This window comes from Sorex araneus, chromosome 5 (genome assembly GCF_027595985.1).
Source record: "Sorex araneus isolate mSorAra2 chromosome 5, mSorAra2.pri, whole genome shotgun sequence".
Lineage (NCBI taxonomy): Eukaryota > Metazoa > Chordata > Mammalia > Eulipotyphla > Soricidae > Sorex > Sorex araneus.
The window spans coordinates 9785427-10910358 of NC_073306.1; the positions used below are offsets into that span (position 1 = coordinate 9785427).

The 1124932-nt window shown below is 41.3% G+C and overlaps 5 protein-coding genes, 2 non-coding genes and 1 pseudogene across 11 annotated transcripts; 2 read left to right on the forward strand and 6 right to left on the reverse strand.

Annotated features, from left to right (window-relative positions):
- Positions 1-85831: 85831 nt before the first annotated feature.
- On the reverse strand, positions 85832-85959 carry LOC129405351 (small nucleolar RNA SNORA70; annotated as a pseudogene).
- Positions 85960-175185: 89226 nt separating this feature from the next.
- PDE4B (phosphodiesterase 4B) lies at positions 175186-830303 on the reverse strand. Of its 5 annotated transcripts, none has more exons than XM_055138087.1 (17): positions 830164-830303; positions 706299-706411; positions 699496-699734; positions 318464-318658; positions 304331-304367; positions 304130-304200; positions 293353-293402; positions 221305-221417; positions 194320-194413; positions 188649-188827; positions 186655-186753; positions 186350-186514; positions 184273-184372; positions 182025-182179; positions 181804-181926; positions 180924-181106; positions 175186-177442 (listed from the first exon to the last, which is right to left on the reverse strand). In XM_055138087.1, exons 2-17 carry the CDS (start codon positions 706338-706340, stop codon positions 177077-177079), a joined length of 2211 nt encoding a protein of 736 aa, XP_054994062.1. In that variant the 5' UTR covers positions 706341-706411; positions 830164-830303; the 3' UTR covers positions 175186-177076. The 5 variants fall into 5 exon arrangements, with proteins under 5 accessions (XP_054994062.1, XP_054994063.1, XP_004607148.1 ...); XM_055138088.1 differs by lacking the exon at positions 830164-830303 and adding an exon at positions 829627-829644; XM_004607091.3 differs by lacking the exons at positions 699496-699734; positions 706299-706411; positions 830164-830303 and adding an exon at positions 596339-597057.
- Positions 657247-657758, reverse strand: LOC105942953 (60S ribosomal protein L23a-like). The gene has a single exon (XM_055138090.1). The coding sequence runs from the start codon at positions 657756-657758 to the stop codon at positions 657288-657290; it is 471 nt and encodes a 156-aa protein (XP_054994065.1). The 3' UTR covers positions 657247-657287.
- A 92636-nt stretch (positions 830304-922939) lies between the features above and the next one.
- LOC129405275 (U6 spliceosomal RNA) lies at positions 922940-923046 on the forward strand. Its single transcript, XR_008630456.1, has one exon. It is a non-coding gene; the product is annotated as a U6 spliceosomal RNA (small nuclear RNA).
- Positions 923047-945931: 22885 nt separating this feature from the next.
- On the reverse strand, positions 945932-1032540 carry LEPR (leptin receptor). Its single transcript, XM_055139764.1, has 20 exons — positions 1032473-1032540; positions 1032099-1032141; positions 1018311-1018385; positions 1014157-1014486; positions 1011720-1011843; positions 1001469-1001677; positions 998951-999096; positions 995982-996126; positions 990004-990294; positions 989725-989842; positions 986067-986266; positions 979117-979265; positions 977972-978131; positions 977758-977840; positions 973444-973660; positions 970444-970626; positions 968850-968945; positions 967251-967353; positions 965792-965867; positions 945932-950988 (listed from the first exon to the last, which is right to left on the reverse strand). Exons 3-20 carry the CDS (start codon positions 1018348-1018350, stop codon positions 950161-950163), a joined length of 3498 nt encoding a protein of 1165 aa, XP_054995739.1. The 5' UTR covers positions 1018351-1018385; positions 1032099-1032141; positions 1032473-1032540; the 3' UTR covers positions 945932-950160.
- LOC129404943 (60S ribosomal protein L7-like) lies at positions 961210-962091 on the forward strand. Its single transcript, XM_055139765.1, has one exon. The coding sequence runs from the start codon at positions 961238-961240 to the stop codon at positions 962027-962029; it is 792 nt and encodes a 263-aa protein (XP_054995740.1). The 5' UTR covers positions 961210-961237; the 3' UTR covers positions 962030-962091.
- Positions 969346-969452, reverse strand: LOC129405280 (U6 spliceosomal RNA). Its single transcript, XR_008630460.1, has one exon. It is a non-coding gene; the product is annotated as a U6 spliceosomal RNA (small nuclear RNA).
- A 72463-nt stretch (positions 1032541-1105003) lies between the features above and the next one.
- LEPROT (leptin receptor overlapping transcript) lies at positions 1105004-1120025 on the reverse strand. Its single transcript, XM_004607094.2, has 4 exons — positions 1119907-1120025; positions 1116756-1116831; positions 1112595-1112781; positions 1105004-1108373 (listed from the first exon to the last, which is right to left on the reverse strand). Exons 1-4 carry the CDS (start codon positions 1119920-1119922, stop codon positions 1108257-1108259), a joined length of 396 nt encoding a protein of 131 aa, XP_004607151.1. The 5' UTR covers positions 1119923-1120025; the 3' UTR covers positions 1105004-1108256.
- Positions 1120026-1124932: the final 4907 nt, after the last annotated feature.

Below are 1124932 nucleotides of genomic sequence, written 5' to 3' on the forward strand. Positions count from 1 at the left end.
TAGGCAGTGGAGCAACAGGATGAGAGGGAAAGCGTGTCTGTACAGAGGCATGAGCACCGAAGAACCCTCTGGAAGAAGATGCTTTGCACGGACCAAGTTTGAGCCCTCTGTCGCCGACGCTGTTGGAAACAGACCTTAGGACTTGGGATGTCCGCTCAGTACTGGAGATCAAGGGCCGCCGGTGCGGGCGGGGCTGGGGTGGTGGGTCCCGGCGCCCGGAGTCGGGATCTGTGTGCAGAGAGGCCAGCTAGCCACTCCTGCAACCAGCTCACGGTCCCTGGTTCATGCTGCCAGGGCAAACGTGAGTCCAGGGGCTGAGAACCTGCCTGAAGTAGCACATTAACCGTTAAGATCCCAGACCTCAGTTCCTTAGCAACTCAGACTGTTTTAATTCATCGGTTCTCCCTAGGGACACATATTTCCATGGCCTCTGCATTTCAAAATGTGTCTCTCCAGGGAGAAGCAAATACTTGCGCCTTTTCTCTTATCTTCAGGACAGCAGCTGAATTTTTAAGAGAGAGGAGCATTCCAAAGTGGTCTGTGTGTGTGTGTGTGTGCACACACACGCGCGCACGTGCACACATAATTTATTTTTGTAGTGGCTTAGCCTATGGATAAATAATGGTACCTAACAACTGGGATTAAGTTCTGTCTCTGCCAGGCAAATGTACTTGCCTGAGTGTACTTGCGAGTTATGCAGATGTCTGTGCCTCACAGATTCCTTATCTAAAATGGAGAGAGCTAGACATAGCAGTAATAACGGGATCTGAATAGTTTACCAAGGGCTTCCTACCAGCATTCTAAATACATTGTCTGCAAACTTAGCATTGTGTCAGGAGCATAATATTCCTCCCACATCAGCCTTTTAGTATTAGTATCACTGGCCCAAAGGGTTGCCAAAGGCATCAAAGCAGTTAGCAGCCAGCTGGAAGTTCTACCTCTGGCTTAGAGCAAGAGGGAACCCAGGGAATAAGGAGGTATATGGGTATGGAACAAAAGAAGTTGGCAGAGACAACTATGAGGAAAGAAGTCAAATCAATCTGAAGTTAGGAAGGTCCTTACAGAGATGGAAAGTTAGGGTTCTCCCAGTTCTTAAAAATGGATCGGATCAAAGGAGTTCTAATAGAAATTAAAGAGACACAGAGGAACCAGAAGGCTTGACTTATTCCCCCATGTAAGTTTCCGTATGTCTCAGCAAACCTTTCTACTGGGATCAGCGTGCAACCCCACCAAATCAGTCTTCTCATAGATATGCAGCCAGGCAATTCGCTGGAGACTGAAGAGTCAGTGATTCTTTTCATCACTGAATGCATAGGACAAGGACACTAGGGTTGCTAGAGACAGAATGTGACCTTAAAAGTAGTAACTTTATTTATTTATTTATTTGCTTTTTGGGTCACACCCAGCGATGCATAGGGGTTACTCCTGGCTCTGCACTCAGGGGTTACTCCTGGCGGTGCTCGGGGGACCATCTGGGATGCTGGGAATCGAACCTGGTTCAGCCGAGTGCAAGGCAAACACCCTACCCACTGTGCTATCGCTCCAGCCCCAAAGGGAGTAACTTTAACACTGTTGGTTTAAGTTAGTGTTAATTTATCAAGAAGATCTTATTGCCAATTGTCCACAAAAGTCTTCCTTCAAATAAAATGTATTGCTTTTGTATGTTATCAGAAAAATAATAGGCATCCCAATTTTTGGCTCTTCATCAGTTCTTTTGGGGATGGGAAGGCTTTTTTCAAGAATAGATGCACATTTGTACCTTATGGCCTAAATTTCATCACTTTATATTTTTGTTTACCAACAAATCACTGTATCACTGTCATCTCATTGCTCATTGATTTTCTCGAGTGGGCACCAGTAACGTCTCCATTGTGAGACTTGTTGTTACTGTTTCTGGCATATTGAATACACCATGGGTAGCTTGCCAGGCTCTGCTGTGTGGGCAAGATACTCTAGGTAGCTTCCTGGACTCTCCAAGAGGGGCGGAGGAATCGAACCTGGATCGGCCACATGCAAGGCAAATGCCCTACCTGCTGTGCTATCGCTCCAGCCTTTACCAATAAATACAAGGGAGAATTTTGAACTGCTGAAACAAGGAACATTTTTTTTTCAAGTTTTGAATGGAAGTCAAAAAAGCATGGGAGAGATTGAGTAAATCGTTGATTTGCATCAGGGTATAAGAATTTAGTTCAGGTGAATTTATGTCCAAATTACCAGGTTTTAGACAATGGATTGCTGAAATGACTAGACATTAATGGTTTGGTTTTGTTTTGGTTTTGAGATAGCATTTGCATGGTGGTCATGGCCAGTTAGATAAGAACTTTTCAATCAAGCTCCCGCCAAGATGTGATCCCAGGGGCCACACGTGTGTGCAGCCTCTCCGCAGCTGCACGAGCGTGACTCCAGATGCCAGCTAAATTTTTTTGGCATGGGAAGCTCCTCCCAGAATGTCTCCAGACTGAGAACTAAGCCGCGGCCCCATGCCCGCCCTGGAGGGGAAAGGTATTTCTCTCTCTCACCTCTTCCTTGCCGGGGGTGAAGGGTGTGGAGACCGCCATATTATGACGACCACAGATGAGAGTTACGAGCTTGCAATGATCCAATATCTGGAAGAAATCTGCCTGGACTTAGTTGCTAAAGTACAGAAATCCAAAACCGCGCGGCCGCTACTGCGGCCGTGGGACCTCATATCTCTTCACAACAGGTCTGACTAGTGGTCACTATTACTCCTAACAATAATAGTGAGGTTTGTGTTAAAATATTGAATGTAACCAAAGTAAATAGAAAGTAAAGTGAAATTTATCAGTTACGTGGAGGGGGTGTTTGGGGGGGCGGGATGGGAGGTGTGCTTTTTTTTTTGGTGATGGGATATGGGCACTGGTGAAGGGATGGTTGTTTTAGCATTGTATAACTGAGACTTAAGCCTGAAAGCATTGTAATTTTCCACATAGTGATTCAATAAAATAAAATTTTTTAAAAAAAAAGAAAAAAAGAACTTTTCAATCAAATATTATATATATATTTGATATGTATAATATTTTTAATCATTCACATGAAGAACTTCTTATGACCTCTCAATTTTAGAATTTAGGGGGAAATCTGTTCATATTCCAGAAAGTAAAAGAGAAGAAAGCGTTGAGTCACAAAGAAAATAAACAAAGTTTGGTTCAGATATATATTTATATATCTGAAAGAATGACAACCTACATTTGACTCTCCCTTTTGGTATTTCTACTGTGGCATTTCAACATTAATGAGAAGGAAAGAAATTATTTAGGTTCTAGAAATTAGTCATACACCCACTTGCAGAGTTAATTTTTATGGGAGAAAATAGGTGAAAGAACAAAATATGTATATGTGGTATGTGGCGGTGTGTGTGTCCCCTCATACTTAATGAGAGATTAGTTAAACTAAAGAACTCCAATTGGAATTGATGTGGACAAAGGGGATTCACTGGGTAATTCACAAAATTATATGAAGTTGGATATAGCTGTGGGACCCCTGATTCTCTAGGAAACGTAGCTGCCAGAAGCAAGTACTTAATATTCTCTCCCAGAATCATTTTTATTTTTTCTTACATATTTAATTATTGATTTATTGTGAATTTTCACATGATTCAGGGTTGAGTTTCAGGCATATAGTACTCCAACATTAAATCCTTCATCTCATCCTAGTTTTCCTTCTGGGGATTAGGAAGAAAACAATTACGTTTACCTCTTCACAGCTCCAGCATCAAGACCACTTAAAAAAAAAAACACCTAAGGAAGGGCTTTGATTGACCTGGTTTGGATCATTGCTCACCCTTGGGACCCATCATAGCAGTTAGACTGATGAAGTCCCAGATGAACTTAATTAAACCCAAATTGAGGAAACGGAGTGACACATCCACTACTGAGACAGAGCAAGAGGGCGAGAGATAAGCAAGTTTCCACGACAAACAGTTCTAAGACTATGATGCCCCTGACGGGGTGGGAAGGGTAGAAGAAAGGGTACTACTAGCAGTACGCAGGGTGAAACCATGACACCTGCAATGCGCAACACATTGGCACTATTTGAGTGCACCTAAGAGAAAACGCACAAAAGGGTTCATGATTGCAGAGATGCAGTATGCTACACTCGTACTATTCGACAGCCTTGAGAGAGTGTTTGTACCTGCTCACTACTTAGAGACTTACATCCTCCTTCTAACCTTTGGAACGTGAGTGGTTTGGGGTTTGTCCCTTATATTCTGCCCTCAAGAGAACTTGGGAACTTACCTCAGGCTCGAAGCACTGCTAAATCTAGGCCTACATGGGAAAGATGAGCAGTAGAGACTAAATACCTGAGGGCCAGAGTGATGATTCAATGGGTAGAGTCCTATTTGCCTTGCATGCGTTTGACCTGGTCTTGATCCCCAGCATCCCAGAGGGTCTCCCAAGTACTGCCAGGAGAAATTCCTGAGTGCAGAGCCAGGAATAGCACCTAAGTATTGCAGGGTATGACGGCCCCCCATTTTTTCCTCCCCCCCAAAAAAGACTGGATACCTGAGGCTTTTTTGAAAGCTCTTAGTGCTTTCAAAAGGAGAAGAAAGCAAATGTTTGAAGTGTAGTAAAAAAGCAGAGGAAATGGAGAAACTTGAGGAAAATTCAGGTTTAAAAAGATACACTTTTCACTTTGGATATAAGTTCAGTAGCAGTAAAAAGAATGGACTGCTATGAAAAAAGCTAGAAAGTGCATAGAAGAATCAAAATATTCTTTTTCTTTTTTTTTTCTTTTTGGGTCACAACTGGCGATGCACAGGAGACCCTATGGGATGCTGGGAATCGAACCTGGGTCGACTGCATGCAAGGCAAACGCCCTACCTGCTGTGCTATTGCTCCAGCCCCAAAATATTCTTAATAATACATTTTCCATGTGACAATTGTAACCACTGATGTACTGAATATCACCAAGAAAGCACTCGATCAGAACTGTGGGTTTGAAGCCTAGATCATCAGCTATATATGGCCCAAGTGCAGTAGAATTAACTTTTTTTGCATACAGTCAGATGCAGAATTAATGGTTTAAAAAAAAACCATAAACATAAGAAGTTCCAAAATGATATAAAGCCTGACGAAGGTTAGTTAACAAATGTTTAAGAAACTGTAGTTTAATCTCTCTGTGCTAGCACAGTGGGTAGGGTGTTCACCTTGCACACAGCTGACCCGGGTTCCATTCCTCCGCCCCTCTCCGAGAGCCCAGCAAGTTACCAAGAGTATCCCGCCTGCACAGCAGAGCCTGGCAAGCTACCCAAGGCATATTCAATATGCCAAAAACACTAACAACAAGTCTCACAATGGAGATGTTACTGTTGCCCGCTCAAGCAAATCGATGAGCAACGGGATGACAGTGATACAGTGATCCAATATAATCTCATTGAAGCATATTGCTATAAATTTTTATATGATAGCAACAAATAGAATTTATCTTTTCCGGGACACTATGTATCACAATAAATTTGATTTCAGTTGAGGAATAAAAATCGCTTAACATTGAAACACCTATAAGGGGCTGGGTAAGTTGGTCAGGTGGAAGAGCAAAGGCCCAGTGCGCACAGGCCCGGGGTTTGATTCCAACGCTTCATGGCCCTGCCATCCCTGAGCACTGTCAGATGCATTTTTTTTTTTTGGCGGGGGAAGTCACACCTGGCAATGCATAGGGGTTATTCCTGACTCTGCACTCAGGAATTACTCCTGGCGGTGCTCAGGGGATCATATGGGATGCTGGGAATTGAACCTGGGTCGGCCGAGTGCAAGGCAAACACCCTACCCGCTGTGCTATCGCTCCAGGCCCCATATGCGCAGCTTTTTTGATTGCTAAACACTGCTGGGTGTAGCCTGAAACTTTAACAAAGAAGAAAAGGGTGATGTTCTCAAAGAACTATAGAAATTTATACATGTCATTCATAATATTAAGCTACTCCAAAGAAAATTATCTAACTCCAGTTATTAAAAAGATAGGATAAATTCCTTTCTTATCAAATAAAAATTTTATTAACAAAGATTAAAAACTTCTTTAGGATTACAATAGACAATTCTCTTTCCTAAAACATATCATCTTATTAAATGGAGTTTCAATTTTTAAAAAATTTTTTGTCAAAGTCAGATATTATTTTGTCTGATTATGTGTTTGATTATAACATCAATATAATAAGCAAACTTATATCAATATTCACAGAGAGAGTATAGAGATTTGTCCTCATTGCTATTTATTATTCAATACTATCCTATGGACACTGGCCAAAAATGAGGAAGAAAAACATGAAATTCTGTCATAAGTTTTTATATGCATTTCTCACACCATTTTCCCTACCTCATTACTCAGGAATATTGAATTTGTTGGCCTGTCTTGCATCTGGAGAGTGTTAAATGGCTGGATTAAGCAGTGGAATTTTCTGTCTCTGGCCCTTACAAACATACTACACTTACTCCATAGATTCTTTCTTTTCCCTCAAAGCAGAAAACTACTTGATCTTCATTAAACGCAGAACATGTAAGCCATAAGCTTTCATTGTATTCATCTTTATACTCTCTCTGTAAATATTGACATGTGTTTGCATATTATATCGATGATACAATCAAACACATATAATTTTTCTTCATTTTTGGGTCACACCTAGCAGTGCTTAAGGCTTACTCCTGGCTTTGTGCTCAAAGGTTATTCCTGGTGATTCTCAAGAGGACCGTTTGTGCTACCAAAGATGGAAGGCAAATGTTATATATAACCCCTGTACAAGCTCGCCAGACACTCAACTATAATTTTTTATAGAATCTAGAGAAAGAACAATCTAAACAGAGGAACCATCAAGTGAGAAGCTATCAAAAGGAAAAGGAGGAGGTGTGTTCTAAAATCACTGGTAGTGACTACGGTTGGTAGTCACTAATGCTAATTGAGATGTAACATGTATAAATGCACACCAGATTTTGTTGGGTAGCACATTTCATACCCAGCAGTGCTCAGGGCTCATTCCTAGCTCTACATTTGAGGCTCACTCCTGACAGTTGCTCATAGCAGCATATGTGATGCTGGAGGCTGAACCCAGATCAGCCATGTGCAAGGCAAGCACCTCACTCACTGTACTCTCTGGCCTCTCAAAATTAATTAATAACATATACAGTTAGCGTTTGTGGGTCACATTATATTTCTATGGAACAGCAACATGCTAGGTACTGACAGAAAATTGACCTAACACACATTGTAGGCAAGGTAGATGGATTCAGAAGTTATTCATGGACTATTATCAATGCCATTACTCATGTCACTTATTTCTTTATTCATCCATCAAAAATATATGTTAAAAAATATCTATGTCCAGGCACTTACTTGTGTTGGGCTTTGGAGCACAAAGATTAAAAAAAATACTTTGAAGAAGTTCAGGGTAAGAAGGCAAGAGTTATAACACAATTTTTAAATGTTCAAAGCTAAGATAATACGACAGAAGAAAAATTATTGGGTAAAGGGGAGACAGAGATAGTTTCTGAGAAGAGATACTTTTGAGCTGCTCTTTCCAGGCAATATAAGATCCTTGTATGAACACATCCTTTTACAGCCCTAACACCATCTTCATCTCTTCCCAACTTCAATTTCCCCCTTTCAAGACCTTTGCATGTTCTGCCTGCATTTCCTGTTCAGTGGTGAACAAAAAATACCTATAGTCAAATTTAGCACGAACTTGCCTACAATCAGTTCTGCTTTTTCTTTCTTTTTATTTAATTTTTTATTTATTTGTTTTTTGGGTCACACCTGGCGATGCACAGGGGTTACTCCTGGATCATGTACTCAGGAATTACTCCTGGCAGTGCTCAGGGGACCATATGGAATGCTGGGAATTAAATCTGGGTTGGCAGAGTGCAAGGCAAATTCACTACCTGCTGTGCTATCTGTGCTATCACTCCAGCCCAGTTCTGCTTTTTCTTAAAAGGCATAGTTTCTTGTATTTCCACTCTCTTTATTTTGCTGGCTGCTATCTCCCTCTCCCATGTTCTACCCAACTCAGTGAATAGGAGGGATTGACATTTTCTTAATTCCTCACTTTAACTTCTGTGTCATTCCTTTGCTGCCATTGCCAAAGTTATATTTTATGCAGGCTGCATCTGGCTTGCTTTCCAGCTCATTAAAAAAAAATTAACCATACCCTGTGGTGCTCAAGGCCTTCTCCTGCTTAGTGCTCAGGAGTAACTTCCTGAGGAGTTGGAGGACGACATGGTGACCAGTGAAGCTTGAGCTCTGACCCTTTGAAATTTCTCTCTAGCCACCCCCGTTTTGATGGTTTCATTTTTACCAACCTTACCAACGTCAGGCTCAGCTTTCCTCTGTGATTTTAGCCACAATGTAAAAGCTCTCCTTATCTTATCATGTCCCCATTAATCATGACTTCAGCATCACCGCTATGATCTTACATAACTATGGTAGAGCTCCTTGATGTTCTCAACTCCTGTAAACTTACTTTTCATCATGTCTTCATCATTAAAATTATAGATCACATTTTTGGACACACTTTGCCTATCTTTAATATTTCACACTGCATATTTCACTATTTTTTGTTGTTGTTTGCTTTCTGGAGAGTGGGGAGAACACCCGGTGATTACTCCTGATTACTCAGGGGTTACTCTTAGCTCAGTACTTAGGAATTACCCCTGGCAGTGCTTAGAGAACCATATGGGATGCTGGAGATTGAACCCAGGTCAGCCGCATGCAAGGCAAGCATCTTACTGTACTATCACTCTGGTCCCCACTCTCTAACACCTCTGAACTTGCTTTAGCTGGATATACTGACTCCTGATTACAGTTGGGGGCTATGATATTTCCAAGTCACTTCTAATTATCCTGAGGTAATATCTGTGTATGTGAGTAGGAAGGCAAGAGGAAGGATTCTTGAGAACAATTCATCCCTCAAAAACTCAATAAACTTGCTCCATTTTACACTAGCCATTTCCTTGTGACACTCACATAACTTGCAATGCCTCCTTTTCTTGATAAAAGCCTTGAATATTATAAATGTCAACTTTTCTGTAAGGTAAAATTCAAATCTTCCCTAAGAAACAAAGCTTTTAGATTTTACTTTTCTTTTTTTTTTTATCCTTTAAATGCTTTTTTATTAAATTTTTTTTTAATTTATTTATTTTTAATTAGAGAATCACCGTGAGGGTACAGTTACAGATTTATACACTTTTGTGCTTATACTTCCCTCATACAAAGTTTGGGAACCCATCCCTTCACCAGTGCCCATTCTCCACCACCCGTAAACCCAGTGTCCCTCCCACCCTCCCCAATCCCATCTCCCCCCCACCCCACCCTGCCACTGTGGCAAGGCATTCCCTTGTGTTTTCTCTCTCTAATTAACTGTTGTGGTTTGCAATAAAGGTGTTGAGTGTACTTTTCTTAACACCCAATGTATGCACCAAATCAGCTTTGATCATAAAAACCTAAACCATCTTCTATTAAGTTTTCTATTAGTCATCATATTAATAGACATCTCTAAGGGACATACTTTATATCTCTTTAATATTTTTACAACAAATAAGACAATGTTGTTGCACAACAAGTATTTGATACATTGTTTTAATTGTATCATATAAATCATGTAGCAGAAATATTACTCTGCTTATTCTGATTAAGTGAAAAAACATGAGGAGACAAATATTTCTTGATCTCTCTAGTGTGGTCTGGTAGATCCTGTAGGAATGTAAACCCAGCAAATTACTTTTGAGTTTGGGTTCAGAATCCAGAAGTGTTTGGGTGGTGCTTTTATTAGAACAATAATAGAACATCAACTACAGAGCACCATGATAATAATCAGAATATATCACTGTCACTATCACTGTCATCCCATTGCTCATTGATTTGTTAGAGTGGGCACCAGTAATGTCTCTCATTGTGAGACTTATTGCTACTGTTTTTGGCATATCCAGTACTCCACGGGTAGTTTGCCAGGCTCTGCCATGCAGGCACGATACTCTTGGTAGCTTGCCGGGCTCTCCGAGAGGGGCAGAGGAATTGAACACAGGTCGGCCGCATGAAAGGTGAACACCCTACCGCTGTGCTATCACTCCAGCCCAGAATTTATCAATCATATACAAATATTCTGTACATTACTCAGCATCTATAGGCTGTTGGCTACATACTTTTTGACCATTATTTATATAAATTCCTTGACTTATGTGTTAGATGTTCTATGCCTATCTTACAGATAAGGGAAAAAAAGGGAGTACTTAAAGTTATTTGTGACCTGTCTAAGGAAGAATCAAGTATTAGAGTGGTGGTCTGAACACAGCCTCCCACCCTTTGGGAAGAAATTATCTTCACACTCTATTTCTTGGTAGAGGTGGAAGTCCCTACCTAATAGTTGCTGTCATCTCCTAGGATGACAATATATCCTTGCTTACAATGCTTGATCAAAGGAGGGAGATTTGGTTTAAGATGAACCATTAATAGCTTATTTTTTAGGTCATAAGCAAAATTAGACCAAATATAATTCATTTGGGGGGAGGGATGCTGGTGATACTCAAGGCTTACCCCTAACTCAGGGATCACTCCTGGCAGGACTCACGGACCATATTGGGTGCTGGGGATAAAACCCATGCAAAGCAAGTGCCCTACATCCTGTACAATTGCTCTGGCTTCCAGAACAAACTTCCTTCCTTCCTTCCTTCCTTCCTTCCTTCCTTCCTTCCTTCCTTCCTTCCTTCCTTCCTTCCTTCCTTCCTTCCTTCCTTCCTTCCTTCCTTCCTTCCTTCCTTCCTTCCTTCCCTCCCTCCCTCCCTCCCTCCTTCTTTCCTTCCTTCCTTCCTTCCTTCCTTCCTTCCTTCCTTCCTTCCTTCCTTCCTTCCTTCCTTCCTTCCTTCCTTCCTTCCTTCCTTCCTTCCTTCCTTCCTTTCTCCTCCTCCCTTCCTTTCTCCTCCTTCCTCCCTCCTTCCCTCCCTCCCTCCCTCCTTCCCTCCCTCTTTCTTTCTTTCTTTCTTTCTTTCTTTCTTTCTTTCTTTCTTTCTTTCTTTCTTTCTTTCTTTCTTTCTTTCTTTCTTTCTTTCTTTCTTTCTTTCTTTCTTTTTCTCCTTTTTTCATTCTCTCAATAAACTGAATATGCAAGTGACAAGCTTTTTCTTGAGAGATACTTAAACCCTAAGCATGTAAACCTTAAACTGTTAAACCTGAATATGTGTGGTAAGGTGGGAGGAGGAATCTGTATCCTTTTCTTCCTGTTAAAATATCTGTGTGCCGGAAAGAATGACAATGACCTGGAGAGAGGGGCAATAGGGTTGACTTGTAACACCAGTTATATCTCTTATTACTTCTGATCTTGAGATTAGAGGAGCCAGGAATTTTCCCTCTGTGCTCAGACAAACTCAGGTAGGTTTTTTTTTTTAACTTGTCAAGAGTCCTAAATGAGTCAGTCCACTATTCCAAATGCTAAAAGACTAAAATCAGGGACCTTTAGACCAGCCCCTCCCCCAATTAAAATACCAATCAATGGGGCTGGAGAGATAGCACAGCGGGTAGGGCGTTTGCCTTGCACGCGGCCGACCCAGGTTCAAATCCCAGCGTCCCGTATGGTCCCCTGAGCACGGCCAGGGGTAATTCCTGAGTACAGAGCCAGGAGTAACCCCTGTGCATCGCCAGGCGTGACCCAAAAAGCAAAAAAAATAAAAAATAAAAAATAAAATAAAATACCAATCAACATATTCAAGAAGCAAACAAAGTGGTTAGACCAGGACTAAGATCAAGAAGTTGCAAGTCAGAAAATACAAAATGCAGATTAGGAAGAGAGATGGTGAAGACAGGTACCTAAGACCATGTACTCTGCAAGAGACTCTGTAATCTCCAAAGGTATTTTCTTTTGAAAGGTCAATCGACAAAATAAGTCAGTAGGTTATTTTTGTTTAAAGACACATAAGAATAAGAGCAGTAACCAGGTATTTGTAAGATAAGATCATTCCTTTTAAGAATTTGTATGTATTGACCTATAAATTAAAATCAAAATTAGAAATCTAGAATTTATATTATCTGATAAACAAACAATAGAAGTTACCTGCTTAAGAAAAAATTCAAATAAAGCTTCATCCTAAAATAATAATATTTTGACTCCTATTACTTCCTTTTTTTAATGTTTGTTAATGCAAATTATGTTAGACCCAGGGAAGGAGACAAAAAGGAAATCAAGGGCATTTGAATATCACTGTCATCCTGTTGCTCATCGATTTGCTCAAGCAGACACCAGTAACATCTCCATTGTGATACTTGTTATAACTGTTTTTGGCCTATTGAATAGGCCACGGGTAGCTTGCCAGACTCTGCCAGCGGGCGAGATACTCTCGGTAACTTGCCGGGCTCTCTGACAGGGGCAGAGGAATCGAACCCCAGACGGCCGCGTGCAAGGTGAATGCCCTACCCACTTCACTATCACTCCAGCCCATTTGAATATACTATATTCTACATAAACCAAGGAACTCGAGTTATATTCACTCCAGTTCACTCCCAGAAGAAAATAGCCTTGGTTCTTGGTAGACTTAATTTCACCAGAATGATGTGTTAAGGTTTAGATTTGGAGATAATCAATCTTTGACAGTGTATAAGAGAGAGGTACACCCACCACTCATTACATGTCTATTTTAAAAAGAAGCTTGGTTACTCTGCATTTTCATGTTGAAAAGATCACTGCATGCGCCTAATTTCTAACTGGGTTTAACTGGGGATCAGTATCAAGCAGCCAGCTCTATGATGTAAATAATTCATTGCTTCACCATGTGATTTCCATAGCTACCAAGGACTTTAGTGCTCTGACCTCTGGGAGACAGGGCTGAAGGCTTGGGTTGGAGCTTTATTTAGCAAATCCTCCCCATTCAAAACCCATAAGCGCCTTGTCCCTGTCAGCAAGTGTCCAGAAGGTGCCTTGTCAACAGATCCCATTCAAGGAGAGTGCTGCCGGGAACGACAGGAGTGGGAGGGGCCATGGGAGCGCTCGCTACAATCAGGCCTGTCACATTAATTGAAGACTGCTCTGGTTTTTCAGCAGGAAGTAAATGACATTCATATGACTCATGTTTCATTTTGAGAGGCGGCTGAGATCTGCATGGCGGGTACATGTGCACACACACATGCTGGCCTGTCTATCTGTGCAGTCGAACTGTGTTTTCATACAGCGCATGGTCCAGCAATTGATGGACCTCCAAACGCTTCTTATAGATTTTATGATTATTGCCCAAGACAAGAATAATAGCTAGTCCATCTCATTGTAAAACCTACCACCAGTACAATTAAGGAGTCCACTAATATTCAGAGGGCTACTTATTTAAATAGATCGATGTGTGTCCAAGCTATGGTATTAATTATTCAGACATTTTGCTGAAGGCCTTTTTTTTTTTTTTGGATCACACCCCAGTGATGCTCAGGGGTTACTTCTGGCTCCGCACTCTGGAATCACGCCCACATGGGATACCAGATTGGTCATGTGCAAGGCAAATGCCCTCTCCACTGTACTATTGCTCCAGCCCAAGGCCTTATATTTTCAATGTGCCTCTTTATTTACACAGAAAATTAAAAAATCAGAGATTCTTATGCAGTTGCTTCCTTTCTCTTTAAGGAAATGATGGTGTCTCTATTTAGCAACTCCACTAGAAATAGGTCATGATGAAATGTTTCTCCCATAAAAAAAAAATAAAGACAAATTGCTAAGTTGCCTGTCTTGTCATTTTTACAGTTGACAATTAAGCCAAATTATTACACCCATAAAATGAACTAAGAGAAGGGTCTTTCCAAATAAATCACTTTAGTTCAGGGTTACTTGATAAATAGTAATAGGAATATAAATTCTATTAAGTGGGAGACGCGACATTCTGAAGTGGATACACATGGTGGTCTTGAGAAATGAATTGGAAAAGAGAAATAGATTCTCTTTGTGTCCCAATGTGATACAGTGGCTGCTAATTTTATCAAGGTAGCAGCTGATTATACTTCAATGCGTTAATTTGCTGTTATGGTTGATATGCTTTCCTGGAGTTCTGCTTCTGAACTAGAATAACCCTGTGTGTCTTTCTCTCTCCATATCCTGACCAGGCCTTTTTTAGTCGCTTTGAAGCAGCATCACTGATACCTTTCATCTGTAGCTTCAACCATGCTCCTTATGAACCTTCCCTGAAAAAAGCTGAACAGAATGTTAGCAGTGATTGCATTCACTCCTGCCAGCAGGTGACACCTAGAATTTCTTGTGCTGCAATTGCTTTATGCTTCCACTGTGCTGGGGGGCAGATTCTGATTGCTTGAACTCCCATCACCTTTTTATTTTCGTCCCTCGACTCGAGCTTCTCTTCATTTTTTTCCTTCTAACTCTTCCCAGGAGCTGTATTTTCTGCTTTTACCAAACAATTCCCTCAGTGTCCATTTTCCACCTGCAGTTTTGCATCACTGAATATGACTGCCACAGAGTCCATGGTTCCAGAGTACAAAAGAGCAAGAGAGGATCACTCACTGTAACCATCAGGTTTGTTACACAATAAAATAAAATAAAATAAAATAGAAGCCACAGAGTGAGTTCAGCAGGTAAGCCTTGGATGCGGCAAACATAGTTTTGTTTTGTTTTAAATTTTATTAAATCACCGTGAGAGGGGCCGGAGCGATAGCACAGCGGGTAGGGCGTTTGCCTTGCATGCGGCCGACCCGGGTTCGATCCCCGGCATCCCATATGGTCCCCCAAGCACTGCCAGGAGTAATTCCTGAGTGCAAAAGCCAGGAGTAACCCCTGAGCATCGCTGGGTGTGACCCAAAAAGCAAAAATAAATAAATAAATAAATCACCGTGAGATAGTTACAAACTTTCGCGTTTGGGTTACAATCACACAACGATCAAACACCCATCCCTCGACCAGTGCACATTCCTCACCACCAATATCCCCGGATACAACTCCCTTTCCCACCCTCCCCCCTGCCTCCATGGCAGACAATATTCCCCATACTCTCTCTCTACTTTTGGGCATTATGGCTTGCAACACAGGCACTGAGAGGCTAACATGTTTGGTCCATTATCTACTTTCGGCATGCATCTCCCATCCCAACTGATTCCTCCAGCCATCATTTTCTTAGTGATCCCTTCTCTATTCCATCTACCTTCTCCCCTCCGCTCATGAAACAGGCTTCCAGCTATGGGGCAATTCTCCTGGCCCTTGTATCTACTGTTCTTGGGTGTCAGCCTCATGTGATGTTATTCTACACTCCACAAATGAGTGCAGTGCTTCTTGGCAGACATAGGTTTGATCCCTGGGCCATATATGGTCCCTGGAGCCCAGCCAGGTGTGACCCCTGAGCACAGACTCAGGAGTAAATACTGAACAACATCGAATATGGCTTCAAACCAAGCAAACAAAAGAAAAATAGAGCTGGTGCAGATATGTAAGGGTGTCACTGATGTTTACTAGTGAAGATAAGGCACGGAAAAAGCTGGGAACCATTCTGGATAACAGAACATGGAGAAAAATCAGATATCAGACCTAAGCAAAGAAATGGTTCCTGCTTGTGGTAGGGTTTTGATCTCTGCCATTCAGGAAAGGAGAGCTCACTAAGAGGTCTGGAAACCTGCCGCCGGGATTACAAGAACTTTTTCCCCAAACTTGTCTTCCTAGCAAGTCGGTTCTAGAAAAACTCTAACCTGGAATCACATAGGAAAAAGGGTGTAGAGATCCCATTGCCAGGCTCAAAGAGGAATTGTCAGAATGCTACTGGGTTGACCACAATCTCACAGAGCCAAGCCCTTGGAAATTGGACATCTAGGCCTATGCTTTGAGCCATATTTAATTTCTAAATTAAAATGATAACTTCATGCTTCTAATGAGCACACAGTGCAAGCTTCCTTTAATGACCAAGGCCAGAAAATTATCTTCCCAGAGAGGCTATTCAAGTCTCATAAGACATTTTTACTATCTCTAAATGAGGCCCTTCTTTAGTTGGCTTAAGTACCCCATTTGGAATTTTTTGCTATAAATGCTGAAATTGCTAAATACATTTAAAGTGTCTACTACTAGATAATATTACCATGACAAGAGGGAAAATAACAGGTCCTCAATGTATATAAATATAAACCAAAATAATAAAAGTGAGCACATATTATTGCTGTTATTATTTTTACAAGTGAAAATTTTGCTATATTTGGTTTATATTTTACTTCATTGAACCCTCCTTAGATTCTTTGTCTTCAGTAAGTGACTCTGTTGACTCTGGTTCTTTGGGTAATGAGTTTGATACTCAAACTTTCTTGAAAGCTCTGTCATTAGTGGTCCAGTCTGTATTGGATGTTTTTCCATGGACTTTTGCCATAAAGTATTCTGTGGAGATTCCTCTGCAGGTCATAGTAAGAAGTATATTCTGGATTCTGGATTCTACCCCTTCGTTTTGTAATGGCCACACAATTTTCCCTTTATAATCCAACGAATGGTGCCAAGATTTATAATACCCTGCTTTGCTGTTGGCTGAGGGTCTTGTCATGCTCAGTGTAGCCTGCTGACAAGTGGTTATGTCGAGATCAGAATAACTATTGTGTCACTCCCTGGTTTTAGGAATTTAGATCTTGAAAGCAGCAAGCCCAAGTGGTATAATGGGAATTGGAAATTTTGCAGGTGGATTGTTCAAGTAATAATAAGAGGAATCAGCTTTATTTCTTTTTCTTTTTAAAAAGTTATTCATTTTTGTTACAACCCTGGACTGGGGCAATAGCACAGAGGGTAAGTCATTTGCCTTGCATGCGGCCGGCCCAGGTTCAATTCTTCCACCCTCTAGGAGAGCTCAGCAAGCTACCGAGAGTATCCCACCCCTGTACCACAGAGCCTGGCAAGCACCCTGTTGTGTATTTGATATGCCAAAAACAGTAACAACAAGTCTCACAATGGAGACATTTCTGGTGCCCGCTTGATTCATTTTTATTTTATTTTATTTTTGCTTTTTGGGTCATACCTGGTGATGCACAAGGGTTACTCCTGGCTCATGCACTCAGAATTACTCCTGATGGTGCTCAGGGGACCATATGGGATTCTGGGAATCGAACCCAGGTTGGCTGCGTGCAAGACAAATGCCTGACCCACTGTGCTATCACTCCAGCCCCTGAATCAGCTTTATTTCTACCCTGTCCTTCCTGAATCCATGCATGCTGGTTCGCTGTATACTGATTCAGACTGCATATCATATTCTGAGGACTTTCACGCTTTGCCTTTGTCATCAGCTAATCTTGACATCTTTAAAAGACTATGCCATTGTTGTAGCAGACCAGCTGACCCAGACCGCTGGGGGAAATGCTAAAACAAGTGAATTTAGAGGGCATGCACCTAAGGCCACTTTACATTCAATTATTTCCTTGTTTAGAAGCAATGCCTATGTGGAATAACCTGAAAATGAATCCTATAAATCCAGTGGAAGTGGTTTTAGCAATAATGTTGCAGGCAGGAAAGGCAAATCTTTATGCAGCACAAATGTTGGTTTCTACAAGAACAAATCATTGCCACCAGGCAGCTAGTTGGCTCTGCCAGAGAGCAATGCTATCTTAAGAAAATCAATATTGACCTTCACTTGGGGCAGGTCAGTCACTCAATAGAGGCTAGTACTAGTAGTTATGACGAGTGCACAGCCTTGATCCTGGCTGGGATGGACAGTTTGATCATTAGTGCGTTGGACAAGCAAAGGAGTGGCCAAAGATATCCACACAGAGGACTGCACTGGCCCTTTAAAGATGGAAAATTGCCCCTGCTACAGTTGCCAAATGGGTGGAAATTTGCGTGGAACATACATATCTTCCTATTCCACGCCAGTTGCAGAATGGTATCCCTCTTCTCTTCTCTAGACATCTTTTTCCAATACTCTGCCTTGACCAGCCAGCCATGCTGTTATCCACAGTCCACAAGATGGTGTAACTCCCTATCTCTGACCATATTTCCCTCTAACAGATACACTGCGTGCCTAAAGCGCTATTCCCTAGGAGGATTTTTATGCGTTGCCATTTGTTAGGTCACTCATGAATGGTGCTGTAGTGTTATTGCAGGCATCCACTTTCAATTGTTACCAAACCATAATGCAGATTTATCTGTACACAGCATTGTTTGTGTCAATGACTTGATCATAGGAAAATCACCATGATGCAACAGGTGCTGACTGAGAGAAATAAGTAGAATTAGAAGCCCAAGAGTCAGAGCAATCTACATGTGCAAAATGCGGTACCTTCAAGACCTGCCCATGTACAAGAGCCCACGCTTGTTTATGATGCTGTACTTGTGGTGAAGTACACAAGTTGTAAACAACCCAAAGGATAACTTGCTAAGACAGACAATGTCTTATGAAAATCTTAGGTCACATGGCAGTAGTGACCCAACATCAAACATTCAGTCTCTTCTAAGATCTTGGAGCAAGCCAAAAGTTGTTTCTCAAGTGGCAAAGAGTTATGTGCAGAAAACAGCATTATCTCCTCCCCCCACCCCACAATACACCAACCATTCCCAAAGGTCTGTCTTGTTATTTATCACTTGGGACCTCATGAAAACTCAAGCTGAAAACTCACACCTTTCAGTGTAGCAGACACTTCCCCCACCACCGGATATGTAGGATTATATCATAGATCCCTTGATCAACATGCAAGCTGTTGGTGAGCTTTCTCTTACTGTTCTTCATTCAAAACTAGTGGTCTTGAGGGATTATTGCTTAGTAGGTGAATCAAAACAGTAATCTTACTGAATTTTTTATTTTCTCCAGATTCAAAAAGATAATTTCTTAGTGTTTGGAATCACTTATTTCCTATGTAGAGAATATCTCAATATATCCTAGACTAAAGAATTTCATGAAATTTTCTTGCATCTTCCAAGTCTTAAATTTTGTGATCCTATTCCCTGTCATTCATGGACTTTGTGAGAATAAGCAATAATATTATCTACTTCCTTCTAGCTGGCTCTAAGCAACCTGATGCAATTAATGCAGTTTGTCAGAATAATGTCAGAATCAGTCATTAGGAGATCAAGGTGACAGAGGCCAGGATTATTTTAGAGGTCTTAAGTAAATTACATAGTAAAAGTGTATTTTTTATTTCCATAGAAAAGAAACTAATTTGATTATGCTTACTAGCGAGTGTAGAAAAAAAATTTTCTAGATTTTTAAATCTTCAGCTTTATATCAGCTTTATATCACAGCTTTATTTAGAGCTGTGATTACTTACTTCACTAAAAATAGTTATCTCTTTAGTAACTTCATCTGGAATTGCTGCCTGATGAAGTTTTTTATATAATCCACAGACATTTCCGAGACTTTTCTTTTCACTAGCCTCATAGGTAGGTTAAATGGATTAAGTGATTAGGACCAATACTCTCCCATATTTCAAGTCATTGATGCTATATGATTTGTTTACTATTTTAGAAGAAAGAGGACTTTCCCACGATAATAGCTGCCATTCCATAGATAATGGAACTAATAGGAGAAGTTGAGTATGTCTATTTGAACGAAACATTCAGAATTAGGAAAACAGCCAGAATCTTGGAGACATAATGGACTCAGGGATACAAGCAAGAGTCAGAAATTTTTAACCACCTGTTCTTCACACACCCACATTTTGGCTACTAGATCAGAGAGGCATTTGGGTCTCTGGGGAATAAGCATCAGTCCAGAATTCATTTCTATTAATCCCTGGAAAGTTTGGCTAGTTCTGTTTCCTCAGACACCCTGATAAATGGATACAAATTCGTTGGAGAAAGATTAGAAGAAAGACTTACATGACAGTTTTCACTAGCAGATTCTTTATTTGAAAGAGATCTATACTGTATTAGTTTTCTATGGTTGCCATAATAAATCGCCACAAATGTAGAGGCTTAATACTTAATACAATGCAGATGTCTCCATTTTCTGTTTTAGAAGTCAGGTGTCTGAAACGGTCTGAAATGGGCTTATCTGGCCTACATTATGGTCTCTGGAGGCAATGTTCCTTTAAGAGACTTTATTGTGCAATTTCCTTTCATGCCTTTCACAGCATCTAGAAGACGCTTGGGAAGGTCCATCACCCCTAGATCTTTAAATTTAAGTAATAGAATCTTTCTCACGATAACATCTCTTTGATTCTGATTTTTCTCTGCTCCTCTTCTGTCTTTTGAAAACCCTTGTTACATTTGGATCTACTTAGTTAACTCTGGTTGATATTTTCAAGGTTGGCTTCTTAAAAACCTTAATTTAATCTATAATCTAAATTTTCTTTTTTTGCTATTAGCATGGCACATTCATATTTTTTTTCTGGCTATGTATGAGGTTATATAGGGCGGGCGGAGGAGCATTATTTTTCCTACCATAACTCATCTCCCCCTTTTAAAAAGAGCCTGGGTTTATCATTTTATTTGAGTCTCAAGATTTGTTGAGCACACAAGACTATTTGTTCATTGTATTGATTTGTATTTGATCACTGTCACCAGATCAACTTTTGTTCTTCGTTTTGATTCCACAAATGAAGTGGGACTTCAGAAGGGACTTCATCATGGTTCTTGGGAGCCTGTGCCAAAACAGTTTCACCACAGATCTCTACAGACCAAAACATGCTGATTACTTTGTTGTTGTTTGGTGTGTGTGTGTGGGAGGTGCACATCTGGCAGTGCACAGGGCTTACTCCTGTCTCTTTTCTCGGGGCTCACTATGGTGATGCTCAGGGGACCTTATGGGGTGCTGGGGATCAAACCCAAGTTGGCTGTGTGCAACACAAGCACCCTACCCACTCTACTATTGCTCTGGCCCCTGAATGCTTCTTGGATCCTGTAACAACGATCTCATCACTCACTGAACTTAGTGAACCCAGTTCCCTACAGAGCCTTTCAAGGGTGCTGATACTTCCTTCACCAATTCATTTCTCTAAGTCTTAGTGAATGGTATATTATCATACCCTCTCTCAGGTGGATTCCCAGGCTGCTTCTAACACCTAGCATTCATATCTCCATCGACTTTGGTTAATTTCTTCTATATCATAATTTTCAGCTGAAGCTAACATGGCTCCCACAGGAGATATTTAACAATGTCTAGAGACAGTTTTGGTTGTCATACCTTGGGTGAGGTGTCACTATCTAGTTGTTAGTGCCTAGGGATACTGCAAAATAACCACTGCTTCCCCCAGCTCCAACAACAACAGAAACGATCTTATCCCAAATGTCAGTTGTACCAAAAATTGAAATTTTGCTCTAGGGTACACCAAGGCAGTTCTGGCAACTTAGTTTTATTGATTATACCACAGTTGGGGTCTGATTTGAGCCAACTAACCTAGAAAGAAAGTCATTTCCTGATACTTAAAGAAGTACATTGAATTAAGTCTCCAATTGATGTGTCCATGTTGATAAACTCAATGTGATCCAACATTATATTTTTTCTTTCCTGGTTTAACGCTATTTAAACATAATTCCCGGGGCTGGAGCAATAGCACAGCGGGTAGGGCGTTTGCCTTGCACGCGGCCGACCCGGGTTCGATTCCCAGAATCCCATATGGTCCCCTGAGCACCACCAGGAGTAATTCCTGAGTGCAGAGCCAGGAGTAACCCCTGTGCATTGCCAGGTGTGACCCAAAAAAGAAAAAAAAAACTATAATTCCTAAATTTCTCTGGTATAAAATTGGTAAAACCATCTACTTATGGCAATCCATTATACTGACAATTAAGTAAGTTATAGAATTAATAGAAATTGAGGAAGTTAGTCTTTTTTTTTTTTTTTTTTTTGCTGCGTGCAACGCAAACACCCTACCTGCTATGCTATCGCTCCAGCCCTGAGGAAGTTAGTCTTAATGATATGCATTCACCTACAAGAAAACAGTCTCTGGAGTTGTCATTATAGGTTCTAGAGAAAAGATGTATCAACTCTCTTGCATAGGGATGGAAAGGCTGCTTCTACTAATTAGGAATTCCAGGGGAATTCAGAGGTTCAGGTTCCCAGCCTAATTAAAATTTGACTAGATAACCTCGTGGTAACTTTCAGGGCCCTGCCCTTTTCCAACAAATGCCCTAAATTTAACATAAGAGAATAAAAATTTAAAGATGGTTGTCAGAAATTTTAACTCTGAGACTATAGGAGACAAGGTTTCTTTCTAGAAGGTTGTGAAAGATTCTTGTTGCGTTATCTAAACTTGAGCTGGAAAGTTAGAGCCATCTAAGTTTTCACTTCTTAACTTTTGCCTTCTCCTCTAATTTTCCATTACAATGAGAAGAAACCAATATATACACCCAGAGTATTTTAGCACATTATTTATATTATCATATTCTATTGAGCTGCTTAAGCCCTTGACTCCTATAGCAACTTGATTCTAGGTGATGACTATAATCCTTTATATAACTGCTCTGTCCTTGACTATAATAAACTACCAATGACTCATTGGCACAGAAAATAATGGTTATTCATACCTTGACATTTCATCTTGTCTGATAACCAATATAAGACCCAACTATCATTATCTGGCTCCTGAGACTAATTTTTAATATCAAAGATTATTTTAATTTAGGTTTGACCAGGGGAAACAGAGGTATTTTAAGTATGGTGAAATAATGTGCTTTAATATAGGAGTGAGAACTTACAAATTGGAGGCATCCTGGGTGTCTGGAACTTCTGACATGCTGAGGATGGGAGGTTGGAGAAAATTTCTCTATGACATCAACAAAGGCCCTGTAATAGAGAAGGAAAGTTATCCTTTGTGGAGGAGTCTGCAAACTCTTAAGTGGAAGAACTATTAGCAAAAGGAGAAAACTTGCCACAGATGACTGCCATAATATCTGCCATAATATCTGCCAATATATCTGCCAGGTATAACTGTCCCAGCTTCATTTCCTGTTTCCAAATCTCAGGAGAATTCCTTCCAATGAAAGGTGAATTGTAACCCAGAAACTGACCAAGAGAGAATTCCGGGCAATATAGTTCTCAACCTTAAAAGGAGCTGACAGGTAGTGATGGTGGTACTAATTTGGCAACCAACAAATGCACAACAGCACATTCGCTGATTTTACAATTACTCATAGGCCTCCATTGTCAAACGTTGTCATTTGTTGCAATCATGGTATTCCATCCTAGCTTATTTCATCTCTTCTAAAAGAGCTCAGTATTTGATTACAAAATGTGAAAATTCATCCCCCTGGCTAAAAACAAACCAAAAAAAAAAAAACCCCAAAAAGCAAACAAATTTCCAAAGATGGAATATACCCCTAGGTAAAATAATTTAGGTATTAGAATGCAAAGGGTTTGCAAAAATGCACCTAGGAAAGACTATAGCAGGAAAGAATAGAATATAGGTAACAAATCTTTGCTGAGCTACAAAAGAATGTGTCAAGCAAGCATAGAATATGACTGTTCAGGATCCTTTAGAGGTAGAGAGAGAGAGCATGGGGGAAAAAACACAATAGGAAGCTGTCAAGTCGTTATACTTTAAGGCTAACTTCTGATAGCTATGTAAAGTACCCCAGTCACTGATCTGTATGTACCTATTCAATGTGAAAGTCCTTAATGTCTTTGTCAAGGATGGTTCACCTGTTGGGAGCCCAGAAGAGTAAGTGGGGGGTGGGGGGGTGGAGGAATGATTTGGTATGAATAAATGGTTAGCTTGTGAGACCACTGATGGCTTCCCACAAGTGATCTAATGCTTGGACAATCCCTGTATGTTTGTCTATATCTTTATGTATTTCTCTGTCTCATTCTCTGCTCTGCATCCTTGCTGGACAGCGGGTGAAAGATGCCAGTCTGGTTGGTTTTAGATACAAGATCATGATTTAATTTTTTTCATAACATGCCACACTGTCTTGGGGAATCTCATGTTGGGATTGAACTGATGTCGGTGGGCCCCACGGGTGACTTACGTGAAGCGGGGAGGAGAAATACGGTCACTTTCTCCCCAGCCGCCTCTACCACCCAGGACCCAGGGTTACTGGGTTCTTGTCTCGCTTGCGGAAAAGAATTTTAGGAGTAGACAAGCAGTGAAGTAAATAGATTTTATTTAGAGGTTTCTGAGGGAAGGAGGAAGGGATAAGTGGAAAAGAAAAAACAGTAGGAGTAACGCGCTCAAGAGAGAACTTGGGCTTCTCCAAGGGTGGAGGAAGCTCTACACACATCCTAGCACTGGACACAAAAGCATGAAAGTACACATCTCAAGGGGGGAGATGCGGGCGACACATGTGCTCAGGCACCACATGTGCTCGGGCACCACATGTGCTCGGCCACGTGGGCACAAGCAGCACATGGGCTCAGGCAGCATATGCGCGCACTTCCTTTGTTCAAGGTGTCTTTTTTTTTTTCTTTTTTTGGGTCACACCCAGCAATGCTCAGGGGTTACTCCTGGCTCTGCACTCAGGAATTACTCCTGGCAGTGCTTGGGGGACCATATGGGATGCCGGGGATCGAACCCGGGCCGGCCGCGTGCAAGGCAAACGCCCTACCCGCTGTGCTATCGCTCTTCAACCTGCCCCCACGTGGGGTTTCTTTCCAGGTAAAAGTTCGTTGCTAAGGTGGTTACCAGGGAGGTTGGGAGTGGTGATGGCCTTCTTTGGGGAACCTCCTGGGGAGGTGTCCTTTATCCTCAGGGTCCACTGATGGTTTCCTCTGGGTCTTTTGTTTTCTTGAATCTGCAAGTCTTAAGAGTCTCCTTCCCAGAGACTCTGTTAAATCTCAATTTTCATTGCCAAGGGCCTTTCCCTATCTACCTGCCTACATCAGAACCAATTGGATTATGTGCTTGAACATGGTCCATCAAGTGCATCATTTGACTTTGGGGCAATTAAGTTCCCATATTGGCCAGAGTAAGTCACTCTGCTTTTCCTTGGCTCTGTGACACCACCATCATCCCAATTCAGATTTTAGTTCAATTTAGCCTGATCTCCCACACAGAACTACCCTGTCAGATCAATTGACTATACTCCCATAGCAGCAATTTTTACTCCTTTATAGTGGGAACTTATATTTGTGTGATTATATATCAACGGGACTCTAACTCTAGGTCCTACAAACTACAAGTCCCAGCAGGACAGAAACTAGAACTCTTTGGTTTACCATTACGTCATAGCCCCTGATACATTATAGGTGCTTGGTAAATATTTGATGAATCTATCATTTGATAGCGCCATCCATCCCTCACATGATATGAAGAAAGGAATGCTAACAGCCCATCCATAGAGCTCTGTTCAGTTCACCTCAGTTGCTGTCTGATTCGATAACCTTGGGGAGTGACTTAAACTTCGTAAGATTCAGTTTATTCATGCGAAAGCTGAAACAGTTGAACTAGGTAGGGGTCTGGGGGGAGGTTAGTTACAGTTCTGAGTCTAAAACTTCATTGTATGACTAAATCTCACACACAGAATTTTCTGAAAATGGAATGGATCAAAACATTCCTATACTGAATAGGGAAGGGAAGCATAGTGGGATGACCCTCCCAAAGTTTCAGCTTGAGTATTTGGTGTTTTTGTATAAACAATTGCAGTAAAAGTTTGTAGCATGAAACAGACATATTTTAGAAATTCAGAACCAGTGTCTTCCATAAACATATGCATATTTTACTGATTTTTGTTCAATTTAGCCAGTTTTGTCAGACTACATTTGCACTACTGTTCTACCCTTTTTTCCCAGAAACTTTCATATTTTAGTGATAACTCATGGGCTTGGGGATCATATAAAGCAAATCTCTAATTCTGACTTTTCTTTTCTTTTTTTTCTTTTTGGGTCACACCCAGCAATGCACAGGGGTCATTCCTGGCTCATGCACTCAGGAATTACCCCTGGCGGTGCTCAGGGACCATATGGGATGCTGGGATTCGAACCGGGGTTGGCCGCGTGCAAGGCAAATGCCCTACCTGCTGTGCTATCACTCCAGCCCCTAATTCTGACTTTTCATTGGCTATTGAAATGACCTTGAAATAATTTCTGTGAACTCATATTTTTCTTCTATATTTATCTTCTTTATATCTATGAGAGTAATTTACCCTACAGAATTCAGGTGAAGACAAAATGAGATAAAGTTTGTGAATAGTTAAGTTAGTCACAAAAATTAAAATGAATTGAGATAATCTTGTGTACATCTATTTGTTTGTGTCTATGAATCTGTGGGTTTTATAAATTCATCTAATTAATTCTCAGTTATGTTTGAATTTCAGGTTTGTCTTGCAATCCTGTGGGGGAAAAAAAAGAAAAATAACAAAATATAAAATTGGATATTTAGAAAAGAAAGCGTTTTTAAAATTTGTATTATTATTTATGAATCATCATGATAAAGCATTACAAAATTATTCAAGATTAGATTTAAGTCATGCAATGTTCCAACACCCACTCCTCCACCAGTGTTCATTTCCCAATACCAGTGTCCCCCGTTTCCCTTCCACCATCCTCCCATCTGACCACTGTCCCAGCCTGCCTCTATGGCAGGCACCTCTCCTTTTATTCTTCCTCTCTCTCTCTCTCTCTCTCTCTCTCTCTCTCTCTTTCAAAATAGCAGGCAGGGGATGGAGAGATAATACAGGGAGTAGGGCATTTGCCTTGCATGTGGCTGACCAGGGTTCAGTACTCAGCACTCCAAATAGTCCCCTGAGCACTGCCAGAAGAGATGCCAGAACACAGAGCCAGAAGTAATCCCTGAATACTGCTGGGGGCTGCCGGCCCAAGAGCGCACCGACTTCCCCCACGTTGGCGGTCGGGGTCCGGAGTCCCAGGCCCCCAGTCTGGCGCCTCACAGACTCCAGGTGGCAGCCCTGAACTCTCACTCCCCACCAGGTTGTTAGGGGCGTGTCCACTCGCCAGGGGGCGTGGCCTCAAAAGGGGCATGGCCTAAAAGGGGCGTGGCCTCCTTCTGGAGCTGTGGCCGCTCACGCGGCCCAAGATATTTTTCCCACTCAATGCATTGTGCATTGGCCATAATCGATTGAATCTATCCGTCTGAAGAATACCCTGGTCATCTTAGTCACTTTATGTTAATAGTCAACTGACCTAGCCTATCTTCATTTCTCAAAAACTGTCAATGAACTCATCAAGCTGCACATAAGGTCCTTTGTAAAAAGATCATAGCCCCACGTTTTCTCTTGAGACCCCTCTGGAGCTAAGGAGAGCACCTAATTATAAAACCCATAACAACATGAAGAAAGAGCGAAAATCCCCACCACCAGCAGAGATGGAAGGGAGAATCTCAGAAACCCCAACAATGACCTCCCAGAAATACAGTCTCCTCTCAGATAAAGAATTCAGAGAGGAAATCGTGAAGATGGTTGAAGAACTCAAAACAACTATGGAGCAAACATCCCGAATACTGCTGGGTGTGGCCCAAAAGACAAATAAACAAAAAATAGTAGACACATAAATGATAAAACAGTTCTTGGTATCTAAAAGGACATTGAGCATTTTGAGTTTCACTATTTATTTTTTTCCCCATTTTTATCTTGAAACAGCTATTTATACTATTAGAATTTTTAAAACTTGGTTCAAAATTTGAAACGATCCTCAATGATCCAAAATCCTCCAAGAAAGCCTGATTTGGGTTAACTGGAAAAAGACACTCCAATACATATAGTTTTCACCCTTATATTTGGAAACCTTTTTAACCCAGGATTACAGAATTGAAAATGCCAAATCTTCTTAAAAAAGATTTGAAACATTTCCAGCCATAGTTTTAAAAGTGTGTAAATTCTTTGGAATGTTTTATTATTTTGTCTGAGAATCTAATGGTAGCTGTATTTTATCATTGCTTATCAGTGACTAATTTAATGTGCATATATTTTCCGAGTATATATTTAAAAAAATTGCTTGATCACAGGAAGACAAAAACAAAAGGTGTAATTTCTTAGCAATCATTTGACCCAGAAATACAGAATTGAAAATGCCAAATATGGTGGGAAGAAGTAATTAAGGAAATTATGAGGTGGACTGAATGTACCATAAATATGTTGGTTGAGGATCTTGGATACATCAAAACCATGGACCCCCACAAAGGCTGGGGTCATTGGTACAGGAAAGTTCACACTGTTGATGGGTCTGGTGTTGGAACATTATCTTCCTGAAACTCTTATTTGCACCTTTGCAAATTACAGTATCTTTAACAAAAAAATAAAATACTAAAATGAAGTTTTAAAAAATTAATAAAAATTTAAAATATTTTAAAGCTAGTTTATCAAGGGCATGAGATAGGGGAGTGGGAGGTGACCTTGAGGCATTGTTGGAGAGACGGTGACACTGGTCGTGGGCATAGAACTTGAACATTGTCTGCCCAAAGTCTACTATTAACAGCATTGTAGATAGTGCCTACATTAAAATTGGAAGAAAATTCAATTCCTTTACTAAGATTCTCATATTCCACTGTTGTAGACAGTGTATTTGTAAGAAACAACTAAATATAGCTCAAAGATGATTTAGTCATCATTATTATTTAATTATGGAGGCTTTCCATTTAACAGTATGGAACAGGTTAGGTTCAAAGGTTATTGCTGAATCCGTTTGTTTATAGTTTGTAAAAAGTGTTGAAAGAAAGGGGTTTACAGATGTATTTCCTTAATGGAGTGTTAACAAAAGTGAAGTGTGCTTTAGCACTTCAGTTTTAAAGCCAAGCCCAAATGTTCCAGGTTCAAGTTGGTGGATGTTGTCTTAAGGACCTTTTGCCAAAACATAGCAGTTTCACTATAAAATCTGCAAAGGCTGTTGACCACCCCTTTCCCACTCCGTTTTTTCCTTCCTTTTCCTTCCTCCTCCCTTTCTCTCCTCCCCCTCCCTCTTCCTCTTCTCCTTCTATTTACCTTATCCTCTCCCTCTCCTAGGTTCTCTAGAAAGTCACAGAATTCCTTGTGACTTATATCATTCCTTTGATTTTTGAAAATTTCAATACTTTAAACTCTTGATAGTTCAAAGCTACATTAAAATTCCCACTAGTTGGGAATAGCAGTTGCTTCATAAACTTTGCGGCTCTTCATTCACTATATATATACATATATATATATGTATATATATATATATATATATATATGGCAGAGCCTAGCAAGCTGCCTGTGGCATATTTGATATGCCAAAAACAGTAACAACAAGTCTCACAATGGAGACATTACTGGTGCTCACTTGAGCAAATCAATGAACAACGGGATGACAGTGCTACTATATATATGTATATATATGTTCACTATATATTAACTATTACATATACATATATATTACATGTTGATGAGAGTTAAGTCTTCTTGGACTATTGAACTCTAAACTAGTGTGTAATATACATCAGCATCTTTTATTACTATCTCTAGCTTAAATGATATATGGTTTGAAACCAACGTGGCCATCCCTGCCTTTGTAGCTTGCCTTTAGCCTGTATGATTGCTTTCCAATCTTTCACTCTCAGCTGTGTCTGCCATGAGAGTTTAAGAGTTTATGTTATTTCCTGTAAGCAACAAAAGGTTGGATTCTGTTCCTTGATCCTTCTCATTACTTGTTCTTTCATTGGAGAGTTTAGTCCATTAAAATGTAAGAAAACTATTGATACAAATGGATTTATTGCCATAACTCTATGAGGAGGCTGGTGACTTGTGCTGTTAATCTTTTTTAAATTTAGCTTTTCAGCATCCTTACAAAAGCTGGATTCGATTTAAAGTATTCAATTCCTCAGCTGCTGCTTTTCTGAAAATGGTTTTTTATCACTCCTTCCACTTGGAGTGAAAACTTGCTGGGTAGAGGTTTTTCTTAATGTAAAACTTTCTTCTTCTCCTTCTCCTCCTTCTCCTTCTCCTTCTCCTTCTCCTTCTCCTTCTCCTTCTCCTTCTCCTTCTCCTCCTTCTCCTTCTCCTTCTCCTTCTCCTTCTCCTCCTCCTCCTCCTTCTCCTTCTCCTTCTCCTTCTCCTCCTCCTCCTCCTCCTCCTCCTCCTCCTCCTCCTCCTCCTCCTCCTCCTCCTCCTCCTCCTCCTCCTCTCCTCTTCCTCCACCAGCTCCTCCTCAACCTCCACCTCCACCTCCACCGCCTACTTCTCCCCTTTTTTGGGGGGCGGGACATACCCAGTGGTGCTCAAGTCTTACTCCTGGCTATGTGATAATACTCCTGGAGATGCTCAGAGGACCTTATGGGTTTCCAGGAACTAAACCCAGGTTTACCAGGTTCAAGCAAGCACCTTTCCCCTCTATATTATTGTTCTGGACCCTCTATTCTTTTCTTGCCTGTAGAGTTTCACTGAAGAAATTGTATACAGCCTAATGCTTTTTTTATCTTGTATTTGTGGTTTTGCTTTTATTTTGCAGCTATGTTTGCTTCTTGTTGTGTTGATTACAAAGTGTCTTTGTATTGTTTTGCTTAGTTTCTCTGGTGAACATTCTCTGGGCCTCTTGGATCAGTGTTTTCATCTCACCCTACAGGTTGGGGAAATTCTCACCATTCTTCAAATAGTATTTTCCCTTTTTCTTTCTTGTCTGGAATTCCTATAATTCTAGTGCTATTCCTCTTGATATTGTCAATAATCCACTTTAAATTCTTTTAATTTTTTTCTCATTCTCTTTTCTGTTTATTTTTCTTTCTTGCTGCATTGTAAGGATTCTTGTGCTTCTTTCTTTACTACATCCTTAAATGCACCGATTCACTTTCAGCTTCATCCATTCTATTTCCCAGGTCATATAACTGTATTCTTTAGTTTTGTCACATCTACTTGAACAATTTCTTACATTTTTTCCTCCATCGGATACTTTCAAGATTACGGATTCTCTGTTTAGATGCTATTTTCAGGTCACTATATATATCAATATTATAATTTTCCTGAAGAATTTTTTCAGGCAGATGACAGAGACCTATGTCGTTAGGGATCCTCCTGTCCTCTGGAGACACTTCTGAGTTCTTTAGTTTACTTCAGTGTCCCTAATGTTGCACTAACCAGTGACTGGTGCTGGGTTGGGCCAGGGTCTGTCTACTTCAAGACTGCACTTTCCGACTGATGTTGATACTGGGGTATAAACATACACGGTAACAAAATACCAAAGGCAATAGAACTGGAGATTTAGTTACAGAAATGAATCTGGTGTGTGTGTGTGTGTGTGTGTGTGTGTGTGTGTGTGTGTGAAGGGATGAGTAGGAAGGACCATTGGGACATTGATCGAGAGAAGGCACTCTGGTGGTGGGTATGGCATTGGATGATGTAAGTATAAAGCTATTTTAAACAGTATTGATAAGTTGAGTTTCCCTCCCCACCCCAAGCAGAGTCCTGCAGCCAAAGCCCTCTGGAACCCAGCCACAGCCATGCTCAAGGCCCCTCTCCACACATTTGGATGAGCTTCACTCATGAAGGAACTGGCAGAGGAACCCAAGTGTACGGGACCCAGGGCTGAGATCTCCAAGCCTGCTTGGATTGGGACTGGGCCTCCTCCACCCAGATCTCCCATTTTCCAGTAGCTTGGTAGCCACACCCACAAACTGGGCACGTCCCCCTCCCCCCCCCCCCCACCGGCATCCACTGTGTAATCCCATCAACTGGAAAGATCAAGAGATGATGAAACAAAGCTCCAGGAATTGACCTTTCAGAGCCTAGTTCTCCCTCAGTACCTAGGCAAGGTACTGAGAGTGTCCTGCCTGCACGGCAGAGCCTGGCAAGCTCTCCGTGGTGTATTCAATATGCCAAATACAGAAACAATGATGGATTCTCATTCCCCTCACTCTGAAAGAGCCTCCAATGTGGCACCGCTGGGAAGAACGAGTAAAGAGAGACTGCTAAAATCTCATGCCTAGGATGAATGGAGATGTTACTGGTGCTCACTCGAGCAAATCAATGATCAGTGGAATAACAGTGATACAATGATACAGTGATTGATAAGCTGTAGGATAACATTGGTTTGTCCTTTCTCCCTTGCCACAGGGAGCTTAGGTTTATTGTGTTACAGCCATCACAGTGCTCTCGAGTCACTCCGCATAGAGAATATGCTCTCTTCCCTTTTTTAATCAGCTTTCCCCCCTAATCAGATTGTTACTCAACTACAAATTGAAAGCATGGTCATGGACAAATGCTGTCATCATCCAAAAAGTAATGACAAGATTGGGACCCTCATAGGGTTAGGATAGACTAATCTGACCTGAACACTGTAGTCTGAGATTGAGATGGCCCCAGGAGAGCAATCATATAAGCTTAATGTGTCTCTTACTGTGTCCATATAAAATGATTAATATTATGAATGTTTGTATGTTTGTTGGACAAGGAGAGGAGAAATACACCCATGGGATTCCGCTCTTGGGTGGGTCATCCTGCTGAATGAGAATCTGTCCTAGAAAAAGCTTCCCCTGAAGGAAAGACTTTACCTCTGTTGATTGTATGACCACACCTATGTGTAAGCCCCAACCCCTCATGCTTTGGAGTTTATCTGGGCTGTCAGAGGGGGCTGGGGATCCAGATTGAGAAGGAGAATGAAGTGGGATTGAGAAGGAGAATGAAGTAGCATAGGGGAGGAAGAAGCAGGAGGAGAATCAGAGGAGAATGGAGAGGAGATTGGAATAAACTGCAACTGACACCGACCAGCCTGGCCCTTGTTCCTTCCTTCGCCTGCTCATTGCCATTGGCCTCCCTGGGGTGGGGAAAGCGAAGACCACCGAACACAGGCAGCCGAGGAGAGATAGAGCACCGTGGCCCTTAAGTAAATACACATCAAGTCACAGCAACTTGTTAAAAAATTTAAAAAAATTAAAATTCCACCAATTTCTGCTTTGCTGAGTCTTTAGTGATTTTTTTTTAGGGGAGGGGACTTTTTGGGTCACACCTGGCGATGCACAGAGGTTAGTTCTGGCTCATGCACTCAGGAATTACTCCTGTCGGTGCTCGGGGGACCATATGGGATGCTGGGAATCAAACCTGTGCAAGGCAAACAACCTACCCGTTGTACTATCACTTCAGTCTGTCTTTAGTGTTTTGACCCAACTTGTACCCTTATATTTAATGAGTGGTTTTCCAGCATGAAAACATGAGTGCCACCTTCAGAAACTTCCCTACTCACTCCTCTCTGATTTCATTTTATTTTAAAATTGATTTCCCTCCCTTTCCTTCGTTTTGCTTCTGTCATTGCTGTAGTGACTCAGACTCACATGGCTCACCCGGGTAAGATCTCCAACATCCCATATGATCCCACAAGCACCACTGAGGATAAATCTGAGTGAAAAGCCAGGAATAACCCCTGAGCATTTCCGGGTGTGGTCCTAAAACAAAAAAATTAGAGTACGGTGGTACTCTGGGGTAGGTAAATAATAGCTATGGTCTAAATGAAACACAAAGACTGATTTAAAAAGAAAATGGAACATAAAGACCAATGCTCACATTATCTTTGGTATTGCATTAGCCAGGAACATTCTCAAAAGGAGATACATTCTGAAAGTAAGAACTCTGTGGAAACAAGATATGTGAACCTACATAACTAAAAGAACATACATAGGACCTGTTCACAGATCCCAGTCATCCTCTGAAAAGGGAAATGGGGACCAAGTTGTCCCCAGTTGAACTCTCAGAAAAGTCCCAAATTGAAACAATGCTTTAATGACTCCATATTCTACTTGAAAGCGCCTGGGTTTCCTTAACAAGGATGAAATTACAGTTTCCCAAATTGGAGAGAGATGCTTCTAGAAAGAGCCGGCTTCTTACGCAGGCAAGCTGTGTGTTCAACATCACTCAACGGGTATTAGGCTTCTTTTCATTCTCCACCAGTACTCTCTTATAGTTCTGGATAAAATTTGCACATTTTAATTTTGCACAAAGTTATGCCAAGGATGTAGTTGGTTCTAGTCTTCGAGCAAGTGGTAGCTGAACTGAAACTTCCATCCCAGCTCTTTCTCCCTACTGTATGTAGGGATCCCTTAGATGAATACCTATCTTCTAGGTACACTGGCTGTCAAGTTCCCTTTGTCCTCAGGAGGGTGCTGTTCCACTGTAGTTGCAGACGTCCCTTCTCGTCCCAACTCACAGCTAAATAAAGAAGTGAATGTTTAAGTAGGATTGTAAATTAAATGTTGAATCATTTAAAAAAGGAATGGTCAAAGAAATGCAAATAAATATGAATTCTCGCCATTTTGGAGCTCTTACCTTGTGCCAGGTGCTATACTAAGTTCAATAAATGTCTTGTTTCTTTTATCTGTGTGGCCTGATGTTGTTTTGCCCATTAATAGCATGAGCCATTAGGGGCTGGGATTGTTCTTTGTGGAAGAACACTTGCCTTGCATGTGTAAGACCCTGGGTTTGACACCACCACCCCAATACCGCCAAAAAAAAAAACCCTTAAAAAAAATCCCCATCCCCACCTTAAAAAAAAATCATGAGGTATGATTTTTATTCTATAGGGAACAAAAGTAAGAGTTTATATGCAAGTAGATAAGAGGACAAATAGCTAAGAAGAGGAAGACTTAGGATTTGAGCACCGTTTTGCCTACATTTAGTGACCAGAGTAGGTAGGTACTTCTAAGCAGTGCTCAGTTGTGTGGGCATGAAATTCAGTGCTCAGGCCTGGTCATGCAATGTGGAATAGGCCCTCTGGTGCTACAGTCTGCTAGGGAAGTGTTTTCCATAGTACCACATGCACTTTCTGAGTATAATCACAGTCATTAGACATGAAATCTTGCATTATTGTCCAGTTCCAATAACCATGCATCTGAAAAAGTAGAGAATGCTATGGCCTGGATATTTGTACCCATGCCTCCATCCTAATTTTCTCTGTTAAAACCTAACTTGTCAGATAATGGTATTAAGAGGGGGACTTTTTGAGTCCCTCAGTTATAGAAGTTACAATGGAAAAGGGATTTATTTTTTTATTTTTTTTTGCTTTTTGGGTCACACCTGGCGATGCACAGGGGTTACTCCTGGCTCTGCACTCAGGAATCACCCCTGGCTGTGCTCAGGGGACCATATGGGATGCTGGGATTCGAACCCGGGTCGGCCGCGTGCAAGGCAAACGCCCTACCCGCTGTGCTATCGCTCCAGCCCCGGAAAAGGGATTTATATGCAGAGGGCAGGTAGGATGGATCTTGTATGTGTCAGCTTCCAGAGCCAGGAGAGGTTAATGGCTGTTGTTTCTAGTTACCCTGTTTAAGGTATTTCTGTTACAGCATCCTGAACAAAGAGAAGCCACAGCCCAGAGTTCTAATAGGCTGTTTGGTTCTTAGCAATGTGTTTTGGACTCAGGCTCAGAAAATATACGCCCTGAACCTGAGACATAGTTATAAATGAGAGTCTCTCAACTCAAGCCACTGCTCACTCTCTCACAGACAGAACTTCGGGGTTTCTGGGACCTTGTTTGCCTACCCAAAAATCTAACTGTGACATGGAACCATTAAGTATAGCAACTTAAGGTACACACACACACACACACACACACACACACACACACACACACACACTCTTCAAAGATCCATACAGGAGATCTGGAGGTGAACCCTCCACTTTTTGCAAATCCGTATTATGCCATTTCATTTTCACAAAAGACCCACATTAGTAGCTATGTTGGAAGAGGATTTTTTCATTCTCATGAGAAGATGGAATATAAAAAGGAAAGCACCGGGCAAGTTTCCAGAAGCTCTAAGTGAGGCAGCTCCTGGAGTAGGGACGTGAACACCAATCTCCTTTTGGGAATCCTTTTTTTTTGCATGTAGATAGAATATTCCTGTTTTTGCCTTACAGTAGGATTCCCTAGAGGTTTTGAATGTCACTTGGAATAAATAGGTTGGTAAGTTATTTCCAGGCTCTGGGAGTGTTTTCATGTAAATTAATGACAACTACTTGACACCATTGAGCATATGCAAGGTTTTTTTTTTCAACAACCTATTTTTGCATAGTGAGGGAGACCTGTACCTATTTCTTAGCAGGGATTCACATCAATACTGTACAGGATGGTCCTTACCATAAAACAAAGCAATTATAGATGCCACGTTCAATCATTTTTATCATAGATTCATTGAGATTATGTGTATCTAAGAAAGCACTTTTCCTTTGTTTTTTAGAATACAAACAATTACAATGATGAATAGGTGTTGAATTTTTATGGATGTGCTTCCTACTGAGATTTTTATCCTTTTATAAAGAACATAATGTGTCTAATTATATGAATTGGTTTTCTAACATTTCAAACTCTCCATAGCTGGTATCAATTCACCATTTAATACACATTTATTTTGTTAGTCATTACTGGATTCTGTTTGTCTAATCTTGCTATTGTGTTTGGTGGTTTAATCAGTTTTCATTCTTATTTTTATAATCTTCCACTTTCCTGGGGTTCGTTCATTTGTTTTTATACTAACTTCTTAAATTTCTGTATTTTAAGTCTTTTTTTTTATTTGATTGTTCAGTATGACCACTTAGAGTATTCTTTTAAAGAATACGAATAATTTCTCTTATAGAAATTCTTTTAAAGACTATGTCAACTGAATTTCACAGGTTAGTCTTTATTTTTAACATGGTCTGTAAATATTTTCTCCTTTCCATGATGACTTTTCTCTGACCGGCAGTTATCTGACTTCATGGTTATCTCACTTGCTTGTCTTTTATGACCTTCACTTTTTAGGGTCTTATTTAGCTCCAACTCAATTTTGTCTTTAAAAAAACCATTATCAAGTACCTTTTTACTGTAACCTACTGAGATTTTTTCCCCTAAACTTCCCAATGTTAGGGCGCGGATCGAGATCTCCCTTACCGACAAAGAGACTCCAGAGACTGCAAACAGCAAGCAGGGTTTATTGTAAGACTGGCTAGCCAGGGTCCAGCCGCCTACACGGACACGAAGGTCCAGCAGGTTGGGCCAAAGACCCCGAGCTTCTCCAAAGGAGATCTTATATAGGCCTTCCCCGGCCGTTACAGCAGAGCCCACGCATTTCATAGTCAATTAGATTTGTAATATTACAAACTTTCCTAACCAATCCATTTAAAAGGACATCACTCCTTAGCCTATGGTTTTAGAGATCAGTATTCGCGCCAATATTCAGGAATGTCCCGGTTCTGGGGGCAGTCCTGGGTCTTGTGATATGGGTCGTGTGATATGGGTCTGGTTATCTAGTTTGACCATCACCCTTCTTCCGACCCAGGGTGCCTGTATCCAAATTCCTTGCTCCAGGACAGATAGACAAGTTACTCTAGAATGCAGGCTCCTGTAAAAAGAGTCTTAAGAAAGCTAAATAGATTCCTGTGGTCTGTCCTGGGCCAGATCCTCACACCCAACAATTTGTCAGGAAAAAAAATCTAGGAGTCAGAGTTAATAAGAGTAAATTATGACATGTATATATGACGTTTTATTTAGTTATTATTGTGTGCTAAGTAAGAAGAAGTATTAGTTTAATAATTGGGGAAAAACAAATCACACTGGCCAGTGAAATGAACAATTAAAGATAGGTTGATCCGGGAGAGTCTCCATCATTGGGCTTCATGTCTCAGATTTATTATTTTCCTACTAATTTCATTTCATTTTCAAAGGATTTTCATTTGGGTGATGAATTATGATCATTGTGAAATAATAAGAATTAAATATAATGGTCTCTGCTTCAAGTTCCCCAAACAGAACTCTAAAAGCGCTTTTACATTTCTTTTTTTTTTTTTTTTGAGCCACACCTGAAGATGCTCAGGGTTTACTTCTGACTGTGCACTCAGGAATTACCCCTGGTGGTGCTTGGGGGACCCTATGGGATGCTGGGAACCAAACCCAGTTTGCCATGTGCAAGGGAAATGCCCTACCCGCTGTATTATTGCTCCAGCCCCAAAACGCTTATAAATTTCTAAGTGTTAAGAAAATATGGAACACCTTTTGTCCTGATATATGTCTTTGCCCCCTGTTTGATGCCGTACCCTTATACACCCTTGCTAATTCCTAAGAGATAAGAGCTCTAGGAGCATCTTGGTTCTGATGAGATGACTCTGGGGGGGCTCTTGGATGGAGACTGAATGGGGAGAATTCTGAGGAAAGAGCAAGGCAGGATCAGAAGCTTGGAACTTTCTGCCCTACTCCCACTCTGCCCCTCCCCCGCCTCCCGCCGCAGACTCTTTCAAAGCAAGGAAAGGGACTGGGAAACTTGCAGTAGTAGGGAGTTTAAGGTTTCCCTTCTAGGGATCCCCCACACATGTCCTCTGCCATCTCTTCATTTGGATCCTTTGGTGGGGGGTTGTTTTTGTTTTGGGGGCCACACCTGACGGAACTCTGGACTTACTCCCAGCTCTGTGCCTAGGGATCACTCCTGGTGGGTTCGGGGAACCATGTGTTTCAGGGATTGAAATGAGTTTGTCATGCAAGGCAAACTTCCTTCCCGTTGTACTATCGCTCTAGCCCCTATTGTTGGCCACATTGTTATGACTGTTACACTTCTGAGAAATTACCAGAGTAATGACGGATATGATAAACTGTAGCTTAGGAAGGAGATTTCTAGTATTTCTTATATTTGCTAATATGGATATAATAGAACTTAGAAGAGATGAATGTTTTCTCAGATTTTGAAGTATTTAAATGTATAGAAAATCTAAATAAGCTTAAGAAATCATTGCTAAGTACAGTGGTACTCTTGGTGTTCTTGAAAACTACCCTACTTGCCATATCACCACCCACTAAGAAATAATGTTGCAAATTTGGTCTTGATAATTCTGATCACATTTAAAAATATTTTTTAATGTTTATGTATAGTCCCATGAACATGGGTTTTCCACTTTAATTTTATACCAGTGGCCTCTCGTATATTATTTGCTAACTTAAAATATGTAATTTGTGAGGTTGTGTGATGCATCCATGCTCATTTGGGAGGCAGGAGCTTTATTCATCTTCACTGAGAGGCAGTGATCAAATTAAGTTGCCATTTTCCTGTAGACGGATGTTTAGACATTCTTCAGTTATTTGCTATTACAAAAAGTGATGTTATGAATATCATTTTGCATGGTTCTATGCTTCCATTAATATGCATGCAAGGTATTTTTATCTGGGAGTGGATTTCTAGGTTGTAAGTCATATTTATTTTCATTTGTTACCCTAATCACTTTATTTTAACTTAATTATCTCTTCAGAAGTCCCATTTCAAAACAGCCATATTTAGAGGTACTTAATACTAGGTCTTTAATACATAAATTTGGGGAAGATACAATTTAGCTACTGACATCAAATTATGTAGAGAATGCTGCTAAGATTTTATATTTCATGCCCTTAAATTTACCAAATAATTTGCAGAGAGAATTAATCTAAGTCTTCAAATTCTGGATATTTATTTTGGTATTTCATAAGCCTTTATGAATTTTTCTATAATATTCAGTCATATTTGTTAGATAGATTTTTAGGATCCCTGTTTGAGTAGGTATTAAGCATAACTTTTAAAATATTTTCCTGTTTCCAAGAATTTTTGTGCTTGTGATTTGAAATTTTTTTCTCCATTATATCTTATCTCTACATTCTTAGAAACTGTAAAAATCTTATAGAAATTTCTGTTATTTGGGGTAGAAGCTCCGCTGGCTGTCTCACCTTTGTTGTGACTCAAATTCAAAGCGCTGTGTCTACACCGAAAGTGTAAATTCATTGACTAAATGTGCCAGACAAACTTTGCAACTCTCAAATAATAAAGTTGCTCATCTTGCAAATCAATTATTTCCTCTTTGTGCTTCAAAGATCCCTCTCGTTAAAGGTAACACCAGAACCAGAGGCATAAATGGAGTGTCCCCTAGCCTCGGTCCATCCAGGGGTTTCTAGCCTGGGTAAGTCATTTCTCCAGCTCTTCATTCGAAAAACGAACTTCCTTTTTCGTTGGAAGAGGCCTTTGAATCTAATCACAAATGATCCAAGACATGAATAATCAGTATGTGCTCAAGTATGATTTTGATGGTAAATGTGGATATTTAACTAGTGGTTGATAAGTTCTAAACTTGGCGGTGGGGTGCAGGGGTGGGGGATGTTTCCCCTTCTTTGCTTGAGGACCATGAGATATTTGACCTGGAAGTGTTAGTATGACGGTGATAATATCAAAGTTTGGTGCTTCATTCTAGACTGTTCACCTCAGCATCTCACCTAAGCAAGCATCTACCACTCATACTAGACAGTTGGCCTCTACCAGACACCCCACATTTTATCTCTCTTTATAAAATTTGTTTTTTTGGGCCACACCAGCATTACTTTTGGATTCATGCTCAGGACTCCTGCTGGAGCTCTGCCATTGAAGCAGTCAGCCACATATAAGTTTTAGCTGCTGTACTATCTCTCTTCAAAGTTTTAATTACTATTATACACATTTTACAGATGAAGAGACTTAAAAGAAAGGGATGTCTTCCAAGTTATCAATATTCATATCTATATCTCAAATCACTGTATCACTGTTACTGTCATCCCGTTGTTCATCGATTTGCCAGAGCGGGCACCAGTAGCGTCTCCATTGTGAGACTTATTGCTGTTTTTGGCATATTGAATATGCCACGAGGAGCTTGCGAGACTCTGCCATGTGGGTGGGATACTCTCAGTAGCTTGCCGGGCTCTTCAGGAGGGGAGGAGGAATCAAACTCGGGCTGGCACTGTGCAAGGCAAACCCCCTACCCACTGTGCTGTCGCTCCAGCCCCTGTGCTATTAGAAAAAAGAGTGAAATTTTCATTAGTAATTTGTTCCCTGGTGATTTATAATACATCCTCGACTCTCTTTAACCTCTTATAAAATGAGTTTATGTTGCGAGGTTTGGTATAGTTTATGTTGGGAGGAACTGACATTTGGAGTTGACTTTTCTGGACTGTAATTCGGGTGTTTCAATTAAAATAACATTCTTCCAAGGCAGCTAGGGCTGGCTTCGTTGTTTCTTGGGTGGTTAGCTTTGATTATTTTACTTGACTCTAGAGTCTGAAATTCTAGAGTCCTGACCAATGGGGTGACTGCCCCATTGCCAAGGACGATCCTCACCTAAAAACAGGCTCTTCCCATAGGGAAATAGAGGGTGCAGGCTAAATCCAGAGCTCCCCGAGCCAAGTCGGGTATGCTTCCTCGGTTTAAATTTCACCTCTGGATGGAGGGGGGAAGGCTGGGACTCAGAGGTAGAGCGCTCACCTTGTACATGTGTGACCTAGGTTCTATCTCCAGCATCAGAAAAAAAAGAAGTCCTCCAAATTGTGTGGGTCTGAAGAGACAGCGGAAGGTCTGATCCTCAGCACCGCAGGGTCCTGAGCTCTGATAGAAGTAGCTCTTGAGCCCTGTAGGGCTGGGTGTGTGCCCTCCCCAAGAAAACCCAACCCAACAAACGCCCGAACATCCATGCTTTCCACTGTTCAATGTATCACTTCTCTGTCCCTCAGTCTTCTTCTGAAAGCTGGGCTGGGTAATCTAAAAGGCAACATGGGATTTATAGGCTGTGCACAATATAATGAATAGACAGTTGAATGAATTATGGACACACATTAAATCGAACTAGGAATGTTAAGATACTATGGAACCACTGAATTTTAACCTTGAACTTTTGCCTACTGGTGTACCTGGCTCTGAGCTGAATGAGAAGTCGTCTTCTAAAAGAGGAGGGAGCGAGGGAGAGGGAGAGGGAAAGGAAGAGAAGCAGAGGGAGAGAGGGAGAGGGAGAAGGAGAGGGATAGAGAGAGAAAGAGAGAGAGGGCAGCCTATTAATGATGATAACCCCACACAGAGTGCAGTGTTTCTACTAAAAGCTGTTACTCATTCAGTCCATAAGCAAAGACCCCAACTGAAGTTTTTTCAGCCTGCATCCTTACTCAGCACCAGTTCTGTGGGTAGAGTCACAGGGGTTATTCTCGAAAGATGACTTTGCTGAGGTGGAGAGAGAAGCAGGAAGGTCTCATCGTGGATCAAGTTGAGTAAAGCTGAAACCTCTGCACAGCAGGACCCAGAAGGAAATTGGAGTAAGTAGAAGTTATTCTAAAGTTTTGCTATGGGTGGCTTACAAATATGAACTGACACCATTCCACATTGGTGTTTTATATTCACCCAGGCCCCAGTGGATGATATATATTTGAGATATTTAAAATCACCTGAGAGCTTAGATTTTTAAAGTAACACTTTGAATAATCTCAATTCAAAAAGAAAATACCAAGGGATGATGAATCATTTCCTGGAATTGTGTATGTATCCATTTACTAGTAGAAGCTAGTGAAATAAACTAACTCATGCTCCCATAAACAAATTCTCTGATTTGGGTTAACTCCCCTGAGCAATGTGCAGTGATATCACTCTACCTACGTATTGTGTGTGCCTTAAAGTTTATTTTATATCTCATCTGATTTCTGACATCATCTCAAATTGACCCAGTGCAGTCATTTCTACTTTGTACTAATTTATTTTCAATTAAGTCCTGCTACCTTGTATTTGTTTATTGCGTACTATTTTGAGACTTCCCTTTGGGTGTCGTAATAGATTCTTATTAATTATGTAGACAATTTATTTAGTTGTGTTAATATTTGTACAACCCATGAGATATTTTTTGCAGGGGCGCGGCGGGGCACATCCAGCGAGCGATGCTCAAGAGTTACTCCTGGCTCTGCACACAGGAATTACTCCTGGTGGTGTCCAGGGAACCATATGGAATGTGGCGGATAGAACTCAGGTCGGCTGTGTGCAAGGCAAACGCCCTCCCCACTAAATTATCACTCTAGCACTATCCACCTCCATGCCATGTCTGTTGGTTTCTTGGGATCCAGATGAGGGTGGAGTAGATCAAGAACTATGGTTGTAGAGAGGACATGGAAGAGAATAAATATTTTCATAAAGATGTGTCTAATCTTGATTCTGTGACAATGATTTTGAGTTAGACAACTTCAGTTTGACTTAGACAGTAACTTAAGTGGCCTGGGCTTCAGTACCCTTCTTTGAAAACAAGGGAGCAAATCATATTGATTCTACCTATTCTGTAGAACCATCAAGCTTATTCCATTCGTTCTTTAGCTAGTATTTGCCACTTACTTTCTATGAATTGGGTACTCTGTTGCTTGCTGGGGTGCTTCGGTGAGCGAAGATGTTAGTTCTTGGTTTTGTAAAGTTTTCGTCTTCCTCAAGTTTTCTCAGTCTGCACTTCTGATATTTTGTATTGGTTGATGTTTCAATACAAAATTGAAGGAGGCATACCCTGAAGCAGAACCCTGGACCCACAGATGCTGGAAATTCTTCTACTCCTGGTTGTGGCAACCAAAAATTGTCCTTAGGCATTGTAAAAATTCTCTTGGGAGGCATGATAATCCTCCGCTATGAAATACTGAGTAAATAGGAGGTTCTGATAATGGAAATGTTTTTTTTTTTCTTCCTCTTACTGGGTCTTAATTGGAAAGTATCTGCTGGTGGTAGCCAACTTATAGTCAAAAGGGAATTGACTGATGGTGAAGGTAGCAAAATGAACAGAGAGAAATCACTTGGGGTCCTGGAAAGAGATCGAAGATTTCATTCCCTAGAATGTGTATACTATTCCAGAGACTCTCAATTTGCTGCTAAGAGAGACGTTCATTTCTATATCCTTTAAACTGAAATTGCTTATAAGTAAAAGAATCCTCACACATGGTAGGCTGCCACCATTTCTTCTCTCTTCATCTGAAAAATGGGACTAATAATACATTTTTTGTTTTATAGTTAGGTTAAAACTCCCTTGCCCTTTGTTGGACATATTGAAAATAAGGCAAATAAGCATTATAATAATAAAATAATAAAATAAATAAAATAACAAAAAATAATAATAAAAGAAATTCATTAAGAGTAGTAATGAGAACTCTTCCAAGTTTCTCAGTATCATTTCCATAGGTCAATTCTTCACTTGTGCTTCAATATTACACAAAGATTCCCTAGGAACTTTATTTTGCAACTTGCCAATCACTATTATTTAACCCAGTCATGATATGCTCATATTATTTAAAAATTCACAGTAGCTTGTTTTTACTTTTCAGTATGTTTATACTTCCAGCAATATAGCTCCACTATAGCCAAAAGATATGTTGCATTTCTGTCCTTTTGGTGCAAAGAGTCACTTCCTAAGAGCGATGTGAGATAAATATCTCCAGTTAGAAGGTCAATATGTGATGTCCTTAGTCAGTGATGCAACTTTGTCCTTCCACCCCATGAGATAGAAGCCTGCTGGTGGGCTGGTAGTACTGAGTACTGAGTACTCATGCTCACTGCATCCAGCTTTCTTTCACTTCCTCACCACAAAGGACCTCATCCCAGGACCTTATCAGCAGCTGAAGCCATGAGATTTATTCTAGACAGTATCTTTGAGCCAAAGTGGTCTGGGGTACTTTTGTACAGCTGCATTTGACAGTGAGTGGGAACTCAGAAAACTGTTTTCTTTTCTGTAACTCTGGAAGCATGCCCCCCAACCCCAGAAAGTATAGCCACAAAATGGAGTCTTAATCTCTACTTTAAAAGGATTTGACCTCCAGAAGACTTTGTGAGTGAGAAATAAACTTTTATGCTTAAGACCACTAAAGTTCCTGAGGTTATTTAGCAAAATTTAATCAATCCCATTCTAATACAGGAGTGTTCCTAATTGTCTATTTCATGCCACATATCCTGTGGCGACACAAAATGACTTCCTTTGGAATCATCTGGGACAAGGAATTCCACATTTGTTAATTTTCCAATACACAAATGGAACCAATAGATTGAACAAGAGCTGTTTTTAATCTTTCTCCTCTGCCCAAATGAAAATTGGGCAAGTCCAGTGAAGTTTCTGTTTGATCTTAGAAAATCTAGTCTTGCATTAATTTGCAAGGCCAGTCTTCATTCAGCATTTAGATGGCCTGGTATAAGGTGAGTATTTTTTGTTTGCTTGTTTGTATGTTTGGTGGTGGGGTGGAGTTGGGACACATCTGGCAATATTCAGAGTTTACTCCTAATCAAAACTCCAAACACATACTCTGTGTCCTCTTAGCTGGGTCTGCTCTAGCCTGGAGGTTGCAGAAAAAAAGGGACAGTTGATTTCTCTGTCTCCTGTCCTTGCTCAGGTAGTCCCGCAAATTACCCGTGGAGGGGAGATAAGAAAAGAGGTGGGACTGTTTTTATTTGGCTGTGTAGTTTTATGGCCTTGGTTCCAGGAGCTTGTAAAATGTCATTTCTGGATGACTGGAGAGTTCATTGAGGTTGACTTTCTCTTGGGCTGCTTTTGTGGGCTTTAGAAAGTGTTATTTAGACTCTACTGCGCTATTTTTTCTTTTGATTTAGGCAGATGCATCTCTATTCTTAATGGCAAAACTTGAGATTAAGTTTTCAGCTGCTTGGAATCTTCATACTTGTCCAAATCAATTTTACTGGCTGGTATCCAAGAAGAATCCACAGAAACACATCCTTTGTGACTGCCCACAATCCATAGGAAACATCCCCTCTACAGGTTGCCCTGACTGCTGTGGGATAGGTTGAATCCATATTATAGTGCTCTCATTCATTTATTAATCTCTCTCTCACCTTCAGATTAGCACTTAGCTCCTGGTCTTCTGCTTGGTAACTTCCAACTGCAGAAAACACCTGAAATCTCTTCTGCTGACTGTCTTGCAGGTCACTTCTCTAGGACTGAGGCAAAAACAATGTAAGTCTTCTGCTCGGAAGGCCCAAGAGGTAGGGCAGGGCAGGTAGAAGCAGAACAAGGAAAATGGACTCTGTCTAGCCCATCTTTGTCTTGGATCTGGATGAAGAGGTTGGAGAGAGCTGAGCTAGTTTTCAGAATTATTTTGTTTTAAGGGAGCAATTGGAGGCAGCAGGGGTATTCTATCTTTGCTCATTTTGCTTTCTTATCACTGTATCACTGTCATCCTGTTGTTCATTGATTTACTAGAGCAGGTACCAGTAACGTCTCTATTACACTCAGCCCTGAGATTTTAGCAGCCTCTCCTTACTCATCTTTCCCAATGATTGGAGGCTCTTTCAGGGTCAGGATCATGCCTTCTGATATATAGAGCATAAGTGTCTTAGTGAACATAGTGCAACAGAATCCATTGTAATTTCTTGTTACATGAAGCTTACCTTTTGGCGGGGGTGGGGAGCAGGGGTGTTAGGGATTCCTAATCAGTGCTCAGGGGTGTGAATGCCCCATCTATGATTCTTGACCAACCAGAGAGGCAGTTTGACCAACCATCCAAGGGCCCAAGGATGTGGTTCTGTTCAGGCCCTGTGGTTCTAGGGATTACCCAGGCCACCCTGACAGTGCTTTGGGGTCTTCAAGGCTGCATCCTGTGATGCTCAGGGGACCACATGGTGCCAGGACTGGGGATTGGATTGGGTCAGATATATGCAAGGCGTGTACCCTAATCACCATACCATCTTCTGGTTCTGGAGCATACCTCTTATAAAATTTATTTTGTAATGGGGTAACATTGGTTTACAAAAATGTAAGTGTCTGTACACTTTAGCGGTTCAATGTTATCAGAGCACACCCACCACCAAAATACCAATTTCTTATTATTATAGACACTTGGACTCATAGAATCATCTTCTACCTTGGATGTCTCAATTCTAGGGTCCAAGTTTAAGGGTTTGTTTTCCCTGGACATTGCCTCTTCCCTTGCTTTGTTACTTCATATGCTACATATCAGTGAGATCATCTAGTATAACTCCTCCTTCTGAGTTCTTTGTTTAGCATAACCCCCTCCAGTTGGAGCAAGTCTTCATCTTCTCTGGTGACTGATTGTATTGCATTCTGTCCTGGCACTGCATCTTCTTACCCTCATCTGTTGAGGAATACTTGGATTGTTTCTAGGTCTTGGTTATTGTAAGTAGTGCTACAATGAACACAGTTGTGCGTATGTCTTTTAAATTAATGTTTCTGTGTCCTTTCAATAGACACCTGGGACTGGCGTTGCTGAATCATATGGTAGCGCTATTTTTAATTTTTTGTTTTCTGTGGGGGCTGAGCTTGTGCACACTCTCACCCAGTGACTGAGAATTCTTTTTTCTCCACATTCCCTCTAGAACTTGCTGTTTCTGGGATTTTTGGTGAAGACCATTCACAGTGGCATGAGGTGATATCTCATAATCATTCTGATTTGCACTTTCCTATTAATCAGTTGCAATGAACTTTTTTTTCATGAGCCTGTTGACCATCTGTATGCCTTCTTTGGAGAAGTGTCTGTTCAGTTATTTTAATGGGGTTGTCTGGTGTTGAATTTTCTGAGTTCTTTATTTATGTTTATTTATCTTGAGTTCATTATTCTTCTAGGATATTAGACCTTTATCAGATGTATGGTATGCAAATTTTCTCACATTCAGTAGCTTGTCCTTTTATTGTAGCAATAGTTTCACAGGACAGAATGAAACTTGACATTTAAAAACAGTGGTATATTCTTCAAAGAAATGGATCAAGCAATCCTAAAATTCATATGGAATAACAAACGTCCAAGGATAGCTAAAACAATTCTTGGGAAAAAGATGATGGGAGGCATCACCCTCCCCAACCTCAAACTTTACTACAAAGCAGTAACAATTAAAACAGCATGGTACTGGAACAAAGGCAGAGCCGTAGACCAATGGAACAGGGTGGAATATCCCTACACACAACCCCAAATGTATGATCATCTAATCTTTGATAAGGGAGCAAGAGATGTGAAGTGGAGCAAGGAAAGCCTCTTTAACAAATGGTGCTGGCACAACTGGACAACCACATGCAAAAAATGGGTTTAGACCTTGACCTGACACCATGCACAAAAGTCAGATCAAAATGGATTAAAGACCTCAACATTAGACCACAAACCATAAGGTACATTGAAGACAAGGTCGGCAAAACCCTCCACGATATTGAAGATAAAGGTATCTTCAAAGGTGACACGGAACTAAGCAATCTAGTAAAAACAGAGATCAACAAATGGGACTACATTAAACTAAAAAGCTTCTGCACCGCAAAAGATACAGTGACCAGAATACAAAGACTATCCACAGAATGGGAAAGGATATTTACACAATACCCATCAGATAAGGGGTTGATATCAATGGTATATAAAGCACTGGTTGAACTCTACAAGAAGAAAACATCCAACCCCATCAAAAAATGGGGCGAAGAAATGAACAGAAACTTTACCAAGGAAGAAATACGAATGGCCAAAAGGCACATGAAAAAGTGCTCTGCATCACTAATCATCAGAGAGATGCAGATCAAAACAACCATGAGATACCACCTCACACCACAGAGACTAGTACACATCCAAAAGAACAAAAGCAACCGCTGTTGGAGAGGATGTGGGGAGAAAGGGACCCTTCTTCACTGCTGGTGGGAATGCCGACTGGTTCAGCCCTTCTGGAAAACAATTTGGACGATTCTCAAAAAATTAGATATTGAATTCCCATTTGACCCAGCAATACCACTGCTGGGAATATATCCCAGAGAGGCAAAAAAGTACAATCGAAACAACATCTGCACATGTATGTTCATCGCAGCACTGTTTACAATAGCCAGAATCTGGAAAAAACCCGAATGCCCCAGAACGGATGACTGGTTGAGGAAACTTTGGTACATCTATACAATGGAATACTATGCAGCTGTTAGAAAAAAGGAGGTCAAGAATTTTGTAGTTAAGTGGATGGGCATGAAAAGTTTCATGCTGAGTGAAATGAGTCAGAAAGAGAGAGACAGACATAGAAAGATTGCACTCATCTATGGTATATAGAATAACAGAGAGGGAGACTTAACACCCAAGAACTGTAGAAATAAGTACCAGGAGGTTGACCCCATGGCTTCGAGGCTGGCCTCACGTTCCGGGGAAAGGGCAACTCAGAGAAGGGATCACCAACTACATTGTAGTCGAAGGCCATGTGGGGGAAGGGAGTTGCGGGCTGAATGAGGGCTAGAGACTGAGCACAGCGGCCACTCAACACCTTTATCGCAAACCACAACAGCTAATTAGAGAGAGAGAACAGAAGGGAATGCCTTGCCACAGTGGCAGGGTGGGGTGGGGGGAGATGGGATTGGGGAGGATGGGAGGGAGGCTGGGTTTACTGGTGGTGGAGAATGGGCACTGGTGAAGGCATGGGTTCCCGAACTTTGTATGAGGGAAGTATAAGCACAAAAGTGTATAAATCTGTAACTGTACCCTCACGGTGATTCTCTAATTAAATATAAATAAATTAAAAAAAATTTTATTAGAGAATCACTGTGATGTATAATTACGAACCTATGAACTTTTGTGTTTGCATTTCACCCATACAGTGATCATTTACCCATCCCTCCACCCGTGCCACACCTAAGAGTAGTAGAGATAAGGACCAGGAGGTCTGCCCTACAGCTTGGAAACTGGCCTCACATGCTGGGATAAAATGCAGCTGAGATAGAGAAGGGAACACCAAGTAGAGGACGTTGGTAGGACCCATTCGGGTTGGAAGATGCGAGCTGAAAGTAGACTATAGACCAAGCATGGTGGCCACTCAATACCTCTATTGCAAACTACAACACCCAAAAGGAGAGAGAAGAAAAGGGAATGCCCTGCTGCAGAGGTGGGGTGGTGGGGGATGGGGTGGGGTGGTGAGAGGGATACGGGGATCTTTTTTCTTTTTTTAAGAAGTTTTATTGGATCACCATGAGATACAGTTACAAACTTGCACGATTACGTTTCAGTCACACAGTGCTCAAGCACCCATCCCTCTACCAGTGCACATTTCCCACCACCTCTGTTCCCAGTGTCCCACCCGCCACCCCCACCCCACCCCACTGCCTGCCTCTGTGGCAGGTACCATCCTTCTAACTCTCTCTCTAATTTGGGACATTATGGTTTGCAATACAGATACTCAGAGGCAAAAAAAATAAAAATAAAAAAATAAAAATAAAAACAGTGGTATCTTCCAAATTTTTATAATTTTTGAGAAACAAAATTTTTAGTTTCATAGTTTTGCAGTAGTAATGTTTTTCTGATAACTTGGGCAGAATACAATCTTATCTGAAGAAGGAGGAGGAGGAGGAGGGCAGGAGGAGGAGAAGGAGGGGTGGGGGAGGAGGAGAAGAAGGAGAAAGAGGAGAAGAAGAAGAAGAAGAAGAAGAAGAAGAAGAAGAAGAAGAAGAAGAAGAAGAAGAAGAAGAAGAAGAAGAAGAAGAAGAAGGAGGAGGAGGAGGAGGAGGAGGAGGAGGAGGAGGAGGAGGAGGAGAAGAAGAAGAAGAAGAAGAAGAAGAAGAAGAAGAAGAAGAAGAAGAAGAAGAAGAAGAAGAAGGAGGAGGAGGAGGAGGAGGAGGAGGAGGAGGAGGAGGAGGAGGAGGAGGAGGAGAAGAAGAAGAAGAAGAAGAAGAAGAAGAAGAAGAAGAAGAAGAAGAAGAAGAAGAAGAAGAAGAAGAAGAAGAAGAAGAAGAAGAAGAAGAAGAAAAGAGAAGAGTAGGAGGAGGAGGAGAAAGAGGAGGAGGAAGAGGAGGAGAACTAGTCGGTTGTCAGTTTGGTTCATTTTGCCATTGACGAGGTAAGAAATCAACACTTTGCAACAGATGTGCTCATTTTCTAGTACAGTAGTATATCATCTGGCTTTATGCTCTGGGTTTGTGCTTCCAGTATGTCTGATTGCCAAAACCACAAAAGCCTATATAATGATATGAACAAACTGGAGATTTGGAAGATGAATGACTGTTTAGGTACAATCCACAAAAGAATATCAATTATTTGCAGAATTGCCATGAACTGTGCACAGTTGTCAATGTATTTGAGTATTTTCTGCTTTGAATCTTGTTATCAGATTTTCATGTTTTATGATAAATTTTTAAGTGCTCCTCTTTTAGGTTTGTTCTTTTCACTTTTAGGAAATAATTGCCATATGGGCGATTTGTTATGCAGGGAAAAGATTATGATAAAACTACTTAGGACTGCATATTCTTTTAATTTTTAATTTTTTTATAGAATCACTGTGAGATACAAAGATTTCTTGTTTGAGTTTCAGTCATACAATGATTGAACACCCATCCCTCCACCAGTGCACATTTTCCGCACCAATATTCCCAGTATCTCCCCACAACGCACCCCTCCTCCTGCTTCTGTGGCAGATAATTTCCCTCTTACTCTCTTTATTTTTGGGCATTATGATCTAAGACCATATTTTAATGTGTCACATACTTTTCCTGTAAGCTAAAATACTTATAAATATCTAGAATTTTATTGTTTATTAGCATATTATGCCTAAAAACGTTATGCCTTGGGGGAGCATTGCATATGTATGTAAATTTGTTTATGTCTCTTTCAAATAGGCCCAAATGATTATGTTTCCAAAGCGAAGTCACATAAAAAAAAACTTGGAAAAGCCTGGGGTATATTGAACAAAGGACGTAATACATCTGAGATATCTGAAATTATTTTTTAAATATTTGAAGGATTCTCTTGTGGAAGAGGGATTAGAACATTTTATGTCATCTTGGAGGCAGAATCAGAATCAACTCAGTGGAGGAATTTTGGCTCAGAGGATAAACATCTGATGAATAAAACGAAGGCAGCAACTGGCTAATCATTCCCTTGGCCCGAGAGCACAGACATACTCCAGACTCCTTTGCAGTGAGGCGTGTACACGTGATTGAGTTCTGATTAAGTGAATTTGGTTAAAAGCATTTCTGCTTTCAGTCCCGGTCACTCAATCCTCTATCATTTTTCTCCTTCCACTGACTTCAATGATTCTGGAAGTCTTAGAAGCTACAAGACAAATACAGACAAAGCTGTGCCTTATGTCACTCAAGGCAGGGAGCCTATAGCCCATCCGAAAACCCAGATCTTACTTGACTAGTTTTAATTGACTACATTTTCTGTTTCAGACACTTATACTTCTCTAAATAGTATAAGTCCTTTCTGGAAATGGAAACGGGTCCATTGAGGAGAAAGTGCTATATTCTTTACTAATGTAGTAATAAATACTAATGTATTCCCTCATCAAAAATGTCTTAGGGGGAATCAAACTTTGACCAAGAAATGAACTACAAGCTACCTTTAATCATAATATTTTATTTCATTCAATTCAAGATTTTCCTACTTGCTGAACTTTGAGGCATTTGTTTTAGAAATAACAGCACATTTTTAAAAATTATTTTTTTCCTTTATTTATTTTTAATTAGTGAATCACCGTGAGGGTACAGTTACAGATTTACTCATCTTTGTGCTCTTGTTTCCCTCATACAAAGTTCGAGAACCCATCCCTTCACCAGTGCCCATTCTCCACCACCAGTAAACCCAGCATCCCTCCTACCCTCCCCAATCCCATCTCCCTACACCCGGCCCTGCCGCTGTGGCAGGGTATTCCCTTTTGTTCTCTCTCTCTAATTAGGTGTTGTGGTTCCCAATAAAGGTGTTGAGTGGCCACTGTGCTCAGTCTCTAGCCCACATTCAGCCCACATCACCCTTCCCCCGCATGGCCTCGGACCGCATTATACTTGATGATCCCTTCTCTGAGTTGCCCTCTCCCCAGAATGTGAGGCCAGCCTCCAAGTCATGGAGTCAGCCTCCTGGTACTTGAAATAACAGCACATTTTTCTCCTACATTTCTCAGACCTCTTTTCTAATGTTCTGCTTCTAAAATGCTATGGCTATTTTAGACAAGCAAATTTGTTAGTTCTGAGATTAAATAGCAGTCGGCATGAAAAAGAAAGGGTATAAAACATACATAGAGAATGAGTTTAATTTGTTAACATAGTTATATGCAAACGATATGAAGAGAAAAGCAAAAATGAAAATCCAAAACTTGCAAAAATGGCTGTTCTTTACCTGTGTTGGGGTTGCTATTTAATATTTGTCCTTTAAATTTTTCTGCACTCTATTTTATTTAAACCAAAAATGTTAAAGATATTTTGCTCACATTCTAAGAAAGATTTTTAAAGTATTAAAGTTTTTGATGAAATTTAAAATAAAGACACTTTATTCTAAGGCCCATGAGAGTCCGGTATCAAAAGACTATGATTTGGATTTTGCTAAGCCTCCTGTTTCCAGAGACTCAGGCTCAATCTTCACAGTACAGGTAACTGGCCACATGGCTAAGGAGGGACCAGGCGGCTTCACCCTACGTGCATTCCATTATATTTACGCTTATCACCAGGCCTCCATTTTTCCTGGCTCCATAAAAGGGAAAAATCCGGAGAAGCTGTAGTTATCTGTGACGGTAGAACTGTTCCTCTCTCATCCTTCACGGCTCATTTCATGAGCTGATTGTTTCCAGACCACCTGGTGTGACCTCATGTAAATCTGATTGAAGCAATTCTTCACAATTGCGATGCCTTTTCTCATGGAGAACGTGATGGGGGTGCTATCTTGTATTCCCCACTGGATGAAAACTGGATAACTCTCATTCTAGCTCTCCTTTGCTGGATAACTCCCTGCGTCCCAATTTACCTTTCAATTATTTTTCAATTGTTTCTCCCTAAAATCTACAACTATCATTTTACATAGTTATAAGTGTGTCTCTCCGAGCTAGTTTATTTCTCTGATTTTAAGAAAGGATTCCTAAAACTAGCCATAGAGGAGATAAATCTATTTCCCCACCAGAGCGCTGAAAATCTGAACGGCGATTTTAAAGCACAGGAGAGTGGCATGTGGCTGCAGAGAAACATTTTTTCTGTCTCCTTCTCGAGTCTCCAGATAGAATTGACAGAGACTGGGGGAAAAATGCAATTTCATGGTCGTGGAGGCTAAGGAATATGAGGCCTGTGAACTCAAGTATGTGGTTTATAGACTGTTTAAACAAAGAGGCAATAAATTTGTGAGGAATTCACTGGACAAAGGAATTTTTGCTAGGGATACTAATTTAGTGAGGAACTAGCCAGAGATTATGTACATGGGTAAATAAGCTCTGTTTTTCTGGCCTCTGGTGATAAGGATGCCTTTCCACCTCCTGGCACAGGGAAAGTAGCTTTTGCATGAGATTTATTTCCTGCTTTCAGGGTAGTAGGGAGGAGCCAAGTGTCCTGGCTTTGCAGTGGCCATTTCTCAAGTTACTTGAATTAAAAATACTTGACATGTCACTTTGGCACATCTTGGAGCACATTACCCTGAGTCCCAACAATATCGACACATCTAGTCTGGAGATGATAAATTGATCACCAGGAGAGGCAGCCTGGATGCACCTGTATAATATTTCTGTCACAGTTTTTAGCAATGAAATGGTTCAAGCCATTTGCAGAGATGCTGAACAGAGAAGAGAAATGGTGCGAGAAACTTGGTCCCTAAATGCCTGGGCTTTACCCCACAAATAGGTGACCATAGATGAAGACAGACCAAAGCGGCTCGCTGGAGTAGAAGTAGGACTCAGCAACTAACTTCTGACCACACTTAATAAAAATAATTTTCAAGCCAAAGCCCAGCTAATAGGTCTGATAGAAATAGGAAGTGAAATGTGCCATAAATGATGGTGATGATGAGAGTTAAGACTTCAGGGGCACTGTTCATAGATACTAATTTAACTTCACGGTAATTCTGAGTGGTGAATATGTGAACAATGAAATGAGTCATGAAAAGATGCTAAATAATTTTTTGTTTTATTATAATTATAGCTTCTCATTTACATTTCCTTTTTTTAATAGAGCACTAAGAATTGGAGGTAAGTGAGTAATGCAATTATTTTTATAATTCAAAGGAGAAAACATATGCACAAAGATACGGAGGCATTCTTCCAAAGTCATGATGGACATTTACTCTTTGGGTCTTAATTTGGAGATATATTTGGCACTTCCAGCCTATGTTATCCCTTGAACATGTATCTTGCTTGCTTATTTCTACATCTTTGCTTGTTTTTCTCTCATGCTGCTAAAGGCCCTGTTCCCTCTTGAACATGTATTTATTCTCTTTGTCTCTTCTTACATCTTTCTAAGCAAGTTTTGTTCAATATAAACTATCATGATGCACACACACGCAAATTAGGAGACATATCTGACATTGGAGACCAAAGCAGTAAATAAAATGAACAGTTAATATTTACACACATTACCTCTAAACCTAGTAAGAAAAGGAGCCGGAGTGATAGCACAGCGGGTAGGGCATTTGCCTTGCACACAGCCGACCCCGATTCGATCCCCGGCATCCCATATGTTCCCCCAAGCACCGCCAGGAATAATTCCTGAGTGCAAAGCCAGGAGTAACCCCTGAGCATCGCTGGCTGTGACCCAAAAAGCGAAAAAAAAAAAAACCTAGTAAGAAAAATGTACAAGTAGACATATTACCCTTTATACTACCAGACAACTGGTCACCCCAATTTTTTTTCCCCAAAATTAGCAAACCTGAGGGGTGTTCAAGTTTTATTGATGCAAAAGCCAGAACTGATTCACTACACTGACATGCTACGACCTGCCTAGAACTGGTCCAGGGCTTTTTTCCTGTTTTACTTCCTCCCTCCTTTTTATAATTAGCCCAAATATCAGTTAGGGATATAAGTCAAGAAATTAAGAATGAAATGAGAAAACTAGGATTTGAAGTATGCTAGAGAAAACAGGAAAATTGGCCTTGATTTTTTCTTCTCTTAATTTAATTATAGGTTAGAGGGGAATCTTAGCTGTTCAAAGGTAAATAAATTGTAATAATAATTCTAAGTTCATTGGCATCACAAGCAAGTGACAGGGACAGGAAAAAATGAATAGAATGGGTGAAATGAAATGATATAAAAGATGATAGACATGCACAGTGAAGAATTAAGATACTGAAAAAATGGAAGTCTGGGAAGACTTTAATAAACATTTAAAATTAGACTAAAAGCTTTGTTTATTACACATATATACTCAATTAAGTAAAATATATTTTACTCCAAGGAGTAGGATGATTTCTTTATAGGCACATAAAATATGCACATACCTTTATATAATAAATTAGATTGCTCAAAACAACGAGCCTTTTCTTAAATAAATATTTATTGAGCTAACATTAGCTTGTAGTATTATGTCTGTAATGAATATGTTTGCAAGTGTGCAGTCTTTTTAGGAGAGGAATAAATGGTAGCAAGTGTTAATTCAAAAGTCTATCCATCATGCTTATTTCAAATTCCTAATCTTTCAGATTCAGGTCCAGACTCATTTGAAAGTCCATTATACTCAGTAATGAGCCATCTTTTGTACTAAAGGCTGTTATAAAGATTGGGCAGACCGGTCTCCATAATTTCCTTCTATATTATAAGACTTTGCAATAAAAACTGATTTTCCCCTACCGATAATCTCCATGACTACATGATTTGATGTTTGATCCAAATGCACTAAAGATTTAGTTTCATCTATGATTCAGTACTAGAAATTCAAGGTAGCATATTAGCATGGCTTACAAGCATTTCCAATAAAAAGGATTGAAAAACATCGTAAAAATTCCTTTTAGTATGTCTTCTGTTTGTACCTTTCTCACAGAACTTCGCAAATAAAAAATAATGTACTTTTCAGAAATATTGATAAATATGTGACATAAATATGAACAATTTATTTATTTAGCAGGTAGAAAAATGCTATGAAAAGTAAAATGCTGACATTTAGGAAAGAACACTATGTAGAAAGCTTATTTCATGCAATAGTAAGACTTCTCTGTTAGATTTCTATTCAAATACCTAACATACGGATTATAGTTAGAGGAAGAAAATGTGGATATAACAAATTTCTTATGATCTCGGGCTCTTCTATTCTATAGAAAAACCTACAAGAAAGGTTATATTTACTGTAAATTTAAAATGAATTAAGCAATGACTGTGGGTTTTCTGTCTTCTAGATTAATGGCACAATTCATACCACTGGTAGATTATTCTCCTGGTTTCAGGGATGGAAAGAAAAACAAATTAAGAACTTTTGGTTTAGCTTTCTGGTTTTGGACTATACCTTTAACAGAGATCAGAGCCTAGTCCTGGCAGCGCTCAGGGAATGTGTGGTCCAGGGGTTGAAACCCAGTCTCCCGCATGCAAAGTAGAAGATCTAACCCATTAACCTATAACTTTAGCCCCGGGTGGGCCTCTTTGGTGGTAATAATGTAAGACCGTTATTGCATATCACCAGTACACTTACCCAGAGTGAAGTTTGGCAGAACAAGTGTAGGACAAAGAATAAACCGTATTTCCTTGCAAACGAGGTAATAGGAAAATCAGTTTAAGATTTCAGGGAGTGTTTGATCATTGTGTGATTGTAACCCAAAAATTATGATTGTAAACCAAACATAATTTTAATTTAATAAAATTAAAAAAAAAGATTTCAAGGAGGCTATGCAATATGGCGTGAAGCTGAGGGACCCGCAGAGTGTCGCAGTCAACGGGAGACTGAAGAGAAACGCAATCCTGATGACTGCTGGATTGCTAGGCTTTGAATAGTCTGCCTTGCAACTGCGAATTATTTTCTGATCCATATTCTATGTAAATTTAAGTTAAATTCAGATATAACCAAAAGCTTTGGGTCTATGATACTTTGAATGAAATGTATGTGTAATGAATTTAAGATTTAAAATTGTGTTGGGGTTGGGGAGATAGTACAGTGGGTAGGGGGCTTGCCCTCCATGTAACTTATGTTCAATCCCCAGACTCCACCAGGAGTTATTCCTGAGAGCATAACCAGGAGTAACCCGTGAGCACTCCCAGGTATGGCCCCCAAATAAAAAATAAATAAATTAAATAAATAAATAAATACATTTGAAATTGTGGCTGGGAGATACCTGAAATGTGAGGAAAGTTTGCCTTGTATCTGTGAAGTTCTAGGTTCAATCTTCAACACTATGTAACCCCCTTCTAGCACTGGTGGGTGTGTAGCCTTGGTGGCCCATCTGGGAATGATCCCTCACCAAAAAAGTTTAAGTCATTTAAATTTTAATTAAATAAGTGAATTAATTTTAATATTAACTAAATAAAATTTTAAATTTAAAAATATTTTAATAATTAAAGTCACGGAATTGTAGTTAAAGGTTAAAATTACATTTATTTAAAACCTATTTTGACACGAGAATGAATAGCATTATGTGTATCAATCTGCATATAATTCTTACTTCTTCAATGACAGAATAAGTACACCGAATAGCATCAACATTTTAAAAACTTTGATAGTGACTGTGAAATTTTGACCCAAAAGATACAACAATGGTTCTGGCATTGTTTATAAGGAACTCTTTTTATTATTTCTTTATAGACATTAAAGATCTTGATAAGTTGATGTCTAAAGGAAGTTTAAAATAACATCTTTTTTTTCTTTTTTGGGTCACACCCAGCAATGCACAGCGGTTACTCCTGGCTCATGCACTCAGGAATTCCTCCTGGCAGTGCTCAGGGGACCATATGGGATGCTGGGAATTGAATCCAGGTCGGCCGTGTGCAAGGCAAACACCCTTTCACTGTACTATTGCTCCAGCCCTAAAATAACATCTTGTACTGACATGTAAGATATTTTACTGTATAAAGGACATTAATTTTTTTTACTATTTATCTTGCCCATGTTTTTTCAATGTGCTGTTGAATTTTAATTACTTATATCTTTATCAAAGTTTATATCAAAACTTAAGTTTTGATATAAAAACCTTCTGTTTGGTGTTACCTAAATTTTCTTCTAGGCTCTACATATAATCTTTTGCTTTAAAGTTGCATTTGTATTCTAGATTTCAAATTTAGGGAATTTGATGCTTTCTTATATTATTAAAAGTTCATGCTTTTTATAATTCTGTAAAATTTCAAAGTGGGTTCACATTATTACACTTACTCAACATGACTTAGAAGGACTTTTTGAGTGGGTATGTGAATGTACAATGAATGCTGTTTATTATGTCTTTTTAAGAAATGTCTATAATTATATAAAATTCTGTATATTTTATATACAGATATAATATAATTCCAATGCCATGCCTATCGTCAGTGCTCATCATCCTCCACCAAGGACCCTAATGCTCTAGCTGCCCCCACAAACTCAATTGTGAAAATCAGTTCTCGCTTTGTGAGGCCTTTTGTTGCTGCCTGCTGTGTTCCACTACGTCCCAAATATGAGAGATCATTCTGCATCTATCCCTTTCCTCCTGACTGACTTCACTTAACATATTATCCTCTAGTTCCATGTCCTAGTAAATCTAATGATTCAGTTCTTTTTAAGGGCTGCATAGTATTCCATTGTAGGTTGGAAGAAATTTTGAAAAATTCTTGGTTAGTCAAGTAAGTGTTTTCCCCAAGCATTTCTACATGCTGTCATAAGATTTCAGCTGTAGAGTCGAAAGAAAATAAAACTTGAAAGTTGCTTGTACAATCACGTGTTGGTCGTTTTACATAATAAGACAGGACATTTAGTAAGTTTGTTAATCCAGCCTTTGATTCTTTTTCAAAGGATCCTGATACCCTTTCCACTGAGACAATGTCCATCCTTCCAACAGAAGAGGCTTCAGGTGCTCAGACAATTGGAGAAGCAGAGAAGAGCTGTCCTTTAGTACCTACTCTTTTGATCTGAGTGAAGGACCTTTCCCCCCCGGGGTTCTGAGCTTTCAATGCTTGCTTTCTGCTTTGATTGGCGAGGGTTGCTGAGTACGTGCATGTTTAGACCAATCACATAGACATTTACCCCCTGAAACTAGGGAGAAGTCTTTATCATTAGCACTTTGGCAGGTGGAGGTGGGGACGGATGAGGGTGGGAGGAGGTGACACAGCGTGCTTACGACTTTCTTATGGCTCTACATTTAAGAAGTGGGGCTTAGGGACCAAATGAGGAGCAGGGATAGAATTAGAATTTGCTGCAATCGAGGTCAGAGTCATACCTGCTAACCACCTCTCCAGCACCCCGTGAGCACTTTTGAGCAAGAACAAAGAGGTGGCAAAATGTCATGATATAATCAAGCACAACTGTCATTGTTTATTGTAATGTAAACTTGGAATTCTTTTTTATGACTAACTCTGTTTTCTCCCGATTAGAACTGAGCTCAAAGTAGAGAGAATAAGTCACTTGTATGACTCAGTTCTTCTGAGTATTTTTGAGAAATCAATTAGAATGAAGTTTCTTTTGAAAGAGAAGGGGCAGATATTAAAGTCAGAATTGGGAGGTGGAAGTAAAATACAGGAATAAGACAAGAGTTTTGAAGCACTCATAGAACAATAAATGGATAAACAAAGAGCAGGAGGAAAAGAGATGGATATTTTACAGTCTGTTCTTCAAATATCACTGTCACTGTCACTGTCATCCTGTTTCTCATCAATTTGCTTGAGCAGACACCAGTAACATCTCCATTTTGACACTTGTTGTTACTGTTTCTGGCATATCAAATACGCCACGGGGAGCTTTCCAGGCTCTGCCGTGCACGCGAGATATTCTCAGTAGCTTTCTGGGCTCTCTGAGAGGGGCAGAGGAATTGAACCCAGGTCAGCAGCGTGCAAGGCAAATGCCCTACCACTGTGCTATCGCTCCAGCCCCGTTCTTCAAATATAAATTTATATTTGATTGATTTCTAATAGAATTTATATTGGTAGCACTCTGGCTTTAAACTCAATATTAAAACAGTAGGGTCAATTTTCCATTCTGGCAAAGGAAACTGCTAATTAACCTCTGGAAAGATCTTCACAGTTTTATTTTATACATTATTATTAGCCACTTTTATTTTCCATTTACTGGCTGTCACTGATGAAATGTCTTTGTTGCCTTCATTTTTATTGTTTTCTTTTTGATTGAGTTTCAGATCCTGTTCCATGTGTCTTTCCCAGCCTCTTAAAGAATTTCCTCATTAACTTATTGATTTACAATATTGTGCAATTTTATTTTAAGGGATGTAGCTTCATATATGTATAGTGATGCCAATATGTTTATGTATACATATACATATATGATGCTTCATATATGTATAGTGATGCTAAAGCTGTGCTATCTCACCCCTCCCACTCCCCAAAAAAGACTTCTCTGCTCATTTCTGCTAAGCCCTCCCTTTTCCTTTGGGAATCAGCATAATTTTCACTCAGTCTGGAGTTTTGTTGTTTCTTGCCAGTTTGTTTGCTTTAGTAATTCATATAACCACACATAAGCAAAACCGTCTAGCAATTGTCTTTTACATCTTTACTTATTTAATTTAACATAATCATTTCAAGTTTTACTCATTTGTCCCAAAGGCACAATTTCATCTTTCTTTTTTTTAAAGTCGGAGTAATATTACACTAAGATAGACACCACAGCTTCCTTATTCAGTCTTCTGTGGATGGGCATTTCCGTTGAGCTCATGCTTTTGTTCTTGTTAATAATGCCATTGTGAGTATAGGGATGTAAATCGTTTAGAATTTGTAGTTTCTTTGGATAAATGCCTAAAAGTGTCAAATGACTCATACGAATTTCCACTTTTTAAAAGAAATCACACCATTTTCCATAGGAGGTATGCCAATTTACATGCCCACCAACTTTTTACTAGAGTAACTTTTTCTTCATCCTTTTGCCAACACTTGTTTCTAGTCTCTTTTTATATGCCAGTCTCACAAATGTGGGTGACATCCAAATTTGACTTTGATATTTCCCTATTAAAAACATTTTTCATGTGTATGTGGGCCATGTGTGTTTCAAAAATATCAACTTATGCCTTTTAGTCATACTTTTATTGGACTCCTTGATTTTTGTTATCATAGAGTTTTGTGAGTTCTCTATAATTTTCAATATTAGTTAGATATATAATATACAAGTATCTTTCCCTATTTTTGTTTTCACTGTAATTTATTATTATTGTTATTATTATTTTTATTGAATCACCATGAAATACACAGTTACGAAGCTGTTCATGGGTGTGTTTCAGTCATGCAATGTTCCGACATCCATCCCTCCACCAGTGCACATTTTCCACCACCAATATCCCCAGTTTCCCTCCTGCCATGCCCTCCCCAATCCATCACCCCCACCAATCCTGCCTCTATGGTGGGAAATTTTCTTCTTTTACTCTCTTTCCCATAGGGGATTATGGTTTGCAATACAGGCACTGAGTGGTTATGATGTCTGATCCACGGTTGAAAGCCTGCCTCAGTTGCTGGGGGAGAAGGCAGTTGGGATAGAGAAAGGGACAACTATTACAATAATAATTGCAAATGATCACTCTGGATAAGAACTGTGTGCTGAAAATAGGTATAGGAACAAATATGGTAATTAATTTTGTTGTGTAAGAGAATTCTCCCTATTTCAAAGTTTTATAAGTTTATAATCTAAGGTGAAAAGCAATCTAGTTTTATAAGTTGGGTCCAGGGGATGATTTACATGTGTCATGATCTGAGTTCAAACTCTCACACCACATGATTCCCCAAATATCAATGGGGATAGGAGGGATGACCCTGGTATTCCCTAGCACAGCCGTACCTAAGCATCACTATATCCTTGGACTCTAGCACTGAATCACCTGGTCTTGTTGACAGAGTGTTGCTGGGAGTGGGCCTGGCCTCCTATGCACTGCTTGGGAGTGCCTCCAAGGTTTTTAATTTAATGTAGTCCCATGTGCTTATTCTGTATTTTATTTCCCTCTTCTTTGGAGTTGAGTCTTCAATCATTGATTGAAGAGCATATCACCCCTGTTTTCTTTGGTCTTATATCTGTCTTCAGTTAATTTTTAGCTAACCATTTTGTGTAAGGTGCTAAACACTTAATCTTTATAATAGCATTTCTCAGGTATTGGTTTCTTTTTTTTTAAATTTTTATTGAATCACCATGTGGAAAGTTACAAAGTTCTCAGGTTTATGTCTCAGTTATACAATATTCAAACACCCATCCCTTCACCAGTGCCCATATTCCACCACCAAAAACCCCAGTATACCCCCGCCCCCGCCTCCCCGCCCCCAACTGTATAACTGATGAATTTCACTTCATTTTCTCTTTACCTTGATTATGTTCCATATTTCAACACAAAACTCACTATTGTTGTTGGAGTTTTCCCCCAAGAAAGACAGCCCTACTACCAAGGAAGCATTTGATAATTAGTTTTCCATTGCTGAGAATGAAGAGATATGTAGCCCCACTGCTCCAAGTACATAACTTTTTTTTTCCCTTTTTCCTTTTCCTTTTATTTTTTTCCCCTCATCCCCCTTCCTGCGCCTCATAGTATGGTGGACGCCACGCCACGTTTCTCCCTGAAAATGGGAAACAACCAGGAAAGAGGGATATTTCCTTTTCTCGGCCAGCATGGGGCTGTTGCTTAGTTCACAGTCCAGAGAAATGGCTGCTACTTTAATAACCTTCAATATTTCAACAAAAACTCACTGCTATTATTTGGATTCCCCCCCCAAGTCAGACCTGTTAAAAAGGAACCGTTTCACATTGCTGACAATTATAGATGTTAAGTCTATAATTGTTAAGGTTTTGGATTTCTGTATAAAGTCCAGGGAAAATTCTGCCAGAAATTGCATAGCCCAGCTCACAGTCCCAGTGCATTGCTGTAAGAAGTCTCTGGAATCAAAGTCTTTAGGCGCAGAGGGTCTGCTTCACTCTCAGCAGCTCCGAATTTATCTGGGCTGAGGGCGTGCCAGTTACACCCACTTCCCATGAGTCCCTAGGAGTCCTAAGTGTAAAAATCATATACCTCTGGGTTAGGAGTCTTAGAAGATGGCTCCTGCCATGTGGATGTTCTGCCACCGCCATTTTCCGTGCAGGAAGACAGGGTGGGGAGGAAAGATCCACCCCCGGGCAGCACGGAATTGTAGCCCAGTTCACAGTCCCAGTGCATTGCTATAAGAAGCTGTGCTGGATGCTCGAATGTGTTAGGTCTCTGGAATCAAAGTCTTTAGGCACAGAGGGTCCAGTTATTGGTTTCTTATTCAGTTCTTCTGTCACTGCCATCCCGCTGCTCATTGATTTGCTCGAGCGGGCACCAGTAATGTCTTTATTGTGAGACTCGTTACTGTTTTGGCATATTGAAAACTCCATGGGTAGCTTGCCAGGCTCTGTCGTGCGGGTGGGATACTCTCGGTAGCTTGCTGGGCTCTCCAAGAGGGATGGAAGAATCAAACCCGGATCGATCGCGTGCAAGGCAAATGCCCTACGAGCTGTGCTATCGCTTCAGTTCTTCTATGTTCTGTGAAATGTTGTTCCTGTGATAATTCTCATCATAAAAATGCAAGAATTGGCACATGTGCTGCTCAAGTGTATGTATTGGTGCATGTGCTCCTCAAGGGCATGTATGAGTGCCTAGCACATGTGTTTCCCATGCGCGTGTCATCCATATCTCCCCTCTTGAGAGGTGTACTTTTGTACTTCAAGGTTGGGATATGTACCATGGCTCTCTCTCACCACTCTGAAGAATACTGTGTTTTTTGGGGGGCTTGTTACTCCTCTCTTTATCTTTCTCTCTCTCCTTTTCCTCATAATTTATAGATAAGATAGTTTTTACTTCACAAAGTGTAAGAACTAGGTCTCAGAAAAGTAAACTGACTTGATCATATAATTAATAAGTGATAGAAATGGCTTGAACCACGTCTACGCAACCTTAGAACCTCTTTCCAACATACAATGCAGCAATCATTGAAAGAGGAATAAAGAGCAAGTTTCTGGGATCAAGAGTATGTTTTCTTCTGAAGGACATTTCTTCCACAAGAAATTAAGGAGAATTCTTCCTAATTCTTAAAGTTTCATAAATGCAGGACTTGGAAAGGAAAGAGACAGAGACACAACTATGACTCAGCCCTAACTTCTGCTTTTGTGGGACTACCTTTTAGCATAGTGAAAAGGCAAGCTTATTAGTTATTTTTTGTCATACTTGGCAATGCTCAGGGATTACTCCTGGCTCTGTGCTGAGGACTGGTGGTGCTTGGGGACCAAACCCATGTCAGCCTTCTGCAAATTAAGCGCCCAGCCCACCGTACTCTCTTTCCAACCCAGAACACTATTTAAACAGTTATGTATTGGGCTGGGTTTGTTGTGAGGAAGGGGCAACTCTGAAACTCCCATGTCAAGATCATAATCTTATCAAATGCGTTAGAATGTCCATTGTAAAAGCAAAAGAACTTATTGATGCACTGTGATTTACAAAGTGATTTGTAGTTGAGTTTCAGGCATACAATTTCCCAATGCAAGTCCCATCACCAGAGTCAACTTCCCTCCACCACTGTCTCCAGTTTCCCTCCTACTTGCAGTCCTGCCTCCTTGACAGGCACATTTATGTTTGGCTTTTGTAGTTTGGATCTCACACTTTCAGTGTTGTTTGTTCTGTGGCTCAGATATATAAATATGCCACACCTCTGTACTGCCAACGTGCTCCCGTCCCTTATCCTTTTACCTCCCATCCGCCTCCTCTTACTTCTATGGCTCAGTTTCACTCCTTGCCCACCCTTCCCAGTTTTATAATCTAGGGTGAAAAGCAATCTAGGTATCACTCCTTTGATGCCTTTCCTTTCCTTGTCCTGTTATTCTATATACCACAGATAAGAGAACATTTGGTATTTGTCTTTCTTATCCTGACTTACTTTTAAAGCATGATATACTCCAGTTCCATTCGAGTTGCAGTGAATTGAATGATTCTATTTTCCTTTGTCTCTGCGTAGTATTCAATTGTGTATACATAACAAACTTTCATTATCCACTCATGTATCCTTGAACACCTTGTTCAATTCCCTGTCCTAGATATTGTGTGAAGTGCTGCAATGAATAATGACTGGTATATGTCCTTCTGGGTGAATGTTTCTGTATCCTGGGGTTAGATATTAAGAAATGGAATTTCTGGGTCATATGGCAACTCTATTCTTACTTTTCTGAGACATTTCTATATTGTTCTCTATGAAGTTGTACCAGACAACATTACCTCTAACAGAGGAGGAGAATGTCTTTGTTTCATCATATCTCTGCCTACACAGATTGTTCACAGATTGATTTTTATTCTTTTAATATGAGCCATTCAGTAGTGTATGATGAAATCCATTTTTCATCTTGATTTGGATTCCCCTGATAGTAAATGATGCTGAGCCCTTTTACACGTGCCTATTGGCCATTAGTCTTTTTAGATAAGTATCTGTTCATTTCCTTTTCCCACTTTTTATAGGATTTTTTGTTGTTGTTGATCTCTGATAATTTTGAATATATATCTTGGATATTAAACCTTTCTCTGATGTATTGAGTGCGAACATTTTCTCCCATTCAGTTGGGTGTCTTCCAGTTTAGCCTGTATTTCCTTTGTCATGCAGAAACTCTCTAATTTGATATAGTCCTATTTGTCAAACATTTTATTTAGAACTAGGAAGTAGCCAGAATGGGAGAATGACTACAGAACAGGCTAGTGATAGAATTATCCATGGAACACTAGGCTAGTCTGCCTTGGTTTCCTGATTTCAGTAATAGATCCCATCCTCGCTAGATTGTTTCCTAACTATTGAATCCAATGCAGGTTTATTCCAGAGGACTGTGGTATCCTCATAGTGTTTATACCTAATTGTCCAGCAAACACCAATCATTAGAGGTTAAGATATCAAATCATCTATCCTTATTTCACATCTGAGGAAATGAAGGCATCATAAGCTAAATAACTTAGTTCACAATGCACAGCTATGAAACTGCATGCCCAAATGGACTTTGCAGCAATTATTTCTTACTGACTTCCTTCCTTCTGCATTTTGGAAAAAGTTTTGGAACAGCTTCCTGCCATGTTTTATTTTTTTCTTTGTTAATTTAACTTTATTAATTAAAAAGGACATTTACTATCAGAATTAAGTTGAGACTATGCCTCCATGTTTACGAGTAATGTGAATTTAGAAAGCCTTAGTAATTATGAAGCTAATAAGAATTGCATTTGTACATTTCTTAAGAACCAGCTTGACATTTTCAGATGTAGATGTCTTATTTATTTTGTACTCATCAAATTGGAACTGTAGAGGCAGAAATTAAAAGAAAAATTTCCTCTATTATTTAAAGGATGTTTTTATAGTGCCAATTTATAGTCTGGACAAGATTTCTGGGATTTATAGTCTAGACAAGATTTATAGTCTGACAAGATTTTTGTAAGACTACTTACAAAATTAATTCTTTAAAAATTTTTTAAGCTTTGGGCCACACCCATAAGTGTTCAGGACTTACTCTTGACGCTGCTCTGAAACCACTCCTGGTGGTGCTTGAGGCATCATATGGGAGACTGGGGATCAAATCTGTGTCAGGAATGTGCAAGCCAGCACCCTTACTACTGTACTATCTATCAGTTTGGCCCACAAAATTGAATTCTAATCCAATTTACTTCATAGCATTCAGCAATACTGATGTACCCATGTTCTAGTGGTCAAATGGCTCATATCTATGAAATAAAGAAGGTCCAACAGAACCTTGAATTGAAATGCTAAGTTGAATTTGAATCATCAAACAATAAAATTTTGCATAGGTTAGACATAGAACATCCATACCAAATTTTTGTAAACTAGTTTTAAGAAGAAACTAACAAAAATAATGCTTTCAAAGAAGGTCCTTTTGATGGTGCAGAGGGTTTTAGCTATAAATACTTCAATACCACTGATTTTCTCAATCAAAATTTATGCCACCATTGTTGGACAAACTCATCTAATTCTTAAGCCAGATAATCTTATTTTTATTTATTTATTTATTTATTTTGGGGGGTCACACCCGGCGATGCACAGGGGTTACTCCTGGCTCTTCACTCAGGAATTACCCCTGGCGGTGCTCAGAGGACCATATGGGATGCTGGGATTAGAACCCGGGTCGGCTGCATGCAAGGCAAACACCCTACCCGCTGTGCTATCGCTCCAGCTCCAAGCCAGATAATCTTGACTAGAGCTAGAGACATCCTATTACCTTAGCTCCCATCAATAAAAAGCAATTAAAATATTAACAAAGGCCATTTCTGAATATTTGCTATATGCCATACACTGAAGAGTAAACAAAAATAATATAATTTTTATTTTGGGGGGTAAATCCCATGACATAAGCATTGATCTACTTTTTTTTTAAATGTGGAAACTAAGGCTTAAAGAGATTAAATAGTTTATATTCTAAAGCTGATAACTGTAGGACTTAGAACCAACGCTTAAGAACTCTCTGCATCCCCCCTCCCCAGCCCCCACCATGGCGTATCACTCCTTTTACCCAGTGGACCAAAGTTGGATGGTTTTTGGTGCCATAAATTAAGTCTTAGTACACCAAATCAATCCTGTGTGCACCGGTGTCCTCCAAGTATTGCCCCACCAATAATCTTGTTATTATTCCAATCCATACACAGCACTGGAACTCTGCCTTAATTTCTCAGCCTAACCCTCTAATTATTTCCAGTTCCAGCCTACAGACTAAGTCTAATATAAAACTCAGCTTTGGCTTGTTCCCCATTTTCTTGGCAACTCCCAGGGATATACTCCACCCCACCGGTGAGAACTCGTTGAATCTCATACCTGTAGGAATCACAGCTTAGCTTGCTCAGTCGTTCATATTGCACATCATAGCCTGCTCCAGGCTCTCTAGACAATTTTGTTTTCCTTAGTCCCATTATGTCTGCCAAGTTTTCTGTCAAGGTGCTAGCTTGGTTTGTGGTTTTAATCTGCTTGAGAAATTAAGGTTCCATAGTTTAACGTCAAGACTAGTTTAGCAGACGGCTATAGCAGAGGTTTTCTGATTACTATAATTATTTTCATTGTTCTGTTCCGGCACTAGGCTTGATTTGCTCATTAATCATTTTTTATCCAAGAACTAAGCAAAATGACATTTGTTGATTGTGATACAACTGTAGGTGGTGTGATATCCGAATTCTGGGTGGACAAAGTAATGGAGGACATTTGGTTACCTGAAAAAGTTTAAAAAAACAACCAGGCAGACATCCCAGGTAAACAAATGACTCACTTTCCTTATCACTGGATTTTTTGCTATTATATTAACTTCTCCCAGACAAATTTGCTCAACATTCCCTTTATGTCATCATCCTAATCCTGCCTTAAAGAACTTCCATTAAACCCTTGGCTCAGAACAACAGTTCCTCCATTTATTATGAAACCATCTTCTGAGTGTCTGATTAACCACAAAGATCCATATGGTAAATTGGAAGAGGAGTGACATTCATTTTCCAGCTCTCTTCTTCAAACATTCTTGTCTCTTTTTATCTTTCTTGTGTATCAGTTAATAGCAACTATTAATAATGCTACAAAAATTAAAATAAAAACCAAAGTTCTATAATAAATAATTTAAAGACAGTAATCATAAGTTCTTTACATAAGCAAAAAATTTTTAAGCAGATATGAAAAATTAAAATTGTAAGCTATATTTTAATGAATAAAACACAAGTTGCATTAAATTGATCTACGATCTGTTTTAAACTTCAAAGTAGATCTTTGTACTTTGTAGTCTGTAATAAACATTAAGTTGGGTGACCAGAGAACTCATCATTATTAAAAAGATGCTATTTCAATTCTATTCTTCTGTTGAATATCAATGTCTTCTATGATATTGAACATTTCTTTTCACAACTTTAAATTCCTGGAAACCTCCCCCCTACCAAGGGTCACAAGATGTTCTTGGTTTTAGAACTGTCCATGGTAGTGGTGTTGCTGGTGGGCAAAGGATTAGGATTCCCCAGGTGACTTATATGAAGTGGGGAGGAGAGAGATAGCAGCCTTGAGAAAAGGCTCTACCACATCCCTCTGTACACACCCTGGTCACCCCAGGAAATCTTGAACTGCAGAGAGTGTTTCAGGCAGCATGTGCTGCCTGCACGCATGATGCTCTCACCTCCCCTCTTGAAATGCACTTTCATACTCTCATGCTATCATATTTTAACATTGGAATGTAGACTGGATTCTCTTTGCTCTAAAGAGGCCTGTGTTCTCTATTGAGCACATATCTTAACCTACCTCTCTCCTTACCTCTCTTTATTTCCCCCAATAATTTTCACTATTTGCATCCTTCTGAAATTCTTTTCTTATCTTTTTTTTGGTGGGGTAAAGGCAATGAACCCAAAAGGTGGAGTAAAATTAGGAGTGACTTTCCTTTCCAGTGAAGAACAATCCCTCACTCCAGCCCGACTCTATAGCTCTTCAAAAAATCTTGTGTCAGGGTAATCCATACCGTGCAGAAAGTGAACTTTTGGCATAGCTTGATGGCAGCCTGATGGCTGCTCCATGGGGTTGGTGGGACGTGAGCATTCGTGCTGTGCAGGGGCTCATGGCGACTTTCATGAGTTCAAAATCTTCTAGGTGATTCCTTGGTGACAGAGATGGGTAGAACAAAGCAGTAGATTTCTTTCTCAAGGTTTCCACCCCTCTCCGCCCCACTTCACATAAGTCTTCACTGCCAACCTTCACTGCCAACAAGAGTCTGCTCTGAGCACCTGCTTGGTACAAATCTTATGCCTCACCATCCACACAAGGTGGTTTTCAAGCCACACACGAATTCCTTTTGTTCTTCCTGTCACCTGATTTCTTGGGAACCCATGGAACTTAGTCTGCAGCAAAAAATTGCTCTTTGCATACAGGGAACGTCAGTCCTTAATCTTACCTAGGTTTTCCAGGTCTGTTTTCTTCCCTCATAGAAAATAACTTCAGGAGGGGACAAATAGTGACATAAAGCAAGTTGATTGGGGAAATAAAAGGAAGGAGGGGGACAGGTAGATTTAGGCATTTGCTCAAAGGCCAGAGTGATAGTACAGCATGTGAGTATAAAGGTGTTTCCCTTGCATGTGGTCGACCCGAGTTCAATCCTTGGCATCCCATATGGCCCGGAAGCACTGCCAGGAAAAATTCTTGAGTGCAGAGCCAGGAGTAACCCCTGAGCATCACTGGGTATGACCCAAAAAGTAAAAAAAATACAAAACAAAACAAAACACAATTATTTTTTTAAATAATTTATTTATTTTTAATTAGAGAATCACCGTGAGGGTACAGTTACAGATTTACACACTTTTGTGCTTATACTTCCCTCATACAAAGTTCGGGAACCCATTCCTTCACCAGTGCCCATTCTCCACCACCCGTAAACCCAGCATCCCTCCCACCCTCCCCAATCCCATCTCCCCCCCAACCCACCCTGCCACTGTGGCAGGGCATTCCCTTCTGTTCTCTCTCTCTAATTAGCTGTTGTGGTTTGCGATAAAGGTGTTGAGTGGCCGCTGTGCTCAGTCTCTAGCCCTCATTCAGCCCGCAACTCCCTTCCCCAACATGGCCTTCGACTACAATGTAGTTGGTGATCGCTTCTCTGAGTTGCCCTTTCCCCGGAACGTGAGGCCAGCCTCGAAGCCATGGGGTCAACCTCCTGGTACTTATTTCTACAGTTCTTGGGTATTAGTCTCCCACTCTGATATTCTATATGCCATAGATGAGTGCAGTCTTTCTATGTCTGTCTCTCTCTTTCTGACTCATTTCACTCAGCATGAAACTTTTCATGCCCATCCACTTAACTACAAAATTCTTGACTTCCTTTTTTCTAACAGCTGCATAGTATTCCATTGTATAGATGTACCAAAGTTTCCTCAACCAGTCATCCGTTTTGGGGCATTCGGGTTTTTTCCAGATTCTGGCTATTGTAAACAGTGCTGCGATGAAAATACATGTGCAGATGTTGTTTCGATTGTACTTTTTTGCCTCTCTGGGATATATTCCCAGCAGTGGTATTGCTGGGTCAAATGGGAATTCAATATCTAATTTTTTGAGAATCGTCCAAATTGTTTTCCAGAAGGGCTGAACCAGTCGGCATTCCCACCAGCAGTGAAGAAGGGTCCCTTTCTCCCCACATCCTCTCCAACAGCGGTTGCTTTTGTTCTTTTGGATGTGTGCTAATCTCTGTGGTGTGAGGTGGTATCTCATGGTTGTTTTGATCTGCATCTCTCTGATGATTAGTGATGCAGAGCACTTTTTCATGTGCCTTTTGGCCATTCGTATTTCTTCCTTGGTAAAGTTTCTGTTCATTTCTTCGCCCCATTTTTTGATGGGGTTGGATGTTTTCTTCTTGTAGAGTTCAACCAGTGCTTTATATACCATTGATATCAACCCCTTATCTGATGGGTATTGTGTAAATATCCTTTCCCATTCTGTGGATAGTCTTTGTATTCTGGTCACTGTATCTCTTGCGGAAAACACAATTATTTTAAAAAAATGTGCTCAATAGAACTTCTCCAACATGGAAAGAGCCCAAAGCAGCTTTTTGGGGAAGATTATGCATGGATATTTCCCATATCTGCTTTTGTCCCAAATTCTTTACACAGAAAGGAATTTCTGGTGGTCCTTTCTCGAGTTTCTTTTGCAACTTTTGTTCCTGCATTCCTAGGGCCTCTCCTCATAGGTATTCATTAGTGCTTGGGCCTGAAATTCAGCATCTCAGTGGTTGGCCTGGCTCACAAGATTGGTCTATTGTCTCAAAAAATCCCCATGATTTTGGAGTGATTTAGGCTTCAGACACCTTTTTATCAACATACATTACTAGCCTTCCGCCCCGTATTTTCTTGCCTTCAACAATAAGAAATATTAAGAGAGGCCTCAGTTTCTCCATTTGAGAATAAGTATAAGGGGATGTGTGGATCATCTTGGAAGCATATAACAAAGAACACTCAATGACAGATGCCAAAGGGTACGATATATACCCTCTGAGTTGTTGCATTCTGGGCCAGACCTGGACTGACTCAACAGTCACTCTTCACCACTGAAAGTCTTCTGATTCCAACCAAGAAAAAAGAGCTTTCTTTTATTTGCAAAGAAAACTTTTTATTTATGCATTTAATTTTCTTCAACTCAAGTTGGGGCAATTTTTACATGCTGGGAATCTGTCAAAGAAGTAGGGATGTAGAGGATCAAAAACAGAGGCATTTGGTATGTACATACTAGATTAGTGAAATAACTCATCAATTAATTACCAATTATGCAATGGGTAGACCTATTGTGGAAATTGAGTTCCCATTTGACCCAGCAATATCACTTCTGGTAATATACACGGGGACCCAAAAACACACAGCAAAAACATCATCTGTACTTCTATGTTCATTCACTATTCACAATAGCCAGAATATGAAAATAACCTGAGAACAGATGACTGGTTAAAGAAACTATGATACGTCTAAACAATGGAATACTACATAGCCACCAGAAAAAATGAAGTTGTTATCTTATTATTTTGGTATAAGTTACTTACTATACTTCTGGTCTAACTTCTTAAAAATAATGATTGAGGGGCTGGAGCAATAGCACAGTGGGCAGGGTGTTTGCCTTGCATGTGGCCAACCCAGGTTTGATTCACAGTATCCCATATGATCCCCTAAGCACCGCCAGGAGTTATTCCTGAATGCATGAGCCAGAGCAACCCCTGTGCATCATCGAGTGTGACCTAAAAAGAAAAAAATATCAGAAAGAAAAAAAAATGATCCAGGATATATAAGAAATATATCCTATACATACTTATATTATAAGACTTTCTATTTGCTCTGAAAATCTGTCTAGATTTTAGGGGTCTAATCTAAAGTCATCTGTCCCAAGATAAAAGAATAAAACTATATGTGAGAAAACTAGTTCAGTTCACCCAATTCATCCAGCTGTATTATGGAGAAGCTTAAACTCCAAGAATTTGAATTTGTTGAGATGAATTGATTATGGATATTAATAATAAGTAATGGGAAAGACAATATAAAGACCATCTCGTTGAAAGAGAATCTAAAATTCCTGTAAGGAAACAGCCAGGTTTCATAATTCAAGTCAATGGTAATGATTTACAGATTTGATTCTATTTGTTCTTTTAGTTATTTCTACAAAACAGCATTATTGAGGAACCTGAGTGATAGTACAGCAGGTAAGTCACTCGCCTTGCACATGGCCAATCCAGGTTTGATCCTAGGCATCCGCCAGAGTGCCCCAAGCACTGCCAGGAGTAATTTCTTCCTCCCAAGCCAGGATTAAACTCTGAATGTTGCTGGGTGTGACCCCCAAGCAAACAAACAAACAAAAACAATCCAGCATTATCTGGTGGGTATTCCATGTGATAATAAGAACAGAAATGTTTTTAGAAGTCCCTTTAATCTTTCAAAAACATAACAATAGTTTTTGTTAGCAATGGCATCTAGAAGACTTATTTTCTGACAACACATTGCTTCTACGCTAACAATGTGTGTAAACTATTAGTCTGGGTTGAAAATATCCTCACGACCATAAGTTTATCCTTCAGGATTACTAAAGACAAAGGGATATTTGTCTTTAGGTTGTTTCTGACTCTTTTCTTGTGTGAGAGAGAAGGACCCAACTGGTGTCTTGGGGACTCATTAAAATAAAAGTAAACTGTTGAAAAGTGTAGCCAGTGTAACTAAATTTCTGAATGTGTGACCCAGTCTTAAATGAATGGTTCTGCTACTCTTGTGACCTGCTTTCAGTAATTGGATGTTCATAGAAAACAGAGAAAAGCCAACGCATATCTCAGCACAGACACTGGCAAAAGTCCCACCAAACATGATTCAGCACCACAGCGAACTCAACAAATGTAACATCGGGCTTAACAGCTTGCAGTTTCCTGCCACAGTTTTTAACGTTGAAGCCTGAGATCCAGTTCAGCTGCCCGTGACTGCATATCTCTAGCATTACCTTTTTTTTTTTTTTAGGTATATCAGTACATTATATTTGTATTTAATGTACAATGGGATCACAGTGATACAGTGAATGTATTTAATATATTTAATCAATACATCAAAATTATTAATTAAAAAACAGCTATTTTTTAGTAGAAAGCATTTAAGGAACTTGTCTCTACTTTTTTTTTTTAAATGGAACACCAAGAACTTTATTTTGTATCTATGATATACTTCCATACACCCACCAAAAAGAGCCCTATCAGAATCACTATAGATTGCTCTGGTCTCTAGTCAGCAGATTAGGAAGTGGAACTCTTATTGTTAACAATCTAATAGAGCACTCAAAAGCCATTACAGTGGAGAGTTGAAATAGCATCCATATAATTCAGGAAAAACATACGTTGGCCTAAAATACTCAGTGGGGAATTTCCCTTTAAGACTTGATTCTAGCATTACCTTTTAAACGGTTGGGTCCTAAGTGTTTTTGGTTTAGTTTTTGAGAGTTTCCTGAATGTTCTCAAGCCTTCTGGAACGGTACTCAGGAAACAAGTCTTCAGTGTGATGGGGTCCTGATGGAAAAACCAAGAAACTTAGCGCGCATTCATGGAAATGCAATATCAAGCTGAAAACAGACCAACAGACCAGAAACGGTCCTACTTAGCCTCTGCTGTACTTCATTAGTGACAATGTCAATGATCAGATGTGAAAGGAACAGTGTAAGAAATACCATCCAGGAGGGAGCCTGGGAGAACAGCTTTAGAAATCATGGTTGAGAGAACAGTGATTACTGTCCCCAAAGAAATAAAGACTCTGGAAAGGGGAAAAGAGCAGGAGCTGTCAGGAGTTGGAGAACAATTGCCTTTCAGAGAATTAGTTTGGCCTTAGGTCTGCTCCAAAAGCCTGCATAAAGGCTCAGGATTATATCTCACAGGCAAATTTGAAGGACTAAAATTGGGAAGATAACACAAAGTACTCAGGTATACGAAGAGCTCTTTCTGGAACCAACCCCTGCCTAGACTGTGATATTCTACATGAAGCTGGGGAAATTTAGAGAAGAACACCCTGGGATGGAGGGAATCAAATGTGATTTAGTCCAAAGAGCTAACTAAGGTCTTGGAGATAGGCACGTCTGAATTGGAGACCAACTCCACAATTTCCTGGCTGTAATCTTGAGTAAGGTATTTATCTAGTCTCAACCCAAATTCTGAAGTTTCTGATTGTAAAACAGAGATGGCAATTCTCTTCAACAGGTTTGTTTTTAAAGATCAAGATTTGAATGCCAGTGATGTATGAGATATTTGATACCCGGAAGTCACGTTTGAGTAAGGAGCAGAGCTATATGTGCTTCCCAAGAGCCACCAGGAGTGATCCCTGAGCAGAGTCAGAAGTAGCCCTTAAGAACTGCTGGGTCCATTCTCTGCCCCCAAATAAATATCAAGCTCTGAGATTGGGGCAGGGAATATTAAATAAGTTTGCTAAGATTCTTGTTCCAAGCCCATTTTTTTAAAAAAATTACTATTATTTTGGACGGGAGCGATAGTATAGCAGATAGGGCATTTGCCTTGCATGCAGCTGACCTGGGTTCAATTCTTCCGTTCCTCTTGGAGAGCCTGGCAAGCTACTGAGAGTATCGCGCCTGCACAGCAGAGCTGGCAAGCTACCCATGGCATATTCGATATGCCAGAAACAGTAACAACGAGTCTCACAATGGAGACGTTACTGGTGCCTGCTCGAGCAAATCAATGAACAATGGGAAGACAGTGCGACAGTGCTACAACTATTATTATTTTAAGACATGTTACAGTCATGCTTAGAGATGGAATTTATTGGTTTGGAGTATCCGGCCTTTAAAGCTGTCATTAGGGTCTGTGAAAAGTTGGGGGTAAGTTTAGCATTTTAGTATTTTCTTGCTGGGTTAGGGGGATATAAAGCAACCAATCACATAAGCTATCCAGGAAGAAATAGCAGCTCTGTGAATTTTGCACTTTCCAAAAGGTTCCTACCTATTCCACATGATTCTTCTCTAACAACTGCAAATTGAGCAGATTTAAAGCTTTCTGGGCCCTTCAGGTAAATTTCTGGAGGCCAATTGTTTGTATGTAGCATGTAATCAGGCCTTAACTACCACCATTGACTTATTTATACTGTTTTTAAAACTTTGTGGTGGGATTGAAGAGATAGTCCAGTGGGTAAGTACTTGTCTTGCATGCACCTGACCCCAATTCAGTCTTTGGTGATTCCCCAACCTCTATTAGGAATGATTCCTAAGTGCGAGCCAGGCATAATGCCTGAGCACTAGGTATGACCCCAAAGCTGAAAATAACAAACACAACCCCCCAAAAAACTAAAATCACAACTTCATGGTGCTTAAAACAATACTTTCCTTTTCAACAAGTAAGTTGGCAAGAATCTGAACAATTTATTTTAAATTTGTTTGCATGGGGGCCACACATGGTGGTGCTCAGACTTACTTCCTGGCTCTGCACTCAAGCAAGGATCGCTCCTGACAGGGATTGACTTGAATAACCATATGTAATGCCTGGGATTGAACCCAGGTTGGCCCTATGCACGGTAAGTGCCCTACCCACTGTACTATCCCTCCAACCCCGGAAGATGAATGGATTAGAGGCTTCTGGTCCGTAATAGTTCCTTGGGAAAGCTAAAGTCCAAAACAGAGAAGTTTCTGTCCAAGGTCGTATTTTTATTATTGGAGTCCAGGACTGTATCAGTTAAGATGAGTTTAGTTCCAAGACTCCCTAAATTGTTTTAAGCAGTAACAGAACACATTCTCTTTAACAAGAAGTTCAGGGGTAGGGGTGTGGCTAAGGGGCATGAAGAGTACACACAAGGCGAAGGGAAACGTCCTGCCCTGTTGCTCTGTTCTTCCCTTGCTCAGCCCTTCCACCTTCCACCGCATGTCAGCTTTGGTCTCAGGCTTGCGCTCTGAAACTCACAGCATGCCTTGCTCACTTCTGTTATATTTTCTTCTGGTTCTGGGACCACACCTGGCAATGTGTTGGGCTTCCAGTTCAGTACTTAGGGTCACTTCTGGTAGTGCTCAGGGGACCATCTGGTGTTGAGAATTGACCCCAGGCCTCTTGTTCAAAGGATGGATATGAGCCCTTTAAGCCATCTTCCAGCCCCTGCTCAGTGTTACTGTGACAAAAGTAAGACTTTGTTCCCGCTGACTTGGTAAAGAGTATTTCCTCCACCCAAAGAATAAATGTATATGTAAATTCAGTTTTGTATATGTATTCAGTTTTGAATATGTAAATTCAGTTTTGAACCAATGCAATGAGAGGAAATTGTGCATATTAGGGACTGAGTTCCTAAACAAATTGCTTTCTAAAGGATTATCACAATTGTTTACAACTGGCTTAATTATTGGACTCCTTCTTGGAGGTTTAGTAGGTTCAGTTATTCCTGAGCTACAAATATAACTGGTCCTGAGTGGGAAGAGCGTGCTTATTTGAACGAAATTGGGAAGGAGAAAGAAGGCAGCTTGTAAGTTAGCAAATCGGTATCAATTACAGAAACCCAGAGATACTCCATTTTCTTTGGGACTGGTGCTAAGATAGTTAAAACAGAAAATAGCTTACGAAAAAGAAATTTTTTTTTTGTACAGCCAAAGAAAAATGCCGTTAGCTATGATATCACAGGTGGCTACAACAGCACGTTCTCTCTTGTGAAGTTGCCAAGGCAACCATCTGAGGGGGATTGTAGGGTAAGGGGGAGCATACCGACATTAAAAAAAAATTCTTTGTACTGTGAAGAATGTACTTTGTACACTCAAGTACATAATACTATTGGAGAAATTTTAGATTCTCACAAATGCAGTAGCCAGTGGAAATAAAATTACTGTACATGAATATACAGTGGACAATATGTGTTCAAACAGTCCATGAATCCTTATGAGTTGGAGCCTTCTTTGCTGAGTCTCTAATAACTTTGTCTAATTATTTTATAATTTCTTGTCAACAAGACACAAGTCTCTGTAGATCTGAATTTTTCCCTCTTGATTTTTTTCTCTAGCAAATGCTACTTAACTCTCTTTCAGCTCTTTGAAGTGATTCATTTCAATATTTTTTGTACCCGCACTCTGTGACTATTACAGAACTGGACAAATATATATCATTTCATCGTACTTGTTGTTGATCTTTTCTCAAGCTTTCTCATTTATTTTGAATTCCATGACTCATTTTCTATATTAACTTATTTTATTTGTTGGGTTGAAAGTGCAGTTTATGGGACGAGAGTGATAGTACAGCAGGTAAGGTACTTGCTTTACACACGTTGACCTGGATTGGTCCCCAAACCCCATATGGACCCTGAACCCACCAGGAGCTAGCCCTGAGCACAAAGTCAGGAGTTCATCCTAAGTACCACTAGGAGTGGAAAAAAAGAGAAAATTCAGACTACAAAATAGCATAAATTTAATTAAAGAAGTATAACTACACTACTTGTTTTTCTGCTTGAGACATAATTTGGTATATATATTTTTTGTCTTTTCATCGGCAGTCTCCTGCCACTGTGTCTGGCTGTCTTCACCGGGGCCCATCGAGGGGGGCGGGTTGTTTCCCTCCCCTGAGCCGGAGACCTCCAGAACCCAGCCACAGCCATGCTTAAGGCCATTCTTCGCACACTCAGAGGAGCCTCACACATGAAAAAACTGGCAGAGGAACCCAGGTGTGCGGGACCCGGGGCTGAGATCTCCAGGCCTGCTTGGATCGGGACTGGGCCTACACCACCTAGATCCCCCATTTTCCAGCAGATAGGCAATCACATCCAGCTGGTGCCATGTAATCCCATCAATGGCCAAGATCCAGAAACTATAAAACAAAGCTCCCAGAAGCACAAGACCTCTTATAGTCTGTTTCTCCCTCCTGGAGAGCCTAGCAAATTACCGAGAGTATCCTGCCCACACAGCAGAGCCTGGCAAACTCCCTATGGCATATTCTATATGCCAAATACAGTAACAATAATGGGTCTCATTTTCCTGACCCTAAAAAAGCCTCCAATGCGGCACCATTGGGAAGGATGAGTAAAGAAAGGCTGCTAAAATCTCAGGGCTAGGACAAATGGAGACATTACTGGTGCCCGCTCCAGCAAATCAGTGAACAAAGGGAAGACAGTGATACAGTGATACAATGATCTTTTCCGTTAAGAACCGAAACTCCTATATACCCTTATCAGGAACACAAAGCTGTTTCCTTGAACTCCTTGAAGTTTTCACATTAATTTGCTAAAAGTTTGTTATGCAGTGACCATGATGTGCAAGAACCAATCCCAGGAGCTACAGATTCAACAGTAGAAGAGATCTACTATCATGCAGGCTGAGAGAAGGTGGAGGGAAGCTACACCCCTGTAAGTGACAAGCACTGACACTGATTACTTCTCTGTACTATCACAGTTTACGATCATTCCACACCATAGGATTAAAATCTGTCCAACATGGAGTGAGCTTTTCTTTAAAAAATAGTTCATTTAGTTATTTATTTTGGGTTATAATACTATAAATAATTTTTTCTTTTTTCTTTTTTTATTTTTAATATTTCTTTCTTTATATAAGAAATATTTTATTGAATCACCATGAAAAAAATTACAAAGCTTTCAGGTTTAAGTCACAGTCAAATACTGATTAAACCCCCATCCCTTCACCAGTGCACATGTTCCACCACCAAGAACCCCAATACACCCCCCTCCCACCTCACCCCCCACCTAAGTAGCTAATGATATTCCCTTTATTCTCTATATACTTTGAGTACCTTCCATATTTCCATACAGAACTCACTATTATTGTTTGGAAATTTTCCCCAACAATCAGGCCTGCTGAATAGGCATCATCTAATAATTTCTCTTCATTGCTGAGAGTGAAGACTCTGAGTTTTGGGTTCTAATATTTTAGCTCAGTTCACAGTCAAAATGCATGGCTGCAAGAAGCCGCTTTGGTGCCAAAATGGGTTAGGAGACCTCAGGATCACAGTCTTTAGGCGTGGAGGGTCTGCTTCTCGTACCGCGGCTCCAGATCATCTATAAATAATTTTTTCTAATGGACATTATCTTAGCACTGAATAGTATTCCACTGTGTATAGATACAAAAACTTCTTGATCCATACAAGTCGGGTATTTGGGTTGTTTCCACAACTTGGCTATTGTACTAAGTGCAGCGATGAACATAAGTGTATGTATATACCCTTTGAATTAATGGTTTTTTTGTGTGTGTTTCGGGGATAGATGCCAAAAAGTGGTATTGCTGGAGAAGTGACACTTTCTTACATCATATCCCTACCCATTAAACCTTGAAATGCGATTAAGTCATAAACTGAAAGTATAGATAAGATTGAAAGTGAGATTATAACCAATTCATCCAAAATAATAAAAAAATAAAATAGAAAAGGTATAAAATAACCAAAAAATAATGAATTTTAATAAAAATATATAATTTGTTACATAAAATGAAAGTTGGATGAGCTACCAACTGAAAGATTATTAGTTTGGATAAATAAGCAACTCAACTGGATGCTGTCTACAAGAAATTATTTTAGTTTTCACTTTCTTACTTCATTTCCTTCCTTACTTAGCACCGTCACCTCAAGTTCTAGCTATTTTCTCTTAATTTTGTATAAAAAACTTACTATATATAAAAGTGATTAATTAAGTTATTTAATAGATGTGGCCGAACTGGGTTCAATTCCTCCACCCCTCTCGGACAGCCTGGCAAGCTACCGAGAGTATCCTGCCTGCACATCAGAGCCTGGCAAGCTCCCCGTGGCGTATTCGATATGCCAAAAATAGTAACATCAAGTCTCACAATGGAGACATTACTGGTGTCCGCTCAAGCAAATCGATGAGCAATGGGATTACAGTGGCAATGGCAGTATTTAATAGATACTATACAGGTATGATAACTATATAAACAAATATTTTGAATTGGATTATAAACTAGAAAAGGCAATTCTTGAAATAACTGGTGAAGAATATACATGGAAAAAACAGTACGATATTATTTTTAATTTTAATAAAATTATTTATTTTTAATACAAATTTTAAATTTTTATTAAAACCTTAATAAAAATTTATTTAGTAATAAAATGTTACTAAAATTAACACAAGTATGAAATGTAAATGAGAATAAATTAGCAATATTAAACAATTTCTTTGTGAAGGGAAGTTGGAGGAAAGACTGAACCATATCTATCACTGACTATCTCTCAAGTTGGCTTATTTACTTTTAAACAATAATGAATATTAATAAACACAAGACATAAGGCAGGAAAAAAATGTTCTGCTCATGAATGTTTGCAACTGATGTTCCAGGGTATGTGACACCCACTATTTAACAAGAGGGAAAGCTCAGAACTTCTCCAGGTAAGAATCGCTGGGAGGCTAAGACTCAGCTAATCTTGCCACCAATATCTTAACCAAAGCCTGGTGTGAACTAAAGTCAAAGAACTCACAAAGAAGGAACCCACAACTGATAACATTGCCCTTTGAAGTTTTAAATATTACTGAATACTGTTACCAAACACATATTACTCTTTATTACTGAATAAAACATTTTCTTGTTGATTTAACCTCACCATCATTTCCTGGGCAGGCCCAGAGTTGCTCATGATATTCAGGGATTAACTCCCACACTTCTTTCGAAATCCTCATGTGTGCACCCTGCATGAGGTGGAGTGAATTTGGCAGTCATCTCTTCCTTCCCTTGAAGAATTTGAACCTTTTCTTATTGGAAATTTCTCATATCTGTTTTTCTATCAATCATCCATCTTATTTATATCAAATGACTCTCATCTTCTCATGAAGTTTCTATATGGTTGAGGTGCTCATACAATTTTTAAAAATAAACACTTGCCCGAGGATTTTTTTAAGTGAACCAGTCATTTATTTATTTGCTTGTTAAGAAGCAGGATTTATTGTGATGAGTGAGATGGGGTGGTTGAATGCCAGGGTAGGGAGCAGGGACCGGAGGGGCAGGTCCAAGACTCTCTGGAGTGTAGTACCCATCATTTGTCCAGAGGCCCATGGTTTGGGATGTGGGATGCCCACAGTCATCTGGTATAAGCTGCGTCTCAGCCGCCATGTCTTAAAACTCATGTGAACACCAAACTGGGCTACAACTCGGTGCTGCTGGGGGTGGATTTTTTTTTCCTCCCCACCCTGTCTTCCTGCATGGAAAGCGGCGGGCTGGCGGCACCATGTGGCAGGCGCCATTTTCTGATTCCAGACCCACAGGTATTCGGATTTTACTTTGGGGGCTCCCAGGAACTCATGGGAAGGGGGCGTAACCAGCACGCCCTCGGCCCGGCCCAGATAAACCCGGAGCGATGAGCGCGAATCGGACCCTCTGCGGCGCCTAAAGACTTTGACTCCAAAGATGTAACACATTCGGGCATCCAGCGCAGCACCCGAGAGCAATGCATTGGGACACCAAACTGGGCTACAACTCGGTGCTGCTGGGGGTGGATTTTTTTTTCCTCCCCACCCTGTCTTCCTGCATGGAAAGCGGCGGGCTGGCGGCACCATGTGGCAGGCGCCATCTTCTGATTCCAGACCCACAGGTATTCGGATTTTACTTTGGGGGCTCCCAGGAACTCATGGGAAGGGGGCGTAACCGGCACGCCCTCGGCCCAGATAAACCCGGAGCCGATGAGCGTGAATCGGACCCTCTGCGCCTAAAGACTTTGAATTCAGAGACTTCTTACAGCAATGCACTGGGACTGTGAGCTGGGCTATGTAATTTCTGGCAGAATTCTCCCTGGACTTTATACAGAAATCCAAAACCGCGCGGACGCGGCACGCGACTTAACATTTATAATTGTTCAGCAATGTGAATCGTTTCCATTTGAACAGGTCTGACTTGGGGGGGAAACTCCAAATAATAACAGTAAGTTTTTGTTGAAAATATTGAAGGTTTTTAATGTAGCAGCCACCTCTGGACTGTGAACTAAGCAAAAGCCCCACGCTGGCCGACGTGGCGTGGCGTACACCATACTATGAGGCGCAGGAAGGGGGATGAGGGGGAAAAAGAAAAAAAAAAAAGGGAAAAGGAAAAAGAGAAAAAAAAAAGAGAGAGAGAGAGTTATGTCAACTATAGTGAGTTTTGTGTTGAATTATGGAATGTAATCAAGGTAAAGAAAAAATGAAGTGAAATTCATTAGTTAAACAGTAGGGGGTAGGGGGTGGGGGCGGGGGGTACACTGGGGTTTCTGGTGGTGGAATATGGGCACTGGTGAAGGGATGGGTGTTTGAATATTGTATAACTGACATATAAACCTGAGAACTTTGTAACTTTCCACATGGTGATTTAATAAAAATTAAAAAAAAATAAAAAAATAAAAAAAAATAAAAATAAAAATAAAAAAAAAAACTCATGTGAATTAAACTTGGTAAAGCTCCACTCCCTGGAGATGTGGATCTTCTGGCAACCAGGAAACTTGAACTTGGCAAAGCCCAGAGCCTCTATCACACATTCTTTGTTCTGTACTTTGGTGAAAATGGACATGATAACTTGGCCAACGTGGACCCTTGCAACCATGCTCTGGGGCTTTTCAAAGGCCCCTCACATACCTGTTTGGAGCCTGAGATTGTGGTCAGCATGAGAGCAGCTAGGAACATCCATGGCTATTGGATAACATTGGATTGTCTTTGCTGCTCCCACAGGGAGTTTAAGATTTACTGAGCCACTCCCACAACAGTGAAATTGAGGCACATCTAATTCCATCAAGCACTAATAATCCTATGTTGTTTTTTTCTTTTATGTCATTTGCCTGGTTTATTCAGCAAAGTCCTTTTTGTATAGACACAGGAAGACAGTTGATGCTATGCTATGTCACATGGGCGTTAATTGACTCCAAAATGATATTTGCTCCTGGGCATCCATATTTTCTTGACTTAAGCCTCAGTTGTCCTAAATTCCTAGCAGTCTAAGAGCAGGGTCCTGACAAGGGACTTGATGGACCCAGGGCAAGCTGTGAGCTACCCTGGCATCAAAATGGGCCAGGCCAAGCACCATAATACTTAAAAATAAGTTAAAAGCAGGGTCACAGACAAAATTCTGTCATGACCCAAACAGTAGTAACTGAATAAGGACCTTGCTGGGTTTAGGAAAGACTAACCCGACCTGAGGACTATGGTCTGGAATATATAGCAAGATGTCCCCAGGAAGAGCCAACCTTAAGCTTAATATATCTCTTACTGTGTCCATACAAAATGACATTGCTAGAAATATCATCATCATCATCATCATCATCCTGTTGATCATCAATTTTCTTGAGCGGGCACCAGTAATGTCTCCATTCGTCCTAGCCCTGAGATTTTAGAAGCCTCTCTTTACTTGTCCTTTCCAATGGTGCTGCATTGGAGGCTCTTTCAGGGTCAAGGGAATGAGACCTATCATTGTTACTGGTTTTGGCATATGAATATGCCACGGGGAGCTTGCCAGGCTCTCCTATGTGGGCAGGAAACTCTCGGTAGCTTGTCAGTTCTCCGAGAGGGAGAACTAGGCTATAAGATGTCACTTCTAGGAGCGTGGTTTTATAGTCTCTTGATGTTGGCCATTGATGGGATTACACAGTGCCCACTGAGGGCAGTTTCTGGGTGTGACCACCTAGCTACTGGAAAATCTGGAATCTGGGCAGAAGAGGCCCAGTTCCAATACAAACAGGCTTGGAGATCTCAGAAATATCATAAGAAGTAAATTTACTATAAATGAATTACTAGCTGAGGAAAAGAGAAAGCAATGTACCTTAGATGGAACCCTGCCCTTGAGCAGATCTTCTAGTAATCTGGAGTGCTAAATCTTTGGACAAGATATTTGTCCTTTCCTGAAGGATTGGTTTTACCTGGTTTTTGTTATGATAATGTTCAACCCCACCTTTGTATTCCCACCCTTCGGGATCTCTATATAACTATGTTGTAAGGAGTAAGAAAGGACAGGACTAGACCACTAGATGTTGGGAGGAGATGAAGGCAAGACTCTGGAACTAGACTCTGGGAAGGAGATGCTGAGAAGGAGAAAGTGAAGACTAGACTCTGGAAAGGAGATGTTGAAGATGTTGAAAACTAGATGCTGAGAACTAGACTCTGAGGATGAGATATTGAAGATGCTGGGACTAGATGTGAAAGACAAGAAAGTCGGGATGAGATGTTGGGAACTAAATGCTGAAGACTAGACACTAAAGACTAGACGTTGGGGATGAGAAAGTCGACGATGCTAAGACATTGGAGACGAGGTAAAGAACTGAGACTTTGGGGAGTTTGGGACTAGAAGGAGCACCAGATGATGACGATGACTGGAAGTAGAGGACTATGGAACTACGAAGAGGAAGAGGATATAATGAAGCAGAGGGCTTTGAGGTCTACTAAGAGACTAGGATGATAGAATTCTGATGACTGAAATTATGGCCAAAAGGACGACTATGACTGCGCCAAAAGGGAAAGATCGGACATCGCTGGGGAGGAGAGAGAAATAAACCAACCAGCCTGGGGCTCTATCCTCTTTCTCCCTTCCCTGGTCCTTCTCCCCTTGTCCAGCCTGGGGAGGTGGCTCTCAGCCACCGAACACTTGAGATTTGCGTGTCCTGAGAGCAGGCCCATTGCGCACTGTCTTTTTCTTTATTTGGATACTTGCACGTGGCAAAGACTGTCTCCAAGGTCCCTAATTACAGCCCATACCAGTCACAGACTGTGTACACCACCAAGGGAGCTGCTACTGTCTGCAGCCATTGCACACCAGGCCCCATGGGGAAGAAAGTATCATCAGCTGCCTTTTTTATTTGTCTGGGAGCATCATGTCAGCATTGCTCAGGGGTGACTCCTGGCTTTGCACTTGGGAGTTACTTCCGGTGGTCCTTTGGAGACCACATGGGATGCCAAGGATTGAACCTGGCCACGTGCTCTACAAATACCCTCCCTGTTGTACTCCGTGTAAAAAATTACAAAGGCAGCGTGGGAGGGGGAGATGCAATGATGTGTGTGTTGTTCTGTTGTCCAAGGGCACTCGAGGCAGTTCTCTCTCGCATGTGCCACTCGGGTTGGTGCTCTTGAGCCACTGTGTATGGACCGGATCGGGACGGCTTCTCCTTGTGCTCTGCTTCTGTGTGTACTGCTGTGCTCTCTTCTTTCTGTCTCTCTGTCTCTGTCTCTGTCATCTCTCCTCTGGTCTCTTCTGACCTCTCTCTGTCTCTGCTTCTTTGTCTTCTCTCTTGCTTCTGTGTCTTTTCTCTCTCCTGCTGACTCTGTCTGTGTCCTGTTGCCCCTTCTTCTGTCTCTGCTGTCTCCTTGGCTTCCGTGTCTTCCCGTGTATCCTCACCTGTGTCTTCTGTCTCTTCTCTGTCTCCTGCCCTGCTTCTGTGTCTTCTCTGTTCTTCTCCCATGTCCTCTAGTGTGTCTTCTCCTCTGTCTCTTCTGTCTTCTTCTTCTGTCTCCTTCTAGTCTTCCCCACAGTCTTACTTTATATAGCAAATTACATAGGGTGGTGACACAAAGGTGGGTTGAACATTAACAAATCAACAAAGAAGGGTAAGATCATTTCTTGAGGAGATTAACAAAATCTCATCTAAGGAGATCACTAGGAGATCCATTCAAGGATGGGGTCCAAACAAGGGTGTGTCAAGGTGTGTCCCTTTCTTCCTTCCTCAGCTAGTAATCGGCTTAAATAGTTAAAGCAAATTTACTTCTAATATTTCTACCAATGTCATTCTGTATGAGCACAGTAAGAGATATATCAGACTTAAAGTTTGGTTCTTCCTGAGGACACTCACTACATATTCCAGACCACAGTCCTCAGGCCAGGTTAGTCTTCCTAACCCCAGCAGGGTCCTAGTCTCATTGTTACTTTTTCATCATGACAGCATTTGTCTATGACCATGCTCTCAACTTATAGTTGAGTATTGTTGGCTCTTTGGCCTGGTGTATTTTGATGCCAGGGTAGCTCACAACTTGCCCTGGATCCATTCCATCCCTCACAGGGACCCTGCTTTTGGGGTGCTAGGAACTAAGGCAACTGAGTGGAGAAAGCAGATGCCTGGGAGTAAATATTATTGGAGTCAATCAGCTCCCAAGTCACAAAGCATATTATTAACTGTCTTCCTGTGTCCATACAGAAAGGACATTGCTTTAAGGTAAACTAAGTTCCCTGTGGCAAGACTAAAAGGACAAACCCCATGTTATTCTACAACTCCAGCCCCTGAGTTTGTTTGTTTAACCTCTCAGCCGTCTGAAACTTTCATTTGTTTGTTATTTTGGGTCATACCTGCAATGCTCAGGACTTGTTCCTCTTTCTGTGCACAGGAATGACTCCTGGTGGTGCTTGCGGAGCCACATGGGATGCCAGGAATCAAACCTGGGTCCACCACATATCAGACAAGTGCCCTATCGCTATACTATCTCTCCAGCCCCAGTGAACTTTAAAAACTTATTTTTTTTAAATTTTGGGCCACATGTGGTGGTATTCAGAGCTTACTCCTGCCTGTCCCTGCACACAGAAATCACTCCTCATAGGGCTTGGGGACCATATGGGGTGCAAGGGATAGAACTTGGGTCTGTTGTATGCAAGGCAAGTGCCCTATCTACCGTACTATCATTCCAGTCACTTCCTGAGGATTCTCCTAAGGGGCTGGAGGGATAGTACAGTGGCTACTGTACAGATAGTACAGATAGTACAGTGTTTGTTTGGTTTTCCCATGGTCAACGATGATCCCTGGCATCCCCTATGATCCCCAAACACCATCAGGAGTAATTCCTGAGTGCAGATCCAGGAATAATCCCTGAGAATTGCTAGGTGTGACCCCAAAAGCCAAAAATCACAAAAGAAAAGAGGAAGAGACAGAGAGAGAGTGAGAGAGAGAGAGAGAGAGGGAAAATGGTTGCAAAATGGCTTCCTGTTGGTTGAAGAAATCTTTTCATTTATTTCAAACTACAGTTCCTCTTCCACAATTCTTTCAAAGTAACAACTTTTCTCAGGATACACACAGATTTCAGGTGGAAATGTTCAAGTTACTGATGTAGAGAAGTGCAAGAAGTCCAAAATCTGACCAGTATGGTTTCTTCTGAACTCCATACTGCATCCATGATAGACACAATGTTGCTAATTTAATGCGAACTGCATCGTGGTAGATGTAGAAAGATGATTTGAGGAAAATACTGTCATCTTACATTTTTTCCCCCTCTGATATGGCATCTCAGTTTGCAGGGCTACCCAGAGCCTCCTAAAATAGCACGGGGAAATTGTTTGTAGATGTCTCACTCCTGTATCTTTCAGTATCTTATCTGTAGTCTTCTTGGCTACATCAAAATACACTTGTAACTCTCAGTGCTACGTGTGTATTAAGGAGCTCGAGGTCCACCCCTGGCCCAATGCTTGAAGAACCTCACTTGGCATCTCCATTCCTTTGCCAAATGCTGATGATCTGGACAGTCCGCAGCTGTGTCTTGCTTCGAGGGTGGATCGGAAGCAGAGCACAGGCTTCCTCCACTTGAAATGCCCAGATTTCCTGTATTATTATCTCCTCTACACCCACCACTCTGGAATTGAAGGGAGGGCAGAGATCAGATTCACTTTTCCAAATTGTTTCATCAGTTTTCCTTTAATTACTGTCATTCCGTTGCTCATCAATTTGCTCGAGCGGGCACCAGTAATGTCTCCAAGTGAGACTTGTTCTTACTGTTTTTGGCATATCCAATACGCCACAAGTAGCTTGCCAGGCTCTGCTGTGCGGGCAAGATACTCTTGGTAGCTTGCTGGTCTCTCTAAGAGGGATGGAGGAATGGAACCCTGGTCGGCCAAGTGCAAGGCAAACGCCCTACCTGCTGTGCTATTGCTCCAGCCTAAGGAATATTAAAGGAAATTTTAAAAAACTGAGATTTCATTTAATATTCCTTAGAATACTCTTAACTCAGAGATATTTCAGTATTTTAATCTTTTCATGCCATATTATATCACCTGAGGGGTATGTGTGTCTATGTCTGTGTGTGTTTGTGTGTGTCTATGAGAGGAGAGAGAGAAAAAGAGGGAGAGAGGGGGGGAGAGTGAAGAAAATAACTAGAAAATATTTTTTAAAAGCCATATTTTATATTAGAACCTCATTTACTGTCTCCAATGTTTTGTCTCTTCTAAAATATTCTAGTAATTTGATTCAAACCATACACTAAGATTTTGTTTTGTTTTGTTTGGGGGCCACTCCCTGTGGTGCTCAGGATTTACTCCTGGCTCAACACTCAGGGGTCACTCCTGGCGGAGTTTGAGGGACCCTAGGGGGTGTTGGGCATCAAACCCAAGTCAGCTGTGTGCAAGGCAATTGCTCTACTACCCAAAATGGATTCTTTTACTTAGTAGTAGGCAGCATTATAAAAGATATACCTATATTTCATTGATGCTAAACTCATCCTTTATAGAATACAATGTCGTGTTATGAGCCACTAAGAAAAATGTTCTTAGTTTATACAGTGTTTTATGATCTTTTAAATTTTGTACTTATCAAAGATGTGACTTGGTGTATTTCAGTTTTCAAGAAATAAGTCGCTTTGACTCATAAAGAAAAAGAAAAGAAGTGAGGCAAATTATTTTATCTGTTCCTAGTACTCATAGATTTGGAAGTCGACTTTCAATCAGCTGGGAGAAGACATTCACTTCTGGGTTATGGTCTAGTTACTAAGACCTAGTCTCCTGTTTTGATACCAAAACTCTCTGGATCTCACTACAGAACACTTTTGACAATCATATTCATGGTTCTTAAGAGGCCATGGCCTGATCGGCAGAATTATCTTTGTGTACTTTCCCACCACCTGGAGAACCCACTGTCACTGTCACTGTCATTCCATTGTTCATTGATTTGCTCGAGTGGGCACCAGTAATGTGTCCATTGTGAGACTTGTTACTGTTTTTGGCATATCGAATACACCCCGGGTAGCTTGCCAGGCTCTGCCATGCAGGCAAGATACTCTCGGTAGCTTGCTGGGCTCTCTGAGAGGGGCAGAGAAATTGAACCCAGGTCGGCTGTGTGCAAGGCAAATGCCTTACCCGCTGTGCTATCACTCCAGCCCAGGCGAAACCAGAGTCCTGGTATATTAAAAAATCAGTGTAACTCTGGGGTGTTGCTTTCATGTAGCAGAAAGCATATGCCACATCCATGGAATAACAGCTTGATTCAAGGTATTGAAAACATTTTTGTCAATGTTTTTTTTTAATGAAAAATGTACAGAGAAACCACTTCATCTTTATACCATTGAAGACAGTAACTTATAATCTCCATTTCCAGAGAAGGTACCACAGTCACTCAAGGTACCACAGCTCTGAACAAGAAGATAAACTGAACCTATGTTGAAACACTATCTGCCTGAAACCCTTCATGAATAACTTTATGATTTCATGGTGATGAAGTAAAATATTTTTTAAACAAGAAAATCCAAGGTACAGAAAGTTCCAGATGTTTTTGCAAAGTTAAATATGACAAGGACATCTGACAAGGACTCAAGACTCTGAGGGGCTGGGGCAATAGCACAGCAATAAGCACAGCAATAGTACAGCTTGCCTTGTACGTGGCTGACCTGGGTTTGATTCCCAGCATCCCATATTGTCCCCCGAGCATGGCCAGGAGTAATTCCTGAGTGCATGAGCCAGGAGTAACCCCTGTGCCATGCCAGGTGTGACCCAAAAAAGAAAAACAAAATATTGTTTGAAATCTTCATAGACTGGATAGTTTTTAAACAGAATGAATGAATTTTCTTGTGATGATTTACTACAATAAAGCCAATCAAATTAGTGCCTTTGATCTCCTTCCAGTGGAGACAATTGCAAATAATGAGAAAGACAGATGCTGTGATTTGTCCAGATTGCAAGCAAACCTTAACAGCTCTGAACAAGAAGATAAACTGAACATGAAATTTATGAAAATTTCTGCACCCCCCCCTGGGTTCCTGGTTCCATTCATGTTAGCCATTGTTTATGTTAACAGGTACATTAAGGACACTTAGCAGGTACATTAAGAGCAAAGGTCATATAGCTGTGGCTGCAGGATAATAAATAATCAGTGCTTGCTGATTATTAATGCATAGTATAGAAGTCAGAGTAATATCCTATTCTAGAAAGATGTTTCCTGCCTGAGCACACATTTGCAGCTCATTGTTTAATCTAAGCTAACCTTGTTTTACCCAGGAAACTATCTAACCTTAGGGTTTTTATTAAGGGAATGATTTTCCACATTTCCTACAGTTCTGCAGGCTGGAATTCTGGGAGTCTTTTACAGAGGCAGAGGTTTCATTCACAAAGGCTCTTCCCTCATGACCTAACCACCTCCCCTCATCCCTTCCTCTGTATCATCACATTGGGACGTCAGGATTTCAACATATAAATCTTGGAGGGACAGAGACTTTCAATCCATAAGAAGGAACCTGTGTTGAAACACTATCTGCCTGAAACCCTTCATGAATAACTTTGTGATTTCATGGTGATGAAGTAAACTATTTTTTTAAACAAGAAAATCCAAGGTACAGAAAGTTCCAGATGTCTTTGCAAAGTTACATATGTCAAGGACATCTGACAAGGACTCGAACCCAAAGAGTCTGACTCGGGAAGATCTCACCTAGTTTCCTCCCTCACCTCTTCCTGTCTGTACTCCAGGGTCACTCAGGAAAGGCTTTACCACCCACCTAACTAGGAAGGGTTGCCTTGACCGATGCTTTCTTTTCACTCTACCCTCTCCAGAGCACACCCACATCAACATGGTCGCAGTGAGTCGTTAAGTTCCCTTACTGCCTGTCAGCCTTCCTCTCCGAAATATAAATGCCACGGGGACAGGAAATCTCCCTGTTTTACCCCAAGTGCCTACAACAGAGCCTGGCACATGTTAGACGTTTCACGCTTATTTGCTGAACAAGTTAAAGAGGTAAACTCAGATGTCCATCCCACATATTTCTTTTGCACAAGGTAAGCGGGTGGTTTTTCAGTGTTGTATTATATTTCAGGGTAAGTGGGAATATGTGTAGGGGTGTCTCCTCTGTCCCTCCCTGCAGGTGATGTTGTATTGGGTGTATCAACCTAGGTTTTGAAAACAACCTTCCCAGGACATGTATCCGGGCTCTTTGACTTACCTGATCATCAGAAAGTGACCCAATGACTCAGGACTCAACTCCATCACCTTCATATTGTTGATGATAAGGCTATGTACCACTTGGAGTTGCATTAGAACTAAGTGACCAACACTCTGAAAATGCATATAATCATTCCTAACACATTTTAAATGTGATGGAAATGTTACCTATTTTTGGTCACCACTTCCCTAGCCATTGTGCTCTTAAAATAGTGAAGTGAACTAAACAAGGTCTTCAAAGTTCTTTTAGAATATGTCAATGTTGGATGGGGCACTTGCCTTGCATATAGCTGACCCAGGTTTGATCCCCATAGAGTATCCCGAGCTCCACCAAAAGTTATCTTTGAGTACAGAGCCAGGAAAAAGCCCTGATATTCATTGAGTGTGCTCCCAAACTATACTTATATAGTATGTGTGTGTTCCAGAATTTAAATAACACAAGTTATTTATTAACACATGTGCTTTTAAAGTACCTATCCCCTAAAACCCAGAAGTAATCCAGTATGCATTTCTTCAAAGCCTGGAGGAGGATCAGGGTGAGAGTTATGCCCTTGCTCTCTGTGTGTGTATGTCTGTGTTTACTCAATTAAAATAACACAGAGATTTGCCATTGTTTGTGATGATTGTGATGAATATTATGGGAACAGTTGATTGTGAAAAGCAAAATCCTTCTATGGAATCAGGCCATCTAAAATATACTGACTCATGACATTGGATTTAGGTTTAGGTAGACTTGTCTAAGTATGACACCAAAACAACAGGCAAGAACAGAAAACACAAAAAAGTTGTTCTTCAGTTGTTCTTCATCAAAATAAGACTGTGCAGCAAAGGATGTGATCAACATATTTAGTCAAAGGACAATTCATAGGATGACAGTCAGTATTTTAAATGATTACTTAATAAGGGGTTAATGCCTCTACAATATTTTTAACACCTCTATGATACAACAGTAGCAACAAAATAATCAATCTAACTTTAAAAAGGAAATAGACATTGCTACAAAGAATATTTACAAATGGCAATAAACACATAAAAAGATACTCAGCATCTCTTATCATTATACATAAATGCAAATCAAAACTAAAATGAGATAACCATTGGGATGGCTGGTACAAAAGAAAAAAAAACAAAAATTGATAATTACGTTTGGAAAAGGTGTAGAGGACCTGAATTAAAACCCTCATAGATTGCTGGTGGGAATACACAATGGTGCAGAAGCTACAGAGGCAGTATGATGGCTCAGCAAAAAATTAAGCACAGAATGATGATATGGTCTTCAAGTCCACTTCTGATTACATCCCCCAACGAAGTCGAAGCAAGGACTTGAGCAAGTGTTGGGCTCCAATATTCCCAGCAGCTTTATTCATCAAAATAACTCACACTTCTGACACCATGGATCCACCGAGTAATTCTCCAGTTCTCAGAAAAAACTGGGTGTCCAATAGATTTAAGCAAATTTAAAACATTCTCTGGAGATAGCAATAAGTCTCACAGGTTAAGGCCTCAATTATACAAGTTCATTCCTATTTTAGGTACCAATTGAAATTCAGATTGCTGTCAGCAAATCTGAGCATTTGGTTTTACATTAAGGCTCTCATAAACTCCTTTGTAGAATGACTTACAAAACTTTGGGGAGAATATTTACTTCCATTTTTACTTCCATTTTGGGATATATATTCCTAGGACAGAAAAAAATTCATTCAAAACAACATATGCACACCATTATTCATTGCAGCACTCAGTACAATAGTTAAGATTTGAAGTCAACCTAGACGTCCAACAACAGATAAGTGGATCAAGAAGATGTGGTGTATATACACAATGAAATATTACACAACTGTAAGGAATGATGGAATTATGCAATTTGTGGCAACATGGATATAAATGAAAGACATCTTGTTAGATGAAGTAAACTAAAAGAAGGATAAACACAAAATGATATTACTTATATTTGTATTTAGAACAACTAGATGAGGGAACGCAACCCTTTAAAGGCGAGATGCCCAGATTAATCTTGGCCCCAGTGTACAGGGAGAAGAAGGAAAGAAAGAGTGGAAGGAAGGCAGAGAAAAGACAGACAAGAAATGGGGCCAGGTTAGGGGATTCAGCGACAAAGGTGTTGTTAAGGAATGATAGAGCCAAATATCTACACCACAGAGCCACCAACACTGGAATCAAGAGATCCAAACTTTAACAACTGAACTTGGAAAGGTGCCTGTCAAGAGGGTGTCAAGAGGGAAAGTTGGATGGGTTGGGGATATGGGAGGGAACCTGGGAACATTGGTGGAGAGGAGTTGACCCTGGTGGTGGGGATCAGAGCTGAAATATTGTCTGTCTAAACTCAACTATGAATAACTACATAAAATATGGTGCTTTAATAAAATTACAAAAATTTAAAGTGAAAACAAAAACCAGGCAGGAACGACATAGGGGAAAGTCATGGAGAGGGGAACTGGCGTGTCCCCTCTGAGTATGATACTGTTTTGTCTTCACAGTCCCGCCACAAACCCTGTAGCTTATCACAGCTCCTTACTCAAGAGTGGAAACAGGGGCTGGAGAGATAGCACAGCGGGTAGGGCATTTGCCTTGCACGCGGCCGACCCGGGTTCAAATCCCAGCATCCCATATGGTCCCCTGAGCACGGCCAGGGGTAATTCCTGAGTGCAGAGCCAGGAGTAACCCCTGTGCATCGCCAGGTGTGACGCAAAAAAAAAAAAAAAAAGAGTGGAAACAAAACTTTAATCTCCACCTCTTCTCTCTCTCCCACCCTCCTGTCTCCCCTTCCTGTGGTGAGAAAGGGACACAAATTCCAGGCACTAATCACTTGGCCTTTGTGGTGTCACCTGAGTCACTGGAGGGCCCTACCCTCCACATCCCATTGGAACAAATCTGGGAGTGCGCTGAAGAGGCTCCTAATGAAAAACAAAAGACACGCCTTACCTTCAGGAAATATCACAGACTTTGATTGCTTGGTGCCAGAAAGTGGAGGCAAAGACCAAATGTATTTCCTATTAAGCCATGAATTCCAATATCCATCGACAGATAGTTAACGAAATGTGGCATATACATAACATGAATAATTATTCAACCTTATAAAGGAATGACATTCTCATAATGCTACAACAGGGATGTAGCACTGTAGCCCTGTCATCCTGATGTTCATCGATTTGTTCAAGGGGGTCCCAGTAACGTCTCCATTGTGAGACTTATTGTTACTGTTTTTGGCATATCGAATACACCACAGACAATAAGGATGGGCCTTGAAGATTGTTACTTTCCATGAAATGTGACTGGCGTGAATGATTTTACTTACAAGAGGAAACTTGGAAGAATCCAGTTCATAGAAAAAGAAGCGGTGGTGATGGTGGGGCAGAGGGGTGGGCAGGAGTAGGTGGACATGAAGAATTGTTTCAGATGCAAGTGACGAAAAATGTCTGGAGATGGATGTACAGAAATGCAAATTACTTAACGTTGCTAGATTGTCTCCTTACTTAAAGTCATTATAGTAGTAGATTTTCTATTGTATATACTGTACCTCATTGCATAAAGAGAACACACACACACACACTCACGTGGCATGGCCTCTTATCTATTTCTCCCTAGAAAGGTTAATTTCCCTCAATATGCGAACCTGCCATCCTTTTGGGAGAGCCCTTCATGTCCAGTTTTCTGCTGAGAGCAACATGACTAGTTTCAGATTAGAGGGTCAGGCCAGACCCAGCCCGTCCCGTCCAGGCAAATTATTCCTTTTTGACTACCTAGCGCCTATGGAGTTGGTGGCGGCACAGGTGGCGGTGAGGAGAGAGATGACTCAGCACAGGCCAGAGCGCCACTCACCCCACGAGGTGGCCATCCAGACACACCTGATGTTCTCATGGGAGCTGATTCCCTCCACCCGATTTCTTGGGGAGACACAAACTCAGGTTGAGACGAGGAATTGCTCTTTGCAGGAAAGGAAAGTCAGTCCTAGACCTTACCCAGGGTTACCGGGTTCTTGTCTTGCCTCGCAGAAAAAGAATTTCAGGAATAGACAAGCAGTTAAGTAAAACAGGTTTTACTGGAGATTTTTGGAAGGGGAGGAAGTAGAGAAAGTGTGTGTGTGCGTGTGCATGTGTGTGTGTGTTTGAGAGAGAGAGAAAAAAAGAGAGAGAGAGAGACAGACAGACAGACAGACTGACTGACAGAAAGTAATGAACTCAAGAAATTGCAGGCTTCTCCAAGGGCGGGCATGTGCGCGCACGCACGCACGCACACACACACACACACACCAGCATTAGATATGGAAGCATGAAAGTACGCAAGAGGGGAGATTCGGGCGCCACATGTGCTCTGGCTTTACATGTACACAGCCAGGGTACAAGTAGCACATGGGTTAGGGAGCACATGCAAGCCCTTCCTTTGTTCAACGTGGCTTTTACAGGGTTTTCCCGAGCTGCCTCATGTGGGGCTTACTGACTAGTAAGTCAGTTCGTTGCTAGGGCTGTTGCTAAGTGGGTCGAGTTGGGAGTGATCTTCTTTGGAACTCCTTTTCTTGACCTTTGTCCTGATGATCTTCCGTGGATGGGTCCAGCCTTCTCTGGTCTGGGCTAACTGAGGGTTAGTCAGATTGAAGGAAGAAATTGAAGTTTCTCCAGTAATTACCTTCAGGCCCTTTCTGTAGAGCGGGTCCAATCTCCTTCAGGGTTAGATCAAGGTGATATAGGCAGATAGATTAGAGAAATTTGATTGCCATGATGTGGAGGGGCCCTTCTCTAATCTATCTGCCTCCTTGATCTTGGATTTTTAGTCTTCAGAACTGTGAACAAAATTAATGTCTGTTATTTAAACCTGTGACATATGCACAAGTCTGTGGCGTATGCGACAGAATCCCTGCAGATGGACTACATGATCTTTGAGGGTAGCCTGCATTTGCTATGGTCGAAGAACAAAAGCTTGCACATAAGCTGTGGTGTTTGACTAAGCTTTTCTCTCTCCAAAGATTAAGTTTATTCCTTCTTATCTAATTTACCTTCTAGATAAAAACATCCTGAATGCGTGAGACAGTTTTTCCCTTTTTACTTTGATACTAGGAAACGTGAGTGAATCACTTGGGAGATACACTTTGTTCTCTGGGCTCTTTTGCCCACCTTTACAGTAGGTATTTGCAAATTCTTTCGGTGAGGATGTACTGCCAAATTGCAACTAAACCAGTTCGCTCTTTAAAAAATTTTAAAGGACTTTTATTGATTCGGTAGGAAAAGAGTTAGCTTGATCCTGCATCTATTCGAAAGGGAGCCCTCAAGTGGTTATAACCAACTATTTCAGAGCAAATCCAAGGAGATTCTGGAGTCATAACATCTCCAAGTCTTTAAAACTTCAACACTTAACATTGTGCAGCACAATTTTTAGGGTTTATTTTTTTTTTGGAGGGGAGGGGGTGTTGAACCCACACCTGGTGATGCTCAGGGGTTATTCCTGGCTCTGCACTCAGGGATCACTTTAGGCAGTGCTTAGGAAACCATCTGAGGTACCAGCTGTATGAAAGGCAAACACCTTACATCCTGTACTATTACTCTGATTCTTACGGCAGATTTCTAGAAGCAAATAAATTTTATTTAAAGGCGAGAGAAAAAGGTAAGACAGACTTCTCTAGTGGGAGAGTGCTCCATTAAGTCAAAGAAATATGCTCCACAAATTGGGATGTGGGCGATTCCAAATGTTTTGTTTATTTTTAAATTTTGCTCACTGCATCCTATTGGAGTAGAGGAATGTGCTAGTATTTTCTGTGTAATATCTCATTTAATGGTTACTACTCTACAGTGGGTCTTTTTAATTTTACTAAAAAGATTACCATGAGCATATATATTTGTCCCAAATCACAAAGCTAAGAAAGGGAGACCTACCCGTTTGTGTATTGTCTTTAAGACTAAAGATACACAAGGAACTTCCACTTTGTACCAGTTTTTTTTTTCTTCCCTGTCTCCAGTTAGCTAGGCTAGAAATTGCTATCTGGAGAAAAAAAATAAAAAGAATTTGCTCTCTGAGCTCTATCTCTTTTGGCATTTTTTTGCATACATGCCATTTATTTATCTCTCTGAGCTTCAATAGGAAATGTCTCTGAATTATATTTTCCTACTCATTGTCTCTTTAGCTCTGTTGAACTATCTACTTCAGTCATGGAGTTGACTGTATTTAAAACCTATACATTTTATTCAGTGTGTCCTAAAATCTGCCTTTTTATACTCTGTTTTTTTCCTTTCCTTTTATTCCTTCTCATCTTTTATTCATGGTCTTTTCATATTTTGATGAGATAATTTCCATATTACCTAAGTGTTTGAGGATCTTAGTCTTTCATTTACTAGTCTACGTTTATCCATTATTCCCTGCATGTTACTTTCTAAAAATTGTGAACATTAAAATATGAGGTAATCCAAAAGCCTATGTTGAGCAAGTTGACTGTGAGAATGTTAAATTTTACTTCTAGGTGATCCTGCCTTAGAACTTCCTCCTCTATTTCCAGCTTTTTTTTCTCAGGTTTTGTTTGATGTTATTATTTAATCTAGACCCTTGGGCTCCTGAGTGCAACTTGCCACACAATTAGTTATTGCATTTGTACACTTTGTCATCTCACTTAATATTGTCCAGGTGGCTTTTTGGAGTAACCAGTTGACCATATTGCTGGAAAGAAATCAAAATCTTTCTCGAGAAACTAAAATTCTCAATCATGTTAACAGCATAGGCTGTGAGAAACTCTAAGGCATTTTCATGCATTCTGCAGGGTTAGCTTTCTTTCTTAGTATCCTTGTTCAGTCCAGACTCTACTTTTCCAAGGAGAGACCTGAAGCCCAGGCAGATAAAATGACTTACCCAAGTTACTACCACAGCTGGAAAATAGACGAGAGGTTTAGAGCTTCTCATGATCAGCTGCACCAAGAAACTTCTCAAGTTTGTATAGTGATATGTAAATCTGGCTAAGAAAAAGAAATCCAAAGAGAATGGGAAGAGATGGGAAGTGGACTAGAAGTGGATGACATGGCCTTTACATAGCAAGCCTCTCCAGCAGAAAAGTTTTCTTGACCATTTTTAGGACATTCTCCCCATCTTGAACTTAGCACAAGGTAAGAGTCACAATAAACTGGAAAGAAGGAAATTTTACCAATTGGTCAGATTTTTCCCCCCTAATTTGGACATGACCTCTTCTCAAGATTCCATGAAGATCACTTAAATCCCAATGTTGGACTCTCCAAAACTCAAAAATTGTGTAATTTGAGTATTCAAAACTGATGACAATTGAGGGGTAATACTCCAAAGGGAGATTTTTGTGTAATCCCTCCCCCATCCACCCCACCGCACCAATTTTCAAAAACATCCACATCTGAGCCTGGAGATGGAAGGCGTCACTATTGTCTGGATTCTGTGTCATCTGGCTACTTTTTGTGGCGTGAAGATGGCAGAGTAGAACTGACTGTAAGTGTGATGCGGAGAGAGATTCCCCTGAAATCAGTGTGAGTCCTCACTGATGTTGTTAATAAGGGCTTGGAAATTGCAACGTGCAACAACATGGCTTGGAATGGAACTGATTTTTACCGTGGGCTGTTCTTTTTCTTTTTGTTCTGCTTTTAAAATATTAAGTTCCTGGAGCTGGAGCAATAGCACAGCGGGTAGGGTGTTTGCCTTGCATGCGGCTGACCCGGGTTCGATTCCCAGCATTTCATATGGCCCCCTGAGCACTGCCAGTAGTTCCTGAGTGCATGAGCCAAGAGTAACCCCTGTGCATAGCCGGGTGTGACCCAAAAAGAAAAAAAAATTAAGTTCCTATGTTCTCTCTCTGATCCAAAGTTCTAAACAAAGACCCCATAACGATAATTTGCTTTTCCTGGTGCCTCCACTTTCCAGCCTTATTCCAGTCCAGAGTTGTAGATGACTGGAACCTGGTAATTTCTGGTAGGTTGTTCAAGTCCACCCTGAACAGGAAGACTTCTTACTGGGCAGGAGCACCCCTCCTTCCCTACCTCCAGACCACCACACACACACTCACTCCCTTTGGGACCATTGGTGCCCGTTGAACCTACTGTGCTTATCTCTGGAGTGTTGGGAGGGAATCAGGGCTCCAACAGGAAGTCCACACAGAAGGGGAGAAAGTTAAACACTGGACACAACTGGGCATCCTTTAAAAATCACTGTCATCTCGTTGCTCATCGATTTGCTCGAGCAGGCACCAGTAATGTCTCCATTGTGAGACTTGTTGTTACTGTTTTGGGCACATTGAATACGCTACTGGTAGCTTGCCAGGCTCTACTGTGCGGGCAGGATACTCTTGGTAGCTTGCTGGGCTCTTAGCAAATCATTGATAACAAACAGTATTATACAAATTATTAAGTGCCAGCCATGGGGGCAGGCTTAAGGAGTGGTTGGGAAAATTGGAGAAAATGGAGACAACGGTGGAAGAAAAGTGGAAGGAAGGTGTCATGGTGTGGGACTGGTGCTGGGAGATAGACAAGTAAAGCCAGCCTGCCATGCCGGAGAAACGTGCTGACCCAGTCTGGCCTCGCCTCATGCTGGGATGCTGTCCTTGAGGGCTGTGTCCGCATCTGTCAAGAGGTGAGGACTCAGCTGTGAAGCCTCAGCCACCAGGGATGAGCTCCATAAAAATGTAGAAACTGTATATATACATATATGTGCATATATGTGTATATATATAAATATATAGAAAATGTAGATTGTTTTAAAAAATAATTATAACAAAACAGCATTGAATGAAAGAGTGTTATTTGAAGATATGATGTATAGGATTTTGTACATAATACATGTTACAAATGCCTTGCGTCTGATTGATTGTGGTTTCACTTTTTCCTAAGAATGAACCCTATTTTTTAAGCTTCAGCGCCAATCTTGATTTAGTCCACTGGGTGGCGGAATAAAACCACTAATTCACTTGCATGTTGTGACTTTTGTTGCTTTTCCGTCTTCCAAGAGCTATCACTCCTCTTCTGTCTCAGGTAGCCTTTTTTTCCTGAGACAGCCTGGAATTGTGTATGATTCATTCTTTCAGCTTTAAATACTTTTTTTTTTCTAGAATAGTTTGTTTCAAAACAGAGCTTTTCTACATATCGCACTCTTGACAAATATCTTACACACACACACACACACACACACACACATACACACACACACACACCCCTTTCAACAGTCACTCACCAGAGTAGTATTACAATTGATAAACCTTATTGATATATTATCACCTGAAATCCATTGTTCACATCAGGATCCACTCAGTGTTGTATGTTTAATGGGTTTGAACAAGTGTCCTGTCCCCATTGCTAGCAGATGGAACAGGACACTTTCCTAGCCCTGAAGATCTTATTCTTCCCTCTCCTGGATTCTTCATTCCAAGCATTGATTATTCCAGCAATACTTTTACTAAAATTGAATCCACGCCGAGAAGTCTGTAGCTTGACACCCAGAAGACAGACACATCTGTGGAGTGTGTTGTAGGCAGAGGTAGAGTAGACTTATAGAAACCAGAAAATCTAAGACTGGAGTACCTGACCTTATGCCAAATATTACTTTCCCCAAAGTGAAAGTTTGGTATTTCTAGATTTCTACTTGCTGCTGCCAAGGAGAGAGAGAGAGAGAGAGAGACAGACAGACAGACAGACAGACAGACAGACAGACAGACACAGACAGACAGACACAGACAGAGACGGAGACTTAGACAGAGAGACAGAGAGAGACAGAGAGACAAAGAGACAGAAAGAGACAGAGACAGAGAAACAGACAGAAACAGAGACAGAGACACACAGAGACAGACAGAAAGACAGGGATAGAGAGCCAGACAGAGAGAGAGAGACAGAAACAGAGACAGAGAGAGACGGAGACAGAGACAAAGACAGAGAAAGAGACAGAGAGATAGAGAGAGAAACAAGAGCAGAAGCTGCTAGGTCGCTGGGTCCCATGGCCTCAGTTCCACTGCAGACTGTGCCTTCCATTCTCTCCGTTTTGTTCCAGGCTGAGCTTTGCCTGGGGCTGACTCTGAGGGTGCAGGGCTCCGGGAGGGATTGGAGGCAACCCCGTGCAGGTTGGTGCTCACCCCTGGCATCTTCCGAATCAACGTGGGCTCTCCCTGCTGACACCCTACCCTCGGGCTGCCCCACCCATATATGCCACCAACGGGGCGTGGGCTCTCGAGGACAGAAGAGACACCGAGCTTTCATGCCAGTAATTGATGTGAAAGACGCCACTATTTTGACTTCAAATGTTTGATGAGGGTTTGGTTTGTTTGCATTTATCTTGGGGGCACACCCAGCTGTGTTGAGGGTTTACTCCTGGCTCTGCATTCAGGGATCCCTCCTGCAGGCTCGGGGGACCCTATGGGATGCTGGGATCAATTCTGGATTGGCCACATTCAAGGCAACCCTACCCACTGTACTAGCTCTATGGCCCCACTGAACGTTTTGTTTTAATTTTTACCTTTAACCCCCACTTCACCCACCTCTTCTCTTCACTGTGGCTGTTAGGCTGTTGTGATAGAAACAGTAAGGATCAGGCATTTGTGATGTCACCAGGATAGTAGCTCGTCCGGGTGCTCAGTGCACTCAGCTACAGTGCTCACGTAGGGCCTGTTCTTTTTGGTGTAGTGATTGCATAAGTGCCCACCAAGATTCGCACTCCTTAGTTGTGGTACTCAGGCACATGCTGGTTGTGGTGCTCAGCGGTGGGGCCAGGGGTTGCTGTGGTGCTCACACATGTGCTGGCCATAACGCAAAAGCAACTTTAAAAAACCTTTTTTTTATTTTATTGAATCACTGTGAGATAGATCCTTACAAAGCTGTTCATGATTGGGTTTCAGTCATACAATGTTTCAACACCCATCCCTCCACCAGTGTAATTTCCCAGCACCAGTGTCCCCAGTTTCCCTCCCAACCCCCCAAACCACCCCCACCTACTTCTGCCTCCATGGCAGGCACCGCTTTCCTCCCTCCCTCCCTTTCTCTCTCTCTCTCTCTCTCTCTCTCTCTCTATATATATATATATATATATATATATATATGTATATATATATATATATATCTGTCTGTCTGTCTGTCTCTCATTTTAGGCTTTATGGTTTGCAATACAGATGCTGAAAGGTTATCATATATATCCCTTTACCTACTTTTAACACTCAGTTCTTGTCCGGAAGTGATCATTTTCATCTAATGTTATCATAATGGAACCTCCTCTATCTTAACTACCCTCCACCCCCCACAGCCTTGTGGTAATTTCCATTGACCAGTCCTCCTGGCCTGTTTTCCCTGGGCAGGCAACTTTTTAAAAAGCAAGTGGTGCTCTCAGTGGAGGAGAGGAGACAACATTTTCTTCTAGGACTCACAATGCAACTGGTTGTGGGGTGACTAGAAAGAGCTGGAGGTACCAAGACCACAAAGACCTGAACCAGAAGGATCCATGCATGTGGAAGTATTGGGGATGGGACTTGTGACTTTAGTCTTGAAGGGCAGATGTTTGAGGTCCTGAGATCTCTCTTCACCTCCCCGCCCCCCCCCCCCCCACACACACAGAGTGACTGAGAAAGCACCAGGGCAGAAACAGAAGTGCACAGTTCCTCGTGCAGGGCAGCCAGTTCCCAGGGCTGACTATGCACTGAGTCGAGAATGACGTCTGTCCAAAGGAAAAGGGGGCAGGGATGGGCAGGGGAGAAGGTAAAACCCAGCCCCACAGCCATGATTGAGCACCAACTGTGCGCTTGGTTCTGAAGACACAATTTGATGTAAAGACACATCAGGAAGCAGCCATGTCAATGGAGCACTTCCAGGCCTTATCAAAGTGCTTTGGAAGTAATGTTGGGGGTTAGGGTAAAGGGGACAGGGGACACTTTCTGGTGAAACTGATGCTCAAACTGAATTGCAATTTGCTACCAGCTTCCTTCACTCTTGGCTACAAGATTTTTGTCCCTGTTTAATGGACTTTTAAAAAAAATCAGATGCTCTCATTTGTAGAATATAAAATAACATAATTTGAAACTAACACCCAAGGACAGTAGAGACAAGGGCCAGGAAGATTGCTCCATGGTTGAAAGCCTGCCTCATGAGCTGGGGGAGAAGGCGGCTGGGATAGAGAAGGGATCACTAAATCGATGATGGTTGGAGGGATTGTTTGGGATGGGAGGTGTGTGCTGGAAGTACATAAAGGACCAAGCATGATGGACTCTCAGTGTCTGTATTGCAAACCATAATGCCCAAAGGTAGAGAGAGAGTAAGAAGGAAGTTGTCTGCCATAGAGGCAGGGGGCAGGGAAGGGTGGGGGTGGCAGGAGGGATACTGGGGAGATTGGTAGTGGGAAATGTACACTGGTGGAGAGATGGGTGTTCTATCATTATATGGCTGAAACTCAATCACAAAAGCTTTGTAACTGTATCCGATGGTGATTCAATTATAAATAATAATAATAACAATAATAATAATAGTAATCAGATGCCTTTGGTAACTGCTTCTGTACAATGATGAAGTATAAATAGCTACTCTTCATTAAGTTGGAAGCACAATGCCAACACTTTACTTACAAATCCACTTTTAATCCACAAAGCAATCCTATGGAACAGGAGAATAGAAACACATTTATATTAAAAATGTATTAACTGGACATTTCAAGCCCACACGGGTGTTTTCAATGTACAGTTACAGAATACAATTAGCACCATCGTACACTTTATCCAGATGAACAGTCAGCTATTAGGCCATGGTGCTACATTGTTCCACACGTTTTCTCACAGCAGCACCACGATGACGTGAAATTCGGGACTTATCTCTGCACACAGCTCTGAATTTGAATTTAAGTGATAAGGATGCTTCAGACCTGGAACCACAAGCCTGCTTCCAGCTAAGAAGGAGTAGCAGGGATTTATCCCCCTGCCTGAAACAACCAAAATAGAAGACACAAAATAGATGAAACCATGTCTCTACAGGAAAATATTTTCTCATAGTTTGTGAGTGTCTTTATATTTTGGTCAATGTTTCCTCTAAGGTGCTGAAGCTTCTAAATTTACTGCAGTCCTGTTTGTTTATCTTTGCTTCTGTTTGCTTGGCCAATAGCTTTAACTACTCAAAGATGCCTCTAGCTTCAATATCATGGGGAGATCTGCTTATGTTTTCTCCCATGTAAATTGTGAATTCAGGTTTCATCTCAAGATCTTTTATCTATTTTGATATGACTTTTGTGCATGGTGTAGAAAGGGGTTCTTTTTTTTTTTTTTTTTTGCATGTGGTCAACCAGTTTTCCCACCACCACTTATGGAAGAGGCTTTCTTTTTTTTTTTTTTTAAAGAAATATTTTATTGAACCACCGTGAAAACAAAAAAAATACAAAGCTTTCAGGTTTAAGTCACAGTCAAATACTGATTAAACCACCATCCCTTCACCAGTGCACCCGTTCCACCACCAAGAACCCCAATACACCCCCCTCCCACCGGAAGAGGCTTTCTTTACTCCACTTTATGCTTTTTGCTCCTTCATTGAAAATTAGCTCTCCACGTACTTGCGGATCTGTCTCTGGATTTTCAATTCTATTCCACTGATCTGAGAGTCCTTATTTCAGTACAATGCTATTTCAATTACTATGGCTTTATAGTACAGCTTTAAGTTGAGGAGAGTGATGACACCCATCTTTCCCCCCTAGACTTGCTTTGGCTATTTGCCAGGGGGTTGTTATTCCATATGAATTTCAGGACAGTTTGATCATCTCTTTGAAAAATGCCATGGTATTTTTTACAGAGACTGCATTGAATCTGTATAACGCTTTGGGGAGTGTTGCTGTTTTGACAATGGCAATTCACCCAATCCACGAACAGGAATCTATTTCTAATTTTCTTGTGTCCTTCTTTAGTAGGATTCTGTAGTTTTCTTTGTATAGGTCTTTCACCTCGTTTGTTAAAGTGATTCCTACAAGCTTGATTTTCAAACCCCGGACAGTGGAAATTAGTGATATCCAGAATCTGAGGTGGCCCAGAGCTGAGCGCTCTGTGTGCCCAGGACATTGACTGCATAGGTGAGGCCTGGCCCTGGGAGGGCCCAGAGCAGCCAGGTTTCTGTAGCTGAGGTTGTGAGATTGCAACATTTAAAGAGAAATTCCAATAATTTGGATTCTCCAAAGAAAACCCAACACAGGCTAAATTGGAGAAGTCATACCATTTGATTTCCAAACTCATTCTAAACTTATACTCAAGGAGACAAAATAGTATTGTCATCAAGATAGGCAAATGGATGAATGAATCAGATTAGACGTATATATGCCTATATACAGTTATACATACACTGTCACTGTCATGCCGTTGTTCGTCGATTTACTTGATTGGGCACCAGTAATGTCTCTATTACACTCAGCCCCGAGATTTTAGCAGCCTCTCTTTACTCATCTCTCCCAACAATTGGAGGCTTTTACAGGGTCAGGTGAATGGGATCTATTGCTACTGTTTTTGGCATATCAAATACGCCACAGGTAGCTTGCCAGGCTCTGCTGTGCGGGCGGGATGCTCTGGGTAGCTTGCTGGGCTCTTCGAGAGGTATGTATATATCTTTTACTGTATTTGGGATATAAATACACCATGGGGAGCTTGCCAGGCTCTCCCAAGTGGGCAATAGACTCTTAGTAGCTTGTCAGGTTCTCTAAGAGGGAGAACTAGGTTATTAGATGTCGTGCAGCCACATTCCGGAAGCTTGGTTTTATAGTCTCTGGATGTTGCCTGTTGATGGGATTACACAGCACCAGGGCAGTCTCTGGGTGTGACTGCCTGGAAAATGGAGGATCTGGGCAGAAGAGTCTCAGTCCCGATCCTAGCAGGCTTGGAGACCTCAGCCCCAGGTCCCACACACCTGGGTTCCTCTACCAGCTCCTCCATGCGTGAGGTTCGTCTGAATGTGTGGAGAGTGGCCTGAGCATGGCCGTGGCTGGGTTTCAGAGGTCCTCAACTGTTGAGGTTCTGCTGGGGGGGTGGAGAGAGAAATGCAACCCATCCCTTCCGAGGGGCTGAGGTGAAGAGAGCCAGATGTAGGGGCAAGAGACTGCATCGCTCTCTTCTGGGAGCTTGGTTTTATAGTCTCTGGATGTTGGCCATTGGTGGGATTACATGGTGCTGGGGACAGTCTCTGGGAGTGACTGCCTAGTTATTGGAAAATGGGGGGTCTGGATGGAAGAGGCCCAGTCTCAATCCGAGCAGCCTTGGAGATCTTGGCCCCGGGTCCCACACACCTGGGTTCCTCTGCCAGCTCCTCCATGTATGAGGCTCGTCCACACATGTAGCAAATAATTTTTGATGGAGACAAAGAAATAGTATAATATTTTCAACAAACAGTATTGAAACAATTAAAGATTTCTATGCAAGAACAGCAAGTTTCCTTTATACCTCCCATAATACATAAAAGTGAATTTAAAATCAATCCTGACCCTAACTATAAGCCCTACAACTACAAAATCTCTAAAGCCCTAGAACATAAGAAACATCTACAAAAATTTAAAAAAAAATTGGTATGTTTGTTTTTTGGCCACACCAGACAGTGCTCAGGGCTTACTGTGCCTAGCGATTATTCCTTATGGGTTTGGGGAACCAGATGGGGTGCTGGGGATTGAACATGGGTTAAATTCATTATAAATCCCTACGTGCTCTACTATCACTCTGAACCCAACATCTATAAATTCTGTCAGGTAAAGCCTCTTTACATATGATATCAAATGCATAATCTACGTGATAAAAGTTGATCATTTGTATTTCATCAAAAGTCATAAAAGTGCTCTTTAGGTAAATGTAAAAAAAGTTATAGCCTAGCAAAAGATTCCTGCAAATCAACAACTCATGCATATATACACAACAAAAGAATTATAAAATCAAGACGTTTCACCACTGCTCATCAGTGTATGAAAACCAAGTATTTGAAATGATACATACCATTACTCATTAGGGAAATAAAAATTAAAGCCTTAGTACAAACCTATTAAAGATATATAGTATAATGGGTAAGGCAAAAAACAGAGAAATCCAAGGACATGGATCTTTAAGAAATATTGAACCTATTGGAAGTTTTTCACATTTCCAATTGTCTTGCTTTGCAAACACTACCAAACTATTTTTCTAAGTTCTCACATAATTAATTAGGGAACCCCAGTTTTGAGGTAAACAATGCAACTAGACTGGAGAATATGATCTTTTACTTTACAGATTGGCAACAATGAGCAAATTGGAGCCGGGGATATTTGAGAGTTTTCAGAATCTTTTGTGCACATTGAGTGTGCGGCAAATACAGATGAGAAATTATGGGGTACCTAATGTATTTTCCTCAGGAAAATAGAAACAAGAGACTTCTATACTTGGCATATACCAGTAATTCACATTGTGTTTGCTAGACTGTGAGTCTCACAATTTAAATATCACGAATTGAAGTTTTGGGGATTTTTTTTTCTTTTTAGGTCACATCTGGAATTGCTCAGGGGTTACATTTGGCTGTGCACTCAGGAATTACTCCTGGCAGCGGTTGGGGGACCACACAGAATGCCTGGGATCAAACCTGGGGTTAGTCGCATGCAAGGCAAATGCCCTACCCACTATAATATCGCTTCAGCCCCATGAATTGAAGTTTTATATTCCAAATCTACAGAATTCTGCTAAGACTAGGAGAGAAACCAAAGGGTGGGAGTGGATGTAGCGCTATAAAGCAAAAACAGAAACAAAGACACGGGATGTCGTGCTCCTGGTGAAGATGACTTAGAAGTGCAAGGGAAAGTTCAAGTAAGGTTTTTAAACAAGAACAATAAGTCAAGTATCACAGAGAACATTCTGCTCTTGTTTCTGATGTAGCACTTAACACCCCATATTAACGAGGCAGTCAGCCATGCGTCTGGGCGTGCAGTTGCATTTTTAGCTGGAGAAGCTCTCATTCAGGGTTCAACTCAGGAAAGTATGAGCTGGGAATGGCCAGTTGAACTGGGTGAAGCTCTGGTGCCCTCCTGTCTTGCCCCTTCCACCTGGACCCAAACCATTGTTGTCTCAGTTTGATGACTCAATTTTCTCATCTCCAAAATAGAAATAAACATTCCTCTCTTCACATAACATCATCTACGTCATGGGGGCCTAATACAGATTCCTTAAATGAATGAATATATTAGTTTTTGCTACAATTAAGTGCTGCACAGGCCACATGATGACCATGATCTTACAGGGACACTAAAACCTACAGAGGATGCAAACAATTTCCTGATTCTAACTGTAAAAACCAACTTCCTCTTTTCAGTAGAAATGACCCATTAGTGATGAGTCAACGCACGGAGAGCATGCATTTTTCTAATGCCGATATATTTTACTAAAAATTTCTCAATAGTGCTTTTACTTAAAAAGACTCTCAACTCTTTTGTAGTTATTCATCTTTTTCATATCAGCAAAGTCAAGCCCCAGTGAGAGAATGATGATTTGCTTATACTATATAGCACAGACCCTAGATTCATTGACCTTTCTTCTATCAAGAAGCAAGCATTAATAGGCTTCCCTATCCTCAGTTAAAGTTCAGAATAAATAAAAAAGTAGTGAATACTCCATTAAATTGCTCTCGGTATCAGAGTGCAGAAAAGAATCTGTTGTAAAAATGGACTAAAAGTGTGATAAAAACCATATTGAACAAGGAGTATGGCTTCGCAGACTAGTTTAATTTCTTATCACTTGAATTATCCCCTAAGAAGAAAGAATGCGAAAGGTTTGGTCTTAGACTAACGGCATTAATAAAACTGAGAACAGCATGACTTAATCTTGTACAAAATTTGTAGGTGGGAGCAATAGGGATGGGGGTGAGGGAATGAGCTGAAGACCCATTGAGTGCAACCCTCTTCATTTTGGGAGATCTATTTAGACAAATTTGTCACAGGGGGACTCAGAATGGGAAAGGAAATGGTTAAAAAATAAATGAATTATGACATGATGAACCAAAATGTTATTTCCAAAATATGGACCTGTCACATGTAAAGGGAAAGAGAGGAAGATGACTATTGGGTACCAAGATTGAATCCAGAGAAGATCTGTTACTTTGAAATATAGAATATCTCATGTAAACATCCTCAGCTGGATTTCCAACTTTTGCTCCATGGGATCTGCTGATATAAGTGCAATTAGAGGATTAAAGCTGAACATTCTGAAGCACAGTCATCATTAGTGATCACACTCTTCTCTTAATGACAAAAAAGTGACGGTAATTTAGAATCAAGGCCTCTAGTATACAGGGACCTCAGAACAGGGGTTCTATCATTGACATTATTGACATTTGGGTCTGAGAATTCTTCCTGGATTGGAGTGGCGGTCATCCTGTGCATGGCAGTGCGGTTAGCAGCATCCCTGGCAGGTATTCACTAGATGCCAGTCGAAGGTTCCCCAGTGCTGATGACCAAAAAATGTCTCCAGATATTGTCAAATGTTCCTAAGGGGAAAAGTTGCCTTCAGCTGGAAACTACTGTCTTAGAACATAGCAAAAATCATTCTCATATCTCCCACAAATGGAAAAGGCAAATACTTGCTTAGACAAGAAGGAAAGTGGAGGAGATCTGGAATAGCAATAGATAGCTCAGTGTAAGAGTATATTCCAGTTTATATGGAGGAACTCAGAGGAAATAACAAAATTCAAATCACTTAACATATATATATATATATTTATATTATTTATATATATATATTTTTTTGCTTTTTGGGTCACACCCAGCGATGCTCAGCGGTTACTCCTGGCTTTGCACTCAGGAGTTACTCCTGGCGGTGCTTGGGGGACCATATGGGATGCCGGGGATCGAACCCGGGTCGGCCGCGTGCAAGGCAAACGCCCTACCCGCTGTGCTATCGCTCCGGCCCCCAATTATTTATATATATTTTCTATCCAGTCTGGATTCAACAGGATGTCAAAAGATCATGTGGCCGCCCACCTACGAGATGGTCAGACTTCTTCGTCAAAACCCTGAATGAATGGTTTGAGGCTCTTCGTCTTCCTGGAGTGAACAGATACCATTGGGCTACACTAGCACGCAACAGGGATGAATGGAGACATTACTGGCGCCCGCTCAAGCAAATCGAAGATCACTGGGATGACAAGTGACAAGTGATATTTTCTATACAAATTCTAAACACACCAATTTAAATGTTTCAAATGAGAAGTTTGAACTTACTTCTATTGACCGAGACTCTTAAATGATGATTCGCTTTAAGTTCATAGTGGGCTCTAACAACCAAGAAGTTTTGTTTGTACAAGTAGACAAGAAAATATTTTAAAGCACTGAATAAAATCATTCAAAAAAAGTATGACCTTTGAAGTAAAAGAACGTAATAGTTTGTTTATCTTTTCCAAATACTGACACAACAGTGTTGAAATTTCTTAGGAGAAATCAAAATTATTTCAGAGTGCAACATGGACAAGTCTTGTGTTTCAAAATAATAAGGAAGGCCCATTTTCTACATTGTGTTTGCACAGAAGGCAGTTTTTCAACAACTAGAACATATCCATTTAGTAGATGTTTGTTACCTATCAATTGTTGATATCTACAAAGACAGATTCTGAATTACCACGTGTTGTTGGGAAGGCTGGGAATCCTTGTTCTCTTTCTGCATCTGTCCATCCCTGGTGGCATAATCTTGGACTGAACACCAAGCACAGGACATGGCACATCCATCTCCTTCTGAGCCCACAGACTTTAGGATGAGTACTGTTGTGAACCGAATCTGGCCATGAAGGGGCCTCAGCAACAGATCTCCGGGGCATCCTAGCACCCAGGTAAATGGGATCCTTCCTGCCTTTTTTTTTCTTCTCTGGGGACTCTATGAGTGGCCCCTGGACTCCAGTCTTGCTCACAACGCTCCCCCAGGGAACTTGTAGGGAAATTAATCTAGGTTCCAGACAATTGGCCCTAGGGCCTTAGCTACTCTGAATCCCACAGGGCATGCAAGGGATCCAGAGTTGATACCCCCACAAACCACATGCGACTCACTGCTATGAATCAGTTCATGGGTAGGTGAGTTTTGCCTTGGAGAATGATACCCAGCCTGAATGAAGTACCCGGTGGCCCATAGAGGCATGTGAACCCTGTCCCTTCCCAGGTCACACACCAAGGTAACGACAGAGCTGGCACTAGAGCCTAATGCTTCACACCTCTGGCGCCACCACAAGACTTACCGAGCATCCACAATGGGCAGGGCCCATGCCTTTAGTGCACAGGACATAAAGCTTCGGAACTCACTTGATTCTGCACTGCAAAATTGAAAGCAAGAGGCAATATGTCTACAACAGTGCTGCCAATATCTTTGATTCTCCTCCTGAACACTAGATCTGACCTGGAAGGAGACAGAGTGACCCAAAGGCTACAAATATGTAGGAGTTACAAAATAACAGATGACTTGATCTGATGGAAAATGGAAGTACCCTCAGATGCTTGCGACGGTATGCAGTAATTTCCAAACACACCAGCGTGCTTGAGAATCTCACCAGGACCTCATTCAACTTATCTGTGCGTGTCATTCTCCATGAACTGGCTCGGCGGAAAGCCAGAGGCTGCATTTTCAGAAGCCCAGTGGGATAAACTGCTTGAGAAATGTTGAAATCAGAGAAAGAAAAAGACCTTACAGCTTGATTAAATGGTATCCTTGGGATGTTGCAAAAGGCTGAGAGTATTTTTTGTTCAGTTTTTCAGAATGTCAAGTTTCTACAGGGTAATTCCTATTTTGAATATTCATGGTGAGCATTATTTCCTGAAGAAATAAAACATCCTTTTCCTTCCCTCTCTGCCTTCCTCTTCTGCTTTCATCTTGGGCCTCCTGTGTATTTAGTAATACTCAGTGTTTCCAGTAATACTCAGCCAGCCCGGCTGGTTCAATGCAAAGGCCTGAGGATACAGTGATCACCCCGCAAGGGGCTGGGACCCGCTGCACCTGCTGATGGTCACGGGCTTCTTTCATGTGTTTTGAAGATGTAAGAAGGAATGTTTGGAGTTTTTCCTAAAAAAATACAAGTTACTTTTAACTTTAAAAAATGAAAGATTTTCTGAGTCCTTTGCTCCACACTTCAGATCCAAGTACCCCCAAGTTTCTCATGCTTTTGAGTAAGCTGATTAGACACACTTATGCTCTGACCCCCATCCCCCACTATCTGCTCCACAGAGAAGGTGAGCAGAGAGTGAAAGAACTGGAGAGAGAGAGAGAGAGAGAGAAAGAGAGAGAGAGAGAGAAAGAGAGAGAGAGAGAGAGAGAGAGAGAGAGAGGCAGCCTTTCTGAAAGTGGGGTGTGGCTTGGTCTGGGTCTTCTCTCCCCATGTGTGGCAAAGGCAAGTAGGGAAAGTAGAACCCACAATGTGGACCCAGAAACAGGCTTACTGTATCACTGTCATCCCGTTGTTCATTGATTTACTTGAGCGGGCACCAGTAACGCCCAGCCCTGAGATTTTAGCAGCCTCTCCTTACTCGTCTTTCCCAATGATTGGAGGCTCTTTCAGGTCAGGGGAATGAGACCTATCGTTACTGTTTTTGGCATGTGGAATATGCCATGGGTAGCTTGCCAGGCTCTGCCCATGCGGGCGGGATACTCTCCATAGCTTGCTGGGATCTCCAAGAGGTATATATATACCACTCAGAGGTGGGCAAGGTGCAACTTTCTTCTTTCTTCGGGCTTACTATACACTTTAAAAAATTAGGTATCTTTATTGACAATACTGTCAATAATAATTTTTCAGACATACCTTATTTCAATGCCACCACCAGTGTCCATCCATATTCATCCGCCACTGCTTTTAGGTTCCCGTTCCTTCTCCCTCATCTCCCACCTTGGCAAACTCAGTTCTCTAGGCAGATTCGCAGGATCTGCTATCATTGGCCACTGTCATTTTGGGCTTTTTTTTGTTTTGAGGCTGCACCTGGACATCTCCTCGGGGTTTACTATGGCTCTGTGCTTAGGAATCACTCCTGGAGGTACTCGTGGTACTATACGTGGCACTGAGACTTGAGCCAGGGTTGGGCCCCCTCTCAAGGCAAGCCCCTTACTCTCCGCTCAGGCCAACATTTATCCCCTATGTGTTTCTTCATAGAAGAGAAATGCTTTGGTATTTGCCCTTCTTCTTTTGGCTTGTTTTGTTCAGTGTGATGCTCGTCAGCAACATCCAAGTTGCAAGAAACTGCACGATTTTGTCTTTCCTGATAGCCAGATAATATTCCATTGCACACACATATTTTAAACATTAAATTCATTAAATATCTACTGGATTTATCCATTAAACAGTTAATCTATTTTGTTTCAAAGTCTTTTAAAATACTGTGTATCCTATGGTTTTGTTGTGCATGTATGTATATGTATATGTCAGTAATTATTTCCTTAGAACAAATATAAAAGCAAAGGGTTAGGGGCCCTTGACATCCACATCAAACACTAGAATGTATTTTCAGGCATACTTTTTCACTTAGGCCTCACTTTCTGTCTTCTTTTGGAGAAATAGGAACTTAGAGGTTTAATATCTTGTGTAACTTTGAACAAGCTATTACACTCTTCTGAGTTTGTGTCATTACATGCAACTGACCATACAGGGTGCTAAGCACCATCATGGTTCTCATCTATGTAAATGGACTCAACTCACCCGCTGGAAAATGGCTTTAGCCCAGTTAGTCTTTTCCACACGCTTCAAACTGTGCTGTAAATAACATGAACGAACCAAGAAGTGGTCACTCAGGGCAGGGGCTTGGAGTCAAACAGAACTTGCTATATCCAGAGGAGTGAACTGAAGCAACACTCCTCACACTAATGTCCATCTGAGAGCCGATAACCTGTAAGGGTCAGCTCCTCCATGTGGTCACATCTCAGGGCCATGGAGGAAGTCTACTGGCTCAAAGTAGTTTCAGGAGCTCATGTGCTTAGATTCAGCTGCACTTTCAAGGCAAATGTGTGTGTATCCACTAGACCGTAGTTCTGGTCTTTTTGCCTCACCAGTTTGAAGGTGAGAAAAAAAAGTCCATCCTTGCAACACTCAGCTCTCACAGGAAGCTCTTACTTGCCGTGGCAGAACAAGTTGAGCCCGAGAGTTCTACATCTCAATCAGAGCCAGCTAGCTGTGCCACCTTGGGAAAGTCACTTGACCTCTGTGAACCGCAGTTTCCACATCTTTTGAACAAAGACATTTGATGAAATCATCTCTGGGAAATGTGTGCTCAACCTTTACCAGGCATTGGGGATTATCAAGGAAGGGCGAGTGCTTCAAGGGTGATGAGCCTCGGGATTTAGATTCAGCAGGTTGCATTCGGGAATGGGCACCCTGAGTGAGTCTACTAGAGGTAGTGTGAAAAGATTCCAAAGCTGTGTAGGGCTGGGCGTCCCTCCAGCTGCTTCTAATCAAGCTGTTTGGATGCAAGCTGCTTGATTGTTTGAATCTACCTCCCTCTGGATTCAAACAATCACTACGTATTGGTGGTTATTCTGGCAAAGTTTCTTCTTCCTTTATCCCTTCCTTCCCCCATGCAGTGGACCCAACTTGATTTCGGGATGAGAGCAAAGGCTGCAGATATGGGTGCCACTACCCTTTACTCTGCCCTTCACGTTCTCCTCTTACAATCTACTTAGACTCACCCAAATCTCATCAAAACCAGGCACTGATGGACTTATCTATAGGAAAAAATCGAAACTCCTCAATTGACCAACTGTCACCCAACCCTTGTCTTCTAGTCGCCCACTATTAGAACTTTCTACACAAAGAGTATTGGGTATGTGGAATGTCATAGGGAGGCACGGTGGATGCCTCACTACTCTATCTGGTCTGCTTCCTGGTTCTCCCCTTACCCCTTCTTTCCTCACTGTTGATTTATTTTTAAAGCCTGACTTTAAAGTTCACCCTCTTTCTCTGTCTTATCTTTCCACCCCTTTTGTCGGCCATACCTTCTTTGTTCCTGTAACTCGAGTTCAGCACCATAAAACTCTTGCTCTACCTTTTCTGCCTGTATCTTTTGCTGACCTCGTATCCTCACTCGCTCTCACAGGCGGTGTCTCTTGAAAGTTTTGCATTTCTTCACCTTCCGGAGACCAATACACTGAGTATATTCAGAGCAGATTTTCTGCCCAGTCTTTGCTCACCGAAGGTCATTACTGGTTAAACAACAAACCAGTGTGTACTTGAATGAGCTAATTAATTTCTGGCATTTTTCTCTGTTTGCAAAACAGAAGAGCCAAAACAGGATACTTCTCATCCCCAGATGTGACAAGAAACAAGTTTTTTAAAAACGAATAATTGTTATTATTCAAACAAAATTCACAGGTGCATCAGAACGCCTGGGCTAAGAATGCTTTCCTTTAGTAATAAAGTGGTTTTTTTTTTTCCTTTCTCTGTGAAGGATTTCCTGGCATCCTCAGACCTACATATTGTTGTTAATAGAAATAACATTTCTTGAATGTTGCAAAGAATCACTTAATCTTCAGGACTTCCTGTGCATTCTTTTATTTAATGTTCACAACCACCCATGGAGTTGTCATTTTTTTACTTTATTTTATAGATGAGGAAATTGAGACTGCAAGAGATTATATAATTTTGCAGACATCACCAGCTAGTGTCAGAGCCAGCTTTTGCACCGAAGTCAGCCAGATCCCCAGGCTCAGGTGTTAAATCATTGCCCTTTTGGGGAACCCAACAGTCTATTGACCTAACATCCCTGCACCTTTCAGTTGTTGCTTGTAGGCCAGTTCTTGGGGGAAGACTATAAATTCTTTGGTTATGAGTTGAGTTTCAATGTCTAGCATGTAATAGGAGCTTGATGAAAGATGGGTGAATGCAGACAGGAAGGGAAGATAAGCAGGAGTCATCAACTGCAGCCTGGCAAGATCAGGTGATCAGGACAAAAGAGGCAGGGGAGGAAGTGGACCCCTCCAGCTCCCACTGAGAAAAATTGCTTGTACATGTAGCCCTCAAATAATAATCCTCTCATACTCTGGGACCCTTTCCTCAATATATTTGATTTATCCAAGGCCTGACCAGTCATCAACACCATATGGCCAATTCTGGGGCCTAAGCCCCATAATAATTCAGGTGCTCTGTAGGTCACTTGGTCACTCCTGGGCTGGAGGTAATCCTAGCATGTGCTAAACTAGGTTTGATTTCTGACTCCACATGGTCCCCAAACATCACTGGGTGCATCCTCAGAGGATCCTCAGCACCACCAGGATGGTTCAGGTAACACCCAACACCACAGGGCCTGAGCAGCATTGAAATTTGAGCCCTTGCTTTGAATCACCAGTTTAGTTGGCCAAGAATCACTGGTGGGGCTCCCAAACCTTCTGAACACTGTGGGAATCTACCCCTTCTCCACACAAAAAACATAGGAAATCTCTCTTTTCACAACTAGGTTAAGCAAAAAAAAGAATTTACCAAGACTGAAAAGATACAGAATCTGCAGGAGGGCTAGAGAAGCAGAGTTAGTTCATCTACAATCAGCCCTCACATTCCTTATAAGTAAGGTGCCCATATCATTGCCACTCGGAGAAATATTTTGGCTCAGGGATGATGCTAGAAGGAGACTGAGAGTGGAAAGAAGAGAGCAGAATCCCAAAATTAAACTTCAGCCACCCTTTATTGGGTTAATGGGATTTGGATCACATCAAGCCTTGCTCAAGGCTTGATGTGTCCCAGCTCTGTACAAGAAGTTTGCTCCAGGGAATGTTCCAGGAACCATGAGATCCTAGGGATTAAACCAGAGTCAGCATCATGTAAGGCAAGCATCTTAAGTACTGTACTATCTCTTGGGTACAGTTTTTATAAAATGAATACAGGCCCCAGAGTGCCTTTTCTTCACTGTGCTGTCTTCCTAATAGAAGAGTATGAGGCTGATTGGTGAAGCACTTTTTATACCGACACCCATGCTTTAAGAAAGACTGAGAAAATGACTAGAGAGACAGCTCAAAAGGGTAGTGTGGATGCCTTGCATGCTCTAGACCTTAAGTTTCATTCCTAGCACTCTGGTGGCTGCCAGCAGCACTACATGATGCAATCTTAGTACCACTCAGTCCTTGCATCTCAGGACCTGGAGGCAGCAGATCATCCCCTCCAAGTCACTGAAACCCCTATGAAAAACTGGGAAAGGCCCTATGAAAAACTACAATGAAATGAAAATCAAAAATAGAGAGGCTGGGAAAGAGACTTCTGCCTTCTACATTGGTAGTTGGTAGAGCAAATTTGAACATATAAACTGCTCTCTGAAATGTAGGCAGGTCATTGAAAAGATGCTGAAGGGTCCATGAAATATCATCATCATCATCATCATCATCATCATCATCATCATCATCATCATCATCCCATTGATCAAGAAGTCTCAGTAATGTCTCCATTCGTCCTAGCCTTGAGATTTTAGAAGCCTCTCTTTACTCGTCCTTCACAATGATGCCACATTGGAGGCTCTTTCAGGGTCAGGGGAATGAGACCCAGCATTGTTACTGATTTTGTCATGTGAATACACCATGGGGAGTTTGCAAGGCTCTAGCATGTGGGCAGGAAACCCTCGGTAGCTTGCCAGGTTCTCCCAGAAGGGAGAAGTAGGCTATAAAATATCGCACTGCCGCAAAGTGGCTGCACACTTCCAGGAGCTTGATTTTAAGTCTCTGGATGTTGGCCATTGGTGGGATTACACGGTGCCGGGGGCAATGGGTGTGACCTGGGTGTGACCGCGTAGCTACTGTAAAATGGGAAATCTGGGTGGGAGACACCCAATCCCAATTTGAACAGGCTTGGAGGTCTCAGCCCCGGGTCCCACACATCTGGCTTCCTCTGCCAGTACCTTCATGCGTGAGGCTCATCTGAACGTGTGGAGAGGGACCTTGAGCATGGCTGTGGCTAGGCTCTGGAGGTCTTCGGCCGCAGGAGCTCTGCTTGGGCTGGGGAGGGAAGCTGGAGCCCACTCCCTCCAAGGAGCCCCAGGGAAGACAGCCAGGCGCATGGGCAGGAGACTCTGCATGAAATATAACAGAGGCAGTGGACTGTCATAGCAGCAGCAGGAAGTTGCTGAACATATACTGTGTACTAAGCATTTTGTAGATGTTCTCAGTCCGAGCATTACTAGGGTGAAGGTTTTCGAGGGGCTTCCGGGCAATACCTGGTGGTACTGGGGAAGTTCATGTCGAAGTAGGGATCAAACCCAGGCTGGGCATGTGCTGGAAATGCAATCTGCCTCTAATCCAAATCACAGTTTTGCAAGGAGAGTGTGAGAGGCCTTCCAAACAGTGCCTAGTTCTACTTCTAGCTGTACAAGCCGTAAGATATTTAGACCTGACAGTTCAGTGTTTTTGCTCAACCATGCAGTGCTATAGTTGAAGGTACCACAGCTGTGCTGGGAAGTGACAATGTAGTGCTGGAACTCAGGGCCTCGTACATGCCAGGCACAAGTGCCATTTCTTTGAGCTGTCTCCCAGTCCAAGCTTGTAAGGCTACACAGTAAACTGCTAAATTCTATTCCAAATTGGATTAGAGGTCTCTGCTACGTCCCCAAAACTTCCCCCAGCATGACATCCCGTATTTCATATTTATCATGGAGATGGCTATCTTTTCTGCTAAGCTACAAGAGCATACAGGAAATCTGTCTTGTGCGCTGAGAATTTCCAGCATCTGTTTCATTTATTCATTCAGTTAACAGTCAACTGCCACCTTGCGTCTGGCACATACAAGTGTTTACTCAAGAACAATGCACTGAGATCATCTAACTTGTCACTTGGTGCTGAGGGTACAAAGAGAACAAGACAACCAAGGCCCCTGACTCCTGAGATTTACATAAAGCCTAAGGGAGACAATCAGCAAAGAAACAAAATATGAACTAACTCAAAGTAGTACATGCTCTGATGAAAAATACAGTCCATGCAGGGATAGAGACTAATAGGGTGAGTAGGAAGGAAATTTTGATGGCATCAATACACATCAATACACTTAAACCTTCTTAAAGAAAAGGGAAAATGATCTCTATGAATAGGGTAGGAGATCATGTTCTAAGTGATAGAACTAGATTGTGCAAGAACTCCCCAGTAGGAATGGATGTGACCTGTTCTTGGACCATGAAGCCCAGTACAGCTAGAACAAGATGTTAATATTGAAGTTGTATCCAGAGAGACGATAGGCCAGGTTGTATAAGCCTAAAAGTTACTCCTTGATAGGAAATTTAGGTTTTAGCCAATACAAGGGCAGCATAGGATGATTTTGATCTAGGGAGTTCTGTAGTTCGATCGAATAGTAACTAGGGGATGATGGAAGTAGTGGGGTGAGATTTCTGTTGGGCAGGAAGCTCTTTTGGTAGAATAATAGGAAAGAAAGAAGTTGGATTGAAGACTAGGATGGCGACATCAATAAGTATCTAGATCTGGAATCTCTGTTGGAGAAAGAACAGATTTGCTTTCCAGTCTATTAAACAGGGACATGAAAAGAAAAAAGATGAGTTATTGGGTAAACAGAGGAGATACAAGTTTTTCAAGATACAAACATCTTAGTAAAAGTCTTAGAAAAGCTTAAGAAGATAAACCTGGACTCCATGGAATTTGGAGTATGGACATTCTGAAAACTGTCCAAGATGCTCTTCAGAGGTACTGTCTATACAAGTTGTAATTTTAGGACAGAAGTCCAGACCCGATGTACAAACTCAGAAGACATGGCCATGCAGATGATGTTCCAAGACCTGAGAGTGAATTGCCTTTGTTAGAATCAGTAACATGCCAAATAATTAATGATACGTAAGGATAGAGACTGACACCAAATGTAGGTCTGAATCAAGCCATTAAGACATAAAACTTGTACCACTCAGGCTTATGACCGCAGGCTATGTCTTTTCTGATCTTTGAGATAAGGAGAGCATTCAGAAAGAGAGAGGTAAAGGGAGGGAAAAGAGGGAAAGAGGGAGAGGAGAGAGAGAAAGAGAAAGAGAGAGAGTCAAAATAGAAGTGCTAGATGAAGCTAAAATCATAAAAGGAAGAGTTCAGTGGGGGAGATGAGTGGGGGGTGGGGAAGAAGAGGCCAAGTCCCAGTTCCTGCCTGGGACTTCTGTTCTCCTGCACCATGGTTTGTGAATCACCCTGACTCTCAAAGACTTTCACTGGTTTTTTTTTTTGGTTGTTTTTTTTTACTGAACTTTCTATAATTACTTATGAAGCTAAATTTACAAGTCTTCTCAGGAATAACTACACGATCTTAGGAATAGTAATCTTTTCTTGAGAAATTAAAACGAATCCTGACAGCGTTAGGGATCCCAGTATAAACTGGACTTCCTCCTTTGTGATGCAGGGACACCACACACCCTCTACGTGATATTTTGGCATGAGTCTCCTTCCAGCTCCATGTTATGCGATAATCACATTTGTTGTTTTTTATTTATATGTGTTTAAGTACTGTCACTTTCTTCAAATATCCTCCAGAGCTACATTAACTGATAAATGGAACAGAGCAGGGGAGCATGAACAACTACAGATCTCAAAGAGGCTTTGTTACAGTCCCATTGTCATTATAGACTTGCTAGTGGGAAGTGAGTCTCCATTTCGGTTGAGACTTCTGTCCCTAGAGTCTTCAAGAAAATGTGCCTCAACATTCTTCTTCTGTCTTTGGTTTCCCAGAGGAGAAAATAAATGAACTCAGAATTTTTTTCCTCTGTTTCCTCTGAGGTTGAGAAATAGGCTGAGCTTAACTACTACTATTAGAATTAAAATGTTACCTAAACACCATCACTACATTTATCATCACCTCTTGGGTCAAATCTGGACTAGTTGAAATCCATCTGGAAAAAAATTTCCCATAAAGCTCCTTTCTTGCTTTGGTTTTTAGTGGTTTCTAGCTCAACTATTCTAGGGTACAGTTCCAAATACATATGGAAGACAGATGATTTGGGTCTCCAAGGATGTGTCCTTATGAAGGAAATCCGCCTGAGTCAATGCCAGCTCACATCTGGAATGAAGGGGTTACCACCCTTGAGATGTGAGGCATATTGGGAGGCTATGGCATTAATCACAACAAAAGGCATTTCACTGCAAGCATGAGTGGAAATAAGAAGAAAATGATAACCAAGATTGACACAAGGTGAACCACCTCCTGGGTACTGCCACAATGACCAAAGGAGTTATTTGGGAAGCTTTGAGTTACTATAATATCAGGTGGAGAAAAGCCAGAGAAACATAACTTTGGAAATAAATTACTAAGACCTGAGCTGGTTTGACCTAGCAACATTTTACTTGAGATTATTTTTAGAATGGGTTGAACTATTAACAGCATAGAGAATGTTTACTTAAATCTACTTCTGCTCTCTTCCACGAATAGTGAACAAATTTCCCTGATGTGCAAAAGAAACTTTAATAAACTCATCTACTTTTGGGAATGAGTAAGTTGCCTCATGGAGAAAGGAGATCTACTTCCGGTCACTGATCAGTCATTTGTGAACGTTTGTTAAGAACTGATTAACAGTTTCCACTGACTGTGTTTGGAGGACAGTTCTACTTATAGCAAAAGATGGTTTCCATGGAAACTGCAGATAGCTGCAATCCCCTTTGGACCCAAACAAGAAGTTTTAAAACCATCTGACCAAATTAGCCTCTCTAGCTCAAAGCCTAAGAGCTTCCAGTAGTTCTCACATGAGACTCCTGCACATGACTCTGATTCCAGTTATGAAATGCACTGTGAACTCAGGGCATTTCCAATAAAGAGGAAGATAATGACCAAGCATAAGATACATCTCCAAGTTTATGCTGTTTCTTTGGACACGCAAATCTACCCTTGACTTTATATCTATCTTAGTCTAGTTTACAAGTCAGCGAGAACAAGAGGGTTCAACAGGGGGTATCTGCTACAAGGGGTGGACCTTGGTGACTGGATCTGTAATACTTCTATATCTGTTTTATACTGATGTTTCATGTAGCCTAGGCTTCCCAACAGCTAGTCCAGACTAAGGCAACTAACTGACTAGCTTTCCACTTTCGCTACTTGTCTCCCAAAGTCTAGATCTTCTCAGTGACTCTTGGGTATTGGGTATATTCCCCAGATCCCCAAGTGTCAAATGACTCTTATGCTAAATGAGGACATCAGCTATTAAATCACAGAATCATTTGAAAAACAAATGAGAAACCACATGTGAAAAGCCTCTTTTTGGTTTTCAAATATTAAGAATTAATGGGACTTTTATTTAGTTTCATGGAAATAGATTTGTACCCAGTTCAGGGCTATGTTGTGTTTATTCAGCTTTGTGTGTCCTGATTCTGGCAAAGTGTGTGGTTTACTGTAGGAGTTTGGTAAATGTTTGTAGTTGAAGAAATGAGAAAGGGTTGTGATCACTTTGGCCGGAACCACTTTGATACTTGATTCCCAGAATTGGCAGTAGTTTCTTGGTTCTCGGGGACAAGCCTCTACCTCTGGCCACCCAGGAGAGGCAGTTTGTTGTAGAATGAAGACTTTGCTAAGAACATAAGTGTTTGGGCTAATAGATAATCTACAGGACTTGGCAACAAAGCTCTACTAGGACATATAACAGAATAGACCTGTTTTGGGTTAACCCTGTTTTCTGCACAGACATCATAAGATCCAGCTTCTCTAAAATATCTCTATCTTATCTTCCTGTTGGATAATTGGATAATGTGTCTAAGAGATTCATTGAAACTACAACTATGTTCTCAAGAAAATAGAGCTAGTCAAGTCATCAGTAAGTTCTTGGTCCAGCAGAGAGCAAAGGCTGACTAGAAAACTTTTGTTTAGGGGTGAGGGACGGTTTCAGGATAGGGTAGAGTGAGGTTTACTTGGCCAAGAGTTGAATAACTGCTGTGCTAAAGCTTCTGGGGCACACGGAAGTCCTTTGGGGGAGAAGAGAGCTCAGAAAATGTGGAATGGGACTTTTAGGCAGATATGGCCTATTCATCATTATGACCAACTTCTTTGTTTTTTTTTTTTTTTTTTTTTTTGCTTTTTGGTCACACCCAGCAATGCTCAGGGGTTACTCCTGGCTTTGCACTCAGGAATTACTCCTGGCGGTGCTCAGGGGACCATATGGGATGCCGGGGATCGAACCCGGGTCGGCCGTGTGCAAGGCAAACGCCCTACCAGCTGTGCTATCACTCCGGCCCCTATGACCAACTTCTTAAGGCAATTAAATATTTCAAAACACAATTACTTTCATTTTCTCATTTAATAATCATTAAATTAAAGAAAGATGAGTGATTCTGTCCATGAAGATATTGATTCTCATCCTCCAGTTTCAAGTGAGGAATCAGCCCCCCCCCCCCCGCGTCCCGTGCCCGCCCGCGGCAGCGGGACAGCTCGGAGCACCCCAGCCCCGCCGGGCAGGTCCCAGTCATTCGCCCACCGCGCCTGAGCCCGCCCTCCCATGTCCGAACAGGTTAGGGGCGTGTCCTCTCGTTTGGGGGCGTGGCCTCAAAAGTGGGCGTGGCCTCTTTCCAGAGCACAGGCCGCTAACGAGGCCGCAGATATTTTTCTTACCATTCCATGCATTGTCCTTTGGCCACAATTGATTGAACCCATTCCTCCGAAGAACTCCCTGATCATCTTAGTTACTATATGTTACTACTCAACTAACCTAGCCTATCCTAACTTCACAAAAACTGTCAATGGACACATCAACTTGCACAGAAAAGTCCTTTGGCAAAAGAGCATAGCCCAAAATCTTCAGTCAAGGTTCCTCCCAAGCTAACGAGAGCTCCAGATAGTAAAGCCCATAACAACATGAAGAAACTGAGAAAATCCCCACTACTAGGAGAAAGCCAAGAAAATATCTCACTAACCTCAGCAGCGACCTCCCAGAAATACACCCTCCTCTCAGATAAAGAATTCAGAGAGGAAATTGTGAGGATGGTTCACGAACTCAAAGAAACTATGGAACGAACATCCAATAAATTAAGGGAGGATATGGATGCAGCGTTGGAACGCTCAAGTGAGGAATCAGTCAAGGAATTCTCTTTAATGTTAGTCAGATATTATATTATGTTATATTATATTATATAACAAGAAGGTATTGGGGTTTCTGTCTTTTTACTTCTCACCAAGTCCGCTGTATGGAATCCCACTGCCTGTCTGACTCAGGCAATCTACCAATAAAACAATGACAAGGAAATTAAGATAATAATAATAACTCTATAAAGATAATACTAACACTAGGAAAGCCTAGTTCCATTACAAAGTAGAGGACATTATGCTAAGTAATTGAGAAACATTTTTTGCCTGTATTAGTTATCACCTGTATTGTTCAGTTGTAGTAAATGATAACGAAGAGGAGAAATAGTTTGCCCACACTCTTGTAACTGGTGAGAGGGGCAGCATGGACCCAGAACTACATCTGTTTGCAAAGGTCTGGGAGTGCTCGGACTCTTGTACCAAAGACTCCTGGGCTTGGGAGAAGAATATTAAAGGCACTACGGCATGATCATGTATCCAAATCCTTCTCAAGGTTTTATACCCAAAGATTTATATTCTCCAGGCAGAAGACGAACGTTTTTATTTTGAACACTGTGACAACCTCACTCTAGACCAGGTGAAGCCTCTCAAGGATGCTGCAGGAGAGAGAGGATGTGCTGGTACCCTTGGAGGCCATACACAATCAAGGGGAAAGGAGGTTCAGGCTTTCCCTGCCATGGAAGGGGGAGATTTGGTCCCATTGTCTAGGGAGTCCTCACCGAGGGGTTCTTGGGATACAGTTGGATTTTCTACACTTTATTGCTCAGTTTTACACTCTTGTCTGTATTTTTTTATTTTTATTTTTATTTATTTATTTTTTTTTGCTTTTTGGGTCACACCCGGCGATGCACAGGGGTTACTCCTGGCTCTGCACTCAGGAATCACCCCTGGCGATGCTCAGGGAACCATATGGGATGCTGGGAATCGAACCCAGGTCGGCCGCGTGCAAGGCAAACGCCCTACCCTCTGTGCTATCACTCCAGCCCCTCTGTATTTTTTTAAACTAAACCAGAAATAATTATCCACTGGACTCAATGTGCAAAATGAAATGCCAGTTGAAACATCCTAAAATCTTCAAGAATCTTATTGAATGCAATTCTTATACATTAATCTGCTACATGAGGGTAACCTTCCTTCACAAACAGGCCCCTTTGCAAGGTTTCAATAAAGTCATATTAAGTCTTATATATAAAGTCTTTATATAGAGAGCCTTATATCTTATCTATTAATTATATATTAAAATTCTATAGAAAGTCTGGTGCCAGGTTCTCAGCTGACCTTACTCATCTGCCAAATGACTTGCTTTTCATAATGTGCACCAAATTGTTGCCTTGACAAAACGCAGAAAATGGCAATCTAATGTGGCTATTGGGGAGGCAGCACGCAAGCTAACATAGTCCCCAGTATAAAATTTTCATATTCACCTTTGTAAAGAAATGTAATAAAGTATCTTTTGTGTTCCAAACAACTAATTATAAAGGATTTGTGCACACCTATCTTCATCACTGCACTTAGTATAATAGCCAAGATATGAAAGCAACCCAAATGCACACCTTGGTAGATATCAAGAAGTTGTGGTATATGTATACAATGGAATACTATGCAGCTGTAAGAAAGCAAAGTCATGCAATTTGCAGCAACATAAATAGAACTAGAGGATATCATGTTGAGTGAAGTGGTCAGAATGAAAGGGGATAGGTACAGAATAGTATCTCACATATGAGGGACTGAGGGACTTCAAGATACACAGTGAGGCAGTAACAAAGATCCAAAGGCAACATAATGGGGGAACTGACACACAATTGATTTGGGAGGTTGGTGAGAGGGAAGGTAGGTGAGAGGGAGGGGAGGAAAAGAGGCAAATTAATAATGGGTGTGAGGCTGGAGCAATAGCACAGTGGGTAGGGCATTTGCCTTGCACTCAGCCGACCCAGGTTCAATTCCCAGCATCCCATATTGTCCCCTGAGTATCGCCAGGGGTAATTCCTGAGTGCAGAGCCAGGAGTGACCCCTGTGCATTGCCAGGTGTGACCCAAAAAGCAAAATAATGATAATAATAATAATGAGTGTGGTGTTGGAATTATGTCCATGAGAAACCATTGATTAATAATAGTATTGTAAGCCAATACATAAATAAGTAAATTTTAAGAATTAAAAATATCTTTTTGTGTTCTCTGCGTTTGAAGCCCTCAGATATTTCACCTGTTAGTCCTCAGTGTCATACTTCAAAAGAGGAATGATTCAGAAAAATAGTGCCATCTTTTTATGTCATTTTTTTCCCTTCCAGCTAATCATTTTATCTGAGGTCTGAGTCTTCCTCCTACTAATTAATCTTCTGGAGCAGGTGGTAACTATTGATTAGCTCCCCACCCCTTACCTCTTAGGTCATCTGCAGAGCTCAGGAGAGATGTTATCTAGCTGTGGTTGGAATCATGTGGAGGACCCAGGGAGGGGCTGGAATCAGAGATGAAAGCTTGGCTAGATGCCAGGTTTGTGGGCTAAGATCATCTTGATGTTGTCTCCAGGGGGGTTTGTGAGTGGCCAGAACTCCCCTTGTTTGATTAGAGAGCACGAATCTTAATGGTAGAGAGAATAAATGAGATCGGTATCGCAAATAAGTTTGAGAACAGTAGGGTGGTCCCAAGCCTATTGTAAGCATCCACGGGCGAGCCGGAACTGAGTCTGCACGTATGTGCCAACTACGTGAGCCCCTGGGCTCCCAGCATAGGAAGACAGAATCTCCTTGGAAAGTGACCAGCTCAGGTCCCCTTAGCCTTCTGGAGATAAGACAGGGGAAGTGATGACAAGGGGAGAGAGGCTGAGAAATTGCATTCCCAGGATGATCAGAGGGGACTGGCAGAACAACTCGGGAATGTTGTTCCTTGCAGGAAAGACATGGCATTATCTCAGGACCATCTGGTGGCTGCGGGAACGAGGCTCTGAGCGGTGGTCACGTAGCCTTGTCTTGCTTTCTGCAGACGCCCACGGTCGAGCTATTTCCTGACAGAAGTGGGTCAACTGAAAGCCCAAGTTCAGGAAAAAAAATGGAGCTATAAGGGAAAAGAAGAAATTCTAGGAAGGCTGCTGATTCTGCTAGCAAGAAAATGTAGAGCACTACTAGGAACTTTGGGGAGTACTGAAGGCACCCCAGATCTTTTTCATGTCATTGGTGTGGGACTGGCAGTTCAGCAATTGAGGGACCTTGATGTAACATGTCATTGAAGGTTCCCCAGGGCTCAATCAGTCCTACATATGCTTTTGTTCATCAATGATTCCAGAAAAATTAGATGAGTTATTCACTTTAAAATATCAAGGTGGTGTCACACAAAATGCAGATTCCCGTTGAAGAATGGAAAATCAGGCAACACTGGGTCCATGTTTTCACATAGCAACATCAGGCTGATCTTGAGTAATCACTGAACCCACAATTCAGGGTGTAACTCTCCACTCCCTGCCATTCTCCATCATCCACGTCGCTGAAAGTCCCCTTCAGCCTTTGTATTTGTGACTCCTGTTCTAGGAGGCAGAGGAAATAAAGGCTGCAATGAGAACACAGGTCCTGAATGGAGCTTTATCCAAGCACACGTCTGCACCGTGCCGGGCGGCACATAGGCATTCAATAAATATTTATTTGATAACTGACAGTGAATGAATACGGCTTTATCAAAGCAAAGCAGACCTACATTTAAACCCACATTGTGCAATCTGGGGTGAACGGGTGAACTTTTGAAGTCTCTCTGTTTTCCTTGTTTATAAGTTAGGGATAAATAGACCCACTTTGTAGAGCAGTCTGAGCGCATGAATGCCGCATACCCTGATGTGGTAAGCACGCAAAATATTTGCTGGACAGCTGAAACCCAGGTTGAGTCACAGGGTGGTGATCCTGGACCTCCTTTATTGGCTAAAGTAAAAATTTATTTCACTAAGCCTGCATGGGAATGGCTTTGGGGTAGAGAACAGTGGGAAAGGAAGACCCAGCTATTAGTTCTCATGGGAGGTGAGGTCATGCTAGAGTCAAAGGTCTTAGCAACTTCACTCCTCTCTCCCAACTCCCTAAAACTGTAGGACTCTGGAGTTATTAAAAAAAGTAAAACAGACCATCTGAGGCTGTGATCTGCTCTTCATGGAGAAGCTGCCCTGTTGAATTCTGTTGCAGAGAAAGAAAGAATTGTTTTCCATAGACACAGAATGGAGGGTGGGGGTGGGGAGGAAACTGGGGACATTGATGGTGGGAAAGGTACACTGGTGACTAGATGGATATTCAAACACTGTATGACTGAAACCCAATAATGAACAATTTTGTAATTGTGTATCTCACAGTGATTCAATAAAAGGAAATAATGTTTTTTGAAAGCATGCATGTCTCCAATGATGTTTCTCTGCCATTTTCTATAGGTGCAATCTATGTTCTTTGCATGCACCTCCACTGTACATGCTTGCAACTCTTCCTCATGAAGGGTTCCCCAGCATCTATGGGTGGCCATCCTTCTCAAACGGTTTCACTGGCAACTTGTTCCTCACTTTTGCCATGGATAATGAGGGCAACAGCAAGATTAGCAGCACCAAGGAGGAGACAGTTGGGTGAATTATAGAAACGGAAGAGGGGGTGGTGGGTATGAGCTTAGAATATAGTCAGACTCCTGTTAAACAAGTAAGATATACTTGAGAGATCATCTTCATTCACTGTAGAAGAAAGGTATTAATACCCACCTGATGGGTTTGATCAGATTACTTAGAATTAATCCATAGAGGAGATACTCAGCAAATGAGTTATTTCTTAGTCTAAGAGGGAAGACCTTTGAATTTCTTTCACATTGACTTTATTCCACCTGCCCTCTGAACCTTTCATTGCTGTAGTGATTATTGGGATGCCCGTGGGTTGCTCCCTGGGGGTTGGCATGCTGAGGTTTGGTGGCATTAACTAAACTTTTAACCTCCTGCATGCAAGGCAGGAGCTTGACCCCTGAGCCATGTTCCCCAGGCCTGCCCTGGTGTGCCACTTAATTTTCTCCAGCACCTTCCTTGAGGACCCTGGACCCTTCCCTAAGATTCCATTTCCTACTGTGTCAGCTTTTGTTTAGATGTGGTGAGGGGCCACCTAGCACCCCCTCTTTAGAACAAAGTGCCCTCAAGGGGATAGTGGTGGAGGCAGATGGTGTCCCTGGCTGAGTTTCTCTTGGGCAATTGCCCTCCACCCAAGGAAACCGCCTTAGTCAAAGTTCCTCATGTCCCCTTCCCAGGGGTTGATCTAAACAGAGGTGCAAAGTGCAGAGAGGCTCATTGAGGACACCCAGAAGCGCTTTCCAGCACAGTCCTTCCCTCCCCTGGCATCTGCCCAAGCCTCTGCTTCATTATTCAACATCTCCCTCTGCCCTGTGCTAAGTCCCTCACTCCCTGGCCAATCCCTCCAGACACTTGTTCTAGAGACATCTCTGTTTATGAGCCTCTTTCTAAATATGTTTCCAGGGAGTCTCCATCAGTGGTAGTTTGTATGATTGAAAACAGCCTCTGGGAGTTCAAAAATATTTTTCTTGCTCCATTTTGGTCCACTTAGAAGAAGTTAGTATAGATGAGCGAGGAAGATTGAACATACTTTCCAATGAAGTTCCTAACAGTGAATGCGAAGAACCCTTTAGTGGGGACTTTTACTGTCACACAGGACAGAGGCAAGGAGGATTTGGGTCACTGGCTGATCATTGCAGCTGGTGCTGGATTTTGGAGCAGGGAGCAACTGCAGTGAGCTCCATCAGACATACCCCTCCAAGGTCTTCCCCGGAAACCAGAAGTCAAGTCCTGTCCCTGCCTACAGACGGGCTTGGAAACACGGTTTCTTCCTCAAAAGGCTGCCAGAGCCATTCTGTCTTGTGGCCCACGGGAGGGAGAGACCTGAGGGAGGTTGGCTCCGTTTCAGAAGGAGGGGGATTGCAAAACCCACTGGGATGCAGAGAACCAGCAAGGTCCCGAAGCACCCCTGCCTGCGGGCACCCCCATCCTTCACCCCAGGCCTTTCTGTGCCAGGAGTGAGGAGGGGAGCAGCCTGTTCCCACAGAGGAGAGAGGCCTCTACTTCTGCAGGCCTTGTGGGGGTGATTCCCAGATGGCTCTGGGACGAAGGTTGCCTCCTCCCTCCCATACCCCAAAGCACCACTGCAGTTGGCATTTTCACCCAAAGTTCCCTGGGACCCCAGGCTCAGGGTGACACAAGTGTTCGGGATCAGAAACAGAGGTGCGGAGCCTGGGAACTAACTCTCCCTGCCCCTTATGAAAGAGTCTCATAGAAGGTCATTGAAGTCCAAGGGCTGTGAATGGTGTTAGGGAATGAAGAGGAGAGGAAAGAAGGTTCTCCCTACAGGTCTAGGTACACACGTCCCCAAGAGATTCCCAGGCAGCCAAAAAGCATCAGGCATCAAGACATTCCTTACACAGGTTTTCTAATATCTTGGGGCACACATTTCCCTCCATCCTACAGGATGACTGTGAAGCCAGAGAGGCTGCATGTCTAAGGCCGGAAATGCTGGTCCTGCTCTCAGCATGCACAGGCTGGGTGCCTGCAATCTTTCTCTTCCTTATCCAACAAAGCTGGTTGAGAAAGGCAGGCTGGGCAGGTCTGGGCTCTGGGTGCTCATAGATCAGGTGTCCACCACTGGGTGACCCTGGACCACTGAGAAACCAATTCCTGCAGCAGTTATTGCATCCTGGTGGGATCTTGCCCTGCTCTGGGAGTCAGAATCCCCATAATCCAATCTGTAGAAAACAATTGTCTTTGCTTTGAATATTCCCATTGAAATTCCATGGATCCTTCCCGGCCCCTGTGGGTACCTCACATAAGCCAGCAGAAGGAACTGGCAGAGATTTTCCCCAAGTTTTTCAGAGCTGTAATTGTTGATGTTACTTTGACCATACCCTTTGAGTTACTGGCTGCCTACTACATACTCTCTCATCAAATCCTCCAGCTCATTAGTGAGGAAACGCCATTTTAGAAAATGGAAGTCTCATGGGTGAGGGCTGCTGGAAGAGAAGGAAAATTGGATCACAACCACAACCTCCCCTCAGTCACCACGGGGAGCAAATGAAGCTTGTTCATGTGCAAGCAGAACTCCTGTGGAGGACCTTTCTCACTGGCTCACTCTGCCTGCGACTTGAAGACTCTCCAACAGTGAGTAGAGGCAAGATCTCTCCGCAGTCTACGTCAAGGTCCTTTTGAGCGATCTCCTTGACAAAGGGTTTGTGTTTTGCTGTGAAACACCTTTAATATCCTTCTTCACTTCTCTGAGCCAAGAGTTGCCTAAGCCTATTAAAACAAACTTCAACTCTCCCCCTTCCTATTCCACTGGGCCTGGGAACTCTTTAATTAAAACTTGCAGCCCAGGTATGGGGCTGCGAGGGGTAGGATCTTTTCCCCATAGGGTGTTCTCTAAGTGACTGGGGAAAGGCATGATTGTTTTGTCAGAAGCATGTTTGTGTGCATATTTCTCAGAAGCTTCCTTGGGAATGTCCTTACTCAGAACTTCCTACTGACACATTCCATTTCTAGGAGAAAGCAGAAATCTTTCTGTTTCTCCTGATCTGGGGAGCATCCTAAAACTTGGGATGCTACCTACCTTGCTACCTACCTCTGTCCCTCTCTTCCCTCCTTTCCTCCTCCCCTCCTTCCCTCATCCCCTCCTCACTCCCTCCTTCTCTTCCTTCTCCTTTCTTCCCTAACATTCTTTCTCCTTTCTTCCTTCTCTCACTCCCATCCCCCCTCCATCTTCTTTCCTTTCCTTCCTCTCTCCTACTCTCCTATTTCTTCATTCTTCTCTTCTATTCCTTCCAGTCTCTTTCTTTTTTTTTTTGCTTTTTGGGTCACACCCAGCGATGCTCAGGGGTTACTCCTGGCTTTGCACTCAGGAATTGCTCCTGGCAGTGCTTGGGGGACCATATGGGATGCCGGGGATCGAACCCAGGTGGGCCGTGTGCAAGGCAAACGCCCTACCCGCTGTGCTATTGCTCCGGCCCTCCAGTCTCTTTCTTTATCTTCCCCCCTCCACCCCATTCTGTTATTGTTATAAACAATCTTAGTTCCAAGACTTGGCATGATTGCTCTCTTACCATGTTCCCTTGAGCAACTGACTTAACCTCTCTGGGTCTGTTTTTCTTTCTAAAGTATGTGAAGTGATTTTTATACTTTAAAAAATGTATTGGTAGAATTTTTTTAGTCTTGAAATAAACTTTAACACTAACATCCAGTATCTGAAAGCTTGGGTTGGCTTCTCTGCCTTGGCCTGGGAAACGAGCTTGATCATATTGAGCTCATCTGGCAAGGTCGTTGGTGTAATCACTCTCCTGAGCTCATTTATTCTGTGCCTTAAACTCTAGGGATGAATGTGCTCATTTAATTCCTATAACATCTCTGAAACAAGACATTTTTCTTTTCTTCGTTTCTCTGTTTATTTTTCTGGTTTGTCAAGAGATTTTGTTTTCTTAATGTAATGTAAAATTACATTAAGGATAAGCTGAGTCTTCATCTGTCTAAAATCAGACTGAAGGTAGTCTCTTGTCTTCATGCAATAACTTCATTAAAAGTATATTATAAAAACTTTGATTAAGAAGAGAGAAGTAAGAAGATGGGGATAAATCTCTGTACATTTGAAGAGCATTTTAGAAATACATAAGTTCCTACTGTCCACAAAAGACAAAAAGTGGAATCTCTGAAGTTGGGTGAAATATTGATGCATCTTTAAAGCCTCCAAAAATTGGGCCAACCCTGAGGAGCACATCCGTGTCTCATGAGTATAGGGAATCCTCATTTGGACATATATACCATGAATGGGTTAGACTAAGGTAGCTGTCAACTACACACCCATCTTTCTTCAACAAACTAAGCTGTCAATTTGCCTTCAAATCAGAATGCACTCCTTTATCAGTTTCATGGTAAGGCTACTCTAGTAACTCTCCCAAACAAATGTAACTTCCTAGTGTTGGCAATTTTCCTACTTTGATGTGTAGGAATATACTCTCAAGTTTTGCCCAAGTGAATAGTATAGTAGATTCATCATTTCTGAAATCCAAACAGCTATCTGAGAATTAGAGACTTTATCTATCTCCAGTCTTCTGAACACTTTCTCTAAACTAGCCCAACATTATTAAAAGAAAAGATATACATCTTCCTCAATCTGCTAGTGATTTCACTAACCTGTGGATACGTGTTTATTTGTATTGGAAATCTCCTGCTTGATTCATATTGATTATCAGTTCTGGGTCCTACAACATGTTAAATAAATTATACCATGCACTAAAATACAGGAATTTGGCATTGATAGATAAATCTCTGAAGAAATCTTCTACATCTTCGGCATCCCAAGCCTCTTCCTCTTTCGACCACCCTAAGTCATCCAGGGAGATCCTAGCTACCATTTCGCAGCTTTCCTGGAAGTCAGCCTTCTGGTGTTGCTTCAAGGTTTATAACTCTCTCTGTGTCTCTGTGTAACATTTATAGCATTTGTATGACTGGACTGATAGCTTATTCATGAGACCTTATAAAAGAACGCAGGACTAACCCTACCCACATGACAGCTTCCAGGAAGGTCCACAGCACCACATTTCAACCCAAAGCCAACTTGTAGCCTTCTCATTCTGGAAGTCTGATTCACCATCGCCTGCTTATTAGCTGTTGGTGAGTTTTCACAGTACACAGAATACAGGTCAAAAGCCTATAGTGAAAGGTGGAGCTGATTGGCCTTTCTATTTTTTCCTTCCAGCTCATTCTGAGGTAATTCCACTTTCTCTTGAATTCTGTACTAACTGAAGACATGGATTTTAAAGGAGTCCTTAATATGTTGGATTGTTTAGCATTTTAATTCTTATAATCTCCTACACGCCTATTGATGAGAGATTGTGCTAGTAAATCAGGATTCTAGATTTTTAAGTAATCTGCCCAAACCCTGGGTTACTGTGATACCCCATGCCCTTTACAGCTGCATCTGGAGCACTCGACCGCAGGCCACCACAGTCCAATATGATGCTGGATGACAACATTGTTTTTCACTGCTCCAGATTCAGGTGCTGAGTTTGCCACACTCTGTCCATACGGCCAACAATTACCTTTCCTAATTGGCCAGCAACTTGAAGAAGCTCTGCCATTCCATCACAAGCCTGTAAGCACAGTACTGTTAGCCAGATCCCAGAGAGACTCCTTACATTTATACATTTGTATGGCCCCTGTAACGAATTCTTTTCTCCAAATCCCCTTCCATCCACTCAGAGCAAAGACTATGTCTATGTCAGTATCATGCTCTGCATACCCCATTTCCTTCCTATTTTTTGTCCTTAACCTGAGCCTCTTTTTATCTTTTCATATATATGAACATTGTTACTATTTCTCTGACCCTGAAAGAGCCTCCAACCATTGAGAAAGACGAGTAAGGAGAGCCCTGAAAGAGTCTCCAATCGTTGAGAAACACGAGTAAGAAGAGGCTGCTAAAATATCAGGGCTGGGAAAATAGAGACGTTACTGGTGCCTGCTCGAGTAAATCGACAAACAACGGGATGACAGTGATACGGTTGTATATGAATAAATGAAAAGCTTCAGTAGGAAGCTTTCTGGTCCTTAATATTACAATCTGTCCCAGGGCCTTTGCACATGCTTCTCTTGCTCTCTGTAACATTAATCTTTTTTAACTTTTAGGTTTCTTTTCCCCCTTGACCTCTGTTTTGATGTTGGAGACTAACTGGAGATATTACTCTCAAGTCCCAGCTAGAATAAATCTTGCCCTTCTGAAGTTGTTCTCAGACTGGTTATGCAAAGCAATCAACATCATGCAGTACTAGGAGAAGAAAAAGAACAAAAGAACAAATGTCATGGCTGTGTATGAATTTTACAGCCAATAGAGCCTACTTGGAGATTTCTATTTCCAAATAGTGCTCAGGTGGGTCATGAGTCACTCTTTATGATTCTCAACCAACCTCACTGATGATTCAATTCAAGAGTCCAAGGATGTGTTTCTCAGGCTCTCAGAGACTGGGGTTTACCTGGGTTACCCTGGTAGTGCTCAGAGGCCTCAAGGTTTATGCCCACCAGTGCTCAGTGAATCCTGTGATGCAGGGGATGGAACTGGGTCAGCCATATGCAAGCTGAGTCCTCCTACTTTCTGTACTATCTCTCTGCTCTCAGGACTTTTATTCTTGAGCTAAGGACGAGGATAGGAGAGAGAATGGGGGTCTCACTTAAAGGACAGAGTAACTCCTGTGACAAAACAAAGCCTCATGTCCTGGAAATTTGCCCTTCCCTAAACTAGGTTTTTCTAATAGAGTGGTTGACCTGCAACCCAGGTTATTGTTTAAGGCAACGCGAAACATTCTCTTTACCTACAGGGTCTCTGCTGACCTTAGTTCCTTAAGCCTAAGGAATATGTGTGTGTGTGTGTGTGTGTGTATACATATATATATGTGACTGAAGCAATAGCACAGCTGGTAGGGCGTTTGCCTTGCATGTGACCGACCTGGGTTCAATTCCTCTATCCCTATTGAAGAGCCTGGCAAGCTACTGAGAGTATCCTGCCCTCACGGTAGAGCCTGGTAAGCTACCCATGGTGTATTTGATATGCCAAGAAAACAGTAAAAAGTCTCACAATGGAGATGTTACTGGTGGCTGCTCAAGCAAATCGACAAACAACAGGACAACAGTGCTACATAGGCGGTAGGACAACTGCCTACCTGTTCCCTTAGGGATGAGGGATTGCTCTATTGTTCACCCCACTGATTCCTTTTTTAACACCCTAGACCTTTCTCTCCTGATTATTATTAAAGTTTGTGAATATATGTTCCTTGTGTCATTGTTTAATCTATTATATTATCCCCCTGATATTTTCCTCACCTCAATGTCTAGTAATGAGACAACACAGGAACACAGAATTAGAAGCCCCTACCTTCCCACTGCGAATCATCACTAAGTCTTCAAAATAGCCAGCTTCCTCTGGGCTCAGATCTTTTAAGGTAAGAACCGTCCAATAGCATTTCATCAGCTGTTTGGGGGGCCCTCCCAGTAAAGAATTGAATCTGTAGGGGCTGAAGCGATAGCACAGAGGGTAGTGCATTTGCTTTGCACACGGCCGAACTGGGTTCGATTCCCAGCATCCCATAGGATTCCCAGAGCACCACCAGGAGTAATTCCTGAGTGCAGAGCTGGGAGTAACCCCTGTGCTTCGCCGAGTGTGATCCAAAAAGCAAAATAAATAAATAAAAGAATGCATCTGTGAAAGGAGGTGACCCCAGTCCATTTCCCCTTTCCCCCTAGGCCCCGGCCACAAGACACACATGCATGCCTACACACCCACTTCCTGCAGGATGGTCTGCAGGGAAAAAGAAAGTGGAAGTGCACGGGTCAGTCTGCCTGTCAGCCCCAGCTCTCCTCTTCTAGCTTTGCAACATTTGTCATGGGCTGTAAATTCTCTCTTCCTCTTTATCTCCATCGGTAAAATGTCTCAGTCACAGAACTTCTGAGGACCTAGAAGGAGATTATCAATCTGAAACACACACCCACCCCCTGCCCAACGCACAAATAATATAAATAATATTCTTATTCCTTCCCTAGGGTCTCCTGATAAAAAATAGCTGATAATATAGCTGTTCATTTCATAATTACAATAATCACGCTGTAGCACCCGTTGTCCATCGATTTGCTCAAGCGGGCACCAGTAACGTCTCCCTTGTGAAACTTGTTACTGTTTTTGGCATATCGAATACGCCTTGGGTAACTTGCCAGGTTCTGCCATGCGGGCGGGATACTCTCGGTAGCTTGCTGGATACAGGATTGAAACAGAATGTCCCGGTACATGGTTTTAAATCTGTCCCCCATACTAGCCCATTTTAAATTCACACAGGTGTATAAAACAAGTAGCAGTTTTATCAGCCACACTTGAACCAGAAGGAAAGGGAGGTTCAGAGAGATGAAGTAGCTTGCCTGATGTCACATAGCTAATCATCCTCAGCCCGAGAGTGAAACCCAAACAGTGGATTTAGGCTCTTAAGCTTCTACTTAATACTGTGTCTTGACTAGAGAATTTGAGGAGTCCTAGTCGTGGAGAAAACACTGGTATTGCACAGCAAATCCTCAGTCCTTTGCCAAATGACCGTGGCGAACTCTGATCTTCCTTCTCAGAAATAGAGAGGAGACCCCAGCTTCCGGGTTGAGAGTTGAGGGAGGGCACAAATGTGGAATCCCAGAGCACACTGGGCATGAGGAAAATGGAGGCTCTTCTGCTTCATGACGCTCCAGCGGGCGATTCCTTGTGCATGCATGGAAGTGTTCTCACCCGTCCTTCAGACTGTGGAAACAGCACTTTGGCCCTCGACCAGCTCTTGAGCTTCTCAGAACAAGAATTGTTGACGTACAGCCCACATGGCTGGAAACTCCCAGAAGGAAAACTGTACAGGCTGGGCCCTAGCACAGATTTCCCCCAAATTTTACAGAGTTTCCACACAGTGGGAGGCTGTGAGGGGGCAAAGGCCACACTTCTGAAGAGGCAAGGTCCACTAGGTCGAGAAGCGTTGCTCCGGGGAGTGGAGGGTGTCCCCCTTGCAGGTTCACCAACATAAGCACCTGCCCTTCAGACCGCCCCGACTGTCTCTCCAGGACCTGCACCCCTCAGCTTAGTGGTGGGTTTGTGGCTTTGATTGTCCTAGCCCCTTTGTTCTCTGAAGGAGAGAGTGTGGCTGGGGTGTTCTCGCAGAGGCTGACTGAAGTGTGTTGTAGAGAAGCCGTGTCCACACTGGCATCTAGACACTCATGGCAAAAAAGGGTCAATCCTGACTCCTCTCTCCCCACCCTTTCTGACAGGGCTCGTCATAGGAAGACCCACAGACATGCGCGTTGTTATGTTGCTACATCACTAGGCCCTGACCCAAACCCCTCAGCTAAGTAAAGACACTAGAGCTGGAACCAAGAGCTCAGAGAATCATCAATCCAGGGCTCCGCACAGGAAGTGTCTCTCTGTGGCCTGTCTGAGCCTCAGTTTCTTGCTCTGTATAGGGAAAAGGCCTTGAAGGGACCAGAAGCTGAACCTTGCTGAGTCCCTGCGGAGAGCTGGCAAGAGAATTTACCCTGACAGCACGATGGTTAAATGAGAGCAAAATTAATTCATTCAAGAACAAGTGTACTGAAGCTGTTTGCAATAGAATTGTTTCAGGCATGCAATGTTGCAACACACCCATCCCACCACCAGTGTCCCCAGGGCCCCTGCCATCCTCCAGACTGACCCCCCTGGCAGGTATATAACAAATTTGTTTCATATTGCTCTCCACCAAAATTTTTTTTTTTTTTGGTTTTTGGGTCACACCCGGCGATGCACAGGGGTTACTCCTGGCTCTGCACTCAGGAGTCACCCCTGGTGGTGCTCAGGGGACCATATGGGATGCTGGGAATTGAACCTGGGTCGGCCGCATGCAAGGCAAACGCCCTACCCTGCTGTGCTATTGCTCCAACCCCTCTCCACCAAAACTTAAACAAGTGGCAAATGGAATTATCAGAAGATAAATAAAGAAAAGTCAATCTGTAGTGACTAATTGCGATATGATTTTAACCTATGTAAATAAGGAAATTCAAATCATTTTATCGAGGAGACTGCCTGTCTCATTACTTAACTAAATTTTCTTTTCTTTTTCTTTTTTTTTTTTTTGCTTTTTGGGTCACACCCGGCGATGCACAGAGATCACTCCTGGCTCTGCACTCAGGAATTATCCCTGGCAGTGCTCAGGGGACCATATGGGATGCTGGGAATCGAACCCGGGTTGGCCAGGTGCAAGGCAAACGCCCTACCTGCTGTGCTATCACTCCAGCCCCATTAACTAAATTTTCAATGTTCCCATCCAAAACGTTTTGAGTTAAGAATAAAAAAAAAAAAAAAGAAAGAGTGTACTGCTCAGAACAACAAAGCCAGGAAAGATGACCCCAAGACTGTGAACTTGTATGTCTTGGGACCACTTAGAAGTTTCTGCTTTTAGAGATGAGCCAAGTCTGGGAGCTGGGTGAACGGGGACATACACAGTCTGTTTCAGGAAGGGGGTAAGCTGTGCTTCAGGTGCTCTGGGCCAGTCCTGAGAAGGGGATGAGGTGTATGTCCGGTGGTTTAAGCTGATCCCTGGAAGAGAGTGGCCCGGCCAGTTCAGGGAACTGAGCGGCAGAACTCAGTGACAAAGGGGTCTACAGAGAATTCTGGGCACAGCTGATGCGTCAGCAGTGGCTGGCTGTCTCCCTGGCATTTTCAATACTGGGATTGAGCCAGGTCCCTTCTCCTCCAAAGCGTGCCCAGCTTCTCATTTCTCTGGGGGGCTTTGTACCCTGAAAGGCTTCCCCCAGCCCCAGAAACTCCCAAGGGAGAAGAAACAAGTCCAAATTTTTTGTTGTTGTTTTGTTTTGTTTTTTGGGTCACACCCAGAGAGGCACAGGGATTACTCCTGGCCCTGCACTCAGGAATCACCCCTGGCGCTGCTCAGGGGACCATATGGGATGCTGGGAATCAAACCTGGGTTGGCTGTGTGCAAGGCAAATGCCCTACCCGCTGTGCTATTGCTCCAGCCCCGAAACAAGTCCAAATTATCCTTAGAATTGTTTTTCTCTACCTTCCCACCTTAAGCTGACCAGTGGACAATGGGGGTGGCATTTCTCTGCCATGGGGGTGTCTGTATCTCGCAGATGTCCTGTGCCATCTCGGACCAGCCCCAGCAAGGCCCTGAGCCGGGTGTGCATGGCTGAGCTTGGAGCCCCATTTCCATGGTGGCCCTGGAGGATGGGTGGACAGTGCTGGTAGTGGATCAGCAGCAAAGACAGCCCAGCAAGAGGGCAGGGGGCAGCCCAGGCTGGTAAAACTGGCAGCAGTTTAGCCAGGAAACAGAATTTAAATTCTGTTTCCGACTGACCGAGGAGCTCGTGACCCCAGGGGCTCAACTTCCCTGCCAGGCGAGGCTCTGGTCGCCCTCCTCAAGGGGCCCTGGGAAGTCAGGGGCTCACGGTGGCCCCTGCGCATCAGGCAGAGACTCAATCACCGGCTGTCCACTGGCGCTTTTCCTCTTCTTTGCTGTGATGGTAAACAGCGGCTCAGGGGCCCTGGAAGATGAGAAAGCGAGAAGGGAAACCCCTCCAGCTGGGTGTAACGTATCACCGGGTCCCAACGCTGGTCCTGGCAGGGAAGGGCAGTGGTTTCTGTCCCCTTGGATGAATGGAAACCAGAGACTGAGGAGCTTCAGGAAAGTGGAGGCCAGTGAGCATCTCCCGTGTGTCACCCCACCCTGGGGCTTGTTAGTCTTCCCTGAGCTGGGCGGACTGCTCCAGGACCGTTGTCCTTTCGACATGTCTGTGAGGTTTTTCTCACAGCTGAAAACTCTTCTCGGCAAGCCTGCCACTTCCTCTCTGGTTTAGCCTCCACGTCACTCGGTGCTTTTGAAACCAAGTGCGCTCCTGTAGTTGGTCCCCACCCCGAGCCACAGGAGGGGGAAATGGACGGCAGGGGCAGGAAGGTATGGCCCTCAGTAATCCAGAAGCTTCTACAGAAGACCTCCAGGTTGATGCTGGGCCTGGGGAAGGGAGGGGGTGGGCAATTCTGACTGTGGAGACATCTTCTCAGGGAGGGCTCGGGGACCTCTCAACCCCTCCCTGGCTCACCCCGTGGCCATCCTCGTCAGAGACGGTGGGGCTTTCTACAGTGCAGTCTCCCAGCCTGTCACTCGCACTCACCCAGCTTTGTCACCGCCCAACTTCTCCTCAGGGTTCATCACAGCTCTGGGCCTTCTGGCACTCTGGTCTCGGCGTGTCCATTTCTGTCCTTGATAAATGAGACCATCCTACACATCCTCCTAGGTCAGGGCCACCAGAAGGGACAACTCCAACGTCAACCGGGAGTCTAGAAAAGCCACCACCGTCACATGCTTCTGGATAAAAGAGACAGACCTCGGAATTAGAGTGGGGTCGGTGAACCAGCTTTGTTTGGATGTGACGTGACTGACGCTTCCTGCTTCTCTCAGCCTTAATTCTGTTCCCTTCTACATACTAGGTCAACGAACTGAGAATAATCCATTCCAGAAGCTGGACCAGTGCTCATTTTAGGAAGCAAAACTGACCCTGGCTTCTAAGGATGACGTCTCTGCTCTTTAAAAATATCCAGAAGGAGTTGAGATAAAGTCAGATCAGGTCTTGGTCACCTTGGTGTCCAAGGAGTGACATCACCGGGGGCTTCTCCCTTTGGGGGATGGTAAAGGAATCCTCTGGAATCGTAGTGGGCTGGGAAAGACGCGTGGCTTATGCTTGCTACTGACACTCATCCCTCTAGATTTCTGGGTCGATGGTTTGTTTCTTTAGAAATGAGGGAATCAGGTCAGGTTCTGGCTAGGTCTCTTCTGCGTGCTGACATATTTTGAGCTGGTGCTGACATATTTTGAGCTGGTGCTGAAGGTATTTAAACATGCATTGAGTCTCTTTTCTCATATTGTAAAATAATACATTTCTATAATGGAAATTCTGAATCACATGGGAAGTATAAAACAAAAGCTAATCAGGAGGTTATTCCTCAGAAAAGCCTAATATCAACGGATTGGTGTTACTTTCTTCTGCATTGTGCACTTATGCATTTATAAGCTTGCATATACTTATTGATGGGTTTTATTTTATTCTTACTTATATCTATTTTTGTCACCACGTGGAGTGTAGACTGCTGGGCAAACATGAAAGTATTACCTTCTACTTTTCTCCCTGCTTGAATTCCAAAGGACTATTTGTGACTTTTTTTTGTTTTTAAAAAAAATTTTAATTGAGACAACAGATCACACAGTATTAATATTTTGCTGTACAAAGTTACTGCAGCTCCACCGTGCTCCTAAATTTAAAAAATGCCAGAGACTCTTCATTACAGTACTTATGTCATTTCTAGTACTCTTTTCCCCACCCCAAACCCTCTTCCCCCACCACCTGGGAAACTTAGTTTTACTGCCAGAGATCAAGGGTTTCTTATCATGGGATATTTTCTATTCTCCAGTTTTGTTTCTATACACACTTCATTTGAATGAGATCATTCAGTGTTTGTCCTTTTCCCTCCGACTTACTTTACTTAACATGACCCCTCTAGCTCCATCCACATTGTAGCAATAGTCAAGAGTCTTATCTTTCCTTATGAGTGCATAGTATTCCATCTTGCATCTATACAAAAATTCTTCATTCACCTGTCATTGGACATTCGGGTTGTTCCATATTCTGGCTATTACACTTAGTGCTACATAGTGAACATAGATGTACATTATCATTTTGAATTGATGACTTTTGCATTCTTGGGGTGCATGTCAAGGAATGGAATTTCTGGGTCATTTAGGAATTCTATTTTTAATATTTTGAGGGGCTGGAGCGGTAGAACAGCAGATAGGGTGTTTGCCTTTCACTCGTCCGACCCAGGTTCGATTCCTCTGCCCCTCCCAGAGAGCCTGGCAAGCTACCGAGAGTATCTAGCCCGCACGGCAGAGGCTGGCAAGCTACCCGTGGCGTATTGGATATGCCAAAAACAGTAACAACAAGTCTCACATGGAGATGCTACTGGTATCTGCTCAAGCAAATCAATGAGCAACGGGATAACAGTGGCTGTAATATTTTGCAACATCTCTATACTGTTTTCCACAAGAGACTGAAGAAAATGATATTTCCACCCACAGTAAATGAAGGGTCATTTTTACTGCATCTCCACTAATACTGGTTGTTTCTGGTCTTTTAAGATATGTCTTTAAAAATATAAGCCTGATCATATGATTAAACATTATGCAAAATTTTGTTTTAGGGGCTAAAGTGACAGTACATCAGATAACGTGCCTGCCTGGCACAGGACCAACTTGGGTTTCATTCCCAGTACTCTATATGGTCCTCGGAGCATTACCAGGAGTAATTCCTGAGTGTGGAGCAAGAGTAAGCCCTGAGCATCACAGGATGTGACCCAAAACACAAAACAAAACAAAACTTATTTTAATGGCATCATTTAATTGCTTCATGTTTTTTTTTATATTGAAACTGTTTTAGACAGCTTAACATAACATCTTCTATGTTAAGTAATGTTGTAGTAAAACTACTATCTATCAACATATCTGGATAGTTAAATCCTATTTTTAATTGCGCTTTCAAAAATGGAAAACCTGAACTCAAATATTAGAATTATTTTTAGGTTTTTGAGATATAGTACTCAAGTTTTTTTGTGAAGAATTGAATTGATCTGGCATTTCTGGCAAAGTTGAGTATGCAGAACTCTGAGTAACTTTATTGGAATCTCAGTATTGAAGTTGATCTTTTTAAAGAATTCTGTCAATTTGATAATGATAATGAGGATAAGGGTATATTATTTCATTATTCTCATTTGATTTCTTTTGTACATTATAAAATTAATACTTTTACATAATAGTTGGACATTTTGTTATCTTTTAATATGATTTCTCTCCATGAACTTCGTCCATCTCCTGAGTATTTATCTTTTCTTTTAATTATTTACTTTTGAGAACCCTGTATTGATTTTGAAGTTTACAACAAGCCTTTATTGATCTTTGGGAAGACTTTGATTTATGGGGCAAATATTTGTTATGTTCATTATTTCCTTTACTTTTTGTAAAAAAAAAAGTAGTCAAACTTTTATAAGTACCTGTTTTATGCTTAGAAAAATCTATCTCCATCTGAGACAGGCTAGTTTTCTATAATTTCTTTCTTTTTGTTTGTTTGTTGTTTTTGTTTGACCCCAGAGGCGCTCAGGACTTACTCCTGGCTCTGTACTCGGGGATTACTCCTGGGAGGGCTCAGGAGACCATATGGGAGGCTAGAAATAGAATCTAGGTTGCTGTGTGCAAGACAAGATCCCAAGCCTGTACTAACACTCCAACCCAGTCTTCTATATTTTCTTATCATTCGGTTCTTTAACTATAGCCTTTAGCCTATTACTAATTCATGTCTTATATGAAATGGAAATCTATTTTTCTAATAATAAATAGCTCCAATAACAACTGAGTCTGCTTTTAGAAAATGATTTTATATAAAGAGAGTTTTGTTTCTAGACAGTTTTATTGCATATTTTTATTTTCTCTCTTTTTTTTTGATCTTTGGGTCACACCCAGCAAAAAACAGGGGTCACTCCTGGCTCATGCACTCAGGAATCACCCCTGGCGGTGCTCAGGGGACCATATGGGATGCTGGGATTTGAACCCGGATCAGCCTCGTGCAAGGCAAACGCCCTACCCGCTGTGCTATTACTGTAGCCCCTTATTTTATCATCTTAAAGCACCATTTCATTTTTTCACTATTAGAGTAAGGGGTTTTGTGGGGTTTTTTTTCTTTTCTTTTTTTTTTTTTGGTGAGGGGACACTGTGTCTCCCAAGCAACGTTTAGCAGGCCCTGGAAGATCTTCTGGCAGTCCTTCACCAACCATTGCACTGTGATTCAATGCAATGGCCAGAGGATACAGCAATACTAGGCCCTCCAGTACTGAAGATCACTCAGGCAAACCTGGAGATACTCCAAGGGCTTCCTGTGATACTTGTGGGTCAGGGGTAGGGGCGTTGGGAAGGGACTATGTGGTGCAAAAGATGAAACTATACAAGGCTAGTGCCTTAACCACTACCCCAAATTTTTAATTTTATCATTTTACTTATCCAAAAGTTCATATTTTCTATAAATTTTTCTTTTCCAAAGAGTCCCTCTTATCTCTGTTTTGATCTTCAGCTAAATTAAAAAATCAGTTTTTGGAGATTTGGATAGTACAGTGGGCAGGGTGCTTTCCTTAAATGTGGCTAACCTGGGTTGGATTTCCAGCACCCCACAGGGCCCCCTGAGCCATGCAAGCAGCGACCTCTGAGAAATGAGCCAGTCGTAAGCCATAAGCAGAGCTGGGTGTTCCCCCAAAGCCAAAATAAAACAAAAATAAGTTAAAATCAATTTGTTAAAGCACACCTGCCATAAAAAGTTATCACCATAATAATTGGTAGTTCTTTTTGGCAATTGCACTACATTTTTATGAGAGTTTGTACAATTCTGAGACTGAGTCGTTCCTACCTGGAATAAACTGTGTAAAAGTCTTGTAGAACTTGAAGAAATAGTACTGTGGATGGGGAGCTCCGTCATGCCCTTTATTAAGGATTCCAATTTTTCTTTTTCACCCCGCGATGCTCAGGGGTTAAGTCCTGGCTTTGCACTCAGGAATTACTCCTGGCGGTGCGCGGGGGACCATATGGGATGCTGGGAATCGACCTGGTCAGCCGTGTGCAAGGCAAACGCCCTACCCACTGTACTATCACTCCAGCCCCAAGGATTTCAATTTTTCAACTTATATATTTCTTTCTTATTTCCTCTAAAACTTAACCCGAGGTATTTCAAAGTACTTTTTATACTATTGCAAATGCAATCCTTTAAAAGGAATTTTCAACTACAATTCCTCAGTTGTTACTGTTCCCTAGAGATTATATAATACAAACATTGCCTTATGAAAAACACTGCTGATTCAATCAATAAAATCACTCCAGGATTAGAGGAGAGCACACAAGAATGTGTCGGTAGCATTTCTTTTTCTCTCTGCTGCCGGGAAGCTCGGGGTTGGGTGTTTATTCCTGCTCTTGAGCATCCGGTGCATCATGCATCAGGCGTTCCCTTTTTTCACAGGTGGGCGCCTCCGTGATCCTGCTGGACGAGACAGCGGAGCTGCAACTTTGCCTGGAGACCGACGCTTTTGGGAGCTTGTCCTTCCGAACCCTCTGCCTCTCCAGCCGCCGTGAGAGACTGGCTGGGGTATTAATAACTCTTTCTGGCAGCCTTGTGTTGCTTTTCTGGAGGCTTCCCGCATTTGGCGGTGTAGGCTTCCATTTTAATTAGCTTTTCAGGAGGTGTTTGCACAATTCATAAGACAAATAAGCCTGATTTGGAAGCAAGCAACGCAGCACACAGTGGTCTGGTCTCCTGAGTTAAGTTCCCTGGGGCAACGTTTCCGGGAAGGTTGTTTCCACCGTGACTGGGACAGAGAGTGGGAACTGGCCCAGCTCATTCCCATCTTGGAGCAGAGGTTTGGGCTGTTGCCGGGAATGAGCGTCATGCCATGCTAAGCCAAGAGACCCCGAAAGAAAACCACTCTGAAATACTGATCCTTCCTTTATTTTAAATCTTAGTATTTCTTTGTGTGGGGGAGGGTCATGGGTTGAGGCTGGGGAGGCTGCCACCACGCCTGGCAGTGCTCAGGGATTACTCCTGGCTTTGTGCTTAACTGTAGCTCTATATTGAGCTGGTGTTTAACCTAGGGTTGGTGGAACATAAGGGAAGAACCTTAACTGTCCTCTTCCTCTGGTCTAAATTTGAATATTTCTTAAGCATTAACTTTTACCCATTGACTTTTATTCATTAGCTTCGACTTTGATACATGTTATAATTGACATTTCTGTCAAGGGTACAGACATCAGGTAGAGTGCTTGCCTTGCACGTGGCCAATCTGGGCTCCAAGTACCACCAGGAGTAACTCCTGGGCAGAGTCAGGAGTAAGCCCAGAGCACCATGGGGTGTGACCCAAAAAACACAACCCCCGGAAAAAAAACTCCCCTAACTTTATTATTTCTTGTGTGTGTGTGATTTTTTACACATTTTATTTTCATAAAGTAGTTCACAATAGTTCATTACACATAATATTCAAACACCCACCCACCCAGCAAGCATCTTCCCACCAGGATAACAGGGAAGTGTGTAAAAGTTGTTGATTTCATTTTGGGACACTTTAAGCCCATATATAAGAGAATAAAAGCAAGTATGTTAAAACCAAACATATGTGTGCTGCTTTAGGCACATCAGTGGGCTAGAGTGTAAGAGGTCGCATGGCCACAAATGCAGCCCTGGGCTCCAGGAAAAATTGTGTAGCTCTCTTCCAGGAGCTTTGTTTATAGTCTCTGGATCTTGGCTGTTGATGAGATTACATATCACAGGGGGCAGTTTGTGGGTGTGACTGCCAAGCTATTGGAAAACTGGGGATCTGGGTGGAGGAGGCCCAGTCTCAATCCGAACAGGCTTGGAGGTCTCAGCCACAGGTCCCACATACCTGGCTTCCTCTGCCAGTTCCTTCATGGGTGAGGCTCGGTAGAGTGTGTAGAGAGTGGTCTTGAGCATAGTGGTGGCTGGGTTCTGGAGTTTTTTAGCTGCCAGGGCTCTGCTTGGGGGCAGGGAGGGAAACTCAACCCTCCCCCCTCTGAGGAGGCCCCAGTGAAGACAGTCTGGCTCGGGGGCAGGAGATTCTGCCTAACTTTATTATTTCTACAATTGAGGTAGTATTTGGGACAACCTGTAAAATTTTGACTGATTCACATGCCTCATTCTCCTTGTTCAAGTTCTGACTTTGTTGGAAATGTCACTATAGTGGTCTTGAATTGTGAAGCGCCCCCCCCCCCAAAAAAAAAAGAACATTACAATTGGAAGGAAATGTTTACCTTCTAGTGTCACACACTGTGGATGCAACTTTATTTGGAGGGAAGGGTCTTTGCAGCTCTAGTTAGTGATCTTGAGATGACATTACCCTGGGTAAATCCTATGACAGGTGTCCTTGGCCGAGATAGAAGAAACATCCACACAGAGACACTCAGAGGTTTGTTTCCACCAGCCAGCAGATATCACAAGTAACCAAGAGACAGGTGGATTTTACCCAGGAACCCAACCCTGACAAGTACTTGAATTAAGAATTTGGCATCTTCACTGTAAATGAGTCAATGTCTGTGACTGTAAGCCACTGACCTTGTGGTCATTTGTTTCGTAGTTGGTGGAAATGATACAACCCCAAAGCAGGTGTGTTCGTAAGAAGTCTGTAATCCAGATTGGGGTGAAACCTCAACCCTCAGGTCCGAGCCAAGACAGCTGCAGGTGTCCCTTAATGTATCTAAAACTATGACATAAGACATTAGAGACAGTTTCTTATGGGTTGAATGTGTATGGGATTATGTGTGCAAATTATTTCTGGTGTATCAAGTATAAACTGAGTTTTTGCCATAGCCAACCCCCGGTGCTAAGCAGTGCATGTTTGCCGAGTTAGACCTGAGGATTTGATTTTTTAAAAATTTATTGTTTTTGCTTGAATTTAGTGTCTTTCATTTTTTCTGTGAGTTTTAAGTTTTCTGGAATAGAGTAACATGACACTCTAATCTTATGTTTCAGATTAGGAGTCACTGTCTGTATATAGTACATTAGCTTCACCACGTAAAAGAACAAGCTTGTGAGGCAACTGTGGCCTTCTCGTCAGATTTTTCCCAGAATGTTTGTCATGTGTCTTCCAGCTCCTTTAGGAGACTGAACAAAGCGACTCTTTGATTTCCTAATCCCATCTGTCCGGCTGGAGTGGTGCTTTCCCCACCATGTGGAATGAAAGGGCTTCTTATCTGCCGCTCCTGTTCCTGTTGGCTCAGGGAAAAGATCATCTTTTGAAATCTTCATTTCCCTGGATCACAGGAAATATATTTGTTATATAGTTATATATATATGTATAACTACATAGTATACAGTTATATCAAAATGTATCATTTTAGATGCAATTGTGGAGTTCTGTATAAATTATGTACATTATGTATAAATGTGTGTGTTTTTAAAGAGAAAGGATGTTTTTTTCTTTATATTTGATTTTGGGGGGCCGGAACCAGTGGTGTTCAGGACTTTGTCCTGGTTCTGAGCTCAGGGTCTGGAGGGCATCAAGGGACCATTTCTAGTGCTGGGGATTTGAAAGGTTTTATAGTTTTCACCAAATTTTGTGATTAGCCAGCACTTATTTTTTATTTATTTGTTTATTTATTTAATTAATTGATTAATTAATTAATTTAATTTGTTTGCTTTTTGGGTCACACCTGGCAGTGCAGAGGGGTTACTCCTGGCTCTGCACTCAGGAATTACCCCTGGCAGTGCTCAGGGGATAATATGGGAAGCTGGGAATTGAACCCGGGTCGGCCACATGCAAGGCAAACGCCCTACCCGCTGTGCTATCTCTCCAGCCCCAGCACTTATTTTTTTAAAAAAAGTCCTCGCCTGGAACTCCAACTCCAAGTATTAAAGTGGTCCCAAAGCACAACAATGAGGGTTTCATCACCTCCCTTTTAACTTTTGATCTTGATTTTATTTTTTTTGCACCATTGTAATGCCTACTAGACATTTTGAAAACATGGACTACAACACTGTCATATTTTCCACTCTTCTAACATTTATTTATTTATTTAACTTTTTAGTTATTGGGCCACACTCAGGATGCTCCAGATTGACTCCTGCTTTGTGTTCAGGGATCACTCCTGATAGGACTCAGAAGAGGACACGCGGGGCAGGGATGTCGAGCCCAGGTCAGCCACTTGCACGGCGAGCATCTTCCACTCTGTTCTCTTTCTCTGGTCTACCTGTTCTAACATTTCTATCAACTCGAGTCTGTTATGTTTGGCTAGTTTTTCTCATTATATGTTGTGTTCTATTTCCATGCCTAGTCATTTTTCACTAGGTGCCGTACATTGTGAAGTCTAATTTACTTGGAACTCGATATACTACAGGGCGTTCTCGAACTTGATGCTATGAAATAGTTGAGTTCCTGAGAAACAGTTTGGTCCTTTAGGTCTTCCTTTTAAGATTTATTAGACGAGACTCTAGCAGTTCTGGGTGAAAGGGCTAATTATTCTTTCCCTGCGGCAGTCCTTCTTCAGTGTTCTAACGAACGTCTCATGAATCATGAGCTTTTCCAGTTTGGCTGGTAGGAACAGACATTATTTCCAGCCTGTAGCCATTCCAGTAACTCTTACCAGTGCCTTGGATCGTTGACTGATGCCTATGTGCTGATCAGCACCTACTGGATTCGCTGCAGACCCTAGGAGCTCTCTCTGGACAGTCCCGTCCTGCTTCATACCCCGACCCTGGAAACTCAGCCACCTTGTTCCCCCCTGACTCACAGTCAGCCAATGTCTGGAATCCGCTGGACTCCACTTAAGCTCCATCTGTCTATGCCGTGACTTGAGACAGTGGGCCTTGCCTCACTGTCTTCCCCCCGTTTGCAGAGATCACTGTCCTTTGTTGACTCATAGCGAGCATCTTGAAAGTCATTATATCATTTTCTATTTTTGTTAACGCTATTCGGGTATCCCAAAGAGGAATCGAAAGCTATACTTGGAGTATCACGTGTCACTCAAGTGAGAGAAGGAATCCAGAGTTCCGACCTCCGTCAATGGTCTCGTTTGCCAAGGTGTCGAAAATCAGATGAACTGGACACATAATGCGACTCAGAGACGACCGCTGGACTAGAGTTGTTACAGACTGGATTCCATGGGATGTCAAATGACCACATGGCCGCCCACCAATGAGATGGTCAGATTTTTTCCGTCAAAACCCTGAATGAATGGTTTGAGGCTCTTCCTGTTCCTGGAACGAGGAGATATCATTGGGATACACTAGCATGCGACAGGGACAAATGGAGACATTACTGGCACCCGCTCAAGCAAATTGAAGATCAGTGGGATAACAAGTGATACAAGTGATTTTTGTTTTTGTTTTGGTGGCCACACTTCGTGGTGTTCAGGTATACTCCTGCTTGGTGCACAGGAGAACATGTGTTATTAGGAATCAAACCCAGGGACTCACATAGGCCAGGCAAGTGCATATCCCAGGCCTACGAATCAAAAAATTTTAATGCTTTATTCTTTATGTCTGTGGCGGGATGATATATAAAGTCTTTATGATTTCATGTCAACTAGAAGCAAATCTCTGAAATTGCCTTTTGAAATTTCTATGTTTCAGTTCTTGCTTGAATTTGATTCAGAATCATTTTATAAAATCAAGATAGTCTAAGTAACACTTCTAGATATAAATGAGAGCTAGAGTTTTGTTTGTTCCACATACCAGCAACATCAAAAGTGTCACCTGGACAGTTACAAAGCTGTTCATTGTTGGGTTTCAGTCATACAATATTTCAATACCCTTCCTTCCACCAGTGTATATGTCTCACCACCAATGTCCCTAGTATCTGTCCTGCCACCCCTGACCCCCTCAGCCTGCTTCTATGGCAGGCACTCATCTTCTTTCTCTTTTTCTCTCCTTTTGTGCATTATGGTTTGCAATATTGATACTGAGAGGTTTTCATGTTTGTTATTTATTTACTTTCAGCATGCAGCTCTTTTCCAGACTGATTGTTTCCAACTGTCATTGTCATAGTGGTCCCTTTTCTATTGCAACTGCCTTCTTCTCTAGCACTTAGGGCAGGCTTAAAAGCACAGACCAATTCTCATAGCCCTTGTTTCTTAGGACTTCTGACTCAGAAGCTGCTTTTCAAGGAGTTTCTCTATTCATTTGTAGGCGCATTTGAACTTGAAAAGTGCCAGGCTGGCTAATTTCACAGTTTCATACTAATTATAAAGTTCTATGTTTTTGTGAAATGGGCAAGGTAGTTTTCTAAGAGATAAAACTACATTGTGAACAAGTTAAACTCAGTCAAAGGTATCTCTTTGGTAGGTTTTCAGATGATAAAAGACTTAGCAGAAGGAATAATGAATGAACTACCAAACAAATACCCACCTGACGTGTACTTGCATTATTTGATGGATGTCTCTCTATGTAGCTGTCTTTAGTTCCCACTATTCTAAGAGCCTAAACAGTACCCCTGTCAGGTTCTCCATAAATGGTCTTTGATTGACTGACCAATTAGGAAAGGTGAATGCTTATATTCCTCTGCAGGGGACAATTTAAACATAGAAAATTTAGAAGGCAAGGCAATTTATGTCTTAGAGGAGTTGGACTAGAGCACTTAAAAAACAGGAGTATTTGAGAGAATGTAGTACAGGAGGGTCTCCATTCACTCAGTAATTCAACAAACAGTCATTAGAACTGATTCAGTAACTAAGGGAACTATAGTTTCACATACCTATAGAAAAAAAAAGGCTTTTTAAAAGGAAGTATGGGAAAATTTTCAAAAAAGTAATCTGCCAAACCAAACTTATAAGAATAGATAAAACAGGGAAATGAACATGGGCTGCAGCTTTATATATGGGAAAGGCCTACATTTGGGGGTCATGCAGAGCTTATTCTGCATCTTTGTTTTTCAAAAGTCAATGTAATGACTCCAGGAACTTCCTTCATTGTTTCCAGATGTTCTGAATCTTTAACACAGAGGTAGTGGGAGTGATGATAATAGTGATGATGGCTACAGTGATGCTACTGGAAGTGGTACCATATTTTTGCATTCTGAGTCTTCGTGATTATCACCAGCAGTAATATTTATGAACTGATACTGAAGGAGCTATAAAGTTCTCTCACATGGCTTTTATTCCTTGATTTTACAAAGACAACATCCGTGTGACTATGGAAGGATGCTCTCTGAAGAATTTGAATGGTAAAATTATGGATTTACAGCAATACTACTCCTGGGAATATATCCCGGAGAGGCAAAAAGGTATAGTAGAGATGACATCTGCATTTCCATGTTCACTGCCGCTCTGTTTACAATAGCCACAATATGGAAAAAACCAGAGTGCCCGAAAACAGATGATTGGCTAAAGAAACTCTGGTATATTTACACAATGGAATACTACGTACCTGTCAGAAAACATGAAGTCATGAAATTTGCATATAAGTGGATCAACATGGAAAGTATCATGCTGAGTGAAATGAGTCAGAAAGAAAGAGACAGACATAGAAAGATCGCACTCATATGTGGAATATAAAGTAGCTGAGAGGTACAAGCTTACAATGTTTCGATTCCTGGCAGACATTTCTCTGGACATAGTTACTAAAATACTAAAACACAGAAATCCCAAACTATGCTGCTGCTAGTGTGGCCTCCTGACCTCATATCTCTTCATTCTCAGCAATGGAAAACAAATTACCAAATGCTTTCTTTTCAGCAGATCGACTTTAGGGGGGAGAAACTCCAAATCAATAATAGTGAATTTTTTTTTGTTTAAATATTGAATGTAATCAAAGTAAAGTGAAAGTAAAGTGAAATTTACCAGTTACACATGCGGGGTGGGGAGCTGGGGAGGTGGGGGGAAGGGGGGAGGTATATCGTGATTCTTGGTGGTGGAATATGTGCACTGGTGAAGGGATGGGTGTTTGAGCATTGTATAACTGAGACTTTAACCTGAACGCTTTGCAACTTTCCACATGGTGAATTAATAAAAGAATTAAAAAAAAATAAAATAAAATTTTGGGTTTAAAATTGATAGATGTTGGGGCTGGAGCAATAGCACAGCAGGTAGGGTGTTTCCCTTGCATGCAGCCAACCCAGGTTCAATTCCCAGCATCCCATATGATCCCCTGAGCACCGCCAGGGGTAATTCCTGAGTGCAGAGCCAGGAGTAACCCCTGTGTATTGCCAGATGTGACCCAAAAAGCAAAAATAACTAAATAGATTTTTTAAAAATGATAGATATCAATGAGTGCTAGATCTAAATATATAAACCACAGAGTCAACATCCCGGAAAACAAGAGATCCAAATTGCAAACCCCAAACTTAAAAACGTGCCTTTCCTGGTGGCAGGGGACAGGAGCAGAGCAGGTGGGATGGAACCAGGTGGAAGGAAGGAGACACCGGGGGTGGGCCTGGGGCTGGGACACAGTATTGTCTAAAACCAAACTACAAATAACTTTGTAAATCATGGTGCTTTTGTAAAATTTAAAAAAAAAATAGGAAAAGAAACACAGTTTCCAGAATAAAAAGAAGAGTTGGGGACCTTTAGAGTAGAGTCAAAAGGGCATTTGACAAACATGAGTATGCACTGAGTAAGCAAAATTAAATAAGTGGACTTAAAGGTTGCTAGGGATGATTAGGGAGTCTTCAAAGCTCGGAAGAAAATCAGAGAAAGAAAGGGGAGGGGCAAACAAAGTCACAGGCATTGAATCTGAACCAGCAGTATACAAGAAATCAGTAGTGTGGAAGTACCATTATTTATAGGAAAACTGTTACTTGATAATCCTTGCTTCCTATATTCTTTGTTTCCATGAAAAATAAAATTCATGCTGAAGAAGAGAGAGCAAATGCTTTTCACACTAAAAGGAGTGAGAAACAACAAGAGAAACTCCCATGCCACATTTGGATTTTCCCATTTAAATTTTAAATTTTTTCACATTATTTACAAAGTTGTTTTTAACAGTTATTTCAGACGTTCAATGTTCCAACACCAATCCCACCACCAATGTAATCGACCTTCTACCAATGTTCCTAGTTTTTTACCCACACCCCAAGCCTGATCCTGCAGCATGAGCAAATTTACTTCATATTACTTGTTATAACAAAATAGCAAAGGTTATTACAAAGAAACAATCACTGTCACTGTCATCCTCTTACTCATCGATTTGCTCGAGCAGGCACCAGTAACGTGTCCATTGTGAAACTTGTTGTTACTGTTTTTGGCATATTGAATACACCACGGGTACCTTGCCAGGCTCTGCTGTGCAGGCGGGATACTCTCGGTAGCTTGCAGGGCTCTCCGAGAGGGACAGAGGAATCGAACCTGGATCAGCCTCGTGCAAGGCAAATGCCCTACCTGCTGTGCTATCAAAAAAATGGATTAATAAAAGTCAATTTGTGACCATTGTTATATTTCACAAGTGTGTTGCTAAAGCCATTGTCTGAGGATTTACTAAACTGGTTGGTGCTAGTAAAGCCTTTTGTGTTATCCTTATCCTCGTTGAGCTTGGTGATCTTCTCGGCAACTTTCCCATCAAACCTGTTGTGCTCCTACTAGGCTGTCAGTACTATGAAATTTGAAAGTGTCAGTGATGGCTCCGTGCCACAAGAGCTACGGAGCTGGGGTGATTTGGAAGCTTAGCGACTCAGGTTCTGTTGTGGAACTCAGTCATTATTATGATGGAAGATGTTGGCTTGGTGGAGGCGTCTGGGACTTGAGGTGGGGTTTAGGGTTAGGTGGGGGAAATCTGCCTGCCCCCATTCTGAGAAGGCCCCTGGGTTCTCAGTCCGGAGACCATTCCATCTGGGACTATTCAGCCTGGATTTTCCCTTCTGAGGAGCTCCAGTAAGTAAACGTTCTTGAATAAACACTTCTAGTATCTGAGGAGGCACCACATCTTCAATCTTGTTATTCCGTCTTTGGGCAACAAGAGAAGCCAATTCAAAGAAATCAAGTTGAATTTAATACTAGAAACCAGAAAAGCTGTCTGATAAGGATAGTTGTAGTGTCAGAAATGGCCACCTTATCTTTTCCTGAAAGATAAGAGGACAGAAACTCTCATCAGATATTCTTATTTACAGTTACATAGGAAGTGAGCTTCAGGGGATCAGCCCCCGAATGATCTGACTGATTCCCCTGGCGCCCACAAGCTGTGACCACCCTTCGTAAAAATGTGCTTCCCTGTTCTCTGAAACTGCTTCTTGTGACCTTGCAGAGAAGACAACGGTTGCTTTGAGGGTGTGAGTCTGCTATCTTCCAACCTGCTAGCTGGTTGCCAATAAAGTTTTTTTTTTTTTGCTTTTTTTTTTGGGGTCACATCCAGCGATGCTCAGGGGTTACTCCTGGCTTTGCACTCAGGAATTACTCCTGGCAGTGCTTGGGGGACCATATGGGATGCCGGGGATCGAACCCGAGTCGGTCGTGTGCAAGGCAAACGCCCTACTTGCTGTGCTATCGCTCTGGCCCCTGCCGATAAAGTTTTTTTGACCTATCTCTGTAGCTCTTGTTTGATTGCTCCATAAGTGGTGGAGGAACTTAAGGATTCTGTACCATGCTCCCTTTTCTGATACGTGGGAACATTCTTCTAATATTGGTTGTTCCACCAGGGTTTTGCAGCATACAGGCAAAAATTATCATGGTTCCTTCTTGCTTTCCTCTCTTAGTCTCAATTTTTTGTTTCACACATTTTTTTTTTTTTGTTAGTAACTTAAGGGGCCTGCAAGATAGCTCTGGAGCTAAGGCACTTGACATCCATTGGCCAACCCTGCTTCCTCCCTGGTGTTGTATAAGGTCTCCTGAGTGCCACATTGGGTCACTCACTCCTGAGCACAGAGCCAGGAGGAGCCCCTGAGCAGGCTTATTAGGTTTGGCTCAACCCCTTACCTTAAAATTTGGGTTGGGCAGGCAGATAGGGTGATCAGAAGCACACTGCTCTGTGTGTTGGAGAATCTTGTTTGATCTCTGACACTGCATGGCCCTTGAACACCTCTAGAAGTGACCTTTGAGTGTCAAGCCAGGAGTAGGTCCACTGAGCACCACTGAGTGTGGCTCAAATTTCTCCCCCCTCCATTAAAAAAATCCACCTGCCTCCCAATTGCAACTTTATTTAGTGAGAGTGGATTTTTCTCTGTCTGTGAATCTCAGTGCTTTGTGGATTGCCTGGTCCATAGGATCCAGCATACACTCAATGAATATTTGTGCAATGAATGAAACATGGGTGGCCTCTACAATATTCTTTTGCATGTTCCTCCTTCTTCCAAGAGTAGAACTCTTTCTGCCCTTCTTCCCCTGACTCTTCCCTTCTGTTGAAGGCTTCTCACTCATCCTTCAGTACGTACCTAGCTCTTCTTGGCAAACTATTTCCCGCTTGTTTCTGCCAAAAAAGGTTATGAGCTCCTGTGTTTGCATCCTCTCTGCATCTTTCCACCTGAGCATTTCTCCTCATGTCACGGATATTGTTTTATGTGCACATTAGTTTTATTTTTTTAATTTCTTTTTAAATTGAGACACGATGAGTTACAAAGAAGCCCATAATTGTGTTTCAAGCAATCAGTGTTCCAACACCAATTCTACCACCAGAGTTAACTTCACCTCCACCAATCTTACTGGCATTTTCTCCCACCCCCAGCCTGCCTCCTTAAAAGGCACATTTTTCAGTTTATTATAGTTTGGGGCTGATGCTTGCAGTATTGTTGGCGGTGTGGATTAGTTACATACATATAACCTGCTCTTCCACACCACCCCGCATGTTCAAGGCCTCTGCTACTTCCTCAATGCCTCTTCTCATTCTCTCTCCCTTTGTTTCTTTCCTCCCATGCTTCCCTGATCTTTCCATATTAAGTCTCCAAGGGACTTGATACCTGTTTACTGAATCCATCAATGGTAGACATTGAAAAAATCACATTTGAATATTTAGCTCATTGCCCCTGAATTCCATTCCTCCATTGCCATCCTTTCTGGAATTTTCTGTAGTGGAAGAGGACAGTTTTTCCTGGGTAGAAGGAGATAGGGCCTTAACTGAGAGTCTGCAGTACTGTGTCCTTCTGTTAGATTTATTTATTTGTTAAATAAAGAGGGGCCTGGTGGATTAACTCATACTTTCCCTGTTACCCTGCCTCTAGGAACATTTTCTCTGTGAATATTAGTGGTTGCTGATGTGTTTTTGACTCATACTTGATTGCAGAATCAGAGAGCGCATCAACTAGTTAAGAAATCTGATGGTAGTAGACAAATTTTGTTCCAATAGATAATGCTGGACTCTTTAGAAAAAAAGAACCCAGCAGAACAGTTTGTCCAATATGACATTCATTTTATGGCAAAGTCAGAGCAGATTATTTTCATCTCGTTGGTGAGTCATTTTAAATCAAGTAACTAATGCGCTTCTTTTTTCTGAGCAAGTCACACTATTGTCCCTCTTCTTCTTGCCTTCCTGTACCGAGGAGACCTATACGTTACACAGATGCTTGTATATCAGAAAGACCTCTTAGCACACATTTTTCTGATAGGTTTATACCTGGGTGATTTATAGTTGAATAGCCAAAATGAACTTATAATTGTGCCCTCACTGACTTACAAGTTGATCTGGAAGATTGCTGGATTGTTCAGCATACCTCTATTTCTTGTCTTGTCCTGGCTAACATTTTCACTAGCACTATAGCACTGTAGCACTGTCATCCCATTGTTTATCAATTTGTTCAAGCGGGCACCAGTAACGTCTCCATTGTGAGACTTGTTGTTACTGTTTTTGGCATATGGAATACGCCACGGGTAGCTTGCCAGGCTCTGCCGTGTGGGCGGGATACTCTCAGTAGCTTACTGGGCTCTCTGAGAGGGACGGAGGAATTGAACCAGGGTCAGCCATGTGCAAGGCAAACGCCCTACCCACTGTGCTATCGTTCTAGTCTACTAGCAAGGTAAATTAAAGAATATATTATGGTCAAAGTATGGATATATTACAAATGCTGGAGGGAAGATTGGCTAATGGATGATCAAAATCAAACATTTTTTAAGGATTAAAACAAAAAAATATAAAACTACTTCTCCCCAAGCCCCTCACCCCAGTCTGTACTATCTCACTTAATTATCACGGCAGGATATTAAAATTGCGAAGACTTCTCACCACAAGCCTGAATGTGCCAGACACTTTGCATGAGTTACATCACTTCATCTTTCTAAATCACTCTGATATAAACGTCATTCATCTGTTTCACAGCAAAGGAATCTCAAGATCAAATAAGTATCCACTCTAAAGTCTCAAAGGTAGGGCTGGAACTGAGTTTGGGGTCAGCTTGACATCTACCCTGAACACCTTCCCTTTCATTTCTCTTCATCTTTCAGATGAAGTCTGTCAGTTAAACATACATTCTGTTCTGAGTTGCAGCAACTCAATTCTACAAGCACAGAAGAGAGAAGACATGGTTTCTCATAGGTTTTGTGTGCAAAAGTGTGAAGGGTTTGTTGGCTTATAAGTACTTTATGAATCATCAGGGTGAGTCACTGGCTTCTTCCCAAATAAATACAGTCTTGAGCTATGGAGCAGTACCTGGGACTAAGAAGGGCAAGTGTCACACTGTACTTACCATGCCTGAAACAGAGTGCTTGCTTCTGGGCACCTATCCTAAGAAAATACTGGCATTGTGGGCAAGTTTGAGATAATTTCATCAGAATGATATATTTTGTCAGGTGAACAATGGCTGAGACCACAATGATATATAGAGCATCCCAGCTGTAGGAATCTGTATAAAATTAGCATTCATTATTACCCTATGCTATCAGAGAGATACTAGTCTAAGTAATCTTTTTTACTTCAATTAACTGAATTTTAGCAACTGTCTTTGTTTTTTGGCTCACATTCCATGGTGCTCAGAGTTTACTCCTGCCTCTGGGCTCAGCAATCACTTCTGGAAGGGGTTGGGGACCATAGCCATATGGGGGGAATAGAACCTGTGTTGGCCATTTGCAAAGCAAACACCCGGCTTACTGCACTATCATTCAGTCTCTCTGCAATAATATCTAATACAGAGAGTGTTTTTTTTATTACTTTTACTTTATCAATAAGGAAACTGAGGCACAGAAACTGTATCATCTTTCCTAGGCTACCCAGTCACAAACTCTCAAAGTTTGGCTTCTATTGTCTATGTAAACAAGACAGCATTAAGAGGAATCATTTCTTGTTTGGCCACAGAAAGTAAACATATAAAACAAAGAGAAGTTTCCCTAGAAAAATTCTGTTGAATTTCATCAAAAATATATCCTAAAATTTCGATCTTAAAAAATATTTATTCTTAAAAATTTTTGCTGAGATTTCCCTCATAAGAAACTTTCAAAGAGGAATATTTTTGAGGGAGTTTGCTTGAAAGATGGTGGGCTGATATGATTTACATGTTTCTTTCCATTTCAATGGAGGGTGAAGAAAGGGGACTAGAAAGAGGATTAGAAAAGTTAAATAAAAATTATTGAAGTCCATTAGTAAATAACTTCATGTGGATTCCAACTGTATCGCATTATGATTAGATATTTGTATGCTCTAGCTTATGATCCCCACCAAAAGTTGTTTCCATCCCCCCCAAGTAACATTGGTGTATAACAATATATAGTCTGCATTAGAAATTAATATTTGTGGGGCTGGAGTGATAGCACAGCGGGTAGGACGTTTGCCTTGCACGCGGCCGACCCGGGTTCGATTCCCAGCATCCCATATGGTCTCCTGAGCACCGCCAAGGGTGATTCCTGAGTGTAAAGCCAGGAGTAACCCCTGTGCGTCGCCCGGTGTGACCCAAAAAGCAAAAAAAAAAAAAAGAAATTAATATTTGTTTGTGGTGCATAATAATTCCTAGCAAGATTCTGGTTTCTTTTCTTCCACCATACAAATGATCATTTTACCAGATCCGCCCAACCTCATTCTGGTGTTCACTATTTTATTCTCATGATCCATAAATTTCTTTAGATTTTTTTAAAATGAAAGAATATTGGCTTGCGATAGAGGAAATATTAATGTTTTAATGGCACATGGTTACTGCATTACCCTCACTACCAAAGTGTCATATCACACCAAATCACAGTGTGTTGCATCTTTTCCACCCTCTTACCTTGGTAATCAAAGTTCTATCATCAACTGAGTGTATTTTCATCAGACATTGTCTGTTACCTTTCTTTGTTTCTTTATATGCTACAAATGAGTGAGATTTACATAGGAATAGTGACAGGGGTCTTTGTCCATCCAAAATTCACAGGTTCTTTAATATTGAGTGTATTTAAAAACAAAAATATTGAACAATCAAGATGCTAGAGCTGTTGAAAAGACAGGAAAGTTTATTGAAAAGCAAAAGAGGAAGAAAATACCCAGCCAGGGAGGAACTTAGTATTGGATTAGTTAAGTATAGCTCATTTGGTGTTTGATTTTTGTTTTTAATAGGAAAATCTTGTCTTTGTGTTCAAGTAATAAGAATGTTATAGGGAATGTGAGAATTTTTTAGAGGAGCATGGTTAGTTTAAAAAAATAGCCTCTATACAATGGAATACTATGCAGCTGTTAGAAAAAAGGAAGTCAAGAATTTTGTAGTTAAGTGGATGGGCATGAAAAGTTTCATGCTGAGTGAAATGAGTCAGAAAGAGAGAGACAGACATAGAAAGACTGCACTCATCTATGGTATATAGAATATCAGAGTGGGAGACTAATACCCAAGAACCGTAGAAATAAGTACCAGGAGGTTGACCCCATGGCTTCGCGGCTGGCCTCACGTTCCGGGGAAAGGGCAACTCAGAGAAGCGATCACCAACTACATTGTAGTTGAAGGCCATGTGGGGGAAAGGAGTTGCGGGCTGAATGAGGGCTAGAGACTGAACACAGCGGCCACTCAACACATTTATTGCAAACCACAACAGCTAATTAGAGAGAGAGAACAGAAGGGAATGCCCTGCCACAGTGGCAGAGTGGGGTGGGGGGGAGATGGGAGTGGGGAGGGTGGGAGGGACGCCGGGTTTACGGGTGGTGGAGAATGGGCACTGGTGAAGGGATGGGTTCCCGAACTTTGTATGAGGGAAGTATAAACACAAAAGTGTATAAATCTGTAACTGTACCCTCACGGTGATTCTCTAATTAAAAATAAATAAATTATAAAAAAAAATAAATATAAATCCAAAAAAAAAAAATAGCCTCTAAGGTTTTCTATCTGACCATTTGCCTAGATATCACCCGTTATCTCTTAAGTTTTCTGTCAGCCTAAGATGTGGTGAAGAATCTTTATTATTGGAAAATTGTTAACTTTTTATTTAACAAAAACCAAGAATTTTTCATGAATAATCAAAATGTAGGATGGTAAGCTGATAAGAAGAAACTAAGAGTTTCTCTTTCAAGACTGTTCATTATTTGCTTTTATTCTTCTGATTTATTTCACTTAGCATGTCCCCCTTCAATCCTGTTATTTTGAGAAGATGAGATTTCACCATTTGTCTCTGTTTTTTAAAAAAATAATTTAGGACCCTCTGCACCTAAAGACTTTGATTCCAGAGACCTAACACATTCGGGCATCCAGCGCAGCTTCTAATAGCAATGCACTGGGACTGCGAACTGGGCTGCAACTCTGTGCTGCCCGGGGATGGATTTTTCCTCCCCACCCTGTTTTCCTGCATGGAAAATAATGGCGGCGGCGGCACCCACATGGCAGGTGCCATCTTCTAAGAGTCCTAACCCAGAGGTATTTGATTTTTACACTTGGGGCTCCTAGGGACTCATGGGAAGGGGGTGTAACCAGCACGCCCTCGGCCCAGTTAAATTCGGGGCTGCTGAGAGTGAAGCGGACCCTCTGCGCCTAAAGACTTTGATTCCAGAGACTTCTTACAGCAATGCACTGGGACTGTGAGCTGGGCTATGCAATTTCTGGCAGAATTTTCCCTGGACTTTATACAGAAATCCAAAACCACGCAGACGCGGCAGCATCCGAGCGACTTAACATCTATAATTGTCAGCAATGTGAAACGGTTCTTTTGAACAGGTCTGACTTGGTGGGGGGGAAACTCCAATAATAACAGTAAGTTTTTGTTGAAATATTGAAGGTTATTAATGTAGCAGCCACCTCTCTGGACTGTGAAAAGCCCCACGCCGGCTGAGAAGAGGAAATATCCCTCTTTCCAGGTTGTTTCCCATTTTCAGGGAGAAACGCAGCGTGGCTTTCACCATACTATGAGGCGCGGGAAGGGGGGTGAGGGGCAAAAAAAAAGGAAAAGGAAAAAGAAAAAAAAGAGTTATGTACTTGGAGCAGTGGGACTACATATCTCTTCATTCCCAGCAATGGAAAACTAATTATCAAATGCTTCCTTGGTAGTAGGGCTGTCTTTCTTGGGTGGAAACTCCAACAACAATAGTGAGTTTTGTGTTGAAATATGGAATGTAATCAAGGTAAAGAGAAAATGAAGTGAAATTCATTAGTTATACAGTAGGGGGTGGGGCGTGGGGCGGGGGGTATACTGGGGTTTTTGGTGGTGGAATATGGGCACTGGTGAAGGGATGGGTGTTTGAATTATTGTATAACTGAGACATAAACCTGAGAACTTTGTAACTTTCCACATGGTGACTTAATAAAATGTTTTAAAAAAACAACAACAAAAAGAAAAAAACAATAATTTAAAAATTAATTTTACTGTACACAAAAGCCACAACTGTTTATGCAATTCTAGAATTTAAATTGATTAGATAACAAATAGTAAAATTTGTTCTCTTATTTATCAATGGTAAACTCAATAAGTAAAAATCAATCTTATGTGAAAATTGTTATATCTCATTATAGGGTTGTAAAGTCCTTGTCTAAAAATTTACTAAGCTGTTTGTTGTTAGTTGAGCCTTCTGTGTAATTTCTTGTTTGTTGAATTTAGTTGCCTTCTATGTTATTTTCCCATTGAATGTGGTGTGCTCCTACTGGAATTTCACTATTGAGGAATTAAGAGGTGTCAAGCAGCCATGTATGGAACAGCAGGGAACAGACTTCAAGGTCTGGGCCAGTGACTTGACATAGGGAAGGATAGAGGAGGTAGGCGTGGCTTCTGGGGCTTCTGGAAGTATAAGGGTGGGATGAGGGAACCACTGTCCACCTCAATTCTGAGTTGGGCCTGAGGGCACCTGACATTCACAGCTTGGCAACTCTACAGAAATAATCATGGAGTGGTGGAGTTGAGCCCTTGGCATGGCTGCAGAAGTGAGGTATGAGTGTGGTTTCTGGGGCTTGGGTAGTGTTGGTTCTCAGCCCACCTGATCCCAAGGGGAGCCCCGAGTTTTCAGCCCCAGGCACCAGTATTTCAGCCTTGAGTTTTCAGCCCCAAGGACCAGTATTTCCAATCATTTTAGCTGCTTAGCTTGCATGTCCTTGGAGATTTAGTCATGAATCACTTTTGTGTGGGTTTTCATTTTCCCTTTTTAATTGAATCCCCATGGGACGTTGTTCATGATTGGGTTTCAGTTATATAGTGTTCCAACACCCACCAGTGTACATTGCCCACCACCAATGTCCCCAGTTATGTTCTCCTGCTCCAATTCGCCTGCTTCTATGACATATACCTCTCTCTCTCTTTTCTCTATCTCTCTTTTATCTTACATTTTTTTCTTTTAGGAACTTGATTTCACCTTTTCTTATAGCCAATAATATCCCTGTGTTTATAAGCCACATCTTATCTTTCTATTCTTTCATCTGTCATTGGGCATTTGGGTGGTTTACAGATATTGACTATTTTCAATAGTATTGCAGGAGATATTGGTGTCCCTATATCTTTTCAAAATCAGATGTGTATTTTCTTTGATAGATACATAGCTGCTGGATTATTTAATTTTGTGAGAGACATCGCACTCTTTCATAGAGGCTTAACTGATTTATACTCCTAACAACAGGATATAAGGGTTTCTATTTCTCCATCAGCATTTGTTGTTTCTGGCCTTTTTTTAAAAATATAGGTCATTCTCACCAGTGTGATGTGATCTTTGTTTTTATGATTTGCATTTCTCTGATCGTTAATGATGATGAATTTTTTATATGCCTGTTCACCATCTGTGTAACTTCTTTGGAGAAGTATCTCTTTGATTCTCTCCCCATATTTTTATGTTCTTGTTAATTTTATTTTGGTTAAATTTTGTAAATTCTTTTTATGTTGTGGATATAGATATGTCAGTTATTATGTCAGGTGTGTAGTATATGTCTGCATGTATAACTTCCCCTATTCACAGTTTTTGTTTCAGTGATAGTTTTTTATATATACAAAATCATTTTAGTTTGATGTAATCTTAATTGTTTATTTTTACTATGGCACTCCTAGCCAATGGAGTCAAATCACTAAACAAAGTGCTTCAGTGAATATCATGGATTATTTTGCCTATGTTTTCTTTGATGTATGCTATAGATTGGGGTCTAACATCTAGCCATATTGGTCATTTTATTTATTTGTTTGTTTGTTTGTTTATTTATCTATCTATCTACCTATTTATTTATTTATTTGCCTTGCATGCGGCCGACCCGGGTTCGATTCCTCCATCCCTTTCAGAGAGCCCAGCAAGCTACTAAGAGTATCCCACCCGCACAGCAGAGCCTGGCAAGCTACCCATGGTGTATTCAATATGCCAAAAACAGTAACAAGTCTCACAATGGAGATGTTACTGGTACCCGCTCGAGCAAATCGATGAGCAATGGGATGACAGTGACAGTGACATTTATTTATTTATTATTTATTATTGAATCACTGTGAGATAGTTACAAGCTTTCATGTTTGGCTTACAATCACACAATGATCAAGCACCCATCCCCCCACCAATATCCCTTGTATACCCCCCTTTTCCGGCCCTCCCCCTGCCTCCATGGCAGACAATATTCCCCATATTATACTCTCTCTACATTTGGGCATTATGGTTTGCAATACAGATGCTGAGAGGTTATAGAAACTTTGGTACGTCTACACAATGAAATACTATGCAGCTGTTAGGAGAAATGAAGTCATGAAATTTGCTTATAAATGGATAGACATGGAGAGTATCATGCTAAGTGAAATGAGTCAGAAAGAGAGGGACAGACATAGATGGACTGCACTCATTTGTGGAGTATAAAATAACATAACATGTGGCTGACACACCAGGACAGTAGATACAAGGGTCAGAAAGACTGCTCCATACCTGGAAATCTGCCTCAAGAATGGAGGAGTAAAGGCAGCTGGAATAGAGAAGGGATCACTAAGAAAATGATGGCTGGAGAAATCGGTCGGGATGGGAGATATGTGCTGAAAGTAGATAATGAACCAAATATTGGCCATTTTAAACTAATTCACTTTTGTGCATGTTATGTGATTTCATTCTTTTGTATGTGCTGTTTTGTTTTCTCAACACCATTCATTGAGGAGATTTTTCTTTCTCCATTTTATGCTCGGATCCTTCATCAGAAATAAACTGTTAATAACTTGAGGGTTTATTTCTGAGCTCTCAATTTTATTCCATCGGTTGAGTGTCTTTTATTCCAACCAACTGCTCTCTTGTGACTTGACTACAGTTTGTAGTAGAGTCTAAAGTTGGGGAATGTGGTGCATTTAATTTTTTTTTTCTCTTATTGCTTTGCAAATACAAATTTTTTAGTTCCATATAAATTTTAGTATGTTTGTTCTATTTCTTTGCTAAATGCCATTAAGCGTTTTAAAAAAATCAAATAACAGTTTTAATATTGGCCTTGGAGATAGGCAGAATATGAAGGAAAGTTATTATTATTAAAGAAAGACATACATCAATTCCTTAATAGTCTACAAGTATTCCAGAACTGAAATCTTAACTGTTGGCCTCACAAACACTTCAGAGAAGCCTAACAGTGAGTCACTGGAATTTTGTTTTTGTTTTTTTGCTTTTTAGGTCACACCTGGTGATGCACAGGGGTCACTCCTGGCTCATGCACTCAGGAATCACCCCTGGTGGTGCTCAGGGGACCATATGGGATGCTGGGATTCGAACCTGGTTCGGCCGCGTGCAAGGCAAACGCCCTACCCACTATGCTATCACTCCAGCCCCTTTTTTTTTTTGAGTCACTGGAATTTTGATGAAGATTTGTTTTCATATTTATCTAAGCACAAGAATCAGAATTGGCTTGCTTCTGTTTCAGGAATAAAGATAGGGGAACCTGGTAATTTGGGGGGGAGGGGAAACTGTGTCTGAAGCCTGAATCAGTATGAAGGCATGGAAGCCTTTGACACACAAGAGAAGTCTCAGGAGCCCAGAAAGCTATTGCAATGCAGAATTCTAGGCCAAAGCACTGATGGATCCCAGAAAGCAACTAGACAACTAGAGCCTCTGGAAGGAAAGTCTCCACCACTGGAGCAAAGGATATCAAAGAAATCTTTCTATGCTCCAAACTCCCCCTGGAAACTACCTTAGCAATAGACTTGAACTTGACAGTTATAAACAGGAAAAACTGTTTATAAACTAACTCAGATCAAGACATGGGCATGCTGATCCATGTCCTCTCTTGAGCACGTCTCACTCTCCTTACCTCACTTTATTAACAATAAACTTGTTATACTTCACTATTGGTCCCCTGGAATTTTCTGTAAGGGAAAGGCAACAACCCCCAGACCCATGGGCAATATTAGTAACTTAGGCAGATATATCAGAATGGATCCCCATGACAATGGAATTCCTTGGGAAGTAATAAAACCAATAGCTCCAATGCTGAAAAACTCCCTTGCAGACAGACCCAGAGAAGGTTGATTTCCAAGAAAAAAGAATTTCAAAGAAGACCATCAACCACTCCCAACTCGATCCCCTTGGAAATCACCCTAGCAACTGACTCTTACTTAAGTAGAAAACTCCATATTGGTTAGCATGAAGAAACCATACAAAAGTCAACTTGAACAAAGGAAGTGTTCCAATATGCTGCCAGAGCTGGGGGCCATGTGCTGTTTGTATACACATGGCCAAACACATGTGGTGCCTGAGCACATGTGTCATCCACATCTCCCCTCTTGAGATGTGTACTGGGCTGTCTCTGCCTTTGGACAAGTCCATGGTCTATCTTGAATGTGTTACTTTCTATCTTTCTCTCCCTTCTTTCCTTTCCTCAAAAAGTCTCCAAATAAAATGTTTTCATGTCACTGCTCATATACTCCTGAAATTTTTTTCTGTGTAAAAGACAAAGACCCAGAGGCGTGGGTCAGGACCTAGGACTGGGTACTTTATCGGTCCTAGACTTTGCAGCTGGTCCCAGGGTGGCAGAGGTGGATCTGGAGAAAGTGACCTTTTGTCTCCTTTTCTCCTCACATATAAATCATCCATGGGGACCCCCGGCTTCATTAGGACCAACTTTCCTTATCTGAAAAGATCTAGTCATCACCCCAACCTGAATCCAAGGCTCTTTGAGAAATCTGGTGGTACGAGTCATCTTCAACACTGGGCACAACAGGTGGAATTCAGGTACAGCTTGCAGTTGCCACAAGAGGCTAGCAGGACACGAGCATCATGCCGTACAGGAGCTCATAGCAGACATTCATCAGTCATTAATCTCCCGGGCACTTCCTTGGGTAACAGAGGTGTGAGATTTCCTTTTCAAGGCTGCCCCTCATTACTCCCTACTTCATATAAGCCACTTGGGTGACCTTTTGAGAACTCATGCTTTGTCTCTCTATCTCTGAATTTCAAAAGCTCCCCTCAACCAACATAAGTTGAGACAGGCAGAGGAAAGAAGGCTAACACTTTGTTGTTCCTCCACTCAAAAGCTTATTTCCAGAGCCCTGAATGTCAGGGCTTACACTCAGGAAGTTATGTTGGAGAATCCTGTAAATTCCTTGAACTAAAGTAAGAGATACAAAGAATATTATTAAGCAACAAAAATGCCTGTTAAAATTCCGCTATCAAAGACAGGTAGAAGAACATGTGCCATTATAGATGGGCAAAATCTGAGAGAACTATAAAGAAAAGATAGGATCTAGTAAGATGACTATCTAAGACTTCAAGTCCCAAGCACTGGGCAGAGTCAGAAGTTAGTACTCAAATATTAGTACAAAGCTGGCAAAGGAAGTTGATAGAGACAGATATCAGAGGTGACAGAGGTGGGTGATGGGAGGTATCTTAGGTTCCCTAGTCAAGCACTAAACTTTTGCCTTACTTCACTCACCATTTACAAATTCTGCATGTGAAAATTTCTGAAAATTCACTGGGGGGCGGTGGGGGGAAGGGGAGAGGGATTAGAACATAACAATATAGAACAAATTTCCTTGATCTGAATTTCTCATTTCTTTTTGGGAAAGCAATGTATATATTTTCACAAAATACTCATTTGAGCTTTTTTTTTTATTTTTTGGGTCACACCCGGTGATGCTCAGGGGTTAACAACCTTGGCTCTGCAATCAGGAAATACTCCTGGCTGTGCTTGGGAGATCATATAGGATGCTGGGGATCAAACCTGGATAGACAACAAACAAATTTGAAAATTTGTTTGATCTGGAAGGCAAAATTCCAGCTATGGGTCACCAACAGAAGATGTGCCAGTTAGCTTTGGTGCAAAAGCAAGAAAAAAACAACTGGTTTTGGTCTGGACAGAAAGTTTCAATGAATTGGAAGATAGAATGAAAGGAGAAAGGAATAAGGCACCTCAGTGGAGGGAGAAAGAAATGTATTATAACATTCCAAGATGTCCCATAGTTTTTAGAAAACTGTCTCACAAAACTCTTGATGTGGGAAGATTTCTTGAGAACTCTATCGAAGGGACCACATTAAGGACCAAAAATGATCTAGGTGTTTAACAGAGTTAGCCTGCATGGACTCAGGGATCAAGTAGAGATAAGCCAGCTCCTGGTTGGCTTAAGGTGCTCAAAAAGGCTGCTCTAAACTTCAGACTTACACATCTAACTGTCTTTAGGCACTGTCATCACTGACCAAACTCACTGTCCGTATCATACCACTTAATAGTGAAGTATTCACCTTTTTTTTTTCTTTTTGGGTCACACCTGGCTATGCACAGGGGTTACTCTTGGCTCTACACTCAGGAATTACTCCTGGCGGTGCTCGGGGGACCATATGGGATGCTGGGAATCGAACCCGGGTCGGCCACGTGCAAGGCAAACGCCCTACCTGCTGTGCTATTGCTCCAGCCCCTCACCTTTTTCTTGCTGTGGTTTTTATTCCTCCCCTCTAAATGATGAACTTGATAAGGAGAGAGTCTTAAGTTTGTTCATCACAAAGTGCCTGTCACATAATCAGAACTCTGGAAAGACTTTTAGAAGGAAGTAAACCTTAGTTAACATCTGTGAAGTGATGACTGGCGCTTATGCTCTTAAGGTATTTTATTGACTAGCCAGTGAAAAATCTTGTACAATAGTCACTATTGTCACACTGTCAGATTCCTGCTTTTTCCCCTCCCTGGTCCCACTATGTGGCACATAACAATATGAATAAAACAGTTAATATATTTGAAGAACCACCTTCAAGAAAATAAAATACCTTGGTAGAAAGCATTGCACATTTTTCCAGCTGGGTTGTCTTTATTCTAAGAGTGTGTTCATCTGAGTTTTTTCAAGAAGAGTTTGAGGTGCAGAGGTTGACCAAATATCTAAGACTTTGGACTCCATGATGCAGTAGGAGGAATACTGGATGAGTAACTAGGGCTTTTTTGTGGTGAGTCCTTGAGTCTGAGGGTTGACATGGGCCCACTCAGATTTCTATGTTGAAATTCTGACCAAATTTCAAAATGAAGTCATTCTAGAGGAGGGAGCTCAATATGACTGGTGTCTGAGAAAAGGGGGAATTTTGGACACAGGCACGAGCACAAAAACATAAAAGGCAGAGACCACCGTGTTATATCTATTGGCCCAACTTGCCAGAGAGGCCCAGAACATGCCTCTGTGCAAGAGGAGAGGCCTGAGATAGAAGCTCCGCCCTACCCCTGGGCAGGAACAGTCTGATGCCATCCTGGGTGTAGACTTCATACTTCCGGAACAAGGGACAAATAGATCTCAGTAGTTTAAGGCAGGCTGTCTATGTTACTCAATCATATCATCCCAAGATGTGAAACTATATTATGACTCTAGACATGGTCATCTTTGAGACCCACTTTCTTTATAAAAGGAAAGGGATGGGAGAGAGAGATCATCTCCGTGGAAATTTAGTTCTAGAATTAATGGCTTTTAAATGTAGAGATTAACATTTTTTTCTTCTTTCCTCCTTTCTTTCCTCCCTTCTTTCCTCCTCCCTTTCCTTCCTTCCTTCCTCCCTCCCTTCCTTCCTCCCTTCCTTCCTCCATCCCTTTCCTTCCTTCCTTCCTCCCTCCCTCCCTTCCTTCCCTCCCTCCCTCCCTCCCTCCCTCCCTCCCTCCCTCCTTCCTTCCTTCCTTCCTTCCTTCCTTCCTTCCTTCCTTCCTTCCTTCCTTCCTTCCTTCCTTCCTTCCTTCCTCCCTCCCTCTCTTCTTCCCTCCCTCCCTCTCTCCCTCCCTCCCTCCCTCCTTCCTTCCTTCCTTCCTTCCTTCCTTCCTTCCTTCCTTCCTTCCTTCCTTCCTTCCTTCCTTCCTTCCTCCCTCCCTCTCTTCTTCCCTCCCTCCCTCTCTCCCTCCCTCCCTCCCTCCCTCCCTCCCTCCTTCTTTCCTTCCTTCCTTCTTTCCTTCCTTCATTCTTTCCTCCCTCCCTCTCTTCTTCCCTCCCTCCCTCTCTCCCTCCCTCCCTCCCTCCCTCCCTCCCTCCCTCCCTCCCTCCCTCCCTCCCTCCTTCTTTCCTTCCTTCCTTCTTTCCTTGCTCCCTCCCTCCCTCTTTCCTTCCTTCCTTCCTTCCTTCCTTCCTTCCTTCCTTCCTTCCTTCCTTCCTTCCTTCCTTCCTTCCTTCCTTCCTTCCTTCCTTCCTTCCTTCCTTTTCTTTTTTTGGTGGAGAGCTGAGGGTCACACCTGCTGATACTCAGAGTTTATTCCTGTCTCTGAACTCAGGGATCACTCCTGGCAGCCTTTGGGGGGATCATATGAGGTGCCAGGGTTGAATCCAGGTCAGCTTCACACAGAGACGTGCCCTACCAGCTGTGTATTGCTCCAGCCTCCATCACTGCCCTTGGTTTGGAGCACATTGGGTTGCATTTTGTCCCTTCATGGAATCAGTTAGTCTAGGTCTGTTGGAAGATCTACTTTGCTGCAGATTAAGGGTGAAGCTGACAAATTTCAAGGGGAATTATACTCTATAAACCCAAGTGACAGAGTGAATGAGTGGAGAAAGCAGCGGGTGTTCGGCAAGTTCAGAGAAGAATCCACATTGCAAAGTTGGGGATCAGGAAAGTTACCTGTAAGGGCACCTGACCTGAGTCTGAACATGACCATGTGGGTGCCTTAATCTGGACTTCTCCGTCGCCTTGGCAGTGAGAAATCCATTTCTCATGGGCCTCCTAGGCTGGGAGTGCACAGGGATTCTGGGGAGCCATTCCCCGTGATTCTCAACGCTGTCGGGCCTGTTGATTCAACCAGTGCTTAGCCTGATGCAATGGTCCTTGGACCCAGAGGTGAAGGTGGCCCCTGGGGCAACCTGGTGGTGTCTGAGGGACCATGAGAGCTGCCCCTGGCAATGGCATGGCTATGCAGAGCTGCACATTGACCTCCAGCCCCTGTCCGTGCCAGGCATATGCGCTAGCCCTTTGAGTTCCTTCCCTGGCTCCCATTTCTATTATCTTCAAGCTCCCCAGATTGAGGTCATTTGTTGAATTCGCCACAGGAAATAAGCAAGGGAGCCTTAGTTACAGGCATAGTTCTCGCTTAAGGAGCAGCCTTTCCCCCTTGCTCCTTCCTCTTCCCCAAGATTGCAAAGCAGAACTACCTGTGGAGAATTCTAGATCGTGGATGCCCAAGGCTCTAGCCTGGCCAATTAAAAAAAAAAAATCCGGGGGCCTGAACTAATAGCTCAAGGGCTTAGGGGACTGCCTTGCAGCATAAAGTTGTGACTTCAGTCCCCAGTGTCCTCCAGGTGCTGAGCATGATTTCTGGTGTCACGAGCTCTGCACTGAAGCCAGGCATGTGCAAGCACTGCCACAAAAAGGGAGGGGGGGGAGAGTGAGTGCCAGAACTGAAAGACGTGTCAACACCAGAGCTTTCAGGCGTATCCCCCAGAGGTGACACATTGTCAGTGTGTAGCATATGTGCAACTTCTGGTCATTGCAACAACAGCCAAGGAAAAATTGGGGATCTGAGAGTGAGAATGGGGTGCAAGTATCAATAGTCTTTTCTTTCACTTTTGGGCCACACCCAGTGATGTTTGCTTGAGACTAGTCATAGCTTAGAGGTCACTCCTAGCAGTGCTTCGAGGACCAGGTAGTGCCAGAGATCAAAACACAATCACTCATTTCGGGGCTGGAGCAATAACACAGTGGGTAGGGCGTTTGCCTTGCACGTGGCCAACCCGGGTTCGAATCCCAGCATCCCATATGGTTCCCTGAGCACCGCCAAGGGTAATTCCTGAGCGTAGAGCCAGGAGTAACCCCTGTGCATCGCCGGGTGTGACCCAAAAAGCAAAACAAACAAAAAAACAAAACAAAAAAACCCCCACATAATCACTCATTTGAAAGACAAGTACTTTAACACATAATCTCTCAAGCCCTTAAATATCTTTTCAGGATTTTCAGGAGTGGCCTCAGGCACCTTCTGGTGAGATATCCCCTCGTCCACAAGAGAAATGAAAAATATTTCCTAGGTGCTTTTCATTTTGCAGCCAGGGTCAAGAACCACTTCTCTGTAAAACACAGACCTGCATGTATTTATAATTGTCTCCAGCCAGTCCCAAAGTGACACCCTGACCATTCTAACCAGCTCACTTTAAAGGCATCCCCACTTGCACTGCAGCTGCACTGTTGGCTCGTCTGCTACTGTCCTCGTAAAGAAACAGAGCAACTGGAGTGGTGTTCTCACAGGTCAGTTCCTGTGGTTAAAAGTTCATGGGCCACCTCTGATTCTTATCTGTGACCAAAACACCCTCATCGTACACAATACTCGGAGTGGGGGAAGAGACACCGAATAATGTTCAAGGTTTGCTCCTGGCTCTATGCCCAGGGATCACTTCTGGTGGGCTTAGGGGACCCTAGGGGTGGGGGTGCTGGGGATAGAACCCGTGTTGACCACATGCGAGCTAAGTGCCCTGCCTGCTGCACTATTGTTGCTCTGACCCCACACACGTTTTTTTTTAAGAAGACTCTCTAGAAACTTGTGTTTGCTTGTTTGCTTTATGGGCCAAACCAAGAAGTCTCAGAGATTACTCCTGGCTCTGTGCTCCAGGATCAGTCCTGGCAGTGCTCAGGGGATCCTATGGAACGTCAGAGATGGAACCTGGGTCTGCCCCACGCAGGGCAAGCATCCTACCTGCTGTGCTATCTCTCCAGCCCTGATTTTTAAGATTTCTACCAAGCATTTAAATCATTTGCTTGTGCTATTTTAGAGTAGTTTCTGGCAAGAAAACTAACATCTGTCTGAGCAACAGGAGATCCCATGGAAGATGGAGACTCAGGCAGGACGTCATAGTTTCACTGTGACCTCAGATTGCTCATGTGTCCAGTGAATTGATGGGATCATCTGATTACACGGTTACTGTCAGAGTCAACGATTCACTTTCCTAGGGCACCCAAGTCATGCTGGAGATGCCCAATCCCTAGCAACTGGATTAAACTCTTCAGATGCCTAAGGGGCTTTGTTGCCCATCACCACCTCTTTTCCCACACCGTTGAGCTAGGAAAACAGTTGCTCAGGAGAAGAGACATGTTTCAAGCAAGTGAACTCTTCGGGCACTTTGAAACTTGCACTACGCTGGTGGCCAAGTGGTTGCTTTCCATTGTGGGTTGTGATGAGAAACAAGAGGGGGTCGAATTCTGCTTCGCACACATCAGAACCAATTGGGAAATAATTGGGCTTACAAGTCTAATCTAACCATGCTTTTGTTTATTCACCTCATATAAAAGTTTCTTAAGAATGCATTTGAGCACAATATAATAGTCATACTATAACATATCTTATGATAAACTTTTGAAAACAATAGAATTTCCACCTGAAATAATGCAGTGTTCATAGACAGACAACCCATTGGTCATGCACGTAGGTGCCATTTCTTTAACGACTGAGTCACAATGCAGAACTGAAAGCATGAAACAATATTTTACAAACTGAGCCTGGAGTCAGTAAGAGGCCTAAGAAGTGTTATCAGAAGCTTCACATTTGCATGATTTACGACATCCATTCACATTGTATTATAAAATTCACATTGCTTTATTGTTTTCTTTCATAATTAATTGGAACATGGCAGTCCTGCTGGAGGCCAGGCAGGAGGCTTTGCTCTTCAAAGTCAGTAGTCTGGGAACACTCAGGAAAAGCTGGCTGTGAGCAAATGTAGTGTTGCTTTTGAAACCCCAAATAGGAAGAACCCAGTTAGAACCCAACTTACGTGTACACAGATTTGGATAGAACAAGGGTAAAAACCCCAGCCCGGTGCCCCCTCACCCTATCAAACTCTACAAAAGTAAAAGCTCAGTATAAACCACTTAGTATCTAATATGAGAATCCTGTTTCCAAAACCAGTTCGCAAAGATTCATAAAGGGAGCAGTATTAGTGACTCAGGTTGGGGAAAAGGGGAGAGGGAAGAAAAGACCCCCAATAGCCACACAGGTGGGCTAGCCTCATGTCTTTCTTAAGTAACTTTCAGGTTATAGACCACACAATACAAAAAAAAAAAAAAAGAACAAAATATTACAAGAGAAGTCGCAACTCTTAGGCAGAGTTTCCTACACAAATGTAACACCACCATTGGCAGGCAATGTTAGATATATAAATTAATAACTTACAAAACATTACATTATATACACTGGGTAATAAATACATGGTTATAAACAGAAACTGAGGTGTTAGCGTGGAAGGCAGTGCAAGAGGAAAACGGCAGCATTAAGTTGAAAATAGCATGATCGAGCATGAAAAGAGTTCAGGTTCCGGTACAGGGGACCTACGACACCCCATTACTGAAGGGGTTTAGGACAATGTCTCCTAAAGCAGGATTTTACACATTAGTACTTGAACATGACTCTCCCTGCTAAAGTTCACTTTGAATTCTGTTTATAGCCAGAAAGTGAATGTCTAAGGGAGAAATCTGTCTACAGCAGGCAAACAGTTCACGCTGGACGTGGATGGGACAACAGACAAAGGACCTTATGGTTACAACGATCTCCTTCCTGCCTGCAAATGGAACCATAGCAACGTGGACGATATTGCCCGATAAAGAACAAAGACCACTTTCTTTCTATTTTTTTTCCCCCCAGAAAGAGTCAAAAAAGTTTTGTCAATGCTGAACGCTACATAGAAGTGGATACTAAACTCTAGGCATTCAACAGGCATCTTAAAGACGTGAAAATGTTTTACAAAAAAGGCACACAGGTTGGCAGACAAAGGGACAAGGTGAGCAGATTTATAAATGAAGTTATTAGTCAGTTCAGTCACTAGCGGAGACTTTAGTGCCAAAAAAAATCTCTCAGTGTCCTGTCTTCTTTTTTTCTTTTAAATCATTGAGTCGCGTTCCGTCGCTGGCTTCTAGTACCAAAGGAAGCCTCAGCTCGCCACTGAAGTGACCAGCGGGCCATTCAACAGTGGAACTTCCCGAGCTGCTCTTTGCTTCCGGTCTTGCATTCTGGCTCCAAACTCAAGTCACTGGAAAGGCCACTGGGCCCTTGTCCCGTGCAGGCCTGAGCCCCCTGGGCAGCTGGCCCACCCATTCAGCTGGCATGCTTATCAAGGCTGGAATGTTCATCTCCACTCAGAGAAGGGGATTAGGTGTCAGTCGGGGTCTTGTCCTCCGTTGTGCCATCTCCATCCGTCTCTCCCAGTGAATCCTGGTGTTCCGGCTCGATCACACACAGCGTCTTTGTGTTGCTGAAATAGCTGTGGCCCTCACCCTCTTTTTCCGGTCCTTCGGAATCCTCTTCTTCGAGCGTCAGTTCAAATTGGAACTTCTCCATCAGACCCTGGCAGTCTCTGTTCTGCTCGTCCAGTGGTGGGGAGGGGCTCTGGGGTATCATGCTCTGATACCAGTTCCTGTTATCTTCTAATGTGTCCAAAATGTCCTGGGCATCGGGCTGGACCAGATCTGCCCAGGTCTCCCACAGTGGATGGACAATGTAGTCAATGAAACCAACCTGGAAAGAAACAAGATAATACTTCTGTGAAGACGCTTGGAAACACAACATACAATCCCAGTTTCCATAAAAGAAAGACCAACAACCTGAGAGATCAATAATAATAACAACAATAATGGATTCTACTCTCTGAACACCTATATGCTCTGATTGCAAACTACACATTACTTTTCCTTCCTTCCTTCCTTCCTTCCTTCCTTCCTTCCTTCCTTCCTTCCTTCCTTCCTTCCTTCCTTCCTTCCTTCCTCCCTCCCTCCCTTCCTTTCTTTCTTTCTTTCTTTCTTTCTTTCTTTCTTTCTTTCTTTCTTTCTTTCTTTCTTTCTTTCTTTCTTTCTTTCTTTCTTTCTTTCTTTCTCTTTCTGCTTTTTGGGTCACACCCAGTGATGCTCAGGGGTTATTCCTGGCTCTGCACTCAGGAATTACTCCTGGCAGCGCTCGGGAACCATATGGGATGCTGGGAACCAAACCTGGGTCAGCCACATGCAAGGCAAACGCCCTACCCGCTGTGCTATTGCTCCAGTCCCTACACGTTACTTTTCTTAATCACACAAAGTAAGTCTTGGGAGCTGCCATTTTTAAAGGAGGAAACAAAGATTTGGTGAGATGAAAGTCAGAAAGACAGTTAAATGGGGAACCAGGGCTCAGAGCCAGATCATTCCAAAGCCTGCCTTCGTCTTGCAACAACTGACAACTTTTCCTTTCATGTGTGCCAGTTAGAAGTCTGGATGGAACCATGGCTGGCTGGGAATGGCTCCATCACTCCTAGGATTCTGTGAGTCACTCTTCTGAAGAAGGAAACCCCAGATCTAACGATCTGACTCAACATTCTTTCCCTGATAACTTGAGACGATGCCACTGTTCCAAAATGAAGAGCAGTTGGCCCCCGAATCCTCTGAAACTTCCCAAGTTCTGTGGGATGCTTTTGATTTATAGAAGAGAGTTCGTGGTCAAACACTTGAACATATATCACGTCCCTAAACCAACAAAGAACCCCTCTGCGGACACGTCTACAATTGTTTTAGATCCACAGGGCACACAGTCATTTCCATCAGGAGAAAGAAGGGAAAATAAAAACAATTAAGCAGTTCCTTTACTAGTGTTCCTGTGAAAAAAATACGAGGCTCATGGCTCTGTTATGGTTTACACAGTGGCTAAGCATCCTGCGTGAGCTGGTTCAATGGCCTCACACTGACCTCTCCATTGTCTGACAAACAGGAAACAGTGGGGGTGGGGGCAGGTTGAGACAAAGAATAGGCACTGGTTGAATGAGAAAATGGAATTCCCCTGTCCTGGTCCGGGGGGCTGAAGAGGTTCTGAGTTTAGAGTCTGGGGGAGATGAAGAAGGGTAACTTCTGTGCACCCACAGGCCCTTCGAGAGTTACCTTTCCACAATACTGAAACCTTATTAACATTTTGGTTTGGAGCCAGCCATTTAATATCAAGGTTATACCACACCCCAAAACCTTAGCCATATGTGACTACCTATCAGTCAAATCTATATCACCTATCCATCCGCTGGTATCTATTAACCATCATCTCTCATTGTCTATCAATCCATTTATCTATCTACCTATCTTTTTTCTCTGTGGTGTTTCCCTACCGTTAACAAACAGAATTCACACCAAGTCAAGGTCTCCCTGATCTGCATAAGAACTTGATTGTAGATGATTCAGATACTTTTTCTTTCTTCCACCCACTCCTTTGCACTTTGCACCCCCCCTTTTACTTCTACATGTGTGTTTAATAGACAATAGGGAGTATTTTCAAGGTGTTTTCCAGGGACCTGAAGGAATGAGCTCAAGGCAATGGAGAAATTGAATAAGCTAAGAAGAGTGCAGTAGTTTCCTTTCTTAGAGCGCTTTGCTTTTGTTGAATGCCCAGAATCCTTTTTCATTTGTATTTTTTCATTAAGCAGCCTCTAGCTGCTTCCTTGCTGAGCCCCGGGGTGAGAAATATCTTCAAATTTTAATATCACCTACTCAGGGGCTTTCTAAGCAGACTTCTCAGATGATGGCCATCCAAGCCCATCTGCAGGAAACCACAAAGAGAGTTTCTTGACGAAGGCAGAGAGGGGTGTGAAGAGCTTTAGAAGCAGGTTTCAGAAAGCCTGTGAACTGGGCCAATAGGAGAGCTTCTTCCCCTGACACCTGGGGGAAATCCTGCTGTCTATCTCGGAAAAACTGCTCAGAGGTTCAAATAGGATGTTGGATGAGACATGTGTGGAAAAAACACACAGAACGCCATATACTTATAAAACACCATCTTTGCTTATCAAAGGACCTTGTTCCTAAGCATGCACATCTGTATGTATGAATGTATGGATGTATTATTTTAATTGCCCTGGCCCTGACTAGCTAATGTTAACATGCACTTATTGTTTTTGTATGGGGCTCAGGGCTAACTCCTGGCTATGTGCTCAAGGGTCACTTCTGGCGATGCTCAGGAGATTTTATGTTGTACTAGGGATCAAATCTGGGCTCTGGTGTGTGAAAGGTAAATGCCTTACCCACTTTCTCCGGCCCCTAATATACATTTTTATAACTCACTAGATTTTTAGAGCACATCCAGAGATTTGAAACTTGTTTAATCTGATATTTTAATAAGCAACCAAAGAGGGCCGGAGAGATAGTACAGGAGGCGAGGTACTTGCCTTGCACACAGCCCGCCCCCGATTCAACCCCTGACACCCCATATGTTCCCCTAATTCCTAGCAGAAGTGATCTTGAGTAAGCAATGGGTACAACCAGGTTGACCCATATTCACCCTTTCCCCAAATGAAGAAATGAAAGAGTACTTGCATGGATATGAAACATTTCTATAAATTCGAGGACACTGGGTAGGGGAAAAGATGATTGACGCAAGCAAACACTGCTCAGTTCTTTTGTGAGAAGGATCTGACAGACCCACTCTCAGTCATGACCCCCTGGCTTAGACCTTTTGTTTTCTTGAAACAAATACATCTCAACAGACCCTGGAAATTTTCACAACATTCTCAAAGGTGTAGACATGACCTTGGAAGAGGAGAGAGGGTCGCGCTTTGTCTTCTGGGTTGAAGCAGTGTGCAAGAATGAGATTGGTGGCTATCTACTGAATTATGAAGAGGGTGCGGTGTCCACAAGACAATGTGAGCATCTGGATAAAGTTAGAGCAAAGAGAAACCAGAATGGATGCAGGGGAAGAGAGATACCAGCCGCTGGTTTAATCAGCTGGATGTGCTCAGGTTATGACTGCCATCTAAAATGTTTGAACATACATAGTCCAAACTTTGATGGGTTTCCGATGTCTGTTTTATCTCCACCCTGTGAAATTGAGTGTATTGGAGAAGGCAAATGAGTCATGAGTATAATGGATCTAAATGGGTAGTTGCTTCCGTATTATTTTATACTCTGTACTTTCACAAAAAAAAAAAAAAGAAGAAAAAAAAAGAACTAGATGGAATCTTTTAGGTCTACAGAAACTTTGAGAATCTTCTATTAGATACCTGGGATTTTTCCACAGAAGCTGTGTGCTTATCACACATCGGGCTGATCTCCATTCCTCTCTCCCTCTCTTTATCACCCTGCTGGAAAAATTCCTCCATGATGCGATCTGTCCATTGTCGGTATAATTCCAAGGACTTGGTGGGGTTGCTCAGGTCTGCACAGTGTACCATGTTGCGAAGAACCTGAAATCATCAAAGTTTTGGAAATCCCATAAAATTAGGTATAAATACCACCAGAAGAACATCTCAGCCCTCTTGTACTAGTACACTTGGTACCAAACCTAAAAACATTTTAGTTGCATTATAATTATGGGTACACCAATAAAGCAGTGTGACAACGGGGCTGGACTGAGTTGGTTATTTACCATTAAAAAGTCCCAAGAGGGAAAATTTGTGTCTTCTTAGATTGACAGGCATTGAACTTAAAAACTGGAAAGGACATTAGAAGTCAGATGTTACCGTGATTTCCTTTCCTTATTTGGAACAAATGCAAAAAATTACTCAAACTAAATGTCTTCATAGTTTCCACTTGTGGAAACAGGAGAGCAGCTGATGGCAATTTGCATAACCCAAACAGACCTAACAAACTTCAAGTCAATGGGATTCATATCCAAACATGAGCTTGGGGACCCGCCGTCACGTATGTCTTGTTACAAAGAGATTTTGCCACTTATTTTTAGAACTCAGCTATTCAAAATAACGTTGTGTTTTGCTTCATAAATCAGAGCACACATTTAAATGTCCCATTTTCTTTAACTTGTTCTCAAAATAAGCCCCAAACTGTAGCAGGATCCTGGGGTATATTCAGCTACCTTGATTTCAGCTTATTTTCTCTTTGCAATTGCTGTTTGATTTGGCTTTGCATGAAGTCAACAAGTACCTGTATGCGGTCAGTATAGTTGTCCAGGAGAAGAACACCTGAACTTGTAACTTTTTTGGTTTCTACCATGGTCTTCAAGTCCGCCAGCAGGCTCATGTGTTTGGACATATCAGTTGCCAACACCTTGGGTAAAAAGAAAATGAGAATGTCACGGAACTCTGTTTGTCAGACAGATTGGAATTTCTAACTGAGCTAGGAAGGCAGAGAAGCAAAAATCTTACCATGTCAATCACCATTTTCCTGAGTGTCTGACGTTGTTTCTTGGTGAGATTCTGAAAGATGTCACAGTGTTCTTCTTGGAGCAATTTGAAACCCACGGCAAGATGATGATTTTCCAACACAGATTCATCATTGTACATCAGTGCGAGTTCAGAGTCTAACAAAGCAGAAAGAAAGAATAACTTAATCAAAGGGACATAGTCTCAACGTTGGCACTTTGTCAAGATGAAATCAGATCTAGTGCTCTCCAGATCATTTCAAGATCCAAGACTCACACGCCTCTTCCCTCTAGAGAAACAGTCTCTCACTCCAAAGGATGGAGTCAGTTTCTAGGCACAAACATGCTTCTAGAATATGATAGTGCATAAGCACTCTCTTCGATGAAAATGCAGGGTACTATAAAATTCATTTTCTCTTCTTCGCTTCATAGTGAGACACTGACACTAAGGCAGCTACTTGCTCCTTAGGTCTCGCTTTGTTAATTTCCTTCATGTCATCACACATTTTGGAAAAAGAACAAACCAAGAAAGCCACTACACTTTATCAGTAATGCTTTGATTTTTTTTTCAATCTCTAGATTTCTTTTTGTGCTCTCCAACTCTGAAAATCGTGATGTAAGGTTTGGATTTTTAAAGAAGATAATAGTGGGCTATCTTTATGTTCTCTAAAGAAGTTAGCTTGGGGGGAGCTTTTCATAAATACTGCAAGAAAAAAATAATTTTAAAGAAGAATCTTGATGTCAAGTTTTCTACCATTTGTTCCTAGACACAAGAATTGAAGAAGTTAGATCGGATATTACAGCTTCCAGTCTGCTGTGCACACGGAAGAATCACAGACATCTTAAATGAGACAGGACCAGGGTCTGCCACTAAGTGTATGGTCATTGAATTGTGACACCGTATTTTCTCTCAATCAAGAAAACAGTCATAGGATCACAGCATGCTACTAATTATAGGTGTTGTCAGTCTCATGCTGTTGCTTTAACCGAGTGTTTTGCCGTAGGTTCTCAGGGGAAGGTGGTGGGATTTCTGAAGTCATTTCAGGACTCACGCTCTGTTCATCTTGTGATCACAGGCACAGACCTGCAACTGGCTTTATATGTTGTAGGGATATGGGTGGATGGGGCAGAAAGACCATTACCTGGCCTATATCTGGACTGACTCGTGACATCATATTATGTCAACTGATGATGCCAGCAGGCAAGTCATAGCCTAAATTTTATATTCTTTCAGTAGAACGAGACAAAAAACAATGTACACCACATCAAGATCCATCTACTCTTTTTTTTTTTTTTGTTTCTGCTTTTTTGAGTCACACCTGGTGATGCACAGGGGATACTCCTGGCTCGTGCACTCAGGAATTACTCCTGGTGGTGCTCAGGGGACCATATGGGATGCTGGGAATCGAACCCGGGTCGGCAGTGTGGAAGGCAAATGCCCTGCCTACTGCACTATTGCTCCAGCCCCTCATCAGCTCTTTTACTGACAAAAAGCAGCAAGGACTCCTTCACTGCAAGGAGTGAAAACATTTCTGTACTTGCTTTTAATCCTCACTGCAAGGGGATCACCAACATTCTCAGAAGAAATACATTTAATCAACGACTACATGGATTATCGTAAATGTGGATACCAAACATTCTGAGCATGACAATAGCAGTGAGCACAGCTTGGGCTCTTGAAGCTTCCTGAGGTCCAGTGACAGACAAATTCATCAACAAATATATGTAATGGATGAGAGTGTGTGGAACTTTCAATGACCCTTCCCTCCCTGAATTGTAGAAACATTTCAGAGCTGCTTTTTTTTTTATTTGGACTCTTATTTCTGTTTGGATGTTCTCATGTCACATCCATCATCTGAACCTCTTCCTCAGTAGAGAGGAATGCTAGTAGGTCACTGGTTCTGTGGGAGACTGCTGCACGATGCAGAAACCCTTGATTGCATTGTCTCCGTGCCTTTCCTTGCCCTTACTGGATGATTCCACACTGGTTCCTCTTGCCTCACATATCCTGTTTTCCAAATGCCCCACATGGTTTTTTATGGCTCCTTTCTGACCCTTTCCAAGTTCTCCATGCAGCTTGGAAAGTTGGTTGCTACAATGGACAGAGTGTCCAGGAAAGATCTGACCAGTTCGAGAGGAACAGAAGAATGACTTCATTCTTACCCTTTTATTATCTATCATGAAAACATTAGGGGGAAAAAGTGAAGCACGAGTCATACAATTATCTTGCATTTTTCAAGTGGCGGACTCACTTGTGTTGATGAGAAACTGATTAGAGACTCCGGGATGATCAACGTCATGGATAGCAGCTGCAAAAATGGCGGCCAGGATTTCCAAATCTGTGAAGACAGCCTGCGGAGCAAAATAAGGGTTTTAACTCCATTTGCCTTGAACTTCATGTGCGTCCTACTAGTATATTCAAGTACCCCATTTCACTCTTTGTTGGGAGAAGGACTGTGAGTTGATTCTGCATAAAGTCTCAAAATATGAGTTTAGCTAAGTGTGGGTTCTGTCCATCATCCGAGGGTCTCAGGTGAAGGGAATGATGGTCGGGACTCTGGCCCACGCCCACTCTGCAGGCTCAGGAGGATGGTCACATAATGCTGATGGTGAGTGATCAGAAGGTGCCTGGTGTCTGTTTCTTGGCTAAGTGGTGTAGCCGGATGGTGCTTATATAACACAAGCACATACAAGTCACGGAAGCAAGTCCAACTGGCTTTGCCCTGAGATATAACAACCTTCCTGTGTTTCCAGGCTGAGTAACTTAGAGAACAAAAGAACCAATTCCAGACTCAGAAGATGGATGGTAATTTTTTTCCCCCTAAAGCTAAATGTGTGGTCAGAAGCCCTCATCCATCCATTCATTCATTCATCCATTGACTTAATACCCATCCACTCAGTATTGACCTGTGGCTAAGACTTACAAACATTTCTCCATGAGACTCAGCTCCTTCTTGCTGTGTAAAGGCCTCCTCTGCCCCCACTGTACACACTGATTTCAATCTACTATTGATTTAGGTGTGTACTGTTTTCTGGCTGACATGCTTTTCTCTGCTTGCAACGTCTTTCCTCATCCTTGGTGATTACTTAAATCTTCTGGGCCTCAAATGCCAGCTCAGTTTCCACCTCTCCAAAGAAGGCCAATATGGCTACTCAGGAGCATATTCACCTTCTTCCCTTCTCTAAAGATCTGTTGCACTTGTGGACAATTTCTGGTCCCACCATAGAGATCCTGAGGACCTCAGAGGTTGGCTACTCAACAGTGCCGGCCCACCCCAGTGATGCTACTGTGTGGAACATTATAATTTTTCTCTGCGGGTGTTAAATAGTCTTAAATCCATTTCACTTTTTCAAGTCTTTTTGAATTTCTTTAGTTTTGGGAGGAGAGGGAGGGGTTGGGCAACACCCAGCAGTGTTTTGGTGACTACCTCCCACCCCACCCCACCACACCATCCCCATCAGCTCTGTGTGCAAGGACTTGCTCTTGGAGGTGACTAGGATAATATATGGTATTGGAGATCGAACTAGGATTCTTTTGGGGATCAAAGCAACAGAGTTCGGGTCAGTTTCATCTTTTTTTCACCTCCCAAACTACGATGGTGAGGTGGAGAGAGCTTGTTCAATTCTTCCCTGGGGAGAGCCTACACCGTTTCCAAGTGCTCAGCCCCCACTATCACCTCTCAAGGAAGAGCATGGCCCCCTGGAGACTCTGTGTCTTCTATTGGTCTCTACACAGAGGTTCCTCTGGGAACAAAGGAGCACAGTTCTTTGTGCAGTGAGATGTCTAGAATGATAGAACTCTGTCCTTATGTCTTTAATACTGTTTATTCCTGACTCCTAGATTGTGCAGTTCCCTTTTCTTCACTTCTTAGAATGAGTCTGATGAATTCGTAGAAGATTAAGCCTGAAGATGCCCTTTTCTTTACAGGCACTATTTAGAGCACTGACTATTATCCATTTTGGCTATTTCTCACAATGCAGTGGATGGTATGGGCAATGTGGCTTGTACACCCCAAGTGAGGCTATATAATATACCATATGCCATAATAGACACTTATTGGGTTCTAGAACTATGATATAAGATGGTAGTTATTTTGTTAATTGCTTGATAGACATATTTTAATTGTATGAGCTAAAAAGGCAAGGCTACTCATAATTGATATTCTAACGCAAAGTAGAAATGACTCACTTTTACTAATCACTCGGTTAATAGAATTAGTTCAAGTAATGCAAATCATCCAATGGCATTATTTCTATATAGCTATCAAACGTTGAATGTCACTCTTTCAAGGGGATGGGCAGGTGTGCACACGGATCAGAACTACTCACATCTAATGCTGGCGTAGAAAGAAGAACATGGGTAGACTGGGCTACATCAGCAGCGTGCAGGCTGTTATGATATGCCACATCAGAATGGTAATGATCTTCCAAAGTCATCATGTAGGTTACAAATGTGTCAGATGAGATTTTGAATGTCTTTAGGAGATCTCTTTCCTATTCAGTAAAATGGATTAGAAAACAAATAAGCAGATGTCCCCAAATGAATAAAAACCAAATTAAAAAAGTAAACTAGAATGAAAAAGTAAACCATTGGCATCCAGTTGGATAACCAACGCTCTCTCCTATGAACTCACCTGGAATATGGCATACATGATGCAGGTTAGGGGCCTGTTGTGAGAGTATCCTGCCACATTGAAGATGTTCAGGCCCCATTTATTCAGGTCTTCCAGCTCCTGTAAGCAAAATGAGAGACATTGAGAATACGAACAGACTTTTCATCCCACCTCATTATTTTTTTATTATATATATATATATATATATTTTTTTTTTTTTTCTTTTTTGGGTTACACCCGGCGATGCACAGGGATTATTTCTGGCTCTGCACTCAGGAATCACCCCTCAGGAATCACCCCTGGCGGTGCTCAGGGGACCATATGGGATGCTGGGAATTGAACCCGGGTCAGGCGCATGCAAGGCAAACACCCTACCCACTGTGCTATTGCTCCAGCCCTATTTTATATTATATTTTTTATAATAGCAGGTTAAGTCAAGCATCCCTTTTAACAGAGGTCTAATAACACGAGGACCTACAAAGGTTGGCTGAGGAGGTGGAATGCCATTCTCATGCAAGTTACAAGTTCTAGATGTTTTCTAAAAAGGGAGAGTGCGTGTCTAAAAATGGAGTCCCTGACCTATATTTACTATTCCTCATCCTAAACCCAAGTTGCGTTCAGAGATAGATGCAAATGATTAGCAATCACGCCGCCCCATTTCCTTGTCTCTCCCTCTTGTTGCTCCCTGACTCATTAGTAACAATCTGAAAAACAATCTCAGAAAAACTCCTCTGCCTCTTGGTTAGTATCAGTCAGACCCAGGTCCAGGAGACTCTGCCAGGACAATGTGCTGCATAACTCAACTCTAACTAATTTGGTTTGTTTGTTTTGGGTCTGGGGATATAAGGAAGTTCTCAGGAGCTACTCTCTGCCTGTGGCTTGGGAGTTGCTCCCTGTGGTGTTCTGGGAACCACGTGGTGCTAGATTTGAATTGAGTCTCATGCCTTTGCAAAGAGATTACAAAGCAAGTAAGCTCTCAGCCCTAAACTCAGGCTAAATGTAAAACATCCTAAGGAATGTCAGTCACATATTCTACACTGAAGCTTCTGGTTCACAGATAGGCTTGGAATAGAACATCATTTAGGGGCTGGAGTGATAGCACAGCGGGTAGGGCGTTTGCCTTGCACACGGCCAACCCAGGTTTGATTCCCAGCATCCCACATGGTCCCCCAAGCACCGCCAGGAGTAATGCCTGAGCACAGAGCCAGGAGTAACCCCTGAGTATTGCTGGGTGTGACCCAAAAAGCAAAAAAAAAAAAAATCATTTAGTTTCATGTTATGGGATTATTCTAAAATGATCTGATTAAAGCTACAATTTATTTTTCATTATTTCCCAAATGAAGGATAAACATTCTCCCCCTGAGGGCTGGCCCAAATTGGAATTACTTTTATGCTAAAGATGGCTTTCGAAAATCTCACTGAATGAACATTCCTCCATAAGGGCAGGTCACCTTCTGCGAAGGCCTTCCTTCACTACTTGGGTTGGAGGTCAAGTCAGTGCTGCCAATTTCTCCTTCTCCAGCTCTGCCAATTATGGAAGGTTCCCCATCATTCCTCGGCATAGAGCCCTCTAAGATAATTCAGCTCTGTATCCTCCCTTGCCCTGGCTTCTCCCATGCGAATGAACCCCAAACTAAGATTATCTGTGATATAAGGCAAAGGTCTTTCAACTGTTGCCTATTCATAGACAAAGAGGCTATACCAGCCTTACCAGAAAAGTTAAGAAGAAATTAGCAGCAGTTGCTACTCTACTCTAGTAAGTATCACTATATCACTGTAACACTGTCATCCTGTTGCTCATTGATTTGATCAGCGGGCACCAGTAACGTCTCCATGGTGAGACTTGTTGTTACTGTTTTGGGCATATCGAATATGCCACGGGGAGCTGTCGTGGGAGCGAGATACTCTCGGTAGCTTGCTGGGCTCTCCGTGAGGGGTAGTTTGGACCATTCTCCTGCTATGAAGAGATGTGCTACAAGCACATTCCCTGCTTTTTACCCCCAACTCATACACACCTTGGCCAAATGATCTTCATTTTCTGTGTTGACTCCAAAGCGTGAGATGCTCGTATTGTTTAAGCTTGAGCTATGCATCAGTTTTTTCACTCCACTTATTTGTGTCATAAGTTGTTGCTTTTTCTTTTTCTCCCGGTCTTTCTGGGTGGGAGATGGGATCTCTACATCATTCTGCTTGTCTGTAACAGAGGGAGACATTTTTCAGTTCGTAGGTGCAGGAACCAAAACACCATGCCTTATCTCCTTAACACCCCTCTGGGGTGTTCCTGGAAGGTAGATGGGGGTGGGAGCTTATGTCATCTTTTGCGATCCATCTTATTGCTCAGCAAACTGAGGGCTTGAGGAGATGGGAAACTTGTCTAAGAAGTGGCAGAGTCCAAGAACAAATCCTAGATTGTGTGTTTGCAGAATAATTTAAAAGACTCACACTCACAAAATCCCAAGGATGGGCATCACTACTTATATGTAGATTTTTTCCTCTTAAACCGAGTAACTTTTCTGTCTGTAGATAATGATTTATGCAGCAAAGTCCAGATTAACAAAAAAACAGATTTATGTTTTAATCATTTTAATTTGGATTTACTTTTAACTTCAAAATGCATATATAGCCTCAGCTGGGAGTGAGCTTAGATGAGAAGTGTGTATATTCGAGAAATAATGGTTTATAATCTTCAAATAATTGCTTTCAAGCCTTGGCTTATAAATGTTTAAGGCTTAGAGGAAGGCTAAATTTCACTTTTACCTCATACCTTATTCTATTAATTTCACTAACGAATAACAAAGATAATTATTCTCATTTTAACAGGCATTGTGTTAAAATATTTGTGCTTATTTAATATTAAGAAGCATCTTATTTAATCTCTTAAAAAAACTCTGCTAAAACAAGTATTAGCCGATCTAGGAGAAGTGAGAAAAATGTATAAACCTGTTTGCAGAAGCCCTTTCTTTTAGCTGATGCTATGAGAGCTACCAGCACTCAAATAGCCAATCTCACTTCTCAGGAGGATGTCTCCTGAATACCTCAGAAACATGCATTAACTCTTTCAGGCAATAGACATGCCTGTGATAGTTTTTATTAAATGGCTCCACTGAGCTAAATGGCGCTCTGTGGGCTGAAGAGTTAATGCAGCTTTCAGAAATTCCTCCATTTATCTCTGCTAATTCCAGTGAGAATCAATGGCGAGGCGGCTTCTCCCTTTGACAATGTCAGGTTTCCGCATTTCACAGCATGACATCTCAGCATCATCCTGGCGACTTGCCTTCCACTTGAGCAGATAAGAAGAGTCACATGTTCTCCCCAGAGCCCTCTGCCTGCTTCCCAGGGTCTGTGGCCAACTCAGGAGCAAAGGCAGCACAGGGGGCCAGAAGCAGCTCCCTGCCCCACCCCCCACCCGGGTCCCCTGCACACTTGGCTGTTAGGCGAGAGTCCGGGCTCTTCATTCCAAGGGTCCTAGTCTCATGTTGAGTGCCCACAAGTCCCTTAAACCCAGAAGGGATTGAAGGGTTTCCAGTCTGAATTTACAGCACAAATACCCAGGAAACTTTTGAAAAATACGTATTTATGAGCCCCACCCAGGCCTTTTAAAAAACACTTCTCAAGCGACTGAGCATCAGAGCCAGAGAAGGGAACCAAAAACCATCCCACACTCTCACTTTCCAAATGAAGTCAGCAACTTGCCCAAGCTCAAAGGGCAATTTATTCAACAGATATTTATTTTGCAATAACTTTGCTCCAGATAGGGTGATTTCATAGCATGAAAGCCAGGCTTTAAGGTTTTTGTTAAAAAAAAAAATCTGCTTCCTGTCTCACTCACTATGCTTGATGGACAAGCTAAGAATGATATTATTATTTTTTTAATTTTTGCAATCACTTTTCTCCTCATCACTTTACTTCTTAAAACGACTGCTTTGTGCTGGAAGAAAAGACCACGATACTCTTTGGCTTTCCCAAGAGCCATTCTTCATGTCTGGTTAAAGATTCTCCTTCCACTGCAGATATAAAACCTCCAGTGGGACGAGCAATGCTTTTTCTTTGTTTAATTAAAGATTCCCTGTAAAGGCGTGTAATTGAGCCGAACCACTATAGGGTCTGGAACATTACAATAAAGAAGAAAGCCATTATTCACTGAAAGCCAATTTGGCATTAATGGGTGTCTCCCTCTGCAGGCATCAGAACAGCCCACTAGGTTTCCCTATTCTGAATTTCCTCTCTTAAGTGCTTAGCCTGCGCAATGCAGAAATAACTGGAAACTCAAAGAATCACACAATAAACCCTGGGCAAATTTTCATCTACCCTCTCACTGAAATTACTATCTACAAAATGGCCCCAAATGCAGAGGAAAAACAGAAAACCAGCAATAAAAAAAAAGAGACAAAGAAACAGAAACATCTTTTCAATGTGCAAAAAAATAAATTCCAAAGTTCTCTTCCTTGGGTCTGGAGGCACGTATTGTATTCTCTACCTTAGGTGATAGTAATGGGTCTGAAAGGGATGTTTTTGGCTAAAAAAAATCATACCTATTTATCTTTTTATCTTGATATCTCTTATGATATCAAGAGAAAAATACAAAATGATACAAGATAATAATAAGCTTCTGGATGACCCAAACACTGTCTTGCTTTAGCTGTGCTAAGTCAGTCTCCTTGTAAGTCAGGCATGCCTAAAGCCCATTACTATAAACCCATCCAGTAATGCCTGTACTGATGTAAAGAGATCTTTCTCTCTCTCACTGGTCCATCTGGGCACCATCCCATGTGAGAGAAACCACACAGTTTCACAGATCACTGGAGTTAGGGACTCCCTCTTGCCTAGATGTTGCATTTTCATATCCAGTGACTCTTTCTGAGCTATTGCTCTTTAGGCGGAACTTAATCATAATGTTTCTCTCGTTTTTGCTAAGATGATAGCTGTCCTCTACAAGAGTCTTTTATTTGGCATTGCTAAGAAACATTTTCTTTTTAGGTTCAACAAATCTGATTCCTAAAAAAATTTTTAAAGGCCATTTCTACCAAATAAAATACCTATTCCTAAAGTGCCATTCAATGTGATTTTTCTTTTCTATGTTCTGAGTTCCTCACAGCCATCTTTCCTAGTTTATAGAGCATGGGGGAGAAGAGGGCTCAGATCCAGCCCATAGCATCCTCCTGGCTCTGGAACTAAGTGTGACCTTGGTTAAGTTACTCCCCTGTTCTGGGCCACCATTTTCTTTCCTGTGAAATGAAGGGATTGATCTGAGGCCTTGAAGGTCCTTGGCAGGTCTCCAAAGTGTGAAAATAAAAACACACAACTTCAGTGAACTCCAGGAACACTCCGAAGCCTCCAAGACAGGATTTAGAATTCCGTGTCTTGAGGATGCAGTTTAGAAATAAGCTCTGTTTGTTTGTTCCCTTGTTTTTGAAGATTGTTAAAACACAAGCTTGGGGGGAATTCTGGAGCACCCAGGTTGGTCTCAGCCTAACCATGAAACCCTGTTCATTAGCTGTGTGTGAGAACTGGGAGGGATAGCCTGCCTCTATTTCATTCTACAGATGAGGCAATTGATGCACTTTTTGTTTCTATGATGGCTTTTTTCTACTCTTATATTTTTCTAAGAATACTGCAAATGTTACATTGGTCTCTAAATTAGGTGTATTTCTTATAAACACATGCACACCCTCACCTTTTCAAATGCACAGTGGTAAGAATGAAATTCTCACAACCTTGACCAACAACACGTTCCTGATCGTGACAATTTGGGAAATGAGGAGAAGCCAGATGATTGGTTTTCCTTAAGAGATGAGTTTAAATAGCAAAGGGGATATGCAAGACGTTGCTAACATTTGCTTGCGCTTGTCATCTTGTGTTGAGTGTGAGAGCTTGTCTTTATGATCTTATCAGCTCTCCAGCTTGATAGTTTTGATGATTAAAAAAAAAGTAACTAGTACTATAAACTTTTCTTGTCCTTGGCAAGCAAGACTGAGAGATGACAAAGAAAAAGACAGCTTATAGCTACAGCCTGGGATGTGATGGGTCTGGACTTCTTACAGTTTTACCCTAGAAGTTAAAATTTCTCTTACGATAACAGATACATAGTGGCATTTTAAAATGCAATGCTGATGAAAATTAAAATGAGTTTTCACCTTTGTTAGTTATCTTTTCCTCTGAGGCCATTGTTAACTCCTAACAAGCCGTCACCTGTCCCCAGACTAGGAGGACATCGCATGGACCGGGGACTATTTGACGCAGACAGATACTCATCTTTGAAGGAGTAAAGAGAGAATAGCGGAGAAGAAAAGGACCTGCATTTGTTAATTTTTGTTTGTTGCAGGGGGCAGGGGGCCAGGGGGGTTGCACACCTATCTTTAATGTTCTTGGTTGAGTTCGAGTCTAGCTGCCACTTGGAACCAGTTTGTATGAAGAAAAAAAAAATCTCTTTGTTCTCCGACAAAGGTTGTCACCCTAGCTGTTGGAGAAAGTCAGGTGCTGCAGACACCCATAGGATGCAAACAGCAAAGCACTTGTTAAATGTGCTTTTGCCTATTGGATGTGAGAAAACCCTGATCTTTGTTTGCAGTAGGTGAAATCAGGATCGATCTGATCCTATGAGGGACTGCTTTGATAACAGAGAAATAAGATTGATCTTTTCCCATAAAGCCAGAAGAGCTATTTGTGCTTCCGTGGGGTATCCAATGCTCATTGATTTAATGATATGTAGCTCAGCCAAAAAAGAAGGGAGGTGTAAGGTGCTGCTGTAAGAACAGGTCATTTTTCCCTGGAAAGTGGAGTTCCCTAAACAAGCATAATTCAGCTGGCATTGAACGGCAGCCAAATCACAATCTAAATGCTGCCTATTTACTTTGAAGTACAGATCTGTAGACTCTGCAGACTTTATTAAAGAAAGATATAGTCCAAATGGGTTCATTATGTAACAGAATGGCTTTCCACTGGAGACAGGAAGCCCGAGGAATCAAACAGGATGCATGGCAAGAGTTGAGAAGCAGGAGGCAAACCTCTTTAGTCACCGTATCCTGTGCCAAAGATTAGCAATGGTGACCACGGTGACCACGGAGCATATCAAAGGGCACTAGATTGGTAAGATAACGATGATGCTTGTGGAAGGCCAAATCCATTCGAGAATATGATATTTTCCACCCCACCTCCCCATTTATCTTTTCTAAATAATTTAGCAAATCAATTTTCAAATTATTTTCCAAACTTATTCATATGGTTCAAATGACCCTACAATTCTTCTCAAACCATATTACTCACAGACCACCTAAGAAAGAATCTTTGGCTCAAGCCCCAGTTATTAGAAGCATTTAAAGAGGACCAGGTGAGAGGGTCCGATGTTATTAAATTTAGGCTTGGGTAACTGAAATTCCAATATCTACCCTTCCAGAGGTCTTGATAAAGATGGGAGCAGGTAAGTAGCTAAGGAATATTTCAAGTCCTTAGAAATAAAATTAGCCCACAGTAAACTCTTGGAGAATGAGTACTGTCATCACCACCCTCTCTTTTTTTCTGTTCCAACATCTGGCTTATTTTTCCTTTCATGGCTGACTTTAGTCTTGATTAATTTCTTTTTTTATGTGACTTAACACCATTCCCAGCCCACATAGGGTCTTCCTGCTAGAAAAATTAATCCTTCAAAAAAATTCAGTTATGGAGCAGATTCCCCATTTAATCTCTTACCTAAGAAAGTGTTGGATATAAATTCAGACACTTGGTTGCCTGATCGGCTCATTTCTGAGAGGTGGGTCAGCTCCCGATTCAGCATTCTTTTAAACTGTTTGAAAAGAACAAAAAATTCATTAGCCACCGAAAGGAACGGCAAATGATCACTTTAGATGCTTCCCACTTTACTAAGAACCAAGAGACTGCATAAGCACTTCACTCAATAACGATATATTTTTCTACAGAATACAATTCCCCTTCATGTGAAATTATTTGAATATCACCTAGGAGGTAGAGGAGGGTTCTGAAGATTTCTCAGAATTAACCCCCTGATTTCTTTAGAAAATGCCAACAGAGAGACAGGAATTTGAATGGTGGTCAAGGTAACTTTACTTGAAAATGTAACTCAGTTCTAACATACATTCACTGGAAATTAAAATATAATTTGCACGGAAAACTTGTAGGTGAAAGGAGATGATGAAAGTTTAAGGGAAAATGAAGGAGGGAGAAAAAGAAGATTCTTTGACACACACATAGGGAAGAAAAAAACAGAATTGTTTGACATTAAAAGAGTCAGATTAAAGACCCAGCCCTGATGGTTAAAGAAAAATGCCATTCCAATCAGCCCCTCTTTCACAATAAGCAGCTTCAGTGGGCTCAGATGACAAACGCCATCACGACAGTTCATGAGAAGCACACAGGACTCCAGAATGCACATTCTATCACACACATCACAGACTCAAAACGGACCCACCTTGATGTAACCCCAAGACACAGAGAGCAAATAGTTTGCCTCGGGCATTTTGGAATGGTCTCCTTTGCCACTGTCCACAAAATCCTTTGGCAAAACGCACAGTCTTCCAGGAGCGACCCCTCAAAGACCAGAAAGGCTTGGAGATGAAAAGCGTCCAAACTTATCAAAGAAACTTAGGGCACTGCCTCATCCACACAAAGCCCATTTCCGCACTCCATGCCTGGAAGAAGCCTGTCTCCCCACTTCCTCGCTGCCAGAGGGAGCCACCGAAGGGGGGGAACTGCGTGGAGCCACTAGATCCCGTCCAAATGGATGCAGCTGGCCGGCTCTGCAGCGCTTATGAATTATGAATTGTCCTGGTGGCCGAAGGGGTTTCCACTCTAGCTTAGTTCTGCACAGCTGAACTCTGCAAGGAAAGAGCAATTCTTCTCTCTTGAGGGGATGCCAGACTGGGAAACACAGCCATCTTTTTAAAAGGAGGAGATTAAAATGGAGGAAGCCCCATGAATATTTAAGTAAATCCGAAGGCAGTACCCTCCCCCATTTGCACGAGGTGTGCCTTAACCCTCTCTCCACTGTAGAGCCTGGTGCCGGCAGAGGCAGCCTCACACTGAGCTGCAGAGGGCTGGGCTGTTGGCTTCACGTACTTTCTGTATGTGACACAATCTGTAAGAGCTGTGGTTGTGTTCACACGGGGCTTTCTGTAGTTTTTTTTTTTTTAAGTAGCTTTTCAGGAGGAATTTTTTTTTTCCCTTTGCACACCAGCAGCAAGAAAAATAAGCCAGCCTTCTTCCACAGAGATGAGGAGAATGAGAAGACCATGCTTTGGGGAAAGTAGTCCATTTGCAGAATGCAATGTTATGCACTGTTCACTTATTAACATGCATATTTGATTGTGTTTGACAAAGGGATGAAACCCATCTAGCCTTTTGCTCAGGATCTAGAGCGTGCTAGGAAATACAAGCCATTCGTTTGCTGCAGGAATGGTCAATGATTGAGGAATACGAATGACTGTGCTGGTTTTTTTTTTTTTTTGGTATTGTTAATCTGCTCACTCAGGTTAGAAACAGTTGGGACTTGAAATGCATTTTCATTTCATCTTAGCAGTCTAGAGTGTTGAAAAAGCCATTTCTTTCCTGTGGGCTAGCTGTCAGCTTAGATACAAGCAAGGGGGAAATCTGTGTGTGTGTGTGTGTGTGTGTGTGAGAGAGAGAGAGAGAGAGAGAGAGAGAGAGAGAGAGCGCTTAGAAGCTTAGAGTCCGTTCTACGGCTGTGGGATTCCCTACCCAGGCCCATCCCACTCCCCTCTTTCATGCTTTTCTCAGTCTCCCCACCACTGGGCTCCGAGGAGTTCAAGTACCGCAGTTAGAGGAATAGCAAAGCACCATGGCAACAGCCCCTCTTCCCTGCCCCCCCTCACAAGCCATTGGCTCTCTTTCCTGCATGGCATTCCCCTTTCAAATGAGCATCCTGCGGGACAATAACTCCCCCTCAAGCATCATCCCAGCTCCTGTTTTGCCACTGCGGGTGCCCAGGAAATCCAACCTTTTAAGGTGAAGTCAGACTCCTGCCTGCTGGTTCTCTGCACTCTGCATTGTCCTCAGAGAGGCTCAGCCACCCCCCCCCCCCTCTTTCAGAGCAGCCCTGCTGGCATTAAGTGTGTGTTTCCCCATGATACAATACATCTCAGCAACCAGGAATCCCTGAGTCTCTCTTCTAGTGGGCTTTACATATTGAATCTCTAAGCAATTCTGAATGCCTGGTAATGTGCCTAAATGGTTTACTTTTTTTTTTTTTTGAAAGACATAACCCCACAGCCCTGCTAGCTTCCTCATCTCAGTTCTCAAAGGACTTAGGAGTTAGAAAAGCCTGGTTTTTCTATCAGCTGATCTCTCTCTCAGCTGAATTTTGACAAAGAAGCCAAGGACTCTGCTTCATTTGACAAAGAAACCCGCCCTTGTAAAAATGATTATGAAAACGAGAGCAATGTGATTCCTTTCCACCTAGAATGAACCAAATGGAATAGGCAAACAAGCATCCTCCTATGGGTGCCTTTGGGTGGCTTTGCAATGTTTAAGAATTTTGTGGACTCTGGTTTGTACCAGCTCATGATATCATTTTATCATGTGTTATAGAAATACAGATTGAACACATAACAGTGTGCCAGAGAAAGCATTAAGAACACAAAAATGAGGGAAGAAACCCTATCATTAGACTAGTAGCCACTGTTTTAGACTCGACTTTTGCCCCAGTAGAAGTAGTCAGAAATTAAGGGACACTGGTGAGCCACCACGGTTTAACAGAGGTCTCTGACCCAGATTGGTGCCTCGACTCAGAGCAATGGGGCAGGGAGAAACTCAAACATCCAATATGGTTAGGAGCCTCATTGTCCCTACTTTCTAGTCACCTCTCCCATTGACACAGGATCTAGCTGGGACACACTGCCAGTCCCAAGAGAGGGGGCAAGGTGGCAGCTCTCAGACACAGGACTGAAGACCAGCTAATCTTCCTGCTCCCTGAGCCTGCCTGATAGTCAAGGTCTTTATGCTGGTAGAAGTAGCTCCAGATGAATCCCACCTCCCTCCCCATTCGTGCCTAATTTTGTTTTCTTAGGAGACTTCAGCGAAACGCTTGGCAATGACACCGAAAAACAAAGTCATCCTTAGGTCGCCATCAAACACACAACATGATGAAGTACGCAAATGGAGGTCACTTGGTGTCAGAAACAGACCCAATCCTTCCCAGGTTGCCTAGCAACCCCCCGTTGGTTTTCCTCCTCCGTGAGGGAGGGCCCGACCACACTGACGGAGGCAATCATCGCGCTCATCAAAAGGCATTTATGAAGGACCCACTTCTGTGGGGCTCTGAACAAACTCAGAAGGGCAGACATGGTGTTTGGGGAGCAGCTGGGGAACTTTTACATTCTTGTAACACAGCGGAGTCCCAATTAGTAGGATTAGTGCTGGCCTTTGTGAGGAGAAGCAGAACACATGGGATCCCTGTGAACTGTGTCTGAGGGGAAGGCTGAGGAGATAATTGGAGGGCTCAGCTGTCCTGAGGTGTCAGGATCTCTGAGAGGACAGCCAGAGGTAAAATCATCCTGTCGCAAGAGAATCTCGGCTTTCTCTCCCAGCTCTCCCTGACGGTCTGGTGAATTCCCTGTCTCCTCTCTATTCAAAAGAAGAGTTTTTTAGGCTCCGTTTTGGGGTGCTTTTCAGTTTCTCTGACGGAACCTTCCATAATTCCATGAAATGCTTGGTGACCGCCTCCTACGTTCTGAAAACATGATTTGCCAGCCCCAAATATTTACCAGGAAAAAAAAAAAACAACCTTTCAACCTGACTAAGGAAAAAATAGTCCCTATTGGAAATGTTTGGGTACTAACACAGAAAGAGACACCTTTACCATCTTCCTAGAATCGTATGTTTTAAAACACCCTCAGTCTCTCTGTTGACTTTTCGAGCTTGCTCTTGAGTTTAGAGAGGAAAGCGAAGCAACTCCTGACTGAAATTGTGTCCCAAGTCACTGTTGAATTGGAAGGAAATAGACGTGATTTTCTTTATCAAATGCGGCGGAGAAATCCACCAACAGGAGCACACCGTTTCAAAGAGGAAGGCGTCATCTCCTCTACACAGATCCTATTTTTTTCATTAAGAATCTGCTTTCACAAGAAAACCCTGTTAGAGCCAACCTAGAAGTAACGTCCCCCAAGGCAAGGGCCAAAGCTCCTTGCAATAGAGACAAGTCAAGTCTGTGAATGAACCCTTAGTAAACACTCTCTAAACAGTATATGTATGTCCCTCAACAAGATTTGTGAATACAGTAGAAACTGCAGTTTGTTTTTTTGAAAGCGGAGAATGATACCATTCTCTGTAGAAGAGGTTTAATTATAAGTAGTTTGTCAAGAATAGGAAGCTGGAGCAATAGCACAGTGGGTAGGGCATTTGCCTTGCACGCGGCCAACCCAGGTTCGATTCCCAGCATCCCATAAGGTCCCCTGAGCACCGCCAGGGGTGATTCCTGAGTGCAGAGCCAGGAGTGACCCCTGTGTATCACTGGGTGTGACCCAAAAAGAAAAAAATATATATACATATATATTTATCCTACATATATATTCTCTTGTCAAAAGGCATTTATGTAGTCTTTTGATGAGAGAATATATATACATATATTTTATCACATATATACTATATAAATATGTGATATGTATCACATATATAATATAAAACATATACATATATAGTCACATATATATATACACATATAAAATCATTTGTTATTTGGGGGAATAGGCTAAATTGCAAAAGCTGATCTTTAGCTGCCCTTGATGTGAACATTTTATATCATGACCTTATGTCTTTTCCTCTAAGTTCCCAAAGTATACAGAGTGACTCTCTTTGAGTCAGTTTCTTCCACCTCACTGAACACTTCTCCCCAGGTTTCACCAGGGGACAGGTTTGGGCTATGTTCCAAGATCCACAGGCTTACTAGGACCTGTCCTGGAAATGAGTTTTTAGTGAAATACATTATACTAAGGAGATGGACCAGAATAATCGCAGAGATTCAGTTTAGTCTTAGAATTTGCTGATTTTATGCTTTGACGAATAAAGCCATTCTTAGCCAGAGAGATCGCACTATGAGTTGAGTGTGTGCTCTGAAAGGGAGAAGCCTGGATGTGATCCCGGGTACCACATAGCTCCAGCCAGGTGTGATCTCCAAGCACTGAGCTGGGAGTAACCCCCAAACACCGTGGGGTATAAGCAAAAAACAAACGAACGAAAATCTAGAGAGTCATTAAACCAGGAATGAATATCAAAGGAAAGAGCCTGTTTAAAGTGCAATCTGGGTTTCTTAGGGCGTAAGCTGGAAGTCTCTTAGGAATCACTGGTTATCAAAAACATCCTTTAGGCCCTGGACAGCCAGATACATCAGCCACTTTTCTCCCAGGGATATCCTCCTGATGAAGTCAGGAGGTGAGAACAGGCTGCAAGTGAAGAAAAAAATGGTGCCAACAGGAGGAAGACAGCCTGGGACTTACCCTCGTGGGTGGCCGTCTGCCTGCGCAGAAGCCCATCTGGGAGACGGGCGCCCTTATTGTGTGGGATCTTCCTGTTTTTGCCGCATGAAACAACTGCCCAAGTCATTAAAGTCACAATGACTTTCTGGGGGACTCGATTTTGACTCATATCTTGCACTTTGTTAGTCACAACTGAAAAAGAATTCCCGGGCATCAGGAAAGTGAAGGGGTTGGAAATTTCTTCCTGAAATCACAGGAGGTGAACAGCAGCAGAAGGAAGGGGAAACTCACGGAGCAGTGAGAAGTGGGGGGTTCGGTTCTACAAACTTGGCTCTGTCTGACATCTGGCACTAACCAGAGCCAGGGATTGGAGGGCGGGGGGTGGGGGGGTTGCTTTCTCTGTACCGAGGTGTCTGGAGAAGTTTCTTTGACTGTAAAGTAGTTCATTTCTTTCTTTCTTTTTTTTTTTTGGCTTTTTGGGTCACACTCAGCAATGCGTAGGGGTTACTCCTGGCTTTTGTACTCAGGAATCACTCCTGGCAGTGCTCAGGGGACCATATGGGATGCCGGGGATCGAATCCGGGTCAGCCGCATGCAAGGCAAATGCCCTACTCGCTGTGCTATCGCCCCAGCCCCTAAAGTAGCTCTTTTTTTTTTTCTTTTTGGGTCACACCCAGCGATGCTCAGGGGTTACGCCTGGCTTTGCACTCAGGAATTACTCCTGGCGGTGCTTGGGGGACCATATGGGATGCCGGGGATCGAACCCGGGTCGGCCGCGTGCGAGGCAAATGCCCTCCCCGCTGTGCTATCGGAGTAGCTCACTTTTAATGTTAGTTCAGATTGCAAAGGAATTGCTTCTTTCACATCCCTAACTTTTACATGTAAGAAAGACTCAAAGAAAGGAAGTACTCAAAATTCCTAAGCACCTTTCATATTCCTTTGTAGAAAATCTGATTTATAATAGAAGCAAGCTAACAAACAAACAAAAATCCCATACAGGGGGCCTGAGCAATAGTACAGTGGGCATGGTGTATGCTTTGCATGTGGTCAAGCAGGTTTGATCCCCGCATCCCATATGGTTCCCCAAGCACTGCCAGGAATAATTTCTGAGTGCAGAGTCAAGAGTAACCTCTGAGTATTGCTGTGTATGAACAAAAGCAGCACTGTAGTACTAGTGCTACTGTTCCGTTGCTCATCAATTTGCTCGAGCGGGCACCAGTAACGTCTCCATTGTGAGACTTGTTATTTTTGGCATATCGAATATGCCACGGGGAGTTTGCCAGGCTCTGCTGTGAGGGCGGGATACTCTCGGTAGCTTGCCAGGCTCTCCAAGAGGGATGGAGGAATTGAACCTGGGTCAGCCGCGTGCAAGGCAAACGCCCTACCACTGTGCTATCGCTCCAGTTCACCAAAAACAGCACCCTCCAAAAAATACCCACACAAGAATATCTCTCTTTGAACCCTTGACCAACTTTTAAATTCTCATATATTTTTCCCCCTGATAACTCATCATTTTTCACTTACATCATTTTTCACTTTCTTCTTTTCTTTGGTATCTTAGCTAGCAAAATTCTCTCTGACACTGAAGTTCCCACAGTTCTTAAGATTTCAGATAATCTGATAACGCGTACCTTATCTCTTGTGTCCTTGCTGTATTTCTTGATAAGTTCTAGCATCTCTTTGACACCGGATGTCTAATGTGTTTAATGGCATTTGTCTTAGAAGGGGAAAGGACATTGAGTGGACTGAGTTGGCAATGCAGCTAGGGAAAGAACAATGAGCCACTAACAATCTCGCAACTTGAGACAAGTTCTATGATGGGTCATTCCAATAGATACGTTTTGCTGTCAAGTTCCTGGTGCATAGAGAATGCAGCCAGGCCTTTCTAACTGCGTTTTCTTCTCAGTCGGAAGGAATGTACCTGAGCACATCAAAACTGAAGGATTCCCTTCCTTGGGTTGCAGTTGGGGTGACTGGAGTCACACTCCTGGCCTCAGAGCTCATATGTTTCATTGAGATGCACATAGCTGGTGGCTCTGGAGACCACAATGTTCTCTGTTGTAGTTCCCTGGGGCCCCAAACAGAACTGTTGGGACCATTCTCAGAGCATGTAGGGATGCTGGGGATCAATCCTGTGGTCTCAGGTTGGTTGAAAGTCATGTACTTTGCCACTGAGCCATGGTAAGTGTTCTGAGTGATTCTCATCTCAAATGGCAAATTAGGAAGAATGTACTTAAGACAATACATATGTAGTGAAAAACAAGCAGGAATATACCTACCATCATTCGGAAATAAAACATGGCATTTAAGAGGAAACTAAAATAAAATCAATTCCAATTACTGGTGAGAACATATGTATTTGCTCAAGTGGCATTCTAAAACTCAGCGGCACCATTAGCACTATTATATAGAGAGTTGCAAAGAAATAAATTCAAATGCATTCAAGAATTTAAGACTAGGTCCTAAAAGCTTCTCAAAATTGCCGGGTATTTCTTCCTTGTGATCTATCTTCCTATTCTATCCATTTTTCTAAGAATTTCTGAAAACTTCTCATGAGGAGAAATGACACACACTTGAGGGACAATAAAAATCTGACCTTTCCTAGTCACAAAATAATTCCCATCAGAATATTTAGAGAACTTTCTCATGAGTAACATCCCGCCAATTCCAAAAAAAAATTACTGCAATGGACACAATTAGATAGGCGAGTGGTTCTGTAACTATTAATAACCAATATGATCCCTTAACTAAATATACACATATACTATTGTATAGGCTATATAGTTATGTAAAATGTATTTCTACACATTTCCAGGCTTAGTAAATTAAATTGCAGCACATGCAGTTAAAATAAAAATTCTGGGGGCTGGAGAGATAGCACAGCGGGTAGGGCGTTTGCCTTGCACTCGGCCGACCCGGGTTCAAATCCCAGCATCTCATATGGTCCCCTGAGCCCAGCCAGGGGTAATTCCTGAGTGCAAAGCCAGGAGTAACCCCTGTGCATCGCCAGGTGTGACCCTAAAAGCAAAAAAAAATAATAAAATAAAATAAAATAAATTCTGGATCACAACAAATGTGTGTATTTTTTTTTCTTTAGTGTATGTATGCCTTAGATACTAAGTACGCTTCCCAAATATCTTTTCAGAGAGTAAATTTCAAAAGCATCTGCTCAGAATGGATCAAGTTGGAAGGACTGTGTATGTTTTGGTAATTTAAAAGGCTTCCACTTGTTCTTTTTTACTGAGGTCTGTTCTGCTGAGAGATGCAGGAAGACCAGTAACTATTGCACAAATGGCACTCTTTCATTTTAATGATTTACTCCCTTTCTTTAATGAGGCTTTCCATAGACATAGGACCCTGCATTTAAGATATTATGCTAAATACTATATTTGGGTTGGACTGGAGTTATAGCACAGCGGTAGGGTGTTTGCCTTGCACACGGCCGACCCGGGTTCGATTCCTTCACCCCTCTTGGAGAGCCCAGCTAGCTACCAAGAGTATCCCACCTGCACAGCAGAGCCTGGCAAGCTACCCGTGGCATATTCGATATGCCAAAAACAGTGACAACAAGTATCACAATGGAGACGTTACTGGTGCCTGCTCGAGAAAATTGATGAGCAATGGGATGACAATGACAGTGACAGTGACAGGGCCCAAACTAAGAAGATTAAGTAGCTTTGGAATACAGGCCTGATAGATACAATACAGGACTTTACCCAACAGAGGTCAACATCATGCAGTGACTGAGAAAAATCCAGGAGTTGAGGCACATTATTAAGCTACTCATTTGGTTTTGCACTTAAACCTTCTACAACCTTTTTGGGGGGTGCATAATGGCAAATTTTTAGCCTCAAGCTTCTAAAGTCAGTTCTGAAGCCATGGCAGTTGAATGCCACCCCAAAGCACATGACCAAGAGTTCTGCACTTTTTCAAAATCAGAAGTTCTACAACTTGCTACAAATTTTAAAATTTAAAAATCTTACCAGGGCCAGTCACATGGACCATTCAATCTGTCTAACGCATAGAGTCTAGGGTTTGAGAAACTTCAATTCAGTTTTGAGAAACATGGGCAGAGAATAGAGATTCATTCTCCCAAACATTCTACTTTCCTTTGGCAAACCCTCTAAATCTTGGTCAAACTCTTCTTGAAGACAGGATTTCCAAATATAATTTAGATAACATGGCTATAATCGTGTTAATGTGTATACGTCCCACGGACAAAGTTACTGTATCCGATCACCACCAAAGTGCCCATGACCCTCACCAGTGTCCCTATGACATCTCCAGGTCACAAATTTGTTTCCCCCTATATCTTTCCCCATGCCATCAGTAATCTGAGTTTTGTAATTCAAGGCTAAGGGTTTATCATTGTCCAGTACTGTCTATTTCCTTGTTTTGTCTCACAGGTGAATATTTGTCCTTTTCCCTCTGACCTATTTTACCTAACATGCTACCCTCTAATCCCATCACCTTCGAGCAAACTGATTACATCTTTCCTTACAGCTGCATACTATTCCATTGTGTATACAGATCACAAGGCCTTTATCCATTCATCTGCTGTTGGCCATTTGGATTGTTTTCCATATCCTGGCCATTGTACTAAGTGTTGCAGTGAACACAAATGTACATATATATTTTTTTCTAATTAATATTTTTCCTGTGATTTGAGAAGTGTAAGAAGTAGAATCATTGAATTATATGGGAGTTCTTTTGAGAAATTTTTGAGAGATCTTTATTCTACTTTCCACAGGGACTGAATCAGATGACATTTCCGGCATTAACAAATGAGGGTTCCTTTTTCATCACAGCTCTGCTAATACTGGCTGTTTCCAGATTCTTTGATATATCCCATCCTCATGGGTGTGGTGTGATATCTTGTTGTGGTTTTGATTTGCAGTTCCCTGACTGTAGTCATTGCAAATGCTTTTATATTCATGCTAGCCATCCAGTTTAGGGGAAGTGTCTGGTCATCTCTTTCTGCAAATTTTTTTGGATTTGTTGGGTTTTGTTTGTGGTGAGCTTCACGAGTCCTTTGTATATCTAAATATTAACTATTATCTATCAGTAGAGTGTCCTTATCTTACTTAAGTCTAGGTTTCTTTAGCTATGCGAGCCCTTTTAAACTCGAAGTAGTCCTATTTGTTTACTTTTGTTTTTATTATTTAGTCACTAGGCTGATCATTTAATACACCTCTGAGGTTATTGCATTTATTTACTTAGTAGTTTCTTTTTTTGCTTTTTGGGTCACACCCGGCAATGCACAGGGGTTACTCCTGGCTCATGCACTCAGGAATCACTCCTGGCGATGCTCAGAGGACCATATGGGATGCTGGGGATCGAACCCGGGTCGGCCGCGTGCAAGGCAAACACCCTACCCGCTTGTGCTATTGCTCCAGCCCCAGTTTCTAGTAATTCCGAAGCCATACAAATCTACCATAACTTCTTTGAAATTTTACTTCTACTCTTCAAAACACACATTATAGTATTTATTGTATTTTCTGAGTTACATTAATTTCAGCTAACAACTTTCATATACAACCCAAGATGTGATATTAGTGTACCATCTCTCAAGTATGGATAAGTCCCAGACAGGATTGCTCTGAGATATGATAAGGCAATGTTATAAAATCCTTTCTTTTTGCCCCATTGCCTAGAATATTTAGTGGTCAATAGAGTGTTGTTTTAAAAATAAAACACACACACAAATATATACTACTCCTGTTGGAATTACTGTTTCTGGATTAACAGTGTCCCAGAGTTAGGACAGCCCCTCCCTTGTTTGAAAATTTCCAGGATCATTCTAACACTCATCAAATAAGAGAAAATCCTATAGTTTCTATCCTTTCTTCCCCGAAAATATACGTGTTATCCGTCCTGGTGCTTTGGTTCTATCCTGAGGTACTTTTCCTATCCTAAAATATATATTTCAAGTGTAGATGAATCTGGTTAGACATTTAAACATATCTTTAATTCATAAAGGATGATAAGAGTAGTACTAAGTAATTTACCTCATAAAATATAGTTATACCTGTTTTGCATTTTGCTTTTCCTGTTATTAGCTACTATAATTTAGAAGAGATGGATGCTTTGCAACTTATTGTAACAATGTACCCAAGCTAGATAGCTTTGTAGGGTTCCTGGAGGCTTATAAAAAAGTAATTTCAGAGTAGGATGCATAGGTCAGACAGCAAGAAGACAACACCTAGTTATGGGTTCACTTTACTATGAGAGTTGACATCACAAAGAAGATTCAGACAGCCAACCCAACGTCCTAATAGTGTGATTTAGAGTCAGCTAAATCTTCAACTAAAACTAGAAAAAAAATCCTATCCTGTGATGTGATCTCAGAAACTCAATAAGTCAGTGAATCTCTTGGAGACTGAGTTTCTATGTTTGAAATTGAAAATAATCTATGCAAAGTGACTGACAAAGTATCTGAGACCTTTGTAGGACTCAGATTTTTCCACAGGATTTTTCACAAAATGTAGCTGGATTGTATCACTGAATTTTAAAATAATCTGACCTTGTCGTACCTTTCTTCATTTGGATTTGCTTGGGAGTGGTTTCAGGTGGTTCTCTGGCACCTCACTGCTTTTCTTCTCGTTATTGACAGCAGCATGTATAATTAAGCACAGAATTCCCACAATTTGCCACTGTAGGTGTGATGCAGTACTATGTCAGATGAATTACATGACACAAGAGTTACTCACAGAAGTTCTGGCTTACGAGTTGACATTTAGATTAATCAGCAGTCAGAGGAGTTGTAAACCAGAATTGCCAGAAAGATAGACAAAGTTCGTCAAATGAAACCATAACCCGAGAGGAACTTTCGTCAAAACACACCCTAAAGGAATCGACCGGAGAGGCCTAACTGTGGCCTCTCTCTTTCACGACAGAGCCCATTTCCTAAAACCAAGAGACTTTGAAACTCTTCCTGCATTAGCTAAAAGCCACGAGTGGCCACAATTGGCCTGGCATCAGGATAACTGTACCCAGCAGACATTTGGCTTAGATCTCCCGAGCTGAGGTCAATCCAGTAACACATCTGAATGAAATAAGTAAGAGGCTTGAGTAGAGATGACAGAGGTATCACTAACATGTCTGGAATGAAAAAAAAATAAACAAACAATAGCAGAATGACTAAACTGTTGTGTTCCAGACACAACAGACATGAAGAGGGGCTGAGTTTTAGGTCCAACATGTGTTCATAAATAGGCCCCCAGTTTAAGGGCATAGATTCTTATCCCAAGACGTGGACTTTTCCAGAGAAAGGTAAGCTAAATACTCCAGATCCAAAGCAAACCACAACAAAAACGTAACTCTACTTCTGCTCATGAGGAAAAAAAGCATGTGAACTACAATGCATTGGTCCCCTGTTAGTTTCTTCTAAATGTGGAAGAAAGCTTCAGAGTAAGCTTTCACTGCTTCTGAAGATACTTCAAAGAGTCAGAGAGCCAGTGGCTGCTTCTCAACCAACCTAACAATTAGAAACACTGGAGTCAGGCATGCGAATACCTAAGTGTGGCAAAGTGCAGTGGAACTAGAAAGAGAATCTCTGGATTCTAAGGGATTTATCACTAAGAAGATAGTTGGTCTTGGAAAAATGAGATTAAATTCTGAGCCTCATCTAATCGATCAATAGGTATTTATCTGAATGCGTACCATATGTGTGTCTAGAATAAATGTTGGAACTACAAGAGTAAAACAGGTAAATATAGGTCCTTGACAACTTGATAAAATAATGGAGAAGATAATCTAAGTTCTACTATAAAAAAAATCCCAAAGTCTTATATTGTAATATAAAATTGCAAACCAAGTAAGCCATTGGGTTAGAATAATAATTAGAGATGATCTCTCCCAAGAGATAACATCAAACTCAAGTCTGAAAAATAAGAAGTCTTGGCTGGCCTCTGGTTTTAAAGTTCTGTGATTATACTAATTTTGCTAGCATACAATATAAGAGTATAATACAAGTATAACAAACTAGCCTGTGTGTTTCTTATTAATTTTTAATTTTTTTAACCATTTGGCCATGGAACAAAGAGATTGAAATTTCATAAGCATCATCATTTAGTAGCAAAAGGGCTTTGGAGTTGTCTCTCTTGCATCTTGCTTTTGTACTGAAAATAAAAATATGCTTTTCTCACGATGCATACCATAGACTGAGATAACATGGAAAAGAATTATGTATTAGGTAGAAAGGGCTCTTCGTTACCAAGCTGCCATGGATCCGGCAACATAAAAATCATAAACAGCTAAAAACGTAAAAGAGGCCCTTTTAAAATGCCTCTCATATACTGTAGGAAATCTTGAGAGCAAATTAACGTCAGGTGAAGAAACGGACGTTTGCATCCCTAGATTGCTCCACAAATTTGTTTTCTTAGGCAACACCAGAGTTCTAAGAAATAGAGTCTTAAGATGATGTGGCAAAACTTGAAAAGCAGCAAACCAAAAAAAAAAAATAAAGAAAGAAATAAGTCAAACTCTCAAAGTCTTTCTAGTGCCTCCTTTTCATTTATTATTTTATTTTATGAGCATCTCATATTTTTCTCATTTTAACCCTACATGTTTATTTTACTTAAAAGAAACTTACTCCAGTTACCCTCCCACACACACATACACACATGCACACACAAACACACACACAAAGAATATCCATTTTTGCCAGGGATTCAGGTCTTTGCTTATTTTGGCAAGGTTCTCATATTTTAACATTTATTAAGGGCCCTGAAAGGTCTCCTGTGAAAAGAAATTTATGAGTTCTCTCCATCTCAAGATATTCCTCTGCCAGACATAATATTAGATAGTGACACTTCGAACAAAGAAACATCAGAGTTTTTAACTACTGCAATCAAAATTGAAATTCTCTGAATTCATGTGACACTGATTTTTAAATGTCTTCAAAGATAATGCTGGTAAATCTCGATGAGATCCTATCAGGCAAGTTCTCCTGTAATGTTTAAGGCAGATGCAAATCAACTGTGTGCAACTCAATCCAGAGTGTGCTAAAATTCAGCAGGGAAAATTCAGTGGAGACTCATCCTGTCAAGAACACAAATTATGTGCTGGAACTAGCCAAGAGAAACATATGCATTGTATGAATAAATGCAGATGTTTATAAACCATTCTGACTCCATTCCAGGATGGAGTCAGCAGTCACACAGCCATCACAATGGACAGGGACTGGGTCAGAGAAGTCATTTTGCCCATCAACCTATACATGGGTAGCATCTGGCTGGGGAAATGGAAACTTCTAGGCTATGTGTGGGATAGGAAGAGCAAGAAGAATTGATTTCACTCTTCTCCCCCTGACCCCCTTACTTGACTCTTTAGTCTAGGCATGCTGTGAGAGTTAAAGTTTTTGGAAACTGCTCACATAATATTTCTCTTTTAACATTATATTGTGCACATTGATAAAATCTTATCCAAACACTGACCGATCCAAGCATTGGCCAAAAGCAGAATAATATATCAAAAGTTCCCATGTCAATGCATTTCTTACATGACCAAATCAAGGAGAATAGTAAAGAGCTTTTTAAAAAATAAAATACCCCCCAACTGAACTACTGCCAACAGACAAAATGTTCATTTGCTCTCCACTTCTCTCCTTAATATTTTGAACTTGACTTGCCCAGTTGGTATTTTGAACCCTACTGGATCAGTCAATGTGAAGTATCAGAAATTTAAAAGAGAATTTGAGTGCCCAAGAGTTTGTAGTATGAAGGAAGTATAAATAAAAGCATAAATAATGAAAATGTTGGCTGTGACATAAATTAATGTATGCGGATGGGCTGTGAAAATCTTATCAAAGATAATGTAGCTAAGACAGGTTTTGAAAAACAGAAAGCAACAAGTACAAGATAGTAGAAATAGGTTCATTAAAGATTATGTGATGATGTTTGAGCCAAGGAGAAGTTTTCTAGGCATATAGGCTTCATTCCCAAGTTATAATAGATTTCTTATATTGGATATAAAATTAATATATTTTGATATTTATAAAATATTTTTTCATTTATAGTTTCTTATATAAACTTTTATACTCTAAAGCCACAGTTTCTATAAATCAAATATCAAGGGTTGAAAATTTGGAAGACTGATGTTTTAACCAGCAAGACCTACTAAAACTGCCATCCACTATTTTCAACTATTTTATCTATTCTCAATGAGTAACCTAGCTATTAAATGAGTTTCTCCTCTGGTGGAATCTCCTTTTCATATTTCAGCTCTTTTGTTTTTGTTTTGGGGACATTTCCAGGGCAGTACTCAGGTTTTAATCCTGGTTCTTCCCTCAGGGATCACTCCTAGTGGGGCCATCGTCAGTGCCAGAGATGTCTTGTGTCTTGTGCAAGGCAACTGCCTTCCCTGCTGTATCATCTCTTTGGTCCCCCATTTTTTAAAAATTTTTTAATTGTGGTTTCTTATTCCTTTTTTTTTTTTTTGGCTTTTGGGTCAAACCCAGCAATGCACAAGAGTTACTCCTGGCTCTGCACTCAGGAATTACTCCTGGCAGTGCTCAGGGGACCAAATGGGATGTTGGGAATCGAACCCAGGTCGGCCACATGCAAGGCAAATGCCCTACCCGCTGTGCTATTGCACCAGTCCCTAGTCCTTATTTTAATAGCTGAGCTTCCTCCCTTCATTTTAATTGTGTCATTACCTACATTGCTTGACTAAGAAATTTTCTCTTATTTTGTCCACTTAAAAATATAAGAAATGTTTAGAAATGGGTTTACTAAAAAAGCTAAAATTTAGAGAGCATTTTTTTTTACCAAAAGAGCTGAAATTAAGAGAGTACTTAAGGCATAGAATAATTTTTCTTAAACACTGTAGCCAAAATGGTCAAATTTCCCTGAATAATTTCCCCTTTATTTCTTCCTGCATATCTTCATGTTGAGTAATATTAATAGTCAACAATTCATCAATATTTTAGGACAAAGTATTTTTAATATCTACTTAACTACATTTACAAGTACCCAAATTCATCTTTAAGCTACCCAAACAATAAAGAGTATAAATGCTATACACATAGTTTATTTAATTTAAAGTGTCTAAAGGATCTTAATTGCATTGATTTCTAAATTTGTTTCTAAATCTTGGGCTGCCACAAATGTGGAACTGAATAGCGTTAAAATGTCAATGATATATAACCAAGAATTCAGAAATCCTATTTGATTTTTGAGCTTTGCATAATCTGGGTCACTGAGCAGAAACACTCTTGGGAATAGGGAGAGGGTCCAACCAGCCATCACTCTTTGCAATTCAACTTCCCAGGCTAATAGCTGAGAAGTTGCAGGGAGAATGTAAGCGTTGACTGGTTTTAGTTTTTTTATTTTTACAAACTAGTAAAGCTCTCCAATTTATCATCATGTTAAGAGACTGCAAAGGAAGAATAGCGAGAAATTGGGGGAGTCCTATGAATCATAGGACTTTTACTAAAAGTTTCTCATTGGATTTAGTGGGAAAGCTAGCAAGTATCAAGAGTCCTAAAAAAGTTCATGTTCTTTAATCCATTAATCCATTTAACCTACTTAAAACATGAATCAGAGATAGGACAAAGTTATAATGATGAGAAACTTAAACACATGAATTACAGATTGGGTAAGTTTCTCATTGCATATTTTCTCAACAGTATCTCATGCCGCCATTAATACATATAATAGGAATCAATCAAATAAGCAGCATATCTTGTTGAATGGAAAAGCTGGAAATAAATTATCTATGGAGTATTATTTGATTTGTGTAAGGAATGAAACTGATAATCCTAGCTGCTTGTGTAACATGAGATTATATATATCTATATGCATATACATTTGAAAATTAAAATTAAAAAACTAAAGGAAAGAAAAAATGCCAAGAAGATTTATAGTAGCTTACTTAATTTTCTGCCTGACTTTGAACACAAAATCTTCAGAAATGCTAAGTAAGTTTTCTTACTTAACATGATGAACACAAGAAAACTTCAAGAAAAATAATGAGGACAATGAGGTTAAAAATTAACACAACTGGGCCCGGAGCACAGCAGGTAGGGCGTTTGCCTTGCACGCGGCCGACCTGGGTTCGATTCCCGGCATCCCATATGGTCCCCCAAGCACTGCCAGGAGTGGTTCCTGAGTGCAAAGCCAGGAGTAACCCCTGAGCCTCTCTGGGTGTGACCCAAAAAAGCAAAAAAAAAAAAAAATTAACAGAACTAAAAGGGAATATTCCTTATCTTCCACTAGCTCCATGTTTTTGCTCAAGATGATCAGCAAATTAGATTTATCATCAGATCTATACTTTAGTTCTATACTTTTCCATCATTTAACTTTATGACTTTGAGAACGTCATTCTATCATAAAATTAATTTTCATTGAGAATCATTATGTAACTAAAAGATCTGTAGAATATGTTGGCTATTTAATCTTCTAATATTCTAATCCTAGTCTATTAAAGGAAGTCTTTAAATAGGCCATAGTTAAGACTACCTTTGGGGCCTGGGACGCAATAAAGGAGGCTATATAGGATGCAATGTGCTCGCCTTGCAAGAAGTCAGTAGGGTTCAGATCCCAGGAATAACCACTGAATACAAAGATCAGGAATAACCCCTGAGTTGTCCCCTGAGGGCCTCATAATATGGCCCAACACCACTTTTACCCTTCAAAAACCCACAAAATTAAAAATCAAAACCTTCTATCGTTGGGGCTTAAAAACCCTAGGATTGGGGCTGGAGTGATAGTACAGTGGGTAGCATGTTTGCCTTGCACGTGTTTGAGCCAGGTTCAATCCCCAGCATCGCATATGGTCCCCTGAACACCACCAAGAGTAATTTCTGATTGCAGAACCAGAAGTAAGCCCTGAGCATTGCCTGGTGTGACCCCAAAAGCCGAAAAGTCAAATAAAACAAAATCAAATCAATTAAACCCACCAAAATACTTAAAAAAAAAAAACCAAAAACCCTAGGATTTTGTTTAATTCAACTAAACAAGCATGCAACTAGAAAAAAAATGCTTTGTTCTTCGAGGGTTTGATCAACTTAATTTCTTCCACACTGACCAAAGATACAACAGAGGTGCCAAATGAACGCTCTCCCTTGCTTTGTGTGATCAACTTCAGCACAGAGACTGCATGGATGCCTTGGAAAGGTATTCTATCAATAACATCTCTTCTTCCTGTGTTTTTTCTTAAAAGTTACTTAAAATTGATATTTTCAGATGTCCTAAAATCAAATTTTAAAAATTAGTTTAATTTTGCTCTCCTCTCCCTGGACCTATAACTCAACATTACCTGATTTCTGATTAGGCTGTTATCTAGGAGTAAAGGAAACTTGGCCACTAAAGTTTTTGTTTTTGTTTTATTGGGTTTTTTTTTTTTTTTTGAGGGGGAGGTCACACCTGGCGACACACAGGGGTTACTCCTGGCTCTCCACTCAGGAATTACTCCTGGTAGTGCTCCAGGAATTACTCCTGGCGGTGCTCAGGGGACCATATGGGATGCTGGGAATCGAACCCAGGTCTGCCGCAGGCCTGCAAGGCAAACAAGTTTTGTGATGCTAATTTTAAGGTGACTATCTCTTGATTAGCTAACAATGTAAATAAAAGCGATAAATTAAACTATGACAATGCATTTTATTTTCAATCAATTTGCTCAACTTCAATCTCTAAAGATTTTTTCTTTCGAAAGAGATATACCTAAAGGGGGCCAGAGTGATACTACAGTGGGTAAGGCATTTCCCGTGCACTTGGCAAACCCAGGTTCGATTCCTGGCATCCCATATGCTCCCTGAGCATGGTAAGGAGTGATTCCTGAATCTGAGCTAGGAGTAACCCAGGAGTAACCCCTGAACATTACTGGGTGCGGCCCCAAAACAAACAACAAAAAAATGTGATATGCTTCAAACTTGCAAGAAGGAAATACATTGTGACTGATGAGTAAAGCTGCATGATTTATAGCTTTCAAACTCCCCTCCATAAAGAGCACAGGATGATCAGTCACTTTTTCAGGAGAAAAAGAGGATTCAGGCACTTCCCCAAACAGAAACAAAAGAGACAGGAGTTTTACTGTCCTTCTCATTTCTAAATAACTTAACAGTCCTTTCTTTGTGGAAACACTTGGCTACTTTAAAGTAAATCAAACAAAGGAAATTACAGTAAAAGATCCATGAGACTAAACAGTTTGGCACCAGTTGAGGGAAACATCACGTACGAGTGGGCAAGGCAAGAGAGGGGCTGGCAGGCTGAAAAATGTTCAAGGGGAGGGATGTGCAGGGATGCACCTCTGCAGCGGGCACTGTGCCTTTAAGAAAGGGAGAGGTCTAGACTGATGGTGGCACTAGGGTGCCCTGGCAGTGCTGGGCTTGCTCAGTCTGGGCTGCAAGAGAGTCGAGCTCTCTCTCCTCTTGCTGGGCACACTTTCATGGAAAAGCAAACTGTTTTGGAAGACTGGCACAAGAGTAAGCTCCACCCTTGGCTTTTCTTGCATAGAAAACAATGGCACCGATTTGGGGAGCCTTAGAGGCTGAGGTGTATTCTAAAGAGGAAAACAAAAAGACAAGAAAGAAAGAAGTATGAAAACTATAAGCCAAATGCATGTTCTATGATGATATTATAATTTTAAAGAATATTCTGGATACAGTGTACACTGTAAGTGTACATCTTAAGTGTACAATGAACACTTTATTTATTCTTATTATTGTTTATTATTTTTGTTTGTTTGTTTGGGGGCCACACCTGGCAATGCTCAGGGGTTATTTCTGGCTTTGCACACAGGCATGACTCCTGGCAGTGCTAGGAGACCATATGGGAAACGGAGATCGAACCTAGGTTGGCCACGTGTAAGGCAAACACCCTACTTGTTTCAGCCCTCTTGTTTACTTTTAAGGCTGAGTGGGAGGGAAATTTGGGCATAGGTTAAAGTCCCTTTAATACCTGTCAACTTTTATCTTAGGTCATTTTTGGAAATTCTGAGAAACAAGTAGATCTTGAAATACGCAGACTTGCCATAGACAGTGGATTTGGTTCATATTGTTATTTACATCTTTATAAGTGTTTTCTAACTATGCTTATTATTTCCCATCTTCTGTATGAGTGGACACTGTTTTCCAGATGGGATGATGGATTTAAGGGTTTTGAAAGTCCAGGACATGGTAATTGCAGATTAGCCCTAATCAATGATGACTCGGGTTAGAATAAGACCTCCCAGAAACCACCATACCAATTCCATTATAAGATTTTAAATATATTTAAAGCATTTCTATTATTATCTGCCCCAGTGAGGTTATTGGTGAGTCAGATGGCCCTGGACATAAATCCTGGCTCTCTTCTTAACTTTTAGGCAACTTATTTCAACTCTCCAAGTCCCACTTTACACATGTGTAATACAGAAATAATGATAGTATGGATAAATGACCATGTAGGTAAGAAGCTTAGTAGAAACTATAATCCTAGGAAACACCTGTAGTCTGTTGGTAATTTTGTTTCATCAACAAACACAAGAAGTGATGATCATGCCAGTGTTTCACAACTATTTTGTTATGCAGACACAAAACAAAGACTCAAAAGGCTCTAATTTAATGCACCTGAATAGAGCAATAACAAGAACTTAAACTTACAGCCAACTATTCCTCAGCTCTTTGCACTTTGCTGCCTCTGTCCAGTTCTTTATATTTTGGAGCACCATCGAGAGAAAAGTTGGATCAAAAAATACGTGAGCCCTTTCCTCATCTGACAGTCAGAACAAATTTCCATTCTATTCTGCCCTAATTGCGTATCACTTCTAAGTGTGTAGGGCAAAATGTCCTAAGTCAAAATATATAAAGATATAGTTTGCACCCTTCAATACTACCGTACCAGACACTTCTTTTTAGTTGAGCTCCTGGAATTTGGCCATGCAGGGGACATCTGGATGCTGGACAGTGCTTTGCCCAACTTTTCCTAGCATTCCAGGGATGTCACTTGTGGGTGCCACTCTCCAAGCCCAAACTCTTGCCACAGCAAGAGATCTGGTGTGTGCACTCCTGCAGCACATCCAGAGCAAAGCTATCTCCACGCCCGGAAGTGGGGTTCAAAGCTCCACATGGAATGTGAGGATGCGGTGGAAGCAGTGTGGTTTGGATGAGGTGGTTCAGTTGCCTTGTAGGCGCGTTGTCTTCTGAGCAGAGGGGAAGACTAGACTAGGCTTCTCTCCAAACATCGGGGCCGAGTAAAGGATCCTTTTGACCCAGAGGGTGAAACTACTTCAAGCCTACTGAATCATTTGGGGCAAAATTTCCTTTCCTGGTCATCTGCTTATCTTCTTCCTAACAGAGCAGAGAGATGAATCCGTTGACAGTAAGATCTATTTCCATCTAGTGTGGCTGAGTCAACAATTCCCAGGCTTACTGATTATTCACTCAGAAAACAAGACATCACCCAACGTGAGGGTAACCTGCTTCTCATGAAGCCCCAGTAACCACAGTGCTGGGGTCCTGGGGGCTTGGTAGAAGTGGATGAATCTGCGCCCTCCCACCTAGGAGCGCCGACTTCTCTGTGCATGCACCAGCAGGGTGCACCTGGAGGACCAGAAATATCAACTCGCACAGCGGGAGGCATTTCACTTCCCCAAGTATGGTCCCTTGCGCTGCCTACAGGGAACCTGCACCGTCAAACTCTCACTCCCGTCTCAGTGATTTCTTCCACACTGGCCTTTAGGGTAGGTTCCGATGCTTCACTGGAGAGAAAAGAAAAATTGCATGCAGGCTCTCTCTAAGCCAGGCTATGTCCACTTTTCCCTGTAGGGTCCAGAGCAGCATATGACACAGAGGAGACCCCTGTGTTAGGCTCAAAGCTAGCCGAGTAGGGAAAGGGGAGTGGAAGGTGTTAGTGAAATCAGGACAGTGGCCACAGGACTTGAACATGCCCCTTTGTCATTTTCTCATTAGCCAGAGGCTCTATTTCTCAGTGAAACCTCTCTTCTTCTCTTCAGCCCTAAGAGTCACCTCCCCATGATTTTCTATGTGGTCCCCCACCTTTTTTTTTTTTTTTTCAGAAGCTGTTGTTGCTGTTGTTGCAACGCTCTGCTTTTCTGACTGTCTGTCAGGAAGGAGACAGGAAATTCTAGTCACCCTCTCTGCAGCTGCGCCGGTCCTCCTATCCTCCTGCAATGACGTAGGTGGGCTTTGGTGACAGGAGGTCAGGAACTGAGCCACAGGGAAGGTCAGGAAGATAGGTCAGTGTTTATGCCCGGGTTGGGCTGGGGATCCTGCTGAGGCCGTTTGCTTTCTTCCTTTCTAGACTGTTTCTCTTTCCGTTCCTCTTTTTTATAATGCAGAGCCAAAGCATCCTGTTTTCAAAACATCTGACTGTTTTTGCCGCTGGGGCAACTCCTGCTCTGAGGCCTGTCGCTGAAGTGCAAGACGAGAGTCTTCTAATTCAGGAGGTGGTAAAAGCTGAAACCCAAGGAGGAAGGAAGGCATCTCCGGAGGGGGTCTGTCCTTAAAGCAAACCCTGACAATAGACCCACAGGGGTCGCCTAAGAGTTTTTCAAGTTTATCTGTACCAAAACCCTGGCCTCTGGGCACTCCCTGTCAGCATATTCTGCCTGGTGGTAATTCATGGTGGAAAAGAATGTATAATGCTAACCCACCTGCTGAGCATCTTTTTCCATAATTCTGGATTTCCATTTGGCCTGTGGCCAGCCTAAAGGGATCAGGGAAATTTGGGCCCAGAAGAAGACAGTGTTTAAATAATCAAGCAAGAATGTCTTGCTCTATCTCTCCAGACTCTAAAAGCACAGCTGGGAAAGCCGGTGAACAAGTGTGGAGTCACTCAGTTCTCTTCAAAATATTAAAGGGTTCAAGTAAAAACAAATAATAGCAAATGTCCCAGCAGATATAAATATGAAAAGAGGCTTGTTTTTTTCCCCTTCACTAAATACAGTTCTCTCCCATTCAGTTGTAGAGTAGTAGAGTAGAACAGTCACCACCACTGCCACTTCCCTGGTCCCCCCCCAAACACCCCCCACCCAAACACTGTTTCTCATCACTGCTTAAGTTTAGAAGCCGAACATTGAAAATAAAACTTATCAGTCACTTAACTAATTAGCTCTGGGAATACATGATTTTTTTTGCTAAGAGCATGGATGGTATTTCTGGTTCTTGATTGTTGGTTTATTGAGTTTTTACTACACCTTAGGGGTCCTGCTTGAATGGCTTACATGCCTGATATTATTTCACCTTCATAGCAACACTTATTTATTTATTTATTTATTTGCTTTTTGGGTCACACCCGGCAATGCAAGGGGGTTACTCTTGGCTCAGCACTCAGGTATTACTCCTGGTGGTGCTCAGGGGACCATATGGGATGCTAGGAATCGAACCCGGGTCGGCCACGTGTAAGGCAAACACCCTACCCGCTGTGCTATCCCTCCAGTCCCCCCTACCCCCCCCACAACACTTTTTATCCCTCTTTTAAAAATGACAATGTTGAGTCTCAGAGTTGGCAGGTAAGTTGGCCAAAATCAAGAGAAGAATAAAAGGATGAAACAGGATTTGAACCGCCATCTTTTATCTCCAAACTCACACTTTTCGCCCACTCCTGTAGGGAACATCCATGCTCACTCCTAAACCGAGTGGGTGTTGTCACAGTTTCTTTGTTCAGGGAGGAAAAGCTAGAAACGAATAGGACTCCATCGTAAACCCTGACCGCGGTGACGGTGATCTTATTTTTAAACAGTTGGATGGAATATTCCAATAATTTCAACAACATTGACAATAGAGTGTAGTAAGAGCCCAGCTCTGGCAAACTCACTAATAACACCCAGATCCTTTTTTCTTCTTTGATTTTTTGGGGATTAGGGTAAGGGTTCGGGGAGGTTGGTCACAAGAACATTCTCAGTACATCATCTGCGTCAGGATTTAAGTTTTAGCTGAGGTAACAACTAACAGAAGAACCAAGACTGGGGGCAAGAGTGATTAGAGCAAAGTAGCTAGAGGGCCACGTAATGGTACCACAGGTAGGGTGCTTGTATTGCACACGGCTGAGCCAGATTTGATCCCTGGCACTGCATCTGGTCCCTGAGCTACTCACGATCCCTGATCACAGAGGCAGGCGTAAGCCCTCAGCACAAACGGGTGTGACCTTCCCAAACCAAACCATACCATACTATACCATACCAAACCAAACCCTAAACACAAAGTAGCTAAGCAGGAAAAAAAAGAGTTTAACAAAGGGCCAGTGAGTGCTTACACTCTCACTCACAGAATAAATAAAATCATCTCCTTCCTGATCGATCTAGAAAAGCATTGACTGTCTTTCCCTGGACTTAAGTAACTGGCCTCAGCCCTCTAGTGTAGCCCTTTCTTCAAGGTTAGCCCATTCAACTTTCATTGCTTCCTGCACACAGCACCGTAAAGTAAAACGGAAGCCCCAAGTGGTTAGAATTCTCACCAGGACTTCCACATTCCCTCATCTCTGAGCCTGATTCATGACTCCAAGGACCAGGGCATCATTTGTTAAAACAACTGCAAGACGGACATCTCATTTCGGCACTCCTGAGACCAGCCTGGGGAACGTGCATACTCAAAATGAAAATTACGCACACCCAGCAAGTTAGCAACACTCAGAAGGAAAATGAATGGCTCTTAGTTTCTCAATGAATCTTCTCTCTCTCACCCTGGAGTTAACGGCCTACGTTTAGGTTACGGACTCCAAGAGAAAGTCTAGCTGGGGCTCTCCAGGGACGAGCCTCCTCCTTCACGCTTACCTACACATTGCTGGTGAGCTCTTCATACCCCCAAAGGAGGGGAAGCGTATGTGAAAATGCTCCTATCGGAGTCCGGTGTGGTTTAGAGAAGTGACGCAAAGTCCGTCTCCTTGGGGAAGCAGTTGGTTGAGATTTACAACAGTCTGGAAAAACCCTGAATTTGGTCTTTAACAGCAAACTTCAGAGAAAAAGCCAGCATAGACTCAAAAAAATTGACTTTTCTTGTCATTTCCAACTTGGGTCTGACCGGACATCCTAGAAAAGGATGAATTTATGTCCTTTTATTCATAAATAAGCAAAAAGTAAGAGTACTCTGTTCCCTTCCTCTAGGATCTCCTTAGGAACCATCGCTTCCTTTGCTCAGATCCTTGGAGCTGGAGCCAGCAGACCTTCAGAGGAAATGGATATGCTGGGCCCCAGGAATGAGGGAAGAGGAACATATTCTCCAGTGAACCCCAAAACTGGAAAGGGTAGGTGTGGAGCTAAAATTTCTTCCCAGCTCAGCTCCATGGCGGTAAGACAATACCCGCAAGTGAAATGATAGGGAGTTCTGAAAATGTTTACTTATGCGACTTCAGAGTTCACACACACACACACACACACACACACACACAGATTTATGGATATGGGGTAAAATTGGGTATGTGAGTAAAAAAAAAATCCATCTTTCTCTATATGAGCATTCTCAAAAGAAAAAGGAAAAAGACACAAACAAAAGGCAACAACTCTCCCTACATAAATTAGCACTCTAAATCCAGGTGTTAATTAAACAAATTGATATAATGATAGATAATTAAAGCTCTTCAACCCTAAGTTTTGTCTGCGGATGTAAATAAAACCATTTTTTTTTTTACAATATGGGTAGAACTTAGTTTCAAATGATCCTTCTTGGAAAACCAGCAAACTTCCACAAAAACTTTTATCTTTTTGGAAGGCAAAGCACATGTCATTTTAATCACACAGACTACCACAAAGGAATGTCCTCAAATTCATGATGTCCTTCCAAGAAGAATTTAGAATTGGTAGAACTTAAGAGCCAACCCTTCACTCCATTGAGGCATAGAGTTTATATCGTCGCCCAATTAAGCAGAGCCATCCACCGAATCCAGCTAACATCGCCCCCCTAAGTCATCAGCCTTATACGTTTCACCAAAGGGATTCACTCAAATTTCACATTTACCACCATCGATTTCGAAAGGTGTTTTCATCTCTCTCGTGAGTTTCTACTTCATGGGTTATCTCTCCCTCATAAACGCTATTCCAGAGGACTTGAGTAAGGAAGAAGTCGGGGAGCAGGGGGTGAAGGCAAGAGCGGAGCTGAGACTTGACACTTGGGACGCAGCATCCAGACCCAAGTCAAGTGTGGCACTTGCCACCAGCCTCTCCGAGCAAGCGGATCAACAAGCTTCTTATTCTCCAGGTCCGGCTTCCCCCCCCCAGCCTGGGCTGGTTGGTGGTGGTCCTGGAGCAACCTCCAGGGGGACCAAAAAAAAAAACCAGAAAAAGTCGTTTTTCTTACCTTGTTCGAAGCCATCTCGCTGACGGAGCGGTAGGTCTGAATGGTCTCCAGCTGGTCCAAGCACCAGTCCAGCTCCTCCAGCGTCTCCATGGCTAACTTTTGGTAGGACTCTTCTGCAAACAAGCGCACAGACATGTAGTTAGGCTGCAGCGGCGGTGGCAAGCTGTCCATAGCCGGGTCCCCGCTGCCGCCGCTGCCGCCGCCGAGGGTGATCGCGGCGCTACTGAAGGTGGCCCCGAGCTCCTTCATTATTTGCGCGCCGGCTCCTTCCTTCCAAGTGGTCTCGGCGGGACAGCAAATCACCGCGGTGCTCGGCCTGCGGCGGCTCGTGCCAACTTTTCACCCCTCCCGCCGGGATGAGGTGTCTGCGATCTACCAAGAAACTTCCTCGGAGGAAGGAGGCGGGCGGGCGGGGGAAGCGGGCGCTTTGCAGCTCATCTGCATACGTGGGTCCCCAAAACCCAGGGCAAGAAGGCAGGCGCTTTCTCAAGGCTCACCCCACCGCCTTAGTCATCCCGGGGGCTCTTTGGGGTGCGTGATGTCATTTCTGAGTGTTTGCCGGCTCGAGGAGAAATGAAGCAAGCCTTTTCTTGGGTTTGTGTTTCTCCTAAATGGAACACAGTCGAGAATTTTGGGGTGTGTGTGTGTGTGTGTGTATGTGTGTGTTGGGAGATTGTGAGTGTGTGTGTGTGTGTGTGTGATAGGGGACAGTGTGTGTGCTGGGGGACAGTGTATGTGATGAGGAACAGTGTGTGTGTGTATGTGTGTGTGTGTGTGTGTGTGTGTGTGTGTGTGTGTGTGTTGGTGGGAAAACAGTTCCTTGGAAGGCTTGGTCATTCCCGGGAAAGGTTGGAAATGTTGGAGTCACTTTGCATTCAGCCAGCACTGACCCGAACAGAGGTGAAAGGCAGCCCTCTCTGGCCCTCGCCTCGCTCCTTGAGGGTTTCGGGATAAGACTTCAGCCTAAGAGAAACTGTCTAAGAGTTTTTACGCGCACACGTTTATTGGCTTGGTTGTCAGCCGCTCTTGTTCTACTAAACAAAGCTAAAACTTCGCTCCTGCAGCTGCCAGGATCACAGGGAAATTCTGAACCGGACTTTCAGGTGGAGCCAGATGCGAAGGCTGCGGATTTGCACGGGAATTGAAAGCTGGGTCTGGAGGAAGCTCAACTTCCTGCAAAGATTTCTCAGGGGTCCATATCACCAACCTCGTTTGCAGAATTACTTTTTTTTTTTTTTTGCTGTGGTTGTTGTTGCCTGAGAATAAAACTCTGCTATAGGTTTGCAGCATCATTCTCTACTGAAAAGTCGGTCTAAATAATCACTTGAGGTCACCGACCTCAGAGCCCTGCGTTCATGGAATGAATGCTAGGTGAATTAATGATGTCATTTCAGACCTCAGGCAAGTGCCTTCTTGACTGAGTTTGAAGGGCTCATGGTCCCTCAACTCAACCAAGCTTTCTGGCCTGCAGGCAAACCATAGGTGCTAAGAAAATGAAAACTCTTGGAGTATTATTTTAGAAAGAAAAGACGGTTGCCACCAGATTTTGAATACAACTCTTCATACCTGCCTAAGACACAATGGGGAAGCCCTAGTTGTTGTTATTACACAAACAACACCATGTTTGGGGCACTCCTGCTTAAGATCAGTAATCAAGTGATCAGGGAATGCACCCAAGAGAGATCTCAAGTGACTAGAACCCTTTGGTCACAGATGCACATTTCAAAGAACAGGCATTTGTTTTCCTCCCACCCCAATAAGCCGGTTAAAATTCAATATCCTGTATGTCATACTTGAAAAGCCACAAAAACCACTGGAGGTGAATGACAATCTCCTTTTTTTTTTTCACCCTCATCAGAAATTTGCAGACAAGAACAGAGGGCTGATTAGCAAAACTCCCTCCAAGCCAGACTTGCCCTTCCCTTCTCTCTCTTCTTCTTCTTTTTTTTTTTTTTTTGTTTTTCTTTTTGGGTCACACCCGGCAATGCTCAGGGATTACTCCTGGTTCTGCACTTGTGAATTACTCCTGGCGGTGCTCAGGAGACCCTTTGGGACGCTGGGAATCGATTTCAGGTCCGCTGCGTGCAAGGCAAACATCCCCACTCGCTGTGTTATGGCTCCAGGACCCCTCTTCTCCCTTCTTCCTCCAGTTTGCAACATCCATTTCAATAGGAAACTCTCACTCACCAGTCTATCTGCAAAATCCAATCTCACTCACTAGTCTAACTCCCTTCGTTTTCTCTTAGGAGAGTCTTCTTCCAAGGAGGCTGTCCTTGAAGTCACAAAACCTTCCTTTCCTCATTCCCAGCATATAATCGTAATAATAACGATAATGATAAGGTTAAAAACAATAACAATAATAATTATAATAAAGGTCCAACTGCATCCAAGCTGCCTGGGCTTTACCATCATGGCATCTCCTACGTAACCATGTGTGTTCATAGGAAGCAAGCTGATATTCCCCAAGATGGCGGGGAACTGGCTCAAAGCCTTCGGAATAGGCAGATTCTGCACAGCGCCTGTAGGAGGCGCTATCACATTTCTCCTCCCAGGAGGAAAAGGGATCCCGTTTTCACTCAGACTTGGCAAAAGGAAAACAGTCATTGATGGAGCAGCAGGAACATGGAAAAGGAGGAGGACTTGTCAGAGCTCCACCAACTATTACCGTGACATTCACCCGGGATCATCACCCAGAACAAGTGCACAAGTGCTCCTGGAGTTGCCACAGGAGAGAGATACCAACGGATGTCAGAATCTTGCTCCGCTACCTGCTCTTTTTCTGGTTAGTCACAAATTAATTTTCTTTTGCTGGAGAGAGGGAGGGGGAGGGGTGTTTCTGGAGCCATACCCAGTGGTGCTTAGGGGGCAACTCTTGGCTCTGTGCTAGGAGTTGGTGGTGCTGGTGGATTGTATGTGGCACAAAGATTGAACCAGGATTGGCCATGTGCAAGGCAGGTACCGCCGTAACCCCTGTACTATCTCTTTAGTGTTTGTTCGTTTGGTTGGTTTTTGTTTTCTTCTGGAGGTTGGGCCATACCCAGCAGTGCTCAGGAGCCATTCCTGGCTCTATGCTCAGGAGTTATACCTAATGGTGCTTAGAAGACATACTGGACATTTATACCAACATCACAGCCACCACAGCCACATGCAAGGCAAGAGCGTTACCTCCAAGAGTGTCCCTTTGGCCTCCCTTTAAAAGTTTTTATTGATCTAAGGGAGAGGTTTGGCCACATCTGGTGATGCTTGAGACACCGTAAGTGGTGTGAGAGATTCCATCTGAACCTGGATAAGTAGGATGCAAGGTAAAATCTTACCTCCTGTACTATCTTTCCTCCCTTTTTAAAGAAAAAATTATAATGGCTTGAAATCAATGAAGAGCTGGGACATTTCAGATTCTTAATCCACAGTCAAGACTTCCTTGTTCCTGTTTTATTTTATTTTATTTTTGCTTTCACTGGGGGACACACCCAGCAATGCTCAGGGGTTGTTTCTGTCTCAGCATTCAAGAATCACTCCTGGAAGTGCTCAGGGGACAATATGGGATGCCAGGGATCAAACCTGGATCAGCTGCACGCAAAGCAAGCACCTTATCCACTGTACTATCACTCCAGCAACTTCTTTGTGTCCATTTTAGAGCCCTCCTGCAACCTTTAGGCAAGAGACATGGATATGAGTATGCTCTAAGACGGAAATGAACCTCCTGTCCCTTACTGGTGAGTCAGAGGAAAGGAGCGACGCTGTGCAGGTCTGGCCCGCACACTGCAGAGCTTTGTAGCACCAGTGGCAGAGCCAGTGCAGATACTGGGTAAATACTCAGACGAATGGAAAGCAAAGTTCCTGCCAAGCAGCCAGCAGATCCTTGCGCACCTCCAGACTGAATGTTCCATCTGTGGCATCCCAGAACGAGCAGCCCACATCAGAGGGAAATTCAGGTATTCTGACTCCTCGACCACTGATTGTGTGATCCTCAATAGCCTGGACCTTAGAGTAAGAATGAGAATGCTCATCGCAGAATATTACAAACGGATGAGGAGAAGTCAAATGTTCGCTCTGGCTAGTATGGTAGTTAGTTCTTAGGAGGTGAATGGCTGACACATAGGAGACTGACGAAGGATGGCAGTCAAAGAAAGCCGTTGTCTCACATTTGGGGGTATGGAGGAATAGGAAGGGAAACCAGAGACACAGGCTATTTGATTAGGGAATTTTCCTTGCAGGATCTACCAACAGTTTGCAGAGGGCAGAGCAAAATGAAAGTGTGGGTCCCTGTTCAAAAGGCCGGGACAAGTGCTTGGGAGGTAGTTAAGAGTTCAGGCTTCAAGTGCAAGATCCTGGGTTTGAGCCCCAGCATCACTGGGAATGTCCCTCTGACCCTTAGACTCTAGAACATGTTGGGGTTGGGGATACAGCCCAAAGGTGCATCTTCATTGCTTGCAGGAGCCCTGAGTTTAATCCCTGGCACCGTGTGCATCCTCCCACCCCCAGCCTCCTACTAATCAAACAACTTTTTTACTTTGAAAGCCCATTATACGGGGAATGAGAAAACGAATCTGAATGGTTAACTTCATAGGCAGATAGACAATTATAATCAAGCATGCGCTAAACTTTCCCCTTATAAACTGAAGTTACTTCCACCAAACCTCCTCTAGAGAAAAGCAAGAAGAGTTCTAGAGGTGCAGAAAAGTTGCCGAGATAACATAGAGAGTTCCCACAGTGCCGGCAGCCAGCTTTCCCTATCACTAACATCTTAGTTTTGATGACACATCTCCCAAGTAATGAACAGCTGGGTGTGCTGTATTTCCTCTTTCCTAGCGTGCTCCCCCAGGCACGGGCATACCAGGAGGACAATGCAGACCCTCATGGGACCCCAGTGACCCATGCATTCCCTTGTAGCTCACCAGCTACAGGGGTGCTCCTGTCAGACTGCTGTGCTAGGCCCTTGCTCAGGTTTGAGTACAGGGCAAGCTGAACAGTGCCTGTCCCCAGTCAATGCTCAGGCCCAGAGCACTCAGGAGTGCCAAGAGGGGCACCCTTCTGCATGGGAATGAGGTGGACCCGTAACTCAAGGTGGACAAGAGGCTCACCCTCACATCTGCTGACAGATGAAGCCATGCCAGCCCCAAGGTGGGTGGATGGGAGGCTGCTTCCAGTTCCCTCTTGAGACTATGCGAGGGACACACGTCCAACCAGACCCTTGCTTCTCCTGCACTGAGGATCCATGGGAAGGAATAGATGGCAGCAATGGGCCTGGGGAACAGAGAAAGGAGGCTGCCTGGGCTCTGGATGGACAAGGCTCAGAAAGAAGGGCAGTTGAAAACACATCCGGGGCAGATAGGCAGGTGACAGGAAAAGGGCGGTGCATACGTCATTCCCATTCTCTCTGTAGAGTATCTTCCATCCTCCCATCAGACCTCATTTACAAAATACAAGATCAGAGAACATCTTTGAGGCTCTTGTGAGTGTGGAGAATCTGCTCACCGAGATAGTGCTGTTTCCTGTTTTACAAAAAAAAAAAAAAAGACCACTTTGCACCGCAGAAGCAAGAAGTTAGGCTCAAGAGCAGATAAGGGTGCATGGATGGTGGTCACGGGCCAACTGTACTTGTCAAAAGTTTCCAGAAGGAGCAGAGAGACCCAACCTCCATTTTGCCATTCCCTCTTTCATGCCAACATGAGTGGCAAAGGAATCTACATTTCCTTCTGCAGATCTGGCAGGTATCATGTTTGAGCCTGAGAAACAGGAAGGGAGAATGGATGAATAGTTATAATTAATATTAATCTGGTAATAATATGTGGTATTCACGGGGCTCTTTTCTCAAAGGAGCTCCATGCACCGCTCATTAATCCTGGCAACATCTCAGTGTGATAGGCATTCAAGAGGCATGATTCCCTCTAATTTACCTTCACGCACATGCCCAGAAATCAGAGGTGCAATTATTAGAGCGAAGAGTCCCCCTCCAGATTCCAGGCAAGATCAGATCTAATTCTCTGAAATCAGGGATTCAGCTCTGTGTTGCAAACGCATTCCTGAAAATGCTCATGTCAAGCTGCGTCTGACATTTGTCGCTTCTCTATTTAAACTTGGGTAATTGCTTTCCTAAATGTTGTCACTTCTCAAGTCCCCTCTTCCCTTTTCTCTTCCCTTTTCAGAGCCATTAGCACAGAGACTGCGCAATGTTTACATTACCGAAGATCTGCCTTGCTTGTCTCCATCTTGCCTCAGCAAGTGACCTCAGGCAAATTTCTTTATCTGTAAAATGAAGTGTGGAATGCTTACTCTATTCTCATAGGAAAGGGGAGCTCCAAGAATACAGAAGACCAGAGTGTGCATTCTGTGGAGTGATGCAGATTTTATTTAATTTTAATTTTACTTAATTAATTTATTTTTTTCCTTTTTGGGTCACACCCGGCAATCCACAAGGGTCACTCCTGGCTCATGAACTCTGGAATTACTCCTGGTGGTGCTCAAGGGACCATATCGGATGCTGGGAATCGAACCTGGGGCGGCCGTGTGCAAGGCAAACGCCCTCCCCACTGTGCTATCATCGCTCCAGCCCCTGATGCAGATTTTAGAACCACCTCGCTAGTTATTACAGATGGGATAAGAGGTGCCTCGCAGAAAATCTTTAAAAATTGACGGAGAAGTCAAAATAAAGCAGTGATTTAAAAAATGCCCCATTTTGACCCAACACATCAATGACCGTATACATTCATACATTCCTTTACGAGATCATGTGCCCAATCTGCTGAGTGACATGCAGATTTCTGTCTTAAGATCTTCCTTGTTGGACTTACAGATCCTAAGTTAAAAATGTCTCCGGTTGTTTGTTTCTCCTGCATATCCATTAGAAGTGTGTATGTGTGTGTGTGTGTGTGTGTGTGTGTGTGTGTGTGTGTGTGTGTAAGGAGCACTCCAGGGACAGGTAATTAGAAACCTGGGCTGGCCACAAATAGCTCGCTGCTCCAGGTTGGAAAACACGCGAACAGAGTCAAGCACTTATGAAGTCGGTGGCCCAGATGGTAACAGTCCTCAGGCGCCCTAAAAATTAGTCCCACCCTGGGCAGGGACGTGTGATCTTATCACGCTACAGGTCTCTGGGAAACATGGGGACCTGGGCCTCTAACACACTTAAGTCATTTAACTGTGAAACATAAGCTTCACAGATGAAAACCAAGGCTCAGAGAGTTAAGTACCCCCACCCCCAACCACACAGTCAGCAAGTAAGTGTGCCATCTATCCCCAAAGGTAGATGTTCTCTCCAAATACGGTTTTTCACTGGAGTATGATGGACACAGGAAAACAAAATGGTGCATATTGAATGCACACAGCAGGATGGGTCTGAAGGGAAGCAGGAGCCTGTGAAACTGGCACCCAAAACAGTGCCATAAACTTAACTAGCACCTCCCAGTCCCCGTCCTCTGTCCCTGTGTGTGCGTGTGTGATTAGAAGAACACTTAGCAGAAGAAGACCTACTCTCTTAAAATGTTAAGTATATGATACGGTATTGTTAATAATAATTAACAATGCTACCCTCTAGGTAGGTGTCTAGGACTTATTCATAGGAAATTATGTCTCTCTCTGCCTGATAGTTCTCCAACTTCTTCTCCCAGTTCCAGGTAATCAGTCTCCTCCTCTCAGTTCCAGTGAAATGGACAGTTGTATTTTAGTTTACGTATTTCTTTTAGGACCAACCCTGCCCAGTGGTGCTCAGGGCTTACTCTTGGTTCTGTGCTCAAGAATCACTCCTGGCAGTGATCAGGGGACCATTTGGGGTGCTGGGGATCCAATTTGGGTAGGCTGTATGGAAAGCAATTACCCTACCCACCCTGCTTTTGCTCTGGTGCCTGAAATAGACTGTTTTAGGTAGATCTCTAAACTAAGGAACCACCTACATGCTTTTTGTGTGTGTGTTGGGGGGGAAGGGCACACTGTTTCCTGGGACCCAATCTAGTTCTGGTGTCTGCAAAGCAGTGCCTTATCCACTCTACTATCTCTTCAACCCCCATCTACATGCTTTTAAGATCTTTCTGGAAAGAGATATGGCTCTTAAGCCCTCCCCACTTTTTACCCAAGGGCAATGCACAGAAAAGAAACATAAACAACCTTTGCTTATCTGCCTCCATCATCACTCTCCCCAGCTCTCCCCAGAAGAGGTAGCTGCTATTTGCAAGGGTTGTGATGGTTAAATCTATCCTAACCACCAGCCAGTACAGCAGGATGGCTCTCCTATACAAACATCAACCAAAGCAAAAAAAAAAAAAAAAAAAAAAACAACCCACACATTTAAAAAGACATAAAAAAACTATTATTCAATTTATATAAAGTTCAAAGAGGAATCACTGAACTAGTTAAGGTTGTTGTCTTGCAGGTGGCTGATGCTGGTTTGATTGCCAGTAATGCAAATGGTACCCTGAGCCCTGCAGCAAGCAACCCTCTGGACGCAGAGCCCGGAGCAGCCCCCAGTCACTGCCAGGTATGACTCCAGACAAACAAACAAATCAGTCAAGTCCAAAAGAAGCAAAATAAATGTATATTAGAACTCAAGGCAGTAGTTCCCTCCGTTGGGGAGGGGGTTACAGTGACCGGTCGTGACTTTGAGGGGACCGTCATTAGGATTAGCAGTGATCCTATATCTTGGTCCTATTTCCACGGATTTGTTCATTCTATGAAAATTTACCATCTTCTACCCTTGGGATATGTACACTTTTCTGTCTTTCAAATTTTGTGTGTCAGTTTTCAACAACCAGTCCCATCTTGGGAATGGCCAGTTAGAAAAATCAAGAGCAGAATTTCTATAGACAGGGTTCTTTTATTTTTGCTAAGTTCCAGTAAAGAGTATCAAGAGCTCAAGTACATCTCACACAGCTGGAAAACAACCCAACAAAGCCAAAGGTTTGATTTTGATGTATTGGTCAGAGCTGAGTCAGGCAGAATTTAGTGAGACACAGAAATTGGACAGCCACTTATTGATTAGCCCTGTGACCTTAGAGAAGGGGAGTAGCTTGATAGCACTCCTAATTCTTTAGTTGTTAAGACAGCTGTTAAACTAGCTGTGAGAATCTAGAGCACCAATAGACCAAAGGTTTGGTATCACCCCTCAGACACTCTCTTTCTGAGCCCTGCAACCTTAACCTTGTCCCTCATTCTGGCTAGTCTTCTGGGCTAAGTTGTCCATATTTGATAAGTGAGTCAGGTGGAGCTTTGCTCTGGTCCCAGGCTGAGAGCACGCACAAGGTGAGTGTGTAACCTCTCACTGCATGGCCTTGGGCTGGCAGGGTGCCGCTTCCGGTTAGATGGAAAAGCCCTTTCCCAGTCTCCAAAACCATCCATGGATGAAGAGGTTGGTTTATTGGCTTCCTCTCCCTCACCTCATGCTACTCCACCACACTTACACAGTGACTTTGTGAAAATGAGAAAAATGTGTCCCTCTGGGAAGACAGAGCCTCTGGGCACAAAGCTTGATAAGTGACGCATAAACTGCACACAGTTCCCCTCATCACCCCACTGAGTACCTTTGATCAGGACCCAAACTACACAATGACTTTATGCAACGGGCAGGTGGCAGCTCACGGCTCACAGAGGTAGGGAGAAGCAGCCGTGATTGCCAGTGCTCCAACACAGAATGGGGAGTCACAGCCAAACGCTGGGAAAAAAATCAGTTTCCAAAGAAAATAGGACTGGACATGGAAAAGAAGACTCTTAATTTTCAAAAGCTATCCAACAACCAAAGTTTCACATACTAGGCTCCCATACAATAATCAAGTATTTTAATTTGGAAGACTAATCATGGTCTTTAAGCATGAGTCTTGTTTTTGTGAACAAAATCTCCCAAAGCTTTTGTAGGGGAAAAAGAAAATTCAAGGCAGTCTAACAAAACAAAGCAAGCCATCCCTCTGATCCTGGGAAGCATGTGCCTGGGTCCACTGCATTCTGTTCACTCAGCAAGGACTCAGGCTTGACTCCAAGCTGCTGGCCCAGGAGGTGACCTCAGTTTGCCCCATTGGACTCTACCCACCTTGAAGTTACAGGTGGCTTTTTTTTTTTTTTTTTTTGCTTTGTTGGGTCACACCCAGCAATGCACAGAGGTTACTCCTGGCTCATGCACTCAAGAATTACTTCTAGCAGTGCTCAAGGGACCATATGGGATGCTGGGAATCGAACCAGATTGGTCTCATGAAAAGCAAACGCCCTACTCACTGTGCTATTGCTCCAGCCCCTACAGGTGGGTTTAATGCTTCTTTTCTTCCATCTCATGATACAGTAAGTCTCTCCTCACAGGTAAAATTGTTCCTTGAAAAGAGAAATCTGTTTCTCTTTCTATGTGTTATGTTGGGATTCCTAGTCAATTCATTTGGTGGAAATAGGTTTTGATTTCCCCCCCTAATAGTTAGCAATCATTTCCTTCAATCCTAAGTTATGAGGTCCACTGGTTTCTATGTTTGGGGATGCATAGATGGGAAATGAAATGCATTTGCACTCAAGTGTAACATTCCAGGCAGGCATAGTTTAACTTTGATTGAGGACAGATGACAGAGCTGGAGAATACTCACTCACCTAGCATCAGAGCACTCTCAAAGGTAGTTTGCAAGTGCCATGTGGCTCTCTGGAGGCAGGAGTTTGCTAACATGTCCTTTTAAATATGGAACTAGGCAGTTGCACAGTTGCATGTGACAGAAATTTTACTGTCAATAGATTCACAGAAGAAGAGGTTCACAGCCCTCAAGGGAAATAACAGTGGAAAGTAGGTCATGTTGATGCCAATCTCTTTTAGCAAACTCCCCTAAGAGGGCAAGTTTTTTTTTAAAAAAAAAAAACTCTAATCACAACTCACAACTTGACAGCTCACCAAGCACCATTCCTTGCAAACCTCCCCTTTCCCTTGAAAAAGAAATCCCAGAAGAGAACAATTATTATTATTATTATGAAATGCATTTTCAATGCAGGGGAGAAAATGAAGACTTGGAAATATTTGATCATTTGCTCATTGCTATCCCAGGAGAAAGTGGAGGAGGAAGGGATGGATAATGGAGACTCTTGAGGAGAAGGGAATGAGTAGGAGGAAAGAGAGGGAAGAGAAGAAAGAAAGGGTTTAGAGGAGGGAAGAAGGGAGAGAAGAGGAACAAGGGGAGAAAGACAACCTATATTTTCTGACTCTAATTTCCAGGATCTTTGGGGCAGAGCCATTCTAGACAAAAGAGCCTATTCTAGACAAAAGGTCCATATTCCTCCTTCTTTTACCCAGATAAGCTTAGATAAGGCAAAGCTCTGTGATGTGACAGTCTCATATTCCTATCCTTTTCCTGTTCTTTCCAATGTTCATGCCCAGCTCAGAACCTGCCCTCCAGAAAGATCTGGACTCTCCAAAGCATTGCCTGGCCAATAAGCACCTGTGCATGAGCCTCCAGTGGGAAATGAGTCTCAAGAAATCTGAGTAGTCATCTGTATGTTGACATGAAATTGCAATGGCACCAGAGAGGGATCAGAGATGGAGTCACCTGCAGCCCAGTGATCCTTCTAATAAGTTAAATATCTATAGGAAACATGTGTCGAGTATAGAATAGATTTTCTGTACTGGTCTCTGGAATAGAGAGCCTGGGTTCTAGTCCATGACCATCACTGGCTGTTACTTAACGTTGAAGGAGAGATATAACCTCCCTATGTCTCGATTTCTTCCCCCAGGTAATGGGAATAACAGCTATTTTCATATTACGGGATACATTTACTTAAGTACTAAATTAATGTAAAATGCTTAGCACATGCTGTAGTATGTGTGCAGTAAATAGTTCTATTTAAGAAATATCAGAGGGATGGACCCTCTGCTCCTAAAGACTTTGATTGAGAGGTCTTCTAACCCATTTTGGCACCCAGAGTGTCTTCTTGCAGCTATGCATCTAGACTGAACTGAGCTAAAATATCAGAAACCCAAAACAGTGCAGCCCCAACAGTGGCCACGCGAATTCAGAGTCTTCATTCTCAGCAATGAAAAGAAATTATTAAATGATGCCTTTTCAGCAGGCCTGATTGTTGGGGGAAAATTCCAAACAATAATAGTGAGTTCTCAATTGAAATATTGAATGTATTCAAAGTATAGAGAGAATAAAGGGGAGATCACTAGCTACATAGGTGGGGGGTGGGTGGGAGGTGGGTATATTGGGGTTCTTGGTGGTGGAACATGTGCACTGGTGAAGGGGTGGGGGTTTAATCAGCATATGACTGAGACTTAAACCTGAAAGCTCTGTAATTTTTTTCACGGTGATTCAATAAAATAGAAACTTAAAAAAAAAAAATCTTGAAAAAAATTTTTTAAAAAATCAGAGGGAAGGGCTGGAGCAATAGCACAGCGGGTAGGGCATTTGCCTTGCATGCGGCCGACCCGGGTTCGATTCCCAGCATCCCAAATGGTCCCCCAAGCACCGCCAGGAGTAATTCCTGAGTGAAGAGCCAGGAGTAACCCCTGTGCATTGCCAGGTGTGACCCAAAAAGCAAAAAAAAAAAGAAATATCAGAGGGACAGGTGGGGAAGAAACAAAGAAACAGCAAGAGAGAGACAGAGAGAGAGAGAGAGAGAGAGAGAGAGAGAGAGAGGTGTACAGCTTCACATTCCAGCCACTGTTGTTCTCTTTGCTCCTCATTTCCATCTGCCTTCCCCAACTTTGTTCACCTGACTCTGTTCCATCTTTTAGTACTCAGCCTAAACCACCCCTATGCAAATCTTTCTAATGAGTTTGTGGTTTGATTAAGTCCCCACCACATCCTAGGGAGGCCTGTATTACCAACTGACCAGATTTCACTGAAATGATTGGCCTCATTTTATCTCATCCATTCAATGATGACCTTCTTCAAAACAGGAAATCTATCTTTCTGACTGATCTTTGATGCAACATCATATTGATTACCTAGCAGAACTTCAGAAGCAATTGTCTGAACACCTGACTTGCCAACCTATCAATATATAAGATAAGTACACCCCAAAGAAAGGGCCCTTTGTTACTGAACAGTACTGGGAAAAACAATATTAGTCATTATTATTCTTGGCTTTTTCTTTCACCTGTCTCTGAAAATATGACCACATTTTTGCTGACTTATTCGATGCAGTGACCATCAATGAATTTTAAATTTCTTTTGCATTCATATCTTGATTAGATTTCCAAGATGGTTAGTTGTAATATGGTTGTGTGTGGGGGGGGTGTACGTCTGTCTCTTAGGGGGAATTCTACAGTATCTCATGCAAACTTTATTTAACTCTAGATGATGTTAGGCACTGCATTAAGGGCTCTGTCTGCTAGATCCCAAATAGATTTTGACAGCTGTCATATTAAAGATGCAAATTAAGTTCAGAGGAAGTAGAGACAGATCTTAGAGACATTGGGAAAAGGTATATCATGAAAGATGTGGAGGCTGGAATTTTGAGAGATGAAAAAAATACAAGGTGAGTCAAGGGAGAGCATGAAGAGAAGCATGAGAGCAGACCCATTAGTCAGTCCTATTGGGTCACTACGGTTTGGGGACACTGTCATACTGGATACTGGATTTCAGTAAAGGGAATGAGGAGAATCAATTTGTAAAGGTAGGGTGATCGACCATATCTTGGAAAGGTGGTTTTTGTTGTTGTATTTCAGGAGTTGACCACACCCAGCTGTCTGAGCTTACTCTTGGCTTTGCATTCAGGGACCATTCCTGGAGGACTCGGGAGACCACGTGGGGTTCCAGTCATCTAACCCCAGTCTGCTGCATGCAAGGCAAGTGCCCTATCTCTTGTACAACTGTGCCCCAGCAATGACTTGGAGAGTTTTTAATGTGTGATTAAGGAATCTGACCATTTAGCAGGCAATGTGAAGCATTGAAAACTGTTTACTGGCAGAATAGCCAAAACAAAGTGGTTTATAGATACCTTAATACCATTTTATAATTTTAGAAGATTTGCAGTTATAGATATACTCTATATGTGTAATCTTCCTTCTTCTGGATAGAGGCTAATCCACTGGTGCTGAGCATGATGCCTAAGGCTACTCCCAGCAATACCTTTTCTGGTGGTGACAGCCTGAAGGTCACACGCTCTCACCCACCAACACAGTGCTGCTCAGTCCCAGCAGTTGTGCTAGGAGCAACCAGGGCTATCCCGGGCAATGCTGAGGGTAGGAGAGAGGGTACCATTTAGTGCTTGAGATCAAACTCAAAGATCTACACATACTAGACATGTGCTCGACTATCTCACTTATCCCATAGTCCCATATATAATCCCCTAAATCTTCATTTTTGTAAGAGATGGATTCTTGTCTCTACTAGAGAAAGAAACTGAAGTCAGGGCACTGTGAGTGCTTCATTCAAATGCCATAATGAATTCATGCAGAGCTAAAGACTTAAGCCTAGGCTGTCTGAATCCTAGTTCAGGGCTTTGTTAGCATCATGTTGCCTAGGAGAGGTATAGTCTGAAAACAGAGAGCACAAACTTGTCTGAATAAGATGAAGTCAATACGTGCCCTTGGTAAATTATGAGTGTAAGGAATCATTATTTGCGGGAAAAGTTAGGAGTGAAGAATGAACACTGCCAAAGAAACACCAGCAATCAGTGAAGAGTAGATGATAAGGCATTTGCCACTGAAGGTAGCAAGTGGAGAGAAGAGGGTTAGAAAATTTTCCTAAAACATTATCTGCGAAAAATATCAACTAAGTAAAGTTGCTTTCCCTTGACAATGAGAAGTATATCCAACTGGAGTATGGGTGTTGGATACTCAGAGAGCACTCTGGACACTTTCCACTTGAGACAGCATCACACTGGACATTTAAGTGTTGTACAGAGCCATACACATTCTACGTACAGTCTTTTCCAGTTGACAAAACCACTTTTAGTTTTCTTATTTTTTTAAAAGACAAATTATGAAAATTAGCTCTGTTTTTACAAAGGACATCGTTGAGTTTCATCCAAGTGAGGGGTCTTACTTAAAGTCTGTGATTTTAGGTCAGTGGAAGAGAGTCAAATATACTGACATGGCCCTCATATGTATGATCATCTAATCTTTGATAAAGTGATGTGGAGCAAGAAAAGCCTCTTCAAGTGGTACAAGTAAACAGCAGTTACATACAAAAAAAAAAAAAACACCTCACATCTCTATCTAATGCCAGGCACAAAAGTCAGATCAAAATGAATTAAAGACCTCAATATCAGATCTGAATCCATAAAGCACAATGAGGAAAATATGGGCAAAACCCTCCATGAAATTGAAGCTAAAGTCATCTTCAAAGATGAAACACCACTGGCCAAGCAAGTGGAAGCTAAGACAAACAAATGGAACTACATTAAACTAAGAAGTGTGTGCACCACAAAGGAAACACTGACCAAGATACAAAGACAGTCCACAGATTGGGAAAAACTATTTACATAATACCTACCTGATAAGTGGTTAATGTCCAAGATGCATAAGGCCCGGGTAGAACTTTACAAGGAAAAACCACCCAATCCTATCAAAAGATGGGTAGAAGAAAAGAACAGAAACTTCCTCGAAGAAGAAATACAAATGGCTAAAAGACACATGAAAAAATGCTCTATATCGCTAATCATCAGGGAGATGCAAATCAAAACAACAATGAGATATAATCTCACACCACAGAGACTGCTGCACATCAAAAAGAACAAGAGTAACCAGTGCTGGCAGGGAGAAAGGGACACTCCCTCATTGCTGATGGGAATGCCGACTGGGCCAGCTTTTTTGGAAAACAATATGAGCATTCCTCAAAAAGCTATAAATTGGGCTTCCATACAACCCAGAAATACCACTGCTGAGAATGTACCCGAGGGGTCCAAGAACACACAGCAGAATGAGATCTGCATTTATATGTTTATTCACATATTCACAATAGCCAGAATCTGGAAACAACCCGAGTGCCCGAGAACAGATGACTGGTTAAAGAAACTATGGTACATCTACATAATGGAATACCATGCAGCTGTTAGGAAAAATGAATCATGAAATCTGCTTATAAATGGACATGGAGAGTATCATGCTGAGTGAAGTGAGTCAGAAGTAGAGGGACAGAGATTGAATGATTCCACTTATTTGTGGGATGTAAAAAAAAAAAAGAATTCATAGTATGAGACTAATATCCAAGGATAATAGAAACAAGGGCCAGGAGAATTGGATCACCATTAGAAATCTGCTTCAAATGCTTGGAAAAAAGCAATTGGGATAGAGAAGGGACCACTATGACAAAGATAGTTGGAAATTATTATTCTGGGTAAGAATTGCATGCTGAAAAGAGGTTAAAGGAACAAACATGAAAACTCAGTATTTGTATTGCAAATCATAAAGCCCAAAAGTAGAAACAGAGAAAAAGGAAAGTGCCTGCCATAGAGATAGAGGCTAGGTGGTGGTTTTGGGGGGGAGGGGGTAGCAGGAGGGAAGAGGGACATTGGTGGTGAGAAATAAATATACACTGGTGGAGGGATGGGTGTTGGAACATTGTATGACCGAAACTCAATCATGAGCAGTCTGGTAACTGTGTATCTCATGGTGATTCAATGAAAAAATAGATAAAATAATAAAGTCTGAAACATTTTGCATTATTCAGTATAGTGGTTAATTAATACTGTGTGTGCTTAGTGAGCACCTGAAATGTGAATGGTCTCAGGGATGGAGCAATAGCATAGCAGGTAGGGCATTTGTCTTGCATGTGGCCAACCTGGGTCTGATCCCCAGTATCCCATAGGGTCCCCTGAGCACTGCCAGGAGTAATTCCTGAATGCAAAGCCAGGGGTAACCCCTGTGCATCGCTGGGTGTGACCCAAGAAAGCGAAAGAAAGAAAAGAAAGAAAGAAAGAAAGAAAGAAAGAAAGAAAGAAAGAAAGAAAGAAAGAAAGAAAGAAAGAAAGAAAGAAAGAAAGAAAGAAAGAAAGAAAGAAAGAAAGAAAGAAAGAAAGAAAGAAAGAAAGAAAGAAAGAAATCTGAACGGTCTGAGGTAAGGTGTACTCTGGGTACACAAAGACTTTGTATGGGAAAAGAAAATCTTGAAAAATGCCTTCACAAAGTTTTGACCTTGGTTTCATGCCAAAACAGCAATCATTTGGATATACTGAATTAAGTAAAATACAAAATTCAAGTGAATTGATTCTGTTTATTTTTATGTGTTTATTAGACTATTGAAAATTTCCTACAGGACATGCATTCTATTTCGAGTGATCAGCTATGGCCGGAGCCAGGATGTCAATGCTCCAAGACCAACATTCATTCCCCCCACAAATGCGTCTTAAAAGAGGTGGTAACGGCAATCATAATTATAGTTCCTATTTATTGAGTACCAGTCAGATATTGAGCACTTTCCACGCCTGAACTCATATAACCCTCATCCGCATTTCAAGATCTGGTTATTATCTGACGAACCAGAAGACATTGTCGGTGGACAGAGGAGAAACAAATTCAGAAGCTTTTCCTGAATCAGAAACGGAATTCTGAAGCCAGAATGTTGACGTAGTGGGCAGCGTGCCTGCAGTGCGCTGGGAATGCCTCACAGGCGGCCTTTGTTGGGGAAATCCCCAGGAGACACAAGACCCACTTTTCTCTCTCAGACCTACAGACTTCATTTAATGTCTCATGGCAACCCGGGTGGACACAGTAGCAAATCAGAATCTGTGTGAGAATCAGAGAAAGACAGGACGCGGTGTCTGCCATCAATTGCTGAGCTTCCTGGGGCTGATTTCTCCTGAGTGAGTAGTACTTCCTTTCCTGTCCAAACTTCCCCTGGTCTGTAATCTACGTCACTGAACTGAATGCGGCTCCAGACTTTAGGCAAACAAAACGTCGGCATTCGCCCATGCTTCTCTTGGCATGCTGGTGTCTGAGGAATTTCACTTCCTTCTTCTGATTTTTCACTTTGGCCCTGGAAAGATGGGAGCTCTCAGCCGCGTTTCCTCTCTCCCCCTTTCTCTGTGCAGGGAACACAGCAGAAAGCAGTGTCTGTTCCACCGCGATTCAAGATCTCAGTGTTTGGATTAAACCAATATTTACCAGTGAAATCCCGCCAACGTAAATGTGCAGACGAGGTAGAAAATATTGGCTTAAATCAATCTCCCTCAGAGCACACATACAGACAAGGACCGTAAATGTTTTGGGTATCACTTGTGATGTGCTGGCCTTTTTTTTTTTTTTTTGCCAGCCTCACACATGCGACAGTTGCACAGATTCAGAACAATCTTCAGACGAGGATAAACTCCATCATTCATTCCTAGACTCATTCTTTTTTTTTTTTTTTTTTTGCTTTTTGGGTCATACCTGGCGATGCACAGGGGTTACTCCTGGTTCTGCACTCAGGAATTACTCCTGGCGGTGCTCAGGGGGACCATATGGGATGCTGGGAATCGAACCTGGGTTGACCGCGTGCAAGTCAAATGCCCTACCTGCTGTGCTATTGCTCCAGCCCCTCATAGATTCATTCTTGAAAGTTGCTTTCTTAGGAGTCTAGGTGTTCGAGTGCCGCCTGAGTTAGGTTAGGCTTTTGTTTGGATTTTTCCTCCTCCGCCATTTATCACACCGTATCCGTAATCCAATGCAAAAGATGACCTCGGATTCTGAGAATTCTCATTATCCCACATGGTGGGAAACACGGGAATACTGATCTTTTAATAAAGTGATGGTGCGCTGCGGCTTATTGAAGAGCCGTGGCATCTTGAAAGAAATCTGTCTAGTTGAGGGATGGCTTTAATTTCGCAAATGTTTACTGAATTGCATGTATTCACTGATTGAATTTATTGAATGAATGAATTACTGCTGCACCTTGAATGAATTTCAAGTAGTTGTAGTTTGGATTAGAAATTATTTTTCTGAAACGAAAGAGCGCAGGCAGCCAGCCAGCCTCAGGCCCCTGCTGGAGCTGGCAGCCCCAGCCTCAGAGGAACTGGAGAGGGTGGAGAGGGAGTCTGAGTGGCCAAGGCTCCAGACCAAGCCCTGGGTGAACACTGTGAATTGCAGTTCCCATACTGCACTTCCTCTTAGGTAGGGAGGGCTGGGTCTGGATGAGGAAGACGGCATGACTCATCTGTTTAAGAAGGCCACTGAAATTGCCAGTGGCAAGTCCTGAATAGGTAAACAGCAGGCACTTAATAGACGCTTGCCTTCTACACAGGTAAAACAAGGCGTATTAACCTACTGTAATTTCTGGGTCTCAGCATGGAATTTTCCAATCGTGATTCGCGGGGCCAGACGTTTTCTCTCAATGGCTGTGATCAGGTCCTTCTGGTCATGTTTTCCTAACTCCAAAGCTCAAGAACCCCGTCCCCCCCAACTCTGGAAGACTGATAAGAAAGATCCTGTGATTCAGAGTCCTTATCCTTATAGAGATTTCCTGAACAGCGTGTCTCTGCTTGTCCAAACTACCCTGCAAGGCACATTATTGCTATGAATGTATGGGGGGCGGGGAGAACAGGTGGGGCAGGAAATGATGCCCTGGGCTGGAGAGAGAACCTGGGCTTAGTGGTCAGCTCCAGTGGGAGCCACAAGAAGCCTAGGACAGGACTGCTGTCCTTAGGAACTGTCGGGTATACAGATGAAGGGAAGGGGCCCAAGCACAGGAACACAGAATAGACCTGCAGGACACAGGGTGTGTGTGTGGGTTCTGGCTGGATCATCAGAGGAGGGCTTGGCACAGCAAGGCCTGCGTTTGGGCTCTGAACAGGTACTGAACAGCGGTGTGGAAATGCAGTGAAGGGAGCTGGATGTAAAAAAATAAAAAAAGGACAAGTGAAGCTAATGAGGAGGAACGGCTGGGGACCAGGAAAGAAACACAAAGCAGCAGGGAGTCTAGTCTTCCTGGTGTGGAAGGAACTCAGGCTGTGTGAGTGTGAAGGGCCGGAAGGCGGGCAGAGGCACAGGTGTTCAAGCTCCATGTAAGAGCACTGAGGGGGGAGTGGAGGCTTTAGGAGAGAGAGACACTTGTGGAAAGAGGGGCTCTAGGACCGGGAGGCAGGCAGGCTCTCAGGAGAAGGAGTTAAAGTGATGGACCAACGGAAGACCACATGGTAGGGATCCAAGTTGAAAACAGTGTGAGAAGAAAGGAGATGGGTTATGAATTCCTTACAAGGAGGAGATGAAAGGCAGCCTGTGCTTTTTCAGCCCCAGGAATGAGGAATAAGGGTAGGGATGCTGACAGGTACAAGAAGCTGGGGGAAAGGGTGGAGGGGAAGGAGAGGAGGGGAGGGGAGGAGAGAAACATGGCAAATATATTGAGTTTCTCATAATGCTATTATGGTCACATGGATTTAGGAAGTGTTTCCAGCCAGTGGACTGAACTCCAGCCATGGATGTCTCTGAGGGATGACGGACGGCATGCTGAGGGCACAGGCTCTCTGGGTGAGACTCTTTTATTTTTGCTTTTTTGGGTCACACCTGGCGATGCACAGGGGTTGATCCTGGCTCATGCACTCAGGAATTACTCCTGGTGGTGCTCGGGGTACCATACAGGATGTTGGGATTCGAACCCGTATCGGCCGCGTGCAAGGCAAATGCCCTACCTGCTGTACTATCGCTCCAGCCCTCTGGATGAGACTCTTGAGACTCTAACTGATTCCTGGAAGAAGGCAAGACACAAATACCTGCAAGACTTCTCCAGGTTGTCTCACCTCCTCCTTGCTCAGCTATCCTCTCTCTCCCCTTCCATCAATTTTTCAGCCCTCAGTTGGCCCACAGTTACAGCTAAGCAACGAGTGATATATGCTCTGGGTGATTTCCAGTTCTCTGGGGCATAAGCCCAATGCAGAAGAGTTCTCTCTCCTCAGCCATCCTGCAAGGCATCCGGCCAAATCCTCCATCTGGAAAAGAGTGTTGATGCTGGAAAGGACTTTTGAGACTGACTGTATTTAATCCAACTTCTGGGTTTCTAGGTGAAAAAGGCCCAGACCAGGAGAAGGGAGTGGACGCCACCAACACGTGGCTGCATTTCAGACAGGTGGCTCACCTGTGGTTTGTATTTGCTATTCCTTGCTCCAGAGACAGCCCAAGAGCCTAATGTCACTCGCAGTAACTGTGCTGGGCAGGATGGTGGCCTCGGGAGCGTGTCTGGACCCTAATCTGCAGCCTGGGAACATGGCCAAGGAGAAGTACAAGAGCAGATAAAAATAAGAGTGCAAATGAGCTAACCTTCAAGTAAGAGCTGCCCCTGGATTATCTGTGCATCCTCATGGTCTTTCAGTATGGAAGAGGGAGTCAGCTGAGTGTGGATTAGAGTGACAGCAGGTGAGAAACTGCACGTCCATACCTGCTGGCTTGAGTAAGGCCAGGAGCCAAGGAACCCGAGTTATCACTGGATGCTGCCGGAAAGGACAAGAAATTGGATTTTCCCCTTGTGCCTCCAGTAAGGAACACGGCTGGCTGGAATGTTGACTTGTGTTGTTTTAAGTCATCAAGTTTGTTTTGTTAGTGACAGCAGGGAAACGAATCCGATAGTCGGAGTGAAGTCTCTAGCTTCCAGACTAAAGCAGGCTCCTTGAATAGGCATCTCAACACTTCCTCTGGGTGAAGGGAGGAGGTTGAAGAAACCTGAGTGTGGATGTAAGGAGACGAGGAAACACTTCCCTGTCTCTCCTCAGGAACCGTGTTCCCACTGAGAAGGCATTATGGCCCTTCATAGACCTATCCCTCCATTGCTCATCGATTTGTTCAAGCGGGCACCAGTAACGTCTCTCATTGTGGGACTTATTGTTACTGTTTTTTGGCATATCCAATACGCCACGGGTAGCTTGCCAGGCTCTGCCGTGTGGGCGCGATACTCTTGGTAGCTTGCCGGGCTGTCCGAGAGGGGCAGAGGAATCGAACACGGGTCGGCCGCGTGAAAGGTGAACACCCTACCGCTGTGCTATGGCTCCAGCTCTGTAGACCTATAAGAGAGTGAAACCAGATTTCCCTTTCTGTGTGTTTCTTCAGGGGCCCCCAGACCATCATACGTGTGGTTTTAGACTTAAGAAAGGGCCCCTCCCGTGTGTGAGGCTGAGGATGAAAGTCCCGGACGGGATTTCTGTGTGAGGAACTGGCTCCCAGAAATCAGTGCTCACTTTCTGTTCCTCTGGCCACCAGGCCACCGCCGTCCCTGGGCCCTGCCACTGCCCTGGGGAGGATGGCACAAGGGTGAGGAAATTAAGGAGGAAATGAAGAGGCAGCCTCCATGATAGATTTGAGTAGTCCTGGCTTATGTTGCTGAGGTGGGTGCTGGGGGTGTTAACCATGCCGGGACTTCTCTGAAGGAGGCCAGTGGAAGTCAGCTTTCCTTGCCCAGAGTTCGCTCCAATTCTCTTCTGCCTTGACACTACATTGAGCGCCGAGAGGCCACAGCAACTAACCTCTGTTCTTGCTCCTCCACCAACAGGCGCCGCTGCCCCGTGGTACAGAATGAGGCTGCATCAACATCCCCAACTGTGCCTTGACCACGACTGCGAAGATGGTGCAGGCAGAGTTGTCCTACCGGGGATGATTCACGTGGCACCGCTGGAAGGCCTGATTTTCACTGATCCTCAGACACAGGGTCTCAAACGCTCCTCTGAAAGCGGTTGTGAGGTCTGGGCAGGCACGTCTCTTCTGCTGGTCCCGAGAATGAATTCAGGGCGTTAGGCACACTTGGCCCCTCCAGAACTGGGAGCTGGAACTGCTGGGACTAAGCCCAGATCTGCCCTGAACTTCAGCAGCATCTGTATCTGCTTCGTGCCTCTCCCTCGTTTCCTTCTTTTTCTTCCTCCCCTCTGCAAACATGCAGCATGTACTATAGACAAGGCAACACTACCCAAGATCCCACACATGCAAACTTATCTGGAATGGATGAAGGTCACACTTCAGCTGTGTGCGAACTGGGATCTGACCTAATCCCAGGACACTGACTGAGCATTCTTGGTGCCAGACGCTGTACTTCCTAAAGACTTTACACATTATTAATGCGTTCCCATCTTGGGTGGTAGGTCTTATCTCCCCCATTTTATTGCTAAGCTTTAGTGTCTCTAAATATCTCGTAAAAGGCAGCCAGAACTCTGGTTGTCTCCATTCCAGTTACACATCTTTAGCTCTTCTTCTGCATTCTCTTCCCCTAAGCACTACTCCAGCACTATGCACAACGGCAGGGAAAGAAGTGGGAAGACACAGAAGCACAGCTCATGCCAGTGAGAGAAGGAGGCTTTCTTAGGAAGAGGAACGCCTACACAGACACATACAGAGAAATGAGCTAATCATTAAAAGGTGAGTTTCCATCCACCATCTTTCATGGTTGGTGAGAATGTTTTATGCCTCACTGTTAAGAATGGATGTTGAGACTCTAAGCATGGAAATTTCTCAAAAAAAAATAAGAGTGGAGCTCTAAAATAGAGCCAGTGGTTCTGCCTCATGGTCTCTAACTTCCCCACCAAAAAAACCATTAATTTTAGAAGATATGTGCGATTCATATAGTGTATAACATCCAGGATATGGAAACAATCCAAATAGCCAATGACAGATGGTTTGATAAAGAAGTTTTATATATATATGTGTGTATGTGTATATGTACATGTATATATATATATAATGGAATGCTATGCAGCCATAAAGAAAGATAAAGTTTCGTAGTCCCTATAACTTGGATAGAACTGGAAAGTACCATGTTAAGAAAAATAAATCAAAATGAGAGGGATAAATCATCTCATGTATGCTATACAGGGAGAAGAAACAAGGGAATAGACAGTAGTGAATGATGGCAAACCCTTGGCCTTGGGTTACAAAACTCAGATTACCGGAGCTGGAGCGATAGCACAGCGGGGAGAGCGTTTGCCTTGCACGGGGCTGACCCGGGTTCGAATCCCAGCATCCCATATGATCCCCTGAGCACTGTCAGGAGTAATTCCTGAGTGAAGATCCAGGAGTAACGCCTGTGCATCACCGTGTGTGACCCAAAAAGCAAAAACAAAAAAGCCAAACAAACAAAAAAAAACCAAAAAACAAAACAAAACTCAGATTACCAGCCAGTGAGGGAGTTAAAGGCAAGGGGAGAGAGAGAAGAAGAGATAACTTAAGTAAGAGTGGTGTTCGATCTTGGGCACTTTGGTGGTAGTTAAGTGCAGAAACTGTACATCAAAAACATAAACATTAACACTATCGTAACCTTGTTGCCTACACTACAATAATGAAACAATGACTATGGGAAGAGGATACCCCAGAACTTTGATTCTTACCCTATGAATACTCCTAAATACTTTTAGGAGTAAGTATTAGATGCAAGGCCATGTCTAGAACCTCTAGAACCTAGCTTCTAAAACTGGGTTGCAATCCCATGTGGGGTCATGTGACCTTGAAAAAGTTTGCATGTCTCAGAATAAATTCCTTTATGACTTCTTATCAGTAAATGTTTCATTTGTGTGCTTATTTCATAAACATTATAGATAGAGGATTCCTGGAAATGTTCTTGGAAGAAAAGTGATCGGGAGTGGAAAAGTTTAAGAAGGTATGGCCTAAGGGATCCCAGGAGGAATTGGATCTAGCCTATGTCTCCTTTTCAAGTTTCATATTGAATTAAAAAAAAAATCAGTCGAGGTTACACGGTTACAATAGGGCTCACATTTACGGTTTGGGTGCACAAAGTGATTGATTGCACTTCCTTCCCCTCCCCGCAAAATGATCAAGATCCTCCATCACTGTTCTATGTCTCTTCTAGTTAGCCTTGTCCACCCCCCACCACAGTCCTCTTTCCCCCTCCCCCATGGCATCCCTCAGGAGATGGCAATCGTATCTTTGCCTGAGAGATGGAAATAGAAGCTGCCTCCTCAGGGCCACGCAAGGTAAAAGAAGAGTGTGAAACCAGGTGCACGTAATAGGTTTCTGTCATCAGTTCACTCTGGGTAAAGTCTGTGCATCTCCAAACTCTGTCTTTGGCTAATATGTGGGTGTTGGAATAGATGATATTTGTTTGTTTTTAATTGTTTTTCTGCTCTGATGTTCTATTATTCCAAGACTCAAGGAAGTCCCAGGAAAAGGCTTACCTGATAATGTGGGGTGGGAGGGGAGAGAGAAGTCCAGCTCCTTGGAAATCCTTGCAGAAGCCTTTGGCCCCAGAATCCTGTAGGTTTCCAATGGTCACTTGGCCTGAGTGGCCAGGGTCCTGGATCTGGACCTGGTCTCTACTATCAGTCTGGGGAGAGTTTCTCTAAAACAATGGAAGCATCAAACAGAACCCCCTCCCCCACTCCAAGAGATCAAACTGTGCCATCAACAACACTGACTGCTGAAAGCTCATCTACTGGAATGGTTGCTAGAGAATGGGGGTAACTGACTCTACTTGCCAGGAATATTCTAGGCACTCGCTGTCAGGAGGGTTATCTCACTTACAATAAGCAGCGCCTCTTGGAAAATGTAAATGTGCTACTATCTCCAGTCCAGAGACGAGTCTTACTTCCTGGAGAAGCTGAAATACCTTGCCCCCAGTTCTGCTACTAGTGACAGAGCTACACACTCTCAAGGGTCTGACTCCAGAGGCCAGTTCCCCCTCCTCCTCCTGCTATGCTTTGCTACAGAAATGTGAATTTCCAACCTGCATATTCCTGTTTCACTCTGCTCTGCTATAAGCAAGGACACCCCTCTGTAAAGGACATACCCTTTACACTTACCTACCCATCTGCAAAGTGCTTCCTCATCTATCATACCATTCGATTCTCCCTGCAACCAGAGAACTAAATGGAACTTTTGCTTTATTTTATAGACAAGGAAACTGAGTTTCCAGGGAAATTCAGTCACTTGGAGATTTCATAAACCCACTTAACATACTAATTACCTTTCTAACCACTGGAGCCACTCAAGGACATCATTTTTCAGAACATTATGTCATATGTCTTACAGTGTGCTACTTATTTATATTTGTGTTGCAGAATAGTTAATAGAGGACTTTCCCGGAGAGATATTACCAAATGGCAGCTGCTGTTTCCTTAAATCTTCTTCCAGGATTACATGAATATTATTTCTGAACATCTAAGAATAGTTCTATCAATGCTAAACTTCCAAACTCTCACAGTGATACTATCTCTACATTCAAAAGATGTCAATTCATTTGTTGAATCCCATCTGCTGAACCGACGGTACATTTACCATTTACAATACATGTAAGTAGTAAAGAGAATTTTGAACTTTTCTGAATATAAAGGTGTATGTTGTGCTATAGAATAGAGCATGAAGAATTTTTTTAATAAATTCTCTGCAAGTGATAGCTAGCTTCTATAACTCTGTAGATCTAGAAACCCTTCTGTCAAATTTCTCCCTTTGCTACCCAAATACAGCACACAGAACAGAAATGTAAATTTGCTTATCTGCTGCAATCACCAGGCTGCAGGGGGATGGCTGCTATTTGTAGGGGTTGTGATGGTTAAATCAATCTGAGCCACGACTGTGTACAACAGCACAGATATCCTCATCAACAAATGTCAGGCAGAAGAAGCAAGATGTTTAAATGCACATAAAATATGATTCTGTTTATGTAAGGTTCAAAAGAGACAAAAATGAATCTATGATATTAGAAATCAAGACGGTGGTGACCTTCCAGAGGAGTTGCTAATGACTGGGAGGTGACTGGAGGAAACCATCTATTCAATTAGCAATGACTCCCATGGCCTTGGTCTTGAGATTGGTTACATAATTTTGCTCACTTTATGAAAATTCCCTGACATCTACACTTGGGATATGTGCACTTTTCTTTCTTCCTATTATACGTCAATAAAGTTTCTGGAAGCAGGTCAATGAACTCTCTTGGGTCTCATCATCTACAACTTAAGTCTCTGGCTAGATTTCCAGTGAGAATGCTATTGCTAAACCTAAATATTATTCATTTAACTTCAATCTTCTTAGCCTGGCTTTGCATTTCCTTCATGGAGCAACAGCCATTCTAGAGAAGAAAGAGTTCTTCCATTTGAAATTGTTTGTCTGGACAAGTTGCTTACTTAATGCGACTTTGAGAATCATCACTTGTAAATATGAGGGGATTAATGGTTACTTCATTAGGTTATGGTAATAGGCCACGCAGATGCAAGCAAATACAAGCAGAAAACCTACATCAAATTGCTCTTAAAAATCGGACTTTTGCCCTTAACTCCTCCACACTGCAAAATCAACTTCCCTTGCCCCTCCCCCCATACACCCACCCTTAACGTGAATCCAAACAATGTGATAATTTAACCGCCATCACTAACAATATTTACCACTACCTGGGATTCCTGGGAACACCCCTCATCTACCTTTTTTGCCTCCATTATTGAAAAGCTTGGACTCTAGGTTAACTCCAGCTACTACAAATACACCCCAGAATCCTCAGCAGGACCTTAAGGACAGGTGATCACCTGCCACAGATTCCCAAAGCTAGACCCCAAAGTACCCACTGCTTGCAATCCCTTATTCCCATTTCCATCCTCTCACTTTTACTCAGACTCAGCTTCCAGTCTCCCTGATAAGATAAAGGTTAATCTGAATTCATCAACATCCAGCACTTCATGCTTCAGGGGACTCAGTTTATCTCCTGTTTGCCCACGCTGCAATTTTCTGCTCCTGCAGCTCCAAGCATTTTGTTTCTCATTTCAGTTCTGCTTTCCCGCCTTTACACTGTTATTTCCTTGCTCTGTGTCCACTGCTCTGTCTCCACACACATCTGCTTCTCCTATACGATAACAACCTTAGCTCCTGCTTCAACAACATCCTCTCTTTCTCCTTTCACTGTTTCGATTTCTTCCTCAGTCCCTCACTCCTTCAATGACTAAAATCTGGTTCTTGCTTTGCTACTTCCATTCAGTTCTTTCTTTCTTCCTTCCTTCCTTCCTTCCTTCCTTCCTTCCTTCCTTCCTTCCTTCCTTCCTTCCTTCCTTCCTTCCTTCCTTCCTTCCTTCCTTCCTTCCTTCCTTCCTCTCTCTCTCTCTCTCTCTCTCCCTCCCTCCCTCCCTCCCTCCCTCCCTCCCTCCCTCCCTCCCTCCCTCCCTCTCTCTCTCTCTCTCTCTCTCTCTTTCTTTCTTTCTTTCTTTCTTTCTTTCTTTCTTTCTTTCTTTCTTTCTTTCTTTCTTTCTTTCTTTCTTTCTTTCTTTCTTTCTTTCTTTTTCTTTCTTTCTTTCTTTTTTCTCTCTCATTTAGGCCTAGCTCTGCTCAGGGATTATTCCTGGTTCTGTTTTCAGGGATCACTTCTGTTATGCTCAGGGGACCACATGCAGTGGTGGGGGTAGAACCCTGGTCAGCTGCATATGAGGCAAGAATTTTACCTAATGTACTCTCTCTCTGGCCTTTAATTGCTCTCTCTCTCTCTCTCTCTCTTTATCTCTCTGTGAATCAGTATGTGTGTGTGTATTTCCCTCTCTCTCTCTCATTCTTGTACTAGTGGCCTACTAAAGATGAAATTTAGTGGACACTTTTAGTATCGACTGTCACCTGTCACATTTGACTTAGCAACTCTAATCTCTTCTTTGACAGTCACATTTGCTTCCCATCTTTAAATGCTATTTTCATTTTGATGACTCTCAAATCACTGGCCCTGATCCGTTACTACAAAGCCCACACATTTTCTACTGACCACTGTATCTTAGCACATGATTATTTCATTTGTATCATCTTATCATAAGTTAGATCATTTTACAGTAGAAACATTTTTCTGGGAAAATAAGATATCTGATTTCTAAAACTGGCTATTCTATTATTTTTCTGGATGAGCACAGGAAACTCATTGATTCACACTCTTTTAATTTACATGACTAAAGATATTGCACTTCATCATACTGATTTTTATAACTTTGGGAATCTATAATATTATATGGAAAACAATAAACCCATCACTTCCTTTCTAAAATCTACTTTCCCAACTGGTATTTTTTTAATACCAGTTAGTCTTTTTTTAATTTAAGCTAATGGCACTACTATTATCCTACTCACCTCATCTTAAAAATCTCAGATTTATATTCCATGCCTCCAGTTTCTAATTTCTATAGCATAACAGTTGGCAGATGCAGTGGGCCCACCTCAAGCATAAGATGGTATCCCATCCCAATTTTCCCTTTATTTCAGTAAAAACAATAGTCAAGCTCTCATTTAACTCACCAGCACTTCTGCAGTCTTTCTTGCTGTTCTCCACGTTTAATATCGTTCCAAGGTGGGTGCTCTTCCTTCCTATATGGTTCTTAGTGCATCAAGAACTAGCTCAGCAATATCTCATAATGCCCATGACTTATCAAATTTTTCTAGATACCTTCATCTGTTCAGGGCTCTTTATAGCCCAGGTCAAACATCTTATACTCTCCTCCTTGACTTAGTTCTCTGCTGTAGCCACAGATGGATGTATTCCCAAAAACAAGTCCTGTTATTTTTACCACCCTCTCCTGGTTTGTGCTGTTTTCTCTGCCTGGATGATGTTCCTGCTAATCCTTTATGGAGATCTGTGCCATCAATCAAGCCCCAAGTTAGATGGAACATCTACTTGAGGGCTTCTTTCTTGATTCCCACAGTTGGAAGCCTTCTCTCCCTTCTAAGAATGCCAGTGTCATCCTCTTTATCTACAACCACCCATTGTCAGGTTCAAAACTGATTTAGAATGACTTCAATATATTCATTCCTTATGATTATCTTGAGGGCAGAGGCTCTCTCCCTTGACTACCCAGAACAGAACTTTCATTACAGATTTGCAATAGAAAATGGATAAAAGAACAAGTTAAGAATGTGATACTGTACCTAGTGTATGACCAGACAGGAAAAAGAACAAGAGACAGTCACAGGGAAATACCCTTAAGGAGTTGTCAGGGAGATAAATTACTCCTCAAAAAGACAATTAGAAACCTATATACAATTTTCTGAAATATCAGCACCAAATTGAATTACTTGTGCTTTGGATTCAGATTTTTGTTCTAGCACAGACCCAAGTAGCTAGAGGAGATGAGACACAAATCACACTGATCACACTCTGCTCCTTCTGTCACTGACTGCAATAGACAATTCTCGGGTTCAGCGGAACATAAGTAACTAAGAAATCAACAACCTAAAAACAGGACAGTTTGCTACACTTAAACTTCAGATTAATCTATTTTAGTTCTATGCCACTTAGTATAACCAGTCCTTATACTAAGAGACATGACTTGTTATTTATCAAAGATTCAAAATTAACTAAACATCCTGTGTGTTGTGTGACAACCCTAAATGATGAAACTTTGTAATCATCCTTGTTTCTGCTCCAACACTGGTTTCAATAGCCTGAGAGGAAGGAGAGATAACTTGGTGCTCCTGCCTTTGTTCATCCTGCTTGTCCTCCAGATTGTTGCACTCAGATTTAGATCACTTAAAAGTCTCTTTAGCTCTCCAAACTCTCCTATCTGAAGCAGAACCTTGTTATTCTTCCAAATCCCTTCCCCAAGGACTTATTATCTCATCAGCTTGTTTTCTTTTCATTATTTGGAATGATCTCCTCTACTCTTTAGGATAGATAATTATTGTCTATCTCTGTCACTAGAATGCAATCTACAGAGCTACTTGGCTGTCCCACTCACTGCTGCCTCTCTAGCCTCTAGGACAAGGCCACACGTGCAATACTGCAGGCACCAAAAATGGACATTATGTCCAATGATGACCGAGGTGGATAAAAGAAAGAAATACAGAGTATGGGTTAATGCGGTCAAGGAAAGCTTTTTGGAGGAAGGAGATTTTAGTTATGCCATAAAACCATGTTTTGGAGAGGGCACAAACTGCCCAAGTGAACAGATACATTTTCTTTTGGGATACTGGAGGATTCTCCAAAGTGATACTCAGGGGGTCAGAGATCCTACAAGGATTTTCCAGCCAGGCGAGCCAGAGATTGGAAGCACCACCAAATGCTATGATGCTTGGACTCCGGGGTGCTGGGGTTACCCAAGCCATCCTGGGGATTCAGGGAACCTCCTGAACTGCTTACAGCAATGTCTGGAATCAAATCTGTTCTCAAACCCACTTAACTATCTCCTGGCCCCAGCATTTTATTTTATTTTTATTTTTTAAAATTTTTTGCTTTTATTTTGGGTCACACCCCGCCATGCACAGGGATTATTCCTGGCTCTGCACTCAGGAATTACCCCTGGCGATGCTCAGGGGACCATATGGGATGCTGGGAATCGAACCCAGGTCAGCCACGTGCAAGGCAAATGCCCTACCCGCTGTGCTATCACTCCAGCTCCCTGGCCCCAGCATTTGAAAGCTATTCATTTTCCAGCCCCCACTTTCTTCTTTGTATGGTTAATCAGAATTTTGGGAAGAAAATAATAATTCTATTGAAATTCAAATTGCTTCTTAAATAATTCTGATATGACCCCCCTACACCCACAACTGAGAACACCTAGTATGAGTTAAGACGAAAGCATAAAGAATGTCATCCGTGCAGATTAATACACACTGAGTGAGCACAAAGAGAAGAAAAGGAACATTATGTATCTCAATACTTAATGAAAGTACTGCTTGTGCACGAGCTTAGTAGGCAACGGAGAACAAAGTAAGAGTTTCCAGAGAGAAATAGAATCATTAAAATGGGAATTGGGAGTTATACTTTATACCAAGGTCAGGAAACCATGATTACTAAATCACAGTCCACTGCCCATTTTTTGTAAATAAAGTTTTATTGGAACCCAGCCATGTCTATTTGTTTGTGCAAGCACCTATGATTGCTTTTGCTGAAAGTTCACCAAGTCTGTGATATTTGTTTCTTGTTAAACTTGGTGTGTCCTCTGTGATTCTGCTTACAAAAATGGCCTCACTGCCAAGACTTGCCTAATTCATTTTACAGGGCAGCATTCATACTTTAATTGATTCCTAAAAGCTTGAAAGGATTCTGTATACACGGATACTAGGTTAAGCACTGAGTACTATATTTCCATGACTTATGAATCCTAAGTATTCATCATCTACCTATTATATTCCATTTAATAGGTGATTTGATAACACATATTGGGGGTGGATTAGGTCTTCTAACTCAAGTCAAAATAGAAAGGTGCAGTTATAAATAAGCACACAGCAAGTTCAAGTCTCTTCCGAGAAACTGATCTCTGACAGAGGTTTGGCATGAATCTTGGTTCCCAGCAATAGCACCAAACACATGAGCAGGCTGGGTGTCACGGCTAAGTTTTCCAGTAACTACAAATATATTTGCTCCTACCTTTTTCCCCATGGAGCTACAAACACTAACCTTTATCTCTGTCACACTTCTAATCTCCCCACTCTAAGTCTGACTTCTGGGAATGATCTGACATGTGAGGCCAATGGTTTGATTTTAGAGCTCTTCAAGTCTCCTTCTGGTAACAGAAGTGTCCTAGGCGACTTTTTAAAGAATTGTTGGAGATGAAGATATAGTCCAGGGCAAGATATTTTTCATACAGGCAACCAATCACAGGTCAATCTCCAGCATGACATATGGTCCCCCGAGCACAGTCAGGAGTGATCCCTGAGCATAGAATGAGGAATAAGTCTTGAGCATTGCTGGGTATGGTCCAATTCCTCCACCCAAATTAAAGAGCTTACAACCTACTTCTAGCCCTGAGGGTAATATAAAAGAAAACTTCTCTTATGGTTCCTGTAGATCATTAAGCATTTACTTAAGATATATTTATCCAGAGTCTGTTGTTCTAAATGTTGGGTTTACAATGGTGAAAAAAGACCACTAGTGATTAACTTGTGAATAGGCTGAGTGCCTTGTATGTTTTGGTGGCTTCATGGAAGAAGTGATCCATGCGACAAATGGAAATGGTTACATAATTAAAATAATTAAAGAACAGAGAGGAAAAATGAAAATTCTGAAGGCCCCAGGGAGTACAGCATCAAGAGTAAGTTAGGAGAAAGTTACACAAGGCAAGAAAAGATATAAAGAAATCCAAAGCAAAAACCCTTGGATTCAGCCTACAGCACCGGATTGCATAGGGGGAGGTGTTGTGAGCACAAAGTGTGTCTGTATATGTGTGTGTGTCTGTGTGTGTCTGTGTGTGTATGGTGTGTCCAATGTATTGGAAAGATATTGAAGTTCTGGTGGTGGGCATGGTGTATCAACTAACTTTTGAAGAGGCGTATTAAAATATCCCTGAAACACAAACAATGATGCAAACCAATGTTATCTCAATTAAAAAAAAAAGAATAAGATGCTTCAACAAGTTGGTGATGATCTGAGTATAGCTGGAAAGCTTCATGATAGATTCTAATCACCCTCTGGAGTGTTGCATAAGGAAGTAAGGGCTTTGGTGTATCTCCCTTTATTTTTTTTTTAAATATGTGAACTCTGAACATCATTTCCATCATTTCATCTTTTCAGACATCTTTTTCTCATTTGTCGAACGTGGGGCTAAGAATCTCTGTCCTCATGAGACTTTAGAAGGATCCAATGACACTAAGTGTGGGAAAGTGCTTTGTGCCATCTCTTAAACACAAGGGATTATTATTCTAATGCCTGCCACCACCCAGGCCACTCCCTGTTTCCACCCTCCATTGCCCATCCAGATCGGTGCAGCAAATGGAGGCTAATTTTAATGTCATCTGCTGACAAGAAATCAAAACGGTGATCAAGAGCCTAAAGACCCGCTTTCCAATTCTCTCCAGCTGCTCAGATTCAGGCCTGGTAATAGATAACAATGAGCTGACCATTAGGGAACACTTACCAAACCGGGCTGACAATAATTTGCTTATTTATTTATTTTTTGGTCTTGGCTTCTTTGATCATTGTGAAACCCAGTGCAAATAATGAAGATAGCAGTGTCACTCCATGACTAAGAGAGGCTGGTGTGTGGCTGAACTCTACATTTCCATTGTGTCCTGCAGCCAAAGTCCGTGGGCTCCTACCTGCATCAGACCCTTCTCAAGTCCTTCCCAGACAAGAACAAGGACACCTAGCTGCAAGCTCTTGGCTACTTCCCTTCCTGGTGCTATGTCCTCATCCTGCTCTGTTTCTAGGCTTAAAGGAATTGAAGAGTCCAAACTATTGGATTTGTGAGGCTAATGGCCACCTTTCAGACAAAGTTAATCAGCGGTATGAGCAGTGAGCCAGCTTTAGAAGGAGTTTTATCTAGAGTTCTAGAAGTCCAGTGAAGATGCTATTTGTATTTCTCACACCACAATCATTATTTCCAAAAAAATTCAGCAGCAATTCCTGCAAGAAAATAAAGTCCCTGTAACTCATAGGGGTATAAAACTCCAAACCTATTATTGGGGAAAGCAACTTATGTACGCTCACAGCGAGAGAAGACAATGGGATAGATTTGTGACCTACCTTTTGGGAAATGTTTTAAATAAATGTTATTATTTTTCAAGTGACAGCACACTTCTATATTTGCACAGTATCCTATCTCTAATCTCTCTATACAGACAGGTAATCAGGTGTCATTAGAAAAAGAGAGCACCAGTCTTGGAGCAAGACCATCAGAGATAGAATCCCAGCTTTGACACCACTAAGTGAGAGTGCTAGCACATCACTGGGTTTCTCTGAGCCTCACATTTCTTTTTTTGCGATAAGGACACAATGTTGTATAGGTCCCTGTCACCTTAACTGAATTTCTCAAAACAATGAGAGTCACGAAAAGAACACAAATGTGGCCATGGGAGCATAATTGTTGACTCTGTCTCCCAATGTCAGAACTCAAGGGCCATGTAGCAGGCCCTCAGTACACACATGCCATTCAAACACCAACAAAAGCTCAAGTTCATGTTGGATTCATAAACAAATGGGAAAAGCATGTCATAACATTACTAAACATGCCATTGATAAAAATATTTGTCCAGTCATGGTAGTCTGACCATTGTTTTTGCCACGGGAACCCTTGAATCTATCTATATCTGACACTCAATTCTATTCCTGAGCAAACACCTTTCTTCTGAGCATTTCATGAACATTTCAGGGTGCTATAATAGCCTTCGCACACATACTCACGAGTGTCCATTCTGATACTCATTTTGCTTCCTCCAGGAAAAAAAAAAACCACCCCATTTTGTAGTGTTAGTAACTGGAGCTTCAGAGTTTTCCCTTTTATTGGTAATGTTGTGTTTGGAGGAGGAACACATGTAAGAAAATCAGAGGACTCGAGAATAAGCATTTAAGAAAAGTACATTTGGATATGAGAAATGGGCCCATAAGTGACTGATTATGATTGCCCAATTCATGCAGAGTAGGAAAACTGTGCTGGCACACGATCACCTTACTAATGGAACTAAGATTTTCTGTAAATGAAAAACATGAGGCAGGAGAAAGACCTGGTCTTCAGGGTCTGTGTCTAATTCATCTCTGCTCTCACAGCTACTCACGCACTGTAGGCATTCAAGAAACATTTGATCACTGTGTTAGTATGTCAACTCTGAGAATGAAGTAGGATCCTTGAAGAGTCACGTTGATGAAGACAAAAGAGCAGAACACTAAAGAGAAGACATTTCCTTCGGATGAATTATGCAGTAAAGCAAATACCACCAATGTGCACTGACTTGGATGTTAACATTCCTGCCTTTGGCGGTTCATGTTATAGCATGTTATTTTTCCTTGTGATATTTCATTCTGCTATCAAATTAATGATTTTGTTAAAAAAAAAAGTGTCGTGGGAATGGTCACTAGGAAGAGTATGCTTTCCACGTCTCTAAATACTTTCAGATCCATGGGAAAGATGTTTCAGACTACAGTAATGTCCCAGAGGAGCTACAGAGCATAGAAGGCTAAGAAGATGACCTCAAGCTGTATTGTGTGCACTTTTCAACTTATTCAAAAATCTAAAAGATGTCAAGGAAACAGTCATCTGCCAGAGCACCGACAGGTTTAACTGGAGTGTTCTGAGATTCTGTGGTTTAATGTAAAGAGCATGGATTTTTCATATCTGGGTTGGAATTGAATGCTATTCCTTAAGAGTTGCATGCCTTTGGATACCTTGAACAGGTGATTCAATTTTTTTCTTTCTTTTTATTTTTTTTGGGGGGGGCACACCCAGTGGTGCTCAGGGCTTACTCCTGGCTCTGCACTCAGGGATTACTCTCGGCAGGGCTCAGAGGACAGTGTAAGGTGCCGGGGATAAACCCTCGTTTGGCTGCATGCAAGGCAAGCACCCCACCTATTGTACCATCACTCTGCCCTCATTTTTTAAAAATTTAATTTATTTTTAAAAAATTTTATTGAATCACCATGAGATACAGTTACAAACTTTCATGTTTGAGTTTCAGCCATACAATGCTCAAACACCCATCCCTCCACCAGCGCACATTCCCCACCACCAATCTCCCCAGTAACCGCCCCCCCCCACTTTCTCATTCTCCCCCTGCCTTCATGGAAGACAATTTCCCCATACTCTCTCTCTCTCCTTTTGTTGCCCTCAATTTTCAATAGACAGATGATTCCTCGTCTTTAAAAAGAATGTGATAATCTTCTTATGTTTTCAGCATGGGCATATAACATCCCTGTGAAGCACCAAGCATAAAGGCTTTTCAAAAATGTCAACCCACTTCTCTTCTCCAGAATGTTCTGCCCACTTGTGGTCTACTCTGTTCCCCATCACTGAACCAACTATGTAAGTCTTATTGTCAGACAAGCTTCCCCTTTCCCAATTCCTCCTAATAAAATGCATTCCCCCAAGACACTCTGCTTCCTACTTTCAAAATCTTAACAAAGACCCTTTCCCAGCTAATTTAAATGTAGGAGCAATCCTATATTTGAGAACACAAGTCAGTGTGAAAATAAAAGCATAGTAGTATGTTGTTCTGCTGACAAATTGAGTAATATATTAAATTAATAAAGTATCATAGGATTTGAGTCTCCTGCCCATGCCAGGCTGTCTTCACCAGGGCCCCTCGAAGGGGGGCAGGTTGAGTTTCTTTCCCTGCCCTGAGCAGAGCCCCGGCAGCTGAAGACCTCCGGAACCCAGCCACAGCCATGCTCAAGGCCACGCTCCACATGCTTGGAGGAGCCTCACACATGAAGGAACCAGCAGAGGAACCCAGGTGTGTGGGTCTGGGGGCTGAGATCTCCATGCCTGCTTGGATCAAGACTGGGGCTCCTCCACGCAGATCTCCCATTTTCCAGTATTTTGGCAGTCACACCCACGAACTGTCCCTGGCACCATGTAATCCCATCAATGGCCAAGATCCAAAGGCTATAAACAAAGTTCCTGGAAACGGCTGCATTCGTGACCACGAGACCTCTTACAGTCTAGTTCTCCTTCTCGAAGAACCCAGCAAGCTACCGAGAGTATCCTGCCTGCATGACAGAGCCTGGCAAGCTCCCGGTGGCGTATTTGATATGCCAAAAACAGTAACAATGATGGGTCTCATTCCTCTGACCCTGAAAGAGCCACCAATGCAGTACTGTTGAGAAGGACGAGTAAGGAGAGGCTGCTAAAATCTCAGGGCTAGGACAAATGGAGACGTTACTGGCACCCGCTCGAGCAAATCGATGAACAATGGAATGACAGTGATACAGTGACCATAGGATTTGCAAATCTCTTTAATATGTGTTTGCTTCATATAGATTTGAGGAATTTCTGATAAAGAATGAGCTTAGAAATACTACCTGGATTGGGGTTGGAGTGATAGTACAGTGAGTAGGGCATTTGCCTTGCACCAGCGACACCAGGTTTGATCCCTAGCACCCTAAAAGATCCCCTGAGCCCACCAGGATTTTTCAAAAGGAGCAATCCCTGAATGTAGAGCCAGAAAATGTAGAACCTATGTGTAGAGCCAGAAGTCAGTCTTGAGCACTATAGGATGTAACCCAGAAATCTTTTTTTTTTAATTTTTTATTGAGTAACCATGTGGAAAGTTACAAAGTTTTCAGGTTTAAGTCTCAGTACACAATGCTCGAACACCCATCCCTTCACCAGTGCACATATTCCACCACCAAGAATCACAGTATTGCTCCACCCCATCCCCCCACACCCCTAGACCCCCCCATCACCCCTAGCCCCCACCACCACCCCTAGCCCCCCCCTTGCCTGTGTAACTGGTAAATTTCACTTTACTTTCACTTTGATTGCATTCAATATTTCAACAAAACTCACTATTATAGTTTGGAGAGTCTCCCCCCTAAAGTCAGACCTGCTGAAAAGGAAGCATTTGACAATTTGTTTTCCATTGCTGAGAATGAAGAGGTATGAGGTCGAGTGACTGCACCTAGTGGCCTCAGGTTTTGGGTTTCTGTATTTTAGTATTTTAGTAACTAAGTCCAGAGAAATATCTGCCAGAAATTGCATCACTGCAAACTTGCACTTATCAATTATATTATATTCCACATATGAGTGCAATCTTTCTATGTCTGTCTCTTTCTTTCTGACTCATTTCACTCAACATGATACTTTCCATGTTGATCCATTTATATGCAAATTTCATGACTTCGTGTTTTCTGACAGCTACATAGTATTCCATTGTGTAGATGTACCAGAGTTTCTTTAACCAGTCATCTGTTTTGGGGCACTCTGGTTTTTTCCAGATTCTGGCTATTGTAAACAATGCTGCAATGAACATAGAAATGCAGATGCCATCTCTACTATACCTTTTTGCATCTCCGGGATATATTCCCAAGAGTGGTATTGCTGGGATCCAGAAATCTAAAACCTAAACAACCCCCCCCCCCATTGATTATATATGAGTACAAAACAGCCTGGTTTGTTTTGTTTTGCTTTGTTTAATGGTTTTCCTCCGAGGTCCTGGAGCCCTCAAAGCTAGATCTAGAAGTGCTAGGGATGCCTTGTTGTGCCGGTGAGAGAACTGGGATCCTGTGCATGCATGCTGCGCTCATACCCTCTGAATGATCTCCATGGTTCCATCTTTAGGCAGACTTGTAGAACAAAGAAAGGGCAACAATATTACAACACTATTTTACCACGTAAAACACAAAGTGAACAGCCAAAATGAGCTGGTAATCTATATTATTATTGTTTTTAATTTATATCATTTAACCTACTACTTAGAAATCCTGCAAGAACTATTCCAATGAAAGAGCTTTGAATAAATGCCTGTGCAAGCAAAGTGGGAACATTGTGATGAGGGCTCTCTTCAGGCTCACGATTCAGATAAATTATAAAAAGGAAGCAATGCCAGTGTTTTATTTGTCCTGGTTGCAGAACAGTTTGAGAATTGCTTTTTAAAATTGGTTTCCTTGCTTTGCTTTTCTGGTAGAAATGCAGTATTGAGAGCTGTCTGCAAGCTGATGAAATTGGAAAAAGGCTAAAACAATCCCTTCATTATGTGGCATGACAAGTTACTTTGAAAAGTACTGAAAATGGGAAAGGCCCAAAAGGAAACCTGGGAATACAAACATCTATTCATGAAATGGGAAACAGTAAAGGACATTAGGTAATAATGGATTTTCCATCCCTCTGAACTTACACAAGATCTTTGTAGAGAAAGGGAGAGAACTGACTCTAGGAGGGCCGAGAAATACATTTCCCCAAGACCCAACATCAGAGTGTGTGCTGATCTAATATGCAGCAAATGGTGATATGATTGATGCTAGGGTCTCCAAGTGTTGCCTTCCTGGTAGGAGATTAACTTCTGATTAAAGAAATTATTAAGAGAAGCACACACACGGCAAAGAATCCATGCAAAAAAATTCACATGAGTCATAGCAGCTATGGCTTGTTGAGTACCTATTATGAGCAAAATATTCACCGATACAACAATTTCACTGTCACTGTCACTGTCATCCCATTGCTCATCAATTTGCTTGAGCAGGCACCAGTAATGTCTCCATTGTGAGAGTTGTTGTTACTGTTTTTAGCATATCGAATACGCCACGGGTAGCTTGCCAGGCTCTGCCATGCCGGCAGTATACTCTTGGTAGCTTGCTGGGTTCTCCTAGAGGGGCGGAGGAATTGAACCCGGGTCGACTGCATGCAAGGCAAACACCCTACCTTCTGGGCTATCACTCCAGCCCAACAATTTAATATATCAATCATTCTCGCAAGTTTATGAAAACTGAAGAAGATGGCAAAAGTCCTGTCTTCATGGAGTTACAATTCAACCTTTACCTTCCACATAGTCCTAACAATTGTCAGAGCTATGTTCGCATCATGCAGACAAAGCAACAGAACTTTTAGAGTTACTAAAATATTGAGTAACTTGCCCAAGGCCATAGAGCTAATGGCTGGTGAGCCAGGATTCAAAACCAGTTCTGTGCCACTACAAGGCCTGAGATTTTACCACTTTACTACCCTGTCTCCTAAAAGCATGAGGAAAAGTAATTCTCAAGAGTATCCACATATTTACTATTGATCATTCTTCATAAAAATATACCTATATATTCTTAATTTTGGCAAACAGATTTCTACTTAGCATAGAGGCAGTTGCCCAGCATCAAATGCCTGCAAAAGGCAAACTCTCACTCACACAAGATTTATGAATCAGGTATGTGTCAAGCATTACATTGGTTCCAGGGGATATAAAATAAGATATAGCTTTTGCTTTCAAGGAGTCTACTGGGAAAGAAAAATAGATAGAAGGATCATCACAATAGCCTGATGAGACTGAGGTAAGGGTTTAGCCTGCACCAGTGAGTGCAGGTCAACAGAGTGTGAAGGGAAAGGAGAAAGGGCAGGTAGAATGAGAAATTCTTGGTGCAATGCATAGAAAAAGAGAGTTTGAACATGTGTGGAGTGTGGGGAGGCTGAAAAAAAGCATGATGAAAAACTGAAGAGGGAAGACAGAAAGAGAGAGATAGAATCATAGAGCCATACATGGTTGGGGGAGGGGTACAAGACAAGACAGAAAGTGGAAACTCACTTAGAATTCAAAAGTGAATTAGGACACCCTGTGTAGTAAAGCATTTTTCATAATACAAGTGTCTTTCCATGTATGTGCATGTAGGAAATGGGTCTTGATATAAACTGTATGTTTCACTATAAGTCATAACCAGAAAGAAACATTCAAAAACCACTAATCTGCCTGTACCTTTTAAGAGGCCTTTGAACCTATTCAGTGGAGCTCCCCAGAGGACCAACTATCTCTCTAGTTTAGCTAGGGGACAAAGAGAGGTCAGTTGGAACAATCTAGGCCCAGTTTTTTTTTTTTTTAACATTTTCCATACTCCAAGTCCATGATCCAATTCTAAACCTCAAGTGACTATGCGGATAAATTCTAATGACCAGAGCTATTTCTGAAAAGCAATTAATATTTCCCTTTAGAAAAAAGTGAGGGAAAAATACTTACACAAAATGAAGTTTCCAATGACTTGGAGCAAGTTTGGGGACAGTAAAATGTTCTCTGACCCGGCTCTGTTTTCCACCAAATGACTCACCCAGGTACAGAGCCAATGCTAGTGACTCAGGAAACACACCCTATGGCGTATCTTTGCCTTTTTTTCCTTCACACAAGGATTTTCCCTAAAGTTTCTTGTTGGATTTTATTCCTGACTTTCTTTTCTAGTTCATCCAGTTTCTTGCCAGTCTCTGCTTTTTTGTTTCCTTTGCAATGTTTAACCTTGTTCTTTTCTTTTTTTCTTTTTTGCCTGATCACTGTGAACTAATAAAAAGTTAATGGACAAAGAATATACAAGAGAAATATTGGCTTAAAACAGAAAGAATGTAAGATGTCATTGTTTCTTTTAAATTTATTACCCCTTTGTAAAGAGTCAAAGTGAAAGCTAGCAGTAGTTAATAAATACCTCCTAGCTAAATTATCTGGCTAATTTATGTTATTAAGATAGTGGAGATTGATTTTAAAATGTTAACATTTACTTTGGGCTCAAATTAATTCGTTTTATTGGCTGATTTCAGAAGAATTCATCCAAAAAATGTGTTTTGTGGGTCAGTGCACACGTCTGTCTAGGCATCAGCAATCAGAATTCCTTGTTTGGAATGAGTGATGGTCTTTCAAGCCCTTGTGATTTATCTGTCTCTAAACATACATCTTTCTTCCTTGACCTGTAAAGATGCCAGTTCTATTGGGAGGAACTTTTGTAGGCTCATAGACCTTTTGAACTTGAAAATAATTTTAATGGATGTCAGGGTTCAGAATTTCTCAGTAAGTTTTATGTTGAGAAAACAAAAATATTACTGATTTGACCTTTAGGGAGATTCAAATTTGACCCTTGTTTGGGACTCATGCTTTTATCAATCTCTCTTGGTGAAGAAGAGATGGTCACATTTTACTTTTTATAGACTCTGATGATGGTTTGCTTTTTTCCCCCTTTTTAAATAAAGAAAGCAATGTCAGATATGCTTTATTATACTATGTATAGAATTACTGATGTAGCCTAATTCTCCATTCAACAGCCAAGAGACCTAAACCCAGAAATGACAATGTGTTTTGCTCCAGGTCTGAGCCTCGGCAAAGATCTGTGCAAAATACATAGCAGATATCCAGTCAATAGCCAACTCAATTACCTTTAAAATAGCTGCACAGGAAGGGAAAGAACAAAAAAGAATGAAAAGACAAGAAACAACTCATGACCTATAGTCCCATGATTAACAATTGCCCCGTAGGATGATTTTCCAGGGGACTTGAAAATTTGCCCTGAATTTCTGTCACATTTCAATCGTTTCACCAAGACCCCCACAGAAAATAGCTACTCACAGGAGGGACACTTGTCTCAGAGAAGGTAGTGTGACAACAAAGCTGCTTTGTTTCCTGGGCCAGCTCTTCCTCCTCCTCCCACCCACCCCTAACCTCAAGGACCTTAAGAAAAAGGTTATTTTGTAAAGTTCTGGTGTGTACATGAATAAATGTGAATCATGCTATGTCACCACGGAGCACTCAGCCAAATGGCGTGGACTAGATGACCATGACAAACTTAACCAGGCTATTCTGGCTGGGCTGGGTTGCCAGGTCACTGGTGTGCTCTGGGAGAGTCTATTTCTCATGTCCCAACAGGGCAATCTGGCCCACTAAAAGCAGCTATAGCTGCAGCCTTTTGAAAAACGGCTGTGATTCATTCAGATTTACTTAGAAAGGACAGAGGACAGAAATATATATTTCTTTTTATAACGTGTAGAAGTTGAGTTGACGGAGTTTCAGGCATAATGATGACCTCTCAAAAGATAGAAGGAGGAGGACGAGGAGGAGGAGGAGGAGGAGGAGGAGGAGGAGGAGGAGGAGGAGGAGGAGGAGGAGGCGGCCGAGCTGTTGGCCTACATAGTAATCTGTATACTTAACAAGGAAAGAAGAGTGTGCTTTACGGGGACCAGGTCTTTGCATCATGTCTGTTCACTGATTATAGTGATCAAAATTATGGAATACTTATGTTCAGCTTTCTAGCTCCTTTATTCCACCTAATAACCATGGCTGCCGTTTAATGAGCATTTATTGCCTGGTGAACACGTAGTTGGTGCTTTATGTGCATTGTTCCCATTCTCCCCATCACCCGGCAGTGTCAGCATCATCAATTTCATCTTTTAGACTGGAAAGTAATAAAGACCTGATTTGTAACCATGATCCTGTGTCTCCAGGTAACATGCTGACCTTCCAAGACTCTAGTGTTGCTGCAAGTTCTCCTTTAACCTTTCTGTACTTATGCCTCCTTGAGCTAGTACTGAACTTCTCTCCATCTCCTTATCTTTATCTTAAACACAAAATTCATAATAGCAGCCGCCTAAGAATTTCTTGGATGTGAAATATGCCCACAAAGCACTTACTTGGCACAGAGTAATGCCTGACACGTTGCTGGCTTATACCACTATAGCAGTGACGGTTTATTATTAATGTATCTGCAAATCATCTGGACAGTGAATATGCCCAGAGTTTCCTATTGACCCTAGTTATCTGACAATAAGCTGTAAAGGTCAAATCTCAATTTATAATTAGATGATGGGGAAAGATCAAGTCACCGCAGAGGTCACTTTATGCTGTGACACATATGTTGAACATATTTAAATTAGGGGAAATTGTCTTAACATTGGTGATGAGGCTTGCAACTGTAAACTATAGTTTATAAACTATAAACTATAAACTCTACAACAGGCTGGTTGTTCTCATAAGAGAAAAATATGAATGAAACCCATAACCTCTATCATTACCACCCTGTAACTTAGTCCTCATTTTGAGACCATGGGTAACATTACTAACATAACTAAAAACAAGTTTTATGTGATTTCTGTGTAAAATTAACAGTTGGGGGTCAACGGGAACTTATCTTGCACACGGCTGACTCAGATTTGATTCCCACATTGCATATGGTCCTCTGGGTACTTCCAGGAATGACTCCTGTATATCAAACCAGGAGTAAGCCCTGAACACTTCTGATTGCCCCTCCCTCCCTCTCCCCGCCCCCACCCCAACCCCAGCCATGACAAAAGCCAATATTGCCCTCTGCTGTGCCCCCCAACCCCAGCCCTGACAGAAACCAATATTAAAGCATTTTACATGCAACAACAGTGTTGTGGACAATACTTGACCTGGCAAAAATTATCACTGACTGACCTTGTAAAGAGCTGGGATTGGAGCTAGAGAGATGGTATAGCAGATGAGGAATTTTCCTTGAACACAGACAATCGAAGTTTGATTCCTGGCACCACATATGGTCCTCTGAGCACCACCAGGTGTGATCTTGAGCACAGAGGCAGGAGTAACCCATGAGCATCAAAATATATGTACGGCCTTCTGAAAAAAAGAGCTGGGATTCTTTAGATAAACTTCCTGGACTCAATTCTTGTTTTTTTTTTTATTATTATCTGCCAAATCTTAGAAAGGTTATTTAGTCCCATTGAAGCTCAGTTTTCTTATTTGTAACACAGACATTTTAAGGTGACTGATGACTGTGTTGTTTTAAAGATTGAAGGAGATATTACATACGAAAAGATTAGCCAAGAACCTAATACAGGTTAATAATAAACAACATGCCTGTGTATATAACATGTTAAGCTAATAATATTACATGTTTGGTAAATGTTAGCTCTTGCTACTGTAAATCTAAGATTTTCTGGGTCAAGTAAAAATTCTGTTTCCATTCCCTATTCCTGCAGCAATGGGGGAAGATCTAGTGTTTCTTTTTCGGGTTGAGGAGGTGGCCTTATCACTGATGAAAACCTGGAAAGTATGAGGGAATACAGGGGAGGGCGTCCAGCTGGGTCCCCTTCTAGGTATAAGGCTCAAACTCAGTGAGTTTCCACCGTCTGCTATACTTGTTCATTCTGTAGATTCTTTCCTCAAGCCTTTGAGCTGGGACGAGTGCAGGGGAGTGTGGGTAATTACATGGCCCTTTGTGGCCAAGTCTCCAAAGCTGCTTCATGGAAGATTATTAAGGACTAGGATCCTAGTAGAGAATGCTTAGTGTTACTCTGGGCTTTAGATATTTACCCCTATTTCCAACTTATGCATCTGTGAAATCCAACATAAATAAATTTAGGCCACTGAGTTTGATTGCTGAAAGTTGTAGAAGAACCATTTGGATTTTGTATTAGAATCACTTTTCATTCATGACTTCAAATTGTAATACTTCCTGGAAGGCCCACAGAGTATTTACTTGTTGTGACATGATGTTCTTCTGCTTCCTCTCTTTTAAAATGGCCCATCTGTTTCTCCTCCATCATTTAAACCATTAGAGGAGAAAGAACTTACTCCGTTTTGATTGACTGTACAAACCTATCTACTAAAATGGTTTTGAGGGTTAAATAAGTTAATAAAGTGACTTAGATTACTCAAGCCAAAGTAAGCACTCAATCAACATCTCCTATGAAGATGACTGCCATTACCTCAGCCTAAACCTCTTCCTCCTTTCTTCCCATTTTCACCTGATGAGGGTCTCTAGTCCTGCTAAAGTCTAATCCCTCAACCTGCTTCCTGGATCCTCTCTCCCTTTATCTCTTCTACAATGGTTCTTTTGATTATTTCCTCCTCCTTTTTGGTTAGTAATCTCTCCTTCTTCCTGATTTTCTCCCCAGAAATGGAGAAGTCTACTTCATACTTCATACTTCACAATCCTCCAGTACTCACTCATTATGACTCTGACTTCTCGCTTGTAAATAACATATATCTGGTCTTAGCAAGACCATCAATAATTTCATAATGCCAAAGCCAGCGATCACTTTCCTACCCTCAACTTACTGCAACAAGCTGCTGGCTAAGATCTCACAATGCTCTCTCTCCTCAACCAGGCTCTAGAACACCCCACTCTCCAATTCTCCCCTCTTACAGACCCTGGTCCCCATTCTTTCCGATTCTCCTCTGCTCACTATTTTAATATTGCTGTTTTTACCCGTAGGGTGCCACACTTTTATACTTTAAACTTTCACTCATGCACCTCGACATTCTATGATTTGTATGCTGAAAACTCCAAAATTAGAGCCCAGACTCATCTTTCTCAGGCTTAGATGCATCACAACACTCTAAATGATCAACTAAATCAAACTCTTGGGTTCCTTCCCTCACCTCATTCCTCTTCTAATCTTATCCATCTTAATGCCACCAACTTCCCTGCAGTGGCTTAACCCAGAAGCCTGGATTTCATTCTTGACTTTTTTCTTTTTCCTAAGATTGTTATCTTTACAGCCCCCCTCACTAAATAAATTGGTTGTAAATATTCCATTTACATCTGGCTTCTTTGTCCACTCTCTTCATCCTTGCCTCTCCATCATCCTGGATGCTTCTCAAACCACCGATAATAAATATAGCCTCTCATCCAGACAGCTGTTTTGTAAGATACCCTTTTGCTTATTTATTTATTTGGGGGGCCATACCCCACTGTGCTCAGGGTGTACTCCTCGATCATCTTGGATGGCTGCATGCAAGGCCAGTGCCCTGCCCACTGTACTATCATTCCAGCCCCTCCAGATAGCTTTGACATTCCTTTCACTTCCTTTTCTTTTCAATCCAATTTATTTGCCATATTGAAGTCCCAGTAAACTTTTGACAGTTATGTCACATATTCGTTCCCTTCCATTTAAAATCTTTCTTGGCGACTAATTAATTCACTTTAATATATCCTAACTCCTTACAAGATTTGACCCTCCTTGTCTCTCCCACTTTGCCCCAGGAACAACATGCTCTTCTTTAGCGAATAGACCCAAGACCTTTAAACAGCCTGGAATAGTCCACCTTCTCCTTCTTAGTTTTCTGGTTTTAATTGGGATCTCCCCTCCTTGGAAAGACATTTTCTCATTTTTCCATCTAATTGAGAATTTTCCACTCTCTTTTTTCCTCCCCCATCTCATTATTTTCAATCTCTGGGTGCTCTTTCTATTTTCAATGGATTTACCAAATTTATTCATTGTTTTGCTTAGAGTTTTTTTTTAATCTCTCTCTCTCTTATTTGAACATATATGAGATTCATTTGCATTACCTAACCAAGTGCCTCAGTAGAATTTTCTTAATATTTGCTCGATAAATGAAGACATACACAAACTGCCATCAGAGTGTTAATCTGCACAATCCAACCACAGCACTGAAATAGAGCTTTGGCCAAGCTCACTTAAAAACTGGACTGTGACAAATTATTCTCCCAGAAGGTGGTGCCAAGTTTAGTGGGTGATGGAGTATCTCGTGTATGTGCCAGAATATCCGCCCTTCAGATTTATGCAGATTATATGGCTCCTCTGTGAATGCCTTATTCCTGCCTATTTCATTCCCAACCAAGACTAAAATTTTATTTCTTGTTTTCAGTGTAAACTCTCCTGATATTTTGATTCTTCTGATCGTCATAAGTCCTCATGGTCCCAGAAAATCTGCAGCATTCACCTATATTTTTAACATGATAATTTCCAATTTACAACAGAGTTATGTTCCCTTTTTATGCATTCATTATGAGCCAGGCAGTGGCTTAGAAAATGGGGATTGGTTAAAGGTAAAGTTCCTTTAATTTTTATTTTTGCACTAGGCTATGCTAAACATTCTGTAACAGTACCACTTGTTGATTTCCACTGAAAACAATTTTTCTTTTTATATTCAATTAAAAAATATCAGTATGATATCTTCTGTGTAGCATACCATACTCTAAGGAACTGTAGCACTTTTTTTTCATTTTATCCTAATAATAATCCTAGTATTTGATAGTTTGGAAAACAGGAGCAAAGGCAAGTTACTAGCTTGAAACCACAGAGATAATAAATCACCGACCAGAATTTGAGCCAGGCAACAAGGTTTCAGACGCTCCATTCTCAACCACTGTTCTAGAGTCAGAGGTTAACATGGAGGCTTGGATTGCACAACTAATTTGATGTATTCAGCCTTCAGCAGTTACTAAATGTTCACTATAAATCAGGTTCTGTGCCAGGTTCTGGGATACACATACTTAAACAGATTTGTCCTCAAGGACATATGTTCTTGTTATCATATGGTCTAGATCTTACAAATGTCCAGATTCAACATCGTCCTCCCTAAGGAACTTCCCTGTGCCACTGACAATCACACTTTCCAAAACAAGGAGTTCTGATTTCTTGATCACATAAGAGTCGTGTTTATGTTGCCCAAACAGGGAGACTGGATTCTCTCTCTCTCTCTCTCTCTCTCTCTCTCTCTCTCTCTCTCTCTCTCTTTCTCAGTGATGAAATGGAAAACACAGGGGATGTGATTCTTGGAATGGATGAAAAAACAACCCAAATGTATACCAAGCAAACATCACTATGTGTCATGCTGTTTCACTGACTTGGGCGGAATGAATGCTTCCCCATGTGACCAGTATACCTGGCTTACAAAGAATCCATAATAGAAAGTCAGTTAGAAAAACCCCAGGACGTCACCCCATGCAGTCTTGCCAAGACTGTGGACTCCATTTCTATGAGTTTTAATAGCATTTTAAAATAAAAGGTAGGGTGTTAGATACCATCTCTCACCTGGGAGTGAGAATAGTCATGCACAAGGAGATCCATGATGGGAAAATAGAAACAAAAGCATAGAACAAGCTTCAACTTCTCAAAGCTTCAACCCATGAAACTGTCAACTTAAAACTTCAACTTGATAAACTGCCTTCGTTGGATGTACCGGGAAGAAAAGTGATTAGGAGCCTTCAATGAACAGAAGCATGTGGCATCTCCTCTGGAGACTTGAGGGTGAAGGGGAAAAAAAAATCTACATTTATTTATTTTAGCACTTATTTGTTTAACCTTCTGGCTGGGTTGGGTTGTTGGACTTGGTTTTACATCCTGAATTACAAAATTTATGATGGGAACATGTGTCAGCTGTTTGCCGAAGGAGAGACGATGTCTGTTCTTTGTCTTCTCTCTCAAAAGAGCCAAAAGTCCTACATGTTTGTTTAGAGAAGCTAAAATATGTGCAGGGCAAGAGATACTCCATGTGGAACTTCCGTTTTGATATCTTCTGCTCTTTCCTTTTGATGGTGCTCTGGACAGACTCCTGGTACCACCTGCCTGGACCACCAAAGGCACTTTCACAGTATCCACCCAAACACATTCAGTCTATCTAGTTAACAACTATTAAAATGCAAAATTAGCTCAGATGCTGAGAACTGACTGCATTCCAGCTCTGTGTATAGGGTGATCAAACCTGTATCCCATACTTAACAAATTCTCACAATCGTTTTGTGTTGTGAAAGGAAAGGGGTACAGTATGGACACAGGATCTGGCAGGAAGTGTTTTGAATCCTAGTTCCACTAGTCTTCATTTTTCCAACTATACTGAGATATAATTGATGTTAACATTGTGTACATTTAAGGTGTACAATGTGATGACTTCATATTGTGAAATGATTATCACAATAAGGTAAGCTAACATTAGCTATTATTCATTCCATGAAATGTCTTGTTTTGTTTTGTGTGCACCACACCTGGAGGTGCTGGGGGCCGTTGTGGGTTTTGTGCTTGGGGGCAGCTCCCAGTGGTGCTTGGGGGACTATTACATGCATAGTATCAGGGATGGGGAGATAGTAAAGGGGGTCAGGCTCTTGCCTTGCATGTGGCTGACCCAGTCAGTCTCCGGCACTTCATAAGGTTCCCTAGTCCTGCCAGGAGATGCCTCTGGGTGTCTCCTCCCAAAAAACATGTCTGGAATCAAACCCAGGGCTTTCTGTCAAAGCATGTTCTCTAGCCCTTAAGCCATCTCCCTGGCTCTCCATGACCTTTTTTTTTCTTTTTGGATCACACCCAGCCATGCACAGGGGTGACTCCTGGCTCTGCATTCATGAATTACTCCTGGCAGTGCTCAGGGGACCATATGGGATGCTGGGAATGGAACCCGGATCGGTCGCGTGCAAGGCCAACACCCTACCCACTGTGCTATAGCTCCAGCCCCTCTCCATTACCTTTTAATAATGACTTGGGAAAAGTCAATATACTCATCTGCAAAGGTAAGAAGAATACCTGCTTTGAGTTGATTTTGCTTGTCAATAATGTTATCAAGCCTTATTTTGTCTAACACTTTACCTTCTTTTTAAGTGTGTGATTCAATGATTTTTTGATAAGTTGCTTAAAGGCCACCTAAATAATAATTGTTGTCACTCCAATACAATCCCAAACCACTTTTTCTTTTTGCTTTTTGGCCACAGTTGGAGGTGTTCAGGGCTTACTCCTGGTTCTGTGCTCAGGGATCAGTCCAGGGAGGTTAGAGGTAGTGCTGAGATTTATAGCAGGGTCAGGCACATGCCAGGCAAGCTTCTTAACCCCTTTACTATCTCTTCACCCTCCTGAAATATACCTTTACAGTTAATCCCTGGAATCCCCCTCTCCACTTTTTGCCTTGATGTCTGCCTTTTCTGGACATTTTATATAAATAAAGTACAATTTATGGTACAATGTAGTACATGGAAACTCATGTCTGTTCTTTTACTGAGCATGATATTTTTGGGGTCCACTCATGTCCTATATAGCACATGTCCTCATTTTACTCTTTGTATCACCGAATAATATATTTTCATATGATTAGAAAGAACTTACAGGGCTGGAGTGATAACATAGCGGGTAGGACATTTGCCTTGCAAGCAATCAACCCGGGTTCGATTCCCAGCATCCCATATGGTCCCCTGAGCACCGCCAGGAGTAATTCCTGAGTGCAAAGCCAGGAGTAACCCCTGAGCGTTGCCGGTTGTGACCCAAAAAAGCAAAAAAAAAAAAAAAGAACTTACAACTGGACTTGTAGGCCATATGGTGAATTTTGTATTTAACTTTTTAAGAACTCACAAGATTATTTTAATGAATAAACATTGCCTTGAAATGGTTAAGCTCAATACTTACTAGGGAATAATGACAAATAAAAATTGTGGAGGTGGTAGCTGTTAATTATTTTTTTTAATTTTTAAGGAAGTTTCATCTTGTTCACTGTGGAGATGAGAAGGTAAAAGCTTAGAGAGGATTAACAACATGCTCAGCTCACAGACTATCAGCGGATAAACTGGAATTCTCTCCCCTGTTTTCTGACTCCAAACCAAAGGATTATCAACATGCTCAAGATCTCACAGCTATCGTGGATGAACTGGAATTTCTCTCTCCTGTTTTTTTTTTTTTTTACTCTGAACATGGCACTGTCTCTTGTCACCGTAGTCAATCTTCCATTAAACACCCCAAAGAGCACATCTCTGACAATGCACTTCCTTATTGAACAAGTATATTTGTTTTCTTGCTGGCCCTAACATAAAATCTCTACCCCTGAGCTAGGGTACAAATACCTGTTATTTTACCCCGCCCATCTTCTCTGCCTATTTTGTCACCTGATAATCCCCATCACTCCCATTATCCCCATTAACCACACACACACACACACACACACACACACACACACACACACGCAAGCACACAAGCACATACACTTGTGTCTTCACTAATCTTTCAAGATGCACTTAGTTCCAACAACTCAGCCAAAGCTCTCCAAGTCACTCTCTACTGATGTTCGCATACAATCTGATTTCTTGAATAATATATTTTTCTTTGTGACCCATCATTTAAGGAAAAATGTTACCCATTCTTCAAGGAAGAACTCAAATCCTCCTTGTTTTACTTTTCTCATGCTCATGACCCTTGTAAAAAATTAATATGCATTTTCTTAATATACTTAGTTATAGTAAGTGTAGTAGATACCCTATGGGTGTGCTGATGTGAAATGAAAAGATTTAAAAAAAACCCATAATACAAAAAAAAAAAACCATAATACCTCAGTTATATAACAAATGACTCAGAGATGGGAAGTACTATTTTTTTAATTCAATGAAAAAACACTCTTTTATAAAACTCCTAGTTCTAACACAAGTACTGAGTGTTATTTGTACCTGGGTTAAAATCCAGCTCCTAGCCGTCATCTTTTTCTGGGTGTCCAGCAGAATACAAGTTTTAGGCAAATTCTTAACATGCTCTATTATTATTTATGTTTGTCTGCTCCACATGATAGCTGTGAATTTTTGCAGAGAAGAAACAGTGTCTTATTTATTCCTGTAGCAACATCTCTCCCAGCACAATGCCTGATTCATGGATGGTGAATACTCACTCGGTGTTTCCAGAGTGAATGAATCAATGAATGGACTAAGGAGTTAAGGAGATGAGTTAAGGAGATATGAAAGAATCAAAAGAAGACAGTGATCTGACCCTGAGGATCTAAAAGAGGATTCTCCTTTAAGAAAGACTTATTTTCCCACTGACTTACTGATAATCCCTCGTCCCTCAAATGACTTAACTGGTTTAATCAGTAAGTATGTGTACAGTATGTTTTCCTCCAAGTTCCTTTCAAAACAAGGGTCATCACCACCAGTAACAAAGAGGAAAGGTAAAAAGAAAAATAGGGCTTGATGACGACTCCTAAATAGGTATACTGTTGCTACCCAGGATGCAGCAGGAGGATTTGCACAGATGCAAGTAAATACTTGTTGAGACGCTGGCTCCAACCAATGCCAAATAAGTGCCAAAGAGCAAGGCCAAATTGTCACCATTTAAGACACTTAGAAGAAAGGGTCTAACATGCATGCCATCCTACCAATAACACAAATACACATCTAGTCATTAGCTATATATCAATAGTGTCCAGGGATGACACTATTTTTAGGATTGTATGTAAAATAGCCCATTCAGTTCTCATGGCATCTCCAAGGGGAAGGTAGGAAAGATGAAGAAAATGAGTATGAAGAAGCTGAGGTCAGGAAAAGGTTCTTGAAGTAATTGGGCCTGTGAAATGGTAGTTAGGGGTGAGGTGGGAAGTTGCTGGAGAGATAATACAGAGCGAAGGGTGCTTGCTTGCCTTGCATAAGGTTGACCCAGATTCAATCCCTGGCGCCCCATGTGGTCTCCTGAGCTCACCAGGGGTAATTCCTGAGAGTAGACCTGAGAGTAAGCCCAGAACACTGCTGGGTGTGGTCCCAAAACAAAACAAAATAAAAATAGTAGCAAGTGGGATGTAAAACCAGGTAGTCTGGCTATGGAATCTCCCTATGGAAGTGCTCTTAAAGTTAGGTGAGGGATAGTGTCTCATTCACTTTTCATTTCCTCCGGACTCACGAACACATGATACTCATTTGCTAATGACGTGTCTCAAGTACAAGACTGACAGGGACTAGGAAAATAACAGAGATACTGTGTGAGGCAATAACAATCAGGTCTTATTGTAGGGCAGCGGGGAGAGGCTGGAAACAGGCTTTGGAGTCAGATCCATAAGACCAGGGTTTGAACTCCCAAAGTCAACACTGGCTCAGGGATTATTTCATCCCTGACAAGACATACTTCACCCCATCCCCCTCTCCCCTCAGGCCCCCTACTCGACCATTTCTAGACCAGGAGCCATCTGGGACATTTGATGGTTCTGTCAGATCGGATTCGAGACTCCTAAGCTCAAAATCAGATGAAATTCAGGTGATAACATCTAAGGGTCAAAGACTTGCCTCAGGTCACACACCTGGATGACACTAGTTCTAAACTGTAGTTTCCTGGGTTCCAGCCCAGTGCTCTTTCGCTTAAGTCACAGAGTTTCATTTGAGACGCAGAAGCTAAACAAAACACCACAAGAAGCAAATTATTCAAAGCGGGACTTTCCAGCGCCAGCCCAGAATTGGACAGCTGCCTTCTTGTGTTCGGGGAGGAACGCCCCAGTTTCACTATAGATCTGAAATGAGACTCTGCTCTGATGTCAGATGCTGGGGATGGCTTTCACGCAGTGAAGAAGGCTCTGGAGAGCCACTTCCTACAGCTCTGCTCTGTCTGAACAACGCTCCATGCCTATTGGCCGTGCCAGGATAACCTTTTCCATAGCCCCCAAATCTCTCAGAGACGGGAGTTTATTCTGGGAAGAGAGGGAACCCCATATTTGCTCCCCAGTTGCCCAGAAGAGAAACTAGGGCACATTCATTCTCTCAGGGTCCACTGGTTCACAAATCTAGTTTTTTGGTTTCGTTTTTCTTATGGGCCACACTAGCTGGTACTCAGGACTTGCTCCGGGCTCCGTGCTCAGGAATGACTCCTGGCAATGCTTGGGGCAATGATCTGGGGTTCTGGGGATTGAACTTGGGTCCTCTGTGTGCCAGGCATGAGCTCTACCCGCTGTAACTATCTCTCTGGCTCTGGTTGGCAAATCTAGAGGAAGAGACAGATCAAATGTAGCGAGGAAGAGGAGGGAGCTAATCCGAGAAAAGTGGAAGCGACCGCAGCTGCTGGCAACACGGATCCCAAGGTGCGTGTGCCTTTAAGACAGGTACCTGTGTGGGCATCACCTGCAGCACCCAGACTTCAGCTTGGGGCTCGAGTGCCAAGAAGCTGGCTTCGCAGCCAAGCAAGGCAGGTCCCAACAAGGCAGCCCTGTTCCCCTCCGAGCTTCATCTGACTGGTTGCCCTCACTGAGCCATGATTTTGTTGGTTTCAAGACAGAGAGTAATTGACTTCCGAAGGGGTTAAGTGAGGATGAAAAGCGATCTCGCGTCCAGAGAGCCTAAAAGCCCGTCTGGAGCGTAGTGAGGGTTGCATCGGCTGTGAACGCTTCTCCATCACGCCTTAGGGCTGACTCAAATGTTTGGTGGAGAGTTCCCCCAAACAAAAGAATCCCTCTGGGGGCATCGCGGAGATGAAACAGACATCCCAAACCACTGCTGTGCCCTGTGTTCTCAGAAGGTTGTCCCTGAGGCCCCCCCTTCTCTGCACGAGAGACTCCCACGTCAAGCTTCCCACATCTGTCTAGACAAGTGCTGTTCCAGTGCCCCCACTGGGAAACCCATCGCGTTTTCTGCCAAATCTCTAATGGGTTCCAGGGCTCCCTGAGGAAACGCTCTTCTCTAAATTCCGCCCACAGAAACCTGCCTTCGCTGTCCGCCCCAGCATCACAGGATGGGGAACGGTTTCCAGCACCGTTCCCTGCTAAAGGCTGGGCTGAATCCCCTCCACAGACACTCGGGAGCAGGTAAGGCAACCCCACTGCCAAAGCGGGAATCAGAGAAAAGCAAGGAGTTCTCCCATGGAAATAGCAAAAGGGAATTTTTCTGCTCCTAGAGGGAAACAAAGGCAAGATGTGAGAGAAGGGAAGAGTGCTACCAAGTCCTTTCCATTCACAGTGGACAGTGCATCCTTCTTAGCAATTGGCTGAAAGCAATTTTTAAAATTTTTAAAAAAATTTTTTAATGAATCACCTTGAGATACAGTTATAGATTTACAAACTTGCGTGATCACATTTTAGTCATAGAATGATCCAGGACCCATCCCTCCACCAGTGCCTACTGTCCACTACCAATGTTCCCAGTATCCCTCCCACCCCATCCCTGCCAACACCCCACCCTCGCCTTGGTAGCAGGCACATTCCAGTTTACTCTCACTCTCCTTTTGGGAGGTTCAATTCCTCCGTCCCTCTCGGAGAGCCCAGCAAGCTACTGAGAGTAGCCCGCCTGCACAGCAGAGCCTGGTAAGCTACCCGTGGCATATTCGATATGCCAAAAGCAGTTTCAAATCTCATAACGGAGATGTCACTGGTGCCTGCTTGAGCAAATCGATGAACGACGGGATGACAGTGCTACAGTGCTCCTTTGAGTGCTATGTTTTGCAATACAGGTAGTAAGTGGCCATTATATTTGGTCTGTAGTCTACTTTCAGCACGCATCTCCCATCATGAGCGAGCCCTCCAAGCATAATTTACTTAGTGGTCCCTTCTCTATCCCAGTTTCCTTTTCTCCCAGCAACTGAGGCCGGTTTCCATGCCATGGAGCGTTCCTCCTAGCCCTTATCTCTACTATCCATGGGTGATAGTCTCCCATTCTGTTACTTTATATTCCACAAATGAGTGCAGTCTTTCTATGTGTGTCCCTCTGCTGAGAGCAAGTCCTCATCAAATGGTGAACCAAGGTGAGGAGGGTTTGTACTCATGAAGGCAGCCTCTGGGTTGCATGCCCATTGCATGTTATCACTGTTACTGGTTTTGGCATATAAATACACCATAGGGAGTTTGTGAGGCTCTCCCATGTGGGCAGGAAACTCTCAGTAGTTTGCCAGGTTCTTCCAGAGGGAGAAGTAAGCTATAAGATGTCTGCTTGCTTCCGGGAGCTTGGTTTTAAGTCTCTGGATGTTGGCCTTTGGTGGGATTACACAGCGCAGGGGGCAGTCCCTGGGTGTAATGGCCTAGCTACTGGAAAATGGGAAATCTGGGCGGAAGAGGCCCAGTCCCATCTGAGCAGGCTTGGAGGTCTCAGCCCTGGGTCCCACACACCTGGGTTCCTCTGCTGGTACCTTCATGTGTGAGGCTCGTCCAAATGTGTGGAGAGGGGCCTTGAGCATGGCTGTGGCTGGGCTCTGGAGGTCTTCGGCTAAGTGTCAGTTAGTATGAAGCAAATGACAGATTGTTATATTCCTAGATCTTATGATTTTTATTTACAGGAGTATTGACATAATTCTAGTATGATGTCAAGGCTCGACTTTTTTTGTCGGGGGCAAGTGTTGGGGAGATTGTTGCTTTGGCCCCTATGATGATGAGTTTCATGTGTTAACTATGTGAGACTATCATGCCCAGCTATTGAATCATCATTGAAGGAATTCTGTATACACAGTTGAATAAATAAGACTGCCTTATAGTTGGTAAGCCTTATCCAACCACTGGTAAGCCTCAACCAACCAGCTGAAGGTCATACGTACTGAAACTGAGGTTTTCCAGACAAGAACAGAATCTGCCTCAAGACTATAGCATTTGCTCCTGCCTTTTCAGGCTGCTCAAGACTGAACTCAAGTTTTCCAGTCCCCTATGCCTATGTGAACCAAATTCTTAAAATAAATTATATGCATTTATAAATATTTTAATTATACAAATACCACACATATATGTGCATATACACATTCTCTCATCGATTCTGAAGAATGATGACTGATGGGGTTCTTATCTATATTTAATTGCATCTTCATCATCTTTGTTTCCCAGGTGGTATAAGCGTTCAACATGAAGCTCTGGGCCTTATATACACAGGAACTCCTCTCCCTGGCTCAGCAAGAGAGTGGAATCAGATAGTTTGGTTTAAGTAGAATCCTGAACAAATGCATAAGTGAGGTAGGAAGCAGTTGGGCCTAGGGTAGAAGCACTTTGATGCGACGAAGAAGCCACCCCAGGCCTCCCGAATCCAATCCAAGATAGATGGAGAGAGTGGACAGTATAATGGGCGAGGAACACTGCAGGGGTCTCCTGGTGGGGAGATGAGATTAAGAGGACTCTAGCTGGGTGATTTTTTAAAAATTTAGTACATGATACTACAAAGTTATTCATGACTGATATCAGATATGTAATGCTTCAACACCCATCCCTTTAGCAGTGTTCACTTCCCTCTACCAATTCTATCACCCTTTGCTTCTTACCCACAACTGCCTACAGGAGGGACTTTTTTTGAAAATAAGCTTCTGCACTGTGGTTCACAGCACGGTTACTGATAGGGTTTCATACTTCACACTTGACCACCTTTCAGCACCACCTCCTCCTTCCAGTTAAATTCTTCCCTCCATCATAGTCATTGCCCCCTCCTTGTTCTAACTCTCAGACATAGCACCTACCTCCCTGCACAAGTTAGTTAGGTGAGTAATTTAGAAGCATGAGGGCCAGAGAGGGAAGGGAAATCTCGAAAGATCTAGAAATAATCTGTGTGTGTCTGGAGAGAGAGAGACAGAGAGACAGAGACAGAGAGGCAGAGACAGAGACAGAGAGAGATTGAGAGAGACAGAGATTGAGAGACAGAGAGAGAGTTTGAGAGAGATAGAGAGAAAGAGAAGTTCAATATGATGAAAGGAGAAGTGAAAATGGGTCAAATGTGGACAGAGGTCCATTGTGCTGATGAAAAAGCCTAGGAAGAAATTTCTTCCCCCCTGGGATGAGACAAACATACCGGCGAGCATTTAGGCCGAGGATTCACACTCTATTCTGGCAGGTGCTCTGCAGGGAGAGGGCAAGAGTGGGTACCAGGAATGTCTGCACCTCAGCCATGCAAACCCAGGAGAAACCTCTGCCTGGGTTCGGGTACTAACTGGAAGGTGAGCTCTGTGTTCACAAATGAGTTATCTGCCGGCCTGAGGCCCAGGTACAGTCAGAGATGAGAAGGAAGCCGCAGTAATTGGTTGTTGGTAGTGTGACCAGCCAAGAACAGAGGTGGAGGCTGGCCTTTGGGAGGGGGCCTCCCAGAGGCTAAGGGTAGGAAAGAGCTTTCATCAGCCCCAGGTTCTTTTTGTGAAGATGAAAAGCCATGGAGATCACAGCAATTCTGAAATCAGATTCTGTCCCTGGGACATTGCTGCGTAAGTTCCCCAAAGCGAAACAATTAGGCAGTAACTAAGAAGATGGGGCTCTTCTCTGTCTGCATCAGCACAGACTCCTCCTTACCAGAACTACTTTCCATGATCACATGATCACACCAGAGCAACCCCCCACCTCTCTCTCTCTTTCTCTGCAATTCACCGCACCATCTCCTCTTTCTCTCTTTCTTTTCTCTCTCTCTCTGCAATTCACTGCACCATCTCCTCTTTCTCTCTTTCTCTCTCTCTCTCTCTCTCTCTCTCTCTCCAATTCACTGCACCATCTCCTTTTCATTGTTCTTTTGCAATCAAAAATGTTTTGAGCACTGAGCAGGCTAAGAGTATAAGCAATCAAGAAAATAGGCATCTACAAGAAGAAAGATACTAACATTGATTTTATGCTGTGTTCCAGCCTTTGTTCTGAACATTGCAGAGTCACTCATTTTATTCTCCTAATAATTCCAAGTAAGAGATTCTCCTAGATTTTACAGAGGAGGAAAACAAGGGCCAGAGATGTTGGATTACTTGTCGGCAATCATACAGAAGGAAAGGAGCAGAACTAGAAAGTAGGTGACCTGGCTGCAGAGACTTCTTCCCTTTTTCTTCATTTGCAGCAGCACTGGGGGCATGAGGGCAGGATGTCCCCTGTGGATCAAACCCAGGTCTGACACATACTATGTGTGTGATCTACCACTTGAGCTCTCTCCTTGCCCCCTGCACCCTGTGACACTTCCTAACCTTGGAGGAGAATGGGCCAATGGAAGGGCAGGGCTGAGAATCATGAAGAAAAAAATACACAGGTGGATCACTCAGTATGGGGGGGTGAGTAACCCAGACTGGAAGTACCAGAGGAAATCTGAATTTGAAATTCAAACTTTGGTTTTGTTTGTCCTGTCTTTCTGTTTGCTTGTTTTTCTGTTTGTTTGTGTTAGTTTTAGGTACACAATCTGTGATGCTCAGGATTCACTCCTTGCTCTCTGCTAAGGAATCACTTCTGGCTTTGGTGTCAGAGATTAAACTGGGGTCAGCTGTTGGGTTGTTTTTTAGCACATGGCTGATCATAGCTCTATCCCTTCCACGTCGCCTGGTCCCCTGGGCTTGCCAGCAGTGATTCCCTATGCACAGAGCCAGGAGTAAGCCCTGAGCACAGCCATTTTTTTTGAGGGTCCCCTCCTCAAAAGAATTCCCCCATAACACAAACCAAAGCAAATAGGGGTCAGCCATATACAAAGCTAGAAACTTACCCTTGTACTACTTTTCTGGACCCTAAAATTCTAATTTGAACCTTATGAAATCTTGCTAAAGTCCTTGAAAGATTTCTCACTGGACTTAGAATAAAATCTACATCTTCTACCCTGGCCAACAGATGCTGGGCTCGGCTGGGCTATTTCCCCACCCTCCCAATCCCCACGCCTCGCCTTGCCCCTTGGCCCTCCGTGGCCCCCATCCTGTGAGCAATTCTATTTTAGGCTGAACCATCTTTCAGATGTTAATAACCATCTCTGCACACCCAGCTCCTACGTCTAGGTCTCAAGTTCCAGGCCCTTTAAAAAGACAGTCCCCTAATCGGCATGCATTCCAACGATTACTAAAGATAGCAAGGGAATCAATATGAAATAATACTGCTGGTAGGCAGTGTTCCGAGCTCTTTATACACGGCAACTCATCTCAAGAGTGTGACGATCCCCGTGATGCAGATGAGTCTGAGTCTCACTTTCGCAGGTGAAAAGGAGCAGCCATCGTGCACACTCTCTGCTGGATGACAAGGATCAAATGTGTCATCCTGGATTTACTCATTTGCTACTTCCTGACCTGTACACTCTGTAGAGTCTGAATGCTCTCTCTTCATTCCCAGTGTACCCCAGTGTCTCACACAGACACTAGTTGGGGAACACACTGGGTGTCTAATACATGCTCGTTACTGGATAAATGAATAATGGTTGCGTGAGACCCAGGTCTCTTAGACATCACACATGTTCTCCCTAGTCCCAATCAGATGGAAAGTCATCCAAAGGAAGTCAAGGGAGCTCCTGATTAATCATGAGGGCAGTAAATACTTCAGTACTTTACTTGCTTTCCTCCTGGGACATTCCCAGCATCTCCCTTTATTTAGACCCCGTGAGGTTTACCAGACAGCCCCGTCCCTGTGAGAGGAAGGCACATGAGTTTTCAGGAAACAGAGATCCAGGTTTCATTCTGATGGTGTCAGCTACCCTGGGGTTCCCCCCAGCCTCTGGACCAAAACATTGGTCCAACAGTTGAGTGGGGAGAAGTTGCCGAGGGCAGGTATGTGAAGGGCGTCCTGCAGGCCAGCACGAGCCCATCGGAACTGTCCTGGCCCCTTCCCTGGCTCAGGCAGAGGCGGGTGGGGACTGGGAGATGATCTGGTTGGGTTGACTTGACCAGCAGCACTAGGCAGACTCACTCTAAGAACTGTGGAGCCCACAGGGCAGCTCTGGGAAGGGGGCCAGGGCCGCCAGCAGAATGGAACCTGGCTGCCTGCGTGGACCCTGCTGAGAAGACAGTGGGGCGGGGGGGGGGGGCCCGGGAGCAAAATCTTGTGGGGTCACTTGCAATAGAGGAAGAAAGCGATCCAGTGAGCTCCGTTGCTGTTTCTCTATTTCAAGGGGACAGTCCCGGCTTTGTTTCTCTTCTTGCTGCTCAGAGACCGTTTCCGGAATCGCTCTGGGGCTTCCGAGAACTGCTCTGGAGGCTAATCCATGAGGCTCAGGCCAGGGGCTGGTCAGGAGAAGCGGTAGTGAGGGCCCTGCCCCCAGGACCAGGAGGGAGGAAGGGGAACTCCGGGGTCCTCTTCCTTCCTGCCCTGTCTCCTACATCCACTCATTCTTCTCCGGGCACCCTGCCGGCTGGCCACCCACCCCCTCCCCGCACCAAATAGGAGCCAAGAAGGTGGTTGGTGGGGGTGGAGGGAGAAGGGTGCCCACCCTTCCTAGCAGTTAATAAGAAAGGGCAGGAAAATCTATCCAGAATGTTCGAGCAGATCCCCACGCTATACTCAGCCACCAGATCTCCTCTCTCCTTCCCTCCCTTCCCCTTCCCTGTCCTGCCCTCCCTACCCCTCTTCTCCTCACCTCTGTCTCTCCTCTCCTACCCTATCCTCCTACCCTACTATTCTACCCTACCCTACTCCCCTCCCCTCCCCTTCCATCCCTTTCTCTCCTCTCTTCTCCCCCTCACCTCTCCTCACCTCTGTCTTTCCTCTCCTCGCCTCTCCTCTTGCCCTACCCTCATGCCCTACCTTACTCTCCTCCCCTCTCCTTCCCTCCCATCCTCTCTGCACTAGCTTTTGCTGCTCCAGGGACCAGCCCGGGTGCGGGCCCTGCCAAAGCCTGGACCTCGTGTTCAAACACAGCTGCAGTGAGCTGTGTGCTGGCTTTTTTCTAGCTCATAAAGTGAAGTGGTCTGTGGCTCACGCAAAAGAAACTTTGCAGTGAACTGAGACTCGGTGGCTCAGAGTTCTCACTGCTCTTTCTTGATGCTCTGCTTGAAGCACAAGAGCCACGTTGACAGAGAATCCGCTGCCTTCTCCCTCCCGTAGCTCCGAAACAGACCCCTGTAGCTCGGAAAGAATCCACTTGCGCTCTAAATCAATTTCCAGACAATTCGTATGGTTTCAGAGGCAAGAATCTTGAATTTCTTAGAGAATCCCTTCGGAAATATATATTGGGGAGGGGAAGTCAAGCAGAACCTTTTTGTTTTTGATATTCTTTATTTTATTTTTTTGCTTTTTGGGTCACACCTGGAGATGCACAAGGGTTACTCCTGGCTCTGCACTCAGGAATTATCCCTGGCGGTACTCAGGGGACCATATGGAATGCTGGGAATCGAACCCGGATCAGCTGCGTGCAAGGCAAACGCCCTACTTGCTGTGCTATTGCTCCAGCCCCAAGCAGAACCTTTTTGATCTCAATAAGGTTTTCTTTTCTTCTTATTGGGGGCCCCCAAGGGGATCCCAGGGGGCCCGGGGCCCCTCCAGGTGACTCTCAGCCATGTGCCAGTGGTTCAGTGCGAGAGCCCTAGAAAGTGGCGCTGCTTAGACCCCACAGTGCTGCGTGGTTCTTGCAGTTACCAGGGCTCACCCCTCCCCCCACGCCCAGGACCATATGATGCAAGGGGTCAAACCAAGATCAGCCACACATCTCTTTGGCCCTCAGTGAAGTGCTCCAATTTGGCTCCCTACAGATGCCATGGGCCTGGGCTGTCAGCTGCTGTATGCGGAGTCACGGGTACACAATGACCATCCCAACTACCATGATCAAAACACTGACGCATCCTAAGTCCCAGGAGCCAATGTAAGGGCTTAACGTCTATTGACTCACCTGCCCCTTGCAGTTGCCAGGCGAAGCTGGTGCAATTTCCACCCTAATTTTGGAGATGTGACCCTTAGAACCTGGTGAGGTCAAGGGATTTGTCTCAAGGTCCCCAGACAGTAGAGCTGGGATTTGAAAGAGGCAGCCTGACTCCCGCCGCTCCTCGGTGTCACTGGCATTCGATCCCTGGCATTCCTCAGAGCCCATCAGGTGTGATTCCTGAGTGTAGAACCCTAAGCAGCGCTGGGTGTGGCCCCGAAACAAGACCAAACCAAAGGATGGAGTGTCAGAAGGAAGAGAGATGAAGGTGAAGGCTGCACAGGCCAGGAACATTAGCTGAAGAAGTGTGACGGAGGGGGTGCAGGTTGGCCAGAAGGGGCTCCCAAAGGGGGCAGATATGTGTGGCCTTGATCTCACACACGGAGGAAAGGCATGGGGCGTGCAAAGGGCTGGCAACCTATGGGCTACGTTGGCCATCTCTGACAAAGCGATGCTAAGAAAGCTCCCCCTTCAAGACGGCTTCCTGGGGAGCCTGGGGAGGCGGCGGGTGCAGCCAGGTGGGAGGCGAATCTGACCAGCCAGGTAAACGGGACTTCTGTCCTCGAGCCCCGGCCTGCGGGTAATGTTATGAAATAGGTTGAAACACTCACTATTTGGGTGAGAAAACCGAGTCTCAGATTTGCTGGCATAGTCGATTCCGCACAGGTTTCTGAGAGTAAGAATATCTCTTAAGCCAAGCCCGGACACAGCCAGGTAGAAACCTCAGAAAGAATTTGGAACTTTCACCTCTGTGTCCTTCCTCATTCCATAAACATGTATGGGGCACCGGCTTGTTCATCCCATAAACATTTGTTGACCCATGTGGAAAAACAGCACAGCAGGGAAGCACATGCCTTGCCTATGTGTGACCCAAGTTTGATCCCAGGCACTTTCTATGGTCCCCCAAGCTCATCAGGAGTGCTCCCTGAGTGTGGAGTCAGCGAGTGAGCAGGCAATCTGAGCACTGCTGGGAACGGCCCCCCTACCGCCTTCCCGCCCTCCAAAGAAAGCAAGAGAAGATTAATCCTTGAACTAAAGGGATGAAAATGAATGCAGCGTCCTTCGATAGGTACAGTCGGTAGATGCGGAAATAACAAGATAGAACGGAAATAGGTAAAGAACTAGGGACTTACTCCTGAAAGGAGAGTATTTTCTTCGCCTGAATGCCAGACTCTAAGAATTAGTGAGTTCAGAAACTTGTGTACAAGAACCGTGTAAGGAAATCAATAATTTTTTTTTTCCTGGGGTGAGGAAACAGCCCAGGCTGAGAGAATAGAACATACCGAGGCAGGAAGGCCAAGCAAGGCAGGGACATTTGAGGAACTTTAGTTTCAGTGCTTCTCAGCGACCAGCTGTTCATGTACAGGGACTTGGGGGAGAGGACAAAAAAAGGAGCAAAATTTGGAACGCCTTTGCACAGCTGCTAAGAAACGGGGATCTTGAAGGCAAAAGATAGCCAGCTCAGAAAATTGCACAACCGTCACTGGGCTTTAGATGAGTTCTAGTACTGATGTGGGCAGAGAGCGAGAAAGAAAATGAAATAGGAGAGTTATGGTCCTGACTTGGTACTGGCGGGGAAACCTGGATATAAGTGAGAAGGGGTGGGGGAGTAAAGGCGAGGGAAAGACTTAAGAACGGGGTGTCAGGGGCTGGAGCAATAGCACAGCGGGTAGGGCGTTTGCCTTGCACACGGCTGACCCCAGGTTCCATTCCCAGCATCCCATAAGGTCCCCTGAGCACCGCCAGGGGTAATTCCTGAGTGCAGAGCCAGGAGTAACCCCTGTGCATCACTGGGTGTGACCCAAAAAGCAAAAAATAAAATAAAATTAAAAAAGAATGGGGTGTCATGGGCCAGAGCCATAGGATAGCAGGTAGGGCATTTGCCTTGTACTGGGCCCACCCGGGTTCGATCCCTGGCATTCCTCAGAGCCCACCGGGTGTGATTCCTGAGTGCAGAACCCTAAGCACCGCTGGGTGTGGCCCCGAAACCAAACCAAACCAAGCCAAAGAGTGGAGTGTCAGAGAGAAGAGAGATGAAGGTGGAGGAGCACAGGCCAGGAACATCAGCTGAAGAAGTGTGGCGGAGGGGCTGCAGGTGGGCCAGAGGGGACTCCCAAAGCAGGGAGAGACGCGTGGCCTTGATCTCACACACGGAGGAAGGGCATGGGGTGTGCAAAGGGCTGGCAACCTACGGGCTACGTTGGCCGTCTCTGACAAAGGGATGCTAAGAACGCTCCCCCTTTAAGACGGCTTCCTTGGGGAGCCTGGGGAGGCAGCGGGTGCAGCCAGGTGGGAAGTGAGTCTGGCCAGCCAGGTAGACAGAGCTGTCAGGAATGCCCAGGAGGAGACAGATGTGTCCTGAAGGGCTCTCGGCCACGCCTGCTCACAGCAAGACCGGGCTCGAGGCAGCCGGCAGCTGGGGTTGAGGAGGACACAGCCTGGAGGGCAGGGCCCTGTAGAGGGAGCTTTGCAGAAGAACTGCTGGGACGCTGGCCCCAGCCTCCTCCTCCTCCTCCTCCCCCTCCTCCCCCTCCTCCTCCCCCTCCTCCCCCTCCTCCTTCTCCTCCTCCCCCTCCTCCTTCTCCTCAACACCCTCCTCCTCCTGGGCTGCGGTGGCCTGCAGGCCACATAAAGGTCGATTCATAGCAGAAGAGGTGCAGCTACCAGACACACACGCACAGACGTGGCTAAAAACACAGTGTGTGTGTGTGTGTGTGTGTGTGTGTGTGTGTGTGTGTGTGTGTGTGTGTGCGAGTGTGTGTACGTGTAGGACACGGTTTATGCAGGGAACGGACAGCCATACAACACATGGCTATTCTGCTAGACAATAGGGATTGGCCCAAAGTTTGCTGCCAAAGAAGCAGGCGGCTGGGCGAGGGAGAGCCCGAGGTGAGAGCCCTTTGGAAAGTGGGGTGCCTCCCTTCAGGATCTCAATTACAGGAGATGCTTTTTGCTCACAAAAAACGTGGAGGCAACACAATGTCTGGGCGAGGGGGGTCTGGAGCCCGCTGCCACCACAAAGAAAGAAAGGCCGGAACTCAGAGGCAAAAGAAAGAAAGAAACTGCTTGGAGACAGGTCAGCTACAGGATAAACTTTTTCCTTTCTCGGGCTTACGGCTGGAGGAGAACCTGATGGTTGTCTTTGTTAAAAAAAAGTGTCTGTATCTAGGTCCCTGGCAGTGATTTGCCTCTGGGAGGGCCAGCAATCTATTTAATGACTCCATTGACGTCAATAGCATAACTGAAATACTTACTAACATGCAGGAGTCCAACTTGCAGGGGGGGGTGAGGGTGGCTGGTGTTTCGCGGCAGCTCCAAAACGCGAAGTGGAGCCTGTGCGGATTGAACTCAGCTGGTTAGGCCCTTGAGTGTGGGGCAGGAGCTCCGTTTCTGAAGAAACACTCACGGGACAGCTAGAAATGCAGGTCGATGTGGTGAAAGAGCCATTCTCGAGCAAGGCTCTCTTGGGAGCACTGTGTTTTCAAGGTGGAGGCTATTTTTCTATTCATATTTGAGTTGGCTTATCGATATTTTCACAAATACCTACACTCGATCCTGCATCTATGCAATGCTTGCAGACCAATGCAAATCACTTTTTGTGGATGTTCTGACGCAAATTTTTACTAGAAGTTCTTTTCCACAAAAGGAATTCTTACAAAATCCCATTATTCTCAGAATTACTGTTTTTCTCTCCTTTTCTTTTTTCCCCCCTAGGACTTAAGTCTGTAGTCTGCTTAAACACTCAAAGTAATTACGACAATTATCCCACGAGTTCAGACCACATAATATTCAGAGCACTGAAGAAAGAATAATCTAATATTTCTAGTCCTTTCCTCTTTTTTAAAAAAATTTTTTTCTTCCTTTTTTTCTTCTTTTTTTTCCCCCTGGTAATTCCCTCCCCTCCTCATGCCCACAGCCTTCTGTAACAAGATTGATTTTACTCGTATTTGTTCATACGTGTTGTAATCCGGCCTGCCTGTTCTTGCTTAATGTAGAAACCCAAGCAAATGTTCTGCTCCAATCCGGCTTCATTCCCAGTTTTCTGACGGAGATGGACTTCCAGGCTAACACGGGTGCTCTGAGTCTCCTCCCGCCAGGCACCCATAAGCTCTACTCCCAGTTCCAGAAGCATCCAAGCACAGTGGTACTCAATACTGGGGCCTGCACTGATTTCTGAGCTCCTTCGAACCCAAGATAACTGGCCAAGACCCTCTCTACTTCCTGAACAGCCCCTGTGCTATGTCTAGGAGACTCATCTGATCAAGGGTACTCTAAGAGGAAAGCAAGCTGAGAAAGAGATTTCTTTTTTTTTTTTTTTTTTTTTGCTTTTTGGGTCACACCCGGCGGTGCACAGGGGTTACTCCTGGCTCTGCACTCAGGAATTACCCCTGGCGGTGCTCAGGGGACCATATGGGGTGCTGGGAATCGAACCCGGGTCGGCCGCATGCAAGGCAAATGCCCTCCCCGCTGTGCTATTGCTCCAGCCCCGAGAAAGAGATTTCTTAAGAGAAAGTCTTTTTCTGTTCTATCAACCAATGGAGAGTTTCTCCCCAGAGGGGCCTGCAAAGAGAGAGGAAGAAATGGATTCCCGTGAGGACTGAGAAACAGTCTGTCTCATACTAAGATGAACAAATGAACTCTAGGAAGCCTTGTTTATTTTATTTGTCCAATTTCTCCATCCACACCCTTTTCTTGAAAGGTATCAAATGAGTTAGCACTGAAGACCACCATAACCATGTCTGTGGTCACACAGTTGGGGGGACTTCGGGTCTTCGGACATCTTTATGTGCCCTCAAGGCAATTCTCTGGTCATGTTTGTGGCATTGTCTGCTGTCATTTCTGATGACCCAAGACGCTGGGTCATTGGGCCGTCATATCGGAGAAGCTCCTGCTTGACATGCTCAGTGGTAAATTTTAGAAGAGGAAAATAAGTATAGACTATCCCACCTTACCCATCAATTCAGGGGCTAGAAAATGGCACATAAGTATGATAAACCAAGCCCTATCTATAAGAATTAGAGTCATGAAAAGGAATGTTTCTCTATTTGCTTTGTAAGGACAAGGATCCTTTGAAAAGGCAGTAAGCACTTGATAATATATCTTTTGAGAAAATTCTCACTTAAAAACCACAAGTACAATCACCATAGAAATTCATGCAAAGGCAGGAGAGAGGAGAGGGTGGGGAAAAGTAGAATATTATTTCATATATATCCATATGCATGCACTCATACACACATTAACACACTCACACATACACAGGTACACACACCCATATTCATACACCCACACTCAGGCATGCACACACTCATGTACTGACACATATCTATTTTCCTCAATGATTTGAATTTTTGTTGTTGTTGAAAAAGTTTTGAGGCCTGAAATCCTGTGAACACTTCAACTTTCCATTTTCTAGCGTCCCCTGAATGTGCCGAGATGACAGAACCCAAGTTCCTATCTTGTTGAGGAATGTTCTATTTTTTCCCCTTTCTCTTCCAAGAATTGTGCCTCTGATCAGGAAGGCGTGGAATGTAGGCTTGTGAAAGGCAAGATGTGATTGACACTGAGTGCCTCATGCCTCATGCACCCTCTATGGCATTAGCATTTCCACCGACTGGAGAGGGCTCTGTTTATGGCTCATGAATATGGCAGTCCTCGGGGTCCATACTGCCACCTTCCCTAGATTCTCAGTTTTCTATTCGTTTTGTTTTTTGCTTTATTTTTTTTTGGGGGGGTCAAACCTGGAAATGCACAGGGGTTACTCCTGGCTCATGCACTCAGGAATAACTCCTGGCGGTGCTCAGGGGACCATATGGGATGCTGGGAATCAAACCCGGGTCAGCTATGTGCAAGGCAAACGCCTTACCCACTGTGCTATTGCTCCAGCCCCAGTTTTCTATTCTTTTACTCAGGTTTTCCTGCTTAAAATGCAAAAACTTCCATGACCCTGATCTATAAGAGCAGTTATTGAGTCTGTTCAAATGTCTATTCTCTCTTTTTGATTTTTGAGTCATACCTGGTTGTGCTCAGAGCTTACTCCTGGCTCTGTGCTTCAAGAAATATATGTGTGTATCTATATTTATATTTATATATATAGTCAGTGACTGAACCTGGTGTCATCTACATGCAAGACAAGTGCCTTGTCCACTGCACAATTTCTCTTTAAATTTTTAGCACAAGAACTGATTTTTGGGAGAAGGGGGCATTGGGTCACACTTGGCAAGCTCAAGGCTTAGTCTTGGTTCTGTGCTCAGGAATCACTCCTGGGGGTGCTTGGGGATTGAAATGCGGTGCCAGAGATCCAACCAGGGTCAGCTGTATACAAGGCAAGTGCCTTAACTCCTACATCACTCTCTGGCCCTCAAACTGATCTTTTAACAGTAAAAACACACAACTACATATTGTTTTTAATCACCACAGAGATGAAACTGACTCATGATTAAAATTAAATGGAGGAGTATTTTCAAATGAGAAAGCTCCTCAAATTTATGTAGTTCTCCCAATTTATTCTCTACTGTCTTCCTACTATGTGAAAATAGTAGCTATATTAAAGCATTTAGATGATAAAGCAATTGATAAGATATAGTCCCTAACTTCAAAGGAGCTCCAATGGGGGCAGAGAGAAAGCAAGAATTACAATAGCACTGTAGTACTGTCATCCTGTTATTCATCGATTTGCTCGAGTGGGCACCAGTAACGTCTCATTGTGAGACTTATTACTGTTTTTGGCATATTGAATATGCCATGGGTAGCTTGCCAGGCTCTGCTGTGCAGGCAGGATATTCTCGGTAGCTTGCTGGGCTCTCCAAGAGGGACAGAGGAATAGAACCCCAGTTGGCTGTGTGCAAGGCAAATTACCTACCCACTGTGCTATCAGCTTTAAAGAAAGAAAGAAAAAGAAAAGGAACAATCACACTGATCAATCAATCAATCAATCAATAAATATAGGGTGAAATAAAAATTTCTGAGAAGGAAAATTTGTGTGGTGGAAAGAGTAATCTTGCTTACACAGTAAAATAGTACTGTTAAGAGTTTTGCTTGAGTCCCCCATAAATGGTTCAGTTACTGTTCAATTTGCAATAGCAAAATACCAATTTAACTGGAGATTCTGACAATTAGCTCTCAAAATAAACTGCACTTTTCAAAAGCCTCTTAAAAAATGTTCACCTTTCTCTTTCTCTCAAATGTGCTTCTTTGCAAGACTAATCACTTCAGTCCGTGAAGTTTTCCTAACCAGATTGTCACCTTATATGTTAAAATGATCTGGGTTTCTTCTATCTTTTATGTGTCCATTGAAATACACGACTTCCACTTTAGTGCTAATAAATAAAAACTTGATCTCATTATCATGAAATGCACCATCCTTTATAGCAGGACTCCGGCTTTCAGATCTGTTTGCTCTGAGCTACTTATTTTTCATTCCCCTTTAAAGTTTCTATTTAAACACACCTCTTTGTCATATGCTGATAAATATTAAAATAACAGGAAAAATCTGCCTGACTTATTTAAGCTGATAATAAGAACAAAACACAGGATGCGTCCTCCTTCCTTTTCTGACTGTGGTTAAGTGTTAAGATTTTGAAACCTATAATTATGTAATAATTGGTATCGTTACATTTTCTTCCCATTGAAAAGCCAAAATTTTTGCAGTTTGCCACAAAGACAGACAAAAACAAATTGCCTAAGTGGTATTGTCATTTTCTTTGCTCCATTGTTTTAAAAGAATTCAGCAAAAGAACTTTGAGTTGCCAAGCTGTAGTGAACTATGCCAATAGCTACAAAAATTATCTTTCCAAGAGCATCTTTGACTAATGAGCTGATTTATAGAACCATAAGTATCACATATGCTCTCAATGTTTGTTGGTATTTGTTGCAAGATAAGAAAAACATACTTTAAATATGCAAATCCGAGTCCAAAACATCACAGTGAATTTGGCTGGCAGAAGTGTGAGCAATGGGATTTCACTGGTGGGCCAATATGATGAAATGACATTTCAAAACCACCTCCTTTGATTTCCAAGTATGTAACATCAGTTATACGTTAAAACACTCTATTATGTTTCTTTTTATAAAACTTCTGAAGAAAATAGCCCATCAGTACACCAGGTTTTTTGAAGTCTTTGGAGAAAGGACTATTTTTTCCTCTCTGTTTCCTATCCTGGAGCTCCCGAGACAAACTCACCTTTGCTTAATATCTTCCTTTCACTTTTCTTCTTGTTATCAATCTTTTCCTCATATAAATATTGTTAAAAGCAGGTGCCATAAATACTTCAGAAACCATGAAACCAATGGAACCTGATGCCTTTGTTCCTTTCTTTTAGAAGTCGGATTTGGGTATTATTTCTGTTCTTACTGCATGCAGGCCACAAGAGCACACCACCTCCAAGGAGGATGATGGGAAGTTAAAAAGCAAGGGACCAGCCTTGCTCCAAACAGACACATGACATGGAGCAACCACAGGGCCAGGAGAGCTCAGGAGGCGTTCACCTTGTTCTTCATGGTGGCTTAATATTAAGGTCAAGAAGAGTTTAGCTGGTTGGTTCAACACATTTCCATGGTAGTTGGGACACTGTGGCCCTTCCACCTGCACCTTTCAACTCAATGTGAAAAGTGAAGGTTAAGTACAGAAAGAGGAGAGAGGTTAGTTCTTTTTTTTAAAAACAAAACAAAACAAAACAAAACAAAACAAAACAAAAAACCACCTTTGTGAAACAAAGCTGGATGACCTCCAAGAGAAATGACTTGTGACCTGGAAAAAGTCTTGGGTTTCACACCTGGCAAGGATGTAGAGTCAAGTGGGAGCTCTAGTTGACACTAAGAGGAAAACCACTAGCATCCCCAAAGGGGCCCTTAGGTCAAGGTGAAGGGAACTGGGGGCCTTTGAGGTTAGCACGCCTGGAGTTCACCGGGGCCAGCAAGCCGTGGTCAAGTTGTGCTCTCAACACAGCTCTGCCTACTGCAACTCTTCTGAGAAGCGTTTTTACCACATAACTGTCATGGGCATGAGAGACATGCACTTCATAGAAGTTTCATTTGGTTTTCCTTAAAACGAAGCAAAGCTCCCGGGTGCCTTTGAAAAAAGCCACCCAAGAGGTACACTTCTGAAGTTCACATGTTGTCCATTAAGACGATTGTTCTTTAGAGGTTTCTGAAGAAGAGACACGTGTCTGACTGAGACAAGAGACCTCTTGACAAGGCTTACCTTGTGGGTTGACTCTGGAGACGGGAGGCTGACTAGTGGCAGGGGATCTCCTGTGGAGACAAGAAGAGAAAGCCTGAGACTCTGCGTGGATGTTCCCCCTCCCCCAATCACCACCACAATGTGGAGGCATTTTTCTGGGTCCTAATCACCTCACCAGTGATGTAATGTTTAACTCTGAAAGGTGGGCCTCCGGAACAAGGGGAGATGATGACCATTCTCTCACGTCCAGATGGCCTGAAATTCCCCTCATGCAGCCTACTAAATGTGGAGATGTGTAGGGGGAAAAAAACCTCTTATTCCGGCTCTTGAGGCAGCCTCCTCGGTCTTAGGTTTCCACATTCCAGGAGGTCCGCAGGAAAGGATGCACTGGCTCAAGGATGACGCCAAATATCAGCCTGGACACCAAGTATGGCTTGCTCAACTTGTGAAAGGTTCTTTTCCCAGAGGAACCGAGCATGAATCGACATCAGAGCAAGACTGCGGATGCCAAGAGTTAAACGAAACAAGCAAATCCATGCTCCATAGATGCAGAGGCATCTGGCCTTCCTCCCTTTTCTTTCTTCTTCCACCGATGGCCTCCCCCCCGCCACCCCACTCATTCATTTAGTCATCCTGGGGTGGGATTGAGGTTTTTGCATTTCTATCTAGTGTCAGGTGATGATGTGATTGTGGGAACCCCATTTTCAGAACCACTGCCCCACTACTCATGAACTAGAACAACAGGAAGTGAGCAATGAGCAAGAGAGTGAGAGAGTGAGACTCTAGATTCTGAAATATGGGCAAGGATCTGACTTGCTTGGGGAGCTGCTAAAAGCACGATTCCTTCTAGGGAGGCTATTTCGGTATATATGAAACTAGGCCCAGGAATTAGAATTTTCAATAGCAGTCTGAATTCTGATGTACAGGCTGATTTGGGAAGAAAGTCAAAATAGAATGGATGGGGGCTGGAGTGATAGCACAGTGAGTAGGGCATTTGCCTTGCATGCAGCTAAGCCAGGTTTGATTCCCAGGATCCCATATGGTCCCCTGAGCACCGCAAGTGGTGGTTCTTGAGTGCAGAGCCAGGAGAGACCCCTGTGCACCTTTTGGTGTGACCCAAAAAGCAAAAAAAAAAAAAAAAAAGAATGGATGGAGCAAGAGCTGCCAAAAAGTTATGAAGGAAGGATTCTGGTTGGACACTAATGACAATTAAGTTATTTTTTCTAGTTTTTTCAGTGCGCAAATCTGCTTAAGAGCTTGATCCTTTAAGGACCATTTAACTTCAAGGAAATGCTGTTTTACAGCTACAGGCACTAACGGTCAGCTCTCCCACTCGCTTACTAGCAAGATAATTCTAGCAAAGGTGAGCTAACACTCAGGTGCACAACATTTTCATGTGTCACAAGGAAGGGAAATGGGTGACTGTTTTTCTCTGGGCACCATGCAAGTGGCTTTCCTGGGGACTGTTAGGCTCTCATCTTAAAGGTGAGCAAACTGACACTCAGAGAAGCGCAGAGACGTGCTGAATCTTAAACATGGTTTGTACTAGTCCTGGTCAGGATTCAAAGCTAGGTCTCTGAATCCAAATTGCATACTCATCGCATGATTGTCAGGAAGATGAAGAGACTGGATTATAAGCTCCTTAGCCTGGAATTCAAAGTTCTCTGTTCTGTGGCCTCAGCCTACTTTGTCCAGCTTCGCCCTAAGTCAGAATTGCTTGCAGCCTGCTGGTGTACCTCAAAGCACTTTCTAACTCTTCACCCTCATCATATCTATTCTTTCCTTTAGCAGCCTTTTAAAACTGCAATTCAAATGGGCACGGACTAAATCTAAATGATGTTGGATGCAGAAGTCCGTAGCTCACATGTAGAATTTAGATGAGGGGGAAAAACTCGTTCACTACTAGGTCCCTGGAAACCAGGATGTTCTTTCAAATGCCAAACACTCACTAAAGACCTCACGAATGGAAATATGGATGAACGGAGACCTGAAGGAGGGAAAGAACAAACTCAGACATTGTCCGGACTAGAATGATCACTTGCTTCTTCTTGAGCTTGTGTGCTCCCTTTACCAACACCTCCTAAATTACTCATTTGAGAAGAAAGCACTCCCTAAACGTCTCAATGATCAATCACCTATCTTTTTGGGATACTGTGATTTATAAAAAGTCTATATTTGGTCTTTGCCACAGTCCTAACTCAGAGATCCCAAAACTTTTAAAGTATTCTAAGTATATTGGGAGGGATAAAGGTGTCTTTAATTATATTACCCCATTGACTTTTGGAAAGCTCTTAGTAGGCAAAGAATGGTGGCTGGTTATTGGGGAAAACCAACCATGAATTGAGAGGATTGGAACTTTAGGCAATTCTCTGTCTCAACACTTTTGGGAATCTAATCCCCACTGGTCAGTGCTTTAATACTTGCTTTAAACCTCCATTAAATACCCAACAAAGCTGAATTCCATGAACTTCTAGAGTGCTGAATTCAAGGTCATTCTTTGAAGCATGGCACCTCTTCTCAGCCACCTGACCCTATACCTCTAATCCATTTGGCAGGTGTTTCTGACCTAGACAGTTTTGTACTAAGCCAATAATCTAGCGTGTGAAATCTTTTTCTGATTTCTGTGGGCCTCTCTAGTAAATTAATTGAAGCTTAATTAATTAATTAATTAATAAGAGGGGATCGATTGAACTTGCTGATCTAGAGTAAGTCTCCCAAAAGCCCAAGTGACAGCCTGAACTTGTTATTGAACTGTGAGGCAGTGGTGGTGGTAGAGCAGCCCTGCAGGGTTAGCCCTGAACCTGGGAGATCTGACTCTGTCTCCAGGTAGAGTTGGAATTGAATTGAATTGTGGGACACCTCGCTGGTGTCACGAACAATTGCCTACATGTGTGGGGAAAAGAGTCTATCCATCAGAAATGATGTAGGAATTCAACCTTCAGAGGCAAAATTCTTTTTTTCCCAGAGGATGTCATCTGCTTTGCTGCTTTCTGTGTGCCTTTTAGGTTAGTTCTTCTGGTTACAAGCCCAATGTGATAGCACAGCGGTTGGGCGTTCACCTTTCACCCGTGTTCGATTCTTCTGCCACTCTCGGAGAGCCCGGCAAGCTACCAAGAGTATGGAGCCCACAGGGCAGAGCCTGGCAAGCTACCCGTGCATATTGGATATGCCAAAAACAGCAACAATACGTCTCTCAATGAGAGATGTTACTGGTGCTCACCCGAACAAATTGATGAGCAACAGGATGACAGTGACAAGCCCAATGGGCACAACGGGTGGCAGAATCCAGGACCTGGATTCTCATCTCCTCCCCAGGATACAACAACTGTCCTTTGGACTAACAGGAATGGTAAATACTGGTAAACCATTGATTGCATGTGAAATGGGTCTGAGGAGTCCAATTGCCACCTAAGTATATCATTAGGTTTCCATTTCTTCTCTGATCTTAAGCCCCCATGTTACTTTCCTATCCTCAGTATGGCTTGTGATCATGTTTCTGGATACGTGCTTCTATTTCATTCAGCCATCTCTCCTCTGAAGGGAGAACACTCTTCCAAAGGTTCTGTAGCTTTCCTCAGGCATCTTCTCCTGCACGGAGCTTCCCTCTGGGTTGGAGATGCTTAGTAATTCCTGTGTCTGCCTCAGCCTGGGGCTATTCATACTCTATGGAATTTCAATTCTGCTTGTCTCCTCAAGTTGTCTGTGAGAAATTTAAGTAAATAGAAAAATATCCTTCTCTATCTCTTTTGAAAATTTGGTTTTGAGGTCACACCCAGCTCTGCTTAGGGGGCTAATTTTGTTGGTCATCTTCAGTGCTGCAAGGGAGGACTATGCAGAGAGGGGTGGGGGTGCTATGGTCTGAACCCCAGGCTCTTGTATGCATGAAACGTGCTGCAAAGCATGTGCTTCAGTCCTTTGAGCTATTGTTCAGGTCCCTGAATCTATATCTTATTGTAATGTTAGAATAGGTGAAATATTTGCTATGAATGGGCACTCAATGTGCATTCTCTGGATGAATGATATATGCTTTCAGCTAACATATTTCATTTCACTATTGATTTCCGACATTATAGAACTTTCTAGACTGCATTTCCATGCCTCTACATGTGTATGAGGCTCATGATACCCACCATCATGATTCTAGTGCCGACCCTATGATCAGTTTGGCCTCCTCTTACTTCCCCCACTTTCCTTCACAAATAATATATTTTAGAGACAATTTTGGAAAGGCTAGAGAATTCCTGGCCCAGATCTAGGAATGATCCTTAAGTACCAACAGAAGTGGCCCCCACACGAAGGCAAACTGCCCCCCACTCCCAATTTTCTCATACATGTCTCCCTGAGTTGCAGAGGCTTTTAAAGTACAAGAAAGAACTCATAGCTTAGGAGACTATCAGTGGTGGAAGTTTCTACTTTCTCAACAATATGACAATTGGCATGCAATTCTTCCAATAACTTTTTAAAAACAGCCCTATCTGTATAACTTCCTTAGATTTTTGAGTCTCAGAAGATCATTTAAAAAGTATATCTTTTCTCTAGAGCTGTTAATTCTGAAAATTTACATGTGTACATGAGCTTTGGAAAGGCAGGGACCACCTTTGTTTGAATTGTCACTTAATCTCTAGACCAGGCCTGAAAAGTTTCTCTCTCTCTTCATCCTTCTCCTCCCACCCCATATATATATATATATATACATATATATATACATATATATATGTATATATACATACACACATATGTGTGTATATACATATATACATATGTATACATCTCTGTCTGTCTGTCCCTGTATCTCTCTGTCTCTGTCTCTCTGTCTCTGTCTTTGTCTCTCTCTCTGTGCGTGTGTGTGTGTGTAATGAATGAACAAAGGACTGAATAATTTCCAGGAACTGCGTTATTGCTTACAAAGCATGAGGGTGCCAGATAGAAAACGGATGCATTCCAGAAAAAAATATGGCATCTGTTGCTCATTTTCTAACAATTCTCTCTATGAGTGACATGTTCTGGATGCTGAAGATGGTGATAAGAATCCTGAAGATTTTATGGCTGCCACCGTTCATACTTTGCAGCACGTGGAGAGAGAACTGGTCTCTGAACAAGACCAGGATCCTAATCCTGACTCGGGCAGTTTCCGAAAGCACAGCCCGGCAATTCACCCAACCTCCCTGTATTCTCATTCACTTGGAGAGAGCTGGCAGAAATGAACATTTTCCAGGGATTTACTAGGTGCCAGGTCCTGTGTGAGGGGTTTTGGATATATTTCCTGATGGACTTTGAGGCAGTTTGCTGAGGTTTTTTTTTCTAGCTCTAAATACAGATTTTATGATTCCCAGCTCATTCAAATCCTACGTCAAAATACGCAAAAAGGCAAAAGATGCTTCAGGTATGTATACGCTGGAAAAATTAAGTGACTATTCTTTCTACTAGATGACACACAGGCTGACTAAATCATTCTTGGAAGAAGGTTAATGCAGACGGGGCACATGATTTCCTGAGAGACACCGGAGATCTTTGTGATGTGAGACCCAGTTGAATAGGGTTGAGGAGGGCAAGGAAAGCACCTCAACAGGAACTTGGAGATGGTTATTCTTTCGTGAGGGGTTAAAGTTTTCGCAGACAATGGCCTGCTTTTATGCAACACAAAGAGTCAAATATAAAGGAAATCTTGACGTAGGAGAAGTATAATTCTATGGGGAGGTTCTTTTTCATAGTGTAACACCCACTATCCTGAAATTCCATGAAAACCACTCCAAAGACAAAACGAATGCTGAAATGTCATATTTAAGGCAGGGACTGGTGCCTGAGCACCCAGCTCAAACAGTCTGGGAAGCAGCTTGCAGTTCCATGGGCTCTAGTTTCAGTTATGAATCTAAGGAAATCCATAGGGTTCCCAGGATAGCCCAGGTTAGAGGGCTAGCCTTGCAAGCATTAGGCAGAGAGTTCTATCCCAGAAGCACTGCACAAGCTGATTACGGCCCTGGCAGCACTGCTCTTTGGGATCCCCTCTATTACAATAAAAGCGAATGTCTTAGAGGGACTGCACTCATTTGTGGAGTATAAAATAACATCACATGAGGCTGACACCCAAGGACAGTAGATACAAGGGCCAGGGGGATTTCCCCATAGCTGGAAGACTGCTTCATGAGCAGAGGGGAGAAAGCAGATGTAATAGAGAAGGGATCATTAAGAAAATGATGGCTGGAGGAACTAGTTGGGATGGGAGATGCATGCCGAAAGTAGATAATGGACCAAACATGATGAGCTCTCAGTGTCTGTGTTGCAAGCCATAATGCCCCAAAGTAGAGAGAGTATGGAAAATATTGTCTGCCACAGAGGCAGGGGGAGGGTGGGAAAAGGGGGGTATACCCGGATATTGGTGGTGGGGAATGTGCACTGGTGGAGGGATGGGTGTTTGATCATTATGAGATTGTAACCCAAACATGAAAGCTGGTCACTATCTCACGGTGATTCAATAAAATTAAAAATTTTTTTTAAAAAAGTGAATGTCTGCCAAACATCACAGCTAAGGTGTGTGAGCACTGCAACAAAGTGTCTGTGACTCTCATTCATTGCAACAATGAGTGACTACAGCAATGAAGTAAAGGGAAGAGAAACATAAATATATGGAAGAACATGCTCTTTCCATAGTGGATTCACTTCTGGCAGATACTGCTTTTGGTTGTTATTACGTCTTTGGTGGTATGACTATGTCACAACAGAAGGGAAGGTATAAAATTGACCTTTCAGTTTCTCATCTACCCCAGCGCCAGCTCAGGTGATAGCCCGTAATTCATTCCTCAGCACAGACTAGCGTAGGACAGCATGAAGACGTGTCCTCTCTTGAATGTGTGCTGGTTTGTGTGTTTTGAAGAAGCACTTGACATCCACAGGAACGTCAACACTGAGCAAATACAGCCATAGGTTTGAGAAAGATCATTAGTAAGCAAATGTCTTATTTATTCTTAGTAAGCAAATGCTAGACATTTATTCTTCTTTTTTATTTTTGAAAGTATGGTACATAAGTAGCCATGACTTGAATGGAGGGCCCTCAGCCAGAGTGTGAGAATAGGCTCTGAATATTCTCTGTATATGGCCACTGGAGTCTAAGGATGCTCTACTCCTCAAGGTTTATGTAACTCAAGTCCTTCCTGGCTATGGAAAGCCCAGATTCTAGAAACTGGTGGTTGATTAACCAGCAGGATTAGGCTGGATGCCCCATGCACTACTTACTAAGTGAGAAAGAACCTCTAAGGTAGTGCTAATAAATCAATAATTGAAATTTTCTCCCCCCACTCCCAACATTCTATTTCCCCTGGAGCCATGAAATGACATTGAACCCAGCTACCCAGGAGCAACCTTGAAATGTCTGTCTATTCTCCCCTTCCTTTGCAATTCCATCAATCACTTGGTTCAGAGACTGATTCCTCTAAGCTTAATTCCAGAGAACTCTCTGTTAGATCATGTCTCTAAATCTGCATTCTCTGGCCTTCACCTATTCCACATATTCTCCCCAAATCATATTTTGTCAAAGCTTTCAGATGTTTCTTCAAATAACCCAGATAAATTATCAGCAACAGTGAATGGTAGAGTCAAGATACGGGGTTTCTATAAGGACTCTGCTCTTCATCAGATGTAGTATTTCCTTGCAGAATTGTTTAATCTGCCCAAATCTGGCTTCCTGTATGTGGGGGTGGACAACTGTACTTACCATGGATATCATTTATAAGGATTTTAACTGAGACAATGGATGGGGAAATCCCAATGTGTAACACTATTTCTGGATGCAACAAAAGAAGTGCAACTTCCAATGATATAAAGTAACACTGTTTTGTGTGCCAGGTTTGTGCTGGATATCATCAAAAATGCTTAAATGATCTCTCACATAAGTCCTAATTTATATATGGGGAAAGCAAGATACACAAATGCTAGTTAATTCATCCACACGGTGGTATTGGGGAGGGTTATGAAGTCGAGGGGTATTTAATCAGGGAATTCCTGGGAGATGAAGATTTTTGAGGAAGAGGGACAGTAACTCCATCATCAGACTAGAGAATAGAACATGGGAGAACTAGATGACTGTTTAGAAGGTAATTCCATGTTCTTGGAGACATGGTTAGAGTGGTCACCACTGCGTATCTTACACTTCCTGTTGCAACATAACCCTGAAAGAAAGAGGTTAACCTGTTTTGGTCACTGGTATATCTCCAGTGCCTGGTCCAAAGTAATGAATTCTCAGTAACTACTTTTTGAATACATCGATATTCATATGAAAAAAACCCAGATGTTAAATAATCCATCAATGTGCATCAATGAATAGTGTTGAATAGATGTTGAGATCCATGGATGAACAGTATCATGTATGCATGTATCCATGTATGCATGATACTTGGGTAAATTGATTACAAAGGAATAAACAGGCAGGATTCCTATGAAAGAGGCTAGGTGAGTTCCCACCGTATGTACCAAATAGGAATCCAATCAACTGTCAACCAAACAAGAGTTGGATCAGGAAATGCCGTGGGTGCCAGACACCCACATTTAACCTTGCTCTTCAGGGGAAGTTTGGAACCACTGACCTGTCTCCAGTTGGTGAGGAACATGTCCAGACAGCCTGTGTGACTCTCGTGACAATGTGGAGAATGCTGCAGGGCAGGAGCTAGCAAAGATGGACAGATTTCTGGCGGGGGGGGGGGTACATGGAGTTCTTCCTGGGAACCTCACAAACGCCAAACAGTGAAAGGAAAAGTGAACTTTTGAAGCTGAATCTATGCTTCCAACTTTGTATGAAAGGAAATGGAATGGCTGCTGATGGGTGCGCATCTTCCTGACAATGGGTTCAGGTGTTCCTTTTCCAAGGTCTGTTACTTTGATATGTGGAACTGAGGAGACAATTCAGGGTTTCAGAAGAAACTGTTACCCTCACTGAAAGAATGCAGATTACCTAGAGTTAGGGACAACTCTGAAGCAACTTTTTTTTTTTTTAATCAGAGAAACCTATCTGAAGGCAGGGCTAACATCCAGAGGCAAAGTTTTGTCATATGAAGTCATGCCCTCCTCATCATGTGAGAACTCTTCCTTGCTCCCTGAGTGGCACATGAGGTCCCTTTGCACAGAATGACACCTTTGGGCCACGCACTTACTTTAGCCTTTATAGCCAGGTCAATTCCCTACACTTAGGTGACAATATTATTCAGTCTTCTCATATTAGTCAGTCTGATATTAATTAAAGAATTTGTATTGAATAACCATGATGATAAAATGTTGTTGATGATAATAAATTTTATCCAGCTTCAGAGGAACCCAAAGGAATGGACATGTTTTTCTGGACCTCGGCAATAAATACTGTCATAAAGACTGCATTTGAGGACACTCTTTAGTGAACGCTGACTGGAAAATTCAGATTTAGGATTGCACCCTGGTGTGTCTAGCATATAGGGTGGTTGTTAGCAAGTTCCTGGATTACTGAGGGCAGAGAGGGCGATTCCAGAGTCTCTGTAGTTTCTTCCAGTCCTTCCATTCCTGATTCTGATTCTGTGAACTTCTGAGCTCTGGGATGATCTTTTAAAAAGGCTGGAAGGGAACTTCATGGAGCTCAGGTAAGAGTCACAGAGTGAAATGACCTTTTCACTTTTGTTTGGGGGCCACACCCGACCGTGCTCAGGGCTTACTCCTGGCTCTGCACTCATGATCACTCCTGGCAAGGGACCATATGCAGAGCCTGTAGTGCCCTTCCCCTGTGCTCTTTCTCCAGTCTATGTGAAATGAGTTTGTTGCAAAAATACCATGTTTGGTGTATTTTACAGATAGGAAGATCAAAGCTCAGCAGTATTTATAGAAATGACCAAAAGTGGGGCTGGAGCGATAGCACAGCAGGTAGGGCGTTTGCCTTGCATGCGGTCAACATGGGTTCGATTCTCAGCATCCCATGTGGTCCCTCAAGCACCGCCAGGAGTAATTCCTGACTGCAGAGCCAGGAGTAAGCCCTGTGCATCGTTGGGTGTGACCCAAAAAGAAAAATAAAAGAGAGAAATGACCAAAGGTGAGCACTTAGTTGGGGGTGAGGAGATGATAATCCCACTCATAGACATTATTGCATGGGCTGGAGCAATAGCACAGTGGGTAGGGCATTTGCTTCCCATGAGGCTGACCCGGATTTGATTCCTCTGTCCCTCTTGGAGAGCCCAGCAAGCTACCGAGAGTATCTCACCCTCATGGCAAAGCCTGGCAAGCTCCCCGTGGCATATTCAATATGCCAAAAAACAGTAACAACAAGTCTCACAATGGAGATGTTACTGGTGCCACTCCAGCAAATCAATGAGCAATGGGATGACAGTGATACAGTGATACTTATAGCTTACTATAAAAGAGTTCTACTTGAACTGTGGGGCACCTTCAATCTTATGTCTGAACCTTGGAATTCCTTCATAAGCTTATTCAAAAAGAATTTTAATAGCATTTATGTTCACTACTGGATCTTCCAAAGCAGTAAACAAAGGAGTCAGTAACGGAAAGATCCTCACAGCTTTGATTCATTTGTCAACTTTCCCCTGTGTACTAAGAGTTAAGGGCAGAGATCTTAGTAAGATTCAGACTAATTTCTAACATCTGACCAGTTCTAAAATACTATGGTATGATGTTCTATTTTGATAGTCCCTCATGTATCCTAACTTAGTTTGGAAGGCAGATTTCCATGCAATTTAAAACTTTTTACTTTTATTTGTTATTGCATTATACTGCCATTGACTGTTCTGGCCTTTCGGGGAGGCATTTGATCACTCCACAGAAAGTCCAAGCTTACTTGTTGGATGTTCCCTGAAGGTTTGTCAGGAGAGTAAAGTTGTTTCTGACACTTCTCAAGCTGGCGAGGACCTGGAAGGAAAAAGGTTTCGAGTGATTAGGAACAAAAGGAGAGTAAGAGGCTTGCCAGAAGCCACACTCTGAAACACCATCCAGGGAGTATGCAGAGGTAGAGGGCCAGACACGCCACTGTGGTACATACCTGGGCAAATGGGGTGACGATCAAGTCATCGCCGTGTCTGGGGAAAAGAGAGGAGAGAAACATGTTTAAGTGCCTTTGATTCATAACTATCCACAGGGCAAGTTATCATATCAAACTCAATCGGTGTTAGCCACAATGAGGCATCATAAATCCCATCTTGGCAAAACTCAGGGCTGACCAAACCAGGACTGCTAATAAATGAGCATCTCAGGAACTTTGAAGACAAACGTTCATCCAGGGCTATGGATGCTGCTGCAAGAACGACAGGGTAGTGCTTTTCCATTGAAGGTGTAGTCCCAGGCACTTCAGAGTACAAATCCAATAACAAAAGCCCTCCAGTCCAGGCCCCTGGATTCCCAGTTTAAAGCACTTGCAAGGAAGCAATTCTCAGACCATCTTGCCATGAAGCTGAAGGTGGGGGGAGGGGCGTCCAATGATCTTGCTGCCATTCCAGAGAGGAGTTGGGCTGCCAGAGCCAGGAAACTGGAAGGCTGGGTGCACAGACACACAGAGCATCGGAAACATGGCACAACTGTCTGGAGAAAGGTTAACTTTGGATTTCCTGGCTTTTGTTGATTTGAACCACAGCCTTAATGCCATTTAAACACAGATTTTCGTCTGGGAATCCCATTACTTTTTGTTTTCAGTATAACTTTTTCCCCCTTAAAGTACCAAGGAAAAACTCTTCAAGGGAATGTACTGAGTGAGTCTACGAAGATGGTAGTGTTTGTGGCTCATCTGCTGCCCAAGAGAGAATTGAGATGCACCTAATCTTATGTAAATCTGACTGCAATCTAGGATTCATCAGATGCATTTTCAGAAATGTCCACCCTCCTCTCCCCTTTTCTCTGCCCTGTTTTGAGCCAGGCTCAAGCACACATGAAGCACAAGTGTCCCCAGAATCTTAGGAGACGCACAGGATGAAGCTGCAGATATCAGATCAACCTGTTAACCTCGGTGTGACTCAGAACTGTAGCCCAGGGATGTCTGGTCTCTTTTCTCACCTTGTGGACAGCCCATAACATGCCAGTGGAGCGCTAGGGGTACTACTCAGCCATGAGAGAGGGTGAAGGCATGCGCTTTGCTGATGCGCGGATGGATCTGGAGAACGACATGATGGGTAAACGGAGACACAGAATGCTCTCACTCATTTGTAGGATAGAAAGAAACATAGTGGGGGGGGGAATAACTAACACCCAAAGGCAATATAGAAGAAGAGCAGGAGAATTGGTGGTCCCTAATAGGAAGACTACCACTGAAGGGGGCGTGGCGGGGGTGAGTGGTGATTAGGTCAGGGAAGGGACCACCACGACAATGTCTGAGGGAAGTGGTAACTCTGGACTGCTGAATAGGAGGTAAAGTGACATGCATGATATCTCTCAGTACCAATATATGAACCACAGTGCCTGAAAGGAAAAAGGAGAAAGAAAAAGAAGCAGGCTGGGGTAGGGTGGGGTGGGGTGGGGTGGGGGTTGGAGCAGAAGGGAAGCTGGGGACGTTGGTGCAGGGAGTGAACACTGGTGACGGGATTGGGGTCAGGACATTGTTTGCCTGAAACTCAACCATGAATAACTTTGTAACTTTGTAATCCACCGGGATTCAATTAAAAAAAAAAAAAGCAAACATATGTCCTCACTGCTTAACTAGACGAGCAGCTGCTCCCTGGGCTCATCTGCACAGAAGCTGACCTGGCACCCAGAGCCGGAATGCAGTTGCCCACATGGGCATCTCCTCTAGTTCAGGCTCACGGGCGTTGGATCTGCCTTCGTTTTCAGTAACAAGTATCCCATTGGAGTGCATCTAGCAGACTTCCTGGGCTTTTCCTTGTCTGGTTAGGGATAAAGAGAGCATAGCTAAAAGTTGGTCTTTTGGGGGCGAGATGACATGTGTGTGACTCCGTGCTAACCAGATTTGAGGCAAATACTCTTGACATTCCCATTATAGATGGCTTCAAGGCTCTGAGCCAACAGACAGCTGCGTAACTAGCACACAACTCCCGAGCGGAAAAACTAGGACTATTTGATTCTCAAAATTTCTACACTTTGGGGGCGGTGGAGTGGGAGTTGGGGCCACACCCGATTATGCTCAGGGCTTACTCCTGGCTCCGTGCTAAGGGATCACTGCTGGTTCTGTGCTCAGGAATAAATAAGTCCTGTAGAATTTTTACTTTTAACCATTTGTTTCTTGTTTTTGGCTCCTGCCAACAAGAATTGCACTGTAGCACTGTTGTCCCGTTGTTCACTGATTTGCTTGAGCAGGCACCGGTAACGTCTCCGTTGTGAGACTTGTTACTGTTTTGGGCACATTGAATACACCACAGGTAGCTTGCCAGGCTCTGCTGTGCAGGCGGGATACTACTGCCGGGCTCTCTGAGAGGGATGGAAGAATCAAACCCGGCCGTGTGCAAGACAAATGCACTATCCACTGTGCTATTGCTCCAGTCCAAGTCTATATTGTGTGAAATGAGAAAATGTTCTTAAAACTATATGTATCTACATATACATTGACTGTGGAATGGTAGATACCAAGAATGGCTATGTGCAAAAAGGAGACTTGATAATCATAGATTAGAGAAAGCAGAGGGCTTGATGGAATGGAGGATGTTGAGATGAACTTTGAAGGCAGGCTTTCAAGGACATGGATGGTACTTGAGAGGACTGACAACAAAGGCAGTGAAATGGAAAGAATCGGACATGTCAGGGAGATGCCTGGTGGCTGTTTGGGATGGAGCCAAGTACATTAGCGGCTCATCTTTGTAGAAAATAAGATGAAAGGTACCTTTTACCCATAGGGTGGACACGATCAATGATGCTTAGGGATTTGCTGCTTCACACCATAGAGGAGAGGAGCTGGTGAACGTTTTCAGTGAGACAGGTAAACAATAAGATGCAAAATGACATACCACAGAGCCCATGGAAAGGACTGGGGAGAAATCAGAGCCCGGAAGAATAGTTAGGAAGATAACACCGTCATCCACGTGAGAGGAAATGGGGCAGCAGAGCAAGAAACAGGTAAAGACATTTGGAAGATGCCCTAGGTAGCATCCGAGAATCTGGAATTGCAATGGATAAGGGATCAGGAAGAGATTGCTCAGTTTCTCAAAATGGGTGTGTGGGAAAGCAGTGGAGGCAGGAGGAGAAAGCAGAAGGGGAGGAGACGTGGGGGAGTATTGTCACTTCCTAGCTTTGAATCCTAAGATACTCATGGATAAACCGAGCGGGCGGGCTGGGACGTGGGAATCAGAGTTAAGAGAGGGAGATGGCGAAAGCCACAGTGGGTGGCTTCCTGGGGAAGAGAGAAGCAAAGGAAGAGCATCAGGGGTCTTTGGAGCTAAGCCTGAAGGAGACAGAATAGAGTGAAGGGAAGAGAAGTTGGAGGAAACGCAGAAGGGTGGACTCCGTCAAGAGCCATCCTTCCCTCGGTATTTTCTGGAGAGGAACTTCAGAGGGGTGAAACATCTGGCTTTTTGTTCAGATTGCTGCTGTGAAGTTCACTTTGTTCCTAACACAACCAACGGGGTGACTTGGGGATAAGGGAGCAGGGCTAGAGTTAAGCAGGACTTTAGTGGTTCCTGGATGTCTGGAGTCTCAACACTGGGTGAAGGTCCAAATCTTAAAAGCAAATCCACCTATGTGGAAGCTAGAGCTGATGTGATTAAATGGGGAGTGACTCAAGGGAGATAAATAAACACGAATAGGGCCCCAGAGCAACATGAGTTTATCATTAGAAAATTAAGATTAGGAGAACAAAATATGCTGAGGCAAAATAGGAATGCTTGGATTTCATAAACGACTTTGTAATACTCTCTCTACATATATATTCAAAAAAATATGAATAAATGCAAAGACCCTCAGATCTGGCTACTTTAAGAGATCTGAGTTGAAAGAGCTAAAGCTTTTGGGTTAGATTCTGGAGAAAGAATCAGACAATTTATAGATAATATATGAGAAATAAAGCCAAGAAACAAAGCAAAACACAACACACCCTCTCTATTTGCGTTCGGCTGATTTACTTCTGGAAGCATTCAGAATTTAAAAAATTCTGGTTTGATATGTTGATAGTTAAGATTCAGATGGCTTGGAAATAATAAACCCCCTGATTGATTAATAAGCGGATCTGCTTCTTAATTTCCCAAACCACTGGCAAGAAAACAAGACCGGGTATTCAGAACCGTTTCAGGAGCAACACCTAGTGGTGTAAATGGTGCACTGCAATTTAGAGAAGAATTGAAGGTGCCTAATTCCAGTTGAGTTTGCTCAGAATATTGTGATGATTTTCAAAACTCTAGATTTTTGATTTAGGTGCTAATTTGCAAAGTTATCAACCAGAAGGCTTCAGGCATATAAAATTCTCACCTACAATCCCACCATCTTTACATCAATGACCTTATACTCCCTCCCAGCCCCAAACCTAACTCCTTGATAACACTGTAACACTGTAATACTGTCTTTCTATTGTTCATCGATTTGCTCAAGCGGGCACCAGTAACGTCTCCATTTCAAGACTTGTTGTTACTATTTTTGGCATATCGAATATGCCACGGGTAGCTTGCCAGGCTCTGCCGTGTGGGTGGGATACTCTCAGTAGCTTGCAGGCTCTCCGAGAGGGACGGAGGAATTGAACTCAGGTCAGCCTCATGCAAGGCAACGCCTTATCCGCTATGCTATCATTCCAGCCCAACTCCTTGATAAATTTTAAATTTTAATTACTGTGCTTTGGGACTGGAGTGATAGCACAGCAGGTAGGGCATTTGCCTTGACGCGGCTGACCGGGGTTCAATTCCTCCATCCCTCTCGGAGAGCCTGGCAAACTACTGAGAGTATCCTGCCTGCATGGCAGAGCCTGGCAAGCTCCCCATGGCATATTCCACATGCCAAAAACAGTAACAAGTCTCACAATTGAAACATTACTGGTGCCCGCTCAAGCAAATCGATGAATAACGGGACGACAGTGCTATAGTGCTACAGTGCTTTGGGTACTATGCTCTCAGTAGTGGGGTAAAGTAGTTTAGGTATGTACAGATGCCTACTTTTCCATCACAGATAAGCCCTAGACTCCAAACCTTACCTTATGCTATTTCCAGACCTCCTCTTCTTGCTTCCCTTCCATTTCACTCATTCCCTCACATTTTTGTTTCTGTGACCCAGAGTCAATGTTTTGTCCACCTTTGATACATTCCATTTCTTAGACATGTTCATCTTATATACTATGAGGAGTTGAGAACGTTCAGTATTGGACCTTGTTTTCTGACTTATTTTACTTAAAATGTTCCTGTTTTATCCAAATCACAGTGAATATCATGGTCTTATCAGTCCTTGTAGCTAAACTTTAGATTTTAATTATTTTAGCTTTGTCTGTTTCCTCTTGCTGCATAGAATCCTTCACTTTTCCTGTGATATTGATTTCATTTATTTTTTGGTCTACAATACTATTCGATATGCCAAAAACAGTAACAAGTCTCACAATGGAGACGTTACTGGTGCCTGCTCGAGCAAATCAATGAACAACGGGATGACAGTGCTACAGTGCCACAACAGTATTAATAATTTTTTTTGCGGACATAATTCCAACACCACAACCATCACTAGTGTACCCAACTCCCTCTCCCAAGAAACCCAGTCTCCCTCCCTCTCACCATCCCCAGGAAAATCGTGTGTGTCCATTTTCCCATTATGCTGCATTTGAATCTTTATTGTTACCTCGCCATGTCCCACATATGAGAGTTATCATCTTGTATCTACCCCTTTCATTAGAACTGACTTTACACAGCATAATATCCTCTAGTTTCATCCATTTTGCTGCAAATTGCATGATTTTGTTCTTTCTTAGAGCTGCATAGTATTTCAATGTTTATACCACAACATTTTAGTCTACTCATCTGTAGTTGGCCTTTTGTGTTGGTTCCAAATGTTGTTTCCATATTTTGGCTAATGTGCTAAGTGTAGCAATGAATAAAGGTCTGTGTATATTCTTTCAAATTAATGGTTTTGTATTTGGGGAATAGATACCAAGAAGTGACATCATTAGATTGTGCATGAGTTCTATTTCTTTTTTTTTTTATTTCCATATGGCCTTCTATAGAGGTTGAACCAGATGACATACCCAACAACAGCAGATGGGGGCTCTATCTTACCACAATCCCATGAACATTAATGACTTCCAAAAATTTTTTATGTGCCATTCTCACAGGCATAAGATGGCATCTCACTGTTTGACTGATATTTCCCTAATTATGAGTGACTATGAGCACCTTTTCATATGCCTGTTGGCCACCTGTGATAGTGATTTTAATTGACCTTATCCGGTGACAGATAGGATTTTGATTGAAAGCATAGATTCAGGAGTTGGGTGGTACTGCTGGCCTCTCACTTCTTTTTCTAGCACCGAGATAGATGTCAAAGAACCTTTCCTCGCTTCAGGTTCCTTGTGAAATTGTGTTATGAGATTTAGAGTATAAATACAACTCATAATAGCGAAAGCACTTCTGTCATGCAGTTCGTAGTAGCTATCACTATCACTACCACTCTCCTCCTCCTCATCTGTTTCTTCTTATGAAAGACTTGCATTCTAAATTGGTGAGAATTTCTATGGGAGAGCTTTGTTTGTTCCACAGCCATCAAGAAAACCCATTTTTATGTTTCACTTTACAATTTGAACAGCATTTTCATATATGCATACTATTTCATGTGATGGAAGAAGTTCTAGAACCCACGAAATGATGTAACACCTATTCTCTTAGTCAAATATGAAACGTTACTCTCCATTACCCTACAATCAACCACTAACCTCTGCTGGTCGTGACTTACAAATAGTTCTGAATGGCCCACTGGATTTGTTTTAATGTCAAATCCCCTTCTCTCTTACCTAGAATAGCCACACTGCCTCACATAAGGCTCTTGACCACTGCTTATGAGGCTTTTCCACCCTTCCAACCACTCTTCATACTGAATCAGTGTCCTTCAAGGACATTTGTCTGTCACTTACCACCTCCCTCACCCTGAGAGAGGGTTTGAATAGATCCCTCTGCCTCCCTGCAGACCAAGACCAACTCAACCAATGCCCTTGATGATGCAGTACTGCTAACTTTGATAAACCCATCTTCCCATGACCCACATTCTCTGCCTTAGCCACATTGAGCAATAGTTCTTCACACTCAATGCTCTTCTTCCCAGCTAACTTTTCCAGCTGAGTTGAGCAGTGAGCAATTTTCTCTGCCCGACTATGTCTCTCAAAGTTATGCCTTTGCAGCTCTGCCTTTGTCTGAAGGGATTACTACTGCTAACTAACTTCCTCATCTTTTAACTCCCTGGGAGTCACAGAAAGCATCTTACTTGATAACAGAGTGCCTAAAATTAAGTAAGCTTTTTGGTGAAAGAAAGAAAATCTGTGATCCTAGGTGGAGAGATGAATTAGAAAGTTATGACTTAGATAAAATAAGGAACACAAGTTGATGTTAATGGAAACATAGTGCTAATTGATAGGATTGCTTTTAGCCATTGGGCTATTTTTGCACTGGATTCCCACGTGGTTTAATCATCGAGGCTAGTGGTCTTTCACCTTCTTCATGCCTGTGAACCAGCACCACTACATGGAATAACTGGTGGCTGAAGATCACTAATCTAGATTCCATTGTTTTGAACCTGTAATGTTTTTTTTTCAATTTAGTAAACACTTCTGCTTTGATGTCCTCATCTTTTAACCAAGAGGGTGATAGCGCTGAGCACATCAGAATGATATGATTCACTGAGTGAATGAATTCACTGAGTAAAGTTCTTTAAATAGCACCCTGTACATAGGAAATGCTCAATAATAAACGCAACCTTTTTCTTTCCCCCACAGATTATTTTGGCTAGAAAAGAGCTCAGGGGCTGGAGCACAGTGGGTAGGGTGTTTGCCTTGCACATGGCCAACCCAGGTTCGACTCCCAGCATCCTATATGGTCCCCTGAGCACTGCCAGGAGTAATTCCTGAGTGCAGAGCCAGGAGTAACCCCTGTGCTATAACCCAAAAAGCAAAAAAAAAGAAAGAAAGAAAGAAAGAAAGAAAGAAAGAAAGAAAGAAAGAAAGAAAGAAAGAAAGAAAGAAAGAAAGAAAGAAAGAAAGAAAGAAAGAAAGAAGGGAAGAAAGAAAGAAGGGAAGAAAGAAAGAAAGAAAGAAAGAAAGAAAGAAAGAAAGAAAGAAAGAAAGAAAGAAAGAAAGAAAGAAAGAAAGAAAGAAAGAAAGAAAGAAAGAAAGAAAGAAAGAAAGAAAGAAAGAAAGAAAGAAAGAAAGAAAGAAAGAAAGAAAGAAAGAAAGAAAGAAAGAAAGAAAGAAAGAGAGAAAGAAAAAGCAGAAAAGAAAAAGAAAAGAGCTCAGCTCTTAGAGTCATGATACTGGTTGCTGTGGTGGCTATAATTCTAAATCAGGTCTTAAACACCATATGATGCTTATTTGTCCACCCATAAAAAGGTCTGACATTGAAGGGGGTGCTATTTATGCTTTACTCCTAGTTAAAAAGACTCATTTCTACTGACCGCTCTCTCTGGAGACCGACTTAGCCCTCATACAAATGCTGGTTGGAAAATGCTTGTCTGTCTAACGCTTTGGAAGCAGGACGGTCAAGTGAAGATAACCTGGACCTCTTGCCTTGTGGCTCTGAGAGCGAACGATCAGAATTGAATACTGCCGAGAATGGTTCCTACCACTGTCTTAGGCAACATAACTGGCTTCCCCAGTTTCCGGTACTTTCTGCTCCCATTGGGAAATGTGTGCCTGTATAAAGCCCTTACGTTCGAGATGACTCCAATCCAGCAACAGAACAGGAACTGACGGGGAATTGCCACATCTAGGAAAGAAACTGCAATTTCTTCTGGGACTCAGTGGGGATCTTTACTAGAAATCCACATCACTTATCTCTCTCTCTGGGTTCTGAAAGTGAAATCCACTTTAGCATTTTCTATTCCATTCATATATGCTATATTCTTCATGTGTTCTTTCTCACTCTCCTGGTCATTGCCACCTCTTATTCTTTTGCAGAGGAGAGATTTTTATTTTTATTTTTTAAATTTTATTTCTTTATTTGTTTCATTTTATTAGTGAATCACACACAAAGTTACAGACTTACAGGTTTTCATGTTTACGTTTCAGTCATACAATGATTGAGTTCCCATCCCTCCACCAGTGCCCATTTTCCACCACCAATGGTCCCAGCATCCCTCCCACCACCCCCACCCTGTCTCCTTCACCCCACCTTGCCTCTGTGGCAGGGCATTACCATTTGCTCGCTCTCTCTTTTTGGGTGTTGTGGTTTGCTACAGAGGTATTAAGTAGGCATCATGTTCGGTCTATAGTCTATTGTCAGCCCTTATCTCCCATCCCTAGTGGGCCCGCCTAGCACCCTTTGCTTGGTGATCTCTTCTCTATCAGAGCTGCTTCTTCACCTAGCATGTGAGGTCAGCTTCCAAGCTGTGGAGTACAGAGGAGAGATTTTTAAAGGGCTAGTATTGTGTGCTAGGACTTAACTGCAGAGAATTTCGAGAAAGATTTCTACCACTTCTATAAACCCATGTCTATTTTGTACCAGCCGGTGAACTCCAAAGCAGAGGCCATCCTGCAATTTAGACCTGAAGTTTTCTGTCTGTCATCCCCCTAGTTTTCCCAGGTTGTATAGGTAGAGGGCAGGATAGGCAATGAGAGACACAGAAGTATTGCTCGCAATTCATTTCCGTTCTTCCTTGAAGACTACTAATGGGCGAGAGAGCTCTGAGAGCATCATTTCCATCTTGCTAAAGATGCCCACGTGAAGCTGGATTTTCCCCAACATAGTCCTGATAAAATCAGTAACAGGAGAATCTGGAAATTAGCCAAGCTCTACTTCTTTTGTGTTGATAAATCTGAATCCCTAAACTGACAAATCTATGAAAGTTTGAACTGGGATGTGGAAATATTTTCAAAACAACATTTTGTGTAGTGTTCACTCATGCACAGATTTTGAAATGTCTTTTTGTAGATGTTGTTAGTAGGGTATTTTCTTAGGAAAAAAATGATATTATAAAAGTGTGCTCTTTGGCTTTTTTTCCCAGAAGGGAGCAACATGATGCCCACCATAGCCATGCCATCGGACTCCGTGCCAGGCTGTTTCACTCTGGGCGCCCCAAAGTGGGGCGAGTGAGAGTCCTCCCCACCCCAAGGGACCCAGCCCCGGCAGCCGAAAACCTTCAGAACTCAACTGCCATGTTCAAGGCTGCTGCCCGCATGCTCGGGCCGAACCTCATGTACAAGTGAGCGTAATCCCGAACTACATCATAAGACACTCCCTACCCATTCTCCATACGTACCACACCACATTCGATGGGATTCAAATAATAGGCAACAAATCATAGAGGGAAATATATATATATATATACACATATATATGCATATATATATGGCTTCAGATATATACAAAAGCTCACATTACTCAACCTTTAACAACATGTTAGTGATATTCTAAAGAATGTCTTAATGGTCCCTGCCAAAATAGAACAATCTTTACACTGTCTCATTTATGGATACTTTTTTGTAGCATTTTCAGTAGTTTTCCATAACAGATAATACAAAATATATAATTTCGGTTGTGCTTTGGGACAAAGATTGGGGCTTGGGATGGAAACATCCCAAATTTGGTGGTCGGAAGGTATAATGGTGGTGGGAATGGTGTTTGAAAATTAACTGTAATTAAATATTGTGAACCACCTTATAAAATAAAAAAAATTTAAAAAATTTAAAAATATATCTCTTTGTAAAAAAATGAATACAAATGAATAAAAATAAATAAGAGTGTGCTCTTATTGAGTTTTTCCACATGCAAAAGTACCTTTGTTGTAGGGAGATAATTTCCTGGCTTAGAGCACATGCTTTGCATGCAGGAGGCTCAGGGCTTGGTCCTGAACGTCACATGGTCCCCAGTAGCAACTGGCAAGCATGAAGTCAGGAGTAGCCTTCAAGCACCTCTATGACCCCCTGTCATCCCATTATTCATTGATTTGCTCAAGCGGGCACCAGTAACATCTCCATTGTGAGACTTGTTACTGTTTTTGGCATTTCAAATACACCACAGGTAGCTTGCCAGGATCTGCAGTAAGGGTGGGATGCTCTTGGCAGCTTGCCAGTCTCTCTGAGAGGGACGGAGGAATCCAACCTGGGTCGGCCGAGTGCAAGGCAAATGCCCTATCCACCGTGCTATCACTCCAGTCCCTATAATCCCAACATAAGAAAGAAAGAAAAAAGAAGGAAAGAAAGAAAGAAAGAAAGAAAGAAAGAAAGAAAGAAAGAAAGAAAGAAAGAAAGAGAGAGAGAGAGAAAAGAAAGAAAGAGAGAGAAAGAAAGAAATAGAGAAATAGAGAAAGAAAGAAAGAAAGAAAGAGAAAGAAAGAGAGAGAAAGAAAGAAAGAGAGAAAGAGAGAAAGAAAGAAGTTTAAAAGTTGATAATGATATTTAATGATACTCAATTATTTATATACACAATTTAATTGCCTAAATTTTGGGGGGAGGGTGAGCCATACCCACTGTGCTCAGGGCCTACTTTTGGCTCTGTGCTCAGGGATCACTCCTGGCAGAATTCAGAATTCAGAGGACTACATGTGGTGTTAGGGACTGAACCGGGGTTAGCCACTTGTAATGTAAGGATCCTTATATCATGCTGACTTCTACTTGGGCAAATTTAAGCTTGGAAGCATTATAAAATAGAGGGGAAACTTCATTGGTGGGTAAAATTAAAAAGAGGGCAAAGTAGTAGGACCTGGGAGCTGTGATACAGAATTTTTCCGCAAAAGATCTTTGTTTCACTAACTATAGACTAAGTTGGACTGTGATCTTTAGGGACTTTCCAAGTTCAATATTTCAATAACTATTTGAATCTAACTTAGGAATCACTACAGTTTAACTTGAAATTGGGGTGGAATCTTCTGGAAACCTTTCAATGACCTGGCAACTCTCCGTGCTATTGAGAGTTTGATGGACTGTGAATTTTCTCTTGCAGCCTGCTTTGACCTGTCACAAATTAGGTGCATGGAGTGGATTGCTGTAGCCCACCCTTGCTCTCCTCCCGAGGAAGCTTAGAAAAATGCAAGAAGAAAGAATTCCTCTCCTGTCTATCATCACCAAAGCATCTGAAATTCTGGTTCTGCATGGTCCATAGCAATACGATAATCTCTCTTTACCCTTAGGAGCTTCTCTCGACCCTGCATTCATTTGTTTTCTGTCTCATGGTTAAGAGTCTACTTCGCATTTTGATGAGTGGAGTGAAAAATGTTCAGGGGCCAGAGAGACAGTACAGGGGTTAAGGCAGTTGCTATTTTTTTTTTCTTTTTGGGTCACACTCGGCGATGCACAGGGGTCACTCCTGACTCTGCACTCAGGAATTACTCTTGGCAGTGCTCAGGGGACCATATGGGATGCTGGGAATTGAACCCGGGTCGGCCGCATGCAAGGCAAATACCCTACCCACTGTGCTATCGCTCCAGCCCCGACAGTTGCTTTTTGCATGCTTCCATCTCTGGTTTGACCCATGCCACTGCATATGGTCTCCTGACCACTATCAGGATTGAACAGTGAACACAGAGGACTAAGTCGTGAGCTCCTCTGGGTAGGCCCAGCTGTCAGCCCCTGCTCACACTCCAAAAGCTGAAAAAGTTCATGGGATAAAGTATGGCGTGCAGTCACGGGACAGGGACAGGTTTCTCATTCTTGAGTCTTCCCACTAAGATCAGAAAGGAAGGAACTTGATGATAGGTCATTTAAAGAGTCAAAGCAAGTCCATACTAAATGTACTTAGCCACATGGAAGCCAATGTCCATGACATGTTTGCTTCTGGTCTTAAGCAGAGATCCGTGTGTCCATCTTATTTTTATGATCTAACTGTCCCTACCCTGAAAGCATGCAACATTTCTGAGAATGAGGACCTGTTTTTAATTCATCTGTGATACACCATGTTTGGGTTTATCTCCTAAATCCAGGGTCACAGCAGGGCACAAGGATTGGCCAATGTTTGAGACATGAGTGTCCACGTAAATGGGGATCACCCAGACTGAAAGACAACTGAGGGCAAGATGCTGCCCTCCACATTAATAGGCAGACATGCCCCTGCAAACACTGCCTTGCTGGTAGCTTTAAGATGCTCTCTGCCTCTTTCACAGAAAGGTGACCCCCTTTTCACTGCCTTTCCAATAGCAGAAGGAAGACCAGTGGAATTTTCCAAGCTGGAGACCTTAGGCAGTAACTGCTATTTTTATAACATAGGTTTTTTAAAACACAATTGATTGTGTGCCCAGAAACATGTGACGGCATGAACTCCAGCATCCATTGTTATCTGGCTTCAGAAATGGAATATACAGGGCCAGAGCGATAGCACAGCGGGTAGGACATTTGTCTTGCATGTGGCTGACCCAGGTTCGATTCCCAGCATCCCATATGGTCCCTTGAGCACCGCCAGGAGTAATTCCTAAGTGCAGAGCCAGGAGGACCCCCTGTGCATCTCCAGGTGTGACCCAAAAAGAAAAAGAAATGGAATATACAAGCAACACAACCTAGTCATGATTCTTGAAATAAAAATCAGAGATTGATAATCATCGCAGTCAAACAGAAATATCAGCAGTGCTTACTAGGCGGTCAAGTGTGTTCAGTGGCACCCAGGAGCCCAACCACAAGTGTGCACTGTGTTCAGGTTCCAGAGAAGGGACACAGACTGGTGGCTGAAGTCAGCTCATTAAATGCCACCACACAAAGGACATCGAGCGAGGAGGCAAGTAACCAAACAACCACCAATTTGTCTTCTCCCCTGTTCTCTCACAGATACCACATACCAAACTGCAAAAAGGCAGCAGGTCCTTGGCAAAAAGTGTTAAGGTTCACACTCCATTAACGATGCAGCAGTTCAGGAAATGATGCCAGAAGAAGTGTTTTGTTTTGTTTTTCTTAACATGTCCTTAGCATATAAACTGGAGTGTGCCTGTGTTTTGGAGACTCCAGCCCAGGCAAGAGGTCCTTGCGGGGTGATGCATGACACCTGGACTCACAGTCATCCCCCCACCTTCCCGAGATTCAAAGAGGGGAGAGTTATTGCTGCGTGAATGATGAGGTGAGCATGAGACGCAATCGGATGGAGCTTGTACTTACTGCTCGCTTGGAAGGGAAGAGTTTCTCGACATCGCCTTGGGTGACAAGTCATAGTCGCTGTCTGACCGGTAGAGGAAGGACTCTCTGCGCTGGCTGTGGCCGGGGAAGGTGGCATGCAGCACCAGCCCCGAAGAGGAGCCGGCCTGGGCATCCAGAGGGCTTCGACCGGGGGACGGGCCATTTTCCACATCAAAGCTAGAAGACAAGACAGAAGACTGCTCAGCTGAGATGTGTAAGAAGAGGGGACATCCGGCACACTTTGGGACCCAGGCCTTTCTCAGAAAACCTTGTGCTTATAGAGCATTTCACTCTCCCAAGAGTCCTGTGCTGGAATTGTTTTAATAACCGTCTTCTATGAAGGAAAGGAACCCTGGAAGCTCACTCTGTCCCCCCTGAGTCTAATGTCAGCGTATGCGGGAGGCAGTCTGGGAACCCACGAGTCACCGGCCCTGGCCTTTCCGAGGGAGAAGCCACTTACTTGGACAAACTGAGAATAAAATCCAGCCACAAACTCGTGGGTGACAGCAGGCACCTCCAGACAGAGTACCTAGCACCCCTCGAGGTGTCAGACTCTGAGCTGTCACTTGAATGCGCCTTCTTGCTTAAAAAAAAAATTCTAACATAAATTAATATACCAGTCTCATTAACAATATCATATGCCTATTTCAGAAGGGGGTTGGGAACTAAGGCCTATGTCGTAAACAGCTACTGCAATGTAGCTGACTATAAAATTAACACAGAAATCTCATTTCTAAATCAAACAATGAATAGAAGAGAAATTAAAAAGCAACCTTATTCACAGTTGTGCCTCAAAACAAGCCAAATGAACTGGGAATCATTTTATTTTTTTATCTTATTTATTTATTTTTTAAATTTTTTTAAATTTAATTGAATCACCGTGAGATAGTTACAAGCTTTCATGTTTGGGTTACAATCTCACAATGATCAAACACCCATCCCTCCACCAGTGCACATTCCATACCACCAATATCCCGGGTATAGCCCCCCTTTCCCACCCTCCCCCTGCCTCCATGGCAGACAATATTCCCCATACTCTCTCTCTACTTTTAGGCATTATGGCTTGCAACACTGAGAGCTCATCATATTTGGTCCATTATCAACTTTCAGCATGCATCTCCCATCCCAACTGGTTTCTCCAGCCATCATTTTCTTAGTGATCCCCTCTCTATTCCATCTGCCTTCTCCCCTCTGCTCATGAAGCATTCTTCCAGCTATGGGGCAATCCCCCTGGCCCTTGTATCTACTGCCCTTGGGTGTCAGCCTCATTTGATGTTATTCTATACTCCACAAATGAGTGCAGTCCCTCTATGTCTGTCCCTCTCTTTATGACTCATTTTACTTAGCATGTTCCATGTCTATCCATTTACAAGCAAATTTCATTACTTCATCTCTCCTAACAGCTGCATAGTATTCCACTGTGCAGATGTACCAAAGTTTTTTTTTTGGGGGGGGGGGCGATGCACAGGGTTTATTCCTGGTTCATGCACTCAGGAATTAGTCCTGACAGTGCTCAGGGACCATATGGGATCCTGGGAATTGAACCCGGGTCGGCCACGTGCAAGGCAAACACCCTACCTGCTGTGCTATCTCTCCTGCCCCGTACCAAAGTTTCTTTAACCAGTCATCTGTTTTAGGGCACTCGGGTTGTTTCCATATTTTGGCTTTTGTGAACAGTGCTGCAATGAATATATAGGTTGATCATCGAATTTCTCGAGTGGTCTCACTAACATCTCCATTCGTCCAAGCCCTGAGATTTTAGAAGCCTCTCTCTACTCATCCTAACAATGATGCCATACTGGAGGCTCTTTCAGGGTCAGAGGAATGAAACCCAGCTTGTTACTGGTTTTGGCATATTAATACACCACGGGGACCTTGCCAGGCTCTCCCATGTGGGCAGGAAACTCCCAGTAGTTTGCCAGGTTGCTTTTTAAGTCTCTGGATGAATATATAGGTACAGATGTCATTTCTACTGTGCTTTTTTGCATCTTTGGATATATTAAACTGAGAATCATTTTAACAGAAGATATGAAAGACATATATATATATATATGTATATAAAATACGTCACTGTAGCACTGTAGCACTGTCAGACTGGAGCAATAGCACAGCAGGTATGATATTTGCCTTGCATGTGGCCAACCCAGGTTCGATTCCTCCGTCCCTCTTGGAGAGCCTGGCAAGCTACTGAGAGTATCCTGCCTGGGAAGCTCCCCACGGTGGCGTATTTGATATGCCAAAAACAGTAACAACAAGTCCCACAATAAATCACTACTAAAAGAACTAAGAGGCCAGAGCAATAGTATAGCAGGTAGGGAGTTTGTCTTGCATACTGCTGACCCAGGTTCAATCCCCAGCATTCCCTATTGTCCCCCAGTGATGCCAGTAGTGGTCTCTGAGCACAGAGCCAGGACTTAGCCCTGAGCACTGCTGGAGTGGCCCTAAAATTAAAAAAAAGAAATAAAAGAACACACAAGAACTAGAAATACCTCTATTCATGAATTGGAAATATTATTGAAATGACAATCTGACCCAGAGCATTATATTGATTCAATGAAGTTCATATAAAATACCCATGTCATATAAAAATACATAAACAAATGTTATTAAAATTTATATGGCACATCACCCTACCAAGTAGTCAAAAAAAAAACTTAGGAAAAAGAAGGTGGGAAGCATTCCATTCCCCAACTTTTAGTCTTACTATAAAGCCATAGTAACCAAAACTGTATGATGCTGGAATAAAGACAGATTCTCTATATCTCTGGTCTACAGTGGAAAAGAATTGAGAACACAAAGACAGATTCTCAGGTATATGGATATCTAAATTTCGACAAAGAAGCGAAGAGTATGAAGTAGAGCAAGGCAAGCTTCTTTTAGTAAACAAGTTGGAAAATAATCAATCATTTGTAAAAAAAAAAGTGAACTTAAGACTCCTATCACATAGTGCACAAAAGTTTATTCAAAATGATCTAAAGACCTTGATGACAGACTTTAACCCATAATTAATCCATAAATTATATTAAGGAAAACATAGGCATAGCCCTTCTTGCACTGAATTCAGAGGTATCTTTAATGCCATTGTCCAAGCAAATGGAAACAAAGATAAATGGAACTATATCAAACTACAAACTATAAATTGCCTGCTCTCCAAAAATAAAGAAAAAGATAAACAACAACAACAAAGAACTATGACCAGAATAAAATTACACCTTACACCCAACAAACCGGGAGAAAATATTTCCTCACCACTTACCTAACAAAAGGTTGATATCCAAGATATAATAGTTCTTATAAAACTTGAGAAGAAACAGACAATCAATCAAGCCATCTAAAAAGGGTTGGGGGGAGAAGAGATGAACAGAAACTTCCTCAAACATGCAGCATACATACAGATGGCCAAAAGGTATATTAAAAAATGCTCCTTTAAAAGAAAAAGTATTGGGCCACACCTGGCTGTGCTCAGGGCTTACTCCTGTTTCTGTGCCCAGGGATAGCTTCTGACTTACTATAACAAATGGCCAAATGCAGAGGAACTTGAGAACTGCTCTACAGAACCATGCCAGGGGTGTGTGTGTGTGTGTGTGTGTGTGTGTGTGTGTGTGTGTGTGTGTGTGTGTGTGTGTGTGTGTGTGTGTGTAAAAGTGGTGCAGGGGTTGGAGGAGCTCTCTGGTTGAGTTTGTGGTGTTGGAACATGTATGCAGAAAATCCTATTAACAGTATTGTAAATGATAGTGCCTAAAGTTAAAAAAAAAAAAAGAAAAGGAAAAAGAAAGGAAAATTAAAAAAAAAAAAACTAAGGCAGGAAGAAAGAACGAAAGCATTCCTGAAGATCAGCCTCAGAAACTTTTTTTTTTTTTTAGCAGCTCTCAAACTCCAGGTGTTTGGTAAGCAGCAAATGAGACTCTCTGGTCAACAGGACAAGGAAGAGCCACGCAAGTCTGTTCTGCATTGAGGCTTCCCAGGCCCAGTGGAGAGACATTTGCTGGGACGTTGCACGCTGTGGCCCCTCAGATCCCCTGGTCTCATTCTTATACCCATGGGCCAGCCTGTTGGCATGAAAGCTGGGCTTTAAGCAAATAGGTTGCAGCAAGTGAAATAGAATGAAAGGTTTTCTGCTTGAGTTCACTGAGTGCCATGCCTGTTGTTGAGTTAAATAAAGTGTTCCTGAGCACAGAAGGTCCCCAAGTGCCACCGAGATTCTGCAGGAACACTGTGTTCAGCTGCTGGCACTGAGCTCCGTGTAAGGACACTGACAGGGCATTCTGAGGTGGAGACGAGCTACTCAGTGCTTAGAGTGAGCCTGAGCTTTGCATTTATTTCTCTGCCCCCGTCCCTTTATTGTGGAGGGGTCACACTCAGTGTTGCTGAGGTCTTACTCCTGGCTCTGGGCTCAAGGACCACTCCTTGCAGGGCTGCGTTGGACAAGGGTCAGGTTGGGGGGGGGGGCGGAAACATATATGGTGCCTGCACTGAACCCAGACTGGCAGAGGGCAAGACAAAGGCCTTGGCCCCTGGGCTATGCCCTTTCGGTCGCCCGAACTTTGAAATTTCAAAAGCGTTAGAATCAGGACGGGAACGGTTAGCCCACAGCTGCTGCCCCGGGCCCTCCAGAATCTGCTAGACGCTGTGGTCTGCAGCAGCGAAAGGGGCTGGTGTCTGGAACAGCTGGGCCTGTGCTGCACTCCAATGGCCAGGGGCCATTTCTCTGGTCTGTGCTAAGCGGCCCCAGTCATTAAGTATCATGAATATCACTGCTGTGTGCATCCGGGCTGCCATCTCAGAAGAGGTGCCAAGTGGGTGTGTTCTCGAAACTCTCAGAACTCTTTCCATTGAGGGTTTCCACCAGGGCTCCCCCTTGCCCTCCTGGCTGCTAGGGAGGGCATCCCCAAGACACCCCCCCTCAGCGTGGGTGGCACAAAGCCGTTAGTCAGGATCCGGGGCCCTGGGGCCCTGGCAGGTGAGCAGGAAAGAGACGTAGCCACCCCCCCCACCCCCGCCCCGAAATCCCGACGCATATGCCAGGCTGCTTCTGCTTGGTTTTTCCTTCTGCTTCATGCTGCCTCCGGCCCCAGCAGAACTTGCTGGAATGTTGAAGCAGCCAGGGAAGAATTCTCTGTTGCAGAGAAGTGGTCTTCGGGAGACAAATGGCCTTTCATATCCCCCGGGGCATGGTTTCAAAGCAACCAACACAGATGGACGGCTTCGGAACAAACATGAATCACCAGCCAGACACCAGCCCAGTCACAGCAAAATTAGTGAGCAGACATCACAATCCGGCCCACAGCTCCGGGGTGGGAGGGGGGGGGTGTGGGCAAGGGGAGTCTGAGGACAGACTTCACAAGCAAACGGAATCAACCACGCCGACCTCAGTGGGATCAGGGAGATGCGGCATTGCCAGTATCAGAAACAGACACACACGTGGGACCCCCAGTTGCCTCTGCCTTAATCAGGGCACTCAACTCCCTGCGGCTCTCTTGACATGAACAAAAGTCATTAAAATATAACATGAGGGTGTTATGTAAGATGGACCGAAAAGGAAACAGCCCCTACCAGTATTAGTAGCATAGGTCTATTCTTTCGGAGTATATTTATATATATATGTATATATATATATATTTCTCTCTTGTAGGCTTAATTCTTGCTTTTGATATTTTTTAAGAGTATATATGTATATATATTTTCTCTTTTGTAGGCTTAATTCTTGCTTTTGATTTTTTTAACAAGTATTTTTCACATCTAGCACAATTTCCAGGATGATCATCATTGTCCATGGACTATTTCATGGTTCCTGCAGAAGCGTTTCCAATATTTTCTTAGGCATTTTTGGTATGATCAACCTTCATTGTATAATTAAAAATAACATAGCCATTGTTACCCGTGAGTCTCTAGCTCCGCGAGTATTTTGATAAGGTCATTTAGAAGGTTCTGGGAGATGAGGAGGAGGGCCAGTAGGAGTTTTCTGAATGCTTGACTAGGAGATCTCTCTCTGTGGGAGAGGATGGCCTATGCTCAGCTTATGGACTAAAACGATATTTGCAAGGAACATTTTTTCCCGGGGCTCACATACATTCTCTTTCTCAGTGTCTGTCTTCCTCCACACACCACAAGGCACAATAACGCTGCCCTCCTGTATAATTCAGCCTGCTCAACCCATCAGCTTGGATTAGGTCAGTTGCTAGTCTAAGACCTACTAATTTTTCACAACTTCCTGCTAACTTGTAGTCCTGGCCCCCTCAGCTGCTGCTGGCAACAGTGGTGACTAGGCAGGTAGTGTTAGAAGCAGAGCTGCCTGGAACCTGGAACTCAGAATGCTCACCACTACCTATGGTACACCTTTTTTTTTTTTTTTTTTTTTTAATCTCCTACTACCTTCTCCAGTGAGTTTGCTCTCCCACTTCACCTTAGAGACATGCTCACTCCTCTGTGAACCCCTGGGCACTTGACTGGCACCTCTCTACTTGGTTCCCCAATAGACCGTTATCTCATAGAGGAAGTGGATCAAATACTTGTCCTTTCTGGTGGCCCCAGGTATCTGGATCAGAGCCTCATAAATAGTTATTGGTTGGAGCCCTGCAATACTATTGGAATTGACTGTGAACTGTTTTTGTTGTTGTTGTTGTTTTAATTTTTCCTGATCCTTCCCTGCCTGTCTGCTCGCCCTTAGAATGATTCCTACAACATGAATTTCTGTTGTTTCCTTATATAAGCTCCTAATGCCCAGAGATATAGTTCGTGTGACAGAGCACATGCAAAGTATGTGAGAGGACCTGACTTCAGTCCCCAATACCCAGCAATTCCCCGGAATCCTTGGTATTCAGGAGGTCAATTCCATATGGCCCCATACAAGGCCTTGGACCCCCATGAACTGGTCCCTATTTAAAAATAATAAGCCTCTAGACCCTCCAGCGCCGCCACGCCGGTCCGCTCCCTCTTGCAGATTCTGTTTCCTGCTGTAGGGACATGGTCTGTGCTGGAATGCAGAACGCCAGAGGAGGCCTGCAGTGGGCACATCTGGTGCCTTGGTTAAGCTTCCTCCTCGACTGGCTTTCCAAACTCCTGTAAGGAGAAAGATGGGCAGGCCTGACCTGACCACCATTGTAATCAAGTGTCTTCCTAGACCAAAAAAATAATAATAATAAAATAAATAAATAAATAAATAAAATAAAATTAAAAAAATACTAAGCCTCTAGAGATAGGCATTTCTTTCATAAAGCTTAGGAAGCAATGTGCTACAAATTAAAACAAAAAAAAGTTATACACTGCTATGCTGATTCTGAACCAAATCAAACAGCATAGGGCCCAACCCCCCTGAAAGGGGCGGTTCCCTTCCACCGGATGTTTGTCAACTTCTCCGCGTTTTCTTTTCACCCCACCCCCGCACCCGGCATCACCCTCGGTGCTTCCCTGTCCCTGGAATCTGCAGGGAATCTGCCGGGGGCTGAGAGCTACCAGCAGATGGCAGACTTGAGCTGCTGCTCCCCCGTCCTCGGCCAGGACCAGGTGGGGCCGCCTGCCAGTCTCGCAAGGAGAAATAGGACTGAAGCCTTATTCATAAGCCCGGGAGGAGGGAAAGAAAAAAAAAATCAGGGATAAAGAACAAAACCACAGGTGTACACGAAACCTTTGATTAAACGAAGAGACGGTCTACCTCCAAGAATTCAAGCTAAGCCAGGTGGTTGCCGAATTGCCTGCGATTGTCCCCAGGGTGGTTGTTTTCTGATCCCCAATTAATCCCAATTACCGTGCACACCCCAATTTGGATAACAAAGAGCCAGGAAGCAACATCCCAGGGCGGATTTCATCTCGGAACCAGAGGACTCTTGTTGGCGTTTGGAACTCAGCGTTTCTCCGGCCAAGTCGCCTCGGGAGCCTCTGGAAAAGCTGATGTTCCACAAGATGTTTTGATCGCGAGGGCGCAGAGGGGTGCACCCGGGTGGGAGTGGAGGCTCTGAATGTTTGCTTTTGCCTTTTCTTCCTTAAAACTGCCCATGGATCAAAAGACGTCATGGACAAGTGTTTATGGGATACTGCTCTTGCAAAACAAGTTTTAAGAAAAGAAATTTTTCTTTTATTTTTATCTAGGCCTTTTGGATCACACTTGGGGGTTCTCAGGGGTTAATTCTGCCTCTCACTCAGAAATTACTCCTGGAGGTACTCAGGCAACCATATGGGATGCTGGGGATTGAGCCAGGGTTGGCCACGCCCCAGACAAATTCCCTACCCACTGAACGATCACTTAGGCCCCAATTAAAAAAAAAAAGTTACAAAAATACCCTGCTTATTGAAGAACTGGAGATATAGTAGAGCAGACAGTGTATTTGATTTGCCAACTTGGGTTAGATCCCTGGCATCACAAAGGGTCCTGCGAGCACCACCAGAAGTGATCTCTGAATGCAAAACCAGGAGTATTCCCTGAGTACTGTCAGGTATGACAAAAAAAAAAAAAATCCCAAACCCAAAACCTATACTGAGGGGCCTGGAGAGAGAAAGTACAGCAGGCAAGATGCTTGCCTTCCCTTTGACCAGCCCAGTTCAATCCCCAGTACCCTCCCCAAACCCTGCCCAGAGTGATCGCTGGGCAGAGAGAGGAGTTAGCCCTGAGCACTGCTGGGTGTGGCCCCCAAACCAGTCCCAACCCCCTCAAAAAACACAAAAGAAGAAGCTGATGAACACCTCCTGCAGACTGAAACTGCAGGGGTCTGCGAGGTGGGGGGCGTGGAGGGGTGTCTCCTCACCCCATTACCAAGAAAAGACAGCAAAGAGGTTCTGAAAGGTTAGAAGTGGAGATGCCGCCCTGTGCCCAGAGTCCCCACTTCCTTTTTTTTTTTTTATTCCTCTAGACTGTGACATCAGTTTTGCTTATTTTATTCCTGGGGCTTGGACGGGAGTCTCACCCCCAAAGGCTATGTTAATGAAAGCGAAGATCTCACAGTTTATACCTCACTTCTGAAAAAAAAAAAAAAGGAGGCGTTTCTATTTGGATCAAAACCTGTGGCAGGTGAAGACCTCAGGAGTTCCTAGGTGAACTCAATAGGTCCCTTTGTCCCCATACTTACCACACCCTCCCCGCAGCACCCCAGAATCTCCACCCCCAACATTTTGGCTTTGGAGAATTCTTGCATCTCAAAGAAGGTTGTGTCTGTGTCTAGAATGAGTGTATTAGAGTGGTGGTGCCACACGAGAACATTCTGTGCTTCTTTAAAATTCTATTGACAAGTATTCCCTTCTATGCATTCATAAATTACCGTCTTCAACGACTAAGCAAAATTTGATGTAAATGAATAATCACTTATTTATGTACTCATCTAGGTAGTCACTGCATCACCATGAGTTGTCACCTCATCAGTCGTTTCTGGGGTTGGGGAAGCGGCAGCTTTGGCCCACGGTATGGCATCCCACAACGGAAGGGACCTGCCTGAATCAATGGCTGCAGGTGGCAGCTGGTCCTAATTTCCAGTGAAGGACTTAACTGCATAATCCAGCCATCATGCTTTGGGCCCTTGCCCTAGCTGATGTCTGGGGGGGGGGGGGCTTCTCTGGACACAGCTGTAGCAAAACATCTCAAGACAGCCTGAAGATCCAGTTCCAATACTAATGGCTTTCCTCCCATCGGACAGGAAGAACTCTGATGATCATCTCGTCTGGACTCCAGAATCTTTTCCCCACTGCTATCCTTTCTTCACAGGGGCTTGGCAAATTATAAAGTTTGGGTCATAGTCCCAAACTACCTGATCCCAAGAAAGGCTTTAAAGAAGCTGTAGCATAGTAATGCTAGATAGAGAGTTCCGGAGAAATACGGGAAGTGAAATAGGGATTTCCTGCCCAACACCTTTAGTCTTTTCCCACTATGATGAACAAAGAAATGATAAGCAGAAGGTCTGGGAGTACCTTGAAGATGAGACATCTTGCAGAGATTTTGGAGAAGGGAGAAATGGCTTCTTATGGTCATTTCACTGTGGTTTTATATTGGTACTAATGTTGGATAACAGTGCTAAGTACTTTATTTTTTTTCTTTTTGGGTCACACCCGGCGGCGATGCACAGGGGTTACTCCTGGCTCTGCACTCAGGAATTACCCTTGGCAGTGCTCAGGGGACCATATGGGATGCTGGGAATTGAACCCGGGTCGGCCGCGTGCAAGGCAAACGCCCTACCCGCTGTGCTATTGCTCCAGCCCCAACAGTGCTAAGTACTTTAAAAATAACATTGGCTTATCCTTGTCTCCTCCCCCCTGCAGATACCTTAGGTTTATTGAGTTACTCCAAACACAGTGCTCCTGAGGCGCACACAATTCCACTAGGCACTCCCATTTTTCTGCGTTTATCTTTTACCTCTCCTTCATGCTCTTTCCCCTCTACCTGTTAATCACAAATATCCCCAAATAAGACCCTCTGACTTGTAAAGTCAAATCCTTCTGAGGGCTCTAGATTTTATATATGTAAGTAAAATATTACTTTTCTCTTTTCTTTATGTCCTTTGCATAGTTTATTTTAGAGCAATGTCCTTTTTGTACAGACACAGGAGGAGAGTTCATGCTATGCTTTTGTAACATGGGAGCTAACTGACTCCGAATAATATTTATTCCTGGCATCCTTCATATTTACTTGACTTACGCCTCAGTTGCCCTTAGTTCCTAACACCCCAAAAGGGGGCCCCCAGGATGAACTCAAGGTAAGATGAAAGCCTACCTGGCATCGAAAAGGACAGGCTAAGCACCATAAAAAAATACAATAAGTTAAGAACATGGTCATGGAACAAACTCTGTCGTGACACAAAAAGAAGTAACTGAATAAGGACTCTGCTGGGGTTAGAAAAGACTAACCTGGCCTGAGGGCTATAGTCTGGGTTATAAAGTGAGATGTCCCCAGGAAGAGCCACCGTATAAGCTTAATATATCTCTTACTGTGTTCATGGTGCAAAATGAATAGAAATATTATTAAGAAGTAAACTTCAGATGATTGTTTAAATGGATAGTGGCTCAGAGAAGGAGAAAGCAATATAGACTTAGATGAAAATTCTGCCCTTGGGCAGATCTCCTGGCAGGAATCTAGAGATTTTGTCTTTGAGTATCTCCTAGAAGAACTTCCCCTGAAGGAAAGACTTTATTTCTGTTCATTGTGTATGATAATATTCAACCATACCTATGTGCAATTGCTTCCTCCAATCCTTCTTGATTTCTCTGTAGCTGATGCTGTGAGACTTGAATAAATGGCCACTGATTACCAGCCAGTCTGGTGGCTCCCATTCCTTCATTTGTCCCTCAGGCCAGCCAGTGGGTGGTGATCAGCCCCGAACACACCAAGGGGACCCTCAGGTCACCGCGGACAGGCCAGTAACCACCCACCAGAAATAGCTACATTCTAATAATTCATTTCTGCAAAAAAAGTACTTTTTATGAACCCACTAAAGAAAAAGATTGAGAATACAGCAATGTACAAAACAGATGAGGTCTCTTTGTAAGGGTTGGGTACTGAATAAAATAAAACTGCTTCAGATACCATTAAATGTTACAATTAAGACATACCACCATGACAGAGAAAATTCCAAAGAAGATTGTCTCTGCCATGTCTGACCATCCATCTTTTTCAGATGGTGCCATTTGAGTTGAGATCTGGCAGAAGTAACGGCAGAGTTTGTCCTTGGATTTTTCCTGTTTTGACATTCCTTTCAACCACAGGATTGGGTGAAATAATATTTAGGTTTCAATGGGATGACATTTATTAAGCTAGTTAACCAAATTTTCTCATCTCTGTTCCTAGCTGACTGAGTTGGTCTGTTCTCTCATATGACTGATACTGTGCTTCTAAATATTATCTACTTATCTCGATAACTATCTATAATTTATTGATCATCCATTCATCTGAATTTACACAGAAGGTGTTTGTGTGATTGTGGGTACTCTATCTGCTTCCAAAGGGCTGTGTTCCTCAAAGATATATAACATTTTTTCTTATGTTTTACCTCATTACTAAGACTAGATGTATCACAAAAGAACTTACTAAATATTTGGTTATGAACGAAGATCAAATAAGTGACATTGACTAAAGAATAATAATTTTCTCTCTTCTTTGATATCCACTTAGACCACAAAATCTTCTCCAACAAGAAAAAAAATCTAGTGGCATAGGGAAACCAAGCTATATCCTTAGAAGATCACTAAAATATCACTTTATAAAGAACCAGAGGTTTGCTACTAAATGTCTCCTGCAGAAGGGCTGGGATGTGTTGCTTACTCCTGGCTATACGCTCAGGGATTGAACCCCCATATTGGCTGAATGCAAAGCCAGTACCCTATCCACTGACCTATCACTCCAGCCCACAAACCATACTTCTTTAAACAGCCATCTTCATCCCTTGATACTGATGGAGTTACAGATGAAAAGGCCATGTAAATTCCCCTGGTCACTGTCACTGTCACTGTCATCCCATTGCTCATTAATTTGTTTGAGCGGGCACCAGTAACATCTCCATTGTGAGACTTGTTGTTACTGTTTTTGGCATATCAAATACACCACGGGTAGCTTGCCAGGCTCTGCCATGTGGACGGGATACTCTTGGTAGCTTGCCGGGCTCTCTGAGAGGGACGGAGGAATCGAACCTAGGTCGGTAGAGGACTTAATTTTGTGAAGGACCTTATCACTTTTTTTTTAAAAGAAAATTGATTATTTGAAATTCTTTCATAGAATGTATTTCCTAACAAATGCGCAAACAAAAAGTATAATAGAAATACCTAATTTTTCAAATGAGATAAGGTGAAGGTAATGTTTTAAAAGCTTTCCTTCAAATACTGGCATAGTTTAAATTACTTAATTTTATATTGTATTAAAGGGTTTTATTTTCCTTATTTACAAAGGTTAAAATCATATAGCAATCACAAATTGTCTCTTATAATTTATTTTATGATCATTCTATTTGCCATTTGTTGAATCACCATGATATACACAGTTATAAAGTTGTTCATGATTGTTCAGTCATACAATGTCCCATCACCCGTTCCTTCACCAGTGTGTTTCCCACCACCAATATCCCCAGTTTCCCTCCTGTCTTCAGCTTATGTCAATGGCAGGCACTTTTCTTCTTTCTCTCTCTTGCTCTTTCTTTCTCTTTCCTTTTGGGCATTATAGTTTGCAATACAGGTACTGCAAGGTTATCATGTTTTTCCCTTTACCTACTTTCTGCACTCAGTTCTTGTTCAGAGTGGCATATTTTAATGTGGTCTTTTCTTATGTTCACAGGGTGTTGCTCCTATGTTGTATATATAGTTTACAAGTAAAACAGGACAGTTTTTATAGAGAAAAACAGTAAGCAAACAATACTACCTCATAATTATAAGAACTTGGAGATTTGGGATATTTGATTACAGTAAGTCTAGAAGCAGGGATTAGAGCACAGATTTTTACCTCCTGCCTCAAACTACACCCTCCCCCGTTCACTCTCCATTTGCCCAGAGAGTTCTGTACCTCCTCCATTGGAGTATTACAATGTTCTTTGTCTCAGAGTCTACCATCACTGTTTTGAGGCATTAAAATCTTGCCTGAGCTAGAATCAGCAACTCCTCCACGCCTTCTCCGTTTCTTCCGCTTTTCTTTCTACCTAACAGGAAAAGCAACCTCTTAAAGCAAAAACCAGACCATTCCAACGCACTTTGGATAAAATCCAAACTCTTTGCCAGGGAAAATGGCACGTCCCTGTGTAAGCTGGTCCGTGCCCCCTTCCAAGTTCATTTTACATTGCCTACTTTCTTCTGTTTAATATGGTTCAGTCTTGGGCCTTTCCTTTCTGTTTCCCAAACATGCCAGATCCTTTCCCACCTCAGTGATTCTGCACATGTGTGTTTTGTTCTCTGGTATATGTCTTTGGCTTCCAACAGTTCCTGGCTCGTAGGAAGCACTGAATAAATATTTGCTGAAGGGACGAATAAATTCTGGTCTTTGCTTCTTCTCTGAGTATGTCTCCTTTCTCATTCTTTAAACTTCAGATTCAGTCACCAACTAAAAACATTCCTTCTCCAAATCAGGATTTAAGACAGTGTCCTGTTGTCCATGAAATGTTGGGCTGTATTTGTATCCTTATTACTTCTTAAAAAAATTTTTTTGATGTCACACCTGGTGATGACCAGGGCCAATGCTCAGGGGTTACTCCTAGCTCTGCACTCAGGAATTACTCCCGGTGGTGCTCAGGGGACCTTATGGGATGCCAGGTATTGAACCCAGGTCCTTTGCAAGGCAAATGCCCTCCCCATTGTGCTATCATCCCGGCCCTTCTTTATTACTTCTTAGAAGGATCATCCTCTTTTGGGGCTGGAGCGATAGCACAGCAGTATCATGTTTGCCTTAATGCAGCCAACCCCGGTTCGATTCTTCTGCCCCTTTCGGAGAGCCCTGCAAGCTACCGAGAGTATCTTGCCTACACGGCAGAGCCTGGCAAGCTACCCATGGTATAATCGATATGCCAAAAACAGTAACAATAAGTCTCACAATAAGAGACGTTACTGGTGCCTGCTCGAGCAAATCGATGAGCAAGGGGATGACAGTGACAGTGACATCCTCTTTCTGTAAAACTCTAAGCTCCATGAGGGCTGGCTGCCATATTTGCATATGCATTACCAGTGCTGGCACATGCTGCCAGTTCTCACACATGATCTGTTCAATATATTAAAGACTCAATAAATGAGCATGTGCACGTGGTCAACCACGACAATCACCTTAATGATTCACAATAGATCCAATTTCTGGATTATTTTAATAAAAGAATTCTGTTTCTTCATTAAGATGTTTAGCTCACTTCCTGTGGAGGAAAGGTCCATTTTCAGGGACTTGTTTTGTTTGGCTGATTATTACTCTGGGTTCATTACACATCTCAGAAAGTGAGAATAGTTTTCTGGTCAAATTTCACCAGACATCAACTTCTTAGAAAGAGCTTTAGTAGCACTGAGGTTAGCATCTAGGAGGTATTACTAACCTAGGTTTTAGAAATTGCCATTGCTTAATATTTTAAGAAACTTATATAGGGGCTGGAGCGATAGCACAGCGGGTAGGGCATTTGCCTTGAACGTGGACAACCCGGGTTCGATTCCCAGCATCCCATATGGTCCCCTGAGCAACGTTAGGAGTAATTCCTGAGTGCAGAGCCAGGAGTAACCCCTGAACATTGCCGGGTATGACCCAAAAAGCAAAAAAAACCCAAATTTATATAGTCTTGACAATGGATAGAGCTTTATTATCTTTCACTGGTAGAATTGGGGTGATGGTGGATGGAAGGAGGGTGGGAAGTAGGCATTGTGTCTTCCATCAACTTAAATAATAATCATAAAATTGAAAATCATTGCCTCCACCTCCAATCTGCAGAACACTTAATAGTGTTTATGTTAGTTCACATCTGGCCTCCAAATGTTATCAGTCTTGAATCCCGCACCTGCAAACAGCCTGGTATTTGGGTTTTAAATATGTTCTTTTGAGAAGGAAGGAGGGGTAAGAGCCAAGGAGATGGAGAGGAAGGAGAGGTAGCCAGAAGATGTCAGAAGTGTTTCTTCCTGACGCAGGCTAACTTTTTATAACATTTAGAGAAGCAAAACATTTTTTCCCTCGCAGATTTCTGATCTTCCCAGTGATCCAGACCACATGTTAAGTGTCTGGTAAGTATTCAATCATTTCATTTCTATATTCTCTCTGTTCCTTAAAGTCAATGGATGTGAAAATGAAAGTTCAAGTGCTTCAATCACTTGCTGAGGACCACTCAGCTATTGAATCCTGGTTCGTGGGTTTAAACCTTGTTGGACTGAATCCATGAACAAATCCATCAATTCACACCAGCTGACTGCTTAGTCTTCTTGCCACAATCTCATGTCCAAGAGTTTTTAGTTGAAGCCAAGCCTTCTGTTCCCCATGTTCCTTCCTCCCCTCCTGCGCCACCCTGCAGCAGTGACCTATAAGTATTGCATCATTTTCTACTGTGCATATCACAAGAAAACTGTAAATATTTAAATCTAAAACAGACCAACCCACAAACACACAAAAAATTACATTCAAACCCATTTCATCCATCTGAAAGATGAAAAAATTCATCCCCAGGAGACTTGAAGAATGAGAAATACTAAAGGAAATCCTTTTAGGCAGAAGGAAAATGCAACCAGATAAAAATCTGTGTCTACACAAAGGAACAGCAAATTTTTACTTCATATGAATTTCTTTTTAACATAAAATTGATGAAAAGCAAATGGGGCAGCAATATATCATGAAGTATATAAAGCCTGTAGCAGTAACACATAAGACAGGAACCCCGAGAGGAAAGGAAGAGGAAACAGAATGATATTGTGGAAATTTTCTTATACTATCCATGAAGTGGTATAACTTTGCTTAAAAGTAGACTTTGAACAACTGCATATTTATGCCATAAACCTTAAATTAATTATTATAAAAAGGGAGAGCAATGCCAGAGGAAATAAAATCGAGTGTAAACAATGATCCCAAATGGAGCAGAAAAGGAGGAAAAATCATATTATGAACAGCATAAATGAAGAAAACAAATAACAATATGGTAGATTTAAGTACAACTATGTTAATGATATTTTACCCGTAGTTATCATTAAATATCTGACACCACAAATAAAAGGCCGACATTTCCAAGGTGGTTGAGAGCACAGTATGATTAAATGGTTGTCTGTCATGAGCCACTTCAAATAAAAAGGCAAACATAAGTTAAAAGGGAAAAACTTGAAAATATACACCACATATCATGATATGAATCCAAAGAAATATAGAGTAGTTATATTAATATAAGAAATATATTTCAAAGCAAAGAATATTACCAATGCATGTCTAACAATTTATGTACCTAATAATAAAATTTCAAAAGATGGGAAACAAAGCAATACAAAAGAGAAGCAGAAAATCCTACAATGGTAGCCTTCACCATTGCGAGCAAATAGAAACCCAATCCTAAAGGCCTAAACACTATCAATTTGACTTTAGTGCCATCTAACCGCAGCTGAACACACAACCTTTCAAGTGCGCATGGAACACTTACCAAAATAGATAACATTCTACGTCATAAAATGAGTCTCAACAAGTTTTTCTAAATCCAAGTCATACAAAGTATTCTCTCTGATGGAAGTGGAATTAAATGACAAATCAACAAGATAGCTGTCTGGTAAAGGTCCCAGGCTTTGAAACTAAGCACATTCTAAAAATATGCACGGGTCAAAGACAAAGTCAAAGAGAAATTCGAAAGTGTTTTGAAGTAAACGACAGTGAAAACATAACATATCAAAATCTGTGAGATAAAAGTAGGATGGTACTTATAGGGAACTCTGCAGCGTTTGATGCCTTTTGAATTATGAGTAAAGGAAATAACTGCCATTAATTGTTAAGGAAATTTTCAAAGATTTAGTCCTTAGAGTCAAGTAGTATACCGCCATTTCCTTAGCCAGTCATTTGTTCTTGGAGACTAGGGTTGTTACCAAATTTGGGCTATTATGAATACTGATGCAGTGAATATGAGTTGTCCTTGACCTCTCTTATGTGTGGCATATAAAGAAACACAGTAACAAGCTAACAATGGCCCAAGGCTTTACAGGAGTGCTTTTTAAAAACACTAATTTTCTTATGGAATTAAGTGAATCACAAAGTTACAAAGATATCTGTGATGGCGTCTCAGGCATACAATGCTGCAACACCAGTCCCTTCACCAGTGTTCACCACCCTTCACCAATGTCTCCAGTTTTCTTTTCATCCTCAGCCCGTGTCTGTGGCAGACACATTCCCCTCCGTGATTATTCTATCATTCCCTTCCCTATCTTATCCCCTCCTACAGGTCTGATTTGAACAAGGGCAGGTGGCAGGGGTACCTCATGGTATGAAACCTGGCATAATGATGGAGGAAGACAGACACTTTGATGAAGTATGTCATGTTGGTATGTTGTATATAAAAAAAAATTAAATCATTACTAGTATTAAAAATCACAGCGCCTCAAATAAAAACTATAAAAACCCAAAACTTACCCAAACACAAGAAGTGTCATGGGAACCTGAAATAAGTAGGAAGAAATAAGATTCAAAACAAATTTAAAAAGATGAAGAGAAAGAGAGTGATGTAGAGAAAGAAAGATGATAGAAATGAACCTCAGCAATCAGAGCAGGTCATCTGTGCCTTATATTATAAAGAATTATGAATACAATAAGGGACTACTATGCATAATATTACTGTAAAGCTACACTAATATCATAAAGACATTAAAGATATAAATAAGGGAATAGTCTATGTAGTTTCCTGATAATATATTCAACAATTTAGATGAGACAGTTCTTGAAAAACACAAACTATAAAAATTCACTCAAGAAGAAAGAAAGAACACTCGTGGGCCTATTTTTAGTACAGAAACTGCATTTTCTAATTAAAACCCATTCACGTAGGGCTAGAGAGAGCTCTGGAGTCATGGGTGCATGCTTTGTATGCGGAAGGTCCTCAGTTCACTCCCCGCTGCTGTATGAACCCCAGAGCACTGCTTGGAGTAGGCCCTGTGGGACTCCAGTTTTGCCTGACTGGAGCAGCACGGCAGAGGCCCAAATGATCTGTTTCAGTTGGCTGAGTGCTGCTAGGTGTAGCCCTTGGGGTCTCTGTGCACTGCTTTGGAACAAGAAGGAAAATGAAAGGAAGGAAGGGAGGGAGGGAGAGGGGAGGAAGGAAGGAAGGGAGGGAGGAAGGAAGGGAGGGAGGGAGAGGGGAGGAAGGAAGGAAGGGAGGGAGGAAGGAAGGGAGGGAGGGAGAGGGGAGGAAGGAAGGAAGGGAGGGAGGAAGGAAGGGAGGGAGGGAGAGGGGAGGAAGGAAGGAAGGGAGGGAGGAAGGAAGGGAGGGAGGAAGGGAGGGAGGAAGGAAGGAAGGAAGGAAGGAAGGAAGGAAGGAAGGAAGGAAGGAAGGAAGGAAGGAAGGAAGGAAGGAAAGAAGGAAGGAAGGAAGGAAGGAAGGAAGGAAGGAAGGAAGGAAGGAAGGAAGGAAGGAAGGAAGGAAGGAAGGAAGGAAGGAAGGAAGGAATTTTCATAAAGAGAATTTCCAACCCAGATGGCTTTCCTGATGAATTCTGCCAAATTTTTCAAGAAAAAAAATTAACTATGTACATTTTTCAGATAGAGGGACACCTTCTAATTCATTCTATAATAGCCACATTTCTCTAAGACCTAAAATCAAAGACAAACATGGAAAAGACACTGTAGATATTATCCTCCCTTAGATATCTGTAGCATTGTCATCCCATTGTTCATTGATTTGCTCCAGGGAGCACCAGTAATGTCTCCATTGTGAGACTTTTTACTGTTTTTGGCATATCAAATACACCACGGGTAGCTTGCCAGGCTCTGCCATGTGGGCAGGATACTCTTGGTAGCTTGCTGGGCTCTCCAAGAGGGACAGAGGAATCGAACCCGGGTGAGCCGCTTGCAAGGCAAACATCCTACCCGCTGTGCTTAAGGCAAATTAAATTCAATAAAAGATAGTGGGTGACATATTGTGATCAAGTGGCAGTTATACCTGAAAGATTGCTATAAGATTTTTAGATACCAATCAATGCAATTCACTATATTAAAGAAATGAAACAAATAATCTCAGTAAACCCTGAAAAATCATTTGACAAAATTCAAAATTCATTTCTGATAAAAACATCCAGAAAGCTAGAGATAAGAAGGGGAACTCCTCATCCTGATAAATGTCATCTGTTTTAAAAAGTGCACCTAATATCATACTAAACAAAGGAAAAGACTGAATTATTTGGCCCCCAAATTAGGGGGGGAGGCCCACATGTCTTTTCTCACCATGTCTATTCAATATCTACTGGGGGTTTTAATTAGTGCAATAAAGATAAAGATATCAAAATGTTGGCCTTGAAAAGAACAAAGAAATCTGTCTCCATTTAGATTACAGGGCTGTGTATGTGTAATATTCATTGTGGCTTTTTTTCTTTACTTAAGAGAAAGCTGGAAATAAACCAGATATAACAGGTTAAACATCATTAAACTATAATGTATCTTTTCAATGTATACAACCTACCAAACAATTTTCCTTGTTGTAATTGACTTGTCCAGGTGATCTAATTCTTTCTGCATCAGTCTCAGTCCTGTTTTGCTTTATGGTTTTTATCACGTATAAAGGACTAATGTGTTTAAGAAGATTATGACTAGAGGGAGAAAATGCTAAATAAATCAAGAGGTTCATGATCTAACTAGACAGAAAAAACTGGACACCCTCTAAGAGCAGTTTAAGGATAAAGGATTGAAGATGTGGTAAAACGCCAGGAGCTTCCCTGGCAAAGCACAGACTCTGCTTTCAATGTGTTCCAGACACTGTCTCCATTGCTTTCGTGAACCACTGTTCTCAGCTCTGGCGTTGACTTTATGTATAATGCATCCAATTTCCCCAAAATGACTTAGCATTGATTTTGCATCTGAAGAGTTTCAGAAACGTCACTCTTCCAAAAATAAATGGTATCATGATTCTATTAGGGTTCAAACCAAGTCTTCGGGCTTCACGGTTCTTTGCCATTATTTTTAGAAATTAAATCTTCCCGTTGAAACAAAATGCCTTCGAGCAGGTTACCTTTTGCCCTTCCTAAGTCTGGGCAGTTCACCCCTTTTCATTCCCTCCAAGCAAGGTGGGCCTGTCAGATGTAGGAGACGATCTCGCCATCACAGTCTCTAAAGCTACGAGAATGCTTTACCTCGTATTTGACCCTCCCATGGAGGCTGAAACCCTTTAAGTCATCATGATAGGCTTAAACTTTTCAGTTCAATTCTTTCCAAAGAGGGCTATTTTAAAGTGAAGTAGAAGAAGGAACAAGAATAGCTGATCTCACTTAATCTGTAGTAATATATAACCGGACATGGGAATGCAAGATACCAAAGAGGGATACCTAGACTACCCTTGACCCTAGATTACAGAAATGAGAAAGACAGGAAAGGAAAGAAATGGAGATGTAAAGAAATAATTGGATGGGTAGTCAGGGGGAGACTCAAGGGCCTTTGGCACATGTGTGGTGTAGAGGTCTGGTATATGTATACCTCTAAACCACATAGTCAATAATACCGTAAGCAGGAGACCCAAACAATAACACCTGAACTTACAAATGTGCCTCTTAAAGAGGCCAATTGTTTTTGGAAAACAGTATGGATATTCCTCAAAAACTAGAAATTGAGCTTCCGTATGATGCAACAATACCACTTTTGGGAATATAACCTAGGGGCCCAAAAACACATGGCAGAAAACTTGCCTGTTCTTCTATGTTCATTGCAGCACTATTCAGAATAGCCAGAACCTGGAAACAACCTGAGTGCCCAAGAACAGATGACTGGACAAAGAAACTGTGATACACTTTCACAATGGAATACTATGCAGCCACCAAAAAAAGTAATGAAACTTGCTTATAAATGGGTGGGCAAGGAGTCATTTCATGTTCACTGAAATGACTCAGAAGGAGAGGGACAGAAATAAAATGACTGCACTCATTTGTGGGAAATGAAAAAACACAGTATGCACTAATACTCAAGACAGTAGAAACAAGGGTCAGGAGGACTGGTCCATGGTTGGAAGCCTGCCACAGAGGATGGTGGTGGCGAGGGCAGTTAGGTTAAAATAGGGACCACTGCACTGCAGCACTATTGTCCCATTCATTGTTCATCGATTTGCTAGAGTGGGCACCAGTAACATCTCCATTGTGAGACTTCTTGTTACTGTTTTTGGCATATCAAATACACCACGGGGAACTTGCCAGGCTCTGTGGTGTGGGCAGGATACTCTCGGTAGCTGGCCAGGCTCTCCGAGAGGGACAGAGGAATCGAACCTGGGACAGCCACGTGCAAGGCAAACACCCTACCCACTGTGCTATCGCTCCATTTATATCCATAAAAGGATATAAATGATAGCTTTTCAGTACCTGTATTTCAAATCATAATGCCCAAGAGAGAGACAGAGACAGAGAGCAAAAGAGAGAAAGAGACAAAGAAAGAGAGAGAGAGAGAGACAGACAGACAGACAGAGAAAAAAGTGTCTTCAATGTGTGCCTGGGGCGGAGGTGGTGGGAGGAAAACAGAGAAAATAATGGCACACTGCTGAAGGGACAGTGTTGGTACCTTGTATGACTGAAACCCCATCTTAAACAACATGGTAACTGTGTATCTCATGGTGATTCAATTAAGAAAAAAAGAAGGGTGAAAAGGAGGTGGGGAGAGGCCAGCTGGTGGGTGGGAGGGGGTGGCTACTGGTGGTGGTAAAGATGACACTGGGGATGGAACTGGTGTTGGAACATTGAATACTTGAAACTTATGAATAACCTTCCAATTATGATGTCTTACACAAAATAATAAAAATGAAAGCAACACATGCAAAATATAAAAAAGGAGTTGTTGATAAAAATGATAAAATGAACAATGAAGTCCTTACTTTTCACTCAGTGTGAACTCATTTACTCTTCAGATATCAATTGCCACTTGTGACTCCTCATTCTGGAAAGGGCACAATTACTTTAAAAATTATCTCTCAATACCAGAAACCATTATTGTCCCTATATTTAAGAACTCGGGGAAATTCATTTCCAAACCTCCTTTTTATTCTCCTATATCCCTGTCCTCTGATGAATTCACTCACTGTATCACTGCCATCCCGTTGTCCATCGATTTACTCAAGTAGATGCCCGTAATGTCTCCATTCATTGCAGCCCTGAGGTTTTAGCAGCCTCTCCTTACTCATCTTTCCCAACGATTGGAGGCTCTTTTCAGGGTTAGGGGAATAAGACCTGTTATTGTTACTGTATTTGGCATATTGAATGTGCTACGGGTAGCTTGCCAGGCTCTTCCTTGTGGGCGAGATACTCTCGGAAGCTTGCAGGGTTCTCCGAGAGGCATATAAATAAATAAATATATATGTACTTATGTATGTATATGTTTCCCTTTATGATGATGTGTGATGTGTCCAGGAATACATCACATTCATATGTGAGGCTCAGCCCGAGCCTGTGGAAAGCAGCCTGGAGCGTGGCAGCAGTTGGGTAGTGGAGGTTGGCTGCTGAGGCTGGGTCCCTTGGGGTGGGGGGGCTCTCGCCCGTCCCCCTGTGGGGCACCCCTGGTGCGGAGTCTGGTGGCATGGTTATGGGGGCCTCATTTTATGCTCCCTTCTGGGAGAAGCAGCTGTGAGTTCTGGAGGGTGGCCGATGAGGAGATCTGATGAATTGGCTGGTGAGGTGGCTGATGAATTCACTCACAGTTAAAACAGTCTTTGGAAGGACTGCTTAGCTGGATAGAGACATCATCCTAAATATTTCTTCTCAGCTCTGTCAATAATTCCATTTCATTCTTAAAAATCTTTTCTTATCACATGGATTTCCTCTTTAATACTCAATGATCTTACCTTCCTGGCAAATTACCCAGTTGAACCAAAATATCAGTTTCAATAATCAAAAGGACAGAGGGCTCTTTATAGAGTGTTTCTGATTCATGGATTTGTGACTCATAGATGGATGTATCATGTTAAAAACTACCATAATAACATAGCATTACCTGGACAAATATAAACCACCTCCTGGATGAAGTCTTTCCAAGTTTCTTACATGTCTCTTCTCAGTTTTATAACTGAGTCATTTAACTTCAATATTATAAAAAATGTTGCTTTTTTATTCTATTCGGACGAGTGACTGTTTTACCCATGACAAGGGATGCTGTTATATTCATTCCATTTACCACGCAGATTTTACTATTTAGGAACTATTTTAACATATAATTGAGAAATACTTGAGGTTAATAATTATTTAATATAATCAGTAATAATACTTAGTTGGAAAATTAAGCTTGAGAATAGTTAATATTCAGTGATTATAGGTTGCAGGTCTTCTGAAGCATTAACTATAAATCTCATTACTATCTTGGCGAAAACATAGGAGAAAAGAATAATTCCTTTAGTAATCCCTGTACCATGGTTAACATGTCAATAGGTATTCAGGACAATTTTCAAACCTTTCAAAAGAAGCAGCACAAAATACAGCATAATTTAACTCCTCTGAGCCCAAAGCTCTAATTCATTATCATTACAGACATAAGAGAGGAGGAGAAGGAAGAGAAGAAGGTATGAAAGAGAAGAAACAGAATGAAAAGGAGAAGAAGAAAGTTCAAGCACAGATTTCCGATGTTCTGCGAAGTTTGCTCTATTCTGTTTCCTGTCATAACTCCCGGGTTGATGGCAGTACCTGACACCTAGAAGATCATCAACAAAGAGTTGTTCAAAGAACAAATTATTATCTTATATTTATTGGGTATAAGATAACAGGATGTCCTTCTTGGGAACTGGCAAAGTGTATATATGGTTGGCTTAAAGAAATTTTATTTTAATTTATTAATTTGTCTTTTTTTTTTTTGGCCTCCTAACAGCACCAACAAGGACCTGGAGCCAATTCTGCTGATACTTTGCCAACAGGAATAGGCCATTCACTGTTTGGGCCCAGTAATCCAGTGTTGCTCTCTCCTGGAAAAGTGGGGCCCTCCAGAGACACACTTGATGGTGTGGGGGTTAGGAATGCTGCGCCAGGAATAAAATGGGTCCCTGTACATGCAAGACACGCACTCATGACTCTGAGTTATCTTCCTGGCTATTTAGTTTTATGTTATTGGGATTTCTGTTTGCACAACTATATGTAATTTAAAGCTATCATCTCATGCGTCTTCAATGCCACCTACTTTGAGGCAGAGTGTAATAATAATAATAAGCATGTCACCAGCCACACCACCCTCCATCACAGTCTACTGGAACCCTGTCCCTTCCGACTCTTTTTTCTCTCTTTCTCTGGGAACCTCAGGTTTGTGATCTGAGTCCACTGGTTTGTCCATCAGGATGGGGAACAAAAGAAACGGAGGGGGTAGGGCCGGGTAAGAAGAGATGAACTGGAGAGAGAACAGGGGTCGGGGGCGGGGCACTGAGCACGGTGGTACAGAGTCAACACCATTCTTTCCTTCAGTTTGTCTAACCCTGCAATTGGATTCTCTATCCTGCATATGACTGAGATCTTTGGATATTTATCTTTTTCTTACTGGCTTATTTCACTTAGCATGAAATTTTTTTTACAACAGAATTATGTTTCATTGTGCATATATGGTACTTTTTTTTTTTAGCAAGGAGTGGGGAGAGTCACAACTGTGGTGCCCATATCTTACTCCTGGATCACTCTTGATGGGCTCAGGAAACCATATGAGATACTGGAGATTGAACCAAGACTGGCCATGTTCAAGGCAAAAGCCCTACCAGTGCCCTATTAGTGCTATTGCTCTAGCATCTGGTATTACATTTTCTTCATTGATGCATCTGTACTGTTGAGTATCTGTGTTTGTTTCTATATCTTGACTACTGTAAATAGTGCCACAGTGAATACATATGTGCATACGTCTTTTTGAAGTAGTGTTTTGGGTTTAGATAGATATCTAGGAATATATTTATGGGATCATATGGTAGACCTATTCTAATATTTGAAAAACTCTTCATACTTTCTTTTCACAGAGGTTGTGACAATTTGCCTTCCTAGTAACAGTGTTTAAACACATTGATAATGATGCATATCACAATTGATGTGCTTTAATTAACAAAAGTTACAGTACTGGTGAAACTGGAGCAATAGCACAGTGGGTAGAGCATTTGCCTTGCACGCAGCTGGTGCAAGACAAAGGTTCGATTCCTCCGTCCCTCTCAGAGAGCCTGGCAAGCTACTGAGAGTATCCTGCCTGCACAACAGAGCCTGGCAAGCTACCTGTGGCATACCCAATATGTCAAAAACAGTAATAACAAGTCTGACAATGGAGACGTTACCGGTGCCTGCTCGAGCAAATTGATGAACAATGGGATGGCAGTGCTCAGTGCTACAGTGCTACAGTACTGGTATGAGTATGTTAAGGGGTTCTATTTCTCCACACCCTGCCAATACTTTACATTTCTGTCCCCTTTGATACATAGCATTCTCATAGATATAAGGTAATTGTCATTTTGATTGACACTATTGTCATGTTGATTAATTTCATTTTGATTGATACAATTGATACTACTGACATTTTGATTAGTATTAACCTAATAATATGTGGTAATGAGCATTTTTCCCAGTGTCTATTTATTAGTCATCTGTACATCTTATTTGGTGATTCTGTTCTTCTCCCTAACCCCCATTTTTGGCGGGGGAGGAGGTATATATCTATGACTGAGTTTTAAGAGTTCCCCTATACATTCTGGATAATATCCCTCAGTCTTTGAAATACTTTATTGGTTAAATCAAAATATTTCTTAGAATTTATAATTCCAATACGGGGACACTGGTGGATGGAAGTTGACACTGGTGGCAGGATTGGTGTTGAAATATTATATGCCTAAAACTCAACTATCAACAACTTTGTAAGCCACATTTCTTTAATAAAAGAAGATAAAAAAGAAGTTATAATCCCTATACCCTACCACTTTATCCCAATCCACTTTCACTAATCCCATAAAATGAAAATGCAGAAACAGAATAACACTGAATTTCCCTATGCAAATGAGCAATTGCTTTCCCAAAAAGTATTTTGCCCTAGGTTTGTAGTGATTAATCCAAAAAGAAAATTGTTCCAATAGCTACTATTTCTTGAAAAAAAAAAAACAAGAACAACAACAACAAAGAAACAAGAGCCATAAAATTAGTGTGTTGCTTCCGCTTAGTGGAGAATTTATTGATTAGTAACTAGAAATACATGATGAAAACATTATTTTCAATGGAAAATAATGAATTGATGCCTTCCATTACCAGGAAAAGGAAATAAAACTGAAACTTGAAAAAAAAAACCCACTACGGATTTACATAAGCTAAATAGAGGGTGATTTTAAAGATGTTCCAGAACTATTTGATTTTTATCTTGATGATGATTAAGCTTTCAATATACCTTGAATTCTAGGCCCAACTATTCAGCTATAATTTTTAGAACCTATGTACCCATGTACAGATGAATGTTGATAGAGATTGTGTTTAAAAATCTTGCTTGAAGGCACAGTAGAAGAAATATTATGGTAGCTGGTGTGTATGCTCCGAAAAAGGAACAGATCTTCCCTTAATTCAGTTAGAATCTACCTGATGAGTATAAAGAAACACAATTTTTTCAGGGACTTTTCCTATAAATAAAAATGAAATGTTTCCAATAAAAATAAAATATTTATTGGAAAAATATTTTCACTCTCATTAAGAATGTAGTAGTTCTTCTTTACAAGAGAAAAACAACCAGCCCCATCAAGAAATCGGGGGAAGAAATGAACAGAAGCTTCCTCAAAGAAAAAATACAAATGGCCAAAAGATACTTGAAAAAATGCTCTACATCACCAACCATCAGGGAGATGCAAATCCAAACAACAATTAGATATCATCTCACACCACAGAACCTGGCACCACAGAAATTCGTGAGTGCTTGCGAGTGGAAGAAAATGAAGCTGAAGATGAAGGAGAAATGTGCACGTGCATAGTCATGGAGGAGGCAACACAGAATGGAGAACTGTGTCCAGAGGAGAGATCGCACTGTGTTCATGGATTACATCCAAGGAAGAGGCAAAGAGCCCTGCTATATTTTGTGAAAGATGAATACTTCCCTTGTGATTTCTTCTATTTTTTTTTCCAGGAAGAGTGGGGTCACGGAGCATGGTTTAGGAGATTTGCAGAGAAATGAACTAACTGGTTTAAACAATTGTTTTGGAGACTGAAGGGGTGGGGAAGAGTTAAATCTGTAGTAAAACTGCTGGGGGGAAAAAAACTGCTGGGGAATGCTGATGGCTCATCTGAGATTTGTGGTCATTAGTTTAGAATGAGCCCAAAGAGAAAATGCTTGAATTTTCTTTCCCAGCCTATTCAGCTTCTCTTGTGCTGATGCTGAACAAGTAAGGGGCTGGTTAAACCAATTATGAAATATTGCTATGATAATGGTGGGCAACTCAGAGCATGTATAAAGGAATAATCTGAACACTAAACTTTTGCATCTAAGGTGTAAGGAATTCTTATATTCTTACTCAAAGAAGGAATTAGGGCATATGTGCATGTGCATAGAATTGAGGGGATGTTAGGGGGTTGGGAGAATAAAATTAAAATGTTACTTGAACATAAGCCTGAGCAGTAGGGAATAGAGCGAGCTGGGATATTAGACCGTGAGGTAATCAGCATCAAGAATGTGAAGTTCCGTTATTGGAAACTAAAAGCTCTCGGAAAAGAATGGTTAAGATGGTGTCATTGAGAGGAAAACAGCAAAGAAAAACAGCAAAAGAACAAGTTATTATGAGGTCAGGGTATGTAAAGGATACTCTAATGAATTAAGTGATCATAAATGATGATACAATTCATAAGTGGAGAGAAAGAATGAATGACAGACTGCAGTACTATTCAGCAAATTAGGAGGAAATAACCCAACATTAGTGGCTTATTGCTCCGGAAGCTTCCATGAAGCTAGGCTTTTGAAACATAAAGGTAAGTATAATCAGCCCTTAAGCAACAATGAAAAGTAAGGATAACAGCTCTTCTACATGTAGGCTATTTAGGTCATAAAGCATAGAAGAATGAAAACAGGATAAAAAACATCGAGATATTGAGACAGGAACAATAGTGCAGCAGGAAGGGCACTTGCCTTACATGCAGCCAATCCTATTTCAATCCCCAGCACTCACTGACCATTGCCAGGAGTGATCCCTGAGTAAAAAGCCAGAAGTAAAGCCTGAGCACTACTGTGTCCTTACCATTATTCCCCCTCCCCCAAAAATAAATCAACAAAGACCTTGAGCTACAACCAGAAATAATAAAGTACACTGAGGAAAATACAGGTGAAATGCTCCAAGATTTGGACCTCAAAGGCATCTTCAATGATCTGATACCAAATGAGAAAGGCAACAAAATAAAAAACAGACAAGTGGGACTAAATAAAATATACTTTTTGCATGGCAAAAGAAACACAGGCTAAAACTAAAAGACAACTAACTGAATAGGAAAAAATGATTCACATTCAACACATCAGATAAAGGGTTGGTATCTAGGATATATAAAGTACTAACAAAAATCAATGACAAAAACAAAAACCCCAAAACTCTAAAAGATGGGGAGAGGAAATGAACAAACACTTCTCAGAAAAAGACAGGTAGGTGGAAAAATAGGCACATGATGCAATGCCAGCATTGCTTATCATTAGGAAAATTCATATCAAGATGACAATGAGGTATCATCTCATACCAGTGAGAATAGCACATATCAAAAACAGTAAGAACAATCTGTGTTGGCAGGGATGTGGTGAAAAAGGAACTCTCACACACTGCTGATAGGAATGTTGTCTGGTTTAATCCCTATGGAAAACAGAATGGAGACTTCTCAGTAAACTTAGAAGTCAGCTACCATATGACTTAGCAATCTACCACCAGGAGACTAAAAAACATTCATTCAGAAGGACATATACACACCATTATTCACTGTTGCACTTAGTACAGTAGCCAAGACATGGAACCAACCCAGATGCCCAATGGCAAGTGAATGGATTATGAAGATGTTGCATATATACACAATGGAATACTATGCAGCTGAAAGGAAAGATAAAAGCCTAAGTTTACTACATCCTGTTTAGAATGGGAAGATATCAATACAGAGTAAAGTAAGCTAGGAGAAAAAAAGGCAAACCAGATGATCTCACTGATCTATGGTATATAGGATAATTGAATGAGGAAATGTAATGTAGTCAAAGGGGATGCTTAGGGCACCCCTAATCTCAGAGTTTATGGAGGAGAAGGACAGAGAGGAAAGACATCAAGGGGAGACGGAAGAAGATAAGAAAGGGAAGTAATGGGGGGGGAGCAGGGGTTTGGGGTTTTGCTATACTGCGGGAGAGAGGTATAGCTATAGCCAAAGCATAGGCTCAACAACATTGAAACCATGAGGCCTAAACTGCACCCAGCAAACCCTGTAATGTGTCTGTCACTGTAGGTGGGGTTTGGGGTCAGGGGTGGGGTGAAGACATTGGTGGAGCAAAGTTGACACTGTTAGTGGGATAGCTGTTGAAATATTACATGCCTAAAACTCAACCATCAATAACTGCGTAGAACACAGTTCTTAACTAAATAAAGCAATTTCAAAAAAAAAAAAAAGGAATGAAAACAACTTGTCTCTTGAGAGCCCTTCAAGGACAATTCAGTGGCAAGGGAAAACCATATGTCAGTTTGAGTTAGGACAAGAAACAGTCAGAGAGGAGACAGAAAATAGGAAGTGGGCAGAGATCCCAGCCAGGAGCTCGAGCCGCAAGGGGGAAAGGTTAGTGGAGATGAGTTCCTCTCTGGAGAGTGTCTGACTTTTGGGTGCTGAACACCAGGGTGATTCGAGAACGGTAACTAAGAAATAGGAACGGATGAAAGAGGAGAGGGAAAGTAATCATGGGAAGGAAGGTCAGAGGGACAAAAGATGATAAGATTTGGAAACTCGATTTCTACTAGGATCTTATCTGTGAAAACACCATCAACTCAAGGGGAGATAGAAAGCAAAGAACTTAATCAGGTGATTTGCTCTTTAACAGGATTCTGTCACTGACTTGTAACTATGACATGAGATAATTTATGTAATAGGTTTAATCCTAACTTACCTAAGGTATAAAATCACATAGAATGCTGCGTACCTTAAAGTTGCTGAAAAAAAGTAGTGGATTTCACCTTTTTAAACTCATAAAAATGAAAGTACAATGCATTTATATTTTGGCTGTCAACTGTGGATCTCTCTGTTTGACAGTATCTCAATTTTCCCTCAAGGCATTTTGTCTTCCCTGTTAGAGTCAGCTGACATAATCAGTGATCAGAAATCCTGAACAACCCACACCACCAGCTTGCTTCTGATGTCCAGCAAGACTAAATCACCTTGGAAATGAAATCCAAGTCAGCAGGACAAAAAAGATTAAAATGGTGGCATTTCCTTTCCATTCTGATGGAGTGGTAATTTTTAGGGGGTACTTGTTGAAGGGTCCTTCTGGATGACACCACCGTCACCACCTATCAATGTAACCCAGTGGGGACTGGGTTACATTGATTGATGCCTATTTTCAGAGCTCGCTCTCTCAGTTTTCAATACTGGAAGAAACACCTGATATATGTAATTAAAAAAAAAACACCTCCTGCTTGTTCAAGTAGTTAGAGTCAACATCTGTCTTAAGAAACCCAAGAAACTGAGCGGATACATTAATATCTCTTGTATAAGCACTGTTACTCCTCCTATTGCTAGTAAAAGCAGTAAAAACAATAAATCTACTTACCACTTTAGACAGGCATAGCCATATCTTAATTGGGAAAATAAATGAAGATATCAACTTGTGTCATTCCCTGGAGCCCTGGCCACATTTTCAGCTGATTCTCCTTCAAGGGACTATCAATTCCAATCAATGTTTTTACCCATCCCAGGATGCTCTCAGCAACAATTTTAAGACACATTTCTAAAGCTTTAAATTTGCCAGATAAGTCTCAGCAAACCTACGTCGATGCCATTAAGAAATAGTAGCACAGGGAAAGGCAGTTTAAAGACGCTGAGCGGGGAGGGATAAATCACAGATAAAAAGATAAATTAGCAACCTGAAAGAGCAAAGTCTCAGGAAGGGAGCATCCATTCTAATTTATAATGCAAAGGCGCGGCTGTCATCCTTATTCGTAGTCTGCAAGCAGCATAGAAGATTTCTTTGCAATTTCAATAATCAGTTTTGATAACTAATATTCACATTAAAAGCCCCTCGACTTCATACTGCGTGGAGAGAATGCTAATGTGCCATGTTCCCAAATGTCTCCCACTTCGTCCTCTGGAACTTATAAAGAGGCAGTTTCCAAACTGTAAAAATGCTTTTTTAGCTCCCCTGTAAGGAAGGTAAGGCTAGAAGAGAAGTATCTGATCAAAGTATAAAATATTAATCTCAAACTGAAGTGTTTTGGTGTAGAAGGGGATCACAGAGTATTTTTTTTCTTTTTGGGTCACACCCTGCGACACACAGGGGCCACTCCTGGCTCTGCACTCAGAAATTACCCCTGGTTGGTGCTCAGGGGACCCTATGGGATGCTGGGAATTGAACCTGGGTTGGCCACATGCAAGGCAAACGCCCTACCCACTGTGCTATCGCTCCAGCCCCCAGAGAGTATTCTTAATAAGAGTTACTTCTCTTTTTTTCTATGACAGAGAAAACATCCAATCTTGGGAACCTCTTGGGTGTTCAGTCCCAGACCCCGTCTGGAGCTCTAGACATTACCTGCTCTCCCCACTTCCTCTATTTAACCTGTCCCATAACTAGTTGGCTTTTGCCATTCCTTGGGAATTTTCCCTCCCAAATCTGGTTTGAAGTAGGTAGCTTCCACAGGCCCCATTATGTGTCACCTTGGATGGTGAATAAAGGAAGCACAAAAATAATACAAGATAAAAATGATGAAGCATTGTACAAAGAATGTTTGAGAAATTGTACAAACTTTGTTGTCTTTAGTCTCTAACTCCTCTGTAGAATATGGCAACTGGAAGTCCCATCCAGTTCCTGCTCTGTGAAAAAAAGAAATAAATGCCTTTCCCTCCCAATCCTTGGTCTTGACCTTTATTCCCTTAAGGTCATTCAGAATTCTTCCTCTACCACTTCTTGTCAGTGTCTGATCTGAATGCAATCAGTTGTATTTGAATAACTTTATCTTCATATTGCAATATCACACAAAGCAACACCTCTGCAAATGTCACTGCCGGATCCTGAAATCATTAAAATGCCTTTCTGAATAAAAATATGAGGTGTACTATGAAGCCAGCCCAGAGACAAAGGAGAAACTCTGTGGAGCTCTCTGGGTTCCCATTTTACCCATGACTTGGTCTCTACCACCTGAGGCAAGACGAGAGAGCACACAGTGAAACCAACCAACACTTACGAAAACGCTCTTTGTCCATTTTATTTTTCTGGGTGGACCAAATTATGTATGTCCATTATCTGTCTCTGGGACTGGAGTGATAGCACAGTGGATAGGGCGTTTGTCTTGCATGTGGCTGACCCAGGTTTGATTCCTCCATCCCTCTCGAAGAGCCGGGCAAGCTACTGAGAGTATCCCGCCCACATGGCAGAGTCTGACAAGCTACCTGTGGTGTATTCGATATGCCAAAAACAGTAACAACATATCTCACAATGGAGATGTTACTGGTGCCCACATGAGAAAATCGATGAACAACAGGACAACACTGCTACAGTGCACTGCTCTCTGTGATAGCTTATGAATCAGTTTCAACCTCACTGAAACTTCAGGGCACCAATACTTAGTGATAGACTATTAGTGGCTGCCAATGGAGCTGTATGAGAAACATATCATCTAATGTCACCTCCATGTCATCAAATACATACCCACCTAGTAACTTCCAAAATTCCTGCCATCACACTGCTCTTGCCACCATATTTAAGGAAAATCAAATAAGAAGATTCTTTTAGTGATTTCTCTTTAATGATAGGCTGGATGATAAACAGACCATCCTAAAATGTTATATAATATATACCCACTAGTACCTTCCACAAACTCCTGCCATCACACTGACCTTCCCACCATAATCAAGGGAAACCACATTAGAAGAAGAATCTTCTAGTGATTTCTCTTTACTGAATTTATACTTGGGGCTATATGAATACAATCTCTACTGTAGTGGTAGAATCATATGAGAATGAAGTTCCTGCATAATAGTAGCATTTATTCATTAACCTACAAAGATAAGAATACTGTTGCTATCAGATACTGTTGGCAGAGATGATGTAATCAATAAATGCAACGAGAGCAAGATTTTGATATAGGGAAAACAAAACTGTACTCAACTATTACAAACGCTGTGAAACATTTTTCAGGGGATGTCTTGGAGTCACAGCTAACAGTCCTCAATGATTACTTCTGAATCTATGTTCAGGGAACAACCCCAGAGATTTTAGCAGGTCAGGTTGCAAGGAAGAACAGCGCTTCAACCTTGCTGAAGGGATCAACTGATTCCTCTGACTCAATGAAATGAATTATTAAAAGATGGCTACTATGACTCATTAATATAAAACCAATAAACTAAAATTAATTCTGCCAAATGCTTGGTCCTATGTTCAGTGTTAAGTGATAAAATGCATAGCTAATATCTCTGCTTATCGGAATATTAGAGCCTCTTGATATCAGACCAGAATCCATGAATTTTAATGATAAAAACATTGGTAGAACACTTGGTGACACTGAATCTGGAGACATCTTCAATGATTCATTGCTGTGTCCAAGTAAACAGAAGCAAAGATGAACAAATGGGACTATATAAAACTCAGAAGCTTCTGCCCTGCAAATGATGATCAGAATATAAAGACCCTCCACAGACTGAGAGTGAATATTTTTAAGCCCACCACTCAACTGACAAAGAGTTAATATCCAAGGCACTGGTAGAACTTTACAAGAAAAACAAAGTTCCTTCCAAAATTGGGGATACAATGAATAGAAATTTCATCAAATAAGAGATATAGATGGCTAAAGGGCAAATGAAAATAACATTAAGCATCGATCATTTTTAGGGAAATGCAAATCAAAACAACAATGAGATATAACTTCACACCAGTGAGACTGGCATACATCACAAAGATTAAAAACAATCAGTGTTGGTGGGAATGTGTGGAAAAATGAACTCCTATCCACTGATGGTGGAAATGCCAACAGGTCCAGCTTTTTTTGGAAAACAAGAGGGACCCTTAAAAAACTAGGAATTGATCTTCCAATGATCCAGAAATTTTACTTCTTGGCATTTACCCCAAGGACCCAAAAACTCTGTTCAGAAAGGACATTGCACTCTTATGATCATTGCAGCACTATTCACAATAATCCAAATCTGCAAACAATCCATATACCCAAGAAAAGACGACTGGATAATGAAACGGTGGTTCATACACTGAGTTATAAGAAAGGATGAAATCATGCAATTTTCAGCATCATGGATGGATCTGGAAAGTATCCATGCTGAGGGAAGTTAGTCAGAAGGCGAGGAACAGACACAGAATGATCTCCCTCATGTGTGGTATATAAAATAACAGTAGAGAAACAACAAATACTCAAAGGCAGCAGAAACTGAGAACTGGTGAGAGCATATCACTTGTAGGAAGGATGTTGGGGAGGGGATGTAGTAGAGTAGCTGACACAATATTGAAGGTTGTGGTGTTGGAGTATTTTTGCATGAAATCCTGCTAATATATAAAGTATAAATCACAGTGCCTAAGATAAAGTTTTAAATAATATTATAGTTTAGTGTATATATATATGAATATGTACTTTTAACTCTATATTTAAATAATTTTATATACTTATATATTTTGGCAAACGAGACAGCATCCCTGATTCTTGATCATCGACGGAGGTCAGAACACTCTCTCACTTGAGTGGATGTGATATTCCAAGCATAGCTCTTTAGGTTCCTCTTTGGGAGACCCAAATAGCGTTCTCGTCCTGTTTTCGTAGGGCCCAGGTCTCTGAGGCATATTTTAGTGCAAAAAGAATGGTGGAGTCAAAAAAATGTGCCCAGAGCCAGAGATCCTTTGTCCTCTTAACCACTTCTTTGATGTTCTTGAAGGCATTCCACTCTGCTCTCTTCCTCCTGCGCAGTTCTGGTGCCAAGTCATTCCTCATGTTGAGTTCTTGACCCAGGTACACATAGCTGCTGCATTCGGAGATGTTCGTTCCATTGAGAGCAAATGGAATGTCAGGGGCTAGTTTGTTTTTCATGAACGTTGTTTTGCTGAGATTCAGCTGCAGTTCGACCTTTCCACACTCATGGTGGAAGTCGGCCAGCATTTGTGCCACTTGGCTAATGTTTGGTGTTATTAGAACGATGTCATCAGTGAAGCAGAGGTGGTGTGGTTGCCAACCATCTATCTACACTCCCATTCCTTCCCATTCCAGTCATCATATGATGTTCTTGAGGGTGGTACTGAAGAGTTTCGGTGAAATGGTACCACCCTGCCGAACCCCTGTCTTTACGTCAATGATCACTTCCTTGTAAATTGAGAGATGACCGCTGGACTACAGCTATTACTGACTGGATTCCACGGGACATCAAAAGATCACGTGGTTGCCAGATGGTCAGATTTCTTCTTCAAAACCCTGAACAAATGGCTTGAGGCTCTTCGTATTCCTGAGTAAGCAGATACCATTGGGCTACACTAGCACGTGACAGGGACAAATGGACACATTACTGGTGCCCGCTTGAGCAAAGCAAAGATCAACGGAATAACAAGTGATACAAGTATTCACACACTGAAGCGATAGCACAGTGGGTAGGGTACATGCAGCTGACTGGGGTTCGATTCCTCTGTCCTTCTTGGAGAGCCTGGCAAGCTACTCTGCCCGCAAGGCAGAGCCTGGTAAGCTACCTGTGGCGTATTTGATACGCCCAAAACAGTAACAACAAGTCTCACAATGGAGATATTACTGGTGCCCGCTCAAGCAAATCGATGAATAATGGGATGACAGTGCTACAGTGCTACTTATATATTTTATATATTTATGTTATTCATAACATAAAGTTTAAATAGCTTCTCCAAGATCAGAGCAATTCCACCAAAGAAAGAGGTCCATAAGGGTCTTGGAGAGGTTAAAATTTGCTAGCCTAGAGGTGAAATGGCGAGGGATCACACTGCACAAGATAGATTATTTAAATGAGGAGCATACTTTTTGGCAAATAGAAAGAAAACCATTAGGGAGAAAAAGAACCAGCAGTAATCACTCAGCCAGAAGTGTGGCTAGTGAGTCATTTCCCTGCCTCCTCCCTTTACACTTTCCAGACGGTTGAGAAAGATATAGAGAGTGACTTTTGGGCCTATTCCAGAATGGAAGCTTGGACCACTCCCACCCCCACTCATGATGTCAGTAAGCTCCTGTCCTAACAACTCCATCCTTGGACTTTATGAGAATTCTTTTTCTCTCAATGAGTCTGTGATGCCAGCAAACTCGGGAGAATCTAGCTTCCTTCTTCTTGTCTTAATGTTTTAATATGGTACTGAGGAGCTACTGTTTTGGATGCCTATGGATTTTTTTGTGTGTGTGTGTTTCCCATGGAATGCAAACATCACTATCAATTTGCATGCAAGAGCCATATAGAGATATGAGATTGTTTATTATCAAGCCATAGCTGCTTCCTCCGTGTTCTCTCTGCCTTTAATTTATCCCTCATAAATCTAACAGATACAACATGGTCACATTAATCTCTTGGCTTTTAAGATTTTAATTTTAAATAAGTGGTTAAAATAATGCGTTTGAAATCATTAAACCAGTCTATTCTTCATTTCCCAAGAAAAGTGGAGACTTAGTTAATGGGTCTCGCTTGAGGTCATCCAAAGGGTATGGCAGAAACATATTCAATAACTTGATGCCTGCTCTCAAGTTAAACACTCTTTAGCAGACAGAGTTAGTACAGGGGTTAAGGCACTTGCCTTGCACACAACTGGCCAAGGTTTGATCCCAGGTGCCACATACACTTCTCCAAGCACCTATGGGGGTTATTGTCGAGCACAAAGCCATGGAAAGGCTCTAAGCACCTCCAGGTATATATCCATTTCCACCCCACACTGCCTCCAAAAGAATACATTCCATAGGAATATAAAGAATTAATGGATGGATGAGTGTAGGGAGAGAGGAATTTATAAATAAATGGATGTGTGAATGGATTATTATTGACTGTCACTGTCATCCTGTTGCTCATTGATTTGTTCGAGCGGCCACCAGTAACGTCTCTCATTGAGAGACTAATTGTTACTGTTTTTGGCATATCCAATACGCACGGGTAGCTTGCCAGGCTCTGCTGTGTGGGCTCCATACTCTCAGTAGCTTGCCGGGCTCTCCGAGAGGGGCGGAGGAATCGAACTCGGGTCGGCCTCGTGAAAGGCGAACGCCCAATCGCTGTGCTATTGCTCCAGCCCATTGTTGACTGAATGTATAAATATATCAATGTTAGGATCTTTTCACCAGGTTTTCTCCATGCAAGCAGAGAGTCTCTTGCCTGCATGCCTGGCTGTCTTCCCTGGGGCCCCTAGGAGGGGATGGGCTCCAGCTTCCCTTCCCCCCTGCCCCCAGCAGAGCTCCCTGCGGCCGAAGACCACTGGAACCTAGCCACAGCCATGCTCAAGGCCCCTCTCTACACGTTCGGACAAGCCTCATGCAGAAGGTACCGGCAGATAAACCCAAGTGTGTGTAATCCCATCAACAGCCAACATCCAGAGACCAAAAAGCAAGCTCCCAGAAGATATCTTATAACCTACTTCTCCCTCTGGGAGAAACTGGCAAGCTACTGAGAGTTTCCTGCCCACATGGCACAGCCTTGTAAGCTTCCCATGGTGTATTCATATGATGAAGCCAGTAACAGGCTGGGCCTCATTCCCCTGACCCTGAAAGAGCCTCCAATGCGGCAACCTTGGGAAGGCCGAGTGGAGAGAGGCTTCTAAAATCTCAGGGATAGGACAAATGGAGACATTACTGCGCCCGCTTGAGAAATCGACGATCAATGGGATTTCGTGATATGTGTGATTTGTGATTTCTCCATGATGAAGGGCACCACTGTTGCCCATGCTGAAGAATACCAATCATGCAAAGGAAGGAAATCGGGCAGGGTGGCAGAACTTGGGATGCAAATCTCAGTTTTTCCATTTACTTATTCATGAGAAATAGGGAAAGTTTCACCTCTCTCAGCTGTAGCTTTTTTTTTTTTTCATGGCACGATGGAATTAATAATAGATTCTCTCCTGGGTAGAGGACAGCATAAATGATACATTTATAGAAGATGCTCCCAGGTGCCATTTCATTACCAGAAAATTAGGAGATAATAAATAATATCTCTACATTGAATCCTAGGTCCTCAAAGAAAAAGAACCACTTTCATAAAATAGCACTTTAGCATGAAACATCAAACTAATACATTTAAGGAACCAAATCATATACATGTCCTAAACACCTGGGTTGATTTTTCTTCATTTTTCTCAACCCCTACCCATTCTTCATTCCTTGGTGTGATCTACAGGGTTGACATCTGATGCTTACTTGCAGTCAATTAATAGGAGACAAAAAAAAAGAAAAAAGAAAAAAGAAAGATAAAAGTGTTTTGTTTTTCTTTTTGCGTCACACCCGGCGATGTACAGGGGGTACTCCTGGCTCTGCACTCAGGAATTCCTCCTGGTGGTGCTTGGGGGACCATATGGGATGCTGGGGATTGAACCCAGGTGGGCCACATGCAAGGCAAATGCCTACCCACTATAGTATCACTCTGGCCCCAGAAAGATAGAAGTGTATTTCTTATTTTGCTTTCTCCTGTTTGGCACTAAGATTCAGGTGGGGGGAGGGGCTACAAAATTCCTACATTCACTGTTTCCTCCCCCTTCCCACTGTTGGAAGTGGGAGATACTTGGCCATCTCAGTTTCCGTTATGCGTTCCTGCCCTGATTAGAGTTTAGTAAACACAACTTCTTAAGATTCCACTCATCTCCTGGCTGGGTATCCCTTGTGTTCTCTGCTAAGACCAGGACTGCTACACGGTTGGAGTAAATGTTCAGTAAATAATTTTAGTAGCCTCATATGGCCCTCAAAAGTGAACGATGTTAAATGGATCCCATAGATTAACGTGGGCACCAGTGACACTCAGGGTCAGGGATCTAGATAGAGTTCCCTGAGAACATCCCAGACCACCGTGTTCTTCCTCTCGTACACAAGGATCTGCCCTAGGTTTCATGATGAAATAGTTAACCTGGAGCACATGAAACTGGTAGGCTGCTGTAAGGAGAAACTGACTTAAGTTGTTGAAGGCTTTATTCAATCTCAAAAGCAAGTGGATTTGTAGCTGAAGCTAGAGCAAGAGCCATGATTTGTCCTCAATTCATCTTTTGGTGCGTAAGTACAGAGGCTGAGCCTTGGAACATGCTGTCCAGACTCACAGTTAAATTCAGAAAGAACTGGGAAAATTAATGAGTGTGTTATCTCCAAAACTGACTTTTCCAAACAGCCTTGGGAATAGCCTCCCTTCCCTGTGGCTAGGCGGAGATATTTTAGTAATCCTTTTCCTTTTCTTCCCTTGCACACCCTGAGCCAAATAGCTGGGAAGTGAATATGTCAAGTTCTGTCCCTAACGATGTAGTTGACTACATTTTGAGACGTCATCTTGGATGCCAGAAGAAACGAACCGCCAAATTGCATTCTCTCAATAATTTAATAAGTGCTTGGTAAAAGTAACATATTGTATCTAAAGACCAATTTGTTAGATGTGCTGGAACTAAATTCATGCAAGTTAGGCAGAAAGTTCAGACATTTAATGGAATGTTCACTGTTGAATACTGTGGCAACAGTTTGTAACAGTAGTGTAACCAGCAAAATGTAAGCTCTGTTGGGGATAAACTAAGAAACCATTGATTTTCCTAATTACTTTATTCAAATACACTTTTTAAAAAAAAAATCCCCCTTTGCTGTAACACATAAAAAACACACTAAAAGGAACTCAGCATTTTGCAAGCAGTCGTAAGAGTATAATTCATGCCAGTGTAAAAGTCCAATATCACAAGAAATGTCATTATTTCTGCCCTGAATTCAGGTTACTGCTAGTGCTCTCACGTCCATCCTGGCATCTTCGAGCACCAGGATTGTACCCCACTGACCATGCTAGAACAACCCTGGTCTTCACTGACAAACTGTCTTCTGCAGGATTGCAAAGACTTGCTGGTACTAGCACAAACCCCAGCCTGTCACTGGGCATGGCCGGCAAACTCTCAGAGGTCTTTTGCCTGCATTGCTACACACTGTTCTGAGCCTTCCTCTCCTGGGCTCTGTCTACCTGTCAAAACACCCCATTATCTCTTAAACAGCTTCCCTCCCCTGCCACAGCAGGCTTCCACTTCCTGATGCTACAGTCTAGACTTTTTGTTTTCATCAGCAGCCACTGATACTCCTTTTTATTTATTAAAAAAAAATTTTTTTTTAAACCACTACCTCATGCTGAACCTTCTCTATCTAGTCCAGCAGCTTTCCCTATCTCTGCTTTTTACCTTCCCACTGGTCTTTCTTTTTTTTTTTTTGTTTTTGCTTTTTGGGTCACACCTGGCGATGCACGGGGGTTACTCCTGGCTCTGCACTCAGGAATTACCCCTGGCCATGCTCAGGGGACCATATGGGATGCTGGGATTTGAACCCGGGTCGGCCGAGTGCAAGGCAAACGCCCTACCCGCTGTGCTATCTCTCCAGCCCCCCCACTGGTCTTTCTATTTCAAGCCTATTTATGTTAGGGGGCTGGAACGATAGCACAGCGGTAGGGCATTTGCCTTGCACGCTGCCGACCCAGGTTCGACTCCTCTGCCTCTCCTCTCAGAGAGCCCGGCAAGCTACCGAGAGTATCTCGCCCGCATGGCAGAGCTTGGCAAGCTCCCCGTGGCAAAGCCAATATGCCAAAAACAGTAACAACAAATCTCACAATGGAGACATTACTGGTGCCCGTTCGAGAAAATCGATGAACAACAGGACAACAGTGCTATAGTGCAGAGCTCTCTGTGATACCTTATGAATCAGTTTAGACATCACTGAAACTTCAGAGCATCAATAATTAGTGATATTATTAGTGGCTGCCAATAGAGCTGTATGAGAAATAGGTCATGCTACATGTCATCTAATAATACTCACTAGTACCTTCCAAAATTCCTACCTAGAGCCCTAGAGCTTTTCTTTTCTTTCCTTTTTTCTTTTCTTTTTTAATGACTCACCGTGAGGCACAGTTACAGATATGCAAACTTTTGTGCTTACGTTTCAATCATATAATGTTCAAGTTCCCATCCCCCCACCAGTGCCCGTTCTCCACCACCAATGATCCCAGTATCCCTCCCACCATCCCCATCTGATCCCCCCACCCCACCCCGCCTCTGTGACAGGGCATTTCCTTTTGTAGAGCTTTTCTTTTTTGATAGAGGGACATACACATGTTTAACTAAAGGAGTTACCTCCTTGTCAAAAAAAAAAAAGAAGAAAGTAAAGAAAAGAAAATACTAGTTCTATGCCTCACATTCCTTTACCCCTGATCTATGTTATGGGGGATTATTTTTCAAATCAAAATACATGGTTCTCAATCAGTCTCTAACCAGGGCACAATTTAGCATTACGAATGATTGAATCACAATCTTCTTTATGTCCTACTGTTGGACATCCATCCGTGAAGATCAATCTTGGTCCCTCCCAAGCTACAATAGTATTTGCTTTGTCACTTCTCTGTCCATCCATCCGAGAAGATGGATTTTGGACTCTCCCAACTATAACAGTACTTGCTTTGTCACTTCTACCACAGTTAGCCTCAATAACTGTTGATTCCGCTCAGATAGCACAGCAGGTAGGGTGTTTGCCTTGCATGTGACTGACCCAGGTTCAATTCCTCCATCCCTCTCGGAGAGCCTGGCAAGCTCCCCATGGCATATTCGATATGCCAAAAATAGTAACAAGAAGAATCACAATGGATATGTTATTGGTATCACTCGAGCAAATCGATGAACAACAAGATGACAGTGACAGTGACAGTGATTATATAAAATTGTTGAAAACCAAAAATGTCACAGGGATGTAGCAAGGATCCAGGGAGTCAGAGCTCAGGATGCTAAGCACCAAAGAGTGTGTGTACTTGAATCTTCTTGGTATACTTAATAGGCATCTAAGCTCAATATTGAAAGAGGTATACTATTAATACTTTCTAGCTGGAAGGAAACACAAAAAGTATTTCTCTAGGGAAAAGCAAAAATTATTCAGAATAGATGAAAGCCAAATGTAATCCTGATCCTCTTTTGGAACACATTCATATTTGTTGGTCAAGTCTGCGAAGTACCATCTCATTTAGTTTCAATGAGCTTCCTATAAGTTCCTCAGAAATGAAGTTTCTTTGAGAGTTTAATTATGCCTAATGAGTGAATGTCCGTGAAACACAAGCTAATTAAATGATGTGGTCTCCAGGGATGAAATAAATGGACAAAGCCAATTAAGCATCCTTATGACTGAAGTGAAGGAAAAAAAAATACACATCCACAAAACAAGGCTTGATTGAAGCATCTCCAAGAAATATGGACAAAGCTAGTATGACTAATATTGACTTCAAGGTAATATATGCTAGATTATGACATTCCTTCTTGACTTGGTGAGTTGGAGTTTTGAGGATCATACAGGGCAAGAGAAGGCCTTTCAGCTTTGCTTTGCTATAGTACACACAACTGTGACCCTCGGTTCAGTTTGTGGAGTCTATTCAATCAGGCTGCTAGTATGAGTGCAGGCAAAATAGAAAGTGCCACAGGGACTATATTATGTTTCAGAACAGTATCAAGTTGGAGACTTTCAGGATTTGGATCAATTCAACAAATATTTTAGTAAAAGTCTACTATCTATCAGGAACTATTCCAGAAGCTTGAGATACTCTATTGAGTACAAAAGGAATGACATTAAGGTACTTATATTCTAGTGTGAGGAGAACCCAATGAGAAATAAATATAAATAAGTAAATTTTATAGTAACTTGGAAGATGACCTCTCAGTGTCTGTGTTGTAAGCCATGATGCCCAAAAGTAGAGAGAGAGTATGGGGAATATTGTCTGCCCTGGAGCCAGAGGGAGGGTGGGAAAGGGGAGGTATACTGGGGATATTGGTGTGAGGAATGTGCACTGGTGAAGGGATAGGGTTTGATCATTGTGTGATTGTAACCCAAACATGAAAGCTTGTAACTACCTCACAGTGATTCAATATAATTTAAAAATAATAATTAAAAAATAAATAAAAGAACACATGCATTTGGATCTGGGAACATAGGTTCTGTTCAGTTATTTTACTTGGGATCTTATTAATCTGCAATTGCTTTACTAGAAAAGACCCCCCTGAAGGGACAAAAATAAATTCTTATAGCGCCCCCTGACCCCCAAATAAAGGTAAATAAAGTGAATAAGGATTAGGAACCAAGGTGGAGAGTGCTTGACTTCCTTGAGAAGTAGGAAAGGGAGTAATTTTGGATACGGGGAAGTAGGGCTTTCTGATAGAAGAAACATCTAGAACAGACACATGTTGGAGGAACACCACAAAAAAACGTAGACACCAGAGAAGTAATGGGGAATTAGGTAAATAGGTGTTTAATTAGGTTAGGATAGAAAGAAGGTTCAGTGGTGGATCTGTGCAAAGCTTCAGGTTTAACCGTAAGCAAATTCTGTGAAATGAAAGGAGAGAAGTCACTGAGGGGTGACCCCAAAAGACAGCAGGGAAGAACGATTTTCCCAAATGTAGCTAAATTTCATGTTCTGCATCTTCTGAATTGTTTTCTTGATAAAAGAGACTAAAAGTAAAAAACCTCAATTTTTTTATAGACTTTGGGTGATGGGAGCAGAAGAACACATTAAGGGACCCAAGAAATTGTTTCTGATACCCTATTTCTGGGCTGGAGCGATAGCATAGCTGGTAGGGGGGTTGCCTCGTATGCAGCCGACCCAGGTTCAATTCCTCCATCCCTCTCGGCAAGAATGAGAGCCTGGCAAGCTACCCAGAGTGTCCTGCCCTCACGGCAGAGTGTGGCAAGCTACCCGTGGTGTATTCGATATGCCAAAAGCGGTAACAAGTCTCACAATGGAGATGTTACTGGTGCCCGCTGGAGCAAATTGATGAGCATTGGGATGACATTGACAGTGACAGTGACCGTATTTCCAGTGGCAGAAGACAAGAACAGTTCCAGTCAGTATTGTGTATTTAGAACCTCAATAATTAGATCCATTGCAAATCAAAGTTTGAATTTCCCCGCTAGGAGGGAAGGTGCAAGAATGAGAGATCTGTCAAATAACACTCTCTTACTCAGGGGATATTAGTAAGTTGTGATGAAATCTTCTAAGGATTTCTAATGTGATATCTTGTCTGTTGCCACATGCTAACAAGTTCTGAAAACCGGGACAAGTTCCATAGCTTTACATATGCCTGGGATGCAGTTTCTTTCTTTCTAAATCAGGCTCAAGTAGCCACTTTAAAAGGCTGCTGAGAGGATTAAAGGAGACAATGCATTAATAGCACTTAGTAGAGCTTTATTTTATTATTAATAAACCATTAACATTTTCTCCAACAGAGAGCATTATTATTTAATTGGCCTTAGACAGAAGACTGGCTAATTCTTCTGAGGCATGAAAGTAGAATTCTTGAGTGCAGATGCTAGGAGCTGGAGTCTGGAAGTACTTTCCGTATTGCTTTTATTTGTTCAGTGAATTAGAAACAGCACTAACTGATGGAAGTGGGAAATAGGACAGGAGGTGTGGAGGATTTCAGGAGAAATGGAGGTCAGGCATACGCATCTAAAACTCTAGGAGAGGACAGAGAGACAGCACAGTGGGGAAGGCCTTTGCCTTGCATTCAACCCACCTGGGTTCTATCCGTGAAACTCCACATGGCCCCCTCAAGCCCTGCCAGGAGTGATCCCTAAGAACAGAGCCAGAAGTAAGCTCTGAGCACAGCCAGCTGTGTCCCCCAAAACAAAACAAAATGATAATAATAATAATAATAATAAAAGACGCTTCTAGGAGAGTGAATGGGCCGCATAATTGCTGCAGGAAGTTATGCCTTTCCATGAGCGGCAACTTTCATCTGGCTAAGGGTCTGAGTCTGAGTAGAAACTGAATCCATAAGCCATGTAACATTATACTGATGCCACATGAAATAAAGGTGACCAGGTAACAACATTTGCACATCATCAAGGGAATTTAATTATTTTTGTCGTAAAAATCATATATGCCCTGCTCTGCCATGTATGCTGACATCAGGAGAAAGCACTTCCAGAAACATAATGTATCAGGAACTTCTACACCTCTGCAATGCCTACTCCACTTCCTCCTCCACTTGCCAACATGTTAATGGTCACGCTGGAAGTTTCTTGGGAGTAGTCTTTTAAAGCTAAGTGGGGTAATGAATAAATAACTAGGGTATTATGTGGAGGCACAGAAATGGACTGGAAGGATAGCAGGACTAGAAGGATAGCACAGAGGATAGGGCATTTGTCTTCGCAGCCAACCAGGGTTTGATTCCTCCATCCCTCTTGGAGAGCTCGGCAAGCTACCAAGAGTATCCCACCCACACAGCAGAGCCTGGCAAGCTACTCGTGGCATATTTGACATGCCAAAAACAGTAACAAGTCCTACAATGGAGATGTTACTGGTGCCCGCTTGAGCAAATCGATGAACAAGGGACGACAGTGCTGCAGTGTTACAGAAATGAAGAGTCTTGTGATAGTAGCATAAGATCAATCTCCTCAACAGATTGGTTTTGCAATATGATCTTGGTTGTGGCCCTGGAAGTTGATGAGATTTCTTGGCTTATATCTCTTGCAAAAATCTTTCTCTGTAGGTTCTTAATGAGTGCACAAACTACCTTCTATCCTTTCCATTAATTCATCTACCTTTTCTCCGCAGGAATCCAGGGTTGATTTCAGAATCTTAGTACTAAAAACCTTTACTTGCACACTCAGTGATGAGTAACACCCACATGGAAGTGAGCAGCATTGACTCTGGAAACAATATAATCGATGAGAAGGACGCATCACAATGCAAATGGGAGTTAATTTTATTGCATAACTAAATCATTGGGAGAAAAATGCCTGTTTTACCCAAGAGTTTTAGAAATTGGCTGGAGTCCATGTTATGTTCCATAAGACTGGGTTTGTATGAAGAATAATTTCATTATCATTCAAGTGAAGAATTCAATACATGTTTTGTAATAATGAGCCCATAAAACTAGGATGCAAATGTTTATAGCAGCTTGATTCATCATAGTCTATAACTAGAAATAATAATATATCCATTGCCAGGAAAAAAGGGTAAACAATCATGGTCTAACACAATAATGGAACAGAATACTATTTGGAAATAAAAATTGAATTACTGATATAGAGAGTCATACACATGAATATGACAACACATTATATCAAGTGTGAGAAAAAGATACAAAGAGTATGTACTTACAATTCCTCTCAGATTGTTCTAGAACTGGAAAAATTAAACTATTAATAGCTATCATATCAATAGTTGCATGAGACCAAGAACAGGAAGACAGCAGGAGGATGCAAAGCAATTTACTGGGTGATGTAAATGATATAAATGCGAGAAGAGTGGCAATTATAAAGTAAGACATCTTTTAAAGATCTCATCAAATGCATAACCCTTAAAGGTGTGTATTAATTTTATGTAAGTTGAGTCTTAACAAAGCTGATTAAAGTAATTGTATGCCAGCAGTATACATATGAATACTAAATCAAAGCTCTTACTCAACCCATAGGGCAGTCTGTTGTAGATTTTGGAATCAAATAGCTGAGATTAAATCAAAGATACTCCAATCAGTTAGTATTATTCCCATTTATTTAATACTGAGGTTGAAGGGGAAAACATGATCTAATAGACACACATGAAAAGTAAGGTATAAAAATCACAGCAGACAATTGAATTGGATTTATGGTGCTGGGACTAACACTACAGATGAGTTTACTTCTAATCAAGGTAGATATTAGTAGCATTTGACATTTCTGTGGGACAAAAACTTAGAATTAGACTAAATTACTGCTATTTTTAAGACAGACATGGAAAGGTCTTATGCTTAAAAGATGGTCTCCCAGGGAAGTAAGATTTCAAATTTTATATACCCCTTCGAGCACTTTACTCTGATAAAAGGGTCTTTCGCTATGGGGGGGTTCAATCATGCTCTCTGGAGTCAATACAATCCTGGCCTACCCATTGCATTGACTAGGCAGAACTTTGGGCATACATGTACCTTTCCCAAGTTCTGAGTTTTCATTTGTCAATATGAGTATATATACTACCTACCCCAAAGAGTTGGTGTGTGAATTTAATGAGACACACAGGCAAAGCATATAGCATATTGCTATTTTGTAATTACTAAATGAACATCTCTTCTGCATTTAATTGGCCTGTCCTCTATAATCTACTTGTTTGTGTTAAGTTTCCTTCAAGGAAGACATAGGATATAAATCCATTTTATAATATTGGGATGACTTTGGATGATCAAGGCAGAATATTTTAGGAAATTAATACCTTGATTGTATGGCTCTGGCTACAACATGAAGCTTGCTCTGTCAAAGTGTATTTTAGGACTATAGGGAAATGAAACTTCCAAAGAGTAAAATCATTTAAATTTTTGTCCAGAGAAATTTCTTGGCAGTTCACTTAGAAAACAACATTCCCACTGGAATCTCCAAGGAGATAATCACTTGTTCATAACCTTCATGGGCACCTCGACCCCTAGGTTTGGTAGACAGCAGATAAAATAGCTTGCTGGAAGACAGTGTCACCTAGGTGGATTTATTTGTGCATTCATTTAACTCTCTACCCCCTATCCTGGCAGCCAGTCCACACGCAACAGCTCTTAGTAGAGATGAGAAAGTGGGGGAGTAAATGCGCAGTAATAGTTTGTGTAAGAAAATTCGAGGATTTTTATTCTCTCAGAGAAAATTAGGAGGATGTTTAGTAATCATTTATGAGCAATGGCCAAAAGACAGGAAATAACAGAGACACACATAGAAAGCATGGAACATTAGCGACACAGGCTACTTTATTTATAGAGGAAGTAATTATAATTAGTGGAAAGAAAAACCATGTGATTGTGAAAATAAGAGGTTTCCCTTTGGATTTATTTAAAATTAGTCTAAATAATGGAGCCATGCAAAAAAGATAAAAAAGTCACATTTTAACACCTAGGAAGCCACACTATTAATTGGTAAAATCAAATATAAAGAGGATAAACAAGCTGGGATCAAACCTCACGGTTCTTTGTGCAATTCTGAGGATTTAATTTCAGGATACAAAAGTACTCAAAGAGTATTTTGTAATTACAAACCAATAAGAAAACCCATCCAGGAGGAATAATTATATAATTTCTGCATGGCTTCATTGTGCGGGACTGAGACAAGGGGAATAAATAGATTCCTCTATCATTATGACTGCTACAGGCAATGACTCACCATTACAACTGGGACCATATCCTAGAATAGTTTTTGTTCCCTTTGTGTATCATATAAGAAATTAAGCAGAATATATTTCCCAGCAACTCAAAAATATTTAGAAACCCAAAAACCTGATTCTGTTTTAGAGATTATTATCAGTAGCAAGATAAGCAATGAGTTTAAGCTGTTTCTTTGAAAGATAAGAAGTTTATTTTTTGAAAATATTCTCTACTTGCTTCAATCATTGGTCTTAATTGGTGGGGAATTAATTTTATACCAGTGACCCATGGTTTCATAAATATTTATGGTAGCAAAATGCCATCTGTGTAAATAATTAGGGTTTAGTTTCTAAATCCTTGAGACTAACATTATAAATCATATTAAGAAATACTTTAGTTGCTGGCTCTAATCCTACTGGTATATTTTAATTGATGAGTATTAAAACTTCCTTATCAAATGAAGACATTCAGAGAGACTAATATTTGAATACATGGCAAGAAAATCACATAAAAGCATGTAATTTTTTTTTAAAAAAACTGTTCTTTTTAAAAAATTATTTTCACTTATTGCAGTTTTTTTTTTTTTTTTTTTTTTGGTATTTAATTTATTTACTTGATGACTAAATATTACATGACTAAAATACGTAAAACCTATCAAATATATAATTATCTTAAATTTTGATCCCATAGTTGGGTTTTATGTATTTTATTTTTTTTTTCTTTTTTTTTTTTTTTTTAATTTATTTATTTTTAATTAGAGAATCACCGTGAGGGTACAGTTACAGATTTATATACTTTTGTGCTTATATTTCCCTCATACAAAGTTCGGGAACCCATCCCTTCACCAGTGCCCATTCTCCACCACCCGTAAACCCAGTGTCCCTCCCACCCTCCCCAATCCCATCTCCCCCCCACCCCACCCTGCCACTGTGGCAAGGCATTCCCTTCTGTTTTCTCTCTCTAATTAGCTGTTGTGGTTTGCAATAAAGGTGTTGAGTGGCTGCTGTGCTCAGTCTCTAGCCCTCATTCAGCCCGCAACTCTCTTCCCCCACATGGCCTTCGACTACAATGTAGTTGGTGATCGCTTCTCTGAGTTGACCTTTCCCCGGAACGTGAGGCCAGCCTCGAAGCCATGGAGTCAACCTCCTGGTACTTATTTCTACAGTTCTTGGGTGTTAGTCTCCCACTCTGTTATTCTATATACCATAGATGAGTGCAATCTTTCTATGTCTGTCTCTCTCTATCTGACTCATTTCACTCAGCATGAAACTTTTCATGCCCATCCACTTGACTACAAAATTCTTGACCTCCTTTTTTCTAACAGCTGCATAGTATTCCATTGTATAGATGTACCAAAGTTTCCTCAACCAGTCATCCGTTCTGGGGCATTCGGGTTTTTTCCAGATTCTGGCTATTGTAAACAGTGCTGCGATGAACATACATGTGCAGATGTTGTTTCGATTGTACTTTTTTGCCTCTCTGGGATATATTCCCAGCAGTGGTATTGCTGGGTCAAATGGGAATTCAATATCTAATTTTTTGAGAGTCGTCCAAATTGTTTTCCAGAAGGGCTGAACCAGTCGGCATTCCCACCAGCAGTGAAGAAGGGTCCCTTTCTCCCCACATCCTCTCCAACAGCGGTTGCTTTTGTTCTTTTGGATGTGTGCTAGTCTCTGTGGTGTGAGGTGGTATCTCAAAGTTGTTTTGATCTGCATCTCTCTGATGATTAGTGATGCAGAGCACTTTTTCATGTGCCTTTTGGCCATTCGTATTTCTTCCTTGGTAAAGTTTCTGTTCATTTCTTCGCCCCATTTTTTGATGGGGTTGGATGTTTTCTTCTTGTAGAGCTCAACCAGTGCTTTATATACCATTGATATCAACCCCTTATCTGATGGGTATTGTGTAAATATCCTTTCCCATTCTGTGGATAGTCTTTGTATTCTGGTCACTGTTTCTCTTGCGGTGCAGAAGCTTTTTAGTTTAATGTAGTCCCATTTGTTGATCTCTGTTTTTACTAGATTGCTTAGTTCCGTGTCACCTTTGAAGATACCTTTATCTTCAATATCGTGGAGGGTTTCGCCGACCTTGTCTTCAATGTACCTTATGGTTTGTGGTCTAATGTTGAGGTCTTTAATCCATTTTGATCTGACTTTTGTGCATGGTGTCAGGTCAAGGTCTAAACCCATTTTTTTGCATATGGTTGTCCAGTTGTGCCAGCACCATTTGTTAAAGAGGCTTTCCTTGCTCCACTTCACATCTCTTGCTCCCTTATCAAAGATTAGATGGTCATACATTTGGGGTTGTGTGTAGGGATATTCCACCCTGTTCCATTGGTCTACGGCTCTGCCTTTGTTCCAGTACCATGCTGTTTTAATTGTTACTGCTTTGTAGTAAAGTTTGAGGTTGGGGATGGTGATGCCTCCCATCATCTTTTTCCCAAGAATTGTTTTAGCTATCCTTGGACGTTTGTTATTCCATATGAATTTTAGGATTGCTTGATCCATTTCTTTGAAGAATGTCATGGGTATACTTATAGGGATCGCATTGAATCTGTATAATGCTTTAGGGAGTATTGCCATTTTGACAACATTGATTCTCCCTATCCATGAGCAGGGTATATGTTTCCATTTCCTCATGTCCTCTTTGATTTCATGGAGTAGAGTTATGTAGTTTTCTTTGTAAAGGTCTTTTACTTCCTTGGTTAAGCTGATTCCGAGGTACCTGATTTTCTGGGGCACGATTGTGAATGGGATTGCTTTTTTCATGTCCCTTTCCTCTGCCTCATTGTTTGTATATATGAAGGCCATGGAATTAAATGGTATTAATGGAATTAATGGTATTAATGGAATTAATGGTATTAAAATTTAATGGTATTAAAATTTACAGCCTCAATATGCAAAATTACTACACTCAACCACCGCCAAAGTGCCTATGACCCTCTATCATCATTCTTATTTCACCTACAGTCTGGTCTTTCCCTTACTTTCCCCACCACTATTTACTAGTTCCATACTCCAATGCCAAAGGTTTGTCATTGTTCAAAGTCCGTTGTTTTGTTTCTATATTTCACAGATGAGAGAGATCATCTTGGATTTGTTCTTGTCCCACTGACTTCTCTCACTTAACATGATACCCTCTAATTCCATCCACATTGTAGCAAATTGCATGATTTCATATTTTCTTACAACTGCATAGTATTCACACACACACACACACACACACACACATATGGAGCAATAGCACAGTGGGTGGGGCATTTGCCTTGCAGCAGCCAACCCAAATTCAATCCTCCATCCCTCTTGGAGAGCTGGGCAAGCTACCAAGAGTATCCCGCCCACAATGCAGAGTCTTGGCAAGCTACCTGTGTATATTCGATATGCTAAAAACAGTAACAAGTCTCACAATGGAGATGTTACTGGTGCCTGCTCATGCAAATCGATTAACAATGGGATGACAGTGCTACAGTGCTATACTTATATCTATATCTATATCAATATATGTATACATATATGTGTACAGATATGTATACATCTGATCTCAATTTGAGTAAGAAATTGTGGATTTTTTTGTGTGTGTGCGTGCAGTATGTTGTGTTTTGTAAAATCTGTTCTATTTGAGATTGGAAGGGAAAATGTCGGATTTCCTTTTAGTGTAATCTTTCATCAAAAATATGTACAGTCTTGGATGTTATATCCAAAGAAGATACATTAAAAATATTAAAGGATAGTAGGGTATTTAGCAATATAAACTACTTTAAGTAATGATGCGGTATATAATTTTGTTCGTGTTTATTCTTTCAACTTATGCTCAGTTTGACTGGACGATAGCACAGTGGGTAGGGCATTTTCCTTGCATGCGGCCAACCTGGGTTTGATTCCTCCACCCCTCTTGGACAGCCTGGCAAGCCACTGAGAGTATCTCTCCCACATGGCAGAGCCTGGCAAGCTACCCGTTTTTGCTGTTACAAAAACAGTAACAGCAAGTCCCACAATGGAGACATTACTGTTGCCCGCTCAAGCAAATTGATGAGCAACCGGATGACAGTGATACAGTGATACAGTTTGACTTATATGTCTTTAAGTTCTGCTAGTAATTCAAAGGCAAGTGGAACCAGGTCTTGAACAAGAGGACTTGATAGCCTGCTCATGATTACATGGGCTTCCTCTCTGCCTCATGAAGCCTTGAGGCATTGGCCACCTGTTTATGTTCTAGACACACCTGGATGACCGGAGTTAGATCTTAGCTCTGCTACATTCCTAGCTTATTTATAGACTAAGCAAGTTTCCTGTGAAGTGACTAAAGGTTATTAAAATCAGCAGTATGAAACTCATAATCTCACTAATTATGATCCTGCCCAAAGGAATTTTTAAAGCCAGAACTTTAAAACTTTATTTTTTAAAAAAAAGCTAGGTTTTTTTTAAAAATTGTATGATGCTAGGTATATCAGCCACAGTCACATCTTCTACCTTCTTCCTGCTCCCTTCATCATCCTTTTCGGGGTTAATAGAACATCTCTAGTTTTTGGTTAGTGGACCAGATGGAGCTGACATTCATGAGTCCCTAGAGGTTCTGTCTGTGCTCCGGGCTAAATAGTCTCCTGGTGCTGAGCATTCAGGGACCCAGAGTGAGATGCTCTTTGGGAGATCGTCTGAAGCTTCCTCATAATTGGATTTTCATTCCTGGAGGGTAACATAATGAGCTTCTCTGAAGGAAACTGGATCGGAAGAAGAAACAAAAGGAGGTTTTGGAGAGAAATTCCTCAGGCAGGAGTGTGCCTGGAGTACAGACCACAGTGGGGAACAGCAGATGTTCTAGAAAAAGTAGGAGCCCGAGCCTGACTCGGGCAGTGCAAACTCCAGCTACCACCCAACTCGTGTCCTAGGCAGATTAGAAGTCATGTTATAAATGTGACTTCACATTTCTCTTCCTCACCACCTTACGTTGCCCCTGCAGTCACTGTGTCTAGAAAGGCTGGCATAAAGGATACATGGCCGGAAGTAGTTGAGCAGAGTTCGTTTAATGGCACAAAGATGCCGGAGCATGGAATCAAGAGCGCAGGATTTGCAGTCTAGTTGTGTGACTCTTCTTTCTTTCCCCCTTGTGCTAAATAGAGCAAGTATTAATACCACCATGTTTCACAGCTGTTGCGATGATCAAGTGAAATAATATTTATGAAAGTATGTTGTAACCTGAAGCAAATGATAAATGGGTTCATAAATAGCTTCCCATTGTGAGTGTCAGATTATGTAAAGGTTCTAGCATTGATAGAGCACTTGGCTCGTGCTACATGTTGTGATAGCTACTTTCTCTTTGTTATGGGTAAAAATTTATTATGAGTGCTGCCAATGACAAGATATTAATAGGAAAACACACCATCAGAATTTTTATAATCATGATCTTTGTTAACATTAAAAATACATAATCGAAGGGAAACAACAGAAAAAAATACAGCAAAATGTCATCAATAATTATCTCTAGGTAGAGGAATTACAAGTTTTAAAGGAAGAGCTATTAAAATCTTTGCTGAGGAGGACTCCTATTTATTTATTTAGGAATTCTTCCCCACTCTGTTTCAGTTGGGAGCAATGGGGGACTGGACCAGAGATGGGTTACGGACCTAAGTTTGAACTGTAAGTCTTTCCAAAGAGTTTAGGTGTGGGATAAAGACGGAGTGTGTTATATAAACTTTCTGCATAGCTAAGCCATACATTCTAAAACCTGGGAGATTTATGGCCAAGGTTTTGTTCACATGGGCTGCAAGAGACTGGATATATAAAGTGTTAAGAACACAGCAGAAGAGCAGAGAGGAGCAGAGAGAGGCCATGGGAAGTCCTGATTGATCTTTGAAGCTTTCCTGTAAGTTTTTCTAAGATACCTCCTTAAATCTACAATTCCTGGGACTGAAGAAATAGTACAGAGGATAGGGCTTTGTATGCAACTGACCGGGGTTCAATTCCTGGCTCCCATATGGATCCCTGAGCATTGCCAGGAGTCATCCCCACATTCTGAGTCAGGGTATCACTTGTATCACTTGTAATCCTGTTGATCTTCGATTTGCTCAAGCGGGCGCCAGGGTAAACCCTGATAATTCCTCCCCCCCAAAAAAAAAACCCACAAAATATTTTTTTTAAAAAAAGAAAAAGCCTACAATGCTGTTTTCCTAGCTGGATTATGACTTCAGTAGTTAATGAACAATAGGGAATATTTTTTCTTTGTATTTTGTTAATATTTATAAATTTTCCATGGTGGGCACATACTAATATTATACCTGATAAAATGTTTATGACATAGCTACACATGCAATGTATAAATATACACTGTACGCTGTATATTCATACAAAGGTAGAATTCCAACATCAGCTCTTTTGCAAATCACTCTGAAGGGGGAGGGCTGGAGCAATAGCACAGCAGGTAAGGCGTTTGCCTTACATGAGGCTGACCCGGGTTTGATTCTTTCGTCCCTCTCGGAGAGCCTGGCAAGCTACCAAGAGTATCCCACCCACACAGCAGAGCCTGGCAAGCTACCTGATATGCCAAAAACAGTAACAACGTCTCACAATGGAAACGTTACTGGTGCCTGCTAGAGCAAATCGATGAACAATGGGAGGACAGTGCAGAAGGGGGAGTTTTCATATCAGATTTGATAATCACTTCTGCTCTCAGAACTCTCTGGAAAGGTAACTGGACTCCCTGCAGAATGTTAGCCACTTGGTTTGCTTGGAAGTCTCAAGAATCAAATCAACATTAGTACATTAATAGTGTATTAATGCAAAGCCATGGTCTATTCAATCTTCATGCACATTCTTCTTGCAACTGAGTGTTTTCTTGTTGCAGTTATGGACTTGGTCCAAAAAAGCTCTTTGCAAAAAATAAAAAATGTACTAAGAGCAGTATGATTTCCTTGGCCAGAATTCTGTATTCATCTTTAAGCACAAAAACGTGCCAGCTCAAAAAAACCTGTTCCTTCCTATTCCAGCAAATCAGCAGTAAATTTCGAACAGAATGATGCAGCATTAGAATCTTCTTCTGACTCCAATTCAAGGTAAGTGCATTCCAAATGTTTTCAGGATAAATTTAAGGTTGTTTGTAACACTCATTTTTTTTTATGCATTTCTTATTTGTCTTACTCTTAAGTTTTAAACAAATTGACTTTGATCTTAGAAGAGAAAAATAAATTTATAAGAAAATATGATCCCAAATTAGAATGGGGATTCTGAAGGAACCAATTCTCTTAGACTTTTATGTCCTCTCTCTGCAGCATACAAGAAAAGAACAAAGGTGATTTACATCATATGGTGTAATATCTGTCGAACGTTTCAACTCAGTTTTACATTCCTCAATATTTTACTAAAAGTTAAGCAAGAGAGCTGTGTAATGGCTAATGTTTCACTTCTTTTGACAGTAGGAGAAGCTGTTGCTAAACTATGCAATATCTATTAGTTGTTTTGATTTCTTGGTGAGTGAAAGAAGTTGATTTATTATCTATTATGACCACAACTATGGCTCTAGACCAAGTTTACAATTAAACACAGTTCCATTTATTTTCCTTTCTTTCTTTTTTTGGGTGAGGGGTGGGGCACACCTGGTGGTGCTCAGGGTTTAATCCTGACTCTGATCTCAGGATTCATTCCTGTATAGGCTCTGGTGACCATATGAGGTGCCAGGGATCAAACCTGGACCAGACACATGGCTAAGGCAAGCACCCTATCTGCTGTACTATCTCTCCATGCCCTCACGGTCCTTGTTTAAGTGATAAATAGATAAATCAGTAAAAGTAAAATATAAGTTTAGAAAATATATTTTCATACCAAATAAGAAGCTGTAATCTTGCACACAAGAGGGAGCATCACCAAAGTCTTTCCTCTTTCAACTGCACAAAAATGAAATTATTAAGCATGATATTCCTACTTGGTCAATTCAATAGGCCTTAAGGAAACACAGTGTGATTTCAGACTCTATCTTCAAAACCTGCTTTAGCAAAGTATATTCTTTTTGTTTCTGTTTTATTTTTCTCCCAAGCAGAACTCATAGGGTCCAAGAGCCGTCCCAGTACTTCCTGGCCAACTTGGCATTGGTTCAATGCCACAGGATGAATAGTTGCTCAGGCCCTGCGGTGCAGTGGCCCAGAGGCTACAGGACCACACCCGCAATGCTCAGGAGGTCATCTTGTACCAGGGACCCAACCTGGGTCAGGGGCATCAAGACATGGTCCTAACCACTGAACCATCTCCCTGATTATGTAAAATACATTGTTTGCATGATTTTTTAAAAAAATTCTCTTTTTTAAAGTGAAAGTAAAGTGAAATTTATCAGTTACACAGGTGGGGTGGGGGGCTGGGGAGGTGGGCGGGTGGGGGGAGGTATACTGTGATTCTTGGTGGTGGAATACGTGCACTGGTGAAGGGATGGGTATTCGAGCATTGTATAACTGAGACTTAAGCCTGAAAGCTTTGTAACTTTCCACATGGTGATTCAATAAAAGAATAAATTTAAAAAAAAAATTCTCTTTTTTTTTTCTTTCTTTTTGAGTCACACTCAGCGATGCTCAGGGATTACTCCTGGCTCTACACTCATGAATTACTCCTGGCGGTGCTTGGGGGACCGGGGATGCCAGGGATTGAACTCCAGTCAGCGTGTGCAAGGCAAATGCCCTACCTGCTGTACTATCACTCTGGCCTGCTTTTTTTCCCCCTCCCTATAGGTTTTTATACCTTTTGGCTATTTTCTTTAACTCGAATTCCTACTTAGAATGCTTGTTCTTTCTATGGTTCCATTTGGTGATTAACACCAATCAAGACAGCATGATCTTTACATAATAAATAAATGTGAGGGGCAAGTGCCTCCAGAATGTTCTTTTGCTCACACTGCAGCCATTGCTATTTCCTGCAGAGATACATAGGCCTCCGGTCACCTCATTCTGCAGAAATTCTCTACCACGGAAGCTTTGAGAGTTAAACAAAGGAAGCCTCAACCCCTCCTCCACAGGCAGCAGCTCTCTGGAAGGGTGACCGTGTCTGAATTTCAGCACTGTGGACCAAACAGCACAGGATGGCCTTGGCCATTGTCTCTTTTTAAAGATGAAGCAATTAAGTTTCAGAAGAGAAAGTGATTTGCCAAGATTGTCTAACTGGCAGCAGAGCAGGCGCCTAAACCTAGGCATCCCGATCCCTCATCTAGAGTATTCTCTGATGCTCCTTGGCCTTGGCAGTCTGTACTCCATTTTCACTTTTAAATATAACTATTTTTTCATTTTAATGGAATTTCTCAAAGGATCACATTCTTCGAAGTAATAGCTTTGTGTCACTATCAAGCGATCAATGTGCCTTGAAATTCAATAAAAGGTCTGATCCAAGAGTTTCGACTCCTTTTCTTTACAAGGGTGTTTTAAATCCATTGAACATGCAAGTTTAGTAAATCATATATAAAATTGTCAATTCTTACTAACAATGTAGGTAAAATCAGAGAACAGAGGCTGGAAGAGAACACAGAGCTGCTAAAAAAAATAGCTCCAGCAATCTGGAACTGCAACAGCACGTTACCCATTTCACAAGAAAGAAAACTGAGGCCTGAGCATCTAAGTGATTTCCTTCAGGTCCACTGGGATGGTTGAGCTCACTCAGCCTGAAGCACTCTGAAACCACTGTCCTGCTCTGAGTCAAATATTTATAAATCAAATACAAAGACAGAAGTGTCCTCTTCAGAAAGACCCAAATATTATTTACAAACACTCCTTTATATGTCACTGTCACTGTCATCCCATTGCTCATCGATTTGCTCGAGCGGGCACCAGTAATGTCTCCAGTGTGAGAATTCTTGTTACTGTTTTTAGCATGTCAAATATGCCATGGGTAGCTTGCCAGGCTTTGCCGTCCTTTATATGACCCAGACCTAAAAAGAATTTCCCTTTACTCCTAAGGGTCTTTTTGCAATAATCCCCATGGAAGAAGGTCATAGACTTAAAGGATTCTTTTTAGTCATGCTGTAAATAAATAAAGAGATGCCATTGAAACCTCTGGGTGCTTATGTCAGGGAAACCACAAATTTTCTTTCCCACTACGAGGTGTATGCAAGGTCGGGAGGAGTAAAAGAAAATATAAAATTTTCAGAGTAGTTCTGTACCCTGGGCTCCATGGTAAATTTTGATGGGCTCCGGGAGGTGAGATGCCCTTAGTTACCTTTGTGTTCATTTGCCATTCTCACATGGGTCAACAGAAGAGATTAAACTTCAAGTCCTAAGCTTTTGTCATTGACTGTTCATTTTAGGAACTGCATTTCTAGCCAACATTCTGCATGATAGGAGACAAATGAATATGAGACGTGTTCCTGGAAAGATAAGGACAGCTCAAAATCTGGTTTAAAAGTTTAAAAAATTTGCCATAAAAAAGGCTTTAAAATTTGCCAGTCATTATTCACAAATATAGGATTCAATAGCTGGCCAAATGTTTCCATATATTTAATTGTTTTTATTTCTCACAAGCGACCAATGGTAAAACTAAAACTTTCAATGAAAATGAATGTTTTAATTTTAACAATCTATGTCATGAATTGGGCTAGGCTCTGGAGACACAAGCATAAATAAGAAATGACCTTTATCCTCAAGGAATTCAAGATTTTTAGATTTTGTCTTATGTAATGTATCAGATAAGAAATCTTATAAATGAGGCCATACTTATCCAGTTAAATTCAGAACTGAAATATGGTTTGATTAAGGAAATTATTCTTGTTTTGCCATACCAAGTTTCTATTTAGCATAGGCATATAAATTTAGATGAAAGTGGTCATGATATTTTTCTAAACAATATTAGCAGTTTCTTAGTGTTTTATTTTTAGTTTTTGTAAATTTGAGATTCGGAAGGCAATGAGCACCTTTGCAATTTCTCTTGCTATTAACACAATGCTTCTTGTATTCTTATTATTGAAAGAAAATTTTTCACCACGCATTTGCTCAAATAGAAACAGAATCCAAGTGATCATATATATGTAAGATATTCACTTGGCTGGGGCTGGAGCGATAGCACAGCGGGTAAGACCTTGCAGGCAGCCAACCCGAGTTTGATTCCCAGCATCCCATATGGTCCCCTGAGCACCGCCAGGAGTAATTCCTGAGTGCAAAGCCAGGAGTAACCCCCTGTGATAGCCAGGTGTGACCCAAAAAGCAAAAAAAAAAAAAAAAGATATTCAGTTGGCACCTCATAGGACTTTATGGCTAATTTATCTATTATATACCATGTTGGGACTCATAGCTGAGAAGGTGAGGATGGGAAGAATTGATATGTGGAAAAGGAGTAATTAAAAGACTGGGGGAAAAAAAGAATGATGAAGAATGATTCAAAGAGTTTTGCTTTAGGAAAGGAGCTGAATAACCTGGTAATAACAAGCTTTGTGTACACGAGAAACTATTATGCCAGGTGTTTCATCTCTAAGGATGCAAGAAAATGAATTCAAACTATATCCCTAGGGATTTCGGCTAGTTATAGAAATGATTTCCTGACAGTTATTGTAATGAAGACACCAAAAGAAGTTGTAGATTATCACTTAAAAAAAAACAAAACAAAGATTTCTTATTCCCCTTTATATTTCAAATGTGACACGAGTAGGACTCAAAGCGGGCTAGGTGCTTTCTAAGGTTCTGAATACTATTAATACAATGACGTCTGACGTCATATATAAACATCTTCCTGTGGTTACGTTGGCTTGATGCTAAAGTTTGTAATATCTAAAGTTTCCCTCTGTCCAAAGCTCTCTATCAGCAGCCCATATATAACAATCAATTAATGGCTTTCCTCCAGAGTCTGATAGAACAAATTAAAAGGCACTTTGATCAATGTCTGTAAAGGTTAAAAGGTCAAATATAGGGCACTGTAAATATTTTAGGTATTGTTTTTCCACTTACACATTGAGTTTCATTTTAATCCCAGATCAGTAGGGTCTATTAAAAATCTCTGAGAGATGAACCGGGAGCCGCGCCACGAGAAGCAGAGCCTCCGCGCCTATTGACTGTGATCCTGAGGTCTCCTAACCCACTTTGGCACCAGAGCGGATGCTTGAGCCATGCATTTTGACTGTGAACTGAGCTACAACCTTGTGCAGCCCGGGGAGGGATTTTTTTCCCTCTCCACCCCATTTTTCTGAGCGAAAATGGCGGCAGCGGCAGCAGCCACGCGGTGAGAGCCACCCTCTAAGACCCCTCCACCAGGAGGTAGGACTTTCTTTAGTGACGTAGCCTGTAGGTGATCCTGGGAGGGGAGGTGTTCCCGGCGCGCCTTCCGCCCAGAGATGAACCGGGAGCCGCGGCACGAGAAGCAGAGCCTCCGCGCCTACTGACTGTGATCCTGAGTCTCCTAACCCATTTTGGCACCAGAGCGGATGCTTGCAGCCATCCATTTTGACTGTGAACTGAGCTAAAATATTAGAAACCCAAAACTATTGCGGCTATCGCGGCCGCGCGAACTTAAAGTCTTCACTTTAGCAATGAAGAGAAATTATTAGATGATGCCTATTCAGCAGGCCTGATTGTTGGGGAAAATTTCCAATAAATAATAGTGAGTTCTGTATGGAAATATGGAATGTTCTCAATATATATAGAGAATAATGGGAATATCATTAGCTACTTAGATGGGGGGTGGGATGGGAGGGGGGTGTATTGGGGTTCTTGGTGGTGGAACGGGTGCACTGGTGAAGGGATGGTGGTTTAATCAGTATTTGACTGTGACTTAAACCTGAAAGCTTTGTATTTTTTTTCTTGTTTTCACGGTGGTTCAATAAAATATTTCTTTAAAGAAAAAAAAATCTCTGAGATGGTCTATACTTCCCATAAGTACCCCCACAAATTTTCTTCCACCAAATTGATAATAACCTTCAGGGATGACAGAGAAGCAAGTTAAGAACGGATGAGAAACAGGAAGATATAAGAGCTGATGAATCCAGTTCATTGATGAGACAGCCAAGAAATGGGCTGAAGGACTTAAGGAACAATACAGCTTCAGTGAGTCTAGTCCATAAAGTGGCTATTAAAACTTCTGTCTCAGCTCCCTGTTTCACAAAACAAGAATCAGACAAAAGACGAAGTTTTAAAAGTTATGTCCTAAAATATACCCACATGCTAAATGACTAGACAAACAATTGAAATGGATTTCCTGTGGAAACATTTTATTATCTCTCCACACTGTAGCACTGTCTGTCTGTCTGTCATCCCGTAGTTCATCGATTTGCTGGAGTGGGCACCAGTAACATCTCCATTGTGAGACTTGTTGTTACTGTTTTTGGCATATCGAATACGCCAGGGGGAGCTTGCCAGGCGCTGACGTGCGGGCGAGATACTCTTGGTCACTTGCTGGGCTCTCCAAGAGGGATGGAGGAATCAAACCCAGGTCAGCCACGTGCAAGGCAAACACCCTACCCGCTGTGCTATCGCTCCCATCCTCTCTCTCCACACTATGCTTTTGAAATTAGGTATCTCCTTACCTGTGTTACATAGGCAACACCTGTGATTGTCAAACTACTACTATGTATCACTGTGCACAAATTAAAAAATGTGTTTTTTGTCTTTTTTTAAGGGCCACATCTGGTGGCACTCAGGGTTTAATTCTGTCTCTATGCTCAGGGGATCATATGGAAACCCAGGCATTGAACCCAGGTCAGCCACGTATAGCACCGCTTGGTGTGCTACCTCTTCAGTATCTAAAATTATTATTTTAATGGGTTTATTAAATGAGAACTTGTCAATTAAGAGTATGCTGTAGTTTCAGAAAATGGGATTATTAGCTCAGAATCTATGTGAACTCTGGACAAATTTTTAAATCATTTTTCCTTTTTCATTTTCAAAGTAGATATATATCTTTGCTAACTCAGATATTATAAGTTAAATGCTTTGCACACAGCTGGCTAATGGCAAAAGTTCAGAAGACTCTAAATATTGTTACTATTTTGCTCCTACCACCATTATTTCCTATGCTTCGACACTCAAAAGTCATTCTAAGAAATAACATAGTCTTTCTATAAGGCAGAAAAAATTAACATAATTCTTTGTAACTGAGATACAGTTGGGCTGGAGTGATAGCACAGCGGTTGGGCTTTCGCCTTTCACTCGGCCAACCCGTGTTCAATTCCTCCGCCCCTCTCGGAGAGCCCGGCAAGCTACCGAGAGTATGGAGCCCGCACAACAGAGCCTGGCAAGCTACCCGTGCATATTGGATATGCCAAAAACGGTAACAATAAGTCTCTCAATGAAAGACGTTACTGGTGCCCGCTCGAACAAATCGATGAGCAACGGGATGACAATGACAGAGATACAGTTACAAAGGTTTCCTGTTTGAGTTTCAGTCATACATGATCAAACACCCATCCCTCCACCAGTGCACATTTTCTACCACCAATGTACCCAGTACACCCCCACTTTCCAACCTTCCCCCTGCCTCCATGGCAATTTCCCCCATGCTCTCTTTCTACATTTGGACATCACGGTTTGCAATAGAGATACAGAAAGGTTATCACATTTGGTCCTTTATCTACTTTCAGCACACATCTCCCATCTCAAATGATCCCGCCAACCATTATTGTCTTGGTGATCCCTTCTCTATCCCAGCTGCCTTATCCCCCAGCTCATGAGACAGGCTTCCAACTATGGTGCAATATTCCTGGCCCTTGTGTCTACTGTCCTTGAGTGTCAAATTCACATTATGTTATTTTATATTCCACAAATGAGTGCAGTCCTTCTATGTCTGTTCGTCTCTTTCTGACTCATTTCACTTAGAATGATACTCTCCATGTCCGTCCATTTATAAGCAAATTTCATGACTTCATCTCTCCTAACAGCTACATAGTATTTCTAGGTACTATAGTTTCAAAATAAAATAATTCTTGGGAAATCAAAACTTCTATCCCCAAAGAAAAATTCCTCTTAGCTGACAATTTCTGCATTTCCTAAGGTCCTAATATGTGCCATAAGTTCTACTATGTATGGTAGAATAAAAAAATGAATGTATCTGTCATGTTCCTCAGAGGTTTCTTGTTTTGGAGTTAGAAAAAAAATCATATAACTACAACCAGGCAGAACAGAAAGTAGTTTAGCCACTCTACAGTGAAGACCAAGGGAATTAGTGAAGGGTGATGGGTGGAATTTGGAAACACTTGCCATGAAGTTCAGGAACTGCAGTTGTGCCTAATTTCAAGCAATATGATGGTGAGAAACACCATCACGAAAATCACTAACTTTTTTTAAAACTGAATTTTATAGGCAACAGAAGTCTCTGACCAAATCTGCCATTTATTTGTCTTTTCATTCAGTTGAGTAGAAAAGATTGCAAAGTAAAAAACATCTTCAATAAGAGAGAGGGGGAGGGAGAGACAGACAGACAGACAGAGACAGAGACAGAGACACAGAGAGAGAAAGCACAAACATTTCAGGCACCATGCCCAGAAATCACTTGCATAGGAAGTCTTTTACAATAAATCTGTAACTTATGTGAAGTTAAGGTCATTCTATTATCATTTATTTTCTTCTACCACAACCACACAGAGATAATTATCCGGGAAATGCTCTCTCTTCTCCACTTCAGCTTCCATGCAAATTCTCATTGCTGTAATTTGACCAAGAGCAGGCACCCCTACAGACGCCATGATCAATAGCCTCTGGACTTCTACGTCTGGAGATTTATGTAGTTCACATTTGCTTGGATGTGAAGGAAGATTCTTAAATTTTGCTAATTTTTAAATATACATGGTTAAAAAAGGAGAGTCTGATTCACAGAGCAGCATTATGAATAAGTTCTGAAACTTATAGTTATATATGGGGGAAAATCAAGCCACCCATACTCTATGTAATATCACTGATATAAATAAGCTCAGAGGATGATTAGAGAATTAAGCTTTTAAAGGAACAAGGTAATGTAGCTCACAAAAATGCATTCATTCCAGATTTTACTCCTGCTGGGTAGGGCATTGGCATCCCAAACACTAGATTTAGTTGCTATGCACACAATATATGCTATCAGTTTTTTTTTTATAACAGATACTCCACTAGAATCAAAGCAGAAATCACAGCAGCAACAACATAAACAAGATCGTATGATAAGGCCAAGTTTCAAGCAATATTCCTTCAAAATAACTTTTCTGAGGCTATTTGAAAACACTGAACAAATGAAAAGGTATTTTTGACTCCACTTGAAAATAATAAGAAAGATGAGGGAAATTACTTACCAACTAAAACACCTAGAAATACTCATAATTTATTTGAATAAAAAATACACTAAAACCATTCATCAAGAATAATGATAATATTTATGGAGTGCATGGTGCTTTACCAAGACTGCTTGCGTATCCCATGGCATTTGAGCCATATGGCATTCTTGTGAAGTGTGATTGTAGAAACTCCAAGAAGACTGCTATGTAGAGCATGTGCACTTTTAGCTAACAAGCTCTGGGAATGTTCTTTCTAGTAGAAAAAAATACCTTAACCAAACTCAGTAAAGACTCGTGTTCTCCTTGGAACCCCTGTTGCTAAGTGCCTACAGATCTAACTCATTATTTGCTGAATTTGCCCTCTTCTTTCTCTTTCCTCCTTAGAGAATGAAAATTCTATCAGACATGGAGTCTATCAACCGGAAAGAATCATTGACACATAGTAGATGCTCAATAAATACTTTTTAAGAAAAAGCAAATAAATTCATTTAACCTCACATTGTCACATGTCCTCGGAGCTCACCCTAGATGTCTACAGAGCTTTCTCATGGTCAGAGAGGGTCAGATGTTCTCAGCATGGCTGCTTGGCCGATTTTGCAAAAGCACAGATTTCATTGTTTGGCTCTCTAGCTTCACCCTTTAAATATATCATCATTACAAACTCCTCACTTTGGCATTCCAAACCTTATATCCCAAACCTTATCCATACCAATGGCTCTAGGCTGACTTTTACCAGTCCCAAGCCCAGTGTGTCAAAATAAGGCCCCTTGTGTGATTGCTGTGACCCCTTGGTCTGCCATGAATATGGGGCTCCAAGCAAACCTGCTGGTCCACAAATACCTCATTCAATATTTCAACCTATGGAAATAACACCAATCCTTAGCATTTATGTGAGCTGCTACTTCTTTTAGGAGGTGCTGACCAAATACCATCACTTAATTGTATTTTTCTCTGATTCTGCCTCATGAGTTAGCTGTGCACCGTATTCCACATAGTTAGAACTCCCTGAGACCATGACCGTATTTTACAGTACTGACCATAAAGCACCTCCCATACTTAGAAAGTGATCTACTATCTGAAATGATTCCAAAAGGCAGGCCACAGGACAGACACAGTCTAGCTCCTCAAAGGTAGAAGGAAGAATGCAGAGAATGGGTGGAGAATTGATTTAAGAAAAATCGCATTTGCATCTGACTTTTGCCTTTTCAAAATGAGTAGTTTGGCCTAGATTTTTATTTTGTGTTTTCACCTCATCTCAGCTCAGTGTCTTCATCTCTAAAATGAAGGAAAGAATAGTATTTACCTCTCAGAGTTCTCTGTCGAATTTTCATAGAAAACATGAACATACAAGGCTTAGCAAACCTCAAAGTGTTAGTAAGATTTATTGTTTTTGAGCTTGTCAAACAGATAAGAAAGAAAAGCTACTTGGTAAGTAATTTCCTGCCTTCCATGGTGAGGGAATGAGGAGGAAGAGGAGAAAGAAGAAGAAAAAGAAGAAAGGAGAAGGAAGAAGAGGGAAAAAGATGGAGGAGGAAGAAGAGGAGGAGGAGGAAGGGGAGGAGGAGGAAGATGATTTTGAAATGAAAAGAGACCCAATTCTCCAGCAGATGAAACATTATTATTGTGAATGCTGCACCAATCCACTGAATTCCCAGAGAACAGCACTGGGAAAAGATTTCCAATGGTAGATTATTTGGGTGGCTGGATCGATAGCACAGTGGTAGGGCGTTTGCCTTTCACGCGCCGACCCGTGTTCGATTCCTCCATCCCTCTCGGAGAGCCCTGCAAGCTACCGAGAGTATCCCGCCTGCACGGCAGAGCCTGGCAAGCTCCCCGTGGTGTATTCGATATGCCAAAAACAGTAACAATAAGTCTCACAATGAGAGACGTTACTGGTACCCACTCAAACAAATCGATAAGCAACGGGATGACAGTGACAGTGACAGATTATTTGGGGGTTAAAATTTATCATCCGTTGAGTGTATGAAGAGGACAAAAAAAGCTGTAGAAAAAAAATCTCAGATTGGCAAAGGTACAAGTTTCTTCTCTGTTTCCTCATCTGTGTTTGCTCTTTGCTAAATTCATTAATATATGTGAATATGTGTAACCCAAAGTGTCCATCATCTTCGCTAACTCTGGAATAATAGAAATGTCTGGGTCAGCCCTCCCTCCTCTTCTAACACAAAAAGGCCTTGTGGGGAAAAAAAAAAAAAGAAAAGAGGCACTAGCAGGTTTCAGGGCGGAGCAGGGCGTTGAGAGTTCAGTTCTCAGGAAAGCCGTTTCCCATGCCACTTTGTGCCCGAGATAGCCCCGCTCTGAGCGACAAGCTGGGGGTAGGTTATGATATCTGAGACCCCTGGACAATTGCGTCTCATTGTGATATAATCTGATTTCAGAAAGGCTTACGCAGTTCACATTCCTTGTCTGAGGCTTTCCCACATTGGCAGAGGACTGGTGACATTTTAAGAATTTTCTTTCAAGTGCAGGGAAGGAGAAAACATCTGCCTATTATCTGAGAAAAATAAAACAGCTACCTCTTTGGAGTGAGGGCTGGACTATGAATCAGTGTTTTTCTGTTTCTTCATTTCATTTATGTGCAGGTTTACTAGACACTCTGGACTGGTTTGAAACCTCCCAATGACGTCAATGGGGCAGAGAAATTGGAGCAGCAGAGACAGCTGCAATGCACCACATCTACTGAGGTTTTATTCTTTTCTCCCGGGGTGACATCTGAGACAGATATTATCAATCAAACCCTCCTGGCTCAGCACCAAATCAAAGGCACTTGATCATTCAGAGCCGTAAAAGCTGCAATTAGATGATCCGCTCTGCTTTTTCCCCAAGAATATCTTGTTCATGTCAATTAATAATGCAATTAAAACTAAATTAAACAGGAGACTGCTTACTAAAATATTTAATTTAAAGATGGCAGCTTTTTCCTGTAAGGTTTCAGTTATCAAATGATTAAGGTTCATTCTCTCTCTCTCTATTTTGATGTAAAAACTTTACAATTTAAATCTTTCCAATTTTAAAAGCATGAATAAAAGCTAAAATATAAGAAACATACATGAGGTATAATATATATGTACATATATATGTCTCAGAACTTTATTCGGGAAATAAACAATAACAACAAATCACCCCCTGAAAATTGACAAACAGGAAAGTAGTGATCAGTGAATTAACATTTCTTTTAAAAACATTCAAAATAAAACCAAGAAGAAGAAAGCAAATCCAACTGCTTTTTTTTGTTTGGTAGGCATAACATATTATTTACTGACTTCTCCAGTGTCTCTTCTTAGGAAGAATCTTACGTGCCTGAGTATATAATAATATATTGAAATTTGAAAAAATACTGCACTTATTGTAATTACAGAGTTTTTAAAGTAAAGGTCTCCTTTCTGTCTCTTTTCTTTTCCTTTTTTTTTAAAAGGAAATTTTAAACCACTAAGGATTCTCAAGGCCCCAATCATAACAAGATAACAAGTCTAATAAATGATCATTCTTAATATTACTTTATTTATTTAAAAGTTACCCAGGGGTTGGAGTGATAGCACAGCAGGTAGGGTATTTGTCTTGCATGAGGCTGACCCGGGTTCGATTCCCAGCATCCCATATGGTCCCCTGAGCACCACCAGGAGTAATTCCTGAGTGCAGAGCCAGGAATAACCCCTGTGCATTGCCAGGTGTGACGCAAAACAAAAAAATTTTAAAAATTAATAAATAAATAAAAGTTAGCCAGGAGTTAGGCACTCTAACCAGAGTGCAAAACATGGAACTTGTCTCTCCTTCTCTTGGGGATGTTTGTTGGCAAACAATGCTCGTAGTAAAATAAGTACAAAATAGCAGAGAGAGAAAACTGTTGAGCAAACACCAACAACACTCTCAAAATTGCCTATACCAAACTGGATAAGATTCAAAGCCACTTCCAGAAAGTCAAATGGGTCAAGAACAACAGAAATGTAGACAATCAATCCTCCAGCAAGTCTCTGGTGCATGAAACCTGTCAGCTCACCCCACGTTATAAAATCAGATAATATACATGATGTTTATTTACCTAAATAAAAGACTCAAAAAAAGAGCAAAGTCGATAACATAGGAGACTCACATTTTCAACAAGGAATTAAACAAAAAATAATAACATGGGTTCAGATGTTAGCACTAAAACTTTACGCTAGCTTCACAAACATCTTGCCAAACAAACATGGGTATCCAAGGAAAGTCTATTGAAATTGCTTCAATTTGGATTAAACCAGAAGACTTCTTTTTTTTCTCCTTTTCCTTTTATTTAGAAGCAAAATGGATAGTAAATTAAATCTAAAGTCACCATCCATACCACGTAGTATTAAAAGCCTGAGTTTCCTAACTGATCCAGTGCTAAAGTTTCTCCCACTGCTGGCTGCAGTATTCCTTTCTCTATTCCTTTACTATTCAGCATGATAGTAAAATAAGCACTGGAAGCAGATGGATGTGGGTTTGTATCCCAATTCCATCTTTTGGAAGAAACTTGTTCCTGAATGACTGAATCTGTAAAATGATAACAAAGTGACACATGAATAAACACCTTCTAGGCACTCTAAATGTGGCAGTTATTGTATGTGTATATACATTTAACTATGTTATTGTGTTTTAGTGTCAAGAACTTGTTAGACAATGAATGCACAAGGATACACACGTGTGCACAACCACACACACACACACACACACACACACACACACACACACACCACATAACCCCAAAGCAAACCATGATAGAAACTTTATCATCCAGATTTGATCAACAACATCAGTACCAAGAAAAGCAAATTTGGGGCCATTCCTTACCTATAAAAGCTGTTTTATTAGCCAGTGGTCTGCCAAGCCATGTCAGTCTGGTAAACAAGTGTGTATCTACCCTACTGTTTACATAGCCTGCAAGATTCTATCTTCACTTCCTTTTTTTGGAGTTGGTTTCCTCTCTGTCAGACCATAGATGACCTAGTTTCTAACACAAGCATCTCTTTCGTGATTACTCCAATACTCTCTGAAACCAGTTTCCTTTCAAATTCCAAGTCTGGCCATGCCACTCCCTACTTAAAAATCCTTCATAATTTCTCACAGCTTTTAGTAAAAAACTAGTCTTTGTATCTTAGTGTGTCTCAACAGAATTACATGATATGTGGCGTGCCTAACTTTCTGCCTTTTTCTTCCAGACGTGACCTTTAATATCCACTTTTATCATTCATTTTCCCCAAATTACCAAGCTGTTTCAGATCTTCACATTATTTTTTTTCTTCATTTATTCCCACTCAATTCCTATTAATTTATTCTTTAATTTTCACAGGCACTTACCAAATTGTAATGTATATTTTCACTCATGTCTATCTTCTCCCTCCTTGAATATGAGTTCCTAAAGAATAATGACTCTATGCTGTTCATTTCTGTATCCTAGAACAAGGCACAGAATGGCATGAAATTTTTCTTTTTGACAAAGCTAAATGAATCAATGAACAGTAGTATCTTTGATTTCAGTTGATCCACTGCCTTGTGGGAAATGAGACCCTATTAATTTCCATCCTGGACTTGTTTTGATTAAGGAAATAAGCACTGGATTCTAAAGCTATGGAAAAGGAAATTAGAATATCTACAATTAAGCTTAGAGGGACACCTTCTGCAGCATCCCAGCTCTTTGATGGAGAATATAGCCTAGTAAGTCAATCTCAAAACTGCAGTGGTACCAGAGGTGAGAGCCTAATTAGCCCGTGCAGGAAGCTAATTAACAATTTATTGACAACTATACTTGTCCAAGTGACCTGAATATCCTGGATCATTTATTCATTCATCCAGCAAATATTGGTTGACATTCAAATCATCCTACACCTTTCAAATTCAGTGGTGAACTTTTGTGGAACATCTACTCTGGTATATTCTTTCCTTCTGTGTGCAATGTGCAAGGAGTCCATGAAGGAAGGCCCTTTCTGTTAATGAGAAGATCTTGCTCTACATGCCCTGCAATTGGAGCTTCTGCTCCATGTAATTTTGTTTCTATCAGTTTCCTCTGCCCTTTTTTTGTGGTTTGTGCTCTGACCTATCCCATATGCTGACTATATGTCTTGCCAGATTGAGAAGAATCCTTGCTGTCTGAGCAAGCAAGGAACTTAGGTACTGTACTTTAACCATTCACACTATATAGTACTTTGATATTAACAAAGAAGTGGGCTGGCTTTCCTTGTAAGTTTGGCCAACACTCATGAATCAGTGACTGAATTAACCAAAATAGTGAAAAGTACAGGAGAATATTTTCTAACATATGATTGACATGCAAAGACTGTGTTAAGGGCACAAATGCCTTATTAGACAAATTTAATAACAAGACTGAGGGTAATTTTTTTTAATTATTCTTTTATTGAATCACCATGTGGAAAGTTACAAAGCTTTCAGATTTAAGTCTCAGTTATACAATGCTCAAACACCCATCCCTTCACCAGTGCACATATTCCACCACTGAGGGTCATTTCTAATTTATACCAGTCCTAACACACTATATTTCTTCTATAGTCCCTTCTCCACAGGAGAGGAGAGAGGAGAGGGGACTATAGAAGAAATCTGTGATGATGGACTGGAGCAATAGCACAGCAGGTAGGGCATTTGCCTTGCATGCAAGCTGACCCAGGTTTGATTCCTCTGTCCCTCTCGGAGAGCCCGGCAAGCTACCAAGAGTATCCCGCCCACACAGCAGAGCCTGGCAAGCTACCCGTGGTACATTCGATATGTCAAACACAGTAACAAGTCTCTCACAGTGGAGATGTTACTGGTGCCTGCTCGAGCAAATCCATGAACAATGGGACAACAGTGCTACAGTGCAGTCCCTTCTAATCTGAATGTCATTTAAAAAAGGTTTGCACTACTGCTGTTGACAAAAATAGAAATAGTTTAAGTCAAGAGCATTCACTACTTTGTTTGGGGGCCACACCAAGATGTGCTCAGAACTTATTTCTGCCTCTGTGCTTCAGGATCATTTCTGGTAGAGTTCGGGAAACATATGTAGTACTGGGAATCAAAATTGGGTTGGATGCATGCAAAGTGAAAACCCTACCCACTGTACTATCTCTCTGGTTCCCATGAGCATCCATTATTTTAAAGTAAACTAAGAAAAAAAGGACACAAATAATTTAAATGTTTTAGCTCAATCAGACTAAAAGATGTGAGGACTGTAATAATAAAAATCAATGCATTGTCAGTAGTAAATATCCTGGTCATGTAGTAGAAAGAGCAACAATTTTAGAATCAGATGGACCTGAGTCTATATTCATAATGTGCCCAATATTGGTTCTTTGAAAATGGGAAATTAATACCATCTAGTATTCAGTTTTTAATCTATAAGATAGAGGTTCTAGTACTAATGCAATGAATTACTAGAAAAAATAATTGAGACCATGCAAAGTGATGACATAGAGTGTATATTTAATGTTTTTAAAAATAGTTTAATATTTGGAGGGAGTAAAAGGAAACTGTTATATGATGATTTCAGAATAGTCATAACTTGAATCTTTCCAATAACAAAGAATAAGAGGTGCATATATAATCCCTTCTTTTTTACTGCCTTTTTGTTAAAATAAAAGGAATGATAGTATAGCAGGTAGGGCACTTTACTTGCAAGCAGTGGGCCCGTGTTCTATTTTTGACACTGAATATGGTCCCCTAATCTGCTCCAAGAGTTATCCCTGAGCACAGAGCCAGGAATAAGCCCTGAGCACCATGGGGTGTGGCCTCCAAACAAAACAAAAATGAACAGCAGGAACTGTAAAGTGTCTTAAATTATGAATTTCAATGTGAAGACTGGTCCTTTGTAATTTAAGCAAAGATTGTTGACTCTGTCTACAATTTTTGCATCTTCTCAGTAAAGATAAAGTCTGTGAAAGCCCATGTTGACTCTTCCAAAGCTTGGTTCAAAGAAAGCCACCATGGATTTCCACCCCTCAGAAAGGCCATGGGGATTCCTGTAGCTTACTTGGAAATCAATCTCAAAGGGCAACACTAAATGCCACTGCATGGCGATTCTTAAAGTACCACAGAGCCTGAACACTTATGATCTGGTTTCTGCACACTATGGGTGAGTCTAATCTTGACTCACTCTGTCCTGCAGCTTAAGACACTTCTCAGTGACAAAGAGTTCTCTGCAATTTTGCTGCTCTCAGAAAAAAAGGTTACGGTGTGATTCTTAGTTTTAAAATAAAATGTTTTCTTCTATCCAAGTATTTTCAAGGAGTAAGAGGATCAAGGAGTTAAGAGTACTGGAGCGGTAGCACAGCGGGTAGGGCAGGTAGGGCATTTGTCTTGCAAGCAGCAGACCCGGGTTCGATTCTTCCGTCCCTCTCAGAGAGCCCGGCAAGCTATCGAGAGTATCACGCCCACACGGCAGAGCCTGGCAAGCTACCCATGGCGTATTCGATATGCCAAAAACAGTAACAACAAGTCTCACAATGGAGACGTTACTGGAGCCCACTCCAACAAGTGCTGTAGAAGAGGATCAAAACCCAAGGTTTGTCCAGTGTCGTCTCTGCACCATCACTCAAACTGATTTAGTTACCCAATCTACCCAACTACCACACATGCTTTCTCTTTCTCTCTCTGTCTCTCTCTGTCTCTCTGTCTCTCTCTTTCTCCTTAAAAGTTATTTAATATGCACTCTGGACTATGCATGGAGAATACATCCATTATCTAATCGGACAATACTTTCTCTCTCACAGAACTTCTGTTCCAGTTTTGATGGGGGGAGTCGTGGGGGATGCAGTGGGAGGAGGGAGAACAAAAATAAGCAGCACGTATAAGTGATAGTGTGGATTTTGTCTTCTCAGCCAGGCTTGCACGGGCCTGTCTCCATCACTTGGCATTTGCTTTCCTGTCTAAATGCCTCCTTTGTTAGCCTGTTAGACCAATGTCAACTGGTCTACTCACTTCCACCAGCTCTCTCCCAGGTCTCCGGGAGCAAAGTAGATGGCTCTTCCATGGCATATTCGGATTGTATGTTTGTATCTCTCCCTCTGTGGTAGAAATTTGCAAAGGACTCATTCGTAGTAAACGTTGTTTCACCAGGCCCACTGAGTACAGATTAGCAAGCTCAACCAATATTCGTTAAATGATGAAGCTATATTCTGTCAGAAGAAAGGAAAGATGATTGGTGGGATTAAGTTAGGATATTTCCCTGTACCTTATCTGCACTGATAATTTGGGGTAACCTAAAATTTAAGGAAGATTGTGCTAGAAATAGAACTATTTCATGTCAAACACAAAATAGCATTATTTCACTCGAAGTTGATTCCACTGGCATGGTAATTGAAATAAGATAACTTTTAATTAGTTGACACAAATAGCCTGGATAGAAATACTAATTTCATGATTTGATTATCTTTACAAATGCTTAATTTTATCCATGCTGTAATCATTGGATAAATTGAATATAGTTAAGAGGTTTATTTTCCTCGACCTTCTAATTATCGCAAGAAAATTAAATTACTGTGTTCCTCTAAGAAGGAAGTCTTAGCCACTCACTACTATCCTGTGACTGGCACACAGAGCTGAAAGGCAGGGACATTCCAAGAGAGGAAGTCCCTACAGCGTGTGTGGGTGCCAGCACCCGCTGCAGTAGCAGAACTGTGCTTTTGTAGGTGGCCCTGGGAGAGGGTCTCCCTCGGATGAGCTGTCTGCTTCTCTTGGCAGTGATTTCTCATCGTGAAATTGTTCTGCAGTCTGCTTGGAGATCCTTTTCTTAGCTGATTCCAGGGTGCAATGAGAGGAAGCTGTATTTCTCACGGAGACAAAGGTCTCCGAAGTAAGCTGACATTCCTTCCTGCAATCAACTCTCGGGGTAATTTTAGGTCTTCTGTTGAACTGAGCTTACGCCATCTGCCTTTCACCAGTTTAGAATGCTAGGTTCCCTGTAAGCTCCGAGCACTGAAGAATGTGCTGTTTCTTGGGCTTTTCTCTCTTGGAAAAAAAAAAAATCAAAAGAACTTATGCCTATTTTCTTTTAAAGGCAATGATTTCATGGGAAAAGTTTTTTTTTTTTCTGCCTCTCCCCTCCACCCCCCTCACCCCCGACACTACCCAATTGGAAGCAAGTGCCTTCACGTTTCTTTTGCCACCTCCCTGCCACCCAGCGTCATGTTGAACGCAGCGAATCAGCAATGACTGAGCAATGGCTCTGACTTAGAAGCGGGAGCTTTGCTTGGGCAAGCTGTCTGCAGATCCTTTAAATAGAACAGGCCAGGAAGGAGTCATGCTATGCCTCAAATATTATATACAATTTCCTTCATTAAGGAAGGCTCGCAGGCATTCCACTCAGCTGCTCATAACCTCATCCTCCAAAGAAGGACAAGGTTCATAGCACCAAGCAAAACCAGGAGTACAGCTTTTCCATTCTCTGCTGTTTCTATTCCTGCCGCATAAATTATTTGTTGGTTTCAGTGAGTTTCTCTGTGGCCTGCATCTCTCTCTCTCTCTCTCTCTCATTTGGCTGTCAGTCCAGGAGGATGCATTTAAGTTTGGGTATCTATGTTTACTGGTTACTTATCTACATCATAAGGACCTGATCTCAGGCACATGTTTGTTTTTTGTGGTTTCGGGTTTTTGTTTTTTTTTTTTTTTCCCTGCTGCTGTCTTGGATCATTAAAGCAATTGGGTTTCTTTGCACTAAAGTACTAAGGTATCCACAACAGAACAACCTATAGGATTACAACCATATAGCTGTAAAGGTTGGATCTTAGTTTCAACTAACACCCTCTGTGGGGTATTTAGGAGGGAAATGTTATTAGATTCAATTGATTTTCTATTATTTCAAAGAATAAAAAAATGTATTGCCTATTTCCTAGAAATGTTCAAAAATCAATGATTTAGTTTTCTAGTATGATTTCCACGGTAGCCCGCATGGTGTGGTGGAGGTTAAGCTTTTTATTGCACCAAATAAACATATTATGTGTAGGAGTACTTTCTATTGGGTAGTACAAACATATATGCATGAGACAAATAAATTGGGGAGTAATTGTATTAGAAAAACAATTTTTCACTGCTACCAGATTTCCCCCAGGGTTCCATTAAAGTTCTGCTCCTATAGTGCATCTAAGTAATTGTTTATATATAATTAATTGATGTGGGTGTAATTGAAAATGTAGAACTTAATTTTATTTTCTCACCTGAATTCACTGGTAGCTGTAGTTCAACAGAAAAAAAATGTAGGAAAGTAAAGTGATTTTAAAATAATGAAAATCAAATATGATCAACTAAAAAGCAAAAGATAAATTTACAGTTAAGCTTAAGGTAGGAGTTACATAAAAGGAGCTTAATCAGAGCCAAGGCAATAGGACCGTGGATGGGGATTTTGCCTTGCATGCAGCTGACTCGGCTTGACCCCCAGCACCCCCTAGGGTCCCCTGAGCCCACAAGAAATGATCTCTGAGCACAGAGGCACGAGTAAGCCCTATGCATAGCTGGATGTGGCCTAAAAACCAACCAAGCAAATAAATAAAGAAAGGAAAAAGAAAGGAAAAGAAAAGAAAAAAGAAACAAGAGCTAAGTTTTTGATGAATTTGTTGATAAGGAAAGTTCAGGGCAGGTTTCCTAGCATTTAGATATTGAACCTTGAGGACATTTTACCACTTTTAATTCAGTAGTTATATTGATGTTCCATTTTGATCATTACAAATTGTCAGCTAAGGACTGATAATACCACTAGTTACCTCAAAGACTCTAAACACACATGGACTTCTGTCAGACTGTAGCAGCATTTATGTTTATAATCTGTGAGATCACCACCAAGCAAATAAACAACGCCCCCCCTAGACAGGGTATAACTCGACATATTCAGAGTCTCTGTATAGAAAACTCCATAGTTCATAGAAAACTCCCTGACATGGCTCTGCCCCTTTCCCACACTTTGGTTTGTATCTTTCCTTGCTTCAAAACTCTGAACAGTCAAGTGGGTTGTCAGGATAAAGTTGAAATTATTATGAGGGTTTTATATAACTCCGTCTGCATTTTCATCATTGTCTCAAGAAAGTACTTCCTTTCTTATGATGATGAGTAGCCATATCATTCCCCCCCTACAATAGCCCCCCCACCAAACACACACAATCCCTGCCCAAATGAATTACGTTAAACTGTATGATGCCTGGAAAGTCTTATTTTCCTGATTATTCATCTACTTACAGCCCACTTTAATATCAAAATTCAAGTATAAATGACCTCTTTTAAGCCCAATAAGTATATTCAGGCAACACATATATATATGTATATATATACATATATAGACTATTATTTTAGCTTAGATTATTGTTTTTACACATTGATTTAGAGTTGTTTGTGGGTTTTCTCTATCTGATCTCAAAAGTCTTCCCCAGTACCTAGTACACAGTAAGTATGCAATTAAGTATGTGCTGGAGAGATGAAGGAATCATATGTTTCTGTGATAGGTAGAATTTTTAAAAACTTGATTTGAACACCATAACAGTACTAGGAACATCTTCTAGATACCCAATGCTAACAAAATTAAAAATAATATGAAGTTGCTACAGCATTGAAATAAGAAGCAAATACCTGTTGCATTGATTTTACACTAAGTACTTTTAAATCTCGCTTAAATGCCACAAGTAAGCACATACCATATCTATATTATATTCTATGATTCATTCTTAAAATCAAAGGAATATGAGCATACCTTTAAATTTGGGTCCTGTTTGGTTGCTCCTGAATTCAGAAGTTCTGATAACTATTTGGGGGGGACATTAAAGACCACTTACTTTTCTAATAGTATTACTTCATTTATAAATCAGAAAGGTGTATAAATCAGATATACAGAAACTTGCCTGACATCATATAATTGGCAAATATCAAAGCTAGAATTTCCAACCATACTAATCTGGTTCTTGAGGAAGTATTTATCTCATTTAAATAGTATCAGATTGCTCCCAAACTGTCTTCTGAGGTCCATCGAGATATGAATAAGCATTTCATATCTCTTAAGTGACTTTTCCCCTTTAAAATACATCTTCTGTTTAGAAAATCCAAGCACTGTGGTTATATGCTATAGCTTTAAAAATAATTAATAAGCCTATTTGTCTAATCAAGTGTTTTCTAATTTTGGGAAACTGTCTCATATATAAAAATATATACATATACAATATGTATTTATCAACCTCCAAAGTTTATTCCTTAAAGTTTCTAACTGCCTTCAATTGAAGAAAATAAAAAGATTCTTTTGAGACCTACTTATTAAAAATTCTCTCAATTTCCATTTTTCGATGGAAAAAATAAAAATCCAAGTTCATTTCACATTCCCTCTATTTTCAATTGACCCTAGGAAAGAAATGTGTCCAGAAAAAATTGAGGGTTCATTTGTATAAGTGACTTATGCTCAAAATTAAGGGCAAGAGTATTTTGCTTTTCTAACTTATTCATTAATACTACCAAAGGTGTTTATTGAATGGTCTGAAGTTTGTGCTAGGCACTGTATAAATATATTATGCCAGTCATTATTTAAACCCTCTCACCCTTTGGCATTTGGAGCAACAGACAGTTAATTCCCAACCAAGAAGGTCCCCAGTTTAAATGTATGCTCATGTTCTTTCATTTTGATTTATGCACGTCTGGGACAATGAAATGGTACAAGGGTAAATCAGTTTAAAATCACACAGACAGCTGTCTGGTACCCATGGTCTCCCACCTACCCATCATTCCACATTCCTTCCTGTGCAACTTTAAAAGGCAGCCACTGTTCACAAACAATAGAAAGATTTTAAATGATGCAGAAATTTTACATCTCTATGTTACATCTCTTAAAGATAAGTTTTTAAAACGCTCATCAAGTATTCATTATCCAGATCCAAATAAATATTCGAGGGTATAAAATATGCAGACTTGGAAGTACCTTTCTAATTTGTAGTAACACCGCTCCTGACTCTATATTCCCTTTTTTGCAAGCGTCTAACGCAGAAGAGCTTTTTCAAAAACAGACTTATTTTTAAACTTCAAGTCAAGGGAATGACTCTCATTCACAAAATTTGTTCTGGTCTGAGAAAACAGGTCATTTATTCTTACAGAAAACCCTGGCTCAAATTCACTGACTCTTCCTATCATTACAGAAAAGATCATAGAAAGAAATGTTAGCATAGGAATGTATGCAAATTAATTTCCTCCCCTCCTCAACCTCACACAAAGCGTCACATTCTTCCCCCGAGACTTTTTTTTTTTTTGCTTAGTTTAAATTTCTTGTGATTTGGTGGTTTTCAATATGAAACCGAAACCCTGTCAGCTCTATTCCTGAGCTGTCAGCAAAAGGTCAGTCCCACACCTACCATATCCACGAATGTCGGCGGGGAGGAGGCAGCTCAGTAACATGTAACATCCTGACCAGCTGGAGCCGGGTCAGAATCTCAGCGTCAGGGATTCAGGTCCTGTCCATTCACTTCTCTGGCTTCTTGCGGCCACATGGTGCTGAGCTCTTTGTCCTTTTATTCTTCTTTGCGAGGGCCTGCCACTTCCCATTGCAGAGTGGCTATTTTCGATACGAATACAAATGACTTAGCAATCAACACGAAAGCATTCAACTGGAACCTCGTCAGTAGTTTCTTGGAGATATCAAATGAGAACATCGATTTGCAGTCAAATCCGAGTGAGAGCTTCCTATGGGGTAGGTAGCATTCCTTCCTATTTACCTCAGCAAGGGAAAGAATTTGTGTTTCCCAAAAATGGTTGGAGAAGGGGGACGCAAAAAAAAAAAAAAAAAGCTTCCCTTTAGACAGGATCCTCTGCTGTCTCTCTCATTTTGCACTTCTCTCCAGGTCTGGTGATATGTCCGCGTGTCTTTCAGGTTTTTCTTTGAACTGAAGTAGTGATCAGATGAATCCAATTCTACCTTCTGCCTCGAGTTTGGAGCGAGCGGACCTCCTGTCCAACTCGTTCTGTATTGCTTAGCCCATTCACTGCACGATGAAAGAACACCTAACACACGGGGTCAGATTTCCTGAATGACATATGCCAGACCACAACAAAGGAGAAAACCCTGGAGAGATTATAAATTCTTTTCATCACCGGAGATTACAGAGCAAACAAAATATCTATGTCACACAAAGAAATGACAGTGTGACAGGAATAACCCATTCAACTTTGGCCAGGTTCAATGTTAGAACTCCTTAGCTCGTGAAGGGTCCTGATGTGCATGTACATAAACTTCTACCTCTGGCCCTGGAAGTCTGGGCTTTTCAATCACTGAGGAAGTTCTCAGGGATTACTAGGAGAGTAACAAGTTCAAGGGTCCTCGGGTCCCTGAAGAACTGATTCTTCCCCAGTGACAAGCTATACTCCCCCCCCAAATATCCCAGGGGAGCTCTGAGTATCCTGGGTCTAAGTACAATTTAGTCATAGCTTTGGTTCACACTGGCAAGAACTGGTTTCAATCCAGTAAGACTTGTCACTTGGTAGAAGCCTTAGTTTCCTGTATCTTCTTTCTGGATCTTGATGCACCTACCTTTTATTGAATCTGTGCTCCTAGAAGGAATATCTGATTTCTCTCCCTCCCCCTCACCCCTCTACCCTCTGCCCTGCAACCAACCTCTTTGTGATGGGGCAGCAGTTCCCAAGCAATAGAGCTCTGAGGATCACTCTGGCACTGGCTGAGCAGCGCTGGGGTTTGAACTCAGCCTTATCCTTGCTGGCCAGGTGTTTTGAAGCCACTGAGCCATCTCATGGGCCCCACACTCGATTCTTTTCATCCAGATTTGCCTCCCCATATTCACATCCACAAACTTCCATCACATCTCAGAGAAACTGACCTTAGGACACTGCAGATCTATAAGATGGTGACTGCCGGTGTTTATAAACAACCACCCAAGTTTAGAGACAAGCACATCTTTGATTGGACTATTTCTTCTCGCCTCCCTACAGTTTAACTGAAAAAGTCTAAGCAATCAAGATAATTCGTTGTGTTGTTTTGGGTCACGCCCGCCATGTTGAGGGATTACTCCTGGCTCTGTGCTCAAGAATTACTCTGAGTGGGGCTCAAAGGACTATATAAGGGCTGCTGGGAATGGAACTCAGGTCAGTCACATGCAAGGCAAGGGCTTTACCCGCTGTACTCTCTCTCCAGCCCCAGCCAAGGTAATTTACTCACCTATTGAGATATTGAGATCACCTCATTTGTTGGTGGGATACCTTCCCACTGGACCCCTTTCACTCAAAGTAAGAACCAAAGCCGAAATCCTTACTGGGGCAGTATTTCTCACCAGGGGAGTATATGACCTTCCATGGGTCCCCAGGATATTCCAAAAGGCCATGGGTGAAAATTGTGTAAATGACAGGGGGTAGCTTAAGACCTGGCAAGCTAGGAGAGCCCGGCAAGCTACTGAGAATATCCTGCCCACACTGCAGAGCCTGGCAAGCTACCCGTGGTGTATTCGATATGCCAAAAACAGTAACAAGTCTCATAATGGAGACATTACTGGTGACCACTTGAGCAAACTGATGAACAACGGGATGACAGTGCTACAGTGCTACAGCTTAAGACCAGGGGGCTAACTGGTAGGATGGGGACCACAGGGAGGAAACAGAGAGGAAAAGGGACAATGGTCAGAGAAAACTCGTGAAACACTGGTCCAAGAGACTTAGATCTAAGCACTGGTTCCTGTTATTCCTAGAACAAGAGCATGGTCTTTGCTTCTAGAACATACCAATATGCTTCTACCTAGGAATTATTCAATGATCATTCTTGCTACTCAAACTGCACTTGCCCTATCAACTCCATGATTTACTCTCATACTTAACAACAACAACAAAAAAGTCATCCCTATGTCAGCATGCTATTTACTTTGCTTTCTTATTTTTGTTCACAGAACTGATCATCTTTCAACGTATATGATCATTTCTTATGTGGATCAACCTTGTCCTTATCCTCCAATTAAGCATAGTGGTTTCAAAAGAAACAAGACTTCTGTATTTTCCCCAAAGCTTCAGGGCTAGGGTCTATTTTAGTTATAGCATGAAGTGGGTGTGCATGAGTATTTACTAACATTTGATTGATCGATAAATAAAACAATAAGTGCCATTCCACAAACTAACAGCTAACTAAAAGGAAGACAGTGGGCCTAGTTTAAATTTAAAAAAATTATAATATATCAAAAATATAGATTGCTATATCTACATTTACATACAAAACATTAAATATAATTAAAAGTCAAATACTATTCAAATTAAATCAAATAATAATAGTTTAAATTGAAATAATTTTCATGAAAAGAATATTTTGGATTTGGGCAAAAGCTCAAGGTAAGTCACCTATAGAAAACGCTTTATTGTGGGACTGGAGCAATAACACAGCGGGTAGGGCATTTGCCTTGCATGCGGCCAACTCGGGTTTGATTCCCAGCATCCCATATGGTCCCCTGAGCACCTCCAGGGGTAATTCCTGAGTGCAGAGCCAGGAGTAAGCTCCGTGCATCGCTGGGTGTGACCCAAAAACCAAAATAAATAAATAAATAAAGCTTTATTGTTTTAAAGGAACTTTAGGCCAGTTCCTGCTTCCTTCCTATAGCCCCCTATTCTACTGCTTGGCCCCTGAGTCAGAGGCTGTGACCCCCGTTTATAAAGTTTCACCTGTGATGACCCACAGAATATCCTCATAACCTAGAGGATACCATATGGGTACCAGTTGAGAAACACTTTTAGGAAACAGTGAACAAAAAAATAGAGAACAAAAGTGCCCTGGTGGATGCAGTTCATTTAATCCAGTTAGGCAGCCTGATGCTTTTGAGAATGTTAATAAAGGGTTGTTTTAAGATTACAAAGAAAACATAAAATTAGCAACGGTTATCTGGGAAGACTTGATTCGGAAAATGTTAAAGCTGAAATGTGGTTCCCTCACCACCTGGAAAGCACTTTAACTCCTGGAAACCAAGAAAGTGGGTTCAATTCTAAACAATACTGGAAAGTCTCTCTTTCTTTCTTTCCTTCTTTCTTTCTTTCTTTCTTTCTTTCTTTCTTTCTTTCTTTCTTTCTTTCTTTCTTTCTTTCTTTCTTTCTTTCTTTCTTTCCTTCTTTCCTTCCTTCCTTCTTTCTTTCTTTCTTTCTTTCTTTCTTTCTTTCTTTCTTTCTTTCTTTCTGTCTGTCTTTCTTTCTTTCTTTCTTTCTTTCTGTCTTTATTTCTCTCTCTTCCTTCCTTCCTTCCTTCCTTCCTTCCTTCCTTCCTTCCTTCCTTCCTTCCTTCCTTCCTTCCTTCCTTCCTTCCTCCCTTCCCTTTCTTTCTTCCTTCCCTTCCTCCGTTCCTTCCTCCCTCCCTTCCTCCCTTCTTTCCTTCCTTCCTTCCTTCCTTCCTGCTTCCTTCCTTCCTTCCTTCCTTCCTTCCTTCCTTCCTTCCTTCCTTCCTTCCTTCCTTCCTTCCTTCCTTCCTCCCTTCCCTTTCTTTCTTCCTTCCCTTCCTCCCTTCCTCCCTCCTTTCCTCCCTCCCTTCCTCTCTTCCTTCCTTCCCTCCTTCCTTCCTTCCTTCCTTCCTTCCTTCCTTCCTTCCTTCCTTCCTTCCTTCCTTCCTTCCTTCCTTCCTTCCTTCCCTCCTTCCTTCCTTCCTTCCTTCCTTCCTTCCTTCCTTCCTTCCTTCCTTCCTTCCTTCCCTCCTTCCTTCCTTCCTTCCTTCCTTCCTTCCTTCCCTCCTTCCTTCCCTCCTTCCTTCCTTCCTTCCTTCCTTCCTTCCTTCCTTCCTTCCTTCCTTCCTTCCTTCCCTCCTTCCTTCCTTCCTATAACAGCTTTTTTGTGATGCAATTTTCATGGCATAAATTCAGTTCTATAGGGTTCAAAGGATTTTCGTTTACTCACAATTGTGCACTTACCACTACCTTTCAATTTTAGGATATTTTGATCATCCCTAGAAAACCTCCCATCCATTTTCTGGTTCTCTGGTCCTGGAAACCATGACTTGTCATTTCTATGGGTTGGCCTATTTTTACATTTCACATATAAAAAATATTCAAAATACCATATGATATGTGATTTTTTGTGCTTTGTTTCTCTTTAGGTTCTCCAAGCAGTGCTGGTGTGTGTGTGTGTGTGTGTGTGTGTGTGTGTGTGTGTGTGTTGGGGGCCACTCCCAATATTTCTTTGTCACCCAGGCTAGATGGGTGAGTGCTCTGGCCTGAGGCAGAAGTGCTGCACAGGCCCTGTGGCAATTGATTACTTGCCTGTTTTCATTTGCCATAGTTTCAGGGTTCATACAGTAGCATGAATCACTGGCTTGTTCCTATTGATTGGCTCTATTCTACTTTGTGGATATGTCCCAGTGTATCTAATTGATTGACTATTTCCATTTTCTCATTATTATGTAGAAATAATGCTGCCATATTCAAGTTTTTGAGTGAAAGTGTGCTTTCAGTTTTTCAGAATTATCATTAGGGTGAAATTTTCAGAATTTTGATTAGGAATGAAATTGCTTGGTAATACTGCAACTTGAGTTTTGAGGGGATGTCAAACTGTTTCTTAAGGGGCAGGGCCATTTTTTACCCTTTATTTTTCTCCAGGAGGACACACCCAGAAATTCTCAGGGTTGACTCTTGGTTTTACACTTCAGGGATCACTCCTGGCATATCTCAGGGGACCAAATGAGATACTGGGGATCAAACCCAGGGTACGCTGCATGCAAGTCAAACACCCACTTATGTACTAAGTGGCACTGGCCCCTATGACTGGACCATTTTGGATGACATTCAATGGATGAAGATTCTAATGTCGCAGCACAACCTCCATCATTTCTGCTGTATTTTATATCATAGTACCTTGGTGGTTGTGAAGTGGAATCTCAATATGTGTTTTGCTTTGCCTTCCCCTAATGACTAATGAAGTAAAACCTATTTCCATGTGGTTTTTAACCATTTATATATTTTATTTGGAAAAAGTCCCTCCACTCATTTTTACATTGGATTATTCACGTTTCTAGTGCTGGATTCTAACAGTTCTTTATATCCGATAAAGGGACCATCTTATTCTGGAAATGGCTCACTTACCAGATTGACAAATATTTCCCCATTTTATGGGTAACTTTTGCACCATTTTCAAATGGAGTCTATGAAGACACCAAAGTGTTTTTTCTTAATGAAGCCCAAAGATGCAGATAAGATGTAGTGACAGCAAGAGATTCAAATGTTAAAGACACTGAAGACTGAGAGACAGCTTTTTTCAAGACTGTCCCAGATTCAGGCCCTTAAGCAGTGTCAGTCTCACCTCCTACTCTGTGTGAGCCATTCCCTATGACAGATATTGTAGGTTTTATATTTTTTTCTTTTTGGGTCATAACCAGTGATACTCAGGGGTTATTCCTGGCTCTGCACTGAGGAATTACTCCTGGCAGTGCTTAGGGTACCATATGGGATGCTGGGGACCGAACCAGGGTTGGCTGTGTGCAAGGCAAACACCCTACCAACTGTACTATCACACTGGCCCCAGATATTATAGTTCTTCTCTTGAGTTAAACCTCTACTAGTTGTAGCAATTTCTCAGGCTAACAAGCACAAACTGTATATATGAAATAGATTCCTTGAGAATTTTATTTCCTGCAAAAAAGGCAATCTTTTGGATTTCTACCATAGCATGCCTTGCTGAGGGAGTGGATCCTGACTTCCGACTGTGACGACTGGGTACCATTAGGAAATAAATGGAAGAAAAATGATGGCAGAGACTTGCCTATTTTCAGACAAATACATCTCAAGACTCTTGCTTAAAGCTCATAAGAAAGAAAAGCAGCAGAATAAATGTTATCTGAGAGCACAAAGACACGTAGGCCATCCATCAATAGCTAACAGCATTAAAGACACCAAAACAACTACGCCAGAGCAGGCGATTTCATTTAGTAATAAGTCACGCACCAGTGCGGGCAAAGAGCTGGCCCAGGCAGGCACTAGGAGGTTGAAATATGATTGGCAGCTGGATAGTTCTTCATGTACTTAACTTGGGTGATAGTTCAGTTCATTCATTGTGTATTTCGTCATCTTAATAACGTTTTAAAATTTATTTCACTCAGGACCAATCTCATGAGCTAAAAAGTGACTTTAAAATATATGGTAGTGCCTTTATTATCTGTATTGCAAACCATAATGCCAAAAAGGAAAGAGAGAGAGAGGGAGAGAGAGCAAGTGAGCGAGTGAGTGAAGAGAGAGAGAGAGAGAGAAGAGAGAGGTGCCTGCCATAGTGGGATGGGATGGGGTAAGGGTGAGGTGATGGAGTGAAACTGGGAATGCTGGCAGTGGGAAAAGGACACTGGTGAAGAGACGGATGTTGGAATATAATGTCATTGGAATCCAATCATGAACAACTTTGTAAATGTGTACATCACTGTTATTGAATTAAAAAAATGAATTTAAAAATATTTTTAAATATACATGGCAATAGATGTGCCTCTTAACAAAATCTTATGTACTAAAGAAATTAAAGCATTTCTAGGCCATCTCCTATGTGACTTTTTTCATATAAAAACTAGAATCTATACCATGACTTTAATAAAAGCAGTATTAATCACGAACTGTGGTCATTGGTACTGATTGCTATTGTGACAACATTGAATCAAATAATAGTGATAATAATAGTATTAATAATGACCTTTACATAGTACTTGGGCATTTTCAAAATGCTTCCCCATATATTTATTTATTGCATTATTGTATTTGGACTGAAGCGACAACACAGCGGGTGGGGCATTTGCTTTGCACACAGCCGACACAGGTTCGATTCCTCCATTGCTCTCAGAGAGCCCGGCAAGCTACCGAGAGTGTCCCACCTGCACGGCAGAGCCTGGCAAGCTCCCCGTGGCATATTCAATATGCCAAAAGCAGTAGCAACAAGTCTCACAATGGAGATGTTACTGGTGCCTGCTTGAGCAAATCGATGAGCAAAAGGACGACAGTGCTACAGTGCTATTATTGTATTTATTTCTTATTATAATCTTCTTGAGAAAGTATCCTTATCTCCTTTTATAAGGAAACTAGGTCCAGATGGAATTTCAAGAAACCTGGATCAATTATGTTTGTGGTCATTCGTCCAAGTATTCCCTTTTATGCAATGCTATCTACCTTTCACAGTTTCATTTAAGTTGGTTTCCATAATTCTATTCTGTAAATAACTTCTGGGAGAACTTTAAATTGCCCAATCCTATTGAGAGAAGGAAGCAGTGAGGGAGCAGTGAAGTTTCTTAGCGTTTTAGACAGTGATTTTCTAGTAAGAATCATAGCTTATGAGATAATGTTTACCAATTAAGCTGCAGTTGAAAAACATTTTATAATGTTGATGGAACTGACAAATTGTGCTTTGTTTCATTACCCCGATGAGAAAACAAAAATGACAGAATAGTTCACATGCATTTGACTAGTTTACTTGATGTCAGATAAGGGGTTAAATGAGCACTTATCATCTCATGCTTATGACAAATCTACAAGGAAAAGCATTACTTACTCAATGTAGGTCATTTGAAATCAGAAACCAAGAGATACTCGGTAATCTATCTGTAGTACAGTGGGGCTGACCAACTTCAAGTCACATGGAATTATGTCTTCTGATTCTTAACTGATTAAAAACACAATCAATAATCTGTTGATATCTGGGTTGAGCTAAATTTCAATCCCACTGCTTAATAGTGATTTGTTCCTAGGTCATTTCCACTACCAGGCCTCAGTATCTTTCAATGAAACCATAGATGCTGTGATGATGAAAGACAAAAATGCAAAATATAAACTGCATAACTATAGAAGGAAGCAATCTGGTAGGTGACTTCAATAGCCAATTTGCATGAAAACACCGGGCAAACAATAAAATATTTTAATATGAATTAAAAATAATTGGAGCCTTTGTGGTAAAGACATTTTTAGAAGATGAATCAATTTCTCTTATTCAAAGAATTGAATGTTGGACCAGAAACACAGAGTAAGATTATCCTAATACTTTAGATCCGGGCAATTGTTAGAAGATTTCTACAGGAAACAATTTCCCAGCACCCAGTCTAGGAATACGTGCCAGTGAAAAGAAAAGCATGTGTGTGTGTGTGTGTGTGTGTGTGTGTGTGTGTGTGTGTGTGTGTGTGCATGTATTCCTGTTATTCTACAGGATGACTGGCGTTACTCAATTTTTTTAAAAGAAAGGTATTTTTCTATTAGAAATAATATGTTTTGTACGAATTGAGAGCATAGACAGAAACTTTCAGGGAGGGAAAATAAACCCTGCCTTTTCTTCACCCAGATGATTGACTATTTCTGAATATTTTGTATTTCTTTTCTAACTATGTATGTATGTCCCTCATCTGGAAATAATGGCATAATGTAGCTAGTCATCATAAAATTGATATAGGTACCTCCTCTTTGTGTCTCTTTGATTTCATATTTGAATAGATATTATTTTACATTATTTGGGGATTTGGGACCATATCTGGTGGCACTGAGGGGATTTCCCTGGCCCTGTTCTCAGGAGTGGCCCCTAATGCTATTCAGGGGACCACATACAGTGCCAGGACTGGAGCCAGATCAGCTGCATGTAAGGCAAGAACCTTATCTCCTCAAATAAATTTTAGAGGAACCCATCTATGTACTTCAGAGCCACTACGAATCAATTTAATTTTTGGAAATGTTCCAGGGGTGGGGGGAGGTGGGAAAGATCTCAGAGGTCATAGAGTACAACTCAGTCAAATGAAGGAACTTAGAAGAGACTTGTGTGAGATCCACTAGGATAGTTAGACCCTTTACCTAGAACTGCATTAGAAAGTTGTCTCCATTAACAATTAACAATAACACCCTAAGCAGACGGTGTTATATACTTAAATGACTTCTGACTGTAAAATCTCTAGCAGGGTGGCAAAGATGATACAATGCTATGGTAGACAGAGCAGGGACTATAGTTAGAAGATCACAGGCCTGAATTCAAATCTCCTTTAGTCACTAAAGAGGTGATATGTATTTAATTTCTCTACTTCTTGGTGTGGTATCTATAAATGGAGATAAAAGGTAGGCTCTGGCAATTTTTTAGAACCAGATATCCAATTAAAATGGACATAAGTAACATGGAGGAAAGCACAGACTCATACAAGGAAGCTATGGAAAAGACAGAGTTCCAACACGGCCAACTTCATAGGCGATTGAAAAGAACTGAAACACAGTACGCTGTTTCTGGTATCTTGCTGCTTCTTTATATGTCAGGTAAAGTCTTTCCGCCGAACTCTGCTAAGTGGAATGTATTACAGTCTCATTATTGGAGGGAAGAACATTTTCCCTACTTGTATTCACTATAAAAATGCCACATGGGAGGCTAATTGGCTTATCTTTGACCAATGACAACACTCTGGCCAGCAGGTGGGAAGCATACATACAAAGTCCCTGTGAAAATATAAGGTTGATGAGGAAGGAACATTTCTTAGAAGGAGGAGAAAGTTACTGCAGACAAACAAAATGATAAATGTCAACAACAAATGTCTACCTCAGGACTGAAAGGATTACACTAAGAATAACAGACTTAAAATGCTGGACACATGCTGAGAACTCAGTATGAGGTGGCTGACCTCTCCGACTATAAACCTTCTTGAATTTTAAGTGCCTCTCATACAAATCTAGGAAGAAAAGGATTCATGGGCCGTAAATACAATGTGTAAGTTTTTAATGGAATGTCTAAGTTTTAAAAGCAATTTCTAATGGGGCAGCTGCTGCCATGGTGACTCACCCAACCTTCTCTACCAATTCATCACTGAATCTCTGAAGAGCAGCTAAAATTGATGGAAACCCTGGTGCCTGGAGCTGAAAACGCTGGGGTGCCCTCAGGAGATGGTCAGGTTGAGTGCCCACCTGCCAAAGCCCTAGCAGTCACACCCACACCCCCCCCCCACTGCAGCCACAGTAAGAGCTTAACTCCACCACGTCACTAATATTCTCTGTAGAGACACCAACATGCAAATAATTTCAGGTACCTGGGTTCCCCAGCTAAGAACTCTGGTGTTGTCTTGGAGTTGGGTGTGCAGCCACCCCTCAATCCTCCCGTACTTCCAAAAGCTCTGGCAGCTGCACCCACCTCTCACAGTTGCTGCCATGTCTACTCATTGGCCCAGACCATAGATCCTGAAGTCTCTGGACTGTACCACAAGACACCTCATAATTCCTCAACAATGAAATTCCAGTAAGAGCACACCAAATTTGGTGGGAAAGTAATAGAAGCCAAGTAAAATTGATGAACAAAAACAATAACACAGAAGGTTCAGCCAGCAGTAAACTGCTTAGTAAATTCTTAGATAAGAACTTAACGATTCGATGATGGGACATAACAATTTTCACATAAAAATGATTTTTTTAATTACTTATTGATTTTGATGTTGGACTTTGTTATCTAATCAATTTCAACTCTAGAAATGTATCAACAGTTGTGGTTTTTGTCTATATTAAAATAATTTTTGAAAAATGTTTATAAAAGTAATTTCCAATGGGAAAAGAAGACATTGCCTATTACCCTCTTGTGCCAATGTGTCCTCAAGATGATACGTCTGTGGATTTATTGTCTATGACTTATCACATGAATATTGTCTGAAGTTATTTTAAATAATCTGTCTCCTGTTCTTTATTTATCATGCATTAAAAATTTTAAAGACCTACGGATTTTAAATTTAAAGATCTATGTTTCAGAGAGTGACACAGAATCTCCTGGCCCTGTGCCAGACAGTCTTCACTGGGGCCCCTCGGAGAGGGGCTGGTTGAGTCTCCCTACCAGCCTCAAGCAGAATCCCAGCAGCCAAAAACCTCCAGAACCCAACCACAGCCATGCTCAAGGCCACTCTCCACATGTTCGGACGAGCCTCACGCATGAAGGAACGGGCAGAGAAACCAGGGTTGTGGAACCCATGGCTGAGATCTCCAAGCCTGCTCAGATCGGGACTGGGCCTCCTCCACCCAGATCCCTAGTTTTCCAGTAGCTAGGCAGTCACACTCACAAATTGCCCTCTATGCCATGTAATCCCTTCAGTGACCAAGATCCAGAGACTATAAAGCAAAGCTCCCATAAGTGAGTAACACAGGTGTTGCCCAGAGATGCAGGCAGGTGCAGGACTGGACTCTTTGCATTGACTGTGTCAATCTAGCTAGTACTTTCTGTACGCGAGCAGCACATCCATGCACAAGGTGTGTGGCATATTTGTCAGCGTGCAGATTGTTACAACATGCCAGGTGACCAAAAGCTTGCATTTGGTAGACTGGAAGTACCTGTAAGGGTGATTAGAGGCCGCCCCAAAGGCCTCCGTCCCTCTCAGAGAGCCCGGCAAGCTACCAAGGGTATCCTGCCCACATGGCAGAGCCTGGTCAGCTACCCGTGGTATATTCAATATACCAAAAACAGTAACGATAATGCTCTTCATGTTCCTGGAGCGAGCAGACACCATTGGGCTACACCACTAGCATGCGACAGAGACAAATAGAGATGTAACTGGCGCCTGCTCGAGCAAATCAATGAGCAACAGGACGACAGGTGACAGGTGATGTTTTCAGTATAATTTCCCTCTGCTGCACTTGATATTATCTCTAAATCTACGGTGTGAAATGCCTCTACAACAACGGAATGGTGTAGATCTTTATATCATTATCTTAACTACATCAGAACCCAAAGAGCAGTTACTCAGTTGCTTGACAAGATCCATCTTCAATCATCTAGAATAATCTGAAGTCAAGATAATAAAGTTGTTTCCAATGAATATTTTGGTGATACCCACCAAAATAGCAAAGCATGATAACTTTTTACATGATTGTTGGATCATAGAAAGAACATTCAACTTCTAGTCAAAGATTTATATTTAAGTTTCATGCTCTCATTCAATAAATGTGTTGGACACTTACAATAATATGGAATTTTTAGCTTTTGTTTTCAAAAAAGCAACTATAAAGAGATTAACCAAATATATTGCTAGGTAAGTGAAGAGGAAAATTAAGTGGACGAAGGGGCAAAAAGGTATAGGATAATGGGAAAGCGGTAACTTTTGATTAAAATCAGAAGGCAATGAAGAACTGAATCATGAGAAAATATGATAGATTGCTTCCAGACAAGATCTGTAACTGCATATACCCTAACGTAGAAATACATCTGGAAAGGAAGGTAGGAGCTAGATTATGTAGAGAGATGGGAGCACTGTAGCACTGTAGCACCCTCATCCCATTGTTCATTGGTTTGCTCAAGAGGGCAACAGTAATGTCTCCATTGTGATACTTGTTGTTACTGTTTTGGGCATACCGAATACACCATGGGTAGTTTGCCAGGCTCTCCTGTCTGGATGGGATACCCTCGGTAGCTTGCCTGGCTCTCTGAGAGATGGGAGAGACTCTTACATTTTAACTAGAGTACTAAAAAAAATCTCAGTGATAGTTTTATATTTCAAAAACATCATAATGTTCTCAGTTAAGAATGATTTTTTTTTAAAAAGGAGAGAATAAAAGCAAAGTCCAGTTAAAAAAACTATCAGTTAAAAAAACTATCAGAAGTCTTGGCTGTTGATATTGAAGGTTGATGGAGGTTAAAAATTGCAATACTCAGATTTCCATATTTTTGGAATATAGACTCAGTGACTTACTGGTTGATGAAATGCTGAACCTGAGGAAAGAAAGACATCAAGTATGACTCAATCTTTAAGTTAGGGCAACTGGATGAATTTAGTCCTTAGAATGAGACCACTGACATCAGAGTAGGGATCCCCAGAGTTGTTTTAGGAATGTAAGCTTGAGTTGCCTAATTTGGAACTTCCGGTAAAGAGGTAGGTTACAAGGGAGACATACGGTTACAGATACTATTGAAAACGCAGTCGCCTGAGGTCAACTTGGGTGCCAGTATAGACAAAGACAAGATGAGAGACAAGAAGGGACCAGCGGGGGTGGGGGGGGTGGTTTAGAAGATGGAAAGAAGAAGCCAAGTGAACCGTTTCAAGAAGAGCATGGACACAAAATGTCTCCTCTGCTCCTAAAAGACTATGATCCCCGCAGCCTACTAACCAATTTTGGCACCAGCGGCTTCTTACAGAATGCATCTAGATTGTGAACTGAGCTACAACCCCATGCCGCCCCAGGAGGGGAAAGGCCTTTCTCTCTCCGCCTTTTCTTTCTGTGGGGGCAGCGGTGGCGGCACCCACGTGGTAACTGCCATCTTCTAGACACCACTACCCAGAAGTACGAGTTTGCAGTGACGTGGCATGAGGAGATCTCGGGATGGGGGGGGAGGGGTGTTACCGGCGCGCTCTCTGCCCAGATGAGATCCCGAGCGGCCACACATGAAATGGCTCTTCTGCTCCTAAAAGACTATGATCCCGGCGACCTACTAACCACTAAGTCTCGGTCTTTTCTTTCGGCGACTTCTGGCAGACATCTCTCTGGACTTAATTACTAACATATCAGAAATCCAAAGCCTCTGAAGGGCTCATATGTTCTTCATTCTCAGCCATGGAAAACAAATGATCAAATGATGCCTCTTCAGCAGGTTTGATTGTTGGGGGGAAATTCCAAATAACAATAGTGAGTTTTCTGTTGAAATGCTGAATGTATTCAAAGTATAGAGAGAGTAAAGTGAAGATCATCAGCCACGCAGGTGGGGGGGTGGGAGCGGGTATACTGGGGTTCTTGGTGGTGGAACATGGGCACTGGTGAAGGGATGGGGGTTTGATCATTGTATGACTGAGACTTAAACCTGAAAGCTTTGTAACTTTTTTCACGGTGATTCAATAAAAAAGAATAAAAATAAAAAGAAGAGCATGGATAAACAAATGGAGGTTTCCAAAGATCTCGGTGAAAGGACTTTAAATGGAATTGGGGGTTAAAAATCAGATTCAAACTGATTGAGGAAAGAATGCCAAATGAGAACATGGACAGCTGTTAGGTTTCGCCACAAAAGACACCCAGATTTGTTTCTGGGGAACATGAGTATACAAAGGAAATCTTAAAATGGAGATATTATAGTATGCTCTGCACCGAAGCTAATTTGCACAATGGATAGTGAGAAATTGACGTTAAAATAGGATAAAACACGTGTGTGTGCTTTGTAAGACAGAAAATACTATACAAATTTCAGGTTGATAATTTAATCTAAACGAATTTCATGATATAGGATTTCATAACCCACATTTCAAAAAAGTATGACATCCTATTCCTTTTATAAATATTTCTGACAACATCATAAACACTATCCTGACTACTTCTTGTTTGTCTTCTACTCACAAAAGTTGCTTTGTTAGTCACAATAATAGCTATTGAGTTTGAAAATGATGAAATTGTTCATGTACCAATGAAATCACCCTTTTATGTTCTTTTCACAGTCATTCTTGCAGATCTGAAGCCAGATACAAATACAAATGTCATTTATAAGTATACTCTAACAAGAACATATCAAATACTTCTTATGAAGAGGGCAATGACAGATTTTATGTGAGGCTAATATCATTTAGACATGAAATTATAAATTTTTCTTAAATATTTAAATTTAAATTTTTCTTAATTTAAATTTAAAATTTAGAAAATGTAAAACTTTAAAAATTTTTCTTTACTCCTATACTCACTACCATTCCATATTTTGCATTTTTACTAAATATGCCTTGTTAAAAGGGAGGATAATTAAATAGCATAATATATCTCATGACTGACACTGGCTTTGTACAAGAATAAAGTACAAGAAACTGAACAGAAGCAGAAAATAAATCTGGATAAGAAGGCAATAAGTATCTACATACTAATTTGGATGAGAAATGTCATTGATTTTGAGCAGAGAATATCACAGTGTTATTTGTGTTTTGGAAAGGTTAGTTTTTTGAAAGTGGATTAAAATAGGTTATAAGGAATTGGAAGCCTCATTTAGCCATTCATTCAATGTTTCAAATCTCTACAGAATAAATCTTTCCAGGCATTGTTCTAACTTTTCTGTAGTGATAACTATACTGACATATTATGATATTAGGATGATATCTATAGTCTAATATAAATATATTATAAGCAATATAATTGGTAATAACCGACAAACAGGTAACTATAATCCATGATCAACTCTTGGTCAAGCCAGAGAAAATGAATCAACCTGTAGCCTTCCTCCAAATTAATTTGAAAAATATATCTGTGGAAAAATTAAAATGAGTTGTATCAGAGGGAATATATCTCCAATCAGAGGGTATGTATTAGAGGGTAGCAGAGGGTATGTATCTGAAAAGTCATGAGGAAATGACCAGGATGGGTCATGTAAAATTGTGAAGGAACAGAAATTACAGATAATGAGACAAAAAATGAGACAAGAGATAAAATAAGTAGGGTAAGAAGAAAATAGAACTTAGCAGAAAGAGACATCATGAAGAGCTCACTCAGTGAACAAGAAAGAAACAGAGGGGCTGGAGAGATAACACAGTGGGTGGAGCACTTGCCTTGCATGTGGTTGACCTGAGTTCAATCTCCAATTTCTGATATGGTTCCCTGGACACTGTCAGGAGTAATTCCTGAGTTGTGAACCAGGAGTAACACCTGAGCATCACTGAGTGTGACCCAAAAACAAAGAAAAGGAAAGAAAAGAAAAGAAAAAAGAAGGAAAGACAGAAAGGAAGAAGAAAGAAAGCAAGAGAGAGAGAAAATGGAAATCTATGCACATCTTGTTTTCTAAGGCTAGTGAATCCATACCAGTAACAATGCTGGGTCTCATTCCCCTGACCCTGAAAGAACCTCCAGTGGTTCATCGTTGGGAAGGACGAGTAAAGAGAGGCTTCTAAAATCTCAGGGCTAGGACGAATGGAGATGTCACTGAGACTGCTCGAGAAAATTGATGATCAATGGGATGATGATGAGGAGGAGGATGAGGATGAGGATGATGATGATGATGATGATGATGATGATGATGATGATGAGTGAATCCATATACAATCCATATACAATTAGTACAATAGTTGAGAAAAGTCCTATAAGTCTGTATTCTTTTAAGCCACAGGGGATTTAGAGAAAACAGTCTATTGGCTGTCTTAACTAGTTTACTCTTTCAAATAAAAGTAATGGGAGTGGACAGGAAGGATGGAAATGAGAAGTGGTTTGTATACCAGGTTCATGCAGAAATAAAACTTGATTTGTAAGCATGTTTGCTTTTGCATTCAAAATATGTATAGTCACCTAGCTGACAGTGCTCAGATTTTATGTTGTATAATAAAAATTTAGAAACATTTAATCCACAAGGTATTTTATCCATATATAACACCATAAAGTAGTGTTATACTTTACAGTAAAACAAGTCTCCAAGTGGTTTTCCACAAAAGTGGTTTCCCTGATGGATTTTTAATCCATCATCTCCACCACCATTTCTTTTTTTTTTCCGAGTGCATAATTTCTCCCTTTACTTTATAATTACACTATTTTCTCTCACCTCTGGAGAGTTTGCATTCTTTTTTTTTCTTTTTAAAAAAATTTTATTAGTAAATCACTGTGGGGTACAGTTACAAACTTATGAACTTTCATGTTTGTATTTGGCTTACATCCCTCCACCAGTGCCCATTCACCACCAATTTTCCCAGTATCCCTCCCACCACCCCCACCCCAACCCCCACCAACCACCCTGCCTCTGTGGCAGGGCATTCTCTTTTGTTCTCTCTGCTGTTGGGTGCCCACCACTATTTCTTTTCATCAAACCTGACCCAAGTCCCATTGAGGGCTCATTTTGTCAAAGCACCACCAAGTCACCCCAAACATACTTGGAGAGCATCCTGCTATGAATTGGGTACTCTGCTAAGTCTTTGAGGTCATGGAGATAAAGCATGTTTCAGCCTAGGGAGGAACAGTGGCAAAAATAAACAGTAAACAACAGAGGATGAAAATGCAGGTTGTAATAGACAAGAGTGCCAGGAGACCAGAATAGAAAGTCCTTAACTGCTCTAGGTAGTGAGGATCTTCCAGTAGGATGATTAAGCTGTCTTGAAGATGGATGAGACTACATAGAGGTAAAGAAGGGAAGAAAGGGAATTAAAAAGAGGTACTAACACATGTACTTAGTCATTCCTCCCAGGTTCATCTGGAGATAGGATAATTATGAACCCAAATGAAACATTCACAATACAGCAACTCAGGTACTCTAATGGCATACAAACAACAGAGTAATTGTGTGACCAGTGTCTTTTATGTCCCTCAAATGACTTTTCTCTAAAGGTTTTATAATGACAGAGTTTTACAGCTCACCTAAGACCGGCTGTCTGCTCCAGCTAATGTCTATGTAGGTCTACCTCTTTTTATAGCATTCACTTTCTTTTGCTTCACTTATTATGCGTTTTCTACTGATTACAGATTCATGATAGTCCTAAAGCCAGAAATCTACCAGCATCCTTTTTTCCAAAGAACAATGACAGTTATCACTAAGCTTTTAGCAGTGAAGTATTTTAACATTAAGTTGGCCATATCTATTTTTGGGAATAATGCTATCATACACTGGATCCAGTGTAAACATAAATTTGATATTCACTAGGAAACCAAATACAGATGTATAAAAAGGAACTCACAATACCTGAGATATGTCAGTTGGTAGAAGGACACCCACCCTTTACTTACTTGAATTTCTTAGAGATTCTGAAGCCCTGAAACTTCTCCAGTAGATGTTCATATTCCTCAGCAACAGAACTGGCCACAATGCAGATGTGAGGATGAAAACTATACATATAAATGAAAACTATACCTATGAACTATACACCAATAAACTATAAAAAACAATAAAAATGATACAGCTGTGAGGAAGTTAGAATTTTGTAAAAGTACAAGGCAGGGGTTTCTTGAGTCCTTTGGGCCACAGGATTGGGTGGGCAGGGGTTGCAGGGTACGGATTGATGCCATGAACACATTGATATCAGAGAAAATCAGAACAAGGTGGCAGCTTTGCCAGGAAATCTGTGGGATTTCCAGAGATGGATACATGATAACCCAATATAACGTTAAGGGAAGCAAATAAAATCTGTGAAGAGTCTAAAGAAGTAAAAGAGGAAAAGGGAAGGATAGAGCAAGGATGGGGGAAGAGAAAAGAGAAAACAAGGGTGGAAAATGCACGATTCCTTCAGGGTATAATTAGCTGGTGTAGGTAAAGCTGAAAAAGGCATCAAGAGTTGAGAGGTGGTTCATATCTTTTCATTCTCAGCAATGGAAAACAAATTACCAAATGCTTTCTTTTCAGCAGATCGACTTTAGCGGAGGGAGAAACTCCAAATCAATAATAGTGAATTTTTTTGTTTAAATATTGAATGTAATCAAAGTAAAGTGAAAGTAAAGTGAAATTTACCAGTTACACATGCGGTGTGGGGGGCTGGGGAGGTGGGGGGAAGGGGGGAGGTATATCGTGATTCTTGGTGGTGGAATATGTGCACTGGTGAAGGGATGGGTGTTTGAGCATTGTATAACTGAGACTTTAACCTGAATGCTTTGTAACTTTCCACATGGTGAATTAATAAAAGAATTTATAAAAAAAAAGAGTTGAGAGGTGGAGAGAGAGAGAGAGGTAGACTCGTGTGACAATGATCCTATGATCAGGTATTCTATATCCCAAGCTTTCTTGGCTATAGGACTCAATTATTTAATCAAACAATAATCCATGCTGGCTTTGGAAAGATGTTCTGGGTATATGTGGGTAGCATCTACAATCAGTTGACTTCAAGTAAGATTACCCTTAATCATATGGATAGTGCCTCATTCAATCAGAAGAAGGTCTGAAGAGCAAAAGCATTTCTCAGAGAAGACAAATTCTGCCTCCAGACTACAGCACTAATACACACCTAAGTTTCCAGGCTGCTATTTCGGACTCAAGACTGCAACATCTACTCCCACCTGAATTTCTCTCCAGATTTGGGACCTGTTAGTCTCTGCATTGTGTGAGCCAATCCCTTCATATGAATCTCTTTATATCAGTATCTTCCTCTATGTGCATCTATATCTATATATCTTTATCCCTATCTTTATAGCTGTAGGTCCAAATGCAGATATGGATATGGATGTAGGTGATAGAGATAGAGCTATTAAAGATGCATATATAAATATGTATATATATAAGTAGATAGACATGGCTATAGAAATAGGTATACATAGTGCAGGTGTAGTGGTTGATGTAGATGTAGGTCTGGTGTGATCTATATAGATGTACATATCTATATATAGATGTCACAGATACAGATGTAGATGTAGCTGTTGATGTGGTGATGCACATAGATGTAGACACATAGATGAAGATGTAGATGTAGTTTTGTGTCACTGAGAGCCCTGAATGTCAAATGGCAAAGCGACCTTGCTTAGATGGAATTGACATGTTGGTGCATCACTGTAGTACATGCTGCCTCTCTGTCTACTCTGTCCAGAGGGAGATTAATAGCATAGAATGTGCTCTTGTCTTTGGGGATCCCACAGTAAGACTGCACTTCCCATATTACAAAACACTTAAGGAAACAGCACTGGGAATTGCTTCAGGATAACGAAAACAAAGCATGTCATTGAAAACCTTCTAAAATGGATTTTCCTTCCCTCAGTATCAAGCAGTTTTGTTATGATCACTAGACTCCCCAAACACAGCTCCATTACACCAAAAATCCTCAAGTGTAATTATGTTTTAAAACACAACAGAATTGTTTTCGTGTTTTGAAAAAGCGATGTCATCCAAATAGATTTTTATCATTTCCATTTTTTTACAGTTCCTTGGAGGCTTTTATGATGCCTTTTTTTTGAAGGGTTCAAAATGTGCTACTGACATTATAATATTAATTTGTCATTCAGTCGAGTTAACTTCAATAAGCATTTAAGAGTTGCAGCATCAAGGCTGTGGGAAGTAGAAACAGTACAATAACATCTCAGCTATCCAAAATGCTAGGGTAGATATTCTGGATCGCTAGCTTCTCTATTAATTCAAAAATAGTTATTGAGTGTCTACTATGTGACAAAGACTCTACTCGATTTGGGATAAAGATGACTCATATCATACTTATAGTTTAAAAGTACCATAGTATACTAAAGAAACGGACCAAAAGAAGTACCAGATTTGTTAGACTTTGTTCCCTCATACTTCGGAACATAAAAACTATTGCAAAGATGATATTTGATTCATATTCTTAAATAATGAGCAAGCCTTCTTTTCTTTTCTTTTCTCAGTTGCGCAAGAATGAGGCAGGGAAGGATCAGGGATAAATAAAGGCATAGTTCATTCCGGAGGATAGATTTCACCAAAAAAGAAAAAAGTCATGAGGAAGAGGTTTTACTTAAGAAAAATAGGATATAATGGTTAATGGAAATTGTGGCAGACTTAAGCTAGTGCCTGAAAAGCATCACTCTTATTATCCTTATTTTCTCAAGGAAGATGTGGAGGGTGGGATGGGGGGGGGGTGGACACGAGATAAATGAAGCTAGAGAGATTAAGCTTCTGTCACAACAACAAAAAGCCATGAATCAGGTCACTGTAGCACTGTCGTCCCATTGTTCATTGATTTGCTCAAGCGGGCACCAGTAACATCTCCATTGTGAGACTTGTTACTGTTTTTGCATATCTAATATGACACAGGTAGCTTGCCAGGCTCTGCCATGCGGGCGGGATACTCTTAGTAGCTTGCTGGGCTCTCTGAGAGGGCCGGAAGAATCAAAGTCAGATTGGAAGCGTGCAAGTAAAACGCCCTACCTACTGTGTAGGTCAGGTCAAAGAGACTAAAGTTTAATATGCAGATAGTGGGGAATTACTTCAGCTTTAACTAGGTGGCTTTTTAAAACCATTCTTGAAAACCCAGTCAAATTCTGTTACATATTATTGTTCTCCTTGCCTGGAAATCCCTATGCTTGTAACATCCAATTAAAAAGAAAGGTCTGGAACCAGATGGCTTTAGTGATAAATTTTACCCAACTTTTGAATAGTTACATAAATCTGTATTAAGCCTCTCCAAAAGATAGAAGAGAGACCATTTCCCAACTTGTTCTTTGAAACCAGCCCTAGCCTGATTTCAAAAAATTACGAAGACATCACAAGAAAAGAAAAAAAGGGCTGGAGTGGATACTTGTCTTATACGCAGCCAACCCAAGTTCGATTCCCATATGTCCCCTGACCACCACCAGGAGTAACTCCTGAGTGGAGAGCCAGAAGTAAACCCTGTGCATCGCTGGGTGTGACCCAAAAAGCAAAAAAAGAAAAAACAAAGATCAATATCTCTGTGGACCTAGTTGTAAAATTTAAAACAAAATATTAATAATCTAAAATTAGCACCATATTAAAACCAAGTGAAGATCTAAAACCAAGTGAAGTTGGACCCTGGAATCCAAGGTCAGTTTAATATTTAAAAATAAATATAAAATCTTAAAATGAAGTATAAAACAACATGATGATCTCAGTTGATCTCAGTAGAAACATAGAACAAATCCAGTACATTTTTGTGATTCTATCATTGTTACTATAGATAGAAAAATCTTAAGAAATCCACTAGAAAACTAATAGACCTAAGAAAAGAGTCCATCAAGATTGCAGGATGCAAGATCAATATACAAAAGACATTTGTATTTTTATATACCAGCAACAAATAATCTGAAAACACAATTATCAAGAAGATTTTATCTACAGTAGAATTAAATATAATAAGTATTATAAATACATTTTACCATGCTATTAAAATACATTTTACTATGCTCTCCAAATTTATAAATTCAATTTCTAACCCCAAAGCAATGGAATTAGTTGGTAAGTGGGCCTTCTGGTAGGTACTTAAATAATGAAGGAAGAGAAAGCTAGTGGAAACTCTTACTTTTGTGTGAATTTTTTGTTCTAATGATACATAATAGAAAGACATCCCGGAAGAAAAGCAAAAACAGATTTATTTTCAGTTCTATTGTTTTTCTGTGAGAGTTGTTAGGCTTGTGTTGGCATAACTCAAATAACTATAGCCTCCAATCATGAAGCAATACATTAGCAAGAACAGAAAGCTCCTACTACATCTGGCTTTCTCATTCTAGTTTCTCCTCCCAAGTGATTTAAAACATTTCCATGTGGAACTGCAGGAAGCAACACAAAAGAAATAAGTAAACATTGCCCCTGCCCTCAGCCCAGAAGCCCTCTCTAAGCACCATCTTGAATGTGCTCATTCTGTCCTACAGTCTGGCTGAATCCCAGCTGACACAAAACATTTATGAGATTTTTAAAATAAATTTTCTCCTAAGCCAGGCCTTTGAACCAGTAATGGCAATGTAATGTTGAAATTATCCAGTTATTGAGAGGAAAGTGTCTGTCAAGGTAGCTTGTGGAAATTAGCTGTGCCAAAACATTGCGCTGTTGAGGTGCTGGCTGGCATGAGTTCAAGATTCTTCTCCTTATTCTTTCAGGAGCTAACCATGTTGTCTTTGTGCAGGCTAACAGTCAACCTCGATTCTCTAAAAGTTCCTCTCAATTGATGTGGCTATAGAGATAGTATAAGAGTTAAGGTGCTTAACTTGAATGGGATAAGCAGAGAGTGCCCTGAAGCATTGCAGCTTTGGGTGCATGCATTGTGCCTCAATTCCTGTCCCCCGCAGATCAAGGATGAAAACCGGCTGCCCTGGGGTCTAGTTAGAATCGTGGCTCTGGGAAGGAGCCCTGACACAAGCCGAGTACCTGAATGGGATGAGCTAGAAATTGAGCTTCCATATGACCCTGCAATACCACTTCTGGGAATATATCCCAAGGATGCAAAAATGCACAGTAGAAGTGACATCTGTACCTATATGTTCATTACAGCACTGTTCAAAATAGCCAAAATCTGGAAACAACCCAAGTGCCCTAGAACAGATGACTGGTTAAAGAAACTTTGGTACATCTACACAATGGAATACTATGCAGCTTTTAGGAAAGAGGAAGTCATGAAATTTGCTTAAAAATGGATAGACATGGAGAGTATCATACTACGTGAAATGAGTCAGAAAGAGAGGGACAGACATAGAAGGACTGCACTCATTTGTGGAGTATAGAATAATATCACATGAGGCTGACACCCAAGGACAGTAGATACAAAGGCCAGGGGGATTGCCCCATAGCTGGAAGACTGCTTCATAAGTGGAGGGGAGAAGGCAGATAGAATAGAGAAAAAAGGATCACTAAGAAAATGATGGCTGGAGGAATCAGTCGGGATGGGAGATGTGTGCTGAAAGCAGACAATGGACCAAACATGATGACCTCTTAGTGTCTATTGCAAGCCATAATGCCCAAAAGTAGAGAGAGAGTATGGGAAATATTGTCTGCCATTGAGGCAGGGGGAGGGTAGTAAACAGGGGGCATACCGGGGATATTGGCAGTGGAGAATGTGCACTGGTAGAGGGATGGGTGTTTGATCATTGTGTGATTGTAATCCCAACATGAAAGCTTGTAACTATCTCACAGTGATTCAATAATTTTTTTTTTAAAAAAAGAGATGCTTGACTTGCACATGGCTAACTCTGTTGGATCCCTGGCACCATATTGGTACCCGAGCACCACCAGGAGTGATCCCTGAACACCATTGGGAGTAGCCACCAACAAACAAAATTGACAATTTGTTGGTCTATTATGAAGGCCAAATATGATCAATTCTAATTAATGTATTCATTAAAGGTCAACACTGGGTTATAATCATGAGTCAGGTAAAAGGTAAAGGTGGATTCTGGTTTGAGGAAGTTCATACTCTAATGTGAGAGCATTTTATAATGTATGTGTGTGAGTTGAATCAAAGCAAATATCATTATTTTTCCCTTCTACTTACATATTGGCTCACTTAGACTTCACAGTGCACCCTCCCCGCCCCCACTCTTTGGCTACTGGATGCTTCATTAATGTCACTACATACAGCCCTTGAGAGCATGACCTCACAAATCTAAGACAAGTGCATATGAGGGAGAAACATATAGCTCTAAAGCAAGAAGATGTCTTTTGTCCTCTGTGTTAACACATCCTTTGTGTTCACCACCTTTTTCAGCGTGCAATGGGTACAGGAAATTGAAGGGTTTCAAAAACGGTAATTTTTTCTGGAACATTCATATGCCTCTTCTGGTAAATAATTTAAATGTGATATGTAGCTTAGAATAGATACATGTTAAAAGGTAGGTGAAAGCTACATGAATTTTTAACGTGCACCCTTGAATTCCGAGGGAAACAAGGCTGAGCTGGAGTGCATGATACCAGGGTGAGCAGAGATTTACAGAACTATCGCTCAAAGTGGATTGCTCTTTGGCACCAAAGCCACCATTCCTGCAGAGTAGGACATGAATCTCTGGAGTTTGTGGGCTCCTGAATTTGTGTATCAGTGGTAAGTCTGTATAGTTGTTTATCCAGGGAAAAGTGGAAAACTAAATCCACAAAAAAATGTATTGCCTAAGTAAAGAGCTCCTACATCTTCAACAGGATGAGTGGCTTTGAAAGAATTCTCTTCTTAGACTGTGAATAAAAGATGTCCGGCAGCAGACATTTGTGAAGTTTCTTCTAGAAGTGTGGGTGGGATGCATGCTCTGTCAAATATTTATCTCTTTGTCTTGTAACAAAGCAAATTGTTGCAATCAAACAGCAGTCACCCAGTTTTCAGATCACACAAATGCAAACATCTTGATAGCAGGGATCATTATTCAACACCATCAGAGACCTGTTACTGTCACTCTGTGGAAATAATTAGGAGAAAAGCAATATTCTGTGTCTGACCAGAAAAGCACAACCCACTGTGGGGAGCAGAACAGCAATAAAACAGCTGGAGAGATACCTTTATTATTATTATTATTTTTTATCTCATGCCACATTTCTTAAGAGAGAAAGCAAAAATAAGCCATAAAAGCTTTTGTGGAAATCACTCATCATTATCTAAAGACAACAGATTGTTATTTAAATTAAAGATTTGAAAATGACTTCCAAAAAATCCCTGAGACATAAATAAATAAACTCAAATAAACTGCATGTTGCATGGATCCTATGAAGTGGAATGATGGGATGAGGTGTTCTTTTGCCCATCAAAGTCCCAAGTTCTGAGTTTTGTAGCCCAAGCTTACTAATACTAATAATCAATAATAGCATCTCAAGTTACAATGATACATCTGGGTCCTCATATCCTACTACTTCTAGTATGATGCCAAAATCAAGGGCAGGGTCAGGGACACAGCTTAAGTTGTAAGCACATGCCTAGTAAACATATGACTTGTGTAGTGAGGCTTTGAGTTTTGATTTCTGATACTGCTGGGCTTGACCCTGAAATTCCCATTGTACTCCCCAACTCTGAGAGATATGGTGCCAACTCCCCATAACCAACAGAAGAAACAAAAATCAAGGACAGAGAACTACTAGATGACAAGACCTTTGTTGCAACATGTTTATGAGCACTATTTGAGTTCTACCATCTCCAATGTTCTCTGATTCAGATACCCACAAAACTACTTGGATGATTCCCTAAGAATCAGCTACATACCTCCTAAAGCTCTCTGAGCACCTGATACGGAGCCAATGATCTCCCTTTAGTACGCACAGGCTCCCAGGAGTTCAGGGGCAAGCATTGAGTCATTCTATTTTATTTTCTTGTCACCTACCACAGTTTCTGGCATAGACTACATGATCTGTAAAGTTCAATGAATGTCTGGAAAGGAATGCATTGATGCTCAAGCTTATTTTATACATCTTGAGAAGACTGCAAAGAGAAAAGCAACTCTTGCAACACTGTGGTTGGATTCTTAATTGGTACAGACATTATAGAAAGCAGTATAGATTCCTTGAAAATTATTGAAAATAGGAAGTCCATACAATTTAGTTATTCCATATCTGAACTGTTAGAAAAATTGAAAAAACAATAATTTACATATATGCACTTCTATGTTTATTGCATGACCATTTACAAACTATCAACAGAAAACAACCTAAGTTCTCATCAACAGATGACTAGATAGGAAGAAGGGGTTATGTATATACTCAGTGGAATACAACTCAGCAGTAAGAAGATGAAATTGTGTCATTTGCAAGCAATACTAATAGATCTTGAAAGTCTGCTTAGTGAAATAAATCCTACAAAGATCAAAAATATGTTTCCACTCATATGTGGTACATAGAGGAGCTAAACAAGCAGACACTAAATAATACATTTTACAATAAGTAAGTTTACGATTAAATGCATAGATTACAAGATCAATTTATGAGTCCCAGAAGTGAAAGGGAAAGGGGGAAAGGGACAATCAGTTATAAAAAGGGTCAACTATATGGTAAAGGACAAAACTGTACTTTTAGTAGTTAACCTATGTAGTAGATAGACATGTTGATTTTATATGATGATCTCTGAAGCTTATGGACCGTTAGAAGACAATGTTACTTCAAATAATAATAACTTTTAAATGTTTCCTTTAAGGGCTAGCAGTCAACTTAGTTGATTGCTACTCATGTCATCAGGGCTTTGTTTGAATACTACACCAGCCCATACTACTACCTAAAGTTGCTTAGGTATGTATTGGAGGCTGGTCTTTGGAAAAGTGGAGATGGATGTGCAGGAAGTCCACCAAAGCAAAGTAGCCATCCATAACCGGCCCCATCAGGAATTGATTCTCAGAAATTGATATGCCTTCCTTGGTATTCTCTCTCCTGCCACTTAACTCATTTTCCTTCAGAAAGACACTTGTGAATTTCCTTAACACATCATCACTTAACACAAAGGCCCTGAGGCTTCTGCACCAGTAACATGTCAGTTACCAAATTACACTTCCACCAGTGAAGCTGTTGAGAGAATAATTTATTCTCTGTTAGAATTTCAGACTTTCAACAAACCACACTGTAACAAATTCAAGATGTTTATGACTCAGATTGCTGCCCTGGTTTTCACTGGTTCAGGTACAGCCTGAGGGGACTGCATCACACCTAGTAGGGGGCAATGAATATTTACTTCATAGGTGAATAATAGCTGGATGTCCTAAGAATGTACAAGTGTTTAACGGGGGTGGGGGGGCAGGGGGAAACAGTTAGGCCCCTTGACTAAATACTGATATGGGAAGATTGGGAAGGTTTAGATTCTCTACAATTTTCAGGTAGAATCATCCTTGCTTCTTTAGTCAACTATTCTGAATTTCTCCCACAAGACATATATACTAACCAGGATGAAGCATAGTATTGAGAGAACCCTGGCCAACAAATAAGATGCTTCTACCAGATGTCCAGGTAGTAGAAGTCCCATGCTACAGTAGCTGCTTAGTTAGTCCACCATGCTTAGTCCGTCCCCTCCCTCCTTACTGCAAAGCCTGCCTTTCTCATTATAAGATGCTATCTGTCTGCAAAGAATGGGTAAAATAAGGGTTTAGGGTAATATGTGGCACTATAGCACTGTTGTCCCATTGTTCATCGATTTGCTTGAGCAGGCACCATTAACGTCTCCATTGTGAGACTTGTTACTGTTTTTGACATAGCGAATACGCCATAGGTAGCTTGCCAGGCTCTGCCCTGTGGAGAGAACACTCTCAGTAGCTTGCTAGGCTCTCCAAGAGGGAAAGAGAAATGGAAACCCGGTCAGCCACGTGCAAGGCCAACGCCCTACCTGCTGTGCTATCGCTATCTGCTCTCCCTTTGAAACATCTGCCCCCTTTTAAAGAGACTCTCTTAGCAACTTGTGCTTATATCTCAATGGCTGGAACCAAATTACAAGGTATCTCTGGCTCTAGGGAATTCTGAGAAGTGATATTATGTGGGAACTTTGTCTCCCTAGTTAAATAATGGCCAGCTTCATGAGGAGAAAGGGGATATTGTTATAAGGGGACCCCAGCAGTATCTGCCAATGCACCTTCTTCCACACCATATCCCGAAGTACACGGGCCGTACAGGGAAGGGTCTTCTTACAACAATGCTCTTCTCTTCCTGTTAAACTCATTTGCCTGCCCCGTTCTCGAAGCTTTTTTCATTCTTAGACTGATACCCTGATTTCAGATCTAATGCCGAGCTTGACTGTTCCAATGATTGTCCCAATCGCCTCCCATCCCAACACCACCCCATCTGCTATTTCCTGAGATTCCACGTAATTGGTATCTACTCAGCAAAGCGTACCTCATCAATCAACACCTGACCCAAATCAATCAACATTCTAATGTACTAATTGCTATCCCCATCAGCAATGAATTGGTTCATCTCACTCATTAGAAGCAAATTCTTAAAGACAAAGATTATGTCTTATCTTTTATTGCAGTTCAATGTCTGGGGAGGGGGGCGGAGCAGATTCTTAATAAATGTCTTTGGTACTAGCATAATGTTCTTTTTGACTCTTCAAGTCTTGTCTATGAATCTCATTCCAATTCATTGGCTCTGGTATTGAGGATTACAGCCTTTCAAAAATGCTTGTTTTGACACATAGACAAAGTACAAATGTGAAGTAATGTGAGGTATGTGAACGGAATCATTTCTTTTGCTTAAGCTATTCTCCATCCTACTCACCTAGTCCTTCATGGTGGCAGAAGGGCGTTACTTAAAGATCTTTTCTGGTTCCCATGTGTGTATGAAATTTCCAACTCTTTTCAATGCTGAATGAATGCTATAACTCCCTGCATAATTGTGACCAGATATGGACTGAGGTCTGCAAGAGGGTGAGACATAAACATCACAACAGCAATAAATCTGAATATGACCCTGTTACTTCATCTGCAACACAGAGCTTTACCCAGAATGTGGTGGATATACCAGTCATTTGGTTCAATTTCCTGTTTTATCATTTTTCCACAAAAATAACACCCCAAACTGTCCACAATTGGTTTCCTCCCAACAGAAGAGTTACTTCTAAAGTAGGTGTTCTTGAAAATGAACCCTGTTGTATTTACTTTCTAATATTTCCTTTAAAAGAAAAAAAAACACCAACTGTCTGTATCTTGGCATATTGAAACAAATTTCAAGTTTCTCCTATGGTTTTCTTTATTAGAAAATATTTGTATAGTGGATTCTTGGCAGAGAACTGAATCCTTTCTAACTCTGGAGGGAGCCAAGTGAAGCAATGAGCAAACTGGCAGAAGGGGCTTTGACTCTTGGCACCACTGTTTACTTATGTCTTGGAGGTTACAGAGAGTTGTTTTCAGTCCTTTAGAGACAAGAACTTTCCAGTGTTTCTCAAGCTTTGTGAAACAAGTCCTCAGGGGACTACAGACTGTTTAGGACCTTGTAATAGATAGTAGTGGTCTCCACTTCCTGCTCCCAGGAATCTCTGAGCAGGGAAGAATCACCTAGAACAGAAGTTGTAACTCAGGATAAATCACAGAGGCATTCTGAGATAGCTACTTTCTTTTTCAATTTTTGAAAAGCTCACTCTCCTTTCCTTTGCATTCCATCTTCCCCTGAACTAGGGAATTCATCCAACCTGAAAAGATACCCAAAATATCAGAAACCTGAACAATCAAGTCACTTCTAAACACTTGCTCACTCAACAGTCATCTCCAGGAATCCTTGCTCAATTTTTTTTCTGCTTTTTAGGTCACATCCAGTGATGCTGATGAGTTACTCCTGGTCCTGTACTCAGGAATTACTCCTGGCTGTGCTTGGAGGACTATATGGGATGCCGAGGATTGAACCCAGGTTGGCCGCATGCAAGGCAAATGCCCTCCTCGCTGTACTATCACTCCAGCCCCAATTCTTTCTGTCCTAGTTTAGAAGAGTTTTGCCAAGGCTCCCTAAAGGCACTGTGAGTTGCTACTTCAGCATTTGCCAACAATATGCTGTTCTAATTCTCAACCAGAATTCTAAGGGCTCTTCAAGTCAAAGTCCTCTGTTTTAATAACATGGGTATTCTCAGTGTTCAGGTGACTAGAGGGAATCATCACTAGCCTACTAGATGCTCAATAAAAACAGCAAAGCACAGAAATGTAAGCTAATTTACACATAAACAGATACATATGTATGTACGCTTAGTACATCATGCATAGGTGCCCGTGTATTCAAGCGCAGAATCAGACTATCTTGGATGATCAAGCACTAGTGAAATTCTGTATCTGCCAAAGAACAGCATACGTGAAACCATTGTCTCCAGACAGAGACCTAAAACGCTAATATGATGTTTTTAAATATATCTCACAAGCTTCAAAACAGAGATCTAAAATGTAAGTGGGTTGCAAAACTAGGGAAACCAACTGCCACAAAGCTAATTTTTTGAGAAAGCAAAGTATATGTGAAATCATATTCTAAGTAGTAGAGGGAGAACAATCTGCAACCCGCCTACACCACCCAATGAGATAGATCCTTCATCTATAAGACTGAGTCGTAGCTGTAATAGACACACATATCACCGTTACACACTGCCATAAGTCAAATAATACCCCTTTCTTCTTAGATATATCCACAGCCCTGAAATTCATGAGAACTTTTAAGAGCGAGCTATTTTTATATGTGGGCAAAATAAACATAGGATTCCTATAAACAGTACCAAAACATGACTGATTTCTGTATTTTTGCATACAAACCAATGCCATTTTTACTGTTAACTTTTTTCGGTCGGGTACAAATTGAGACATTTAACACATTTTGCATTTTTTTTCTTACATGATTAAAGAATCTTCAGCACTTTTGACATTTAAATTATATTTTATGCTGCTTATGTAATGATGTGTCATTCTTTGCATTTAATTTGTAGTTGTAAGAGTTGCATGGAGTCCTTTGTTTCCTGGTTCTCTATTTTTAAATTGGAAAGGCTTGCTGACCTTTTCCCCATTCCTGGACCTCTCCTAAGTAACTTCATCTAATGACTGGCCTTTCTGGATTTGCAAGATTGAAATTGTCTAGAGGGTGAATGGCTGTTGGGGCAAACTGCCTGTTCATAAATGTTTCTCCAATACTTCACATGATTTTCATCCAGGTGAGGGCAGATTAAAATGAAACAGGGGCTGGAGAGATAGAACAGAGGGTAAGGCACTTGCCTTACCCCTGACTGACCTGGGTTTGATCCCCAGCATCCTATATGGTCACCTGAGAACTGCCAGAAGTGATTCCTGAGTGCAGAGTCAGGAGTAACCCCTGAGGATCACCAGGTGTGTGTCCCCCACCAAATTAAAAAAAAACAATAAAATGAGAATAGCCATCAAGAACAAAAGTAATACCTTACTTCAAGTCACTACCTCCCATCCTCTCCATATACTCATCTTTTACCTGTCTTTTTTTTTCTCTTCAAAGGCTACTTTATTTGTCTTGAGTCTGCTTCAACCTCTAGCATAGAATCTGATATTCAGTAATCAGATCACTACTGTGATCACTATTACAACAGCTACTGTTCATTGAATTCCTCATATAGGTCAAGAATTGTCCTATGTCAGGGTTGGAGAGATAGTACAGTGGGTAGCATGCTTGTCCTGCATGTAGGCGACCCAGATTTGATCCCATACAATCTCTCAAACACTGTCAGCAGTAACTCCTGCATGCAGAACCACCAGGAGTAAGCCCTGAGCTTTGCCAAGTTGGCCAAAACCAAAAAAGAAAGCAAAACAAAAATAAAATGTCCTATGCCTAGGATATATCCAATGGATGCTTGATGAAAATTTTGTTCACCCAATCAATCGACTTATTCTCTAGAGTTAGAGAGCAGATATCTGGTCTAGGCTTATATATACATATGATACTTCTAATTTTATTTATTTACTTTTAGAATTTTCCAAGAAGTGTTCAGGAACCGAGAGATGCTCAGGGTACTATGTCATGCCAGGTATTGAACTGGGGTTGGTTGCATGCAAGGATTGCATCTTAACCTTCGTACTATCTCTCTAGCCCATAGGTACATATATTCTTATCAAAGTATTTCAGTGACTCTATACAATGACTCATGCTTCTTGGAGTTAGCAGAAGGGTCTCCAAAGATGCCTACGATCTCAAACCACAGAATATCTTAGTATTAATGGGGTAAAAAATAGATATGATTGAGACTTGAAAACAGAATGATGGTTTTGGATGATCCTAATGGGGCCAGTCTAATGGCATCAATTCTTAAAAGCAGTGGATTTTTTTTAACTGGAAGCAGGAAAGCAGAATTAGGACAACTGGAGTATGAGAAGGCAGGGTCTTGAATGGGGTGTGGCTGGATTGCAACAAAGAAATCTGGGTGAACTTTAGGAGTTGAGAAGGCTTCAGGCTAGCTTTCCGCTAACCAAGCAACAACAAAGCTCCAAAGACCACATTCCACAGCCCCAGGAAATAACTGTGCCAAGGCTCTGTCAGAACCTGCAGGCAGTTTCCTCCCCAGATTCTCTAGAGATGAAGGCTGCCATGTTAACATGGTGATTCCAGCTTGCGGAATGCTAAGCCACAGAACCAGCTGAATTCTGCTATGTCTAAACTTCCAATTCATAGAATTTCAAAATAATAAGTAGATTTTATTCTATGCCTCTAATTTCTGATAACTGTCATGTCAGCAATAGGAAATTATAGAGGTTGTTTTCTCTATAATTTGGGGTTAGAGTTTTGAGTTTTAATGCAAACTGACCACCTCCCACCCCACATTTAATGTACAGATTCATTAAGAAGAAAGTCAGGGGGCTGGAGGTGATAGCCCAGCGCAGAGGTGGGGGTGTCTGCCTTGCATGTGGCCCCTCTGAGTTTCATCCCTGGCATCCCTTACTATCTCCTGAGCACTGCCAGGAGCAATTCCTGAGTGCAGAGCCAGGAGTAGCCCCTCAGCATTGCCGGGTGTGATGCAAAAAGAAGAGGAGGAGAAGAAGGAGGAGGAGGAGGAGGAGGAGGAGGAGGAGGAGGAGGAGGAGGAAGGAGGAAGAGGAGGAAGGAGGAGGAGGAGGAGGAGAAAGAAAGAGGAGGAGGAGGAGGAGGAGGAGGGAGGTCAGTAAAAGGAACCTTCTTAGAAGTAAAAGGGATGAAGATCTCCACCCACTGTTTGCATTTCCATGTTATAACCAATCACAATAGGTCAATAAGGTTTAAATTCTGGGTTTGTTGGTAGCACAGATTCTAAGGGGGAATTCTCTTGAGAAAACAGTTTGGCCTAATGATTTGTGTCTGAGTCTCAATGTTTCTGTCAACACACATAAATTCTATGCTCCTCTGTGCTGACTAGTTTGGCCCATTACATTAAAAATAAAACACTCCTTAAGCCCTGACTATGGTGTGCTGATACTGTTGATGAAACAAAAGTAAATAAGAGCTGTGATCTCTGACCCAAGAACCCTAACAAATCTAGTATGGAGTCTATCATGGGTAAATATTAAATAAATATTTGCACCCACGCAATCAAGTCCACACTGAGCTCTCTTTCCTTCGAACTCTAATAATCTGGACTGAATATTTTTGCAATTGTCCATGAACTGATTATTACTTACCAAGTAGTATCATACTGTTATTGACTTCATCATTTGTTAAAGTTAACTGGTTCTCCTTTTGCTTTCCTCAGAAAGCCCTGCAAAGAACACAAAACTGTGGACTGTAACAGACACTGGGGCAATACTAGCCTGGCTTTGCACTTAATATCTCTGTGACCCTGAATATCTTACTTAACCTCATTGGCCCTTGGTTTTCTTTTCTGTTACAGGGTTTTTACCCTGAGAGTGTTGTTGTGATGATTCTATATTCAGAATAGAAAATGTACTCATAATAGTCTGAAGCACATACTGTCTACTAGATAATTAGCTCAACATTTAATTTCCCTGCTAAGTACCTATCACAGGGACAAGATGATATGAGATGCTCAGTAAACATGAATACAATTTTCTATTAAGGAAGCCAAATATGACCAGAGAAATAGTGCAGTGAGTCGGGCATTTGTCTTGCACACACTCAACTCTGTTTTGATCACCAGGACTTTATATGGTTCCATAAGCCCTGCCAGGAGTGATCCCTGCATGCAGAGCCAGGAGTAAGCCCTAAGTATGGCTCCTCATCCCCAAAAGAAAGTAAAATGTGCCAAGAGACATATCAATTTAGAACTTTAAAATATTTTTAATTTGTATGCTATGCTATTTTATTTTTTGATGAACGGATCAAGTTGAAACAACAACAAAACATTTTTTGCAGTGCCAAGAGCCCCACCCCCTAGAGAATCTTGATGAAGTCCAGATTCTGTCATCAGCCACCTGGATGACCTCAGGAAAGTTGCTGAAGTTTCTGAATCACTGTTTCCACATCGCTATGTTAGGCATAATAGCACCCCTCTACTAAACTGAGTCTTTCTAATTTCTAAATGAGTGGATTTGAATAAGTGAGTCAGACCCTGATTCATCACATTCGGTAAGATAACTGTACTCCCTACTCAGTGAGAAAACTAAAGTCACTGAATGTGATTGCCTTCACCCTCCACACCATGAGCAGAAACATCCAAAGCATTTATCTCCCGGGTGAACATTTTCATTGGGAAGACGAGAGGCTGTCCTATAATTTCAACGATGACTTTTAATTAAATGATCCATACACTTCTAAAATAGGTTTTTTAATTGGGATTCATTCTATCTACATTTTGATCAAGGTCCCAAGAGAAAAGAGGTAAATAAGAGTTCAATCCCACAATAAAAAATAAGGGGCATCTGAGCAGAACAGAAAAGCAGGAAGTGGGAAGTCTATCTTCAGTTGTAGTTGGGCTGTGTTAGCACAAGAAGAACTGCAGATATGACGGAGGGATTACAGTGATTAGCCAGAGGAGTCACTCTGTCAATATGAAGGAAGTCGTATTCGGAAATGGATCAGTACAGATCCTTCATGCACTCAGGAGAAAAAATAACCGCAAATATCTGGATCAACCCAAATAAGCAAGTGTGATTCCAGATTATACAGGTAGCAGCTGAGAGAAAGAAAGAGAGAGATAGTCAAGATACTTAGTATACTTAGTTCATCTATTTTGTGCTCAAAGTGTGAGATGGCAAAAGTTGGAACTTAAAATGACAATTTGAAATTTCAAACTGCACAAATTCAGTTATTTTCATTACTTAAGTGAGACAATTTGTGACCAAAGCAGGTGACAGAGTGATAGTACAGAGCGTGGGGCACTTCCTTTGCACAAACCCAACCAGAATTTGATCTGCCTGCCAGATCTGTGAGTCCTAAGCTAGGAGTAAGCCCTAAGCACCACCATGCATGGCTCTAAACCAAAACCAACAACAACAAGTGATCCCACAAGTTCTAAACTTGCAATCTCTTTTGAGGTGGTATTTGCTAAGCGTAGCAAGTGCAGATGCTGCATCTTCAACCTTTCCACTTGCCACTAGTTTCCCCCAAGAATCTTTTGGGGAGGGGCTAGGGGGCTTTGAGCCACACCCAGCTACGTTTAAGGTTCACTCCTGGTTCTGCACTCAGGGACCACTCCTAGCAGTGTTCAACTCTATGTGGTGTTAGGGATCCAACCTGGGTCAGCTGTATGCAAGGCAAGTACCTTATCTGCTATACCATCTCTCTGTTCCTCCCCACAAAAAATTTTTATGTGACCTGCTATATAAGACAGGCATACAAGTCAAACATGAACTGATGAAAAATCATAAATGCATTTAAAAACACACTTTTGAAGCTATCATATCGAGTTACAAGGCCCCATATGAGATCACCACCCACGGTTTAAGATCTCAGAGTCTAGAATCCTCCTTGACTTTCATGCACACACGATCCTATAGTTCTATGTCATATGATTTCCTCTGATACCTGAAATTGCACATGTCCCAAACTAATCTCATACTAGCCTAAAATTGGTGTCTTTCTATGTCTATGTGTAAATCTTCTATGTCTTTTCTCATAGAAAAGAAGACGGTGTAAATCTTCTTTGATTTGCAGTTTTAAGCCAACATTCCCAATCGTCAAGTCAACCTTTAAACTTGCTCTATTCTCAATACTATTCAGAGTATTATATGCTAATTAGTGTCATTGCCGTTATTTCCCCGGAATACTAGATTAAATTTTCTTTCTGACTGTGGTCTTGCTATCTCAACTCTACTACCAAGGTAGTAATAGCTTCATTGGATTTATCTATTCAAAATAAAAATCTGATGGCATAATGACTTCTCAGCATCTACACAACCAAGTATGCTTCTTTTATGATAGTAATCTTGCCTTTAACTACTTTTTTTGAAAAATATGCATTAATAAATTTATTGATAAGTTTAGCAATAACTATTTTAAATCACCACTAAATACTCCCATATGAGTGAGGGAACAAATTGACCCATACTAAGTTTGATAAAATTAAGTTACAAATTATATTAGTTTCAGCAAAACTTTGGAATCAGGAAACCTTTTGTAATAATAATAGTCTTTAATATTCCTAGGTTTCCTTAGAAATGTTTATATGCATGTAAGCACAGCTATAATAATATGTAGCAGTTAACTACCTTTTCCTTTTTATTTCTAACTGCAAGTGGCTTCCAGTGATATGCTCCAGTCATAAAGGTATGTCTGTATTTCCTACTTTCAACATAAACCAATGGCTGGGTATTGACTGCCCTTATTATTTTTGACTATTCTCATATTGATACACTGGAATGTTCTTCACATTTCTCCCCCTCAAACCACCAAATACATATTATCCTCTAAGACTCAACTTAGATATTATCTCCTTCAGAAAGCAATCATGCTATCTTCAGCCTAGGAACATTTCATATGTGTGCTATGATGTTATATCTCTACAGAGATTTCCCTGCACTGTATATTTCTGTTTATCTTCTTCACTAGATAATAATATTATATTGCTGGAGATAAATGATTATATTGGATCTATTCAAAGAAAAGCTCCAAAGAAAACTGTTTGGCAAATGGCACTCACATAACCGACACTATGGAGAGAGAGAGACCGAGAGAGAGAGAGAGATAAAAGATAGACAGAGAGATAGAGAGAGAGGGGAAGGGAGGGAGGGAGAGAGGGAGAGAGAGGAAGAGAGAGATTGTGCAAAACTCAACATTTTACAAGGCCATATTTTATCTGAATATCAGAAAAAAAATCAAAAGCAGATGTTTTTAATTCTCCTTCATATTAGGAAAAGTGAGTCATAGAGAGGCTGGAGTGATAGCACAGTGGTAGGGCGTTTGTTTGCCTTGCACAAAGCCGACCCGGGTTCGATTCCTCCACACCTCTCAGAGAGCCCAGCAAGCGACCAAGAGTATCTCGCCCACACGGCAGAGCCTGGCAAGCTACCCATGGCATATTTGATATGCCAAAAAAAAATAATAAGTCTCACAATGGTGCCCGCTTGAGCAAATCGATGAGCAACCAGAGGACAGTGACAGTGACAGAGTCATAGAGAACATGAACAACCTGCTTATGACCACTAGAGAATTAAATATAGAGCAAGGGCTGTATCTCTAACTGCGCAGTCTGAATCTCACTGTGGGATGCTGAATCTAAATATAGGTGTAAATTAAGGCATGACTTATTAGAAATCATTAACATGAATCTCCTCTAGCTGTTATACTGCCCCCCCACAAAAGAGAAGAATCAAGTTTTAATTAAATGAAAAGAGGGTCCCAGAGTTGTTGGAATGAGGAGAGAGGAAGGGAGGGTCAAGGCATCTTTGAGAGCTCAGCTGTTTCATGTACCAGGTCTGTCCGCATGCATCCTGTTACTAACTAAGACGCTTTAAAAACTCTCACAGAATTGCATTGGCTTACTCAAACCAACTGCTGAGTGCCAACTTAGTTACTTTGCCTAAGACACGGTTGTTTCTCCAGCTGAATCAGAGTATGTTTTTTCGAGGAACTCAGCATGATTCTGGCAAGAAGATAACACTGTTCTTTTGGTTTCAGCAAATTCAGCTGGGTCTCTACCTTATCCTATTGAAGGTTTCCATTCTCCCCTAGCCTTAGAAATCTTTGGTTCCCGTTTCCTGTCTATGATATTTGTGACAGCAGCCTATACTTCTCTGTCCTTTCTTCTTAATCCCTAATTTCCCAACAAAAATATGAGGTCAGCAACTCTGAGCTCACTGACCCAAGGGAAGCCAGGGCGGAAAGCAGGAGATAATAGGTACTGAAAGAGATGACCCAACTCCAACTGCTAACTCTCTCCTCCACAACTCGATCCCCAGACCAATCTTGAGAGAGGATCTGGGTTCTGCTTCTCCAATAATATAATTAGTAAGGAGGCAAGATTCCTAGACAGGAGACTTTGGGGTGGGAGGAGGATTTAGAAAATGAGGTATAGAGGAAGTCTTGTTTTAAGGGTCCTAGACCTCAAGCAAAGTAATGAAGCAACAGAAACCGCTAGACCCTAAGATCTGAGGACAGTGAAACCAGGACTTTTCTCATGGATAGTCGCCCTTTAGACCTTTTGGCCGTAGTTGGCAGTAGATGATGGAGTTGTGATTCACCCTTGAGAGTGACAACTCTAAGATCTAAACTTAAGTTTCGTCCCTGATAACTAGAACAGGTGTTAGAGACCAAAATTAAGGTGTTTTAGGTAAGGGCAGTAGTATTCTATTTCCAAGTTTGTGAATGTTCATAAATTAACCAGAATAATACACCATGCAACTTCTAATATGCCAATATTATACAAAATATTTGACTGATAGGTCATAACTGTATGGTGTCTTTGTAGGTTGAACTGAGCCATACAAATTATGGAATTTGTATGGAATTTGTATGGAATTTGTGGAAAAAATTATAAATTAACCATCACTGTCACTGTCATCCTGTAGTTCATTGATTTGCTCGAGGGGCACCAGTAATGTCTCCATCCACGAGACTTGTTGTTACTGTTTTTGGCATATCGAATAATATGTATAAAATGCAACCTTTCTACTTCTCTACCAGAGCCCTTCTTGATTTACTTCTGCTCATCCCATGTTTTCCATATTCACCTTCAACAGAATCAGAGCAATACAACAGTGAAGGTTTCCTCATCTCCCCACTCCCCTAAGTGTGAATTCTAAGCTAGGAGCCCTAATTGCATCCAATCCTGAAACCAGCTGCCACCCCAGAGGAATGAATTTTCTAAGCTTAATATTTTCCATGAAAGGTCACTGCTGCCTCCGAGCTGTTTCTGAATCTCCTTAGTCCCGAAAGTCTGTTTAACAAGTTGGATGACCTTGGTGTACTCCCAGACCTTTTTTTTTTCCGGCACTCATTGCAAAGCAATTGCAGAAGTGAAGACGAGAAACATTAAATGCACAGGCACACATTTGCACAAATATACTCATGTCAGCCCAGGTTGCTCTGAGGGGGACACCTTAAGATCTGGAGAGATAAAATCTTCCTGAACGGTTGCATTTCATGATAATGATATAAAACAGAGCGAGAAAGAGGAGAGAAGCAAACATTCATCTCTCAGCTCTGACTTCTAACTCCCTTTGAGGCAAAAACCAATAAAATGTTCTTTTTTCCTTTTTTTCAGGGAGATTAGAGTTTATTTCTAGGCCTCTCTAGCCCCAGCAAAAAAGTAAGATTGAAGGAAAGCAAGTGTACTTGCATTGCTATAACTTCAGTTCTATATCCCACATTTATCTCCAACATGAAATAACGGAGCTCCTACTGGGACTGATGTATCATGTACTTACTTCATAGGTAGTAAGTTAGCATATAAGTTATGCTAACCTCCCCCACCACACACACACACACACACACACACACACACACACACACACACACACACACCCCTTGTGAATGAAGCCTAGTTACTTTCCCTCACAAAGAGGGAAACTGAGACTCTAAGAATAACTTTTACTTAGAAAGAGAGCTGGAATCTGAAGCACGATCTGGCTGGTCTCTGCAGGGCCCTTCACTGCTCCCCACTCCCTCCTCTTCTGTGCAAGACATTCGTGAATGCTTGAGTGGCTATTGAGTGTACTCACTGCCCCTCCAGTCATAACAATATTACACAAATACAAATCAGATCATGTCATTTCATTACCTGGACGAAGACATTCTCATCATACTAAGAATAAAATCCAAATTCTCCTCCCTGACAAACAAGGGACCAGGCCTTTGCCTACTTGAGAATCTTCCCTACACTCTCTTCTTCATTCTTCCCCATGGATCCTTTTCTCTTTTTTTCTTTTTGGGTCACACCTGGCATTGCACCGGGGTTACTCCTGGCTCGTGCACTCAGGAATGACTCCTGGCGGTGCTCAGGGGACAGTACAGGATGCTGGGAATCGGTCAGGTTGGCCGCTTGCAAGGCAAACGCCCTACCCGCTGTGCTATCGCTCCAGCCCCCCTTGCACCCCATTGACTTTTTAAAGATGTATGTTTGTCAAGAGATCCTGTTTGTCAAAATTCCTCTCATCCCAACGACTTTCTATTTGAAGTCAGCTCTAAGATTGTTTTTACTTTCTTGTTAGCTTCATCCAGGAGCGGGTGGTAAAGTGATGTGAGGTAAAGCATATCTCTCATTCATTGTTTAATCCCAATGTTTAGAACTGTGGTTGGTACACAGATGGTGCTCAATAAACACTTATTGACAATTATTAATGATTAGAAAAATTTGAGATCTTAAACAGTCCCCTTTTCACCTCTTGTTAATATATTTATGACATCCAGAATGTGCTGAAAAGGATTCTTGTTGACAGAAAATCTGATTATGTTATTTTTATAGGGAACATATAAATATTTTTAATATAAATGCTAATTTTTCCTATCCACAGCGATTCTATATCCAGATTCTGTTTTATGCACTACATGAAAATTTTTTTAAACACAATTTCCCCCTTATGTTGATCGTTCCTTATTTTGATTATTCTTTTTTATGAAAGTTATAAGGTTAAATAAATATGCTAAGTGGAATTGATTTATTAAAAAGGCCCCATTTGATTATTCTTTTTTTTGAAACTTATAAGGTTAAATAAGCCTCTGCAAAATGGAATTGATTTATTAACAAGGTCCCAGTAAAACAAATGGTATAAACACTATCAGTTGACAACATCCAGCCCCAGTTTCAACTGTTCACTTGCTCAACATCTCTTCCTGCTCATGGTGACATGTAAACATATCCACCCTGCTTGTAGGATGATCTCTGCACCACTATGTCTTTATTTGGTTTTCGGGCCACACCCAGCTGTGCTCTGGGCTTACTTCTGGCTCTGCATTCAGGGGTCATTCCTGGTGGTCTCAGGGAACCATGTAAGAGAGTTGGAGATGGAACCTGGGTTGGTACCTGCAAGACATATGCCCTCTCTGCTGTGCTATTGCTCCAGCCCCAAACCAGCTTTTAAACCAACTCTGGGAGGAGAAGAGCACCAGTCACTGATGAAGAAACCAAATCACCAGAGAAAAGCTTGAACTTCTTTTCAAATGACAGGGCTTTTACACCTCCCCCACCATCACCACTCGGAGAAAGCATTCTGACCCTACAACCTGTCCTAATATCAGATTTGTAAAAGAAATATCAAAAAAGCAGACATTAAGATTTGTGTGCAGGAAGTTTGTTGGTCACTGCTTTGGGAAAACATGAGACCTGTGGACAGAGGAGGAAAAGAGATGAAATTGCTGTCACGGGGTTCTCAGCCACACCTAGCTATGTCCTGGGAGTACCATGGAGGCTGGGGGGCTTTTGGTCATATCCCAGGTTGAAACCAGATTTTAAATCTTTACTATCAGTGACTGGGTTCAAGACTTCCTTCATTTTCCTTATTTGTTATTTCATAGCCCATGTAGGAAGAGTCAGGCTATTTATATGATTTTCAAATATTCTTAATAAGAAGCAGTCACTGCAACTTCAAATAAATACCGCCAAGAAGGGATTATTTTTCCAGCTTTGAGGGTGACAAATTTCATCCCTAGAACAGACTGTTTCCCCTCAAGGGAACATCCTGAATACTCTCTATTTAGATACCAATATAAATGCAACCTAATGGTCAGAGAAAAATCACATACTCCAGGAAATGGACATTTTACGACCCTCATAAGGTGATAACAGTGGCTCTATTGTTAACTTTTTGAAATCCAATCCATAAATGACCGCATGGATTCAGGATGATTTTCAAGGGAATAAAAATAAAATAAAGTGTTCCTCTGGAAAAAATCTCCAATGAGAGCTATCTTATGACACGAATCTCCCTGGAGACTGGTTATGGAATTTTCTTGCAGAAAACATTTTATGTGATGAAAACGGAGTGCATTTGTTTCCTTGGAAACAAACCCTTTCACCTTCATTGCACAGAATTTCAAGCGAAGAAAATTTAGTAATTAATCACAGAATCTACCTATTTTAAACTAGTAGCACTTTCAGATACTTGGTATTATTAGAAATAAAGTATAATCAAACCCACTTAGGCTAGCCGAGGTCAAACAAACCTTCACATGATTTATTAGTGTAGACATCTACCATTTGAAGTGCTGAAATAGTGCTATTTGCCAAAGAACACTTATACCTGAATAGCTCAGAAAATCTTCAATTAAAATTATAGGCTGGTTAAAATGATCTAAGTCCTATGGGATAAGCCAAAAATGGCATGAGGTGAACACTAAAAATATTGGTAAAAAGTTTTATAGTGAGGGTCAGAGTGATAGTACTACAGGCAGGGCACTTGACTTGCATGTGGCTGACCAGGTTCAATCACGAAGGATATGACTATATGATGCCCTGAGCACTGTTAGAAGTGATCCCTGAGTGCAGAGCTATGAGTAACCCCTGAACACTGCTGGGTATGGCCCCAAAACAAAAAAAAATGGGGGTCAACAATGATAGTATAGCAGGTAGGGCGTTAGCTTTGTACGTGGTCAACCTAGGTTCCATCCACATGATGAAAAAAAAAGTTTCATAATGAGAAAGCTAATATTCTGATTAGAGGCCTGTTTACTCAAGACAACGTGGGTGGGTAGTGTTTTCTATTGAGAAATAAAATTTATTTCTCTTGCTATCCCAAATTTGGGGTCCTACAGTGGCTAAGCTCATTTACATCCTGAAACGAATCTTCGTACAGCGAGAAGTCAAATACTTTATTTTGGCATCATATGCTATCCATAGTATAAAAAAATCAAAAACATAGGAGAATCAGAAAAGGTTAAAGCTAATTTTGATACCTCTCAGGTTCAAATCAATCACTATACCAAAAGTCATTTTAGCCTAATTTTGCATCTCTATATATACTCCATAATGAAATATTACAAGAATGCATCAATATTTTCCTATTTCAAAAAATTCTTTAATTTCTTTTTTTTTGCTTGTGAGTCACACCCAGTGATGCTCAGGGGTTATTCCTAGATCCATACTCAATAATTACTCCTGGTGGTGCTCAAGGGACCATATGGCATGCCAGGGATTGAACCCAGGTCATCCATGTGCAAGGTAAGCACCCTACCCACTGTACTATCGCTCCAGCCCTTAATTAATTTCTTTGATGAATTATTTGGGTGAACATTATTGCCTATCTCCTATCTTCTAAGTTCAAATCATTCAACGTGTCCTGATGTATAAGGAGAACAACATTACAATAGTTCTTAATTTAAAAATTAAACTTGTAGGGATATTGAAAAAAATATGTGGAGCGTTTGTAAGTACCCTTCACTTAGGCCCCCCATGGTAACATCTACATTAACCACAGTACAATGATGAAAACTTAGACATTAACATTGGAGCCTTTATTCATATTTCATCAGCTTTCCCACAAATACCCTTTATTCTGTTCCAAAATCCAGTTCAATATCTCATGTTATATTTAATTTTGTCTTTTTGTTTGTTGTAGGGGACACACCTGGTGGTACGTGGGAGCCACACCTGAGTCTGTACTCAGAGGTCACTCTTGAGTCTGTTCTTAAGTGCTATCTTGGCAGTAGTGAGGGGTCATATGAGGTGTTAGGGCCCTGGGATAATTTGAGGTGCCGGGGATTGAACCAAGATTGCAACAGCAGGCATTCGAGACAAGTGTCTTAACTTTTGTTAAGGTTGAGGCACTAAACTTTAAATTGTCTTCAAAAATTGCCAGCCCATGATGGTTCCTCCCTTTTACTTTCATGATGGCCTTAACACATATGAACAGAACTGGTCCATTTTTCAGAATGTCCCTTAGAAATAATACAGACTTTAGGTGCATACTATTAAGAGGTACATTATTTCAGTTCATCTTATTACCATTGATATTAAACTTGATCATTGATTACTAGACCAAAATTATTACTGCTGCTCTTGTAATGAAAAAATAACATGATGGGGGCCGGAGCGATGGCACAGCGGGTAGGGCGTTTGCCTTGCACACGGCCAACCCGGGTTCAATCCCTGGCATCCCATATGGTCCCCCAAGCACAACCAGGAGTAATTCCTGAGTGCAGAGCCAGGAGTAACCCCTGAGCATCACTGGGTGTGACCCAAAAAGAAAAAACAACAAACATGATGTAGGTACTTTGAGACCATTAAAATATGATGGTGTTTCTCAATCCCAGTAGTTTTAACATCCATTGGTGAATCTGTTCTTATTAAGGATTTTGTCTTCATCTTTAACAAATATATATGTATGTATATATATGCACATATATATATGTCCAAGTTGACAGGATTTTTTGTTGTTGTTTTTTCCTTTCTTTCCCTCATTTCTTCCTTCTATTATTGTCATTTCTAGCTAATTCTAACACCTCTCAGGTTCAAATATAGAGTACTCTTTGACTAAGTTTTGTGAGTTTTTAATTTAATTTTTTTGGTTAAAATAAATATTTATTTTACTGCTTTGATCTAGGTTTTCTGACTTACAAGTTTTTGAAAATCATAGGTAATATCTTCAACAGGAAGAGTGGGATAAAAAAATGTCACCATGGGCCTAGAGAGTTTTTTTTTAAAAAGGAGCTATTAAACTAATACTTTAAGGAAAAGTTCTGCCACTAAAAATTAATTTGTGTTTATTAGTAACAACAAATGCATTTCAGAAAACCAGTACATCTTAGTCATTCAATTATGTATCAAATGAGTTTCCCACATTTTGCAAGGTGAGGAATTGACTTTTTTCATCACCAAACACAAATATCTCTCTCAAAATACTTCTTTGACTTTTGCAGAGCAATTATTCTCTCCTTTTGCTTATCTGTTAGTGAATGCCTTTGACACTTTCTATATTTTTATGTTGCATTTCAGTTTGCAGGTCTTCTCCCTCTCCTTTTATCCTGAAACATCAAGTCCAAGCCCTTTAGATCTATTTTATTTATCCTAGGACATAAAGTCCCTTATTTGATTTATCCTTATTTCTCCATCACTTAATAACAAAGTGTTAATACTGAGGGGTGTTTATAATTTAGGTTGAGTAAATATTTTCCAGACCGTTGAGTGGGTAGATAGATGGGTGTGTAGATGCCTGGGAAAAATCATAGTAGGTACTTTCAAGGAGTTAAATTTAGCAAGGACTTTAATTACTCTAGCAAGATATGGAAGACTTTAGAGTCTATCTAAGCCACTAAAAATATATATTACATGGCCAAAGACATATCATTTTGCCTTTCTGTGGTTTGGTTTTCCAGTACATTAGCTGATTAGGGGCCAGAGAGATAGTACAGGGGGATAGGGCATTTGCTTTGCACATGGTTGACCCAAATTTGATCTCTGGCATCCCATATGATCATCTGAGCACTTCCAGGAGTGATTTCTAAGTGCAGAGCCAGGAGTAATCCCTGGGCATTTCCAAAAATAAACAAACAAATGAATGAATGAATAAATAAATAAAAATAAATTAACTGGTTACACCATTTCTAACACTGCTTTCAACGATAGCACATCTGCCATTCTAACATCTACTTTCTTATTGTGAAAAGAAGAGTACCACAGATTATTTTCAAGTGTTCAATTTAATAAAATTTATAAGCATGCACATATGTTCTTTCTAGCACCAGAACTTTTATATCTGATCTAAATTGCATCAGAGTAAAATTGGGTCCTTCTTCATTTTCCTGCCAATATGCTAGTTCTATAGAACTAACCAAAGAGAATGATGATCATTTTCTATTTCAAGGTATGGCCAAAGTAAACACATGTTTTTGTGTCATCTCAACTTCCCTGAGCTCCATTTATGTATTACGCTGGTCCTGCTTCACACACTGATACTTCTAAGCATATTTTTTCTAATAAGATGAACTTATAACATGAGCAATGAAATTATAAGCTTAAGATCATGACACAGAATTCTTTCAGTGTAAATAAAAATAGCACCTGGATTCTACTTGCCGTTTTATGTTTCAAAAGACTTTCATAGTCATCACCTAAATATTCCATCCCAATGTACATAGGAACACAACCAAAAGACAGATGGTCTGAACAAAACCCATGTATTGCTATACCAATACTGGAATAAGACAAACTGGTGATAAAGAATAATAGTTACTTAAGAATAAAATAAGAAAGCCTCAGACAGGGGAAGGAGTGTCTTGTGATTAAATGTATTATGACTTCTGGCTATTATGAAGACCATCGTGTTCTTGACCAAACGGTGCCATTTGGCACAAACTGGATTCATTTAATTGATGAGAAGATCATGAGAAAAAGCCAAAAAAGTCTGTGATTGTAATTTCATAGGACCAGCTTAAGAGAAACGGGTGATAATAAAGTCTCTGATAAAAGGAAAAGGAAGTTAAAAAGGCAGGACGGTCGAGAAAAAGAGACTTTTCACTCAGATCCCAACACCACTGGAAAAATCAAATTGAGAAAACCTGATTCCAGTGTCTGAAAATGCTGACCCAACATAAATGTCTTAGGAAACTAGGTACTCACATATACCACAGCACTGGAGAGGGATAATCTTCCAAATGGTGTCAAGAATGTTACATCTGTGCATTTCCTTGGCAAGTCTGTTAGGATCTCAGTTATCAAATGGGAAGTAGAACAGGCTTAAGGAGTGAGATTTTTCTCTTGTGAAAATCACTATCTGCACAAGACTTTATCAGAAATCTACCATATTACCAGTTTCAGGCAGAACATGTTTGCTAATGTGTAGAAAAAATGACCTTTTCAAATATCAAGGTATGCAAGGCTGGGTGTTTCCAGTAAAGGAGAAAGGAAAGGGAAATTAATAGATGGTTAAAACATACATCTCTTTAAAAAATCTCAAAAAAAAACATGTATCTCTAACCCTTTACATAGGGAACATTCCTTATAATAGACAAGTTTCTCTATCTTTGAAGAACAGAAGAGAGCATCTACATTACAAATTCTCTTAAAAGGGATATAATGATTCTATTAAACTCAGTGTCCAATAATTTATTGTATTCATTATAGAGCTTGTGGCTGTAGTCTTCACATTACTTCATAACAGTGTTTTAAGTAGCAAAATAATCTCTTAGGTATAAAGTTATATAAGAAACAGCATAATTTATATCTCCAATTTTTAAGGAAAGCTCATCTTGGATGTGGATTATAACTACAGCTAATAGCTAACATTTCATACTTAACATATACCAGGTACTGTTCTAAGAGCTTTGCATGTTCAAGTATAGAATACATTCAAGGTCCTATGAGGCAAATATTATTTTATCCCATTGTTCAGATGAGAAAACCAAAATTCTAAGAAGTCAGATAGCTATTTTAGCATTCTACAGGCAGTTGTGAGGAGAGCTAGAATAGTCCTGATGGCCCCAAAGGCATTGCCTTTGCTCTCTGTCTTCTCTTACAAGGGGAAGAATGTGGGAATTTTTATAACTGTAGTGTGGTAACACAGACTTGGAAGAAGTATGAAGCTGTTACCCGAAAACATACACAACCATGTAAACTATAATCTCAATCTTATTAAAAGTAGGAAAAGGGAAGTTCAGAGAGATAGTACAATGGTTATAGCCCTTACAAGTGGTCAACCTATGTTCAATATCCTGCAATACATATGGTCCCTGATCCCTGCTAGGAGCGATTCCTCAGCACAGACCAAAAAGTAAGTCCTGAGCACCATAGGGTGTGCCCCTCCACCAAAAAAACAGAAACAAAAAACTGGGAGTGAAAAAAGGAGAAGAAAGGCAGAGGTTGAGAGGAAGAGAGAAGAGAAATTGGGAAGAGAAAAGGAGAAGAAAAAAAGAATGCGAATGTGGTTCTAGAGAGGTAATACAGGAGTTAATGCACATGCCTTGCACATGACCAATCCTGGGACCCAATCTCTAACACCGCGTGGTTCTGCAGTCACCAGCTGGAGTTACCTCTGAGCACAGGACCAGACATGGCTCCCTACTATGAGAGGGTGTGGCCTCAAAACAAACAAAAAGAATGTGAAATGCTATAATTTTCTTCAACTTAACAAATTTCAAAATAACAAATGAGCTCAGGGACTGGAGCAATACTACAGGGGGTAGGGGTAGGGCATTTGCCTTGCATGCAACCAAACCAGCACCCATTTGGTCCCTGGAGCCCCTTCAAGACTGACCCCTGAGCACAGAGCCAGGAGTAAGCTCTGAGTAATGCCTCCAAACAAACAAAAAATTGAGGGGTTAGAGTAACAGTACAGCATATAAGCTGCTTGCCTTCCATGCAGCTGACCAGAATTCATTCTCAGGTATCCCATATGGCCCCCTGCACACCACTACAGGTTATTTCTCAGTACAGAGTCAGGAGTAAGCCCCGAGTACTGTCAGAGATGGACCCCAAAAGCAAAACAAACAAACAAATAAGTAAACAAAACAAACAACCAAAAGGAGCTATCTCAATGAACAGTTGGGAAATTTCTATAAAAGTGGAGAATGCGGACATGAGTGTCAGGGAGCTGAGGGGGTAAGAGGCGGTTGGGGTGATGGGTAGGAAGTAGTAGCAGAAACGAGAGAGCTCTCTGGCTTCCCCAGGACTGTCTACTAAGAATGCGGTGAGACCACTTTCCTGAAAACTGCTGCTCAAAGGGGAGTCAAAAAGGAAACAGAGGAAGTTTTCCCACACCCTGGTCCATGACAGATGCAAACATCATGACCACGTGCCATTAGAACAATGGGCTACAGCCCGATTGTCTGAGACTCAGTCTTGGCCCAAGAACAGAGACGGAGAGCTCCTTTGCAGTGCTGTGCTGCTAGGTCCTGAGCAGCACAGGACCTAAGCCGAACATTCATGTTAGGATTAGGAGGCCTACATGATCCTCTCTAGTTTAACCCCCCCCCCCCAGTTCCCTTAAATGGAACTCTTGGCTATTTCTCAAAGTTAACTCAAGACTGCCCACCACGTGCTCCAGTTTTGTCTTTGTGTTTAATGTTGTGTTTTTTTTTTTTTTTTTGCTTTTTGGGTCACACTTGGCAATGCACAGCTATTACCTCCTGGATTTGCACTCAGGAGTTACTCCTGGCAGTGCTCAGGGGACCATATGGGATGCTGGGAGTCGAACCCGGGTCGGCTGCGTGCAAGGTAAATGCCCTACCAAGGTAAATAGCTGTGCTATTGCTCCAGCCCCTGTGTTTAATGTTTGATCAAATCTACATTGTTCCAAGTCCCAGCTGAAATGCTATCCCTACCATCATGACTATAAAATGTCCCTGCTGGGCCCTGTCAGAGAATCCTTCTTCTTCTGAATTCTTGTCTTTGTCCGATATGTCTTCTGCTAAGGCAAAATCACTCTCTGGTATATCTCTGGAGACCATATGGCAACTAAAAGACTGAGTTGTACATAATAAATAAATCTTTGATTAATTCCTAAAATATTCCTAACACTGTTGGGCCATAAATGGGATTACGATACACAAGTGGATATATAATGAGCATTTCTACATTGTGGGATCATTATATGGGCTATAAAAATGGCCTCAACTAAATTTTAACCTCCCTTCCCACAATTAGTCGGGAACTAAACATTGCTTATAATGATTTGTACAAGACTCCAAACTCAAATGCCCACAGACTATGGATGGAGCATTCATAAGAAAAGGCAGAACTGGCTGTAGTTCAGGGATAATAGAAACAGAAGAAGATAATGACAGACACAAAGTAAAAACCCCACCAAATCGTGATTTCTCCTCCAACTCCCCCAATTTCAAATGTGTTGGAAATAGCTGCTCATGTGTGTGTGTGTGTGTGTGTGTGTGTGTGTGTGTGTGTGTGTGTGTGTGTGTGTGTAGCAACAGGGCTAGATCAGACTTTGATTTGGAATCTTGCAACTTATAGATCTCTGCAAATAAGCATTATGCTTGTTTTTGTAGACTTTATTTTAATAAAATATGATTTAGGTAAAGAAAAGCTATTTGCGTGCTGAACTCAGGCTCTAATTACTAACTTGGGACCTTAGACTACATTTCAGGCAGGTGTAATGGAATAACAGGGGTTCCTGGGGATCGATGGTGCTTCTATGAGGCACAGTGAGTTTCTTCTCTAAGTCTTCTATCATATTTGATAAAGGGGAGAAAGTCAATCTTCCCAGGAAGTTAGAGAAAAATGAAATGTTCCAAGCCATGGCAGCTGAGTGGTTTAAACATACTGTCTCATTGGTCTGGAAACTAGAAGCCTGGGGACGGGGTGCCTTCCCTCTGAAGACCACAGATGAATTTGTTCCCTCCTCTTTCCCAGGGTCTTGGGTGCTTGGGAGTTGCTAGGTGATGATGATGTGCTTATGCCGTCTTCATGTTGTCTTCTGTGTCTGTCTGAGATTCCAAATCTCTCCCTCTTATCAGGAATCATGTTGAATTAAGACACACCTAATGTGACCTCATCTCGACAGAATCATCTGTGAAATGATTCTACTAATTAACAAAAGACCTTATTTCCTCAATGAGGTGCATTTGTATTTGTAGGCACTGGGGGTTATGTCTTTATCATCTTTGTAGGACATGGCTGCACCCATAAAAGCAATATTTTCCACAAGGTTGTGCTTCTTAGAGTTCTATATTTCTTAGAAATCTCAGCAAAACTTTGTGCCAGAAAGAGAGAGCTGAGAATTGTGGCAGTCATATCAACGAAAGGACCGGTTCTGAAATACAGGACAGCTTCTCTACTCTGATTTTAAAAGAACAGCACAGATTGTATCATTTCTCTTGATCAGCAATTGTACTTCCTTCTCTGTGTAGACTGAGGACATACCCAGCTACCTGTGCTTTTCAGGTGTGTACACAACTCTTTTGTGTCTACTATTCAAGATAAATGGACTTAAAGGCTCAGATTCTACCTGATTCTACAAAACTAAATGTACTGACTATTTCACGACAACAATGAAAAACATGAATGAGCTTCACCCCAATACATACTACCAGTAGAAGGTCTTCTGAAAACTTCTGACTCTACTGCCCTGTTTCCTTCTTAAATGCCCTCAGAATTATCCAGCACCAAGAGGGCCATGGAGATGACATAGGTCTTCAGTGGGTCGAAATATCCTCAGCCTCTTTGAACATGAAAAATAGTGGTTTCAACTTCACTTCTTGCTAAACCAAGAAGTTGAAAACGGTTACACATAAAATTTGAAGAGACTGCATTAGTTTTCTCTGTGAGAATTCAGGAATATTTTACCCTTTAGGTCACATTTGAATTGACTCTGAAACATCAGTGAGAATCTACTAAGGAACAAAGAAGGAATAAGAATTTCATCCAAAGAGGCACATACAAAAGTAGAACAGAAAGAGAAAATGGGGGCATGTTAGAAACAACATGTTTCTGCCTGATTTCTCAACATGCTCTAAGACAATTTATCAATATAATAAATACAACAGCTCTTGGTCTCTGTTTTTGTTTTTTTTTTCTTGAAAGAAGCACTAACATACTGCCTGCATAGATCAATTTTCACATAGTATCCTCTTCTCAGCCATGAGGACATCTGAAGAAGAAAAATATCCTGCAGTTAAGGAAATACTAGATGATTGGATGAATCTCTTTCAGCTCTAATATTTTATAAGTCAGTAGGCTGAAAGGGTCCCGGAACTCAATTTATCAATGGGAAATTAGATTCTTGCAATGGAAGAAACTCTATGTTGGGTTCAAAGTAGAGTGTGGGAAGAAACAAATAATCCAGAAATATCCTTGGAATGTTTTTAAGTCTAAATCTCTGTGTGTTATCACCACCCCTCTTCTAACCTGTATACTTAAACTAATCTTTAAGAACAGTCTTATATCTACCAGTCTTAAGTATTACCTTGCCAGATTATTTTCATAATTACAGCCTGTGAAGATCGCCTGGATTCGGATGAAACTATTTTAAATCAGTATTCCAAAAGTGTTTATTCATAAAGCGCCAAGAAGAGGATCAGACAGAATTTTTCATTAATACTCAAGTGCCTGAGTTCATGAATGTCATTTAAGGAATGAAAAAAGTCTCTATCTTATCATCAATATTTTCACTTAGTTTCGCCATGGGTAGGAGCTTGTTCTCTAAAGACAAAGGGGTGGGGAGCAGCTACCCTAGCAGGAGAGCTCTATAATGTGCAGCTACTCATTTATACTGCAGCCCAGTTTCAACAATTGTTCTGAATTTTTCTTGCTCCACAGGGAGTCGTAGACACTCTTTTTGTGATATTTTTAAAACAAAAAAATGGAATTTTCAAATATCTCATAAGTACACAAGGTTGAAGAGAACGAGACACGAGTCAGTCCTTAGCACTTGGCAAAATCAAAGCTGGAGGAAGGAGGGGTAAGCAATGAGGCAGGGGAAGGGGAGATACAGGTTCTGACTCCTTAGAAGCTTATGCTGAAGAGCAGTTGAGGCTGGAAAACTGGAGGAGGGGTGGGCGGGGGGGTGGGGGGAAAGGTCAGAAACCTTTACACTGACCTCTAGCTGGTTATACTTTCACGCCAATCCTCAGGAAAGAAAAAAAGAAAAAGAAAAGAGTAGATCCTCAAAAGAATTACACTGACCTCTAGCTGGTTATACTTTCACACCAATCCTCAGGAAAGAAAAAAAGAAAAGGAAAAAGAAAAAGAAAAGACTAGATCCTCAAAAGAATGCGGCTAAATGTAGGGTAGAACTCCCAGGAAGGTGTATAGCACTGATTGTAGAGGGAGCCCAGTGTTAAGTACCAGTTCTTCAATGGTCCACCCACTCACCTACCCGATTATCCTAAAGCTGATCTATTCCTACATATGAGACCCCAAAGCAGTGTTCCTCTTCCCTCCCTCCCTCTCTTCCTCCCTCTCTCTCTTCCTCCCTCCCTCCCTCCCTCCCTCTCTTCCTTCCTTCCTTCCTTCCTTCCTTCCTTCCTTCCTTCCTTCCTTCCTTCCTTCCTTCCTTCCTTCCTTCCTTCCTTCCTCCCTCCCTCCCTCCCTCCCTCCCTCCCTCCCTCCCTCCCTCCCTCCCTCCCTCCCTCCCTCCCTCCCTCCCTTCCTTCCTTCCTTCCTTCCTTCCTTCCTTCCTTCCTTCCTTCCTTCCTTCCTTCCTTCCACCCTCTCTTCCTTCCTTTCTTCCTCCCTTCCTCCCGAGGGTTACTCCTGGCAGTACTTGGAGAACCACGCCATAGTAGGGCTTTTACATGTGAAGCCTGTGCTCCGGTTCTTTAAACTAGTCCCTGGTCCCCAGAGAGCTTTATTATTGACTCATTAAATATGAATGGATAAGATAGAGTCATCAGACCCTTGGAGCAAGTCTTATATAGAAGACAGATTCAGATAACAAACAGGAAATTTAGACAGTTTGACAGTTTTCAAAACTGGGTATGCCCATCCAAGTGAACATTAATTTTATATCTCCATAGAAAAGTAGTTGAGGAACTTTACCTCTTTTTACTGCTTTTTACTACTACTCTAGTGCTAGCTGGCTTTTTCCCTCCAAATTTCTCATCTCCTGTACTCCATAGGATACTCTTCACAAACTCTAGAATTATTGACTAATGTAAAGAAAGAAAATGGAATAGAAAAATAATGTTGTCACTATTAAAAATCTCTAAGATAGGATATTAAGTCTAAGGAAAGAAAGATGGTTAAGCATATGATTCAGGAAAATAGGAATAAAAGAAGGATATCTGCCAATTTAATTTACCATAGCCAGAGAATCATTTTTTAACAAGTAATAAATATACAATCTGCAGGATAACAAAATTTGGAAAACAAATATTTCATTAGTTTTAAAGACTGGGACATTTTATCAATACTTCCTACATTTTTAAATAAAATATCCTCACACTATTGATTTTTCTGTCCATATCCAAGGCTTTCAGGGAAATGATTTTATAAATGATCTGCCCAGCTAATTACAAGAGGAATCAGTTTTCAGATACTGGATGGATAGCCTTGTGAAGTCTCCTTGGTTCTAGCATTCTATATTCTCAAGCAACTTTATGCTTAGCATGTTTTCAATTTCTGAGACTTTGATGAACTCCTCTGCAAAATTAGAATTGAACATAGAGGTCCTCAAATCTGGATAATTCATAAAACAATTCCATTCAGTTTAGCTTTGCTGGGCAGTGAATTGGTCCTTGATGGTCAGAATCCTCTACATATACTCTGCTCTGAAGTGCCTCTAGTACATTTTCATTTTGTCTGAATGTGAGAATTATTTTGGAGAGCTACTAAAAATGCTAATATCTGGCTTCACGCTAGATATTCCAATTCCTTACGTCTGTTATGTGGCCTGGTCATTGATATGTATTAAATTCTTCTTATTTAAATCGAAACTAAGCAAGAGAAGAGAAGCATGGCTCAGAGGAAAATTGACTCCCCATAGAATCCTCAGAATAATTCACCTGATTATAGGTCAGAAGGTTGATCGGGGTGCTTTCTACTCAGGAAGGACCCTATAATTCATTTGGAATACCCAAATTACCTTACCAATGTTTATTATATTAATATTTGCCACATAACCAGACAATTTCAGTAGGGAGAATTATATAAAGATTGTTACTTAACAGGTAACAAAACTGTTGGATGCCTGGGACTTCTTAAAAATATTCTGGATTGCAATTTCTCTAACCTCACAAGACTTTGAAGTTGGTCAAAATTCAACAGATTAGGGCAGGGTAGAGAGAACACGGATTAAGGCCCTTGACTTGCATGAGGTCAGTCTGGTTTAATGCCCATCACCACATAATTTCTCTGAACACAACCAGGTGTTACTCCTTAGCACAACACCCAGAGTGAGCCCTGAACAATTTCAGGTATCATTCAAGACGTCCCTTCAGAAAAAAAAAAACTTAAAAATTTTAATTGAATAGTTTCTAGGGCACTTGTACTCAAGAAGAGACAAATATTAGGCACCGTCTCTGTTTCCAGGGAGTTTTCAATCAAAGTTTGTTTCAGGGAGTTTTTAATCCATCTCATCCTTCACTTGTACAATTTGCACATCAATTATTTTATTTTTATCAGACTAATAATAAAACTCAGAAGCAGGTATTAGTACTGTTTGCCTTTTCCTGGTTTTCTTTTTAATTTAAAAGGTCTATTATTCAATGCTTTATCTACTTTATGCTGGCTGTCCAACCTGAAAAAATGGAATCACTCTGAACCTCAGTTTCCTCAACAAAAAGAAAGGGTTCATGATAGTGGAAACACGTAATGTTCAAGACTCTTGCAAGCTCTACGTGAATTGTGCATAGTATGCTCTGAGCACAATGCCTAGCAGAAAGTAAGTGCTTGAAAACCGTTTACTATTTTGACACTTGAAACAATATTTTAAATGAATAATTTGTTATCTTTTCTTCCTGATATTATCATTGTTTAAAAAAATTAGAATTCTAAGAACTTGTCTAATCCAATGACAAGATGGCTGCTGATAGTGTATTCAGTGCATACAACTGTTTTTTTTAAAATAAAGAGTAAGAAATACCTAATAAAATAATTAGACTTGCTGTTCATCTGGTTACATGTATTTCTTAGACAGATATTCACTCCACATTTTATAGTAAGCTGTTTCATTTTCTGCATCCTGTTAGGTCTCTTCATTTCTTCTCTTAGAGCAGCTGTATCATTCAACGATTAGAATAATTCTACTACTGACTAGCACAGCAAATGTAAAACACATGTATGAAAATAACAGTTTCTTGTATTAGGAAATGATTACCACACAGAGTAGCGACAACAGTTTTGTACGCGCCTTGATAAAACCCACTTTTGTTTGATAAATCATTATTTATTTTCCAACTCTGAGAAATATTGTAAATTGATGTTTTCTCTCATAAAATGCTAAAGTAGAATTTTGATGGTAATTATAATTGCAAATAGATCACAAGCTTTGAAATACCAAATGTAAATAAAGCAGCTCAAAACATAGGACATCTGGAGCCATATAGCAATGCAACCCGAGTTTTTTTCTGCAGTGCTGAGTGTTCCAGTTGAGTAAACAGATTAACCTTTTTGCAAGCTATTATCGAAAGGGATTCAAATCCATGGGGAAAGTACCTTTCAGTACTCAAGAAGTCTAAATAGGAATTCCCACTTTGTCCCCAAAACTTGACAGGAGGGGAGAATAAAAAAGAAAGAAAGAAACCTATAATGTTAGCAGTTACCTCTTGAGAGTCTGCAATCTTTACTTTTGTATTGTCTTGTATTGTATTGTCTTGTATTGTATTGTATTGTATTGTATTGTATTGTATTGTATTGTATTGTATTGTATTGTATTGTATCACTGTGAGCTACACTTACAAAGCTTTCCGGTGGGGGTGGTAGGAGGGATACTTGGATCATTGGTGGTGGAGAATGGGCACTGGTGGAGGGATGGGTACTCCATCATTGTATGACTGAAATGCAAACAAAAGTTTGTAAAGTATGTAACCTCATGGTGATTCAGTAATTAAAACAAAAACAAACTTTCAGGTTTGAGTTTCAGTCATACAATGATCAAACACTCATTCCTCCACCAGTGTACATTTTCCACCACCAACATCCCCCAGTATCCCTACTTCCCACCCCTCCCCGCCCCTCCCCCTGCCTCTATGGCAGACAGTTTCCCTCTTAATCTACTTATGGGCGTTATGGTTTGTAATACAGATGAGAGGCCATTATATTTGGTCCTTTATCTATTTTCAGCACACAACTCTCATCCTGAGAGATCCCTCCAACCATCAGTGACTTGGTGATCCTTCTCTATCCCAGATTCCTTCTCCACCAGCTCATAAGGCAGGCTTCCAACCATGGAGCAATCTTTCTTGCCCTGTCTCTACTGTCCTTGGGTGTTGAGACTCTACAATCTTACTGCTCAGAGCAGCCTTTTATTTGGAAGTTGAAGACCCATTTGGAACTTCCACTTTGCTATCATTTATTTGCTGTATTATACTGGGAAAGTTGCCATGTTCCCAAGTCTATTACCTTCTTGGCAGAGTTAGAATATGTTAGGGATATTTTGGAATATCAGAATATAAATATCAATATGTTTATGTAAATGTATAGATAATTATAAATTTGTGTAATATATAAATATATAACAATTTATATAAATATATAAGTAAAAAAACAATGCAGAAAGGTAGTATGGGGATTTGTGTGTTCATGGGCATGTAAGGCTCCATAAACTGAAAAACATTTCCAGATGAGTTAATTCCAGAAACATAGGAAGAAGACACAGAAGAGTGTGGGAAGGGAAATTAACTCTACGTGGAAGAGAGGATGCACGTCAGAAGCTGTTGTTAATCCTCCTGGGTTTTTGTTTTTTTGGTTTTTTTTGTTTTTTTGCTTTTTGGGTCACGCCTAGCGATGCACAGGGGTTACTCCTGGCTCACTCAGGGATTACTTCCTGATGGTGCTCGGGGGACCATATGGGATGCTGGGAATCGAACCCAGATCGACCGTGTGCAAGGCAAATGCCCTACCCGCTGTGCTATGGCTCCAGCCCCTAATCCTCCTGTTAACCTAGCTTTGTTGCTGTTGTTTGGTTTTGCTTTTATTGAATCACTGTGAGATACACAGTTACAAAGTTGTTCATGATTCCTTTTCAGTTATACAATGTTTCAACACCCATCCACGCACCAGTGAACATTTCCCAGCACCAATGTCCCCAGTTTCCCACCAGCAGCCAGTGACCACCCCCCTAGTCAGCCTCCAGTGTAGGCACTTTTCTTCTTTCTCACTCTCTTTCTTTCCTTTTGGATATTATGGTTTGCAGTGCAGGCACTGAAAAGCTATCAAGCTTGTCCCTTTTCCTCTTTTCAGCACACTTAGTTCTTATCCAGAGTGATCATTCCCAACTATCATTGCCATAGTCATCCATTCTTGATCCTGGCTGCCCTCCCACCACCACCACCACTTCTGGCAGCTTACAACCGTGTACGACCAAGTACCTGCCAGCAACCTAGTCCTAATGCTTTCTTCATAGGTTTGACGAAGTCGGCATTAGCTCTACCTCTACTGGTCAGAGCAGCCAGCTCGGATTATTTAGCCTTGCTTATCCAGAGTCTCTTACATTCCCAACCAATTTTGACCAAGGTGAGCAGGTGAATAGTAGTTGTGCTTATCTGTGGAAGCAGTAGTAGTAACCTTTATTGTAGATGGAGTAGAAACATATAACATTTAAATTAAGTCTGGAATTTGTTTTATTTTTGTAGATGTTGTTTGGGGGTCACACCTGGCAGTGCTCCAGGCTTAGGACTAGCTCTGTGCTCAGGGATCATTCTTGTCAATGCCTGCGGGAACATATGTGATGCCAGGTATTGAATCCAGGTTGGCTGCAAGAAAGGCAAGTGACTTTAGCCCTGTGTTATTTCTCTGGTCCCTGAATGTAGTTTTAATTACTTCATATATAATCACTCATGTAGTTTCCCAATAAGTATATAACGTAAACCACATTTTTATCTCAAGGCTACAGAAAGCTTAAATGATATTTCCAGACTTACCCAGCTGGTTCTTATGGAAGCAGGAATGTTTTCTTATGAAAACATAGATAGTTTGACATTAGAATCTACCCATCAGCCTTTAACTATTACTACTTTTCTGTGTAACATCTACCATGTAATTAGCACTCACCATTTGCCAGGAAGTGTACTTTGTGTTTTGACATACTTTGACTTAGGGAATCATACTGGAGCTGATTTAGTGAAAATACCAATGGTGGAATCTGTTCACTTATTGTCCTCTTCCACTCCCATTAAGCATAAGTGCCTGCAGTCAGGTGTACACATTGGAATTCTGCCATTCGAGTCTAAACAGCCTATGACAGGGGCTGAAGCAATAGCATAGTGGGTAGGACGTTTGCCTTGCATGCGACCCACCCGGGTTTGATTCTCAGCATCCCATATGGTCCCCTGAGCACCACAAGGGGTAATTCCTGAGTGCAAAGCCAGGACTGACCCCTGTGCATTGCTAGGTGTGACCCAGAAAGCAAAAAAATAAAAATAAAAAGATAAACAGCCTATGACAGAAGCAGTAAGGGGCATCAAACATCCCCATTTATACTTTCCTACTTAGGAATGTGGCCGTATGCATGGGCTACGATGACCTCAAACTCTTATAGTGTCTGCTTTTTCTTGAATACCTAAGTTTATGTAATGATTTAAAAATTAGGATCCTTGGGGCTGGAGAGGTAGTTCAGTGAGTAGGCACTTATTTTGCATGTAGCTGACCTCCATCTGATTCCCGGCACACCACCTCCATATGACCCTCAAGGCACTGCCAAGAATGGCCTAAGCACTAAGCCAGAAGTAATCCTTGCCCCTCACCCCTGAATATGTATTCTTTTCACCAGCACTAATATGTATTTATGAGCACTTTCAACTCTGTTAGATCAGGTTTCTATGGTACTGGAACCAATAGTGCTGGAAATTTACTGTAAGGCTAATTTTTCCACTACAAAGTGTTGGAAGTGAATGACTAGTCTTCTGAAGCAAACAAATCAGAAATAAAATCTTGTATTTGAGCAATACACCAAAACTAATAGTCATCTGGGCATCATTTTTAAAAAGCGTTCTACAGATTAGATTCTGGTTATCCTAAAAATTATCTTTGGCAAAAATCCTACTAATAATTTCAACTATAGATTATTACTATGTTTTATAAGTAAATTATCTCACCACTATGTGACATATAGAAACAGTAAGATAAAAATAAATTTAAAGAATCTCCCAAGTCCTAATAATACATTTCTCACTTGTCCCCTCAATGATCAAGTAAAATAGTTGAAAGAAATAGTAAAATCACTTGGCTTGTACAGTCAATACTGATTTCATATCTCCATTTGTCATCAGTACTACAGTCTACTGGAAAGAAAAATGACTGGTCAAGAGTTTAATGGGGGGCTGGAGTGATAGTACAGCAGGTAGGGCACACAGCTGACCGGAGTTTGATTCCCAGCATCCTATATGGTCCCCCGAACAACACCAGGAGTAAGACCTTAGTGCAAAGCCAGGAGCAACCCCTATACATTGCTGGGTGTGACTCAAAAAGAAAAAAAAAGAGTTTAATGGGATGAAATCAATGGCATGCCATAATAATCATATAGAGCAGTGTTTCCCAAAGTGGATGATAGTGGCTCTCTGGGGCCCCTCGGATAATTCAGGTGGTGGTACTAACTTCAGGTACAATTTGTTCATTTAACAAAGGTCAGTTTCCAGGGGAGCAATGAAGGACTTTTTTTTTCTGTAAAGGGTTTGTTGGATTCCAAAATAAGTTTGGGGAACGTGGATATAGTCTTACTTATCTCTCCTATTTATCTATTTCTCTCTATTGCTTATGTAAAGCTAACAGTTTCACTTCTATCTAATCAATAATTTGATTTAAACTATGAAAATAACTGTTTGATTTAAATTCAGCTGAAAGTTAAACGATAAAAGTTAGTATCATTGGAAATGCTATCAAATCATTTTCCTGTTGAATTAATATAACTTTAAACCATACTATGTAAAATTCAAGTATTTCATATCCTATGTGCCATAAAAACTTATAAATGATATATCAACACCATCAACTCATTACTAAGAGACAATAAAAGCAATTTATTCAAAATCCAAATGACATGTCTGACCTATAGTTCCACCATAATAAATGTCACGATTTGTTGAGAATGTTGATACTGACATTTACCTCATAGCAATAAAACCTGAAAAAAAAAAAGCTTTTTTCTTGTCTTGGGTTGAAGCTTTCTGCCACTAAGATTGATTACATTCACCTGGTGACTTAGAACAATTTCGTATTCCACAGTATCCAATCTGTTGTCAGAAAGACTTGCTTTACCAATCCTCAAATTAAAGAAGAAAGAAAAAAGGTTTAAACTCATGAAAGCTCCTACGGGGAAAAACACTAGCAAATTATTTGGAACCCGTCCTGGAAATGAAAACATCTGCATGATAGTATGCCACCTCTGGGGGCAAGGATAAATTCACTGTCACTATCATCCTGTAGCTCATCGATTTGCTCCAGCAGGCACCCGTAACGTCTCCATTGTGACACTTGTTGTTACTGTGTTTGGCATATCGAATACACCACGGGTAGCTTGCTAGGCTCTGCCATGTGGGCAAGATACTCTCGGTAGCTTGCCAGGCTCTCGGAGAGAAGCACAGGAATCAAACCCGGGTTGGCTGCATGCAAGGCAAACGCCCTACCCGCTGGGCTATTGCTCCAGCCCAGCAAAGGGCAAGGATAAATAAGAGTCTTTTTCTTATCACATCGGACTTACCATGAAAAGTCTCATGGACAGGCAGGGATTTTTTCTTATTTTTACTCTTTTCCAAATGATCCAAAGAGCTGAAAACATTTTTTTAAGTACAAACGTGATTTTAGTCTTAGGTGTTTGTACATTATAAGGTCAAATAATTAGAAGAAAATAGATTGGTATTCACAACCTTAGTTCTTCATTGTGATTTTCTCATTTCACGTATTATGGAAAATAATTATTAATGGCTATTAATCTAATTTTATTTGTAGGTAGTGTGTTCATATAATTTTATACTTTCTCCTTGGGCTATGACTTCCTCTTTTCTGGAAAGTAATGAAGCAAATGCTTTAGTATAAACAGATTTTGTAATGAAAAGTGAATTTTACTCTGAGACCACATGTTTTGACAGATTGCACAGGGGAGAAATATCTATATAACTAATTTATCATGTTTAATGGCTATCAAACTCAGTATAATGAAATTCTATTATTTACTTATTTATGCATATTTATTGGCTAGTTTTTATGTGAGCTTACCATAGTGAAAAATAAATAGTACAGAATGAAAAAAAATGCTATATTCTTGATTAGAAAGGGTAAACTTCCTCCAGAACTTCAACTTGGAAACTCAATGACTATACTTCCCTGCTGTCAATCTGTATGGAGAATATAAACTTCACTGAAAGAACTCTAAAGGTCATTTCCCAATGGCTGACACGATGGTCATATTTCATTCAGAAGTTTAAGACAGAATAGGAATCAATAAGACCAGGAAATCAAAAAGCAGAAAAGACAAAATCTTTTTAAGCTCAAATTGTTTGAAGAAACATCCCACATCAGTCTTGTTTCAAGTCCTTGAGTTTCTACAAGGTACAGAGAAGAATGAAATAATGAGAAGAAATTTTGGTAAGAGAATTTCTCTTATTCTATCATTTTCAATAATATCAACTCATCTTATTTTATCCACCAAGAGCCATGTTGATTCTTAGCACCAGCTGCCACATTTTTAACAAAATCAACAATTTATAAATATGTTTACAATGTGCGCCTACAACTACACTAAAAATTCAGGGGAGGAAAAGTGATTTTACTCCATTGCTAAAAGCAATCTAATGAATTGGTCTTAGAAAATGCTATTCACACACACACACACACACACACACACACACACACAGTGTCTTTCTTTTATATAATTATGCCCTAAACAAAAAAGTACACCATGATTTATTCTTTGGCAATGTACCTAAAAGGAAATAAAAGGAAAATTCTACTACTGAAATAAAATTTAAGGCATGGTATTTACAGAATTTAGGGTTAAAATAAATATGTTAGTCATAGCAGAAGTGGTAGTCTGATTTTTAGTCGTGGATGCCATTAACTTCTCAACTTAGGAAAGTCAGTAAAAGAAGTGGTGCTCATCATTTTGTCTGTAACTTGAAGAAGTGAACCTAAATGATCTTGTAGATCCATTTCAGTTATGCTTTTTATTCTAATAATAAAAATTTTGCTAATTTTATTGAAATGTTAGGTAAATATCTAGTCAAATGAAATAAAGAAATATCCATTTTGCAGAAATTTTGTCAGGAGCACTCTCTAAGAACCTCAGAGATTTTCACATAATTTGAAGTGCATGATTAAAAAGTCTAATAGTAACCTTCTAAAATGTCAGACTCTTGGTACAACAATACAGCTCATCTCACCAGCTATATTCATAGCAAATGTTATGCCATTTTTCATGTGTGATGCTATAAGAACAATTTCTTTTTCTTAAGTCCTGGTTTTATAAAAATTATATTATTTTCAATCATTCAACATCATTATTCAATTTTTATTTACAATGTATAATGGAAGCTATGTTAAGTCTAGTTATTATTCATCAATAAATTCTTTATTCATTTATTCATCAATGAACATTTAGATTTTTCCCATATTGTATGCCTCATAAATGATGCTATAATGAACACAGTGCAAATAACTTTTTAAACTACCATTTTATTCTCTTTAAATAAATACCCAGGAGTGGAATTGTGGATATATATTGAAGTTTTATCTTTAACACTTTTTTAGGAACCACCAACCATTTTCTATATTGACACATTAGGTCATTTGGTAACTTTCATTAAATACTTAATTGGCATATATCACTGTATAAGCTTGAGATGTATAGTATATTTCAACCCATTTAGAAATTAAAGTTGATATTTGCCATTAAGATGTATAAGTTCTATATATGTTGAATATTAATTCCTTTATCAGACATGTCATTTGCAAAAATTTTAATTATTCAGTAGGAAGCCTCTTCATTTCATTCTTTTGTTGTGTAGAAGATTTTTAATTTGATACAGTTCTACTTGCTAATTTTTGCTTTTGCTGCACTTACACCTGGTCTAATAATAAAAATATATTTCCAAGATCAGTTTCAAGAATCTTATCACCTATGTCTTACTCCAAGTGCTTGATGGTTTTAGTTCTTTAATCTATTTTGAGTTAATGCTATGTGAATGGTAGAATAGTGGGCTAATTTTATTCCATCTAATGTGGCTCTCCAGTTTTCTGCATAGAATTTACTGAAGATAATGTTCTTGTATATTGCATATCCTTGGTTCATTTCCCACGATTGCCATATATGCATGGGTTTATTTCTGCATACTGTTCCATGATCTGTATGTCTATTTTTAGCCAATACTATATTGATTATCACAGCTTCATAATATAGTTTGAGATCAGGCTATATGGTTCTTCCGGCTTTGTTCTTTTCTCAATATTGAGTTGACTATTCAGTTTTTATGGCTCCATGTAAAGGTTTACTCTGTTTCTGTGAAAAAATACCTTTAGAATTTGATAGGTATTATACTTCATATGTAAAGTGCCCTGGATTATAGTAACTATTTCTAATTTACAGAATTTATCCTGCTTTCTCAGTTTACATTTTTATAACATTCAAACTAAGGAATACTTATATATTCTCCCTGAAAACATGTCTCAATTCTATATTCAAATTAGTTATATTCAATGTGATAGATTGTTATGAAAACAAGCACTGTAGCACTGTCATTCCATTGTTCATCGATTTGCCCAAACGGGCACCAGTACCATCTCCATTATGAAACTTGTGTTACTGTTTTTGGCATATCGGATACGTCATGGGTAGCTTGCCAGGCTCTGCCATGCGGTCGAGATACTCTCGGTAGCTTGCCTGGCTCTCCGAGAGGGACAGAGGAATCGAACCCAGGTCGGCTGCGTGCAAGGCAAACACCCTACCCGCTGTGCTATCACTCCAGTTTGTTATTAAAACAAACCAAAAATTATTATGCAAAACTGTGAGTCAATTTAAATTAACTTTAAAATCAAAGGATAAAAATCCAAAAGCTTAGGTTTCAGTTTAGCCACAGCTACGTGTTGAATATTAACCCTAAGTGTTTTAGGCTTCATCCCGTGAATTGCCCCTTTTCCTCCTCCCAGGGAAGCTTATCATGCTCTTGAGAAAGTTTTTCTTTAATCTTTCCTCCGTATTTTATCTCTCACTGTCTCAGCTCCCCAAGTCAGTCTTGATAATTTCATAAGCCAAAACTTCCTGGCAACTCTGGACTTGGTTTTTGCAGGGCTTTGTATTGGAAGTGCTGTGTGTATATTTGAACATTCTTTGCTATTTCCCTCTCCACTCCTTTCTTACCCCCTCCCCCAATAAATAAGCAGTATTAAAAGTAAAAAGAAGAGGTGGTGTCATTTTAGGGAAAATGGTCAATGTTAGACGTCTTTGATGAAGTAACATTTTTTTTTTACTAAATCATAATGATATACACATCTACAAGGGTTGTTCATGATCGAGTTTCAGTCATATAATGTTCCAACACCCATCCCTTCACCAGTGTTCATTTCCCACTACCAATGTCTCCAGTTTTCCACATACATCTCTTTAACTAATTTCACCTCTCAGTCCTTATCCAGATTGATCCAGAGGCCAGGAGGCCTGGTCAATGGGTGGAAACTCACCACAAGGAGCAAAGGGCAGTTAAAACAGAGAAGGGACCAGCATGATAATAATCAAAATGATCACTCTAGATAAAGTGACATTTAAACAAGAATTTGAAAAAGGAAATCATCTGACTGGGGTGTGTTGAAGGAAGAGCACCGTCCCAAATAGAGATGGCATTGTTCTGTTGAGGTTGATAAAGAAAAGCATCTTGAAGTGATTGTTTCACAGAGACAGAAGCCACATCCCTAAAACTATTTTCCAGAATCTACAATAGTAAGTGGCATGTTGGAGGTGATTCTCTGTGCTTGGAACTGAAATAAACTCACTAATAAGACCACTATTATTTGTCATTATTAAAGAAAGGAAGAAAGGGAAGAAAGGATGATTCCCTAGCTTTAGTCCCTCAGAAAGGACCTGCATTGTTTTTCAGGATTTACTGAATATCACTAAGTATTCAATATTTGAAAAAATAGGAAAAACATTTTTTTTAATTTAAAAAAAATTTTTAATTAGTGAATCACCGTGAGAGCACAGTTACAGATTTACACATTTTAGTACTTGTGTTTCCCTCATACAATGTTCGAGAACCCATCCCTCCACCAGTGCCCATTCTCCACCACCAATGAACCCAGTATCCCTCCCACCCCCAATCCCATCCCCCCCCCGGAAAAACAATTTTTAAAACTAGTATTATTATTTAAAAAATAAATTCAGGGGCCGGAGAGATAGCACAGCGGGTAGGGCGTTTGCCTTGCATGCGGCCGACCCGGGTTCAAATCCCAGCATCCCATATGGTCCCCTGAGAACGGCCAGGGGTAATTCCTGAGTGCAGAGCCAGGAGTAACCCCTGTGCATCGCCAGGTGTGACCCAAAAAGCAAAAATAAATAAATAAATAAATTCAGATACAATTCATATTGCTAATTTAAAAGACACTGGAAACAACAAAGTTGAATTGGATCAGAGCTACATAAAGTAAATTAAATGACATCTATTAACTGATTTCACCTCACTGGTCGAGGTTCTCACAAAACCAAGAAACAAAAGCTGTGAGAAATTGTTTTGTTGAGAACATTAGTTTTCAAACTTACCTGGTCTACCAACCCCTTTTCAGAAAAATTAAAAATTCTTATCACATCCCTGGAAATATACCTTCTTTAAATGAAAGACAAGAGAAAGTTCCCCTGATCTCCTGCACTATACCTGAGGCTACCTGCTGCCCCACAAACCCAGGGCAGCCGCGTGCAAGGCAAACGCCCTACCCACTGTACTATTGCTCCAGCCCCGACAGCTGACATATTGAACTGCTGATGGGAAGGAAGAAGTCAGAGGCATAAACACCAAGTGCAGGTTCTACAGATGATACATAGTTTCAAAGTTAGATTATCTAGACTTTTGTTTCTAGTCATGATGAAATAAAGAATTAACCCTCTCACTTTAAACAACTAGAAACCCTGACTAAATCTATGAAACAATGGCCGTAATTAGTCAGAAAAGGTCAAATGAATGGCGAAGTCAATGAATACCCCAGAGAGAGCATAAAGGTTGTTTCCAGGCTATAGTTCAGAGAAGAAAACCAAAGAGCCAACTCAACACTCTAAATTGAGCAGAAAGAGATTGTTGCTTAAGGAAGACAAGGGGTACTAGAAATGGGAAGATTATTAGAGACAAAAGAACTTTCCAGAGATGTAATCTAGACAGTTGTTAGGTTTGAGTAGGTATTGATATTCAATTGTGTGAGATGAAACTATTCTAGCCAAAGAAAAAATCCTCAGCCTGAACAGTTCTCAGAATTTATGCAAAAATAAACAGTTTGTGTTTTCACCAGCAAGCATCGCTTGGCTGGGTCAGAACAAGATCTATCACCATTTAAAACAATACAACAAAATCTGACAAAGTATGAAAACTGCAATAAGTGTAGCCTGCCAAAGAAAAGGTGAGAAAATAAGACCCAATAAGCAAAAAAAACCTGATCAATAAAAGATATCTAAGTATCCAGAAATATGACAGAGATAAAGATCTTTGCAGACAAAACTTTTTTTGGGGGAGGAGGTCACACCCAGCGGTGCTCAGGAGTCAGCCACGCTGTACACTCAGAAATTATTCCTGCTGGGGCTTGAGAGACCATATGGGATGCTGAAGATCAAACCGTGGGCCAGCAACATGCAAGGCAAGTGCCCTCCCTGCTGTATTATTTCTCTATCTGCCAGACAGGAATCTTTTTAATAGTGCTACTGTAAATAGGATCTAACTGTTCAAAATTATAGAGGAAAACCTGAATATAATGAAGAAAATATATAACAAAGAAACAACCTAAAATACAGAGACTTAAAGTTCTGTTATATGAAAACAAAACCACAATGCATTATATTGTGAACAGATTATCTACTGAAGCAAAATACATAAGGGAACTAAAAGCTATAAAGATAGAAACTTCTATATGTGTGCATATATATGAAAAAAAACCTTTATTCTTGCAATATAATTAGGAAACAACATAAAACGGTGAAACATTCAAGTGGCATAGGTCCCTAAACAAAAAATACTGAGTCAATAATAAGAATATAAAAAAAAAATTTTCAGGGGCCGGAGCGATAGCACAGCGGGTAGGGCGTTTGCCTTGCACGCGGCCGACCCAGGTTCGATCCCCGGCATCCCATATGGTCCCCCAAGCACCGCCAGGAGTAATTCCTGAGTGCAAAGCCAGGAGTAACCCCTGAGCATCGCTGGGTGTAACCCAAAAAGAAAAAAAAATTTCATATCATTAAACATCGAGAAACATAATTTAAAAGTGCGATTCGATGTCACAGACATAAAACTTCAAACTGATAATATGGAAAACCTGGAACTCTCATACACTGCTAGTGGGAATATAAAGCAACCTCAGCAGTTTCTCCTAAAGATGAATATATACTCGCCACACCATAAGGTAAAACCACCCTGACTTATTAACCCAATGAAACAAAAATTCATGTACCTATAAAGACTGGTATTCATAAAAAGCTTTTTTGATAATGGTTAAGAAAAGAAGTGGAAATAACCAAAAGTCGTCCATCAGCTGAGGAGTAGAGAAACAGGTCTGGGAACACTGGAATTCTTAACAGTAAAGGAGAAAATCACTGATTCATACAGCATGGAAGGATCCCAAAAGCATTATGTTAAATGAAATAAGCCAGATGCAAATGACTAAACACTGTATCGTTTCATTTACTTGATGTTCTGGAAAAGGCGAATTGTTGTGACAGAAAGAGCATCAGTGATTGCCAAGGGCTGAGGTAGGGGAAAGAGGCTGGCTGCAACAAAGGTAAGAGAGAAATTGTCAGAAGTAAATGCAATACTTTATGAAACTACTGTCGAAGAGAAAGATATTTCCAGCCATCTACATATAGAATTTAAATATTTTACTGGTTAAAAAAAATCCGTGAAAGAAAACAGGTAAGCATTCATTTTAATAATATATTTTATTTAATATGCACAAACTGAACTTTCAATATGCATAACCAACATAAGTTCAAAAGCTCAATTACTGGTAAGGAAAGGGTTAAAGGTTTAAAGTAAATAGGGTGAAAGGGGTCAACTCTAACTATGACAAAGATAGTTGGAAATGATCACTCTGGATAAGAACTACATGCTGGAAGTAGGTAAAGAGGCAAACGAGAGAACCTCTCGGTATCTGTACTGTGAACCACAATTCCCAAAAGGAGACAGGGAGAGGCAGAGGCAGAGGGGGAGAGAGAGAGAGAAGTTCCTACCATAGAGACAGGCTGGGGGGGTGGGGGTGGCAGGAGGGAACCTGGGGACATTGGTCGTAGAAAATGTACAATGGTAGAGGAATGAGTGTTGGAACATTGTATGATTGAAACTTGATCATGTAAAACTTTATAACTGTGTATATCACAGTGATTCAACTAAAGCAAATCTTTTTTAAAATAAAGAGGTCAACTTTATAGGAAAGAATGGAATTGGACTTTCGTGAGCCTAAAGAAGCGTGCACATTGGTTTCTAATGAGACACACGAGTATATAATATTATAATTCAATATTATCTCAGTGAAAGGATGGAAATTTTTATTGAGATAGCCACAGATTTTCACACTGCCTTTGAAATTCAGTGTGTATTTTGCACTTAAACCAAATATAATTAGGAGTAGTCACATTTCAAGTTACCAATAAGCATAAGCAGCTAAAACCTACCATTTTGCATATAGTAGCTCTATATCATGATTATGGTGGTGGTTATACAACTGTAAACTATTGTCAAAATTCACTGAATAGTACACTTAAATCCAGTACAGTTCATTGTCTGCAAAATATACCTCAGCGAAACTCATTTACAAATTATAGTAGTTGATCTGTGGGTTTTCTCACATAAAAGGCAGTGCTGAAGGATACAGAAGAAATATAAAAACAAGCAGGAAACAGATCCCTGGGTGAGAACTTTTTAAATCTAATTGGGAAAGTGATAGTAATACATATTGTCATATGCAGCTTTCCAATGTCCTAACATGAAGTTGTGGTTCAAACATAAAAAAACTTAATAAATTAGTTCTATGAAGTAATATATCATAGATAATGAACTGGAATAAGAAGAGCACTGTAGCACTTTCGTCCCATTGTTCACCAATTTGCTCGAGTGGGCACCAGTAACATCTCCATTGTGAGACTTGTTACTGTTTTTGGCATATTGAATTTGCCATGGGGAGCTTGCCAGACTCTGCAGTCCAGGTGGGATACTCTCGGTAGCTTGCCGGACTCTCCGAGAGGGATGGAGGGATCAAATCCAGGTTGGCCATGTGCAAGGCAAACACCCTACCCGCTGTGTTATTGCTCCAATCCATGGAATAAGGAGACATACATAAATAATAGGTCACTTTTCTAAGAACCTTGCTATACTAAGTCCTATATGTATTTCAATGTAGCAAATATAGTGATTAGGAAAACTGATTTGTATTCTGCCATTAGTGTGTGATATAATTTCTCTGCCGTAGTTGATTTCCTATACAACACCAACAACAATAATAATAATAATCACTGTCACTGTCATCCCATTGTTCATTGATTTGCTTGAGCAGGTATCAATAACATCTCCATTCGTCCCAGCCCTGAGATTTTAGCAGCCTCTCCTTACTCGTCCTTCCCAATGATTGGAGGCTCTTTCAGGGTCAAGGGAATGAGAACTGTTATTGTTACTGTATTTGGCATATCCAATATGCCAAGGGGACTTTGCCAGGCTCTCCCATTTGGGCAGGATACTCTTGGTAGCTTGCCAGGCTCTCTGAGAGGGGCAAAGAATGTATATCAGAGAATACATGCAAGTATGTTAAAACCAAACACATGTGTGCTGCTTTAGGCACATCAGTGAGCTAGACTATAAGAGATTCCGGGAGCTTTGTTTTATATAGTCGCTGGATCTTGGCCATTGATGGGATTACATGTCACCGAAGGGAATTTCTGGGTGTGACTGCCAAGCTACTGGAAAATGGGGGGTCTGGGTGGAGGAGGCCCAGTCCTGATCCGAGCAGGCTTGGAGCTCTCTGCCGCGGGTCCCGCATGCCTGGGTTCCTCTGCCTGGGTTCATTTGTGAGGCTCGTCCGAATGTATGGAGAGTGGCCTTGAGCATGGCTGTGGCTGGGTTCTGGAGATTTTCGGGTGCCAGGGCTCTGCTTGGGGTGGGGACGGAGACTCAACCCCAAGGAGATTCTGCATCGGTCTCTTCCAGAAAGTTCCTTTTGCCCTCAGATTATTTATCTTTGGGTCTTAAATAGGTATCAAACAATTCATGGAGTGGAGATTCATGGAGAGTTACCTTAGCTGAAAAGAAATCCCTTTTAATACATCTGTCCAAACAAACAAAGCCTGATTTATATTGACATGGTTTCAGCTGTAGGACTCATTAGGTCACTGAAGAAGATGAGAGATCTTTGAAAACCTCTTTCATTGCAAGAAACTTAAACTCAATTTATTAGGTTGAAAAACCATTTAAGGGGAAGTTTATATAAAATTTAAATATCTCCAACCTACATGTCACCTTCTGTCTCATGCCTTGATTCCTCCTAGAATCCCATTTGGCCCTGCCCCTGACTTGTACCTCCCTTCCCACTTCCTTTGGTTTTCATCAGATTCTGATGCCTCAAGAAGTCCTGCCATCACCTGCTTTTACTGCTCTTATCCTTTGCTGTTATGTCATTTCCTATGGCCAGACTTGTGTAATATATTTCACAGGATTATGTAGACATTTTTAGCACAGTGGGTAGGGCATTTGTCTTGCATGTGGCCGACCCAGGTTCAATTTCTCCGTCCCTCTCGGAGAGCCCGGCAAGCTATCGAGAGTATCTCGCCCATATGGCAGAGCCTGGCAAGCTACCTGTGGCGTATTTGATATGCCAGAAACAGTAACAACAAGTCTCACAATTGAGACATTTCTGGTGCTCGCTCAAGCAAATCGATGAGCAACGGGATGACAGTGATACAGTGATACAGTGTCAAGACTATTCATTGGCATTTTCACAGAATCTAGAACTACACCTGGCACAAGTTCAAATTTAAATGCAACGCATTAATTGAACAAATGAATCTTAGAGGTCCAAATGACCCCAAGGTACCCTTGGCTCTAAATCTTTGATTCCTCACTATGAGAGTCACGCACACAGAATGTCTTTGTCCCAGTACCCAACCAGGTATGATTCTAGATACATCAATTTAAAAACGTTTGCTAAAAATATACTGGTTACTAGATGGAAGAAGGGAACTGCAGTAGGAGAACCCCCTTCCCTATGGGACCCAGTGGAGTGTGGTGGGAATTTATGGGTGCTCTGGAAGTGGGTGTGGTGTGGTAATATGCACTGAAAGATGTGTGATCCTATAGTCTTAAACAAACAATGTTGTTGAAGCAATTCTTCTCAGTAAAAAAAAAAATTGAAATACTACTAAAGTTAAATTTAAGAATGTTCCAATAAAGTTGCTAAATAACTAACACAAATAAATAGCTATATCAAAAATAGTTTTGCTAGAGTGATAGCACAACTGAGTGCGTGGGTGAGCTGAGTACATGATTTGCAGACAACAGACCTGGGTTCTATGCCCAATACCATATGGTCCTCTGAGCATCTCCAGGAGTGACCTCAAGAACCAATCTGGGTTAGCATCACTGTGTGTGATGAGGGGCCAGAGTGACAGTAGGGTACTTGCCTAGCATGTGACCAACCTGGGTTTGATCCCCAGCACCACATATGGTTCCCTGAGCATGCCAGTAGTGATTCCAGAGTATAGAAGCAGGAGTAACCTTTGAGCGTGTCTGGGTGGGGTCCCAAAGTAACAACTAAAATAACGAAAAATGGTTAAAGAAGAATTTATTCAGATAAATTATTCACTGTTGCAGTGGTGATAGGAAGACTGGATAGCCACACCTCACTGTATCACTGTATCATTGTTATCCCGCTGACCATCGATTTTCTCAAGCGGGCACCAATAATGTCTCCATTCATCCTAGCCCTGAGAATTTAGCAGACTCTCTTTACTCATTCTTCCCAGCGGTGCCACATTGGAGGCTCTTTCAGGGTAAGGAGAATGAGACCCATCATTGTTACTGTATTTGGCATATCAAATATGTTACAGAGAGCTTGCCAGACTCTGCTGTGTGGTCAGGATGCTCTCGGTAGCTTGCCATGTTCTCCCAGAGAACTAGACTATAAGAGGTCGCGAGCCCGAGAATGTGGTTGCGCACTTCTGGGAGCATTGTTTTATAGTCTCTGGATCTTGGCTGTTGATGGGATTTCACAGCGCCTGGGTTATTTTGTGGGTGTGGATGCCAAGCTACTGGAAAGTGGGAGGTCTGGGTGAAGGAGGCCCAGTCCAGATCCAAGCAGGCTTGGAGATCTCAGCCCTGGGTCCCACACATCTGGGTTCCTCTGCCAGTTCCTTCATGGCTGAGGCTCGTCAGCCACACATAAAAAAATGAAATTAGAATCGTACCTCACACTCAGCACACACTTGGTCCCCTTCTTGCTGGTACTCTACCCCCACTGGACTCATCATTTTATATCTATTCATCTCTCAGCTTAAAAGTTACTTTCTCTGAGAAACTGTCCCTAAGTACACATACCCCAAATCAGAGTCGATTTTCTTATTGAACCTAACATATCACATAGATTGTCTTTACAATATTTTTCAAATTCACTGTCACTGTCGTCCCATTGTTCATCAATTTGCTCGAGCGGGCACTAGTAGCGTCTCCATTGTGAGATGTGTTACTGCTTTTGGCATATAGAATATGCCACGGGTAGCTTGTCAGGCTCTTCTGTGTGGGCAGGATACTTTCAGTAGCTTGCAAGACTCTCGGAGAGGGATGGAGGAATTGAACCCAGGTCGGCCATATGCAAGGCAAACACCCTACTTGCTGTGCTATGGCTCCAGTCCTTTGTTGAAATTCCATCTGGACCTAGTTTCCTTATAAAAGGAGATAAGGATACTTTCTCAAGAAGATTATAATAAGAAATAAATACAATAGCACTGTAGTACTGTTGTCCCGTTGTTCATCGATTTGCTCAAGCAGGCACCAGTAACATCTCCATTGTGAGACTTGTTGTTACTGCTTTTGGCATATTGAATATGCCACGGGGAGCTTGCCAGGCTCTGCCGTGCAGGCGGGATGCTCTCGGTAGCTTTCAAGACTCTCTGAGAGGGACAGAGGAATTGAATCTGGGTCAGCCACATGCAAGGCAAATGCTCTACCTGCTGTGCTATGGCTCCAGTCCTTTGATTTTGTTTATGCTAGCATTTAATTTTCAATTCCAAAGCATTGTTATTTTTAAAGCTCCTTAAGGCAGCTATGCTATTAAGATTTAGAAACCATTGTGTTCTGTGCACTTAGTCCACAGTCTGGGCTAAAATCAGAACACAGTAAATATTTGAGAGAATAAATGAATAGGAGGGAAAGAAATAAACTGACTTAAAATTTAAAATCCTTATGCACATAATTGTCTTTGTTTTCTTTTGTTTTCTGGGCTCTTTGGAGGGGCCTCCAAACAATACTGAGGTGGGGTGGTAGGACAGGGGTTCAGTGGGCCCTAGGTACTGAGTATTCATCATTGCTGCTTACATAGTGCTAGGGATCACCCAGATCCCCCTGGCAGAGTTTTAGAGTCTCTGGGGCCAACCCACTGATGCTCAGTGGCCCCCAAGGCAGCACCCAGGAATACACAAGAGTCAACATGGTACCATGATTCCCACCCAGCCCCTGTACAAAATTCCTTATATTTTTCTCCTCTCTAAGTCTTTGTGACTTTATCCCTGAGATTCCCACACAAAGAATTGATTTCCATTTAAAACACTAAAGGAGTTGCTGACCCTTGGCGACATACTGATTCAACCTTTCATGCTCATCACAAGCCACATCCTATGACAGGCATTGAGGACACACAGATGCATCATCTATGTGGCACCAAGTCTACTTCTAATTGTATAAGATTCTGTTTCCTTCTTCTATCGACATATTATGGATTTTAAATTTATCACCAGAAGATACAGCTCCCCTATACAATTCTTCTTTAGAAATTACTACAGAGGGAAGAAGCAATTATGGATATGGAAGTATTTAATGTTGGTTGGAACTAGGAAATGTGCTGCTCTGTATAAATGAAATTATTTATTGAATCACACCAGAGTCCCAACATAGCTATCCTAAATCGAAGACAAGAAAATTATCTTAGCAAAGCCAAGGCAGTGTTACTGGGCCTTTTCCTTGAACAAATACAATTTTGTTCTATCTTCATAAATGACCAGTGGTAATAACTTGAGTCTCAATTTCATCTGCTGGATAAGTCTCTGGATAATACTGAATCAGAACAAATGGGTCAAGTTGCTCTCTTTCAAAGAAAACAATGAAATCAAGTCTATGACAAAATCAGTGGGAAAAATATAAAATCTGACATCTGATTTTAGATTTCTCCCTACATTATCATTTATCAGAGTTATTAAAGCTCAGGGTAGAGAGTTCTTCTTATGAACAGAGACACTCAGCACACAGTAACCTGGATGCTTTGAAACCGCATTCTTCAGGAGGGTTCTCTTCTGTGCTTTTGAAGTTGCCCACAAGAGTTATGCCGTTGCTTATAACCAAGGAAACCACAGGCAACTTGGTTGCTAGGTAACCACTGAATTGTCTCCATGAAGATCACCACAGTGGGCTTGGCTTGAATAGAATGGATGCTAGGAAAATAAAATTATGAAGTTACAGTTACTTTTTTTTTAAACCTAGTATGCCGCTTTAATTACCAGCTAAATCTTTTCACCTCAAAGGAATCGTTTGTCATCATTGAATGGCCATCATGCAGGTGGAGCATAAGGGACAACATCATGATGCTATTTGGGGCAAAGGGGAAGGTGCACTGTGTCTGGGGGGGAGTCTGGGCTCCAGGGAATGCAGTCTTTCTTACCTTTCCCAATTAATATGGTCACATGGAGGGAGAGGGTGCAGTGACATTTGCTGTCAACTCAACCGAGGACAGATGTCAAAGGAAACCCACAGCAGAATCATTGCAGACCTATAGATTTCAACATTCCCTACTGTGTCTTATGTAGAGAAGAAAAAAAAATCTCTGTTCTTCCTGCCTAAAATAGGTAAATTTTGAAAAGATTTTGGTTTCATAATGTCAGTATACATAGGCAGAAGTACATATGAAGATGATTTTCTTTCCCTAAGGTTTTGATAAACGTGTCCATTTGTCCCTTAAAGTGAAGTCAGTTTGGGACGGTGTTGACAGAGAAATGAAGAAATGGCTGAACTTTGTCAGGTTTCTGACAATCTTACATAAGTTCCCTCCTATATTAGAAGAGGAAATCTAGAAGTATCTCATCGATCTTCCTACAATCCGACTGCCCTTCATGGCACATTGTTGACGCACTTGGAGATCGATCAAAACCTGTTTTAATTCTAAATATAACTCCAACCTGTACCATCTCCAGCTTGAGAGCCCAACCACACCGTCACAGGAAGTGGCATTTTTGTCTTCTCCATCACAAACCTAACCCTCAAGGCTTAGTACTCTCACTCTTTTCTTTGTTTGAACCATATTTACATATTATCTCTCTTCAGTTCTGTCACCTTTCCTTCCCAAGGCATTTTGCCCCAAAGTGCTCTGTTCACAATGCCCATTTTTGGTTTTCAAGATGAAGTCATGAGATGTAATTCCTGGCATCCATTCTTATTCCATTTCTCAAGAATCAACATTTTCTGACACATTTTCTGAAACAGAGAGAAAGCTTCCATAAATTGCATCCTATGGGCAACAATCCCAAGGGGCCCTTGGAGAGCTTTGCCTAAGGAAATAGATGCAATCAGGTAATCAGATCATGATGGGGGCCCGACAGAGTTTTGATATAAGGTTATTATACTGGAAGGAAAGAATAGAATTAAGGAACTACTTGTATACTTTCAGAGCAGTCACAACAAGAAGCTTGTCTGGGTGGGGTGGAGCCGAGCAAGTAGCAAATGATTACTTTGATAGTAGTAAGAAAAGAGCTTAAAAATACCCATAAGGCCTACATGATGATCTCAGATAAGCCTAAGCAAGCCAACTGGTTTAACAAAACCCCTTGATATGGAATCTTTCATTAAAAAAAAAACCTACATATTACAGAGGGTTTTTTTTAAGTAAAATAGTTTTATTTACGGACTATGAGGGCTGGAGTGATAGCACAGTGAGTGATAGCACACAGCTGACCCGGGTTCAATTCTTCTGTCCCTCTTAGAGAGTCCAGCAAGCTACCAAGAGTATCCTGCCCACATGACAGAGTCTGGCAAACTACCTGTGACATATTTTACATGCCAAAAACAATAACAAGATGTCTCCAATGGAGATGTTACTGGTGCTCGCTCAAGCAAATCAATGAGGAACGGAATGACAGTGATGACAGTGATACAGTGATAATACAGTGTCAGATGAAAAATGTGTGACCGTCTCCGTGACATTTAACACAGCTCTTTAACAAACGGGCTTATATTTTGTCAACTTATAACAAAAGTTACATGTTGACCTGGCCATTGATCCTCTATTTGGTGTAGCTTACTTCACTTTTGTGGTCACTACATGGATAAAGGCAGAGTCTCTTGCCCCTGTGCCTGACTGTCTTCACTTGGGCCTTTCGGAGGGGGGCGGGTTGAGTTTCCCTCCCTGCCCCAAGCAGAGCCCCAGAAGCCAAAGACTTCCAGAACCCAGCCAAATCCATGCTCAAGGTCCCTCTCCACACATTCTGACAATCCTTCACGCATGAAGGAACCAGCAGAGGAATCCAGGTGTGCAGGACCTGGGGCTGAGATCTCCAAGCCCAGATCAGGACTGGGTCTCCTCCACCCAGTTCACCCATTTTCCAGTAGTTTGGAAGCCACATCCACAAACTGCCCCCAGAGCCATGTAATCCCATCAATGGCCAAGATCCAGAGACTATAAAACAAAGCTCCTGGAAGCGACCTCTTATAGCTTAGTTCTCCCCCTCAGAAAACCTGGCAAGGTACCAAGAACATCCTGCCCACATGGCAGAGCCTGGAAAGCTCTCCATGTCATATTCAATATGCCAAATACAGTAACAATGATGGGTCTCATTCCACTTACCCTGAAAGAGCCTCCAATGAGCACTGCTGGGAAGAACGAGTAAAGAGAGGCTGCTAAAATCTCAGGGCTAGGACGAATGGAAATTTTACTGGTGCCCACTTGAGCAAATCAATGATCAATGGCAGTGATATAGTGATACATGGATAAAACATAAAGATGGAATGGTCAAAATTCCCGAGTGCAGCATAAAATGAAGAAGAATACAACCATAAGGAATTGCAAAGTCAATATGCTGAAAATGAGGAACTGCATATAAATATCATAAAGCCTACACTATTGGGAATGGTTACAATTTCCAAGGTATTTTGCTCACCTCATATCCTTCAGGTCTCTGAAAAATTCAATCCTCTGTATTCCAAAAGTGAAGAAATTGGTCCTCAGAGAAGTTTTGGGTCTTGCTTACACTGAGTTCTTTGGCAACTGAGCCAGGACATTTTATATTACGTTACTTGTTACTGGTAAGACTAACTAGTTTATGCTAGGAGATCGACAAGTGCAGGGGTTTAGTGCAGATAATTCATCTCAGTACCCAAGTGAGTCATATGGAGGACTTGGCTCATTGTACTCACACAGAGTGCTGGCTGGTGAGGGTTCTGCATTTGACTGAGCAGGGGCAGGAAAATGGAGTGTTGGCGCTCCCAACTCTCCCAACTTACTCTTTGGTAGGGAAGCAGAGAACTCAGAAGCAACAATACGGGACCCCAGGCCATTCACAGCAATACTTGTCCAACTAAGCCAGACAGTTCAACCCTAAGTCCAGCAAGGTGGTGCAGCCCAGATCTGCAGTAGTGGGGCCAAAGGATAACATCTTGCAGTTCTGGGAACTTCTTGAACTACACTCAGTGGTGCTCAGGCACAGGCTGCACCAGGGAGTAAATGTGCTTGGAGGATAAAGAATGTGCCCTACCCACTTGAGCTCTCTCAACATTCGCCTATCAATGGTGACAACTCTGACCCGATGGGGAAGGGGAGAGAATCCTGCTGTTCTAGGCGGAAGAGGAGAACTGGAGTGCAGTGGAAAACGTCCTGTGGTTCCACAGTCCAGGTTCTTTCGACTTTCCCTTGTTGGATAACTCATTAGGATGAGATTGACAAAAGACTGAAAAAACGGAAATTAAAAAGGAGAGCATCTATTACATCTAACAGCCGCAGAAATGCGCTGATACTTTTGACTTACTAGAATAGACTCTATATGAGCGTTGCTGCTAAAACTGTACCAATGCTTTTGTAGTCATCTTTGTGATGTAGGCAGGCCCTTAATATCCCAGACTTGCAATCTGTGCTTCTTATTGGAAACCTTTCTGAGCCCAGGCCACTTTAACTGAATTCTAGATAACACCACTTGGATATCCAAAGGTAATTTCCAAAACAGAACATTTAAACTCCTTGTCCTTAAAATAGAAATAAGAAGCCACTCTTCACCAGGTGTCCCCTCCAAATAGACACTATCCAAAGGCCCTGTTAGAAATGTCTGTTTCCAGGTTCCAAGTGTCCCCAACCCCTGGCTCTCCTACAAACAGCACCTCGCCAGGCTCCACATCCAGGATTCCAATCAAAGCCGTAGTTCCTCCCAAGCTGAGAAATATTGCCATAGCCTCTTAATTGATATCCCTTTCTCCTATAGTCTGACCTCCTCCAAATAATTTTCTGAGTCATCTTCAACTTCCCACTATTTTCTGAGTATATCAAATATTCTGCTCTTCCATGACATGAGCTCTCTCTCACTCTTTCCTCTCTCTCTCTCTCTCTCTCTCTCTCTCTCTCTCTCTCTCTCTCTCTCTCTCTCTCTCTCTCTCTCTCTCTCTCTGACCTGACCAGTTCCACTTTCCCTTTGTGATCTGGTGAATTTCCATTCATTATTTGCAAAGATGCTATTCAAACACCACTTTTTCTCAATTATGCATCTCTCCTCAAACCATTTTTATTATTTCCTTTATCACACTGTACTGGAATTATTTCTCTACAAGTCTATCTCCTCCGGTAGACTACATGCTGTGGTAGTTAATTGTCCTAGAACTTAACACAGGCCCTAAAGTTTTTGAGGCATTAGGATAGAGATGTGCTGGAGAAGGAAATGCAAATGGAATGGAACTAATGACAAAGTTTACAAAAAGAAACAAACACTGGGTTAAATTCTCCAAAAAATGTGTATAAGAGAAAATTTCACTGGCAAAATAAAAACAAAGAAACTAAGGCATTAAATATAATTTCTAATGGTATTGTTAAGTTAATATTATTGGCCTGATCATCAACTCCTAATGATTAATGACTTAAGAATATCAATTTGAGAGTGTGGGATATCTAAAAGGCAAAGACCCATTCAGATCATAGATCAGACAGAACTGGGAACGAGTCAGGAGAACTCCCAAAAGATCCTTTATCATTAAGTATCTACCATCCCCCCTCTGGAAACCTCAATGGAAAGCTAAGAGGCAGAATATTAATATCACACCTGACTGCATGCTCTCTGAAGGACTTTTTAGTATTTTATTTTTTTGTGTTCCTGGGTTATATCTGGGGGTACTCAGGGCTTACTCCTGGCTATGTGCTCAGGGATCACTCCTGATAGGGCTCAAGGACCATTCCTGATAGGGCTCAGGGGTGCCAAGGATCAAACCCAGGTTGGATAAACAAGCACCTGTTCTACAATTCTCTAACTCTCGTCTTGAAGGATATTTTTTTTAATTTTCACAAAGAAAAGTGTTTCCCTTGAGAGATATTCTTGCACTTATACTTTCTTTTTTTTTTTTTTTTTGCTTTTTTTTTTGGGTCACACCTGGCGATGCACAGGGGTTACTCCTGGCTCTGCACTCAGGAATTACCCCTGGCCGTGCTCAGGGGACCATATGGGATGCTGGGATTTGAACCCGGGTCGGCCGCGTGTAAGGCAAACGCCCTACCCGCTGTGCTATCTCTCCAGCCCCCTCTTGCACTTATACTTTCATATTACATAGGAAACCAAGCAATATACTTTTTCTTTTATTTTTTTGGGGGGTGGTCACACCCGGCGATGCACAGGGGTTACTCCTGGCTCTGCACTCAGGAATTACTCCTGGTGGTGGGGGGGGGGGGCATATGGGATGCTGGGAATAGAAACCAGGTCGGCCATGTACAAGGCAAACAGGCAAACACCCTACCCGCTGTGCTATCACTCCAGTCCCCCCACCCCAGGCAATATACTTTTAATACAACACTCCATTCATGTGAGAGATGTCTGTATTATTTTCCTGGTGACAATTCTGCTCCTTCCCCCTACGGTGAATGGAGAGTGAATCCCACTGAGCTGATAAAATATGCTCCATGAATCCTGAGAGTGAGAGTTGCTTTAGAGATAGGGAAGTATCAGTTTCCTATTGCAAATGCCCAGGTAGCATTTCATGACTACAGCTGCCTGAAGCTTCGACTCAGACCTTTTCCCCAATTTCTTTCTTTTTTTTCTATTTAAAATAAGTACAATAAACAAATAAAACAATAACACAAGCAGCAGTGTGGGCGAGCGCCTCATCACCCACAACTGCAGTGCAAACTTGCAGTCAAAACACCTATTTTTAAAGCAAACACAAACAAAAAAATCTGTCATGCTTCCCCATAACCTGTCAAGACCCAAGGAAATAAGCACGACATGTCCCAGTTTTTAACACTCATGCTGGTGAAATGTAGCCAGAATCCAAGAGAACATTCTGGAATCACATTGCTCAACTGTTTTGCTTTTGATGGCCACCTATTGTTCCATTTTTCTCATCTTCTGTCAACTTATTATTTCCATAGTCCCATAGAGAGCCACTCTACATTTTCCTTTTCCCAAAATAAAATTTTCAAACGCTCTTAGAGCTGCTTCATAAGAAGGTAAATGGTAGGACTCACTGGTAGCTCAGATCAAAACTTCTCTGCTCATTAAATTTATACCCTCTCCCATTATTAAGAGGAACTCTAAATTTCCCTGTCTGTACTTCTCCCATAAAAATCTTCTTTTAAATTCAAGGACTTGTTCTAAACTACTTCATCACTCTGTTTCATAAAAAATTTAACAGAACTGAATCCTCCAAGTCCCACTAAAATTACTCTGTGTCTAATGTCAGTAACAAGATCGACAAAGAACAATTACTTCTACCTGAAATCTGTAGGCTGAACCCCCTTGGATGCTAATCCAGGGGTTTTCAAATTTTAAGCAACATGACCAATACCTGGGATTTTGTTATACTCTGCTGACTGAGATTTCTGCCGCAGATACTGACTCGAAGGTCTTTCACAGATGTGTAGGGGGGACATATGAGTGATCAGGCAGAAGAATGTCCAGGAAAATCCCACACATGAGAACCACTAATGACTAGATGAAACAAAGCCTTCACACACATAGCCCCATCCTCACCAATTTTAACATTTGGAGTATCCAGAGAGCAAATCAGCTTCACCTCTATGTCCCTGAAACTGATCCCACACCCGTAAACATTCCTGTCCTAATTATGCATATGGCTAAGTATCAGTCATGCTTCCCTGATTGCTGTTCCTGTTTCCGGGAAAAACAAAAACCGTGCCTAGAATTTCAGCCCAATTATCTAAAGAATTGGCATTTCATCTAGTTCCTTCCAGGGAAACCCCATCCCCACAACCTCATCACAATTTCAGTAATAGTCTGAATTTCTGTCCAAACCCAGATAGCACTCCCCCACCCCTGTCCTGCAAACAGCAGAATGAAGAGACCATTACATTTAAAATAAAAGAAATTAAATGATAAAACAGACAAAATGTATCATAGCTTATCATATGGTTGAATACTACATCCTGAATTCTCTATTTGAGTCTTTTGACATCAAAATACTCTAGAAACTAGCACCTTCCTTGATTAGGTTAGACCCTCAGTCATTCTACTGGGTATGTATTTGAGGGGATCAAAATCGTAATCTGAGGAATTACTCTTATTCTATTTCACATTGTGGATATGACATCATTGGCTAGACTCGGGGTCATTATAAGAAAGTTCCTGTGAAACAATCAAAGCTACTGTAATAATGTTGGCAAGGATGACAATTCACTGCTTTTTTTTAAAAAAAAAAAAACCAATTTCCTCTTAATAAGAACTCTTGGGGGAAAATTCCTGTCTAGTCTGAATACCAAAAATAGATTTGCTGCTCATATGCAATTGACTTCTTCCTTATCTCATGGACACTGAAGTTTATGAGAGTGGTCTTCAGTTATTACCTTGGACGCCAGAAAGCAGAGCCTACCTCTAACATTATGCTCTATATTTTAAGTCATATTTCCCATAATACTGTTTCCATTTTTATTCTTTAATTTTTTTTATTCCACTGTCTCTTGTTAAATTTCTCATATATCTTATAGGCTGTCTTACTAATAAAGAAACTGAATTCAGATGGCCTTTGACTCCTTCCTGTCCTGTTCATCTGGACCCAAGATAACAAGGTAAGTCAGGGACCAAAGAAGACAAGTGCATTTCTACCTGACAGAAAACCTAGAAATAATCTGCAATATTATGAAGAACTACAGAATGCTAGCCTTTGAAGTACCTACAATAGGGATGGGAAAAGTAGATGAGCATACGCAGAACAGAACATAATATAAGGGGTAAGGCATGGTACGAGATAGTGCTGACAGCAGTATAGTAGTTCAGAGATGAAGGGAATCAATGAAAGGAAGAATTAGAAAGTTTTAGAGATTCCAAAAGCTACAGGACCTCAAGTAGTACTCAAGAGAACTGGAAATGGAGATCGTTTAATGTTTCAGCCTGATGAAATGAGAAGAGAGAAATTCTAGACCAAGTGAAATGTGGACTACGACATGTGCAGAGTAGCACAGAGCACGGTGTGCAGCTATGGAGTACAGGTGTATAGTGTATCAGGGAGTTCAGTGTGTCTCGAATAGCATGAAATATGGCATATGCAGTGTGCTAGGGAGTACAGAATGTAGTAGATGCACACTGAAAAGAACAAAAGAGCAGAGGTGAAAAAGACATGTGTTTGGATGTTGGTATTGCACACCAGCATCTGCAATTCCTAGTAAGTCTGGGATTTAGTGTCTTCATTCTGTCTCTCCTGGAAGCTGCTATATTCTAAGCAGTGGAAAAGGTGATTATAGAGAGTTGGAGAGAAATTGTGGGCAGTCCTGTAAGTGAACAGATTCCTTTAGACTTGTTAGGGGAGGAGCAAGTGAGCTATTTAAAGTTTCTAAAATGGCAGTGACACGATGAAAGCAGTGTTTAAAGAAGATTAATGTGGTCCTGAAGGAAGAGAAAGAAGAATAACATACAGGCATGGACACCAGTGAGAGGGCTCTTGTAACAGGCACAGTGTGACCAAGAACAATGTGACAGGGAATAGAGAACCACAGAGGGGAGATTTTTTAAATACTTAAAAGAAAATCTTTATTTCCTGAGGGAGGATTTGGGTGCTGACTAAACCAAACAGATGAAGAAGTCAAGGTCAAGTCTAATCATGGTAATTATCCTTCCAATTGTCTCTTATTGGTTTTTATGGATCACTGGATTCTGGACTCCATAAGGAAAAGTATCATGTTATTCATGATTGCCTGGCATAACATCTCAGGTATTGAAAATACTCAATACTTTTTAAGTGATTTTATTAGTGAATAGTGAATTAAATGGATTTGTTGCTTAAATGAATTAAGTGTGAATGACCATCACAAGTAATAATAATATTAAATAGTCATTAGAAAGTTTCTGTGAACATTCTAAAATCACTAAATCACTAAAATCACTAAACTCTACTACATGTAAGATTTTACATGAATTAGCTTATTCCAGTTCTAACAAAATATCTCTATAGAAGATATTCTTATTATCTCCATTTAAAACTGACGAAATAAGGTATAACAATTTAAATTTTTTTCAAAGTTACTTAACTCTAAGAATGATGCAGACAAGATCGATGTCTATAAAATGATGTAGAAAGAATTCAAAACTATGTGTTCTGAAACATGCTAAAGAGTAGTAAATGACCAAAAGCAATAGAACCAGAGAATTAGTTTATAAAACTAGCTTACCATTACCCCTTACTTAGGGAGGGGGCATAAGTTGAGGGGGAGGACACCCTGGTGAGGGTGTGGAACATTGCACTCATTAAAACCATTATTAATTTTATTGTAAGTGATGCTGCCAAAACTTAAAGATTTAAAGAAATTCACTAAACAAGAAGCAACTCATCTCTTCGATCAAACCAATATCTATAATCTTCCTTGAGACAGTGAGAATGGGTTTGGTAAAAGACAGTTGTGTCAATAGGAAAACAGAAATCATGCAAGTCATCCTTTATTTACTTTGCTTTTTATCAACATTTACTTTCATCATCATCATCATCATACCATTGATTGTCGAATTTCTCAAGCGATCTCAGTAATGTCTCCATTTGTCCTAGCCCTGAGATTTTAGAAGCCTCTCTTTACTCTTTCTTCCCAACGATGCCGCATTAAAGGCTCTTTCAGAGTCAGGGGAATGAGACCCATCATTGTTACTGGTTTTGGCATATGAATACACCATGGGGAGTTTGCCAGGCTCTCCCATGTGGGCAGGAAACTCTCGGTATCTGGCAGGTTCTCCCAGAGGGAGAACTAGGCTATAAGATGTCGTGCAGCCGCGAAGCGGCAAGTGCTCCCTGGAGCTTGGTTTTAAGTCTCTGGATGTTGGCCATTGGTGGGATTACACAGCGCTGGGGACAGTCCCTGGGTGTGATTGCCTATCTACTGGAAAGTGGGGAATCTGGGTGGAAGACGCCCAGTCCCGATCCAAGGAGGCTTGGAGGTCTCAGCCCTGGGTCCCTACATCTGGGTTCCTTCCTCTGCCAGTTCCTTCATGTGTGAGGCTTGTCTGAACATGTGGAGAGGGGCTTTGAGCATGGCTGTGGCTAGGCTCTGGAGGTCTTCAGCCAAGGGAGCTCTGCTCGGGGCAGGGAGGGAAACTAAAGCCCACCCCCTCCAAGGGGCCCTGGGGAAGACAGCCAGGTGCATGCAGGCAAGAGAATCTCTGTGTTGCTGTCTTCCAGGAGCTTGGTTTTAAGTCTCTGGATGTCGGCCATTGGTGGGATTACACATCAACAGGGGCAGTCCCTGGGTGTGACCACCTTGCTACTTTTCATTTACTTTTCATATGGGTTATATGCTGGGTCTCATTCCCCTGACCCTGAAAGAGCCTCCAATGTGGCATCGTTGGGAAGGACGAGTAATGAGAGGCTTCTAAAATCTCGGGGCTAGGACGAATGGAGATGTTACTGAGACCACTCGAGAAATTTAACGATCAACATGATGATGATGATGATGATGATGATGATGATGATGATGATGGGTTATATAGGGTGATTTTTCACTGTTTTATATGGATCTTTCATTGTGGATAAACAAGATGCCAGAAAGAAAGAAAAAAAAAAAGACTCCCTTTACTCAAAGATAGGAAGCCAGAGTAGCGATGAATAGATATGTCAGCTCAAATAGCCAAAAGACAATAGCAAAGCTGCACATGATTAGATCTGCAAGAAGTATGCATATTAATAACTGATTGGGATCAGGAGTGATCATATTCCTTGTTCCAGAGCTCTATGATTTATTATTCTTACTTCTTTCGGCATGTATGCTACTGGTGTTTAACATGTTTTGCACCTGCAGATCAGCTCTACTCCATGGACTAGTGGTTAAAAATCACTACATTATTCTGTTTCAGAAGTATTTCACAAAAAGAACCCTTTCTAGGCACTTTAGAATAGATGATTGTGAAGTGAGCACAAGTTACTTTAACAATAAAAATGGTGTTTTTGGAAATACAGTCTTTGACACACATACAGGTACGCATACACACGCATATGCACACACACACACACTCACCACATATACATGACTCATTTCACTCCCACATAGATTATTTTTATAGTAAAGAATTTCAATTGAAAAAGTTGAAGAAATAACTCAAGTGGGACGACAAATTCCTAGCATGTGCAAGGACCCAAGTCTGATACCCAGTACCACATGACCCCCTGAACACCACAGGGTACAGTCCTGGTGGCCTCCCCTGCCAGAGCATCACTGGCCCTAGTTATTCCATTGTTGACTCTTGGCTCACAGTACTGCTTTGTATGTTAACCATGCTTTTTTTTTCAATTGAATAAAGGAATAATCAACAACTATGCAAAAACTAGTTGAATAAAGTGTTTTAGGCATTTCTACTCCAGAGTAAGAGTCACCACAGAGGAGACATTGAGATGAATCCAAGCAATAAATATTTTCATCTTTAAACTGAGAAATTTGTCTACCTCATAAATAAAGACATTTTTATAATGTATCTAAAATGTGTATTATATTGTCTCCTCCCACCTTGAAGAGGATAGCAGGCTAAGTATCTTGTCTATCTTTAGATCACAGATAGTTACACCTCATTATCACATGTCGGGCTTTTAAAATACTAACTGCCTACTCCCTCACCACCTATGATTTACATCAGAATCTCTGAGCATTGGCTCAAGAACACAAGATTGAGGCTAAAGAAATAACTCAACAGTTGGTTCAGAGAGTATGCTTTGCCTGCAGGAGGCCTGGATTCAATTCCCTAGTACTACATGTTCTCTCAAATACCACTATGGGGGTGGGGGTACTATGCACACAGAACTGGAAGTCCCTGAGCATAACCCAATGTGCCTACCCCAAGCCCCCCGACAAACAAAAATCAGTTCCCTTTTTTAAAGTTGAAAATAATTATAAACCAGAACTGGAAATTATTACCTTAGAAGGTGACTCAGATTTTTTATGAATTATTTCTGCTGCCTATAGTTAGAGAAACTATAAATGGAGAATTGATGGGACACAGGCCTCATAATTTAGCTTGCCCCAATGTTTTATCTCTGACAGGGAAGAACTCTTAGTCCTGCCACTAGTGAACACTCATTCTGGGCCTGGAACCTTTCTCTAGATCAGAGATCTCCCCACATACTTCCTGGATTCTATTAAAAGGGGTGTTTGGGGATCTGTTCTGTTGTGATCGTTTGTGCATATGACCAATTAGCTACACAGAGCAAACTGGCAAACTAACACCATCAACTGCCAATAGAATATATCCAATTCTCTCTCACCATTTCTTCATCTGTTCTGATTGCTCAGGAATCAGCTTCTCATTTTGGTAGTATGCAAAAGCAGGGCACACACTACTTACAGAATCTGAACTAATCTAGAAATATGAAAGTCTGTTTCCAGGTAAAGCTGTTAACGATCATTGTTTTGTTTCAGGAACTGGGGCAAGTGCTTTTTTGTAACATAATCTTATTTAAGGCTCACGGAAACCTCAAGATTACGTATTTTGTTGGGGGTCCTGTTATGAAGACTGAGACCTTCCTAAATATTTCAAATGGAGAAAAATTATTTGCTATTCAGATAATAGAGGACTGAAGAGAAATGAGAATGCAAATGTAAACCAAGTGTTAGAAACTATAAGACATGACTGGAGTCCTCAAGCTGGAAGAAAAAGAGAGGATAGGGAGCAAACAAAACTAACACAGCTATTGAGGATAATCTGTCAAACTGTCAGAGACCAAAGGGTACAACTAGTACTAAGAATATCAAAGAAACTGAAGCCTGGACACTTCCTTGTTGTATGCGGCAGGAGAGATGACAACAGCACCTGTTAACCACTTAGGTAGTTCTACCCTCTTAACTCCTGCATTTTGACCTCCACTCGTAGTTTCCATTGACAGAATCTGATGGGAAGATCACAAATGAGTTTGAGAAATGTGGTCCATCTCTAGAAGTCCAGGATAGTGTTTAAAACTGAAGGATTTGGAAATTAGAAATTATAGATCAATAAACAACCCTGGTAAGTATGATCAATTTTTTTCCATTTTATAGAAGAATAAGAAAATATTACTAAGTAACATGCCCTACACTGCAATTATCAAGTGTCAGGAACAGGATTAATACTCAAAACAGTTACCGTATCTATACTGACCATCTCTAACTTCCATTTGGTCCATATTAAGATAATCATACCCCTTATGAGAATATACATCTACCATGTATTTGCACGTGCTAGACTGTCAATAGATCCTTTAAAAGGATTAGTTCATCTAAACCTTCACATGAATATTATAAGTGACATGATAATATCTTTGGTGGCAATGAAACATAATGATCAATATCATGGATCATGAATTGTGGACTTCCAAGTACCTAATTAAAATCTCATTGTTATTATTTATTAACCTAATTTACACTATTATTTCACCATTTTTTCAGTCCTCATATAAAATGGGTTCTTTCCTTTTTATTATTACAGTTTAGGTAAGATGTCTACAATTGTTTGAACATTTGTGGTTTTAATATACACATTTACTGCTTATCTGTATTATCAAAGTGCTTAAGACCTTGCATTTCTACAGTCATTACTAGTCTCTCTTCAATGCCTCCCTCCCCATTTTAATAATCTGAATTCTGTAATGCAGGGCCAAATGTTCATCATCATTCAGTTGTCCTCGCTCTTATTTCACTTAACATGATACCCTAAAGCTTCATCCAGATTGCAATGCATTGAAAGATGTCATCTTTTCTTGTAGTTGCATAGATTTTATTGTGTATTTATGTTGTGACTTCTATGTTCCTTCATTTATCATATTCTCCCTACCTTAATAATTGCTTACAGATAATAATGGCATACGTATATCTTTTCAAATCAATGCTTCTCTTTGCCATGAAGCAGGCTCACTGCATCACATGGAAGTTCTTTTGTCATTGTTTGAGATATCTCCATGATGTTTTACAAAGAGGTTGAGTCAGATGACACGCTTAACCAACAGTGAATAAGGGTTCTTTTTCAACACTATTTTTTTCAGTTTTGTTTTTTTTAGTATATGCTATTCTCACAGATCTGAGGATGTTTCTCATTTTTCAATTTAACTTTCTTTTCCCTGATAAGTGATGGTAAATACACATTTTTGAAACAGTTAGTTTTGTTATTGAGCTTTCTGACTAATGTATATATAAATTGGATATTGTTCTCTGCCCGATGAATTGTTTGCAAATATTTTCTTCCATTAAGTACGGTATATTTTATTTTAGTCTGTTTCTTTTGCCACGTAAAATTCTTACAGAAAGAATTAGTGAGACTTAACTATCCAAGCATATGTGATGCAGCCCTTAAGGTCTTTAATCAGATTGAGGATATTGATAATTAAAAAAGGAAAATAGTGAATGCAAATCAATCTCCATGTAAAGAAGAGTTAGGAGCTTTGCCTCTTAAGAACCAGCAACTGTTAAGAGGGGGGAAAAATACCAGATCAAAATGCAATTTGCTCACCTGTAGGGAAGATGAGGAAGAAAATTATCTAGGGCACTGAACATCAAGAAGCCAGGAAGACTGATTTCAGAAGGAAAAGAAAGACTGAAAATCAGCAGCAGGAGTGAATGGAAGATAGATCTTTTCTCACTAAATAGCTGCAGCATGCCAACACAGGGGAAATGGCCAGAGGAACTGCCCACCACTCTTAAAGCGACCACCCTGTAGTTGCATTAACATCTATTTTAACACCTGCAATCCCTACTGTAACAGTAGAGCAAACTCTCACAACTTGCAGTCATAGGTTTCCCACTCACGGGCCAAACTTCTAATTTTATTGTGAACTTAGGTTAATTCAGGAAAAAAGCACCCAACCACGAAGACTGTTTCTCATATTTTAATTATTATATTTTGCTGATTTTTTTTTCATTCTGTGGTGCCCAAGATGGAACACAGAGCTTACACATGTGAGGTACATATTCAGCAACTGGACAACATGCGCACTCTCAATAATAATACTTTAAATTTTATTCAAGCAAGGACTGGAGCGATAGCACAGCGGGTAGGGCATTTGCCTTGCACGCAGCCCAACCCGGGTTTGATTCCTCTGTCCCTCTCGGAGAGTGGGGCAAGCTACCGAGAGTATCTGGCTGCATGGCAGAGCATTGCAAGCTACCGGTGGCATATTTGATACGCCAAAAACAGTAACAACAAGTCTCACAATGGAGATGTTACTGGTGCCCACTTGAGCAAATTGATGAATAACGGACAACAGTGCTTTATTCAAGCAACTAAATATTTTCCTGCTCCCACATATTACAATATGCTCATAAATGGCTATGTCCTCACTTGTCAATAAAGAGTACTATATGACTTAATTGGTTGTTTTGTAAAGGAAATTATTTATGTTATGTGTCCATCTTACTCAGTTTTGAATAGTTTGCATTTCATGCATGCTTTACATATAGTTTCATGATGATATGGCAACAGGGTAAAGCTTCATGTGCAACACAACAATTTAGCACGATTTTCCTGTGTAAAATTGGAATAACATGCTCACTCAGGAAAGAAAAACAAAATGGCATAGGGACATAGAAATGACAGTCTAGTCAACAGTTTCTGTTACTCTTAGAGACATGACAATGAAACGAAATATTGAAGAGGTATTCTTCTTGCTGTCTTGGATTTCTTTTCTATAGCTGAAAGCCTAGAATCTTTTGGGCTGCATATTGTGTAAACATCTGGTGGAAAAATGGGTCTTTGTTGGAACAAAATTGCTCAAATTGGAACTGAGTAAGCTAAAAAAATCACTTAAATGACAAATATTAAAGTACTTTCTTTATATGTGCTACTCTATTTTTATTCTTACTTTTATTTATCTTTGGCATTTTGGGGGCCACACCCAGGGATGCTCAGGGTTTACTCCTGACTGATCAGGCATCAACCCTGGTAATGCTCAGGAGAGCAAACGTGGCGCCAGGGATCAAACCTGAGTCTGTCACGTGAAAATCCAGCACCCACCTGCTACACTATCTCTCTGGCCCTCTGCTTACTTTTATTATCTTAAGAAAAGTCTTCTACATTAGCAGTGAAAAGTCTACTTCACAATTTAATAAATTTTATTTTTAACAGTGGTCACACAAACATCATTTAAATTTTCTCATCTCAATTTTCCACATAAATCTTAATAAGATTCCATTGTATTACGCAAAATATTTTTCTTCTCAACATTTTACATCTTCAAATAATATTAAAGAGCCATTAACTCTCTCTTTAGCTTCTGCTCAGTCAAGCTGTGCATAATTAGTTCCTTTAATCTTTTCTCTAAATATCTCTCCATTCTCTTAATCAGTTTGTGAATTCTTTTATGTTCCCTTAATTTACTGGCATTTGCTGGCCTGCATTACTTTTGGGTTGTAGGTACACAATAAAAGTAATGGACAATACCACTCTATAAAATATGTATGGTGAATTTAGAGCACCAACAGTTTTCAAACATATATTTTACATATAACCTACATGCTATCAGTTATATAAAACAAAAAGAATGGAATTCTCAAGTTCCCTTAAGTCATCAGCAAAGGTACCTGTTCAACTATTACTCAATAAGCAAAAATTTTTATCCAAAAATGATTATATTTCCATTAGAAATACCTATCAACACCCAGAATCTACTGAGAAAAGTTTAAATGGGATTGAGAGAGACCAATGGGAGAGGAAGAAAACAGAGATAGAGAAAGACAAAACTCGGGCAATATAAATATTCAGAGCATACAGTTTTGTTTGTTCTCTTGCTTCTAGGCCACACCCAGCAGTGCTCAGGGTTTACTCTTGGCCCTGCACTCAGGAATCACTCCAGGTGGTGCTTGGGGGACCATATGGCTTAGCAGGAAATGAACCAGGTTGGTGCTATGCAAAATAAGCAACTACACCAAGAGCATACATTTTAAGTATAAATTTTATTTCAAGGAAATCAATATGCATCCTATGAGAAAAGTTTGTGATCAATGTGGTTGCAAAATTCATCACATGTTTTGATTGCTAGAGACATCCAGAATCACACACATCTAACTTGAATTCATCTGAGATTAAGCCCATGAAACACATGGTAGAAGCACTCAATTTTTCAAAACATGTATTGAGTGAATAAATGAATTGATGGGTGAGTTTTGAGATTGAGTCTCTTCCTTTATTTCACACTGCTCTCCTTCAAGTCATATGTGACCCACAGTTAAGGAGAATAGGAGTAGAACTGTGCCATAGCAGATGTTCACAGCAGATCTGCATGCTGTCAACCATCCCAGGTAGATCAATCACCTGGCTGACAATTCTCTGGCCTTTTCAGAATGGTAGTGGGAAGATTTCTGTCCCTTCAGGACAATTCCAGCAAGCCTCCGTGCTTGAACTTCATCAAATCGAGTTCAGATCCACAGTTCCTGAATCATGTGGCCACTTAGCTTCTTCTAATTTCACACCATTCACACAGAGTAAGAGCACAGAAAATTCAATGGGAAAGACACAGAGAAACCCACCAAGCTCAACGAGTGAAAACAAGAACACAGAAGGTTCAAGCTCAGTAAGTTCTAAGACAATGACTTTAGTGAATCCCATTGTGAATATGTTTAATGAGATCAAAGAAACAATAGCATAGGCAGTCAGCAACGCCAGCAGCACAAAAGAAAGAATGAATGCTGAAATGAGAAAACTACAAGCAAAAATGAAATTTATGCTAGGTGATATAAAAAATATATAGAACTCAGTAGAAGCTTTGAAAGGCAAATAAACAGCAGCTGAGCAAAGGATTAAGCAGCTCCAAGGTGAGATGGAAGAAAATGCTAGGAAAAAAAATCAGAAGATGGAAAATTGTCTGAAAAGAAATGAATAGCATACACATAGAGAACTACGGGTTTAGATCAGGATGAAAATATAAGAATCACTGAAATCCCTGAAGAACATGAAGGCAAATTTTATGAAGAAAAGATAATGAAAGAAATCATAAAGATGAACTTCCTAGACTTGAGGGTTACAGGCACTGAGATGCAAAAGCCTAGTTCTCCCTCTCAGAGAACCTGGCAAGCTACCGAGAGTTTCCTGCCCACATGGAAGAGCCTGGCAAACTCCCCATAGAGTATTCATATGCCAAAACCAGTAACAATGATGGGTCTCATTCCCCTGACCCTGAAAGAGCCTCTAATGCAGCACCGTTGGGAAGGACAAGTAAAGAGAAGCTTCTAAAATCTCAGGTCTAGGAAGAATGGAGACGTTACTGAGACCACTTGAGAAAATCAACAATCAGTGGGATGATGATGATGATGATGATGATGATGATGATTATAATGGTGATGATGATGAGATGCAAGAGGCCCAAAGGGTCCCAGCAAAATAGACTTAAAGGGTTTTACTAGGAAAACTCCAAGACATATTGTACTCAAAATGAACAATTTTAAAGATAGAGGCAGAATGTTGAAAGCAGCAAGATCGATAAAGCAATGTACATACTTAGAAAATTCCATAAGAGTCACAGCAGATCTGTCAAATGAAACTTGACAAGCAAGCAGGGAATGGAGTGATATAATGCAAAAAGTCAACAAAAAGTCACCAACAATACTCTATCCAACTAGAACATTATACATATTTGAAGGAAGGACACAAAATAACTAGAACATTATACATATTTGAAGGAAGGACACAAAACCGGGACAGGCAATGGTTTAAGAAATTTATAACCTTGAAAATGGTTTACAAGAAGAACTAAAGGAGCTTCTTTGAAGGACAAAAAACAAAAACAAAAACTTCTCAGCACATGGCACTGAGTATAGCCTCTCTCATGGTGCTAATGGCTGCTCTCTACTAGATTAAGGAAGTATATTTACTCCTAGATTACAAATGGATTTTATATATTTTCAATAATAAATTAAGATCTCATTTATATTGAATGTTCTATGTCTTATTAGTCTTTTCATATTCCCTTTCCTAGGATCAAACACTTTGTACTTTTATTGATCTATTCCTATTTTTCCCCTTTAATTTTTTTTAATTCTCTTCACTCTTACTGAATTTTATTATAGCTGTAGACTTTGCCATTTCATGTAAACCCTAAATATATATAAGCAAAGAATAAAAATAATAATTTTATTAATGACAGGGAAGATAGGATTGTTCCCATAATGAGATAAGACCCAAGTAAAAAGTAAAAGTTCATGCAATGTGTTTTAGATACTAAAATTAAAAACTTGTATATGTAAATGTATATTTACATACATTTATACAAGTCTCAAAATGGAGATGTTACTGGTGCCTGCTCGAGCAAATCAATGAGCATGGGATGACAGTGACAGTGACGATGATATGTAAATGAGAATAGGCATTATATTAAACTACCTTAAATTATTTTAATTTATTTACACAGGTTAAAATCATATAACAATCAATCATCACAAGCTGACTTTTATTGATTTATTTCCTAATAACTGCATTTGTAATTTATCTAGGATTTTTTGGAACAAGAACTATGAAATAAATGTTATGTGCCTGAAAGGGGGGAAGGTAGAGGAGCTGGGGGAGGGAAACTGGGGGATGTTGTTGGGGGGAAACTGACATTGATAATGGAATTGGTATGGGAGTACTGTAAGCCTGAAATAACCGTATTATGAAGAACTTTGTAAATGACAGTATCTTAATAAACATAAACTTAAAAAAAAGAACAATAGCATTCTTTGAACAAGTTAGAAGTTCATGTGCCCCTTTATGGAATTTCTTGCCATACTCTGTACTTTCCATATGAGATACTGTGCTAGACTTATGCAGAAAAAAAAGAACAAAGCTAAAATCTATGAGAATATTGAAAGTACAATTTTAATATAATGACAGGGAAAGTATCATAATAAGTATCATACTTTTATACAAAATAAATTTCCTGATAAACACCCATGAAGGTTAGAGAAAGTAGAGAGAACTGGTTTTTACTTAACGCTAGGGTGTAAGTAGAAACCTTATAGTTGAAGAGAAGGGACAGGGAGGGAATATTGTGGAAGATGGGCAATAAAGAAAGATGCTTTCAGTCTGGTAGGCATTAGTCTGTATCCCAAGTCTACAGTTTCCCGCACTTTAAACAACTTTTTCAATTCTTTACTATTCAATTAATTGCACTTTGGTAAAATGGGCATTATTATAATAGTTTTTTTATGTTGGATACTTTTTTTTTCTTCTTAGGTCACACCCAGCAATGCACAGGGGTTACTCCTGGCTCTGCACTCAGGAATTATCCCTGGCTGCTCAGGGGACCCTATGGGATGCTGGGAATCGAACCCGGGTCGGCAAACACCCTACCTGCTGTGCTAACGCTCCAGCCCCCATGTTGGATACTTTCATTCATCAAGCAAAATACAAATGTTTTACATAAATTAATTCATAAATTAATTCATTTAAAGACAAAATCCAGAAGCTAAATTTCATTTAGAGCAATAATTCTATAAAATTCTCACAACATGGGGCTGCAGTGATAGCACAGCAGGTAGAGCATTTGCCTTGCACGCGGCCAACCCAGGTTCAATTCCCAGCATCCCATAGGGTCCCCTGAGCACTACCAGGAGTAATTCCTGAGTGCATGAGCCAGGAGTAACCCCTATACATCACCAGGTGTGACCCAAAAAGCAAAAAAAAAAAAAATTCTCACAACAAATTCTCAGAAAAAGATTAGACATGACTGTCACTATATCATTATTACCATTTTGAAAATAATAAAAATGACATACATTTTTATGTTATCAGGAATGTTATTTGGCCATGATCATTTTTGTGTTATGAGGAATGTTATTTGGCCAAGTTCACACAAACTATAACTGACAAAGACAGAATTTAAATCAGACATTTCTAAATTAGTATTTCTAAAAGCCAAGAAACTAACTCCTTCATAATGTGGCACTTATTAAATAAATAAATAAATAGTAGTGGTAGCTTCCGGTCATTGTCCAAGTACATCAAAAGTCTTACATTTTAGTGGTTGATTTTGTAGGTGCAATTTATTTACTTAACTGAAATTTAGGAGAAATATATATTAAACATATATATGGAGAGAGAGAGAGATAGAGAAAGAGAGAGAGAGTGAAAGAGATGATGTACATACACACCCAATTTCAGTTAGGTGGGACTCAGTGCTGGGGTCTTAAATGTAAGTAAAGTTTGGTTCCCAATCACAACTTGTGAACAACATATAAAGTTACATTCAGAAATAAATAACTGAAGTGGTCTATGGAAATGATGGTTAAGGAAACTATACCAACCTCAATAATCTCTCACGAGAATTAAACTAAGTTGACATTTGTCAAATATTTTCACTAAAACCTTGAATACAATGCTTAGCATTAACATTATAATAGCAAGGCCTTTGCTACTACAGATTGTTCTTATGACGCTCTAAGTGGTGGTATACTCCTAAAGGAGAAGAACAAAAGTAGTAAGTTCTATGACTTTGAGACAAGTTCAACTCTCATTCTGGTCTGTGTGATTCACACAGTAACGTTTCTCAATGTGAGTGATTTACTAGCAGTTAAAAATCAGAAGTTCACATAAAAAATTCTCCATTTCCAGAGTCATGAAAAATCCAAAATCTCAAAGCACTTTTCTGCCTGACAAATGTTACCAAAAGTCAGGATTGTTTCACCTCAGAAGACTAGCCCGTACAGCCGTGTACAGGGTGGAAGCCAACTTAAAATCATCAAATAAAGTCCCAGTGATAAAAGTCCCAATTATACAACATGGCAATGATGTAGGTTTCTGACTGAAGACATGCAGAAGTGCCCTCTAGACATTAAGTTTTTCTTAAACTTTATTTGGAGGATTATTATTTTTGTCACTACTATGAATAGAATTCCATCAAATTTTTATGTAAAAGTAGATATTGCTGCATCTCTAAATTAGATTGAAAGGCAGGAGGGTGTCTAATGACTATGGCAGAAGGATATTGGATGTAAGGATATTCTTGTGATGGGAGTATACACTAACATATACCCTTCATACATATGAGCACTAAAAACAAACATACAAGCACAGTGTTGTTAAATCAAAATGGCTTCAATAAAAATTTATTTGACGAATATAAGAAACACAAGTCAAAGAAGAACTTTTAAAAATAGCAAATATCTAAATTTGGGGAAATAAAAACACAACTTTCTCTTATCTCAAACAATAGGCAAACCTAAAAATATAAAACCTGAACATCTTACTTAAAGCTAGTATTTCTCAATAAAATAAACAAATTCCTATATGGTTTAGCAAATCCATTCCAATGCACATACACTAAAAATTTAAAACCACTTAAATGAAAAAACTTAGTGCTCATAGCTAACTATTCACAATAACCAAAATAAAATGGAAACAATCCAAAAGTCCATTAGTTGAGTAGATAGATAGAATGATGGTATAGCCATACATTGGAATACTACCTACTTATAAAGTAAGTGAAGTGTGGAGACAATTATTTCACAGATATAAACCTTGAAAATCTTATGCAAAGTTAAAGAAGTTAGATATGAGTCCACATACAGACTGAATCCATTTTTATGATATAGTAGGAAAATAGAAAGCAGGTGAATAGTGAGAAATTAGGAGTAACTACTTTAATGGAAATAGGGTTTCCTTTTTGGGGTGATGGAAATGTTCTGATACAATGTAGTGCTGATATTTGCAAAACACTGTGAATGTAGCTAATGCCATTGAATCTTACATACTAATCTGGGGGGGGGATGTGCTAAATCGTAAATGCATTTTACCACAATTTAAACAAAGGCCTGATTCAGAAAGTGCAGGAGATTTTTTTTTCTCTTTTCTCAAAGTAGCTTTGTTCAGGAAATTTTTCTTTAAAAAAAAAAGTAGGGCTGAATTAGCAGGATAGAAACGAATATCCAATAATTAATTGAGCCAAGGAAAACATGACCTTATTCTGCCTCACAAAAGGCAGAGGTCTTTGAGAACCAACAGTATTACCTGACCAAGAAAACATTTGGATATGTGTGCTGCTATAAATGTACACACACATTCATTAAATCAAAGGTCTTGCAACCACACTTTGCTGAGAATACAACAATGAGCAGTGCCTAATCAGAAAAGCTCCCATAACCTTTTCTGACAAGAGGTGAGAATGAATAGACAGAGATGTTTTTTGAAAGACCATTTGCTATGCTTGCCTGCCAGCATTGGCCAGAGAGAACAGGCTCTCCACTCAGACTACCTCCCCATGCCACCCGAAAGCCATCTCTCTATCCAGGCAGTTTTGCTCTATGCAGAGCCAATTCTTTGTCATATTAAATAGTCCCATGCCTATTGACTTGGCTTCTAAGCTACGCTGTCCACACCTGTAAGCAATCTGCATACTCTCTGGGGGAGGGGGAAGTGTCCTTAGGGCTCAATGCTTTAAATGCAGTCCACAAGGGGGAATTCTGGAAACTACATTCCTATAATTAACATAGGTTTAGCTTAGAGAGAACCATGTTCTCTTATGGGGATTTGTTACTGACTAAAACTTGGAGATTACAGTCATTTTTTTCCCCCAAAATAAAAAAAAAAACAAGGGAAGGGACACAGTCTTATCTTTACATCCCAAAAAAGGTAAAGATGGGGGTGGAGGAAGGGAGGGAGGAAAATAGAAGAAGCTAGAAGGTAACATGAAGTGCTTATAAGTATCTGGCTCCAAAGATTCCTACTTTAAACAGTCATGCATGCCATCATAATACATTCAATGACCTATTGAGACTTTATTGTCTACGCAATATTCTAAAGTATTTTGCCAACTCTGCCTCAATTGAATTTCAAACAGAAGATCACGAAATAAGTTTGGATAAATGAAGTTACTGCACAATATGATGTAATTTTTGTGGAAGCCAAACCTGCTGCTTTGCAGGGCTTACTTGCTTTGAACTGGTGCTCAGAGATCATCCCTGGTGGGCTCAGGGGACCATATGGGGCACTGGGGATCAAACTCGGGTTGGACACATGCAAGGCAACTGCCATACCCATTCTACTATTTCCTATGCCCTGGTCTTACTCTTTCTTAACTACTAAGTTAAGGTATAAAGAATGGTGCATAGAAGTGCTAGAGATGATTTCTGTCTACTGGATATGTGGACTCTTCCTTTTACAATTGGTCTGCTGTACCTGACACGAGGTACAAGCAATCCCTGTGCCCAAGAGTCATAAGAGTTCACGAGAACTGTCACAGCACTGGATAGTAAGAAATATATTTTATAAGGAAATATTTACATTTTCTGGAAATAAAGCTAACCCATGTCAGAGAAGTGGAATGTTATGCATCTGAAAATTTAATTCTCCTTTATTTCCATCAATTCTCCTCTGATTCTACAAGGATATGTTAGCTATCTTCATTCTGTGCACTCATTTCTAGTACATTAGTTTATTTTCTTTGTCTTTCCTCTCTAACTTACAAAAGTTTGAGGGAAGGGATCATATATAATGTGTTTTGTTGTCTTTAGACTCTATCAAAGTCCATAGATGATAAACAGATAGATAGATAGATAGATAGATAGATAGATAGATAGATAGATAGATAGATAGATAGATAGATATGTAGCACTATTGTCCCATTGTTCATCAGTTTGCTCGAGCAGGCACCAGTAACGTCTCCATTGTGAGACTTGTTACTGTTTTTGGCATATTGAATATGCCATGTAGCTTGCCATGCTCTGTAGGTTGCCAGGCTCTCCAAGAGGGATGGAGGAATCAAACCGGGTTGGCCGCGTGCAAGGCAAACACCCTACTCGCTGTGCTATTGCTCCAGTCCATAGATAGATATAGCTATAGATATATAGATATATTCTACGTAGTTCAACAACTGAACTTTAGCCTCTTCATTTTATGCAGTTTCAGGACGAAGAATTCTTGTATGTTGGTCATTTGGACCCATTTGAAAAGCTGCATTATATAGGTGCCAGCATCCTAAAAAGACTTCACGTATAGTCTGTAAAAGTGAATGAAGGTCACTTAATAGCTGCTAGAGCTACCTAGCTGTTCTTTTATAGAGATGTTAAATCTACAAACTGAAATGAGTTGGATCATATTAGTGAAATATGAAATCTTGGGGAAACCATCAGAACATATCAATACAAGAAGGTGAAAATGTTAGTAGTGTGAAGAGATAAGAAAATTTCAGTAAAGCAATTATAGAAGCAGTCAAATCAGCCTTCTCCAGGGAAAGTGATTTGGATATATAGAATGTATCTTTTAGAGGGGGAAGGTTAATCCTGTTTAGACACACATTCACCACTTTCATACTTCATTGATTTCTCATTATTTCCTAAGCAGTCTCCATTGTATTCATCAGCCTCCAGAATTCTCATTAGAGGAGAAGAATCTTGTGAAGAATTTGTCCCAGAACTTCATTTACATAGTAAGTTGTCTATCTGTGTGCATTGAGCTGGGTGGTTTAAAGATGAGCTAGTAAAGATGAGGGTTATGGATAAAGAATACCCAAACCGAGTCCCGAAGATGTCCCAGTGCTGTGGAGTGGAGAGGACAGTTACCACAAAATATTGATTGATAAATTAAATAAGCAGCATGGCACATCCCATGCAGCCATTCTTGGTGAGGCCTCCAAAACAATAAGGACCAAAAAATAATTTTTAAAATTAAAAGAATTCTGAAATGCAAATTATGAAAACTCGTTCAGAGAAAAAATGAACCCATTTTCATTGTAGACTGATACATTAAATGATGTTTCCTTATTATTGACATTTTGTTCTGTTACTCACTACAAATTTAAAACAATAATTTATTGCTTCATACTCTAAGAAGGAGATTCAATGGAAAGATTCATGATCTTGAAACAATCGTTTTTGGGGACCTAAGCAATAGGAAAGTGGGTTCACTTGCCTTGCTTGCAGCTGACCTGGGTTTGATCCCCAGCATCCCACATGGTACCATGTACCATGTACCTGAGTACCACCAAGAGTGATTCCTGAGTGCAGACAGAGCAAAGAGTAACCCCTGCGCATTGCCAGGTGTGGCCTCAAAAAACAAATCTAAACAACAACAAAATCATTCTGTAGTTAATGCAGAAGACATGCATACTTTTAAGAAGTATCTTACAGTCCTTAAGCATAGTCTTACAGAACTTAACGTGAAAAATATTCCTAAATTCCTGCACATTATATATAAGACAAAATGTTCTTAAACAAATCTTAAAGGATAATAAAAATAAATTAGAAACCAACATGTAGTAATTTTAATCAGATATTTCTCTAAAAGAAAAATAGAAGGAATCACTTCAAGTGCTTTTCTCTGAATGTCCATGTTTCCATGGCAACTATCTTCCCTTTTCTGCTTCCTAATATCTTCATCAATCAATATTTTGTGGTAATTGTTTCCATGGAAATTTGAACTTGTCTCCTTTTTCCTAGACTAAATCACTACCTTCTCCAAAAGTGAACCAAAAATATATAAATTTGCAGGAAAGATGAATTTAGACTAGCCAAGTACCCCCAGGAAAATTATTTTTAAAAGCTTTATTGTCATTTTGTGTTCCTTTTCACCACCTCTCCTCGCCCCCGGCTTCCCACCCCATCTCCTTTTCCCTCATGCCATCCTCCTCTATCTGACACATTCTTTTTCTCTCCAGCTTGCAAATCTGTCTCTCCTAGCCTTTCCTCCATGAAGTTACAAACTATATATAGTAACAAGAACACTCAGATATTCCAATTAAAAATGCAATAAACATTTTCCTCATGAAAAATGAATAAAATAGTTGTGTCAACGCGTCTACTTTAAAACATTTATTGTGTCTATCCCTGTTTGGCCCTGGCCTGGAGCTGAGGATGTGGAAATAATAGGAAGAGTGGGTGGTCGCACTTGCCCCTGAGTCCATGGTCCTGTAGAATTGTATGCACATGGAACAACTACTTGCAGCACGCAATGAAACACTGCATTCTCTAGTCATGATTTCACAGTCCCTCTGGTTAGCATACAATAAAAATATATGGGCACACACACACACCTGCATGAACAAAACCAAACAGAGATCAGTAGGGGTGCATGAATAATTAAATAAAATAAATTTGATGTTTCATTTGGTTTTTGGGGGGCTACACCCAGTGGTGCTCAGGGCTTACTCCTGGTTCTGTACTCAGGATTATTCCTAGCAGGGCTCCCTGGGCTATCTGGGGTGAAAGGAATAAAATTTTGGTCAGCCAAATTCAAAGCAAGCACCTTACCTGCTTTACTACCTCTCCAGCCTCTGATATATTTTTTAAATAATGGTAACACTGTAGCACTGTCTTCCAGTTGCTCATCGATTTGCTTGAGCGGACACCAGTAACATCTCCATTGTGAGCCTTGTTGTTACTGTTTTTGGCATATTGAATACGCCACACGTATTCGAAGCTTACCAGGTACTGCCGTGTGGATGGGATATTCTCGGTGAAGACAGCCAGGCAAGGGGGCAAGAGACACTGCATCACAAGCTTCCTGGGTTGTCTTCACCAGGGCCCCTCGGAGAGGGTGGGTTGAGTTTCCCTCCCCGCCCCAAGCAGAGCCCCAGTAACTGAAGACCTCCAGAACCCAGCCACAGCCAAGCTCAAGGCCCCTCTCCACACGTTCAGACAAGCCTCACGCATGAAGGAAATGGCAGAGGAACCCAAGTGTGTGGAACCCGGGGCTGAGATCTCCAAGGCTGCTCGGATCAGGACTGGGCCTCTTCCACCCAGATCCCCCATTTTCTACTAGCTAGGCGATCACACCCAGAAACTGCCCCCAGCACTGTGTAATCCCATCAATGGCCAACATCTAGAGACTATAAAACCAAGAGGTTTTTTTGGTTTTTGTTTTTTAAATGTATTTCATTAAAGAACCATGGTTTACAAAGTTAATGATTGAGTTTTGGGAATATAATGCTTCAACACAAATAACATCACCAGTCTCAACTTCCCTCCACCAGTGTTACCGTGATCCCTCCCTCCACCCCACCTTTACCCATCACCAGCCACCTTGGCAGGCACATTTCAAAGTTTTGTGTTTATGGCTTAGATCTCATGCATTCGGTGTTGTTGAGTCTGTTTGGAAATACAGCTATATGATACTCCCATGTCACCAGAATAAATAAGGTCCTGACGTTTGTTCCCCCATTACTTCCTTTTGTCATATTCACTGTCATTCTTTTTATACTCTGGGATCAAGATCGATATAGGCATCCCTCCAGTACTACAATTCCTAGTTCAGTTATTCTATATAGTACAGGTAAGTGAGACTATCCTGTGTTTGTTCTCCTTCTGTCTTGCTTCACTCAGTATATCTTCCAATTTCAACCAGGTTGCAAGAAATTACATAATTTCATCATTGCTCACAGTTGCACAGTATTCCATTGTATGTATATGTGTATCACATCTTCATTATTCATTCATCTGTTTTTAGACACCTTGGTTCATTCAATATGTTATGTATTATACTAAGTGCTGCAATGAATAATGATGTGCAATTATTCAAAAGAACACATCACACAAATGATGTGTTCTTTTGAATAATGATATGCAATGTCCTTTTGAATAATGATATGTAATGTCATTTTGAATGAATTTTCTTTTTTGTCTTCGGGGTAGATGCCCAAAGGTATATAGGCTGGGTCAAACGGAACCTCAATTCTAAGTTTACAGTGTGAGAACTCTCCACACTGTTCTCCACAGGGGTTGAACCAGACAAGATTCCCACCAGCCGTGAATGGCAGTTCCTTTTTCATCACATTCCTGACAACACAAATTGCTGCCACTATTTTGATACTTGCCATTCTCACTGGTGTGAAATAACATCCCATTGTCATCTTGATTTGGATTTCCCTGATAATGAGTGATGCTGAGCATTTTTTCATGTGCCTACTGTCCATCCGTCTTTCTCTGATAAATGTCTGTTCATTTCTTTTCCCAAGTTTTTGATAGTTAAAAAAAATTATTATTGCTGATTGCTGTAAGTACTTAATACATCCTGGATAAAAGCCCTTTATCTGATATGTTGAATGTAACTATTTTTAGCTGTCTTTTAATTTTAGCTCATGTCTCATTTGCCATAAAGAAACTCCTTTTTGTTGTTTTTTTGTTTGCTTCTTTATGGATCACACTTGGTGATCTTCATGGCTTTCACCTGTCTCTGTGCTTAGTGACTAGTCTTGGCAGTGCTTGAGAGACCATATGGAATGCCAGGGATCAATCTGAGTCACTGCATGCAAAGAAGATACCTTATTTGCTATGTTATCTCTCCAACCCACCATGCAGAAATTCTTTAATTTGATGCAATATATATTTTTTATTTTCTTTTACTTTATTAGTGGTATCAGATCACTGAAGATGCCACTGAGGTCCGAATTTTGGAATTTTGTGCCTATATTTTCATCAATGTACTTTATAGTTTCTGGTTGGATCTCAAGGTCTTTGATTCACTTTGAATTAAATTTTGTGATACAGTTTTGATTTTTTTACACATGGTTATCTAGTTTTCCAAGCACCATTTGTTGAAGAGGCTATCTTTACTCCATTTCATGTTTTCAGTTCCTTTATTGATAGTTAACTGGGCATACATATAGAGTTTTGTGCTTTGGTATTCAATTCTGACCCATTGATCAGAGAGCCTATTTTTATTCCAGTACCATAAAGTTTTGACCACTATTGCTTTATAATACAGTTTAAATTAGGTAATAACATACTTTCCAAATTCTTATTTTTCCAGTATGGTTTTGACTATATGGGGTCTCTTCTAATTTCATAAGAACTTTATTACTGACTTTAGTAGGTTCTTAAAGTTTGTTGGCTAAATTCGAATAGGAACTGCATTTAATATACATAGTAGGGTAGTCATTTTGACAATATTTATTCTGCCTCATAAGCATGAAATATTTCTCCACTTTCTAAGCCCTCTATTTCTCCCTTAAATGATTTAAAGTTTTCATGGTATAGATTTACCACCTCTTTCATTAGACTGCTTCCTAGGTGCATGATGTTTTGGGGCACTATTTTAAATAGGATAGATTCTTTCATCTCTTTCCCACCTGATTCATTATTAGTGAAGAGGAATGCAACCTATTTTTGTGAGCTGAATTTATAGTCAGCCCACTTTTCTGTATTGAGTAATTCTTTCTAGAAGGCTTTTATGGAATCATTATGTATATTATTATGTCATCTGAAAACAGTAATAATTTCACTTCTTATTGTCCAGTTTGGATCCCATTAATATTTTTATTGCCTGATTGCTGTTGCTAGGACTTCCCATTCTATATTGAATAAAAATGGAGACAATGGACATCCTTGTCTTATACCTGATCTCAATAGAATACTTTCAGTTTTTTACCACTAAGAATAATATTGACTGTGAGCTTGTTACACACAGTGCTATCTTTAGGAAAGTTCCTTCCACCCCTATTTGGTTGAGCGTTTTTTTTTCAAGAATAAATGTTGGATATTATTAAAAGCTTTCTGTGCATCAATTGATATAACTATAATTTTTATCTTTTCATTTTGATATGACAAATTATGTTAATTGATTTGCATATGTTGAACCATCCTTGTGAACCTAGGATAAATTCACTTAATCATAGTATAATATTTTTTTGATGTACTGTTAGGTTCAGTTTGCTAAGATTTTGTTGAGGATTTTTGCATCAATATTCAAGAGGGAACTAGTCTGAAATTTTCTTTTCTAGAAGTTTGTCGATCTGCTTTGTGTATTAGAGCAATGCTAGCCTCGTTTAAATTGTTTGGAAGGATCCCCATTTCTCTAGTATTTTGAAAGAGTTTAAGGAATATCATCAGTAGATCTTCTCTGAAGATTTGCTAGAATTCACCAGTAAACCCATCTGGACCAGGACTTTTGGTCTTGAGAGTTTCATCATTACTGACTCAATTTTCTTGCTTGTGATTGGTCTGGTCAAGCTTTCTACTTCCTTTTCTTTCAGTTCTGGGCAATTACATGATTCTAAGAATCTGTCCATCTCTTCTAGGTTTTTCAGTATAACAGCACATAGTTGTTCATTGTAACCTCTCATAATATCTTGAATTTCTGAATGGTCTGTTGCTAATTCTCCTTTTTCTTCTATGATATGATTTATTTGGACATTTTCTTTTTCCTCATGAGTCTAACTAAAGGTTTGTCTAACTATTTATTATATCAAAGAAACAGCTTCTGATTTTGTTGATTCTTTGTATTGCTTTCTTGGCTCTATAGTGTTGATTCTTGCTCTATTTTACATTATTTCCTTCCTTTACTACTTTTTAGGCTATTTGCTGTTTCTTCTCTAGATTTTTGAGATGTGCACTTAGATTGTTGTCTTGAACTTTTCCTTCTTTCTTAATGTAGGCCTGCATTGCTATGAATTTTGACTTTAGAAAAGCTTTTGTTGTATACCATAGGTTATGATAATTTCTTCATTCTCATTTGTTTCAAGAAGTGTTACTATTTCTTCCTTGATTTCTTCTTTGATTCAATTGTTATTGGGCAGTAATTTGTTCATCTTCCAGGTAATGGACATTTTCTCCCTTTTTTTGTGATTGATTTCCACTTTCATGGCATTTTGGTCTGAGAGTACTACACATAATTTTTATATTTGTAAGTTTATGTATGCTTGAGTTATGCCTTAATAACTCAAGGCATAACTTATCCTGGTCAATATTCCATGTGCATTAGAAAAGAATGTGTGTTCATCTTTTGGGGGAGGAAGAGTCCTGTATATGTCCATTAATACTAGTTCTTTTAACTTCACATTTAGGGCTCTTGCATCTTTGCTGATACTTTCATTTGGTTGATCTAATCAGTAGTGAAGATAGAGTGTTGAAATCTCCCACTACTATTGTGTTTCCATAAATGTTTCTTTAGATTAGTGAACAAAAGCTTTGTGAAGTTTAAATACTTGTGGAAATATGCTGGGATGAATTCTGAACCTTCTGTTACCCACTAACCTGGTTGTTAGTGGGGCGAAAGGGAAAAGTTGCCACTTGGGTAAAAGCATGGCTACTGGGACTACTTATGGCAAATGGGGTGTGTCCAGGGGAGCAGTCTGAAGCAGGAGGATGAGGCTGATGGTGCTGGGGAGCCATTTGCAGCCTCCTGTCCCAGATGAGGCTGAGTGAGACTTCCAGGAGTTGGGATTTGGCTGCAGGTGGCAGCCACCCACGAGGTACTTGGTTAGCCAGAGGTGTTAAGTTCTCTTAAAACAATTTAAATATAGGCCATTAAATTCACTGTAAACTGTAGTATCAGTTCTAAATTCAGAAATGTCAAAGTAAACACCTTTGAAAGCAGAGGTTGAGTATCCTTTGTATGTAAAGAAGATGTTAAGTAATGACTTGAAAATACTATCAACTCTTTACAGGCTGTTTCCATAGTTCCGGCTATTGGTTAAATCTAACTGCTACTTCACAAATCTCCATAGAAGTCTCTTTCTAAATGCTTGTTCTGCAAAACGCTTGTTGACTCTTACCCTGTTTCCATGGGGATAAACTCACTAGTTTTAAACTGTCCCTCTCCCCGCCCATATGCTATTCATTGAGGGAGAGTTCTCTAAGGAATACTGTGCCCCTATTTTTAGTGGGAAAAGGGCAATTGTGATGTAGCACACTCAAGCACTGGCTTTTGCTTTATCTTATCTTATGTGGTATGCAGTATTAGAAATTTAAACATGTGTATAAATATTGTAAAACAAAGGTAAAACCTAAAATGCATCAAACACTATATGCTGAACAAAAGTAAAATTATATTGGCTTCCCCTCATATGTTCACAATAATCTTGTGAAGCCATAGCACAGCAGGTAGGGCATTTGCCTTGCATGCAGCCGACTGAGGTTCGATTCCTCCACCCTTCTCGGAGAGCCTCGCCGAGCTGCTGAGAGTATCTCGCCCACACGACAGAGCCTGGCAAGCTACCCGTGATGTATTTGATATGCCAAAAACAGTAACAACAAGTCTCACAATGGAGATGTTACTGGTGCCTGCTGGAGCAAATCAATGAATAAAGGGATGACAGTAACAGTGATACAGTGATCACTCAATATAAAGAAATTGAGAATATAAAAAAGTAGTACACCTAAAATTATATAGCTTATTAGGAGTCTAAGCAAATATTCATATGTAAACCTTTGGACCCCCAAATTCAACATTCCTAAATATTGCACTTTCTGTACTATGCCTTTCGAAGATTAGTGGTGGAAAGGGGGCAGGGGGTGGGGGTGGGGTAGAGGAAGCCAGTAAATAAGAGATATAAGGCATTGCAAACAGAAATGGACATGAAGTATTAATTAACCCTGTAGTCAGAAAGGAAAAGGGCATTTACATCATTATTATATTCTGCAGCTTTTAAAAAGCACATTTATCCACCTGGAACTTTGCAATTTTATTTACATTTTCTGAAAGTTGACACAGGGCATCTACATTAACATTTCAACAAAGCTGAGCCAAAGTTTCATAGTAAAATTCAAAGGCAAAATCAGTTTTGTTTGTTCAACAAAAATACTACCAATCATTTCTACTGCTGCTAGAAATTATTTCTCTCTGGACATGTAGGAACTTTGTATTAAAAAAAATAATAGCTATCCATAAGTCAACAAATCTTCAGAACAACTTTTTTCTTTCTTTTTCTTGTTTTGTTTTTTGTGTTTTGGGCCTCTCAGAGAGCCCAGCAAGCTACCGAGAGTATCCCGCCCACATGGCAGAGCCTGGCAAGCTCCCCGTGGCATATTCGATATGCCAAAAGTAGTAACAAGTCTCACAATGGAGAAGTTACTGGTGCCCACTTGAGCAAATCGATAAACAACGGGACGACAGTGACAGTGACAGTGTTTTGGGCCACACCCTGTGATGTTCAGGGCTTGTTACTTCTACCTCTATGCTCAGGATCACTCCTGGTGGGCTTGGAGAACCAGGCGGGGTACTGAGAATTGGACCTGGGTTGACTACATTGCGTGGTAAGCACCCTACCTGCTGTACTATTGCTCCACCTCCAACTTTTTCTTTTTATGTAATCAATGAGATTATATTTTTGAAAACATTAGATTAAAATAAAATTTAAAAAGAATAGTTTTTATGACAGGGCTGGAGAAATGATACAGGGGATAAGTCACCTGCCTTGCATGCAGCCAACTATGGATGAATCCCTAACACCAGATGTGGTCGACCATGCACCTCCAGGAATAATCACTGAACACCAAACCAGAAGTAAGCTTTGAGCATCACTGGGTATGCTCCCTCCAAATCAGTTTTATGCCAAAATAAATTTTAATTCAATGCTTTTAATACACCTTTCTAATTTCTATTATAACATCTACATAACTCCAAAATTTATTAATTAACCTTGTCATAGGAGAAGGTGACTTCTTACTAAGTACAGCACAGTTAGTTCAAGATATAAAAACACTCATCATGCAAATGGAAGATTAAATTATTTTTATGAATTGAATGAACAACTAAATGACCAATTAACTTACACATACTCTATTTTTATAAATACAGATTACTCATATGTTTTATTTCTTTCATACTGATTTTTGTTGCTAGAAAACAAAGGGACTCAAAAGCACACTGAATGAGCCATTTGAATGAACTGTTTCTAAAGTAAAAGTTATTAACATCTAAGTATTCACCTAAAAGTGACACGATGATCTTACATAAAGCTTTTAATAACTAAATGAAATACTAGTGTTGAGCTTAATACTCCTTAACTTCAATTATCCTTGACTTCAATTATCCTTAACTTCAATTATTCATCAATTACAAACCTAGTCAGCTCACAGCAGGAACATGTAATATTATTTACTTCACTGATCTGTCTCTTAAGAACTATATCAAGTAGATAAAATTCTGGGTCAGAAGTTTGGTCTACTTTGCTACTGACTACCCAAGTTGGAAGGAAAAGTTAGCACTTCTCTGATTTCCACTTCTGTAGATGTGAATATAGACCAAATCACTCTATGATCTATAAAAATGCCTTTAATTCTATGATTAAATTAAAGAAATATAATACTGAGACCAAGCCTTTGCTTTCAAAGCAATATACTTACTGAAAAAAAAGAAAAGTAGTATATAAAATGAGACCTAGAAGTGATAAAATGCTTATTTATTTTTTCACTTTATTTTGCTTTCTTTTGGTTATAAGTTAAGTCAATGTTTTGCATAGGGGCTTGACCATCCACCTAGGAGATGCTGGAATAGTCAGGGGGCAATAGGGCCTTGGGAACGAGTACAGTGGGTGCTTTCTGTTTGTTCACTTAAAGAAGATGAATTTTAAAAAAGATTTATCTCCAATGGGATACTAATTAATTATTTTTCTGAAAAGAGCATATTAGGACAAGTAGATTTGGGAACCTCTGAGCTCAATCATGTGCTATTTTCCATCACAAGTTTATCAAAATTGAAGAATACCTAACATATAAATTATTCTATAATTCAAAAATATTTCAATTTATATTTCCATGACTCTGAAGTCAAGGTATTACTTAAGAGTGATGACAATTAAAATTCAATGACATGTAATAATGGTCACTCAATAAATATTTTGTTTTATGAACAAATGAATAAATTAATAGAAGACTCATGTGAACTAAGAACAAGTTAATTTTAGTCTTTGCCTTCATTTTCTTTCTTTTTTGCTGTTTTGTTGTTGTTGTTGTTGTTGGTTTTTTTTCATTTTCTTTTAATGGTAGACAATATGAAAGATTTCTGTCATATCAAAAAATCACTGTCACTGTCACTGTCAGACCGTTACTCATCGAGTTGTTCAAGCTGGCACCAGTAACGTCTCTTATTGTGAGACTTATTGTTACTGTGTTTGGCATATCCAATACGCCACGGGTAGCTTGCCAGGCTCTGCTGTGCAAGTTCAATACTCTCGGTGGTTTGCAGGCTCTCTGAGAGGGGCAGAGGAATTGAACACAGGTCGGCCATGTGAAAGTCGAATGCCCTACTGCTGTGCTATCGCTCCAGCCCATATCAAAAAATAAATGTGTTATTTTTTAAATAGACCATTATGCAAGTTTTGATTTTTATGTATAAATTAAAATAATGAATGGAAAAGTTATATATGGAAATCTAAAATATTCTTAAACCAGTAATATTAAAATTTATTGGCAACGATACATTACTTAAGTCCCAAATTCATTTTGCATAGTTATAAATAAGCAAAACCAAAGCATTTCTGGGAAAAAAGTAAAAACCTTTCAGAAAAGCCTTTTTAAAAAAAATTATCCTCTAACTCCACTGTGACAAACAATAATAAAGTTCATTCTGGATTTTTTAATAATAGCCATTAATAATTAACAGTGGACACTCAAATGGAAGCATATGGTATAACATTCTAGTAATGATGAGAGATCAAGTTACAGAGTCTAAGAAATCAAAAAGACAAACTTCAATTATAGAGTTCCTTATAGGAAGTGTAAAGAAAAGTAAGCTTCAGGGTACAAGAAAACAATTGACCACAAAGACCACAATGGATGAGACCATTTCTGGAAAATGATCTAAGACTCCACTGGAATATGAAAGATGTAAATTCCAGTAGGAAACAGGAAACAAACGGGGCTGGAGTGATAGCACAGTGGGTAGGGCCTTTGTCTTGCACGCGGCCGACCGGGGTTCGATTCCCAGCATCCCATATGGTCCCCTGAGCACTGCCAGGAGTTAATTCCTGAGTGCATGAGCCAGGAGTAACCCCTGTGCATCGCCAGGTATGACCCCCCCCCAAAAAAAGACATAGGAAACAGGAAACAGAAGAGCCCAAATATGGACATTCCTTGTAGACACCCTCCCAGCCCCAGGCTGCTCTCTCTTCTCTTTAAGACCTTCAATTTTCATAGCTGGAGGATCCTTCTCTTGACTTCAGCTCATGACCCCATGAACTCTATAAAGTTCTTGCCCCTTCAGGCCTAGGCTTCCCTTCCCAGGCTTGTTGGTTTTTGGTGTCTCATCCACCTTGCTATAACCTTGACCTGAACCACCCATCCGCAAGCATTTCCTTCAATCCCTCATTAGAATCATTGGTTGAGAAGTCTACTTGTGTTGGGCTTATTTCCTTACTTCACAAATGCTAGAAGAAACAGGTGAAACCAAAATGTCAATACTTCGGAAAAATATAAAAATATAATTCTGTTCAATGATGCCTCTATTTTCCTGATAAGCCATTTTATTATTCTCAGGAGAAAGTCTCTGATTTAACTTTGGGGAGCTGAATGGTACCTGATGTTAATTCTGATCTTTCCTGAGCCCCATTTATAATGTTTATCATTGAGAGTGCCCAATAATTGGGAAGCACTTACTCATTCAGAAGCCTTAATGCAAACATCCTGCTTGCTCTTTGTGAATGACTCTCCAAGACCATGTCTATAAAACTGTCTGACTTGGACTTAGATAGTTCATTTATTTTAAGGCACTTTGATAGTTCATTTATTTTCAGGCACTCAGAAATGTTCTCCTTTGAAATAGAAGAAATGAACCTATCAAATGGAAACAAAAACCCTTGTGCTAAGTGCACTCTTTTTATTTGCTAAAATAATTGTTCTATTTGTGTTATAAGTCAATTGTGCTATGACTTGAAGGAAGACTAATTAAATCATTTCCGGAACAGTGTTTTCAGTTGGGACAACTCTACCTGATGGGTTCCTGAAAATGCAAGTAGAGAATTTTCCTGGTCGTGTCTCAGGAAAGGAGGCTGGAGCAGACGAGTAAAGACATAATAGATGATGCATGAGAGTTGCTCTATACATCACCAGACATGCTAATGAGCACAAGGATGAGCCTTGGCACTCCTCATTCTGGAGAACTCACTCAAATGGTTCAATGAGTCAGACTGCTCTTTTTTTTTCTCCGGACTCAAGGTTTTCCGAATCAGGAAAGCAATTTAAAATAGGAAGTAGCACAACAATCAGGTTCTCAAAAACTGCCCTGTGACAGCCACACAGGATCAGTCCTCTGGAACTCCCAGGCTTTGAAGACCAAGTAGAAGGTTGTCGGTCATGGTACCTCATGCGCAGAGTTTCAGAAAGAAACTAACAGCACCGTAACAATTAAAAAAAAAAAAATCAGATCTATTTTCACAATCATCAAAATGCCATCATTCACCACATTGCTAGAAATCAGCTGATCTGACCTGTTTCTGAGGGTTCTCTACCTTGGTTGATAACAGGAAGTAAGATGCCGTTGCTACCAGTACGATGCCATAAGTATTTATTCTATATCGAAGCAAAGTTGTTGTGATATTCTCTGTCTCCTTAGCATTTGCATGGTTGGAGGCAGAGCCCCCTGGCCCTGGTGCTTAACCTGTTGCAGCTTTTCTGTGAGACTCTGTCTTCTCATTTTTGTACACAGCCACTCCACTCCGGCACCTACTCGATGGTTGATGTAAAAAGACATTCCTTGAGAACCTAATCTGTGCCCCCCAACTGGTACCTGAAGATCCAGCAGTTGAAAGCCTGGGTCAAAAGCTCTCGTTGTAAGGAGTTTAGGTTGTTTGTTCTTTTGTGAAGAAAAGGAAATAAGTCATGGAACTGACAGCACATCAGACAGGAGACAGGGCTGAGTACACAGAAGACAGGATCAAACACTTCTCCGTAGACATCAAGGAAGTCTCAAGGAGCACAGAGCTGGAGGTGAAGCATGAAGTGTGAAGTGAGAGAAGGTCACCTCGGGCGAGCACAGCAGGGGCGACTTTGGAGGGAGGAAAGAAAGTAGGTTTGAAGGAGGAAAGAAAGTGGATTCAGGAAAGTAGCTATAAGAAAGATTTTCCTGTAGTTTCACGCCCCCTCCCTGACTTGATGGTAAAACTCATCTCCTCTGAAATGGCCGTGTTACTCCAGAGACAGGCAAGATGGCACGTTTGGGAAAGGCTGTCTCACTGTGTCTATCAAGAAGACCCACCTGGAGGGGCTGGAGCGATAGCACAGCGGGTAGGGTATTTGCCTTGCACGCGGCGGGCCCGGGTTCTATTCCCAGCATCCCATATGGCTCCCCGAGCACTGCCAGGAGTAATTCCTGAGTGCAGAGCCAGAAGTAACCCCTGTGCATCGCCGGGTGTGACCAAAAAAAAAAAGCAAAAAAAAAAAAAAAAAACACCTGGAGAGTTCCCAGAGAAATGAACGCGAACGCGGGCTTTGTTGTTACAATAGTCTCTCTTATTGTTGTTTATATGCAATTTAAAATTAATTTAATAAAACTTAGAAAATAGCCCTTGACTTTTAAAGCAAGTCTATAATGAATAATCAGAGTTCTGATTAAGAGGGCTCATGTGGAAAGGAATATAAGTCAGCTATAAAGCACTTGCTTTATTTCAAGTTTCAAGGTGATCTTAATAATATGCTTCCCACGTTTATGTATTCCTAAAGTCCTTAATTAGTAGGAGAAATAAGAGAGAACATAATAGGGGTGGATATAACTACTGGATTGAGACCTGCGCACCTAGTGCTATGTCACCCATCATATCGTCTGAGTGAAGAAGCTTCATACCATACTAGAGAGACAGTACAGTGGGTAAGGCGCTTGCCTTACAAATGGCTGATCTGGGCTCAACCCCCAGAACCATAGGTGGTCCCTCAAACCTAACTGCCAGGAGTGATTTTTGAGCTCAGAGCCAGGAGTAAGCCCTAAGCACCACGGGTAGGCCTCTCTTCCCCCAAAAAAAGGAAGAAAAAAAGAAAAGCCCAAGCTATCTATTTATCATTCTCTCCCTCCCTTAAAATTATAGATGACTGGGGCCGGAGTGATAGCACAGCGGGTAGGGCGTTTGCCTTGCACGCGGCCGACCAGGGTTCGATTCCCAGCATCCCATATGGTCCCCCAAGCACCGCCAAGAGTAATTCCTGAGTGCAAAGCCAGGAGTAACCCCTGAGCATCGCTGGGTGTGACCCAAAAAGCAAAAAGAAAAAAATTATAGATGACTTTTTTTATATCATCTAAGCATACCTTAGCAAGTCTACATTCTTTTTTTATTATTATTTTTTATTGAATCACCGTGAGATACAGTTACAAAGCTTTCATATCTGATCGAACATCCATCCCTCCACCAATGCAAATTTTCCGCCATGAATGTCCCCCGTATTCCCCCCCAATCCCACCCCTCCCCCGCCTCTGTGGCAGACAGTTTCCCCCATACTCTCTCTATTTGGGGGCATTATGGTTTGCAATACGGATACTGAGAATCTACATTCTTATATGTAACTCTCAGCACATGGAGTGAAATTGATTTCTTCTACTTGAGAAATTAGGAAAGAACAATACTATATACAAGGGACTTGGTCAGGGATGAACAAAATAAAGATTGTGTGTGTGAGGGGGCATCCCTGGATGTGTTCAGGTTTACTCCTGGCTCTGCATTCAGGGAACTCTATGTGGTGCCTGGGATGGAATCTAGGCTGGCCACAGCGAGGCAAGTGCCCGGCCTGCTGTATTATTGTTCCAGCCCCAAATACAGATGTTTAATGTATCATTAGAAGTACTAAATTTTCTAACTCAGAACGAGGGTCAGCTGACTTATTTTTTGAAAAATTGTCCCTATCAAGAAGCTTTTATTTACAGAAAATCAGTTGTTTGTGAAAGTTTTAGGTCATCTCCAATTTCAAGAGCTTTCACTCTTTGCTTAATTTCTTTCTGCTCATTTTCTATTTATCAAGGAAGCAGTGCCTCAGACTTCTTTGATTTGGGTCTCTCCTCATTTTACAGTTTCCATTAGAAATTAAATCTTCCATTAAAACTTCTTTTACTTGCTGTATAGATTCACACAGGTTTGAATTCTTATGTAATTTGTGCCTATAAATCCAGGACTATGGGGCTTTGTTTATCCTTATTATCATATCTCCAGTGAAAATGAACTGTTTGTCAGACAGAATGCTAAGGAAAATAGGTCATAGAGCTGAGTTTCCGTGAGGATACAGCTCACTGCAATGGGAGTTGATAAGAAGCTGGCAACAAAGAAAGATCACTCATGTGGAGATCCTGTCCGAGTGTGTACTCCGAGCATGTCAGAACACTAAAGACTTGTGCACACAGTTTGGCAAGGACACCAGGAGCGTAAAATGGGGGTGTTTGTGCAGACACTGCAGGCCATTGTCATTCAGCAGCATGCTTGTTATAGTGTTCTATCATGACAACTGTTTCGGTGCTTAACAGTAACCTTCAGTCTTAGGGTTCCTTCGAGTGTATTGTCCATACTTACAACTGTGGAGACTATGCTGTGAGCATGAAACCCACTTAAGAACTGTTCTCCTAAGCCCTGATGTCCCATTAAAAGAATGAGGAAGTGAGAGAAGACTTATGCCTCCCAGTTTTTGCTACACAATAGAATTAGTAGGGGGTCTGTCACAAAAATCAGAACCCAGTGTATGGAGGGCCCACTCGGGATAGGAGATGCATACCGAAAGTAGACTATAGACTGAATATGATGGCCATTCAATACTTGCATTGCAGACCACACACCCTAAAGGAGAGAGAGAGAGAGAGAGAGAGAGTAAAAAAGGGAGTGCACCTGCCACAGAGGCAGGGGGCGGGATAGAAGGAGGGAGGAATGGGAGGGATACTGGGAACATTGGTGGTGGAGGACGGGCACTGGTGGAGGGATGGGTACTCGACCATTGTATGACTGAAACATAAACAGGAAAGTTTGTAAGTCTGTAACTGTAATGGTGATTCATTAAAAATTTTTTTAAAATTCAAAAATAAATTGTGGACTCAAGAAATGTAAGCCCTGAGCACCGCAATTGTGGACTCAAAACCAAAGCAAACACTAAAATACCAAAACAATAAGAAACAGTTGTGATCTAATTTTATTCCAATTAGATAAAATGACTTTAGAATGACTTAAGAATGACTTTGCCCCCTCCAACCATATATATTTTTGAGTCCACAATTGCAGTGCTTGGGGCTTTCTCCTATATCACAAATGTTAGTATTCAGGAGACCATTGTCAGCCTTGTGCAAGGAAGGCAAACATGTTACCCATTGTACTATCTCTCCAGCCTCTAGATCTCAACTGTGATCTAAATTTTATTTCACTGTAGACTTGCTGTTTGATTACTCATTCAGATCTTGAAAGGACCTAAGAATTTATACAGTTTAATTTTTTTTATATTTTATTATTATACTGCATTATTAAATTTTGGGGCTGGAGCCATAGCACAGCAGGTAGGACATTTGCCTCCAAGCAGCCAACCCAGGTTCAATTCCTCTGTCCCTCTCGGAGAGTATCCCCCATCACAGCACAGCCTGGTATTTGATATGCCAAAAACAGTAACAACAAGTTTCACAATGGAGACGTTACTGGTGCCCGCTCAAGCAAATTGATGAGCAACGGGATGACAGTGAAAAAAATTAATTAATTTAAAAAAAACAAACCTAATGAGAACTACATTTAAAAAATCAGAACCCAGGGCCTATGTTAGCCCAATTAAAATATTCTTGAGGATGAGGGGGGCTGGAGCAATAGCATAGCGGGGAGGGCATTTGCCTTGCACATGGCCAATCCAGGCTCGATTCCCAGCATCCCACATGGTCCCCTGAGCACCGGCCAGGGGTAATTCCTGAGTGCAGAGCCAGGAGTAACCCCTGTGCATCGCCAGGTGTGACCCAAAAAGCAAAAAAAAGAAAAAGATTCTTGAGGATGGGGAATATAACTTGATCAGTTTTGTTCTTCTACTATCACAAAAGTATTAAACAAGGCTGAGAATCTCAGGTATGAGTGAACTCTGACATGGTCAATCCAACATATCTAATAAAGTAGCCACAAGACACTTCCCATCTTCATAGTTTCACAAGAATTTGGTTTCTCTCAAGCCCTCACAGGGCAAAACTATGATGGCACAAAATGAAAGATATCAACCACAAGGCAGATGTGTGCAAAGAAATGTAAAGAGGTGATGACTGATGGATGCCTTAATAGAATCCAAGTAGAGACTAGTTGTGCCAACAGAACCATTGTCAGCCAGGGAACTGGGAGGGATACAAAAACCTTTTTACCTGTTATTTCTCTTAAATGGGCTCTTATGTGAAATATGGAGACCCATACTAAAGAAATATCATTCAGTACGATGAAGGATTAAGCGAGGATATGCATTGTCATGCAAATAGCCACCAGCCTCAAATAGGTGCCTTTCATTCATGAATGCAATCCAGACACTGAACATGTTTCTTTTAGAAATCTGTTGACACAAGTCACTGCTCTTCATGGAATCTCATTTTGTCAGTAGCTTACTTAGTTTCTACCTAAGGTTGAAATCCCATTCTAGCATAGTTTATACCCTGTTGTATATTCTGTGTACTCTGGTTAAACATGTCTTCTTATGGATAAATTTAAACTTAAAGTGGCCCCATTTACACTATTTGTTAGGAAGCTCTTTGGTAAACCTATAAGAAAAATTTTTCCTCTGTAATATTATTCTTCTTCCTAAATGACCTGAAATTGCACAGAAGAAGCTTAAATTTTCCATACCACCTAAAGGTGTTTTAATTCTGAGAATAGCTATACAGACTCTCTGATTCATCTCCCTACTATGCTTTTAGCTTAGCTTTTTTCAATTCCCTATGAGTGTATGGAAGGAGCTCTGTTTTAATGTGAGTGTCACAGCAATCCCAATTTTCATGATGGACACCCAACAATGTACAGGTAGCACAGAAACTATCCTTGGAAAAGAAACCCAGTGCATCCCTCTGCTTTCTATGTTAAGATATTACATAGTTTATTTTGCTTGATTAGACAAAAGCATTCCTTTCCCAAGGCTCAAGAAAGAGTATTAGCAATTTTCAAATTCTAGAACAGCTAAAGTATTCAAAATTTTGCAAAGTAGATGAATAAGCAGCCTCCCATTTCTGCTCCTAAAACAAGCAAAAAACCCAGTTGGGAAACCAACTGTGATCACTTTTAAATTGCTTCCATATGAATGTCAGTATTATGTCCCTCACTCCCTGGAGATAATTAAGAATTTCGAAAACAGATGTTCATAAGCAGTAAGAGGATATTGAAAATCTCTCCCTTTTGCTAACACAGAACTCCTGGTTTCCTCTGGAGTATTACCTTAAAAAATAATAAGATTCAGCAGATTACATGGTAATAAAATTAATTCCTTTTTATCAATCCACACAATGAATGTAGTTCACAGAATTGCAACAAAGTCTGGGGGTAGGAATAAAAGAAAGGATGTCTTAGAATTGGTCAAAGACTTAGAGATTCTATCATCCAGCCTATTCTCTCTGCTGCCATTAGTATGATTTTGTCTCCACTCTCTTCTTCAGTAATCTAAGAATGGTCCTTTTTGGAGGATCATCTGAACCTACACTTGTGAATCTTCAGGTGTTTTGGCTTCTTCTTTAGAAAATTCTAATAATGTGAAAACATTTCCCCATATTATAGTAACTGTTTTGCCATAAAATGATAAAATAGTATAATGACAATTGAGTTACTATCAATTCTTCAGACAGTCTGAAATCATAATTTTGGGTGGGGGTTGCTTTTTGGGTCACACCTGGTGATACTCAGGGATTACTCCTGGCTCTGCACTCAGGAATTACTCCTGGTGGTTCTCAGGGAACCGACTATATGAGATTCTGGGGATTGAACTCAGATCGGCCAAATACAAGGCAAATGCCCTACCCACTGTACTATGATTCCAGCCCCCAAATCACAGTGTTTAATCAATTTCACCTACTTCTTTCTTATGCACTTAAATAAAGTTAAAATCTTATCATTCTCACATTTTCCTGGGCTCACTTTATTTTTTAAAGATAAACCTTGTATGATGAACTCTTTTTAGTGAAAAAACATGTCTCTTCTCATAGAACATGCTAGCATCTTAGAAAAGGATAAACAGGGGCTGGAGCAATAGCACAGTGGGTAGGGCATTTGCCTTGCATGCAGTCGACCCAGGTTTGATTCCCAGCATCCCATATGGTCCACTGAGCACCGCCAGGAGTAATTCCTGAGTTCAGAGCCAGAAGTAACCATGAATAACCCCTGTGCATGGCCGGGTGTGACCCAAAAAGAAAAAAAAAGGATAAACAATCTAGTTATGGCTGATAAAATACCTGTTCTCTTTCTCTTTCTCAATCTTTCTTTTTCCCACCTTCTCTAGATGGTATCTCACATAGGGGCCGAAGACATAGGACAGTGAATAAGGTGCTGCCCTTGCATGTGGCCAACCCAGATTCAATCCCCAGAAGCCCATATAGTTCCCCAAACCCTACAGAAGTGATCCCTGAACCAAAAGTCAAGAGTAAGCCCTGAGCACAGCTAAACCAAAAACCAAAACCAAAAGAATCAAAACAAAGCCAAAAGAATCCTCTCATATTTCTTATTATGAGGTAAAATTTGGTATGACTTTCTGCCCTCTTCTTTTTCCCTTAATCTGCCTTCAAAATCCATTGTGTATTTTATATTTTTCTAAATATCTAATATTTTATTACATATCAGTTAGGACAAACCAATTTCCAAGTCCTCCATAATCACACACATGGTAGCTCCTACTGTAGAAATAATTATAGAATTCTGTCATTTCAGGAGGAGACAAAGGTTATAGTACTATATATTTTGAACACCAGGAGGCTTAATTTTTTTTAATTTAATTGAAAAATCCATGATTTACAAAGTTCTTGAGAGATAAGTTGTAGGCATACAATATTCCAACACCAATGTCCCCATCACTATCAACTTTCCCCCACCTATGTCTCCAATGCTCCCACCTGCTACCTTCGATGGCACATTTCAAAGTTCGCTGTTTGCAGGTTAGACACCATGTTTTCAGTGTTTTGTATTGTTTTGTTTACCATGCAGAAACTCTTTAGTTTGTTGTAGTCCCATTTTGTTTATTTTTGATTCTGTTGCCTTTGCAAGTGATATCATTGAAGATACCGTTGAGGTCCAACATTCTACCTTATTTTCCTCAGTGTGTTTTAGAGTTTCTAGTTGAAAATCAAGACCTTTGATCTACTTTGAATTTACTCTTGCGTAAATGTGAGATAAAGATCCAGCTTTAATTTCTGACATGCACTCATCCAGATTTTCAAACACCATTTGTTGAAGAGGCTATCTTTACTTCGTTTCATGGTCTCTGCTCCTTTATCAAAAATTAGCTGTCCGTAAGCATAGGGTTTTGTGCTTGGATATTTGATTTTTACCCATTGACAGAAAACGTATCTTTATTCCAGTACCAAGTAGTTTTAATCACTATAGCTTATAATACAGTTCCTAATTAGTTAATGAGATACCTCCCAATTTCTTATTTTTCAGTGTGGCTATTGAGGGTCTCTTCTAATTCCATACAAACTTTATTACTGACTTTTTTGGTCCTCGAAGAATGTCGTCTGAATTCAGATGGGGATCACATTGAATCTATATAATACATTATGTAGGTTAGTCATTTTAACAATATTGGTTTTTCTAATCCACAAGCATGCAATATTTTTTCAATCAAATACCAGAATGTTTAATAGAATATGTGTAAACTTGGAATTTTCCTTTCTACTTTTTTGCATAATACCTAAAGAGTCAGAATTGTAGGCAAGAAATTTGGAGAAAGAGTCAGAATTGTAGGCAAGAAATTTGGAGAAAGTGTCTTATGTCCATTAATATTACACAACATAGTCCTACAGCTTCAGAACACATGACAAATGAAGCCAGCAAATAAACCGCAAGATACAATTTATTGGCTGTGGTCCCTTGTGAAGAAAATGAGAGCTGTTGGCATTCATGAAGCATGTTATGCCATAGTAGTTAAAGAATTAATCTTGGCAGATCTGTCATTTATGATTCAGTATTTCACAGAACAACTTACTTAAAACCGCTTCTAAAGTCAAGGTTGCACTCCAAATGTGTCTAACACTTGGAATTCTATTTGGGCTTTTTCCTCCCTTATTGATATTTTTGAACAACAACAAAAAAGAGCTGTTTCAAATTTTCTGAAGTTCCACTATAAAAGGTATCTTTAAAGACTACAAGCCAAAAAAACAGAGTTCCCTCCACAACCCATGAAGAAATATTGAAATATTGAAAATATTAGTGTTAGTTTCCAAAAGATTTCCTCCTCTCAAAATTGTTTATGTCATAGCAATGCTAAAAGAGCACTGAGTAGAAACAAAGGAAGAGAAAAATCTAATCCTTAATAAATATGCAATCTTAAACAGAAAAGTCTGGCAGAAACAGTCATGAGCAATGTAGTGGTAAAGTAGTACAAATAGTGAACATGGCTATTAATCTTTACAGAATTTTTAGCATGAAGTGAAATCTCTGGCATAAACCAACTTTTCAACAAAACTCATTGAATGAAAGAAATAAGTTTTCTCTATGTATACTCATAGTGTAGCAAACTGAAGCATCTATAAACAAATTTGCCTTGGGTAGAAAATGGAAATGTTAACATGCATTATTAACAAAACATTACTAACGTGAATACACATAAATTCAAAACTGAAAATGCATTTATTTCCTTCAGTGCAACAAGAAATGCATATAAGATCATGTTCATTTTTTCACCACAGTGTAACAAATTATCATGTTTGGAGTAGCTTAAAATACTACCGGTTTAATATCTTAGAGTTCTGGAGGTCAGAATTCTGAAATGTGTTTCATCAGTTAAAAAAACAGGTAGATTTTATTGTTGCTGACTTTTGTGAGTACTTTATAGAATTTGGATCACTGTCCCGTTGCTCATCGATTTGTTCGAGCGGGCACCAGTAATGTCGCTCATTGAGAGACTTATTGTTACTGTTTTTGGCATATCCAATACACACGGGTAGCTTGCCAGGCTCTGCCGAGTGGGCTCGGTAGCTTGCCGGGCTCTCTGAGAGGGGCGGAGGAATCGAACTCAGGTGGGCCGCATGAAAGGCGAAAGCCCAACCTCTGTGCTATCACTCCAGCCCAGAATTTGGATATTAACCCTTTATCTGATTTATGAGTTCGAGTATTTTCTCCCATTCAGTATGTCTTTTTTATTAGAACGTGAGGGGTTTTTGCTATGCAGAAGTTTAATAAGTGGATGTAGTTCCATTTCTTTATTTTAATGTTTGTTGTCTTTGCCACAATGGTCATTGTGTTGAAGATTCCATAGTGGTCAATTTCCTGGAGAGTTCTGCTGATGTTTTCTTCAAAGTATTCTGTGAATTCTGTTCTAATATCAAGATTTTATAAGTGGTCTGAAGTATGTTTCTAACCTCATTTTTTACATGGCTAACCAACTGGACCGTTAATTATTGAGATTTCCTTTTCTCCATTTCACTTTCTTAGTTACTCTGTCATAGATTGATGCTCATAAACTTGATAGCTTACCTCAGAGGTCTCAATTATGTTCCATTTGTCTCCAAGTCTAGCTTTATTCCAGGACCATGCAGTTTTAATTATTATATTTTGTAATATAATTCAAAGTTGGGAAGTATAATTCCTCCTATCATTTTTTTCTATTAAATTGTTTAGGATCGCTGGGGGGTTTTATTTCTCCATAGAAATTTTAGCAGAGTGTTTTTACTGTCTTTAAAGAAGCTGAATCTGTATAGTATTTGACCCCATCCACAAACGAAGCTAGAAGATAAACACATACTTTCCCAGTGAAGACACACAATTGGCCAACAGGCATATCAAAAGGTATTCATCATCATTCATCATCATAGGGAGATGCAAACAAAAACAACAATGAGATATCATTTCACACCTGTGGAAATAGCACATATCAGAAAGTTTGGAAATAGCCTGTGATAGTGGGCTTGTAGTGAAAATAATGATCATCCACTTTTGGCAGGAATGTCATCTGGTTCAGTGCTATGGAAAACATTATGGAAATCTATTTAAAAGTAGGAATTATATCCACCACATGACCTATCAATACTACTTCTTAGCCTTTATCTCCAATGGACAAAAACATTAATTTGAAAGGATATATGCACACCTACGTTCATTCCTGAACTTAGTAGAATAGCCAAGATTAGAAAACAATCCAAATGCCATATACTGGTGAAAAAAATCAAGAAGCTCTGGCATATATAAATAATGGAATACTATGCAGCCCTAAGAAAGAACAAAATTATACTACTTGCAGAACATAGATGTAACTAAAGAATATCATGCTAAGTGAATTCAGTAAAAAGAAAAGAGACAAATGCTGAATGATCTTTCTCACATGTGGGACTTAAAGACACAAAGCAAGGTCACAACATAGGTCAAAGGCAACACAATGAGAGAAAAACTGATCTACACAACTTAGTTGATGAGGATGGTAGAGTAGGCTGAAAGAGAGGGACTTTATATACAAATGAATCTTGATATATCACTCTCTCTTTATAATATTTATCTGTATCTATATCTAGACATAGATATAGATATTGTGGCATAAATACACAATGGAACACTATATAACTCTAAAAAAGAAGAAAGTAATGCAATTTGAAGCAACATGGATGGAATTAGAGGATGTCTGTCATGCTGAATTAAGTCAGTCAGAAGGAAAGGGACAGATATAGATGCCATCCCTTATATGTGGGAGTCAAAGATACACAGCAAAGTAGTAACAAAGGACCAGGCAGTGTATTGGAAGAACTGATTCAAACAATCAATTAGGATAGGGGAAAGCTTGATATACACAATTGATCAGGAGAAGGCACTTGGGAAGGAAGGATTCGGGGTTATTAGGAGAGAGATGGAGTACACTGGTAATGAATATGATGTTAGAATTATGTGAATAAAAAATCATTATTAATAGCACTGTTAACCACAGGTTCTCAATTTAAAAAAATCACTGACCTTACATTTCTGACCTCTCCATAGTCACATGTCACATTCTGTACAAAATTTCTCTCCACACCAACTTCTCCCTCATCTCCCTGCATCGAGTCTAAAAAAATTTGCCTACAAATACAAATTTACATTACAGTGGGAAATTCTACTAGCTCTGTTACTATAACTTCCTATAGCCTTCAAAGAGTTCATCACTCCAAAGTCACTATCAAATAGAAAGACCATTTCTATCAGAAAATAGATCAAACAGTAGAGATAAAAATAAGCATCATCTACATAACTGATTACAAAATATACCCAAACAGTCTTGGAAATGTGGCCCAGTGATAAAACAATTCCCTTTTCTGTGTGAGGCCCTGCATTTAATTCCTAAGCACCAAACTGAGAGTAGTACTGAGTAATGCCCAACGTGGCTCAAAAACAAAACAATAAAAGAGATTGGAGAGGTAGAAAAAAAAGGCAAGGTGCTTGCTTTTCATACAGGGTTCATCTCTGGCACCACACACGGTCTGAGCACCTTTAATTGTAATCCTCGAGGAATCAGAACGGGCATGGTGGCTGCCTTGCTTATGACTGGCCCTGATTGACTCCCAGCACCCCATATGTTGGTCCCCCAAGCTCCGCCAGAAGTGACCCGAAAGCACAGAACCAGGAGTGACCCAAAAGAAACCATCAAAATAACAGTGATCCCTGAGTACAGAACCAGATAAACCCTGAGTACTTCCAGGCACGACCCCACCCCCCAAACCAAACCAAAACAAATATGTGTATATATCAGATAATAAACTTGCATTAGTTATAAGTAAAATACAGATGGCTGGTATTTACAATTCTTCAACTTCATGACTTTTCAACATTAGAATAGGGTAAAAACATACCTATGCAGAAGAAACCGTACTTTGAGTTCTGTATTTTCTTCTTTTCCTTGGCAAGTTAGAGGTCGTGCCCCACTCTCTGTGAGGCTGGAGAGTAAAAATAGGCACAGCCCCTAGAAGTCACAAGGGTGCAAAACTAATACAGAACTTTTCACTTGCACGTCAGTGAATTACATGAGATAGTACTTTCTTATAAAATTGGCTGTGGGGTAGATGGTTTTCCCCAACTGTAAGCTAATATAAATGCTCTCAGTTCTCTAACTCAGATGAGGTTCTCACAAGGTTTAATAGATTTAACCATCAGATGCATTTTTAATTTAGTAAATGTACAATATTCAAATATTGAATACACTTTTACTTTACTATGGGGTTTTACCAAGAAATAAACCCATATTAAATTGAAGAAGGTCTGAACAATTCAAACCTACCTCTACCCAATTATTTTATCCTAGGAGGCTTGTAGATGGACCAGTAATCTGTTCTATTTAGAGTGAGGATGCTATACTTAAGAGTATTTATGAAGAGCAGGAGCTCTGTTAAAATATGAATGCAAACCATAGAGCAATGACATATTTCTGATATTGACTATTTTGTAGACAGAATAATTCAATTACAAACTCCATGTCAGCCTCTCTATCACTACCACTAATATACCAATATATCTAAATGTAAAATCTGTTAGGGGATTGCTGTGATAACTTATTTTATATCCTTCAAATTTCATTTACTTGTCCAAATTCAGATGGTATTCAACATATTTTATGTTTAAAAGCATGCTTTAAAAAAGATTTATGGTTTTTTTTCTGAAATATTAATTACTGAAGCATGAAGAAAGTGATCTACATAAATTCTACTTCAGATTTTCAGTCATTGCTCTGAAGAAAGGAGTGGGATCGATTTAAAAATAATTTTTTATTACTGGACTAGAGCAATAGCACAGCAGGTAGGGCATTTGCCTTGTATGCGGCTGACCTGGGCTCAATTTCTCTGTCCCTCTCGGAGAGCGCAGCAAGCTACCGAGAATATCCCACCTGCACGGCAGAGCTTGGCAAGCTACCCGTGGCATATGCCCAAAACAGTAACAACAAGTCTCACAATGGAGACGTTACTGAAGCCTGCTCGAGCAAATCGATGAACAAATGGGGCAACAGTGCTACAGTGTTTTTATTATTGACCTAAAGGTCTGGAGCAATAGCACAGCAGGTAGGGCATTTGCCTTGCATGTGACTGACTCGGGTTCGATTCCTCCACCGCTCTAGGAGAGCCCAGCAAGCTACCAAGAGTATCTCGACCCCACGGCAGAGCCTGGCAAGCTATCTGTGGTGTATTTGATATGCCAAAAACAGTAACAACAAGTCTCACAATAGAAACGTTACTGGTGCCCGTTCGAGCAAATCGATGAGCAATGGGATGACAGTGACAGCGACAATGGCTAACCTAAACATCTAGTGAGTCATATATTCCCATCTACTCATCATTTACCTCATAGAATATTTTTAAAAGATCCTTGAATGCATGAACAGAATACTACTACTTTGGCTGAGATAAATAACACCTATCATATGCCAGGCATCAAACTGGCTATTTTATTAATAATTCCTTTAACTATTTTTGTCCTTACAACTCAGTGCAATCCATTTAGCCAGCCAAAGGACAAGTAAGTTCCCGAGAAAGTACATGCATACTCGCCCAATGTTATTCACCAGGCCAGATGTTTCAAGTGTATTTTCTATGACACTAAACCAACTTCTCACACAATTAAGCCTGGTGCATCTCAGGCATTTATTCAACAGTAGCTTCAAATGAAGCCCCCCAAAATTGCTTATTAAGACAGTCAGTGGTACGGTGCTTAGAATGAAGGTCATGCAATTACAAAATAAAACAAGCCTAGATGTCTTTAGTTACTGCACTATAACCTCTCTTTAAATAAAAACTCAAGTACTTTTAGGTTTGATTTTTATAGATGCTCATCTAAATCATTTGTACCCCTTCAAACTTGGCTCAATTAATATTTATTTTGAGAAAGTGTTCATGACAACACTAATCTAAATTGATTTCTTTCTTTCTCCTAGATCCTGAGGCAGTTTAATCTGTACTAGTTAGAGGGAGAATGCTATGAAACTAAGGATGGTTTGGGAGACAGAGAAAATAACACACAAAAGAAAAACAATAGCAAGGGGTGGCTTTGATGGATGGGGGATAAGAACGTTGAAGAAGAACAGCTGCAGGTACTAAATGCAGGTTAGGTGAGCATTTGGAATCACATGAAAAAGTAGCTCTCTATGATAAGTCATATGGGAATGGCCATGAGAAAAGGAAGAGACGTTAACCCATATTGCATACACATCCACAGCTTCTTTGGAAATAGGCTTGGGAGAAAAACAGACCGTATGAATGTTAAGTGGCATGCTGTGGAATGAGATAGAACCAACAGAAAGTCATCACATCAGATGTACCTGCCAACTTTTAAAAATGCATCATACAATAGTGCTACTTGGACTCTTATACAACAGATCTCTAGAGCTTATATTTTAAAAATGAATTAGGGAAATCTTTTGAACATTTAGCTACATTTTCTTAATGGAAGCAATGGTTATATATGGTCACATGTCCAAACTGATTGAAAATATCCCTTACTAATATCAATTATAATTGCTTTGATAAGGTCCTTAAAAGAATGGTAACAAATTTTTATTTGGTATATGGTTACAAATTCCAACACATTACAAACGTATCAAATTATGGTCACTTTTGACATGCATTTGTGTCCAAACACAAACAATAGTCGTATGATGGAAATATGAGACAAATTTCTGAGGTACACAGGGAAGTGTCCAAACCCTGTGTCCATCTTCTATCTGAGACAAAAGAGGTAAGTTTTGGGACTTACAATGGGACTTATAAAGTAACGGGACTCTAAAGTGCTTAACGCAGAACTAAGTCCACAAAGTGGATCCATCAGGACCAATGGTTCCAAAAGTTTTGGGACAGTCACAGTTTGAACAGAGAAAGTCCCAGGTCCAGAGAAATTCCTCAGTCTTGAATATTCTTGGAGGATTGGTCACCCTCCCCCAGCTGAATCAGTGGTATTTTATTTCCTTTATTCACCATGAGACACTGATCAGGTATCTCACTTTTCTGTGGCTCAGTTTCCTCACCTGTAAAATGGACAGTGACAATAATAGACTGACTTTGATGGGGTTATGGTGATGAGTAGATCATTAACAGTTATGTAATAATTATTTAACAGACAATAGTAAAGATATTCATTAATAAATGATAGTAAACATAAGCATATAATAAGAGAAGATACAAACATTATAGCAACTTGCTGAACCTTAGATTTCTTATCCAAAGATGAAGATGATAATATCTCCTTCAATGGTTTACTATAAGGCGTAAATTTAGATTATTATAGAATTCCCTTATTTATTGCCAGAATATACAGGGGACCAGAATGGTAGTACAATGAGTAGGGCAATTGCCTTGCATGTGGCCCACCAAGGTTCAATCCCTGGCATCCCATGTGGTCTCCTGAGCTTGACCAGGGGTAATTCAGTATAGAACCAGGAGTAACAGCTGAGCATCTTGGGTGTAGCCAAAAAACAAACAAGAATAATAAATGAACAGTATTATTTATTCAACTGAAACCCTATATACATATGCATTAAACTAGTTTTATTATTAAAATTATCTTAATACATTTTTAGGAAGATAAATAACTATAACATAGATAGGGAGATGGCAGATATATTATAAATATCAAATAAACTCAGACCATCTTCTCCAAGCCTGTTTAGCAGTGACTAAACATTGTCTCTCCACATGGAAATAGCTATAAAGATCACTAAAATAATGTATGTTTAGACTGCAGTACTGGCTGAAAATGGCATTTTGTTGAATCTAATTCCTAAGGCATACTGGAGATAGCCTAGTGTTCATGGGAATAACATACAAATGTGTAGTCCTGAATCTGAAATGAAGAAGCTGTTCCCCAGACTGCCTCCTGGATTCTTACAGGAAGAAGGGATGGCTAATCATTCACTCCATTCTGGAGAACAAGATTCAGAAGGCACTCTCTAATGTGATCAATTTTAAGTGCAGTCACAAGTTGACAGAATAATCAGTTGTATGTGCCCTCTGTAGACTTCCTTACACACACCACACTCCTAATAATTTCCCTAAAAGAATTTCACAGTTCTGGGAAACAGCTGTGGCTTGGGGAGAAAAGAGAAGAAACTGAGTTAGAGGAACAGAAAAAAGAGAAAGGTAGAAAAATACCGATAAACACAGAAATCTAAGGAAGATGTAGGAGTCCTGCCTAATTGCTAGACTGACAAACTGACTTTCCCTCTACTCTTCAGTGTTTTCAGTGTTGGGTGAGTTTAATGAGATCCTGTAGGCTAACATAGCCTCAGGTAGTTTAGATTTATTGGGTTGTTCCCATCACAGTGCTCCCATTTCTCTGTGTTTATTTGTAACTTCTTTGTGCTCTGTTGACTTGTAAATATTGTTTTGCTCTTCTCCTTAACTCCTTTACATACTTTATTCAGAGCCATGTCCTTTTGTATGGACACAGAAAGACAGTAGTAAATGCTATGCTTTTGTAACCTGGGGGCCATTTGACTCTACATGATATTTTCCTCCCGGGCATCTCTTCTCTGGACCTAAGCCTCAGCTGCCCTTACTTCCTAGCACCCCCAAAGGCAGGGTCCCAAGGAGGGATGAGATGGACCCAGGGCAAGCGGTGAGTTATGTGCTACCACAGCATCGAGATGGGCCTGGCCAAAGTGCCTAATGCTTAATTTTATGTTAAGAGCTTGGTCATGGACAACTGCTGTCATGATCCAAAAAGTAATAACTGGATTCGGACCCTGCTAGAGTTAGAATGATTAATCTGGCCTGAGCGCTGTAGTCTGAGTCTGTGGTGAGATGTTCCCAGGAGAGCTGCCCTTGCAAGCCTCAATGTATATCTTACTGTGGCCATACAAAAATAACTAGTACAAAGATGTTGATGGAGTTTTTGGACTGGGGAAAGGAGAAAAACACCTTAAGAAGTATCTCCACAACGTGATTCAATAAAAAGAAAAATTAAATTAAAAAAAAGAAGAAGTATTTTGCCTGTGGGCAGTCAGGATGGCCTTTGGAATACCTCTAGGCGGTGCTTCCTTTGAACCTGGTGGGCCCTCAGGAAGGGCTTTCTTATGTTGATTTTGTTACCAGACTGTGTGTAGCCCAGAGGGGAAGGTGGAGAGAGACAAGTAGGGGTGGAGAGAGTGGAAGAGAGGCAGAGTCCTGAGAGCTGGGATGGGGGAATGAGGAGCTAGAGTGCATGAGATGAGAGAGACGAAAGACTGAATAAATGGTAACTTATCAGCAACCAGCTTGGTCCTCGTTCTTCCTTCGCCTGTCCTTGGCCAACAGCCACCCTGATCCAGTCCACACACAGCGGCTCCAGAGCACCGAACACGGGCGGTGAGATAGAGCCGCCCAGAGAGCCCACGAACACACCCTCTTCAGCGTGCATAGTTTTTTTTTTTTTTTACAAGATCTGTACTATCTCCTAAAACCCTGTACATATAATTAGGCATTTCCTCAAAATTTTCCAGTATCTGGGATTATGCATAGAAAACACAGCAAATTGAAATTTCGAAAAGCCTTTCTTCTTTTCTTTGTGAATTCTTAAAGAAACTGAAATGGCTAATTTGATGCATACATGCATTTTAAAACTTACTTCTAATTTCATGCACATAAATTCATCACATATGAGGATTTGTGTTCAGTTGAAAGAAGTTCATTATGCTTGGTTTCTCGAGAAATCACAGTTTGGTAAGGAAGTTCAGATGCATGATGTATATTAAAGAGGGGTTTAGGGTTCACTATTGTGAGAGGGAGAGGAGAAGCAGGATTGGCAAGAGGAGAATCTAAGCTGCAATGCAGGGCCTCGCTATGCCTGACCAACCCCTGCAGTGCATCATAGCTGATCCACATCGGACCCAAATGACCAGATAAAAATAGGCAACTATAGGAACAGTGTGATCTTGAACTGGGAGTTGAGACAAGTCATTTTTCTATAGTCTCCAGCTGAATGTGATCCTATTTTGCACACTCCCTTTTAGAATTTTCAGTATCTAGTTTCTCCACTATACATCATGCTATTCTGTTCTCAATGAGGAATTTCATGTGCACCCTTTTTCCCCATTATTATTGGATGTCATTCTTCTTTCTATTATTTTTCCAGTCCTTGATGTTCGGTCCGTCTTCTGGGCTCCCATGATGGGAACAGCATTTGTTTCTATAGTAACCGTGATGCTCCTCTCTCAGATTTCCTAACACCCTAACCTTGCACAGTACCCTCTCCTTTTCAATTATTTTTAACAAGTGAGGTCAAGAAAGGAAAAAGTGAAGAGACAGAATAGTATCAATATCATGCTCCTTTGCTCCCATTGAATCCTTGTGCTATATAATCTAAAGGTATTACTCTTAACATTAAGTTTTAAAGTAGAGCATGGCTATGGAATAACACTATTCCCAGAGTCTATAGGGTAATGTGAACCTCATGAATTAGTGGGAAAATTCACCTAAAATCTTCTACTATGGCTCTTTGGATGTGTATTAGTAGCACTGTCATCCCGTTGTTCATCGGTTTGCTCAAGCGGGCACCAGTAATGTCTCCACTGTGAGACTTATTACTGTTTTTAGCATATTGAATATGCCACGGGTAGCTTGCCAGGCTCTGCCATGCGGGTGGGATACTCTCTGCTGTGCTATTGCTCCAGTCTTTGGATGTGTATACATATACATAAATATAAACACATATTTATTTGCTAATTATATGTAGAGTAACCAACACTGCATAGTATAGTCTTGGAATCCACAGAGTCACACAAAGGAGCTGCTGCATTTTTTCCTAAATGTTCCACGTTCTACATCCTCTAAGTGATATCACCAATGTCATGGTCACAACAATGCGGCATAGAGCCTCATTCCTGCCACTGGCCACTGAAACAATAGATCGTTTGAGCAGCTGAGTCATTAGCAACAAACAATAGATTTTTCTACCAATATTGAATTATACATACATTCTCCATTGAGGCAAATGATTTATGGAAACACATTTTAAAATTGCTCAGTGTTCTGTGAAGCAACAACAAACCCTCTGTGTTCTTCAATTGGTGGAAGACGTTATCTAGGTTGCTAAGTCTGTATGGTGAAACACTGTCACTGTCACTGTCATCCTGTTGCTCATCAATTTGCTCGAGCGGACACCAGTCATGTCTCCATTGTGAGACTTGTTGTTACTGTTTTGGGCATATCGAATACGCCATGGGGAGCTAGCCGGGCTCTGCCATGCGGGCGGGATCTTCTCAGTAGCTTGCCGGGCTCTCTGAGAGGGATGGAGGAATCGAACCCAGGTCGGCCGCATGCAAGGCAAACGCCCTACCCGCTGGCACCATGGCAAAAAAAAATGAGTGACAAGAGACTACCCATTGCCCCGTCCTTAAAAAGCTTGCAAGTGATGTATTTAGAAGAACTAAAAACTATTTTAAAAATTATTTATGTGGCTTTTTCACACTGCTGTTCCTTAAGTCTCAGTTTCAATGTTGGAGCCTTTCATTCCCAAAGGAAGAAAAAAACTTGGGGCTCTACTGAGATTTCTTCTGAAATGAAAGCAAAAGAAACCTTGAGGAGATACAAATGGCGCAGGACTGAAGACCAAAGTATGCCAAAGTCAAATTCTTGGCATCTCTGGTACCTGACTCACTCTGATGGCCTCAGTATTTATATGTTCAGAAAGACCCATGCCACATTGCCAAAATGAGCATACCTAGCCCCTATAACTCTATTTTTTGTGCTCTATTCCTTCCAAATGCTATGTGGAAAATCTATGCTTGTATGGTCCTGTTTTAGACATATGTTAACATACTCTTTGTAATATAAGTCAACTACATTTACATAAGTTTTTATTTTTTTTTTTGCAAGTGAAGTGAAAGCCTATTTGCAAAATCCTCTAAAAATATCTCAGTGGACTTACTCATAAATTCTCTTCGGCATCTCTCATTATTTAATGAGACACCCTGAGATGGTCTTTTTGCAACTCAAACCATACTACTCCAGCTTTGAAGCCTGCAAAACGACAATACAAACACAGATGCCAAACTCCCACCCTTGTCCCTCTTCCAACAACCAGACATTGGAAATGTATGAAACACTCTAGGTTAATGCATGACAGTTATAGAACTCTGGGATGTGTGGCTTTTCTCATTCATAATAACTAAAATAAATCTATGGAGTATCCACGTTGGGACAGTAACAACCCCTCAGGTGGCAATAGGAGCCTCACAGACAATGGGGGTCAGGGAGTGGGTTGTTAGTTTGGTTTTTAAAAATTAGGTTTTGGGGGGGGGCCGGAATGATAGTAGATTGGGTAGGGCATTTGCCTTGCACGCAGCCAATCTGGGTTCAATCCCAGGCATCCCACACAGTCCTCTGAGCACTACCAGGAAAAATTCTTGATTACAGAGCCGGGAGTAGGCCCTAAGCATCACTGGGGGTGTCCCACTGTATCACTGTCACTGTCATCCCATTGTTCGTCGATTTACTCAAGCAGGCACCCGTAACATCTCCATTCCTCCCAGCCCTGAGATTTTTAGAAACCTCTCCTTACTCGTCTTTCCAAACGATTGGAGGCTCTTTCAAGGTCAAACCAAAAATAAGAAAAAAGTTACGCTTCCAAGGGGAGCTCTGGGTAAATTTTTTTCTTAAAAAAACAGGCAGGCTTGGGGTAGGCCAAATCTATTTGAGAAGTTTTGGAGAAATATGTTTGAGAAGCATGGAGAAAACTGAAGCTGAGTGGTTAAGTGATTTGCTCATGAGCAGACTAAATTTACTATAAAATTTGGAATTGAGCTTAAACTGCTTATCCTAGGTTGCTGATCTTGGCTCTCAAGTTACTAATAAGTAATATTTAATGCAAATATAAGAAATGAAACTCCAGTAAAATTTCCCCAAATTTAAGAGGCTTATGAATGGAGACATTACTGGGCCACTCAAGCAAATCACTGATCAACGGAATGACAGTGATACAGTGATCTATTATAAGCATTTTCTGTAGATAGTCAGCAAAGAAGAGGTAATTAGTCAGAGAGCTTTCCATGCCTTATCAATGTAACTTTAAAATACAAGACAATCTATTCTTCCTCACTCATTCCTTCATTGAGTTACAAGTATGTTGAATGCAGGTTTCTGTGTATACTCTGAACAAGTGAAAAGAAAAGTGGGAAGAAACTCTTCAGGTGGCCTCTCAAACAAAAAGGCATCTGGATCCAACATAAAATGAAGCATAAAGAGCACTGGACTGTGAAACAGAAGGCCCCCAGTGTCCTTCAGGCACCGGACTCTATGTTCACTGAAGCAGGTTTACATTTCGGCCTCACCTGCCACAACTCTAGAACAAGAAATTCAGACTAAGCTCTCATGTTCTTTGTTTATCACAAAGCTTCCACAGGCTCAGGCTTTATTTTTCTTTGAGTCTTTTTCTTGGGAGCATAAATGGTGCTGACCATCGTAGTTACACATCCCAAATAATTAAAAAGTTTATTGAGGGGTTAAGGAGATATAAGAGTTAGGATGCATGCATGTGATATAGGTTCAACCCCCAGCACCAGATAATCTTGAAAATATCACCAAGCATATCCATGGAGGCCCCCAACGATCACTGGGTGTAGTTCTGAAGGCCTCTGAGCATCCCTGGGACCACAGGGTCTAAGCAACATTGTATCCTTTGATCCTAGCACTGAACTGCTGACCCCATTGGCTAAGTATAATTGATAGTAGGCCCTGGGGACTTCTGAGCAATGCTTGGGATGCTCCCCATACATATGTGTGTGTGTGTGTGTGTGTGTGTGTGTGTGTGTGTGTGTGTGTGTAATCAGGTATAAAATGAAGCAAAAAGAGTGAAGGGCACTGGGCTATGAATCAGAAAACCCCATTGTCCTTTAGCTACTTAACTCTGACTATTTAAGCAGGTTAACAATTTTTGACCTCATTTGCCACAACTCTAGCCTGAAAGAGTCAAGGAAAATTTCATATCTATGAATATAAATAGACCTACTGAATATCAAATTATCATGATTATAATATCCCAAATCAGATATCTGGTCAAGATCTCTTCACTACCATCCCCAAGTCATCAGAGGGTATAATCGTGGGACTCTGTATTATTGACTGCAGAAAGATTAATCATTGTTATGTAGGAGGGATGTGGAGTTGATTGCTCCTTAGCTGTCAGGAAATGGCTCATCTAGAAGCCTTGGAGTATGGGGGTGGCTCAAAAGGAAAAGTTTACTCATAAATACATGTGGATAATAGAATTTTTGTGATCAAAGCCAAGAGAAGTTGCGATAGCAGTCATCTAAACCTTGTGCTAGAGAAATTAGATGAGGGACTCTAAGATTTTGACCTGAAGTAAGGGCTAAGTTTCTGAGATGGAAATGAGGATCAAGGAAACAAGTCTATAAATGCTCCGAGACAGTCTTCCGTGGACAACTCAAGTCACAACGCAAAGATCAAACTGATGTGAACAGCCCATGATTCATTTGTCACTGAGCCCATCTGCCCTAATCACACCCATGGGAGGTCATTTACAATCTGAACAGGATCACAAAAGCTATATAAGCAAGCATCCTTTCCCTTGTCAGGACCAGACTGCTGGGATTGGGAAAACATGTATTTTATTGGTATTTAAATCTGCCTCTTCAAAGAAATGAACACACCCCAACCAAAGGAGACTAGAGTCTTAACAAACACAACGGATTAGAACTGCACTTAGTGAAAGCCCCTGTAATAGCATTTTCCAACCCACCAGCCCTGCTCTTCCAATTCCCCATCAAATCTTCGAGAAACGGCACCTGAGGTAGCTAAACTTCATGGAAACATTGGTCCCATGTTTAAAAACTCTGAGGTGCCCTCAGGAGGCGCACTGGCTGAGAACACATTTGCCAAAGCCCCAGCCATTGTCCCCACATGCCACCACTGCCACCATGCCAAGGATTCAACAGCACAGCTTCACAAATATTCTCTGCAGAGACACCAAACTGCAAATAACTGCAGGTGCCCTGGTGCCCGGGCTGAGAACTCTGGTGTCTTCTAAGAGTCAGTGTGGGCAGTGTCCTCCACCTTCCAAAAGTCCTGGAAGCTCTGGCCAACTCTCATGTCCATCCCCATGTCAACTTACCGGCCCAGACCATAGATTATGAAGTCTCTGCATACCTCCTAGTTCCTCAATACTGAAATTCCAGTCAGAGCACACCATGTTAGATGAGAAAGCAATATAGAAATCAACTAAACTCAACAAACAAAAATAACATAGAAGGCTCAATTGGCAACAAACAGCTTAATAAATTCTTATACAAGGACTTAACCCGTGATGAGAAATAAGTTTTCACATAAAAACTGATTTTTTAATACTTATTGATTTTAATATTAGAGCTTTGTTATCTAGTCAAGTTCAACTCTAGGATTGTATCAACAGTTGTGGTTTTGTGTCCATTAAAAAGAATTTTAAAGATTTTTTAAATACCATTTCCCTGACCTTCTCAGACACAGGAAGTCAAGACTTCAGAGCACAAAAACCTACTTGGAAATGCCTATCACTGTTAAAATATTAAATTTAATTCAGTTTGACGTTCATTATGCTTCACAAGCGAACGCAGAACATTCGCACCAAACATGGTTTAGAAAATACTGGGCTGAAGTTCCTTATCCTTGGATAACAATAATGTTTGGCAATCTGATTTTGTGTACAGATATTCCAAGATCATTCTAAGGAAAACTATGGTCCCATCACTTTGGATTTAAAAAATAACAAACATCTATGTATTGACTTATTAAATAGTGCCAGGCAATATTGTCTTTTGTGTCTTTTACATTCACTAACACAGTATCCATTCAAAAACCCAGTAAGGTAGGTGTTCTTACTGTCTCCAGCAAGCAGCAAAATCGAAAATTCAACTCAGTCAAGTCTAAGGATACTCATCCTTAATGCCAATGCTATTTTATCTCTCAGAGTGTGAGAGAAAGCTTCTAGAGCCCCTTATTTTCCCAAACCCCAGAGCATCTCTCACTGGAATATTCACACATTTATCTCACAAGAATAAACAAAACCACAGGAATTATCACTGTCATTAAATATTTGCTAGTTTTCCAAAGAAACAGTTTTAAACTTCTAAATTCTTGACTTAACTATCTTGTTTCAGGTTTATTTTAAAGACATACTAATTTATGTTGCAAAATTTATTTTCATTTCTCATTCAGAGTTTTTGTCTTTTGGTTCTCAAACACTATGATATTCTGCTATGCATGAATATTATAGAAATTTTATTCAACAAGTTATGAAAAGAATACATACTAAAACTATGTTTTAAAATAGTTTTCCTTATTGAGGAGTCTTCCTAAACCTGTATTAAATTAGCCATTATTCTATTTTTTTTATGGTTTTGGTTTTGGGGTCACACCAATCTGTGCTCAAGGCTTATTTCTGACTCTACGCTTAGGCATCACTTTTGGTGGTGTTAGGGACTACATGGGAAGCCAGGGATTGAACCAGGGTAGGCTGAATGCAAGACAAGTGCCTTAACATCTGTATATTTCTGACCTGCCATTATTTTATCCTTAAAGCCAAAATATGCAATTCCTAATTAGTCTAATAAATTAGAATCTTCTTTAATTTTTTTTCAATTGAATCACTATGAGATATGCAGTTACAAAGTTGTTCATGATTGAATTTCAGTCATACAATGGTCCAACACCCATTCTTTAGCAAGTGCACATTTCCCACCACCAATGTCCCCAGTTTCTCTCCTGCTCATCCACCCCACACAATCCCCAACCTGCCTCTATGACAATCACTTTCTCTCTTCTCTCTCTCTGTCTCTCTTTCTCTCTGTCTCTCTCTCTCTTTCTCCCTCTAGTCTGTCCTTCCTCTCTTCCTCACACCCTCCTCTCCCCTCTCATTTTCCTTTTAGGAAAGTATGCTTTGCGATACTGTTACTAAGAGGGTATAATGCATGACACTTTACCTCCTTTCAACACGCAGTTTTTGTGCAGAGTGATCATTTCCACTATCACTGTCATAGTGATTCCTTCTCTGTCTTAACTGCATTCCCCTTCCCCTACATGGCAAGCTTCTTACCATGGACCAGTTTTCCTGGCCCTTGTTTCTATGTTAGAATCTTCACAGAGGAAAAATATTTGAAAATATTTTATGCAGATAAGAAAAGATATAGTCAGAGCCAGAGCAGTAGTACAACAGGTAGGGTGTTTGTCTTGCATATAGACAACCAGGGTTTGATCCCCAGCATCCCATATGAGCTTTTGAGCACTGCTAGGTGTAATTCTTATGTGCAGATCCAGGAATAACCCTTGAGCAGTGTTGGGTATAAATTCCACATCCCCCCACACACTCAAATCTAGGAAAAGCCACTATCCTGCCAAATCATTCCAGATAGATCAACCTCCAGGCTGAAAACTCTGAGACCTTTCTGGAATGGGGGTGGGAAGCTACCAGAGAGGCCTGGCAGCTGCCACATTCAACTTCCTCCAACGTCGAAATGACCTAGCTCCACAGTTCCTGGAGTGATGCCTCCTTCATATTTCACCAAGTAACATCCTAGTGGAAGCACAGCATATTTGATGGGAAAGTTGTGTAGAAGTCCACCACACTGGATGAGCAGAAGGCTCAGCCAGCACCAACCAGCACAGTGAATCCTCACACAATGACTTTAGTAACACCACCGTGAATTATAACAGTGATTGCAAATTTACTTTTATTAATCTATTTTCTCGGCAGAGCCTGGCAAGCTCCCCGTGGCGTACTTGATAGGCCAAAAACAGTAACAATGAGTCTCACAATGGAGACATTACTGGTGCCTGCTTGAGCAAATCCATGAACAACGGGAGGACAGTGCTACAGTGCTGATCTATTTTCTGATCATCTTACTTGTTATTTTGCTGTAACAGGTAATATGGAGTAAATTTGTGCCTGAAATAACTGCCTTATGAAAAGCTCTGAAAATCACATTTTTTAAATAAAACACTGTGAGATAGAATTACAGACTTATACAATTTAGTGATAACATTTCAGTCACATAATGGTCAAGTACCCATCCCTCCACCAGTGCCCATTCTCCACCACCAATGTTCCCAGTACCCCTCCCACCATCCCCATCTCATCTCCCCCCCCATCACGCCTCTGTGGCAGACAATTCCCTTTTACTCTCTCTCTCCTTGTTGTGGTTTGCAATACAGGTAGTAAGTGGCCATCATGTTCAGTCTGTAGTCTACTTTCAACACGGATCTCCCATCCCTAGCATGCCCTCCAAGCATCCTTTACTTGGTGGTCCCTTCTCTCTCTCAACTGCCTTTTCCCCCAGTATGTGAGGCTGGCTTCCAAGCTGTGGAGAAATCCTCCTGGCCCTTATCTCTACTATCCTTGGTGTTAGTTGCCCATTATGTTACTTTATATTCCACAAATGAGTGCAGTCATTATTCTGTTTGTCCCTCTCTGACTCATTTCACTTAACATGATACTTTCCATGTTGATCCACTGATATGCAAATTTCATGACTTCATCTTTTCTAACAGCTGCATAGTTTTCCATTAAAATCACAGTGTTTAAATAAAAAGAGAAAAGTATAGGGGACTCCAGTATAGGGGGCTGGAGAGATAGTACAGCAGTTAGGGTGTTTGCTTTGCAAGCAGCCAACTCAGGTTCAATTCCTGGTACCATTTATGGTCCCCTGAGCACCATCAGGAGCGATTCTTGAACACAGAGCTATTAGTAAGACACGCATAGCAAGGTATGGTCTAAAAAAATAAAATAAACGAAACAAAATTTACCATCTTTTTCTATGCTGGTAACTTATAAATCATGACTGTGTAATTTACTACCAATAACAAAATTTCTGAGAATGAATCCTAATCTCTCCTGATTTTCTTTCCACTCAGGTTTTATCTCAGTTAAATTTCTTCATGTAGGGAGACATTAAATGGTAGATATTAAATTAGGTAATAAATACAGGCAAGTTTGGTATATGATTAATGAAAGTCGTGGTAGTTATACAAGTATGTGTGCTTAATGAAATACATTTCTCTTCCATAATTCTGGAGATTTGTGGGTGTCGGCATTTAAAATATAGAACTTCCCAGTTTTCTCTGATTTAAGTACCTTTGTAACTAATTCTTAATTCATATTTTGTACTCATTATTCATAAATTCTGCATGTTTCTAGCCCCACAAAACCTGGTTTTGTGCTTGCAGTTTCATGTAAATATTTAGAACTCTGTATCCTGTAGATATTACCAGATATTCTTCCAAGTTGTCCTTGCATCACCATGGCCATGAGCCTAGTTTAAATCTTCATCATTTCTAGCTTATCTTGCTGGCAGCTGCATCCTAAATGGTTTCCCTGACTGTAGTCTTCCCTATTACAAGAACCCCTTTGCAATGCTGAATATTTGACACTGTGCAGATTATATGGGAGAGAAAACACTTGAGAAACTCTCCTATTAAAAAAAAGTCAAGACTAGTTCCCTAGAATGGCTTTATGATCTGGTTCTCACTGCACAACCTGTCTGCCTTTCCCCTTGCTTTCTCTTTCACATCTATGCCCAACATCATTTATTTAGACACAGTTCCTTGAGCACAGTCTGTTTTCCTCTCTTTTCCCACTACCTGTCGTACAAATTCTCACTTTCTAAGTCAGACTCACATTCTCTCTTCTAAGTTCATTTTACAAGAACACCCCTTTTTTGATTCTTGTATTTCTTTGCAATAATATATACCTGTGGTGTCATCACTGTCCTCTATCTTAACACAATCATTTTGGGCACTGGCTGCATGTCCTAGACACTTTTTTCTATGAAGCCATAAAGAGAACTGTCTTCCAGATTGTAGGCACTTTTTTTTCCCAAGTTTTTGGGTCACACACAACAATGCTCAGGGTTTAGTCCTGGCTCATGCACTCAGGAATTACTCCTGGTGGTGTTTGGGGTACCCTATTGGATGCTGGGAATTGAACCCGGGTGGGCCACGTGCAAGGCAAATGCCGTACTGGCTCTGCTATCGCTCCAGTCCCGATTGCAGGCACTTTTACCATGCTTAATGAACTTCCAGTTACACCGCTGAATAAAATTGGGAGGCACATGCTGCGAAAATATTTTGGCAGGAAAAACTTGTGATATTAATCATTTCAGAAAAAATGTAATAAAGAGTTGAGGCACCAAGGGAAATTGATCACAGCTCTACCTTTGAGTTACAGATGCTTTTATTTTGGGAATCAGTGTTGTCTCTGGGAAACAAGAGGAAAATAGACTTCAAAACAGAAGAAGTAGATAAATGATGACCAAGTACTTTTTTGAATGGAATGGAAAGAACTGAAGGAAATTAATGGTTAGTCTTGAAAGAACCATGATTTCTGAGTCAAAACTGTATCTCAGGACAGATAACACTAAGTTGGAGCCTTCCGTGGTGTTAGAATCAGAATGTTCATAAATCAATAACATATTGGCTGCTTAGCCCAGGAATAAGAAACTTCAAATTATGTCATTATTATAAAGAAATGGGTAGGTATATTTGATTTTTTTCTTTGAGATGATAATCAGTTGTTACTCACTTTATAAAAGTTTATGAGAGGTTGCATCAGGGGCCATTAACAGACTAAGCTTCACCTAAGAACACATGGCACAAGGGCATCAAGAAGGGATTTTTAAAAAGAAATCGTTACTCAAAGTTCTAAAACAATATTATTTTAACTAAAAATAAGAGGGTTAAAACTCAGTTATACTTACATAAAAGGTGTCACTTATATCTCACAAAGATAAAAGAAATGTAATGCAAGTTGGCTGAACATGTGAGATTTTAGCAAAATATAACAGTACAAATGAGAATATAAATCAAATATAATTGACATCATGATTTTTTCAAATTCTTCTACTCACCAAGAGTCCAGAGCAGCTGACCTAATTAAAAGATACTGTCACTCTTTCAAACACTTATCCTAAAAAATTGAGTTTATGATCCCTCTGTTAAGGCAATCCAAATGAGTGGTAGAATTCCTAAGCTAGCAAAGAGAAACACTTAGTCATCAAATAGTTTGTTATTTAAAAAAAACACACTTAACATTTCAAAACAGATATATACTTATGTGGAAACTTGCTCATAGGAGGAATAAAAAAAATTAGCCACTAATGGGCTTTTAAAATAATTTTTTAAACCTACTGTCAAAATTTTGAGGATGAGTTAAATGTCTTCATTCATCCCAGCCCTGAGATTTTACCAGCCTCTCCTCACTTGTTTTTTCCCAAGGATTAGAGGCTTTTTTTAGGGTCAGGGAAATGAGACTGTTGTTGTTACTGTATTTGGAATATCAAATACACCATAGGGAGCTTGACAGGCTCTTCCTCCCTCTATAAGTACACTAATTAGCCTTATCTTGTTGAAGATTTTTATTTAACTTAAGCAAGGTATTTAATGTGCTTACACTTAATGTTAAGATTCCGCTGAAATCTTAACATTTCCTTTAAGGAAGAATGAGAGAATAAAGCAAAATCCATACAACAAAAATTAATCTTTTTGTTGATTTGAGAGAGTAACCTCAGAAATCAAATACTATGATTTCCCTATAAATTTAGAAATTTTACAAAATGTCAAATAAAATTGCATTTAATTTTGTACATTCTCAAACATCACTCAGAGGTCAGAAAAAGAATATAATACATTCTATATTTCCTTACAAATATGTGATTTATCAGAAATCTTTGTTATTTCTAATTAGGTAAGGCTATTTCTGAGAAATAATATTTCAAAGTAAAAACAATAGATTCTGAATACACAGCAAAGTCATAAGCAGAATACAAAATACAAATTTATATGTTTTTCCTCCACTAAACTTCACTAAAAATGTCTAACCGATTCATAATATTTGCAAATCCATACAAAGAAAAGATAAAAATTACTCAAAATTTCTCCAAACAATGTGGGATGTGGGAAGGAAGTTGAGATACATACAACTGAGATGCTATTTGATATTCCTTTTCTTGACCTTCAGAATATACTCCATTTCTGTTTAATCAGAAGCTTAAAAGAGATTGAAACTATTTCTACCCGCAAAGTTTATAAGAAAGTTAAATGAGAGAACATAAGTAAGAAACTTGGTATGATTCTTATATGCCCTCAACCACTCTTAGTCCCCTCATCTAACCAAGAAAGGGACACAAATATAAATATTTATGTATATACTATCTATGTGAATCTCAAAACGATTCTTCTTCTTCTTCTTCTTCTTCTTCTTCTTCTTCTTCTTCTTCTTCTTCTTCTTCTTCTTCTTCTTCTTCTTCTTCTTCTTCTTCTTCTTCCTCTCTCTTCTTCTTCTTCTTCTTCTCTCTTCTTCTTCTTCTTCTTCTTCTTCTTCTTCTTCTTCTTCTTCTTCTTCTTCTTCTTCTTCTTCTTCTTCTTCTTCTTCTTCTTCTCCTTCTCCTTCTCCTTCTCCTTCTCCTTCTCCTTCTTCCTTCATTCTTCTTCCTCTTCTCCTTCTCCTTCTTTTTTGCTTTTTGGGTCACACTTGGCAATGCACAGGGGTTACTCCTGACTTTGCATTCAGGAATTACTCATGGCAGTGCTCAAGGGACCATATGGGATGCTGGGGATCAAACCTGGGTTGGCCGCGTGCAAAGCAAATGCCCTACCTGCTGTCCTATCGCTCCAGCCCCAAGACGCTCTTTATTCTTATTATTCATTGAAACAGTCTACAAATGACAATGTTCAAGAAATTTTATGAATTTTCGCTACACAAATTACTGCACAGTTCAGCTTTTGGGACAGAGCACCACATTTTGTTGCCCATTTAAGTTTAATTCTTTGGGTTCTTGGCTGATTTTATAAGGGAAAAGCACTCCTGAACTTTGAGAAGATTACACTAGACTGTCTCCTCTCACTCCCATGAAAAACCAGTTTTCTTCTATTTGATTGGCCCTGTTAGGCTTTCGGAGAGAAAACCTCCTTTTTCAGGAAGAAAACATCTTCAGGTTCTGGGTCACTTACACAGAAATTCGGGAAGAGACAGCTGCCCTCAGGTGGGACAATAGGAGGGCTGAGTTTCCATATGGAAAGTTATATAAGTTGAAACCACTAAACCAGTTCAATGAAATCCAAACTGCTGAGTTGTGCAGAGCTTTAAAAAAAAGGCCTTCTGTTTGCTAACCAGCAGGAGCTTGGGAAATTTTCCATCTACTTGGAGCTCATAAAAGCCGTTCGACCAGTTTTGCACAACGATTGGGAGCAGATTCACAGAAAGTGTGAAACGAATCCAATTAGTTCACGTCTCCAGTTCACATAACTACATTCGATGGTCAAAAACTCAAAGGAATTATCTTTAGTTTCTTTCTCTTCGAGAACTTTAAAGATCTATTGTTGAAGAGAGGGGGCTTTAGGCTTTCTTTTAAATTGCGAAAACACAGACACATGTAGATCCCCAGTAGGTGCTACAACATTCAATGGAAAGCCTAATCCATTGGTCTCTTTTTTCTTTTACACAGTTTCTTAATGCTCAACGTATAATCCTAAAGACAAAATTACATCACACATTTTGTCACCTCACACTCACAGAAAGAACACCTGAATTTCACCAGCAAGAAAGCTGTTATATAGATTTTTATAAGAGTATACTATAAAAATCGATGCCATTTTTAGGGCTCGATTTTAATCTGATTCAATGTTTACTGAAATGATAAAACAGGTGCAGATTAGAAACTTCATAGACATTGGAAAGTCAAAAACTGGGGGGCAACACCCCCCGCACTGTTGTTCAGGAATGAATCCTGGCTCTGCACTCAGGGATTACTCCTATGTTCGGGGGACAATATGGAATGCAAAAGATCAACCCTTGATTGGTTTCGTGCAAGGCAAATGCTCTAATCTGCTGCACTGTCACTGCAACTCTGGAATGTCAAAGATTTTAAAGTAATCCATCCATTTTACTTTTCTTAGCCTTACTGAGATGTAAGTGACACATAACTTGATATAACTTGAAGGTATACAATGACATACTTGCAAAATGATTGCCACCATAGCTTTAGCTAACACCTCCATCATGTCACTTCAATCACCAGTACGTTTCAAATATATAACAAAGTACTGTGAACTACAATTACCATGCATTTTTTAAATTATTTTTTGGTTTGCAATACTATTAATAATGGTATCTCATGGACATGATTCCAACACCACTCCCATCATTAGCCTATTCATCTCTCTTCCCCAACAAACCTAAGCCTCCCTCCTTTATACCAACCCAACTCAGCTCATGTCGATCAGCCCCACATTATGTTGTCTTCGGATAAGAAATAATTTTGTGTCTGTGTTTAATTCTCACTGACTTCACTTGGCATGGTATCCTCGAGTATAATCCATGTTGCTGCAAATTGTATGATTTTTTTTCTTTTTTAGAGCTGCATGGTATTCCATCGTGTATTCATAATGATTGATCTACTCATCTATAGTTGGACATCTGGGTTGTTTCCAAACCTTTATTACTGTATTAATAAAAAGAAACCCTAAGAATGGGGGGAAATATTTTCACACAATACTTCTGACTGGAGCAAAAGCACAGTGGATGGGGAGTTTGCCTTGCATGCAGCCGAACCCGGTTCGATTCCTCTGTCCCTCTTGGAGAGCCTGGCAAGCTACCAAGATATCTTGCCATCACGGCAGAGCCTGGCAAGCTACCTGTGGCATATTTAATATGCCAAAAACAGTAACAAGTCTCACAATGGGGACATTACTCGTGCCTGCTCAAGCAAATCGATGAACAATGGGACGACAGTGCTACAGTGCTACTTCTGATAAAAGGTTGATATCCAAGGTCAATAAAGCACTCACTAAATTTACTAACCAAAAATTAATGACATCAACCATAAATGAGGTAATAAAATGAACAGACACTTTCCCAAAGAAGGTATATGGATGGCCAGCAGGCATTTAAAAAAGTGCTCATCCTCATAATTAGTGAAATTTGAACCGAACAAACAATGAGACACCCATTTCACACCTGTAGGAACGCACATATTAAAAAAAAATCTGAAAATAGCTTAGTGTTGGCAGAGTTGTGATGAGAAAGGAACTCTACCCACTGTTTGTGGGAATTCTGTCTAGTTCAACCTCTATGGAAAGCAATACAAAGACTTTTTCTAAAAATCAGGAATAGAATTCCCATATGATTCAGCAATACCAATTCTTGACATCTATCCCCCAAACAAAAACTTTAAAAAAACATTAATTTGAAAGACTATATGCACAGTATGCTCATCACTGCATTTTGTGTGTATGTGCATGTATGTTTATCTCATATATAAACATATGAGAGGGAAAGAGAGAAAGAAAGAATTATCTGATTTGTTTTGGGGCCACACCTGGCAGTTCTCAGGGCTTACTTCTGACTTTAGACTCAGGTGTCACTCCTGGCAGTATGGTACCATATGGGGTGCCAGGGATGGAATAATATGTTGTGATATTTGATATGCCAAAAACAGTAACAAGTCTCACAATGGAGATGTTACTGGTGCCCGCTTGAGCAAATAGATGAGCAATGGGATGACAGTGATACAGTGATATATTACCTAAACCACTTATTAAAATTCAAAAATTTTATAAACTATGAGTTACAGATGTAAAATTTCTACTGAAATATTAAAAACTCTTTTTAAATTTCAAACAAAAATACTATTTTATTTATATATAAATATATATGACAAAGGTATTGAGAATTTCACTCATCTTTCACCAAAGATGTAATTTAAATAAGAGAAAACCATCACCGGGCTTAAAGATAGAGAAAAAGAAAGAAGACAGAGAGCTTGGTAGTGCTAGAGACAAAGTTTCAGAAGTGACACTAATGAGTGTTAGCTGTGGATGATAACACAGCACAAATGAGTATGAGGTTTGTATTGTCAGTACAAAGAGAGTGCCCTGTTTGACTACAGGAGAAACGCTGGAACATTTTTGCATATTTGTGAGCACTAACTAGTTTTTAAAAAAGTTAGAAACCAATTACTAAAGTTGAGTCATTTCAAACAATCATTCACTAAATACGAGGTAAGAATGAGTTTAACTTTGGACCATCAAGCTCTCTAAGCTATTTCGCCAAATGTGTTTGTCCAAGAAATGAGTACTTATCATCTCCCTCTACCATTCTATTCAACCAGAACTTCTTTGAGGATGATCCTAGATCTTACCTACTTGCACTCTTACTAACTCCATAAAAGACATGCTGCCAGGTTATAAGACACATTTCCAGCTGGAGCCAGGGTACCAAGAGATAGCAAAACAGGTTAAAAAAATTAAATTAAAACTTAAAGCTGAAGACAATATGTCAAGAAGATCAGGCACATCAGATTTTAGGCAAAATTATAAAAAAAATTAAGATTTAAAAATTTTTTATTCCTTTCAATAAGACTCCTTTTACCCTATTCCCTAAGCTCAGTGCTTACTCCCAAATACCTCCTACATGACAAAACCAGATATACTCTTCAAAAATGGGCCAAACAGGCCACAGAAATAGCATAGCGAGTAGGGTGCTGCCTTGCATGTGGCTATTCCAGGTATGTTCCCCAGCTTCCCATATGGTCCCCAGAGCACCACAAGCAGTATTTACTGAGTGTAGAGTCAGGAGTAAGACCTGAGCATCACTAGGTGTGACCCCCTAAAAAAAATCAGAAACAATAAATAAATAAAAATGTTAAATGGATTAAACTACAAATCCCTATCTTACCTTTGTTCTGTCTAAACTCAAAGTGTTTTTCCAACAAAAACTATTTATTTAAAACCATACACCAAAAAAAAAAAAAACCTCAGTCATCACAGGACTGCATTTTTGTTTTATAGTGGAAAGGCACTTTTTTTTAAATTCCAAGCTGTTTCATCAAATCCTTGTTCCATCCTTTATTTTCCTTTATTATCATGACCACACAGGTTTCCAGTTATTGAAAAGACGCCCCCAAACAAACAACTTCTTCCCTAGGTGCCTGCCTTATCAAAGAGAGGGGTCAGTTGTCATTTTCATCTCTGAATGAGGCAGAGATTTTGATGTTATGTAACACCCAAGCTACTCTCTCTCCAGTCCCTTTCTCTTTAGGAGGAGGAAGAGACTATTTATTTCAATCCAATTCTTCCTGTAGAATGAATGAAGCCTCATTGTAAGAGAATCTGAGGTGCCAATGGAAGAACAGGTGTTTGTTTCTCTCCACTCAATAGGAGTGAGAACCTACTGTCCTTGGGTACCCTTTGTGAAAGGTTTGCAACGTTAGGAATTGGACAGAAAGGCAAACCAACACCCAGACGCACTCTTCTTCCAATTACATAAGTCATCCTTATTGGAAAGGTTGTGAGATGAACATAGAGTCCTCAGAACAGTTGGTGTTTATTTAATAGAACTACCTTCCCTAATAGGAGAAGCCCTCCTACGTCCCATCCTGAAGGATCCCGTTTGCGTGCTGATGGAGGGAAGCAATGCAGAATCTCAGCTTCTTCCTCTTATCCCTGACCATCCTTGCCGGGAGGAGCCCTCGGCAGATTTTCCTAAATACCCACCAACACAGAGGAGGAGACATTTAGGTCAATTCTAAAAAGCATCTTTTATGGCAATGCATAACTAAAAGAAAACAATACCATAAAATATGTCAAACTCATAGCCACTATTTATTGTATACCATAAAGTTTCACAATATTATTTCTACTCCTGCCATAATCCCCACCAAATGGATAAAAATGACCATTTTCAATTTCAGAAACTTAAGTTAATGGACTACATAGCTTTTCTAGGCTTCAGCTAACTCAAGCCAAAAATCTTAAAACTCATATTTATTGGACTCCAGAGTACATACCTTTGGCACACACCTTACCATAGTATGAGCTGTACAACATTTATCTATTTATTCTACCATCTAAATGTCTTTTGTAGTCCTATAGTAAAGAGCTCTAAGAAAAATCCTCAATTTTTCTCTAATCAATTGATTAATCCCTGAAATTTCTAGGAAAAAAAATGTTCCCTAAAGTCTTTTTTACCACCAATTTCTTCTGTTCCTAACTTACCATTAATTTAGATTTCAGTTGGATAAAAATAAAAGTGGAAAATCAATACATTTTATTCTCTATTCTTTAACATTTTTTCTGGTGCATGAGCATTATCCGATGATCAAAATATGTTTCACAAACAATTTTACTGCCAACAAAATTTTTTAAAAATTTATTGTTAGAAATGATGCCAAATTCTAATTAAATTAGTTTTATGTTTTGTTCAGCCCATTTTTGCAACCGACACCAAGAAACTACATAGAAACAGTCTCACTCAAGAATAATTTCTAAAGTAAGAGGCAAAGCAGGTCAAAGGAACCAAGAGAGACTGAGAAATTGACTACTAGCACAGGGAAGATTAATGCAAAAGAGGAAAAGGGAAGTGATAGGATATTGATGTAAAAATGAAAGGGGTGATGGTAGGTCTCTGAAATTCTATTGGTGGAAGAGGAACAGAGACTCAACTAGAGAGAAATAACAATGTCTGCCCAGCTGAGAGAAAATAAAGGTTAATAGCAGAACCTTAGGTTTAGATAAAATTTTAAAAGGCAAGAACAGAGGTAGCACTGTAGCACTGTAGCGCTGTCATCCTGTTGTTCATTGATTTGCTCGAGTGGGCACCAATAACATCTCCATTGTGAGAGAACAGAGGTAGGGGAGAAAAATGCATATATGGTCACTTCCACGATTCAGGCAGTAAGAGTTCCTAGGGAAGCAAAGGGTCTGTACAGAAATGCAGGGTCTTCCAAAACAAAGAAGGAAAAAGCAGAGTATGGCTTTGGTGAACTAAGATTTGTGTAAAACTGCTTAGTCTTTGGATTTTCTTCTTTAAACTCTTTCAATATCTAGTATGTTTTGAAAGCAGTTTCTATAGATAAGCCTCGTCATCAAAGTTTGTAGGAAAATAGAGATGCAAGCAACCCCATAATATTGTATTATACCACGCATAAATTAAATATATTGTCTAATAACATTAAGACCGCAGCTTAAACTAGGTCTATGATTCTTTTCTACTGAAATACTCTCATCCAAGAGAGATACAATGACATAGCAAAAAAAATATTCCTTTTCTCACTGGTGAAATATAAAATCTAAAGCATTCAAATCCCTTGGAAAAAATGAGGTGCTATAAATATTTGTGAATTGACTGGCTAATATTTAGAGCACAGAATTCAAAATATATGGCATGCACTGACAAAGGTTAAATATTATTTGAGAATATTCAGAGAAGAAAAGAACTTAGAGAGGAGGGGGAAAGATATCTCTATCAAAACATTGAAAAGATGGGGGAAAGATTAAAAGTATAAGGCTGACTTACCATGGAGGAACCCCTGGTCAATTCCAGACATCATACGCCCTCTCCTACAGTACCAGCAGGGCACTTTCCCAGTGCCTCCCCACTATTTAGAAATTAGAGGAGTCAACAGAAGAGGTTAAAAAATAAAGAGAGAGAGAGAAAATAGAATAACAAAGAAGCACAGAAAGATCAAGATTATGAGAGATTTCTGAAAAGTTGGATGCAACACTTATTTTTCTCTCTGTGGGGCAGAGACCCTTTATTGGGTTAGTCACATTGTCATTCTTTGAAGTGTGGGTGATTCAGAACATCGCTACCAATTGTCTCTATCTTTCTTAAATACTAATTAACAAAAAAATGTCTAATAATAATAGTCCAAGAAATACTAGATAGTTTAAATGGAAAATTTAAGGCAAAATTGCATTTTAAAGGGAAGGCAGTAAGGAAGGGAGGGAGGTGGGTAGGTGGGAGGGGGGAATGAAGGGAAGAAAGGGAAGAAAGAAGGAAGGAAGGGAGGGAGGGAGGTAGGAAGTAAAAGGAGGGAGAGAGAGAGAAAAAGAGAGAGAAAGAGAGAGAGAGAGAGAGAGAAGGGGGAAGGAAAAGGCATAGAAGGGAAATCACCTTTAGCTTCCTTTTCTGCTCCTCCCATTTTTCAGGTTTGGCACTATTGTCTCCTGGTTGGCACATCTATCTGCTCTCTGACATCTTTCCTTGCTCTCAGCTGGCTAACATGTTCCAATTAAGGCTCGAACTTTAAAAGTATAGACTCAACTATACTAATTCCTGAAAGAGATATAATTTTAGGAAGAGATCTTTTACTTTTTTTTAGGGGAAATGCTCAGGGAAGAGACCACATAGTGTATCAGGGATCGAACCCAGGTTGGCCACAGGCAAGGCAGGTGCATTACCCCTGGTGCTATTGCCCTGGCCCCTAAGGAAGAGATCTCGTAAGTTGACTAATACGCATTTGGTCTGGGAACTGGCAGTGAATAACGGCAGCGCTGTTCTCTGGAGATCAGTGCAGCTCTCAAAGACGCCAGTGGACAGTGTGACCAGATGAACAGTAAGCTACCTGGTGGCACAGACTACCAGGAAGCAGGAACTTTGGATGGGGGTGAGGGAAGCAACGGTTAGAGTGGCCATGCTTTACACCGGCCATTGTGTCTTGGACTATGCCCTCTCCTTCAGTTTTCTTATCTGATGCTTCTGCTGAAAAATAATTGTTGCATAGTGTTGAGATGGAAGTGACTCCCTAGAGAGAAATGTGAGCACAGCCACCAACCAATCAGGTATGACACTGATTGCATTTCTCATTTCATAATTTAGATATAGGGTTTGGCACAAAGTAGAGCAAGGTAATGGGAGAAGAAAGGAAAGGATTAAGGGAAAGAAGGAAAAAATAAACTGTTCATTAATAGCTGAACCAACGATACAAAGACATACAATTTTTTGCTATAGAGTGAAAAGAAGAGTCCATTTGTGCATAGAAAGATTAGATTTTCATCTTATCCTGCGAAATTATTTTAAATATGTAGACATAATATCTATAAAAATTAGACAGTTTCCTAAAGATTTTCCCTATACCCAAATCCTAAATAGTTCATTATTCAAAACGGATCTATTTTTTATATGCCTTTACAAAAATATTAGATTTTAAAAAACAGAGCATATACTATAGCATCTCAGGTTTGTAATTTGAAATACACTGTTCTTTCATCAAGAAATTACTATCTCATAATTACTATGAGTAGCATTATCTGTACCATTGCACTGGAGACATCATTATATTATGGACCAATATGGAACATGTATTAATTTTTCATTATTGACATTGGTAATAAGATGCTAAGTATTTTATAGCTATTAACTCAATTCTCAAAATAATCTTATGAGTAGGGTTCTATATTATTCCTATTTTTACTGAAAATTTTGTCTCCACATTTTTAATTACTTTCTTGTCCAGGACAAGAACTACAGTGAGTAGTATGTTCATGGTTTGAACCCAGATCCGTCTGCTTTCTGCTCTGACTTAGAGTTACGTGTTATTTAACAGTTTTATTGTTGACCTCAATAATTTTTCAATTCTGTTTAATGGGAATGTCAAGTCATTTTAGTGGAGCACCTTTGGGGTTACCATAAGAAACAGACTCAAGAGGTAACTGTTGTGAAATGCAAACCAAGAAGTTCTGCTCAAATAGATGCAAAAGTTCAAGTTCAGATTATAAACAACTTAAACAAATATTTCTTCTTCTAACAGAAAAAACTGAGAACCACAGGTCTATATTTTTAAAATTTGGAACTTTTCCTATGATGTGGTTGAATGACTGAATAAGCTATAAGCACTAGGACCATATGGGATTCATCAAGAATGGAAGGGAAAGCAAAAGACATCATTCCACCCCTGCACAGATATAAAACAAACTGTACAGGCAGCTGATCAATAATTTAAAAGGAAAGTAACCAATGTTGTTATTGCCGACTGCAAAAAAGCAGGCAGACACATAGACGCACTTACAACATATAGAAACATACAAATAAATACACACAAATCACAAAAATATTTCACTTCTCTTCTGCATAATTAATTCCAAATACTTCCAACAGAATACGTGAATTCGATTTTATGTTTGGGTATCTTGCACCGTGGGCTCTCCGTGCGCAGTATCTTATCTCCCTCTGGGAGAACCTGGCAAACTACCGGGAGTTTCCTGCCCACATGGGATAGCCTCACAAGGTCCCCATGGTGTATTCATACGCAGTATGAATAAAGCCAGTAACAAGCTGGGTCTCCTTCCTCGAACCCTGAAAGAGCCTCCATTGCGGCATCCTTGGGAAGGATGAGTAGAGAGAGGCTTCTAAAATCTCAGGGCTAGGACAAATGGAGACGTTACTGAGACCGCTGGAGAAATTCTACAATCAACAGGATGATGATGATGTATCTTGCACCAAATTTCTACCAATGGCAGCTGGTGATTCTTTCAGCTGAACTGCACAGACTATGTTTCCTTTCTTCACCCTGTCTTCTTGCCTCTCCTTTTGTCAGTGGCATTTGTCAGTGGAAGAAAGTCAGCTGAATATTTAAAAAGTAGGACTATTAATTACCATTTCATTAATGCGTGGTAAAAGAGTGTTATGTCTTCAAATATAATTCCCTAATAAAATAAACCATTTTTTGTCTATTTTCAATGCCTTCAGATGAAATATTTGGAATCATATGTCAGGATTTAAATGCCAGTTTTGTCCTTCACTTGATAATGTAACTATCTGGCTTCTAAAATTAGGGTTAATAATCTCTGCTAATCAACAAAATGACTACCAATTAAAAGAAAAAAATTTTCCATCTAGGTTTGGAGACGTGATTTCATTATGTGATAGTTTTATAACCAACATGAATCCCATCTATAATACTGTTATAGCAACATGAGGCTTACAATTAATGTTCTAGAAAATAGGAATAGTCATAATTAGTTTATGGGAATCAATATTTGGTTCTCTTAAGTCAAGAAAAAGTCAATAACCTTCATCTGCTAATTTAAAACATTTTATTAATTATAAATTACAACATGTTTGACCTAAAACATTAATGACATAAAGACATATAAATATGTTTCAGTATATTTCTACTCAAACTCTTCTCATAAATGTTTGGAGCACCATGAGTACTCGGGTACTATTCCTAATTCTGTGCTTGGGGGTCTTTCCCCACGGTGCTTGGGGAAACACACAGTGCTGAACATGGTACCCTAACCTCTGGCATGCAAGCAAGTGCTCAACTCTTTGAGCTATCTCCTGGGTGCCCAAATTCTCTGACAGTAAATTACGTTCTGCCAACTTAATGAAGTCTTCCTATCCGTTGATATACTTGAGATTTTTACTGGGTTACAATACTAAAGGGTAAAGTGGAGAAAGCTGGCCAGTAAAATCTGACCAAAATATTGAATAAGCATTTTCACAGTAACACAAATGGAATCACTCAAACCAAATCTTAGTTTGCATCCAGGCAAAGGGAAACATGGATTTGTTAGGCAATGCACTGCATCAACATCCTTTACAGGTACATGTGCTGATATTACAGGGGAAGTGTGCACCCTCCCTCAGGACTACATTTGTTGCATTCGACAAAGAAACCAACCAATTCTATTGGTTACTTTGTTGAAGTACAGAATGGTGGGATTGTATCAAGAGATTATTCTTCCATCTGTTTTTCTCTGTTGTCAACGTCTGAAATATTAGTTACAAAACCAGAATTTCGTTTTTGGCAATAAAAATTCTTTCTAGCTACTTTTTTTTTTACCAGCAATGCTCAGAGGTTACTCCTGGATCTGCACTCAGGGATCACTCCTGGCAGTGCTCAAGGGACCATATGGGATGCAGAGGATTGAACTGCTGTACTATGATTTCGGCCCCCAAATGACTGGTCCCATGCAACATGCAAGCAGTGTTCTAAATAATTAATATAAATATCAGTAATAGCAACAAAAATTGTACTCAATAGGTTCAAATGAGGATTCTAAACACTTTTATGTAGTAATATGTAAAATGTTCAGGGCAACCCTATACATTCAGTACTTTGATAAACCTCATTTTACTTGTATCACTGTCATCCCACTGCCCATCTATTTGTTCGATCAGGCAGCAGTAATGTCTCCATTGTGAGACTTGTTAAGGAAACAAATCTTGTTTGTTTAACACAAGTGAAGTCTGTTACTGGTAATACCATACATGGCAGAACTCAAAGTGTCTTCCCTAGAGAAAGCAGATGGAATAGAGAAGGGATCACTAAGAAAATGATGCCTGGAGGAACCAGTGGGGATGGGAGATGTGTGCCGAAAGTAGATAATGGACCAAACATGATGACCTCTCAGTGTCTGTGTTGCAAGCCATAATGCCCAAAAGTAGAGAGAGAGAGTATGGGAAATATTGTCTGCCATGGAGGCAGGGGTGGCGGTGGGAAAGGGGGGATATACCCAGGATATCGGTGGTGGGGAGTGTGCACTGCTGGAGGGATGGGTGTTTGATCATTGTGTGACTGTAACCCAAACACGAAAGCTTGTAACTATCTCACGGTGCTTCAATAAAATTTTAAAAATTAAATAAAAACAGAGTGTCCTCCAAATGCCTAACTGAGCCATGCTCAGATCTGGTTTGAGGCATGCTCAATCAGCTGGGGTCAGCTGGTTCGTATGGCCCAAGAATATTCCAAAGTTAAGTGGGGGTCCACAGCACGAGCCTAGGGGGCTAACCAGTAGGACAAGATGCGGGGCAGGGGCATGTGGGGAGGAAAGGGGGCCATGATTTTGTACAAGGTCGAAAAACACGCTATAGATCTCATCCATGTATAATGAGTACCCAGGTCCAAATATAAAGTAGAGTTAGAAAGGAACTGTGGATACTTGCAAAACCGATCTTTATTTTGAGCAACACTGTTTAAGTACTCAATGCCCAAATCCAGACTGAGTCAAAACAGAAACTCTAGCCATGGGTCCTAATTAGACAATAGACTCTTCTATATATATGCTAAAATGCTTATTTTAAAAAAATGATCATTGATAATTTAAGAACATTTTCTACTTTTGTAAAAGTAAAACACTGAACTTGTTATCTGTAAGACAAGGTTATCAAATTAATATTCTAAATGATTTTTCAGAGTTGTAAGGCTCACTAAAATAAACAGTGAAAACAAAATATGCCATAGACCAGGAGAAAAATATAGCATTAAATGTGAATATTCATCATCATCATCATCATCATCATCATCATCTCGTTGATCATCAAATTTCTCGAGCTGTCTTACTAATGTCTCCATTCGTCCTAGCCCTGAGATTTTAGAAGCCTCTCTTTACTCGTCCTTTCAAATAGTGCCTCTTTCAGGAGGCTCTTCCAGGGTCAGGGAAATGAGCCACATCATTGTTACTGGTTTTGACATATGAATACGCCATGGGGAGTGTGCGAGGCTCTCCCATGTGGGCAGGAAACTCTCAGTAGCTTCAGGTTCTCCCAGAGGGAAAGTAGGCTACAAGATGTGCACTTCCTGGAACTTGGTTTTATAGTCTCTGGATGTTGGCGCTTGGTTGGATTACACAGCACCGGGGGCAGTTCCTGGGTGTGACCACCTAGCTACTGGAAAATGGGAAATCTGGGTGGAAGAGGCCCAGTCCTGATCTGAGCAGGCTTGGAAGTCTCAGCCCCAGGTCCCACACACCTGCATTCTTCTGCTGGTTCCTTCATGCGTGAGGCTCGTCCGAATGTGTGGAGAGGGGCCTTGAGCATGGCTGTGGTGAATATCACAAGGAATAAAATGACAAGTTTTTAAAAATATTTTAAATTAAATCACAAAGCCATTGACTGCTTTTTGTTTGGTTGGTTTTGAACCACACCCAGCAGTGCTCAGAGATAACTCCTGCCTCTGTGCTCAGAGATTATTCCTGGCAGTGCAGGGATCATATTTGTGCCAGTGTTAGAAACTGTAATCTGCCTTCAAGGCAAGTGCCCTACCTGCTGTACTATATCTCAAGCCCCCTCCATTTACATTTTACTCTTTATACTTAATAGTTTAACTTTTTCAAAATTCTAAAGCAAAATAAATGCATTAATCCTCTATGACTGATCAATACCTACGTATCTACTGTTTGCAAGATAACTTTTTGCTGCATATTGCAATAAGGAAATAAAATAAATTTAGTAATCACTTAGTTGTAGTTGGTTTTTAAAAATAGTACTTCTGTATTTTAAATATATAATCTTCTTATAACTTATTTGTATTTAGGTATGACCTCTACCTTATTGTTCCTTGAAGTAAAATAATTTTGAAATATTGTCTTAAATCCTAGTTCTTGAAACCCCATGAGTCCTAACATGTTCTTAAACCAAATCCTAAATAATGCTACCACAATAAAATATTTGTCTCCACTGACAGAGAACAAGCCTGTAATGAATAACTAAGATGCTGATATTTAGTCTGCTATGCAGTCTCTATATTTAAATGGATAATTAAAATTAAAATATTTACCCTCCATCACAATCACATTTTATTCAAAACAGGACATGTAGGAACTTTATGGAAACTTGAAGATGTTATGCTTACATGAAATATTTTAGTGTGTCTCTTAGATATGCATAATACTGTGATTCAATTGTCTGCAGTTGTGTAGCTTTAATGCATATTTAAATAACATATATACATGAGTTTATTTAAATTTTTAAACTTACAAGTGATAATAAAAATTATAAGATCACTTATTTTTTATTTTTTTTGCTTTTTGGTGTCACACCCAGCGATGCACAAAGGTTACTCCTGGCTCTGAACTCAGGAATCACTCCTGGAGGTGCTCAGGGGACCATATGGGATGCTGGGAATCAGCCTGGAGTCGGTGCGTGCAAGGCAAAAGCCCTACCCACTACACTATCAATCCAGCCCTTATAAGACCATTTTAAAAGATACTCTTATACTCCAAATCAAGTCCTTTAGTTATCAAGGAACATACTAAGTTTACTTACATAACCATTACTTAAAGGTTAAGGGAGAGGAAAAAAAATGACCAATCTATCTCTTCATGAACCTGCTTATATAAGAAAACTATAAATTTTATAAACAAAATACTCCTTTTTCTAAGAGATAGCATCATATAAGGGCATCCGACACTTTTATAATTTGTGGGTTTGGAAAATTCCTTGCACTTATTATTTGTCCAATAAATTTTGTTAAGTGTATAACTTTGACCTAGTTGGTGTAGCTTCCCTAGAAAGAAACTGGAACAATCAGTTTAAAGTCATGGAAACAGAACCTGGCTGAAAAGCTTTTCCAAGTGTTAGTCAACAGAGGAACTGCTGTCTTGCATAGTGAGGTTCCTCTCTTTAGAAAGCTTCACAGAGAACCCAGTGACCAATTGCCAGAAATGTGATGCAGGTTGAGCAAAGAGTTTCTTCCCGTATATAGTTTTCTCTCTTATAAACATTTCTACTGGAGATCAACTCTCCAGTTAAATAATCAACACAACATACACTTAAGATGTACTAATACAAGAAATAAAAATAGTAACTCTGGTTCACAGAAAAATCCCTATATCACTGCCTTAATTAGTCCTATCCAATGCTGATCTTTTATTCTAAGACTTTATCTTCTAAGAATCACTATTAAGTTTATACTTCAGCTCTTTATTCTTTTACTATTTAACTGGTAATTATTTTAATGTTGGTTCATGCCTGAGAGTTTCTTTTCTTCCCTGGGTGGATTATAGGCTATTGAAAGATAAAGACTTTGTCTTGGAATTGCCTCCCTTCCCTGAAATCAATGGAATGTAGATGGTAACCATTTTCCCCACCTGGAATACCGGCTCCCTTTTCTCAGCTGATGAACACTTTCCTTACCACAGAGCCAGCTATTGTGTATGGCCCTTTGTGAATTTGAAAGCCTTCTTAATGACTTCCTTCTCTGAACTCCTAGAGTGTTTATTATCTCCCACTAATGGGAGCTGAGCGTCTGCCACCTTGTTCTTGACAACATTTCTCCTATCTAAGCCAGAAAAACATGATCTTTCCACCAGGTAAAAAGGCACACCAATGCCATTAACCACTGGTAAATTTAATTTATTCATCTTCCTTCGTGTTTAAGAGTCTTGGGTGGGGAGAGGGGGCTTAGACATCTCAAAATAGTGCCTCTGGGCTAGATCAAAACCTTTCAGCAATGCAAAAAAAAGAAAATGGTATCCCAACAACATAGTTATAATCACGGCAAATTGGAGTGCAAATGCATTAACTGTCATTTAGCTCCATCACAATGATAAACCTAATGGGGCAGACTGGGTTAAAAGAACCCAAAACCTCATACACAAAGGAAAGTTCCAGGTTGAGAGCTCTCCAAGGTACCAAAATTTAGCCACTGTCTCCTGACTGAATGGGCAAAACTATTTCTCAGTGTCCTTTAAGTGATACTACTTGTTGACTTATTTATTTAAATGACTTCCACTAGTATTACACATGTCTCTCTTATTCTGAATCCTACTTGATATAGCAAAATTATATAGGGCGCCACTATCTTGACCTAACTACAACATGCCCTTGTAAATGATGTGGCTAAATTGTTGACCAACAACTATATTCCTGGCCAAACTTAAGGAAACATTTTTAAAGACACATGTATAGTCTCCCAAACTTAATGAAAACTCCTGAAAGAGAAAGTGTGCCCGTGTCTCAAACAATGTTAGTATATGATGATTCATTTTGTTGTTACTGTTGTTAACTTCTGTCTTCATGGTCTAGTGTAGATCTTAGTCAAGAGTGACTAGGGGATTCTTATTGGTTGGCTCATCTAAACTGAAGAGTGAAACCTGAAGTAGAAATGATGCTTGTAAGTATATCAAAGAAATGCATAACTTCTGTTCCACTCTGAATATACTGTTTATCTCTTCCAAACCAGATATGAAGAGACTTGCAGCTTGTATTTCAGTGTTATGCAGCTGAATAAAGTAAAGAGGCTTTGATTATGTGGGTAAATATCTAATTGCCTTTCTTTCAGTATGAAAAATAACTTTAGTAGAATACCAGCTTATGAAAAAAACTGCAAAAGATGTAATATGCCAAGATATATAAAGCATTTACAAATCTCAATGGCAGCAACAACGAAACAACTTGATCAAAAATGGAAGAGAAAATAAACACACACTTCCACAATAAAGGACATGCAGATGGTCACTAGGTATATGCAAAGGTATGCATCATCAGTAATTATCAGGAAAATATAAAGAAAAATGAAAATAACATCTCATAGCAGTGAGCATGGCCTATTATCAAAAGATTTAAAGCCACCAGTCTTACCCACTAACCCATAAGACAAGATGTTAGATATAATATATACATGTATGTGTTTATACACACACCATGGAATAATATAAATGATGCAAGCTATTACACTATTACACAAGAAGAAATCTTGCCTTTTGCTACAACATGGATGTAACTGAATGGGATTAAATGAAGTGAAATAAATCAAAGGAGAAAGGCAATATCCAATGATCTCAGTCATATATAAAGACATGGTCTAGAGAACAAAAGAATAGACACTGTGTGAGGCTGGAACAATAGCACAGCAGGTAGGGCTTGCATGCAGCCGACCCAGGTTCGATTCCCAGCATCCCATATGGTCCCCTGAGCACTACCAGGGGTGATTTCTGAGTGCAGAGTCAGGAGTGATCCCTGTGCATCACTGGGTGTGACCCAAAAAGAAAAAAAAATAGACACTGTGAAATAAAAACAGACTCTGATGAGTACTGATATTAGCAAGGGAGTGGGGAGTGGGTTGAAAAGGTGGAGGAGAACCAATGAATAATGGTGGAGAGTATTGATATTTTAGTGATTGGCATAATGTGGTAACATTGCAACCTGAAAATACATAAACATTTACATCTTGTAAACTAATGTTATCACAATAAAGAATAATGTTTCTAAATAAATTTTAGAGATCAACCCTCTTTCACTGTAAGAATGTCATCTGGCTTAGCCTCTATGAAAAATAGTATATGGAGATTACTAAATATATGTAAGACTCGAGCTTCCATATGACTAAGCAATTCTGCTTCTTGTTACCTATCCACAAAACTATTAATTTAAAAGAATGTATGCACATTCCTGATTCTTGCAGTATTTACTACAACAGATAGGATATGGAAGCAATCCAACTGTCCAAGACAGATGAATTTCACACTGATAAATAAGCCATAGCATATGTACATAAGGGAATACTATGTAGTTATGAGAAAAGATAAGATCTTAGTCTGCGAAGACCTGTAAGGAACTAGAGTGTATCATGTAAATAAGATAAAGGGAAAAGGACAAAGAGCAGATGACCTCACTCCTCTGTAGTATATAGAGAAACAAAAGGAGGAAATAGTATCAACAATGACAAACCATTGGCCTCATATTATAAAACAAAGATTATCAAATAGGTGGGAGAGAATGGGAACGTGGGATGTGAGCGTGGCTGCCCTGGCTGCAGTCCACTGAGTGGACTCTAAGTAGCATCAGGACATTGGTGGAAGGTCTTGGGCCTCTTGGTGGTGGTGAGGTAACTGTACATCAAAATAGTAAGTGGTCATATTATTATAAGCATGTTACCCAAACTACAATTATAAATAAATAATATAAATGTCAAAAATGTTACATATGATTGTTACTGCATTTGGCATATAAAATACGCCACGGGGAGTTTGCCAGGCTCTTCCATTGGGAAAGACAAGTACGGAGAGGCTGCTAAAAATCTCAGGGCTGGGACGAATGGAGACGTGACTGGTGCCGACTAGAGCAAATCGATGAATAACAGGATGAGAGTGATACAGTGATACACTGTCATCGATTTGCTGTTGCTCATTGATTTGCTGGAGCGGGCACCAGTAACATTTCCATTTGAGACTTGTTGTTACTGTTTTGGGCATATCGAATACACCATGGGTAGCTTGCCAGGCTCTGCCATGCAGACAAGATAACTCTCGGTAGCTTGACAGGCTCTTCAAGAGGGGTGGAGGAATCGAACCCGGGTCGGCCACATGCAAAGCGAACGCCCTACCCGCTGCGCCGCTGCGTTATTGCTCTAACACAACAGTGATGCAGTGTTAGATGAATGAATGAATGAATTCTGGATGAGACACAAGTCAAGCCATTAAAATGGATGGGTACACCAGTCTCCCAACTGAAAACTGGGGCACCCTCAGCAGAGGTTTGGGCTGAGCCCTCACTCTGCCGAAGCCTCAGCAGCTACGCTCAAACCGCACAGCTGCCACAATGCCAACGGCCCCACTCCACTGCTTCCTAACTAATCTCTGCAGAGATGCCAAGGGGACAGAAATTCTCCAAGCGGTTGTGGGAAGTCTCCCTCCACCCCACCTACTTTTGGAAGCCCTGACAGCCACGCCCACATCCCCTGGGGTGCTGCGTGCAAATTCGTCAGGCCACATTCTACAAAGCCTGGCTTTCCTGGAGTGCACAGCAGCCGGCCTCCAAATTCCATAACATCGACATCCCAGTAGGAGCACACCAGATCCATCCGATGGGAAAGTAACATAGAAACCAACTAAGATCAATAAACAAAACAATAACCCAGAGGGCCCCATTAGCAAGACAGCTTAGTAAAACCTCAGACAAAGACTTAATGACCCCCTGGTGAGTTATAATCCTATTAGCCATTTAGTTGTAACAAGCAATACAAAAATGATTTGTTTTGTGCCTACTAAAGGGGCAAGCTGGGGGGGGGGTGGTGGAAAATGGGGGACAATGGTGGATGGAAGGTGACAATGGTGGCAGGATGGGTGTAGGAACACTGAATGCTCCTAACAACTGTATTATGAAAAACTTTGTGAACAAAAGTGTTAAAATAAAGTAAAATAAATAAATAATAAAAGATGTGGATATGCCAAAAACAGTAACAATAAGTCTCACAATGAGAGACGTTACTGGTTCCCGCTCAAACAAATTGATGAGCAATGGGATGACAGTGACACATTAAAAGTGATTGTCTAAAAAATTGACTAGAGCATTTATAAATTTCATGGGACATTTAAATAACTGTATTTGAGCTGTCAATTTGTTTTGAAATGTGCTTCTAAATAAATAAAACTTCTTTTCCTTAATTATTTCTAGGTTAGTAAAGTCACAAATGCATTTGCTTATTTCACTAATATTAAATAAAATGTGTATTATTCGAGTAGCTCCAGGAAATGCCACTGAGGTTTAACTAGTATTAATCAGGTCACAAAATCATCTGTTGCCAAATCTGGATGCATTTGAGTGTGAAAATAATAAGAATTCTGGGGCTGGAGTGATAGCAAGTGGGTAGGGTGTTTGCCTTGCATGTGGCTGACCCAGGTTTGATTCCCAGCATCCCATATGGTCCCCCAAGCACTTCCAGGAGTAATTCCTGAGTGCATGAGACAGGAGTATAACCCCTGTGCATTGCCGGTGTGACCAAAAAAGGGCAAAATAAACCTAATAATAATAAGAAGAATTCTACCATTAGAAATGTTTATTTTACTTTTACTGAAACAGTGTAAAACATGCTATTAAAAAGTAGAAGTTGAAGAAGAAACTATTTTCAGAAACCAGAAAAATAGTATAGGAATTAAGGTACTTGCCTTGCAAGTGACTGACCCTGCTTAATCCTAGGTGTCATACTGAGCCCTGAGAGCCACCAGGTGCGGCACAAAAACCAAGTAAGTAAATATGGAACAATTCCCCCCTTTAAAAAATCTATTAACTATACAGAGAACAAAAAGATAGCCAGCTAACCCACGATCTACGAATTGCTTTGAATTATAACTGGAATAAACAGAACAGTATACTTCCATAGGAAACTTTCTATATAATTGGTGAAATGGAAATGGTTTTTTGAAAGTGGCCTTAAATGGAATACATTTTCAGAATATCACTAAAAGTGGGTCATCTCCCAATATTTGTATTAAGTATTTCTTCACCACACAAAAATAATCAGGGGAATAGGTAGCTGTTTTCATCTGAGTTTATAAGCTCAATAAATGGGTGGCACAGATATTTTTAAATACCATGTCTTCTTAATTTTCTATAAAACTTCTTCCCTTCTCCCCATTAGACTGAAGCTGCCTCTTTTTTGCACAGCCCCAGCCTCATTCCCGAGACACGATGGAGAAGGGCTGAATGAGTAGATCTGGTCATATAGGCACCTGAGCTGCTTTAACTCCAGCAAAGTAGAAATAATATCCTTCAATAACCCCTCCATAGACCTCAACTACGTGGTCTATCCGTTTCAGTATGATTCCACACACAGTAATCCAATGGCACAGTCAAGGCTGAGGATAGGAAACTTATCACCCACAGAAAGGCTCCATCTTCCAGAGGTGAGATCCCACCGACTCAACTGGGATACACGGGTACTAACGATGCTCTAGGGCTCACTGGTGTCTCACTGTCCTGGAAATGGCTGGGTTCAGGTGGAGTCAAAAGGGTTGTGACCCCTGCCCCTACTGCTGATGGCCTTGTGTTTACGAGGGCCATGGGTCATGTCAAGCAAGACAAATCCCTCAAGACTGTCAGCAATGCCTCCTGTACTACCAACTGCTTGAGCCCCTCCACCTTCCAATGACAACTTTGGCACCATGGAGGATCTCATGACTGCAGTCCAAGTTATCACTGCCACCCAGAAGAGCAAGCCTGGACCCCTTTTAGGAAGCTGAGGCAGGATGGGGCAGGGAGCAAGAATATCAACTTCGCTTTTACGGGAGTTACCAAGGTTGTACGCCAGCTCATCCCAAAGCTGAATGGAAAACTGGCTATGATGGTATTCCATGTCCCCATGTTCAGTATGTTGGTTGTGGATCTGATATGCCCCCGGACAAAGCTAAACAACAATATCAAGAGGGTGATGAAGCAGGCCTCAAGGGGCCTCCTCAAATGCAGCCTGGCTACACAGAGAACAAGGCTGTCTCCTGTCACTTAAACAATGACAAACACATACCTCTACCTTTGATGCTGGAGCAGGCCTGGTCCTCAATGACCACTCTGCTCATTTCCTGGTGTGACCAACAGTTTGGCTACTGCAACACGTTGCTCGACTATATGGACTCCAGGAAATAAGAGGATCATCAGCCCAGGAGAATGCATTACAGATAGAATGAGAAGCTTAGCTGGTAGGAGACGCTTTCTCCCACTCATGAAACCTACTGAAATTCTCCTGAGTTCAGTAGTTTCTGTCTCAGGCACGCTAGCTGGGAGAAGCCCTGCCTTGTCATGTACTACCAATAAAATACATCGTGTGTTGCCAAAAATAAACAAATTAATTAATGCAAACTTACAATAGGTATCTGGTTCTCAAAAATCAAAACTTAAGCTTTAAAAATTAGCATGTAAGGAGATATTAGAAACAATTAGCTATTTCTGCAATATTAACTGTGTCTGAATTAAGTTAAATTAGCATGACAATGTGATTCTCTATGTATATTTTTAAGTGCAACATTCATTCTACTTTTAATTCTCTTCCATCCCCCCCCTTTTTTTCAGTGTTGGGATCATTGGGGGTTTCAAACACACTTCATTTGGGGGGACTCACAGTTTTATTGTGGCACTTGCACACACTTTATTGGGTACACATGGAGATGGTACAATTGTGATGCCAGGGATTCTGAAAATCAGTGCTATCATCATCATGCTGGATGCATGTTAGGTTGTGACAGAATGAAACTCTCCCTTGCAAGGCAAACTCTGCCTCTAAACTATCTACCGGCCCACATGCCTTATTTGACCATTGAAACTAATTGTCCAATACTACCACTGAATATGTGTGTCATATATTCATTGATAGAAAGGTAAATTATTATCCAGACTGGTAATCTCATATGACATTTTTGCTATTTATTTGGGCAATTTTATTCTTACATATGAACAAATTCAAAAAGCTAAAAAATAGCTAAATCTAATGGATACACTCCTCTTCCTCCAGATTGAATACACCATTAATTGATGTCTTAATCCAGTCAATTTTATTAAAAGACTTGAAGATGCCCAATGCAATGAGGGGTGATTTTAAAACAAATAGAATTAATATCCTCTTCTCAAATCTGTTTTTTATTATGTAATAGTTTGATAGAGGAAATCAAGCGACAAATGTCAAAACATCAACAATGAGGAGATGGAGCACAGTCAAATTCCACAGAATTACGATGCAGCCCTTTTGTTTCTCCCCAGTGTTCCCTGCTCCGTCCCAGTACTGGCCCCTGTTCCACTACTCCATTTGCTATTTTCTCCTTCCCAGGATCCAAAGGGCATCTTCATTTTCAGTAGCTGTTTTATCTCTTCTGCCCTGTTGTAACACCCCTCTGACACATTCCTCAATTTAACTGAGTTGGGGTCAAAAGAAAACTGCACCATTCAGGTCTTTATCCATTTATTGTTGACCAATAAAGCACTGAAGACCTTTTGGCTGTAAGTGGATTACTACTAGAAAATTGGAAGGAGATAAAAAGAAAAGTGAAATGTGGGAATCTTGGGGAATCTACAGTTATTGATTACTCCATTTCTTCTTATGATATCCTGTATTTCATATCTATCTCCTGTATCATACTCTCTTGGCTAAGACACTTCATCATCTTTCTCAGCTTTTAGATGCTCTTTGCATTTTTTTCTGCCTGTGTTACACTTGATAGGATGGTCCACATTCACCTAAAATCATTTGCAAAATTTATGTATCTAGTTTCTATCAATCAATCTATATATCTATAACTTGATAGGATGGTCCACAATCACCTAAAATCATTTGCAAAATTTATGTATCTAGTTTCTATCAATCAATCTATCAATCAATTTATATATCTATTCTTTCTAGTATACATAGAGCGAGATACTGGAGGTTACATTGAAGAGGATGATGTAGATGTTAAAGTTTGACAGATGGATAACTGTGTCAAAGATAGTACAGATGTGAAAATCTGGGAAACAGTGAGTGCCGGGGACAAATAAATTGAAGAATGAATGAAAAAGCTACAACTTCATTTTTCTTTTAATGTGTCCATAATCTTCAAAAGAGACCTATGCCAACTTCCCTGTATACAATTATGTAAATAAATCACAAAAACAAAGCTAACAACCACTATTGTACATGTATCAGATACGGTTTTAAGTGATTTGCAATATACTAAAGCCCTTATCCTGTGGACCAGTTACAATAAAGTTCTCATTTAAATATGAGAATACTCACACAAATAAGTGTGTAAATTATAACCCCAGGTCACAGAGTTAATAATTCGAGTGCTATTGAACTGGCTAATTACAAAGACATAGCACAAAGTCCTTGGCATAAGTGTTTTGTTTTATTTATCTAAGTCTCACTATAATTAGCCCTAGAACACTGCGTGGAATACAGTGGATCCTTGCTATTTTTTGATAATGAATGAATGCCTTCTTTCATGGTAACTGATCATATAAACTAACTATGCAAATGGATTACTACTAGAAAATTGGAAAAAGAAAAAAATGAAATGTGGGAATCTTGGGGAATCTACAGTTCTTGATTACTCCATTTCTTCTTATGATACCTTGTATTTCATATCTATCTCCTATATTATAGTTCTTTCCTAAGACATTTCATCATTATTCCTAATTTTTAGATGCCCTTTGAATTTTTTTCTGTTTGTGTTACATGTGATATAATGGTTCACAGCAGTCAACTTAAAATTATTTGTGCAATTTATGCAAAAAATATCAGTCCATGTTCTTTTGGAGTATAGATAGATATTAGATCTACAAAACAAATTTCTTACTTACTTGCCAACCACAGGTTTCTAAAGCTGAGATAAGTTCCCAGCTATTCTATCAGTATCAGGAGCTGTTCTAACTTTTGACTCCCTTTGCCACTGGAGAAAAAAATACTAATTTAATCTGTCATATCGTACTACTGTTACCCTCACTAACATTCTGTCAGTCTCACTGACCTTATTTCTATTTCTAGAACACTCAAAGCAAATTTTCACCTTAAGGACTATTTGTACTTGCAATTTTCTTTCTTTCTGATAGGTGGTTCTTCTTTCATATAATCTTCTGGGTCTATACAGTTTCAGGACTCAGAACTCCTATCTCAGTCATGATCCCTTCAATGACGTTGCCCTAACGATATGTAAATCTGACACTAAACTCAAGCCATGCACTGAAGCTCAGTTCAGTGGCAAGTCCAGACAAGTAACTCATTTCCTGTTTATATTGACCTTTTGGTACTTTACTCCTACAAATAGCCCAGAAGTTAAAAAGGCAGCCAAGTTTGACTACAGCCCTTCCTGCAGTCCTTGACCATCAGACAATTATGTAACACCCCAAATTCCATAATCAATCTTACAATTACTCATTTGTATCCTGACTGAAAATAGATAGTTAATATTAGACTAATAGAAAATGGACAAAGGAAAATATTAAAAGAAAAAGAAAACGCAAAAAAAATAGAGAGAGAGAGAGCTAGGTGGTTTTAAGAATATCAATACATATATATCCATATATACCCAAAATTATATATATGCATCCTTAAAACCACCTACCTATATTATTGGAACCGTAGGCAGTCATTTGCACAATCATTATTTTTATGACTCAATAGCATGAGAATTAATTTTCCAGACAATATTACCCCTTCCTCATTACACTCTCAGCCAACCTTCTCATATTCAGCATTACTAACAGTGTTTAATAATTTGGTTTTCTCCTCAAACCTGTGTTCTCCCTGAACACATATCTCATTTATTTGTGTCTATGTTCCTTTGCTTGTTTATTTCCATTCTGGAGGAGATAGTGTTCTCTCTTGAACACATTTCCCTCCTTCTCTCCTCTAACATATTCCAAGCAAGTTTTATTCAATAAAAATTACAGAAAAAGGAAAAGAACAGTGCACAATAATTATTGGTGTAGGGGGCATTTTCATGGAATGTTGGGTGAAAATTTGCTGCTACCAATTAGATATCAATACTAGCCACATCCTTACTTCTATTCCAGTATGTGAGGACCCCCCAAAAATATACATATGATTAAAACCACTAGTTATTAATCAAATACAAATCAAAACTATATTAATATATTATTTTGTATCTAATAAGATGATAACTATTTTAGAAAAAAAAGATTAAATATTGGCAGAGATGTGAAAAAACTGAAATCCTGTGTGTGGTTGGTAGAAATGCAAATTGTGACATCATTAAGGAAAACAGTATTAAGGATCCTCAAAAACTTAAAATTCAAATTATCATACAATCCTACAATTTCTCTTCTGAATATATAATCCAAAGAACTGAAGACAGGGTCTCAAAGAGATGTCTGTACAGCTTGGCTTACAGCAACATGAATAGATCAACAAAATGTGATGGTTTCCAGAGATTGGAAAGAGAAGAGAATGAGTTGCTAGAAAACTAAAAGTTTTAATTTTACAACTGGCTGACTATTGATTGCACAGTAATGTAAATATGCTTAATACCACTCAACTATACACTTGGAAATACCTAAGGTCTTATACTGAATATTATGTATATTTTACCACAATAAGGCTTTTAAAAAGTATAGAGCAGGGCATTAAATGAAGATGATTCTCTGAAATTTGAAAATCCAAACTACAAGACATCACGCCTTAAATAGGGGTTATCCTTAAAAACTGAGACGCATTGGTATTTTGGAATAAAGAGCTGCCTTCCTACTGGTTACCACTGTGATTAGCTTTGTGTTATGCCTTGTTCAAAGAATAGCACACTCAGTCATTATATCACGCATTCTTGATTAAATAAACATTCATTGAGTGTCAAGCATGGTACTGGGAGAGATAGAGAGTATAAAGTTCAATTTCTGGTAAAGTAATAATAGCCTTCAGGAACTGTGCAGCTGAACACAATAGCATGGTTTTATAGTTAAAAAATAAACAACCAAGCCCATCAAAAAATAGGGCTGAGATGGGGAGAGATGAACACAAACTTCCTCAAAGAAGGTAAACTGATTGGGGCTAGAGTAATAGCAATGGGAATAGGACATTAGCCTTGCACGTGGCTGACACAGTTTTGATCCCTAGCATCCCATATGGTCTCCCAAGCTTGACAGGAGAGGTTCATGACTACAGATCAAGGAAGAACCCTGAACACTACCAGGTGTGGCCTCAAACCATTCCCTTCGAAGACATACAGATGGTAAAAAGGTACTTGAAAAAATGCTCTATATCATTTATCAGGGAAATGCAAATCAAAACAATGAGAAATCATCTTAAAGTAGGGACACTAGCACACATCTGAAAGAATGAAAGCAACAAGTATTAGCATGGATGTGGGGAAAGGAGCCCTCATTCACTACTGCTGGGAATGTTGATTAGTCCAACCTTTGGGGAAAACAATATAGATACTTCTCAAAAAACTAGGAATTGAACTTCCACGTTTCAGCAATTCTACTTCTTGGTACCTACTCTAGAGACGTTTTGGGCATTTACTCCAAAAACTCTATACTCAGACAAAACATTTTTCAGCCCTATGCTCATTAAAGTCCTATTCACAACAGCCATAATTTGGAAACAACCCAAATGTCCAAGAAGAGATGACTAGATTAAGAAACCGTAGTACATATATATGTATATATGTATATATTATATATATTGTATATATATATATATACAATGGATACTACTCAGTCATAAGAAAAGATAAAGCCATGCAATTTGTAAGAACTTGGATGGATCTGGAAAGTATCATGCTAAGTGAAAAAGGAGAAGAAACAAAAATGATTCCTTTCATATGTGGGACATAAAGAAACATGGCAGGGCAAAAACAAATGCATAAAGGGAACAATGCAAAAGGAAACAGAAACAAATGCAAAAAGGAAACAAATTGAGAACTGGTTTCTGGGGAGAAGCTCAACATAGAGGACAATGTGTGTGTGTGGGGGGGAGAGTGAGTAGGGGGGGGGCTTGCAGGTGGGGCACTGGTGGTAGAGAGAGGTGGACACCCGTGGAAGGTGCGGGTCCAGAATTTTTATGTATGAAACCATACCAATAACCGTTTGGTAAACCACGGTTTACCAAATTTTACTTGCTTAAAGAAAAATTTAAAAAAGAAGAAAAAAGAATTTAAAGAACACAGACTCAGGCCTAACTTTCTGGCCTGTCCTTGCTGCCAGTTTAAACCCGCCAGTCTTCTTTATTTGTTTCACTTTCCTACTCTTAAAAACGGGAATCTAAAGTACCTTATTCAAAGAGTTGCTATGAGGACTGAAAATTTTAGTTTTCACATATTAGCTGGTCAGGTCTCCATAAGAATCTGCTAAAATTTCATAAATCTGTATTAAGCCCCTACCTACAGTAAGTAGAAAGCTGTGAATATTTATTTGAACTATACCTAGAACCAGGTATTTAGCCTAGTGAAAGGGGACTCCTTGTTTAGATACTTCACGAAAACATACACATGGTTGAAAATCTTGCTTCCATTTGCGATGACTGAGGACAGATTGTTTAATGAAGAAGGAGTATGACGTCTGTTAAGTTTCCTCGTACCAAGCCCACAGTGTCATTCTTTCTCCTGCCTGAGCAGCTTGAAAAAGAACAGAAGGAAGTAGGGGCAAATACGCTGTCTCGGTGTGTGCAGACTACAGTTGTTTTTAGGGACAAATGCGCCACCGAGATCAGGCGTTATTCCTAAGTTTAGCGAAGAAGTGGGGAAATGCTCAAATGAAAACAAACCCAAAGTTTAAAAAGTATCTGCTCTATCAAACTGGCGACATGGATGGAATTCTAATGATGCCCTCTGAGCAGGAGCCTGAGCTGCATTACAAATGTGAAATCTTTTATGAGGACCAGATGGAAAATTAAATGCCTGGAGAATCTGAGAACATGTTAAAAATTGAATATCCCAATCCAAACACAATAATTATGTCTGATGCATGCTACTGCAAAACCAGAAAATATTTTGCACATAAGCTCCTTAAGAGATGGCCTTTCAGGGAATTTTGCTTTAGGAGACCCCTCCCGTAATCTGGGAGCTTCTATGCCTCCCTTTCCTTTCATTTCCTTTCTGCTTTTCTCAATAAGTCTTTAACTAGAGGGGGAGAGAGAGAGAGAGAGAGAGAGAGAGAGAGAGAGAGAGAGAGAGAGAGAGAGAGAGAGAGAGAGAGAGAGAGAGAGAGAGAGAGGGAGGGAGAGGGAGAGAGAGAGAGAGAGAGAGAGGGAGAGAGAGAGAGAGAGAGAGAGAGAGAGAGAGAGAGATCTTTCTTTTCTTCCCCTGTCATGCTAGTTTTATATCTTTTTCCAAGGTTATATGCTGCTAGAGGAAACAAGCTTAGAATCTAGGTCCTGGGAAGCCCAGTCCAGTAAGCTTTTTTTTAAGATGCATGTATCTTCTATTTTTATTATTTTTTAATTGAATCGCCATGAGATATACAGTTACCAAGTCCAAGTTGTTCGTGATTGGGTTTCAGTCATACAATGTACCAACACCCTTCCCTTCACCAGTGTATATTTTCCATGACCGATCTCCCCAGTTTCCCTCCCACCCCTATGGCAGGTACTTTTCCTCTTTTTCTCTGTCTCTCTCTGTTTCCCTCTCTGTCTCTCTGTCTCCTATCTCTGTCTGTCTGTCTCTCTCTCTCTCTGATGGTCTTTCATTAAAAATTGAACCACCTTTAAGAGCTCCCAAACAGTAAAAACTTGGATAAAACAAAAATCTCACATGAAGTTAAAAATATACAGCAATTGGCCTTGAGTAAAAAGTGGTATGTCTTTATTTTTTCAATTACAATAATGAAAGGAAAAATTATAAATCCTAGATCTCAATAAACAATTAATTTAAGTACTTGGAAGGGTTGACCCACCATACTGGATTTCCCTTCATTCTTCAGAATTTCTATTATATATATAGACACATTTCATAAATATACCAATTGATTCATAAATACTATTGTGTGGGTTTCCTCATGCTTATAATTTCAGGTATGACATTACTAGATCCCCCTCTATCTGTCAGCATCTCAATGGTATCAGAGTGACGAAAGTAAACTTTTCTCACATGAAACAAGATGCACATATCTCATAAGAAAAAATTCAGAATTCAGTTACTAGGCAATATAATAATACATTCATTTTGGAGTTTCAGAGATAGTACATGGGTTAAGGGTTTATCTTACATTGATGCTAGTTACATGTGACATACATATGACCATGGGTCTGTGCTCTAGGATCACTCCTGGAGGTACTTGGTGGACCATATGTGATACCAGAGATCAAACTTAGGTCCTGGATGTACTCAATGGAATGTGATACCAGAGATCAAACTTAAGTCCTGGATGTACTCAATTGAATGTGATACTAGAGGTCAAACTCAGGTTGAGGATCACTCCTGGAGGTGCTTGGTGGACCGTATGTGTTCCTAGAGATCAAATTCAGGTTGACTGTGTGTGCATAGAAAATGACCTAACTGTTGTAATATCTCTTCAGCCCTATGAATATCTTTTTTTTTATCCTTCTGACTCATGACATTTTACTAACTAGATAAGAAACACTTTTTCAGTTTTTCAGTTTGAGTTAACAAAACATATTTAAAATTAAAGAGTAACCCCTCCCACACACACACACACACCTCTGAATCAAGGGGAAATAGCAGAATATAATACCTCATGGTGCCTAAGTATCTTGTAGACAGAAAAGGAATAAAGGCAATAATACTTAATTTTAAAGTCACCAAAAATTATGGAATAAGAGATATTTTAAAGGGCTAATCTATCAGTGTGAAGCATTAGATATCAAAATTAAGAGACATAAGAATTCACTTATACTATTATGTCTGACTTAAAATCTACAAGAATAAATTTTATGGCATAGTGGTTACAATTATAGGAACAGACTGAATTCATTATTTGTCTAAGACACACAATCATAAACAACTTAGTGCATAAATTAATGTTATTACATTAAACCTAATAAATTAAATTTACTACAAAATCAGTATACTTTTAAAAAGCCAATTCCTATTCATTCGTCATCTCTCATTCCCATTCTCTATCTCTTTTTAATATAAACCTATTTGTAAATTATAAGAAATTTTAAAATTTTACATTTGCTGATAAAACTACTACTGAACAGTATAGTTACTTTTACTATATGATCTCTAACATTGTATTTTTAAATTATTTTTTTACATTTTCTTTCCCACTGTGGGCTCAAAGTTTTAAGATGGAAGGCACCCAAATTATTCACTTGTTCTTCTCAATTCATCTGTTCATCCATACATACATGCATTCAGTCAAACAAAAAAAGAGGTATTAACTGCCTACCATGTACTAACTTGTATTAAAAGATTTAGGAGATTTATCAGGGAACAGAATGGGCAAAATTTTGTTATAAAGTTTGTAGATGAGACAGAGAAAATTAGAGATAGATAGATAGACAGACAGACAGACAGACAGACAGATAGATAGATAGATAATTTATATTAATGGTAAAAAAGTGCTCTCCAAGTAGATGAATTGAAACAATGGCTTGAAAATAAGGAAGAAGACCATATAGAAATCTGGGAGAAATTCTTTTCTGACCAAAAAAAAAAAAAAAAAATTGGCAGACTCTCTGATGTAGGTTGTTTATGTTGCCTAAGAACCAGCAAATAAAACTCAGTGTGTAAATCAGTCTGAAGTTAATTAGTAACTGCTTGGTTAGGGCCAGAGAGATAGTAGAGAGGATAAGGCACTTGTCTTGCATGCAACTGACCCTGGTTCAATTCCCAGCATAGCATGTGATCCCCTGAGCCTCACCAGAAGTGGTCCCTGAACACAGAGCCAGAAATAATCCCTAAGCACAGCTGGATGGGGCACAAACAAACAAAAAATAAGTTATTAGTTGAGAGCATAGGGTCTTGCAGGAACAGCCTAATCTGATCCCCCTATCTGAGAAAATTGAATTACAATGGAAAATGTCTGAATAGAGGAAGAACTTCATTTAACTGATCTTGTAAAGGATCACCCTCACAGTTGTGAGGGGAATTCCATTGTTTAAAGAAAGTAGGGAAAAACAGAAAGACCAGGTAAGAGGTTAACATAATGATCCGCATGTGAAGTAATAGCAACTTGGATCAGAGCAGTGGGATGGGAGAGATGAGAAGTGGTCAGACTCTGGCTATAATGTCAAAGTAGAGCTGATAGAATTTTCTGATGCATCTGAAATATGAAATCTTAGGAGTTAAAGAATAGGACTTGGGGCTGGAGCAATAGCACAGCGGGTAGGGTGTTTGTCTTGCACGAGGCCGGCCCAGGTTTGATTCCCAGCATTCCATATGGTCCCCTGAGCACCGCCAGGAGTAATTCCTGACTGCAGAGCCAGGAGTAACCCCTGTGCATCGCTGGGTGTGACCCAAAAAGAACAACAACAACAACAACAACAACAAAAAACCAGGACTTGTGGAAGGCACCAAGATCTCTGGCCAAAGAAATAAAGAAATAAAATAGCATTTTTACAAAAATTCAGAAGACTCATAACAGACTGCAACCAGGCTGGGCATTGGGGTGGGGTGGGGCACTGTCAAAAATCACGTTGTTTGTTGAGGACACACTGAATTCTAACTGTTGAAAAGGTTTCTGAAGTGATACACAGATCACGAGCTCAAATAAATATGGCTAGAGCTACAAGGAAACTTAGCACATGGTTATTGTTTAAAGTGAAAAATCTAAGAGAAACACTTGCTCTCAAGAAAAAGAGAGAGAGAGAGAAAGAGAGGAAGAGGAGAGAGAGAGAGATGTCCACATGTCTAGAGAGGGAGCATTCCAATGATTAGAAACTGAAGCCATGAAGAGGAGCAGCTGGAGAGATTGGGAAAGAGCCTTCTCCGAGAAAAAAGAGAGAATTCCGTTTCCAAGAAGCCAAGTGAAGGCAGTGTTTCCAGAAATAGAGAATAATCTTCTAAGTTGTGCTTCTAATGAGCAGAAAAAGTTGAGTGTTGAGAATCGATTTGCAGATTTGGTCATGAATGTTATGACCTCAAAAAAACATTTCCAGTAGAGTGGTGACAAAGAGAATTAATTAGATGTTTTCAGGAAATGATAGGAGGAAAATAAAGGTGTAGAGAAATATAGACAATTACTATGGTATTCTATATATATACACATACATAAAGGGGAATATAGATTGAATAACTGATGGAAAGTGCACATGAGGTGAAAGAGGGCTTCAAAAGAATGGACTACAGCAGGATGCAGATGAACAGAAATTATCTCATAGGGAAACTGATAATACAGTAAACAGAAGGACAGACACAAGGGCAAAGCCCTTGAGAGGGAGAGAGAATAAAATGCTTTTATAGGGGAGTAGTGAACTAAACCAGTCACAGAGAGTTGCTCCACAGAAACAGGAAGTCAGGAAGCATGTATGGTGAATTGGTAACAGATTTATGAATTAATGAAAGATTTGCAAACATAACTACGATGCAGGGGATAGTCAGTGCATCATCTATGACTACTGCTTTGATGGTTGGAAAACAGCTTTTCATCCTTCCAAACCACCTACCCTTTACAACTCTGCTCTTCGATGTGGTAGATTCTACAAGAAGATATTAATTCTCCTGGTTTAGCATTTACTTTGTAAAAATGACACACTCAAACCCATGAGTCAAAGTGGCTTAAGTGCAAATGACTTTGTCTGGTCCGCACTAGGAAAAGGATAATTTAAAAGACCATGGGAGAGTTTGAGAGGGCGGATGCTTTCCCTTCCTGGTCCAGAGTTGAAGGATGATAAGGAAGGATAAAGAGGGCTGTGGGGAGAAGTTCCAATAGAGCTACAGACCTCTCCAGTATAGAAAAGAATGTGCAATTCTAAATCAGAATACTTGGGCCAGCTTTTAGTTGGCCCCTTTGTCCTGGGTTACCTAGTCACAGTTGACCTCTGTAAGACTCAGTGTTTGTCATCTGTGAGTGGAGAGTAGGAGGGAATGACATAATAAGGACATGGTGTAAGTTTTTTTTATATTGACCAATTTTTATGTGGAAAGAAATTAAAATAATGATATCTTGTTTCTCTTGAGCTAATTTCCTGCTTGGAATAACAGATTTTTTACAAGACTACTACTATTCTCACTGGTTTGCCAAATTCTCCCCAAAAGTTCCCTACTGACTAATTGCTCAAGAAAATAAGTCAGGAATTCTTACAGAAATTCAGTACTTGGTCTCTGGAAACCTTTAGTTTTCTAATCAGAGCAGCCCTGCTAGGTGGCATTGGGAGAGCTATTATATTTTACCTTACACACTTTATAAACACTTATATAGATTGCATCAATTATGAACAGAGTAAGCAAAGAGTCCAGAACTGGGTCCTGCATGTAGTTACTTGATAGCACTGTAGCACGTCATGACAGCTGTTCATTGATTTGCTTGAGTGGGCACCAATAACGTCTCCATTGTGAGGCTTCTTGTTACTGTTTTTGGCATATCTAATACACCACGGGTAGCTTGCCAGGCACTGCCTTGCAGGCGGGATGCTCTTGGTAGCTTGTCTGGATCTCCAAGAGAGACGGAGGAATTGAACCGGGGTCAGCCATGTGCAAGGCAAATGCCTTACCCGCTGTGCTATCACTCCAGCCAGTGGTTACTGGATGTAGCTAAAAAATTGCATGTGCCAAATAAATATATCTCTTTTTCTTTGCTATAGTAAAAGTCTCTCCAGAGCAAGATGCATCTGTTTGAATTCTGCAACAATAAATATTTTTAATTCAACTCAACACAAAACATGAAAACTACAGCCATACATCAGAATTAGCTCAAAGCGATTCCCTCCTGGGTTTAAGCCTTGGCAAAAGAGACTAACATACACAAAACAGCAACACTTTAAGAAGCTCTAAACATACACATAAGCGCAAACCTTCACAGTACTAAGTTCTGGGCATAAATATTTTAAGAGTCATATTAAATATAAAATAAATTTCATTAATGCACTTTAAAGATGAGTCACACTTGGAAAATATGATTTGATAGGCATAAACTTCTTGGAGGCCTGATATTTCTCTCCTCAGAGTCTCTGCCAAGGTACTTTGCAGGAAATCAAAGCACTCTATAACCACCAGTATTCAATATTCATAGCACAATGCCTAAGGTAATGATGGTTGAGCAGGTAATTATTCCCAACGTGAATTCTCATTTCATTTTTTTAATATTAGAAATTCAGTTTAATACTTATCATTGTGCAGGGCCAGAGATATAGTACAGAAGCTAAGTCACTTATCTTGCTTGCAGCTGCAGCCATGACAAGGGTTCAAATCCAGGCACTGCATTTGGTCCTGAGAGCACTGCCAAGTGTGCCCATTGAACACAGAGTCAAGAGCAGCCTCTAAGCAAAGTCAGGTGTGGCCCCTCAGCACAGAGCCAAGTATAGTCTCTGAGCATCACCAGATGTGGTCAAAAATAAACATTAGAATGTTATTATTGTTTCAGACTTGCAGTTCTGTTACACCGTGCCCTCCACCAGCCTGTCAGGCTTCCTTGCCTATTGCTATGAGATCACACAGTCTCTTACACTCACCACTTTGCCAGCACACTCAGATCATGGTTACATTGACTGTATCTCAGGAAGTTTTTGTTGGGGGTGGGCTAAGCATTGGCTTGTTTCTTTCAAGTCCACAAATGAGTGCAATCATCTGATATTTGTCTTTTTCTTTCTAACTCACTTAGCCTGATTTCTCCTAATTTCAGCCCAATTGGAGCAACCTGCAAGATTTCTTCTTTTCTCCTAGTAGAGTCATAATCCATTGTGTATATAGACCATGCTTTCACTAACCCACACATCTGTTGACGAGTTTCCAGATCTTAGCTATTATAAATGATGCAGTGATGAACAAAGGTGTGCATATGTCCTTTCAGATCCAGGGAGTGATAATGTTCTTGGGGAAGGTGCCCAGAAATAGAATTGCAGGGTCAAAGGAAGATCTATTCTCCTAAAGTTAGACAAGAGGCATTTTGAAAAAATACATACTCATCATCACTGATTATCAGGAATATTTAAGTCCAAGTGACAGTGAAGAATTGGCAGAGGAACCCAGGTGTGGTGGACCCAGGGCTGAGACCTCCAAGCTTGCTTGGATCAGGACTGGGTCTCTTCCACCCAGATTCCCCATTTTCCAGTAGCTATGTGGTCACACCCAGGGACTGCCCCTGGCACCCTATAATTCCACCAACAGCCAAGATCCAGAGACTATAAAACCAAGCTCCAGGAAGAGAGCGAGGCAGAGAATCTCTTTCCCCTGAGCCTGGCTGTCTTCCCCAGGGCCCTTCGGCAGGGGTGGGTTTCAGTTTCCCTCCCCGCCCAGAGCAGAGCTCCTGTGGCTGAAGATGTCTGGAGCCTAGCCACAGGCCCCTTTCCACACATTTGGATGAGCCTCACGCATGAAGGAACCAGCAGAGAAATGCAGGTATGTGGAACCCGGGGCTGAGACCTAAAAGTCTGCTCGGATCGGGACTGGGCCTCTTCTGCCCAGATTCCCCATTTTCAGTAGCTAAGTGATTACACCCAACGACTGCTCCTGGCGCTGTGTAATCCCATCAGAGGCCAGCATCCAGAGACTATAAAACCAAGCTCCCAGAAACCAAGCGACATCTTATAGCCTAGTTCTCCCTATGGAAGAACCTGGCAAGCTACCGAGAGTTTCCTGCCCACATGGGAGAGACTCGCAAACTCCCCATGGTGTTTTCATATCCAAATACAGTAACAATGATGGGTCTCATTCCCCTGACCCTGAAAGAGCCTCTAATGCGGCACCATTGGAAAGGACGAGTAAAGAAATCTCCGGGCTAGGACGAATGGAGACGTTACTGAGATCACTCAAGAAAATCAACGATCAATGGGATGATGATGATGATGATGATGACAATGAGGTATCACTTCACACCAGAGAGAATGACCTATATGAAAAAAAAATCTAGGAGACAGGTTAGCTCCCACCCAAACAAAGCCCTGGCAGCTACTCCCACACCCCAAAGCCACTATCATACCTCCAAATGGGCCCCATTTTCTCAGGATCTCAAAGAGAACCAAATCCACCCAAAAACCCAGGTACATCTGGGCTGAAAACTGCAGGTCTTTTTGAATTGGGATGGGCAACAATCCCCCACTCTCTGTACTTCCAGAAGCCCTGGCAGCCACACCCACTTCCCTTCCCACTGATGTAAGCTCATCTACCAACCTCAGTACAGAGACTCATGAATAAATCTCAAAGAGATCACCAAGCCACAAACATTTCTAGAACACCAGTTCCAGCCTGAGACCTCCAGGACACTGAGTGACCTCAGCAGCCATTCCCATACCCCAAAGCCACTGCCCAGCAAAAAAATTAACTCCAGTCAGAATGCCCAGTTAAAATTTCTGGGTTTTCTGGAGCACGCTGCTGCTTTCATGGCCACATGGAATTTTTAAATTCTAGAACACTGACATTCCAGTAGCAGCAAGCCAGGTTGGATGGGATGTAATGTAGAAACCAACCAATCACAACTAACAAAAACATTAACACAGAAGACTTGCAACAGTCTGATAAACCCTCAGACAAGAACATAACATCCCCATAGTAACATACAACAATTCTTACAAGTTGTCTTCTACAGAAATATTTTTTTATCTTCCTGTTAGCCATTTAGTGGTAATACACACTATAAAAGTAAATTATTGTAAGCCTGCTATGGAGGAGGCTTGAGGGGTGGTTGGGAAATGGAGACAATGGTGGAGGGAAGGGGACAGGGGTGATGGGATTGCTGTTGGAATAGTGAATGCCTGTAACAAATCATCATGAACAACTTTGTAAACCCCAGTGTGTAAATAAAGTGGAAGAGGGCAGAGCAATAATACAGCAGGTAGGGCATTTGCCTTGCATACAGTGGACTCAGGTTTAATCCCTGGAATCCAAATGGTTCCCCCAAGCACTGCCAGGATAATTTCTGAGTGTAGAACCAGAAGTAACCCCTGAGCACTGCTGGGTGTGACCCAAAAAACAAAAATAAATTAAAAAAAATAGAAAATAAAGTGGGGTGGTAAAAGGGAAGGAAGGAAGGAAGGAAGGAAGGAAGGAAGGAAGGAAGGAAGGAAGGAAGGAAGGAAGGAAGGAAGGAAGGAAGGAAGGAAGGAAGGAAGAGAGAGAGAGAGAGAGAGAGAGAGAGAGAGAGATCCAAAAAAGTAGGTGCTGACAGGACTGTGGTATAAAGAAACTCTCATTCACTATTGGCGGGACTGCTACTTGGCTCCATCTCCTTAGAAAATTGTTTGGAGACTTATCAAACTATTAAGAATATAGCCAGTAATTATTAATCCCTTGATAAGTAGAAGACACCAGTCACCAATGTACACACATGTGCTCATAAGGCTTTCGGAATTCAACTCACAACCAAACTCAAATCCCCTGAATCCTAAACAAGTGTTTTGTTTATAGAGAACTTTTTAATATTAGCACTGTTGTCCCATTGTTCATCGATTTGCTTGAGTGGACACCAGTAACGTCTCCATTGTGAGACTTGTTGTCACATATCAAATGTTTGGCATCTCGAATACACCACGGGGAGCTTGCCAGCCTCTGCCGTGCGGGCGGGATACTCTTAGTAGCTTTCCAGGCTCTCCAAGAGGGACAGAAGACTCGAACTTGGGTCAACTGTGTGCAAGGCAAATGCCCTACCCACTATGCTATGGCTCCAGTCCATTTTTTTTTATATTAGACTCTCCAAATTTTCTACAAAGAAGTCACTTGATTTTATCATTACAATTGCCAGAGATATTCCTAAAATCTTATTTTTAGGAATAAGAAATCATGCCATATCTGACCTAAACCAGTTTAAAAAGTCTTATTTTTAAACTGGTTTAGGTCAGATATGGCATGATTTCTGTGAAACTCTAAAATATTTGACTTCCTTTTCCATTGTCACAGAGCCTTGAGCTTATTTGAATGGAATCACTGCCCTAAAGATATACCCTTTTACTGCCTTTCAATTGCTGTAGATGGAATCAACCTGATCAATGATCATGTGAGAAGTCTTTGTCATAAAAAAATGACATAACCCCCATTTCTGTTTTCATCCTGAAATATTCTTGAGTGAAGAAATAAAAAGTAATGTGATTTAAGCATTGCAAGCTCAGAGATAAAGGTTAAGTAGCATTTTTACCACACTGAATACTAGTGGCATGAGATTTTCTAAGAGCTTTCTGCAGGAAGCAAGACTATGAAATAAAACCCCTCTGGGAGTGTTCAATAGGTAAAATTCAAAGGTACTATTAGTTTAGGCCCAGTCTCCATACAGTCTGTCACTTACAGTAGAAACTCTATTTCTTTCAATAAATCAAAGTGTTTGTGGTACTAAATAAAGCCTGTTAAAAGGCTCCTTTTAACCGACAACCTGCATATACCTGCAGCAATTAAGGCAACCACTTAATTTTGCATTCATTTGTAATAGTTAAATATTACTTTCTATCCAGAAAATGTCTATTTATTCTTCCTCCAGCAACTAGGTTTCTCTTGCCTGAAATTTTCAATCAACCATTAATATTTGCAGATGGCATATATGAATTGGGAAAGAGTTCTTTTTCACCTCTGACTTAACACCACGGAGGCTGAGACTCCCAAATGACTGCCCCCCCCCCCTCCTGGAAAAAAAAAAAGAGAAAGAAAAAAAGAAGAGAAAGAAAAAGAAAATCTACAATGAAAATCTGTAAGTGATGGCATGAGGGAACATAAATAGATTCTTTGACCCCAAATTCTAACATTTCCCTCCCCAGTGCCTTTCTTGAGTGAAATTTCTTATATAAACAAGTCACATTTAGATTCAATTGATTTCAATAGCATTTTCATACTTTGAAAATAACTGTTTTTATTTAGTAGAAATTCATTTAAATAAACTCAGAGAAATGTTATGCCTAAGCATCTAGCTTTAATTACGGAGGCAAGTATCAGATTCAGGTAGGTAATTGAAATTTTAAAGAATAAAGATTGTTTTATGGCCACAGTGATTTGCAATCATTTTCCCTCAAAGTGAGTGACTAAACCCCCTAACACTTAGTAATTTCTTTTGCTTTGTAAATTTTATTTTACTTTGAAAGAATGAACATAATGACCTCTAAAGTAAAGCACTTTCCTGTGACACTAATACTCAAGATATCTAAAAAGAAATAGACATTGCATGTACAAGTAGCTGAACAAAATATTAATTAAGCCAAGTCACACAAAAGATCAATTTATAGCATGGCACATGCTATATATTTCTTTTCTAAAACACTCTGGATCTGTTATTGAACTGATACCAACTAATTACCCATCAATGCTTAGGAGTTGTGACAAGCAGTATACACACAATGATTTTCATAACAACCTAATGAGACACAACTAGTATTTTTTTAAATATATTTTCACCTTGAGAAAAATAAACTAGGAAGAATAAAGTGGTGTGTCAAAATTCTGGTCAAAGACGGGAGATGTGTGCAGAAAGTAGATAAAGGACCAAATGTGAGAGCCTCTTCAAACCATAATGCCCCAAAGTAGAGAAGGAGTATGGGGGAAATTGTCTGCCATAGAAGAAGGGGAAGAGTTGTAAAGGGGTTGGGGGAGGTAATACTGGGGACAGTGGTGGTGGAGAATGTACCCTGGTGGAGGGATGGGCTTTCGATCATTGTATGACTGAAATTCAAACATGAAAGTTTTGTAACTGTATTTCACAGTGATTTAATTAAAAAAAAAGATGAAATCAAGATTTAGATTATAGGGACACAGCAAAGAGTGCAATGGGTAAGGCTTGTACACAGTCCACTGAGTTAATCCCCAGCACCCCATATGGTCCCTCAAACACCTGCAGAAGTCATATCTGAGCACAGAAACAGGATTAACACCTCAGTACAGTCAGTTGCGGTCCCCAAACAAACAAAAAATCAGATCTGCAGCACCAATGCACTTACTCATTATAGTGAATAAGAGCATATTGAGAATCAGCTCTTTGCTAGGAAAGCCCAGATATGAATATCAATGAGTTCTGAAACTAGCTTAACAGGCAGATAGGTAAAGAAAACAAAGCTAAACTTCCCTTATAAGATTAATATTTGCACATGGTTTTTGTTGGTAAAAGCTCAAAACAATGGTTTAGACACCAGACAGACAGACTTGGATGCCTCATTTTCTTTGTCCGGTCTCCCTGGTCTTCCAAATTAGGATATCTGACCTGGGAAAGAGTTTTCCAATATAAACTGCAAAGGCAAAAATGGTCCAAATAGACTCAATAAGCACTTTCAGATCTGTTGTCACAAACAGGCTGAGCTTATTAATTTGCCGGAGGAATAAGAAATGTGGCAAGAAGACGTTTTAGAGATATATGGAAATGAGTTTGGGATGACACTGGAATTCTTCCAAGGCATTTGTTCACTGAATTCTATATTGGCTTTTTACATGTGGGATCCTGAAATAGACAAGGCATTTTCTTATGTTTTATTTTTCGTTTTGGTTTCAAGCTTACTGATGCAAGTGGATGGAATTACTGCAAAGTGGCTCACTCCCTATCTCTTTCACACAGTGGATAATAACAAATGGCTTTTTTTGAAAATGTTTTTCTGATAACAACAAAATAAGGTTCTCAAGTTTCTTTAGAGGGGACATAAGTGATCCACAATAGTTCATATTATTATAAAGTATATTTCTATATAATTTTACTTGGATCATTAGAATGCAATTATCACATGGTAACAAACAAATGAATGGTAAATTTCTTCCCTATTTGGAAGGGTCATATTATGGCTGTCCTAAGGTGATTTCCTTACATACTCACAAGCTTTTTGACTCCTTCAAATAAGCACACTCCATACCCAGGTATAGTTTTCAAATAATAAAAAGTAATTTCTGCTCTGCCAACCAAATCTGACAGCTGCGTGAATTTGTGTATATTTAGAGACAAATAAGATAATTAGGCAGTAACATATATCTATCTGTAATAGATAAAGTACTTACTACTTTAGTATATTAATCAAACATATATAGGGAATTAGATATACAGATGTGCTTTAAAAGAAAATTAATATTGAAATTATTTGAACATAAGGCTCTCGTATACATTTGCAAATAAAGGGACTGAAATTCCAGTTAATTGATTTATCTAAAACTTCAATAGCAAGTCTAGAAAATATTGAAACCCAATTACTCTTCTTAATGTTATATAATATAATATAACAAAAAAGATTAACAATATCAGGACCAGAGAGATAGTACAGTAGGTAAGATGCTTGCCTTGCATGCAACTGACCCTGGTTCAATGCCCAGCACCCCACATGGTCCCCCAAGTCTTCCAGGAGTGATCCCAGAGTGAAGAGGCAAAAGTAATCACCAGGTGTGGTCCAAAAGCAAAACCATGCAAGAGAAAATTAACAACAAAACATAAACTAAAATTATACATAATAGATTTTTGTAGTATATTAAATACTATATTTAATATAGCATATTATATCTATATATAGCATATTAATGTAGGACACAATCTCCTTATTAATGATGCAAATTATATCATATACAAAATGAAATACTAGGGAAGAAAAATTTGAATGCAACAGGCATTGAAAATTTTAGAAAATATTTTAAAAGCCTACAACCAATCATTTATTAGTAGGAAAAGGTAAACTATGATACAGATACCTCTAACTCTCCATTATAACTTTTTAAAATTTAAGCTAAAATTTATGGCCACATTTTAATTTTAAAATAATATGTTAATATTTTAGTATATTCATAAAAAATTAAGTCTTAAATTATGATATAAAATATATCATTTTTAAGAATGAAAATAACCTTAGCACTGTAGCACTGTCATCCCATTGCTCATCCATCTGCCTGAGCGGGCACCAGTAATGTTATACTTTAAAAATTCACCTTAAGGAAAGGGATAGCTCAAAAGACATAGCACACACTAATTATGTGAGAGATCCTGAATTTGATCCTCAGTGTCACAAAGCCCCTGACTACTACCAGGTCAAACCATCAGGTATTGCCGAAAGTTTCCTCAGTACTGTTGGGTCTAGCCCCTATCGGCATAAATTAACTAAAACAAAAGAAATAAATATTATAAAACTAAACTTAGGGGTTTTATTTACTCCAAAACTATTGTTCTGTGCCTACATGTATTTTCTTCAAACTAACAAACTACATAAGATCATAAGTGTACGGAGAGAGACATATAGTAAAAGTAAAAAATATGCACAATTAGTAAATCTAAGCATTCATTTATTATTCTAATAATTTTATGCAAATTTTTTTGTTTGTTAGTGACATACCCTGAAGTACCCAGGCTTATTCTTGGCTCTGTGTTCAGGGAATCCCTCTTGGCAGGATTCTGGAGACAATATGGAATGCTGGAGGTCTAATCTGGGTCAGCCACTTGCAAGACAAGAGCCCCGCCCACTGCACTCTCTGCAGCGCTGTCTGTGACCTATCCTGAACCACAGATTCTCCCACCCTCCTCACTGATCAAGGTGTCACTCCTGCACATCTGAGATGCATACCACTGTAATATTATACATTATCTAGACATAGATGTCTTCCAAAAATAACCATATATAGAATTTATTTCTCTCTCAAGATGATGGTTTACAAGTCCTTACCAATGATGGGATCTAGGTGATTCCTCTGAAATTTTCAGAGCCTATAGCTATCCTCATGGCTTTGTTCCAATCCATCCAGAACCAGGAAAAAAAAGATCATTCCCTCTATTCTTCACAGTGTCCCCCAAGCCGCACCTATTATACTCTGGTTCTAGAAAATAGAGTTTGGAAGCAGTTCTCTTGGAACTAACTATATCCCTTTGTTTCCAGAAGGAAACTTCCGATGGGAATTTGTGTGGGACATCAGGAAGAAGAGGATGTGCCAGTCAATCAGGGGGACCCCCCCAACACACACACACACACACACACACACACACACACACACATGTCCCAGGGATGTCCTTCTATGACTATCTAGAGAAACATTCCTTCATGGTCTCCCTCCAAAAGGAAAATGCCCAAATTCTAGCAAAATGCAGTCTGGTCAACTAATTCCTTTTTTCTACTTTAACATATAGTACCCAGAGGGATTCAAACATATATGTGTCAAACCAATTATAAAGAATGACAGAGGACCAGTATCCCAGGTCAAAAAAAAAAAAAAAAGAGAGAGACACAAGCAGGTCAAAAAAAAAATGAGACAGAAGGAAGTGAAAATTGTCACTACTGGTTTTATCTTTTCCAGAGGTCAAGGATTATTAATCCACAATTTCCTCAGTCCTCAAGACATGGTGGATTACTCAAATTTCTGTAAAAAAAGTTCCAAGGGTGCAACTCTCGATGATGTGATCATTTAATGCTGCCTTCATGGTAAACATAAGTAATCAAACATGTGAAGACACTACATGCAAATGTTTTAAAGGTCCAATAACAAGCAGATTACTCTGTAAAGCCAATCAGTGAATAAGAGACATAAGTAACTTTCTTGATCAGAAGTACCAATTGTGCTATTCGAGGTACAAAAAGTAACCAAGTAAATAACTGTGCTACAGACAACTATTCACAGCATTACAAGATAGGTAGTAGGATTTGTACACAGTGACTAAATTTAATAGGCTACCATGTAAAATGCCTAGCTTCTAGAAAAATATCACAGTGAAACCTGATCTGCAAAATTATAATAATAAAAATAAGAAACAAAGCAGTGTATTCCTAATGGCAAGTAGAAAAAACCCAAAAATTCAAAGATGGATGAAATAAGGATCCTTATAGAATAACTATCAACAAGACCGCCTTTAATCCCCCTTCAGATAATGGGAAAATGCCCAAAAAATAAGGAGTAGGAAACAGGAACCATATCCATTCTTTCTTTTATTTTGCTCAGTGAATATTTGTTATGAGCCAGGCTGCCTTCAGACAATCTAGCAGGGTTGGCAGGTAATAGGGAAAAAAAATATCTAATAAATAAGCACCTCTTTTCAGGTCATGATAAGTGGTAAGAAGAGACATTAATAAGCAAAGTAACAGACTCCAAAGGGAAAGAGAGCTTCTATAAATGATGGGGATCAGCTAAGACCCCTCTAGCGAGGGGGATTTGCATAGAAGTCTGAATGAACTTAGACAGAACTATGTGAACACCTAGCATCTTAGGCTTCCAGTGGAAGAAACTCCAAATGCAAAGCCCAGAAATTGTGTCTTAAGTGCTAAAGGAAGCAAATGGAGCTAGAGACCTGGAGATGCCGTCACAGGTAGCTTGGAGTGAGAGAAAGAATGTAGGGCCTTGTAAACTAGGAGAGCATTTTGGATTCCTTTCTGAGAACCACTTAAATGCCTCACTCATCATGTTGTGGGTATCTTGACAGTGCCGTTAGAGAAAGAAGCATTCACTATAACATCCGAACGGAAAGGCTAGGTAGGAGACAAGGAAAGAGGGATCAAGGGGGAAAGATGCAGATGGGATTTTCTAAAGGGGGCTTAGGTTTTTGTATTCATCATGTGTGCTGGAAGCAGTCATCATTACTTTACAATGCCCCTTTTACTGTATTTTTTAAAAAATTCAATATATCAAAGACTGGTCAGCACAAGACTGGAAAACACCATTTATAGATGCACATTACTGAGAAAAATGTTTGCTTTCACGAATGCAGTAGACTCAGACTCCAAAGCATAAATTTTCCACTGATAGTTTAGATTTTGAACTAAGATGGGTTTTTATAAAATAAAATATTAGTTAAATTAAATTTAAAAGTACTGGGGCAAGGGGCTGGAGTGATAGCACAGCGGGTAGGGCATTTGCCTTGCACGCGGCCGACCCAGGTTCAAATCCCAGCATCCCATATGGTCCCCTGAGCACCGCCAGGGGTGATTCCTGAGTGCATGAGCCAGGAGTGACCCCTGTGCATTGCTGGGTGTGACCCAAAAAGCAAAAAAATAAATAAATAAATAAAAAATAAAAGTACTGGGGCAAGAGAGACAATACAATGGATAAGGCACTTGCCTTGCCTATAACAGACCTACTTGATCCCTGGCACCATGTATATTTCCCTGAGCCCCACCAGGAAGCATTCCTGAACACAGAGTCAGTCATAAGACCTTAGTACTGCTAGGTAGGGCTGAGAAAATCACCCAAATGACAACAAAAGAGTACACTAGGATTGTGCACACACCACAACACAGAGCTGTCACTGTATCACTGTCATCCCATTGCTCATCTATTTGCTCGAGCAGGCACCAGTAACGTCTCCACTGTGAGACTTGTTGTTACTGTTTTTGGCAAATCAAATACCCCACGGGTATCTTGCCAGGCTCTGCCGTGCTTGTGGGACATTCTCGGTACTTGCCAGGCTCTCCGAGAGGGGCGAAGGAATCGAACCCATGTCGGCCGCGAGCAAGGCAAATGCCCTACTCGCTGTGCTATGGCTCCAGCCGCATCTTTAAAAATTTAGGACTGACATAGTTGGGTTTCCTATCTTCCCAAGCACCTTAGTGCTAACAATTTAATGTATTTGGGAGCAGTTAGTCTGCTAGAATTATTTCTAGCATCTTGCTGAAGGTGAAAAATGCAAGGGACACTAAGTTTACATACTTAGCTCCCAGTTTCCATAAACAGTCATTTGTTAAGTCATAAAGAATGTCATAAGTACAGCTTTCAATGCTATGGGATATGCACAATAATTAGAAGTCATTATCTCACAAATACACATTCTCTCTTGGCTCCTAATCTCTTCATCTTCCAATCCATTCTCCACAATGCCTGTAAAATTCCCTTCCAGAATAAAATCTATTCATGGCAATCTCCTTCTCACACGTCTGCTATAGTTCCTCAATGATGATGAAATAAAGCCAAAGTCTTATCCACTTACTGCAAGGCCTAGAGAACAGTCCCAATCTTTAAGCTCATATTACTTCCCATCTTTCTCTTTTGTAGTTCAATTGCTTCAGTGGACTTTGCTCACATTCCCCCATGCTTGGAGTCAAATCCCAGCCCAATCCCTTATTTTCTGTGTAACCTTGGGCCAACTGTTTTTCTTCCCTGACTTCATTTCTTCCTTATAAAATGGAAAGAGTGGCACATGAGTCAAGGTTTTATATGAAACCAAATACACACATTTAGAACAATGTCAGATCAATTTTAAGTGCCAAATAAATATGGACTTTTGTATTTATTTGTGGGGCCACATCCAATGGTACTTGGAAGCTACTCACAGCTCAGTGCTCAGCGGATTGAATCCAGGGATCCTAAAAACAAAGCATGCACCCCGTCCCTCTGAATCATTTACCTTGTGCCTGGGCTTCTTTTTTGAATAAAAATTACCTATTATTTCTTTCCCTCTGTTTTCCACTCTTCTTAGAAAATAAGCTTTCTTCAAGACCCAACACAAATGTGTTCCCATAGTACACAGATCACCAATCTTCAGTAAAAATACATATTGGCTAATTTTTAATCGGCTAATTTTTAATGTATTATTTGGGACTCCGCTCCAGGCCAGAGGGGGGCAGGTGAGAGTCTGCCCCAGCCCAAGGGACCCAGCCCTGGGAGCCGACCTACACAACCTACACAACCCAACTGCCACCACACTCCAGGCTGCTTTGCACATGCTCTGGCTGAGCCTCACACATGAGTGAACCCCCACAGAACCCAAGTAATGCAGAACTTTGTGACCTTGGACTCTCGGCTCAATGGGACCCCACCAGTCAACCTCCACAACCCAACTGCCTCAAAGCTCCAGGCCGCTTTCCAGACGCTCGGGCGAGCTTCACGTATGAGTGAACATATTCCTAAACTGCGGCCGCACAACACATCATAAGACACTCCCTACTAATTTTCCATAATTACCACACCTTATTTGATTGCAGGCAAGATGGCACCAATGCTGCCTGAACGCGGCTCACCATCTTGCCTTAGACAACCCGTGGCTCAGCACGCCAGGCATGGAACTCTACACATGATCCCTGTTGGAACTCTACGCATAATTCCTGATGGACATCGCTGACTGTTTCAAAAGATTCGGACATAATAGTGTCTGCTGAGCATGAAGAAACCATGGCAGCAGCCACAGCGTTGCCATCTGCGCCAGCAGGTGCCATCGGACATAGAGCTGTGGCGGCAGTGAGCGCAGTGGCTCATCCATTGTGGGGTGCTGTCAGCCAACCACCGGATGACCTGGGACTTGGCACAGGTGTGTTCGACCTGGCACAGACCCTCTGCGATAGGGTCCTGCTCTACCAGCTGCTCAACAACCTCTGGGCGCACTCCATCAACCTCAAGGAGATCAACCTGAGGCCACAGATGTCCCAGGTACTGCTCAGTGATGCAGGCAGTTGCGTGTTTGTCACTGTGCAGATAGTTACAACATGCCATTTGACCAAAAGCTTACATTCTGTAGACTGGGAACACCTGTAAAGGCGATTAGAGGCTGCCCCAAAGCCCACACAGCAGAGCCTGGCAAACTACCTATGGTGTATACTCAGTATGCCCAAAGCAGTAACAATGATGATCCTCATTCCCCTGATCCTGAAAGAGACCCCAATATGCCATCAGGCTACACTAGCATGTGACAGGGACGGATGGAGACGTTACTGGTACTCACTCAAGCAAACTGATGAACAATGGAATGACAGTGATGACAGTGATTATTTGGTGTGAGGTGGTTCTTGGAAGGTAAAGTGATTATATTATTCTCATTTTTCTTATCCTTTAAGCCCAAATAGAGCCAGAAGAATCGCAGGGTGGTAAACATACGTTTTGTCCAACGAAATGTTCAATTAGTAAATACATAAAAACATGCATGTCTCCAAAATTTTACAGTATTCATAGAAAATACTTCAAGGCAATGCAATAATAACACAAAGTACAGATATTGCATATTTAATTAACAAACTAAATTGTATAAAACAGTAAATGTACCTAACATTGAGGAAATAGTCAATAATCTATTATATTGTTACCTTTTTTCTTTACTTCTTTTCTTCTTTATGATCTCCAGCTCTCTTTTATCATGTGTATATTTTTTAGAGAATAACCGTGTCTTTTTAATACTTTTGTATAGTGGGTACAAAAATATGCATTTTATAGCTCTTGGTTAAAATGAATAAAGATTCCCAGGATACAAGTAGAAGCAAATAGGGGGAAAGGACACAAATAATAATAATAATAATAATAATAATAATAATAATAATAAACACTCATCTTTTTTGAAATACTAACTCTTGTTGAAAGAACATGGCCCCCTGACCAATATGCTCACAGTTGTATGTACAAGCATGGACAGACATGCAACTTGCCAGGAACTTTGCTCTTCAAGGGGAGACAGAAGGAAAGAGGGGTGAGGCGGGTCCAGGAGGTATTCAAGACCTTCTCTCAAGCAACCTGCTTAAGAGACTTTCATGGGCTGAGGCTGAAGAATGACAGATGACTGAGGTTGGAACATCAACAAAGGAGCAGTGGAAATCCCCCGACACTGTGGCAAGTTTCAAAGAGTTAACAGGTCACATAAGTATGGCAAAGTAACACCAGCCTCAGAAACAGTCTCCCTAAATTTGGAGTTAAGGATAAATAATAGGTAACCTACAGACTCTGACATCAAGTTCTCCACTCCAATTGAGCACTGCTAAAAATTTCACGGATGCTTAACAATCAATCTGTCTATATTTCTTCATATATTTTAGCAAGAACTATGGTGCCTATATCTGAGTGTTGGAATTAAGAATGAATATGGGAATTGGGGATGGGAGTTCAGTGTCCAAATAATGATTAATGGAGAAGAACTATTTGGAAGAAACTAAAACAATTCAGAATATTTTCCTTTTATATCTACATCTGTTCTATGTATTAGTGAAAAAAAGCCATGAATTTACAGTTCTACTTTATTCCCAAAGAAACTTAAATGAGATAAAATATGTGAGCTTTCTAATGAAGGTTTTGAAATCTACATGACTATGGGAATCATATGGGTTGGGCTGGACTATTTTTCTTTTCTTGCTCATAGCAGTGCTTTAATTATATATTTTGCAGAAATTAATGATGAAAAAGTGAAAAGCCTAGGAAGCCAGAGAGGTAGTACAATGGGTTGAGTGTTTATCCTGCATGCCCAGTATTCAATCCCCAATATTCCTGATGGCCCCCTGAGGCCCACCAAAAGTGAGCCCTGAGCACAGAGCCCTAATCACTTCCAGATTTGCTGCCTACAAAAGAACCAAAACAAACCAAAACCCTAGAACCTGTTAATAATGACCTTCAAATTCAAATGGGATCTATAAATTCTTCCTTTCTTCCCCTCCCTCCCTCCTTTCCCCCTCCCTCCTTTCCTTCCTTCCTTCCTTCCTTCCTTCCTTCCTTCCTTCCTTCCTTCCTTCCTTCCTTCCTTCCTTCCTTCCTTCCTTCCTTCCCTCCTTCCTTCCCTCCTTCCTTCCTTCCTCCCTCCCTTCCTTCCTTCCTTCCTTCCTTCCTTCCTTCCTTCCTTCCTTCCTTCCTTCCTTCCTTCCTTTTTTACTTCCTTCCTTCATTCCATCCGTCCTGTCACACCCCTCTGTGATCAGGACTTACTCCTAGCTCTGTGCTCAGGCATCACCATGGTGGTGCTCAGAGACCATATGGAGTATCAAGTCAATATCAACCATACGACAGGGGTATCACGCCAGAATCTGCTGCATGCAAGGTAAGCACCTTACCCCTGTACTATATTCGGGCCCTGTAAGTGTTTTCTTAGTATTTGTTAGGAAAAATGTAGTAAATATTACATAAATCAATAAATAGATATATCATAAGGAATAATTTTCAAATACTTGACTAAAAAGTAGTGAGATTACGAGCCAAATGAAGTTATAGAAACTATTTTCTTCAAATCTTAAAAGCAGAGTAATTTTCCATAAGTCAAAGAGAGAGTAACTGTGGTCCTGCCCAAGGGTAAAAGGAAGCAATGAGTGAATCACTTAAATTCCTTCCAGATTTAGGATTGTGTAACTATTGATTAGTGACAACCCATTGAATATGTACTTTTTAAAATAAATTTTAAAATAATCCTAGAGCCTGTATTTCACAAGTGTTTCTTAAATTCTCTACCATTAGCTCACACTTCTTAACTTGGATTTTCCAAAGCAGACTATACATTCAGCTGACCAAAATATGAAATTTACAAATAACTAAAGATAAAAAAAATTGTTCAGTGGGTTTAGATATAAATTGTATCCTCAGCATTGTTTACTTCATCATGAAAATTACTTTAATTTCAATGCTGAAATCAAAACAATCCAATCTTCTTAAAAAGAAGCTTACAGTCTACTGTAAAGTAATAACATGTTTTTAGACTTCCAAGTGCATATTTTAGAATTTCTAACTCAAATGCAAGGTTTGGAAAATACCAACATTGATCATGAAACAATGGTACATTCGTCATGACAAAAGGCAAAAATAAAGTACTTATGGTATTAGTTCCTCATGCAATTATTAATCTTAGAAAATATTCTATGTTTAAAGGGACATATTTTAATTTATAGAAAAGCCATTTAAATAAATTAGTATTGTGTGTATTTTCCAGCTAAAATTTGTATCAAATGAAAATAAATTTGAAAGCTATTAACATATGCTAAAAATAATAGAAATAATAAGTAATACAAACTTAATAAGGAGTTGAAAACAAACAATATTACTTTACTCCGAAGCATAAGAAATGAAGTATGTGAGTGAGGAGGGAAAGAACTAAAAATAAATCCTGGTCACAACTGAAGTTATAAGTTTTATGATTCATGGTTTTTAAAAACCTATTATGTACATTATATCAAAACTTTTTGACAATTAATGGGAATTTTCATTTTAACTCAGCTAGAAAAAAATCACTTTATTAGCATAAGTTACCTCATATCATTTAATCATTCTTTTTTGTAACTTGCTGTATGAAAATCTGTATAATGCATGAGTTAAACTGGGTCTTTAATCATTTTTAAAATTTGGGTTCTTTTGAAAAGAAAAAAATCCAGTATTTATAGCACTATGTTCTTAGCACATCAAGAATCTATTCTAAGTAAAAGAAAGGTCATGTTATTATTCAGAGACTCTATATTAGAGAAAATATTCACAAAGTTTCATGCAGATTTACCATTATCTGAAAATAAGCTTACTAAAATTAAATGTCCTCCTGGTCAAAATAATGGTTTAATATTAACTCAAATAGTAAAACATATGTGTCTATTAGGCAATTGTATGTTCTCCATCTTTTTCCATTTATGAAAACTCATGAAGAATATACTAAAAATAATATGCTCCTGCATATTTATTATTTCTCCAATCTACTATTTCTTCAATTTAGTCATCCTACATCGCAAACAATGTGAAAATACATACAGGCTGAGGGTGGGGAGAAGCCAGAGAGACAAGTTTTCAAATAAGTGAGGACTTAGATATCCCTCTCTTTATATGAACGATGCCATTGGTTGGTTTTGGAAAACTATTCCCATGTATTCTACAAGTATGAGATTGCAATTAAAGAGTAAGATCACATTAACCCAAGAAAGAATCCATTTTTTCACCAGAAAATTTCTCCAGTAAAGCAAACGTATGAACACTAATCTGTGTTCAGGAAACAAAAATAAGATTTACCTAGTTAAAGTGTATGCTGGCTTACAAACATAGGCAGGCTTCCTATTCTAGGGATAACTTGAATTTGCCAAAACATTGGGCAGACAAATGCTGAGGTGAGTAGAAAACAGACTTCAAGTAAATACTAATTTCCAAAAGAAGGATCCCCTTGGTTTATAATGTTATGGCCCTCTAGTATACATTCACAAAATCACTGTGTCAGAGACAGTTGCTTTTCAGAGACCCTATCTTCCTATCTTCCTTTACTGCCATGTTTCCTATTAAATAGACATTGTAGTCACATATAACCAATTTTAAAGGGAACCTTAATCTAAAAGAAAACATAGCCATCAAGGAAATTAGACGTGGCCTGGCTTTTACAACCAAAGTTCATTTCATTTCTACTTTCCTTTTTCCTTGTATTTCACTATAATGCTGATTTAATGAAGCTACCTATTGTAGAGAATATGCATTGTCAAAGTGGCACATTTAGTGCAATTCTAGAAGGTTCTAAAATTTATTTACTTGGCATTCTAAAAATATCTATATGTTTCAAGTCACTTTTTTTAAACCACAAGAGGCTCTTAAAGCTAATAGCAATTTGAATCATAAATAAAATTAATGAACCACGTAATTTTGGAAGTGCTAATTTAGTTTTCCTTTCCTGCAGGAGGAAAAGATAAAGTCAGTAAGTCAAAGCTCATTACTTTATAACTACAAACATGGAGGGGACTACATTAACTTCGACTTGATATAGTATCTTGGAGAAACAAATTAGAAGATCCAAACACTTATTCTTATACCTCCAAATGCTATTTAAACGCATCACCAAAACAACCAAAAATAAAGTCACCTCTCCCCCCAACAGAGATTAAACCCCCAAACGACTTTTTAAAACTCTTTCCACAGCTAATTCACCTAGAATCAGTTAGGTCTTTGGACAAGGCAGTTATTTCAGACTCTCAACTGGGAGAGGCTGGTCATACCTGGGCACAGCTAATGGCACAATGACAATTTAACACACAGGGCACCGTGTATTCGTCAGTTCTCAGGGCATTTTACACTTGAGCTCCGCATTCTGAACTAATTTCGAAATCACAGCTGGGAGCGCCCAACACCGCCGACACCTTCCAAGTACCCTCTTACCATGTATGAGCCACAGTGAAGCGGCGACGCTGCCGGATGCTCTTGTTCACCAGCAACTTTCTGAAAAAGCACGGTGAGTTCCTGGGAGAACTGCGTGGAGAAATTTTAGGAGACGTGGGTCTGTTTCCCGGTAGTCTCGGAAGCTCAAGTTCCAAATGCATTTGCTCCTTGAAAGTCTTGATGCAAACCTCAGATTCCGAAACAGTAAGTTCCTTGGAAGAATTTTTTGCAGTCATGTCTCAGATGCAGAACTACCTTCCTCCCTGCAAGACAAAACCCTCACACATAATAGCCAGGACGCGGCCGGCGGCAGGTGAGGCAGTTGCGAAGTCTGCAAACTATTTCCAGCAGCTCAGCAGCAGCGGGGAGCGCAGGAGCAGCATACTCAAAAGAATGGCAAGTCAGCCTGTCACAGGGAGCTTGATCAGCCCGGCTGTGCCTCTCGCTGCGCCAAAGTGCTTCCTATGTCAGTAGCCTCCTTGTGGATGAGGTTCGTCTGCAAGCTACACACTGACACTCACTGAATTCATTCAGCTGAATATATCGACTCATGAAATATTCATAAAGGCTTCTGATAAATCCTTGATGTGCGTTTAAAAAACAAAATCTTATCAAACCAGCTGGTTCCACGGCCGGAAAGTAAGCAGAACCTGATCCACTCGTTTCTGGTTCGACACAAAGAGCAGAGCAGAGAGTCTGGTCGGCATGTGAGATGTGCAAAGTCTTCATTCAGAATTCTCCTGCTCTGTAAGGCACCCACCAGGGGCTCCGCCTACCAAATGCTTATTGGCCCTGGATTATTTAAACAATTGCTCTCGGCTTCCCCCAACAACCCTCTCCATGGATCGGCTTTGCACAAAATTGGGGAAACTGCCGGTCTCATCTGGGTGAAAATTGATTAAATCAGGGGCTGTCCAACAAGCCAGCTGATGCAGCCTCCCGAATTCCAGTTTTTAATGAAAGAGCTGTTTGATGAAGTTTTTTTTCTTCCTTTCCCATTTTCAGAAGATCCCAAACCACATCAATATTTAAAAAAAATTTTTTTAAATGTCAGCGAACATGAAAACATTGGATTTGGTTCATTCCCCTGAGGAATTGAACGTCTAATCTTGATTCCAATAAACAGTTCCCTGATTCCTCTATGTAAGCTCAGTATTCAGGCATTATCTACAGCAGCCACCCTCTGTTAGGTGAAAAGTCACTTCTGAAAGCCACGTTTCCCAGAACAGAACCAGGGGTAACTGGCAAAATGAAAACTTAAATTGTAGAGTCCACACTTCCGTGTGCAGGTCCAAGATACCATGTCTTCTGGGGGGTGAAAGGTTATTTATCTGTTTCTATATATTATGTTCCCAAGAGCACGCAATTAGGGGCAGTCAAAACTGTCTCTAGTTCCAAAGCAGATCACCATAATCTGAAATTCCATCCAGAGATCGACGGGGATACATACAACTCCACTCCTTCTAAATGTGCAGAGATGGAAAAAGAGGCCGCTGGTGTCTGAAGGGCAGGAAAGCTGTGAATGTTTGTTCTATCAACTGCTTCTGGGTCAGTTTCATCTCCCACAAACTTGACAGGGGCAAGGGACAGCCATTTGGCCAGAGTGACATTCAAGAAATGATTCACAGTCAAGACTTCAGAGGGGAAGACAGACACATCACTTTCCTCTAAGGTGTGAGAACTTTCAATTTTAGAAAGTCACTCCCATATATCTTATACTCTGGCTGAGTGTCTAAAAGGCAGACAATGACCTTTGTGTGAAAGGAGCCCTCACACCAATCCTTGAAGGAAAGGTTCAGTCACCCATAATTGAAAGGGTATAAGCTCGGTTTACAGATCTTATCTTAGAAAGCTATCACTAGTTTAATAGGAACTAAACATAAACCATGGGCCAAAGTCAAGTCAAGAGATTTGGGGATTTAGAATGAATCCTGGTGATTACCTAGTTCAGCTCCTCATTTCAAATATAAGCAACAGACCAAGAGAACCTCCGAGACTTATCCAAAGTCACGTCCAAAGCTGAAGGAGTGCTGAAACTAAAACCCAGGCGTTCAGCTCTCCCACTGAAGGCTCTTTCATGGTATGGCAGCAGAAGTCAAAACAGTTCTTCTTTATGGATTTGAAGACATTTTAAGAGCCTATTTTTAGAGTGGATTTTTAATAATATCATGGGAGCAAATATGGTTAGTGCTATTATTCATTTCATTATGGAAACAAGCCAAGACTTTCCTCCAATAATATGATTTAAAGGTGAGGCATGGCAATATCAAATACAGCCAATATTTATTTTTTTATTGAATCACTTTGATAGAGCATTAAAAAATTATTCATGATTGTCTTTCAATCCTACAGTGTTCCAGCATCCATCCCTCCTCCACCAGTGTAATTTCCCAGCACCAGTGTCCCTTGTTTCCCTCCCACCCCTTCAATCCACCCACGACCTCAGCCTGCTTCTATGGCAGGCACCTCTCTTCTCTCTCTCTCTCTCTCTCTCTCTCTCTCTCTCTCTCTCTCTCTCTCTCTCTCTCTCTCTTTCTCTCTCTCTTTCTCTTTCTCTCTCTTTCTGTCTCTCTGTCTCTCTCTCCCTCTCCCCCCTCTTTCTCTTTCTTTCTCTCATTTTAGGCATTATGGTTTATGATACAGATGCTGAAAAGTTATCATCTTTATCCCTTTACCACCTTCAACACTCAGTTCTTGTTCAGAGTGATCATTTCCAACTAGTGATGTCAAAATGGACCCTCCTCTATCTTAACTACTCTCCATCTCCCACACCATTGACCAACCATTAACCAGTCCTCCTGACCGTTTTTTGGATATTAGTTTCATACTGTTTTATTTTTATATTCCACAAATGAACGCAGTCATACTATATCTGTCCCTCTCCTACCGACTCATTTCACACTCCAAGTCTATCCATTTATAGGCAAATTTCATGACCTCATTGTTCCTGTGTAGTATTCCATTGTGTAGATGTACCATAGTTTCATTTTCCACTCATCTGTTCTCAGGCACTCAGGTTGTTTCCAGATTCTGGCTATTGTGAATAGTACTGTAATGAATGTAGGAGTGCAGATGGTGTTTCTGCTGTGTGTTTTTTGGGACTCCACAGTATATTCCCAAAAAGTGGTTTTGCTGGGTCAAATGGAGCTCAATTTCTAGTTTTTTGAGGAATATCCATATTGTTTTCCAAAAAGACTGGAAAAGTCAGCATTCCCACCAGCAATGAATGAGGGTCTCTTTCTCCCTGCATCCTTGCTAGCACTGGTAGTTCTTGTTCCTTCAGATGAGTGTCAGTCTCTGTGGCGTGAGTTGATATCTCATTGTTGTTTTGATTTGCAACTCCCTAATGATCAGTGATGAAGAGCATTTTTCATGTGCCTTTTGACCATTCCAATTTCTTCTTTGAGAAAGTTTCTATTCATTCTTCTCCCCATTTTTTGCTGAGGTTGGGTGGTTTTTTCTTGTAAAATTCTACCAGTGCCTTGCATATTTTTTATATAAACCTCTTATCAAAGTGGATATTGGGTGAATAGTTTTTTCAACTCCATGGGCTGTCTTTGTATATTGGTCACTGTTTCTTTTGAGGTGCAGAAGCTTCTTAGTTTAATATAGTCCCATTTGTTAATATTTGATTCCACTTGCTTTGTCAGTAGTATTTCATCTTTGAAGATGCCTTGAGTTTCAAATCATGGAGGATTTTTGCTGATGTATTCTTCCATGAACCTTATGAATTCAGGTCTGATGTCGAGGTCGTTAGTCCATTTTGATCTGAGTTTTGTGCATAGCATAAGATAGAGGTCAGAGTTCATATATGTTTGCAAATAGCCACTCTAAATATTGGCAGCAATTATGGTTTGTGATACAGATGCTGAAAGGCTATCATTTATATACCTTTGCCAACTTTCAATACTCGGTTTTTGTCCAGATCATTTTCAACTAGTATCATCATAATGAACCCTCCTCCATCTAAACTACCCTCCATCTCCCACACCATTGACCACACAATTACTGCCAATATTTAGAGTGGCTATTTGCAAATACATATTTTTTCAGGCCAGAGATTCAGGGGTAGGGACTGAGGATACAGGGCTACCTAGGTATGTGGTGCTGAGGATCACTAGGACCACCCTATAGTGCTTGGGGACTCCAGGGTCACATTCATTGATGCTCGGGGTACTATATGATGCTGGGGGTTGAACTAGGTTCTGTCACAGTCAAGGCATGCATTGCATCCCACCGCTCTACCTGGGTCTCTTGATTACTTCTTCAGGTTGCCAAAAGATAATCAGCATAGCAGGGATTTCTTTCCACTTTAAGTTATAGCAAAGTTCATAACAGATTTAGCTCTATATAAATCAGGGTTCGAGAAAAAAATGCTATCATAAATCTACCAAAAGCAGCAAAATGGTGCTGCTGCAATTATTTTCCAAGTTTTCTTGTAAATATAGGTAATATCATAGCCAACACTGCACTTTTTTACTTTACCAGTGAGGAAAGCCAATGCCCCAGTAAAAGATGTTGCAATGATAAATAGGAAGGGCCCTGGGACAATCAATGGTGAAGAGAAACAGACCTCTGGTGGTGTTGGAACGCTTTATGCATGAAACCTGATCATCAGCAGTATTGAAAAATCACAGTACCTCAAATAAAATGTATTTTTTAAACTTAAAATCTTTTACGACATATAAAAATATTTTGAGAATAATCCTAGAAAATAAAATTCTCAAAAATATGGAAAGTCGGGGCTGGAGCAATAGCACAGCAGGTAGGACATTTACCTTGCATGCAGCTGACCCAGGTTTAATTCCCAGCATCCCATATGGTCCCCTGAGCATCACCAGTAGTAATTTCTGAGTGCAGAGCCAGGAGTAACTCCTGTGCATCACCAGGTATGACCCAAAAAGTAATATATATACAGATATATATGGAAAATATGTTAATATGGAAATTCTACCCAACTCTAGAAATAAATTTAAGAATATCAAAGGCATTTATATACAAAAATTTAAAGATAACTAGATTATTTAAAAAGTACGAATTTGTTATCTCTTAGAAAAGAAAAATGCATGTTTCAGGCAAGTTGATGAAAGTTTGCTTCTCACATTAAAATGTCAAAAAATCTAGACAGTCTATACTTTCATATATATATATATATATATATATAACTTACTTGTTTTTCTTTTTGCTCCCTAAATTTTCTTCACAAAACAAAGAATGTGGTATTTTTACTTCAATAATACCAATTCTCATACAATATTATCCCTGTTGGGATGGAGAGACACTATAGGGATTAAAGTGCTCATCCTGTATGTGATCAACCCAAGTTCTATCCCCAGAACCATACACAGTCCCCCAAACAGCACCCCTGAGCACAGAGCTAGTATATAAATAAGATTCCTGATAGATACATTTAATCAAATAAAAATCAATAATCTATTATAACAAAATATCCTTAAAGAATATGAATAGATTTCATGATCAACACTTTTTATTTTTATATATTAGAGACAAATCAAAAACACTTTAATTTTAAACTAAATTTAAAATAAGAATAAGTAATTAACACATAGCAAAATTATAGTGAAACCATAATGACATTATTTAAAATATTTTAAAACATTGTTATCAAATCATAACTTTGTAATTAAATTATTCTAAATGACAATAATTACATTCTATTTATATTCAATAGCCTTCAGACTTTAAAACTTAACCTGGAAATCATTTTGTCTGAACTAAGTGACTAAGTTATAATTAACTGTTAACACAACATAATTTTAAAGGCACAAAACTGGAGATTCCATGCAATAATGTTACAGCTTGAACTCTGAACACAAAATAGATACAGTTCATTTTTAATAGGATTGGAAGGCAGCATTTCTGAGAAGACAATGCTTATTTAGAAGTTTCTTTTTACAGAGGAATAGATTTCAGACTATCAATAATATTAACAGGTCTCGATTGCTATTTATTAGATTTTTGTTCATTCCACTAAACAGTACTCTTTTTATAAACCAACACACCATTTGACCATAAGTTCTTTCTACAGATAAAACAGGGTAATAATAAGTGAAGAGCAAATACCAGAAAGCAATTGTAGATTTTTTTCAACAAAATATCACACACTCACTAAGATGGCAGTTTTTCCCAATGTCTCTATTTCAGTTATATAACTAGAGAAATAGTCTAATACTACTGAAAGAAATATAATATTCAATTGAGTGGCTAGCATTCTATCCCCCTTAGGGAAAAATAACTACGAATTATAGAAAAGTACCTGATGTTTATTGTATACCTCCTGGTTTCCAGATAGTGAATGCTATATGCAATTTTAATATATTTTTCCTTTATTTCTCATTACAAACAGATCAGGAAAGTGCTACTGAAATCCTTATACCATTCCTATAATATTAAGCTGCAAGTTCCTTTAAGGGCTGCACTAAGCCTTGTTCATTTCTAGAAAGTAGAACAGAATCTGGCAAGAATAAACAATAAAAATTTGTAGAATGAATGCATATGATTTTGCCATTTTCAGACCCAAAAATGGCATACTCTTTAAAGAAGATGAAGCAATAATCAAACCCATGTGCTCTCACTCCAATGACAAGAAAAGTTTATTTTTTATGTAGATTTTATTTACTGTATTACTCCAGTGCTACCCCAGCGTTACAGGAAAGAATACACCATAAGTCAGAAAAGAGAATGCATGCTCCCAAAAAGATCTACTTAGTGCTCTCAGAATGATCCACTTAGGGATCCCAGAGTGATCTACTTAGTGCTCCCAAGGTGATCTACTTAGCCCATTAAAATCTCTCTTCATAGAGTCATCGATAATACAGTGGGTATGGAGTTAGCCTTGCATCATGTGGCTGATCTGAGTTTGATCACATGGACCCCCTGAGTCCCTCCAGTAGTGATCCTTGAGCACCGAACCATGAGTAAGCCCTGAGCACCACCAGGTGTGCCTAATAATAACAATAATAATAATGATAATCATATACATGCACATTTTTAAAAGTCTCTCTTCACAAGTACTAAATTCCTGGAATTTGAGGCTATTTAACATTTTGTCTTTATAAAGTTTAAATGATTCTTTATAAGGTTCCCTTTCTTCCATCTGACAGTAATTACTCATCCTTAGTAAAGTGGCGCTCCTGAATGATCAGTCAACCTGAATCCTAGGAAGATAATGGGGAGCTTGTACCCTACCTACTTGGATACTTGAGCATGATGCAGAAAAGCCTGTCAGTATGTATAACCTTGTATCATAGCCAGAGTAAAGTGAAAGCCCCAGGATGCTCTAGAAGGTCCTTGCTGAGTCTAATCTTCCCCTCGCCTCGCTCTCCCTCACTGACTTCCTTTCTGCTTATTGAGTAAGTTAAGAAAGTTTCTTATTCTTCAGATATCTGCATGACTTGCTTCCTCAATTTCTTCTAAGAGTGTTTTCAAAATACCATTCACTTGATAAACTCTACTCTAATTACCTTATTTATTTCCCCCATTCTGCTTTCTTTTACATCATAGGACTTGCCATCATATAAAAGAATAATATTAAGTATTTGTTTTTCATCTCACTACACACTCTAGAGGACTGTAGTGATTGCACAGCGGATAGGGCATTTGCCTTGCACCTGGACAACCCGGGTTCGATTCCTCCATCCCTCTCAGAGAGCCTGGAAGCTCCGAGAGTATCCTGCCAAGCTACCAGTGGCGTATTCGATATGCCAAAAACAGTAACAAGTCTCACAATGGAGAGGTTACTGGTGCCCACTCGAGCAAATCAATGAACAACAAGCTAACAGTGCTACAGTGCTACACTCTCTAGCATGTAGATTTCACCAGAGAAGGGACTTTCCTTATCTTATATTGCCCCAAATGTACATGTTGTTTATTAGAGATTTGCAAAATTGTTTGTTGTGTGAATAAATGAAAGATTGGTTCAGTGCAGAATAAGGTGAAGGCCTCAGACAAAAATGAGTTAAACTGGGTCAGAGAGTTGATACAGGAGTTTCTGCTTCAATTCCAGGCACTGTGTACGGTTCCCTGAGCACTTCCAGGTGTGAACTCTTAGCACAGAGCCAAGTAGAAGCCCTTCTTAGCACAGTTGGGGGTGTGGCCAGAAACAAAATCAAAAGAGAAAACAATGGCTGAAACTGGGCCAAAGATCAATATTTAACAAAGACAATTCTCCTTGTCCCAAAATCTAAGGCCAAGGATAGTTTATACTCAGTTCACCCTTCTCCAACAGTCTAGCCCTTACTTTGTTTAGACTTTTACATAAGTTGGAGTAAGTCTCGGGGGACCAGCCCATAAGAGGATCGTGCTGTTCTTTTTGGAACCCAGTGGTCTGTAGACCACCCTTTCTCCCTCATTTAAAAAAATTCAAAAAAATTCATAAATAACCATCAATTACACAGTTGTTTATGATTTAGTTACAAGTTATTCATGATTCAGCTTCAGGTATACAATGTTTCAACACCAATCCTTTCACTAGTCTCACCTCTACAAAGCCCTCCTTTTGATGGTTTAGACAAAATGGAGTTGGCCATTTTCCAATCCGAAGGCAATATTATTGCTAATAAAGCTCTTTCTGGACAGTTACTGTCTCCATTTGATTGGCCCTAGGGTAGCAGGGAAACTGAACCTTTCACAATTACAAAACCACCTCTCTCAAACTGGAGGAAGAGCTAAGACGTTATTAAGTAGCGTAAGCCTTTCACAATATTGTTTGTTCTTTTATGTGGTTTTCCCTGGCTGAAATGTTCCTTCTCTACTCTCTTTGCCAAGAACACACCATCTCTCTGTATTGCTAAATTCAAATAAAGGCTCTTTGGTGGGATCTTTCCTACCTCCCTTGGCAGTCAGCCATTCATCCCATATTCTCACCAGCACTGGATTCATTTATCAGAATGTTCACTGTCCTACATCTATTCATTTTCCTCTGAGTTAGACTAACCTAGGCGCTCCCTGGGGCCATGGACTTTGCATGAATTCTTTTTTAAAGTAATTTTAAATGGAGATTCTGTGGTTCTCAGTGGCATTGATAATGGTTTTTCATGCACATAATTCCAACACCACACCCATTTCCAATGTAGCCCCTCCCTCTTTCAAGAACCCCCAACACCTCTCCCTCCCAACACCTCTAAATTCAATTGTGTGGATCTGTCTTCCCATTCCCTTTTGCCTTTGGACCTTTGTTGCTAACATACTGTGTATCTTTAAGTTCCACGTATGAAAGAGATTATTCTGTATCTATCCCTTTCCTCCTGACTGACTTCACTCAGCATGATATCCTCTTGTTCCACCCATATCACTGTAAATTGCATAATTTTGTTCTTTCCTAGAGCTGCATGACATTTCATTGTGTATATATGTGCTTTATATATAATCCATCTTTATAAACCCAGTCCCTAATATTGCATCTTGGCTGATTAACATTCACTAATTGAAAAACATGAATCAAAACATGATGTCAGCCTCCCAAATCCTGTTCATCTCCGAGATTTTTTCTACAGTCTTGAGAGCTAAACTAGTGGATGTTCTAATTTTTTTGTACTTCAGTTTAGCTAGAATTCCAAAATGAAGGTCCTAAATCCTATTTGTTTAATTTTGTTTACCATTTTAATTAGTGTTTCTTTGCTCTTGAAAGAATAATATTATTCATCTTCTCACTACAGCCCAAAGCAGAAGATCTCAGTGTTACAACCCTATTCATTAGGGTGCACAGGTAAGACAGGCTTACTAGGTCCTCTCCCTGCTCTGTGTCTGGTTTCAGCAGGGTAATTAGGTATTTCTTTCAGGAGGCAGACTTTCTGTGAAGGCAAATTACATAGATAAAAATACTAAGGAAGTTCTTCTCTTTGTTTCGAAGGTCATTGTTAACATCAGGATATATTAGCAAGGATGATTCAGATACCTCAATGCAATAGAAAAAACTGTTCCCATGGTAGGTGTTTTAAAACTGCATTAAAAAGAGGTATTCAAGTTCCCAATGATAATACTAACCTGTCAGCAAATTACCTAAAAGGGTGATTTCAAGTGAATAGGATAATAGGAACATATATGTTAGAAACAAAGGCACATTGGGGAAAACCTCTTTTCTCTAAAATGAGATTTTTATCTTTTCATTATTTTCAACTTTGTCAGCAGTCTGTTGGGATTTATATAAGAAAAACTGGTATAGTCAATCTACAGCTAGAAATTAAAATGTAAATAATTATCTCTGTAAAACCAATTAACTATGATACCACAGAGATCATAGAAAGAGTACTACACACATGAAAATTAAGTCAAAATTCAGTTACTCCTAAACAGAGGTTAGTATTTAGGGATCCATTTTTTGTTTAAGTTCACATGCTGTTTTATAGAAATCATATTTTAGAAGTTAATGTTTTGATAGTATTAGTCAGAGAATAGCACAGACTGCATCTCAATATGGAAAATGCTTCCAAAATACTAGTGGGTTCAACTAAGATCAGTCTACTTAACTTCAAGGTTTGTTTACTCACTACATAGTCTGCTCATGTTAACTCCGTTTGAATTGAAAATTTTTTTAAATTCAGTTAACAACAACTATACTGGCTTTTGAATTATAGTGAAGAAATGAGAACTTTCTCAAGAACTGTATAAAGTTCCAGAATTAAGTAAGGAACTCAAAGGGCCAGAGCAATAGAACAGCGGGTAGGGTGTTTGCCTTGCACCCAGCCAACCCAGATTCGATCCCCGGCATCCCATATGGTCCCCCAAGCACCATCTGGTGTAGTTCCTGGGTGCAGAGCCAGGAGTAACCCCTGAGAAGATCCAGTGTGACCCAAAAAGACCAAAAAAAGAAAAAGGAACTAAAATTTTATAAGTACCTGACGCTAACCAATTGCATCACTGGAGCCACACAGGAACTCAAAGTTTACATGATAAAAGTATTTGTATATTCACAACTCCAATATTAACCAAAAATCAATAAATGAAGAATTTGTCATAGGAGTATGCTCAGCGTTATAGCAAAGATCTTTAATAAAATATAAATATTTATAAAGCTCCCTTAGTTACTTTTTCATCTCTTCTATTAAATTTTAATTTTATTGTATTGACTCCAGTGCTGGAGAAATAGCACAGCGGGTAGGGCATTTGCCTTGCACTCAGTCAACACAGGTTCAATTCCTCCGTCCCTCTTGGAGAGACTGGCAAGCTACTGAGAGTATCCCGCCCACACGGCAGAGCCTGGCAAGGTACTATGTGGTATATTTAATATGCCAAAAAGAGTCACAAGAAGTCTCACAATGGAGATGTTACTAGTGCCTGCTCAAGCAAATCTATAACAACAGATAACAGTGCTACAGTGTTATTGTATTCACTCTTTTTAGTGCATTATTCCATGAAACTTAACATATAATATGGATTTATGTACATGGACACAATCAGAATAAGAAACAGGCCTGTGATCCCCTAAAACTCTTTTGCATTTTATCCTTATAGTCATGACTTCCTCCCAACCCTACATTTCTGGGACCCCCTAAGTTATTCTCTATAGCTATAGTTTTTTCTTTCTAAAAGAAATTATACAACATATGTAAAGAAAATATATAATGCCATATAAATTAAATTATATAGTTCTCAGTCATTTGAGATCCACTTGTTCTTCTAAGCTAAATGCCATTGGTTTAGTCAAGAGATTATATTTATTAATAGTACATTCCTTTTTAATACCAAAAGTATTCCATTATATGGATGCAACACAGTTTATTAATTCATTCATGCACTGAAGGAACTTTAGGCTGTTTCTTGGCTGAGGCATTATAAATAGAACTGTTATAAATATCTGTGTTGATCTTTGGGAAAATATGTGCTACCATTCGTCTCTGAAAAATAATCAAGAATAGGACTACTATCAAATGGTGGATGTATGTTCATCTTTTGTTTTGTTTTGGATTTTTCTTTTCATTTGGAAGGCACACCCCTGACAGTGCTCAGGGACCAGGTGTGATGTGGAGGATTGCAAGCAAATTTGTTCACATGCAAGGCAAGTGCCTTAACCCCTGTACTATCTCTTCCATTCCATATGACTATCCTTATAGCAAAATATTCATCAGTTCTCCAAGAATAATTTCATCATTTAACATCTTTCCAAACTCTATGAAAGTTTGTTATTCCACATATCCAACCAAACTTTTTGTTTTCATTATTTTATAATCTCAGCCATTCTAAATAGATGTGAGTGGCAAGTTATTTTCTTATGATGTATTTACTCATGGGAGTACTTTGTTAACTTTTCTCATGACCAATATTGATTAACTTCTCCTGGGCTTATTTGCCATCTGAAGATTCTCTTTGGCAAACAGTTTGAGGATCTCAAAAAATTTTAAAAACTTGTATTTTTTCTTCTCTAACAATTGAATCTTGTTCTTCAGTCTTGACATTAACATTGACTTTAGAGAGTTCTCCAACAGCTGAACTATGCATTCTGCTCAAAAGGTAATGTCACTTCAATAGTTAAAAAAAAAAGGTAGAATGTGGTCACATACCTCTTATCTGGAGCCAGAAGCTTTATAGAATGTCTTCAGTTAACAAATGAGAAACTTTCACATGGACTTTATAACTATTTTTAACCCATTTTTTACCTTTATACCTATTACTTTATCCATACCCTTCTCAAGACTTTCAATGTTTATTATCTTTTATTTCAGGGGGATAGAGAGGGGTTTGCAGCCTCAAAACATCTTATAGCCTAGTTATCCCTCTCGGAGAACCTGGCTAGTTACAGAGAGTTTCCTGCCCACATGGGAGAGCCTGGCAAGCTCCCTGTGGCATATTCATATGCCAAAACCAGTAATAATGATGGGTCTCATTCCTCTGACCTTGAAAGAGCCTCCAATGTGGCACTGTCGGGAAGGACAAGTAAAGAGAGGCTTCTAAAATCTCAGAGATAAGACAAATGGAGACGTTACTGAGACCGCTTGAGAAAACAGACAATCAACGGGATGATGATGATGATGATGATGATGATGATGATGATGATGATGATGATGATGATTTCAGGGGGAGAGGACATACCCTGCAGTACTCAGGGCTTACTCCTGGCTCTGTGTTCAGGGATAACTTCTGGTGGGCTGGGAGGACCATATGAGGTACTAGGAATCGAACTTGGTCAAGAAACTTATGTGCAAGGCAAATGCCCTACCGGCTATTCTATTGCTCCAGCCCCTATATACTTATTATTTAACTCTACTGTTCTTCGCTTTTCTGGGACTTGTATGTATCCTGGACTAGCCAGTCATTTCCTTAAGCTCATTATTGATTTAATTAGTCCTGCACTGGTATGTTGTGCCATTACTGGGTAATAGAAAGTTTTTTTTTTCATTTATATCAATCAAAAAAAAAAGCCCCATAAGAAACCATTCTAAGTGGTTCCCAATGTTTTCTTTATCCTAGCGACTTTCTTGTTCTGCCATTGTCAGATGTGGCACCAAGAGTAGTTGTAAAAAAAAAACCCTGATATTTCAATGAACTCTTTGTCTTTTTCTATATTTCAGTGAGCTCACATATTATTCCAAGATATGCATGCATACTGAGAATGTCTCATGTGCCGCTAATACGATCTCTCATTTTTGAGTAAGCCTGGATTAAGACTTTTATATCTGTTATGAACAGAAAAATACAATTTTAAAAAGGTTATGATTCTCTATGTTCCAATAAATTTCCAATGATTTTCAAGTGACTTTTATTTTCCAATTCTGAATCTTTATTCTCTATATAATGAACATGTCTATAGTAGCATGTACATTTGCTATCAGAGAAATTTCAGCATAAGTCTTATGGGGTTTCTTTTGTATTTGGGACGTAAAGACTATAATTTATTCTTTATGAGTTGACTTCTTTACTAAAATTGTTGCAAAAGTGAAATGTTCTATGCATGCTGAATGAATGTTTAAAAACCCAGGAATAGGAATTGGTAGTATCTGCGCACTTACTGGTATTAGTTCAATGTCAGATCTTAGTCAGATACTGTGCTAGTCTGGGAATTGCAATGAATAAGCTAGACCTATTATCTGCCCCCATGCTATTCAATGGCACAACTATCCGGTTTAATTCTAATCATAATTCTAAATTTGTCTAATTCACCTGATCACCCTTTGGAGAGGATCAAAACCAGGCTCTCTCTGTTTCCCTCAATCCTTGGCTTTTCTCTATTTTGTAGAGAACTCTCCTCAGCGTGAATGTCCTATGAGATAAAATGATGAGGTATTCTGGGCCAGAATCTTCTGAGTTCTGATTTTCTTAGTCTACTCTAACAAAGCACATAGGTATTACCTTTACTCATATCTTTATTTTTTAAAGATAAGCACATTATCTTTACTCATAATTTAGCCTGTGAGGATTTTTTTCTATATTGAAGGGATGAATTTTCCAGTGATCCATACCAATAAAAGTAAACAAACAAGAAAACCACAGCTTTGACTCATCTCTCCTTGGATATTAACGGGGATACATGAGGTTCTGTCCAACTTTAATAGAAAATGGTAAGTATTTTTCCTTCTATTAAACCCAAATCTGATTCCCAAGAGTGTTCTCCCCGTGGATCTAGTTATGTCAACTGGAATAATAGTTAGTGAGTCATATGAGAGGCCTTCAAACGTATCACCTCTGTGACTAATTTCATTACCATCATAGAGAACTATTGCTCTTTCAAAACCATTCTGTATCAAACACAGATTAGGTAACTTTGGAGAACACATTGGCCCTCAGACATATATAACAGAATAAAAGTGAGGATATTTCTTTGCTAGAGCTGCCATAACAAAATCCCACAAGGTAGGTGGCTTAAATAGAAACTTATTGCCTCAGGGTTCTCAGGGCAGAAGTACAACATGAGTGTGTCAGCAGGGTTAGTTTCTTCTGAAGGATGTCAACAACGAATCTGCTGAGAGTCACTCTCCCTGGCTTGTCCTTGGTGGCCTTCTCTCTATATTTCTTCATAACACCTCCCCTCCATACATTTCTCTATGTTCCAATCCTCTAGAATTAGAATCCACATTCATGACCTTACTTTAACTTGAACCTCTCTCTAAAGATTCTACATCCATCTCTGGTCACATTCTGGGGCATTGGATGTTAGGTCTTCAAAATACAAATTGAGGCTTGGTACATAAATCAACTCATAATTTATTACCATCTTGTTCTTCAACACCTATATCATTTTGACATATTCACTCACCCATCTTAATGTCACCAAAATCTTAATCATTTCAGCACTGATTCTGGAGTCCAAAATCTCATTTAAATCATTCCTGGAGAGATAGCTCAACAGACTTGAGCACATGTTTTGTATGTTGGAGCCCCTCACTCAATATCTGACATTGCATGATCTCTCCTCCACTACCAGGACTGTCTCCTGAGCACTGACTCAGGAGTGGCCCCAGAGCCCTTACAGATGTGGACCTAAACAACAAAAAATATCTTCCAAATTGGTGATGGAAAATTTGAGGCAAGATTTGTCTAGTCACAAAATTTCTCTCCAATTGTGAATCAAAATAGTCAGACAACAATGGTAAGGCATGGTGCAGATATCCACATGTATTCCAAATAAGATAAATCAGAAGGCAAAGAGGAGCCATGTTTCTTAAGCAAGTGGGAAATGTAGTAGCACAAATTCTACAAGAACCTGAAGCTTGAGCCAGTCATCTGTTTTAGGGCACTCAGGTTGTTTCCATATTTTGACTATTGTGAACAGTGCTGCAATGAATATATAGGTACAGATGTCATTTCTACTGTGCTTTTTTGCATCCTCTGGATATATACCCAGAAGTGGTATTGCAGGGTCATATGGAAGCTCAATTTCTAGTTTTTGAAAGACTGTCCATATTGTTTTCCAGAAAGGCTGGACCAGTCGGCATTCTCACCAACAGTGAAGAAGTGTCCCTAATTCCTCACATCCACGCCAGCACTGGTTTCTTTTGTTCTTTTGAATGTGTGCCAGTCTCTGTGGTGTGAGATAATATCTCATTGTTGTTTTGATTTGCATCTCCCTAATGACTCTAGTGATGTGGAGCATTTTTTCATGTGTCTTTTGGCCATTTGTATTTCTTTTTTGAGGAAACTTCTGTTCATTTCTTCTCCCCATATTTTGATGTGGTTGGAGGTTTTATTCTAATACAATTCTACTAGTGTCTTATATATCCTTGATATTAATTCCTTATCAGATAATGGGTATTAGGTAAATATTCTTTCCCTTTCTGTGGGTTCTTTCTGTATTTTGGTCACTGCTTCTTTTGAAGTGCAGAAGCTTCTTAGTTTAATGTAGTCCCATTTGTTTATGTTTGCTTCCACCAGTTGGGATGGGAGATGCATGCTGAAAGTAGATAATGGACCATACATGATGACTTCTCAGTGTTTGTGTTGCAAGCCTAAAGGTAGAGAGAGAGAGAGTATGGGGAATACTGTCTGCCATAGAGTCAGGAGTAGGGTGGGAAAGCGGGGTATACCCGGGATATTGATGGTGGGGAATGTGCACTGGTGGAGGGATGGGTGTTTGATCATTGTGAGATTGTAACTCAAACATGAAAGCTTGTAACTATCTCACAGTGATTCAATAAAATTAAAAAAGAAAAAGAACTTGAAGCTTGAGAACAATCCTACTTGGCTCAATGCTCTGTCTTCTGGGACCAATGGAGTAGAAGGCCACCTTCAACCCTGACCAGGGAACGTTCTGCTCTGTGGAGCTAATGTCGGCGATGGCCCCAACTTCAGTTCCTGCCTTTTGCTCACAGGGTTGACTAGATCCATGGATTACATGCACAATTTCTTTGTACACAGTTTTCCAGCTACAACCTTGATGTTCTCTCCAAATATATCTTCCTTTCTTTTTTATTCTATTTTCAGGATATGAATAGACTGAGAATTTTTCAAATCTTCAAGTCTTGATTGCTTTTTGATTAACAATTCCCTCTTCAGTTATCTCTTGTCTTGCATTTTACAGCAGCAAAAAGGAGCAACAAGTCATCCCGTCCACACTGCTTTAGAAACCTATTCATATATAAATCTAAAACTGTCTCTTGCAATTTCAACTTTTCGTCCACAAAAACATCTAGATCCCAATTCAACCAAGTTCTTTGCCACTTTATAACAAGCACAAGTATCAATTCCCCCCCAGCATCCAATCATATCTTAATCTCCATCACAGAGGAACCTTGGGCATTCATTTTCTTCTATCAAGTCTCTGCATGGCATTAGAGTCATTTTTCCCATCTGTCAAAACTCTCCCACTCTACCTCAAAATCAATTCTAAAGTCACTTCCATGTTTTCAGTATTTTCTATGGTAATACTGTACTGTATGACACAGTATTTCTTTTCTTGGACTGTTGTAAGAAAGTACCTAGGGGTCAGCGTGATATATAGTTCAGCAAGACTAGCTGGGGTTCTGTCCCCAAGCCCTGTCAGGAGTGATACCTGAACACACAGCTAGGAGTAAGCCCTGACACTCATAGGTGTTGCCTAGAAATCAAAATATATAAGAGAATTAAAGTTTTTTTTTAAAAAAGGAACAGTAGTTAAACAGAATATACATATATATATGTATATATATATATATATATATATATATATTGTTCATCGTTCTAGAGGTTAGAAGATCCAAATCAAGGTGTCAGGAGAGTTGATTCCTTCTAAGAGTTTTTGAAAGAAGGATCTTGCCCAGTTCTCTTTTGCGGGACTTGCATGTAGTGCAGAAGAGAGAGCATGGTAGAGAATGTATAACATATAAAAAATATTAGTTATTAAGAGATTATATGTGTGAGGTACTTGGTCTACAGTATCTTTTATTTAAACCTCATAATATCCTCTGGAAGTATATTATCTACCCTTTCCAGATGAAGAAACTGAATAACAGAGTTTGAATGAATTTCCCAAGATCATTATGCAGACAGAGATTTAGACACAGAACCACTGAACTTCAAAGCTTAAGCTTTAATCCACCATTCCCAAGAAAAAAATGAGAAATATATGAATATTCCCTACAAGTAAAGAACACCATCCATTGGAAAAGAGCCTTTTAATAGCAGTTAGGTACTATCTAGAAACTAGAAGTGCCTCTGAGTGACATCTTTCAGGATTATAGAATAGATTTGAATATAGAAAATAAGGGCTGGAGTGATAGCCCAGCAAGTAGGGCGTTTGCCTTGCACGCAGCCGACCTGGGTTTGATTTCCCCATTCCTCTCAGAGAGGCCAGCAAGCTACCGAGAGTATCCCGCCCGCACAGCAGAGCCTGGCAAGCTGCTCGTGGCGTATTCTATGTGCCAAAAACAGTAACAACAACTCTCACAATGGAGACATTAATGGTGCCCTCTTGAACAAATCGAGGAGCAATGGGACGACAGTGATATAGTGATGGAAAATAAAAGCATTGGTTTAACCCAGGAAGCAACAAATTTCACTGATTTTTTTCAAATAATTCTAAATGTCCACTTCTCTATTTTAATTCAATCTTGGAAAAGATATTGTCTAGACAGAGCTTTGCATATTCATTAATTCGCAAATCAAAGTTAAAACTTATTTGACCTTTATGGGCTGTAAAAAAATTTTTTTTCCTGTTCTTTCTGATATGAAATGTTTCTGATGCAAATATCTTCCTTGGTTTTATTTTTAGACTATTTCGGCTGCTGATAGATATTCCTGAGACTTATGTTTTGGGATCTCTGGGTTAGAATCTGAATTCTCTTGACTCTCATTACTGTGAATAGTATTTGCTATGAAATTGGTACTAATTTTTCAGGTTCTGGGTTAATTTTATACTATTTTATACTATTATGATATTATAATAATTTCATACTATTTCACCTAAGTTACATTAACTATAATCAATATCTTCATATTAATTTGACTCACTTAGAAATTTTAGAGGTGGGAAACAAAATTCCTTTATTTGGTGGGTCAATTTTGTTTTGTTTTCTTGGTTTTGAGGTCATGATGATCAGGACTTACTCCTGGCTCTGTGCTCAGCATTCACTTCTGGTGGACTCATAGTGTTAGAATATTTTAGGCCTGACTTTGGTTTGTACTTTCTCCCTTGCTATAAAGGCTTTAGCTTTATCTGGTAATAATCTCTAAACTATTCTAGACTACATTGGTATGTCCTGGTCCCCTTGCCACTAGGAGCTTAGGTATATCAGTCACGCCCATCAAGGTGCTTCCCGAGTCACTCCCATTCCTTTGTTTATCCGTAATCACTTCTATGCTCCCTTCCCCAACTAGTCATTCAGCTCTTCCCCTAATCAGACTCTGTTAATTTGTAAGGTCAGACCTTGCTAGGACAGTGAACTTGTATTGTAAGTTAATATTGCCTTTTCTCCTCTTCTTGTGTCTTTTGAATAGTTTACTTTAAAACAATATCCTTTTTGTATGGACAAAAAAAGACAGTTGTCAATATGCTTTGGTAACATGGGATTTAATTGGCTTCAAATATTATTCACTCCCGATAATCTGCTTTCTCGACTTAAACCTCAGCTGCCCTTACTTCCTAGCACCTCCAAAAGTAGAGTCCCGATGAGGGACGAGATGGACCCAGGGCAAGCGGTGAGCTATGTGCTACCCTGGCATCGAGATGGGCCTGGCCAAAGTGCCTAATGCTTAACTATATGTTAAGAGCTTGGTCATGGACATGTCATGTCATGATCCAAAAGCAACGCTGAGACTAGGACTCTGCTAGGGATAGGAAAGACTAATCTGGCCTGAGCACTGTAGTCTGAGATCGAGATGACCCCAGGAGAGCAATTCTATAAGCTTAATGTATCTCTTGCTATGTCCATACAAAATGATTAATATTATGAATGCTTATATGTTAGTTGGACAAAGAGAGAAGAAACACATCTATGGGATTCCACTCTTGGGTGGGTGTCCTGCTGAAAGAGAATCTGTCCTAGAAGAAGCATCCCCTGAGGGGAAAGAACTTTACCCCTTTGATGGTGACCACACCTATGTGTAAGCCCCAACCCCTCATGCTTGGGGATTTAACTAGGCTGAAAGAGTGGGCTGGGATCGAGTTCCAGGGTCGAGTCCAGGGGCCAGTCCCGGGGCCAGTCCCAGTGCGAGTTCCATGGCCAGATCAGAGAAGCTAGATCGAGATCCAGATCCAGAGGAGAAGGAGAATGAAGTAGGATGGGGGAGGAAGAAGCAGGAGGAGAATCAGAGGAGAATGGAGATGGGAATAGAATAAACTGCAACTGAAACCAACCAGCCTGGCCTTCATTCCTTCCTTCGCCTGCCTCGTCATCGCCATTAATCTCCCCTGGGTGGGGGAAGTGGCTGGAGACTACTGAACGCGGGTGGCGGGAGAGATAGAGCGCCGCTGCCCTGTGCCCTGTGCTTGGTGCGGTGAGGTGCTCCCCTCCTCTCCCCTTCCTTTTCTTTTTTTTGTGTTTTTACACACATAGGACCATATGAGATGCCAGGGATTGAACCCGGGATGGCAGTGCGCAATGCAAACCCCTCAATCATCTAAATCCTTTTATCATGTAACATTTGAGTTTCTTTCTTAATTCTATAAAGTTTTAGTCAAATTCTTAATGATATTGTTTGTATTACTCTTTTAGGTAAAAAAATTCCCTCTTTTTTCTCTTTTTTTTAAATGCATATTTAACTTTAAGCAATAGTATAAAGCAGTGTTTCTCAACCCAGGGCCACTAGAATCTGCTGGCCTCTAAATTATCTTAAGGAAGTCATGGGGGGTGAAAGCTGCATAAAATGGGAGGAGGGGGGACAAGAGGAGGCATGGCATGGGACATGGGACCAACCAGCAGCCAGGAGAACAGAGAATCACATAGTTGGAACCAGTAGAAATGAAACATAGCTGGAAGGGGATGACAGCCAGAAAAAAAAAAAAAAGATTGAGAAGTAGTCATATAAGGTGTCTTTCTCACCAATGGACAAAATAAATCTAGGGATTCTTTCATTCCTCCCTCAGTCTGTGCCTCACACCAGTTCTGGGCTCAATTTTCTGAATTTCTAGACACATTTTAGGATTGCATTGGGTAGAGCATCCACTAAAATTCATGCTCCCCACTTGCCTCACACAGGAGCCAAGATTCTTTCATTTTGAAAATATAAACAAATTCAAAGTACGGCGTATGGAGAGCATAAAAATGAGAATCAAATGAAAAGAGAAAGAACGCCCTTGCCCCTTTATAGCAGGTGATTTTTATTCTTAAATCACACCCTATGATTACAGCTGTACATGCCATCAGGTTGTTTTTTTTTTTTTTACAGCGAAGAAAATGTGCCTCTGAAGGCAGAGATCCAAATTTATGAATCGTGACAACAACAGCCGAAGTCTAAAGATAGACAGTCAAAACAGCATTTTCTGTACATTTTCAGTTGTTCAAAAAGCAGTTAGTGTACATCACATCTGAAACATATTGTTTTAACCCTCCAATGGCTCTGCCAGGAAAAAGATTTATGACAGAAAAGACCACGGTGAGGATTAATGGCTCTTTTACTTAAGCGAGTATTTTCAAATGCATTTCAAATGCATTTTCCAGACACAGGAATAATCTTCCTTAACTAAACATCCCTGGGAGGTACCTCACTTTACCTCTGCCTGGATGAGTCTCCTCCCTCTGGGTACCTTATGTTTTCCTCCTGGTTTCCTTCAGATTATCTCTTTAAGTATCTTCCCCTCCAAGACCTTCTACCTAATTACCCTCAACAAGTCACACCCCCAAATCCTCCCTTGTCTCTGACTCCCCTTCGCTCTGCCAACAGATCCATCATTCTCTGACACGGTTCCCCTTGTTCACTCTCTCTAGCCTAACAGTCCCCGGAGGACAAAGGCCTCTACTTGGATTTAGTCCCCTAAATCCAGCACCTAGTACAATGCCTGCAATTCAGAGGCTGCTCAGTAAAGAATGATCACGGGAGACCTGACCCACACAATTGGGGTGCGGGGGGAGGTTAGGAGGGAGGGGTGTTGGGGTCTTTGAGAGAAGGAGCGAGTATACTGGTGATGGGTATTGTGTTGGAAGCACGTTCATCCATCATTAATAGCATTGTAAGTCATGGGATAGCAATCTTAAAAACATTTTTTTAAAGAAGGAAAGAGAAAGGAAAGAAAGAAAGAAAGAAAGAAAGAAAGAAAGAAAGAAAGAAAGAAAGAAAGAAAGAAAGAAAGAAAGAAAGAAAGAAAGAAAGAAAGAAAGAAAGAAAGAAAGAAAGAAGAAGGAAGGAAAGGAAGGAAGGAAGGAAGGAAGGAAGGAAGGAAGGAAGGAAGGAAGGAAGGAAGGAAGGAAGGAAGGAAGGAAGGAAGGAAGGAAGGAAGGAAGGAAGAAAAGGAGGAAGAAAGAAAGAAGGAAGGAAGGAAGGAAGGAAGGAAGGAAGGAAGGAAGGAAGGAAGGAAGGAAGGAAGGAAGGAAGGAAGGAAGGAAGGAAGGAAGGAAGGAAGGAAGGAAGGAAGGAAGGAAGGAAGGAAGAGAAAAGATCACAGGAGCTGTATCCCTGCTCCATTTCCATCTCCTCAGTCGCCTCGGCCAAGTCCTTAAGCAAATTTCTGATCAGCCCCGAGATGGGAACTGACACAGGAGACGACAGACCAAAACCTTGGCTTGCATTTCCCACTCCCAAGGGTCTCTGAGACGCTCTGGCTGAGGTGCCACTGCAGATCTGACCATGCAGACCCCGAGCAACTGTGCCAGGGTCTGGTGTGCAGCGGGAAGGATTCTTGCTTGTGAGAAGAGAAGAAGAAGCAGACGTGAACTTGTGACCTTCCCCAAGAGGAGCTGCACCCGCACCAGGCAGGGTTCGCGCTTTCAGCGAGCACAATGGTAACACTGTGTACCAAGGCATGATTCACAGGAGGAGCAGGAGCTCCGCCAAAGACAGGAAGGCAATCTGTACAGAGTACTATATGCTGAGAAGGCTTTCTTTTCATTTCCAAAGGAGAAGGAAGCTGCTGGGGAGGGGGGAGGGGGCAACGGGAACGGAGCCACGGACAGCACAAGCCCCTTCCCTTGGAGGAAGACCCACGGTGTGAGAGAATCACTTCTTTTGTTCTGGACTGTGCTTGCAAGAAGGCGTTCCATTTCGGTCAAGTTAATCCTGGTGTCCTCTGAACTTGGTTTTCAGTCTCTTTCCCAGCTCAATTAATAGATGAGGGGAGAAATGGTGCTCATGATAAAGGTAAAGGAATGGGACAGAGATGACCGGATTAGGTGGCCAAAGGATTTATTAAAGGGAGGACGAGTAATAAGACAGCAAAGAATAGCTATTAAAGAGCCATGTGTTTTTAAAGGAATGAAATGTCAAAGAGAGAGGCCCTTAACACTGAATAAAAAAAATTTCTAAATCACTCAGTATTCCAAACATTGAGTTTGTTGTCAAGGAGATTTATGGGAAACAGCGTAATTCTCCTTTCAATTCTAAGCTATCATTTAGGCTGTCCAGAAACACTGCAGTATAATTAAGAATTATTTTGCCATAGATAACATTATATTTCCTAAAGAGCACTCTTGGTGTCTCTATTAAGATTATTAAATACCAAAAACCCAGAAATCTATTGAAAAAAAGCCCGTATGTGAAGATACTTAGGTGAAAACAAATGAAGCCCCTGGTACACTGAAAGTGCAATCAAGTGCAAGAATGGTCTAAGCACATGAATTATTTATCAGGAATCTGTGCTTGAAGATCCAACATACGCCAGCATCTTCATCATCACAGGGCAATTCCTTCCAGCACTCTGTTTCTCAGTTCCACTTCTGCCTACAAGATGTAACTTTCAGACCCGGTACCCTCTAGGGTAATTTATGTAAATTAACAAATCACAATTTAAAATTTAAATGGCAGTGTGTTTCAATGCAATCTGGGACATATATTTGGGTCATATATGTAGTGGTTGGCAGGATCTAAAAAGTGTTAAAGACCCAAGGGTGACCCCTTGTAAGATTCCTTCGAAAGGGGGAAATCCCCGCCTTGCTTGTACCTCTCCAACTTTTACACACATTTCACTGGCAGGCTACCATGTGCTCACTTTCCCAAATGTAAATAATGTAAGTCTTGCTTCTCACGGCTCTGGGCCAGATTTTCAAAGCAAAGAGCAAGTCTCTTTACCAAAACAGACTGAGATGAAAATCTGTAGGTTTTCTTGAAAGTAGCAGCAGGATCGATGTATCACTGTGTCCATTTCCCAAATGATGCTAAAACGGATTCTTTTTATTTGGTTTATTTTGGGTTTGAGAAACACCCAGCAGTGCTCAGGGCTTACTCCTGACTCTGCACTCATGGATAACTTCTGGTGGGGCCAAGGGGACAGTTGGGTGCTAGAAATCAAACCTGGGTTGACCATGTGCAAGGCAAGCACCTTACCCAATGCATTATCTCTCCAGCCAATTCTAACAGGTTCTTTTCGATGACAATGGTGCAGAAGAAACATTTAAAAGTACATAAAGGAATAAACATTGCTGAGTGATTGCTTTTAGGAAGTGTGAATTAGAACCTCATTTAGAACTTAAAATAATTTCCATGACTCTAGGTTTCAGTATAGAGAAAACTTCATAAGGAAAAAATTGAGGTACAACCACTTATGGGAATATATCCAAGAGGTGCAAAAAAAGCACAGTAGAAATGACATCTGCACCTGTATGTTCATTGCAGTACTATTCACAATAGCCAAAATCTTGAAACCACCCGAGTACCCGACAACAGATGACCTGTTAAAGAAACTATGGTACACCTACGCAATGAAATACTACTATGCAGTTGTTAGAAAATATGAAGTCATGAAATTTGCTTATAAGTGGATAAACCTGGAGTCCTATTTCATGCTAAGTGAAATGAGTGAAAAATAGAAGGACAGACATAGAAGAACTGCACTCATTTGTGGAAAGAAGATAAAATATGAGACTGACACCCAAGGACAATAGAGACAAGGGTCAGGAAGATTGTTTCACGGTTGGAAGCCTGTCTCACAAGCTGGGGGAGAAGGCAGCTGGGATAGAAAAGGGATCACTAAGTCAATAATGGTTGGAGGGATCGCTCAGGATGGGATATGTGTGCTCAAAGTAGATAAAGGACCAAACATCGCGGCTTCTCAGCATCTGTATTGCAAACCATAATGTCCCAAAGTAAGTAGAGAGAGAGAGAAAGAAGGAAATTGTCTGCCACAGAGGCAGGGGTGGTATAGGCTTGGGTGGTGGGAAGAATACTGGGGACATTGGTGGTAGAGAATGTGCACTGGTGGAGGGATGGGTGTTGGATCATTGTATGACTGAAACTCAATCATAAAAGCTTTGTAACTATATCCCACAGTGATTCAGTAAAAAAAAAATGGAAAAAGATTGAGGTGCAGGTTGTTTTAGAAACTTTCCCCAAGTCAAAGGACTAGTGATCATTCTTCTGAGGCTGTTCTGCCTGCAACCCTGTGTTCTTTCTATTACACCAGCACTGACCAGTACTAAACAGCAGCAGCAGCACCACTTGGATTCTACGTTCTAAGTGATGTTTGGGCCCATTCTGGAAACTACAATCCACCAGATTGGAAATCTTGAGGGGAAGACCCAGGGGGAAAAATGTGTAGACAAATCCAGATGAGTGTCTGAACCCTGCACTCTAGCCATGCTTTCAGACTTGAGTTCATGTCATTCTAGCTTGCAAAGTGGCGCCGAGAGGAAAAGTAAGTAGAATTATACAGTTAACAGACCAAGTTTCCCAGTTATAGACTTACTCCATGGGCTAGATGGAATCTCTCTCTTAAGATGGTGATCACGTGGCTGTCCAGTTTTGCCAGCACCATTTGTTAAAGAGGCTTTCCTTGCTCCACTTAAATTTCTTGTCACCTTATCAAAGATTAGATGATCATATATTAGAGGGTGTGTGTAAGGATATTCAACCCTATTCCATTGGTCTGCAGATCTGTCTTTGTTCCAATACCAGGCTGTTTGAATTATTACTGCTTTGTAGTACAATTTGAGGTTGAGGAGGTGATGCCTCCTGTCTTTTTTCCCCCAAGAATTGCTTTAGCTATTCTTGGGTGCTTGTTAAGTCTGTAAAAATAAATAAATACAGAAATACACAAACATTTTTTTTAAAAAAGATGGTGATCATGGACATTCTCAAAATCAGAAAAGTTCAGATCAGGATAACAAATCGGTGGTAGATACAGTGTAAAGTCAGATAAATGACTTGGGGACTGCCTGAAGCACTGAGATGAGAAGATTTGTGAGACTTATTCGGGGTGAGGAAAATGCTTTTGTTGACTAGCAACATCTGCCATGGGTCAGGGAGGGAAACGCAATACTCACACAATGTTCAGCTCCTTCACAGCTGCAAACCAGCACCAGTCCACACACTGGTGGCTGGAAACCAATGATGAACTGCGCACTTGAAATCATGCCAACATCTGAAGTATGTATTCCTACCAAAAAAAAAAGCTAACTTAAAGAAATTAATCTAAAAAAGACTGCTGACTACATATTTCCAACCCTGGAACACTCTGAGATAGACAAAACAATAAAGATGGTACAACTACAGGAGGTTGCCAAAGAAGCAGACAGGGCAGGAAGCAAGTAAGAGGCACTGTGCCCATATATAGGGCAATGAAAATACTCTGGATGACATTAGAATGAGGAGCATATGTCATTGTGCATTTCTTTAGATCCATAAAATCTACAACACAAGGACTAAATACTATGGTAAACTGTAGACATTTGAGAGACGGGGTACAATTATGATATATCAATATATGTTCATTCCTTGGGTTAAACAAAAGTGTGACTCTAGAAAGTGATTTAAATGGTAACTAAGGTTACATGGGGTATGGGGGTGAGGGAAGTGAAAGCTGTGGGTATATGGAAAATTTGTGTACTTCTCTCTCAATTTTATTGCAAAATTAAAAGTCATCTAAAAAATGTCTTTTTAAAAATGTATTCGATTACAACCACATCTAGGGAGAATATTGTTACATAGCAATTAAGAGGGGGAACCAGAATGATCTAGAATTTCCACTTTGTAACATAAAAATGATCCCGCACTATATTTCTGCCCTATAAAGTTTTTGTATTGTTTTGTCTGTTTTCTATTAAGATAGATTTAGATCTGTTTGATGTGTGAATGTGTCTATCTCCCCATCTAAAATCTAACAAGCTTCTTCAAAGACAAATTTTATTTTGTTTCTCTTTTTGTTCCTCCCACAATATCTTCCCGCAATCATTTGCTCATAATAGCACTTCAATATTCATTTAAATAAAATTAACAGAAATAAAATAGCTACCAGTTACTGTGTGCCTACCATGTTCAAGTAGCTTTGCAGATAATATAATAATGACTTTTAAGATAATACAATTCCTGCACAATATGTTTTTGTCTCCCTTTGATACATAAAGAAATCCATGTTCTAAGGGGTAAGATACAAAACTGAAAACCATTCATTCTTGAAGGCTTTATTAATATCATGTGTGTCTCACTCCAAAGTTACCTCCAACTAGGAAGTCTTCTCTAAAATATCAATTATTCTATATAGTATATATTACTTTTCTTATGTGTATCTCTGTATCTTTTATATATTTATATATAAATTGCCATCATTTGAATACCTACTCTAGTATATATTCTTTCATTCATAATTACCTATGAACTGAAGTTCTCTGTTACACACTCACCTTCAGTTTAGTTCTGTGACAGTGGGACTATATTAAGGAATAATCCTTTCATATTTCCAATTAATGAGGGAGTTTGGTTCTGGAGCTCACATTTTGTTCCAATGGTGCCAGCAAGTTAATGATCAAAGCTGGCTAGCCCTTGGTTCTCCTAATAAAAACAGAAGGGCTAGGTTTTCAGCCAAATGAACACTTGTTCTTAAAACCTTACCTTAATGCAACCAAAGGACAGATAAAATATTCATTAGGCTAGAATTTCTCAAAGACGGAAATTTGAACAATATGTCGCCTTCAGCTCTAAGCATAATGCAAAGCAGGCTTTTCATTTACTCCTAGAGATCTTCAAAACAAAATGATGTGGTATTTGACCCTATGTTTACTGAAAAGGTAAGAAGGCTACTTGCAGTATAACTGTATGTAAATGGGGGGGGAGTGTAGTGAAGAATAGCATTCAAAAACAAGAAGTCATATTATACTAGAAAGATGTGGAGCATCGTGACGGGGACTGAAGCAGATAAGACCCAACCTTGCAAAGCGGCCAAGAAGCAAAGTCTCACAAGACTTTGGACAAAGTTGGCAAGAACATGGCCTTGAGCCTCACTCAACCCCCTAGTCACATGCGCCAAAGACACAGAAACTGCCACATACACTTAGCAGGTCATCCTAACCTCAGCATCTAGCCTTGATTGGGATTGGACCAGGGCAAAGCAGAACAGGAGAGCTGATAGGCCTCTACCAGCTAAATGCTAAACTTTCTGTCATTGGACCTTTCTGAAGCCGAGACCCTCTATAAAATACGTGGGCATTTGGCAATAAAGTGAACCGCTATCAGCTGCTCCCAGAGGGTGTTTCTCCCTGTGCCCCCGTCATCCTTCAACCCACGTCTGCCAAGACCCAGTGTGCAACGTGTCTGGGCACATTGGGAGAAAATTGTTACCCGACAGAAAGGATGCTATTCCCTATACTTTGTTCTTCACCTCCACTACATTTTGGTAAGTAGCACTGACCTTCTATCTCTCATCCAACTCTACACACACCAGTTGAACATCGTGATCTAGAGTCTAGGAATAGTCTGACAGTCAGGTCAATACTCAGCTTCACCATTCCTCTCCAATCTGAACCTACAAAACATTACAGACTCGAAAAGTGCTAAAACTCAAAAGTCAAAGAGGTCTAGATTTCCCCAGGGCTTGAGACCTCTAAAAGAATTGATAGAAGAATCGATAGAAGAATCCTCTGTGCAATAGAGGCAGTATTGTATAGAGCATGTGAACACACACACAGCAAGGCATCAGAAGGGACGTGCTCTGGCACTTTGCAAACCTGACAATCTAATGAGCAAATCAAGGGGGGTCCAGGGAGAGCTCAGCAGTACAGCCACTTACTTGCAGGCATGAGACTGTGAGTTTGAGTCATGGGACCTGGGTGGCACTGCCGTTTGCCATCCTCAGGACCACAGGGTGTGCAGTCTCCAGAGCCCAGCGTCTAAATGTGTGTGAACACTGACAGCAAAGCAGGTGACCCTCCACCAAGTGTGGAAGAACCCCTGCCCCCAGCAAGCACTACAACTAGATGTGTGAACACCATAACCGAGGATGCGACCTCAGCTGGCACCTCAACTGTGTGTGATGCCAGACATGGCGAAACAAGGGAGAAATTTTTTTTAAATATGATTTAGTTTAAAAGATAGCTAACAACATACTGATTTGTAAATAATTGGACATCTAACTAAAAACAAAAGCAAACCTATGCATCAAGATGCATTTACATACACACACACATACACACACACACACACACACACACACAATGTCACGCAGAAAGTGTAGGAGACCCAAATGTTTAAAACTATCAAATACATCAATATAAGACAAAAAAAAAAAAAAGAACCAGTGAATACTTAGCAAAGTTCCTTATACCAGCCTCTCCATTCAGCCTAGCCTAGAGGGATTTCTACACAGAGAGAAGAAAAATAGCAGCTAGTTCTTTGCAGGGCTGGAGCTATAATGCAGTAGGTACGGCATTTGCCTTGCACGTGGCCGACCCAGGTTTGATTCCTCTGCCCCTCTCAGAGAGCCCAGCAACTACCGAGAGTATCTTGCCCGCACGGCAGAGCCTGGCAACCTACCCATGGGTTATTTGATATGCCAAAAACAGTAACAACAAGTCTCACAATGGAAACATTACTGGTGTCCACTCGAGCTAATCGATGAGCAATGGGATGATAGTGACAGTGACAGTGACAGTTCTTTGCAAAACAGATTTCAGTTTTAATATTCTTCAGATATAAGACACAGAATTAAAAGGCCAAAATGAGAAAATATTACGACCTACCTTGTTTCAGTATTGATAATAAAGATCCTTTCCAAAATCTCTCAAATTATATCTTTTATAACTATGGAAATCTAACAAAACACTTGCTTGGGTATTCTAGAGCTGGTTGCTTAGTTAATTTTAGCACTATTCATTCTCCCTAACTTTTATTCTTGGTTTGTCAAAAATAGTTGATATTGCTGTGCACAATATCTTCTCTGGGCATTGTCAGGGACTACAGCATTCTACATTTGAAATAGCTGGAATAAATATCATTCTCAGCACTTCCATTTCATTCCAACTCTGCATATTCTTAGAGTCTGCTGATGGCTATATATGTGACATCAACTCTTTATTCACTGTTGGGTTCTTGCATTTAAGTCACACAGACTCTTCATGCAATGATTCACTTAGAAATAACCCTAGTATACCTTCCATCACCTATTCAGAGAAATGCCTAAATAAGTACCTAATACACCTAGACATTCACAGCTGAGGAAGGCAATGACTGCTATTAGGATGTCTGCTGCTTTCTAACAAGCGCACTGGTATTAAAAGAAAGTTTAATGGATATGTTTTATGTAGAAAAAAGCAATCAAGTTACTGAAGGACCAGCTGCCATTTTCTAAGCGCACAGTCATAATATTATAAATTAAAGAACAAGAATTAGTCACTTCTCTCAATTACCTAGAATCTAGTCACTGGTGAATTTAGCTGATAAAGACAAGATTTAAGGACTGTTGTGTCTCCAGAATTCACTATCTCTAATTTCTTCCTCTCCACCCCACCATAACCAACGCCTCATCTTCCTGATTATAACATTCTTTGTCTTTGTAAGCTTCATAAATTTCCATCCCTTTAGATAAGACTGCTGCTTTCTCGTTTCCTTTTTTGCTTATGAAATTTATTAAAAATAATTAAGTTCAGAGGCTGGTGTGATAGTACAGCAGGTAGGGCATTTGCCTTGCCTGCAGCCGACCCAGGTTCAATCCCCGGCATCCCATATGATCCCCTGAGCACCACTAGGAGTGATTTCTGTGTGCAAATCCAGGAGTAACCCCTGTGCATCACGGGTGCAGAACAGGGGAAAAATGAGTTCAGTTGCTCCTACTTTCATAACCTGAAAAAAAATATCATTTTGCTTGTTGTTTGTTTGGGGTGGGGAACATATCAATCGGTGCTCAGTCCTTACTCTGGCTCTGTACTCAGGGGTCATTCCTGGCAGACCAATGATGGACCACACGGGGTGCTAGAGATAGAACCTGGATCAGCCATATACAAGGCAAATTCCTTACCTACTACATTATCTCTCTAACTGGAAACAAGCAGAACACGTGCTACGCAAGCACCCGACCCACTGACCTAACTCCCCAGATTAAAACAATATATTCTTCAGAAGCAAACCAGAGCCTAGATCCTATTCTGCCCTGCCCAGAATTCATTCCCTTTCCACCTCAACTCCTCCTACCCCTCCCATGCCAGACATAATCCATACCCACAGGCAAAGCCCTACATCTTTTCACGTTTTCACACTTCTATGCACCGATGTTCAGATGTTCAGACTCTTTCTTGGATCACAACATTCTTCTCCCTTCAGTGCATTTTACTCAAGTTCCCAATAAAAGCCTCTCACAACAAACAAACACACAACAACAATAACAACAACAACAACAACAGCAACTCTCTAGGAAGATCTGGAGCTCACTCACATATCCCCATTGATTTTTCACAATCCCTTGGTATTTCCATCTTACTGAGAAATAGCTTCAAGTGAACAAAACATTATTGTATAGACTTGTTAACTGTTCGTCAACATGTATCTGTGTTCTCTAGTTAATTGTGAACTCCATGAAAATATGATCTGTCTTAATGATCATGATTATTAAGATAGACTTAATAATCTAAGTTAATAGACTTAATAATCTAATTTAATTTGATAAACTACATGTCTATCAAAGTTTGAGACCAATCATAGACACGCAGTCAGTTTGGGCTGTTTGGGAACATAAAATATCAACCTCAGAATATTTAACTGCGACAAAGCACACCAGTACTTACAGTCAAGAACCATCCAAACACATTTATCACTCTTCCTGGGGATCGCAGGAAATGGTATCACTCATACCTGCTCCTGAGCATGAATTTCAAAGCATTTGTTCCATTGTTTGTCCTACATCACCAGTTTCATATGAAAGAATGTAGCTAGGACTGTAGAGATAGTGTGGCAGGTAGAGCACTCTCATAATATTCAGCCAACCCAGATTTGATACCTGGCATCCCACATGGCCCCTTGAGCTTGACAGGAGTGATCTCTGAGTACAGAGCTGGGAGTAAGCCCTGAGTACCACCAAGTATGGTTTCCAAACAAACAACAACAAAAATATGTATATGTCGTATGTATATAAATAAAGGAGTGCAGCCTTCTTGACTTAGATCCATAGCTAATGAACTAAAAATACATCTGACATTTCTCATAAGACTTACTATTCCTCATCTGATTGGGTCAGTTTGAGTGCCTGTTATAGTAGCAAGATTCTAATCAAGACCTGCCACAAAGTGAACCAGAGAGGACTGCAGGTAGACCTTCCATATGGCCGATCCACGTTTGATCCTCAGCATCTCATCACTCTTGGTGCCTCAAATCCTGCCAAGAGTGATCCCTGAGCAAAGAACCAGGAATAAGCCCTGAGCAGAGTGTGGGGCCCCCAAACCAAACAAAGCAAAGGGTTTTTTTTTCTTTTGGGGTCACACCCAGCAATGCACAGGAGTTATTCCTGGCTCTGAACTCAGGAATTACCCCGGGTGTTTGGGGGGACGGTATGGGATGCTGGGAATCAAACCCGGGTTGGGTGCGTGCAAGGTAAATGCCCTACCTGCTGTGCTATTGCTCCAGCCTCAGGAGAGCGAAGGTATTTATAAGAATATATATTCTAATATAAAACAGTAACAATAAATCTCTCAACGAGAGACATTACTGGTGCCCGTTCTAACAAATCGATGGGCAACGGGATGACAGTGATACAGTGATACAGTGATATGTATATATATATAAGAATGATGCAGGACAGTAAAGGCATTTGTAAGAACATTCGTATTCTTATATATATAAGAATCATGCAGGAGAGCAAAGGTATTTATAAGAATATATATTCAAATGAAGGAGAGTAAAGATATTCATGCATTTATTTCACCTAAGAAAGATGGATAATGAAATGAGACTTTGGGATTCATAATTAGAAGTATTTGTTAAACCAAAATGTTTTTCTGACAAATTCCTATCTTCCCTGGTTCAAAATTCCAGTAGAATGGAAAATGAGCAAGAACCCGCAGAGGACTGTCAATGAATAATACTAAAACAGCAGTTCAAAGCAAAACTCTAAAAGGATTTAATGAGAAAACAAAGAGAGAGAGAGAAAAAGAGAAACAAAAACCTCTAAACTTACTTTGTAAAAAATGCTTTGAGAACAACTGTACTAAAGTGATTGGTATCTAAGGGCAAGAACACAGAAAAAAATATATATCTATACATATGCACATGCACATATATATATGCATATATCAAATACATACGGTGCTACAAATAGAATATATGAAGCTGTCCATAAAATTTGGCCATATCTTATACAATGATAGCACGTTGATTTTTTTTTTAAAGTGCTTTCTGAACTAAACAAGTAACTAGGATAACTAAGTTAATTGATTCCATAGCAAATTAAAGAGAGCTAATGCTTGAAAACAAGTCTTTCAAGTCATGTGTGGTAGTAATTAGCGTTACTCATCAAGTATCCCAGCTGTCTTCCTCCTGGGCAGATGGTAGGATAGCACATCCTGGCCCCTTGTAAGAATAAGAGGCATGTGACAATTCTGACCAATGTTTTATAACTGAATGAAATACAAACAATTCATTTCCGGGTTGAGACTCTCCCAAATTCTTTCTGTCCCTCACACCACATGAAAATTTTTAACAGAGAGTGGCTGTCACTCACCCTAGGTCTTAGAAAGATTACGGTTGACCCGTCTCATGTGTATAGAAGACAATGTGTAGTGTGAGCAAAAAAGAAAATCCATAGTACTTTCTGCCTTTGGGAGTTTGGGATGGTTTGTTTTAGCATAATATCTAGCCTAACCTGACTAAATCACCCTGAAAAAGGAGAACATTTCTTAGATAAAGTCAAATGGAATATTTTAGTATTTGATCACAGTAATTAAAAGATCCATGCCCTGCTAAAATACAGCTATGATTATATTAGAATAATTGCTATCATGTCATTAAGGTATAAGATGTTTTACACTGGTAAACAATGAATAATAAAAAGAAAAATTAGGTTGTTTTAAGAATATAACAATACTGTATCCCCCACATAGCATTGCCACATTCCCTCAAAGGGTCATTTTAACTCAGAGACATTAATAAAAATGACAGTTTATGCAGCAACTTATAGGTTATATTTTAACATACATTTACATTATACTATAAAGAATATCCTTCATGTTATAAAATAACATAATATGAGACTGACATACAAGGACAGTAGACACAAAGGCCAGGAATATTGCTCCATAGTTGGAAGCCTGCCTCATGAGCTGGGGAGAAGGCAGCTGGGATGGAGAAGGGATCACTAAGTCAACGATGGTTGGAGGGGTCGTTTGGGATGGGAGATGTGTGCTGAAAGTAGATAAAGGACCAAATATGATAACCTCTTAGTATCTATATTGCAAACTAATAATTCCCAAAAGTAGAGAGTATGGGGAAAATTGTCTGTGATAGAGGCAGGGGGAGAGTTGGGATAGGTGAAGGATGGGGAGAAGGAGGGTTGGGATGGGAACATTGGTGGTAGAAAATGTGCACTGGTGGAGGGATGAGTGTTCAATCATCGCATGATTGAAACTCAATCATGAAAGCTTTGTAACTGCATCTCACAGTGATTCAATAAAAAAAATCCTTTATGTCACTAGAAAACTTAAAATCACTGAATTTTTCTCTGCTCTGATACTTTCAAATAATTCACAAATAAATATAGATCATCAAATATAAATAAAAATCATGAACCTCATTTTCAAAAAATGTTTTATTAGTGAATCACCGTGAGGTACAGTTACAAACTTATGAACTTTTGTGTTTGCATTTCAGTCATACACTGATCATTTACACATCCCTCCACCAGTGCCCATTCTCCTCCACCAATGATCCCAGTATCCCTCCTCCCACCCCCCACCCCCCAACACCCCACCCTGCCTCTGTGGCAGGGTATTCCTTTTGTTCTCTCTCCTTTTGGGTGTTGCAGTTTGCAATAGAGGTATTGAGTGGCCTTCATAAACCTCATTTTTCTGAATTCATTTATCTCATCCAAAAGAGTTATATGATGACAATATTCCCAAGAAGAATGAATTCATATTGCTATAAACAACATGGCAATATTCCCAAGCAGAGAAAGTTGCATTACTTTAAGCAATAAGTAGTTTTGTTTTGTTTTCATATATTCAAGGAGGACACAAAATTCATTGAAAAATAAAAAAGGATTCCCAAGGCCAGGGACATGGTGTGACTTGTCTTGACACCAAACAAAGATTCAGTAATCAACACACGAATCACACACACACACACACACACACAGAGCATTTTGGCAATAGGGAGAGAATGAAGTGTGTGGTGGTGGGGGGAATCCTGAACAATGCCTTTGAATGAATAAATGAGTTAGAATTAGAATCCTAGTAACTGGACATTTTCCATTCTGCATTGCCATCATCCATTCTATTCAACAGCAAGTACACACTGGAGACGTCTGGGAACATGCAATTCTGGGGAGTGCCTCTTATGTATAGGCACTGAGCCAAACACCAGGGCGAGTTAAATTAGATATGGTCCTTGCTTATAAAAATTTATCCATGATGACTTTTGATCTAGTCACTAGGAATTACCATGATTGACAAACTTAATACTCCAGCTAGATGTTTTTCTCTCCAATAAAGCGTCTTATAGGTTCTCTTGAATTTATAGGAAGTAGGACATTTATCTGTAAAAAAAAATTTTTTTTTGAAAGGTAACTGTATTCCTGGTAATATTTACCACTGTTTAACATTTAAACCTATCCAAGTCCAATAAAGTTTGCACCACAAAAATGTGTTTGATATTTATTCCACGGGTGCCATCTTTCTGTATTGGATTTGCTTTGACAACAATATGTGTTTTGTAACCATCTGAGAATAGGATCCTGCACCGTCTTCACTGAAGTTTGTAACAGACTCTGCGAGGCTGAATTCTAATTAATAGCACAGGGAAAGCCCTGTTCTCCTTGTTCACGCAATGGGGGATGAGATGTTGTAACTTTATAAGCAGACATCCATGCTTGTTGCCCAAGAAATTCTCATTTCTCTGGCTTTTCCCTGATCACCGTACTAAAACCTGTCTCTAAGTAAAAGTGTAGCATTTTATGAATGTCAAATCCTATCATGTCCTTACCCTATTGATGTAGGCAGGCCGGCAGATGGGAAAGCCCCCTCCCAAGGCAATGGCAAAAGTGGACCTTGCAGAAAACAGGAAAAACAGACACTAAGGCCTGATAAGACCCTCACCTATCTACAGCAACAGACCCCGAGAAGCTCCTGCAGAAACAAAAGGCCAGGAAAGGCATTTCAAAGGAGACCATCACCACCCCCCCAACCACATTAACAACAGACTTTTACCTAGGTAGAAGCCCCACATGGTGGCAGGTTGGAGAAACCCTGTAAAGACCACCTTGAACAAAGGAGGGCACACATATGCTGCCTGAGTCCATGTGCTGCTTGTGCCCATGTGGCGCATATGTGGCACAAGCACATGTGTCACCCGCATCTCCCCTCTTGAGATGTGTACTTTCATGCTTTCATGTCGAATGCTGGGATGTGTGTAAGGGCTCTCTCCGCCCTTGGAGAAGCCCATGTTCTCTCCTGAACACGTTACTTTCCACTCTCTCCTACTTTCTCTTCCTCCTCCATGTAAAATCTGTTTTACTTCACTGCTTGTCTACTCCTGAAATTCTTTTCTACGAGGCGAGACAAGATCCCGGTAAACCTGGGTCCCCGGTGGCAGAGGGGGATTGGGAGAAAGTGACTGTCTTTCTCCTCCCCACTTCACATGAGCCACCCGTGGACCCATCGACATCCCTAAGTGTCTCATTTTATAATGTATTACTGTATCCCCTTCAAAGTTCAGTAAACTTGCTGAAAACAACTTTTCCTTTAGCTAGAATCATCAAGCAAAGTTCAATGCAGGAAAAAAGCACAATGAACAATAGAAGCAGGAGATAAAAGCAAAACCACTTTAAACACTCCACCCAGGCACAACCACCATTAGTATAAACTCATTCTAGTCTCATATCTGACACATACACACATGTACACTTATACATAAATATGACTGGAAAGTTGATGAATTATTTAACTTGTTTTCACTCCTTAGAAACATATTTTGAATATATTTTTCAACAGCAGCAAATATTCCTTTACAACATGGTTTTAAATGGTTTCATATAATTATTTGTTTATAAATTAAATCATGCCCATTTATTAGAAGTAGAAAATTTAGTACTCTTCAGATTTTTTCACACCTTCTCACTGTGTGAATATAATTTGTGATCATCTATTATTAATTTTTTTAGTTTGGGAGCCACACCCACCTGTGCTCAGGGCTTACTCCTAGTTCTGTGCTCAGGTATCACTCCTGCTGGGGTTAAGGGGCCCATATGAGATGCGGGGGAGCAAAGTGGAGTTGGTAGTGTGCAAATCAAGTGCTCTAATTTCTCTACTATTCTTCTTTTTCTCTATCATTACTTAGGTTTATGTCATCAGTTTTTTGTTATCAAGTAAATTAAAGAAAACCCATTAAATTACAGGTAAGCACATATAATTTGTGGTGACTGTTAATTCTGTGGTTCATGAAAATTAATTTCTTTTGATACAACCATCAAATATGCCACTGGTAGCTTGCCAGGCTCTGCCTTGCAGGTGGGATACTCTCGGTAGTCTGTCCGTCTTGGAGAGCCCCGCAAAATACGGAGAGTATCCTGCCCACACAGCAGAACCTGGCAAGCTACCCATGGCGTATTCAATATGCCAAAAACAGTAACAACAAATCTCACAATGGAGATGTTACTGGTGCCCACTCAAGCAAATCGATGAACAACGGGACGACAGTGCTACAGTGCAGTGCTACAACCAAAGAACAGGGAATCCTGGCATACTGATTCAAATATGTGGCTACAAAAAGCTCAGTTTAACATTACAGTTACAAGTGTGATATTTTACATTAATTTTACAATACATCAGAATAATTTACCCTGAAACACCTTTAAAAAAACACAATTGCATTGTGACCAAAATACAAAGACAGTCTACAGAATGGGAAAGGATATTCACCCAATATCCATCTGATAAGGGGTTGATATCAAGGATATACAAGGCACTAGTTGAACTCTACAAGAAGAAAACATCCAACCCCATCAGAAAATGAGGGATAGAAATGAACGAAATTTTCTCAAAGAAGAAATTCGAATGGTTAAAAGACACATGAGAAAATACTCTACATCACTAATCATCAGAGAGATGCAGATTAAAACAACGAGATCACTGTATGAGTAAAATGCAAACACAAAAGTTCATAAGTTTGTAACTGTACATCACAGTGATTTTCTAATAAAAATTTTTTTAATTAAAAAAATAAATAAAAATAAAAGTTAAAAAAAAAACAACAACAATGAGATATCACTTCACACCACAGAGACTGGCCCACATCCCAAAGAACAAAAGCAACTGGTGTTGGCGTGGATGTGGGGAGAAAGGGACTCTCCTTCACTGCTGGTGGGAATGCCGACTGGTTCAGCCCTTTTGGAAAGCAATATAGATAATTCTCAACAAATTAGAAATTGAGCTCCCATTTGACCCAGCAATACCACTCCTGGAAATATATCCTGGAGAAGCAAAAAGTATAGTAGAAACGACATCTGCATTTGTATGTTCATTGCAGCACTGTTCACAATATTCAAAATCTGGAAAAAAACCGAATGCCCAAAAACAGGTGACTGGTTAAAGAAAGTTTGGTACATCTACACAATGGAATACTATGCAGCTATTAGAAAAAATGAAAGTCATGAAATTTGCATATAAGTGGATCAACATGGAAAGTATCATGTTAAATGAGATGAGTCAGAAAGAGAAAGACAGACATAGAAAGATCACACTCATCTGTGGAATATAAAGTAACAGAATGGGAGACTAACACCCAAGAGTAGTAGAGATAAGGACCAGGAGGTCTGCTTCACGGCTTGGAAACTGGCCTCACATGCTGGGGGAAAAGGCAGCTGAGATAGAGAAGGGAACACCAAGTAGAGGATGCTGGGAGGACCCATTCGGGTTGAAAGATGCTTGCCAAAAACAGATTATAGACCGAACATGATGGCCACTCAATACCTCTATTTCAAACTACAACACCCAACAGGAGAGAGAACAAAAGGGAATGCCCTGCCACAGAGGCAGGGTGGGGTGGGGGGATGGGGGTATACTGGGAACATTGGTAGAGGAGAATGGGCACTGGTGGAGGAATGGGTAAATCATCACTGTATGAGTGAAATGAAAACACGAAAGGTCATAAGTTTGTAACTGTACCTCACGGTGATTCACTAATAAAATTTTTTTAAAAAAACACTGCATTGGTGGACACAAGAGTTAGGGAGACTATGGTAAAAACAATTTAAGCAAACCACTTAAGGCTGTTCGTGAACATTGGCACAAAACACTTATTTTCTTTGATTTCATCTTTCTCTATATATGTGTATATGCCCATACATACATGTGCATGTATTCCAATCTTGGAATGTCTTTTTACCCAGCAAAGGTTACGAAATTATTAATCTAGAACTCTAGCCATAGAAAGTGTCTTCCAATCTGTTCGCTTCCCAGAAACAAGGAAAATTGCACAGTGGCAACAAGTCAGAAATTAAATTTTGATATTTCACCAATCTCTAAAAAATTCATAAACTTCTTTACATGTGTGCAGAAATAGAAATACAAAAGGGAGGGGTGGGGCTGGAGCGATAGCACAGCAGGTAGGGCATTTGCCTTGCATGAAGCCAACCTCGGTTCGATTCCCAGCATCCCATATGGTTCCCCGAGCACCGCCAGGAGTAATTCCTGAGTGAGGAGTAACCCCTGAGCATCGCTGGATGAGACCTCCCACCAGCCCAGGGGGGGAAAAAAAAGGAAATACAAAAGGGGGTGTAGAAAAGAAAGTTCTAAATTACAGGTAAGAACTCATTTGCACAATCCAAGTTCATCTAAAATACTGCAGTAACCAGTTGACTTCTGCATGAGAATGAAAGAGCTTTGGGAGAAGGCAAAGATTGTGCTCCTTGAGAATAAAGAATGAAAAGCAACAGACAGTCCTTGCCTCTGGCCAATGTTAACGAGCTAAGGAGAATTGCTGATCAGTGAGGTAAATCTCAAGCAGGGTGGCTCTAGTGTAGCAGGTTCCCATAACTGAGTGAATAAATGTCATTTTCTGCTTAGAGCAAGCAAAAATTGAACAAGGTTAATGGGTTGAGGACAAAGAGATCTAGAGGAGAATGTCAGACCCCAGGTCTCAAAATCCCCTGACAAATCTGGATCTGCCAACCCTCCCCCAAGGGGCTTCCCTATTATTGACAGGCAAATTATGCCTCACAGTTGGGTGAATTCACCGGAGTGGAGTCACTAGGTGACACAGAGAGCAAGATCTCACCGGTGTTTTCCAGACAGACAGCGACTGCTGGCCACAAGGCAGAGTAGAAAGAGGAAGTTTCAGACTGTCCCTCCTAGGAGCTGGAAGGTCCACTTTCCACGGCTACATCTTCTGACCCAAAGATACTCCTGGGTTAAACAGTATACATTTGGGATTACAAGCACCAACCATAATCAGAAAACTCAAGGAAAAGATGAAGAAGAGACTCCTTAGAGGTGAGAGAATTTCAGGTTGGTAATATAAACCGCTAGTCACATACGGGAACTGATGTTACAGTTTGAATAAGCCGGTTATTGAATTATCAGGAAATTTTCAGCTTAGTTGAGAAAAAATTGGGACTCTGGTATCAGCAATGGGGGCTTACATGTATACCATGGTGGGGCTGGAGCGACAGCACAGCGGGTAGGGCGTTTGCCTTGCATGCGGCTAACCTGGGTTCGACTCCCAGCATCCCATATGGTCCCCTGAGCTCCGCTAGGAGTAATTCCTGAGTACAGAGCCAGGAGTGACCCCTGTGCATCGCCAGGTGTGACCCAAAAAGAAAAAAAACAAAGACAAAAACAAACATGTATAACATGGAAATTGGAAAACAATATAAAAGATGGATCGACTATTGATGTTTAATCACATCATGGTTCTTTTTTCTTTAATTGAATCATCATGAGATGCACAGTTACAAAGCTGGTTCAGTGATACAACATTCCAACATTCAGTCATACAACCCGTCCCTCCACCACTGCACATTTCCCACCAGTTATTTCCCCAGTTTCCCTTCCTCATAGTTATTTTCTGAAGACTAGTTAAATACTTTCGATCCATCAATGCATTCACCCCAATCGATGCCTAAAATTTCCAGTTGATGCTTATAATTATCAATAACACCCACTTCCACTGTCAAGAGTATGCAGTTGGATGATAAATTATATTATCCTGCTAATTTTAGGGCATAGATCTCTGGGACTCAGAACAGGAACAAACTTGTCCCAGAAGGATTCAAGAGCTGATAACTCCAAATGCTGCAGAGACCGAGGAAGATACTGCTGTTTTCATTTCTTCTTGGGGACTACATTATACCCTATCTTTATTCAGTGCTGGACTTGCTTCATTTTTCTCTTTCTACAGACAGTTTCCAAATGATTCACATTCTCCGAAGTCGATTTCTGAGTCTAGCCTGTCCACTCCAGAGCCCTCCATGGACTAGCTAGAATCTCAGTATCCTTGATTTGATGTTTAACAAAAGTCTCATTCACTCCTGTCCTTTTCCTGAAGCAAGTTCCCCCAGGTTCACTGTCCCTAGAAAGATAAATCTTCTGCTGCATCCGGCCAGGATTCCGCCTTTGCCCACTCAGCCTCCTGCCACACCAGCTGATCCTCCTTGGCACATGGAGGTCCAGAAACAAATCTCAAGGCACAGTCACTGTATCACTATATCATCGTCATCCCATTGCTGATCTATTTGCTCGAGCGGGCACCAGTAATGTCCCCATTGTGAGACTTGTTACTGTTTTTGGCATATCGAATACGCCACAGGGAGCTTGCCAGGCTCTGCCGTGCGGGTGAGATATTCTCGGTACATATCAGAATCCCAGTCTTGAACTGCACTTAGCTGGTGGGGTTGTGTCCTGCCTAAACCCCAGACTCCAAACCTGCATGCCTTTGCTTACCCTGCAGGAGAAATCTCCCTGCAACCAACTGGCCCTGCCCTGTGAAAATACTCATCTCTACTCTCTATGGCACAAGACCCATGTCATCCCCTCTCGGTGATCCTCACCTCACTGCGCAATTTCACTCATCCATCTTCGCACCGAGGCACTCTCCCTCCCCCTTGCACTTTCAAACAAGGTGAGGTGTTGCCTCCTCAAAGTACTGGGTATGTACCTACAGGGTATTAGAGTTTCTGGATATCTGGGGATAATCCTATTGCTTTAGTAGAATTATAGGGGCATACCTAGAACAGAGCAAATAATAAGTATTATTAATACCCATTCATTTTATGAGCCCATATTTCATTCATAAAATGAAGGGGCCAGAGAGATAGTCCAGTGGGTAGGGCACATGTGGCTGACCTGAACTCAATTCCTGTAACCCCATACGGACCACCCCTGAGTCCCACCAGGAATGATTCCTAAGTGCAGAGCCAGGAGTAAGCCCTGAGAACAGCTGCATATGGAACAAAAATGCAACCCCCCAAAGTGATAATATAATGTACTGTTTCCTCCAAAGGACAATGAGTTATATAGTAAGGTCCTAATGTGCTTGGGTAACCCTGATCTCCTTGCTGTTTCATCCTTCGAAGAACTTTCACTTTCTACTGTCTGTACTCTGAGAACTTACTTTTCCAAGTATATGTGTATCCTTCCTTTACTTCAAATCTCTATTTAGTTTTCATTCTCCCAAAAAACAATTTTAGGAAACTCTGTCTTCTATAGGAGGTGCCATTATTGTCTCACTCTTCATCAAGCTGGACCTTTCTTGATATTATCACCAGATCCTCCATCCCCTCTTTATCCCCATACGTAGCTATTTACTGTCACCCTGAGGAAACAAGCTCCGGGGGTAAAGGTTTAGGCTATTCTGCTCATTGCTGCATATCCGGTGTCTTCTGTAAAATGAACAAAGATGTCTGTAAGAGTATGAGATCCAAACTTCACAACCGAACTTAAAAAGGTGTTTGCCAAGATGCAAGGCTGGTCTGTCTCTTTCTAGACAGAGAATTTGGGAACACCAGTGGAAGGAAGTTGACACTAGTGTGGGATCAGTGATAGGACATTGTATGTCCAAAACCCAACTACGAATAACTTTATAAATCAAAGCGATTTAATAAAATAAAATAATTTAAATGTGCCTGTTAAGGAGGCAGACTGGGGGGTTGGAGAGAACCTAGAGACATTGAGAGAAAAAGATATTGGTTTGGGGACTGGTTTTGGAACATACATGCCTGAAACTCTATTAGTATGGCTCTGTAAATCACGCTGCTTTAATAATATAAACAAAAAAAATTTAAAGCTAAGATAAAATTGTCAAAATAAAAAGATACATGAGATAATGTTGATTTGAAATAAATAGTTAAGCTTAAAGACATATGTGCATATTGAGTGAAAATTGGATTCATAAAAGAAGGATGTTAAGATCATTTTTTAAGCAAGGCATTATTGCAATTTATAATGCAAGTCTGCAAGCCTTTTCAGAAACTTCAAGCTCTCTAGAGACACCTAGTGGCCTAAGATGGTCTGAGTTGAAACTTGACTCCGATCCCCAAAGAGAATGAATTTAAGAAATAATTAACCATTACAAAAAGAATAATGTATGTGTGAAAAATAAATGCAGAAATACACAGAAACAAACATAATAGGTAAAATGAGGATGGGTTGATACATAGATTTATAGATTGATCTACATCTATATTTATATTTCACAGATCTGAAAAACTGGCATTAGTCTTATCTTTCTTTTAAACATGATTACCCTGGGATTCAGGGAGTTTGTCCAAAACAAAGGACTGTGAGGTTAAAAAGAAAAAAGTCTAAAAATGAAGGCTTTCTGGGTTGGAAAGATAAGACAGCAGGTTGAGTACTTTTGCTTTGCACCAGCCAACCTAGGTTTGATCCCCAGTACCACGTGGTTCCGGGAGCATCACCAGCAGTGATCCCTGAACTCAGACCAGAAATAAACTCTGAACACCACTGGGTGTGGGCCAAATAATTTAAGTATACTAGCACTGTAGTACTGTCGTCCCGTTGCTCATCGATTTGCTCAAGTGGGCACCAGTAACGTCTCCATTGTGAGACTTGTTGTTACTCTTTCTGGCATATCGAATACACCATGAGCAGCTTTCCAGGCTTTGCCGTGTGGGCAGGATACTCTTGGTAGCTTGCCAGGCTCTCCGAGAGGGGCAGAGGAATCAAACCTGGGTCAGCCACATGCAAGGCAAATAAATATATTAAAAAGTTTAATAAAATAAATAAATAAATAAAATGCAAGTTTCAAACCACAACACCCAAAAGGACAGGGAGAGAACAAATTGGAATGCCTTGCCACAAAGGCGGGGTGGGGTGGGGGGATGGGATGGGGGTGGGAGGGATACTGGGTTCATTGGTGGTGGAGAATAGACACTGGTGGAGGGATGGGCTCTCGAACATTGCATGAGGGAAAAACAAGCATGAAAAGGTGTGAATCTGTAACTGTACCCTCACTGTGACTCACCAAAAAAAATTTTTAAATTTTAAAAAATAAAAGAAATTAAAAAAATAAAATGCAAGTTTCTCTGCCTCTTTAAGTGAGGAATAAAGACTCAGAGTCTGGGATTTAGAGTCTGGGGTTTAGCATCACCATCAACATACTCCAGCAATTGGTTCCTTTCTCTCTCAGAGTCAGAGATGTATGTTCTCACTGGCAGATAATGGAGACGGCGACTTGCCCTCTTTGCTGTGCACTGGGCCTCTCACAGGAAACTGCGGTCTGGGAATCCCTGGGGTTCCCACATACGAGAAATACATCTTTCTCCGTCTCCAATTCACTCATGCAGTGTAGGAATAAGTCTGAGAGGATCAGCAGTCTTCAAGAATCTACCTTAAGCATCTCCCTTCATTTCATCTTTGGAGGGCTCGCCCGGGATGGTAGGTGCGTGCTGAAAGTAAACTACGGACCAAACATGATGGCTGCTTAGTACCTGTATTGCAAACCATAACACTCAGAAAGAGAGAGAGAGAGAGTAAGAGGCAATGTGTCTGCCACAGAGGCAGGGTGGGGGCGGGGGTGGGGGTGGCAAAAAGGATACTGAAAACACTGGAGATGGAGAATGGACTCAGGCGGATGGATGGTACTCAAACATTGTATGCCCGAAATATAATCATGCAAGTTTGTAAGTCTGGAACTATATCTCATGGTGATTCATTAATACTTTTTTACTGTCACTGTCACTGTCATCCAGTTGCTCACCGATTTGCTCGAGCAGGCACCAGTAATGTGTCCATTGTGAGACTTGCTGTTACTATTTTTAGCATATCGAATACACCATGGGTGTGACACACAAATTTTTTTTAATTAAAAAAAATCTCCCTGGAATCTTGGTGAGGTCAACACTTTCAGACATACAGCATTCAAGACGTGCTCAGAAGTAAAGATATTTAAAGGATAAAAGGCATCGTGTAATGTGGACCTTTGATGACATTTGGCTTGAGGTAGTTGTACCCGTCAGGCTTTTGCAGAGGGACAGAACCCACAGGACATGCTTTGATGAGGAGATTTACTATGGGCATCAGCTGGGGCGGTGACACAGGCCCCATATCCCCCATCTGCCATCTGCTGCATGGGAAAAGCTGACACTATCATCCAGTCCGAGGGGCCGAAAGCCAGGGAAACAACGGTGTCACTTTCAGTCTGTAACCAAAGGGTTCAGAACAAGGGGATCTAAGTGCTGATCCACACTCAAAGAACCCACATCACCAATGATGAACTCAGCAAAATCACCAAAACCCGAATCACCAAGGTCAGAGAAAGAAAGGTATCCGTGTTGAGAGAGAGAGAGAGAGAGAGAGAGTGAGAGAGAGAGGGAGGGAGGAGAGAGATATACAGAGAGAGAGAGAGAGAGAGAGAGAGAGAGAGAGAGAGAGAGAGAGAGAGGGAGAGAGAGAAGTTGCTCTGTGATCTTTTGGCTCTCTAGCCCATGTCTGATTTGGAGGCCCACCTCAGTCGGAGTTAATGCCTCCTATTTTATTTTTACTTTTATTTTTTGCTTTTTGGGTCACACCCGGTGATGCACAGGGGTTAGGCCTGGCTCTGCACTCAGGAACTACCCCTGGCGGTTCTCAGAGGACCATATGGGATGCTGGGAATCGAACCCAGGTCGGCCACATGCAAGGCAAATGCCCTACCTGCTGTGCTATCACTCCAGCCCCAATGCCTCCTATTTTAATGAAGACTCTCTTCCGACCTCAGCCGGCTCGGTCCCGTGCTAATCCCCTCCAGAAACATCTTACAAAATTCATCTTTGACTAGATACATGAACCTCCCTAAGTCAAATAATTACATAAAATTAGCCATCAAGAAGCTTGGAATAATCAGCTCTATGAACTGAGAGGAGAAGTTTAATAGGAAATTAAATCCTTTAGGTGCTGAATCTCTGAAATCCATCTCTTTAACTGCTGAAAGGTAGAAGGGAGAAATCACATGGAGATTCTGGGCTCAGCACTCAGTGCTGCTATGCCTCAGCTTCTATTTCCTCACCTATAAAGACAGAGTGATCAAATTTGCAGTATAAGAATTTTGTATAAATCTGTAAGAACATTGTATGACTGAAACGAAAGAAAGAAAGAAGAAGAAGAAAGAAAGAAAGAAAGAAAGAAAAGAAAGAAAGAAAGAAAAGAAAGAAAGAAAGAAAGAAAGAAAGAAAGGAAGGAAGGAAGGAAGGAAGGAGGAAGGAAGAGGAAGGAAGGAAGGAAGGAAGGAAGGAAGGAAGGAAGGAGGGAGAGAAGAAAGAAAGAAGAAAGAAAGAAAGAAAGAAAGAAAGAAAGAAAGAAAGAAAGAAAGAAAGAAAGAAAGAAAGAAAGAAAGAAAGAAAGAAAGAAAGAAAGAAAGAAAGAAAGAAAGAAAGAAATAGGGAAAGAAAGAAGTAAGGAAGGAAGGAAGGAAGGAAGGAAGGAAGGAAGGAAGGAAGGAAGGAAGGAAGGAAGGAAGGAAGGAAGGAAGGAAGGAAGGAAGGAAGGAAGGAAGGAAGGAAGGAAAGGATGAATTTTGTATGAACAAAAACAGTTCAGAAAATAAAAGACCTAAGATAGGATAAGCAGCCTAAACGGGTCTGAGTTAGAAAAATACCTTACATAAACACAGCAAAAACCCTAACAGTACCTAGTTTTCTTATCAAAATTGAATGATCATTACAGAATCGGAAAATAAAAATAAAGAGAAACTAATGTATAAAAATGTGAATGAACACTCATTTAAAAATGCTTCTTTTAAAATTAGTTCTTAATGAATGTCACATAAGTGAAAAAAAGCCTGTGCCCGCTTTCCTGCAATTCTGAAATGATTATTCATTTGAAAGAGACGTACTGTGTATCTGATCTTGCCTGGAGATAGTAGTAGACCTACAGGACGTAAACAAGTGATACAATACTGCCCTCTGGTGTTGGAATTCAAATATGAAAATATTTTATTTCTGCTAGGAGATTCAGTATGGACTCAAATTGTAAATGATCATTCAACTATACTCCGCAATACTTTTCAGACACAGGGGATAAGTAAAATATACTAATAAGAATTAATTTATTTACCATAGATTGTGAGAGTCCATGAAAATTCACCTTCACACATATGGCTCCAGCTCCCTCTACGCCCGTCTTAAAACACACCGGACAAGACCTAGTCTCCATTCAGCTCCAGTTTAGCATCAAATAAATGTGGCCACTTTATTTATAAGTAGTTAGTTGGGTTTAACTAACAAAGGTCAAATAATGCAGAGCCTGGGGGCTAAGAAACATTGTGGCCAGATCAGCGATTCTTTTTTCACCTTTTATTACATAAAACTGGAATTGAATGGATGCTAATTGAATGGCCAAATGTGAATCTCATTCATTTGCTCTGAGGGCAATGCTGCCAGGACAATGACAAAGAGAAGAAACTAGCAGCAAGAAGACAGCCACCGTTGGAATGAGAGAAGGCAGTCCATCTGCTCCTGGAACTGCTGGAACCGAGATGGAAAATGGAGTGGCTTAAACTACGCCTGTGTTCTGCTGTTTCGGAGGCTGTGTCAGAAACGAAGCTGTGAGCAGAGCGGGCTTTCCTCTAGGGTTCTAAGCAGGGGCCCTTCTGCCTTGTCCTGGCTTCTGAGGGCAGCTGGAGTGCAGATCCGCTGCCCTCCCCCTAAGCATTTTCCCTGGGGGCCTGTCAGTCTTCAAGAGCATTTTCTTCTTCTTAGAAGGACACCAATGACTTGGGGTTAGGTTCACTATGCTATCTATCACCTTGATTCCATCTGCAAAAATCCCTTTCTCTCTCTCTCTCTCTCTCTCTCTCTCTCTCTCTCTCTCTCTCTCTCTCTCTCTCTCTCTCTCTCTCTCTCTCTCTCTTAGTGGGAGAGAGCAAGGGAGGGGTATGGTAGGCTACACTCAGATCAGGGTGTACTCCTGGCTTTGTGCTCAGGGATCACTCATGGTGGAGCTTGGGGAACCAGATGGGGTGCTGGGACTCAAACCCAGGTCAGCAGCATGTAAGGCCAGCGCTTTACCTGCTGGACTGTCCAGGCCCCTGCAAGGGCCCTTCTTACAAATAAAGGTGCATTCATGGATGTTGAGAGTTAAGACATCCTTCTGTCTCCTGGAGAACACAATTCAACTCACAAGAAAATACTCACGGGGCTGGAGCCTTAGCACAGGGGGTAGGGCATTTGCCTTGCAGACGGCCAATCTAGGTCCGATTCCCAATATCCCATATGGTCCCCTGAGCACCGCCAGGAGAAATTCCTGAGTGCAGAGTCAGGAGTAATCCCTGAGCATTTCCGGGTGTGACCCAAAAAAGCTAAAAAAAAAAAAGAAGAAGAAGAAGAAGAAGAAAACACTTTCCTGAAACCCTTATGGTGGAGAGGGATTCATTCCATTTACACATGTCTTTCTGGTAATTAATGGTCAACAAGTACCAGTTCATTAAAAAGCAATAAGGCAAAAACTTATGATGAAAGAAAACTAGTGAAAGGGCTTGTCTGAGTAGCTCGAGCATCTATCACCAAATTGCATAGACTATAGGGCTTTCACAGAAAAAAAAAAAAAAAAAAACACCTGATCTTAAAGTTCTTTAGGCTAGGAGTTGAGATCTCTCTATTCCTCTTTCTAGAAGGCCACTAACACCAACTTTTAGGGCTCTATACTAGGATCTACTGTAGCCCTAATCAGCACCCAAGACTCTTCTTCAAATACTCTCATACCAATAGATTTTAGGGGCCCACAACTCAATTCCATAAAAGGGCAAAACTTCTCCCTTTATTTTCCCTAGAGCAAAATTTCTCAATTAGAGGCCATGTGGCCTCCTCTGGTCCCTCAGGATACCTCCAGGGGAGCACAGGTAAACACCACCTAAATGGTAGAGTGCAGCATGAGATTAGGGAGTCAAAGGTAGAATGGAATGGGGCCATGTGAGGGAAATAAGGCCAGAGGGGGCCACAGCTGAAAATGGTTTAGAAACATTACACCAAGGGGCTCTGGAGAAAGTACAAGCCAGCTATTTGTTTTTTAAATGAGTCTTAATTTGTGTTTGTTTGGTAATTCCCTACATTGTACCTGGGAACATCCTAAGAAATTTTCCAAGACTTCCCTGCTCAGCCAAAGACCTCCTGAGCTCAGCCACAGCCAGGCTCAAGGCCCCTTTTTACATATTTGGACAAGCCTCACACATGAAGGAACCGGCAGAGGAACCCATGTGTGTGGGACCCAGAGCTGAGATCTCCAAGCCTACTGGGATTGGGACTGGGCCTCTCCCGCCCAGATCCCCCATTTTCCAGTAGCTAGGCAGTCACACCCAGGGACTGCCCCCGGTGTCCTGTAATTCCACCAATGGCCAACATCCAGAGACTATGAAACCAAGCTCTGGAAGTGCGCGGCCACTTTGCAGCCATGCAACATCTTATAGCCCAGTTCTCCCTCTGGGAGAACCTGGCTAGCTACCAAGAGCTTCCTGCCCACATGGGAGAGCCTCGCAAACTCCCCATGTCGTATTTATATGCCCAAACCAGTAATAATGATGGGTCTCATTACCCTGACCCTGAAAGAGCCTCCAAGGCGGCACCATTGGAAAGGACAGGTAGAGAGGCTTCTAAAATCTCAGGGCTAGGACGGATGGAGATGTTACTGAGACTGCTCAAGAAATTTGACGATCAATGGGATGATGATAATGATGATGATCCCTGCTCAGAGTTGACCTGGGACTTAAAACCTTTTGTGATCCCAAGCAATAATAAAGGACTCTTGGAGGTCCCAACTGGTACCGACCACATAAAACTGAAGAGCATGAGCACAAAACCCCAGTTCTGAGTGACTGTTTTGTGAGAAGCACTGCAACAGCAGGCCATGGAGGAAGCACAAGTGTCAGCTATTTGTTCTTAAATTCCCAAGGTGGGACTGTGAAAGTGTGCCACACTTAACTCCTTAGAATATGTGGGCAAGAGACAACTGTCATCCCTCTCCTCCTATTCCTTGCACACTTTGAAGAGTAAATGCCATGGAGACAAGGCATAGTTTCCTCTGGGGCTAGCTCTTGGCTTGTCCTTCACTCAATGCTGTGGGGCTGTGCTACCAACATTTTCTCTACCAAAACAAGAAAGAAAAAAGCACAACAAAAAAAACCCAATCCTTTCCGCTTTGTGTTGTTGTTGTTGTTGTTGTTGTTGTTGTTCTTTTTGGGTCACACCCAGCTGATGCACAGGGATTACTTCTGGCTCTGCACTCAGAAATTACTCCTGGTGGTGCTCAGGCAACCATATGGATGCTGGGAATCGAACCTAGGTTGACCGTGTGCAAGGCAAACACCCTACCCGCTGTGCTATTACTCCAGTCTCCAGCAACAACCCTTTTGGTATTGTCTTCCACAATAAGCACATTTTAGGAAAGTTTGAGTGCCTTTCCCAAAAAACATAACTGTTCATCTTTGAGTGAAAGCTACATACCCAGGACCAGAGAGGAAAGTTGTAATGAACTCATTTAATTTCCTGTTTAACAGGCCTTCGCATGGTTTTCGGATGGGACACAGAGAACGTCCTGAAGCATATCTCCCAGACAATGCTGCTGCTAACACACAGCCCAGCTAGGAGCCTGGGAAATCAGGGGCCAGACCCACGGACATCACTAAGTACATCACTAATTCAGATTTTGCCACAGGTCGCTACCAGAACAATTTATTTCTTTTTTATTAATTAGCAAGTTCCAACTACTCATAGGCCCTTTCTTCGATCATTTCTCAATGAGGAAGATGTGGAGGGTTGAAGGAGCCTTATACTGTGCAACACAGAGAAGGGAGACAGGATGAGATCCCACATCTTACAAAGGGCCATGCTCCTCCTTCGACAACCAGGCTGTCAAAAACCTGCTGACTTCTTTGTGTGGCTGAAAATTTACATGGATGAATCTACTTATTCCAACACGTAATGAATTTCAAGGTAGCAATGAGCATTGAATTAAGAATCTGTGCTTGTATGTTCATTGCAGAACTGTTCACAATAGCCAGAATCTGGAAATAACCCAAGTGCCTGAGAACAGAAGACTGGTTAAAGAAACTTTGGTACATCTACAATGGAAATACTACGCAGCTGTTAGAAAAGATGAAGTCATGAAATTTGTATATAAGTGGATCAACATGAAGAGTATCATGCTTAGTGAAAATGAATCAGAAAGAGGGACAGACATAGAAGGACTGCATTCATGTGTGGAATATAAAGTGGACAGAATGGAAAACTAACACCCGAAGATAGTTGAGATAAGGACCAGGAGGATTGCTCCACAGCTTGGAATCCGGCCTCACATGCTGGGGGAAAAGGCAGCTCAGATAGAGAAGGGAACACCCAGTAAAGGGTGCTTGGAGGGCCCCCTCAGGATGAGAGATGTGTGGTGAAAGTAGACTATAGACCGAACATGATGGCCACTTAATACCTGCATTGCAAACCACAACACCCTAAAGGAAGAGCGAGAGAGAGAGAGAGAGAGAGAAGAGAGAGAGAGAGAGAGAAGAGAGAGAGAGAGAGAGAGAGAGAGAGAGAGAGAGAGGGAGAGAGGGAGAGAGAGAGGGAGAGAGGGAGAGAGTAAAAGGGAAATGTGCCTGCCACAGAAGTGGTGGTGGTGGGGAGAGCAGACAGGGTGGGGGGGGGTGGGGGGGAGCGGATAGGGTGGGGGTGGTGGGAAGGATGCTGAGAACATTGGAGGTGGAGAATGGGCACTGGTGGAGAGATGGGTATTCAATCACTGTATGACTGAAATGTAAGCACAAAAGTTTATAAGTCCATAATTGTACTTCATGAAGTCATTAAAAAATAAAAATTATTATTAAAAAAAAGAACCTGAGTGCTCCAGAAAGTAGGGCCCTCTGCACTGGTCAGAGCCCCTTCAAACTAGCCATGTGTGCAGGGGAGGAAATGAGGACTGTATATTAAAGTTTGGGGAAGGTAGGTGACTTCCCAAGTGGAGCTCATGGATCTTCCTAGCAATTATCAGACAAGTGGCTGGAGTTCAAGTTGAGAGCTTCAGAATGTGGTATTTGGGGCCCCCCGAGCTGCACAAGGTTATGCTCTGGGGAATTGTGGTACCAGAGATCAAACCAGGGTTGGCTGTATGAAATGAGCTTTAAACCTTGTAGAATCCCTTTGGCCCTAAAGTATATTAAATTTCTTATTATAGCAGCCCTAGCTCTCTCTTCGACATTTTGCATTTTGTGGCCATCGCTCAAAACTCTCTGAAGACTCTTGCTCCAAGTAAGTCAGGAAAGATGAAAAAGAATTCAAAGGGCAAAGAAGGAACACAGCAGGTGGGAGCCGTGCTCTTGAAGCATGGGAGCAAAGATTACATGTGTAATTGAACATACAAAACATACTTAAAGATCAGCATTCAGCATTTGAGGATGGGGGGAGGCTAAAAAGTGAGATGGTGACTTTGTGGATAACTTCAGCTCCATTGTCCGTTTTAGAATGATATGAAATGATATGTTATTTCTAAATGGCTCCTGCATCTAACACTCATGGCATGCTGTGGATATTGGCTCAAAATAAAAAAAAATTTTTTTTTTTTGAGAACAAGACAGTTTTGGGTCAAGTTGCCCCTGGGAAGCAGAGTCAGAGAAATGTAGATGCTGAAATCTTAGTAGGAGGCACCTAGGAGAGCACCCATATCTCTGCGGGAGAGGAAGGGAAGCAGGAATAGAGAAAGCCACCTGAGAGGTGACCAGAATCGAGGTCTCAGCCACCTCCATAAGAAGCTCTGAATGGGGCTGGATTCATCACCTGAGATACATGGGGTGGGGTGGGGGTGAAGATTGCATTGGTCACAGGGTAAACCCAGTGCATGGTGGTTTTCTTTAGACAAGGACAAATCAGAGGGACAGTGGCACTGTGCTGACCTGCCCTCACAGAGACAGAAGCACTTCCTTCTCCAAAGGAGGATTAAGAAGAGATAATGGTGATGCCAGAGCAATAGGACAGGGGATAGGGCATTGCTTTGCGTGTGGCCGAGCATGGTTTGATTCCCTGGCATCCCATATGGTCCCCCAAGCACTGCCAGGAGTAATTCCTGAGTGCAGAGCCAGGAAGTAACCCGTGAGCATGGCATATTGACTAGATGAACAAAATAAAGAAGTCTGACTACACCAAGGCTCTGCAATTATATAAGTAAATAGGAACTAACATTCATTATTCTGTCACTGTCATGTCACTGTTGCTCATCGATTTGCTCGAGCAGGCACCAGTAACATCTCCATTTTGAGACTCGTTGCTACTGATTTTGGCATATCCAATATGCCACGGGGAGCTTGCCAGGCACTGCCATGCGGGCGAGATACTCTTGGGAGCTTGCCGGGCTCTCCGAGAGGGGCAGAGGAATCAAACCCAGGTTGGCCACTTGTAAGGCAAATGCCCTGCCACTGTGCTATTGCTCCAGCCCATCATTCATTATTGGGAGTACAAATTCCTAAGAATTATGATATATAATTTGATTATTCTTAGTAAAGCTTATGGTGTGCATAACCTCTAAGCCAGCAGTGCTACCAAAGGACATTTTCTAGAGAAAATCTACAAATAGGCATCAGGGAAAATGGATATGGCAGAGATTACTTCCAGGCCCACTTCATTTTATCTCATTTATCATTCAGGTAGTCGGCAAACATTTATGGGAAATCTACTATAGCATTGGAAAATTATTTGACAATCACACCAGCATGGAACCCTCAGAAATTCAAGACTAACATCTTTTTCTCTTTGTTTCTCTTTCTCTACCACTGTTTTGCTCTCTCAGAGTCTTCATACATTTTCCTTCTCTCTTTCCCTATCTCTGTATTTTTTCTTTCTTTTTATCTCTCAGTCTCTTTATCTCTTTCTCTGCTTCTTTTTCTCTTTAGCTCCTTCTTTAGGTCTAAATATTCCATGTGTATGGTTGCGCGCTCTCTCTCTGTCTCTCTCTGTCTCTCTCTCTCTTTCTCTCGCTCGCTCGCTCAGACTTGCGCGCTCTCTCTCTCTCTCTATCTCTCTCTCTGCCTCTAACATCCTTATCTCTATATAGCCACCTATATCAGTCTAAAGTGGTACTTATGCGATGTAGATTTCTGTGCTTGCAGTATGCATGAATGTGTTTTAAAATACTTTGGGACTGTGAAGGAAGAAGTGACAGATTCTGTTGAAAAGCACCACTTGTTTGATGAAAAGGTGTTAGAGGAGACAGAGAAGAACTTTGCTGTCAAAAGAGCAACTTGTGTCTCTTAAGTGAGAACAGACCACTGTCCCAGACAGCTAAAAGCACTGCTCTTGAAAATGAGCTGCAAAGACATTTTCAAACCTCAAAGTCGTTTTGATTTGCATTTCCCTAATCATGAGTGACTCTGGGAACAGTTTCATGTTCGTTGGCCATCCATGTGAGAACGGATCCACACATCTGAGTTGGGGGCCAGGGTGAGAGGGAGGAGCACTGAAGTCTTATGGGGAGGAAATGGGTAAACTGGTGTGGTGTTAGAATTATACGCATGGGAAATCATCATTAACAGAACTGTCAATCACAGAACCTCAATCAATTTTTTAAAAGTTAGAAAATAAAGACATTTACAACCCTAAATATCCCCAACTAGAAAGAAGACATCTCTGACCACCAGTTGCAATCTGGGAACCACTGTGACTCATTTCAAAGATCCTGCTTGAAAAGTCAGATGTCAGAGAGAATTTGTTGACAAATACCAAAAGGTCGAAATTTCAATAAATAACTAAAGCAAACTGGCCCTAGGTAACAGTTCTTCTGAGGATGCCTTCTAAAATATCCCTGCAGCTGATCTCAAGCTAAGAGACCTGAGTGTGGGCACGTACTTCGAGTTCTGCATCTGCTCAGTAACGACAGCAGTGGAATTCTTTTTCAAGATCCATAACTTTGTATCTTAGTAAAACTATATAAAATTTTTTAAATGCACAAATGCATAAGGCACAATCCACTTCCCTGAGGAATTCAAGGATCAGAAGGACACTAAAAGGCAATTCAAAAAATTCTGTCACATCAGAATCGCATTCAGATCATTTTAATGGGATCAGGCGGCATTCCCTCAAGGAAACGAAATATGAATCTATTATGAGTGATAAAGGGTGTGGGTAAGATGCTAGACAATTAGATAAGAGACCGAAATAAGGTCTGGAGCTATAGCACAGCGGGTAGGGCGTTTGCCTTGCAAGTGGCCAGCCCAGGTTCAATTCTCAGCATCCCATATGTTCTACCGAGCACCACCAGGGGTAATTCATGAATGCATGAGCCAGGAGTAACCCCTGTGCATTGCCGGGTGTGACCCAAAAAAGGAAAAAAAGAAAAAGACAGGAATATAAAACTCTTGAATCAACAGACTAGAGTATGAAAATGAGCACTGTGAGAATCTGGGCATGAATTTGTCTGAAACTGGGCATAAACCCTAAATTTGACTCTTCTTAACACAAGCCTAAGAAACTTGAATTCTTCACTTGCATGTATGCCAACATCTGCTATTTCATTGTGACACACTAGTAAGTATCGTGGAAAAATGGGTTGTGCCTTTCCTGTTGTCATCTTAGAGTTGAGGCAGTAGGGAAAGATGGATTTCTATAGATAGGATAAAAAGTATCTCCTAAAAGGATGGATGTTCCCAGAAACATACTGTAACTTTAGTGGGTATTTCACATACTACTGCCCAGAGAAGCAGTTTTCTACATTTTTGGTCCCTATCTCCAAAATAGACTGAAGCGATAGCACAGCAGGTAGTACACTTGCCTTGCATGTGGCCGACCCGGGTTTGATTCCTCCGTTCCTCTCAGAGAGCCTGGCAAGCTACCGAGAGTATCCCGCCCACATGGTAGAGCCTGGCAAGGTGCTCGTGGCGTATTTGATATGCCAAAAACAGTAATAAGTCTCACAATGGAGATGTTACTGGTGCTGCTCAAGCAAATTGATGAACAACAGGATGACAGTGCTACAGAGCAGTGTATCTCCAAACTAAAAGGTTGAGGGCCAGAAAGATAGTACAGTGGTTAAAGCACTTGCATTGCATGTCCTCTGTCATCCCGTTGCTCATTGATTTGTTCGAGCAGGCACCAGTAATGTCTCTCATTGTGAGACTTATTGTTACTGTTTTTGGCATATCCAATATGCAAGGGTAGCTTGCCAGGCTCTGCCGTGTGGGCGCAATCCTCTTGGTAGCTTGCCAGGCTCTCTGAGAGGGGTGGAGGAATCGAACACTGGTCTGCCGCATGAAAAGCGAACACCCTACCGCTGTGCTATCGCTCCAGCCTGCACTGCATGTAGTCAAATATTTTTATATGGTCCCCAGGGTGAGTTCAAAAAGTATGGGATCACACTGCATGCGTTTAGTGGCCATGAACTACCTCACAACCCCGGTCAGTTGCTGCTGATGGACACATGAAGGAGGGCAACAGGACTGCCAAACTGGTTGGTGATCAGTCACCATTTATTCCCATCTCCGTCTCCGTTCCAGACTCACACTGATTCTCAATCCAGTCTCACACACCCCATCCAGTTTCACTCTCTCCCATTCCTGGGTTAGTTAAGAGCCAAACCTCAAAGATTGGGGGTAGCAATTACACATAAGTGAGGAAGCACAATCAACATATGCAAAGTCCTTCCTTCCTGGGAAGCTAGGACAAAAAATCTCATCCTGCTAGGAGAAATATCCAAGGGCAGAATTTTATCTAAAAAATGTATTTCTTCTTTCCTTCGTCCAAATCCATTTAAACATTCATCTTAAATTTACTTCTTAATAATTTTTCTAGTCATTTTGTATGGATACAGTAAGAGATATATTAATCTTATAGGGTGACTTTCCTGGGGACATCTCGCTATATATCCCAAACTACAGCCCTCAGACCAGTTAGTCCTTCCTAATCCCAGCAGGGTCCTAATTCAATTACTTCTTCTTTTTGGATAATGACAGAGTCTGTCCATGACCTTGCTCTTAACTTATTAGAAGTTTCATTGCACTTGGCCTGTATCTTTTTGATGCCAGAGAAGCTTACAGCCTTGTCCCTTTGGATGCTTGGATAGCTTACATCTTGCCCTGGGTCCATCCAACACTCATCAGGACTCTCATTTGGGGGTGCTAGGAACTAAGGGTAACTGAGGCTGAAGTCGAGTAAGTATGACGGGTATCCAAGAGCAGATATTATTTAGAGTTAATTAACTCTCAAGTAACAAGAGCATAGCATCAACTGTCTCCCTGTGTCTATACACTAAGGACATTGCTCTAAAGTAAATTACAAAGGACATAAGGGAAAAAGAAAAGCAATGTTTCACTTTACAAATACAAAATCCAGAATCCTCTGAGGAATCTGACTTTACAAGTCACAGAGTCTGATTGGGGGAATGAATGATTAACAGATAGGGAATTCAGAGCACAAGGAGAAGTTAAAGATGAATACCGAGGAAATGCTTTGGGAGCATTGTGATGGGTGTTATCCAATAAACCTAAACTCCATGCCATGGCAGCAAAGACAGGACCAACTTTATCCAATACCCAGCACCTCTCTTGGTTCCCTAAGTATCACCAGAAGCTACTCCAAGGCACTGAGCAAAAATTCAGTTCTAAGCAACCTAGTGTGGCCCAACACCACTTTCTCTTAAAAAGAAAGAATTTTAGGGGGAAATTAATCGCTTAAATATATCTTCACAGAATGGGTACAATAGACTTTCATAAGTTCTTCTGTTCTTTTATTGTGGTACCAAGTGTTTGTTTCTTATATCTCTCTATGTTCCTGCTCATTGTCCCTGAGGAACTCACAATAGCCACACAAGGATGCCATAGAACACTGTGCAATATTAAACCATTTGTATTGCCAATGATTTTGCATATATTTAAATCTTGATGTAAAATACAAGAAACCTGATGCAGATATTTTTGCACTGACTGCCAGATAAGCATTGAACTAGAATTTGGAAATCATTTTAGTATCATTAAATATTTAACAAAAATTTAAGTTCAAAAACATAGTTCTATTTCATATAAAAATAGGAAATATTATTTGGACATATCTAGAACTTGGGTGCTAAAAAGTCAACAAGGAAAAAGTTTTGGAGACAGAATTTTGGTCAAAAGTCCATTGGTATTCCTTGTGCTAGGTACGGCTGGGATTTGAATTTGTTATTGAGAGTCACAGTTGGACTATTAATGGTGAAATTTAATGGAACAATTAGAATACCATATTCATTATATTATAACAGAATATTTTACAACATTTGCCCAGCATAGTAATGATGTACTTACCGAGCTTACCTTAAACTATACTTAGCCCATAATGAAATGTCAACTAGAGGTCATTTAAACTATGGAATGTCATTTAAACATGACATTTAAATGGAATGTCATTTAAACCAGATCAAAAGATAAATACAAAGAAATAAAGCAACAGAATAAACATCCTCAAGTATATTCTATTCAAAAACAAGTCATGTTGTTTGGCTGCAAATGTAATTTTCTTTTAATTTGGAATTATTTACTTGGTATGAATTATTTATTATTTTTATTTGGTATGAATTATTGCTTGCTACTAATAATTTTACAAAGGTCACAAAAGCATAAACAGAGGACTGGAGTAAGCATAGGGTTAAGCCAATTGCCCTGCCTGCAGCCGATAATCTCAGCTTAATTTCCAGCACCAAATATGGTCCCCAAGCATGGCCAGGGGTCACTCGAGTCACTGAACACAGCCCCTGAATACCACTGGGTATGGTTCAAAATCCCAAGACAAAAACATAAGCAGATACGGGTTTGGCTACTTAATTTTAAAAAGAACAAAAATCCCTTTTAAATTGGGGGCGAGGGGAAATATTCTAAACCAAAACATGAAGGGAAAGAAGCTTACGCTGCCAAATATTCCCAGGTAGCTTGATCTCTGGGCTGAAGATCCTGAGAACCTTCTTGGAATGGTGGCGGGCAGGTTCCACTTCCTTCCAGAAAGATCTGGCAACAGCCACACCCAACCTCCTTCTACATTTTGGCACAGCTACACGCCTCACAGTACTCGTAGCCCAGTAGAAGCACAACGATTTTGATGGGAAAGTTACATGGAAAACCACCATGCTCAATAAATAAAAACAATAATACAAGGGCTTAACCAGCACTAGCTCAACAAATCCTCAGTTAATGACTTTACTAACACCATTGTGAGATATAACAATGACCACAAATTGCCTTTTATTTATCTATTTTCTGACTGTTCCACTTGCCATCTTGTTGTAACAAGCAACATGAAGTAAATTTGAAGTAAATGCGAAGTGCCTGCTAAGGGGGCAGGACTTGGGGGTGGTGAGAAACCGGGGACATTGGTCAGAGGTCACAACTGTGGTGGGACTGGTGTTCGAATATTGAATGCCTAAGTGCCTGAAGCAACTTTATTTGAACAACTTTATGAATCATGGTGGTTAAATAAAAAAATTTTCAGATGAACTATGTGAAATATGCACACAGTGATACCCAAATAAAAACAAATAGATTTAAGATAAATTATAAAGAATGAGAAAATATTTTCTCAGCAATAGAGGAGATAGTTGGAGTAAAAATAAACTCGAGAGTACAGTCTGCCTATAATTTTAATCTTAGTGAGGATTTACACAAAGCAACCATACCTGTATTTTATATTTTCTGTGCATTTAAATGTCGCTCTATACATGGAAAATCACATTCAGATATGTTTATCTAAATTAAATATTTTGTAATGTCTGCTTAAATATTTGTCTTTTACTGAGATCATAATAATTTATCTGTGCTCTTTAAATGTGTGAACATGGGACCAGAGAGATAGTACAGCAAATAGAGCGACTGCCATGAATGTGGGTAACCTGGGTTTTATTCATGGCATCCTACATGGTCCCCCAAATACTACCAGGAATGACTCCTGGACACAAAGCCAAGAGCAAGAACGGAGCACAGGTGGGTGTGGCTTAAGCCCTCCACCAGTGTAAGAACATGATATTCAAGTTCATATTTTTTTCTAAACCCAAATGATATTTTATTTTATTTTATTTATGGTGGAAAAAAAACTGTATTTAGGATTAGCCAGCTGGACTGTTTAGATGATCCCAATTTTGTTGGCAACATCCAAGGCGTCATAATCAGGAGCCCGCCGAACATATGCCTTTTTCTCTCCATCAGGCCTAATCAGGGTGTTGACCTTGGCTACATCAATGTCATAGAGCTTCTTCACAGACTGTTTAATCTGGTGCTTGTTGGCCTTGACATCCACAATGAACACAAGTGTGTTGTTATCTTCTATCTTCTTCATGGCTGACTCAGTAGTGAGAGGAAACTTAATGATGGCATAATGGTCAAGCTTGTTTCTTCTGGGGGCGCTCTTCCGAGGGTATTTGGGTTGCCTTCTCAGCCGCAGGGTCTTGGGTCTTCGGAAGGTGGGTGATATGCGGATCTTTTTATTTTTCTGGCTGTGGACGCCTTTCAACACTGCTTTCTTGGCCTTCAAAGCTTTGGCTTTGGCTTCAACTTTGGGAGGGGCAGGGGCTTCCTTCTTGGCCTTCGGCGCCATCTTCGTGAAAAGGGTTTCCCAAATGATATTTTAGAGTTTTGTTGTTGGGTGCGTGTGTGGGGGTGGTCATTCTCACCCAGTGCTCAAGAGGAAAGGGTCACTTACCATGATATTTGGCCAGAGAAACCAGGAAATTCAATGTCCAGAGCCAGAGGTGCCAGAACCCTGGAGATCACACCCGGTGATGTTGGGGAGGAAGCGGAGGCATGCAGTCCCAGGGATGGAACTGGGGCCTCGACTATGTGACTCATTCTCCTCTGCCTCTGAGCTAGCCCCCAGCACTTCTTTAAGAGTTTTAATGATAATCCAGTTGCCACTATGTCAGTAGAGCCAAATTTTTTCCTAAATACAATTAATTTTTAAAAATCAAAGAAGCCCATTTTGGAAAACAATATGGATGATTCTCAAAAAATTAGAAATTGAGCTTCTATTTGACCCAGCAATACCACTCCTGGGAATATATCCCGGAGAGGCAAAAAGGTATAGTAGAAATGACATCTGCATTTGTATGTTCATTGCAGCACTGTTTACAGTAGTCAAAATCTGGAAAAAAAACCGGAGTGCCCAAAAACAGATGACTGGTTAAAGACACTTTGGTACATTACACAATGGAATACTATGAAACTGATAGAAAAGATGAAGTCATGAAATTTGCATATAAGTGGATCAACATGGAAAGTATCATGTTAAGTGAAATGAGTCAGAAAGAGAGAGACAGACATAGAAAGATCACACTCATCTGTGGAATATAAAGTAACAGAATGGGAGACTAACACCCAAGAGTAGTAGAGATAAGGACCAGGAGGTCTGCTTCACGGCTTGGAAACTGGCCTCACATGCTGGGGGAAATGGCAGCTCAGATAGAGAAGGGAACACCAAGTAAAGGATGTTGGAAGGACCCACTGGGGTTGAAAGATGCGTGCTGAAAGTAGACTGTAGACCAAACATGATGGCCACTCAATACCTCTATTGCAAACTACAACACCCAAAAGGAGAGAGAACAAAAGTGAATGCTCTGCCACAGAAGCGGGGTGAGGTGGTGGGGGTGGTGGGAAAAATATTGGGAACATTGGTGGAGGAGAATGGGCACTGGTGGTGGGATGGGTAAGCGATCATTGTATAACTGAAATGCAAACACAAAAGTTCGTAAGTTTGTAACTGTACCCCACTTGTGATTCACTAATAAAATATTTTTTTAAAAAATCAAAGGAGCTCGAAATGTGACTCTGGTAGATCATGTGCCTGGCAAGTTCAAAGCCTTGGGTTCAATCCCTGGCATGGCCCCAGAGTACCACAGGTGTGAACCTTTCCAGTAATGTATATATGAACTGCCAAATGCAAATTAATAATAATAATTATCTGAACAACACAACTCATAACAAGCATTGAAATAAAGGCAATAAAATTAATGTAGTTAATAACACAATTTTAAAGTAACGTAATTAATGCAACAGAAAACAAATCATATAGTTTACTCACTCAGATAATACTGACTTAGTCACAGACTATTAATTATTCAGTAAAAATATTTTATTTATTCAAATGCATTGGTTTGTCACAAACCATTCACTACACAAAAATAAACATTAAATTTAAGGATTATTCATATTTTGTCAAATTGCAATCTTATGAAAAACAGGTACACATTTTTGAAAATGAAAGTCATGAAGGTGAGAGGGTTAATAGCTTCTTTATAATTCTTGCTATAAAAAAATTCAAGTGAAGTGGGTAAAAACCAAAGATAATGTATTATCAAACAGTTCTCAAGTTCAAAAGTCCAAACTTGATCAGCAAAACTGCATTGTCTCTAAAGGTTCCCGGGAATAATCTATTTCTTTGCTGCATCTGTCTTCTAGAAGCTGCCTGCTTGGCTTACCCTTGACACAGAACCACTCCAATTTCCCTCCGCCACAATTCATCCCTGACTTGCTGACATTGGACTAGACTATTAGTATAGTATATGTCATTAGGATGTTATTATATGTGTATTATACATTATTAGCAAAGTATACATTATAAGTACAGTATATAAAATAGACTATAGTATATACAGCCTCCATATTAGTGTGTAATTTTCTATACTAGGATGACCTTCCCATACCAAGATTTCCCATTTTTCACATCTGCAGAGTCGCTTTATTACACAAAGTAATATATATATAAAGGTCCCTGAGTTGTGAAGGCTGTTATTCTGCCTACACAGCAAATAAAAGTTATTTTCGCTTGCTCTGTAAATTATAAATGCAAATAAATGTGGGGGCCTCCTGTTTCTATTCTTGTTCAAAGCCCCAAACATGTTGGGGGTGGGACCTGATAGTAACCCAAAACAACAGAAAAAACAGAGTCTTAACAAAGAATTTGGACTAGAATTTGGTGCATGGGAAGCATAAACTCTAATCACCCAGGCACACTTAGGGCTCCTTTTGAATTCCAAGGGGGTGAAAGACTCAATATTTGTAAAGGAGGCCATAGAGTTAGTTGCTGGGGTGGGGTAGCACTGTAGCACTGTCATCCCATTGTTCATGGATATGCTTGAGTGGGCACCAGTCTCACCATTGTGAGTCTTGTTGTTACTGTTTTTGGCATATCGAATACGCCAAGGGTAGCTTGCCAGGCTCTGCCATGTGGGAGGGATACCCTCGGTAATAAGCAATATAAAATAATTATTTTGTGCCTGCCAAACAGGCATGCATAGGGGGACGGTAGGAAACTGAAGACTGGTCGAAGTGGGAAGGTCACACTGGTACAATGTTTGGTATTAGAATACTGAACGCCCAAAACAACTGTATTACGAACAATTTTGCGACCCGGTATTAATTGCTTTACTTTCATGATCTAGCCTGATTTTAACAATGATTTTAAAGGTATACAATATTAATATTATCAGTTAACAGATATGGAAACTTATCCTCAATTGACTTGTGATCCAAAGATAAGGTTGAGGGGCTGGAGCAATAGCACAGGGGGTAGGGCATTTGCCTTGCACTCGGCCAACCAGGGTTTGATTCCCAGCATCCCATATGGTCCACCGAGCACCGTCAGGGGTAATTCCTGAGTAACCCAGGAGTAACCCCTGTGCATTGCCGGATGTGACCCAAAAAGCAATAAATAAATAAAAAACAAAGATAAGGTTGATCATAAGACTGTTGCTGTAAGCCGCTATATTACATTTCCATATTTTATAAACCATTATATCTCGGAGTTCATTTTCTGTTAACTGTGCAAGAACTTCAGAAAAATTATTTTACATGTTCAAACTATGCCATGGTAATTTGGATTTGTCCACTTTGAGGGCTAAGTGAGGGACCATTCGGAACCCAGCAGGGTGGTTTCAAAACTGATCTGTAAGATACTTCAACAAAAGTTCTAAAACTTTAGTAACCTTCAGAATCATCTGAAAGACTTATTAAATACCAAGTATGGACTGGACCTCACAGCTAGGGTTTCTAATTTAAAAGAGCTGGGGCAAACACTTTTTATTTATTTATTTACTTTAATTTTTTATTTTATTTTTTTTTATTAGTGAGTCACCGTGAGGGTGCAGCTACAGTTTCGTGCCTGTGTTACAGTTAGACAATACTAGACTACTCACCCCTCCACCAATGCCCGTTCTCCTCCACCGATGGCCCCAGGGTCCCTCCCCCAACCCCATGCCCAACCCCATGTTGTCTCCCTCCCTCCCCCCCGCCATGACAGGGAATTCCTTATTGTTCTCTCTCTCCTTTGGGGTGTTATGGTTTGCAATGGAGATACTGGGTGGCTATTGCATTCAATCTATAGTCGGCTTTCCACCCGCCTCTCTCATCCCGAGTGGATCCTCCACTACACTTTAGTCGGTGTTCCCTTCTCTATCTGAGCTGTGGGGTGGACACTTTTTAAAATTTTTCATTTTTTAAAAAATTGAATCACAGTGAGACACAGTTACGAATTTGTTTGTGATTGGGCTCGAATGAATCCATCTGGGCCAAGGTTTTTGTTTTGGGGAGACTTTTTATTTCCATTTGAATATCCTCAATAGGAATATTGAAAATATCCTCAATTTTCTCAAAGAACCATCCCTTGTTTTCATTGATATTTCAGATTGATTTTTGGGTTTCCAGCTCATTAATTTCTGTTCCAAGTTTTATTATTTCATTTTTGAGGGCGGGGGGTGGAAATCACACCTGAAATTGCTCAAGGGTTACTCCTGGTCCTTTCGTATCATGCCATCCATCAATAAGACATAGACATGGGCCTGCTTGTAGGCGCCCTGTACTTGACTTTCCTCCAGAACACTTGTACACTTCATTGGTGACAAAATAGCACTGAGTTTTGCAGGCTGACAGTTCAGCTCTGCATTTCAGGCCAATCTCACAGAACCCTGCGGACCCTGTGGTGCTGAGGATTGAATCAGAGCCTTTAGCATGCTGAGCCCTGTGCCCTGCCTCTCAATCCATCCCTTTTTGCCCCCTTTCATTTTGGAAATCATCTGGGTTACAGACATTGGTCCCATTACTATGTGGCTTGTGTGACTGAGCTAATAGAGGTTTCAGGGAAGGGGACAGATGAGTCACGTGGGGTTTATGCGGAACATGTGTTTGAGAGAGTGTGTATGTCTCTGGCAGGGATGAGGGAGTACATCTTTCTCACTCTTTTCTCTGTCACTCTAATTGAAGATCCTGTGGAGACCATTACCGACTTCAGCCCAGCGGGATTAGAGCCTCACTTACCATACAAGATACATGACAAGAGCATGTCCTTTTCTCTCAACAAAATGGGTATTGAACTTTTCTCAGTATAGTCCAAACCATCTACCATAAACCACAGCAATCATAATCCTCAATAGGGAAAAACTAAAAGGCTTTTCTCTAAGGTTAAGGACAAGACAAGGTTGCCCACTCTCACCATTTCTATTCAGTATAGTACTGAAAGCTCTTGCCATAGCAGCTGGGCAAGAAAAAAAAATCAAGGGCATCTAGATAGTAAAGGAAGAAATCAAGTTGTCACTATTTGCAGATGACATGATACTATACTAGAAAATCCTCAAGACTACAAAAAATTCTCCTAGAAACAGTAGGTTTGTGTAGAAAAGTGGCAAATTACAAAATTAAAAGTCCGTGGCTTTCATATATAAAAATAATGAAAGTAATATTTAAAAATAGTCCTGTTAATAAGTGTGACCTAGAAAATCAGTCAGCGTAACTAAGAGGTTAAGAACCTGTACAAAGAAAGCTACAAAACATTAATTCAGAAATAAAAGAGGAAACGAGGAAATGGAGATTCATTCCCTGCTCATGGATCAAAGGATTAACATTGTCAAAATTGCCATACTCCCCAAAGCACTGTACAGATTCAATCCAGTCCCTTTTGGATACCCATGACATTTTTCGAAGAAATAGACAAAACATTCCTGAAATATGGAACAATAAACCCCCATGAATAGCTAAAGCAATCCTTGGGAAAAAGAAGATGGGAAGCATTACCTTCCCCAACTTCAAACCATACTACAGAGCAGTAGTAATTAAAAAGCACGGTTTTGTAATAGAAAGACCCACAGGCCACTGGAATAGAGTTGAATATACTGACACAGACCCCCAAATATATGATCACCTTTGACAAAGGAGCAAGAAATGTGAAGTGGAGAAAGAAAGTCTGACAAGTGGTGCTGGGAAAACTGGACAGATACCTGCAAAAAAATGAACTCATACCTCTGTCTAATGGCAGGCACAAAAGTCAGATAAAAATAGATTATATACCTCAATATCAGACCTGGATTCATAAGGTATACAGAGGAAAACGTACACAGAACCCTCCCTGCCATTGAAGCTAAAGTCATCTTTAAAGATGAAACACCACTGACCAAGCAAGTGGAAGCAAAGATAAATAAATAGGACCACATTAAGCTAAGAAGCTTCTGCACCTCAAAAGAAATGGTAACCAAGATACAGAGACAGCTCACGGAATGGGAAAAAATTATTTACCAAATGCCCATCAGATAAGGGGTTAATATCCAAGATATATATAAGTCACTGGTAGAACTTTATAAGAAAAAACCCTCCAACCCCATCAGAAAGTAGAGAGAAGAAATGAACAGAAACTTCCTCAAAGAAGCAATACAAATGGCCATTCTAGTGCTAGAGAAATAGCACAGGATTTAAGGCTCTTGCCCTGCATGCAGCCAACCCTGGTTCCATCTGGGCACTACATGTCACTGTCACTGTCATCCCATTGCTAATCGATTTGCTCGAGCGGGCACCAGTAACATCTCCATTATGAGACTTGTTGTTACTGTTTTTGGCATATCAAATACGCTACGGGTAGCTTGCCAGGCTCTGCCGTGCAGGTGAGATACTCTCGGTAGCTTGCCAGGCTCTCCAACAGGGGCAGAGGAATCGAACCCAGGTTGGCTGCATGCAAGACAAATGCCCTACTGCTGTGCTATCCCTCCAGCCCCAACAAATAATCATAGGAAAAAATAATGTTCTACATTGCTAATCATCAGGGAGATGCTAATCAAAACAACAGTGAGATATCACCTTATAGAGAGAGACTGGCACATCAGAAAGCTTAAGAACAACCAGTGCTGGCATGGATGTGGGAGAAAGGGTCTCGCATTCATTGCTGGTGGGAATGCCAACTGGTTCAGCCATTTCTGGAAAACAATATGGGCATTCCTGAAAAATCTATAAATTGAGCTTCCATATGACCCAGCAATATCATATCTGAAATATATACCCAGGGTGCAAAAACCCACAGTAAAAATGACATCTGCACTTGTATGTTCATTATATCTCTGTTCACAATAACCAGAATGTGGAAACAACTAGAGTTCCTGGGAATAGATGACTGGTTAAAGAAACTGTGGTATATATACACAATGGAATACTACACAGCTATTAGGGGGAAAAAATGAAGTCATGAAATTCTCTTCTAAATATATGGACATGGAGAATATAGTGCTGAGTGAAATAAGTCAGAAGGAGAAGGCTAAGCAGAGAATGACTTCCCTCATTTGTGGGATATCAAAAAATAGTATGAGACTAACACCCAAGGATAGTAGGAAAAAGGGCCAGGACAAATGGTCCATGGTTGGAAGTCTAGCTTGAGAGAAGGCAGTTGGTATATAGAAGGGACCAGTATGACAATGATGGTTGGAAGGGATCACTCTGGATGGGAGGTGTGTGCTGAAAGTAGGTAAAGGACCCAACACAGTGGCTTCTCAGTATCAGTATCACAAACCACAATGCCCAAAAGAAGACAGAGAGAGAGAGAGAGAGAGAGAGAGAGAGAGAGAAGAAAAGTGCATGTCATAAAGGAAGCTGAGGGGGGTGGCAGGGGGTGGCAGGAAGACAGAGAGAGAGAGAGAGACAGAGAGAGAGAGAAGAAAAGTGCATGTCATAAAGGAAGCTGAGGGGAGGTGGTAGGGGGATGTCAGGAAGACAGAGAGAGAAAGAGAGAGAGAAAGAGAGAGAAGAAAAGTGCATGTCATATAGGAAGCTGGGGGGGTGGGAGGGGGGTGGCAGGAGAGATAACTGTGATATTGGTGGTGGGAAATGTACACTGGTGGAGGGATAGATGTTGGAACATTTTATGACAATTTTATGACAATTACAAAAGCTTTGTAACTATCTCATGGTGATTCAATTTAAAATTTTAAATTAATAAAAGAACTTCTAGGGGCTGGAGAAATACTATAGTAGATGGAGTACTTGCCTTGCACATGGTCAACCCACATTCAATCCCCAGCACCCATATGGTCTTTCTAGCACCACCAGGAATACTTCCTGAGTGCAGCGCCGGGAGTAATTCCTGACCATTACCAGGTATGGCCCCAAAACTAAGTAAATAAAGGAACTTCTACTACTGCAGCTAGATGGCAGTCATAGCAGAAGAACAGGGTTCAGATTAAATTCTAAGTAGAGCTTCTAAGAAGGCTGAATGTCAAGGACACAAACTCCCTCATTGGGCAGAAAGGGTGACCCCACATGTGTATATCTTTGCAGATGTAGTTAAAAGCCTAAGATCTTGGGGGCATGGTACCACCAGCAGATCAACCTGTACCCACTGGGTGACAAGTGCATCAGCAGCCCCCAGAATTGCTGTTGTGCTCTAGCCAGACCCCAACAACTCAGGACCAAGTTTCCTGAGAAATTAAATGGCCAAAAGTCAGCTATGTGGGAGCCATGTCCACAAACCACCCCTGGTTCAACTATAAAAGCTCATTTATCAGCCTTTATCCAGAGACCCATAATAAATCTTGAAAAAGATCAAAAGCCAAAATTAATCTCAGACCTGTGCAAGGCTGAACAGACCAGGGTAAATCAGAGGGTGTGTGTGTGTTTATGTGTGTGTGTGTGTGTGTGTGTGTGTGTGTGTGTGTGTGTTGGGTGGGTGGTCAGCCTGGTGCTTGCCATAGCAGAGTTCCTGGCAACCCCTTTCTCTCACAATCCAAAATCATTGCCCTGCCCCCAGCTGTATTCCACTGTCTCAGGACAGATCTCACTGAGATATTAACCTGTTGAAAATTTGGATATTCAGGTTTTGTGACTAAAATTTCCAGGTTTTCTTGGGGTCAGGATGGGTTACCTCCCCCCATTTACCTATACTCCTGGAAGCACTGGCAGTCACCTCCACGAACCAACTCCAGTGCTACCATGTGAGCTCTTCATTGGCCTTGCTTCAGAGACCCATAAGTAAATCTCAAAAGAGATCAAATGCCACAGTTAACCTCAGACCTGCACGAGACCGAACAGACGAGGGTAAATTGGAGAGAGGGATACCCTGGCATCCACTTGCTTCCACAATCCAAAATTGCCTACACGCCTCTGGCCAGACTCCACTGTTTGGGGATGGACCTCACAGAGATATAATCTGCTGAAAATGTGGGTATTACCGGTTTTAGACTGAAATCTCCAGGCTTTCTCAGGGGAGGGGTGGGCTACCTCCCTCACCTCCCTGTACTTCCAGGGAGCCCTGAAAAAATGCAATGACTTCTTAGTACTTGTATTGCAAACCATAATGCAAAAAAGGGAGAGAGAGAAAGAAGAAAAATGCCTGCCATGGAGGCAGATTGGGGATGGAGGGATGGGGGAATTGGGGGATGGTGGGAGGAAAACGAGACATTGGTGTTGGAAAATGTACACTAGCGAGGGATAGTTATTGGATGACCAAAACCCAATCATGAATATTGTAATGGTCTATCTCTTTAAAAATTTTTAAAAATTTTTTTAAAAAACCTAAAATCTGGGCACTATTGTGCACACGCACATGCACACACACACACACACACTCACACACACACTTGCACACGTGCATGCAGGGGCATTTTAAGACCGTAAAGACCGTAAATACCTCACTGAGATGCATGACTTAAAGAGTATCCCTTGTCCTTTTCAGGAGTTGCACCAGATTGCCCCATTTCACCCTTCTCTCAGACTTAGCCTCAGTACAGTCAATTTGGTGTTGGCTAAAACAAAAAAGAAAGACTGTGACACAAATCTTCAGGGTCCTTATGACATAATACCAACATAAAATGGTTCCAGGTGGAACGTACAGGAGAGTCAGAATATAGGGTTGTATTGGGGATACTTTTGCAATAGGGTGGAACTTCCAAGTAATACAGAAAGTTACATTCTATTAAGGGGACTGACAGTGACGGCTGTAATGAACCCTTGAAAGCTTATAAAAAGTAAAGGGTTATGATAAACAAAACAGATACCAGAATTGCTGCAACAAAGACTGCAAAGCTCAGAGAAGCATGTATAATTCTACATTAAAAGACAAAACAAAACCTATATAGCTAACCATTTCCTTTGAGAGGACCATAAAAACCCACTCCTCCTCTTGAGACAGTAGGTTAGACACCCACCAGTCCACAGCATCATTTGATAGACTTTGGGTACGGCAGGGAAGACTGTTCCAGCACTACCTCACTTAGCGCATCGGGGAGGGTTGGACCTGAGAAGGAAGAATGGTGGCAGCACATAACCAAAGGAGGAATGAGTTACTATCATCTGTAGCAAAATCAGAATGAATCAGGCTGACCCACAAAGATTTATGGAAATGACTCATAGAACATTTTATGCCAGAGACAAAATAGATGGATAGCTTAAAAAAGCACAAACACACACACACACACATGATGAGGTAGAAAAAGAGAAATCAAGAACTGATGAAGTCAGCCAGTGAATAATTAGGATCCCCAGCTGACTTCTCTGACCCAGCACATATCAGATCCTGCAACACCTCTCCTTACTCTGTAGATTACTCAGATCTCTCGAAACTATTGAATACAGATTAATACTAACAGTCAAATCATACCATCATTGCAGTCTCTTTAAGTGCAGAGATATGTGGAGGACGCTGATATCTCAGTGGTAGAATGCCTGCCTTGTAAACATGAGGTCATAAGTTTGACCCACACTACCACCCCACATGCTGGAGCATGATCCTAGTGGCTCTGTTGTATGGAGACCCCAACGCCAATACACAACCAAGACTGTTTTAAGTACTGCAACTAATGTGTCAGTATCACAGCCAACTGTGTGCCCTAACTGTGTACCACAATCAAGGTGTATGTATGAGCACCACAACAAAAAAGTGACCCCCAATAAGTCCCTCAACTAAAGCATGCAAGCACTGCCACCAAGTATGTAAGACTCCAGTCACTGCAACAATGACAACCAAGGTGGGGGGGAGTAGAGGAACACGGAAGCAACTAAAAAATTGGGAACCCTACCATGTTTGTCTCTAGTGGCCACTGGTGGTCTTACATGATGTATAGTTGGATGCACTGCATATATGTACACATAGATGTATACATGTTTGTATTAGAGAGATATATCTTATATGTACAAATGTACAATTAGAATGAAATACTTAGCAACCGGCAGGGCCATAACTCTGTTCTTGAATTGCATTGTCTTGTTCTATAAAACTCAAAAGGAATGTCCTGAAAATACTACCATCACCCCTCCACCAGGGGAATATGTTTTCCCTGTGCTGGAGTTCAAACTCAGTGTCTCACACCTGGCAGACATGTGCTTTAACACCAAGCCACATCAAGGATAATTTGTATATTGAGCACAAAAGGTTAGAAGTTTAAATAAAGGGTATCAGGCTGGACCATACATTCTTTAAAACCTTTAAAGTAATTCTCCTTTCCTCTCTCAGCTTCAGCGAGTCCCTGGAACCTGTCACCTTCTTGTCACATCTCTCCAGTCTCTGGTCTCATTTTCCCTTTGGCTCTCTTCCCCTTGTGTATAAACTTCCTTCTTATGAGCACAAGAATCATTCTAGATTAAGAGTTTACTCTACTCCAGTATGATTTTTTATCTTACCTACCTATGTCTGCAAAATAATGACCCTATTTCCAAATAAGGTCATATTTGCAAGTTAAAAGAGACTTTCAAATGGACTGTCAAAAGATGCTTCTGGACCACATGCCAGGCAAAGTTGTCCAGAACACTGCAGAGGGGGACAGGTGAGTCCAGTACCTACCCAAACAGAGCCCCGGCAGTCGAAAACCTCCACACTCCACAATCACATGCTCATGGCTGAACTCCACTGCTCAGGACGAACCTCATTCAGAAACTAATCTGTTGAAAAACTCAGGTAGGAGGGTTTTTTGACCGACATCTCCAGGCTTTCGTGGAATGATGAAAGATGGGCTACCACCCCTCAGCCCCTCATCTCCCTATACTTCCTGGAGCCTAGGCAGACAAGCCCATGAACTGTCTCTGGTGCCAAGTAAGCTCATTAACTGGCCATGATCCAGAGGCTTATAAATCTCAAAAGAGATCAAGAAGTTGCAGAAACCTCCTGGACCCTGTACCAGGCTGAGTTTTCCAGGGTACCCAAAGTCACCATCCAGTTAAAAATTAAACTCCCAGCTGTATCAACCCCATTCAAAATTTTGGACTTCCTGGAGCTACATATGAAACTTTCTATCATTGATAAATAAGGAATAGCACACCACATTGGATAGGATATAACATAGAAGACAACCAATTTCAATTGACAAAATATAAACACACAAGTCTTAACCTGCAAAAATATTTTATTAATATCTTATTCAAAAGCATAATGGCTCCATGGTGAGACACAACCACCTTCACACACTTTCTTCAAAGGAAACATTTTTTGATAATTTTTAGTGAATTATTTATAATAAGCAACATGAAATAAATTATTCAGGACCTGTGCTAGGGGCAGGCTTGCGGGGTGTTTGGGAAAAATTGGAAATAAAGGTGGTGGGAAGGTGCAGTGGTGGTGGGATTGGTGTTGGAATATTGAATGTAACAAGTCATCATGAACAACTTTACAAAAAATAAATAAAATATGCAAATTTTTAAAAGAACCATGAAAAATGAATGGCATCCATGAGTTCAGTGAGCCGGTATAGGGCTCAGGTACCTGCCTCACATGGACCTACCCCAGGTCAATTCAATAGTTGGTCAAGAAGCACAGGTATATGATACTGTGTATATCATATGTATACACTTAAAAATTATAGGAGCATTGGCCCCTGATGCTACTCTTTCTCAATATTACTTTTTAATATCCTTGCAAAAATTAGTGGATAAAATAATTTTATAACTGATGACCACAAAACTTCTCAATTGTAAATTGCAAATTACTACATACATATATGCTATATGTAGTACATTTACAAGAGAATATTACTAATTAAATTGACAAATGATTTCTCCCTCAGTCTTTACTGGAAGACAGATCAGAAGTTCATGCTACTTGTGGTACACAGGAATGTGCATTCACAGTCTTTCTCCAGGGCTTTGCTAATTCTCCTACTATCTCTCATCATATTGTCAGAAGAGCTGTCAGCCGTCCAATCATCCGGTAGATCATCACACCGATCTGATACATTGATAGTGTCATGTTCATTGTACCTGATGAGCAGGAAGTAGGAAGAATTCTGGATGCCTTTTGAAGACACAATTACCCCAGAGGAAAACAAAAATCTAGACAGAGTCAGGAGCCTGGCACCTAGAAAAAGTTCCTAGGAGTTCAGTGTTCCAGACATCTCAGGGTGTTTACATCAAAGGGTATCTTACTACCTTTCATCTCTTAGAACACACAAGAAAAGGATGGTCTGTTTGATAGATCCCTTTGGTTTTGAGAGGCAATACCTTAAGAATACTGCTATGACCTATTCCCAGATAACATAGAAAGCTGCTTGTTAGAAAAGATGAAGTCATGAAATCTGCATAGAAGTGGATCAACATGGAAAGCATCATGTTAAGTGAAATGAGTCAGAAAGAGAGAGACAGACATAGAAAGACTGCACTCATCTGTGGAATATAAAATAACAGAGTGGGAGACTAACACCCAAGAGTTGTAGAGATAAGGACCAGGAGGTCTGCCCCAGAGCTTGGAAACTGGCCTTACATGCTGGGGGAAAAGGCAGCTCAGATAGAGAAGGGAACACCAAGTAGAGGATGTTGGGAGAACCCATTCAGGTTGGAAGATGCAACCTAAAAGTAGACTATAGACTGAACATGAAAGCCACTCAATATCTCTATTGCAAACTACACCCAAAAGGAGAGAGAACAAAAGGGAATGCCCTGCTGCAGAGACAGAATGGGGTGGTGGGGGATGGGGTGGGGGTGGTGAGAGGGATACTGGGATCATTGGTGGAGGTGAATGGGCACTGGTGGAGGGATGAGTAAACGATCACTGTATGAGTGAAATGCAAACACGAAAGTTCGTAAGTTTGTAACTGTAAATCATAGTGATTCTCTAATAAAAAAAATTTAAAAATACATATAGAAAGCTGCTGAGTGAAGGTCAAGGAAAGGAAAGACTCAGGCTTGTGTCATATCCCTCAAGGTGCTGGAACTATTCATGGTAAAAAAAAGTATAATGTAAAATTAGCATCCTTAGGCTTCTAGAGAAAAGCTGTGGTATCTGCAGCAATCACAGCTGCATTTGACTTCATGCAAATGATCAAATGCTCAAATATTCAAGATAACTTCAGGAACACAAACAATTCATTACCTGGGGCCTACTAAAACTAAGGTAGCATGAGATTTCACCCCTTGTGAAGGCAGGGTCAGCGCCCCTTTGTCAGCATGAAGCACAATGGAAGCTGCCCCCAAAGCCTCCGTCTGTCTGGGAGAGTCTGGCAAGCTACCAAGGATAACCCGCCCGCATGGCAGAGTCTCCCAAGCTACCCGTGATGTATTTGATATGCCAAAAACAGTAACAGTAACAACAATAACGTGCTCTTCGTGTTCCTGGAGCAAGCAGACGTTATTGGGCTGCACTGGCATGTGACGGACGAATGAAGGTGTTACTGGTGCCTGCTTGAGCAATTGATGAACAACAGGATGAGAGTGATAGTGATAGTGATGTACAGCAAAGAACTAAAAATATCACTCATAAAAAGTTTCTGGCATGCCTTTGGACCCCAGTAGCAGCAACACATGGTACCCAGAGCACCATCAGGTATGAGCACACAAGGGAAAAAAAAAACCCTCTCTTTTTAAACCCCGAAACCACACGTGTCATCAAGTGAACATGGAACCAGAATTTCTCTGGAATTGACTTGCTGGAGATAGTGATGTACTACAGAGGTTTCATACCAGCACATCCTTCCCCCAGCTTTATCCACACACTGTGACAACATTTTAGCAGCATGAAGTAAACTATGGTGGAAATAGTCATGCCACAGACCTCAATAAATACTGTGAGGCAGGTTTGTATTTTTCAGACTTATTAACCACGTATAGAAACTAATAGAGTCAGATAAACTAATACCGACATATCAGGTGGTCTGAGCAGCAAGTCAGTAAAACATGATTGGGAGGCATCTGGAGTCAAATTTGAGCCAGTCCAAAGGCTACAGCAGAAGAGCTGTACAAATCTATGCCATGAACGTTATGTAACTGCCATGGATATAGCAATACCCTCTCTTTGGTTTCACATCTATGACCTTATAGAGGATTTCCTATAATTTGTTGGAGGGAGGAAAAAGGGAAACTCCAAAAACTTATCTATGAATGGGCTACCACATGTAAGTGTGAACTGAAGATGAATTTTTGCTGTGTAGCAGAATAGCCTGAAAGTGGCAGTTAAGAGAAGAAAAGTGGGTTGAGGGTGATGTATATAAACTAATGAGTTAGATTACTGGGACAAACAAGCCTGGAAAACAACATATACTAAGGACTGGGTAACAGACAGGAGGCTAGACTTGGGTGCTAGACTATTCTTTGCATATGCATGCCTATAGGATGCTATCAACTGCAGGTGTCCTAAGAACAGCAAGGATGACTCAGCGGGTGATGTCAGAGAGACTGTCCTTGGCTACAGAAAAGCCTGTTCAATGATCTTAAGAACAAGCAGGCAGCGGAGCGATGATGGAAAAGACACACAAACTCAAAATCCTGGGCTCTACCTCTTCAAATCTGTTTTAGTAACTCCTATGGCTTAGTTCTGGGCCTGCCAGTAACAGCAGTAAGAAGCCATACCCCCAAGATTACCATATATAGATAGCAAATAGGTGACCTTGAATACTTTTAATCTCAAAAAGGACCCTGCTTTATCTAGCCATGATTACCATGTATGTGCCCTTGTTAGCCACAGTGTCTCAGCGAGGCCACTGTCCAAGGACCAAATCTGAATCCTGCAAATCAATTTACGTCAAGATGGCAGGTAGGCTAAGGATGGAGAATGAGATGCTTAATGTTTCACACTCCCATGTTGAATCTAGAACCAGTTTTTATAGGACTTACAACTCTTGTAACCAGCTAAAGACCTTTATAGGGAACAAGAGATGTTCTGGAAATTTCTACCAGAGCTCTCCTAAAACAAAATTCCCCACACACATTAAATTGGGTCATGATCCACAGAAGAAATACATTCAGAACAACTAAGAAAGGACTCTGGGAGCTTCTCCTGGAAGTCTTCTGCACATTATTCCTTTTATCTGTGCCTTGAGGTTTTCTTGGAAATGTGCTGAGAAATCTTAATAGTTCCTTCAACTACTCAAACTGTACAACGTTTTTTCTGAGATTGCAGAATTTCCCTGACTTATAAAAGTCTAAGTCATCAGCAATACCTTTTGCCACTTCTAAGCATGCATGGACCTTCGAAAGTCAAGACTGTGCTTCCATCCTACAGTCTTTCTAATGCCACAATTTCTGGAAATAGACTGAGAACATAAGGCCCAGGCGTGATGTTTTCCAGGTTGTTTTCAGTTTCTGTTTCCACCACTTGGGCTGAGCCAGCTGATGGATTCAATTTCATCCACTTTCACTTTTGTGAATCATTGCAGAACTAGAGGCATTCTTTTAGTTTGGTTTGTTTTTTAATCTGCACTTGCTGTGCTGTAGAGGCCATTTAATCAAAACTCCCCATCTACATATTTTTAAATTGTGTCTTTTAAAAATAATATGACGCTTTGAGAGCATATGGTTCAATTTGAGAGCCCGTCTTTTAATGACATCACTCAGAGAACCCACATTCAATGTTGGAGCATATGTGTTCATATTTTTCTTTACAGTTATCAATCTCATAGAGAAAAAAGAGGAAGGGTTTCTATTTGTCGTCTCTTCTTTCTTTTATTATGATTTCATTATACTGATCTTTATTTTCTTTATTTTGTCGATTTTATTTTAGAGCAGTACACTTTTGTATTCAATGTTTTCCCTTGTCTAGTGCTTATAAATCAAATCCAACTAATTTGTGACCACATGACAGAAACTATGTCCTTATCCACTAAATACTCATTTCTCACATCCTCCAAAGATCACTGAAGGCCTTCCCCAAAGCTATGAAAAGTCTGGGTTCTTTAACACCAAAATGAGTTATAATACTGTTAGTAGTAGGGATTCACGCATAAGATATCCAAACACCACACCCTCCTCCAGAGTGTCTGATTCCCTCCACCATCTTCTTAGGGGCTCTCCCCATCAACCCTTCCCAACTCCCATACCCCAAACCACAGTCCTTGGTAAGCTGAGTTCTGCAGGTGGTATCTTAGGTTCTAGTGTCTATGATCATTTGTTAATCCCATACTATGTTTTGGGTGTTTTCGTTTTTTTGGATTTTCTTGTATTCCCAACTTTTTTCTCTTTTTATTTGAATCACATGAGATGCACAGTTACAAGTTGTTCATGATTGGGTTTCAGTCATACAATGTCCCAGCATCCAAACAGTGTACTTTTCCTACCACCAGTGGCCCCACTTTCCCTCCCACCCCACCCCAGTCTGCTGCCTTTACAGGAGACTTTTCTTCTCACTTTCTCTCCCTTCCTCTTCCTCTTTCTCTGTCTCTCTCTCTCTCTCTCTTTTTCTCTCTCCCCCCATAGTGTGTATTTTGCAATGGGACACTCCTCTCTCTCTCTCTCTCTCTCTCTCTCTCTCTCTCTCTCTCTCTCTCTCTCTCTCTCTCTCTCCTGTTTTACTAAACCCCCAGGCATTGTGTGTTGCAATACATGTACTAAAAGGTTATAGATATCCCTTTCCCTCCTTTAACAGTTCTTGTCCAGAGTGAACATTTCCAACTACCATTGCCATAGTGGTCCCTCCTCTCTCCTAACTGCCCTCACCACCCCACCCCCCACCCCCAATTGGCAAGCTTCCAATCATGGACCATCCTCCTTATCTTTGTTTCTACTGTCTCTGGGTACTAATCTCACACTATGTTATTTTATATCCTGTAAATGAGTGCAATCATTCACTGTCTGTCCCCCTCCCTCTGATTTATTTCACTCAGCATGATGTTCTCCAGGTCCATTCATGTAATGCAAATTTCATGACTTCATTTTACCTAACATTCATGTAGTGTTTCACTTTGTAGATGTATCATAGTTTCTTTATCCAGTCATCTGTTGTTGCGACTTGGGTTGTTTCCAGATTCTATCTATTCCCATACTGTGTTCTAATACATCAACTTTAAGAGTTTTTATGGAAACCCCAACTCCTTAGTAGTGCTGAAATTGATATTATACTTATTTCTAGATTATTGACATATGCTTTTCAGCATGCCATTTTTATTCATAATAAATAATTTTATTACTTAACATCATATATGTGTGTACATATACATAAATATACATACTTACATATATATGCATATATATATATATATTTGCAGGCTGGAATGATAGCACAGCGGTTGGGCGTTCGCCTTTCACGCGGCCCACCCGAGTTCAATTCCTCCGCCCCTCTCGGAGAGCCCAGCAAGCTACCGAGAGTATCGAGCCCGCGCAGCAGAGCCTGGCAAGCTACCTGTGCATATTGGATATGCCAAAAACAGTAACAATAAGTCTCTCAATGAGAGATGTTACTGGTGCCCACTCGAGTAAATCGATGAGCAAGGGGATGACAGCGACAGTGATATATATTTGTGGAGTGCCCTCCTGCAAATACTTTGTTGAAATTTTGAAATTCTAATCTCAATTTGTTTAGGCCTTTGAGGTAACTAAATCATGTAGTTAGCCTCTCATAGAGGAGGCCAGAGAGACAGGCAGGATTTTTTCTTCCTGATATATGAGGATCCATGAAAAACTGGCAGTTTGCAAACCAAAAGAGGGTTCTCATGAGGAAATAAGCATGATAGCATCCTTACCTCAAAGTTCCCTTCTACAAAGCCATAACAATAGAAATCTGTTGTTTACAGGCCTCTGAATTCAGGGTACTTTGTCACAGAAGCCTGAACTTAGACATTAGCCAGCAGATGAGACGTCCAAAGCTTTGTCACAATGCAAAAATCAAAGTACCAGTAGGACTCAGTTCCTTTCTGTATGATCTCAAAAAAATTTTTTTACCTTGCCTTCCTGTACCATATAGTTCTGACTGTCCATGTCTGACCAAAAAGAGAAATAGATATATCTCTTTATACACACATATGCATATATATATTATTTTTAAAAAATGGGCTGGAGCAATAGCACAGTGGGTAGGGCATTTGCCTTGCATGCCACCGACTCGGGTTTGATTCCTCCGTCCCTTTTGGAGAGCCCAGCAAGCTACTGTGAGTATCCCGCCTGTACGGCAGAGGCTGGCAAGCTACACGTGGCGTATTCAATATGCCAAAAACAGTAACAAGAAGTCTCACAATAGAGATGTTACTGGTGCCCGCTCGAGCAAAATGATGAACAACCGGCCCACAGTGCTACAGTGCAGTTTTTTAAAAAGACTATTTCTGTCCTTTTTCATCATCTGATCCCAGCTTCTGTAAAGTCCTCTACCCACTTCCTAGGCCTTTTCCATGACTCATCCACCATCACTACTGACTTGAAGGACACAGAAGCAGCAGCCTCCTTAACTCTTTCTGTCTTGAAACCTCATACCACGCTGCCACCAAAGTAAGCTGGTTTTTAAAACACTGAAACATTCTTCTATTCCATTCCATAAAACTTTCCAATAGTTCACCAGAGTCATGGGATAAAATCCAATGTTCCTTCAAGGCTCTTGATGGCTGCATCTGACCCTACTCCCTCCACTATGGAGTTGGTAAAACTGAACACAGCCCTCTCCATTTGATCCCCTTTCACGCTTTCGTGACTTTATACAATCACAGAGGCCAGCCCAGGAAGACCAGGCACTCAGGACAACTCTCCATTCTCTTTCACATGCCACACAGAGCAATTACCTTTGACTCACTACATAGGACATTATGTTGTCATTTTACCATTGACATCTGATTCATCTGTGAGGCTGTAACTATTAAAAGGAACAGCAAAGATCACGTCCTGTTTCTCTTTCTGTTTCTGGTTCTGAATTAAGTACAATGGGTTTTTGTGTGTGTGTGTGTTTAATTTTGTCTAAAATAATCTTGAACTACAACTATCACTGTCACTGTCATCCTATTGTTCATCAATTTACTTGAGCGGGCACCAATAGCGTCTCTATCCCTCCCAGTCCTGAGATTTGGAGGCTCTTTCAGGATCAGGGAAATGAGACCTATTGTTACTGATTTGGGCATATCGAATATGCCATGGGTAGCTTGACAGGCTCTGCCCGTGCAGGCAGGATATTCTTGGTAGCTTGCCGGGCTCTTCGAGAGGTATGTCTGAACTCCATCAAATATGGTGTGACAATTATGAAAAATGGGTAGGAAGTGTCTTATAATGTGTTGTGAGGCCACGAAGTAGAAGCGCAGTCCGGAAAACAGCCTGGAGAGTGGCGGTGGTTGGGTAGTTGAGGTTGGCTGCCGGGGCTGGGTCCCCTGGGGTGGGGAGGGTTCTCACCCACCCCCCTCTGGGGCACCCCGAGTGAAAACAGACTGGCACAGAGTCCAGTCGAACTCAAAGCAGAGCAGAGTGATAACTATAACTATATACTTTAATATAGCGGGTAGGGTGATTGCCTTGCACGCAGCTTACCAGGGTTTAATCACTGGCATCCTATATGGTCCCATAAACATCACCAGAAGTAATTCCTGAGTGCAGAGCGAGGAGTAAGCCCTCAGCTTTTCCAGGTGAGGCCCCAAAACAAATGAATAAAATAGCCATGAATTGGAGGACCCTCTGCTCCTAAAGACTATGATCCGAGAGGTCTTCTAACCCATTTTGGCACCCAGAGTGGCTTCTTACAAAAATGCATCTAGACTGTGAACTGAGCTAAAATATCAGAAATCCAAAACCGTGTGGCCGCTGTCTCTATGAGCTTATAGAGTCTTCATTCTCAGCAATGGAAAACAAATTATTAAATGATGCCTTTTCAGTGGGCCTGATTGTTGGGGGAAAATTCCAAACAATAATAGTGAGTTCTCGATTGAAATACTGAATGTATTCAAAGTATAGAGAGAATAAAGTGAAGATCATTAGCTACTCAGGTGGGGGGGGGTGGGAGGGGGGTATATTGGGGTTCTTGGTGGTGGAACATGTGCACTGGTGAGGGGATGGGGGTTTAATCATTATATGACTAAGACTTAAACCTGAAAGCCTTGTATTTTCTTACAGAAATGCATCTAGACTGTGAACTGTGCTACAACCCCGTGCCACCCGGGGAGGGATTTTCCCTCTCTACCCTGTTTTCCTGCGTGGAAGATGGTGGTGGCGGCAACAACACCCACATGGCAAGAGCCACCTCCTAAGACTCCCAACCAGAGATATGAGTTTGCAGTGACGTGGCTCATAGCATAGGCGATCATGGGAAGGGGGAGGCGTTACCAGCACGCTCTCCGCCCAGATAAGATCCGAAGCTGCCTCGCGAAACGGACCCTCTGCTCCTAAAGACTATGATCCGAGAGGTCTTCTAACCCATTTTGGCACCCAGAGTGGCTTCTTACAAAAATGCATCTAGACTGTGAACTGAGCTAAAATATCAGAAATCCAAAACCGTGTGGCCGCTGTCTCTATGAGCTTATAGAGTCTTCATTCTCAGCAATGGAAAACAAATTATTAAATGATGCCTTTTCAGTGGGCCTGATTGTTGGGGGAAAATTCCAAACAATAATAGTGAGTTCTCGATTGAAATACTGAATGTATTCAAAGTATAGAGAGAATAAAGTGAAGATCATTAGCTACTCAGGTGGGGGGGTGGGTGGGAGGGGGGTATATTGGGGTTCTTGGTGGTGGAACATGTGCACTGGTGAGGGGATGGGGGTTTAATCATTATATGACTAAGACTTAAACCTGAAAGCCTTGTATTTTTTTTCATGGTGATACAATAAAATTTTTTTAAAAGTTAAAAAAATAAGTAACTATGAATTGGAAGGAATAGAGTAATATTCCCACCAGCACCCACACTACGCTGCTCAGGAATTTATGGAAGTCTGTATGAATAGTAAAGAGCAAGAGGATTAGGTAGGTATAAAGGACTCAGGCTCTGTTTAGGATGAAACAAGCTTGAGAGGGCAGCTGGGTGGAGCTAGTAAAGGCTTTATTATGATTACAAAGGATGGCAGGATGGGGATGAGTTTTCCTACAGAGTGAAGGATACCCTCCTAAGTTGAACTTTCCCACAAGCACTAAGGGATGAGGCCCAGATATTTAGAAAATGTTTAGATGTGAGGCAAAAAAGGGGAGAAGGGACATAGAGCTAAACGTCTTCTTTCAAACGTCAAAAATGATCTATTGGTTCATTATGAAACCCTATATACAAATGAACTTTATACCATGTAGAAGCAATTTTTTTTTTGCTTGTTTACTTTTGCTTAAGGAATAATGCCCCTGTGAGAAATCATTCCCTAACAAAAACCCCAAAGTTGGGATAGTCCCCTGGAGGAAGGGGGCGAATTTAGGATTTATCCAGCAAATGGACAAGAAAATGTGCAGTCAGGGAAGAAGAGAACAGCTGAAGGCAAGGAAACTCTGGGCCCTGGGCAAGCAGACATGTGCCCAGGAAAGGATATAATAAAATGTCTTTTAGGTGTAGAGGGCAACATAAATAGAAGTAGGATAGGAAATTATCACAATTTCACCTTGTGCTGCATGGGTGCCCTCAGACTGGCAACATGAAGTATCTTAATGTGCCAATCAAATTGTGATGTACATCCTAACTATCCTAAAGTCTCTCTTTCAACATAAAGGCCCACATGTTGGTGGCCAGTGTGTGGGTGTGACATCATATTGAATAAATGGCTGATGGCTGTTCACCTGACTCAAAAACTTGAACAGTCCTCGTGTGTTGGTTTGTCTCATTGTCTGTTAACTGACCCCTCAGCATGGGGGTCAAAGGAGCCCCTTTGATTGACTTTTTTTTGTGATAACACTGCCCAACTTACTGTCACTGTCACTGTCATCCCGTTACTCATCGATTTGCTCAAGTGGACACCGGTAACGTCTCCATTGTGAGACTTGTTGTTACTGGTTTTGGCGGGTCGGCCGTGTGCAAGGCAAACGCCCTACCCGCTGTGCTATCGCTCCAGTCCTGCCCAACTTACAAGATTGTTAAATTTAAATACTTAAATTTGGGAAGAAAAGAGCAGTATTTTCTTTTTTTTTTGCCGTTTTTTTATTTTTAATTAGAGAGTCATCGTGAGGGTACAGTTACAGATCCATATATCTTTGTGCTCATGCTTCCCCCAAACAAAGTTCAATAACCCATCCCTTCACCAGTGCCCATTCTCCACCACTAGTAAACCCAACATCCCTCCCCCCCTCCCCAGACCCGTCTCCCCCCACCCCACCCTGCCACTATGGCAGGGAATTCCCTTTTGTTCTCTCTCTCTGATTAGGTGTTGTGGTTTGCAATAGAGGTGTTGAGTGGCCCTTGTGTTCAGTCTCTAGTCTGTATTCCACCCGCCTCACCCTTCCCCCACATGACCTCCAACCACATTTTACTTGGTGGTCCCTTCCCTGAGTTACCCAGAATGAGAGACCAGCCTCCAAGCCATGGAAACATTCTCCTGGTACTTATTTCTACTATTCTTGGGCGTTAGTCTTATAGTCTATTATTCTATATTCCACAGATGAGTGCAATCTTTCTATGTCTATCTCTCTCTTTCTGACTCATTTCACTTAGCATGATACTTTCCATGTTGATCCACTTATATGCAAACGTCATGACCTCATTTTTTCTAACAGCTGCATAGTATTCCATTGTATAGATGTACCAGAGTTTCTTCAACCAGTCATCTGTTCTAGGGCACTCGGGTTTTTTCCAGATTCTGGCTATTGTAAACAGTGCAGCGGTGAACATATAAGTGCATATGTCACTTCGACTATACTTTTTGGCTTTTCTGGGATATATTCCCAGCAGTGGTATTGCTGGGTCAAATGGGAGCTCAACCTCTAGTTTTTTGAGAATCGTCCATACTGTTTTCCAAAAGGGCTGAACTAGCCGGCATTCCCACCAGCAGTGTAGAAGGGTCCCTTTCTCCCCACATCCTCTCCAACAGTGGTTGCTTTTGTTCTTTTGGATGTGTGCTAGTCTCTGTGGTGTGAGGTGGTATCTCATGGTTGTTTTGATCTGCATCTCTCTGACGACTAGTGATGTAGAGCACTTTTTCATGTGCCTTTTGGCCATTCGTATCTCTTCCTTGGTAAAGTTTCTGTTCATTTCTTCACCCCATTTTTTGATGGGGTTGGATGTTTTCTTCTTGTAGAGTTCAACCAGTGCTTTATATACCCTTGATATCAACCCCTTATCTGATGGGTATTGTGTAAATATCCTTTCCCATTCTGTAGATAGTCTTTGTATTTTGGTCACTGTATCTTTTGCGGTGCAGAAGCTTTTTAGTTTAATGTAGTCCCATTTGTTGATCTCTGTTTTTACTAGATTGCTTAGTTCCATGTCATCTTTGAAGATACCTTTATCTTCAATATCCTGGAGGGTTTTGCCGACCTTGTCTTCAATGTACCTTATGGTTTGTGGTCTGATGTTGAGGTCTTTAATCCATTTTGATCTGACTTTTGTGCATGGTGTCAGGTCGAGTTCTAAGCCCATTTTTTTGCATGTGATTGTCCAGTTGTGCCAGCACCATTTGTTAAAGAGACTTTCCTTGCTCCACTTCACATCTCTTGCTCCTTTATCAAAGATTAGATGATCATACATTTGAGGTTGTGTGTGGGGATATTCCACCCTGTTCCATTGGTCTGCAGCTCTGCCTTTGTTCCAGTACCATGCTGTTTTAATTGTTACCGCTTTGTAGTAGAGTTTAAGGTTGGGGAGGGTGATGCCTCCCATCATCTTTTTCCCAAGAATTGTTTTAGCTATCCGTGGGCGTTTATTGTTCCATATAAATTTCAGGATTGCTTAAGAGCAGTATTTTCTATAGTTCAATGTATTAAATATTATCAATTTTCAGTGTAATGAATTAGGGTGAAAGCATTATTCCTACAATAAAGTGCTATGCTGATTCTTATCATAGAGCCTAGTTCCTACCTTAAGTACCTTCTATCTCTGGAACCTGCACTTCCATTATTCTAATAAAAACTCGACTTGATTGAACTAGAAAATATAAGTAATGAGAAGTGGATGGGATGAAGCATAATTTTATATATCCATAGTACATTTCTCACATGTCAGGGGCCTATAGGGGCACTCGGTGCCTCGCTGAGCTGAAGATTACCAAGTTGCTGCACAAGTCACAAACTCCACACGTTTCTATGGGTGGTGAAGGCTGATGAGAGCAAAGCAGATGTGTGTGTCATCTATTTCCTATCCTCACACCAGCTTTTGTTGAATCTGGCATTTGGAGCAGAGAATCTGTGGATATTTTGATCTTTAAAATGGGGCTTTAGGATCTGCAGTTGAAAGACAGCATAAAAGTATAAAATATTTTTATCGAACACCTCATCCAACTGCAAACTTGTGCAGACAGTGGGAGCAATAAAGCCTATTTCAGGCTTCTGAGCCCCTCCCTCGATAGATTGACCATTTTCGTCCTCGTGATGAAAACCCTGGACACCTCTGGACAGCAATAGGGAAACTGATACAAGACTCTGTCATTGGGAGGTGAAAGGTGGAAGGTGAGCACGAGGAGCACCACACCCAAGTTACTAGACGTTCACATAGAACCATCATGCTCACAGCCCAAACAATTAGCGACACAGAACACGGTCCGCAGGCAAATGGAGGTGAGAGACAAGCTCACAAATATAAATCTGAGGGAATAACATGGGGAAAAAACCTGTCTCATTAAAAAAAAGTAAAGCGCAACAGTAGGATAACCTTGAAAGCGAACACACAGTGAACAAGAGATCTAAGGCATCTTTAAGATGCAAGCAGTCACTCCTTTAATCTTGAGAGCATTTTTTTTTAAATTCACAGCTGGCTTGTCATAGTGTGGAATTTCATGAGTATGACTTGTTAGAACTACAGATTTTCAAGTCCTGCCCAGACAGTCACTTGCCCACGCGCCTGGCTGTCTTCCCCAGGGCCCCTCGGAGGGAGTGGGCATCAGTTTCCCTCCCCGCCCTGAGCAGAGCTCCCATGGCCAAAGACCTCCGGAGCCTAGCCACAGCCATGCGCAAGGCCCCTCTCCACATATTCGGACGAGCCTCACACATGAAGGAACCGGCAGAGGAACGCAGGTGTGTGGGACCCGGGGCTAAGACCTCCAAGCCTGCTCAGATCGGGACTGGGCCTCTTCCTCCCAGATTTCCCATTTTCCAGTCACAAGGCGGTCACACCTAGGGACTGCCCCTGGCGGCATGTAATCCCACCAATGGCCAACATCCAGAGACTTAAAACCAAGCTCCTAGAAGCCCACAGCCGTGAAGCGACATCTTATAGCCTAGTTCTCCCACTGGGAGAACCTGGTAAGTTCCTGAGAGTTTCCTGCCCACATGGGAGAGCCTTGCAAACTCCCTATGGTGTATTCATTGCCAAAACCAGTAACAATGATGGGCCTCATTCCCCTGACCCTGAAAGAGCCTCCAATGTGGCATCATTGGAAAGGTCGAGTAAAGAGAGGCTTCTAAAATCTCAAAGCTAGGACGAATGGAGATGTTACTGAGACTGCTCGAGAAATTCAACAATCAACGGGATGATGATGATGATGATGATGATGATGATGATGATGATGATGATGATGATGATGATGATGCCCAGACACTTAAACTCAAGGGTGAGAATCTAACTATCAAGAAATCATGTGTGTGATTCAGGAGCACTCGGCATTTCCAGCCACTGTTCTCCATCTAAGAATGAGATGCTCCTATACTTCTTGTCATGTACAATATAGTTTGTTCTTTTCTAACTTCGATTGACTTATCTTAAAAGAAGAGATTTCTTATCTTGTCTGAAGTTCATCTTTTCTCCTATGCTTCCCTAACTCTATTCAATGTAAGAGATTACCTATCTCTCTTGTTTTGATTCTCTCTCATCTACTGCATCCTTGTCCTTGTGTTCCACAAAGAAATCTAAGACTTCACATTATAAGACTTCTTATTCTTGTCTACCCCAGGCAGCTTCCAGTCACCAACAAAATTTTCACCAACAATCTTTACATTTTCACTGATCACTATACCACTGTCATTCCATTGTTTGTCAATTTACTCGAGCGGGCACCAGTAATGTCTCCATTCCTCCCAACCATAAGATCTTACTAGCCTCTCCTTACTTATCTTTCCCAATGATTGGAGGCTCTTTCAGGGTCAGAGAAATGAGACCTATCATTACTGTTTTTGGCATATCGAATATGCCATGGGTAGCTTGCTAGGCTCTGCCCATGAGGATGGGATACTCTCAGTAGCTTGCCGGGCTCTCCGAGAGGTATATTTTATACATATATATGTACACACATATATATACATATACATACATACATATATATATCACTGTATCATTGTATCACTGTCATTCCATTGTTCATTGATTTACTCAAGCAGGCGCCAGTAACATCTCCATTTGTCGCAGCCCTGAGATTTTAGTAGCCTCTCCTTACTCATTTTTTCCAATGATTGGAGGCTCTTTTCAGGATCAGAGGAATGAGACCTGTTATTGTTACTGTATTTGGCATATCAAATATGCCATGGGGAGCTTGCCAGGCTCTGCCGTGCAGGCAGGATACTCTTGGTACCTTGCCAGGCTCTTTGAGAGGCATATGTATGTATACATATATATATTTGGTGGTATATATATACATGTATATTACAATTTTATTTATCATAGTCCTTTATTCCTTAGCTCTAATTTATGCAGTTTTATTTTGTCCTCTAGCACCACTTCAAATAAGACATTCAATTTATAAGAAAACAATAAAGCCATGCTAGCCTGCCAACAAAATGGAAAACAGTCAATACAATACTGTATGCTTCTCCCTTCCCTTCAGACTTCCCAGCTCATTCTTAAATCCCATGTGCTCTGACTCTAGCTCTGATAAGAGCATGTTTTCTCCTTTTGCCAATGTTCACCAAATCCAATTACCCAAAGGCCTTTTCCTACATAATTAAATGTGTGATGTCTGTTTTTGTAAACCAAACATTCCCTACAGGCAAATCTCTGTTTCATTTGCAATAACTGTCTATATTCATTCTCTCCTACTTTTCTGATTATTCCTTTCCTGCCTTTTTCCCTGGCTTTTCCTTTCCACTCTTTGATTTCCTTTGTTATTCCTTAGGGCATATCCATAGTTCAAGATAAATGTATCTTGATTAATCTCTGCAGACGGAGTTGGAAGGCATCTCTTTCACTGCACTGCATCATTTCAGTAGGACCTATATCCATACATTTATCTATAATCTCTGAATTACAGTACAAAGTATGATATAATAATTATGCAAACACGTAATTTACCTGTTCACAGGCAATGTCCACAAATTTTAGAACAAAAGTCTTTAAATTTACTTTAAAACTATAATCACCACATTTACCCTTCATTTTTTATTACCCCTCCCTGCCATTTCTTATTCTTCTGAATGGAATAACTAACTGTTCACCAGTTGACCAAGCTGAAAACACTCCATGTTACCTGGATTTGTTTCCTTATACAAAACCCTTTTTTCACACCCAACAGAGTCCCATGATCACACTTAATTAGCCCAAAGGTTCCCATCCATTCTGCCCCAAATTGCTCATATTTCCCTGCTCTTCCCATTACCTACAGTCACATCCCAGCTCAAATTCCTCAGCACTTATCACCAGCCCCTCTTGAAAGTTTGGGCTAAATCTCCCATCTTCAGGCATTCTATCAACTTCTATCTTGTCTCCTTTGCATTACCAAAAATGAAAGAACAAACACCAAAAACCTCAATATGTAACATATAAAGACAAAACATGAGCCCCGCCCCTCCCCCACCGAGAACCAGCTGCATGGCCCACCTCTCTGGCACTTCCTGGTCCACCCAACATCCGGTCTGGGGACCATTGAGTTGAACCTCTGGTCTGTTTGGGAAAGAATCACCCACAGAGCCCGGGACCCCCTGATCATTGCCTGGACACACAGACAGACAAACAGACACACACACACACACACACACACACACACACACTTCAACACTTCAAGCCTCTTCATGTTCTGACCTTCCAACTATGTCAAACTCAACATACATCTTTCACTTAAGCTCAAACTCTTACTCTCCATCAACACTTTCTCACATAGCTTACACGGTCTACAAAAGCATTCTCAAATGTATCATTGTCACTTCTTAGGAACTGACACACTATCTCATCTATCTCAATTGCTACTTCCGCTTTTGTCTAGCACGAAGATGCTCACTCAGCTTTGAAGTCAAGATGAATTTCATCTTCTACTGTTATTTTTCCCTTGCAAGGAAAAATTAGTTGTTCTTCACTAGCACTCTAATTATAGAACCAACCATATTGTATCATATTGTATTGTATGTATAAAATGTATTATATTATATTTATATACAATGCACTGTAGCACTGTAGCACTGTCGTCCCATTGTTCATCGATTTGCTCAAGCTGGCACCAGTAACATCTCTATTGTGAGACTTGTTGTTACTGTTTTTGGCATATCAAATACACCGCGGGTAGCTTGCCAGGCTCTATTATGGAGGAAGGACACTCTCGGTAGCTTGCCAGTTTCTTTGAGAGGGATGGAGGAATTGAACCCGGGTTGGCTGCATGCAAGGCAAGCGCCTAGCTGCTGTGCTATCTCTCCAGTTCATATTTTTATATACAATATAAAAATATATTAAATCAAATCTGTTTGCCCCCCCCAATTCCCTCAATTAAATCTGAGGGTGGGCCTGTGTAGATGTTTCATATACTGTTTCCATACACACAATGGAATACTATGTAGCTGTTAGGAAAAATAAAGTTATAAAATTTGTTTATAAATGGATGGACACGTGGAGTATCATGCTGAGTGAAAGGAGTCGGAAAAAGAGGGACAGACAGGGAATGACTGCACTCATTTTGTGGGATATAAAAAAAAATACCAAGAGTATGAGACTAATACCCAAGGACAGTAGAAACAGGGCAGGGAGGATTGGTCCATAGTTGGAAGCCTGCCTCAGGTGTTAGGGAAGAAGGCAGTTGGGATAGAGAAGGGACCCACTATAACAAAGATAGTTGGAAATGATCACTCTGGATAACAACTGTGTGCAGAAAATAGGTAAAGGAACAAACAGGATGACCTCTCAGTACCTGTATTGCAAACCATAATGCCCAAAAGGAGAGAGAGACAGAGAGACAGAGACAGAGAGACAGAGAGACAGAGAGAGAGAGAAGGAAAGTGTCTGTCATAAAGACAGGCTGGGGGCAGTGGTGGCAGGAGGAAAACTGGGGGCATTGGTGGTGGGATACGTAAACTGGTGAAAGAATGCATGTTGGGGTATTGTAGGGCTGAAATCACAGTGATTAAAATAAATAAATAAATAAATAAATAAATAAATCTGAGGGTCATGAAATCTCATTCAAGTGTTCACACCACTCTTGCCCTGCTTTTGCCACGATGCTTTTGCTATCATTTTGCTTCTTTCTATAATATCATATAGTATGTTTCCTTTTCACTCTGAATTCATCGACATAGCCATATGAATTTAAGATTCTTCCATGTGTTTTTGTGGCTTGATAACTTCTTTTATCATTAAACAATATTCTATTGTATAGAAATACAGAATTTATTAAAGGCCTTATTGGTTGCTTCCAGTTTGGGGTAATTTTTTTAAAGCTGCTATAAATATTTTGTGCAATTTTTATGAGGATATGTTCACAAATCAGCAAGATAAAAATCAAGTAGCATGATTGCTAGATCATATGGTGACAGTATATTCAACTTTGTAAAAAACTGCCAGATTGCCTTCAAAAGTGTTCTGCCACTTTACTTTCCCACCAGCAATGAATGAACATTCCTCCATTCTTATCATACATTAGTATTGTCAATTTTTTTGATTTTAGCTATTCCAATTAGTGTGTGGTGATATATCAATTTTTTAATTTTCATTTTTCTAATAAAAAATGATATCTTTCCAAGCTCTTATTTGCCATATGTATATTTTGTTTGTTCAGATTATAAACCCATTTTGAATTGGGCTGTTTGATGTCTTATATTAAATATTTTAAGTTTTTATATATTTTATATAGAAGGGAATCATCAGATGTGTGTTTTGAAAATGTTTTCTTTTCACTCTCTTAACATTGTGTTTCACAAAGTAGAAGTCTTGTATTTTAATTTAGATTTAAATCCATTTTGAGCTAATTTTTGTGAAAGGTGTAAGATCTTTGTCTAGTTTTCTTCTTTGCATGTAGACTGTCAATTACCCTAACACCATTTGTTGAAAAGACTATTCTTTCTCTACTGAAAGATTATTTGTCAAAGACATGTTCAGTATTTTTTGTGACTATTTTTCTGAGCTATGTTTTCTATTTCATTGATCTACACATGTATTCTTTTGCCAGTACAATTCTGTCTTGATGACTGCTTTTGTAGTAAGTCTAAAAAGTTAGTGAGTTATGAGTCTTTCAACTTTCTCCTCTTTTTTTCTCTTCTTTACTCTGTTATCTAGAATTTCATGTAAATTTTTGAATCCATTTTCAATATTTAAAAACCTGCTGAGAATCTGATTGACATAGAGTTTTGTTGAATCTACAGATCAAGTTTAGGAGAAATACACGCTAATAATTTTGAATATTTTCACTCCTGAACCTGTTGTATAGCTTTACTTCTTTGATTTCCATCATCAGAATTCTGTAGTTTCCATACATGCATACCAGGTACACATTTTTATTTTGGCAAGTAAGGTGCTCGGGGAGCCACATGAGGCAGTAACCAGGGCTTACTCCTGCCTCTGACCTTAGGAGACAAATAAACTCATGACAAAGCTCAGGGCACTATACAGGATAGCAGAAATTGAATCTGCATTGACTGTCTGTAAAGCAAGCATCTTACCTATTGTTCTATCTCTTTACACCTAAGGCACACACATTAATATCTAAATGTTAAGACACACGTTAATATCTACATGTTCCCCTTTTTCGTGTGTTTTTAGCTAATGTAAATGGTTTCCATTATCATAATTATTTAAAATTCTAATTGTTCTCTTTTGGTGCATAGGTAACCAATTGATTACATATATACATCTATATGTACATATATGCATATATATTGTAATCTATAGCATTACTATTCAGTAATCCCTCAGTACCACAGAATTCTCATGCAGATACTATAAGTTCAAGGCTTTTAGATAAAATGGCACAGAATTTGCATATAATCTGCAGAAATTCTCTAGTATTCAAAACCCAATACAATGGAAATGCTATGCAAATAGTTATTGTTTAGGAAATAATCACAAAAAATGTACATGTTCAGAAAAAGAAACAATCATTGTTGTAACCATTACTTAATATATACACTATATACATTACATCTGTGACTGACTGAATCCACAATTATGGAACCCATGGATATAGATGGTGGAACTAAAATTATAGTTTCAGGAATTTTAATCAAGAACTTGGGATTTCTGCATGGACAGCCACATCAACTTCAAATAATGTTATTTATTCCTCTCAAACTGTGTAATTTTTAGTTATCTTCCTCTTGCAACATGTAGGATTTCCAGTATAACACTGAGACTAAGACTGTATATCTATTTTACCCTTGGTTTCATACTTAAGTGGAAGTCATCTAGTTTCTGACCATTACATATCTGCTGTATGTTTTTAGATTAAAGTCTTCAAGTCTCTACTTCTAAGCTGTTGAAAATATTTTTAATAATAAACATGTGGTAACTATTTCCAAATTATTTTCCTGCCACAAATTGGCAAGAAGTTTTAATAAAATTATTCTTTCTGTTTCATTCTACTAATATGGTAAATATAAGTTAACTGGAAGGCATTATGTTAACTGAAATAAGCCAGAAGAAGAAGGACAAACACAGGATGAGATCACTTACATGTGGTGTTCAGAATAACTGGATGAGCAAACGCAATGGTTAAAAGAGACAATGCCCAGATCACCCCAGGTTACAGAGTAGAGGGAAAAGAAGAAAAGAAAGGCAATGAAGGGGAAAGGCAGAAGAGACAAATGAGAAGCAATGGAGCAGGGGTCAATAGGATTCAGGTACACTGGTGGTGGTAAGGAATGATAGAGCTAAATATCCAAACCTGAGCCAAACACACTGAAATCATGAAACCCAAACTTAAATAACCAAATGTAAAAGATGCCTATGAAGATGGCATGCTGGGGTCAAGACGGGGTGGGGGCTGAGGAGGGTTAAGGGGGGGTAGGAGAGGGAACCCGAGATCACTGGTGGAGGCAAATTGACACTGATGGAGGATCAGTGATGGAACATTGTATGTCTAGAACCCAACCATGAATAACTTTGTAATTCGGTGCTATAAATAAATAACTTTATTTTATAAGCACTGTAGCACTGTAGTCCCATTGTTCATCGATTTGCTTGAGCAGGCAACAGTAAAGTCTCCATTGTGAGACTTATTGTTACTGTTTTTGGCATATCGGATACACCACGGGTAGCTTGCCAGACTCTGCCATGCGGGCAGGATACTCTTGGTAGCTTGCCAGGCTCTCTTAGAGGGACGGAGGAATCGAACTTGGATTGGCCTATAAATAAAATACAATTTTGAATAAAATAAAAGTAAATAAAGTAGTGAGGTACTCAACACACTCAGCCCACATAGCCATGGTGTTTCATTATTCCTAGATATTGTTAAATTTTATTTACTAATATTTTTGAAAACTTTTGTGTCTGTGATTATGGGAGATATTGGGTTGTAGCTTTCCTTTATTGCAGTATCTTTGCTCTGTTTTGTTTTGTTTCAGTACTAGGGTAATGCTGACCTTACAGAATAAGTAAGGATTATATCATCTACTACAATTTTCTGAAATAGACTGTGGAGAATTGGTGCATGTTTGTCTTAAATGTTTGACGAAAGTAGTCAGTAAAAATGTCTAGGCCCAAAGTGTTCTTTTGGGCTTTATATTAATTTTCTTTTAATATCTTTACTAAATACATACCCACTCAAGTAATCTATTTCATATTATTTTCATAGTTGTTTTCTTTCAAGAAATTAGTCTCTTTCAAGAAATATAATTATCAGATATATTCTTTTTAATTACGATGGCAATCAAAAGCAGTGATCTCTCATTTTTGAAAGTAGTAAGCTGTATCTTTTCCAGTTTTTATTGGTTAACCTAGCCAGATATTTATCAATATGACTGATCTTTCCAAATAAACTTTTGATTCTACTCATTTTCTCTTCTTTCAATTTCATTTATTTTTGCTCTCATTTTTATTTTTAGCTTGCTTGCTTGCTTCAGTCTTAAATTTTATCTTTACTTCCTAGTTCCATAAAATATAAATCTTAGTGATTTTAGCTCTTTGTTTTGGCACACATACACACACACACACATACACACATTATGCTATATATTTCCCTGGGCACTGTTTTTACTGTATCCTAACACTGATTCTGATCAGTTTTTTGGGGGTCCTTAAGTTAAGAAACTAATGGCTTTGGTGGAAGAGGTCTTCTTACACTGCAACCCTTTGAATTTCTCACTGTCACATTAGCCCATCGTGAGCCTCCAAATATTCTTCAAAATCACCATTTCAGTATCTCTACTGACTCCTGCTCCGATAAACAGATTTTTGGTATGGATTCACATATCTCTCTGGATTTTGGAGTGGTGGTTGTTTCTGTCATATCAGTTCTCTGATGGATCCAAGAAAAACTGTTCGGCTTTTTGCTTGTACAGATGAAAATGATGTCTTCTAAACTCTTCCCATCGGTGCCTCATTCATTTTCATATTCCAAACTCAGAGTTCTGGACATAGCAGCTGGACATACCTTCAGTGAACTGCTTGGTTTTATTTGTAACAATCAGGGCTTCAGAGGCTGGAGAGATAGTACAGATAGTCAATCTCAGTTCAAGCCTAGCATCACATATAGTCCCCTGAGCACTGCCTGAAGAGTTCCCTGAGCACAGGGCTAGGGGTAATATCTTACCACCATGAGGTATAGCACAAAAACGAATCAAAGCAGCAAAAATAAGAATCAGGACTTTCGTTAACGAGGTTTAAGAGAAAGAATCCCAAAATGCATGTTTATTGAACCTGTACTCTGAGAAGGCAGTGACTAGAAAATAACATAAGAAAGACATCCAGAGTGTTCACTCTCTTGGTTTCTAGGAATGTCACTGTGTTCTGTTGTGTATGTCACTGTGTTCTGTTGTGTATGTCACTGTGTTCTATTGTGAAATGTTCTCATACTGCACCATTATTATATAGATATTTTCTTTTTTTTTGCTTTTTGGGTCACACCTGGCAATGCACAGGGGTTACTCCTGGATCTGCACTCAGTAATTACTCCTGGCGGTGCTCAGGGGACCATATGGGATGCTGGGAATCGAACCCGGGTCTGCCGTGTGCAAGGCAAACACCCTACCCGCTGTGCTACTGCTCCAGCACCTATATAAATATTTTCTTTACATTGACTATATTTTAAAAGAAGGCTCTTGATATTTTAAACATAGAGATAATAAAAATAAGATCTATAGAAACTTCAGATTGTCACATGAACAAAAGGTTAAAATTATATTTAAAATAATATGTTCTCCATGTTTAAATAAATTTTTAAAAGCTTGAAACTATTTGCAATCTGGTAGCAATTTTCAATAACAGCCAGTTCCTTGTTTTTATGCCCTTATACAGTCTTCCTCTTGCGTCTGTGCTAGACCAAAATAAATAAAATATGTAAGAGTTACAGGATGCAAGTACAAGAACTAAGCTATGAAAGAAGTTTTAGTTTTATCTTCCCCACCCTCTCTTAGTCTCTCAACTTGTTTACACTAGAAATAAAGTAAATATCTATGTTTAAGGTAGCCATATTACAAGGCCCACGTGAGAAGGAATTGTGTCTCTAGTCAAAAGCCCCATTTTAAACCAGTCAATAATCAAATGATTGAGTTTGGAAGCAGATCCAACCTTAAAGATTATAACACTGACCAGGACTTTGATTCAAACCTTGTAAGAGATCATGTCAGAGAAATCCAGTTGTTAGAACTGTAAGTCTGATACAGAAAAAAATGTGAGATGATAAATATTAATTATATGAAGATACCATTTTGAAAATATTTCCCATGCAGCAATAAATTAAGACATGTAGGGAAAAGTGTAATCATATTATCTAAAATTCAAAAGATAAATAAATGAATCCTGAAAGTAAAAAATACAATAAGCAAAATTGAGATGCTCAATATATTAGATTCAACAGTAATTTAGATAGATTTAAAGAGAACATTACCAAATGAAAGGAACATCAAAAGGATTTATCATAACAGTTCAGAAAGACAAGTTAATTTCTTTAATATCAAAAGGACTAATGGAACTGAGAGATTAAAGAAGTAAGTCCAAAATACACATAGTCAGAAGTTTAAAGCAGAGGAGAAATGTTATTTTAAAAAATGTGTGAGACGGGGCCGGTGCTGGGCTCCGGCCGGCCGGGTTTTCGGCCCGGGTGCCCATGCCTCTGCAGAGCCGGTGGATGTGGAACGAGCGGGAACCAGAGACAGCTTTAGGAATTGGGGTTCCAGCAAGTGCTTGCACCCATGTATGGAGACTGTGAACTAAGCTTTTGCCCCACGCCGGCTGACAGAGGAAATAACCTTCCTTCTTGGTCACTCTCCCCTCCGGGAGAAGGCGTGGTGTCCGACATTTTGTGGGTCCGTTGTATGGAGACTGTGAACTAACTTTGGCTACATGCTGTTCCAGGAAAGGAAATGATTCATTTTCAAACTTAAATCTTCGCGGACTTAATTACTATAATACAGACATTTTATCTCTTCATTCTCATCAGTGGAAAACTTATTATCAAATATTTCCCTGTTAATAGAGCTGTATTCTTAGGGGATAAATTCCAACAAAAATAGAGAGTCTGTTTTGAAACTCTAACAGCAATAGTGAGTTATGTGTTGAAATCTGGAATGTAATCAAGGTAAAGAGAAAAGGAAGTGAAATTATCACTCACGTACGGGGTGGGTTGGGGGGTGAGGGGTGGGATGTATACTGTTTTTTTGTTTGCTTGTTTTGTTTTTGCCTTTGTTTTTGTTTTTATTGGTGGTGGAATATGGGCACTGGTGAAGGGATGGGTGTTTGAGCATTGTGTAACTGAGATATAAGCCTGAGAACTTTGTAACTTTCCACTTGGTGATTCAATAAAATAAATTAAAAAAAAATGTGTGAGATGAATGAATACTTCCAGATACGAATATTTCCAAAAATATTCCAGATCGATAGATTTAAGAAGTACAATGAACCTCATATAAGATAAATAAAACGAAATCTCTTTACAAAGTAAGAGATTTTTAGAAATCTGGATTTTTAGAAATCCAGACCCAAGTTGCTAGTAAAGCAGGTAAGGCACTTCCCTTGCACCTGGCCGACCTGGGTTCAATCCCTCAATACAACATATGGTCCCCCTAGCTTCACCAGGATTAATCCCTGAGCACAGAGACATGATTAAGCACTGAGCAGAGCTGGGTATGACCCCAAAACAAAAAGCGTCCCAAAACAACAGCAAACCAACAACAACAACAAAATATCTTTAAAAGTGGAAAGTTATTGGGTTGAGTAACTCTGTATTTGGACACTATTACCAAATCTTCCGACTATACTAAAAGATGGGAAAGTATCACTTGCTTGATCTGTGGTCTCTTTTTTCATCTTATTTCCAAGTTGGTGCTAACAATTCTACATGATAGAGTTCCCCCAGAACCCCCAAAGTGGAAAATGAGCGATTCCAGCGATAGCACAGCAGGTAGGGCATTTGCCTTGCACACCGCCAACACCAGTTCAATTCCTCCGTCCCTCTCAGAGAGCCCGGCAAGCTATTGAGAGCATCACACCTGCCTGCATGGCAGAGCCTGGCAAGCTACCCGTGGTGTATTTGATATGCCAAAAACAGTAACAAGTCTCACGATGGAGACCTTACTGGTACCTGCTCGAACAAATCAATGAACAATGGGACTACAGTGTTACAGTGCTACAGGTTTTTTGTTTGTTTGTTTTGTTTTTTGGGTCATACCGGCAATGATCAGAAATTACTCCTGGCTCTGCACTCAGGAATTACTCCTAGTGGTGCTAGGGGACCATATGGAATGCTGAAAATCAAACCTGCACGCGGCCTGCCCGGGTTTGATTCCCAGCATCCCACATGGTTCCCCGATCACTGCCAGGAGTTATTCCTGAGTACAGAGCCAGGAATTAACCCCTGTGCATCACTGGGTGTGACCCAAAAAGCAAAAAAAAAAAAGATAATAAAATAGAAAGAATAGAAGTCCACCCAACTGGACTCATTTTCTAATTCCTTCTTTCTCAAGGTGAATCAAACAATTTATATTCAAGACCTTTCACCTATAGTGATCAGCTACCTCTATCAATCAGTTACTCTCCCAAACAAAAATAAATTTATATAAATATTTTCCTACTTATTGAATTCAAGTGAGTATCGAGTTCTTGCACTGACTTTAAAGACAATCTTTATCACAGAGAGTCCCATATTTATATGTTTAGCACACCTATCTAGAATTCAAGGTCAGTTTCTATCTAGTTGTAAATATTAAAGCAGATATCAGAGCAGAAATCATGTGCCAGAGATCCCCACTAGTCTAGAACATGGCCATCAAACTATCTAGCATGCCAAATCTTGTCAGTTGACTAGTCCTGTAAATGTAATTTCATTGGATCACAGATAGGATTTTATTCATTGTCTCTGACTATTTTCATACTATAACAGCAGTGTATTATATGGCAGAAACTATAAATTCCACACAGCAAAACATATTCACCAGCCTGGCTCTTTACAGAGAATGTTTGCTAACCCTGTTATAGAGATGAAGGTAAGTTTCATTTTCTTAGTGGTCTAATTGGCAAGTATAATTCTTTCTCACATGCAACCTGGACTACACCCCTTACCTCTATAAACTGGCAACAAGTTGATAGTAGTTATAATAGTTTATCCAACATTCTCGTTTCAAATCCAATAACCTTTATTTAGAATCCTCTGCCAGCCACTGCACCAAATTTCACTTCAATCTTTATCGAGCTACTGCAATTTACAATATTGTTAATAATACTTTTGTGCATACATTGTCCCAACACCACACCCACCACCAGATGCACCAGTTCCTAATTAGCAAAATTCCAAAGGAAGTATTTTTAGTGAATATATAGAAATTTTTTTAGTTGCATATATTTTAAAATAAGCTGAATCAGTGACTAAAACCTCCTACCTTAAAAAGCATCCAGGTAATGGAAGTAAAATAGACATATTATGAATGAACTCCCTAATACGTGTTAAAAGCTGACTATACAAAATAAGCTCTATGAATAACTGCCAAGTTCTCCATTTCACTTTTAACTATTGACATCCAACAAAAGGCTACTGATACTTGAGACATAGCTTCCAATTTTCAAAGAGTTTTACTGAGTAATGATCAAGGAGAATGAGAATAGTATTTGTTGACTGTCTGAAAAATGATTTTATACCAAGCTAGGAATCTTTATTTAATCTTCACAATAGTTTACTAGGTGAGTGTTATTGTTTGCTTTAAGCATAAGAATACATTCAGTTTATAGAGGTAGACAAGTTGGCCCAAATGTCAGAGTGAATTTAATGTTTGTCCCAGAGCAACAATTCTGCCATTTTCAGTAGTCCTTAAGTAACCCCAACTTTGCAATACATACTTTAAAAGGAATATTATTGGAATGGGCTAAAGCGATAGCACAGTGGGTAGGGCGTTTGCCTTGCACACCACCGACCCAGATTCAATTCCTCCATCCCTCCCTCCAGGAGATCTCGGCAAGCTACTGAGAATATCCCACCCACACGGGAGAGCCTGCCAAGCTACCCGTAGAGTATTTGATATGCCAAACACAGTAACAAGTCTCACAATGGAGATATTACTGGTGTCTGCTCGAGCAAATCGATGAACAATGGGATGACAGTGATTATTAGAACATCTATATCACCAACACCCACCAAAACTAGACTTCCACTATGCTAGTCTTCACCTCTTCAGTTCTTGAATTATGAGAAATTTATTCTGGGGATAGATCCAGGTTATAGTGTGGACCATTAGGTAACTCATGAAAGTATATACTTACCCACTAGTAAGGATGCATTTCAAGATTGTAACAACTGATACAACTTGTATTAGTGACAAACTTTGTGTGCACACACACAGAGTACACCACACATCTCTATGGGAAATTTTAAGACTTCAAATCTGTGATCATGTAGATGCATAACCAAGACTAGTCGTATAAGCTCTATGAGTGAATATGAGGGATGGGAGAATTATGCCCATTTATGTTCTTAACGATGGTCTCTGATTTCTTTTGTTCATTCAGATGAATAAAAGATGCAAGTCAATGCTTCCCAAATAATTTACCCAATATCTCTAGAAGGCATTAATATTCTCCTCTATCTCATGCTTAGAACTGTATTATATGGACTCTCTGTGACATATATCTTAGCATAGGTCACAACTACCAACTAAAGATTACCTGTGTCATTCAATGAGCATCTATAGGCTACTGAACAACTTCATGAGGCAAGAGAATATGTGGCCGGAAGTTGCTCAGTTATCAGTAGAATATGCAAAGCACATGCTTGGAATTGAGTTTGAACCTTGGCACATTGATCCTCAGTGCACCACCAAGTACACCCTTGGAGGTCTCTGACCATCTCCTTGTGTGGCGTTGGAGGCTCCCAGTCTCCACTGAGGTTGTGCTGGAGGTCCCTGGCTTCACAGGGCACCCAAATGCTCCACATCCTCAGGTCCAAGACACTGAACCCTCCAGGTGGCTCAGTACTGCCGGGCGTGGAGGCCAGGAGCCCTGAGCACTGCTTGAGAAGCATCCACCACCCCATAGCAACGACAACAACAATAACAACAGAGCTTAGTGAGAATGTTTCAATAGAATGATGCTACAATTTAATATGTTTCATCCTTCCTAATAAAGCAAAAAGTCATAAAAGCATTATGTTATTGTAATTTAAACAAAATATCAAAGAATTGTTTTAATATTAAAACTCTTACACCAATAGATCATTCTTAGAAAATGCTAAATTACTTAGATAAAAGTTCTAATTATTAAATTCACATATGTATACACGTATACATATATACATATATGTAACACATACATAAAGTAATATTATGGCACAATTTTAGCCACAGTTATAAGATCATATGTACTTAATTAACTTCTCAACATTGAACTAAATATTGATTCTGCAATACAGCCCAAACATCTCTCAACGCATACTTTTCATCTCTCTTTGGGATTACAATGAAGTGTTTCATTTAAGAGGTAATCACAAACATTCATAATAAAGGATGACAACTTAAGAAGCTAGAATAATTATATGGAGAGTGGAAAAATTATAATATTTTCAATTTTGTAAATAGTTCCTTTACATGCCCTGATATGATTTTGCTTTTCTAAATTAAAGTATATAGACCCACAATGAATAAATCAAATGCAGAAATTTTCTTTCCCTTGATATCAATAAAAATGCAATTCAGTCTTCCTCTACAGGCCCCTTCCAAACTTAAGTAGAAAATATCACTGTTCAATGAGCCAGAAAGATGATATAGGGGGAAAGGTGCTTGACTTGCAAGTGGCTTATCCAGATTCAATTCCTAGTTTGATCCCATATATGTGCCTCCCCCCGCACCCCAGAAGAACCAGAAGTAAGCTCTGAAACTGCTGGGTGAGACCCCAAAACAAAAAAAATATGTTCAAAAGACTTCATTCTGCTACCCACCGGGGAAACAAATTCTCAGCCTGTCAACAACCTTAATGATTCCATAGAAAACTAGCACTGGAAGAGGAAATTGTACGTGTCGCAAATGGACAATAAAACTTTGGGATATTTAACTCGGAGGCTACTCACCACTCCTGGCTCACAGTGGTGATCGCGATGCTGGGCAGTGTCGTCAGAGGCAGTGTGGTGGGTCTGCAGATACCATCGCCCTCTGGGCTCCTTGTCCTCTCGCTCTGTCTCTGGGACAGCGGCGGCAACTGTAAGTTTCCTGAGCAGCACCTTCTCCCTCTCCAGAGGTCGATCCCAAGCGTGTTGCTGGAAGAGCTATAGGATTTACTCAAGCTGCATTCAAAATAATCTTTAGCGCTCTGGAGAAACCACAGGGAAAGACAAGGAAGAAAATGAAACACGCACATTTTAAAATAGCGCACAGTGGAATAAAATAAGAAACTAAATGATCAAGCTATTCCCATACAGGGCTGACTTATGGCCTCACAATCAACACTCTAACATTGACATCAGAAGCTAAGATGGGGAAATGAGCTCATTGCTAAACATATAACATATCAATTGTAGGGTTGAAACAACAGTACAGCTGGAAGGGCATTTGACTTGCACACAGCCAAAATAAGTTCTATCCCTAGCATCCCAGATGGACCCCTACGCACCACCAGGTATAATTCCTGTGTGCAGAGAAAGGAGTAAGCACTGAGCATCGCCACGTGTCACCCCCACACACACCAAAAAATAGGACAGAAGCTAATATTTAATAACTATAAAGTGGATTTAAGACCTTTATCTTATCTCTTTAAAATATTTTTCTTTTTCCTTATAATTACTGAAGTGAAAACACTATTGAAATTATATTTTGGAGATCTAAGCTATCATTCCACAACAATGGAGCATATTAGCTGAAGTGTCATTTCTTGTTTAGTGTTTTAAAGCAAAAACATTTGTTTAGCACAATTAGATACTAGTAACTATGACTAGTACTGTTCCAGTTCCTGTTTTAAAATAATGGTCTTCTCTGGGTTAAGGTACTTTTTTGTTTTTAAGTCAAATTATATAAGCGCTTAGAGAAAGAATAGTATGCTCATTCAATCCTGAACTGATCTTCCTTGTTCAATAATGACTTAAAGCTGACATGAATAAAATGCTTGTGATAAGATGAAAACACCATCTCCTAACCAGTAATACCATTTTTTCATCCGTCTATATTGTTGACTCTGATTCCTGGTACTATTAGGAGTCCCCCAGCAGCCTTTACCTGGTGTACTGTTCACACCAGCTAGAAGACAGAAAAAGTCAGAGCTCTACAAATGGCCAGTACTTGTAACTTAGAGTTTAAGAGTCATAACTATCATTCTCCACTTTTCATAGGGAACAAAAGAATCCCTAGATTCAGGTTAAAGTTTCTCACCTGAAGTTATCTGTGACCCTAAAAAACATATACACTTCCTATGCAACCTTCATATTAGATTAAGGAGAACATGGGATGAAACTCCTAAGGTTTAGATGAATAAAAGTTCCTCTAGCCATCCCTATCTAAATTCACACAAAAATAATTTAACAAGTTTTAGGGTCCAGCTAGGTTCATTCAACAAATAAATATTGGTTGCGTCTATATAAAAGATTTATAGTATGCTACTTTAAAAGAATATAACAACAAAACAATGCATACCAACTGTTCTTACAGATCCCATATTCTAGTGATTTACACTTATTTAAGCGGCACAAGACCACAATTTGATAGATAACTTGGTATGAAAAGGCTAATTTTCCATAGGTCCCACATTACATATTGGAACTGAAATATATTTCATGTGGTTGACTTAGGATTTTGTGATTCCATTTATTTGAAACTCAGTAAAAACACAATTCAATAAAAAAAGACCCAGAATTATCCAGAATTTTAATTGGTCTATAAGATTTCCATTGATTACTGATGAATAATTGTTATTCTATGGCATCCACTGTAGCATAGGACCTAGTTAGCCACTATGTGTTTACAAAAGTTAAGAAGTTAAGGGAGAAACTTAATGTATATATTTCATTTTATGTATATATTTCATTCTCCAAAGATGTATATACCAATTTAGGAGGCAGGATACCCTAGAATCTTCTTGAATAAATTCAAGAACTAAAGGCTAAAACTTGCAAACATAAATCTAGTTTTAAATAGGCATGTAAAGAAAAAAAAGGTTATCTGGAAAGCAAAATGATTACTATATTCTTTGCCTCCTAAGCAAGAAACTTTACACAAGAAAACAGAAATGAGCATTGTTTAGTGAAACCATTAGCCACCCCCATAGCATCATAAAAAATTTAGTGGATACTTTTCTCTAAGAAAAAGGAATTACTGCCAGCAAAGAGGAATTGTAGTAGAGTAACCAAAGGAGTACTTATGTGGTATGTGCTATTTGAAAGATAATAACCACACCTACCACCGAATAATCCCCACACTGAATTTAAAAATATAAAATCATTCTTTGACTTTAAATAACTTGTTTTAAAAAGACCTTATTTCAGTCCATGTGAAAAGGCATTTCCACATAAGAACAAAATATCTCTCTATATTAAGCTAAATATAGAAAACATTAAGACTCAAGAAACACTCAATCACCTATGCAGTTACTCTTAATTACCTCAAACTCTAATTCATGTGCAGTTGCTCCCCCAAAACTGCATCCACAAAGGCAAAATCTAATTCAGTCGCTTCTCAGTGATCGCATTTATGATCTTGTGCTCATTTCCCCATTTTAACCAACATGATTTAGACTGTCTCTACTCATCAAAGATAAGAAGAAATGAAGCTTAATTTCACTATTACTGCTGAAAGTCACAAATTTTCTAATGTTTCATACTGCCCCAAATTTTCCATGTCTTTATAACCCCAAGGGAAATAAACCAGCGTCAGATAATCCTCATATTTTGGATAATCCTTTTGTGGAAAAAAATCTGTATTTTTGCCAATATAACTCCAAAAGGTTATCACAAAGGAAATGCCAGAGTGAAAATTTACACTGAGGTGGGGGAAGGTGGCAGAGAAGTGAAGAGCATGTGAAAGGGACTAATTCCGGTTCCATTCCCAGTTCCCCAAATAACTGTTAAAAATGGACCCTGAAATATACCAAAAAGACAAGTTAGTGTCTATGTTTATTGTCCAGCCTTTGTCATTATTGTTTTTAGAGGCGTAATTTTTTAAATTCTTCCCTTAGAATTCACAGTGAGAAACAAGATGAGGCATTTCCACATTTCCAGCCTTCTTAGATGCAAATTCAATTTGGGCTAAAGTTTTTAAAGCCTCAGATATCAGAAATAAACTTGGGGGATCACGTGACACCTCGGATCCTTATCAGGATTAATGCCATGGGACAATAAAGAAAGTAATTTTGTCTCTTTTAGAAAGGTAACAGGGCTATGGGGCTGGAGCGATAGCACAGCGGGTAGGGCGTTTGCCGTGCACGTGGCCAACCCGGGTTCGATTCCCAGCATCCCATATGGACCCCTGAGCACCACTAGGGGTAATTCCTGAGTGCAGAGCCAGGAGTGACCCCTGTGCATCATCGGGTGTGACCCAAAAAGAAAAAAAAAACAAGAAAGGTAACAGGGCTAGAGCAATGATAGTGTAGTTGGAAAGGGTGCTTGCTTTCCTTGCATGTGGCCCACCCAGGTTCAATCATCGGCATCCCATATAATCCCCCAAGTCCCACCAGGAGTAATTTCTAAGTTGCAAGCCAGGAGTAACCCCTGAACATCACTGGTATGGCCTAAAAAAACAAAAACAAAGGAAGGTGATTTTTCTCATAGTCAACCAGCATCCCTTACAATCGTTCACCTAGAGCTAGATTTGTACTGCTCTCACTCTCACTGAATGGTTTCACTTCGAAGCAATTGCTTGACTTTCGTGATTAGAATGCAGAACTATAGCTGGAATACAGATACGGCCATTTGGTTTTCCGTTATAGTATAACAGTATGTGACAGAATACAATACAATATAAATAACCAGCCTCTGTCTGCATAAATATGCTTCCCTCCTCCCCTCCTGGTCTCTTAAGTCTTTTTCCCTTTCGGACTTTGCCTTAAACCTGGTTTAAGTTTCTCTCCACTCTCAACTCTCCTGGGATCTCTTTGGACACAATTAACTGTGTTCAGCACTTGAGTAGCACTTAATTTACCTCTTCTTTCTGGAATTTGCTTTCCAAATACAAACCACTGAATACCTTCTCTTCCTGTCTTTAGTGGTATCAGGTGTCCTTCTCAAGTCATTTGTGTATTGCATTAGATGAAGGCCATGGCTACAATTATTCACTGGTTTATACCCAGAGAAAACCTAGCCTCTTGAAGGCGTGAAGATTTTCACAACTGCTGCTCCCTTTACCGGAAATGTCCTTCTGCCAAATCCTCACAGGGCCTACTCCCTCAATGCTCAGAGGTCATTTCAAAAGCTACTTCTACAGTCTATTCAAGCCACCCTTCATTCCTGTCCACCCTGAACAAAATCATTTCTCTGCAAAGACCTTACCATAGCAAAGGTTAATTTAAAATTTATTTCTTCCCTCCCCTCTGGAATATAATTTCCAAAAGGGAAATTTTATAACTTCTCTACTATTTGTTGCTTGATCTCTAAAATCTTCCTAGTATTTGGCACAGAAATACAGTGAAACTATCTGTATCACTGTATCACTATCAATCCATTATTTATCGATTTACTCGAGTGGGCTCCAGTAATGTCTCTATTCATCCCAGACCTAAGGTTTTAGCAGCCTTTCCTTACTCATTTTTCTCAACAATTGAAGGCTCTTTTCAGGGTCAGGGAAATGAGACTGTTATTGTTACTGTATTTGGCATATCCAATATGCCACAGGGAGCTTGCCAGGCTCTTCCATGCAGGCTGGATACTCTCGGTAGCTTGCCAGGCTCTGAGAGACATATATATATATATATATATATATATATATATATATATATACAGACAAATATATATATATATATTTCCTTTTATGATGATGTGTTGCAGTCCAGGAATATGTTCACTCAAGCGTGAAGTTCGGCCGAGCATGTGGAAAGCGGCCTGCAGCAAGGCTGTGATTGGGTAGTGGAGGTCGGCTGCCAGGGCTAGGTCCCTTGGGGCAGGAAGGGCTCTCATCTGCCCCCCTCTGGGGTGCTCCTGGCTCAGAGTCTGGTGGCATGGTTATTGGGGCCTCATTTTATGCTTCCTTCCGGGAGAAGCAGCCTGTGAGCTCTCGAGGGTGGTCAATGAGGAGACTATCTGGCTCGGGCAGGAGGTGGCTTATGGGTGTGACCCCTGGGTCAAGGGAGATTGGAGGAAGCAGGCAGAGGATCTCTGCTCTCAGGTTCCATTGAGCCCAGAGTCCAAGATCCTCTGTGAATTAATTAGTATAAAAGTAAAATTTGGGCCTGGAGTGATAGCACAGCAGTTGGGCGTTTGCCTTTCATGCGGCCGACCTGAGTTCGATTCCTCCAGCCCTCTCGGAGAGCCCGGCAAGCTACCGAGAGTATCGAGCCCACTCGGCAGAGCCTGGCAAGCCACCCGTGCATATTGGATATGCCAAAGACAGTAACAATAAGTCTCTCAATGAGAGACATTACTGGTGCCCGCTCGAACAAATCGAGCAACGGGATGACAGTGACAGTGAAAATTTGTACTAATTAAAAATATTTTCTTTACTAACAATAACATTAGATAATAAAATTCTAAAACCCTATGACAAGTCAAAAGATAAACCACAGTGAAAACTGTATATTTTAGTATCTCTTAACAGCACTTTCCCCTTCTTTCTGAGCAAGGAGACCCATCCTTTTGTTTTGCTCTAGGTCTCAGAAATTATGTAGTGCCAACACTCAACCTTTCATCAGCCTCTGAGCTTCTAATGAATGAATAAACTGCATGATAGCAGAGGAACTGAGGGTTATAGGGTACTAACTACTGACTTGGTTATTTTTTTGACTAAAGGTCAAGTTCTACTGAATATGTCTATAAGCAATTCTATGCCAAGCCGTGTAATAACAGAAATATTAAAACAGGTCAATTTCTAAGTTAAAATACATGCCAAATTATTTGTCAAGTCAAATATGAGTCAGAATATGCATGTTATTTACTTTTTTTGTTTTGTTTTAGTGCCACACCTGGCACTGTTCTGGGCTACTGTACTATATCTTAAAAATTGAGATTGAAAGTAAGAAGTTTTTTATCATCTGTTATCGGAACATCACATGCCTTAAACACTCTTTTATGAACAACACAGTAAAGCACACTGTCTAAATTTTAAAAAATTAATTAAAAAAAACTTTAATTTCATGAGGCTGGAGCGATAGCACAACAGGTAGGGCATTTATCTTGCACGCAGCCAACCTGGGTTTGATTCCCAGCATCCCAATATGGTGTGACCGCCCCCCCCCAAAAAAAACCTTTAATTTCGAATCATCACTATCCAGTGGAAATAAAATATAAAACTACCAGTGGGATCCAAATTTGCCCATTTAAATGTATTGGTAATCATATTAAGAAAGAAAACAGGTGCAAAATTAATTTCAACAGTATATTTTACTCCACCTAGTATGTTTAAAATGTTATCACTGTAACCTATAATCTATACAAAATTTTTAGTAAAATATTTCCCATTATTTTTTTATTTATATGTCATTTTCTTAAAACCCAAAACCTATTTCACACTTACTGCACATCTTCCTTCAGACCAGTGCTTAGCAGGCCGTGTGGATTGAGGCCACCATGCAAGACAATGCAAATCTAAACAGAAATTATCCACTCTGGTGGCCTTAAGACTTTCTGGATAACTTCTCATTCACTGCCCCCACCTCCCTCTTTGAATGAAATCAGAGAGTGATTTCTTTATAGAGCAGACAAAAAGTGGGCGGAATCCGGCAACTCCAACTTTAGCGACTTACATCATCAGCCGTCACTGTCATCACACTCCGGCTCTTCTTCATTATAGAAGTGAAAACAATCCCTGCCTGGGATATGGGTTATTCAGGGCAGCTTGGCTGGCAGTTTTCAAGACCTGAGGGTGGGGGGAAAAAGAGACAAAAACAAGAAAAGCTTGATATCCTTAATTGAATACACCTAGGTGGATTATCTGCATCCATGAGATTAACACTGGAATGCATACTATAAGTAAATATCACAAATGACCAAACCAATCTGATGTGTTAAAAAAAAAGATTCACAAGATACAATAATTCAATAAGCCAGTGCCAAGCTGTTTCTGGGAGGAGATAAAAAGGAACACTGGATAGCCTTTATAACATTATGTGAGAAGATTATCCTCTCTTTTTTTTTTCGAATGAAAGAAGAGAAGATTAGAAAAATAACTGGGAGGCTAGAGCAATAGTACAGCAGGTAGAGCATTTGCCTTGCTAACTTCGTGCAGAGCCAGGAGTAATCCCTGAGCATCGCTGAGTGTGGCTCCAAAACCTAATAAATAAACAAACAAACTAACAAATAAATAAGGTAACCAATGCAACACAGCTAACACAGGAGACTTAAGGTTTAAGGACTAAGACCTGTTGGGAAGACTGTCAAAACAGACTAACGGAAACCAGGCCGAATTCCAAATTTGCAGAACTAAACTAGAAAAAAAAATACTAGAGAAACCATCACATCCAAGAAGCATTAGTCCATCTGGCAGTTTCTCCAGATCCTGGTCTAACAAATATACCGTCTCCTCGTTGCTGAGCTAAGGAAGCTTCTCTGTTTCCACACTCTGTACATTTAAACTCTTATTGCAGGCCTGGTTTGAGAAGTCTGCTTCTCGAACGTGAAGATATATATAGACGAAGAGCGTGATGGAATTGTAGCTATGTGACTAGGAATACTAAGTAGTGGCATTGTACCATCACCCAGGAAACCAGGGTTGAATTTCTAACACATAATTTGCCTATATTATGCAGGAACTGGCAGTCAGACTGACAGAATGGGTAAGAGTGGCGAGGGAGAGGGAGAAATTTCACCTTTCTCGGTGTTCTAAGAAATGAACCCACAGGTTGTCAGGTGTTTGCTTCAACACCAAGGAAAGGAATTTCCTCAGGATACAGGAAGAGACCAGTGCATTCCCGAGTTCTAATGCTGGCCAAACACAAATGCGCAAAATTGAAATTTTCTATTCAAGGGCAGCTGGAAACCTGACAGAACTAGACAAATAAAAGACATCTTCTATCAGGGGCATATTCAGTCTTGGATACGCTATAAGACAAATAACCTGAAACAGAGTTCTTACTTCTAATTTTTTTAAAAAATTAAGCAAAACCAGATTGAAAAGTTCAGTCTCTCTCTCACACAGGACATAAATTGAGGCTTCACCAGCAATTCTAATTTTCTTAAAACTACAAACATTGAAAATCAGTGAAGATTCATTACAAAATGATGTTGTTTTAATAGAAAAAAATTTATTAAAAATACAAAAATATATATTTAGATACTATTGGGAACAACCCGAAGATGAGCATATTCATTGATTTTTAATTATTTTATGTCTGTAAAACTTTTGTGCCAAATATACGAGGAGAAACTTTTATGAAGTGATGATAAATAATTACTGTGAATAAAGAAACTAAGGAATAGTGACAGGCTAGTACCTAGGTTGGGTCATGGACAGCAAATAAATTATGTGGTCTCTTCAATATCTGTTAGGTGTGTGTCAACTGAATCTGTATAAATTTATGCAGTATTTTACCTATCATGGTACATAATCATAAAGTCAAGCAGATAAGGTTATCATCATGATTAATAAGATATGAATGTTATTTGCAGTCAGTTTCAAGGAACAGAAAATACAGGGATGTAGCTCAAGGGGTAGAACACATGCTTATTATATGTAAGGCACTGGGTTTGATCCCCAGTACCACTGGTACTAGCCCTATTGGCCACTGAACAAAGAAAGAATAGGAAATTGTATAAAGGTGGTCTTGTGAAGAAAATGAGAAAAGAAAGGCAATTTCTAATAAATAACATCACAAGCTAGATTTGTAAGAAAAATATCTCTAGGAAAAATTTATTCTTTATCCTATATTCAATTTACTTGCCAGAGACTTGCTTAAAAATAAAATGAGATGATTGGAGGAGTAATCTCAGGCTATCTTCTGCAGGGAAGAACAAAGATCAAGTTTTCTATGAAGAAATGAAGTATATCCTCTTTTTTTAAAAAATTTTTATTGAATCACCATGAGATAGTTACAAGCTTTCATGTTTGGGTTACAATCACACAATGATCAAACACCCATCCCTCCACCAGTGAAAATTCCCCACCATCAATATCCCCAGTCTTAAACATTGGTCCAACTTTACAGACTCATGATTAAATCTCAGATAAGATCAACAAGTCACAAAAGTTCATGAGTACACCAGTCTTCAGGAGGGAGTTTGCTTGAGTCCCCCACCCTGCCAAAGCCCACAACTGCCACCAGCCACCAGCCCAACTCCACTGCCTCACAGCTAAACTCTACAGAGACACCAAACTGCTGAAAATTCCAGGTACGCCAGTCTTTAGGCTGAGAACTCTAGAGTCTTCTCAGAGTCAGGGAGGACAAGTAAGACCTAAGTCTTGGGTCACAGCTAATAAGAAAGTTTACGTGGTCACTTCGATATCTGTTAGTGGAGTGCATTTGTAGTTAGTAGTTAGTAAATCTATACAGTATTCTGCCTAACCTATCAAGGCACAAAATGAAACAGATAGATAAGTTTAGCATCATGATTAACATGATACAAATGTTATCTTGTTCCCCCCTACTTTTGGAAGCCCAGAAGTTGCACCCACATACCACAAACACTGCCTTGTAAACTCATGGCCTAGTTAAATATCCTGGAAGTTTTGGGAGCACACAGCTGAATTCTCAGTGTGCAACTCTTCCAAATTCTATAGTCCTGACAACATGGTAGGAGCATACCAAGTTAGATGAGGAAGTAACAAAGAAGCCAACTAATCTCAATAAACAAAAACATTAATACAGAAGGTTTAACTAGCAAGAACTGCTCATGAAACCTTCAGACAAGGACTTAATGACACCGTAGTGAGATACAATCATTTTCACCAATTTTCTTTTACTGGAGAATTTTTGGATAATTCCATTAGCCAATTAGTTGTGACAAGCAATATTAAATAAATTATTTTGTGCCTGTTAAGGGGGAAAGCTTAGGCGGTGTTAGGAAAACCACCTCCCAAGGGCAAGGGTGGAGAGAACATCACACTGGTGGTGGGACTGGTACTGGAATATTGAATGCCTGTAAAAAATATATATAAATGAACAATTTTGTAATCTATTGTGGTTAAATAAAGGGGAAAATTTAAAAAGAAAATAAAAAATAAATGAAGGATCATGTAGACCATTCCCCCATAATGCTTGGTTCAAGTTGGAAGGAAAAAACCTACATCAATTAAATATGTATTTGCATCCATTAGGTACTCAAAATATTTATGAAATGAAAAACTCAAAGAATGAAATCAAATGTTCAAATCCTATGTGTGGCAAACATTTCTATAAGATATACAGACATTTGGTATTAGGTTTTCAAGTAAACTCTAGGACAGAAATGAGTTTGAAATATTACTTTATCCTTAAGTAATAGGTAGATTTGTTCAGTGGAGATACTGTAAAACCATATGGTATGCAAAACTACAAAAAGGAACTGAATATACTAGGTCATGTTACATGTAGAAAGACAACATGCTCAAGACATTTATGACAAGTGGAAAGGCAAAATGTTTAGGGTAACAGTAGATCTTTTGGCAAGCAAGAGCATTAGCCTTAGCCATCGTGATAAATTTATATTTTAAAACACTTTGAGTGTGACAACTGACTAGATGAATTCATGTGCCTGCAAGTGGGAACAGGTCCTGGCTAGGAAAAAATATGATTTCAAGTCATAAGGCAGTTTTCCAAATTTTCTATATTAAAAATATATTACTTTCATATTCAGAAAAAATCAACATCTGTGATATAAAACAAGGAAAAGAAAGAGATAAGAAGAGGCATTATATTCTGAATATGCTTCTTTTGCCACTTAAATCCACTCTCCTCTTCATGGCTGTGCAGGAAGACTTATCTGTGGATTATACGCAGGAGAGCTCTTCCACCTTCTGAGTGTTGGGTAGATCAGCTGACGGGAAGCCATGGTCGAGAGTGGAGGACAGGAGAAAAGAGATCTTGCTGGCTATGGTCAAGAAGTGTCCACAGTTCTCTCTACTCAAGGTCATAGCTCCTATGGGGGACCCTTCTAATCAAAGTGACTGATTTTCCTGGGTTCCCTCATTGATGTTTCAATTTTGCCCTTTAGACACAGGATGGCTACCAGCTTTCCACTATCACTTATCCTGAGATTCTTTTCTGTCTATCCCTAATCTTTCCAAGACCTGTAAGAGTAATTCCAACAAATTATTTTTCTCCTTCTTTTGGAAAGAAACCCTACTTCCTGTGAGGTTCTACATTATACATGCTTTGCCTCCCCAAACTCTGGCACTTGCCTTGCATGCAACTGACTGGAATTTGATGCCCAGCATGACATATGGTTTCCTGAGCAGTAACAGCAGTGATCTCTGATCACACGGCCAGGTGTAAACCTTGACCACAGGTGTACCCAAAAGAAAAACAGAATAAAAATTTTAAAAACATAAAACCACTGCACTTCAATGTTCCCCGCAGCACTGTGCACTATAGCAAAAAAACCTGGAAACGAACCAAGTGTCCAAGAACAGATGACTGGAGAAAGAAACTATGGTTCATATATGCAATAGAAAAATACTCAACTATAAATATGAAATTATGCTATTTGCTGTTACATGGATAGATCTGGAGAGTATTGTGCTGAGTGAAGTGAGTCAGAAGGAGAGGGACAAACAGAATGATCTCTATCATATGTGGGAATATTTAAAAAATTGTAGGAGAATCACAGATGAACAAAGGCAATAGAAACCTAGAACTGGTCTTTAGTAGAAAGCTTGGTGGCTGAGGGTGATGGTGGTGGGCACACTGGGATAATGATGGAGGAAAGAGGACACTCTGGTACAGTGCGGGGTGCTGGAACACTTCATGTATGAAATCTTACTTAAACAGAACCTAAAATAAAATAAAATACCCATCTAGCAGAGGTTTACCACGGGGACTGGAAACAAAGGATCTCCAAAGATACTGTTCAGGTAATGAAGTACCAAAACCTAGTTGAAGTTCTAGCATGATTTTATAGCTTTTTTAAAAAAGATAAGCAGACACTATTTCAAATTGCTTTTCTGAAGCAAAAAGCTTTATTATTCTCTGTGGGTGGCAAAGGTGATTTTGTTTAGAAATTTTGATCATCATTATCATCCCGTTGACTGTCGATTTTCTCGAATGGTCTCAGTAATATCTCCATTCGTCCTAGCCCTGAGATTTCAGAAGCCTCTCTTTATTTGTCCTTCCCAACGGTGCCGCATTGGAGGTTCTTTCAGGGTCAGGGCAATGAGACCCTTCATTGTTACTGGTTTTGGCATATGCATATGCCACAGGAAGCTTGCCAGGCTCTCCCATGTGGGCAGGAAACTCTTGGTAGCTTGTCAGGTTCTCCGAGAGGGAGAACTAGGCTATAAGATGTCTTCCAGGAGCTTGGTTTTATACTCTCTGGATGTTGGCAAGATTACAATGCACCAGGGGCAGTTTCTGGGTGTGACCACCTAGCTACTAGAAAATGGGGGATCTGGGCGGAAGAGGCCCAGTCCTGATCCAAGTAGGCTTGGAGATCTCAGCCACAGGTCCCGCACACCTGGGTTCATCTGCCAGTTCCCTCATGCGTGAGGCTCATCTGAACATGTGGAGAGGGACCTTGAGCATGGCTGTGGCTGGGTTCCTGAGGTCTTCGGCTGCCGGGGCTCTGCTTGGGACAGGGAGGGAAACTCAACCCACCCCCTCCGAGGCGTCCTGGTGTAGAAATTTTGATAAGGATTGTAATGTGTTACTGTGTTTTATGTTATGTATTACTAGCTTATATAATAGTACACAAGCTCTGCACCTAAAGACTGTGATCCTGAGCTCTCCTAACCCATTTTGGCACCAGAGCGGCTTCTTGCAGCCATGCATTTTGACTGTGAACTGAGCTACAACCTCGTGCAGCCCGGGGAGGGATTTTCCCTCTCGGCCCCGTTTTTCTGAGCGAAAATGGCGGCAGCGGCAGCATCCACGTGGTGAGAGCCACCCTCTAAGACCCCTCAACCTGGAGGTAGGATTTTCTTTAGTGATGTAGCCTGTAGGTGGTCCTGGGAGGGGGGCGTTACTGGCACGCCTTCTGCCCAGAGATGATCCAGAGCCGCGGCACGAGAGGCAGACCCTCCGCGCCTAAAGACTGTGATCCTGAGGTTTCCTAACCCATTTTGGCACCAGAGCGGCTTCTTGCAGTCATGCATTTTGACTGTGAACTGAGCTAAAATATTAGAAACCCAAAACCCAAAGACTCAAAGTCTTCACTCTCAGCAATGAAGAGAAATTATTAGATGATGCCTATTCAGCAGGCCTGATTGTTGGGGAAAATTTCCAAACAATAATAGTGAGTTCTGTATGGAAATATGGAATGTAGTCAAAGTATATAGAGAACAAAGGGAATATCATTAGCTACTTAGGCGGGGGGTGGGGTGGGAGGGGGTGTATTGGGGTTCTTGGTGGTGGAACATGTGCACTGGTGAAGGGATGGGGGTTTAATCAGTATTTGACTGTGACTTAAACCTGAAAGCTTTGTAATTTTTTTCACAGTGATTCAATAAAATATTTCTTATTAAAAAATATATATAATAGTACACAAGGCATGTATTAGATCATAACATGTATAATGTAGGAGACAGGGGTTATACGTATCATATCATTGTCAATTGCCAAGTGTCAGTTTTTATTTGTTTAGGCTAATATAGATTGAAATTTTATTTTATGCCACTTTTAAGCACAATGCATATATGAATTTAATTATATCTTGTAAGAGGAACCAACTGAATGACGCTGACACAATAATCAAGACAAGTGGGGAGGGGCCCGAGCAATCATACAGCAGGTACAGGTAGGGCATTTACCTTGCACAGCTGACCAGAATTTGATCCCTAGCACCCCACATGGTCCCCAACACCACCAGGAATAATTACTGAGTACAGAGCCAGGAGTAAATCCTGAGCCTTGCCAGCTTTAACCCAAAAACAGATGAACAACAACCACAAAGGTGGGGAAATCAAGTCTTGAAACAGTAATGAAAGCACATTCTCCAACTGCTAAGACGTGAACATTCTGTTGTAAAACTGGGATTCTTAACCTGCCATTATACAGCTGATTAAGCCTTGTTCACATCTATTCAAGATAGACCTTAAGGAAGTAATTTTTTATGCAATTTTATATTTGAAACACAAGTTAAGTGGATATGTTTTCTAGAACATGTCCCCTAATAATATAATAAAAAGGAATAACTTTTAAGAGACACAAGGTAGTTATTGAATGTCTCAAATTAAAGGTAAGTGTGAACAGCAGAAGAGGCCAGTTGGCCTTAATTTAACATTTGTGAGTTTTACCTTTTTATTAGTAAAATCTGCTTTACAATACATAAATCACTCAGTGTTCATTAAACAAGGTATTTACAATAATTTCTAAGGTTATGAGTATGATGACTTTAAATTCAATTTATTGCATATTTTAATAGCGTTCCTTTAGTCTTGACCACTTCAAAGATCCTCTAAAATTTGCCTTCATGTTTTATAACACTTTGTTAGGATAAAACATTACAATATGCTTTATGTGAATTCTTCTTTCCCTTTCTTCTTTTTTCCAACAAAGACTTAGCAGCAAAAGTAAGAAATGGGCTGTAGAAATAGAGTCAATATATCCCTGAGAGGTTATAACAGAAAATACCATCAGTCATCCCTGAATTAAATATCAACAAATCATGATAATTTTTTAAAAATCAACATCAAAGATACATAAACTGAGAAAAATAAAAATAATGTTTGGAATTTTAAGCTATTTATTCCAATTTAATGAGTGCAGTTTTCTTACGAGATTATATTCAAAAGAAGCATATAAACATTTACTTGTTTTTATTTTTCTCTATTAACTCTATTAATTTTTTTATTAATTCCACAGTGTGAAATTTATTTCCTCTAATTCAACAACAGTTTGTTTGAGTTGATAATTTCAATTTCATAATTGCTTTAAACAGCTCCTTTTCTTCTCTCAGATCAGTTAACTATGTCTGGGACTTGGAATGGAAAAAGGGAATGAATACTCTCTTTTTGTGCTTCCCTCTTTTCTTCTTCAGCTTCAGTTTCCTTTTATAATATAGCAGGGTAGAAAGGTTAGTGAAATGGAGTAAAAGTCTTATGTCACTAGACATTTAAGGACAATCCTCTACATTGTCCTTTTCTGGCAAAAAGAGACTGCATATTGATTCTCTATGAGAGACATCCAAATGTTGACTCGCTTCTTAGCTAGAGTTTTCTCTTAAACTCAAGTAAAAGTTTTCCCACTGGGGAAAAAAAAGAGCATTTCTAGTCTCCTCAGTTCTTGTTTCCATTAGTATAATTAAGATTATTTCAGGTAGGGTTTCCTTGCCAGTAATCTACTATTTTAATTGAAGGAATGACCAGATGGCTCAAGTCACAAAGCACATGATCTAAAATCATCTCTTTTTGTGGGGGTGGGAGTGGAGGGGAAGTCCGGGCCACACCTAGTGGTGCTCTGGCCTTACTCTTAGCTCTGTGCTCAATGCTTACTCCTGGAAGTGCTCAGGAGACCATATGGGGTGCTGGCCAAGTGCAAGCGCCTTGTCTGCTATTCTAACTCTTCAGTTAGAGATCCAGATCCACTGTAAGATCCAGAATCGCTGTGGGCATTATTGTTACACACGATGAAGGAACTAGCAACCTGGCTCCTATTTCCATTGCTGACCTGCCATTTCTCTATTTCTCTTTCTCTGTTGCTCAATAAGACTCAAAGTGCAGGTCAGAAAGTCTCCTACCTAAGTGATGAATGAAGAAATGAGATATTAGGTGGATTCTTTATCAATGTCATTTAGTTCAATCCAATGACTCTAAATCCTGATCAGTAATGGTAGGACTGAGATGTAAGACTAAATTCCATAGATATTTTTAAAAAATTTTTTATTAGAGAATCACTGAGATGTACAGTTACAAACTTATGAACTTTTGTATTTGCATTTTACTCATACAGTGATCGTTTACAGATCCCTCCACCAGATTCTTTTCCCAATTATTTTCCCAGCTATTGATTTTTTTAAAAAAAATTTAAGATATTGACAACAGGAATCATTAGCAGGAGACTGGAAGAGAAGGGTTGGAAAGAAGGAATTATCTTTGTCCTTCCAGGGGCAGACACAATTTTTTCAAAACATCTGGCAGACCCAGAGCCAGCCACACAATTCTGCCCTCTGATACCTCCTGATTAGCTTAAGTGTGATCCCCTGATAGGCTCAAATCCTATGTTGGTGGTTCCTTCCGTACATTCTTGAACTACTGTAAGGCCATCTACTCTTTCACCTTCAGTCCTAAGAATGGTAGTTGTTTCTTGCAGTTAACTAATATTTGGATTGCCTGATTGACCATTTTTTTCTTTTCTTGTTTCTTTCCTTTCCTTTTTCTTTGTTTGTTTGTCTGTCTGTTGTTTTGGGGCTACACCTGGCAGTACTCAGGAGCTATCACCAGCTCTTCCCAGTGATCACACCTGGCAAGCACAAAGATCATATGGGATGCCCAGGATTGAACCCAGGTCAGCTGCGTGCAAGGAAAATGCCCTACCTGCTATCCTATCTGTCTGACCCTCTGGATGGCTTTTTCTCATCATTCAGTACTTGTCTGATCAGTCTCCTGTATTAAGTCCCTTTTATTTTTCTAACTAGCACTGAGACATAGATGGTAATCTTTTCTTTCTCTCTTTTTGTTTATTTATATTAAATCACCATGAGATACAGTCACAAAGCTTTTATGATAAGGTTTCAATCACATAATATTCCAACACCCATTCCTCCACCAAACTACATCTCCCACCACCAATATCCACCATATCCCTCCTGTCTCTCACCCTTCCAGACTGCCTCTGTGGCAGGCACTCTTTTCTTCTCTCTCTCCCTCCCTCCCCCTCTCTCTCTCCCTTTCTGTCTTTCTCTCTCTTTCTCTCTCTCCCTCTCTCCCTCACTCTTTTCCTCTCTCTCCTTCTCTCTCTTCTTTCTCTCTCCCCTTCTCATTTTGAACTTTCCCTTTCTTGAAGGCACCCCAGATCTCTAGAGGTGACTGTTCATTTTTTCAGTAAGCTAATAACTTACTTCTCTAGTACCTCTTCACAGTCCATCTCCGCCACACATACACACCTAGCATCCATTTATGTGAGCACTGAGTGGTTTCCAGAGTTTCAGCTGCTTTCAGAATCCACTGAGCCACAACTCAGAGGGTAATGCCTAACCCCTGTTACATACAGCTCTCTCTAGACACGTGAGGTATTTTTTGTGGCTCTTTTTCCTCTGTTTTAGCATACAGTTATGATTTCTGGTTAAATCGGGAAAGTCCTACTCATTTTTTTAAATATCAAAACGCCTATTTTTGTCTTAGGAACGTGGCTCAGTGGTAGGTACAGTGCCAGGTGCACCTGCATGCAGTCCTGAGTTTGATTGCAAGCACCACCCCACATCAATGCTAAGCAAAGCCCTCAGCAACACAACCGGAAGTGCAGCCCCCAACACAACCCAACAATAACAAAGGGCAAAATACACATCAAGTAAATATTAGCAAGGAAATTTCCCATTTGTTAATGTATGATCATAGAATGAGGAACAAGTATTGTTTTCATGTTTTGATGGCCTCAAAGGAAAAAAACATTGTCAACTCTGTTATTCCCTTTAATTCTTTGGCAAGTTCATAAAGTGCCAATATCAAAGAACATCTGCATCAGATCATTGGTCTTAACTTCTAATCATAAACCAAAAAATACCTCGTTGAATAAAATAAGCATTTTATTTGGTTTGGTCAGTCACTTAACATAGTATGAACTGGAGCTAGGAGGAGTGGGTAGAGAAGTTCTGGGCAAGAAGAACCTGAATGACAATCCCTACTTACAGCCCCCCAACTGCCTTGCTATCACTCTCCCTCTATCTGGGCATTTGGTATCTTCATTCCTCAAAGGCATTTTAAAGAGACTGGATTATAACCAGGCAGACACTTTATAAATCTAATGAAATTTCAGGGAACCAGTGGAAGTGAATGCAAACTCTAGAAACCAATTCTCTAGACTGAACAAATGAACAAACATGTCCAAAACCCAGTACCTGAAATGTTAAACTCCTCCCTCGTGCTTGTATTTACTGATCTCATGACACCTTCAGAAAGTCAGGATGACTAGACTAAATTACAGCTGCTTTTAGATTTGACTGTAGGGAAGGTAACAGGAAAGACCAAAATGTTCAGTCTTAAAAACCGTTGTAGTGGGATGGAGAGCAAATAATGGAGAGTGAAGAAACCTGAGAGGGAAAATGTGTATGTGATCTGAAAAGACATTTACCATGTCAAACCGGTTAAGACTATAAGCAATTAGCATTTAGATACAAGCAATTCTTAGACAATCAGTTTGCTTAATTAGGCGAAAAGCATCAAGGGCTTTTGAGATAAAAACTCCAAGAAGTATTAAGAATTAATAAGAGTTTTAAATCATTAGCTTAGCTTGAGAGAACAATAAATAACAAAGAGGTAATGGAATTCTTTAAATAGTCATCACTCTGCAGAGTAGCTAGGCAAATAATAGACCGTCCAGAGTAAAACATGTCTCCTGAACAGCCACTTAAAAATCAATTTTTACTGTGAAATGTGTTCTCTGCCCATTACTAATCAGATACAAACTTCAATCAATACATGTGATGAGAAAAAAAAAGTATTTTAATATACAATTTGTTTACAGGGATGTTAACTTCTGACAGTAACAGTAGAAAGTAACAAACTCGTCCCATCTTTCTCGTGTATAAGCAATGCTTTGGTGAGTTTATTAGTAAGATTCTCGTTAGTAAATATGGTCTAAGTGAGAAGACCGATCTTTCCTATTCTAAGAAAAAGAACTGGCGATAGAGATTGATTCTTTATAGTTAAAAATTACTATGAAAGCATAAAATTCTTTTATTCTTCAGTCATTTTCGGTTTTATCGGAAATAAGGGGAGAGAACAAAGAAGATCTATGTTCAGAAAGCATATCAAAACCTTCTATAAAAATCAGAGAACAGGCCTTCTGCCTAGACAAGACCTGAGTGGCCGCACACAAATGGCTCCTCCGTTCCTGAGCGCCCAGGATCCCGGAGGCCCACTAACTAGTTTTGGCACCCAGCAACTTCTTGCAGAAATGCCTCTAGACGGTGAACTACGCTACGGCCCCATGCCACCCCAGGAGAGGAAAGGTTTTTCTCTCTTGGCCTTTCCTTTCTCCGGCTGCGTGGCGACTGCCATCTTAATGGAGCCCACTAAACAGAGGTACAAGCTTGCAGAGATGCAACTTCAGGCAGAAATTTCTTTGGACTTAATTACTAAATACCAGAAATCCAAAACCACATGACCACGACAGTGGCCACGTGACCTCATATGCTCTTCATTCCCAGCAATGGAAAACATATTATCAAATGATGCCTTTTCAGCAGGTCTGATTATTGGGAAGAAATTCCAAATAAACATAGCAAGTTTTCTGTTGAAATATTTAATGTAATCAAAGTAAAGAGAGATTAAAGTGAAAATTATCAGCTACACAGGTGGGGGTGGGGTAGGATGGCAGGTATACTGGGGTTCTTGGTGGTGGAACATGTGCATTGGTGAAGGGATGGGTGTTTGATCATTCTGTGACTGAGACTTAAACCTGAAAGCTTTGTAACTTTTCTCATGGTGATTCAATTAAAATATAAAAAATTTAAAATATTTAAAAATTTTTTTAAATCAGAGAATAATTCTACATTCTTTTTTTTTTACTTTTTGGTTTGTGAGCTACACCTGGCAGTGCTCAGGGCTTACTCCTAGCTCTGCCCTTTAAGGATCACTCCTGGCAGCCTTGGGGACCTAAGGAGTGCTGAGGATTTATTCTGGCTTAGTCGCATGCAAGACAAGTGCCCTACACACTGTACTAACTCTGTCACACCAATCTTATATTCTTAAACTCTAGCATTAGTTGAGGATTTCTGTCTTTGATTTGTAATTGTAGCAAAGTGAAGGTGTGATTAGGGGAGATTTAGAAAGAATTTGAAAATATTTTATTGTATCCTAAAATGACCCATAGGACTACAAGACAGTTTGAGAGGTCTACATCACCAAAGACTATTTAATTCACTTAGTATCTGTGGGTATCTGCTCATGTCAAATAAGATATTTTAATTTTACCCTGAGAGCTAGCTACTAATTTTCATCAAACTACTACAAGTTTTAGAATACCAGTCATTGACCAGTCCTCCTAACCCCTACTTACTCTGGCCATGAATATTGTTCTTCTACTATATATATATATATATGTATGTGTATACATATATATATATATACCACAACTGAATGCAGTCATTCTATATCTGTCTCTTTCCTTCTGACTCATTTCAATCAGCATGATACTCTCCATGTCCATCCAAGTATAGGCAAATTTCATGACTTTGTTTTTCCTGACAGCTGCATCGTATTCCATTGGTCAATGGTTGGAACTAACCACAAGTGTGAGTGAAGTTGAAGGTAGGTAAGATAGAGAATAGACCACTATGACAATAATAGCTAGGCGTGATTATACTGGACAAGATTTTGAGTGTTGAAAGTAAGTAATGGATATTCTTTTTAAAAAAAATTTTATTGAATCACCGTGAAATAGTTAGAAGCTTTCATGTTTGGATTACAATCACACAATGATCAAACACCCATCCCTCCACCAGTGCACATTCCCCACCACCGATATCCCGCATATACCCCCCCTTTCCCACCCTCCCCTGCCTCCATGGCAGACAATATTCCCCAGACTCTCACTCTACTTTTGGGCATTATGGCTTGCAACACAGACACTGAGAGGTCATCATGTTTGTTCCATTATCTACTTTCAGCACACATCTCCCATCTCAACTGGTTCCTCTAGCCATCATTTTCTTAGTGATCCCTTCTCTATTCCATCTGTCTTCTCCCCTCCGCTCATGAAGCAGTCTTCCAGCTATGGGGCAATCCCTCTGGCCCTTGCATCTACTGTCCTTGGGTGTCAGCCTCATGTGATGTTATTCTATACTCCACAAATGAGTGCAGTTCTTCTATGTCTATCCCTCTCTTTCTGACTCATTTCACTTAGCATGATACTCTCCATGTCTATCCATTTATAAGCAAATTTCATGATTTCATCTCTCCTAACAGCTGCATAGTATTCCATTGTGTAGATGTACCAAATTTTCTTTAACCAGTCATCTGTTTTAGGGCTCTCGGGTTGTTTCCATATTTTGGCTATTGTGAACAGTACTGCAATGAATATATAGGTAAGATGTCATTTCTATTGTGCTTTTTTGAATCCTCAGGATATATTTCCAGAAGTGGTATTGCAGGGTCATATGGAAGCTCAATTTCTAGTCTTTGAAGGACTGTCCATATTGTTTACCAGAAAGGCTAGACCAGTCGGCATTCCCACCGACAGTGAAGAAGCGTCCCTTTTTCCCCACATCCACACCAGCACTGGTTGCTTTTGTTCTTTTGAATGTGTGCCAGTCTCTGTGGTATGAGATGATATGTCATTATTGTTTTGATTTGCATCTTCCTTATGCCTAGCAATGTGGAGCATTTTTTCATGTGCCTTTTGGCCATTTGTATTTCATTTTTGAGGAAACTTCTGTTCATTTCTTCTCCCCATTTTTTGATGGGGTTGGAGGTTTTTTTCTTATACAATTCTACTAGTGTCTTGTATATCCTGGATATTAATTGGTAAGGAATATTCTTGATAAACTTTCAGTATCAGTATTGCAAACCAAAATGCCCAAAATAGAGAGAGAGAGAGAGAGAGAGAGAGAGAATAAAACTGCCTATCATAGTGGCAGGCAGGGGGTGGAGGGTGAGGTGATGGGCGGGAACCTGGGGACACTGGTGCTCAGAAATGTACACTGGTGAACGAATGGGTGTTGGAATACTGTACGACTTAAATCTAATCATGAATGGCTTTGTATGCTCTATCCCACAGTAATTCCATTAAAAAGTAAAATAACTAACTAAATAAAGAATACCAGTTATTATTACTTTCAAGGAGAGGTTGGGAATTAAATCACTTCCTGCTACAAATCATCACTTCTGTCCATCAGGATTATTTACTACTTTTCCTTTGTTTCCTCTTAAACAGTCACAGAACTATTGGGAAGGATTCATGTAACAGAAACTGCTTAGACACTTTGGGTAAAGGAGATGAATATGTCATAATTCTTAACCTTATGCACCCACTGCCTGATCTTAGGGGGAATGAATCAACAATTACTCATCCTAATATCTACTGTGTCCTTGGAATGTGTCTGGATCCAAGTACAGTGTGATAAGTGCTATGATAAAAAGGGAATTTGGTTCATTAGATGATCAAATGAGTAAAATCCATTTCAACAGGCTAAATTTGTTTAGCAAAGCTTCTGAGAGAGTAGTCGGTTCTTTTCATATATTCTGTAACCAAGAAACAAAGGAAGAAGACCTACTTCTTTCTATTCTCCAGAGCAATCTTTAAAAATGCAAAATTCCTCATATTGCTTCCTTGCTTTGCACTCCCCAAAACGTGCAATAAAATTTAGGATAACCCAAATTTCTTGTTATGAACTGGAAAGCCCTGTATATCTAACCCTATCTCACCTTTCCAGCCTGAACCTCCGATGTTGGCTTCCAATGGTTTACCCACCATAGCTCTCATCACAGCCTTCTTTAAATCACTTTTCTTAAGATAAGCTCTCTTGTATCACTTGCATCACTTGTCATCCTGTTGATCTTCGATTTGCTCGAGCGGGCGATAGTAATGTCTCCATTTGTTCCTGTCGCATGCTAGTGTAGCCCAATGGTATCTGCTCACTCCAGGAACACGAAGAGTCTCAAACCGTTCATTCAGGATTTTTTTTTTAATTTTATTGAATCACCATGTGGAGGGTTACATAGTTCTCAGGATTATGTCGGTTATACAATTCTCAAACACCCTTCCCTTCACCAGTGCCCATCCTCCATCATCAACCCCCCCAGTATACCTGCCGCCCCCTCCCACCTCCCCAGTCCCCACCCTTGTACTTGATAAGTTTCACTTCGTTTATGCCTTATCTCGATTACATTCCATGTTTCAACACACAACTCACTACCGTTGTTGGGGTTTCCCCCAAAAAAGAAAAGCAGTCCTATTGCCAAGGAGGCATTTGATAGTTCTCCACTGCTAAGAATATAGAGATATTAAGTCCCGCTGTTTGTTACATAACTTTTCTTTTTCCCCCTTGCCCCGCGCCACCGAGTTCACGCCTGTTTAGTAATCGCCACGCTGCCTGACAAAGGAAAAAAAAAAAAAACGAAAAGGATGGTTATTTCCCGTCATCAGCAGACGTGGGGCTCTGGCTTAGTTGATAGACTAGTAGAGTGTCTGGAAGCAGTTTCTGGAACCGAAGGTCTTGCGCTGGTATCGGCTCCGGCTCGAGATTCCACCTGCGTCCCACTGTTCCATGTACATAATTTTTCCCCTTATATCCCATTCCCACGCCACCAGGTCTGTTTGCTTTGACGACACGCCGCGTTTCTTCCCGAGAAAGAAGAAAATTTCTTCTCAGCTGGCGTGGGGATATAGCTTAGTTTAATCTAGAGAGATGGCTACCGTTTTGATTGCCTTCAATATTTCAGCAACAGACTTACTATTCTTGTTAGGATCTCCCACAAAAGTCCGACCCATTAAAAGCGAACCATTACATATTGCTGATGCTAAGATGACATTAGGTTGCGCGGCCGCGGCAGCGGCCGCGCGGTTTTGGGTTTCTGTATAAAGTCCAGGGAAAGTACAACCAGAAATAACATCACTACAAACTTTTACCCTTTTATGGTGCTCATAAGATGGAGAAGTCCTGCGCTGTGTTCAGGAGGGAGGAGTTGAGAGAGAGAGACAGGTTAAGAGAATTGGGGGATGCCCAGGTCCCACTGTTTCAGCGCACCGTGGGGTCTCTGGTCCCATGCCGGAATTAGTTCAGTGGGCTGCCTGGAGTCCAAGGGCGCTCCCTTGGGCTCTTCCATCATGCTCGCTCCGCAGCCGGATCCAAAGGGAAGCACACGTGGGGGAGGTGGGTTTAAATATCTATCTGCTGTGGGCGGGGGTCGCCGCCCCCGCCCCCTGGGGTCCCCCGAAAGCACGCGAAAGCGTCCTGTTTCAGCTGGATCGCCGGCTCCATTTTGCGCTCAGGAAAACCGCGGATCCTGCACTGTGCTCAGGAGGGAGGAGTTGAGAGAGAGAGACAGGTTAAGAGAATTGGGGGATGCCCAGGTCCCACTGTTTCAGCGCACCGTGGGGTCTCTGGTCCCATGCCGGAATTAGTTCAGTGGGCTGCCTGGAGTCCAAGGGCGCTCCCTTGGGCTCTTCCATCATGCTCGCTCCGCAGCCGGATCCAAAGGGTCATTCAGGATTTTGACGAAGAAGTCTGACCATTGGTGGGCAGCCACTCGGTCTTCTGACGTCCTGTGGAATCCAGTCCGTAACAGCTCTAGTCCAGCGGTCGTCTCTGAATCGCATTACATGTCTGGCCCATCTGATTTCTGACGCCTTGGCAAATGAGACAGCATCCCTGATTCTTGATCATCGACGGAGGTCAGAACTCTGGATTCCTTCTCTCACTTGAGTGAGGCATGATACTCCTAGCAAGTTCTTTCTATTCCTCTTTGGGATACCCAAATAGCGTTCTCATCCTGTTTGCATAGGGCCCAGGTCTCTGAGGCGTATGTTAGTGCAGGAAGAATGGTGGAGTCGAAAAGATGTGCCCGGAGCCGGAGGTTCTTCGCCCTCTTAACCACTTCCTCTTCGACACTCTTGAAGGTGTTCCACGCTGCCCTCTTCCTCCTGTGTAGTTCTGGCACCAAGCCATTCCTTATGTTGAGTTCTCAATCCAGGTACACATAGTTGCTGCATTCGGAGATGTTCATTCCATTGAGAGCAAGTGGAACCTCAGGGACTAGTTCATTTTTCATGAACACTGTCTTGGTGAAATTCAGCTGCAGTCCAACCTTTCCACACTTGTGGTCGAAGTCAGCCAGCATTTGTGCCACTTGGCTAATGTTTGGTGTTATGAGGACGATGTCATCAGCAAAGCGGAGGTGGTGTAGTTGCCGACCGTCTATCTTCACTCCCATTCCTTCCCATTCCAGTCATCGCATGATGTTCTTGAGGGTAGCACTGAAGAGTTTTGGTGAAATGGTATCACCCTGCCGCACCCCTCTCTTTACCTCAAGATAAGCTCAAGCCAGGATGTACCTAACATGCTTTCCTAGCCTCAGAAAGTTCCCTACCTTGTGATACTTCTTCATTTCTGCCCAATTCCTCATTCCTGTGCCTACAGCTTCATTGCTATGACTTCAGAAAAACCTTAACTGATAGGGTGGAAAAAGCAGACAAAGTAAGCTGCTTCTCTTGCACACTGCTGACCCCCTTTCAATCCCCCGCATTGCATATGCGGCCCTTTGCACCTCCAGGAATGACTCCAAAGCACAGAGCTCCAAACACTGCCAGGCGTGGCCCCAAAACAAAGAAAATAAAGCCTGAACTGATATTCCCTACCTGTCATGGGCTTTTATCACACTGCATTTATTCTTATTCATAGAATTTACAATAATTATATACTTATTTGTAATAGTACATAATTTCATCTCTCTCAGAAGCTCACTATGAAGATTGTTAGTCTGTGCCAAGCAAAAACGTTTTCTGAAAAAATATCTGAATAAATAAAGTAGATATGCTCTATGTCTTCCTCAATACGCTCAAGGTATAATAATCCTAACACAGCAGTGGGAAGTGACAAGAGACAGAACTATAAAGATCAGCTCACAAAAAAGGATATAGGCATAGCATTTATTCTTACTTTTGTACTGGGACATTACTAACTTTGTGGTGGGCACTATTCTAGAATCTCCAGATGTATTATTTCATGTATTATTTTAGTCTTTAGATGCATTATTTCAAAAACTGCTTTTGTAACTCTTTTTAGGTAAATGGGTGAAGCACAGAAATGGAAAATAACTGTCCAACCTCACTCTTCAGGGACTGGAGAGAGAGAGGAGTCCCATCCAGTCCTTTGTAGAGATCATCCCAAATGTCATCTTCCACCATTGTCCCTTGGAAACAACAGTCACCAAACAAGCACCAACGTGCACCAAAACAAATCACCAAATGTGCACCAAAATAATCACCAAACAAAGGTAAAAGCCAAGATAAAAAGGATAGTTGGGAATAAAAGATGGGATTTCAGGACAAAAAATTTAAAAAAGGAAAGACTTTTAAATGATTGAATAAAATGAGAAACAATTTTGTTGTTTGCAGAACATATGGCATCTATGAAAAGCTACCCTTTTATATAATCTCATATAAATTCACATTAAATTGGAGGAGTTAAACTAAGTATGTAAAAACTACAGATATAAAACATAACAAAAAGACAGAATGAGTTTCCTCTGCTTTCTTCTTCTGTGTAACCAAGAATTCATCAATATTTTTCTTTTTCTAAGTTAGGTCTCTGTAAAGTTGACACAGCTTTTTTTTTTCTTTTTGGGTCACACCCAGCAATGCAGAGTCTGTGCCACTTTTTTGTCATGCATGATACAGATGAAAGACCTGTAGAAATTAACTTTGTCACTCACCCGTTAGTGGCATAACTAGATTTAAAACTCAAAAATCCAAGTTTGTTTCACAGTTTATTCCATAAGGCTAACATTTTTCTACATAAATATAGTTTTGCATATATATATGCATTTATTTATGCAACAGATATCCATGTAGTCTGGAATCCACTTACTCGTATTCATTCAATGACCATTGCTTTAACAATGATCCTTAATAGGGGTGATATACTGTAGCAGCACAGAGGATACAAAAATGAAAAAGTACAACATCCTTCCTCACCGTGATACAGAAGAAGCAGAGTACTGGAGTTTAAATGGACAATTAATACAACTAGTGTTTTCATAGAGATACTTATAGCACAAGGCATAGAAGTAACATATTAGAGGGTTATAGAAGTTTGCCTACATAATCAGGGAAGGATCCACAGAGAAGGTAAATCTGACCCATGCTACTGCAGGATAAAGTACATTTAAATCAATCAAGTGGGTGAAGGACCAGTAAAAGTCCAATTAGCATCAATGGACTCTCCTTAGTTATTTGATTCCTCTAATGTTGTCGTTTTGTTACTGAAAAACAATTCTTTGCTGCTGAGATTTCTGATGTTGCTACTACAATCAAATATGATCAATACTTTTAAAAAACTTAAATCATACATATTTTTAGGAAGACAGGAGCAAGACAATTTTTGGCATTTTAGTGATAGGCATTTTCGGTCTTCGGAACAAACCATTCAATGCAAGCCAGAAGCTGCAGATGGGAAAGCATCTCTGAATCTGGATTCATAAGACTGGGATGCCATCTTTATCACAGGCTCCCTGTGGTAAGTTGATCAATTCACTAGCCTTCTCTGAAACGTGTCCTTATGCTTGAAATAAATAAGTTTATTGTGAGGCTTAGACAAAACATAAAGGAATGTCTGGTAGACTCCTGAATGTAGTAGGTTTTTGTTAAATCATTTGCTGAATCACAATCTCAACAAAACACTTCAGTTAAGTCCTACATCTTCACCTTACCACAAAGGAGCCCTATTTCAATTATCTTATTAACACACACAACTGAAATAACTTGACCTTATATGGCTCTGTTTTTTTTCTTGAACTTTTATTTTTTATTAATTCACCATGAGATACAGTAACAAAAATTTCATATTTGAACTTCGATCATACGGTCATCCAACACCCATCCCTTCACCAGTGCACATTTTCCACCACCAAAATCCCCAGTATTCCCCCCCACCCCACTTTCCATACCTCCCCCTGCTCATGTGGCAGACAATTTGCAAGGTATTCTTTTTCTACTTTAGTCACCTTCGATATTTCGAGACCAGTCCTACCTCCCCCTTGTATCTACCGAAAATACAATTGCTAAACAATGTGTTTTGTATTGTTTGTTAAGGATATAACATAATGTCACGCAGCCCCAAGAGTGGCCGCGCACTTTAAGAATTCTAAGATTTTATTAATTAGAGTCTGAAGAAATTGCTGCCACAGATTGCTAGTGCCCAAAATTCCTGTGTGTGTCTCTGGATCATGGCCACGTGGGAGCTGGAGCTTCTTGCCGGCTTCTAGAAAATGGCGACCACTGGAACTCTTAGAGGGCAGGTGATGGGATGGCACCTGCCCCTGTCTGGAGCGGCCCAGCGAAGAAGGCCTACTGCAAAGTCCCGGGCCATCTCTGCCGCAAGTTGCTCGGGTCCGAGATTTCTGTGTGTGTGTCTCTATAACTCTGTTTTAGACATCCGTGTGCCTAAATTATCTTGTAACCAAGAAACACAAATATTTCACTGGGGAAAGATAATCCCCATGATCCGAGAGGGAGTTAAAATAGTCTTCAGATGGCACCAGAGCGATAGTACAGTACAGGTAGTACTGGGTAGGGCATTTCCCTTGCACGCGGCTGACCCAGGTTCAATTCCTGGCATCTCCTATGGTCCCCTGAGCACTGCCAGGAGTAATTCCTGAGTGCAGAGGCAGGAGTAGCCCCTGAGCATAGCCGGGTGTGAGTCAAAAAGTCAAAATCATCATTATCGTCATCATCACCATCTTCACAAAGTAAACATTACAATCATCACAAAAATACAATGTCTGAAATGGCATAAACCCAAACCCTTAGACTATGATCCATCTATATATGATGATTAGAATAACAAACACTGACAAATTATTGTGCAACCCTAAAAGTAATATAGAATACTCTCCATTAGCAATTCATATATAAAAACAAGAATTATATATATAGCTTTATTTATAAAACTACTTATTTATAAAACTAGTTTTCTTTTTCATCATAAAGTTTAGTAACATCATTCCCAAAGTCTTTTGTTCTTGCCTCTACATTACATTGTAGATTGTAATATTGGGTGCATATTTATATACTGAAAATATAGATAAAATATTTCTGAAAATAGAAATGGAGTTCAAACAGAATACAAAGTTTTTACAGATCTTCTGTATCACTCTTTTAGGGAATTATTATAAATGACTAGAGGCAATACTATTATTCTTTTTGCTTAAATGGTATTTCAGAAGCCCCCATTGTCATTTGCTAAGCTTATTAAATGTAAGGCTGTATTAAGTAAAACTAATGAGAGAACATTTCCTTCTGAGACCACATTTCTACAAGTACCTGTTTTACTATTAGCTATCACTGTTTTTAAATCCCTGAGGGAAATGAAGTCATGGTCATAAGATTAAATTTTATGAGATACCCACTCATCTATTTAAAGAAAATAGTAAATATATCTATGTTAAAGTTTTATATTTCTTTATTTGGTTTGGGGGCCACATCCAGCAATGCTCAGGGTGTGGAATAACTCCTGGCAGTGCTCAAGGGACCATACAAAATCCTGGGGATCGAACCCAGGTCATTTGCATGCAAGGAAAATGCCCTACCCACTGTACTAATTCTCTGGCCCAATAGTAAAGATATCTTACTAACAGGCAATACTAGCAGGAAAGACACCAATCTGTCTGCCAAAGAGCACATATTCTATTATACTGCAGAGCTGAATGGACATTATGTAGAGAATAAATGGATGGAAAGAATTGATTAGCATGAATAGAAGGTCACAGACCTACATCAGAGCACGGATTTAAAGGCCAAATGAACAAGACAGGGGGATAACTGTTAGAATAGAAAGCCAGTGGAAAGAAACATCAAAGACACTTATCATTATCGTATGTTTAGTGAATTATATCTAGTTTTATGACTCTGAAGAATAGGAGCTCCAAGATAAAGAGCAGTAGAAAGCACAACTGGAAAAATATAGAAAGAGACAAATATACTGACATTTTAATGGCATGTTAATCTAGTATGGGCTGGATTCCTACAGCTTAGAGATGGGAGATGTTTGGAAGAATTACAAGCAGGGATCAAAATGTCCAATTCTGCACTTCATAAAATGTATTATTCAGCAGACATTAAAGTAATTTTAAGGGAATTTAATCCTGAAAGAAATACAAGAAAATCAAAAGCATTTGTTCAGAAAAATAGAGTAACTAAGAGACAGGCCCTTATGACACAGAAAGTTCAAACAAGGTAAGAACTAAAAAGTAATTATTAATCATAAATTAAGTAGTCATTAGCCAGCTTTGAAAAGAGTCTCTGGAAAGTACTAGGGATAGAAGCTTGATTGGAGAGGTTATAGGATGAAATTAACATCTCTTGAGGCCTTACATGCTGAAAAGATTATTGTTTCTCCCCAGGTGGTATTTATATGGCTAAGAAAAGAGAGCTTTAGGGGTGAAAGTGTGTAGATAAAGAAAAACCATTGAAGTTTTTCTTAATACTGTGTATTATTAGAAAGCTGAGAGATTATGGCTTACTAGATTGAACAATTGAATGAAAAGCATAAATAGGCTTAGGTATTTTTTTATCTGGTGATTTCCTTTAACAGTAAAACAAAATCCTGACCTATTTAAATGAAATCACTCACTTTAAAATAATAATTTATTGAGGATAGGTAGCTCCCATCAAAATGTTCAAGTTATATGAATTTAAATACACACTAACAATATAATGAATATTTCTAGTATATAAAGCTGGAGAAAGAAGGCTTCAATTCCAGTCTGTTTTAATCACTACAGTTTATAGCAGTAAGATACTTCCATAGAAAAATAGGGATTGTGAATAGACTATTTCTATTCTATTCTAGCCCTAGGACTCTATGATCCTATGACTCCGCTGGGTTTTTAAAGTAAAGCAAATGAAACATGGTGAATTGTGATTATGATTTCTTGTGTCAACACGCAATCAGATCAATTTAAAGAAAGAAAATAAGACACTAACAGATGAGGTTTAGCAAAGCAACATTTGTTCCAAAAAGGATTGTAGGGAGGAAATTATCAGATCATAAGAATCTGACATCATAGGTCACCCACGGTTATATACAATTACATTAATTACCCCAGAACAACTGCTGACCTCTAAAAGACATTTTATTTTCTACAATAAGTAAAAATATGTTCTTTTAATATTTAATCATTGAGTCCATCAAAACAATTTATATAGGTGTCAACTATTAGTACATTCTACCCTTAGCATCCTGCCATCGCTTTCCTTCAATAAAAGACTATTTCCATTTTAAATCCATTAAAAGTGAAACAAAAAACCCACTTTAATCACACTGATGTAACTCAGTTTGACATTTCAGTGCAAGTCAGACTTTATTACTGAAACAAGAAAGGCATGTTTTGCAACAATAAATGACCACGTTTGGTAAGGTAGTTCCTCTAACTGGAGCGACAGACAGAAGGATAAAACACTAAAGAATTATAATTAACAATTACCCTTGTAAGAGCTGTAATAAGTATTAATGCCACTTTCAAGGAGAGAACCATGACTAGTCCTTAAAACAATATGTATTTTCACCAGCTGAAGACTGTTTACTTTCATTCAACATATACTGATTATGTGAAACGCTTGGATGTTTATTGGATAACCTATCTTATATTAGCACTTGGTAGGACTGGATGCTCAAAATTTGAATTTCAAATGATTTAATAATAAAAATAACTGGCCTCAACAAGTTTTTAGCAATACATAAAAGGTAGAAAAAATATAACTCATTTTCCACAAATAATGTGAAATTATAATAAGCCTTACCAGTATAACAACACACTAGACACTTTTCTAATACCATTTTCCCCTCTGTTTTCTTCTCATTTCTGTTAGGTAATCATGTATCAGTTCAGTTTTACATAAGAAGAAATTGGCCTTGGAGCATAGGAATGGTGTGTCTCCAGGTCACAAGGCCACTGCACAAATAAATGCAGGCAGTCCGACTACAGAACCAATATTCAATTCTCGGAAGCACCATGCAGCTTTCGTCTCAATCACGCATCTGTCTGTCTGAGTGAGAACATGTTTCAACTGAAGTCTAGTCCTCACTTAAAAACAGAAACAAATACACAGGTAAGGTCAGCAAATGGTATACCTACATACACAAACCACAGTCAATGACACGGAAAACATGAGATCCAAACTACAAAACCAAACTGTAAGATGGATATGTCAAGGAGGCAGACCGGGGCCTGGGAGGGTACCAGGGAACACAAGTGGAGAGAGGTTGACACCGGTGGTGGGATTGGTGCTAGAACATTGTATATCTGAAACTTGACTATCAATAACTTAGTAAGTAATGGTTCTTTAATAAAAAATAAAACTTGGAAAATACAGAAACAAACACAGCCTCTTATGTTTCCTCAAGACAGTCGCAGACACTTCTTTGTTTGACTTGACCATTCTCCTCCAAGTATCCAACTACTTTTTTAACCCTTCCTTTTATTTTGTGAAAGCACCAGGATTTACAAAGCTATTCATAGTAGGGTTTCAGACACACAATGTTCCATCGCTGATTCTGCCACCAGGTTCATCTTCCCTCCACCTGTGTTTCCCAGCTTTCCTCTCCTCTCCCACACACACCCACACCCAGCCTGCCCTTTAACAGGCACCTTGTAAAGTTTGTTTATTCAAGTTTTGGTCTCAAGCTTTCAGTATTGTTGACTCGATGCTTTGAACATTTACCTCTATCGTTCCTTCACACACCACCAGAGTATGGTGACTCACGGTCTCTGTTGCTTCTCGCCTGTCTCTTCTCCCTCCACCCTCCACTCACTGTCTTTTCTCATTCTCCCTAGACTTTGGGACCAAGGGTGATCTAGGCATCCCCCTTTATTTTTTTTTACAGTTTATGTTTTAAATATATTTCTTTATTGAATCACTGTGAGAAACACAGTTACAAAGTTGTTCATGATTAGGTTCCAATCATTGTTCATGATTAGGTTTCAATCATATGATGTTCGAACACCCGTCCCTTCACCAGTGTACATCTCCCAACACCAGTGTCCTGTTTCCCTCCCTTCAACAACCCCACCCCCCAGCCTGCCTGTCCTGTATGGCTGGCACTTTTCTCTGTATCTGCTCTGTCTCTCTGCCTCTGTTTCTGTCTCTGTCTCTGTCTCTCCCTCTCTGTTTCTGTCTCTGTCTCTGTCTGTCTCTCCCTCTCTGTTTCTGTCTCTGTCTCTCCCTCTCTGTTTATGTCTCTGTCTCTGTCTGTCTCTCCCTCTCTCTGTCTCTCTGTCTCTGTCTCTGTCTGTCTGTCTGTCTCTCCTTTTCTGGGCATTACGGTTTATAATACAGGCATTGAATAGGCATCCTCTTTAAACCATTGCATTCCCTCATTCAGTTATTCTAAATACCACATATACGTGGTATCCTCCTGTGTTTATCCTTCTTCTTCTGGCTTACTTCATTTAACATATCTTCCAGTTCCATCTATGTTGCAGCAAATTGCATGGTTTCATCATTCCTAACTGCTACATGGTATTCCATTGTGCATATATACCATAATCTTCATAATCCACTGCAAACATCCAACCTCTCTAGAAAAATCAACTTAAGTTGCCTTGCTCTCCTGGGACTCTATCCCTCTCCACACATTACAGCAGACAGAACTGTCCTTTGTTTGCAGTTCCTGTATGCAGTTAATATAACAGGGTAGTCTAATTTACATACACTGTAAAATGAGCACACAGTAGATTCAGCCTACATATAACTGGTAGATATGTTTACTTCTCCAAAACAGGGTGAAAGTAGTGAGATTGAAAACTTGTTTGTTTCAACCTATCACAATGTTTAGATTAGCTAGGAGACTCAAGTTACTACAATAAGAAAATCATAACTAAATTAAGTATATTTTCATCTGCTATGGTCTTCATATTACCTACTGATTAAACTTCAGAATTTTCAAATTTCTCATAGAAGAAAAGTTTAGCATTAACTGTACTCAATATGTTTGTAATCAAACTTTCAAATCAACTGATATAAATTGACCAATGTAAATATATATGTATTCACACATATAACCATAAATGATAAGAAATAGAAATCCTTATCAAATTCAAGCTTACAACAGGCAAACTATCGTCACTTTTTTATTTCATTTAAATAGAAGAATCAAATGTAAATTTGAGAAGATAATATTGCATTTTGCCAGTGACAGGAAAAACAAATTTATTAAGCCTTAAATTTCATAATATACCAAATCATAAGAAGACTGGCAGTTCCAGAAATTACAAATCCCTCATATTTTCAGTGGAACAATAGGAGTATTTTTTATAAATTGGCTGCTTAAGCTGGGGGAAAATAATTGAACATTAAAACTATCCAGCTAGCCAAATTAATAGCTCTTCAACATTAGCCTGATTCAGTTTCGGTGTAACCTTTGGAAATGTTATGAACCTAGTGAATGCTTTGCAATAGAGAGTAATACAACACCACTTTCATTGTTCATAGCAATCGTTATGAATCCATAGCACAGAATAGTAGCTTTTCCATAGGATACCTACTGAACATGCATGACCTAAATCAAAGGAAACTGCTGAGCAAAGGAATACTGTAGGCCATGGCGCTAATGCAAGGTGCTTATCCTAGGGTGTCCCACTGAGAGAAAGCAGCAGCCACACCAGATGAAGTCTGCCAGACTGTGTGCAAAGAAGGTTTCCTCTATCTCTCCAGAGACTGTCAGATGCTGAGTTATCTGGCACTCATTAAAAGGACAAATATTTTCAGCAGCAGCATGTGCCTTCCTTGGCATCAATTCTAAACATATTTGATATTATAAAGCATTTTATTTTTTAATTATTACTTCATTTTATATTTTTAGAATTAGAATTGAGCTACCAATAGTATAAATATTGAGTGTGTAAAAGCAATTAATACCCAAAGAGAGAAATTAACAATAGAATTAGCATGACTGCCTATAGTTAACCAAGACCTTGGAGCCTTATTTAATCCTGTTAACTTTACAAAGTATATAATATGAATAGCATATTACAGATGAGCAAATGAGGCCCAGAGAGGCTAAATGGTTCATCTAAAATCAGATAACTGATGAGATGGAAATTAAGGACTTAAAGCAAAGACTTCATTCCCAGTTTTCTTTCCATTCTAATGGTCTAAATTGATATCAGTTAATTTTGATGTTTTCTTTTTAGTTGAATTTGGTTTAGGTTTTTGAAACATACCTGGCCGTACTTAGGTACTACTCCCTCGCAAGTTGGACTCAGGGGTCACTCCTGGTAGTGCTCAGAGGAACATGTAAACCACACATGGAATCCAAGTCTCCTATATGTGAAGCACATGCTCCAGCCTTTGAACTGTTTAGCCCCTCATTTTCATTTTAGAGTTACTGTGTCTACAATGTTCTCTATGAAGTTGAAAACTTATATTATCCTTTGGGTTATTAAATTATTTTCTTAGAAAATATTTGAAAACAGTTTTTGATAAGTGTATCTACCATACAAACATAAAAAATTAAAATGTCATTTTTCTATAAACTTATTATTTTATATACAAATCAACAAGAGCATACAAATCAAAATCCCTTACATTATAAACCTTTCACCAGTGTCCATTCCATTTTAATAGTGGCACTTACCATACAATATTTCTTGGTAACTTTACCATAATTTGGGGGAGAGGAAGTTGGGACCACACCTACTCCTGGCTCTTGACTCAGGGATTACTCCTTGGTATTCTATGAGCCATATGGGGGCCAGGAACCAAAGCGGATTGGCTGCATATAAGTCAATCTTACCTGGTGTACTAGCTCAACATAATTTATTATCTCTTAGGATATTATTAAATATTGAGTTTATGCCCTTGGTTTCTGTAGAGTCTTCTGTTGAGAATAAAATATTCCTATGCTTTGAGGAAAGGACTAATTTTATGGTTGTCATGATAATAGTTAAAAACACATGCTTAAATAAAAAAGATCAGCTCATAGAAGTAAATAAATGGTCAGCTACCTGACAAAAGCTATAAGAACACAGCCTCTGATTTAAAAAAAAATGGTTTTGGAGAGATAAAGAGAAAACACAAATGCCTCAATCACTACCATTACCTTCTCTTCTCTTCTACACGATCCCTCCCTTCTCCCAGCCCCAAATCAATGGAGATTCAAAAGGAAAAGGAAAGATTAATAATGGACTTCTAGTTAGAATCCCAGAGCACAGAGAAAAGCAGATGATGTATATGAAAGATCATATCATGCTCAGTTCAGGAAGAAAAACACTTTGCTACTCAAAATGTATTGCATTATGGCCATCTACTCAGGTCTGACCTTATTCACAGGATTTATATCTAAATCCTGAGCCCTCACTTGTGAAAGTCAGTTCAAGTGTTTACAGTGGCCAGTATCCCAGGAGACTGTCTCCAAATTATTTCTTTCCTAAACAGATTTCAGAACCACTCACTTAAGCTTCAAGAAATTAAAAAGCCAGACACATCCATAACCCCTTCTTGTGTCTTACAGGGATCAAAATGCATATTTGGGGGAAGTTGCAAAAATCTTTGGGGATGGCAAGTGAACTGCATTTATTCCTTTTGTAATTCCATTTCAGAGTCTGTATATTAGGCAAGAGAAATGTACATACCAGAATAACATGAACCCAATGTTGGTCTGTGCAAGCAAAGAGAAGAGAAAGACGGAAACTAATCCTCATTTAGGCCATGAGTGTTAAATCTGGGCAGGAATCTCTGTACCAAAGAGTACAATGTATAAGTGAGCTGGAGGTAAAGTAACCATTTTCCTTCCCCTTTGTTTTTTATTGCTTTGTTTTCTATTCTGTATCTGACAATACAGGTCTACTCACTGTACCTAATAAATAACACGTTTCAAATCTATCTGTGCCTTTATTCATCCTTTATTCATGCTTTTCCTGTGCCTACTGAGCTGGGTTTCAAGCAATGTCCAACTTCTTCAGAAACTAGCTCAATCACCTCTGTCTCTGTACCTTTCCACACTGGTATTTCTGCTGACCCAAGTTAAACTTTTCTCCATGTTCTCGAATGCTATTTACAATGATCTCTTTTATATTATTTACGTCTTATGTGCCTTTTATTTCTGAATCTGACTCTTCCCCTGCCAAGATTTTAGTTCATGTATCTTGAATCTCATTCACCTAACAGCTATTGAATTCATAAACAAATGAATACACGAATACAATATCATTGGAGACCTTAGAAACAGCAGGGAAAAGCAATCACGGACACTAGTGCCTGCTATACAGTAAGTCTGTGTTTTTTAGGAGGGATTGGTCCTGAGATCCATCTTCACCCTTCTCCAGGTTTGGTCTGTGATTCAAACCTGTCGAACTTTGACACAAATAAATCTCCGAAGAGAGCCACAGCTGCAGAGATGCCCTCAGATGCCACACCAGGTTGAACCTCAGTTTCAGGGCAACCAGGAGGGGGCGAGTGAGCCCAGCACCAGCCCTGGTAGAGCCCTGACAGCTGGAAAGCTCCAGAACCCAGTCACCATCATGCTCACAGCTGATCTCCACAGGCTTGAGAAGAGCCTCATGCATGAGAATGAATCTGCTGAGAAAACTCAGGTATGCGCTTTTGTGACTGAAATCTCAAGTTCTCACAGGGTAAGGAATTGGTGACCTTCCCCCATTTCCCTATCTTCCCAGGAGCCTGGCGGCCATGAACACAAACTGCCTCCAGCACCATATAAGCTCATTAAATGGCCATGATCCAAAGACTCACAAATAAATCTCGGAAGAGAGCCACAAACTGCAGAGATGCCTCCAGACCCCAAAGTCATCTCCAGTTGTATCACCCTTTTTAAAATTTTAGAAGCCCTGGAAAATGCTTCCATGTGAGATTCCATACTCTACTCCATTGATGTACCAAGAATAACATATTGTAGTTGATGGGGTGTAGGGTAGAAGGCAACTGATCTCGATAAATAAATAAATAAATATTAACACACAAGGCTCAGCATGTAAAAAAAATAATGTTGAACTCTGAAACCTGTGTTTGTCAGGAAGTCCTTTCAGATTGCTTCTGATTTGGTTCAGCCAACAGAAACAAACCAGAGACTGGAGGGTGGAAGGTGGAAGAATCTTTCTCCATCTCAATGTCTTCATTTCTAAAGTGAAAATGGGAGCACTTATCTCAGAGTGCATGTGGAAATAAATGTAGAATCCACATACTAACCTGTCAACAAATTATTCATGAAGTATAAATTTTGTAAATTCCTCTGCTAATTGCATTATTATAAAAATGTTATACAGAGGCTGGAGCAATAGCAAAGCAGGTAAGGCATTTGCCTTGCATGCAGCTGACCTGGGTTAAGATTCCCAGCATCCCATATGGTTCCCCGAGCACCACCAGGAATAATTCCTGAGTGCAGAGCCAGGAGTAACCCCTGAACATCACTGGGTGTGACCAAAAAAGAAAAAAAAAGGATACAGAAGTATGCATTTGTATGAACACTTGTATGAACATTCGAATTGCATAAATACAAATGATAGAGACTAATAATTATAGACAGGTAGTGCTTGTCATAAACGATGACATTTTATTGTATCACTTCACTTGTTATCACTTGTCATCTTGTTGATCTTCGATTTGCTCAAGCGGGCGCCAGTAACGTCTCCATTTGTCCCTGTCGCATGCTAGTGTGGCCCAATGATATCTGCTCACTCCAGGAACACGAAGAGCTTCAAATCATTCACTCAGGGTTTTGATGAAGAAGTCTGACCATCTACTTGGTGGGCTGCCTTGCAGTCTTTTGATGTCCCATGGAATCCAGTTGGTAACAGCTCTAGTTAAGCGGTCATCTCTTAATCGCATTACATATCCGGCCCATCTGATTTTTGATGCCTTGGCAAACGAGACAGTGTCCCTGATTCTTGACCGTCGATAGAGGTCGGAACTCTGGATTCCTTCTCAAACTTGACTGAAACGTGATATTCCTAGCATGGCTCTTTTGATTCCTCTTTGGGATACCTGAATACCGTTCTCATCCTGTTTGCATAGGGCCCAGGTCTGTGAGGCATATGTTAGTGCAGGAAGAATAGTGGAGTCAAAAAGATGTGCCCAGAGCCGGAGGTTCTTTGTCCTCTTAACCACTTCTTTGACACTGAAGGCGTTCCACACTGCTCTCTTCCTCTTGCGAAGTTCTGGTGCCAAGTCATTCCTCACGTAGAGTTCTCGACCCAGATACACATAGCTGCTGCATTTGGAGAAGTTCGTTCCATTAAGAGCAAATGGAGGGTCAGGGACTAGTTCGTTTTTCATAAATACTGTTTTGCTGAGATTCAGCTGCAGTCTGACCTTTCCATGTGGAAAGGTCAAAATGACATTTCCATGTGGAAAGGTCGAAATGACATTTTATTAACCAATATATTTAAGAGCACATATTTTCAATATTATTAAAATGATTTACTGGCGAGGACAAAAAAGAGTTTGGCAGATGTGACCCCAGGACATATCTCCAACAGAGCTTGCCGTGCAGACACAAGGTTATGAAGTTGCTCCCCTCCATCGCACCAAATGGTGAAGGTGACACCACCGTGAATGTGACCCCCAATGGCTGAACCAAGTGTACAAGCACCTGAGCTCCCAGGCATGTGAAGCGCCACAACTAAAGTGTGTCACCCACACCCTCCCCACCCCTACAGCTAATGGTGTGACCCCTATGAGCACCACAGCTAAAGACCAGTGGCAGTGGCAAGATTCACAAGTGTGGAGCACCAAAGGCAAAAGTGTGCAACCCGTGGTCACCATAACTTAAGGGGAAAAGGAAAGGGGAAAAAATAAAACAAGAAGTTATTTGTCATATATCCTGACACTACTCTAAGAGTTTTAGTAATAAAATTATGCTTTCTTCTTTTCATAATTTGATAAGTCTCCGGCTAAACAAATTATATACAAGTGTGTGAGTCTACACGTAATTATTAATAGTTGTTTTAATCAATTGGCAAATACTGAATATTTTCCCATTGTGTTCTGTAGCAGTCTCCTGGCTCCAAGCCAGGCCGTCTTCACCTGGGCCCCTCAGAGGGCGGCGGGTTGAGTTTCCCTCCCCACAATAAGTAGAACCCTGGCAGTCGAAGACCTCTGGAACCCAGCCACAGCCATGCTCAAGGTCCCTCTCCACACGCTCGCACGAGCCTCACACATAAAGGAACCCACAGAGGAACCCAGGTGTGCGGGACCGGGGCTAAGATTTCCAAGCCTGCTCAGATCAGGACTGGGCCTCTTCCACCCAGACCCCCCATTTTCCAGTAGCTTGGCAGTCACACCCAGAAACTGCCCCCAGCGCTATGTAATCCCATCAATGGCCAGGATACAGAGATTATAAAACAAAGCTCCCAGATCACCTAGACCTCTTATTGTTTATTTCTTCCTCTCAGAGAACCTGGCAAGCCACTGAGAGCATCCTGTCCACACGGCAGAGCCTGACAAGATCCCCATGGCATATTTAATATGCCAAAATACAGTAACAATGATGGGTCTCATTCTCCTGACCCTGAAAGAGCCTCCAATGCAGCACTGTTAGGAAGGACGAGGAAAGAGAGGCTTCAAAAATCTCAGGGTTAGGACAAATGGAGATGTTACTGGAGCCTGCTCAAGCAAATCCATGAACAACAGGATGACAGTGATATAGTGATACAGTGATACAGATACAATGTGTTCTGTGGTATTTACAGAAAGTGCTACAAGCCTATGTCTTTATACTGACAGCTATTTGTCAGGATTTAAGAGGAAAATGGAGTCCTAGGATATGTGTCTAAGCTTTCTGTGTACATTTTTCTTAAATTGAAAATCTATCCTGTTCGTTCATTTTATGTGTTGTGGGGGCGGGCAGTCACATCTGGCAGTGCTCAGGTGTGTCTCCTGGTTGTGCTTGAGGAATTGTGCTGTGCTGGGGACCAAAGCTGGGCCTTCTGCATGCAAAGCACGTGCCCCCGTCCTTTGAGCTTTCTCCCCAGCCAGTTACAGTAGTTTTGAAATAATTTTTGTAGAAAAAATAAACTAACTGCAATAACATGAAGATAAAATAATAAAGGGGGAAACTACTTTAGAGATAATATTCTTGAGGAAATTATGGACAGGAGAACAATGAATTTTGTAAATCCATCTCTGTTTATTCAGTGCCCTGTCAAGAACCAGCAAACGTATATAGAAGTCCATGGTAATACTTATAATAAAGATCTTAGGCATTGACCTAATAATATATACACATATAATCTTTGTATTAAACTCCTGATTAACTCCCAAGGTATTTTACTGTCTTTTTCATATTTCAAAAGAATAATTTAAGAAAGCTTTGTGATAATTATTGTACTGATAATTATTGTGCAAATGCTTAAACAATAAAAATTATTTTCGCCTCTTATTTCACACTTTATAATGCATATATCACTCTCTGCTACACTAATCTTTATTATTGTTTTAGACCATGGTAATGCTTACAAATCTTCAGTGATATCCATCACAGACTATTCAAACTTTTTGCTACTATTTCTGGGAAATAATTCTCAACCATTCTTCTCAGTCATGTTTCCTTCCTCCAACCCAGTTCAGCTACTTATTTTCTATGCTGGCTTCTCTCTTGTGGTTTCACAAGAAGATGAACATATGCGAGCACGTGTGCATGCGCAAACACATACACACACACACAACCTTGGAAGATAAATGCATGCATGTACATACACATGCACACACAGAGACTGACACATCCACACTTTATATGCACATACAAGTACATTCACATGCATACCCCCATACACATGGGTGCATGAGTACATGTGTACCAACATGCAGGCACCAAAGCACAAAGACGTGCAAGCACACATACACACCTTCAAAGTTCAAGTTGTGAGGAAGAAGAGAATTTGCCTCTTCAAATCCTCAGCAAATTTCACTTGTACATTTCACACTCAGCGTTTTTCACTCTCCCTGTGTGAAGATCAGCCTTTTCTACTGAAATTATTCTTAAACCATCTCCCCTCCTGGAATGTGAGCAAAGAGCAGGCAGTTTTTGTCACAACATCAGTACCTGACACAGTGCTTCATGCATGGTAAGTCCTAAATATTTCTGAATGAATACTTGAATATGGAGATGTGGATCCAGGAGACAGCTCTGCAGATGACTGAGCAAATCATTTAGTTTCAGACCTCAAGTTATAAAGTGGGAACGAGAGTAACATCTGTATTCTTTCCTCTGGGAGTGTCAAGCTCACAGGAGATGATCTATGTGACAAGATTTTCTTTAATGGAAATGTGCTCCACAAATGCTTTCATTAGGCTTTTCATATCCTGCACTGTGCTTAACACACAGCACTTTGCAGACAGTGCTTTGCATGCAGTGAGTATTCAAAGAAGTACATCGCTTGATTGAAGATGGAGAAAAATCCCATATCCATTAACACTGTCATTCTGTCCTCCTTTGAAAATTGTAATAGCTAACGCACTGCTTTTTTTTTTCTTCTCCAGACTCTAAGTGAACTGAGATTTACTTTGGCAATCTACTCTTTGAGCATGGAGGATTACAAACCTGCTAAGGATTCAGAATTGTTAACTCTTTAATGTAAGTGCGACAAAAGATACAGTTAAATTGCCACTGTTCTTGGCTGATTGCCCGTTCCCACAGTGAAGCTGGAAAGAGCAGAAACACCAACCTTATTCAGTTTTCAGCTCAGGTTTTCTTTTTCTTTTTTTAATTTTATTGAATCACCGTGAGATAGTTACAAGCTTTCATGTCTGGGTCACAATCTCACAATGATCAAACACCCATCCCTCCACCAGTGCACATTCCCCACCACCAATATCCCCATATGCCCCCCCTTTCCCACCCTCCCCCTGCCTCCATGGCAGACAATATTCCCCATACTCTCTCTCTACTTTTAGGCATTGTGGTTTGCAACACAAACACTGAGAGGTCATCATGTTTGGTCCATTATCTACTTTCGGCATTCAGCTCAGGTTTTCATACTACAGACTGTAAATTATTTGAGGTCAGAATGTATCTATTGGCTATATTTAATTATTTGTCATTACTTAATAATTACTTAACAAGTTATACTTTCAACTTCACTGCACTTAGTCATGAACATTTATTATTTCATTGCTCACAAACAGAACCATTTTCCTGGGAGGGATGATGGAACCATTGGTGGTGGAGAATGGGCACTGGTGGAGGGATGGGTACTCGATCACTGTATGATTAAAACGCAAGCATCAAAGTTTGTAAGCCTGTAACTGTACCTCATGGTGATTCACTAATAATAATTTTAAAAAGAACCATTTTCTTGAAAAGGTTTTAAAACTAAATTCTGAATAATTTGGTGGACAGAAGCAATAATAATTTTCATTTACATTTTCTGGAATATAAATATATCTGGCCTTATAAGTCTGAAAAACATTAAACACTAGTTTGATAAGCACAAAGATATTAAATAATAAATAACATACTTTCTTTAGTAGGCTTTTCTCATAAATTTAATTTTGAGACTAAATAGTAACTGAGCAGAGCAATTTTTTTTTAATTTATTTATTTTTAATTAGAGAATCACCGTGAGGGTACAGTTACAGATTTATACATTTTTGTGCTTATACTTCCCTCATACAAAGTTTGGGAACCCATCCCTTCACCAGTGCCCATTCTCCACCACCCGTAAACCCAGTGTCCCTCCCACCCTCCCCAATCCCATCTCCCCCCCACCCCACCCTGCCACTGTGGCAAGGCATTCCCTTCTGTTCTCTCTCTCTAATTAGCTGTTGTGGTTTGCAATAAAGGTGTTCAGTGGCCGCTGTGCTCAGTCTCTAGCCCTCATTCAGCCCGCAACTCCCTTCCCCCACATGGCCTTCGACTACAATGTAGTTGGTGATCGCTTCTCTGAGTTGACCTTTCCCCGGAACGTGAGGCCAGCCTCGAAGCCATGGAGTCAACCTCCTGGTACTTATTTCTACAGTTCTTGGGTGTTAGTCTCCCACTCTGTTATTCTATATACCATAGATGAGTGCAATCTTTCTATGTCTGTCTCTCTCTTTCTGACTCATTTCACTCAGCATGAAACTTTTCATGCCCATCCACTTGACTACAAAATTCTTGACCTCCTTTTTTCTAACAGCTGCATAGTATTCCATTGTATAGATGTACCAAAGTTTCCTCAACCAGTCATCCGTTCTGGGGCATTCGGGTTTTTTCCAGATTCTGGCTATTGTAAACAGCTGAGCAGAGCAATTTTTAAGTTCACTCACTCTTTTTGAAAAATGCATTTTCATCTTGTTCTTAGTACAACGCAACGTTTTCAGAAAAGAATCTTATCACACAAAAACCCCTCATATTGTAGTGTGAAGGAACAAAAAGTCATAGCTAATACTTAGACAAAATTTATTAATATATTAAACAAACCTCTAGAGATAGCATTTCAGATGATATATTTTGGGGTGAGCATTTTGAGTTTTTATTAATACATAGAACTGTCATACAATTCAGCCAGGCTGACAAGCAGGAGAAAGAAGTGGGAGGGGAGGGAGTGCTTACAGAATTTCTGGTCAGATGGCAAAGGTTTTGTATTAGAAATAAAATAAAGTATAAATTCTTGGGGCAGGAACAATAGTACAGTGAGCAGAAAAGTTTGCCTTTTATGTGGCCAACTTCTGTTCAATCCCCACAACGCATATGGTCCCTGGAGGGTGTCAGGAATGATCCCTGAGTATAGAAGCAGGAGCAAACCCTAAACACCAGTGGGTGTGGCCCCAAAATAATAAACAAATGAACTTGTATCACTTGTCACTTGTCATCACTTGTCATACCGTTGATCTTCAATTTGCTCGAGCAGGCGCCAGCAACGTCTCCATTCTGGTAAAGCAGAACTTTGCGACCTTGGACTCCAGGCTCAATGAGACTCAGAAACAAGATCTTCTGTCTGTCCCCTCCAATCTCCAGTGCTCCAGTGATCAAACCCAGACGCCCCACCCTACCAGAGCCAGATAAATACCTCACCGCCAACCTACACTACCTCCACTACCCAGCCACCGCCACGCTCCAGGTCGATTTCTGGACACACCATAAGGCACTTAATACCCATTTTTCCATAATTTCCGCACCATATTTGATGGGGTTCAAATATGATGTGAACCATGGGAACACCTGTAAAGGCTGCCCTAAAAGCCTCCATCCCTCTCGAAGAGCCTGGCAAGCCACCTGTGGCGTATTCGCTATGCCAAAAACAGTAACAACAATGGGCCTCATTCATCTGCCACTGAAAGAGCCCCCAATACGGTAGCGTTAAGAAGGATGAGCAAGGAGAGGCTGATAAAATCTCAGGGACGAACTAGACTGCTAAAACAAATGAACAACAAGTATAAATTCCAATGAGCCAATGGGCTTTGTATTAATCCTTATACTATTTTATCATTAACTCTAATAAGTCGACAAGAAATTTTTTTTCTTTTTTTTAGTTTTTGGGCCACACTTGGAAAGCAGCTCAGGAGTTGCTCCCGATCTGCACTCAGGAACTATTCCTGACAGTGCACGGGGGGGACCATATGGGATGCTGGGAATTGAACCCAGGTCAGCTGTCTGCAAGACAAGTGCCCTACCCACTGTACTATCTCTGCAATCCACTATAACATATTTTCTTATTCTCCTATTAGAGAGAAGAAAATAGAAGCATTGAGAAGTGAAATAACCTGAGCTAAGTTCCAAAACCCATATGAGGATTGTTCTAATGCTACAATGTCTACACTTAGCTATGAAGCTGTAGGCAGTTGGTTAAAAAAACTAATAGAACAGTTCAGAGGAGAGCAATGGGGAGCTGAATGTCATCCTTGGGTGAGTCATGAGTGGGGAGATTGCTTGATCTGCATTCTCTCTCTTACCAGCGAGTCTTGGGGCAGCATTCCACATCTGAGAACAAGGGGGATCTTGACAATGGAAAGAGTTGAAACATTCTCCAAAGTAATCAGTGACATTTCATTTAAACGGTTCCACTCTAGGACTCAGCCTCATGACCAAGCTTCTATCTTGTCCTTAGTGAATCTCTGCCTTGAACCCCCCATTCTGGTAACTCGGGCCCTGCTATTGCCACCTGCTTCTGGATCTACTAAGTAGTCTGACTAGGACTTTGTGTTTATCCCATCTGAGGACTGCAGCACCCCCCTTGGCCATCAGGGTCAGAACGGTCCTCTATCTAACTGAGAGATCCAACCGCCTTGATCCAGACATATAATCTACTTTTTAGCGACTTGCCTTTTAGCCCAGTAATATAAATGAGCCTGGATTTAGCGAAGAGACAACACGATTGTTATCTATCTCTATGCTCTCTCATGGAACAAGGGTAGGCTTAGTCATATCCAAATGGGGGCAATAAGATCGTTTTATTGCTGGTAATTAACTTAAATGATATGAACTACCCAGGGAAAATGAAAATGTAGTCCCCCTTCTCTCATTCAGACTTTAGTTATTGGGGATTTAAAAGCTGAATTAACGGAATCTACTGTTAGCCTCAAAACTTTTGTTAAAGTGCACCATGTAAGCATACAAATGGAAATTTATTGATTTTTCTAAAATTTACACCCAAAGCAGGGAAAACAAGGGCCAGAAAGACTTAGTCAATGGTTGGAAGCTTGCCAAAAGTGTGTGGGGGAAGGTGTGGAGGGGGGGCAAAGGGTAGTTAGGGACCAGCATGACCATAAAAGTTGGAAATTATCCTCTGGACAAGAACTGAATGTTGAAAATAGGTAAAGGGATATACATTATGGCCTTTCAGTATCTGTATTGCAAACCATAATGCCCAAAAGTAAAGGGAGAGAGAGAGAGAGAGAGAGAGAGAGAGAGGAAGGGAGGAAGGGAGGGAGGGAGGGAGGGAGGGAGGGAGGGAGGGAGGGAGGGAGGGAGGGAGGGAGGGAGGGAGGGAGGGAGGGAGGGAGGGAGGGAGGGAGGGAGGGAGAGAGGAAAAGTGCCTTAGAGGCAGGCAGGGGAGGAGGGGGGTGAGGGAGGAAAACTGGGGATATCGGTGGTGGGATCTGTACAACTGGTGAAGGAACAGGTGTTGGAATATTTTCTGACTGAAGCCCAATCATGAACAACTTTTTAACTGTGTATCTCACTGTTTTTCAATTTTTTTTAATTTGACTTAAAAAATTACCTCCCAAATACAAGCTGGCAAATTTTTTTTTTTTTTTGCTTTTTGGGTCACACCCAGCGATGCTCAGGGGTTACTCCTGGCTTTGCACTCAGGAACTACTCCTGGCGGTGCTTGGGGGACCATATGAGATGCCGGGGATCGAACCCGGGTCGGCCGCGTGCAAGGCAAACGCCCTACCCGCTGTGCTATCGCTCCGGCCCCCAAGCTGGCAAATTTTCATGTGTTCTAGAAGGAAAGAAATGTTTTTGATCCTCTATTGCATAAATTTTTATTTATTTTATTTTTTTTCAGCTGATAGTAAGAGAGGTGAAACAGTTGATGGGGGATCATTGAGAAATGAGACCTTTGGAGAAAATGTACTGCTCAGTAAGAACAAGAACTTGCTACCACGGACATTCAAAGACACAATCTGAAGATAAAATAACATTGCAGAGCATGAATATACTGGTTCTGGAGACACAGTGAGGATATGCAAAACTTTTACACATTTCTTGGCCTACACATTTCTAAGCTGAGTTTATTCATCTTAGAAAAGAATATAAATGCATAATGAATCAATGCTCTTGGGAAATAATTTTGGTCAAACACTTCTTGGATATTTTAAATCCAAGCATGATACTGTAAAAATGGAGAAAGTAAGTGAGCATTGAATGGAAAAAATATCTCATCTAAAATTAATCTTCTGACATATGTGAGCTGTTTCAGTTCTCAAAAACTTCCCACAACCAAACTCACATTTTCACCAGCTCTGTGAAAGCATTCAAGGTTGTGGAGAGAACCAAAGGGTCTAATCACTTTTATGGGAGCATTTTCCTAAGATATTTTAAAAATTCTAGTTATAAGTAAAATAAACTGGAGTTTGATTTTCATCCTAAACGATATTTTATTCCAGTCCTCTTGTGATAGAAGCTTAAAGCTAACACCAATATCTCTTAATAATTTTTAACATTTTATATAGTTTTAAATGTGCTAGTTTTAAACAGCTTTAGATCATTTAAAATCATTTTTAAACTATTAACAAAAGTTTAGAAACCATGAAGTATCATTCTCAAAAAAAGCAGGGTGGCTATAACTCTGCTTCAATAAACTCTTAGGTCAACACATCTGGCTGTACCTCTTATCTTTCAGAATCTGACAAATGACACTTGAAGATACTAATTGGTTACTCTCAGGGGTTCACTGTGATATTTGCTAAATGCCTACACCAATGGTGCCTTTCAACCCACACAAACATCTTATGCCTTTCCATCCTTTCAGAAATTTTGCAAATTACATTAATTTAAAATCTCCAAACATGAAACAATTACACGGATTGAACACATTTCTGATAACTGAAATTCTTGATTTGCATAAATTTTAGTTACTACTTCCTAAGAACAGGTATGAAGAATAGCCATCCTTATTTTCACTTGATAAATACAGAGACGAAGGCACAGAATAAATAGTTTTGCACAAGAAAACACACTGGAATTTGAACCCATGAAAAAGAACACAATTCCTGTAAAAGGAATACAAAATAATAATAATTTAATTGCATTTCTACCTGCACTTCTCTTTCGCTCCAGGATTCAACCCTGAATGAGACATGTGTTAGCCACACAGTAAGCATGTGTTAAATGACAATTGAGTGAGATTGCACCTATGACTTCTGTAATATCAGTGAGTAGAATTTTCAATATCGAGTGCACAAAAAAAAGTATTTTGCTCTGTTTTAGGGCTAAACCCAGCTGTGCTCAGGACTTACTCCTCACTCTGTGCTCAGGAACACTCCTGAAGGTTCCAGAGATTGAACTGGATTGCATACAAGGCAACCTCAACCCCCATAAGATTTCTTGATTTGGTATTTGAAATGACCTTTTTCCTAAAAGAACTGATGATGAGGCAAAGTATGTATTCTCCCTCCCCACTCCACCTAGGAAATCAATAAATATGTGTTACATGATTAGCATCTATTTCTTTCTGAAATTCCTATTCCTGAAAAAGACAGACCCCACTCTCTGAATAACAAGGCAGAGCATGTAGAACAGCTCCTAAGTAAAGAAGAGAGCAAGGCAGATTTGTGGCTTAGACTGGCCTTTTCCAAGAATTTTTAGAATATGAGAGAGAAAAAACAGAAAATCTGTATAATAAATTAAGGCCAAAGGTTAAAAAAAAAAGACAGACCTTCTTACCGCTGGAAGTTAAAGTCTAACTTAGCACACAGATGTTCCAAACACTCTTAGCACTATAACCAAATCTAATCCATTTTTATCACACCTTCTGGGGAAGCTCTGGTTCGATAAAAATTCGGAAAAGCTACCAGACAGATTCTTTGGATGAAAAAGCCACAAATATATTAATACAACTCTCCCAGACCTTTTCTAAATTTTCAAATTAAGGTAAAACTTGTATATTAGAAATTAGGATGTCAAATGATCTTCACTTTGTCCCAGTGAAAATGAAAACTCAGAGACCGGCTATTTAAATATCGATTTTTCTATAGAATATTTTCTATAGAGTATTTTTGTTTGTATGTTTGGTTGTTTTGCTTTGGTTTTAGTTTGGGGCCACATCTGGAGGTGCTCAGGGATTGCTCCTGGCTCTGCACTCAGGAGTCACTCCCCTCAGACATGGTGATCATCGGAGATGCCGGAGACTGGATGTTGGTAGACCGAATGCAAGGCAAGCTCCTTACCCACTTAACAACCTCTCTAGTCCCTCTATAGTCTATCTCTACATAGATGTCAATTACGCCAATTATTTAATCTCATTATAAAATATCTGAACACTTTCATTATATCCATGAAAACCAAAACTCTGGGTATCCATAGACACCAGTTTGAAGAATGTGGCACAAAAATAACTGATGTAGTTATCTGGAGACCAAAATATAAAAGTCAATTCTCTAGAATTAAAAGTTAAATCTTTTTGGTTTTGTGGTTACTCCTGGGTTCCCCCTGATGCTTTGTTCGGGAGAGAGTGACCCTGGGTGGTATTGAGGAATGGCCCCTAAGGGGGGGCACTGAAGACCATGTGAAGTACTGGGAATTCAAACCTCAGTCACTGTCTCAGCATATACAGGCAATGCCTCCCCTCCTATACTATCTTACTGGCCAAAGGGAAATTTTAGAACTTAAACATCTCCAGAGAAAAATTACAATTCACATCTTTAGGCAAACATCTCTAAACTGAGTGCAAAGAGTCCATAGTGGTTTTTATAAAACTGGAGTTAAGTAGTGAGGAAGGACAAGGAGAACAAAGACAGTTATGTGTAAAATACCTCTGTGAAATCATTAAATCAGCTTAGAGCAGATGTTGCTAAACTTGTTTAGTCTATTGTCTCCATTTAAGAGAAAATAATCTCAGTACTCCCTGGAAATTTACCTTCCTTAATCCAAACCCCACCCCAGCAAATGCACCTCAGGCTGCTCCACCCCCATCTCTGAGGCAATTCAGCACCCTAAGTGGTACCAACCATTTTGAGAAAAAATTGCTTATGGAAATTACATAATCTAACATCACATGGCTAGCTCTTTTTGAGGAATAACTGCTCTCTTCTATACATAATTGGGTGATTTTCAGAAACCACAGTTACAAATCATGATAAAAGCATCATAAATTACTGTCACAAATGTCCCCTGCAAGTGCCTCCTGCCTCTAGCCCACTCTGTTAAGACACTGCTCAGCTAACAAAACCAGGGTCTTCTACAAGAATGATCAGTACCATTCCTTGGTAAATTCCCTGTCTTCTTGATAACAAAATTGCTAAGCTTTTAAACATCAAAAAGATCGATCCTAATATCTGGTTTGCTAACCAGGTGATAGACACAAAAGAAGCAAATACCGTAAACAGGCTGGCAAGAAGTACCACATCTTGATATGAAGGGGGAAAAACCTATAAATGTACGTCTGAATGTTGTAAACTTAATGCTTCTAAACATCTACTTCCTATTTGCAATATTTAATCAACATTGTCACATTGTATATAGGGTAATGAAATGTTTCCAAGTAAGTGTAATCTCCAATATGTCATCAAGCTATATTTCAAAAATGTTTGTAAATCAGTTCCTTGGTACTTGCAGCCAGATAGTACAACTACTTAGACTTGTATGCACTTTATCATATAAAAAGGGGTTTAAACCACACCAGTACAGTGACATTATTTTAATTACCATTCAGTTTCATGTGGTTACAATAGGCTTCAGTGGGTTGGCCTGTGCACATAATCACCATTTATAATAAAGAGTTGGCAAGGAATAAACACTGATTATATGGATTCAAATGTTCGTGGCTGAATTCAACTTATTTTTAATACTTTCAACGAGGGGATCAATGATTACAATGAGTTACCTGGAATTTAAAATAATGCTGCCATCTCAAAATGTAACCTTCAGAAAAGAAACCAAAAATGATGAAATTAATTCTCAGTAGAAATAACTCACTTTGAAAAATACACACCTGAGTCCACTGGGAGACTTTAAATTCCAAGAAGAAAAATAACTAGTTTGTAAACTCAGAGTGCATGGGGAGGCGGGGAGGGGACGGGGGTGCCGATATGGGAGTTTAAATACTAAAGAAATCCCCACCAAAGTCATCAGTATTATACAAACTGCTTAAGAGAAGAGAATGTGGTGACAAGTATGATGGTTTTATGCTGTATAAATTAAAATGAATCTATTTTTAAAATCTTAACAATAAAATTCTAATCTAAGATAGCTTTATAAAGAATTCTCTTGAATAGTGAAGCAAAAAATATTAACACTACAGAAACTCCTTCATATATTTAAATATGAAAGAATCACTGTATCACAGTCATCCCGTTGCTCATCAATTTGCTCGAGCGGGCACCAGTAACATCTCCATTGTGAGACTTGTTGTTACTATTTTTGGCATATCGAATATGCCACGGGTAGCTTGCCAGGCTCTGCCGTGGGGGCGGGATACTCTCGGTAGCTTGCCGGGCTCTCTGAGAGGGGCAGAGGAATCAAACCCGGGTCGGCCGCATACAAGGCAAATGCCCTACCTGCTGCACTATGGATCCAGCCCATGAAAGAAAACTCAACAATATTTTTATAAGACAAGAATAAAGCAGATATCTGAGTCAAAGGAAAACAAGAAGATCACCAGAAGTTACCCCTGAGCACAAAGCCCGGACTAAACCCAGAGCACAGCTGTGTGCAGACCCCCCAAAACAAAAGCAGATATATTATATATACATACTGCATATATAACCCAGAAAACTATCAATATATAATGTATCTATTAAAAGGTCTTCTAAGCATCATACTTAATAACAAACAAATGAATATTTTCCGCATATTCTTTGGGAATAAATAACTTTGACCTTATAACTTCTATTAAGCATTATAACAGTAGTCCTAGCTACTGCAGAAAGGCGAGAAAGGGATTAAGAGGCATATAGACAAAAATAAAGTAAAATTACGATCTAACTTCCTAAATAATTCTGAGAAAAGATTCTTATAAGACAAATAACTAAGTCTAATAAGGCCTCAAAATGTAATATCAACATAAAAAAAATAGGGGCCAAGGTAATAGCACAGCAGGTTGGGCATTTGCCTCGTATATGGCCAATCAGGGTTCCATTCCCAGCACCCAGTATGGTCCCCTGAGCCTGCCAGGAGTTATCCCTGAGCTGAGTCAGGACTAAGTCCTGAGTACTGCCAGGTGTGGCTCCAATCAAAAAGGAGAGAGAGAGAGAGAGAGAGAGAGAGAGACAGAGAGACAGAGAGACAGAGAGAGACAGAGATAGAGAGAGTAGAAGAAGAAAAGAAAAACAAGAGTATTAATATGCATTACCAGCAAACAGTAGGAAAACAAATTTTAAATACTATTTAGAATAGCACCAAAACTCACTGTAGCACAGTAGCACTGTCATCCTGTTGTTCATCAATTTGCTTGAGCAGGCACCAGCAACGTCTCCATTGTGAGACTTGTTATTACTGCTTTTGGAATTTCAAATATGCCATGGGTAGCTTGCCAGGCACTGCTGTGTAGGCAAGATACTCTCAGTACCTTGCCAGGCTCTCCAAGAGGGATGGAGGAATCAAACCCAGGTCGGCCTCGTGCAAGGCAAATGCCCTACCCGCTGTGCTATATCGCTCCAGTCCATCAAAACTCAATTGCTTATAAATAAAATTAAAATGCTAAGCACATAATAAAAGATAAAAGCATTGCAGAAATCAAGAAAGGCTTAAATTAGCACAGAAATATACCAGGTCAATTGACCATAAAATAAAATTATTCAGGTGTCAATTCTTTCCAAATCAATTTATTCAGCTCAATAACAAGTAAATCCTCAGGAAATGTTTTATAGACATTGCCTATATGACACTAAAATGTGCATGGAAGTATTTTTTAAAGCTAGAGAGCAAAGGAAATTTTGAAAAATAAATGTGAAAGTATACTGCTGTACTATAAATCATATCATAGGATAATGTAGAAATGGCTTAAGCATAAAATTTAAATTGATAGAACAGAACAAACAATCAGGAAATTGATCAGACACATCTGATATTTGGCAAGGTTTTCAAGATACATCATTGGAAAGAAAGGTGGCTCAACTAATAATGCTAGAAAAACTGCAGGCTCATATATCTGGTGAATGGCAGGTTCATATTCAATTTCACGTAACCTGAATCCTTACCTCCTTTCACACAGAAACACTAATATAAAATGGATGATAGGACTGGGGAGATGGTTCCAAAGATTGCGATTCATGCTTTTACACTCATGAGTTCACATGGTCGTCCAATCACCACCAGGAGCAACCCCTAAGCACCAAAAGTCAAAATTAAACTAAGTAAAATTTAAAAAAATCAAAGCCTAAATAACCTCTCTAACACTCTAAATAAACTTTATAGAATAAATCACAGGAGAGGGTCCAGAGAGATAGTACAAGAGTTAACTTGCAGACAGCCAGTCCACATTCAATCCCAGCACTGTTTATGTACCCTGTCAGGAATAATCCCTGAGCACAGAATCAGAAGTAAGCTCTGAACACTGCCAGGTGCATCACAAAAACAAACAAACAAAAACACACAAGAGAAAATATTTTCTACCTAAGCAAAGATGACTTAGATCAGACAGAAAAGCACTTTGAAAGAAAAGTCGCAATAATGGACTTCATTTTTTTTTAACTTCTTCCCTTTGAAACACATCATCAACAAAATGTCAGGACACCACATGGAAGAAAATAGTCCACACACATATGCATCACAATGAACCTTTATCCAGAATATATATACTTACATCCACTCAGGTACATGAAAAGGAAATTACCCAACTGATTTTAATAACAAAATATTTTAACAGACATATATGAATCAAGACAAATGGCCAACAAGCAACTTAAATATTGATTGACATCCTCCACCAGCAGGAATATATAAATTAAAACCGAAAATGATATGCAATTCCAAATTCACTACTGGTGGATGGCAGTCTGGACTGGCTGCCTGCAAGTCAATAGCTGTAGCACTGCAACACTGCTTCCCTGTCGTCCCATTGTTCATCGATTCGCTCGAGCGGGAACCAGCAACGTCTCCATTGTGAGACTTGTTGCTGTTACCGTTTTTGGTATATTGAATACACCACAGGTAGCTTGCCAGGCTCTGCCGCGTGGGCAGGATACTTTTGGTAGCTTGCTAGGCTCTCCAAGAGGGGCAGAGGAATCGAACCCAGGTCAGCCATGTGCAAGGCAAATGCCCTACCTGCTGTGCTATTGCTCCAGCCCATGGTCCTTAATATTTGAAGTAAAACTTTTCTGTTTAAAGTATCATGGATGTCCCTTTATTCAACCCTCATCAATATTCCAAGAGAAATAAACATCTAAGGCAAATGCCCTACCTGCTGTGCTATGGCTCCAGCCCAAGTCAATAGCTAAAAGTCAATCGCTAAAAGTGAGAAAAAAAAATAAGAGCGGGGCTGGAGCGATAGCACAGCGGGTAGGGCGTTTGCCTTGCACGCGGCCAACCCGGGTTCGAATCCCAGCATCCCATATGGTCCCCTGAGCAACGCCAGGGGTAATTCCTGAGTGCAGAGCCAGGAGTAACCCCTGTGCATCGCCAGGTGTGACCCAAAAAGCAAAAAAAAAAAAAGAGCAAGCATGGGTGATGATAAAGAACAGAAACTCTCACAGTCTCTGGGGAAGATGAAAGTTCCACTCGTTTTGGAAAAGCTTGATAGTTTCTTATCAATTCAAATGGACACTAGTAACATGTGACTCTGCAGTGCCACGTTTACCTATCTGCCAAGTGTGCCGGTTACAGCTGATTCACTCCCAGCTCCAAACCCATCTTCCCTGAACGCTGAGCTGAAATCTATAAATATTTCTCCTTAACCAGCTCTCACCATGTCAGGTTTTGTGGTTGAGAGTTCTCCAGTGTGGGGGTGGGGCATGGAACGGGGAAACAAAGAGTTTATTCTTATTCTGGAAAGGCCTCCATATCGGCTCTTGCAGTGTGTTTCATTTTTATCTATAAAGTCCAGTGGCCAAAACACTAGCCCAGTTCACAGGACAGTGATGGTCCTCTCTTCTGCTTTTCTGGTTTCTTTAGCATGTACTCCATTTCTTTTTTTTCTGTCTGTTTTTTGAACCACAGCCAACAGTGGTCAGACTCTGCACTCAAGGATCATTTCTGACAGGGCTCAGGAAACCGTAAATGTTGCTAGGTAGAAAATCTGGGTCGGCCATGTGTAAGGCAAGCACCTTTCCTGCTGTATCATCTCTTTGGTCCCATATTCCATCTCTTGAGAGATAACTTCTCACTACTCCAATTCTTTAACAATGGTCTTCTGTTAATAACTAGCCTCTATTGAATGGTCCTTAATCACTGTATCATTGTATCACTGTCATTCTGTTGCTCATCAATTTGCTTGAGCAGGCACCATCAATGTCTTCATTGCAAGACTTGTTGCTACTGTTTTTGGAATATTGAATACACCACAGGTAGCTTGCCAGGCTCTGCCATGCGGGCAGAATACTCTCGGTAGCTTGCCAAGCTCTCCAAGAGGGGCAGAGGAATCAAACCCAGGTCAGTCATGTGCAAGGCAAATGCCCTACCTGCTGTGCTATTGCTCCAGCCCATGGTCCTTAATATTTCAAGTAAAACTTTTCTGTTTAAAGTATTGTGGGATGTCCCTTTACTCAACCCTGGCCAATATTTCAAGAGAAATAAACATCTATATCCACAAAAATATCTGCACACAAGTATTCAGAATAGAATAATTCACAATAGCTAAAATTTCACTGTCACTGTATCACTGTCAACCCCTTGCTCACTGATTTGTTCAAGTGGGCACCAGTAAAGTCTCCATCATGAGACTTGCTGTTACTGGTTTTGGCATATCGAATACGCCACGGGTAGCTTGCCAGGCTCTGCCATGTGGAACTCAAATATTCATCAATATATAAATGAATAAAGAACCTGCATTCACAAACATACTTTCATCAGCCATAAAAATTAATGAACTGTGAGTAAGTAAAATAACATAAATGAATTTCAGAAGCATATCTGAGGGACAGCAGAACTACCCACAAAACAGTTTACAGGGTTTTTTGGGGGTGGTTTTTTTTTGGCTATTTGAGTCACACCCAGCAATGCACAGGGATCAATCCTGGCTCTGCACTCAGGAATTACCCCTGGCGGTGCTCAGGGGACCATATGGGATGCTGGGAATCGAACCTGGGTCAGCCTCGTGCAAGCCCTACCTGCTGTGCTATCACTCCAGCCCCAACACTTTACAGTTTTAGGAAAAAATTCTACAGCTTTAATCTATAGTGAGAGGGGAAAAAGTGCCAGTTCTCTGAGATTGAAAGCAAGACAGGGAAAGCTTCTGGGCCCAGGGACAAGGGAAATCTCTCTATGTGGATTATGACTAATGCTCCACATTTGTCAACTTTCATCACATCATACATTCAAAATGGGCCCATTTTACTGGTCAAAAGTTATAGCTAATGTTTTATTTAAAAATTAATCAATTCACAAGATTGATTAACGTACCAGTTCCTTTCATCTTGGAGAAGTTATTCCCTAGAGCTGGCTCAGCACATCAAACTAATGAAAGTATCCAGATGTGCAAAGCTAAAGACCTGGTACCCAATAATAATATGGTATTGAAGAGCGTCCATCATTAGACTCAGTTATGCATCTCTCTGAGTTCTCCATGAGCTACAATTACATAAGGATGGAAGTGCCAATAAAGAAGGAATAGTGAAGGTCTGAAAAATAGCACAGCAGGTGAGGTGCTTGCCTTGCAAGTGTCTGACTTCAATCTCTAACACCATATATGGCTCTCAACTACTACCAAGTCATGCACTTGGCTGTAACATGGATGAATCTGGAGAGTGCCATGTTGCATGAAAGCAGTCAGAGGGAAAGGAACTCAGAATGACCTCTCTCATATGTGAGATATATGGACACCTCATAAAGGAATATCAAATGGTAAATAGCAACAGAGGTCAAGAGCAGAACTAGTCTTCAGTAGGAAGCTTGGCACTGGGGCAAAATGGGGTTGATAACTTAGGGACTGGAACACTCAGACAATGGGGGAGTCTGAGTGTTCCAGTGGAAAGTGCCTGCCAAAAAGGTAGGCTGGGGGGATGGGGAGGTAACTGGAGACATTGGTAGAGAGTAATGGGCACTGGTGAAGGGACTGGTGTTGGAACAATATATGTCTGAACCTTAATCATACCTATCTTCATAAGTTTATCATTTATGGTAATTTAATTTAGGGGGGAAAAGTGTTCGCTGAAAACGGGGTCTGGGGCTGGAGCATTTCCTGACCATAGCTGGGCATAGCCCCCCAAAAGGAGCAAATAAAAGGAACAATGAGCGCAGGAGTGCCAACTACAAACATGAAACCTGGAATGCAGAAAGTCATGACAATTCACGAACTTCTAGACTTAAAAAGATGAGACTGAAGAGCTTCCATCATTAGACTCAACTTGGGAACGTAATGAGGACAACAATGTCTGAATCTGCAAGCATTTCCTCTTTCCTTCAAAGTTGGAGTTCATTTTAATAATACTCTTCCAAAACGTCCCCTTTTCCCCTTCCCCTCAGTCACCACAATAGTTTCTATCTCAATTACCTTTCTTCTGCAATAATACAATGATCTCTTTAATAAACACTTCATTTTAGTCCATAAGACAACATCGTTACTGTCCTGCTAGAGTCAGACAATAGCGAGACACTCAGTTAGGTGGACGGTGAGGAGAAGGCTGCAGCCTCATCACTTTGTATTAAAATCCAAAGATCATGGTCATAAATTATTCTCAAAAAAGGCATATTACCAGATCTTTAATGTATCTGGATTACAAATTGTGTTTCATACTGAACTCCTCCAATAGCTAAGATAATGAAGAGCTCAAAACCTTCACCTAGACTCCTCAAATTGTAATCCTGGCTCAAGAGTTACATGTGTTTTGACCATGGCCAAGGTACTCAAGGCCTCAGTTCCCACGTCTAAAAATGAGTTTTATTTCCTCCTGGCATTCATTCAAAACCCAAATTAGCCCATAGAAAGCATATTTAAAAAACATAAAGCATATATATAGTAAGATCGCACAAAATAATTTATCTTCCTGTGTCACTGTCTATAGTGTCGTTTTATTGCTATTAAGCACTGCATGTTTAAAACAGTGATTATACGAATCGCAATTAGTACTGTTGTCTAATAATATCAGAAAATGTTATGACTACTAACAAAGATAATTTAAATCCATGACAGTAAACGTTTTCAACTTGAACTTCTTGCCATATTGTGGCTGGACTGCTATATCTCCCTACATCAAATGAGAACAGGCAGAAATCATGTTTTTTTTGTAACATCAACATGATTGTCTTAATACATGATAAGACAAGAACCAGATTGGTGTATTTTAAGGAATATCTGCTTAAAGCTGCTAAAACAGAATTTTTTAAGAAAACAAAATCCAAGGGCCTGAGAGATAGTACAGCGAGTAAGTTGCTCCACCTTGCATACAGCCAACCCAAGTTTGTTTGTCCCCCAGTACCCAGTATGGTCCCCTGAGACTGCCAGTAGTTACTCCTGACCATAAATCCAGGAGAAACCCTTGAGCATCAAAATTAACGGGAAAAATTCATCCATATCATATTCATAAAATTAAAACTCTAGAGACTTATACAGATTAAATAACTCTGAAAAGCATCAAATATACTGCTAGAACTCTAGGGCTTTATGAACCATTTGCTATTACCAAATCAACTTGGGAACGTAATGAGGACAACAATGTCTGAATCTGCAAGCATTTCCTCTTTCCTTCAAATTTGGAGTTCATTTTAATAATGTTCTTCCTTTTTCCCTTCCCCTCAGTCACCACAATAATTTCTATTTCAATTACCTTTCTTCTGCAATAATACAATAATCTCTTTAATAAACACTTCATTTAAGTCCATAAGACAACATCGTTATTGATTAAGAGTAGCATGAAATCAAATGAGAGGGAATATGATTCCTAAAGTTGCAGAGGTGCTTGACCACAAAGACTAAGATCCTTTTCTGGAAACAGTATTTCTGAGCATGTAAAAACCTATGGAAGACACAGGGACAGTGAGGCTTAAAGAGATTTTGTTGCACATGTTTTGAATAAAATGGGAGGACTGGTGTTCTCTATTCTTTGAGGTTTGTAGGGTAAAGAGGTCCTTGTGGGTTCTCAAGTCCAGAAAAAGAGATGCAGAACTCAAGAAAGATGAGACTGACACTTGGGGGCAGAGCATTAGCCTTGCATGAGGCTAACCATGAGTCCCATCCCCAGCATGCCATAAGGTCCCTTCAAGCACTGCCAGGAGTGATCCCTGGACACAAAGTCGGGGGCAGTAAGCTCTGAACACTGCCAGGTGTGCCTCCCCTGCCCCCAACAAAAAAACAAAAAGATGACGCTTACCAACTTGGAAGGGATCAACACAGATAAAGGAAACAGACATAAAACTAACTACTAGTCAACAAAGAACATACACAGCACTTAAATAGGTATCTGTGAACCCTGACAGAGGCCCCAGGGGTCAGTCAGAATTGGACTAGGAGGAGAACAGGAGCGCTTTGCAGCACAGCCAATAAGAAACCAGCTCTTCTACAAGGTCCTTGCTCCTTCTCTATCTGCCCACCTTTCCTCAACCAAAAGAGCTTAACCTCAAAGAGCATAGAGAACAGCTCCAAGAGGAGGGCCTGCGTGCCTCAGGCCAACAATAAAATCTGGGTCAATGTTGTCTAGCCCACACTGTAGGAGGAAGCTTTGATCAAATACGAGAAGGAAGTTTTAATCCCAATTAACCTAAATTGCAATGACTGAAATGACAAGCCAGCTGAGGGTGCTGTCCAAGGTTCTGAGAAGGGATGCTAAAAAGTGACTCACGGCAGAGTGTTTTTGGTTTTTTTTTTTTAAATTAGATTGTGAAAAATAAATATTTCCCATTTATACCGCAATGAATAATTTTTCTCAATAAATCATTTACAATTCTTTACAACTGGAGAAATAAATATGCCATCCCGGCTCACTTCTGAAAACTGACAAAGATGTTATGTTGGATGCTGAGATGATATCCAGAGGAGAGATTGTCTGCAATTCTAATTTTAAACAATTTGTCATGTCAGAAACACCTGGAGCACTGGAATGATAGATAGGGAGCTCATCAGACACATTCAGTGAGTGGAATATTCCACTGCAGTTACAAATTCAACAGCTGGGGTCGTCTAGATTGATGGTTATCGCTTCATAGGACAAACTACAGTCCACAGAAGGTAATACAAACATCAACAAAATTTCTAAACATAAAATCTTTGCAAAGAGCCTTCACCGCAGAATTCCTTTATAACCCCATAATAAAAACTGCTCCATTCACTTACTTATGGTTTCTGGAAATCTAGCCAACTGGTTACATCATTTTACTCCAGAGTAAAGGCATAGAGTAAAATGAATTCTGTATCCTCTCTGTGTGTATTTACCACTTTTTAATATTTTTACTTTGTATTACAGTTTTACTGAGGTATAACTGGTCCTGAAGTGTCCAATATGACCAGTTATCAGTTCTTATTGCAACATTATAACCACAATAAAACTAACCCCTGTGAGCATATTCATAGTGGAAATTTTCCTTCTGGTGAGATATACTATCTTAACTTTTTAACACGCAGTACAATAGCATTAGTTATAGTTACCATCATATCCTGTGGCGTTTATTAATTTCATAACTGTTAGTTTATACCTTTGGAATCTCTTCACCCATCACCCTGCCTCCTGCCCACTGTATTTGTCTTTCTCTAACTTATTTCACTTAACACAATGTCCTCAAAATCAAGACCTGTTTCAAATCACAAGGTTTCACTTCTTTTATAAAACACCTGTATAATATACTATATGTATCTGTACGTATCACATAGTCTTCTTCCATTCATTCATCAGGAAAACTTAGGTTTTTTTCCATGTCTCAAAGCTACTGAATAATGTCATAGTTCTATCTTATTTGGGGAGAGCCTTCCAAACTGATTTCTATTCTGGCTTCATTAATTTACATTTCCACTAACAGCACATGAAAGTTCTCTTTTCTGCACACTCTTGCAAATACTTGTGCTTCTTTGCATCCCCACTCTTTTTAGTTATTGCTCTTTCAAGTACTATGTTTGGGCAATGGAACAATCTATAAATTAAGGGTATCAATCTTTTCAAATCAACCACTAAACAATTTGGGAAGAAAATTCCTTTAATAAATGGGATCGCAAGAAATTCAAATTAGTGGAGGGTTTTATTTCAGCTATTTTTATTTCAAATTCAATACAAAATGAATTTGTAATTTTTTTTGCTTTTTGGGTCACACCTGGCGATGCACAGGGGTTGCTCCTGGCTCTGTACTCAGGAATCACTCCTGGCGGTGCTCAGGGGACCATATGGGATGCTGGGGATCGAACCCGGGTCGGCCGCGTGCAAGGCAAACGCCCTACCCGCTGTGCTATTGCTCCAGCCCCAAATTTGTAAATCTTTTAATGGCACCAAGTTCACAGTAATAAGCAAAATAGTTTAACTGGAAAGTTTCCATTTGTCTAAAGGAACTCAATGGTCTCTAAGATTTCAGCTCTGAGAACACATGTATTTGCTATTGTTAGACTCAACTCCACGGGAGTCCAAAATTTCCCAGGTGTATTACCTCTTTTCCTCTTCAAAAAAGGCATTTGTGTTTGGACGCTCTGACAAAATTGTAGGATACCTTAAAAAGCATAAAGCATTTTCTTTCTCAAATTGGTCAGCCCCTAGAGTACTCTAATGCTGTCATTAGTAAACCAATAGATGCTCGTAAGCTACTAAATGCTTTTACTCATTCCCAAGGCCCACGTTTTTTTCTACAAAGCAATTTATGAAAGCCAGATGCCAGGTACTTCAGATGTGCCAAGTATTATGATTAGTATTGATGAACAGGTGGATAGAAAATGTTTTAAACAAATGCACTTAGATGATGCATTGTTTCCCTAAAGTTTAAATGAAAAAGCAAAACCAGGGGAAATAAAATGAGCCTAAGTACCTGAAACTTGAATAAAAATTAAAAGAAGTTATCCATTCATATTAGCCTTATATGGCAACTTCGTTACCAGATTTGTCTATAATTATTTTATTCCCACTTATGTCACTTCCCAGGCAAGTAATGTTCAATTTCACCAAGCAAACATATGCATAGAGGTGCCATTTTTAGGATAATTATACTTAACCAAAAGAAAAGTTTAAATCCTAGCTTCAAAAACTATACCATTTGCCTTAAAAATACTGTAATGGTGTTTGGGTATAATTTTTTTTTTGCTTTTTGGGTCACACCCGGCAATGCACAGGGGTTACTCCTGGCTCATGCACACAGGATTACTCCTGGCGGTGCTCAAGGGACCATATGGGATGCTGGGAATCGAACCTGGGTCGGTCGCATGCAAGGCAAACTCCCTACCCGCTGTGCTATTGCTCTAGCCCTGGGTATAAATTTTCTTATCTGCAAATGTAAGGGAGAAAATCAGAATGAAAAACATATATATATGTTTATATATATCCAGTCTTTCAACATGTGAGACTTAGAGTATCTACTTATCAAAGGATGAAGACACATGGTGGAGGAGAAGCCAACAAGTTAAATAGTTAAAAATTATCTTCTTTAGTATTGTTTCTGGGACCTTCCTACAAGGTCCAAGAATGCTTCTAGCGTGTAAGAAGCTGGATTTTCTCAGGCTTACTCAGCACCTGAACAGAACTCCAATATTGTCTTCCTTTCGTAATCCTACAGTGTGCCCGGGTCTTCAGGATGCATCTATAGTTGCTTATAATGAAATATAAGATCCCTTAAGAAATGATCGCTATATAAATTTCCAGTCTAATTTCCCCCCTCTCCTTACATGTATATATCCTAGAAATTGAATAGTTTCTTCAATAATCCATACACTTTCAAGTCTCTATGCCTATGCCTATACAATTCCCATTCTCTGGAACTCCTTTTGGCATTTCCTTATCTACTTTTTCTATACTTCCATCACTTTTCTTGATGCCACTCATTTTCTGAGGATGGCAGTGTCTTCTCTGTGAAGCCCCCTTCGATATACTTTGCATATGACTCTCTTTACTCATATTCACTGTATCACTGTTATCCCATTGTTCATTGACTTACTCAAGCAGGCACCAATAACGTCTCTATTATATTCAGCCCTGAGATTTTAGCAACCTCTCCTTACTCGTCTTTCCCAAAACTTGGAGGCTTTTTCAGGGCCAGGGGAATGAGACCCATTGTTACTGTTTTCGGCATATCGAATACACCACGGATAGTTTGCCAGGCTCTGCCATGCGGACGAGATACTCTCAGTAGTTCGCCAGGCTCTCCGAGAGGTATGCATATATCTGTTACTGTATTTGGGATATGAATACACCATGGGGAGCTTGCCAGGCTCTCCTGAGCAGGCAATAGACTCTCAGTAGCTTGCCAGGTTCTCCAAGAGGGAGAATTAGGCTATATAAGCTTCTGGGATGTTGGTTTTATAGTCTCTGGATGTTGGCCATTGAAGAGATTACACAGTGCTGGGAGCAGTCTTTGGCTGTGACTGCCTAGCTACTGGAAAATGGGGGATCTGGGTGGAAGAGGCCCAGTCCCGATCCAAGCAGTCTTAGAGATCTCGGCCGCAGGTCCCGCACACCTGGGATCCTCCGCCGGCTCCCCCATGCATGAGGCTCATCGAACATGTTGAGAGTGGTCCTGAGGATGGCCGTGGCTGGGTTCCAGAGGTCCTCAACTGTCGAGGCTCTGCTCAGGGTAGGGAGGGAAATGCATCCTGTCCCCTCCAAGGGGCCCCCTGTGAAGACAGCCAGGCATAGGGACAAGAGACTGCGTCGTTCTCTTTCAGGAGCTTGGTTTTATAGTCTCTGGGTGTTGGTCATTATTAATAATACTTGTTATTATTAATAATAATAATGAGTGTAGTTTGGGAATAGAAGCTGAGGTAGACATGGCTGGGAAAAACTCAGGATATTCTTTTGGAATGCTGCAGGAAAATTCAAAATAATGGTGCTGGGTAAGGTGCAGTGATAGTGGCATTGGTATTGAAACATTAAATTGTGCACAACCCTATAAAAATCAATTTAAATTAAAAAAAATTGTTATGTAGCAAACACACATGCAGTGTATATGCATGCATTATAACTCCTTGAGGGCAAGAAGTTCATTCTTCTCCTCTGTTCTCAGCATTTTACACTATAAAAATATTTCTTTATTTTTTCAGTAAATATTTACTGAACATATTTCAAGTGATAGGCAATCTGCTAAACAAGCCTGATGAGTTTTATTTGACCACATGAACTTATCACTGACTTTCTAGAACTTACACTCCAGTCCAACTCAATAAATAGTTGCTGAATTAAGCATCACGCCATGTCCTGGTCTGCTTATGTGTCCCTATTCATGAGCTCCTATGACTGCTTGTGTCTAGAATGGGAAACTCTCCTCCACACTGACCCAATGTCAAGTTGCCCCTCAAAAAAAGCTTTATCCCAAGATCCCATGATTTACAGTATCATCCACCTGGATCTTGATAAAGATTAAAGTCTTTACTACTGTCTTTCTCTCCTAAGCAGTTGTCCTTTTGATTCTTTACTTAATCCTATAGACACTTCTCCTAGTAACCCAGATATAATACACCCCACACCTCATGTTTAACCTTTGTCATTTCAGCCTATTCCTTCACTTACGCTCATACCTCACCAACTAAAAACCTCTGGCCTGCAATAATACAGAAAGCTACACCCTCTCCTTATTCCCACCACCCTTACCTCTGCTTATTCAATCATTACTTCTCATCTATCACATTTACAGTGATTTTTTTTTCTTTTTGCCTTCTCTCCCTATCAATTTATTTCAGTTTTAAGTTTTGGAGGGAACTCTTATCTCCATTTGTCCATGTTTCATGGATCCCTAACATACCCTCCTGGTCTCAAGAAGCTCAGTCCTCTTTGACCCTGGTCTATGTGTCAACCTTTGTTCTTGTTAATCCTTGGTATAGGCCCTGGGCTCAGATCACCCAGAGACAGATATGCTATGTCTGTCACAAAGAGACTCTTGCTCAAAGATTTTGCTCTGTTGCTTCCCTGCTGCCAACTTCCATGATTAAATGTCACCGCAATTGTGGTACCACACTTTACACATAGCTTTTTTTCTTTTCCCTTACTCCTTTCCCCAGAGATGACAAAGAATATCTCCATGTCACTTCACAGAGAATTAAGATACAGTATATTTTGTTCTCTATTCAATTTTTGGTGTTCTATGCTACTCAATTTTAGCAGAGACCACCAAGATACTTTTGTTGGCTTGACTAAGAATGATTCTTCTTGTCTTTCTTAATGCACATTTTTTCTATCTAAATTAGAATGCTGGGTCACGTCACTAAAACAATTTGTTGTTATGCCTTTTTCCTAAACCACAACATCTGGTCTATCTTAATGTTGATAAGATTATATGCTACACAATAATATACCTTAAAACCAGTAATATAGGTAGTGCTCAATAAATGTGTCCTATATGAACAGATAAATACAAAACTGTGAAAATATCTCCTTAACGTATCAGCTAGAAATAATAAACTATTTCACTCATAGCAAACAGAGTCTTAAATATAGCTTCTCTAATTTTTCATGGTGCAGAATTCATCTCCATGACTACACTGAGATGAAATATTAGGTTAATTGGGTCTTTCTAATTAGATAATAGGTTCCCCAAGAAAGATATGGGTGTGTTCTTCATTATTCCCCTCTGCTAAAACAGTTCAGAATATATAATGGTTTACAATAAATGTTCATTAGCTTCCTGATTGGCTAATTATTGATTAGGATAGAAAACTGAAAAACTCCAAGTAGAATTTCTCTTGTACAGTAACATACCAAAAGGGTTTTGTGTTTTCTTTTTCCTTTTGTTTTTGCAGTGTGAAAAATCAAAGTCAGATCTCAGGCATGCAAGGTACGTGCTTTACCATGAAGCCACACACCAGCCCTATAAATAAAAATTTATTTTGCATATTACACTATTTGCTTTAAGTAAAATAAACTTTACATGATTTTTACCAGACACTAAACTTGGGTTAGTGAAAGTAGAGACTCCTGAAAATCTGCATAATTTCACTGTCACTGTCATCCCGTTGCTCATCGATTTGTTCGAGCGAGTACCAGTAACGTCTCTCATTGAGAGACTTATTGTTACTGTTTTTGGCATATCCAATACACATGGGTAGCTTGCCGGGCTCTCCAAGAGGGGCAGAGGAATCAAACTCGGGTGGGCCGCATGAAAGGCAAATGCCCAACCACTGTGCTATCGCTCCAGCCCCTGTATAATTTATAGATTGTATATATACATACATACATGTCTTAAGCAGCCATAGAATATTTAAGTCATCCAAGGCTCTTAAAGTCATCTTCAGATTAAAAACCTTTCTATGACCGTCACATTAAAGATGAAGAAAATTCAGGCTACAGTACCCACATCATACAGCAACTTATCCACCAAACAGTTGCCTTTTCTTCTATACTATGCAGCAAAACACATATAAATGCTGCTATTTAAATATTGTTTTATAATGTGCATCCTGGCATGCTCAAAAAATGTCAACATCTGTATATTTTTTTATTTTTGCAAAATTTCTGAGAAGCCAAACATGACCCAATGAGTGATTCCAAAATCTTAGTGTTTCACCTTTAAAATAAATACCAAATTCAATGCAACATGCAGATATCGATTGCTTTTTATGTGTTGAGCTGTGGGCTTAGGTGCTAAAAGTACAGCGATGAATAATGCACATACAAGGAACAAAGCCAGATACTTCATCTATGCTTCAAGAGAAGAGTGCATCTAATTTATCAAGTGTCCAGCTTAAGGCCTGGTAACGAATGAGTACTTATTTAAAACAATAGAAGAGGAGGGACAAGTTTAAATAGTGGGGAACAAATTTTGTGGATACTTTTGTTTATTATTATGTGTATTTTCCCAGAGCGAATTGTTCATCTATGGCTTTTATAGGGATATCAATGATTATTAGCATCATCAGAGGTGCTAAAAACAAACCAACTACACTTTTTAGACGCACTATTAGCTATTCACTTTTTAAAATAGGATAATTTTTAAATTTTTTTTTAATTTTAGGAATCATGGCTTACAGTACTGTTAATGGTAAGATTTCTACACCTGAAAGCTTTGTAACTTTCCACATGGTGAATCAATAAAAGAATTTTAAAAAATGGTAAGATTTCAAGCATAACACATCCCAGCACCACACCCTCCACCAGTGTCCATTCCCCCCCCCAACCTTGTCCCAGTGTCCCCACCACCACCATGCCATACTCCTTACCCACCCCCATGCTCATCAGCTTCCTGCTAGAAAACCAATTCTCAGTTTCTTTTGCTTTGGGGCATTTGTTATTCCCTGATTATGTTTCTTTAAGTTAAGTTTGAGCTTGTTTGGAGGTTTTTTTTCACGGCAGAGCCTGGCAAGCTACCCGTGGCATACTCGATATGCCAAAAACAGTAACAACGACGGTCCTCATTCCCTGATCTTGAAAGAGCCCCCGGTACGCCATCAGGCTACATTAGCACACGACAGGAATGAATGGAGATGTTAACTGGCACCCGCTTGAGCAAATTGATGAACAAGGCGTTGACAGTAATACAGTGATACAGTGAAGTTATGTTCAAGGCCCTAACAAGGTCATCATGAATCAGACTTAAAAAAAAAATGCAAGTTTTCTTTTCAAATTGTCATTCTTTTAAATCAATTATTTTAAAGTTTGCTACATTCATTATAGCTTTTTGGCCTAATCTAGATTCATTCTGAGAAATTTGCATTCATATTCTTCTATTACAAACTGAAATTTCCACAGCACTAAATATCTATCTTTATATTTAATAAAATTTATCACATTTTCTAAGGAGTAATATAGCCAACCAAATTATTTATTAACTGAGTTTTAAGAACAATGGAGTTTTGAGAACTTGTACTAAATTCAATAATCATCTTCATTTATATATCGCTTGTACATGCACTTTCTTTACTTAATTTCTTTTCCCTACATTTTAAATAACAGAGAAAAAAACACATTTGCCTAACAGAAAGACTGAGAGTTCATCTTAGAAAGCAGAATGTTGAAAGCATAGGAATTTTAGTGTAAAGATTTTTAACTTAGGTAATCATAATTACATCAAAATCACAAAATATAAAGCAAAGTTCCATACCTCCCATTCCTATTTCATATGCACTAGTTACAATTATTTTTCAAGAAAAATTACTGTCCCAGAACCCCATTTTAATGTTTATTATCTGACAAAGTGAAATCATTGGGAAAAAATGACGAGCTTCAAGGTCTAGTTTCACACTTGCACTTCTCATTTTAGTGACAGTAGTCTAAGAGATTATAAAACAGCAGCGATGATTAACATTTGAGGAGCTTCTCTAAGTACAGAAGGAAAAATAAGATTTTTCTGCCTTTTTCATTACAGGGAAAAGACTGAAGAAATGCAAGCTGAATAACCTGGTATTAAAAATTATCTCCCCCAGCTAGATCAATCACCAAGCACTATCTGTTCCTGCAATAAAGGAAAAAAAAAACAACAAAATGCAACTGCTTACACCAAGAAGAAAGAATTAGCAGTACCAAAGTGTATATAGTGCAAAGTAAATGATTTTTTTTTAATTAAACACTTTATTACACTACCAAGTTGCTGCTATAGCTCTTGTTTTCATATAACTGTTCACGCAGTCCTCCCATTGACGAGAGCCAATTAAATTCCTGGTTATTATGCATTTTTTCATGATCTAGAAACTCTAAATTGCAAATTATCAGTGAATCACCTTACCCACTTAAAAGAACAAGGTCAAGTCTTGGGCATTATAATACAATTTCAAACAGGGGGTTCACTAACCAGAGATAACTGTTCTAGTTTGAACAGATGAAGAAATCAGAAGAAATAAAACACTTCATAACTGTTTGAGGTTCATCTGGCTATGAAACCAAGAGATCATGTGCTTTGTTTCTACCATGACGCTGTGTATTCATGAGATCGTTGGAGACAAGACACTGCAAAGTACACTACATTAGACTCAAAGCAACACATCCCAACGAGAATGCCCACCAGCTTTCTGCTTCCACTCTGGTTCTCAGGCATCATTTTTCCTGTGTGGTAGTTTTGAAAAATACTATTTCCAAATACTATACTATTTCCAAACTTATCCATTTAGATGTGATAAGCACACTTTTTAACGAATATGGACACTTTGTATGGTCTACCGAGAAAACTGCTTTGTTCTTTATGTGGGTATGGCTAGGTGATCACTGTGTCACTATCATCCCATCGTTCGTCGATTTACTCAAGCGGGCACTAGTAACATCTCTATTAAAGACGTTAGGTCATCATCACATTAATTTAATGACAAGTGCTTGCTGGTCTAATCAACTTAGACAAGTACATGTGAAATTTTGTAGCAATTTATTTCTCTAATGTTATGAGCAAATTCTGGACTAGATAAATAGTACAGGGTAGGATGCTTACTTTTTTGAATTTTTTAATTTAAATTTATTTTTAATTGAATTATAGTATGATACACAGTTACAAAGTTGTTCATGATTGGGTTTTAGTCATATAGTTCCCCCCACCCCTTTTACGTCATGTGGTTTGCAATACAGATTCTGAAAGGTTATCACGCATATCCCTTTACCTACTTTCAACACTCAGTTCCTGCCAAAGTGATCATTTCCAGCTATTACTGTTATACTGGTCCTTTCTCTATCCTAGCTGCCCCTCACCCCACACACACCTGTGGCAAGCTTCCAACCACTTACCAGTCCTCCTGGCCCCTGTTTTCTTTGGCCTTGGAAAATTGTGTCACACTACTTTTTAAAATGATGTTTGCTTTGCGTTATACAGATTCAATGCGATCCCTATAAGTATACCCATGACATTCTTCAAAGAAATGGATCAAGCAATCCTAAAATTCATATGGAATAACAAACGTCCAAGGATAGCTAAAACAATTCTTGGGAAAAAGATGATGGGAGGCATCACCATCCCCAACCTCAAACTTTACTACAAAGCAGTAACAATTAAAACAGCATGGTACTGGAACAAAGGCAGAGCCGTAGACCAATGGAACAGGGTGGAATATCCCTACACACAACCCCAAATGTATGACCATCTAATCTTTGATAAGGGAGCAAGAGATGTGAAGTGGAGCAAGGAAAGCCTCTTTAACAAATGGTGCTGGCACAACTGGACAACCACATGCAAAAAAATGGGTTTAGACCTTGACCTGACACCATGCACAAAAGTCAGATCAAAATGGATTAAAGACCTCAACATTAGACCACAAACCATAAGGTACATTGAAGACAAGGTTGGCGAAACCCTCCACGATATTGAAGATAAAGGTATCTTCAAAGGTGACACGGAACTAAGCAATCTAGTAAAAACAGAGATCAACAAATGGGACTACATTAAACTAAAAAGCTTCTGCACCGCAAGAGATACAGTGACCAGAATACAAAGACTATCCACAGAATGGGAAAGGATATTTACACAATACCCATCAGATAAGGGGTTGATATCAATGGTATATAAAGCACTGGTTGAACTCTACAAGAAGAAAACATCCAACCCCATCAAAAAATGGGGCGAAGAAATGAACAGAAACTTTACCAAGGAAGAAATACGAATGGCCAAAAGGCACATGAAAAAGTGCTCTGCATCACTAATCATCAGAGAGATGCAGATCAAAACAACTTTGAGATACCACCTCACACCACAGAGACTAGCACACATCCAAAAAAACAAAAGCAACCGCTGTTGGAGAGGATGTGGGGAGAAAGGGACCCTTCTTCACTGCTGGTGGGAATGCCGACTGGTTCAGCCCTTCTGGAAAACAATTTGGACGACTCTCAAAAAATTAGATATTGAATTCCCATTTGACCCAGCAATACCACTGCTGGGAATATATCCCAGAGAGGCAAAAAAGTACAATCGAAACAACATCTGCACATGTATGTTCATCGCAGCACTGTTTACAATAGCCAGAATCTGGAAAAAACCCGAATGCCCCAGAACGGATGACTGGTTGAGGAAACTTTGGTACATCTATACAATGGAATACTATGCAGCTGTTAGAAAAAAGGAGGTCAAGAATTTTGTAGTTAAGTGGATGGGCATGAAAAGTTTCATGCTGAGTGAAATGAGTCAGAAAGAGAGAGACAGACATAGAAAGATTGCACTCATCTATGGTATTTAGAATAACAGAGTGGGAGACTAACACCCAAGAACTGTAGAAATAAGTACCAGGAGGTTGACTCCATGGCTTCGAGGCTGCCCTCACGTTCCGGGGAAAGGTCAACACAGAGAATCGATCACCAACTACATTGTAGTCGAAGGCCATGTGGGGGAAGGGAGTTGCGGGCTGAATGAGGGCTAGAGACTGAGCACAGCGGCCACTCAACACCTTTATTGCAAACCACAACAGCTAATTAGAGAGAGAAAACAGAAGGGAATGCCTTGCCACAGTGGCAGGGTGGGGTGGGGGGGAGATGGGATTGGGGAGGGTGGGAGGGACACTGGGTTTACAGGTGGTGGAGAATGGGCACTGGTGAAGGGAGGGGTTCCCAAACTTTGTATGAGGGAAGTATAAGCACAAAAGTGTATAAATCTGTAACTGTACCCTCACGGTGATTCTCTAATTAAAAATAAATAAAAAAAAAAAAAAAAAAAAAAAAATGATGTTTGCTTTGAATGCAGCTGAACCAGGTTCTATCCTGGGGTTCAGCCCTGCCATGAGTGCAGAACCAGTAAGTCTTAAGCACAGCTGGATGTGGCCCCAAAATAAACAAAACAAAAAAAAATCATGACTAAAAAAAATTTTACTCAGAAAAATGATGGAAATTTTAAAAATAAATATTTTCCTGAGTTCTAAAACTCTCTTAAAGAATTAGAATTCCTCTTGCCCTGCCGCAGAGGCGGGGTGGGGTGGAGGGGATGGGATTGGGGGAGTGGGAGAGATACTGGGTTCATTGGTGGTGGAGAATGGACACTGGTGGAGGGATGGGCTCTCGAACACTGCATGAGGGAAAAACAAGCACGAAAATGTGTGAATCTGTAACTGTACCCTCACTGTGACTCACTAATTAAAAAATGAATAAATTTAGATTTAAAAAATAATTAGCATTCTTAGGGATTTTTTTCCCTTTGTTTTTACTATTTCAAATCTCATGAAGATTTTAAACCAGGATTAGGGAACACCCACCATACAGACCATGTGATCTCATGACAGGAAGCACACACATATGCATACACACATGCACACACCCACATATACATGTATGTACATGCAAATACTTCTCATTGGCTGCCTGCTTGTGCTGTTGGCCCAAAAATTATGCTATAAATATCCAAATATTTCTAACAAATAAGCACTCCTGCTGGCAGATGTACTTGCATTAAATAGAAGCAGGCATAATAATATGTTGAATATCTTCAGGAATGTATGACTGGAGAAGAAGTGCTCTTTGGCCCTTGCAGAAAAAAAGGTTCCTTTCCTCTGTTCTAAACAAAGAAAACCACATGCTTTATAAGAGAGAACAGAGAATGAACAGCCTGACCGGAGTGATAGTAACAGTGGATAGGCACTTGCCTTGCACATAGCCAACCTGGGCTCCAGACTCAGAACCACTTATGGTCCCCTGAACCCCACCAGAGTGATCCCTGAGCACAGAACCAGGAGGAACCCTGAGCACTGCCAGGTGTGGCCCAAAACCAAAGAAAAACAAGATAAAATAAATCATGTTATAAATAGTCCAATGTACTCCTTTATTTCTACCGAGCCCCAGACTGTCTCTATACAGATCAGCCTTTAGGAATCATTGTCTGAAATATGCAGTTAAGTCTGGGGAAGTTACAGCATTTTCAAGTGTAATAAATGACCAAAAACTGGTGACCAAAAACAGCACCCCCAGAGAGCAAGTGGATGTAATTCTCCTCTGGTGTTTGAGGAGTCAATATGGGGTCAGCATTCCCCTGACCCCTCCTCATGTCTCGAGATATTATCCCTCTCTAAACCAATGGTCCCCATGCAGAAAACCCATGTTCAGGAGAATGATTATCCTCCCCAGGTCAGCCAGGAGTATGGGGGCAGTGTGTGATTTCTCAATAATTTTCTACAATGTTGGTTCCTCCCTCAAGTTGGGAGTCAATTACACCATCCCATAAATTCTCTATGCTTTATTACTTTGTCTATAAAAATAAAATACACAGACTATTATGATCTTTGAGTCAATGATAGAGCAGCTAGAGAAAGGGATGGGAGGGAAGAATAGGGAGAGAAATGTAAGAGTTGGAAACAACTGCTGTGAAAGAATGAGGTGAGTGTTCATGTTACCGCAAGCAGACACAGAATGCTCCAGCCATAAGCCTTTGTGATCTGCCTGTTCGATCCCATCACTTGCAAAAGGTACCAAATGAGACCCAGAAAGGTTACATGGAGAAATATGACTGGCTGTTAAACAACAGAGCTCAGTAAATGAGCAACCCAGTCTACACTGCATGGGGAAAATGACTCCAGTAATATCAGAGGAAAACAAGAACCAGGTAAATAGCCAAAAGGATGAGGATTGACCCAGTATAGAAGGACATCAGATCACCAGGGTATGGCGGAGACAGACCTATCTAAACGTGACAGCATCATTTGGCCCAAGATTTATTTCCCCCTTGCTTTGTGGTCATATGGTGCTGGGGCTAACAGAAACATCAGAAACCATGACTGTGAATGTGGAAATCCCCTGCTATTCAAGTGTTGGAAACTGATTTGAGGGTTTTCACTCCCACACAGACTGATGGTATCTGCGGTGCAGACACTGCTCACAGATTGTCTGCTTCTGAATTTAGCCAATGGAAGTCCAAGTGTCTCCAAAAAGTGTTTTTTAACATGGTCAAACTGGTCCTAAGGGGGCTGGAGCAACAGCACAGCGGGTAGGGCATTTGCCTTGCACGCAGCCGACCCGGGTTCGATTCCCAGAATCCCATATCCCAAATCCCTGAGTACCTCCAGCGGTGGTTCCTGAGTGTAGAGCCAAGATTGACCCCTGTGCATCGCCAAGTGTGACCCAAAAAGCAAAAAAATTAAAATAAAAAATAAACAAACTGCTCCTAAGGTGACTTGTCTGTGATGGCATTGAGATAACCAGCCAAGCAGAGGTGTGACTGGTCTTCATTTTTCCTTTTTAATGTCCCTACTGTGTGCCACATGGGGCCTCCTTTCTCTGGACTGACAGACAATCCAATGCAGAACCTTATTTTCTTCTTTAGCGTTTCCAGATCCAATTTTGAAGATTAAGGTTTTTCTCAGTTAAGATCTCATCCTTTTGTGCCCTCCCAGCCCCCAAACCAGCACTTTCGCGATCAGGCACAGAAAGAAGTCAAATATCTCCAAGGAGCTTGTGAATGGAAGAGAATTGCTCTCAGAAGCTCTCTTTGGAAATCAGGGACACAAATCCTGCATTAGAGCTGAAGGGTACTGGGTGTCATTTGCTGGGTACTGCCCGTGTGAAATGCTCAGGGCAGGCACCTACGGAAGGAAGACAGCAATCTTTACGTCATCTAATCTGTTGGCTCACAGTCCTTGTTGGCTCTTTTTTCATTTCAAATTCCTGCTAAGGCTCAGGTAATAAAGGGGTTAAGCCACATGCCTTTCATGCAACTATCTCAGTTTTTCCAGCACCTCTAGATCCCTCAAGCACCTCTGGGGTGGCCTGATGAATCCCTGGCAGCAAAGAGCCTCAGGCCTCCTCACTAACAAGCTGCTGAGCATCATTGTGGGGCCTCCAGGTTCCCTGAGTACCACTGCGGACCTCTCCTACCACCACCCCCCTTAAAAGAAATCCCACTGTTCCTGTGACTAATCATTTATTCATTAAAAACACGATTTACTTATGCAGAGCAGGTAGGGCCTTGCACGAGGCCGACCCAGGTTCGATTCCTCCACCCCTCTAGAGAACCCGGCAGGCTACCGAGAGTATCTCGCCCGCACAGCAGAGCCTGGCAAACTCCCAGTGGCGTATTTGATATGCCAAAAACAGTAACAACAAGTCTCACAATGGAGACATTATGGTGCCTGCTCGAGCAAATCGATGAACAATGGGATGATAGTGCTACAGTGCTACTTATGCACTAAAAGCATTTATTCATTAAAAATCACTGAGCACCAACAGTGAATACAAGAGACACTGTCTTCATGGAGCTTCCACTTTAGAAGCAGAGTGAAAAGAAATGGATATAATAATATGCTGAGAATCAAGGTTTGACTAGCAGTTCCCCAGAGAAAAGACTTTGGTTTGTAATATCTGATGTCTTCTCTGGTATTTATACTCTTACCATGGCTGATTTCAAGACACCAGTGGGATATCCCTAAACCTGAAGTTAGAAAAGATAATCAGTAGTAAATCTTCAGTCTACATTTCTACCATTCATATGATAGGGGTCAGTAGCACCAAGAGCACAAATAATACTAACATATAGCAAAGTCATGTGGAAGTGGAGATTCTTGAGTATTAATTCACTTGGTGCTGATTTAGTCATTGTTAAGTTTACATTTCAGTGTTCTCTTTTCTTTTTATTTTAAAAGATAGGTTTCATAATTTATTTGTTAATGCATCCTCTGCTCCAAATATAATTTGCTCCAAAAATTCATGAACACAAAATATAACTTTGGCTTCCTTGGCCCGTATCATGTGGTGGCAACCAGACACTATTAGACAGACAGATGAACAGACAAACAGATTGGCAGCCTAGATAACAGGAAGATAGAAAGGTAGATGAGACAGAGATAATAACTAATACAAAATAGTAAATCACGTGAAGAAATAAGGGGGTGGGAAGGAAGAATAACGAAGGAGGTTATCCACTGAAAGACGCCTAAGAATCAAAATCTCTGGGGCTAGAACGGTCAGACAACAGATTTATACTACTATTTAAAAGCCTGGTAAAACACATTAAAACTTTAATACTGCCCACAAAGGCAGCTCACTACTTGAGTCAGTGCCCATTCCATCTGTGGGTATTTCTAAGAGAAAGTACTTCCCTTTATTTATTTATTTATTTATTTATTTATTTATTTATTTATTTATTTATTTATTTTGCGTTTTAGGTCACACCCAGCAATGCACAGGGGTTACTCCTGGCTTTGCACTCAGGAATTACTCCTTTTGCAGTGCTCAGGGAACCACATGGGATTCTGGGAATCGAACCCGGGTTGGCTGCGTACAAGGCAAAAAGCCTTACCTGCTGTGCTACCGCTCCAGCCCAGTACTCCCCATTTTTTGTACTAAAATCTATAGCTGTGGTTTCTAAAATCTTGCTCTAGCTCAGCCTTAGAAGTCCTACATACATGCCCCAAGGATCTGAGAATCTATTTGGGATAGACATGGGGCCATTACAGATTTAACAGAGTCCATGTACAATTTCTCTCTTTACCAACTGGGAATCTCTAAGTTTACTTTTGAGAAAATATTCATATAATTGAAACCTGGTCTAAAGCCACTCTGTAATTATCTGTCTTATCAATTTACACATTTTCATCAAGATACATATATCTTTCTTTCCATAGGGACAAGTAATAAATCTCCCCCAAAGTCTAAGTGGTTTCCTGTAACCAAAATTAATGTCTCACTTTGGCACATGTCAGATGACCTTGCTCACAGTTTCTCCCGTTCAAGTGCCACAGCAAGTGGCAGATAACACAGAGTTTCTGGGAAGAAGTGGAGAGGGGAACCCATCCAGTGTTCAGAGAGCTCTATTTTTTATAAGGGTCATTCTGCACTAAACAGCTCCCTTAGTAGATAAAGGACCAAACATGATAACCCCTCAGTATCTGTATTGCAAACCATAATGCCCAAAAGTAGAGAGTATGGGGAATATTGTCTGCCATCAAGGCAGTGAGAGGATAGGTAGGAAAGGGGGCGTGTACTGGGACATTGTTGGTGGGGAATGTGCACTGGTGGAGGGATGGGTGTTTGATCATTGTGTGATTGTAACTCACACATGAAAGCTTGTAACTGTATCTCACGGTGATTCGATAAAATAAAAAAAAACATTTTTAAGGGTCTGCTACTCTGTTCTCAGATTTAAAAGCCCCATATTTACTTGATATTTTTGGCTTAAGTTTAAGATTTCATGAAATTCTGTCAATCTGAGGAAGAAATTCCACACCAAGGAAGCACAGACCAAAAATGATAATAAAAAACTTATGCTGCTAAGGTTATTTCTCAAGAAAGTATCAAAAGGATAGATGAATATACCTAGCTCCAAGAAGGAAATCTTTGCTGAATAAGATGTTTCATGAGTTCCCAGAAAATGTGGGCTTTGAAAAGGAAAGTTGACCTGTAGGTGAAGAATTTGTTAAAACTCCCCAGAGGGGCAATTTCTCAGTAAACCATGCCTGTCTTCCAGGTAAATCAATTCAGAATATTTTACATCTTGACAAGATGCAATATATGATAAAAATGTAGTATGAGTTACATTTCCATAAAGATGATAATATCATCACTGTAAGAGTATGCACAACCAGTGCCAGAAAAAATGTAGTGTATAAAGAGAATGAGTAAGAAGTTGTTATAAAATCTCAGGAAAAGAAAATTAAGAGTCTCTTGAAGTTCATTTCAGGGCAACAAACAAAATACCGAATGATTAGTGAAATCAGATGATAAATGGATGGATGTTTTCCAAACGCTTGAGCGGATGATTCAACATGTGACTCTATCAGGATGTATTCAATTTCAAATAATGGGAAATCCAATAACAGTAATCAATGAAGCATTTACTGTCTACTTAGACCCATGTGCAGAGGTGGCACTTCCTGGGTTCATGTTGTTGCTCACCAGGCTCATCATGCACCAGCCTCTTTCCATTCAAGCTCCACAGCCTCAGGATGCTGGCTGTTCGCCCTTGTAGCCACGAGATGACTGCTACAATTTCATATGCAGCATTATCTCACCGCCCCCAAGAGAGAAGAAAAGAGAAGAAACCAGTCAGTGGCCGCTTCTCATATACATTGGGAAGGCAAAGCATCTTTCTCAGACAGTCCTCCATAATCTTTCCCTCAATTCTCTTTGGCAAGTATCTAACTTAAAAAAATTTATTAGTGAATCACTGTGGGGTACAGTTACAGATTTACAAACTTTTATGATTGTGTTTCAGTCATACAATGATCAAGTACCCACCCCTCCACCAGTGCCCATACTCCACCACCAATGATCCCAGTATTCCTCCCACCAACCCCATCCCCTCCCCTCCACCCGCCCCCCACCTCTGTGGCAGGACATTCCCTTTTGTTCTCTCTTTCCTTTGGGGTGTTGTAGTTTGCACTAGAGGCATTGAGTGGCCATGGTGTTCAATCTATAGTCTATATTCGGTTCACATCTCCCAAACCAAGCTGGTCCTCCAAGTACCTTTTACTTGGTGTCCCCTTCTCTATCTGAGCTGACTTTTCCCCCAGCATTTGAGGCCGGCTTCCAAGCCATGGTGCCAGCCTCCTGGTCCTTATCTCTACTATTCTTGGATGTTAGTCTACTTTCAGCATGCATTTCCCTTCCCATGCGGGATTTCCAACCACTTTTTACTTGGTGTTCCTTTCTCTATCTGAGCTGCCTTTTCCCCCAGTATGTGAGGCCAGCTTCCAATCCATGGAGCCAACCTCCTGGTACTTATTTCTACTATTCTTGGGTGTTAGTCTTATACTCTGTTATTTTATATTCCACAGATGAGTACAATCTTTCTATGTCTCTCCCTCTCTTTCTGACTCATTTCACTTAACATGATACTTTCCATGTTGATCCATTTATATCCAAATTTCATGACTTCATCTCTCCTAACAGCTGCATAGTATTCCATTGTGTAGATGTACCAAACTTTCTTTAACCAGTCATCTGTTCTTGGGCACTCGGGTTTTTTCCAGATTTTGGCTATTGTAAATAGTGCAGCAATGAACTTATAAGTGCAGATGTCATTTCTACTATACTCTTTTGCCTCTCCAGGATATATTCCCAAATGTGGTATAGCTGGGTCAAATGGGAGCTCAATTTCTAATTTTTTGAGAATCATTCATACTGTTTTCCAAAAGGGCTGAACCAGTTGGCATTCCCACCAGCAGTGAAGGAAAGTCCCTTTCTCCCCACATCCGAGCCAACACTGGTTACTTTTGTTCTTTTGGATGTGGGCCAGTCTTTGTGGTGTATGATGATATCTCATTGTTGTTTTGATCTGCATCTCCCTGATGATTAGTGATGAGGAGCATTTTTTTTTCATGTGCCTTTTGGCCATTAAGATATCTTCTTTGAGAAAGTTTCTGTTCATTTCATTGCCCCATTTTCTGATGGGACTGGATGTCTTCTTTTTGCAGAATTCAACTAGTGCCTTGTATATCCTTGATATCAATCCCTTATCCTATGGGTATTAGGTAAATATCCTTTCTCATTCTGTTGACTGTCTTTGTATTTTGGTCACTGTTTCTTTTGAGGTGCAGAAGCTTCTTAGTTTAAGATAGTCCCATTTGTTAATCTCTGTTTCCACTTGCTTGGCCAGTGGCTTGTCATCTTTGAAAATACCTTTAGCTTCAATGTCATGGAGGGTTTTGCCCACCTTGTCTTCAATGTATTTTATGGATTCTGGTCTGAGGTTGAGGTCTTTAATCCATTTTGATCTGATTTTCATACATGGTGTTAGGTGGATATCTGAACCTATTTTTTTGCATGTAGCTGTCCAGTTTTGCCAGCACCATTTGTTAAAGAGGCTTTCCTTGCTCCACTTCACGTTTCTTACTCCCTCATCAAAGATTAGGTGATCATATATTTGAGGGTGTGTATAAAGATATTCAACCCTGTTTCATTGGTCTGCAGCTCTGCCTTTGTTCCAGTATCATGCTGTTTTAATAACTACCGCTCTGTAGTAGAGTTTGAGTTTGGGGAAGGTGATGCCTCCCATCTTCTTTTTTTCCAGAATTGCTTTAGCTATTCGTGGGGGGTTGTTGTTCCATATGAATTTCAAGAGTGTTTGGTCCACTTCTTTAAAGAATGTCATGGGTATCCTTATGGGGGTCATATTGAAGCTGTACAATGCTTTGGATAGAACTGCCATTTTAACAATGTTAATTCTCCCAATCCATGAGCAGGGATATCTTTCCATTTCCTTGTGTCCTCTTTCATTTCGGGAAGTAGAGTTTTGTAGTTTTCTTTGTACAGGTCCTTTACCTCAGTTAAGCTGATTCTGAGGTACTTGATTTTCTAAGGCATGATTGTGAATGGGATCGCTTTATTCATGTCACTTTCTTTTCTCTCATTATTTTCATATAGGAAAGCCATGGACTTTTGGGTATTGATTTTATAGCTTGCAACTTTGCTATACAGGTCTATTGTTTCTAGGAGTTTCTTGGTAGAGGCTTTAGGGTTCTCTAAATATAGTATCATATCATCTACGAATAGTGAGAGTTTGATTTCTTCCTTTCCTACCTGAATGCCTGATTTCTAAGAGCTGGCCCTCTTCATAACTCACCAATCAATGCAACTCAGACCTAAAGGAAAAATGACTATGTCAGATCAACAGAAAAAAAAGCTAGAGAGAAGAGAGAGAAGAGTTTAGTGTAGGGTGAAACTGTAAAATGCCAAGAATGGTTTAAACAAGAAAAAATTACTTTTGTGTTAATTGGATATATATGGAGATTATGTACATATGTACTTATACATATGTATATATGTTATTTATATATACATATTTCAATGATGTAATCTCAAAAAATTTTGGAACACTACTGTAGAAACATTAGGGGAAATTTTTTGTGTTAAAGAAGAAATTTGACATATAGTTTCTTTAATGGACTCTCTTGGACTCCAGATATAGTAGAGCAGAGAAGGCACTTTCCTTGAGCACTGCTGACCCGGGTTTGATCCCTGGCACCCAATAGAGTCTCTCAAGAACCACCAGGAGATCCCTGAGGCAGAGTCAGGAGTAAGACCTGAGCACAGCCAGTATGCCCAACCTTTAAAAAATAAAGAAATTGTATTGCCATATAATTAAACTTTTTTTTCTTTTTTTTTAAGACTAGTCAAGTGCAGTAGTGAGAGAGTTAGGTAAATCCAAGTACATCCAGGAGTTTAGTTTATAGTTTGCTGCAGGTTGACTTTAGGTTGACCTTGCAACCACTCACTACTTTCGGACTAGCCAACTTTTTTATTTTTCTAATACAAGTAACATTGCCTGGTTATTTAAAGAATGTAATCATCAGTAGCATTAATTCCTAATGAATTTAAACTACTTTTTCTTAAGCAAAGAACATATTAAAATACATACAACTTCTCATCTTTGACAACTTTTTCAAAGTATCTTTGGTATATTAAAGAAACTACTTAATGTTAAATGTTTGCTTAAATAATATCAGCAATTAAGTCCATAGTCTTTGATCTTCATAACTAGCATGTGGCAGGTATTTTTGTTAGAAAATTTTACACTCGATTCAGAAGACTCAGTTCTTGGGCTTGAGAAATTGAATGGTTTTAACAGAATGAGATTATTCAAATTAAATTTTAAAAAAATATCTCCTTGGACTTGGTTTTTTCTTCCACTGCATGATTCCATACATTCACCAAAAAATTTCCCTCATCTAACATAAGGCACTCAAATGAGGCAGGGGTGAGAGAGCGGGGACGAAGGGTTATATCTTCATGGATTTACTGCTGAGCTAAGAGAGTGTGTAAAAACACAAAAAAGAAAAGTGAGGGGGCCATACGAGGCATACCGCACCACGGGCACAGGGCAGTGGCGCTCTATCTCTCCAGCCAGCCGTGTTCGGTAGTCTCCAGCCACTTCCCCAACCCGGGGAGGTTGATGGCGATGATGAGGCAGGCAGAGGAAGGAACGGAGCCAGGCTGGTGGTCTCAGTTGCAGTTTATTCCAATATCCTCTCTAAACACTCCCATCTCTCTCTCTCTCTCTCTCTCTCTCTCTCTCTCTCTCTCTCTCTCTCTCTCTCTCTCTCTCTCTCTCTCTCTCTCTGCTTCTTCCTCCCCCATCCTACTTCATTCTCCTTCTCCTCTGGATCTGGATCTCCATCTGGCTTCTCCAGATCTCGCACTGGGACTCGCCCAGGGACTGGCCCCCAGCCCACTCTCACAGCCTAGTTAAATCCCCAAGCATGAGGGGTTGGGGCTTACACATAGGCATTGTCACAATCAGTAGGGGTAAAGTTCTTTCCCTCAGGGGATGCTTCTTCTAGGACAGATTCTCTTTCAGCAGGAAGATCCACCCAAGAGCGGAATCCCATGGGTGTGTCTCTCCTCTCCTTGTCCAACTAACATATTCATAATATTAATCATTTTGTATGGACATATAAAGAGATGCATTAAGCTTATAGAATTGTTTTCCTGGGGTCATCTCGATCTCAGACTACAGTGCTCAGGCCAGACTAGTCTTTCCTATCCCTAGCAGGGTCCTAGTCTCGTTGTTGCTTTTGGATCATGACATGACATATCCATGACCAAGCTCTTAACATATAGTTAAGCATTAGGCACTTTGGCCAGGCCCATCTCGATGCCAGGGTAGTACATAACTCACCACTTGCCCTGGGTCCATCCCGTCCCTCGTCGGGACCCTGCTTTTGGGGGTGCTAGGAAGTAAGGGCAGCTGAGGCTTAAGTCGAGAAAGCAGATGCCCAGGAGTGAATAATATTCGAAGCCAATTAAATTCCATATTACCAAAGCATATTAACAACTATCTTTCTTTGTCCATACAAAAAGGACATTGTTTTAAAATAAACTATTCAAAAGACATGAGGAGAGGAGAAAGGCAATATGAACTTACAATGCAAGTTCATTATCCTAGAAAGGTCTGACCTAACAGGGTCTGATTAGGGGAACTAATGCTGTCTAGAATTGTTTAGAGACTATTACCAGATAAGCTCAAACTCTGTGGCAAGGGAGAAAGGACAAACCAATGATATCCTACAGAGAGTAACTACAATTCCAGGTAGTAAGTAGAAAGCAGAATAAGGATCATATAAACCATTATCAATGACACCACAACAGTAGGGCTAAGAGATGCCCGGCATGGAAGGAAGGAACTATGGTGCTCCTATTAAAACTAACAAGAAAATCAGATTGACAGAAGGAAAAATTAAATGATGAACTGGACTGCACTTGAGAGTTGCAATAGCTAGTCACCCAATAGATACACGGGTCTCAGGCTTCATATCAAAGCCATCGGAGCAAGTCAGCAACATTTTTAATCACTGTATCACTGCCATCCCGTTGTTCATCGATTTACTCGAGCGGGCACCAGTAACATCTCCATTAGTCCAGGCCTGAGATTTTAGCAGCTCTCCTTACTCAATTTAACTTTCTCCTTACTCAATAACTTTCCCAATTATTGGAGGCTCTTTCAGGGTCAGGGGAATGAGACCTGTTGTTGTTACTGTATTTGGCATATTGAATATGCCACAGGGAGCTTGCCAGGCTCTTCTGAACATTTTTAATATGGGAGTTAAATAATCCTTTAGCACAGCACTGCTGGGAAAAGAATCTGGCATGATGAATCGATGGTGAGACTAGAGACTCAAACCAACGGAAGAGCACAGCTAAGAGAAGGGATTTGCTGAGGTGATGAGAATTTCTGTAAGCATAAGGACATTAGGAACAAGGAGGAGAGGATACAGGTGGGGCATAAAGGCAGTTACTTGATATCCCCAGCCATTTTCAAAATTATGTCTAAAAAAATTTTTTTAATGCAGGTGCACAGAAAAAGATCACAAATTCTTCAGCTTAAGAAGTTAGTATGGTGGGGCTGGAGCAATAGCACAACGGATAGGGCATTTGCCTTGCACACGGCCAACCTGGGTTCGATTCCCAGCATCCCATGCTGAGCACCGCCAGGAGTAATTCCTGAGTGCAGAGTCAGGAGTAACTCCTGTGCATCGCTGGGTGTGACCCAAAAAGAAAAAAAAAAGAAGTTCGGATGGTCAAGACACATAAGGAAAATACTCATTGTCATTAGTTATCAGGGAAACACATATTTAAATCACACGAGATGCCACTTTCCATCCCCCAGGATAAAAACAAAACCTTGGTACTGACATATGTAGACAGAGATATGAAACAATGCAAAGCTCAAGTGAGTTGGGCACTGGTCTTGGATGAGGCAGACCCAGGTTCAATTTCTGGCACCCAAGACCTCCAGGAGTGATCACTGAGCACAGAGTCAGGAGTCATGCCCAGGCACAGTGGGTGTGGCCTAAAAAACAACCCCCAAAATTAAATAAGATAAAACTTCACATTATCTTGCCAAATTGAAAGTATAAATGTCCAACAGTTCCACACTCACGTAGAGTCCAGAAAGAGGGTGTTTAATAGGTGAAATTAGCAAATATAAAATAAAACTGTAAATGCCAACCACGGATTGATAGAGCTATTAGTTGGGTTATACCTATAAAAGAAAAGAAACACAGCTGTGGGTACTACATAAATCAAAATCATATGGAGAATTTTAAAAAGGCAAGTAAGAAGTTCAGAAGGACAGTACAGCAGATAGAGCATTTGCCTTTCACTTGGCCATCCTGGGTTCAATACCCAGCACCCCACATGGTCCTCCAAGCACCGGCAGCTGTAATTCTTGAGTTCAGAGTCATGAGTAACCCCAAGTTGTGATCCAAAACACAAACAAAAAATTTCAAGTAAATAGATAAGTAGTGTGACAATAGTTATATAATATAGAAAGCTCCCATAAATAAAATTTGGTCATTTATTCATGAAAGCACATATTCAATTTTTAATCACATTAAAATGAAACTGAAGGGAATGATAAATATAACATACAGAAATGTCTTCCAAAAGAAAAATGAGAGATAAGGAAATGAATGGTCAAGAGTACACAAGAGACTTCACCATTAGTAATGTCCTAAGTTTTTTGAACTGGGTGGTACAAGTCATTTTATTGTACCCATGTGTTATTTTTAACATTTAATACCGTATTTGGCAATATCTATGAAATTTTCACAATACAAACTACAGATACTTATAGCCCAGGGATGGCTGTAAGGAGTGGTCTTTCCACACATAACTTTTACTCACACCAAGAATAAGAACCATCATCCCAGGAAGGCAAAATTGATCAACAGCTTTAGATTGTAGGATAAGTAGGATAAAATTATGCTCAATAGTGAACTTCACTTTCTAGGGGGGGAAAATGAGTATCATCACCTTGATATAAAGTTCAGGAATCTATTAGAGAGAACTACAGACAAGATCAATCAAAGGTACATACAGAACCATTAAATGGAGACATTTCATGCCAAGAGAAAGTATACTTCCTCATAAGGCAGCTTCAGCACAAGAACACAAGCACTAACACTACTCTCTAGGAAAATGTTGCAAAGGAGCTTGCTAAACTGCTTAAATATTAATAAGTTGGGGGGCCCAAGAATGTGGCGAAACAGTAGAGCATCTGCGTTAAAAGGTCACAAGACATGAGTTCAATCCCCACCACTGCCCCATGTGCCAAGTGCAATGACCAGCAAGCAGTGCATCAAAAAAGTGGGTGACTCCCCTCCCCCAGGGAGCACACAACCAATGGGCGAGCACCAACACAAACAAGTGTGTGCAAACCTTACTCACGGCAGCAATAACAGCAACAAAGGGAAGGCGGGGTGGGGGGGTGTGGTCAGAAATCACCATTGAGCATATCCGTAAGTGATAACAAGATTCGAACTTTCCAATCTTTCTACCAAGTTATTCGACTCAGTTATTCCTGAGCTCATCTGCTGTGGAAAGGATGGCTGTTGCCATAGCAATCACTCCCCTGCACACGTAGAGAAGCAAAAAGGGGCTGTTATCAACGCCACACCACCGCACTCTCCAGGGAAGTGTGAGCATCTTTGCTGTCTGACCAAGCTGCAGCTAAGACACTGTCACCATTAGGGCAGAGCACTTTATATTCTTCACTTTATATTCTTTGATGAACCACACCCACTGTAAGAGTTGTGTGAGATTTATGGTCAGAACACCTAAAATTCTTTACTAAACCTCAAACTTCATTCTGACACTCAGCCAGGGCTTTTGCTGGAGACCCCCGCTCACCATGAGTTCAGACACGTTATCAGGGTACCAGAAAGTGTTCAAAACCAGTGTGGGTCAAGGTCTGACTTTCTAACCTCACCTACCCTACTCTTTCCTCCTTATCATCATCATCATCCCGTTGATTGTCGGATTTCTTGAGCAGTCTCAATTGTAATCCTACATAGAAAGCAGCGGAGTAGATCCAGAGAGAGGCCGGAGCTGGGAGTGCGGGAGATGGAAGTTTAAAGATTGAATAAACAGTAACAAATCAGCAACCAGCTGGGTCCTCGTCCTTCCTTCGCCTTTCCTTGACCACCAGCCTTCCCTTGACCACCGGCTGTCCTGATCCAGTCCACATACTTCTAGTTTTTCGCCACTCAATAACATCTCCATTCATCCTAGCCCTGAGATTATAGAAGCCTCTCTTTACTCGAATTTTCCAACGATGCCGCATCGGAGGCTCTTTCAGGGTCAGGGGAATGAGACCCATCATTGTTACTGGTTTGGGCATATGAATACGCCACGGAGAGTTTTCGAGGCTCTCCCATGTGGGCAGGAAACTCTTGGTAGCTTGCCAGGCTATCCCAGAGAGAGAACTAGGCCATAAGATGTCTCTACTCTTTCCTAGAAGTTAAAAATAGCTGAGTGGGTGACCCTCACTATTACTATTTCAATGAGTACATTATTGGTTGTAAATTCCTGAGCTAGTCAATATTCCATGTGCATAGTCATTTATCAATATGAAACAGAAAGAAAAATTAAAGCTACTTTGTAGATGAAGAAAGTGGGAATCAAGGGCTAAGTTACTATACCCATGGGCATGCGGCTATCCTAAAATAAAAGCTTTGTTGTTTTTGAGGGGCCACACCTGGCTGAGCTCAGAGCTTACTCCTGATTCTGCTCAGGGATCACATCGAGCAGTGCTAAGGAGACTGTAGAGTACCAGGGATCAAACTGGAATCTACTGCATGCAAGGCAAATGCCAAAACTCCTATTTTATCTCTCTGGCCCCATAAAGCCTGATTTAAAATCTGAAGGGGCTAAAAACATAGATACAGCTTACTTAAAACCTCTGCTCTTACTCTACATCTTGATCTTCTCTTGAGGTAATTCTCATTGCCCTTCCTAAATCTTGTGTATACTTCCAGCCACACACAATCTAAATCTAATCTCCTAAGTGAGAAAGCAATGCTTTGATGAATCTCTATGATACTGTATTTTATTTGAACCATAAAATAAGATTACTAAAATTTCCACAAGGGTGTCTCTAACTTAGAATATTTGAAGTTCTCCCTCTCTGTAGCAAAATTACCGAGATTGGTGTCTGTCATTCAAGGGCACTAAAGTGGTTATTCAGGGATGGAATTTGTTCTTCAGTTTTAAAGCATTTCCTTCTGTGTGTCTGAGAAAATGGTGAACCAGCCCACTTGAATACACAGCAGAGAACAAAGCTCTCTGTACCTCAAAGAGAGATCTAGACTCACTCCTGCCCCCCAGTCTCCACTCAGAATGCCCTAGATTAATCCTGTTGACTACAGTTCTACCTTTTAAAGTCTCATCAAATCTGAAACTATCCATTTATTTGCCCTCTTGGCTCTGCTGAAGTATCTGACAGCAAGATCTCTTATTCCAAATCGTACCTTGCTATGTTTGGTACTGCCTTATTCTTTCTCTCCTGAATTCTTTTCCTTAACCCGATTTTCCTAACTCTATGCATTCCTTTCACATTCATCTCTGGGCTCAGTCTTTCTTGAACTACATTCATTATCATGACCAATTGTTCCCTGATATTATTTTTAGGGTAATTAAGAACCAGAGAACCTGGCAAGAGTGACTAGAGAATTAGCTATTATTCAGCACCTATCTCCGTAATACTAATGGCAGATTTATTTCATTCAGTGGGCTCTGAAGTGACACTGATCAAATCACAGTTCTGGCATGCTTCCTAATGTTATGGCATTTATTCATCATCAACTATTGAAACCAACAACACACCACACAGTTAACGGTGCTGAGTAGGCAGCGGTAAGCACAATTAGTTCCCTGGGGCTGAGGATTATGTCAATATTTACCAAATATTTTATGGTCCTTTTCTAGGTTGCTGTGTGTGTAGGAGGGTTACAGATACCTTTCCAGACTTCAGGGTGTTCACATGATATGATGTGGCCAGTGAAACTCATTCTCCTCTAATAACTGGCATTCTTCCAGATAAAGACTGTGATTCATTAGGCTGATCTCACAGTCTAGGTGTCACCTGATGGTATTGTGCTCATGATGAACATGGACACAATAAACACTTATGAATAAGAAACAAAAGTAGTTGTCCTCTTTTTGAAAGTCACCAAAATTTGGGAGGACTTTGTTCCAACTATACTTGACTAATACTATTCTTACCTTTACTGACTTTCAAGCCAAGGGTAGGAATAGATATCAAGTAATAATGCAATAAACAGGGAAACTTCTACCATATCTGGGTAATAACACCAGCCCGTACATTTGTTTAGGGGATTTCAGAAGGGGAAAAATAGTATATGTAAAGTCATTGGCTTTTATAAATGAAAGAGTACTATAAAATAGAACATTAAACATCCATTATAAAACAAGCCATCAGCTAGCTGAGAAAAATGTGTTTCTGGCCTCTTGTGTACTTCGCAAGAGCTAGAAAAGACACACAAGAAAAGAAGAGAAGTAACAGTCCTGTCCGTGTTCCGTGAGAACAACAGAAAAAAAACACATTTTAGGTAACACTGAACTCATTCGAAGAAATGTAGAGGCTTTCTCCAAAGAAAAGGACAGCAGCAAGAATGGGGGGGGAGCAAAATTCATGAGAAACTAATCAAAGTCAGGGAAAAGATGATAATACTCTGAGAGAAAAAAAAATCACAATTGATTTCAGTAAGACTCTAAGAACAGGATGCAACAGAGAAGAGACCAGCAGGAAGCATTACGTATTTCCAATGGGACAGAGTCTCCAGCCTGGGAACCAGAGTTTTGTTTTATGACCAGGAAGCTTAAGAAGAATTTAAAAAGGGAAACAGCCACAACCAGATTTGCATTCTGGAAACGGCTCTCAGGAGGTAGTGCGGAGGGTGGAAGAAGCCGGAGCAGAAAATAGAAGGCTGCGAAGGCAATTCTAAAGGGGAGTGACGGGAGCAGACTCAGAGTTGGCGACAGCTGAGCAATGAATTCGGCTCTGCTGTCGGGTAACAAAGCAGAATGGACCGTACATTTTTATCTGACAAAAGGCATCTTGTAAGTCTGGCTGGTAATGCATCTTCCTGAAGTGTTCATCTATTAAGAATGACAGAAGAATGTGGATCCTTATCAAATGTAAATCAAATGTCTCAATGAATGCCATCTTCAATTAGGACTTTCCAAAAAACACTTTTTAAAAATATATAACAGTAAGATGATCTTTATTGAATATACATGGAAAACTCCGTGAATCTAAAATGTAAATAACCACGAGACCAAAGATAAAGCCCATTAGTTTTAATATATATTCTTCCAGCCCTTTGGCCCCGCCCATTCATGGATAAATACAAACAGTCCTATTCTTAAAATGCAAATGTTGATATAGAAGCCGACCAACATGCCAGTCAGTGTTGCAATAGCAAAGAGATGGGCTACAGTTTGGCATTTCACAGCTGGTAGAAAATAAAACCAATTCATATGCACACTCTGAGAAGCAAAGGCTTGTCCAGAAACCACACACACACACACACACACACACACACACACACACACACACACGTAAACTTTCCCTTATTAGAAGAATCTCACTTGGATATTTAAGGACCAGTCCTGGCATTTTAAAATTTTAACCTGAAACCCATCTCAGAGCTCTGCTATTTTCCCAGAAGGAATAAAACGAAACTTGTGTGGTGTTTCACAAGTTGTGAAAGTGAAGAGGGACCTCCAGTTCCCTCTCTTTGGGAGGGATTTGAGAGAGGGCATTAGGGGCTACCCCCAACAGAACTCACAGGTTACTCCTGGATCTTTACTCAGCCCTGGCAGTGCTCTGTGCTCAAGGGATCATATGCTGGGAAGCAAACTGGGGTCAGCTGCATTCAGGGGAGCATGTTACTTCTAAGGTCTCTGGAAGGGGTCAATTTCTCCTAATGGAATCGAAAGAGACTAACATCTTCTCCATGATTATTCTCCAGTTATTGTTTCTAGAGTGAATAAGTACCCACGGGCTCTGCTTATGGCAGGCAACTGATCAAGTCTCTTCACTGAGCCTTGCTTCCCAAACATGATACAAACATCACTAAGTCCGCAGAGTATTCAGTTACCTTGGTTTTCACCTTTGAACCTCAGTGGCAAGTGTAGAAAACAAGAAAAATCTCACTTGATATTATATTTCATGACTGTCTATAACTATTGTTGGTTTGTTTTTTTTAACAAAATTACTTTTCAAATTATAATTCTATAAAATTTACATTTATGTCTTAGAGAGAAGCTGCTTACAAACCTGGGGTTAAACTGCACTATTTCATCTTGTTTTCATAGAATAGAAGATTTTCTCACTCACTAAATACTCTTCAAAAATGTTCTATATAAGGCCAGAGAGATAGTACAGGGGTCAAGTGCTTGCCTTGCATGCAGTAGATCTCTGTTTGATTCCAAACACTACATAGGGTCTGTCCCCTGAGCATCATCATGAGTATTTCCTAAAACAGAGCCAGAAGTAATCCCTGAGTATAGCTGGGTAGGTGTAGCCCAAACCCCATCCCACCCCACAAATAAATGCTCCCTATCCCTCTAATTGTAAATAGTGCAATATTCTCACATTCAACAAAAATTAAGTCGTTTGCTAATTTTCACCCATTATTAATAATTTTGCAATCAACATTTTTGTTTATATTCTATGTGGGGGAGGAAAACATAGAAATACCAGATTCATAATTAGGGCTTTCTAAATCATAAGATTATGAGCTAATTTATAAGCGACAGACACATGTATTTGTATTCTATGTATTTGACAGACACATTACATAAAGTGCACTTGTAATAACAAAAATGCTCTTAAAGAAAAATGGGCCAGGGACAATAGACAGTCACCAAAAGAGTGCAAACCGTAGGCTCAGGTGCTGAAGGAGCCTGTTCCCTCCCTCCCCTTTCCAGCCAGAGGAACACCTTGACTGGACCCCCTATTTCTTTTGTCGTCTTATTATTGTCGGTTTTGTTGCTTTTGTTGGGTTTGGGACCTTACCCAGGGATTACTCCTGGCTCTGCACTCAGAAATTACTCCTAGCAGTGCTCCGGGGACCTTATGGGTTGCTGGGGATTGAACACAGGTTGGCTGCATGCAAAGCAGTTACCCTACCTGCTGTGCTGTCTTTCTGGCCCTGGATTCCTCATTCCTCACTCCGCCCCAAGTGAGAAGGATCTGTTCCTCTGATCTTAAGGCTCTGGGAAAAAAGCAATCTCACAGCCTTTTTTGTTTGACCTTTTCTCTTTGGTGCACCTCTGCTCTTAGACCAGTTTTAGAGCCACTTTGGAATACCCAATTATTGTATAAAGTTGTTTTCTTTCTGTTCAATATGATATTATTTTTGACCATACCTGGTGGTGCTTATGGATTACTTTTATACACCCAAGAATTACACCTAGTGGTCCCCGGAGACCATATGGGGTGCTGGGAATTAAACCTGGGTTGACTGTGCAAGGCAAGTGCCCTGTCTGCTGTACTATTGCTCGGATCCCTGGCTGGTCTAATTATTAAGAAAGACTTTTTTGGTTACTGTAATTTCTGCTTACATTTTTACTTTTATATTATTTTTATTTTGGAGTTTGGGGGTGGCATCCAGCTGTAATTAGGGATTACTCCTGACTCTGTGCTCAGGGATCTGTCTTGGTAGGGTTGGGGGATCAGATGCACAGGGAGACGGAATCCAGATGAGCCACTTGCAAGATAAGCACCTTTCCAGCTGTCCAATCTCTCTGCTGCACCAGCTTCCATTTTCATAAATATTAATATATAAAGTACATGTTGGGGGCACAGGGATACAGTGGAAAGTATAATTAATAACCAAAACCCTGTAAGCTAATAAACACTTGAAAATATATTCATTCTCCATAAAAACCCTAAAAAGGTAATTTAAATCCAGGATTTCATTTTATTGTTCCCACACTTGCTGTTTAGAAAGGTTGCAGAAAGCAACATAGCCAGAATTAGTATGTAGGAAAAATATGTTTTGATTTATTGGTTGAAATATCAATTGATAAATATTTTTTGAAGGATAATCATAAGTTTGTGTCAATAATCATAAAGAGGCTCATACCCAACCCATTTTGGTAGAAAATCTAGAGGTGGAGACAGAGATATCTCAGCAGGATGGAGCTCGTGTTTTTATTTTTGTATTTAATTTAATTTTATTAAAGTGCCATGATTTACATAATTATTCAGAGTTGGGTTTTAGACATACAATGTTCCAGCACTGAAGTTTTAAGAAATTTTCAATGTGGGAAATTTGCCAAGTTCCCACACTTGGACATCCATTTACCCAAGAAGGCGTTTTTGCTGTTCCGAAGCCAGCATAGGACACCCTACTGCATTTAAATGTAGTTTGATTTTAAATTTTAAGTGCACCTTTTTAATTTAATAAAGAGTCCAGAATGGCCCGCTTCTTCTCCGACATCAACCAATCACTTCATATTCATCGTGTTTTCCAGCAAGAACACACCAACTTCATTTTAAATGTGACTTTAAAATGGGTCTCTCTTAAATTAAATTTCAATAGAAGCAGATACAATGTTTAATTCTGATTCTCTAAGCACAAAATGTGTTTGCTCAGAAATGTGTATTAAATGAAGAATTGAATAAATACACTGAGCCTGGGAAATGTGAGCACTTTCATATAGCTGTATATTTCCTTATTACCTCAAACAAGCAAACTATCCTATAACCAGGTAGTCACACACAACAGATGGAAATATGTCCACACAAAGAAATCACAATGTAAAAGAGAATACATGTGGTAGATTCCACTTATACAAAATGCTACAACGAGTACCATGAGCAGGGTGCTTGCCTTGCATGGGACCAACCTGGGCTTGGTCGCTAGCATCCCACATGGTCCTTCAAAGCATCGCTAAGAGTGATCCCTGAGAACGTACCAGAAGCAAACCCTGAGCACCACCGTATGTGACTCCCCACTTAAAAAAAATTTTTTTTTCTAAAACTGGGACCTAAGCTAAGAGAAAAAAAAGAACAGTTGTAATTAGCAATATAAAATGAATTACTGAGGTCCTGCTATGGGGAAAGGCTTAAAGGGATTGGGAAAATTGGAGACATTGGTGAAGGGAAGGTGTAATGGTGGTGAAATTAGTGTTGGAATACTGAATGCCTGTAACAAATCATAATGAACAACTTCATAAACCACAGTGTTTATATAAAGTGTGGAGGAAAATTTTATATATGTAGGCTTTACCTATTCCATGCCAATTCCTATATATTAATATAGAATTGCTTTAAAAGTTTTATAATGACAGGTGAGACATAATTATTACCAAATGAGATCCAATAAAAAATAAAATTTAATGCAATATGCTTTAGATTCCAGAGTTGAAAATTTATATATGTAAATGAGAATAAGCATTTTATTATATTGTACTAAGTGGTTTTAATTTTATTGCTTATGTAGGTCAAAATCATGTAGTAATCACAAACTGGCTCTCACTGATTTCTTTTCTGGTCATGCTATTTGCCATTTCTGAAAGTGTTGTTGGAATAATCAATATAAAGTGAATCTGTTATGTGCCAACAGGCTCAGGTTGGGACTGGGAGGGAAACTGGGGATGTTGGTGGAAAGATGGTCACACTAGTGGTGTTGGGAACACTAAATGCTTGAAACAACGATATAATGAACAACTTTGTAAATCACAATGTTTTTAATAAAAGTCAATTTTTAAAAAGATCAGTGCTAATGACTGGATGGAGAGAGAGATTTCAAAGCCACCATGAAGAAATTTGGGGAGTAACAAAAACTCCTTGATAGCTGTTAAGGTTTCCTAAGAGAATACACATGTCCAAAAAAATCACCAAACTGAAGACCTTAAATAATTGATCGTAATTGACTGTGCATAAGTAATACTGCGATATAGTTGCTTTCAAACACGTACAAAGTTTACAAAATAACCCACTGGTTTTATAATTTGTATTAAATCCATCCTTCATCAAATAAGTTCGTCTTTGTGCATTTCTGTTTGAATGTGTTCTCTGCATCACATTCCGTGCCTATATATGCATACATACACACACAGGATAGGGTGCTTTAAATAAGTTGAGTTAAAAGGACAGAAATAAAAAGGACGTAAAGACTCCCACTACAGCAAAAGAGGAAGAGAGAGGTGCAACCAACCAGCAGCTGCTGGGCAAGCCTTTGGCAAGCTGAGAGCTTGAGTCAACTCACGATTCAATTTCTGTCAAGTGCCCAGAGTATCCCAGACCTTCTGTTCACCTGGCTCTCTGTGCTGGGTAACACCCCAAGTTGGAAACCGGGCCCGTCATGTTGTCTGACCTTTGGTTTAAATCTTTGCTTGGAGCTCAAATGAAAAGTACAGTTTGCAGTCATCATGGCCACACTGAAGACCAAGGCTCTCTCTGCAGCCCTCCCACCTGATTTCCACTGCTGGCCCTCCTGCTGCTCGCTGGACTTGCTCTTTCCAAAGCTCTATTCCAGCCTGGCGCCGAGTAGCACACATCAGATGGGATGCAAAGCAGAAGAAAACCAATCTCAATTTAGAAAATAGGAACACACTAGGCTTAACTGGTAACAACGTATTAGTAATCGCTCCTACAAGGGCTTACTGGCTTCATGGTGAGATACAACAATCTTCAGATGCTTTCTTCTAAGGAAATATTTTTTATTGCTTTTAGCAAATTATAATGAGCAATATAAAAATCGATTGCTTGGGACCGGCTATAGGGGCAGGCTTGAAGTGTAATTGGGAAATGCTGGAAATAATGGTGGTAGGAAGGTGCAACGGTGATGAGATTGGTGTTGGAATATTCAAAGTAATAAATCATGGACAACTTTATAAAGATTAATCCATTTAAAATAATAGTGATAAAATAAAATAAAGCACTAAAAAAAAACTCAACCAAGTTCTACCCCAAGGCAAATTCAACAGTATTTTCCCAAAACTAGTTCCCTGTTATATACACTTACACTAGTGCCAAAGGAAGGGAAGGTGAGGGAGGCGAAGGGCAATACTCTGACATTGTCCTCAATTCATTCACTTATTTTACTTTAAAAATTGTCATTCCTGGGGCTCTGGACAATAGTACAGTAGGTAGGACACTTGCCTTGCACATGGCTGATCCAGGTTCAATCACCAGCATCCTATATATTATCCCGAGCCCTGCCAAGAGTGAGCCCTAAGCCCAGAGCCAGGAGTAAGCCCTGAGCATTATTGGATGTGACCACCCTACCCCTAACCCCCCAAAATGATCATTTCTACCAATTTTATCTTCAGGTGGTGTAAGTTATTGTTATAGTGGTAGTTCGGGGTAGTTCTGTACAAGGGTAGAAGCAGCAATATTCCCATACTGTTGGCATATTCCCCAAGGGCAGCTCCCACAATCAACATCACCATCACCGTCAAAATCATCCAGATCTCGCCACAATCACTTCTAAAATATGGTTTCTTGGATGTGGATCTCAAGAGCTCGAGAACCAATTTCCAAGTGCTTTCAAGATTCTCCTATGTTTTACAGACATCACAAATTCAGGATGTTCAAACATTAGTGTGACTGGCTCCCTCCCCAAACTTCACCTTTTACTGACTCCTTTTTTATTTTTTAATTTTTTTTATTTTTTTAATTAGTGAATCACCATGAGGATACAGTAACAGATTTATACATTTTCATACTTGTGTTTCCCTCATACAATGTTCGAGCACCCATCCCTCCACCGGTGTCCATTCTCCACCACCAGTGAACCCAGTATGCCTCCCCCATCCTATCCCTTCCTCCGTCCCCCAACCCCCGACCCCCCACCTCTGTGGCTGGGTATTCCCTTTTGTTCTCTCTCTCCTTTTGGGTGTTGTGGTCTGTAATAGACTGACTCCTTTTTTTTAACACTCTCTTTGTGTGTGAGGGGGGCTTTGGGGGTCACACCCAGCAATGCTCAGGGGTTAATCCTGTCTCTGAACTCAGGATTCACTCTTGGCAGTGCTCAGGAAACCATATAGGATGCCAGGGATAGAACTGTGTGTGAGGCAAATACCCCACCCACTGTACTATCGCTCTGGCCCCTCCTGGCTCTTTTTTTTTTCAATGACTAGAAACATTACCATCACCAAACCCCAATTAATTACAACATGAATGGTATCACAGATTTTTTTTTCTGTCCCTCAATTCTAAGTGGTACTTATGGCAGCCTGACATAATTGGGTGAGGCTGCGAAATAGTTTCATGAACCAAGAGACACTCCAGTATTTTCTGAAAAGAACAGAGATAAGCAACTCACTCCTTTTCCATTTGGTAGCCAATTCTCCAAATCCTCCAGCTCCTCATGTTGAATTCTGCAGGAACCCAAAATTCCCGCCTCCTACGAATTCTGTTCCAGGTCTAACATCTCCCACTGTATCTCACATCTAACATCCTCGGCACTATCTGCCCCCAGTAACATGAGATAGAAATATCAGTTTTCAAGCCTTATCCTTAAGTCCTTTGATCCCCAATTCAGTCTTGCCCAGGTGATTTGGGCTTTGGGAAAAGCATCTGAATGTCAAACAGAAAAAGAAGAGGGCAGAGATTCATTGCGCACGATTTTAGCCATTTTTTTCCTCCCCAGCCTAGGAAGATTATTCGCCATTACCTGGAAAACGTCATAGCAGCACTTTAGTCCTAGTAAATAACTAGTGTCTCTTTCTGTACTGAAGACAGAGATAACCACCACCAGGTGGAAGCTGCCCAGGTCCTGGAACCCAGAAATGTGTTAGCTACGCATCTCAGTCTTCTCTCCAAATATGCCCAAAGTATACCCCCAAATGAAGAAAACACAAGAACCACTACTGCAAGCATCACAAGGCACTCGGGCGTCTAAAAACACAATTTGGCACCAGGGCATGTTGTCCTCTGGGGAATTCAGAGTCAGTCTCTGATTGGAACCTAAATGATTATGGCCAGTTATGCTTGGCAAGGATCCATCCACATCGGCCTCGGGCCAGGAGGAGCGGTAGAAGGTGAGATTTCCTGCAACTGAGACTTGGCAGAGCATGACATCAAGTCAGTCGCGCTCTCCTGAAAGAGGATGGAGGCACCTCGACAGGGAAACCTCCGAGCAGCGGCTGCAAGCCAGGAGTACAAACCACAAATGAGTCAGAGGAAATGTGGTGGCGGAAGGTCAGACCTCAGGGAAGGAAGGAGAATGCCAAAAGCAGCAGAAGGCTGCACGGAGAGCAGAGATGAGTCAATGCAGAGCTTCTGGAGGCAAGGAGAAGCCTTTCCTTTGGGCCACCAAGAGGGTTAATAAGTCTTAATAGCTCCTCACTGCAAATGAAATGAACTCACGTTAGTTCTTCCTAGAAATACAAATAATTCTGAATGCTGTTTGTTTCTGGTAATGTTATTTTGGTGGTTGTTTTGTTTTGTTTTTAATTTTTGTTTGTTTTGTTTTGGGGAGGCCATACCCCGTGGTGCTCTGGGACTACTCCTGGCTCTGTGCTCCAGGGTCACTCCTGGCAGGGCATAGAGGACTATATTGTGTCAGAGATAGAACCTGGGTATCCTGCATGCAAAACAAGAACTTGTCCCATTGTATACTCTCTCTCAGTCCATTGTACTATCTCTCTCCCTCTCTTTCTCTTTCTCTCTCTCTCGCTCGCTCTCTCTCTTTTTCCTACTTGAGCCATCTCTTCTCTTCTGCCTTCTCTTCTCTTTTCTTTATTCATTATTTAACATTTCACTTTCATTCTACTTTACTTTTTTTTTCCTTCTGTATGTTTTTATTTAATTCTAGGCCATTTTTATTTTGACATTAATAAAACAGCAATTTGCAAGTTGTTCCAGGGAAACCAAAGAAAACATTTTTTCATGTTAATGTTGAAATGCCCAGATAGCTGATACCATAAAGGGAAAACTCAAACCATTTTTATTATCCTAAATATAATTGTCCTAGGAGTTATCATTTACCAATTGTTTTAAGCTTGCATCATGTTACTATGTTAGGTGACATTTATTCTTCAAATATCATAAAGAGAAATTATTAGTCCTGATCAATGTGAAAACCAAAGCTAAAAAGATACAAAATACTTTTCCAATATCCTCTAATTAATGGCAAGGATGAAATATGACTTATTTTATTCCAAATATCATATGCACTGTGCTCAATTTTATTTAGGACATTCCTGTTTGGACTGGAAAGAAAGGATGCCGAGTAGGGTGTTTGCCTTGCCCATAGCCAATCCAGGTTCAATCCCCAAGACCACATATGGTACCATTAAGGGCTGGAGCAATAGCACAGCGGGTAGGGCGTTTGCCTTGCACGCGAGCGGACCCAGGTTTGATTCCCAGCATCCCATATGGTCCCCTGAGCACCGCCAGGGGTAATTCCTGAGTGCAGAGCCAGGAGTAACCCCTGTGCATTGCCAGATGTGACCCAAAAAGCAAAAAAAAAACCCATATGGTACCCTCAAGCACAACCAGGAGTGATCCCCTAGCACAGAGCCAGTAGTAAGCCATGAACATTGCTGGATGTGACCCAATCAAACAAAAATCCCTATTTAAAGATAGATCAAACTTGCATACATAAAGCCTCAACCTCAATCCCCTGTACCACATGGCTCCCAAGCCCCAGTGAATATAGCCCCGGAGGCCTTCCGTACGGCATCACCCACTTGATATAGCCCAGCTGGCTGAGTCTTGCCAGATGGGGGCTACTAAAACATACAAGTAAGATTCAGAGATGATGTACTTAAAATGCATTATTTGTTGAACGAACATGTCAAAGTACTGCTGGGCATTACGAACCTTTCCAGATGTCCTTGGCGCAAAAGGGAAAAGAAGACCGGCCTGGCTTACGTCTCCCAGAATGCTCAAAAGCAACTGAAAGCCATGAACTAGACCACGGATCCAAAGCGCACGTTCAATCAAAGTCCTACCTAAGCTTTGAGTTTGGATCCTAGAATCGCTCGTTCCCAGCAGGGTCCCCTGAGCAAGTTACGCTTTGTGTGTGAAGCAGAGATCTTTAGGAGGCGAGTCCCCAGGGTGCTCTGAGGATGAGACCCAAAAGGCCCACAGTTCCTCACCTTGGGGGCTTTCCTCCCGCTCTGGGATCCGTGATGATTCTGGATACTCTCGGGGAGCATAACCGGAAGCAGGTGCAGGGCTGTTGGTCTCCGGGTATGAGAGGCTGAGGCTGCTGCTGACACTCTCAGCACGTACAGGACAGGCTCCTGCACCAATCACGAGACACCACTGGCCCCGAATGTCAGCGGGGTTGCTGCTGAGAAACTGATGGAGATGAACCACTTAGCAACCGCCAGTGGCAGGCAACCAACTCAACCCACTGGGCTGCTTGGTTCAGCTCAGGTGGGCTATGCCATGCTGGAGACCTCCCGGGCTAAATTCATCGAAGCTTGGGAGCCATGTGGCACAGGGGATTGAAGCTGGGGCCTCACGTGGGTGAGCCACGTGCTCCAGTCTTTTAATGATCTCTCTGCACCTCCCTCCCTCCACTTCCCCATGAGCTCTGACTGCATTCACACGGGAAAGTGGAAATATGGACTTAGGCTGCAAGGGAATTTTTAAAAAATTAATATTGTGGGGGACTGGAGCAATAGCACAGCAGGTAGGCATTTGCCTTGCATGCGGCCGGCCCAGGTTCGATTTCTTTGTCTCTCTCAGAGAGCCCAGCAAGCTACCGAGAGTACCCGCTCGCATAGCAGAGCCTGGCAAGCTCCCCATGGCATATTCAATATGCCAAAAACAGTCAGAACAAGTCTCACAATGGAGACATTACTGGTGCCCGCTCGAGCATAATGATGAACAATGGGACAGGATAGCAGTGCTATAATAGTGTGGGAGTCGCGGGGCGGGGGGGATGCGGGGAGGGGGCGGAGCAGAATGATAACAAATTTTAAAACAAGAATCTTGAAAATAAAAATTTACAAGGTCAGGGTGTGTGCCAGAGCCCAGTCTGGGCAGTGAAATGGACCTGGCTTATAGCCTCCTGTGATGTGATATGCACCAAATAGCTCAGATGCTGAACCTCTCAGCTTCTCCATCTTTAAAATAAAAATAAACAAGAAGGATCTCGTCTGAGCACATGCTTTGTGCATGGAGGCCCAGGTTCAACCCCAGGCACCACGTGATCCCCAGAGCAAAGCCAGGGGGAGCACCAACTCTCACTCAGTATAGCCCAAATTAAATAAATAAATAAATAAAAACGAGTATCCTCACTTTTCTTCCTTATTTGGTAAAGATTAAACTAGATAAATAAAGCACCTAGAATATAATAAAACTTCCAACAAGTTGACTGGAGAAACAGTACAGGAGGTGAGGCATGTGTCTTTGGCTGTGGTGATGTGTCCTTAATAATTTGATTCTTGGCACTAGAAATGGTCCCCCAGCACTGCCAGATGTGACCCCAAAAGAAAAAGAAAAAATTCTTAACATGTATTTTCAGAATTTAAACAGATTGTCTTAAATTTAATCTAGAAAGTTCGAGACTTTGGGTTTGGTGTCAGGGGGAAAATCAACCTCTCTCTCTCTCTCTCTCTCTCTCTCTCTCTCTCTCTCTCTCTCTCTCTCTCCCTGCTCTGTTCTGCTCTCACTCTCTCTCTAAAGAATCAACTTAATGGGGCTGAACTTGGTATTTTCATCTTTATCACACCTAGAATAATACACCCATAACAAGGGTATATTTAGAGACAGACAATAAACCATTTTAAAGCATTGAGTAAGATTCCCCCTACAGCGAGGTTTTTATGGATGTGGGAAGCTTGAAATAATAAAGATTGCTTTTGCCAGAGAAGGCAGGCTACTACTGATACTGGTCTGCACCCTCATTTACCCATTCTGTCCCTGGGAAAGCTCCCAACTGCATTTGATGTACAGCATCTCCCCCCGTCCCTCCCCTCACCCACTTCCAAGAACCTGGCCTTTGGCCTATGACTGTCACTATGTCATATGTAGACTCAGGGCACAGCCCAACTGCAGCTACAAAAAAAATTTTAAATTGAATTCCTCAGTTACCAATATACCCTCATTTCTTAGCCCCCCAAAGACCCTCAGCAGTTACTATTCATAAATAAATTAATGAATTAAGCACAATGCATGATTTGTCAGAGATACCTGACACTCTACTGTTGAAAAATGATCATTAATGAGGTTTTGTAACCAATTCTGGAGATCACTGTCAGGCAGTAATACTGGAGATGAAATTATTTATTCAGTAACTGGCTGCCAAGGCAGATAATATCTAAATGTCTAATAAATGCTATTTCAGAAAACACAGTTTCAATTTCAATTAAAATAGGAAAATAATCATGCCCAAATATAAATGCTTCATGTGAAAGTCTTTTATTTCTTTCTTTTTTTGCTTTTTGGGTCACACCCGGCGATGCACAGGGGTTACTCCTAGCTCATGCACTCAGGAATTACTCCTGGTGGTGCTCGGGGTACCATATGGGATGCTAGAAATTGAACCCGGGTCAGCCGCGTGCAAGGCAAATGCCCTACCTGCTGTGCTATCGCTCCAGCCCCTGAAAGCCTTTTTAAAACATCCTGTTCTGTATAGTTAATTTCTAATCAAATAAAACAGTGTTTAGATCTCGCTTGCTCTAATATTTCATATAGGAGAGATGTCTTCAATGTACCAGTGAACTAAAAAGTATAGCACATGCAAACCACTCATCTAACTGGCTTAATGAGTGCCTTTCCAATTTAAATTACATGCTTGCTGCTATTGGCAAAGTTGATGATCTTATGGCAATGGGAGCGAATGACTTTGAAGCACCGTCTGAATTCATTTTGCATTTTTATATGCTATCTACCCACATACCAATATGATATGTTTAAAGCAATTTCACTTTGTAACTACCTAGACACATTATACTGCCTGGACTGTCTATCATAAACTGAGCTTCCTGTTCTGGAAAATGAAAACAACAGCCCATACAGGAAGCATTCAGCTGATTCTGTGTCCCTCTAAACATAATCCAGCCACAACAGAAGAGGTGCTTGGTCTTACCTTTATTTAGCTGTAGCAACTGCAGGATACATGTAGGAATTAGAGGAGATAAAGGGTTTGTCTCGCATGAAATGACCCCAGTTTGATCCCCAGCACCATAAATGATCCCCAAAGCATTATCAGGGCCAACTCCTGAGCACCACTGGTTGAGTGCCAATCCTTCCCCCACCAAATACATATAGGAACTAAGAATACAAAAGTTTCTGTTGCTTGCGCCCATTCGCAATGCTATTCCACTCAAATTAAATTTTCTGTTACATTTCCTAAAACATAACCTGTGCAGAGCTCACCATATCAGGACTCCAAAATTCTCGAGATTTCCTGCCTCCATAAGCTATAGAATATGTGGAAAATGTAGCTCAGATATGAAGTACTTTATCTTGCAAAGACCCTGGATTCAGTCACCAGAATCACACACACACACACACACACACACACACACACACACACACACACGCATGCATACAGAACACTCTATTAGAACTCACATTTAACAACACTTCAAATTTCACTGTGACCATACCACATTTGGAAGACATCTTCCCCTCATCTTTTAACTGGACAATTGTTTAGGGTTCGAGTTCTCTGATTCTTCTTCCTGTCTGGGAGCCCGTCCCTTAACTGACTCAGAAACTCACACCTCCCTCTATAGTGCCCCCCTCTATAGTGTACAGGTCTAGATAAGGATCGTCCAGTCTGAAGATTGTGGCTCTGTGCTCCCACAGACACCTTGGCTAAAGTAACAAAACTGTGGGACCTAGAAAGTGTACAGTCACTTAGGGAAGACAGGGGAAAGGATCTCTACAGTCCTTTAAAGGGTTGAAACCAAAGAATTTCCTGGATTGCCCACATCCCAAAGCAGGAGTTTCTCCTCTTTCCCTGAAACACCTTCTCTGTTTTGGACCAAATGTCCACTCCAGCTGCCCTGCCTAGGCCCACAAGGCTGTCCCTTTTCTCTTGTAGGATACACGAACACAGAAAAAAGATTTCAGTCTCCTTAGCAAACAAATAACAGGCAGTTGTGAAAAGAGCATAAAGATCTTTTTTTTTCTCTCCCCCTATTAACAGAGATGGGCAAAAGGCAGCATTAGAGAGATGAGGGAAATCGTTACTCTGAAAGAGAGTTCATGGGTTGGAATAATATTTCTGGAAGATAATTTGTGAGCAACAAGCATTTAAAATGTTAGCCTTTAAGGTGGTAAAAAGCCTTAACTCAGCCAATTGCCCATATTTATACTGGGTTGTTTTTTAAAGCAGTCTTTTAATTGCAAAAATTAAAATGGAATCTATTTAATGTTCAACATCGGAGAATGGATTAAGGCACAGTATGTTTATTCAATAAGAATACCATGCTCTCATAAATATTTTAGAAGTCTATCATTTTCCTTCTATTTGGAGGGAATTAATCATGCTGCATAACAGAATGTAAACTATTCTTGTGGATCTGTGCAGAGGAGAGCTGGGAAAGTGTCTCCCAGTACTTTTAGGCATAGTTCCCCAATGCAATTGCAAAACAGATGACTAAAGGGAAAAAAAAACATTCAAGAGTCTTCTAAGGCATGTGCAGCATTCAAGATAAAGTAATCCCAGTCATCCTTACCACTTCACTCTCAGAATATTCAAGCTCCTTACTGCACTCGTGTACTAGCCACACGGAAGAAGAGTTAGGTTGTTCTTTTATGTCAATCCTTTTTTACTATAAAATTGCATATATAACAAGGTGTGAGATGTGAAAGCTGGGTTGAAAATGAGAAGACAATTTTAGAGATCTAGTCCAGGTACGTTAACATCAACCTGTCATACACTATTTTCCACACTATTGTAGCCCTGAAATCAGATACAATTTTGAATCAATTGAATCTTACAATTACTCTCGGAGAGGCAGCAGTAATGAGATAAATGTCATAACCTAAACATCCATGAAGACTTTTCGAATGAGTATGCACTTGCTTGGAAGAAAATGCAAGAGATAATCATGAAATACCATTTTAGTATCTAAAAATTGCATGTTTGTAGAAAGGGAGAGATTGGTGAATCAAATTTTTTAACCAAAATTCCTATGGCAAGAACACAAAGCAAGTTCATTCTACAAGATTATTAGGCATCTGCTCAAGACCAGCACAATCTCTGTAATACAAAGGGCAAGGAACACGACACTGAATGCCCTAGTGTGTCCAAAAGACAGTTGAGTTGAATTTTGAATGAGAATAAGTTTTCAGAATAAACTCATCTAGTTAAATATTTTTTCTTCCTGGATCACACACAGTGATGCTCAGGGGTCACTCCTAGTTCTGCACTCAGGAATTACTCCTGGCAGTGGTGCTTGGGGATGCTGGGGATTGAACCTGGGTCAGCCGCATGCAAGGCAAATGCCCTACCCGCTATACTATAACTTTGCTCCAGCCCACATCTAGTTAATTTTTACATATCATTTTCCATGCATCTACTGAAGAGGTTACAGATCATTTTCTATTTAAGTCCTAAACATGTTCTTTTCATTAGAGTAAAAATAATATTCAAAGCAATCATAAAGAATTGTAAATAATAAGTGTATTTTTCTGTGATACAAATAGCACATTTTATAATGGAAAACACTGTATTCAATAAAATAAGTTAACATAAGTTATAGAGAAAGAAAATCAAGAAACCAAAACAAATAATCAAGAATTTGCAATGATTTACAGAAATGAAGACTCTTATTCTGGCCCTTGTTGCTAAAGAAATGAGAAGAAGACTGAAGACACTGTGTCCTGAGTGTGTGGTCTGTCAATGCATCATCATACATTTAACAGGCATCCTGATTTTCTGATTGGAGACGTCAAATCAGAAAATAAGGTGAAGAGGAGTGGGAAATTGATTTTAGAATTGATGAAGTTAGGTACGGAGGTTTCCCCTGCTACCCAAAAGCAGAGAGTTCTTATGAAAACATTTGTAAGACGTCTGAGTTAAAGAGAAAATTGATTACCACTCATGTATACGGAAATGTGTTTTGTTTCTTTGTTTGCACAACTTATATGAAGCAATGAATTCCCAGGAATGGACCTCAGAAATGTCACCGTCTATATTTCGTGGAACACTGATATCTTTAGCTACAAAATGAATACTGAATACTATTTAGTTTTTCACTTCTTGTAAAAAAAATAAGTGCAAATACTTGGGATTTCTTTAAGCTAATAAAAAGAATCACTAGTGTAAGAATTTCTTTTTAGAAAAAAACAACCACCACACTGGTGCCACAGAAATGAAATTGAACAAGAATAACTCTCAGGACTGCAGACTACAGTGCCATTGTGTGTTCCTCCCCTGATAAATGAAAAGTGACTTAGGCTATAGTGCATCATCTTGAAATTTCAAAATTCCAAGAACTGTAAGATGATGCTGAAAGCTTCAAATTTGGGAGGTGGCGTAAGAGGTGGTTACATTTAAAGAATTGAGATAGAAATAGCACCAGACATCATGGATAATACGTCCAAAACATCAGCAATAAGGCACTGAAATACATCATCAAAATGAATTCCTTATCCATGGGGTTGAAGAGATAGTGCAACAGCTAAGGAGGCTCAGGCAAAACAAGAGCTCAATCCCCAGTACCCTAGATGGTGCCCAAGCACTTCCAGGAGTAATTCCTGAGTGCAGAGCCAAGAGTAACCCTGGAACATTGCCAGGTGTGACCCAAAAACCAAAACAAATAAACAAGCAAAAAATATTCCTTATTCATAAACTGTAGAAATAGTACAAGGGATAAAGTGCTGTCGTACACAGTTGTATTCACAGTTTCAATCCCTGGCACCACATACAGTCCCCTACTACCTACCAGGAGTGACTCATGAAAACAGAGACAGGAATAAGCCCTGAGCACCGCCGGGTGTGATCACCCCACACCACATACACACACACACACACACAAAATCCTTATTCATAAAACAGAATGAAAACATTCTCAGATTTAAAAAGCAATCTCAAAAGTTACACTTTCAACTTATCTTTTCTTGAAAAGATGTTGGACAGGGTCAGAGAGTAAACACCACAGGGGCTAAGGCAAAGCATATGCCTTGTATGTAGGCCACCCTGATTCAAGCCCTGGCATCACATGGTCACTCAACTATCATCAAGTGTAGTCCTAGGGGCCTCCAAGGACAAACAGACTGGCCCGGGTACTCCCTGGCACCACACCGTAAGGTCTTCACACTGAACCACCAACCACATAAGCTGAGAATTACCAGGAAGGGCCTCAGACCTCCTGAGCATTACTTGGAGATGCCCCTAAAAACTATACTCAAGAATGTGCTCCCTCTACAAAAACAAGAAAATCAAGAAAAGGGCAAGATCTTCAATAAGTGGTGCTGGGAAAACTGGACAGCTACTTGCAAAAAAATAAATAAATAAATTCAGACTTCTAATGCCAGGCACAAAAGTCATATCAAAGTGGATTTAAGACCTCGATATCAGACCTGAATCCATAAGGTACGTGGAGGAAAATGCAGGCATAACCCTCTCTGACACTAAAATTAAAGGCATCTTTAAGGATGAAACACCACTGACCAAGCAAGTGAAAACAAATATAAACAAATGGGACTATATTAAACTAAGAAACTTCTGCACCTCAAAAGAAACTGACCAAAATACAGAGAGAATCCAAGCCAATGGGAAAAATTATTTACTCAATACCCATCAGATAAGGGGTTAGTACCCAGGGTTTACAAGGCATCAGTAGAATGGTACAAGAAAAAAGTCTCCAACCCCAACAAAAAATGAGAAGAAGTGAACAAAAACTTCCTCAAAAAAAAAAAAGAAAGAAGAAATACAAATGGCCAAAAGGTACATAAAAAAAATGCTCCTCAATACTAACCATTAGGGAGATGCAAATCCAAACAACAATGAAATATTATCTCACACCAAGAGACTGACACACATCAAAAAAGAACAAGAACAACAAGTGCTGACACGGATGTGGGGAGAAAGAGACTCTCTTTCATTATTGGTGGAAATGCCAACTGGTTCAGCCTTTCTGGAAAACAATATGGGAATTTCTTAAAAAACTAAAAATTGAGAGGCTGGAGCTATAGTACAGCGGGTAGGGTGTTTGCCTTGCACGTGGCCGACCCAGGCTCAATCCCCAGCATCCCGTATGATACCTCAAGCACTGCCAGGAGTAAATCCTGAGTCAGAGCCAGGAGTAACCCCTATGCATCGCCAGGTGTGATCCAAAAAAAAAAAAATCAAAACAAAAGAATAACTAAAAATTGAGTTTTCCTATGGCCCCGCAATACCACTTCTAGGAATGTATCCCAGAGATACAAAAATTACAGTAGAAATGACATGTGCACCTGTATGCTCACTGCAGCACTGTTCACAATAGCCAGAGTCTGGAAACAACTCGAGTGCCCAAGAACAACATTCTTTTAAGAACATTCTTTAACAGTGACTAATTAAAGAAACTTTGGTACATCTGCACAATGGAATACCATGCAGCTGTTAGGAAACATGAACTCATGAAATTTTCTTATAAGTGAATAGATATAGAGAGTAGCATGCTAAGTGAAATGAGTCAGAAAGAGAGGGACAGATATAGGATGACTGCAACTCATTTGTGGAATATAAAATAAGATAATATGAGACTAACACTCAAGGACAGTAGAGACAAGGGCCAGGAAGATTTCTGCATGGTTGGAAGCCTGCCCCATGAGCTGGGGGAGAAGGCAGCTGGAACAGAGAAGGGATCACTAAGTCAATGATGGCTGGAGGGATCGCTCGGGATGAGAGATGTGTGCTGAAAGTAGATAAGGGACCAAACATGATGGCCTCTCAGTATCTTTATTGAAATCCATAATACCCAAAAGTATAGATGGGGGAAATTGTCTGCCACAGAGGCATGGGGAAGGATGGGATGAGAGGGGAGGGATACCGAGGACATTAGTGGTGGAAAATGCACACTGGTGGAGGGATGGATATTCAATCATTCTATGACTGAAACTCAAACATAAAAGCTTTGTAAGTAGCTCACAGTAATTCAATTTAAAAAAAGGAAAGAAAGGGAAAAAAGGCAAGAGAGATGGAGATATTAGAAAGCAAAAGCTCTGTCATACAAAGGAGACAAATCTGCAGACATGTGTCCTGCAGATACCCATTGCTGTCCACCCTAACTCCTGTCTTCTCTGGATACATGTCTAGGCAACACTGTGTCATTATATTCTTTAGCTCCTATACCCTTCTTTGCTCCCTGGCTTCTAACTTCATTTGTCTAAAAACCACAATGGAGATTCCAGTTCCAGCTGGACTCGATTTTCTATTAGCTCCATCGGAGTTTACTCTAGGGGCTGTAAAACTGAGCCCTAAATAATGACACCTAAGTATGGGGCTGGAGCAATAGCACAGCGGGTAGGGTGTTGGCCTTGCACACGAACAACCCGTGTTCGATTCCCAGCATCCCATATGGCATATGATCCCACAAGCAACACCAGAAGTAATTCCTGAGTGCATGAGCCAGGAGAGCCAGGAGTAACCCCTGTGCATCGCCGGGTGTAACACAAAAAGCTAATAATAATAATAACAATAATAATACCTAAGTAGAAAGAATAAAAGTGATCAGGACAACCTCCAAGCCCTTACTAAAACAAGTTGACCACTGGAACCCTGCATTGAAAAGAACAATGTCTCTACCTCAGGCCCCTGAATGTCTAATACAGGAGGCAGAGTGGCACCCCATATTACATGCACCAAAAACAGTAGGTTCTTAATTCCCATCCTTAAATCATCTGCAACAGTTCAGTGGCAATAAATATATTTTATGATATTCAAACCATCATAGAGTTAGGGATTGCATGTTATTTTAGCCTACGATTACCCTAACTAATTGACATAAGAAAAGAGGACTCTAAATGACAGCTAAGAACAAAGACTAATTGTATTAAGGAAGGATGCTTATGTGACCAACAAAAATTGTGAAATATAAATACATATTAATTAGTCTATGTATTATGAACATATTACAAGTAGATGCAATGTTGGAGGGTACAATTGTGAGAGATACGTGGAATACAAAATAAAATAATTGAAAGAATTATGAAACATGGGGAAATTAACACACTTACAAGAGATACAATCACATTACCCCCCAAGGGTTGGAACTGTGATTTTTAATCATAGCAATTAAAAACTTAAATTGAGAAAACAAAGTAGGTCAATAAGAACATCATCCATAGCAAGAAACAACTATATAAAGAATAAAACTAAAAAATAAGAAACAGTAGCCTAATAGCATATTTTTACAAACAGAAGGCAGATGTGAAGGGACAGTGAATAATTTGAATATAAATGACTCTGGAAAACAGGAAACAGAGATAGATATCAGGAAGGATTAGAAAGGGCCCAAGTGTTTCACCAAACTTTATAAATGTTCCATCTGATATGTTTTCAAACATCTATAACTTTTTTTTTGAGGAACAAAAACTATCAAATTTGCTTGTGACCAGCTACATTATAATTTATCAGAAGAGAAACACTCTCCCACAGTCACTGGAAGAGGTCGCCAGCTCCTTTACATGCTCCTGATAAATGTTTTAGAACATAACGGCCAAAGTTTGAAAAACAAACTATTTACAAGCAAGAGGGTCACAGGCGAGAAGATGGAAACGGTTGTCCAAGTGTGATCTGTCTAAGCCTGTTCTTTTCCAGGTGAGGAAGCAAGATATCCTCTGGAAATCTCCAGTCTACCCTGGCAAAAGCAAACGCAGCTCTAAGGTGTGTGGGGGAGAGCCTGTTTGGAAAATGACAGCTGCAACCCCCCGCAGAGCCTGGCCGAGTTCCGCAGCCCCACCAGACTTTCTCTCTCCAGTTACTACTTCTCTGCTGTTATCACACTGGTTTGGACAAGGGCGCACATTCCCACCTACAGCTCTAGCTGAAATGTGACCTTCCCTTTTATTTTCAAAAGACAGCTAAGATAGTTAAGCGAGACTCCTGAAAGCTTGAAGTAATAAAACAGTAAAAAAAAAAAAATAGGTTTTAGTGAAAGTCCAGGGGATACACCATTACTAACGAAGACCAGCAGGCTGTCCTTGACTAGAAAACAGTGTCATCTTGGTGAGATTCAGGACTGGGTTTCAGTCATACAATATCTGTCCAGTGTATATATCCCACCACCAATGTCCCCAGTTTCCCTCCCACCAGAATTCCCCTCCTGCCCCCGCCACCCGCATGCCACTATGTCAGGGACTATTCCCACCCTCTACCCCCTCTCTCCTACTGTTTGCAATACAGGTACTGAAAGGTTATCATGTACATCCCTTTACCTCCTTTCAGTACTCAGTTGTCCAAAGTGATCACTTCCAACTCTCATTGCCATAGTGGTCCCTACTCTGTGTTAACTGCCCTCCACACACACGTGTGGCAAGATTCCAACCACGAGCCATTCCTCCTGACCCTACACTGCTCCATTTTAGCTACTGTCTCTAGTCTACACCTCCAAAGAACCCTATATTCATTGGAAAAACCTAAGTCTTCATCTTCAACAAATAACCTAAGAGAACAGGGAACAGATAAAAGCAAAATGGCTTTCCTTAGCCACATTTGGAGGCCAAATTCCCTATGTTCAGTTCATGACCCACACAAGACCAACACGAAAGAGGCCTGGGATTTTTCCCACAGAGGTATGATGGTCTCGAAATATCTCAAGTAGACAACTCACGAATCATCTTACCTTGAGAATACCCCTGCAAGGAGAGGAATGGACTTCCAGGTGCTTCTTTATCTAGGCAATTAGACAACTTCCGTGGTACACAGACAAATTAGTGGCAAAACTGAGATAAGAACCTTGCTTATATCCCTGTCAGTGATACATCTTCACTTAGGGACCAAACTATAAACAACATGATACTTAAGATAGGAGGAAGAAAACAGTTTCCTGTCCCAAATTATTTTTTAAGGAATAATTTTGGTCAAAGTCATGGCAAACACATGTACTGAAGATATTACAAAAACCTTTTCTGAAGTTTTTGATGAGTCGAGCTGAACCTCATGATTTTCAAAAGATAGTTACTGGAAGTTTTAATATAGGTTTTAATCAGAGTACACATTTTAGTCAGTTTTCCCATGCCTTAACCACTTAAAAAACCCAAAAGATGTTTTTTATATGGGTAATTTATTGCTAGATTGCATTTTTCAATAAATCATCACTTTTTGCTTTTTTTGTTTTCTTTTAAAAAATTTTATTGAATCACGTCTGTGTTGCAAATCCTCACTTTTTGAAACTGTAGTTTATTCTCCCTCACAATGGAGTTTACTTTTGAAATTTCAATGCAGGAACTGAAGAATGTGTTGCTATAGTGCTATCCTTTGAGGGGGAGGAAGGGAGGAACAAGCCCTAGAAAATCTCCCTCCAAACTTCTGGTTATAATACTCACTCTTGGAAATGTTACCCTATCATCTTGTTTACACATTAATACCACTATTTATAGACGTTATATAACACTTTCTTTCAAAGCAAAAAAAAAAAGTTCTTCACATCCATTATTTCATTTATCTTTGTACTATCCCTATGAATTGTGGTGAGAACATTTGCCTCACCCTATTTTAATGGAGGAATCTTAACCACAAAAGATCCATTATCTTTCTTGATGTGGATAAACAGCTTCTAAATAAAGTGCCTACATCAATCGGAGAATAAACCCCTCAATTACAGAGTATCTGTCAATATCCTGAATGGGAATAACCAAATAGAAGGGCTGGACTTGTGCCAACTTTATTCTTTCAAAGAGAAATGTCTGTGTGGAGGGTATTACTCATCTATGTCATTTAAAACTGCTGGGCCAGGAAGCTCGAGGATAGCCCGGTGGTAGAACAGACCTGAGGCTCCATGCCCTGGCGTGGCTCCACATGCCATGGGACTCCCCCGGATTCCAGATGCCACCACAACAAACCCGTGATCTCTGGACCCCTGCGACCAAAGTACATGGGAACACCACAACCGAGGGGGTGGGTCCTCTATGAGTACTATAAATCAACTACATGAGCACCACAAACAACTCTGCACAACTCCCAACCATTATAACGACAGCAAAGGGGAAAGGAGAGGGAAAATAAAAAAGAATTAAAAAAGAAATAAAATTCAAGATCTCGGGGTTGGAGTGATAGTACAGCGGGTAGGACGTTTGCCTTGCGTGCGGCCAACCCGGGTTCGATCCCTGGCATCCCATATGGTCTCCCCAGCACCGCCAAGAGTAATTCCTGAGTGCAGAGCCAGGAGTAACCCCTGAGCATCACTGGGTGTGACCCAAAAAGAAAAAAAAAGATCTCAAGACATTAACAAGTCAAACATCAATTCAACTCAGTTAAGCTTATGGGTCAGAGAAAGCTCGAGGGGCTAAGTGCGAGCTTTGCATTCTAGAAGCCCAGGCTGAGCACCATTGGGGGTGACTCAGAGCACAGAACTAGACTTAGGGGATCATGCATGTGGCCCCCAAATCCCAAAACATAAATAAAACTTGTTATTCTATGAATAAACAGCACATAAAGTGTCACTGCTTTCTCAAAATCTCACTTAAGTGTCATCATTCATTGTTGAAGAAAATTGGGAGATTTCTTTTTTACCTACAATTACATTAATTTCAATTAGTGACAAGATATATTTTGAGCTTTATATATAGTAGCTGTCTTAGTGCAAAGTGACATCTGAAATAAAATGAGCTTTCTAAGAGTAAGGCAAATAATTTTAAACTGTCAAATTTTAAGGAATCCCCAATGTAAAAAACACAAAAGAAAAAGGAACCAGCAGGGCTGTATCTCACCCACCGCCCATGTTCAGTAGTCTCAGACCGCTTCCCCCACCCCGGGGGAGGTTGATGGCAATGATGAGACAGGCGAAGGAAGGAAGAAGGCCAAACTGGTTGCTCGATCAGTTTATTTCGTTCTCTCTCTCTGCTTCTCTCCCAGTTCTGGATCTCTCTCTGGATCTTCCTCTACCCCCTCTGTCTTCTGTCTCTGTCTCTTCTGTCTTCTTCCTCTGTCCCTCTCTCTGCCCCACAGTCTCAGTTTACATAGCAAATTACATAGGGCGGTAGCACAAAGGTGGGTTTAACATCAACAAATCAACAAAGAAGGGTAAGACCATTTCTTGAAGAGATTAACAAAATCTCATCTAAGGAAATCTCGTCTAAGGAGATCCACTCAAGGGTGGGGGTCCAAACAAGGGTGTGTCAGGGTGTGAGCTAGTAATCTGCTTAAATAGTTATAGTAAATCTATTTCTAATATTTCTAACAATGTCATTCTGTATGAGCACAATAAGAGATATATCAGACTTAAAGTTTGGTTCTTCCTGAGGACATCTCACTATACATTCCAGACCACAGTCCTCAGGCCAGGTTAATCTTCCTAACCCCAGCAGAGTCCTAGTCTTGTTGTTACCTTTGGATCATGACAGCATTGTCCATGATCATGCCCTCAACTTATAGTTGAGTATTGTGGCCAGGTTAATCTTCCTAACCCCAGCAGAGTCCTAGTCTTGTTGTTACCTTTGGATCATGACAGCATTGTCCATGATCATGCCCTCAACTTATAGTTGAGTATTGTGGCACTTTGGCCTGGCCCATTTCAATGCCAGGGTAGCTCACAGCTTGCCCTGAGTCCATTCCGTCCCTCATCGGGACTCTGCTCTTGGGGTGCTAGGAACTAAGGGCAACTGAGTTGAGAAAGCAGATGCCCAGGAGTAAATATTATTGGAGTCAATCAACTCCCAAGTTACAAAGCATATTATTAACTGTCTTCCTGTGTCCATACAGAAAGGACATTGCTTTAAGGTAAACTAAGTTCCCTGTGGCAAGGCTAAAAGGACAAACCCCATGTTCACCTACACCCATATATATGTGTATATATACTATATATATATTATACAGTCTACATATACTATATGTATTATAGTATACATATATTATACACAATATAGTATATACTGTCTATGTATGCATTTTATTATAAACTACATATTATTGATAAAGTCCTAAAATATGATTTAAAAGCTAAAAAATTTCTCCAGAAGCAACAATGGATATTGCTTAGCCAATATCCATTTCCCCTGCTTTAAATAACAGAATCCAGATGTTTTAGAAGGTACCACATTTCCTGTATTTGGATGGTAAAACAAAACAACTTCTGTCTTTCAGACCTCTTTGCAGTTAGAAGTGACCATTACAGACAGATGCATTTTATAGAAACCAATGGTTTCCTTATCACAAAGAACTAACTCCATGGGTATGTGACTTGCCTTTTGTCTTGCTGCTTCTTCCTGATAGCTAGGTCACTGTCATTCTGCCAAGAGAATGAAAATCATATTCCAAGGGTAATAAAGCACAGAGCAAGAAGGACATGACATCCTTAACAAGTAGAAGACTGTGAGGCTGACCCAACCTTGGACCATTTCCTTCCAGAAATCTTTTTGTTTGTTATAGAGCCACTCTCAGCAATGCTCAGGACTTACTCCTGGCTCTGCACTCAATAATTACCACCAGCAGTGCTTATGGAACCATATGGGATGCCAGGTATCAAACCTGGGACAGCCATGTGCAAGGTAAATTCCTTACCTGCTCTACTATCTCTCTGGCCCCTTCCTCCAGAAATCTTGTCATTAGAGCCTAAGATAACAAACTCCTTCCTGTAAGAATATATGTTAAATTCTTTTACTCTAAAATAGATGCAATCCTTAATGATAAAATAGCACAAATATGTCTCAGTCTGATCCTTCTTTTTTTCTCTTAAACACAAAAAATAGTACCCTGTTCTTCAGCCAGGCAAATCAAAATGGAGAAAGTGCTGATGTTATAACTCACAAAAAATTGTTTTTCCATCTTTACTGTGAATAGCTATCTTTCTTTAATAATTAAAGTCTTTTTAAAGTACTTCTCAGTAACACAAAAGTGTAAAGTCAGAAGGAATTCACCGGAAACAAATTTGGCTAAAAGAATTAACCAAGCAACCCACTCTGCTATATATTTTTGTCTATAAACTAAATAAGGAAAAGTTGCTTCCAAGACTCATTGGTATTCTCTGGTGTGTCCCCATTTTACCAAAGATTATAGCTAAGTAGGAGGGGTGACTCACAGAAATAGTGTGCATATAAATCTCAACCCATTGAATGAAATTTGAAATATTCTCTCAGAAATACAAAAGGCTCTTATGCTTCTTGCTATGAACAATCAAATTAAAAGGTTTACAAATTATTGGAAATTCTTACATTCAAGCCTCCTCTGAATGAAAATATTCGTACAATCTCACTTAAAGTTTGCAGTTAATGATTAGCAATCACAATGATTCATAAACACTAATTTTATCCCTCGAACATGTAAAATGCAAGAGCATAACAATTATTTTACATATTCAGTTGGGAACATGTTTGACTGGGTGCAACAAAAATGCCCATAAAAAATGGAAGACAACATGGAAAGTATCATGTTGAGTGAAAATGAGTCAGAAAGAAAGAGACAGACATAGAAAGCTCGCACTCATATGTGAAATATAAAGTAGCAGAATGGGAGACTAACACCCAAGAGTAGTAGAGATAAGGACCAGGAGGTCTGCCTCACAGCTTGGAAACTGGCCTCACATGCTGGGGGAAAAGGTAGCTGAGATAGAGAAGGGAACACCTAATGGGGAATATTGGGAGGACCCACTAGGGTTGAAAGCTACGTGCTGAAAGTAGACTATAGACCGAACCTGATGGCCACTCAATACCTCTACTGCAAACTACAACATCCAACAGGAGAGAGAAAAAAGGGAATGCCCTGCTGCAGAGGCAGGGTGGGGTGATGGGGGTTGGGGTGCGGGTGGTGGGAGGGATACCGGGAACATTGGTGGAGGAGAATGGGCACTAGTGGAGGGATGTAAACAAAATGCAAACATGAAAGTTCATAAGTTTGTAACTGTACCTCACGGTGATTCACTAATATTTTTTTTTTAAATGGAAGACACTAGTTTTCTTTTTCCACGAAATAATAAACTTAAAGGTAGCTGGTACAACGCTGAAAGAGAAACTGAACTCTATGTCAGCAAGCTCCCAAACTACATCTGCTTTTCTGCTTTATTATACCAGCATGTGATTTTACTCTCCAAAGTTCTAAGATGGCTGCTTCTTTCAAAACAAGAAAGAAGAGAAATAGTAAGACTCAAAGGTAAACGCTTTTTCTGTTCAAGGGTGAGTATACGCCAGAAATCTCCAGCTAAGCTTTGTAAATATGGATAACTCCTAGTTTCAAGGGAGGCCAGAATGCAGGGTGATTGGCTTTAAACTTGCATAGCAGGCGATAGAAGAGAAGGGGCTGGTGAAGAGACATTGAAGAAACAATTTACACTATCTTCATTCCTCCCGAAGGATTCTGTTAGTACCACTCACGTTAGTCCCATCATCACTGGGATCCAACCTCAACCAACTATGACCTCTCTTACGAAGAAAAATTTGTGACTGTATGATAATAATTTCAAACTAAACAACTTGCTCCCTGAAGAGCGTTCCTATGAAAGTTTAGACTTTATATAGACTTATCAAAAAATTATTCTTATATATCAAAAAAATGAGCGATAGCACAGCAGTAGGGCGTTTACCTTTCACGTGGCTGACCCATGTTCAATTCCTCCACCCCTCTCGGAGAGCCTGGCAAGCTACTGAGAGTATGGAGCCCGCACGGCAGAGCCTGGCAAGCTACCCGTGGCGTATTGGATATGCCAAAAACAGTAACAATAAGTCTCACAATGAGAGACGTTACTGGTGCCCGCTCGAACAAATTGATGAGCAACGGGATGACAGTGATATCAAAAAATACGTGGTAATGTAAAACTGCACCAAATCCTAATGCAGGAAAAACCCTGGAGATAATCATAATTCAGAATCTTCTTTTTGACCATATAACTTTTCGACCATGACTCACTGAGCAGCAGAGCAGAATGAAAACACAGGACTTCAAATTCCCAGTGCTAACTCAGCTACTACAGGGCAACTTTGCAAATCAAAAGCTTCTCATTTTTGAAACGCGAAATAAGGAGGAAAAAAATATTGTTTTCCTTTTTAGTACACTCTCCCTACTTCCCTCTACTGAATCTTTTGCCTCCATATAGAGCGTGGCTCCTCCAAACATTTCAGGATATTATTCTTATCCAGGGAGCAATATAAAAATCACAGAGATGCATAGACGCTGCCCCCTCAAGTTGCACGGGCACTTCCCAGAAATCATTTCTATCATTAAAACGGACCCGCTTACTGATATCTGGATCCAGAGACATTTGTCCTTCTATATTCTTAAATTCTTGTGATCCATAATGTAAGAGAAACAGGTAGAAGGTTTTCTTTTACACACCAAATGTCTTTAGTAAAAACTGTAAATACCTCCACAAGCTTCCCTCGTTCGTCGCTAACATCTGCTAGCAGCACCAGCGAGGGGATACGACCACGAGAAGAGCCTTAGTAGAGAAAGAGAATTGTCTCCAAGAGGCAATGCTTCTCTACCCAGTAAGAGGGAGAGAGCAGAGAGAGAAGCAGATGAAGAACCTTCAAGGAATATCAAGGCGTATGCATAGGGGTGGAAAGAGCAACTCTTGTGACCTGCATTTCCTATTTATATTTCCCACAACCTCTTTTAACACCTGCTGGTTGTATTTCATTCTCAATAGGCCATTCCTACTGGCCATTAGGAAAATGAATTCCTCAGCATATCAACGCACTTGACACAGGTAAGAGCCTTGATCCCATATACCGTAAGATTATAAAATAAAGTGTTATCTCTAAGGAGCTTCCTCCATCAAAGGACATATCTGTGGCACAAATCACACAAAAAGAAAAAAAACACTATTTGGGTAGGAAGTGAGGGTCCTTCACCAAAAGTTTATAAACCCTTAATACAGTGTGCAAATTTTTAGCTCGTAGCCCTTTTTTTCATCATATTATCAAAAACCTGTTAATTTTTTAAGCTTACTAGCAAACAATCTCGAGTTATTTCTCATTTTTAAAGGTTACTGAGAAATCACCCTTCAATGTGAGAGTTTAATAACTTTCACAAAAAATAAAGGGATTCTGTATTCTTAAGCACTCATAAAATTAGAAAATACTTACAACTTAGAATAAACCAGCATTTTTATTGAACAAGACTTGACTCCACAAGTCTTGTTCATTTTTGCTTTTTTGGGTCACACCTGGCAATGCTCAGGAGTTATTTCTGGCTCTACACTCAGGAATTACTCCTGGCAGTGCTCAAGGATCTAGGGATCGAACCCACTTGATTGCATGCAAGGCAAACGCCCAACCCCCCGTACTAGAGCTTCGGCACCCTCCAAGAGTATTTTAAAGAAATAGTTTGCCTAGGTGCTGCACACAGAGGTTAAGCGAGGTAATCTCTACATTCACATTCCATTCCCAAAAATGCCATAATTCTGTGAGTCAGCACTATCGTCTAAACAAGGAGAGTCAAATACAGAATCTTGGTACCTTGTTCTTACTCCATTGAACATATCAATGAATTGCTTGTTTAGAAAATGTTATTGATTCCTACAACGTTTAAAATGTCTGTGTAATATAGAATTTTACTAGCATTTTCCAGAGATGGCAGCAGATAAAAAGTGATTAATATGTTTTCAAATGTATTCAGATAACTTAGAGGAAAATATTCAATAGACAAAATACCACATACATAGATTTTTGTCTGAGAGTCTATTAACAAGATGTGACTTCACAGTTAATGCCAGTAACACAATTATAGTAAAAGAAATTAAGTCGACTTACATATGTACCATTTTTTTCTTTCTTTCTTCGGTTTTTAGCTCACACCCAGAGTGTTACTCCTGGCTCTGTGCTCAAAGATCACTCTAAAAGTGCTTGAGAAATCATAGCTTCCCGGGGTCAAACCTGAGTCAGCCAGGTACAGGTCCTGCACCCTGTCCACTATACTTTATCTCCGGCCCGCTGGTATATTTTTTTAACTGAGGCCACACTACATATCCAAAACTCAGGCACTAAACCAGTGTTTTCAGCTCTCTGGGAAGACAGCGTGGATGAATTCAACTCAAGTATTTGCTTTGTTTTGCACTGTTTCACCATGGAAGGAATCAAACCCAAGGTCTCACATATGCCAGACACGTGATCTACCCTGGAGCTCCAAGCCCAGCCCCTCAAATGGTTTTCAATAGAATACACTGCTGGTGTAGGCACAACCCCTCTCCTCACTTCGTAAAGCCATCACTGTATCACTGTATCACCGTCATCCCGTTGCTCATTGATTTGCTCAAGCAGGTACCAGTAACATCTCCATTGTGAGACTTGTTACTGGTTTTGGCATATCGAAGATGTCACGGGTAGTTTGCCAGGCTCTGCTGTGCAGGAAAACCATAAGCCCCCAAATTAGGCCAGTGGCCAACTGTGAAAAGGAGAGAATTAGGTAATCCCCCACAGAAGCAATCCTGAGGTTGGCTCCAGAGAATTGTGGTCCAAGAATACCAAGGGAGAGGGATTGGGACCTTGGGGTACTGGTGGGGGGAAAGAGGACCCTGGCTCTCTGCTGGTGGACCTGGTGTAGCGGTGCTGCAAGTACAGAACAAACATATGGTGCTCTAAATATTTTTTAATTAAATAAAGAGAAGAGGAACTAGCAAATGACGCCCCCCAAATGGGAGGCACGAAGCAACAGAGTGATTAAAGATTTCCTCCCCAATGGGCAACTAATGTAGAGCCTCTGGGCCCTCACCTAGGACTAGAAGACAATCCACACTCACTCGGTCTTCCGTTGCCTCCAGCTGGGGTGCAGCCAACGCCAGCAGATGGCCTGGCAGGACTGAACAGGGGCCCGACCACACACAGCAAGCTCCGGACCCAGGAAGTATCTTCTCACTGAAGGCCCCAAACTCTCTCTCCTGGAGGTACCAGGAGGTCCTGCACTGAGAAATGCTTTCCACCCCCTTGGGTGAAAACTCCCAAAGCATCTTCCAAACTAGACCAACTGCAACAGCACAGAAATTCTCTGAAAATTAAACTGTTGATATCACAGCCCACAGAGTAATTGAGGGTCTGTGTGCTAACCCTTTACCATGTACCAAAATCTAGGTTTGGGGCTGGAAAGAAAATTCAGGGGTTAAGGTGCAGCTGACCTCAGTTCTACCCCCAGCACTACATGGTCCATCCAGCATTGCCAGGTAGAGCCCAGTAGCCCCCACAAACACCACTGGGGTGGGCCAGGTAACACCCAGCATTGCCAGACCCAAGTGGTCCTACATCCTTAGGCCCTCACGTTGAACCAAGGGTCCAGTTGGCTGTGAATCACCTGGAGGGGCTCCTGGAAACCCCTCAGCACCCCTTGAAAGGCCTTCTAAAATAAAATAAATGATAAGGTTTGAAATAAACTCTATCACTCCTAACAGAGCAGCTAAAATGTCTGGGAAACCAACACTAGGATAAGAAAAAAAACAAGTGACATGTGAAACAAATCAGATATTAGAATGGACTGTTAAGGGTTTTCAAACTTCCATTATAAAATAAAAAAGTGTTTCACCCAGCAAATTCAAATGATCTGGAAACTGTTGGGGCAGGGGAAGAGGGGAAAGGAAGAAACAAACAAAGAACATCTCGGAAAAGATATCCCATTCTCAATACGACCAAACGGCAAGGGAGGGCTAGAAGACACAGTAATAGGAGAAAATGCTCCCTGGATAAGACAGAGAGCAGCAATGAAGCTCAAAACAGATCCCAAGAATGGGTACTCGGAACAACAGAGAGCACTGAGACCAAAGAGAAGAGTAACCTTGGGCCCGGCGGGACACTAGCAGAGCGCTGACATCCCTATCATGAAGGAGCTAGAAGGGAATGAAAAATACTGAGGACCAGGAACTGTGCAGAAAATGCTCCAGATCTGGTAAAGGACACAAACCAAGCAATTTCAAAAACTGATCAAATAGAGAAAAATTAGAAAGAAGCCAAGATATTTGATGACTAAGCTCCTGAACAACTGAAGACAAAGAAAAACATCTTTAAAATCATCCAAAGAGAAATGACATAGGGCCCTCAGCAGAACAATCAACCCAGGCAGCAATTATTTCCTCTTCAAAGCAAGATGGCCTGAGGAAAATGGCACATTTGTTTTGTTTTTGTTTGGGGCCATACCCAGCAGTACTCAGGCCTGACACCTGGCTCTGCACTCAGGGATCACTCCTGGCAAGCTCCGGTCACCATATGCAGTGCTGGGATTGAACCCAGGTCAGCCATGTGCAAGGCAAAACGGTTTTACTATCTCTCTGGTCCCCAAAATGATACATTTTTCAGGCACTGAAAGCACCTGATTTGCACCTGATCAGTACCACAAATTCATCACTGATATGAGTTTCCTAGGTCATACAGAAAGATCAAAACAAAAATTAGTAACTGTCTCACACCCAAAACAAGAGCATTTAAAAAGGGAGATTACCAAAACCCAGAAACCTCTACATGAATGACTATCCAAAGAGCAAACGCTTAGAAAAGTTTACAGACATACACTCAAAATAACTATAAATAAAAATTAAATCCTATAAAATATATCATTCTAAGAAGTAAAGTAATTTTCAGAAGGGCAATAAAATAGGGAATAAAGAAAGAGGAAATAAATAGAAAATATAATAAAATAGCAGACATAAACTGTAACAAAACAGAAATTGTATCATTCATATATCACTGGAAAAAATACCAATAGTATGTCTTCTCTGGAAAATTACTGGGTAATTTCTTTAAAAACTAAATATGAAATTGCCATAGGAATCAACTATCACTCCATTAGGTTTTTATCCCAAAAAGACGAAAACTGATATTCATACCAAAACCCAGCACAAACGTAAACAGCAGCTTAAACCCTGATGTTTCTAATCTAGAAACAACCTAGATGTATTTCAACAAATAAGAAGTCAGACAAGCTGTGGTACACCCATACCACGGAGTATTATGCAACAGTAAAATGGAACAAAGCATTGACACACATAATAGCTTGGCTGAAGTTGATAGAAATTGTGGTGAGAGGGGAAAAAATGTCAAAAATCACATAATCTACTGTTCCATTATATAGCAGTTTTGAAATGACAAAATTGTAGATAATGGAGAACCGGTGACTTATTGTTGGGCATTAGGAATGGGACTTAGGAGAGGATGGGAGGTGTATGTAGTTCTAAAAGGACAGCTCAAAGACTTTTTTTTTTCAAAGACTTCTTAAGGAAATGGGCTAGATTGTGGTGGTGGATACATAAACAACCAATCACCATCACAAAATCCCGTTAATCACCGATTTCTCGATTTCTCGGGCGGTCTCAGTAACCTCTCATTTTGTCCTTTCCCTGAGATCTTAGAAGTCTATCTCAGCCCTAGGCCCTCCCAAGGATGTCGCACTGGGGGCTCTTTCAGGGCCAGGGGAATGAGATCCAGCTTGTTACTGGGTTTAGCATATGAATACACCATGGGAAGCTTGCAAGGCTGTCCCATGTGGGCAGGAAACTCTCAGAAGCTTGCCAGTTTCTCCCAGAGGGAGAAGTAGGCTACAAGATATCTCTTCTGGGAGCTTGCTTTTAAATCTCTGGGTGCTGACCCTTGATGGGATTACACACACCTGGGTTCCTCTGCCGGTACCTTCATGCATGAGGCCTATCCGAACATGTGGATAGGGACCTCCAGCATGGCTGTATCTAGGTTCCGGTGGTCTTTGGCCACTGGGAGCTCTATTCAGGGTGGGGAGGGAAGCTGGAGCCCATCCCCTCCGAGGATACAATACAAGTGGTTAAATGGCATAAAAGTAAACACATGTATGAATATAAAATTGGTGAGATCAGAATAAGATCTATATGGTGTATTGATGTTGGTTTTCTGTCTGTGATATCCTATGACAGTTTTTCAAGACTATGGAAAACTGAATTGAAGGCACACAGGTCTCTCCACAATATTCCTGCATGAAAATCTTCATCCCAACATTCAAAATGTAATTAACTAAATGGAGTGAAGCATGTAGGGAAGGAAACAGGTTTTTCACATCATCATAATAAACACTCACTTTACACATAACTACCTCAAAGGTAAAAAATAAAATAATTTAAAAAGGAGAGAGGTGATTGGTCCCACCTCTCCAGGGATCTAACTTCATCCCTTGAAATGCTGACACTCTCCTGCCATGACACTGTAGGAAGCAGGAACTTTCCTACAAGAAATGTTCAATTTGTATCTAAGTAAGCTGGACAAATCCACACTCTCCAACACACTCTCTAAAGCATTTGTCCTGTAGGCCACCCAAATGCAAAAAGAAATCGTAAGAGAAAAAGAAAAAAATACTAGGGACTAGTATAGTCAATGTTTTAAAAAACATGAAGAGACTACAAGAAAAAAAAGAAAAATAACTGAAAACAGCCAACTCGAAATGAATATAGGCACAGACTGATATTTTACATTACCACCAAGGCAGAATTTGTTAATATGAACCAAATTCCCTCTGTCACACATGGCGCGCACGCGCGCGCGCGCGCACACACACACACACACACACACACACACACACACACACACACACAAAGGCCAGGAAAAAACCGAAATAGATGGAATAGTTAAGTTTGAAGACAAGAAGATGTGTGTTGGGAAGGGGAAGGATGATAAACTGCAGAGAGCAGGAAATCAAAATAGAACGGAAATAAATATAAGAACTGAAGGCACGTACCTTAGGAGTACAGACACAGACAATAATATCTAAAGGCTGGAGTGTTCATATGTACTAGCAGTTCATGTATTTAGCTGTCCTGTATTAAGGGACAGCTGGCTTGGTTTTGTGCCCCTGAAAGGAAGATTTCTGAGACCACTTCAAAGTAAAGGGACACCCCCAGAAAGGTTGACCTCTCTAAGACTAAAAACTGGCCTGGGTGGTAGAAATAAAACTTGCATCCTCCAGTAACTCTGAATTAAAGGGGAAATGAATAGTCTTTGGATTAAATCCCTAAAAGTACACAGAGAGTATGAATTTATAATAACTGCATGGTATGGGAAACACAGACCAAGAAATGAGTGTAAAAATTGATCCTAACAGAAACGCCTGTGGGCTACAGAAGCAAACACAGCATCCCTCTGTTGGGAATTCTTTTAAACAAGGGGAAAGATGACTGATGCTGGGAGGGAAACCAAATCAGAAATCTGCCTGAAGATGAGTTCATAATCCAAATATCAAACCATATAAGGAATTGATCCACCTTATAGTGAATCTACAATTCCAGGAGAACCAGCATGAGTAATCCCCTGAAGCTTTTCTTCTCTTTTTTCTTTTTTAAATTGAATCACTGTGAGCTACACTTACAAAGCTTTCATGTTTGAGTTTCAGTCATATACCCATCCCTCCACCAGTGTGCATTTTCCACCACCAATGTCCCCAGTATTTCTTAGCCCCCTCCCCAGCCCACCCCTATGCTATGTCTATGGCAGACAGTTTCCTTTCTTTCTCTCTACTTATGGGCATTATGGTTTGAAATACAGATAATCAGAGGCCATCACCTTTGGTCCTTTATCTACTTTCAGCACACATCTCTCATTCCGAGCGATCCCTCCAACTTAGTCAATCCCTTCTCAGAGGAAAATCTGAGACTACAAAATCAGTACAGGCATAGCAATTAAAGAAAGAAGGAATCTATAAAAAAAGAAGCCTGGCTGGGGAGGGGGGAAGGATATGAAAAGGCATCAAGTATTACTTCTAGAAATGAAAAAAAAATGAATCTTAGTTTGATGGACAATTTAAGCAGCAACTAAGACAAGAACATAATTAGTGGATTAGAAACATGAGGATAGAGGAAGGAAGGAAATCGAGGGGGTTAGGAAGAGACAGAGAGAAGGTATCAGGGGCAGGGGGGAGGGGGCAGGGGTCTTGGACATATTAATGTGTAGACATGTGGTATATGTATATATCTAAACTACAGATATATGACAACACTGAACACATGAAATCCAAACTACAACAACCAAATTTAAAAACACGTCTGTGTTCGGAGTCTGGCTGTGAAGTGGAAGGGAGCACAGGACACTGATGAAGGGAAGTTGACACTGGTGGTGGGATTGATGTTGGAACACTGTACGCCTAAAACTCTATTGTGAACAATTTTACAAATCACAGTACCTTAATATAGAATTTTTTTAAAAGTCATACTAAGGGCAATATTATAGTTGATAGGGCACTTGCCTTGCACATGGCAGATGCTGGTTCAATCAATCCCTGACACTTTACACATAACTACTGTGCCCTCCTCAGCACTGCCACAGTGATCCCTGAGTGCAGAGCCAGGAGTATGCACTGAACATCACTGGGTGTGGCCCCAAAACAAACAAACAAAAAGTGATAATTCTCTGGAAAGTTGTCCTGAAGAATTACCCAAAAGTCACTGAAAATTACTTCCTAAACAATACCGAAGTGGTAGACATAAGAGATCAAGCAAAGATCAAACAAACCTAACAGAAAATGCAGAAGAAAGAAGAAAGAACAGACCCAAAATAATATCTGATGAGATAAAAATTCAAATAAAGTGAGAAACATGGAGTCTTAGAAGCTTACAAATTGCAATAAGAAAAAGTAACAACAAACCCACACAGGGCTGTGGAAAACCAGAGATTAAGAGTAATCTCTGAAGCAACAAGAAGAAATCTCTCATCAACAACAGAGGGGAGAAGCATGCAGTGAGAGCAAACTCATTGTCAAAGATTTATGCTCCCAGAAATCTGTTATTCTGTTGGATGAAATACAGTTTTAAACACACACAGAAAAACGGATTAAGAGACGTTTGTCATTTGCATATGCTTACCAAAGAACTGCTTCCTTAGGAAAGAACCTACCTCTTGAAGAAGAGAGAAGACAGAGAAATGTAGGCAAATTTAAATAAGTATTGATTTTAATTGTTAATTTGAATTGTTAAAACAATCCAACAATTTATTAAAATGACAGAGTCGAAAAACTGTAGAAGAACTACATCACTACATCATATTATGAGACGTGGGGAAGAATTAGAATAAGAACATCAGGAGGTCCTTATATTATTCAAGTGTTGTTCTTTTGATGAATTTCATCAGAGAGGCTCAAATTAAAATGTTAAAAAAAAAACAGCCAAGTACCAATACCCTAATAGCAATGGAATATATAGCATGCAATATATAGCATCCAATAGAGGAAGAGGAGAGTGAAGAAATGGTAGATTCAGGAAAAATAAAGTATGATAAGAAAAAAGGGACAGAAGAGCTGGGAGAGGGAACCAACCCCCAAGGGACAGGAGTTGGAAAGCTTAAAAGGGGCAAAATGAACATGTATAGAAAGGATATGGCCCAGGCCGGGGCTCCTGGGGAGGCTGACCTAGCAGACAAGATGGTGAGCTTGTGATTTGGAGACACCTTGCTATCGGTATCTGGGAAAGGAGGAAGGAAGTGGAAACGGTCAAGGAGAGACATCCAGATGTCAGGAAACAAGCAGGAGCTAGACGGGTCCTCCAGAGTCCTAGACTGAAGTTGGGGAAGACTGTATGTCCCCAGCCCTCCCTCCCACCCCCGCCATTACACGTCCATTATTTGGTAATGCCATTAAAGGCATTAGTTGGACACAGAAGTTTCGACTTTGGGCAGCTCAGGGCATCCTTGGTGAGGCTGAAGCTTCTAGGAGATTAGGGATTGTGTCATCATCCTGGGAGCTGGGACAATGAGGCCCTTTCTTGAAGGGGGGTTGAGGGAAGATGGAGGGATAACTCAGTGTTGGCCATGGTACTGTCAGACACCAGACAACCTGTGTAGAAAGGAACTCCCTTACTTCCTTACTTATCTTGTGGTCACCCATGTCCCATTTCCAAATGCTGCTCCTCAGATTTGTTTGGAAAGAACAAAAAACTTTTTTTTTTGCTTTTTGGGTCTCACCCAGCAATGCACAGGGGTTACTCCTGGCTCATGTACTCAGGAATTACTCCTGGCAGTGCTCGGGGGGGACCATATGGGATGCTGGGAATCGAACCCGTGTCAGCCACGTGCAAGGCAAACGCCCTACCTGCTGTGCTATCACTCCAGCCATAGCAATGAACTCTTGAGCCATAACACAAAAAAATTCAAATTACTAGTCTCCAAATTTGGGTACCTCGAAACACCATACATCACTCGCTCCTGAACCAAAGCAAGACAAGTAAGATATTCAGAGCAACTGGAGACTCGAACCTTTCATGATTTTAAATCTTTAGTTTTCAAACCAAAATGGAAAAGAACTCCACCATTTCTGGATCTCGTATCTTTATCAATATGAATTCTTATTGTGGCTGTACGGCTACTATTAACTACCTTTCTCTACACAGCCAAATGACTTCAAGATCAGAAACCCTTATTTGATTGATTTCTTATCTTCCAATCGAAAGTAACTCTATCGAGAAAACAAATGAGCATACTATCTGGAGAAATTCAAGATGATCCATCATTGGAAAATGTGTCCAGTCAGCTGAAGAATACAATGCTTATAGACTCATCACAAAATTGTGCAATTCACAACTGCTAAGGAGGAGATACTAAAGAATATCAAAATATCAATCATCTCCACATTTGCACATTTCCAGTCTACTTAACCCATTTTACTTATTTATCTATATGGGGAGGGCCACGGCGGGGAGGGGGGACTGGCTAGTTAAAGAAAAGGTACAGAAACAGCCAGCAAGTTTGCTACAAGCTAAGTTCTTTAAGTACTGACTTGAAGAGCTGAACAGGCTGTGTTCAGGTTTAAGCTGATAACACACCTACTCTACATTAAAGGGGTGTAACCCTTGGCATTCAGGAAAATAGAGGCCACCCTAGAAGGGAAGCCATTGGCATCTTCTTCTACTTGCAGTGAATTCACTGGCCTTAGGTCCTTGGAAATTCATGGCAGGTAAAGTCAGGCACTCTTTCCTGATGCCTGAGAGCTAGTACAGAGTGGCCAAGTGTTTGGCTTGCATGTGGCAAACCCTGGTTCAATCGCAGGACAAGGAATAATGACCAGAGTATAGAGCCAGGAGTAAGCCCTGGGCACAGCCCGTGTGGCCCCCAAACTCCAGGCGACACCTCAAGCCGAAGATGAAACTCTTCTGAGTCCCAAACTATTTTTGTTTTCATGAAAAGCATCGGCATAACCACCTGTTTTCCATAAAAGGGGGAAGTGTATGATCCATTAAATTTTTTTTAAAATAACTGTACTTCTTCTAATTACCCCCAGGATTTTATGATATACTCTGTCTCATATGATATATGAACAATTACATGTATACTGTGCAAGATGTATATAGTGTAGTACAGAATATAGTTACATATGTTGTAACATTATAAGTAGTCATCTTATTAGTAATACGATGCACATATATAGACACCTGCGCACATATATAATGTTTTAGATGAGTGTGTGTGTGTGCATATGTCTTTAAAATGAACCACACTAGAATTTAGAGCTAGTGCTCTGGAATCTTATATCATATAAAGCTCATATCTAAGTGTAAATTTACTTATATTGAAAGCTACTGATGACGAAGTCTTCCGTTTTGTGCGGGTTTGTATTTGGGGGTTTGTTTTTTTGGGGGGTGGGGTTGGTGGGTTTTTTTCTTTTTGGTTTTGGGTTTTTTTTAAGAATGGCACCTGGAGTCCGGGCGGGGGTCTTCCCAGAGGGGTTGGGACGCACACTTGTTAGAAAGGGCCAGGGCCCCCCACCCCCGACAGCCGCAGCACGTCGCCACAAACCCAGCCCGCGCTCCCCTAAACTTCCCAGCCGAGCCAGCGGCGCGGAGCGTGCCCCTCGGGGCTCAGCCGCCGGGCACGCACGACCAACTCCCGGGTACCCGGGGATGCCATCCTCGGCAGCCCCCTCCGGTCGGCACCCGCATCCGGGAGCGGGGGTGGGGCTCACGCTGCCTCTCCCCTTCCTCGGGAGCTCGCCCTCCCTCGACGCCCCTGCGCGGCCAGGAGCCGGGGCGGTGGCGCGAAGGGGAGCACTGGGAAAGGGCCGGCGGCGGCGCTCGCAGCCAAGGGGACCGCGGCGCCGTCCAGGCAACAACCCGGAGCGCCCCCTCCTCCGGGGACCGCCCGTCAGCCCCCACCTCGGCACCGCCCGCCCCCACTGGGCTTGCGGGGTGCTGAAGTGCTGGCATGGGAAGCCCCCCGGACAGCCCTTACCTCGGCCCTGCTGCCCGCCGCCGCCGCCGCCGCGCTCAGGACGCCCCGGCCAGGGCCGCACGCGGCTCCGCCCCGCGCACCCCGTCGGCGCCGAGACCCCCCGCGAGACCCCCCGCGCCCCGGCCAGGGAGGGGGACAGGGCGCCGCCGGCAACCGGGAAACGGGCGCACCAGCCGGGGGCGGCTGCGGAGCGCGCGCGGACCGGCAGCTCGGCCGGCAGCTGTGGGGGACCCCCGCAGAGCGTCGCAAGCGGCACCCCATCCCCTTCTCTTCACCCCCCTCTCCGTGCTTCCCGCAGAGGTCCCCACTCCCCAGCCCCCCAGATGAGCCACCTGGCCCGCGGCACTCGGTCCCCCGCGCTGGGCTCCCCGGCTGGGTGCGGGCACTTGCACGGACGAGCTGCCGGGTGAAGGTGGGAAGTGCCCAGGCCACCACCTGTCCGTGCCAAGGAGCCAGGCACACGGTCCCCCAGCCCGCAGCCTCTCCTGGATCCCCCCTCCAAAGCCCCCTCTCCCCCGGCCGCGCGCCCCAACCTACCTCGCCGACCTCCCGCACGGTGCCGGGGGACTTGGGCGACACGACCCTCACTCGCCGCCGGGAGCTCGGGGCATCTCCCCAGCCGCGGGAGCAGCAGGATCACGCACAGCCTGGCGTGTCTCTCCCACGCCGGATGGCGAAAATCCCGGGCTGAACCCCACTCTCGCCGGCCCCCCCGCCCCCATTCATAATCCCAGCGGCCGTCTGCCACTACGCGCCCTCCCCCCGCCGCCCGCGCCCGCCGCGGTTCGCCGTCCCCGGAACGTGCAGTCCAGTCACTCGGCAGCCGCGGCTACGGTCACTGGGGGCTCGGCCGCCGCGGCGGGAGGCACGATGCGGGCTCCGGAGGCGGGGCGGGGGCGGGCGCGGGGGGTTCCTGGGAGCCCCGGGCCTGGGGAGGCGGGGAAGGAGCCCGCGGGAGGCTGGGAGCCCGCGGCTCTCCCGTGGCACAAAGGAGCTCCCGGCTTGGAGAGGCGCCGCGCTGCGGAACGCGCGGGTCAGCTCGGCGCCCGGGAGGGGCCCCTCCCGCAACCCCCTGGGAGTGCGTTCCACAACTTGGGGGATCTCGTGTGAGCGAGCAACAGGCACTCGGCAGCCTGGCGACCCCCCGCGGGAAAGGAGGTGGCTGGTGGAGGGCTACCAGGCAGAAGGGGGAGGGGAGAACCGTGGGGAAACACGCACGGGGTGTCCGTTTCCCACTCTGGTCCACTCTTTCTGTCCGGGGTGGGGGTGGGGGGTGGGAGCAGGGGACGGAGAAGAGGGGAGGGAAAAAACCCAAAAGGAGCAGAAAGCTGGTCCACAGAAGAGGGGCGAGCTGGGGATACCGTAACTTTGCTCATAGCGCCACCACCACTAGCTAGATCTACCCGAACACACAAACCTAGGTAACGTGTTCCTTTATTCCGAAAGAGTCTGGCACTGCTCACTCTGCCCGAGAGCCAAGAGCTGGGTGCTGGGCGCAGGGCTGGTGAAGACCATCTCTGCACCCAAGCAGTCCTCAGCACGGAGGAAGAAACTATGACAGTCCCAAATGACCCTCGGGATGCTTCCGGGAACACATATCGATTACATACCAGAGCAGATTTTTCTCAAATGGCTTAGGGACTTGGATGGCTTCTCGGCTGGGCGAGAAAGAGCAGCCTGGAGTTTGATAAAGAAGTGGAGTGACATAAAATAGCATAACATGAGACTGACACCCAAGGGCAGTAGACAGAGGGTCTGGAAGGTGGCTCCATAGTTGGAAGCCAGCCTCATGAGCGCGGAGAGAAGGCAGCTGGGATAGAGAAGGGATCACTAAGTTAATGATGGTTGGAGGAATGGTTCGGGATGGGAGATGTGTGCTGAAAGTAGATAAAGGACCAAACATGATAACCTCTCAGTATCTATACTGCAGACCATAATGCCCCAAAGTCGAGGGAGAACGTGGGGAAAATTGTCTGCCATGGAGGTAGGGGGAGGGTGGGAAGTGGGGGTATACTGGGGACATTGGTAGTGGGGAATGTGCACTGGTGCACTGGTGAAGGGATGGGTGTTCAATCACCATATGATTATAACTCAAACATGAAAGCCTATAACTGGCATGGTAATTCAATAAAGCAAAATCAAACAAACAAAAGAAGAAGTGGAGTGAACTTTGTGTTTATTCTTCCATCAACCCCAAACCCACGTATAGACCAACACATAATAAAAGGCATGTGTAGTGGGGCGACAGGGTAGACCTACAGGACCCCTGTCCCTTCCTTTGCCCCTTCAAATTCTTGCCCTGGGAGTGTAGAAGATCCAGTTCTCCATCAGGGCGATGAGTCCTGTTCGCCACCATCTTCCTGGATGTGGAGCTGTGCGGTCCACACCATTCACCCATCTGTCACCTGGAAACACAGCCCAAAGCCAAAAGTCATAATCCTGCCAGTGTGTGTCCGGAGGGCAGCCAACCGTCCTGCAGTGCAGTCCTAGGTCCTGCAGTCTATGTAAAACCATGACTCTCCCTTCCCTGCACTGCAGTTAATTAGTCAGATTATTAAATGTTAAAAGACTATATTGTCTGGACGGAGTGTAGGATGAGAACCAAAATTGTGAGTCAATCAAAGAAGAAAGAACTGCTGTGAGTGGCACATTTCCTGACACCACCGCTACCAGCCCCCCGTACTCCCCCACCCTCACTACCCCTCACTGCTAGAACTTTGAAGATCTACCTGATGATTAAAGCTCCCAGGGTTGTTACGTCATCTTCAGAAACACATGCCCAAAGGGTTCCTGTGGCCAAAAGCTTTAAAAGCTTATCTGGACTCTGGAAACATTTTCCCCACTTCTTACGAGAAATTATATGAACCAACGGAGAGCCTGGAAGAAATGTCCACTGCCATTTTCAGCAAAGGGAAACTGGTTTTGCTCACAAATGTCAAAGGATGTGTAAAGGAGGCTGGCAGAAAGGAGCTGGATTCTGGCAGGCGCCAGAGGGGGAAAGTGCAGCGAGAGTCAAAGGAGGAGGAGAACAAAAAGGGAAGAGTTACTATAAACACAACCCTTTTTCCAGACAGTAGCGCTGAGTGTAGAGAGAAAGGCCAAAGGACATGGGGTAAGCACCGAAGCAGAGTTGCAAAGGCCTGGAGAGGCCGCTGATCTCAAAAACAGCAGAGACTGGACTCCTTGACCTGGAGAAATAATACAGCAAGCAGGGCAAATGCCTCGCATGCAGCTGGCACAATTTGACCCCTGGTGCCCTATGTGGTCCCCCAATCCCTGCCAGAAATAATCCCTGAGTGCTGAGCCAGAAGTTAACCCTGAGTACCACTGGGTGTATCCCCAAACCCAAAGGGATAAAGAGAACAGAAACTGAATTCCTTGGAGTGGAGGAAACCACAGTGAGATGAGAGAGCAATGTGCTTTGTAAAGAACTAGGGAGCCGAGAGATGCTGGCAGTGATTTCCAGAATTAGATTTACTTCAGAGCTTCAGAAGGAGGGAATGGGCAGGAAGAAAAAAAAAACCATCATTCCTGGAAGCAGACTGTTGCTGAGGCATCACTCAAATAAGCCACCTAGAGCAATGTTTTAAGGAGTTACTGATTATTTGCCTACAATTCACTGGAGTGACAAATTGAAATGGGCTCAACCCTGCTGATTTTTGATTCTGGGTGGTAGCAGCTGATCTCACTCAGGTGTTTGGGTTATTGAAGGAATGACTTGCGCACCTGAGGTCTCTTCCCAAGAAGGGACTTCAGGCTTTTTCATATTGGGTCAGGAAGGCTTCCAATAAGAGAGAAAATAGACGCCCCCCACCCCAATAGCTATGCCTTTTTCAAATCTCTGCACCTTTCACATTTGCTGATATGCCATTGGGAAAGCAAGGTTTCTGTCTCAGTGAGAGCCAGTACACACACACACACACACACACACACACACACACACACATACACACAAACACACACACACACACATGCAAGTATGCACACATGCACAGAGAGAGACAGAGAGAGAAAGAGAGAGAGAGAGAGAGAGAAATTGGACCAAAAATGTAATACAAAGATGTCAAAAGAAAAATTCTGGAAAGGAACATCATCAAAACTTGCCAAGAATTGAGGCAAAGAGAGTAGTCAAAAAGTCAGTGACAATTGAGACTGTATTTTTCAATCAATAAAAAAAAGAAATAATGAAAATAGACAACACAAAAATAAATAAATAAAACAGACAATACTTTCCTAGAATTTGATGGCCAGCAATATTCTAACCACTATTATAACCATAGTTATAGATGTAACCTCGAAACAGATCTGATCCTCAACACAACTCTGAAAATTAGAGCCCATTTTAGAATATTGTCTGCCAGGCAGGCATGGGGAGGGTTGGAAAGGAGGGATATACTGGGGATATTGGTGGTGGGGAATGTGCACTGGTGGAGGGATGGGAGTTTGATCATCGTGTGATTGTAACTCAAACATGAAAGCTTATAACTATCTCACAGTAATTCAATAAAATTTTTAAAAAATTAAAATAAAAATTAAAAAAGAAGTGGTATCTCATAGTTGTTTTGATCTGCATCTCCCTGATGATTAGTGATGAAGAGCATTTGGCTCACATCCAAAAGAACAAAAGTAACCCATGTTGGCATGGATGTGGGGAGAAAGGAACCCTCCTACACTGCTGGTGGGAATGCCGACTGGTTCAGCCCTCTTGGAAAACAATATGGTCGCTTCTCAAAAAATTAGAAATCAAGTTCCCATTTGACCCAGCAATACCACTTTTGGAAATATATCCCAAAGAGGCAAAAAATAAGTGTAGTCAAAATGACATCTGCACCTGTATGTTCATTGCAGCACTGTTTACAATAGCCAGAATCTGGAAAAAAAAAACCGAATGCCCAAGAACAGATGACTGGTTAAAGAAACTTTGGTACATCTACACAATGGAATACTATGCAGCTGTCAGAAAGGATGAAGTCATGAACTTTGCATATAAGTGGATCAACATGGAAAGTATCATGCTAAGTGAAATGAGTCAGAAAGAAAAAGACAGACACAGAAAAATCTCACTCATTTGCAGAATATAAAATAGAATAGTAGCAATAGTACCAGGAGGCCTGCTCCACAGCTTGGAAGCTGACCTCACATGCTGGGGGAGAGGGCAGCTCAGACAGAGAGGGGAACCAACAGAAGTGCAGTGGAGGATCCACTCAGGATAGGAGAGGCGGGTTGAAAGCAGACTATAGATTGAACAGGATAGATACCCAGTATCTCCATTCAAACCATAACACCCAAAAGGAGAGAGAGAACACTAAGGAATTCCCTGACAAGGGGTCAGGGGGAGGGGCGGCGGGGGGCGGGGGGATGGATAGCACAGGGGGCGGGGAGGGAGGGACCCTGGGGCCATTGATGAAGGAGAATGGGCACTGGTAGAGGGATGGGTACTCGAGTATTGTATGACTGTAACACAGGCACGAAACTCTGTAACTGCACCCTCACAGTGACTCATTAATAAAAAAAATTAAAATTTAAAAAAAAATTTAAAAAGAAAATTAAACCCCACTTTTATTGTAATTATATAGAGTAAAATAACAAAGGTACAGGAAAATGAAATAATTTATTCAAGATACACATGTAGCGTCATTATTTCTACTTCGTCTTGTTCCAGAGTCTGCGCTTTGATTTGTGAAGCCATATTGTCTCACTAAATAGAGGCTTTATACTGTCTGCATAGTTTCTCTTAGCAGTAACTACTGTGTTAGGGAAACAATAGACTCTATTAAGGAAGATGACTAACTACACATTTTAAAAAAAAACCTCAGGAAATAAAAGAAAATAAAATGAGTAGAAGATAAAAGAGCCAAATTATCACAGAAATGAACATAATATTGAAGAAGAAGGAAAAAAAAACCAAACTATGAAGAGCGCTAGAAAGACAAGAGATAGAGAAGACGTAGATAGGGAAAGTGGGGGCTGAGAATAGGAATGAGGGCATCTGTCTAGCATGCATCTGGCCCATTTGTCCCACCGAGTCCCTGTAGAATCACTGGGTGCAGCCTTAGAGATCTCCAAGCGTTTTTGGGGTAACCCTCAGCACCATAAGGCAAAAGCAGTACAGCATCCTGAGGTCCTTGCATTGATTTGCTGATGGGCCCCTGGGAGGCCCTTTCCCGAAGAAAGATGAGTGGTCAATATTGAATAGAGTCAAGGGGACTGTTTCATCATAAAGCAACAGCCTTTTGTGGTCTTTCAGGGTTTCAATAAATCAGGAATCCTGGTAGGCTCTAGGGTTTCCTGGCTCTAGGCCTCTCCCGAGATGAGTTCAGATGATGACCATAGCGACATATTGGTTCCCCATGCAATTTCTCCAGGCAAGGCAAAAGAACTATTTTTCAAGTACTCTATGAAATGATTGTGATGAGGGGAATACAATGCAGAGCCGAGAACTCTATCATCAGAGTTTCTAAAGAAGAATTCTTATGAATAGCTTGTAGCTATAAGTAGCCCTGGGACAGAGCAACTATTTTGAAAGAAATGATAAAAGAATTTTCCTGAAATTATAGACATAGAGCATTTATCTTTAGACATAGAGTATTAAGCTTTAAAAAATTATAGACGTAGAGTATTAAACTTAAACAAAATAAACACCAAAAAAATAGAATTCTTAAAGAAGAATAGCAAAAAGGCCAAGGTTTAATAGGGAATCAGTTTGATATTGTCATCAGTCTTCTCTGAAACACTAATTAAAGACTAGTGCAAAGAAAAAACATTTATGATTTCATCAAGAAAAAAGCACATCTAAGCATGTTATATCTGGTCGGTTTTTCACATACAATTGCCAGTGTGAAGGCACTAAAATTCAAATAATATTGCTTCTTTGTGAGGAATGCACCAAAATGAAGATAATCCATTTTTCTCCAAAAGTCTCCTGGTGAGCTGGCATTGGACTATATTAGTGGCTGGAGCAATAGTACAGCAGGTAGGGTGTTTGCCTTTATTGCAGTCTACCTGGGTTTGATTCCTGTCATCCTATATGGTCCCTGACCACAGAACTAAAAGAAAGTCCTTAGCACCCATAGGTATGACCTCAAAACTAAAATATATAAATAAATAAATAAATAGCACTGTAGCACTGTCATCCCGTTGTTCATCGATTTGCTTGAGCGGGCACCAGTAACGTCTCCATTGTGAGTCTTGTTGTTACTGTATTTGGAATATTGAATACGCCATGGGGAGCTTGCCAGGCTCTGCCGTGTGGGTTGGATACTCTCGGTAGCTTGCCAGACACTCCAAGAGGGACAGAGGAATCGAACCCAGGTCAGCTTCGTGCAAGGCAAACCCCCTACCCACTGTGCTTTCGCTCCAGTCCAATAAATAAATAAATTAATTAAAATAAACAAAGACTGTTACATCTGGAGGGTGCTATACACTTGGAAAGTATAAGAATGACACATCACAAGTCATCAGAAAAGAAAAAGAAGTGATGGCATTTTGAGCAAGTTCACTGATTCTTTTGTTATTGCTGAGTTTGCAAATGACATTTAAGGTTGGCACACAGGCAATAGAACTATGTGTAACAATGCAAAAGAAAACTCTGAGAACTTAAATTTTCAGCGTGAAATGCTCATGGATAGGATGCAGAATAGGAAAAGAAGACATGTGCTATTAATTATTGCTCATAAGTAATCATACAACAGATTTAGCTCACATGACACAGAATCATCTTAATAAAATAAATTTCAAGTCAAAAATGCAAGAAAAGCATCATCATGAAGATAAAGTTTAGAAAGAAAATTTAATAAACTAAATAGAAACTAAAAACTATTGCAATTTTATTTAAAAATCCAAAAGCTGTTTTTGTCTTTTGCATAAAAGTTAAAATCTAAAATAATGGTTAAATTATCAAATATATACAATAAAAATAATAACTTTTAAAGAGCAAAGTCCTAAGAACTATGTTAGTCTATCACATATCTGACCATTTTCATCAGGTCTGCTTCCTCTATTATTTAAAAAAATAATTTAAATTAAGATTTTGTTGAAAGGGTAGAGATTCAAAGGACAAAAATCCATTTAAATACAAGTAAAAATTATCCCCATTGAGAATATACCCACTACTGAGTGATAATACATTTGAAAAACTGTGATAAAAAATATTAGTAGAAAATATAATTAAGCAGAATTATTTCTAGAGGATGTAAAATGCCCAAAGAGAATAAATGGATTAAAATGACTACTTCCCATCTCCCAAGGAATTATCAAGCCAAGATGATTTTCTCAAGAGAATTTTGCCAAATCTTAAAATATTAGGTAATTGTTAAATGTTAAAATATTTAGATTCAAACAATAAATTATTGAAATAATAAATTTAAAAAAATTTTAAATACCTAAAAACAGTTTATTAATTTTATTTAATTAAGTAATTAGAATTAAGAGACACTTTTAAATATTTTAAATTAAAATATTCAAATTAAATTGAAATAGTTTAATATTAGGTGTCTATATTATTTAAATTTGTAAAAAGAAGTGATAATTTTAAAGAAACTTTTCAAAATAAGTGACATTTATATCAAAATCTAATAAAGCCTGCACATAAAAAAATCATATAAACCAAGCTTATAAATTTAGAATCTAAGAATTCAACATGATATATATTCAAATAAGTAATCATGAGAAATGCCTTAAAAGCAAAACCTATTATATTATTTATAGAAACATTAAAAGGTATTTTTTAAATTCCAAACCATTATTGAGCACTTCCAGGAGCAAGTGATCTTTGAATGCAGAACTAGAAGTAATCCCTGAGTATCACTGTGTATGACCTAAGAATATTTTGAAAAAAAACAAACTGAAACAACAAATAAGTGTAAGTGGTGGAAAAGAAAAGTCAAACCACAAATGGCATAAAAACAACGGTGAAGGGTTTGGAGAACTGATAGTCATGAGTATAGTCATCCTACACAAAACTGTAAGTTATCAAGTTACCTCAAATGCAATAAAAAGGAAAACTCATCAAAATGTACATTTATGATTCAATATACTAATTACACTTATTGTTGTGATCATTTGGCAATATGTACAGTGATTGAATAGTTATGTTGTATGCTTGAAATTAATATGATTTTGTACACCAACAATAGCTTAACAACAAAAGAAAGAATTGCTTTTAGGAGAAAATGTTCTCAGTAAAGAAAATGATCTCAAAATGAAAAGGCAACCCTATAGAAGATGAAAATATATTTGCAAATTGTATATCTAATAAACAGCTAATACATAAAATGTATGTGGAATGTATTTCATACAACTCAATAAGAAAACACACACACACACACACACACCCCAACTTTCAAATGTGCATAAGTCCTGAATACATTTCTTTTTCTTAAAGATAAACAGGTGGAGAGCAGGTATATAAGAGTGCTCAACCTTACTAATCATCAGGGAAATACAAATCAATATCACCATCAGATATTCCCTCATCTCTCTTAGATGTGGAGATACAATCTAAAAGATAAGAAATTATATGTTGGCATAGACATGGAGAAAAGGAAATTCCTGTGCATTATCATTGAGACAATAAATTGTTGCATTCACTTTGAAGGAAGGAAGGAAAGGGAAATAAGGAAGGAAGGAAGTGATAATTTTAAAGAAACTTTTCAAAATAAGTGACATTTATATCAAAATCTAATAAAGCCTGCACATAAAAAAATCATATAATCCAAGCGTATAGGAAGGAAGGAAGGAAGGAAGGAAGGAAGGAAGGAAGGAAGGAAGGAAGGAAGGAAGGAAGGAAGGAAGGAAGGAAGGAAGGAAGGGAGGGAGGGAGGGAGGGAGGGAGGAAGGAAGGAAGGGAGGAAGGGAGGAAGGGAGGAAGGAAGGAAGGAAGAATGGGAGGGAGGGAGGGAGGTCATGAGGAAGGGAAGGAGGAAGTCTTGAAAGTCACATAGACATCAATACAATGTGAATTACCTGGTTTTATCTGCCATCCTCTCTTTCAATGTTGGAAAAAAATTGTGATGTGCCATAGAACAATAGTAATACTATAAGTACGTTCTTTCTATGAAAAGGTCAAACTAATTTTCACATGCAGGGTATAATCATGTTAGCAAGTATGATTCACATGGTTATTTCAGGTACATAACCTTCTTGTATTAATTAATATATTCAAATGTCAAAGGGAATGACAACTTCTAAAGAAATGATATATTTACCTGTAGCCCTGTTTAAAAGTGATTTTATGTTAATCTTTGGGCCCAGAATGGCTGACTTCAAATGCACGACATTGCTACTTTAGCAAACTTGTAACACCTACAATTCAATTCAGCTATTCTCAAGTGAGAACCTTGAATCGTTTTGCTATCATCACAATTTTCAAATCTTTTTTTTGTTTTGTTTTGTTTCTGGATCACCCCCAGCGACGCTCAGATCTCTGCGCTCAGGAATTACTCCTGGGAGTGCTCAGGGAACCATTTGGGATGCGGGGGATCGAACCCAGGTCAGTGTGTGCAAGGCAAAAGTCCTCTTCGTTGCACTATTTCTCTGGCCCTGCTTCCAAACCACTTGATATAGAGCAGAATGGCAAACACTCAAAGTCAGGGACATTTCCAGAGCTGGGAGAACACGGTCTGGTATGGTCTGGTACTCTGGGTCTACCTCTGGGACCCAGAGACCTCCCAGGTCTCAGCTGCTTGGGAGGACTGGCATAAACACACAGCCACCTGTTCTACACGGGAACTTAGAACAACAGCATTTTTCTTAAAGATGACAGCCTTCTCCACACAAGGATATACAGAGCTCTTCGGTTAAGTAGACACTGCCAGGATTTTGTTTACCCAAGTATATCAGTGGACTGGAGCAATAGCACAGTGGGTAGGGCATTTGCCTTGCATGCAGCCAACCCAGGTTTGATTCCTCCATCCCTCTTGGAGAGCCTGGCAAGCTACCGAGAGTATCCCACCCGCACGGCAGAGCCTGGCAAGCTCCCCGTGGCGTATTCGATATGCCAAAAACAGTAACAACAAGACTCACAATGGAGACGTTACTGGTGCCTGCTCGAGCAAATCGATGAACAACTGGACGACAGTGCTACAGTGCTAGTACATCAGTATTGTGTAGTTGTTGTTAATATCTACTGGAGCAATAATATATACTCCAGAGAAATGGTGGAAGATTAAGTGAGAAAATGCATGTATTTGGCAATAATTTGAGATATTGATTTATTTCAAGACTTGAGCAGAATCCAGATTTGGCCACAATGAAACCAATTCACTCTTCCTATCTTCTACAGAACCTATAATTATTACTGAAAAATTGGCGAATTCTGAACATGAGTTATAACTACCCACCTGGCACTGTTTCCCCCAAATTGCAATTCCACAGCATTTTCATGAAAGTTTACAGTAGCACTCACTTACCAAATGTTTTTGAGCATTAACTTCTAGCGTAAACAAAGGTACTATTTTACAAATGGCTAGTAGCAGCAAGAAATATTTATCTAAATGTGACTTTGTTTGCACTAGAAGCTCCAGAAACTTTGTTTACACAACATCAAGTTAACTGGGTCATCAAGAAAGGACAGAAACCCATCCTCATTTTTAAATGATAGCATTTAAGAAGTAAATCTTTAAAACATGGTTATAGCTTACTTAATAACCAAATATATGACTTTGATTCACACATTGATTCCATCAATATTCATCAAACATAATATAGACACGGCCATGCAGAGTGCTTATATGACAGTGTTGAATAGGATGCGTACAAAGGGTGGTGACAATGTCACATTTAGCATCTTTCCAGTCTCAAACAGTATCTTTGAAGGACCTTACTGCTATGCATCTGGCTTCTGCTGATTTTTCCAGAGAGAGCACAGCAATAAATTGGCTATAGCAATAAATTGGCTGTAGCCACTGCAAATTGATACACAGTCCAAGTTCAGCTGTGAATTAAGGCAAGACAAAAACTATCACATCTTTTCGCCATTAGACCTTGGTTTCTTGGAGCCATACGGTTACAGTATTTGCTGTCTTGGGTTGCCATAACAAAGTATTATAGACTAGGTCACTTAAACAGCATTACAAATCATAATAAAATATTGTAGACTAGGTGACTTGAACAGTCTTTCTTGGTTCTGAAGACTGGAAATCCAAAATCATCCTGCCATATGAACTGTTGTCTGGTGAAGACTCTCCCTAAGTAATAGATGTTCCCTTTCTTGACCACATGGCCAGTCCTAGGTGTGTGAGGGAAATTGAGGAAGAGTCAGGAGAGAGCTCTAATGTTTCTTCATATAAGGCACAAATGATATTGTGAAGACCCCAACCTCTAAGCTTAATTATCTCCCAAATGTCCCATGTCAAATACCATGCCACTGGGGATGATGGCTTCAACATGTGAATTGATGGTGGGTTGAATACATTTCAGTCTATAGCTATGACCTTGGATTTTTTTTTTAAAAAAAAGGAGTGGAGCAACTTCCTACAGTTTGAAAGATTTGGAGCATTCAAAAACGCTTGCCTGCCCATCACACTGAATGGTTCTCTATTTAGACATAGAACCACCGACATAGAGTTGGCAATTTTTTTAAAAAGGCAAAACTTTTAGTTATATTCATCTGTGGAACTTACAGATTTGAGGCCAGCACTATAGAGCCCACCAGTAGTGATTAGTATGAATGGAAGTTGAAAAATTATCAGAGTCCAGAGACAAGGTATGGATTGATTGGGGTGGGGGATGGGAGTGGTGGATGAGAGAGAAAGTGGTCCTTATGAAGCAGTAATAAGGTGTACAAGGAAGGTTAAAAAAAAAAAACCTCGCCAATTGTGGCTCATGTGTTTGTCTTGCTTTTATTCAAATAATATAAGAACTAAGCGCTGAGCACAACTTTGAACAACGTGGACATCACTGATCATGGGCCAGAGTAAGAGATAAGGACAAAAACTTGAATAAAGTGAATTCAAAGCAGAATCGGGGGTTTGGATGGGGATGGGGATGAATCAGATAAATGGATGTCATGATTATAGAAAATGAGTTACAGATAGAAAAATGTGCCTGCAAATCGAAACAGAAGTATAAGGCAGAAATTACAGAGGCTGTTTTTCTAGAGCACCTTCGTATGCTCTAGAAAATAATTCAATAGTCTGCACAAATCTAATATGGAAAAGAGTGGTTTCCACAGAAGCTAAATGTCATAGAGGTAAAAAAGGAGACGACGGGCTGTGTGCCAAGAGAAGGAGCCTTGGTGGAGCTCGGGGATAGTGGGTCCACCGAGTGAGGAATGAAACAGAGATCTGAAGACTGAGTTGCAAGAAGTTTCTAGGAGTCTGTGATGGATATACTACAGGAAAGGAAAGTGCCTGGAGATCTCACTGAAAATAGTTGCTTCAGAACTAGCAGCAGGGGAGGGAGTGTTGGAAGGCCTGGGCCATTGGAAATTGAAGGGTGAGAAGGAAAATAAACGGTTGTCTCCAATACAGGGAAGTAGATTAGTGAAGTAATGGGCTTCATAAAGTGATGACATTGTGCATTTTCCCTCGGCATATTCAGCTTTTAAGTGAGGGATGGGATTGGGAAGGGGGGAAATGGGAATGCCAGGGAAGAGAAGCTCGCTTCCTGGTGTGGACACAGAGTTGATCTTAGATTAAATCATAGCTCGGGTTTTTTCCAGATCAATGGTAGGAAATAGTGTAAGGGATTGTTGAGGAATTCTGAAAGTTAACGGTGAAATCTAAGCTAGCAAATAGGGGATGGATTGCATAAAGGACAAAGGGGAGAGCAAGTGGTTGTGAGGGGGAAACAACAGAAGGGACAACATTTCAGAAAAGAAAAAACTGAATTCTTTTGAATTCTTCTTTGCCAAAGGAACCTTGTCAAAAGTGATCTATCTGAAATAAAGATTAGGTGTAAGATAAATCTCCTGCACAATGAAGGAAAGGAAAGTTTTGACTAGTCATTTGGTCTTCAGTGCATTGCATTTTTAGTTCACTTGTATCACTTGTCATCCCACTGATCTTCAATTTGCTCAAGCGGGCGCCAGTAACATCTCCATTCGTCCCTGTCGAATGCTAGTATAGCCCAATGATATCTGCTCGCTCCAGGAACAGGAAGAACCTCAAACCATTCATTCATTCAGGGTTTTGATGAAGAAGTCTGACCATCCTTGTTGGTGGGTGGCCACGTGGTCTTTTGACATCCCGTGGAGTCCACTCGGTAGCAGCTCTAGTCCAGCGGTCATCTCTGAATTTTTAGTTATTTCTAATAATAGTTATTACTTATTTCTAATTAGTTATTTCTAATAATAGTTTACGTGAGACAGATGTACATATCATCAAGTTGACTGTTCAGGGGGAAGTGAGGGCATTGGACCACATGTGGCAGTGCTCAGGGAATACTCTTGGTGGTGCTCAGAGGACTATATGCAGTGGCAAGGATGGAAGTAGGACTGGCCTTGCCCAGGACAAGCACCTTAATGTCCTTATTATCTATCTCGCCTTGTTAAGTTGTTTTTTAAAATCAGATGGATGATTTCCCATTCTTATTAACAATATTTGTAGAAGACTAATTTCCCCATATCCTCACACGCGCCTGTTTGTATATGTTGCTTGTATTTTAGCCACCCAGTAAGGTAGAAGGTATTCTCTTTTTTATTTTTCCACTTGCAGTGCCCTATGGTTCATTTTGTGGAACATCTTTTCATGCATCTACTGGCCATTTGTATCTGCTCAGGAAAGATGTGTACGCAAGCCCCATACCCCCTTTTCGTTTGTTTGGTGATTGCTGTCATGGCTAAGGATCACACACTTTGATGCCATACCCCGCAAAGTCGGAAATCACACTGGACTCTGAGTCTGTGCCAAGGACTGAACTTAGGGCCTCATGCATGCAAGACCTGGACTCTGGCCTGGTCTTGAGCCACATCTCCAGGTCCCTCTCCTCTTTAAGTGAGTGGTCATTTTACTGATTTTAAATATGCTTATCTAACTCTAGGGGGCCAGAGTGATAGTACAGCAGGTAGGATACTTGCTTTGCATGTGGCCAACGTGGGTTTAATCCCAGCATCTCACATAGTCCACAGACACCTCCAGGAATAATTCCTGAGTGCGGAGTCAGGAGTAACTCCTGAGCATCACCTAATGTGACCCCCAAAACAAAACAAAACAAAAATGTGTTTTTTTCTCCTATTCCCTGGGTTGACTTTTCAGTTTCTTGATGTTGTTTCTTGAAACACAAAAGCTCTTTGAAAAGGCCCAATTTATCTATTTCTTTTGTCACTTGTAAAAGGCTAGCACAGTGGTATAAAAGGCTCCACAGTGGATAGGGCATTTGCCTTGCATGCTGCCGACCTGGGTTTTATTCCTCCATCCCTCTCCGAGAGCTCGGCAAGATACCAAGAGTATCTCGCCCACACAGCAGAGCCTGGCAAGCTCTCCATGGCATATTCGATATGCCAAAAACAGTAACAATAAGTTTCACAATGGAGACGTTACTGGTGCCCGCTCAAGCAAATCAATGAGCAATAGGATGATAGTGACAGTGCTATTCTGGCTTCTTTGTATTTCCCTGAGTTTTAGTGTGAGTGTGTTCATTTTTAAAGTAAAAAGACAGCTCCATTGCTGGAGCGATAGCACAGCAGGTAGGGCATTTGCCTTGCACGCAACCAAATCGGGTTCAATTCCCAGCATTCCATTCAAGTCCCCCGAGCACTGCCAGGAGTAATTCCTGAGTGCATGAACCAGGAGTAACCCCTGTACATGGCTGGGTGTGACCCAAAAAGAAAAAAAAAGACAGCTTCCCTTGTGATAAGCCTAGTATTTAATCTAGAAATCTGAGTTTTGATTTGCATCTCCCTGATGACTACATGATGACTTTTCAGTGTCTGTGTTGCAAGTTATAATGCCGAAAAGTAGAGAGAGAGTATGGGGAATATTGTCTGTCTTAGAGGCAGGGGGAGGGTAGAAAAGGGGGGGTACACCTGGGATACTGGTGGTGGGGAATGTGCACTGGTGGAGGGATGGGTGTTTGATCATTGTGAGATTGTAACCCAATCATGGAAGCTTGTAACTATCTCATGGTGAATCAATAAAAATTAAAATTTTTTTTTAAAAATCTATCTGAGTAACATTGACATCCTCACAATCCAGAAACCTTCAGTCCCATTTTCTCTTTCTTTTAGCATTCCCACTGTGTGGATATTGTACTCTTGGTGTGTCACACAGATCTCTATGTTTCTAGAGGTTTTCCTTTTAAATCTCCTTCTTTGTTTTGTTTCACATGAGATCATCTCCGTTGACCTGTCTTTAAAAATCACCATTTTTTTCTGCCACTTCAAATTGATATTGAGCATCTCTAGTTATTTATTCATTTTAGTTATGATGCTTTCAATACTGGCCTTAAATTACTAGTATTGAAATATTATTGAATTTATATTATTTATACAATTTGTAATTGTTTTATATAATTCTCTTGATACACTCTGATGAGACACCATTCTCATACTTATCCTTTTGTTCTTTGGGTATGATTTTCTGTAGTTCTTTGAAGATATTAGTAGTTCGTTTTAAGTTTTTGGTATGTTTAACATTTGGGCTTCCTCAAGAAAGGTTCTGTTTCTACTTTTATTGGCAAATTCTCTGTGTGCACTTGGCATACCTTCAGCATTCCAGGGAGCAGTGAGCAGTTCTACTTTAGCCTTTACTTCCTGCATGTAAAAAGCTTGAATGTCAGCTCTAGGTCAGAATTTAGGGCCTTCTCTGGTGTTTCCAAATGTGTACAGCCAAATGCAAGTGTATTGCATGGCCTTATAGATTTTCAAGGATATCTGGATTTTTTCATCTTGTATCACTTGTCATCCCATTGATCTTCCATTTGCTCGAGTAGGCACCAGTAATGTCTCCATTTGTTCCTGTCGAGTGCTAGTGTAGCCCAATGGTATCTGCTCGCTCCAGGAACATGAAGAGCCTCAAACTCTTCATTCAGTGTTTTGGTGAAGATGTCTGACCATCTTGTAGGTGGGCGGCCACGTGGTCTTTTGACATCCCATGGAATCCAGTCGGTAACAGCTCTAGTCTAGCGGTCATCTCTGAATTGCATTACGTGTCTGGCCCATCTGATTTTCGATGCCTTGGCAAATGAGACATCGTTCCTGATTCTTGATCGTTGACAGAGGTTGGATCTCCGGATTCCTTCTCTCATTTGAGTGAAATGTGATACTCCAAGCATAGCTCTTTGGGATACCCGAATAGCATTCTCAACCTGTTTGCATAGGGCCCAGGTCTCTGAGGCATATGTTAGTGCAGGAAGAACAGTGGAGTCGAAAAGATGTGCCCAGAGCCAGAGGTTCTTCATCCTCTTAACCACTTCTTCGACGCTCTTGAAGTCATTCCACTCCGCTCTCTTCCTCCTGCATAGTTCTGGTTCCAAGTCATTCCTCATGTTGAGTTCTCAACCCAGGTATACATAGCTGCTGCATTCAGAGATGTTCGTTCTGTTGAGAGCAAATGGAACCTCAGGGACTAGTTCGATTTCATGAACACCGTTTTGCTGAGATTCAGCTGCAGTCTGACCTTTCCACACTTGCGGTCAAAGTTGGCCAGCATTTGTGCCACTTGGCTAATGTTTGGCCTTGTGAGAACGATGTCATAAGCGAAGCAGAGGTGGTGTAGTTGCCGACCATCTATCTTTATTCCCATTCCTTCCCATTCCAGTCATCGCAAGATGTTCTCAGGGGTGGCACTGAAGAGTTTCGGTGAAATGGTATCACCCTGCCAAACCCCTCTCTTTACGTCCATGATCATTTCCTTGTAGAATGGTGAAATCCTGGTGGTGAACCCGTAATACAGCTCGAGGAGGATCTTGATGTACTGAGTTTGAATGCCATGTTTGGCTAGGGCTTCAATGATTGCTTCAGTCTCAACAGAATCAAAGGCCTTCTTTAAATCGATGAACGTTAGATATGTGGATATGGTCGATCGTGCTGAATCCTTTTCGGAACCCAGCTTGCCTGCATGGTTGTCCTTCATCTAGTGTTCTGCCTATTCTATTTTCAGGATGACTCGAGTGAACAACTTGTAGACGACAGACAACAGGCAGATTGGGCGATAGTTGCCGATGTCATGGATGTCTCCCTTCTTGTACAACAGAATGGTCCTGTTGGTTTTCCATTGGGACAGATTTTTTTCATGAATTCTTTAACTTAACACTATTTTGAAAGAACATACAGTAATTTCTTTGTCCTTTGTCTATTTCCAATTTTTTGGATAATTTTTGTAACAATCACTTCTAGAGATTATGAATTATCTCCAAATAATATTCATGGTAACAAAAACAGGTGATCTTATTAAGTGCTGTCTAATTCCTTACATTGGTACAACAAGAACATTAATAACCATTTGGCCTTCCTGTAGTCACTTTACCAAGCTAGAGGCACACAGTATTTTAAACAACTTCTATTACAAGATAGTGGACTTTTGTCTACAGATTTTCATGAGGAATCTGGGGTTCAACCCTTCTATGTCAATACAGACACCGACAATTTTCTCTATTATTTTCCTCCTAACCCGAGGCTAAAGCACCAAGACCATAACACTTTCTATGAGATTTTATCTGTAGCATTTATATACTTGGGTGAACATATTTATTTTTGAAGTCTTCCTATTTTGCTAAGGAGTGACCTGGAGTATACTTCTATTATTGTATTATTCTAAATCAGGCACCAGGTCAGTTTTCCTGAGAGGACTAGAACGATGTGAACATTTGCTTCTCATGTTAAATCCATTTTTGTGAGTGCACAGGGATTAAGATGAATGCATTGCATGCAGCTGACCCCTGTTTAATTCCTAGCACTGTATCCCCAGTCATCACCAGGTTTAGCTCTGAGGCACCACTGTGGTAACCTTGGTGGTCCTGAAACTGCAAAATCCATTTGGCACCACATCCTTGAGCTTTCAGATAGAAACTCACATTTAATTGGCTGAGAATTGCTGAGAATAAATCCTGGGTCCCCTGAGCACCACTAGAGAGTAAAAGAAAAAAAGATAAATTCCTGTTCCTTAGGTTATTTTTTTTTAAATCTTGTTTATATTGGGACATACCCAGCTATGCTCAGGACCTACTCCTAGCTCTATGTACAGGGGTTGTTTCTGGAGGTGCTTAGAGGGGACCCGGTGACAGACATCAGGAATCAAAACTGGGAAAATGCAAAGCATGTGCTCAGCTTATTGAGTTCTCTCACTGGTCCCAGTCTGTGTTCCTTATCAGTTTGCTTCTCAGACCAAGTTAAACAAGATTGATTGCTGAACATGGCTGTCCAGATATGGCCTTGGTTACATAATTAATTTTTCAGTTACATAGTGATTTTAAAAATAACAGGGTTTTAGAGATTTTATAGACTATGTTGTTTTTAAAAGTTGAAAGACTGAATAGAATATTTATTTCTGAACTCTTGGGCTTTATTAAGACTCACAACTCATTTAAAATGTCTATTTTATTTCTGTTTACAAAAGCAAATCTTCTAAATGAGTAAGAAATAGCATAAGAGGAAAAGAACTTCCTCTTTCCTATTTGAAAAATACAGTATCGGGGCTAAAGCCATAGTACAGCGGATAGGGCACTTGCCTTGCATGCAGTTGATCTGAGTTCAGTACCCAACACCCCATATGGTCCTTGGAGCCCTGTAAGGGGTGATCCCTGAATTTAGAGCCAGGAATTAGCCCTGAGAACTTCCGAGTATGGCCTCAAACAAAACAAAACAAAAATAAGAAGAAAAATAAAGTATCAAAGATAACATAGTAAAGATCCAGGCCAGACTCAGTTCAAGTTCCCACTTCAGTCCTATGTTACTGACCTGACTTTTATGTCAGCTCTCAGTTTTTGAACCTACTTAGAGAGTGAAAAAAAAAGTTCTTAAAAATGTTGACTCAATATACTGGCACAGTCTGAAAATTAAATCCTGTCAGCTTGGATCCTTACATTCCAAGAGACTTGCCATTTTTTCTTTAAATACTGCATACTGAGTGCCTAAAGATCTCCCTACAAAACTCCAATTATCATCCATATATTTGAAGAAACAAATGTAATCTGAAGCTTATGTAGCAGGCTCTTTAAAACAGAGCAAAACAAAATTTTATTTAAGAAATAGACTGATTGATTGTGGTTATTTCAATGCAGTGGCCAATATAGGAATGGAGGAAAGTAAAAAAATTTTTATTGGCGTACAGGACATTATTACTTCCTGAGAAATCAATGATTCCCTTAAAGGTTAGATCATATTAGCAAAGATCAGCTAGCAAAGACTGAGCATCTTTCCTATTTGACAGTTCTTTCCCAGGAAGCTCTTGCAGGACTGTTACATTAATTAAGAAATATGGAGCATCTCAAACAAACCTAATTATTTTATCACTCTATATTTCCAGTACACAGTAACAAACACTTGCAAACTTCCAGGGGTTTTGTGAGGTCGCTCCAAATTAATTTTAGGTATGAAAAAATATCCTGAAATTTTCTTCTATTTTTCCTTATTCTTAAAAAGTAAGAAAAAATGAAAATTCTATAAATTTATTTGATTAAGATGGAATCATGGGGGGAAGGGAGGCTGGGGGGTGCTGGAGGTACACAATGGTTAAGGCCCATGTCTGCATGTCCCCAACCAATATTCAATTTCTAGCACTAGGTGGTCCTCTGAGCGTTACTAGATGCAACCCTGGAGGTCCCCAGCACCTCTGGGGTGACCCGGGAATCCTTAGCACCATAAGGCATCCTTGAGACCTCGTCTTGTAATTGGCTTAGAATTGCCAGGAGGGTCCCAAGGCATTCTGAGCACTGTTTGGGAGTATCCTCTTTCCACTGAAAAATAACTCTAGGTTACATACTTAGTCAAAGTAACAATAAATTGTCTCCTATTCAACTTTGGCTTATTAATTTGTGTGCTTGCCTCTGATGCCAAGGGTCAAACCCAGGGTCTCACACATGTAAAGAACACATGTGCTTTCCTCACAGAACCCAGACTCTGGTCCCTCAAAAAGATGTTCCCCCTGATTCCCTTCCCCCACTTTTTTTTGGCTATTATTGTTGTTGTGATGTTGGGGGTTGCACACTTAGCTGTGCTGCAGGAATTATACAATTTAGTTGAGGTATTCTCAAACGCTCTCATTGCAGTGCTCATCCTGTCCCCCCAAGGCAAGTACTCTACTGCTGAGCCGTCCCCCACCTCAAATAGATTTTCACTGAATTTTTGCGTTTCATTTGAAACACCATGATGTATAATACTGTTCAGGAGAGGTTTTCATGCAAATACAAGTTTCCAACACCAGAGTGTCCACCTCCCTCCATTTGCCAACTTGACTGACACATTATAAAGGTTCAGTGGTTGCTGCTTACAGCTCATGTTTTTAGTTCTATTGAATTTGTGTTTTGGGTATATGGCTACACCTCTCATACATATCACTAATATAACTGAAGCTCTAGTGCCTATTAACCCAGTTAACCTGGTAATCTTGTTCTGAAAAGAGAACTATTTCTTCAATCTTTACCTATGAGAAAATTATTCTCATGTTTTCTAAAAAAATTATATATACAATGATATTCTAGTAGGTAGAGCATTTGCTTTTGTAGAGCCATAGCACAGCAGGTAGGGTGCTTGCCTAGCACGCCGACCCGGGTTCAATTCCATGGTCCCTCTCGGAGAGCCCGGCAAGCTACCAAGAGTATCTCACCCACACGACAGAGCCTGGCAAGCTACCCATGGCATATGCCAAAAACAGTAACAACAAGTCTCACAATGGAGACATTACTGGTGCCAGCTCGAGCAAATTGATGAACAATGGGGCAACAGTGCTATTCTACTAGGTAAGTATCAACTACCAATATTGATTAGTTTCTTTTCACTAAAGTGCAACAATTATAACCAAAGTTTGTTTTACAAGCACACTGTGAGAGAGATTTGGCAGGGAAATGAGGAGGTCTTGATTTACACCGGCAAAACACCTGGAGTTATTGATCCAGGGATTAGGGAGTTCCAAGAAACTTATATAGATCACTTGCAGGACATGTGACTTCTTATCTAGAGTGAGACAGACAGTACAGTCGCTGGCATCAAAAACAGAAATGAAGTCAGGCTACATCATGAACCAAGTATGGAAATGATGCCATAGGTACAGTACAGCCCGGCTATTATAAGATAAGGAATTACAATCATGTTACATCAAGGGAAGTTGGGGAAGGTTGTTATCCTAAGTTGAGGGGGTCTTGTAATTTTGCAGCTAACAGCATGTACAAGTTATGAATCTCACATTACACAACTTTTCCCACTTCTTCAGAAAGATATTCAGTTACCCATAGGTACATAAAATCATCAGGATCCTAGATCATTAGGAAAATGCAAATGGAAGTCACATGTTATGTGAATCTGTAGACTCTACAAAATCTACATCTGAGAGACTGGCAGTGCCAAGTATAGATGGAGAGAAAGGGATTCTGGTACCCTGTTTGTGGGAACATCAATTGATGCAGCCTTGAAGAAAAAACCTGTGACTCCTTGAAACTTAATAATAATGGAAGCACCATACAATTCCGCCAAACCATGCCCAGACATTTATCTGAAGGATATGGAATAGCTCATTCAAAAGGATTTTTGCACCCCTATAAGTTTATAGCAGCATTATTCACGTCTGCCTGGAATCAACCTAAATGCCTATCAACAGAAGAATGAATAAATACGTCTGGTATATGAACTTGGTGGAATTTTTTTTAAGTATGAACTAAAATTTTTGTTTTAAATGACCTCTTGCCATTTATGACAACATGGATAGAATTTAAGGTGAAAACATAGAAAGTAAAAGACTCGGACCAGAGCAATAGTACAGTGGGTAGGGTACTTGCCATGCGTGCATGAGTGGGACCTGGCTGGGTTCCATCCTGGACACCCCATTTAGCTCCCCAAGTCTGCCAGGAGTGATTCCTGAGCGCAGAGCCAGGAGTAAGCCCGGAGCACCTGTGTGTGGCTCTCCCCTGGAAAAAAAGAAAGAAAGTGTAAAACACTTCTCCGATGGGCTCACTCCTAAGTGGAATATAAATAATCAAAGTAAATAAAAGGGCAAAACCCAGCAACCATAATAAATAACTGTTAGACTCTGAAAAATAGGATGGTAAATAGAGGGAAAGGAATATTGGGAATGGGGGAGGGGTGAAATTGATAGTGAATTTAAAGTGAGTTTCAGGGCACTGAAACTTTGGTGATGGACACAGCAAAGAAGCCCTGCGTATTGCAATGCTCAGGGGTTACTCCTAGCTCTGCACTCAGGAATTAGTCCTGGCAGTGCTTGGGGGACCATATGAGATGCCGGGGATTGAACTCAGGTTCAAGGCAAAACCATGTGCAAGGCAAATGCCCTACCCGCTGTACTATCGCTCCGGTCCCAGGAAACATATTTGTTAATGAAACTCAAAATATACCCACTACCGGGCCTGGAAGATGACTCAAGAGGGTTGGGAAATAACAGGGCAAGTGTGAGAGCCACCAGTACTGCATATGACCAAGATGACCCTGAGTCTGTCTGGAGCCTAAGGTCCCCAACAAGGGGGAAAATAGATTCACATATAGAAGATATAGATACAAAGAAATTGTCTACAAACTTATAATTATGCTGCATAATCAAAAATTTTAAGCATTCTAAACTTAAATTATCCAGTTATTCAAACACTTTCCAGAAACTCAACTTAATATAAGTTGAGTTTTAAAGTATGCTGATTTCATGTTCCTTAATCATTAGTCCAAAGGAAAAGTAAAAAGTTATTTTTTGGGGGCCGGAGCAATAGCACAGCGGGTAGGGCATTTGCCTTGCATGCGGCCGACCTGGGTTCGATCCCCGGCATCCCATATGGTCCCCCAAGCACTGCCAGGAGCAATTCCTGAGTGCAAAGCCAGGAGTAACCCCTGAGCATCGCTGGGTGTGACCCAAAAAGCAAAAAAAAAAAAAGTTATTTTTTTAACCCAAATCACTCAAACCAATCTAATTGGTCCAAATATTCCTCATTATTATATAAACCTAGATTCTTCTATTTAAAAAAATTATTCTAAGCTAGTGATTTATGTAAGAAGGATTGTTTTTCCCTTACTAGTCTAGCACAATAGAAGTTTGGTTTCTGTTTATTCATGAATTTGGCCGAAATTCTGTAAGCAAAGGCAACGAATGGAGACTGATTCATAAGGAAAAAGCTGAAGTGTCCAGTGTCTAATCAGACCACTCAGGATGGAAATGAGATACCTGTGGAAGGATGAGCTCCATCGATGGTGGTCACCTTTTATCCTTCTAGAATACTACCTTCCTCTTTGGTGCGCCTCTGTGACTTATGTGAGGCCTCTACTGATGCTTCAGAGGTTGTGTTCTTTTCTATTAACCTCTTATATCAGGCTTGTTCAGTTTCTTGTATTCACCACTATTTTGGTGAGATTGGAATAGGCTTCTGGACTATTGGCCTAATGTAACTGGGATAGCCATGATGTTCTCCTCAGAATTGAGGCAATGGAAATTGAGATGAGTCCAGGGCACTGGGAAGGGGGAAAATAACTGCAGCAGCATGAGCGGCTGCTGCCCAGGAGGCCATACCTACCCCACCCCCAATGCTGTGCGGTACCTGTGAAGAAGCTGGCCGCTGCCTCAGTGACAAGCCAAGTTAAAGTCCCACTTCTAATTTCATCCTAATGTTTGCCGGAGTTCCCCTAGCCAAGGTTCTGGGGGCACCTTGGCCAAGGGGGGAGGTGATCTTGCATTTCCCTGGGTCTGTTCTCTGAAAACCTGTGAAGGGAAAACTTGAGAGAGTTCAGAGCATATCTGGTATATTTATTTAATTATTTAAATATAAATAAAGATACATAAGCAGTACCTATATTTATATTTATTTAAATATAAATAAAGATACATAATCAGTACCTAAAAAAACTGTGCAATATTAGGAATGTCTCAAATGGGGCACTTGGTCTTCTGTTTCACATACCCAGATCAACTTTTCCTCACGCACAATTCAATATCTTTCTTCTGGGATAAAGGCCCAAAGCTATATCTGAAGTACTTACGCTTTCTTTTTTCAGCCTATTAATTTTTAAGTATAATGATGGATTGGACTCAAGGTGTCTCAAGGTGTTGGCATTCAAAACTTAATGATGAATTCTGTAGAGTGTGTCATGTAGGCACCTGCTCATCTTTTAATTATTATGTCAAGAAATGTTATCTTGGAGGAATGAATTAAAACAACTCTGTGAAATGAAAACTGTATTATCATAAGCCATTGGAAGCATTAAGGTACAGAGATAACACATTTTTAAACTTCTTGTAACTATTGTCAGTAACAGTTTGGAGATTATTAACACAGAAAGAATATTAAAAATGTCATTTGTTTTTCCGATCTCATTGCCTTTTCATCTGTAATTCTGTTCAGATTGAGTAGTTTGTCACTTCTGTTTGTAGTCAGTAAAATTCATTGCTCTCTTGTTAAAAAGACTGTCAGAAAAGACTAGTTCCAAGGACTTTTAGAAGCAATGATTTCAGAAGTGGGTAGAGTGAAAGCATGACAAGGAAAAAGGAAAAATAGACAGAGGTGTGTTTTTGAATGCTTTCTAGGTGGTGCTGATATTCTGATTGGTTTCCTGTTGAGAGAAGGTACTTGAAGGTGTTTGAAATGATGGCAATAGAGCTGACACATTTGATGTGGAACTTAAGAATAAATGTATAAAAACCGTTTTTAAAGAAGCAGGTCTGGAAACTCAGTCAGATATACAGTAGGCCAGTGAAAGAGTGTTAAAGTGATGACTAGTGGCTTTAAATATCGAGGGCATGATCTTGCTGCTGATCTCAGGAGAAGAGCTGGGTAATACTTGTTTTGTTTTGTTTATGATGAATCAGCTCTGTCAGTGGGAAAAGCAAGGTAATTATACTAATTTTTTCCAGAATATACTTGCATGAGTTGATGTTTTCAAAATTCAAAGGTTAATATTTCTGGTTCCCTTGTAGTAAGATACTATTTTTTTTAAAGTACACTGTGTTCATAATAAAACAATTCACACAATAAGATCCTACTCTCCTGGTAATTTAACTCTGCTAAGATGCCTTTTAAATTTTCATCAACTATTTATCAAACACTCTTGGTATTTGGAAGCAATTAATTCCCACTGAATCCCCAGATGGTTTATACTACCCAACCTTTTCCAGTTTCTAAATAGTAATATGTTAATGAGTCCATTTTTAAAAAGGAGATGAGCTTTCACAGCATGGTGGGGAAAGATTTTGAGTGCACAATACAGAATGCTACTGTACGCAATGAAAAAGAAAAAGGTAGCTAGGTGCAAAATTAATAAGATAAAATCCACAGGGACTGTGATTCACACCAAGCATAGCACACTGTCAGATCAGGACCTCTGGAGATAAATAGTAAAAATAAAAAGTGGAAACACTTATTTAATCAATAGGGCTTTTTGCATATGTTCTGAGGTTGTGTAGTATAGGTGTTACGTTATTATAATAAATTCTTTTCTATGGGCTAATTCAACTCCTGGCATTCAGAGTTAGTTTTCCACATAGGGGAGGAATAAAAGCAAACCAGCCTGATGCCCAGATGGTGGTATTTGAAAGGCAGTGTGGTGGACTAGACAGAGCTCGGGGGTAAAAATGCAAAGACACGGATAATTTTCCATTGTCTCTATGGCCAAATACATAATTTTCTAGCTCAGTGTCCTCTTCTTTCTGGCAAATAAAATACCTTATTTCCTACTCCGGCTGAATCTCCTGCCCCCCGAGCCTGGCTGTCTTCACCGGGGCTCCCTCAGAGGGGGGCAGGTTGAGTCTTCTTCACCGCCCCAAGAAGAGCCCTAGCAGCCAAAAACCTTGAGCCACAGCCATGCTCAAGGACACACCCCACACTCTTGGACGAGCCTCATGAATGAAGGAACCGGCAGAGGAACACAGGTATGCAGGACTCATGGCTGAGAACTCCACGCCTGCTTGGGTAGGGACTGGGCCTCCTCGACCCAGATCCCCGGTTTTCCAGTAGCATGGCAGTCACACCCACAAACTGCCTCCCCGCCACCCCGTGCTATTTAATCTCATCAATGGCCAAGATCCAGAGACAATAAAACAAAGCTCTCAGAAGAGAGTGATGCAGAATCTTGCATGGCACAGCCTGACAAGCTATCTGTGGCATATTCGATATGCCAAACATAGTAACAATAATGGGTCTCATTCCCCTGACCCTGAATGTGACAGGGACAAATGGAGACATTATTGGTGCCTGCTCGAGCAAATCGATGAACAACGGGATGGCAGTGGTACAGTGATTTCCTACTTCATGTCCTTTTTTCAAGGTTCAACATGGAAAAATCCATGTCATAACATAAATAAATTGTAAAGCATCAAGCTCTAATTTTTGTATAAACAATTTCAATCATGATGACATCAAAAGATTCTCTGAACCACATCATAAGTAACTTTTTCATGCGATTAGATTTTCTGAACTTCTTTGAAAAGCTTCAGAAAATAGCCTATTGGTTTCCTAGATTGTAACTGGGAAGATTCAGTTCCAGATTCATTGATTAATAGAGCAAATCAATCAAGAAACAAGGTGATGGGTTGATAAAGAGCTTTATTAGCAATAAGCCAGCAGGTCAGAAATTGGTGGACCTGTTATGGTGGGCTCAGGTTCTTGTCCTTAAGCAATCAACATTGAAAATAAGGGACCAGATATGAATTCAGAAAATTCCTTATGAAAGAAAAGGGAAAGGAAGGCAGAGATGCTCTTGGGTTATGCGTAGGGTCTCCTGAACAAAGATTCCAGAAAGACTTTCTTCTTTTATACCCTTTCCATCTTGACTGCTCATTGTCTGCTTTCCAAAGCTTTAGAGAAGTTCAGTGTTTCTTCATTGTGTTCCAAAAATGTTGACCCCTGAAGACAGGAGAGAGGATGCTGGGATGATTATGTTCTGGGTCTGAATCCAGCAGGGTCAAGGGTCAATCATGCTCTCAGGCACCACCTAGGCCATGGTCATGAACTGCCTTGCCAGATGATTAACCTTTCTCTAGGATCATATCCCCAATCTCACCCTGCCAGCTACCCTTGTCCCTACCAGACCCAACTGCTAGTGAACGTTTTTGTCTGTATCAGACAATACAGGAAAATAGAAAAGCCCATTTTTAGAAATGGCAGATGCAGTTTAGTGAATGTCAGGATGGTCAATAAATTTGCCTGCGGACTAGTTCTAACCAAGTAGGTTCTAATGGACTTGTAAACCGAAAGAAAGCATTAGAGATCAAAAGTTCAGCTATGCTTTCATTTTTGTATTCTTTCTCTTTGGGGTAAAAGACAAGATAAGAAAAATGTTCTTTTTCTCTTTTCAGTGTAGAACTGTAGTTCCCGTAGTTCATCGATTTGCTTGAGCAGGCACCAGTAACGTCTCCATTGTGAAACTTGTTGTTACTGTTTTTGGCATATTGAATACGCCACGGGGAGCTTGCCAGGCTCTGCCGTGTGGGCAGGATACTCTTGGTAGCTTGCTGAGCTCTCCGAGAGGGACGGAAGAATTGAACCTGGGTTGGCCATGTGCAAGGCAAACGCCCTACCCGCTGTGCTATTGCTCCAGTCCAGTCCGCTCCAGTTTCAACATATTTTTAACGTAATTTTAATAATTTTTCAATTGAATCACCAGGAGATACATAGTTACAAAGTTGCTCATGATTTGGTTTTAGTCATACTATGTTCTCAAACCTGTCCCATCACCTCCAGTTTCCTACCCCGCAAATCGCAATCCCCCAAACCCACCTCTATAGCAGGCACTCTCTCTCTCCCTCTCTATCTTCTTCTCTCTCTCCCTCCTTCCTTTTCTCTTTCCCCTCTCTCTTGTCTTCTCTGTCTCCCTGTCTCTGTCTGTCTGCCTCTCTCTCTCTCCCTCTCTCTCCTTCCTTTTGGGAATATATTTTACAGTACAGGTACTGAAAGGTCATCATGTTTGTTCCTTTACCTACTTTCAGCACACAGTTCTTATCCAGAGTGATCATTTCCAAGTATCATTGTCAGAGTGGTCTCTTCTCTATCCTAACTGTCCTCTCCCCGCAACCTGGAGGTAAGCTAAGGAAAATAGTCTTTGCATTCTCAACAGCTGAAGCTCAGAGGAGTTTGCTGGTTTTAATTTATGGTTGTCTCTTAATTCTTTGGGGTTAGTTTCAGATGCTCTGAAAGTTGCAGGCAGATAGGTAGGGGGCCCTGATAATGTAGTTCGGGGAATAATAACATTTAAAGAGAAATTTCCCAGCCCTGAAGTAGTTCAAAGGTATGACACCACATCCCTTTAAGACACAAATCCTGAGCTCTTTGGACATGCAGAAATCCAGAGAAGGGTGAACCACCCTTCCCTCAGCCCCAGAAAAGGAGAAACTACAGAAACATATAAAGGCTGTGATGAGATTATTAAAATATCATCATTAGGGCAAGGTTTTCCCTCTGATAGTGCCCAGTTTAACTTCAATGTATGCATAAAACTCAAAGAAAAAAATTATTTGGAGGAACTTCATATAACCTCCTCCCAAAAGGCATTTGGTTTTTCAAGTTTATGTTCTCCTTTGAACACATATCTCATCCTGGAGAAGCTCACATTCTCCCTGGAACATGAATTCTTGTCTGTCTCCCTTTGTGTCTTTCTAAGTAATTATCATTCAATAGAAGTATATCTTGCTTCACTATTTCACCCACTTATGAAATACTTTTATTTTATTTTATTTTATTTTTGGCCAGGGAAAGTCACAGAGTTGGAACAGCTTTATTGATGTTAAGACTGACTTTATTTTCCTGCAAGGAGAAATTCCTCACTCCATCCTGTGTCCATGGCTCCCTGAGAAACTGGATGCAGAGATCATCTCCCACACCATGAAGAACAAGTGGATTTCAGGGCAACGTCATGGCTGCCTACACTGTATAAAGTATAAAGGTATGAAAGTATACATCTCAAGAAAGTAGATGCGGGCTGTATGTGTGTGCAGGCATCATGTGCATGAGCTGACAACATGTGTGCATGCCTCCTTTGTTCCAAGTTGGCTTTTATAGGGTTTTTCCCAACCTGCTCCATGTGGGGCTTTTTACCTAGGTAAGATTCTGTTGCTAGGGTGGTTGCTAAGAGATAGAGTTGGAAGTAGTTGATGGTTTTCTTTGACAATTCTTTCCTGGTCTTTGTTTCTGCTGGAGCTTCTCTGTTGAGGGGGTTCCAGCCTTCTCTGTGTTGGCGCCAGTTAAAGGTCTTATCAGATTTTAGTCCCTGGCTAGTTGGTTTTATTACTTCCCAAGAACTCATTACAGGGTGGGGGTGAGGGGTAGGGGAAGTCGAGAGGTGGTGCAAGGAGGTCCCTAGCTGCCTGCCCGCCTGCTTCTTCACCACCCCTGTGGCAACCTCTCCATTTAGGAGTTAGGTCACATCAGAGTCAAATGTGTCTCTGGACAACTGCTTCTTCAGCAGCTAAAGAACATTAATGCTGATGCATGGGGTATATTAAACATATTGCAGAGTTTCCAGCTTGGTGACAAATTTGTATTTTCTTGACCAGATTTACTGCTTTTAGAATGCCCAGAGTGATTCATTCAGGTGACTTATTGTATATGGGTTTACACTCTAACCTATTTTCAAGTCCTAACGTCACCAACTGTGCAACTGCTGCCGGTGGCTGGGTAAAGTGGGGGGGCAAGGGAGGTAGACTCAAGAACAGAGTGCTCCCACCTTTGTGCTCGACTTCTCTTTGCCATCAGCACTCAGGTAAATTCTTTATCTGGGTCAGGACTAGTAAAGTCTGCTGCAAGTACCTTCACAGCCCAGACGTTCGTGTCCCATGAAGCGAGGCAGCCATTAAGCTGCATCTGTAGTCCACTTGCTCTGTAGGCATGGGAAATGATCCCTGCCACCCAATTACTCAGGGAATCACGAACTCAGGCCAGAGTGAGGAACTGCTCTTTGCTGGAAAGGGAAGTCAGTCCTTACCTCAGTGCAGACCTTTGCCTCTCAGAAAAGAATTTCAGGAGGAAGCAAAATAGTAAGCAAGACAATTTTCTTTTCTTTTCTTTTCTTTTTTTTTTTTTTTGCTTTTTGGGTCACACCTGGAGATGCACAGAGGTTACTCCTGGCTTTGCACTCAGGAATTACTCCTAGCGGTGCTCAGGGGACTATATGGGATGCTGGGAATCGAACCTGGGTTGGCCGCATGCAAGGCAAACGCCCTATCAGCTGTGCTATTGCTCCAGCCCCAATAAACTTCTCTACTTGTTTTTTTTTTCTTTTTGGGTCACAGTCAGCGATGCACCAGAGTTACTCCTGGCTTTGCACTCAGGGAATTACTCCTGGCAGTGCTCAGGGTACCACATGGGATGCTGGGAATCAAATCCGGGTCAGCCATGTGCAAGGCAAACGCCCTCCCCGCTGTGCTATCACTCCAGCCCAAAGCAAGGCAATTTTTATTGAACACTAGCTTAGAAAGATGTGAGAGTCAATAAAGAGAGAAGTATGAGTTTGAGAGCAAATGTGAGCTTTTCAAGCAAATAGACATAGAGATAAGCAAGTGAGATACCTGTTCAAGGAAGAACACAGGCTTGAAGAGCAAGACCCAAATAGATTTCCATAGGAGCCTTTCTACAATGTTTCCAACTGGTGCTTTTCTGGAGTTTTGCAAACATAAAAGCTAATCTGGGCATTTGTCATAGGAGGGCCTTGCACTGTTGAGGGTCTCTTCATGATCTCAACCCTTGTATTATTGATGGTCTTTTCACAATCTCAGGGGGGTTTCTGCATTGATCTCTAAAGTTAAGCAGGGTCGGGCCTGGTTAGTACTTGTATGTGAGATTCTTCTCTACCTTCTTTTTTTCTGAGGGGTTCACCCTTCCCTGGGTGAAATCTCAGTTTTCTCCTTTCCAAAGGCCTCAGGATTTGTACACCAAAGGGATGTGTTTTCCATGCTTGGGCGCTTCTTTAGGACTAAAGAATCTCTTTTTAAGTTGTATAGATCACCAGGGCATCCTCCCTACCTGCCTGCAACAGGATGAAAATTCATCTAGAAAACTGAGCTTCCCACGGTGGGGAATGTGAATGTGGATCAACTAGAGGTGGGGTGGGGGAGTTATTTAGTTTGAGTGGGGGACACTGGTGAAGGATGTGGTGTTGGAATAGTGAATACACAAAACCCTATCGTTACCAGTATTGTGAATCAGGGTGCCTAAAATTAAAAAATTTAAAATAAAAGATAAGGTTAAGTGGGGAAGAGAAAGTCAGTTAGGGTGGTACCACAGAAGACCAATAAAGAAGGTACAACAGAGGTACAGAGATGTAAATTCTTCCTTCCCTAATTTTCCTAAACCCTTATGAGAGGATTAGATCTTCTGAGTACAGTGACTGAGCACCCATACAGAAAGAGCTCTCCCTTTGTTCATGGAAATGCTTTGCCAAAGGCAACCTCAACCAGGAATTCAGAGCTCCTCCCATGGAATCAATCTTTAGCCAAAACCATGTTTTGAAGTGACAGATTATAATGCCCTGCAAAGCAAGTGGGATCAGTGAAAGGGTTTAAAAATCAGACTCAGAAGGGCAGAATAATAGTAGAGTGCCTCGCACATAGTAAACCCAGGTTCAATCCCTAGTACCCCATATAATACCCTGAACCTGTCAGGAGTGATCCCTGAGCACAGCGCTAGAGTAAGCCCTGAGCACAGCCAGGTGTGGCCCCCACAAAGCAAAACTTACTTGCATCACTTGTCATCCCATTGATCTTCGATTTGCTCGAGCGGGCGTCCGTAACGTCTCCATTTTTCCCTGTCACATGCGAGTGTAGCCCAATGATATCTGCTCGTTCCAAGCAAAAATAAATAAATAAATAAATAAAGTTAGATATAGAATAAAACACATCAGTTCTACCACTCTTTCTGCCACCACTTCCTGGACCAAGCTACCTTCATCTTTTTTACTTGACCCTTTGAAATAGCTTCCTGTGTATTCTACCGACTTTTAGGTAGAGGTTTCAGAGATAGTTGCTTTCTTTACCTTATCTCTTTATGTTATTTTCAACACTGAGATGGAGAGGTTTAATGAATATTTCTGTTTCAGCACAGATTAATTTGATGTTATATTATTTAATATAATATCAGGCTTATATTACTTAGGCTTTTTTACTTATGCTTAAATGTTACATTTATTTATTTAAAAAGATACATTGTCAGGGGCCAGAGTGATAATACAGCAGGTAGGGCATCTGCCTTGCATGTGGCCAATCACGAGCATCATAAAACCTGAATTTGAAAAATATACATTTTGCCAACAATCAATGGATAGTACTTTAGAGAATAGAGACGAAATGTCCTCAAACCCTGCTCAGAGTGATCTTTGTGCACAGAGATGGGAGTCAGCCCTGAGCACAACTGAGTTTGCCCCACCCCTCAAAAAAGTCTTATCCTCAGAGAGCTTGTATTCTTTTTTTCTTTTTCCTTTTTTTTTTTTTTTGGCTTTTCGGGTCACACCTGGCTCATGCACTCAGGAATTACTCCTGATGGTGCTGGGAGGCCATATGGGATGCTGGGAATCAAACCCGAGTTGGCCGCGTGCAAGGCAAACGCCCTACCCGCTGTGCTATCACTCCAGCCCCTAGAGCTTGCATTCTAATAAGACTTATAATAAACAGTGAAAAAAAGATGTGTGATATAAGAATTGTGGCATATGGGAGAGAGGGACTAGGATGAGGAATTTCTAGGACAGGAGGTTATAATTTAGAGTGGTCATCTAAGGTCTCATCACATATGCTGCTTGAACCAAGAACCTAAATAGTTCAAGAATTGAGTTATTTGTATATATAGTTGAAAAGTATTTCAAGAAATGTAAGTGCAAACGACTTGAAATATAGGAGTTTATGTAAATATTCAAAGAGCAAGAAAGAGGGGGCTGGAGCAATAGTACAGCGGATAGTGCGTTTGACTTGCATGGGGGCAACCCGGGTTTGATTCCCAGCTTCCCATATGGTCCTCTGAGCACTTCCAGGGGTGATTCCTGAGTGCAGAGCCAGGAGTAACCCCTGTGCATCGCCAGGTGTGACCCAAAAAGCAAAAAAAAAAAAGAGCAAGAAAGAGACCAAAGTGGCAAGAAGGAGTGATTAAATAATCACACCGGTCAAGTGACCACACGGTTTATGGTTGGTCAAATTCCAGTATGTCTTGTTGAAAACTTTAGCTCTCAAAGAATCATGGGATCCTTGGATAGGTCACAAAAAATAGTTGTATTGTCAGACTTACTGTTTTGTTGTTGCTGTTTTTGTTTGTGGGCCACCCCTGGCAGTGCTCAGGGATCACCGGAGGGGTTTAGGGGACCACGTGAGATACCAGAGATCAAACCCAGTTGGCTGTGTGCAAGGCAACCACCCTACCCACTATACTATCTCTCTGGTTTCCCAGACTTACATTTCAAAAGAATCATCTGGGATGCTACATTGAATGGATTAACAGAGGTATGAGTGAAAAGGGGAGACCAGTTAGAAGGCATGGCTGTAATCTAGAAGTGATGTGAAAAGTAGGTTAAACTAGAAGAGATTGGGAATAAATGAGAAGCAGTCAGATTCAGGATATCAAAGATAGTATAAACAGAATTTTCAAATAGATTGTATGAAGGATGAAGTCAAGTTAATGATAACCTTAAACTTTAAGGAAAGATAGGGGCTGGAGCAATAGCACAGCGGGTAGAACATTTGCCTTGCATGCTGCCGACCCCGGTTCGATTCCCAGCATCCCATATGTCCCCTGAGCACCAAATGAGCCAGGAGTAACCTCTGTGCATCGCCAGGTGTGACCCAAAAAAAAAAATCATAGATGGAACTCTCAATGATAATGACTTTAAGGTGTCTCCAATTGATTCGACTGATTCAACTTCATTGTCAAAAATTATTTGACTCACGCCATGTAAACAGCCTAACTTCAAAGCCTCGTGACTAACCTTGGAAGAGATGCTAAGCCAAGCTGATGAAAGACACGGGTGCACTGGTCTTTGGGCTGAAAACTTGGGGGACCCCTAGGAGGGTGGGTGGCCCAAGTCCCCACCTTGCTAAAACTCTAGCAGCCACATCCACATCTCACAGTCACTTTGATATCTAAGTAAGTTTTTTTTTATTTTAAAAAATTTTTTCTGCTTTTTTGGGTCACACCCAGCAATGCACAGGGGTTACTCCTGGCTCTGAACTCAGGAATTATTCCTTGCGGTGCTCGGGGGACCATGTGGGATGCTGGGAGTCGAACTCGGGTCAGCCACGTGCAAAACAAACGCCCTACCCGTTGTGCTATTGCTCCAGCCCTATACTTTTTTTTATTATTTTAATGAATCACCGTGAGATAGTTACAGACTTACAAACTTTCATGATTACATTTAAATCAAATAATGCAGATCAAGATAACAATGAGATATCATCTCACACCACGGAGACTGGCCCACACCCAAAAGAACAAAAGCAACTGGTGTTGGCGCAGGTGTGGAGAGAAAGGGACCCTCCTTCACTGCTGATGGGAATGCCAACTGGTCCAGCCTTCCTGGAAAACAATATGGATGTTTCTAAATAAATTTTTTAAAAATTCAACTCCCCCAACCCCCACAATCGAACTAAAATGCTTCCACAAGGAAAGAAGCAACAGCAAAATAAAAACACACTTTACTATATGAGAGAAAATTTTGCACATAATGCAAAGTGTTAGTATCCTATATATAACACACTTATAAAATTCAATAATAATAAATCAAAGGGGAAAAAATCAAATAATGGGGAGAAGTGCTGAGTACACAAAGAAGTCCTACAGGTGGTCACTAGGCACATGAAAAATGGCTCATTGTTTTGATTATCAAAAAAAAGTGCCAATGAAAATGAGAAATCGGGCTGGAGCTATAGCACAGTGGGTAGGGCGTTTACCTTGCACGCGGCCGGCCAGGTTCGATTCCCAGCATCTCATATGGTCCCCCGAGCACCGCCAGGAGTAATTCCTGAGTGCATGAGCCAGGAGTAACCCCTGTGCATCACCGGGTGTGACCCAAAAAGCAAAACAAAAAAGAAAAAGAAAATGAGAAATCTTCCCACAATGGTAAGAATGCCTAGAGCTAAAAGTCATAAGCGACATTCTCAGCAGGAGAGGGGCTCAACAGAAACCCTCATTCGCTATTGGTGGGGGTATAAACTCAGCCTTTATGAAAGCAGTATAGAGACTCCTCAAAAACTTGTAAAAACTACCATCGAATCTAGGAATTCTACCCATGGGTATCTATCCCAAGAATAAAAAAACACTAGTTTGAAAACATGGGTTCACACTTTTGTTCTCTGCAGTGCTCTTTGCAGTGGCCAAGAACCCAAAGTGCCCAACAAAAGATGAAGCACTAGTGATACATATACACAATGTAACCCTACTCAGCTATGATAAACCATGAAACCGTATCGTTTACTATAGATACTTAGATGGAACTAGGGATGTCATGTTAAGCAAAATAGGTCAGAAGACACCTAAGGACGGTAGAGACAAGGGCCAGGGAGACTGCCCCATAGCTGGAAGACTGCTTCATGAGCTGAGGGGAGAAGGCAGATGAAATAGAAAAGGGATCACTAAGAAAATGATGGCTGGAGGAACCAGTTGGGATGGGAGATGCATGCTGAAAGTAGATAATGGACCAAACATGATGACCTCTCAGTGTTCTGCATTGCAAGCCATAATTCCCAAAAGTAGAGAGAGAGTATGGGGAATATTGTCTGCCTTAGAGGCAGGGGGAGGGTGGGGTAGGGGGGGTATACCCAGGATATTGGTGGTGGGGCATGTGCACTGGTGGAGGGATGGGTGTTTGATCATTGTGAGATTGTAACCCAAACGAAAGCTTGTAACTATCTCATGGTGATTCAATAAAATTTTAAAAATTAAAAAAAATAGGTCAGAAGAAAGACGAAGACCTAGTGGTCTGACTCATGTGTAGAGAATAAAGGGGAAAAGCAAGGAAATGGGGAATGGCAAATGAAAATGAATTTTTGATTCTACTTTCTCAACAAAACTGAGCTTGCCAAACAGAGGAAGGATAAGAAGAAATAGGAGGATAAGTGGTAGGTGTGCGGAAGTAGCATTCTATGCCTAAAACATGAGTATGAATATTGACACAGGACTGAATAGTAATAATAGATAAAGACAATTATACTTTCCTGGAAGCATAAAGAAAAGGACAGTGTACCCTCAGTTTACCATTATCGCAAAAGCCTAACCCTTGCTTTGTTTAATTTTGCAATTAAAACAGTATGCCTTGAGGAACCCACCCAGGAAGGGATTTTTTTATGTTCATTCTGACACCCACTAATCTGCAGCCCCCCCATTTCCCTGATCTTTCTCTAGAATTGTTGTTTTTGTTGTCATGCAGACAAATAGTGGCTTTGAAGTTATGTATTTTCCAGTCTGCTGATTGGTTGCATGCTTGTTGGAACAGGAAGCTAGGAAGAATGAAGTTAATATTCAGAGAGAAATAGAGAGGAGATGCTAATATGGCAATGAAGAAAAGGGATATAAGAGTGAGAGCAAGATGAAAGGTATGAGGGAAGTCAGGCTCTATAGCAGCCACATCCCTACACGCAACTAGAATGGAGGCCAGGCCTCGGCAGTCTCCAACAGCCTGGCCCTTCAATTGCTCGGGAGAGCCAACAGAGGCAAATGAGTCTCTCCTGAGACTGTTTGAACACCGGTTAGCAACTGGCAGAGTGTCATGTTAAAAGCGTTTTATTCAAGTCAGCAATTGACACATAGTAGGAGCGTATTAAATATTTGTGGAATGAATGAGCCAAGGAAAGAACATTGAAATAGCATAAAAAATGCAGAGCTTTGGTGTGGGTGATGTTTGTTTTGTTTCTAGCAACACTGCAAAGATTCTAAACTGGTGTTGTCTGGGTAGCTTCAGGAAAGAGAGACAAGAGCTGGTTCAGAAATAGCAAGTACATCAAGGCTGATGTTTTAATTTGATTTTCAAGGATGAGAGATGTTTAAATTTACTTTTATTTAATAAATGTCCTATCATAATGTTTCTTCTGGAAGTCTTCCTCAAGTTTTTTTTAATTCTATGTACTAATGTCTTTAATAAGATCCATCTGCCCTTCTTTCATTGGGTGCACCAGCAACAAAAAGGTCTCATTTGATGGGGGTAGAGAAGTGGCTCCATTTCCCCCTGCCCAGAAGTATATGGCTGCTTCTCTCCATCAGATATCATGATAAGTGATAGATCATGTCAGAGGACATTCATAAAAGGAGGCACTCTATTCAAACACGTGACATAGCTAGGAAAGGGCTATGAAGAGCCAACATGATGAGTCTGGCAGAAATACAAGTGATCTCTGTTTTCCCTGTTCATTAAGAGAGAAATGATATTTTATGTGTATTTCTTACTGGTCTTCAAACTCCAAGATGTTATTAAAACATAAAACACTCTTTCAAAAAGAGAAAAAAAAAGAGACAATAGCTTCTCTGGTCTGGCAATAGAAACTTGCACTTGACATTCTTTTTAAAAAATTGTTTTAGATATTTTATTGATTGAGGTTCTGTGTTTATAATGCTGTCAATAATGGTTTTTCAAGCATATAGTTCCACACCACACCCATCACCAATGTACCCAAGGACCCCGACACCCCTCTCATTCAGCTCCTCACTCCACCAAGTCAATTGTGTGGATCATTTTCTTGTCTTTGAACATCACTTTAACAGTAAAAAAAAAAAAAGTTAGCCAGGAGGGAAAACCATTCAATTATTTCTGAGTCCTTTTGATCCTAATGCCACTACAAAACCGACTATGGACACTTGACACTGGCTGTTCCCCATTGTGAAGCACTGTTGGATCCATGAATTATTTTATCTTATGATGTAGGATGACGGTAAAGCTATAATGCTTTTTTTCATCAGAACATTTCTTGTGCATTTGATCAAGCCACATGAGTCTTCCACGCCTCCTTTCCAAACAGCAAAGATAGGGAGTTGGAGAGTTACTACAGTAGGTAGGGCACTTGCCTTGCACACAGCTGACCCGGGTTCGATCCTTGGCATTCCATAAGTCCCCTAGGCATTACCAAGAGTAATTCTTGAGTGCAGAGCCAGGAGTAACCCTGAATATCATTGGGTACAGCCCAAACAGTAGCAACAACCCATTGAACAGGTTTGGAAGATGAGGGACATGGAGATTAAGTGAATCGCCCATAGAAACATCAGGTTAGCAGAGGCAGAACCAGAACTCAGGTCTTCTGTCATTTTAGGATGCCTTGAAGGATACCATAAATATATTCTTTGACTAGATAGAGAGACATATGCATAGAAAAACATAAAAAATTGAGTCTCGGGCCAGGGTGGATACTGGCTTGCACCCCGCCGAGGTTCGACCCGGGTGGCCATGCTTTTGCACGGCCGCTTTGCTGCTGAACGACCAAGATCCAGAGCCAGCTACATTACTTCTGGTCCCAGCAAGTGCTTGCAGCCATGTCTGTGAACTAAGCTTTTGCTCCATGCTGCCCCAGGAAGGGAAATTATGCAATTTCCAACATAAATCTCCCTGGACTTAATTACTAAAATACAGAAATTCTAAACCGCGCAGCCACAGTAGCGGCCACGCGACTTTATATTTCTTCATTTTCATCAATGGAAAACTAATTATCAAATGCTTCCTTGTCAGTAGGGCCGTATTTTGGGGGGGTAAACTCCAACAACAATAGTGAGTTTTGTGTTGAAATATGGAATATAATCAAGGTAAAGAGAAAATGAAGTGAAATTTATCAGTTATGCAGGTGGGGGTGGGGGGGTGGGAGGTACACTGAGGGTTTTTTGGTGGTTGAATATGGGCACTGGTGAAGGGGCAGGTGTTTGAGCATTGTACGACTGAGACATAAGCCTGAGAACTTTGTAAATTTCCACATGGTGATTCAATAAAATCAATTAAAAAAGAAAAGAAAAACATAGAAAATTATTTATGTATTTTATAGAAATTTCACTTAAAATAACTTTAATTTTATAGCCATGATATAATATTATTAAAAAGAATACTGGCAACCATTAAAATTAACACTACTGTAAAAAATTAATTTTATTTAAAAATAAATAAAATAATACAGGCAATTGTTTTAATTGTGTGATTTTCAGGGACTTGAGAGATAGATCAAGAAGGTGGACAGAATGGCTTTGTAGGACCATTCAAGCCAGAATGGTGGCACCCAAGTGGAATGTTGCCCTAGCAGGGGGCCTGTAACTGTTCTTCCTGGTCCCTCTCCAGGAAGAATCTCCCTAAGAGAAAACCCATCACAAAGATGTTTGTTCCAATATATTAAGAGCCTTGGACACATAAAAGTCTAACCTGAATAGATTAAGATAGGCATTTTATCAAAGAATGTTTTCTTCTCCTTCTGACGATTACTGGTCTAAGCAATAAATCTTGTACATGGAGGACAGTCATGGTTCTCAGTCTACGAGGCTGACACCATGCTTTTGCTCTCTTATTTCTGTCTCTTCTTCTTTATCCTTAAAGCATCCTTGCTCCATGTCAATTTACTCTGCATGTCATAGAACCTCTAAGTCACATCCACCCACCCATTGAGATGAATATAACAACTTTTGCTTGTGTCTATCAACCTTTCAGCCAAAGGCCCAAATCTGAAATTGATAGATAAGAAGCCTTCTTGTGTCTTACAGAAACACAGAAAGGCTGTCAGGACCTTCAGCTTGCTGCCCTGCCATCTCATGTGAGGCTTGCCTCTGGCTGACATCACTCAATCCAAGCCAGAACGGGGGCAGAGCCCCTCCCTTCTGGCTTTGTCACAGTAGCCACCACACCCGACCTGTGCCTTGGAAACAGGTCCCCACTATTGCTGCTGCTCTGCTCTCCCAGATGGACAGAAAAGAAAGAGAACTGCCCCAGCCTCACCCCTCAGCAACTTCCAGGGGTCTAACTACAAAGACTCACCCCTAGCACAGCAAGAACATGAAAAAACCAAATGGGGAAAACACATAGAAACCCATGAAGCTCAATGAGCAAAAATAAGATCTCCAAAGACATAAACAACACCAGTAAATCTTACGACAGTGTCTTGAGTGGCACCATGATGAGGATGATCAAGGAACTCAAAGACATGTTGGCATAGGTAGTTAGTGAAGCAAACTGTGCCATCATGCCTTACAAGGATCTAAACGGGTAGAACCCTTGTTTCTGGGAATACCCTTCCATTCCTCAGAAAACTCATGAATAAAAATTCCCCTGACTTGCATGTAATCAAAACGTCCATGAAAGTCTCCTTGGAAGTCACATTAGGTCCTATCCCCTTTGCTGCCTACCTTTTGGCGCAGTAAAAGTCTCTTTCAATAGTCTTTTTTTTTTGCCTCATGTTGCTTCTTTGTGGTTTCTATTCTAAGAGAACTGTCCCTGAAACAATTCCGTGATTGTTCCAACCTTTTCCTCCCATGTCAGTAACATAAATATAAGTCATCTGTATTCTATTTTTCCATTTATTTATTCATTACATCGTGCTGTGGTTTGGTAGCATATTTTTCTTATCTCCACAACTTCCTGTGTCATCTTACCTTATCAGAACTCTCATCTTGTCAAATTTGTGCTTGATTTAAATCCTCTGATAATAATAAATGATTACAAGCAAATGCCTTTGTCTCTAGAGTTATATTTTGGCCAGTCTCAACATCCATTTTTTATTTTTTTACATTATGTTTCCTTTCACTTTTTATTATAGATTGTTTGTGCAGTCATAATGAGATTTTTTTTTCATATGCTTCCGATGTTAATGTTTTATTCAGTCTCTGGAAAAAGTAGAAGGAGAAGAGTCAAGAATGGCAGAGATCATAGATCTCTTTATCCCCAAAGGCTTCATCTGCCTTGAGTGTTTAACAGAGACCAAATAATACAGCCATTAGTCTCATTTCCGGCCTGTGCAGAGTACTAAGACCGAATGTGACTGGCAATCTCTTCCGTTCTTATTGATCCGATTTGGGGATATTATCCTGCAGGATAGCATGTTGTAGATTGAGTGCTGTCATGCATGCAGTAGCATACAAGTCCAGTGTGGAAGACTGAAATTACCTCGTGTAGCACTTATTTGTTCCCTGTACAAATTTCAACATAATCCTACCCCACTGCTAGTGAAGCATACCTTTGCATTAAGTACAGCCAGTTACACTGCTTTGAACACACTTAATCACATTGGCAGAGACCCCCTGCCCCCTGTGGAATGCCATGTACATGTGTGTTAAACTTTAGATTTCTTTTAATGTGTATGATCAAGTTTAAGTGTATGTTAAACTTCTTGCTTTGACATTTTTTCAATGGTGTTTTACATTATATGGAATTATTTGACTAAGCAAATGTAGAAGTTGATACATTTGTATATTTTATAGTGGCAATTGATACAATTGCATATTTCATGAATGAGACAAGCAGTGATTTTTCTAAATGCAGTCAACTAGGAAGATTACAGTGGTCTTTCTTAAATAATTTGATATTATTTTTAAATCTTTTTGATGTAAGTCTGTCAATATCATGACTTTCTTTGATATGCAATTAAAATAACCAAAGAAAAGGTAATGTTTCCAAGATGCACTATATAAACAATAGAGGGTTTTACAAATTCCATGATCCAAGTTTCACCTTAAGATTTAAATCTAAGGGTTTGATACATAAACACTTTGAGCTGTAAACATAGCAAATTACTGACGCTTTCATGTGCTTGGTTATGCTCAGTTTCTGTTATTCTTCGTTTTCTCGGTTTCTGGACCACATCTGGCAACACTGGGGGATTTGTCCAGTGGTGCTCACAGATCGTGTAGTACTGAGGATTGAACCTGGGCCTCCAGTATGGACTCAATCCTTTGAACCATCTCTCCAGCTCCATTATTTCCATTACTCTTTTATTATCCTTCATTCCCAGCCAGATTTCTTTCTTGGTAATGAGTCTTGATTGAAAAAGAAAGAAAGAGATTCCTCCCTTGCTTTCTGTCCAAGCTCATGTGTGAACGGTGGGTTCAGTCGTAACTTACATATAGTCCAAATGCAATCAATACAGCATGCTAGCTGGACAATGTGTGGACAATGTGTGGCTTCTGAAGGACCAAAAGATATTCCCAACTGGACCATGTAGATAAATTCTCCAACTGTTCTCCAGGTCTGGAGTGAGAACCAGCAAAGGCAGGGCTGTTACCAGAACGTCCTTGGAAAGTCCATGAGAGTTTTGAAAATAGATGTTCCCCATGAGCGCTTCAAGCAGACAAATATTTTCCGTGGGAAGTTGACAATGGGACAAAGATACAAAGTCTAACAGAACAGAAAACTTCTCTTACTAGTCAATAGTTACCAGCTAGATAGAGCTCAGGCACTCAGCTCTGTTGAATTCCCGCATTCATTGTTAAATTATGTTTGTAATGACCAGAGGTTCACAGGACCTCGGCTGAGGAAGAATAACCTCTCTCCACAGCTCCCTGGCCAAGGCCTGTCATTCTCAGCAGCAACTGTGAAACACGTATCCCAGCAACAGCCCTTCCCCTGCAGACTGCACAGCAGCAGACTTTTCATCCTTTATTCTCTTTTCTTTATTGCTTTGTCACTCTATTCCTTCTCTCACTTTAGGTCCTCCACTGAAAGGCCAGAGAGATAGAACCAGCGCTAAGGCACTTGCCTTGTGTACAGCTGACCCTGGTTCAATCTATAAGTCGCCCCAGTACAGTGGGAGTGCCCCTCACCCAAACTGTAGATATTTCACCTGACCCCCATAGCACAAATCTTGAGTTCTCTGTATTTTCTTTTTCTGGGAGCCTTCTCTGAACCACTTTTATCAGGGTTATATATATGTGCCAACACTTTTATTTTACCTATTTTGGTAGAACGGGAGCACATTTGCCTTGCGGTTTGGGGTAAGTTTATATTTTTCTTTTCTTGTTCTTTTCTAGGACTGGAGTGATAGCACAGCAGGTAGGATACTTGCCTTGCACGCAGCTGACCCAGGTTCAATTCCTCCGCCCCACTCAGAGAGTCCGGCAAGCTACCGAGAGTATCCCGCCTGCACGGCAGAGCCTGGCAAACTACCCATGGAGTATTTGATATGCCAAAAACAGTAACAATAAGTCTCATATGGAGAGATGTTACTGGTGCCCACTCTAACAAACGATGAGCAAGAGGATGACAGTGATACAGTGATACAGTGTTCTTTTCTAATTTCTCTTTTCTCCCTAGCATTTGGATGTTCCCCCACTCCTCAATGGGTTTCCTGGTTGGAACAGAAGGCAATTTTCTCATAATTTCCCCTTCCTGGTAACAACTGGGTATTGAGCTTTCATAGAAGTTGCAATCGGTACTGTTCCCTGCCTCCCACTCCTCATGACCCTCGCTTTCCTTCTTTTTAGCAAAACTCTCATTTTTCAGAAGCCATTCCTGACTCTCTCTCTCTCTCTCTGGCCTGGTGCAGCAGGGGAAGTTCATTTCATTTGGGAGTGACTTTCCGGGGGTGGCGCCTACTTACTCTAAGTCGCCTGTGCTCATATCAGACCTTTTCCAAGCATAAATTTAGAAAAGAGATTCTGTATTGGCATCTGAGAAGTGAGAGGAAGTGTCTTGGGAACGTGGGGAATTTTTCCTCTGTGCCTTAAGCAACATAAACAGTGTTTCTTAAGGTAAAAGTGACCCTTTTGTCCTGAAAGCCATGTTCGTACATGGATATGAGACCTGAAATTGGACTATGATTTGGGGCTAGCACTTGGGCTATGGTTTGATGTCTTCAGGACCCAGCTTTAATTTAGAACCTCCGACATGGGGACAGTTCTTGTAGCTGGTGTTTCCAGTGGGACTTTCGTTCTCAGTCTCTCTCTGCTTCTTAGGAGAGTTGGAATTCAAAAATTGGACTGGAGAGATATGGACCTTGACACCTTTATATGCGGGGATCTCTGCTGTCATTTTTTTAATTAATCACCATGGATTATAAAGGTATTGATGTTTGGGTCCCAGTAGGCAATACTCTAAACCAATACCTTTACAAGTGTCTACTTTTCTTTACCAATGTTCTCAGTTTCCCCCTCACCCACCAGTCTGCTTCTGTGACAGGCACTTTTTAATATAAATTTTTGGCACTGTGGTTTACAGGACTGCTACTGATAGGGTTTCATGCATTAACACTTTGTCACCTTTCAGCACCCTCTCCTTCTCCCTACCTGCCACCTCATTGACCACTTCCCTCCATCATTGTTGTAGCATCCTTTTCCCTGTCCTGTCCACCCACCTAAGGTCTCCCCCACTAGTGGCAAGCTTCCCACAAGAGACCATCTCTCATATTTTTCATTTCTATTGCCTTTGGATATTTGTTAGTTCCCTACCATTTTTCTTTATATTCCACATATGAGAGAGACCGTTAGAAGTCAGTCTCTTTCCCTCTGACTTATTTCACTCAGCCTGATACTCTCCAAAACATCCACAGAGCAGCAAATTGCATGATTTTATCTGTTTTTAGGGCTGAGTAATATTCCGCTGTGAATATATACCACAGTTTCTTTATCCCATCACCAGTTCGTGAGCACTTGGGTTGTTTCCAAATTTTGGCTAATGTGCCTAGTGCTGTAAAGAACAAAGAGCACAAATGGCTTTTCTCCATTTGGCTTTTGACTCTTTGGGTGCATGTTCCAAGATGTAGAATTGCTGGGTCAAATGAAAGCTCACTTTCTAGTTTTTTGAGAGTGTCCATATTGTTTTCCAGAAAGGCTTGATCATTCAATATTCCTACCAGCAATGAATGAGGGTTTCTTTTTCTACACATCCATGCCAATACTGGTTAATTTTATTCCCTTTGATGTGTGTCAGTCTCTGTGGTGTGAGGTGATATCTTGTTATTTTGATTTGTCGCACCCTGATGAGGAGTGATACAGACCAATTTTTTATATTTGAGCCATTTGAATGTCTTTGAAGAAATTTCTTTTCATCTCTTCTCCCCACTTTTTAACAGGGTTGAATGTTTTTTCTTGCAAAGTTCTAATAGTGATATATATAGTGACATATATGTGTATCTACTATAAGTGTGTATCTTGGATATTAACCCGTTTTCAGAAAATATTCCATGGAACTTTCAAAGGACACTCACATCTGTAGCAAATGTTGCAGGCTAGTTTTCTACACTCTGGGGAAGCTCGAATATTCACATAACTCATCCCTTAGCTTGAATTCAGTAGGTTAAGCTGTTTGAAAGCTGCTTTCCTAGTGATTTTGCTATTTTTGCCGTGCAAATATGGTCATGAAAGCATCATTGGTTTCTGTAGCTAGCCCAACAGGAGACCCTGGCATTGTGACTTCCAGAGTGCTAGCAGCAGTTATTTTCCATGTATGGCTCATGGCTGAGGTTGCATGGAATTGCAGTCAACAGTAAAAGTGCCATCCTCTGGTCCCTTCACTTGCAGATGAGAAGGGCTATGCTGTTTCCAGTAATGTACTGATTTCAGTTTACAGTTATGTGCACATGACAATAGCCTTGACTGGTCAATTTTAGACTAAGCTTTTTGGGATATTTCTCCCCAAAAGTCAGTCTAATTGTGATGATACAATCGTTCCTCCTACATGGTTGTAAGCATCTTCTGTTCAGTCATTCTGAACTTAAAGTAGTTAGTGTGATCTGGAACTATAAGTCAGACTGATCTACTGTTACTTCCCAGAGTGCAAAAACACAGATAGGTGTGTGTGTGTGGGGGGGGGGGGGCGCTGGAGCAGTAGCACAGCGGGTAGGACGTTTGCCTTGCACGCGGCCAACCCGAGTTCGATTCCCACCATCCCATATGGTCCCCTGAGCACGGCCAGGAGTAATTCCTGAGTTCAGAGTCAGGAGTAACCTCTGTGCATTGCTGGATGTGACCCAGAAAGTGGAGAAAAAAAAACAGACAGGTGGAGCAAAAGGAAACTCATTACCAGTGCCATGTGAATATAGCATCATGCTCCCTTGGAGAACAGACCTTGCTGCCATGGTTCATTTACGAAGCTCAGATTCCCTCCTTCCTTTCAGCAACTTCACTCTGAGGAGCTGCACTGCATTCCTTGGAAGCTGGCATGGTGACACGGTGTTGAAATATTGAATGTGATCAGTTGATGTGAACAACCTTATGAGAATGAAATTTTCTAAAAAAAGGAAAGAAAATGATTCTAAAAAAAAAGCTTCACACTTCTGGATTTGGGCGTGAATGTTTTTAATATTAAAGCCATATTATTTGGATCCTATCAAATCACAGCACATGTGATTTCTTAGATACTACATCTCTGTTTCTATGATGTCATTATGGATCACAAGTCATACTATTCATAATCCTCAAACATTGATGCAAAAACCAAATAGCAATGTTAACTTGATGAGTCAAAGAAACAATGAATATTCTCAAGCATCTTAGTTATGAGATTTGTCAAGTGTATAGTTATTTTCTTATTTTTTATGTTTTTTCCTTAACAAAATCTACTCTTGAAAAAGAATGTGATCCAATGGAATACTATGAAGCTGTCTGAAAAGATGAAGTCATGAAATTTGCATATAAGTGGATCAACATGAAAAGTATCATGTTAAATGAAATGAGTTAGAAAGAGAAGAAGAGGGGCCGGAGCGATAGCACAGCGGGTAGGGCGTTTGCCTTGCACGCGGCCGACCCGGGTTCGATCCCCGGCATCCCATATGGTCCCCCAAGCACCGCCAGGAGTAGTTCCTGAGTGCAAAGCCAGGAGTAACCCCTGAGCATCGCTGGGTGTGACCCAAAAAGCAAAAAAAAAAAAAAAAAAAAGAAAGAGAAGAAGAGACATAGAAAGATTGCATTCATCTGTGGAATGTAAAGTAACAGAATAGGAGACTAACACCCATGAATAGTAGAGATAAGGAGGTTTACTCCATAGCTTGGAAGCTGACCTCAAATGCTGGGGGAAAAGGCAGCTCAGATAGAGAAGGGAAGTCTAAGTAAAGGGTATTTCGAGGACGAGCTTGGTTTGGGAGATGCGAACCAAATGTAAGACTATAGATAGAATACAATGGCCACTCAATGCCTCTAGTGCAAACTACAACACCCAAAAGGAAAGAGAACAAAAGGAAATGCCCTGCCACAGAGCCGGGGTTGGGGGTAGGGGGGATACTGGGATCATTAGTGTGGAGATTGGGCACTGGTAGACGGATGGGTACTCGGTCATTGTGTGACTGAAACACAGGCACGAAAGTTTGTAAATCTGTAACTGTACCCACGGTGATTCACTAATAAAAAAAATTTTTAAAGGAAAAAAGAAAAAGATAAAGAATGTGATCATTCACAATGACTTTCTATAGTAAAGTAAATAATTACTGTCTACTAGTCATCCTTAGATCCAGAAGTTTGAGTTTATTTTCTGGTCCTGTCATTTGATTTTGTGTGACTTTCGGCAAGCCGCTTAATCTTTTGAATCCTAATTTCCTCCATTCATTTTTATTTATGAATGTAGGGAGGAAGTTCTCCCCTGAGGTGGCCATTCCCAGAGATTCTCAGTCAATCAGGCCAGTGGTGAAGGGGATGCTGCTCTGGAGACCACCAGGGAGCTGCTCATGGGCCCCCCGACTTCAACCCAGCCATGATCAAAATTACGAAGGGAACAATATCTCTGGTAATCCAAGGGAACCACTGCCAATATTTTGATATGTCTCTGCCCAGCATATATGTTTCTAAGATTTATAAGCACATTGCAACATTGGCATGTATATGCTATTCTGTAGCTCTTTTTAAAAATTTAGGAATAGGGGCTAGAGCAATAGCACAGCAATAGCACATTAGCCTTGCACGTGGCCGAACCAGGTTTGATTCCCAGCATCCCACATGGTCCCCCAAGCACTGCCAGGAGTAATTCCTGAATGCAAAGCCAGGAGTTAACCCCTGTGCATTGCTGAGTGTGACCCAAAAACAAAAATAGTAATAATAATAAAATAAAATAAAATTTAAATATAGTGAATAGTTTCTCATGGCACAATAACCCTATATGAGTATATAAATATAATTATATACTATGAAGCCAAAAATTTATTTCTCTAACATTTGCTACCCTAAATAATACTATGCTAAGCATTCAAATACAAATATTTTGTTTCCTCCCCTTTTTTTAACAAGAATTCTTATAAAAAGTGCTCTAGCAAAATCTTTGCAACACATTATGAAACTTTCCTCCAGATAGATGATAATATTGCTCTGTTAATAGTATATGTAAGTTTTCTTATTCCTTTAATAGATTTTTGGGATATTGAGAAAGTGATGAAAAATTTAGGCAAATTAAGATGAAAATATTAGTTTCATTGATACTAAAAATTTAATTTTAAGTCTTCTTTAGGGTTGCAGGCAACTAACTTGCTAATATCTGACCACAAGAAAGTCATATTTATAGACTCTATCATGAATTTCTGTAGGTTCTCCAACCCTCCCTCTCTCTGTCTCTCTCTCTCTCTCTCTCTCTCTCTCTCTCTCTCACACACACACACACACACACACACACACACACACACACACACACACACATACACACACCCCACATCCTCTGTTCTGTCCTAACCATGTGGAAGATCATGGCCATCTAGAGGCAGGCTAGACGTTGTTCGTGTTTATGTTTAGTTCCTTCTCAGAAGTTCATACACTCAGTCCTCTAAAGAGCAGTAGTGAGAGTCACAGAGGTCTGGGAATGGAGAAGCCTCAAATGCGGGTCTTGCTAAAATCCCTCTACATGGAAGCGTGCATCCAAACAAATAGAGGTTCTATCAGATATCTTACAAAATAATGCAATGAGGTGATTTGATTTTTAAAAGCAACTTTCTACTTTGATAGAGAAATAATCTCATTTTAATATATTGCTTTGATGAGAAGATACTGCAGCTATTTTACTCTTATAAATGTCTTCTTCACGACTTTTGGCTATGCTTGTATTAAAGAATCATCTTTTGATATTGGTTCGGAATATGGTGTGTAGGTATTACATAGGGTGTAGAATCTGGTCCCAAACCTAATGGAGCTTGAAAAGTTTTGTTTTGGTTTAGCATTTTTTTTATTCCGTTTTGGGTTTATTTGTTTTGTTTATTTCTGTGGCTGTTTTTTTGGTGTTGGGTGGGAAGGGGTTGGGGGTGCTTTATAATTGAATCCCTTGATTCCTATTTTCTTACTACTTGGGACTAGGAAGGCCTTATATATTCAAATAAGGGACAGGATAGGGTCACAGAGATAGCACAGATAATAAGGCGCTTGTCTTCCATGCAGTGCAAGGTGATGGGTTCAATCCCCCAATTCCTACGTGGTCCTCTGAACCCTGAGCACAGAACCAGAGCGGGCCCTGAGCAAAACTGGGAAAAATCAAGAAAACTGGGCAACGCAAAAATAAGAAAAGGAAAAGAAAGCATTAGTCAGGTCTCATATGTATGTTTGGTTCTGATTAATGTAATAATATATTAGGTAAAGGAAAAATGAGCCCAGTAGTGGTGTATTCAGTTTACATACTGGGAAGCATGTGGCAGCTGGATTTATTTTCATTTCTACTGGATATGGACTCATCTTGCAACAGGACATGAGGTTCTTGTGCTCAAGATAGAAATCACAAAGAAACTAGGTAATGCAAGAATGAGGCCTCATTAAAAAGCTCTGGGCTGAGAGATAGTATTGAGGGTAAGGAATTTTCCTTGCATGCAGTCTATCAGTGTTCAATTCCTGGTCTTCCGGACCCTGCCAGTCTGATTCCTGAACATAGAACCAGTAGTAAGCTCTGACCACTCTGAGTCTGGGCCTAAAAATACAGTAAAAAATAAATGGATAAAAATTGTAAAAAATTTTACTAGTGCAAAAGGAAGCAGCAAAGGAACAAAACCTAAGTTGATTCTCTAAGGAAACTTTCATTGTCTTGCATGACTACCTTTGATTATATGCAAAACAGTGGGACCATTTCTTATGAACCTGGGTTCCACCCTGTTAGCTTCTTATAAGGCCATAACTAGATAGAAATTGTAAATTATCATGACATGAGTAGTGTGTCACATAGTATCTTAATATATTATAATTAAGGCATAAAGAGAAAAAATAAGTTACCTTGGTCATCTTTGAGTGCCACCTTAGATTCTGCTGATTTAAACAAATGCAAAAACCATCTCCTGGATGGGGCTGGAGCGATAGTACAGCGGGTAGGGCATTTGCCTTGCACGTGGCCAACCTGGGTTCGATTCCCAGCATCCCATATGGTCACCCAGGCACTTCCAGGAGTAATTCCTGAGTGTATGAGCCAGGAGTAACCCCTGTGCACCTCTGGGTGTGACCCAAAAAGCAAAAAATAAAAATAAAAAAAAAAAACATCTCCTGGAATGCCCTGCAGAGTGTCAGCTAAAGCATGAAGGCATAAAGGTTTGGTATGAGACCACATCCTGCCTGTTTCCTGTCTGAACGTGAGCATGCCTGAGTGTGCTGTGGTGTGTTTAGGACTGACTGGAACCCAGCCTTCAAAACCTACCTACTTTGTCTTGGCAGACTCAAGTGACTCCCCTTTGTTTGTGCTCACAGTCTTTTTTAAAATATGCTTTGTCATAAGGAAAATAATAAATTACAGCATCTGCTACAAACAAATCCAGGTTACCATTTCCTCTTGTTGATCAAATGGCTTTTATTCCTTCAAAATAATTCAGACCATTTTTTCAAGAAGAAAATAATCAAAAGTAGAAGTGGGGAATCTCTGAGAAGTCCCCAACTTGGAGATAATGGGTAAGATTTTAATATATATCCTACCATATTTACACGTGAATAAACAGATGAGGGGGTGAGAATGTATATTAGATATAAGCACACAAATCTTATTTAACAAAGTTGGTTACATGTACTATTACATAACCTCCTTTATTTGCATTACTATCCTGATAAATTTATCTCTATGGATGTGCTAGGCTTCCTTGGGACATATTTATAGAATGCCTATGTTTTCAAATATGGACACTTACATTTATTACAGCTGACTAGTGTGCATCTTTAACCCAATATATAACTTTTATAAGGTAATTAAAATAAGAGATATTTTCTACAGAATATTAAATTTGTTTAAGCATAGGCAGCAAAAACCATGGCACGTGTTTTCTTGCTGGTGGATAAGTTAATTTGAATATGTATTATAAAATTCCTTTTAAATTCAGGGCATTTAAAATTGAAAACACATGTTTCTTGGAAACAAGGAATTAAGGATATAAATTCTTCTAATTGTGAATTTAAATACATACTCCCTCCCATTTTTATTTCAAAATATTGTAGCCTATTCTTGTCCCTTTTTCCCCTAGATTAAATGATGACCATCATTCCCATCATAGCCATCATTAATTGCCAACCATCTTCTGCAAATAATAGGCACTTAAGATTTGCAGATATACAGAGTTCTGTTATATTTCTCTGCCATTAGAAAGCAAAAGGCACAATAGATCATATGTAAGCAAATATATGTGACTGTGTTCCAATAAAACTTTATTTAAAAGAACATCAAGCCAAATTTGACCCACAGGTCTCAGCTTACCATGTCTTTTCTAGTGAACATTGAAATTGTTTTGTATTGAGAGATTTTCTATTTTTTTTTTTTTTTTGCTTTTTGGGTCACACCCAGCGATGCTCAGGGGTTACTCCTGGCTTTGCACTCAGGAATTACTCCTGGCAGTGCTTGGGGGACCATATGGGATGCCGGGGATCGAACCCGGGTCGGCCGCGTGCAAGGCAAACGCCCTACCCGCTGTGCTATCGCTCCGGCCCCCTGTATTGAGAGATTTTCATTGGAATTTCATCAAGATTAAATTAATCTGGAGTTGACATTTTCCTAATATTGCTGCTTCCCATCTTCAAACATCATTACAGATTTACATTAATTTCTTTTGTGTCCTTTAGAAATGATGTTATATGTATTTTTAACTATCCTCTATTCCTTCTGCGTTAATTGCTTATACAATGCACATGCTCTCTGTTTTTTGAAATGTTCTCAGAAAATACTGTTCTGTATAGAGCCCAATCTTAAAAGTGGATTCTTTTCTCTTTTCTTCTCAAATGTGTGTGGGTAGCTTATTGTGTGGTTCAGCTTTTTTTTTTAACCTTATTTTTAGAGAATTTTGAGTTTCAAAACAAAATAGAAAGAAAGGTACAAAGATGTTCCATATGCCTCCTACCCCTACTCTTGCACAACATCTCCCGTTATCAGCATCATTTACTAGAAAGGTACATCTGTGTGTTAGCTGTTTTTGTTATGCTGGTTTTAATTTAGGAGTCACATCATGCAGTGCTCAAGGTTTTTGCCTGTCTTTGTGCTCAGAAACCATTTCTAATGGAGTTTGGGACCATTCTCCCAAACCAGGGATCCAGGGATTAGGTGTCAAGGAATTGAATCTGGATCTGGATTAGCTGTGTGCAAGGTAAGAACCTTACCCGCTGTGATGTCTTTCACCCTAGAATGATATATTTGTTAACAAGGATAAGACTTCATTAGCATATCATTAACCCTAAAATCCATAGTTTAACCAAAGAGCCAGTCTTGGTATCGTCCAAGTATATAAAAAATGTATAGTAGTATCTACTCATAATAATATCACACAAACCAGTTTTTACTGCCCTAAAATTTTTCTCATCACCCCAACCACCACCATCCACCTTTTTGGTATCTCCACAATTATTCTTTTTCTAGATTTCAAATAGTTGAAATCAGAACATATGCTGTATTTTCAGATTGACTTATTAATTTAGGAATATTTCTGATTTTATTTATTTATTGATGTTATGCATTTTGATTTTGATTTAACATATTTTGTTACTTCATGGGCCATTTCTTTTTAATGCTGAATATTATTCCATTATCTGAATGAACCAGTTTATTTACTCATTCACCTACTGACGGAAATCTTCATTGCTATTAAATTCTGGCAATAACAAATAAAGCTACTATAAACATCCCTCTGTGTCATCACTACTAAAAACATTTTCTTTGTCATCATAAATTTTCCATTTATTACTTTGGGGTAAATAGCAAGGAGCAGAATGACATGCTCCACATGATTCTCAATAAGTTTAATTTTGTAAGAAACTGACCAAATGTCTTCTAGTGTGGCTTGAACATTTTGCATTCCCTTTAGAAATATATGAGAGTTCCTGTTGTTTTATATCATTGCCAACACTTGGTGTTGTGTTCCAGATTTTAGTCATCTGAATATATATATATATATACAAGTTCTCTATGCAATCTTAAAGTAAAATGTTTCTATTTGGCATGATTTGGAAGATTATTGGGGGGTCCTAAGAATGTTAAAAATGACAATATACTGTTTATTTTTCTTCAGTACATTTTGTTTAGTGAAGGAATTTGACCCATTGGTTAATTGAGTTACTTTTTCTTATAATTGAGTTTTAAGAGTTCTTTGTATGCTTTGTTGCTCATCAGATCTGTCTTTAAAAATATTTTTCTTCCAATCTGTGGCTTCTCTTATAATTCTCTTGACACTGTCTTTTACAGAGCAGAATATTTTTATTCATTAAAGTCCAACATATCAATTATAATTTATGTGGATTCCTTGATGCTTCAATTATCTAGGAGTTTTCCTAGGTTATCTTCTAGTTTTATAGTTTTGTATTTTGTACTGTGTCCAGCGTCTATTTTTAATTTTTTGTTGTGATGGGGTTAAGATCTGTTTAGGGGCTGGAGCAATAGCACAGCGGGTAGGGCGTTTGCCTTGCACTCGGCCAACCCGAATTCGATTCCCAGCATCCCATATGGTCCCCCAAACACCTCCAGGAGTAATTCCTGAGTGCATGAGCCAGGAGTAACCCCTGTGCATCGCCGGATGTGACACAAAAACAAACAAAAATATCTGTTTAATTTTTTTTCACATATGAAAGTCCAGTTGTTCCAACATCATTTATTGAGCACAGAGGCTATCTTTTATCCATTATTTTATTTATATTTTTTTCAAAGGTCAGTTGACTATATTTCTGAAAGCTATTTCTGGACTTTCTGGTCCATTCCATTGATCTTTCTGTCTCTTCTTTTGCCAATATTGCACTATCTTGATTACTGTAATTTAACAGTAAGTCTTAGAGTTGGGAATTATGTTTCTATTTCTGTAGTGTGTTGTTTATTTCTGGGTTGGTTCAAGATAATTTACAGACAGAATTTAGGATTTAATTACTGCTCTCTCTTAAAAGCCAAGGCTCTAAAATCAACCTGAAAGAGAAAGCAAAGAGGATAAGAGGATTGAGGGTAATAGATTTTAAATTTATATTAGAAGTCATTTTGATCTTAATGCATTATTTCTACCCTCTCTATTTAAAGAGATGTTCTAATAATTTTTAATTTATTCCCACACTTCTGATTTTCATGGGTTATAGCTGAGATAATAAGACAATGTATCTCCCTCTCTCTGTCTCTCTGTCTCTGTCTCTGTCTGTCTCTGTCTCTCTCTGTCTCTCTCTCTCTGCTACAACAGTAAAGGAATCTCTTTATATTGCTGGTCTCCTTTCTGAATAGCAACAATGTATGTTTTCATTTGCCAAATGAAAAAGCATTCATTATTAATGAGTGTGTCATTTTCTTCCTTGGTCATAAGATAGCATCTTTGGAACTTCTCCTTTTCCATAAGTTTTCCTTAGTAATATTTGTTTCATCAGAGAATATGGTGGGGGGGTGGCGGAGGAAGGGTAAGTTTGGAGTCCATACTCACACTCAGCGATGCTCAGGGATGACTCCTGGCTCTGGACTCAGGAATTATGCTGGGCCAGAGTAATAGTACAGTGGGTAAGGTGCTTGCCTTGCACACAGTCCACTGGAATTCAATCCCCAGAATCCCAGACAGTTCCTCAAGAACCACAGGCATAATTCCTGAATGCAGAGCAAGAAGTAGCCCTTGAGCATTTGGGTTTGGCCCAAACTCCTCACATACACACACCAAAAAAAAAGGAATATGGTTAAATAGCAGATAAGAGTTAGATTTAAGTAACATTCTGAAAAGTTTAAGTGTATGAATTTGGACAAAAACTATCATAGACAAACAAGTTGGGTTCATCCCCAGTATATATATATATATGTATATATATATACATATATATATGGTCCCATGAGACCACCAGAAGTGATTCCTGAGTTACAGAAAATTACCCCTAAACACTGCCAGGTGTGGCCAAAAGACAAACCAAATAAACAAAGAAAAAAATACCTAACATGTGCTCAATGTCAATTACACAGAATAGGAGAGATATCTTCTATTGCATGATTGAAACATAAAAAGTGAAAAGATCAACTTTTTAAATTCAACAAAAAAAGGAATAAGGAATAATTCAAAATTTATTTAGAGCTAAATTATTGGGAAATGTATTTGTTCAGGACCTAGAAAAGTGGATTAAACTCTTCACCAAATATATATATGTACATATATTTTTTAATGTATACTTAAATTTTTAAAACAAGTAAACTCCTTTACCTATGCCTCTTACTTCAGGTCTCTTAGGGAATCTCTGCTACACTTTTTTGTACACATAACCATACATTTTATAGATGATCAATAGCATTCCTTGGAAAGAAAATTTCAGTATTATTATACCAGCACTATTATTATAATGCAGTGTTATTATTATACTATGTTTTCCTCTTATACCTATAAGCATCTAATGTTGGAAAATGATTTATTTTCTTCTTTTAATATATCTGTTGTTTCCAGATTACATATAAAATCCTTATTGTTTGTTTTAATGTTCTTGATTAATATCTTGAAAAAAGTAGACAAAAAACATGCAAACTTTCCCTATTAATTAATAGTTCCGATGTTGGTTCTTTTTGACCAACAGGAAGAGAATTTCTATTTTACAGCAAACTAACTTTATTTTGGTCACACCCGGTTCTGCTCAGGCTTATTTCTGGCTCTGTGTTCTGGGTTCACTGCTCGTGGTGCTAGAGGGAACATATGTGGTGCCAGAGACCAAACCCTGTCTGCTGTGTGCAAGACAAGCATCCTACCTGCTGTATTATCTCTCCAGGCCCTGTAAATAACAAATTTTAAAACAAAGATGCAACATGATTCTTTTTTTGGCAACATGATTCTTATGTACTTGCTTTTCTTTGAACATTTTTTACTTATATGAGTTAATTTCATAATTTAAATGATCCATAAGGTTTTATCGCCTGTATATATAATAATTATAATTGTAACATTATATTTTATATAAATTGATACATTATATAAAATTATATTTTATCACTGTCACTGTCATCCCATTGTTCATCGATTTACTCAAGTGACTGCCAGTAACATCTTCATTTGTCCCTGTCATGTGCTAGTGTAGCCCAATGGCATCTGCTCACTCCAGGAACATGAAGAGCAGGTTGTTGTTACTGTTTTTGGCATATCAAGTACATCTTGATATGGGTAGCTTGCCAGACTCTGCCATGTGGGGAAAAAAAAGAAAAAAATAAAGAGGTCATGTGGCCACAAATGAGACTGGGAACTCCAGGAAAAATTGTATTGCTCTCTTCTGGGAACTTCGTTTTGTAGTCTCTGAATCTTGGCTGTTGATAAGATTACATGCTGCCGGGGGGAGGAGCGGGTGTGGAGTTTATGGCTGTGACTGCCAAGCTACTGGAAAACAGAGGATCTGGGTGGAGGGAGTTGGAGATCTCAGTCATGGGTCCCACATACCTGGGTCGGTTCCTTCATGGGTGAGGCTCGTCTGAGCATGCAGAGAGTGACCTTGAACATGGCTGTAGCTAGGTTCTGGAGGTTTTTGGTTGCCAGGGCTCTGCTTGGGCGGGGAGGGAATAATTCTAATTTTTTCACTTTAAATTTTTAATAATTTTAATTAATAATATAAAATAATATTTTATATACATAATAATTATGATCACAATTTTATAAATTGATTATTTTGCTTAACACAGAGACAACGGTCTTTATTTAAAGCACAAACCACCTCCTATACCACTGCCTTGTAAGCTAGTCTTCCAGCCTTGCTCCAGAGACTCATAAATACATCTCAAAAGAGATCAACAAGCTGGAAAAATTTCTCCAGATACCCGCAAATCGCTGAGATCCCCTGGGCACTCGGTAGTGGGGTAGGTCAGCCCAGCACCCACCCAAACAGAGCCCTGGCAGCCAATTGCTCCCACATTCCAAAAACACCACCATGCCTCCAGTCAGACTCCACTGTCTCGCAACCCAGACCTTCCAAGAAATTAATCTCCTGAAAAAACAGGTATGCTGTTTTTGTGATTGAACTCTCCAGGGTTTTCTAGGAGTCAGGATAGACTACCCTCCCCCACTTCCCAGCAGTCATACCCATATTCCAAAGCACCACCTAGTTATAAATTTAAACCCAGATGTATCACCCACTTAAAAATTCTGGACTTCCTGGAGTGTGCGGCTGCAACATCTCACTCTCTACAACACTAATAAACCAGTAGTAGTATATGAGATTGGACAAGATGTAACCTAGAAAGCAACCAATCTCAATTAAACAAAACAAAAACACTAAAGGCTTAACCTGTAACAACATCTTAATAGTCTCTCATACAAGGACTTAATGTCACGATGGTGAGATACAAGAATTTACACTAATTTTCTCTGAAGTAAACATTTTTTATCATTCTGTTAGCAAAATTATTTATAACAAGCAATATAAAATAAATTATTGAAAGCCTACTGTGGGGGCAGGCTTAAGAGGTGATCAAGAAAATTGGAGACAATGGTGGAGAGAAGGTGTAATGCTGGTGGGATTGGTGTTAAATATTGAATGCTTGTAACAAATCATCATGAACAACTTTGTAAACACAGTATTTATATAAAGTGTAGGGGGGAATTTATATATGTAGGTTTTAGCTAGCCATGTAAATTCTAACATATATTAATATGGAATTACTTTTAAAATTTTATTGACAGATGAGACATGATTATTATCTTAATGATATCCAAGTATAAAATAAAATTTAATGTAATATAATGAATAAATAAATACCTTTGTATGTTTTCTCTCTCTTCGACAGCTACTTCCACCTGCCCACATACCAAATTTTACAGGATGGATGTCATTCCCAACGTTCTCCCTTCCAAAATCCGACATGCCATTTCATTGGTAGAGACGCATACAGCACCGGGTCCAGACCACGTCAGACCCGAACACCTGAAGAATCTGCCGCCAGTACTTGTCAGTACACTGGCTCGGCTCTTCACACGCTACCTGTCTGAATGCAAGGTTCCGTCCCAATGGAAAACCAGCAGGACCATCATATTGTACAAGAAGGGAGACATCCACAACATCGGCAACTACCTGCCTGTTATCCATCGTGTACAAGCTATTCACTCGAGTGATCCTGAATAGGAGAAGCAGCCGTGAGTTCTGGAGGGTGGCTGATGAGGAGATTATCTGGCGCTGACAGGAAGTGGCTTATGGGTATGTTTAGCAATTAGTAAGTTTATGCTCACCTTTGCTTCATCTAACCCCTTAAAAAAAATTTTTTTTTTTTTGCTCAGGGCTAGATTGACAGTACAGCAGGTAGGGCATTTGCTGTGCACACAGCTGACCCAGGTTCAAGTCCCAGCATCCCAAGCACTGCCAGGAGTAACTCCTGAGTGCAGAGCCAGGAGTAACCCCCTGTGCATCCCCAAGTGTGACCCAAATCACAATCACGATCACAAAATCCCATTAATCATCGATATCTCGAGCAGGCTCAGTAACCTCTCATTTCGTCCTTTCCCTGAGATCTTAGAAATCTCTCTCGACTCAGCCCTCCCAAGCACTGGGGACTCTTCAGGGTCAGGGGAATGAGATCCAGCTTGTTACTGGATTTTGCATATGAATACACATGGGAAGCTTGCAAGGCTGTTCCATGTGGGCAGGAAACTCTCAGAAACTTGCCAGTTTCTCCCAAAGGGAGAAGTAGGTTACAGGATATCACAGCCGCCGTGCGCTTCTGAGAGCTTGCTTTTAAGTCTCTCTCTGGATGTTGGCCGTTGATGGGATTACACACACCTGGGTTTCTCTGCCAGTACCTTCATGCATGAGGCCTGTCTGAACGTGTGGAGAGGGGCCTCCAGCATGGCTATAGCTAGGTTCCGGTGGTCTTCGGCCGCCGGGAGCTCTGCTCGGGGTGGGGAGGGAAGCTGGAGCCCATCCCCTCCGAGGGGCCCCGGGGAAGACAGCTAGATATGCAGGCAAGAGACTCTGCTGTGTGACCCAAAAAAAGCAAAAAAAAAAAAAAAATTTTTTTTTTTTTTTTGCTCAAGTGATTTTGAACTCATTATCATTTGTACACACTTCACAATCCTTGGGCTTTGTTGTTCGGTCATTGGAAGGACTAGTGGTCGCACATACTTGCTTGCACGTTTTGTGTTTCTTTAGTTGTGCTCACTCTCTGCTGTGGTGCTCACACATGCTTAGTTGCAGAGCACGAAAGCTCATACACTGTATGGTGACATCAGAGCTCCCAACAGGGCCGCTAGGACCCCGTGTGGGAGTTTGAACTGTGGGCTCACCAACCTCAGGATTGCAAGGCAGATGCTTTTGCCTCTGAGCCCAGAACCCAAAACTATGACATTTCTTTTTCTTTTCATTTTTTTAAAAAAAAAAATTGAATCACCGTGAGATACACAGTTACAAAGTTGGTCATGACTGGGTTTCAGTCATGCAATATTCCAACACCCAATCTTTCAACAATGTACATTTCCTGCTGCAAAGTCCCAAGTTTCCCTCCCACGCCCACTCCCCCCCACCAGCCTATCCCATGGCAGACACCTCTCTCTCTCTCTATTTCTCTCTCTCTCTCCCTCCCTTTCTCTCTCCCCTCCCCCTCTTCCCTCTCTACTTTTAGGGACTGCAGTTCACAACACTGTTAGTGAAGGATTATCATATATATATATATATATATATATATATATATATATATTCCTTTACCTCCTTTCATTTTCTTTTTTTTTCTTACTTTTTGGGTCACACCCGGCGATGCACAGGGATTACTCCTGGCACTGCACTCAGGAACTACTCCTGGCGGTGCTCGGGGACCATATGGGATGCTGGGAATTGAACCCAGGTTGGCCACGTGCAAGGCAAATGCCCTACCCGCTGTGCTATTGCTCCAGCCCCTTACTGTGACATTTTTAAGATCATATTTTATTTTCCAGGTCAGGCTAGTAAGTGTATCATTTGTATCACTTGTCGTCTCATTGATCTTCGATTTGCTCAAGCGGGCGCCAGTAACATCGCCATTTGTCTCTGTCGCATGCTAATGCGGTCCGATGATAACTGCTTGCTCTAGGAACAGGAAGAGCCTCAAATCGTTCATTCAGGGATAAAGTGTATCACATTCTCTTTTTAAAAATTTATTATTGAATCACCATGAGATACACACTTAAAGTTGTTCATGATTGAGTTTCAGTCATACGATGTTCCAACACCCATCCTTTCACCAGTGTACATCTCCTGCCACCAATGTCCCCAGTTTTGCTTCCCCTCCCCCAACCCAAACCAGCCTACCTCTATGCAGACACTTTTCTCTCTCTCTTTCTCTTTACTCTCCCCACCATCACACACACACACACCATTTTTCTTTTAAGGCACTGTGGTTTGCAATACCTTTACTAAAGTGTTATCATGCATATCCCTTTACCTCCTTTCAATACCCAGTTCTTATTCAGAGTGATCATTTCCAACTACATTATTCTTTTTAAAAGGCTGTGAATGGATTGCATTTCTCCCTTTATGGCATACAGGAATGAACATCACACATTTTATCAATCCCAATTACTTTTACAAATGCTAATTTCCTCCTACAAGACATCTCTTAAAAACTTGAGTTATAATTGACATATAATATTACATGCGTCTTAGGTTTGCTATATAGCAATTTAATCTTTGCATTCACCAAAGAACTATCACTACACCATGGCTATATCTGTCATCAAAAGTAGTTTCAAAAATGGTTTTTCTTGTGCTAAAACACATCCTTTTATCTTTTTATTACCAAACAGTGATACGTGTTGAAACAGGACAAAGGATAGGTGATCAATACTATTTTTCTGAATTTAAAGGGACTCTTGGTTGATTTTCATTCACTGACCCTGGAGCCCCGTCTCAAATCTCTAAGTTGCGTTAATATACCTTCCTACTCCTAAATCTTTTGCAGTTAATTATATTAAGAATTGCTTGTTTTCCATAAAGTCAATATTAAACCTCAGAATGCTAGTGATTTTAATATCCTGCAGCTTTCAATCTAAAAAGCTTTTAACCAAATCCCTAAGGCTGAATATTGGCATCCTTTCCCAGTGGTTTAATGAAATAAGTAACAAGGAAAATAGACTTAAATTGAGCTGCCAGTTTAAGACTTAGGACTTGTACCATTTCTGACTGAGGTTTGACCCAGCCATTTTCTTACCTCTAATTGCTTCTTTATAGATGGTTTTACTCCAATATTCTTCACATTACAGAATGAGATACAGTTTATTTCAGCCTACTCCTCAGAAACTTGAGATGGTGCATGTGGTGTGTGTGTGTGTGTGTGTGTGTGTGTGTGTGTGTGTGTGTTTGGTGGGGGAGAGTGCAGGGGGAGAGAAAGAGAGAAAGCAAGAAATAGAATTATGTGGGTTGTCCTGTTCTCAGTTATTTTTTTTAAATAATAACATGTTTCTTAAATGAGATTTTTTTATCTCTCCTTTGGCCAGTGTGGTACAAAGCAGATATCAAACTGCAGGGATAGCCTATAAAAGGGATGAGATGGTAGATACAGAGATGGGAAGATTTGCAATGAAGTTCCTTTGGGGAGAGTAAGGCTTTTTATACTAGCCCAACTTATTCCACCCCCAAATAGAGGAAGATTTTTCTCTGTCCACTTAAACTTGCCAAGAGACACTACTCTCTCAGAGAACTTTCAATGTTTTTGAAGCAATAAAGCATTCAGAAATGTTTCTTGTCCCTCGTGTGAGAGAGAAAAACGTGGTCTGAGGAAAAAGATGAGAGTGGTTGGCAAGAGAGCTCAGAGGAATAGAGCATGTGGCCCGATCCCCAACCAACATAGAGCTCTACCCGGGGTGTCCTAATGGAGTGCCTGTTTCAGTGTCTGGAACCTGCAAGAACTCTTCTTCTCACCTTAGCTCCTTCTCTCTCTTTCTCCCTCCCTCCCTCTCTCTCTTTCTGTCTCTCTCTATATATATACATATATATGCATGTATATCAGCATTGCTGGTGAACTGGGCAATAATCTCTACTGTTCTTAGTTTTAAACCCAAGAGAACACTTTTCTGTTATTGTTCTGGGAAGAACTACTCAGGAACAGAATTCCACTTTCACTTTTAATCAACATCTAAGTGGACCGAATTTTAGGGTCTAAACTTTGTTGATTAGCAATCCTTTCTGCTGATTGCCTTGGCTGATTTTTGATTGACTTGGTTGTTGGACACACGGTGTTCCCAGTCTTTCTTCCTCCTATTATTGATCTGCTTTATTTATTTATTTATTTATTTGCTTATTTATTTATTTTTACAAGGTTGAGCTCAAGTCTCTTTGGTGAGCTGTCTCCATGATTTCTCCTTCTCTGAACTATATGGCATAGTCTATTTCTCTTACCTACTGTCTTGTAGCTGGACTGGAGCAATAGCCCAGCAGGTAAGGCATTTGCCTTGCATGTAGCCGACCCGGGTTCAATTCCTTCATGCCTCTCGAAGAGCCCAGCAAGCTACCAAGAGTATCCCACCTGCATGGCAGAGCCTGGCCAGCTACCTGTGGCATATTCGATATTCCCAAAACAGTAACAATAAGTCTCACAATGGATATGTTACTGATGCCCGCTAGAACAAATTGATGAACAACAGGATGATAGTGCTACAGGGCTACAGTTCTACTGTTTTGTGGAAGCTACCACAATAGGCATTATCTATTGGTATTACACTCAAAGCTTCTCTTGATATTGTTGAAATAAAGGACCTGGTCTTATTCCTCTTCTTATCTTCTCTAACCATATATCCTCCGCAGTGGAACTATGAAAAGAAAGATATCAAGATCCAGATGAAGGAGAATCATAGAATCTAACAGCATAGCAGTCTCCTCGAGACGGCCAGGAATCTCCTTCACAGTGCCCAAAGGAAAGATCTGGTGTTCAAAATACAATGCTAAGGCAGAGTGTTCTAAGCCCCATGACCTTCTGGCTCTTTCTTAGTGTTAAAAAAAAAAAAATAGGCATGTTCACGGGATGGGGGATGGGTCAGCCCTTCTCATCCCTCCGCTCCATGGGACCTTAAGATGAGGCCCATGAACTGCTTCTGGCTACTAACTGCTTCCAGCTACTACTTAAGCTCCTTAACGGCCATGATCCAGAGACACACAAAAGAATCTCAGAACTGAGCAGCTTGCTGCAGAGATCTCTCCAAACCCTAATTATCTAAAATTTTAGAATTGGGGCTGGAGCGATAGCACAGCGGGTAGGGCGTTTGCACGCGGCCGACCCCGGTTCTAATCCCAGCATCCCATATGGTCCCCTGAGCACTGCCAGGGGTAATTCCTGAGTGAAGAGCCAGGAGTAACCCCTGTGCATCGCCGGGTGTGACCCAGAAAAACCAAAAATAAATAAATAAAATAAAATTTTAGAATTTCAGGAGTGCATTGCCGCTCCCAAAATCACGCAACATCTTATGCTATTCAGAACAAGCAATACAAAATAAATTGTCTAGCATTGCCTTTTCAGCAAGCTTGCATGGTGGCAGACAAATTCCAAATAAAAATAATAATAATTTCTACTGGTGTCAAAATATTGAATGTAATCAAAGTAGAGAGAGAGAGAGTATTATGGAAATTGTCTGCCACAGTCAGGGGATGGGTTGGGATGGGGGGGAAACTGGGGATTTTGGCGGCAGAAAATATGCACTGGTGAAGGGATGGGTGTTTGATCAGTCTGTGACCAAACCTCAAACATGAAAGCTTTAAAACTCTATCTCATAGTGATTCAATATAAAAAAAAAAGAAAAAGAAAAAAATAAATAAGCATGGGACCAAGGAGAGGTTCCAGCTATACTTTACGTCTGTAAACTTCTCCACAAGGGTGATAGCATGGGGCAACCTGTCTTAGATGATGCCCTAGAAAAAGCCAGGGAAAGTTTTCTTAAAGAATTCAAAGTGGGAAAGGAGTAATAACTAAGCTTATCAAGATGAGGATCTATAGGAAATTGAACTACAGGCTTAATGGACAGAACATGCTCTTATATGTGTCTTATTAGCATGTTTAATCTCCACCCCTGGATGCGATGTCAGTATGAAAATGAGAAGGAAAGTCAGGGGTCAATCAGCAGTGGAAATTGGCTTGATATGGCTGGTTAGTCTGATTTATTTGGCAGAGCGAATTCATCAAGTAATATCTTTCCTTTGCATTTCTTTGAGACTTTCTTCGTAAGGATTTGTGGTTTAATCTTTCTTTGGGGGTAATAATGACAAAGCAGAGGGCTTTGTTGATGAGGTGGTGGTGATATTGTCCTAAACACCTAAACACTGTCTTTATTCTGTCTCAGAATGGATTCTCAGGGGCAGAGAGGTAGTTCAGGAGGTAAGTTGCTTTGCCTTACATGTAGTCAATGCTGGTTCAATCGCTGGCACCACATATGGTCCCAAAACACTGTCAGAAGTGGACATAGAGCCAGGATTAGGCCCCACGAACCATCAAGTGTGGCCCAACCACCCCACCCCACCCCCAACAAAAAGAAAAAGAATAAGAAGTGAGTCCCAGTCAAACAGTTAGAACGTCAGCTATAATAGTTTAATATTCTCCTTGCCTAAAGGGATTCTAGTTATTTTATACTATTTGGGACTATAAACTCTGGAATAAGATAACCTGAATTGAATCACGCTGCTGTTTAACCTTAGGCAAATTCTCTTTATCTCTTCATACTCAATCTCTTTATCATGAAGAAAAACAATGTAATAACAATACTTTTTTCACGGGGTAGTTATGAAGATTAAACTTGCCATCATAGGAGGCACATTTAGAATTATACCAAACATATAAATATTTTGCGTAGCAGTTATAATTGTTCTTATGAGCTAGAGATTCCACTCTGTACATGGAGCAAAGAGCAAGCACCAAGCAGAGTTGAAATGTTCCATATTGATGACCAACGACCTGTGAAAGAGGAGCTTAGTCTCAGGATTAAGAATGAAGCCGGGAGTGTTAGACTCATTAGTTGGAGGTTAATTTTAGGGGCATGCGGTAATATGGAAATATTTCAACGAGACAAGGTCCAGGAGATGGGAGTGGCGATAAGGATCCCTCCGGGCACAAAGGAAATGGAGTTGTGGCTAGGAATCATCTGACAGAAATGAAGGACCAAGAGTAACAGGGTTCTTCCAACCCCAATCACGTGCGGATAGACTGACTCATGCCCTCAGTTCACCACCTTATAATAACAGGATTAGTCTTGTAATTTTGTCGATGCTTATTATTAGACTTTTATGCATGCATTATGGGCAGTTCACATGCACAGAAGCAATTTAGTTTTATAACCAACACCTGTAAATGATCCACCTAAGTTCTGCCAAAAACCCACCCAAATGTGCCATTAGCACCTACTCACCCTAAAGTTATAGTATAAAAGCATCATAGTTTAGGCACAGTGAGGTTGGCTAAAATCTATGGCAGCCATTCCTATTCTCTCTGGAGTATACTTTGCTTGAACAAACTTGTTCTGTTGCTGCAGAACTTTGTGTATGTGTGCATGTGTGGTGTGTGTGTGTGTGTGCGTGTGTGTGTGACAGAGAGAGAGAGAGAGAGAGAGAGAGAGAGAGAGAGAGAGAGAGATCTTCAATCCTTTGCTGATCAAATACAAGAATCAAGGACTTCCTGCCACCTATCTGGCCCATCTTGCAACATTTTGGTTATATCCCAGTCACGGGCACTATAAACACAGGAGCATCTTACTCTGAGGTTCCATCTAAAGACAACAGGTTCTATGTTTACAAGACTTACTCCGAAGCGTGAGGATTCAACATGTAACAAAGTCCCTGGCACAAACTCAGGGACAGGGGAGGAAGCTACTCTACTGCCACCAGTCCTTGGTAGACTATAGTGAAAGCCAGCAGGAGTGACTATTGATAGGTTTGAGACCTCACCTGGAGCAGACACAGGTCCAGAGACAAACTAACAGTGAAGAAACAGAGGTTTATTGGGCTGCTCCCATGCCCTGGGAAAGACTAAGGGAGGGATTTAAATTATCTTGAGCAGTGGAGTGGGGAGGGGAGAGAGAGAAGGGGGAAGGGAACAAAGATCAGTGGAACCAGTGAGCCTGCTCTGGCCTTCTATTATCTGTAGGGGGGTGGGGGGTGGGGGGGTCCGATGTGAGGAAGCATGGAATGCAGCCTGGTGGCTTCCTGTCACCAGATGAGCTCTGAGTCCTGTCTTCCATGCTGAGGGGAAGGTGATCTTTGATTCTGGGAATATCATGATCTCATCTGCCAGCGCCATTAGGTCCCAAGTAAACCTTTACGACAATCTTCCTGAATTAAAAAAAAAAAATGTGAGAGCTCAACAGGAGAGTATGTAGGTTAAAGATGACCACTGAATTTTGAATTACGGATCCCAGTTAAAGATTTTCTTGAGATTTTTAACTATGACACAGACCCCAACTTTATAATGACAAGACAGAGAAGAGAGTAAGACGGGCATTGCTGGGTAAGTCCAGAAAAATCTATACTCATCCTTTCATCCCCTGAAACTTATACTGACCACCTACAAAGGCAAGTTCTCTTGACTTTGATAGAGAGCTGATAGTTTCTACTAATTTGACTGCTGGTCTAGCAATCAGTAAATCAGTAGGCTATAAATTTCACAATTTGATCCAAAATTCTCAAATTCGGGCATCTCAAACATTCTATTGCTTTTATTTATTTATTTATTTATTTATTTATTTATTTATTTATTGCCTTTTGGGTCACACCTGACTATGCACAGAGGTTACTCCTGGCTCTGCACTCAGGAATTACTCCTGGCGGTGCTCAGGGGACCATATGGGATGCTGGGAATCAAACCCGGGTCGGCCGCGTGCAAGGCAAACGCCCTACCCGCTGTGCTACTGCTCCAGCCCCACATTCTATTGCTTTTAAATTCTTATAAGACAAGCTTTTAAAGAAATAAAAATAAAAACTCCTACTCCTTGATAAAGTCAGTAATACAGGGCAGATGTGCTGAGCAAAGTCTGAATAGGAATAAACCATTTTTTGCACATTTTATTTATTCCCTTAGAAAGACAGCTGCATCCTGAATCCTTTCTTTTCTCTAGCGTGAGAGTTAAGAGGTTTTGGAAAATAAACATGCTATGCCCCAGTCAAAAACAGCTTTATTCTCTCTGTCCTTTTGGGGGGAGGGGGTGGGGGGGGGGAGAAGTCACGATTTTTAATTTGATGGTGGAGGAGAGAGAGTATATTTCGCCTCTCCAGCATTTAGCTTTACAAAAGGAGTCAGAGGGGTCAGAATCAAGGCAGACGAAGGACTCCAACGCTGCAAGCCCACGGCATCTGCGCCAGGTAGCACGGCGCCCACCATTTCAATTTCAGAAAATTGAATTTTCCCACAGTGATAGATGCTTTGGAAATCAAGAACCCTGGAGCAGTGCTGCTTAACATGCGCACAAGCATGCACACACACACACACACACACACACACACACACACACACACACACACACACACACACTGCTTTGAGCTTTTCTTCTTAACCCTTCACCAGGTCAAAGACGGGAGAGGCCACGCCTAATGGGAACATTCTTCCTTTCTCTGGGCTCTGAGCCCGTTTCCTGTCTCCCTGGAAGGAGTCGATGTCATCCTTTTCCTGGCATCAGGCAGCAAGCAGGTTCCCAGCAGGAGGGGAGATTCAAGATGAAACCAAGCAAGAGTTTCAGCTCCAGCTTTAATCAGTGGCTCTCTGGTACCCAGGACAGCTGGCAGCCTGCATTCCCGCTCCCCTTTCCTCCCACCAGAGGCAATGTGGAGGGTGGCAATGAGGGGAAAGCAAAGACAGACCGCAGGGGTCAGCGACCCAACCTTTCTCGGACTGTCGCCTCCCTTGGGGCCCTTCCTAATGGAGCACGTGTTCCTTTATTTTTTTCTAATCTTCGCTCTGTTCTTCCATTCAAATGGGCCCTAGACTCAAATGTGTTCCAAGTTTTAAAATCTATTCCAAATGGCAGGATAGTATAGCAGGTAGGGCGTTTTCTTTGCATGTGGTGTACCCAGGTTCCATCCCCAGTACCACGTCTGGTTCTCCCAAGATCCACCAGTAGTGATCCTTGAGCACTGAGCTAGAAGCTAGTCCTGAGTTCTGCCAGGTGGGGCCCCAAAACCAAACATTGATAAAAATAAAATAGATTTTATTCTAAGTAGCACATACACCAAGCAAAATAATTGCTCTGGACAAGCAAAGTAATTTAGCTGATGTTTATTTTAAAAATGGAGTTGGGAGAGTGAGAGACCTATGCAATATCTCTTGTGATCGTATATTCAAACCAATAATTGAATATTGAAGATCTATTGAGAGAACACTATGGAACAGACACTAATGGTCCTCGCAAAGGAAAGTGACAACTGCCGTCTATCCCTCACTTTCGGGAATCCTCTGCCCCAGTCTTTATATTTGAACGGAGGAAAGAAAAATAAGTGAGTATAATTATGAAACAGTGAGCAGTGCTAACGAAGAGAAGTCAAGGTGCCAAATGGGGAGATTTGGGAAGAATTTGCTGTAACCTAGAGAATGTGACAATAGCACAGCGAGTAGGGCATTTGCCTTGCACACAACTGGCCTGGTATCTATTCCTCTGCCCCTCTCAGAGAGCCCGGCAAGCTACCAAGAGTATATCACCCACACGGCAGAGCCTGGCAAGCTACCCTTGGCGTACTCAATATGCCAAAAACAGTAACAAGTCTCACAATGGAGATGTTACTGGTGCCCGCTTAAGCAAATCGATGAGCAACAGGATGACAGTGATACAGTTAGGGAATGTGTTCAAGACTGTGGGAACTGGGTTTTTTTTTTTCTGAGCAAGATTTATTTTTTAATTTATGTTCACCTTTTATAGGGCACCCCTAGCAGTGTAGGGGTGTCACTCCTGATGGTGCAAGGTGTGGGCTTGTGATTGCTCTGCTTGGTCCATTAATGACTGTCCCTTAGGCCATGATGCTGGGGGTCACCAGGGCCTCCCCCAGGAGTGCTCAGGGTACTTCTAGGGGTCACCCAGGGCTTAGTATTTATCTTACCCTTGAGCCGCAACCCCTGCTCTTACCTGAGATTTAAAGGATAAAAACTCGTTGGGGGGATAAGATGAAAAAAAAGAGGATAGTTCGTTTCCAGCCCAAGGAATAGCATGGGGATTTTTCTTGGAGATGAGATAAGCATGGAAGGTGGATCCTAGTGGCTGGATTGCTGAAGGACAGTGAAGAGGTTAGACTGAAAAGGCTTTGTTTGCATCATATGTTAAAGATTTGGGCTTCATTTCATGAAAGTTTCATGGGTTTCACTCCATGAATCAATGGAAAGCCATTGAAGATTTTCTCATGAGGGTGACAGGAAAAGGTTTGCACATCAGAGCACATTCTCTTGCTGCAGTGAGAAGATTAGAGATGTTCAATTTTTAAGACATCCAGACAAAATGTCAGGTGGCTTGTGTTAGTGCTGGCCATGGACATGGAGAAGAAGTGAATAGAGCTTACATGACTTTAAAAAGCAGTGGATATATTTGGGCTGTACTACTATCAGATCCTTATTTATAGATCACTCACTCCTTAATCATTAAACAAGCATTTATTTTTAAAATATTGAAAATTTTATTTTGGGAATCATTGTTCATACTATGTTAATGGTAGGGTTTCCATGCATAACACAATCCCACACCACACCTTCGTTTTTTGTTGCCTTTGGGCACTTGTTACACTCTTACTATGTTTCTTTATATTTCACATATGACAGAGACCATTCCCTTTCCTTCTGACTAACTGCATTCAACATAATACTCTCCAGATCGGTCCACATAGCAGCAAATTGCATGATTTCATCTTTTCTTATAACTGAGTCACATTCCACTGTGTATATGTACCGTAGTTTCATAAGACAGTCATCTGTTCTTGGACACCTGGTTGTTTCCAGATTTGGGATATTATTAACAGTGCTGTGGACTGGATCGATAGCACAGCGGGTAGGGTGTTTGCCTTGCATGTGGCCAACCTGGGTTCAATTCCTCCTTCCCTCTTGGAGAGCCTGGCAAGCTACCGAGAGTATCCCACCCGTATCCTGCCTGCACGTCAGAGCCTGGCAAGCTACCCGTGGCATATTCAATATGCCAAAAACAACAAGTCTCACAATGGAGATGTTACTGGTACCCACTCAAGCAAATCAATGAACAATGGGATGACAGTGCTACAGTGCTATGAACAGTATGCACATATGAGTGCAGATGTCTTTTCTGAATAGATATTTTTGATTCTTAGAATAGATGGCAAGAAGTGGGATTTCTGGGTCATATGGGAGCTCAATTCCTAGTTTTTTGAGGAGTGTCCATATTATTTTCTAAAACGTCTGGGCCAGTCAACATTTTGACCAGCAGTTAGTAAGGGCCCCTTCCCCCCACATCTAGGCCAGCACTGGTTGTTTTTGTTCTTTGTGCTTTGTGTTGATCTCACTGGTGTGAGATGATATCTCATTGTTAAATAAACATTTCTTGAATGCCCTCTATGTCTAGATTGTAGAAGAATAAGTACCAGCAAAATTCTAACAGGGAAATACTGCAAATTTCCAGTTAGCAATGTGGTCAGTTATAGGCTTTGGAGTCTGATGAACTGGCTTTTAACTCAGTTATTCTTCTTGCCAGTCATCCAGGGCAAGTCAGAGGTCTGAAAATTTTTTATAAATGGACATAATGTAATCCTGAAGATGAAATGAGATGGTTCATGTCATGTGAGTGATGATAACATGAGAACATTTTTAATAAATGGTATCAATTTTCCTCACACATCAAGCAAATGAGTAACAAAGATATATCATAGTTGGTTTGTTTGCCAATGTAATGATGGTCCTGTTCCCATTATTCAGAAATAATTAATGAAGGTTCTGGTTCCATCATTAAAGAGATTGATGATAGTCCAATTCCCATTCTTAAGATATGATATTTTGAACAGTTAGTACAAAACTGTATAAGTAGTAACTTACTGAGTGGAACTCTCTCATGGAAATAGCTGGACTCCCTGGTTAGGACTGACAGGTATATTTCGTATGATCTGACCACCCTCACGAAGATGGAACCATCTCTGTTTAAAAGCACGCGTTGGGGCCAGAGTGATAGTACAGCAGGTAGGGCGTTTGCCTTGCACGTGGTCAACCCAGGTTCGATCCCCGGCATCCCCGTATGTTCTCCCAAGCACCACCATGAATAATTTCTGAGTGAAGAGCCAGCAGTAATCCCTGAGCATCTCTGGGTGTGACCCAAAAAGCAAAAATAAATAAATAAATAATAAAAATTAAAGCAGTCTCTGCCTCTCTTATTTTGCATTTTGCGTGCTTTAATAAATGTTGTTGTTGTTGTTGTTGTTATTTTGATTTTGACTCCAGTAAATTACTTTACCAACCACCAATACCTACTGCCTATTTCAAAGATTCATTTATGGGTGGATCATATAAATTGCCACCTATTGTTAGTCATCCATTCTAAAAGTTTTGCTATTTTTCATATATCCTATTCCAGGTATCCCTGGTGTGTAAAATGTCATAGAAGGCATTTGCAACATAATTTATATTAGGTAAATAGCTTCTTCCATATCATCCATAAGCACCAGTCTTTTTAGTTTTATGGTTTGGCTTATGGATCACACAAATTTGTTCAAAGATTACACCCAACACTGGGTTTAGGATTGGTTCCCAAAAGTCCTTGAGGACCATGTAATGCCAGGAATACAACCCAGATTTCCTTCAGACAAAACACACACTCAGCCGTTTGAATTCTCTCTCCAGCCCCGAAAGAACTTTCTTCATTCTTCAGAGTGTCCCTTGTTATGACTGATAATGATAGATTTGTTTTCTCAAAGGACTAGAACTAGGACTAGAATGATAGCACAGCGGGTAGGGCGTTTGCCTTGCACGTGGCTGACCCGGGTTCGATTCCTAGCATCCCATATGGTTCCCCAAGCACTGCCAGGAGTAACTCCTGAGTGCAGAGCCAGGAGTAACCCCTGAGCAACGCTGGGTGTGACCCAAAAAATCAAAAAAAAAGGAACAAGTCTCACAATGGAGACGTTACTGGTGCCCACTTGAGCAAATCGATGAAGGACAGTGCTACAATGCTAGTTATAAGCTATTTGCACTCTAAATCTAGTTTGCTACTTTGTCCTGAAAACCCTTTCTACTATAACCATTCTGATAAATAAAACCTCATAATAATGATCAGCATTTGTGTGCAGATTACTGTCTTGGAGCAATAACCCATAATATAACCAGCTACAGGAATAAGTAGATTCACATCAATGAACAGCTGGCTAAAGCTCCATTCACTCTGTGTTTGAGCAAAAAGTCATTGAAGTAGATAAACTAACAATGGAAAAGCTCCCTTCAACAATCCTTATTCAATTCAAAGGTTTTCAGAGATGTGCTTATCACAAGACCACAGAAGATGTTAAGGTAGATGACACTGAGAATTTCAATATAAAGTACCTTTAAAATATTTTGACTTGAACCTGAAAGCTTTGTAACTTTTCTCACGGTTATTCAATTAAAAAATTAAATATTTTTAAAAAGATTTTGAAATAACATAACAGGAGCAGCATAATTGCCTATATTTGCCGTTAGACTATTCATCAGGGGAAAAAAAGTAAATGAAAAAAAGTAAATGAAAAATATGAAAAAAAAAGTAAACGAAGTTTACAGGTAAAGGAACATCCTATAAAACTCAGAGGAAAAAATATCTTATAAACATTTATTTATGTTATGGGAGTAGCATTGGCTTACGACATTATAAATGTCTTAGTATAAAGTTCACACCTCTTCATATATCAACACACCACAACCACCACCCAATCCCTCTACCTCTCCATCACAATTTATGGCTCCCCTACACCTTTTGCTCCATCTGTCCACCCCCGCAGGTAATCTCAGCTCTGCAGTCAGAAGCCAAGGGTTTGTTTGGGTTTCTTTTTGCTAGTTCCTTTGCATATCTTTTACCCTACATATTAGTGAGATTATCCAGTATTTCTTTACCTGATGTATTTCACTTAGTATGATACTCTCCATGGTGTCATCCCGTTGCTCATTGATTTGTTCAAGTGGGCACCAGTAACGTCTCTCATTGAGAGACTTATTGTTACTGTTTTTGGCATATCCAATACGCACGGGTAGCTTGCCAGGCTCTGCTGAGCGGGCTTGATACTCTCGGTAGCTTGCCGGGCTCTCTGAGAGGGGCGGAGGAATAGAACTCGGGTCGGCCTCATGAAAGGCGAATGCCCAACCGCTGTGCTATCGCTCCAGCCCTATCCATGGTGTAGCAAAGGAAAATTCTCTTTTCTTTTTCATGTGGAATAGACATCTTTTTATACCCACGCATCCATTGTTGAACACTTACATTGTTCAAAAGGAACATTCATCATGTAAATACCACTTCCACTTTCATTCTCTTTACATTATTTTAATGACTGACTTTGGGGTCAAAACAAATCCTAATAACTTGTGATATATGACTAACAGATGACATTAATGTAAAGGCAATGTGAGACCCAGTTTTTAAAGTCTTTAATTTTTTAACATCATGTAATTTCTAGAATGTCCAATTTTATTCTGATGATCTAATTTTTATTAAGTTCCTCACATTGAATTTTATTAATGTTTCTTATGTATCCATGTATCCTTTATTTTTTTTTTGTTTTTTGGGTCACACCCAGCGATGCTCAGGGGTTACTCCTGGATTTGCACTCAGGAATTACTCCTGGCGGTGCTTGGGGGACCCTATGGGATGCCGGGGATCGAACCCGGGTCGGCCGCATGCAAGGCAAACGCCCTACCCGCTGTGCTATCGCTCCGGCCCCTCTTATGTATCCTTTAATACACAGAAATTCTTCCTTTTTCTTTGTTTTGATACCATTTAGTTGTTGAAAATAGTCAGTTATTTGTTCTAGAGAATTTTTCACAGCCTAGATAGTTTTGTTGTTGTTTATGCTTGGGGACAACACCTGCTGGTTCTCAGGGCTTACTCCTGTTTCTGTGCTCAGGGATCACACTCCTGGAGGGCTCAGGGGACCATATGGAGACCCAGGGTTTGAACTCAAGTCGGGCACGTGCAAGGCAAACACCCTACTCACTCTACTATTTCTCTGTCCCCATATATATGCCCTAGATTTGACTGACTGCGTCGTCATAGTATTATTTGCAATTTTCCTCTAACGCCAGGCAATGGGCCAGCAGCCTCTTTTTGTAAATAATATTTTTGGTCGCCACCACGCTTATTTGTTTAGGAATTGTCTGTGCTGCTACATGAGCAGAGTTGGTTTGTTATAACAACAGCCAGATTGCCTATGGAGTTAAAGACATGTATTATCTCCGTGAGCCTTCGAGGAGAAACATTGCCAATGCTTTATATAGAGGCTTGAACAAATTTAACGTATTTTTGATTTCCCAACCTACTCCTTCATACACACACGTACACACACACACACACACCACCATTGTGAGTTCAAAGCATGGTTGTGTTCCGTGACTGAGAACCATTGCCCCAACAAAGGAACAGGTAATAAGGAAATGGGGTCATAGGCTGTTTCTCAATCAGTGGCCATTTATTTATTTTTCTCACAGCGTAGTTGTATAGAAATCACAGGGTTGGGGGTATACATCGGTGGGGGTGAATATTATCATAACAATAAACAAATGTAAAGCCCCTCCTTCAAGGGAGTTCTAGGAATTAGCTCAAGGACAAAATCTGATCTTGGGGTTCGACACTCCAAATTACTAGGAGATCTGCTCAAGGAAGGGATCCCACCTAAGGGTGTATAGCTTTCTCCTTTCCTTACTTAGTAATCCATTTAAACAATCCTATTCAATTTACTTCTTACTAATATTTCTACTGCACACTGACAAGCACGAACCTGCCTGCCTCTCTGGGAAGCACCTGTTGGTTCACTCTTCACTGGTTGGCACCGTTGCCACCCCTGCCACGATGAAGCAGTGAACCATCTAGGGGATTCCAAAGAATACCTGGCTGCCCACCCACGAGATGGTCAGACTTCTTCGTCAAGACCCTAAATGAACCGTTTGATGCTCTTTGTGTTCCTGGAGCGAGCAGACGCCACTGGGCTACACTAGCATGTGACAGGGACGAATGGAGACATTACTGGTGCCCATTGGAGCAAATCGATGGGCAACAGGGTGACAAGTGATACAAGTGATAATAATATTTATAATCACTTTGTACGAACACAGTAAGATCTATTAAGCTTATATATATTATATATTTGTATATTATATATACAGGCTGGAGTGATAGCACAGTGGTTGGGTGTTCGCCTTTCACGCGGCCGACCCGAGTTCGATTCCTCTGCCCCTCTTGGAGAGCCCAGCAAGCTACCGAGAGTATGGAGCCCGCACGGCAGAGCCTGGCAAACTACCCGTGTGTATTGGATATGCCAAAAACAGTAACAATAAGTCTCTCAATGAGAAACATTACTGGTGCCCGCTCAAACAAATCGATGAGCAACGGGATGACAGTAGTATTATATATATATTATATATATAAGCTTAAAGGTTGGCTCTTCCTGGGAACATCTTGCTCTATATCCCAGACTACAGTCCTCAGGCCAGATTAGTCTTTCCTAACCCCAGCAGGGTCATTATTCAGTTACTTCTTTTGGGGTCATGACTGTGCTCTTAACTTATTATACTTCTTATGGCTCTTAGCCTGTCCCTTTTCAATGCCAGGATAGCTTACAGCTTGCCCTCGGTCTATCCAAGCCCCTTGCCCAGACCCTCCTTGGAGAAGGAGGAAAGAGGAGGGAGGAAGTAAGGGCAACTGAGGCTTAAGTCCAAGTAAATATAATGGATGCCCAGGAGTAAATATTATTCCAAGTCAATTAACTCCCATATTACAAAAGCATAGCATCAACTGACATCCAAAAAAGGACACTGCTAGACCATGTGGAGTGCATAAAGGAAAGACAAAAACAATATAGGATTATTAATGCCAATGGAATTGGATGTGCCTCGGGAGCACTGTAGTGGGAGTAACTCAATAAACCTAAGCTCCCTATAGGAAGAGCACGGACAAATCAATGTTATCCAACAACCAACAACTACAGCCACACACCATCACTGTACCCACACACTCCCACCATACACACACACACACACACACACACACACACACACACCATCACTACCATCACCACCATCTTTCACAAATACCCACACACCACTAACACCACCACTATACATGTACCTATCCCTACTACTACCACTCCCGCCAATGTGTAGTAGCATTATTAATACTTCTACTGTTACTCAGAGTATAGTAACTGCTTTATTTGCTGGATGGATTATGTACCTGAGGATTCCAACATGTCCAGAACATTGTCACAGATTTAAAATTAGGGAAGTGTGCAGAGGTATGCCCCAGAAGAACACCCACTCTACTGGGAACCAACAGTCTAACAGACAGGGGTGTGGTCCTGCCAACAGGTCAACAAATACCCACAGCGTAACTGCATTAGCAGCCTCATGGTGCCTTCTGGCTTCCTGATACTCCCAAACTGCCATTGTGCCTCTGGCCAGACCCCAACAATTCGGGACCAAGTTTTTCAAGGAATTAAACGGCCAAAAATTAGATATGTGGGAGCCACATCCACTAACCATCTCTGGCTCAACTATGCAAGCTCATTTCTCAGCCTTGTTTCTGAGACCTTATAAGTAAATCTCAAAAGAGATCAAATGCAGCAGTTAATCTCGAACCCACACAAGGCTGAACAGACTGAGTTACATTGGAGGTGCTGGGAGGGGGGGACCAGCCTGGTGCCCACCCAAGCAGAGCCCCTGGCAACTGCTTGCTTCCACAGTCCAAAATAGCCACCAGCCCTTCTCCACCGTCTTGAGACAGACCTCAACAAGATACAATCCACCGAAAATTTGGGGATGTGGGTTTTGTGAATAAAATCTCCGGGCTTCGAATGCCCCAGAACGGATGACTGGTTGAGGAAACTTTGGTACATCTATACAATGGAATACTATGCAGCTGTTAGAAAAAAGGAGGTCAAGAATTTTGTAGTCAAGTGGATGGGCATGAAAAGTCTCATGCTGAGTGAAATGAGTCAGAAAGAGAGAGACAGACATAGAAAGATTGCACTCATCTATGGTATATAGAATAACAGAGTGGGAGACTAACACCCAAGAACTGTAGAAATAAGTACCAGGAGGTTGACTCCATGGCTTCGAGGCTGGCCTCACGTTCCGGGGAAAGGTCAATTCAGAGAAGCGATCACCAACTACATTGTAGTCGAAGGCCATGTGGGGGAAGGGAGTTGCGGGCTGAATGAGGGCTAGAGACTGAGCACAGCGGCCACTCAACACCTTTATTGCAAACCATAACAGCTAATTAGAGAGAGAAAACAGAAGGGAATGCCTTGCCACAGTGGCAGGGTGGGGTGGGGGGGAGATGGGATTGGGGAGGGTGGGAGGGACACTGGGTTTACGGGTGGTGGAGAATGGGCACTGGTGAAGGGATGGGTTCCCAAACTTTGTATGAGGGAAGTATAAGCACAAAAGTGTATAAATCTGTAACTGTACCCTCACGGTGATTCTCTAATTAAAAATAAATAAATTTTAAAAAAAAGAAAAAAAAAGAAAAAATAAATAAAAATAGAAAATGGAAAAAAAATAAAATAAAATAAAAAAATAAATAAAATAAAATCTCCGGGCTTTCTCAGGATTGAGAGGGGCTACCTCTCCCTACCTCCCTGTACTTCCAGAAGCCTTGCCAGTCACTTTCATACTCCAAAGTTGCCACTCAGTTTAAAAAGGCTACTCTAGTCCCATCTTCTCAATAAAAGTACTGAACGCCTTGAACAAACACAGTGACTTTTTAGTACCTGTATTGCAGACCATAATGCACAAAAGGAGAGAGTGGGGTAGGAGGGGTACCTGCCATAGAGGCAAGCTGGGGATGGGGTAGGATTAGCAGATGGTGGGAGGGAGACGGGGACATTGGTGGTGGGAGGTTTACTGGTATTGGATCATTGTGTGACTCAAACCCCATCATGAACAGCTTTGTAATGGTCTACCTCACAGATATTCAATTTCAAAAAATTAAAAGAAGAAAAGGAGTTCTAACACAACAAAACTTAAATCTATCAGGACAGAAGACCTAACTACCCTACATGAGAAAGGGATGAGGTGAATTCTGCTTCCAGTCAATAGCTTTACGGATCCAAGTACTCTGGATATGGATGGCACAGCACCTTGTTAGCCATGAAATTTGTTCAGAACATACCTGGCTCACAAATGGTGGTTTCTCAGGTCTAGTGACTTTTACTAAGCTTTCAGAAGCCCTTTACAGCACCACTGACAAGTGATAAATAGTATAATTAATGTGATTATTCGCCCATTGTTGCACTTGCTTTTTATGACTTAGTCTGAAATTAAGCATATAGTATAGCAAGTCATATATCGGTTTATCATATCAATAGGCCATGATTTCCAAAAGTTCTCAGATAGTAGAGCAAAAAGAGGTACTGCCACTTATACATTCAAATCCATACTTGGAGTAGGTATCAATCCTGCAAGAACTCATAGCTGCCCGCTGTACACCAGGATATGGAAGGTAGCTGGCTGGTGAGGGCCAAGACAATCACACACAGTTACATGCTCAGAAGGGCTCACACATGACTTAATTCTCTGCTATTGCTGTCTTGAACTTCTTAACGTGTTTGGAATATAAAATTTTCCTTTTCAGTTTCCACTGAGCCTTTCACATTATATAACAGTTCTATGACTAATGCTAGAAAGAATTCCATGATATTAGCCCCAAGAATTATTTTGAATTCTGCACACACACACACACACACACACACACACACATTCAACATGAGTGTTGAATTAGGTAGTACTTGTCTCCTATTGGCCTTGCTTCCCAGCTGCTAGCAAAAAAAAGATACAAATCATGAGTGTTGAATGTGTGTGTGTGTGTGTGTGTGTATGGTCATGGTCCCATGGCACAAGTGTAAAGACTGTGGTGCTCTTGGCAAGCATAGGTCATGTCATTCCATTCTCCTGTTAGTTCTGGGCAGACCTAGACATACTTCCTGTCACTATATGTTCCTAGCGCTCAGTGTGCCCCCTCTTTTGCTGTGTGATACTAGCAAGGACTATAACAACTCATCAAAAAGCTTCAAACATCTTTGGAGCACAATAAAAAGATGCCAAAGTTTGGTTTCCTTTATTTCCTGGAACTCGGTAACCCTCACTAATCTCCTCCCCAGAGACCAGCTATGTGCCTTCTGAGAGGTTGACACTCCCAAGTTTCAAAAAGTCCCATGATTTTCTAACTGGTACAAGTTGGCCTAACATTTATGTAAGAGTGATTATTGATCATCCCCCACCCTCAAGAGGACTTTATCTCTCACCCTAATGTGTCACAGTCACATCACATCAGAGCAGGAAGACTTCAAGGGGCAGCTCTTTGGGCTTAAAAAAATTTTTTTTCTCACTGCAGACACCTCAGTACAGGGCTCTAAAAGATACAAGGAGCCACACTGGGGAGTTTGCATTTCCCAAAGCAGAACTGGACCTAAGACTTCTTTGAAGAAAAGTAAATTTTTTATTTGGAAATGGGGGATTCATTAACAACTATGTGGACATCACTGTTTGATACCACTGGGCTTTAAAAAAAAAAAAGTGTCACTGGAAACTGGGATCCTATAAGGAGGTGGTGATGATGAGACAGATTTCTTTCTGAGCTGGTAGAATATGTGTATTAAGTAACAATACAAATCAAGATAATTTATATGGTACAAGATAAAAAGTAAGAATCAAAACAGACATTTGGCTTTTGACATGGGCATTGCTTAAATAGACCTTTAGAGTTTCTGAATGACCTTTGTCATGCTCAAGGCCACTCTCCACACACTCAGATGAGCCAAAAGCATGAAGGAACTGGCAGAGGAACCCAGGTATGCGGGACCCGTGACTGAGATCTCCAAGCCTGCTAGGATCAGGACTGGGCCTCCTCCACCCAGATCCCCAGTTTTGCAGTAGCTTGGCAGTCACACCCACAAACTGCTCCCAGCGCCATGTAATCTCATCAATGGCCAAGATCCAGAGACTATAAAACAAAGCTCCCAGAAGAGAGCGGTGCAGAATCTCACACGGCAGAGACTAGCAAGCTACCCGTGGTGTATTCAATATGCCAAAAACAGTAACAGTATTGGTCTTCATTCCCCTGACCCTGAATGCAACAGGGACGAATGGAGACATTACTGGTGCCCGCTCGAGCAAATTGATGAGCAACGGGATGATAGTGATAGAGTGATAGGACAAAAACATTGTCAAGAGTCATATGGGTATACCCAAGATATTGGTGGTGGGGAATGTGCACTGGTGAAGGGATGGGTGTTTGATCATTGTGAGACTGTAACCCAAAAATGAAAGCTTATAACTATCTCATGGTGATTTAATAAAATTAAAACTTTTTTTAAAAAAGGAGTCATATGTTGCCAAATTATAAATAAATAAATAAATAAATAAATAACTGCAGCAAAAAGATAGATCTCTGTTTGAATACCTTCGATACCATCATCCCCATGAGAAATATTCATGAGCCCGAGAGCAGTCAGTGCCTGTTTAGAGAAGTGTGGGCCACAGCACTGAATCCTAGAATTGGTCGTTGCAGCACTGGGAGCTGGAAGAGCCAATAGGGAATTCTGCAACGACCCATGGAGTAATCACCACAGGAAGGAAGCCACGGTTCCTTGGATAGGACCCCAAAGGGGAGAGACGATGCCAGAACTACCCGGCATAGTAGAGTTCTCGGGGTCTGGAATTCAGATTCCTTGGAGGAGGGTCCGGCAAGCTGGTGCTCAAATTACTGAACAAAGAGAAGAACCCCGCGGGTTTGCATTAACAAGGGAGTTCAAGGCCCATCTGGTGAAGGACCTCAGCGCAGCTGGTTCACTGATTACCCCAGGGCTTGCTGCCCAGCTGCTAGCAAATAAGGAGCCTGGGTAGGCTGGCACCAATGGCCTGTGACTCTTGAAAAACCCAGACAGGAAAACGGACAACAGGAAGGAAATCAACTTTGTCTTCCCATGCCAACCTCCAGCCTCTTTCCAACACCGCCCCTTGGCAAAAGCTGCTGGCGAAGGAGGCTGAGGACTGCGACTTGCAGAGTGCTGGGCCAGCACCACAGATCATGTAGAAAAGGGTGGCCTTGCTGCTGGGAGAGAACAGATTTAAAAAAAAAAAAAAAAACAGCCCACGTGGCTTGTGAGCTCCTGCATCCACGCAACAATATGACTTGAGCTATGAAATCCAGCTTTATCATCCACTCTCCATACCAACACAAGTGACATGTATTTAAGAGTCTAATTCTTCTTTTTTTTTCTTTTTGGCTCACACCTGGCGATACTCAGGGGTTACTCCTGGCTCATGAACTCCGGAACTACTCCTGGCGGTGCTCAGGGGACCATATGGGGATGCTGGGAATCGAACCGGGGTTGGCCACGTGCAAGGCAAATGCCCTAGCTGCTGAACGACTGCTCCAGCCCCAAGAGTCTAATCTTCTTTAAAATGGAAACTAGGTAGTACTTACTTGTCTCCTATTGGCCTAGGCAGAAGATCTTGGAAAAGCTGGCGAAGTCAGTGGGTCCTCTTGGGTGGACTGAGGCAGAGAGGAGAAAGACAGTCACTTCCTCCAGACCCACCTCTGCCACCATCTGTCTGGGAAGGCGAGGACTGATCAAGTCTACTAATGAGCTCCTACACCGCATGGGCCAGAGCCCAGCCAACCCCACGAGGTGACCCGCGAGCCTCCCCTGACGTCACTTCCTGTTCTCCGTACCGAAGTCAATCCCTACCGCCTAATTTCTGCCTCACTTGTGTTCTGCGAAATTACATATGAAAAAAGAAAGAGATTCAAGGGGAGAAATCGAATTTCTCCCAAAGTGGGGATGCCTTGCAACCCGAGCACTAACAAAAACACTAGTTGAAATCTCAGGAGGTAGCACAGACCAGCCGGCAGGCTACCCAGCAGAGCTGAAGGCTGCTTCGGGGGATATTTTTCAAGCATAAAATCAGAGCGTGAAAATGCAATTGTATAGGAGCTAAGAGAATGTGAGTGGAAGCCAGCTCTGTGCCGGGGGCTGCCGCGAAAGGGGAGAGAGGGACTCGGAGCCTAGAGCCCGGGGTAGACTCTTATTCTTAATTCTCCCAGAATAGACAGCCAGGGCCACCGCCTATGCTGCAGTGGAGCTGAGGGCTTTATTATTTCCTGCAGAAACTTCTCTTTTTTTCCAACCCCTGCACTTCCATTCCCCCGGCCAAAGGGGGGTTAAAAATTGCCCTTAAACCAACCCAGCTTCATGACGCTGAAACCATCCCCCTACTTCCCAACTCTGGATGAGTTACCCGGTTTTATGGAAATACATATTGCAGGCAGAACCAATTACACCCGTTGCACCGGGTTGGTGCAAAGTCAACGGGAAATTCCAGGGAACGGGTGGCCTGGAGCGCTGAGCCCCTGGGGAGCTTGGTGCTGGTGTTTGTTCTAAGGTTCCTCAGCTCAGTGTTACTGATGTAGGCAGGTAGGTAGGGAAAGGCCCTGGACAATGGAACAGGTCAGCAAAAGTTCTGGGAGGAAAATTCCAAGGCTGATCCACTATGTGGATATGGATAAGACCTTAAGCAGTGGGCCCTGAGGAGATTGGGGATTTCCTCGAATTCCCTCGGACCTCTCCCTCAATCTGATTAATTTAGCCTAAAGAAGACCATCACCACTCCCAACCTCCCTGGTAACCTCCTTAGCAATGAACTTTTACCTGGGAAGAAGCCCCACCCACTTGGGGGCAGGTTGGAGAAACCCCTCTAAAGGCCACCTTGAACAAGGGAAGGCGCGCATATACTGTCTGAGTCCATGTGCTGCTTGTGCCCATGTGGTGGAGCACACGTGGCGCCTTAGCACATGTGACACCCGCATCTCCCCTCTTGAGATGTGGACTTTCATGCTTTCGTGTCTAATGCTAGGATGTGTGTAGGGGCTCTCTGCCCCTGGAGAAGCCCGTGTTCTCTCTCTCTCTCTCTCTCTCTCTCTCTCTCTCTCTCTCTCTCTCTCTCTCTCTCTCTCTCTCTCTCTCTCTCTCTCTCTCTCTCTTCTCTTCTCTCTCTCTCTCTCTCTCTCTCTCTTCTCTCTCTCTCTCTCTCTCTCTCTCTCTCTCTCTCCCACACACACCTTAAAAAGCCTCCAAATAAAATCTATTTATTTATTTCACTGCTTGTCTACTCCTGAAATTCCTCTCCGCGAGGTGAGACAAGAACCCAGTAACCCTGGGTCCCGGGTAGCAGAGACGGTTGGGGAGAAAGTGACTGTCTTTCTCCTCCCCACCTCACATAAGTCATCCGTGGGGCCCACCGACATCCTTACTGCTTTCCCTCATGCAAAGTCAGCTCCAGCTGTTCAGGATCACGTCAAGAAGTGTGAGAATCATCATGAAATCCTGTCAGACCAGCAGCCTGCAGAGTCACAGGGTCAAGTTCCAAAGAGAGAGACAGACAGTGAAGTGACTGTCCCAGGAGCAAACTAGCTTCTACAGTTCCTAGGATGGGGCAGTTTGGGTTTATTTATTACTCCAGTATCATCATACCCCTGGGTCCCAGGCACTGGCCATTATTACGAAGTTTACAAACAAGTTAAGCACAAAGGCTGGGATATTTGCATAACTGGGCATCCTGGGATAACCATTCACAGCCGCCTTTGATGTAGAGCCTTGGAGTCCTGGCACTCTCCCATTCTATTCTAGCAGGATGGTTCCTGCTTTTAGCCCTGTTTGCAGCCCTGTGTTCTTTTTAATTTTATTTATTTATTTTTTAATTGAATCACTGTGAGATACAGTTACAAGCTTTCATGTTTGAGTTTCAGTCATACAATAATCAAATACCCATCCCTCCACCAGTGCACATTCTCCACCCCAATGTCCTCAGTATCTCCCCCCCTTTTCCAACCCTCCTCCTGCCGCTATGGCAGACAATTTCCCCCATATTCTCTCCCTACTTTTGTGCATTATGGTTTGCAATACAGATACTGAGAGGTTACCATGTTTGGTCCTCTATCTGCTTTCAACACACATCTCCCATCTCCAACCATCATTGTTTTAGTGATCCCTTCTCTATTCCAGCTGCCTTCTCTCCCAGCTCATGAGACAGGCTTTCAACTATGAGACTGACACCCAAGGGCAGTAGGCACAAGGGGCAGCCCTGCATTCTTAAACTAAGCAAAACTTGTTTTACCCAAAGGGCTGTCCTAAACTTGAGGGTTTGATTTGGGAGCTGATTTTTTCACACAGCAATGCCTGTACCGGGCTTTTGCAATTCAGGCACTGCATGAATTGGTCTAAAATGTCTTGTCAGTCTCCTGGGTTTGGTGGAATTAGGTGATGGAGTGGCGAATCCTTTCCTGATGCACTCTGGTTGGGACTCCTAGGGGGCCTGGGGCATCCCTCTCCACCACTCCTGGGCTCCTTGGCCTCCTCTCTAAGACCACAAGTGCTGAGTCCCGATGGGAGGCTAGTCTGGTACCTGGACCATCGTGCTGAACTCCAGCTGCTGACTAGATTAACAATAAGGGCAATAGTGGGCAGCATCCTTGGGATTGCATTGGATATTGGGCAATAGGCCCAACCTTTAGGCAGTCCTGTGTATTGACCTTAGGGGCTAGAGCAATAGCACAGGGGGTAGGACATTTGCCTTGCACACAGCCGACCAGGATTCGATTCCTTCGTCCCTCTCTGAGAGTCCAGTAAGCTACCAAGAGTATCCCGCCTGTACGGCAGAGCCGTACAGCTACCTGTGGCATATTCTATATGCCAGAAACAGTAACAACAAGTCTTACAGTGGAGACTGTGCCCGCTCGAGCAAATCGATGAGCAACGGGATGACAGTGACAGTGACAGTGTATTGACCTGTGTGGATAACTTGTGAGTGTTGAAGGCAGGATGGTCCCAGGTGAACAAAAGCAGCATGTCTGGGTTGGATGAACTGGAGAAGGAGCAAAGATACTTCAAGAAATCAGTGCTCAAGATGGGAGGGAAGGCAGAGAGATCCCGGGGACGGACTCTCCAGGTCCCGTTCTCTGCTCTGGGGGGGAAGAAATAACCCAAAGTAACTCCCAGATTCTCTGCTCAGGCTTTGGAAAGGCGCTTCCCTCTGTTTTCAGAAACATTGTGGAGAGAACATGAGCTGGGTTTGTTCAGGCCGTGTCTCATTTGCTAAGCTCAGGAGTTCTGGCTTGGCTGCTCTCAGCTTCCATTAGTTGAGCAAGCTGGAAAACTCTTAAACTTGGATATTCAGAAATCTCTTTAGGGGCCTAGAAAAGAAAAATTTAAAAATTTATTGTGGCTCCTCCAGTTTTCTCTTAACTTCCTATTGAACGCATGCAATCTGTGTCTTGTCACTGGCTTGTGGCCGTTTTGTGTAGTCCTAGAGAGGCTGAAGTTAGGAAAGGCCAGGAAGCCTCTGACCACCCTCTGTAGAACCAAAGTCCTAGACACACACAATCCCCGTCTCTGATTAAGAAACATTCTGTTTTATTTTTCAGAGATAGAAACAGCACATCTGGGGGCTGGAGCGATAGCACAGCAGGTAGGGCATTTGCCTTGCATGCGGCCGATCCAGGTTCGATTCCCAGCATCCCATATGGTCCCCTGAGCACCACCAGGGGTAATTCCTGAGTGCAGAGCCAGGAGTAACCCCTGTGCATCGCCAGGTGTGACCCAAAAAGCAAAAAAAAAAAAAAGAAAGAAAGAAACAGCACACCTATAATCAATATTCACTTTCGGGAGAAAAAAAATAATAAAACACTAGAAAACCCTGTGAAGGGAAAGGACCATCCTCTTCAACTGTTGATATTTGTCCTTTGATCAGAAATGCTGTGAGCCTGTACTAGAAAGCTCATGCCTCACTCCTTTCCGTTTGGTTTTATTTGTGGGGGTGCCACAGCCAGCGGTACTTTGGGGCCATCAGAGCCACACTGGAGGTGCTGGGGGTGGTAGGCCAGAGATGGAAGGAGGACGACCCCTTGTCCAGCCTCACTTGTCCAGCCACATTCCCTGCTGATTTTTTGATGTTCTCCCTCAGATTTTCGGTGGAAAGAGAACAACCCCCTGCAATATTGTCAAGGGGAGTGTCCAGTCCTTCCATAGGAGGGAATGTTTCTTCAGGCTGAGGCACCTGATACCTCAGCACCCCTGGCCGAAGCTCTAGCTGACCCCCCTCCAGTAACACACAACCTCTAACACACACGCGCGCGCACACACACACACACACACACATGCACGCATGCGCTCACATACTCTCATGAGCAGTGAGCAAATATTTTTCCGCTACAGGGGGAAGAGGAAGATCTTCCATTTGGAAAACATTGATGATGCTGCAATGGACCCTGCTGGACACTCCCAAGAAACCCCCATAAGGACCAGAGTTATAGTACAGTGGGTGGGGCGTCGGCCTTGCAAACAGCTGACCTGGGTTTGGTTCTTGGGACTCCATATGGTCCCCTGAGCCCGCCAAGAGTGATCCCTGAGCAGAGAGGCAGGAGTAAGGTCTGAGCATCATCAGGTGTGGGCCAAAAACTAGGAGGGAAAAAAAAAAAGATTACAAAAGAAACACCATCTTTTGGAAAAGGAAGACTCCTAAACCAGTGCTCCAAGGTCTGGGGCTAACCTGCCAGTGGGTTTCATTCCAGGCTAGTCCAGAGGATGCATGCAGTACTGTGAGGTCTAATTACTTTAGCATTACCTCCCCACCCCCATCAGAAAGGCAGTTCTTGAGAAGTTAACATACAAGTTTAAGTACAAACGCTGGGATATTTACATAGGTGTGGCCCTAGGTCAGCAACCACCAGCAGGTAACACCTGGGGGTCACGTGATGCAGGGACCAAAGCAGTGTGACAGCGGCAGCACTATCCCTCCACCCCGCACCACCTTCTCTTTTACACCAACAGGTTCCCGGAAGAGGCGAGTGGCCTCCGCCCACAGCCTGTTTGTAGCCGGAAACGTCAAGCTTTGGGGCAGAGGTTCTGAGCCAAGTGACAAGTGTGACAAGACGCGGCCAAGACGTCAAACGAGCCCCTTAAGAACAACTGCAGGTGGCGCTGTCGGGGCAACTGGTGTGAAGCTTCCTTCTGCCCTTCCAGAGATGACCGGCAGATGGCAGCAGAGCCCAGCGCAAGTCGGAAGGCCACGGTCCTGGCAGAGAAAGAGGCTGAGGAAACTGAGTCCTTCACGCTGTCCCCTTCCCTGCTTTAGACCCCAGTTCACAGAACCCTCCCCATTCAAATCAAGCCACTTTAAGTTGACCTTTATTCCTAAATCTCCAGTGCAACCCTCCAGGGGTCCCTCTCCCTATTGGGTTACAACAAAACAGTAAGGATCCTCACGTCAGTAGGAGTTTTATTTCCTTGATAAAACAAATTTCCTTTTCTGCAGTGCTGTAAGGCCCGATCTTTCTGTGGTTTCGGGTGCACAGATGTCTAGTGAGGTCTGGGGCAGCGTGCTGGCCTGCGTCTCTTCTCCCTCCAGAACAACCCTTCCTTCCTCTCTCTAAAGTCGTCCTCTCACTCTTCTCTGCGATTCTCCCTGCAGATCTAACGGTCTATACCTTCCCTTACTGCCCAGCTGACTCGGCCCCTGCATCTGATGGACCCTAGGGACCGCGCGTGCCCGGGGCATTTAGCACTCCTACTGCTGAAGCTACTGAAAGTGGGACTTAGGAAAGAATTTAGAAAAGACGCGGACTCTAATGGGCCGGCTGCCCTGCAGAAAAGCATTCCCCTGACCTGACATCCAGGGCCCTCGGAGGTAATCCAGCACCTCCCAGCTGAGTGCTAATAGCCTCCTCTTACCCACTTCATCCAGGAGCCACTTCCTTAGCACTGCCTGTTTGACAGGAGCACTTCAAAGGGCACTGGGTGAGCCCTCCCCCTGATGTTACGAGGACAGCAGGATGTGACCTGCTATCCTGTAGGTGGTATGGGGGACTTTAAAGCACATGCCCTCCAGTCCCCTCCCAAGCCTACCCCGGGTCTGATTTGCACCTGTGGGCTGCAGCAACCGAGGAAGCCCAGACCTAGGGAGACAGGAAATCCATGCACTCGGCGCCCCTCCTGCCTTGCTTAAACTGCAGAATCCACAGGGTGGGGACTGGACTTTGCACAGACGCAGGAAGAAAGGACCCTGTGAGAGGCAGCCAGGGGCAGCGGGGTTAGCTACTTCCTTCTCAGAGCCATGTCTACTTCCTGTTGAAAGTGGAGGTGCTTGGCCAGAAAGGTGTGTGTGTGTGAGGGGGGTGCTCAGGATGCTGGCTAGGAGTGAAGAGGGTCCCTCAGCCCCGCGGTCCCGAAGACTAACTTAGATCCCAAGGAGACCTGTTACTGTCTCTCATTCCTGCAAGGATGGAAGATGTTTGCCATCAATTGGGATCTGTTAGGGCAGGAGGTAGGAAAAATGATGTAGCACATAAAACCTTCTTGAGTCTTCATCTGAACGTCAGAGGTGAAGGAATCTTTCTGTTATTGGAGAATAGACGGGGACGGGGCACAGAGATAGGGGGCGGGTCTGCCTAGCCCCAGAACTCCCCCAGAACTCCCCCAAACTAAAGTAGGATCTGGTGAATTCCAGATCCAAGGGGCAATTACCCAATTCTCCCACCAGGTGGCGCTCGGACCACGCCTTCATCCCTTAGCTCGGCTGGGAGAGCATGGATGGAATTTAGGCTGGGACGAGATTTACCTATTTCCAATGGCCACTCAATTCCTCTATTGCAAACCACAACACCCAAAACGGGAGAGCAAAAGGGAATGCCCTGTCACAGAGAGAGGGGATGGAGGGAGGGATACTGAAATCATTGGAGAATGGGCATTGGTGGAGGGATGGGTACTCGATCATTGTATGACTGAAATACAAACACGGAAGTTTGTAAGTATTTATGTAACTGTACCTCACGGTGATTCACTAATTTAAAAAATATTTAGTTGTTTTACTGTGTAGGTGTATCAAAATTTCTTTAACCAGTCGTCTGTTCTCTGGCACTCAAGTGTTTCCAGACTCTGGCTATTGTAAACAGTGCTGCAATGAACATAGAGGTGCAGATGTCATTTCTACTGTGCTTCTTTTGCACCCTCCGGATATATTCCCAGAAGTGGTATTGCGGGGTCATATGGAAGCTCAATTTCCACTTTTTGAGAGAATGCCTGTATTATTTTCCAAAACAGCTGAATCGGTCAGCAATTCCCACCAACCATGAAAGAGAGTCCCTTTCTCTCCACATTCATGCCAGCACCACTGGTTGTTCTTGTTCTTTTTGATGTGTGACAGTCTCTGTGGTGTGAGATATCTCATTGTTGTTTTGATTTGCATCTCCCTGATGATTAGCGATGTAGAGCATTTTTGTGTGTGCCTTTTGTCCATTTGTATTTCTTTTTTGAGAAAGCTTCTGTTCATTTCTTCTCCCCATTTTTTATGGGGTTGGAGTTATTTTCTTGTACAATTCAACTAGGGTCTTGTATATCCTTGATATTAACCATTATCAGATGGGTATTAGGTAAATATTCTACACAATAGAAAACTATGCAGCTGTTATGAAAGATGAACTCATGAAATTTGCTTATAAAGTGGATGGTCATGGAGAGTATCATGCTAAGTGAAAGAGTCAGAAAAAGAGGGACAGACATAGAAGGACTGTACTCATTTGTGGAATATAAAATAACATAATATGAGACTGACATCCAAGGACAGTAGACACAAGGACCAGGAATATTGCTCCATAGTTGGAAGCTTGTCTCATGAGCTGGGGGAGAAGGCAGCTGGAATAGAGAAGGGATCACTTAGTCAATGATGGTTGGAGCGATCATTCGGGATGGGAGATATGTACTGAAAGTAGACAAAGAACCAAACATGATAGCCTCTTAGTATCTATATTGCAAACCATAATGCCCAAAAGTAGATAGAGAGAGAGTATGGGGGAAACTGTCTGCCATGGAGGCAGGGGGAGGGTTGGAAAGGGGGGATACTGGTGGAAAGTGTGGACTGGTGGAGGGATGGGTGTTCGATCATTATTTGACTGAAACTCAAACATGAAAGCTTTGTAACTCTATCTCACAGTGATTCAATTTTAAAAATTAACTAAAAAGAAGATTTAGCTGTCTCAGGTCCAGAGTGGGAAAAGACCCGATCTGAAAGAATGAATTCAGTGAGATTAAATTTTATCAGAGGGGCCAGAAGGAGAGCAGGCTCCCTGCTTTGCCTTGCTTCTTTGTCAGGGGAAAAAAAAAATTCAAGGACAACAGAACAGACAGTCACAGAGATTTATTAAAGGGATAATACACAAGGGGGAGACCTGGGTGCTCTCAAGGGAGAGTCATGCACTGGGTTAGGGGAGGTTAAGGAGCGAGCGAAGGGGAAGGTGTGCGTAAGGGCCGGCATGAGTAGACGCTTGGAGCGGTGCTAAAGTTGCATGTGTGTGTAAAGATTCCATGCTTGCTCATACACTGCATGCATCGGTAGCATCTGGTTATGCAGCGAGGAGTCAGGTAAGCTCATCTGCATTTCAGGCTTAATAGGAGGGAAATGAAGTAGGGTCAGGGCTTTGCTGTCTGAGCACGCTCTGCCAGCTCGCTGGAACTGGCTTTCCAAAGTTCTATCAGGAAGGTGGTGACCACCAAGTAACCAGAGAGAAAAACAGTCAATTATTTTCCATTAAAGCTCTGTTTCATCCAGAGATTTCATAAAGGGGTTGGGGTCTCAAGGCAGCAGTGTTTTGCTTCAGACACAGACCTTTTTGTTTCTTGTTCTTGCTCTCCCCCACGGCCCTCCTTGAGCGTAGTGAAGGTCTCCAGCCAACGGACCTTACATTCCTCAAAAAAGAGATTTTCCTGGGTGGGATTACCTAACCTTTTACAGTGGGGTCGGGATGTGAATGATCCAGAGCAGCAGAAAAAGCTGGAAGTTCCTCGATGGCTTTGGATGAACACATTTCATTGAATACTGGAGCTTTGAGGAAAACAAATTCTGAGGATGATGATAAGAACTCGGATCGTAAGATGGAGCTCAGATGAGACCCCGTCCTAGTGTTGACCTTGAGTGGAGGGTCCGGATAAGCCAGTCAGAGACAGCCACCATAGAGCACGTGTGGAAACTAAACATGGAGTCGGTTGTGTTTGCTTGTTATTGAGGGGCCACACCCAGTTGTGTCAGGGATCACTCCTGGAGGTGTCTGGGGGGCCATATGGAATGCTGAAGATTGGACCTGAGTCAACCGTGTACAAGGCAAGCACCCTATCTTTTTTTTTCTTTATAGTATATTTTGTTGCAGTTTTATAAGGTAAGATATGTCTATTTTCACTTTAATACCTCTCTCTCATCAGAAGAACCAACAACTTCAAATATCACCATAAGATATTCCATAAAGTTTCTGACAACAATTGTTCTATTCCATTTCTTTTTTTTTAAATTTATTTATTTTTAATTAGTGAATCACCGTGAGGGTACAGTTACAGATTTATACACTTTTGTGCTTATACTTCCCTCATACAAAGTTCAGGGAGCCCATCCCTTCACCAGGCAAGCACCCTATCTTCTCACTATCACTCCAGTCCCTAAACATTGTTTTGGGTTTTGGGTTTCTTTTTTTTTTTGCTTTTTGGGTCATACCCGGTGATGCACAGGGATCACTCCTGGCTCTGCACTCAGGTGCTCAGGGGACCATATGGGATGCTGGGAATCGAACCCGGGTGGGCCGCGTGCAAGGCAAACGCCCTGCCCACTGTGCTATCACTCCAGGCCCTAAACAATATTTTTAAAGCTGTTACATTTATAATAATTGCGCAGCAAATTTCTAAAAATGCATGGACACTGTTAACTCATACCTTATTAGGAAATGCTGGGTTGATTATAAAAGTAAACAAAACAATGGATTTATAACACTAGAGTAGGTTATCTTTGCTTAAATACAATCCCCCACCAAGTAACCATAGAGAAAAGCAGTAAATTATTTTCTCTTAAAGCTCTGCTTCATCCAAAGATTTCATAAAGTGTAGTAAAATAGTGCTCACTTTGGCAGCACAGATACTAAAATTGGAACCATACAGAGGAGGTTAGCATGGTTCCTGGATAAAGATGTCTCGCAAACTCATGAAGCACTCCATTATTTTTTACAAAGAGTATAATAAAATATGTTTGTAGCGTTTATGTCTGACAAAGAATCCATATCCAGGGACTGGATTGATAGCACAGCGGGTAGGGCATTTGCCTTGCATGCAGCCAAACCAAGTTCGAACCCTGGCATTCCATTTGGTCCCCTGAGCACCAACAGGAGTAATTCCTGAGTGCAGAACCAGGAGTAACTCCTGTGCATTGCTGGGTATGACCCAAAAGGAAAAAAAAATTAATATCCAGAATATTCCAAATATCTTTTTCGTGCAGTGCTGATGTGGGGGCTCCCAGGTCTCTTCCTTCAGTACTCTACGGGGTGGAATCAGTCTGACAGTTTAGCTCATGCTCCAGCCTGCAATTCAGTGCTCGCGACCTCCCGTGCTTTGCTGGCCATGTTGAGGGGCACGTGCAGTTCCAGGGATCAAACTCCTGACCCCCTGCATATAAGGCACATGCTCCACCCCTGTGCACTCTCTCCGCTGTCCAAGAATATAGAAAGAATTATATTTTTTAAAAAGTCAGTTTTAGAAACCAAAATAAATAGAGACGATAAAAAGGCAGATGTCATAATCAAATATTTTTTCAAAGTGAGTATCTGGAGACTGGGAGATAGGTGGGAAAGCCGAGGACAGGGGAGGTGTGTTCAAGGCCCAGAGTTTGATCCCTGCTACGTGGCCCTCTCCAACTACTAATGTGTGACCCTGTTAGGGCCCCCCAGAACTTCCAGCTTAAGTATCACTAGGGGTGAGCCCCCAGTGCCCAGCTTTTTAGTCCTCTGGGCTTGGTGAAATAGCACAGTGGGAAAGCACTTGCCCTGAATGTAGTTGACTAGAGTTTTAGCCTCGGTACCTCATATGGTTCCTTGAGCCCCACCAGTTGTGGTCCCTGAGCACAGAGTCAGGAATAAGCCCTGAGCACAGTCAGGTATAGACTAGACACTCAAAACAAAACAAAACTTACACCCCCAAAACTAAAACCAATGCTGCCTCAATAAATAAGTAAATATCTGAACAAGAGAGAAAGAAGAGAAGTGCCTGCCACAGAGGCAGGCATGGGGGTTGGGGATGGGGGCAGTAGTTGGGGGTTGGAGGAAGGTAAACTGGGGACATTGGTGGTGGGAAATGTGCACTGGTGAAGGGACGGGTGCTGGAACATTGTATGACTGAAACCCAAACATGTACAACTTTGTAACTGTGCATCTCACTGTGATCCAATTACAAAAATAAAGAAAATAAAAATTAAAAAATAAAATAAAAAATATATATAATCAAGCAAAACATATCTAGAATGATGCTTATCAGAGAAAGAGCCAATCAATGTTTTCCCATCTGAGACCCACTCACCTCCGTGTTGGAAATCAACTGCCTTCATCCAGTGAGACTTCACCCGAGTTGGACGAGGTGGGCCGGAGAGAGGGTCGGAAACTAGGAGATGCATAGAAGGCAGAAGTCATAGGCAGGGTGTCATGTGAGGATGGTCAGTATCACAGTTGATGGAATCAAGTCCCCTGACCTTGCACCTGACCCTTAACACAAATGGTGCAGCAGAAGAAAGCAGAGGCCATCCTGTATCAGGAAACAGGACTCTGACCATCTTGGGGAATTAGACAAGTGTGATACAATTTCACCAAAAAAACTTTTTTTAGTGGTGATGGTTGATGTAAGCTCAGGGCTTACTACTCCCAGCTGTACACTCAGAGATTACTCCTTGAGGCGTTCACATACCATATGAGGTACCTGAGATTGAACCTGGGTTGGCCACATGCAAGGCAAATGCCCAACCCACTGTACTATCTCTCCGCCCCATCCCCCAAAGCATTTTAAGTCTTTTGGGATTCTAACTGTTTCCTTGACAGTTTTTCTTTCAATGAAACTCTAGAGCCTGTAAATACCAGACTTTGATGTAGCAGACAGGAAGAGCGATTTACATAAGGCTAGACTGGCATCGGTCCTGTGAACTCCTCTCTTTCTTTGAGTCTTTATATTTTTTTAGCTTCCAAATCTTTCTTAATTCTGATTTTATTTATTTATTTATTTTTATTTTATTTGTTAATTTAAATTTATTTATTTTTAATTAGTGAATCACCGTGAGGGTACAGTTACAGATTTACACATTTTTGTGCTCATATTTCCCTCATACAAAGTTTGAGAACCCCCAAAAGAAAGAATACACATTCTTTTCCAGTGCACACGGAACATTTTCTAAAATAGACCATGTACTGGGCCCCAGAACGTACCTCAATAGAATCGGAAAAATAGAAATTGTATCAACCATCTTTTCAGACCACAATGCGCTGAAGATAGAAGCTAACCACTCACCGACACGGAGAAACAAATCAAATACCTGGAAATTAAACAACTCAGTGTTGAACAATGAGTGGGTCAGGAAGGAAATCAAGGAAGAAATCAAAAGACACTTAGAAACAAATGAGAATGAAGACACGAGCTACCAAAACCTATGGGACGCAGCTAAAACCGTGTTAAGGGGAAAATTTATAGCTCTCCAAGCATTCCTCAGGAAGGAAGAAAGGGCCACATAGATAGCTTGACTTCACGGCAAAAAAACAATCCGAAAGATCAATGGAACAAAGAGCTGGTTCTTCGAGAAAATAAATAAGATTGATAAACCGCTAGCAAGATTAACAAAGAAAGAAAGAGAGAGAACAGATAAATAACAGATAATAAATCGAATCAGAAATGAAAAGGGGGACATCATAACAGAAACCAGTGAGATTCAAAAGATCATTAGAGACTACTTTGAAGGTCTATATGCCACAAAACAGGAGAACCTAAAAGAAATGGATGAATTCCTTGATTCCTACAATCTCCCAAGACTGAACAAAGAAGACCTGGAATACCTGAATAGACCCATCAATGTTAAGGAAATTGAAACTGTACTCAAAAATCTCCCCAAAAACAAAAGCCCAGGCCCAGATTGTTTTACTGGTGAATTCTTCCAATCATTTAAAGAAGACCTGTTGCCAGTTCTCCTCAAGCTTTTCCAGGAAATTGAAAAAATAGGAATTCTCCCAAACAGTTTCTATGAAGCATACATCTCCCTAATACTAAAAGCAAACAGACACCACTAAGAAAGAAAATTATAGACCAATATCCCTGATGAACACTGATGCGAAGTTCCTCAACAAAATTTTAGCAAATAGGATCCAACAACTCATCAAAAAGATCATACATCATGACCAAGTGGGATTCATCCCGGGGATGCAAGGATGGTTTAACATTCGGAAATCAATCAACATAATCCATCATATCAACAAAAGTAAAGATAAAAACCATATGATCATATCAATAGATGCAGAGAAAGCATTTGACAAGATCCAACATCCGTTCATGATGAAAACCCTCACCAAAATGGGGTTTGGAGGAACTTTCCTCAAGATAGTTGAAGCCATCTACCACAAGCCTACAGCAAGCATTATCCTCAATGGGGAAAAACTAAGGGCCTTTCCTCTAAGATCAGGCACAAGACAAGGATGCCCACTCTCACCACTTCTCTTCAATATAGTACTGGAAGTACTTGCAATAGCCATTAGACAAGAAAAAGGGATTAAGGGCATCCAGATAGGAAAGGAAGAAATCAAACTCACTATTTGCAGACGATACGATACTATACCAAGAGAAGCCTAAAGCCTCTACTAAGAAACTCTTAGAAACCATAGACTTACACAGAGGAAATCAAGAAAGAAATTAAGAGATACCTCGAAACAAATGAGAATGAAGACACAAGCTACCAGAACCTATGGGACGCAGCTAAAGCTGTGTTAAGGGGAAAATTTATAGCTCTCCAAGCATTCCTCAGGAGGGAAGAAAGGGCCCACATAGATAGCTTGACTTCGCAGCTCAAGATCTTAGAAGAGGACCAGCAAAAGGAACCCAAACCAGATCGAAGGAAAGAGATAATAAAACTTAGAGCAGAAATTAACGATATGGAAACCCGAAAAACAATCCGTAAGATCAATGAAACAAAGAGCTGGTTCTTCGAGAAAATAAATAAGATTGATAAACCGCTAGCAAGACTCACAAAGAAAGAAAAAGAGAAAACCGTAATAAACCGAATCAGAAATGAAAAGGGGGACATCACAACAGAAACCAAGGAGATTCAAAGGATCATCAGAGACTACTTTGAAAGTCTGTATGCCACGAAGCAAGAGAACCTAAAAGAAATGGACGAATTCCTTGACTCCTACAATCTCCCAAGACTGAACCAAGAAGACATGAAATACCTCAGTAGGCCCATAAATATCAAGGAAATCGAAACTGTAATCAAAAGTCTCCCCAAAAACAAAAGCCCAGGTCCAGACGGATTCACTGGCGAATTCTTCCAAACATTTAAGGAAGACTTGTTGCCAGTTCTCCTCAAGCTTTTCCAGGAAATTGAAAAGACAGGAACCCTCCCGAACAGTTTCTACGAGGCACATATCTCCCTAATACCAAAAGCAAACAAAGACACCACTAACAAAGAAAACTATAGACCAATATCCTTGATGAACACCGATGCGAAGATCCTCAACAAAATACTAGCAAATAGAATCCAACAACTCATCAAAAAGATCATACACCATGACCAAGTGGGATTCATCCCGGGGATGCAAGGATGGTTTAACATTCGGAAATCAATCAACATAATCCATCACATCAACAAAAGTAAAGATAAAAACCATATGATCATATCAATAGATGCAGAGAAAGCATTTGACAAGATCCAACACCGATTCATGATAAAAACTCTCACCAAAATGGGTTTTGGAGGAACTTTTCTCAAGATAGTCAAAGCCATCTACCACGAACCTAGGGCAAGCATTATCATCAATGGAGAAAAACTAAGGGCTTTTCCTCTAAGATCGGGGACAAGACAAGGATGCCCACTCTCACCACTTCTCTTTAATATAGTATTGGAAGTATTAGCAATAGCCATCAGGCAAGAAAAAGATACTAAGGGGATTCAGATCGGAAAGGAAGAAATCAAGCTCTCACTATTTGCAGACGATATGATGCTATACCTAGAGAAACCTAAAAGCTCTAGTAAGAAACTCTTAGAAACAATTGACCTATACAGTAAAGTCGCAGGCTATAAAATCAATACCCAAAAATCCATGGCCTTCCTATATGCAAACAACCAGACAGAGGAAAGGGACATGAAAAAAGCAATCCCATTCACAATTGTGCCCCAGAAAATCAAATATCTTGGAATCAGCTTAACTAAAGAAGTAAAGGAGCTCTACAAAGAAAACTATAAAACTCTACTCCATGAAATAAAAGAGGACATGAGGAAATAGAAACATATCCCCTGCTCATGGATAGGGAGAATAAACATTGTCAAAATGGCAATACTCCCAAAAGCATTATACAGATTTAACGCGATCCCTATAGGGATACCCATGGCATTCTTCAAAGAAGCGGAGCAAGCAATCCTGAAATTTATATGGAACAATAAACGCCCACGGATAGCTAAAACAATTCTTGGGAAAAAGATGATGGGAGGCATCACCCTCCCCAACCTTAAACTCTACTGCAAAGCGGTAACAATTAAAACAGCATGGTACTGGAACAAAGGCAGAGCTGCAGACCAATGGAACAGGGTGGAATATCCCCACACACAACCTCAAATGTATGATCATCTAATCTTTGATAAAGGAGCAAGAGATGTGAAGTGAAGCAAGGAAAGTCTCTTTAACAAATGGTGCTGGCACAACTGGACAACCACATGCAAAAAAAATGGGCTTACAACTCGACCTGACACCATGCACAAAAGTCAGATCAAAATGGATTAAAGACCTCAACATCAGACCACAAACCATAAGGTACATTGAAGACAAGGTCGGCAAAACCCTCCAGGATATTGAAGATAAAGGTATCTTCAAAGATGACACGGAACTAAGCAATCTAGTAAAAATAGAGATCAACAAATGGAACTACATTAAACTAAAAAGCTTCTGCACCGCAAAAGATACAGCGACCAGAATACAAAGACTATCTACAGAATGGGAAAGGATATTTACACAATACCCATCAGATAAGGGGTTGATATCAAGGGTATATAAAGCGCTGGTTGAACTCTACAAGAAAAAAACATCCAACCCCATCAAAAAATGGGGCGAAGAAATGAACAGAAACTTTACCAAGGAAGAGATACGAATGGCCAAAAGGCACATGAAAAAGTGCTCTACATCACTAATCGTCAGAGAGATGCAGATCAAAACAACCATGAGATACCACCTCACACCACAGAGACTAGCACACATCCAAAAGAACAAAAGCAACCGCTGTTGGAGAGGATGTGGGGAGAAAGGGACCCTTCTACACTGCTAGTGGGAATGTCGGCTAGTTCAGCCCTTTTGGAAAACAGTATGGACGATTCTCAAAAAACTAGAGGTTGAGCACCCATTTGACCCAGCAATACCACTGCTGGGAATATATCCCAGAAAAGCCAAAAAGTATAGCCGAAGTGACATATGCACTTATATGTTCACCGCAGCACTGTTTACAATAGCCAGAATCTGGAAAAAACCCGAGTGCCCTAGAACAGATGACTGGTTGAAGAAACTCTGGCACATCTATATAATGGAATACTATGCAGCTGTTAAAAAAATGAGGTCATGACATTTGCATATAAGTGGATCAACATGGAAAGTATCATGCTAAGTGAAATGAGTCAGAAAGAGAGAGACAGACATAGAAAGATTGCACTCATCTGTGGAATATAGAATAATAGACTATAAGACTAACGTCCAAGAATAGTAGAAATACAGGGCTGGCTCTCGGAGGTTACACAGGGCTGGCTCTCGGAGGTTGCACAGGTGCTGGCTCTCTGAGGTTACACAGGGCTGGCTCTCGGAGGTTGCACAGGTGCTGGCTCTCTAAGGTTACTCTGGTGCTGGCTCTCGGAGGTTGCACAGGTGCTGGCTCTCTGAGGTTACTCAGGTGTTGGCTCTCTGAGGTTACACAGTGCTGGCTCTCTGAGGTTACTCAGGTGCTGGCTCTCTGAGGTTACACAGGTGCTGGCTCTCTGAGGTTACTCAGGTGCAGGCTCTCGGAGGTTACACAGGTGCTGGCTCTCTGAGGTTACTCAGGTGCTGGCTCTCTAAGGTTACTCTGGTGCTGGCTCTCGGAGGTTGCACAGGTGCTGGTTCTCGGAGGTTGCACAGGGTTGGCTCTCTGAGGTTACTCAGGTGCTGGCTCTCTGAGGTTGCACAGGGTTGGCTCTCTGAGGTTACTCAGGTGCTGGCTCTCTGAGGTTACTCAGGTGCTGGCTCTCTGAGGTTACTCAGGTGCTGGCTCTCTGAGGTTACACAGGTGCTGGCTCTCTGAGGTTACTCAGGTGCTGGCTCTCGGAGGTTACACAGGTGCTGGCTCTCTGAGGTTACTCAGGGGCTGGCTCTCTAAGGTTACTCTGGTGCTGGCTCTCGGAGGTTGCACAGGTGCTGGTTCTCGGAGGTTGCACAGGGTTGGCTCTCTGAGGTTACTCAGGTGCTGGCTCTCTGAGGTTGCACAGGGTTGGCTCTCTGAGGTTACTCAGGTGCTGGCTCTCTGAGGTTACTCAGGTGCTGGCTCTCTGAGGTTACTCAGGTGCTGGCTCTCTGAGGTTACACAGGTGCTGGCTCTCTGAGGTTACTCAGGTGCTGGCTCTCGGAGGTTGCACAGGTGCTGGTTCTCGGAGGTTGCACAGGGTTGGCTCTCTGAGGTTACTCAGGTGCTGGCTCTCTGAGGTTACTCAGGTGCTGGCTCTCTGAGGTTACTCAGGTGCTGGCTCTCGGAGGTTACACAGGTGCTGGCTCTCTGAGGTTACACAGGGCTGGCTCTCTGAGGTTACACAGGGCTGGCTCTCGGAGGTTACACAGGTGCTGGCCAGCCCTGTGTAACCTCAGAGAGCCAGCCCTGTGTAACCTCAGAGAGCCAGCACCTGTGCAACCTCCGAGAGGCAGCCCTGTGTAACCTCAGAGAGCCAACCCTGTGCAACCTCCGAGAGCCAGCACCTGTGCAACCTCCGAGAGCCAGCACCAGAGTAACCTTAGAGAGCCAGCACCAGAGTAACCTTAGAGAGCCAGCACCAGAGTAACCTTAGAGAGCCAGCCCTGTGTAACCCAGAGAGCCAGCCCTGTGTAACCTCAGAGAGCCAACCCTGTGCAACCTCCGAGAGCCAGCACCTGTGCAACCTCCGAGAGCCAGCACCAGAGTAACCTTAGAGAGCCAGCCCTGTGTAACCCAGAGAGCCAGCCCTGTGTAACCTCAGAGAGCCAGCCCTGTGTAACCTCCGAGAGCCAGCCCTGTGTAACCTCAGAGAGCCAACCCTGTGCAACCTCCGAGAGCCAGCACCTGTGCAACCTCCGAGAGCCAGCACCAGAGTAACCTTAGAGAGCCAGCCCTGTGTAACCTCAGAGAGCCAGCACCAGAGTAACCTCAGAGAGCCAGCACCTGTGCAACCTCCGAGAGCAGCCCTGTGTAACCTCAGAGAGCCAGCCTGTGTAACCTCAGAGAGCCAGCCCTGTGTAACCTCAGCGAGCCAGCCCTGTGTAACCTCAGAGAGCCAGCCCTGTGTAACCTCAGAGAGCCAGCCCTGTGTAACCTCAGAGAGCCAGCCCTGTGTAACCTCAGAGAGCCAGCACCTGTGTAACCTCAGAGAGCCAGCACCTGAGTAACCTCAGAGAGCCAGCCCTGTGTAACCTCCGAGAGCCAGCACCTGTGCAACCTCCGAGAGCCAGCACCTGTGCAACCTCCGAGAGCCAGCCCTGTGTAACCTCAGAGAGCCAGCACCTGTGCAACCTCCGAGAGCCAGCCCTGTGTAACCTCAGAGAGCCAGCACCGGCACAACCTTAAAAAGTTATTTTGATGTGGTTGGAGGTCATATGGGGGAAGGGTGATGCAGGCCGAATACAGACTAGAGACTGAACACAATGGCCACTCAACACCTTTATTCCAAACCACAACACCTAATCAGAAAGAGAGAACAAAAGGGAATTCCCTGCCATAGTGGCAGGGTGGGGTGGGGGGAGACGGGGGAGGGGGGGAGGGATGTTGGGTTTACTGGTGGTGGAGAATGGGCAATGGTGAAGGGATGGGTTATCGAACTTTGTATGGGGGAAACATGAGCTCAAAGATGTATGGATCTGTAACTGTACCCTCACGATGACTCTCTAATTAAAAATAAACTAATAAAAAAAAAGAAACAATAGACTTATACAGTAAAGTTGCAGGCTACAAAATCAATACCCCAAAATCCATGGCCTACCTATATGCAAATAATGAGGCAGAGGAAAGGGACATGAAAAAAGCAATCCCATTCACAGTCGTGCCCCAGAAAATCAAGTACCTCGGAATCAGCTTAACCAAGGAAGTAAAAGACCTCTACAAAGAAAACTACAAAACGCTACTCCATGAAATCAAAGAGGACGTGAGGAAATGGAAACATATACCCTGCTCGAGGATAGGGAGAATCAATGTTGTCAAGATGGCAATACTGAGGAGGCGCGGCCGCAGCGGGACGCCTGGCTGGGCCCGGCCACACTGGACAGAGGAGCGGCGGCGGCGGTGGCAGCGGCACTTGGCAACCGGCCTGCGGCTGCGGGTCCGCGGCGGCGGCGGCCGCATGCGCGTGTGAGATGCGGCCGCGGGCAGTCGGGATGCGAGCAGCGGCCGCCGCAGCAGCAGCGGGAAAGGCCGGCGAGCACGTGGGCGCTGGGCAGCTGCCGGCCACGCCGCCTCTATAAACACTGGGTTAGGACTCGGACGCCCCGTGGACGCCCCGGCGGCCCCCTGCCATGGAAGCTCCGCCTGACCGCAGGGCCCCTGTGTTTTTTTTCATTGGGGTTACTTCCCTGTGCTTCTGGTACTCCAATGATTCTTATGTAGTTTGTTCCTCTTGAAGTCATCCCCCAGGACTCGGATTCGCTCTATAGCCATTTTCAGGTCTTTCGCCATTGTTTGTTGTTTATATTTTTCTGCAGCTCATCTTCCAGGTCGCTGATTCTGTCTTCGGCTGTAGTCATCCTACTGTTGAGGGCATCTACTGAGATTTTTAATTCATCTACCGATTCCTTTGGTTGTGTGACTTCCGTTCGTAGCTTTGAAATTTCTGCTCTCATTTCTTCCTGTATTTTCTTGTTAGACCGTTCCAGTGCTTCATTCATATCCTCCCTTAATTTATTGGATGTCTGTTTCATGGTTGCTTGGAGTACGTCGACTCTCCTCCAGATTTCCTCTCTGAATTGTTTATCTGAGAGGTCGTAGATGTGAGTAGCCCCTGTTGATGTTTCTGGAATGTTTTCTTCTCCCTCTCTTCGTGGAGGGGATTTTCGCTGCTTCTTCATACTGTTGAGGAAGTGTAGAGTTGGAACTTTGTAGTTATTTATTCCTGTTCCCTCTTGTTGTGGAAAGGAGGGGCTCTGGTTGTGCTAAGCTTCCCTTATTCACTGATAGCTTTTATAAAGTTAGACTAAGCTAATGGGTATTTTGCATAAGTGGTTGAGATGACTAAAGTGATTTTCAAAGAAATAGACAATACCTATTGTGCTAAGGTAAAAAACAATAACTGCGGCGGCTAAAAAACAATAACTGCGGCTGTGTTAGCGTTAGCGGCGCCGCTCCCACGGGAGGCCACGCCCACTTTGAGGCCACGCCCACTTTGAGACCACGCCCGCTTAGATGCGGGCCATGCCCCCAGTATCTTCCTGGCGGGGTCGCAGTTTCTCTCAGGGCAGCGGAGCGCAGGGGCGCGTTCCCGGATGGTTACTTGGGCAGGACATGTGAGTTGGGGCAGCGCTGGGGTTGACTGGCAGCGGCGGCAAAGTGGGGGTAGGGTCCAGAAGAGCCCAAGCCGGCAGGACGCGCCAACTTGGGGGCGGTTTCTCGCAGGACCGCGGAGCGCAGGGGTCTTTGAGTCTTTATATGTGTCTTTCTTTCTATGTGTGCGTTGACTTAAAGAGGCATTTGTGTTCTAATGTCGATCTCAGTGTGCTGCCGACAGATTCAGGATTCAGCATGAAACCATGAGCAGTTGCAGCCCTGTCCCACCTTCAGCCAGCCATGCATAGTCCCATCGGTTTTATCACATGCAACTTTCCCCAGAGCTGTCATGCCCCACCGTGGCGGCAGAACATGTATTGCATGGGGACCCTTCTTCAAAGCTGCTCCTGGTGAGCTCTTGAAATTAAAACCAGCACAACAGAAGAGCCCAGAGGGTTGAGTCTCAATGAAACAAATACAACTAGGCATTAAAAATTCTTTCTATGGATCCTGAGCGGTTGTACAGCGAGTAGGGAGTTTGCCTTGCACACAGCCATCCTGGGTTGATAACCAGCATCCCATTAGGGTCCCCTGAGCATCGCCAGAAGTAACTCCTGAGTGCAGAGTCAGGAGTAACCCCTGAGCATTGTCATGTGTAGCCCAAAAAAGCTAAAAATAAACAAATAAATAAAAGAAAAGAAAGAAAAATTTCTAAATCAGAACCAGAACCTGTTTTTACTGTTAAGATAGGTTGTTCAGCGGTGGGAGTTGTTTAGTTACAGTTCTAACCAGTTTAGGTTTAACAGTGGTTGGTTCTTTCTCCGTCCTTTCTCCTCAGCTGCAAAGAGCTTAGGTTTATTGAGTAACACACATCACAGTGCTCCCTAGGCACTCCCATTCTTCCGTGTTTATCTTTAACTTCTCCTTTATGCTTGGCTTCCCCTATTGTTAATCACACCTTTCCCCTAATCAGACCCCGGGAATTGTTAAAGTCCGATTCTTCTGAGGACTCTGGATTTTGTATATGCAAGTGAAATATTGCTTTTCTCTTTCCTTTATGTCCTTTGCATAGCTTACTTTGGAGCAATGTCCTTGTTGTATAGACACAGGAAGATGGTTGATGCTATGGGAGTTAATTGACTCCGAATGATATCTACTCCTGGGCATCTGCCATATTCACTGGACTTGAGCCTCCGTTGCCCTTAGTTCTTAGCACCCCAAAAGGAGGGTCTCAACAAGGAATTTGAATGGACTCAGGGCAAGCCATGACTACCCAGATATTGGAAAGAAACAAGCTGTAAGCTACCCTGGCATTAGAGAGGGACAGGTCAAGTGCCATGAAACTTCTAATAAGTTAAGAGCCTGGTCACGGACAAACTCTGTCAGGACCCAAGATGAAGTAACTGAATAAGGACCCTGCTGGGGTTAGGAAAGACTAACCTGGCCTGAGAACTGTAGTCTGGGATTATGCTACCACCCCTATGGATAACTGCACTGCCACCTCTTCGTGATTTCTATAACGAATGCTGTGAATCTGGAATGCGATAGAGATGGGAATAAACAGCGACTGATCACTAACCAACACGGCCCCATTTCCTCCTTCATTTGCCATCGCCGACAGCCAGCTGGGGTGGGGAGGCAACTCTTGGCCACTGAAAGCACACATCGGGCATCCACACCTTCTGAGCTCACATCAGTGAAATACAGCCCATAAGGTGCTCGCCGAACATGTGGCTGATGGGGATTGGACCCCCAGCACTTCAAATGGTTCCCTGAGTCCATCAGAGTGACCCCTGAGTGCAGACCTAGGAGTAAACTCAGAGCACAGATGGCTGGGTGGGACACTACCCTCTGCCCCCAAAGAAGATAGTCTCAGTCGAGAAAAGGTGAGGGTCAGAGAGATTATACAGTAGATAAGGTGATCCCCTTGCATGTGGCCAACTCCAGTTTGATACCTGGTACCATGTATGGTCACCTGAGCACCACCAAGGGTCACTCCTAAGCACATAGCCAGGAGTAACCCTTAAGCACCACCAGGTATGACCTATCAAGAAAGAAAAAATAGGGGCTGGAGAGATAGCACAGCGGGTAGGGCATTTGCCTTGCACGCGGCCGACCCGGGTTCAAATCCCAGCATCCCATATGGTCCCCTGAGCACAGCCAGGGGTAGTTCCTGAGTGCAGAGCCAGGAGTAACCCCTGTGCATCGCCAGGTGTGACCCAAAAAGCCAAAAAAAAAAAAAGAAAGAAAGAAAAAATAGAAAAATGCAACTTTCACCCATTATTTCTAAAAAAAGAAAAATATATATAAATTAAATATTCTTCTGAGCTTTTTTAAAACTGCGTTCAAGTTCCCTGTCGTCTGTCAGTCAAGGTTTTCTTCAACTTGAGAATCATTCCTTTTCCATTGAGTAGCTCTGGTACTCTGTGAGGAACAGAATAACCCTCCATTCTCCCCATGTGTGGTTGTTTTGGGGATCACAATCACCCCATTCCTGAGTCAGTTCCTTTTTCTCTGTGTCAGTAGACATGTTGTCAGCTCCGAGTAGAAGATCAATCAAAATGCCTGAAGTCTCCAGGGTAAAAAGCGTCTTGTCTCTTAGGATGCCAGTAATGCTTGGTTCATCGTTTGCCCTGTTTCTAAGAACCAGAGCTTATCTATTCTCGTCCGCTCTGCCAGTCTCTGCCTATTCAGTTACTTCCAGGCTGATACCGTCATAAATCCCTGCTGACTCACTGATAGGGCCCTTATCCTTGGGTAAGTGATTTGTTCCTGGCTGTTGGATTACAGTTCTAAGCATTTTAGGTTTAACTTTGGTTTGTCCTTGCTCCTCTGGCAGGAGCTTAAATTTATTGAATGACTCCCACAAGAGTGCTCCTGAGACACCTAATTCCATCAGGCACTCCCAGTTCTCTGTGTTTATCTTTAACCTCTCCTTTGTGCTCTTCTTTACCTGTTAGACACAAGTTTCCCCGAATCAGATCCTGTAACCTGTTGGTCAGATCTTCTGAGGGCTCTGGATTTTGTATATGCAAGTGAAATATTGCTTTTCTCTTTTCTTTATGTCCTTTGCATAGTTTAATTTAGAACAATGTCCTTTTTGCATAGACACAGGAAGATAATTAATGCTATGCTTTTGTGACATGGGTGTATGTTATATTTACTTATATTTACATATGTTATGGGCATCTGTCACATTTACTGAAGCTTCAGTTGCCCTTAGTTACTAACACCCCAAAAGGGGAGTCCTGGAAAGGGACAAGGATGGGCCCCAGGTAAGATAGAAGCTACCCTGGCATCGAAAAGGAACAGGCTAAGCACCATAAAAAGTATAGTAAGTTAAGAGCACGGTCATGGAACAAACTGAAATGACCCCCCCAAATAACTGACTTAATAAATACCCTGTTGAGATTAGGAAAAACTAACCTGGCCTGCAGACTGCAGTCTGGGGCATGCAGTGAGATGTCTTAAGGAAGAGCCACCTTTTAAGCTTAATATGTCTCTTATGTGTCCATACAAAATGACTAGATATATTACCGTAGCACTGTAGCACTGTTATCCATTGTTCATCGATTTGCTCGAGCAGGCACCAGTAACATCCCCATTGTGAGATTTGTTACTGTTTTTGGCACATTGAATATGCCACGGGAAGCTTGCCAGGCTCTGCTGTATGGGCAAGACACTCTCAGTAGCTTGCCAGGCTCTCCGAGAGGGGCGAAGGAATCGAACCTGGGTCGGCCACGTGCAAGGCAAACGCCCTATCCGCTGTGCTGTTGCTCCAGTCCAGAAATATTACTAGAAGTAAATTTAAGATGACTAGTTAAACTGATTACTAGCTAGGAAAAGGAGAAAGCAATACGCCCTTAGAAGAAATTCTGCCCTTGGATCTAGAGTGCTTTAGATGAGGTTCTGTCCTTGAGTGAATCTCCTAGAAGAATTTCCCCTGAAGGAAAGGCTTTACATTGTTTCTGGTAATGTTCTACCACACCTATGTGTACTTGCTGCCCCCAACCCTTCATTATTTCTCTGTAATTAACACTGTGTGACTTGAATAAATGGCCACTGGTCACCAACCAGTCTGGTCGCCTTCATTCCTTCGTTCCTTCATTTGTTCATCATCACTTTTGGCTGGCCAGGGGGACAGTGATTGGCTCTAAATGCATTAGGGACTCTGGAGTTCCCTCAGGTGAGTCACCACAGGTGGGCCGGTGACCCCCAGAACAGCGACACCTGGCCATGTGCTCTGTGGAATTTTGAAGTCTTCTGGATGTGGGTAGAGAAGATGGATTTCCCCTAGAGCCTATGCACACGATTTCTGTGACATATCTTCAAGGCTCTAAGATTTTCCTCTGCTGGGCACATTTGACCATGTTCCCTTTGGATAGATTTGGGATAGGGTCTCCCTATTCTCTTCTCCCTAAAGATTTCCCTTTTATACTAGAGCTCTATGTCTTGGTGACCTAATAGACATCCACGTCGGTTTTTTTAAAAAAAAATTTTTTTAGAATGCTTGTTTTCCTCCTTTGGTGTGGCCAGGTATTGAAAGAAGTTTTGCAATATAGCATTTTTAATGCTATGTCCTGTTGAGGGATTTTACCATCTTGTTGGGAGAAGAAAGCTTTTGTGCTTTTTATGAGAAGCAGATATGTATAGACATATACAAACATCTATAGATATATATATACACATATATATACATCTCTATACATACATACATTGTGTAAAAATAAAAATAAAAAGAAAGGGCGCGCAGGCGAGCGAGGCAGGTGAAGGAAGGAACAAGGCCAAACTGGTTGCTCGATCGGTTTATTTCATGTCCATCTCCATTCTCCTCTGATTCTCCTCCTGCTTCTTTCTCCCCCATCCTACTTCATTCTCTCTCTCTCTCTCTGCCTCTCTCCCGGCTCTCGGTCTCTCTCTCAATCTGTGGATCTGGCCCCCGTGGATCTGGCCCTGTGGATCTGGCCCCCAGGGATCTGGCTCCCATGGATCTGGCCCCGGTGGATCTGGCGCCGTGGATCTCGCTCTGCCCCCTCATACAGCTACCTTAAATCTCCCCCCTCCCCTAGCAGCCTGGGGCTTATCTAAAGGTGTGGTTACAATCCATAGGGGCTATAGTTCTATCTCTTAGGGGAATGCCTTCACTAGGACAGAATCTCTCTTTCAGCAGGAGGATCCACCCAAGGGCAGAGTCCCATGAATGTGTTTCTCTTCTCCTCAGCCAGCAAACATATAAGAATTCATAATATTAATTATTTTGTATGGACACAATAAGAGATGCATTAAAGCTTATAGAATTGCTCTCCTGGGGCCATCTCAATCTCAGACTACAGTGCTCAGGCCAGATCAGTCTTTCCTATCCCAGGCAGGGTCCCAGTCTCATAATTACTATTGGATCATGACAGCATTTGTCTATGATCAAGCTCTTAACTTATAGTTAAGAATTAGGCACTTTGGCCAGGCCCATCTCGATGCCAGGGTAGCACATAACTCACCGCTTGCCCTGGATCCTTCCCGTCCCACGTCGGGGACCCTACTTTGGGGTGCTAGGAACTGAGGGCAACTGAGGCTTAAGTGGAGAAAGCAGATGCCCAGGAGGGAATATCGAGGCCAATTAAGTCTTAAGTCATAAAAACATAATATTGTCTTCTTGTGTCTATACAAAAAAGACATAGCTTTAAAGTAAATTATTCAAAAGGCATAAAGAGGAGAGAAAGGCAATGTTATAATATTCAGTGTCCTAGGAAGTTCTGACCTTACCAATTAACAGAGTTTGATTAAGGGAAGAGCAGATAAACTGGTAGAATTGGTTACAGATAAACAAAAGAATGGGAGTGACTCGGGAGCACTTTGATGGGTGTGACTGATAAACCTAAGCTCCTAGTGGCAAGGGGAAAGGACAAACCAATGATATCCAACAATACATAATAGCTATTTTTCTACAAAAGGCCTGCTTTCAGGTGATACAGTAGGAGAATTAAGGCAGTATTCTGATGTTGGTTAAAGTGCACTGTGATTTCCAGATGTTTCATACCTGGACAAATTCTGAAAATCAGTGGTACATTAAAGAGATAAAAGCAAAGCAATAGTAGCAATTATTGTCAGCAGGGCTTACTCATTATAGTTTGTATAACCATATATCTTATTGTTGAACTTGGAATGCTCATGAGCTATGAAGAGACTCATTAAAGATTCATAAGGGAAGATGTGAACAAACACAGTAGAATGGATAATCTCTCTATAACTGTGCATCTAAACTTAGGGCAGCTACCGTATTTCTATCCTCTGGTATCAAAAGAGTGTAGTGGGCCAGGAGTGACCTCTAAGCGGAGCCAGGAGTAGGCCCCAGACACCACTAAGTGTGCCCCTCCTGAAATAAATATACAGAACTAGGTATTGAAAAGAATTTAATATAATAGATATGTGACTTATTTGTCTTGATAACTATGTAGGAAAATGCAAGTAACACATTTCTACCTCCCAACTTTCAATTGATGAATAATGGTGCATAACCAAAAGCTGTAGTGATGAACATTTTTTTAACACTAAATTCCAATTGACATATATGATAAAGTATACACTAAATGTGACTTTTTGGGGGTGGGGGTTTGGGCCATCCCAGCTGTGTTCAAGGTTTCCTCCTGGCTCTCTGCTCAGTTCCCCTAGCAGGCTTAGGGGAACCACATCAGGTACCAAGTATCTAACCCAGGTCAGCAGCGAGCAAGGCAAATAACCCACTATATTATCTCTCCAGCTTATAAAAGTGACATTTTAATTAGTAAATTGTAGCACTGTCATCCCGTTGTTCATCGATCTGTTTGAGCGGACATCAGTAACGTCCCCATTGTGAGACTTGTTAATGTTTTTGGCATATTGAATATGCCATGGGTAGCTTGCCAGGCTCTGCCATGTTGGTGAGATACTCTCAGTAGCCTGCTGGGCTCTCTGAGAGGGATGGAGGAATCGAACCCGGGTTGGCCTCGTGCAAGGCAAATGCCCTACCTGCTGTGCTATCGCTCTAGTCCGGGAGAAATAACAACAGAGTTATTTCTTCTCTCTCACTGTGTAGTTATGTCTCCTTTCGCCTTTTTAATTAGTAAATTAAAAAGGATTATTCCCTAAGTATCAAACTGTAGACATAAAACCATTAATTTTATGTTTTTAATATGTTCAGGTGGAAGATTGAAAAATATGCACATATACATTCATTGTGCCTCTATTTACAATAGCCAAGATATGGAAACAACCCAAGTGTCAAGTGATAGATGACTGGATAAATAATTTGTGTATAGGGGCTGGAGAGATAACTATGCTAAGGAAAATAATTGAAAAGATGAAAGACAAACACAGGATGACCTCATTCATATGTGGGATATAAGAAACAAAGCAAAGGAACTAGCAAAGCCAAACCAAAACAAACCTTGAATTCTAAGTGCAGAGCAGATGTTTCCTGACTGTCTCAGAGGCAGGAGCTAAGGGTGAGGGGCTCAATGGTCAGTGCTGATGGGATAGAGAGACTTTGGTGCTAGATGTGGTATGGTCGCCAGACATTTGAACAAATGGGAAATGGCGCTAAAACATTTGTGGGTTTGTAAGTCATTAACTCCATTTAAAATAAAAGGAAAAAAAAACGAAGTGCATTTGAGTTTATTTAAATGTATCATCAAGCTTTACTAAAGGAAAAGGAAAATATTATAATAACAAGTAGAGACATTTTTTAAATATACACATTACAATCAGTTTAGTTTGGAGAAATAAGAATTCAAGGATGTGAGTGAAGGAAAACAGCCTTTTGTTTTATATTCCTCCATATTGTTTAATTTTTTTCTGTGTTGCCTTATTTTGTTTATATTTTAAAATTAATAAGCAATTGCCACAAGTGTTTGGGGGACAAAGGACTGTTAGGATAGAGAAGGGACCAGTATGACAATAATAGTTGGAATGATCACTCTGGATAAGAACTGAGTGTTAAAAGAAGATAGAGGGATATACATGATAACTTTTCAGTATCTGTATTGCAAATCACAATGCCCAGGAGGGAGGGAGGGAGGGAGAGACTGAGAGAGAGAGAGAGAGAGAGAGAGAGAGAGAGAGAGAGAGAGAGAGAGTGAGGTACCTGCCATAGAGGCAGCTGGCAGGGAGGGGCTAGGGGGAAGGAGAGGGATATTGCAGAACCTGGTTGTGGGAAATGTACACTGGTGAAGGGATGGGTGTTAGAACATTGTGTTACTGCAACCAAATCATTAACAACCTTGTAACTGTGTATCTGACAGTGATTCAATAAAAATTTTTTAAAATTAAAAATAAAACATATAAGCAAGTCAGAGAACCACAAATACTAAAGCAACTAGTGGTTAAAAAGCTCAAATTGTCAAAAAGTAAACATGATCAAACACATGTTCAGAAATCATTCTAAGGCAATATTTCTTAAGCATCTAAAGATCCAGGTAAGGAATCAGGGTCTAAAAATAAGTCATTTGTCATTATAAGTTGTTGTAACGCAAGAAAGAATTTGGTGTAAGGGGATCTGTCACCTTGGCACCAGAGAGAGGGGAATACTTGAATCTAGAGAATATTTTCATACTACTTCCAAAGGCAGGGCACTGGTGACATAGGGCTACAGTGGATAAAACTGTAATATGATGTCTATAAAGTACAAGGATTAGTTCAAATGTTTGCTGAAAGCATAATTATACAACAGCATAGGTGTTTGTTGGAATCCCTCCTGGTCCCAAAGCCCCTGATCTGTGTCACCTTCTGGTGCAATCCTCTGGGATTCTCCTTGTGGTGAGGAGTCTATGGGGGCCCACCCTCCAGAGATGGGGAAGGACAGCACCAAAAGGGGCTCCTGTCCCCATAATTTGTAATTGCTGTGGTTCAATTAATAGAATTTACTGAGTCACTTGCCCATCCAGTTAGGGGTATCCTCCTTCCCAAGGTGCAGGAGCCTGTTAAGGGAGTGTGTTAAAGGAATTGCCTATCACCTTGTAACCATCATTACCGCCCACTGCAGTGCTGCGGGGCACTCCCAATTCCTTCTGCTTTGGTTTAACTTCTCCTTTGTGCCTTACTTTCCCTTGTCTGTTAAGCGTTTATTGTTTATATAAACCCTAAGAGTTTAAGCTTCATCAGTGAACTGCCCCTTTTCCTCCCCCCAGAGAAGCTTACAGAACACCTCTAGTACCCCGAGTTTATCTTTACCCTTTCCTTTGTGGTAGTTACTAGATCCCCCAAGTCAGTCTTGGTTACTTATAAATCAAACCTTCTGGTACTTTTGGACTTTGTAGTGAATTGCTTGCTTTTATAACCTTTTCGTATTTTACTATAATGCAATATTCTTTGCGTAAACACAAAGACTAATAATATTTGGGAGTTATTGACTGAAACACATCTACTTGGGTGCAGTCGATGTGTAAGTAAATACTTGCGACTCAAGCTTCGGTTGCTGCAGCTCCTAATACCCCCAAAAGAGGGGTCCTCACCGTGAAACTTAGATGGACCTAGGGCGAGCGGTAAAGCTACCTCAGCATCGAAATGGGACAGCCTAGAAATATAAAAGTATGGTCTTGATGCAAGCCGTTAAGTGTGTAAAAATAAAAATAAAGGGCGCAGGCGAGGGAAGAGATACCTCACCGCACCGAGCCAGGCACAGGGCCTAGGGCAGCAGCTGTCTCTCCCGCCACCCGAGTTCGGTAGCTTCCAGCCGCTTCCCCCACCCCGGGGAGGTTGATGGCGAAGATGTGGCAGGCGAAGGAAGGAACGGACCCAAGATGGTTGGTCTCACTTGCAGTTTATTCCAATCTTCCCTCTACACACTCTCCTCTGGAACTCTCCCCCTGCCCCCTCATACAGCTACCTTAAATCTCCCCATCCCCCAGCAGCCTGGGGTTTATCTAAAGGTGTGGTTACAATCCATAGGGGCTATAGTTCTATCTCTTAGGGGAATGCCTTCACTAGGACAGAATCTCTCTTTCAGCAGGAAGACCCACCCAAGGGCAGAGTCCCATGAATGTGTTTCTCTTCTCCTCAGCCAGCAAACATATAAGAATTCATAATATTAATTATTTTGTATGGACACAATAAGAGATGCATTAAAGCTTATAGAATTGCTCTCCTGGGGCCATCTCAATCTCAGACTACAGTGCTCAGGCCAGATCAGTCTTTCCTATCCCTGGCAGGGTCCCAGTCTCATAATTACTATTGGATCATGACAGCATTTGTCTATGATCAAGCTCTTAACTTATAGTTAAGAATTAGGCACTTTGGCCAGGCCCATCTCGATGCCAGGGTAGCACATAACTCACCGCTTGCCCTGGATCCTTCCCGTCCCACGTCGGGGACCCTACTTTGGGGTGCTAGGAACTGAGGGCAACTGAGGCTTAAGTGGAGAAAGCAGATGCCCAGGAGGGAATATCGAGGCCAATTAAGTCTTAAGTTATAAAAACATAATATTGTCTTCTTGTGTCTATACAAAAAAGACATAGCTTTAAAGTAAATTATTCAAAAGGCATAAAGAGGAGAGAAAGGCAATGTTATAATATTCAGTGTCCTAAAAAGTTCTGACCTGACCAATTAACAGAGTTTGATTAAGGGAAGAGCAGATAAACTGATAGAATTGGTTACAGATAAACAAAAGAATGGGAGTGACTCAGGAGCACTTTGATGGGTGTGACTGATAAACATAAGCTCCTAGTGGCAAGGGGGAAAGGACAAACCAATGATATCCAACAGTTAAGACTAAAGAGACCGGACCCCCAGAGGAGGACAAGCTAAACCGTCACGGGGACTTAGTCTGGGATTTACGGTAAAAACCTTGCTTGCCCTCAGAAACCAGAGGACTAAGTTCTGGAACCTATATCTCACTGCATTTATTCAAATAACTGTAAGAAGTGGGCTGGAGCGATAGCACCGCCAGGGATAATTCTTGAGTGCAGAGCCAGGAGTAACCCCTGTGCAGAGCCAGGTGTGACCCCCCCCCAAAAAAAAAGAAAGAAAAAAAAGAAAAAACCAAATGCACCAGGCAACATGAGCACCCAGGGTCGGTGACAGGAGATCATGAAACAGCTTCAATTTATTTTTATTCTACAGCTGTAGTCATTCTACTGTTGAGGGCATCTAGTGAGATTTTTATTTCATCTACCGATTCCTTTATTTGTGAGACTTCCGTTCGAAGGTTTGAAATTTCTGCTCTCATTTCTGCTCTCATTTCTTCCTGGATTTTCTTGGTAGACCGTTCCAGCGCTTCATTCATCTCCTCCCTTAGTTTATTGGATGTCTGTTCCATGGATGCTTGGAGTAGGTCGACTCTCCTACAGATCTCCTCTCTAAATTGTTTATCTGAGAGGTCATAGATGTGAGTAGCCCCCATTGATGTTTCTTGAATTTTTTCTTCTCCCTCTCTTGGTGGAGGGGATTTTCGCTGCTTCTTCATAATGTTACGGAAGTATAGAGTTGGAGCTCTGTAGTTATTTGTTCCTTTTTCTTCTTGTGGAAAGAAGGTTTTCTGATCGTGCAAAACTTCCCTTATTAACTGAGAGCTTTTATAGTGTCAGACTAAGCCAATGGCTATTTTGTGTGTTAGAGATCGCACAAGTGAATTTTCAAAAAAATACAAGTACTGATTGAGCTGAGGTAACAAAAAATAACTATGGCCGCGTTAGCGGCCGCAGCTCTGAGAGGAGGCCACGCCCACTTTTAGACCACGCCCACCAACATACAGAATACGCCCCCAGTGACTTTCTGCGAGGGCGGGCCGCAGTTAGGGGGCCCGGGGAGGAGCCGGGGTGCAGAGGACACGGGCTGGGGCGGCTGGAAGGTCTGGGGGAGTCCAGGCGGCGGGAAGCGGGGCGCGGGAGGGCGTGGCCGAGGGTCTGGGACAGTACCTGCGAGGGCGGGCCGCAGTTAGGGGGCCCGGGGAGGAGCCGGGGCGCAGAGGACACGGGCTGGGGCGGCTGGAAGGTCTCGGGGAGTCCAGGCGGCGGGAAGCGGGGCGCGGGAGGGCGTGGCCGAGGGTCTGGGACGGTACCTGCGAGGGCGGGCCTCAGTTAGGGGGCCCGGCGAGGAGCTGGGGCGCAGAGGACACGGGCTGGGGCGGCTGCAAGGTCTCGGGGAGTCCAGGCGGCGGGAAGCGGGGCGCGGGATTTTTATTTTTATTCTAGTTGAGCTTTCCATTTCTCAAAATTCTGACATTGCACACAATCCACAATAAATAAAAATGGACAATATTCAGTCAGGTTGTTATATCACTTTTTATGACTTAAAGGATAAAGAATTAGAATAATCGAATTTTATAGCACAATTACTGGAGCCTATCAGCATTTTTTTCTAATACATATTAATATATCAGTTGTGATTAAGAGAATGTGAATGACATACCAAATAACTAATGACACAGTTTTTAAAAGCATAATATCAATAATAGAGGATTTTTACTATCAAATTAAATATCTTCCAAATTCGCTCAGTTCCAAGATTTTCAAATAACATGCTATACTTAAAATATCCTGTTAGAGATCCTTACAAAATTAAATTTAATGTGAATACAGCTTAAGCATAATTTTGAAAAATAGACATCTTCAGATTTCCAAAATAAATAGGACTGATAAACTTTGTTACAAAAATAATTCATTCAATATAAAAACTCATGGAAACCATTTCTTGCTGCTCAGCCAAATACGGTAAACACATCTCAGTTGTAACAGAGTTGTTTGTTATCTAGGTTGTGCCCCCTATACCATGATAAATACAGGGGGCTGTTTTAAGCTAGTTCGTTCAAAAGAGCTCAATTTGCTTCCTTTTCTAAAGATTTCTTCACTTTATTTGAAATCTATGCTTGGCTGTTTTCCTTAAGAGCAGCTTCTTTTAATCACAGATGAGTGAGTGTTTCAAATTTTGCATTTTACTACAAAAATAATTCCTAGACTTGGTGAAAACAATGGTCGTTCCCAGAAAGAACGGGTGGGAGGGTTGAGCAGGGGTTTTTTAAGGTGAAGGAACTTTGCTGATGGGAGTGGAGCTAATCCCTTGACTTTTATCGTAATATAGAGGAATGAAAATGTGATTCTATGAAAAATAGTAATGAAAAAGACACATTTTGTTTTAAACTCTGATAATGTGTTTTCTCAACCATGATGACAACAAAGAGTTGGTTGAAAGTTCATCTAAAGATGACCCTTGAGGGACTGGAGCAATAGCACAGAGGGTAAGACGTTTGCCTTGCACGAGGCCGACCCGGGTTCGATTCCCACCTTCCCATAGGGTCCCCCGAGCACCATCAGGAGTAGTTCCTGAGTGCAGAACCAGGAATAACCCTTGAGCATCGCCGAGTGTAACCCCCTCCCCCCCCAAAAAATGATGACCCTTGAAAGAGAAGAAGCAGAAAACATTTTTTTTTTTAAACTACAGAAGTAATTTGGGGAGGTTTTGTTCTCCATGTCTGGGTGAGAAAGGACACACCCTGTGTCCTGTTCAGGCAACACCCCCTTGAAGGCCACACTTGCTCCCATAAGCTCAGCTCCAGATCTGGGCATGGTGCCCAACAAGAGACACTTTGGAATCTGCTATCAATTTATGAATCCAGTATTTCTTCCATCAACTTTCAAGTCGTTACGATGGCTGTTCCCAGGAGAATGTCAGCATATGTTTGAGATTTGGAGAGAGGGGATGGTCTTTTTGGAAAAAGATGAGAAAAAGTGGAAGAATGTACTAAAACCTTATTCTAGGTCCAGGATCACCCACTGATTTGGGAATCTCATCCAAGTACAAGTTCATTCTACCATCTGAGTTGAAGAATGAAAGAATATCTGTTCAGATTTCCCGTGTGAATATCTCTCTTAGGGACAAAAGTTCTCACGGGAAGACCCTGACCCACAGACAGAGACTTTCGCTCAGCTTGTACATCAGGAAACTCCTGTGCTGATCAGCCCAGACACAGAACTTCTTTTCAAGAAGTTTGTTGAAACTTGGGGTCATAAATCAAATGATAAGTTTTAAAAATCCTTTTGTGAATTCAGATTTACAAAAATTAGTAACTTGTGTTACACATAAAGTTTTTATTTTTTTGCTTTTTGGGTCACATCTGGCAATGCACAGGGGTCATTCCTGGCTCATGCACTCAGGAATTACCCCTGGGGGTGCTCAGGGGACCATATGGAATGCTGGGATTTGAACCCGGGTCGGCCGCGTGCAAGGCAAACGCCCTACCCGCTGTGCTATCACTCCAGCCCCACACATAAAGTTTTTAAATAAAATATTTAAAATTCCAGATTTGCCCTAAGTTTAGAAAATCTAAACTCATGACAGCTCCTCCCTCTTATTTTTCTTTATTTACTGAAATTCTTGCCGAAAACAGAGTATTTGTTCTGAAGAATAACATTTTAATGAAAATATCCTAGCTAATGAAAAACACTTTTCACAGAAGGACCCCAGTAATATTTTGTGATATATAAAGTGAGATGAACTTTTAGAGTGAAAAATCAAGAGTTCTAGGACACTAAAATGAAATAGATCTTAACACTTTTTCTTCCACCCTGGAGAAGGCCATGTTCTGATTATATATTCCTCTTTTTCTCTCATTCCTCTAAGTAAATTTATTTCAATAAAAGTGTATATGCACATATATGCACATATATATGCAAAGAAATAGATCCTAAATGTCTCTATATCCCGATGTCCTCATGGTGTCTCTTCAATCCTCTCTATGAAATAAAGTCCTGCAAAATTTCAGTATCTCTGAAATGGCTTTGCTTGTTTGGGGAAGCTACACCAGGCAGGTATGCTATGCATGATCTCATGTTAATGGGGTGTCTCAAAATGCTTTCAGGCAAACATCAGCTCCGACGGTGATCTGACACTTGCACATTCACCGAAGCCCATTCAGAGCAAACTTAAACCTTAGGGTCGGTGGAAAAATCTGTATCATTTTTCCTGTTGTTCTGGGTTCCGGAGCAAGAACAATATTCATTCTCAGTGAGCATACTCAGTATTCAATCTCTATTTATGCAGAGTGGATGCACGTTCAATTTCCTAACTTTTCTATACTGTACCCTGAACTCTATGTCTGTATTCTAGGAGCAGTAATAAAAAGAATGGTCCATTTTGTCAAAGATTCCAAGCAAGTGACAGTTTGTTTCTAGGCCTGTAGTTATTTACTTGAGTATCTGTGGAAAAACCTTTTTTCCCTCTACTTCTCTTGGCACAGAACTAAAGCTTTCATACTACACAAGCTATTCAGTGAGCTAATGCTTTGAGACTACGCAGTGCCAGGATTTAATCCCAAGTTTCCTACAGAAAAAAAGCATGTGCACCAGCTTTGATCTATCTCCCCAGGCCAACCAGCTGTTGTTTTGTGTGTTTCAATGGGTGGCAACATAAGCTTATCACTGAAAGTAAGATCATTTCACTATCACTGAAAGTAAGATCATCTTGGCTCAAATTTGTATTCTGGCGCCATCACCGACTTATTGACTCAGTGACTTTGGGCATATAACTTACTCTCCTAATATTGAAAAGGGGTAAAATGATACAGGTGTCATACAATCATTTGAGTAGTTAATTGAAAGTATTAGCACAGTGATTTAGAGAGAGAATACTTAAAACAATAGCGATAAAATGGTGTATGCGCAAATGGGAATTTGAGGGCACACATAGGGCACTTGGTAAACTCTCAGAAAGTGACCATTTCAACGCCATTCATATAGAAGAATCCAGAAAGACACTGTGCTTTCTCAAGTATCAGTGTTGTCTCCAGAGTACTCATGGTAGGTACTGCCATTCTAGCAGGTGGTTTCATTCAAATCAAGTATCTTAGAATTGATCAGGATCCACCACCTGGACCAGGCTTCTCTCCATCGCTGCTTCTCTCTGTGACATGCAGAGACTCTTCTGACAGGGAGTAGGTGCTCACGGCAAAGTGGCTACACTGAGAAATCTCCAAATCCAGTAGGTCTAGTAGCACAAATACAAATACATCACAGACTTTGAAAATGTACAAGGATGCTAGTTGTATGTGTGTGTAAGAGAGAGAGAGACAGACAGACAGACAGACAGACAGACAGGTACACACAGAGAGAGAATTAGTGTTTCAGGTAAAATAGCCACATCCTTGGAACCACAGTTACATCTCACGAGGTCTTCTTCTAGACCTAAGTCTACTTTCTACAACAGGTTGAATGTTCGCACAGAGATAATGATTGATGGACAGACTTCCAGCTGAAATAAAAGAAGCAGGAGGCATTGGAGACCTTTCTCACAGCGACTTGTGAATAGAATCACTACACGTGATCAGTATCCTTTCTTTACTCTCCCTGACAACAGTGGCAAAAATTACACTTCACATGACTTACGCTAACCTAAAGCTGAAAGAGTTCCTCGATGAAGTTAGACTGTCAGGTCACACATATTGTTGTCCACGATCTTCTGAGTCTGGGTGGAACAAGTCTGAAACTGAGGCAAGTAAGGAACATATGTCTTCGGGCTGGAAGTTCCTAAGTGGCAGTTATTATCTACAAGGTGGGAGCAGCTGTCTTGGAGAAGTCTGATGTTAGTTAACAAATAGTGGGCCGGGAAAGGGTACAGCACCCGGGACTCTTTGGTTAAAAGCACGCCATTCTCTCTCCTTTTGATGGAAGTGACCCCTAAGTAATAGATGGATCTTTCATTATACTTTTCTTCCAGGAAAGTCCCCTCAAGTTTCAGAAGTTTATTCAGTCCTTCTGAGAAGGTCAGGTGAGGTGAAATGATACTGGCTTGCTGATCTGACACTATGAAAAATCCCTGCGTTTCAATCTCCCAGGAGCAACTAGAGAAACAGTCCTCGGACAGGGAGGTTCTGCTAGAGAAGTAAGTGCTGACTGAGCTATTGATAAGTCCCTGTTCTTCATCAGCATCACCCAGCTTGTAGCTGCTGATGAGCGTGGCATACTTAACAGAGGGCGATCTCCTATTTTCTTCCTCGCTGTTTATGTCGGAACCCTCGGCCTCAGAAAAGTTAGCCCTGATACCTGGGTTACTAATACACACAGAGCCATTTTCAAGATCCGGAGTTGTCAAAAATTGAGGGATCATAGCTGAGGGTGCCATCTCTTCTTTATATTTCCACGAGGTATCGATGTGGATATCCTCTGAAATGACTTCAGGCTCCAAAAGAAGAGGCTCAAATGTCCCTGACTTTGTATGCTTGATAAAAAGATGCTCAAACGTTTCTGGCTAAAAGAAAAGATACATTTTAATGCTCAGTGGTATTTAATAGACATATATATAATATTTTTGTTGTTATCTGCTCTATGGAGAGGCTGCTAAAATCTCAGGGCTGGGACAAATGGAGACCTTACTGATGCCCACTCAAGTAAATCGATGAACAATGGGATGACAGTTTTACAGTGATACAGTGATCTGCTCTACTATTATGACATGCCTATATCCTGCATGGAATATGAAAGGCTGGACTATGAAAACTTGGCACTCAAGGACAGAAGTTGACCACAAATTAATTTTACACAGAAACATATAGCAGAAATTAAAATGGAAAAGCTGAATAAAATAGTGTTTTGAAAGAAAGATGTAATGGGCTTAGGTTTGAGTTCTGTCTCTGTGACCTCAGACAAGCATGTTCCCCTCTGCTTCTGCTTTTTCAAAAGCGTGCTCTACACTCACTGAGAAATCCAATAGACAGTCTCTGAATGTTTCTGATTAAGCTTGTGGGGAGTCGGGGTTGTGGCTTAAGTGGCACAATACCTGTCTTAGGCGTGGCAGTATCTGGGCTCAATTCTTAGCACTGCCAGAAGAAAGACTCTGACAACCAATCTTGCGAAAAATAGGTTATTGCGAAGTATCTTCTGACAAGTTCTTAATCATTTATGGCAAGTTAGATTTTCATACACGTATTTTAAACACACAAAAAAGAGAACTAAAATGAAATGAGTCATCATTTGCTACCTAAAAGAACAATCCACGACATCTACCATGATCCGAAGGTAAAACACCGTTGGCGGACCATGTTAAGAACGCATCTGCCCGAATTGAACAACTCAGTGTTGACCAAGTGGGTCAGGAAAGAAATCAAGGAAGAAATCAAAGGATGCCTGGAAACAAATGAGAATGAAGAGTTACCCAGAACCTATGGGACGCAGCTAAAGCCGTGTTAAGGGAAATAACATATGCACGTATATGTTCACTGCAGCACTGTTTACAATAGCCAGAATCTGGAAAAAAATACCCAAGCACCCAATGTTGGCTCTGTTAAACATAAGGTGCAGGTCTATGCCTTACATAGACAAGCTCAGAAAAGATGTTTTAATTGTGGAAAACCAGGCCACTTTCGTAGAGATTGCAATGTACCCCCAAACCGTGCTACGAGAGCACGTCCTGGGCCCTGTCCCAGGTGTAAGAAGGGAAACCACTGGGCCAGAGACTGCAGAGCCAGACTTGCACCTCCTGGGCCCTGTCCCCCGTGTAAGAGGGGGAAATCATCAGGCCAGAGATTGTCGTTTTAATTTTGATGCAGTGGGTGACCCCAACTCGGGACACCTGCAAGGGAGCCAACCCCAGGCCCGGCAAAATCTGGGGATGTTCCCAGTTTCAGCCCCTCTCCCCACTGTGGAGTTTCAGAGCTCCAATCAGTATAATCTCTGCAGCCAGTGACAGCAGGAAGTGCAGCCTTGGATATTTCCTGCCCCAACACAGTTATTATGACCCCTTTTCAATAGAGAACACTGCGGCTTTAAGCCCACCACCTCTGCATTTTCAGTGGACATATGGAATGTTAAATCAAATAGAAAAAGGAGGTATTTTCTCAATTGAATGTAGCAGGAAAACTCATTCGAGGAAAAGGCTATGCTTTTGTTTCAACAGATGATAACCCCACTAAGAAACTTTGGATCCTGTTACATCTTATCAGAAGCAGAATTCAACCACCTGATTTGGATCTCAGACCTCCAGAGACTCACAACCCTTCAAATTCCAGCTCAGATTCATCGCCAAACTGATTTCAGCTGGAAGTCACAAGGAAAGAAGAGGAGCCAGCGTCAGAGGACCTGCAGCAAAGGCTTCTAGCCCCTTTTCTGCATATCATGAGGTCACATTAAGACCTTTCCATATACCCCTCTTTTACAGGTTGTGGATTGGACAACGCCAGGCCTCCATATTTTGAATTGACAATACTTTACTTTTACCCTTTCCTTGGAATTCACAGATTCCTGAACGAGAAAGAAATGGCTTTTAACAGGAACACCTTTTCATTTCTCTCTAGGATATCCATTTGTATTGGAGCTTCCCTCTGTCTCTTTATCCACAGGCATGGAGACCAAACCCCAACTGTCAAAGCCTCTAATAACTTTAAAGTGTTTTTTCTCAAACATAAGCTAGGTTGCTCATCTAAAACTGCCGAGGAACCTGAGCAGAGAATAGCTGCATTCCTCTGCTGAAGTTCTCCTGCCAGAAGTTGTGATGCTCCTGTTCCAGTGCTCCCCGACTGATGCAGTGATTCCTGAAATTTATTGGACTCCTAATAGGTGGCCCCTGAGACTCATTGCTGCAACCGCTACTGATGCTGTTACAGGACAACTCTTCAGTTTTGATCCAGACACTTCATTTCTTCAGAACAGGACTAAATGACTCTTATCATTGGTGACTCTTATCACCCCTGGACAGTGCAGGACAACAGGACGCTTTACTACAAGCACTGCTCTGGGCCCAGGGTCAGACTGGTATCTTAGTACAACTAATAAGACTGTATCGTGATTTAGAATTGTGTTGTGATTTGGAATTGTTCCTTATTTTCAAATTTTTGTGTTATTGTAAAGAGAAAAAGGGGGATATGTAGGATAACATAGCCTCAGGTAGTTTAGGTTTATTGGGTTACTCCCGTTACAGTGCTCCCACTCTTCTTTGTTTGTAACTTCTTAGTGTTCTGTTGACTTGTAAATATTGTTTTTCTCTTCTCCTTGAGTCCCTTGCATAGTTTATTCAGAGCAATGTCCCTTTTGTATGGACACAGGAAGACTTAGCAAATGCTATGCTTTTGTAACCTGGGAGTCATTTGACTCTACATGGTATTTTCCTCCTGGGCATCTGTTCTTTCGGCCTAAGCCTCAGCTGCCCTTACTTCCTAGCACCCCCAAAAGTAAGGTCCCAACGAGGGACAAGATGGACCCAGGGCAAGCGGTGAGTTGTGTGCTACCCTGGCATCGAGATGTGCATGGCCAAAGTGCCTAATGCTTAACTATAAGAGCTTGATCATGGACAAATGTTGTCATGATCCAAAACGGTGATAACTAGATTTGGACCCTGCTAGGGTGAGGAATGATGAATCTGGCCTGAGTGCTGTAGTTGAGTCTGGCAAGATGTTGCCAGGAGAGCTGCCTTGCAAGCCTCAATGTGTCTCTTGCTATGTCCATACAAAAATAACTAGTATCAAGATGTTAATGAGTGTTTGGACTAAGGAAAGAAAAAATCCTCAAGAGTCAGGAAGGGCTTTGGAATGCCCTGCCCTCAGGAAGGGCTTTCTTATGTTGATTTTGCTACCTGGCTGAGTGTAGCCTAGAGGGCAAGGTAGGAGAGACAAGTAGGAGGAGAGAGGAGAAAAGAGAGGGGGCCAAACCAAAGAGAGATCCAGAGCCGGGAGAGAAGCAGAGAGGGAGAATGAAATAAACTGATTGAGCAACCAGTTTGGCCTTCTTCCTTCCATCGCCTGCCCTTGACCCGACAGCACTCACAGTGGTTCCATAGCACCGAACTCGGGCGGTGAGACAGAGCCGCCCGGAGAGCCCGCGAGTGCACGCGCCCCTCAGCGAGCCTGAGTTTTTTACAGTACCCGGAAACAGATGACTGGTTAAAGAAACTTTGGTACATCTGTCACTGTCACTGTCATGCTGTTGATAGTCGATTTGCTGTAGCAGGCCCAGTAACGTCTCCATCTGTCCTAGGTCTGAGATTTTAGCAGCCTCTCTTTACTTGTCCTTCCCAATGCCCAGTGATGCCGCATTAGAGGCTCTTTCAGGGTCAGGAGAATAAGGCCTGTCATTGTTACTGTATTGTATTTGACATATGAATACACCATGGAGAGCTTGCCAGGCTCTCCTGTGTGGGCAGGAAACTCTCGGTAGCTTGCCAGGTCCTCTAAGAGGGAGAACTAGGCTATAAGATCTCAAAGGAGAGAGAGAGAGCAAGAGAGAGCAAAAGGGAATGCCATGCCACCGAGGCCGGTGGGGTCGGAGGAGTGAACGGTTTGGGCCATGTAGCAGCAAAGGATAGGGTTAATGTTTTGCTAACTTGCTTGATTGCTTTCTGTAACTTGCTAACTTGCTTGATCACTCTCTGTAAAACAATACCTTGCAGTATGATCTAAGCTACACAAAACAAGGACCTGTTTCAGGAAATGAAACTGCCCAGATGCCTGGTAATGTCCAGGACAGGCACGGACATATGGTGAAATTAACTCTAGCAAAGCAGATGTCACTGATGACCTCCTTGGTCCCGATAAATGAGGATGTGGATCTAAGTGACCTGGGAAAAATGAAGATGTTGATCAAAGTAACCTTGGAAAAATGAGAAAAATGAGAATAATGATCAAAGTAATCTTATTTACTAAGGTGTATAAAGAGCCTGAACTCTGTATACGGGGCTCTCTTTCTCTCTCTCTAACCCTCCTCTGCGTAGGAGTGAGAGCTGAGTGAGAGCCCCAGCATGCTGGTCTGAATAAATCCCCTTGCTGTTGCAGAAAGAGTTGTCTCCGCCTGTTCCTCCGCGCCTTCCGTGGGCAGAGATCTGCTCCACCCTAACAGGAGGACGGGAGTGGGAGTGGGTAGAGGGATGCTGGGACCACTGGTGGTGGAAAATGGACACTGGTGGAGGAACGGGAACTCGACCACTGTATGACTGAAACGCAGGCACCAAGGACTGTAATGTGTAACCGGACCTCACGGTGATTCACTAATAAAAACATTTTGAAAAGAGAGAGAAGAGAAAAGAAAAGGAAAAGAAGGAGAACGCATTTGCCCAAGATGCACCTGCGAATGTCTGCGACTCCTACGTGTGGAACACCTAAGTGTGGCGCGCCCAAGTGTGCAGCGCCCAAGTGTTCACGTCCCTGTGTAGAACACCGCCAGTCTCTTTAAATCTCCGCCCAAGGAACCGGTCGCCAATCAGAACGTAGAGCGGGATGGTGGGATGGAACAAGGCTGCATATGAAAGGAGACCCCTAGCGTCAGTTCGTCTCCTGTTTTTCAGACCACGCGTTCCATGGACTGCGCTTCTCTCTCTGGGACCTCCAGGTCAAGAGCAGCGAAGGGACTGGAGCTGGCCTGGACGGTCATTCAGGAGACCGGGCGGTGTCAGGGACAGACAGGACCAGGGACCACGCTCATGGCAGGCAAGTAGATGCATCGGACGGGACCGGGCAGCCCGGTCATCGCTCATGGGGGGCGAGTCACTGGATGGGACAAACCCCAATATCGCTCATGGCAGGGGGAGAGACTGCATGGGAGACGGGACCCCCGCTTATCGATACAGGGCGAAGAGACTGGATGGGACAAACCCCAATATCGATCATGGCAGGGGGACGGGACCCCCGTTTATCGCTATGGGGGCGAGGAGACTGGACGGGACAAACCCCAATATCGCTCATGGCAGGGGTAGACTGCATGGGGGACTGGACCCCCATTCATCGCTATGGGGGCGAGGAGACTGGACGGGACAAACCCCAATATCGCTCATGGCAGGGGGAGAGACTGCATGGTGGACGGGACCCCCGCTTATCGATTCAGGGTGAGGAGACTGGATGGGACAAACCCCAATATCGCTCATGGCAGGGGTAGACTGCATGGGGGACTGGACCCCCGTTCATCGCTATGGGGGCGAGGAGACTGGACGGGACACCCCAATATCGCTCATGGCAGGGGGAGAGACTGCATGGCGGATGGGACCCCCGCTTATCGATAAGGGGGATGAGGAGACTGGACGGGACACCCCAATATCGCTCATGGCAGGGGGAGAGACTGCATGGCGGACGGGACTCCCTCCCCCCGTTTATCGCTACGGAGGCGACTGGACGGGACGCGACGAGAAGCTCACTGGGATGGGGCAGCATGAGGGACAGGACCTGTCATTGTTCACGGGTAAAATAAAGCCCGAAATCAACGTTTCGAGTTTTATACTCGAATCTTTTCATGCAATTCTCAAGAAAACTCACCAGCGCGGGAAACCGCGCGCGCTTTCGCGCTAACGCCTGGAAACAAGAATTAATACTTCTTTGTTGAGAACAATGAGGATGAGAGGATGAACACAGACTTTAAAGTGACTCTTCCTATAAATATTTTCATATATAAATACATGCTATGAGACATATGGAATGAAGACAAACACGAAACAAATGCAGTCATATGCTTTATAAAGAACGGTAGTTACATCGCAACAGAAAAATCTTGTCAGGCAGCTGCAAATCGAGAATCTGCAAAAAAACCTCAACACATACAATGTAAACACACAAAAATGAAAATAAAGAATACATCACATTAAAAGACCGACACAATTAAATGAACTACTAAACAATGGTATTCAATTTGTCTATAATAACTGAACCTTTGAATTCTACCATCTTAAGACTAATAAACAAAATCATACTTTTTGCTGAAATGATGATATTCTCAACTGTTCTTCATGATGACAAATGTATTCCATATAAAAACAATTCATGTAACATGGTTTTGAAAACAAGTGAAATATGTTGGTGATTACAACCATAAAAGAATATGCTAAACACTAAATATAATAATGGCTAGACTTATTACATATTAAAATGATGCATAGTGAGAATTACTGTTATAACACAACCTTTCTTTTTATTTTATAAACATAACTAATGGAGAGAAAGCTATCCTGTATTTCTTTTCTTTCTGAAAGAAATACATAATTAGACTTGTGATTTCCTGAAAATGTTGCCTTGGTTTTTCTTAGGGCTTACTGTATGTTCTAATTTTCTTAAAAAGTAAACGAATTTAGGAAGTAAGTTCTTTTTAAAAAAAAAAAAAAGCAGGGGGCTGAGGCAATACACAGCGGGAAGGGCGATACACAGCGGGAAGGGAAGGGCGGTTTCCTTGTACTGGGCCGCCTGGGCCGAGGCCAAGACCGGGTTCGAATCCCAGCATCCCATTTGGTCCCCTGAGCACCGCCAGGAGTAATTCCTCAGTGCAGAGCCAGGAGTAACCTCTGAGCATTGCCAGGTGTGACCCAAAAAGCAAAAAAAGAATAATAATAATATAAAAAACTGAAAAATTTTTTAAAAAAAGCAACTGCACAAAAATTGCCCATAGCATGCAGCATGCAGCCAGATTCACATATATTCTTCAAACGATGTATTTGGCATATTTCATGTCCTCTAAAACTTCCTAGCTGATAACTAATTGATATCAAATAGTTTACTTTTCTTCAATGCTTATAGGGATGATTCGACAAGTAATTAGTAAGACATTCAGTACCCACATATTGTTGAAATATATTTTATCAATGGATCATAAACCTTTGTTAAGTGTTCACTGAAAATCATTTCCAGTTACTATTATGTATTTAATTTTGGGGAATTTTAGCACTATTAGTGCATACTTAATACATAACCACCTGGTAAGAATTAAAAACTATTCTCTCATAAACTCATGCTCAGGCCTTATTACATTCTAAAGACATCTATTAATAGTCAGTGCTCTTTCTGATTTCACTTTTCCCCCCATTCTAATAAAAGTATTAAAGAAATCTAAATATAAGTGGCCCATCTATAACATAGATCTGAATATGATTTGAGTTTATCAGTTTGGGTTTTTGTTTAAATGTGAGGAACATATTTAGCATGCTAAATTCCTAGAAATAGCAGGTGGTCTGTTTTCAGCAAAGAAAATCCTGTCCTCACCATGAACTATTTGAAAAAGCTCCCAAAAATGTCTGTTTGCGTCACTGTCATTTCTCTGCATGCCAGAAGCTTTGGGTGGTTCAGTGTAAATAAATTAAGTTTTGGCAAGAATTTCACAAGGAGGCTGAATTGGAAGCTGATGTGTTTTCTCATCTGGTCAAACTGACCTGATTTTGTTGGACCATCTGATAAAAACTTTAAATTCCACTGGCTTGTGCACAGCACAAACCAAAACCTCAGGCACTTTTTACAAACTGAAATGGAAGTTAGCACTTAGAAATCATTAAGGCTATTAACATTCATAATTCCCAGATCGAACTAACTTAGATAGACATAAAATCTGTAAAACATTACAGAGAACGCCCAAATGGGTCCATTGGGAGACTGAAACATCTATAAAAGAATGGAAAATGGAAAACTCTGGACATAAAAACATATGCTAAAGACTTTTACTGCATTCTGAAGAGTGGTTGCATTTGCAAAGTGGTGTCAGAAGTCATAGTTTTCACTAATTACAGCACAGCTTACTGTACATTTGAGGATATCTAAGATAGATGTGGCAAACTGTAACAGTCATAATTTTTACTGTTTTTTGACCAGATCATAACAAATCGAAAGCCAGGTATGATGAAAATTACTTTTTAAACTTTAGATAGAAAAGGATTCGTACATCCAACCAAATTGGGTAAGACCTCTATCTATTTACCCATCTACTTTCAGAAATAACATCATCCACCATATTTTAGTTATCAATAGCTCAATCAAAATTATTTTTTAGATTTCTCTCCCCATCTTCAAAATGTGAAAATCTTCTAATACTTTATAAAATGTTTAGAAGTTGGTACATTGGGTTCATCTGCAGTGATCGTGATTAGCCTTCAAAGAATGTCCGCTCTGTTTAGATAAAATAAGAAAGCAAAATAAAAGTTACTTAGGAAGTAAAAGATAAAATATTGTCTGCCAGGCATGGATTCTAGACCATAATTTTTTGTTTTGTTTTGTTTTTTGGGTCGTACCTAGCAATGCACAGGGGTTACTCCTGGTCATGCACTCAGGAACCACCCCTAGCGGTGCTTAGGGGACCATATGGGATGCTGGGATTCAAACCCAGGTCGGCCAAGTGCAAGGCAAACGCCCTACCCGCTATGCTATCACTCCAGCCCCCTAGACCATAAATTCTTGTGTTACTTGTGTTACTGTCACTGTCACTCCACTGCTCATCGATTTGCTTGAGCGGGCACCAGTAACGTCTCCATTGTGAGACTTGTTGTTACTGTTTTTGGCATATAGAATACACCACGGGTAGCTTGCCAGGCTCTGCCACTCGGGTGGAATACGCTCAGAATACCCCGGGCTCTCCGAGAGGGACCGTGGAATCGAACCCGGGTTGGCTGCATGCAGGGCAAACGCCCTACCCCTAAACTGATCTTAAAAACTCCTTGTGTTATATTACAATATTGCCTCATTCTAGGGAAGGGCAAAATTGAGAACTAAGATGACCTCTTTCATTTTCTTACCACCTGCCTCAATTTCACCTCACCATGGATAGTTTCAATTACCCCAGAAAAAGAAAAGCTACAGAAGTCAAAGGATCGAAGAACCAAGAGTCCAAAAAACAAAGAGGGGTTGTAGCAACCTGGAAGGAGAAGGCACCAGAAAAGAAGTCTAAAAACAAAGGTCAAAAGTCAAAAGAGAGAGGCCGGAGAGATAGCACAGCGGATAGGGCGCTTGCCTTGCACGTGGCCGACCCAGGTTCAAATCCCAGCATCCCTGAGCACGGCCAGGGGTAATTCCTGAGTGCAGAGCCAGGAGTAACCCCTGTGCATTGCCAGGTGTGACCCAAAAAGCAAAACAAAAAACAAAAAACAAAAAACAAAAGTCAAAAGAGAAACCGCGAGACCAGCAGAACCACACTGGCACGTGGTGTGGTGCTCAGCCTCACACGTGCTAAGCACGTGTTCTTCATCCCGAGAACACCCTTTCCACCCAAATGGGAATTTAATTGTTAAAAAACAACCCTGGGGGGCTAGAACAATAGCACAGTGGGTAGGGCGTTTGCCTTGCACGCGGCCGACCCAGGTTCGATTCCCAGCATCCCATATGGTCCCCTGAGCACCGCCAGGGGTGATTCCTGAGTGCAGAGCCAGGAGTGACCCTTGTGCATCACCAGGTGTGACCCCAAAAATTAAAAAAATGAAAAGCAACCCTGGAACTGCCCTGTCTCTAAGATCCACATATCCTCACCTGGCCAGAGCCCGGTCCACAATCTCCCAAAGCCACAAATCCTGCCCCTGAGCCCCAGGCTATGGGAATGGTCCCTTTAACCAAGTCCCCAGGTTTTGAGATAATCCCCTGCACAAGACAGTTTAGGTGTTAGAATAGCAAGGGTTTGCAAGGAAAGCATGGTAGAAACAGGTTCAAGGTCTCTAGGTGCTGGCTGACTGGCCATGTGAAATAGCCCAGTCTCTGCTCATGGACCGAGTGAATGTTGATGAATTTACTCACTGTCCTTAATGTCAACGTAAAAAATGGCTCACGTCCTCTTTTCCGACTGGAACCATGGAGGGCGCAGAAGAGAAGAAAAAGAAGGTCCCTGCTAAGCCAGCAGCAGCAACCGCAGGGAAGAAAAAGAAGCTTCCTGATGTGCCAGAAACCCTGAAGAAAAAGCGAAAGAATTTCGCAGAGCTGAAGATCAAGCGCCTGAGAAAGAAGTTTGCTCAGAAGATGCTTCGAAAGGCGAGGAGGAAGCTGATCTACGAGAAAGCTAAGCATTATCACAAGGAGTACAGGCAGATGTACAGGACGGAGATCCGCATGGCTAGGATGGCAAGAAAAGCTGGCAACTTTTACGTTCCTGCGGAACCCAAATTGGCTTTTGTCATCAGAATCAGAGGTATCAATGGTATGAGCCCCAAGGTCCGAAAGGTGCTACAGCTTCTTCGCCTTCGCCAGATCTTCAATGGTACCTTTGTTAAGCTCAACAAGGCTTCCATTAACATGCTGAGGATCGTGGAACCCTATATTGCATGGGGGTACCCAAACCTGAAGTCAGTAAATGAATTGATCTACAAGCGTGGTTATGGCAAGATCCACAAGAAGCGAATTGCTCTAACGGATAATGCATTGATAGCGCGAACTCTGGGTAAATACGGCATTGTCTGCATGGAGGATCTGATTCATGAGATCTATACTGTTGGAAAACGCTTCAAAGAGGCAAACAACTTCCTCTGGCCCTTCAAATTATCTTCTCCCCGGGGTGGGATGAAGAAAAAGACCACCCATTTTGTAGAAGGTGGAGATGCTGGCAACAGAGAAGACCAGATCAACCGGCTGATTAGACGGATGAACTAAGGTATCAACCGTATTTTTATAATCTGGTCAGTTAATAAATGACTGCTTTCAAATTGAAAAAAAAAAAAGGCTCACGTGTTGGGAGCTCAGTTGAGGGGAGGGAGGGGGTAGGGGGAGTGGGGGAGGACGGCAGTGGGGGGGACCAGAGTGGGGAGAAGAATACTGGCCTGTATGACCACTGATGGCTGCCCAGGCAACCCTAAGCTCCGACAGGCAATGTGTGCCTGTTTGGTTTTTTATTTGTTTCATTCTCTGACACCAGACCATGGCTGGCGGGAGGGCAAAGATCTAACGCCAATCTGACTGGCATGAGACACCCAGCTCCTTGTTCCCCTTTTTTTTTTTTAATTAAGGCACTGTTATTTACAAAGTTGTTTATGCTAGAACTTCAGGCATAGAATGCTTCCACGCTAATCCGACCACTAGTGTCAATTTCCAGTCTGAAATAGGAAAGCGAAGCGAAACAGTTCTATGGGAACTGTTTGAGATGAGAAAATGGAAGGGAAAAGGCCAAGATAAACAAGAGAAAAAATATGACCTTGGCAAAAAGAGAGGATTCAGGGAATAAAAGAAAAATAATTAAGGACAGAAGAGAAAAAATAGTGATCCTCTACTGAGTATTTCTAGTAAAGTTTGTTTTTTTTTAAATTGCATGCATAAAGCCAAAACCAGAATATTCTTTAAAAGAATTCTAGGAACTTGATAAACATTACAGCAAGTAAAAGTGCAACAGAAACACCAGAAAAAAAATAGGTTGTGATTTTTTTGTGAAAACAAAACGGCAGCACGGATAAAGCTCTGAAGTGTGGTGTATGTACAGAAACTCACTGCACTTTCTGTAAGAAATGTGGCAAACATCAGCTCCACCAAGTCACACGGTACAAGAAGGGCAAGGATTCTCTGTATACCGAGGGAAAGCAGCGTCAAGACAGGAAGCAGAGGTCAGCCTAAGCCAATATTCTGGGAAAGACTAAAACTACAAAGAAGATTGTGTTGAGACTTGAATGCGTGGAGCCCAGCTGCACATCCCCGACAATGCAGGCCATTAAGGGATGCAAACGTTTTTGAACCGGCAGGAGATTAAAAAAAGACAAAGGGACAAGTAATCCAGTTCTAAGCTTCATCTATTATGAAGATAGAAATCCTGGGGGAATAATCAGTGTTTTTGAAGTAGTATCATGAATAAACTTCCTGAGAGGAAATTTGCTTGATTAAAAAAAATTTTTTTTTCTTAAAAAGGCACTGAAAATTGGTGGTCTACAGACCTGAGCTGACCAAGAGCTGCAGGAAGAGGGGGGAAAAGTAGAAGAAAGGTTGAGGTGGAGGCACACTATGGGGTGGGGGAGAGGAGGGCTTGGGGGGGCGGTGTTGGAACACTGTGCTCATGAAACCTGTCATTTGCTAACCACAGTGCAAATCATCACTGTCACTATCATTGCCATCCCATTGCACATCGATTTGCTTGAGCGGGCACCAGTAATGTCTCCATCGTGAGACTTGTTGTTACTGGTTTTGGCATATCTAATACACCAGGGGTAGCTTGCCAGGCTCTGCCGTGCGGGCGGGATACTCTCAGTAGCTTGCCAGGCTCTCCAAGAGGGATGGAGGAATCAAACCCGGGTCGGCCGTGTGCAAGGCAAATGCCCTATCCGCTGTGCTATCGCTTCAAAAAACTGCAGCATAATTTTTTTTATTCTCTGAATCACACTCATTTTCATAAAAATACACAGGCTGGGTTTTAAGTCTGTTTTAAAACAACTAGGACTGGAAAGACAGAACAGGAGGTAAATAAAGTGCTTGCCTTTACCAAACTCAGTTCAAAAACAAAACTAAAATACAAAATATAAAAAAACAAAAACAAAATATGCTCTAAAGGAATGAATGGAACAGTTTTTAAATAAATATTCTGTAGACAGGTTCTTTCTATTCTGTTTCCAACCTGCCCTGGGACATCTTGCTAGGCCCTCATATTGTTTGCTAGATAATAAAGAGAATATGTCAAGTTTCATTTTCCCAAAGCCTAGTAATAGCTTAAGACTTCCGTAGCACCATAACTCCCATAAACATTCCTGTATGAACCCAGAACGGATGAGAAAAGAATAACACTTTACTATTGAAAAAAAAAATCACTATCTGTTTAAAAGAGACTGCAAGACTCAAGGGAACAATGGTCTGACTGAGAAGAGACAAGAATTCACGTTGGAGGGGTACTTTTTTAAAAATTCTATGATAGATGCAAACACGAATTATTCTTTAGTGATACTATAAAAAATGAGACGGCAATATTACTGCTAAGCAGAAAATCACACATCTGTTTTAAACTGTCTCACTGTCATTATTTTAAAAATAAGCTGGGGCTGATTAGATACAGACGAAAGGAAGTTTCTAGGAAAACAACCAAGGAATGTAGAAAACACACAGCTGCCCAGTCTATCAGATAGGGAAGACACTCTAGAGCTGAAAGACCACAATTTAATCTTGAGTCCTGCTATGACTATGGGATTCCATATTTATTAATTCTTTCACTGATAATGCCGGAAAGCAATGGTTTTCCAACTGCAAACCATAGATCAATTAGCCTGTGAAATCAGTTTTGAGAGTTGTGACCTATACCTTTTCAAATGAAATATAATTTTGCTACAAATTATAACATTTTTTTGCATCTTTTGTTTCACATTTGGATATCTATATTCTGTGCTAGGTTGCAAGACAAAATGTACTTCTCATTGTGGATTTTGTAGTTGGAAATCAATCTTGCTTTCAGGAAAACAATGAGAAATAGTAAAACACAAAGTAAACTTGAAGGGATGTTCTTTTTAAAATTCTATTGTAGATGCCAAGTACAAATTATTCTTTAATGATAGTATAGAAAATTAGATGGCAATTATATTGCTAAGTAGGAAACTACACTTCTGTATAAAACAAGCTAAAAGAAAAACTTCATCTAGGGCAAAATTATTCATTATTTGCATAGAAACACATTTAGTGAGATAATTTCATTTTTCATATTGCAGTACTGGAGGATAAGATTATGTAGTTTTTTAATTGATTAAAATAATAATATGGAAACTGTTAGAGAGATTTTAAAAACTGGTTCTCAGCCTTTGTTCATAGACAATCAGTTTGTACCCAAAAAGACTATCCATTCCTCATCAGATTTCACTCTTAATAGTTTAGAATTCTGGTGCCCGCTTGAGCAAATAGATGAAAAACAGGATGACAGTGATACAGTGATACTGATAATAAAGATAGAAACTTATTTTAACACAAGAGATATGTATATTGTTAAGTCATCATATGACAAATTTATTATTTTTTCTACCTGATTTCAAATCACTGAATCTTGCTATTCTTGAAGGTATATCAGATTAAATAAACTCGTGCAAATAAATAATTTTTAAATATTAAGTGCCTAAAGCCCTAGAAATCTATGGCTTCCACTGTAAATTATTATTCCAAAAAGCAATTATGTATTTTGTGGTTAAAAAAATTACTTCCTGGCACCTGCTGCCCTAGCCTGTGTGTTGTTTGTACCCACATGGCTGAGCACATGTGGTGCCCGAGCACATGTGTCGCCCGCATCCCCCCTCTTGAGATGTGGACTTTCATGTTTTCATGTCTAATGCTGGGATCTGTGTAGGGGCTCCCTCCGCCTTTGGAGAAGTCCGCGCTCGCACATGCTCTCACTTTCTCTCCCTCGATCCCTTTCCTAAAAGGCTCTAAATAAAATCTTTTTACATTGAAAAAAATTTTTAAAATGACCTTCTGAAAATTAATTCCTTGTGCCCAGGAACAATTCTTGGGATTTGGAACATCCTCCCAAAACAGCTTTTTCATTCTGCAAAAGATAAATAAGACATCAGAATTAAAGAAAAATACTTACGTTGAAAGTGTTAGCAGTTAATGAAGGGTAAAAAATAGAAATTAATCCACTCGACCTGAGTAGGGTCAGATTTGCTTATATGCTATCTCATGAATATTTTCACCAAGCTTAATAATCACCAAGATAATAAAAATAGCCAAATGTATTAAATCCGTGTGCTAAGAACTGTGCTAGACACTTTGCATATGTTTTTCTTGGAGACAATAAAATGTTAAAAATTGCCAGTAGGTGAGTTTCTGGAATAATTTCACTTGATCTGGCCTCATGAGCTCATTGAACTGCAAGGTACAGTCTGATTAAAAAATCTCCTGTCTTCTTTTTTGCTGCAAGACACAAATTCCTGCAGAGACCTGGCAGGCATGAAATAGCCTCATTGGTCTGGATCTCTCGGCACTGAGGACTGAGGACATCGCACCCGCCGAACCGCTGGAAAAATTCAAGGCATTGCCAAGCCAGATGGGAGCCATGGCCTGCAGATTCTCAAAGCACAGAGTGTTTAGGAGAGGAGAGATAGCTCAGAGTGCTGGAGCACAGGCTTTGGGGTGGAGCAGCCCCCACAATGCCCCCTTGCTCTGCCAGGTGTGGCCCCAAAGGAAATAAAACAAAGAAGAGCACCAGACAGTATAACAATGAGTACTCTCCATTGATCTAAAAAGTCCTCACCCAAATGGCTCAACTGTGACAGTATTTCGGCAGACAGTATTTCACCCAGGACATACTGCATTGACTTTCCTGTGGTGAGTTTACCTTGCTAAAAGTATATCCACACCAAAGTTATTTTTCCTCTTTAGTTTTTAGGCCACCCCCAGGATAGGGGTCTACTGTAGCTCAGTGCTGGGGTACTGGTAATGGGTAGCACTCCCAATGGTGCTCTGGGGATCATGCAATGCCAGGGACTGGACTCAGGGCTCCAGCATGCAAAGCCTTTAGCTATCTCCCTGGTCCCATAAAAGCGGATTCTAATTTCTTCCACGAGGCTTATGATGCATTAGCAAAATGAAATGTGGTTTCCTAAGAGGGAGCCTTTTCTTTTTATTCCACAGTAATTGTAACTTATTACAAATAAAATACACCGAACACTTTATTTCTGGTTTGAGTTTTCAATAAAGGTATAAGTATGCATGATATGCTTGGGGATTTTTTTCTGAGCCATACCCAGCAGTGCGCAGAGCCAGTACTCCTGGATCTGCACCAGGAATCACTCCTGATGGGGTTAGAGAACCACATGTGTGCTAGGGATTGAATCTGGGATGACGGCATGCAAGGCAAGCGCCCTACCCACTGTACTGTCACTCTGGCCCCAAATATGTCTAATATACTTAAAACTAAGTACCATACCTTTGATGGGATATTAGTAATGTTCCAAGCAGTAAGACTGAAGAGGAAATAATTATTGGCACAATTATATATAGACCTGCATCATTCTGTTTTTCAATGTCATCTGAAAGAAAAATGCAATTTTTGTAATTCAAGAGATTAAAAAAATAACCTTTCTATATAAAAACTGTAGCTTTTATGTTTCATCACAATCTACCACCCCCAAATATAAATTTTTAAAGGAAAATAGGAGTATAGTTGTAATTAATAACTATTCTGTTCAGAATTATGCTGCTTGTAACTAAGCCAAACATTTTTTTCAGAATCATCACTGCCCCATTCTATTTACCTGACTGCTTTGAGATCATATGAATCAAAGCATCATTTAGAGTTCCATGACAATGCCAGAGAGATAGCATAAGGGGTAAGGTGCTTGCCTTCTATGCAACGAGACTCATTTTGATCCTCCAGCACTGCAAATGGGTCCCTGAGCACTAAATGGAATCACTTTGGAGCACAGAGCCTAGAATAGCCCTCGAACAGCAATGAATGTAGCCAAATGTTGCTCCACCCTCCTCAACAAAATAATAAGTTGTTAGGATCATTTTCTTTCAGCATCTGCTTCTGGAGAAGCCAATCTGAAACACCTACTAATCTCTGTCTTACTCACTGCAGACACCTGAACTTCCTTGCTGCATCTGGGTCACAAAGCTTACTCACTTGCTAGGTCTTTGCTAAAATGTTGTCGCCTTGTATCTGCAAAGATCTACTCAGATTTGTCAGATTTGGTCGAGATCGATCAAATCTTCTGTAGGTCGGCTTGAAGCCCACACAGAGAAAAACCCACTCTAAAACATCACAATTTAATTCCATCCCTTCATTTTTATTTCTCTTAGGGCACGTTTTTCTACGGGGCATTGTATTATATGTGGTTGTTTATGATCTATCACTCCTAATAGAATGGTGACCAAATTCCATAAGGCTGAGGATTTGTATTTACTGTTTAATTTCTAAAGCTGAATAGTCAACATATGTTTGTTGAATAATGAATGAATGAATGAACTTTCATAATTATTTTCATGGTAAAAACATCTCTCAATCTTCATCGATGCGCTTGTTCTCAGACAATTTGAAAAGTAACCGAAAATCAAGATCAATATTCAAAAATTATGTCTGTAACTCTTTTTCCAGTTTTATTTTCAGAGTAAAGATATTTCCTTTATACTACTCTAGTGAAAATTTTAACCTCATGAATTTATGCCCCCAAGGTATAACTTGGCATAGGTTAAAGAACTGCATACAAAATTAACAATTTTATGATCAATTTTTATAATGATATGCATTATTGGATAGCTGTGTATTTCCAATTCTTTGCTCTCATCAACTTTTTACCTAACTTGAGACTGAAAGTTTGTTTACCTACATGAGAATTCAGCAAACATTATATTGGTTCATTCAACTTCTTACTACCATACGCGACTACATGCCCTTACTGCAATCACCCATGACACAGCTAAATGAGACTCTGAACTCAAAAACAGAACAATCAGTTGGTAAATCACTGCTAAGTAGAAAGCCACACATCTCTATAAAGAAGAAACTCAAAGTGAAAAACTTTACCTTGGGCAAAACTATCAGTTATCTTTGGTTTCCCCACTCCTTCCATAAATACTGGGTAAAGACTGAACTGGTACTTCTCAATGGGAATAAAATGATCTGAGAAGAAAAAAAATATTGAAGATGATTCCTACTGAACTCATACTAATGAGTAAAGTATTTGCAAATTCTTTATTCAGCAATTCTTCTAAAAAAACACCAATAACATAAGCACCACATATCTTCCTTGTAACGAAAATAATTCTCCAAAGAAAACTTTAAAATCTTACTCAGAGAAAGAAGATCATAATTTTCCAAAAGGTTGTTCCAATGATAACCAACTTGTTGGGTTGAGGGTGTATAAGTTTTCTTATTTCTCTATTTAGAATATTACACTTTACCTCCTCTTTAAGAAAGTAAATACCCCAGAGTTATCAATAGTCTATCTTCATAGGAATGTAGCTTACTTTTTAGTTTTCTCAATTAAGGCAACAGGGAAAGTTTTGTAAACTCTTTTCTTTTTAATATTGAACGCTTCACAAATTTGTGTGTCATCCGTGCTCAGGGGCCATATTCATCTTCTCTGTGTAATTCCAATTTTAGCCTACATACTGCCAAAGTGAGCACAAGTTTTGTAAACTTTTATGCAAAGAAGATGGTAATGGTAACCAGTGTCTTAGCATTTTCTGGGAAATCTCAATCAGAAATGCAACTATTTCCACAGCGAAGTTCAAAATGAATTTATAAGAGCACTGACATTTTTATTCATCCAAATGCTGATTTATAAATACTATCCCACAAGAGAGAAATCTCTCTGTAACCAAAATTCTTTACCTGGTTTAAACACAAGCCAAGGAGTTACCACCCCACTACTATAATAATTAAATTACTTTACTTCTCAATCAGTAATTTGTTCTGACCGACTCACATGGAAATTTCAAGGCCTTTAAAATGAAGTTATAATGAGTATTTCAGATGATGCTTTATAAAGCGAGAATGCCAACCCTCAGCTTTCCTACTAAAACCTTTCTAAACTTGGAAGTACTACACAATGCACCTGTGGTCTGTACTTCAGTCAACCTGTGCGGTCACTGGCCCCCTGTGGGAGTTTATCCTGGTCTCCATTAACAGGTGTAGATCCTTTTACCTTCAGCCTGGTACTCAATCATTGTTACTGGTCTTATAACTTGGTACATAGTTTCAAGAAACAATTTAGCAGTAAACATCAAAATTATCTTTAAAAATCTTAAACACCACCAATATTCTCAAACGGTCAAAGTGGGGTTGGGAATTAAATGCTCTACAATCATTTCAACTATGGTCAAAGGATTTGGGAGAAAGCTAGACTCATGCTTGTGGTAGAGCAAAAGAACAAATCAGAAGAAAAATGATGAGTGATTACAATCATGTCAAATATTTAAATGCACAAAGAATCAAGTGAAATGGAATTGAATGTTTGTGGCAAGGAGTTAGAATCACTATATTAACATAAAAGCATGATCTCAGTTTCTAAATTTCCATTACCCAATACTAAATTGCTAAATACTAATACTGAAACCAAACTTATCCATAGTATCTTTAATCTATAAGAGAAATTCATAATTGAGCAGTAACTTACCATGGATATAGTACTTCTTAGCAGATGAAGGAATTCTAAGCCATTTCATTTCATTGTCTTCATTAAGCATTTTCCACTCAATAATAAAATACATGAGATTGTATTCACTGGGTGAAAGCACCCAGGATAGAATCACACAACTGCTATTTAAAGGATAAGCACTGAGTGACCGCACGATATTTACTGAGGAAAATAAAAAAAGAAATTCATGCTCAAACTCAATGTTAAAAAAATCTCCTAATATCCTTTAAGAACATATGAACCACTGGGTAAAAAGAGAAAGGAGAAGGCAGACAAATAAATATAAAAATCAAACTAGCAAACTTTGATCCAACAAACAAATGAAAATGTTGTAGTTTAGATAACATGTTTCTCTCTTTGTTATCCATCTAATATCATACATTACAGAAAGTGTTCCTCTTGATGTAATTGCACAGGGCTCTTACACTGACTGCACATCTTACAATTTTATATTTGCTTTTCTGTTTGAGCAAATTGAGTTTCCCTCCCTGCCCCGAGCAGAGCCCCGGCAGCCGAAGACCTCCGGAACCTAGCCACAATCATGCTCAAGCCCACTCTCCACACGCTCGAAGGAGCCTCACACACGAAGGAACTGGCAGAGGAACCCAGGTGTGCGGGACCAGAGGCTGAGATCTCCAAGCCTGCTAGGATTGGGACTGGGCTTCCTCCACCCAGATCCCCCTTTTTCCAGTAGAGTGGCAGCCACACTCACAAACTGCCCCCAGCGCCTTGTAATCCCACCAATGGCTAAGATCCAATACTATAAAACAAAGCTCCTGGAAGCAGTCGCACGACCTCTTATTGTCTAGTTCTCCCTCTTGGCGAACCTGGCAAGCTACCGAGAGTATCCTGCCCACATGGAAGAGCCTGGCAAACTCCTCGTGGTGTATTCAATATGCCAAATACAGTAACAATAACAGGTCTCATTCCCTTGACCCTGAAAGAGCCTTCAATTGTTGGGAAAGACAAGTAAGGAGAGGCTGCTAAAATCTCAGGGCTGGGACGAATGAAGATGTTACTGGTGCCTGCTCAAGAAAATCGATGAATGGCTCTGCTGTGCAAGTGGAATACTCTCGGTAGCCTGCCGGGCTCTCTGAGAGGGATGAAGGAATCGAACCCAGGTCAGCCGCATGCAAGGCAAACGCCCCTCCCGCTGTGCTACTGCTCCATCCCATCATATGAGCAGAGATGTGGAAACAGATGGGACAGAGGAGAAACAAGTTTCTGTCAAAATTCCAAACAGGCAAATTTTGGGAAGAGTCAAAAATAAAAGTGTTTCACACTGGAATACCACACAAGAGTGATTCTCTCCACTCTCCTCTCCCTGCTCACGGAATTACGTTCTCAATTTTGTGTGTGTTTGGGTTTTTTGTTTGTTTGGGGGCCACACCCGGCAGTGCTCAAGGCTTATTCCTGGCTCTGCGCTCAGGGATCTCTCCTGGCAGTGTTTGGAGGACCATACGGGATGCCAGGATCGAACCTGGGTTGGCCACATACAAGACAAGCACCCCACCAGTGCTTCCCTTGTACTATGGTGGAGTTGGGTTTTCAAAGCACAGATGTGAAGGGTCCAACACCTCTGCCAGATTTCTACATGAAAGCCTACAACACATATGTCAGCATCAAACTCTTGCTTCTCTGCCTGTTGAGATTTTCTACCTTGAAACGGCCTGGTCTTGACTTCCTCTCCAAAGCCACAGGAACTCCCCCTGGGCAGACTGCTGCTTGCTCTCTCAGAACTCAGTACTCTCCAGTCTACGCCCCATGTGGGGGGAGTCCGAGCTCCCTACACCAATTCCTCAAGAAGCCCTCTCTGTCCCGATGCCAGGTCACGCTGCCATTTTCCTTCTTTTTAAAAAAAATTTAAATATTCCTCCAGGAATACTTATCTGAGTACATCATAGCCATTCACTTCTATGACTAATTTATGAAAACCTATCTTATCTCTTGGGGTTTGTGAGTGCTCCAAACATTATCGCCTCCCCCTCCCCAAAACACACACACACACACACACACAAACACACACACACACACAGAGGACGTCCCAGCACTTAGCAGGGTGTAGCATTCAGTAAATATTTCTGGAACACATTTGTTGAAGGTAGTTCAAGTATAAATGATTGTGCAAGATGTAATGGAAATTACAAGATTACACTGCAGTGCAAAAGTAACCTTAATGTGAGGCAGGATACAAATTTTAAAAGGTAAGAGGCATTCTGAAATTTAGAGAAAAGGATGTGTCAAGGAAGTGGCATCACTCGGAAAGGCCTTCAGTGACTGGCTGGCAAAGATGCAGGAAATTCGTTTTCCTTTTCATTCTGTGCCTGTTTCCCCTCTGGAGAAACCCATGTTCCCTCTTGAACTATCTTCCCCTCCCTCTTGCCATTTGTTAAATTCTCAAACTCTCCTCATATTTCTCTAAATAAAACTATTTTACTTCAAAATAAATAAAAACTTAAAGTACACTTACACACACACACATATACATACATATACACACACAATCCAGGTTAGAAACATCTCCTGAAAATGGCTTTCAATTCACAGATTAATCATATATTAAAAAGTAATAAGCACATTCATTACTATGGGATTAATTTGCAAGTCTTTGCAATTACTTGTATCAATATATTGTCACATATATACATAACACATATGTATATATAAATTTGATATTATATATAAATACATATACATTTATATGTATTTACGATAGATTTACCTACAATATTCACTGGTCTAAAATGCTTAAGTATTGTATATTCTAGAATATCACTTTAAAAGTGTTTTGCACATGGAAATTCAGGGACTATTACATAATCCAGATCAAATCAGACTTATTTTTCAGACAAGGAAGAAAAAAATACTTTCAAATTCAGAAACCTGCAGAGTTCTTGAAGATTGTGCAGAATGAGAGGCGCTGGCCAGGGTCAACTGAGTCAAGGGAGCAGTGGCTAATCACCCTAGATCTCGTCTTACCTTTGCTCACAGGCCATGAGAAGGTCGCATTAGAATTTGCCAAAGAAATGCCAATAGAATTGACAGCTAGCACTGTGACCGTGTGTTCTTGCTCGGTCCACAAGAAGGTGAATTTCGTGTCATTTCCCACATCTTCTGCCCATGTTCTGTTGTCAGAGGTGTGGTGCTTGACCACATAGCTGCTCACACGGCACAACGAGTCATTTTTCGTGAGAGGCTGGAGGATAAACATGATCCTGCTTAGTTCGAGTGCAAATGGGCATTGGGTACCACCATAAGGTTCAAAGAGCTCTCAAAATTCCACTCCACGGTAGGCAAGAACAGACTAGACACAGCACTGCCTAGGCGGGGTCCTGGGGAGAGTCTGACATCAACTGGGTGTACAGAAGCCCCACCAGTGATTCTTGGAAAACTTGGATTCTTGGTTCAACACAAGGGTCTGAGGATGCAATGCAGCTTAGACCCTGCAAGGACAAGGACACCTGGACCACCAAGACCATCTAGGCCTCCTTAGCCATGCCAGGGGCATCCAGCGGCACACCTGGTTATTTTCAAGGACCAGGTGGTTCGAGGGATCGAACGAACCCAGGCCAGACATATGCTAGGCACATGTCCAAACTACTGTACTAGCTCCTGGCCTTGCCTTTGTTCCTTTTATTAGCAAATGGCATTAGAAACAAATGTGGGTACAAAGACAGTCCCAACTATATAGGAAACAAATGTGGGTACAAAGACAGTCTCAACTCTAAGAGACTGACTTCAAGGCCCGCTCAGCTTACAAATCAAGGAAATCTATGTGGGTATACTAGTCCCTAGATCACAATATTTCTATGTGAATCCCTCTAGATGCAGAGTAAGCTAAGCATGAGTTTATGTGGATGTCAAATCTGGTCCACTTCCACACTAGTCAGCCTGCCTTTCTACCCCCTGCTTATCTGGCTCTTCCAAACAGGACAAACTAAGTGGGCCCTACCACTCACTCACCATCCACTGACTGAATTCATCAGTCCCAGCTTGCATGGATAGTGGTGTAAGTTCCAAATATTCCCGTTTCTGTTATTCAAATAATAACAGAAAAAAACGTGGGACCCTGCAGGCTGGACACACAGGACTTGAGCGTTCGGTGGCTAAGAACCGCCTCCCCAGACCGGATGACGGGCAAGGACCAGGGAAATGGAGAAGGAACAGATGCCCTGCTCCAGGCTGGTCGGCAGTTGGTTTATTTCTCTCCTCCCTGGCGTTGTTCATCTCTCCCTTTATGGCACAGTCGTAGTCACCATCTTGGTCATAGCCCCAGTCATCAGAGTTCCATATCCTAGTCTCCTCCTAGATCTCAAAGTCCCAAAGTCTCAGTTACCCTTCTTGTCTTCAGTGTCTCCTCATCGACCTTCTCGTCCTCAACGTCCAGTCCCAGCGTCTTGTTTTCATCTCCTTCCCCAATGTCTACTCTCCTTCGAATCCTCTTACGTCTACTCTTATTCTGCTTCCTCTTGTTCTATTTCGTCTTGTTCTGATCTGTTCTGATTCTTTTTACCCCTTACAGCATAGTTAGATAGAATCAGGAAGGGTGGGGATACAAAGGTAGGGTTGAACATTATTGTGACAACAAAGAGAGGTAAGGCCACTCCTTCAGGAGATTAACTCAGGACAAAATCTCATCTGGAGTGATTACTCCAGATTACTAGGCCATCACCAAAGGGCGGGATTCCATCCAGGGTGTATTGCTTTCTCCTTTCCTCAGCTTAAACAGTCATAGTAATTTTACTTCTTATAATATTTCTAGCAATGTCATTTTATATGAACACAATAAGAGATATATTAAGCTTAAAGTTTGGCTCTTCCTGGGGACATCTCACTATATTCCAGACCACAGTCCTCAGGCCAGGTTAGTCTTTCCTAACCCCAGCAGGGTCTCCTTATTCAGTCACTTCTTTTGGGTCATGAGGGAGTTTGCCCATGACCGTGCTCTTAACTTATATTTAAGTATTATGGTGCTTGGCCTGGCTCATTTCAATGCCAGGATAACTCACAGCTTGTCCTGGGTCCATCCAGTCTCTCATCAGGACCCTGCTTTTAGAGTGCTAGGAATTAAGGGCAACTGAAGCTTAAGTCAAGTAAATATGAGAGCCCAGGAGTAAATATTATTTAGAAGTCAGTTAACTCCCATGTTACATAGGATAGCATTAGCTGTCTTCCTGTGTCTATCCAAAAAGGACATTGCTGAATTAACCATGCAAATGGCATAAAGGAAAAAGAAAAGCAATATAGGATTATTAGTGCCTGAATGAATTGGGTGTGCCTCAGTTGCACTGTTTTGGGAGTGGCTCAATAAACCTTAAGATCCCTGCAGGAGCAGCAAGAACAAGCCAATGTTATCCAACATAGTGATAAAGTCATTGTTAACCCATACCCCACGAGAAATAGCTGTCAACTAGAACACTATGCTTATGTTCAGCTTCTCTGCCTTTAGTTTCTAAGAATCCACACATTACAAAGTAACGAAGGACAGCACCTTCTCTGACCTCCTTTGATAAGGTTCTCATACTTTTGTTAATACAACCAAGTTAGATTCTTGATTAAAGTTTGGAATGCATTGTGAGATCCTTCAAACATTTAAATGGTTTATCTTTAGCCTGCATGAATTAATATTTGCTCCTGGTGCTAGAAAGTTATATGCATTTTGGTAAATGCAATGTACTCCCCCCAGATAATTTAAAAAAGAGTTTCAATAGAGTAAAAAATAAAATTCCCTTTGCTTTATCTTTTCTAATATGTCCCCATCAGGAAAAATCTAATGAAAAATCTTCCCTTAGCAGGAAAGACCATAAAAATGACTAATTTAAAAAAAATCTTCTCTGGAGTTATGCCTTTTCTGGAATATCATGTAAGTGGAATAATAATGAAGGCTTTTCAGATGGGCTTCTAGCACAAAGAAACAAGCATATAAGATTCATCTATGCCATTTTGGTGACTGAATAATTTCTTTTTTGTCACTGAATGACATTTTCCTGTATGAAAATGCCATATCATGTCCATTCAGTCATCTATAGAAGGATGACTTGGTTGCTTTCATACTTTGGTACTAATGAATGAAACTTCTATGGGTATTCAAGTGCAATTTTTTAAAAGATATAATTGGCACACAGCATTGCATTAGGTGGACAACAAAATGATTTAATCCCTATATATACTGTGAAATTATAAACAAAGTAAGTTTAATGAACATCCAAACAGAACATTTTTTTCTCTGCGGTGAGAATTTTCAAGATTTACTCTCTTACCATCCTTCAAAGATGCCCCAGGTGATAACTATAGCCATCACACTGTACAGTATATCCCAGACCTTATTTAACTTTAAGTGGAAATTAGTTCCTTTTGATAACTGTAACACATTTTGCAAATATCACTTTTGCCTTCCCATTACCAAAGAATAACCTTTTTGTTGCTTTGCACTCTCTTCAGTAATTTATTACCACGTTCTAAAAATTCCAACCATATTATAGCAACTGTGCATTGCTGTTTTAATTAGTAATTTCCTGATGACAAGTGATGTTTGCTATGGACTGTGTCTCCCTCAAACTGTAACTAAAGAAATCTGTTACTTTGGAGAAAAATCAACTGATGGGAGATAAAATTCTCTGAAAATTTCTAGGCTGACTAGCTATTGACGATGAATTTTGAAATGCCTATTAGTTGTATGTTGTCCTATAAATGTGGTAACTTCTTGTGTTTGGATGCCTTGATATATGCGGTGAAGGCTACATTTCCTGTTTAGATTTAAGCCCACATAGAATTTGACGACTTGAAGGGACACTTAGGCATCATCTAACCCAACCTAGGATTTATACAGATGCATAAACTATACAATCTACATGACTTTCCAAAACCACTAGTGAAAAGACTGAGGTACATTCATCCAAGAGCAGACTTCCTCACTCAGGGCCCGAGCTCTCCACACCCTTTATCTCTGTGCTTCTCTGTAACCACATCTCAAAATCAAGATGAAATCTGGCATTGCAGCACCAAGAACTGACAGCATTGCATGTAGCACTGTCTACACTTCCGTTGTTCATCGATTTGCTCAAGCACTTGTTATTGTTTTTGGTATATAGAATATGCCATAGGGAACTTGCCAGTCTCTGCCATGTGAGCGGAATTCTCTAGGCAGCTTGCCGGGATCTCCGAGAAGGACAGAGGAATCGAACCTGGGTCGGCCACATCCAAGGCAAACGCCCTACCCACTGAGCTATCACTCCAGTCCACAGCATTGCATATAAAACTAAAATTTAGGAATAATGGAAGAAGCAAGAATACCTTCCAAAGTAAAGTGACATTTCTCTCTTCTTTAGTTGTAGCTTCATCAATCATTCTCCAAAATTCGGGGCCTCTGGTAGGAACTGTAGAACGAGGCACACAAGTTGGATTTGGTATTTTCAGAAAGAAGTATTTTTCAGTCGTGTTTGAAACCCCAAAAGCATTTTTAAGACACGTTCAAACACACAAACACAAGCCCCGCAACCCTGCAGACCTTTTATATCCGTGACAACTGTGTAGGCTGGAGCACTCCAGTTGCTCCAATAGCCGAGTCCGTCCAGCCTCTTACAGCGAACCTGAACAGCATAGACTGCACACAGGTCGGTCACGGGCAGGCTGGCTGACCTGGACTTGGCATCATACACCTCATGCATCTGTAAGATAAGCCAAAGCATTGGACTGCTTGTTACTGACACATGGAAGGAAGGGTCTCTGAAGTGCATTTAGTTTAGTGTGGTTCCCAAACTGAGAGAGAAGGAGCTTTGTTCCTTCTGGATGCATTGAATACTCGTATTGGGTTTGGCTTGTGAACACCCAGCCCCAGAAGAACTAGTTATCTTGCTATGTTCTTGTGAAATGATAAACTTTTTAGACTGGAACTGCCATTTAGATTTCCAATCACTCCATTAGCAAGTCTCTGTCCATGAAAATAAAACAAAAAAATAAATAAATGCTCTGTTTACTAACATTTTTTGTCTAGTGGTTAGACTGGGTCTCTATTGTACAGAATCCTTGATGCTCTCTTTCAGATGTTATAGTAATGGCTACACTCATTTCCATTTAAGTCACTGATTTAATTGACAGAATTTGAGTTCCTGATAATTTCAAGTCTGCAGGCTGCCACTAGAAATCTGAAGTGGTTAGCCTTCCTAGGAACCCTTATCACTATGGGTACGATTGTGATTGGTTGGCAAAAGCAGCTTCTAAAATGTGTCCCATGGAATATGACTATGAAAGAATTTACTATGTTAGAAGAAGAGGAGTTTCTTGGTCAAATCAGTATTTAAAAAAAACTTTTTAAAAAGTGAGATCACACTGGACCTTTATTAGGTGATGCACGGGTCTAAACATTGAAATATACCACAATATGGGGTTTCCTACATTTACCAGTCTCTTGATCTTTTCTCAAGAGACACTTTATGCAAGCAATGTTCTCTAAAACTCACTTTGGGAAGTAATGGATTGCAGCCCATTTTATTTCTTAAGCAGGTTTATGCCAAGTACATTAACAAAAATAGCTACAAAAATACAAAGAACTACTTTTATGCCAATAAAATTAATATTGTGCAGTAAAATCACAACATCTTAAGAAACAGCATTCAGTGAAGCAAGATAAAGAAATTTCTAGGTAAAAGGTACCTTCCATTGTACTTCTTTTTCATTTAATCTGTAGCGAATCTGAAACTGCAGACTATTCTCTGGAAAGACTGGCTTTTCCCAAGATATTTTCAAAAGTCCAGTGTTGACAGTAATTTCTGCTTTCACTCTAGATGGGGGCAGTGGTTTCACTGGAAATTTTAAAATGAATAAAAGTATTATGTAACAGTAATTTAACCAGGAATGTATTGTTTAAAAAAATTATAATCTTTCACACGTTACATTTCTAAGGCATCATCTCTTTTTCAAAACTACCTCATCCGTTGTCTCATTGCATCCCCTACAAACTTTATATGATATTGAGATTGGCTCGAATATGCAGAAGCCTGAGTTCTCTCTTGAACATGTATTTTCCTCCCTGTCTTCTCACATGTCTCTAAATTTCTTTTGGTTAAAAACTATTTTACTTTACTTAAAAAAAAGCTGATGAGAAATTAAGTCACTGGCCCTCAAGTAAAAGGGACCACACATGAAATCTCTCAATAGAAAACACTTTTGATTTAGAGTTGGAACTTAAAGCCAAAACAGAACAAAACACTATCCCCTCCCCCACACACACACACACACACACACACACACACTACAAAAACTCCCTACTCCCTCCCCAATGCAAACATACCAAGAACAAAAAATAACCATCAAGCATGTTTCAAACTCTTCCCTCTCCTTGTGGCATTTCTAGGTTAAAGCTAGAGGCAAAACTTGCAGAGTGAAGCCTTAGTTTTTCCATCTTGGGCTTTCACAGGACAGCAATGGAGAAGAAGTGCACCAGAAAGATGGGCTTTTAAAAATATAAAGTAAAAAACTATATGAAGACAACATATTTGGAGACTAAAAGTTCTAAAGCCTAAACACAAAGCAGTGGATCCTCTGAAGTTCTGATTCATCAGCAACAGCCTAAACCTTTCTTGGAAGGTAGTTTTTCTTGCTTCCTCAATTTTCACACACAGAAGATGTTTTACACCAATCAGTTATTAAACATTTCGTTGTGTAAACAGCCAATGAAGAAACAATGAATATTTGAGAAATCCTAAGACATTAAATCTGATTTTATTTGCCTGGATCATATAGCTGTCACTAATCATTTCCATTAAAGCCTGATGGGCAGAACAGTTATTCTGAAGTATAATAATGTATAAGGGATGTTCCATCTGGCATGGCTACTAAATAGTGAGCTGGGGGGTAGTTAGCAAACCATTCAATCGCTAGAATTTCTGTAACTGGACCAATCTTGTAAGATCTGTAAGAGGTGAATCCAGCATTTGGGTCTACCAGTTGCAATTTCCACAGTTTTCTAGAACTCAGTAAATAATACAAATCTGATCTAAGTTTCTTATTTTAGTACCAGAGTACTTATTTTAGTACCTAATTCAAAGGTTGAGTATAATAATTTCAAATATTCAGTTGTAGAACCGAACTCATGGAATATTTATCCTCTACTATGTATAGATGAGTGCGTATCCGTGCATAGTTATGGGCTGACTGGTAGCAAAGTTCTTCGCCCTCCTAGGATATTTAATGCCAGAGAAGCATTACTTAGGGCAATGTCAATATGAATGGGAACAAACTAAATTATTGGGCGTGGGAGTGATCAACTAATTTGAACGATATATTGGAAAAAGTTTTTTGCATCATAGAAATTTATCCTATGGTTAGAAAAAGATGTGTACTACAGACAGATCTTGCCTTGTACAGCTGAAGTACTGATTTTGTTTTGTTTTTCACAAAGTCTTTTGTTTCTTAGTGTCCCAAAAATCAGTACTCCGCTTAAAGAAAACTGGAGAAAGTAAAAATGTTCTGTGTTTACAAAGATAAATGGGGCTTCTCTGCCCAGAGAAGAGATGAAAGCATTCATCTACAACTGAAAAGATTAAAAGTTCTGTCCTCACTTCCCCTGCACCAACCGCGGTTACCTTTCAAAGCCTTCAGCCCCATGGCCAAGCCTCCTGCCAGTGGCCAATTCAAGGCAGGCAAGAGCCAAGACAAGCAATTATTCCCCATGACAGCTGGACTGAAGATACACTGAGAGTCAAGCATCTGTGGTCTACAGGATGCAAAAGCCAAACTGAAGGTTGCAGCTGGGTTGAGTGAGTCTCTGAGTGTCCTTCCCATACCACGTGTCCACTTTGTCTCTCCACCATGTACTGACAATTTGCATGATTTTTCAGAAGTTCTATTATCCGAGTAGGAGTTTTATCAAGCTTTCACCTTCCTGTCCTTCCGGAAGCCTCGGTAGTCACATCCACATCCCCAGTTGAAAAGCTACTCCAGGCTTACCGACCCGATAAAAATATCCAATGCCCTGAACAAACACCAGAACCTCTTGGCACCTGTATTTCAAATCATAATGCATAAAAGGAAAAGGAGAGAGAAAGAGAGAGCAAGAAGGAAAGCGCCTCTCATAGAGGGAGGCTGGGGGTTGGGGATGGTGGTGGGGAAACAGGGGATATTGGTGGTGGGAAATGTACACTGGTGGAGGGATGGGTGCTGGATCATTGTATGACTGAAACCCAATTATGAATAGCTCTGTAATGGTCTATCTCACGGATATCCAATTTAAAAAATTTTTTAAAAAGTAATGTGGAGTTCATGCCCAATTCAATCAGCTTAATCAATGGCGGAGTATGATAGCAGTACTCCTACATTAAAAAAAGTTATCAAGCTTTTTCACTACTATTATATAGGTTGCTCGAGCAAATTGATGAGCAACGGAATGATAGTGATACAGTGATACGATGATTATATAGTTTCGAGTGATAAGTGATCTGTGGTCTTTACTGCTAAGTGATATTACCATCGTCTTTGTTTTGGGGTGTCTACACCAGATGGTGAACTTAATCTATACACATAGTTTGTGTTCTGATTGCTCTACTGACCAACTGTTCAAATCTCTCTTCCTCTCCTCAGGCCTCCCTATTCTGGCACACAACATTTGTGAAATAACAACAATTGGTAATCCTCACTCTAACTGTTCTAGTGAAAGGAAGAGTCATATGTCTCTCACTTGAAATCAGGCTCGGTGAGGATGTCACATCTAAAGCAGGAACCAAAAGCGAGATTTCTTGTGCCAATTAGTCAAACCATGAATGCAAAGAAAAAGGTCTTGAAGAAAATGAAAAGTATACTTCAGAAGGCATACAAATGATAAGAAAGCCAAAAATAGGTTGGCTTTAAATAAATATAAATATATGTATATATAGGGGGATCCATTTCAAAATGTTACTACTCATAGACAAGGCACATGATACCAAATATGGAGCAAGTTTTGGTTGCGTAGATACAAGATCAACCTAACCAGAATATTCTCTAAAGCCAAAGACTTATTTGTTGTAAGGGTCCCATTTTTTTCAGCTTTATGATGACTGAGAAAGGTGAAGGAGCTGTAGGAGAAAAGTTTGGAGTTAGCAGAGGTTTTTTTGGTTACTTTTTTAATGAGGTGGGGGGTACTGTCTATAGTATCAAAGTGCTCTGCTATACAAGCAGAAGCAGTAAGTGCTGATAGAAAAGTCAGAGTATTCCCCAGAATCTCTAGCAAAGATCACTGATGAAGGTCCTACGCGAAACAATAGATTTTCAAAGTAGGCAAGCAATTTACTTTTGGACAAAGAAACCATCTAGGACTTTCATGGTTAAAGAAGTCGGTGTCCGTATCAAAGTTTCAAAGGAAAGATTGACTCTTTTGTCAAGGGTTAATGATGCCGATGATTTAAAGTTAAAGCCAATGCTTGTCAATAATCCCTAAGTCCTAAGACCCTAAATAGTTATTCAAAAGTTATATTTTTATTTCTTTTATTAATTCACCGTGTGGAAAGTTACAAAGCTTTCAGGTTTAAGTCTCAGTTATACAATGCTCAAACGCCCGTCCCTTCACCAGTGCACATATTTCAAAAGTTATTATGCCTGTGCTCTTTGAATGGAACCACAAAGTCTAACTGCAATCACATTCCTTAATAATAAGGCTTCCTCTAAGCTATACTTTAAGCCCACTATTGTTCAGGAAAAAAAGGGAGATAAAATATTACTACTCATAGACAAGGCACATGGAACCCAAGAACTCTGATGAAGAAATACAAAGAGATCAACGTTGCCATGCCTACCAACACAACATCCATTCTGCATCCCAAAGGTCAAGGAGTCTTTGAGCATTTCAAGTCTTATTTAAGAAATAACATTTTAAGGTTGTAGTTGCCAGAGATGGTGAGTCCTTCTTGTGGATAAGCAAAGAAAGGCAGGCTGGGGGGGGTACGTAGGGGTGGGTGGTGGCAGTAGGGATATAAAAGATATTGGTAAGAAACATATACTGGTGGAGGGATGGGTTTTGGAACATTGTATGACTGAAACCTAATCACATAAGCTTTGTAACTGCATCTCATGGGGATTCAATTTTTAAAAATTGAATTTTTTTTTAAATAGAAAGCAATTTCCTGAGATGAAATCATCTCCTGGTGAAGATGCTATTGAAAGGGTTTAAGATTCCCAGATTTATTCAGCCTACTACTTCCTTTTGGGGGGGGGGAAAGTTACTCAACACCCTCTGAAAATCAACTTCTTTTAAACAACAAAGAGAAAGTGCCACCCAATTACATATGAGGCTATCACTGCTCTATGCCCACGCCCACCATCCCAGCTTCCTGTACCAGGCTTCAGGACCCAGCTGGGGAAAGAACATTTAAGAGTGTCCCATAAATTTAGCGGGCGGAGCAGTAGCAGGGTTTAAGAGGATGGACTCCAGTTTTGAAAGAAGTTCTATTGGTCTTTCAAAAAAATTATAAGCAAACTGCTCTCAACAAGCATCACATGCTAGAGAAATCTTTTAAGAAAGGAAATGTCAACCACTAAGGGAAAACCACATTGACTTATTTTAAAAAACTGCCTCGGTCTTCAGCGAGGACCATCCTGATTAGTCAGCCACCATCGACACTCAGGCAAGACCCTCCGCCAGCAAAACAGTTACAACCTGCCAAAGGTCGGATGAGACTAGCATTTAGCACTGCAGGCCTGTCGTCCCATTGTTCATCCATTTGCTCGAGCGGGCACCAGTAACGTTCTCCATTGTGAGACTTGTTGTTACTGTTTTTGGCATATCAAACACGCCACAGGTAGCTTGCCAGGCTCTGCCATGCAGGCGGGATACTCTCGGTAGCTTGCCGGGTTTTCCAAGAGGGAAACTGAACCCAGGTAGGCCGAGTGCAAAGCAAATGTCCTACCTGCTCTGCTATCACTCCAGTCTAGCACTTAACAATAGTTTTAAATCCGTATTAAAATTTAGCAGATATTATACTATCACTTATGTAATAGACTACAGTACAATATAAGCATAATATTTGTGCGTGTTTGGAAAACAAATTAAAATGTATGTGACCTGCTTTATTGGGAAGCTCCCTTTTTTGCAATTTTGTAAAATCACACCAGCAATATCTCAGAGATGTGCTTGTAATTACTGAAACCTGTAATAATCCAATTGTATTTGGGGATAGACTTCCCCAAGAGAATAGTAAATAGCACGGAGAGACATTCTTTTACATGTCAGCTGCACAACAACATATGCATCATTTCTCAAAGATTTCACAGCTATATCGGAGGGCTTAAAATTTTTCTATGGCTCTCAATACTTTGAAATACAAATACTTATTTCAAAGGCTGTTTAAAACATCATGATGAGTGTTGTCATCCTCGTTCATTATTTTCTTTTCTCTTCTTCACTTCATTTTAGGTAGTCTTAGTTTTTCTGCTCCCTGAACAGCCTTATAAATGAAAGTCTTGGGTTATGACTAGGCAGAAAAGTCATCAGAAAATTCAAATTAAACTTCTAGATTAAAAACGTAAATATTTTTGTAAATACTCTGGAGAAAAACTCAAAGTAGTGATGGGAGCCAGAGTGGTAATAGGGTACTTGCCTTGCATGTGGCTGACCCAGATTCAACCTCCAGCACCCCTTAAGGTCCCCTGAGCCCCCCAGGAGTGATTCCTGACTGCAAAGTCAGAGGTAAGCTCTGAACATAACCAAAACTAAAACAAACAAATGACCTTCATATAAGTACATCACTTAAAATAGCATTACTAATTTTGGTTCCCGGTGTTCAATATAATTCTTGAATAGTAGTTTGAAAATACATCTATTGCCCTGCTCCCCAAATAAAAGTCCTATCTGGTATTTAAGGAAGACAAAAACCACAGAATTTTATTCATGTGTGAAAGATTAAAAAGATCACAAACAAAACATGAATGGAGTTGCCATAAGGGCAAGGGAGAGAGAGGGCAAAACAAATTAGGAACATGAGCTGCACAGTGGTGGATGAAAACTAGACTTCCGGTGTCCATCATAATGTAATATAGACAGATGCTGAAATATGAAGCTCTCTATGCCTTTCATGTGGCTGACCCGGGTTCGATTCCTCCGCCCCTCTCGGAGAGCCCAGCAAGCTACTCAGAGTATCCCGCCCACACGGCAGAGCCTGGCAAGCTCCCTGTGACGTATTTAATATGCTAAAAACAGTAACAACAAGTCTCACAATGGAGACATTACTGGTGCCCACTTGAGCAAACTGATGAACAACAGGACAGCAGTGCTACAGTGCTACAGTGTTACCTCAAAAAAACTGCTAGATATTTAAAATAAAATAAAAATTAAAACTGGGGACATCGGTGGAGAAAACTGGACACTAGTAAAAGGACTAGTGCTCAAATATTGTACCTCTTGAACTCAATCATAGATAACTTTGTAACTTTGTCATTCATGGTGATTAAAAAAATTATTCTTTAAAAACAACAGAACTTTCTGTGGTTGATTGTTTTGCCAAGTCCTCCTCATAAACAGGAAAGAAAATTCAATCTAGTGTGAACAGATAATGGCAAAATGCAGCAGGTACCTGAATCAAATTAAATTCAAATCTATGGATAAAAATGAAGACATACAGCACAGTTGGACATACCCACAGAATTAGGAATGACACACGTTGGTGGAGAATCAAGTGAACCTAAAGAGTGATTGATCCTAATCCACATTGTATAACCAGAGAGTAGAAAGATTGGCTGAAATACGCATTCATAAACACCATCTCTCTGCAAAAGGCAATCTTTGGCTTCAGACTTGGGGTGAATAGATGGTACATCAGGACAGTAAAGGCTCCTCCTTCAAGGATACAAAAACAGCCAATTAATACAAAAAATTGGAAAAGCAATACAACATTTAAGAATTTAATTATATTGTTTATTATTTATTTTGCTTTTTGGGTCACACCCAGCGATGCTCAGGGGTTATTCTTGGCTCTACACTCAAGAATTACCCCGGCAGTGCTCTGAGGACCATATGGGATGACGAGGATCAAACGAACCCAAGCTGGCCTCGTGCAAGGCCTACCCGCTGTACTATCACTCCAGCACTAATTATATTGTTTAAAAGAGACCGTTTTGGAGAGAGCTACTGACTGGGCTCATGCTTTGCATGTAGGTGGCCCAAGATCAATCCCTGGCACCGTGTATGGTCCCCGAGACACACCGGGAATGGTCCAGCCCACCGCAGCATTGAGTCAAAGTAATCCCAAGCACCAGCAGGTATGGTCCCCAAACCAAATTAATTCATTAAATGAAAGAGGCAGTTTTATTCCACCTAAACGTGAGTGCTCCTGTTAGAAAAGCACCTTTTAATTCCCAGCTATATCACAGTCCTTCCACAAAACAGGCCTTTATCAAATATTCATTAGCTGTTAGAGACAGAAATGAAATAAACTTCATTGTCTTAACAAGGTGATAACAATCCAATTTAAGAAATAAAATCTACAATACTTTAAAAGTTAAGTTCAATTATACTTAAGTGGGCAGAATAGAATATCTGATACAATATTTCAGGGGTTTATGATTTTTTTAAAATCACACTTGGCAGTGCTTGGACTACTTCCTGCTCTGCACTTGGGGGTCACCCCTCAATTCAGACGACCAGTATCAAAGCTGGGCCTTCCCTTGAGGGGCACACACTCCAACTGCCAAACTCTCTCTCGAGCCCATGACACAATTTTTGAAGGATAGAGCAAAGGTGTATGAAAAGGGGCATTTGCAAAATGGGAAGGAAGATGCATTCTGTGCATTTTAACAGGGATTAAATGTTATGACAAATTACTAACAGTAAACATAATTGATTGTGTATGTTTAATGTCCTGATATTTTCTATTTTAAGGCAATGTAATTTTAAATGCCGCTTATTTCTGTATGAATCACACAGTCAAGTATATCACTCATTTTCTCTAGCTAGCACTCCATCTTAGTACATATGTACCATTTCTCCTCTCCTTTAAAAATTTTTTTAACCAATACTTGCTCTGAAAATTGTCTGTAAATGACTAACGTAGTAGATACATTTTCATAGGGAAGGAAGTAAGGTTGCAAAAAATTAAAAATTCTATTTTTCTCTTTCTCATTTTCTGGGTTTTGGTGACACGTCTTTTTCCTATTTCCTCAAATTTACAACTATATGAGAGAGAGAGAGAGAGAGACTGAGGGACAGAGAGTGTGTGTCTGTGTGTGTCTGTGTGTATGAGTGAATTCGTGGTGGTGATGGACGGAAGGAAGTGAGAATGAGTGATAAACTAAAAGCACCACAACCTTGTTTAGAAGCCCGGGTACAGACCAGTTGGAATCCAAACGGAGTATCAGTAGGATAACACCCGCAGTAGACCTTCACTGGGTGTTTTACCAAAGAAATGATAACACCTTAATTACGAGTATAGACTGTATCACTAATCCTTTGGGGGGGAGGTGCTGGTGGTTGCAGGATGGGATGGAGGGTTGGGGACCGGTCTAGGCAGTGCTGAAGGAACCATCTGTGAACTGAGGTCACTTACATGCAAGGCAAGTGCCTTAATCCTTGTATTATCTCTCTGACCCTAAGCAATGCTTAAAGAAGTGCTATAAATCCTTGATTTTCAGGCTGGAGCAATAGCACATAGGTAGGGTGTTTGCTTTGCACGCATTCGACCCAGGTCCGATTCCCATATCCCATATGGTCCCCGAAGCATTACCAGGAGTAATTCCTGAGTGCATAAGCCAGGAGTAAGCCCTGTGCATCGCTGGGTGTGACCCAAAGAAGAAGAAAGGACGCACTCAGGTTGTTATGCTACCGTTATTCCCTCTGGATTCCAATTGGTCTGTGACTCAAAAAGAAAAAAAAAATTCTTGATTTTCTCCATTTTACAGAAGACATTGAAAACAGAAAGGTTAAAACCTTGCTCAAATAAGAGCTGAAGTGAAAGCACAGCGAGCAGGGCATTTGCCTTGTGTGCAAGACCCTGGTTCAAATCCCAGCATCCCATATGGTCCCCTGAGTACCGCCAGGGGTGGTTCCTGAGCGCATAGCCAGGAGTAATCCCTGTGCATCGCTGGGTGTGACTCAAAAAAAATAATAACAAAACACCTTGCTCAAATATATGTAAAGTTTTTAATGGTTCTGGAAATGTTGGTAAGAAAAATGAGGCACAGTATTTATACTGTTGTGATCCACCAACATATCTGTATGTGAAAATGTCATGAAAAGTATCAATTATAAAAACAAAGTGGCATACCAAGAACTCTTTACTGATTTGAAAATAACCATATGAAGTTATATGGAAGAAGCTATTTTTCCCATATGAGAAACGCAAACAAAACCAAAAAAAGCCCCCATTTTTTTCCTAACACTGCATAAGAATAGACTGGGAGCACTAGGAATAGAATTTGGGTCTCAGAACTTGAGGAAGATAATTGGTTTCTCAAGTACAAAATTTAGATTTTTAAGAATAAATAAACACACATAATATGTGTTGAAAGTCCCCAATGCAAATATGAATTGAGACAGTGTTTAAGAGGAGCACACATACTTGTAAATTACTGTAGAATATTATAAAAATAAAAATTTATCTGTCTTTTCTTAGTCAAAAAAGTTATCATTTATGTAAAACTCAGTAGAAAAAATTAGAGAAAACTAGAAAAATAATTCCTTGAATTCTGAAACAGTTCTCAAGAAGCAGAAATAAATCTTTTTTCTGTTTGTTCAGGGGCAGGGTTGGGGGTACATCCAGCAATACTTAGGAGTCACTCCTTGCTCTGCACTCAGGAATCACTCCTCGAGGCGGTCAGGATGCAGTATTAGGGATCGAACTCAGGTCCACTGAGTGCAAGGCAAATACCTTACTGCTGACTATGCCTCCAACCCCAGATTAACCTATTTCTAAAGTCATCGATATTATCTCTTATAATATTGTTGCTACTACCACTAACTTTTCCCAAAATATTATTTTTAAACAAATGATAGTAGGTATCTGTAAACTTCAGTATCCTTTAATTTCTACAAATTAAAATGTGTAGAAATTTTTTTTCAAATTTTATTGACCAGTCAAATGCAATTGTAGATAATTTATCAGAAAAAAACCAATTGAAATAAAAACCAATTTTTACCTCAGAGTGAAATTTTCTTTCAAGAAAATCCAATTTATTGAATTCTAATTATATATACTCTAACTCCTTCCAGGAAAATAGTCTATCAGACTACTCATGACAATATACCTACAGCAAATTTTTTCATCACATTTCAAAAACTTAAACAGCCAAAGTTATACATACCTATGATACCTCAGCTGTAAAGTACTTCCCACGAGTGATTGCATTGCATTGGTTGACCATCTACAAGTCATTTTAGTTAAGTATCCATCAGTTTCACATGATATATTGATATTAACATCTATTTCAAATACATGAAAAGTATTAATATAAAGCAGAAACACCAAAGATGTTTAGTCAAAATAAATTTGCTTGCCATTTCCAACGGGACTTTTCTACAGGATCCCACAATAGAAATATGTCTTGTGAGACAAAATAAAGAAAACTCTCAGCGTTTCTTACCAATAACATATAATTCAGCATAGCGATGATGGCATTCTTGCTCATTGCAACAGTACACAGCATCGTAGGTAAATTTCCCTCGAGGCTTGGTTGCATTTACATTGGGAAAAGTTACTTCGCTCACATGGTCATTGACCACATGATACTGGCTTTGAGGAATTTTCTCAGCTAAATTTAGCCACCAAACAATCTCTTTTGAGGAAACAATCTTGTCCTCATTTTTATAGATGCAGTGAAAAGAGACATTAGAACCAACACTTGTCAGAATTTTAGGTGGAAAGTAGAGGACATCTGTAAGGAGGGAAGAAAAGTGGAATATCAGAGAAAGAAAACATCACGAAGGCAATTTACACCACGTAAAGAGATTCACAGTGCACTGAGAATTATACAGCCAACTGTAAAAAGTGTTTGAAAGATTATCCAAGTGTAATTGCACATGTGTCATTAGTGTCCTGTGTATGAATAACATGAGCTTCTATTAATGTCTTCAGTATTTTTTAAACACGGAGATGTACTCATTACAAATATGTAACTGTCAACTGCTAACTGCCAGACAAGTAGAAAGAGAGTAAAATCTATTTCCACAATGATATGTTTTTTCATCAGACTCTGCTTCCACAACTAGGAATAAGCCCTAAGCACCACGGGTGTGGACCAAAAAAATGAAACACATACACAAAAAAACCCCAAACACAGCAGGATAACAACAGACAAAGGCAACGTAGCAGGAGGTATGATTCATATAATTGTGTTGGAGAATGTGTGCGTTTGGTGGGGGAAGGTTTAGAGGGAGGTAGTTTATTATCCTTGGGGAAGGAAAGTGGGCACATTGGTGATGGGTATAGTGCTGGAATTACGTGCGTGAAAAATTTGTGATAATACTGTAAACCACAGACCCTCAATCAAAAAAGTTTTAAATAAAAATTATATGAAAATGTAAGTGCGGGGCTGGAGCGATAGCACAGCGGGTAGGGCGTTTGCCTTGTACGCGGCCAACCCGGGTTCAATTCCCAGCATCCCATATGGTCCCCTGGACACTGCCAGGAGTAATTCCTGAATGTAGAGCCAGGAATAACCCCTGTGCATCGCCAGGTGTGACCCAAAAAGCTAAAAAAAAAAAGAAAAAAGAAAGAAAATGTACGTGTTTCATGTTTGGGACATAATTCCCTTGAAGTAAAATATTCCTTATTTGCTAGTGTGAATATGATATGTGTTTACTGGGGTTTTAAGACTCAGTGAAACTTTCATACTATTATTCTATAAAAGAAAATAAATCATTGCTAAAGTGTAAAAAAACAGTCATAATACTGGAGAATAGCTAAATGCTAAAAATATTGCCTTAAAATGAAAACACAAGTTATAAAAACCTTATCATTCACAAAGTTTACATTGAACACATGACATTGTCATTTATATAAAGCAAGTGTTATTTTCAAGTGTATAAATAACATTTTGTTCTCAAATTAGACATTTAATTTGTAAGATAAAAAAGAATGGTTTTCTTTACATGGTAAAGGAGTAGTAATACTTCTGCAAGATCTACATTAATTAGCTCTACTGAAAGAGGAAATTCTACTGACAAATTAGTGAATTCCTCTGAAGAAAAACTAAGTCTGCACATTTAGACAAATTTATTTGAAAATGTTTACTGTAGTCCTATTAAATGCGTTTTTGAACTCTTGGGGGGTACAACCTAATTTTTAAAGGAAAAAATATTTCTCTAACCTATCAGGAGAGCTGTCAAGTGTGAAACAGAATAAACTAGCACCTGTTTTTCCTCTTCCTAGAGAGCAACAAGAAGGCAATTAATAAAGAAATGATAAGAATGAGCATTCCTTATGCAATCTGCAATATGTAGTATGATCTCTTTGCAACAGTATTGAACTTTGTAAGTTCTGCAAAGATTTCAAGATTTCTCCTAAAGGTCCAATATCTCCTGAGAACCTCATTTGAGAAATTGAAAACACCTCATTTCAAAACAAGTTCAAAAAAATTCCTTGATGAGGTATAGTTTATACTTCACTAACAGCACATGATAGGTGCAACTTTAATATATCAAAGGTAAAAAAACAAGTACTGGTTCTGAAGTTTTTGATAATAATTAGCAATGTTTTTGTTTGTCCTTTGAATTTATTTTAATTGCAGTAACATTGACTTAACTCTGTTATCGTAACAATATGTCCTAACGAAACTGTTAAGACAAATAAAGAACAAGTATTTGAAAATAATAAAACAGATATGCTCCTTCCAAAAGAAAAATTAATGCCTCAATTTTGCAGAATGTTTTCCTCTGCTGGACGCCGTTCATTGTAACACACAGCAGAAAAAACTGAGGAAAATTTAATAATAAGTGCTTAGATTTCAGAGAGGAGGATTCTGATCATTTTACACAAAGAAGAGTTCCTAGGACTGGAGAAATCCACTTTACTGTTGTTAATGTTTCCATGTGGTAGGTGTCTGAGAAAGAAATCCAGTAAAACTAAACCTAGAAATCATAAACACTAAAACTTCATTTGCTGGGAGTATCTGAGGTCAGGAAGTAGTCCTTGGAAAACATTCCAGTTTACTGGCTTTGAGTGTCAACTGTTGGTGTCCTCAAAAGTTTCCCTGACTCATAATGCATGATTCGCAGATTCCCTTATTAGTAATGAAGCAGGAACCGCAGGATTCCACTGCCAGCTCTGCTAATTCTGTAAGTCACTGACCCAGACTATTTCATGAGGTTACAATCAGGATACAGAGTATATATGTAAAACATTCAGAACAGTGCTTAAAATACAAGGAGTACCCTCTCCACTACTACTTAATCAAGAATTGCTAAGATGATGTCCTTCTATGTTCACTGCAACACTATTCACAAAAGCCAGAATCTAGAAACAACCTGAGTGCCTGAGCACAGATGACTGGATAAAGAAAATATGGTACATCTACACGATGGAATACTATACAACTGTTAGGAAAAATGAAGTCATAAAATTTGCCTACAAATGGATGAATATAAAGAGTATCTTGCCGAGTGAAATGAGTCAGGAGAGGGACAGGTATAGAATGACTGCTTCATTTGTGGTATATAAAAAGATAGTATAAGACTAATATCCAAGGCCAAAGAAAACAGGGGCCAAGGAGGATTGGTCAATGGTTGGAATCTAACACAAGTGGGGGGAAGGGAAGGGAAGACAGAAAAGGGACTAGCATGACAATAATTGTTGGAAATGATCATGCTGGATAAGAACGGAGTATTAAAAGTAGGTAAAGGGATATATACACGATAACCTTTCAGTACCTGTATTGCAAACCATAGTGCCCAAAAGGGAGAGGAAGAGGGGGAGAGGGAGAGAAAGGTCCCTGCCATACAGGCAGGCTGGGCGGGGAGGAGGGAACTGGGGTGTGGGGCTGGGAGGGAAACTGGGGACACTGGTGCTGAGAACTCTAAACTGGTAGAGGGATGGGTGTTGGAAAACTAGGACTGAAACCTAACCATGAGCAGCTCTGTAATGGACTTATCTCACAGTGATTCAATTTGGAAAAAAAATTAAATACAGAATTTCTGAGATGAAGAGCTGAACCTGCAATCCAGTCAAGAAGTCCAGCCTGTAGGTTCTGCTCCAGCAAGAGAGTTCCTGGACAGCCTGGTCCTGGCACCTGTGCAGTGGTAAGCAACACCGGCCTTTGTGGGGTGGCGGTAAGAACTGTGCCAAGTTAGTGCGGCCAGGTGCGCTGATCTCCTTCAGGCACGAGGGCCGGGTGCCAATCTCTGGAACTGGTGCAGCAAGGCCCAGTTAGGGAGCAAGCCCCGTGCCCAGAGCAGAGTGCTGAAGCTCACTTTATCCTGGCACTGAACAAGGAAGTTGCCAGGCTGGACCAGCATTCTGGAATTCCATGTACAAGAGCTCAGAGACCCTGATTCAGCTACTTCATGGTAGGCAGCCAAGCCCCTCTGTCTGGTGCTCAGAAGTCCCTGGCCTTTCCCCATGCCCTCCCCTCTACAAAAAATTGGGGGAATATATTTCTTTTTAGAATCTCCCTTCGCTTCTGAGACACTAAGAGGAGAGACTGACTGGGTTTTCAGGTCTTTAGTCAAGCTTTCCTCACCTGCCACCCATTTTATACCCTCCCACAGGGAAGAACTTTAAGGACATGCTTTGATATTGAATGTGATGAATTCACTCCTCTCTACATATTTCACCACTAGGTATTAAGCTCAACTGATCAAAGCTATATAATTAAAAGTAGAAGATTAGCTTTCTTTGAGGAAAAAATCTCACAAAAGCTCTCTGTCATCTCCTGCTACATACAACGGGATACTCCATGACTGCTTGAAGAACAGAGACAAGAAGTCCTGTCCCCCAAATCTGTTTCACATGGCCCCAAACTTTTCCAGGGAGAATTACTTGTTCCTGGTATTGAGCACTTTGTCGAGTTCTTCTCTCAATTTTGATTTACTAACCTGGGCAATATCCTACCCTTACAGATTTGGAGATTTGAAAGACTGAGTAGATTTTAAAATCTACCAAGATTATTACTGGATTAATCAGCATCGATAGTGTCTACTACAAGCTCAGGAGGGTAAGTCACTATCCTAAGCATTCATTCTATGTTCTTTATTTCATTTTATCCTTACAAAAACATCACTATTTTACAGTTAATAAAAGTAAGGCACAGAAAGGTAATTTCCCAAGTAAGTGGTGGAGTAGGGTTTCTATAATCTGTCTATAGCAAAACACAGTACTCTTAAACCATGAATAAGACTTATCTTCTGACTAATCAATGCTTCCTCAATTGTATATATAGGTGCTAGAGAGATATTACAGTGGATGGGACACTTGCCTTGCATGAAGCAGACCCCTAAATCTCCCAGTGTCCCCTGAGCCCTACCAGGAGTGAACACAGCACCAGAACACAAAGCTCTAAGCACTGCCAGGTTTGGCCCCCAAACAAACCAACCAAAAAACCTAAATTGTTTGTAATAAATAAACTTGCTGGGTTAACTGTGTTGAATTTCTACTTAGGATTTTACACGGTCCTTGTATTCTCCAAATACCCTCATCAGCCGAGGGTGGTGGTGGGGGGTGGGTGGGAGTCTGTGTAGGAGAAACCATTTTGCCCAAGTGATACACCAGTCAGAGGCACAGGAGATGCCTTCCTTGGTTACACTGGTGTAACAATGAAGGAGGTTGCGAAGAAACTTCTGATTTTTCTTATGTTAAAAACTTTAAAGGCCAGAAAGAGAGTTCAAATGAGCTAAGTGCATGTTTTTTCATGTAGGAGGCCCAGGCTTGATCCCCAGCACTGGATGGATTCCTGTTCACAAAAGTGAAATAAAATTTAAACAATTTTAAAATATGTATACATGGAAAGAGAGGGAGGGAGAGGGAGAAAGAGGCGGGGGAGGGAGGGAAGGAGAGAGAACAAAGAACAACAAGCTGAGAAAAGGCTTTGCGGAGGCTTTGCAGTTGTTGCTTACAGGAGGCCTCGGTTTGATCCTGGGCACTGCCCGGTCCCCAGGCACCACTGGTAGTGGTGACCCCTGAGCACGGGCCCAGGAGCAGACCCATCTCCTACCATCCCTGGCTGTGTCCCAAAACCAAAACAGGAAAAAAAGAGACAAAATGAGAACTCTCAGAAGCATGTATTGGGCATGAAGAGAATTATTTTACTACGTTACACATATTACTAAAGTTCATTTGCTAAAATGAACTTCTAACACCTGGAACTTAGGTCAAGTAAGTGTTTCTGTGTCTTCGACATAAGAAAACACTGATACACGTCCTGAATTTGTCAACTTAGAGCTCCTAATTTTACTTGATGAAGCTCTTCAACCAAGTTTTCGTGAGCTCTAAATGTTTCTGAGTTGTCCAAAAATGAAAATTTTTTTAAATGCAAAGTAATTTTTAGTACAACAGTGCTTCCAAATAATTACCCCCAAAGCTATTTGATCAACATTATTTCCCTCTTGGTAGAAACCCATTACAACCTACCTGGTGTGGTAAAGGTAAGCGGGGTACTCCACTCACTCCACACCCCTGGGCCGTCCAGCCTCTTGCCCCTCACCTGCACCTCATATGAAGACCCAGGGAGCACGTGGTCCACCAGCAAAGATGTAGCTGAGACACTTTCGTGAGCCTGTCAAAGATTATTTGGAAACATCAGAGCATCAAGTCGCTGTGCAACCTTGGCCAAAAACGAACCACTCAAAGGTCTCGACAAATTTCAAATAATTAAAATCTCACTGAGTGGTTGGCTGGTGGCAATGGAATCAAACAAGAAATCAATAACCAACAAATGTTTACCCATGAAGCAATAAAGAAGTGAACTAGTCTGTGAATTCCAGATCCAAACCATAATGAGTTTAAGCAGATTTTTAACTGAAGAAGAATGACGGAGTTTTCAAGACTCGCAGTAGAGAGCTAAAGCGGGTGTGAACTTTGGAGTACTGCACTTACATCTCCAAGTAAGCAGAGGATAGAAGCATATGCCGGGGTGGACAGAAAACTGTATATTTTATTAGAGCAACCATCTCAGGAGGAGATGAATAGTCCTTTTTTTAAATCGTACTCTAGTATTTATTTTGTACACATACATATAGGAATATCAAATCAGCATATCATACATCTTAAATTCGTACAACATTATGTCAGTTATATCTAATAAAACTTGAGGTGGAAAAAAGGAAAAAACAAATGGAAGACCTCAAAGAATTCAAAGCAAACAAGTAAAGGCAAAACAAAGGTAATCTGAAGAGTAGTTAGTTTGACAAGGAATTATATCCATATAATAATTTGATTAAGGCATTTCTAAAACTAACAGGACAGGAATCGTCTTACAGAACCTGCCCCTAATGATAACTATTACAAGTCAAATGAATGACAGGAAGAGTCTTAAAGAACCTGACCATCATGATTAACTCTTGCAAGTCAAAATAACAGGAGGGAAAACAGCTAAAAAACGTTACTGCGCCACTAGCTACCAGTTGTTTGGTACATCACTTCAGTTTTCCAACGGTACAGCCCAAAGTCATTGAACGCCTTGCTCAAAGGGTTGGGTTTCCAATAGCCCGAACTCCTTGATTTCTTTGACTATGACACGGCAGAGAGTAAACATGCTAGAAAACATTCAGCCTGTGGCAAACAAAGGTAGAGCAGCTCTATGTGAAACCCGACCCTGTCCATATTACAAATGGAAAACTGAAGCCCAGAGAAGTCTCTACTCTGTGTTTCTTTGTTCATACGTGACATTAAAGATTCCCACCGTGCTCTGGGTGAAACATAATCTTCCAAAACATTAGCTCAGATCTAAACAGAAAGGTTCAACTCTCAATTACATGAAAGTTTTATCACGTGCCTGAAGTCACGGCCTGCTACTCTGAGGTCTTTAACTAAGAGAGCCTTCTCAGTCGTTGGGAGCTTGTCAGAAGTGTGTGGGGGCAAGGGGCCGTTAGGACAGAGAAGAAACCAGTAAGGACAATAACAGAAATGGTCAAGCTGGACAAAAACCGTAGCATAGCACTGGTTTGTCCTTTCAGCCTTGCTGCAGGGAGCTTAGGTTTATTGGGTTACTCCCATCACGGTGCTCCCATTCCTCTGTGTTTATTTGTAACCTCTTTCTTTGTGCTCTGTTAACTTGTAAATATTATTTTTCTCTTCTCCTTAAGTCCTTTGCAATAGTTAATTCAAAGCAATGTCCTTTTTGTATAGACACAGGGAGACAGTTAATGCTATGCTTTTGTAACTTGGGAGTTAACTGTATCTTGGGAGTTAATTGACTCCAGATAATATTACTTCCCGGACATCTGTTCTCTCGACTTAAGCCTCAGTTGGGTGGACATGGGTGGTGGGAAATAAACATGTTTGAAGGGATGGGTGCTGGAACCCAATCATGAACAACTTTGTAACTGTGTATCTCACTGTGATTCAATTAGACAAAAAGTCCCCTTCCCTCTCCCCTCCCTTCACCTCTTTTACCTCCCCTGCCCCTCCTCTGATTAATCTACCATTCCCTAGGACTCAATCTCATCCATCACTATCTTCTCCCCGTCACTATCTTCTTCCCATCACTATCTTCTCAATTTGGAGCCCAGTTCCCCCCGCCCACCAGAGGCAGTAGCACTCTCTCTCCTTCAAATCCTTGCTCCAGTCCTCAGACCTCAACCTCAGTGAGCTCTCCTCCTACCTCTATGCTGCATACCCCACCTCATTCCCAATCTCCTTCTGCCCTAGTCCCCTATGCCAATAGATCCTGACAGGAGTGAAAAACTTTGTGTTCCAGTAGGTGCTCACTAAACACAGTGAAAGATGATGGAAAAGAGATCTGGCACACTTCATGGTGCAAATGCAGGCGCCGCCACATTACATATACACAAATATAGTGGGGTGGGAGGAGCTAAGATTAAACAGAGAATAAGAATCTAGAAAAGTTCAGAAAAGTGATAACTACTAGTTCGAGAGGAAGATAAAAGATAAAGAGAGGAAGAGCAAAAACAGAGAAATCTATAGTGTGTGTATACATATATATATACATACATATTTCTCAGAAGAGTATTTTTCTGACACTAAATTCAGAAATGCAGAAACACTGTTCATGTGTTCATTTCTTTTTCCTTTCTTCTAAATTATTTTTGACTTTTTGGCCACACCCAGCAATTCTCAGAGGTTACTTCTAGCTCTGCACTCAGGAATTACTCCTGGTGTGCTCAGGGAACATATGGGATGCCAGGGATTCAACCCTGGTTAGCCACATGCAAGGCAAACGCCCCCCCCCCACCACTGTACTATTGCTCCAGCCCCATATGGTCATTTCTTAATGAGAGCCAGAAGCATGGTACTTAATAACTGACCTGTCTGGATGGAGCACACACATTCACTATGCCAGGGACATTTTTCATCGAATGTGGAGGGGGCTCACCTTTACTTGCTTCCCGGCCATTCATCTACTCACTGACTATACTCACTTTTCTTAGACTTGCTGTAGAGTTCTCTGAGTATTTCACTTGGTACTGAAGTTGAAATGGTACCGATGTTGAGTTGGACCAAGAAATCCTTAAATTGCCAGAGTTGGCAAATTCCATATGCAAACCCACTGGAGGATCGGGCTTCACTTTAGTGAGGAAAAAAAAAAAGTAAGGCTTTTAAGTCAAGAAATTTTCACCATAATCATATGATCAAGTCAAATGGGTTTTAAGCATCTCTTATTCCTCTAACCACTTCAAAGGTGACCTAATTAAAGGCAAGTCACAGAACCAAGATTTTAGGTTCAGTACCTGTACCGATCTATATATTTTCATTTCCTTCTTTTTGGCAAAAAAAAAAAAACCAAAGCAGTGCAGAGTGAGGTTGTTCTAATAAGTATAAATTTCTTTGATAAAAAGTCTGCTTAGCCTGAAATTTCCCAAACTAAACAAACTTCCACACCTAGCCACCCACTGTTTTATGGGTAATAAGGAGGGAAAGCATTTTGCAGAGTCTACTAAGAAAATGCATGGACATTTTTTTGTTTTGTTTCGTTTTGAGGCCATGCCTGGCAATGCTCAGGACTTACTTTTGAATCTGCACACAGGAAATTACTCCTAGCAGTGCTGAGAGACCATATTGGATGCTGGGGATTGAACCCAGGTCGGCCGCATGCAAGGCAAACACCCAATCCACTGTACTATTGCTCTGGCCCCAAATGCATGTAGATTTTGCATGCCAAAATCCAGGTAATTTTGATAGTTACTCTCATCTCTAACTCTGATGCAACACTAATCTTCCTTCCTGTAATTTTGCTTTTTTCAGAATGCCATATAAATAGTCATACAATAAAAAAAAAATCCAGGTAAATATACATCAAATTAATGGAGATGAATAAATAGTATTTTGAAATTTTATTCATTTTGAAATGCAACAATATAGATAGACCTACTCAAACAATCCAAGCATGCACATTTTACATCCAAAAAAAAAAAAAAGCCTCTGTCTTGCTATCAGAAATGGAGATGAGGTTTCGTAGGTAATATAGTGTTTAAATTGTGGTAAGTGGATTCTGATTTCATATGAACATGTGTGTATACATGTGTTTATATTAATATGAATATGTATTTTAAACAGAAAAATACGAAAATATTTGTGAATAAAACAATGGGAACATCTTACAATAAAGGACTAAGTTAACAATAATTCCTCCCTATTAAGGGAAGCCTATCTAGTTATTAAAAATCAAGGAGAACAAGTGTTGAAAGTACTCAATATTGTTAGCTTCTCAATTTTATTAATCATGTACACTTCAAATCCTGATTTTTTTAAAGTTTCAAAGATAATGTATAAATATTTGTTAAGTGAAAAAATGCTAAAATGACAGAAAGTAGATGAGTCAGTTTTATTTTGTATGCATTTCTGTTTTCAGTATGTTTACAATTAACAGGAATTACTCATGGACATGGAAGAAATGTTGAATTGAAACATTTTCTGATTTTTATCTTTTTTGGGTGGGCTGGAGCGATAGCGCAGCGAGTTAGGCATTCACCTTGCACGAGGCTGTCCCAGGTTCAATTCCTCCAGCCCTCTCTGAGATCCAGGCAAGCTACCGAGAGTATCTCGCCCGCACGGCAGAGCCTGGTAAGTTCCCCATGGCGTATTCGATATGCCAAAAACAGTAACAGCAAGCCTCACAATGGAGATGTTACTGGTGCCCGCTCGAGCAAATCAATGAGCAATGGGGATACAGTGACACAGTGATACATACAGTGATTTTTTGGGGGTGGAGCGCTGTTTGAGCCATACCCAGCAGTGCTCAAGGATTACTTCCAGCTCTGTGTTCAGGGGTCATTCCTGGTGGGCTTGGGGGACAGTAAGGGCTGCCAAAGATTGAACCTGTGGGGGCTGGAGCAATAGCATAGCGGGTAGGGCGTTTGCCTTGCACGCAGCCGACCCGGGTTCGATTCCCAGCATCCCATATGGTCCCCTGAGCACCATCAGGGGTGATTCCTGAGTACAGAGCCAGAAGTAACCCCTGAGCCTCGCTGGGTGTGACCCAAAAAGAAAAAGAGAAAAAAAAAGATTGAACCTGTGACAGACACATGCAAGGCAAATGCCCTATCCAATGTACTATCTCTATGGGCCCCTGATTTTTATCTTTAAGAAACTGAATGGTGGGGCTGGAGAGATACCCTCTGTAGAGGGTTAGATGCCTGCCTTGAATGTGACAGACACCCCAAGGTGCCTGTCAGACACTCTCCCCTGCTCATATGCTCATATGCTTCCTCAATATATCACGGGTTACTAATAACCATCTCAACATAGCGTGCATATGTATGTCACTGCCCCAATCTTTGAATCTCAGTATCTGGATTTATGCAGCTCATCCTGAAAGTGCTCCATAGGGTTCCATTCTCCATCAAAGTAGGACTGATCAATGCAGGAGAAGCTTGTGGAAAAGTCTGTATGTTTGTGTGCCTGGTGTTCAGGTGACTGTCTTTTTCATGCACAACTTACCGACTGTTAGGGGCTGAACTGACATTAGCGGTGACTGAAAAGTTACCCCGCCAGACTTGATTTTCAAATACATAAGAAGAGTGTCGCTGAGCTTGGCTGTTGGCACAGGGATGCGGCAGTCACAACCTTCCTGGCTGCTGACCCTGCACTGGACTTCCTGAAAACTGCCTTTCTGGAAGCTGAGCGGGACCTCTTCTCGCACTTCCGACCTATTCAGGAAAAAGGAGCAAAGGTTAATAGACATGTGAAAGTACTAGAAGGATTTGAAATGCAGGACACAAGATACACATTTCAGCTGTTGTGGACAACTGACTTCCAGGACTTCTGGAAGAGAGAAGGAGAGAGAGAGCGTGCGGTAACGGGGGGGGGGGGGGGGGGGAGAGAGAGAGAGACAGAGAGACAGAGAGTCAGAGGGAGATATACAAAAAAGGGGTGGAGAGAGACAGAGACAGTAAATCAGAGAAACAGGAACACAGTTAAAGCAAGTTAGCTACTAGAAATAACAGAAGCAAAAAGAGAGTAAAGCAACAGTGCGGGCTTAAAAGGGGGGAAACTGTGATCCTAAAAACTTATATTCAATATTTCTCTTTCAAATGTAGAGAGCATACCAAAACAAAGAATTCATCACAATCCAACCTCATGATAGAAATTGCTTAAAGAAGTTCTTTAGGCGACAAAGAAAATGAGAGCAGAGAGAAGCTGAATTCTACACAACGAAACAAAATTTAGCTAAAAGGGTCTGTACAGATTTACTACTCAAATAATTAAAAATAGCCATGTAGTGTGGGGTTTATAACATAACAATGGCATCCCCACCAATCCCGGGAAGGAGAAGGGGAGGCAAGATGTAAACAGATGTGGTATTGCCATACCGCATATGAATGGGGCAATGTAACTGTGAGGTATACTATAGGTTAAAATATAAGTTAAAAACTGATATTACAAACTCTAAGCAATCTCCAACATACTAAAACAAGATGTTTTAATAATAAATCCAAATAAAATATTAGTGTAAGGATAAAAAAAGATTAATCGAACAAAATAGAAGTTAACAGCTTTCTTCAACAAATTTACAAAATTAACAAATTTCTTCTTGTAGAACATCAGCTGTCGACAAAAGTTCTGTAAAGAAAAGTAACTTTTTTATCCATGGTACTGAAACAACAGCTGTCTGTTAGCAAAACTAGACAACCACCAACTCCAATAAAAATACCTTAATCCATATTTCATAGTCACTGTCACTGTCATCCCATTGCTCATCGATTTGTTCTAGCGGGCACCAGTAATGTCTTTCAATGAGAGACTTATTGTTACGGTTTTTGGCATATCCAATAGATTCAAGAATCCAAATATAACACTGATTCTAACGTAAAACTTAAAGCTATGAAACTTCTAAAGGGAAAGAATGGGTAATAATTTATGTAATCTTCCACTGGTAGAAAATTCTTAGCTATAACACCAAAACTGTGATTAACATAAGGTTATCAAGATGGAAAACTGCTCTTCAAAAGATACCATGAAAGACATCAAAAAGACAAGCCATAAATTAGGGAATATATTTGACAAACAATTCGAATTAAAAAGTAAGCAAAGATTTCAATAGTCACTTTACCATATAAGATAAAAATATGAGGGGCTGGAGAGATAGCACAGCGGGTAGGGCGTTTGCTTTGCACGCAGCCGACCCGGGTTCAAATCCCAGCATCCCATATGGTCCCCTGAGCACCGCCAGGGGTAATTCCTGAGTGCAGAGCCAGGAGTAACCCCTGTGCATTGCCGGGTGTGACCCAAAAAAAGCAAAAAAAAAAAAAAAAAATAAAAATAAAAATAAAAATAAAAATATGAACAGAAGCCCAACATTATTAGTCATTCAAGAAACACAAATGAAGATAGCAAAGTGATACCGTTTTCCATATGTTACAGTGGCTAAAATGGAAAAGATTAAGCACGAATCTCCTTAGTTCTAAGTATCACTTATCACTGTATCACTGTATCATTGCCATCCTGTTGTTCATCCATTTGCTCGAGTGGGCACCAGTAACATCTCCATTGTGAGACTTGTTGTTACTGTTTTAGGCACATCGAATACACCCCGAGTAGCTTTCCAGGACTGGAGCAATAGCACAGTGGGTAGGGCGTTTGCCTTGCACACGGCCAACCCGGGTTTGATTCCTCCATCCCTCTCCGAGAGCCCGGCAAGCTACCGAGAGTCTGTCCCCCCGCATGGCAGAGCCTGGCAAATTACCTGTGGCGTATTCGATAAGCCAAAAAAAAAAAACAAAAAACCAGTAACAACAAGTCTCACAAGGGAGACGTTACTGGTGCCTATACTATAACAGAAAATAAAAGAAATAAAAACTATTCAGATATATGCTCATTGAGATAAATACACCATGAAAAAAATAAAACCTAGTTCTTCCCTACATATTTTGAACTTTTATAGGTGGTTATTTGCTAAAATATAATTTATTACTGTTACGCACTAAAAGAATTGACTAGGAAACAACCCTTCAAGATGCTTTACTGGGGCTGGAGCGATAGCACAGCGGGTAGGGTGTTTGCCTTGCATGCAGCCGACCCAGGTTCGATTTCCAGCATCCCATGTGGTCCTCCCCCAGCACCGCCAGGAGTTATTCCTGAGTGCAGAGCCAGAAGTAACCGCTGTGCATCACTGGATGTGACCCAAAAGAAAACAAAATGCTTTACTGTCTGTCTTCTGGGCCCTCTGTCAGGAGTAATATCAGTGGAAGGACCACACTGAGGAAACCCCGAGCCCTAAACTCTGGGCCCTCTGCTAGCTAGTGAACAACAAGAGCACAGACAAAGTAGCACATCTGTGAGTCCCAGTTTCCTTCGTCAGGAAAACCAGGGAAATGTTTGCATGTCGGAAGTGATCGTGAAGCTCACAGGCAATTGAAGCAGAACATTTATGAAAATGTGTAAGTTCCATATACCCATAACATATCATTTGAACTAAAGGTGGAATAACAGTGTTTTAAATTTCATTCAAATCTTTTAACAAGGTCAACGGCGTGCAATTTTTTTAAAAGGCTATGTCTAGTATTTTGTGCTTTTCAAATATTAAAATAAAAGCTTTTTATCAAAGGGTTTTGGGAAAATTGGATAAATTGTGGTATTTTGTGTCAGAAAAAATGTTTTTAAGTATATTATGCTTTCACTGGATAACTCCCAAATTTTAAGGCAAAAATAGGATAAAATAGCAAGCAAGACATATTCTCCACTAATGTTTTAAAGGATAGGAAATTCTACAGAAATTTTTGAAACAAAAGATAGAATTATACCTAAACAGTCTTACCAATGTCATTCTTTTCTCAATGTGGCTGGTATTGATAGAATAGTGCTAATTAACCAGAGTAACTGTGTTTTCCATAAAATTTCAGTAGGCAACAGAGAAAGCCATTTTATCATAAATAGTGTACAGTCATTATACTCTTATTTGGTATATGTATCATGTGTTATTATAGTGAAACATGTTTTTGTGTGGTTTACGGTCATGCCTACTGGTGCTCAGAGCTACCTAGTACAGAAGTACCCTACCTAATACCCTTGTTTTGGGTACTAGGGTTTCTCCCAATGGAGCTCAAGGGTACCAGGTGGGTCATATCTCAAGGGATTGGCTCAAGGGAAGCATTTTTAGGTTAAAAAGATTTTAAAGAATCTGAATTCATAAACTTCCAAAGCACCCCCAAAATAACTCCATCATGAAACTATGAATCAATTTAAAATGAACTTTTAAATGCTCTTACCAAGTGCCACCAAGCTACAGCCCACAGACAGATCTGTTTTTGCAGACTGTGAACATGGTTTCTAATATTTTCAGATTTAATCAGCTTTGTTTTTTATTTCTTTGTCTGGGGCCACACCCAATGGTGCTCAGGAAATTCTCTCACTCCAATGCTGAAGGGTCATTCCCAGCTAGGTGCATGGAAGACCATGAAGTGCCACCTTCTGCATGCAAAACACACGCTCAGCCCATTGAGTTCTCTCTCTGGTCCCGGGTTTTTGGGGGTGAAGCCTTTTCCAGAGAGAGGGCTCCCAAGTAGTGCTCAGGAGAACTGCGGTTCCTCCCATCAATTCTCAGTCAACCAGGTTGGTGGTTTAACTGCTAGAGTCTGATTATATGAAGTCTGATGACAGAAAGTTGCTTGGTATCAAACTAGGGTCAGCAACATGCAAGGCATAACCACTGTACTCTCTCTCTCTCTCTCTCTGGCCTTCTGGGGATGGTTTGTGCTTGTCTATTGAAGAAAAGAGAAAGAAGGACTAGGACATCACCTGGTATAGCCCCCAAAAAGACAGAAGACAGAGAGAAAGAAAGAGTGAGAAGGAAGGAAGGAAGGAAGGAAGGAAGGAAGGAAGGAAGGAAGGAAGGAAGGAAGGAAGGAAGGAAGGAAGGAAGGAAGGAAGGAAGGAAGGAAGGAAGGAAGGAAGGGTGGAAAGGAGGGAGGGACAGAGGGAGGGAGGGACAGAGGGAAAAAAGAAAATTATGTACAAAATGGAACTATGTGAACCTACAATTCCAGTGGCCATAAAAGCAGTCATGCGGATCCATTCCATATTAACCACTGTTACTTCAAAGTCTAAAATATTTATTAATTAGGGGCCAGTGAAATGGTTCGAAGGGTTAGAGCACATACTTTCAATGCAGGAGCCCTGGGTTCGAGCTTCAGAACCTGACACCACACACTCCCTGTACATCCCGTTGTGCACCCTCCCACACCCCTGTAATATTTACTAACAGGACTTTTAAGAAAGCATTATTTTTTAGATTCTATATCTACAGTTTATACAAAAACTTCTTCACCGTCATCCCATTGTTCGTCGATTTACTGGAGCGGGCACCAATAACATCGCTATTCCTCCCAGTCCTGAGATTTTTGCAGCCTCTCCTTACTTGTCTTTCCCGATGATGGGAGGGAGGCTCTTTCAGGGTCAGGGGAATGAGACCTATCGTTACTGTTTTTGACATATTGAATACGCCACGGGTAGCTTGCCAGGCTCTGCTCGTGTGGACGGGATACTCTAGGTAGAGTGCCAGGCTCTCCAGGAGTTATGTGTGTGTGTGTATAAATATATATGTGTGTGTATATATATGTACATACACTTACATATACATTACTCTCTATGATTTGTTGCCTGCTGTCTGAATTCCATCAGATATGGTGTGGTAATTATGGAAAATGGGTAGGAAGTGTCTTCTACTGTGTCAAAGCAGCCTGGAGCGTGGCGGTGGTTGGGTAGTGGAGGTCGGCTGCTGGGGCTGGGTCCCTTGGGGCGGGGAGGGTTCTCACCCCCTCCCCGGGGGCACCCCAGGTGAAAACAGCCTGGCGCTGTTTTTGCTTAGGGATCAATAATTCAAATTTTCAAAGCACTGTGTGAACTATATCATCTTTATAAGCAAGAAACTGAGGATATGAGAGAAGAGACTGCCTTATTCCAGCTCATCTCAGCACCCCAAGGGAGCCAGTATTGTCAAGTAAATCTCACAGTGACCACTGCCGTGGTACAGAGATTACTGAAGACTTCAGTTGGTCACAATTTAACTATCATAATTTGAACCATGGTCTATTTCTACAAATCAGAGCATTAGTATACTAAAGGATTATTTCATTTATTCTTCAAGAAAATATTACAGTATTTTCAAATTTATTAGAACAGAGTTTTTTCCATGTTTGTGGGAAACTTGGAATTCACCAGTCATGTCACAGGCCAAAGTCAAAATAAACACTCTTACTTTCCAGAGACTTAATTTTTTTAATTTATGAATATAAAGCATACTTAACAATTTTGCTAATTTTATAAGGATTCTACACATCAAATCATTAGAATTAAAAAGATATGCAGGGGCTGGAGCGATAGCACAGCGGGTAGGGCGTTTGCCTTGCACGCAGCCGACCCGGGTTCAAATCCCAGCATCCCATATGGTCCCCTGAGCACGGCCAGGGGTAATTCCTGAATGCAGAGCCAGGAGTAACCCCTGTGCATCGCCAGGTGTGACCCAAAAAAGCAAAATTAATTAATTAATTAATTAATTAATAAAAAGATATGCAATGGTTCAAAACAGCTTGACTTTCTAGATTTTCTGAGATCTAAAATATTTTAAGAATTCCTAAAATTATTTTTAAATTATTTTAGGCAAAAAATATTTTGTCTTACCCCCCACCACATACACACACACACACACACACACACACACATTCAATACCACTATTCATTTGATCTGTGTGAGAAAAACTTTACTCGAAAGTGAAAATATTTTCTTTTAATCTTTACTCTAAACTTGTCTTCTTCAACTATTTCACATTTGTATAGTGTTCGGGCTCAGAAGTTAGATAGAGAAGTTTTAGTATTGGAACTTCATTTTCAGTAATCACATTAGTTATTATAAAGCCTGATCTCTAACCTTTGGTCAAATATTTATTCCCAAATACTTCTTCTAGTATCTGTTTCCATGAGTTCCTGCATTTAGTACAACACAGAATTTCCAAATGTTCTCTCATGTTCTCTGTCTTAGCTGTCAGCTTTCTGTGGAAAGGGCTGAGTCTAAGCCAGTTTCCATTATTACAGACCCAGTGTCCTAAAAGAAGAGTTCCTCCTCCCCACGAGTAAGAGAAACTATCTAAAAAGCAGTTTCAAAATAGCACCCACTCCTTCAGGTTCTCTGACAAACATTAATACCTGAACGCAAATAATGTTCACTGGGGAGACTCATATTTCTAGAGCTCTAAGTCCCATATGGACATTCGATTTTTGTTCCTTTTAAATCTGTGATTATTTACACATGGAAGTATTTGAGATGTTTCTCTTGTGAATTCCCTAATGTTCAGAGAAGGTGATTTTGATCTAAAATATTATTATAGTTACCACCACTTCAGACTTTCTTTTCAATGGAGATCTAGCCAGTTAATCATTCAAACTGGTCTTTTTTTATATTACCCAGCTCTTCCTCCTGGCAAGAGTCTTAGTTTGAGTTATTTGGGGAAACAGCTCACAAGGATGTGCCCCCAAACAGAATTTAAGATTAAAGAGTATGTGACAACTTGTAAAATGGTCGCAGTAACCAAATCGCAAAATAATGAAGGTACCAGAGGAGAAGCAAGAAAATGTTTCTCAAGTTGCATGTGATTAAGAAAGATTCTCCTATAATAGTTTTAAATGAATTTAAAATACAATTTACTTCAAAATAAAATGTGTTATCATATGATTAAAAAAATAGGGTACAGAGACAGTACAGGAGTATATGCCCCAGACCAGAATATATATCTTCATGCCTTCTTGCAATGCTCAGAAGTTGAGTTCAGCCTCCTTTATTTTTAGGCCAATGCTCCATTTTTTCTTTTTCTGGAACTTTCCTACCTAACAATTCTCACTGTCTTCCACCTTCAATGTCCCTATTCTCCATCTCTTACTTTTTTTTCCCCTGGTGGGTCATTTTCTACAGACTCTAACAATCTGATTCTTTCTCATCCTTTAAACATCCACTTTGGTACCTGTTATTCCTTCACCTTCCTCACTTTCCAACCTCTGATGCTCTTCTTGGACTTCTAGAAATAGGTCAACTCTTGCTGCTGTGCACATCTGTCTAGGGATCCTCACTGCCCAGCATCTAGAAAGTATACTGTTGGGTAAGACTAAAACAGTAGTAGTTAGGGCATGACCTACCCATTCAGATGTCTCCTTTTAGAAAATCTGCCCTGAAGAGAACTGCAAATAGAAACGAGCACTTTCTAGGTTTGTCACTGGCAGAAAGCATCCAGTGACCAGAACTGCAGATATATATATATGAGAACCACTGAGATACCCAATGTGCAGATATGCAGAAGTAGGACCTTACCCTTGGGGGCAATTAAGAATCGGTCCAAAGAAAGTAACAATTAAAAAATAAGTAGTCAATGGTCCAACTAACATGCAAATAAATATCAACTACTGCCCAATAATCAGTACAAAAAATAAAGATGCCAGCTATGCACATTTTCTTCCTGCTAGGATGTGTGTGTCTGTGAACTCATTTCTTCTAATAGCCTTCCCCTGATTATTTTCCAAAAGGTTTCTCAGTGTTATTTGGAATTTAGTATTCAGCTTCCCAAGCATCCACTTATGATCTGTGTGCAGCTATGACTAAATGTGAGATGTAATTAGTAGTACCTAAGATTGATACTTTCATGTAGCCAGGAAGTGGATATAATAGCATTTGGGACATTGTATTCCCCCAACACCCTGCATTTGTGGGAGAGATTAGGGAGTATCTCTTTGTGTTCAAAGTGCAGTTCTATAGTATCAGGTACAAAGTTACTGGGGCATTGTAGCTCGAAAGGTGAGTGTGGATACTAAATATCCAATGGGTGAAATTGACCTGTAATTAAATTCTCTCTCAACCTCAAACCCACATTAGCTAACTCTTACGCGGTTTCCCACTCTGGGGCTGAAACTACAAATTTCCTGGATTCTCTTTTATTTTTTAAGTTTTGTTATGGTAGTGATTCACAATACTGTTGATGATGGTTCCATGCAAACATTATTCCAACACCACACCCATCACTAGGGTATCCATGTCCCTTCACTAAAGGCCATTCTAACATCGCTGCTCCCAGTTAACTCAGTTCTGTAAACCAACTTTCTCTTGCATTTGGCTACTTGTTATTCCTATACTGTGTATCTCTGAATCCCACACATAAGAGAGATCATGTATTCCTTTCCTTCTAATAAGACTTTCCTCAGTAAGATTCCCTCTAGCTCCATCCATGTAGTGGCACATTGCATGATTTTGTACTTTGTTACATCTCCGTAGTATTCCACTGTGGATACAGAATAGAAGTTCTTGATCCATTCATCTGTAGTTGGGCATTTGGGATTGTTTCTATAGCTTGGCTACTGTACACTGCAATAAACATGGGAATGCATATATCCTTAAGAATTCATCTTTTGGGGCAGAGTGATAGTGCAGTGGGTAGGGCGTTTGCCTTACACATAGCCGACCCTAGTTGGATCCCCACTATCCCATATGTCCCCCAAGCTAGTCAGGTGTAATTCTTGAGTGCAGAGCCAGGAGTAACCCCCAAGCACTACCAGATAGGACCCAAAAACAAACCAAAAAATTTAAAAAATTAATGTTGTTGTGTTTGGGAGGTGAATGTGAAAAAGTGATATTGCTGGTCATCTAGGAATTCTATTCTTACTTTTGGGGGAGAGATGTACGTATTGCTTTCCATAGAGGTTGAACATTTCCACCAACAATGAATGAAATCTCCTGGATTCATACTACTTTCAAACTATAGGGGGTGCTAAAAGAAGACTGTCAGGCTAATGGAGGGAAAGGAACTTTGGATCCATCCTGTTTTGCTTTCCATTCTTGAAAGTATCACCCCAGCAAAAGTTCCTCTCTGGAGTACCTGAAGTAAGTTCCTGTGACCAGGATTTCTTCCCACCTACATTTTCAGATCCAAATACAGCAGCTAGCCCCCTTAAGAGTCCACACTCCCCTCAGAATATATGCCCACTCATATCTGCAGTGTCTTGTTACTGAAACAACTGGAGGAAAAGAAGAAAACCTCATGAAGAAGAAAGTGGCATTTTAAAATGTGTAATATGGGGGCTGGTACGGAGCGATAGCACAGCGAGTAGGGCATTTGCCTTGCACGTAGCCAACCCAGGTTCAATTCCTCTGTTCTGCTCGGAGAGCCCGGCAAGCTACCAAGAGTAACCTGCCCACACAGCAGAGCCTGGCAAGCTACCTGTGGCTTAGTCGATATACCAAAAACAGTAACAAGTCTCACCATGGAGATGTTACTGGTGCCCGCAAATGATGAACAACAGGACAACAGTGCTACAATATGAGGGCCGGAGCAAAAGCACAATGGGTAGAGCATTTGCCTTGCACGTCGCTGACCCAGGTTCAATCCCCAGCATCCCATATGGTCCTCTCCTCTGGCACCTCCAGGAGTAATTCCTGAGTACAGAGCCAGGAGGAACCCTGAGTATCGCTGGGTGTGACCCAATAAGAAAAAACAAAAAACAAAAAACATATAATGTATAATATGTATACATTTGTAAATGCCACTTATAAATGGGCACATAATATATACACATACATATTCTCAGAGATGTACATAAATCCATATAAAAACATAGGGACAAGATATATTTCTATAACCCACTTCTGTATATGGACACTCTTGCTTTAAAAAAGCAATGTGTCGCTGAAATGTCCACATTCATTTATCCGGTACTTACAGATCATATAAAAGATGGGCTTCAAGGTCATGCTTCTTGAAAGGATTCTTAAATAATGGATCCATAGAACAGATGAATAATTTCAAGTCCTCTTTCATCCAGCACTGTATGTTCCAGTTTGCACCTGAATGAAAAATAAACTACACTGAACCTGAAAAACATTCTGGGCTTCCCAGTGAAAGAAGAGGACAAATTCAATTTACTAGTGTTCTAATATTACTTTCATTTCCCAGTCTAGAGAGAAAGCATAAGCCCTAACTCGTGGTATGTGTTTGTCTGAGTAATTTAGTCCTTTTGGTTCCCAGTCTGCTTTTTGTGAAGTAAAGGAATTGAGTTTGATGACTGCTCCTCAGTTCTTTTGAAAAAAATCTGGAACCCTTTCTGTTACAAGAGATGACAAGATGCTCCTACGTCAATTCTAGCTCATTTTCCCAAAGGCTAGAGAATATTAAATATGAAGGTATAAGCAGAATGGGGGCAGTGTTTCTGCATCTGGACTAGCAAATGAGGGAAGAGTGAATGACATGAGCCATGTCTGACGATGATGCAATGTCTCAAGTTCTTCATACTGTAACCTAGCAACCAACCTTCAAATGATGGTGCAATTCTACACCACTGAACACAGAAATACCTGATAATGATAAGCTATAGGTGATGTGCAATTTGTTTCTTTTTAAAATTTTTTCAATTTAATTTTTGGGGTTTGGGTCATACTGAGCTGTGCTCTTGGCTTATTCCTGACTGTGCTCAGGGATCATTTCCAGACGTACTGGAGGAACCCCATGTGGTTCTGGGGATTAAACCCTGGTCAGTTACATGTAAGTCAAGTGCCTTACCCTCTATACTATCTCTCCAGGCCCACTGTGATATGCAATTTGAAAAACAAGAAGAGCAATAGATGAAAAACACCATGAGCTTCTCCAAATCCTAAAGGATGGTTCTAGCTCTAGGCCCTCTGCAACACTGTTAATTCCTGGAGGGGTGAATAACTTAACTTCCTTAGCAGAGTAACTAAAATCTTCAGTAACTACCACTTAACCTAGTAAGTTTTTAGTTATAAAAACTGCAATTCATTTAGAAGTAGCTATTTATTAGCCTTTGTCCTTGAGATGAAACTCTTCAACATCACAAACATTTCTAAGAAGTAATCAGTCTTTTTTTTATAATTTGAAGGTTCCTCACAAGGATCTTGAGTTCTCAAGTTCATTCTTAGTACATTTAATAATCGCCATAATGGCTAAATTAAGTCTCCTTACCAATTTAAAAATAAAAATGTGCTCCATTAGAATTTGAGTGTAGATTCAATTGGAGACACTGGGAGTTAATTGTGCTAGCTTATTTTAAAACTAGTTTTACTGTCTATGCCTATTCTTATTTCTAAGTATTCTAGAGAATTTCTTTCTAATATTCTAATATTTCTTTCTAATATTTCATCTAATCACTGGGATTCAACAAACAGAGATTACGCCCTCCTGAGAATATTTGGTATGGACTAGAGGTAATTTTGGTTGGTTTTTGTTGTGAGAGCTACTGTCATTTGGTGGCTAAGAAGTCAGGGATGCTGCTATAGTTCCTCCAGTGTACAGAATATTCCCTCAATTACCAAAATTGCCTGGTCCAAATGTCCATTTTGCAGAGGCTAAGAACACCTGATTAACTCTACATGGAAGTGTTACACTGACTTGGAACTTTGTTTTCACACTGAAGATCTTGGAGCTGCCAAGTAAGTTGACTCAGCACTATTTAGCTTTTCCAAAAGCCTGAATAATTTTCTTATCTAGACTTCCAGTTGTAGACATAGCTCATTTAATATGCATTTAACTTAAAAAATGAAAAACCCTTGACTCATACTATTGTCAAAGGTGATCCTTCTTTGAACAAAAAGAAGTATTCAAAAATACATTAAAACATAACTATTTCAATAATTCTATTAGATATTTGCTATTTTATTTAGCAAAAAATGTATTTCTGTTTCTATTTTAAAGCAAGTTTAGAAGTTACAAGGAAAAAAAGGTTACAAGAACTCTTTAAATATGGAGTTCTCTTGGGGTTGGAGAGATAGTACAGCGGGTAGGGCATTTGCTTTGCATGCGGCTGACCCAGATTCAATTCCCAGCATCCCATATGGTCCCCTGAGCACTTCCAGGAGTAATTCCAGAATGCAGAGCCAGGAGGAACCCCTGTGCAACGCCAGGTGTGACCCAAAGAGAAAAAAAAGATGGAGTTCTCTAATTATATTTTTCAATTTCATGGATAATAATTTGGGACTTAAATTTTATCTATGAATGATAACTGGTAAATCCTAATTGGGTAACTCAAATTATATATAGATTTATATTCAAAGTTGTCTGCACATGTTTCATACGTATTTCCAAGAATGAAAACATCTGTTCAATGCAGTTAAGTAAGCACTATCTTAAAACATCAAAATGCTTACCTATTTGTTGAAAAACTAGAGGATCTGTTGTTGAAACAAATGTCTTCCCTTCATCATTGTCTGCATGCACTGAGCAATTTTTATCTTCCTCATTTCCAAAGCAACAATGGAAAGCTGTTTCTGATGACTTGTTAGAAAAGTAGGTACCACTTGTATTAAATTTGGTTTCAACCATTTCCTCATAATGTCCATTCCAGTTTGAACTGTTCTCCGAGATTCCAGCAGGCAAACGGAAATCATGGCTTGTGTCGGATGGCCTGCACAACAACTTGAATCTCCCGGGAGTGACTGGGTATATCACTTTAGATGCAGTTACCACATAGATCAACTCTGTTAGAACATTGAAACCCAAAATGAATCTTCACAGCAACTGTGTTTCCTTGGACTTCAATCTTCCTAACTTAGGATTCTAAAACCAGAACACTTCAATGAAAAGGATATTGTTTGCTTCTTTGTCTTTGTAAAAACCATAAAAATGTAAGAATGCTGATAAAAGGGACTATATTTTCTAGCTGAACATGGAGGATTCAGCTAGCTAGAGACTAAAGTTAGGCTAAAATTGTCAAAGTATTGAAGTGAAAAACATAGTAATGTGAGGCAAGGATGAGACTACAATGCAGGCATTGAGTGTATGAGACCTCGCAAAAGAAAAACAATGGACTTCGCAGATTTAGCAACAATTGAATAGATTTAATTAAAGTGTCTCTTTTGTTTACATGCTTCTTTTGCAAAAGATGCTTCGTTCCTACAAATGTACCCTATACAAGAAGTTCTTGATATTTTCACCTGAAAATATGGCAATATGTGATCAAAATAAAGGTATCCCAAGAACTCTTATGATTCATAAAACTTTATCAAAACTACCCACCTTCAAAAAACCAATACGAAGTATTAGAATGGCACTAAATAAAATTTAGAGACTGTAAGAAACAACAAATGCTACTGCTGTTTTGATAGTCTTTGTAGAATCTCTTTTCTTTTAAAAATCTGTACCAAAATATACAGCTGGCTACAGTATGAGAGAGAACAGTATCCACAAGAAATATTTACAACAGAGAGCAATATCTGTGAGAGCGCCTTTAGATTGTAGTAGCCAAAGAAAAGCACACAGGTAATAATGCCAGATAAAAATGGCTTTAAAGAAAGCCTAACTTTATTTTTTAACACAACATAAATGGAGACTGAGATTCAAAAATATTTTTTCTAGAATGTAATTTAAAAAAAAAAGCAAGTAAGAATAGTTCATTCCAAAGTCATCAGCCATGTTTGACTATTTCAATAAGATACCTATGATGGTTCGTGTAAATTACAAAATCTAAACCTCACAAAGGCTGCAATATTAAAAATAAAAAGTGTTCTTGCCTTTTCTGTCTCAGCAAACCAGATTTGGGGGTACGGGATAACAAGGGGGAAGGATCAGAGGAGGGGACAAAATACAAGACCTTAAAGGAACATTTACTAGTTTTTTTTTCTGAAGCAATATCCTGCAATGGAAGATTAGTTTATTTTAAATTTTGAAAAACATTCTTCTAGTGTTATTCAAGAGAGAAGTTTCCAAAGTATGTCTCCTTTTAAGTTACACCTGTCATTTCCTACTAAGACTATGGCAGAGTGCTGAAAGTAAGTAAAGGGATATACATGATAATATTTCAGTATCTGTATTGCCAACATAATGTTCAAAAGGAAAGAGAGAGAGAGAGAGAGAGAGAGAGAGAGAGAGAGAAGGGTCTGCTTCAGAGGCAGGTTAAAGGGGTAGGTTAGGGTGGTGGGAGGGAAACTAGGGACACTGATAGTGAAAAACGTAGACTGATGAAGGGACGGGTGTTGGAACATTGTATGACTGAAACCCAACCATGAATAACTTTATAACTGTGTATCTAAGTGAGTCAATAAAAAAACTAATAAAAAACTATAGCAGTTAATAACATTTAAAGTGACATCTTTCCTCCATTTCAGAACAAATCCATCACCTTATGCCACTACCATTTGTTTGAAATATTGCAACTTACAGAAAGAGACAGACATAGATAGATTGCACTCATATGTGGATTATAAAGTAGCTGAGAGGTACAAGCTTGCAATGATGCAATTTCTGGCAGAAATTCCTCTGGACTTAGTTACTAAAATACAGAAATCCAAAATCATGCGGCCACTAGTGCAGCTGCTCGACCTCATATCTCTTCATTCTCAGCAACCGAAAACAAATTATCAAATGCTTCCTTTTCAGCAGGTCCAACTTTAGGGGAGAGAAACTCCAAACAATAATAGTGAGTTTTTTGTTGAAATATTGAATGTAATCAAAGTAAAGTGAAAGTAAAGTGAAATTTATCAGTTACACAGGTGGGGTGGGGGGTGGGGGGAGGATACTGTGATTCTTGGTGGTGGAGTATGTGCACTGGTGAAGGGATGGGTGTTCGAGCATTGTATAACTGAGACTTAAACCTGAAAGCTTTGCAACTTTCCACATGGTGATTCAATAAAAGAATAAATAAATAAATAAATAAATAAATATTGCGACCTAGTAAGTTACCACCTGACAGAGAGAATTTAAATTTGACTATCATCTGACATAAATTTACATTACTAAATTTAAATTTGCACTATCAAATACAATTTAAATATTTAATTTTATACTTTGCTTCTACTGCCTGTGTACATATGTACAATTTTTCCATAATTTTACAGAAAGCACAAATTTAAAACCAAGTGTCAGGCAGGGGGAAAATATACTGCAAAACAAATTCATTCTAAGGACTTATGATGACAAATGCTACATGTCAGTCTGGCTGGACCCATGAGGTGGTCAGATATTTGTTGAAACGTTATCCCAGGTATGTCTATGAGGCTATTTTCTGGATGAACTGAACCCTTGATCTGTTGACCGAATATACAGATTGTACTCCCTAAGCACGTGGACCCTATCAAATCCTTAGGAACCTAAACAGAACCAAAAGACTGTTAGAAGGAACTCTCACTAACTGCCATCAGCTTTTTGCACTCAAATTGAACATCTGGTCTTTTGGGTCTCAAGTCTGCCAACATTCCATCTGGAACGTGCTCTGGCAGCTTGCCTTGAGGCTCCCCTTGGCCAAGTACGTATCAGCCTCCATAATCTGTAAACACTTCCTTGTAATAAACTGCTTTCTATGCAGATATAAATTCTATTTGTTCTGTTTCTCTAGAGAACTCTGATTAATATGACGCTAAATATATACTATGTCTTAGGACATTTCTAAGCCTCATTCGGATTAATAAACTTCAACAACAAAACGGTCAACATACCATTATTAGAAAATCATGTAAGATCCATAAATGGCCAATTAATCATGCTAAACTCCCCATATAAATAGACAAAAGTTATATGGCATGCCATATTTTATTTATCTAATAAGACAAAACTAAAATGATATGAATGATAATATGCATCTCTGGCATCTTAACCATGACAAAGCTGCAATGGAATCACTTTCATATGCCCCCAATGGGATTACAGATGGTAGAAAGCTTTCTGGATATCTCACTTACGCATCAAATTTTGCATTCTATTTAACAAAGAAATTTATCTTTAGGAATAAATCAGTAGAATTTTTCCCAACTATATGAAGACTATGAATTTTGATACAGACTTATTTATGACTGAAAAGGAAACCTCTCTCTAAATGGGAAATTGATCAAATATAGTACTCATTTATGGTACAATTACATACTTCCTTGTTGTATAAGCAATAAACAAATAAGTACATTAGTAAATATGGACAAAAAATTGACATAAATTTAAAAGCTAAGTGAGAAGAGAAAAACAATATAGTATATATTGTGGAACACTTGTATTTTGCAACTCTAGATGTGCACAACTGTGCACAAGGGCAGGTGTGTGGGTAAGTATGTGTATGTGTGTGTGTGTTATAGTGAAAGGATATACATCAAACTGTTTCCGAGAGACTGACAATGATTTTTACTTTCACTCTTTCTAAGGGGGGAAAGAAGGGATTTCAATTTCTTTTATATTTTTGTTTAGTTTGCTTTCTGTATCATGAGCATGAAAATTCCTAACTGGAAATTAAGAGTTCTGTTAGCTGATTAAAAGAAGTCCTAAACCTCTTAAAGGAGTATCTCTACTTAGTATATGAACATTCAAAAATCAAAGCACTTACCCCCGAGTAACAGAGCCACAGTGAGTTTTAGACAAATCATCTTTCTTCAGGAAGTACACCTGGAAAACAGTAAATCTAAAACAAATACACAAAAAATTGACATCTATACCAGCTACCTGTGAAAAGATACAAGGAAAAGAAGTAAAAATAAGGCTTTATGTTGAATGCTGATGATTATAACACTGTATAAAAAATATACAAGTAAAAGGAGTATAAAAAATAAGTTTTACTTTAAATTATCTTTTATACTGCTGATTAGAAGTATCCCACATTAAAGTTACCTATAAGTTAGAGATTTACTCCTGTGCACTTGTTTTTGTATGGTTAAATTATAAATCACATATTCAATAACCAAAATGTTTTGTTTCTTCTTGCCATGAAAAAACTTGTCTAGGATAGACCAATTTTTTTTAAATTTTATTTTCAAGTTGCTGTTCACAGTAACTGATCACATTTAACATTTCAACACCAACCAAAACTGAATTTTTTATTTAAATAAAAGTGCTCACAATGTTGGTTAAATATGTAAAGTCAATTAGCTTTATTATCACTTCATTGATTTTTATTCCTATTACTTTATTTTATTTTATTTTTATTTTTCTGAGCTACATACCCAGTGGTGCTCAGGGTTTACTCCTGGCTATGTGCCTAGGGATCATTCCTGGTCGTGTTCATCAGACCATAATGCAATGCTGGTGACCAACCCAGGGTGGGCCACATACATGAAAGGCACCTTAATCCCTCCACGACTATCTCTCCAGCTCAAATGTATCTTAATTTCTAAGGTATTAATATTTAGTTTGATACTATAAAACCCCAGAATCATATCCTAAGCAGATGACATAATTTTTTAATAAAGAGGTGGAAAAATTTTAATATACTTTTTGGAAGCCTAGTCCTCATTTACAGATGAGATAATATTCACATCAGAGAGTGATTCAAGAAAGTAATATTGCTCCATAAATCCAAATGATAGGAATGACTTCAGAATCGAGCTTCGCCATGTATTTTACTCTGCTTGAAATCTATCATCAATAAGACGATGTGTATAATTTATATGTCATGAACTAGAATGGCATTTAATGGTGTTTAGTTCTTGGGTGGAGAAGAAATGATGAAGGCCTTTGTTATTTCAGTATTTTTATTATTATCACAGATTAGGGGTTTGAGGAAGCTCAGCTGATGCCAAAAGTCTTACATTAGATACAGAGAGTATCTAATAACAGGCTCCATTACTAATTGGATTTGGGACAAGGGACTCCAACACTCTAGTCCTCAGGCTCCTAGTCAACAAATCAGACTAATGGAAAAACAATCTAATTCCTTTCAGAGTTTTCTAGGATTTCTACAGATTTCATTTTATTTGTTTATTTTTAAGGTTTACGGGTCACGCACGGTGACTCTCAATGGTTATTCCTGGCCTTGTGCACAGGAATCGCTCCTGGCAAGCTCAGTGGGCCATATGGGATACCAGCGATTGAACCGGGTCAGCCATATGCAAGGCAAATGCCCTGACCACTGTACTATCACTCTGGCCCCCGGACTTCAATTTTAAAATAGAAATCACAGCTTTTCTTCAAAGAGTGTAATAAAATGTTAAGTGAGAAACATGTCTCATAGGTCATTTCTGAATTGGTACCAGGTGATGAATAAACAGAAAAACGTGTTTGTTTAATTCCAACTAACCTGACTCCTAGGAAGCAGATGGGCACATGTTAACATTTTGTTGTCTGATAAATTTGTTTTTTGAGCTATCCGGTTTTCATCAGAAATTTGGTTCTTTATACACTAAAATCACAATGTTACTGTAGGATTTCTAGAAATTGGTTCAGAACTTGGAATGCTCATTCTCTAATTACACACAACGTGCACCAATTCCTCCCAGTTTTTTATGCTACCTGCTTACAAAACAAAATTTTTCTCATAAAGCAGATACTAGGGAAATTTTCCTAATCAGGATGTAACAGAGACACAATCTATCACTACACTTAAGTGTTTTAATTGAATTAACACATAATTAATGCCACCCAACAAGTGATTTGATACACTTTTAAGTCAACTAATCTGCTGAGGTAAGTGACCAAACAGGTAAGTTGTTCTTTTCCTGACATAAAACAATCACATTTATTTAATGCTCATATTTTAATTAAATTCATTAAAATTAAAATTAATTTAAATTTATGTTTTATTTAATATTCATATTAATATACAAACTATTCTGAGGGTATGCGTTATTGCAGTCATGTTTTATTTTCATAGAATAGAGAAACAATCCTAGTGTCAAAAGGACATAGATGCAAGCTTGAAGAGATGTGCATGGTGATACCTTACATAGAGCCAAAGAGAGAAATACCTACATGCACCCTAAATTAAAAAATCAAACAATGCTGGAATGAGGAAAATGTTTTAATGGTTGAGGGGGAAAAAAAATCAAGCAAAGGGAAAACGAATGTTAAATAGCCAACATCAGTGTAGTAGACAAAAGACCATTTGAAGTCCTTTCCGAAGTGTAAGCCACTAATTTGCTTTAAATGATCTCAATTATAGATCCATGGAGTATTTAAAATCAGATGAAAGAAACAAGTTGGGAAGTGGAGGAGTACAAATAATTCTAATGCAAAGAACTGAAGGAAAGTTTTTTTTTAACTTCATACAATAATAGGAACATCTTCATAAGCATCCTATAAGTAGCATGGTTTCTTGGGAAATTAAATTTTCATCCATCTCTTACTCCTCCACTGTCAATACCTTATCCCAAATCTCCTGTCTCCTCCCTGGACTACAGGTGAGTTTCTTAACTGGTCTGCCTGCTTCTGCTCTTGTCCCCCATCCACTTTACTGTTACGCAGCAGCCATAAACAGTCCACAGAATTGAAATTTTAATGGGACTTCAGAAAATATAAAATTAAGTCATGCTGTGTTTCTTCTATTTTTAAGATTCTCAGTATTTTAACACTTCAAGACGTCAGAATCTTGGTGAGAATCAATGTCATCTTACCATTACCAATGGCCTGGGAGCAGCTCAGAGCTAGTTTTCATTGATTGCTGCATACAAACCAGGGGGCCTTCCTAACGACAGACTGAACAATTATAATCTATCAATAGGTCAGCTAACAAAGTACTTATTTAATGAGTATTTGGGAGAAAAATATGATCCCTGGATACTGTCTGACGCTTCACACTGACATAGTTAGATAATCAAACAATTTTAAAAGTAGGGGTTGGAGTAATAGCACAGTGGGTAGGGCGTTTGCCTTGCAGGAGGCCACAGTGCCTTGCCTTGCACTGGTTCAATTCCCAGCATCCCACATAATCCCCTGAGTACCATCAGGAGTGATTTCTGAGTGCAAAGCCAGGAGTAACCCTTGAGCATCGCCAGGGGTGAACCAAAAAGAAAAAAAAAATTTAAAGTAAACTAACCATTTCCTATAAAGTAGTCTAGCATAAAGCTCCTGACAACCAAGAGAGTGATACTGTTTGGGAAAACAACATTGACACTCCAGGGCTGCAAACTGATGTGAGGGCTGGAGCAATAGTAAGGCAAGCTGGGTGTTTGCCTTGCAGGCGCCCGACCCAGGTTCAATTCCCAGCACCCCATATGGTCCCCCCAAGCACCGCCAGAAATATCCTGAGTGTAAAGCCAGGAGTAACCCCTGTGCATCTCTGGGTGTGACCCAAAAAGCAAAAAGGAAAAAAAATGATGTGAAAAACATAAACATGAAATAGAATTCCATACCCAAGTTCTTGGATTTGTTTTCTTTGTAAAAGAGGTAAAATTTTAACAAAAATCTCCACCTAAATATTTCTCAAAGAGCACTTGCAGCAGACAGTTGAAAACTCAAAATGATGAGGAAGCATGATATAATAGTTCACTAGACAGCTCTTCCTGGCCTAGCAGTATAAAATCGGTGTTTCTTAAAATCCTTATGTAGATTTAAAGAAGCACAACTACCTAGAAAGAGTGGTAGAGATAAGTCTGAGAGATTTCTTCCAGTCTGTAAAAACAGCAAAATACCCATAAAGGACTGAATAGCTAACTATCCCATAAGGAATGAAGAGTATGAAATATATTCTAGGAATTATAAAGCCTCATGGCATTGCCTGGCAAGCTCCCCGTGGTGTATTCGATATGCCAAAAACAGTAACAATAACGGGTCTCCAATTGTTGGGAAAGACGAGTAAGGAGAGGCTGCTAAAATCTCAGGGCTGGGACGAATGGAGACGTCACTGGCGCCCACTCGAGTAAATCAATGAACAACGGGATGACAGTGATACAGTATTATGAAAGAAGTCTCCACAGTATCTATGGGCAGTACATACCTATAATCAGTACACACTATGGTCATACACACCCAGGGTCAGTACACACCTGGAATAGGCACACACTTATGGTCAGTATATACCTGGGCTCAGACACACCTGTATCAGTACACACACAGGTTCAGTCACACCTGAGGTCAGTTTATATAGCCAGAATGATCACATACCCACAGTCAGAACACACCCAGGTCAGCACACACTTATGGTCAGTACACACTTGGGTCAGTAAACATTCATCATCAATATACATCTATAGTCTGTACACACCTATGGTCAACAGAAACCAAAATCTTCCAAGGGTCTCAACCAGAGGCCACAGAAACTCATGCATGAGAACTGATTTTCATGTTTAGAATCAGAAGGCCTTGAAGCCTCTTGGCGAGGCGACTGCTTTTTATAGAAAGAACATGTTTATATCCTGTTTGTTTTGTGCAAAAACCTTTTCTCACCGTATCAAACCGTGACTAACAGTTGTTAGTTATCTAGGTAGCTAGAGAAATACTCATCTACCTACCGGAAGGAAGGTCTAACATAATAATTATATCATAATTTGCTTATCAGAGAATATTTTATAATAGCACCTACAACTATTGGGTGCTTTTTTTTACAGACTTACAAACTTTCGTGATTACATTTCAGTCATACAATGATGGAGTATCCATCCCTCCACCAGTGCCCATTCTCCACCACCAATGTTCCCAGTATCCCTTCTGCCACCCCCCACCTTATCCCCTCTCCCCCCACCCCACCTCCCCGCCCCTGCCTCTGTGGCAGGCACATTCCCTTTCACTTGGTCTCTCCTTTGGGGTATTATGGTGTACAATACAGGTACAAGCAGCCATCATGTTTGGTCCATAGTCTACTTTCAGCACGCATCTCCCATCCCGAGAGAGCCCTCCAAGCATCATTTACTTAGTGGTTTTAGGTGCTTATTATAAGTGCATTTTCTGTTCATTTACATGCCCAACATATACATATATGTATATACATTTACACGTTTCCATGAGTGTCTGATTTATTTGCTCTTTTACTTCTAAACACTAGCCAGTTTGGTTTCAATTTTTTGCCTGTGCACATAGAAACCTAATTGTTTCATTAGCTCATGTTTACATATTTTCTCAATTTTCACAGGTTTAGACACCTAAATAACAGCTGCTTGTTAAATTAAATGAGAAAATGTCATTCTGGGAAAAACAAAGTTGCCCTATGCCTTGACAAAACAGGTATTTGGTAACAGCTGTTCTTAAACATGAGTTCACATTCTTAAAGCCTATTATAATGCTATTACAGAAGCTCCTGAGATTCGTGATTTGGCTCAAATCTTCAGCTATCATCTAGCAAGACAGATAAAACTCACACTCCCCCATAAACGTCATTTACTGGTCTAGGCATACAGCATGTCTATTTGTTTCTCTCCCTCATTCACTGCCATACACACAACACACACATACAAACACACACACACACACACAAACACACACTGTAGCACTGTCGTCCCATTGTTCATTGATTTGCTCTGAAAGGGACGGAGGAATAGAATCCAGGTCGGCCATGTGCAAGGCAAACACCCAATCCGCTGTGTTGTCACTGTCACTGTCATGCTGCTGCTTATCGATTTGCTCAAGCGGGCACCAGTAACGTGTCCATTGTGAGATTTGTTGTTACTGTTTTTGGCATATCGAATACGCCATGGGTAGCTTGCCAGGCTCTTCCATGAGGGTGAGATACTCTCGAGAGCTTGCCATGCTCTCCGAGAGGGACGGAGGAATCGAACCTGGGTCGGCTGCATGCAAGGCAAACGCCCTAACCACTGTGCTATCACTCACATTTATAATATTACATTATTCATAGGTTTTCCCCATTAGTTAGAAAAGACATCTAAATTAATATTATTATGGTGCCCTATAGAATAACATTGGTCTGCCTTTCTGCCTTGTCACATGGAGCAGTATAAAATTAGGTTTACTGGATTGCAGTATAAAAATGGGTTTATTGGATTGCACCCATCACAGTGCTCCTGAGGCACTCCCATTCCTCCGTGTTTATCTGTAACCTTTTTGTGCTCTGCTTCCCCAACCAGTCAATCACTTTTACCTCCTAATCAGACTCTGTTAACTTGCAAATATTGCTTTCTCTTCTCCTTTTGTCCTTTGCATAGTTAATTCAGAGCAGTGTCCTTTTTGTATAGACACAGAAAGACAGTTATTGCTATGCTTTTGTAACTTGGGAGTTAATTTTGCCCTTGTTGTTCTTTTAAAATCTTTTTATAGGGGTCACTCGCAGCAGATTTCAGTCTGGCACTAGATTGTGGGGCTTGGACGGATTGTGCTGGAAAATGGGGGCATCAGGGCAATAATGTAGGGGCTTGGGGATGGGCCTGGGGTGGGAGTGGGGTGGGGGGATAAGTTAGGGAAGGGAACACTAGGACAATGGGGGAGGGAAAAAGTCCTTGCCATAGAGGCTGATTGGGGGACAGGAGGGAAACTGGAAACATTGGTGGAAGGGAGTGGGCACTGATGAAGGGATGGGTGTTGGAAAAATATATGCCTAAAAATCATTAAGTATCGGGGCCGGATGATCATTTAATGGTAATAAGTAATATAAAATAAATTATAGGGGCAGGATGGTTGGGAAAATGGAGACCATGGTGGTGGGATGGGGTTGGAATATTGAATGCCTGTAAAAAATCATCATGAGTAACAAGTGCTAACAAGAATGTGAAGAAACTAGAACCCTTGTACAGTGCTGCTGGGAGGACAAAATGATGAAAGCTACTTGGAAAAAGTTTGGCAGATTTTCAACTGTTAAACATACAAGTTACCAAAATGACTCAGCAATTCTAACCCTAGTAACATGTTACTTTAACATGCAGTCATACAAAATTTTATATGCAAATGGTAATAGTAGCGCTGTTTATAATAGCCAAGAAAGTGGAGATTACCCAAATGTCCATCAACTGATGAAAGAATTAGCAAAAATGGCATATCTATATGATGGAATATTATTTGGCTATAAAGCACGGTAGCACTGTCATCCCATTGTTCATCGATTTGCTCGAGCGGGCACCAGTAACGTCTCCATTGTGAGACTTGTTGTTACTGTGTTTGGCATATCGAATACACCACAGGTAGCTTGCCAGGCTCTGCCATGTGAGCGGGATACTCTTGGTAGCTTGCCAGGCTCTCCGAGAGGGATGGAGGAATCAAACCTGGGTTGGCCATGTGCAAGGCAAACACCCTACCCGCTGTGCTATCGCTCCAGTCCTACTTGGCTATACAAAGGAATGAAATACTGATCTATGGCATAACAGGGATGAACCCTGAAAATACTATGCTTAGTGAAAGAATCCCATCACTGAAGGCCTCATGACTTTATATGAGACGTCCAGAATAGGTGAATCCAGAGGCCACAAAAGGGTCAGTGGATTCCAAAAATAAGAAAAGGAAATATCTCTTCATTCTCAGCAATGGAAAACAAATTACCAAATGCTTTCTTTTCAGCAGATCGACTTTAGGGGGGAGAAACTCCAAATCAATAATAGTGAAATTTTTTTATTGAAATATTGAATGTAATCAAAGTAAAGTGAAAGTAAAGTGAAATTTACCAGTTACACACGCGGGGTGGGGGGCTGGGGAGGTGGGGGGAAGGGGGGAGGTATATTATGATTCTTGGTGGTGGAGTATGTGCACTGGTGAAGGGACGGGTGTTTGAGCATTGTATAACTGAGACTTAAACCTGAAAGCTTTGTAACTTTCCACATGGTGAACTAATAAAATAAAAAAAATTTAAAAATAAATAAATAAAAAATAAAAAAAAAGAAAAGGAAAATGGAACTTAGTTCTTTAATAAGTTCTTCCCCAACTGGGAAGGTATTTTCCCTTTCCTTCTACTTTCCAATAGATATTTTACTTCCAAAAGAAGTTTAAAATATTATATTTTAAATAAACTAAAAAGAAGACGGTGTAACTGACAGTAAATGACAGTAACTATGGGAAGTGATAAAATTTCTCGGAAATTAGATCGATCTGACCACTGTGAAACCAGAAACGTCCTGAAAACTAGAAATTCATACACTACAAAATGATAAACTTTATGATCTGTGAATCATACTTCACTATATTATGTAAAAATAATAAAGCTATTATGTTAAATAGCTTTAAGTATAATAAAGCATTAAGCATAACAAAGTATTAAACATTAAAAACATTAAACATGATAAAGCATTAAACCTAATAAAGCTATTATGTTAAATGCTTTGAAAGATCAAATTTGTGTCTAAATGGCAGAAACCAAAAAATCAAATGTTTCAAGACACCTAAGTTTTCAAAACCTGTACAATTTTTTAGAATTAAACCTAACAAGATGCTCTAAACCTCCAAAAGAAAAAAACTATATACTTACCTTTCCTATATCAGAGAAGATCTAAATGTATTGTGATGATAATCCTTGAGATCAATCATGACTGAGTATTTTTAATAGACTCAGCTAGATATTTTTAGAGTATTTTTTAAACCTCCATGAAATTCACTGGATTTTTAAAGGATAACAAACTGGTTAAACAGGCTGGTTCAAAAACATGTACATGGAAAGGCAAAAGGCCATGGAGTGTGAGAGAACTTATTAAAATAAATAAATATATATAAATATCAAAAGGGAAGCTCCAGTTAGCAAATAGCAAGACAGATTTTTTTAATTTTTTAAATAAATTTTTAATTGAATTACAGTGAAATACACAGTTACAAAGTTGTTCATGGTTGGACTTCAGTCATATAATGTTCCAAGACCCATCAGTACCCACCAGTGTACATTTCTCACCACCAATGTCCCCAGCTTTCCTTCTGAGCCTCCCCTCACCTCTACGGCAGAAAACATTTGTCTAGTAAGACAGTTTAAACCTCATAGTTATTTTTAAGTGGGATGATCAAAAATAAGGAAAAAGACGAAAGGAACAAACACAGAACTCAAAAAACAAACAACACAGAATCAATTTTTGATACTTGAAATAATACACATCTCTCCTTTGAAACCACTGCATTTTGGACTAATGTTTTATGCAGCAGCAGATAATGAACATACTCCTAGACATCAGCAATTTGAGGTTTATTTTCCTTTTAGCAGGAAAGATTAACATTCCCTACAACTTAGAAGTTAGACATAGCATCTCTTTTGCTATGAAAATGTGAGTGAAAATAATCCGTTTCATTTCCAGATGGAGCCCTCCAAGCTACCTTGTAACTCCCCAGCTTTCAGGTTGTACAGAAAAGGAGGATGGCTGATCCCTAAATTTAGACCTTCGCATTCCTCAGAACAATATCTCTGAAATGCTGCCATAGAATATTCTGCACGATGAGAAGTAAAGCCTTTGGCAAGAAGCCAATGAGATTTAGTTAGCACAGCCTCACCTGGCCTGTCCTTACAGATACCGGGTTCAATCTTACTAGCAACGCAAGAGAAAAGCAGTCACGAGACACCAGCGCACAATGCAAATAATAGGCAAAAATGAAGCATTCCAGGAATACTGAATTTGGACCAAAAAAAAAAAGGGATTCCCGGGGGGGGGGGGGGGGTAATACCACCCAGCTGGTGGTGGGCAGTAAGTAGAAAGACTCAAGGTGAGGCAGCACTAGCCCCTGAAGCAATTCCTGGGCACTTTCTGTTTGTTTACAGAAGATAAATTGGTGGGGGGAGGGGCATCAAGGGATCTATTTTTCTGAAAAGGGGTAGTAGGCATAACGAGTTTGGAACTTCTGACTGTAAAACAAAGAAGGCAGGAATGCAACTAGTAAACCACACTGAGTAGTGAGAAAAAAATTTATTAACTTAGCTGTTATCTGCAGGTTTGGTGACCTAATTATTGAGGAGTTTTGAGACTCTTAAAAAATCTCCTGCCATCTGTGGATACAAATACTTGTAAAGAAGAATCATCTGGGTTTTTTAGTATTTATAAAAGGAAAGAGAAGAAGTAGATGAGAGAGAGAGAGAGAGAGAGAGAGAGAGAGAGAGAGAGAGAGAGACGGAGAGACGGAGGATAAGTGATGACCTGATCATTCCTTCTGAGAATCAATAAAACTTTGTACATTTGTACCATGAAATATACCCTGCAATAAAAATAGACAGTGGACACTGTCAACAACACTTAATGAGGGGGGCAAAAAAAAAAAAGCCCTCTGATCTCTTACATACTAGGTCATATTGTAGATACCAGTAATTTAATAAAAAACAAAATGGGGGGGTGGGGAATCTGCCCTCATGTGATTTACATCCAAAACAAAGGGGGAAAAAAATACGTGTCATAGCATTTAAATGGGGGGTGCGGGGCAAAACGAAGGAAAAGAGAATATTATTGCAATGTAAGAAAATGTGCTCTTTTAACTGTGATAAACAAGATAAACCTCCTTGGAAAGTACTATTAGAGTAAACCCTGGCAGGAGAAATAGTACAGCGGGGTGGGGTACTTGCCATTCATGCCGCCGACCCTGGTTTGATCTACGGCATCCTATATGGTCCTCCAGCGCTGCAGGCCATAATTCCTTACTGCACAACCTGATGTTCTCCCCCAAATTTTGCTTGAAAGTAAAGCAAAGAGGGCCTGGGAAATGGGGCTAGCCTGCTTGTGTAGCCCCCTTAGAATCACCAGCCATTGACAGGAGGGTTAACAGCCAAGCACTGAGCTACAAGTAACCCCTGAGCACCACCATGTGGCTCAAAACCCTCAAGTAAAATAAAGGGAAGCAAAGAAATGGCTTCATCTCACATAAATATTAAGCAAGTCAGTGAGAGAACATCTCCTCTACTCATATTGCAATGTTTTACAATAAAACAAAACCCATGCCGAGAAGGAAGAAGCATTTGGTCTCTTGAGTATTGGTGTGTTCTCAGTCTTGCATATGGGGTGTCTGCCTTATAATTTTGTGTTGCAATAATCTGGTATATTAGTTCTCAACTGGCATATCTGTTGTGTGTACTTCTCTGCATACATCAGTGTTCAAATCACTAAAACTTTAGGCTAATAAGGACATGTGTGTGAATAAAACTATAGGTAGTATAATTTTCAAATCTCCAAAGTTTTTTTTTATAATTGAGAAGGAATATCCAAGTTAAACATAGAGTAAATGTGAATTGAAACCCTTAAAGGTTATGTTTCCTAAGTCTAGGCAAGAGAACATTTGTACCTTTGTGATTTAATTAAAAGCGGAATTTGTAAATCATTCAAAATCTTCAGAATTAGAGCAGACTATAAGCCCTTTTCTTCATTTTTAACTCCACAGGACATGGGTTTTGGGGTTATTTTTTATTTTGTTTTCCTTTTCCACACTACAGGCGTTTGGCTCTCAGTCTGAAAAACTCAGTATAGTGTCTGCCAAGGCTCGTCCTCCCTCGCCCTTTGACAGTTTCAAGTTTAATTTCCAAGACTGCCCCTGAAAAACTGAACTGCACAAACACAAATCATTCGGTTATATAATATTGATCTCAATGTGAAAACACGACCATTATATCCCCCCACCCTGTAAACTCGTGGGAGAATAGCCACACATTACACAAGAGAAATAAGCCTTTTGCCAACCTCGATGACTCTCCCAGGCCATGAATGAGTTGGCACGGTCAGTGAAACATGCAATGTTTTCAGTTGTTTCCCACTGAGGGACCAAGGGCCAGGGTATTTGAGTTCTACTACTGCCTGTTCATTCAACAACCAAGAGTACTTAACTTTTGAGCTTATTTCAAAGGCAAGGATCACCTACTTCAACAGGAAACGGAAGGGAAGATTAATATACCAACGATTGATGATGCTTTCAGCCCAAGTGCCGGACAATGCAAGCCAGTTAAAATATGTTTGTAGATGAGTGCTTCAATTCCATCACACTCTCCTACACAGCACGCAAACCACATGCTGGGTGGGAACATAGGATTTGATCTCAGCTCAAAACCATTAAGAGCTGGCTCTCTCCCACTGATGACCACAGAGAAGGCCATTATGTATTTTGAAATACAAAGAACATACAAGAGCGTTCTAACATTCTCTCTGCTTAAAACAAGTCCGTGGCTGCTTTGTTTGGTTTTCAATCAAAAAAAAAAAAAGTGAAAGGTCCACGGACACTTTCTTGTACAACTTTGCATGTGTATTCCAATTCCTAATTTCTGGTTTAACTGTTCAGTTAGCCTCTGCTATTTTCTGGGATTCACTCCAAGATAACTAAAAGGCATTACTGAAATTGGCATCTCTGCTATGGAGCTTAATTTCAGAGGGGTTTTGAAGTGGCTTGAAACCATTTTTTTAATATTCTGCACACAACTTTATGCTAAAAAATAACCCTTTCACCAGCAGTAATTGAAAGGTGTCGTTTTTACTTCCCTCCAGAACAATTTTTATTTCCTCCAAATGCACAATACTGAGAGCAAGTACTTTTCGAGAGCCACGTGTTTTGTTGCAAATACTGGCTTACAATTAAACGTAATTCTTTAAGGTAAAATGAGAAGTAACCAAAGGATTTACATATCAACTCTATATTTCCGAACTCTCTCAAACGTTTTTCTCTTTGATTTTTTGGCTGGAAAACTCTAAAAAATAAGTCATGAATGCATAAGCCGAATGCTTACTTACATCTATGCCTATGTTTTATTTCATAAATCCTGAATTCTGCAATGTTTGTGACATGTTAATAAGTTTATGAGTTTTACATGTTTTGTTTAGTTTGTACATGTTTTAGTTTGCCTCACTCACATGTGGCATACAGAGAAAGACAGTAATAGCCAGAAATAACAAAACCTGCAAGTCTGCTCAGGAAGGTGGGAAGTGCTGCTGACAATGAGGCCAGGGGACAATGTTGTCACTCTGTGACACTGTATTCCTAAATCATTATTAGCACTATTGTAAATCATGGTACCTAAATTTTAAGATTAAAATATGTGTGTGTGTGAGCGTGTGTGTACATTTAAGCTAGGAAAAATTATCTGTTATTTTTTAACCCTTTAAAAACCCTTTTTTTAAAGACCCTTTTAAAAACCCTTCCCCAATCTTAACCTAATTTTCCAGTTTGACAGATGAAGAAACTGAGGCCCAGAGAGGTTAAGCTAACCAGAACAAAAGGCAAATCATCCAAATTCAGGCATTCCGACTCCAAGCCCGGGGCTTTAAGTGATCATTTATCATTTCCGCAACTATAGCCTCATGCAATGGACCGGGGAAGGCGTGGGACGCCCCGGGCAGCCCCTGGAGAGACAGACTCCGGGGTTAACAAGAGTCAGTTCGCGGCTGCAAACACAAGCCCTAGAAACAGCCTCCCCCGCACCCAGCGGTTTCTCGGACAGCCCGGCGATACCTCGGGGTCTCTGCCTCACTCTCCCAAGCGCATCCACTGGGCGCGGCGGCTGGGAGCGGGGTTCTGTTTTGTACTTTCCGTGGGCAGAGCGGCAGGGAGGCGGCAATTCGGGTCTCGCCCACCCAGCACCCCCCGTCCCAAGACTTACCCGTTCCTGCCGCAGTCCTGCAGTCCCGAAGTGGCACTGACACCTGGAAAATCCAAGAAGTTAGCGGGGCCTTTCGGTGGGTGGGAGGGGGGGGGGGCGGGGGGACCCCTCCGGGCAGGTGCGCACCCGGTTGGGCCGGCAGCCCCGGGCGGGGGGGGGTCTCCCGAGCCCCGATTGCGATCCGGGAGGGACGGGAGGGGGCGGTGGGAAGGACCCCGAAAGTGACCCCAGCAGGGGCTGCTCCGCCGCGCGCTCCGGGGGGCTCCGCTCGCTCTGCTCCCCACCAGGCGCCCGGAGTTGCGCGGAGTGGGAAGAGGTGGGGGGTGGCCGGGGAGGTTGGGGGCGTCCAGGGAGAAGGGACAGGCGGGTCCCACCTCGAGGCCGAGGGCCAGTCCGGACGGTGGCGGGGCCGGGCACCTGCGTGGAGGCGCGGGGCTGGCGGCTCCCAAGTGCCCGCTGGCCGCGCCAGGCAGCGTCTGCGGGAGGCGGGCGCCGCGCAGAGGGAGGGGACCCCGGGGGAGGAGCGGACCCCCAGCGGCGAGCGTGCTCCGGGAGCCCCTCCGCGAGGACCGGCTTCAGCCAATGACAGTCCAAGGAGACGCCCCCGCAGCCGCGCTCCTCAGAGCTGGGGGTCCCCAGACCCCGCGCTAGCACCTCCCCGCGCCGTCCCGCCCACCTCTGCCCGCAGCAGGTGTGCGAGATGCCCCACCGGGGAGGGGGGCTGCGGGGGCGTGGGACAAGGGAAAGAGAAACGCCCCCCCCCCCAAGAAAATGCACAACGAAGTAGCCAAGGAGCGAGTTTCCTGCCCCTCCACCCCACCCCTACGCCCCCGCCCTGGGGCCCAACTGCGAGGGAGCGCGCCAGCGTCCAGGTCACTCAGAAACAGGCTTTCCAAATTCGTATGGGGACGTTTGATAGAGCAAAAAAGAACAACAAAACTGGGGAACGGTGTAGCCCCAAGTCAAGAGACGTCCCCCCACCCCTCTCCTGCCCACAGCTGCTCCCCTGGGTTTGTTTTCCCCAAAACGGTGTTCTTAAGAACGTGGGCTGGCACTCAGCACCTTTATTGCAAACCACAACACCTAATCAGAGAGAGAGATCAAAAGGGAATACCCTGCCATAGTGGCAGTGTGGGGTGGGGGGAGACGGGACTGGGGAAGGTGGGAGGGATGCTAGGTTTACTGGTGGTAGAGAATGGGCACTGGTGAAGGGATTGGTTCTTGAACTTTGTATGGGGGAAACATGAGCACAAAAATGTATAAAACTGTAACTGTACCCTCACGTTGATTCACTAATTAAAAATAAATAATTTATTTTTAAAAAATCCTCTGAATTTAGAACCAAAAAAAAAAAAAAAAAAGAACGTGGGCCGGCGAAGCGCGCGAGCGGTATTGTTTATGCTGCTCCTTCTCGGAGCACTGGCGTTGAGAACTCTCACTTCCCATGGTGATGGAGACTAGGGAGGAAACCCAGAGGAAGGAAGGAGGAACGGGAGGGACCGCTGGGGGGACCTCTGTGCGCTAAGGGGAGGGGAGCGGTGATTATTTTTTCTTTTTGGAGGTCACATCCAGAGATGCTCATGGGGTTCCTCCTGACTCTGCACTCAGGAATTACTCCTGGCGGTGCTCCGGGGACTATATGGGACGCCAGGGATCGAACCCGGGTGGCCCGCGTGCAAGGCAAACGCCCTACCCGCTGTACTGGCGCTCCAGCCCCGGGGAGGAGTGATTTTTAAGGTCTCTGGAAAGGAACGTGCCTCATCACCACCTTGGGAAGATGCAGGCAACGGTGGCCCAGACATGAGCGGGGCTGGCTCCGGATGCCTGGTCCAGGCCCTTTGTCAACCTTCAGAGTCAGAGGGGACCCTCCCCCAACAGAGAGAGAGAGAGAGAGAGAGACCAATTTTCTGAAGAGCACCAAGACCCCCAGAACACGTGTTGAAATGTGCACTGCGTGAGCTTTCTGGTGCATCCCTGGGTGGCCAGAATCCTAAAGTGTCCCTCTTCGGGTCTCCTTCAAACCTCAGAAACCAGAGAACTGGTTCCATAGGATGAAGACGGCACCCAAGTGGTGATACTGACTTCCCCAAATTATTATGAAGGGAAACAGCTGAACAAACCTTCACGAGTTTACAATCCCAGGACTAGCAGGCACGCAAGGTCGCAGGCTCGAAGCTGAAGACAGAATGTTATGGGCTGGGGTGACAGGGTAGAGGGGTTAGGCCGTTTGCCTTGCCCGGCACCATATATGGGCCCCAGGATACTACAAGGGGGCCACAGGTGGGATATCACATAAACTAGGGACTATGGCACAAACTAGTGGTCATCCAGTAGAACAGTGGGGGCCGGAGGGAAAAAGAAACACAGTTGGAAGAGGACCATGGTTGGCATAAGGCTGCCTTTATCATGCCTCATGCCTTTCCTTCCACTCGGTTCCTTGAATACAGTACCCCTCAGCCCCCACCCCCCCACCCCTGACCTGTTTGGACAAGGGAATGTTCACATGACTCCACATGGGTACGAAGGGCACATACTGTTTTTCTCGGTTATTGTGTTTGAGTCATAATAGATAAATAACTATTAAAGGACAAAATCATCCAAGTTAGATGACCCCAAAGGGTTTCCAATAATTCTCTGGAGACTAAACAGTATCAGGCAAACATAAGAGTACGAGTTAGCAGGTCTGTTCAAAGAGCAGAGTTAATATTATTTTTCATGACATTTTACAGAGGAAACTATCATTATCCTACAACAGCAAGGAGAAGGAAACTGAGCGAGGAACTTGAAAAGCGAGAGGGGAAGGAACTCTGATTCAAGTTTGTCAGTCCGATTTCAGTCTCTACTGAGGCAATCAGATTCTATACCTTCAGCATGGCTATACCATCTCCAAAAGCAGAAAAATCGCATTTTGCAAATTTCTTTAAACTATATTTCTAAGATTTATATAGTAATTAGATACACCATAGCTATAATTTCATTTAAAATGCTTTCTAGAAAACATGTACAACACTATAGAAAATGTAAATACTACTGTAATAAAATTACATTCAGGTAACAAAATACGTATTTTTGAGTGTCCATTGTTGTGACAGTCCATTTAGTCACAATGGACTGTCCCCAACAGGAACTGTATCTAGTGTAAATAGGCATCTTATCGATTTCTTTTAAAAAAAAGAGATGAGGAGTGATTTCATTATTATTTTTTCAAAGATTTCCTTCTAGGGATTTTTTTTTCTCTCACGGAAGAAAGCACTGAATGAGTCAGAGTGTTAATCTGTTTTGCTCTAGTAAATCCTATCTTCTTATTAGGAGATATTTTTCGGTGTGGCCGTAATTGCCTAGATGATTGGGAGTGATTTATTTTACTCCTCTATTTATTCAATGGCGATCGGCTTCAGACACACAGCAGGCATTGTGCCAGCAGGGATGCGATTCAAAGGTGTCCCTCATCTAGGATGTGAGCTGCGGTAGGAGCTCCTGACTCAGTCTGGTACCTCGCAGACATCAGAGCATATGGCTATGTGTGCATTTCTGAATTACATTAACACAGCAGCTTCAGGAAAGCCACATTTTGGCTTTGATTTGACCATGACACAGAAGGCTCAGGCCTCTGTACTTCTATTTTTTTTATTTTTATTTTTATGCTTTTTCAGGTCACACCCGGCGATGCACAGGGGTTACTCCTGGCTCTACCTCAGGAATTACTCCTGGCAGTGCTGGGGGACCCTATGGGATGCTGGGAATCGAACCCGGGTTGCCCGAGTGCAAGGCAAATGCCCCCACCCGCTGTGCTATCACTCCAGCCCCTGTACTTCTATTTCTGAGACGGTTATTCCTCAGACTGTCCAGATTGGTGCTACCAATTTTAGTACTTCACTATACACAAATTATACTTAGTGTCAATACAATTTTGAATAGTGATGCTGCAATGATACCCTAATACCAAAATACACAGTGATTCTGATCCCTGTCTAGGCTTACAGCTTTCTGTGCGTTGAATGATGGTTTATCCACTGCCCCTCTACAACCCTCACCCCCACCCCCTGTCCCCCATACCCTATCTCTTAGAACCTGTGAGGATAAATTCACTTAGAAAAGCATCTTTTTTTATGTGTATCTTAAATCCTGGATGACTTGGATGGTTCCTAAACCCAATTACTGGTATGTTTATGTTTTTCAGACTGAGACTGGAAGTCACAAAGGTGGAGATAAAGGAAAGGGGGTGGGGATTGCAGTGATAGAGTTGCAAAGCAGTGAAGCCCCTCCCCCACTCCCGCCCCCCTCTCCCCCCTCTCCAGAGACACTTGGACTTGGCAAGGAAGGATTGATTCCCCTGAGGAAGAAAGGTGGAGTAGCATAATAACTTAGGTTTGGATTTCTGGTGTCAGAACGGAGGAAATAAAATGCTCCGGGGTTTTTTCTCCCTTTGGTCATTGGACCACACCTGGTGCTGCTGGGGCAGTGCTCAGGGCTTAGTCTCGGCTGTGAGCTCAAAGATCACTCCTGGTGGTGCTCTGGCCCCAAATTGATACACGCTGCCTCGGGAGACTGCAAGAAATGTAGCTAGAGGCTAGGAATGTTCAGAGAAGTCTTCCTGGGTGAGTAAATAAGTAAGGACATAGAACTCTAAAAACAACTGGGAACAGCCTGTGGATTTCGGAAGTCATTTAGATTTTAACGTCTATGTGGAATAAAACATGAAAACTTTCAGAACTTAAGAATTAGGTTGTCAGACTTGTAGGGAGGAAAGCCATCCTACATGTGTGCTCTGAGTCATAAAAGAAAAAGATAAGCATAAGAGAAAAGGATATCCAAAGACAACACTTTTTTAAGGCAATTACGGGAGCTCACTATGTCATATGCAATGGAATCAGCTTTAAAACACACAAATTCTTTTTTAATAACTAAATGTACTTTATTTTAGAGATTTAACTGGATGGGTGGGGGCTACAGTGACCATTACTAATTTTTTTTTTTTTACTTTTTGGGTCACACCCATCGGTGCACAGGGGTTACACCTGGCTCTGCACTCAGCAATTACCCCTGGCGGTGCTCAGGGGACCATATGGGATGCTGGGAATCGAACCCGGGTCGGCCACATGCAAGGCAAACGCCCTACCCGCTGTGCTATTGCTCCAGCCCCTAAAACAAACAAATTCTTATTTGGTTTGGTTTGGTTTTGCTTTTGGGTCACACCCGGCAATACACAGGAGTTACTCCTGGCTCTGCACTCAGGAATGACTCCTGATGGTGCTCAGGGTACTATATGGGATGCTGGGATTTGAACCCGGGTCTGCCAAGTGCAAGGCAAATGCCCTATCTGCTGTGTTATCACTCCAACCCACAAATTCTTATCAGGAAGTACTGCAGTTGGTGGTGCCAGGTGGGGTTTGTCTCAAGTGTATATGTCTAACAATTTCCTGGTGATCCCAGTGCTATTGATCCTTAGAAAACTACAGATTAAATATCCCAGTGCCATATCCCATAAAGAAATGTTTAACCGATAGGCATCAAACTTTAAAATCTTCATGAAGAAATAATTTGTATAGCGGAAATCCTAGTTGCTCATTGAAAAACCGTAGTTTCAGTAAACCAATAAGGTATAAATAAATTTTATCTTGGTTCACAAGATAGCTCTGAGAATAAATATCCTTAGATTTGGAACATCCAAATAAAATTACTACATTAAAGAAAAGAGGCAGCTGTGGTTAGTGAAAACAAACATGTCAGATACTCAGATGGTCTTTTTCTCTTTTTCAGTTTTTTTGGATCGCACCTGGCATTGTGCAGGGGTCACTCCTGGCTCTGCACTCAGGAATTAGTTCTGGCAGTGCTCAGGGAACCATATGGGATACCAGGGATCGAACCCAGGTGAGCTGCATGTAAGAAAAACACCCTCCCCGCTGTTCTATTGCTCCAGCCCTCTGATGATTCTTTTTTTTTTCTTTCTTTCTGGGTCACACCCAGTGATGCCCAGGGGTTACTCCTGGTTCTGCACTCAGGAACTACTCCTGGAAGTGCTCAGGGAACCATGCTGGGAATCGAACCTGGGTCAACCACGTGCAAGGCAAATGCCCTACCTGCTGTGCTATCGCTGCAGCCCCTGATGGTCCTTTTGATGTCAGTGAGGCTAAGCACAGTCCCATTACAAAAGCCAACACTGATCTATGCATTGCTGTGAAGATGTTTTGTAGAGATGGTTGAAATCCATAATCAATTCACTTTTAAGACAGGTCATTCTAAATAATGAGATGAATCTGTTCCCATCCATTGGAAGACCACAAAAGCAGAGTGAGGCTGTTCTGAAGGTAAACAAATGCATCTGTCCATTACTGAAGGTCCTCCCTTACCTTTCCTCAGAGAGATTTTGGGCTTGCCTCACCAAAAATACTTTTGGATCATTTTTTTACTTGCTTAAGCAATTTTTTTCAATTGTCTAGTTTTGCAATGAATATCTATCAGATATTTTCTTTTTTTTTTTTTCTTTTTGGGTCACACCTGGCGATGCACAGGGGTTACTCCTGGCTATGCACTCAGGAATCACCCCTGGCCGTGCTCAGGGGACCATATGGGATGCTGGGATTTGAACCCGGGTCGGCCGCGTGCAAGGCAAACGCCCTACCCACTGTGCTATCTCTCCAGCCCCTATCAGATATTTTCTATGAGTTCCACATCTCTGGTTGAACCCTAATAAATTTCTGTAAGTGGAAGTGATGTGCCGCTAAAACTGTGGAATTTATACTGGTAGAAAACACTGCCATCTTGGAACTAATGAGATAAAATGCAAGTGAGAGAAAAGTGTTGGATACCCAATATTTTACATACAAAATTTTTTTAAGGCTGGTAAAACTCTTCAGCTTAAAAACAGATCAGAGTACAAAATGGTCAATAAGGGGGACTGGAGGGGCTGGAGCAATAGCACAGCGGGTAGGGCGTTTGCCTTGCACGTGGCCGACCTGGGTTAAATTCCCAGCATCCCATATGGTCCCATGAGCACCGCCAGGGGTAATTCCTGAGTGCAGAGCCAGGAGTAACCCCTGTGCATCGCCAGGTGTGATCCAAAAAGAAAAAAAATTAATAAGGGGGACTGGAGCAATAGTATAGCGGGTAGGGCATTTGCCTTGCACACGGCCGACCCAGGTTCAATTCCCAGCATCCCATATGGTCCCCTGAGCACCACCAGGAGTAATTCCTGAGTGAAAAGCAAGAAGACCTATGCATCACCGGGTGTGACCCAAAAAGGAAAAAAAAAAAGCCAATAATCCTGAGCTCTACCTTACACCAAATGAATATACACATTTCATGTGGGGGAATAGAACTCTGCATTTTAATAGGCATGCCAAACAAGACTGGAGGAAATTAGCTTTGGGAGAATCACTCTATCACTGTATCACTGTCATCCCATTGCTCATTGATTTGCTCAAGTGGGCACCAGTAACATCTCCATTTTGAGACTTGTTGTTACTGTTTTTGGCATATTCAATATGCCATGGGTAGCTTGCCAGGCTCTGCCATTCAGGCAAGGTACTCTTGGTAGCTTGCCTGGCTCTCCGAGAGGGATGGAGGAATCAAACCCGGGACGACCACGTGCAAGGCAAACGCCCTACTGTTGTGCTATCGCTCCATTATAATTTATTTAAAATGTTAGAAAGATTAGACAGTCATAAAGAAAATGTAGTAAATTTTTCCTGGTAACTCCTATAAACCAAACTCAAACTAATGAGTAAAGGCCATGGATTTTTTTTTACCAAATCAAAGGAATAATAACATTTTAGCAGCTAGTAGGAGTGAAAATAAGCTTCCTAGTGAGAAAGTCAGCTCCTTACCACTAAATAGTTTTAAAAAAAAATAAAAAACTCTCCATTAGAAAACTTGTAGGTCATCATTGAATGGAATAAAAGTTTAAAGTAGCATGCTAATATTTAAGACCCCCCCACCATTTCAGAGAATCTATTATTTGGAGTTGTAATGTCAGCATGTTTACCTGAAGAATCACACCGAGTACAAATGATGAGGTGGGCAGTGAAATAGTTCCCCACTATCCAACCACAGTAGAGCTGAATCACCAGAGAGCCTAAACAATTGTTCCTTCCAAAGGTATGATTGCTTTACTCCATTTGTTCCCTGTTGTAACCAGTCAATCAGATATCTAATTTATAAGATGGTTGTAATGAGTCAGCAAAATTGAAACAGATAAATTAATTGATTCAAATTATTACTTAAATATTTATGCACAGGCTTTAAGTTTAACCAGTCCTTTTTAGCAGTGGAAAATCACTAATTTGACAACTTCTGATATATATTCCCAACCGCGACTTACAGATGGATTATGAATGAGCCCTGCAAGTCAGGTATAAACACTCGCAGTGGCCATTAATTTCTATGGCTCTAGGAATATTTAGAAAATATTTCTTGACTTAGATCATTTTTAAATTTCATTTCCCATTAGTAAAGTCAAGCAGATCAGGAGTCAACATAGAGGTGAAAGACAGCAACTAAAAACTATGGAAGATTATCAAAACATTAAAATTTCAGAGGGTCTGTTTGATTTGAGACTGTTTGATTATCACAGCCCAGAAACAAACCATAAGCCTGTGGTTTGTGACTTCTAGAATTTCCACAATTGCTCTGATTTACTATTGCATGTGGAAGGGAAATGAAAAGGTGATGGAGTAGCAAAATTGAATCTCGAAACACGTGATGAAGTTTATTGAAATAAATACAAAGGATCTACCAATTAAGTTGTTGTGTTTTTCAAATTTAAAAGGTATTATGCCAAAAAGGAATTGAACAGTAAATTTTAATGTATATTATACATATATGGGCTGGACCGATAGCACAGCGCGTAGGGCGTTTGACTTTCATGTGGCAATATAAGCAGAGCAAGTAAATACTTCATTGTCTAATTATAAATTACAAAATATAAACAAGTTCAGTGGTAAGGAAACATACATTAGATACTTCAGGAAATTCTTATGCTTTTCAAAGAAGTTCTTTAAAAGAATTCTTGGGTGCAGGAAGAAAATAAATACATCTACAATTTATGTTTTAAAAGTACAAGGATGGGGCTGGAGCAATAGCACAGCAGGTAGTGCCTTGCACCTGGCCAACCCAGGTTCAATTCCCAGCATCCCATATAGTCCCCTGAGCACCGGCAGGAGTGATTCCTGAGTGCAGAGCCAGGAGCAACCCCTGTGCATCGCTGGGTGTGACCCAAAAAGGCAAAACAAATACAAGGATTTTTAGAAAATTATTATATCAATAACCTGCCTACAAAAAAGGCAGGTTATTGATATAGGCATCATTTCTTTTAAAAAGTTTGGGTTCCATACCATATTTTTGATTTTCCGCCGCCGCCGCCGTCGGATCCTGACCAATCTTCATCCTGCAGGTAAACAGGCAATCCCTTGGAGAGCCTGCCTCAGCGCGGAGAAGCCCCCCTCCCCGCCCCCTGCCCGCCGCGGCTCGGGGCTTCTCCTGAAGCCCCTGCCTGGCACCTTTCCGCCGCCGCCGTCGGATCCTGACCAATCTCCATCCTGCAGGTAAACAGGCAATCCCTTGGAGAGCCTGCCTCAGCGCGGAGAAGCCCCCCTCCCCGCCCCCTGCCCGCCGCGGCTCGGGGCTTCTCCTGAAGCCCCTGCCTGGCACCTTTCCGCCGCCGCCGCCGTCGGATCCTGACCAATCTCCATCCTGCAGGTAAACAGGCAATCCCTTGGAGAGCCTGCCTCAGCGCGGAGAAGCCCCCCTCCCCGCCCCCTGCCCGCCGCGGCTCGGGGCTTCTCCTGAAGCCCCTGCCTGGCACCTTTCCGCCGCCGCCGTCAGATCCTGACCAATCTCCATCCTGCAGGTAAACAGGCAATCCCTTGGAGAGCCTGCCTCAGCGCGGAGAAGCCCCCCTCCCCGCCCCCTGCCCGCCGCGGCTCGGGGCTTCTCCTGAAGCCCCTGCCTGGCACCTTTCCGCCGCCGCCGTCCAATCCTGACCAATCCCCACTCTGCTGCTTAGGGGCGTGTCCTCATCTCAGGGGGCGTGGCCTAAAAAGTGGGCGTGGCCTCTTTCCGGAGCGGTGGCCGCTAACGCGGCCGCAGTTATTTTTTTTTTAACATTCCATGCCTTCTCCTTTGGCCACAATTGATAGAATTCATTCTATCTGTGTCTTAGTGGGCGTGGTCTAAAGTGGGCGTGGCCTCCTCTCAGAGCGGCCAACGCTAACGCGGCTGCAGTTATTCTTTGCTACCTCAGCTCAATCCGTACTGTGTATTCCTTTGAAAACTCACTTTTGCGATCTCAAACATTTACGCAAAATAGCCATTAGCTTAGGCTGACAGTATAAAAGCTATCAGTGAATAAGGGAAGTTTAGCACAATCGGAGCCCCTTCTTCCCACAAAAAGGAAGAGGAATAAATAACTACAAGGTTCCAACTCTGCACTTCCGTGACAATATGAAGAAACAGCGAAAATCCCCTCCACCAAGAGAGGGAGAAGAAAAGATACTAGAAACCTCAAAAGAGTCTCCCAACATCTACGACCTCTCAGATAAACAATTCAGAGAGGAAATATGGAGGAGAGTCGACCTACTCCAAGCAACTATGGAACAGACATCCAATAAATTAAGGGAGGAGATGAATCATACCATATTTTTGAGGTAAACCTTGATTATTTGAGCATTTGTGCTTGAGTATCTATGGTTCTCAGCTGCTTATAGAATAAAATTTCAGTTCCATCATTTAAGCACAAATCATTCTTTGTTTATTATCTGGTATTGTCTTTTATTGTTTTCTTTAATTTTTTAATTTTAATTTTTTAAAAATTTATTAGTGAATCACTGTGAGGTACGGTTACATATTTACAAACTTTCGTGCTTGCGTTTCACTCATACAATGGTCGAGTACCCATCCCTCCACCAGTGCCAATTTTCCACCACCAATGGTCCCAGCGTCCTTCCCACTACCCCCACCCAGTCCCCTCTACCCCACCCTGCCTCTGTGGCAGGGCATTCCCTTTTGCTCTCTCTCTCTCTCCTTTTAGGTGTTGTGGTTTGCAGTAGAGGTATTAAGTTAAGTGAAATGAGTCAGAAAGAGAGGGATAGACATAGAAAAATTGCACTCATGTGTGGAATATAAAGTAACAGAATGGGAGACTAACACCCAAGAACAGTAGAGATAAGTACCAGGAGGATTACATTTATTGTTTTCTTGCACTACAAAGTCACAGAGTGGGTAGAGTGTTTGCCTTACACACAGTCATCCCGGGTTCGATTCCTTCGTCCCTCTCAGAGAGCCCTGCAAGCTACCGAGAGTATCCTGCCTGCATGGCAGAGCCTGGCAAGCTCCCCGTGGTGTATTCGCTATGCCAAAAACAGTAACAACAAGTCTCACAATGGAGCCGTTACTGGTGCCTGCTCGAGCAAATTGATGAGCAACAGGACAACAATGCTACAGTGCTACAAAGTCACAGGAAACAAAGAATAGCTGTAAACCCAGTGTGTCCATGGCTCACTGGGTACCAGAACTTACACTGCCCCATACCTCCACTTGCTCCCCACCCAACGTTCCAAGTAACCCCAGAAAAGATCACCAACCCCATTCAAAATATGGCTTCTATTGAACACAAATCATTTTCATGCCAAGATAAACAAACCAAACAAACAAAAAGTAAATCAAAGACCTTTTGCATTTATTAGCTATCTCTTCATCAGAAATGGATCCAGAAGGTAGAAAAAATTAGAATATTACAATAGTGTTATACTTGAGCTTGATTAATGTTTATTTCCTTGTAACTTATTAAAATATAATAAGGAAAAGTTTGGAAAAATTGTAGCACTGTAGCACTGTCATCCAGTTGTTCATTGATTTGCTCGAGTGGGCACCAGTAACGTCTCCATTGTGAGACTTGTTACAATTTTTGGCATATTGAATATGCCACAGGGAGCTTACCAGGCTCTGCTGTGTGGGCGGGATACTCTCAGTAGCGTCTCTCCGAGAGGGACAGAGGAATCGGATCGAACCCAGGTTGGCTGAGTGAAAGGCAAATGCCCTACCCACAGTGCTATTGCTCCAGTCCTTTGGAAATTTAATGTGAAAAAATTATTCCTAGACAATGGCCAGAAAGGATTGCTAAGGATAAACAGGTGGCTAGAATCTTTACAAAACTCTGCTGGTTTTCGTCAAAATGCATGTCAGATCAAAGTCCCTATGGACCATTAAGGAAGTGGCCGATATTTCTGAGCATCTTGATGATCACCACACATACCCAATAAACCAATTCTCACATAGCATAAAGCATTTTGTTCTCTGCAGGAGGATAATAGAATTTGATAGCAAAAAGCAACAGGCTTCTTGCTGTCACAGACCTATAAGCCAAGTCTCTTAGTTGCACTGTTGCAGAGGTTACAAATTTAGAAGGATGTTGTTTGCCTTTGGGGGGGAGGACGGGGCCAGAGCCCTGAAGTGTGGGGAGAACGTGGGCTCCACTCTGCTATATAAAATATGGGAGGCAACAGACCGTTTGTATGCAATGTCCCCGGCTGTGGACAGTGAGGAAAATGTAGGCAGAACTCTCCATGATATTGAAGCTAAAAGCATCTTTAAGGACGAAACAGCACTGACCATGCAAGTGGAAGCAAACATAAACAAATGGGACTACATCAAACTAAGAAGCTTCTGTACTTCAAAAGAAACAGTGACCAAAATACAGACAGAGCCCACAGAATGGGAAAGAATATTTACCCAATACCCTTTTGATAAGGGACTCATATCTACGATATACAAGACACTAGTAGAATTGTACAAGAAAAAACCTCCAACCCCATCAAAACATGGGGAGAAGAAATGGACAGAAGTTTTCTCAAAAAAGAAATACAAATGGCCAAAAGGCACATGAAAAAAAATGCTCACATTGCTAGTCATCAGGGAGATGCAAATCAAAACAACAATGAGATTTCATCTCACACCTCAGAGACTGAGCAAAAGAACAAAAGAACAAAAGCAACCAGTGCTGGTGTGGATGTGGGGCAAAAGGGACGCTCCTTCACTGTTGGTGGGAATGCCGATTGGTCCAACCTTTCTGGAAAACAATTTGGACAGTCCTTCAAAAACTAGAAATTGAGCTTCCATATGACCCCACAATACCACTTCTGGGAATATATCCCGAGGATGCAAAAAAGCACAGTAGAAATGACATCTGTACCTATATGTTCATTGCAGCACTGTTCACAATAGCCAAAATCTGGAAACAACCCGAGTTCCCTAGGAGAGATGACTGGTTAAAGAAATTTTGGTACATCTACACAATGGAATACTATGCAGCTGTTAGGAGAGATGAAGTCATGAAATTTGCATATAAATGGATATATATGGAGCATATCATGCAAAGTGAAATGAGTCAGAAAAAGAGGGACAGACATAGAAGGACTACACTCATTTGTGGAGTATAGAATAACATAACATGAGGCTGACACCCAAGGACAGTAGAGACAAGGGCCAGGGGGATTGCCCCATAGCTGGAAGACTGCTTCATGAGTGGAGGGGAGAAGGTAGATGAAATAGAGAGGGATCAGTAAGAAAATGATGGCTGGAGGAACCAGTTGGGATGGGAGATCCATGCCCAAAGTAGATAATGGACTAAACTTGATGACCTCATGTTTAGTCCATTATCTGTGGACTAAACATGTCTGTGTTTTAGCATTGTCTGTGTTGCAAGCCATAATATCCCAAAGTAGAGAGAGAGTATGGGGAATATTGTCTGCCATAGCGGCAGGGGGAGGGTGGGAAAGGGGGGGTATACCGGGGATACTGGTGGTGGGGAATGTGCACTGGTGGAGGGATGGGTGTTTGATCATTGTGAGATTGTAACCCAAACATGAAAGCTTGTAACTATCTCACAGTAATTCGATAAATTTTTTTAAAAAATAGAAGGATGTTGTTTGTAGATGCTGCTTCAGTTGTTGGTTTTTTCTTTTCTTTCAGAACCAGGTTCCAATTGTAAGCTACCAAGTAGTACAGCATGTGGAATTTTGTGGATGATTTTAGTAACTTGCCTTGAATTATTCCAAAGTGTGCAAAGAAAACCTTGAACAGTATGATCTTGAACCTCCAGTGACCCTAAAATTATTTGAAGTACCACTACCTAAAAAAATCTACTAAGCACTTCTACCCCAAATCTGCCTTCTTTAAGCAAACAGGAAATTGCCACTCAGTAGCAACTGTCCACCAGACCCCCACCCTCCCCCCATGATTCCAGTGGCCCCCTAAGTAGGTATCAACCACTGTGAAAAACACCTTAGCACCTTAGCACTGTCGGCCCATTTGTTCATCGATTTGCTTGAGTGAGCACAGTATCATCTCCATAGTGAGACTTGTTACTATTTTTGGTATATCGAATATGCCATGGGTTGCTTGCCAGGCTCTCCCATGTGGGCAGGATACTCTCGGTAGCTTACCGGCTCTCCAAGAGGGATGGAGGAATCGAACTGGGGTCGGCTGCGTGCAAGGCAAACGCCCTACCAACAGACAGCAAATCCAGATAGCCTGCTTAGAGAATATTACTCCTTGGCCATCTCCCCACCTCCTCTTCTCCTTTTGGGTCTCCAAGTCCATGCTGAGCACCTGGGCCCAGGGACACCGCCAGGGACAGCCACTGGCTTCTACTTGCTAACCCACAAATAGACTGTGCTGGTCGTGCTGGAGGTTCTAACACACCTTTCTCTGCATTTGGCCAGGAGAGTGGCAACAGAACTGGAGGGAGGCCCCAGAGGCCGGTGAAGCCTATTCTCAGAGGCTTTTCAAACAAAAGATGAAAGTGGCTGAAGAGAGAACGCTGAAAGCATGAGTCAAAGGAGGCAGAACGTTTCTTTTTTAGATGGTAGCTCTGTGGGGAAGAGAGCATCAGCTGCCAGCAGCCAGATTCTCTGCTCTGAAGATGGAACCTGAATTTGGAGCACCTGAGTACGGTGTTTAGAAAGTGACTTGTGTTTTTGTATGCAACTGAACTTAATTTCCCCAGTAAATCCTGATTTGCCAACGAATAAACATGCTTCTCTGGTGTTGATCCTGAGGCCAAAGGTCATTTGGAGGGTCAACGGTTGTCCTTGCTCATCCCTGATGTCTTTCTGGAGAGCACCAAGAAGTGGTCTCTGGGCAACAAGAAGAATGGTGAGGCTTCCAAAGTCCAGGCTATGCCCCTTGATGATGCTTCAGCCTTAGTCTTCATCTAACAACTATTCCCATATCTTGCCCGCGTGCCCCCCAAATCACTCAGGGCTGCAGTCTTCTCTCCACGCCAAGTGCTAGCCAGGCTGAGGCCCAGTGACTTTTTCTCCCCTGGGGATTCTCCTGGATTAGCCCACCTGAACTCTTCAGTAGGGTCTACTGAGACTCTCCTCTCAGGCTCAGACTTCAGACGTGCACTTCATTAAGGTGCTTACAAGTTTCATTTCATTATTGATTGGTTCTTTTGGATATTATGCACATTTCATTCAAAACTGGAGCGATAGCACAGCGGGTAGGGTGGTTGCCTTGCACATGGCTGACCTGGGTTCGATTCTTCTGTCCCTCTCAGAGAGCCCGGCAAGCTACCGAGAGTATCCCGCCCACATGGCAGATCCTGGCGAGCTCCCCATGGCATATATGCCAAAAGCAGTAACAACAAGTCTCACCATGGAGACGTTTTTACTGGTGCCCACTCGAGCAAATCGATGAACAACAGGTTGACAGTGCTACAGTGCTACTGTGCATTCAAAACATTAATCTGCACAAGTGCTCACTCTGTTGTTTGGTGATGGGATCATCCATTAGAGGTGGGGCTTCTACACCGTGCCATCTGCACTCTCGTCTTCCTTCTTAGTGCTCTTCTAATCCTCCTCACTGGGATATGACACTTAGTCCTCAATGAATTCAGTCCTGTTCCTTTTTATTTGTATTACGGTTTAGGTAACAGGGCTCTAATAGTACTAAAGTTCATGGGATTGATGGACAAAGCTATTGTAGCCCACCGTCCACCATTATCACCTTTAGTCCTATCTTCTCCCTCACCCCCCACCTACTATCTCCCCATTACTTGGTAATTTGTTTTGTAGCAAGGCCAAGAATTTTTCATTGCTCAATACTATCTATTCTCTTGTATTCTCTGTCTCTATTCCACAAACAAGTGAGAACAGTCGGTATTTATCTTTTCCCCACTGACTCCAGTTCCATCCATATTGTAACAAACTTCAAGATTTCATCTATTCTTGCAGCTGCATAGTATTCCACCATGTATCCGACAGTTTCTTTGTCCATTCATCCATCATCGGATATTTAGGTTCTTTCCATATCCTGGCTATTAGATTTGGTTCAGCAATGAGCATAGGTATAGATAAACCATTACAAATTAATGTTTGTGTGTGGGAGATAGCTGCCAAGAAGTGGAATCAAGTTATATGAAGGTCTTATTCTTACTTTTTAGAGAAATCTCCATACTGCTTCCCATAGAGTCTAAACCGACAACATTCCTATCAACAATGAATGAGGGTTTTTCACTACACCTCCACCAACACTAATTATTGTCAGTTTTTAAATTAAATATGTCATTCTCTGGTGTGAGATGATATCTCATTGTTGTTTGGATTTTAATTTCCCTGATAATTAGTGATGGTGAACATTTTTTCATATGCCTACTGGTCATCCACATGTATTCTTCAGAGAAGTGTCTATTCATATCCTCTTCTCATCTTTGGATGTAGTTACTGGTTTATTCAAGTTATGTATTTTTGAGTCTCAGGATGCAGTTAGTTATGACATCATCTGTGGCAATGAGCACAAAGATACCCGTACCTAGATGACTGTTATGGGGTAATAAATGAGTGAGTGCCTACAGGGGAAGGCAGAGCAGGCGGTAGGTCTTCCACAAAAGGTACAGGAAAGGGGCTGGAGTGAAAGCAAAACGGGTAGGGCATTTGCCTTGCATGCAGCCAACCCAGGTTCGATTCCCAGCATCCCCTATGGTCCCCTGAACACCACCAGGGTGATTCCTGAGTGCAGAGCCAGGAGTGAGCCCTGTGCATCGCCGGGTATGACCCAAGAAAAAGCAAAAAAAAAAAAAAAGTACAGGAAAGAAGTTGAGTCTTTTTGGCACCTAATTTCTGGTCTAGACTCTTAGGTGCTCCCAGAGAATCTTTTTCCTCTCGGGATCATTCTTCAATTTCTTCTTTTTATTTATTTTTGGGGGTCACACCCAGCGATGCTCAGGGGTTACTCCCTGCACTCAGGAATTAGTCCTGGCAGTGCTTAGGGGACCCTATGGGATGCCAGGAATTGACCTGGGTTGGCCGCATGCAAAGTAAACACCCTACCCACTCCAGTCCCAATTCCTTATTTTTAAACACTTTCAATTTATCTATAGCTAACCCAACATAAGAACTAGTCCAAAGGGAGCATTTTTTATTTTATGGAATTAGGAAGATTTAAACAGGCAGATCAAAAGAATATACAAGTAACTAGTCTTCAAAAACTGCAAAAACACCAGCAAGCTTTTCCATCTCTTATCTCTACTTATGAGTAGGAATGGATTTCATTTCTTGCTAATAACTCCCTCCACATGTTGGGAAATATAGCTGCTTAACACCATATAAAGGAAAAATAGAAATAAATTAGTGTTTAATGTTTTGATAAATCTGCTTCAATAGCAGAAATGCAAAGACAATAAAAATTCTTGGGCCCAGTAATTCTTTTTCAGTACAGCTTATGTTTGATTTGTAAGTGTGTAGAAACTAATTGCTCCCTATGAATGGGATATCCCTTTAATCTAAAGTTCCATTTTAAAAGAATATAAAAGAGAGATTGAATTTTGGAAGATTGTTTAGTGTCTTCTAATCTAAATATAGAGAAGAGAGATAGTAGAATAAAACAACAACAGCAAACAGTTTAAACAGAAGAAAATTAAAAATCAAACACAAACACAAAAATACCCATGTGTCAATACCTTTGCTATCAAAACTCAATGTGACTCAGCCCGCTAAGAGTATTACATTCCCAGCAAAGAATCATTTCAAAGGAGACTTTGATAAATAAATACTAAATGCATTCTACCCTGCCCAAGAATAAAGCATTTCAAACATTTTGTTTCAATTATAGATTGGCTGTGTTTGACATTCTGAAATGCATTCATTCCCAAGCACCAATAAATAAAATGTTCAGTGTGTGTTGCTTAGGGAGTCATCTACAAATGAGTTTTTTATAATTATTTATCACAAAAAAGACTTATAATATTTCAAATACAAACACTGCTGGACCTGTGAGTTATAGGTCACTATCACAAAATTTCCATATTAAATGAAAAAGTTCTCTTAACTTCTTGAGGAAAAAAATCCAGGGATGATCTTCTTAGCCTCTTCTTTCTCTTACCCATCAGATTGCCAATAAAATGGAATACTGGAAGAGACAGAAAATATCCACTTTCACTAGCCTCATTGCCTCTGTTTTACCAGATCCTATTTCCCTCTTTTCCAGGAGTGGGACAGTAAGTTATGCAAACATCTGAACCACAGTGAGTTGAGTGCCTGCCATGACAATTCTCACATGGGCAATTTTATTCAGATTTGTAAGATTCTTGTGGTTAAATGAATTATAGCTGAATTCTCTTCATGTTTCACAGTCCAATATTCATTTCCATCATGATTCCCAGACCTAGATTTCAAATACAAAATTTAAAAAACGTGTGGCCAAACCAGCAAAGTTTTGCCAACCTTTTCTTCAGCCAAGAAAGGATTGAGAGTAAATAATGTTCTCTGCTCTTAGCACCAGTTGACAAAAATGAAGATGCATTTAAAGCCCAAGAAGGAGGCAAGACATTATCTCAAGTTAAAAACAAAACAGGGGAGTGGTCATCATTGATTCCCATGAATAGTGTAGGCCCCTGTCTACTGGTTGTACTGGCCAGAATCCACACAGGAAACAGGATTCCCTGTTGTATCCTGTTTAACAGAGGGTTAAACAAGAAGCATATTAGTCAAGCAGAGGAGTGGGCAAGATTTTTAAAACTCCAGCAAGGGATTATACCCAGAGAGGAGCTAAAGCAAGAAGCCAAGACTTCTTCCTAAACCTGAGGAATGAATGAAGAAAGAGAAGAGCCAAAGGGAAGCTGGCTAAAGACAACCACTGTCAGAAGAAAGAGGAGGAATGGGAAGGGGAGACTAAGAAACTCCTCCTCCATCCTCTGTGAACCCAACAGGAAGTCAGTAGGCCAGAGGGTGTGGGTATTGTGGATCACAGCTTTAGCGTCTTAGAACACAGATTAGATGAAAAAGAAAATGAGGATGAAAGGTGATTAGGATGGTGGTCCTTGAGACTGCTCTCAAGGTTGTGTTCTGTTGAGGGCAACTGGGATAAGACAGAGGTGAGTGAGTATATGTGGATCTTTTAATTTTTCCTTTTTTTTGGTTGCTTTTTTTTTATTTCAATTGTAGGAAAATTACGAGATATTTTATTTTAAGACAAAATATGGCTGGTAATTATGTGCTTGATATATTTGTCAATTAATGGCTCCATATCCAATGCTGTAGCATCAAGTGGTGCTTAGGTGGGAACTTGTCCCAGCACTTTATTTTTATCACAGAGGCACAAAATAGAAGCAGCACTCTCCATTTTCACTTTGTTTAGAAAATTTCGAGGGTACCAAGAATGTCAAAATATAACAGCCTCTATGTTATTATATAACAGTGACTTCTCCTACCCCTACAATTTCCCAAATTTGTCTCACCTTTGGTATCATGAAGGTCATTTAAAAAATACCGGTGTCTGCCACATACTTCAGACATTATGATATGATTGATATGAAGTACAACTTGGCAGAGGAATTTTTAAATAAAAATTTGATAACAGAAGTGTAAAGAAAAGTTATTAAGATAGTAGAGTTCCCACATACTGCACGAATGTGATGGATTGGTCACAATCAATGAATCCAATGTTGATACATATTTTCTCGCTAAAGTCCATATTTTATTCAGATTTCTTGAGACTTCTAATTTTATGTTCTTTTTCTGTTCCTGGGCATCACCCAGAATGCCACAGTATATGTTTTCAGTACATTTTCTTAAGCAACTCTTGACTGGTCATTTCTCAACTCTTCCTGGTGTGGTGTTGATGGCCTTGATGGCACTGAAGAGTCCTGGTACTTGGTTCACAAAAGGCTAAACCAAGAGGCACTTTGAACAGAATGCCTCAATTGGGCTCCATGTTGTTTTCCTCTCATGATTAGATTTCATCAAATGATACGTGGGAAGGAAGACAACAGAGATAAAGTGCTCTTTCCACCCCTTGCCAAGAGCACATGCTACCATCGTGACTTATCACTGTTGATGCTGACATTGGGCCCCTGGGAGGAATTATGTCCCCCAAAAAAGTCTGTGTGGCAAATAAAAGCACTGAAATGTAACCTAGAATAGAAAATAAATATCCATGAGTCTATGAACATATGGTGGAGTAAGTAAATAATTAGGTGAGAATAAACAAATCCCCCATGTCAGAAGAGGTCCAAATCGCTATATTAGCTCCTACCTCAAGCATGTCATATGTCTCCTCCGTACGTGTGGTCTGTGTTAGTGACTCTCTTTAACAGACACAGTATGGAAAGGGCAAGAAAAGAGTAGCTTTACAGAGAGAAACCCAATGGGTCTCAGAAGTGTTTGGGGACCACCAAGACAACATCCAGTTGTGCCCAGTGGGCCATGCAGAACACGAGCAAATTCAGGGCTACATGTGACAGACATGATCTCTACCACTTGAATTCTCCCCTTCCCCCAGATTCCTAGCGTTTTTAATTTTAAAATAGTATTAGAAACAAATATAAGAATGCTCGGCTCTTCACCCTTCCTCCCTTCTCGCTCCCTCTCGCCCTTCATTCCTTCCTTCCTCCTCACCCCCCTCTCTCTTCTCTCTGGGGACTTGTTTTTCTTCACAAATTGGTCCCCGTATCCCCAGAGAATCCCCCCTACCTCTATAATTTATTATTCTCCCCTTCGATCATGTCTTCACCTTTCTGGCTTCTTCCTATTGTCCCTTGAACATACCAGACACAGTCTTAGATCGGGGCTATGCACTTGGCATTTCCTCTACCAGGAATCCCCTCCCTCGACATGTTCACACCCTCATTCCTTTATCTTATTCAGCTGTTTCCTAAAGTGTCAGCCTTTATGACCAAAATGGCAGCCTCCCACATGGCAATCTTCCTGGCTCCTTTGCTTCTAGAACAATTGATCCTATCTGACATACATCTCACTAATTGTTCACGTGGAGAGATTGAAACTCAGACATTATCTTGCTCAAAGTTAAGAAGCTAATAAACAATGAAACTAATATTTGTAACATAAATTTGACTTATTGCGAGACTTCAGCCTCACCCACATACCCTAACCCAGCTTACCATTCTCGATTTTAAAACATTTGAAAACTCAGAGAAAACAATATTTTTTTCATTTTGTAGCAAACCCCTCCCACAAGGGAAGAATACGGTGAAACTCAATGCTTCTCTTTGGGAATCCATTCTTCTTGTTTTCCTATTTATTCTCCCCCCCACCCTTTCCTAACCCTTAAAGTACAATATTTCACCATCATATTCATTTAATAGCTTTTCTAGTTCCAATGCTAGCCAAGGACATCAGGTGCTTTTTGACATAGTAAAGGACCTTTTGAACTACTGATGAAGTACTCCTACTTGGGCCACATTGCCTTTCCTTTTAAGCTAGAATCACTTAGTGTTTCTCTGTAAAATATTGAAGACCATTTGCCTTTGAGATATGCATGAATGAATCATCCTATTTTCTAATGATACTGAATTGAATGGAGAGAGGGTGGGGAAGAAACAGTACCTTGAATCCTGCTTTTTGCTTTATCATACCAAAATAAGAATACAAACTTTGAAAAAAAAAAGGGCACGCTTTTTCTGCTTTATGAATTAGCAATTCTTTGATGAACTTTTAAAGAAATTCCAGATTTAATTATTTCTCAACTGCAAAATATTGCACTGCCGGTTATGTACGTGTGTATCTTGGGGACATAAGAAAATGGTCAAAACCGGGGCTGGAGCAATAGCACAGCGGGTAGGGCGTTTGCCTTCCACGCGACCGACCCGGGTTCGATTCCCAGCATCCCATATGGTCCCCTGAGCACCGCCAGGGGTAATTCCTGAGTGCAGAGCCAGGAGTGGCCCCCTGTGCATTGCTAGGTGTGACCCAAAAAGCAAAAAAAAAAAAAAAGAAAGAAAATGGTCAAAACCACTGCAAGACCCTCAAATGCCATCTCCTGAGAATCTAAACTAAGCTAAGAACCAGAGAAACAGAGAAGATTAAGGCAGAAAATCACAGGGACCAAATAACTGCCTCCCTCCTTCTGCTTATATAATAAATGCACTTAGTGTTGCCATGGCAAAGGAACAGGTCTGTTTTTCCCATCTCTCTGTTTCTACCAGTAGGACATCCAACACCAGAAAGTGACATATCTCATCATCCTCCTTCCTGAATCATATCCATCCACTTTCTTGCATGTTTCTCTGTCCACTCTGCACTTACTACTAGCTCCACGGTCATCTTCATAGTAATACCCACCTAGAGAAAACAGGCTTTCACCTGAGAACAATGGCAAGAAAGTGAGTGGGAAAAGACGAAGGAAATTATTTAGTCAGGAAATCCTTTAGGGTCTTTAAACAATTCAAAAGGGGAAGGGAGGAAATGCTAAGAATTCCTTTCAAAACCAACTCCATCTGAAGGGTAAGAAAAATCAATTTTGTTTCCCCTCCCTACCAGCTCGGTCGCAGCAGCTCTACAGCGACCCTGCACCTTCTCCGCAGGCCCAGCTGCATATGTCCTGGATTGCACGGCCACATATGAGTTGGAACAGCTCGACTTATAAATTTCTCGACTTATAAATTTCACAGTGCTCACACCTCTACATCCTGACACTGGGTAAAGAGGGATGGGAAAGGAAAGAGAAATTCCCAGTCTAATTCCTCAGAGATTTCCACAGGGATTAACTACAAAGATTATCAGTCTGTCATTGATACTCAGCCTTTTAAGAGCACAACAAACCCAACAGGGAAGATATGTAGAAGCCCACCCAGTTCAATGAGCAAGAGCAATAACACTGAAGACTCAAACAGCAACAACTAGTTCTGTAATTCTTTAGAGAATATCTTTAGTGACACAATTGTGAGGATGCTTAATGCGCTCAAACAGTGGCACAAAGTAATCAGCAAAACACAGGAAAATATGAGAGCAGAAATGAGAAAATACAATCAATGTATCTATAGCTATCTATCTATACACATATATTTAAACTTAGTAGAAAATATGAGCAGCAGAATGATAGCAGCTGAGAAAAGAAAAAAAAAAGATCAAGGAGCTCCAAATGAGATGGAGGAAACTTCTAGAAAACAGCAGAAGGTGGAAAAAAGTCTTACATGAACAGCACGCCAAAGAACTATTGGATGAGTTCAAGAGGATCAATAGAGTTCCTGGAGGAGAATTTGATGAAGAACCAATAGTTAAAGAACCATAGATAAGAATTTCCCAAGTTGAATAATACAGGCATCCTATCTTCCCAGGGAAGAGAGACACAAACAGAAAACCTCCAAGATACATTACACTCAGAACAACAAAATCCAAAGATGAAGACAGACTATTGAAAGCAGAAAGATTTTAAAAAATAAAGAATTTACATATAGAGGAATGCACATAAGATTCACAACAGATCTCTCAAATGAGACTACAAGCCAGAAGAGAATAGAGGGATATTACATAAACTCAATGAAATGAACACATCACGAAGAATGCTCCATTCAACCAGATTATCATTCAGATTTGAAGGAATGATGCCATTTCATGGATAGGCAACAGGTTAGGGAATTCATCACACTTCACAAGAAGTGTGAGAGGAGCTTCTTTAAAATAAAAGACAAACTTCTCAACACTTGGCATTGAATAGGGCATTCAACACGTGTAGTCTTGATTACTCTCTTCTCAAAAAAGGTCTGCTCTTAGCTTGCTAAGAGATTTTATAAATTTGCAATAAAGAGCTAGCCATCACAAAAGAGCATACCTGCACAGCAACACTGGCTGATTTGCATACAGGCATCATGAGGGTATCTGCTCCTTGGCCATTTCTGAAATATGAAATATCCAATTCCAGCTCACAGTCCCACTTCCAGCAAGAAGTTGTCATTGACTCGTTGCCATCTTGCTGAGAGTAATAATTTGCCAGCGCAGAAATTTCCTTTCAACTTTGTGTTCCTGGCTTTCTGCCTTCTTAAAATAAAGAAAACAGCTCTGTCCCACCCCCAGGGACAAAAACAACAGCACCCAGGTGAGTCAAAAGGCAAAACTTCCAGAGCGGATCAATCAGCCCCTTAGGCCAACCTCTCACTGTTGACGTTCATCCTCCTGTTGACGTAAGTGGAAATGTTTTCAAGATGCACTGCTTTATTGGTCAGAGAACCTTGGTCTGGGAGCAGGGTAGGGTTCCTGTGGAGAGCACATTCTATGAGAATATGATGAACTAATTATTCCCCTGCAGTTGGATAAGAGATAGAAAAGGAAGACACAGGTCAGTCTCGATAAAAAAAATTTTCCATGGCAGGAACCAGGATCCCTCCATGATAGAGCACCTGCCTTACAGTCCTGAGGCCGGGAGTTCGATTCCTGGCACCACCCCACATGCCCAGTGTGATCCCAGAGTCACCGCTGTTTATGATCTCTGGCATCACAACAAAGTGTGATCGAGCGGCGAGCACTGCACCCAAGTGTGTGCAACACTTGGTCATCGCAACAACAACCAGAAGGTAAGGGGAACATGGGGTTGTGGGGGGAGGGGGAGGGAAGGTCTAGATTAACGGGCAAAGCAAAGCAAGCTAACAAATACCTGTTTATAAAATATTTCCAGGAGACCGGCGTGATAGTACAGCACGTAGGGCGTTGCCTTGTGTGCAGCTGACCCGGGTTCAATCCCCGGTACCCGATATGGTTCCCTGAGCTCACCAGGAGTGATCCCTGAGTGTAGAGCCAGGAGTAAGCCTGAGCACTGCCAGATGTGTCCCAGAAATCAAAACCAAATGTTCTTCCAAAAAAAATATTTAAAGGGGCTGGAGCGAAAGCACAGCGGGGAGGCTGTTTGCCTTGCACACGGCCGACCCGGGTTCGATTCCCAGCATCCTATATGGTCCCCTGAGCACCGCCAGGGGTAATTCCTGAGTGCAGAGCCAGGAGTGACCCCTGAGCATCGCTGGGTGTGACCTGAAAAGCAAAAAGAAAAACACAAAAATTTTTTTAAAAGTTCTGGAGACTGGTGATATGACAGTGGGAATAATCTTAATACCATTGAACAGTACATTTCAACATGGTTAATATGGTAACTGTTACCATATTTACCTGTGTTTTAAACACATTTGTGTGTGTTTTAAACTAATTAAATGGTTTTCTTCTTCATTTTAAATGGGGGAAAGATGTGAATAAAAACATACAGTATAGGTTTGTCTCCAGGCAAAAATGGATTCAGAAGGTGACTGAATAAAAGCAAGATCTTGCCCAAGAATAAATATCCAATCTAGAAAAGAAAAACACACACTGTTTAAAATCCCTATGGAGAATCAATTATAAAATGCTAAGAGAATAAATAGGCATTCCAAAGAACTAGAAATGGAGAGGAAGCATTGGGATAAGAGGACAGAGAGGGGGAAAGAAAAGGCAGAATTCAGAAAGAGCTGGCTAAGTACAGATGGACATTCCAGAAATGGGAAAAAATTGTCAAACAAGATCGCAGCTGTTTTGGGTGTCTCTAACTCAGTTCCACATTATTATGAAGACATTTAGAGTGTGCAGAAACAGGGTCAGCATAGTGAGTGGATCATTTACTTTCAATCATAGCAGATCACTATTAAGGCTAACACTGGGACCAGTTCCAAGGATGTGCCAAAGAGGAAGGAGGAAGGAGATGAGGAAAACCTTGCTAGAGAAGTGCCAGCAAAGCTAGTGTTCAAAGCTAGTGGGCAAGAGAGGAATGGCTAATGAAGGGGAAGTTTGTACACTCAATGGGATTGCACTTAGCTATAAAAAAAAGATGAAATCCTACCATTTGTCACACCATGGAATACTGTTAAGTGAAATTAGCCAGAGAAAAAAGCAAACTACATATGATTTCACTCAAATGTGGTGTTTAGAGAAAAAAATAAAGATGAACTAAATAAAACATTGATAAAGGTGGAATTAAGTAATCAATTAGTGGTTACCAGAAGGGATGGGGGAAAGCAGGGAGAAGGGAGCAGTGCCATGAGCAGAGGGACAAGGGGCAAAGGGGACCCCCACATTTCCTTTCAATGATGCACCCCTGAAACCCATGTGTTACAATACTGTCACTGATACTGTCACTGTCATCCCGTTTTTTGTCGATTTACTTGAGCGGGTACCAGTAACATCTCTCTTCCTCCCAGCCCTGAGATTTTAGCAGACTCCCCTAACTCATCTTTCCCAATGATTGGAGGCTCTTTCAGGGTCAGGTGAATGAGACCTATCATTACTGTTTTTGGCATATCGAATTTGCCACAGGTAGCTTGCCAGGCTCTGCCCGTGTGTTAAGTACAATCCATCAATAGTCAAGAGAAGAGTTTGATGAGTCCATCCCTACACTCTGCTCCAAGGCCCCCTGGATATCCAGCTATAGAAAGAGCCAGTCCCCTACACACAGGCTCTGCAAGGCCCTTTGCTCCTGCCTGCATTTGGAGTTCAGAACCCTTTCACCAACCCAGTGTAAGAACCTGAGGAAGGGGTGCAAGGGGACGGACTGGATGGAGGTATCTATTCCTAGCTGAGCCTTATTTTTCCTGGAGAATTTAGAACTGTGTAAGCTAGGAGTGATGAGAATACTCCTGCAGCTGAGAGGGGTAAGAGGCAAATACCTTACAGGGGAGAGCTATTTACTTAGACCCGAAGTGTGTTGGAATAACAGTTTTTGACCATACACTACATGACATACCCAGAAATTATCTAGTGGAAGATGAAATAAAAATACTCCAGATCACTGTGTCACTGTATCGCTATCATCCCATTGTTCATCGATTTACTCAAGCGTGCTCTAGTAACATCTCCATTCGTCCCAGCCCTGAGATTTTAGCAGCCTCTCCTTACTTGTCTTTCCCAATGATTGGAGCCTCTTTCAGGGTCAGGGGAATGAAACCTGTTATTGTTACTGTTTTTGGCATATCAAATACGCCACGGGGAGCTTGCCAGGCTCTTCCGTGTGGGCCGGATACTCTTGGTAGCTTGCCAGGCTCTCTGAGAGGTATATATATATATCACTCTATGAGTCTTATGATGTGTCATGTGCTAATATACATTATCAGTATATTATTCTTAATTATATTATTCTTAATTTAGATTATTTGGTTTATTTATTCTTTAAATAAAATGATTGCAGTTGGAATAACATGGTTACAATAGTACCAATGCTATTGGTTTCCATGGTTTCCATGTAAAGTGAACTTCACCCGGACCACCATCGAAGTGCCGAGACACCACAATCCGTACATCCCCTCTAATCTGACTCTTCTCCCCATCACCTCTCAACAAATCCCCAGGTTCGATGTTCATCTTATGAAAGGTGATTCATAAATGATTGTCATGCCCACCTCTGGAAGGAAGGGTGTGATTATAGGATGAAATAATATAAAATAAACAAACTAGGAAAATACACGTGGATTTTTCGTACTAAGTGGCAAAAAGAAAAAATATGTATGATAAGAAAAACATATGTACTGAAGGAAAGACCAAGTATCATCATAACATACATCATGAATGAACTTTTCTATTGTTTTTTTGTGATAGGACATCTAGTGGTGCTTGGTGGATAACATAGCTATACCTAATTGGAAGTCATATGGTCCTGGGGATCTGACTCAGGGCTTCGCACATACGTGCTAGGCATATGAACCGCTACTTGAGCTGTCTGCTGGTTCCAACTTCTCTAAACTGTTGGAAAACTATAATGTGTATAATATGAGAGAGCCCCAGGAAGAAAACTAGGAGGTAATGTTCACACCATCCTGAATGGGTTTTACCACCCAGAATAAAGATTGAAGCAAAATTCAGAGGGCACTGGTATTTTTTAATGTAATGTAATGAGAGAGTGCATGTTGAAAGCTTTTACAGAAACTCAGACAAAAAGATGGTACCCAATGTAATATTTCATCTTGTCCACTGCTGGAGTTATCAGCTGATAATACCTTGTATACAATAAAATAAATAATAAATGAGTGTTGAATAAATAAATTAATGCTTAATAACATTTGATGGATGAAACAAGGGAAAACTGAGCTAAGAAAAATGATAATGAAAAATGGAGAAAAATTGCAGAATATAACAAATTCATAAATTTAATATTAGATTAGAAATAGAGAAAAATATGATTTTAAAGTCTGGAACCTGAGCAGAGAGTGGAGGAATATGGTCACAAGTTTTTTGCTCTTACCTTGCACAGAATAACACTTTTATACTAATTTTTTCCTCATTAAAAACATAAATGCTTCTTGAGCTTATAAATACCCACAATACATAGGGAACATAATAAGTTGATCATAATTTAAACTTACAAATTACCTAGCTTCTCTTTTGGAATGGCTGTAGTCAGCATATAGTTCCCTCCCCCACCAAAATTCTAAGCAACAAAGTTGCTTGAGTGAATAGCTTAGGTCCCACTACCTTTACCTCAGCATAAAAAGAAAGAAAAGCTAATTAAATATATATGCCCTATAGCTTGCCTCACAGCTCTAGAACCATCCATTTCACTTTAATCCTAACAGAACCCTTCTAAAAGGCAAGGATGTTGATGAAACAAAATCGAATATTCCCAGCTCACAATGTTTCCAACTCTGCCACATAGATGGTAAAATAAGCAAGATGATCTACCTACTTTCTACTGTATTATATGGCTATTTCCTAAAATGGGTGTTTGCTCTTTACACCAGACTAACCTGAGGTTCTCTGGTAAAATCACTGAGAAAGAGAGGCTCTGTCCTTGCAGAAAAAAAAATGTCTTCGACCATAGATAAATCTGCCCACACTTCTTGCAATAAATCTAAAACTGAAGCATAATCAAGAATGGAATCTGCTCTTTTGAACAGTTGACTAATCGGCAATAGTGAGTGCTTTGTGAGCTATTCAGCTGTAAATTCATTTCTTGATTCCAAGAATCATGAGCATTTGAGATATTTTTCTGAAGGTTTACAATTTACACACGGACCTATTAGGTGAAAACAGGACTTCTGTTCAGAGCTCTTTGCTCTCTGTGAAACAATGTGCACATAAGAAAAGAACTACCTATACAATTTACCATAATAAGATTTTAAGTTTAGATAATAGGAGCATCTATTCCTCACATCTGAATTATTAGCAACATTCGGGGTGGAGGAGGGCAGTGCTGGGGAACATCCTGACCTGTAATGGAAGAGTTTTAAAGGCCAGATAACTCTATCAGGCAAAAACAAGGACTTTTATTTTAATCACCCTGAGCAACACTTACAAAGCTTTCAAGCTTGAGTTTCAGTCATACAATGATCGAACACCATCCCTCCACCAGTGCACATTCTTCACCACCAATGTCCCCAGTATACCCACCTCTTTCCAACCCTCCCCCCGCCTCTATGGCAGACAATTTCCCCCATACTCTTTCTCTCTCTCTACTTTTGAGCATTATGGTTTGCAATATAAATATGTTTGGTCCTTTATTTACATTCAGCAAACATCTCCCATCCCGAATGATTCCTCCAACCATCATTGACTTAGTGTTCCCTTCTCTATTCCAAATGCCTTATGAGGCAGGCTTCCAACTAGGGAGCAGTATTCCTTGTATCTACTTGTCTACTGTCCTTGGGTATCAGTCTCATATTATGTTATTTTATATTCCACAAATGAGTGCATTCCTTCTATCTATGTCTGTCTCTCTCTTTCTGACTCATTTCACTTAGCATAATACTCTCCATGACCATCCACTTATAAGCAAATTTCATAACTACATCTTTCCTAACAGCTTCGTAGTACTCTGATGTATAGATATACCAAAGTTTCTTTAACCAATCATTTGTTTTCGGGCACTTGGGTTGTTCCAGATTCTGGCTATTGTGAACAGAGCTGCAATGAACATATAGGTGCAGATGTCATTTTTACTAAAACAAGGACTTATTTGAGATATGGTAGGGAGATGGGACCACAGAGAAAACAACTGCATATTTCTGGGTCAGTAGTTTTAAATTTGGAGTTGTAACTTTGTGGTCACTGGACTCGTCCAGTTCTGTGTTCTATTATATCATTTAAAACCCATGAACATCTATTCTTCATCTTTCCTGATGCATTTGGTATAGTATTATTATCACATAAACTTGACCAATTACTCACATTTTTGGAATCACACTATCACAGTCCTTTCTAATTTGGAGTTTTAGTCCAAGAATGTCATTCAAGGAAGAATGTAGACAATCCTTCCACAATTCATCCAAGGAGATGAAGACCCAAGTACAACCACTTCTTCCTTTAAAGGCATAGCAACAAGCTAGTAAGAACTCTTTCTTAGCTTCAAGGTTAAGAAATATCTGAAAAGATCATTTTTCACAAGATGTATAAAGGAGATGAAAACTTATTGTAGAATTACCTGGCATTGTTCATTGTGAAAAACTTTTGTATTTCACCTTCTAAACACCATTTTTGCAGTAGCCCCAATTATAACAGCTAGGACTCTGTTGAGAAAAGTCACTGGGCTTTAGGAAACACGATTTTTCTTCAAAACAGAAATTAAAGTAGCACACATGGATTTTCTCTCACTGAAAAAGAAATCTGAAACAGTCTTCACAAGAAAATTTACATTTTTCCCAATTCAGGCCTCTTAAAAATTGTGTAACTGACAGATTCACAAGATTTTTTTAAAAATTTAAGTGAATATCCATGAGATAAACCATTACAAAACTGCATGATTGAGTTTCAATCATACATACAACGATCCAACACCATCTCTCCATCAGTGTAAATTCCCTACTACCAATGTCCCTTTTTCTCTTCCACTATCTCCCAAGACCCCCATGCCAGCCTGCCTCTATGGCAGGCACTTTTCTTCTCTCTCTCTCTCCTCTCTCTCTCTCTCTCTCTCTCTTTCTCTCTCTCTCTCCTTTTGTGCATTATGGTTTCCAATACAGGCACTAAGAGATCATCATGCTTTTTCGGGGCATTCAATATTTTTATTGGGAAGGTAAGGTTGGAGTAGCTTTTTAACTGGGTGGCAGATTTGGGATGTGGATGTGACTGCCTAGACTTCCAGAAGTACAAGGAGGTGGGGGAAGGTAGCCCATTCTGACCCCGAGAAAGCCTGGAGATTTCAGTCACAAAACCCACATATCCAAATTTTCAACAGATTATATCTGGGTTATGTTTGTCCTAAGATGGTGAAATCCGGCCAAGGGCATGGTTGTGATTTTGAATGTGAAAGCAAGTAGCTGCCGGGGTCTCTGCTTGGGCAGGCACCAGGTTGACCTGCCCCTCCAATTTACCTGGGTCTGTTCAGTCTTGCACCAGTCTGAGATTAACTGCAGCCTTTGATCTCTTTTGAGATTTATTTATGGGTCTCTGAAGCAAGGCTGGTAGAAGAGCTTACATGGTGATGCTGGAATTGATTTGTGGGGGTGACTGCCAGTGCTTCTTGGAGTATAGGGAAGTGAGGGCAAGTAGCCCATCCCACCTCTGAGAAAAATTGGAGATTTCAGCCACAAAATCTGCATATGAATTTTCACTTTTTAACACTTTTTTATTGAATCACTCTGAGATAGACCCTTACAATGCTGTTCATGATTGGATTTCAGTCATACAGTATTCCAATACCCATCCCTCCACCAGTGTACAATTCCCAGTGCCAATGTCCCCAGGTTCCCTCCCATCACCACTCACCCCACACCCCCTGCCTGCATCTGCGGCTGGAGCTTTTCTTCTCTCTCTCTCTCTCCCTCTTTCCCTCTCTCTCTCTCACTTGCTTGCTCGCTTTCACTCTCTCACTCTCGCTCTTTCTCTCGTCTCTCTCTCTCTTCTTTTGAACATTGTGGTTTGCAATATTGGTACTGAAAAATCAAGAGTATCCCTTTGCCTACTTCTAACACTCAGATCTAGTTCAGCGTGATCATTCCCAGCTATTATTGTCATACTGGTCTCTTCTCTATCTTACCTGCCCTCAGCCCTCCACACACCTGTGGTTAGTTCCAACCATTGACCAGTTCTCCTAACCCCTGTTTTCCCTGGCCATGAATATTGGTTTTCTACTATATATATTTTTCCATACCACAAATGAATTCAGTCATTCTATATCTGTTCCTCTCCTTCAAACTCATTTTATTGCAGTACTATTCACCATAACCAGAATCTGGAAACAACCACCTGAGTACCCAAGAACAGACGAATGGATAAAGAAACTATGGCACATCTACACAATGGAATATTATGCAGCTATTTGGAAAATTGAAGTCATGAAATTCACCTATAAATGATGGACATGGAGAGTATTATGCATATCAATTTTCAACGGGTTAGTATCTTGGTGAGGCCGGCCCGAGATGGTGGAATCCAGCCAGGGTCATTGTGGCTATTTTGGACTGTGGGAGCAAATGGCTACCAAGGGCTCTGCTTGAGTGGGCACCAAACCGACCTGTCCCTCTCCAATTTACCCTGGTCTGTTCAGCCTTGTATGATCTGAGATTAACTGAAGCTTTTGGTCTCTTCTGAGATTTAGTTATAGGTCTCTGAAGCAAGGCTCATAAATGAGCTTGTGTAGCTGAGCCAGGGGTGGTGTGTTGGTGTGGCTCCCACATACCTAACTTTTGGCCCTTTAATTTCTTAGGAAATTAAATTGTTGGAGTCTGGTCAGAGGCACAGCAGCAATTTGCGGGTATCAGGAGGCCTGAAGGCACCATCAGGCTGCTGATGCACTCATCCTGCAGGTACAGGTTGACCTTTTGGTGGCACCGCACCCCCAAGATATTTTTTTAACTAACCCCAGGGCTACCAGAAAAATATAATCAGTTCTTATGAAATGTTTCTCTCAGTCTTCTACCTTGCAAGTTTTGCTTGTGTTTATTTTGACAGGTAGGAATAGCAGAATCTTTCCATAGATAAATGAATAATAAAAGCTACCATATGTTAAAACACTGATGGGAGGGCACCATATGAATCATTTTATAGACATTAATTCTTTTATTTATTTGGCCGTGTGAGGGGGTGGTGGCACCACAACCAGCTCTGATCAGGATGCAGTGATTACTCCTGGTGGGGCTCAAGGAAGCATAAGTGGTACCAAGAATTTAACCCATTATTCCATCCCTCTGGCCCACATTAACTCTCTTAATTATCACAGATAATCTTTGTTATTATTTTTTGGGGGGTACACCTCGATGTGCTCAGGGATTGTTCCTGACTCTGCACTCAGGGTTCATTTCTGGCAGGCTCAGGGGACCATATGGGAGTGCCTGGGTGAAATCTGGATGGGCTGCATTCAAGGCAAGCACCCTGCCTGCTGTCCTATTACTGTGACCCTCTCCTCACAGCAAGTCTTATAAGTTGAATGAAATGGCCTCATTTTATATTTTAAAAAAACTGAGGCTCAAAAAGATGAAGAGAACTACAGAAGAGCTGTCTGACTGGGAGTTAACAGAGCCTGGATTCAAATAACTTAGCACCATATTGTTTTTATTGTTGAATAAAATCAGATCTGGGCCAATGATAGACTTGGCCTGGCATTTGGTCTATTAAAAAATATGACTTCTTACACACAAAACGGTACAGAGCTGCAAGGAAGGATAAAATAATGCAATTCACTGCAACTTGGATGGAACAGAGGGATTTGTTAAGTGAACATCACGAAAATATGAAATCCAAACTACAACAACCAAATTTTAAAGTGTGCCTGTGCCTGACATTTGGTGATGGGATTATTCAGACTCAATAATGAATAACTTTATACATCATGGTGCTTTGATAAAAAAAATTTAATGTAAGCATGTTTCCAAAAAAATGAATAAAATAAAATAAAATTTAAAATACACCTTCTTTATCACATCCCCATAGATGGTGGGGCTGAGGGGTGTGGCAGTGTGGTGAAGAAGACCCCATACAAATTGGTATTTTTAATACCCAAAGACAGTAGAAAAAAGGACCAGAAGGACTGGTCCATGGTAGGAAGCTTGCCACTAGTTGTTGGGGAGTTCAGTTAGGACACAGAAGCGACCATTACAACAATGATAATTGCAAATGCTCAAGTTTTTGGACAAAAACTGAGTGCTGAATAGAGATAAAGTGCGATACGATAAACTTTCAGTAATGGTATTGCAAATCACAGTGCCCAAAGAGGAGAGAGAGAGAGAGAGAGAGAGAAAGAGAGAGAGAGAGAGAGAGAGAGAGAGAAAGGGAGGGACGAGGGAAGGAGAGGGAAGGAGGGAGAGGGAGGGAGAAGGAGAAGGAGAGAAGAAAATTATCTCCTATAGAGGCAGGCTGTGGTAGGAAGAGGGAGGAACTGGGGGACATTAATGGTGAGAAATGTGCACGAGTGAAGGAACGGGTGTTAGAAAACACTGTATGATTGAAATCCCCCAATCACCAACTTTGTAACTGCATATCTAACAGTGATTCAATTTTTTTTAAAAAATGGGATTCTAGAAAAGCAACTTAGAAATAGATTAAAGCTTGGTTAAATATTGGTTGTTTTGGCTGAAGGGAACAGTGCAATGGAGGAGATGAATTACAAGTCCAATGGATGGCTAAGTTTTACCCTTCAGTTTTACCTAAGATGTACAAAAAGAAGAAAAGTCCAAAGTATATCTGCTGGAGTGTGAATGAAGCCAGTTTTATTTATAGAAGAGTGATCAACTCTTCCTCACTGTAGGATCCTGATAGAAACTGTGCTCAGTATGCCCTCAGATTGCTCTCTCTCTCTCTCTCTCTCTCTCTCTCTCTATATATATATATGTAAATTTGTATAAACTATGTATGTTTATATGTATAGTCACACAACACTCCAGTTATCTAATATGTATTTACTACACTCTCAACAACCCAACGCAAATCTAAGTGGAAAACAGGAAGTAGACAAAATGTTCTCTTTGCACCAAAATAGAGATAGCAGACATCATGTACTTTGATCACAGCACATGCCCACACTCAGAGATTAAGAACTTCTGTTTTACTTGTTATTGTAAGCAAACTTAGTATTTGGTAACCTGCTTGTTTTTCATTCTGCTGCTGATAAGAAGTAAATAGAAAGGGAAGATTATTAGAGGAAATGGTCCTTGTCAACAGAAAAAAAAGAAGTGATGGGCAAATAAACTGTAAAAAGTACACACCTGTAGTAGCTGCTTAATAAACTAGTGTTGACTGATGGGTGAATGAGCAACTTTGGGGGGGGGGGAATTATTTCATCATCAGTTTAACAGCAGTTCATCTGAAGAGACCTGAGCATTTCAGAACTCAAACTCAGAGTAAGAGTTGAGAATCAGAGCTCCAAAAAGATGGGTAGACTCTTCTATACAGTGATAGTTTGATTGCGAGGAGAACGGAGCTAAGCGTACTTCAGTAAATGTATGTGGGTGTGTGAATGAGTGCATGTGTACAATTGTGTTCTGTCCATGCATCAGGGAGAGCTGGGAATTCTAGTCAGGATTCCTGGAAATGAAGAATGGTCCAACTCAACAGAAGTACCCTTGTCCCAGAAAGAGGTCGCCTCCTTTTCTCAGTGGACTCTGTCGTCTGTGCTCCTCTCTGAGCTGGTCTCTTTCTGCTCCATGTCGCTGTGATGAGTAATATCTTCCCTTCCAGCACAAAGCTAGAGATAGTTCTTCAAAATCAGCCTGACTGGGACAGAGAGCAGTTAGGGCACATGCCAAACCACCTAGGGTCCAATACCCAGCTCCACTGGTCTCCAAGCATGCATCCCTAGAGGCTCCCGATACCTCCGGGGAGGGCCTTGGAGGCCCCCAGTTCTTCAGCGGTGCTAGAGTCTCCAGCATCAGCACCACAGGAGCCCAGCAGCGTCTCATCCTTGGGTCCTTATGCTGAGGCACTGGCTGGGTTGGCCAAGGATGGCCTGCGAGGCCCTTGTCCTCCTGGGCACTGCTCAGGAGTCATCCCCGCACATCCCAAAAGCATAAAATAAACCTGAATTCCAAAATTCTAGGAGAGAGTTCTGATCAGCCCCAACAAAGCCACATTTTGACTTTCAGTCTCACCAGTTCTCTAGCAACTGCCGAGGAATTTGCCCTTGGATTTGCTCCCATGAGCACATGCTGATATTCCTCGTCCTTGTGTGGTGAAACTCACCCGAGGGAAGAGCTAGTGTCAGCCACATTTCATGTTTCCCATTCAGAGAAACAGACTATTTCCTTTCTGCTGCCTTATGAAAGACACCAAGAGGGGCTGGAGCGAGAGCACAGTGGGTAGAGCGTTTGCTTTGCACGCGGCAGACCCGGGTTCGATTCCCAGCATCCCATATGGTCCCCTGAGCACCGCCAGAGGTAATTCCTGAGCGCAGAGCCGGGAATAACTGCTCTCTGTCCCAGAGTAACCCCTGTGCATTGCCAGGTGTGACCCAAAAAGCCAAACAAAAGAAAGACACCAAGAAATAAACCAAGCTCAAGGATGGATGACAAGGTGATTGAGGAGACAGACTCTGACCAGAGAGTGAAACTTACAGGAAGCACGATAAAAAAAAAAAAGAAGCGTTCTAGCCAGTGATAGAATCCAAAAATGAAATTGAAATAATCCCAGGTCATTGGGCCTCCTGCCCCAGCAAGTGACAATGACTCTTAGGAAGTGTATCCACGTGGCTCTGGCAGGGTGGAACTAAAATGTAATTGCAGGACCTGAGAGATAGTATAGTGGGGAGGGCACTTGCCTTACATACAACCGACCCTAGTTCCGTCCCCAGCACCCCATAGGGTCTCCCTGAGCCTACCAAGAGGGATCCCTGAGCACAGAGCCAGGAGTAAGCCCTGAGCACAGCTAGGTATAGCCTGAGATCCAAACTAACAAAATAGATAAATAAAATTAATTTTCTGGCCCCTTTTAATTGTAAGATTCCAAATTCAGGGACAAACGGTCAAAAACATGATGCCCACAGCTAACCCTCCGGTCCCCGACAAGTCTGGAAATGCGGAGATTGCTTCCCAACCAGGCCTGGTGACATCCCTCCCCCTACCCCCTCGTGCTTCTCAGATGTACTCTCCGTGCAGATGGTATTGTAGGAAGGTTCAGAGACCCAAAGGCACATTTTGATAAATAATGTTGTGGGCTGACTGGACAAATTGATATTAGAAGCACCATAGACTCCATTGTTATGAATCTGTTTTTAGAATGATACTGAAAACCATGACACAAACTTCTAAATCAGAAGAGGAAATCAGCTGAGTGGTCCGGTGTGTGTGTGTCGGCCCAGCAATCAAGGATTGATGTAAGCAGCGACCTTGAAGAGTTTCTCTATCTCCCCGCCCATGTTTCTATGGCAACAGGGGGAGGCGGAGAACCCAGGACTTTACCTGCACATTTTCAGAGCCTCCTACGTCCAAGTTTAAGTCCTTGCTCCCTGAATTCTCCTCTATGCCAGTGTCCTGCTAAATGTCCATCTGTAAAACGGACATAATCACCACACTGACAACCACAAGAGATGATAACCTATTCTGAGCCTTGGGCAGTGCCAAGCCCTGGTGAGTGTCCCTCCACATTCTGCAGTTTTCTTTTAATCTTTTTTGGTTTGGGGGAGCCACTCCCAACGATGCTTGGGGCTCATTCCTGGCTCTCTGCTCAGAGACCACTCTTGGTGGTGATCCAACGATCACAGGCAATGCCAAGCACCTTAACCTCTCTACGATCTCTCTAACCTGTAGACTTTTCTCTGTCACCTGTAAATTATCGCTCTGTAGCACTGCATTGTAGCACTGTTGTCCCGTTGTTCATCAATTTGCTCAAGCGGGCGCCAGTAATGTCTCCATTGTGAGACTTGCTGTTACTGTTTTTGGCATATTGAATATGCCACGGGTAGCTTGCCAGGCTCTGCCATGCAGGCAGGATACTCTCGGTAACTTGCCAGGCTCTCCAAGAAGGATGGAGGACTCGAATGCGGGTCAGCCGTGTGCAAGGCAAACGCCCTACCCACTGTGCTATCGCTCCAGCCCAAACTATTGCTCTAACCTGTAAAAAAAATAATGGATGTGAAGTGAGAACTCTATTTCATGCCACACAGTGAGCTGACTGCTTTCCATTTTTAGCTCATTTTTCTTTCCCCATTGATAGGTGAGAAATTGGCATTGAGAGGAAATGATTAAATTGTTTAAAACTAAGCTGTGAGTGACCAATTTAAATTATGGGTCTTAGTTCTATCTGGAGCTTTCTCCCTACCTAGTTAAATCCCAAAGCACGAGGGGTTGGGGCTTGCACACAGGTGTGGTCACAATCGATAGGGTTAAAGTTCTTTCCCTCTGGGGATGCTTCTTCTAGGACAGATTCTCTTTCAGCAGGACGACCCGCCCAAGAGAGGAATCCCAGGGGTGTGTTTCTCCTCTCCTTGTCCAACAAACATATAAACATTCATAATATTAATCATTTTGTATGGACACAGTAAGAGATACATTAAGCTTATAGAATTGATCTCCTGGGATCATCTCAATCTCAGACTACAGTGCTCAGGCCAGATTAGTCTTTCCTATCCCTAGCAGGGCACTAGTCTCGTAGTTGCTTTTGGATCATGACAGCATTTGTCCATGATCAAACTCTTAACTTATAGTTAAGAATCATGGCGCTTTGGCCTGGCCCATATCGATGCCAGGGTAACTCACAGCTTCCCCTGGGTCCCTTCAGTCCCTCGTGGGGACCCTGCTTTTGGGGTGCTAGGAACTAAGGGCAACTGAGGCTTAAGTTGAGAAAGCAGAGGCCCGGGAGTGAATAATATTTGAAGCCAATTTAATCCCAAATTACAAAAGCATTATATTAACTGTCTTCCTTTGTCTATATAAAAAAGGACATTGCTTTAAAGTAAACTATTCAAAAGACACAAGGAGAAGAAAAAGACAATATTAATTTACAATACAAGATCAGTGTCCTAGGAAGATCTGACCTTACAAATGAACAGAGTCTGATTAAGGAAAAAAGCTGATTAACTGGTTGGGGAAGAGAGTATAGAGAAGTGGTTACAGATAAACAAAGGAATGGGAGTGACTCAGGACCACTTTGATGGGTGTGACCTGATAAACCTAAGCTCCTTGTGGCAAGGGAGAAAGGACAAAGCAACGTTATCCTACAAACCTGTAACATTTTAGTAATCTTTCAAGGATTTAATATCTCCATGGTGAGATACAACAATTTATACTAATTTTCTTCTAAGGAAACTTTTTTTTATCATTCTGTTAGCAATTTACTGATAATAAGCAATACAAAATAAGTTATTCCGGTCATGCTATGGCAGTAGGCTGGAGGTTTGGTTGGCAAAACTGGAGATAATGATGAAGTGAAGGTGATAATGGTGGTGGAACTGGTGTTGGAATATTGAATGTCTATAACAAATCATCATTAACAAGTTTGCAAATCACAGTGTTTATATAATGTGTAGGGGGAAAGTTACACAAGTAGGTTTTACCTATTTCATGTAAACTTATACATATATGTATATATTATGTGCTATAATATATATTTTTTGCTTTTGGGATCACACCTGGTGGTGATGCTCAGGGGTTACTCCTGACTCTGCACTCAGTCATTACTCCTGGAAGTTCTCAGGAGTCATATGGGATGCTGGGGCTCAAACCCCAGTTGGCCGTGTACAAGGCAAATGCCCTACCCACTGTAATATCACTCTGGTCCCAAACTCCAAAATATATCAGCACAGAATTTCTTTAAAAGTTTTATTACCGGGGCTGGAGCAATAGCACAGCGGGTAGGGTGTTTGTCTTGCATGCGGCCGACCCAGGTTCGATTCCCAGCACCCCATATGGTCCCCTGAGCATGGCCAGGGGTAATTCCTGAGTGCAGAGCCAGGAGTAACCCCTGCACATCTCCGGGTGTGACCCAAAAGCAAGAAAAAATAAAGTTTTATTACCATTTAATCCCACTATTACCATCATGTGTCTCATTACCACCATGAGTCCAAATATAAAATAAAATGCAATGCAATATATTTTAGATTCAAGTTGAAAATTTACTTATGTAAATGAAAATAAGTATTTTGTTATATTGTATTTAAAAAGTTTTGTTTTCCTCATTTACAGAGGTTAAAATCATATATCAATCACAAATTGACTCTTACTGATTTATTTTCTGATCATTTTATTTGCAATTTCTTAAGGTTTTGTTGGTACAAGTCATAGAAGTATATTTGTTATGTGCCTTAGGGGGCAGGTTGGGTTTGGAAGGGAAAATGGGACATTGGGGGAAGGAAGGTCATACTGGCGGTGTTAGAACACAAAATGCCTGAAACAACTGTATAATGAACAACTTTGTAAATCACAGTGTTTTCAATAAAAATAAAATTTTAAGAGGCTGGAGCGATAGCACAGCGGGTAGTGTTTGCCTTGCACGCAACCGACCCAGGTTCAATTCCCAGAATCCCATATGGTCCCCTGAGCACTGCCAGGAATACTTCCTGAGTGTATGAGCCAGTAATAACTCCTGTGCATCACCAAGTGTGACCCAAAAAAAAAATTTTAAGTAAAATAAAAACATAAAAATCTAAAGTTGCAGTCATTTATCTAAACCTATTTCTCTTTTGAACATGTGTATCTCTATTTCCTCACATTTCTCTAAATTCCTGTCAATATAAACTATTTTTGCTTCACTAAAATATAAATAAATAAAATCTAGAGTTGCTATTCTAATAGTCCAGGCATAGCTCAGGCTTAGCTTGCAAGCATGAGGCTAAGAGCTTGGGACATATTCAAATAAACTTAACTAGATCATTTTTTATTTGTGTCTTACATAAATTGTTAGATATACTCCTAGGGTTTTACTTTTCAGGGAAATGAAAATCAGCATTACACAAAAGTGATATGTGAATGTTCACACAGCTTTATTTTTTTAATTTATTTATTAGTGAGTCACAGTGAGGGTACAGTTACAGATTTATACATTTTCGTGCTCATGTTTCCCTCATACAAAGTTCGAAAACCCATCCCTTCACCAGTGCCCATTCTCCATCACAAATAAACCCAACATCCCTCCCACCCACCCAATCCCATCCCCCCCACCCACTGTGGCAGGGTATTCCCTTTTGTTCTCTCTCTCTAATTAGGTGTTGTGGTTTGCAATAAAGGTGTTGAGTGGCCATTGTGTTCAGTCTCTAGTCTACATTCAGCACACTTCACCCTTCCCCCGCGTGGCCTCCAACCACATTTTTCTTGGTGTTCCCTTCTCTATCTGAGCTGCCCTTTTCCCAGAATGTCACACAGCTTTATTCATAATCTTTAAAACCTGGAAACAGTGCTGGGGAGATAGTACAGGAACTACGGTACTTGCTTTGCACACAGATGATCCTGTTTCGCCCTGGCACCCAATCTGGTTTCCTGAGCATCACCAGGAGTGATCTCTGAGCACAGAGTCCGGAGTAAGCCCTGAATACCACAGGGTATGGCTCTACAACCAAAAATAAAACAAAACAGACAAATCTGGAAGCAGCACAATGTTCATAGGTTTGGAGCTGGAGCGAAAGCACAGTGGGTAGGGCATTTGCCTTGCACTCAGCCGACCCAGTTTCAATTTCCAGGATCCCATATGGGTCCCCGAGCACTGCCAGGAGTAATTCCTGAGTGCAGAGTCAGGAGTAACCCCTGAGCATCGCCGGGTGTGACCCAAAAAGAAAAACTTTTTAAAAAAAGCAATAAAAACCACAAAATGTTCATAGGTTGATGAATAATAAATTCTAGTGTATCCGTGCCATGGGATATTCTTCACTGTAAAGAGAAACTAGCTACCAAGGCCCACACAAACATGGGTAAATCTGAAACTCCCTACTGAGTTAAAGAAGCTAGACATCAAAGGCCATGCATTTTATTTTTCAATGTATAGGGAAATCTGGAAAAGGACAATCTACAGGATTATAAAACACATCTGTGTTCACTAGGGGCAAAGGGTTGGGCTAGGGGGTTCCTATAAAAGGGCGATATGAAGGATGGGAGAATGGAGGAATTGGTCTGGGTTAGGGATCTTGTCGTAAATCTGACCATGCATGTCTGCATTTAGCAAAATTCATAGACTTGTATACAACAAAGAATAAAATCTACAGCATGAAGTTAAATGAAAAAATTAAAATAGTGACTGTAAAAATAAATTGCCATTTATTTTTATTCGCATTATTTATATGTTTGTATATTATTTGTATATAATTTAGTATAATATTATATATCACTGTTTTGGGGTTTTTTTTTTTTTTTGCTTTTTGGGTCACACCTGGCAATGCACAGGGGTTACCTCCTGGCTTTGCACTCAGGAGTTACTCCTGGCGGTGCTCAGGGGACCATATGGGATGCTGGGAATCGAACCCAGGTCGGCCGCTTGCAAGGCAAACCCCCTACCTGCTGTGCTATCGCTCCAGCCCCATATATGTATCACTGTTTCACTGTAGCACTGTCGTCTCATTGTTCATCAATTTGCTCGAGCGGGCACCAGCAACGTCTCCATTGTGAAACTTGTTGTTACTGTTTTTTTTTTGTTGTTGTTGTTGTTGTTACTGTTTTTTTTTGGCATATCGAATACCACGGGTAGCTTGCCAGTCTCTACCATGCAGGTGGGATACTCTCGGTAGCTTGCCTCCCTCTTTGAGAGGGCAAATAAAATAAAGATTATTACACAATTCTATAAGTTTAATATCAAAATTTTTTGGTGTGTGATTTATTATTATACATTATTTTTATTTATCATACAGAAATGTGTATATGAGTGCAAATATTGTGTCAGATCTCTATACCCATATTTTGAAAATAAGTCTATAATAGTTTTAATACTGTTCAACCTGCTTTAGAAATTAAATAAGCTAGTTAGCTTTTTCTGGAGCTAAATAGTAAGAGGATTTTCTGTACCTCAGATAATATGTTTGAATTCCTCTGTAAACACAATCAGATTTCTACTCATGGGAAGTTGTGGAAGAACGGCAGAAGGACAGGAGAGATAACCATATCGTTTGTGGCATATTTCATTTCCTATTTCACTTTAGACCAATAGCCTTTTTATTTTCTTAGAAATCTACTTTTCCAGACTATTAGGAATTGATTTGCATTCCCAGGAAATTCCTGTGTTGAAACCCTGGTTCCCAGTACCTCCAGCTGTGACTTGGAAGACCTTCAAAGAGGCGATTCGGTGAACATAGGTCCCTTGCATGGGCTCTACTCCAGTCCCACTGGTGTCCTTAGAAGAGGTGACTTGAACTCGAGGAGAAATCTGACAGCAAGTGCTCTGGCCTGGCTCAGAGAAATGCCCAGCAGCCAGGTGACCATCGGACACTGCAGAGTGTGGCCTCCCGAGAACAGACTGGCCAAGACCAGTTGTATTTCTCCTTATTTCTTTCCCCATTTCAATTTACTTTTAAAACTTATTTGTGTAGGGGCTGGATCGATAGCACAGAGGGGAGGGCATTTGCCTTGCACTCGGACGACCTGGGTTCCATTCCCAGCATCCTATATGGTCCCCCGAGCACTGCCAGGGGTAATTCCTGAATGCATGAGCCAGGAGTAACCCCTGTGCATCGCCGGGTGTGACCCAAAAAGAAAAAAAAAACCTTATTTGTGTGCCCCACTCCCACCCCATCACCAACTCCTTCCATTAATATTGTTGCATTGCCCAGGAGCGAATTGACCACAGTTTGGTGTGGCCGCACACCTGTCACTGAGGGGTTTGCCGGAATCGCCCACCTGGGGTACCAAGGATCATGGCAGAGCTGCCAGATCTCAACACAGGTCACCAGGCAGGGGTTGTACTTGCAGCCTCCTGCGTGCAGGTGTTCCAGGCACCGAGCCAGCTCTCAAACCTGCCCCCCCCTCGATTTTGATTCCTCCACAGCCATGAGAAAACTGATTTCTGTACTTAGCATGTTGATACTTACCACTGGTGGCTGACACTTGGATGTGGTTTAATGATCACAAATCACAGCGCAGGAGTCAATGTGCTAAGCCACCCTGTCTGTGATATTTTGTTACTATGGCAGCTGAACAAGCTAATACACACAAACCAACACCAATACGTACAAGTGTGTGTGTAATTAAAATGTACACTTTCACGAATACGAACAAGTCCTTGTATGCACTGATTCACAGATTCGCTGTTGGAATATAAACTAGTTCCAAATGTTCTCTTTTTCTATTTAGATTATGTGTGTTGCTTATCTTCCTTTTGTTGGTGTTTATTAGCAAGCTTACTAAAAGTTTTTCTGTCTTCTTGACAGAAAAATTCAGGCTAGAGAGATAATTTAATGGGCTGAGGGCATGGTTTGCATGTGGGAGATCCGGACTCAAACCCCAGGAGCAGTTGATCCCGTCAGCACCAAAAGTGAGAGCTGAGCAGGGAATAACCCTTCAACAATGCCGGGTGTGATCAGAAGAAAGCAAAGCTACACCTCTTGGTTCAGAGCCTGGTTCTGTTGTTATTTTTGTATGATCTTGAACCAACTATTTCTGTTAACTTCATTTTCCTCTTTTGTAAAATGGAGCAATTATTAGATGCCTGTGATAGGATTGTTCAGAGAATTAGGTAAATTAACATAAAATTTGCTTAAGTCAGTGTCAGTATGTACTTAATAGCTCTTTGGTTAATATCATTATGATTTTGTCCAATATATATCTTCAGTGTTATTGCTTTTCTCTATTTTTCTATTTTGTATTAAGTGTTTGTCTTGATCTTTATTACATTCTTTGTTTTTGTTGGTTTCTAGTTTCTTAAAGACCTTGCTAATAGTCATCCAGCATTGCTTTTTTTCTGTTAAGAAAAAAATCGACTTAAACCTATAAATTTCAGCTGTTTTACTGCTTCCAAGAAATTTTGATACAGAATTGCTCATGATCATTCATCTCCACATCTTGTAAATTCATTGTAAAGCTTACTTGGTACCTCCTATTTTTTTCCCAGGTTTTCTTCAGAGATTTGCCATCTTTTAGCCTCCTTTCCCCTTAATTTTAGCTTTATTGAAGTTTTTCTCAGATCCCTCCAAATCCCTACACCCGGGAGAGCCGGGACTCTATCTTCTTGCACTGTCTAACGATATTACGTGATTTCTGACATCGTCTACTAATCCCACAATAACCTCCTTTCATTTGTACATTCTTCCCCCACCAAGTCAAAACAACTATTCCTCCTTCTCCTCCACTTCCTCCTCTTCTTCTTCCTCTTCCTCCTCTCCAGTATAAAAACTACTTTTGGTTTCTTCATTTTTTGAACAAGCAAAAGTTATTCAAGCTCCAGGTTTGCAAGTGGTGGGGTGTAGAATTTTCCTTTGGTCCTGCAAGTCATCCAACAGTGTAGTGGTTACGTACTTTTCTCAAATATGCAACCAAAGGGCAGAATCATGGCCACTGACAGCTGTCATCCCCAGGTCTAGCTCCCTATCACTTCTCTCTGCAACTACTTCACAGTGACCAGGACCGTTCACTCAGTCGGGCTATTTTGTGAGCTATCCTGAATGATGTGGATCTGCATCCACAAAGAGGAGGTTTTTTTTTCCTCTCAACGTAAACTTTTAGAATTGTGCTCTGAGACTCACCTGCTTAGAAGGTAATGAAGAATGCTGTATTTTTTCTGATTTTCTTTCCGGCTGTTTTGGAGGATTTGTGATTTAGCAACTCTCCAGCCTTTAAAGATGATGAGTGAAAGAGGACAATCGATGATTTAAACAAAGACCTAGTAAGCATGACATTCTTGTGTTGAAAATTTGTTAGCAATCTCTCAGAAAAGTTTTTCAAGGTTCTTTTTCACGCGATGATAGAGTTGATGGTGATTTATGGGAAGGTCAGAAGATAGGTATGACGTGGCTTTCAGAAGACAGTTTCATCTAGACCAGTGTTTTTCAACCCTTCTCTGACCATGAAAACTTTCTGGTCTTGTTGTCTTCCTGTGACTGCCCCCCTCATCCTACTGGTTGACCTCTAGTCTTAGGATATAATGCCCCTATTGACATGTTTTTCCTGTGATCCCCTTGAAATATTCCGTTGATCCATATGACTACTGGTTGAAAAACACTGATCTAGACCCTTTTGTATTTGTCTGAGTGAAGAAATACACAGCATTGTTCTCTGTTGGTGAATATTTCTGGAAATTCTGCTGCTGTGTCCCTGATGTTGCTTTGCAAATTATTTTAAGATACATACTGTCTCTGTCACTTGTTTCCAAATAACCCTCAGCACTAGTTTATTAACCTTTTTTTCCCTCTGTCTCTCATTGGCCAAAAGGGAATCGATACTTTTAGATATTATGAGGCATAAAGAAATGATTCATCTTATGTTCTTGGAACCTTGTCTAGCAAATGTTTCCTCCACCACAGCCACTGTTACTGATATTATTATTATTATCTAATGATGCTACTGGACTGGAGTGATAGCATAGTGGGTAGGGCATTTGACTTGCATGCAACTGACCCGGGTTCGATTCTTCCATCCCTCCTGGAGAGCCTGGCAATCTACCAAGAGTATCCAGCCTGCACGACAGGGCCTGACAAGTTACCCGTGGCATATTCAATATCCAAAAACAGTAACAAGTCTCATAATGGAGACATTACTGGGAACTGCTCGAGCAAAGTGGTGAACAACAGAATGACAGTGCTACAGTGATAATAATGCTGCTGTAATTGTTGTATAAAGTGTTGTGCTGGGGCTGGAGCGATAGCACAGCGGGTAGGGCATTTGCCTTGCACGTGGCTAACCCAGGTTCGATTCCCAGCATCCCATATGGTCCCCTGAGCACCACCAGGAATAATTCTTGAGTGCAGAGCCAGGAGTAACCCTGTGCATCACCGGGTGTGACCCAAAAAGAAAAAGAAAAGTGTTGTGCACTGAGAGTTATGAAAGGTAAGTGCATTTCTATCTTTTACGGCAGAATAATTTGCACTTTCTTTTACTTTCTCTACCTTAATGTTCTCATTTATGAAATTATGGTGTTGGGATAGAGCACCTCCAAAGCTCCATCTGCTCTGATGAACTGTGATTTTTGTGGATGCTGTAAAATAGATTTAAGCATCCTCTGGGAGCACAGAGCTGTTAGAAGTCTGCATTAAACAAGCAAAGATTCCTAAATCCCTCAGAGAAGACTGGACCTGGTACAAGTACTTGTATATCTTGCACATGAAGTTCTGTTTGTCCTCAGGATGCCTTCATGAACGGTAGGATTTGTGTGTCTGTGTCTGTGTGTATTTGTGTGTGTGATTCATCTTCATTTTTCTTTTCTTTTTACTTGCCTTGTCTCTGAGGTACTTTCTCTCTTCGTTATTTCAGATTCTATAACAAATCTCCATTAACAGGATGACTTGTATGTATAGAACAGAAAATGCACAGGGCCAGGGATGTGGCTCAGTGGTTGAGCAGATGTAAGTAATACTTCCCACTGACACTGGGCTTGACCAGGGACTTGCACTGGGCCATGAGATGTTAGGGATGTGATCAGAGACAAGGCCTTAAATGTTCTCGCATGGATTTTTTTTTTTGTCTCTTGCACTTCTACCTTTGCTATCAGAGCTTTTCCTGTTCTATCATCTCCAGAATGGTGAGACACATAAAGAAGATGTATGTTCAATGAGTATTCAATGGAGTTAAGTCTAGGTAACTCACAAACTTAATTAGAGCCACTCACCCAGGGTCAGCTGAACTGTGAATAATCTTCAGACCGAAGCAGGTATAATAGAAACTACCACGATATTGAGATGGCAGGCGGTAAAAGCTAACTAAATACATCTCAATAAAGAGGTATTCCACGCAAAACCGTGTGGTAAACAAACTCCCTAAGCCTTCAAATCCCATCAGTTTCCATAAATTTAAGGAAATTAGGGCAGCCTTCTAGATCTAATGTCACCGTCTTCATTGTGATTCTCCTATTTATAGTTCCGCGTGAGAGAGCTGAAGCTTGTGTTAGGATGAACATCCCATTTCCCAACCAAATGGAGGAACCTCAGTGTGAGTAATTGGCAAGGATGTCTGGGGTACCCAGATCTCCTGGTACTTTTCCTCTGAATTCTACTCTCTTTCTTATTTTGTGTAAGATGCTCTTCACGCTCTTCTGTGTGCTTGCTTCCAAACTTCTATCCTCAGATATACTTTCTGATTTAGAAAGTCTGTAATGAAAGAATACCTTGAGAACAATCTCCATGTAATGAGTGTGGATTGCATGTTGTGAACATTACTAATACTAAGAAGCCTTCCATTTACTTAGTCGCATAAAAATAGTCATCCAATGTCCTTTACCCAAAAATGGTCCAAGTAACTTTAAAAGCACCTTTAAAGGGATGCACAGCTGTGGGAAATGACTAAATAACACTGAAAGCAGTACTCTTTCAGGTCAAAAAAAAAAAAAGTCTAAAAGTTGGATGATCTGAGCAGCAAAAAAAGATCTAAAGGAACTAGGACATTGCTCTGAAGAGTCCCAGAATTGTCATGTGGGTAAATTATGTGCTCAGGTGTCAGAAGCAAGAATAAGACACATTTTTAAGGTGATTCCTATTGAGCCTGTCAGGGAGTCAGTAGACTTTTACTTGTGGAAAGTGTAGTATCCCATGAACAGCACAACGGAGTGTGTTAGCAACACAACCATGCGCAAGTCTACGATTAACATGTGGGACCCACAGTCATTGCAGCAATAACAAAGAGATGGGAAGTAAACATTTATAGCCACATAAAAATGAGCAGTGGGAAACATAAAAATAGCCATTTGTGATAATCTTAAGAAGATATTAGATGGGGTGATTTTGGGTGTGCAGTGTCCTGCATGTTTATGTCTGTGTATGTTTTCATTAATATTACATGAGATTTTGAGAATTTGCTCAGACATCTTGATTGTTTAAAAGCTTTTCCTGGCAATTGATTTGCAAACAAATGTAAAAATCGTTTCTTCACACCTTACAGTTCAGATTTCACAGTCAAAAGACCCCGGTAATTCTGGGCAGATAGAACAATATTATTAAATTATATTTTTAAAAAATCATCCCTCCACTCCCATTACTGGCTTACTAAAGATTCATACATAACTACCACAAAATAGGAACAAAAGATGTGATCCAAATAAACATCAGCATGCTCAAGAAATGTTTTAGGGGTTTTTTTTTCCTTTAGGCTGTTTCTTTTTTGTTTGTTTGGAGGACACATCTCAGGGGCCACTCCCAGCATGTGGGTTGGGGGGTTCTCTTGGAAGTGCTTTTAGAAACTGTGCAGTGCTGGGGATCAAATCCAGGACTCTTTCATGTAAAAAAATACGCTCCAGCACTGGTCCTTCAAGAAATGGGGAAGTAACATCAGCAGTGCTTTACTGCTAAGGGCCTCATAGAGAATGAACAATTTGGTCTGAACCCTGACAGAGACTAGGAAAAGAGCCCAGAACACATAAGCGGGAGACCCTGGATTCTCTAGGCAAGGAAACGCACAGTCAAAAACACAGGAAGGAAATTCTTCCTTGTGAGAAAGAAAATTCTTCCTTTCATTCCACTTACACTAACTGGGTCACAAACTCCAGACTTTATGGGTTCTGGGACTATGCCCCTTACCCACCTCCTTCGCTGCTTTATCTCCAAATTAAGCCCTGTGCAATTACACCAAAGAGATGTAGACACCTGTTGAACATTCCACATAGACCTATGGTGTGACCACAACTGAAAAGTTGTCCCTGTAGACATGTCCTCAGCAGTTTCTACATCACTCATCCATCATGTTTAATGATGATACATTATGTTTAGAAAGGAGTGAAGCCAAAAGATAGTCAAGCTCCAGAATAAAATGCAACCATTTGTTGGAACTTTATACAATAACAACTCGTCTATCTGGTGTGGCTTGCAAATCAGTACGTTCTTTAGAATGGAAACTTCCCAAACATTTTTATGCTATTTTAATGGTGTTGGACGGAAATGCTTTAAAGTTTTATTTCAAGTATCTATAGCTTTGTAAACCCTACATGTAGAGGGGAAAATGAGACTTTCTGTTTTATATCTGTGACAATTACAGATTATGAGTTGTAACAATTCAAAAAATACCTTAGGCTAACTTAAACAAACAATGTCTGTTATTTGGTTTGGGGGCTACACCTGGTCGTGCTCAGGGCTTACTCCTGGCTCTGTGCTCAGGGATCACTCCTGGCAGAGCATGGGAGACTGCATGGAGAGCCAGGGATCAAACTGAAGTCAACAAAGTGCAAGGCAAGTACCATATCCACTGCAGTATCTCTCCAACCCCTGGAAGGTTCTTCTAAACTTGTACCTGGGTGTGGACTGATTAAAAAAAAGATTGAAAACTACTGATTAAGAGCATTCTCTCCTCCACCAGGAAAAAAAAGAAATCCAGCACCGCCACCAGGAAATAACTTCCACCAGGGAAGAAACAATCCCAAAAATTTCATTTATTCTATTCCATGTTCAAATCTCTTGTGCAAGAAAATGACTGACCTGGGGGCTGGAGTGATAGCACAGCGGGTAGGGCATTTGCCTTGCATGCGGCTGACCCGGGTTCGAATCCCAGCATCCCATATGGTCCCCTGAGCACCGCCAGGGCTAATTCCTGAGTGCATGAGCCAGGAATGACCCCTGTGCATTGCCGGGTGTGACCCAAAAAGCAAAAAAAAAAAAAAGACTGACTGACCTGCCTTAGACCATATGACTCCTTCTGTCCCAGGCCGCATGGGAAAAGAAAGAGTTTCTTGTTGTTGTTGTTATTGCTGTTGTTGTAATGACACTACAGGATGGTTTCAAGTGAACTGAGTACCATTTAGGAAGGCGACTGTCCCAAAGCAGAACCATGGTACTGTTCTCGAACACAGAGGAGTGAAAGATGGTCCTGTGAGAATAGCAAGGTCCAACACAAGAATTGGGGGTCACTTTGGACCTCAGTTATAGTTCTAGTCTACTATCCAGTGATGGCCATGACATCTACTCAGTTGTTCCAGATGAATAACCTCAGACTTCCGGACTTGCTGAGTTTTTCATTTGTGTGACTCTTTAGCATCCTCTTTTCTTTGTAAACAATTGCTTCTTTTTCTTTGTAAACAATTCTTCAATGCAGCAACCTTTAGTGCTTTGAATTTTCTTACCCTGTTACTTTAATTTACCACATTACTGGTGCCCGCTCGAGCAAATCAATGAGCAACGGGATGACAGTGACAGTGACAGTGACCTCTTCTGCTTGGCTATGGACTAGGAGATGAAAGCGCCAGGCTTGATAGTCATGTGCAGGTCACGAGCTCAGAAATGAGGAAGCTCTCTGTGTCAGATGTGGGGAAGGGGCACATCAAGTTGATGTCATCAACATTGCTGCCATTGCTCATCAGAGACTCTTTTTCTTGATGATGCTGAAGTGCCGAATGCGTTTCATCCAGTTGGCAACTCGATAAGAAATCAGTACGTTAACAGTACACTACATTTTTGCCACACATAATAGTCTTCTCTAATAATTTTTAAAAATTCATTCTCACCAAAGCACCAGAAGGAAAGGAAGAGCAAATATCTTCTCAGTTTTAAAAATATAAGATCGAGTCCTGAAGAGCTTAAAGAGCGTGAGTGAAAGCCTCCTGCTAAGCCCCAGGTGTCCTGGTTTCCATTCTCGTAGTTAGTAGACTCAGCTGTGTCAATAGCAGGAGGCCCACAGAATCATAGGTCAGAGGCAGCTGAAAACTCAGGGGATCTCGAGGGGCTGCAACAAGAGTATGATGCAGACAGGAAAACATAGGAAATTCTACTTGGAGTGGATTGAGTCCTGGGCATAATGCTGATAAATGGGAACAGAATCTTGTACGTTAACTAAATGGGAGCATACATAAATTTCAGTGCACAATCACTTTCAGCAACAACATGGATGAAATACTGAGAATATTCTTATCTATTTTCAGGTGACACAAAACTGGGAGGGCTGTGTCATAAGGAGAGAGGCAAGGGCCCTGCTGGAACTCTTGGCTGATTACTGGTTGAAATTTAACCATGATTAAATATAGCATGCATGTTTTAAAACTTATTACATTTACAGTTAAATTCAAATGTACCAACAGGGCAGAGCGGATGCATGGCTTGAGAACAGTCATAGGAGTTTTAGTCTGCAACAGATAAAAATAATGATAATAATACATTTCTTGAATGTAGTGTTAGCATTGTACTAATTTTTTTACATGTATTAGATCACTTCTCACAACACCTCTAAAAAGTCAACACTATCCGCATCACCACCATCATCATTATCACCCCCCTGCTAACACTGAAAGAACTAATAATTCAGGAAACGGAACATTCAGTCCAGTCACTTTTCGGCCTTGAAAACAGGCTAGATTTAACAAGGTAGATTTAACCACCCAAGTACGTGTTTTTACAGGGATTATGCTACCCTGCTTGTTATGCTGCTGCTATTGTTTTAAATAAATGCCACTGCTAAGACATTTGAGGAAGTCTCTGTGCATTTAAACTGGAGCAGTACGTGCAGTTTTCTGGGGATCAATCACTGTTATATTGATCCAGTTACCTGTTGAGGAGGTGTGCTCACAGTTTTTCCTGAGAGCTTGGAGAAAGCATGCCACAGGAGAGACAAATGAGGAAACAGAGAAGAGCAGATGAAATGTTGCCTGAAAATGCCCGAACATGAAATGGACTGTGTCCATGTTCAAGAACATGCCTTAGTGCTAAGCACCATGATGGATACCATCTATGTTCCTCGTGTGTGAAATACCCGTGTGGCTCCGTCCCTGGCCCTCGTGTTGGGAGCACTAGAAATCACTCTTGTTAAGCAACTTGGCTCCCTTCTGGTTCATCACTGTAATCAAGAGAGACTCTTATCACTGCGCTGTGTGGAAGTTAAAGGGCAATGAACTTTACCTGGTGATTAGGAAGAACCTTAAAAATGGCCATTGCCCATGACTTCATTTTTTTCTAACACCTGTGCCCTGGTGAAGGGACGGGTGTTGGAACATTGTCTGACTGAAACTCAATCATGAACAGCTTCGTAACTGTATGTCTTATGGTGTTTACATAAAGCAGGAAAAAACGGCCACTGTCAGAAGGAGCTGCCATGTGAGAGTGCCGTGGGATCCCTGAGGGAAGTAGTCAATTCACATACATAGTTTCAGGGACCACACAGCTGGGCATAACGATGACCTCTGAGAACTAATGTTCTCTGAGGTCCCAGAGAAATACTGAGATTCCAGATAATATCAGTTGTGCTTTTTTGTATCCATTTAGAAAATATGTCAAGGGACCCAGTGGAACCCAGCTATTGCACAGGACAGTGGACTAAAAACTCCGAGACACCCCCATCATCTACCCCACTCCCCACTGAGACCCTAAAACACTCATTTTCTGAAAGTCGAGCCAGGCAAAGGACTATTTGTAATCCCAACAGGCAGGAATGCACTCCTGGTATTCTTCGGCAGGTGATCCAGGCACCAATCACACATATGTGTATATACCTTTGGCTTTGAGCCATGCTGACCCCAGGTAAATGACCCAGAAGACTAGTTAGTTGGATGGGGTGAAATAGATAAAGATTGCCAGACTACATGTTAAGTTTGGTCATTGCATCCTTAACCTTTCTCCCAAAAGACAGTCCTGTTTATGTATTACATCATTGGGTCTGAGTTGCTTCATATTACAACCTCATGCTAGCGTGTCATTGGCCAATCGATTTTATTTCTTTTTTTTTAATGAGTGTTTGGTACTACCTCATATCTACAAAATGTTTTGAAGACCTGAGTTGCTCTTTGCTTTAACTTTTGAACCATATTTCCTAGTAGTGTATTTATTTACAAAGGCGGGGGGAAAAAAGGTTTTACTATGTGACTAGGATTTGGAAATTCAACTGGGAGGATAAAAAAAAATGGAGAACTACAAACTGGCATCACGGGTGGGGGGAAGTGTTGGAGGCATTTTGTTTCTAAGCCAGAGAGATGAAATCTGCTTCTTTGAAGTTTTCTTCTAGACACATTTTTGGCGGGTCCAAAGTAAAATGCTGAGATTCTCTAATAACACAGGATGCTAGGTGTTTATTTTGGACTTTGGAGAAGTTTTCACAATAGGAATTTATTAAGTTCACAAAGTAGCCACACATGCTTCATCTCCTGCCTAGAACTCTCTTCCTCTTCCTCTTCGCCCCATTTTCTGCTCACCTTTTATGTCTGCTTAAAGACAGTTATTCCTGAAAGAGCCTTTCTTGTCTATTCTACATCAGGTCACTCTCCCCTGGCTTCCAGAATCCTGGCACTTTTTTTTAAATTGAATCACTGTGAGAGTTACAAAGTTACAAAGCTTTCATGTTTGAGCTTCAGCCATATAATAGTCAAACACCCACCCCTCCACCAGTGCACATTTTCCACCACCAATGTCCCCAGTATCCCCCGCACCACACATCCCAGCCCTCCCCCTGCCTCTGTGGCAGACAATTTCCCCTGTACTCTCTCTCTCCTTTCGGGCATTATAGTTTGCTCAAATTCTTCCACCACCATTCAAGCCTGCCTGCCAGGGGCAGATGCTAAATAATTTATTTTCTATTGCTCACTTTAAATATCACTCTTCATCTGCATCCCTCCCAAATTTGTAGTGAGGTATCAAAGTACAAGATACTGATTCCAGTATTGCATTCCTTCATTCCCTCAACAATTCGCTCTTTATTCCTCAACAATCAGCTCCATATTGGAACTACCATAGGTGCTCAGTACACAGTTGCTGTGTGAATGAGTACATTCTAAGTTCTCATGAGATCAAAGCGAAGAAACCGTGTTCAAATGCCAAAAATGGAGAGTCTCCTAAAACATTCAGCCCGGTCCCCCACTGCTGTTTATTGTTTTCCCACTCTCGTCCGCATTTGTAATGTTAAAAGTATAACACTATAGTAGTTTGCAAGTAGCTCCTTCTTGAAAACATGATTCTGTTTGTCCATCAGAGATTCGGTCAAAGGTCTTTCAAAAAAAAAAAAAAAAAGCAGGTCAACCAGATCACTGCTGGCTGGCCACGCGGGCAGAAGCCTGCATGCACAAAGGTCGGGGCAATGCAAACATCATAAAGGCACAAGACCTGCCTTGGCTTCATGGTTTGCTCCCCCCCAAAACTTCCTGGGACTCTTCTGTTGTCAACACGATGTTTTGGAGAAAGAAGTAAAAGTTTAACTCAAAACAAGGGTATGGTTAACCAATAGCAGGAGTTTCTGAATTGGCCTCAGAGAACTGGATTTTGAGTTTTCCCCCTATTCTGACCTCATTGCCCCCACTCTCCGGGCGCCAGACGCAGACGACTGCCCAGTGCAACCCCTGCCAAGCAAACAGCTTCCCTTTTTAGTGTGGTTTCCTCTGCCCATAGGCAAACAAGGCTGAAGGAAACAATAAATGGCTGAAAATGTGTATGTCAGCAGTTGAGGTTGGATGACAAAATAGGGAGCTTTTATTTATTAGGGGGCGGGGGTCTCCCAAATGGTACTCAGTAGGCCTGAGGCCCCCTCCCAGCGATTCTAAGTCATCCTGGGTTCAATGCACAGGGCCCAGGTTGTGGTGCTGCTTAGGCCCCGTGGTGTCATGTCAAGGATGACCCAGGCCAGCCTGGTGGTGCTCAGAGGCCCCTTGTCCTGCATCCTGGGATGCCCTGGGACTCTGGTGATGGAGACTGAACCAGGGCCAGCAGTGTGCGAAGCAAGTGCCTTATCTCCTGTCCCACTTCTCTGGCCCCTTGACTGCTACTTTTTATCTTTTTTTAAGAATTTTCTTTCCAGCCACATAATGATCCAACACCCATCCCTCCACCCGTGTACATTTCCCACTGCCCATGCCCTCCCCCCCTGTTTCCCTCCCATCATCCCCCAACCGCCCACCTCCGGCCTGCCTCTATGGCAGGCACTGTTCTTCTCTCTCTCTCTCTTTTTGTTATTGCTACTTTTGAAATAAATTCTTTTAAACCTGACGTTACTTGTTTTGTTTTCCTTCACTGATTCTTACAAGAACACCTTCAAAGTTCCTCTTGAAAAGGTTTTTTCTGAAGCTATTTTCTGAACCACTTAGAAAGACTTTCAAGTATCATTTGTACCCTATTTACTGCCCACAAACCATCATCAATTATCCATTTTGTCATCCTAGTTGACTTCAAACTGTTCTTTTCAATGTTTATATGATATTTTATTTCGGGGGGGGGGGTTATAGGGTTTTTTGGGTTTTGATTGTTTTGACAAAGCCCATGGTCTTATACATGCAAGACAAATACTTTACCACTGGGTTACATCCCCTGGTGTTTTAAAATAATTACTGATAAATGGTTTGGACAATTCTGAAATATGGATAGGACCCCTCCCCTCTGCTGATTACTTGGGTAGAGAAAGCCCCTGTTTGCTCAGTATTCAAGTTTCCACGCCAAGTTGAATGTAAGAATCTTCATTTCAGGGGCTGGAGTGATAGCACAGCGGGTAGGGCATTTGCCTTGCACGCGGCCGACCCGGGTTCTAATCCCAGCATCCCATATGGTCCCCTGAGCACCGCCAGGGGTGATTCCTGAGTGCATGAGCCAGGAGTGACCCCTGTGCATCGCCGGGTGTGACCCAAAAAGAAAAAAAAAAGAGTCTTCATTACAAATCTGGATCACAAAGTCAGAAGCATTTTGGTCATCACTGGTATGTCCTCAGGAGTGAAATGAGAAGATTCCCACCTTCTGCTTATTGAGGAAGGGCAGCAAGAGCTTGAGAGGGGCCATACGAAGGACTTCCACTCTTCATGTAGAACCATATCAAGACTGCTAATGGCTGCTACTATTAGTAAATGCTTTTCTCTAGTAGAAATAATATTAGTTTCTATGAGTTGATGCATTGAGCAGACCTAGAACCGAAACTCCGACTTTAGGGATGGGCTATGACTTAATAGTCAAGCACATCTATAAGACCCTGCATTTAACCCCCAAGACTGAAACAAAACAAATCAAAAACCCCAGTCACGTAACGTCATAGCTAGACCTGACCAGCCAACCATTAACAGTGTCCTACTTAAAATACATGAGTGCCACCCTCCTGGCCTCTCATTCTGGTGACTTGAGCCAGGAGAAGCTGCAGAGAGGTGACTGCGGTCTCTCTGAGTCTCCCGAAGTGTCCACAATAGCGAAGTAAGAGCCAGAAATCTAACGCCCTTGTTTAGGGAGGAACGTGCTCATTTAATGACCCCATGGAATTTTTTAACTATAGAAGAATTTAGAGGCCAGGATACCTGGGGAAAGGTAAGAAGGGTCAGTCTGGAAGCGAAGGAAACATTTTCCTACCAAATAAAGCTTTCCCGTTTAGTTGGCTGGGTGCCACACTTCAGAAAGTTTGCTCACTGCCTTGGACTTAATCTCACCCCAAATATCAAGCAAGGCTGTGTGCAGGGCTACAGGTCAGGTCTACACAGCCCTGCTTTTGCAGCTCTGAGTCAGAGCAGTAAGTCGCAGGAGGGCAAGAGCCACCGAGACAGACAGAGAATGAGAAGGAGGCGATGGTTTGCCTGGGGTGGGGTGCTCACAAGACTCAGGGGAATAGGTAGGGAGATGAAAGGAGAAAGTTGGCTCCTGGATAAGGGGCAGAAACGCATGCTCATCTCCTGACCTCAGACGAGAGGGTTTTTACATCAGTTCCTTGAGTCTGATCAATTGCACAGAAATGAAAAGAAAATGGCCTCATAAATGGGGAAGGCAGCAAGTGATCAGAAAGGGCCACATGAGGGATTGACACTCTTCATGCAGAAACTTATCAAGGTTGCTAGCGGGCACTATTATTAATAAATGCTTTCCTTCCATAGTAATAGTATTAGAGCTTCTCTGAGTTGCTACTGAACAGACCTAGAACCAAAATGCCAACTTTAGGGATGGGCTCTGGCTTAAAAAGTAGAGATATAAACTGGGCACAGCTGGAGAAAGAATTAGATGAGCTGAAATATGTGTTGACAGAGATTTATGAAACCAAAAAGTAAGGGGGAAAATACCACCCTCCCCAAAAGGCAACGTTTTGGGAAGGAATAAATGAATAAATGAAGTTACTCCAGAATTTCAGAGCTCTCCACGCTCAAGATCTCAGACAGACAGAAAGATTCTATTGAGTGTTAATCTACTTTTATCCTCAAGCATGGACTAGCGTCTTAACTTTCTTACCTTAATTTAAGGTTTGGGGGTTATGTTCCAAAGCTTCTCTGAGTGTTATGGTCGCTGTAGCTGAGGAATATCATTAAACCCCCAGTTCTGATATTATGGCTCATGTTGGACACCATGGAGATATATGTTTATAACACAAGTTCTGACCCTCTGCAGGTTAGCATACCATTGGCTCATTTCACTTTGCTCACCACCAAATTTTATAAGCCCCAACCCTACAAGAAATCATACAGTATAGGCTAGCCCAGGTAGACCCCTGCATAGAGAAGGGATGTACTGAGTTTTAGAACTCAAAAGTCATGGTATTGAGAGCACTTGGATTGGTATTAATGTATCACCAACTTCAGTTTTGAAATCATATGAGTAGTTTCTTTACCTACGGGCCTATATTTAGTCCTCCTGTTGGAAACTGAAAAGAAAAATCCATGATACCTCATAGGGCTGTAGAGATAGTATGCCAAATAAGTCATACCTTTTGTATGCCTTGCAAGTAGCTGACCCAGGTTTGACTCCAGCATAGCATATGGTCTCTTGAGCCATACCAGGAGTGGTCCCTGGGCACAGAACCAGGAGTAAGTCCTGAGCACAGCTGGGTGTGACCAAAAAAAATCAATTTATATAACTATCATCACTGTCATCACTGTCGTCCTGTTGTTCATCGATTTACTTGAGCAAGGACCAGTAACGTCTCTATTACACTCAGCCCTGAGATTTTAGCAGCCTCTCCTTACTTGTCTTTCCCAATGATAGGAGGCACTTTCAGGGTCAGGGGAATGAGACCTATCGTTACTGTTTTTGGCATATCTAATATGCCAAATTTATATAAGGACAAAATTAATATCCTGTTTTCTTCTGCTTGACTTAAGCAAATTTTAAAAATGTAATAATGATTAACCTAGAAACAGACTATCCAGGAAAAGGGAATAAAAAGGAGGACAAGATTGTGCATCTGACAAGCACCAAGGAATCCATTTTGTAAGACACTATAGACAATTCTAGCCCTATATTTCACAATTTAGATGAGATGGGAAAAATTCCTTGAAAGACACAGATTGACAAAGCTCACTCAAGATAAAAGGAGTTACTCAAGGCCATCTATCTGTTAAATAAATTAAATGAAGAGCATTTTAAAATCACAAGGGATACAAACAGCTAAAGTGGACTTCATCAAAATTTAAAAGTTTTGTGCTTTCAAAGACATTATCCAGGAAGACAAAAGAGGACACTTTCAAAAGAATAAAATGAGACCACTAACTCACAGCATGCATGGTAAGAATTTGGGTAGGCTAAAGCCTGGAGCTTGAGGACTGAAACCATAAAACTCCTAGTAGAAAGCAAGCTCTAAGCTCCCTGACATTTGGTCACGGCAATAAGTTCTGGATTTGACACCAAAAGCAAAAATAACAAAATCAAAATTAGATCAAGTGGAGCTACATTACTTGAAAACTTTTTTCCAAAGGAAATTTTAAAAACCATCAATAAAATAGGCCAAGACAGGCTGAAAAATGGAAGAAAATATCTGAAAATATATATCTGAAAGGGTCTAATAAAAAGTATGTTAATAACTCCTCTATGTCAATTGTTTTGGTTTGGGGGTGAGTTTTTTGGGGGGTGGGGGGCACATCCGGCCTTGTGCAGGGGTTACTCCTGGCTCTACACTCAGAATCACTCTGGGAGGGCTTAGAGGATCATATGGGGTGCCGGGGATTGAAGCTGGGTCAGCTGCATGCGAGGGAACTGCCCGACCATCTTTTCAGCCTCAGTATGTCAATACCGAGTATTTTTTAAAATACCTCACAGCCTCCATGCTTCCAGAAGGCCCAGCAGTCCCACCCACCCCGAAGTCTTCAGCAAATAAAAGGGCCCAGCTTCACACCTTCACAACTACCCTTGAAGAGACACCAAGCAAATGAATCATCCCAGTTCTATAGCTCCTGGGGCATGTGACCTCATATGCGGCTGCACATCACCGCCAAATTTCACAATGCTGACAACAAATTAGATGGGAAAGTTTCATAGCAGCCCACTAAGCTTAGTGAGCAAAAACAATTACACAGAAGGGTCAATTAGCACCAAACAGCTCAGTACGTCCTCAAAGACTAATAATGCCATTGTGAGGTATGACAACTTTCACAAATTTTTCTTGACCGAACTATTTTTTGATAACTACCTTTGCCATTTTGTTGTACCAAGAAATATAAAGTAAATTATTCTGTGCCTGCTGAGGGGGGCAGGGGGTTTAGGAGGGAAACTGGAGACATGGGTGGAGGGAAGGTCACACTGGTGGTAGGATCAGTGTTGGAACATTAAATGCCTGAAACATCAGCCATACGAACAACTTTGTAATTCACTGTGTTTAAATAAAGTTTCAAACATTTTTTAAAAAATAATAAGCCAAACAGAAGTATATCTCAGCTGTGGAGTGAGCCTTGCATATGTGAGATACTGTATTGGATTTGCAACATCTCAAAACAACAACAAAAAAATAGAAAACAACATGACTTGGAAATAAGCAGAAGACCTGAATAGACATTTTTCCAAAGGAGAAGTGCAGATAGTTGATAAATACATGAAAAAGTACTTACTAACACATCATAAGGGTAATGAAGATCAACATCATAATGAAGTGTCATCTCATGCCTATTATAATGGCTTACATTAAAATATAAGAGATAACAAATGTTGGCAAGGTTGTAGGAAACCTTAGTGCTTTCATAACTCATTATAGTAGGATTCATAACTCATATCCCACACAAAAATGAACTCCAATGGATCAAACACCCAAATCAAAACTAAAAAGTTATAAAACCGTGAAAGAAAACGTTTAAGAAAGTCTCATTACCTTAAGTTTAGGCAAAGACTAACAAAATGATGTGTAAGACATGATCTGTCAAGGGGAAAAAGTGACTAACTGGCCCAGTGGGCCTCAATCACTGGTTTACAGATTGCTGCTGGCTCACAGGTGCTTACGGCTAAGTAACACTGGATTAGCCCTCGCTCAAATTTGAAATTTCTGCTCTTGCTAAGGTGATATTAAGAAAATGAAAAGACAAGCCATAAACTGGATAAAGTATTTGAAAACCACATACATATTTAAGTATATATACATTTTATATGCATATATGTATACACACACACATATAGAACTTTCTAAAGTCAGTACTAAGAAATGAACCAAGAGTAAAGAAATGGACCAGTGATTTGTTGACTAAGATAAATACACAAGAAGTACAAATATATTTTCCACATAATCACCATTTAGGGAAATACATATTAAAACCACATACTCCTGGGGCTGGAGAGATAGCACAGTGGGTAGGGCGTTTGCCTTGCACGCGGCCGACCCGGGTTCAAATCCCAGCATCCCATATGGTCCCCTGAGCACGGCCAGGGGTAATTCCTGAGTGCAGAGCCAGGAGTAACCCCTGCGCATCGCCGGGTGTGACCCAAAAAGCCAAAAAAAAAAAAAAAAAAACCACATACTCCACTTTATGTATATCAGAAAGGCTAAAATTTAAAAACGGACTATTTATTATACCACTAAAGATGAACTGGCGTCTCACAATTCCTGGTTGGCATGAAAAATGGTTAAGTAACTTTGAAAAACAAAATGGAAATGTATTGCAAGCTAGCCACACATTTACAATTCAACCCAGAGAATCTGTTCCTGAGTTATGAGCCGGATAAAAGACGCATTGGTGTCCCAAACAAAAATCTGGTCAGCACTTTAGATAAAATCTGTGGTCAATGCGATCTCATTTGGCTAAGTAGTAGTGTTACAGAAAATCCAACTGGCTTCAGGTTCTTGTGGACTCAAGAGTAACAGTAAGAGTAACCAGGTGTCTTTAAAGTGCTGGCTCTTAATTTATGGCATGTATAAGTACATCTCTACAGGCTGATCCTTTAATGAAGTCAGCTGGGGCTGCAGTAATAAGTGTAACTGGACACCAACAACAGTAACCAAAACAGTAAACATAACATCACCAAAACTCTGACCTGAGCTTTCAGGTAGTATATGTATCTCTGCCCCTTAGCTGTGTCTGCTACCTAGTTACACCCTTTGTAAATAAGGATTTGTAGAACTGACCAATCAGATTGGTATATCCTCTGCAAATGATGGTTTATGCAGGACAAATGTGATACATATGTAAATGAGGAGCCAATCAGAACTCTTGACTATCTGGCCCCTCCCTCCTCGCTTCCTCCATAATAGTAGCTCCCAAATTACTTGAGATGACTTCATTTTTCTCAGTAGGAAAGCACCTTTATCCTCACAAAGATTTAAAATTATCATAGAAATGCAGAATTATCAATATAAGGGTAATTATATCGGGGCGCTGTACAGCAGGTAGCCCTTGCATGCTGCTGGTAATAATATTGGGGTATATACAGCAGGGTTCTTGCCTTGCATACTGCCCAGCACAGTATATATTCCCCTGAACCATATGAGGAGTGACCCCTGAATCATAGAGCCAGAAGTCACTGTCACTGTCATCCCATTGCTCATTGATTTGTTCGAGCGGGCACCAGTAACGGCTCTCATTGAGAGACTTAATGTTACTGTTTTTGGCATATCCAATATGCATGAGTAGCTTGCCAGGCTCTGCCGTGGGCTCCATACTCTCGGCAGCTTGCCAGGCTCTCGGAGAAAGGCGGAGGAATCGAACTCGGGTCCACGAAGTGAAAGGCAAAAGCCCAACCGCTGTGCTATCGCTCCAGCCCTAAAGAGCCAGAAGTAAGCCCTGAGTATGGACAGATGAGGCCCCAAAACAAGAATTTGGGGGGGCTGGAGCAATAGCACAGTGAGTAGAGTATCAGTGAGTAGGGTATTTGCCTTGCAAGCAGCCAACCCCGGTTCGATTCCCAGCATCCCATATGGTCCCCTGAGTACCTCCAGGGGTAATTCCTGAGTGCAGAGCCAGGATTAACCCCTGTGCATCTCCGGGTGTGACCCAAAAGCAAAAACAAACAAACAAAAAGAATTAAAAATAAAGTAATTGTATTAATGTTTTATGCTACTATGCCCCCTCAGATGGGCACGGGTTGACCTCTTATAGCCTAGTTCTCCTTCTCAGAGAGCCTGGCAAGGTACCGAGAGCATCCTGCCCACACAGCAGAGCCTGGCAAGCTCCCCGTGGTGTATTCATTCAATACGCCAAATACAGTAACAATGATGGGTCTCATTCCCCTGACACTGAAAGAGCCTCCAACGCGGCACCTCTGGGAAGGACGAGTAAAGAAAGGCTGCTAAAATCTCAGGGCTAGGACGAATGCAGACGTTACTGGCGCCCACCTGAGCAAATTGATGATCAACAGGATAACAGTAATACAGTGATACAGTGATACTACTATGCATGTTTCGTACTTTGTCTTTATATATATATTTGAATATATGTGTGTGTGTGTATATATATATGTGTGTGTGTGTTTCGCCTGTTTGACTTAGGTTAATCTAAAACATAAAATTGAGTGATTGCTTAGTCATTCTACTTTAAGTTGAAATTTTCTTGTTGACTTGCAGAACTGGAACATGTTTTTTCTTTTTAAAAAAAAGACATCTTTACATGTTAGAGACTTTTAGCTTAAAATTGCTAAGCTGTTGAAAGATTTTCAGTCAAAGAAAACTCTATTCAACTAATGTAATCACCAAACACACCACAAGAAAACGAGTATTGACAGCTCCCGCTAATGAGTTTATCCCCAGATCTACTCATTATCTTCCCATTACGAAAGACTTCAAGCAGGAAGATAGAATTACAGTCAGCTCCCAGCGTTATCTTCCTCGCACTGTTAGTGGACACACAAACCAAAAAAGCCATTCGGGGTTAGCAGGGCAACAGGAAGAACGATATTTACCAGTGACTTTGCCCCCGCACACAGGACATTAACCTCTCTAAGCAAGTGACATTAGTCTTACAAAAAGAAAATCTTGATTCTTCGTTGAACTTTATTAAGTTATTTATTATTAACTTTGGTCGAAATCACATTGAACCCAGCCAGGGGCTACAGTTACACTGGCTGTAGCTCCGTAAAAGGCTCTTGACCTACACCACCCAAAAGGAGGGTTAATTTGTCCGCCGTCTCCAGCTCTCTTAAAGGTCGTGTATACCTCAGGTGTTCCTGGGACAGTCCAGTTTATACCTGATGGCCCAGCATAACAGGTGGTGCCTACTTCCTCTCCCCCCGAGTGTCCCTGTTCAAAAGGAAATTGAGAACCCACACATTTAATGGTGACACTCTCTGAAGAGTACCAGGTTACTGCAAAGGCTTAGAAAACTTGGTAACTGCCAGATTATTTCTAATCTAAGGCCCAGAGACCCTGGGAATTCTCCAGTGAGGATGCTTCTATTTAACACATTGTATATATGACAGACAGTTTGGTGAAAGTCACCATGACTGTTCCAACACCCATTGTATCAGCATGAAGCACATGGATATTAGAACAATCACCAAGATTTCAAAGTGCCTAACCACATGAGCCCAATGCTACACCTCTCACGGATACATAGCTTTCCTCCTGTCCCCTCCTTCCTTTGCTTTCCTCCATGTAATATATTTATTTGAGCCACTACTAAATGACTGGTAGCATTGCAAGTGCTATATGAAGAAACGCTCCGAGACAAAAGACCAGGATGTGACCCTTGGTGATGGAGATGAACACAGTCCTTTAGATGGTATTTATCACAAGCTTACTATTTTGCCCCAAGCTTAATATTTAAACGTAAGAGATTGATTGAGTCTAAGTGATTCCAAATGAATTGATTCTAAATGAGCTTTAATATCCTGTAACAAAAATTTTGGAAAATGTTTCCAAACATTGCTCAATGTTTTAAAGATTTCTTTTTTTTTTTCTTTTTGGGTCACACCTGGTGATGCACAGGGGTTATTCCTAGCTCATGCACTCAGGAATTACTCCTGGCAGTGCTTGGGGGGACCATATGGGATGCTGGGAATCAAACCCAGGTTGGCCGAGTTCAAGGCAAACGCCCTACCCGCTGTGCTATCGCTCCCGCCCCTAAAGATTTCTTTTTCTAGGTGCTGGATACATGTAAGGATGTATCCATGGAAGTATGCGTGTCCTCTAGATGTTCTGAGGAAAATCTGAAGTAATGGGCCAGAGCGCTAGTACAGTGTGTAGGATCTTTGCCTCGCACACGTCCTGAATTCCTTGCCAGGCCCTGAACGGGTGAAAGGGCCTTTGTTCTTAGGACAGGCTGTCAGGGCGGGGGGATCCCTGAATGGAAGTTGAGGTCACCTGCAAGACCAAGTGATGTTAGAAGTCCGATAGTTCAGTTCTAACCTGCACGCTGCAGAGAGGGGTGACGGGGTGGGAAGTTCAGAATCCCCCCAGTCTGCGGAAGAAGGCCCCTGCGAGGGACTGGAGTGATAGCACAGCGGGTAGGGCATTTGCCTTGCAAGCAAGATGACCCAGGTTCAATTCCCAGTATCCCATATGGTCCCCCGAACACCGCCAGGGGTAAAGGAGAAGGCCCCTGTGAAAACGCCTGATGGCCTCAGGTTCTGGGTGCCTCTCAGTTGGTGAAGCGTTGTAGCGTGCAACCCACAACAGCCAGAGAGAGCAGGGTAGCTCTGGTCTCTTGGGTCACTCTTGGCTTGAGCGTCTGCCCATCCTCCAACCCATCCGTCTAGTGCAGAGTGACATACCTGGGGAGCTTCTGGGGGTGGGGGAGGCTGTGGAGACAGAACAAGCTCCTCCTCAAACGTCCTCCTTCTCCCGCGACTTCTCCCCTCAGAGGACCCACATCTCTGCTTTAGCCTCAGCACTGCCAGCCCGGATTTCTTTCTCCTGGCAGCCCCCTCCTCACAGGCATAGGTCTTCATCCTGAGGCGAATCCCAAATCCTTCTTCCTTCAGGATGTGGGACTTTTCAAACTCCTTCTCCAGATCTGGGTTCTACTCTGGATACTCTAATGGCTCTCCGTGTGTGTGTGTGTGTGTGTGTGTGTGTGTGTGTGTGTGTGTGTGAGAGAGAGAGAGAGAGAGAGAGAGAGAGAGAGAGAGAGAGAGAGAGAGAGAGAAAGAGGTGCATCCTCTGGCATGTGAGGGAGGCATGCACTCCACCACGGAGCTACAAAAAATGCCAATAGACATGCTGAGTGAAGTCAGTCAGGGGAAAGACATAGCAGGATCTCGCTCATATGCAGGATATAAAGAAACACAAGGCAAGACTAAGTTGGAGTAACCAATACCCACAGACGGTGGAAACAAAGAACAGGAGAACGGGTAATTCAGCAGGAAACAGGCCGCCTGAGGGGACCTGGTGGGAAGCACTCAACTGGGAGGAGAGGGTGCTGGCTGAAATGTGGCCAAGTGCCAGGTGTGAAACGCTACCCGCAACTGTGCTGTGAACCACAGCGCAAAATCATATATTAAAACAGTGCCCCCTGTTCACAATAGCCAGAATCTGAAAACAACCTGAGTGCCTGAGAACAGAAGTCTGGTAAAAAAAACTTTGGTACAGCTACACAATGGAATACTATGCAGCTGTTAGGAGAGATGAAGTCATGAAATTTGCTTATAAGTGGATGGACATGGAGAGTATCACACTGAGTGAAATGAGTCAGAAAGAGAGGGATATAGAATGACTGCATTCATTTGTGGGATATAAAATGAGACTGACACCCAAGGACAGTAGACACAAGGGGGGCCAGGAATATTGCTCCACAGTTGGAAGCCTGCCTCATGAGCTGGGGGAGAAGGCAGCTGGGACAGAGAAGGGATCACTAAGTCAGTGATGGTTGGAAGGATCATTAGGGATGGGAGATGTATGCTGAAAGTAGTTAAAGGACCAAACATGATGACCTCTCAGTATCTGTAGTAGAAAGGAGAGTGTGGGAGAAAACTGTCTGCCATAGGGTGCAGTAGGAGGTGGAGGGATGGGTGTGCGATCATCTATGACTGAAACTCAAACATGAAAGCTTTGTAAGTGTTGCTCACGGTGATTCAGTAAAAACACAAAACAAAACAGAAAACAGTGCCCCTCTGAAAGTAGATAAAGGACCAAACAGGATGGCCTCTCATTAACTGTATTACAAACCATAATACCCATAAGGGGAGAGAGAGAGAGAGAGAGAGAGAGAGAGAGAGAGAGAGAGAGAGAGAGAGAGAGAAATTGTCTGCCATAGAGGCTGGGGGTGGGGTGGGACGGGGGCAGGGGAAGGATACTGAGAACATTGGTGGTGGAGAATGTGCACTGGTGGAGGGATGGGTGTTCGATCACTGTATGACTGAAACTCAAACATGAAAGCTTCGTAAGTGGATCTCACGGTGATTCAATAAACAAACAAACAAACAAACAAAACCCCCCAAAACAGTGCCCCTCGTAGAGGTGGACTGGTGGGTGGGAGGCAATGGGGGTGAGGGGTATGGATGGATGGATCGGTGTTAAAATATTGCATTCCTGAAATCCCAGTAATGAATAACCTTGTCATTTCCTGATGAGTAAATTGAAAAGAAAAAAAAAAAAGAGAAAGAAGCAGCAGGCCTGATGGAGGGGTGACAGCGGCCAGCCGTGCTTTAAGTGCTACCTCGCCAGGTAGGTTGTAGCACTCGCCAGGAGGTCGTGGGGTTGAACCCCAGGCCACCACCATGTAACAGTGCAGTTCCGGGAGGTCTGAGTTATGGTCCCCCATCCCGCCAACAGAGTGCGTGCAGCCAGGCCTGGGAGAGCACTGCAGCTTGGTGAGCGGCTGAGAGCACATGTGTGAGCTGATGGGGACCCCCCCCCCCCAGACAGAGCCTGGGCGACCAGCAAAAGAGTCTGAGCACCTCGGCCTGGGGCGAGCCCAGCGAGCACACAGCCCAGCACCTGCCGCCACCCCTATCACCTCCGCAGCAAAGGGACGAAGAAACGAACAGGCACAATGCGTGTTCGCCCCAGATGCGTGGCGCTAGCAGGCACTGAATGGAATGAAATGCCCAAGAGTTGGGCTGGAGCGATGGCACAGCGGGTAGGATATTTGCAATCCCAGCATCCCATATGGTCCCCTGAGCACCGCCAGGGGTGATTCCTGAGTGCAGAGCCAGGAGTGACCCTTGTGCATCGCCGGGTGTGACCCAAAAAGCAAAAAAAAAAAAAAAAAAAAAGAAAGAAAGAAAAAAGAAATGCCCAAGAGTTAACACTCACCAGTTGCTCTCATGGCATGGAAAGGGACAGAAGGAGAACAGACAAGGAAAGAGTAGGAATGTGATCCAAAGAAAAGGGATTTTAGGGATGGAATGTCACAAGGATGGGTCTGCCTGGTGCCTAATGACCCCCGGAGACCCAGGCCCCCGCCTGGTCACCTCCAAGACGGGAATCACCGGGATAACCAGACACCAGAAGACAGTCGAGTCAACATCCTCACCCTTCTTCTACTGGCCCCTCTCCTTTAAACTTAAATTGAGAAAAGCTCATTTATTAAAATGCATAAAAGGCGGAAGGTTTCTGACTTTTCCTGGACCCCTTCGTCCGGGCAACCACCCCCCCGCCCCCTCCTACCCCGCCCCCGCCTCCTCCCAGTCCCATCCTCTGGGAGCTTTTCTGCCTTTTCCCTCCCTTATATCAAATCTTTTCTGCATTCGGCCATTCGTGCTCCGGCCCCTCGCCCTCCGACCTCGACTGCTTGAGGACCAGAGCACCCGCACCCGCTAAAACACTATTGATCCCGTGAACCTCAAATCATCCCCAAGGGTCCCAGCTCCGTTTCAGCCGCGGTGGCTCCGAGAAGCGCCGCCAGGGGGCGTTCGCACCCCGGCTCGCGTGTGCGGCCGCGCTGCCCCCACCCCCCGCCCCGGGCCGGGTACCAGCTGCCACCTCCTCCTCCCCACACGCGCCCACCCCCGCCCCGCCCTGCCCCCGGGGTGCGGGCCGCGCTGGGGGTCTCTGCTGAGCGCTCAGCACACCTAACCCGACCCTGCCGTGGCCACGGCCGGGCTCGTGCGCGCCGTGACGCACCGTTTCTTCGCCAGCTTCATGGAAAACCTGTTTTCCCGCGCCCGGCATCCCACTTAGCGCGGCTAAATTTATCCCGGCAGAGCCGAGCGGGCTGGAGTGATTAATTAGGGGCCGCCGGGCCATTTCCTGGGCACCGGGGGCCCTGGCCGGTTCCGTGAATCCGTGATTCACCCGCCTCGCCCGCCGCTGCGCTCGTCTTCCTCCCCGGCAAAGAGGGTGCGTTTCTGGCCTTGGGAAAACAGAACTGCCCGGCCCGGCCCTTCTGGGGGGGCTCGTTAGACCCTCCTCCGCGGGCTGCCATGCAGGGGCGGCGTGCGACCTCCCAGCCCGTGCAGGACCTCGGGCGGCAAACACCCTGACTAGTGTCCAACGCTTCCCTGCCATCCACTCCTCCTGCCTGTGTCCTGGTCTCTAAGCCCAAACCATGGCAGGCTCATGAGATCTGCCCGGACCCCTTTTGTCTGGCACCCCTTGCTGCCTCCCTCCTCTCTCCCCAGGGGACTTACAAGGGTTGAGGCATTTGCCTTGCACCCGGCTGACCCACGGTTGATCCCTAAGTACCATATACGTCCCCTTCAATCCGGCACTATCTCTGAGCACAGACCCAGGAGTAAGCCCTGGATGCACTCTCTCCCTCCCCACACATCCGACCCCAGGGTCCCTGCACCTGCTGGGTCCACCCTTTGGGGGTCCTTCCCTACACCAGCCCAGGGCTCTGTCCAAGCGCCTTGCTTCCTGCCAGTGTCATAGAAGGCTGGTTCTCCACCACCACAACTGAGACAGAAACTGCCACTCCATCCCCCACACCACCACAGCCCAACACCACAGTGCCTCTCCTGACGTCTCACCTCCTCACACAACACAGCGCACTATCCACATACAGACATTTTAGGGTTGGAGAATAGCACAGTGGGTAGGGGGTTTGCCTTGCACGCGGCCGACCCTGATTTGATTCCCAGCATCCCATATGGTTCCCCAAGCACCGCCAAGAGTAATTCTTGAGTGCAAAGCCAGGAGTAACCCCTGTGCATCGCCGGGTGTGACCCAAAAGGAAAAAAAGAAAGAAGAAAGGAAGAAAGAAAGGAAGAAGGAAGGAAGGAAGGAAGGAAGGAAGGAAGGAAGGAAGGAAGGAAGGAAGGAAGGAAGGAAGGAAGGAAGGAAGGAAGGAAGGAAGGAAGGAAGGAAGGAAGCACAAATTAAGCAAGGCAAAGATACAAGGAATTGGGATTCTGGTCCTTCCTACTTTTGAGGGGAGGACTCCCAAGCGGTGGTGTGAGGGGCCAGGGATCTGTTCCCTCAAGCTCTCAGTCCATCCGGCCCACGCTTCAGAGCAAGGGCCAGAGAACACGATGCTGCTTGAACCCTCCTGCTGGCCAGTGCTCAGGGAGCCCATTCAGTCCTGGGGGACCGTGTGGTGTCAAGAATCAAACTGGAGTCTGTCACATGAAAAGCATGTGCCTGAAACCCTGTGCTCCCGTTCACAACAGCCAGAATCTGGAAACAACCTGAGTGTCCGAGAACAGATGACTGGTAAAAGAAACTTTGGTGCAGCTACACAATGGAATACTAGGCAGCTGTTAGGAGAGATGAAGTCATGAAATTTGCTTATAAGTGGATGGACATGGAGAGTATCACACTGAGTGAAGCGAGTTAGAAAGAGACGGATATAGAATGACTGCACTCATTTGTGGGATATAAAATGAGACTGACACCCAAGGACAGTAGACACAAGGGCCAGGAATATTGCTCCACAGTTGGAAGCCTGCCTCATGAGCTGGGGGAGAAGGCAGATGGAATAGAGAAGGGATCACTGTCAATGATGGTTGGAGGGATCGTTCGGGATGGGAGATGTGTGCTGAAAGTGGATAACGGACCAGACGTGATAGCTTCTCAGTATCTGTGTTGTAAAACATAATGTCCAAAAATAGAGTATAAGGGAAATTGCCATAGAGGCAGGAGGAGTGTTGGAGGTGGAAGGGGATACTGGGGACATTGGTGGTGGAAAATGTGCAGTGGTGGAGGGATGGGTGTTCAATCATTATATGACTGAAACTCAAACATGAAAGCTTTGTAACTGTATCTCATGGTGATTCAATTAAAACAGACAAAAAACAAAACAAAACCAAAAAAAATCCCTGTGCTCTCTGGCCCTTAGTTCGGTTTCTTGGAGCTGGAGCAATAGCACAGTGGGTAGGGTGTTTGCCTTGCACGTGGCTGACCCGGGTTCGATTCCCAGCATCCCATATGGTCCCCTGAGCACTGCTAGGAGTGATTCCTGAGTGCAGAGCCAGGAGTAACCCCTGTGCATCGCTGGGTGAGACCCAAAAAGAAAAAAAAATTAGTTCGGTTTCTTTATCATTCCCACCCCCTACACTCATCTCTAACACATCTGCGCCTCCCCAAACGTGGGTGGCCTAGGGCCGTTATTTCCACACTTGGCTATCACAGCCAACTTTCCTGTGGAGCACAGACTTTTCTGTAAGCAAACGAAGCAGATTTTTCTCCGTTTTTCCAGGACAGCAAAGTCTCGATGACTCACATCCCACCCACCTTCAGCCCCAGGTTCACTCACCACAGTCCTGGCTCCCTGGCGGTCCCCCTCAGCCTCAGGAGGCACCCACTCACAGCACGCCAAGTTATGAGAACCCTGGAACTCCCATCAGCTGATTTGCCTTCCCTAGCATAAGGCTCAGGAAAGCAGAAACACTATTTATCAAGTGCCAAGGACAGGACCATAGAGATAGTGAAGTGGGTAGGGCGCCTGCTTATACAGGGCAGACCTGGGTTCCATGCTTGGCACTGCATATGGTCCTGCGCCCACCAGCAATGATGGAACACATCACCAGGAGTGAGCCCCGTGCACCTCCAGGTGAGGCCCCAAACATACATAGAAAAGTGGCAAGGAGTAAGTGAAAATAGTTTATTGAAACGTTAAGTACTCTCATCACAGACACAGAGAAGGGAGTTCCAGCTTCTAAATGCTAAGACGTGGCAACTTGGACTATGTTACAGTGCAATGTGGCTCCAATAAAATTAAAAAGAGGAGATCAAGCGGCAAAAAAGAAATGAGAATGCACAGCTTCTCTGCAACTGCAGAAACCCCTTGTTCCAGCTGTGAGTTAGCTGCGGCATTGCGCGGAAAGCTTGCGTCCTCTAAGACATTCTGGTTTGACCAGGGCACAAAATCAGCAAGTGGCCAGCTTGCAAAAGGCACATTTCTGTGATAGCTCCTAAATGTCTCCCGGAAAGCCTGAGAAATATCGTTAATCAGGTAAAAAGTTCCCACCTCTAGACGCACCTTTGGCAAGGTGATAGATGCTTCCTGAGGACTGTAAGGGAAAGCGGGGTCCTGGGGGGAGGGAAAGAAACAACCGTGGACAGGATGAAGAGCTGAGCATTCAGCCTGCCCAACGGATGAACAGCGACACAGCACCAGGACCCTTCTAGAAATCGCCAGCATCTTCTCCATCTGAGCTGGGTCAGGGCCATCTTCTCCGCTCATTTGTGCATCTGGGTTTCCTGCAAACTTCCGAGATGCCAGTAGGTCACACTCATCGCCCCCAGGGGCAGCGCATGGCCACTCTGCTTTCGTCTTCACTCACACCATGTCACAAGGAAAAGCCAGCTGTGGGGTGGGACGCGGGAGGGGGGAGGGGGAAGGGAAGAGGTGGGGGATTTGAGAACTGAAGTCTGGATGCTCGGCCAGAAGAAAGACAAGCCAGCCTCGCGGAGTGTGTCAGTCTGCACGCGAACTTGTCAGATCAGAGGATTGCTGAAAGGGAAGCCGGACCTAGCCCAAAGGCCTGAGCACACACATGTGAGAGGCCCTGGTTCCATCCCAGGCACCACGTGGTGCCCCCGGCACAGGCAAGAGCGACCTCTGAGCACTGCCAGCTGTAGCCCCCAGTTATAAAACACCAAAACCTTGTTCTTGGGGGGAAAAAAGGGAGAAACTTGCACTTTTTTCTCTCCCAACTGTTCTCATGACTCAGTTTCCAAGACCCTAACGTGAACAGGTGCCTGGACCATCACTGGTCAGTGGTGGGAGGGCTCAGTCGGCTTCTCGGACATGACCTGGAGCTGGGAGTGCGACCAGCAACGCCTGATGTTGCTAACCTAGAACGTTTCCAACCTGCCCGTAAGAAGTAAAACGTTGGGGTGCACTCAAACCCCTTCATAAGGTAAGTGGCTCGCTAAACTAAGCGTGTTCTCAATTTCCCCAGGCAGTCGCTATGCTTGGAATCACCAAAATATATTATGTGGGACAGAAGAACTTTCTCAAAGGAAAAAAAAAATTGTCCAGCACTTGCGTTACCATGACAAACCTTCTGTAGTGTAGGTTCACAAAGATCCTCCCTCCGTGTGGATATTCATTACTGTAGGCTGCGGAGGCAGTGCGGAGTTAACATCTGTGCTCAGATACACAGGAATCCAATCACCCATCATGCCATTCCATCAGTAGGGACCAGCTATAAACACTCTATGTGGGTACTTTACCCTACTCTGGAAATACAATCAAGAGGGAGTGCTTTAAGGCTACTCAGATATTAAGGCTACTTTGGTTATTTCAAGTGTCTATATAACAAAGGCCATCTTTTCCCCTTTTTCCTTTTTTCCAAAAGGGTGTATATGTTGATCACTACTGCCATCTTACGGAAAGAAAAGCTATTACAAGTCAACTATCAAGGGAAATAGGATTTTACGGTTTCCTGTCCACTTTCTATGGCTCCAAACTGCCCGTTTCAGAATACCATTAAATTCTCACTTTTTGGGCAATCTTTCAAGCAAGATTCCAGCAGAATAGAGACGTTTAAGGTTAAACTTTGGTGTTAGAAGTGAAATTTATTATTACGCAGTAAATACAGGTGTTATTTTTTAAAATGCTGGTTAAAGTTATAGTGTCTGTATCTTGTTTCTCATATAAATAATGGGAGTCACAACTGGAACAATTAATCCTACAGGCACACAGGGACAAGATAAAAAGACAATCACAGGTCCAGAGCGATAGTACATCGGGAGGGTATTTGCCTTGTATGTAGCCGACCCAGTTTCAATCTCCGGCATCCCATATGGTCCTTCGAGCCCACCAGGAGTGATCCCTGAGTGCAGAACCAGGAGTAACCCCTGAGCATCGCCGGATGTGGCCCCAAAAGCAAACACACAAACAAACAAAACCAAAATAAAAAAATCCCAAATCCCAAACACAGCCTACAGATAACTCTGCACATTCCTTTAGGCCTCTGTCTGCTGGTCCCGGGTCACCCCATTACCTGGGTCACAACCCCTCAACTTCTGTGTTCCCAACTGGTGCCAGGAACGCTGCTCGCATCACTCAAAAATGTTTGACTCCGGGGCTTCCTGTATTTCCTTCTCAATAGGGGCTGGACCCAAAGTCAAGGCGAGGGAAGAAAAACAAACACGAAACTGTAAAAAAAGGATTGTTGCTGTCTGTTTTCCCACAGACTCCTTTAAGCAGATACAAAGTTACAAATGTATTTTGAAAAATAATAAAAGTCTGACAGGGCAAGGAAGATGCTGAAGACATCATCACCACGGCGAGGAAAGTCCAGCAGCTCGGCCTGGGCTCACTAGACCACAGAAAGAAGAGGCGCAGCCAGGGGACTCCTGGGGAGTGTGTGTAGCGGGGAGGGGGGAGGGGAGGTGGGGGCGGAGGAGCTGGGGGAGGGTCAGATGAAGACCCAGACGCTGGCAGAACCTCTGTCCTGCCCTAGTCTGCGCCCCCCTCCCTGCAGCATGCCAGGGGGTTCAGACCCTCACCCCAACCCTGGGTAAACAAGAACCCCAGCAGGTGTGAGGGTATCGCCGTTACCTCCTATGTCAATGGAACCGACAGTGTGTGGCTGGAACCGAGTGTGGCCAGACCCTACCACGTGTGTCTTGAACCTAGGGTGTGTAGCCAGACCTTAACGTGTGTGGCCGGATCCTATGGCGTGTGTCTCGGACCTACAGTGTGTGGCCAGAACCTACCGCATGTGCCTGGCCCCTACAGCGTGTGTCTAGACCCTACCGTGTGGGCAGACCCTACGGCATGCGGCCGGACCCTGTGCTGTGTGTCTGGACCCTTCCATGTGTGGCCAGACCCCACAGCGTGTGTCTGGAACCTACCGTGTGTGTCTCAAACCTACCGTGTGTGGCCGGACCCTGCCGCACGTCTAGACCCCGCCCCACGTGGCCCGACCCGACCTCGTGTGTCTGGACCCTACCTACCGCGTGTGGCTGGCCGTGTCACACCGAGAGAGGAGTGAGGGTGCCCGGGGGGACAGGAGAAGCAGCTTTTACAAATGGTCCTCCAAGGCGCAAGTGGCTGCGAGGTCCAGCCCTGGGGAAGGGCAAGAGGTGGGAGTGACATCCGTGGTGTGCTGGCGCCCCTCACTCCGGGTCTCCCCCGAAGGCCCCTCTCAGCGGGGGGCCTCCGAGGCTGTGTTTCCCAGCAGCTCCTGGGAACGAGGCGGCCGGTCTTGGTTCACGGGCCACACACACGGCGAGAGGCGAGGTCACCAGCACGCCGGAGCCGCCGGGGTCTTTCGGGGCCACAAGCATCCTCGGAAGCCCCAGCAGGAGTGTGACCTGTCCGGCGGGGGTGGTGGCTCTCGAGGTCCTGCGTGGAGCCTGGACAAGGCGGCAGGCAGGTGTGCGCATGGGGTGTCCCAGCGCCGGGCCAGCGAGTGACATCCCCACACATCACAGGCGCCCGCCTGCACGCGGGGACACGGCTAGGAGCTGTGAGGGGGGGAGGCGCCGCGTCTTTCTCCAGAGTCCTCTTCGCAGTGAGCGTGATACAAAGGTATAAAAGAACCAGCATATTAAATGCCATAAAAAAATGCCATCGCTGCACAGACACATCTGGCACGACGCTAAGAAGGTAAAAAGCATCTTGTCCACATAAAACGCTACCACTGCTCCCAGCTAAAGTCATCCTCTCTCCCAAAGATGAGGAAGAAGCCTTGGATCGTCAGGAAGATGACGGCGTTGCCCGCGAGCACCAGGCCGCAGGCGCCCCACTTGATCTGCAACAGAGAAGAGGGAGACAGTGAAGTCTTCACCGCCCCCTCCGGACGCTCTGGGGATCCGTCACTTTCTGCCCTCGGAACAGCCAAGAAAACATCGCACAGGACTGCTCAAAGGCCGAATAACCAAACGGGCGGAAGGTACTGAACTATTCTGCCATCAGCCCGACTACACCGTGACGCTAGTGGATTAATTCTAGTATAATCCTTCACTTTTCCCCCAGGAGACGGATTTCTCTCATTTTCAGCAGACCATGATCGCCTGGAGTAAGGTATGTGCGACAGGATGAAAAATGGTCCAACTAGAGTCCTGGGTCCAGAAAGGGCTTTGGGCATCGCCTTCTTCCATGCAAACGGGAGTGGAGGCATTGTGCGTCATTTATTTTCAATGCAAGAAAGACAGAAGGACAGATGCCTGATGTTTTCATTATCGGTGCTATGTGGACATGCCAAAAACAGTAACAAGTCTCATAATGGAGATGTTACTGGTGCCCGCTCGAGCAAATCGATGTGGAGTAACAAGACAAGGGATGAGGGGTATCAAATGTGGGCAAGTCCTCAGGCCTGAGTTATAGGCCTGAAATGAGGGCAGGGCAGAGGAGGGGGGCTGGTGGTCTCACAAAGGCATTGGTCAATGGTCTTGGGCACTTTGATGGGTAGCTAAGAGGCAACTTTATACACCAAAAACCATGAAGCATTTTTAGCATGAGACCCAAACGCCAACAATTAAATTCTTCAACAGTTGAGAGTATTGGGGCTAGAGAGACAGCCCAGCAAGTAAGAAGTTTGCCTTGCATGCACCCGACCTGGGCTTGATCCCCAGCACCCATATGGTCCTCTAAGCACCCTGAGGAGTAATCCCTGAGTGCAGAGCCAGGCGTAAATCCTGAGGATCACTAGGTATGATCCAAAAACCAAAAATCTGAGTTTGCTAAGGAGGCTGGGGGGGGTACCTTAGGACACTGGTGGAGGGCCACTGGCACCAGTGGGGAGTGTGGGGCTGGAACACTCACTGTACTCGAGAAACTGCATATTAACAACTTTGGGGGTGTAAAGAGAAGCTAATTAATTTGAAAAGAAGGTAGCTTTTCAGGAAAGATAATAGGAAAGGGGGAGGGAGGGAGGGAGGGAGGGGGGAGGGAGGAAGAGAAAGACTGACGTTTAATAATCATCTGCATTATTTAACACAGGACAGCAGCTTTTTCAGCAGGCGGGTGGCTTTACAGAGCCACAGCTGGGAACGAGAGCACCCTCTAGTGGGCATTTTTGGTCAGGAATTTAAAAAACATCAAGGATGTGATACAGGGCCAGAGAGACAATACAGGGGTTAAGACACCTGCTTTTCATGCAGGTGACCCTATTTCAATCTGAGCATCGTCGGAGAAGTCCCTGGGTAACACTGGGTCTGGGGGCTGGAGCGATAGCACAGTGGGTAGGGCGTTTGTCTTGCACGCAAAGTTCGATTCCCAGCATCCCATATGGTCCCCGGGGCACTGCCAGGGGTACTTCCTGAGTGCAGAGCCAGGAGTAACCCCTGTGCATCACCGGGTGTGACCCAAAAAAGCAGGAAAAAAAATAACAACAACAACACTGGGTCTGGCCCAAAAAACAGGGGTTGGGGGGTGGGGCTAGAAAATGATGCAGTATGGAAAGGGAGAAGCCACAATCTTTCGGGTTCTATGTTTTGTTTGGAGTCACTCCCAGTAGGGCTCAGGGGCTATTCCTGGCTCTGTGCTCAGGAGTGACCCCCTGACAGTGCTCAGAGAGGACCCCCATTCGTGGGGCCGGGGATTCCAGCCAGGGGTCAGCAGCGTGCCTTCACCCCTGCGCTGTCTCTCTGGCCTGGACACAGCAACCTTGGCAGGGAACCTCAGTTGGTCTCGGGCACAAGAATCAGAGGACAACGACCGTGCACTGAGGCCCCTGCACTGGCGCCAGCGAGAAGGTTCCGAGGGCTGCCCAGTCCCCCAGCAGGGCCTGCTGAGCCCCCTGGGCACCGGAGGGGGGCCAGTATCTGGAGTTCAAAGCCCTCCCAGTCAGCCTGCGCCAACCCTTCCAGCCTTAATCTCAACCACGCCCTTTCACATTTAAGGGTCGGTGAGCACTGTCTAATGGGGAAGGACCTGATAAATATCCTCCTGGAGTCACTGAATACGATCAGAATGCCATAGGGGCACCAAGGAGGGAGAAATTCGAACTGTCAACCAAACGCTGTTTATCTGAGAGGCGCCTTCCAATGCTAATTCAATTCTCTCTCTTCTTGGTGCTCTCACGGCATTCCGGTCATGGCCAGGGATTAAATAGGACCTCTGGGGCTGGAGCAATAGCACAGCAGGGAGGGCGTTTGCCTTGCACATGGCCAACCTGGGTTCGATTCCCAGCATCCCATATGGTCCCCCGAGCACCGCCAGGGGTAATTCCTGAGTGCAGAGCCAGGAGTAATCCCTGAGCATCGCTGGGTGTGACCCAAACAGGAAAAAAAAAAAAGAAACTAAATTAAAAAAATAAATAAATAGGACCTTTATGGGACCCTGTTCCCAGAGACGAAGTGGGAACAGAGCTGGTCTCTGGTGGTCCTTCTTAGGGTCTCACCATAGCAGTTACAGGGTACCTGCTGGATGAACACAAGACTTGTGCTTCACCGACAGGTAAAGCTGCTTTACCATGAGGGCTGGGGACAGTAGAACAGGCCAAGCACTTGCCTGCATGGGCTTGATCTGGGTTTACACCTGGCATCACATCGGGTTACCCCGAGTCCAGCCAAATGTGAGCCCTGAGCACAGAGCCCGGGATGAGCCCTGAGCACTGCTGGGTGTGGCCGCCAAACAACAACAAGCGTGTCTCCTTACATTGAAAAGGTCTGTTGGAGACAGGGAAGGAAGCGAGTAGCACGGGAGACAACAACCATCACAGAACTGCACCCAGTCGGGATGCTGTAGACACACAAGCAGTTTGTGTCCATGAAGATGCTGAGAGATTCACTGAATCTTCCAGCCGCTCATAACCACCTGCTGAAGGGGGCCGGGAGCCTAGTTGCAGGAGAACTTGATGCTGCTCTTATTGGAACTAGAACGGCCTTGCATGACAGTCTCTGTGGCTTTCCCTAGAGGCAAGAATTTAAGAAAAGAACCCAGAGAATAGCTTCAGGTAGAGAATGGCAGAAACTATATGATGTCTGGCTAAGAGTTGTAAGAGAAACAAAGAAAGACTGAGTGAAAGATACGGCCAAGGTACAGAGGGTGGATCGAAACGGGGGGAACAGGACCGGGAGAAGCTAACGGGCCCGTGTGCATGCTGGCACGAGAGCCCAGGACTCAATCCCCGGCACCAGAAGGTCCCAGGAGCACTGCCAGGAGCCACCCCTGAGCTCAGAGAAGGCCCTGAAGACCACAAGGTATAGCCCAAACCCTCCCAGCAGAATCAATACCGTAAGAAAATTAAGTGGGGCTCCGCCGAGATGTGATCCCAGCGGCTGCACATTTGTGGCCTCTCCGCAGCTGCACGAGCATGACTCCAGAGGCCAGCTAAACTGCTTTTGGTACCAGCAGCTTCTTGCAGAAATGTCTCTAGATTGCAAACCAAGCCGTGGCCCCATACCTGCCCAGGAGGGGAAAGGTTTTTCTCTCTCGCCTTTTCCTTGCTGGGGTGGGGAGGGGGGTGGGAAGGGTGTGGCGACCGCCATACTATGAGGACCACTAATGAGAGGTACAAGCTTGCAATGATCCAATTTCTGGAAGAAATCTTCCTGGACTTAGTTGCTAAAATACAGAAATCCAAAACCACGCGGCCGCAACAGCAGCCGTGCGACCTCGTATCTCTTCACAGCAGGTCTGACTCTAGTGGGGAACTCCTAACAATAACAGTGAGGTTTTTGTTGAAAAATTGAATGCAACCAAAGTAAAGAGAAAGTAAAGTGAAATTTATCAGTTACACAGGCGGGGGTGAGTGGATGGGGGGATGGGAGGTATACTGGGTTTTTTTTTGGTGGTGGAATATGTGCACTGCTGAAGGGATGGTTGTTTCAGCATTGTATAACTGAGGCTTAAGCCTGAAAGCGTTGTGATTTTCCACATGGTGATTCAATAAAAAAAAAAAAAAATTAAGTCGGGGAATGAGAAGGAAAACATGCCCGTGTGTATTAAAACCTGAGCTCTGGAAATGCAGCCCAGGGCTCCTGACGTCAGCGACCATCGGTGGAGAAGAACAGAGTTCGGAACTTACCACAGCCACCCGGGCAAGAATGATGGGAAATCCAAAGGCAGAAACGACGATCCCGGTGGTGAAGAAATAGGCCAGTTCCCGACAGGCGCTGCTGGTGGCGTCAGAGTCGTACGTGGCTCTTTTGGCGATGAAGTAGGGAATGGGGGAGATGGCGTGGAACACCAGGACGAACAGCGGCCAGTAAACACTGCGGTGGAACCCAGAAGAAACCCCATGGAAAGTCAGCCACAGTGTGAAGGAGACACACACACACACACACACACACACACACACACACGCTGTTTCAGTTACTGTTTCAACCAGCCATGGTGGCAAGGTTTTCATCCAATGGCCCATATTAGAGCATGAGGTGACTTCTACCGGGGAATATATAGGAAATAGTCAAAATTACAAATCGAAAGTCCACGGACACGGAGATAGCCGGCAGGGCGCTAACTCCTCGGTACGTGACCTGCCACCTGTGTTGCTGCTCCTGCAGCGCCAGGGGTTGCCCCCGGAGCCTCGCCCCTGCAAGCATGTGCTGCCACCAGGAGCCCCGCCCCTGGCTCGACAGTCCGACCAGGGCCAGAGACCTGCATGGCCGTAGAACACAGTATAGGGCCACGTACATTTTAATCCCACTAAGATCTTTCTTTTGGTGGTGGGGGGGGGCCTTCCAAGCAGTCCTCGGGGGGCTCCTGGCCCACTGGGCCGTCAGTCCAGCGGGAGGGCCCCAGGGCTCGACGCTGCCCTGGCGCTGCAGTGCCGGGAGTGCCCAGGCCCCCCCGAGATGCTGGAGCCCTCTGGGATGCACCCGGGGAGGCGCTGGGAGCACGCGGTGCCAGGACCCAAAGCACCGGGTACGGCACACGCCAGGCACAGGTCCTCGAGCTGGGCCCCCGTAAGGCCTTCTGGGCACTCGAGTTCCAGGGTCTTCAGTGAAACCCGGGTCCTCGCTGGGGTTTACGAAGCCTGCGCGCGCGCGCGGAGATCACCCTCGTCCTCCTCGCCCTCTGCGCCATCTCCCAAAAGCAGCCCTCCTGGACCCTCCGTCCCAAGCGTCACCCCCCTGCCCTGCACCCCCCAAACTTTCTGCCCGGTGTCTATTCCCCGGGGGCTGGAGGTGTCATGGCCAATCACCGTAAGTGAGGTGCCGCGTTAGTCGAGGAACGAAATGATAGATTCTGAGTAGGGAAGGCACGGTGGTAAACATGTGACTCCTTTACAGAAGGAAGGACAACTTCAGGCCAATTTTACGATCAGAAGTGAAACTACTAACGCTGAAATGTAAACCCTTTTCTTCCCAAACTCCACTGGCTCGGTTATTAAAAGCCGCCCTCCTACCTTCCGATTCCACCGTCTCTCGGAAACGACGCCAAGGTTTTGCGCCCCGGGAGTCAGTCCCGTCTCCCGATGGGGAAGTGCAGGGCCTGGCCTGGTCCCTGCAGTCTCCCGTCCCACGATCCCCCGGCACCAGGCTCCCTGGCCACCCAGCCCTGCTGGCAGGGGCCGGGACAGCTGGCGTGGCCCCGCGCCCGGTGACTTCCCGTTCCTGCCATCGGGCCCGGGAGGCAGGTGGGCACAGAGGCGTCTCCTTCAGCAAGGCCACTCCGGGCGCCAACACGGAGCTCGGCCGCCAGCTCTGAAACGCCCGAGGCTGACACGCACGTCGGGGGTCACCGAGTCACACCGTGGCGGGGGCTGGAGAGTGTCTCTAGCTCCTCGCCCTCCCCGAGCAGGCAGGGAACAGAGGCAGAGACCGGCAGGGAGGGCTGTAACGAGGCCCGGCGGTCCCCTGACGGGCCGCAGCTGAGCGCTCGGAATTCCTCCCGGAATACACTGGCACAAGTTTTCTGAGCAACAGCCCAGGAGCCGCCACACGCCCACACAGGAAACCGCCGGCAGCCGTCTGCGGGAGTCGCAGACAGCAACCTTGTGGAGGGACAAAACCTCGACGTGAGGTGCACGGGCTTCTGCACACTTCCTCAGAGATGGGCGGTGTTAGAGACAGGGTCAATCTGTTGACGAGTGCTCATCTATACTTATAAATACGACTTTTTGGTTGGGGCCCCGGCTGGCGGTGCTCAGGGCCTACTCCTCAAGGTGCTCCGGGGGCCAGACGGGTGCCGGGGTTCAAGCCCAGTCAGCTGTGTGCGGGGCAAGCGCCATAACCCCGGTGCGCCCTCTCTGGCCCTTACTTCTTAAATCATACAAATGTACTATTCAGCAAGTATGGGAGACTTACAGGGTTGGCTTCTCTGTAACAGGGGGAAAAGGAGATGCTGGAGGCTTGCAAACCATAAGGCTTTCCTACCCGCTATCCCAAGGCAGAACGTTCCTATCTGGGACGACTTGGGAGGCTCGCGCAGGGGGGAGGGGGTCTGAGAATATGGCAAAAACGTTGCGTATTTGTGAACAGTAACAGCGTTGCAGAGCCCTGGAATAACCCCCCCCCCCCCCGAATCCCATCCAGTGAAAAAGGTCCCTGTAGTGGCAAGAGGGGCCAAGTCCCCCATCCAAGGAGCCAATGGGGGGGCCGGGGGTGGGAGCAATACTACAGTGGGGAGGGCGTCTGCCTTGCAGTCAACCTGGGTTCGATCCCTGGCATCCCACAGGGTCCCCCGAGCTCCACCAGGATTAATTCCCGAGTTCAGAGCTGGGAAAGCCTCGCTGAGCCTCGCTGGCTGTGCCCACCCCCTAAAAACACAACTCCAAAACAAAGGGACGCGCCAACAGGACTTGATTTATAAAAACAGATGCTCAGCCCGGAGCTCAAAGCAGTTTGCTTTTTTCTAGCAGCAGGTGCAGGCCAGTGTCTCACCTGACACAGTCACCAACTGGAGGTTCCCAGGAGGCGGCCTCGGGCGGGGAGAGGCAGGACAGGAGCCACGCAAGGGGGATCAGGGGACCAGCCCCCCTGGGGGAGCGCTCCCGGGGAGAAGGCTCTGGGCAGAGGTAAGCGGCCGCTCATGACTGGGGCCCTCCTGACCCATCCGGGGCCAGCTGGGCCAAGAGATCTGAAGTCACCAGTGTCCTAGCCACCTGCCCCAGGGGGTCTCTGCCGCCCCTCCCCTGCCAGCCAGTCTCCGGGGAGTCAGTCTCGCCCCACCCACCCACTCACCCACCCACCCACACCCCCACGCCGAGCCCCCACGTTGATCCCAACCCGCATCTCCCTCCTTCCTTCTTTCCATGCCCCAGTGCCCTGAGGATACGAACCAGCTCTCTCCGCTCTGCCCAGGCTCTCGCCCACATCTGGATCACAGCCCCCTCAAACCCAACACCCACCCCTCCCCCTAACCCACACTCCTGCTCCAGTGCTGGCCGGAAGGGATCCCCTCCTCTCCACCCCAGGAACTGGCTATGTCCGACAGAACTGGGTTCTGCCTCTCCCCACTCCACGCTCCCGTGCCCGCCACGGGCCACGCGTGGTTCCCAGCTGCCTCCAGTCCTGCGGCCTTACTGTCACCCCCTCTTTGCTTACTGGTCCCTCTTGTGGCCGGCACGAGGAAGTGCCCCCTACCAACGGCTGCAGAACGGAAGTCGCTCCGGGACCAGCCGGCCCCCCCACCAGGAATGCCTTCCCCAACGCCAGCCGGCCTAACTCTCCCGGCTCCCCCGTCTCTAAAACACTAACACACTGCCCAGGCCGGGAGACGACAGCTTGGCGGTGAGGGGCACCCAGACCGGAGTTCGAACCCAGGGCATCAAGGGGGTGGCCTTGGGGGGGTCCCAGTCACTGCAGGGCCCCAGTCACATGTTCAGGCCCATCCTCAGGCCTGAACATGGAACCAGCCAATGCATGTGGCTGAGTATTGCCGGGAGTGGCCCCAGGTTCCCTGAACACTTCGGGGGAGCCCCCCCCAGCCCAAAACCCAAATAACACCGTTCTTCCAGGTAGACTTTGGGCCCCGTGCAGCTCTGCGGCCCCTCCTGACTCTCACTGGACTCACACCGAGGAGGGGGCTCCAAGGGGCGGGGCCCTGCATCCCTGCCACCCCAGCTGGTCCAGAGCTGGGTTCAACAGGCGCAGACATCTGTCCGGCGAAGGAGCTGCTGGTGGTGGTCTGGGAGCCGCTAACTCAGCGGTGAGAGTCTGGTGCTCCTCCAGGAGCCACGCCCCGTTCACAGGCGCTGTAACAGTGACAGAGGGACAAAAGAGGAGGCGAACTGCCGACTCACCCGTAGTCCTCGAGGGCACATCCCAGCATCAGGAAAGTCAGTCCGATGGCGCCGCTGAAGGATAACGCCACCAGAGCTGCAGAAAGCAAAGCCCAGGGTTACGGCTCTGGCGGAGAGAGAGGAAGGGGGGAACGGGAGTGGCGACTAACGCTGATCGTTCCTGGGGGGGCGGGGGGGGTGATGAATCACACGCAGCGCCCGTTACTCAACCTTGTGACTCTTCTAGAAAGGGAAGTCACTGGAGTGACGCTTGGGCAGGGTCACTCATGGGGCCGCAGAGATTGCAGCAGCTAGGGTCCTTGCCTCGCACACTGCCGACCCGGGTTCAATCCCGTATGGTCCCCCGAGCACCGCCAGGACTCATCCCTGAGCACTGAGCCAGGAGTAACCCCCGAACACCAGCGGGCGTGGCCCCCAAACAAAACTAACGAACAAACCAATGAGACTCCTCTCCTCTGATATCTTCAGCCGACCCCAACTGCACTCAGACCCTCTGCACTAGACAGAAAGACTATCGCACCCGCCCCGGCCCCCGAGTCCTGGGCTAAATCCACGGTGGCCCCATGAGGTGGGGCCACTAGCGAGTGGTCAGGTGAGCAGAGCGGTGGCGGGGGTGAGGGGTGGGGGTGTCCCGGGAGCGGGACCAGGCCGTGGCGCCCAGCCCTCACCAGACGGGACCCCAGACACCTCCATCTGGGACTGGCAGCCCGAGTTCAGGACCCAGCACTGTCTGGGCCGCAGGGCTCACAGTGGCCCACCCTCCCCTCCTGTGCTGAGGTGCCCGACGCAGGCCCCGACCACATGTGCCTGCCCCACACAGGCCGGGGAGGGGGGGAGGGGTTCCGGTCCCCACTCTTCTCGGTACACACTGGCCTCTCATCCCCACCCCCCGCTGTAGTCACGGCCCCCGGGGTGCTCTTCCAGAAGCATGGAGGTGTGGCCCCTGCCGGCCTCCACGTGTCACCCTCACTGCTCACCCACCGCTAACGGGGCACAGGCCTCGGGGGTCAACGTCTCAGGGCTGGTCTCCATAGCACGCCGCAACCGCCCCAGAGCCTGACTCTGCTCTCGCCTGGCCGGTCTACACAGCCCGCTGCTCCTGCCAGGGAAAGCCTGCCTGACCCCTGGGGGCCCGTGCAGGCATCGCCTCTTCGGGGCCAGCGCTCTCCCTCCCTGGCACCCGGCGAGGTCATCCCACCCGTGCTCGTTTCTGACAAGGCCACAAACCGGGGGGACGCGCTTAGGACAACGGATTTCTCTTCTACGTCCAGCGGCTGGACACCCGCACTGCAGAGGCCGGGGGGTCAGGCTCCTTCGGAAGGAGCTCAGGCTGCTATTTTCCACCTGGGCCCGGGGGACGCTGCTAGGCCGCAGACATTCCCTGCGTGTCAGCAAGCAAGGGACCCCGGCTAAGTGACCCTGGTGGCAAGAGCCGTGGAATAAGGGCTAAATCCAGGGTCTGAGGCAAGGGTGGCGAGCTTCCAGTCGGGCCGCCCCAGAGAGCCTGGGAGTCATGTGCTGCCTGGATGGTATCGCCTGAGACCAGGCTATAAATAGCCCCTTGGCAGGATAAAGATCCCCACCCGAGGGGCAGGAAGAGCCTTGCTCTGCCAATGCCCGGTGCAGGTTGCTTAAGCTTGGGCACTCACTCCCGATCCTGCCTCCATCCCATGATGCATGCCTGGGTTCCAACTGCCCTTTCTTATCAGGACCCCAGCCCCTGGTGGAGGGCTCCCTCCAACCTAATCTCATCCTAAGCTTGGTCGCATCTGCAAAGATCACCTTTCCCAAGCAGGGTCCCATGCACCGTCAGAACTCAAATCGCCTACTTGTGGGGGGAAACATATCTTTGTGCTCCTGCTGGATCTATACCTCAGACACTGAAACAGTAACACACTCCCGGATCTATAACCCAACAGTAACTTCCCATCTATCCTTTCACCCCAAACATCAGGCGTTCAAGACTGCCACAATAAAAGTTCAATGATCTGCAAATGCTTCCTTCCTTTTGTCCCTTTACACTTCATAGCCTTTCCTTTTAATCCCGCAGTTTCGCACACACTCACATCAACGCTATCATGATTTGATCATCTACAGCCGAGTATTCAAATGCTACTTGTCCTGTGTTCTGAACTGGTTTCAAATGGATCTACTCCGCAGTGGGCACCGTCCAAGGAAGTCAAGTCTACTAAAGTGATGTCAAATAGAGAAAAAAAGTCAACCAGGAATGTTTTCAAAATGTGACTACTGCTAACAGCTCACACACATGAAATTCACATCGCACACTCCGCCCCCGTGCAAACATATGTATGCACACATTTATAGTCTGTGCTGATTAATTGAGGAGGGGAGGCTTAAAAGAGGATAAAAAGGGGCTGCGGGGGGCGGGGGGAAACTGGAGAGACAGTACTGCCAGGTTCAATCCCCAAAACAAAACAAAAAAGACCAAGATGGGAACAAGTGACTGTGAAAAGTCCAGCATCGAACGGCTTCCTACGAGAACTGCAGGAGCCCCTGCGCTCTCCCCCCGCCCCCCTCCCCGCCTCTGAAAGCGCGCAGATAAGAGAAGGGTGTTCGCGGTCCCCTAGTATCGCGCCCCGTTCAGACCCACCGCACCGACGCTCGGCGCACAGATAAACCGCGGGCGGCGGGACGGTCCCCGGCGGCCCGCGCCCGCCCGCCCGCCCCGACTTTCCCCGCGCGGCAGAACCCCCGGGACCGGGGCGTGAAGTTCCCGGGGCCGGGGACGCTGCGGACAATGGACCCTCAGCAAGAAGCGGAAAACTCTGCCGAGGGCCAGGAAGGGGGCGGAGAGGCGTGAGGGTGGACAGCGGGAGGGGAAATCCACCGAAAACCTCGGTGAGGGGGGCGTGCACAGGGGCGGGCGGGGGCGCTCGGAGGAAATGCGGGCGGGCCGGGGGGGCAGATGCTCCGAGCGCTGTAGCCCGGGGGTCCCGGAGAGGTGCTGAGAGTCCCCGAAAAGCCCCTCCACCCGCACCCCAGGGAGAGGAGGGAAGGAGGATGGAGGGGTGCCGGGGCTGGGGGAGCGGGTCGTTCCCCGCCCCTGCGCTGGAGGGGCCGCCCCGGTGTGGCCCGGAGCGGAAGCGTTCGCCCCAGCACAGCACTCGCGGGCCTGGGGTCGCGGTGGTACCTTTAACGCCTGCCATGTCTCCCAAGCCGGGGCCGCGGCTGCTTCCGGCTTCCTGCCACCGCCCGGGACCCCGCCCAGGCCCGGCCCCGGCCGCCCGCCGGAGCCGAGCCCGCCCCCGCCGCGAGAGCCACGCCCCCGGCACGGGAGCCCCGCCCCTCCACGCAGATCCCGCCCCTTCACCCTTCCCAGCCACTCAGAGCTCCGACACGAGAACCACGCCCCCTGTACGAGAGCCCCCACCCTCACCCTCCTCCACGCAGATCCCGCCCTGAAGCTCCAGAGCCCGCCCCTTCACTCTTCCCAGCCACTCAGCTCCACCAGGAGAGCCACGCCCCCGAACAGGAGCCCCTCCCCTCCACGCAGATCCCGCCCTAATCCCGCCCCTTAACTTTTCCCAGCCATTCAGAGTCCCGTCATGAGAGTCCCACCCCTTGATGTTCCAGACCCGCCCCTTTATACTGCCCAGCCACTCAGAGCCCAGCTAGGAGAGTTCCGCCCCCTACACAGTAGTACCTCTCCTCCGTTAATTCCGCGCTGATGCTCCAGAGCCCGCCCCTTTATTCTGCCCAGCCACTCAGAGCCCCGCCTGAAGCCACGCCCCCTTCAGTGGAGTCCCTCCCCTCCGCGTAGATCCCGCCTTGATCCCGCCCCTTCAATCCGCCCAGCCATTCAGAGTCCCACCCTGTGGGTCCCGCCCCCGCCCGAGTGCCCAGTCCCAGAGAGCCCCGCCCCGGACGCGCCCGGGCTCGCCTCTAGCGTTCGGATCCCCGCCCCCTCGCCCAGAGCCCGCCCCAGCCACGCAGACTCTTCTCCCACGTTCCGAGTCCAGCTACCCAGAGCTATTTCTCGGGCTCCACTCCGTGTTCCACCGCGCAGAACCCCGTCCTCGCCACTCAAAACTCCCGCCTCGCAGGCCAGCGCCCGGAGCCTAATCCCTAACCCTCCTGCCTGATCCCCGCAGGATTACTCCGAGCGCCGCGTCCTGGGCATCCGTGCCGCGCTGCTCGAACCTGTGCCCTCGTTCCGCCCTTTAATCCTCTGGCGGAGACCTCGGGGCCGTGGGACCCGCAGTTCGAGCTCGTTTAGGACGCGGCCACAGCAGAGCTAGAAACCCTTTGCAAAGAAACAGCGTGAGATAGGACCGGAGCGATGGTAAAGCGGGTAGGGCGTTTTCCTTGTCCGCAGCCAACTCGGGTTCCATCCCCAGCATCCCAGATGGTCCCCGGAGCACCGCCAGGGATAACCCCTGATCATCACCCGGTGTGACCCAAAATGACCGAAAAAAGAAAAGAAAAGAAAAGAAACAGTGAGGATGGAGACCGGTAAAGTGGGGAGAGGGAAGGGGGGGATTTAGTCTATAGAAGAGGAAGGGGCACCCCCTTACTGGCCAGAGAAATATTCTTCTTTGTCCCGACATGCATCTTCTTCCTCTTCCTCCTCCTCCTCCGTCTTCTCCTTTCTCTTCCTTCTCTTCCTCCTCCTCCTCCTCCCGTCCCTTCACCAGTGCACATTTTCCACCACCGATGTCCCCAGTTTTCCCCCAGCATATATACTTCTGTGTAACTATTAGGGTTTCTGTGATACTGTGGGATTCTGTGGCAGGAATAGGGTCCCAGAGAGCAGGCCTCAAGGTCAAGACCATGGCGTTTGCCTGAACTTGTCTTACATTATACCAACTTAAGCATTTATCAAAAATGAGCGGTTTGGGGCAGATCTATAATACAGAGGTTAAGGAGATTTCCTTGCATGCTGCTGACGCTGGTTCCATCCTCAGCACTACATAAAGGGCTTGATCTGACCACAGAATTAGGAATAAGACCTAATTACTGCAGGGTGGCCCCAAAACCACCACTAATAGCCAAAGATATTAGAAAATGCTGAGAATCTTTATCCTCAACCGGAGTGATGTTTGCCCCCAAGGAATCCTAGAATCAAAAAAAAAAAAAAAAAATGCAGGAGGGCTAGTAGAGACATAGGTCTCTATGTCTTGCACGCAGCTGACCGAGGTTCGATTCCAGTAACCATCTGGTCCCCAGAACACGGCCAGGAGTAATTATTTAGTGCAGAGCTGGAAGTAACTCCCAAGCATCAGCGGGTGTGCCCCCAAAACAAACAACAAAGCAGGGATAATATTTGTTTCCAAGTTTTCTGGCCACATCATGGGTCCTTTCCACTTAGGACAAAGTCAGCCCCAGACTTCAGCTGTCTCCTAAGAAAATCTGCCTTCCAATTGCCAGGTCATAGTCACTGAAAATTTGTACCTCCACTTAACCACTTACCCACATTCCATTTTTGGTAAAGAATCAAGGTCACCAAATAATTAAGTCCTTAGAAACTGACCACTGGGCTTAGAGCAATAATATGGTGGGTATGGTGCTTGCTTTGCACGTGGCAGACTGGGATACGATCACAGCATCCCATATGGTCCCCAGAGCATCACCAGGAGTGATCGCTGAGTGCAGAGTTAAAGAGTAAGTCCTGGGGCTGGAGTGATAGCACAGCAGGTAGGGCGTTTGCCTTGCACGCAGCCGACCCGGGTTCGATTCCCAGCATCCCATATGGTCCCCTGAGCACCGCCAGGGGTAATTCCTGAGTGCAGAGCCAGGAGTGACCCTTGTGCATCGCCAGGTGTGACCCAAAAAGCAAAAAAAAAAAAAAAAAAGGGTAAGTCCTGAGCACCGCCAGGTGTGCACCCCCGACCCCCCAAAAAGCAGCTGACCTCTATCCAGTTTCCATTAGTGTGTTTAAAGTGTGTAAGACCTCTAGCATGCCACCCTGGGCATAGTGCATGTCTTCATATTAATGTGGGGAGGGGGTGACTCACACTCAACAGGGCTCAGGAATCACTCTTGGTGGTGGTGAGGGGACCATATGCAGTGTAGTCACTGTCACTCTCACCCTGTTGCTTATCAATTTGTTACTGGGCGGGCACCAGTAACATCTCTCATTGTGAGACTTGTTACTCTTTTTGGCATATCCAATATGCCACGGGTAGCTTGCCAGGCTCGGCTGTGCAGGCACAATACTCTTGGTAGCTTGCCGGGCTCTCCAAGAGGTGCCGAGGAATCGAACACGGGTCGGCTTCATACAAGGCAAACGCCCTACAGCTGTGCTATTGCTCCAGTCCATGCAGTGTAGTACTGGGATTAAACCAGGGTTGGTCACATGCAAGGCAAGTGCCTCACCTACTGTACTACCTCTCCAGCCAATTACATTTTTTATATTCACTTCTTGCTTTTCATTCACAAGCACAATGAATTAAGACATAAAGGGGCCTGATACCTGAAGTAACAACCCCTGGGGCCAAAGTGGTACTTATTACAACAGGTAGGGTGTTGGCGTTATCCGTGGCAACCCGGGTTCAATCCCCAGCATCCTGTATGGTCCCCCGAGCACTGCCAGGAGTGATTCCTGAGTACAGAGCCAGTACTAACCCCTGAGCATCATGAGGTGTGAACCAACTTTCCAGCGCCCCCCCCAAAAAAAAAAACTTAAAAAAAAAACACTTACCAACTCCATTTTACAGATGGAAAAACTTAGGCTCCAAAAGCCACTAGTGAGAAGGGAAGCCAAGCTTATACTCCAAAAAGGCAAGAACCACCTTGGCAATTTGAAATAACAGCAGCCTCTTAAGCTCCCACAGCCAAAAACCAAAAAACCAACCTTGTTACTATTTTTGAGGACCGTTTACAACAAAATAGAAATTGAAAAATGTTAATAATCATAAACTTTCCCTATTCTGCAGAAAAGACTCTAGTCTCCCACTGCACCCCTGAGTGAGATCCTTCCTGCTTCTGTTTTCTGAATTACAGAAACTGCCTCTTGAACTTTTTGAAAATGAAATGAGGAAATGAATCCCGGGAATAGTGTGCAGGGTCATGCTGGCGAGCCAGGTGTTACGGCCTTGTGGTGTTGCTGGATGGGCACTGAAGTCTGTGCAGAAACTGCAGGCCTGGTGTGAGCCAATAGAATCCTTCCAGAAGAACTGCATCCCAGCTGCATCCCGCACCCCCTTCCCAGACCTGCAGTGCAAGTCTCCGCTGGCTTCTGCAGACAGGTCTATCGGCCCAGGAGACAAAAATAGGGGCCCAGGTATGAGCGACTTTGGGTTGCTTTTTTCTGGTCATGTGATCTCATTTGCACAACCTCAGCAACCGAGATTTCAGTGTTACTCCAGGGCAAATTCTGACTTGCAGCAGTGACACACTTGGTCTGATTGATTCTTGGTAATACCTACGATAGGGTGGGAACCCACTTATTCATACTTTTTACATGCAGCCTTTCATTTTCTTCACTGGAGGGGTTGTGAGAATTATCACTATTTTACACAGTGATAAAGTGAAGACAGTATTTCAGAAATATAACCATATTTAACTGTTTGGGTGTGGCCCCCAAACAAAAACAAAACAAAAAAGAATTTTGTTTTTGTTTGGGGGCCACACCCAGCAGTGCCCAGGACTTACTCTTGGGTGTAGACACTCAGGAATTATCCCTGGCGGTGCTCAGGGGACCATATGGGATGCTGGGATTCGAACCCGGGTTGGCCACGTGCAAGGCAAACGCCCTACCCGCTATGCTATTGCTCCAGCCCCTGCCCAGATCTTTTCTTAAAAAGTAAACCATGTTGGTCGGCCCAGATAAGATCCAGAGCTGCTGCTCTCGAAACAGACCCTCTGCTCCTTAAGACTATGATCCAAGAGGTCTTCTAACCCATTTTGGCACCCAGAGCGGCTTCTTACAGACATGCATCTGGATTGAACTGAAGTAAAACATCAGAAATCCAAAACCGCGCAGCCGCTGTCGAGGCCGTGCGAACTCATAGAATCTTCATTCTCAGCAATGAAAAGAAATTATTAAATGATTCTTTTACAGCAGGCCTGATTGTTGGGGGAAAATTCCAAACAATAATAGTGAGTTCTCTATTGAAATATTGAATGTATTCAAAGTATAGAGAATAAAATGAAGATTATTAGCTACTTAGGTGGGGGCTGGGTGGGAGGGAGGTATATTGGGGTTCTTGGTGGTG

What these genes read in the sequence shown, in the direction of transcription:
- LOC105942953 (XM_055138090.1), bottom strand. Translation starts at nt 657,758, where the DNA reads ATGGCGCCGAAGGCCAAGAAGGAAGCCCCTGCCCCTCCCAAAGTTGAA.
- PDE4B (XM_055138087.1), bottom strand. Translation starts at nt 706,340, where the DNA reads ATGAAGAAGAGCCGGAGTGTGATGACAGTGACGGCTGATGAT. An exon ending in CTCCAGAGTCAACCCACAAG is followed by an intron (nt 221,418 to 293,352) that starts GTAAGCCTTGTC and finishes GCTTGTTTGCAG; the next exon opens with AAGAGTCCTACCAAAAGTTA. An exon ending in TCATGTATGCCATATTCCAG is followed by an intron (nt 186,515 to 186,654) that starts GTGAGTTCATAG and finishes TTTACTGAATAG; the next exon opens with GAAAGAGATCTCCTAAAGAC.
- LOC129404943 (XM_055139765.1), top strand. Translation starts at nt 961,238, where the DNA reads ATGGAGGGCGCAGAAGAGAAGAAAAAGAAGGTCCCTGCTAAGCCAGCA.
- LEPR (XM_055139764.1), bottom strand. Translation starts at nt 1,018,350, where the DNA reads ATGATTTGTCTAAAACTCACTGTGGCTCTGTTACTCGGGG. An exon ending in AGTTGTCACGGATATAAAAG is followed by an intron (nt 977,841 to 977,971) that starts GTCTGCAGGGTT and finishes CTCGTTCTACAG; the next exon opens with TTCCTACCAGAGGCCCCGAA. An exon ending in CTCATGGCCTGTGAGCAAAG is followed by an intron (nt 970,627 to 973,443) that starts GTAAGACGAGAT and finishes TATTTTCCTCAG; the next exon opens with TAAATATCGTGCGGTCACTC.
- LEPROT (XM_004607094.2), bottom strand. An exon ending in TGTGCCCTCGAGGACTACGG is followed by an intron (nt 1,112,782 to 1,116,755) that starts GTGAGTCGGCAG and finishes GTTCCACCGCAG; the next exon opens with TGTTTACTGGCCGCTGTTCG. An exon ending in TTCTTGCCCGGGTGGCTGTG is followed by an intron (nt 1,108,374 to 1,112,594) that starts GTAAGTTCCGAA and finishes TCTCTGTTGCAG; the next exon opens with ATCAAGTGGGGCGCCTGCGG.